Genomic DNA, 1153433 nt, shown 5'->3' on the forward strand with positions numbered 1-1153433 from the left:
TCAACATAGTCATAAATTATCTGGAAAAAGGGATAAACAGTGAGGTGGCAAAGTTTGCAGACGATATAAAATTACTCAAGATAGTTACGCCGAAAATCGACTGCAAAGAGTTACAAAGGGATCTCATAAAAGTGGTTGATGGGTCACAAAATGGCAAATGAAGTTCAATATTGATAAATGCAAAGTAGTGCACATTGGAAAACATAATCCCAACTATCCCTACAAAATGATGGAATCTAAATTAGCTGTTACCACTCAAGAAAGAGACCTTAGATTCATTGTAGATAGTTCTCCGAAAACATCTGCTCAGTGTGCATCAGCAATCAAAAGAGCAACAAAATGTTAGGAGCCATTAGGAAAGGGATATATAATAAGACAGAAAATATCATAACAAAAATAATAACATAATCACCATATAAATCTATGGTACACCAACACCTTGAAAACTGCATGCAGTTCTGGTCGTCCCATCTCAAAAAAGATATATTAGAACTGGAAAAAGTACCGAGAAGGGCAACAAAAATGATTACAGTTATGAAGCAGCTTCCATATGAGGAAAGATTAAAAAGACTAGGACTTTTCAGCTTGGAAAAAAGAGACACCTAAGGGAGTATATGGTAGGGGTCTATAAAATCATGAGTGGTGTGGAGAAAGTGAATAAAGAAATGTTCTTTACTCCTTCGCATAACACAAGAATCAGGGATCATCCAATGAAATTAATGGGCAGCAGATTTAAAACAAACAAAAGGAAGTATTTCTTCACACAATACACAGTCAACCTGTAGAACGTGTTGCCAGGGATGTTGTGAAGGGCAAAACTATAATAGGGTTCAAAAACATTAGATAAGTTCATGGAGGATAGGTCCATCAATGACTATTCCCAAGGTGGTCAGGAATGCAGCCCCATTCTCTGGATGTCCTCAGCCTCTGACTGCCAGAAGCTGGGAATGGGAGACAGGGGATGGATCACTTGATAATTACCTGTTCTGTTCATTCCCTCTGAAGCACCTGGCACTGGCCACTATCAGAAGACAGGATACTGGGCTAGATGGACCATTGGTCTGACCCAGTGTAGACATTCTTACTTAGTGTGTTTTTGTAACTATTGCCCCCTATAGACTGAGTACCAGCTCAGTGGCAGGATATCATAACCTTCTTACAGTAGTTTACTAAAGACTTAGTCCTAAAACTACTACATCAATATGAATGTTGCATAGGTTACTGTTGGTATTCACATTGGGGATGTGAAAATCATTACTTCTAGAGGTAACTACAAAAAAAATCTGTTCTCAGTTACAGCATATAAAAATGGCATTGCTTTGGACAGCAAAATTTGGTCCACTGTCTAATAAAGCATAGACAAATTATATCGTCCCTTAAATCTGTGCAAATTCAATGGGATTGTAGGGGTGCAAGGGAGAAGAGAATGTAGCCAAATTCACACCTGGTTTAAGTAGATGTAACTCTATTCATTCCAGTTTATTTTTATAAATTCCAAATTACCATGAATCTCACCCATTTCATTTGGATTGAATATACTGGATACTTCTAGCAGAAGAGAAAAATGCAAGACATTGCATTTGGGGAGATTATTATTACAGCATTTTTGCCCTGTGGCAAATTGCCAGTAGTATTTTGATGGGTCTTGTGCTTTTGGGGGGGGCGGGGTTCAGGGCACCATTTCTTGCCCCTGCAGTGGAATGTTAACTGACCCACTGGTGTCCTAGAGGAGGCGACTGGAGAGGGAGGGATCTGGGCCAGCCCTCTACTCCAGGTCCCAGCCCAGGGGCCCTGAGGATAGTGGTAAACCACTTGAACTGACACTTCATTCCCTGGGCTACTTCCCTCTCCTGCCCTTCAGTTTGTGGGGGGCTTCCTGCCCTCCCTCTGTACAAGCCAGGTGCCCCTTTACCTAGGGTCTAGGACTTCTTAGCTCACCGCAGCACTTCTCCAAACTGTCCTCTGCTTCCCTTCAAACTGTTCTCTGCTCCAACTCCCTCAAACTGTTCTCTGCTCCAACACCAATTCCTCTCTGCTCCAACTCCCACACTGTCTGATTGAAGCAGAGCGTTTTTATCATGTGACTGGCTTCAGGTGCTCTAATTGGCTTCAGGTGCTCTAATTAATCTATAGCAAACTTTCTTCCCCTTACAGGGAATAAGGCTCCCTTCTAACCCTCTCCTGCTGCCCTCTGGCCATGCTGTATTACAGCCCTGACAGAAATCCATGTTCAAATAGTGCTGAATAGTTCAAATTTCACTGCTCAAGTCGTGAAGAGTTTATTCAACGCTTAAGCAGGTGAACTGGCTAGAAAATGTCCATTGAGATTAAATTTCAGGGAAAAATCGAATATTTTCACACCAATGTTTGAAAACATTTTTTCTGTTTTCCCGAACAGCTCTACTTACATGAGATTTTTAAAAGATATAAATGTTAATATTTGGTAATGATTTTAAATTTTTAAACTCAACTATAGGGCAGAACAAATTTAAATCTTACACATACTATTGTAAAGAGAGTAAGGAAGAAAAACTTCCATGGGTTGCTCATAGAGGTCCCACTCTGATGATCGGCAGATTTCCCTCAACTCCCAAAGAAATAAGTGGGAATGGAGGTGCTGAGTTCTCTCACAGGATCCAGGACCATATTGCTGCCCAGTTACAAAGTTATATATTGGCCACAATGCATTTTTGTAATGGTTTGTGCCGTGAGTCATCGCCAGGGTCTGAATGCTTGACTTTTGGCTCAGACTGACCACTGTAAGTGCCAACTCCATTAGCTGACAGCAGTAGCAGGTATTACCTTCTGTGTGGCCAGGCACTAGAGGGGGACCCAACACACACTTGAAAATCATGTTATATTTGCATCATAAAGTAGCATTTATCCCTATGACCCATACAAAAACTTTCATTTATGTAGCACAAACTTCACTCATCACTCCTACAAAGAATGAGGTGAAACAATGTAGCTGTTTCCTACAGCACAGCAACATTGTATAGGCGTTTAGGACAAGAAGTGAAGAAGCCCTCCTGTAATTGATCTGGCAAAGAGGAATCTAAATAGGCAGAATTTATATACCTGAAAGGGAATCTCTTCAGGACACAAGGATTAACTCTTCTACTCTGAGGGGAGAGAACTCTTGGCTAGAGCTAGGTGAATAGAGGATATTTTTTGGTTCACAGAAAATCAGAGGGGAAATTGTTTCAAGTTGAACTGAAAACAAATTTTTCTCAAATTGTTGATGAATTGAAAATTCAAAGTTTGAGGTTGAACAAAATGTTTCGTTTGACCCAAAACAGAACATTTAACTTTTGAGCATTTATTAACCTTCAGAACATTATTTAAATAAAATTAAAGGAAATGTCTGTGCAAAACAAACATTTTGAATCCAAAAGTTAAAACGTCGAAATGAAACATTTCAAATTTAAAAAAAAATGTTGTTCTGCCACCATCACCAAAATGATGTAGTGAAATTGACAGCAATTCAGAGTCGTTTGATGCCACTGAATCTACATTTTTGCAGAAGAAGTTTCAGCTGAAGAATTTCACTCAGCTCTAGTTATAACCTTCTGTTCCAATAAGGCACAGAATGCTACTGACCAAACCAAATGTGTGACTAAGCCCAGCTCTACACTTCTGGTGCTGAAGCCATGCAACTGTGACCCTGTAGTATAGGCGCAGACGACAGCAACAGAGAAGTTTTTCCATTGCAGTAGAAACTCCACCTCCTCGAGCAACAGTAGCTAGACTCAGAGCCAGATTTCGGAACTGCGGGGCCCGATTCAAATAGCTGGCAGTGGTCTGGGTCTTCGGTGGCACTCTGGTGGCGGGGGGGGGGTCCTTCACTCGCCCCGGGTCTTCCGCGGCACTGAAGGACCCCCCACCGCCAAAATGCTGCCAAAGACCCAGACAGCCACCAGGTATGTAAAAAAATTTTAAAAATTAAAAAGGCGCCTAAGGTGCGGGGCCCTCTTAGGTGCAGGCACGCGGCACTCTTAGGTGCATGTCCCAATTCCAGGGCATCGGGGGGACTGGCCTAAAGCCAGCCCTGGTTAGACTGATGGAAACACTTTTCCATCACTGCAGCTGCGTCCACACTGGGGGCTAGCTCAGCATAGCTATCGTGCTCAGAAGGGTGGATTTTTCACAACCTTAAGTGCCACTGCTGTGTCGAACTAAGTTTTAAGTGTAGACCGGCCTCAATGAGCCAGCAAAGAGCACACAGACAGTACACAAGCATATGAAATATTCCATTACTACAGAAGGTAGTTGTGGACACACTCACAAGCTGGTCTGCTACAGCAGTGGTTTTCAAAGTAGGGTTATGACCCAGTACTGGATCACAGGATATTAAGCACTAGGTCACCTGCAAATTTAAAATGGCGTGCTCTCTTAAAATGTCTTTTATTACAGTTTTAAAATAACAATCATTTAAATGTCGGACTTTTTTTTCTGGTCAGACTAATTTGTTTGCAGAGAGTTTCTTATGCTCTGTGCACTACACACGTACACAGCACAGTCGTTTTAATTGTATCACCTAATGAGACTGCTTTCCGCACACTGTCAGTTTTGTTACTGCTGTGGAGACTCGAGTTGCGAGGCTTAACCAACAAACCTTCATCCTGAAAAATGGATCGTTTTGCAATAAGAAAAAAGTTCAGAAACAGTCATCAAATCCATCTACATCTGAAAATGAAACGTGTAAGTACGTTGTTGTCATGGTATAACCCCCACTCTGAACCTTAGTATCCAAAAGATGGGGTACCAGCATGAATTCCCCTAAGCTTAATTACCAGCTTAGATCTTGTAGTGCTGCCACCAACCAGGACTTGCAGTGCCTGAGACTCTCTGGTCCCCCCAAAACCTTCCCAGGGGATCCCAAGACCCAGACCTCCTGGATCTTACACAAGGAAAGTAAACCCTTTCCCCCCACCATTGCCTCTCCCAGGCTTTCCCTCCCTGGGTTACCCTGGAAGATCACTGTGATTCAAACTCCTTGAATCTTAAAACAGAGAGGGATGCACCTTCCCCCGTCCTCTTTTCCCCTCCCCAAGAGGTAATACAGATTCAAGCTCCATGAATCTAAAATGGAGGAATTCCACCTTCCCCCCTCCCTTCTCTCTCCCTGTCTCCCACCAATTCCCTGGTAAGTACAGACTCAATTCCCTTGAGCCTCAACAAGGGTAAAAAAATCAATCAGGTCTTAAAAAAGAAAAGCTTTTAATAAAAGAAAGAAAAAAGTAAAAGTTGTCTTTGTAATTAAGATGGTAAAGGTTACAGGGTCTTTCAGCTTATAGACACTAGAGAGAAGCTTTCCCCCCAGCACAAATACAAATTAAAATCCTTTCAGCAAAATACACATTTGCAAATAAAGAAAACAATCAAAAAGACTAAACCGCCTTTCTACTTCTACTTACTATTTGAACAGAAAATTAGAGAGCCTGTAGGTACGTTTGGTCACTCTCAGAACCCAGAGAGAACAACAGACAAACAAACAACACAAAACAAAGACTTCCCTCCACTGAGATTTGAAAGTATTTTGTCTTCTGATTGGTCCTCTGGTCAGGTGGTCCAGGTTCACTGCTTGTAACCCTTTACAGATGAAAGAGACATTAACCCTTAACTATCTGTTTATGACAGTTGTCTACAACAGAAAGTTCTAGTAATACTGGACAGACTACTGCCTTGTCGACCTCATAAAAAAAAATTAATAGTTGGAGATACACCTATTGCCTAGAACTGGAAGGGACCTTGAAAGCTCACTGAGTCCAGCCCTACTGCCTTCACTAGCAGGACCAAGTACTGACTTTTGCTCCAGATCCCTAAGTAGTCCTCTGAAGGATTGAACTTACAACTCTTGGTTTAGCAGGCCAATGCTCAAACCACTGAGCTATCCCTCTAAACCACCCACTAAAATGAAAACCAAATTGTGGACAAAGTAGCATAGTGATGCTCTTTTGAAATAAGGTTTCATCAATTTTTGCTAATGCAAACTGAGCTCCAAAGCTGCAGGGTGTTATCTGCAGCAAGGTATTTGCAAACGAGAGTTTGCAACCATCGAAGTGAAAAAGGCATTTAGAAAGGAAACATGGGGAACTCACTGATAAGCCTCTTGCATATTTTCAAAGGAAGCAACAGGAATTAAAGTTATCAGCACAAGTCTTAGTCAGTCAGCTACTTTGAATGGTAAGGCACACATGGCATCATATTTGGTTGCATACCATATGGCAAAAGAGAAAAAGGCCCATATGGTTGCCGAAAAACTTGTTCTTCCAGCATCTCTGGATATGATGCATACAATTTTCAATAAGAAGTCTGCTGAAAAATTAAGAAGCATTCCTCTCAGTGATAACACAATGTCTTGGCAAATATGTGATATTGCAGAGCATTTGGAATCCCAGATTATTATTCAGTTACAGTCAGCCAGGGATTTTGCTATCCATCTTGACGAGAGTACTGTTATTTCAAATTGTGCAACACTGTTAGTTTCTGTGAGGTATGTTTCGCAAGTTGACTTTGTGGAAGATTTGCTGTCCTGTCTGACTTCACCAATCAATAGAACAGGAGCAGAAATATTCGAAGCACTACATGACTGCGTAATTGGGAAATACAAATTGGACTGAGATAATTGCAAAGGAATTACAAGTGGTGGTGCAGCAAATATGAGAGGAAAGAATAGCGGAGCTGTGAAAAAAATATCTGAGGCAGCTAGTAATGGTGCTGTTTGGAATCACTGTTTCATTCACCTTGAAGCTCCGGGGTATTTCCCCAAATCTTATGTAGTACTGAAGGAAGTGGTGAAAATTGTTGATTTCATTAACGGAAGGTCACTGAACAGCAGACTTTTTGAAGTGTTATGCTCAGAAATGCAAGCATTTTGAGTATACTCATTTATTGTCACAGGGCAGGGTGCTGTCACAGGGCAGGGTGCTTACAAGGGCGTACAAGGAACGAGGTGCACATATTTCTGGCAGAGAAACAGTCTAACTTGTTTGATGATGACAGTTGATTAATAAAGTTGTCATATCTAGCTGACATTTTCTCAATTTTAAGCTAATATGAAGTTGTAAGGAAAAGGCAATGATTTGTTTTGACGCTGTGAACAGATACAAACATTCCAAAAGTCATTAACACTGTGGCAAGCACAATTGAAAAGTAATCTTCCAAGCGACTACATGTTTCCAACACTGTTACAACACACTGAGAACAGCATCAGTGGGAAAAAAGGGAATGAAATGAGGAGTATCATACAGTTACATCTCACTGCTCTGTCTGATAATTTTAGTCACTACTTCCCTGCAAAGAGGCTTGAAAATTTGAAGGAAAAGCATTGGATGAAAGATCCTTTAGCTTTTGAAAATCCTGAATCAATAATGGAGCTAAACCTGATGCCTGGGCTAGAAAAATAGCTGCTGCAATTCACCTGTGATAGCACACTCAACACATGCCACTGGTCATTGAATTTGTCATCATTTTGGATAAGTGTTTTCAAAGAATATTCGCCGTTAAGTAAGATTAGTGTTCTGTTGCTGCTATGGTTCACAGCAACCTACAGGTGCAAACTGAGATTTTCAGCTTTGACAAGGTTAAAAACAAAAGAAAGAAACTGACTCAATAGTGCAGCTGATATGTGAACAGAGCTTTCATCTTGTGATCCAGATTGGAACGGGATCATGAACAACGGGCAGGCTCACCCCGCCACAGTAAGTGAAACTCAATCTGATTGTCGCTTTTACTGTATTTATACTGTATTTAAAAATGTTTTATAAGTAACAATGTCTCATTTTAGTTATTATTTTAAGGGAAGTAGTTAAAGCTAGCATGTATTGCCCTTTATTGTAATTTTATGAAAACTTTAGTCAGAAGATATTATCGTTTTGGGTCACAGAGATAAGTGTTTCTCTTCAACTGGGTCATGAGAAAAAGAAGTTTGAAAACCACTGTGCTACAGCATCACAAAAGGTTACACCACTAGTGACTATGACTAGTTCAACCCCTTAAGTCAGCAGCAGAAAACTCAAAGACTCTGTACTCGTAGTGAGGTAGTGAGGCAAGAGGTTCAGATTCTCTTCTCATACTGCTAATATATCAGTAACTGATGTTGGTGAAAGATTTCATTAGTGAGGCATGAGATCTTCACCATAATGAAATATTTCACTAACTGTGGTGGATCTGGTTTGATTACAGGGACGCTTTCCAAGTGGTTTTGGACAATAAGTGTTAGTAGTCTAATAGGAATAAGATTGTAGTTGTGGCTTTTTAAAAAACATTCCCTGGCAGGGCTAGAAAACCAAACACTTGCTGCCTTTGTGTTAGTGAATGAGTGAGAAACAGAATGATGCAAATGGCCAAGCTGTATGAATGGCAGCAAAGAAACTAAGAGCTTAACTGCTGAAAATGAATAAGATTTCTAACGTCCCTTCAGTATTCATTATCTAGGATCCAATCCTGCTGCAACTGAAGTAAATGGCAAGACTGGATTTTCCAACCACGTGAGTCCGGAGCAGCTCCATTTAAGTCAATAGACTTACACTGACATAACACCAGTGTGAGAAGAGAATCTGAACCCACTGAGTACGCGTGTGATCTCACACTTGCTTTACACCAGCGAAACTCTGACTTCAGTGGAATTACTCTTAATTTACACCAGTGTAGGAGATCAGAACTGGGCCCGCTACATGCATTTTGAATGCTTCTTTAGAACTACACTCCTGGTGAGTGAAGACCTGCTGAACAGCCAATACATTTTCTTTTCCCCACTAATAAAAATTTGCTCACCAACCATGTCACTCATTCAAAGAGATAAGTGGCAATTGTGATCCAACCAAAGTAACTAAGGCCAGGTCTAAACGATAGACTTTTGCCAGCACAGGTGTTTCAGTCAGGAGTGTGATGTGGTGTGGTTTGTGATGACTGGCATAGCTGTGCTGGTAAAAGCTCCTAGTGTAGACACAGTGATACTACCAAAACTGTGTGTTAGCCGGTATAGCTTATTTCACTCAAGGGGGAGAGAGGCGACTGGAATAAACTATACTGACAAAAGCACGGTGGTATTTGCTGGTATATGCTTGTCACAGATCCAGCCAGGCCCACTCTGCTGGTGGCTCACCAGACTGCTGTGAGGAGAACCCAAACCTCTGGATCCCCAGGTGTTTTAAGCCTCCTGAGCCAGAACAGAACCGAGCCACAGCCCCCGTCTTTGGAGTCCCTAGGCATGCTCTCAGGGCACAGACCCTGGGTCTGGCACCCCACCTGAGAACTGGAACCCAATGTCCAGCTGCCCTGCCCCTGGGCTCAGCGCTGGACCATCAGACTCCCCCAAAGCTTAGACATACTCTTTCGCAGAACTCCATCCCAAGGTGTGAGTCTTCTGGGTTAGCATTTAACTCTCTCCAGAGGCACCTCATAGCTGTGAAGAGGTAACACACCCCAACACTCTGCCCATAGTCTAACTCATTGTTGGCTTTACAGATAAAGCACATAAGAGAGTGCAGATTACTTAGAAAGCAACTAACACCCAAACCAGAATGCCCCTCACTCGCTCACCCTTCCCTTGCAAGTCCCTAGGGGAACCATCTGTCTCCAGGAAAGTACGCAGTGTCCCCTGTCTCATCAGGCTGCTTCAGGCTGGGCTGCCTCTCCCTCATCTGGAGCTGGAGAAAAATGCCCCTCAAATGAGCAACTCCTGCCCTTTTTATAACTTTTTGCCCCCTTTGTCAGGTGATGCCCTGCTTAGCTTCCTCAGGTGATCACAGACCCCTACCATGTGACTTCGTTGCCAAGGCAACTTCTCCCCTGCTAAATCCATTTTCCTATTGGGAGCCAGTCTATTTTTTAGAGCTATTGGGAGAGCATCTCACACCAACTGCTGCAACCGCACTAGATTTGCAGATATAGCTATACCAGCCAAGTCTTCCACGTGTAAACGTCACCTGGCAACATAACAGTGGCTGCCTGCAGCTCATGCAAAGAGAAAGAGGAATAACCAGTTTACAGAACTGATCAGAATCTCTCTTTCTAAAGACTATTGTTTTTTTTCTTAACAGAAAAAGTAAATTTCAAAGCCTTGAACAGAGCCATCACGGATCAGTTGTTTGACTGCTGCTGAACTAGTTTAAAAGCTTTCTTGCCCTTAAATTACAGAAAATAATGCCTAGCTGGTTTACATCCCATGGCAGTGGTTTTCAAACTTTTTTTTTGGAGACCCAGTTGAAGAAAATTGTTGATGCCCGTGACCCAACAGAGCTGAGGATGAGGAGTTTGGGGTGTGGGAGGGGCTCAGGGCTGAGGGAGAGGGTTGGGTTTCAGGGGTGAGGGCTGTGGGGTTGGGGCTGGGAATAAGGGGTTCAGGGTGTGGGAGGGGACTGTGGGCTGGGGCAGGGGGTTGGGGCATGGGAGGGGGTCAGGGCTCTGGGCTGGGGGTGCAGGGTCTGGGGTGGGGCCAGAGATGGGGGTTTGGGGTGTAGGAGGGGTTCCATAGGGCAGTTTTTCTCAAAGTTCAGATTGGGTTGTGGCATATAAGGACCTGTGTCTCTCTGGTCAGCACAGCCAGCTGGGACATTAAAAGTCCCGTCGGCGGTGCTGCCCAGCTAAGGCAGGCTAGTTCCTATCTGTTTTGATACCACGCTGCACCCCAGAAGTGGCCAGTAGTGGGTCTACCTTCTAGGCAGGGAGGCCATGGGGCTCTGTGAGCTGCCCCTGCCCAGATCACTGGCTCCACACTCCCATTGGCTGGCAACTGGCCAATGGGAATGGGGGGGGCAGTACCTGTGGATGAGAGTCACATGAAGCCACTTCCTCATGTTCACCTAGGAGCCAGACCTGCTGCTGGCCACTTCTGGGGCACAGCATGGTCCGTGGTGCACCCCAGCTGTGCTGCTGACTGGGAGCTGCTGGAGAAACACTGCCCTATGGGAGTAGGATCCCCTGGGTCATGGGTCTCACACCCAGGCCCAGAAGGGTCAGGTTAAGCACCTATGATCCAACCTTCCACCTAGTAGCTTGCTGGCAATAGCTTACATAAGACCTAGAAAGGCCAGCTCCAGTATGAGACTCCTCCCAAGATCCATCTGGAGGCGTTCCAGAGCGGTTAATTGGTCCACTGGCCCTACTTAAGCCAGCAGCAGGAAGCCTGGAAGCTGACTGAGCAATTGTGCTCTACTCTGTTCTGGACTGTGTGCTACCTACTCCCCAGGCTTGACTCCTGACATCTGACTTCTTGTTTATGACCTCCAGTTTGTCTCCTGCCTCTGACACCCTGGTATCCTGACCCAGCTGACTCTTGTCCCCTTTCTCATGACTGCAAATTCTGTCTCTGACGACTAGGTCTGGCCACACATGACCTGGCTGTGTCACCCTGGTTGCAATCTAGTGATAGATGCTAATCTTTTATGTTGCATGTTTATACTGGCCAGCATCTAAAGCATAAGACATAACACATAGTACACAATATCTGCAAAGATATGGTCCACTTGGGCTTCGTGCTGTACAAATCAGTTTGTCTTTAGATTCTCCACTGGCAATTGCGTTCTGTTTGCTCAACTTCTGTTGGTCTGACACAAATTCTTTCCTTCAAATGTCACAAAGTGGATTGAAGATTCTTCCTGGTGGGAGGTGGGGAGCAAAAATGATTTATGGTTAGACAGGAGCTGATAATATCTTGGAAAATGGGGGTGGAAATGACAATCCTTTCCCTCCTTTGTTCCAGTTTCTAATTTTGACGGAGTCTCTTTTACTGTCTGCCTTGAACTGTACAGCCTTCGGCCTTCTCATCATCCTTTTTTGCTTCCTATTGTCCCTAGCTCATTTTCCTTTTGTCCCTCCCCTGCTCCCTTCCAGGCTCACTTTGCTCTGCCTTTGAAAGAAAAAAAAACATTTCTCTTTATCCCACATCTCTTCTCTCTGTCCTTATTTCGTGCCCATCCCCATGGTATCTGACTTACCTTTCTAAAAATCATCCTGTCTCCCTTCTCCCCTATCTCACAGAGCTTGCTTATTGCTTTCACGACCTTATGTTCCTCTTCTCCGACTCTCTCACCAATTTCCGCCTCCCTTCTGCCTTCATTTGAAGCCTTTCAGGTCTGCTTACTTAAAAACAGTATCTATTTTTGAGCAAAAAAATGGGATTATTTTTCCTCAAATGTTTTTAAGCAAAGAACTCACTTCTTGAATTTAAGATTTGTCTGGATAAAGATCATGTTTTGCATATTTTGATGCAAACCCAGCTGCTCCAGAAAGACTGCGAGAAAGGAATTTTCCAGTTGCAAATCTTGATATTTTGTTTTTTCTAACAAAATTTTCTCCTAAATACTCAGATCAGTTTTGTCACTACTGCCCAAATGTGTGCTGGCAGGTAATGCCCGTGTTCGGAGTCCTATCACATAAATGTAAATGATAACACGGTTGCATTTATTTTGATCTCATTACTCTGAGTGAAGACTTGTACAATATTTAGATGTATTAGGGTCTAATCATGCAGCTCTCCCTTTGATGTTAATAAAGGATGTTTTGCTCGTAGTTCACAAGCACTAGCACTCTTTGTACTCCTATCCCATCTGATCATCTTCAAAGCACCTTACAAGCATTACTGTGTTATAAGGCTTAGTATGTAAATTTATATTTCTATCTGACTGATAGGGGAACTGAGGCATAGAGGTTAACCTTGCTGCATTCAAAAATACATTTAACACGCACCTCTTTGCTCAGGCATTCCCATCATAGTCTCATTGTCAGAGTCATTCATTAAATAAACTCTAAGCCTGCTTCTTGGTGGCAGGGAAAGGAGAGACAAAATACTTCTCTTTTAGGTAATGGGAAGCAGAGAGATACTCTAGTGGTGAAGGCCTGGAGGGGCAGACCCCATTAAACACAGCTCTGCTGGGAGTGATGGCTTATGAATCCTTTTGTAACTAAGGGCTTAACCACACCAAAGAGGTGTAAATTCTAGTGTGCACAAGTGTATCACACTAACTGGACCATGTAGGCATGGCTGGCATGCACTAGCAGTTCAAACAGTACTGCATGAAGAGGTACTGGGGAATTTTCAGCGCCTGCCAGAAGGGTCCACATGCACCAACTGGAGCACACTAGAATCTAGACCTCTCTGGTGTGGACAAATACACCGTTTAGACAAGTGTGACACCCCATGGGGTAAGTAGGTTCATGTGGCACCTCACCACCACCTCCTGATAGCCTGAAGCAGCCCTGTCTGTGTCTGTTGTGGACCAGCTCCCTGAAACCATCTGCCTCTGGCAACACAAGCACAGCCTTCCAGGCTGCCCTCTCTCTGTATAGGTAGCAATAGGCATACACTGAACCCTGAGCCATCAGAGCATTCCCTGCTGTGTCCAGCCCTTGATCCAGTGAATGCTCATTGAATGACCAGGCCTGCTGTTCCCAAAGGAACAGTACACACTAGCTTGTGAGTTTTAGCTCAGGAGTGGTACCCTGCTTAACCCCACAACACTGAGATCGAGTTATAGTGAAAACCAGAATAAGTTTATTATCAAAGATTCAGGTAACAGTGAGTAAGCATACGGGGAAAAAATGGTTTCCTATCAAACAAAATTGCAACATGCTCTCTAAAGCAGAGATGGGCAAACTTTTTGGCCCGAGGGCCACATTGGGGCTGTGAAACTGTATGGAGGGTCAGGTAGGGAAGGCTGTGCCTCCCCAAATAGCCTGGCCCCGGCCCTCTATCCACCCGCTCCCAATCCCAGCCCCCTGACTGTGTCCCTCAAAACCCCCGGCCCATCCAACATCCCCTTCTCCTTGTCCCTTGACCGCCTCCTCCGGGACCCCCTGCCCCTAACCACCCCCGGGACCCTACCCCCTATCCAACCCCCCTGTTCCCCATCCCCTGACTGCCCCCTCAGGACTCCCAACCCATCCAACCCTCCCCCAGCTCTCTGTCACCTGACTGCCCCACCCCCTATCCACACCCCCGCCTCGTGACAGGCCCCCTGGGACTCCCACATCTATCCAACCCCCCTGTTCCCTGACTGCCCCCCACAACCCCCGACCCATCCAAACTTGTCCTCTGACTGCCCCCTCCCAGGATCCCCCACCCTTAACCACACCCCCGGAACCCAACACACTATCCAAATCCCCTGTTTCCCGTCCCCTGACCGCCCCCCTCCCGAACCTCTGCCCCATCCAACCACCCCCTGCTCTCTGTCCTCTGACTGCCCCCTGGCACCCCCTGCCCCTTATCCAAACCTCCCCCCAACTCCCCACCCCCTTACCATGCCGGAGCCAGCCACCCTGCTGCGCCACCCAGCAGGAGTGGCAGGCCAGAGAGCTGGTGGTGCAGTGACCTGAGGCTGCAGGGGAAGGGGCATGGCAGGGGAGGGGCCAGGGGCAGCCTCCCCGGCCTGGGCAGGACGGTTCCACGGGCCAGATATGGCCCGCAGGCCGTAGTTTGCCCACCTCTGCTCAAGAGGCTAAACTAACAAGCTAACCTCCTGGCTAAAGAAGTTTTATCTCACCCAAAGTTCTTTTCAGCATTTTCAACCAAGCCTGGCTGAGTCCCCATTTTCATTCAGCGGAACTGCTGTCTTTTTATGTCCTCAGTGAAGATTGCCTGGGTGACTCTCTGCCTCCCAAATTTAGTCAAGAAAACCTTTGTAGTGTCGCCACCAGATAGGGGTCCCCAGCCCTCTCGCTGCTTTTCTCTCTCACTTTGCTCCTCTCTCTGAAGTTCTCACTATCCTCTGTTTCTGTTCAGTTCAAACGCGTGACATGAAGCCCACTGTTAGTGAGATAATATTCAGGTTACATGTGAACAGACAGAAGAACGAAGGTCTCGCGTTCAAAAGAACACCTGTTTTTCACCTTTGCTGGTGACCAGTGCCTAAAGCCTTTCAGGGTATACACAGAACTCCTTACATAGTATTTGTGCAGACACTTCACAATGAGTTTGATGACCAGACTGACACAGGCTTTTATTCAAGGCTTGGCATGAAACTCTTTGATGAACAAGAATGTACACACCAGACCCAAGACAGGCTGTGACCGCTCTGCACCTTCTACCCACTTGGTGTTAAGAGGTCCTTGGGTCACAGCAAGTCCTTAGTAAAGATAGAAGGGAGCTAGTAGGTCATCTAGACCAAAGATTTCAAACCTGGGTGAGACCAAAATCCATATAGAAATACCATAATAAATGGCCTAGTTTTCAGAGATGTTGAACACTTGCCATTCATAGTAATTCCAAAGAGAGCTGTAGATGCTGAGCACTGCCAAAAAACAGGGCATTAATTTAGGTGTCTTAACTTCAGGCAACTAAATTTGAAATGTTGCCTCTCAACTGGTCCCTGTCTGATGCAGGATTGTACTTTACAGTACAATCTCTAACTTTTTGTCCAGTTTGCAATGACCCAAGTGAGGAGGTTTCCACCACTTGCCTTAGGATACTTTTCCACACTCTGGTAGCATTCGTGATTGAGATGTTTTTCCAGATATTCAATCTACATTTACTTTGCTCAGTTTCATTCGGTCCCACTTGTTTGGTTCAGATTGGATTGCTCCAGCCATGGCTCTGGGAGTGGGGGGGTGGTACATGTGTTAGTTACATTCCTTCACATTGTGCTAACTCATGAGAACCTGAGAGTGGAAGGGATTTGGCTGTTTTCCTTATCCAAGCAGAGAGAAAAGCACCAAGGAAACAACACCAACTAAACAGGAAAAAGAAAGTTAGAAATTTAAAATTCTCTCAGGAAGATGGGGCTAAACTGAACCCATGGACTGAAACATCCCCTGGGTTTTGGGGAAGTTCAGATAGTAATGTAGCTAAGATATCATAGTGCCAATGACCATAGCAGTGAACCAAGGTACATAAGATCCAAATCCATGCAGAAGTATCAAGTGGAACTCGTGTCCAAAGCATCATGTACGAAGTCTTTCTAGCTATCTGAACCAGAGACGTGAACATCTGGACTTCATGGGTCAAGGTCATGTCTAGTCCTTAGTTATCTGAGGTCATAAGGCTAACAGAAATAAGAAAATTAACAAACAGAGAGGTCAAATCCTGTAGTGTTTACTTATGCAAAACTCCCATTAACTTCATTTGAAGTTAGATTGGGCCTATGAAGTTTGTGTCCATATGTCCTTTTAGCTCCTTTAACAAAACTCTGTCTTCAGTCTCTATGCCCACCTGTCTCCCCTCATGCCTGGTATCCGCCCTTTGCTTGTATCTACGCTGGCTTTTGGGGGAAATCTCCCACCAGCTGTCCTGGCTTTGGGGCAGCTCCACTTGTAGTAATGAAATATAGGGTGTGGGTAGAAGAGTATGGTGAAGATAGAACAGTTCATGTGAGTGGCCAGAGTCAGGGAATGAGATTTAGAGATGATAAAAATACATGACATGTCCTGTTAAAAAACACCTCATATAAGCAATTGCTGCCTTTGTCGCAGGGGTGTTGCGTGTTTGTGAATGAGAGGGAAGGCTGTTTGCAAGACAAATGTCTACATTGACATGTCGTCTGCACCAAGATAGAGCTGGGCAACCTCTTGCTGAGGGAATGGGAAATGAGCTATGGAGTCTTTGCTCTCTCTCATAGCCCAATGGGATTCTTTGCATTAAGGCCAATGAGCTTTGGCTCAAGGTCTAGGTTAGTATTTCAAACCCAGCCCCACCACAAGTGATCATCCAGTTGAGAGCATGAAGCAAATTAACAGAACCATGAACGGAAGCTTGGATTTTGCCTGTTGTGGGTAGAAAGGGCTCCAGCTTGCAGGAATGTTGATTCAGCAGGTTGTGCAAACACCACATTCACTTTAAAAATAAACAGCTTAACGCAGACTGCAAGGAAATGAACTGCAATAACTCTTTTCTGAGATAGCCACTACAAACAAAGGCAATGTCAGAGCAGATACCAAGAGGAGGACCAGAGTTACAAATTTCACAAGAAAATTCAAAGAATTTCCTGGCATGACCGACCTTGCTAGCATGATCCACGTGCATATACATAAAATTCAAATCCCTGCATTGTTTGCTAAAATGGGATTTAAAAGCACAACCTGTAAGCAGCACGCTGCTGCTTTTCAAGGCTTAGGCACATCACCAATTAGCCATCATAATAGACAGGGCAGTGACATGGTGCCTGGCAAAGGCAGCAGATGAAACAGGGAGGCCAGCTCAAAGCTGGGATGATTTCTCTTAGGGAATTTCCTAATGATGAAATGGAGTTATCAATCAGCCACCCTGTAGGCAGGGTCATCCTGGTGTGAGATCTTATATAATGATCCTGGTCCAAAAACTGTCCTTAATGTAGTAATGCCATTCTTTAGAAGGGCAGAGCTTTGATAGGTATCACAATGCTTCTAATACGAATGCTTTGCATTTCTGTATATCACACCTTTAATGTGAGGACACGAAAGGATTTAGAAAGGTGAGCAAGCGTTTAATTCTCATTTTACAACTAAAACTGAGACACAGAGGTTCAGAAGCTTAATCTCAAGCAAATCTGGGGCAGAGTCTGGATTACAACCCAAATCCCTTCCATTCCCAGCTACAACCACAAGCCCATACTGCTTCCCTCTCCAGTCCCCTCTGGGCTAGAAATCAAGGATTTTTGAAACACTTCCAGGACTTTCTGGATTTAGGCAGAAAATGCAGCAAAACATGGAGATGCCTTTCCCTGTTTCCACCTCCATGAGGGAAAAATAAATAAAACTGAACAGTTTGTGAAGTTACAAAAGATTTAATTTAGGCTCAGGGCCCAGATGACTGAAAGCTTGGATCAGTTCTTATTTGATCCACATCAGTTGGCCTCTCCCAGCAATTATTAGGATTTTTTGCAATGTTCTTGTAGCTGTGTTGGTCCCAGTATATTAGAGAGAGAAGCTGGGTGAGACGATATCTTCTCATAGACTCATAGACTCATAGACTCATAGGTCAGAAGGGACCAATCTGATCATCTAGTCTGACCTCCTGCACAAGGCAGGCCACAGGACCCCACCCATCCAATTTTATACAACCCCTATCCCAGGATTGAGTTTTTGAAATCCTCAAAAATGGTTTGAAGACCTCAAGCTGCAGAGACACCACCAGCAAGCGACCCGTGCCCCACGCTGCAGGGGAAGGCGAAAAACCTCCAGGGCACCTGCCAATCCGCCCTGGAGGAAAATTCCTTCCCGACCCCAAATATGGCGATCAGCTAAACCCTGAGCATGTGGGCAAGAGTCACCAGCCAGCACCCAAGAAGGAGTTCTCCGCAGCAACTCAGTACCCATCGCATGCAACATCTCCCCGCAGACCATTGAGCAGACCTGTCTGGTGGTAATTCAAGATCAATTGCCCAAATTAACGATCCTATCATAACATCCCCTCCATATACTTATCAAGCTTTGTCTTAAAGCCAGGAAAGTCTTTTGCCCCTACTACTTCCCTCGGAAGGCTATTCCAGAACTTCACTCCCCTAATGGTCAGAAACCTTCGTCTAATTTCAAGCCTAAACTTCCTAATATCCAGTTTATACCCATTCGTCCTCGTGGTTACATTAGTACTAAACTTAAATAATTCCTCTCCCTCCCTAACGTTAACCCCCTTGATATATTTATATAGGGCGAGCATATCCCCCCTCAGCCTTCTTTTGGCCAGGCTAAACAAGCCAAGCTCTTTGAGTCTCCTTTCATAAGGCAGTTTTTCCATTCCTCGGATCATCCTCGTAGCCCGTCTCTGAACCTGTTCCAGTTTGAATTCATCCTTCTTGAACATGGGACACCAGAACTGCACACAGTATTCCAGATGGGGTCTCACCAACGCCGTATACAACGGTACTAACACCTCCTTATCCTTGCAGGAAATACCCCGCCTGATGCATCCCAAAATCGCATTTGCTTTTTTAACAGCCGTATCACATTGGCGACTCATAGTCATCCTGCTATCAACCAGTACCCCAAGGTCCTTCTCTTCTTCCGTCGCTTCCAACTGATGCGCCCCCAACGTATATCCAAAATTCTTATTATTAGTTCCTAAATGCATGACCTTGCACTTCTCACTATTGTATTTCATCCTATTTCTATTACTCCAGTTTACAAGGTGGTTCAGATCTTCTTGAATAGCATCCCTGTCCTTCTCCGTGTTAGCAATACCCCCCAGCTTCGTGTCATCCGCAAACTTTATTAGCACATTCCCGCTCTTTGTGCCAAGGTCAGTAATAAAAAGGTTAAATAAGATCGGTCCCAAAACCGATCCTTGAGGGACTCCACTGGTGACCTCCTTCCAGTCTTCTATTGGACCAGCTTCTGTTAGTGGAAGAGATAAGCTTTCAAACTTTGCACGGCTCTTCAAGTCTACTTCACTTTGTGAGCTTTGCAAAGCTGGGACTTTATATCAAAGTACACAGGGAGGCAGCCAGCATGGTCAAGTGGACACAGTAATGGGATTCAGGAAACTTGGGCTCTAGTCTTTACCCTGTCTCTGACCTGTGTGATGCTGAGCAAGCTGTGTCACCTCTGTTTCTTCTCCCACCTACTGTCTGTCTTGTTTATACTGTCAGGTCTTCATGGCAGGGACCGTCCTTTGCTCTATGTACAATGTCTTAGCACAACAGGGCATGACTGAAATATAAACTGCCATGCTATGGTGCTCAGTGGTAATTAAAGCAACTCTGTTTGTACTGCCCAAAACCTGGTCTACGCCAGGGAAAAATTTTTGTAGAGGTCTAACTGGTTTGATGACCAGATCAGCTGAACCAGTTTTATAACTGATTGGCGCTGGCTCCAGACAGCTTGAACGGTTTTTACAAAACTGGTGTCAAGCAAGTTTAGGGTCTGATTCTACATTATGATGGATGGTGCTGAGCACCCTCAAATCCCGAACTTCAGGCCTTTTGAGTGGTTAAGAGAGCTGTGTTCTCTTTTGTCTCCTGGATCAGGTGGATGAAAGTAGCTTGCGGCATTCTGATTCTAGACTCTCATCCGTCAGAGGAGTTCATTGCACCTTCGTAATAGTAAAACATTAAGCCTGACAGTATCCCTGTGAGGCATGGGAGTAATAATGTGCCTATTTTAAAGATGGGGAAACTGAGGCACAGCTAAGTGACTTAACAAAAGTCATCCAGTGAATTAGCCTGCAGACACTGGTTTCCAGTCCTGCGATTTAATCACAAAACCACCCTTTCTCCCTTATGGATGATGGCAACATACAATACAGAGATATTTGAAGCAGTGGATGGTTTCAGATCTCATGCTTCAGAACTGGATCCCATTTTATCCCAGCCCACGTTTAGGAGAGTTCAGATAAATGGCTTCTGTGCTAGCTTGTCTCTTGTTGTTTGAAGTAGAAAGCATGGAGCACCCTGATGCTAAAAAATACCTGGGCTCTGACTTACAAACTGAGCCAAAATTTTAATGGAAGCCACAAAAGGAAACTAAATATGAAACTCCAGGATGTAATAGAATGTCAGGGTTGGAAGGGACTTCAGGAGGTCATCTAGTCCAACCCCCTGCTCAAAGCAGGACCACTCCCCAGACAGATTTTTGCCACTAATGGCCCTCTTAAGGATTGAACTTGAAACTCTGGGTTTAAGCAGGCCAATACTCAAACCACCGAGCTATCCCTCCCCTCATTATCATAGTCACTCTTGCATATTAACTACAGTTTACAGTTATGAAAAAACAAGATGAGCCTTGATTATTCCTGTTCTAGAAAATGCTCTCCCCGATAGCTTTAATTTCCTGCCCACCTAGAACCAGCAGCCCTGCTATTTGCGCTTTTGGCTCAGTTTGATGAGCTGGGAGTGAAGAACGCACTCAGAGGGCTCAAATGAGTAACTGGCACTGTGTTTGGTCTGAATAGCAAAGAACTTGTGTGGGTTTTCTTTTCAGAAGCTGATGAGAAAAGGTTTTGTTGTGGTTTTCAGGCAGCTCGGAAGCACTGGGAGCCTTTAGTTCTGATCTCTGGGCTCATTTGTGCCTATTTTTAACATTTACACTTTAATCACCATAGAGGTTTGAAGAGCACCTACTGCAGAGGCCTCCAGCAGAATCAGGCTGGGAACTGACCCCATGCTAATCGTATACCCCCAGAGCTGGGATCTATCCTGCTGTGCTTGGAGACCCAAGAATTCTCCCCTGAACGTTTCCCCATTTACTCTCTCTACCCTCAGAGATCCAAGGGCCTTCCAGGCAAGGGTAGCTGTACACAGGGGCCACCAAAGCCCCACAACTCCAAGCCTGAACCACTCCAGAAAGAGAGAGTCACTGTTATGATGTTCTCACACCATGCAATGTTTTTTGGCTTGAGCGGATATATCCTGTACACAGCAGTTCTGCTCCTAAGAAATGATGCTAGTCGGAGACTCAGACACAGTGGGTATGTCTTCACTACCGTCTGGATTGGCGGGCAGCGATCGATCCAGCAGGCATCGATTTATCGTGCCTAGTCTAGACACAATAAATCGATCACTGAGTGCTCTCCCGCCAACTCCTATACTCCAGCTCGGCGAGAAGCGCAGGCAGATAGAAAACCAACTTGAATGGGGATGTGCTCAGCTTCTCTAAAGAATGGCACAACTGAGCCCAAGAACTAACTTCCTGTACCCTCAGCTAGAGAATGTGCAAAGTCATCTAAATAGCACCTTCCAATGATCAGCAACATTACAACTAGAAAACACTCAATTATTACAATCATTTATTTATACCATGTTCAGCAGTGTGCTAGGTTTTACAGCGCAATAGAGACAGAGTCATAGAATCACAGAAGATTAGGGTTGGAAGAGACTTCAGGAGGTCATCTAGTCCAACCCCCTGCTCAAAGCAGGACCAATCCCCAACTAAATCATCTCAGCCAGGGCTTTGTCAAGCCAGGCCTTTGAAACCTCTAAGAATGGAGATTCCACCACCTCCCTAGGTAACCCAATACAGTGCTTCACCACTCTCCTAGTGAAATAGTGTTTCCTAATATCCAACTAGACCTCCCTCACTGCAACTTGAGACCATTGCTCCTTGTTCTGTCATCTGTCACAGTTGACAACAGATTAGCTCCATCCTCTTTGGTACCCTCCTTCAGGTAGTTGAAGGCTGCTATCAAATCTCCCCTCACTCTTCTCTTCTGAAGACTAAATAAGCCCAGTTCCCTCAACCGCTCTTCATAAGTCAGCCCCCTAATCATTTTCATTTCCCTCCACTGGACTCTCTCCAATTTGTCCACATCCCTTCTGTAGTGTGGGGACCAAAACTGTGCACAATACTCCAGGTATGGTCTCACCTGCGCCGAATAGACGGGAATAATCACTTCCCTCAATCTGCTGGCAATGCTCCTACTAATACAGCCCAATATGCCATTGACCTTCTTGGCAACAAGGACACACTGCTGACTCATCTCCAGCTTCTCATCCACTGTAATCCCCAGGTCCTTTTCTGCAGAACTGCTGCTTAGCCAGCTGGTCCCCAGCCTGTAGCAGTGCATGGGATTCTTCCTTCCTAAATGCAGAACTCTGCACTTGTCCTTGTCGAACTTCATCAGATTTCTTTTGGTCCAATCCTCCAATTTGTCTAGGGCACTCTGGACCCTATCCCTACCCTCCATCATATCTCTCCCTGCCTTGAGCTTACAGTCTCTTTTGGAAAGAACACAATGAGAGAAAGATGAAGACAGACAAGTACTTTAAAGAATTTGCCTGCTCTGTAAAATCCTCCACTGTCCAGAGGTCTCAAATAATTGAGTCATTCTGCAGCCTTAAAATCCTTCTAGACTCCTCATTTCTGCTGGATGCCTAAACAGCAATGGTAGGAAAAAAGGTTCACTTCCATCTATGACTGACCAGAATATGGTCACCTCATCCTATCTGCCTTGGACCTGGCTGTAGTTTTCAACAGGAATTTTGTCCTCCAAGCATGATAATTGCAAGTCACTATATCTTGGAAGGAAGGCACACAGGCTGAAAAATCTCCAACTGATGCACAATCAGCAGCCAGTCTGCTTAGCACCATTGGTCGCCATAAGCACACCAACCTGGTATCCTGGTCACTGCAGTGATTCCCTACTGAATACAGGGTTCAATTCCATATCTCTGCTCTGATATTCAAAGCCCTCCATGGGATTACCAGAGAGATCGACTCTCCCTCCATGACCAACTCTACCTCCATAACCACGACCACCTAGGACAGCTACATTCCAGCAGGACAATGAGGCTTTCAACCAGTGAGGAAGGACTCATGAGCAGAGGAAACAGGAGCTTGGCCCTGATTATAGACTACTTGAAGAGATAGGAATGAACCCGGGTCTCGCTACATTTAGAGTTGATCTCTTAGACCTAGGAACTAATCAAGCTATTTCACCCACAGGCTGGAAATCAAGCAAGAGATTGCTGATATTTCTATTTTGAAATATGCATGAGATTCTCAGATACTCTGGGGATGAGGGCCAGAGTAACAATAATTATCTAGAGAGTAACTTTATGCAGTTATTAAATCATGGTCTGCCACGGCACAATTTGATGGTTCTTCAAAAAATATATTTTTACTTATATTGACTCACGTCCTGTAGGCAACAAACTCATGGGATTTTAGGATGGATTTGAATGAAAGGTGTTTCTACACTACAAATGCAACAGCAGCACAGCTGCAGCTATGCGGCCGAAGCACAGCCTCTTACTACAGCAAAGAAGATTATTCAGTCACTGTGATTGTTAAGGTATTATTCCCATTTTGAACTTTAGCGTCCAAAAAGTGGGGACCTGCATGTACCCCTCTAAACTTAATTCCTAGCTTAGATCTGATAGCGCTGCCACCAACCAGAAATTCCAGTGTCTGGTACACTCCCTGTCTCCCCAAAATCTTCCCTGGGAAGCCCAAGACCCAAACCCCTTGGGTCTTAAAACAAAGAGGAATAAACCATTCCGCCTCCTTTCCCTCTCCCAGATTTTCCCCTCCCTCGGTTACCCTGAGAGATCACTGTGATTCAACTCCTTGAATCTTAAAACAGAGAGGAATTAACCTTCCTCCCCCTTCCTTTTCCCTCACCAGTCCCTGGTGAGTCCAGACCCAATTCCCCTGGGTCTTGCACAAGAAAAAAAAAATCAATCAGATTCTTAAAAAAAGAAAGCTTTTAATAAAATAATGAAAAAGTAAAAACTATCTCTGTAAAACCAGGATGGAAAATGTTTACCAGGCTTCAGCTTTACATAGACTAGAGGGACTCCTTCCACACTAGCCTAAGTACAAGTTACAGCAAACAGAGGTAAAATATCCTTCCAGCAAAATACACATTTGCAAATAAAGAAAACAAACATAAATCTAATCCGCCATTTCTAGCTAATACTTACTATTTTGAACATGAAAGACTGTTTCAGAAAGATTGGAGAAACCTGGTTGCACGTCTGGCCTCTCTTAGCCCAAGAGAGAACAACAAACAAAACAAACAGCACAAAACAAAGACTTCCCTCCACCAAGATTTGAAAGTATCTTGTCCCCCGATTGGTCCTTTGGTCAGGTGTCAGCCAGGTTCACTGAGCTTGTTAACCCTTTACAGGTAAAAGAGACATTAACCCTTAACCATCTGTGTAATGAGGCGGTGTGACTCCCCTCCTCATCCGGGAGGGTCGAGCCCCGTCAATCATCCAGAGGGGTGTGGCCTCTAAGCGGAAGTCCCGCCCCCTAGAGGGTCAAGCGGCGGCCCGGAAGAATAAAAGCCGGCCCTCAGCCCTCAGTTGGAGCCCAGCCACCATCAGGAGCAGACCTGTCTGCGGGAGCTCCTGACAGGGAAGCCGCTGAGGCTGCAGGCCGGTGTCCGGACTGGCCAGAACCTCCCCACGCCTGCTACGACGAGGAGCTGCCGGAGCTGCCCCGGCCCTGTTGTGGCCCCGAGGACCCCCCAGAACAGGCCTGGCCGGACTTCCCAGAACAGCTGCCGGACCTGCCGCCCAGCCCTGGCTGTGAGGAGCCGATGTGGTGGGACGTCCCTGAAGGTGATCTCACAAGCCAGGTAGGCTCAGAGGGGGATAGAGGACGTAGCCTGGGGGAGCCTGACGCCAGTCAGGCTGTAGAGCAAACCTTGCTGATGTCAGTGTGTTTCGGTCAGGACTCCCTTCCCCACTGACCGCTATTAGCGGTGTCCGCCACTATTAGGGCCCAGGCTGGAACGCAGAGCAGAGGGTGGGCCTGCGTTCCCCCTGCCACCCGTAACTGGGTGGCAGACTCCCCCTTTGACTTTGCCACTGCTCTGTCCTGCTCCAAAGGCCAGAGCTGTTAGCACTGTGTTTGGTGCCCCGCCCGAACCAAGGGCTGGGCCCCCTTTGACTTTGCCACTGCTCTGTCCTGCTCCAAAGGCCAGAGCTGTTAGAACTGTGTTTGGTGCCCTGCCCGAATCAAGGGCTAGGCCCCCTTTGACTTTGCCACTGCCCGGTCCTATCCACAGGGACCGACTACCCGTGCGGTGGGCGACAGTTCCGAGAACCAAAATGCGCAGAGGACAAGTTGAGGCCGGTGTGGCTCCCCTCCTCATCCGGGAGGGTCAAGCCCCGCTTACAATCTGTTTAAGGGTTCCAGTCCCCTGCCCTCATGGCAGGACCAAATACTGTCTAGGGATGGTCTAGACAGTATTTGGTCCTGCCATGAGGGCAGGGGACTGGACTCGATGACTCTCGAGGTCCCTTCCAGTCCTAGAGTCTGAGTTTTATGACAGTGATAAATACGGTAGTTAGGTTGATGGAAGAATTCTCCTGTCTACCCCGCTGCATCTACGGTGGGAGTGAGGTTGACCAAGCTACATTGCAGAAGACATGAAATTTTTCACAGTCCTGAGTGATGTAACTAGGTCAATTTAAGTTTTAGGTATAGACCAGGCCTTTGAAGAAGGGGTGGTGCCTTAGCAAATGGGTTTTAGGAGGTTGATCCAGAGCCTAAAGAAGAAGGGTAGAGGGAGTGAAATAATAATAATAATAATAATAATAATAATAATAATACTTAGCACTTGTTTAGCATTCCAAGTTTTCAAAACACTGCAGCTAATTAGTCCTTGGCTATGCAGTGTTGTGGGTATTATCCCAGTGGTACAAGCATGGAGGGCTTCTTAGACCTGGCTCTATTATAGATCTCGGTGAGATTTTTTAAAAATTAAGCCAAGTTGGAATGCAATATAATGTAAGATACTGGACATGAAGCTGTCAGAAATTCCAGCTTGTCTTACATGGGATTCGTTTATTAATCCATTGGAATGGAAATGGAGATAAAATGCTAGACATAACCACACATTTTTAGCTCTAACAGTACATTTTCTTTGTTAAAAGTGCTTAAATTCTCAACCTGCCTCCTGTATGCTACACTAACACACACACGCACACACACACACAAACACAGTGTAAAACAGAACTTATAAATTATATGGGCTGACTACACAGGACCAATTAATCATATTTGTCTTGGGGGGATTTTCTCCCACTTTGAGAAATCAAAGACTAAGTGCAGCAAGACCCAAATGCTACACTGAATTTCAAATGTATTGGAGCAAGATACAAGAAAAAAGAAAAACAGAAGATACTGCTTGTTTCTGATCACACGTTTATGTCAGTATGACTCCTTTAAAGTCAGTGAAGTTACTCCAGATTTCATAGATTCATGGATTCCAAGGCCAGAAAGGTCCATTGCAATCATAGAGTCTGACCTCCATCCTGTATAACACTAGCCATAGAAGAACTCCCCCTAAAATAATTCCTAGAGCAGACCTTATAGAAAAACACCCACTCTTGATTTTAAAATTGTCAGGGATACTGAATCCACCACAACCCTTGGTAAAAGTGCTATTGAAAGGAGAATCAAGCCCACTGTCTTCCTCAAGCTACAAATATGACCTGAGAGAGCTGTTGTCAGTTTTACAATCAGATAGTGTCTGTGATCACACTAACTTTGGTACCGTCTATACATCTGCAGTGTGATCCTTTTCAGTAGGAAGGGCTGCATGATAGTGTAACCCACACACCTTCTGGATGTAGTGTTGTGTCCCATCCAGTGGCACCAAGACCACTTAGAGAGAGAGATTAATGAGTTTGCTCTACAGACTTACCTAACAGCAAGTTGTTTTTTAGCTCATGCGATAGAGACTCATGCACTAAGCTCCAGAGATCCCGTGTTTGACGCTGACAGTCAGGGTCTGTCGGCTTTCATAGATTCTAGGATTGGAAGGGACCTCGAGAGGTCATCGAGTCCAGTCCCCTGCCCTCATGGCAGGAACAAATACTGTCCAGACCATCCCTGATAGACATTTATCTAACGTACTCTTAAATATCTCCAGAGATGGAGATTCCACAACCTCCCCAGGCAATTTATTCCAGTGTTTAATTACCCTGACAGTTAGGAACTTTTTCCTAATGTCCAACCTAAATCTCCCTTGCTGCAGTTTAAGCCCATTGCTTCTTGTTCTATCATTAGAGGCTAAAGTGAATAAGTTTTCTCCCTCCTCCTTATGACACCCTTTTAGATACCTGAAAACTGCTATCATGTCCCCTCTCAGTCTTCTCTTTTCCAAACTAAACAAACCCAATTCTTTCAGCCTTCCTTCAAAGGTCATGTTCTCTAGACCTTTAATCATTCTTGTTGCTCTTCTCTGGACTCTCTCCAATTTTTCCACATCTTTCTTGAAATGCGGTGCCCAGAACTGGACACAATACTCCAGTTGAGGCCTATTGAGCACAGAGTAGAGTGGAAGAATGACTTCTTGTGTCTTGCTCACAACACATCTGTTAATGGATCCCAGAATCATGTTTGCTTTTTTTGCAACAGCATCACAAGGTTGACTTATATTTAGCCCGTGGTCCACTATAACCCCTAGATCCCTTTCTGCCGTACTCCTTCCTAGATTGTCTTTTCCCATTCTGTATGTGTGAAACTGATTGTTCCTTCCTAAGTGGAGCACTTTGCATTTGTCTTCATTAAACTTCATCCTGTTTACCTCAGATCTTTTCTCCAGTTTGTCCAGATCATTTTGAATTATGACCCTATCTTCCAAAGCAGTTGCAAACCCGCCCAGTTTGGTATCATCTGCAAACCTAATAAGCGTACTTTGTATGTCAATATCTAAGTCGTTGATGAAGACGGTCCCAAAACATACCCCTGCGGAACCCCACTAGTTATACCTTTCCAGCAGGACTGGGAACCATTAATAACTACTCTCTGAGTATGGTTATCCAGCCAGTTATGCATCCATCTTACAGTCGCCCCATATAAGTTGTATTTGTGTAGTTTATTGATAAGAATATCATGCAAGACCATATCAAATGCCTTACTAAAGTCTAGGTATGCCATATCCACCGCTTCTCCCTTATCCACAAGACTCATTATCCTATTACAATAGCACTACATTGGTTCTAAGTTTAATGCTCTTTTTTTCCCCGGGCAGAAGTTTAACTGTTCAAATTTTAAATCCTAATGGATCTGATACAACAAGGTACTTAAGCACGTGCCTAACTTTAAGCACAGGGGCAGCCTCGTTGGATCACTGCTCATGTGCTTCTCGTTAAACACAGGCATACGTGCTTTGCTGAATCAGGAGCACACATCTGGAACTAGTTCTGTGAAGTTCCGCTGCCTTAAAAGCATGGTGACACATGGTATCCAGTGCTGTAGGGAGATGCAGTTACCGCCTGGTGTGACTGGAACTGGCCCTTTTTGGATTCTAGAAAGAAGTGAGTTTTGGTGGCTATCTGAAGCCTTTAAAATCTTTGGGCCTGACTCTGATCTCATGCCCAGTGCAAATCAGGAGTAATTCTACTACAGTTAATGGAGTTACACCTGTGTAAAATTGGTCTACCCTGTGTTTTAAGTTCAAACACAAGTTGTACAGACTGTTAAAATAAAAGCTCAATATTAGAAGCTGAAATTCACTGGAGGAAGCAGCGAGTCTTGGCCTGCAACCCAGGGTGTGTGCACTTGTCACATGGTAGTGTGCCTGGCCACACCATGGAAATCAGTTGTTTGACATCAAGAGAGTCACACCAGTGTCAGAGAGACCAGGACTGAGTCTTGATTGCACCGCTGATCACTAGACAGCCCTGCTTCCTAGGTGGTCTCTTATGCCCGCCACACTGCTCATCCCAGGGAAAGTGTTCATCAGCTGGGCTGAGGAAGGTAAGAGCTCATAAATCATGAATGGGAGAGGTGTACAGGGAGACTTTGGCAAACCAGTAAAGTGCCTAAAACCACTATGGCTTATTGTTAAAAAGTAACTTAGCGGGCTGTAAAGTGGCCATGCAACTTGACCAAGGCAGGAGGGGCAGGGGGGTTCGAGTGCCTCAGAAAGGGCAGCTTGACCCCGCGTCCTTCCTGATAAGAATTGTGTTGAAGTTGCTGATACATGCATTTTAAAAGAGCAGGATGTAGCCTCAGGAATGTCTATTGTGGTCTCAAGGCTGCAGGCTCTGGAAAAACCCACACCTGGTTAATCAATAATCAGAAGGAACCTCTTGCTTGATCATTGAAACTGCTTACTTAAAAAGGTTTCTTTAAGGGACATGTCATTCTATTACTAATGTACAAATAAGGGGGAAAGCTTGAGATAGTTGGACTCATTTGGGGACTCTTTTGGACTCTCCCTCTGGATACATCTTGCAGTCCTCACCAGCAGACAGAAGATTTGGCCACCGGAAGCCTGCCGCTGTGTCACTTGAGAGCCACACTTAGCTTCAGTAATTATCGAGGGTCGAGGGTGTTTTACTAACCTGTTGCGGACGTGTGTAAGTGCTTGAGACTAAGTAAAGTTTAGCTTTAAGTGAAAGCACTCTTAGATGGCTGGCACAAACAGGACAATACATCGGTTGGACGGCTGTGTCTCCCCTGTTTTATTTCCTGACACCTCCTCGCACAGAGTAAAAGTTACCAAGAGCTTTGGGTTGGAAGAAACCCAGGTAACAGAGGTAGAAACACATTTACAATTTCATGAACGGAGTGAATAGAAAATGTTTGCTCTGGGGTCCAGCTCTCATGAGCCAGATGTTAAACATTAGCAGTAATATTTCTACCCCACCTCAGACTGAGGCCTATGAGTGTTTGGAAGACACCATGGCCAAGTTCCAAGAAAAAATTACCTCCCCACACACCCTCCATACCCACTGCCACCAGACATTAATACTTCACTCCATGCAGTCGACCAACCACACACTAACATGGAGCTGAAAGGCCCTAGTTTCATCTAGTATGATGTATACATCACTGGCGTATTTCCTTACACATTAAGAGATTGTTCCACCGTCACTTTGACATCAATGGAAGTCTTCCCATTGATATCAGTGGGAGCTGGAGTACGTGGTGACAGCAGCAACCCTATAGAATGCCAAGCATCCTTGACTTCAGTGAGGAACTCAGGATAAGGTCCTGAGGAGGGAGGATTTTGTAAGCAGAGGGCAGACTGGTTTCTCATCATCTTCCTCTCCAGATTACAATATACAATGATAAGCTAAGTAGTTTCATCCTCATCAATTTCAAGTGCCACAAAGGAGATACCGTGACTACAACAAGGAACAGAATTTCCTGCCACTTTTTCTCTCCCCTCTCTCTGCCCACTTTGACACAAGATTTCAGATCTCCCAGGCATTGATCCTCTTATTGGTTTTCTTTTTAAAGAGCTGAATCTGAGGCTTGTGCACGTTCATCCATCAGAAAGCAATTTAAAATGATTAGAGCATTTTCCACTCTGGTCTGAAATTGAAAGTTTATTGGTTAGGAGCACTCGAGCAACTTTGGATTGTGGCTGCGTTACCAAAAGCTTGCAACTCACCAATAGTTTTCTGAATGAGTCACTTAAGGAAATGTACATTGCAGTAATAGCTAGGGCTGTCAATTAATCACAGTTAACTCATGCAATTAACTCAAAAAAGTAATTGCGATTTTAAAAATTAATCGTGATTAATCGCAGTTTTAAGTGCACTGTTAAACAATAGAATACCAGTTGAAATTTATTAAATATTTTGGATGGTTTTTCTACATTGTTATATATATTGTATTCTGTGTTGTAATTGAAATCAAAGTGTATATTAGTTTTATTACAAACATTTGCACTGTAAAAATTATAAACAAAATAAATAGTATTTTTCAATTCACCTCATACAAGCACTGTAGTGCAATCTCTTTGTCGTGAAAGTGCACCTTGCAAATGTACATTTTTTTTGTTACATAACTGCGCTCAAAAACGAAACAATGTAAAACTTCAGAGCCTACAAATCCACTCAGTCCTACTTCTTCTTCAGCCAATCACTAAGACAAACAAGTCTGTTTACATTTACAGGAGATAATGCTTTCCTCTTCTTATTTACAATGTCACCAGAAAGTGAGAACAGGCATTTGCATGGCACTTTTGTAGCCAGCATTGCAAGGTATTTATATGCCAGATATGTTAAACATTCGTATGCCCCTTCATGCTTCAGCCATCATTCCAGAAGACATGCTTCCATGCTGATGACGCTCGTTCAAAAAATAATGCGTTAATTAAATTTGTGACTGAACTCCTTGGTGGAGAATTGTATGTCCCCTGTTCTGTTTTATCCGCATTCTGCCATATATTTCATGTTAGAGCAGTCTCGGATGATGACCAGCACATGTTCATTTTAAGAACACTTTCACTGCAGATTTGACAAAACACAAAGAAGGTACAGATTTCTAAAAATAGTTACAACGCTTGACCCAAGGTTTAAGAAGCTGAAGTGCCTTCCAAAATCTGAGAGGGGCGAGGTGTGGAGAATTCTTTCAGAAGTCTTAAAAGAGCAACATTCTGATGTGGAAACTACAGAATCCGAACCACCACAAAAGAAAATCAACCTTCTGCTGGTGGCATCTGACTCAGACGATGAAAATGAACGTGTCGGTCCACACTGCTTTGATTCTTATTGAGCAGAACCCGTCATCAGCATGGACACATGTCCCCTGGCATGGTGGTTGAAGCATGAAGGAACATATGAATCTTTAGTGCATCTGGCATGTAAATATTTTGCAATTCCGGCTACAACAGTGCCATGAGAATGCCTGTTCTCACTGTCAGGTGACATTGTAAACAAGAACCGGGCAGTATTATTGTGACGTTGCACCCCATATGGCTTTATGGAAATATGCTTATGAATGTATATATGACATAAATGGAATGTTTATGCTACATATGCCATGTTACATATTTATGTAAAGGTTATGATCTACTGAATATATTCATCCTATTTGTATGCATGTGTCATTGTATTTGAAGTTATGAATATTGGCTGTACTTGTTTAGTTTTAAATAGCCTTAGTAAAGCATTTGATCAGCTTCTTTAGAAAGGAATTTGCAAGTTAAGTGCCCAATCAAGAAGCATTTAACAGACAATGGATCTTGGAAGGCTCCAATCCACATAAGAAGTCTACACGAGGATGTTCATGGTAGCATGTGAACCATGGCTGCTACCTGTAAGTTCTGAGTCATGCATGGAGATGAGACTTGCCCAGGTGACTCCAGAGCTCCATCTTGTAGCTGGAATTCTACACAGGGGGAGTCCATTTAAACCCCTGGGAGACCCTTCTAGACACAAGAGAGTCTATTTAAACCCCTGGGAGACCCTTCCATTTTGTCTTCAGCTGGCTCAAGAGAGAGCCTCTCCACCCCCAAAGGATACCTGAAGGAAATTAGAACAAAGGATGCAGGTTTTTTTGTACATAATTCTACATTTGTAAGTTTAACTTTCATGATGAAGAGACTGTACTACAGTACTTGTATTAGGTGAATTCTGGTTTTTTACAATGCAAATACTTGTAATCAAAAATAAATATAAAGTGAGCACTGTACACTTTGTATTCTACATTGTAATTGAAATTAATATATTTGAAAATGTAGAAAACATCCAAAAATATTCAAATAAATGGCATTCTATTATTGTGTAACAGTGTGATTAATCTCACGATTAATCATGATTATTTTTTTATCGCTTCACAGCCCTAGTAGTAACCTTCAATTGCTCTTTGCCTGTAGCATTATTTTAATGGGAGAGGGGGAGGGTAGGACAGGTTAATAGAATGTTTGCGTATGAAGGCAAATCAAGTGTCTTTATGGGAGAGGTTTGAGAGATGTTGATCTGTTCTCACACTTTAACACTCAGAGAGGAAACATTTACAAGATGAAAAGCACTCTATAAAAGTTAAACAATTACCAAGGCAGCTGTGATGTGTGCCGTGTGCTTGTGCTGGACCGCTCTTGTTAGCTGCTGTCACAAGCTAAGCAGGGTTAGTAAGCCTGCACATGACTTTGGCTAGCAGCATCCTGGCAAACCCCAGTATCCCGCATGAAATGGTGCTGGTAGTTCAGTTTGTGGGATTCCACCTTTTGAGTTGGCACTGGACAGAGTTGGTCTGGCTAAGAGAGGCAGCAGGGGATGAATCACTTGACGATTGCCTGTTCTGTTCCTTCCCTCCGAGGCTCCTGGAATTGGTTGCTGTAGGAAGGCAGGATATCAAACTAGATGGATCTTTGGTCTGACCCAGTATGGTCGTTCTTATGTACATTTATAAAGTTTGTGGATGATACCAAGCTGGGAGGGGTTGCAAGTGATTTGGAGGATAGGATTAAAATTCAAAATGATCTTCACAAACTGAAGAAATGGTCTGAAGTAAACAGGATAAAATTCAATAAGGACAAATGCAAAGTACTCCACTTAGGAAGGAACAATCTGTTGCACACATACAAACTGGGAAATGACTGCCTAGGAAGAAGTGCTGTGAAAAGGGATCTGGGGGCATACTGGATCACAAGCTAAACCTGAGACAACAGTGTAACAATGTTGCAAAAAAAAAAAAGCAAATGTCATTCTGGGATGTATTAGCAGGAGTGTTGTAAGCAAGACACAGGAAATAATTCTTCCACTCTGCTCCGCACTGATACAGCCTCAGCTGAAGTAGTATGTCCAGTTCTGGTGCCACATTTCAGGAAGGATGTGGACAAGTTGGAGAAAGATAAGAGAAGAGCAACAAAAATGATTAAAGGTCTAGAAAACATGACCTATGAGGAAAGAGATTGAAAATTTTTTGGTAATTTAGTCTGGAGAAAAGAAGACTGAGGGGGAACATGATAACAGTTTTCAGGTACATAAAAGTTTATTACAAGGAGGAGGGAGAAAAATTGTTCTCCTTAACCTCTGAGAATAGGACAAGAAGCAATGGGCTTAAATTGCAGCAAGGGAGGTTTAGGTTGGACATTAGGAAAAACTTGCTAACTGTCAGGATGGTTAAGCATTGGAATAAATTTCCTAGGGAGGTTGTGGAATCTCCACCACTGGAGTTTTTAAGAGCAGGTTGGACAAATACCTGTCAGAGATGGTCTAGAGAATACTTAGTCCTGTCATGATTGCAGGGGACTGGACTAGAAGCAGGAGCGGCGCCAGGGTTTTTGGCGCCCTAGGCAGGGGTCCTTCCACCCTCCCGGTCATTGGTGGCAATTCTGGGGTGGGGGGGTCCTTCCGCGCTCCCGGTCTTCGAGGCACTTCAACGGTGGGTCCTGGCGCGAGTGAAGGACCCGCCGCAGAATTGCTGCTGAAGACCTGGAGTGTGGAAGGACCCCCTGCCACTGAATTGCCACTGAGGGCTGCAAAATGCCGGGCCCCACCCCAAATCCTGGCACCCTAGGCGACCTCCTAGGTCACCTAAATGAAAGCACTGGCCCTAACTAGAAGACTTCCCAAGGTCCCTTCCAGTCCTATGATTTCTCACCAAACACAAAGGGCCAGCCATTGGCTTTATATCAGGATGTGTCATAGGACTACCTGCGTGCTAGGCAATGTACAGCAAATCTGACCCCATGTGCCTTTGGAAGGACAAGCTCATCCCTGTGGAGCAAACAGTCCTCAGCCCAACAGGTGGTGAATAGTAAAGTCCAGTTACAAAAATACCCACAGAGGTATATTTCAGAACAAGCGAGAGCCCTGCTAGAAAACCTAAAGCTGAGTGAGGTTTCTGGTCTCCCAGCAGCTTGTCCTCTCTCACCTGCCTGCTCCCTGTAAAGGTTCTGAGCTATTCTCTCAGTGTAGCTTTCCTTCTAAAATGTGCTCCCTGGGCAACAAAGTTAATGCCGCAAAAGAGGCTGGGAGCCGAGGGGCCATCAATGCTAGGAAGCCAGTTTCAGTAGTAACAGCTGAAGTTAGGGGTGGGCAAATCACCTCTCAACAGGTAACAGGTGCTCTGCTGCCCTTCCTTCCTGGACCCTGCATGGGAGGCTTCCCTCTCTCAGATTAGGCGAAATCTGGTATTTCCAAGGGGCAGGGGATAGGACACAGACTGGGAGGCCAGATGCTTGGGTTCTATTTCTGGCTGTGCTACTGACTCAGCATGTAACCATTGGCAAGCACCTTCATTTCTCTGTGCCCCACCTCCACACTGGAAGAATGGGGGCAATGAATCTCACCTGCCCTTGGAGAGCTGTGGATGGAAAAATATGATTTAAGTGCTAAATATTATTGGCAGGAAAGTCCAAGAGGCCAGATATCACGACAGGGGAGAGGAATTAGGCTAGAAAAAGGGGCCCACACTTACCCAGAAAAGCTTCAGACTCCATATGAGGAATGGGCAGAAGTCCAAGCTGGCTCTTATTTTAACTCAACAGCCATTGTGAGCCAAAATGCCCAGTTGCCACTAGTTAGGAGAACAGGAAGTGTGCTTAGCAGATGGCGCACACCCACTGTACAGAGTGGTCTGAACCGCTGTAAATTCCTTAACCGCGGGCATGAGAGATTAATCACACATTGCTGATTGGGCCACTTAACCAACAATGTGATACAGCCACTGCTCCCAGCCACTGAGGCTGGCCATGCCAAACGGCGCGTGGGAGAAAAAGGAAGGGCTCTGTTGAACTCTGCCAGTTTCCGTGATGCAGAGAAGCAGCCCCTTTGTGTCCCACAGGTTCTCAGTGCAGCCCCACAAAGCGTGCATTGTGCGTAAGCTGCAGTCACAGCAGAACTGTTTCCACAGTCTGGGGCTCAGCACTCAGCTGCCAGGACAAAATTATTGTGCTTTCTCCATTTCATTTCAATCCAAACAGGAAGAAAGCCCAGGAAACTGGTTATGAGTTCCTGTGTGTAAATCTCAATTGCCTCCCTTGAACTAAGTGCTTTATCTGCCACTTAAGTCAGCTGATAATTCAAGAAGTGACACTGGCTAGAAGGCTGCTCTGGACAAAAGGAGGTTGGGGCAACACAGAGCTTGGCAGGGTCGCACCGAGCAGGCAGGAAGTGCATTGCCTGTGCTAAGAGATTGTTTGGGGCACTTTCGGATGGGTCAAGAAAGGAATCAGCAGCAGAGAGGTGGAAAGTTCAAACACAATATTGTCTGGCTTGTTCACTATAGCCCGGGCCCATCAGGGCGAGGGACGGGAAATCAAGCTCTTTTTAGTATTAATAGTATTACAGCAGCACCTAGTGTTCTCAGACTGAGATCAGGGCCCCCCATTGTGCAAGGCATTGTACACAATCCAGTGAGAGGCAGTGCCTGCCCTGAAGAGCTTAGAGTCTGCACAGACAAGGGAGAAAGGAAGTATTAGTCTCCAATTCACAGAAGAGAAACTGAGGCACACAGCTCATGTGACTTGCCGCGGTCACACAGGACATCGGTGGCAGGGCTGGGAAATGAACAAAGGCAGCCTTGAACGGGCAGCGGCAATGCCTTCTAGCTACTAGGATCTTTTTTCCTTTTAATATTCATTTCCTAAATCATTTTAGAAGCAAATATAGGGCTGGTGATTGGCACCAGCCTTGAGCATACACAACAGGCAGTGATAGCAAACTCCCCTCCACTCACTACCCCAGATGCTTGCTGTGCCTTCCACGGAAGGGATGCCAGCAACTTAATTTCATGTCAACTCAGCCCTTGGTCTCTCCACTGAGACAGCCAACAATGGTGCCAGTTACTGGTGGGTTCATTTGTCCTCCAGCAACGACAGAGACCCCAAACACATTTCACCTAGGCCACACCGCAGGTGTCAGATATCAAAGACTTTGGGTCACCATCATCCTGGAGCTGGATTTGAACCGCTGACCGTGAACTGTTTGAAGCAGTGACCTAGAGGAACACTGCAGTAATTTATCCAGCATGGGTCTTTTGAAGTGGTTTAGGTAAGGGTGTCTGCCCTGGAAAGGAAAATTCAAGGCATCTTCTCTGAAGCCCAGTGTGCTGCCTGCCACTTAGGCAGATGGGTGAGAGCCAGACAACATTATGCAGATGGGCAGGCAGTGGCAATCACATGTCCTGCAGAGGAGCTCAGATCAGCGGCTTATGTTAGCACATGACGGCTTGTCACTATTTTTAGCCCCTTTGGGCTGAAGAGTGGGGCTGGATCACGGTTTGTTTGGATCCCTTCAATGTATTTTTAGCTTCATTTAAGAGGGGTTAAAAACAGAACTAATAGCTGGCTAAACTGTGTGTAAACACATCCCAGCTGTCCTGCTAACGCATGGGTCTATGTGACTGGGAGGAGGCAGTGGGTGTTAGGATAGCTTCCCAGCAAGGGGCATTATAGCAGGCTTATGTACAGAGCAACGTCTAGAAACCTAGAGAACTCTGCTCTCGGGAAGTATCTGGTGAGAGTCAGCACATGTGGGGGAAGGAATAAAGCTGGAATATTACACTAGGGTTGCCACTTGTCCAGGTTTTATCCGGCCAGTCCGGTCTTTGGCTGCTGTGTCCAAGTGCCATTTACCGTTGCCAGATGCCTGGGTTTTGATTGGAAAGTCCGGTCAAAAAGGGGACCTGGCACTCCTAAATGGCACCTGAACCAAAAATCCGGTTACCGCAGGATGGAGGGAGGTGCCAGGTCATTAAACCATTCCAGCCTCTGCTCAGCCAGGGCCACCTCCTACCAGGGACAGGGCCATGGGGGGGAAGAGGCGAAGCAGAGGTGGGGCCTTGGAGGAGAGGCAGAACAGAGGCAGGGCCTCAAGAGTCTGATTACCAGCAATTAGAAAGGTGGCAACCCTATATTGCATGTTCTTGGCCCTGCCTCTGTGTGCTTGAGGGGTAAAGCCGAGGACTGACTGTTGCACATGAAGAAACTCAAGCACCTCTGCAGTTGCAAGCCACATACTTGGGATTTAGCCTTTGAACCCTCAAGTGCCTTGGCTTTTAAAACCTATCCTTTTGTTTTGGGTCCCTGTCTGCTCTCCAGCCTTGCGCTAGTCTGCTCTGGCTGGGAGAATCTGAACAGACTGGAAAGCAGCCGGCATTTAAAGGGGAAGAGGGTCAGGAATTTTGACTCTGAAATGCATGAGCTCAGAGTTTGTGGCAGATTTTTTTTCCCCATCAGAAGACTCATAAAGGAGAGTACAGAGACAACAGCTGCTGGGAGGAGGGAAACATGGAGATCTGTGAAAGAAGGAAGGCCGGAGTGGCTGGGGTGGAGGCTAGCATGCCGCACACAACCCTGGCAGGGAACAGGAGAGCTTACCATGAAGAAGATTAGGTGAGCCCAGTGGATGTTTCAGGGCAGCTGGGAGGATAGTGGGGGTTGCCAGGAGGGGCAGAGGGACTGGAAAGGGGTGGTGAGAAGAAGCTGACAGCAGTAGTCTAAGCATGCTAGACTGGTGGCACATGCCAGCATGAAGCCACCACTTTAAACTCCCCCCACAAGATTTGAGGATTATTTTGTCCAACCATTAGTTAAAGGCCAGTCTCTGCTGTAGGCAGCTTGAGAATTCCCAGACTAGCCAAAGAACAAACACCAGTCGTCCCAGATGTTGGCTGAAGTTTGGGCATGAGGTGCAGACAGAGTCCTCTTTCCTGTGTGTGTTCCAGAGCACATCCCTTGGCCTAAGGGGAGAGAGCAAACGTGCCACGGTAGCCTCTCTGGGGAAGACTTTTACATTGCCAGCATGTTCGCTTTCCCCGTGACTCGCTGCAAAGTGAAAACGGCTGGGCTGGTGAAACACCAACCAAGTCACAATCCTAAGAGCAGCAGATATACAAAGCCATGTTTTTCTCCCAAATAAGCAGTGAAGCAAAATTCTGATCTGGTCTGTGCCTTGGATGAAGTGAGCTGGGGGGGACTCAGCCCAGTGCTTATGGAGAGACATCCTCATCACAAAGCAGTCTCATCCCACTTGGCAATAGTCTGCTCTTTTGTGGCAAGCTCAGCAAGACTGAGGGGGCCATGTAGACAGAAGTGAAAGTAAGCTGGTACAGGCCAGTACGGAGGACTGGTAAGAAAAGGAGACTGACTGAGGGAGGGAGAGAGAAGCCTGCTCCCTGCGTAAGAATAGTTTAAACTCAGCTGTTCCTTGATGGTTCAGCCCCCAGGGTTAGGTTTCTGGCATCTTTGTTAATTTCAATCACAGTAGCTGGGGGGGAGGGGGTCGAGGGGAGGGTGTGTTTGACCATGGCAGGGGCAGTCCTTTTCTGCCCCCGGGATGAGGGGATCTCTCCAATACTAATATACACAACAAATACAAGCATTTGGCTGCATAGCTTAAATCCAGAGCTAATAAAAGCAGGTGGAAGGGGAAAACTCACTGTCACATTGGTTTCTTGGCTCCTCCCTGCCCCTCCTCCAGCCAGGCTGCAGACAAGGCTCTGCATTCCTCCTCCACCCCAGCAGGGATTCTCCTCTAGGCTCTAGCTTGCAGTAGGGACACTGGCTGAGATGCCTGCTGCTGCTGCCTGCAAAATAACAGTTTAAACTCAGCTGTTCCCTGTGCAGTTCAATGTCCAGAGTTAGGAGCAGTTTCTGGCATCCTTGTTAATTTCACTCCCAGTTGTTATTGAGTGTGTGTGATCATGGCAGGGGCAGTTCTTTTCTGCCCCCGGGATGAGTGGATCTCCTAAACACAATCAAAATCAGGAACCATTTCCAATTTAAATCTATCCCATTCCCTCCCCAGCAGAGGATCATAGTTGTGATGTCCAAACTGCTTGCAGATCCTCTTTGAAATGTTATCGTTTAAAAAAAACAACACAAAAAACATGGAGAACATGGTGGAAAGATGTGTCATGATGATTAGGGTTTATTTTGGGCAAAGCAATTTTGCTAAAGCAACTAAAGATCCACAGGGAAAGCAAATAGCCTCCATAGACAAAACCACAAAAGGATTGAAGGGGAAAACTGAAATTCAGGAAAATTATTGTGCCTCCTTTGAAAGAAATAGTAGTTTTCATTCCAATACACCCGGTTTATATATTGATTTAAACACCTGAAATGTCCTTAGGATATCGGGTGCAATCTCAGATCTCTTTTTGTTTTGTCCTGCCTGCAGAGCGCAGAGGCTGAAATTAACAAAACTTTCTCTAAATATCTTGTATATTTCATGAAGGCTGTTCCAGTTGTCCTTCATTCACCCCTGACTTCCCCTGCCCCCTGGCTCCCTCTCTGGCTGGCTGGCTGTGGTTCTTACCTTGATTACTTACTCCTTGGCAGACCCAGCCCAGCGGCATCTGCTGGCTCTCTGCAGTCAGCAGCCCACAGGGCCAGTTGCTGAGGTTGCTGCTGGTCAGTGGCAGGCCGCAGCTGCATTGTTTGTGACACATTCATACACATACACATACATACAGTCAGAGGTGAAAGTAAGCCGGTACGGTACGGTACGGCATACCGGCAAGAGCCAATACGCAGTGATGGACTACATCGACTTCCACGGCGGGGATTGAAAGGGTTTTGGGCTGCCCGCAGCTGCGAGCAGCCCTGAGCCCTTTAAATCCAGGCCGTGGCTGAGATTTAAAGGGCTTAGAGCTCCTCAACGCTGTGGGCAGCCCAGAGCCCTTTGAATCCCTGCCACGGCTCTGGTGGCCAGGCTGGAACCAGGATTTAAAGGGCTCCGGGCTTCCCTCAGAAGCAGGAGCTCTGGGCCCTTTAAATCCCTGCCTCAGCCACGCAAAGCTTGGAGTTCCCCCTGGCTGCCAGAGCCCTGGGCCCTTTAATTTGCCGCTAAGCCCCGGGGGGCTCCCAGCCACCTCTGCAGCTGGGAGCCCCTGGCTGATTTAAAAGCCCTGGGTCTCCCAGCCACAGCTGGTTCCCAGGGCCTTTAAATCTTGAGAGGCCACGCCTCTTCCAGATGAGGCCACGCCCCCCTCAGGACTCCAGGAGTACCGGTAAGTCCTGTAAGTTACTTTCACCCCTGCATGTAGACCAAAGTCCCCTGCTGCTCAGAGAGGTAGAGGAGGCAGGGAAGAAGCTTAGGCTATATCTGTTCTCTAAGAATGGCCACACTGGATCAGGGAGGCGGGTCACTGGGTGAATGTCAAGCATTATTGATAATGACATCTCTGATCCTAGTGTGGCAAAAGAGAGTAGAGTGCTGGGAGCCAGGGCTGGAGATCTCACAAGAGCTTTCATATGACACTGGGCCAGAAGGTTCTGAAGAGCAAACCGCCTTTCCTGGGGTCTTTCATCACTTTTTGCTTTGTCTCAGCTGGACCCAGGAAGGACTGAGCTGTATGAAAATGAAGAGAAAAAAAAAGTTCAACTTTTTTTTTTAAACCTCCATAGAGGTCCAGTCCTGATCATTGCGGCGGATGAAGCTCTGGGCCAGTTCCTACTTTATCCAGGAGTTTTGCACATTTCCAATTCAAGCACCAGCATAAGATGCTCCAAGAAACTTTCAAGGAGCACATGGGTTTCCTGCCAGAATTCAGCTTGCCAAGATTTCCTTGTACAGATTGCTATAGCTGAAGCACAGTCAGCACTGCCTCCCAACCCTGATGTTCACTGATATTGTGTCATCTGTGGGACTCACAGTTTGCTGCCCTGACTTCATAGTTGAGTTGCTGGGAATGCACTTTTCATGGTATGTAAATTCAGCAACTGAAGAACTAGAACATAAGAACGGCCATACTGGGTCAGAGCAACCATGCATCTAGCCTAGTATCCTGTCTTCCAATAGCAGCCAGGTGCCCCAGAGGGAATGAACAGAACAGGTAATTATCAAGTGATCCATCCTCTGTCGTCCACTCCCAGCTTCTGGCAATCAGAGGCTAAGGACACGCAGAGCATGGGGTTGCATCCCTGTGCATCTTGGCTAATAACCATTGATGGACCGATCCTCACTGAGCTTATCTAGTTATTTTTTGAGCCTCATAGTTTTAGCCTTCACAACAACCCCTGGCAGTGAATTCCATAGATCAACTGTGCGTTGTGTGAAGTACTTCCACTCATAGGCTGCACAACAGACAATCAAATATTGCAGCAGTCACTGAGGCCTCCATTAAAGGTATGCAAAAGAAGGTGTTTGTAAAGCGCTCTCCTTTTCCCCCAGAGCCTAAGGCCTTTCAGCTGTAAGGTACCTCATCTTACATGCAGCATGTAACTACCGTGTTTTGCTTCCCATAGAAACTGCTTTGATGGAGTGAAACTATTGTGACATACTATACAGCTGAGATGATCAGCTGAGGAAGGGGAACACAAGAGTTAGGAAGCTCAAGTTCTACTAATTTCTAGATACGGCACAGTCCTAACTTCAAAGCTGCTCTTCTATTTCACGTTTGTGACATTTTATGGAAGTCGTAGCCAGGACAGGATCAACCAGAAGTCATTCCTGTCTGATGGCTGCATATTTTCCCCAATGTGAAAAGATCTGATGTTAGTCCAGTATCCTTGGCAAGGATTTGGACGAGTAATAAATCGTTTACAATAATTAATCGCTATAACAGCAAGATACGAATAGGAACATGTTTCAAAATGAGAGAGAATTCATTGGTGGTAGGAGCCCTCGCTCTCTGTGACCTCCGTTAATCCTTGCTATCACTGCTGATAGGAGAGAGGTGGTTGAAGGGTTTAGATAAGAAATTGTAGTTTTCCTCCTGGAGCACCCTCGAGTCAGAAAACTAGAAGATGAAAGCTGCTCTTAAGGTAATTACAAACTGAAGATATAATTATGGTGCCAGGTCAGACAGAAAAAGTTAAAAAGAGCCTCGTCCTAATTAAAAGGTACTTCTGTCTCATTTTTCATCTCTGGACCTCTACATGCTTGGCAAATGAAGCCTTCCACCACCTTTATGAAGTAGTTATTTAACTGAGGGAACATCGCAGAAAGTTCTTTCTGACTATTTGCTTGAAAATAATCAATTGGATTCGCTTCACCCATCTTCTTGTCCCTGTCTGTCTGAATATTTTGGCAAGTGAGTTCACCTGCGGAAATGTTGGTGGAAATCCTGAATTTTAAGAGAATACTTGTGGAAACCCAAAAAACTTGCACCATAAGCCTGAACTAAAGAGTTACATTCATCCAGCCAGAGAATCAAAACACCAGAAACAATACATGGCCTCTGTGTCCAATCAAAATTTACTGATGTAGCCACATTTGGATACCAAAGAGTCCCAGCAAACTCCTGGCCAAGAATTTGTCTCAATTATCATTTATTCAGGAAACACAGTTGAGAAAACTTGTAAGTGGCTCACAGAAGACATAACCAGTGACAGTTAGGCAAAATCTGTCCAAAAAGTATTCACTGAATCATTTGATGATTACCTGTTCTCTTAATTCCCTCTGAAGCACTTGGCACTGTCGGAAGACAGGATACTGGGCTAGATGGACCTTTGGTCTGACCCAGCATGACCGTTCTTATTCATCCAGTGCTGCTGTGAACTGGGGCTGAACAGAGGCACAGAGAGGTTAAGTGATGTGCCCAAGGGCAGAAAACAAGTGGGAATTATGTTTTTGTATCATGGTAGAGTCTAGAAGCCCCAGCTGAGATCAAGGCCCCACCCCGTTATACAAGACACTACACAAATACACAGTAAGAGACTGGCCCAAAGAGCTTCCAATCTAAGTAGAAAAGACAGAGGGTGAGAGGGGAAACAGATGAAGTGACTTGCCCAAGGATTCACAACAAGTCAGTGGCTGAGCCAGAAATAGAGCCCAGGAGTTCTCGTTCCCAATCTTTCCGTTTTAACTACTAGACAACAGTACCTCATCAACAATTATTTCCCCGCTATAATGCAGGCCACTCACTGCAGGTAGCACCTCCTCCTGGCAGCTCCGGGGATTACCTCTGGCCACTCGCTGCTCTCCTCTGGCAATGTCTCTACCCATCATCGCTTTCACCCTGCAGCCCCCTCTCACTCCTGGAGGTGCAGCTTTCCTGTTTGTGGCTTGACCCTCCAGCCAGGTCACTAAGGTCCTCCCCTTCTGAGGAAATCAAAGTCCTTCCAGACCACCCATCTGGCTGGCATCTCCAATACCCTGTGCCCCTTCCCAGTACCTATAGGGGAACGCAGGCCCACCCTCTACACTGGGTTCCAGCCCAGGGACCTGATAACAAGAAGCCACGGTCTGTATGGTGCTATCCCTGCTGCTGTTTCCTTGGGCTTTTTCCTATCTACCTGGCTTCTCCCTCTTTCTAGATTTGCCAGCCCAAGCTCCCTCCAACCAGGGAGTGACCGTAGACCACTTTTTTGCAGCCCTTTGCTGCTCACAGATCCTGGGCTTTATATAGGTCCCTTCTCTTCCTGCCGAGCTGATTCCATTTCCAGTTAGTGGCCTGCCCCGTCTCTTTCTTCAGATGTAGTCTGGGCAGTTAACTGGCCTGCCTAGCCACTTTAACCCCGCCAGGCCTTGTGTGGGGTGGGCACCCCATCACACCCACATATGAATGTAAGTTACTAGACCATCCTCTTTAAAAGCAAAATGAAAAAGATTTGTTTGGGTGAAATATATTAAGTAACGTTGTACCCTTACAAAGTTTCTTAATGTACATCCTGCCTCTTGTCTCCAAATACATGGTCATATTACAACATACACTCCCACGCCTGCATCTGAACTGGTGGCTCAGGGCAACTGTACATATCAGAAACTGCTAAGCTGGTAAAGCTCATAAAGCAGTGAACATAGGAACATCAGTGGCCAGATCAGAGCAGGAGTCCATTTAACTTGATATCCTGTCTGACAATAGCTAATACCAGGTTCCAGAAGGTAAAGGAAACCTTATCATTGATAATTATGGAATATGTTGCCCACAGAGGGAAATTTCTTCCTACCTCCAGGCAGACAATGGTGTAATCAGTTTCAAATTCTTTGCTATTGAATCCTAATTAGTGGCAGATGCACAAATTCCACCCTGACTGTACCTAGTAGGGTGATGGAACCAGTGTCCCCGTTCCCAGCCTTGGGCCGGAATTGTTTTAATGGTGTGTGTCTAAAAACAGAACTTTAATCGTGTGAACTTCCCAGAGGAAACATAGTTTCTACTGGAGAGGATAGAAGATGTGTTCCCTAGGAGCAGTTATGAAAATGCCACCGGGAAGCTCCTTTGGGGCTTCCTGTGCAGGAAGGAAGATGCTTTGATTTATTCTAGGTGTCAAACTTGGCAAGGCAGAGCAGCCAGATGTTCATGCTGGCTCCATTTCCCATCTGACTGTGCTCCCCTCGCCCTCTCAAGTCATACACTTCTGAGTCACATTAGGAAATGCCCTTTGAAAATCCGGGGGCATGTGCAAGGGAGGGCAAACAGAGGCCTGGGCTCCCCAATCAGCAGGGCCATGGCTCAGAACTTGGAGCGAGCTCCTCCGACTTTGGGCTGGGGCCAGAGAGCCAGTTCCTCCAGCTGCCAGGGGAGAGCAAGCTCCTCCAGCCCTGGGGATGGGGAGTGGGGCAGCAGGAAGAGCCAGCTCCTCTGACTGTGGGGAGAGAGCCGACTCCTCCAGCTGTGGGGAGCACAGAAACTGCCCCTTCAAAAGCAGCCAAATTTTTATTTCTGTGCACAAGCCTGAAATCCACTGAAGAATTCAAGTGGTCCACAGGGTGGGCTACAGGAAGATGTGTTACACAGTGATCAGGACTCTGGTCTGGGAGCCAGGAATGCCCAAATTCCGTTCCCAGCTCTGACACTGATGCCCTCCTCTGGCCTAGAGTCAGTCATTACGGCTAATGTGTGACTTGTTAGGAGGTGAGGGTGCGTTGTGCACTGGAGCCCCAGCCAGGTGGCAGTTCTGCCTGCTTATCACTGAGTTAGACAGAATGCAACTGGGGGAAGAGCGTTTCAGCTGAGCTGGCTAACTAGGGGTTGTGTTTATCACCTCCTGTGAAGCTACTTATGGCTGTCTCCTTGGAACCAGCTGGGATAAATCTCAGCCTTTCAGGGCAGACTCATGTTGCCAGAAATCCAGGCCAGCCCTGACTAATTGGAACAGTAACATGCTTCCTCCAGAGCAGGAGGGTCAGGGAAGCTGGCAGTGGCAACCCCATGGGGACTGACAGCTGGAAATCAAATGCCTTATTCTGCTAAATGCACCAGCAAAGCCTCCGACAGAGATTTAACGTTCAGTGCAGATATCAGATGTATCTGCAGAGGCAGCAGCCAGTCACTGGGGTGAGCGTAGCTGTTGCCAATACGCCAGCAGGTACCGTACAAAGCTGCCTTTGATTGAGCCTGGCGTCATGGGAGTCAAAATTCTCTCTGGTTCCTCAAAAACTGCACATCTCCCCTCCCCTGCTTCTTTCCTCTTTTGTTCACTAGCCCTGCACAGAGCTGCTGGCAAGCACCTCGAACAGGACAGATGTTTCCAAAGGTGCATATGGAGGCAGCAGTGGTTTAAGCTGGGAACTGGGAGTCTGATGTTATTCCCAGCTCTCTACATTTGGATGAAGAGCACTATCTACATCAGTCCTTATTACTGCTACAATTAAGTAGATTTATTTATCAGGATTTTTTTTTTTATAAAGTGGCTCCTAGGCCTTTGATCCTCATTTATGATTTCTACTCTCTCAAGGCACCTCAGTCTCTGTGGTCTTTTATTCAAAATTAGTAGGCTTCACCGGGATTAATAAAATTTTGCAGTCCCTAATACTTTCTGACCCGTGCCAAGCTCTGGCAGAAATGTTCTTTGTTGGAGAAGAAGAGAGGGGACTGAGAGAGTCTCTTATCAAAGCTGAATGCAGTCACTGCAGACCAAATCAGTGCTGGGAACTGTAGAGCTTTGTTAGAAAGGATATGATGCTACCATGGAAAGCTAAATTTTCTGGGACATTTTGTGTTTAGAAAGACCTAAATTGTGCTACACTGCCTGCCTGAGCGGCATGTTTAAATTATATTTCAAATCATTGTGATTGCATCGAGTGCCAGATAACAAGCCATGCATGGCAATTTGTATCATCTTTCAGCTCCTCAGTGCTAACATCATGTATTTTATAGCAGCACCCAAAGACACCAGTCAAGGTTGAGGCCAAATTGTGCTAGGTACTGTATGTGCACATAGTAAGATAGTCCCTATTTGCACTCTACATAGACAAAGGATATGAGAAAAAACAGGGACAAATAGGGGAAGCGACTTGCTCAAGTCATACAGCAGAGCAGTAGCCAAGGCAAGCACAGAATCCAGGGCTCTTGGCACCTGGGCTGGTACCCTATGGCACCTGGGCTGGTACCCTAGCCATAGTGTCTCCCCACTCTGTGTATGTTTTTCTATGCTGCCCTCAATGCATAGATCTCCTGCCCTTATCCTAGTTGGCCAAGCCGCCATCCCAACACGTGTCTGGCAGCTAGCAACATTCTCTGGGCCCTCACGATGCCAGTGGGCAAGCAGATTCTTGTCAAGTGGACAAATTGGAAGATTGGGCCAAAATAAATGTGATGAGGTTCAACAAGGACAAGTGCAGAGTCCTGCACTTAGGACGGAAGAGACCCATGCACTGCTACAGACTAGGGACCAAATGGCTAGGCAGCAGTTCTGCAGAAAAGGACATCGGGATTACAGTGGATGAAAATCTGGATATGAGTCAACAGTGTGCCCTTGTTGCCAAGAAGACTAACAACATATTGGGCTGCATTAGTAGGAGCACTGCCAGCAGATTGAGGGAAGCGATTATTCCCCTCTATTCAACACTGGTGAGGCCAGATTTGGAGTATTGTGTCCAGTTTTGGTCCTGCGACTACAGAAAGGATGTGGACAAATTGGAGAGAGCCCAGCAGAAGGCAACAAAAATGATCAGGCGCCTGGGGCACATGACTTACGAAGACAGACTGAGGGAACTGGCCTTGTTTAGTCTGCAGAAGAGAAGAGTGAGGGGGGATTTGATAGCAGCCTTCAGCTACCTGTTGGAGGGTTCCAAAGAGGATAGATATAGGCTGTTCTCAGTGGTGGCAGATGACAGAACAAGAAGCAATGGTCTCAAGTTGCAGTGGGGGAGGTCTAGGTTGGTTATTAGGAAACACTATTTCACTAGGAGGGTGGTGAAGCACTGGAATGGTTTCCCTAGGGAGGTGGTGGAATCTCCTTCCTTAGAGGTTTTTAAGGTCAGGCTTGACAAAGCCCTGGCTGGGATGATTTAGTTGGGGATTGGTCCTGCTTTGAGCAGGGGGTTGGACTAAATGACCTCTTGAGGTCTCTTCCAACCCTAATCTTTTATGATTCTATGATTCTAGGAGGGGAAGGAGTCAGCTAGTGTGCAGTTGTGACACTAAGAGCTCTCCGCTGCCAGAAGGCAACGGGATCCCAAGTTGGTAGCAGTGATCCTCAGCTGGCCTGGCCAGCTCAGTGTACCCCACCTCACTGTTGTCATAATCTGTCTCTAAAATGTGCCATGTAAGCTATCACATGCAAAATGGCTGCCAGCTGGTATTAATATTATTGCATGATGTGTGTACGGGTGATATATGGAAAATCATATGTGCTGGAAATATGTTCTTAAAAAGGGGTTGGCAGGCAGGGCTTAAGTCACCCGTCCTAGATAAAGGAATGTGGCTCCTCCTGCAAGCATGTGTCTCCAATGTAAATTGAGCAAGGAGAGACAACAAAATTACATTGACATACAAGGTAGACAAAGCCATCAGGCAAACTGGAGTGGTGGGTGGCCACTTAATACCCTCACCAGGAGATAGAAGGGGCCACTCCAGGAAACCTCCCTGCCTCCTGAAGCAAGCTCATTGAACTTTGGAAAATATAAGCAGAAAGAAAAACCTTTTTGGCATCCTTCATCTGAGGAGACAAAGAAATCCAGCGCTTTGAGCTGCATGTGCTGGATCCTGGCTAAGAACTGGCCACCATGATGGAAGAATGACAGGGGTGAGAAAAGTGCTTTGCACAAAAAACTCTAGGGGGTTGCTAGGTTTTAGTCTTTGAAGCATATTTTTACTTTTGCTTGTTTGTGACCATTTCTACCCCAGTTCTTCCTACTTGGTATCACCTAAATTGTCTGTTTTTGGTTATCAGCTTACGCTGGTTTTATTAGCCAACCATCCCGGTGCAGTATTTCAAACTGAAGTGTGAAATCCTCAGCCAAACTACCAGGCTGGTGCTGTCAAAGGAGCAAGAAATGTGTAATGGTTTGTGAGGGTCCATGGAGAGGGACTGGACACTACCAGGGAGATGGTTTGGAGGAAACTCGGGGTTGCTGGGGTCACCCTGAATGGAGTAACCAGACTGGTGAGAGGCCATTGCGCTGTGAGCAGGCTGTTGGTATCATGGCTCTGAGACACAGCTTCACAGCATAGAAGAACCCAGGGTTACAGCCAGGCAGTGACACAGCCACTTCCTGGTCTGGGTTGAACTAGCAACCCATTTCATCCACTATTGAAATGCAGCCACCTCTGAGACAGTGTGGCAGCTGTTGAACAATGCAAACAACTCTAAACAGTTACAATAGGAAGTGAAGAAGTATCCTGTATCCAGTGGAAACTGCAAGGGGAATTTAGGAAAGCAGAATAAACTACCCAAGTCTTAATACCTGCACAAACATGCCTTCTTTTGTGACAAGATTATATACAGTGAGTAGGCATGAAGAATCATGCATTTAGCTCAGACACCTGCATTTAGTGAGGCACAAGTAGGGTAAATGTTGGCTTCAATTATTAGATTTATAGCTTTAATGTCAACCCTTTAATGTTATTGAATTATATTGACATGTATGGTGCTTAAAAATCATCCCACTGCTACTGCTATAGCTTCCAGTGAGCTCTGGAAAATGGACAGTAGGCACGTATTTGGGATGGCTAGCCCATCCTGCAGCTCATGGCACCACAGCTCCACTCTATATTTAGCACAATCGCTCTATCAGTGCTGAAGCAAGGATGTCTCCTTGAGCTGGAATCTACGAATCAAAATATTAGGCATTTATGATATCTGCCAAGCCATTTGCCTCGACAATACGTGGCAACCTGTTTCATAGTTTAACTACATTGTAAAAGGTATCTGCTGTCCAACTGCGTTGTCTTGTAATTTCACAGAGTTCTCTCTTGTTCTTGTATTGTAGGGAAGGATAACATAAAACCCTATTGATCTAAACACGTTACAGAACCAAATCACAAGCCGTTAGTCATTTAGTTGGATTACGTGAGGTCCTGAGTCATGACAGAGATGCCTAGCTGGACACACTCTTCATATTCCAGTTGTGTTTGTACCTGAACACAATTCCTGAGAAATGTTAAGCACGAGACCATTACAGGAGCAGAGCATGCCTGAATGCATATAATCTTCCCAGTGCTAATGGAAGGCTAATCCTATTGTCTAGTATCAAGCACTGATTGGTCCCTCTGCTAGTGCTAAGCCTATGGGATTCCCTGAACACCAGCCTTTGTACAAGGTATGTGGGTGTGCACACATGGCACAGATTGAGGGCCCCGATTACTACTGGTAGTGTGGAGAATGGCATGAAGCACCCAATCCTTCCATGGCATACTTGGGACACCCAACAAAAGCGCATGGGATTTTGATGTCGCTTTCTCTGGCAGGATCAGTGCATAACTGACCAGACCCCCACTATAAAATAGGTCTGTATTTTTGCTACTGGATAGCTAAGGGCAGAGAGACTCTAAAGGGGGTGGTCTAGTGACCCAAGCATCAGGTTTTAAATACCTAGACTTCACGGGTTCAAACTGCAGCCTCAGTAAGAAACAGCCCTGGGAGGGGGATGTGGCTGGAGAAAGCAGCTTTTAGGCTGAGCTGATTGGAGGAAGTGGCTGCAGCTGGGGCCACACCCCAAACAGACTCAGCTGGCCCTATGAAGGCAGAGAAGTCAGAGACAGTCAGTCAGTCTCCCTCTGCCTGTAGAGGGAGAAGGGCTTGGCTGAGGGAGCGAGAGACAGGGTACCTGAGTGGAGCAGGGCTGGGGAAAGGCAGACGAGCTGGGTAGCTCCAGCCTAGAAAGCCCCAGGCTGCAGCCTAGCATAAGGCCAACAGGGACCAGGGGTTGCAGGGGGCAGCCCAGGGGTAGGCCAAGGCAGCAGGTCCAAACCCAACCTTGCCAGTGATGAGGAGGCTGATACTGCAGTCTGCCCCAGGGTGTGGGGCTAGACGATGACTGGCAGAAGCCATATACTGAGGCGAGGTGGGATAGAGGGTGGTGGTTCCCCTGGGAGATGGAGACCCTGAGGCTGAAAGGAGTTACTGCCAGGGGGCAGCACCCCAGGTAAATGGGGCACTGGGGTCCTGGGAGGGACATGGGGCCACAGGTAAGGTGGATCACTGGCCTGCAGAGGGTGCTCTGGAGCTGGAATGAACTAATTCCTGGAACAGACCAGCAGGAGGCACCACAGGGGTGAGTCTGCATTGCTTACAGGGAGGTAGAGTGCATCAGCCTGTAAGGCACTATAAAATTCTGTGTCTTATGATTGACCTGTGTCCACGTGCTGCTCACCCAGCTGATCAGAGGGCAGGTGCCACCCAGCACCAGACAGAAGGTGAAGCCCCTCTCAGTGTAGGGGAGAGGACATGGTGACAGAGGAAGGGCTGGACAGTCATCTCTCAAGCCGCAACATTCCACACTAAAGGATGATACAGCAGGGAGGGATGTGAAATCAATGTGGGAAATCTGCTGGCGGCCAGCAGGGTTCTGCATTAATGCACGGGAAAGAAGGTAATGAGCCGTGGGTCTCTGCAAACAATAAGCAGATGGAAAATCCAGACATTGAAAGAGATGTGGGACTTGAGGAGGTGCGGGACTGTGGAAGCAGAATGGGGACGATGCTGAGCCCTGGCCCAATAAACTCTGTGGGATGCAGTGTCCAGTAGCAGGCAGCCTTGGAGGCTTGGGGATTAGTACAGAGGGTTGTGTTGGTAGAACATCAGAGCACCGTGGCGAGAGAAGGGTCTCTACTCTTGTCCCCTGCCCACAGCGTGATGAAAGAAAAGGAAATGAAACATCCCCCTCCCACCTACCAAACCCCTTCCTCTGCGAGGAGATGAATGAAATCCTGAGCTCCAGGATCCCACACCCAGACCACTGGAGAGAAGGGCAATGACTGGTGTCGGTCTGCCTCCCAGCCGGCCAACCCTCCTCTCTGACGCAAGAATCCCAACCTCCTGTCCACATCTGCCACCCTCTGTCCAGTTCCTTCTACGTGACAAGAGATCAAGCATGACATCTCCCCGCTGTCCGCCTCTCTCTTCCAGTAACCAGAGCCTTGACTCATCCCAGAGCCAAGTTCAGACCTGAAGCCCCAGCTCCAGCTGACAAGCTAGCTTGCTCCTTGTCCCTTGCAGATGAACTGATGCCTGTAGACAAGTCTAGTCTCATGGAATCAAAGTTTGGACCCTCTGACCCCTGGAGCCCCACTCCCACCCCTAGCACGTGGGCATGTGAAGAGGGAAAACCACATAACAGCTGGCCAAAAACTTGTTCAGGAAGCCTAGCCCTAGGACAGGCAGGAGCAAAACGGTGGCTGCATGAGAAAGCTGCTGACAGATGTTTCATACTCCTGGGGCTCATCCCAGAAGAGCAGGGAGGAGAAGGAGCCAGGTGCACAAAAAAGCAGCTGGCAAAGAGTTTGAGTCCTGGAAGCCCATCCCTGGAGCAGAGGGTGTGCCAGCTGCCTTTTCATGTTCATGGAGCTCATCCTATAAGAGCGGGCAGGAGCCCTGAACCAGCCATAGGAGAAAGTAGGAAGTTACCACCCATTCTGAGTTTGCCAGGGAACTCCCACCTCCTTCAGGCAGTGGGTACAGGACAGTTTTACTAGCTCATCCATTATTTCCAGCTTGGAAAACATCACCACATCTCAACACAAGAGTTTCTCCTGCAGGAAAAGCTTCCCTTAGGGATGAGCGGGGGAAGGTGGGCAGCCGATCCTCAGAAAGGGAAGAGCAGAGGGCTAACCTCTTAGGAGAAGGACGCTGCTTTGGAAGGCACCAAGCCAGGCAATTTGGGGATCGGCAGGAAGAGGTTGCTCAGACCTAGAAGCAAAGAGCTCTTACCACTTTTGTCCTTACTGTAAAAATTACCCTGGCAGGCATCCTGGAGACATAGATGAGGTTTCCGTCTCATCAGAGAAACCCCTGGCCTTTAGGTTCCCTTTCAGCACAAGATCCCCTCTCCCATGGGAAGCTTCACAGTTTGGTTTTAAAAATACAGTACAGGTGGCGTGGCCAGCACCTGCTCTAAGCCATTTACTGGCTCATTTGCTTGGACTGGGATGCATCAGAACACGTCAGTTTAGGCGTTTACGAGTCCCACCAGCTACTGAACTGTTATTTTTAATAAGTGTCTTTGCTTCCACATCCATTTACAAACTGATCTGTCCAGGCTTGTGCAAAGTGGGTTTGGGAGGTGCCAGATATTTTATTGAATTTGGCCTCAAAGGAAGACACGAAGCAGAGAAAGATAAAAATATCAAAGTGAAGCTGCTCCACTCGGAGAATCGGAAGCACAAAGGAATCAAATCCAGGCAGCATCTGAATCACCTTTACCTGGCTTTTTTATGATTAGCAGTGAAGGCTGTTGCTGTATCCTGCCCATTCTTCTGCCATAACATGGTACCTTCAAAATCTGGCTTTTCGTCACTGCCAAAACTTTGACCCATCCGCTGGTTATCCATAGCCTTAACTCTTGCAGCTTCCCCCAACACTGACCCTGCATCCCTCAAATCTGGCTGCCATGCTGCCATTAGAACCAGCCTCCTCACCAGCCATGTTGAATGTGGTGTCCCTGCACTGGTTTCAAGAGTCCTTCCATGTCACTTTCCAACTTCTCCTCCTCTAGACTCTGCCCCTTGAGTCCCAGCCACTCACCACATTGTGTCAAGTAGGCTCAGCTTGAGGCTCCCTTGGTCTCACTCTCAGCATGCTCCCCCGATGGCTGGACCACATTTCCTGACTTGGTGCGCCGTGCAACTTCAAATCCTTCCCCCAAACTCACTTTCTTCAGTGATCTTTCCATTGCTGACTTCAGCCCCTGCCATCTTTCCAGACTCTGTTCCCAAGTACTAACTGAAAAAGAGAGGCTCCAATATGAAGCGCACATTTCAGTCTTATGGTTTTCACTGTTTTAAGCCTGCCCCACTCAATATTCCCCATTTACCATCTTCCGTTGCTGTGTTACATCTGATTTAGGACGTACGCTCGTTGGGACTGGTAACTTTTATTTGCCTGGAAAACCCATGCACATCTTTAGTGATCTATTAAAGTTAATAATTGTTATCACCCAACATTTAAATAGCATTTCTAATTCTCAAAGCTCCTAAAGCACTTTAAGAAGCACTACCTGTGTAAGAGCGTAAAACAACAATATTACTATTTACACCTCCACATAATTTGACTTTACTGTGATATCTGCACTATTTCTTATACCTGGAGTAGGACCCACCAAAAACACCTCAGATAACAAAGGTTTACTGGGCTGCGGTATTAACTCATGAACACTGCATTATACAAGCACCACTTCAGCCACCCTGCAACATGCAGGATAGAAAGCAATCATCTTTGGATGCCAGCAACATGACACGAGTTAATGGAAAGTGAAGGGAAGAACAACTTCACCTGAAACAGCTTGGGAAACATGCCGAGAGAGAATGCAGCTACCCACTTGGGGACTGACCAGGACATTGCAGCGAACACCTCCACTCTTCTGAAGAGTGCCAGGGGATCTTTTCTGACAGTGTCAGGGCCTCACAACAAATCTGTTATCACCCCTAGCATCAGATTGCCAAACGCTCAGGATCCAGAACTAGGGCCAGATCTGCTAAACGGCTCTGCACCAAACATGCTGAGCTGCTTGGAAACTCTAGCCACTTGTGGTGGTGCCTAAAAGAAAGCAGAATTCACTTCAAAAGCTGGCCCCAGTTGTGCACGCTGAGCTTTTTTGCTACACGACCACAGCTCAGCCACACTAGGGATGAAACCAGACACCTCTGGCTCTAAAAGCAAAGCCTATCTAGGAACATATATGCTTCCCATTCCCATGGTGTTAGAACACTTCTCCATCGAAGCTGAAAGGAGCCTTCCAGCTATCACTGCTGGTAGAATTTTCCTCCTTTGGCAGGCCAACCACTAATAAGCAGTAATATAGGGCCTGGTGCAACCTCCAGCGAAGTCAATAGAAAAACTCCCATTGACTTGAGAGGAAGTTGGATCAGGCCCCATATGCACGGTGGTCACTATGCTAAAGTTGCATCACATAAGTATCAACTCTGTGCCGTCCAGCTCCTTGCTGGGGTACTGGTTCAATACCCTGAAAAAGGGAAGACGAGCAACTTCTAATCTTTGGGAATGATTTTCCTGGAGAGATTCAAAGAAAAAGGAACTATTAAAGAGCCGACATGTGCACTGACTGAAATGAGTGGGATACTGGTGCAATATGAACTAGGAGAGTGAAGGGTGAGTCATCCTCTATCATGACAGATCATGAGTAATGTAATTACACGGCCACACAACTCCAATAATCTCATTGGATTGGCCTGCTCTTTTCTTTTGCTGATGAGAGAAAACCACCTTTCCAGTATCTGGCAGCCCTTATAAAGAGCCAGGCTGCACAGCCTGCAGCAAAGTAGAATGTAAGGAGAGTGCTGCTTTCCTCCAATCCCATCCGACTACTTGAAGAACAGACTTATCCTCCATGAACTTATCAAATTCTTTTTTGAACCCTGTATTTACATTTAACAGGCTGCATTCTTGCTAAATATTTATGGTGTTTTCCTGTCTGTAGATTTTTCAAACAATCTCTCTCCAAGTCTTCTCATTTTAAGGTGTACCACAGCTCCCAGCAACCTTACAGCATGACGGACACCTTAGCAACAGCCCATCAGGAAAGCTTATTGCCAAAAAACATTGGTGTCATGTTAAGATGCAATTAAAAGCTATCCTGAGGTGAAATAATAGACGGAAAGGTGCCAATTCAGCTGAATTAATTTCCTTCCCCCAGAACTGCAGTCGCATATTTCTGTAAGCTTTTTTTTTAAACTGACAACGTGCTCAGAACCATATAAACTAATAAATTCCAATTCCTGCTGGCTTCAGAATACAGAGAAATGCTTTATTCCTTAGAGAAGATTAAAAGAGAGCTCCCTTTGTTTTAACATCGATTTCCTGCAATTACTTGGATGAGGAGCCCAAAGCGAGAGAGACTGGGAAACAACATCAGAATTGGGAGGGTAGGGAGACAGAACTAGCACAAGGGCAGGCTTTAGGGGGGGCAGACAGGTCTATATCCTTTAGATAGAACACACACCCTTCCAGAAGCTGGAACTGAACCCAAGATTCCAGTCTTTAGGTTCCTCTATGTCAGCAATTAGCTATGAAATCCAGTGTGTATGTCTCATCGCCCTCTAGTGCCTGGTCCACACAGAGGAGGAGATTTGATGGAAAGAGCTATAGAAGACCTAGCTATCATTTCAGAGAGTTGCATCTGAAGAAGCGAGTTGTTTTCCCCACAAAAGCTTATGCCCAAATAAATCTGTTAGTCTTTAAGGTGCCACCGGACTCCTCATTGTTTTTAAGGACTCCTCGTTGTTTTTGCTAGGTAATATTGTTACTGCTCTGAGTTACTCTCTTAGCTCAAGTGGCTGTGTGGTGGAACTAAAGGTTGCAAGTCTGCTAGTGACCCATGTAGGGGTCAGTATAATTCCACATGATGGGACTTCTGTGTGTTCTGTTTGCTTTTTTGAAAACCTAGGATACTACAGGCACCAAAAAATAAAAACCTGTGTTAAAAGAACCTTAAGGTTGTAAAGTCAAGCACTCAAGTGTTAGGACATTTCAGAATGAAGGTTGACTATGCAACCTTATTTTAGCTGCCTTGTGTGTATGCATTATGATATGGTCTTTAATTATATGGTCACCTACTATTTTTTCCACACTTGCGCTGGGGATGAAACAGGGTTGTGCTCTGAAGGATGCTGTTGTCTGTAGCACCCCTGCTTCATTTACTGCAGAAGCTGGAAGATGTACAGCTAATGAGGCAGGGGGCTGCAGGAAGAGAAAGATTGATCTCATGGGTAAGACAGTTGAATGGTGCCCTGGATTCTAGCCCTGTGTCTGCCACAGAGTTTCTGTGTGATACCAGGCAGGTTGTTAAAACCACACTTTTCACAAGTGGTCACTAAATGTGAGTTCCTCATTTTCTGGGTGCCCCACTTCAGACTCTGGGTCTGCTTTGCAGAAGGGCTGAGCACTCACAGCTGTACCCAAAGTCAATGGGAGCTGAGCTTTGAACGTCCAGAGTGCTATAGAACACTAAGTACTCTGAAAAATCGGGCCCTAGGCATCTCAAATTGGGCACCCAAAATCGGGTATATTTTTTTTACTTGAGTCTCCCTGTGCCTCAGCTTCCCATCATTTCACAGGGATGTTGTGAAAATAAATTCATTACAGTATCTGGATGCATCATAATGATTAGCAATGAGCACCATAGAAAACCCATAAGGAAATTAATATTTCTATCTTTAGAGCAGGGTTTGAATAGTGTGCAGTAAATAAGTAAATAGAGCCAGTGGTCCTGTAGAAAAAAATAGCATGTGACCATGTAATTAAAGCCTATTATAATGCATACCCACAAAAGAGGTGAATTCAGGTTGCATGGGCACCTTTTTCTGGCATTTCCTAACTTCAGAGTGCTTGATTTTGCAACCTTAACATTTGTTGAAAGGATTTCTCTGTGTAATATGTATAATGAGAACATCCAGAGATATGTTAAGTAGGAGGTGATAGGGTTACAAGGGATATAAATCCTCATGCTTCAGGATATGAGCCAGCCACTAACTGATGGAGGCTAAGGAGAAATGTACCCTCTGGATAAGTTATTTCATAGTTTTCCATGACCAGGGTTCTTGCACTTTCGTTGGAAGCAGCTGGCACCGGTCACCTGCCAGAGAAAGGTTTCTATGATAGCTGGACCACTGGTCTGAATGAGAATAGTCATTCCTTATGTACATGGAATAGACAAGAGCTTAATTTTGTCCCAAATATCAAGAAAGTGAGGCAACAGCAGATAGGTTAAGGAAGAGTAAAAAAGCAATACATTCTTTTAATTACAGTATTTGATAACAAAACTGAATAAAGGTCTGACCTTGGTGGCTATAACTAATAGCTACAATTAGAGTGCTTGCCACTTTCCTAACCTAATCCCAAACCAGGTGAAACTCGCTGGGGCGGGCTTTCACTACAAACCCTGAATGCAGGCCAAGTTGTCAGAAGAGCTTGCTGAGGCTGAGACACTTGTGACTTGAACCTGGGGTCAGATGGTGAATTGAGCCCAGACCCGGTTCATTTTTGGATGGCTTCCAGTCAGAAATCTCCATGCTTTTGACCACAAGCCAGGCACTTTGATCAATGTCAAACTTGGGGCGGGGGGGTTGAAAATCTGGACTGTGTGTTCCCATGGAACCAGTTCCACTTCTGCATCACACAAGCTGGCTACAATGCACATGACTAAGGTAGCAAAGGTCAAGAAGTGACTGAACAGAGGTGAGAGGAGAGTGAAGGAACAAAGGAGCAGAGGACAGGGATGCTATGGATGGTGGAAATGCCTTTCTAGCCCTTGGGTACAGCCTACTAGTTGTACAGTGTGCAAACCCCGCTTCTGACTCTAGGGGCATCCTACCTGGGTGTCTAGAAGGATTGCTTCTCACTGAAGATGCACAGTCACCTTCCACAGGAGCGAGAGTGGTTTCAACGTCCCTATTAACCCTTTCACTCCTCCTCCAACTCCCGAACTTTGGCAGCATCCTGGAAAGTTTGCTAGTTCATTGCACATGCCAAGTACATCCAGATAATAATACTTAGTTCTTATACAGCTACCATTCATATGGCCAGATGGTACATTAAGAGCAGGGCCCAGCAGCTATGGAGGGGTTCACACTACATTACTGGATTCACACACTATGTGCCTTCTCCTTTTAGCCTGGATCACAGAGCCTCTGCAGGGACAGACTCCTTGCACAGACACAAGGTCATACCAGGGCCTGTTCTGATAAGCTAAGCAGCAGTAAGAGGAACAGTATTATCTCTGCTATCCCGGCTAGATTCCAAATCAGAGAATTACACTCTGTCTCCTTAAAATCCAGCCTGCCGTGCTATGGTATTGCTCTTCCCTTCTTATTCCAAATTTGAGTACTATCTCAAAAGCAACATCATTTCAGTGACAAGCAAAAGGATCCCTGTGTCTCTCAGATTTAATTCATTTTCTATCTGTGGTGTTTATATAATGCCGATCTATTTAGCCTTGGAACAGCATTTCCAGATCCTCAAGTGAAACGGTGCTATGTTATTACATGGGAAGACGTGTACAGCATTATTAATGCACTGCAATATTGTGTCATATTTCTATCAACCTTCAATGTAGGGAAACTTTTCTGATTAATGTGGGTTGGAAGTTAAAGGGATCTAGCTTAGAAAACCATCGTCCTATAATGACAACGGACTAATCTAGGAACATTATCTCTTCATAGCATTACCATCTATCTGAGATCAAAGGCAAATGTCAGTAAGGGGAAAGATTAATTCAGTTTTAAGAGAGGTCAGCTCCACTTCAGGCATCTACACCAAGTGGCCATATTTTCCAAGAGTGCTCAACAAACAACGTATTGAGCAATTCTGATAAACTAGCCCCAGTTAAGGGAGCCAAGTCCTTCTGAAGACCGGCCTTAGTGATGACAACTGCGGCCAGATTGACAGCCCAGAAAATCCTCTATTGAGCAGCACAGCAAATATAGCACAGACAATAGCAATGCAAGTTGCCCCCACATTTATGAACCCTGACAGGGCAGGATTGCCTTTAGCCATTTATGTGTAGTTTAGTTCTTGTCTACTAAGATAGTCAACATTGGGATGACTGTGGAAATGTAATGCCCAGCAGGGGCAGCTCCAGACACCAGTGCACCAAGTGCATGCCTGGGGCAGCAAGCCACGGCGGGCAGCGTGCCGATCACAGTCAGGGCGGCAGTCAGGCTGCCATCGGCGGCACATCTGTGGGAGGTCCGCGGGTCCTGCGGCTTCAGTGGCAATTCGGCAGCGGGTACGACGGGCGGACCTCCCGCAGGCAAGCCGCCGAATCCGCATTACCGGCAGACCTCCCGCAGGCGTTCCACTGAAAGCCGCCTGACTACCGTGCTTGGGGCAGCAAAATACATTGAGCCACCACTGATGCCCGGTTGCTGAAGCAGGCTAAGGGGCAGTCTAGAGCAGTAGTCAAGTGTGCGTGGATAGCTGGCAGGTCAACCTGTATCGGGGCAGCCTGGGGCAATGGTCAGAGTTCATACAGGGATCACTAGCCAGAAAATCCAATACAAGGGGTCAGGTTAGGAGGGAGATTGGGCAAAGCAACAGAGCAACAAGGTAGAGTCACGCAATGTGGTCTAGGCAGCAAGCAACCAGCCAGCAATGGCCTGTTGCTCAGTTTCCTTTTCCTGTTGGGGCCTTTATATAGTCCAAGTACCCGGTGAGAGTGTTGCCTGTCCATCCAATCAGGGGCCTGGAGTGTGGCGGCTGTGAGCCTGCAGGCCTTTAGCAGTTAGGCTGTTGATCTGGAGCAGTGGTTCAGTACACTGCTGTAGTGAAGCAGCTAAGGATGCTGCCGGTGGGATTGCGTTCAATACTTGGATCCTGACAAGAAGATAATAGTTGAAAGGCAAGTGTGGCCCAGTGGACAGGTACTGGGTTCAGGAGACCTGAGTTCTGTTTACAGCTCTGCCATTGACTTACTGGGTGACCCTTGACAAGTACTTCACTATGTGTGTCAGTTTCCCTATCACTTAAGTGCGGCTAGTGATACCTGCCCTCCTCTATGAAGCACTGAGATCTACACCTAAGAAGATAGTGTGTAAATACTAGGTGTCATCAAAAAGCTTCAAACACTCCTGTATAATGAACAATCCCCTCTGAGTGCTACAAATCAGAATACTATGACTATCAAAGACCATGCAGAACCCTTTTGTGTTGTTCAGAGATGCCAAGGCCAGAAGGGATCCGTGCCATCAGCTAGTCTGACCTGCTGTGTATCACAGGCCAGAGACCTTCCCCAGAAAAATTTCTAGAGAATATCTTTTAGAAAAACATCCACTCCTGATTTAAAAATGGTCAGTGATGGAAAGTATCAGAGGGGTGGCCGTGCTATTCTGGATCTGTAAAAGCAGCAAAGAGTCCTGTGGCACCTTATAGACTAACAGAAGTTTTGGAGCATGAGCTTTCATGGGTGAATACCCACTTCGTCGGATGCATGTAGTAGAAATTTCCAGGGACAGGTATATATATGCAAGCAAGAAGCAGGCTGGAGATAACAAGGTTAGTTCAATCAGGGAGGATGAGGCCCTCTTCTAGTAGTTGAGGTGTGAAAACCAAGGGAGGAGAAACTGGTTTTGTAGTTTGCAAGCCATTCACAGTCTTTGTTTAATGCTGAGCTGATGGTGTCAAATTTGCAGATGAACTGAAGCTCAGCAGTTTCTCTTTGAAGTCTGGTCCTGAAGTTTTTTTGCTGCAGGATGGCTGCCTTAAGGTCTGCTATTGTGTGGCCAGGGAGGCTGAAGTGCTCTCCTACAGGTTTTTATATATTGCCATTCCTAATGTCTGATTTGTGTCCATTTATCCTTTTCCGTAGAGACTGTCCAGTTTGGCCGATGTACATAGCAGAGGGGCATTGCTGGCATATGATGGTGTATATTACATTGGTGGATGTGCAGGTGAATGAACCAGTGATGGTGTGGCTGATCTGGTTAGGTCCTGTGATGGTGTCGCTGGTGTAGATATGTGGGCAGAGTTGGCATTGAGGTTTGTTGCATGGATTGGTTCCTGAGCTAGAGTTACTATGGTGCGGTGTACAGTTACTGGTGAGAATATGTTTCAGGTTGGCAGGTTGCCTGTGGGCAAGGACTGGCCTGCCACCCAAGGCCTGTGAAAGTGTGGGATCATTGTCCAGGATGGGTTGTAGATCCCTGATGATGCGTTGGAGGGGTTTTAGCTGGGGGCTGTATGTGATGGCCAGTGGAGTCCTGTTGGTTTCTTTCTTGGGTTTGTCTTGCAGTAGGAGGCTTCTGGGTACACGTCTGGCTCTGTTGATCTGTTTCCTTATTTTCTCGTGTGAGTATTGTAGTTTTGAGAATGCTTGGTGGAGATTTTGTAGGTGTTGGTCTCTGTCTGAGGGGTTAGAGCAGATGCAGTTGTATCTCAGTGCTTGGCTGTGGACAATGGATCGTGTGGTGTGTCCGGGATGGAAGCTGGAGGCATGAAGGTAGGCATAGCAGTCAATAGGTTTTTGGTATAGGGTGATGTTAATGTGACCATCACTTATTTGCACCGTGGTGTCAAGGAAGTGGACCTCCCGTGTAGATTGGTCCAGGCTGTTGATGGTGGGGTGGAAGTTGTTGAAATCGTGGTGGAATTTTTCCAGAGTCTCCTTCCCATGGGTACAGATGATGAAGATGTCATCAGTGTAGCGTAGGTAGAGAAGGGGCATGAGTGGATGAGAGCTGAGGAAGCGTTGTTCCAGGTCAGCCATAAAAATGTTGGCATATTGTCGGGCCATGCGGGTGCCCATAGCAGTGCCACTGATCTGGAGATATATATTGTCATCAAATTTGAAATAGTTGTGTGTGAGGATAAAGGCACAGAGCTCAGCAGCCAGTTGTGCTGTGGGATCATCAGGGATACTGTTCCTGACAGCTTGTATTCAATCTGTGTGTGGGATGTTTGTGTAGAGAGCCTCTACATCCATGGTGGCTAGGATGGTGTTTTCTGGAAGGTCATTGTAGTTTCCTTAGGAAATCAGTGGTGTCACGGAGATAGCTGGGAGTGCTGGTGGCATAGGGTCTGAGTAGAGAGGGACAGATGTAGTGATGGAAAGATGCACCGTGCCCCTTGGTAAATTGTTCCAATGGTTAATTACTCTCTCACTGTTAAAAATGTACCCCTTATTTCCAGCCTGTATTTGTCTAGCTTCAACTTCCAGCCATTGGATCATGTTATACCTTTCTCGGCTAGGTTGAAGAGCCCATTATTAATTTTTTCCCCGTGTAGGTACTTATAGACTGAATCAAGTCATCCCTTAATCTTCTCTTTGTTAAACTAAAGAGATTGAACTCTTTGAGCCTATCACTGTAAAACATGTTTACTAATCCTTTAATCATGCTTGTGATTCTTCTCTGAACCTGCAACAATTTATCAGTTGTGGACACCAGAACTGGACACGATATTCTAGCAGTGGTCGCAAAGGTGCCAAATGCAGAGGTAAAATAACCTCTCTACACCTACTTGAGAGCCCTCTGTATACGCATCCCAGGATCTCATTAGCCCTTTTGGCCACAGTGTTGCACTAGGAGCTTATGTTCAGCTGATTGTCCACCACAACCCCCATATCTTTTTTAGAGTCACTGCTTCCCTGGATAGTCTCCCATCCTCTAAGTATGGCCTGCATTCTTTGTTCCTAGGTGTATACATTTAGCCATATTAAAATGCTTACTGTTTGCTTGTGTCCAGCATCCCAAGTGATCACTATATTGGTGTCCTATCCTCTTCGTTATTTACCACTCCCCCAATTTTTGGGTCATCTGCAAATTTTGTCAGTGATAATTTTTTTGTTTTCTTCCAGGTCAGTCATAAAAATGTTAAATAACATAGGGCCAAGAACCAATCCCTGTGAGACCCCACTAGAAACACACCCATTCAGTGATGTTCCCCTGTTTACAATTACATTTTGGAACCTATTTGTTGGGCAGCTTTTAATCCATTTAACATGGGCCATGTTGATTTTATATCTTTCTAGCTTTTTAATCCAAATTGTTGCATGGTACCAAGTCAACCACTTTACAGAAGTCTAAGTCTATTGCATCCACCCTATTACCTTTATCAACCAAACTTGTAATCGCATAAAAAAAAATCAAGTTAATATGACAGGAACTATTTTCTATAAACCCACATTGATTGGCATTAATTACATTAGCCTCCTTTTAATACTTGATTAATCAAGTCCCATATGAGCCACAGCATTATCTTGTCCAGGATTGAAGTGAGACTGACAGGCCGATAATTCCCCAGGTCATCCCATTTGCCCTTTTTAAAGATTGGCACAATATTAGCTTTCTTCCAGATTTCTGGAACTTCCCCAGTGTTCCAAGACTTATTGAAAATCAACATTAATGATCCAGTGAGCTAAAACAAAATAATCAGGGCTTTGTGCTGTGAGAAATGTAATACAGGTCCTGGGAAGAGTCAGAAGAAAGCAAGCCAGGCGTCTCAATATTATGGGTCATTATCTAATACTGCATTGACCAGGAAGGCAGCAGATGAATGTCTTTTGGGACCCCATCTGGTTTGAAATTTGTAGGGAATAAACTAATGTGCATTCCTGGTTTATACTGTGTTCTTTTAATCACATATCTGTTTGGTCCCAATTCACCTCTAACTTACACAGAGCTCGATTCTGCCACTTTTACGCCTTCAGTAGCCTTTAACTCCATTGATTTTAATGGGACTACTCCAAGAGTAAAGTATTTATTCAACACAAGGGTAGCAGAATCCAGGTCATTGTCTTTTTACCTATGTAATTCCATTGGCTTGTTATGCAGTTACTTCCAATTTACACGAATTTCCACTGACTTCAATGGGCTTTGGATCTGTCCGTAAGTGAGAAGAGAATTGGGTCCTTTGTTTCTCTGTGCGTTGTGGTAAAGGCTGAGTGACATAAATATAATACTACTCCAGTTATTAGCCTGTGGCTTCCAGAAGATCACTTAATTAAACACAGAGAGAGGAAGGGAGCAGGTATCCATATTACATAAACACAAACAGCAAAACACCTAACCCAGACTGCAGGTGCTTCCTGAAGTTCTGCCAAATGGATCTGTCTGGCTTTCAATGATGCCAATACAAACCTCAGACACGACTAGAATAATCTAATTGGAGCCCCTTCCTTTCAGATCGATAGCCATTGTTGAGAGTGCTGGGCAAAGTTCTCTCCAGAGGGTCCTGTCTCCCCCAGGCTTTGTTGGTTGTGATGACAACCAGAGCAAACAGAAATGGAAGTCACAACAATCAGGTTAATTGTCATCATCAAGGAAATCAAGACAAAACTCTACAGGTTGGGCTGTACTTTAAGGTCTGGCTTATGTAAACCCTATTGCTGTGGTGGGGGAAAGGTAGGAGACTACACGCGGCAGCCTCACTCTTAGTGAACAAGAATATTCATCCAATGGACCAGGAACTTACCCAGTCTGGCATTTGGACCATCCACTGCCTTAATTTCCCTCTCTCAAATAGTCGACCACCAGCTCTGAGCTGATTTTGCTTTCCAAGTAAGTTGTGAAAGTCCACCCCTTTCACAGACAACTAGAACCCAAAAGGAAACAAACCCAATCCTCCATCCGACTCCTACTGAGCTCAGCCCTTCTTCTCGGGGTCTGTCCTCTTCTTCAACAGCCTTTTCTTGGGCTCAGCTTCCAGCCTTCATTGACAGGAATCAATCCCCTCTTCCCCTGGATGGCAAGGGTGGCAGCATAGGGCAACCCTGCATCTACACTTGACAATGTGTCCGAGCATTGTCAACTCTCAATTTCCTCTGGAGGAAGGCAATTTTGGCCACAGCTGAAGCCACTCTGGTGATGATGGAGAAGGTCCAGCCATGCCCAGTGCAATGATTGGCTGCCTTCCCCACATCCCCACCTCTTGAGGAAAAGTAACCAATCAGGGCTACTGAAGGAGGCAGGCAGTACTCCACTCCAGAGCTAAGAGGATTTTTTGGTGTTGGCTTCTCTTTCCCCTACCCATTTTCATAGGAGGGATGGTGGGGAACAGAAAGACCCCAGCAGCTCAGGGAAGATCTTCTCCTACCCCTTGTGAACAGTGGGTCAATCTGTTGTGTGCTCCTCCCCACTGCATCCCTGCAACACCAGGCCAGGGATGGGGAGAGAGTGTGAAGAACCTCTTGGAGCTGCATCCCCTATCTCAGGCCTGGAAGGGGGCAGAGGAGGACCCACCATGGTTAATCCTCCAGACCTGAGAGTGCTGGGAGGGGAAGCCTCTGGAAAAACAGGAGGAGCAGATCTAGGGCTGAGGGTCAAGAATTGATGAGGGGCTCATAATTAATTACTGGGCTGAAGGGTGGGAGAATAATTAGATTATGGTGGAGAAGGTGGAGGCTCTGCACCATCTAGCAGCCCATGAGAGCTCCTGCAGGAGGGGCCAATGGGACCTTACTCTAAAAACTTGGGAACACTGGCAACCCCATAGCTATCTCACACATAGACCCACATAAAAGGGACATGAGAAGCTGGGCGTTCAAAAATCTCAGAAGAAAAACCAAAAACAAATGATAACCTTAGACAAAAATAAAACACATCTCATGGGTTTGAACTTTTGAGTGTTGCAGTATTGGGGTCCCTGCCTAGTGTTTAATTAGTAATGAAAGAGGTGCCGGGGCTCAAGCAGTTAGGTGGTGGGGATCAAGACATTTTTTTACATTCATAACTGGTGCAGCAAACCCAGAGGTGCCGGGGTTATGAACTACCAAAACCTAGAGGTGCCGGGGCTCAGCCCTGGCAAACCCTGGCATAAATTAAGCACTGTCCCTGCCCCTGGGACCCTACCCCACTGAGCTGTCTATCCCATAACTCAAACGGCCCTGACTATCCTTCTCAGGGCGTCTTCCCAGGGCCCAGCCTATACCTCCTGGCTGGTCTCCTGCTCTCTCTCAGCCAGGTCTGTGATTCCTGCAGTATCAGCCCTAACTGACCAAAGGCTGCTCTTAGATCTCCCAGAAGGCCTGTTCTTAGTCACATACTCCCCCCACCACAGGACCCTTAAACTCATTCCCTCCACCTGGGGAGATTGTATAAACCTGGTACAGGCGAATAAGGCTGAGTCCCAACCCCCTTCAAGGGCCAGTTTACCCTGCAAGATGCAAATCCAGCTCAATCCTGCTCGCAAGGTTAGGCAGTGGGGATATATTGAGTTCAATGGGAGCAGCTCATGGTTCTGTTTCATTATTTCTATAATACCAGCAAGTACATGATGTGTTGCAGATATCAGTGAAGACACTGCCTGTCCTGAAGAGGGACACTCCCTGCTAACCTAGTCCAGGACTGTTCTAAGGTTTCCAGACTAACCAAACTCAAAAGCCCAAGTCCTCTTACGCCTCCTTTGTAGGTGCTTCATGTCTTTCTTAGGTGACTCATTGTACTTACATTAGACCAAGTTTGTTGAAGGCACCAATTGGAGGGGAGCAAACATGCAGCCAATTTTGCCAACACTTTAAACATTTAGTGGGATCTCCCCTTTGGCCCAGGAAGAACCTGTAAGTAGCCCTGAGCCATCCCAGTAATAGAAGCTCTTCAACCACCAACCAGTACATGGTTGCTGTACCTAGATTACAGAACCCAGCCTGAACAGGACACGGACAGTGAGCCAAGGGGTTAATAGGTCACAGTTTTGCTGCTAATATTTTCAGTGGCACTCAAAAGGTTGCCGGACCTTTACACTACACTCATTCATCCCATTCATTTGTACCCCTTCCTCTAATCTCTCCAAGATCCTCTGAGATTCAACCTCCATCTTCCTCTGTGTTTACAAGCAACTCTTCCTAATCAAATATCACCTGCAATTTTGATCAGCCCTGTACTATGTATTTCTTTCTTCAGCTCATTCAACAGTATTTGATCACTACACACTCTACAAGATCAGCACATCTCACCACTTTATGTGGATGCCGTAGACGCCAATGGAAGCTAGGTGCCTAAACACTTTGAGAAGCTGAGCCCTACTGACTAGAACAGGGGGCTGGGAGTCAGTGCTCCTGAGTTTCATCCCAGCTTTGTCACTGACTTGCTAAGTGACCTTGGGCAAATCACATAATTATTAATTTCCATTATCATAGTACCTAGAAGCCCCAGTCATGGACCAGGATTGCATTGTACACTGGACAACACAGAACAAAGATGATTCCTATCCCAAAGTGTTTATGATCAAAGTCTAAGATCGAGAGACACTAGGTGGCAGATGAGGGAGCTCAAAGAAATGATGAGACAGTGCTGGTTAGCATGCCCCGTTTACCCATTTGTAAAATAAGAATAATCATTGCCTCCCAGGTGTGCTGTCAGACTCATCTAGTTAGTGTTTATGACATGGATGAAAGGCAACTAATTAGAATTAAGCTGTGGCCCATCAGCCAATTTGGAATCTGTTCTGTTTCTCTCTGTCAAACAGCAGGCAAAATTGCACAGTTACTTAAAGCCCCAAACTATGAATATTTACCCACTGATCACGGATACAAAACATGCAGTGATGGCGAATTCAGTGTTGCCAGGTGATCCTGGAAGCTCTGAAGCACAGCTACTGCTGCTACACTCATCCAGGAGTATTTGAGACTCAGAGATCCATAATCAGAGGTGACAGGTTGTGCTTAGAAGAATAACCTAGATGCTCTACACCCTTAGCGGTGACACAAAGAAGTTAATATAATGAAGCCACAGGTATAGGCCAGACATTGGAGAGGGAAGGCATCTGTTACAGCTCGCAGGCTGGTACTCCCATCGGCATTTTGCCTTCATAAGAGTATAAGACAGGGCCCTATGTCTTAAGTCTATTCCCTCAACCAGTGCAGGATTGATCCCTTCAACGAATTCCACAGTGCTGTGCTCAATTCAGTTTTGAGCGTATCACTTAAATGCAGCAATGCATTGAGTACATCACTCTAGCACATTTCACCATTAATATTCAGTACTCAGCTTAATCCCCTTACTCCTAGTTATAACCTCATACCATCCTGAACAATTGTCCTTCCTTAGGGCCAGAGTGTGAACTCCCAGATGAGCAGCTGTGACGTTATTGATATAAACTGGGACCATATAGAACATGGTTTGCAACTAAGGTCCTGTAGTGGCACCAAATCCTGTTCTGGCGGGACCCAATTGAGAGTGCCATTTCAGGACCAATTGCTCAAACAGGGCAGTTACAGCCCTAGGCTGGGGTTTTTTCACCTCTAAGGCAAACCAAACCGGCCAGACAAAAATGACTTCAGTTTCACCCCACTAGCTAACCACAAGTCACACAAGCAATTTCCTTAGACACTCCAGTCTCCCAGTATCACCACCAGTGCCACCCGTCCTGGGGATGAATGGTTATGAAAACCCACACCCCAGTAAAAGAAAAAGAAAAAGGTTCTCTCGATCCCAAAGGACCAAGACCCAGACCCAGGTCAATATACACATCAGAGCTTACCCACAAATCACGCTGTTGCCAATCCTTTAGAATCTAAAATCTAAAGGTTTATTCATAAAGGGAAAAAGGTAGAAATGAGAGCTAGAATTGGTTAAATGGAATCAATTACATACAGTAATGGCAAAGTTCTTAGTTCAGGCTTGTAGCAGTGATGGAGTAAACTGCAGGTTCAAATCAAGTCTCTGGAGTACATCCCCCTCTGGGATGGGTCATCAGTCCCTTGTGTAGAACTTCAGTTTGTAGCAAAGTCCCTCCAGAGGCAGGAAGCAGGATTGAAGACCAAATGGAGATGAGGCATCAGCCTTATATAGGCACTTCCAGGTGTAAGAACACTTCTTTGTTCTTACTGTGGAAAATTACAGCAAAATGGAGTTTGGAGTCACATGGGCAAGTCCCTGCATACTTTGCTGAGTCACAAGGTGTATCTGCCTCCTCTCAATGGGTCAATTGTGTACCTAATGGTCCTTAATAGGCCATCAAGCAGGCTAAGCAGAGCTAACACCAACTTGTCTGGGGTGTTTCCCAGAACTGCAGCACTAATTTGAAATACAGACAGTATACAGCCAATACTTATAACTTCAACTACATAATGATACAGACATACAGACAGCATAATCATAACCAGTAACCCATAACTTGGTCTTAGACACCTTATATGACCCCCTTTACATAGGATTTGGTGCCACTACAGGACCTTGGTTGCAAACCGTGTTCTATATGGTCCCAGTTTATATCAATAACGTCACAGCAGCTACTTACATGAAGAGTTGCGTTGAAGTTAATGGTGAACTGGAGCAGGTAACTGCTCATCAGTAAAAACAATGGGTTCATAATCTAACCTCGGACAGCTTTTCACCCTTCAGAAATGTCTCATAACCCTCCCTCAACATACAAATAATACTTGTCATTAGCCTGTATCACAGCAATGAACTCACACATACTAGACTGCACAGCTGCTGCCGGTAAACACTCACAAGGCTTGGCATGTGCAGAAGAATTTAGACTAGATTTGACATTCTCCTGGAGAACATTCAGGGCAGGTGATGCCAAGAGCAGGACTAGAAGAACTGCAAAATAAGCCTCTTCTTCTCCTCAAGTGTCCCCACTGCCCAGCCAAGTTTTTTAAAAAGGGAGGTCTCCCCGTGGCCCCATTGAGGGACTGCCATTCCCTGTTCTGACTGAAGTAAGACAGCCGGGAGAGTGGGGGTGGGCATAGAGTTTCTTCATGACTAAGTGTTTTCTCTGTTTAAATGATTTCCTAGGTGGATGACAGTTAATGAGGCCACGAAGCACCAGTCCAGTTGCCCATGACCTCCTTCCTGCCTGAGAACATCAGCAGCCTGCCATCAGAAATTATGGTAGAGAGCTAAGGCTAATAATCAGAGATTATGACAATAGTGTGTAGGGTATGAATACAGGGGTGCACTCAGTCACACCCCAATTCTTCTAAAAGGTGCTTTAATGACCACAGGTTTTATGGCTCAGCTGGATTAATGGCTTGTTTCTTTGCTGAGGATCACTACGCTGTTTTATGCCTTCTTGCACAAGCTCATTTTGAGCAATCTGAGACGCACAAGTCAACACAAAACTGAACCTCCAAACAGTCACTGTTTCCCCTTACATCTGATGAGCTGAGTTCAAGTTTCTTAGCTGTCTGGCTGGTATCTGAAGGGTCCATTTGATGACCGAGATGTTTTTGCAGGCCAGTGGCTCCAGCTGATCTGGCTTTATCTGGGGGAAAGAAAGGGAAACTAATCTAAGAGCCATAAGCCACTACAGCTAATTTTGTACCCTTTCTGAATGGTGAGGCTCAATCTTTAATCTAACTTGTGAAAACTCTGATTTACACCCCTGCCATCTTTGCAGGGAACAATAGAGAGATTACTAAGTCATAAAGCACAGTGGGATAACACACAGTCCTCTTCATTTTCACATAAAAGCACCCAAGGGCTTACTGAATACACGAGTCATACTGCTTTAACTACATTGTACAACTCCTCTAGCACGGATAGTTATACCAGTATAAATATGCTTATTGCAGGATAGCTTATTCCCATATGGAAAAGGAAATAAGCTATATGGGTATTAGGCACCTTTATAAGGAAGGGTGTCCACACTAGGGGTAGTCCTGGCATAACTATATCAGTAAATAAGAAAAATCACCTCCCCTTTCCCCATTCTGAAATTGTTATTCCAGAACAAAATCTGTGTGTAGACCAGGCCTGAGTGATTGTGGAGAACAAGTGTGATTGAAAGGCAATGGGACTTGTGCTCCTAAATCACATAAGTGTTTTTGAAAATCCCATTCCTAATGAACACCCAGGTATCCCAATCACTCTTCCCTCTCCTCAACCTCTAAGAGGTTTTCAAACCATCAAGGATCCCTTGGTTTGTACATTTGGCTTTCTCCCCACTCCACCCAGCTATGCTCAAAGGGTGGACAAAGATGTGGGTCACTGTGAGCGTATCACTGCCACTCCAGAATTGACCAGAGGAGTCACTATAGAGCAGTGAGTCTTTGCCCACCACCTCCAAGAGCTAAGCGCTAGCACTTGGTGGGAATTTTTTGATGAAATGGTTTTTCAGTGTAAAATGCTGATTGGCAAAACCAAATATTTTCATGGGAAAGGGTCAGTTTTGACAAATATCCTTGTGTAGTGGGGTGGACCCCCGTTCCTGCCCTGAAGGGGTTAAAAACAGCCCTGGGAAAGGGCTGTGGCTGGAGAAAGCAGCCTTTAGGCTGGGGCAAGAAGCCTGGGCTGATTGGGGAAAGTAGGCTCAGCTGTGGCCATGCTCCAATCAGGCCCAGGTGGCCCCTTTAAGAGGCTGTGAGCCAGAAGCCCAAAGGAGTCTCTCTCTAGCTATAGAGGGAGAAGGGCCTGGCTGCAGGACACAAGGTACCTGAGTGGAGCAGGGCTGGGGAAAGGCAGAGGAGCTGGAGAGCTCCAGCCTGGAAAGCCCCAGGCTGCAGCCTAGCATTAAGCTAACAGGTACTGGGGGGTTGCAGAGAGCAGCCCAGGGGATAGGCCAAGGCAGCAGGTCCAAAACCTCCTTGCCAGTGATGAGTAGGCTGATATTACAGTCTGCCCCAGGGTGTGGGGCTAGATAATGACTAGCAGTAGCCATATACTGAGGCAAGGTGGGGATAGTGGGTGGGGGTTCCCAGGGAGGGAAGACCTAAGACTGAGGGGTTACTGCCAGGGGGCAGAACCCCATGTAAAAGGGCACCGGCTCCAGGGAGGGAAACAGGGGTCAAGAAGACTGGTGGAACACTGGCCTGCAGAGGGCACTCCAGAGCTGGAATGAGCTAATTCCCAGAACAGACCAGCAGGAGATGCCGCAGCGGTGAGTCTGCAAGTCTACACCTTGCAAAAACAAATTTAACTTTCAAAATTGTCATTTCAATATTTTGTAAACAAAGTTCTAGTTTTCAGACTGAAACAATGTTTCACTGCTAAATTTAAGAATTTACAGTAAGAAATATGAAAGATCAAAATAAAAGTGGAAAAATTTTGAAATGATCAAAACAAAATATTTTGATGGATTGGCTCCAAAAATCATTTTTTTTTTTAATTTTAGATCCACATATGTTTAAGATTTCAGGTTTTTTGTCCTGATTTGAGATGGGAAATTTATTATTTTTCTTGAAAATTCTCACAAGATGGGAAAATTGTTTCCTGCTCAGCTATTCAGTACATTTTTTGTGAGATCCCTGGCCTATGCCTGGTTGGGACCAAAAGCTCTAACTCTTCCCCATAGACAGCATGGGCAGCATCAGAGCAAGTTCCCCTCATGATGCCCTCAGCTCCATTCTGGAAAGCCCACTGGACCACAGACTACTCCCCATGGTTCAGTCAGTGTCTGGCATTCCTCCAGCATAATGGAGCCAACTCATCATACCATAGATAAGGAGATGGTGTGTTTTGCAAGACATACCCTGTCATAAACATACAGCTAAGGGTAGCATAAAATCCCTCCTTTATCTCTAAAGGGTTAAGAAGCTCAGAACCTGGCTGGCACCTGACCAAAAGGTCCAATAAGGGGAAAAGATACTTTCAAATCTGTGGGGGAAGGTTTTTGCTTTGTTCTCTCCGGCTCAGCGAGGAATCAGGGCAGTGAAAATACATCTCCTAAAGCCATACCTAAACTAAGCATCTAAGATTACAAATGGTAAGTAATAAGAAGGAAATGCATTAGATTCTTTTGTTTTAGCTTGTGAATTTTCCCTGTGCTAAGAGGGAGGTTTATCCGTTTTTTGTAACTTTGAAGTTTTGCCTAGAGAAAAATCCTGTGTTTTAAATCTTAGTTATCTTACATCCTGATTTTACAGAGGTGCTTCTTTTACTTTTTTCCAAGGGCAAGAATGAATTTGTGCCTTGGGGAAGTTTTTAATCTAAGCTGGTAGAAATAAGCTTAGGGGGTCTTTCATGCGGGTCCCCACATCTGTACCCTAAAGTTTAGAGTGGGGAGGGAACCCTGACACACCCTCTATTTCAATCCATAGAGGCCTGATGGAGACCTCCAGCATCATTCCACACTGCCTATAGCTAATGCTGGCTGGAGCAATTTCAGGGTTGGTTTATTTTTCTGTGCCAACGTTCCAATTCTGTTTTTCCCAGACTTGGGTAGGGATTCAGAGGCTGGAGTGGGATGGAAAATGAAGTGTTAATCAAGTCTGGCAGAGGACCTCTGGGAATGCCCAGCTGCAGCTTTGAGACTGAAGAAAATCAACAGACTGAAATCGACACTATCTTTCCATACTGAAACTGCCAGGACCAGCCAAGAGGACTTGTCATTGTGCAGCTACTATTAGGCTGGATGAGAGGAAAGCTAAGAATATCAACATCCTGTTTATCAAACACAATGTAGTTGTAGCACCAAGTGTGGGATCAGCAGGCTGCACCCAGGCTGTGACTGCATACTCTGAACCAGTTGCTAAACAAATTGATCGCTGCGTAGAAGAGAGCCTAACTCGTCTCTCTTTAGTCCAAACGGAAGCCTTAAGATTCACCCAAGCATTTGGCATCTGAATAACAGCTCTCTTTTGGTTTTTCAGGTAAGACATTTCCCATCCCCAGCCTCTCACTGGGATTTTTGCCAGTTCTCCCTATACCAGAATAAGGATCTGTGCCAGCAAACCCCACAAAGTGCAGCCATCTTAGTTCTCGCTAAGAACTCTTCTGGAAGCCTAAACTATTTATAGAGACGTGTGGGGAAGTATAGAGGAGAGATGGGGGCCCCAGGCCACAAAGTTCAGACCAAGATCCAAAATTTCCCAAATTCTGGGGATATTTAGATTTGTGAGTTGGGTTTGGCCCATTATATAGAAGATGTAGGAGTGAAGATCAGGTCTAGATGCGGATCTGAATTTCCTCAGAGTGTTGGAATCCAATGTTTTAGGCTGGGCCTCGGGGGCATGAAGCAGCATTCACATCACACTCCCCATCAGTACCCTGCCCAAGCCGGGAAAGCTAATGATCCAACCAGGGACCAAATTCAGTGACGAATCCTGGTCACATGCCACTTGAGGCACATTGTGCATATGCTCAGAAGAGGCTGGGCGTGTTTGGTTCAGAGGACAGATGAGAGAGGCTCAGTTTCTGGCACGTTGCTTTCTGCAATAAGTGGTGCATCATCTGCAGTTGGGCTCCCAGGTCACTATCTGCCAATTTATCTGCTGACTCATATTACTTGCTTCCCTGAGCGCGAAATGTTTCCTTCACCAGGTAGAGGCATCTTAAATTCGTTGGCCAGCCTTGTATATTCACTTTCCCATGTCTGCTTTGCCCTTTCAAGGAATGCTTCTATATGCCTGGTTCTTTCTCACTGTTTGGTCAGCCCAACCTCATTTCTTGGATTTGGGCCTCCTGACTCTTGTCCAACCATCCAACTGCAGGTATAAAGCCTCCAAACCTGCAGTGTATTGAATTGTTTTGACAGCCACATCACAGTTGTTGCTAGCATTTCCCTGGCCTTCCAGATCTCGTGATTAAAGGACTATCATTTTTGGCATGCTCAACCCCAGATCTTGTCATCCCCCAGGGCAGTTGTTTGAACCTCTCTTGAACAAAATAGCTTCGGATCTTGGGTCTGACCTAGTTCCTCTACCAGATTATTTGAGTTCCCCAACCTCTCACCCTCTGGGGCTGAAAGTGGTGTCAGGGTATCTTCCTTAACCAATGGGAAGAGTGAAATCCATGGCCATCTTCCCAGTTTTAATTAAACACCCCAACCTATTTCCTGGACTATTCCCTATTCATCTATTCTTGTAGGCTCTAGCTTCCCCATAATTACAGTCCATTTGCCCAACATTGAAATTCTTAGCAGGATAACACCTTTCTATGTGCCAGTTCTCCCCACAACCAAAACAGTCTGTCCCTGGGGCATCATCCTTCCTTGCCCAAACTGGATCCCCTCAGTCCTTCGTTCAGACTTCACAATAGGCTGAGCCTCAGCAGTTTGTGGCCCAGTGTCTTGAACCACTTAGTTCCTCTAGTGCAACCAGGCCATCTTTATCATTTTTGTTATTGTAGGGGCAAACTCATCCTGAACGCCCCACTTCTTCACAGTCAATTCATTCAGTTGGTCCAGCCTGGTGCCTTTGTCCCTTTCAGTGTCAATGACTATCAATTCTCACCTCTCATGGAACATCCTCCACAGGCCTCTTCTGTTTTTGGGCACTCCCAAAAACTGGAGCTAGAACTGCTGCTGCTCTGGCTGCCACTCCATGGAGGGTAAATGCATCACAGCCAAGGAAGACATCTGCACCATGTTGCTTGGGCATCCCTCCTTGACAGAAGGGTGTCTCAGAATTCTACTTGTAGTACCGTTTGTCACAAGGTGGCACCCTCGAGCGCACCCCTTTGTGGCACAGTGTGGCTTTACCAGCTGGATTCCTTCTCTCTCCTTGTGGTCTTGCAGCGATTTACTCAGATCCAGGAATTGAGAATAAGGTGCACATGGTCTCAATTATTAGCTCATTTTCCAGAATTACCAAGAAAATCCATCCTTATTAGCCCCTCAGGTCCAACACTTCTTCAGCCCTGGACTTATGCTGGCAAGCAACCTCTCCAAAGTTCAGGTGTCCACAGCCCTCCTCATGGAGCTGTTTTATCAAGGAGTCTTCCTCTTCTTATTCCAGGAGTCTCCCAGCTCTCCTCCCAGAGCAGGGTTATGCTTCAGGCCAGCTGTAGGCCACAGGCAGCTTTTCTCCCTTTGTATCCATTCATTTCACCTGTCAGCTTGGAGAGCTTGACAGGCTCCAGTCCCTCTGCTAGGGTCTCAGATAACTTCTCTCTCTAGGAGCCTCTCCCTGCAGCTGAGCCCTGACCGCCTTTCATCAGGCCTGGGTGTTTATTATTCAATTAACTGCCCAGATGGACACACTCCCTTTAAATGATCACCTTGCAGGTAGCCTGGGCCCAGATTCTCCTTAAAAGGGCCAGGCTACCCATGACATCTTCTTTCTGATATGCACCTGTTTCACAGAGCGTTCTGTCTATCTAGCCAGCCAGGTACTTATATGGCCTTCATTCTGCTGGCATCAGAGCCCATTCCAGCTGCAATGCATCACTGAGGTGTCAAGAGTTCATATTTGCTGTAAAGGAGAAACTACTGTTCAAAGGGAATCACTGGAAAATGAGTGAACCACCTTTTTTATAATTAGAAAATAAAGAAAGAGTGACACCCTGGAGATGTTCACACTGATCTGGGAAAATGTAACTTTATATGCTAATTCAAGGCTACAGCAAAGGAAGCTATCTAGATTAAATTTATTCTGGGACCAGAGACAAACCAAGCCTGTTTGCCCAGGAAAAGGCAGGTAAAGAGTGCAGATCTAAGGGAATCTCCCCTAATGACAGGGCAGCGCACACCGCACAGACTCAGGAGCAAATCAGAGCATGTGCCATCAATCTCCAGGAGTCAATATGAAATGCACTCACTCTGAGCATGTGTGTCGGAAGTGGAGTTAGAGAGCAGCAGTGCGCACAGCACGCATCAGTGTGCGCTGACATGAATGGGGCTTATTAATTGCTTCTCCCAAGCCTTTGGGCTGAAATGACATTTTCAAACATTTAATCGATCTCTTTGTCTCCATGCTCCAGGCCTGGCACCTGCTTTCTCCACTACACCCCCCATCCCAAAAAATGCTGCTAAACAAACAGCGCCTCCTGATCTGTGGCATTGACATTTATTCCATATGAACTGGTTATTTATGTTGAGCTTGGCTCGAAAGCTGAGAGAAAAGGCTGGACTTGAAGTCTGACTAAGGGGAACGTAGGGCAGTGCTCCCTGTGCGTGACCTGGGGCTCCATCGCCCGCATCTCCACTTCGTACTCCTTTTTAATATAGTCCTTGTGCTGGTGTTGAGACAGCTGCATCAATTGTTCCAGGAAATCCTGCACTGAGAAAGGACAGCTCCTGTATATAGGAAGGAAGACAGAGGGGGAAATGAGGCTTTTTGGATTCTAAACAACAATATCCTGTGCAAATTGCGTCTTAAGCTGGGTCCAGTGACGTTTTCACCTTCCACGAGGCCCTTTAGCCAGAGCTATCTGGAATTCAGACCAAAGATTTGGCAGATTTTTTTTGCTTCACTTCTTTGGTGGCTTTATTTTGTTTTTTAAATACATTCACCACACAGCTTTGCCCCCAGCTACCTCTCCAGGCCCAATCTCGTCTCTTCCCCCTCACCCTTTTGGCTCTGCCAGCAATTCCCACCAAACCTCCTTTCACTCTACCCTGCCTGCTTTCTTCCATACTGCTGGGAACCCCACCCCCACCCCGATGTACCAGGTGGGCACCCATCCCTCCTGTTCTGAAATCCTCCTCAAAGCTCACTTCTCTGCACCCTGCAAGCCCAGCCCATCATTTTATTCTATATAGGAGCAAGGGTCTAAAGTACAGTTTTCTGCTGAGTGTCCCATGTGTTTGTGTTATCTGCCTAAGCTGTTACCACTCCACATTCTCCCTGTGGGGATAGGGCAGTTCAACCCTCCACCTAAAGTAGCAGGATCCCCCTTTCTGGGGTAGCATGGTTCTCAAACAAGACAGGGCTCCAATAAGCCATTCTTGGCACTCTCTGAGCCACAGCTACTCCTGCAGAGTCCCCCAACAGTCCTTCACCCCTCCATGCGGCTACAGCCCCCCACCTCAAGTGTCTGTGCAACCATTCCCTCCCCTAAGGCAGGAGGATAAGGAGCTGGGGGGGGCTTCTTTTCACTCTCTCTACAAGCCAGCCTGGGACCTTTAAACATAATGCAGTGCTCACTCACAGTCCCAAGCCTACACGGCTTCATTTGTCCCAGGCCACCCCCTTCACTTCCAGGTTAAATCACTCTCCTTCCCTTGGTGCAGAGCTCACCAGCACCACTTAGAGTCCAGCTTGTAATTCCCCCACCCCCGAGGGCACCTCATTGCCCTAGCTATCTCTAGACCTACTTCCCAGCCAAGACCTCCCCCTCTGCTGAGAGCAGCATGTCATTCTTGCTCAGCCCTAGTCATCTCCTCCCCCTAGTGGGGAAGAGATGACCCAGATTACATCCCACCCCTTTTCTCAGTGTCATGCTTGTCATTAGCATTTCTCAGTTCCTACATGACCCTCATGGATTTTCTGCAGCATTTCTTTGCAGAGGCTCATTGGAATTACAGCCTTACTGCCCTTGAAAATCACCCCATCTATCATAGGAAGTGCATGTCTGCAGTTGCAATAGTGGGGGCTCAGGGGGTAGGGACATGGGCCAGGGGCTGCTCAGGGTCCTGGCACCACAGGCAGGTGGGGGGTCCACTGTGGCTCCCCACAGCTCCCACACAGCTCTTACCATGGCCGGGCTGTGGCTCCAAGGCCTTCCCTTTGGCCGGAACTGGCTCAGGATAAGCACCATGTAGGCAGCCTAGGGGAGCCGGCACAGACCCTCCACCTCCATCTGCCCTGGGTGGGAAGCCTAGAAGGTGGGGACACAGGAGGAAGAGCAAGGGAAGGGATCTGCCATGGTGAAAAGCAGACAGGCCAGGCCTGTTCTGATGCCACCCTGTTCTGGTGCCACTGTCTCTAAGGAGCCCCAATTCATCTTCTCCGTTTCCCCTCTTATTTGTTACAGTTTCCTGTTAGCTATGGGAATTGACTTTACAATCATATCTACATAGGCTTGCATCTCTCTCTCTCATCTATTTATCCACTACAAGGCAGGGCAGTGCTATTCTCCCCATTGTACAGATGGGGAACAGAGACACAAAGAGACTAAGGCCCAGATTCCCATTGGTATTTGCTTTCAAGGGGAGTTAGGCACCTTTGAGGATCTGGGCCTAAGCCACTTGCCCAAGGTCACACAGGGTGCTTGTGGCAGAGCAGAGATTTTAAACCTACTGTCCTAAATTCTAACCTAGTGCCTTTGCCACTGGGCCATCCTTTCTCTGTAAGGACTTGGATCTGCAAAGCCCTTTTGCAGCCTGTCCCAGTACCTCAGCATTCCATCTGACAGCTCCCCTACTCCCCATGTCCCTTATTAAAATGCATCTACGGCCTGTCCGACCAGCAGAGGAAAGGAAAATAATATCAGTGTCCCCCTCCTTTTCTGTCCTCTTAGATCCTGCTGGCCATGACCTGAGGCAAAGGGAATAGGGCTGGCTCACAGTGATTTCTTCAGCTACCTGGAGTAGACATTTTCCTAGGGTGGAGGCTGCAGATTTATTGCAATAAGTTGTGGTGTGATAGTAGAAGATAGGTAATATTGCCTACTATAACTGAACATTAATTACATTTCTTAATTGGACCACTAGAGGACGGCAAAGGATTATTTTAGTTTCTTATGGACACGCTCTGTAGACAGCTACAAGTGGGTTCCAGCCTTGGGTCTACACTGTAATAAAACACCTTTGACTGGCCTGTAACAGCTCACTACGGCTGCAGGGCTCTAAAACTGCAGTGTAGATGTTCTGGTTCAGTCTGGAGCCCGGGCATTGGGATCCGCCCCACTCCTAGGATCCCAGACTCCAGCCTGAGCTCAAAATGTCTACACTGCAGTTTTACAACCCCACAGCTGGAGCCCAAGTCAGCTGACACCAGCTGCAGGTGTTTTATGGCTGTGTAGACCTACCAATAGGATTTAAGGCCAGAAGGGACCATCAGATCATCTAGTCTGACTTCCAGCATATCACAGGCCCCCAGCACCCGCACATTAAGTCCAGCAAACAAGGAGTTCAGAATTCACTATAAGGATAATCTGGTGGCAGACTGGATAAGACACAACCTTTCACCTTGTAGAAACTGGGACCAGGACAGTAGGGAGTGAAAATTATTGCCATCTAGTACAGAGGTGGGAAAACTATGGCCCGTGGGACCCTCCTGCCCGGCCCCTGAGCTCCTTGCCTGGGAGGCTAGCACCTGGCCCCTCCCCTGCTGTTCCCTCTTTTGCTCCCCAACAGCCTCAGCTCACTGCACCGCTGGCGCAATGCTCTGGGCGGCAGGGCTGCGAGCTCTGGCAGGGCAGTGCAGTTGCAGAGCTGGCCTGACCTGGTGCTCTGGGCAGCTGTAGCGCCACCAGCCACTGGTACTCGAGGCAGCGTGGATAGAGGGCAGGGGAGTTTGGGGCGGTGGTCAGGGGGCAGGGTGTGGATAAGGGTCAGGTGGTCAGAGAACAGGGAATATGGGGGTTGAATGGAGGCAGTGGTCCCAGGGGGGCAATCAGGAAGGAGAGGGGGAGTCGGATGGGGTGGTGGGAGGCAGTCAGGGGCAGGGGTTCCAGGGTCAGTCAGGGAGAAGGTGTGGTTGGATGGGGCAGGGGCCCCAGGGGGGCAGTCAGGAATGAGAGGAGGGATTGGATGCGGTGGCGGAGGGAAATCGGGGGCAGGGGTCCAGTGCTCTTTTTAAACGGCTTGCCTGTTAATAGGTTAATTAGCCTATTAACTACCTAACCCCAGTCTGGACTAGTAATCATCCAACTCCTGACCAATTAGGCTTTCCCCAGGGGAACCTAACTGGTGCTAACAGTGACCAGAGTGTTGGCTTAACCTGCATCTCTCTGCACTCTGTCACACACCTGCAGCAAACCAGTATAGGGAAGGAAGTGATAACACTCCGTCTTAAAACTTTCCAATGCCCTCTCTCATCTCCTTTACTTGTAGCACTCAAGTTTCTCTCTCCCTCTGCTATTATTTCTTACTCACCTCTGTAAAGTGCTTTGGGAATAATGAGTATGGAAAGTCCTATACAAAACAATGCTGGATTGATTGGGTTGTTGCAATTTACAGGGATAGAAAGGTGGTCAGGGTGGGTCTGTGTGACACTAAACCGCAGTTCTCTTCTAGTGCTTTTCATCAGTCAATCAAAAGGCACTTTCCAAAGGATGGCAGTGTTAAGTTACCCTTGTCCTATGCCCTATCCCTCGCACTTATATTTCTTCTCCTCCTAGGGCTGTACAGACATTAACTGTACAGACATTAGTCCTGGCTCCTTTGTGAGGCCCAGAAATATTTTAATCCCCATTTCACCAAAGAGGAAGCTGGAACAGAGAGGTTAAATGAAGCTGAGAGGCTGAGCTGGGCCTTGCCCAAGGCCACAGGGGGACAGTTACAGAGGTTCTGCTCGCCTCAGCTGTTACATAAAAACATTTTGGTCGATGCTCTGCCTCAGGCTTGGCTGAACATGGAGTAATTAGAGGTGAAGGCCAAACAGTAACAGTTTGGAGTTCATTTGTCAGCTCAGGGATCCTTCCTCAGAGCTTATCCTGGGCAGTTCCCTGCCCGAGATCCTAGCTGTATCAGAGGGCTGATGTGTCAAAAGGAATGCAGAACACCATTTGCAGGCCTGGCTGTATCTACTCACTCAAAGCCCCAATCACTGACCCCTTGTTGTTGGTGATGAGAAGTCAGCTGACCTGCCTACCTTGTTGCTGCTGAAGAGACATTAGCGTAGCTAACTGCCCTTGCTGGGAAAGCATGTTTCTAGCTGCCACTCTGTGCACAGCAATTACCATAAGCACCATGTAAGGTTGAATTCTCCACCAGTGGCCTGAGCCCTACTCCATCCTTACACACAGCTCAGATACTTATTCTGAAACCACTCCAGCAACACCGATGCTTTAACAATAGTTACAATCAAACATCTGTATTTGATTAACAAAGTAGCAATCAGTGGGAACTATCTGGATTTAAATGCACAGTCCCCAAGAGACTGGTACACCCAATAACTCCCACTGATTCTAACAACTCTTTCAGATAAGCCTTTAGTAAGGCTTTTGATAATGTCTCGCATGACCTACTCATAAACAATCTAGGGAAATACAACCTAGATGGAGCTACTATAAGGTGCATGCATAACTGGTTGGAAAATAGTTCCCAGAGAGTAGTTACCAGTGGTTCACAGTCATGCCAGAAGGGCATAACGAGTGGGGTCTCGCAGGGATTGGTTCTGGGTCGGGTTCTGTTCAATATCTTCAATTATTTAGATAATGGCATAGAGGGTACACTTATAAAGTTGGTGGATGATACCAAGCTGGGAGGGGTTGCAAGTGTTTTGGAGGATAGGATTAAAATTCAAAATGATCTGGACAAGCTGGAGAAATGGTCTGAAGTAAATAGGATGAAATTCAATAAGGACAAATGCAAAGTACGCCACTTAGGAAGGAACAATCAGTTGCAGACATACAAAATGGGAAATGACGGCCTAGCAGGTCAACAAGGATTTGTTATCTCAGTACAGTATCACCGTCCCCTCTTACAGGTGCGCTATAATTAGTCTGCTTAGGAAACAGAGAAGGCTGGGGGCCCTTGGGAAGAGACCAGTATTTGCAGCCAGGGCTACAAGGAACCCCAAGATGGGGTGTTTTCTGCTTCTCACTTGCTTAGGTTATTGGTATATCTTGCTGCCTGCAGCTGTATTTTTTATTTCTGTCTCAGCTTCCAGAAACCAAACATCCCTGAAACCAAGACATCAAGCAGTAACATCATATTAGAGGGAAAAGACAAAGAGAGAAGAACAGTTCACCTACCCGGGCAGCACCATGCTAGCCAATTGCGACCTCACAAAAGAAGGGACATAAAAGGATAGAAAGGGCAGTCACAGCACTCACTAAACTCAACCACCAACTGGAATGAGGAAACGAGGGCTCCCAGGAGAAACGTTAAGGAGACCCCTTAACAGGGGGGCAGAACAGTTGACCTCAACAGCATAGAGCAGATGGAAGCAGCAGCTAATGACAGAGAGGGATGGAAGAGACTGTTTTCCTACACTGTGTGCCAACATTGGTGTGAAAAGCATGTACTCACCTGGCAGGGTGGATCCACCTCTTGAATCCACCCTGGAGAGAATCAATGAGCAGAGAAGAAAATCCTGTTAGATTAGTTTGCCCCTATCAGCAACCCTCAGCACCATGTAGGATTGTTCCCCATACTATGTTCCCTGTATTCTTTTCTCAACTTGCTTCAAGTCACAGCATGACTTTCAGTAACAAGACACTGGACTTTTGAATCTAGGACATATTCCTAATACATAGGATCAGGCAAGATACAGAACATATAGAGTAGTGCAAGGGGTGGGGGTATAGGTGAAAAAAGGATGTAATTAAGGGGGGGAAATCAGACTGGCTATCACAATGTTTCTTTTTATTATTCATCTTTATTTTTCCATACAGCAAAATACCAGATTTCTTATAATATGCAAAATAAATAAAGAGGGTTAGGATAAAGGGAAGGGAGGGGAAGTGACATATCTATCTTCAGGTCTGCATTAATCGTAAATCTCTAAAAAATCAGCCCACATTGCTTTAAATTTTTTGAGTATTCCCTTTCTGTGGAATGCCAGTAACTCATTAGCTGCGAGGTCAGCCATGTCACTGAGCCAGGCATCAATATTTGATAGGGATCGACTTTAATTTTTTAGCAATGAAAACTGCACATTGGAACCATGCTTGCCTTGTTATCAGGTAACCTCCAGGTACCAGGAATATATCCAAGAATGAAACTAGAGGAGGAGGGCTCCAACTTAGCATCCTATATCAAATTACTCCCTTGGCCTGCCTCACACCAGAAATTCCTGATACAGAATATATGAGCTAATGGAGCACTCAGGATTTACGTTTCCAACAGCAGTCAGCATTTATGAGGATCATTACCATTAGTCTATATGGGGACCAGTATATTCAAAAAAAGTGTATTTTGGTGAATAAGCCATAATCTCAGGTCTATAGTTGATTTTTTTTAACATTAGATACAATTGTATTGCACTGGGTCGGAGAGAGCTGTGTACCCAAATCTCCACTCCAAGCAGCTCTGTGTAAAATTTGTGAGAGAACGTCTTAGCTAAACTCTTGCTATGTGAATGGAAAATCTTAGCGTCACAATCGATTAAAGAAATTGGCCTGTAATTATTAGTGTCCAAGTTCTTTCCCAGGTTTAGGAAAAATTGAAATTACAGTTTCTCAGAGTAGGTGGGAAAGTTTGCTCATTCTTGGCCTCATTGAACATATGTAGTAAGTGTTAAAGTCTCAGATAATTTTTTGTAAAATTCAGTTGAGAACCCATCTGCGCCAGGAGACTTTTTGACCATTTCTTTTAGAGCCTGAATCAGTTCTGTGATTTCTAGTGGGGCATGGAAAAGTTCTTTCTAAGAGTCAGAGATTTGTGGAAGAAACACTCCACTAAAAAAGTTCTCTGTACTGATTCCCTCTTCAGCTGAATAAATATTTATTAACGTCTGACTGCTGGAACAGTTTTTATAGTGGAGATTGAACCAAACTGTAAACCTTGTTGTCATGGGGCAGCTGCCCCACTTCTGCAGAACAGGGGGAAAAGCAGCCCTGGAGAGGGCTATGGCTGGGAAAAGCTAGACTGATTGGGGAAGCAGCCACAACTGTGGCCAGCTTAATCAGCTGGCCCTTATAAGAGCGCTGGGGGCAAGAAGCTAAAAGAGAGACTCTTTCTAGAGCCAGAGAGAGAGAAGGACTGGGCTGCCTACGGGCTGAGCAGGGTACCTGAGGTGGAGCAGTGCTGGGGAAGGGCAGAGGGAGCTGGGGAGCTCTAGCCTAGTAAAACCCCAGGCTGCAGGCCTTGAAAAGGCCCTATGAAAAGGTACTGGGGCTGCAGAGGGACAGTCCAGCTATAGGCAGAGGCAGCTGGTCCAACCCCCCTTGCCTATGATGAGTGCTTTACAGACTGCTGTCTGCTCCATTGAGTGTGGGCTAGATGGACACTGGCATTAGCCACTGAGGCAAGGTGGGTTTAGAGCAGATGTGGGCAAACTATGACCTGTGGGACCATCCTGCCTGTCCCCTGAGCTCCTGGCTGGAGAACCTAGTCCCTGGCCCTTCCCCTGCTGTCCCCCCTTCCCCTGCAGCCACACAGGCTGCACTCTGGTCCGCCTCTCCCACTGGGCAGCATGGGGAGTGCAGTTGGCGGTGGCTGGGTGTTGTGTCTGCAAGTTCCTGCCGCTGGTAAGGGGATGGGGAGCAAGGGGGTTGCGTAAGGGAGTGGAGGGGGTCCTGAGGGGCAGTCAGGGAGGATGGGGTAGTTGGATGGGGTGGAGGCTCTGGGGGGGCTGTCAAGGGATGGGGAAGAGGGAAGGGTGGGAGTCCTGGGTGGGGTCTGTCAGGGGGTGGGGATGTGGATAGAGGTCAGGAGGGCAGTTAGGAGACAGGGAGCAGGGGAGCTTGGATAAGGGGGTGGGATCCTGGGGGGCAGTTAGGGGTGGGGGGTCCTGGGAGGGGGTATTCAGGGGATGAGGAGCAGAGGGTGGTTGGATGCGGGGGGCTGTCAGGGGGCAGGAAGCAAGGGGGGTTGGATGGGTTGGGGTTCTGAGGGAGGCAGTCAGGGAGGTGGGAAGTGATAGGGGGTGCGGGACAGGTTGTTTAAGGAGGCACAACCTTCCCTAGCTGGCCCTCCATACAGTTGTGCAACCCTGATGTGGCCCTTAGGCCAAAAAGTTTGCCCACCCCTGGTTTAGAGGGTTGAGGGTTCCCCTCGGTGGGGGACCCAGATTGTGGGTTACTGCTGGGGGCAGAACCTGACAGAGGAGCACCGGGGTCCAGAAGGGACACAGGGGCCAGCTGCAGGCGAGACACCGGCCGGCAGAGGGGGCTTCGAGCTGGAAAGAGCTAATTCCCAGGATGACCAGCGGGAGGCACCATGCTGGTGAGTCACTGCCCTGCCACACTTGTATATAATGGAAACCACTTCAAGCTAGGAGGTGCTGCCCCACGCCCCTTGTTCCAGCACCTATGTCTGACTATGTGTAGTATATAACTTATTGCTACTGTTGTGAATAGCAGCAATTTTATTTGTTAGCCTTTTTTTTGTCTGTATGCCAACAGCTTGCCAGCTCTCCCACCAGATTTTTAATAGTTTTGCTTCAAACAGAATAAAGCAAACTCATACCTCTGGGACAGAAGTTTGTTGAGTTCATATCTTAGATTGCTGAGGGTTCTGAGTTTCCCTGGGGAGGGGGCAGAAGCAGAGTCTACATCCAAGGCCTTAATTTCCTTTGCAAGGCTATCAATTCTGTGGTCTCTACCTTTCTTTTTAAAGGTGGCATAAGATGATACAGCCTCTGATGAAGGCTTTAAAGGCTTCCCAAAGTGTGGCAGCTGATGAAGCAGTGGGGGCATTTTTTTTAAAAAAGCTTCAAACTCCTGCTGGATGGAGTTAACAAATGATGCATCAAACAGTGGAGAGGTATTTAATCTCCACATTTTAGTTGGGGCTGCATACCCTGACGGCCTAAAAGACGTGCATAGGCACATGGTCAAATATAACAGTACTAATGCCACAGCTGGTGACAGAATTGATCAAGTCTTGTAATGCTAAGAAATAGTTCAAATCTTAAATATGTTGAATGAGCTGTGGAGGAAAACCTGTAGTCCCTGGCTTTAGGATTACCCAGTTTCAACATATCCTGTAAACCTAAATCAGCCATGTATATATGAAGTACTTGACAAATATTTGAGCTTCTATACAAAGATAGAGAAGATTTATAAAGGACAAGGTCTAGATTTCCATTAAGCTCTCTAGCGATAATAATAGGATGGTCGCCCATGTCATTAATACTCCTAAAAATTAGGAAAAAATTGGGATCATTCTGGTTTGGCCCATAGAGATTGGCAAAGATGATTATAGAATTGCCAATTTCAGCCTTAAGCACAGCAAATCTGCCCTCCCTATCAGGCCCTGTGTTCAGAATGCTAACATTCACCTTTTTATGTGTTAGTATAGCAACACCCCTCGCTTTCGAATTAAAGCAACTAGAAATCGAGAGGCTTATCCAATTGCTCTTCAGTTCACAAGCTTCAAGTTCTGTCCGATGTGTCTCCTGGAGCATGGCAATGTTAATAGTATCTTTTTAAAGCATTGAGTACTACTTAATAAGGTTAGTAAACTCCTTTATATTCCAAGAGACACATTTAATTATCAGAGCCACCGTTGTTAAAATGTACTGTATAAAATGTAAAGTTGCTTTGTGAATAAATGAGACATTGCAAATTCTCCTGAGCAGCATATAGTTCTTGCACAGTGAAGCAGCAAAAGTTATATAATCCAGGGGTAGGGTGTTGCTTCCCAGTACATATTCTACAGGACTGGGAAGGAAATTCCCGGCATGGGAGGGTAACAAGGAGGGACAGAGAGGAATTAAATAAGTGAAAAAAACCAGAAGAAAGTGGCTAAAGAAATACATATTAGTAACTGTAGTCTGTTGGGGGAGAGTGGCTCCTCCTGGTCTGTGGGCGGCCAATTTGCCCCACTATGTCTCTGAGGGTCACCTGATGTGGAGAATCAGTGGGACAACAGGAGACACGAGCTTGGGCCTGTGATCAGGGCTGAACAACAAACACAGTTATGGAGCCAGAGCCCCTAGTCAGGGTGAGGCAGTAAAGATTCTCGGGCTCAGGCCTATAATCAGACTAAGCAGCAAACAGTTGAGCCTCCTAGCTCTGGCGGAGGGCCAAAGGGTACCTAAGACAGGGGGAGACTGCCCCCCCCCAGCCTGGGGCGGCAGGGGGGATGCAGGCCCAGCCCAGGGCCCTAGCAGTAGCAGAGTGGTCTGCCACTGGGTCAGCAGGGTCCTAACTGCAACACGCTGACTCGCTTGCTGTCAGCGCTGCAGCCAGACAGGGGTCAACTGCACCTGGGCCACTTCCCAACTCCCCCTCGGGGTATACCTGGCTCTGGAGAGGGTCATCCTGGTCATCGGGGAAGAAGGCCTCTGTTAGCACTTGCAGCTCCTCTGTGCTTGGGTTTGTAAACGGCCCTGGTGGTCCTGGCCAGTCCTCGGCTCCCTGGGGGTCTGCAGCAGCCTCCCAGCTCAGGAGCTCACAGGAAGGGTCTGGCTCCTCGGGCAGCTGCCTCCCAACTGAGTTCTCCGGCAGGCCTTTTGTACCTCTGGTCCCGCCCACTAACTTCCAGTGGGAGGGTTGAGCATGGTATGGCTCCGCCCACCAGGAGGCTCCTCCCCTTCCAGGTATGTGGGCGGCCAATCCATCCCACTACAGCAGGAGTCGGTAACCTTTCAGAAGTGGTGTGCCGAGTCTTCGTTTATTCACTCTAATTTAAGGTTTCGTGCGCCAGTAATACATTTTAATGTTTTTAGAAGGTCTCCTTCAAGAAGTCTATAATACAGGGGTAGGCAACCTATGGCACTGGTGCCAAAGGCAGCACGCGAGCTGATTTTCAGTGGCACTAATGCTGCCTGGATCCTGGCCACCGGTCTGAGGGGCTCTGCATTTTAATTTAATTTTAAATGAAGCTTCTTAAACATTTTAAATACCTCATTTACTTTACATACAACAATAGTTTAGTTATATATTATAGCCTTATAGAAAGAGACCTTTTAAAAATGTTAATGTATTATTGGCACACGAAACCTTAAATTAGAGTGAATAAATGAAGACTCGGCACACCACTTCTGAAAAGTTGCTGACCCCTGCTATAATAAATAACTAAATTATTGTTGTATGTAAAATAAATAAGGTTTTAAAAATATTTAAGAAGCTTCATTTAAAATTAAATTAAAATGCAGAGGCCCCCCGGATCGGTGGCCAGGACCTGGGCAGTGTCAGTGCCACTGAAAATCAGCTTGCGTGCTGCCTTCGGCATACGTGCCATAGGTTGCCTACCCCTGCACTACAGTAACATACAATCAAAAGGAAGAATCTGTTTAAAGTGTCCAAAATACACATTTGCCACCCAAAGGGTGAAATCTGAAGATGCTCACAGCCCCTGGGTCCCCAAACATCTCAACTATAGTAATCACCGATTACCAATAGAACCTTGATACATTAGCCCATAAGGAAGCACCATCTAATAAAGCAATTATTATATATAATTACTTATCAAATGATAGATTTTACATGATGCTCCTTTTCCATGAGTTAAGGCAACAGGAAGTAAATTGATTAATATCCTTTTAACCACAATGATAGAGGAAACAAAGAAAAGGAACTAAAATATCAATATCAACTAAAGCCCATCAACTTGTTTGGAGCAGCCATATCAGATCTCAGCGAGCAATACATACATTTCATATGGTCGGATTATTCCACAGATGTCTCCTCATGCAAGGGAGGAGTTTGCAGATTTTTGAGGTATTTTTCTGCCTCAAGAAGGGAACTGAATGATACTATCTTCTCACCATTCTTAATACGGCACATAGTCGGGTATTTAATAAAATACCTCCAGTCCATCTTCCTGGCCAATTGTTTTTCTTGGTTAAAAGTTGCCCTCATTGCTACCACATCATGGCCATAATATTGAAAGAACAATATTTTAATTGCTGGTTCTCTCCATAACAACACCTTTTTTTCTCTGCATTTATGCAGTATAAACTCCTTAGCTGTAAACTTCAGGAACTTCAGTCAGTGGTCTAGGTCGACCTCCTTCAGGGCAAGGACCCATTGTACCCACTCTATATCAAAACAAAAGTCTACTGGCAGATCTGACAACTTACTTAGCAGTTTAAGGATACATTCAGAGGAATTATATTTCTCTGTTTCCTCAGAGACACTCACAATTCTGATGTTACATCATCATGAGCAGCTTTCTAGATCAATCGGTCTTAATGATCTTTATATCCTTACAGTTCTTCATAACTTGTCATTTGTTCTCTTTACAGTCGTCTTCCACTTCAGGTATTCTGTGTTCTGCTCCACCTATCCATCTCGATAGAGCATGTAGTGCGCCCTGAATCTCACTCATGGGTGGTCTGTAAGGTGGAAACTGTAGATTTAATTTCAACATTTTCTACAGTCACCTGTTGTAGCACAGCGGTCAGCTGCATTCCATCAAGCTCAGGCACCATTTTGTTTGTAAAAGGTTAGAGGTCAGATCTCCTCTGGTTTTTTGGTGCTTTCAGATTCACAGAGGAAGATGCAGAGCTAGAGAGCAACTGGGGGATTTCAGTAGTCATTGCAAGTTTTCTTGGGGTTGGATGGCTGTGTTTAGGGGACAACATGTTTGGGAATTCCCCATGGGCCGTTTCAGAGCTCAAGCAACCTGCATCCATCTTGGTCACAGCACCCTGTAACGTTTCTATTACAATGCTTCTTAATGAGTGGATCTGATACTTTATGGAATAACCTACCATGGGATGTGCTGAAAGCCCCATTGCTTGGGACACTTAACATTAGACTGCAGGTAGATATAGTAAATACACAATAAGGAACTCGCCTGCTGAGAGAGAGGTGGGCTGGCTTACCTTCCATTGCTAAACTTCCATGATTCTATTCACTGAAGGAGTTAAACCCTGGTGAATCTAACCCAGGTGACTCGAAATAATCAGAACACTTGTCTACAAAGCTCCTGATCTATGTGGCACGTCTTGTTTGAGCTGAGCTCCTCTCACCAATTCCCTGAACAATTCCTGAGGCTGGACAGTATCCGTGGACAGATCTCACAGCTGTCACGCTTGCTTGGTCAGCACTGTTCTGGCTTGGCTTTCTGATGTCAGGTAACTGTCCCAAACAGAATAGGGCAACTACCCTGCAAGATCAAGAAATTCAGTCTAGGACATCTAGCCAAGGAGCTGTATGAAGCTGGTTCATCTCTCTGACGTGCCAAGCGCAGACAGAAGCATTGAACAAAGCATTGGAAAAGGCAATAATTTGTACCTATTTAGTGCTTAGGCAATTTGGGGCTTCCCAAATGCTGGGCTCATTTCTGCAAAAATCCCAGTGGCTTGAATGACATCAACACGAACTACCAGCCGGGTCTATAGGGGGCGGGCAGTTAGAGAATAGCCCATGAGAGTGCTCTGCCGTCACTGCAGCCTGTGGCTTGCCCCAGAGCAAAAGAACAAAGAGTAGAAGCAGTTGCAGCAGCTGGGGCCTGTGGAGATCTGCCCTCAACAGCACTCCAGGCAGGCTCAGTGAGAAGTTCTCTGCCTTCTGGGAGTTTACAACAAACCAATCGGGGGCTCGGCTCTCTTTCAGAACCCAGCTGGCTCCCTGCTTCTGCTGCAGCTGCTCCTTGAGCCTCCAAGGCCCCCCACATTCCCCAAGTCTCACCAACTGCCATTAAATCAGGACTAGAACTCGGAAATCCCCCATTCCCAACCCTGAGCATAAACCAAGAGACCTCACTTCCCATCCCAGGATGGGAAAGTCTTGTACAGATATGAATAACCCCCAGAGCATCCCTTTGAGTTAATTAGTGTGCCCAGTGAGTTTACAGATGGAGAAGCCTGCAGCTTCCTCAGAAGCATCCACTACTGGTTGCTCTCAGAGGCAGGATTCTGGACCACGGGACTGATCTGGTACAGCAATTCCTATCAACTGAGGCACAGAGGTAGCATCTTTCCCTAGACCACCAACCAAATCAGCAGCAAATGACAGCAGAGCCAAGGAATCTCTACTCTAACCATTCAGCCACAGTCCCTCCTTATTCACATCAGACCAGGAGCAGTGCATCATTCTTACCTAATATCTAATATGTAGACACAAGTCTCCTACACTTAGATTCTGCCTCTTTCTAGCCTCTGCAGCTCTCCCACGTGCCTGTGCATGCTTTATGTGTTTAGATTTCGCTCCCCAGCAGGTCAGCTGGATGTGAGAAATGTTGGCAGGTTACACTCCCTCTTTGTCTCCAAAGGATGCTGAATTGTTTGTTCATGTCTCTGCTACATCTTGGGGGAATTATGGCATCTTATGGTCTCCTTAGGTGTCTCTTAGCAGGACAGTCAATTGGAAATAATAGATTTTAAATGCCTCTGCCATCCCATCATTTCAGCCAGACTGATCCTGTTTTACCTGACTGTATTTCACTAGAGTGTGGTAGCATGCTGGACTATCGGAGTGTCAATGGATCTTGCATTTTGTGTAGGGCATCTTGACCTTATTGCATTTTTACTGGGAATATTCCTCTACCTAGGAGGTAGGGCTCTGTTAGTGCAAATCTCCAGCTCCCTGCCTCAGTTTCCCCTCTACCATGGGGATAACACTTGCAGCCTTCATTACTATGAATGTTTCATATATACGGGCCTGCATCTAGTCTCACTAGGAGTTCTGCCAATGACTTCAATGGGTGCAAAATCAAGGTCTTTGTCTTAAACTTCTACCTACTGGTCACTTGCAGGGCCGGCTCCAGGGGTTTTGCCGCCCCAAGCAACCAAAACAAAAAAAAAGCCACAATCATGATCTGCAGCATTTCAGCGGGAGGTCCTTCGCTCCGACCAGGAGTGAGGGACCCTCCGCCGAATAGCTGGACCTGCCACCCCTCTCCGGAGTGGCTGCCCCAAGCGCCTGCTTGCTAAGCTGGTGCCTAGAGCCGGCCCTGGTCACTTGTGGGTGACATTCAGTTGTCTTACAAAAGCTACATCTATTTGCATTCCAGCTAGGGCCTACTCTTCCAGCCTGTCTATCACTTCTATTGAATGCTGTTACAAGTTCGTAGACAGAGTTACCACTACATACTGGGGCCTTTTGGAACTTCAGGACAACAGCTGACACAGAACTTAGCTCCTTCTACTCCCAAACCAGAGAGTCCACCACTCAGGTTAAGGGAGCATTAGCTGCTAACAGTGCAGGGTTCATGACACACAGTTGCATAGTTCTGGTTCCATCCAGCAGTGGGCAGTGACCACCCACACAATTCTGATTTTTTTTCTAAGGGGTCTTGCAAGAACTAGTTAAAGTTTACAAAGCATCTGGAAGATTATAAAAAGAGTTAATTTAATAGGATGATCACTTCAGAAAAGCCCTGGGTGCGGTGGGATCAGAGGAAATACTCCTGTTAATACAGAAATTATCAAACGAGATGGGCTCTGGAATGAAATGGTCTTATTAAATGTAAATGGGGAAGCATTTTAGAATAAAATGTATCTCAAATTGATTTTAAATGAGATCATAGACTCTGTTACATGTTGGCTATTAATGCTTGTGCATGGCTCCATTAACCCTCCACCACTATCGCCTGGAGATCCAAATGGATTAATTAACAGGCTGGCCTCCTCGGTCACCCAAGGGTTTAATGCTGGCCGGTGCTGAGAGTGCTTCACGCCAAGTAGATTCAGTCAGGACAGATGGCATTCAGCCCATTTGCAGAATCAAACCTGAAGTGCAGCTGCAATAATAGCACACCTAAAGTGTGGCTAAAAATTCCCTAGCTAAAGCTATATAATAGTCCTTTTGCTTCCTTAGCTGGTGAATTTTATATAAGCTTCTTTGGAATATAAAAGCCAAGTAATATTGTCTTCCCAACAGCTAATTAACTGGCAGCATGTGTGTAAAAATGGTTCTGCAAAGCTTTTAAGGATCCTGAGCTCTGAATGGCAATAGCTGCTTCCATTTACTAGTTCATAGAATCATAGGACTGGAAAGGACCTCGAGAGGTCTTCTAGTCCCATTCCCTGCACTCAGAACAGGACTAATTATTACCTAGACCATCCCCGACAGGTGTTTGTCTAACCTGCTCTTTAAAATCTCCAATGATACAGATTCCACAACCTCGCCAGATAATTTATTCCAGTGCTTATCTTCCCTGACAGGAAATTTTTCCTAATATCCAACCTAAATCTCCCTTGCTGCAATTTAAGCCCATTGCTTCTTGTCCTATCCTCAGAGATTAAGGAGAAATTTTTTCACCATCCTACTCGTAACAACCTTTTATGTATTTGAAAACAGTTATCATGCCCGCCTCCCAGTCTTCTCTTCTCCAGACTAAACAAACCCAATTATTTCAATCTTCCCTCATAGGTCATGTTTTCTAGACCTTTAATCATTATTGTTGCTCTTCTCTGGACTTTCTCCAATTTGTCTACATCTTTCCTAAAATGTGGTGCCCAGAACTGGACACAATATTCCAGTTGAGGCCTAATCAGTGCGGAGTAGAGCAGAATTACTTCTCGTGTCTTGCTTACAACATTCCTCTTAATGTATTCTGGAATGATGTTTGCTTCTTGTGCAACAGCAGTACACTGTTGACTCATATTTAGTCTGTGATCCACTATGACCCTCCAGATCCCTTTCCGCAGGACTCTTTCCTAGGCAGTCATTTCCCATGTCTTCTTCACTAGGAGGGTGGTGAAGCACTGGAATGGGTTACCTAGGGAGGTGGTGGAATCTCTCTCCTTAGAGATTTTTAAGGTCAGGCTTGACGAAGCCGTGGCTGGGATGATTTAGTTGGGAATCCTGCTTTGAGCAGGGGGTTGGACTAGATGACCTCCTGAGGTCCCTTCCAACCCTGATATTCTATGTCAGTGGAACAATGCTTGACACAGGTTCAAGCCATTTTCTCAACAATAATAAAGGGGAAACATAGTTAGCTACATACCAGCTAGAGCTTCTGTCACTTGCAAATATACCCTCTAGTGCATCTGCTTGAGTCTGCCAGATTTAAAGGGCCTACCAGAGAGAGAGAGGCTGGGAAAGCATCCTTTTGAAAGGGAAATTGTGCACTGGGAAGAACTAGCAGGTACCAGGAAGTTACCAGAGAAGTAGCTGCTTTGGTAATGTACCGATCATCACCCAAGGAGAGTGAATCTAAACACCCTCAAGTTGGGTGATGGATCTCCAGAGCTAAGCCATGAGCTGCTACAGCACGAGCTAAGAGCCAGTGCTGCCTGGGAAGGGCTCATCTTCACAGTGGATCAGGCACAGCAGGAGAGCAGGAATACACACTCACCAGTCAGTTGCAGTTGGTTATGGGATGGGGGTGCAGCCTGTTACAGACAAGGGGGGTAGGATTTTCAGAAGTGCTCAGGGCCTGGCCGAAGCCTGCTCCCACTTCTGTCAATGGGAATTTTATGACTCTTGTTTAACATATTATGGTAGCACCTAGAGGCCTCCACCAGACCAGGCCCCGTTGTGCCAGGGGCTGTACAAACATGATAAATGGCATTAGCTGCCCCAGGAAGCTTAGAATCCAGGACATAAATGGTGGATGAGAAAAACAAATAAACGGGGCCTGGGTGGGCTGGGAAAGATGGGATAAGAAAATAACAGGCTGAACCCAATTTTTAGCCAATCAGGAGTGCTCACAGCTGGACACCTGCATGGGTGCTGTCAGGATCACCCTAGTCTCTAATGGGAGCAGAGTTAGGCCAATGCTGAACCCTTCTAAAAATCTCACTCCTGTAGCTGAGACTAGGAGTTTGGGTTCAGGCCCATCTCAAGGGTTGAGTGCGGAGGTGACAGGCACCATCCTGCTTCCAGTGCAGTCACTGGGGCCACAAAAGTCCTCAGGCACCCTGCCTATCACAGTAAGTGCCTAGACTCACTCAGAGCCTCAGCTTTGCAGTAAAGGTTCCCGCCTCCAGGCATGCACGCTGCTGCCTTCCTCTGGGCGCCCAGGCACCTCTCTCCCACTTAAGCCCTAGAGCAATCCAAGAACCAATGAGAGGTTGGCGTTCGGATGCCTAACTCGCATGCGAGGCTCCAGACAATAGATGTGCTCAGAGGCTCCCTAACCTCACACAAAACAGCTGGGACAAGACACGTATAACCTTTAGCCCAGTGTTAAGGGTACTCCCTGGCCAAGTAGGAGAACTCTGGTTCTAGTGCCCCCTCTGGCTGATGAGGAGACGGGCGCTGCCACCTGGCCGGTGAGGGCCCTAACCAGGGGGCTATAGAGCCATTCCGGCTGAGGCAAGCGCTCAGCTCTTCACTATGCAGTAGCCATCCCAAATCTTTGCTCTCCAAAGAATTTGCAGACTTGGATCTAGCAGTGGAACTTCCCACTAAGTCCATCCTTAAGAGGCAGGGGGAGTCAGAGCCTGATTTCTCAGGCCTCAAGAGGTTTAAATACGCCCCAGACTAGTTTTTGGGTGCTTGTTTGAACCCAAGTTTATGGGATTTGCTCATCCCTGTCTAGAGGGAAGAATGGAGACTCAGGGGGCTCAGGGAACCAAATAAACAGCTAGGTCAGGTGACAAATCTCCCACTAGCCAGTGGCCCATCAGGCTGATGGAGTTAAGACAACAGTACATACGGGAGCAACAGGACCGGCATCACATCAACCATCAGGATCAGATGCCCATCTGCAGCAGGAGGTGACCTTCCACCATGAGATTAACCACTTAGCTACCAAACCACTGGGCCAGTGTATGGAGTAAAAATCCAGCTGTAACAGACCATCCTGCCAGAGAGGCCAACTACACAGCTGGTTGGGGGAGACAGTGTGTGACCTGAAGCCCTGCCAGAATCAGGCTGGCATTGAAACACTGTGTATGGTCTAGCTCACTGGAAAGAGGCTGATTTTCCTTTTTGCTGGTTGGATAGTTTGGCTGCACAATCCTAATTTCACAAATCCACCCCCACACACACACCCAGGTTCTCAACCCGCTAGACACCTATTTGGAAGAATTATTGGATTTGGAGTTTCTTACTGACCATAATATTTTGGCAGCTGTCATACTGCATAATCGGTACTCAAACCGCCTGCTGCTTTGTCTCATAAGCACACAGATAAAGGCTGCAGTGCAGCAGAATGGACAGTAGGTGGCAATTAGGCAACATCATGATCCCTTCATTCCAATTCCTGGATAACACCACTCTTGTCCCTCAGCCAATGATCTCCAGATACTTTGCCAACATTAATTGAACCCTCTGAGTTATGTCTTCATACCCCTTGTATAAGTGGAGAAGCCACACAACACCTGAGTTCAGCCAAAGTCTCACAGGGGGAAATAGAACCCAAGAGTTTGGTCTCCCAGTCCCTGTTCTAGGCCAGTCTTCTCTGGTCTGAGCACACGTGTGCAGCCATATCCTCTCAATGATCAATCCCTCTTCCTGTAAAAAGAACAGGGGTACTTGTGGCACCTTAGGCCTGGGCTACACTAGTCGGGGGGTTCGAACTAAGATATGCAATTTCAGAAGTCAAAGTATCTTAGTTTGACTTACCTGGCCGTCCTCGCGGCGGCGAGTCTACTGGTGCGGCTCCCCCATCGTCACTGCTTACTCCTCCTGCCGAAGTGGAGTACAGGCGTCGATTAGCAGATCGATTTATCACATCCAGATGAGACACGATAAATCGATCCCCAATACATCGAACACTCCCCGCCAATCTGGCAGGTAGTATAGACGTACCCTTAGAGACTAACAAATTTATTTGCGCATAAGCTTTCGTGAGTTAATACTTTTTCTTCTCCTACCCTCACCCCTTATTTTTATATACTTTATTTTCCTCTACTCTCTTCTTCTTGTCTTTTCTTCCTTGGGGAGACTGTTGTGAAGAAGCTAGAAAGAAGGGGTGACTTTTGCCTTACAGCCTGACAATGGTCATATTATTATCATTTTAATCTCTTGTGGCAGGGTGTTCCACAGCCGTGAGCCATACAGCTTATGCTCAAATAAATGTGTTAGTCTCTAAGGTGCCACAAGTACTCCTGTTCTTTTTGCAGATACAGACTAACACAGCTGCTACTCTGAAACCCCTCTTCCTGTGTTTCTAAAGAAAGACAGAAAAGGGCTTAAGAGCCACTGCACTGTACGAGAGAGCTTCCCATGCAGAGAGGGGCAGTACTTAGTTGGTAGCGCAGAGGGTATACTGCGAGCCTGCTGCCATATTGATTTCAGTTGCTATGCCCTAAGATAGGATTTCCTCAACTAGATTCATTTAAAGGTCTGGATGGAGACCCCAGGTTCTACATGCAGAGGGGCACTTTCTCTCTCTCTCTCCCCCTCCCGCTAGGGCAGTGGGTCCAAAGGGTTAACCAAGGGACCTGTCCTTATCCAGCAAATCTATCTCTTCTCTCCCCACACCCTCTCTCTTGGAGAATTTGGGCAAGAAAGGGTGACCAGCCGCTCAGCACTTCCAGCATGGAGCGGTCAATCCCCCAGTCAGGTATGACCTCAGCCAGCTACACCAAGGTAAAGATTACAGTGCCCACCCTGGGACTGGAGATCGAGCCAGCTAACTCAATGTAAAGACTCACCTCTTTTTACAGTGAGGACAGCGCCTTAGCAAAAAAGGGTCACAAGAGTTCGGCCTTGTCTGCTCTTAAATCCTACACCTTCACAGCTATGTTGTCTAGAGGGGTCGGGGTTTGTAACCAACGTAGCTCTGCCGGGATAAGCCCTAGAGGAGGTGCAGTTATACCAGCATGAAAGTGCTTTTGCTGGGATATCTTAGGTCTCTGGGGAACTGGTTTACATTATGCTGGCAGAAGCACTTTTATGCCAGCGTAAGCTGGGTCTCCACTAGGAGAGTTTGCTTGTATAGCTACACTGGTATGGCTCTGCCAGCAAGACTATTCTAGTGGAGACAAGGCCTCGGAATGAGTGTTTTCCTGAGCGATGCTCTGCCTTGCTACAGCATGAGGAGCCCAGGTATGAGGGGAACTCTAGTAGGGCCCGCTGCCTCCTGAGTGCCTCCTCTTGGCCAGTGGTGGCTCACTGGCAGTCTGCCTCAGTTTCCCCACTAGGGTAACCCAAGGATTCTATGCCAGGCTCTCTTGCTTGATTAATACCCCTCCTGGGGACAGTTTATTACAAAACATAATGCAAATAGTCTGTAACAAAAGTCTCAAAATGTAGCTCCTATCACCCCCAGTGCCTGTAGTCCTTAAAACCCTGCTCTTTCCAGCAGGAACATACAACATCCCTCCGCCTCTGTGCTGGGCATGCGTTATCACCATACCCCAGTGTCTTCCCCAACACCGAGGCTCCTTGTCCATCCTCCTCCTCTGTTCCTCCCCCAGGACAGCCACCCCACTCTACCCAGCAGGAACCTCTCTGCTGGGAGATCGTCTTTAGCAGGGGAGCACCCCTCATTCCCCTTGGCCCTCTCACCCTCCGTGTGGTCCAGCTTTCCAGTGTGGAGACGTCAGCAGGTAAGTTCCCCTGCTGCTCCCTTTGCCTTCAGCCTTTCCCCAGGAACCATCTGCTGGCTCTGGCAGCTCTCATCTCCTGCCAGGCAGCCCTCGCTCCCCAGGTCTCCTTTCCCTCTAGGGCCCATCTGCCCTCAGTCCAGCCCAAGTGGAGTGAACTGAAAAGGTACATGGGCACCAGCCCTCCTGATTTGGCCTCCTGGCTCTGGAAGGGGTTGGAAGCATGGCGGAGGTGACCGAACAACCGGCCAGGCCACAGGGATGCTGCGCCTGTTTGAAGAGAGAAAGGTCAGTGTGAACCACCCCCAGCAGTTGGGAACCAGGAAGAACCGTGCTTGTTCTCCTGATCCAGCCGAGCTGCTGTCAAAGCAATGCCCAAGATGGCGACCGCCAAGCCCTGGCCCTGATTTGACCTTCAGTCCGGCTCGTCTGCCTGGGCTGGATGTCTGTATTCCACATGCTTCACCCATCCCACAGGCTTTTCAGAGTGCCAGTACGTTCTTGTGAGACAATGGCCTTCTCTTCTCAGCATATGTCCTCCCTGCATCCTCAGTCCACAGCTGGCAGTAGAAGCAGAAACAGCCATCTAGCATGAAGGAGTGAGTGTCGTTGTCATAAACAGAAAGCTAAGGGTTAACGTCTCTTTCACCTGGAAAGAAGTATCTGAAGCACCTGACCGGAGGACCAATCAGGAAACAGGAATTTTTCAACTCTGGGTGGAGGGAAGTTTGTGTGTGAGTCTTTTGTTCTTGGGTCTTCTGCCTGTATGCTCTCTCGGCTATGAGAAGTGATTTCTGTTTCCTGCTTTCTAATCTTCTGTTTCCAAGTTGTGAGTACAATATAGTAAGACAGTAAGGTTTCCATTGTTTTTCTTTTTGTATTTACATGTCTATAGGTGCTGGAGTGCTTTGAATTGTATTCTTTTTGAATAAGGCTGTTTATTCATATTTCTTTTAAGCAAATGACCCTGTATGTGTCACCTTAATACAGAGAGACCATTTTTATGTATTTTTCTTTCTTTTTATATAAAGCTTTCTTTTTAAGACCTGTTGGAGTTTTTCTTTAGTGGGGAACTCCAGGGAATTGAGTCTGTACTCACCAGGGAATTGGTAGGAGAAAGAAGTCAGGGGGAAATCTGTGTGTGTTAGATTTACTAGCCTGACTTTGCATTCCCTCTGGGTGAGGGGGGAAGAGAGATTAGCTCTTGGTAATTTTGTTCTCCAGGACTGGGAACGGGGAGGATGGAGTCCCTCTGTTTAGATTCACGGAGCTTGCTTCTGTGTCTCTCTCCAGGCACACCTGTAAGGGGGAAGGGAAAAGGTTTATTTCCCTTTGTTGTGAGACTCAAGGGAGTTGGGTCTTGGGGTCCCCAGGGAAGGTTTGGGGGGACCAGAGTGCCCCAAAACACTCTAATTTTTTGGGTGGTGGCAGCTTTACCAGGTCCAAGCTGGTAACTAAGCTTGGAGGTTTTTCATGCTAAACCCCGTATTTTGGACGCTAAGGTCCAAATCTGGGACTAGGTTTATGACAGTCGTCAACAATGATCTTTCTTGCCAGTCATCGGAAAGACAGAGGCAAAGACTGTGGCTCAGTGGCCTGTGAAAAGGATGCAGCAAGAGCCACGTGAAGGGTTGCAACAAAACCAGGTGGACCTGAGGCGGCTCCAGGCACCAGCACGCCAAGCGCGTGCCTGGGTCGGCAAGCCACGGGGGGTGCTCTGCCGGTCACCGCGAGGGCGGCAGGCAGGTTGCCTTCGGCAGCATGCCTGCGGAAGGTCTGCTGGTCCTGCGGCTTCAGCAGACCTCCCGCAGGCATGCCACCGAATCCGTGGGACTGGGGACCTCCCGCAGGCAAGCCGCCGAAAGCAGCCTGCCTGCCGTGCTTGAGGCAGCAAAATACCTAGAGCCGCCCCTGCACTGATCTCTGGTTCAGTTACAAATCCTGAACTCACCACGTGACAATTGAGGACATCATGTCACTGTTCAGTGCCTCAGTTTCTCCAGAGGTTAAATGAGGGTCATGATACCTGGCAGGGACATTATGAGCATAAGGAAATGCTCATAAAACCCTGGGCAGATTATAAATGTGAGGCATTATTACATAAGCAGAGAGGCTATCGGTTTATCCAGACTCAATCAAGCACAAGCAGGAAAAATACAAATAGTGCAGGTGTGTCTTAACCATTAGATGATGGTGAATTAAACAACAGAGGTGTGTCAGAGGGAGCCTTACATTGGTTACTTTCTGACATGTTGCTGCTGGTTACCTTGTTACACCACCAGTAACTAATCCCTGACACTTTTCTTGTAGATTTTATCTCAGAAGATATCATGCATTAGATTACATGGGCACATAATCATGCACATAAAAGCAGTTGTTCCACTGCACGCAGAGGGGAAGGATTGGATTGTGATTTGGACACTGGATAAGCAGGAGACCCAAACTCAGTTCCTGGCTGTGTCAGACTCTATGTGACTTTAATCTCTTTGGCCAGGTCCCCAAAGGTATTGCGATGCCTAAATCCCATTGTAATCAATTGAGTGAGGCACCTGAACACCTTTGAGGATCTGGGCCCCTATGCCTTAGCTCCACATCCATCAGATGGGGCTAATACTTACCTTCTCCCACCCTTTGTCTTGTCTATGTAGCCAGTCAGCTCTGGGAGAGGCAGTTGTTAGGGCACTGAACTGGGAGTCCGGACACCTGGGGTCTACCTCCAGCTGGGCTCCTGTGGTGCTGCGTGACTTTAGACAAGTCACTTCCTCTCTCGGGGCCTGAGATCCCCATCTGTGACATGGGGTTCTGACACTTCCTTGGGCTGCCTGGTCTATCGAAAGTGTAAGCTCTTCAGGGCAGTCACTGTCTCCCACTGTGTTTGCACAGCTCCTAGCACAGCAGGGCCCCACTCTCCCGTGGGGCACTGTTGTAGTAGAACCATGCCAGCTCTGACACAGCACGTCTCATCTTTCCTGTAGGTCTCACAGCGCTTTGCCTAGAAAATCGGTTTCATTAACCGCCCTTTTGCAGACGGGAAAATAGAGGCACAGAGAAGGAGATGACTTGCCCAAGGTCACCCTGCAGGGCATTGTCAGAGCTGGGGATGGAATGCAGGTCTTCCCAGTCCCAGTCTCTTGCCCTAGCCACTAGGATGTACTGCCTAAAGAATAACCACATCCTGACAAAATGCAGCTTTCAAGGTTGGGGGGGAGGGAGAGGGAGGGGGGAGATTGCAACAGTTTGAACAGCTCCCCGTATCTCTGTAGCATGGAAATCAAGACTAACTCATCGGGCTGAAATTACAGGGCTTCTTCTCTGGGCAAAAAGTCTTTCCTCGCGTTGGAATGTGATCGGTGCACAAGGATCAAGGTCCTTGCCTGCTCTTGTGAAAAGGGCTATGGGATCCTGACACCCAGTCAGGACTTTTGGTCTCTGTTTCACGTCAGAGACTTGGCATCCCGAGCAAAGAGGTGTTCTCTCCCGTGTTTGGGCCTGGTTTCAATACTGACACAGAGGGACGAGAACCTTCTGAATCACTCATACCAACTCCTAGGCGCTCCCTGGAGATTTACTAACCAAATCCCGACCAGCCCAACCCTACTTGGCTGAGGAGAGCTGCTAGGAGGCTAACACAGAGGGCTGGGGCTGCATATGTGGAGGTTATTTTCAGTTGTTCATAACACCCTACCTACAAATTACCTCCTGGACTGAAATGGCTCATCCCTGAGCTTGGCTAGTAGTATATTTATGGGAGGGGAGGGGTATAAGTGCCAAGTATTAAATCACCCTCCATATCATCCTACAGATATTAATTTAATTAGGAATATGAATACTTTGCCCTTACATAGCCTCTTCTCTCATTAAGGTGTGGTACAAACATTACCTAGTGAACCTCCCAACAGCTCTCTGAGGATAAATGGATAAATATGAACGCCACTTCACAAATGGGGAAACTGAGGCACAGAGCCGTGACATGATTTGCTGAAGGCCACAGAGTCTCCAACGCAACCATCATCTAAAACCCTGAAGCTTGTGAGACCCAGTCCTGTGCTCAGGCTTCTAGCCTGTGACTGCGACTCAAAACAAGCTCTTCTAAAAGCGCGGGCTGTGAACAAGGGTGGCTCCAGGCACCAGCACTCCAAGCGCGTGCCTGGGGCGGCAAGCCACGAGGGGCGCCCTGCCAGTCACCATGATGGCGGCCATCAGGCAGCCTTCGGCAGCTTGCCTGCAGGAGGTCTGCCGGTCCTGCGCCTTCGGTGTACCCGCTGCCAAATTGCCACCAAAACCACGGGACCGGCGGACCTCCCACAGGCGCGCCGCTGAAAGCCACCTGACTGCCGTGCTTGGGGCGGCAAAATACATAGAGCAGCCCCTGGCTGTGAAGCCTGGCCTAGCAGAACCCAAAGGCGATCCTGCGCTGGGAGGGCTGGCCAGGCTGCTTGCTCACTCCCTTTGAGAAGGCAGCACGTCCTATCCCTAAGCTGTTGCTGCATACCAGTGTAGGGCAGGGGCCTCAAACATATGGCCCGCAGGGCTATTTCCTGTGGCCCACATCTGCCCCCCCGGCCTACCTCCAGGCCAGGGGTGGGCAAACTACACCCATGGGATTGCCCCCTCGAGCCCTGTGCCACTCCCTGAAGCGGCTGGCATCATGTCCCTGCGGTGGGGGGGGGGTGAGGTGGAGAAGTAAAGGGATCTGTCCGTGTGTTATCCAGGCTTCCAGGCACCGCCCGCTCTGCTCCCCCGCCCCTGAAGCTCCCATTGGCCAGGAACAGGGCACCATGGCCAATGGGAGCTTTGGGGGAGGTACCTGGAGGCACAGCAAGCAGTGCATAAAGCTCTGCATCCCCCTCCCCCAGGGGCCACAGGGAGATGGTTCCAGCTACTTCCTGGAGTGGGGCTAGGGCCGGCAGCCTGCCCTAGCCCTGGTGTGCGCCGCTGCCACCCCAGAGCCCAAAGTCCTCCTGCACCCCACCCCCCAACTCCCTGCCCTGAGCCACCTGCCTGCATCTCAACCCCCTGCCCTGAGCCCCCTGCTGCATCCCACACCCCTTCTGCACCCCAATCCCCTGCCCTGTGCCCCCTGCCTGCACCCCAACCCCCTGCCTGAGCCCCCTGCTGCATCCCACACCCCTTCTGCACCCTGAGCCCCCTGCCTGTACCCCAACTCCCTGCTGCACCTCAACCCCTGCTCTGAGCCCCCGCTGCACCCCTCATGCACCCTCTGGGGGCAGGGAGGGGGCCGAGTTGGGGTGGGGACTTCAGGAAAGGGGTTGGAATGGGGGCAGGGAAGGGGTGGGAAGAAGCAGGGCCTCATGGAAGGGGTGGAGTGGGGGCATGACCAGGGGTAGCAAGGGAGTGTGTGTCAGGGAAAGGACACGACCCAATTTGCTGGGATGGGTCTTTGCTCATGGTTTGGTCTACGAACTCTGGTTGTGGTGTATTCCCAATTTAATGCTGATGTCGTCTGCCTCATGTTATTAAACATTTTCTGCTACACTGAGACTCTGTGCTTGCGCAAGGGGAAGTATTGCCTCTTTGAGGCGCCCAGGGGTGTGTGTAAGATTCTCCTAGGTCACTGGGTAGGGGCTCGAGCTGGATTTGCGTTATGTTGTTGGGAGGGGACCCCTATGTACTGAACCCAGCCCTTGCTGCTATCAACTCGGCCTGGCAGAAGGGTTACAAATGTAAAAAAATTGCTTGAACCCCAGGCACCTAATTGGTTGAGCCCTGGCACCTCTTTCATTACAAATTAAGCACTGACTCTAAGGAAGCCCTCCCATGGGGGAGCGACAGAGGTCAGGGTTGTGTGTTCATGGGCTGACCTCGCTCCCTGCCCCCCTCATGAGCACACAATCCATACTAGCTGGAGGTTACTCCTGCCTAGGACAGCCAGCACCCCTAGGTCATTCCCTCCAGAGCATCATGAGATCCTAGTGCATGAAAGTGGTGATGCCAAACATTCAGCAGAGGCAGGAATATTGCCCAGAAATCCTGTGGGAAACACAGCGTGTGATCACATCATTGAAAAATGTAGCTCATAATGCATACGCACAAGGGGACTGAATTCAGACTGTGTGATGGGCTGGGGGAGTGATATGCTAACATCTGCTATGATGGTTCTTTCCCCTTCCTGTAGTTCTGTGGTGACCAGTGTCTACTCTTTTCAGGACTTTGATATGTATCTCTATTATATGGAATTAGATCTCTTATATGAAAGTGTGAGAGGGGATGTCCTGCTCTAGAGGAGAGGAAGCTAACAAGCTCTATGAGTGCAGCCAGCATTAACCCAACACATCTGCAAGGGTTGCTCTCCCTGGAAGGAGAAAACTTCAAAAGGGAAAGCCTCCTGCTAGAGGAAGGGGTGGTGACTAGGGGTACGTCCATACTACCCGCCGGATCGGTGGGTAGCGATAGATCTATCAGGGATCGATTGATCGTGTCTCGTCTAGACACGATAAACTGATTCCCGAACGCACTCCTCGTCTACTCTGGAACTCCACTCGGGGGAGAGGCATAAGCGGTTTCGACGGGGGAGCCGCGGCCGTCGATTCCGCATTGTGAGGACGGGAGGTAAGTCGATCTAAGATGCGTTGACTTCAGCTACGCTATTCTCGTATCTTAGATCGATCCCCCACCCCCAGTGTAGACCGGGCCTAGGTGGGAGACTGCTGGCAACAGGGACAGACTGGGGCAAAGGAAGATGGTTACAGACGTCACCTTGCCCCCCGAGAATGTATGGACCAGGTATTAAATGGGGGTGAAGGACACTAGAATTTGCAGATAAACCAAACCCTAAAGAGATGACCAAGAGACAGACCCCCTTTGTTTTATTCTTTTACTCTGATTCTCCCTCTCTCAGGGCAGGGAGAGGAGAAAGAATTGTTTTGTATGGCTGGCTGGCTTGTAAGCAGCCCAAACCATGGTCTGAAGACAGCAACATAAAATCTCTAAAGAAACACACTTACTAAGTCTACATAACCCTTTATTGATAATCCTTGACACAACTGTGACTGTTGTAAATAACAGCTCTTGTAAAGCCAACGCTGTCAGGGGTTTCCCCACCGCGGGTCAGTACATGTTACTATGCAAGTTCAGTGCAAAAGGGAATTCTGCTCACACGTGCATCTGCTCCCCTAGCGCTCTTCCCTATGAGGATTTACCCTCCTTGTCACCAACGCCTTGAAGTGTGGGAAACTAGTGATTGTCCCAGAGTCTCCTTCAAACTCCCTCTGAGGTTCTGCAGGAACTGCGGATGCTTTGGATGGCCCACAGCAAATCTAGTTTTCTTCTCCTCCAGTGAAATAAGGGAGGAAGTCTGCAGTCTAATCCAACAGACTGGTAAAAAGTTCCTGGAACAAAAGCCTCACAGTCAGGCCCGCCTGCTCGTTATGCTGTTCTACCACTGAGTTCTCCCGTTTATGAACTTCTTCCCATACCCTTAGGTTCTTAATGGTTCTACTCTCAGTGAGTCTGGGTGTGACCTGCCAGGCTGCTTGTCCACAATGGAAATCATCCAAATAGCTTCAAACAGCTAATGAGCCCACCTAATCCTTCCCCACCCAGCCCATGCAATTTCTGGATGATTCTGGCCCATCCAGCAGAGTATCCCTACCTGCCTCTAGCAAGTCTGCAGGCACACAGTGGGGAGGATACATAGGTCTTGTTTTTGTTCTGAGGGCTCTGTTTTTTCCCTTACTTACATCACTAAATGCTACAATGCAAGCATGTGGCTTAGACTTGTATGGGCAAACTGAATTCTAGCATTTCCTAATTTCTGAGTGCTTGACTCTGCAGCCTTAATGCTTTTTTAAGATCAAGGCTGTGGGAGGTTGTTCATAATTTGAAATATGTATTGTGCCAGATCTGGTATAAATACCTATAATGGAGTATACTGGCCCTTTAAGACTAAAGGGACCAGGAGACCCCATTCTAGGGACATTGTGGGAAATGGCCTTGTGTTGGGAAGAGAGGAAGCGGTCCTGGGGAATTAGTAACTGGCTGGGGAAAAGCCAGGCTGCTATCCTTTTAAAGGCCAAATATCAGGAGCGCTGCAGTGTAGGATGGGCAGGGCTTCCTTCTCCCTCAGCGAATCAGGGCCTGCTGTAATGGGTGTTATTTTGGGGACACTGAACTATTTTGAACTGTGTTTGGCTATTAACCCAGTCCCCCGGGGAACAGAGTTGGGGTGCTGCACAGACAGTCCTGGTCACAAAGGGGTGCTCAGTAAATGACAGCCTTGAAATACCCACACATCTGTGTCAAGTTAGAATTCTACCTGTTTGTATTAACTTGTATTTTGTCTGACCATGATGGTTTTGTGGTGCGATTTTTCTCATTTTTTTTCTCTCTACCCTAAATTACTCCATTTCTCCATTATTATTTTTTAAGCTTTGTTTTAACCTCACTGACTTCAAGCTTCCAGTTGCTTGCAGCCTGCATTGAGAATGAGTTAAAACTATTGCTAGTCTTAGCTGACAACTGGATCCCAGTCTTGCGTTAAATTTACGACAGCACTTTCTTGTCTGCCAAGTCTTTGCAGAATCATGGAAGCTACCACTCCTCCCTGATTATGTAACTGCTTTGATTACAGTTGAGATTCAGGGTGCCCTTCCTCCCACATGCAGTCTAGTGGTGACAGTCTAGTGATGTGGCTACCTGCATCATTAAATCCTGATTTACAGAGTGATACTAACAGGCTTAATCCTGCTTTAGGAATTAATCATCTCTCATTACTTGGCCCCACTTTCTTATTATATCTCAGTTCCTCTGTCATTTGGGATCATTTCCCACTGTTTGCCTAATGACTTGTTTGGGTTTTTTCCTTCCATGTGTTTGGTTTTGTATAAGCAAACAGAGCTTAGCCATTACCTAGTATTTTCTCCTGCCACTCAGCCTGAACCCAAAGGAGCCCAAGATTCAAGAATGGTATTTACATTTTAGGGGCACTTGGCTTCAAGTCCAACTCCAGGTCTGAAAGCCACAGCTGGCTCCCATGTCTATTACACGCTAAAACAAAAAGCCTGGATCAGAGCATTCCTGAACAGAGATTTCCGTACGCCTCCTCGAATTTCCCCAACACTCCCTCACACACACACAGTTTTGTGAACTAGTTACATGCAGTGTTGCCAATTTAGTGATTGTTTAGAAATTTGAACTGAAATTGAAATAGTAATACATACTTTGAAAGCATATAAAGTGTGTGATAAAATATGTGTATCTGAAAAAGTACAATAGTTTGAAAAGTATGAACACAGACTAGCTTCTTTATACAGCTTTTGTTTTTATGACAATGTCAGTGCATTCATTTCAGTGATGTTGGCCAACCTAATAATTTCAAATTATGATTTGTAAGCAAGTCTAAATGAGCTCTCCCTGACAGCTAGTGATGAGCTGTGAGGAAAGGCTGCAGGACCAGATTGTATTTACAGTCACACCTAATCTACCTATGCATCCAGCAAACAGAGCTGTGTTGCCCAAGTGATAGATTTTGGCTTGGGTTGGGTTACAAATCACTTGAATGAGGCAGGGTAATGAAATGTTGTTATTCTTATTGTATGAGTAAAGGGCAGTAGAACTGTACTTGGCCTGTGCAGATTGAGGGCATCAAGAGACAGTGTGGGGACAGGTGTTTTGCTTGATGGTCTGCCGAATCATAAGTACTATTTGACCTGTCCCTCTCCACTGTTTAAAGACAAAGCTGATTAGGCTCCATAGAGAGTTTTTTGTTTTGTTACGTGACCACTACAGCTGAAATCACTGATAATCAGGTCTACATGCTGAGACCTGCTGTGGGGCTGTTTCTGTGGAAGAGATGGCCCATCCTGCACTAGCAGCGAGGTTCCCCCACTGAGAGCTCAGCTGAAATCACTGAGAGCTGGTGGAACCTCAAGAGACCAACTCGCAGAGGTCACAGTGGCAGGTGGCAGCAGAAGGTGACTGCACAGGGCCATTGGCAACAGAGCGATGGAGTGAACGATGGCACAACAAACAACAATGGCCAGAGCAACAGTGAGTAGCTGGAGGAATGAGCAAGGTGCCTTCTTGTCCCTCACCTGGGAGGTGAACTCATGTGAAAGCACCTCTGAACTCTGAGTCTCCACTGACCAAGGACAACCCCAGTGAGTGTTAATGAGGCTGTTAAGGAGGCTGGAGACACACCACAGTTCATGCGAACAAACATGGGTATAGCATCATACTTTCTATTTAAGCAAGAGATACCACACACTACAAACTGGAGGCCAATGTTAAGTGCATTGTCACTTGTTCATCCTGAAGTTAAACACTGGTTCTGAACAAGACCAGCAAATGCTCACTATCTTTCTGCAAGAAACTCAACTGACTGGCTAGAAGCGTGTGGTGCAAGAGTGAAAGACTCAACAGTTGAAAAAGTGAAGAACTCTCTCACCACATTCAAAAAATTCACATACATGGCTGATGAATGCACCGATGCAAATAGGCATCAAGCATTAAGTCACTGTGTACGTTATCTTAATGTCAGGGGTAGGCCAGTGTAGACAGGACGGACTCAACCCTGCGGTGCCTCCTGCTGGCTATCCTGGGAATTAGCTCACTTCCAGCCAGGAGCACTCTCTGCAGGCCAGTGATCCACTGGTCCTCTGCTGGCCCCCAAGTCCCCCCCCAGGACCCCAGTGCCCTTTTAACTGGGTCTCCCCCCTCCCAGGGGAACCCCCACCCCCACTATCCCCACTTTGCCTCAGTATTGGCTACTGCCCAGTCTCCATCTAGCCCCTGTTCACTGGGGCAGACTGCAGTATCAGCCACTCATCATAGGCAAAGGGTTTGGATCTGCTGCCTTTGCCTACTCCTGGGTTGCCCCCTGCACCCCCCCATACCTCTTGGCCTTTGTGCTAGGCCACAGCCTGAAGGTTTTCCAGGCAGGAGCTCCCCAGCTCCTCTGCCTTTTCCTAGCCCTGCTCTACCCTAGGTGCCTTGTCTCGCTCCCTGCTGCCAGGCCCTTCTCCCTCTACCAGGAGAGGGAGACTGTCTGGGTGCCTGCCTCCCAGCCTCTTTATAGAGTCAGCTGGGCTCTGATTGGGGCGTGGGCCAGCTGCAGCTGCTTCCCCCAATCAACCCAGCTCTTTCCTTCCACAGCCCCAGCCCTCTGCAGGGCTGGCTCTAACCCTTCCCAGGCAGGAGCGGGTGACCACCCTGCTACATCCAGTAGATGCATTCCTAGATGTTCAAGTTATAGAAGACATATCGGCTGCATCTGTGACGCCCCACAGTTTAGAAGAGTTAAATGCTTGTCAGCTGGACCCCAAACAGATGGCTGCTTGTGCATTTGGTGGCACTGCAAACTTCTCTGGAATACATGGTGGAGTACAGGTTTTGCTCAGAGAAAAGTGTAACCCTAATCTCTCCAATACACACTGCAGAGACCATCTACTCCACTAGCACTAATACAAACTGCAGACTCTTCATAAGACATTTTAAAAGCTATACATTTAATGTCTTCATTATATTCTTTTTTCAGCAAGAGTCCAAAAAGACTGAATATCTTGGAAAATATAGAAGATACACTGGGACTGAAGTTCAAATTAATCCAATCTGGGAAAACCCTCTGGCTTTCTCATGAGCGATCCTTGACTGTTGTCTTAAAATTACTCCAGCCATTATTACTGGCTTTGGAAAGTATCTACCAAGATAGGACAGATCTAAGTAGTAAGACTGGTGGACTACTTTTGTTACTAAGTTCAGAGAAGACTATCGCCATTCTCTCTCTTGTAAGTCTACTGTTGAAACCACTTGGGTCATTAAACAATGCCATCCAGGCATCTGCTACAACAGTAGTAGATCTGTGATCCAAATGTAGCGTCTATTGCTGGACAATCAGAGAACTATCCACTGAAAAAGTACTGGAAGAAGCAAAGACTTCAGTCCAGAAGTTGACTAATGAAGGCATTTATATCGAATCCTTAAGTGAAGAGGACAAAGAGTGTTTGTTAAGACAACTGGAAAAGTTCACAGACTCGATTCTTAAAAATCTACAACAGTGACTTCTAGATTCTATTCAACCTCCACGTAGCGTTTACAGATCCCTGTCCTATAAAACATCAACAGTTGAGTGGAGTGAGGCACTACAGGCAATGGGGCTGCCATATGCTCAGGACAGAATAGAGAATTTGAACATGGAGTGGAATATCATATGATGAATGAATGAAGATTTGACTTCAACTTCTTTTTTATCATCACTAGTGGCTCGATCCCATCTTTATGCTGTGTTTCCTGGGATGAAAGAAGTAAGAATTCATCTCTTGCCACTCCCAGTCACAACAGCTACTTTATAGTATAGCCAGCTTTAATTTTTGTGATTTCAAAATATGAGTTAAATCTAATAAAATGGTCATGAAACAGTTTTTAGTTTTTACTATGGTGCCATACAGCCCACCTTCACCCTCATTATCTCACCCTTCATCAGCCCTGACAGACCCACCTGCCCACCCACCCCTTGTAAATTCAAACACCACCCCTAATTTCAAGTCCCGGGGAAAACACTGTTCCTGAACCTGAGAAAATTCAGATTTTGACCTGGCAGCCTTGGAGCCAGTTCTAGATAGACTGCAGGGCCAAATTAAAGGGCAGATCAAGTATGACATGGATTTTACTCCTCCCATTAGTGAACGAATGACTAACAGTCTGTATTATTATTATTATTATTATTATTATTAATCCTCATCAGGAGGAGTGCTATGGCCTTTTTCTGGAGGCAGACGGGATTTGGTGGATTTACTGTGAGACCAGGAGTTAGTCAGGAATTTTATATCCCTGACTTTGTCATCTGTCTTTCTAGGTTCTTATGTGGTGTCCATCACCATGGTGTCTGACAACCTTTGTGGTACCTTTACTTAATCTCTTTGAGCCCGATCCATACAATGGGGATAATTCATTTCAATGGGAGCTACAGGCACTCATCTCTTCTGATATAAGGCCACTTGTATTTATGGAGTTTAACTTTAGGCACCCAAGTGTGAACACTGTGACTAATATTGCTATTGGCATAGCACCAGATAGTGTTCATGGTGCTTTCCAGACAGATATACAGACAACACCCCCAGCAGTTTCTATGCTAGGCAGAAAATATGCAGACAAAGGGGGCTGAGAAGGCAAATCAACAGTAAAACTGACTGGAAACATACTTTGAACAACAGTAACTGACTGACTGACTTTTATTTTCTCAGTGTGTTAGGTAAACAACTAGCTCTTAACACAATAAGCTATTTGGGGCAGGGACTTTCTCTTTTCATACCTTTGTACTGCTCATTGGTGTAAATGTACCTTTTAACCTAGCACTGTGCCTTCAAACTTCATGATTTACCTGCCCATTCTATCCAAGGTGAAAGGGATGGTATTCATGGATCCCTTGTTAAATGTTTGGATGTATTTGCTTGGGGTGCCGATCTGTAATAGCCTGTTGCTATCAATACTCATTATTCTACCTGCTTTTGCAATATGTAATGTGTATTAAGGAGGGGAATTTTTTTCTCTCTTGGTTTAGATAAAACTTCATAGGAACACCTCATATATAAGTACTAGAGGAACATAAGAACAGCCATATCGGGTCAGGCCAATGGTCCATCTAGCCCAGTATTCTGTCTTCTGACAGTGGCCAATGCCAGATGTTTGGTCCATCCCCCATCACTTAGTCCCAGTGTTTGGTGCAGGGCTCAAACTCAATTTACCTTAGGGCCAGTGCCAGTCCTCAAATCCTCCCAGCGGGCCAATAATGTTACTGAAGATGGTGTTCAGAAAAGAAAATGTTTATATTAGTTTTATTATTTCTAAGAAATTCGAAATAAAAAATATGTCATACAATTTTATAAATTCTTCGCCTGCCAGAGAGTTTTTAGTGTTTGCCAGACACCTGGCAATGCTTCGGTTCTGTCAGTTTGTTGATGTTTGGCCCCAGTGACTGAGCAGTTGAAACCTTCAGGATTGCAGCAAGGTGTGCATCAGATAATTGTGTTCGGCATTTTGACTTGTTTATATTCATTGTGGGAAAAAGTGACACTACCTCCATGGCTGACTCTTCCCGGAAACTAATGATTCTGTCTCCATGGCTGACTCTGCCCGGCAACTAATGATGGTATCGCTGTCCCTCTCTCCCAGCCAATGGGAGCTGCAGGGGGCAGTGCCTGCAGCAGACACTGCCGGCAGCATGTCTGCATGCCTCTCTCCTCCATGGGATCTGGGCCGCAGATGGCCCGTGGGCCAAGACATTGAGACCTCTGGTCTGGCGGTTGCAGGTTTAGGGACACTCAGAGCAAGAGGCTTTTGATGTCAATTCATCCACACTTTTTCAGACAGACCTATGCATGATGCAAGTTAATTGACACCTAAGGTCTGATGGTAAAGGGCTAGAGTTGTCATTTCTCTTGATGATTTCACGATTTTTCCTCTTTTGAGTTGTTATTTTAAATTTCCAGGATAGACACTTTGCGGGGGTTGGTTGAGCGCTATCTATACATTGTGACAAAGTTCCTCCTCTACCTTGGTGGGTCCTGCGCTTATTGGCAGATTTGCTCACCTCAGTGATCTCCCCCACAGTCTGGATCAACTCCTCCTGTGTCGGATCAGGAGTTGAGAGGTTTGGGGGGAACCCAGGCCTGCCCTCTACTCCGGGTTCCAGCCCAGAGCCCTGTGGATTGCATCTGTCTATAGTGCTTCTTGTGACAGCTGCATGACAGCTACAACTCCCTGGGCTACTTCCCCAAGGCCTCCTCCAAAGACCTTCTTTATCCTCACCACAGGACCTTCCTCCTGGTGTCTGATAACGCTTGTACTCCTTAGTCCTCCAGCAGCACAGCCTCTCAGTCTCAGCTCCTTGTGTCTCTTGCTCCCAGCTCCTCACACGCACTTCCTCTCCTCTGGCTCCTCCCCATCTGACTGGAGAGAGCTCCTTTTAAAACCCAGGTGCCCTGATTAGCCTGCCTTGATTGGCTGCAGGTGTTCTAATCAGCCTGTCTGCCTTAATTGGTTCTAGCAAGTTCCTGACTACTCTAGTGCAGACCCTGCTCTGGTTATTCAGGGAACAGAAAACTACTCACCCAGTGACCAGAATATTTGCCCTCTACCAGACTCCTGCACCCCACTGGCCTGGGTCTGTCACAACATGCAAAGAATTATTGTGAAGTAACGTTTATACTACAGTTGGCATCCATTGTGCTAGTGCTCAGCAAGCAAATAATAAATGATTCAATGCCCCAGACAAGTGTGACAAGGTAATATCTTTTATGAGATCCACTTCTGTTATTACCTCACCCACCTTGTGTCTCTAATATCCTGGGACTGACACGGCTACAAGTACATTGTCTACATACCATGGCAGTGAACCTGGGATGTTCAGCACCAGACTCACAAGCCTTGCCCCCTGAGCAGCTCTGCTGGAGGGTCAGTAATCAGTAGCAGGGTTTTATTCCTGCTGGGACCAACCGCTAGAGGAAGACATGATCACATGCAGTAGCCCAGGATATTATGTAGTGTAACAGTGCTGCTGAGTCAAACCACGGGAGACTAAGGGGGAGACGGTAAAACGAACAATGGCTTTAAATGGGGCATACAGAAGTGTGTCTAGAAAAGCAGATCAGTTACTGCCACACATTCGGGTAGCATTTGCTGTGACTTCTCCATGGCTTTCATCTAATTCTAGTGGACCAAGCTCCATCCCCAGCTGCATGGGGCAGCGTTGGCTTGGGACCAGTGAGCTGCCTCACTGTGTCATATTGGACTGGACAAAGCAGGCCTCTGCTCCTGTGGGGCAATGCCCAGGGACACAGCTAAATGGAGTTCAAAGTCGTGCCCCATGGGCAGTAGCAGAGGAGGGAGGGGGTACGTGGGAGCAGAGGAGCTAACTCTGATTTTGCTGTCCCATCTCCTAACCCCAAACCTCTTGTAGGAAGAGCAAATGATAGAGGAGACAAGGGTGGGGGGAGCAGCATGAGCTGCGCTGCACAGGCTGCCACTTATGCAGGAAGGAAGGTGAAATGTAAAGCAAAGTCCTGTTTTACCTCTCTGCCTGGGCTGGGCTCTTGTGGGTTTCTATCACCTGTGTCTGCGTTCTGCCCTGAGAGCCACTGCTTGCTCAGCCTGCACCCCACTTCTCCCTCCTCTGACCTCTTATCCCCCCACTCCTCCAAATGCCACCCTGTCACCACATCACATCAGTCTAGTCAGCTTCTCCTTGGGCTTCGTTTGGTTTTCCCAGCTGGGTCCTTCAGTCCCGTCTGGGAGAAATGAGGCAGTTAACTAGCATACTCGTTCAGGTCTAAACTCACTGCACAGACTCATTTAATGGTAGCAACAATCATTTCTCCTTCTCCACTCCCCTGCCAACCAGCCTTTCACTCACAAGGCAGCCGCTTTGCTTTTCTCCTGGTTTTACAGGGGGGAATTTTCTCTTCTCCCCGTCCCACCGCCCAGTCCAATCAGGAATCCCGCCCTCTTCCTGACAGGCTTTTACTACCTTGGCCACCGTCCACATGCACACGGCCCTTCTGTACTTTCCCAGGTGGGGCCCTCTCTGCCCCTGACCCTCAAACACCGTCCCACATGCAATCTAACTCTTGGCAAACGACGCAAATGTGATTGCTGGGGAGAGCCGTGCATCCAGCTCAGACTTCTGCTGTGCCTAGCAATGGTTTTGTCCCAACCCTGCCCAGCACCTTTCATTCAAAGATCTCCAGGCACTTTACAAACCATCATTAGGGCTCATGACATCCATGCAGGCTAAAAAAATCAATGGTACTTCCAGCTGACAGCTGGGTGACCATAGGGCCACGTTCACCTACTGAACGGCCCTGGGCTGATGCCAGGAATGAATTTGCTCCAGAGATGATCTGGCATTTTCACCCTGGAATTCACATCCCCCGCTGGCCTTGCAGGGGCACAGCTTGTGCTGACTGACGTGGCGTAAAGCCCGTCTCCTTGAAAAGGTGCTGGGAGCCAGTGGGGAATTGAGTAATTGCATTGGAAAATGCACTTTGGCTCAGGACAAAAGTAAAAATGGCATCCTGGCATTCCATGGATATATATTTTTTTATATTGTTTTTACTCCAGATCAAATGTGACCAGTCTTCATGTAAAAAGGGAGAGATTTACCCATTGCCAGCCCTGCAAACACAACCAAGGGGACCAAAGTAAAGCTGGAGTCTTTCCATTTCCTGCATCATCCCCAGGAATTCCATTGCACTGGAGTGGGATGCAGAGGATCTAGGGTCAATTCTCAGCCCTGCCACAGCCTTCCTGCATGGCCTTGGGCAAGTCACTTAATCTACTCTGTGCATCAGTTGTCCAAGGGAGACAGTGCTTCCCCCGACTCAGAGCTGTTGTGAAAGTGCTTGGAGACAGTGATGACGAAGGCCATATATGTACCTAGGTAGATTCATGTTACTGGAGTAATTGATCGGTCTTGCAATTGAAGTTTTGCAATCAATTCTGTTTATGAAACACAAGAAGGAGTGGAATCCAGCTCATGCTGAGTTACCAGGAGTAAAAAGCATTAAGAAATTATTTTTTGCACTAAAGTCAGCAGCTCTGACCCTGAACACAGCCAAGTGGCAGTTTAAATGCTGTTATTACATAGTCCCTTTTCACAGTAGAGCTTCACTTCAAACATCACTTGTAACACATTTTGTATTCAGCATTTTAAAAACTGAGGGGAGGAAAGTCCATGATAGCCTGGAGATAGAACCCAGGAGTCCTGGCCCATCCCAGCCCCTGCTGTAGGGTGACCATATGTCCCGGTTTTATAGGGACAGTCCCAATATTTGGGGCTTTTTCTTATATAGGCTCCTATTACCCCCCACCTCATCCCGATTTTTCACTCTTGCTGTCTGGTCACCCTACCCTGCTGAACTATTTTACAGAACAGGCAGGCAAATTGCAACGAACATGTTGCAGGTGTTTTGGAAGTTAGAGGGGCACCAACTCAAAAAAAAAAATCACAATGCCCTGCACTATATTTACCTGCTACTGTTTCAAGCAACACCAAAGCTGACAATGGCCCTGATCAGAGGCACATTTAAATCAACGGAACCACCCTGTTAATATTAGTGAGCTGTGGAGCTATTCCTTGTAACTGAAAGGGATTAGAGAGAGACAAATTTGTTATCAGTGTATTTATTGTGGGTTGTTCTTAGACACTTTCACCTGTGTAATCGATTTCCCTGGTTTGTGTGGGAGATTTTCCATACGCAGGAGAGAGAAATATCTTTACAAAGAGGGAAGTGTGATTGTAAAACCGCACAGCTGGCAGGGCGCCCTCCTTAGATTGTCACCTCATTGGGGCAGGGAGCGTCGTTTTGTTCTGTGTTTGTAGAGCCGATAGCAAATGGGGCCCTGGGCCATGACTCTCATGTGCTACTGTAATACACGTCATAAATAAACAATCATAAGTCTAGGGGCAGAAGGGGGGGGGGGAGGGGGACTCTTAACCCTGCCGCCTTTTTTTTTTAATTGAATAGGTTTCAAGTTGCCCGATTCCCCTTAACAATATTTCACATGGAATTATGAGGGCAGTGTCGCATTTTCAGTGCTGGTGCCATAAACAGCTATAACACAACCCAGCTATAATTAGCCCGCATTCTGAGAGTACGCAGCTCACACGGCCTCCAAACAAGGCTTTGCCCCAGACCACACGGCCTTCCTGATCTCCAGGCAGAACTGAACAGCTCCTGCTGCTGCAGAGTTGCCCTTCCAAGGCAGTGGTCCCTTAATAACCTTGTAGGATGCCTGAGAAGGACACACGATGTCCTAGAAGCATGACTGTCCTGTCAAAACACAAGCTTGGGGCTTTAAAAGGATGGATAGGCTGCAGGTGGGTTTGGAAGGTAAAGAATCAGGAGCCAAGTGGGATCAAGTAAAGTCAGCTCCGTTCTATGTGTAATAAGCCTACTGCTGCTGTATGAGACTTTCAGCCGCTCTGATCAGCTAAGCCCCATAAGATCTGGTCAGTTCTTGGCTGGGAGCCCTCCAAGGAGAATCCAGCTGCGAGTGGAACTGGTAATTCAGTAGCCACTGGTCTTTCCTCTGAGTCAGTGCTCCAGCTCTGAGAGAGCTCCAATAGTAGAATACCAGGGGTCAGATTTTCCTCTCTGATACTCTTGGCACAGCCCTACTGATATTCATGAGATTGCAGCTGTATAACTCAAAGGACAATAGGGGCTTGCATTGCCAAAGCAAGGTACAAACACTATCTGACCCCAACACCACTGCTGGGGAGATCAGCAGCAGCATCTCGGTGTTACAGGTGGGGAAACCAAGACAGGTTCAGTGAATTGTCCAAGGCCACATAGACCATTGGCGGCAGAGGAAGGACTAGGAACTCCTGCCTCCAACCCCTGTGCTCATTCTGAGTCTTCTTAGAATAGGGACGGGTAAACTTTTTGGCCTGAAGGCCACATCGGGTTTCCAAAATGTTATGGAGGGCTGGTTAGGGGAGGCTGTGCCTCTCTAAACAGCCGGGTGCGGCCCAGCCCACGACCCCCTATCCACTCCCGCTGCTTCTTGCCCACTGACGGCCCCCCGGGACTCCTGCCCCATCCAACCTCCAGCCCCCGGTTCCCTGTCCCTTGATGGCACCCCTGGAACCCCTGCCCCATCCAATCACCTCTTCTCCCTGACTGCCCCCGGAACCCCTGCTCCCATCCAACCCCCCTGTTCTCCGCCCTCTGACCGTCCTGGCCTCTATCCACACCCGCGCCCCTGACCACCACCCCAACTCCCCTGCCCTCTATCTAACCCCCGCCCTGCTCCCTGCTCCATTACCGGGCTGCCTCGAGCACTGGTCGCTGGCGGGGCTGTGCCACCCAGAGCATTGCGCCAGCTGTGCAGTGAGCTGAGGCTGCGGGGGAGGGGGAACAGCAGGGGAGGGTCCGGGGGCTAGCCTTCCGGGCCAGGAGCTCAGGGGCCAGGCAGGAGGGTCCTGCGGGCTGTAGTTTGCCCGCTTCTGTCTTAGCCCATGCAGGGTGTTGTGGTTTATGGGTGTATTATATAACCAGAGTCCTGACCAACTGTTTGCTCATTAAAAATCAGATGGATTTTTTCATAGCAACATGTGGGCTTTAGTCCTGAATTCCTAGCCAGAATTGAATCCCTCCACAGTTCTGTTATGTGCAGCTCTGGGGGTTTAATTTGGGCCCCGTCGCTAGGGGAGTCCTTGCTGTTCCAGGATTTGGAATGTCCCCAGTCCGACAAGTGGCGCTCAGCCAGCCTGGCCTATTACAGCGTCTCCATTGATACCAACTGCTCTATCGTCTCTCCAGTTGGAGTGGCCCGATATCCTCCTTCCCAGTGAGGCAGCATACATTGTGCCCGCCCTACTGGAGAGGAGATTCATGCTGAGCCCATAGAAAACCTGTTCCCCCACGTTGCGTGCGTTTATAGAAGAGCGAGGTGAGAGGTGACGAGCAGGACAGTGAGCAGAGGGGAATCCAATCCAGCCAGATGTGAGAGGGCTGTTGTGCAGCCACCCAGTTACTCCTGCTTAGGGACGTATTTAGCTAAGTGCCTCATTGACATGCTCAGCATCACCCTTAAGTCCATGCCTCTTTAGAGATGCCCATTCTAAACCCCCCATCTTGCCCCCGACTCGCCCTGAGCACATGCAACTAAGCCATTAGGTGCCAGGGAGATGAGACTTTTTTTAGAGCCCAGTGCAGAGGGATATGCCCCAAATTTTACCTGACTAGGGCCAGCAAGCAAGCTCCACTCACACTTGGGTTAGATCGCAACAACCTTGCGCGGTTGCAAGATCAAAGCAAATTGTGTAGCTTGATACAGTACTGTCCCGAGACAGTGGCTTTGTGGCTTCATTTATTGTGACCTTGCTGTTGTCTTCCCAGAGATTTTCCCTGAAGTTACATAAAAGTGAAACCACTTTTGAAAGAGAGGATCATATCATAAAAACTGAAGATGGACAAGATGTCCTAGATCATCTAGTCAACTCTCACCAGGATCAGTGCAGAATTTTCTACGACAATAGTTGTGTTCTATTAAACTCTCCAGCAGTTATTCTCACTGTGTGTACTTCAGATGCTCTCTGGAGTTTTACCCAGTCTAGTTTTAAAGAGACATTAGCTGGTTAATTTAGGTCCTAGGATGAGGTTTTATAAAAAGGTTTAAATAAAATAACAATGCAACATTGCATTTCTAGAGCACCTTATAGAGATCCAATCCCATGGAACTTACATGAACACATTCTGATTTTGCAACGCTCCTGTAAGGCAGGTAAATATCATCTTTATCTTACAGATTGGGGAGGGAGGGGAAACAAGCACAGAACCACTAAGTGATTTGACCAAAATAAGACACCAAGTCAGTGGTGGAGCTGGATTAAAAACATAACTGTCTTTGCTCCCTCCAAGGCTAGTGTTTTGACCATAAAAATAATGGAAATTTTACCCCAAACTTTTGCTTTAAAAAAAATCCTCTGAAAGTAGTGTTTTGTTTGGATACAAATATTGTCTTGCTGTGTTTGCAGCCCAAGCAGTGCAGCATTATGCAAGGGACAGAAAATGAAATGGGCTGAACAAAAGTGAAACTGACTATTCAATTTTATTGTTCTGGCTGAGAGAAATGAACAAGCATCCAAACAAATAGCATCAATGGTAGAAAGTCAAGTAGATTTTTAAAATTCTTTCACTGGTCATCAATCTTTGGCGGTATTAATATTTTAGAGAGGAAGTTCAAGTCTAGACTAAGAGGATTGAGGCTCTGTGGGAGTTTTGCCTGAGATAGGACTGAAGGATTTAGACCATGATTTTAAGTGTTGTTTTAAATAACCTAAGCGGTGGGGCTCAAATGATCTCCTTTGGGAAATGACTGCACCGTCTAATAATTCTTATGGTTAGGCTGAATACTAGGAATTTTTTCTTAAGCTGGACTGCCATTAACTTCACTATAGTACTGCAAGTAATATCCAAATCAACATAGTGGCAGCTTTGCTAGAGTTAAGTCTGAAAGTTACTTACTGTTTAAAAGACAGATTCTGAGTGCTCTAAAAGCCACATGCTCACTCAGATTGTCTTGAAATTTGCTACGCTCATGGGGGTACAGTGTAGGGACAGTCTTTGCTCCAAATTTGGAGTCCTAATATCAAGGCAGCTTTATCCTCTGATTCACAAAGGTTTCCATGTGGACTCTGGGTTGGCTTTCTGCTACGCACTCTGGTTTAATGGTTGTCCTGGATAATTCTAGTTACAACTCTAGACCCCTCATGCAGCTGAGTATCTTCCAATCATATCCAAACGATTCGAACTGCAATTGAACTATATGCACAGAGAGACAGTTAGTGTCTATAGAGAGAGCAGAGTGAGGGACAGTTTGGAAGAACTCTGAATTTACAACATTCCATTCTCTTTAGGGTTGATTATATCCAGATGTTCCATATTGCAACCTATGTTTAGAAGTGAATTAATATCCCAGGGCTAAGAGTGAATTCCTCTAGTTCCCAGATGCCTTGCTCAAGCAGTCAGTAGTTTCAGAATGGTTCTTTATACATCTTGAGCTTTCTTATTTTTGCATAAGAACAGCAATATTGGGTCAGACCAATAGTCTGTCTACCCCAATATCCTGGCTTCTGACAGGGGCCAGTGCCAGGTGCTTCAGAGCGAATGAACTGAACAGGGGAATTACTGAGTGAGCCATCCCCTGTCGTTCAGTCAGAGGTGTAGGGATACCCAGAGCATGGGGTTTTATCCCTAACCATTTTAGCTAATAGCCACTGATGAACCTATCCTCTATGAACTTATCTAAATCTTTTTTCAACCCCATTATAGTTTTGGCCTTCACAACATCCCCTGGCAATGAGTTCTGCAGGTTGACAGCGCATTGTGTGAAGAAATACTTCCTTTCATTTATTTTAAACTTGCTGCCTATTAATTTCATTGGGAGACTCCTGGTTCTTGTGTTATGTGAAGGAGTAAATCACATGTCCTTATTCACTTTCTCCACCCCACTCATGATTTTATAGATCTCTATCCTATCCCCCTTTAGTCATCTCTTTTCCACGCTGAGCAGTCCCAGTCTTTTTACTCTCTCCTCATATGGAAACTGTTCCATACCACTAATCATTTGTGTTGTCCTTCTCTCTACCTTTTCCAATTCTAACAAAAAAAAATTGAGAGGGGGTGACCAGATCTGCACGCAGTATTCAAAATGTGGGTGTACCATGGATTTATATAGTGGCATTATGATATTTATGGCCTTATTATCTATCCCTTTCCTAATCTTCCTAATATTCTGTTTGCATTTTGATAGCTGCTGCACATTGAGTGGATGTTTTCAGAGAACTATCCACAGCAACTCCAAGATCTCTTTCTTGAATGCTAACAGCTAAAGAGTCCATCATTTTCTGTGTATAGTTGGGATTGTTTTCCAATGTGCATTACTTTGCAGTTATCAATATTGAATTTTATCTGCCATTTTGTTGCCCAGTCACCCAGTTTTGTGAGATCCCTTTGTAACTCTTTGCAGTTTGCTTTGGATTTAACTATCCTGAATAATTTTGTATCATCTGTAAATTTTGCCACCTCCCTGTTTACCCCTTTTTCCAGATCATTTATGAATATATTGAACAGCTCAGGGATCCTGTTATTGTACCACTGTCATGTAAATATCCTACCATCCCTCCCTTTCTTGTGCTTACTTCACTGCTGTCATTTATATTCTGGTAGCATTTAGGAATTCCAGTTGGGGATTGGGGTCCTGGTGTGCGAGATGCTGGATAGACAAGACACATCCCATCTTAGACATTTGACAATCTAAGCATCAAACAGAATGCAACAAGCAGACAAAATGCAGATGGGGCAGGTTGGAAGGACAAAGTTACAATACAATGAATGGAAGTTAGCAGAAAAGAGCAGAATTCTTTAGCCTAACTAATGCTAGAAAGAAGGTTTCTGGAGGCATTGCAGCAGGGGCAGAATTATCAGATGATCCAACCATTTTTACTTTTCTTGTATTACTGACTCGGCTCTCCTTGTGCATTAATAGTAGGTACATTTTGAAAGCCTGCCAGGAGACAATGGCTGTTTTATTGGGTTGTCTTTTAAAATGTTAATGGGAGAAGAGTGCTCAGAAAAGTTGCCAGCCAGGGAGTGAAATCTTCAGAAGAAGTGTAGCATAGACAGCAACAGTTATCCCCTGTTAATGTGCTTCCCATGACCTCTAGTTACTGAGCACAATACAGGGGTAAGTAAGTGGAATGTAATGTCCTGTGCTGTACAGGAAGTCAGAATAAATGATCTAATGGTCCCCTTTGGCCTGAAACTCTGTTAATCTAACCATGAGAAGGGAATTCCTTCTCCACGCTCCTTCAGTCCTCAGCCTCTCTGTGGTGGTTACCATCTAAAAGCAGTTCTGTTCTGTGTGCAATGAGTTTGGCAATTCTCAGTCTAGGTCCAAGTGGACAAGTATCTATGCGACAAGAAAACACCCCACACACACACACTTGGTATGGTTTTGATCTGTGTCAGCAAAGAGGACAAATGGGCCATAGAGAATGAATGAATTACCTTCTGCCCCTTACAACTAGCTAGTTCTCTCCAGGACAGGGCTAGGATATATTAGCAGGGCAGTCTGGTGAAGCTTGGGCTGCTGCTGTCAGTTCTGCGTCTATTCTGGGGGGGTCATGAGAAGACTTTGTTCTTGCAGACTGCCACTCTGACACCTTCATGAAGGCCAAAGCAGCTTTTAAAGAACCAGACACTGGCCTGCACAACTGCTCCCCACCTGGAACTGTGATGAGGTGTAAGGGAGGCTCTCTATCTGGATTGACTACAGAATCAGACTCCAAAACATTTCATCTTCTGATATTGGTCTGTGGCTAGAATAACTGAGATAAATCTGAGTGCAGCATTCTGTGCGCATTAGTCACTGGCCCTTGGAGCCAACTTGCACATTGTTTAGGAGAGCGGCCTTCAGATAGGGAACTTCCACATCATCTATCTTGATTTAAGTGCTTTCAAGGATGTTGGTGGGTGGTTCTGTTTGTTTTGGTTTTATTTTTTTCCATTTGTTACATACTTTAGCAAAACTGTAACAGCCCCTTTCGCTTAGATCCCTCGAGCATGGTGTGCAGCTGTTGGGGGGAGGAGGGAGCATTGAGGAGTCCACAGAACAGCTGGATCTTTGTCATGAGTTCTGGGCTCTGTCCCACATCTTCCTGAGCATTTCTGTGTGATCTTGGACCAATCGCTGAGGCCCCTAAGTCACTGGCCTGATGCTCAGAAGTGCTGAGCTGATTTTGAGGAGTGTTTCCTAAATCTGGACAGTTTGCAGGTCAGGGACCCCAGAATACCAGTAACATAAACCCTTCCCACAAATGGTGGGACCAGGGACCACCAGCTCAGCTCTGAATGTACCCAGGCTCCTAGAGGAAAACACCTACAGACCAGCCAATGAGGACTGCTAGGGGGAATTCCACATAGGCGGACCGTACGTCCCATTTTAGCCAGGACAATCCCCTTTTTTAAGCCCTGTCCTAACTTTTTTGGCAAAACTACGCATTTGTCCTGTTTGCTTTTGCCAACTTGATCAGCGACGCCAGCCCCAGCCACGCAGCAGGGGCAGGGTTTGGGCCAGCCTTGTGCAATGGGGCCTCAGGCTAGCCCCACACGGTGTCCTGTTTTCCCTTGGGGAAATATTGTCACCTTAATTCCATGGCATAACCAGCCAGGGGACCTGTGGAATTGCTCCGTGCTGTGCCCTGTCATCCCTAGAGGAACGGATGCAGGGGAAGCTTGCCTTGCAGCATTCTCGTAGCTATAGGGTGGAGGCAGGAGGAGATGCTGGGAGGGAAAAGTGACAGAGAAAAGAAAGCATCCTGCTTTCAAGGCTTATTTGTAACACCCACAATCCCAGCATGCTTCACTCCCACAAAGGGCTGAGCTCCTGGCTGAGATTTCGTTCAGACCTTACTCAAATGAAGCTCCCACTGACTTCACTTCAGCAGGACGGAGGATGTGGCCCCAGGCGATTAAGGGAATAATAGTGAGTCACCTTGCAGCAGCTGATATCTGGGCTGTAACTGAATGGACAGCTACAATAACATTGCGAACTTCCTGCCTGAGTCAGTGGCAGGAGGGAGATAAAGGGGCTCTGAGCCATAACGCTGATAAGCTCTGGGACTGTAAGGGGAAACAAATGTAGGTTCAACTGTCTGTTTGTTGATATTCCCCACCCACCTGATCATGCCCTTCCTGATAGGCAGTGCTATGAAACCTACTGCAGCCCATGGACTGCTCTGCGTGGTCTAAAGCCATTGACTTACTCATAAGTGAGGTGACGTCTGTAATTCAGTCAGCTCATCACTTACAGAAGTGCTTTTTCTAGCCATTACCCTCTGCCTGATCCTTCCCCTGCTCCACACAGGATACCCCATCCACGCCCAGCACAGTGCTCACTCCCTTCTTGCACTATGCAATCACTAACCTGCCTGACCCAACTCTTGTTCATAGCACTGGGCGTTGCATCAAGCCCTAGGTGTGTACAGACTTGCACAAGACATTTGCTGGGCAAGTGCTGCTTGCGCAGTGTCACTCAGAGAGGTTTCCCTGCATTATATGGCGCCTGTGCTCCACCAGAGTCCAGTCAGGGCCCAGTGAAAAGAGTACCAGGACGAGGCACAGTAAAGAATCAGTTGTCTGCACTTCCTATGTCCATCTCTTTCTCTCAGATACAGAGCAGCAGAACCGGTGCTCTAACGCTATCCAGGACTTAAATTCTCATACAGCGTTTCCCGGAGCCCCCACCACACCCTGCATTCAGGGCTTCAGCTGCAGGGCACCAGGGCTCGGGGCTTCAGCCCTGCAAGTTTGAAAATATTTACTGGAGCTCTGTTCTGGACAGCTCCAGCTGAATTTAAGCCCTGACTCTATCCTTCTGCCCAAAGCTCAAGCCTTTCTCCCTTGAGCTATAACAATCACTCTAGAGAACCGTGAGCAGTATCAGATCTGTTATCCTCTCACTGGCCCGCCCCCTAGAAGGCAGCCTCACTCACTCATTCACACCCAGTGCTCACATGAGAGCACATGGCTCCAGCTTGCACCAATTTATCCTGACTCTTGTTAATTTTGTCCTTATGCTTGTCTCTTTCCTAGCGCTCTGTTCTCGGCCCTCTCTCGCACTCCACTCTGCCCACTCCAAGGGAGCATGTTCCTGCTGACGGGACTGGAGTCCAGAGACTTTGTCAGGTTCACTTCCCTCTTTCCCCCCCACCCCCCGCTGGCTCATGAAGTAGTGCAGCAAAGTAGAAAATAAAGTATGTAACGATAGAAGAGATGCTCTCTCCTGCCTGACTCCCCTGTTGATATCAGAGGATGGGAAGGGAAAGCTTTAAAGACCATCTTTTGGGGGGTGGAAGAGCTATCACTAATATTTGGAGTGCAGAAGTGACGAGCTGATAACTGTTTGCTAGTGGGTATGTTCCTGATGGGATTCCATCGTTTGGGGATGGAATTCCGTCGTTTGGGGACAGTACAGTGAGTATACAATCCAGACGAGACAGCAGTATGTGCTGGACCTAGACATGTAAAGACAAATGACAGGAACGACCAAAGGTCAGTGTTGCCCATCTCTGCTAAATTACAGGAAGCTGACTCTGTGTAATGTACCCGTTTGATCTGACCAGGGGATTCTTGCTCTGAAAGAAAACAGAAAACCCCCAAAAGTTCCTGCCAATAGCACTTAGAGGAAAATTCCTTCCCATGTCCAGATTTGGCAATCAGGTCCATGCTGCAGGTGAGTGCAGTCCTGCAAAGTGCAAGTCTCACTGAACTCAACGGAGCTGGGGTTTGCTCAGCGCTTTGCAGGATCAGGTGCCAGGGGAGCAACAACCCCTGTGGCCAAATGTCTGACTCCACTTATTCCCTGAGATTTTTTTTCCCCATTGAATCCTGTTTAAACTCTCCAATTCTCTGTGAGCTTGTGCCATGGCTAAGAGCACACAGCATGCAATTGGAAAGGAAGAATTTGCTGTGTTTTTACTATCCACTCATAAACAATACCTGTTCCACTTGTTAAGCTAGATGTGACACAATACAAAGTCACCCTGAAATTCCTTGGCCCTGCGTACGGGGTATGATACATAGATTCCGCATTTCTGCAACTATTTATAAAATGTTCCCGGTCCACCCTGGCTGCAGGTGCGCACACAACATCTTGTTTAAAAAACAGCCCATGTTTTGCCTCTTCCAGGGAGCTAGAATAGCTGACGACTTTCCCCTACTAAAACAAATAAGCAAATGCTGGAGAATTGGGCTTTAGACAGTTTAGACCAGCAAAGGGGGAAAATTCCACAACGGAGAGCTGTTCCTTGAGCCAGCAACTCCCAGATGTTTAATTACAGAGACTGTGACAGATATGGCAATTTCCTGCCATAACCTTAGGAGACCTTATTGAATTAAGCTTAAGTATCTTTGGTGTCCATCATAGTAAATGAATGGTTTATGTGTTATTGCAGGCCAGGAGCATATGGATCCTCTCCAGGGGGAAATGTGAGACATAGGAGTTCCCTGGACTATACTGAACAACGTGCCAGACAAGAATGGACTTTTGGAACAAGAAGTCTTAAGTAGTTTTCCTGGGTAATATCTAGGGGAAGGTGAATGAAAATTCCTCACCCCCAGTTATGCAAAGGCCCAACCTTTTCAAGCAGGTGGGCCTTTGTCTGCCGATCCCCTGTTACATGAGCCCAAGATCAAAAGCCCAAGCAGTTTAAAGGAAAGACTGAACTGTTCATGGTGGTTCTGGTTCTGAATCTGAGACAGTTCTGAACTTTTAACCATGTGGAAAACCTAGCTGCGGACTGGTCTGATGACAGTTTGAAGGACTGACACCTACCAGAGCCTGAGGTTGGAAGTGGAGTACCCTCTGGTAAGCTTTTTAGCATGTGTGAGGGTTCTTTGACTGTTTTTAGTATATTTTCTCTGTACTGCTTTCCCCTTAAGAATTAATGTGCTTGCTTAGAAAGAGCTGTGTGGTAACGGATAACGCTAGGACGGGTAAGGTGGGGCGGCAAGTAGGCTGAAGCCAGAGTGGGTAGGTGGCACTGTGGTAAGGCTCCAAGGAGAGTGTTGTTCAGTAATCCAGGCCTGAGGTGACAGTGCTATGAATTAGGAGTGTGATATGGTCTGGGTCTAGACAGACACCAAGAGGAAAAAATATTCTTGGCCATCCAGGACAACTGGGATTCCGGGAATAGCTGGAGACACAATAGCACTCACACAAACGGAAAACTTCTTGGACAAAGGCTGGGGAACTCAAGGACAGGGACGGGGATACCCTCAAGATTCCCACCAACAGCTGCTCCTCCGGCTCCATCAACCCACTAGCAACATCTCTGTTGGGTCTGGACTGAGCCTGAGCCAGCAAACCCTCCTCTAAATCCTAATCTCTGCCAAGCCCTGGGAAAGCACCAGCTGAGTATGATGAAAGCACAACCCAGCTGTATGTCATCTGCACAGTAATAATGCTGCAGCTCTGATCTCACCATGAGCCATTGTCCCACTCCACCCCCTGAGCCCTGTCAAAGAGGGAAGCGTGGAACCATCAAGGGACTCCGCCTACCCAGCGAGGGATGGCAGGAAGGTTAGCAAAGCCACACAGGAAGTGGCATCAGAGGCTGCCGGTGACAGCTTTGGAGGATCAAGATCAGAACACACTCTCTCAAAGCCAGCAGAGAAACGCAAGGACTCCCGAACTGCCTTTCCAGCACGGCTTAATAACCTTCTTCTCAAAAGACAAGATTAGAGACAGGGCAAGAACTGGTGAGAGCCAGTGACACCACTCCCTGAGAGCAAGGATGCACGAGCACTACTTTGGAGATCTAGGTTCAAGCTTCTGCCCTGCCACAGGCTTCCTGTGTGACTGTGGGCAAGTCATTTACTCTCTGTGCCTCAGTTTCCCATCACTTCAATGGGGATAACAGCACTGCTCAACCTCGCAGCAATGTTGTGTGGTAAATACACTAAAAATTGTGAGGCGCTGAGCTAGCCTGGTAATAGGGGCCATGTACGTACCTTAGACAGTAAGGGCCTAATGATTGCTCATTTGAGGGAATAAATAACTGTATCTTCCCATGCAGAAATGTCCATCTCAGCCTTTCCTGTCACTAGCTATGAGGGGCATGGATCCAACTTGTGGGTGGTGAGCACAAAGCGCCCCGTCCTCTGTGACTGAAACTGTTTTGAATGCTGCCAAAGATGTTGCAGCAGCCTTCACTACAGCAGTCAGCCCTGCCTGGCTCCAACAGACCCATCCGCAGAGAAGGCGGAAGATTCCTCGCAGGATCTGGGATGAGAGAAGATTCACCTGGATGCTGACAGCTAAGGGCAGCTCCACTGAAGACGACTTTGCAGACACAGTGGTGGAGGAGAAAGAAGATTGTTTCCCCTACATCAGTGCAGCAAGATAGGGTTTTTCAAAATCTGTGCCACAGCTCATCAGAGTCAGCGCATGATTCCCACCAGCCGTGCACTAATCTCCACCCCGCATAGCTCATTGTACTTGCAGTATGTTCTGTACAGTGTACACTGTTGATGTTCCCTTTTTAGCCTGGGATCATCCCACTTGTAACTCAGCAATTGGGGGTCACGGCATGTTAAAGGGCCCCAGAATGACTTTCAAGGAGGCCCAACGCTGTCACGTTCGGAATGGTTCCGAATTCAAACCTGGATTAGGATCAGAATTTCGCAACTGGTCTTATCCCCCACTGCCCCCCGAGTATTGCCCACAATGTGATAAATGCTTCCCACACAGAATGGCTCCATCTTTAAAATGGGTCGGATCTGAACTTTGGAACGTCCGAAACCCTGATTGGAACTGAGGAGCATTTCCCTGTCTCTAGGCACAAGAAGGGCAAGGAGGAGTGTGTGGCACCATAGCCCATGGAGGAAGTATCCATCAGAGATATCAGTACAATGCGGTTTTTATCTCCCTTTTCACGCTGACGTGTTTGCCCACTTGTAAAGTTTGGGCAAACGTTGGACTACCTTTTGCGGAATTGGCATGAGGCACTTACGCCAGTGACGCCGGCTGTTTGCTTTGTGCGGTTTATGTGCAAGACGCTTTTTCGGAGTCCAGACCCTGTTAGGCCATTGTCACCTGCCGCTCCTGCCAGATCCATTCCTGAGTGAAGATCATCTGGGGGAAGAGAAGATCCATCTCTAATGTCAACTAACAAGGGAACCCGCTCTAGGCAAAAGAGAAAGAGATGTACCACGTTCTCCTTGCTATGTGCCATGGCTATATTAATAGCTCTCAACAAGGGTCAGAGGAGTCTCACACAGAGGAAGCTTTGTATCATGGCTCAACACAGTACTGGGGTCAGGGGACCTGACTTCTATTCCTGGCTTTGCAATAAATTTCTAGAGTGAGCTGAGGCAAGACACTTTGCCAGTCTGCATGCCAGCTTCCCCCTCTGCAAAGTAGGGACGGATACTCCCTTCTCAAGGGTATGGTGAGGTGACATTATCTACTGGCAAGACAGTGTCACCTAGTGGATAGAGCACTGCACTGGGACTCAGGAAACATGGAGTCTATTCCTGACTCTGTTGCTATTGGATGACCTTGGGCAAGTCACTTCCACTCTCTGCCTCAGTTTCCTCATCTGTAAATTGGGGCTCATGATACTGACCTCCTTTTGGAAAGTACTTTGAAGTCTACTGATGAGAAGCACTGCAGATGAGCTTGGTTTATTATTATTTGTGCAGCGCTTTGAGATCCTTGAGTAGAATGGGTTAGAAAAGTAGAGAATGATGTCTGCAGGGTTCTGATTGAGCAGGTCCAAAATAGGGTTGAATGCCTTTGAATCTCTAGGTTGCTGGTCCAAACACAGACCAGGGTATTAGTGTCTGAAAGCTGCTGTCATCTCATAACTGTTTGGTGGTCTGTGTGAGATGAATGTGGGTTTCAACCCAGTTTCCAGATGACAGGTGTTTGTGGCAGACACTCACTGTGGCAGCTGGCACACTATTTAGCAGCCTTATCAGAGAGGCTGCCATTCCTGGTTTTAAGGTCTCCTCCATGGGCAGCAGGTGAACCAGCATTGGGGGAGGCTAGCCCCCAGTCCTTCCCCTTCTGCCCAAGGCACATCCCCTCCCACTCTTCTTCCACTTCGCCTCAGTCCAGATCACCCTCACCATGGCCGCCAGCTCCCCAGCCCCGGGCTACTCAAGCACCTGGCAGCCAGCGCGGTCCTGGTCCCAGCGCCCCCATCCCCAGGCCTTGCGAGCACCAGTCTGTCTGCCCACCCCAGCCTCAGCCTGGGTTACAGAACAGCAGAAAGGGAACTGGAAGCAGGCAGGATGGGGCCTGCGGGAGGAGCATGGACAGGGCCATGCCAGGCTGTCTGGGGAGGCTCAGCCTCCCCCGGCCTATGATCCCCATCACCCATGGTCTCCTCTAAAAGACCCCTCCTATAGCAAGCTGCATGGAAATGAATTTATCTACCTCAGAGACAAAGAGCTCAGTTAACCCTGCCAGGATTTGAACCTGAAGGAGTCTAAGCAACCTAAAACTGACACTTAAATCAGTAAGTTATCCACTTAGAATATCAGGATTGGAAGGGACCTCAGGAGGTCATCTAGTCCAACCCCCTGCTCAAAGGGGGACCAATCCCCAGACATTTTTTTTTAAACCCAAGTTCCCTAAATGGCCCCCTCAAGGATTGAACTCACAACCCTAGGTTTCAGCAGGCCAATGCTCTATCAGGCAAACACATGTATGCTCCCCAAGTGTGAAAGTAATCCTCTCTTCGTCTTCTTTTCAGTGCCTCCCCACATATCCAATACGTGCTGTTCAGTTTTTAAACTGAAGCTGGTTGCTGTGCATTTGCAATCCTACTGATTAGGGAAACCCCTACAAGAAATCTTTAACAAATTTTTGCAGCGGAAGATAGATTTGGAGCAGGGGAGTATCTCATGGAGCAGGGAATGGTGATGGGAATACATACAATGGAGGCAGACGGGGGATGGAACAGCGAAGGAATTCATATTTTAGAAATCCTAGAAGCTCGTTTTACTTACAAGCCTGCCTTGCTGCTCCATTTATCAACCAAGATAAACACAAGCGCCACAAAGCTTCACTGTTGAACCAGAGAGAGGATGTATCTGACAAGCAATTCCCAAACAGCCAGGCACTCCCAAGGATATCACATAACATCCCCCTTACGTCATCCTAGGAGCAGAGCCAGACCAACTGTGTTACATTACTTCTTTTGCCTGCTGCACATGGCAACAGCCAGTGCTGATGTGGCTGGGCCCATTTTGCCCACTGTCCTTTCAACTGGAGCCCTGCTCAAAATTCCACTCACTTTATAAAGTGCATGCGGGACTCTGAATATTTTGTGCTTTTGCAGCACCTATCTCAAAGCACTTTGCAAAAGGGAATGGGAGCTCACAGAAGTGAGATGGAACAAGCCTGTGAGCTCACCCAGTCTCTCTCCCTGCTCAAGCAGAATTGTTCCCTTTCCTGATACTCAGTTTACACTTCCCCATTATTACTGATTTGTAGTAGCACCTAGGAGCCCCAGTTGTGACCAGGACCCCGTTGTGCTAGGTGCTGCACAAACACAGAGCAAAAAAACCCCCAGTCTCTGCCTTTCTTAAATTCATTTTATTAATCCCAATATTATGTGTCAGCCCCGTTCCTCTCCCTCCTTGGAATGACCATCACCATTGTACAGAATAGGAAACTGCGGATCACTGAGTAGCCAAAGGGCGTAGAAGTCTGTAGCAGAAGTGGGAACAAACCTGTCTCCTCATCCTTTGCCCCAAGTCTGACCTGTCCCTCCCTGATTTGTGCATGTATACCCAGTATCTTACACTCTATGGGTGAATTTCTACCCCCTGGATACATCATGCAATTCTGCTTGACTTCAGTTGGATGCACATATCTGTGGACAAAACTGGACTCATTGGGCAGGAATGCAGCATCTGTTTAACATCATGAAACACTTCACTATAGTGTGGGACAGGCAGTGGGGAGGAAACAGTGTATACAGCTGAAACTGTAAGTGGTATTTCAGGCGCAGTAGGCAAGAAACAATTCCCTGCTCTGGGCTTTGGCCAGGACATTTTGGTCAATGATACTGTTCCCAGGGGATCTTTAGTAAGCACATAGTCAGGGCCTTGGTTGTACATCTCATCCAAAATAGAATACCCAATTTACCAACCCTCTGTGAAGGTATCGAGGTCACTGTCTGCTCTGAGGGAGGGGGTCAGCATGGTTATTTCCTACAGCACTCTGAGTCTTCCCTCCGATGCAAGTACTGACCAGACAGGAGACCGCTTAGCTCCTGAGGTGCCTCGTCTGTACCTGGGAGAGGCTGTCTCTGTAGGGGCAGCAGAATGGATTAACCCCTTGGACAAGTTACATCCTTGATATTTTCCCTGAACCTGCCAGTAATGGTTAGGGGTTTTGTGATGTGGACACATGTCCCCAGTGGACATCTTGAGATTGCTAGATCATTTACAGAAGAGGCCTCTAAACAGCTCACTGCCAAGTGAGCGTAGCTTCAAAGGGACCAGCCAGAATTAACAGGTGCTGGGTCCCCTGATAATGAATCTATGCCCTGCAAACAGACACAACTATCATATAAACCACACACACACACAGGATCTGAAAGTTGAATTCTGGCCCGGGGCTTTTGGTACACACACATGCCCCAGAACAAGCTAATCCCCCTAGAGATCCTGTTCCTTTGCAGTCCTCTCTTTATGGATTTTGATTTCTACCCACTTTGCTCAAGTTGAGCTGTCTAGCCAGATCACATCCACTCTGGGCTTAGACTTTTCCATAGCCCTTTGGGACCCCGGAAGTCCTATAGCTATAACATCCACTTGCAAAACTGAAAGTTGATTATAGCAAAGTACTTGAGGGCTCCCGCCTGAGAGGTAAAGTCAGCAGTAGCTGAGAATAATCAGAAGCTTGCTGGATTGGTCCCTTCCTCTGACATGATCTGCAAAAGGAGACAGATACAGGATGAATCTATTACAATGCAAATATTTGGGGGGAAGGGAGGGCAAGGGAGGATTGCATCAAGCTGTGAACTCCTTGCTGACACCTGGAACAAAGATGTGTCTGTTGTGCTCCATGGCCTTGGCCTCAGGGATTTAAAATGCATGTGTTTATGTTTTGGTTTTCTTGGGTTGGGCTAAGTACATGGAGTGGCGGTTTCTTTCTGAGCTGTGACTGGAGCAGAGTTAGCCCTCTGTTAAACATCACCCCATCCTTCCATGCAAGCCCCTTAAACACTCATTAATCCCCGACACCCCGTCACCATTTACAGAAGGGGAAACTGAGGCACAGAGCAGGTTAAGTAACCTGCCACAGGGTGAGTCACTGGCAGAGCCAATAATAGAACCCAGGACTCAAGACTCACACTTTTCTGCTCTGGTCACCAGCCACGGTTTCCTCCTTCATCCCTTTGCGGTTAACCCCTTCCATCCACAATCGGACCATACATGTGTTGGAGGCAGAAGCAGAATGTTCTGTGTTCTCCGCAATCCTGCGTTTGGAGAGTCAAGTGTGTATATGGCTTAAATGAAAACAGACCCGGGGAGAGAGAGTCATTTCCTCAGGAGGAGAGTTTAAAAAACACTATTAAGAGCAGGCGCGAGAGTCACAGCTGTGGGACTGTACCAGTCCAAAACATGCTGTCCTGGAAACCGGGGAGAAATAGTTTGGGCTTGACTAATTAGGCCAAGATTTAAAAACTAGGGAAGGCCAAAGGAGGCTCCTGAGTCCATATTTAGACATGTAAATAAGTGATCTGATTTGCAAAAAACGCTGAGCTCCTAGCAGCACCCCCTGCCAACCTGAGCCTTTGCAAGCAATTTCAATACTGGTTAGCAGGAGGAGTGTCTGTCCTCCAGCATTTCACGTGCCATCACATCCTATCTCTTCTAAGCACCACCGGGCAATACAGCAGGAAACAGGTGGCACACGGTGACCCCACGCTACAATCTTAGGCATTAGAGAGGGGTGAGAGGGTCCGTCTCCCTGCTAGGGCTGGCTTCAAATAGGTGACTGAGCCAGAAAGCCGCCCTGCTCCTAGCATGAACCATGCCAAGCTCCCCACAAGATGGCAGTGACATGACCAGAAGCCACAATGATGGGCACACAGCACAAGGCCCTCACTGGATGGATAAATAAAACAGATTTCATGAATCAGTAGGGATTTGAACAGCCCTAGATAAAACAGTGGGAGGAGAGGAACACAATGGACAATAACTGACTCCTAAACACAATGCTCCCAAAATACTGGCCAAATTGTTTTCACACACACACACACACACACACACACGCACAATCAGTTTTTTAATGTAATAAGTCAAATGATCTGGTGAAGACAAGGTGGGTGATGTCATCTTTTATTGGACCAACTTCAGTTGGTGAGAGAGACAAGCTTTCAAGCTACACCGAGCTCTTCTTCAGGTCTGGGAAACTAATTCAAAGTGTCATTGTTAAATATAAGTTTGAACAGATTATTTCTAGGGACCATTCAAGGTGAAGTGGCCTGTTAACACCCCTCCATTCATAGGGAGGAAGGGGGGGGCAGCTGCGGTTTGGGGTGTTACGTGGGTTACAAATTGTTGTAATAAGCCATAAATCCTGTGTCTCTATTCAGTCCATGATTTTTAGCGTCTAGCAAAGTTATGAATTTAAGCCCCCAGACTTGTCTTTTGAAAGTGTGATGCAGTTTCCTTTGAGCGTGGGGACTGAGGAGTCAGATACAGAGTGATCGCTTGATGAAAAGTGTTCACCCATGGATAATATGCTGGGCTTTGTCTTTTATCGTTTTCCTGTGTGAGTTCATTCGAGAGCATAGTGCTTGTCTGGTTTCACACACAGTTGTTGTTAGGGCACTTGGTGCACTGGTTGAGGCGCACTGCATGTTGTGATAGGTCTGTGTAGGATCCACGGATCTTGAAAGGTGTGTGGTGGGGGCAGTGTTGATCATTGTAGCCATGGAGATATGTCTACAGGTTTTGCATCTCTTGTTCTGGCAGGGTCTGGTGCCACTTTGAGGTGGAGTGTCCTGGCGTGTGGGGAGCTTGCTTCTGTTGATGAGGTTGGGGGGTTGTGTGAAGGCCAGAAGAGGGGGTTTAGGAAAGATTTCTTTCAGGATGGGGTCCCTATCGAGCATGGATTGTAGTTGTTTGATGATACCCCATATGGGTTCCAGTGTGGGGTGGTAGGTTGTGCAGTCGGAGGAAGATGGCTTGGTAGCATTTTGTTGGTTGTTTCACATGTTCTTTTTTACCTCCGCTTGTTATTTTGGTGTCGCTGTGTCCACGTAACAAACTAAAGGCCTGTTTGTGCAGTCCTCATTGTCCTCAGAGTGCTGTGCAAGCAAATGGATTCACTCTGCCCCTGTTTTTGGTATGAAAACACTGAGGTGCCTACAACAAACACTGGCACCCCAGCACCTGCCTGCCACTATCTCACCGGACACTGTGATCCTGTTAGATCTTGCCTGCTAAGCCAGGACCATGCATACTCTGTATGAGGATAGAAGTTCTTCAAGGAGCAGAGAAGGTGCTGGGGATGCCGTTGGTAGTGGTCTTCCGGAGCCATACCTCAGCATTTTACCACCCGGGGTGAGCAAGCATATTTGCACCCCTTAAAGGTGACATATGGGGCAGGGGCAAATGGGCCCTCTCAGATTTCTGCTTTCCATTTAGCACAATGTTTTTCAAACTGTAGGGCACGCCTTCCAAGGGGGACTCATCCCACAGTTTGAAAACCATTGCCTCCTGCCAGAAGCCGGCAGATCAGAAGCTAATGGGAGATGCTTGGGCCCCTGACTCTCCGCACTGTGGGAGTCAGGGTGCTGGCTGGCTCCCCGGCAGCCCTCCCGGCCCTGCTTCCCAAGCCGGGCCACCTCTGCACAGCCGAGTGCTCCACAGGTTGTGGGGGGCGGCACAGCTCCGAGCTGCGCCTCTGACATGCTCTTGCCTCTTTCCTGAAGGAGCCTGGCACTGGCCAGCAACACCCCCTGGAGTCAGCCCCTGCCCACGGAACCCAGCTGCCATGAGACGCTCCCCATGATGCTCCCTGCAATACTCATCCCCCTTGGGCCCCTGCCTCTCAGCTGCCTGGTCACACCCTGCTCACCGCCCAGGGATCTGCCATTGCAGCTGACTCACTCTCCCCACAGTCCCTGTCTGCAGAGCGGAACCGGCCCTTGCTCCCATTGGCTTCCCTGTCCCAGGCCATGGCTGCTAGGCTCACGGTCACACAGCCTGATCTTGGCCATGGTGCCCAGCCCAGCTGCCGGGGGCAGGCAGCTGCTGCTGGCAGGGTGGACTTGCTCCCACCAGCTCTGGAACCCGAGGCCGTGAGAACGGAGCGACCCCGAGGATTACCATATTTCAAGTTCCAAATAGAGGACACTGCCTGGAGGGGGATACAGTTGGGGGGCTGCTGGAGGGGGTGTCTCTCTACTGGGAAGGGGTATTGGAGAGTGTTGGAGCAGATATTTGGGGGGTGCTGGAAGGGGATGTGTGTACTGGGAGGGATACTCTGGGCCACTGGAGAAGGTATTGAGGGGTCCTGGAGGGGGTGTCTGTGGCAGGGGTACCCACTGCAGGTGGGGGGCAGTGTCATGCTCCCTGTTGCAGTAGCAGGGTGGCTGGCACAGGCCTGGGACCAACTCTAGCCCATCAGTCTGGGCAACCAATGAGTCAGTCCTCCAGAGGCCTAGATGTGCCAGGAGCAAATATTGACCAATCAGGAACCACCAGGCCCATTAAGAAGGCTTGACAGTTTTTGCTCAGGGGCAGAGGTGGGTGAGATTGGGATGGGAAGAAGCCCTTCAGTGCTGACCCAGGCCAAGGCCTGGCCTTAAGTGCCGAAACAAAGTGCTTGTTTAAAAGTGCAGACAGCTGACTCCAGAGCTGCTATTTCTGTTTAGAGACTGATGCCAAGCTTAGGGCACAGACTACCCAGCCTCAAGCAGGGGGCCAAATGCTGCAGACTAAGGGAGGGGACTGGATGCTGTACTGCTTGTGTCCTTGAAGTGGGCACTGCAGAGCAGCCCTGCCTGCCACAGCCCTGTCTCATCACTAGACTTCCCTTTGAAGAACAGTGCCTTGAACTAGTGGTGCATATCAGCTCCAGCCTTCTCACCCCCCATCCCGACTTCAAACAGCAGGGCTGATCAAAGCTCCCAGGGCGAGAGCCTCGCAGCCTTTACCAAGATACCAACACACAGACCTGTCTTAGATGCTTACACAACCTAGAGGCATCATTCACACACAGGGAACAAAATCAAACAAACCACCAACAGAGGGACCAAATGAACCATTCCCCAAGCCCTGCTACCTCCACACACAGAGTCCACAGCAATTCCCTCTGAAGCTCTCCTGTTAGCCGTTTGGCTCTCCAGTTCACCAAGCAAGTGACTTTTTATACTCAAAAAATCAGTGTGAGCAGGATCACAATAATTTGAGCCCTCGGGGTGCACAAAAAAAGTTAGAACCACCAAGTGATTTTGTAAAGATGCGGCTTTTTAGTGGGCTCTGTCTCAGGAACCCCTTAGTCAAATGACCCCAAATTTGGACCACTATCCTTACTCTGCACTTCTAATGGCACGCAGCGAATTTCAGGATCCTGTGACCCACCAGGTGTGTTTTAGAGAGTTAGGATAAGCATCTTTTAAACAGTGACTCTCTACCTGCATTCTAGCAGAGCTGCAGCTCCACTCTATTTCCTCCCCTCTGAAAACTCTGCATCACCACTTGTGTTCTCCGAACCAATGGCACCTTCAGGAATCCATGCGAGCCCGGGATGCCCCTGCTTTCTTGAAGTGGTCATATCACCTTTTTTCACCATGGAATTGTAAAAACTGGACTCGGAGAACATTGAAAGGTCAGTGGCATTTCCTGGGCTCAGCACTTAAGGTGCCAAGGAACTTGCCTGGGAGAAACTAGTGAGTCTGGGCTGCCGCGTTTGCTTTCTTGGCTCCTGTGCATGAACATTTTAAAAGTAGCGCATTGAAGATGATGTAATTCAGTGCAGCGTGGTGCTGCAGCTGACTCTACTTACTACCCCATGATTAACCATTTATTAATAAAGAGTCAAACCTACACGTCTCTTAATATGAATAATAAAGAAACGCAGGGCAAAGGCAGCGTGTGCAACCTCTGGCAGCCCTGGAAAGCTGCCACCATATCACAGCTGGGCTTAACCTAAAGCTGCCCGAGCAACTCACTTGGGCTACAAAATGCCCCAGGTTTGCAGATGTTCCCAGAAGTGGGAAAGCTTTGGGTACTGCAAGAGAAGAAGAACTTTACATCATGAATGTGCCCAGAGCAAACACTGAGTGTGGCCAATAGTTAAGTGTGAGCATTCCTACTGCTTGCACCATTCCCACTGATAGGACCTAGCTCCAAGCTACATCAATGAACATTTAGGATTGGCCAATATGTAAAGCTCAATATAACCAGTTCACTGTGGGCATTTAGCAAAGATTAGGGAAATAATCCACCCCAATCAGTTTTGTCAATGGGTATTAGTGTCACAAGTCATCCTCACAAGTCTTTACACTCTGTTCAGCATAAGCACATTTCAGGCATGTTTTGGCAAGTCCCTCTCTTGTCTCTTGTCTGAGCTGGGATTTCCACAGCACTAAAAAGATTTAGATAAAACCATCCAGCATAACTCATGTAGCCTGAGGTTAGGAGCTGCTATCCCCTTCAAATATGCTGGCAGTCTTCTGATTCATCCAATTTCTGTTGTGTCAGCAGTATCTTGACAATCCTTCATTGCTGGGGGAAATTAGATTATTGTAGGGCTCTCAATTAATCGCAGTTAACTCTCACAATTAAAAAAATTAATTGCGATTAATCACAGTTTTAATTGCACTGTTAAACAAGAGACTACCAATTGAAAGTTATTAAATATTTTGGATGTTTTTCTAAATTTTCACATGTATTGTATTCTGTGTTGCAATTGAAATCAAAGTGTATGTTATTTTTTATTACAAATATTTACACTGTAAAAATGAGAAACAAAAGAAATAGTATTTTTCAATTCACCTCATACAAGTACTGTAGTGCAATCTCTTTGTCGTGAAAGTGCAACTTACAAATGTAAATTTTTTTGTTACATAAGTGCACTCAAAAACAAAACAATGCAAAACTTCAGAGCCTACAAATCCACTCAGTCCTACTTCTTCTTCAGCCAGTCACTAAGACAAACAAGTCTGTTTACATTTACAGGAGATAAGGCTGCCCGCTTCTTATTTACATGTCACCAGAAAGTGAGAACAGGCGTTCACATAGCACTTTTGTAGCCGGCATTGCAAGATATTTAGGTGCCAGATATGCTAAACATTCATATGCCACTTCATGCTTCAGCCTCCATTCCAGAGGACATGCTTCCATGCTGATGACGCTCATTAAAAAAAATTGCATTAATTAAATTTGTGAATGAACTCCTTGGGGGAGAATTGTATGTCCCCTGCTCTGTTTTACCTGCATTCTGCCATATATTTCATGTTATAGCAGTCTCGGATGATGACCCAGCACATTATTCATTTTAAGAACACTTTCACTGCAGATTTGACAAAATGCAAAGAAGGTACCAATGTGAGATTTCTAAAGATAGCTACAGCACCTGTCCCAAAGTTTAAGAGTCTGAAGTGCCTTCCAAAATCTGAGAGGGACAAGGTGTGGAGCGTGCTTTCAGAAGTCTTAAAAGAGCAACACTCCAATATGGAAACAACAGAACCCAAACCATCAAAAAAGAAAATCAACCTTCTCCTGGTGGCATCTGACTCAGATAATGAAAATGAACATGCGTTGGTCCGCACTGCTTTGGATTGTTATCGAACAGACCCCGTCATCAGTACTGACGCATGTCCCGTGGAATGGTGGTTGAAGCATGAAGGGACACATGAATCTTTAGTGCATCTGGCATGTAAATACCTTGCAACGCTGGCTACAACAGTGCCATGGGAACACCTGTTTTCACTTTCAGGTGACATTGTAAGCAAGAAGTGGGCAGCATTATCTCCTGCAAATGTAAATAAACTTGTTTGTCTGAGCAATTGGCTGAACAAGAAGTAGGACTGAGTGGATTTGCAGGCTCAAAAATTTTATACTATGTTATTTTTGAATGCAGATTTTTTTGTACATAATTCTACATTTGTAAGGTCAACTTTCATGATAAAGAGATTGCACTAGAGTACTTGTATTAGGTGAATTGAAAAATACTATTTCTTTTGCCTTTTTTTCAGTGCAAATACTTGTAATAAAAAATAAATATAAAGTGAGCACTGTACACTTTGTATTCTGTGTTGTAATTGAAATTAATATATATGAAAATGTAGAAAACATCCAAAATACTTAAATAAATAGTATTCTATTATTGTTTAACAGCACAATTAATCATGATTATTTTTTAATCACTTGACAGCCCTAGATTATTGTTTAGTTTATGGTAGCACGTAGAGTGTGATTTCAGGCATTGGACACACACAAAGCGACAGGTACTGCCCCAAAGAGTTTACAAACAAAGGTAATTGGGAACAGACCCCAGGAATCCCAATCTAGGATCTAGCCACTGACCCATGCTGCTATTTAAGGGATAGGAGAGTAGATGATTCTCACTCACCCCTAGACAACTGACTGCAGTCGAGATGAATTTGGTCCCTTCTTTTTATTTGGTTTTCCCCCTCCCCAAGCAGCGTCAGCAACCATAACCAGCTATATTACAATTTTAACCTATGAACCAGCTGCCAGTGATACCTTAATACAGGGTAGGCAACCTATGTCATGCATGCCAAAGGCAGCACATGAGCTGACTTTCAGTGGCACTCACACTGCCCGAGTCCTGACCACCAGTCTGGGGGGCTCTGTTGGTGGCCTAGGTTCCTGGCTGCTGGCCCTGGGCTCTGCAGCCACGCTCAGCTGTGGCCTACTGGCCCCAGCCTGGGGCAGTGAGGGGTACAGACAGGGGAAAGAGGGGGCGCAGCTCAGCACCCCAACCTTAAAAATTGTTCCAGTGTCACTGAATGGGATATTTTTAAGACCTGATTTTCTGCTTGCATCAGTATCACACCACGTAGAACAGCGCACTCCATTTGTTGTTGTGCAGGCTGTCTGTCACGATTCTTTTCCCCGCTGTAAGTTGAGGGGAACATTTAAAAAAAAGGCAGCTCCTAAGAAAGCAAAGCTAGATGTCCGTTCATTTCAGCCTCTTTGGACAGACACATTTGGATTTATTCAGAAGAAGGACTGTGCTGTTTGTTCTTTCTGTTGTGAAAGCGTTTGTCACACATCAAGTCTTCGAGGACATTTTCAAACAAAGCATGAGAAAACAAAGCATGAGAAAACAAACGAAGCATGAGAAAACCTTTCTTGACAAAGCAGACAAGATTGAATTGATCAAAAAGGCAGTAGCAGGATATGAAAAGTAAAGCAGTGTTTTTAAATGCTTAAATGTAAGTTAAAATCAAGCCGCAGAAGGAAGTTACAAGATTGCACAGTGCATTGCAAAAAACGGAAAGTCGTTTACAGATGGAGAATTTATAAAAGAAGATTTTCTCAGCAGTTAAGAGGTTTTGTTCAATGATTTGCCAAACAGGATCATATCTTTATCTAGAATAAAAGAACTGCGTGTCTCTGCCAGAACAGTTGAGAGATGTGTAAGCGAAATGGCAGAAAACATTAATGAAAAGCAGACAACTGCATTAAAAGACACAGCAGTGTTTAGCGTTGCAGTTGATGAAAGCGTGGAGATAAAGGACATTCCACATTTGGCAATTTTTGCAAGATATTGTGCTTCCAATGAAATCCAAGAGGAACTTTGTTGCCTACAACCCCTGTATGGCACAACAAAGAGGGAAGATACAATGGAAAGATTTGTAAACCATTTTGAAGAACGAGGAGTTGACATCAGAAAAATACTCTGGGTGACAACAGACGGTGCTCCTACTATGGTCGGAAAACAGTAGGGATTTGTAAAGTTACTTGAAGATCAAATTGGCAGCCCGACAGTCAAATTTCACTGTATCAATCGTCAAGAAAAACTGTGCTAAAATTTCTAATTCAGAGCTTAATAATGTGATGAATACAGTGGTGCAAATCATGAATTTCCTTGTTGCTCGATCTGCTTTGACTCACAGACAGTTTCAAGCACTTCTAGAAGAGATGGACAGTGCTTATAACGACATTCCACTTCAAAGCAACATTCGGTGGCTAAGTCGTGGCAAAGTTTTGGTGCACTTTGTAAACTGTTTTGATGCAATCAAGGCCTTTTTGTCAGAAAAAGGACAAAACTATCCCGAACTGAATGATGACAAATGGCTGTGTAAGCTCATGTTTCTAACTGACATCACCGCTCACCTAAACAAACTCAGCCTCTGTCTCCAGGGTGCAGGGCAAACAATTCTGAATCTTTATGAAGCCTGGAAGGTATTTGTTGTAAAACTAGTAGTATTTTCTCAAGATATTTGAACTTCGACTTTCCGCTACTTCCAACACATTAAAGAGCTATTGACACATTGCACTGTCAGTGAGATTGGAATGTATATGCAAGAACCGGAATTACAATTTTCTGACAGATATCAAGATTTTCAGCGATTTGGCCCAGTGCTTTCTTTTCTAATTAAACCTGAAAAGTTCAACAAAAGCGACTTGGATTTGTCTGTATTTCAGTGGATGGGTGTTGAAGATTTTGAAATGCAGCTTGTTCAGTTAAAAAGCTCAGAATTGTGGGCATCAAAGTTTGGAGATCTGCGGAGTACACTTGAAGCTACCAAGAGAGATCATGGGGCTTCTGTTCTGACCTTCTGGACTTCCCTGCCAGGGAAATTTAACTGTTTGAAGAAAATTGTGTTTCCAATGCTTTCAGCATTTGGATCCACATACCTGTGTGAACAGGTATTTTCATACATGAAAACTGCCCTCTGTCCCTCTTGGAGCCGGCTAACAACTGATCACTCAGAACCCTGTGTGCAGCTTAAAGTATCCAAATACGTGCCAGACTTTGGAAAACTCAGCAAGGAAAAGCAAGGGCAAGGATCACACTAAATTGATAAGATCTGCATTTTAATTTAATTTTAAATGAAGCTTCTTAAACATTTTAAAAACCTTATTTACTTTACATACAACAATAGTTTAATTATATATTATAGACTTACAGAAAATGAGACCTTCTAAAAATGTTAAAATGCATGACTGGCACATAAAACCTTAAACTAGAGTGAATAAATGACAACTCGGCACAGCACTTCTGAAAGGTTGCCGACCCCTGCCTTAATACATCAGTGTAGCCTGCTCCTTTTCAAAGGTCACCATCCACTGACCATCACATGAGGGGACAGAAATCCAGATCCCATGAGTTCATCACCAAATGCTACGAAAAACAAACACAAAAGGAGGTATTACCAGGCATAAAGTTCCTTCCGTGCTCAGCTCCAGGAGTCATTATTTCCAATTGTCAGTCACCTACAATAGCAAACAGAGAGAGAGAACACAAGCCTTTGGAAGGAATGGGAACACACAGGCTGAGGCTACACTTAAAAAGTTTTACCAGCATAGCTACATCAGAAAGGGTAAAGAATCCTGTGGCACCTTATAGACTAACAGATGTTTTGGAGCATGAGCTTTCGTGGGTGAATACCCACTTCCTCAGATGCATGTAATGGAAATATCCAGGGGCAGGTATATATATGTGTGCTAGCAAGCAAGCTAGAGATAACGAGGTCAGTTCAATCAGGGAGGATGAGGCCCTGTTCTAGCAGTTGAGGTGTGAAATTGATATTTCCATTACATGCATCTGAGGAAGTGGGTAATCACCCACGAAAGCTCATGCTCCAAAACATCTGTTAGTCTATAAGGTGTCACAGGATTCTTTGCTGCTTTTACAGATCCAGACTAACATGGCTACCCTCTGATATCAGAAAGGGTGTTATTTTCTACCAATATAGTTAGGCTGGCAAAAGCCCTAAAGCAGATGCAGCTATACTGGTTGTGACGTTGCATTCCATATGTTTTATGGAAATATGCTTATGAGTGTGAATATGATGTCACTGGAATATGCGTTATGCAAAAGGTCTCTTGTAAGGTATCAATAACAAAGGCTATAACCTACTGAATATATTCCTCCTATTTGTATGCATGTATCATTCTTGTATCTGAAGCTAGAAATATGAAGTATAACTCTGAGGTCCTATTGTAATTATGCAAAGTGTGGGCCATTAATGGTGGTTTAGAATCTTAATGGCTCCCATTAACTGGGACAATTGGTTGTAAATGATTTATTTACCTGCAAGCCTTCCTATATATATGTGGGCCAACCCAGGAAGAACCAAGACTAGGGGGGTCTTACAGTGACGTGACCATGTCACATGATACTGGAATCCATCTTAATCCTTGTACTTTTCCATTGATGAGGCGGAGGTGGCAACAAGCACAGACAAAAGATTCCCGCCTTGTGCCAAAGCTATAAAAGGGGGTGGAGCAGGACAAAGGGGCTGCTAGTCATGAGAAAACTCCTGCTTACCGTCTGAGATGTCTGATGGAACTAACAAGGACTGTACCAGCTGAAAGGATTGGGCCCAGACTAGGATGGAGTATAGTCTGTGATAGAAGCTTATTGGAATATCTCTGAGGGTGAGATATTACCTGTAATCAGTTTCTTAATGTATTAGGCTTAGACTTGCATGTTTTTGCTTTATTTTGCTTTGTGACTTACTTTGTTCTGTCTGTTGTTACTTGAAATCACCTAAATCCTATTTTTAGACTTAATAAAATCACTTTTGTTTATTAATAAACCCAGAGTAAGTGATTAATACCTGGGGGAAGCAAACAACTGTGCATATCTCTCTATCTGTGATATAAAGGGCGAACAATTTATGAATTTACCCTGTATAAGCTTTATACAGAGTAAAACAGATTTATTTGGGGTTTGGAGCCAGGTGCTGGAGACGGGTAACCTGCTGAGCTGTTTTTAGTTAAAGTCCTCAGCTCTGGGGGCATGGCCCAGACTCTGGGTGTGTTGCAGCAGGCTAGCATGTCTAGCTCAACAAGGTAGAGTTCTGGAGTCCCAAGCTGGCAGGGAAAATGGGCTCAGAAGTAACTTCACCACATCAGCAGTCCCAAGGGGATCTCTGTGACCGAACCAGTCACACTGGTATAAGTCACTTTATACTGGCATAGCTTATTTCTAACTGGAATAAGTTATACCAGTATAAACAGTTTAATATTTGTATAGCTGTATCTTCACTGGGAGGAGTTTGCCTCTTTAAATGTTCCAGCATAGTTAAAGCAGCAAAACTTTTAAGTGTAGACAAGCATTTAGGATCAAAATTAAATTAATGGCAATTCCTTGTATTAAGGTTATATGCTACAGTAACTGGGACGGGGTCTTATCTACACTACAGAGTTTTGTTGACAAAAGGCAGCTTTCGTCAACAAAACAATGGAAGTGTACACACTACGCTGCTTCTTCCACAGGCAAAACTCTCCTGCTTTGCCAGCAAAATAAAACCACCTCGACGAGAGGCGTAGAGCTATTTTATCCCACAAAGTGTCAGTGTAGATACCGTGCTTGGTTATGTCACCGTAAATGGCCTATCTGTAAATTTCAATGATTATTAATGAAAATATTTGCTTATCATTTTGTGTGTGTACAGTAACATTGACAGTTACAGACATTTACCGATAAAAATCCTAATTCTTCCAAGCCTATGTAGTGCTAGTAAGCATGTATTTACCTTACCAGCTATTTTTAACAGCTTCCCTATAAATAAAGTGTTTTCCTTCTGTACTATGTTTACTTCTGATTTTCCTACAAATGCTGTTCTTATTTACCTAGTAATTGTATATGTTAAATACAGTGAAGAACCTTCTCTTTTGAATCTTCTTTACCTTGTGACTACTGCTTTCTAGTCATAAGGACCAATATCAAGCAAATATTGATCTGCCCTCCTAAGGAACTACATGTGGTCTAAATTGGCTGTTAGCACTCAAGAAAGAAATCTTGGAGTCATTGTGGATACTTCTCTGACAACATCCACTCAATATGCAGTGGCAGACAAAAATAAGAACAGAATGTTGGGAATTGTTAAGAAAGGGATAGATAATGTGATGCAGCATGGCCAGAGGGCAGCAGGAGAGGGTTAGAAGGGAGCCTTATTCCCTGTAAGGGGAAGAAAGTTTGCTGTAGATTAACTAGAGCACCTGAAGCCAATTAGAGCACCTGAGGCCAGTCACATGATAAAAACCCCCTGCTTCAATCAGACAGTGTGGGAGTTGGAGCAGAGAGGAATTGGTGCTGGAGTAGAGAACAGTTTGAAGGGAAGCAGAGGACAGTTTGGAGAAGTGTTGTGGTGAGCTAAGAAGTCCAAGACCCTAGGTAAAGGGGCACCTGGCTTGTACAGAGGGAGGGCAGGAAGCCCCCCACAAGCTGAAGGGCAAGAGAGGGAAGTAGCCCAGGGGAAGGAAGTGTCAGTTCAAGTGGTTTACCACTATCCTCAGGGCTCCTGGGCTGGGACCTGGAGTAGAGGGCGGGCCCAGGTCCCTCCCTCTCCAGTCCCCTCCTCTAGGACACTAGTGGGGCAGTTAACATTCCACTGCAGGGGCAAGAAATGGTGCCCTGAACCCTCCCCAAAGAAGAGAAAGCATGACACCCATCAAAATAGTGCCGGCAATTTGCCACAATAAGAAGACAGAAAATCTTCTGTTGCTTCTCTATAAATCCATGGTATGCCCACATCTTGAATACTCTGTGAAGATGTGGTTGCCCCAGCTCAAAAAAGATATATTGGAATTGGAAAAGGCTCAGAAAAGGGCAACAAAAATGACTAGGGGTATGGATCAGCTTCCGTATGAGGAGAGATTAATAAAACTGTGACTTTTCAGCTTGGAAAAGAGATGACCAAGGGGTGATATGATAGAGGTCTATAAAATCATGACTGGTGTGGAGAAAGTAAAAAAGGAAGTGTTATTTACTCCTTCTCATAACACAAGAACTAAGGGTCACCAAATGAAATTAATAGGAAGGAGGCTTAAAACAAACAAAAGGAAGTATTTTTTTCACACAATGCACAGTCAACCTGTGGAACTCCTTGCCAGAGGATGTTGTGAAGGCACAGACTATAATATGGTTCAAAAAAGAACTAGATAAGTTCATGGAGGATAAGTCCATCAGTGGCTATTAGCCAAGATGGACAGGGATGGTGTCCCTAGCCTCTGTTTGCCAGAAGCTGGGAATAGGTGACATTTGATGATTATCTGTTCTGTTCATTCCCTCTGGGGCTCCTGGCATTGGTCACTGTTGGCAGACAGGATACTGGGCTAGATGGCCCTTTGGTCTGACCCAATATGCCCATTCTTAAGTAATATCAAGGGATCAAGAAGCTAACCCTTTGGCATGAGGAATTTAAAAAGACCAAATAATGGTTTGGTAGCAGCATGAACACATTTCAGTTACCCTATAGAGACAACCCCCAAATTCAGATGTAAATTTTTATCCCACATTCTTCCCTGTTTCAGAAGCTGTCCCACACTGACAGTACAATTGATACAAGTGCTTCTGGTGAGGACACGCACCGCACACGCTCCACAAGGAGCAAAGTGTAGACATGCACAGGCAATGTAATTACTGTGGTGGCTGTATGCCAACATAAGTTAGATCGACTTAATTATGTAGTGTAGACATGACCGCAGTTGGTTTTGGCCAAAAGGAGGTAACTATGACAATTGTCACTTGTGATGGAACCAGAAACATAATTCAAAAGACAGCGTATAAATGTTTTCCAGTATATTTAACAAAGGAAATGTCCTTTCCTGTGCTACAAGATTAAAGTTTCCCAAAGATGCTAGAAACAGTGACATGTCCTCAAAGTATAACCAAGACAAGGAAATTTGTTCTGATGAGGTAATGTGTGTTATCGGATGTTTCACTGATTGAATGTGTTGTCACTTTATTTACAGTTGAAGACTTGTAGGGGTGGAGTCTATGGAAGGTCAGAGAACTTTCTCTCCCCTGATGGAGTTTGGTGAAGCTCTTGCTACAAATCAGTTTGTTAAAATCACTCTCATTGGGCTTTCAATTATTGTTTCAAACGAGGATTAGGCAGTAAGGGTGAGATCAATGGTTTGTTTTTGAAGAGAAAGGGGAAAGTACTGCCTGGATCTTCAAGTTGTCAGTTGTGCAATTATGCTCCTAATTTGCACATGCAGTTACCATGACTGCTTGCCCAAAGTCTGTAACAGGATTTCCTGTAGCACCTATCACTGTAGTATTTAAGCAATCAGATGATTTTCAGGTGTGCAAATCAGGCATGCAGTTGTACATATGTTTTTGCAATCACCTGGGCGCCAGACCTTTTGAAGATCTGTTGGTTTTGAAAGAGACAGCAAATAGCTCGTTTTCTGGTTTTGAAAAAGACAATGAATAGCTTGTTTTCACAAGGAGACTAAATTGCTCTTTGAGGATGGATGGCCTCTAACAATTTCTAGGAGGGTGGCAGGAGGAGAATGCTGTGCTGCCACCATCATTAGCAAAGACGGGGTATTGGGTTCAGGCAAAAGATACACTGTGGCAGGGAAACCAGCTGAAACAGTGTTTAATATATTCATTATACTGTTAAAGAGGCTTTTTAAAATTCATTTATAAAAGAACATCTTAGCTAGAAGATATAGGGTCCCATTAATTTCCAGCATGGAATTCAGCTGCAAACTCCGAGTGACTGAATGTCTTCTCCCCTCAGAAATGAGATCTCAGTAGCCCTTGCCACCACATGCATCCTTTCTTTTACTGGAGGATCTAGAGCCAGGACATCCAGGAGATGTACAGATTCTTCATTGCTGATGCTGCTTATGATGAAGCCCTGGTGGACAAAGTTACTCTTCCCTGGTGAATTTCACTTAAGATTCACCTTCCCTAATTCCTGCATGCGGAAACCAGATTAACCCCTGTGTATCCATGGGGTGAATCAAGCCCAAGGGTTCTATGATCACTATGGTGAAGTCATCTGGAGAGCAGGTTTGAAGGAATTCATCCTGTTATAGTAAAATACAGACGATGCACAGCAAGCCCACACCTGCTAACATTAGCAAGCTGTGGACTGTCCTGGCATTCACTCCATGCCTGTCTAGCTAACATCTGGCTAATGCAAGATTTGTGTGACTATTTGTCACCAGGAGACAACATCTCCACCTCTGGGAAGAAAGAAGTGTTTGGAATGTTGTCATGTCCTGAGCTGGGTTTGGTGAGATAAGGCTGAGCAATTTATAAACAATAACTCATCTGGGGAGAAGTCACTAGCTGTGTATGAGTTAAGTCCTGGCAAGCCTTTTTGAAGGAGGATCTGCATATTACAACCAAAATAATACTGTCGCAACATTCATCTGTGTACATCAAAGCACTGTAACAACCATCCTTGAATTAAGTTTCACAACATCCCTGGGAGCTAGGGAAGTATCATTATACAAGATTTACAGATAAAGGAAACTGAGGCACCCAGCAGTGAAGTGACTTGCCCATGTTCGCCAAGCCAAGGTGTGTTAGAGCTAGGAACTGATACCAATCTTCTGCTTTAGCCCAAACATTTTTCAGCAGAGCCTAATTTAATTAACCTTTGCACTCTTTCATCTTAGCATCTCTATTTGGGGTTTAACCGGCATTTCTGGAGAACTTCCCTGAATCAAACACCGTTTGAGCTACAGCAGATCTTTTAGAAAAACACCCAGTGTTTAAAAATTGCCAGTGATGGAAAAGTTGGTTAACATACTAGAGGAGAGAGGTTCAAATCCTGGCTCTGCCACAGACTCCCTATGCGTCCTTAGACACTTTACTCAATCTCTGTGTTTCACCTCCAGAAGTCTTAGATGGGGAGATTCCCCTACTTCACAGGCTGTTTTGTGGGTATGCTCATGAGGTGTCAGATGTTACGATGAAGATCCTGCACAAAGCATGGGTGTTTTCCCTTTGCTATTGCTCCAGGCTGCTGGAAGCCACAATTAGTGTGAAGCCTAGAGTAGGTGCTCCAGCTAAGTGGCTTAATCCTTATGAAGTTGTTGCTTTATAGTGGGATTGGCTTCTGTGCTGCATACGGACTCCTTCGCATCTCTGGGAGGATGCATGCTTGCAGCACACAAAGACAACACCTAACTATGGGCATCTTAAATATTTTGAAGGGAGGATCTAATGTCCTACCTGGAAGAAAATTAATGAGCAGCAGATTCCCACTTAGAAGGCCATGGATTCCATAGATGTCTATGACTAAAGATCAGCAGTATTAAAAAAACAAACAATACCTCTCTACCAACAGTGCTAGACTGGGAATAGCTAAACATAAGATTTAAACATGTATGCATGGTCAATTGAAGGCCCTCTCTCCACAACTATCTCAACCACGATTTTGTAATCAGTTTGAGAAACTCTCCTCTGGGCCAGTAACAAACGTGGTTTAGAATGGTGTCCACACTGTAACCGCTCTGTCTGTATCTGCGGCTAGACAACATTTGGACATCTGTCTCCCCATGCTACAACAGTGCATTCTGGGAAAATATGGGCAGCCGTCCCATGCTGCCTCAGCAGAGCATGCACAAAGAGTGGCATTAGCAACATGTGGGACCATGTCCTGCTGCACAGACAGCAGGAAGGGAGGAAGGAGGACTAGGCCACACTGGTTACAGTGGCATGACTGGGAGGGCCAGCTGCACTGCATAAAAAACCCAGTGTGCTGGACTGGTTGCAGGGAGACAGCCAGGTATAACGTTGGCTTCTGGGAAGGAACAAGATGCTTTCTGCAGCCACAGTTACTGAGGCCCAGATCCTCAAAGGTGTTTAGGCTCCTAAATCAATGGAAGCTAGAAGCCTAAATATCTTTGAGGATCAGGGCTAAGTGCACACAAACTATGCTTAGGGCCCACTAGGCAAGTTACAGTTGACCAGTCTGGTTAATAGTCTCAAGGGCTCTTCTGTCAGGGCCGTTCTTACCCATATGCAAAGCACGCAACTGTGCAGGGCACCAGGAAATTTGGGGCACCATGCATGCTGCTCCTGCCTCTGCCCCGCCTCTTACCCAGAGCCTCCGCCTCTACCTCTGCTCCACCCCAGACCCTCCTCTTCCTACCCCACCCCAGCCCTGCCCCTACTCCCCTGAGGACTGCAGCAGGGATGGGACTGCACTCACGGGACTGCACTCACTGGCAGCAGGAAGTGCAGGGACCCGGCCCCAGCCACGCCACCAGTGAGTGCTGGGGGGTGGTTCCCCCTGCCCCCCAAGCCATCCCCCCCATGGAGGCCTGGGGCCCCACACACACCACATGCCCCCCCATGGGGGGGGGGGCTGTGTAGGGCCCCAGAATAGCTAGGGGTGGCCTTGTCTTCTATCACTGTTTTATATAACTTCAGGATCCTATTGAAATCTGGCTTCAAATTTATCTTTCCATCTCAGCAACTTTTTTTTCTTTTCAGGGGGGTGGCGCAGGGGAACGGTGGAGCACAGAAGTAACTATTATTGGCAGAAATGGAGTCAGCTTCATTCACATCCTGGTACTTTTGTTGCATAAACCCCAGCATCATGATATCATGCTGATGCACTGCTCTGAGAAACTCCTTACAAACTTTTTTCTCCACTCCCTGTAAGAATATTGTGATGCAATAGAACCTTAGTTGTCTTTAAAGACGGGGATGATGATATGTTACTTAATGTTATTTAAGGAGTGTGTTATTAAAGGCACATCGACTCTGTAATGCTAAGAGCATGCACGTTTCCCTATTGTTCTTAGTATGATGCATAGGGACACCATCCATACACGTTCCAATGGGTTTATTCCATTTTTTTCAGAGAGGATGGAGAATCTGTGGATCCATAAGTGCTTGGTGTGGCATGGGTCTGGGTCCCAAAGAACCACTGTTGGGTCCCAACATGGCCCCAGGATATTAGAGAGACGAGGTGGGTGGGTAATATCTTCTATTGGACCAACTTCTGTTGGTGAGAGAGACAAGCTTTTGAGCTTACACAGAGTCCTTCCTCACACTTGGAAAACATACACAGAGTGTCACAGCTAAATACAAGGTGGAGCAAATTACTCAGCATATGTAATTAACACATATTTCAAGGCTGTTCAAGGTGAAGCGGCCCATTAACAACCCTCGGGTCATGAGGGAGAAGGAAGGGAGGGGGGAAAGGCAGCTTGAGAGGGGGGTTGTTAGTGAGTTATAGATTGTTGTAAGAAGGTGATATGGTGTTCTTGTCTTTCTGTGTGAGTTCATTTGCGAGTGCAGTGAATGTCTGGTTTGGGCTGGATGAGGTACATCATCTGTTTTGATAGCAACAGCATTGCCAGCCCCCAAAGCTCTGAGATCATGAGTCAGTCCCATCCTCCCCTTCCCTGCACCTACAATCTTGAGGCTGGCTTAAAAAAAATCATGAGTTTGGGGTTCCTTTTATCTGCCTTCTTGTTTATTGAGCATTTCTCTGTGGTCACAATGGGCTAGGAACTCACTTTTTGAAGAAAAATGAAACCCAAGATTCTCACATAATCACAGGACTCCCGGAGTTGAGGCTTTCAGAAAAACGCCAACTATCCCAAGGCATGCCACAAGAGTTAGCAACACCAGAGCAACCCAAGCCAACAATGACCGTGGGCAGTAAGTCATTGCTCCCCTTCAAGCAGTGCTCCTCAGCTCACCATTCCCTCCTACCTTTGGAGTGGGCTGCTTGGGGTGCAGACATTGCATCCAGGCATATGAACACAGCCAGTGTTTTCCCCAGGAATTGAAATTAGGGGGAGGTAATTTTGCACTCTTTGGTGTCTTCTTGTATGTCCGTTACTTCCAGTCTTTCATGATATGCTCATGATCAGGTAATGCCTCACTCCACTCAACTGTAGGTGTTTTATAAGAGTAAGAGTAGGTTAGATAAATGTCTGTCAGGAATGGTCTAGACAGTATTTTGTCCTGCCATGAGGGCAGGGGACTGAACTCAATGACCTCTCGAGGTCCCTTCCAGTCCTTGAATCTATGAATAAGACAGGCATCTGTAAAAGCTACGTGGAGGTTGAGTAGAATCCAGAAATCGCTACTGTAGATTTGTAAGAATCAAGTCTGCGTATTTTTCAGCTGGCTTAACAAACATTTCTTGTCCTCTTCACTTAAGGAGTCAATATAAGTACATTCATTAGTGAACTTCTGGACTGAAGTCTTTGCTTCTTCCAGTACATTTTCAATGGATGTCTCTGATTGATCCAAGGGTAGCTTCTATAGCTGGACAAAGATCTACTACTGTTGTAGCAGATGCCTGGATGACATTGTTTAATTACCCAAGTGATTTCAACAGTAGATTTACAAGAGAGAGAATGGCGATAGTCTTCTCTGAACTTAGTAACAAATGTAGTCCACCAGCCTTACTACTTAGATCTGTCCTTTCTTGGCGGATACTTTCCAAAGCCAGTAATAGCAGTTGCAGTAATTTTAAGACAACAGCCATGAATCGCTTATGAAAAAGCCAGCAGGTTTTCGCAGGTTGGACTAATTTGAACTTCAGTCCTAGTGTATGTTCTATTTGTTTCCAAGACATTCAGTCCTTTTGGACTCTTGCTGAAAAAAAGAGTATAAAAAAGCCATTACATGAGTGGCTTTTTAATCTGTTTTGAAGATTCTGAAGCTTATACTAGTGCTAGCTGGAGTAAATAGCCTCTGCAATGTGTACAGGAGAGATTAAGGTTACACTTTTCTCTGAGGAGAGCTTGGACTCCACCATGTCTTCCAGCAAAGTTTGTAGCTCCATCAAATGCATAAGAAGCCGTCAGTTTGAGGTTCAATTTACAAGCATTTAACTCTTCTAAGATGTCACAGATGCAGTTGATATGTCTTCTATAACCTGAACATCTAGAATGCATCTATTGACTTACCACAGACATCAAGATAACATATGCAGTAACTTAATATGCAAGGAGGGAGGGATAGCTCAGTGGTTTGAGCATTGGCCTGATAAACCCAGCATTATGAATTCAATCCTTGAGGAGGGCCACTTAGGGATCTGGGGCAAAAATCAGTACATGGTCCTACTAGTGAAGGCAGGCTAGACTCAATGACTTTTCAGGGTCCATTCCAGTTCTATGAGATAGGTATATCTCCATATATTGGTGCATTCATCAGCTATGTATGCACATATTTTGAATATAGTGAGAGTTCTTCACTTTTTTAGCTGCTGAGTCTTTCACTGTTGCATCACATGCTTCTAGAGACTCAGCTGATTTTTTTCAGAAAGATAGCAAGCATTTGCCAGTCTTGTTCAAAATCAGTGTCCAACTTTAGGATTAACAAGTGACAGTGCACTTAACATTGGCCTCCAGTTTGTAGTGTATGGTATCGCTTGCTTAAATAGAAAGTACGATGCAACAGCCATGTTGGTTCACATAAGCTGAGTTGTGTCTCTCTAGCATTCTTAACAGCCTCATTAAGTTCTTCTAAAATTGTCTTTGACAGTGACTGGCTTATAGGGGTTGATGCAGTCCAGAGGCATGGTGTTTTGCAGCCTTTTCATATAGGTTGTCAGTATTAGCTTAGCTGATCAGTCTGGCAAACCAAACTCCTCCACTTACTATATAAATCCATGATATTCTGTGACAGGGCAAGGCCAGATGGCTATAGTAAAGTAGTGAGGAACAGGTATGTCAGCCCCAGGCTAAACAAATCCCTGGTACCATGGTAACCAAATGGCAGTTGGTCCAAGTTAATCAAGACACCTGGGGCCAATTAAGATCCTTCTAGAAGGCCGTGGAGATAGCTAGGTTGATTGGGACACCTGAAGCCAATCAAGGGCTGGCTTGAACTAGTTAAAAGCCTCCCAGTTAGTCAGTGAGGTGTATGTATCAGGAGCTATAGGAGGAACTTGTGCTGCTGGAGGAATGAAGCAGTACAAAACTATATCAGGTGCAAGGAAGGAGGCCCTGAGGTAATGGTGAAGGAGCTATTGAGTGGGGGCAGCTGTGGGCAAGTGGCCTAGGGAATTGTATGTGTCCTATTTCCAAAAAGTCAGCTATCATAGCTGCTAATTTTAGGTTCCCTGGGCTAGAGCCTGGAGTAGAAGGTGGGTCTGCCCCACCCCCCCTCCTCTCCCTGATTAATAACTGAGATGGGAGAAAAGAGATTGTGTGAGGAAAGGTTGCTTCTCCTCACCTCCCTTGCTAGCTTAAGATGAAAATGTCTCAGTAAGCTGTGATCCTTGCCTCTAGAGAGAGAAGGGTTATGTGGAGGGTCACAGCCTCTGAGGCTAGCAAAATTTCCCAGGAAATGTGGGACCTACAGAGACAAGGACAGAGCTTTGTCACAATGCCCACATCTTGACTACTGTGTGCAGTTCTGGTCACCCTATCTCAAAAAAGATAATAGAATTGGAAAAAGTACAGAGAAGCCCAACAAAATGATTGGGATATGGAACAGATTCAAGATAAGGAGATTAAAAGATTAGGACTCTTCATCTTGGAAAAGAGATGACTAAGAGGGGATATGACAGAGGCTTATAAAATCTTGACTGGTGTAGTGAAAATGAATAAGGAAGTGTTATTTACCCCTCCACTTATCACAAGAATCAGAGGTAACTCAATAAAATTAATAGGCAGCAAGCTTAAAACAAAAGTGTGTGTTCACACAATGCACAGTCACCCATAGAACTCTTTACCTGGGATGTTGTGAAAGCCAAAATTATAACAGGCTTCAAAAAAGAACTAGATAAGTTCAGGGAGGGTAGGTCTATCAATGGCTCTTGGCCAGGATGGGCAGGGATACAACATGGTGCTCTGTGTCCCTAGCCTCTCTTCACCAGAAGCTGAGAGTGGATGACAGGAGATGGATCATTTGATGATTGGCTGTTCTGTTCATTCCCTCTGAAGCACCTGGAATAGTCACTGTTGGAAGATAGGATACTGGGATAGATGGATCATTGGGCTGACCCAATATGGCTATTCTTACATAAAATAATGAAGTTTAGTACAGAAATTCCCCAAGATAATGACCTCTTGAGATAGCGATGATGTGAGATAATAACCTTCGCAAATAGTGAATTTTAAAAATCTGTTCCTATTAGGAAATGGAAACTTATATACCAGTCACAAATCTAGCATTCTAGAGTGGAGTCACTAAAAGTGCTGCTGTTTGTTGTGCTACTGTTCACTCTACTGCTCCATCTCCAATGGCCCTGTACTGTCACCTTCTGTGGCTACCTGCCTCTGTGAGTTGGTGTCACCCAGCTCTCAGTGATTTCAGCTTTCAGTGGGGGAACCTCACTGCTAGTGCAGGCTGGGCCGTCTCTTTCACAGAAACACTGTTCCACAGCAGGTCTTCGCACTTAGATCTGATATCAGTGATTTCAGCTGCAGTGGTCACCTAACAGTCCAAAAGACAGTCTATGGAGCCTAATCAGCTCTCTAAACAGGAGAGAGGGGCAGGGAAAATAGGGCCTGTGAGTCTTAGGCAGAGCCCACACCACCAAGCAAAACACCTGTGCCCTACCCTCTCTCTCTCTTCACTAGGATGTGGCAGCCAAACCCCCTGCTTAGGGAGTGCAGTTCAGCTGTGGGTGACCAGTGCTTAATTTGTAATGAAAGAGGTGCTGAGGCTTAAGCAATTTTGTTCCTTTCGGTAACTGATGTGACAAGTCGAGAGGTTGGAGGGTTCTGAACTGCCAAGGCCAGAGGTGTAGGGGTTCAGCCCTGCAAGCCCTAGCACAAATTAAGCACTGAGGGAGACCCCCCCCCCTCATTCAATCAGGCTAAGCACAGCTCTGCTGCTGTTGACTTGTACAATAAGGACAACATATCAGGACCCCACATTTAATACTTCAGTGATTTGTACCCCAACGCCAGCCAAAACTGATCACTGGGGCAGCACAGCCCTGTCTGCTTGGCAGAGTAGGTGTGTAACCTGGCAGCCCTGCCTGTAACGCGGGGGGGGTGTGCACACCCCCGGAGGGGACGGGAGTCCAGGGAAAGCCCTGCGCTGACACAGCCCTTTGCACACTGCGCCCCGGGCAGCACCAGCCGCGGAAGGAGCCGTGCCCAGCGCTCCCGCACTCGCAATGCCCAGACGCAGCGCTGCACGCGCCCTGCCCTGTGCACGAGCCAGGAGCGCGAGCCCGGGAAGCAGCAGCGACCGACAGACACTGCCGAGTCGCTGGGCGCACGCGCAGAGCGGGAGGTCCGAGCGCCCCGCGCTAGACAGAAGCGGAGTGGGCGGGGCCCTTCACATCCGGGTCCCCGGCGCGCTGCCCCAGCCCAGCCTGGCAGCGCCGTGTGGTTCTGTCTGGCTGTCAGCGGGAGCGAGGCGGCTGTGGCGTCGACGGGCTCCCTCCGCCAGGGCGGCATCTCTGGGTGAGTGAGGGGCGGGGCTCCCCGGAGGGTGGGGAGAGCTGCCCCCCTTGGGTGCACGCTGCAGAGAGGAGGGGAGAGCTGCCCCCAGCCCCCCCCGGGGTGCACGCTGCAGAGAGGAGGGGAGAGCTGCCCCCAGCCCCCCCCGGGGTGCACGCTGCAGGGAGGGGGGAGAGCTGTCCCCAGCCCCCCCGCCCCCGGGGTGCACGCTGCAGGGAGGGGGGAGAGCTGTCCCCAGCCCCCTGCCCCCGGGGTGCACGCTGCAGGGAGGGGGGGAGAGCTGTCTCCAGCCCCCCTCCCCCCGGGGTGCACGCTGCAGAGAGGAGGGGAGAGCTGCCCCCAGCCCCCCCCCGGGGTGCACGCTGCAGAGAGGAGGGGAGAGCTGCCCCCAGCCCCCCCCCCGGGGTGCACGCTGCAGAGAGGAGGGGAGAGCTGCCCCCAGCCCCCCCCGGGGTGCACGCTGCAGGGAGAGGGGAGAGCTGTCCCCAGCCCCCCGCCCCCGGGGTGCACGCTGCAGGGAGGGGGGGAGAGCTGTCTCCAGCCCCCCACCCCCCCGGGGTGCACGCTGCAGAGAGGAGGGGAGAGCTGTCCCCCGCCCCCGGGGTGCACGCTGCAGAGAGGAGGGGAGAGCTGTCCCCCGCCCCCGGGGTGCACGCTGCAGAGAGGAGGGGAGAGCTGTCCCCCGCCCCCGGGGTGCACGCTGCAGAGAGGAGGGGAGAGCTGTCCCCCGCCCCCGGGGTGCACGCTGCAGGGAGGGGGGAGAGCTGTCCCCCGCGCCCTCCCCCCGCGCTGTGCACGCTGCAGGGAGGGGGGAGAGCTGTCCCCCGCCCCCCGGGGTGCACGCTGCAGGGAGGGGGGAGAGCTGTCCCCCGCCCCCCGGGGTGCACGCTGCAGGGAGGGGGGAGAGCTGTCCCCCGCCCCCCGGGGTGCACGCTGCAGGGAGGGGGGAGAGCTGCCCCCACTCACCCTTTCTCCCCCTTCCCCCATGCACACACTGCAGGTGGGCAATGGGGAAGAGCTGCTTGTTCTTCCCCCTCCCCCCGGGTCTCACTTCAGGGAGGCTCTGCCCCCTCTTTCTGGCAGCCGGGAGGGGCTCTGATCTGCTCCTGGGGAGGAGACCTGAACCCCTTGGAGGGCAGAGGGAGGTGAGCAGTGGTTACCTGCTCGGGGAGGGGAGAGGAGCCTCAGCCCCTCCATCTGGCTGAAGGGGGCCAAGGAGTGGTGGGAAAAGGGTAACTTAGCCCGAGAGGGAGAGGAGATGGAAGGGGCAGCGGAGCCTGGGGGACGATCACGTGCACATTCTCCTGCAGAGCAATTGGCATCATGCATCCCCTGTGGGGAGAAGTGCAGGCCCCCAAATCCCAACCCAAGTTCTCAATTTGGTCTCATCTGCCTGACATCAAGGGCTGTGCCAAGGTTTCCAGCAAGTGAAAGAGACACCCCTCTTGGAGCTGTGTCAGAGGTAGTTACAATCTGCCCGGGATGGCATGTCCCTCAGTCAAGTGTGTCCTGTCTGCTGCTGTGTGCTGCTGAACTGTATGGTGGAAAGGTAGGGCAGAGAGGTTGCTGCTAGTGTATTGTTGTAGCACATCCTATGGCTTTTGGGGGGTTGAGACAAATATTTGTGATTTCTGTTAAAAGCATCATCTTCATATTTAAAATGTACCCTGAAGTGGCCGGAAAGCCCACGCAAGAACATACAGAGACAGACCAGGCATCCAAGAGGCTGCTGTTGGGGTGGTGGGTAGATCACACAGGGCAGAATGCTGGAGAGAAAATGCACCTTCTGTTTCTTGCCTTGCATCATGTGTGTGTTTTAGGATGCACAGGTTAGGGAATCTGTGAGTTAATGGGAGGAAGTCTTAAATCCTAAAAGCTTGCTATAGAAAAGATGTATTAGGTCATTTAGTCTGTTCCCCCAGCCAATGTGGAATTGTTCCCAGTGGTGTATTTGCTGGTGCAATACTCGTGATGCAGAGCTCCGTTAATATCTGTAACCAAGTAGCTCTCCCCGAACCTTCCATGCACGCCATGTGCAAATAGCTAGGTGGTGCCAAATCGTCCACGTCCGTGTATGTGTTGGATTTCCCGCCCCCCACCTTTGGCAGGAGGTTTGGATTACATAGTGTTCTGGCATGCTCCCTGTCTTTGATGTGGAGTTTCCTGTCATGTATAACGTGTTCAGTATCACGTAACCCAGCTCAGTGGCTCCTCTCACAGGGCTGCTGGAAAATGAGATGCATTCCTCATTCTGGTTTTTACAGAGGAAAAATGTCTGAGCTCTTGAGCAGAAATTTTGTTTCACTGGCTTTTCTTTGTTTTTGTTACTGCTCTGCAGGATTGTTTCAACTCGGAAGGGCTCCTATTCACAGCCTGCGACTGACTTTAAGCCAAATAGAGACGAGCTGTACGGTTCTGTTCTTTTATTTAATCATTTCTCTTTTGTACCTATTTTTTTTTTTCCGTAGGGTGCACATTAGCTGGAGTGTTTCCTTGCATTAGCTGCATAGTTCAGGTTTCATTTTACTTATTTGCTACTTCACACACAGTACAAACAATCAGGTAATTTAGATTAGGTACGTTGGAGAACTGTATCGTGAGTATATACTATATTAAATAGACAGTGTAATTTTAGCTGGTAAACTAAACAACTGAAGCATGGTTCTTGTATTAGCTGCTGAGAGCCCTCTTCTTTTTTTTATCATGTTTCTTTATTCAAATACAGAAGTTAGTGATGGAAACGGTCGATTACAATAAAGTCCATTCCTCTCCAAATGCAGGCTGTATAGACCTCTTGCTACCAGAAGCTCATTAAGGCCCTAATTCATAAGAGCACTTAAATTCATGTTTGATTTTTAACCTGGTGAGAGGCCCCATTGGAGTAAGTGGACTACTCACATGCTTAAAGTTAAGCATATTGGCAGAGCACTTATGTTGAGAGGAAGAAGGAAAAAAAAGGTGTGTGAAGGCGAATAAAATATAGATCCCCTACCCAGAGTCCTGCCTAATTTAAAGGGCATTCTAGTATGAAAAAGGATTTGCAGTACAAACAGGGAACCAATCTATTGGCTGCAGCAAGGTGCCATTTTTGCAAGATCACTATCTGCTTTGTTGGAGTGGGGGGCAGACGTGGAAGAATTTATTCTTATGATCAGTGGTAGAACCAAAAGAGCACTGTGAGAGCGCTTCATTTACTTGTGGATCGTATTTCATCCACAGAATTAAGTTGCAGTTACAAGATCAAATTCTACTCTCTGTTACATCTGTGCAACACCTTTGAAAATAGCTGGTTGATACAAGTGTAACTGAAAGCAGAATTTGCCTGCAGAATTTTGTTGTCATGATAATGCAGAAAAAGGAAAGAACCCAGCGTGGCTTGGAGATTGTGGGGTGAGTCTAGTGCCTGCAAACAGAGAAAAACTGTCTGTCTGTTTACTTGTAAACTGGACAAATTTGATACGAAATCAACCTCACAATATTAGGCCGCTGAGTCACTTTTCAGCGTGAAACCATACTTAATCTCATCCTGTTTTGTTTTAGGTAATACATACTGTGTAAAACCATATCACCAAGGTGGAACCTGTTCCTAGATACACACATTTGTATTAATTTTGGCAGTACTTCTGTGCTTTATCGTGTCAAAGTAATTATTTCAGATCAGTAACTTAAACAATAGTTCACTCTGTTATTGCTTGGTGTGGGAGATACAATATACCATTTAGTTCAAACAGTAAAATGGCTTGTCTTGATAAACTACACTGATGAATAGAACAAAACTTGCCCATATTCTTCCTGTTTGAGTTATGAGAAAGCAAAAATGGAGTGGAATGTTTCAGACTTCGTTGTTGATCCCAGCCTGGGTAACCTACATTGTTTAGCATTAAACTAAGCAACTACAATCTTCATGGTATGTGTTTATATCAGATGTAAATAAAACTACCTTAAACTTACTATGTAATAAAATCAGCACCAGTGAAACAGATTATTTATTCAGTTACTGTATTCATAAAGCACTTCCTCTGGTTACTATATTTGGAGTGCTAGGAAATCTATAGAAAAACTTAAATAAAATCTTGGCCAGAGGCCAGAAAAGCTAGCTAGTCTTTCCCTCAAACAATACAGCAAAAAAGAAAATAGTCTCAAAAAGATGAACCACTTGTGGGAGGGCAGAGATGCCGAACCACCCTAATTTTGGGTAATGCTCTGGATTTTTGCATATAATTATGAAATTACTAATTCAGGTTTAAGCCTATGAATTGCAAGCACACGCATGCTTGGTGAGTGACACACACACATGTCACATGGGCCTGACAAATGCAGCAAATAGTTCTGCAGCTGTGGGGGGTGTTCTCTGCCGCCACCCTTATGGCATATGCGATAGGAAACAAGCTATGGAGATTTTGAGTGGACCAGGGTGTTGCTTGTTTCCCTGCCAAGCCGCGAGCTGCGCTCTAACTGCCGTGTGTGGACCCTGCTGGACTATGTTGATGTGCTCTAGGTACCCAGAGTGCTTGGGCAGTTAGTGCACAACATGCAGCTTTTTGGCTTGGATGGTGAATCAAGGCCCCAAACTCGATTCAGAATCACTACAGCTGGCCTCCTGTCAGCCCCTCACTGTGCAGTCTGCAGGGGACCAGAAGGCAAGATGAGGAGGGAGGAGGTGGCAGTGGAGGAGGAGAGAGGGAATGGGACAGAGGATGCTCAACCTGATAATTACCTGGGCCAGTTCTAGGCCTCCTTAAGGGCCTTATGCAGAATAGGAGGGCAGTTTTCTAAGGGCTGATTCTCCCTGTTTAGGGTGGGATGCCCTCTCCTTGGCCGTAGATAGTTGGGAGAGGTCCCAGTTTCCTTGAGGGGAGTATAGGGTAGGGGAGAGAGGCCCTGGTTTCTCTGGTGAGGAGGAGAAGTCCCACTCACTTTAACATGCACAGAAATGCATCTATAATGCACAAATGTTCAAGGCATTCCCCTACCCCGCACCCCAATCTTCATGTGGCTTTGTACCTTTGGCCCTTGCTGATGGTCCAACCAATCTCCCTAATTCCTCTCTAACTTCTTTTTTTCTTCCAGAAATAACCCCTGAAAGTCTCAGAGCAAAGCTGGCATCTCTGGGAGGGGTGGAAAGAATCCGAAAGGTACTGACCAATGTAGGAAGGCCTTGTACCAGATGCCAGAGCCAGCCAGGAGAGGCAGTGTCTAGTTGTTCAGTCCCCTGGGACTGACAGCCAGGGGAACAGGTTTCTAGTCCAGACTCCCACTGGTACATCTCTCTATGTGTATAGCACTTGCTTTAGCCAGGGGAAACTCCAGTAGATCTCCTCAAGGCAGGAGGCATTTCCACACACTGTCCTAGGCTAGATTCAGTTGTGCTTTCCATACTGAAAGCAACTAAAACCCAGCTATCTTTGAGTGCGTGCTGACATCAGCAAGGGCAAATCCATGACAGCCATCACCAGAAGATTGCCCGCTACATTGATCAGACCTGCCTCTATGACGTGAGACAGTTTGATTCTAGACTGGGCTCTGTATCGTCTGATCCCCGTGGTACTGGAGCTTCCCAGCCAATGCTTCCTCAATAACCTCTCCTGAAAAGGGTAGATTAGAGATGGGATAATAATATAAAGTAAAGGCTTTTTTATGCCTATGGACCACACCTTTGCACATTAAAACATAAGACTCTTTCCATCTTTGTGCGTCCCTTCAGTCATCTACAAATCTGGCACTTCTCTGCTGGCCTTAAGTCAGGAGGGACGTGTATTATGGGTGATAAGCTCAAGCTCACCCTCTGAAACTCAACCAGGGGTATTTGTTCCCGCCTGCTCTGACATTGTAGCAGCAGCGAGGTTCCAGCCTCTGGTAATCTAGCCAATGAAAGTCACAGCAAGCATGATTTCCGCCCTTTTGGTGGACGCCCCAAGGATGGAACTGAGAACCTGCACACTTGAAAGCCTGAGCTGCAACAGTTTGAGCCAAAGCTCTGTAGTTGGGGGCTGTAAAAACTCATCCACTGGAACAGTGCAGAAGGGGAGCCTGTAACACCCACCCACCAGTGTGTTACACAAGCAGCAACTGACTTTGTCATAGGCTCAGAGCCAGCTCCAGGCGCCAGCTAAAGAAGCATGTGCTTGGGGCAGCCAATACCAAGGGGCGGCACTCTGGCCGCTATTGGGGTGGCCTGTCTGGGTCTTCGGCAGCAATTCAGGGGCAGGTCCCTCTTGGAGCGACGGACCTGCTGCTGAATTGCTGCTGAAGAGTGGAGCAGCGCAATCTCGCTGCTGTGGCTTTTTTTTTTTTTTTTTTTTTTTTTGTCGCTTGGGGCGGCAGAAAACCTGGTGCCAGCCCTGCATAGGCTACAGGTATATCTGGCTGCTGCCATCCCAATGCCGTTCCACTGGATAACTCTCCTGCTCTTGCAATGGTAGAGATCAACAAAGCTGTTTTTATCCTTCACAGAACATCAGTAGAATCAGGGATTTTAAATACAACACAAGGTTGTCTTACTGGTCAGCCTCCACTGCTGCTCCAGCTTTTCCCCTAGCCATTTACCTTCTCCCCTGTGCAGTCAGTAAACCAAGGCCTGCCCTGGGGTGATGCAAAGGCAGGGGAAGCTTCTTCCTGTAGATGATCATCGCTGTGCAAAGCCATTGATCTCAAGGTCTGTATTGATATGGGGAGCATTCATTCCCCAGTGGAATGCAGCAGCTGTTTAAGGGTAACTCATACAGCAGAAAAAAATTGTGACCCATTTTAATTCTTTATGATGTGTACATAAAGTAGGCTTGAAAGTTTTTGGTTTGGTTTAGTTCTTAAACACCCCACCTCTCACCGTAAATATTAGAGTTTCCTTGCTTTCTGTTGTGGCAGAACATCTCTGCCTCATAGCTGGGTCTTGTAATATGTTCTGAAGCTGGCTAGGCTTTGGCTTAGTTCTATCTCCTGCAGTAGCTGATATCAAAGTTGAACATTGTTGACCCAAGACATTTTATCTACAGTTTTGTAACTTCTCTTCTAGACCTTGTTAGCTGCATTGTCCCGGAAGACTACACTTGGCTGAGGGGCTTGTAGTTGGAGAGGCTTTTTCAGATATACAAAGGTCTTGACCTGCTCACATCCTTGTAAATGAGGGTCAAGGCCTTGAAATGGAAATGAACTGTGAGCCAATCAAGTGTATAGAGTACAGAGGTGATGTGGTTCCTCACTAGGGAGCTGGGCTGTCGTGTTTTGCACAAGCTGGAGCATCTTGGTTGCTTCTACCTTAACCATAATAACCCCTCTCCTGGAGATGACCCATTCTAAAAGGTACATATTTGCTGCAAAAGTTAGGAAGTTAAATCTCTGAGCTGGTGGAACTTCTTGGCCATTCATCTGGAGGGAACAGTTGAACTATCAAACAAGTAATTGACTGCAGTAGCCTCTTTCACTGACGCTGATCAGTTAGCTGGACTAACTTATTTATACCTGAAAAGAGAGAACGAGATTTGTTTTTTTCCAGAGAGCAAAGAGAGTCTGTTCTACAAAATCTGGTGGCCCAAGCAAACTACACGGGCCTGTTAGTTCTCTTAGTCATCATTATGTAATATTTATAATATGGTGGTTCCTAGAGATCTTGATCAGGATTAGCAGTCTTTTGTGCACGCACATACCAAACATGGTCCTTGCCCTGAATAGCTGACTAGGAAGTGGCATGTAAAGGAAGGGGAACACTATAAAATATACAATTTTTGTGTACACGTAGAGGTTTTTTTTCCATGGTAATTATGTAACAGTACGAACCTTGCTGATCTGCTTGTCCTCAAGCTGCTATTAATTGGCTGATTTCTTGTAGGCATCATGGCAGAGGTGTGTCTTGAGGGGAGGTTATTGGCCTTACAGTACAATTCAGCATGGGTGCTCAGTGCATAAGGAACAGCATGGAAGAAGGCATAAGATATGTTTGTGTGAGAAGTTCCCAGTGGTTGGAATAAAGGAGCAAAGTTGTATTGTGATACGTCAAGATAAGATAAATAGAGCAAGGCAGAGTTGTGAAGTTTAAAAAGCTTGAAGCCAGAGTATGAATACAAACAGAAGGAGAGGAGGCAAAGGAAGTGATTATTAGCTGCATTTTTTTGTATGGCAGTGCTTGGGGACCAGAAGGAGGAGTCTCCAGTCATTAGGACAGATGAGGGCCTGGATGAGAATATTGACTGTTAGCACAAACAGAAAAAGTTAGATCTTTAAAAACAATGTGAGGGAAGAAGTGGCAGGACTTAGTTACATCCTGGATGTTACAAGGCAAGAGTGGGAGGAATTCAAGATAGATGACCCTTAATGGGGCTGAGCTAAGAAGGGTGGTTTTGTGTTGGCAGTGACAGGAAGTGAAGAAGGTTGGCGGGAGGGGGGGGAATCATGAGCTCAGTTTGGCTATGTTAAGTGTAAGCTGGTGGAGACTTTTCAGAGAAGATGTTGGATATACAGGCTGAGGTGAGCAAGTTGAGAGAGTCAGCCCGAGAGCAAAGAGAATAGATGCATGAGTCAGCAGTTTATAGGTGATCCTTTAAACCTCTGTGAACAATGAAGTCACTTGAATATGGGGATTGAGCAGAGGATCAAGAATGGAGCCCTGTGGGACTGTTACACAGAGAGATGGGTGTGTGTTGAGGACTCCCCATCCTACTGAAAGATTCTGAAGTGATCAGAGAGGTAGGAGGAGAACCCAGCAAAGATGATCTCTCAAGCCAAGTAAGGACATGATTTTTAGCAGTCTCATCAACAGTGCCAGGAGCAGCAGAGAAGTCAAGGAAGGTGGAGGACAGGCCCTAGGATCCAGAGAGAAAATGATCATTAGAAACCTTGTGGAGAGCATTTTCTGTGGGCTGGAGAGGGTTAGGAGGGACTGGAATCTAAAACGTAGGAGAGGAACTCAAGGCAATGGCATATCCACTGAGGTGGAGGTGGGGCTAAGTTAGAGAAGCAGCTGGGTTAAGACCACCGCAGGCTTGTATTTTGAGTGAAATAGACCAGAAAAGATTGAAAGGTGAAGGAAGAGAGAAAGGAGATGTCTGAAAGTGGGAACACAGTAGGTTGGTTAGTTAGAGAATGGAGTGGAAGACAGCATCCTGACAGGAGGAGAGGATAGATGTTGGCAGGGAGGGGCAGAAGAGAGTGAGAGGGAAGGGAAGGGAGGTTGTGGTAGCTCTTCATCTAGAGAAGAATAGTCCAGGGCCTGGACTTGGGAGACCTGAGTTCAATTCCCTGCTCTGCCACAGACTTCCTGTGTCACTTTGAGCAAGTTATTTAGCCTCTGTGTGCGTTCGTTCTCCATCTATAAGATGGAATAGGGTCACTTCCCTATCACCTAGGAGCAGGGTGACCAGACAGCAAGTGTGAAATTGAGACCGGGGGGAGGTAATAGGAGCCTATATAAGAAAGACCCAAAAATTGGGACATCTGGTCACCCTACCTAGGCGTGTTACGAGCAAAAAGCCATTAAATATTGTGTGTGGCTCAGGTACTACACTAATGGAGACTATATAAGATAGATCTGACAATTTTTTTCTTTGAAAAACAAGCAAAATTTTGCAGACTGTGAGACAAATATAGCAAAGTTCTAATTGAATTTGAGGTCTGGGAGTCGATTAGGATGGAGAAATAACGCCGTTTGATAGTCTACAGCAGTACTGAAGAAGGGAGAGAAGAGAGTTGCAGTGGAGGAAGCCTGCGTGATCATGAGACTTTTTCCAGAGATGTTTTGGGGCATGGGAAGAGGAGGAAGCAGATGTGGGAGTGAACCAGGTTCAGGCGTTCAGTTGTTGTCATATATCCCTCTTTAGTAGGTTTTTAAGGGCAATGTCAAGCTATCAAGTGTTTCTAGGTCCAAATTTAGATTTTTGTGGGTTTGTTTTACAGAATTCCTGAAATTAAAAAAAAAAAAATCTTAGTATTGAAACATTTCATCTGGAGGGGTTGTGACCTTAACATTGTGTTAGTGCATGAAAACCTGTGCATGAAAGTGGCTTATCTACTTTAGTTGTCCACCCTGGCCAAAGTGATAAGAAGGTGGAAAGTACAAAGATAGTTATATTTTTGTTTGCGTAATCTAGAGTATTGCCATCCAGGAACCAATTTTCTAATATGGCTTTTAACTTGACATTCTCATAATGATTTTCTTTTTTACTGTAAAGTGTTTCCTCAAAAGTATTGTCAGACGAATACTAGCAATGTTCTTCCAGATATACTTGATAATCAATGTCTTTTTTTTTTTTTCTTTTTGGAGCCACAGCATTTTTCCAATTAAAAGACATTGTCAGGTTAACCCATATTTGACAAATAATCCTTGCATTTCAGATAGCTTTACATTAACAAAATGTTTCTTCTGTCTTTGATTTTATTTATACTTTTCCTAGTAAAACATAGTGTAGAACTTTTGAGTACATGTCCTATCATTTTGGTGCAGTTATCACAGGAGAAATCCAAAAGTACATGATATCCAATTTATTGCCTCAATCTCAATGTATTTAGACACTTTATTTTGAGCGTAGGCCTTCAGATAAATGTAAATTCAAATTGCATGTTAAACTGACTAAATGTGGATATTAAATCAGAATTTTAAAAATCTTTCATCCACCTGCCCCTGCTTTCCTGTGTCTCAACACGCAGCCTGACTAGCTTTTTAATTTTTAAAATTAAAAGGCTCTTTTAAAACCATCTTTATGTTTGAGTTATACAAAACACATTGAAAGCAGGAACACTGTGGACATAGAGACGAGTGTACTAGAGAAATATAATCACCAGAAAGGATTACTTTAAACTGTATTATATATTTAGGAATTCAATATATTAAAATAAATCAAAGAGAAAAATGCGTATCTCTTCAAGGGAACTAGCTCATTCTTGGATTTCTCTTTATACTTGAGGAAAAGACCATTATTTTTAAGAACACTATTGTTATAGAGAATCTGTCACTGGAACAATAACTGATGAACAATTACCTGATGAGACTAATGCATTTTTGCCCTCTGATCGATCATTAACATTGTTTTTCTGAGGGCCTCTCGGTTGATGATTAAAAAACAGTGGTGCTGTTTTAAAAACCCATCTCTCATTTTGTTTGTTGGCTGTGACTGGCATAGCAGATGTGTGTGTCAGTTATAACTCCTGCGCTTCGTCAGGGTTGTCTGAGCTGTATTAAAACACCACAGCTACTACCCCAGCAGTGACAGTGAGACTTGGGGTTAGTGGAGCTCTTTGTTTGACACCTGCTGCTGTATTCTGTGTTTTGATTTGTTTTTAATTTCTTTACAGATGTCCATCTCCGTTCAGATGTCCAGTTTTCTGTAAGTTGTGCTCTGATACTACTAGTTAAATACAGGAAGGGCCTGCTCTATAGTGGTTTAAATATCCAGCATCCCAGTGGTCTATGAGAATAGCATGAAAGGCTGGGTATTGGAGATGCACTGTTTTTCTGTTCTCTCACATTAGGGTTCATGTACTTGAACTCCTGTAAATCAGCGCTTTTAAGATGAGCAGACTCCTAGTAGATCATTTAAATGGAAAGCTCTCGCCATTAGAGAAAAGGTGATTGGCGTGGAGCATGTCAGATCAATATGAGCTAGTCTGGTTTCTTAAGGAAACTTTTATGCTAACATGAAAATTTTAAATATTGGGAATGGAAGTATTTAAAATGTGACTTGGTAATGATAACAAGCTAAAATACAAGAAGGAACTGTTGTGACTGCAGACTAAAGTACAGTATTCTGATTACAAATGGACATTTGTAATTTATGTTGCTTCATAGAGAGGATATATGCATGTGCAGTAGCTGCCATTGTACTGGCAGTCTAAATTAAAAACAATGTAAAGTCCATGTGGTCAAACATTGCAGTGCAAATATTTATCAAGTGACGATAGTGCTGATCAAGTGTAAGAGCAGTGAGGTCGTTGTTACAAAATGTGCATGGACTTACATCAAACTATAATGTGAGTTCTGTTTTTCGCTTATTGTTTATACGTTTGGCCTCCTTTACATGCTTACACAAAGAACATTGCATGCGGATATTGTGACGTTGCTGAAAAGCAGAAAGGGAATGGCTGCTTTTTCAGCTGAATGTTTGCATGAAAGGAGATAACTCATAGTATTCACTGTAGTAGGAAGAGAGCCTGAGAACACAGGTGTGGCTTCCCTTTTCATGCTGTTTAATTTGTTTCTCAGCCATTCTTTAGGGCTTATCTACATGGAGAAATTGACTGGCATATCTCTACCCAAATAAATATTCTGCTATAGCTGTGCCAGTCGATTTCCCCATATAGACCAGGATTAGATACAGTTTAGAACTTCAGTGGAGAGTTCTATGGATTTTTTTTTTTTTTTAAAAGATTTATATTGGCAAACGCTTACTTTTTCCTCTGTCTAAATTTTGGGTCAAATTTGACTTGTCCTTTCAAATAAATTGTCTGTCATATCATCTATCCATTGTTTAATGCATTGTCTATTTTGATTTCATTGTCTGAGAGTGATTTTTTTAGGAGGCAGGAACTAAATTCACATTAGAATCTTGCTAATGAAGGATTGAATAAATCTGACTTTAAAATCAAAGCTATTGTATCACAATGTAGTCTGTTTTGAGAAATGTAGTTGGTTTCTAATGACAGATAAATACTTCACAATACTTCCATAGATATCCTATAGTATATTTTTACCAGTTAAGACTCACATAACTGAGATTTGACCACAGAACTCCGTCGTTAAACCTTGGCTGTGAAATGGGGTGAGACTGCCAGGATTTTTGTGAGAATTATCAGGGTTGCTGATAAGAGAGGGAGGTTCTGCTGAAATTATGTTTTGAACTTTTCAGTATGCAGTGAGCAGATCAAAGTAATGTTTTTATGGAGCCGATGTATCAGTTGTTATAGTCTCAGTTGTTGGAAGAGGAAAGTAAGACAGTGCATAGAGAATATCTCAGTGATGCATTTTTGTCCATGAAATGTCATTCATAGCCCTGGTCTAGACGACATAGCTAAACTGACGTAAGACAGAGTCAGATCGACGTAAACTGCAAGTGTCTACACTAAAATGTAGCTCCCACAGATGTAACTCACCCACTGCACCGACTTAATAACTCCACTTCCGCGAGAGGTTAACGCAATGTCAGTGTAGACACTGCGTTGCTTACATTGACTGTTGCCTTTTAGAAGCCGTCGCACAGTGCCCCACACCGATAGTTAAATCAGTGCAAGCACTCCTGGTGAGGATGCACACCGCTGATACAGGAGCATAGTGTGGACGTGCCAAAGCGATTTAATTACTGCAGTGGCTGTACTTCAACGTAACTTAGCTCAGCTTAATTTTATAGTGTAGACTTGCCCATAGGTTTCCTCATGGTGCTTCATACATGGCAGTAATTCATCTTTGGCATGAACTCAGATGTTTCAACTACCTTGTGTAGTAATCACACTGACTAAAATAGCAGCAGTTGGGTTGAATTTGTTCTTGTATGCCAGACATAATGGGGCAGGGTAGTTTTCAATCCCGACACTACTTACTTACGGGTGAAAGAGTAGTTGTTCTTTAATGGGAAGCCAGGTGAGGGTTCCTCAGCTGTGACTTGCTGTGTGGTAGCAGTCTCTGCAGGGTGCTTTGCTTTCCTTTACATCTGGCTCAGAACTCCCTTCATTTGCTAGTAAGAGAATAATTCTAATCCTTTTCAATGAGATCAATGGATTAATGGCCTATAAAATTACAAGGATTAACCGAGTCTTTTTTTAAAGCAGCACAAGACCGTTTGTGTAGCCGAAGTAGTATAAGTTTAAGAAGGAATCTATTTGCTGTTAGCAAGATTATTTTTTTTAAATTTAAATAATGAACTTATTTATAGGGTTTAAATAAATCCAAGAACTTGAATTGATACCTGATTCTTTTCTTTTCTTTCCAAAGACTAAAAAAATGCAGTTGGTACATATTCAGTGTTGGTCATTTCTCAGGCCTTGTCTACACTGCCACTTTATGGCACTGCAACTTTCTTGCTCAGGGATGTGAAAAAACACCCCTGTGAGTGCTGCAAGTTTCAGCACTGTAAAGTGGCAGTGTAGACACTGCACCAACGCTGGCAGCCGCGCTAGTAGCTTCATGTGGGTGAGGTTTTTTTTAAGGTGCTTCCAGTGCTGGTGCTGTGACTACACAGCCATGTTAAAGTGCTGCCGCAGCAGCGCTTTAACGTTCTTAGGGAAGACATACCCTAAGATGTTTAGGGTACCTTTTTGCAGCTCCTACACAGGGGAAATTCCAACTGGCCCTGGAGTTTTGCCCGAATGAGGTTTGCAGGATCATTCACAAACAGGGTTTATTTCTGAAGTCACTTTATTATATAATCTTCATTTGTTTGTTTGGAATGAGTTTTTAACTTGTAGGAAAAGGACTTCAAAATCAGTCCCGTTGCGTCCTGTGAGTGACTCGCAGATCCTAGTTGGACCAGAAAGGAAGGGCTGTTCTTCTAGCCCTCTTGTGCCTGATGTGAAGGGGAGAAAGATTAAGTACTTGCATTCTAAAAATGTAAAAAATAAAACTTAATTCTAATGATAAAAAAAGACCCTATTGCAAAAATGCCATTCCTTGGCGTGCAGGAAAAGTAGGTTTTAGTTGGACAGATTTGAAGGTAAGGATTTAGTTACACCCTACTGACCCTCCCTCCCCCTACTGCTTAAAATCTTCCTTTCTGTATGGCTTGTTTAAAATAACTTTCTCCCTAGCTTGTTTTCTTTCTGTATTTGCTTGACCTAGGTAGGCTAGGTGATCCTCCTTGTCCAATTGCCGAGCTACAAGCCGGAAAGCCCTGGCTGCCCCCCAGCATGCTTTCAAAGACCACTTTTTAAATATATACAAAGGAAGGCTCATGATTTCCACTATGCTAATGAGGCCATGGTAGTCTCATTGAAATGTGCCAATAGCTGCCATAATGGTATTTGAGCAGCCTTGTTTTGTGAATTCAAATGTGATTTAACATGGCAGCCCCCATGGAGCTGAGGAAAACTGGCTTCTCTTACAGAATTTCAATAATGCTTCTCTTCTGCACTTAAAAAAAATTGTCAACCTGTGGAGCCCCAGTGTGGGTTTAGTTCCAGTCTTTCATTTTTAAAATTTAAGTTTACGTTTTGCTCAGTTTTTCCTAAAGACAGAGCTGGTACAGAAAATGTATGGAAAGTAGGGAGGGTGGAACTGAGGAAAGAAACAGTCTGCTCAGTGTCTTTTCCCCTGCTGAGAAGCTTGCCTAGTGGTAGCAAAAGGGACTTGGGAATGCTGACAGGTTGAGATTGTGGTTTGATAAATGGACCAGTTTAAAGTATCTTTAGCCTGTATTAAAAGCTTGTATTACTACTCAACTGCATCATATGCTCTCTTGACCTTTTAAAGAGATACTTGGCGTAGCCTGCATGCTTGTTGCTAAGTTGTGTGGCAGGTGCCTGTAATATCTTTTGCCTTCCAGTAGAATACTCTGATTACATGAAGTTTTAGACTAGAACTTTATAACCTCTTGACCACTGCAGCTCTCTTGTGCTGGTAGCTCAATTTTCCTAGGAACTCCCTATATCTTTGCAGCAATCTTACAATAAATCTCAATAAATAGTGTATCCTAGGTGCAAAAACCAAAACACTGTAAGGTGAAGTTAAGGTTGCAAGCACTAATGTAAAGGTAAAAATCCTTGCATTAATGTAGGGAGTGAGTGTTTTTTGGTTTGTTTTTTTTGTTTGTTTGTTTTTAATTGAAAACTGGAAAATTCAGAGTTGACACTTAAGCTGATAAGAAATCTAAACAAGGAAATAGAGGAATTGGGAACTTGGATAGGCAGGCCAGCGGGAGCTGTTCCTGTTCACACCTCACCAACCTGCTAGACACATGCACCTGTTGCTTAAATAAATCAAACTTCATTGCAGTTGCCTTTGACTTGCTATTCTCTAGCTAAGATCTGGCTGCAGAAGTGGGGAGAGGTATCCTCCCACCAACAGATGCAAACACCATTTTTTTAAACATCTAAATTGCAAACAGCTGGTCTGATGTTGAAATTTTTCCTTTTTTCATTGACCTGCAGTTGAGTTACACACTTTGAGGTCTGTTTCTGCAGGGAAAAAGGCTAGAAACTTAACTTAAAAAACAAAATTAAAAATACTGCACACACCTTAGGTCTCCAGCAGTCAGAGTAAGCCTCTCTGATCCAATGTGCCCTTCTGATGATGTTTCAAATGCTGTTAGTTTAATTGATTAAAAATGAGAAGAGACCAAACTTAGTGAACTGAAATCTAGTCAAAATATAATATAAATGGCCAAAGAACTTAGATTTGCTGGACTGTGATGAATCCCCCTGTTTTAATGGTGTCATAGTTTAATAACCTCTTATCCAATTACGCGGATGAAAAATTCTACCTCCAGCTGTGGCTTCAGTTACTAATTTTGAGGTCCCTGTAATTTGGTTTGTGAATTTCTTGAGGGGGCAGATGGTATCAGCCTGGCTTACCATCAGAATTAAATTTCGCCCCTAATCATGAGAGCACAACAGTAAATTACTGTAATTTCTTTTCCCCTTGTTTCAAATTTATCCTCTAAAATGATGTGGTCAAGTTTTGGGTTTGTTTAGTCTTATTTTATAAACTGTGCAGGCTGGTACCACTGAGTATACAGTAGGCTGGGAGGAACTGTAGGGGAAAAATTATGTTTTACGACTGTCACTGTTTACTCAAACAACACTACACCCTGTGCAAGGCCCCTGGAATGCTGCTGCGTTCACTGGCCAATTTTGCAGTACTGTCGAGAGAGTCAAGTATTCAGTTCTCTTCATTTCCACTGCTGCAGTTCCCACCATGTGATAATGGAATTTCAATATCCCTGACTCTTTACAATTCCATGGAATTTCTTTAATTACTCAGAATACTTGAAAAATGTAGCTAGCAGATAGTAAAGCATACATAGAATTGAAAAGTCACAATATGCTGCCCAGAATATTGCATGAACTCACATTAGGACTTCTTTTTTCTTCCCACTAGACAGCTGAGAATTCTGAAAACCTTTCCTCCTGCTCCACAGAAAACAGCTGATGCTTTAAAACGCGGGGAAAGAGAAACCATCTATTTAGCTCATTTTGAGGTTAACGTCTTCTGTCTTCATCAGGAAGGATGTAAAACAAACAGTAAAAATGCATTGGCATAGATTCCTATAGGAGTAGGGTGAGGAATGCTATCTTATTTTTTTAACATTCTTAAATAATATTAACATCTTAAAATCTTTTTAATGAAACACAAAAGAAAAACAAAAAATCCCACTGAGCTCCAAAATGTACCCTTGCCTTGCAAGAGTGGAGGAAGCTATTGGCACATCTCCTGTTAAAACAAATAGGAGACTCACAGGCTTTGTTAGTGCTTCTCTACCACAGGACACCAGCTTTTCAGTCATCTGCGTGCTGCTAAATTGTGTGTGTGAGAGAGAGGGGAAAATTTAGTGCAGGTGAAAGGTGCTACTTTGGGCATCCCTGGAGACTGAAGTCTTGTGTTCACAGAACAAGGAATAAGGGTAACAGCAGTACAAGATTTGCTCCTGCAGCATTCTGCACCAGATAATTAAAAACTATGTACACAGAATTTTTATTTTTTTGGCACAGTATTTTAAAATTCTGCAAATTGTATTTGTCAAAATAACACTACATAATCACACAAGTTTCAATTATTTTGGTAATGTATTTCAAAATACCTGTCAGCAAGTATATCTGTAACAATACAGACGCACAAAATTTCCCCCAGACTAGAGAGTTAAAGAAACCTCTTTGTCAAGCCAGTTCCTGTTTCTCTGCCCCCTGCCCAGCCAGGGGGCTAGACACCCATAACCCCGCCTCCCAAGCCCAGCTATAGTGCCCCCACCAGCCAATACACCTTTCCCTTCCCTTCCCTTCCCTTCCCTAGAGCCCAGGGATCCAGAGGGAGAAACAGCCTGATGCTGGGTTCCAGGCTTGCATGGAGTTTCCTGCACACTGCTGTCTCCTTCTCTTAGGGCATGCTGAGAACTGCAGCAGCCAGGGACCCTCTAGCTCCCTCTCCCTGCCCCCAGCAGTGTCTTCTATGTGCAAGCTGGGCTTTGCCAGGTCCAGGATCCCATAGTGGCAGCCAGCATTACTGCATCCCATTTCTGTGAGGGAAAGGAAATTCTGTGTGCACTACATTAATTTCTGCAAAATTTTGCATTGCGCAGTGGTGCAGAATTCCCCCAGGAGTAAAAATTCTTCCCTTCCATCCCCATACTACTTTGCTGTTCCTCAACTAGTCTTTGGAGCCACCTGGTCCTTTTTCAAACTACTCCCTAAAAAAATTTGAGATAACATAGGAACCTTATTTAGTTTCTCTTCTGTACCCCTGTACTGAACTCAGCTAGTCTTTATTTCATTTACCTTTTGGTTTCTGGTGACCTACAGCATTCCTGCTTCTAACACAAGATGCCTACCATAAATGTATGCTGTGTAGGCTATCAGCCTCTTGGTGTTTTAGTTCTGACTACACTCCATTAGAGAAATGGGGTCTGTGGATGAAGGGAAAGCAGTGGATGTGTTTGTTATTCCTTGACTTTAGCAAAGCTTTTGATACAGTCTCTCACAGTATTCTTGCTGGCAAGTTAAAGAAGTATGGGCTGGATGAATGGACTGTAAGGTGGATAGAAAGCTGGCTAGATCATCGGGCTCAACAGGTTGTGATCAATGGCTCCATGTCTAGTTGGCAGCTGGTTTCAAGCAGAGTGCCCCAAGGGTTGGTCCTGGGGCCGGTTTTGTTCAATGTCTTCATTAATGATCTGGAGAATGGCATGGACTGCACTCTCAGCAAGTTTGCAGATGACACTAAACTGGGAGGAGTGGTAGATATGCTGGAGGGTAGGGATAGGATACAGAGGGACCTGGACAAATTAGAGGATTGAACCAAAAGAAACCTGATGAGGTTCAACAAGGACAAGCTCAGAGTCCTGCACTTAGGACGGAAGAATCCCATTCACTGTTACAGACTAGGGACCGAATGGCTAGGAAGCAGTTCTGCAGAAAAGGACCTGGGGTTACAGTGAATGAGAAGCTGGATAAGAGTCAACAGTGTGTCCTTGTTGCCAAGAAGGCTACCGGCATTTTGGGCTGTATAAGTAGGAGCATTGCCAGCAGATCGAGGGACGTGATCATTCCCCTCTATTTGACACTGGTGAGGCCTCATCTGGAGTACCATGTCCAGTTTTGGGCACCACACTACAAGATAGATATGGAAAAATTGAAAAGAGTCCGGCAGAGGGCAACAAAAATGATTAGGGGGCTGGAGTACATGAATTATGAGGAGAGGCTGAGGGAACTGGGATTCTTTGGTCTGCAGAAGAGAAGAATGAGGGGGGATTTGATAGCTGCTTTCAACTACCCGAAAGGGGTTTCCAAAGAGGATGGATCTAGACTGTTCTCAGTGGTACCAGATGACAGAACAAGGAGTAATGGTCTCAAGTTGCAGTGGGGGAAGTTTAGGTTGGATATTAGGAAAAACTTTTTCACTAGGAGGGTGGTGAAGCACTGAAATGGGTTACTTAGAGAGGTGGTGGAATCTCCTTCCTTTAGAGGTTTTTAAGGTCTGGCTTGACAGAGCCCTGGCTGGGATGATTTAGTTGGGAATTGGCCCAGTTTTGTGCAGGGAGTTGGACTAGATGACCTCCTGAGGTCCCTTTCAACCCTGATATTCTGTGATGAGATGTCTGTGTATTAACATAAAAGATATGAGAGGGCCTATTCACGTTCTCCTTTGCAGCACTCATTGTTTTAGTACAGTGGTTCTCAAACTTTTTGTATTGGTGATCCCTTTCACACAGCAAGCCTCTGAGTGCAACCCCCCTACCCCACCCCCAGAGGGCTAGGGCTGGGGCTGTTAGCCATGTGCAGGGTTGACTGCTCCAGCCCCACCGCCCAGGGGCTGATAGCTCAGGACCTCCACATAACCACCTTGTGATCCCCAGTTTGAGACCCTTGTCTTAGTATAATGATTTATGAATTGGCAGAGAGAGTCATTTTCAGGATTTTGGGGGGATCAGAGTTTTGGAGGGACCCTGTACCTACTGACTTCCTTCTCTATGCCTCTACCCTTATCCTGTCGTCATTGTAAATCCATGGATAACCAGTGCACTTGCCATGTAGCTAAGGCTAAGAATTAGTCATGGGTATTTTTAGTAAAAGTCACGGACAGGTCGCAGGCAATAAACAAAAGTTTACGGCCCTGTGACCTGTCCATGACTTTTACTCTAAATACCCATGATCACTAAATCTCTGCTTTTGGGGCCCCGTTGCTCTGTGGGGCCCCTGCTCCAGCGGTGAGGGTTGACTGCCCTAGCAGCCCGTTGCTCCAAGGTCCTCGGGGACTGCTCTCCCAATGGCCTTTGGGGTGCCCCCAGGGCCGCTGCTGATATTGGCACATCTCCAAGCAGCGGCCCGTGTGTCTTGCCCTGGCGACAGCCATGCCAGCCACTGCAGCTGTGGAAGTGACAGAGGTCAAAGAAAGTCATGGAATCTGTGACTTCCGCGCCTCCATGACAGAATCGCAGCCTTACCTATAGCTCACTGTATTTGGCCTTGTCGTAGTATCTATGAATGTACTGCTCAGTGATACAAGGGTTTCCAGTTTGTATTACACAGTGGACTCTAGTATTTACATACCGGGAAAACACGGAAGGTCAAGAATTGGCACAGCAAGCCAGAGGGCAGTCTGAAAGACAGAGAAGTTAGCTGAATTGAGCAATAACGGTAAAGTGCTGATTTTATCTTTATTGTGAAATGCCAGCCTGGAACGTTGACTGCTACGAAGCAGAAAGAGGAGGTTGTGTTTCTACATCCACATCTCATGGAGCAGCTTCATTCCTGGTTTTCAGTGCCTTTATTTAAAAGGAACATATGGATTTGTGTTTGAAAGGAGTGCCATTGGGCTCCAATGGGAAGAACTGACATTGTCCATGGATCTGGAGTTTCAATTTTGTTTGTGTCTCAAGGATTCTTCCCTTTCTCCCTTTCAAATTCAGGGGGAAGTGTTCGTGGGGAGTTGCTTGAAGTGTGATCTAGTACTTAAAGCAGAGGATGAGCGTTGGTACTCCAGTGTTCTACTCCTGACTCTACCACCTTGGACAACTCACTTTGTGTGTGTCACTTTACACCTCTGCTCCTCCACTGAGGAGGTCAGCACAGTCGTGTGTAAACCCAAATCCCCAATGTCTGAGTACATTGCACCCCCGCCTTCCAACACTCTGCTGACAGGGATAGTGAGACTAATCTTAGGTCTCATCACATCGTTTCTTCTCCAACTGCACACAGCATTTGGCTGGAAGTAACATGACAAGATCCTAGTCATTTTCACTGTGCTGCTGTTGCTGGGAAGTGGGAAGCAGAATAGGCATGATGCTCTGTTTGGGGTGATTGGGAAATGGAGAAACTAACTTGTTAGTTTTCCAACCTCAGCTGTACCCTGAGTTCCTGCAGCAATTGTAGAGGATCATGCCTGTGCTATTTCTGCACAACACAGGTCCCCCATGACCAGTAGGACCAGCAGAGAGAAACTGGCCTTTGAGCATGTCATTTTAACACTTTTTGCTCCTCCTGTCTGTCTGTCTGGACAGGTAGCAGCACAGGACATATGGGGACATGCAAATAGGATGCCACCAATCCCGCACCAAATTTAAAATCCTAGAGATTATCAGATAGTTCCCCTTTGTGAGAAGGGACTAAGAACATGATAGTATTTTATGAAAAATAAGGAAATGTGGGTACTAAAGAAGCAGCAACATTATGCAAGGCTCCTGTTTCCCTATGCAACATGGGCAATAGTGACCCTTTAAAACTGGGCAATGTAAAATGAGTCATTGTTCCACCATCATAGTGTTAATACTAGCCTAGGCTGTAAATGGATTTGAAAAAATGCTGCGTGCATTCCCATCACCTTTGTGAGAAATGAAAGTGAATGCTGAGGCTCATGACATTTTGATCTCCTTTAGAGCTGTTGTGGCAGGAAACAGCAAAACAAAAGGCCAAAGGAGAAAAATCTTCAAGTTTTATTTCATAGCTGGGATGGGGGAAGCAAATACACGGGTAGGACAATTTTGTGAACACAAGCAGTTAATGGAGCTAATTTAAGTTTCTGAGATTCAATACACTGGATTTGGATCTTATGACTATCTCCAAATGTGTATTGCTGGCTGCTCTGCAAGTTTTCTGCAATTATACCACACAGCAACTTTTCTGGTTTGGATTTCCTTTGAAACCACTGGTGGGAGGATGGACAAAATGACCTAATAAATCACTTTCATTTCTACTTCAGTCCAATCCGAGCACATCATGAAAGAAAAATGTTGTACTTTGTTTGGAACTTCATTTCCTCACTATTTTAGACTGGTTAGAAGGTTCTTTTGATTTTACAGAAAAAAAAAAATGTTAAATCAGCCCTGAGCAGACTGTGGCCTGCCTTCCCAACAAGCACTGGATGAAAGTACTTGAAATAATGAAAACTAGAGATGACCTGTTTTCAGCATTTATTTCCGTGCCACTTTTAGCACAAATTCCTTCACATTTTAAGGTACATTTAACCAGTTCCTCAAACTTGATAAAAAGTGATGGAGTCCTGTGGCACCTTATAGACTAACAGACGTTTTGGAGCATGAGCTTTCATGGGTGAATACCCACTTTGTCAGACACACAAGCTTATGCTCCAATACGTCTGTTAGCGAGTCTATAAGGTGCCACGGGACTCTTCGTCACTTTTTACAGATCCAGACTAATACGCCTACCCCTCTGATACTCAAACTTGATAATTAACTCCTCTTATTTACATTAGAAGATAACTGCTCTTGCCATGTATTATAAGCAGAGCTGATAGTGCTGCATAGTGTTAAGGTTGCCTGATGCTTTCCATTATAAGACTGTTTTGAACTGCTTATGACTTTGTGCTATCTTTAGCCATTCAGTCTGAAATTTTCCATATGATCATGTAATCAAAGATAGTACCATGCTTATACACATGGGGCCTGAATTAAGGCCACACAGGAACCTTAATTCTGCCATTTCCTATTAAGTGCCTGACTTTGTGACATTAATTTTCTTTTATCATATTTTTGGATGTGATATTATACAGTGTTGAAGCAGCCACTCTATAATAGAAACTTGAATTACAAACCACTCTTTCTCTAGTGCTTATAGCTTTCTGCAAAGAAATCACCACCTAGGCCAGTGGTTCTCAACCAGGGGTCTGTGGCCCCCTGGAGGTCTGCGAGCTAGCTTCAGGGGCTGTGGGGCCTCGAGCCCCGGCATCCCCACAGGGATGAAACCAGGAGCAGAGCCTCAGGCTGAAGCCCTCAGTTCTGGTGCCCCGGCAGGGCTGAAGTCAGGAACAGAGCCACAGGGCTGAAGCCAGGTGTCCCGAGTCCCGGCGCCCCCTGTGGGGCTGAAGCCCTGAGTCCTGGCACCCCCTGTGGGGCTGAAGCTGGGAGCGGAGCCATGGGAGCCCTGAGCCCCAGTGGTCCCCTTGGATCTAAAGCCCTGAGCCCCCACGGTACCTCGCAGGGTAGAAGCCTGAGCCTCCCCTCACCTGGAGCCCCAAGCTGCCATCCCCCTCTGCCACACACATGCATACACCCGGTGGCTGAAGCCAGGAGCCCTAAAGCCCCCCAACTGGGCACTGAAGTTTTTGTAGTATGTTGAGGGGGCTCAGAAAGAAGGTTGAGAACCCCTGCTCTGGGCTGCAAGTTTTTTCATTTCAAAAGTGATTTTTTTTTTTAAGTTGAGTAAAATTCCACTTGGCCATCAAGAGTTAGCAGGATGTGGAAATTTTTTCACTTTGCAAAAGATTTTTTTTGGCTCATTTCTTACTCTTAGGTAACATACATTGCTTTACTGTAAAATGTTCAGGTTTGTCATAGACTTAGTTTTCACTGAGGGCAAATACCTTTGATGTATTGGAACAAGGTGTGCTTTTATTTTTTACTTTATTTTACTCTGCTCTTTCAAAGTGTCTTCTATCCAAGAATTTGTGCTTTGAAAACATGAATTAAGCTTTGCAACTTGCTTAGGGAGTAGGCAAGGGATATACGACCATTCTAGGGTGGGACATGGGAAGTCCTTAACAGCACACAGCAGTCCTGCTTAATGGTTAGGCAAAAACTGAAGAATATCATAAGCAATTGAAAATGGAAGGGGATTTTATGTAGGTTTGGAATTTGACCAGGACGAGAGAGATGCTAATAATTGTTTCCATTTCACCATTGCAGCTGCTTCATCATGCTTCCTTTCTAATATTCATATTCTTGCCAAAAGATCCACAGGATCTTTAATGACCACTGGCGGTCATTAGACTTTTTGGTTTTATGTCTCATCTGCAATATGGGACATCCATTAGCATAGCAGCCTCATAGTGTAGTAATTTATATACTAGTGAATGAGGGCAGAGTGCTACCTCCTGAATCACCATTTCAGCACCAGATCAGTGTCTTGGCCTCCAGTTATGTATATGCTGAGCCAAATTCCAACTTGGCATAAGTAGGTGCAACTTGCATGGAAATTACTCCTATCCCATATATTAACGTGGTCCTATGCCCTTATCTGTTTCTCTTGTATTTTACTTCCTCGATGTATTGCAGTGCACTTTGTGTGTGTGTGTGTGTGTGTATAAGACAGAAGCAGTTCTGAGTTGCCACAATTCCAAGAAATAGGGTTACAGATGGAGTTTCAGCTTTTTGTGAGCACAAACACACACTAGTTAAGTAACCTTAATTATACCATATTTCTCAAACTCATTGAATTTTAGATTGCTTAGCAAAAATATTAGTAGCTCAATGAGCCTTCTAAATTTAATTTTGTTAATTAAAATTTCAGAGATATTGTTGACTAAGTTGTGAATGAATTAATTTAATGTAGGATGTTTAGAACTTATCAAGATGTACTAAATCACAGTAAAGCAGTACACTTATTCTAATCTCTCCTGTTTCTGGAGAGGTAATTTTGGTACCAAGATGGCATGGTGAATCTTTGTTATAATTTATTTGCATTACAATAGCACCTAGAAGCCAGGGCCTCATTTCTGCAGAAACCGTACAAACATATAACAGAGAGTTACTTGCCTCAAATCTGTTTGGATAAAACAAACAGGTGGATGGAAATACAGGTCAGTTTGCCAATCAAAAATTGTCACTAAAGCCATATTCCTTATTCATGAATTTACAAATGTTTAACATTGTCTCGGATAAGTTTGTACCATCTTATGGTGTTTTTAACACCATTAATTCTATAATATATTGGCACTATATAAAATATAACAACACTTGATTTATTTTATTAATATTAATATTCTTGTTTCATCCATTGTCTGCATTTGTTTCTGAATTTCCTTGTTTCTGTGAATCTGATTAAAGTAGCTGGCTTATGTTTAATTCATATAGTCAAAAAGACAGAGCTGGTAACTACAGGAGATGCAAACCTGATTCCAGATAGCTAGTTGGTACTGAAATAGCGTGACCTGGACATGTGCTCTTAGCCAGTGTGTTACTCGTTGTTCATGTTACTGCTTTGCACAAATTTCCATGTGTATCAGACTGGCTGGGGATAAATAGACCCCTTTCTTTCATTGGCTGCTATTAATTTCATGGACAATATTGTAATTAAGAGAATTTCCATAACACTTTGCACTAGCTACTAATATTGTCTTGCTCTTGAATGACACAGGATATTCAGATGCTTGCAAAATCTGTCACTCTTGTAACCTATGTAGTTTTCTATATATTATCTTCATTATTATTGTAGACTGCTTTCAATAAAACATATTCTTGAAAGGAACTAGTCTCCAGTTCATTTCAGAGGGAACAGGATAGGGTTTTAGCACTGATTAATGAGAACATGTTGGTGCAGTACATTGTTAGTTTAACATCTTGGCTGGACTGAGCAGATAGATACATCCCTGGCAGCCAGTTAATCAGGATCTCATAGCAAATGTGTATATGTATATATTGTGGAAACATAATGTTGTTCTTTTTTCTTTAGGCTGTGTTTCCAGAGCCTATTATAAAATTACAGAATATGAAAATGGAAACAAGTATCATGTTTTTCTCTCCACTCCTTTCCCCCATCTCTGTCCCCTTTGCTCTACTGTTTAATATTTTTTTTAAAAATTACTTAGACATTACTCGCAACTGGAACAGATCCTGCTAACTTTCCCCTACTTCTTTAAATGGAACACAGAGTGCATTCTTGGCCCTTGGTTTGGCATTTGCTGGCAAAGAGCCTTTTCCCCAAAGAAGTATGTAGCAATTGCAAAGTAACTTTTTATTATAGCTTTTGTGATTGAAGATTCTTGCCTTAACTTTTCACAGATATAACCTCTCCTTTGCATGTGCTCGTAATTTGCTCCACAATGTTCCCCTTGGGCTGAAGTGGCCCAAGGGGAACATTGTGGAGCAAATTACGAGCACATTGGCTTTACTCCAGAGGAGAAGTTTGAGGAAATTCCATTCAGCTGTTTGGGTCGGGGAGGAGGGTCAGCTTTAAAAATAGGTTTTTAGGGTTTTTTCCCATTTTCTACAGTGCCCAAAAGATCACATGGAGTTCAGTTTAGACATGTGCACCTAGTGAGGATTTTATAATTATTGTATGTATATATCAAATGAATAAAATAATCGTATCTCGTGGCGGAATGCATACCTCTGGGTATTTGGATAAGGCTTTGCCTGTATTCAAAGTTGCCACCGGTTTAAATTTGAGTTAACAACTGATTTAGTTAAACCAGTACGAAAGCCTTTGAGGGCTTATGGACTTTAAGGTCAGAAGGGACCATCTAGTCCAGGGGAGGGCAGACTATAGTCCACTGGCTGGATCTAGCCCATCAGGACTTTCAGTTGCCAGCCCTGTGGTGCAGTGGGGCTAAGGCAGGCTCCCTGCCTGCCCTGATCCTGCACAGCTCCCTGAAGCAGCTGGCATCACGTCCCTGCGGCCCTTGGGGCGGCTGAGAGCTCTGTGCACTTCCCTCAGCTGCAGGCACCGTCCCCTCGCAGCTTCCATTGGCTGGGAACCCACCCCCAGGAGCCACTGACAGACATGCTGGCCACTTCCAGGTGCGGCATGGTGCCAGGGCAGGCAGGAAGCCTGCCTTAGCCCCGCTGCACACCTCTGCCACCCTGGAGCTACTCAAGGTAAGTGGCACCGGGCTGGAGCCCACACCCCAAACCCCTCCTGCACCCCAACCCCAACCCCTTGCCCTGAGCTCCCTGCTGCACCCCATATCCCTCCTGTACCCCAACCCCTTGCCCTGAGCTCCCTGCTGCACCCCATATCCCTCCTGCAACCAGCACCCCAACCCCTTGCCCTGAGCTCCCTGCTGCACCCCAACCGCTTGCCCTGAGCCCCTTCCTGCACACTGCACCCCCTGCCCCAGCCCTACGTTCATGGCCTTGCATACAATTTCCCCACCCAGATTTGGCCCTTGGGCCAAAAAAATTACTGACCCCTGATCTAGTCTGACCTCCTGCACATCATAGGTCACAGAACCTCACCCACCCTCTTCTGTGATAGGCCCACAACCTCTGGCTGAGATATGGCAAGTCTTCAAATCTTGATTTAAAGACTTCAAGTTACAGGGAATCCACCATTCACTATAGTTCAGATCAGCAAGTGACCTGTTCCCCATGCTGCAGAGGAAGATGAAAAACCCCCAGGATCTCTGAATTTAGTTTAAACCTGACGTTCAGGATTTTGCCCCCCTGTAGCTTAGACCAGATTCAAATCATACCTTTCATTAAATTGATACAACTTTGAATACAGACAAGACCAAAGTCTTTTACTAAGTTTCATTGGAGGGGCGAGGAAATATGTTATAAATAGTTTGTTCTAATGGTCTCTTGATGTTTTGGGGAATCTAAGTATAGCTTATGAATTCTGTTTATTACTGAAGAAAGGCTATGCATATGTATCAGCCTGCAGACTCTATTTTGAATATGGGGCTTGTCTGCCTTCTGTCTTTGTACTTCCATGTTCCAGTGAAATTCCAAGATGATACAATGGAGGGTCATTAAACCTTGATGGTCCTCTATTCACATGGACGCCATAGGGGAGGGCTGAGGGGGACACAGTTGGTTATTGCCCAGGGCAAACCAGTTTCTCAAGTCTGAACCTCCCCAGGAGAGGTAACGTAACAGATTACCTGGTAGAGGAACCTGATCACTGGATGAGGTGGACCTTACCAGCCATTTTAGCAGCAGAGAGAAGAGATCAGAAGCAGCAGGACTGGAGGGAAGTGCGTGTTAAAAGATTCTGGAGACTGGCCTAAAAAACGCTCACTCAAGAGTGGTGAGGAAACCAAGGCAGGGAAATGGATACAGGTGTTCTGTTGTCTGGATCTGTGTATTTCATGCTATCTAAAATAGAGTGATAGACTTTGCAAAGCTTCCAAACCCCTGTGTGTTACATGCTTCAACTATCACACCTCCCGGAAGGGTTAAACCTTAAGTCATGGTGTCAGCAATGTTGGAGTTCCGGGAAAGTGGGCTTAAACCACTGGGGAGTTGAGGAGGAGTTGGCACTAGTCTCAGTGGGGATGTGAATCTCAGTGCTCAGAAGGGGGTTCTAGGAGGATCTGCACCCCAAGAGTGTGCCTAGAGACCCAACGCCGGAGGCAGTGCCTGGGCTTTCCTCGGACTCAGGAAGTTTGAGCATGCATGAGCCCAGCATGTGGGCCCAAATTAGCTAGGGTGACCAGATGTCCCAATTTTATAAGGACAGTCCCAATTTTTGGGTCTTTTTCTTATATAGGCTCCTATTACCCCCTCCCACCCCTGTCCTGTTTTTAACATTTACTGTCTAGTCACCCTTAAATTAGCAGCAGTGACCCTCAGGGGAACCCTTACCAGGCGCTGTCACATCCCTTCTGACCTTAAAATCTATGAATCAATGAAAACATTTCTGAACATGCTTCCTGGGAATGTGTTAAGTTTTAGCCGTCTATTGAAGCCACAACCATTTCATTAGATTGCTGGGGTGCTAGGAAAAGTGCACATTCTCTGACCAACCTAATCAGGAGTCTTGGAGGGACAGTGTGCATGAGGAAATTGTGACTGTTGCACGCACGCACTTATACCCCCCAAAAAATCCATTCCCAAATCTCTGTCTTAACACTGAGGACTGAATAAAATCGCTTGGGGATGAGAGGGAGGTGGGGAGGGAATAGTTGCATTCCAGTTTCCCACAAGTGCTATGCCTCTGTTTAGAAACATTCTATTTCTGTGTTTTCCCATTGCTAAGATAGAACTGTCACAATACAAACTGATGCCTTGCTACCCTTTTAACCCACTGATGCTGAGAACTGTCTCCATCCACTGGCAGCCAAGTCATGAGCTTTCTCCTCACCCAACCCATTCACTAAAGTCCGGTATGATCCGGAGAGTTTACGTGGACTGTTTGTGTAATGGAATTAAGCCAAGCAGTTTCTTTCTTGTTTAATCAATATAAACCAGATGAATAACATACCGTTTGCATTCACATGTTGAAATTAGGAAATCAAAATGCTGAGTTCTCATACTAGTGTTATCTTGATGGCGTTACACAAGGTGGGCCAAATTCGTGGCTCATGTGATTTCGTTGACTATAGTGGCACTATTGTAGAAATGAACTTTTGTATATTTAGGTCCATCTTTAATAGTCGAATTTTTAATCAAAAGTATATGTGAGCAAAGCTGGCAAATGCATGTCACTGTGGGTCTTGTAACTTGCTTTTTACATTTTTTAACCTTAATGTTGCATTAACTCGTACTTTAATATAATTGGTTTTGTAAGTGACAAAGAAATAGGCCTGTGTCTCAGAGCTAAACCCTGGCATGTCTCACTCATTTAATTGTATAATAAAAGAGGAGAGAAGAAGTTAGTTCTGAACTAGAAACTTTCTGTTTTAGTGTATTAATCTCCTGGTTTTAATTCAAATTATCTCCACTGAAATGTGTGAACTGGCAATTTTACATGGAGGATTTTAATTCCCTATTTAGTATGGATCAAGTGTTTAAAATGTTCCAGGCTCCATGCCAGTGTAAAGGGCCATGCATGCAAATCCGATGACGGGATCAGGGCCATAAACCGTAAGCTGTTCTTTATTATCTGTTAGTACAGAGCCAAGCACAGTGGGACCCTGATCTTTATTAGGGTCTGGAAGCTATTGTACTATGGCTTCTCCTAATTGTTTGTTTAAAGAAACAAACATTTTCCAGTCCAAATGTCATATTTTTGCTACCATCTGATGTCCCTTCCTCATCCTGTAAGAGTTTGTTTTCGGTCCATATTCTTCTAGTTAAGCTATTTGATGTGTAATATTTCTTATGGACATACTAGAACTTTCCTCCAAGCAATCTCTTGGGATTTTTCATGGGAGTATACTATATTTTTCCTCTTTCTGGGTCTGTTACCATTCAAGACTTTCAGTCTTTTCCCCCCCTATAGCAAAGTGCTTATTTTTAATCTTCCTTCAACTTCCTTATTCCTTTGATGTCTGGGATTGTTGACATCTCTGTCCCGCTCACACACATATATTCACACACAAACTGGTCTACACTAAAAGATTGTCAGCTTAAAAAAAAATCCACACCCCTGAGCAGCATAGGTAAGCCCACCTAAGCCCTTGTGTAGACAGAATTCTTCGACTTAGCTACCGCCTCTCGAGGAGGACTGCTTATGCCGACGAAAGCACCTCTCCCATCACATGCAGCAGGGTCACAGGCTTCTGCTGGAGGCAGTAGCAATTAGAGTCATACAGAAATTCAGCTTTGAACAGAGTTCCATCCCAAATTCTCACATTGGCCAATTGATTTTTCAAATAATCTATTTGAAACTAAGTTTTTAGTTGTCTTCCCCATACTCTCAACACACACTCAAATACCAGTGGCATAGTTGCCCTGGCTGTTTTTTCATTCAGTTCCGTTGGTGCCTTCCCATGATCTGGGGGAGCAGATTCTACCCCATTCTGGTTTCTTACCCATGGGCACTGGTGCAAAATCTCCTTTTCTCCTGGAGTATAATTCCCGTACTACCCTGTCAGTGCCATTTGCCCTCCCTAATGAGAGACATCCCCAACCCCTCCTGTATTTCACTGTTGCTCCTGCCTCAACTCCTTTCCTCAAAACAGCCCCTCTTGTACACTTGCAAGGTTGTCACTTGCTCTGGCATACAAGGAGCAACAAACGATGCAAGATCTAGACTCTAGAGCATGTTGAATGCACTCTGTGCTATCTCAAATCCTTTGTCATTACACTTTTTCCTAGGCCCAGATCATCTTCTCTCGTTATGGCTAAGAGGATACATCAGGACACACTTACCCTTTCCTACTGCACTTATTTGATTACCCTAGAATAGAAAACCTTTTTGACAATCTCTGCTTATTTTACAGTTTCCGTCTGGGTGACTGACCACCTTCTCTATTGGCTTCTCATCGAATATTCCTTCCATGAATAGTGAAGGATCTGATGTGTCTGGAAGGAAGGTGCCTGGGATAGGGAAAGAAGTTCTCCACATTAAGCAAAGCACTTCTGAATAGCGACAGAAGCAAAAAGACACTTTATTCTTCATCAAAATAAAAAAAATCTTCCTTTTTGGCTGCTGCTTCATAGATCTGTGAAATAGACTGAAATGCAAGTTAAAAGAAGGGCCCAACTGTTTTTAAAAAATGTCAGTTTATACAAAGCCCCTTAAAGCTATTTATCAGAGAGGTAGCCGTGTTAGTCTGTATCCACAAAAACAACGAGGAGTCCGGTGGCACTTTAAAGACTAACAGATTTATTTGGGCAGAAGCTTTTGTGGGTAAAAAAGTGAAGTGAGGTTTTTGCCCAAATCAATCTATTAGCCTATAAAGTGCCATCGGACTCCTTGTTGTTTTTAAAGCTATTTGTTTCCTGAATCTCATGCAGAATATTTTCAGTCTAACCTTAATGGTTTTTACTTGACACTTTCATTTCTCATGTCTTAATTTTTTCTTCTATTCCATAACTTAACATAAACTTGCCAGGTTAACCCCAGTGTGGCAAGAGTTAAATGTATTTTATTGTTGAATGAATTTTATGCTGTGAAAAGTGCTGGACTGACAGTCCTAGAGTCTGAAGTCCTTTCCTTACTTATAGATAGGAATAAGCCTGACAGAATTCCAGTTTTGTTTTGTGTAAATTCAACAGTTATATCAGGTTTTTTTAAACCTTTTTTTTAATAAACGTTCAGTGTCACAGCGGTGCTGCCGGGGACTCTCTGTGCAGCGGGTAACACCAGATCCCTTCAGGCGCAAGGTGCAGGGGAGTCTGCACTTGCAGACTATTACCAACAGTTTTTTTTCTTCGATTCAGTGTGTCAGGTAAAATTGGTGTTTACTGTCAACTAATGATTTATATTGAATCCTGTGAAGCCTGTTCATAGAACGTTGCACAGCATGGTTAGCACCCAGTTAATTTTACTTCCACTTCCATCAGTACGCCTCAAGGCAATTCATTGATTTAAGTGGAACTGATGACTTGAGTAAAGGCAATATGATAAGGTCTGTTATCTGATTGAAGGGTGGCAGGTCCCCATTTGGTTTAATTAGGATAGTTTTGAGCGGTTAATAGTCAGTTTAGACCCACTTAACTGAAAAAAGTGTATTAGTTGGCTGGGTTACCTCATGTAAGGAAGGATTGACTTAGTGGATCAGATATTTAAGACTCTGCCCATCTCTTTTTTCTTAACTGGTTAATAAATTGCCTTTTCACTTCCTGTTCTGAAGAATGTTGCTTTAACTACAGAAACTCAGTTAATCTGATACCAAAGGTCATGAATATAAAAGACCATGGTATATACACTGGATAACGTAATCTCGGAACACAACAAAATTCAAAGCACTAGCCAAAGGATGAAGAATTGCTCCCAATGTTTTTGTTTGTTTGTGTATCTATTTCAGAATGAGTTAAAACACAGCCAATTCACTGGATAAAAGTAAGGATATGTCTGCACTGCGAAGTTGACGACAAAACTTTTTGTCTTTCACAGATACTTAAAGCCCCCCCGCAAAAGACAAAAGTTTTGCCTATGCAAGTCGCAGTGTGAACACGTTCTGCCGACAAAGCTAACGCCGCTCACGGGGCTGGAAGTATTTTGTCAGCAAAAATGCCAACCAAGTACCGACAAAGAGCATTTACGCACACTGACTTTTAGCGACAAGGCTGGGTGGTGTAGACAAGCCCAAAGAAGTAATGCATAGCGTATGATGGGTGAAGGAAGTAATACTTATAAATAGTGTTCAATAAAAAAACGAAGTGGCAAGATATGGCAAGATCGGCATATGGGAAGCTTTCGGTTTACGTAACCATTTGTTTAATGCTGCTGCTTCTGCAATACTGTTGAAAGTGCATCTGTAATAGCACAGGAGAAGGAGATACATCCGTCTGAAACTCCTTTCTTAAGGAGGAGGGGGAAGTTGCATTACCCACTTTGTTGTGTTAGCTTTTTACACTGAAAACTAGTAGTTAGCATTAAGAGCCTGCTTAATTTGACACAAGGAGGAAAACTGTAACACTATCCTTATCTAGTTGTGCTCAGGTATTGTAGGGAGTTCCAAACAATGTATGTGTGGCTGTTTTTGTTGTTATACCACAAGGGAAGGGTCAGGTTGGCATGTTGACTTTGACTTTAACTAGAAATTTCCTTTCTTTTGCCTTAGATCCCATATACGCTACAGCTATCATGGGGATCCAGTTACAACATGGTTCCCCCTTGCAATGTAAATGTGACCAAACTGAGTTTTAATAGAATCCTTGATCCATGCTATAGCCTTTGACCAAACAAGGCTGCAGTATCCCAGTTCAGGAACACATTGGAAAAAACCCAAACTCAGACTACAAGACCAAACTGTATTAACTGTGTCTAGAGAAAGAAAATAGGTTTGGGCTTTTTATTTATTTATTTATTTATTTATTTATTTATTTAAAATCAACATAGCTGTCACTAGATAGCTAATTCCATTTGAAAGAGACAACGCCTCAGACAATCGTGTTATAAGCAGTACCCGAAAAGTGGCTTTAAGGGTGAATACAGGCTTCTAGACTCAGGTTATTGAGCATTTCTGCTTTGGCTCAGAGGCTCTTTTGGTGCATATACTGATCTCCAAGGTTTTTAATCAAGCTTAGAAGTTACCAGAAATTACCATGAAAACTCTTAACTACTATCTTATGGAACTAAAGCTAGTGAGAGAGAGAACACAGCAGTATTACAGCATGAAAGGTAATTTTAAAGTTACAGAGACACCTTCGTTACTCAGTGGGGTATTAGTGAAAATAAACCAGAGCCAAGTTTGAAGGTGATGCAAATCCCAAAAAAGATTGATGGTAGCACATATTAGAAGAATTGTTATGCAGGGTTTCAGTAAAAAAAAATCCATGTAAAAGATCTCATTCCATAGCTCTTACGCGGGGGAGGGCAGGCGACATAAATGAAGGGTAGCATTCTGCATGCTCATTCTCTTGGTGTGTTTTTCTTTTCCCATGAAAACTAGGCTTATATGTTGTACAATACATGCACAGCCATCTACCTTATTACTGTTTATAGAGTCAGATAAAAGTATACAGTGCTTTCAGAACAGGTAGAAGGCCATGGTTCCTTGCTCTGAAAGTGGGTAGTATACATCCTGTAAATACCATGCAGGTAACGGTGGCTCATGCACAAGGAGGAAACCACAATGAGATCAGCAGAGAATGATTTAACGCAGTGGTCCCCAACGCAGTACTTGTGGGCACCATGGCGCCCGCCAGGGCATTATGTGCACTCGCCTACTGACAAAGGAGCGCCTCCACTGGACAATCCGCCGCCGAGAAGCATGGCTGCCAGACAACCAGCTACCAAAATGCAGCCAAGAAACGTCGCCGCTGAAATGCCATTGCTTCTCGGTGATATTTCTGCAGCGACACTTCTTGATGACGCTGGCTGGCGGCATTTCGGCTTCTGGTCATCTGGCGCCCGCCACACTCTTCTGGGAACATGAATATGCTATTGCAACAGAGAGGTTGGGGACCGGTAGTTTAATGGAAGAAATGGGCTTGAAAAAGAAAAGGGCATATTCAGAGATTCTAGGGCCAGATGTGACCATTGTGATCATCTAGTCTGACCTCCTGTGCAACACAGGCCAGAGAACTACCCCAAAACAATTCCTAAAGCAGAGCTTGTGGAATAAATCCAATCTTGATTTAAAAATTGCCAGTGATAGAGAATCCACCATGACTCTTAGTAAATTGTTCCAATGGACAATTACTCTCACTGTTCAAAATTCATGCCTTATTTCTAGTCTGAATAGTTTCAATTTCCTGCCATTGGATCAGGTTATACCTTTCTCTGCTAGATTGAAGAACCCATTATTAAATATTTGTTCAGCAGGTAGATACTTAGGCTATGTCTACACTACCGACCTTAGAGCGGTGCAGCTATACCACTGCAGCTGCTACACTCTAAGGTCCGTAGTGTAGCTGCTCTAGCTGATGAGTGATGGTAGCTATGTCAGCGGGAGAGCGTATGTGAAACGTGTGTCTGTTGGGTGGGGGGGTTTCACACCCCTGATTGACAAAAATTTTAACTGACAAAAGTGCTAGTGTAGACAAAGCCATAGATTGTAATCAAGTCACCCCTTAACCTTCCCTTTAAGTTAAATAGATTGAGCTGTTGAGTTTATCACTATAAGGCATGTTTTCTACTCCAGTCATCATTCTTGTGGCTCTTCTCTGAACCCTCTCCACTGTATCAGCATCTTTCTTGAATAGTGGGCACCAGAACTGGACACAGACTTCCAGCAATGATCACACTAGTAGCAAATACAGAGATAAACTAACCTCTCTTCCTACCGGAGAGTCCCCTGTTTATGCATTCCAGGATAGTATTAGCTCTTTTGGCCACAGTGTTACACTGGGAGCTGATATTCATCTGATTATGCACCAGCACATCCAAATCTTTTTCAGAGTCACTGCTTCCCAGGATAGAGTCCCTCATGCTGTAAGTGTGGCCTACATTATTTTTCCCTAGATATATACATTTAAATGTAGCTGTATTAAAACACGCAGTGTTTGCTTATGCCTACTTTACCAAGCAATCCAGATCGCTCTAAATCAGTGACCTGTCGTCTTTATTATTTACCATTTCCCCCAATTTTTGTCATCTGCAAACTTTATCAGTGACAATTGTGAGTTTTTTTTCCAGATGTTAAATCGTGTAGGGCCAAGAATCGATCCCTGCAGGACCCCACTAGAAACAGATCCACTCAATGACTGTTCTCAGCTTATAGTTGCATTGAGACCTATCAGCCAATTTTTAATCCATTTAATGTATGGTGTGCTAATTTAAATCATTCATGTTCTTTAATCAAAATGTTATGTGGTACCAAGTCAAATCCCTTAAAGAAGTCTGACTGTATTGCATCAATATGCAAAGGGAGGAAGCTGTTCCAAGCCGCGGGGAACTGACTTCCGCCACACCCCAGAAAATGGCTCAGGAGGTTTTAGACTGTGCTGAGGGTGGTGGTGGGATTATTACAATACACACTTCCTTGGGCTGCCCTTTTCCCCTCAGTAAACTCTGCTGTCTGCCTGTTTGGCATATGTTGCATCACAGCACATCTCTGTGGCTTAGGTCAGGTCTACACTAGCAGCTCTTTGCTAGTATAGCTCCACTGATATACTGTACCAGCAAAGCTCTTCTAGTGTGGAAGTAGCTTGTACCAGCAAATCTGAGCTGCAGCTGGTATAGCTTATTCCAGGAAGGGCCTATTCAGGTTCTTTAAATTCAGTGTTTTGTGTGATAGTACATAATGCCTCTAATGGTGCAGGCCTGGGGTGCTCAAGTGACTGACTCACCTCCTGTCCCTTCCAGCCAGCTTAGGTAGGTCACCGTGTCCTCTCTGACCAACCCTAGGCAGAGACAGAGTTGAGCTATGGGCAAGGACTTCTCCCAACAGGTTTCCAGTGTGTGGAAGTCCCATCCTGAAAATGTCCACTGGACCCCTTCTGGTTTGTTTTTTATTAATATTCTCTATCTGACAAGGCACTCCTGTTGTGGCCAGGTCATTTGATGACCACCATCTCTTTCCCTTTCAACACCTGTATTTTTGGGATTCAGGAACCAGTCTTCTTCAGTCATTGTTTTAAATCGTATAGTGTCCCAAATTCATACAATGAGCACTTAAGATATAAATTCAGATTAGCTATTCTGGAACAGAATTCCAGTAATACTGGCCAGTTCTTGATTAGAAGAGAGCCACTCTATTTGAATTTTTATGTGAATGCTTGTATCTGAAGTAGAGCTGGGTAAGCTGTTTTTCTCTGTGCCTCAGTTCCCCATCTGTAAAATCGGGATAATAGTTCTTCCCTACCTAACAAAGGTGGTGATAGGCACGTATACTGCAATGATGAGGGCCAAATAAGTGCATTAGAAAGATGAAGTCTCCAAAGTTCTATTCCCCTGCTTTGACAATCAGGGTCAGATCTCTATTTAACATATCTATGTGCACAGTTGCAACTTTGGATGTGGAAATAAAACACAAATGCAAGTGCAATTAACTCTTGTAATTATATGTGGTATCGACGGTGCACAAACAATAGTACTTACGAGTGCACACACAAATGTTTGAACATGCACAAATAGGACTGAATGGAGCCTCCTTTGAAAACTCATTTCCCTTTGTACTTCAGTTTCTTCATCTGTAAAATAGAGATGATTTTTCATTAAACTTCACACTAACAGCAGGTAATTCAGCCTTGCAAACTGTGCACACTCACTCACCTTGGGCAAATCATTTTAACAGGCAAACATCTTCTTTTTAATTCTTAAGTAGAGTTGGGCAGGTACATTTTTTTTTTTTGCCTGAGCTGATGTATGTTCGTTTGGGTTTTGCGAGGCTGGATGAATTAATATTTGCATGGTCTTTTTGCAACATGGCTGTTTACAGGCTATAGAGTAAGTTACAATAGTAAATATGCACTTGTCTCCAAGGATTTCAAAGCCTTTTCCAAACGTTGCTGTATAAAGACTAATTAGTAGCACTATAACATGAGTGACTGTACAGACATTAATTAATCTATTTTACCTGATTATATGGGGTTTTATTCATTTTGTATCTAGATTTATGCTTACTGTAAAATATTGGCGTCCCATGTAATGAAACATGAAGCTGAAATCATGAGAGAGATCATATGTTTAACTCATTATTGCAAGCAGCTGCTTATACAATGTAATTTGGCCCCTCTGTGGGGACTTGATTTTGGTCACATGCTTGAATCTTGGTAAATTGACAGCTGAGCTGACTGCCGCCTTCTCCTTCCATACTCCTCCTGCGTTACCTCTCCAAATCAGCCTCGCCTATTCAAAGATGATTCGGCACTTCAGTAAGGCCCTCCCCCCCCGCCCCAATGATCGGGGAGAATCAGTGAAGGTTTAGACAAGGGGTACAACCTACAACCTGTCTTTGAGCCAGTCTGCCTGACGTGGCTAGACGCTAGCTGACCCGTTTGAAAGTCTTAAAATCCAGTTTTATGGCACTTGTAATTTTCCTGTGACTCTGTCATATGTTAGTGGAAATCTCCTTGCGTTCTTCTCCGCTCCCATGCTAACACTAACTGCAGCATAGGAAACTACACCTAAAATAAAAGGGAAATGCCATATTCAAGTAGGAACACTAGTTTTGCTTGAGCTAAGACAAGGATCAGCTCAGAGTTGATTTGAACAGGTTTGGATAGCAGTCAATTATTTGCATGCTTGAAGTTTTCAGAGGGGAATTTCCACTAGATGAGGAACTGGTCTCAACAATTGTTTAAAAAAAAAATCCTCTTAATTCAAGGCCCTTTAGCTCTTTAAACATTCCTTTCTTGGTTGTTCAAGTTTCAGGTATGGATGGTCACTGACCACAATAACACGTACTGTGTAAATGTACATCTATGGTAACTCTCTGTGGCTTTTTTTTAAAGCACTTGCATGTGTTTATCAGAAGGGAAATAACTGGATAAGATGATCATGTAAGGAGGAGAAAAAGTTCTGTCTGCGGATCATTGTCCGTCTGCTCTGCAATGATGCTGGACTGGTCTCGGGATTGCTAAACCAGGACCTTAGCTCATGGAGAAGAAACTTGTGGGAGGGTGAACTAGCCAACATAGCATTTCTCTTCCTCTCCTCTTTCTTATGTCATAGGGAGCAATCAAATGTTGGTACTGCTGGACACCCACCCAGGGGCAGGGGAGACATACTTGCCAGGAAAGAGGATGGTCCTCTTTATTTCTCGCCTTCTGAAATGTTCAAGCTGTCATTCATCGTTTTAAAAATTAACACGGTTTCGATTCTTGGTCTCTGGTGACTGCAACTAAAAGCCTTGTGTTGTGTTTCTGTTTCCTCACAGCCCATCCATGAGCTCAGACTTCCAACATTACAGTTTCAGGATGCCGAACATTGGGTTTCAGAACCTGCCTCTCAATATATACATTGTGGTTTTCGGCACTGCCATATTCGTCTTCATCCTTAGTTTACTCTTCTGTTGCTACTTGATCAGGTAAATAAACTACCATTACTATTTTGCCAGCTGAAATCTATTTGGTCCCAGTCATGTGATGTGCCAAACATTTCCTGTAGTTCATTCAGGCATGGAGAGTTCTATTAAGCCCCTTGCTGGAGGCGCTTTTTCTTTTCTAGGATTGAACCCTTTTAAGCAGTGTTCAAAGAGAACGAAACACTGTTTTTTTCCACCTAAATGGTAAAATTTTCCATAGGCGCAGCAAGACATGTTAGATCTAATGAATCCATTGGTGATTTACTTTACAGGTATTACTTGAATAGATTTGCATAGTGCTGCCTTCCCATCTGCCACTGCAAGCGGTGTTGTCTGGTCTTTACCACTGGATATCACCTATGAAATTATTTTAATTCTCCATTTTTAAGTAGAATAATTTGCTCATTGACTTAGTATTCGACCCACACATTCATATATATTAAATCCATCTGGAGCACATATTTGATCCAGGCACATTTCTAGAGTTGACTCTAAAGGAAAGCAATTACATTATGTTGCTTTTAAAGTGGATTTTTTGTAGCTTAAACGTGCAGGAAAAGCATGATTTCTTGGTGTCAGTGTTTTCTGCTTGCTGCTTATACTATTTCGATGCATCTCTCTCTTTAATGAATAACTCATGTACTGTGTGATTATTGCTCATTCAACAGCACAGTTCAGAGATTAATGATGCAGAGTTGACTTGTTAATCTGAACAGTGATGAGTGCAGTCCGTAAAGGTCATTCTGGTTTTGGGAAGTTTGAGTATTTAATTGAGGCAAAAGTGTTTCTCCCAGATCAAAATAGAAACATAGCCAAATAAATAAATAAATAACTTACAATAGAGGTGAGAGAAAAAAGTCTATTCTGAAAAGTCAGCATGCTGCAGTCATCATGATTCAAGGCTGTGTCTGCCTCTCCTCGTGGTCAGGAACAAAGGATCTCTTTGTGAAGATTTCAGTTTATTGGCAGCAGTTGTACCTCACCCCACACACATCTTAGATACCTTGCAAAACTCCTGCTGAAAACCTGCATATACACAGCTATTCTGCATATTATCTTTCTCTGTTTTTGTCTTGTTAACGTATCTTACATTTATGCACGCACTCCTTTGGCGTTTGTGGACAGAGCCTCTGTCTGTTGCCCAGTGTCATGCAGCAGGCTAACCTTTACGCTTTCTCCCAAGCTGGAATTGAAAATGGAGGTATTGAAAATGACTAATGTAGATGAGATCAGCAGGGTTCTGCACCCATTGCTGGATACCTTGTTCCAACAGGTGTGAAGCACTTTCTGCTACTGTGAACACTGGACCCATTGACCCTATTTACACTGTGTGGATAGCTGCTGGGGTGGGGCAGTGGGGCTGCTGTGTTTAATACCTAAAAGACAAAAACAGCAGTTTCAGTAGCATAGATATCCCTTAGACCATAAAACCAGAGTACAAGCACTCAGTAACGTTCACATATTTGCAGCTCCATAACTATTGCCCGAAGCGAAGCAAAGCCTGATAACATTTTTGGATGACTCCAAGATGGTCAGAGTGATAAATAATAATGACGACAGGGCAGTCATACGGAGAAATCCTGATTGAATGGGACCAGCTTACCAAGCCAACAAATTTTAATACATCCAAATGTAAAGTTATACATTTAGGAACAAGGAATGCAGGCCACACCTACAGAATGGAGGACTGTCTCCTGGAAAGCAGTGACTCTGAAAAGGATCTAGGGTGGATCATGGCAGACAGGTAACTCAACATGACCTCCCAGTGCAGGGCTGTGCCAAGAAGTGCTAATGCAGTCCCTGGATGTAGAACCAGCGGAGTAGTGAGTAGGAGTAGAGAGATGACTATACTTTTATATATGGCGCTGGTTAGACTAGTACTGGAATACCGCATCTGGTTTTGGTGATTGTACTTTCAACAACAACAACAAAAAAAAATCTAGACAATTGGAGAGGGTGCAGAAAACTGCCACAAAAGTGATTTGAAAGCTGGAGAACATGCCTTACAGTGAGAGACTTAGAGTTAACATAACGGCCATACTGGGTCAGACCAAAAGTCCATCCAGCCCAATATCCTGTCTTCTGACAGTGACCAATGCCAGGTGTCCCAGAGGAGTGAACCTAACTGGTAATGATCAAGCGATCTCTCTCCGGCTATCCATCTCCACCCTCTGACGAAGAGAGGCTAGGGACATCACTCTTTACCCATCCTGGCTAATAGCCATTAATAGACTTAACCTCCATGAATTTATCCAGTTGTCTTTTAAACCCTGTTGTAGTCCTAGCCTTCACAACCTCCTCAGGCAAGGAGTTCCACAAGTTGACTGTGGGCTGTGTGAAGAACAACTTCCTTTATTTGTTTTAAACCTGCTGCCCATTAATTTAATTTGGTGGTCCCTAGTTCTTCTCTTATGGGAACAAGTAAATAACTTTTCCTTATTCACTTTCTCCACATCACTCATGATTTTATATACCTGTATCATATCCCCCCTTAGTCTCTTCTTTTCCAAGCTGAAAAGTCCTAGCCTCTTTAATCTCTCCTCAGATGGGACCCGTTCCAAACCCCTAATCATTTTAGTTGTCCTTCTCTGAACCTTTTCTAGTGCCGGTATATCTTTTTTGAGATGAGGAGACCACATCTGTACGCAGTATTCAAGATGTGGGTGTACCTTGGATTTATATAAGGGCACTAAGATATTCTCCATCTTATTCTCTATCCCTTTTTTAATGATTCCTAACATCCTGTTTGCTTTTTTGACTGCCGCTGCACACTGCGTGGACGTCTTCAGAGAACTGTCCACGATGACTCCAAGATCTCTTTCATGATCAGTTGTACCTAAATTAGCCCCCATCGTATTGTATGTATAGTTGAGGTTATTTTTCAACGTGCATTACTTCACATTTATCCACATGAAATTTCATTTGCCATTTTGTTGCCCAATCACTTAGTTTTGTGAGATCTCTTTGAAGTTCTTCACAGTCTGCTTTGGTCTTAACTATCTTGAGTAGTTTAGTATCATCTGCAAACTTTGCCACCTCACTGTTTATCCCTTTCTCCAGATCATTTGTGAATAAGTTGAATAAGATTGGTCCTAGGAGGACTCTTGGAGAAAACCGCTAGTTACCCCTCTCCATTCTGAGAATTTACCATTAATTCCTACCCTTTGTTCCCTGTCTTTTAACCAGTTCTCAATCCATGAAAGGATCTTTCCTCTTATCCCATGACAACTTAATTTACATAAGAGCCTTTGGTGAGGGACCTTGTCAAAGACTTTCTGGAAATCGAAGTACGCTATGTCCACTGGTTTCCCCCTGGTCCACATGTATGTTGACCCCTTCAAAGAACTCTAATAGATTAGTAAGACATGATTTCCCTTTACAGAAACCATGTTGACTTTTACCCAACAATTTGTGTCTTTATATGTCTGACAATTTTATTCTTAACTATTGTTTCAACTAATTTGCCCAGTACTGACATTAGACTTACCGTCTGTAATTGCCGGGATCACCTCTAGAACCCTTTTTAAATATTGGCATTACATTAGATATCTTCCAGTCATTGTGTATAGAAGCTGATTTTAAAAGACAGGTTACAAACCATAGTTAATAGTTCCACAATTTCACATTTGAGTTCTTTCAGTACTCTTGGGTGAATGCCATCTGGTCCCAGTGACTTGTTACAGTTAAGTTTATCAATTAATTCCAAAACCACCTCTAGTGACACTTCAGTCTGTGGCAGTTCCTCAGATTTGTCACCTACAAAGGACGGCTCAGGTTTGAGAATCTCCCTAACATCCTCAGCCGTGAAGACTGAAGCAAAGAATTCATTTAGTTTCTCCGCAATGACTTTATTGTCTTTAAGCACTCCTTTTGTATCTCCATCATCAAGGGGCCCCACTGGTGGTTTACCAGGCTTCCTGCTTCTGATGTACTTAAAAAACATTTTATTATTACCTTTGGACTTTTTGTCTATCAATCTGTTTAGGTTATCAAAATGAAAATTGAACTGTGACTTGGTTACAGTGTATAAGTACCTTCACAGGGAAGAAATACTGGATACTAAAGGGCTCTTTAATCCGGCAGAGAAAGGCATACCAAGAGCCAATAGCTGCAAACCGAAGCTAGACAAAAGTTGTGCCTAACTTCTAATTTGAATTTAACAGAGAGGGTGGTGAACCGTTGGGACAAATTACGCAGGGAAGTGGTGGATTCTCCATCTCTTGATGTCTTCAGATCAAGACTTGAGGCCTTTCTGGAAGAAATGCTTCAGCCAAAGACAAGTTACTGGGCTTAGTACAGCAGTAACTAAATGAAACAGACAGGCTAGATGATCTGTTGGTCCCTTCTGGCATTAAACTCCATGAATCTGTAAAAAGCCTCCCTCTCCTACAGTCATAATCAGCAGTTCCATTTGTTGTTTGCGGGATAAGCATGAACCTGAGAAAACTTTTTTCTGGGAGCAACTCATATTAGTCAGGGCCTCGTATATGATTTGATTTTCAGCCACGCAAATTGCCGCATAATTGTCCTCCTTTGAATTTGCAGCATAATTGTGCTCCAGAACTTCAGCTTGAATTTTTGAAGTAAAATTAGATCTCCACTTGTCATGTTTGTAAAGAGAGCCTTCAAAACATGAGCTGAGTATAGAGACATTTGCCTGAATCTGCAGAGAGTCTGAAACAATAGGTCCAGAGAGAAGTGGGCACTGTCCGTTCATCCCAATAGAGTTTTTACTCTGAGGTGTAATTCTTTACATTTCAGCATTGGTAACTGTTCCACTGCTGATCAGCTTAGTAGAAACAGGCATATGTACTCATTGTCTTTATCGGATGCAATGGCAGTAGGATTGGATGCAGTGGGGGAAATAGTTGCTGTCATGATTTGCATGGATAGAGAATGAGGAATTCAAACTCTGCCTGTTCCATACAAACACCTTAAAAAAATTAGCCCCATCTGTCCCTGCTCCAAAAGGGTTAAGAAAAGATGTGTCTCTTTCACAGTGCCAGAAACTTGTCAAAAAACAAACTCTCCTCCCACACCATTTTTGGGTGCCAAAATCCCCAGTAATACTCTGCCTAGCTGCAAAACCTCCCTGGCAACTTCTGCAATGAAGTTACCGTTTTAATACAGAACTACATTTGGGGTAGGATAAAATAAATATGAATAAACAGTAACAGAGGCAGTATTGACTAGACCACACCGTGGTACTCACTGGACCAGATGATTTAGGTCTTGCACGAGGGCTTGATTTTAATGCACAGTCTGTGGACTCAAAACAGGGTTTTGTTCAGGTGCTAATGCAAAGTATCCTATTGTCTAATTTTTCACTTTTTTCAGCGACCAGCATTGCTGCAAGTACTTTTTGCAAATAACAGATGGACCTTGTGACATAGTTATTGGTACATGTTTCCCATATTCCATTCTTTACTGTACCATCATGCTGCTTCCAAGCATTTGGTTTTAGGAGTTGCAAATAAAGCAGATAAAGCAGCACCCCGTAGATAACGCAATGAACTAATGTGTCAGATTGAACGTACTGGAGAACAAAAATTTGTAAGACCTGATTCCTGGTGTATTTACATCCAGGCCAATGGCTTCCTGGATTAAAATAACAGTACTGCCTTGGAGAAACTGACAAGTGAGCTGGTTTTTACAATAGGGCAGGTCTACGCTACCTCTTAAGTCGATCTAACTTATGTCACGCAGGGGTGTGAAAAAGACATTCCCCCTGAGCGATGCAAATTACAGCGCCCTAAGCGCTGTCCACACCGGCACTATATCAGCAGGAGACACTCTCAGGGCAACATGGCTTCCATCTCTCACGGAGTTAGAGTAATTATGCCAATGGGAGAGCACTCTCCCATCAGTATACAGCGTCTTCACTAGACACACTAGAATGCAGCTGTGCCGTTGTAGCGCATTTAGTGTAGACCTGCCCATAGTTTCACTGGACAAACTGTCTTCCTCCCTTCTGAAACTCCATGGGACCCAAGAGCTTTGCATTCCATGATAAGATTGGCTCTAAACAGAAGTATATTGGGTCATGTATGAAATCTTGCCCTCTTTTTCAGGACAGAAGGCTTGCAAGAAGGGCTGAAATAAAATTAAATATTATTCTACTCTTAAAAGGCATGCACATGTGGAACATTTAATTCCACTCTTTTAAAGTAATGCCTATTATGTTGCTGTTTGGGTGCATTCTGTCTTCAGACTATCGACTATAACAGGGTTCAAAAAAGAACTAGATGAGTTCATGGAGGATAGGTCCATCAATGACTATTAGCTGGGATCGTGTCCTTAGCCTCTTTTTGCCAGAAGCTGGGAATGGGTGACAGGTGATGGATCACTTGATAATTACCCGTTCTTTTCATTCCCTCTGGGGCACCTGGTATTGGCCACTGTCGGAAGATGGGATACTAGGATAGATGGACCTTTGGTCTGATCCAGTATGGCCGTTCTTATGTTCAGCCTTTAAAAAAGGAAAAGAGATTTTTGCAAAGACACTTGCTGATGTTTTTTCCTCTGCTTTTACTTTAGGGAAATTAATGAATGTGACACCAAATGTGTTGCATTCAGTCCCATAAAACCCAAACTCAGGGATACTAACACCAATATGCCCCATTAAATATTTAAAAGGCAGTGTTTATGCTAATTTAAAGTAAATGCTAGTTTTGTCCATAATCAAGCTTTTGTACAGTTTATAGCATGTTCATATTTATGGTTGCCACCTTTAGCTGAAACATTTCAAACTATGTAAGGGTGCGTGGGACGGTTTTTTTTAAAGGAGGTTGTTTATTCAATTTTTCCCTTCCGATTTTAAACATGCTCAGATTAAACAAGTCGTTCCTTGTCAGCTTTGGAAAGCTAAAGATGCAGTATCTCTTTTACCACGGAGAGAATTAAGAATCATAGAATATCAGGGTTGGAAAGGACCTCAGGAGGTCATCTAGTCCAAACCCCTGCTCAAAGCAGGGCCAGTCCCTAGACAGATTTTTGCCCCACATCCCTAAATGGCCCCCTTAAGGATTGAACTCTTAACCCTGGGTTTAGCAGGCCAATGCTCAAACCACTGAGCTATCCCTCCTGCCTAATACTATGCTAACGTATTGCTGTTGTGCTGAGTTTGAGCTCCTTTTTGCACAATGATTCTCTTCTGTTCATGCTTGCCAATTGAAATAAGGATTTGTCTTCTCGTATAAACCTGTTTTCAGCCCATGGAAATTATACAGTCATCTTGAATATAATGGGAACTTTATATTGCATGGGGTTGTTGGTTTTTTGTTGTTTGTTTTTTTTGCTTGTTCTTTCTTGTGGATTTCTCACCAAGCCCAGTGGGACAGTGTCAGATGTCAAGGAAGCATTGTATCTGGTTTGTGTCTCTATGGAGAATTGCATTTTTTTTGACTTGAGTATCACAAATTGTTTTGAGTAGCTCTCTCAGAAGTCTAGTAGGCCAATTCTTTAGTGAATTCCACTTTGAATAAAATATTGCCTCTGGCCTAGCACTGCTGCCTATGCACGGAATACTGACGTGATGTCACTGAATACACAACACTAAGAAAGCTGGGTACTGTACTCACTAGGAAAGAGAAAAACATTGGTCTTTTCAAGCTGAGAATCCTCTCAGTTCAGGATTTGAAGGAACAAAGGGAGGAGCAAATAACTGTACCCCAACAGAGGCTAATAGCAGCTCCAGCCAATGAGAGCTTTTTTCATAAAGAAGCAATAGAGAAGGGACATTCCGCTGTACTTCTCTTGTGGGCTGTACATAGTAGATCCATTGAGATACTGCATCTTCAAACGCTACTCTGTTGCAAAATGTAAGACTTTTATGAGGCTTTTTCATCTAGACTGTGCTGCCTGTTTTACAGATTTCTGTCTTTGAACTCGGAGAGGTTAAGTGTACTAATACTAGAGGTAAATCTATAAAATGTTGTTTCCTCTGAATTTTGTTATGTTAGTAGTTTACTCGCTTCATTACTGAAGCATATTCTAATAGTAGTTGAAATTGGAAAAAAAACAAAATTATCCAGAGAGATGCAATATTCCCTTTTTAAAGAGAGAAGCCACTGGGTGTGGGGCATAAACATTGGAAGAGAATTCTAAATTCTAGCTGAAATGAGTGATTAATTTTGGAGATTAATGTGTCTTCAGTATCTTGCTGCCCTAATTGTGGAGAGCATGTTTTTAAAATACTGTATATTCTCTTCTCTAAAGATACCATCTGCCAGAACTCACTTCTGGGTACTAGCTTCCTGGCATGAGACTGGTGAAAAAACTCCTCAGACTCAGAAAGGTTCCTTGGCTTTTAAGGGCTTTTTCTGCTGGGTTGTGTTAGGGAGTTTTATTTCGGAGGATGGGGATTGGACCCTCTCAGTTTTATTGCCTTGGCATCACACTGGTGCATATTTATCCAGCACCAGAGACTTTCCATCATTTCAGCATGCGATGCTATAGGGTGTACAGTCGAAGAGGCTCAGCAGCTGCCTGAGAGCTTTTGGTCTCTATTTGTCCAATGCCTCGGCGCTCCTCCCGTGTCAGCCTACCGTGTAAGACAGCCTGCACTGCATTAGCAGCATTTCTATGAGGGCTTTGCAAGGCAGCTGTGGGGTTCTCTTTCCCCACTATCACAGAGCATTCATGCTTGCATTTGGCCTCCAGAAAGGAATCTTGTTTTTGGTCTCTCTGGGCTCCAGAACTTAGCCACGGTCTCCTGTCCCCAAAGTTTTTTTGCTTCCTTGGGGATCCCCCCTTGAGTTGGCCACTTTTACCCTGGCTCTTATTATTGGCATATCCTACAGTCTGTCTGTGAAATGTCTGTGATAACAGATTTCTTAATCCTAATGCACATGGTTGGCATTGGCCTCCTAGTTGTTGCTGTTGCAAGTTTTATTCTGACTTTTGGGCCATCCATTGAGTGAGAATTCTAGTGGCTGGTATCTTTAAAGAAGGAAAAATGGTGGCCCTAGAATTCAGCTTCTCTGTTGGTAGCTTTCCGATAGATTCTCTCCTGCTACGTATTCGTCACCGTTTCAAGATTATCTCGATTGGGATGAGGTGGAGACATATGCCTCCTTTATTTATTTATTTATTTATTTTCCCCGTGACTGGTTGATTTCTTGGGAAGCTTTGCTTCTTGTACTCCCCAAATTGATAGAAACATGTCAAGGGTAGCGCTTTAAGCTCAGGGACTGGTGCATATCAGCCTGATTCATGGTGTACCCTGCTGCTGCAGCCCCTAGGGACCAAAAAACCTCTGAGAGCCTGGGGAGTTCCATCAGTGGATTGGTAGGGAGCTAAAAACCAGGAATGAGCATCCCACTGGAATGTTTTCAGAGAAGCAGAATTTTAGCTCAGTAAATTACACATCTTCAAGCAGTGTTGGAGCCTGCAGTGGATGAGGGTTCAGAAAAATTACTTACATCTGTCTGGCCTTTATGCGTGCACATTCAGACCATGTTCTAAAAGTCCTTGCCCAATTCTTCAACATCTATAACTTTCTTCTTCAGTTTTATGAATGGTTGCCGAATGTCAAGCTTAAAACAAGATGCTATTTTTGATTTTATAAGCACAGTTGACGTTAGTAAAGGGTTTTGTATCTTCAAATGAGCTATATAAATGCTGCTGTTCTTAAGGCTGGCAAAGATACTTTTAATAAATTTTAAATTAAAAATCATCAATGCAATTCAGCCTAGAGCAGCTGTTAATACCTAGTTCTGTCTTTTAATGTACATGTTTGTAAACCATGGCAGAGTATCAACCATACCAGCACAACTGTAATACTAACAGACTAGGAAATATACTGCTTTTTCCTCTCACCCCCATGCCCCAGCTTAGGTGTTTTAGGCTAAGCCTGACGTAAGAGCTTTCCAAAAACAGATTATAGTTTGTGAAACGAGATTAACATTAAATACATATAGTTACGTGGAGTGCAACTTTTCGTAACCACTTTAGCGCAATTAGCATTTTCTGTTTCTAAATTAAGGCTCTGATGTTTTTGTTTTTGAATTTTTTGTTTCACTCGTTTTTGTCCCTAGCAATTGGAGTGGGACCCTTCCATCTATGACTTAACCGTTTGTTCATTTCCATAAATAAATACTTCATCTCTTCCCATTGTCTGCATTTGGAGTTCCTTGCTATTCAGGAGCTTTTTAATGTGGGTTCCTCCACTCAGTCTCCATCTCTTGATTCCTGCCAGAAAATGAAACTATACAGAGAACAAAAGTTGTACTTTGCTAGCAATTTGAAAGCCTTAAGAACTACTCAGGATAGCCTACACTTATGCCTCTCTGCATAGAATCTTTATTATGGGCCTGATTCTGATCTCACTTAAAATTGATTTTACTCCATTGTAACTCCGTGAATTCCAGAGGAGTGAGTAACTACTCATATACACCAGCATAAGTGAGTTTGGAGTCATGATCTATAATAAGCTCATAAGATTATCACTCCACAGTTAAATATAACACAAGTTGCTCAGTTGTTAGGAAACCACAATCATTTGGTCTTCTGCTCAATTAAGTACATGAAAATAAATTCCCAGGTTAAAGCTTCAATTTCCTGTAATTTTTAGCCATGATTTCTTTTTGGCTATTAAATTGCCTCATGTCCCTTAACTGCAACTGAAAGCTACAAAATCTCTCACCAGATCTAAATCGTTCTCCTATTTATTTCCTCTTAAAAAGGAATATTTATCTTTTGCTTTTTAATCAGTTGAATGACTTACCTTGAATGTTTCTCTATAAGACGCTGGCTATCAGAAAACTACTTTCACACAATACTACATGTCGAGAGCATAGCAAGCAATTGGCATTTGAGATTAATTTAACGACTCAGTACAGTGACTAGGGCTCAAATGGTAAACATTTAAAAGGGCCAATTTTCTTTTCGTTCTGTCCACTCCCCACATTTAAAGTGTGAACAGAGGTGCCTTTCTCCACTACATTCCCCAGGTGTTGAGCCCTGAGTATTCTACGCTTCCCCATCACCAGAAAAAGATGCAGTGTCCATTCAACCCAGCTATGAATTTTAGTGGGAGAAGTGATTGCGGGGGAAGTAGACGTGTATGTTAGCTGTTCATCCTGTCAATAACTTCTATGTGTTAAGAATTTGGTACGCAGCATTTAACAACTCAGATAATGTTTTTGCAGCAAATTATATAGTTCAAAAAAGACAAATTGAACAAGGTTATCATCAGTTGACTAGAGATAGATATAATTGGAGAGAGATACAAGCTCTTAAAGTAACTCACTGGGAACTGGATACTGCATCATTGTGTACTATATTTTTCAAAACTAAAAAAGTTATTAAATATGAGGGGAAAATGCAAGTTTTTTTCTCTTATCTGGGTTTTGTGCTAATCTTGATATTTTAGCCTATTTTGTTCATATTTTCCTTTCTTGATTTCTAGGCTCAGACATCAGGCACACAAAGAGCTTTATGCCTACAAACAGGTGAGATATTAAATAGTAAACTACTTTTTTCTCCCTGTCATTTTACAGATCAATCTGAGCAAAAACCGTTAATTTCTTGTGATTGTCACCATTTTAGGTTACCACTGAACTGTTCCAGATTTTGATGTCTTGCCATTTTAGGCCTACCTCTGCAAGTACTTACATATGTGCTTAACTTTACTCACGTGAGTAGTTCCATTGAAGTCAGTGGGAATATCCACATGTTTAAAGTTACCCGCATACATGTGTTTTGCAGAATCAGGGCCTTACTTTATATCAGTGCATGTTGCCAATTGATCCCTACAACAATCTAGGACTTGTATCCTTAATGTTACTCCATATATACCAGACGCTTTCTCAAAGTGATGGAGAAAGAATGGAGCCCTAAGCAGAAAAGATAAAATCAGTCATTTATAATAATGCAGCTTTCAAAAATGTATTTATAAGTGTAGCAGCCACATGGCAGGAAATTGACTGGCATATCTCAGCTCAAACCCAGTAATGAGCTCTGGGTCAAACAGTATGAGGCTGGATAACCAAAGGGGAAAATACAAGACTTCAAGCCTCCTTCATGCAAGGAGAGTTCAGTTCCTTCACAAAACATCCAAAGCTTTCACAGATGGCAGTTAATGTAATCAATTAATCCTGTATGTGGCTGGATTTTTCCCTGGTGAAGGGAGGAGTTGCCAGTTGAGGCGCTGACTTTCTGTGCCTAGAGCTTGCACTGTCTGGAGTGGGGAGGAAAATCTGAGTGTACTTGCCCTGGTGATGGGATCTGTTCCTGTCCTGTTTCAAGTCAAATGGGACTTTCCTATTCCCTTCAATGGCAATAGATGTGACCTAGCAACATGACTCACTGTTCTTGCCATAAAAGAACAGTACTCCTGTTCTTTTTGCAGATACAGACTAACACGGCTGCTACTGTGAAACAGTTCTGGCCATGTTTACAGTAAGTAGTAATATACGTCTCCTACAGCAATAAAAGAAAAGTGCTGTCCCAGTGGATCAAAATTCAGTTCCCATGAACTGTATTTTGCTGGATTAGATTACATGAACCCTGGGGGCATTAAAGCAGTGTACTGAATTTAGAATAGTGGGATGTCTCTGTAGAGAAAGTTTCCAAGTATTCTTGGCAGATCAAACAGCTTCTTCCACTCACTCTCATAGACACACATCAGTGTCTGCTTCAGAATAAACACAGCTAATAGATTAGTGGCAGGATACATTTAAATACCCACCTTTCTTTAGTGTTGTAGCCTTGCTGATCCCATGATGTGACCCACACAAGGTGGGTGAGGTAATATCTTTTGTTGGACCAGTTTCTGTTGGTGGAAGAGAAAAGTTTCACAGAACTCTTGTTCAGGTCTGGAAAACGTTGCAGCGAACTGTGAGGTGGGACAGATTGTTAAGCACATAGGAAGAAACCACTTAAAATGAAGTGGGTAATTTAACACCTCTACAGTCATGGGACAAAGGAAGACTAGGAGGGCCACCTCAAGGAAGAATTTCTGAAAAAATTAACACTCAACAATGATATACCTGAGGCCAAATCTACAATACACACTTACTTCAATATAACTACATCACGCAGGGGTATGAAAGAGCCACACCCCTGAGCGACATATTTATGCCATCTGTAATCCCCCAAGCAGATGGCACTTGATCAGCAGGAGAGCGCTCTTCCATCAGCTTAGAGTGTCTTTACCAGAAGTGCTACAGTGGTGCAGCTGTGCTGATCAAGCTTGTAGCGTAGACCTGCCCCAAGATACATCAATGATATTTTCATCCTTTGGACAGATGACCTAAACTCCCTCATCGATTTCCACCATCTGTTCACCAAACTCTCTAGAACACTTCTACATCAGCCTCCCCTTCCGGCTTCAGGTATTGACAAGAAACCAGAGATCACCACACTTAACTCTACAGAGCCAATAACCAGCCCAGACGCACCAGAAAATCTGTTCTCCGCAGACCGGCACTCAGATACCACAGAATCTGTTCCAAGGAGAAAGTCCAGGATACGCACCTTAACCAAACAAGGACTGAGAAGTAAATTGCATCACAGAACAGGCCACCCAAATACCACAAGAGAACCTGCTCCAGTAGAATATGAGGAAGGGGACACGCTGCCCACACACCCCCAGTTGTCACCTACTGCCCCGCTGTGGAACCCTTGTGGGATATCATCAAACAGTTACAACCTATAGTTGATGGCGACCACATTCTGAAATAAATCTTTCCTGAACCTCCTCTTCTGTCCTTCAAACAACCTCACAGCCTTGCCAAGCTCATCATCAGGAACAAGCTCCCCACACCCCAGGACACACCAACTCAGAGTGGCACCAGACCCTGCCAGACAACAGATCAAAAACCTGCAGACACATCTGTGCTGCTACAATGCTCAGTATCCCCACAAGACACCTTTTCAAGATCCATGGGTCCTACACATGCCTATCATAACCTGTGCAGTACCTTGTCCCGTTCATCAACTGCATCAACAGCGACTGTGTGGGTGAGACCAGACAATTGCTATGATCTTGAATGAAGTCACAGAAAAATAATACAAAACAAAAACTCATCTCTGATGGGCAAACACTCTTGACAAGGCAGTCATTCCATATCTAAACTCTCAGTCCTGGTCCTCAAAGGAAACCTGAACATCTTTCAAAAGACAAGCCTGGGAACTTAAATTCATAATTGTGCTAGACACTGAAAAACTTTTCAGACACACTGGTTGTATGGCTTATTACAATAATTTGTAACCTAATATCCCTCCTTTGACTTACGACTGCAAAGGTGTTAATTGCCCGTTTCATTTTAAGTGTGTTTTTGCAGCATGTGTTAGCCCCTTATGCATGACAATCTGTCCCAGCCTCTCTTTAGTCAGGACATTCTGGTTACCTTCTCCAGACCCAATCTCTTCCACCAACAAAAGATATTCCCTCACCCACTGTCTCAGCTTTCTTTAGTGTTTTGGTCATTTACTTTTCAGTTCTGTAGTCTGAGCAAGCATTCTGACATTTAATAACATTACAAATGTACAATCCTTTCTTTGATTACAATCCCACTAACTGCTAGTTAGCCAAACGAGAGACAGAACTGTGAGCAAAAACAAGGGGGGAAAGGATGAATTGGTAAGAGGAGGAAATATCTGAATAATGAAGTTCATCAAACAATATGGAAACATGGCATATTTGATTTCAGAAGGTGGTTCTCTGGATCTCATCCCCTTCTTTGGATTAGCAGTTGTAATTTAGACAATAGCTGCCTCCCCTCTCACACATGTTCTTGGCAAGCATTTTGAAAACTGTTTTTACTAGTTTACTATTCATGTCTGGTTTATTTAGGCTTTCAAGTTTCTGGTGTTTGGGTTTGTTTGTTTTTTTTTTTTACTTCTAAAGACATTAGCTATAATTTGCCTACAGATGTATATCAGTATTCAAAAATATCTCTGTTGATGAACTATCTATCTCTATCTCGCACAGGAGAAACTTGGCATAGTGGAATAAAAGACCCACAGCAGAGGCACAGCTGGCCTGGGTCAGCTGACTTGGGCTCCCATTGCAGAGCTAAAATTGCTTACTTGATGTTCAGGCTCAGGGACCTTCTCTTCTCACCTGGTTGTTAGGGACGTTCAATCCATATAGCTAAAGGGGAGGAAATACAACACAGAAACTTTGTCCCTTTAAATTACTTCTGTTAACGATTAAATACAAAGGAAATTATTTACATCAGCTTTATTTCTTTGAAAGGAAATCTCTGAAGACCCCATTGATATAATGAAGTACAGCGATCAGAAATGGTAGACATCCCGGTCCTAATGCTGTGTCTCTGTCTTGCAGGTTATTCTAAAGGAAAAAGTAAAAGAGCTTAATCTGCATGAGGTAAGCAAGTATTTTTGGGCTGCAATGAGCTATTACACCTACAGCCCAAGGCCTCTTTCTCCGGTTCAGGAGTCAGCTGTTTGTCATGTTCTTTTTCTGGAATGATTATACAACTCATTTAGATTTCACGCATTCCTGCTTCTGGTCACATGTGGTTGAGGGAGATGGGCAGAGTAAATAAAGAATAACCAAAAATCTACAGATAAGAGGGAACAAAATGAAAATAAAAATCCGCCATGTTACAGTTTATGGTGTAAATAGATCAGGCGCAAATAGAACAATTGATTGTTCTGGATCAATGTTGTTACGGGTGCTCATTTCTGCGTTTATATCAGATTAGAGAGACAAAGTAGGTGAGGTAATGTGCAGTATCATAGCCAGTGAAGTTAATCTGAGGTGTGATTATTGCTAGTTGAAATCTTTTACACCTCTGTGGAAGCTTGAAAGCGTGTCTCTTTCACCAGTGGAAGTTGGTACAGTAAAAGATATTACTTCTCCCACCTTGTCTCTGTAATATCCTGGGACCAACACAGCAAACAACAATGGTTTACATCTGGTTGGTACTTAAATTCCAGAATACCAGTCATGTGCCCCAGGATGATTATTTAAGCACCAGTGCAGAACTCAGTGTCCAAACTTAAGTCCCCAGGAGAAAAAAAAATGTGTTTTTATACTAATATTAATTGGAGGAGGGAGGGACAGAGTTTGTGTCTAAGTCAATTTGTCCTGAAGGCATGTCCACAAAACTTGATGCCATGAAGTTATGGCATGACTGGGGGGTTGGCATCTATGACTGAATGGCTTGTTGGCCATTTTTTGGAAAGAACGAAGCAAGGCAAGAGGTGAGATAGAAGCCAGCAAGGAGGAGGATAGAAATGGCTGAGAGAAATGAGTGATGGCAGAGAGGAGTGGTGGAAATCTTATTAATGGGGAGGAGGAACATTCTGGATTTAGTGAAGGCCCCAGCACAAGGGGGACTGTACACCAAACCTCTCTGATTGCAGCATAGTCAGTGTTTAACTGTAGACTTGTTAAGTGGGAAAGGAGTTGAATACCAGGTTGTCTAGGAACAGAAAGGTTGTTTACAGTAGTGAGGTGCTGTTGCCACATCATGGTTACTTAGTAACCCAGTTTGGATTTTTAATGTGGCTTCAATGTTACAGGAAGGTGACCAGAACAGACTAATGACTTACATTGTCTGCCCTTGTCCCCACTTAAACTTAAACACGTTTGTTTCCATTTAGCTTCTGGGTGGCCAAAGTGCATCTCCCTAATGCAGCCATGGCGTAGTACTCAACGCTCGAGCCAAAATGTTTGTGTGACTCTCTGTGCATAAGCTGTCTGAAAGGACAGCCCCCCAGCACACAACCTCTCTGCTTCTGCGGGCTCCAGTTGTTGCCCTGAATTAATAGGGATAGAGGCAGCAGAAGAGCCCAGAACAAAGCAGAAATAATGGAGGGCTGGGTAACTGCAATGGACAGACAGAGCCCGTGGCCTGAGGCAGCATCCAGTGTTGGTCAGCCAGAGAGGGACTGCAGCAGTCATGGGGCTCTGGGAGGACAATATGTATGTTATGAATGCACATCCACAGTCCCCAAACTAGCCTACATGTAAACAGATGCCATTGTCATGGTGTTTCCTGGAATTTTTTAGAAGTCCAATTTGTTAATGAAACAACTGGAAGCCTGACTCTGAAATACTTCTGTACCACATCATTTGCTTCCTGCATATGGAAGCTGATTTGCTGTTGCTGGATTAGGAAGGCTCCCACACTGAAGTTTGAGTAGGATGTTGGTTTGGGGTGGGGTCGGAGGTGGGGGGGGAAGCATTTGGGGACAGAAATAATGTATGTAAGATGATAGAAAACAGTAGATAAAAGAGAGAGTCAAGTGTGGGTCCCTCAAATATAGCAGTATAAAGGTGATTCCTGACTCAGACTTGGTAATAGGTCAGATGAATACATTTCTTGTTGCTACCTGAGTTGGGCTGAGTAAACCCTGTGGCACTTCATTCCAATTTAAAAACACCCAGCCGCTTAAGCGTTTGTCCATTATGATTGCAGAGATCCCCTTTGCAGTATGAGCCATAACCGTGCTGCCTTCTTGAGTCTGCAGATAGATAAACGATACCTTGAGAAGTAGGAAGGGCATCCATTCCCAGAAGCCAGATGTCTACTTTGGTATGTTCAGAATTATGCCATTGCTGACTCTTTCGCTGCTGATTATTTTAACAAGAACAGTGAGTTCTTAGAATAATAGAGCTGGAAGGGACCTCAAGAGGTCATCTGATCCAGTCCCTTGCACGCAGGGCAGGACTGAGTATTATCTAGATCATCCCTGACAGGTGTTTGTCTAACCTGCTCTCAAAAATTTCCAGTGATGGAGATTCCACAATCTCCCTAGGCAACTTACTCCAATGTTTAACTTCTGGGATTGCAGTGGAGCATGCATCAGTTAGCACTTCTCCCAACCCTCATCACCCTGCTGCCTTCATGAGTCAACAGTGTGCCCCAGAGTGCCCTTCTTGCCAAGAAGGCTAACAGCATTTTGGGCGGTATAAGTAGGAGCATTGCCAGCAGATCAAGGGACATGATCATTCCCCTCTGTTCGACATTGATGAGGCCTCATCTGGAGTAGTGTGTCCAGTTTTGAACCCCACACTACAAGAAGGATGTGGAAAAATTGGAAAGAGTCCAGCAAAGGGCAACAAAAATGATTAAGGGGCTGGGGTACATGAGGAGAGGCTGAGGGAACTGGGATTGTTTAGTCTGCAGAAAAGAATGAGGAGAGAGATATACCCATCTCACAGAACTGGAAGGGACCCTGAAAAGTCATCATGTCCAGCCTCTGCCTTCACTAGCAGGACCAAGTACTGATTTTGCACCAGATCCCTAAGTGACCCCCTCAAAGATTGAACTCACAACTCTGGATTTATCTGGCCAGTGCTCAAACCACTGAGCTATCCCTCCTCCCTGGTAGCTGCTTCAACTACCTGAAAGGGGGTTTCCAATGAGGCTGGATCCACTGTTCTCAGTGGTACCAGATGACAGAACAAGGAGTAATGGTCTCAAGTTGCAGTGAGGGAGGTTTAGGTTGGATATTAGGAAAAACTTTTTAACTAGGAGGGTGGTGAAGCACTGGAATGGGTTATCTAGGGAGGTGGTGGAATCGCGTTCCTTAGAGGTTTTTAAGGTCAGGCTTGACAAAGCCCTGGCTGGGATGATTTAGTTGAGGTTGCTCCTGCTTTGAGCAGGGGGTTGGACTGGATGACCTCCTGAGGTCCCTTCCAACCCTGATATTCTATGATTCATCATTGATGATGCCTAGATTGGTATGGGTTCAAATTGTATTTGGCACTGGTGTGGCTGCTGCTGGAATACTGTGTCCAGTTCTGATGTCCACAGTTGAAGGAGGATGTTGATAGATTGGAGAGGGCTCAAAGAAGAGCCCTGAGAATGATTAAAAGATTGGAAATCATGCTTTGTAGTGAAAAACTCCAGGAGTTCAATCTATTTATTTCAACAAAGAGAAGCTTAAGGGGCGACTGGATCACAATCTGTAAGTACGAACATAAGGAACAAAAATTTTGGTAACAGAGCTCCTCAATCTAACAGACAAAAGCATAACAAGATTCAGTGGCCGGAAGCTTAGGCTAGACAAATTCAGACTTAAAATGAGGTGTCAATTTCTAACAGGGTAATTAACCATTTACCAAGGGATGTGGTGGATTCTCTGTCACTAGCAACTTTCAAATCAAGATTGGATGTTTTGCTGAAAGATCTGCTCTAGTTCAAGCAGGAATTAATCTAGGGAAATCCTATTGCCTGTGTTATACAAGCGGTCAAACTAAATGATCACAGTGGTCCCTTCTGGCTTCAAAATCTATGAACTTCCAGACATAGATTGGAATCCTATTAGAATTCCAATTTAAACCTTACACCAGGAAAAAACTAGTGATTTCCTTGTCCACTCTTATATCCTAGTAAACCAAGTGGGTTGACTTATGGGGTCTATATACCAGCTGACATTTCTGAAGGAATGAAACTTAAACCACCTGGAAATATGTGTGTGCTAGGTCAAAAGAGTGAAACAGGCTGTACTCTCACTTCCAGAGACTCTGCTAGAGAAGTGTGTGTGTGTGTGTGTGTGCGCACTTCTGAGCTCTCAGAACGCAGGCCAAACATTTCGGCCTCCATTGACATGCTGTGGATGTTGAGCCTCGTGCAAGGTGACAATATTACCAAACAAAAGCCTGCTTTGTGCATTTTAAACAATTTTGCCCTAGTAAAATTTACTCTCAAGCGCTCCCATGTGCACTAAGGATTAATTCCATGCAGGGTTGGCGTGGGGGAGGGGTCATGCTTTTTGTTTACACCAGAGTTTGGTGGAGAAATGCCCAAAACCAGGTTCAGATGTCTTTTTATTTCTGTTTTAAAAGTTTAAATAAAACCCCTGGCCTGTTTTACAGATGCAAAAATTTTAGGGGTGCAAATCTGAGTTAACCCACCTGCCAAATGTTAGCTTGATTTGTCTAGAAACACCCAAAAATTCTAACTCTCCAAATCTAGAAAGTCTCCTAACAGTAAAAGCCGACTTGTCCCTAATTACAGTGATGCCATCAGCACTGTCACAGTATCTTGCGGAGACTCTGAATTTAAATTGCAGGACATCAGAGAGAAGAGAACTCTGGATTGCAGAAGGTGAGGCAACTGTGACCAGCATGAATCTGACACCCTTCTACCACTGCCTTGGGGAAGCTAAGGGAACACCACCAGTTATGCAGTTGGACCAGAGCAAGACCTGCCAGCAGCTATTTTAAATGAAGAAGTAATTTATGTTTGAAACAAACTCCTATGCCTGGACATACTGTGGTAGGGAAGGAATATCCCACAGGACTGTCATTGAAGTTTGCTAGATGGTCTCAAAAATATTCCCCATTAGAGACACCATTTTCTCATCTACCTCTGTTATTTAGACTTGCAGTAATAAGTGTGAGTCTGCTTCATCCAACAGCCGGTGTTAGGCAGGCCTTTCACCTGGTTTTAAGGCAGGTGGTTCTCTTTTTCTATGTCACACGGATGCAGGTGGAGCAGCACGCTCTTCAAAATGACATCTTCCATGTGGTGTGACCTTGACCGTACCATATGTGCAAGGTCACACGAATGGGATCACACCCTGGCCCACACCATTCCCAGAAGTACTGGCATGTCCAGTCCTGGCAGTGGCTCTTAGCCAGCATTCACCCATCACAGCATGTGCCCTGCCACTGTGAAGCGTTCATGGTGTGCGGTGGGAATGTTTAGTTACAGGAGGAGCGGAGATACACTTGACTGTACCTGGAATAATATTAATACTCTGCCTATAATGCCTCTCGTCCGTGGTACTTAAGGCCCTGATGCAGTATTTGCTTCCTGGCACCTCTTTACCAGGAAGAGGTAGGCGAGCTGGAGAGAGTTCAAAGAAGAGCAGCAGAAATAATTATGGGGCTGCAGCAACTTGGCTTAGGAAGGAAGATGAACAAAGCTCAGTTGTTTTTCCCTGTAATTCAGAAAAAGCTGAAAAGAAACATCCTAAAAATTCACCTTTTGGCCACTGTTGACTGCTCTGGTTGCTGCTCATAAGACCTAGCAAACACTCGGGAGAGAAAGGATCCTGTAGAGCTCTTTGATTCCGCATGTCTGCTCTATTTTCTGTAGTGCCACTTGACAAGCCATTAACATGGTGCAAACTATGTGTTCACAGTACTGAAAAAAAGAAGTCTGGATAGCAGTCTGGGGTCCAATCCTGAGGGCTTGACTTGGGCAAACCTCCTTTGAAGTCAGTGAGGGTTTGCCTGTGCTGCAGGATTGATCTGATCTGTAAAGAGAATTTGAGACTGATGACTGGATATAATCAATTGATCTTGCTCCCTTTGAAAAGGTTTGGGCAGTCAAGAACTCCTCGTGTCCCTGCAGCCCTTGCCATTGGAGTGTGCTGCACCCGGGACAGACTGTCTGTTTGCTAAGCCTTTTGGGAGCTTTCAGTTATATGAGAAGAACAGCATTAAAATACAGCACAGCACGTTAAAGAGCCCTGCACCACTGCAAGCACAAGTATCAATGATGCAGCCCCAGGAAAGTATCATTTCAGTGAAGAATCGAAGGCAAAAGGGAGTTGGAAGCATCAAAAATGGGTTAGGAGGAACCTGTGATTCAGACTAAGGAATCAAAATGTATTCCTCATACGAGCACCTCCAATAACTATCTATAGCCACCTTTAACGTGCTTCAATCAACTCTAGTTTTACTTGTATTTCAGGATATTTAACATTCTGTTCCTTCACATTTTCTACATAAGCTTCAGGGCTTGGAAAGACAGGAGGTGATCATTATAGATGCTACTTCTGTAGTACTTCACGTGTGCAAAGCCCTGTACAGATTTTCACTAACCTTAATAACAGTCTGTGAGGGAGATGAGTATTATCCCTATTCTGCAGATGGGGAAACTCGGGCAGAGAGATTAAGTGAGTTATCCAAGGGGACAGAGGTGGTTGAGTCAGGATTAGAGTTTAGGAGTTACTGGCTCCCAGGTTTATGCCACTAGACCATGTGCCTCTTAAGTTTGTAGTCTCTATTTTATCTTTTACAAGACACTACTTCATTGACCTCACAGAAAGCAAGTAACGTAGAAGGACCCCACCCACACTGGGCCACCTGCTGTGTTTGCTGAACTGGATTAGCATGACGGGTCGGCCATCTTGGGTGGACAGGTTCAGACTGCGTCTATACCGAACTTAGAAACTCTCCTAGCCAGGACCTCATTCCTGGTTTTTCATACGGTGAAGATCTAGCCTAAAATACCGTTTCTAAACTTGGGCTTACCACTAGCCAGCCAACCCCTGTTTTAAAATTGAGCTGGCCTGAACTGGTTTTAAATCTGGTTTCTAACTAGCTCAACCCTGTGTAGAAGGGAATAACCCTCATAGGCAAAGTATAGGTGTTTGACATCAGCCATGGTGGCAGTCTCCCTGTCTAGCACTGCTGAGGAAGAGCAACACACAGAATAAATGTTAAAAAGGAAATCAAACTGGGCTTTCCCATAGTGGAAAGGAATCAAAGTGGATCTAAAAGAAGGGTAGTTACTGAGGAGCAGGGTGGTGAAAGCCCTAATCTTTTCCCTGCTGGTGATTTAATGGAAGTGAGGTTGGGGAAGTCCAACTTGGGACCTATTTGCACTGTAGGAGTTTTCATGTTAAGAAACCCAGTTACAGTGTGACAATCCCAGGACTTACACTGTACAGTAGAACCTCAGAGTTAAGAACTGACCAGTCAAAGACACACCTCATTTGGAACTGGAAGTAAATAATCAGGCAGCAGCAGAGACCAAAAAAATGCAAATATAGCACCGTACGGTGTTAAATGTAAACTACGAAAATAATAAAGAGAAAGCAGCATTTTTCTTCTGCATAATAAAGTTTCAAAGCTGTATTAAGTCAATGTTCAGCTGTAAACTTTTGAAAGAACCACCATAACGTTGTATTCAGAGTAACGAACATTTCAGAGTTCAGAACAACCACCTTGCCCTAGGTGTTCGTAGCTCTGAGATTCTACTGTAATTCAAACTGACTTGTATTTTCACGTCCTCCCAAACTAGGCTGCAATACAGTCCAAGGTTGTAGCATGGTCTGGGTCGACTGTTGAAACCCGGGTCAGGCCTGTCCATACTATGTGACTAAATCTTGTATTATATTAAGCCTCTCCCACCCACTCCCAAAAAAGGGTAGTTTCCACAGTGCAGATGAGAACTTGATTGTTAAAAAAGAGCTAGCCACACCATAAAAAGCACCTTCGCAGTAGTCTTGAAATAAGAGAGGCTGAAGAGCTGGAATAGCAGGAGTCCTTATGGACCAGGATTAAGGTGATTTGGAAGGGTTCTCTAGGTATCTTGTACAGCACAAGACCTGGCTAGGTCAGATGTGAAGCAGGCAATTTAACCTGTAAATTCAGCTACAGATATCTCCCCACCTAATAAATTTTTTTACCAGCAATCCAGTGGGTGTAGTGGTACATAAGAGCTGGAGTTAGGGGTGCAGGGCAGCACCCCCTGGCTTGAAATGGTTTTCATTATATACAGGGTTTACACTTTGGTTCAGTGGCTCTCAGCACCCCTGTAGTGGTGTGACCAAAGTGAAGGACATGGTGGATTTTATAAATAGGATATTACTGCTAGACAACATGTCATTTACAGGGTTGCCATACTGATTAGGAAAGAAGTCTCTGTTTCTTGTGTGCATAATCTTTAGTTGTTCACTTTTGAAAGTCAAATGGAGCGTTAACAATCGCCTGAGTGCTTCTGCTTCGCTGGCATCATTTCCATAGATCACTGAGTATCCTTGGTGCCTTTCTGCAAGCGCATATTCTACTATGCTTACTGATTAGCTCTCTTGAAATATCCCAGTGATCAACAGTGGAAAGTTGGCTGGATCTAGGAGCCTATTGCCAGCGAGGTGTGGCTGCTATTGACAATTAAGCCAAGAGTCTCAGTGAAGAGCTAATGGCAGTTGTGTGGGAGTGAGTTTTACACGCTAAGATAACTTTTTTTTAAACTAAGAGCGTGTCACAAGGTGGGGAGAGGGCTCTTGGGTAGTCTGTATCAACTGACCATCTGTCTGACCATCCTCAGCAATAAAAGGTAATAAGCTGTGTTGGGTGATTAGAGCCCAGTTTTTTATATTAAATGCAGAGAATGTTAAACTCTCTGATTTGGATTAACATGTCAGATTAACAAATTGAGGCCCTTGTTTACTTATCACTTAAACTCTCCCAGCCCTGATACATGTGACTGTTCCAAACTCAGATTGGTCTGTGCATGGTTACTCAGCATAAGCCTCACAGAACGGGCTCTGCACGGCACTTGCAGCTCTTGTACTCTCTCTGGGTTTGCCTATGCTACAGGAAAAACATTGAGAGGAAGCTTAGACCTGCAGAAAGGCAGTGATGTCAGAGTTGTGTCCAGTGTCAAGACTGCAGGTTCACCATGGCCATGTCTACACAACAAAATTATGTCAACCTAATTTATGTCGGCATACACCCACTCCGGTTATTAAATCACTTGTGTGCGCACACCCAGGGCTCCTTGTGTGGGTGGTGCACGTCCTCCCCAGGAACACTTGGATCAATTGTATTGTCAATGTGGGACATGGTGGGATGGCTCCTGAAAGCCCTTAACAGTCAACATAAGCTACACAGTGTCTATACTGGCATTGCATTGTCCAAATTACATGCAGCATGACACTACACCACTCGGGGAGGTGGTGTTATGAAATCAGCATAGAGAGGAGGCACTTATGTCAGTGGGAGCCAAATTTAAGTGAAGATGCTTCCAAAGGTAGGTTGATGCAAGGTAGCGTATGTTGACCTAACTGTGTAGTGTAAACCCTGTCTGTAACACTGGCCTCTGGATGTTTTTCCACTACAATATTTTTGTTAGGCTCACAAATGAATAACATAACCCATTTTCACTGAAATGTGTTCTGTCTCAAGCCAGAGTCATAGTGAGACCATTTGACAAACCTGCATCCCTGATGAGAGACAGTTCTTTAAAACTCTCCTGTTAGTCAAAAGAGCAGTTTGGTGGAGAGGTTCCTCAGGGAATGTTTCCATTGACTTAACCTTACCTCCAGAGTATGTATTCAGAAAGTTTTCCATCAACTAATTCATTGTCTCTCTGCTTTCTTACCTTTCAGATCTGTGCCGTTTGTTTGGAGGAATTCAAGCCCAAAGACGAGTTGGGAATCTGTCCATGTAAACATGCCTTCCACAGAAAGTAAGTGCTGAGCTACCAGAAGACCAAAGTTATGTTTACAAAAGCCTTGCAAGTCTCTTGGAAACACTGGCAGCACTACGTAATTGATGGCCTTTGAATTACAAAGGCTTATATTGTATACATCTGCCTGTGCTGTGTTCTAAAGGATTAACAAATGCTACTCCTCTTTAATAAGGCCTCATTGACTGTATTAAGTTGAGCCATGTTTACTGAAGCTTTGGAAATCTAGTCACAGTTGCCTTGAAAGTTGGTGGGAAAAGTTTGTCTGCACACGAGCCTCTCCTTTAATGGAGAGACTTGTCTTGTCACAAATTCATTTGCGTTTGGCAGTCGAGGGTTCTAAGGGGTGTGTACGCGGCTGTGTGCTGCATGTTGCACCGTTAAACCTGCCCAGGGTGGGCCTTCATTCTAAAAGCACAGCTCACTGCAATGTGCAATGCTCAGAACAAAGCAGAACTAGCTTGCCTGGTTGGGACAGGAGAGTTTGGAAGGGAGCAGGGGTATTTGGCAATGGGTATACAAGGCTTCTCAAAGCGTATGGGGAACATGACGTGTGGAGTGGGTGGATGGAAACAGAGCATTCTAGGTAAGCTCGAGTGAGGAGTCGCAAGGGCTGTCTGAGGAGATGGAGGTGAGAATAGAGGCATGCAGAGGCTGATGAATTAATCGCTGGAACTGGATGTGTAAAGAGAGAGGGAAGACGGTGAAGGGACTTGAGTGGCAGGGGAGATGTGATCAGAATGGCCTGAAAGGAAGAGAATCTAGCCAGTAACCTTTCTGACAGGCTGGAGTGGAAAGAGTGGAATACAGGGAGACCAGGGAGGAGGAAGCTTACGGTGATCGGGGTGGCAATGGGTGAAGACCTGCATTGAGGTCATAGCAGTAAGGCTAGAAATGAAGTAAATACTTGTCCTGGAATGCTGTTGCTCTGTTAATTTGTAGGCTGTGTATCATTCTTGTATAGCATATGATGTGGGAGAGGGAGGGGCCATGGCTGCCTCCAAATCCCACTGCAGTCACTTCTCCCTCTGCCCTGGCTGGAGAGAGGCCAGCAGGCACTCTAGTACTATTGAGCTGGAACTTTCCAGTTTAGTTGTGAACTTCACACCCTGCAACAGGATTTTAGTTGAGCTAACACACAGTAAAAGCTCACGCATTCCCCACCCCCAGCTTGCTGTCTACCAGGTGACTCTAATTGTTGGCTATATAAGGGAACTGTTAGACTATGTCTACACTGAAATTTCCTGACCAACAAAAGTTTTACCAAAGAGTGGGGAAAAAAAGACACCCCTAACCAACAAAAGATTTTTACCGAGGAAAAGTGCCGGTGCAAACAGCACTTGGTCGGCAGGAGACACTCTCGCCCAACAAAGCTAACGCCCCTTGGTGGAGGTGGTTTTATTTTGGAGCTCTCTCCTGCCGACAGGACAGGTATACTTCATACCTTACAGATTTGCTCTAAGTCAGTGCTGTGTGTTCCCATGGTATGAACGCATAACTTCCCCCTCCCCCAAAGCATGTAACCTAAACAGCCAGCGGAAAACTGCTTTCCCACTCGTGCAAAGTTGGTTTTTCAGTGACCCAGAGCTGGACATGGGCCTAGGTTTTGTGACTTTACTCCCTCAAAAATCTGCAGATCCAGGAATCAATCTAGCTGTGATGGCTTCTGTGTACTCTCTGTGCATGTCTGTGGTGTTATGCATTGCACCTGTTCATGCCTTCAGATCCTGGTGTTCCACACGCTCTGGACAGCTATGGAGCACGCTCTGTTGGGAAGCGCTGCGTGAGCTTCTGGAGCTAGATCCGGAATAGTCCATCTCTCTTGTGCGCAAGGCAAGGAAAAAAGCCAGACACTGATAGTTTTGGACTGAATCCTGCAAAGTGCTGAGCACCTCCTGTGCTTCAGTGGGAGTTGACTTTGCTTTGCACCCTGCAGGAGCAGAGCTTTGGGACCTAGCAGTAGCTCAAATGCAGCCTTCGGGCGCTGGAGTCTGTTTCCCTGGGAGAGGGAACAGTGGTGAAGAAACTGGAGTTATCCCCTCCTCCCTTTAGAAAATGCCATTGGTTCTTTACCTTCCACCTGTCGACCTGCCAGAGATGGGCAGAACTGACATCCGATATGTCGTACTTCCCATGCTGCAGTTTTGATATGAGCCCAAGTCCTGGGACAGGGTTCAAATCTGCCAGATATTTTGCTCTGAGGTGGGATTGCTACCAGCAGAGTTGTGCTAACACAGCAACCCTCTGGGCCTAATTCTGCGAGCCTGCTGTGTGCAAAGCATCCACTGAAGAGCTCAGAGCTGTGTTGGGGGTCGGCAGAAGGCAAGAGCTTGAGTTGAGGATGCCAGATCTGACTGGCTTGGGGGCTTTTGTCCGGATGTGGGTTTGCTTGGATGGCATCAGAGAAGTGAGAGTCACCACAGAAGTTCATAATGGCTTTCTAGCAGTCATCCCAGTTCAGCAGAATCAGGCGCATTTAGGTGCAGTTTTTTTATTTGCATAAGATGGGGGTGCAGAATTTTAAAATTCTTTGGGTGAAATTATCTCTAAATTCCAGCATAGAGCTGGCATAGCAATTTTCCTGCTATTATAAAAATGCACGTTCACTGTATAAAATTGACTTTCTATGTGTGAATGCAAAGAAGGACTTTAAGATCAACTAAAACTCTGGGGGTAGAAATGTGCCTAATAGGATGAAAATGGCAGGTGAGTGTGGAAGCTAGGAGTCTGGGGCTTGATTCCACCTTTGTCACTGACTCTCTACTTGAACTTGGATAGGTCATTTAACTTTGCTCTGTTTCCACAGTTTTAACGTGGAGATAATGATTTTTACCTCCAAAAGGCTGAGCGAATCAATGATTGGCAAGTGAGAGGAGGTGCTCGGATGAGGGGGCCATAGAAGTGTTCAGTGTTGGTAATCGGTTTCAGTGTGAATTAACTCTGTCCTCGCTTTTCTTCGTTCCCAGGTGCCTCATTAAGTGGTTGGAGGTGCGAAAAGTGTGTCCGCTCTGCAACATGCCTGTCCTACAGCTGGCACAACTCCATAATAAGCAGGACCATGGGCCTCCCCAGGGACCCCTGCCTGGGGCAGAGAACATTGTATAGCTTCTCCCAAGCAAAGGACACTTCCATCACAAAAACTATCGCAAAGATGAAAACGATGGACTTATGCAGAGAATCGCAGATCTCTGAATCTGTTGCTTACAGCCTTGGTGCATCTACCAGGATTCCCTTTGTCTCATGAAGAGCTCCCACGATGCACTTTAGGAGACGGGGCCAGATGCTTGGACTTCAGAACAACCAAAGCAATATGCCACCAGCGCAACAAGACGACAAAAGGCAACAACAAGCCTAGTGTTTGGGTTTTTGAGAGCACTTTATGACGGACCCTGTCGCCGATATTACACGTGTAGGCCTGGTACCTGTTTCTGGCTAGTTGACTATATGGTGTGCTGAGCAGGAGGGATAATGTTACAAGTATAATAAGAGAACTCACAAAGCAAAGTCTTTCAAGACACTGGCCCCTGGGTACCTTGAATGGCAGATCCTATGCAGCCAGTGGACATCTTCCCATCTTAAAAAAACAAAACCAACCTTCACACCCCCTTTAAAAACTGTCTCTGGAAGGCCAAACCCATTCAGCGGTTACTTCATGCTGAATTGCTAGTGGCCGGAGAAATGAGCAAGGGTTTTACATTGTTCCTTTGTGGAGATTTTCCCGAAGTTGTGGGATTACTCTGAAGTTTACATTTTGACAATGTCCTATTAGCATGGACAGCACTAGACCAGTCTGCCAGCAGCCTCTAAGACAGTGCAAGCACATCAGCGCTCTGGGCTGACGTAGTTCCAGGAAAGGTTTGCAGGTATTGGGCTGGATCTGTCCAGTAAGGGAACTGGATCACTCTAATATGCACATATGGCCTGATTGTTTCGGAGGTGCTGAGCACCCACAGCTCCCCAGTCTTCATCTCTGAAAATCAACCCGTACGTGACCCCAGAGGAGCAGTGAGGTTGGATCTGCTCTTGAGAACATCCTTGGCCCCCTGAGTGTTCTGGGAAGTGTTGGGATGATTTCCTACCAAGGGCTGTCATTAAGCTGACGTCGGATACAGGCACTTACTGCAAACCACACCGCAGCCATACACGTATTTGACTCTGCACTAGGAAAGCCCCTTTAAAATGTCTAAGTCCAAGGCTCAGCGCTTGCACGTTTCCCTTCCCTTCTCGTGTAGTTGGTGAAGCTTGGTTGCAGTACACAGCCTCTCTCCTGTCTGCACAATCACAATCTCAAAGGGCTGACTTAACCTGGGCGCAGACAGGCCCAAGTCCACTAAATTCAGCAGAGTTGCTGCCTCTTACTTCAGAACCAATGATAAACCTTGACTAGCTTGTTTCTTTCTCTCGGCTCTGAATTAGCAAGAGGTACCATCCATCTACCCATGTCATTCTGCTGGGGGCCGAGTTATTCAAGTCGCCCTTTTGAGTGCCGTGGCCCACTTGAAATCGATGTGTATTGGACTAAGCGGTGGGGCACAAGGTCTGTTTGTGTGCGTGCGTCTCTTGGGGTTGAGGAGTACTCCTGGTGTTTGGCTGAAGTATATTTAAGCAGGGTAGGTTTCTGATTTCTAGCTCCACTTTCTGAGTGATTCAAAAGTACTGACACTACTCAGATTCCTGAATTAGACCAATAATAAACAGTACAGGTGCAGGTGGACCAGAGAGAAATTCTTGTTAAATGTACATAGTTAGCCATTGTCTAAAATAACGTAAATGTGCACATTGCTTACTGCCTTGGCTTGCCAGCCCGTTCTCCTCCTGGGTACACACCTGTGTGCTTAGCATCTGCTGTAATGCAGTCCCAGGAGAGCCTCACAGCTACTGTCTTCTAAACATTGCTTTATAAGGGCCAAATCCTGCTGCCATTGATCTCAATGGAAAAACTCTCCTTAACCTCGGTGGCATCAGGATAGGGGACTTCAGAGGGGGGATACTGAGCGCCCTCTGCGCTGACTTTGACTATTGCAGCCTGCATGTTGTTTGCAGACTATTGTGACAGCGGATGGGAGGAGAAGGCCCATGTATTTGTTCATGAATGTTAACCCAGCCGCGCATCTGTGGCTAGGTCACTCTGCTGATTTGCCTGCTTGCAGGTATTTGCATGAGCTGTGAGTGACTGAACAGTTTTACACAGGAGCTTTCAATGACCAGTGGGAAGAAAGGTGGGTTGCGAACATCTACCAGTAGCCACGTTGTCCACCATAAACTTCAAATTCCCCATTTCACCAGAATAGAAAAGGGCCAGATGCCGTTATTTCCCTTCCATTGATCAGCACCAAAGCTGGTAGTGGTCGGCAGTATTAATTAAAGCAACGTTAGGTGCCTTTGAGCTTTGTTCCCTTTGCAGAGCTACGGAACAGAACTGCACCACCACCATCTCTTGCAGATGAAACCCACAATCCCACCATGCCTCAGCCTCTCGAGTTTCTGTCTCTGGCCGAGCCAGGCAGGGCACGCTGGCCTATAGATGGATGTCAGCAAAGAGGGTTGATGACTTGTCTCTCTGATATAGCCTAATATATGCATTTCTAATGTGCCTACACAATAATTTAGGTCAGACTGAACAAAAAACCTCCTGCTGCCTCTGAAGTCAATGGGGAATTTTTGCCAGGGGCTTCACTAGGAGCAGGATCGGATCTGATCCATATTGTCTGTCCTGTGATACGTGCCCCCTTCCTGATCCCGCCCACCACCATTTATCCTTTCTATGTACTCTTATTTTTTTGCCACAGCCATTTTTAAGTCATTCAGAAGAATCTGTATCCTGAACGTGATGTGTATGAGACTCTTACCTAGGCAAGTAGGTATCTTGGATTCTATTCTGAATGGAACAAAGATTTGGATTTGAACTATGAATTTAAATTGACAGGGCTGGCTTAGTGTCTTCCCTGCTGTCTCCTGGCTGTGCTGATAATGTTTGCATTTTATTTCTGTGATGAATACACAGGCTACAGTGCTGTATCTCATTGAGGATAAATATGTGTGGTCCCTGCATTCTTGTACCCTGGAAAAGCAGCCAGCCTGGCTGCACTGCTTCCTAGCTGCCTCTGCTTGAGAATCTCTGAATTCCTTCCCTGAACATCTAGGCCACTGAGGATGCTCACAAAGAAAGTTGTGGCTTTTGGTCTCCACTTCACAGTAAATGAAAGTGACTCATAGGCTGGTCTCTGACAGCATATGACTCCTGGAGGAGTGGAGTGCGGTGCTACTCTGGAGTCTGTGTCTCTATTTCTGGATTAGAATTTAGTATGAATTCTATGGGGCTTCCTCACACAGCTCCTGATCCCTTCAGGTTCTCTGTGCTCAGAGCTTCTCCAGAAATCACTGGAGTTCTGTGCAAGGACAGTTTGCAGGATCAGCGCTAAGGATTTTTTCTGATGGCTCACTTGGTAATAGGGTAGTGCAAAAAGCTTCATGTCTGGGTAGGAATCTAGCCTAGGTCACCAGTGTCTGAAAGTCATGGCTGTGTGATGACAGTTGAGTGACCTGCGAATTGGGAGTCTCATTCCCTTTGTTAGCATCTGGTCTCTCCATTCCCAGACACTTCATCTCATTTGGTACCCTTATTGGGAATCAGAGCAGCAAGGCTGAGAAATGGGCCATGGACACATCTTCCTTCTCATTCCTAGGGGTGTCTCTTCAAAGCAGGGACAAAGGCACAGGGAGGTGACTGCATGATGCTGTTTGCAGAACCGCTGTCTGTTCTGGGCACAGATCTTCAGTCTTGAGAGTTTCAATCTATAATTAGTTATTTAGTTTCACTAAATTCTCTGAAACAAAACTTAACTTTTCTGGTTCTCTGCGTCAAATCAAGTTAGAAGCAAACTTGAAGCCATGCTCTGATTGGACCCCAAATCCTGTAGGGGCTGGTAACTATACAAATACATATAATAATGTCAGCACAGCAAATATAAAACGCGGGAGAGGGGAGAGATAAAACCCTCTTGCAGAAGCTGCTTTGAATTTGGTGCCACAGGAAATGTCATCTCAAATGGCCACAGGAATTCCCTGCACTTGTCTGGTGTGCGATATCCTTCAGTGTTTGTTTGAACGAGTACATACAGTGTGGCTGCGGGTTTATTCCACTTGCCTTTACCAGAATATTCAGCTCCCAGACACATCCACACAGTCCACTTCTCAATGAGCCGGTGGAGTGACGGTTATTTTTTTTAATGGACTGTTCCAGTGAGACTCCACCTTTCTCCTATTGCTGTCAGTTTTAGAGCCATCTCAGACGTACTCAGGTTCACCGTGCTGAGGGATGTTAAGGTAGTTTGTCAGTTCCACTCTGTAGTCTCTGTAACCGGCATAACACCACCTTGTGTATAGTGTCTGTTTGGTATCTCTAGAGCAATTGACTACCTCAAGGGAGCCATTTAATGTCTTAAAACATCAGCGGTACTTGTCACAAATGTATGGAGGGGGGGTGCTATACCCACATCTCAGAGCATATGAATGTGTTGTCTTCTCTCCATTTCCCAGCACTAGATTCTGCAGAATAGCACTCAGGCTCTTGAGCAGATGTGTGCTTTGTTTCACATTAACTGGTGACCAGAATATTTGGATGGCTAGCCCCAAAGGTGGCACAGATCCCTGCAAACTCTGCATTCGAGACAGTGACCCGGGCTTGTGGGTGGAGTAAGGCTAAAATATTCACAGGCACCACATTCCTGTCTGGTAAGTTTCCCTCTCCCAGTCTCATTAGTCAAAAATATTTGTTTGACAGGCCACCTGCCCACAACTCCCATTCACTTCAATGGGATTTATGTGTGATTAGCACCTCTCAAGATCGGACCCTAAGAGCCCTTCAGCCAGTGGATGAAAATAGAAGCCCTCATGGCAAATGCAATTGTATCTCCCTTGATTGATTGATTGGTTCTTTCGTATATAGACTTTCTAACCACTTATTCTCTCCTCTAGTATGTACCATAACCCCCACCAGTTAATGGGAAGTACATGTGTACATTTCTATGCGAGAATAGGCCACTAATTTTAGCAGGCTACTTGCAATCCCTTGGTTTCTGATAGCTGAACTAGGACAAGTTGCTCATGGATAATCCCTACTAGCTTGCGATTTCTCTCCCAACTGCATTATTGATGCAAATCTCCATTCCCCATAGTGGAGTGGACAGGATCTCTGTGAATGGCCAGTTCTTGGTGCCAACTCGTGCTGTGGTACAAAACGTACACTGCTCGCTGTAAAAGCCACACCTTGTGGCAACGAAGGTATTTGGAAGTATAGACTCTACCATGTGCCTATGTCTTGTGTTTCCTTCAAAAGTTGACTATTTGCCTTTATTGGAGAAAATTAAGCAACTTGTAGTCAACATTTGAAAAATCTCTTGTGTGTATTTCAAAGCAAAAAGCTGGAGTGTTAATGAGTTGCCATAAACCAGGTTGCACTGACCCGTTGGTCCAGAGCATTTGTAGTGGTGGATTCTGAAGCTTGATCAGATTTCATTGTCTTGATGAGGAAATTGAGCTGCAGGGCAAAGCTCTGTGTCCTCGTGGATGTGTCTTCCTAAAACTCTACATGGTTGGTGAAGGCTCACTTTCCCCCTGGCTTGTTTTTGGTGACCCCAGTATTGAGCTGTTTGCCAGTGGATGGCTGACCTGTCTGATCTCTCACTCCAGTGTAAATCTGGAGTAACTCCATGACCACCAGTGGATTTATACCAGTGTGAGATCAGAATCCAACTCTATCTCGTGGGGATAACTATATACTGATCAATCTCTAGATGACTTTGGATGTAAATGGAAGGGGCAGGATATTACCTGAACCCTGCTCTTTCTTAAGGGTTTCTCTTTTTTGCTTCAGTATTTACAGCTCTCCCTATTGAAGGGGTGCAAGAAAGGGGTCATTCAGTATTACATTGTACAGGCTTTTCTAATGGCAGAGTAGACTGTTCTTTCCAATCCTTTTAGAATGGGGGTAAAGTTTCTCATTACCAATTAGTCTGTGTATTTTGATAGCATCAGTACCTGACCAGTCAAACACTAGCGATAGTTCTTGTGATTAGGCCATCAAGGGTTTGGGTTTATGGGGGGAGGGGGTGTTTTCTCCTTCTCTGTAAATACTGTGTGACTCCTGAGATGTTTATGCCTCTGGGTTCATAGACATGTTTGTACACTAAGAATTCTGCAGCAGAATATTTTTTAAAACATTCGCTGTTTTTTGTAAGCTATATTTTTGTATATTTAATTGCTATTTTAAAATTCTAATGCATCTTTTTTGCTAATCACACTATTGTTAAGGAAAAGAGAATTTGCATGTGATTTGACTTGAAATGTAAATAAATGCGGATTTTGGAAATCGTGCTATGTTGGAGTCTCTTCCGTCACCATCTCACTGAATCACACGTGGTCACCTGTCTCTGGTTTATGTATGTCGTCCGCAGGGTAACCCTGGCTGAGTCCATTGCGGACAAAAGGACAGTACCTACTGCTGGAGGCAGTCTGGGCCAGGACACTATGGTGAGACTGAGTCAGCAGAAACTTGCCCCCTCCTGGCTTTCCCCCCCATAGATCTCAAAGCAAGTAAGCACCATTATCCCACTCTGATGGAAATGCAGAAAAGTGACTTACCTGAGGTCCCGCAGTGAGTTGGGCAGAATGGAGCCCAACATCCTGTCCCCTGTACTGTGTGTGCCACCTCCTGTGTCAAATTAGAACTGGTCATCTTAAGGTTACCGAGGCCCTGGATTCCCTGTCATCCCTTGCACTACAGCCCAAGCAGAATATGAAAGCCTTATGGTTGCATTGTCCGAGTGTGTCCATGGCTCCAGATCACTTCAGTCTGGAACTCTGTGTGCTCAGGCCAATGGACATCAAGCCCTAACTAACTTCTAACCTGAGATTGGCCTGGGCATCCCACTACATAAAGTTATCTACATAAATTTGTTCTGCTGCCTCCGTACACAACTGATCCAGGCTTATGCTTAGCATTAACGAACTATATCTCCCCCTACAGACTACACTTCTCCCTATGCCCTCAGTGTACTGTAGGCGAAGCTGACTCTATCTGAATGAGAAATTCCCCATCAGCCAAGCCAGCCAGACCAGGACTTTTCTGGCTTGTACAAAGTGTTCTATGGTTCAGCAGAAACTTCCAGAGTTCAAACTATTCAGCTTTCCTCTGTGCTAGCAACTACTCCCTGTCCAAAGGAAACCATTCACCATCAACCTGGGAGACCCTGGGACTGGCAATTCAACCTTGCATTGTCCAAATGCAGTGTCCTGCCAAGCTAGATAGAGCTGAGCCAATCATAACAAAGAATTTAGGTGGGGAATTCAGGGGTCACTGTGTATTCTTCCCTGGCTCCATTGGGGGGCCTTTTGGCTAGACCAGACTAGATCCCTGTCTGTGCAGAAGAAGTTGTTGCTACTTAAGACTGCAACTGCTCTAACGTCAACAGTTCTACAGCTTTCCCTGGGGTTTCTGATGCCAAATAGAGGAACAGCAGCTGTGACATTCTCACCATTGAAAGATTTGCCCTCTGGGGAGCAGAGACTTGCTTTGCCCAGGGTAGTGGTGACTGTTTCCAATTCAGGGGGGTTCTTGGTTTTTCCATACCAGGACTCTTCAATCTAGCGGGGATTTCCCACTTCCCTTTAACCGTATTGGGATAGGTTGGAGCAATTGTGATGCTCTGACACCCAATTGCAACCCCCGAGGGGTGGGGGGGTCACAGTCCTCAGGCTGAAAAGCTGCGTTCTAAGTAGTTTCCTTGTGTTCCAGGAGCTGGGATACTATGGCAATGGGATCATCTAGAGCAGGCAGTGCCAAAACCAGTCAATGCTAGAGCGTCATCCTGGGAGCAGAATGGAACCTTGTAGCTAAATGAAACTTTCCCTTCCAGGGGAAGTGTCAGCTGCCGTAGCAACTAGAACTCTGCCGCTGCCCTGTGCAGATCCCCATCCGGCCCACAGGAGTCTGAATCGCCTCCCCAGCGCCACAGATGGGGGCTGCTCCTGCATGAGGAGCACAGGGACAAAACCACACACCGCTGGAATTCTTCCAGGCTGGCTCTGAGCAATCAGCTCTGACTCTCCCCCACCCCCTCCACAGCTGGTAGTGGAAAGTAGAGTTTTATTGCTTAATTGCTCTCTTGACTGATGGCTGCAGTGAAGTGAATCTGGAGAAGCCTGTTACTAAAACAGAAAAACCAGCCCTTCCCCTATAAGAAACGAGGGATTTCTTTACTGAGCTTCCCTTCTGGTCTGCCAGGGACTTTCCATGGTGCTCTTGGCACTGAAGGAATTCAGGCCCCAGAGCAACCTGCTGTTGCTGCCTAGCAAAGGTTTCTACTCAGATGCTTTCTGTGTTTGCCAGTTGCTTTCGTGGGGGAAGCAGCAGCCCCCTGGGCTCTTCCCCTGGTGAGGTGCTGGAGAACACAAGGGAAAAGAGGAAACTTTTTTTCTTTTTTGAACCATCCTAGAGAAAGTAACCAAACTAGCCCAGGGAGTACTCTACAAGGATGACTCCAAAACCCACCAGCAGAAACTTGGCTTGTTCTTCAGTGCTACAGGCTTTTACAACACTGTCTCTAGGGGAGGCTATTAATGATAAGGACAGTCACAACTGGAAGGGACCTGACCCCTCCTATTTCAGGGCATTAGATAAACTCTAACACCTCAAGGGAGCCAGAGGCAATTCTCCCCGGGAGGCAGGTTTAGAGAAAAAGAATATATTTGATGCAAACCGTAGCAGCCACAGCTCAGTGTGAACAAACACCTCACCCTGCTCTCTGCACTGGCACCCCTTGGACTGCACAGAGCATCTCCACGGCAGCTGCGTTGCCCCTGGAGAAGGCGGGGGAGGCAGCTTGTGGCTTAGCAGTTCCTAAGCTGTTTAGGGCTTTCGAGATCAAAGCCACTACCTTTAAATTCCAGTGGGAAACCCCCAGGCAGCGAGTGTGAGCTCATGAGCAATGCTGCTTAACAAGCAGGCTGGCAAATTCTGCCCCAGCTTGTGTGTGTGGCCACTATGGTGACTGGCATGAGGAGAGGAGCTACAGGCCCTCCCTGCCTTGTTAGCACAGCTATCCTCTGCTTCCATCTCTGGAAGATGCGAATGGGGGGAAGGACGACTTGCCGTGCCTCTCTGAGGTGGTCTGTGCATTGTGATCTAAACAAGATGGGACCTAGACATGTCCCATTCCCCTGCAGCAGAGAGTTCCACAGCTAAGGTGCCCTTTCTCCCTGAGCAGGTTCCCTCATATGGTTTCGTTGCTGGCCTCAGACCAGCTTGCAAGGGCCTGGGGTAGTTGTGCCAATTCTGGTACCTTCTTCCCTAGCTCACAATGGCACCTGGCCTGTCTTACCCCTAGAGGTGGCCCACCCAGGCACACCAGTGGGAGAGGTGTGCGCTGTCATTGCTTGGCCTGTACCTGTTCTGTGGGCAGGCGACTCCAGGCTCCAGGATGGGCAGGCTGATGCCTTTCACCGCCACTGCATTCCTTGCTGGCTCAGGAAGCCCAGCCAGCCACCTGAGGCTTGCACAAAGAACTATGTCAGGCTTTCCTAACCTTATCCACTCCCCACTGATGATACACAGAGCCAGGCCTGTGTGGCGGCAATGCCCTGTTGTAGCCTCTATATCTCACTTGAGCCCCTGAGAAGATGCAGGGGGAGCTTCCTTTGAAGGCAGCCGGGCCCCACTTCAGAGGGCAGCTTTTAAAATCTCCTGACAAAGTCACAACACACAGCTGCTGTCCGAGCCAAGAGGAGGAGGAGAAGCAGAGCTCCCAGCAGGTAAGGATGGGAGTTGGGAGCAGATGTTAATCACATGAGATCCATGGCAGTTGGATTTTATGATTCTGGGCCATAAATCCCTGATTCATCACTCATGCACTGTATCAATGAAAGTGCTTGGCACAGAGAGGGACTGGAGCAAAGGTCTTTTTGGCAGTAAGAAGTGGTGGGATGTCTCAGGCTGGGACAGTGCCACTCCCCACCTTCCTTGCTAGGATGGAGGCCATGGGTGCTGTGCCACACTTCTTGGGAACTAGTTGCATCCCATCATAACATACCACCCTGGAGCCTCTGGAGAGGAAATGGGAAATTAACAGAGCTGGGGGTTCCATGTCTACATCTGGAGAATGCTGTAAAAGCAGCCCGCTGTGTTTTAAAGGAACTGCACTCCACATTAAACCCCAAATCCAACTGAAAGTATCAGTTATATCACAGTAGCACCTCTGGGTAATCTGAGCCTCATTGTGCAAGGTGCTGTACATTTTAATCCAATAACTACAGCCTTAATTAACTTGCACATGGGCTTAATGTGAGCTGCATTGCCTCTTCCCTCTAGCTTCAAGGCTGCACTGAAGTTTAAAAAGGCAGGAGGTAGAGCTGTGCTCGGAGCCCTCTGGGAGCTGCTGATGAGGCAGTAGTGTCTCCAGGCAATGTCCTTTCTTTGCCTGGAAAATGCTGCTTTTGTAGCATTTTGAAATGTGGCTGTAAAAATGGCAGCCTGGGCTTCTGTGTCACACGATGTCCCTGTAGCCAACCTGCTTGACTGACAGTCCAAAGATGTGTCCTCTAACTGCTTACCCTGCAAACTCAGCCTGGGAGCTGAGAGTCAAGCTGGGTACTCCCCTTCTCATGCCTCACCACTAGTGGTGAAGAGCCTAGGTTAATATTTCTGCTGAAGAGTCAGATGACACCAGAGCAGTCCTTTATTTCTGCCTTTCTTGGTGGGCCCAAGAGGAGTAAGAAAATTACTCTTGGTGGTGAAGTCAGCAGCCCTGTCTCTGAATGTGCACACAGCGTGAGTCTGCTCTCACTTACACTGGTTTTACCTTGGTGTAATTCCATTGACCCCCATGCTGTTAACTGCTGACTTACACTGGTGTAAGTGAGAAGAGAATCCAGCCCATGGGCACAGATCTTTAGAGCAAGTCTGGGCCATTGTTACCTTGTCATGTAATTGCACTTCATGGAAACCCACAAGGGCACTTAATGATTCTTCAACAGCCAACACAAATGATTGCTCTGATTCCCTTGAACAGACATTTAACCAATCAGATCCCCTCCAGTTTTAACCCTGTGCTGCTCCCTCCTCAGAGCCACCACCACTGACAATGAAACACAGTAGATTTATGAGAGCGGCACCCACACCAGAACTCCAGGTCCAATCCCGCTTCAAAGTGTAGTCCTGCATGTGCCTGAACCCCACAGTCTTCTCTGGGTTGGGGTCCAGCCTTTCCCAACCCAAGCCTGCTCAGCACTCCACACAAGGGATCAGACCAAACAATTAGTCGTTGTCAGCCCTGGGCCGTTAGCGCTTTGACAGTCATTAGAGATCTTATCAAATTGGTTTTGCTGCTCCAGTCACATGCAACCTGGGGACGGGGAGGCGGGGGGGGAATTCTGCTAGCCTAGGTGATACATTTAAGGCTAAGAACCTGATCCTATGGTCATTACAGATGAAGGGGAAATTCCCCAGGAACTGGGCTCAGGCCCTTAGTGCTACCACTCTCTTTCCCCAGCTCCAGCAGATGAGGCTTTTGTGTTGCTGACTGTGCGTGCAACCGGAGCCAGAAGCTGAGCCAAGGGGTGGCAGCAGGTGTTTCAGCCACACCCCATGGCAACCGAAGCACAACTAACTCGCTGGGAACCAAAGCCTCACGCACTAGCATAAGGCAAAGTGGATTTATTTCCCCCTTTCTTTTAATAAGCAATAATCGTCTGTCAACACAGCATTGCTGGCAATAAAGAGCCAGGTGGCAAGTCAGGCTCATTGCCTATTCCCTGACAAGGGCGTCCAGCCAGGGCCAGCCTGTGGCATGGCTGTCCTTCATGCTGATCACACCTGCTGTGGGGTGATGGAGCATTTCTCTGCCCCATGTAATGCTGGTGTGGGCCCCTCTCCAGCTCACCCCATATGCCCTGCTAGCCTGTAGGTGTTGGATGGGCGCCATGTGGCTGTTTACAGTGTCTGTCTGACTCAGGATGGCTCACTCGGGCAGAGGGAGGTGAAGTACGTTTGCTGCATGCTGGTTTCTATGCCTCTGTGTCACCCGCTGCACCAGCCCCCCTGCAGCTGGCCCCTGCCTGGCTCTTCTAGGGGGCTCAGCACCTCACAGGCCCAGGCCCTGAGTTCTGGTTTTCTCCTTGTCCATTTACAACTCTGCTCCTATCTGCCCCTCTCTCTACCCCTCCCTGCCCCATTCTCCTCTCAGCTAGCCCCCACCTTTGTCCCTGTCCTCCTGGCACCTCACCCTTCTTCCTCTGTCCTGCCCCTACCCCTCTGTCCTCCCCTACCCCTGCTCTCCTCAGCCCTCCCCTATCTCTGCCTCTCTGTCCACCCATCCCGCTGCTCTTCCCTCACCCCATCCCTGCCCCTCTGCTTTCCTCACCCCTGGCCCTGCCCTATCCTCCCCTGCATCTAGGGTGACCAGATCAGGATGGTGCGGGGAGTGGGGGGAGAATAATAGGCTTCTATATAAGAAAAAACCTCAAATATTGGGACTGTCGATTTAACACTGTTTAAATCGATTTAACGCTGTAGTGTGGACCAGGCCTTTGCCTCTTCACAGCTCTTTGCCCTCTCCTGCAAAATGGCTGCCAGTCCCCCCTCCAGGGCTTCCCAAACTCCCCCATTCTCAGCCCCCCCCCAACCTCTCTCCACTTCATCCACTCCACCCCAGGGAAAGACTTGCCCTTGCCCTTGGGACATCTGGTCACCCTACCTGCACTCCAGTCTCTCTCCTTCCCATCCTCTTCTCTCTCCTTCTCCAGCATCCTGGGAGCTTGTTTCTGATTTGAAGCTGCCCGCAGGTCCTCACAGTTGTGTCCGAAAACCCACTTACTCAGCAGAGCCCACCCACTGCCTGGCTGATGGGTGTCCAGCCCAAGACCCAGGCTTTAAAGGTATCAAGGCATTTCTCTGCTTAGCATTACAAGGATGACATGATTTAGGAGCCTGCCTCCGTTTCAAAAGTGACCCAGCCCCCCATGAGACTCAGGCTCCTAATTGAGCACCCAGTGATGGAGGGCAAGTCTTTCCCTGGGGTGGAGTGGATGAAGTGGAGAGAGGTTGGGGGGGGGTGAGAATGGGGGAGTTTGGGAAGCCCTGGAGGTGGGGACTGGCAGCCATTTTGCGGGAGAGGGCAAAGAGCTGTGAAGAGGCAAAGGCCTGGTCCACACTACAGCGTTAAATTGATTTAAACAGTGTTAAATTGATTTAACGCTGTACCCGTCCACACTACAAGGGACTTTAAATTGATTTTAAGGGCTCTTAAAATCGATTTCTGTACTCCTCCCCAACGAGAGGAGTAACCCTAAAATCGATATTACTATATCGATTTAGGGTTAGTGTGGACGGAAATCGAAGTTATTGGTCTCATTCTTTTACTGAGCTACCCAGAGTGCACCGCTCCGGAAATCGATGGTAGCCTAGGACCATGGACGCACACCACCGAATTAATGTGCCCTAGTGTGGACGCGTAAAATCGATTTTATAAAACTGGTTTTAATAATTTCGATTTTTATGCTGTAGTGTAGACGTGGCCTTAGCCAGAAGCTGGGCAGGTCCAGAGGGAGGCTGAACCAGGGCTGGCTTCAGGTTTTCGGCCGATCAGAGGCACCTCGGTGGCAGCTCAAGGGCACCGCTCAATTCTTAGGCAGCAGTTCTGCGGCGGGTCCTTCACTCCCTCTCTTTCTCTTCGGCAGCGGCTCAAAGAGGAAGAGAGAGACCTGCCTGCCAAATTCCCAGATGTGCCGCCCCTTGGTATTGGCGGCCCTAAGCACCTGCTTCCTTAGCTGGTGCCTGGAGCTGGCCCTGGGCTGAACAGGGACAGGAGCCCTTGGGGAGAATGGGGAAGGGGATGATTAGCAGGCAGATCCAGATAGGGGACCGACAACAGCTTCTGCTCCAGCTGTGCCCAGGCGTCATAGCAGCTAGTTAGCTGGAGGCACTTAGTGCTGGCCTCAGCCCTTAACCCCCAACAGGGGACTCACTGCCCCCTCCCACTGAGCCAGTAACAAGAGGGGAACTAGATCCTCTGCTCCCTGATCTGTCCTGTCCCTGGCCTCATGGCATCTGCTCACCCTCCAGTCACTTCAGAGATGGGCCAGTGCTAGAGCCATTCCTCTAACCCACAACCCCAGCTGCCCTCCCAGGAGTGAGTTAACTGAAACCAGGATCCTTGGTTTGGTCTGGCTAAACCTGAAACTCCTCCAACAAGGTTTTGCCCATCTAACCCATCCTCCTTTTTCCCATCCCAGCTGCCCCTTTCTCCGTCCCAGTCTCCCCTCTGTAACTTAATGGGGGTAGGAATCTGGCTTGTGACGCCATGGACGGTCCTGCTACTGATCCAGCCACACTCCAGCCTCCACCCCTGCCTTAGGACCTTGATTCTCTTCTCCTCTCCCATAGCTTGAGCCCCCGTTGAGCTCACACTGATTAGTTATCAGGGTGGCAATGCTGGGGTGGAGGGTGCGGTCTGCTGCTGTTTCGCATCCAGCAGCTCGAATGCCCTGTTGCACACCCACCCCTTCCACCTGGCAGTTTCTGTACGCCCAGCTTGGGGCTCATCAGCTACCAGGAGGTTGCGCTGCCGGGGTCCTGTTTCTGACATTCACTGAGCCCATCTTCATGGGCACTGCTGCCTGAGAGAGGCTGGAACCGAGGCTAGGCCAAGTTCTCAGGAAAGAGTTGATTTTCGTGTTTATCAGCCCCTGGGGGGAACAGAGGCAGGTGAGAGAGGGGGTAGGGAAGATCTGCAATGGAAGAGGTGGTATAATGACCCACCACCATTGATGTTCAGTGCCGGTTTGCTGCCCTAAGCACAATGAGTTGGGGGCATCAGATCAGTTCCTGTCAGAAGGGGGGTCCTTCACTAAAGCTATTACAATGGTCATTGGTAAGCAACAGCAAAGGGACCGACTGTCGGTGGGGTAACAGAGAAGAGACTGCATGAGTGAGAGTGCAAGGCAAAGCTTCCCCGCTGCTACCTGAGCTATACCAGTGCCCTGGTTAGAGGACATCAGCCTGCAAAGTTGTCAGGCCAGCACTATGCGCCAGCTCTGAATATGCACATGCAGCTGCCAGTTCACAGTAAGGGGAACTGAGGAAGCCAGAGCACAAAGCTGCAGCCCCAATGGAAATGGCAACTGTGATCAGTTCTCCCTACATAAACTGGAGCAGGGAAAAGCCAGGGCTAGGTCAATGCAGGAGGAAGATAAGAGGCCATTTACAAAATGTGGCGCCTGCTTTGGATTTTGAGGGTGGTATAGGAGTTTGGTTTAAACTCCTCTCAGCCAATAGCAGGGCCCATCTCCTCCAATCTGTACTTCATGGCAGCAGGAGGTGGCCCAAGGGCCCAGATCTATTGTCAATAGAGTGAATGTACTTCAGCACCAAGGCTGCTGCTGTTCAGCTGTTCCCAGCAAGATGTTCGGCGTGGTGCTACACTGCCCCCTCGTGTCTGTGGCATCTTAGTCACAGAACAGAACAGGGGGAACAGGCAGAGGGAGCAGTTGGCAGGGGAGTGCACTGGAGTTGATTTATGCACCTTAACATCCATCAAATGTCATTTATAACCTCCATATCCAAAGAAAAGCTCAGCCAAGACCATTGTTGTCACCCCCCTCCAGGACTCAGCACCACTCAAGGGCAATCCTTTTGGTAGCCCTGACTCGTTCCAGGGAGAGGGCAGTCACTCCCCTGCCCAGGAGTATTTCGCGCTCATACCATTTCCCAGCACCTGCCTAAATTCCTCTGGAAATTTCATCTGGATACAAGACATGTCTTCAGTGTTGTCTAACCTGTTCTGTCATGGTTCCATACTCTACTGATCATTGGCTGTGTTCCACCCCACAGCTGGCTACGGTTCCTAGATATCCTGCCTCTCCCTCTCAGGGATGAAAAGCACTCTGATAGCCTCAGGCTAAAGGTGCTATTGAAGAGCAGAGCATCTTTATCGTAATTAGAATTAAATGACAATCTCCCTGCAATTCCAAAGAGCCCTGTTATTACAGGGAACTAAAATGGGGTGAAAAAGTGGGAAGTAGGGTGAAAAAGGAAATGATACCAAAAATATTTGTTTTCAAATACATGTAAGTTTAGATGAACAAGTGTTTGGCAGCTATCAGTACTCTGCATAGCTATAGCACAGCTGCTCCAGGGGCCTGAGAGCACTATACCCCCCCGCGTCATTATCTCTATTTTACAGATGGGGAAACAGAGACACAAAGTGAGACTTGGGAGCACAGCAGCTCCCTGGCAAGGCTGGGACTATAACCCAGCACTCACGATTCAAGCTTGAGTTTTTTACTACACAATCCCTTCCTCTGCATATGATACCCCTACCCAGCCTCTCTTCTGACCGTTGCACATACAGAGAGGAAACCATGCTAGCTAGTGACAGGAACAGAGAGCAGAATTGGGACTCCTGGGTGGTCAGCACTTACTCCCCCAGGGCCTTCAGCACAGGTTTTCAAAAATGGCTCCCCAATTTCAGGTGCTTCCGCCTTGGTCTGTGCTTGTACAGTACCTAGCAAACATATTAAGAACAAACAGCAATGGTATTGGTCTGTTATTAGATGGAAATGGCAGAATTATCAATAATACAGAAAAGGCAGAAGTGTTCAATACATATTTCTCTTCTGTAACTGGGGCGGGGGGGAAACAGATGCTAGTCTCATCAAATAGTGATAATACTTTCCATTCCTCTAGCTCTGGAGGATGTTAACCTGAAACTACTAAAAGTAGATAATTTTAAAAAGCAGCAGGTTCAGATAACTTGCACTCAAGAGTTAATGTTGCTTTTCAGTAAGGCTATGTCTACACTACCGCGGTAAGTCGACATACCTTAGGTCGAGTTACCATGAGGTCTACACCACAAGGGATCAACAGGAGAAACTCTCCCATTGACTTACCTTACTCTTCTTGTCGGGGGTAGAGTTCAGGGATCGACTGGAAAGCGATCTGCTGTCGATCTGGTGGGTCTTCACTAGACACGCTAAACTGACTGCCAGTGGATTGATCTCAGAGCATCGATCCGGGCTGTAGGGTAGACCTGACCTAAGTCTTGGAGCACTGGGGAAGTTCCAGAAGACTGGGAGAAAGCTAACATTGTGCCAGTCTTTAAAAAGGGTAAATGGGATAGTAATTATAATTATATTATAGGCCTATCAGCCTGACATCAATCCCGGGCAATATAATGGAATAGCTGATACAGGACTCAGGTAATAAAGAATTAAAGGAGGGTAATGTAATTACTGAAAATCAACATGGGTTTATGGAAAAAAAACAGATCCTGTTCAACTAGCTTGATATCTATTTTCATGATTACAAATTTGTTTGACAAAGGGAAACTGTTGACATAATATATAGCAGAACCCCATTTATCTGATCTAATTGGGACTAGGGCTAGATGTATAATCAAAAATACTGATTATCCAGATAATGGGAAAACGTGAGGCTGCAGCGCCATCTAGCAGTCACAGGAGAGACTGCCTTCTTCTGGACTTCTGTGCACTGGTTGTTCAGTTAATTAAGAGAGCTAAATAATTAGGGCCCTACCAAATTCACACCCATGAAAAACATGTCACGGACTGTGATATCTGGTCTTTTGTATTCTTTTACCCTATACGATCAGATTTTATGGAAGAGACCAGCATTTCTCAAATGAGGTTCCTGACCCAAAAGGGAGTTGTAAGGGGGTCATGGTATTTCCATCCTTACTTCTATGCTGTTGCTGGTGGTGGCTCTGCCTTCAGAGCTGGGTTCCCAGCCTGCAGCTACCGCTCTTCAGCTCTGAAGGCAGCATTGCCACCAGCAGCAGCCAGAAGGGTAGCAATACCTCAACCCCCCACTACAATAACCTTGAGATCCCTTCCTTTTTGGGCCAGGACCTCTACAATTACATTTGAAATTTCATATTTAAATAGCTGAAATCATGAAATTTATGATTTTTTAAATCCTATGACCGTGAAATTGACCAAAATGGACTGTGAATTTGGTAGGGCCCTGCAGATAATGGAGGGCTGGATAAACGGGATTCTACTGTGCTTAGATTTCTGAAAAGTGGTTGACTTGATACTGCACAGCAGTTTGATTAAAAAACTAGACTGATCTAAAATTAACATGGCACACATTAAATGGATATAAAGCTAGCTGATAGGTCTCAAAATATAATTGTAAACAGGGAATAGGAATCAAGCAAGTTGTTTCCAGTGGGGTCCTGAAGGGACCGGTTCTTGGCCCTACACTATTTAACATTTTTTATCAATAACCTGAAATTGGAGGTTTTTAAGAACAGGTTAGACAAACACCTGTCAGGAATGGTCTAGTGTTACGGAGTCCTGCCTTGAGTGCAAATGACTGGACTAGATGACCTATTGAAGTCCTTCCAGTTCTAACCTGCTATGATTCTATAAAAATCACCACTGATAAAGTGTGCAGATGATGCAAAAAGTGAGGAAGTGGTTAAAAAAAAAAAAGTACAGGTCACTGACTTAGAGTGATTTGGATTTGTTGGTAAGGTGAGCACAAGCAAATGTGTGTTTTAACGTAGGTAAATGTAAATATATGCACCTAGGAATTGTAGGGTATACATACAGACCTGGGGATTCCCACCTGGAAAGCAGTGACTCTGAAAGATCTGGGGGTTATGGCAGATAATCAGCTGAATATGAACTCGTAGTGTGACGCTGTGGTCAAAAGAGCTAATGTGATCCTGGGATGCATAAACAGGGGCATCTTGACTAGTTTTACCTCTGTATTTGGCATCTGTATGACCACTGCTGGAATACTGTGTCCAGTTCTGAAACTCACAATTTAAGAAGGATGCTGATACACTGGAGAAGAGTCAGAGAAGAGCCACAAGAATGATTAGCGCATCAGAAAATATGCCTTACAGTGACAGACTCCAGGAGCTCAATTTATTTATCTTTAAAAGGGAAAGTTAAGGGGTGACTTCATTGCCGTCTAAGTATCTACATGAGGAACAAATAATTAATAATGGGCTCTTCAGGCTAGTAAAGTTATTACACAATCCAATGGCTAGAAGTTGACGCTTCAAATTTGGATTGGATTCAGTGTAAATTTTTTGACAGTGAGGGCAATAAACCGTTGGAACAATTTGTCAAGGGTCATGGTCATTTTCATCACTGACAATTTTTAAATCAACATTAGGTGTTGTATTAAAAGATCTGCTCTAGGAATTACTGGGGGAGGGGGGACTTGGGCTTGTGTTACACAGAATGTCTAGATGACCACAATGGTCCCTTCTGGCCATGGAACTCTACAGCCATGCTCCACCTGGGATGCTCAACACCTAGGCAGGTATCTTGAAGACCACAGGGCCAATACACCAACTGAGCTGGGTCAAAGCATCAAGTAATACTTTGCCTGGTCTGGAGCATCAGCAATTCCCCTTGAAGGCAATGGGAGCAGCGGGACTTCAGCACGGGTAAGATCAAGGTCATAGTTTTGATAGAATTTTCTATACATATCCCTTATCTTAAATAATGAGTAGCAAAAATTAAATGTACACCTCTACCCCGATATAACGCCACCCAATATAACACGAATTCGGATATAACACGGTAAAGCAGATCTCGGGGGTGGGGCTGCGCACTCCAGCGGATCAAAGCAAGTTCGATATAACGTGGTTTCACCTATAACACAGTAAGATTTTTTGGCTCCTGAGGACAGCGTTATATCGGAGTGGAGGTGTATCACAAAACAGTTCTCTCTCTCTCTCACTGCAGATCTGTCTATCCACAGGCTAGATGCAGCAGAGTTCAGCAGTGCAATCTTCAGCATAACCACTCTGGCAGGAACTCCCTCTAGTGATTAGGCTCATTTAAACCCAGCCCTTACTGCAAGATGACCATGTTAGAACCTGATCATTTCTCCCCGCCATAATACTATGTTAAAACAGCTCTCAGGATGCCTACAGCTCAGTGGCTCCCACTATACTTAAGCTACACTTGGAGTGGAATAGCATATAAATCATGAGAACTATTCTGACAGCATCCATCTTGGTAAGATCTGGACTTGGTTACTATAGCATAGTCCCTAGTCCAGGACTACAAGGAGATAGTTTGTGTGGAGATACTAGACAGTATAGGTTACATTTGCCAAGAAGTTAAAGAAAACTACACAGTTTGCGTCCAGAAGCCTCCTCAAAAGCTCCTCTTTATATTCATTACAACCAAGTCCTGTCTCTTCTCTATCATGAGATGCTAGTTACATATCTCCAGTAACTATCTTGTGACTAATAGTATCTGCAAAATAATTATTTTCCAAATAAGATGACCAAAATGGATAATGTGCATTTGAGAGAACTGAATTGTATATTTAAGCACAAAGCTCTTCTTGACCTACTTTCATTAGTTACAGATATCAAATCTCTTCCATCAGGACCTCTACTTCCCACTCATTGAGATTAAGGGCAACCCAGAAGGGTTGCTTAAAAATCTGACATGCTTCAAGGAGTCAGCATCAAAAAAGGAAAATAATTTAGAGTCAAGCCATGTCTCTAAATCAACCATTTGTAATATGTTTTTGGCTGCTTCTCTCACATATGGCTGAACAACTGAGCCAAGAATAGAAATGCACAGCCATATTCTGAGTTTAGACACACCATTTGTAAATCCAGAGCAGTCTGGATTCACTCTGGGTTTACAGTGGTGTCAAGCGCAGTTGAATCTAGTACATACTATTTTACCTGGAACTAGTGGCATTTCTGCAAATGAACTGAGAGAACAACCGTCCTGTTCCCAAGACAAAACATTAATCTGTATAGGATCTGTTTGTTTTCAGCATTTTAAAACTGCGCTGGGCTCAGTACTCAAAGCCAAAACAGATACAATTCAAAGACTGAACATTCACAATGGAAAAAATAAAAGCAAAAAGGGGATTTGGAAACTTTACCAAACATTATATATATACACACACAAACCCAACACTACCATCCTACAAGGTCTCTTAAATTAGCCACTCTCCTGAGCAATCAGTGCTCATGGAAATTTTATATGCTATATACTAAAAACCAACTGCAACATAAATTCAGTCCCTATTATTTGCATCAAACTCAAGGATAAAAGGTTTATATTTATAGATTTACAAGCAGATGAGAATTATTTCACTTATTATGCTACTTCCCCCCTCCCCCAAGAATGCCATAAAAGAATATTTATTATATTTGAAGCCAAAGGAGTTTAGTTTTACAAAAATCATCTCACGGCTGCAAAGGAACAGGCGTTTGAGGTATAGGAATTATTAAGTTTTGGCATCACACCTGGTGGAAAGTTATTAAATTAGTAGGCAGGAGAAAATACAAAAATAAGAACCAAGCAGTAAGACAGGAAGTCCTTTGGCACCCTAAAGAAACAGACCATTCCTACCAAGCAGAATCTCTGTTTCAAGGATTGAGCTAAGAGTCACTAACTAGGCTGGCTGAGACCAAAAAGTAAAATTAAAGTGATAAAAGGGAGTATTTCCTGTACGGAGTGGCAATGGTGGATACTGTGCTGCTTGGAGGTCATGGCTTTCAGATAAGGGGAAAAATGAAAGTCCTGACATTACAGATCATTCAGCTCTCCAATGAAATAGTAGAGGGCATTAAACCTCATAACCTGGCCAACTACAAGCAGTTACAGTCTGGCTAGCTAAATTACTTCTGCAGTTTCCGTTGGGTAGAATATTTTTCATTTCCCATCTTAAAGAGATGCTTTGGTTCCCCTCCAGAGGCTACAATACCCTTCATACATTTTAAGGACAAAATGGATCATTTATGCTTACCCAGTCTGATGCCTGCACAACACAGATCACAGAATTTCACCAAGTGATTCCTGCACCACGCTCACATATCTTTTAGAAAGACACCCAATATTACTGGCCCCCAAGGTGTTGTAAGCCAGTTACTGTTTGCAAAATATTTTGATATCATTGAATAAAAAGCATTAAGTAGTACGAAGTACGTAGGGATTTAAAATCAATTACAGAGTTAGACCCAGATTCAGCAAAGCACATGCTTAAGTTCATCTCCATTCAACAAAACACCCTAGTACATCAAGACCCACTAAATTCAATGAGGCTTAATCACAATGTTTAAGTGCTTTGCTGAATTGGTGCCTTAACCCTTTAAGCAAGCCAGCGCTTTAAATATTCCCCCAAACCAATTAACTAGGAATGCTGGCAGCAGAATTAGAGCAGCTGTATTATCTCAGCAATCGGTGCTTCTCCATGACAATAAAGACAAAAAGGCATTGTTTTATCAAGAAATGGTGAAAAGGGATATTGAATAACACTAGCCTTTGTGTTTTATTTAAACTTAATATTTTAGTTTATATTTATCTCAACACTTAGCGAGGTCCCTGCTTTAAAACCTCCCACACCAAGACAGAAATAGAATGCACGTTCTATAACAAAAACCAGCTTCTTTCTATGCCTTGACTTTTATAGATGTTGCCAACGTCATTTGCCTTGAATATATTTTTAAAAGCAATGACTCAGACTGAGGAAGCTACTGTTTGGAATCTCTTCTCAATACAAGGAGTAGGTAAATATAGGATTATTTTCCTCCAGGTATCCTGCTTTCAAATATAGCTAATTTCCAATGGTGATCAAAATATATGTGCAGCAAAGAGTCCGGTGGCACCTTACAGACTAACAGACGTATTGGAGCATGAGCTTTAGTGGGCGAATACCCACTTCATTGGATGCATGATGTTTAGTATGTGTTTAGTTAAAAGCAGGGCTTTGGAGCAGAGCCTGGAGCTGGAGCATGGAGCAGCACAGGAGCAGTGGAGCAGCAGGTTTTTGGCTGGAGCTGGAGCTGGAGTACAGCTGCAAAGCCCTGGTTAAAAGGGCTTAATGACAGTCAATCCCATAAAAATAAAAAGCTTTGTCAAAACAGAGTTAAATATGGAGAAAACTTTTCAGTAGGTCAGACCTGCCCATCTCCTCCTAGTACTCTAGATCAGGGGTGGTGAACCTGAGCAACCAGAATTTACCAATGTACAATGCTAAAGAGCCACAGTAATACAGCAGCAGCCCCTTGCCCCAATCAGCTCCTCCCCTCCCCGCTCCCAGTGCCTCCCACCCACCAGCAACCTGGCCAAACAGCACCTCCCCCTCACTCCCCACCCCTCCTGACACCTCCTGATCAGCTGTTTCATGGCATGGAGGAGGCTCAGATGGCGAGTGGGAGCAGTAAGGGCACTACAAACTCAGGGGAGGAGAAGGGAGGGAAAGGAGGGGAGGGGAGGCAGGGTGTGTGGCAGAACAAGGGGTTGAGCAGTGAGCACCCCCCGGCACATTGGAAAGTTGGCACCTGTAGCTGCAACCCCCAAGTCAGTGCCTATACAAGGAGCCGCATATTAAACTTCTGAAGGGCCACATGTGGCTCTGGAGCCACCCCTGGTCTAGATAATTATTCAGATTGGTTCATTTGTTGAGCAGGATGAGAGACTTTAAATAGGCAAGAGAAGAATGAGAGTCTTGAGTATATACAAATAACTATATTTTATCCAAAGAAAAATTTTAAAAAGTTTTACCGAAACAAAAACAAAAGAACCATAGGTGAGTTCCGTGTTTAAGCAAATATATCACAAACCACAACTTCAGGCTCCATTTTTAACCCCCCCACTACCTCCCCCCCTGCCAAAAAAAGACATCTTACATATACATGTAAGTGGAGTGAATGGGGGAAAAGCAGCCAAGAAAGGGGAAATCCCAAGACACTAGATGGCTTGCTTTACTCCAGTTTCAGTTCCAAGGTTTCGCATGTGCACAGCTGCAACATGGTACATGAGCTGGTTTTAGGCCAGATAGCTTACTGCAGAATTTATGTACATTTCTCTTCCCTCCACCATGCTCCAAGTAATTGCTATAGAAAGATAAACCGCTTTCCTGTAACCAACATTTATGTATGTTAATCTCTGAGAGGTCCAGTGTGGGTCCTTTGCTCCTGCTGCTAAAACACTAAGTGTATGAATTCACCTCTGCACTGGGATTCCAAATGACACCCTTTGCATCATTCAAATCTCACATCCAGAAATGCACAGAGGGCCCACACTCGCTCACTGCATCTTATACCTCAAAATAAGGGGTTCAATGGTACAAAGGGTCTGCACAGGGGTAGACTTCAACCTAACAGATAAAGGCAATAAGAATTTCATCTGGATTCTAGACCAAAGATGAAGGACTGAAATTCAAGTTAAGGTTGTGTGACCAAGCAAGTTGCAGAAGTTGTCTAAATTCACTGAGCATCAAAAATTTGCTAAGCATTATACAGAACATAGCATAGAAAACGGCCTTGCCCCACGGAGCTTACAATCTAAGTTCTACTACATCTGGAACTAGGTATTTTAGGAAGTCTGACTTATTTCTAAAACAATCTGGTATTATAATATCTTTAGTGGGATATCATGATAAAGCACAAATCCAAGATCCTAGTCATGAAATACTGTCTCCTCAAAACATGCACCTCCAAAAGTTGCTTAATTCAAATTTTGAACGCAGACCCTGCATGATCTAAGTTAGCAATATTACGTTTAAAAAGCGAATGCAATTTTTCTAAGCAGTTACTGATTTTTCCATTTAGCTGGGAAGACTGCCTTCTTTGGAGAAAAGGTGAAAAGGACTCTGGTGTACAGTGGAGAACTAGCAGCTGAATCTCTTGAATTGTACAGTCCTTCATATATACCAATATAGCTGAAGAGGTTTAGAGGTTCCAGATTCTCTCATCCGATGTTAGATCATCAATTTGTCTGCAACTAGATTGCTGAGGCCGGAATTTCTTGAATAAGATCTAAAAATACATTATTTTACAACAAACCTGGTGGCATTTAGTGCTTCATACAGCAATGTAGCTAACAGCACTGCCTTTAGTAAATAAAACAAATGACCCGATCTTGTGAAAAACCCAGGCACTCTCAATTCCCAGTTATTTCTCATCCCAAGCTCGAAGTACAGACACACTGTGGGACCAATCCTGCAAGGTGAAGAGCACCTCCTGTGAGCACTCAGCTCTCATAGATTGCAGTGGGAGTTAAAGGGGCACACAGTACCTTACAGGTGATGTCTGCAGATTGCAGGATCAAGCCCTAAAACAACTCCTTCCCATCCCACAGCTCTGCTACTACACCTTAATTCTGAACTATTTCAACTCAGGATTACTAATCATGTCAAACTATCAGATTTGTGTGGTTTTTTTATGCCGTGATCAAAAAAATATCCACCAGGGCCTATATAAGACCAAAGAGCTTTCATTTGAGATCCACTGCAAATATGAACCCAAATATAAAGAGGCCAATGCATTAATCTACTAAATCCTAAAAAGGACAAGTTATTTAAAGACTCTGGCACAGATTCCCCATCTGGTGTAAACTGAAATCAAGTGGAGCTATGACAATTTACATTAGCTGAGAATCTATCCCTGTATTCAACCTTCCTGCTGTGAACTGGGTTTCCACATCTAGTTGAGCTATTCAGCAGAAAAGCCATATTACCATTTTCCAGAAAACTCTCTGCAGCAGCAACACTAGCTAACATCAGTTAACTAGTTAAGATGCGGTAGCTTTTAAGAGCAGCAAAGAGTCCTGTGGCACCTTATAAACTAACAGACGTATTGGAGTATGAGCTTTCGTGGGTGAATACCCACTTCGTCGGATGCATGCTTTTAAAGAGCAACTGCTTCCAACCCCCTGCAGTCAAATTACACTGAAATATCTAGTATCCTCCATAGAGGAGGGAAAGCATTTATATAATCCCAGTGGACATTTTGTTCAGATTAGTAGCCCAAGACTATAGCTCCAAGGACATGAGGGACCCTGGAATCTGACAATTACTCCAGACAAAAGGCTGGTTTATGAGCCACATGCTTGTTTCAAACACAGCTCTTTTAAGAGTAACCTATTGCCAATGTTGCTTAACCTATTGTGCATGGAAAGAATGTTCTCTCACACAACATCTTCTAGTTTAACATCTTGAAAGGTCAATGTCTTTGAGAATCTGAAACCGTGGCAATGAAGAGTTTGGGTTCTGCAGGAATGCACAAACCCGGAGGGGAGAGAGAGAGTGTCTGTCTAATGCTGATGTGGAAAGAAGATTGATTTTCCTCCTGAATCTGGATTATGTTTAGTAACTAGCTAACAACAAACATCTACAGAATAGTAAGTTATACTCAGGCTGTTCTGTATATCAGGAATAGCATTATCATCATTTTTGGTACAGTTACATACAATTCTTAAAAAAAAAAAAAAACCACACACCGGTTCTAAATATTCTTAAATTTACTCTTAGTGGGTTTCAAGTGAAATAACCACTGCATGTTGCTAAGACAACTTTATAAGAGTTTGACCCTCACATCCAGAGGAGTTTCTGGTCAGCTTATAAGGAGTCACCAGGGTGCAGATGACAGGAAGTTGCTACGTAGTTTTACAGAAAGCAAGACCCAGAAAAGATTTAATCCTTACTTCTTGTTTCTCTAACAGTGTATATGCACAGTGACTGTCTTGCAAGAAAATAAGCCATTACTGATTGTAGAATTATGTTTTTACATGCCACTATAGTGTTCAGAAGAGGGCAAAAAACAAGGACTTTTGGACACAGGTTAGTTTTTATCTTTTTGGATTCTGTTTTGATAATTTTCATATATAAACAATACACTATTCAATACCACCACAAATACTTAAAGTCCTTCAATCCCATATATACAAACATTGCAAGTGAAATATAAAATAGTTAACAAGGTAGACACTTGGCATTTTTAAAAGAAGGCTTTTGAGAACAGGATAGTGTAAGTCTCACATTAAACTATCCCCATCTCACACTTTCCCACACTATCTCAACACATGTAGCAGATTATAATAAAAACTGCTGCTCAGAATATATATATATTTCTTCTTCTTAACTAATCTACATTAAAGATTCAGGATTAATTTTAGCTGTTTACAAAAAATTCATTTGTCCTTTCCTTTTCCGCAATGATTAAGTCATGTACAATTACTGTAATAGTCACTTAACAGATGCTTTAAAAAAGGCTAAATAAAAGTGGGCGTTCCAACAGAGTAAAAGCTGCTGCAACTTATGTCCAATGTGCAGGATCTGTAATGACTCAGGCTGAATTCAAAAGCTCCAGAAAAGCACCAACTGCTCCAAAATAACCCTATAAAGCGAAAGGAAAGAGTTTCCATTAAACAGATTCAAGGTTTAAATATGCTGGACACGAATACTGGGACAGGAATATTAAAAATATTAGTACAATTTCAAAATACTGGTTATACAAGTAAACCGAAGAAAACTATTTCCAAGCACTGTATGTAAAGTTATTACAACTCCTAGTTATACTGTTTATAAAAGGAAACAATTTTTTTTTAATTACATTGTTAGATATGCAGGTGAAAAGTTTTCAGAAGTAGAAGTAGAAGTTGGCAAGCTATTATAAAGTTAGCAATAAAGTAAACAAAGTTTGCATTTTTAACTTCTGAAGCAATAACTGTTACATGGATAGTGTCCTAGAACTGGAAGTTCTGCAATAACTGTGGCTATAGTAACAAATGCACAGAACTGGCTGCAAAACATATGTTGCTAATTCCAAGAAAGTCAACATTGCTATGTTATAATCAGATAATTTTAAATAAAAATGTCTTCAATTTTGGCAAGGTAAAATGGATTTAAACAGTAACTTCACCTCATGTTCCAAGAAAAGTGCTTTCAACTGCCCCTTGGACCAATAATCCAAAGCATATGCCAGAAGCCTCATTGAGATTGTATTGATCCGCAAGAAATTGCCAACAAAAACCACCCGATTAATATTCTGCAAACAAACAAACAAAAATATGTGAACCTTTAAGTTGAATTCCATTTCATCTTCATAACAATGAAAAGGCTATCACAGTGAAGGAGAATCCACATATTATACTTCTCACATTTAATTATGAGAAAACATGAAGCTTTTCAAATATGGCTTCTGACTGAGAGCAGTAAAAGTCAGCTAAAAGCCAAGCTGAAGTTGCCAGTATTTGTTAAACTGAGTAAAGTCTGGCTACTGAACTTCACAGCACTCCAAATATCCATGCTCTTCATTTCTTTGTTCATACCAAGGGAGAGAGCAGATATGCAAGAAAGGATGGTTAGATGGAGGGTGGTTGTCTGAGTGAGGGGAGGGGTGTCTAGGGCTGAGATGAGACTCCTGATATATTTGCAGCTTTCTGTATTTAGATCCTCATTAGGAAAACACCAATCAAATCCAACAGAACAGAACGGCAACTGAGAAAGAATGAAGTAGCAAGCAGACTGGGGTCTTGCAGCAGTGTGCTGGAACAAGAGGAACTAGAGTGGGATGAAATCAAGAGGCATGTTGAGATGTTCAAGATACTGAAGAGAGGAGACAGAGACTGCATTGAAGGGGAGAGGATGGACAGTGATAGCTAAAAAGTGTCAAATGGGATCTCAAAAATACATCCAAATATAAAGGGGATTGATAAAGTTTATGTTAAAAGCACAGCATCCAGGTTACATCACGGTAGGTTCTTTCCCAGAATCCCTTTCACACCCCTTTATACTCACTCTCTAGATCTGAGTTGCAGCCATAAGTTTTCTGGCTAACAAGTCTGAAAGGAACCCCTTGTGGAATAACAATACCAGTCCTTCAGCAGGCTAGAGCAACGTTTCTGAAACTGGGGTCTGCAGGTCCCGCTGAGAAACTCCTCTCCCTCCTTTCAAAGTGTGCCTCCAGCACGGTGGGGAACAGGCTTACCTGTCCTGGCTCCCTGCTGCTCCTGGAAGTGGCAGGCACATCCCTGCAGCCCCTGGGGCAAGGTGAGGTCCCCATGCACTGTCCCCACCCAGCTGACTCCGCAGCTACCATAGGCCAGGAACTGAGGCCAATAGGAGCTGCAGGGGTGGTGTTTGCGGACAGGGACAACACACAGAGACCCCCTGGCCCTCCACCTAGGAGATGCTGACAGAGGGATGTGCTGGTTGCTTTCGGGAGCATTCCAAGGTAAGCACCGCACACCTCACTCCCTCCGCATCCTCCTGCCCCAGCCCAAAGTCCGCACCCAAACTCCCTTCCAGAGCCTGCACCCCTCATTCACCCCAATCCCCTGCCCCAGACTGGTGAAAGTGAGTGAGGGTGGGGGAGAGGGAGGGATGGGGGATGGAGCGAGCATGGGGCAGGGGCATGGCCCCAGAGAAGGGGCAGGGCAAGGGCTGAGCAGGGAGGCTTGGGGGTCCCTGAAAAAAATTAAATCAAAATGGGGGTCCTCTGTTTGCTAAAGTTTGAGAACCCCTGGGCTAGAGGGATGCTGTTGAACACTGAAGGGTACTCCTCCTCCCCCCACACTGCCTTTTGTCCCACAAATTAAAAGTGCAGAGCATGTTTCCTCTACACCCAGTACCAGAATGAAGATCAAGAAACCAATAATCAGAACAATCCAAATGTTTAAGTGACTTTATGCAGTGAAGTGGATTCATTATCACTGATTCTGCAAAGTGACATTTTGGGTTTAAACAATCTCCATCCACGTTTTAATAAGTATACTTTTGAAAAGAAGATGTTTTCCCTACTTGGTTCAGGGAGCTCTGCAGCTTCTTGGTCCTTCAATCAATATAGAATTTTAAGGTTCCAGACTGACAGAAGCATCATGATTGAGCACCATCTCTGGTCCTTCAAACCTGTTCTTCCATGCATTCTTCTGTGACAGAATGCACCCCTACATACCACTGTAATAATCTTTATATAAAATATGCTTTGTGAGGTATCATTGGAAAACTAATAACTCACTGGTCAAGAATATCATGGTGATGTGTGTGTCGCAACATTATATGTAAAGTTATTAACATAAAACTGAAATTATGACTGAAATGTGTTTACCAGACAACTCTGGGAAGGGGTAAACCTGTTTCTCAAAAGACAAAGGACAAGCTGATGCCTCTAGCCAGGTGTCAAAGCTGACTGGCAATCACAAGTCAAGTGGCCATTCTTTGGCAATGGAGAGGGGCAGGAACAGATCTAGCTGCATTTTAACCAATAACACGGAAACTTTTTCATCAGAACACTCTCCATCCTCACAGTCGGAAGAACTTTAACTAGAGGTAACCCTCAGGAAAATGCACTTCCAAGAGTAACTTGATTATAAGAGTGAGGGGCAAAATCACTCCACGATTTCTCAATCTCTCTTTCACCTAAGAGACAAAAGAACCAGCCTTCGGACTTCGGGAAAGGTTCTGACCTGAGAAATTGGTTAGCCCTGTTGTTGGGAAAATGTGGTAAGGATTTTACTTTGAACCAAGTCTAGTTTGTTAAGTCATAGTCACTAGAAAGTGTTTTATTTCTCTCTTAATCATTTCTGACTTTAAGACCTCAAACTTGTACTCATTTAAAATCTCTCTCTTTGTAGTTAAAGAAACTAAAGATAATCAAGTGTTGTGTTTAAACTGAGCTATTTGGTAACACTATTTATAGTAGTCTGCTGGATACTGACCCCTCACAGGGGTAATGAAACTATGATAGCTGAACTGTCCAGGAGAGGGCAGAACAAATGCTTTCAGGGAAAATTTGGGACTGGGAGTGTTTTGTGGTCACCCTGCAAATAGTAACCAAGGCTGCTGGACGTCAGAGTGTGGCTCGTGTGTTGCTGACAGGCTGCTGGGGTCAGAGCTATACAGACATACTCAGGGCGTAACTTGCATGCTGTTAGGCTGTTTGTGAGTGGCCCAAGGTGGGAGCTGCAGCAGTAAAGTATTCTGCGACACCAAGATTACAGGGGAAGGAATGACAACTCCTCACTGGTGTGGATTGTACCCCAGCATGTAACACCTTCACATGGTGTTCTCCTGTTCTCCACACCAATGAGTTCACCATATCTTCCTGTACCTGAATCATTCAGTGCCTTGTCTTCATTAGATTCATGCAGGAATGGGGAGCGGGGAGAAGACACGGACACGACGAACATATCCTGGGCAGGATGGTTTTTGCCTGCCATTTTAGATAGTGCCTTGTACATTTATTGCCCTTGCACTAGTGCAGAATACTAACTGTATGCTGATAAGAACTATGAAAGTTAGACGTATGCTTCAACCTGATGGACTCAATCCTGTTCAAAAAGCCCCAAAATAAAGTGAAGAACAGGTCTCAGTTCTTTCATAGCCCTGTACAATGCTGCTTGACATGAATGCAACAAGGCAGCACTGTAAAGAAGCTGAAAGCACAGAGCTCAGAGACACAACCCCACTAAGGCCCATGAGCATTGTGTTAGCTTAAAACTCCAAGAGTAACTAGAACAAATGACATACAGAAGGTCCTCTTTCAGCAGGTATAGTTCTCTTTTCATTGATGCACTTAGTTTGGATTCTTAGCAGTGACAAGATACAATAATTTTGTGCCTGAGAAGAAACAGGATATTGCTTATCACTTTCTACCTGCAGTTCCAGGAGACTAAAACACATTGCTGTTCCTCAGTTCCCTCAACTCTCCCAGAAAAGCAACTTACCTCCTGAATAATAAGGGAAATTGACTGGATCAATAAATGACAATACATATTATTATTATTATATTTTTTACAATGCTTTGAATTGTAGAGCTACTATTTGACTGGATCATATGGGCAGGTGACGAAGGGAAATCTAAGGTTACAATTTAAACTGGAGCATCTGGACAGGTATGCATGAAGGTGTTTCTAAAGAATTGAAAACAAGATACTACAGACAGGTAGCACACAGGAGTAACTGATTTAAATGTGTCTCAGAAAAAAAAATAAAAAAAAAAAGAGGTCATATGCTGTCTTCCATATTTCTTAATACCTCATTAAGTGCACACATCCGTGCTATGGAGCCAATGTTATTGGTGATGGTTATTAAAGTTGCTCTTGCCAGGTCCTCTTTACTGACAGACTCTCTCTTCTCCTTGCTCATCATATTCCCAAAGCTGTGCAAAAAATTCTAGAGTTAAGTATCCATTTACAGGAAACTATGCAGTATCAGAAAGCATGTAGCAATGTCGCAATTCCAAAATGAATGCACAATAGCATTTTTAATGGAATTATGTAAAATTCCAATCATGTAGTTACAGCCTCTATTACTAAAATCCAGTAACAATGAATCGCAGAACAGAGAGCCCAGGAATTGATTTGTGGGGAGGCCTGCAGATATCCAAGGCAAGAAGTAGCCCAGGGTGGAACCATGGGGCTTGAGTAGACAGACCTTGCCTACTTAATGCAGCATCCCTAGGATGGAATGCAGAGAAGAGGAAAGGCCTGGATTCTCCTTCTGCCCATCAGAAAAGTAGTGCAAAAACCCCAGAGACCCGGGAGTGGAAGGACTACTGAGTTAGAACCTGAGGTCATGGGACTATAGTTTGTTGGACTTTTAGTGCCACTCCTTCCAGGGTAACCAAAAGTTACACGAGTTACACCAATGCAAGGCTGGAGAGGCTGTCAGTAGGGGGCGCTAGAGAAGAGAGCCTACTATGCTATGCCCAGCGATGGGGGTGCATGAATGGTGAGTCTACTCTCCACAGTGCCAGTTCCACACACAAAAAAACTAGAGGTGCTAAAAATATAACCTTGCTGCCCCAGTTTTTAATTCAGGCACATTATACGCATCCTCAAAAACTCAAGGTATATCCTTACCTGGATGCTACTGCCCATCCTGGCAGTCCAAATCTCTCATAATCCCCTCCATAGATGTCCCTCACCAGTTTATCCACTTTTGTGCTGTCTCCAAGGGATGCCATTTCAAGAGCCTCTTCAAAGGTGGAGCAGCCAGTAAGAAGACAGCAGAGACCAAAAAATGTTCCTCCTCCAAGACTAACAAAACAAAACAAAAGCAATATTTTATACCGTTCATTTTGAAGAGAGGGAGGAAAAAAATGACTTGTTTTTGTTTTTTAATTAAGTTATGTAGCTAAACTCTGAATACCAAGAATTAGCTGGGCAGTCCATTTTTTAATTTCCTTCTCATTGGAAATCTAGAAAGAGGAATTAGATTTAAGTCTCCTCTCTTACCACATTTAAATCTGCTTCCTTAGGGTAACTTCATAGCCCACAGATAAACCCACAGCTTAGCATCCTTCCCCAGAGTTATTGCTTAAACAAGAAGTGTTTTTTCTCTGCTTACAATATTCACTACAGTGTTGAATAAACAGCTATGTACAATGTAAGATGTCAACCTGTAATGAGCTTCAGGCATCTGCAAGGGTATGCCCATATGGAATTCACTGCAGAACTTGGGTCTAATTGTTCAAAGCCTGGAAAAAGTACATTCTGCTGAATCATTGCATACACATGCTGACAGACGCATAATAAAACTTTCCTTCCTGAGGTGCACTGTGCACTCCTAGTCTGTACTTTTTTTGTAACAATAATATTCCTAAAATCGAAGAAAGTTCACATGCACAGATCTCTTTGGCTCTGCTGTACAATAGGTGGCTATATTATTCTTTCAGACCCTGACTACAACTGTGAACACCATCCCACCATTCATAATGGGTAGTACATCTTTTAAAAGTCAAAATCCAAACCCTGAATAATGGAATTAAAGCAATCACATTAAAACTTCATCTATTTGAGCATACCTGGGTTGTTCCCAAAATATGATTTACACTCCTCTGATAATAAAAAAAAAGTTTCTTGCACTAGTAGAAGGATGAACAGGTCAAGAACTGGCCTTTCTGAGGAGGCCAACTGTGGTAAGGAGACGTTTGTGACATGCCATCCAGACCACAAAAAAGACCTTTGCTTGCTGGGGGTGAGAATGAGGAGATACTATACTACGTTGCAACAAAGAGCTCTGTCAGACAAAAGTCATTTTTAAAGCAACTCGTCCATGAAGATGTGATCTATCTTTTACCACATGAGTATAGGCCAAGCTCCAAGACTCTTAAAGGTAATCACATTATTTATAGATCTTACCTGGTCCCAGTTACCCGCTTATAATTGTCTTTGGAATACACAGCCAAGATGCTGACCCCTGAGCCAATGTTCACCAAGAGGAGAGGGTATGGGTTCTCCAAGTTGAATGGGAGCTTCTGACATTTTTCAGAATCAGTTGGGTTTTCAAAGTAGTAGCACTCTGAATCTCCATTGAATCCAACTGAGTCAATGTATAAAACTCCTTTAACAAGGCAGTCAAGTTCATCTAGTTTGCAAAGTTGAAGGTCACCCACCTGTTAAAGGAAATAAAATTATGAAAGAGCCAAAGAGATCTAATGTTTTTATACTCAGGGCTAGAAAAATGCACTCACCAGTGCATTCAGTATCCCTCCTTGCTCTGAATGGTGGCAGAAGGAGTGGAGTGCAGATAGCATGAGGGTTCCTACTCTCCCACATATATCTGTATTGTGCAGAGTGGAATGCTCCTTGTGCTATTTAAGTGGAGTGCTTAGCAACGTGGTAATGAGGTTCATGCACATCCTCACCCCATTGGGTAGGAAGTAATAGAAGTCCTGAGCCAAGGCCAATGGAAAGATTTTCCCAAAACTTCACTGGGGTTTTGGATCAGGCCCAGAGTGCCTCACAACATCCGGAAAAGATAAGGGGTCAAGGGAAAAAGAGAAAATGCTGACTTCTTCACAAGAGCCAGGAGGGAGCAGCATGATAATCTTTTAGTTGGGCCACTGCAGCACTGGACCTGCACCAGACCCCTCAACCTTTGGTTGTTTGATAAATATACTGCATAATCTGGGCTTGAAAAAGTTAACATACTATAAAGCTGTAAATATATTATCTACACCTGTATTCCACTTATAATGAAACACACCTTCTTATAATGAATCTAGACAAGCAAGTCATTTGCAATTAATTTACCACTTAGTTCAATGGAATCTTAACCAAATCACAGCAATATAAGTTATAAATGAACCTTAATCAATCAATCAGGCAAGTATGAAACAAATATTAAGCTCATGAATAGACAGCAATGGAAAAAATAAAGTTAAGGTAGGTAGAAGAGTTGACGTAAGTCTAACGACTATTCAAGTCTTGTAAAGGCATATTTAATGGAAATTAAAATGAATAATTCTGGAGTCACAGCAAAGCTGCACAACCTTAAAATAGTAAGTATCTGTGTTTACAGATGTGGGCCTATTTCTAGCTCATATTAAACTTGAGCTCAATTTAGGACACTAGACTTTTCAGAGGCTAAGTCAGAGACTGAAATTACTTTCAGCCTTTATCTTACAATCTTGCAAGTTACATGAGACTTCACTACCGTATCCTAAGTGTATAGAAGCCAAAAATGCATACTGTACGAAAGTCCTGCTCAAATTTGTACGCTCCACCTCCCGTGGCACATAAGGTAGTGTGGAGACTTGAGAAGTGTTTTTCGCTGCCCATTTGAATAAAAGCAGGCATGTCATGAGTAGGAAAGCGTATAAAGTGCAGATTGCCTTTACGTCCACACAGGGTAAGGTCCTTTAGTTCCAGGTGTACATCCCGAATGCCTGTAGATCCATAGGCTACATTTGAGGTCAGGTATTTTCGGATACTTTTAAGATTTTCCACTTCCTCCTCCTCCTCCTCAGCAGTGATGTCTTTTGGTTCAAAATAAACAAGCTTGACCAAAGTTCCTCCAATATCCAAGCCAAACCACGGAAAGACTAAGATGGAAAAAAAAAAAAAAAAAGACACACATTATAATGTCTTAATTTCTGCAGAACAAAGATGTTAAATTGCACAGTAAACCCATCTGTTAATAAACAATTTCATGCCATGCAGTTTCCAAAAAATTCCACAAAATGCCCACGAATAGCCACGTCTACCTTCACAGACCCTGTAACCATCCCAAACTCATCAAGAAACTCACCTAGCTAGGAACTCAGATATGCTCTGAGGAGAAAGTCTGGGGTACACACTTTAACACGCTTAAAAATGCCTTCACCAAACAAAGACACTCTACCAGAGAAGTAGATTGTATCATGGAACAGGCCACTCAAATACCCCAAGACAACCCGCTTCAGTATGGAGACAAAACCCCCTCCATCCGCATACCTGTAGTCATCTCCGACCACATCATCTTGGAACCTATACAGAGTATCATTAAACAATTACAATCCATACTTAGAATCATAGAACCATAGGGTCAGAAGAGACCACAAGAATCGTCTAGTAGTCTAAGCCCGTGCCAAGATATCTGATGGGGACCATATCCTGAAAGAAATCTTTCCTGAACTCCCTCTTCTGGCCTTCAAACAACCCCCCAACTTCATCAGCAAAAGCAAGCTCCCCACAGGCCAGGACACACCTCAAAGCAGCACCAGAACCTGCCAGAACAACAGATGTAAAACTTGTAGACATATCTCCACTGCTACAATGATCCAAACACCCACAACATACCTTTCATGGTCCATGGATCCTACACATGCCTATCACAAATCGTGGTGTGCCTCATTCAGAGCATTAATTGCCCTAATAAAGTGGGTGAAACAAGACAATCACTACACAAAGGGCCTGCTACACTTGAAATGCTACAGCAGCACCACTGTAGAGCTTCAGTGTAGACACCACCTATTCTGATGGGAGAGGTTCTCCCATCATTTTAGGACTGTCGGCAATCTACCTCCCTGAGCAGCGGTAGTTAAGTGGATGGAAGAATTGTTCCTCCAACCTAGTGCTGTCTAGGTTTAGGATGGGATGATTTAACTGGGAATTGGTCCTGCTTTGACCAGGGGGTTGGACTAGATGACCTCCTGAGGTCCCTTCCAACCCTGTAAAAGCAGCAAAGAATCCTGTGGCACCTTATAGACTAACAGACGTTTTGAGCATGAGCTTTCGTGGGTGAATACCCACTTCGTCAGATGCATCGTGGGTATTCACCCACGAAAGCTCATGCTCCAAAACGTCTGTTAGTCTATAAGGTGCCACAGGACTCTTTGCTGCTTTTACAGATCCAGACTAACACGGCTACCCCTCTGATACTTCCAACCCTGATATTCTAGGATTCTATGATACTCTGGGGGTTAGGTTGGCTTAACTACACCATCCAGGGGTATGGATTTTTCCATATCTGAGTGATGTAGTTACACCGACTTAATTTTCTAGTGTAGACCAGGCCAAAAACACTGCATCACCTGTGAGCGAACACTTTTCACAAAGCACTCTACGTCTGACTTCTCAGTTCTCATCCTCGAAGGAAACCTGCAAGAGATGAGCCTCGGAGCTTAAATTCATAACTGCTAGATTAAAAACTATGGACTGAATAGAGACACTAGGATTTATGGCTTATTATAACAATTAACAACAGGCTGTCTCTCAGCTTCTCTTTTCCTCCTTTCCAACCTATGACTGAAGAGGTGTTAACTGGCCACTTCACCTTGAATGGTCTCTTGAAATGTGTTAACTACTTATGCTAAACAAGCCGTTCCACCTTGTATTTAGGGGTGACTCTGAGGGTATATCTATACTGGCAGAGTTACATCACTGGCAGTTACAGCGCCGCTCAGAGAGGACTGAAGGAAACCGCTGTTGTGTGTTCACACTGTCAGCTGCTTGCGCAACATGTTCACACTTGCCGCACTTGCAGTGGTATTCGGAGCGGTGCACTCTGGGCGGCTATCCCACAGAGCATCTCTTCCTCTTCTGCCACTAAAAGTTGTGGGAAGGCAGAGGGGGTCGTGGGGCATCCTGGGTCATGTCCCAATGCCCCGTGATGCATTGCTTTGCATCCCAGCGCTTCTGTCCACATTTGGCGCCGTTTTTCAATGGTCTGTGTACTGCATGCTCTGCCTCTTTGGTTTGCAGGAATGCACCCTGCACTGTTGACCGACACGCTTCTCGCTCTCACTAACACATCACGAGTGGCAGTGGAGTTATTCCTTAAACTACAAAGGCAAGAGTAGTTCAACACTGATCTCGCCACACACAGTAGTTACGACACGAGATTGCTTGTGGCATTCATGGAGGTGCTGATTATAGTGGAATGCCGCTTTTGGGTTTGGGAAACAAGCACTGAGTCGTGGGGATCACATTGTCATGCATCTCTGGGATGACGAGCAGTGGCTGCAGAACTTTCGGATGAGGAAAGCCACATTCATGGGATAGTGAGATGAGCTCGCCCCAGCCGTGCGGCGCAAAGACACGAGAATGAGGGCTGCCCTGCCATTGGAGAAACGTATGGCAATTGCACTGCGGATGCTGGCTACTCTAGATTGCTACCGATTGGTCGCCAACCAGTTTGGAGTAGGAAAGCTCACCATTAGATGCATGTTGACAGAAGTGTGCAGGGCCATTAGTCACATCCTGCTCTGAAAGGCTGTGACTCTGGGCGACGTGCATGACATTGTGGATGGCTTTATATAAATAGGCTTCCCTAACCATGGAGAGGCAATAAATGGCACGCATATTCCAATTCAGACACCACACCACCTAGTCATCGAGTACATTAATCAGAGGGGATATTTCTCAATGGTTCTCCAGGCACTTGTGGATCACTGTGGGCATTTCACAGACATTAACACAGGCTGGTCCAAAAAGATGCATGACACATGCATCTTTTAGAACACTGGCCTGTTTAGGAACCTGCAAGCAGGGACCCTCTTCCTGGACCAGAAGTTCACAGTAGGGGAAGTTGAAATGCCCATTATGATCCTTGGAGACCCTGCCTACCCCTTAATACCGTGGCTTATGAAGCCATACACAGGGCACCTTGACAGCAGCAAGGATCAGTTCAACTACAGGCTGAGCAAGTGCAGATTGCCTGTTGAGTGTGCTTTTGACCATTTAAAGGCCAGCTGGCGCTGCCTATATAGGAGGCTGGATCTGGTCGATGACCATAATTGTCTTTAGTTCTTTGTGACCACTTTCTAATTCTGCCAACATTTTACAGAAGCAGTATTGTTTGGGGGAAATTAGTCTTCCAGGACTGGACTGTACACTGGGCACATAGCTCTTGGAGAGCGCCAGCACTGGGGTGGGGGGGCCTATAATCATTACTGTCCGCACATTTTCCCCAGGCTGTGTTAATTATGGAAGATATCTTGCTGCTGAAGGCGAGCAGGGAATCAAGGGAGGGTTTTCTCCAAGACTGCAGCTTCCACTCTGGCCCTTAAGCAGCTCACCTGTGTGCTGCAACAGTCCCTCCTCATCCCCCCATAATGGCAGAATGGCGTGGGACAGTTACCATTAATGGGACAAGAAACAAAGCAGCTCTGCCAAAGAACCTGTGGCAGCGGATTGCCCAGTATCTCCGTAAGTGTTTTGCGGAGACCTGAGGCAGATTCCCGTGAAGTGAGGGAGGCAATCAAAACACCCCGTTCCACTGCTCAGACTAAACATGTCATGGTAAATGCATCATATAGACACAATCCAGCTTTCTGCAACCCTCCTGCCCCAAACAACTAGCTATTACAGAATAACTCCATGTGTGGACAAGCCTTAAGTAACCATGTGTTATTCTCATAGTAACTCTTGTCCTACTCCTTTTCTTTTAATCCTCAAGTCAACTCAAAAATTAAAGTGTGAGCTCTTTGGGGCAATGAACATGTAATGCTTTTATTTGTTCTGTAAAGCATCTAGCAGTTGTGGACATTATGGAATTTGAACCTGGTAGAGTGAATAATTTTTTTTTCTTTTCTTATTTATACAAACTCCGGAAGTGTCTGATGAAAAGTCAGGGTGGATAAAAATCAGTGATTTTATTTTTTTAAAAATAAAATAAAAAAATCTGATTTTTTAATTTAAATCAGACTTTTTTGATAAAATGCTTCTTGAGGAAAAAGCCTATCTAAAGATAGTTTTAATTAAGACACATTATAGCTCAAAGATATCTCATCATAGAACAGAGATTATAAATTCTAATTCTATAGTATGAGGCAATATATTCATGTAATGTTTAAGACAAGTTTTGTAAATGAGTTCCAATAGTTCCTGGATTAGGGACCCAATTTTATGGGGTCCCAGGGGCTTCTGTATAGGCTATTTAAGTTAATCTTTCTATCTACCCAATGAGACTCCATGCTCAGTCTAGAAGATACCATCAGATGCTTAGTCTTGCAGTTCTCAAACTCCAAAGTTTCCAAAGATAACATGCTTGTTAATAAATAAAATAATATATAAATATATAGAGGTGAGAAATAACAGACCTCAACCCTATTGTGTCTCTGCAAATTTGTGTACACAGCACCAATCTCTTATCTCTCTCTAAAAGTACAAAGATTCAAAAAGTTCAATTAATAGATTTTTAGGGGCAGAATGAATCTGGACAATGAGAAGTCTGGCGATAAATGTGAGAAGGGAGGAACAGGCAGTAGAAACAAAAGTGAAACTGTTTGAGCAGCATATTCCAGAAGTCTTGAGGTCTTTCTGAGTGTAGCTGTAACAGACACCCAGTTTGGGAATATTTTAATGAAGTTCCTCTACCTGTGGGTAAGACAGGCATGCGTGCAAAATGCAAACAGTGCAACAAAGATATGCAAGGCCTGGTTGCCTGAATGAAACATTATGAGACCTGTTTCTTCTCAGGAGGAAGCTGCGTTGATGATGATGATGAAAAGAACACGTCTGAACATGCAGGACCTTCAGGTTGGTAAACTTTTTTATTTCATACTTCTTTCTTAAGGATTGCCTGTCTTCCTTCTGGACTATTCTTGAATTCTCATGTTTGAGCAAAAAAAATATACACCTCTACCCCAATATAATGCTGTCCTCGGGAGCCAAGAAAATCTTACTGCATTATAGGTGAAACCGTGTTATATTAAACTTGCTTTAAATCTGCCGGCGCACGCAGCCCCGATCCTCCGGAGTGCTGCTTTACCGCGTTATATCCAAATTCATTTATATTGAGTCACGATATATTGGGGTAGAGGTGTAGTTGTTACTCTATGGTACCATCATTTTAGATGCAGTTGTGATAAAAAATAAATAGCTGAAATAGGCAGATCTTCCTTTTACAATTTCACCTTTAAAGTATTACTGAGTGTCAGTGAATGCAATGAGTAAATCTAAATGAGCAGTATGGTAATAGGAGGTCATTGCAGTTATTTATTTTGTTTAGGAGAATCCATCCTCAACATACAAGATTCTGAAGACTATCCACCTTCAAGATTGCCATCATTTTCTACAGTTTCAGAGTTATCTGCCAATGATAGTGTTTCAGTCACATCATGTATGTCACATAGCCACAATAAATCACCTGTAGCAAAAAGAAAAAAGAAAAAAAAACCCACCTCCATCATCCAGAAACAACCACAGATAACTTTGTGATAAGAACCAGCAGATTGCAAAAAGAGGTAATTGATGAAAATATTGCCCTGTTTGTTTATGCAACAAACTCTCCTTTCCCTATGACTGAGAACCCACACTTCATTAACATAGTTCAGTCATTAAGACCAGGATACAGTTCACCCAACAGAACAGATGATGCACGCAAAAAGATGGTTACTCACTTTTGTAACTGTTGTTCTTCGAGATGTGTTGCTCATATCCATTCCAATTAGGTGTGCGCGCGCTGCGTGCACGTTCGCCAGAAGATTTTTACACGAGCAACACTCAGTGGGTCAGTTGGGTCGCCCCCTGGAGTGGCGCCGCTATGGCGGTGAATATATACCCCTGTGACCCAATGGCCCTTCAGTTCCTTCTTGCCAGCTACTCCGACAGTGGGGAAGGAGGACGGGTTTGGAATGGATATGAGCAACACATCTCGAAGAACAACAGTTACAAAGGTGAGTAACCGTCTTTTCTTCTTCGAATGCTTGCTCATATCGATTCCAATTAGGTGACTCCGAAGCCTTACCTAGGCGGTGGGGTCGGAGTGAGATGTCGCGGAATGTAGAACTGCTGAGCCAAATGCTGCGTCATCTCTGGACTGTTGTACCAAAGCGTAATGTGACGCAAAGGTGTGGACCAAGGACCAGGTAGCTGCATGACATATCTCCTGGATGGGTACATGAGCCAGGAAGGCGGCAGATGAAGCGTGAGCCGTAGTAGAATGTGTGGTGAGGTGGCTCATTGGAGCATGAGCCAAGTAATAGCAGGTGTGGATGCACGACGTCGCTCAAGATGAAATCCTCTGGGAGGAGACAGGTAGGCCCTTCATTTGATCTGCTACCATGACAAAGTGTTGGGGTGTTTTACGAAAGGGCTTTGTTTGCTCGATATAAAAAGCGAGAGCCCTACGGATGTCTAGGGAGTGCAGCTGCTGCTCTCGGCGTGAAGAGTGTGGCTTTGGGAAGAAGACCGGAAGGAAGATATCTTGGTTGATATGGATACCACTTCAGGGAGGAAGGCCAGATGTGGTCGCAGTTGTATCTCGTCCTTGTGAAACACTGTATATGAGGGGTCAACCGTGAGAGCCCGAAGTTTGGAGACTCGTCTTGCCAATGTAATGGCTACGAGGAATGCTGTCTTCCAGGACAGGTGCAGCAGCGAGCAGGTTGCCAGCGGCTCAAAGGGAGCAGCCATAAGTTTGGCTAGAACAAGGCTGAGGTCCCAGGTTGGGGCGGGGCGGTGGACCTGCGGGTATAAACGTTCCTAGTCTTGAGGAACCTCGAAACCATGGGATGAGAGAAGACCAAGTGGTCGTTCCCCCCTGGGTGGAAGGCAGAGATGGCCGCCAAGTGCACCTTTACTGATGAAACAGGTAGGCCTTGTTGTTTTAGGGACCAGAGTTAGTCCAAGATGGTAGGAACCAGTGTCTCGGTAGGAATAGCGTTACACTACTCACACCAGCAGGAGAAACGCCTCCACTTGGCTATATATGTTAGCCTAGTGGAAGGTTTCCTACCACCCAGGAGTACTTGTTGTACAGAGGCAGAGCAGCGTAGCTCGGACTGGCTTAACCATGCAGTAAGGTGAAGAGACTGCAGGTCTGGGCGGTGAAGTCTGCCGTGATCCTGTGTTATGAGATCCGGCCAAAGAGGTAGGGGGATTGGGTAGGCCAGCGAGAGGTCAAGCAACATGGTGTACCAGTGTTGCCTCGGCCACGCTGGAGAGATCAAGATCATGTGGGCTCTGTCTCTGCGGAGCTTGAGCAGGACCCTGTGGACCAGCAGGAATGGTGAAAAGGAGATGTCTCGTCTACGGTATCAGGAATGCGTCTGATAGGGAGCCCGGGGAGTGACCCTGGAAGGAGCAGAACACATGGCATTTCCTGTTCTCGAGGGAGGCAAAGAGGTCTATGTGGGAAGACCCCCACTTCCGGAAAACAGAATGGATAACATCCGGGCGAACTGACCACTCGTGAGACAGGAAGGCTCTGCTGAGGTGATCTGCCAGAGTGTTCTGAACCCCTGGGAGAAAAGACGCTACCAGGTTGATCTAGTGGGTTATGCAAAAGTCCCAGAGCTGGATGACTTCCTGACAAAGGGGGGAGGAACGTGCGCCACCCTGCTTGTTTATGTAAAACATGGCCATTGTGTTGTCTGTGAACAGAGAGACACAACGGCCTTGTATATGCTCCTGAAATACCTGGCACGCGACGCAGACTGCCCTCAGCTCCCATACATTGATGTGCAAGGTCAGTTCTTGAGCTGACCAAAGGCCTTGAGTGCGGAGATCCTTGACGTGGGCTCCCCAACCCAGAGATGACGCATCCGTGGTCAGGGCCACTGAAGGTTGAGGCGGGTAGAAAGGCATCCCTGCGCAGACCAGGGCGGGTGACAGCCACCAGTTCAGGAAGTTTATGATGCTCGGTGGGATCGTGAGGATCATGTCTATGCTGTCTCTGCCTGGGTGGTATACCGAGTTGAGCCAAGTTTGAAGGGGACGGAGGCGTAATCTGGAGTGTTTGGTCACGAACGTGCAGGCTGCCACGTGACCTAGGAGGCCGAGACAAGTGCGAGCCGAAGTTGTCAGGAAGTTTTGCAGGCCTCGGATAATTGATACCATCGCCTGAAACCGGGGCTGTGGTAAGCAGGCTCTGGCTAGAGTGCAGTCCAGGATGGCCCCAATGAAGTCTATTCTCTGAGCGGGAACCAGAGTGGATTTTTCTATATTGATCATCAGGTCTAATTGCCTAAATAGGTCCTTGATGATGCCCACATGACGGGTGACTTGTGTCTCGGAGGTCCCTCGAATGAGCCAATCGTAGAGATATGGGAAGACGTGTACTCGACGACGACGGAGGGAGGCGGCGACTACAGCCATACATTTTGTGACTACTCGTGGGGCCGCAGAAAGGCCAAACGGAAGGACCGTAAATTGAAAATGTTGATGGTTGTCCACAAAATGGAGGTACTGCCTGTGTGGTGGGTAAATAGCGACGTGAAAATACATGTCCTTCATATCTAGGGCGGCATACCAGTCTCCGGGATCCAAAAAGGGGATGATGGTCCCCAGGGATACCATTCAGAACTTAAACTTTATCATGAATTTGTTGAGTCCTCGCAGGTCTAGGATCGGTCTCAGACCTCCCTTTGCTTTGGGGATTAGGAAATAGCGGGTATAAAACCCCTTGCCCCTCGAGTCTTTCTGTACCTCCTCTATAGCTCCCATGGTTAGGTACGTCTCTACCTCTTGCAAGAGGAATTGCTCGTGAGAGGGGTCCCTGAAGAGGGACGAGGATGGGGAGTCGAAGGGGGGCGAAATAAATTGGAGGTGGTATCCCAATTCTACCGTGCGTAGGACCCAACAATCCGATGTGAGTAGGGCCCACGCAGGGAGGAAATGGGAGAGGCAGTTGTAAAAAGGCGGAAAAGGATCCTGGGAAAGAACTGGTACGCCGTCCTCGGGCGTCCCTTTAAAAGTTCGGTTTGGGTCCCGCGGGTGGTTTGGTGGGGCCCTGATTTTGACCCCCTTGGGGCCCAGACTGCCTTCTGCGATTCCCCTGGCCTCGTCTTCTGCCGAAGTCCTGTCGCGGCCTAGGTGGGTGGTAAGCACGCTGAGGCTGAGGCCAGAAGGACCTGCGCTGAGTCACCGGGGTGTGCATTCCCAGTGAGCGTATGATCACCCTGTTGTCCTTTAGGCTCTGCAGCCTAGGGTCAGTCTTTTCAGAAAATAGGCCTTGGCCTTCAAAGGGCAAGTCTTGTATAGTCTGTTGTAACTCAGGTGGGAGGCCTGACACCTGAAGCCATGATATTCTTCTCATGGACGCTCCTGAGGCCAGAGTTCTGGCTGCTGAGTCAGCCGCATCCAGTGAGGCTTGAAGAGAGGTTCTTGCCACCTTCTTTCCTTCCTCCAAGAGGACTGCAAACTCCTGGTGGGAGTCTTGGGGAACTAACTCCGTGAATTTGCCCACCGCTGCCCAGGTGTTGTAGTTGTATCGGATAAGTAGGGCTTGCTGGTTCGCCACCCTGAGCTGGAGGCTTCCAGCAGAGTATACCTTGTGGCCCAATAAGTCTATGCGCCTAGCCTCCTTGGATTTTGGAGCAGGAGCTTGCTGGCCATGGCGCTCTCTCTCGTTAACTGATTGCACGATCAGGGAGCAGGGTGCACGTACAAATACTCGTACCCTTTCGAGGGTACCATGTACTTCCGCTCAGCTCCCCTGGCCGTGGGCGGAATAGAGGCTGGAGATTGCCAGATGGTATCGGCATTTGCCTGAATCGTACAAATAATGGGCAAAGCTACTCTTGTGGGGGTGTCAGCTGATAGAAGACCCTATGGTGGATATTTTATCTCCGGGACCGCCTCCACCTGAAGATTCATATTCTGGGCCACTCGCCTCAGAAGATCGTGATGGGACCTCAGGTCAATTGGAGGAGGGCCGGAGGAGGATGTCCCCGCCACCACCTCATCTGGAGAGGAGGAAGAGGAGAGGCCAGGTACAAGAAGGTCCTGTGTGGGCTCTTGTTCTTGGGCAGTGTCAGGTTCAGGTGGGACCTGAGAGTCTGTCGGCGGAACGGATGCTTCATCCGTACCCACAGGAGGGGGGCGGCTTACAGTTGCCTCTGGCACCTGGTGTTCAGATGGCACGGAGCGTGGGGCTTCTGGGTGCACACCTTGGGCTTGGTGATATGCCCAAGGTGTCCAGAACAACCACTGATGAGGCCCTTATTCTTGATCTTGGGTGTCCTGGAAGACTCGGCTGGGCACGTCGGAGTCACTGTCCTGTGCACAGGAAGCACTGTCCGCGTGAGATGACACTGAGGTGTGTCTAGACGGCCAAGGAGGAGCTGAGAAACCCTGAGAAGGGACCATGTCTCTAGACAATCTCTCTCGGTGCGGCACCGGGGAGCGGTACCGGGTGCATAATGGAACCGTGAACGAGATCGGGACCTGCGACCATATCGGTGCCGGGAGGTCGATCGGGATCTCGAGGCTCATCATCTGGAGCGGCTGCAAGAGGCGCGGTGCTGGGAGCTGGATCGGTACCGGGAGTGCTGTGCTGGCGAACAGGACGCTGAGCAGTGCCGCGAGCGCGACCTGTACCGTGATGGAGAGCAGTGCCGGAACTGCAAACGGCATCGGGACCGGCGACGGGACCGAGAACGCCGGTGGGACCGAGATCTTGATCGGTGCCTCTCAGTGGTGCCGACGGAGAGTGGCCTCAGCAGGACAGGTTTGCCAATAGACTGAATAACCCACACTGGCGGTGAAGGGAGTTGAGGCAGTGCAGACTCTGTCATTGCAATCAAGTCCCTCACCATGGAAAAGGTCTCAGGCGTGGACGGGATAGTGAGCTCAACCACAGCATACGCTGGGGAGCTTTCAGGCACTGGACTTGACGGTCCTTGCAGGACCGGAATCAACGGTGCCGAAGCTGGCGGTGCCACAGCAGATGTCAGTGCCAGGCAGTCCGACTTAGGCAGGTGCTCCGACTGTGGTGCAGGTGGCACTGAAGCAGCGGGAGTCTTATGATGCTTCTTGACCCGCGGTGACAGGGAACGGTGCTGAGCCGACATCGGTGCCGGCGACGGTCGGTGCCGAGGGGCCTTAGCGGTACCAGGGTGATCCGGAGCCCAAAGAGTGCTTCTCCCTGAGACAGACTGTTCAGCGCTCAGTGCCGAGGGTGTTGGACTAAGAGCTGCCTCTATCAGGAGCTGTTTAAGGCAAAAGTCCCACTCCTTCTTTGTCCTCGGCTTAAAGGCCTTACAGATCCGGCACTTATCTGAGAGATGGGATTCCCCGAGGCACTTAAGGCAGGAGTTGTGGGGATCTCCCATTGGCATCGGCTTATAGCAGGCCGAGCACGGTTTGAAGCCCAGTGACCCAGGCATGAGCCCCGGTACCGGGTGGGGGGGAAGGGGCTAATCCCTGATCCCCCTGCTACTATATACACTAAATATATTATAGAAACGACTAAAATTAACTACAACTATAGAGATTATAACTATATATACACAACTATTAATAAGGAACTATGAGCAGCTAGGGAAGTGGAGATCAGCTAAGCCGCGCTCCACTGTTCCAACAACCAACATGGGTGGTAAGAAGGAACTGAAGGGCCGTTGGGTCAGCAGGGGAATATATTCACTGCCATAGCGACGCCACTCCAGGGGGCGACCCAGCTGATCCACCGAGTGTTGCCAGGGTAAAAATCTTCCAGCAAACGTGCACGTGGCACACACACACCTAATCGGAATAGATATGAGCAAGCACTCGAAGAAGAATTGCTGGATAACGTGTATGAAAGAGAAATTGAGCAGTGTGCAAAAAGGTCTACAGGGTAAAATTGTTAACCTGAGTCTTGATGGGTGGAGCAATGTCCACAATGATCCTGTTATATGTGCCTGTGTGACAACAGAAGAAGGGACTGTCTTCCTTACAGAAACAATTGATACATCAGGAAATGCACCCACAGCAGAATACTTACAAGAAGTAGCAGTAAAAGCTATAACAAACTGAAAAAAAAATACAAGTGTCTAGTACACAGCTTGGTCAAAGACAATGCTGCAAACGTATCCAAGATGAGAAGAAATTTAGAAGAGAGTCCCAAGCTAATAACATACGTCTGCAGTGCTCATTTGATGCACCTCCTCGCCAAAGACTTCAGTGTTCCAAGAATAAAGGCTAATATTGTTGAAATTGCAAAATACTTCCATAACAACCACTTTGCAGCGGGTGCTCTGAAAAAAGTGGGAGGAACCAAGCTAACTCTCCCACAAGAAGTGCGATGAAACTCAGTAGTGGACTGTTTTGAGCATTATATCAAGAACTGGCCTAATCTGATGACAGTTTTGCCAACAAAACTGTGAAAAAATAGATGGCACTGTCACCTCCAAAGTTCTCAACATTGGGCTTAAGAGAAATGTTGAACACATGCTGAGTCCCCTGAAGCCTATTTCTGTAGCTTTGAACAAAATGCAGGGAAATAGCTGTTTTACTGCTGAAGCTGTTGAAATTTAGAAGGAACTGAGTGAGATCTTAGAAAGAGAAATATGCAATGACAGAGTTCAATTACAAGAATTAAAAAAATGAATGGGATAAGCACTTTCTCAATACTCAATTTCAGGGTCAAACCTTAACTGCTGAAGAGGAGGAGCTGGCTATGACATGGACATCCAGCAATCATCCCTACATAATACCAACTTGAATAAACTTCAGCGCTAAGGGTGAATCATTCAAGAAATATATGTTTGCTGATGATGTTTTAACGGAAGTCACACCAGTGAACTGGTGGAAGTCAATTAAGAACTTGGATTCACAGGCTATAGAAGTGATAATCTCACTTTTAACAGCAGTAGTTTCTTCTGCCGATGTAGAAAGAGTATTTTCTTCCTTTGGACTAATTCATTCTAAATTGAGAAATCATTTGGGACCTGAAAAAGCAGGAAAGCTTGTTTTTCTTTTCCAGATTATGAACAAACAGGAAAAATGAAGGTGAAGACAACTGAGTTAGCTGCAGAACCCACTCTTTTAAATTTTTCATGTTAACCTAGCTGACACAGTCAATTTAATCTTTTTTTAATATTTCATTTAACTATTTTAGTTAAAAATTTTAACAAAAACAAATCCGATTTTAAAAAACTTCAATGTTTAACTAAATTCAAAAATTCATATGGTTGTTTTGTTAAAATATTATATGTTTGCTGTTGAAGAAAAAAATCCAGAATACATAATGTTGTTGTTTTAGTTAAATAAAACTAATTTAAATGTCTGTCTGGTGATGTTCTTCTCCTAATACAGCATGGCAAGAAAATCCTCCAAATATTAATGATTAACCTGTTGAATTGGACATAGTTTGGTAATTTACCAAAGGTAATTGAAGAAGATATTTATAAAGTCATTGGGAGGTGAACTATCTTTCATTTTCTGATATAGCTGTAATACTAATCTGAAAAGTTTTCAAAATAAATCACTTTAAAACTGTATAGTGTGTACCTTCTGAAATTGACACCTACATCTATCTCTGAGTTGTGAAGAATATGTATTAAGGTTATAACAACCAAGAAGAATGCACTTTTATGCAGAAATCCATGATTAAATCGAGTCTTCCTGACTAATGATCATGATTTAAATCAATTTGACTGAAATCAAATCCACCCTGTGAAAAATGGTAATATAATCACGGATCTCAAAAAGATATGAAGTTCAAACAGTATTTCAGACTGATCTTTAAGTTATGAAACAATTATACTAAGATCTAACAAGAAGCTTAGCCTACAGAGCACTGGAAACTGACAGATGACAGCTAAATGTAGGACAGCATCTCTCTACTTACTCTAAAATATTCTGTATTACATTTTAACCACCTTGTACCATTACGGAAATTATACAACTTTGTACAACTTTTTATTAAATGTGTAATAAGTCTACACTTCTTCACCTCTCTAAAATGGAGCTGCATTAGTAATTAACATTTTATATCAAATTTCAAATCATAAAAAGGTATTTAAATAAGGACAAACTTAGGAGAACAAAATAACTTGCAAATATTTTACTTTTACCGCCAGTTATTTACGTTACTTTCTGTTCTAAATGTTATGTGTAGTTTACATCTTTGGCTGGATTTGATCAAATATACAGTATTTGAAAGGTTGAAAGATACAGAAGCCCCTTCATAGAAATCAGATAACAGGACAAGAGAATTTAGGTCAAGAATTGGGTGTAATTTTTCTACCAAAACTATTTTCGGGCAAAAGATGTAGATTCTGAAACTTTTCATGAATCTATGCCAATTTCACTGAATTGTTTAATCAAAAAAACTAACAAGAACAAAAATCAAAACATTTAATTTCACCATTTTCAAAATGAAATGTTTAGTTTTTTTGATTTGATACAACTTTGTTTAGAAATTTCCTTTAAACTTTTTTTAAATGCTCAAATTCTAAACTTTTTATGACCCAAGATTTTTTTTCTCTCCAAATACTTCATTCCACAATGCTCTCCAGCTAGAGATATACCATGCACCCTATTCCCTACTGGGAAACTACTGAAGTTTCCTCTTCTACTTTCTAGGTCAGTACACATTGTATGAAAGAAAAACAAATATCTGTGCATACGAATAACAATCGCAATGCTGCTCTCAAATCATATGCAAGGTATTTTCTTGCAGTTGTTCATAGCATCTACAAAGATAAGTGGATTCTAGCCTTGTTCAACCTGTTGTTTCTGTTAACAGAAACACTCATTACAGCATAGATTCCATTAACCATTTGGATGTAGTGATCATCAGTTTCATATCCTACACTTGAGGGAAAACATGGTCTATTCATGTCCAGGTCATTTGGCATATCTTCTCCTACAGTCTTATCAAAATAGGTATGATATTGATACTGTCTTTCTTCATTTGGACTATTTACCACATTACCTACTACCAAAAATGTACTTACTGAACTGTGTGGAGAAAAGGTTCTTTTAACTGTGCCACAGTCCGGTACATGTGCCAGTAAGAAGGAAAAAAATAAGTTATCTCTGGATTGGTTTTCATATGTACATTAGCATTGTGCACAAGAAAATACAGAGAGCAATGCCCATCATTAAATACTTTTTGAACTGGCACTAATTTAAGATTTTGATATTACTTCAAGAGCAGCTGGAGACCTCACAGGAACCCTGTTTCACATAAATTTCCAGGAACATCTTTTTATTCCACAAAGCAACAATCAGTCAATAATAGCATACACAAATTACTAGAAAGGAACAAAGATCATCAACTTGAACTACAAAGCCACTGGAATCCTTTCATTCTTGAAGAAGCAGGCTAGTGCAACCTATATGCAGGGCAAGACAAACCTCAAGGTCAAAAGGATCACTTGCCACATACCAGCACCAAATAAGTGGGAGCTAAACTAGGACAATCTCTGATCATCTGCCCATTAAGTGGTTCTCTCATTTAGACTTGTAACTTAAAACAAGAGGGTACCAGCATTGTACTCTTGCCATTGCCATCACTAAACATGGAAGATAGACACACATTCTACCTGTGAAAGGACCTACTCATGGATGCCTTTCCCTTATTTCTTAAATCATCAATGATCTCGAAAATAAGTCTAGACAGACTATCTGTAATCCTAAATAGACCACACTGGTCTCTCAGGCTGCAGTTCCCAAAGTTTATAAACATACCCATGATTCAATCTTCAACCCTGAGGAATATTAACCCAACATTTCTAGACCCAGACATCTCACTTCTTCTGAATCTTCTGGGATCTTCCTGTGAGGCATATGATGAAACTGACACTTCAGCCTTGTTTTGTTGACCTCCAAAGCCTTTTCAATTCCCTAATGGAAACTTCCCCATATTTGTTTTTTACATAAATTAGGAGAGTAAACTTGGTCAATTAAAGAACCCCATAGTCAATGCTTCTTTTAAAAAGATGATCCTTAGTCCGGGTACTAATTTTCTAAACATAAAAAGGTGCCCTTATTTTTGCTCTAAATCTAAATCTACTTTGACTGTGAAATGGGCTTTAACGTCTATCAACAATGGATCAAAGAGTGAATAAAGTCATACATATTATTGTTCCTTTATGGGGATCTTAAATGATTGAAGGTCTTCAATACTCAATCTTCTCAATGGATCAAGTTATACACTAAGCATGCAAAGAATCCAATAAGATCCCTCTCCTCAAGGCAAAGTTTGCAAAGGACTCTCTAAAGCCATAGCTTGGAATACCAGAGTTTTATACAAGTCAGTATGCCTCCCCAAGATTTGCAATTCCTTCAAACAATATAAGACTCTCTCTCCTCAGCCAACGCAACCTTTGACTCCTTCAGGATTCCTCAAAGTAAGCAAGCAAATAAAGTCTCAAATTACAAAAATGAACAAAAAAATTCCATTTTAATTTCTCCAAGGGTCATTTTACGAGAAATATTTTGTATTTACTTTCTTTCTCACCTTGGAATTTGGTATTTGCTGCTTGCTCTTTTCCATTAAAGATATCCATGCAAGCAGATGATCATGTATCATAAAGAGAAAGTTCGTTTCCTTACCTGTAATTATAATGACGGGTACCCTTTCTTATGGCTATTACTTTCCTATATATCAACAGGTTCCTAATAAAGGGACAATTTCTTTCATCCTATAGTTTGGATTTTTTTTTTAAATGTCTTCTACTCAACTATGCAGTTTCAGCTTTGGAAGTCATTTCCTAACACAACTGTGTTGCTGCAGCAGTTCTGCTGAATTTGAACTTGAAATGAGGAAGAAGGCAGGGAAGTCTAGGATGTTCACATGGTGTGAAATTGGCAGAACAGTATTGCATAAAATTACCATAAATAACATCCAGACCAGTGGATGCCTTCTATTATGAAAAATTAGATAGACAGATATAGATATAGGTATGATGGAAGGGAGAGCTCCTTTCCTGTTGCCAGAAAGAGCCTTCAGTGCAAAAGATAAGAGTCCACAAGCATGATCCAAACTCTGGTTAAAATTCCCCATTTACTGATATAGTAAGGGCTATACCTCAGTACCTCTGTTTAGCAAATTGGTCTCTAGCTAGTAGGCACCTGATTTAAAAAAAACAAAACAAAACAGGGCTTGAAAAAATTATCAGACTAAAATCTACTGGAGCTTATCTGTTTAGCACATTCTATTCAATGCACAAATAACACCTCATATTGAGGTTACTTCAGTTATCTTATTATTTTAAGGTAGAGTTGCCTCCTTCCAACAAAAAACTAACTTCAGTGCAAATAAACCTTTCACTTTTGCTTGAATATTGCTAAGCCAAGCCCATGGTGAGAACCACCCAAACAGCAGCTGCTCCATGCCATACTAAGATGAAGGCTGTTTTCCCTTTTGCCAGCTACCTCATCTACATGCCATTTCCAACACAGCATTCCTAAAACACTGGTTTTCTGATCTCATTTGCTCCTTACCCGCCCTACCTAGTTCCCCCTGCAGCCCTGGGCAGCTCTCCCCCATCACCATGGCACTACTCCTTGGGTGACTCGTTCATTCCCCATCCAGGCTCTAGGTCCACCTTTGGTCACTCCCTTCCTAACCCCACCTACTTCTCATTGCCCCTCCCATTTCAACCTCCCCCCATCCCCCAACTCTACTCCCCCCCACCTCTCCCCAGCCCCGCCCACCTGCCTCGCCCCGCCCACTCCCTCCTCCCCAGCCCCGCCCCAGCATCACCTCCGCCACAGCCCCGCCCCTCCCCAGCATCACCTGCCCCCCCGCCCCCCGTCCCGCATCACTTACGCGGGCGGCTCTTGCGGAGGGAGTCGAGGCGCTGGCGGGACACGGAACCGCCCCGCTCGCGGGGGTGGGGCCCTGCCCCGCTGTCAGCGTCCGCCCCGGCCCCGCTGCTGCGCCGCCGCCGCCAGGAAGGGACGGGCTCCCGCCGCCGCTTCTCCTCCGGGCCGCTCGCCGCCGCCGCCTCGGGGCTACCACCGCCATTCTGCAGCGGCTCCATCCGCAGCGCGGCCCCGCCGCTCTCCTCAGCAGCAACACCCGCGCGCCACCGCCGCAGCCAACACCTGCACTGCGCCGGCGCCAAGCGGCCCCGAGCGCGCCCCTTCCTGGGGGGTGGGACAGCCCTAGAGTTCGTGCCAATCGTCTGTTTCAGAGGCCAGAGCGACAAGAGCACTGACCAATAGAAGTGGGATGTGGCCATCGAGGCGGGCAAACGGCACATCGATCGCCCTGGACCAATTATGTTCTCCACTCATGGATATTGACAGGAGAATTCAACGAATAATGTGGCGAGAATTCACATAGGGCGTTTCACACGAATTTATCGGGCGACTGTTTGAGTCCTGCGATTAAGGAGGAAGAGTGACAGGAATTCCGTCCAATGGAACGCTAAGGTTGACGGACTGGGGCGGGAATAGAGGAATGATTGACAACTACCGTAGCTATAACAACACGGCCAACTAGAAAGCCGCGTCCGGCTCCGTGGCTCAACCTGCGATGGGCAAATTCCCCCAGAGGGCGCCGCGGCGCAACCAGCGTGCGATTCATTTGCATTATATGAACATATGCAAATAGCAGAGGCCTAAAAGTGGGCGCCCCCCGCTTCCCACGGCAGGCCCCAACCCCCCCTCCCGCGCCGCGCCCCCCACAGCCCACGGAACCCCCCCACCGCCCCCCAGGGCAGGCCCCCGCACGCACCGTGCCCCCCACTCCCCACGGCAGCCCCCCACCGCACCCCCAGCTCTTTGCCCAGTGCACCATGCCCCCCACGCCCTACGGCAGCCCACCGCACTATGCTGCCCACTACCCACAGAAACCCCTCACCGCACCCCCAGCACCGTGCCCTCCATGGCAGCCCGCCGCCCCCACTGCACCATGCCCCCCACGCCCTATGGCAGCCCCCTGCCCCCACCGCGCCGTGCCCCCACTCTCCACAGCAGCCCCCCACTGCACCTGTAGCACTGTGCCCCCCCCATTCCTCATGGCAACCCCCTGCCCTGATCACAGCATCCCACCTCCTGCGAGGCACCATCTTCCTGCTCCCCACAGTAACCCCCTGCCCCCTCCCCCTTTCCCACTCACCACAGCAACCCCACAGCACCCCTTCCGCAGTAATTCACTCCCACAGCAGCCCATCCCCATTCCCCACAGCACCCTGTCCCCTGTTCCCCATTGTAACCCCTGGCCCCTGCCACCTCCTTAGGGTTACCAGCTTTCCAAAACCAAACACCCCAGCCCCAGCCCCACCCCCACCCCTTCTCCAAGGCTCCATTCCTGCTGGCTCCCGTCACTCGCTCTCCCCGACCCTCACTTATTTTCACCAGGCTGGGGCAGGGGGTCGGGGTGTGGGAGGAGGGTGAGGGCTCCAGCTGAAGGGGTGGGGCTGTGGATGAGGGGCATGGGCTGCAGGCTGGGGCAGGGGGTCGGGGTGTGGGAGGGGGTAGGGGTGTGGGCTGGGCGTGCAGGATCTGGGGTGGGGCCAGACATGAGGGGTTAAGGATGTGGGAGGGAGATCTGGGATGAGGCAGGCGGTTGGGGTGTATGTGGGGAGTGCAGGCTCTGGCTGTGGGTATGGGCTCTGGGGTAGGACTGGATAAGAGGGGCTTGGGGTGCAGGAGAGGGCTGAGGCAGGGGGTGTGGCTGTTGGAAGGGATATGGGCTCTGGGCTGGAGTGCGTAGGCTCTGGGGTGGGGCCAGAAATGAGGGGTTCAGGGTGCAGGCAAGGGATCTGGGCTGAGGCAGGGGTGTGGGATGCAGGGGTAGGGGATCCAGGCTGTGGCAGGGGGTTGTAGTACAGCTGGGGGCATGGGCTCTGGGGTGGTGCCAGAGTTTGGGATGCAGGAGAGGGTACGGGGTCCATGCGATGCCTACTCAGGCAGTTCCCAGGGACAGGGGCAAGCACAGCGGGGCGGCGGGGGGGTTGGTCCCCTTAGTGAGGCAGGGGCCAGGGTAAGTACAGCAGGACAGTGGTTCCTGGAGTGAGGCAGGGGCCAGGAGCAAGCAGAGAGGGAGAGGGTATGTCAGTTCCTGGAGTGAGGCAGAGGGCGAGGCTGGGGGCAAGCACAGAGGGATATGGGGGACAGGATCACCCCGACGTGGTGTGGAGCCTTGGGAACCAGTTCTCTCCAACTGAGCTGTGGCTCCTCCAGGCAGCAGCAGCTGCTCTTCCTGCCCTCCTGGTGGGGAGGCTGATTTGCGGTTACTCCTGTAACTGGACTTCACCACACGCTGCTGGTTGCAGGGTTTTGGGGGGAAGGTTTTGATTTATTATGCCCCCATACAGGTTCCAGGGAGATTACTGCTGAACCCAGGAACCTGGGTAGCAAATACTGCCTTCTCAGCCACCCCGGAACCTGTATGGGGCATATCAAAAGCTTCTTCAGGACCAGAGGTGCTTTTCCCCGGGTGGCTTAGGGTCTTGGGAGGGGAGGCGCAGCTGCAGCTGGCCCAGGACTTCTCTGGGAGGGAAGTGCTCAGGGATGGGAACGCATCTCTGAGGAGTATACAGAGACAAAAACAATCTTGCTGAAGTCTTGGACAATGTGTCCCAGAGAGCACTAGACCATGTGTCTTGTGCAAAGCTCTCTAGTTTACTAGCACCTGTGGCACTGATGGCAAGCATGATAATTTTAGTGTCAGCTTCCTCATTGGGACTACAGAGCAGCTCCACGGAACGCTTGAGGTGGCAGCTTCATTATACCATGCAACAACTGAAGTCTTTGAGCAATTCTTCACATGCAGAAGCATTTTTCCTGCAAGGTATGTGATTAACTAATCTTTTGTCCAAGTATGAGACAATAGCTTCTTCACTGTAACATTGGAGATGTTTGTGGAGTCAATGGTTTTGGACTGGACAAGTGCAATACCATGGAATCTCTTCTTGTAATATTTTTAATTGATTCTTCTGCGTATGTGTCAGACACAAAGGGGACTTCGTCATAGGTTCAGTATTTTCTCTGTAGCCTCAGAATGAAGTATTCAGCCAAATCTTGGCCAGTGTTAACAGGTTCTGATTTGTCGAGAGTTATCTCACAGCTATACTATCCATGATTGCTATACTGAAAAGCCTTTGCTGGATGACGGCACGGGTTAGGGTATCAATAGGTGCTGGCTCAGAAAGACCAAGCAAGATGTGCATTGGTTTGCTTTTCCCCTGGTGCACATGCATTGTTGTGTTGCATTTGAACAATGATCATGGTACCACAGAGAACTTGTACTTTCCCAAAGTCTTGTACTTTCCCCAGATCAACATCATACTGAGGTCTGGATACAACCAAGAGATGAGTAAACAATTACCAGTCTGTGGTTAGCTCTGTAATAGTTCTTGCCACCTTCACTCTGACTGTTCTCTTTGCATTTCAGCACAGCTTTAATCTGTTTTTGAGTGGAGTCCATAGACTGACAGAACTTCGTATAATTCTTTGGGTTTTGAAGGCTTCATACAAGTCATGACCTGAAGTATCCATTCGACTGATATCTATTAGCTGTCTCATCACTGAAGGCTGCTTTCATCATGTTATCAATGTCAGGAAAATCCAGTATTTATTACTGTTGCTTTTAGCTTTTGATGCAACACATTACATACATTCTTGGTGTAAAAACAACGAGAAGTCCTTGTGGCACCTTAGAGACTAACAAATTTATTTGGGCATAAGCTTTTGTGGGCTAAAACCCACTTCATCAGATGCATGGAGTGGAAAATACAGTAGAGAGGCATAAATACGTAGCATATGCAAAGATGGGAGTTGCCTTACCAAGTAGGGATCAGTGTTAACGAACCAATGTGGGAGAAAGGGCTTCCAAATTATACCAAACTCAACCTCTTTCCGATGATACCGTATTATCAAAAGTACATCAACTGGAGGATCTGGAGCTGGGAAGCAGGGGCAACGAGTCCGCCCTGCCACACCACAGAGGGTGACACCATTTAAATTATAATGTGTGGACTTACGAATCAAATGGTACCTCCCCTTAACCTTTCTATCATTAATTTTCTCTGTGGTACCATAACCGTTATTCAAATGCAACAGAACAATGCATATGTGCCAGGTAAATATCTTGCAGGGCTTTAGCTCTTTTTATGCCAGGATCTCAAAGTGCTGTGCAATATTAATTAAGCCTGGCATGCCATTAATTTTTCTAAACAGAGACGTAAACAGGAATACAAATTTGGCCACTTTTGGAGGGGCACTTCCTGTATCCTGTGGCTGGAGGAGCTAGCTCTCCTCCCCACCCCGTGGCTGCTCCCCGGCATGGCATGGAGGACCTGGTTCTCCCAGCCACACCTGGGGCCAGTGGAGCTGGCTACCCTTCCCCACCCCGGGGTGGTGGAGCTTATTCTCCCACAGCAGCTGGAGGAACATTCATCCCCCCTGCTGCCCCAGGGCCAGAGGACCTTGCTGTCCCCGCCCCAGCTCCAGAAGAGTTCTGTGCCCCCACTGATGGGGGGGCATGTGCCCCTGCTCTCCCCCCACATTCCCCTGTTTCTAAATATTTTAGAGATGGAGAAATAGACACTTAGAGACTGATTTTTTCAGAGATGCTGGGCACTTACTGTTATAAGAGCACTGAAAGAAGCGGGTGCTAGATGGCTGGCATACAAAAGTAGGTAGCATTGTTAATAAATTAATAGATTCAATAAAGTTGTTATGCACTACCAATAACTTTCTGAGTCAAGCTCTTAACACTTACCATTCCAGTTAACTACAATGTGAGGTGGGGAGGGGATGTAATTCCCCTCTGAAAATCAAACCCTTGGCATGTCAGACCCCAAAACTGAGGCATACTAAATGACTGGCCACTTCTAATTTTGGCATTAGTAACCTGCCCAGAGCCATGCAGCAAGTCAGAGTCCAAAGTAGGACTAGAACATAGGGATACTGGTACACAGTATTGTGCTCTGAACACTATGTAATCCAGCTTTCCCGTGTAACATCTGGTCCCCACAATGTCGGTGCTTAACCTGAGCTATTTTGGGTGTGTTTTCAAAGATCCTTGTGCTGTTTTTGAGTTGAGGGCTGGAATAGGTAACCACTCTATTCTTAAAAACATTATCACCATTAATCTATAGCTTTTAGCTTAACTCTGTTCCTTCTGAGAAACTATGGGATTATCCTGTTCTGATCAGAATATGAATTTGAAGATTAGATTTCTCAGTTTAAGAGAAGCCTGTTTGATTTAAAAAAAAATCTAAATAATTAAAATCTAAAAATTTCTGTTGCAAAAATATGTAACAAATCTGATCTCTCTTGCTCCCAGAGGAATGCTTGCAAAGACCCTCAGCCAAAAAAAAAAGATACAGAGTTGTCGTGCACTGCAACAGGGACACTGGGCAATGTCTGCATTTTGAGAGTCAGACTAATTCAACAGCAAAAGAGAGGGGAAAGATCAGTGCAGTGTACAAATAAAATAAGCGTTGGGCAGCCCTAAGCCAATCCAGCTCCACAAAATAGCAGCATCTAGGGTACTGCCGTCTTCCAGAGCAAAAGATTGGGCAGAAAAAAGAGAACAGGATAGGAAAAGAAACATCCATCTTCAGTGTCTGCTGGAGCAGCAGTGTGATGTGGTTTATAGACCCCATGCTAAAGTTATAGGAGTGGGAAGGGGGCACCTGTGCCCATTGTTGGGAAAGGTCCAAGCGCTGGCAGAATGCCCCAAAACCACCACAAAGTTTGACACTTCCTGGAACTGGCAGCAGGTTTGACACTTCCTGGGATTGGCAGGCTATTATAGATGGTTTATCCCAAGTTTCACCACGATGAAGTCCTACTGACAGACTTGGTGATAAACATAGCCCACAAGAAGGTCTGGTGGTTTCAGGACTGCACCACTAGCCTTCAAGAAATTTAAAGGTCAACTGATACGGGAACCCATCCTGTTCCACCCTGACTTTTTAAAAAACCTTTCACCCTGCAGATGGATACCTCTGACATTGGCCTCAGGAGAGCGTGTCCTCCCAAGAGGTAGAGGGAGAAGAACACCCAGTCCTTTACCTCAGCCAGAAATTGTTCGGCCAGGAAGTTGTGTACTCAGTAATAGAGGAGGCGGTCTTGGCAGTAAAATGGGCTATTGAAGCACTCTGCTACTACTTATGCGGACAGACATTCCATCTCATGATGGATCATGCACTCCTGTGGTGGCTGAACACCATGAAAGACCAGAACCGGCGGATTATAAACTGGTACCTCAATGCCGCTGTACAAGTTTGAGGTACTACAGTGAGTGGGACGTGATCATAAGAGCATGGGAGTTCTTTTCATGGGACGGAGGAGACCCGTCTGCACAGACTCCAGTGCCCAGCCTGAGGAGGAGAGTATGTGATGGAGTTTTTTACAGACCCGACACCAAGGTTAAAGGAGTACTGGAGCAGTATTGGCCAAGAATGCCCTGACCCCTCTGCAGCTGCTGGGCATGCTTCCTATCCTGTGGAGGACCTGCTTAAAAGGGAGCGCAGGCAGCTCGGTGTGCAGGAGAGACAGGCTGAAAACAGGTGGGCAGACAGTAACAGCTGAAACAGAGTAATCTGCAGGGGAAGGACTGGGACTGAAAGTAAGACTTGCCTGGGGCCCTGCCCCTTTTTCTCCCATTCTCCCTGAATAGTAGGATCAACTGGACTTTGAGTGAGCTAGGAAGCCTCCATTTCTGAATTACTGAGACTGTGCAAGGAGAAAGCTGGGGCCGTGCCCCAAGCTGAAGGAAAAACTGCCAGGGAAGGTAAGAAGGAGGCTGGGAATGCCGGTCTGAAGCAACAGCCGCAAGGACCGAGCCACCCCTCGCCTCTCTCCCCTTGGGCCAAGACCAAGTGGAAAGGAAGGGCAAAGTTTCCCTAAACTTCTCTCCTCCTGCTGTCTGCCTGAGAGATCCCAGAGAACTCAAGGGTGGGGGTGGGCTCTGTGACAAACCGGGACTTGGGCTGCCAGGCTCCCAAGACTGCCTGGAAGAGCTGTCCCAAGGCTCAGAGACTATTTGGCCATGAATCATAGAATATCAGGGTTGGAAGGGACCTCAGGAGGTCATCTAGTCCAACCCCCTGCTCAAAGCAGGGCCAATCCCCAACCAAATCACTAGGCCCCAAAGTGAAACCCGCTACAAGCAGTGAGATTTAAAAGCAAGAGAACCAGTGGGAAGAGGACAGCAGTCCTCTGACTGGCATAGAAGTGATAGGAAACTGCTTCTGGACTGACTGACTGCAGCATGGAAGGGAATCCTGGCACTGTGGTGTGATCCTAGAAGCCCTAATGTGACAGGGAGGGCTGAGCACACGTAGGGCAGAAGGGTAGGCAGAACTGCACAGGGCAGTTAGAAGTACTCCATGCTCAGCACAGAGCCAGGACCTGCACTCGCAATCCCTGCTGTAAAAGGGAGACTGTTGGGGCAGAGAGGGGCTGTGTCTGACTAGGCCTCATCATTGCTGTGAAAATGAGGCGCACAGAAGCTGATGGGTGGGGGGTGGAACAACCCCACCAGTCTTGCTAAGACTTGGAATGCCACTGACTCTGATCGAATTGGCCCTGTCAACAGTGGCTCTCCACTTGTGAGGTAACTCCCTTCTCTTCATGTGTCGTCATATAATGCCTGCATCTGTAATTTTCACTCCATGTATCTGGTGGTTTTTACCCACGAAAGCTTATGTCCAAATAAATCTGTTAGTCTTTAAGGGCCACCGGACTCCTTGTTGTTTTTGTGGATACAGACTAACACGGCTACTCCCTGATACTGGCCCTGTGCTGTCCAATTTTAGCTGCACAGCAGGGGGAGCAGCTCAGGAATATGCTGAATGTATATACGCACCCTCTACTGTCCAACCCCCTGAACATGCCTGTGGCATCAGGCATCTCTGGCCATTTTAAAATTGCACCAGCTGTTATTGTCTGTGGGAGAAACCTTTTGGAGAATCTCTGTCCCAGAGTGCTTAAGAGGGTGTGGAATGGGAGCTGCCCGGCTGAGCTGGATTAACAGCATTAACATTAAGTGGAACAGTATCAGACGTTCCTGAGCCTGACACATCCTGTAAAGCACTAAAAGGCATCCAGCCACACTTGGATGCCTGCCCATCTCCCTTGCTCATGAGGTTTTCAGAACTTCCTCCGAAGAGCGAAAAGGCCACTGTTATGAGGGAGGAAACAATGCCCAGTGAAAAAGAATTCCATTTCCTTTGCGTGAAGGACAAGAGGTTAGACCTTATATGGCACCAGAAAGCTGTGGAGTGGATGGTAGGGAGGGAGGATGAAGTGACAGCTGGCTGGAGAAACTGTAGTGTAACTTATATATGTAGTGATGTCTTTCTCCTGAAAAAAACGAGGAGTCCTTGTGGCACCTTAGAGACTAACAAATTTATTTGGGCATAAGCTTTTGAGGGCTGATGAAGTGGGTTCTAGCTCATGAAAGCTTATGCCCAAATAAATTTTAGTCTCTAAGGTGCTACAAGGACTCCTTATTGTTTTTGCTGGTACAGACTAACACAGATACCACTCTGAAATATTTCTCCTGAAGCTATCAGACTGATACTTTCCCTTGGCTAGAGAAGGAAAAGGTGTGAGATCTTCCAGATCATTGCATGTATTCTCAATTAGTAGCTGAAGAGAGACTTACCTTCACTTTATACCACATGATCCAATATAAAACAGTGCAGGGCTAGTTTTGACAATACCTGCACAATGATAGTCTGCTTTGTTTTTATGCAGCCAGTGCATACAGCATGATGACAGCACATCCACCCTCCTTAATATTATTAATTAGAATAGTGCCTACAACCTTCAACCAAAATCAGGGCCCATTGTGCCTGCCCTACACAGCTTGAAATCTAAATAGATGAGAGAGACAAAGAGTGAGAGAGGAAAAAAGAGGCAACGAGTTAGGAAGAGAGATGACAAGAAACTTAGCTCCAGGTTACTGCATGTGCTCAGCACCCAGAAGCTCCCACTGAGCTCTCTTGACAATGTAGGTGGCTTCCTTTAGGTGCCTAAATAGGAGCCATTGGGTACTGAGTCCTTTGGAAAATCTGGCCATAATCTATAGGTTGGCTAAGCAACAACTACCTACAAGTATTAGAAAGATGTAAACATAAACGAAGGACAGAAGTTGATAAGGGGATACAAAAAAGTATGGAATAGGAACAATGGGATCAAATCTGGGAGGAAAATTTAGATGAATATCAAAGTGAGAAAAAAATTCCAGACAATGAGCTGTATTCAGCTGTGAAGTAGTTTCCCCAGCAACAAGGTGGGAGCTCTATCAGCTGGGATGTTAGAGCTATACTGGTCAAGCCCTAGAAGACAGAAGGTAGCCAATAGCATTGTGTGGGCTGTGAGTGCACAGTAGAAATTGCCACTATTAAACACTTATGATCTGAGAGTGAGTGTAGTGCTAATGAAAGGTGCTGTAGTGCCAGTTCTGGAAGGTGAAGATTCCCTTTTATCCACAGCACACTTCCCTCCTGCCTGGACCAGTCAATATGCCACAATAATGCTCTGGAGGAGAACTGAATCTCCGTGGCCCTGTCCGTCCTTAGTTCCTCTCCCACGAGTGTTGACAACACTGCCCATTTGAGTCAGCCATGGTCTTGTTTTTGATGATGCAGGCACCTGTTCACTGTGAACTGGACTGAGACCAAACTCGTTTCACACAGGGTCATGAGCTGCTGCACAGTAATCAGAGTTGGTCACGTGACACCTGACCTGAGCCAGGCTTTGCAGAAGAAGCACCTGTTCCCATCTCAGTTTTACTATTTACAATTCTGGGCTATAATCCAACCAGAGGGCTGTTTATATCTGTACATTCCCCTTCAGGAGAAATGCAGTAATACATTAAGATGGACTAGGGATAAGGACCACAGTAAGAAGGTCTTATACATAGCTTAAGTCCCAAAAGAAGCTTCCTAATTATCAGCAAGATTTTGGTCTAACTTACACAGCAGTAAATCCAAACATATACTAGTAGTGAGATTTTTACTACGCTGTAGAGTCTCCCAAGAGAAGTAGTGGAAGGCCTATTGCTTAAGTTATTTGAAACTCTATGTGGCAAAGCAATGGAGATGTTATAGCTCTTTTTGCCTTTAGACCTCAAAACTACATTATAAGGTGATTAATAACAACAACACTTAGCTGTTTTAATCAGAAGATTTCAGTGTGCTTTACAAAGGAGGTCAGTATCATTATCCCCATTTTGCAGATCTGGAAACTGAGGCACAGTTGACCAAGGCCACCTAGTAGGCCACTGGCAGAGCTGGGAATAAAGCCCAGGTCTTCTGAGTCCCAGTCCAGTACTCTAGCCACTAGTCCATACTGTCCCACCCATCAGTAACAGATGGGGAAAAATGAAGCAAAGAGACCATAGATGAGTTGCCCAAGCTCACCCAGCAAGTACTATGCCTGTCTTCTGAACGATTCTGTCTGCTTGAAAGAGGTACTGGTCTCACACTGTTTTCTGCTGATCCTACAAGGACAGATTAGAGGACTTCTCCATTTCTAACTTCCATGCTAGAACCTCTTACAAATGTCTCTTTGTTCTACATGTGCTTCAAAAGCCAGATTTACTCCTCCCGGATTTAGGAACACACATAACATATTCACAACTTGACTTTGATTTGAGAAATAATTGTAATACCTTGCCTACAAAATGCTTCATAAAAGGTTTAGGGAACAGTGAAACCATGGCTTTTCACTTTGCAGTTGCATCTGATCTTTATTTTTAAAGGACCACGATTGAAAGACTAAAATATCACACCATAAAAACAAGGTATGTGCAATTTCATAATGTTAGCAGATGCCACAAACTGACCATTTCATAGAAAACTTTACCATGTGAAAATAAATGTGTACAAATCATTACTACACAGCACAGAACAAAACAATTACAAGAGAGCACAGAAGCAAAACTTTGAAGAATAGGCCACTGCTTGGTATGACCAATCTGTTAATGGTCCAGCTTGCTAGCCATTCCACGTACATGCTGAGAATTCTGTTGGAAGGTAAGCATATGAAGATACACATGTGCTCCACACTCACTACACAACATGGTAAAAGCATCTGATTAAACAGGAAAAATACTCTGTCTCTGTTTTATAATTAACTAGTATCCTGATGACTCAGATGATTTCCATCTGTCTTCCCAATGAATTGGCCTCTTTCCATTCAACTCCCTCTTTCTAAAAATAACAAAAAAACCCAACAACCCAGACTTTCAGTGATAACTCAGCAGAGTTAGGGACAGAAGCCTTGGGAGAAAATTTTGGAACCATTTTCAAAGGGCCAAACGCTGAGCTTGTATAAATCAGCGCTGCTCTATTAACTTCAAAAAAGTGTTGCTGATTTACACCAGATTAGATGCTAGCCCCAGACCTTCAATTGGTGTTACTGCTAGGTCTGATTTGGATGGACAGTGCTTTGGGTGCAGCCAATAATATGCACCTTCTGTAGTACAGTACTGCACGTTTAGATCTTAAGTTCTCAAGGACTGGGACTCTGCCCTACTGATTATCTGTACAGTGCCTAGCACTTCGTACAGCCTATTGGGAACAAATAAACAATAGTAATAAATGATAGTTACTACTTAGGGACACCCATCATGTACACATTACTTTGCAGATGTTCCACTAACATCATTCCACGTAAAAAGACTCTTGTGTTTACTACACAGCTGTGTAAAGAAACGGGCTTTAGATCTCTGGTCACAATTGAAGCTTTCAGGCTGTCTGTCAATGAAGCCAAAGGTCAGTATCAAACTTTTTTCTCTAGAAAAAAAATCTGATTTAAACATAAAGGAAACACTCAGGAACTATCGTTTATTAGAGAATGGAGCTGGGAGTCTGGACTCCTGGGTTCTCTTCCCACTTCTGTCACTGACCAACTGTGTGATTTTGGGCAATTCACAGCTTTAGTTTTCCCATCTTTGAAGTGGGATAATAGCTTCCTACCTTACAGAATGATGTGAGGCTGAATGCATTCATATTTGGAAAGTGCACTGAGACCTTCGAAGAGGCACTACAGATGTGCAAAGAATTAATAAGCCCGGTTCTACTCTGAAAAGTGACTATATGGATTTTTTTTAAAAAGCATTGTGGGGTTCCATTTTTATTGTCCCCATCACTTGACTGCAAAGCATGCTGTTTCTGTGTAAAGAGAAGGGTTCCTAACTGCCAGACCTACAAACTCAGCCTGGGATCTAAAAGTCAAGCTGGGCTTTTTCTGGTTTGAGTATCATCTGCAGAATTAACTAAATTCCATCTGTGATTTGTAGACTGGCAATTCTGTTGATGCATGAGTCAGAATAGACTCCAGCTCACCCTCCCACCAAGCTGTATCGACTGCAGTGTTAACAAGAGTAAACAACAAAATTACAGACCAAAAAGCCTCTATGACTAAGTAAAGCAGCCGTGAGTCCAATAACACTAGGGACAAAATGAGCAGCATGGTGACTAAGCTCTTGGGCCAGATTTTCAAAGGTAACTAGGTGCCTAAAGATGGAGAAGGGTGATTTGGAAAATCCCCTGAGGCATTTGTCTGCATCTTTAAGCACCTAATATCTTTGAAAATCTGGCCCATACGGCAAGTAATTTTTTACAGTCATTTTTCTGACCACACCTATACGTGTGAAAGTCAATGTCCATCATTTGAGGAACATTAACTGGTTAGCAGAGCTCCTTATTGCCAGATGCCTCCTAAAGGCACAGAATATAAAAGGAACCTCATGTCTGATTATTCCCAGCATTGACACATTGGGTATGTCTGCACTGCAAGAAAATACCTGTGGCTAGCCGACTGGGGCTCACGGGGCTCAGGCTGTGGGGCTACAAAACTGCACAGTAGACATTTGGACTCAGGCTGGAGCCCGGGCTCTGGGACACTCCCCCCTCAGAGGGGTCACAAGGTGTGTCTACACTGCAATTAGACACCTGTGCCAGTCTGTGTCAGCTGACTTGGGCTTGCGGGGCTCAGACTAAGGGACTGTTTAATTGCAGTGTAGATGTTTGTTGTCTGCTGCAGCCTGATCTCTGGGACCCTCCCACCTCACAGGGTCCTAGAGCCTGGGCTCTAGCCTGAGTCTGAACGTCTACACTGCAAATAAACAGCCCCATAGTCCGAGCCCCATGAGCCCAAGTCAGCAGCCCCGGGCCAACTACAGTATAGACATACCCTCAGGGCCTGGGCTGGAGCCCAGGCCCAAGTATCTACTCTGCAGGTTTATAGCTCCACAGCCCAAGTCAGCTGCCACGGGCAAGCTGCGGGTGTTTTACTGCAGTGTAGACACCCACTGGGAATGATGTAATGGTCGCCACTCCCCCATAGCTCTCATTGTTGAGTCTCTTTATGGTATCATCTCAATGGTGTTGCTGAAGAGCCAAATGCATCCCTGACTGGTTAAGGGAAGTGGGACACTGGTGGTGCATCATCAACTCTGGAATCCTGCTGAGCCGGGAAGGATTACCGTGCAAGAAGAAAGCGGTGAATATGTGCACGAGAGGGTGGTGGTGGGGGTGATGCACTTTGTTTCCTTAAAAAGGAACAGCATTTGCCCTGTGTTAGCTTGCATGAATGGCATGCTACAGCATGCACGCTGAGGGGCCAGACCCTTAAATGGCACCCCAAGCCCTCTTGGGTACATAGTGCATCTCTCAGAATGCGAGTCAGTCCCCCTGGCTTAACACTCTCTGGCATGTTCTGCAGAGAACCTGCCCTGCTGTTTAAACCATACGAAGAGGCTCCCTAAGAGACTTCTTCTCCATCTTCTCCTACCAAAGCATAGTAGGATCCAGCAGGGTCTGTCCTCCCTGCCATGTAGTGCATGTGTAACTGACATTAGACTCAATGGGGAGTCACATGCACATGTAAGGGGACAACAGACCATCACAGGATTATAAACAAGTCAAAGGACTACAGAATTTCCAATCCCAGACATCATATCCTACTCAGCACCGGTAGGAACATACTAGTGACGTCTCTTACCAGTACCCAGCATTCTGGGGCTATGCGGCTGCATCCCATCTGTACTAGGGACCAACAAGCCAGTTCCTAGCCCTGGTCTAGACTACAGAGTTAGGTTGATGCAAGGCAGCTTAGGTCAACCTCACTCTATAAGTATCTATATTAAAATTTTGCTCCCGCCACCGTAACTCGCCTGCTACATCGCTTTAATAACTCCACCTCCACAAGCGGTGTAGCGTTAATGTCGATGTAGTTAGGTCGACGCAGTGTCAGTGTAGACACTGCATTGCTTACATTGACTGTTGCCGGTTTCCAGAAGCCATCCCACAATGCCCCACACTGCCAGTTCAATCGGTGCAAGTGCTCCTGGTGAGGATGAACAGTGCCGACACAAGGAGTGTAGTGTGGACACGCACAAGTGATGTAATTACCATGACAGCTGTATGCTGACATAACTTAGGTCATAATATTATACTGTAGATGTGGCTTTAGAGAGTTAAAATACAAGCCAATACGTCTGTGTAAAGCTGACGACTTCGCTACACAAGGATATTCAGGAAAATTAATTTCAAAGGGAATTAAGCTAAATTGACTTAAGGTCATGAATTCTGAATGAGAGTGTCTACACAGGAGTTTAATGCGGTTTAACGCTTTAATTTCACATTTAGTTAATTCAGATTCACTTTTCTGAGTGTCCCCATGTGGACAAGCCCTAAGGTTACAATGTTCAACACTCAAATCAGGAAATGAAAAGGTTATGGCTACAACATAATGTTGTAATGTTAACCTGGGTGTGTTTCCACACATCCACACACATCGTTCCCTGTCACGGGGTGATGTGGCTCCCTTTTAAAGGACCCTGTCCTGTCATCTGGAGATGGGTGAGGCAGGTACCCTGGGCTAGCGCTAATAAGGGAGAATTGAATAATAATTGGGCCATGAGGAGCAGTTGAAAGGTTTTATCTATTTGATGACTATCACCTGGTTAAGGAGGCACATGAGGCTAGGAAGAGGAAGGGCTGGGGCTTCAAAAGGGGGAAAGAGCAGTGAGAGAGGGTGTCATAAACAGATAGCTAAGGGTTAATGTCTCTTTCATCTGTAAAGGGTTAACAAACAGTGACCTGCAACACCTGACTAGAGGACCAATCAGGAGACAAGATACTTTCAAATCTCAGTGGAAGGAAGCCTTTGTGTGTGTTTTTGGGTTTTGCTTTGTTCTCTCTGGACTCTTAAGAGTGACCACACGTACCTACAGGCTCTCTAATCTTCTATTCCCATTTTGTGAGTAAAAAGGCGGTATAGTCTTTTTATTTCTTTTCCTTTATTTGCAATTGTGTAGTTTGCTGAAAGTATTTTAAATTGTATTTGCTGGGAGAAGGCTTCTTTTTAGTTTCTATAAGCTGGTAATTAAGCTTAGGGGAATTCATGCTAGTACCCTCAAAATATGGGAACTAGCATGAAGCTTATTACCTGCTTATAGAAACTAAAAAGAAGCCTCCTCCCAGCAAATACAATTTAAAATACTTTCAGCAAACTACACAATTGCAAATAAAGAAAAAGAAATAAAAAGACTATACTGCCTTTCTACCTTTTTACTCACAAAATGGGAATAGAAGATTAGAGAGCCTGTAGGTGCGTGTGGTCACTCTTAGAGTCCAGAGAGAATAAAGCAAAACCCAAAAACACACACAAAGGCTTCCTTCCACCGAGATTTGAAAGTATCTTGTCTCCTGATTGGTCCTCTGGTCAGGTGTTGCAGGTCACTGTTTGTTAACCTTTTACAGGTGAAAGAGACATTAACCCTTAGCTATCTGTTTATGACAGAGGGAAGCTAGGACTGAAGGTAGCTGAAACTGCAGGGGAAAGGTAGGACCATGATCAGTGGACCCTCCCTGAAAGAGGAGCTGGGACTGACGGTAGTTGTGCTGCAGGGAATGAGAATGCCCCAGAAAGAGTAGCTAGGACTCAAGGGGTGCTGGGCTGCAAGGGGAGCAAATGTCCCTGGGCAGCAGAACCCTGAAGGAAAAAGATCCAGACAAGGGGATGTTAGTCCCTGTGGGACAATGGTCTGGAAAAGGGTGATGGCTGAGGGGCAGGAGCGGCACCAGGGTTTTCGGCGCCTTAGGCGGGGGTCCTTCTGTGCTCCTGGTCGTTGGCGGCAATTCTGCGGCGGGGGGGGGTCCTTCCGCGCTCCCGGTCTTCAAGGCACTTCGGCGGCGGGTCCCGGAGTGAGTGAAGGACCCGCCACAGAATTGCCGACGATGACCCAGAGCGTGGAAGGACCCCCCGCCACCGAATTGCCGCCGAGGGCGGAAAAATGCCGCCCTCCCAAATCCTTGTGCCCTAGGCGACCGCCTAGGTCGCCTAAATGGAAGCGCCGGCCCTGCTGAGGGGTAGGGTGACCACCCTTTCAAAATGCAAAAACGGGAACACATGCAGGAGCCCCACCCCAGCTCTTCCTCTTTCTCGAGGCCCTGTCCCCTGGCTAGGCTGGAAGCCAGAGTCAGGCCACAGTAAGAGCTGCCAAGGGAGCCTGGGCCATTCTGGGGAGCCCTGGACCCTCCATCTGCTCTGGGTAGGGTGCTGGGATGCCCAAGAGCAGCCCCCTGCTTGTGTCCCTGCCCTCCAGGGTGCACTGCCAAGGGCAGGTGAAGGGTGCCAGGCTCCCCACAGTGGCCTGGGCTCCCTGTGCAGCTCTTACTACTGCTTGGCTCCGGCTTCTGGCCTGGCCAGGGGTGGGACCTCGGGGGTGGGGGTGGGAAGAGGAGCAGGGGGCGGGGCTTTGTGATGGGGGCTAACGCCCACCTGAGCCCCCCTTGGAAAGAGGCTGGTGCAGCCCCTGAGCCTCAGGCAGGCATGGAGCAGCGCCACAGGGAATCCGGGACAAATGTCCCCGAGTCATCCATCCTGGGACCAGGACTTGAAATGTACATTTCGGGCCTGTCCTGCCCAATTCAGGACAGGTGGTCCCCCTACCGAGGGGCGACAAGGAGGCCTGAGCAAAGAAGAGGTGAACCAGAATTCCAGCTGCACAGTGGCTGAAGGACTGTTCCATGGGTGGCCACAGACGGGTTCCTGTTGGACTAGTGAGGTAAAAGACACTCCCCGCCTGACAGGGGCTAGACTCTAGGAGTCTGACTGGAGGCCAGGCCTCAATGGCAAGTGTCCACTCTCATGACAACCTCAGCTGGGGCTGGAGCCAGTCTGGCAATGTTTGCATAATGTTTACAGGGTTTATGAACTCTGCTAGGACAGGGCTTGTAACTAACAAGACTCATAAACATGGCATAAAACTGTTTGTTTCACTCCCAGATGTGCTTAATGCTTACACTGGGACTGTTGTCTTCCAGACATTAGGCCCCACATTCTGAGACAAACTCCCTCCCCAAATTCCATTCATAGAATTTGGCCCAGGAATTAATCCTCCTCCACGCCATGAGGTGGACAAGTAAATATCCCCATTATATAGATGGGGAAACCGAGGCAGGGAAGTTAAGTGACTTGTCCATGGCCAAAGGGGAATCATTGTCACAGATGGGATGAGAGCTCAGGAGTTCCTATTCTTGGCGTGGGAACAGGTTACCTCCTCCATCTCCAAGCACATAGATTTTATGTACTGAATTGCTACCCTCTTTGCTGGCTTGTTGAGGAAAAAATTAAGACCAACGTGCAAGTTATTAATATTTTTTAAAAGCCTATTATGTGCTCACACAGCAGATTTTTTCTCCCACTCTGCAGAGTTCACCCTCCTAACTGAGGCTAGTTTTCAGCAGACAGAACTTTCTCCATAGACTGCTTCCAACACAGAAACTGCCTCAAAGTCTGATCTTGTGTGGTGCTGAGTATAGTACCTTCAACTCTCATGGAAGTCACAGAGTTGAGGCTGCTCAGCACCATGCAGGCTCTGGACTGGAAGCTGTCTTCGTAGTAAGTTCTCTTAGCTGGAAGCTAGCTGCACATAAAATAACTAGAGAACTGTATTAGCCTCAGTTAGGAGGGTAAACTGCAAAATGGGAGGAAAAGTTCCACCATATAAATGCAGAACAGACTCTTCAAAAATGCTAAGAACTTGGGGTGCTGTCTGTGGGTTTTTGGTTTTTGCAGCAAAGAGGACTATTGGCCTGCAAATTCCTACACTGAGCATATGAACGGGGGAGGAGGAGAAAAATCATTTAAGCATTTTACTTTTTCATCCATTCATCAATGACTACAAAGTTGTGGGTTTTGTTGTGGGTATTTTTTGCACCCTTATATCCTTTGCATCTTTTGGCTCTGACTAGAAATTGTCAACCTCACAGGAACTGATGTGATCTTAAGTGCTATACAGTTCTTACTGCATTCATCTGTCAGAGAACCAATCTGATCTTCAGTTTTACTGCTAGATTATTTACAAGTTGAACAGGTTCGATTAAAGACCGGAAGAGGCTCTGCCCCACAAGGTACATAGTTAGCTGCGAATACCATCTTGGAACCAGCCTCTCTCCATGCAGAGCCTCATGCTGGACACACAATTTAGAAGCACAATGTGTTTTGGGATGAAATCAGGCAGAGGTTTTCAACCTTTTTCTTTCTGACCCCCACCCCCCCATGCTATAAAAATTCCACAGCCCACCTGTGCCACAACTGTTTTTCTGCATATAAAAGCCAGGGCCGGCATTAGCAGGGTAGCAAGCAGGGCAACTGCCCAGTGCTCCACGACACGAAGGTCCCCACAAAGCTAAGTTGCTCAGAATTTGACTTCAGCCCTGGGTGATGGGGCTTGGGGCCCCAGGCTTCAGCCCCTTATGGTGGGGTGTCAGCCCTGGGCCCCAGCAAGTCTAATGACGGCCCTGCTTTGTGGACCCCTTAACCCTGCTCGTGGCCCCCAGACTCAAGGTTGAGAACCACTGGAATAGGGTGTTGCAACACAGTGCATAGGGAGAATTGCAGCCTAGTGTAGTGGACTACAGGCACAGGGCTGAATGTTCCTTCCTTCAGATTCCATAACACTTCTTCTGTGACATGGCTTGGTGAGGTCTACCTTTCTGGTGCAGCATCCCAGCATGCAACTTGCTGCAGCATCCATCTACCATGAAACCTCAACTGGAGGCAGCTCCTAAACATCCCATTTCTGCATTAAATATCATTTTAACAAAAATACACCCTATAAGCTCTTTGGAGCAGGCCTAGGCACAGTTCCCAGCACTACACGGCCCAGGCTTGAAATAGTACTCTGAGCACTCCCATAATATAGAGACAAACAACTAGGTATGAAAAAGTTGCTGCAAATGCTAACACAATATTGTGTCAGGTTTCAAAGCAGTAGCTGTGTTAGTCTGTATCAGCAAAAACAATGAAGAGTCCTTGTGGCACCTTAGAAACTAACTAATTTATTCAGGCATAAGCTTTTGTGGGCTAAAACCCACTTCATCAGATGCAGGGAATGAAAAGTACAGTAAGCAGAATATATACTCTAGCACATGAAAAGATGGGAGTTGCCTTACCAAGTGGGGGGTCAGTGCTAACGAGCCAATTCAATTAAGGTGGAAGTGGCATATTCTGAATAGACATGCATCCGACAAAGTGGGTATTCACCCATGAAAGTTCATGCTCCAATATATCTGTTAGCCTATAAGGTGCCACAGGACTCTCTGCTGCTATTCTCAATAGTTGACAAGAAAGGGTGAATACCAAGGGAGGGAAAATTACTTGTGTGGTGCTAACGAGGCCAATGCAATCAAGGTGGTCCATTTCCAACAATTGACAAGAAGGTGTGAGTATCAGCAGAGGGAAAAGTACTTTTTGTAGTGACCCATCCACTCCCAGTCTTTATTCAGGCCTAATTTGATGGTGTCCAGTTTGCAAATTAATTCCAGTTCTGCAGTTTCTCGTCGGAGTCTGGTTTTGAAGATTTTTGTTGAAGAACTGCCAGTTTTAAGTCTGTTATTGAGTGTCCAGGGAGATTGAAGTGCTCTCCGACTGGTTTCTGAATGTTACAATTCTTGATGTCTGATTTGTGTCCATTTATTCTTTTGTGTACAGACTGTCTAGTTTGGCCTATGTCTCTACGCAAAAGAATAAATGGACACAAATCAGACATCAAGAATTGTAACATTCAGAAACCAGTCAGAGAGCACTTCAATCTCCCTGGACACTCAATAACAGACTTAAAAGTGGCAGTTCAACAAAAGTCTTCAAAACCAGACCCCAACGAGAAACTGCAGAACTGGAATTAATTTGCAAACTGGACACCATCAAAGTAGGCCTGAATAAAGACTGGGAGTGGATGGGTCACTACAAAAAGTACTTTTCCCTCTGCTGATACTCACACCTTCTTGTCAATTGTTGGAAATGGACCACTTTGATCGCATTGGCCTCGTTAGCACCACACAAGTAATTTTCCCTCCCTTGGTATTCACCCCTTCTTGTCAACTATTGAGAATAGGCCACTTCCTCCTTAATAGAACTGGCTCGTTAGCACTGACCCCCCACTTGGTAAGGCAACTCCCATCTTTTAATGTGCTAGAGTATATATTCTGCTTACTGTATTTTTCACCCCCTGCATCTGATGAAGTGGGTTTTAGCCCACAAAAGCTTATGCCCAAATAAATTTGTTAGTCTCTAAGGTACCACAAGCGCTCCTCATTGTGTTTACAATATTGTGTTTATTTTTTGGCAAGACTTTAACACTAATGGCACAGATCCTCAGCTGGTGTAAACAGGATTGTCACACAGGGCTTGTCTAGGTCTGTGATGATGGTGCAAACCTCTACTCCTGCCCCCAAGTGAACAGAACCCTGGAAAAGATCAAAGACGCAAAGGCCCCGTTTAGCATTGTCCGGGTGCACCTCGGGAAGGGGTATGTCTGGCAGGTGTTGAGCAGGGCACACCCCAGTGGCAGGTCCTGCAGGAAGAGAGAGAAAGGCCCAGAAGGGTGAGGATGTCAGGAAGGCTGCAGGGGGACAGGAAATCCCAGTGGTGGGATAGAAGTGAATAGATGCTGCAGAAGGTGAAGTCTCTCGCTGTGGTGGGATGAAAGAGGACTTAGTGAGGAACCAACACGGTAAGCATGTGTGGATTGGAGACAGTTGAGTTAGTACTGTTTGACATGTCTCCTTTTTGAGGACCCCAGCGGAAGCCTTAAGGACATGAGCACAGAAAGGGGACCTGAAGATAGTGGGAATGTGGTGTTTACTTGTATGTTTGGGGGCCTGTGGTTTTGGTACCCTGAAAGGAGTATGACTGAATGTGACCTGTCCAGAGGGCTAAGTCATGGGAGGAAGTGGACCGCTCAACATCAACAGAAGCTGCTGACAGGGGGCATCAGAAGAACAAACTCTCCTACGCACACCAGCCAGTGGGTCACTCCTTCACACGGCTCCATTAATGACAATGCAGTCAAGGGTCTGTCCATAAATTACTTAATGCATTAGGTCCTTAATTTTGCATGTTTGTTACAAGGAGTAAGGGGGTCTTGACAATAACAAAAAAATGTGTAATGTAATCTGTGGACAGCCCCAAGGGAATGGAGTGACGCTGATTTATACCAGCTGAGGAACTGACCCATGTAACGCTTCCAGACTACAGGTAATTGATCCTCAAGCCCACTTTTGTGGTTGGTACACCTTATTATCCTCACGCTGCAGATAGGAGAAATTCAAATTGCAAGGTAAAGTGACTTGCCACAGAGGTTGTCAGTGTCAAAACCAGGATTAGACACAGCTGCTCTGGGAAGTCTAACTCTGAATTTCCTGGCTTTTGTGCTTACTATAAAACCTTTACCATAACATGATCTTCATGTCAGCCAAGGAACAGGGAACACTGTCGGGTCCTGAGCATTTGCAGCATTGACACCTGGGGAGTTTCACATAAATGGCCACTCTACCATTGTGCTCATTTCTCATTAGTAAGGCTTTGAGTCAGTCACGGATTCTGTGATTTTTATGAGACCTCTGCAACTTCCTCAAAATTCCACTGAAGCTAAAGCCTGAACCCCACCACCTGTAACTTAGCTTCGCAGGCCTCAGGCCATTGCCCTGTTACTACCCCTTAATGCTCGCCCTGTATACATAGCCATGATTTATTGTTTATGTCCCATAACCTGCTTGTGACTTTCAATAAAATAGCCTTGCCAAAATCGTGGCCCTACTCATTAGCAGAACTACTGAGACAATGCAACAGGAAAAGGAGCAAACCTCATCCTTGCTGGAGCAGTGAAGCTGGAGAGACATTCTCTGTTCCTTGAATCCTGCTGGACAGTTGCGTCAATTGACCTACAGCCTGGTTACATACATTACTATCGCCATGATTGTGGCTGAGCTCTCTCAAACTACTTAATTCCCACCCCCCATTTCCACTTAAAGCCCGATTCTATAGTAAAACTATGCCTAGACAATTTGGAGGCCTAGTACTGCAACAGGCAACGCCTGTATTCGCATGTAATCCCATGCTCTGACTAAGGCTACGCCGCATGACAGGTATGGGAAATGTATGCTCAGAGGAGAAGGGAAAACCACAAGATTAATGGTGTCCCCTGCAGGCATGAGGAGAGAATTTAGTGCTAGTGAAAGGTGACAGTCAATTTGACCTTTCTACTTAGTCACAGAACAGATACAGCAACTTCCCCTCGCTGCCTCAAAGCTGGAGGGTCCCCCCCCTCCAGTAGGCATACAGAATGGTAGTTTAACCTCCATTTTAAACCAGGGCCTCTCAGCTAGGACTGCCATCAGTGGGACTAGCTGTGGGATTTTTGTAACTTGGTTACTTGCTGAGCAGGAGATCTTCAGACCCTGCTCATTTCACACAGGGCACTGAAAAGGCATTAGATGTTAACAACCAAGTTACTGATCTGGTCTGGATTCAAGCCAGTGAGGTATAAGCGAAGGGTGAAATTCACTTCAGTGCAAATGGCCTAGTTGCCATTGGGATCTGACTGGCAAACAGGCCTCATGCTAGCCCCGCCGTGAGTGAATAGTTGTACCAGCAGAACAGCCATTCAACTCAGTGAGAGCAGATGATCCTGAATTGCGATCCTAGTCAGTCATACACAAACACATGGCAAGAAGGAAGGGGAGAGTGAACACAGACCCAATCACGAGGCACGGCTGGAGGAGAAAGCCAGAAGAGCCCTCAATGGACCACATTTGAGTTCAAGGTAGTATCCCTGGTCAGGTACCTGCACAGGAGACAGTGCCCAGCCCCTCTCCATGCACCAGGATTTTAAAGTTAGGCGAAACCTAGCAGCAGAGACCAGCTGCGCTTTCTTGATGTTCATACACTTCAGATTCTGCAAGGAAATGGAACTCCTTCTCTCAGAGCTGGCAGTAGGAATCCTGTGATTCACAGGACAACATGCTCTCTCTTGTAGAAAGCCTCCACCTGTCTCTTTGGTACCCCCTTCCACTGCACTGGCCCACAGACAGGTGTGGATAATGAGCATCTGCGGAAGGGATTGCGAATTTCACTGCCTCAAGTAAGGGTCCATCAGCGATGGCTTGCATTGGGGGTTGAGGTGCAGCAGGAGAAGGAACGTATATGAAAAGGCAACTGGTGACAACAAGGACGGAGAAGAGCAAAAGGGGGTCAGGCATCTGGGGCCTCATGCCTCATTTCCAAAGAAGACTCAATAGTGCATTCGAAATTCTACCCTCCAGACTAGTCTTAAGTATGCCAGTTAAAATGCCCATGTAAGAGAAAGCTAAGCATGAAGTTTACTGTTGACTTTGTGGCTGAACAAAGTGATGCTCTACAATCTCTCCACTCTGCTTGACTCCTAATTCCGCAGATGCTTATAGAATAGGAAAGCCACAACAGAAGTGAAAGCAGCAACGGCAGCTGGCAGTATATAGTCCTTTAAGGGAAAGGATGTCCCATCACTGTCTCGCCTTGGCCTGTTATCGTTCTGGGGGGAACTTTCTGGCGGGGCTTCTGAATTCCAAGGAGAGTTGGAATATTCAGAGAACCTCCTGAGGGAGCCAGAACTGGCTGGAGATGGGTTTTCATAGGCATTGGCTACAACCCTCAGGTCGGGAGCCTCCTCCAGATCAGCGCTAGGATACTCAACCACATGGACTTCATGAGTTCCCACAGCTGTGCTGTCCCAAGTGCTGCTGCTCTCTGGTGGAAGGGAGGCTCTGCTGGTTTTGGTAGCCTCATCTCTTCTTGGGTCATTGCTGGCAGCCCAAGCTGCGGGGCGGTGGTCAGAGCGAGAGAAGTAGTGATTCTCTTCAGGCTGATTCCTCTGGGCTCTGCTGGAATTGGAACAGGCACTGCTGGATTCGCTTATCATTAGGGGATTGCTGTCCTGAGAGCACTCACCGCTGAAGACGAAGCGATCAGACCTCCCAGAATATTGGACATGTGTCTCGGATGACTCTGGCTGCCTCTTGGCTGGCTCCTCCATGCCTCCGGTGGAGATTAGCACGCCTGGCTTGCTGAGCTCCACCTCTTCATCCAGCTCATTGTAGAACGCTTGGCAGCCCCCAGGGGAGTCTGGCAAGGTGTTTTGGGTCTCCCACTCTGCCTCCCTCGTGGTGGTGCCAGCTGTGTTCCCAAGGATCCCTGGACTGGTTCGGGTCACACTCGGAGCAGGGGGCTTTGGCACTTGATTTGCCTTCAAGAGACAACAACAGGGGCTAGTTAGACACAAACTGACGCATGTCACTGGAAGCACTGCTGGCACCCAACCTCCAGCTTCAGGGCTGAGTGCCGCAAACCCAGCTTCAGTCTGCCCCCAGGCTAACATCAATCTCTCCCAACACTGCGTGGCTCGGAAGGAGGGGTTGTAGCCAATGTTCCCTCTAATTTTTTCCATGCATGTGCAGAATAAATTTTATGTGCATCAAGGTATGTGTGGATCTGTGCCACCAGTAGAAATAATATATATTTGTAAAAAGTTACAATAGGGATAATTACTCCAGCCAGGACAGGTTAGGCATTATAGAACTCACTACTCGAAGAATTACATTTAAGTGTAAGAGAAATAAAAATTACAAAATGCATAGACCAGTCAAAACACTAAAATAACACACCTTGAAAGGATAAAATTACAGAGAATATATGTGCATTGCAGGAAGTACCAATAATAATAAAAGTATGTGTTGGGAACTGAGTGTGAAAGAGACTGTGTGCGTGCGTGCGCTGGCTGCTGGGGAAAGCCATGCACTGTCTCTTTAAGACACTCACTGAACACTCTGAGGTCTCCTGAGCCAGGCTGTCCCCTCTGGCCTGCTCTGCGGAGATGGGATACAGGGGCTAGGGGAGGGGGACACCCAGACATCAGCATCCTCCTCCCCCCCATCCCACCCCCACTCTATACAGCCAGCTGGAGGGTCCTGGGAGCAACTGCAAGAGGGAGCGACATAGGGGAGGGGGCACCTGAACACAAACTGCCGTTGTGCATGCTCTGCTAATCAGCTGGGCAGCATTTGAATCTCTCCTGCGCGGTCGCCCAAGTGCACAGCTTACAGGGAACACAGGTCATAGCTAGCTCCCCTCGGCTGGAGGTATGGGGAAAGGAGGTTATCCGGGCTCTGGAGGACCCTTTGGGATGAGGAGGGTGAGGAAAAGATGGAAGAAAGGTAGATAAACTGGGGGGGGACCGGATGGGACAGAGACACTAGCCGCTAAAACAAACATGAGGCTGGAGGGACTGATTTACAAACAAAGGGGAGAAGAGCAGCTTGGCTGGGGCAAATCTCCACTTCCCTTGTCTGCAAATAAGGTCTTGCCCCATGGCAGCCACACCAACGGCTGCTATCAGGGCCACTTCCAAGCGTAGACAAGGCCCTTGGGACAGCCAGGAGGGAGGTTCGACACCTGAGCCAACAAGCATTTGCAAATTGTAACCACCAAGGTGGGAGGGGAAGTATTCAGTGCAATGCGCAGGAGTCTAACCAGGAGGGTTGGGATGAAGCTAAGAAGATGAAATTCCAGGCTGTCGAAGGAGAAGCTTCCTAACTGTGAGATCTACCCACCAAGGGAAGTGGGGGAGGCCCCATCATTTTGGACACAGAAGACGGTACAAGCCACTACAGTATGCAATGTTGTTTACTCCCCTATGCCAAGGGATAGATTAGGTGACCTACAAAATAGGCTTTGCCAATCTTTGGGGCATGAGAGTCTTTCCACCGACTTCAGTGGGCTTGGGCTCAGGTCCTTCATAGCCACGATTACGGACTGTGCTGCCTGATTCTACCATTAGAACCTCACTCGGCTTAAACAAAACTCTGGGACAGGGCAAGGAGAATGGAGAGAAAAAAACCTGCAGAAAGGGTCCAGGCTAAAAGGAGTTTGTTTGGCAGGATCTCTCTGATAGGCTACGGTTCTGCGGGAAACAGTAGCTCGGGCAGCACAAGACCATTTGGGGGCGTTGTATACAACAGGATCAAGGTGAACACACCCCCAACACACATGACAACCTACGTTCTCCTTTGGCATGGAGCTGCTGCTGCTGTCTGTCTCTCTCATTGGCAGTTCGCGCTCTTGGATGGGAGATTTCAGCTCACCCAGGTCGCTGTTGAACGCTGGCCCTGACGGGTCAGAAGGCAATGCAGGCGAACTAGGTGGAATCACAGCAGTAGAGGAGAAGCCACTAAGGTCAGGGAATTCCACAGCAGGCATGGCATTGGAGAGCTTGAGAACTCTGTTAATGCTAGTCGTACTGGGATGGATGGGGGAACTGGTTGGAAGAACGTTGCTGGGCCCAGGAGTCGAAGTTGGGCATAGCACGTGAGGTACAGGAGTTGGGATCTGGACTTTGCTTTGAGGATCTGGAGGGGAACAAGGCACAATGTGTATTAATCAGGATGCGTGAAAGGAATGAGAGTTGTAAACTCCCCCCCAACCCTACACACAATATTTTACTATTAACAATGGGAAAGTCCCAGTTCAAGGGAGGGGGTAGTCTCCAGGGTAGAAGGAGTCTCTCTTATCTGGTGCCTCTTTATGAAGCCACGTTTCTTGGTTTTCTTGTACAGGGGGAAAATGTTATACCTGCTCCAAACAGAAAAAAGGGAGGGGAGCAGGACATTCCGCATTAGGCCTGCCAAACATGAAGTGCATTGTTAACAAACCACGTGTACAACAGGGGTCTGAGCCAGAGGGCCCTGATGTCAATGGAAAGATGCCCTGTAGCAGGGTGGACCCCTGCTCCTGCCCTGAAGGATTAAAAACAGCCCGGGGGGCTGTGGCTACTAAGCTGGGCTGATTGGGAAGTAGCTGCAGCTGGGCCACACTCCATCAGGCTACAGCTGACTATATAAAGAGGCTGGGAGCCAGGGGCTCAGGAGTCTCTAACTATAGAGGGAGAAGGGCCTGGCTGCAGGACACAAGGTACCTGAGTGAAGCAGGGCTGGGGAAAGGCTGAGGAGCTGGGGAGCTCCAGCCTGGAAAGTCCCAGGCTGCAGCCTAGCACTGGGCTAATAGGTACTGGGGATTGCAGAGGACAGCCCAGGGGTAGGCCAAGGCAGCAGGTCCAAACCCTCCTTGCCAGTGATGAGTAGGCTGATACTGCAGTCTGCCCCAGGGCGTGGGGCTAGACGATGACTGGCAGTAGCCTTATACTGAGGGGAGGTGGGGATAGTAGGTGGGGGGTTCCCTAGGGAGGGGAGACCCTAAGACTGAGAGAAAGGGGTTACTGCCAGGGGACAGCACCCCAGGAAAGAGGCCACTGGGTCCAGGGAGGGACATGGGGGCCAGAGGACATGCGGATCACCAGCCTGCAGAGGGTGCTCCAGAGCTGAATCAAGCTAATTCCTGGAAGATACCAGCAGGAGGTGCTGCAGGGGTGAGTCTGCCCATCTACATGCCCCCAGTGACTTCAGAGCTTTGGAGCAGGCCCATGAAAGAGAACAGGAGTGTGACTGTGGGGCACAGGGTGATGGGTCTAATGCAGGGGTTCTCAAACTTCACTGCATCGTGACCCCCTTCTGACAACAAAAATTACTACAAGACCTCAGCAGTGGGAACCGAAGCCTGAGCCCACCCAAGTACCGCCACCCTGGGGGGGCAAAGTCCAAGCCCTTGGGCCCCAGCAAGTCTAAGCCAGCCCTGGTGACCCCATTAAAATTGGGGTCACAACCCACTTTGGGGTCCTGACCCAAAGTTTGAGAACCACTGGTCTAATGAGAGATGCTAAGAAATGGATGCAGGTCAGGCATTTAGTAACCTCCATTGTACTATAATCTGAGCTAAGAGGTTTGGTCAATTCCAGGTAGACAGATAACTGGGAATGCTACACAGCATCCTCAGTAACACCCATCTGCTGCCAATACCATGCAAAGCCCCACCCTTCACACCCCATCCCTCTGCCCGTCCTCCCCCACTGAAAGGTGGTAAGAGCTCCAGCTTATAGCTTTCTTTTCTACCCTCTATGTTGATGAAGTAGCTAAGGTCGCAGGCTCCCAAACTCATCTCTCTAGTACCTTCAGGCTCTGAGCAAGGTGCTTGGCCCTTCGGCCTGGGCCACAGGGAGAAGCTGGATTGACCAGACTGCTGTGGGGCTCTCTTGGTTCTGTCTGTCACAGTGCTTTGGTGCGCAACACAACTCTACAACTTGGACCTACTACTGGGGAAAGTCTTTGTAAAAAAACGTGAGCTGGGTTGGTACAGATAGCAACAGTCACATTCACTCTCTTGTTACAACCAGCATCTCCACTTTGCAGGGGTTCACGGGGAGCCATTTTCTGGTTTTGGCTCATGGGAGGTCAACAACCCCCTCTACTCCAAGTTCAAACCCATATTGAAACTCAGCCCAAGACAGCCAAATCTGGCTTGGTCTCAGGTGGTGTCACCACATTTGGTCTGTTTTTCTCCTGGCAAACCTAACTGAAGGCAGCGCAGGTTGGCAAACCTATTGACAAACCAGGCCCAAGTCTCAGGTGTGTAACTAGGCCAAGAGACTGTCCCTCAGTTCTGGGTGTACATCTGTTTCCTACAGGGAAATTGTATTAAGTTACTTTTGCCTGGGGCCCAGGTGCTGGGGGGAGGAGGGCTGTGAATTGGCCTTGGCCTTGACCCACCACAGTGTTGATGAGCTGTGCGGAATTCAGCTTTGGCTGCTCTTAGCCAGCGAGTGGGCCAGCCAGTTTCACAAGGAGGGGAGTGGCACAATACCAAGAACAGCCTTGCATTGAGTTGGATGCACCTCTAAGTGTACCTCCCTGCCTTGCCCCCAACAAATTTTGCTTGGGGGTAGGAGAAGCCAGTGGCTATACAGACACTGCAGCTGAAAGCTAGTGCAATTTTGATCACAGGTTTCAATGTCCCCAGCTCATCCCCAGTGTTGAAGATGCTGCCCCCTTTGCAGCAGGACCAGACTAAAATGCCCCTGTGTGAATACTATGGGGGAAAGCTCTTACCCCTGCTGTTTGCCAGTCCACTGGCAACTCCCAGGGTATCTGCTAGGCACCCTCCTGAACGTCCACCATGGTGGGAATTGATGCCGCTATCTGGGTTCTGCTCAGGGATCCTCTGGGAAGGTCCACTGGAGGGCCTTGAAGCCAGTTTTTCAGAGGAGCTGGCCGAGCATATTGTGCCAAGATGTAATGCTCCCAAATCATGAGCAGTCACATCCTCACTGAGGTCCGTGGGGATTTGGTGTAGGGGAAACACATCCCTCTCTCCGCCATGGTCTCTCTGCCCCTGGGTACGTTTCTGCTCTGCATCAAACTGGGTATGCAGGAGGACAGGGTCACGAACATCCACCATGCTGCTCGTCAGATTCCCATTCTCATAACCCTGCAAAGCCTGAATCTTCTGTTCCCGGAGCGAATCTCCAGGCTGCTGCCCATCTCCGTGGACAGCTCTGTTGACACTGGAAGCCAGAGGAGAGCGCTCCAAAGAAGAAAAGTAAACCTCTTCTGGCTGGTTCTTGAAATCCTCTGGGCTAGGAGCGGCGGCCGGCTCCCCTCTCTGAACAGGCTCTCCAGGCATGGATGTCTTTCTGCTGTTCCCAACGTTCAGGTGGTTCATGTTCCCAAAATACCCACCGCTCACACAGACTGGATGCTGCTGGCGGCCAGCCCAGTCCTGACTCTGTCCTCTCGAGTCGGGTACTGGTCTGCTTGGCTGAGCCACTTCCACCTCTTCTCTGGGAACCACCCCAGAAGCCAGCAGGTGTCCTGCTGGTGATCCAGGAGATAAACGGACTGCTGCTGGGGCCAGACCATCTCCATGGTTACCGCCTTCCTGTGATGCCCTGAGATCCGCTAGTGCTGCGTTCCCAGTGGGTTGGGAACTCGGAGCTTCCCTCCATGGAGTCAGGGCATCTTCTGTAACCTGAAAGGAAAACCAAGATGTGTTTAAACCATAAGAGAGTTATTCTCTGGGCCCAAATTGGGACAGGGGCTCCCTTGTGTAAGGCGCAGGACAGACAGACCCCCAGCCCTTGTGTTCTGAAGGAGACAGAGCCCTGGCGTCCAAAATCCTCTCTCCACAGCGCTGCCGCTACAACTAAGCCCGGGTGGACAGGCTGGGAGGGGGTGTTTTACTCTGGTTGCTGAACTCCAGAGAGAAGCACGTCCTGAATGGACATGGGGACTAGCTTTCCTCCTCAGCCTTGGAGGGAGTCACTCTGGGTTTCCCCCCTGCCTCGAGGCGTGTGGGGATTAGGGGGTGACAATCCAGCACTTCCCTAGCACCGAGGTCGCCTTTTAACCAGAGGGAATCGCCGTGTGCCGGGGCATGCAGAATGGAACAGCTACATCCGGAGAGAGAACATGACTGACAGGGTACCCAGCACATGCTGCAGCCACTTCTCCATGGCTGGAGCAATGGCAGCACCAGTTGGAGAGAGAGAGAGAAGGGTCCAGACTGCCTTCTGGCCCCCAATCTATCAAGCCCATGGCAAAGGTGGGTATCAGGCAGCTGACTGTAACACCCTGAATCTCTGGAGCATGTGCACCAGGCTGAAGCACATCTGCTTTGGATGGAATGGGTGGCAGGAGCCAGGGATGCTGGCAATGTGCCACCTGAGTGCTCCCGCACCCTGCGGGGCAGCCAGATCTGGCTGCCTTCTAGCCCCTTTGAGCAGTCAGAACAGCGCAGGGGGGCTGGGACACGGGCAGGAACTCAGCCCAGTTTTAAGAGTCAGGTTCTTGTCAACCAAACCCAAGAGATCTGGTGCCACAGGACACTCTGAGACCAACAAACCTTTTGCTTTGCCATCGGCTCCATTTCTTGCACAGGAGTATTGTATTCCCCCAGGTCATGGCAGCTTTCTGCTCCAGACGGATTAGTCTGAGGAGGCAGGGGTGCGCCAGACCCTGGGAGACTTGCTGGCTGCCTAGGCAATGCAGGCATGTGGGGATTGTTCGCAGAGGTGGGGCCTGTGCACCAAGGATCAGGATTAGCAGTCGGTGGCGGCATCTGAGAGCAAACTGACGTGTAGCTGGGCAGAGAGTTATTCACAGCAGGAAGTGGTGCCTTGCTCCGAGGACCTGCAGGAAGAGTGAGCACAGAATATTTGAAGTGATCGGTAATATGGGAGATGGGGAGTACCAGCAGGGGCTGACTTTGGCACTGGAGTGGCCCTAAAGGGAACGCTTTCTGCCTAATCAGAGGGAAACCAGGCACCGCCAACAAAGGTACCATCATTCAGAGGTGTGTCCTCTATGAGGGAGAGAGTTTTCACTCTCCATGGCTCATTTCATGCCCCAGCTCTCAGCTGAGACAGTCAATGAACAGTTGTTGTCACTGTGACAGCACTTCCTGTGAAATGGACACATCCCCTAGCAACCGGGCTGAGACCCCACCTCATCTCACCTCGGTTACGGAACATTTAGATCTGTCTGGCACACCAAGCCCTGGCTCATTACAAAAAGATATGAGTTCAAATACAATCTATACGCAGGGCAGGGCACAGATCACCTCCAGAGAAACCAAGAACTATTGACCTCCTGCAGAATCCTCTCTCAAGTCAGCCTCCATCCCCTCGCTGATCAGCCAGGCGCCGCTCCAGGTGAGCAGAGGGGCTTGCAGCGTCCCCAGAAGCTCAAAGCCAGGCTGTGGCACGCACAGGTGGATTCCAGAAGGTGACCTTATTGCAACCAGACCTCTCCCATTTGTCCCTGGAAGGGAGCGTTAGCTTAAGCACCAGAGCCAAGCATGCCAGGACAGACAGGATCCTGCGCTGAACTCCTCTGTCTTCATGAGGTCTCATTCTACCACGCCGCTCATCCAACGTGGACTCGCTAGTACGTGAAGGGCCCAGAGGCCATACTTTCTATGTGGATGATGCACAGGGTTCTCTCCCCATCTTACCCAACCCACTGGTGTGTGACAGTGCCATTTACCCTATGCCAAGCAGAGACGGAGGTTTGGACAAGGCTTGTAGATTGGCCGAGGCAGTCCCAAGACCTGGTGAGGTTTATTGCTGCTCCCTGCGCTGAGGGAGTTTGACGGATGTTTGCGACACCAGTCTGCAAGCTGGGGATGAGTCTCATTAGCTCTCCAGTTGTCCCATGCAATTGGAAGGAAGAGTCACAACCTGCTTGAAGGGGGGCCAAACCTCGCTACAGTTATGCAGGTCTCTGTCACCTCGAGTCTGAATTACTGCAAAGCGGATAACATGGGGCTGCACCTTCAGGCCACTCAGAAACCTCAGCACAAAGCTACAGTAGTTACCTTATCCCTGTGCCCTGCAATTCTACATGTGGGATTCAACCTCAGTGATTTGGGGTGCCAGCTTCCTGCCCCTCTCCTTGGGCGGTGCCACTGGAGATGAGATCAACCAACGGGCTGGAGCCAGCAGCCCATAGGTTTTAACAAGGGGAAGGGGCAGGTGCTGTTTCTGAGGAGAAGCCCTCAGCTTTGGAACCTGCTAGCACAGCCGGGACCTGCTGACTTCCAGAGCAGATGCACCACCAAGCTTTCAAGAAGGAGGTGGGTCGGGAGAGGGGTAAGGCTGGGGTTAAGTTAATTTATTAACCCTGCAGGCAGGAGGGATAGAGGAGTCAGGCTTTGTTACTTGCGGTGGTCTCTACCATTGATTAGAGTTGTATACTTAGAACACACACCCTCCTAATGACAGCAGTGATAGCACCAAAGAGACTTCCAGGAAATGGGAAAGAAACAGCATTGTTTCAGTGGAGGAAGGGTTGCCCAGTGGTTAGAACATAAGACCAGCCATACTGGGTCAGACCAAAGGTCCATCTAGGCCAGCATCTTCCGACAGTGGCCAATACCAGGTGCCTCAGAGGGAATGAACAGAACAGGTGATCATCAAGTGATCCTCGCATCGCCCATTCCCAGCACTAGGCTGGGCCTTGGGAGACCAGAGTTCAAATCCCAGCTTGGCCACAGACTGCCAGTGTGACCTGGGCAAGTCACTTAGGGCCAGATCCTCAGAGGTGTTTATTCGATTTCAATGGGAGTTTGGTGCTGAAACCGGTTTCGGTGCTTTCGCAAATCCCACAAGGTGTCTACTGGCAGCTTTAGGCCCCTCTGACAACCTGGACCTGGGGGATAACAGCCCTGCCCAACCTCACAGTCAAGACTGCGAGGCGTTGAGATACCGTGCTGAAGCTAGAGAACGCCCCAGGGCCGGGCAGCTAAGAGAGCGCAGCAGGTACTAAGGGACAGGTACTGCAAGGCAACTTACAGACTTGGTGAGCATCGTACTCGCACTGAACCCTGTCTGCGAGATCATGGTGCCTGTTCTTCCTGAGCGCCTCAATGAGCTCCTTCACCCAGCCACTCCTGCATTTCAAGTAGTCGAAGAGCTTCCACACGGCGAACTCGTTCCCTTTCCTGTCGTCATAGGCTTCAATCTCTTCCTAAAAATCAGCAGGGAGAGAACACTGAGAAAGGGGCCGGCTACGGGGGGTTTCATCAGTACCAGCAGGAGTCAGACAAAGCTCTCGGCAGCTCAGCACCTGGGGTCCTGCCGAGGCAGAGGAATTTGGCCAGGAGTCAGCTGGCAGGGTTGCTCGGTGCGAGATGAAGCTCCAGGGAGGCGAGGCCCCATCATGAAGTTGCGGTGCAGTTTGGCTGAGTTCTGTGTTGTGCACTAGGAGGTGGTCCCGTGGTCAAGCAGCAAGGTGAATTGCAAGGCAGGATGGTAACACGTTACTGGGTCTGCGCAGAGGCAGGACAAGCAGGGTTGCCACAGGACAGGAGTAGGGTGCTCAGGAAGGGGGGACAACAGAGCAGGAGGGCTGGAAGCAGTTACAGCTCACGCAACCTTGAGCACCCTCCATGTTGTACCCTACATCCCACCTCCCTATTGGGAGGACTACAGCCAGGGGGAGCTCTAGATGGTGGAGCAGGCGAAAGCCGGAAGCAAGCCAAGGCTGGAGAGCAGCAGGAGCAGAGGTTCGGTTAGGGAGGGAGGAGGGAACAGAGTAAGGAAGGGCGGGTAGGAAGGGGCACTACTGTTCAAACCCTGCTGTACAGCTCTCTTTACCTTTCAAGGATTTTGGGGTGGGGGAGAAATCAGTGACTGAGGCTCAGCAGCCCACCTGCTAGTCAGAATAGAGCAGTGCATGCCAAGACCATAGTCTCCATGAGCTAGAGTGGCCACAGGCCTAAAAATATATTAACCCTCATACTTCACAGTTTAAGCTGATCACTATTAGGGCTCAGGAGGAGACCTTTCTGCGGACACAGACTATCCCACCTCTGCCCCCTGCAGGGTTCTTGCATCTTCCTCAGAACCATCTGGTGCTCCTCGAAGTCAGAGGCAAGACAGGACCAGATGCACCTGATCCAGTCTGGCAATTCCTAGGTTTCCTAATTCCATAGGCTATTCTTAACCAGCAGGGCGAAGAGCGTGTCCCCGAGATGCAGAGAGCCCAGGCTGCAGAAAGCAGCTCCATGCTCTAATTAGGCGGAGACTGACTGAGCAGCAGCAGTTATAGACGCAGCTGCCACAAAACCCTCCCACACATAGTGGTTTTCTCCCTCTTTCTTACCACACACACACAGAGCTCAAGCCAAGAATTCTTCTTTACTGGCAACACAATCCACACAGAGAGAGATAGACAAACTCCTTAAAAACAAGACACACTTCTCGGGTGCCCTGCCCAGGAGGGAGGCGTTTCATGCTGGGTAACATGATGCCATCTCTGTCTCTCATCCCCACCACCACCCCTCTTCACTTTTCAATATTTTAAAAAAAATCTGAGCCTGTATTGTGCCTCCTCCTAGTTATGATTCTGGCATCAGTGTCCCACTGGCCGCATGGCTACTCCTTCTGGGTTTGGACTGGGCTTTATGCCTCCCAGTATCCACCTCTAGTTTGCAGCCACCAATTCTGCATCTGGCAAGAGGCTGCCTTAGTTCTGCACGTCACCCTGTGATGAGGGATCTGGCAGTGTAACCCGCTGGTCACCATGCAATATGCGTCCTGTCTCTCTGTCTGCACCATACAGAGTGTGAGCCTAGTTCATGAGAAACTTGATTCTTTAGCTCAAGCTGTAGCAGTTCATGGAGCTAGCTCTGGAAGTTACAGGTTTGATCCCCAGCCTATCGGGGCTGATAGTTCTGGCCAGGAATCTAGAGCAGTCTAGCTTGTTGTTTTCTATTTGTTCTTCCCAACTATTTGTACACTGGTGTTCTAAGCTTTGATCTAGCAGTGTTTCCCAAACTTGGGTTGCTACTTGTGTAGGGAAAGCTCCTGGCAGGACGGACCAGTTTGTTTACCTGCCGCGTCCGCAGGTCCGGCCAATCGCGGCTCCCACTGGCCGCGGTTCGCTGCTCCAGGCCAATGGAGCTGCTGGAAGCGGTGTGGGCCAAGGGAGGTAAACAAACGACCCGGCCCGCCAGGGGCTCTCTCTACACAAGCGGCATCCCAAGCTTGGGAAACACTGATTTAGCACACTGAGCATTTTTTAGTTTTAGGTGAAGCTGTTGGTTCCGCGAGACAGGGGGTTAGAGTTGTGGAGGGATGATATCTACTGTTACTCCAGCCCCTTTCCCACACATGTGCACCTGAACTAGCAAGGCAGGTTCAAAGAAAACAGAGTTAAAGAATAAAAGCATTACCCTGTCTGCATCAGAGAGACACGGTAGATGACGAATCAGCTGGAGCACCCGGGTGTGATGGAAGTCGGACATGTTTTCCCTAATGTACTCATAAACCTTGTCCTCAGCAAACCCCATCTTTGCTTCGCACCTAGGAGCAAGAAGATCAATTTAGAAAAAAAAACCCAACCACACAGCTGTTATTAGTTAACTTTTATATTGCAGGTTGGCCCACTGTGCAAGGCACTGTACAAACACAGGAAAAACAAATGGTCCCTACCAAAAAGAGCTTACAGCCTCATAATAATAATAGGAGCTGCTCAGAATTTTTATTGAAAAAATCCTATGAAAAATGAAAATTTTCTATTAAAACTGTGCATCAAACACAGGGATCGGCAACGTTTGGCACACGGCTCATCAGACAAAGCTCCTGGTGGGCCGGGCTGGTTTGTTTACCTGCCGTGTCTGCAGGTTCGACCAATCACAGCTCCCACTGCTCTAGGCCAATGGGGGCTGCAGGAAACATGGCCAGCACATCCCTCAGCTTGCACGTGAATTGCTTGATTTTTCTATCGCAGGTTTTTGTGTGTGTGTGTGTGTGGGCGGGGGGAATATCATTTGAGGTTTGCTGTGTTTTTTAAAAGGGCATGTGACAAACGTTTAGCATCCGACATCATCTTCGCACCCCTTTTTCACAGAAACTACAGTGCTTTGAGCACGCTGAAACTGACAGGGGTGAGCTCTTGGCTGAATTACTGTAGAAAGCTGAAACTCCATTTCCTGTTACTAAGCAACTCCTTTGATCAAAGCTACTTGCTTTTCTTTCATCACACCGTGGCTATGTACGCACTACAGCTTAAGTTGACATAAATTATGTCCCTCAAGGGTGTGAATTAGCTACCCTCATCATTTATGACGACATAAGTGCAGGTGTGGACAGTTCTATGTCCATGGCAGAGCTTCTCCTGCCAACATAGCTACCATCACTCGTGTGCGCGGGGGGGTGGGGAGAGGAGGATATGCAGGCCTGCCTGTAAAGGCCTATACAACTTAAGTGTATTTTTATCCTTTCGCTAGTTATAGGATAGAGGTGTAAAACAAAGAATCAAAATCACAGTCCGCCTGTGTATGGGCCTTCTCTCACTAGGATAGTCTGAGGCCTTGTCCTTTGGCTAAGCAGCAGGGGCAGCCATAAACTGGGAAGCCCAAGGTCCCATCCTCACATTCCAAACCAGTCACACTGAAATAAGGTGGTATTGGGCTGTTAGGAAGATGATCCTGTCCTGATAGTGCCTATCACGACCAGATAAAGGAAGAGATCTTAAGATGGTTAAAGAAAACAGTTTGATAGCATCCTGTCTGGCAAGAAGTCACCTCTTAATGGTTGTGGTTTCCTGGATCCCAATAGGATCAATGGTTGTGACTGTGAAACCCTCACTTCTGTATTGTTTTATCTTTATGGCCCCCACTTTTCTACTGTTAATCTGTCTGGTTCTTTAATTTTTGTTAGCTGTATAATTAATTTTGCTAGATGTAAGTTAATTAGGGTAGTGGGATATAATTGGTTAAAGAATTATGTTACACTATGTTAGGATTGGTTAGTTAAATTTCAGTAAAACGACTGGTTAAGGTATAGCTGAGACTATTACTATATAAACTGGGGTCAAACAGGAAGTGGGTGGGAAAATTGGAATCATGATTGCTGGAAACGAACCCCAATAAACATTCCATTGTTTGGACTTCTGGTTTTTTGCAGCTTGCTGTCTCCAGGACAAGAACAAAGGAAGTGGGAGGGTAGAGGGAAAGCCCTCTAAGGGGGGTTGGAGTAATTAGAGCAGCTACACTAGAGTTTACATCTGTATATTCTTTTGTGTAGCCATAGCCTCAGGAGGGTATGGCTACACTTGCAGCTGTACAGCGCTGCCGCGAGAGCATTCCTGTGGCAGCGCTTTGAAGTGTGAGTGTGGTCGTGGCACCAGCGCTGGGAGAGAGTTCTCCCAGCGCTGCAGGTACTCCACCTCACTGTGGGGATTAGCTTGCAGCGCTGGGAGCCGCGCTCCCAGCGCTGGGGCACTCTCTACACTGGAGCTTTACAGCGCTGTAACTTGCTGCGCTCAGGGAGGTGTTTTTTCACACTCCTGAGCAAGAAAGTTGCAGCGCCGTAAAGCGCCAGTGTAGCCAAGGCCCTACCATTCAGGAAACAGGCAAGGAGCATGCAGCATGATTACACTGCCCTAATGCTGCTGCTTAGGATATGTCTTCACTACTGCTTATGTTGGCAAAACTCAAGGATGTGAATATTTCACCTCACTCAGAGATCTGTTACACTGACATAAGCACTAGTGTGCCCAGCACTATATTGGCAGAGACAGAGCTTCTGCTGCTCGTGGAGGTGATGTTATTATGCCAACAGGCGACCTCGCTCCTGTTGGCAGAGTGTCTTCACCAGACATGCTGCAGCTGTATCAGTGTAGCAGCCAGGAAGGAGTGACTAGATGGATGAATCACTTCTTCAGCTGTGACTAAGTGGTCAATTAACAGCTAGCGTGGCTATGAACACTAGGGAAGCTGCCTGAGGTGACAGAGCTTTGGGGAGTAAAGAGCATAAGACAATGCAGCTGTGTGAAAGGTGCATGCAGACAAGCAGCAGCAATAGATCTAAGCAGTCTGTAGCTACTTAGTGCTGGGTCCTCAGCTGGAACCCAGGGGACAGGAAGGGAGATGTAAGCCTTGGGAGTAAAGGAGCAAGGACTACTGAGCCCAGACTGGGGCGGAAAGCCTGGTATAAAGTTCATTAGATTTAGGTTTTGTTTGGACCTTTTTGTTACGCTGAAAGGGGTGATGCTCCAAGTGACCTGGCTGGAGGACTGAGTTACAAGGATGGACAGGTCACTGAGTGGCCCAAGCTATTGCTGGCAGGGGCTGACCAAGACAGAGGGACTATTAAGCCATGCCAGCCACCCCAGAGCACACTGACCACTGGCTGGACCTCCTACATTGTCCTTCATGTCTCCTCCATTTTCCTTGACAGTCCTTCTAAGAGTAAAATAAAAGTCTGCAGGGGGCTGTTACAGCACTTTGAGATACTGGATCTTAAACTGGAAACTTAGCTTTCAGGGCAAGACTTCCAGAGGGAGCCCTGGCAAAAGACAGGCAGAGAGCACACACTCTCAGCCAGAAGGATGCCGAGGGCAGGACTCAAACCCACAGCACCTGGGTGCCAATCAGAGCAGGTCACCTCAAGGCTGGCTGCTAACAGCCTGGGCTCACAACAAAGCCCCCTGTCCTGATGCCTATGCACAAGGGACTTTCTCTGACCTTAGGAAGAGTGCTGTGTAAGCTCAATAGCTTCCCCCTCACCCCAGCAGAAGCTGGTCTAATAAAAGATACTTCCTCACCCACCTTGTTCTGCTCTGGCTCATCAATTAAGCTCAAGCCATCTTAAACTTTTACCCAGAATAACTTTACAAATATTATTTTCTGAAAAGGGTAGGGAGTGCCAGACACTCCCTGAGATCAATCCCAAGTGGGTGATTTTGAGTTAGGGAGGATCGGAACCATAGTTTAAGTAACAGTGTGTGCAAAACAAGTTATGAGAACAATAATGTTCTGATATCACATCCTCCTTTTTTTTTTAAAAAAAAAGGTGCATTGATTTATTTGTCGGGGTCCCTCGCACAGGAACCCCTTGCTCAAGGGTATGTATTGGTGGCAGTTAGCCTATGTAGCTATGGCTACACTACTATTTTAGTGTATTAGCATATCCGCTGAGCTGAAAATCACACTTGCAGCTCCAATACAGACATACACATATTAAGACTACTTGCCCCAAAGCTTAAAAGCAAAATAGACAAGACACAAAAACAAAGCATTGCTCCCATTCTTACAGATGGGGAAATGAGGCACAGAGAGAAAATGGGTAGGATTTTCAAGAGCACTTTAGTGATTTAGAAAGTCAATGGTATTCAGACTCCCAAATCACTTAGGAAAATCCCTCCCTAAGCAACATGCCCAAGAGGGGTTGTGGGTGAGCTGGAAATTGAATCTAGTGCTCTTAACCCCCAATTCAATGCTTTATTCAAAGATCACCTTGTCCTGACTCTCATACACACTGTATCCCATGGTAATCTACAGATGAACATGAATTATAAAGTTAAAAGACAGAAGTCTAGTGTAAGTGCTGTGCAGTCTGGCAACTCCTTAGAGTCTTTAAGACATTCCTGACTGTACAGTTAGAGCATTGTCATGGGTCAGTGCTTGCACTGAAGCATTCTAGGGAAATACAGGAGGAGGCCATGGCAACACACAACCAATCAGCTGTTATTTCACTTCCTCTTTTGAAACTACTAGGGAAACCCAGGAAGGCAGAATGCAAGTGCTCTGACTGGAATTTGTCTGTGGCTTTGCGGGGCTGTCACCCATCTCTTATGGGATCTCTTTTGTCCATAAGTGATCAGGATCACAGCCATGGATCTCTTTAAAAACATGGCTCTCTAAGCACATAATGCTAGGGGACTGGTTCACTACTGACAGAGAGCACAATTCATTTGGCCCTTTTGCACCTCCTTTGCCAATGCAAAGGGGTTGTGAACAAGGCAACCCCTCCCATAAATAACTCCTGTCCAGGGAGCTTCTCTATAAGGTACAGGATTGGCTCAGGGGATATTCCGGGATGTACTGCGGTCACATGTGGGGAACAAGGCACCAGTTATTCCCTGCATGCCACAAAAGCCGTAGAGCCCCTGGCAGTTCCCTGAGAACTGCCCTAGCCTACATCAGAGGTGAACTGGTCCCCAACAGTCCCGGAATCAAGGAGACCAGTCCTCTCCTCACTTCCTGAGTTGATCCAAGAATGAATTGAAGCCAGTGCACAATGCACCTTACTTACTTCCCCAACACCATCTTGAGGTTTCCCTAGTGTGCTCCAGTCCAGGATGGCCCAGCCTAATGTCATCTGAGAGCACAGCTTGAAGCTGTAATGCCACAAAAAACTCTTGCACAAAAAGGGGTGGGCTTTCTGCCTAAAGAAGGGGATACGTTTCCACAGATTTTTGCATGGGAGTGGGGGAATCTCCGCAAATTCTCACTCTGCTGCTTCAAACCTGACTGCAACAATTTTGACATATGTAGGCCCCAATCCTGCAGGAGCATAACTTTATTCAGAGTAATTAATGGGACTAAAGACGGCTGTGCAAGTGTGTTTGTGCGAGTGTGATGTAAGCGCAACCAGGTCTTCCCAAGACAAACACAGGGGTTTGTTGATAATTTGACACTTGCATCTATGACATCCAGTGCAGAGCAGTTATCTCGCCTGCAAGCCAAGGCTTTGCAATAAGTATTTGTATAAGGCAACTACATTTATTACAAGCACTTCCTCGTTCAAGTGCGAACTCTCACATCAACCCAGCAAATGACTAATCACTGCTCAAAGCCTATTTGATCTACAAGCTAGCGAGTTTAACAATCCTGGAACAGACAGTATTCTGCATAATACGAACAAAACCCAGTCAGATTATTTTATGTTCTTGTTAATTTATCTGCTTGATTCCACTGAGTCGCACTGAACTTGCCCCAGCTTTTTTCAGACTCCCCTCGGCTCAGCAGAGCGAACAAGCATTTTGCAAAACAAAGAGGGCCCACCAACTCCTTTCCGTGCTCCCTCCTTTAGCTGCGGCGGCTCCGAGCAGAGAGAAGTCATTTGCAAACCGAAGGGAGCGTCAGAGGAACTACAGAAGCCGAGAAGCCAGCCCCCGCTGCAAAATCCGGCCTCGTCCAATGACACCCGGCTTCACGGGCAGGGAGAGGGCTCGGGGGCCGCCGCTCCTTACCTGCGTGCGTGGAGCAGCAGTGGAAGAGCCCACCAGGAGCGCCAGACAGACAGACAGGCGCCCGCACGCGGCCTCTCTCGCGCACTCCCTCCCGGGGAACGTTCTAAGCCCGCCCTCTACGGGCCCCGAGCTTCAGCGCCCATTGGCCGCGCTGCCTCTCTCCAGACGTCCATCAAGCGCTTGTGTTTGCAGGCAGCTGGTGGCTTGCAGCGCTTCCGTCGGAGAAGGGCGCCTGGGGAGCTAAAGCAGGGCGGCTTGGTGCAGTGAATACACAGGAGCGGGGCTGGGGGTGCGGCTGCGAAGCCGGTGCTTGGGCACAGGACCCCCAGTAGGAAGGATGTGTTAAGTGTGTAGGGATGGACTGTCGTGGTCCGGTCCTGCTTCGGCTTTTTTCTGTCCCCAGCCGCCCTGGCTTGCTAAGCAGCCGAGCTGGGAAAACCCCTGCCGCTTTTATCCGGCTCTCGGACGAAATGGAAATTCCCAGCCGAGGGAAGTTTCCGGTCCCCCCTCCCCCCGAATTGGTTGCTTCAGCAAGGCTGCTCCTGGAGTTGGTGTCCGCACCGTAGGGACTGCCCAGCAGATACTCTGGCTAATTGTGGAGTGATGGTTGCTGCTTCCCGTTCCCAGTGCAAATGAGTTTTCACTGTAAGCCTGATTTTTTTTTAATTTTATTTGATTTTGCCTCCCCAGCCCCCAAAGTCCTCACAGAAAAGGTCAGGTCTGTTTTCAAATGGGTGGGTTAAATCTGGGACTAAGGGAAGACTTGCTACAAGAGCTGAAGGAAAGTGGACAAAGATTGGTTACTTCTGACAGCTTAAAAAGAGAGGTGACCAATGGTTCCAGCTGCCTAATCTTTTTTGCTACCATGTAGTGAAAAAGAGAAATAAATGACAGGTGAAACCGGCTTTACTGAATTTCCCTCCCTCAGGCTTAGTGCTCAGGACAAGCATTTAATTAATAACTTCAGTAATTTGACTTTAACACGGCAATGTGGGATGCAAGAGAACAGGCATTCTTTGCCCCTTCCCCCATTCCTCGGACTCTACCTTTAGCAAAGAAGGCTGTCTTTATGGTGAGCAGAGTTAAGGATGTTTAGGTGCCTTGCTTAAAAAGTACCATCTTATTTTTGCTTTTCCTTGGTTTCTAACATTGGGGAAGGTTGGTTGGTTTTGTGTGTGTGCTTTTGCTTGTGCATGCATTTAAAATATATTTTAACATATTTGAGAGGTTGTATGCACTCAAACCACTTTGTCTGCAACCCTGACTTCACCTACAGTACTAGCACTGGCCCTGGAGTTAAGCTTTGCAGGGGGCCCCAAGGGGACAAACAATGTCACTGCTGACCATCTGTGAGCATTGACTATCACGTGTTAGTGTCTGCAAGAGTTGGGGGGGCTAGCTTGGGTGTCCTGCTACTATTTCATGGCAGTAAATTATATTCTGTCCCTTTAAGCCCCATTGTTTCAGTTGGATATGTTGGTGTCACTAGGCATACATCTAGGCCTCAGTGAACCAAAGCTCCTCCATGTTGAACTCTACTTGATCTAGAAAGCTAGCAGCTGTGAAATTAAATGTGTAACAGTAAGTTATCAGTTGCAGCACAGCTCAAACCAGTATAAAGCAGTAGTGATAAGGCCTGTGCACTTTTAGCAGAAGGACAAGATAACTTGCAGAAGGAAAACTCACTAACGAGCTGCCACGGCAAAGATTACTTAATGCACCTGCGCTTACGTAACTGCTACAGGGGGAGGAGGAGGGGGGGAAGAAAGGGAAAAGCCACTTGTGTAGGGGTGCATGATTTGAGGCATTCGTCTCCTTGCACCGCTTTGAGATCTCAAATAAACTTTGTTTGCTTCTCCACCCTGGTGTGTTTGTTGCCCGGTGAAGTACACCAGGCGACGAACCGCTGTTGCTTGGCCTCAGGCACTATCTGTGCAGGCAACAGTTCTTGGTGTCCCTGGGTCCACCTCAGCCCCTAAGGGTACCCCCGCATATTACATGTACGTACATTATGGTTCATCAACCTGCAGGTATTTAGAGAATTGGAATATTTACATGTGTGAAAATCCATCTAAACAATGCCCACTAGAAGGTACTTCAATCTAGATAAGATCATACATCTAAGAGGAGCGTTTAATCACCAAAAAGCCCTGACAGCGTGAGCAAATTTGTCTGTTGAGGAAAGGAACAGGTTACTTTGAAATTCAGCTTGGCCCAGGGATAAAAAGAAAGTTGCTCTGTGTTCAAGGTCAAGAATCAACGCAGACTATGCTAAGTACAAAGAAAAACTGCTTTTGGCCCCAGCTGGCTGTGGAAAAAGGAAAATTGACAGGGGCGAACCAAAGGCAATATAAGTTACAGAACTGAGATTATATTTGCAAAGCTTAACTATCCAGTAAGATCCAACAGTGTGCCTTTGTGACCCCGGAGCCGGTGTGGCTTGGTGACACCAAAGAAGCCACAGGCAGCCGACCTGGATTGGAATCTCTGAAAGAGACGCCGCAGGAGATTCCAGGATGTAAGAGAACAGCCCTCCCAAGAGCGGAAGCATGTTGGAAATTCTGGACAAGCTGTATACAGGATAATTTCCCGTCCACCTCACCCCCTTCTCTGAACATTATACATAGAAGTGGCCAGTCTGGACATACGTGTGTGAGTACGAAAGGGGCTTAGGGCTTGGGGCATTAATGTTTTCCTGAGTGATGTGGGAGGCGTTCCCAACACTCTCCGTTGTTGTTTTATTATTTTATTAATGGAGCTTTAAAAATCCAGCTTTATGGTGTGTTTTCTTTATCTTCCCCCAACGATCCTGTAGTGTCAGCCTGATGACCTGACACGAGGGATAGACTGGTAACAGAAATTTGTCACAGTTTGGTGAGCAATTAAGAAGGGGGGAGCCCTGCAGAATTTACACCATCTATTTGTTTTACCCTTGTTATTTTACGTTTGCTTTGCTTGGTACTGTTGGTGTTATATGTTGAGAACTGCATGAGTGAAAATGAGCCCTAATAGGATAAGGAAACGCTATCTGGTTCTGGTTCGGTTCTGTTTAACCAGTTACTGTCGTTTTTCTGCTCTGTTCATTTGGATGTTAGGAGTGTGGGTGGAACTGAACCTCTCATTCGTAATTCCTCGGAGTGGAAGCCATGCGTGCGAGGAAGCTCTGAGGTCAAATTGAGATCCTTCTCTCCCGTCCCCTGTAGCGGTCAGTGTATAGAAGTGGGAAAGTCTGGCTTAAACTGTAAGTTCCTCTGCTCTGTGTAATTCTCTTTTCTGTTTAAGTGTCAGCAGAGAGATGGATGGGTCTCTGGGTAAACCCTCTAAAGGGGTTTGGATTATATGTTAAGTAAATGGCCTTTGCCCAATGGGCCATGTGTTTTTGTCCAGGTGACAAGCCTCACGAGGGAGGACTCGGGTAGTCTTGTGAGTAAGAATGTTTAAGGGAAGAGACCAGGAGGGGTGGGGGCTAGTTGAGAAGCCCACCCTCCTAGCTAAACTGGTAGTGGAACACGTTGGTGCCCATAGAAGGGACGGTTCAGCAAGAAAAGCCGGATCGGGCCCAGGCGGGCAGGCAACAGACAGAGAGATTGGAAAACAGATTGGAAAACTTTAAGGGTGTAGTGGAAGGAAGGAGTCAGTAAGTGTAAGCATGGGGATTTCAAATACCCAGGACTGACTTGGAGTGGTGAGTTAAGTTGATGAAAGTGGCTGTTGGGAGACAAGCAACTGATTTAAGGGAGAGTGAGAAGTTAACTCTGTAGTTGCTGGAGGGAACAGCAGTTGAACTTTGTAAACATGCTAAAGAAGAAAGTTCTTGGTGTCTGTGCAATGTTTGTAAATAAACTCAGGCAAAGAAATTATTGGATTGCAATCATTTGATTTGGCTATACAATTTAGTTGAATTAGCTGAAGAATTTATACAGTGTTTTGTAATTGAAAACCTGGGCTGCCTCTGAAACAAATACAAGAAAATATGGGATAATTCCTCTGTTTTGTCTGAAGTCAACAAGGGTATTTGTATATTTTAAGGGATGATTGTCTGCCCAGAAGGGGTAGGCCTCTGTTTTTTTGTCTTTCAGATAATCAGAGAAAACTCATGCCAGCTGAACAGCATTCAACATATCATGCATTTACTGGCACAATAGGAATAATTATGTTTTGTGTTCTATGTGCTGTCTTGTGGTGTTTGTCTTGTGGCCAGAATTGTTGTGTTTAATATTTTCATAGAATAGTCTAGTTTAAAATCAAACAAAAAGGTTAAATTAAAATGCAGATACTTGTTTTGTTCAACTTGGAATACAAAGTGTTTGGATAAATCAGGAGAATGTGATATACTAAAGTCTAATGCATTTCCTTAAGTAAGAAAAAGAAACTTCATTGGCCAAATTGTTAATTGCAAAAATTGTTGTTAAAATTTGCATACCAACAGTCTTTGGAAGCAAAGACATGAAAAGTTAACCCACTCCCCATATTGTACATGGGATCTTTCTGGCTACCTCAGATTTCTAGCCAGAGGGCTGGGGATGGTGGAAAGCTATTGGACTAGAGGTTGAATTGAATGAACTCCTCAAAGTGGGTGTGTTTGTTCTAGCTTGTTGCTCCAAAGTTCTGTAATAAGGTTATTTTAGTAAAAGGGTATGTGTGGCATATATTGAATAATAAGACTAATGTACTGTATAATGACAATGTGTATGAGTTCATTGTTGTGAAGAAGGTGTATAAGTGAAAAGTGGAAGTTTCCTTTGCAGGTTAAAAGAAGCCAAGAAAGGAAAAAAGACAAAGAACAGAATGAGTTAACTGGAAAAAAAAATTAATTAGCTAGCAAGCTCAGGCTATAGATAAGACACTGACTCCACTCAAGGACACTGCTCACAGTTAAGACTTGGCTAACAACAAGGAAAAGGAGGGCTCGAATTTGCCCATGCAGCTATAAGGTTTGCAAAACACTGCTAGGCACTAATGAAGTGTGTTAGGTTCTTTTCTCACTGGTAAAGAAGCGCTACCCAAAGACCCTAGCAGCCCTGCCACTCCTTGGAACCAGGAGACGGGATCAATGTAAAGGTCCACCAACGAAAGGCTGCTGTGGCTCCACGCTGGAAAGGCCCTTATTAAGTCCTGCTGACTACCAACAGCGCTGTGAAGTGCCAAAGACTAACTGCCTGTACCCATGATTCTCACTGCAAAAAGACCCCTCCACATCGGGAGAATTCTCCTACTGATGATTAGCCTATTTCTCCTTCTAGCTCCACGGTGCCTTCTGGACAGCAGGGAAAAAGTACAAGGTGAAGTGCTAGTAACCTCTCCCTTGTTCACTGACAGATCTACTGTGCCTTTGAATTTTTCTAGAAGAATCAAAATCATTACAGGGTGATGTGCTGGTAACGTCTCCCCTGCAGGATGCTGAACCATAACTTTTTCGGGGAAGAAGAAGGAACACTCACTCCACTGAAATTGCCATTAAGTCCAGGAATTCCTGACTAGAAAGGACATTAAGAACTGACCCTGGTGAAGAAACAAAGAATTATACACTGGCGGGAGGACATTTGTGGGACCCATGCTTGGGAATGTGATATTGATTGGATTTTGGGGTTTATTCTACAGGCTGCGCCCTGTGTTCTGGATAAATCCCTCAGCATATATTGCTCTCTGTAATTGGATTTTAAATAACAAGTACCCAAAGAGTTTATTCTGCCACTAGAAATTTTACCCGTATTGAAAACCATTCCAGTGACTAGTAATATAACCCCCTCCTATGCTTTTAATGTTAATGCCTTTTGAAAGTACCTGAAAATAGTTTAATAACAGATGTAATATAGTACTACACCAAGGAAAGATGGTATTGAATATAACTGAGGCTGGGAAGGCATTGCAGTGGGATCTAGTATGTTTAGGGATTTGGGATTTCCTGAATGACCAGCTGATGGCCATTCGGAGTGATCTTGAGTACCAGACTTGGCCCTCTGCCCTTACAGATGCATCAGGAATACCATCTGATCTGTGATCATGGAGACATGTGTGGACACTTCCTGGGTGGAAGTGTGGCTTCACAGGGCGGGGTGTGCGCCCTTATAGGGGATGAATGCTGTACTTATGTCCCAGAAAACACACAAGATATTAACAAGCACATCCTGTCAGCCGAACAGGCTTTTGAACACTGGAAGGCCCAGGAAAGGGAACCCACTACTTCTGATTTCCTCTGGGACTGGTTACCCAACCTGGGGAACTAGAGGAAGGCATTGTTCGCCTCCTGCACACTGGTGTGGTGTTGTGTATCGTTACTCTCCTCTTGCTTGCTTGCTGTAAAGTACTCCAGCTCCCTAAAGCTTAATCGCTTTTTGTCCTCAAAGTATGAGAAAACTCAGCCAAAAGTTTGTTGAGTATTCTCAAAGGAGGGAGTTGTTGGTGTCACTAGGCATAAATCTAGGCCTCAGTGAACCAAAGCTCCTCCATGTTGAACTCTACTTGATCTAGAAAGCTAGCAGCGGTGAAATTAAATGTGTAACAGTAAGTTATCAGTTGCAGCACAGCTCAAACCGGTCTAAAGCAGTAGTGATAAGGCCTGTGCACTTTTAGCAGAAGGACAAGATAACTTGCAGAAGGAAAACTTACTAACGAGCTGCCACGGCCAAGATTACTTAATGCACCTGCGCTTACGTAACTGCTACAGGGGGAGGAAGGAGGAGGAGGGTGGGGAGAAGAAAGAGGGAAAAAAAAAACCGTATAAAAAGGGAAAAGCCGCTTGTGTAGGGGTGCATGATTTGAGGCGTTCGTCTCTTTGCACCGCTTTGAGATCTCAAATAACCTTTGTTGGCTTCTCCACCCTGGTGTGTTTATTAGCGTGAAGTACACTGGGCAACGAACCGCTGTTGCTTGGCCTCAGGCACTATCTGTGCTGGCAACAGATACATTTTTCTTCTTCATTTCCTGCCCTAAACTGCTGTGTAGTGGTTCCACGCAGTGTTTGGTAGCTGCTGTGTTCCACCCCAGAAGTGGCTGCATTTCAGATGCAAGTGAAGTGATCTCAATATATTCCTTATCTTCCTCCCAAGGGCTTGTGTGGTTTAGCTAGTTAAGTGTGCAGGACACTTTGAGATCTGCACATGAACAGGCCTTTAATGCTGGTATTTTTGTAAGAATAGGATTGTAAACATGAAACTATGGTGGTTTCTACCTTCATACCACCTGTACAGAAAATAGCACATCCCTGATATGCTAATCTCCAACATTAGTCACTTTCTTCAAGGAAGTAAATGGTGCATTCCTGATGGATCCCTTAGAGAACAGAAAGGTCCAATCCAAACTGCTCCGTAAGCACAGAATGGGGACATAGCTGCAGAATGCTGGGTCGTATTAAATGAATGATTGAGCAGAATAAAAGCCCAGGCTAAAACAAAGTGGAGTTTGGTGCTTTCGGTGTTGACAGTCAGCCAGCATCCACTCGAGGCTGGGCTACAGGAGCTTTTGGCCATGCCTGGGAAAACCAATCTACAGGAACTTCATTTGCACAGGAGAAAAAGCAGGTTTATCGGTCTGGAAGGGGACAGCTATGGAATAATCTGCCCACAGGGGAAGTATAGCAGAGCAGCCTGCCCCTTTAAGGGCCAAGAGGTCCTGGGCCAGTCATCCCAGTTCAGCCGCACCTGTGCTGGGTATGGGACTTAAAAAGAAGAGGGAAGTCCAGCACTGGGAGGCAGACATGCATGTATAGAGACTCCAGGTAGGAAGGCCTGGGAGTGATTGCTTGGGAAAAACAAGGAGCCCAGGAAGGGTGAAAACTGAGCCCAGAGGGTGGGCTGAAGAATGCTTAGAATCATAAGGGTAGAAGGGACCACAAAGGTAATCTGCTCTAACCCCCTGCCTAAATGCAGGATTTGTTGTGTCTGCTGTAAACCATGCAAGACAGAGGGCTATCCAGCTGTCATAACATTTCTTCCCAGATCTGGACCTTAGCGTCCAGAATATGGGTGTTAGCATGAAAACCTCCAAGCTTAGTTACCAGCTTGGACCTGGTATCGCTGCCACCAGCCAGGAATTATACAGTGCCTAGCTCACTGTGGTCTCCCCAAAACCTTCCCAGGGGACCCCAAGACCCAGATTCCTTGAATCTCACCACAAAGGGAAATAACCCACTTCCCTTCTCCCTCTTCCCCTCCAGGTGTTCCCTCCCTGGGTTCCTGGAGAGATATACAGATTCAAGCTCCATGAATCTAAACAAAGGGATTCCACTCTCCCTGCTTCAAGTCCTTGAAACACAAGTACCGAGAGATCTAACCTCTCTCCCCCCCTCACCTAGAGGCTATGCAAAGTCAGGCTTAGTAAATCTAACACAAAGAGACTTTCCCCCTCACTTCGTTTCTTAGCCTTAACCAGTGAAAAACACTCAAACAGGTCTTAAAAATAAAGCTTTATATAAAAAGAAAGAAAAAGGACATAAAATGGTCTCTGTATTAAGGTGACAATATACAGGGTCAATTGCTTAAAGGAAAAAAAATGAATAAACAGCCTTATCCAAAAAGAATACAATTTAACACATTCCAGCAACTACACACATGTAAATACAAAAAAAACAATATAAACCTATTGTCTTACTATCCTTGTACTTACACTTGAAAACAGAAAATTATAAGCTTGAAGATAGATAGATCACTCTCAGAGCGGAGAGGGCACAGACCCAAAACAAAGAACTCACACCCAAAACTTCCCTCCACCCAGATTTGAAAAAGTTTTGTTTCCTGATTGGTCCTCTGGTCAGGTGTTTGGTTCCCTGTGTTAATCCTTTACAGGTAAAAGAACATTAACCCTTTAGCTATCTGTTTATGACACCAGCCTCCTTTTGAAAACCTCTAATGAAGAAGCTTCCATGATCTGCCTAGGCAATCTGTTCCACTCTCCTACTGTTCTTACAGTTGGGAAGTTTTTCTGGAGATTTAATCTAAATCCTGCTATGCTGTATCTTGAATCCCTTGTCCTGCCTTCTGTGGCAAGAGAGAACAACTTTTCTCCATCTTCTTTATGGCAGCCTTTCAAGTATTTGAAGACTATCATCATGTCCCCCCTTAATCTCTTTTCCAAATTAAACATACCCAGTTCCTTCAGCCTTTGCTCATATGGTTTGCCTTCCATCCCTTTGATCATCTTTGTCACTCACCTCTGGATCCTTTCCAGTTAAACTAAATCCTTTTTATACAGCAGTGACCACAGTACTCCAGCTGAGGCCTAACTGGCACTGAGTAAAGCGATACTGTCATTTCCTGGGACTTGCATGTTACGCCTCTGTTAATGCTATGCTACCTAAAATTGCATTTGGTTTTTTTTTTTTTTTAATTTGCAACAACATTGTATTGCGGACTCAAGTTGAGGTTGTGATCCACCACAACTCCCAGATCTTTCTTAGCAGCGATGCTGCCAAGCCCAGTTATCTCCCATTCTGTATTTGTGCATTTGGTTTTTCGCACCTTACATTTGTCTTTGTTGAATTTCATTTTTTGAGTTTAGCCCAGTTCTCCAAATTATTGAGCTCCCTCTGAATTTTAGCTCTATCCTCCAAAGCGTTGGTAACCCCGCCTCCTCTCCTAGCTTTCTGTCATCTGCAAACTTGATCAGTGTGCTCTCTATTCCTACATCTAGGTAATTAATAAAGATGTTAAATAACACCAGACCCAGAACAGATCCCTGTGGAACCCCACTTGAGACCTCCCTCCAATCTGACATAATTCCATTAACGGTTACTCTTTGTTTGCTGTTTAAACAACTATGTATCTATTTAATGGTACTTCTACCAATCCTGCATTTCTTCAGCTTGCTTATCAGAATGTTATGTGGGACTGTACCAAAAGCCTTGTTAACATCCAGGTTTATTATATCCACCACATTTCCCCCATCCACCAAATCAGTTACCCTATCAAAGAAGGAAATCAATCTAAAAGATTAGGGTTGGAAGAGACCTCAGGAGGTCATCTAGTCCACCCTCCCGCTCAAAGTAGGACCAAGCCCAACAAACCAGGGAGGAGTATAAAAATATTGCTCAGGCATGCAGGAGTGAAATCAGGAAGGACAAATGACACTTGGAGTTGCAGCTAGTAAGAGATGTTAAGTGTAACAAGAAAGGTTTCTTCAGGTATGTTAGCAACAAGAAGAAAGTCAAGGAAAATATGGGCCCCTTACTGAATGAGGGAGGCAACCTAGTGACAGAGGATGTGGAAAGAACTAATGTACTCAATGATTTTTTTGCCTCTGTCTTCACAAACGAGGTCATCTCCCAGACTGCTGCACTGGGCAGCATAGCATGGGGAGGAGGTGACCCGCCCTCTGGGGAGAAAGAAGTGGTTCGGGACTATTTAGAAAAGCTGAACGAGCACAAGTCCATGAGGCCGGATGCTCTGCATCCGAGGGTGCTAAAGGAGTTGGCGGATGTGATTGCAGAGTCATTGGCCATTATCTTTGAAAACTTGTGGAGGTCTCGGATGACTGGAAAAAGACTAATGTAGTGCCCATCTTTAAAAAAAGGAAGGAGGAGGATCCAGGGACCTACAGGCCAGTCAGCCTCACCTCAGTCCCTGGAACAATCATGGAGCAGGTCCTCAAGGAATCCTGAAGCACTTAGAGGAGAGGAAAGTGATCAGGAACAGTCAGCATGGATTCACGAAGGGCAAGTCATGCCTCACTAACCTAATTCATAGAATCACAGAATATCAGGGTTGGAAGGGACCTCAGGAGGTCATCTAGTCCAACCCCCTGCTCAAAGCAGGACCAATTTCCAACTAAATCATCCCAGCCAGGGCTTTGTCACGCCGGGCCTTAAAAACTTCTAAGGAAGGAGATTCCACCACCTCCCTAGGGAACCCCTTCCAGTGCTTCACCACCTTCCTAGTGAAAAAGTTTTTCCTAATATCCAACCTAAACCTCCCCCACTGCAACTTGAGACCATTACTCCTTGTTCTGTCAGCAGGTACCACTGAGAACAGTCTAGATCCATCCTCTTTGGAACCCCCTTTCAGGTAGTTGAAAGCAGCTGTCAGATCCCCCCTCTTAGTCTCTTCTGCAGACTAAACAATCCCAGTTCTCGCAGCCTCTCCTCATAAATCATGTGCCCCAGCCCCCTAATCATTTTTGTTGCCCTCCACTGGACTCTCTTCAATTTGTCCACATCCTTTCTGTAGCAGGGGGCCCAAAACTGGACACAATGCTCCAGATGTGGCCTCACCAGTGCCGAATAGAAGGAAATAATCACTTCCCTCGATCTGCTGGCAATGCTCCTACTAATGCAGCCCAATATGCCATTAGCCTTCTTGGCTACAAAGGCACACTGTTGACTCATATCCAGCTTCTCATCCACTGTAATCCCCAGGTCCTTTTCTGCAGAACTGCTCCTGAGCCAGTCGGTCCCCAGCCCTTTTTAAAGATGGGCACTACCTTAGCCCATCTCCAATCTTCCGGGACTCTCCTGTTCATCATGAGTTTGTAAATATTATTACCAGCAGCTCTGAGATTTCTTCAGCTAATTTCTTCAGTACGTTTGGGCAATGTTCCCCTAACTTTTTATATCCATGTGCATAATTAATTGTATGTGCACCAATATGGAGGTGATGTGTGGCGGGGGTGGGGTTGAGGGGTTTCGCATGTGCGAGGTGGCTCACAATTGGGGCAGAGGGTTGGAAACCGGGAAGGTGAGGACTCTGGCTGGGGGTGTGGGCTCCTGAGTAGAGCTGTTGGATGTCCATATTTACATACTTTCATTCAGCAGTATGAGGAGAGTAAAAAGGAGAATCTTTATGCAGACACTACCATCTAGCGGAGTTGGGTGACCTGGGTTCTCTTCCAGGCTCTGCAGCTAACTCGCTAGGCCTCTGTTGTTATGTGATTCTGTAACCGATGTGCCTAATAGGGAGATATCTCTTGAAGAGACCCATTGAGGGGAGGTAGGAGTGAGTTGTGCCTGGGTCACTGTTGCAAGGCAGATTTAACACTCCACATCCAGAAGCTTCTGGAATTGGGTGTGGTAGTTTTGGGGATGATCCACTAGGTTCCCTGTTGCTGGGGTCAGACTCCATGAGGGCGAACAGTCAGGGCAGCTGCTTTGCAGAAAACCATGTGCCCTGTGTGGGTTGGGAGAAGCTGAGCCCATGAGCAGGCAGCAGCAGGCTGTTGTCCCTAACTCTGAAACGTTTTGCAGCAGGGTTTTCTTTAAATCTATACATGTAACTGTGTGGCTGGTTAATCAGTTAGCTGAAGGTTGCTACAAGCAAGTGGAGGGAAGATGTTGTTTTAGACCCAGCAGACTGTAGAGATCTGGTGATCAAAGACTCTGAGACTTAGGTGAATTCAACCTACGCTTTTGGGAACTTTCTGTTTCTTCTCATTGTACTTCTCTGGGGACTGAACTGTTGAGATTTTATTTTTTCTTTATTTATGTTTATGTATAACTGTGAAGGTAATGTTTCTGGATTATAAAATAGCCATGTCACACTGTAAAAATTAGATTGTTTCTTTATCATAAGATTTTATAAAGTTTGATTTAATTAAATTCATTTCTTTCATTCCTTTTGGGACTTGAATGTGGGGAGGCTGACGCTATGCAGTCCTTGCTGAAAATCCTTAGAGACTGAACTCTGGATCACCAGCTACTCTTATATGGGAGCTGGTTTTTTAGGCACTGGAGAAGGGTATTGAAGTGAACTCTAGCCCACTCAAAGGTTACAATTCTACAACACCAAGCTCAACAGGATTTCAGTTGGGGTCTTGAGGCATTACACTAATAAAAATAATTCTTCTACAGAGAAGACACTAAAAGGTGGGAGCAGAAAGGGGGCTACATTGCATGAGTGCAGCTTAAATATTTGGCTTGCTATGGAACTTGCAACAGAGCTAAGCTGTTGTAAGGGAGAATTCAGTCCCCTTTGCCACAGTGAAGCCTCTCTCCTCAGTAGTTTTCCTGAGACAGCTGCATCTTGCCAGTTCCCTTTGGGGATTTTTAAAATTTGCAATTAATATAATGCATCAGCATTTGGGGAGTGAAGGCCTGGGCAAGGTCAGCCTATCACATGTGACAAGAGATGTGATACTAAGTGCTGTTAGCAAAACTCATTCCCTCCCACAGTGATAGGCACTTACTCTGTGCCAGCATTTGTAACTGGGAGAGATGGCTCTGGGTGCTTTCGGATATTAAGTATTTCCACCAGCAGAGGGCAATAGAACTCTTGGTATAGTCGGCTAAGGGCTATAAATATTTTGCAAAGTAGGATGGGATACTGAGCAGAGTTTGATTTGTGGATTGAGGGCCAAATGGATAGAGGAGGCATTGTAGGGGGAGCATCAGAGAAGCAGGCAGGTGGTGAGTGGGTCTGAGATGGTGGCTTCCCCACTGTGAATAAGAAAGGAACCAGTGCCATCTCTTGGCTACAGCCAGTGCCTCTGCTCCCAGCCTCTGAGAGTCCCGAGTGCCATGCAAGCAGTGCTTAATTGAAAGGAAAGAGGGTGCTGGGGCTCAAGTAATTTTTTTTACACTTATAACTGATGCAGCAAACCCAGAGGTGCCGGGACTATGAACTGCCAAGCTTAGAGGTGCCGGAGCTCAGCCGTGGCACAAATTAGGGCACTGCATGCAAGGCAGGGTATCCTGCTCTTCCTGTCTCACGGTGAAGGTGCCTGCAGGGAGTGTAAACAGCTAACGATTTGCTTGGACTTTCCTGCTATGCCATGTTGCTATGAAGCTGTGTGGGTTTTTTTTTTCCAGGCACTGCATGATTGGCACACTTTATACCTCCCCAAAGAAACAGCCACACCCAGGGGGATGAATTACACCTCTGGCAGCGCAAGCCCAGGCCTGGGGCCCCCAGTGGCAGAGAAATTGGTGTGTGTGGGGAGTTGTACCAGCATAAGGTGAAAGCAGTCTCCCCTGTAGTAGGTTAGTGGCCAATGCAGCCCCGGAAATGAGGCTTGTTGAACACATCTCCCTATGCAGCTTGATGGAGTCCCTAGCAGAGGTTAGAGCTGCCCTTCCCTGGTGGAAGACTCAGTTGCCATCACCTGCCTTGCCCCAGCTGAATTGCTCTTTGGGGGCAGTGGGACAGGATGGCACAGAAAGGGGGCTCTGGGAAGTGTGGATATGATCCCAGGAACAAAACCAACCACTGGGCATCTGATAACTCCCAAGCAGGCCCGAATGCTCCTTTTGGCAACAGGAGCAGCCCCTCCTGTAGCTGGGTGGGGATACAGAGCTCTCTGAGATCCCCTTGTGGTTAAGACCCTGGACTGGCATTCAGCAGCGCTAGGTTCAATTCCCAGCTCGCCGTTTCCCAGTGTGATCTTGGGTAAGGGGGATAACTGTTCTGCCTTGGTCTTTGTAAACCCTTTGTGGCAGGAACTCTCTCAACACGTGCAGTGTTCCCTGAACATTTTACCTCACACCCCCCATTACCTCTTCCTGTGCCCCCTGGGGCCGGGAATGGGGCTGTGTCTCTGGGTGTGTGTGGGGGGGATGCAGACAGGTAAGGGGGCCAGGAGCAGAGCTGGGTGATGCTCCCTCCTATCCCCCCATGGGGGCTGGCCAAGGTTCAAGCTGTGCCCCCCCCCCAACAAAAACAGTCCTCTGCACCTCCCTTCTCTGGCCTAGAGAAATGGGGCCTAATTTTGGTTGGAGCTACCGTAATACAAAGAACGGATAAAACGTTACCCCAAAGCAGAATGGTGCTGAGCCGCACCAATGTGGAGCTTTTACAGTTTATAAAATACTCTTGAACCCATGCAGAATGATAGCTGATGCTTCTGTGCCTAGACAAGGCCTTAATTCAACTACACATTCGAGCTCATTATGCAGTGCCACCCACACGATTCCTGTTGCAAGCTGCTCAGCGTCAACACCCTCAGCCAATGAAATACAAGGCAGAAGCATTGCATCGTTGGTGACCATACAGTGAGGGCAGGATGCTGTTACTTAGCAGGCATGGCGAGCTGCTTGCCCCCTTTGTGGGAGTCACATACTTCACAGGTCCCCACTGGTATCCGTATAAGAACCTGAATAGAAAAGTCTCTCATCGCCCTAGCCCTACAGACGTTGTGGGAGGCAATGGTACCGAGGGAGCTTGAAGGTCTCTGAGTATCTGTGGGATGCATGTGCTGGCATGTGCCTTGCAGCATCCTCCCAGACTTTAGCTTTGCAGAACAGGACTAGTGCAGCTCCAGGAGGGGCTGGGGAGTCATCTTCTGCCTTTCACCACATCTCCCCAGGGCTCTTTTTGGGTGGATACGGGGTGGGGGGGAAGAGCTAGAAAAGGGCTTTCAAAAGAAAAGCTTGGCCAAGCATCAGGGCAAAGGCACTGAAGCTTCCTCCTCACAGAGCTTCATGCTTCTGTCAGAGCCCAGGTATCTCAAGGAACGGGCCATAAAGCACATGGTTGGGAGATGTCCCCTGTGCTCTGCTAGAGTGGGAACAAGCAGCAGATACGTATGAATCATCTTCTTCCTTGTTAATAGAGAAAGGAGCTGAATGGGGATCTCAGGGACTGAAATCCTTCATGTAGAACAGGGGTCAGCAACCTTTCAGAAGTGGTGTGCCGAGTCTTCATTTCTTCACTCTAATTTAAGGTTTCGCGTGCCAGTAACACATTTTAACGTTCCTAGAAGGGCTCTTTCTATAAGTCTATAAAATATAACTAAACTACTGTTGTATGGAAAGTAAATAAGGTTTTTAAAATGTTTAAGAAGCTTCAATTAAAATTAAATCAAATGCAGAGGCCCCCAGACCAGTGGCCAGGACCCAGGCAGTGTGAGTGCCACTGAAAATCAGCATACATGCCGCCTTCGGTACCCGTGCCATAGGTTGCCTGCCCCTGATCTAGAACATGGACTGTGACTTTGTTCTACTTAAAGTTGACAAAGGAGCTTCACTCTTGTAGTTGTGTGCAGTTCTGGTCAGAAAATGGACGCTGTACAACACCTCAGAGCTGTCTCTCAGCTCCTTGGCTCAAGTCTGTACTCAGCCAGGCCAAAGTTCTGGATTTTTTTAATGGGAGTTTTGCCTGAGGAAGGGCTGGGATTGGTTCTTGTAGTGCTGGAGGTCCCCGGCTCAATCTCTGGTGTGTCAGGGAAGATGGCAGTCATTCCACCTGCTCCCATTTGAGTCAGTGGTGAAACGCTCCATGACTAGGATGGGCGTTGCTTGCCCTGCACTCCACACGCAGAGTCAGAGAATGTAAGGTGACCCCTTTGCTCCCCCATGTGAGCTAGCTGCCTGGTGGATCACAGCCTGGGAAGAGCAGGCCCTATCTGTCCAGTATTCCCACTCTTGCACAGGAGAGTGGCGAATAGGCAGATCCTAGACTCCAGACCCATCGTGCCAGTCAGTTTACTTTCTCCTCAGAGATGGTCCAGTTAATCTATTTCTGGCATAGGTGGGTGGCAGGTCTCTCCCCCACTGCAGTAAGGGGAGAGATAGAGGAAAATATCACTCTGTCAGCATTCTCTCCTGGCTGTGCCAGCATGTGCTGGACCTTACTGCAGGCTGAGAGTAAACTCTCCTTCTAGTCCTGCGGGAGAAGGATCAGGCTTAGCGTTAGAAACTCTGTGCGCATCTTAGCATTGTTTTTGCTTCCCTCAGCATCCCAAGCAAGTTTCTACTTCTCTTTCCGCATAGCGCCAACCCAGCTGAGCTGGGTCCTTGTCACCTGACTCATGCTTCCTCCATCACACTGTGACTGAGGTGTGATTTCAAGATCTTTGCTGTGTGGGTGGGGCAAAGGGCAGAAGGAACACTGGAATGGGTTACCTAGAGAGGTGGTGGAATCTCCTTCCTTAGAGGTTTTTAAGGTCAGGCTTGACAAAGCCCTGGCTGGGATGATTTAGTTGGGGATCGGTCCTGCTTTGAGCAGGGGTTGGACTAGATGAACTTCCTGAGGTCTCTTCCAACCCTGATATTCTATGATATGATTCTGTGAATACAGCTGTTTTTTCAGAGGCTGAAGCTCTGGCAGTCTGAAAAATCACCTTTGGAATTGCTGAGGGATCCCACCTGGAAATATCACCCAGAGAGAATAAAGCTGGAGTCCAGCAGTACACCCTCCCAGCCTCAAGTACAGTGCCAGCACAGGACTGCATTGTAATGCTGATATTTTAAACAACGGGAAGTAGATTCTACCTGCCCCGCCCCCTGTTTCCATTGTGTTGATCATTGTGTAGAGAGAAACTCCCTGTCTCTGAGGGATGCAGGTGCACAAATGTCTGTTGTGTAGGAGTTACCAGAAGGGAGAATTTATGGGAACAGAACCATGAGTAGAGTCTGTCAGCTTGGGACCTGATCCGGCTCCCTTTGCAGTCCATAGAAAGACTCCCATTGACTTTAGTGGACTTGGGAGAGGCTCAAAGTGTGACAACAAGGACAGAGCTGCACCTGGGAAATCTGGAGCAACTCCATTCAGTTAATGTGACAGTGAACACCCTTTACTGCCCCTTCCCCTATTATTGCTGGCAAAGTAGCCTCTCCTATACCCCCTACCCTGCTGCAAAAGGCAATATGCAGAGCAAGGAGTTAGCCGAAAGAGCCTCAACTCTGCCTTCTCCTGAAAACTTGTAACAAAGAATCTGTGTTGTGAGCATCACCAGAAGATGTAGGAAGCTTTCGGGAGCTCAGTAAATAGGGGCAAGGCCTGCTAGAGAGCCCTTATGGAGATCCTAACTACAAAGGAGGAAATCGCCCTGCAACAATGTTGTTGTTTTTTAGGCCATTGGGGATTTTCAAACTGTGTGACTCCAGTCACGTGTATTCCTGGTGCCTCCATCCTGTCACCCATGTCCTGCTCCTGCTTTTCCCTGGAGTTTAAAAAGCCTTTTGTTGAGATTGCGCTGCATATTTTGTAGTTTGCTTGAGCAAACTGCTGCCTGAGTTAGCAGCATCTGTTAACTTCAGTGCACCCTGCAAAGTAGGTCACTCATTAAACAAATGGTTTCTTTGCACCACAACTTTATGGCAGGTGGGGAATTGCCCTTGTAGGAAAACCTGAAATGAAAACAACTCTCTTTTGCCTCAGAGGCTAGGATAAGTCAGGTGAGCAGTCTGAGCATCAGGGTAAACTGCTTGGTGCATGTGACACAGAGACTCCTTGGCAAAGAGTCCCTTCCCCTGTTCTTTGCAAACATCTCGCCTCAGACCTGGCAAACTCACCACACCAAACATATCTTGCAGGGTGTTTATCCATAAAGGGTAACATGTAAAGTATTGACAGAAAGTTCATCACTTGTAATGGTTAATAAGTGTTGTGTAGGGTCTGTAAACCCCATTGCTAAACCAGGTCAAGGTATAGAGCAGCACTGTTAGGGAGCCACTTTAGGACATGCTCTAGGTAGAGAAGTTTAAAAGGACCCTGGTGGGCAGGGGGCAGAGCACCAGGAGGTAAGGTTGGTGCTGAGCATTCCTGTGACTATTCGGAAGCTGTGGCCCTGATTCTCCCTTGCCCCCCAACTTTGGGAGGTGGAACCCCACAAGAGATGGCAAAGAATGGGATAAAAAGAACAGGAGTACTTGTGGCACCTTAGACACTAACAAATTTATTTGAGCATAAGCTTTCGTGGGCTACAGCCCACTTCATCGGATGAATAGAATGGAACGTATAATAAGGAGATATATACACACATACAGAGAACATGAAAAGGTGGGAGTTGGCCTACCAACTCTAAGAGGCTAATTAATTAAGTGAACGGGATGTTATCCCACTGACTGTTATCCCACTCCTGTGTGACCATGCCCCAAACAGCCTGGTAGGATATGACCAGGGGAGATGGGACCAGCAAGTGGATAATGCCTCTTTAGGGTGCTGGTTTGGGATCTAGTAGAATGGTTGAGACTGGGTCCTCTTACTTTGTTCCCCCATACCTCTGCTGTGACAGAACCCTATGGGGAGTGGAAAAGCTGCTCAGGAAGGATTGAAGCCTGCCGCATACGACTTGTCTGGACCCACTCTAGAATGATGAGGCTGGAAAGGACTGTGGAGCCACAGCCAGCTAGCCTACTGGTCAGGCAATCTTACTGACCTGCTACGTATGGGTAATATTGGAAGAATAATGTATTCATATTGAATGTATGCTTTATGGACTTGGCACAGAAATTAGTCACCAGGGTAACATGTCTTGGTGATGACCCATTTGGGCAAGGGTGAGTTGTCACCCCAGCCTGTTTGGCTGGTGGTGCAATGCAAGGCTTAATTGTTTTGCCTTGTGCAATACTACAACTTTTGTTGTTGTTACATCTGATGGTTTCCCATTGAACTGAAACCACTTGAAGGTAAAAAAGGAAGCTTTACACTGAGACGGGGATTCATACTGTCTGTGAATAGAAACAAAAGGCTGTTGTCGGTATAACACAAAGTGGGAAAAGCCCTCTGTATCCAGTCACTTAAGGAGTGGGGTGCTTTCATGAACATTTGGTCCTGCTTCTTGTGAAACCAGCCAGTTATGCAAGAGCCTGAACTTTGGGGCAGAGAGGAAATCTACTTTATTATCTAGGAAAGGTAACTATTGATAAAATGTGAACATGGCTCTACACTTCCTCTATTTTGTGTTGTTTACTGGTTGTTTCCATCACTTTCTCTCACTTCTAGTTGAATCTTTATTTCCTACAATAAAACAGAAGAACGTTTATTTAGGTGCTACGTGGGTTACAGGAGTGGTGGTTTAAGGTAAAACTAGTAAACTGAGGCACTCTGCACATCTGAGTGCAGAGCATCTGGAATTTCTGTGAGTAGCCAGTGTTGTGGGCTGGATGTCAGAGGGGAATGATTCAAGGGGACTGGGGTGCACCAACTATTAATCTGCAAGGTGAAGTTAGGGCTGGCCTAACCCAGAGGAGAGCGCTTAAGTGGCTGAAAAGCTGGTGTGTTAGGAAGCTGACACCCAGCTACCACAAGACAGATTCCTTCATGCTGGAGGCAGAGGGTAATAAGGTGGCTGTCAGTCCTAGGTGCCCAAGAACTGTCGCAGTACCAGATTTAGATCCTGGGATGAGCCAGCCTAAGCCCTTCATCCCTCTGAAGATATTGATTTAGATCCCATGGAGCTTGGTGTCTATAGATCTTGTAGGGACTCAGGAGATGTGGATTCTTCCTGGCTCTGCCACTGGTCTGCTGCGTGACCTTGGGCAAGTCACTTTCACTCTGTCCCTTACTTATTCTCCATTTTACAGATGGCAAAATTATATTGACTGTTTTGTAGAGTGATTGGAAATATGTATGGATGAAAAGTGCTATACAAGTTAGGTGTTATAATTATTTTAGACACGAACTGGACATTAAAAATCCCATGGGGAAGGAGGGAGAAGAGTAGCAGGAGGGTCCACTTAGAGAAGGACGAGATGTAGGAGCAGAGAACAGGAGAACATGGAGAAAGCCAAAGGAGGAAGAGAGTTCAAGGAAGTGATTGTGATCAACAGCGTTGAAGGCAGCCGAGAGGCCAAAGAGGCTGGGAATAAAGTCCGAGCCTGGAGTGAAATTTTGGCCATTAATTTTGTTAGGGCTATGATTTCACACTTGGAAATTCAGCCAGGAAGAGGTCATTGGAGACTTTGGTGACAGTGATTAACTTGGAGTGAAGGAGGAGAGGAAGCCATGCTATAGGGGAATCTAGGAGGACTGCTAACCTCACAGCATCCAGAACAAAATGCAAAACCTCCATTTCTTTAAGTCAAGCTTTTCCACCATAAGTTCTCCTTATAGATTTGCGTACATATATGCTCATCCTCATTTAACAGACCCTGAAACTGAGGCAAAGAGAAGAACAGTGTTTGACCCAAGTTTAGAGGAGGAGTGTGTGCCACATCTAGGACTAAATCACTGAGGTTCTTGCTCTCAACTAGTCTTGTGTTCATAAGCTCAAGGTCGCATCTCACTCAGAAAGCATCACCTATGGGACTGAGCACACTGGCCCTGGGGAGGGAGGTGCTATACTGGGTGCGCACAGGAGACCTATTTTGTGGGGATGTTTTTTTTTCTTTCATAGCCAATGGGAGTTCATCTGATTAAAGACCTCCAAATTTGGCCCTGTATGAACTGCAACAGGCTTCCTTTCAGCTGGTTGGAGAGTGGGGCTTAGCTTGAGGCTAGCCAGAGTGGGTTGCCTGTTGCTTTACGAAGCTCTTTGTCTGACTCAAACAGCTCCTAATTATCATTCATGAGAAGAAGAAAGGTTTGGGTGTTCAGGAGCTCAGGGACACAGAAGAAGAGTCTGAGGAGCTGAGTTCATGATTCAATGGGCTGGCATAAGTGTAACAGCTGGAACATAGCAAGTGATTCTGTTGATGGTGAACAAGGAAGAATAGAATCCAGTTCCCTCCGCCCTGCAGAGCCAGCCCAGCTACAGGTAACAGGAATAAAAAAGCAGTTTAAAAATTCTGCTGAGGATGTACAAGAAGGAAAGAATCTAACCTGGCTCTCTGATCTCAAGCTAATCTGCAGGACTGACATATAGGAGGAAAAACAATCTTACTTGTAAACTGAGCATGTGTGATTGGGAGTCACTGACAGACAGCAGAGCCCAGCTATGCTGTTTTATAACAAATGCTTTCCTGTGTGTGGAATGGCCACCTCTAGGTGCAGCACTTCCTGTTTAGGTAGAGAGTGTTAACTACAGAAGTAGTGCCTCAGTGCAGCCGGAAGCAGTAAATGTTTGAAAGCGGGGGGTGAGCTGGCTTTTTATTTTATTGGGGGGGGGGCCACACACATTACAGCAAGTATGTTTGTGGGCAAGAGACTTTCCCAATGTGCAGAGTCTTGAGGTGTGTGTTTTTAAAGCACATTGCTGGTATGTACCCATCAATGGCCTTTGATCACTATGTGAAATATTTGCTCTTAGCCTTATATCTGCTTGAACTAAGACTTATGTCTAGGGTGTGAGGATTTTAGAAACCTCAGCTCAAAAGGTGTGATGTTGAGGCTAATTTTGCTTGCACATCTGCAATCCACAAGCCTCATTGGGCTCAATTCCTACACCTCCATAACCTCACAGGATCACATCCTCCCTGTGGGTTGTTCTTTTCTGAGTTTTGCTTCCAGCTCTTGCAAAGCAGACTTGCAGAATCCATACAGTCCTATTTCCAATGGCCTGAAACATATCAGCCTTGGAGCATCCTGTTTATGGCATGACAGGAATTTTACCTGCATCTAATTTGTACACAGAAACTGGGAGACTAAGTCATTTGCAAATCAAAGAGCAATAAGTGGTGACTAGGTCGGGTGCCTCTCTGTTTGTTAGGCATTTTAGACTAATGCTATAGGATGTGTGTGTTTAATAGAAATGGTTCAGCTGCAGCTTTTCCCAAAGAATGGCATCTTATTACAAACATCTCACAACATCCTATACAGAGTGTCTCAAACTCTTGTGACTGATAAGTAAAGACTTGTGGGATTAAATCATGCTTGTCTGACTCACATGGTTAGTGCCACTGAAGTCACTAGATCCTTACATAGTGTAAATCTGCATACCTCCATTGACTTCAGTGGTCACTTCAAGATAGCGTGCTGTTCCAAAGTGAATAAGGTGGGTAGGATTTGGTCACTAAGATGTGGTCTTGGTTCTAGTGAACTCAGCTGGAGTTTTGTGGCTCACTTTAAGGGAAGCAAAGTAGATCCCACCGAACTACCTGATCCTGAAAGGTCCTGTGCACCTTCAGAGCCCACTGAAATCACAGGAGTGGGTGCTTAGCACCACCCAGAGCCAAACCCCTGGGTTGGATTTCAGCTGGTGTTTTAGATGTGAAAAATTCAATATCCCACTGGCAATCTGCTTGAGCTACACCATCCCTTTGTGTTGCCAGCTTTGATACCTGCTGATTTTTCTCAAAACTCCAGCTCCTGAAGTCATGTGATTGAGAGAATTTCAGCTTTAGTTTTTTTTAAAAGTGGCATTCTAGCTCTCATGATTGCAGAGAGGAGCATGTGAAGCCTAAATTCCAAAAGCAGATAATCAAATAAAAAGTATCCAAACTTTCTGATTTTTTTTTAAAGCCAATCTGATAATTTTTGAACACTTGGGGTTAGCAATACTGACCCTTGCTGATTGCTGAATCCAAAAATTGTGTATGTGTACATGCGTGTGTGTACAAGTTCAGAAAACATAAGGCAAATAAGAACCTCAAATTGACATTTTCCTTTAAAAATGATACACTTTTAAAAGCCATTTTCATTACTGGTAGGACTTGATTCATGATTTTTGTAATGCTGCTGGATGAGATTGGGACTCATTGCATGTGCCACTGTCCAAACACAAAGCACAAGCCAATCTCGTCCTGAAGAGCTTACAGTAAAGACAAGATGCAACAATTGGTAGGGAAACAATGATAAATTCATGATGGAGTCCCTTTAATCATATGCTGGGTTAAAAAGGAAAAACTGATAAGCATATTGTTTGAATAGGCACTTTTATTGTTCCCTCTTGGTTTAGTGCATCTGCAGAGCAGATGCCAGCTACATCACTGAACACCCAAGGTTAACAAACTAAACTGGGTTTGCTACCTTGCAAAAACAGGAGATACACAAACTTTTAAAACTGCATCTGTAAATAACTTAATTACAAGGAAATCCTGAAGGCCTGCATGGTCCGCCATTCCACATACCTATCTACAATACTATGAGGGTTTCAGAGTAGCAGCCATGTTAGTTTGTGTCCGCAAAAAGAACGGGAGTACTTGTAGCACCTTAGAGACTAACAAATTTATTTGAGCATAAGCTTTCGTGGGCTACAGCCCACTTCATCAGATGCATGCAGTGGAAAATACAGTAGGAAGATATACACACACACACAAAACATGAAACAATGGGTGTTACCATACACACTCTGTGATCAGTTAAGGTGAGCTATTACCAGCAGGAAAGAAAAAAACTTCTTGTCCTGGTAATCAAAATGGTCCATTTGCAGCAGTTGACAAGAAGTTGAGAGGAACAGTGGTGGTGGTGGTGGGGAAATAAACATGGGGAAATAGTTTTACTTTGTGTAATGACCTATCCACACCCAGTCTTTATTCAAGCCTAATTTAATGGTGTCCATTTTGCAAATTAATTGCAATTCAGCAGTCTCTCATTGGAGTCTGTTTTTGAATTTTTTTTTGTTGTAATATTGCAACTTTTAGGTCTGTAATTGAGTGACCAAGGAGATTGAAGTGTTCTCCGACTGTTTTGTTAATGTTATAATTCTTGACATCTGATTTGTGTCCATTTATTCTTTTATGTAGAGACTGTCCGGTTTGGCCAATGTACATGGCAGAGGGACATTGCTGGCACATGATGGCATATATCACATTGATAGATGTGCAGGTGAATGAGCCTCTGATAGTGTGGCTGATGTGATTAGGTCCTATGATGGTGTCCCCTGAATAGATATGTGGACAGAGTTGGCAACAGGCTTTGTTGCAAGGGTAGGTTCCTGGGTTAGTGTTTTTGTTGTGTGGCCTGTGGTTGCTGGTGAGTATTTGCTTCAGGTTGGGGGGCTGTCTTTAAGCAAGGACTGGTCTGTCTCCCAAGATCTGTGAGAATGAGGGATCGTCCTTCAGTATAAGTTATAGATCCTTGATGATGCGCTGGAGAGGTTTTAATTGGGGGCTGAAGGTGATAGCGGCGTTCTGTTACTTTCTTTGTTGGGTCTGTCCTGTAGTAGGTGACTTTTGGGTACTCTTCTGGCTCTGTCAATCTGTTTCTTCACTTCAGCAGGTGGGTATTGTAGTTGTAAGAATGCTTGATAGAGATCTTGTAGGTGATTGTCTCTGTCTGAGGGGTTGAAGCAAATACAATTGTATCGTAGAGCTTGGCTGTAGATAATGGATCGTGTGGTCTGGTCTGGATGAAAGCTGGAGCCATGTAGGCAAGTATAGCAGTCAGTAGGTTTCCAGTATAGAGTGGTGGTTATGTGACCATCGCTTATTAGCACTGTAGTGTCCAGGAAGTGGATCTCTTGTGTGGACTGGTCCAGGCTGAGGCTGATGGTGGGGTGGAAATTGTTGAAATCATGGTGGAATTCCTCAAGGGCTCCTTTTCCCTGGGTCCAGAAGATGAAGATGTCATCATACTATGAGGGTGCCACTAGGTGGTGCAGTGGAGCTAGTGCATTGGGGCTCTTATCTCTGTGCCTCTGGGACTCAAAGCTTAGCTTAGCTGCCAAATAAAAATTAGTGTGGTGTACAATTATGACAGTCTGCAACACAGTTCAGAATACTAGCAGTGTCAACTCAAATGAGATCTGAGATTATAAGGACAGGTGAGGAAAGTGAAGAGGTTTGAGGTGCACTGACATAACTATCTTGGGGACCTGGGTCTGGAACAGCAGTGTGTTGTAAGTGAGGATCAAGGAGAGTGTAAACCCAGGACTGGAACTTCCAGGGATACTGCAGAGCTGGGTGAAGATCCATGAATGGAACAAACAGAAGTATTAATATAGGTTGCTTCTGTGGTGCATTGGCAGATGTGAAGGGAGCTCAGGATTTGAACATCAGAGTGAGCATGTATCAGGATTGGGATGCACAGGCCAAGCCATCTGTGGGTGCTCAGAGTCAGGACAAGAAGGGGTTGGGAGGAAGTGCAACTCAGGACTAGAGAGCACAGGAAGAGCTGAGTGTGTGCCCAGCACTGGAATAGCAGGGGGGCTGTTTGGTTGGAGGTGCACTGGCAGCGCTGTGGGGGTGCTCATCCCTGGGATTGCAGGGATCTTTGGGTCAGGAGGAGGTGCACTGGCAGGGCTGTGGGGATGCCAGCTCTGGGATTTCAGGGGCCTGTGGGTCAGGCTGGGATTGCTCAGCAAGGGGATTGCAGGGGGCTGTGGGTCAGGCTGGGGGTGCACAGGCAGGACTGGGTGGGTCTGGCTCTGGGATTGCAGGGGGCTGTGGGTGCCCAGCACTGGAATAGCAATGGGGCTGCAGATCAGATTGGGGATGCACTGCCAGGGATAGAGGCTGCTAAGCACTGGGATTGCAGTGGCCTGTGGCTGTGGAAGCACTGGTAGGGGGGCCTGGGGTGCTGGCAGTAGGGTGACCAGATCGCAAGAGTGAAATAACAGGACACAATGAGCGAGCGGGAGGGGGAGGGGGAAGAGGACGACAACGACAGACACAGGTGCACAGAGCCATGAAAGGGGGCCCTAGGAAGCTACAAGAGGGGGCCCTAGGAAGCTGCAAGAGGGGTTGTACAGCCCCTGCTGCAGCCCACACCACAAGCTACAGGGCAAGGACACCTTTTGAATTCAATGAGAATTTTGCATGTGAAATGATGTACCTAGTTCTGAGATTATAAAGCCAGAAGAGATCCGGTGATCACCTGGTCTCACCGCCTGTATAGCACAGACATAGAACTTTCCCAAAATAATTCCTAGAGGATCGCTTTTAGAAAAACACCATGACCCTTAGTATATTGTTAATAGTTAATTCCTCTCACCATTGAAAAGGTATGCCTTCTAGCCAGTCTGAATTTGTCTAGCTGCAACTTCCAACCATTGGCTCATGCTCTACCTTTCTCTGCTAGACTGAAGTGCCCATTATTAACTATTTGCTCCCCATGGAGATACTTACAGTCTATAACCAAGTCACTTCTTAACCTTCTTTTTGTTAAGCTAAATAGATTGAGGTCCTTGAGGCGAACACTATAAGGCAGGTTTTATAATCCTTTAATCAGTCTTGTGACTCTTCTCTGAACACTCTCCAATTTATCAATATCCTTCTTAAATTGTGCACACCAGAACTGGACACAGGATTCCAGCAGTGGTTGCACCAGTGCCAAATACAGAGATAAAATAACCTCTCTACTCCTGCTTGAGAGTTCCCGATTTAGGCATCTGGTCACCCTATTTCTGTATGCATTTCCGCACGTTTTTTTTGTAAAAATCAAAACTGAACTGTCCCAGAAATTCTGTCATGTGGAATCATCGTGAAACTCGCATGGGTCCAACCCTGCCGATGAACCTTTAGATCCACTGCACAGACTTCTGCCACTTGAGCTAATGGAGTAAGTGATGGCAGAGGCAGTAGCTTGTCATCCTATATGTGATGGATCAGCTCTATAGGGGGATGAGACACTTTTTTTTGCCACTGGGTTTCACAGATATCTGCTGCTGACAGAAGAGGAACTGTGAAACTCAGGAATCCTGAGTCTATTCCAGGCTCCTGAACGGAGTGGTCTCTAGTAGAGAAAGACCCTTCTTCCCCATCCTCTCCAGTCTATGTTTATCCTATTGCTGTCTTACCCCCCCCCCCGCACCTCATCTGATTTCAACTGCCCCCCACTACCGCTCTAGATTCCTTGTCCCAGTTTCCTGGTCCTGTCTCACCCTCTTTCTCCCTGCCCCCATCCCTCAGATGGGATGTTTGTTCCAGACTAGCAAAATTATAAGGCTTCCCAACATTTCAACACTTCCCATTCTAAATTTTCAGTTGCTTAACTATAGGCTAGCTTTGCCTACAACAAAGCATATTCAGAACCTCTGATTAAAGGGATAATAAGTGTAGCAACCTCCATCATAGCTAGTCACCAAAGATTGAACCCGACCCATCCAGACTTAAAAGCATGAGCTTCTACTACTTGAGTTCAAGATATAACTCCCTTAGCTGGTAGTTATACAGTTATCCTCTAAAAATCTACCAGAGGAGGGCACAAAACACATGTTGGACAGTGAATTACAAAAGTGCCAAATATTATTATTAGACCTGCAATACTTTTCACAAGGAACATCAGCAGGGGATAAACTGGGAGTTTAAGAATATTTGGAAAACAATTTTAGAACAATATTCAGTGCTGTGGTTTAAAAGAAAAAAAACCTGTTTAAACTCATAACTTAGCAGCATTCAGTGTTTGGAAAAAAACAAACACAACTTCTAGGAGCTTTGGGATACAAGTTAAGAATGTTGAAACAGAAAGATGTTATGCTTAGTTACCACTTGGGCGAGGCGGCGTTCTATGTAATACTTGCAAGATTTCACTGTAATATTTTACAATATATAGCAGCGCAGTGCTGATTCCATTGATATTGTTGAGCAATTCATGCTGATTTTATTTCAGCCCACATCTTAATAGCTTTGAATACTGTAGATCACAATTTTCAGCTCAGTTGGTCTGAACATGCAGAGCTTTAAAATTGCTATGCTCTAAATTGTATATTAACTACAATTTTATAAACTTGCATGTCAGAGAACTGTGTGCCACTACTACTAGACAGTGGCACAAGGCAATTCAGTGTGAATCACAGAAATATAGGACTGGAAGGGACATGAACAGGTTACTGAGGCAGGACTGAGTAATAACAACTAGACCATCCTTGACAGGTGTTAGTCTACCTCTTATAAAACTCCAATGACTGCTATTCCATAACCTCTCTAGGTAATTTGTCCTGTGCTTAACTACCTTTACAGTTGGTAAGTTTTTCCTAATGTTTAACCTAAATCTCCCTTGTTACAATTTAAGCCCATTGCTTCTTTTTCTTGCATGTCCTGAGTGGGACAGGGGTGGGTCCAGGCAGTGAGATTAGGGGAAGGGAGGTTGAGAGAGAGTCGGTGGGTGTGTGGGGATGGACGGGGGAAGCAGGGTGGAGGAACTGAGGGGGGCAGGACTGGGACTGGGGGAGTCGGGGGTATGGGGGATGAGACAGGACTGGGATGGGGGGGAGTAGGGTAAGGGCTGAGGGGAGCATGAATGGGACAGGGTAGAGAGCTGTGTAGAGTGGGGCGGCGCAGGAGAGACAGTGGGGCTGGGCTGGGGAGGGTCGGGGGTTGGGGAGAAGGACAGGGTCTGGAGGGGATGAGAGAGCGAAGCAGGACTGGAATGGGGGGAAGTTGAGGGGGTGGGACAGCAGGGGGAGTGATGGGGGTGGGATGACGGGGGAGGCTGAAGAAGAGATTTGGGGTAGGGCAAGGCTGAGGGCAGTGGGTTGAGGGGGAGGAGGGGGACTGTGGGGGAGGCTGTTGGAATGGGGGCAAGGACTGAGGACAGTGGGTTTGGGGTGGGAGGTACAGGGGGGACTGCGGGGGAGGCTGAGGGAACAGGGTCAGGGTGGGGGCTGAGGTCAGTGGGTTGGGTCTACACTGGCACCTCTCAGCATTGCTGTGCTGGGCGGCAGACCTGCACCAGCGCTCCCCTGGTGATGGAAGAGTCCTCAGTGGAAATGCAGAGTTCATGACACCGACCCTCCTCTCTCTTCAAACCTGGCGCTGCTCCATGGGCTAACGACAGCCTGGAATCCGGGACAGATTTCCACATCCATGCAAGGTGAGACGATCGGGGGGAGGAGAGGGACTGTGGGGGAGGTAGAACAGGGTCAGAGGGGCTGAGGGCAGCGGATTGAGGGTGAGGGGCACAAGGGGGACTGTGGGGGAGGTAGAACAGGGTCAGAGGGGCTGAGGGCAGCGGATTGAGGGTGAGGGGCACAAGGGGGACTGGGGGGGAGGTAGAACAGGGTCAGGGGGGCTGAGGGCAGCGGATTGAGGGTGGGGGGCCCAAGGGGGACTGGGGGGGAGGTAGAACAGGGTCGGGGGGTTGAGGGCAGCGGATTGAGGGTGGGGGGCACAAGGAGGACTGTGGGGGAGGTAGAACAGGGTCAGAGGGGCTGAGGGCAGCGGATTGAGGGTGAGGGGCACAAAGGGGACTGTGGGGGAGGTAGAACAGGGTCAGGGGGGCTGAGGGCAGCGAATTGAGGGTGAGGGGCACAAGGGGGACTGTGGGGGAGGTAGAACAGGGTCCGAGGGGCTGAGGGCAGCGGATTGAGGGTGAGGGGCACAAGGGGGACTGGGGGGGAGGTAGAACAGGGTCAGGGGGGCTGAGGGCAGCGGATTGAGGGTGGGGGGCACAAGGGGGACTGGGGGGGAGGTAGAACAGGGTCAGGGGGGCTGAGGGCAGCAGATTGAGGGTGAAGGGCACAAGGGGGACTGGGGGGGAGGTAGAACAGGGTCAGGGGGGCTGAGGGCAGCGGATTGAGGGTGGGGGGCACAAGGGGGACTGTGGGGGAGGTAGAACAGGGTCGGGGGGTTGAGGGCAGCGGATTGAGGGTGAGGGGCACAAGGGGGCTGCGGGGGAGGTAGAACAGGGTCAGGGGGGCTGAGGGCAGCGGATTGAGGGTGGGGGCACAAGGGGGCTGCGGGGGAGGTAGAACAGGGTCAGGGGGGCTGAGGGCAGCGGATTGAGGGTGAGGGGCACAAGGGGGACTGGGGAGGAGGTAGAACAGGGTCAGGGGGGCTGAGGGCAGCGGATTGAGGGTGGGGGCACAAGGGGGCTGCGGGGGAGGTAGAACAGGGTCAGGCGGGCTGAGGGCAGCGGATTGAGGGTGGGGGCACAAGGGGGCTGCGGGGGAGGTAGAACAGGTCAGGGGGGCTGAGGGCAGCGGATTGAGGGTGGGGGGCACAAGGGGGCTGTGGGGGAGGTAGAACAGGGTCCGAGGGGCTGAGGGCAGCGGATTGAGGGTGGGGGGCACAAGGGGGACTGGGGAGGAGGTAGAACAGGGTCGGGGGGTTGAGGGCAGCGGATTGAGGGTGAGGGGCACAAGGGGGACTGGGGGGGAGGTAGAACAGGGTCGGGGGGTTGAGGGCAGCGGATTGAGGGTGAGGGGCACAAGGGGGCTGCGGGGGAGGTAGAACAGGGTCAGGGGGGCTGAGGGCAGCGGATTGAGGGTGGGGGCACAAGGGGGCTGCGGGGGAGGTAGAACAGGGTCAGGGGGGCTGAGGGCAGCGGATTGAGGGTGAGGGGCACAAGGGGGACTGTGGGGGAGGTAGAACAGGGTCAGGGGGGCTGAGGGCAGCGGATTGAGGGTGAGGGGCACAAGGGGGACTGCGGGGGAGGTAGAACAGGGTCAGGGGGGCTGAGGGCAGCGGATTGAGGGTGAGGGGCACAAGGGGGACTGTGGGGGAGGTAGAACAGGGTCAGGGGGGCTGAGGGCAGCGGATTGAGGGTGGGGACACAAGGGGGACTGTGGGGAGGTAGAACAGGGTCAGGGGGGCTGAGGGCAGCGGATTGAGGGTGAGGGGCACAAGGGGGCTGCGGGAGAGGTAGAACAGGGTCAGGGGGGCTGAGGGCAGCGGATTGAGGGTGGGGGGCACAAGGGGGCTGCGGGGGAGGTAGAACAGGGTCAGGGGGGCTGAGGGCAGCGGATTGAGGGTGGGGGGCACAAGGGGGCTGCGGGGGAGGTAGAACAGGGTCGGGGGGTTGAGGGCAGCGGATTGAGGGTGAGGGGCACAAGGGGGCTGCGGGGGAGGCTGAGGGAACAAGGTCAGGGTGGGGGCTGAGGGCAGTGGGTCTAAGGGGAGCCCCCGAGGGACCTGCCAGGGGGCCAGGTGAGCCCAGCAGTGGTTACCTGGAGCGGCTCCCGGGAAGCATCCAGCAGGCAGGTCCCCCCCAGTCCCTCTGGCTCCTTCCTCGGGTCGGGGCGAGGGGGCTCTCTGCCCGGCGCCCGCTGCCCGCGTCTACAAGCCCCGCCCCGCTGCAGCACGTCTGGTCACCCCAGCGAGCAGAGTCCGGACTCCGCGGAGCCCTGGCAGTGCGGCGACACTGTGGTCCGGCTGCAGCCACCTGCGCGCGCCAGCCTCGGCGCCGGCCCCGGCCCCGGCCCGTCACGCGCCCCCTCGGCCCGGCAGCGCGTTCAAAATTCACAGGACCAAGAAGCAGGGAGCCCCGGCGGCGGCCAATCAGCGCGGACGTCTGATCGGCCAATGGGAGGGCGGCTTGCAGCGGCGCGCGGCGCGTGCCCCCGAGAAGGAGGCTCCGCGGCAGAGCAGAAGCTGCCCGGTGGGGGACGCGGTGCGGGAACTTTTTTCCTCAGCCGCCGCCGGCCTGTCACTCGCGCGCCGCGCATGGAGCGGCCCCACGGCGGGGGGGCTGCGGGGGCGCCGAGCCCTGCGGCGCGGTGCTGAGGCGGGGAGACCCCCCTCCCCGGGGGTGGAGCGAGCGGGGTAAATGCTCTGGCTCCACAGGCCGCTGCGGAGTCACGCCGGAGTCACTCGCGGCTCGCTACGCACCGTCCCCGCGGCAGGGTGAGTGAGCGGGCGGGGCGCCCTGGCTTCCCCCTCCTTGGGCGGCGAGCGCGGCTCGGGTCTGGGGCGGCTCCGTGCATCCCGGGTACCGGGGAAGGAGGGACCCCCACCTCGGATCCGCCTGCGGGCGGAACGGGGCGGCCCCCGAGTGTCTCCGGCTGAGCGGGTTTGCGGCTGGTCCCCGCCCCGGGCCGGGGGCAGCCGGCTGGGGGCGAGCCCACCCCCATAAGGGCGCTGCCGGCCGCGCCGGGGGGTTGCGGACCTTCCTGTCCATCCCCTGGGCAGCTTCCACGGCGAAGGCCCCCTCCGGCCTGCGCGCTGCCCGCCGGTCTGCCGCCCCTTGGGGGGACGTGAGCGTGGGTCTGAAATGGCCCTTGTGGGAGCTAACCCCTCCCCTGGTTAGATCCTGTCTGAGTGCTGGGCTGACGGGCGGCGCTGGGCGGACCCTCGGCGTGAAAAATCCTTGTCCCTGTTAGGCGGTTTTTGGTGCTCAGCTGAAATCACGCTGCCTTGTTCAGGTTCTTGTACCTTGCCCTTCACCATGGTGTCTAAGGCCTGGTCTGCAGCAGGAAATTAAGTCTGCTTAACTACATCCCTCAGGGGTGTGAAAAATCCGCCTTAGAGTGGTATAGTTAAGCCAGCCTAAATCCCTGTCTAGGTAGCAGTAGATTAACAGAGGAATTCTTGCATCTCTCTAGTTACGGCCTCTCTGGGAGGATTAGCTAGCTGTGCCAACAGGAGAACCCCTCCTGTTGGCATAGGTAGTGTCTGACTCTACACAGAAGCACTGCAACTGTCCCCATTCAAGTGTAGACAAGTCCTAAGTGCTTGTCTCTCTCTATTATGCGAGTGTTAAGAGTATGTTATAGGAGTTGCGTTTCACAGCTATGTAATTGTTAAAACCGTTGTTAGTCCGAGGGTTGTCCCTTTCTGGCTGTTAGTGGGCCCTCACTTGTGAGCCCAGTCCTGGAAATGGTTCCATGGAGGCATGATGAAGCTCTGTGCATCCATATGGAGCAGGTTGGAGGTGAAGGGGTTGGTGTGGAATGGAGAAAGAGGGATATCAGTGGAAAATGTAGGCAATTGGGATTAAATTCAGTCCTAGTGTAAACAAGCACAGCTGCCATTTTAGACGATGACTATTCAAGTGATTTATGCTAAGGCCAAACTTATTCTTCTGTTTTCTAGATGATTTATCAGGTTCAGAGCAGTTTACAGAGCAAATGATCTCAACCACCTGCCCCCTCCCTCCTGAATACTGGCCTTTGGAAAAACTTTTTACTTTCTCAATTCTCTGATTTTTAGAAATACAATCCCATCTCTTCCATCATATGTATTCCTCCCTGGGAGAAAGAAGTGCTCAAATGTCGAGGGAGAGATTGTAGATGGGTGTATAATAGGACACATACTCTGGTGCTCATCCTGCTTCAATTGAAATCAAGAGGGAACTTTTCTGTAGACTGCAGTGGGAGCAGGATTGAGATTTAATTTCATATTTAGGTCCGTATCCTGAATAGTATAGCCTGCTGTATAGATGCAGCATTCTGTCCATGTTCCACATAGGGCACAAAGAGAGCCACAAATTCAAATGCTGTTAAAATCTTAGTACTAATATGTAGTTCTGCTCATATGCAAGCTCTTTGAGGGTTGATTGATTAAGATATGTTGACAAGAATATTCCCATTCTCTCCGCTCACCCCCTCCGCCTCCAAAGAGAGGCATGGTAGAAACATGACACAGACCAATAAGTATTTTGATCAATTTCCAAGTATAAACAAAACTTCAGATATTGAGGTGGAGGAGGGGTGTGCGTGTGTGTGTAATTGTTTATACCACAATAGCATCTGGAGGTCTCTGCAAAGATCAATGCTCCATTGTGCTAGGTGCTCTACAGACAAACAGATGGTTCTTCCCCAAAGAATTTGCAGCCTAAACAGACAAGATGGACGAAGTGTGGGAGAGACATTATTATTCCCGTTTTACAGAGAGGGAATAGAAACAGAGTGATTACGGCTCAGATGGTGCAGTGAGCTCTGTATAACCCACATGGAGCCCTGCTAATTTCAGCGTGGGTCTGCACTCTTGGTGGCTGCTCATGGTGAGATTATTGCATGGTTGGGGTCTTTTACATGATTTGCCAAGGTCACTCAGGGAGCTGAGAATTGAACCCAGATCTCCTGAGTCCCAACCCAGTGCCTTGGTCCTAGTTCACTGTCTTGATTAGAAGACTATCCTTTCTCATCCTAGATATGTGTATACGTTCTACGTATTAAAGGGAGAGAGCTGTCTACTGGTTAGAGCAGGGACCTGAGAGGTGGAATTCCTGAGTTTTCTTCCTGATTTTGCCAATAACTTACCCTGTGGTATTGGGCAAGTCACTTTATATTTCTGTCTCAGTTCCCCTATCTGTAAAATGCCCTCTGTAAGATAGGCAGATGTCATTATGGTTGGCTAATGCTCATAGGCTGAACATTCTGCGTAAATTAAAAATAGCTGTTAGTGTGTAAACCAGGCCTGTCTGTCTTTGTTTAATCCTCTTGTCCCTGAAAATCACCCTATTTGTAGTCTAAATGGCAGATAAAGAGGAAAGTTCTTCTGACATCCAGGTCACCAAGTGGAAAGGAAGCTGGAATGAGAGACTGTGGCCGCTTTGGCTGAATGCACTGAGAAAAGTGATGCTTCTGTTAGTGGAAATCTTGGATACAAGCAGAGTGGGGGGGGGAAATAATTCTAGAGTCACTGAGCAGCAACCCCCTGTTCATTACAATTAACTTACTATTTATACTGCAGTAGTACATGGAAGCCTCCCAGCAGGGAACAGGCCCCATTGTGTTGAGTGCTGTACACAAACATAACAGCAAAATAGATTATGTGGGGCAGGAATTAAACTGCTGTGTAATAAACTGAGTATCTATGCTGCATTCTGTAACACTGCTGTGCTGTTGCATGGCTTAAGATCCCCAGTGTTGTGTGAAGTAGTTACTTAACATAAGGAATAACAAATGGCTTGAATTAGGGGGCCAGATTCTCCGCTGGTATAATTCAGTTCCCACTAATGTTCAAAGAACTGTGTGGATTTATGCCAGCTGAGAATGTGGCCCTCAGAGCCCAACCCTGAGAGGTACTGGGGACCTACATCTCCTGTGGAAGTAAGTGGAGAGCCATGCTGACTGCGCCAGATAAGGATCTGGCCTTTTATTTTGGCCTCACCTCTCCTCCCTCCCTTCTCCTTCCCCCCTCCCCACCCCCAAATACAAAATTTAAAACCTGGAGGTGAGGGGGGTCCTGTAGAATTCTGTCAAACATAGCTGATGTCTGCTAAATAGTACATTTTCCATAGGGTGGATCTCTCCTTACCTGCCTTGGAAAGTGGGATGGGAGTGTGCATGTATGTGTAATATAGTAGTATTAACTGCTCCAAACTTTTGTAAGTAACACTGGCTTTTGCTCTCCCACGCCTTGGTGGAAAGCCCCGGTTCAGATGAAGATCTGCTTATTTCTGATCATCTGGGATGTCATCAAGAATGGAAAATGTGACAGGAAGGAAGGGTGGCTTTTTTCTCCTGCTAAATATGGAGCGACATTAAAATCTGGGAATAGCAGATACCGGTGTGAAAAGAATCCTGGCCCATTTTAATCTTGCTTCTATTTTAACTAGATCCCAGTGGTTCTTTTGTAAGGTGGGAGGTGAGGGGAAGAGGGGAGTGAAGGAGAGCCTTATACTTTGCTCACCACTCTGCTGTGAGGTTGCTGGTTTTTTTGTTTCTGTTTTTTCTGAACTGAAAGATGCTAACCCTGCTATGGGCGTCCAGAGCTTAATTCAGTGCTGTCCTACAGGCTGAGTGCTCTTCCAGTTTTGAAATTGTTGTGTTTGTTAGAAATTAACCACCTCTCTCTTGCTGTCTGCTGTTGATGATTAGTTTGCTGAGAGCATTCAGGAAGCTATGGAAATGTTTTTGGGTTTTCTCTTGTTTGTTTGGGGATTTCTAGAAAAGAAAGAATAATGGTAGAGAGGATGGCATGCATGTTAGCTAGAACCTGCAATGCTTAGTGCTACAGAACAATCTGACAGATAAGTAAAAGCAATGTTGTCCTTCCTGCAGAGAACTTTTTGTTCTGCTCTTTGTGTTTTAGCCAAAATATATTAATTTTCTAAAATGTTTAACTGCAGATCAACAAGCGCTGCCTTGGTCCCAGCTGTGTGAATGGGACAAAGGGGATTAGGAATTAAACATGCAACCCAACTGCAGCTCCTCTTTTCCTTTTTAATTTTACTTGCAATTGCTCCAGCATGCTCATAGCCATCTAGGTGCCTTTTTTAGTGGTCTTTGCAGCCAGTATGATGAGCAGCCATGTTTGTTCATTTCCTTCTGTCTTCTAAGTCCATTTTCCAGGGTCACTTGTGTGTACTCTCTGCCAGGAGGATTTAATTATTTCCAGCCAGCATCAGAACCAAGCTATTGTCATTCTCTCCATACTGCATGGGATACCTGTGAATTGTGCAATATAGGATCAAATTTCCAAGGCTGTGGGGGGAGAAGAGACATAAGGGCTGGATATCAGTATTTCAGTGCAGGCCTTTTCTCTCCCCCACACCCTTTCTCAGGGATGCCAAGATGTGTTTTTTGTTTGTTTTTGTTTTTTTTGGTGGGCCACCAATGGAAGGGAGAAACCCATTTGATTTCTACCTATAAAAGCCTCTATTTAAATACAGGGTGGATGCGCTTCCAGGTGTGGCCTTTATATTATCCACCATGCTGATATTTAATGACTACATTCTATGCTGCTTTTGGCAGGTGTGGAACCCTCCTTTTCCCTTGAACTAAATGCAATTTGAGGAGTTTCAGGACTGCCCATGAGGGTTTAGGAGAGGGAGGGCAAGTTGTCTTGGTCTGATCCTGGACCTGGGAAGATTGTAAAAATCTGGTTACTGTGGGCCTGGGACAAATTCTGATCTGGCTAACATGAGTGTTAATTCAGTATGACTCCCATGAAACCAGTAGTTACTCCATTGTAAAACTGGAGTGTGTCCTGGGTGCATAGTAGTGTGGTGGGCACAAATGTGGCTATTTTGCTGGAAGTCGGGAGTGTGCATGGACAGGTATTGGTAGTTGTCCACGAGGAGAGACAATGTCTGGAAACACTCCTCCTTTTGCTTCCTCTCTACCCTGTGGGCTTGACTCTGGTGGGGAGGCCTGGCTCAGAGGGATTTTGTGGGTGGGGTAGGGGATCTTGCTGTGAAGCTTTGGGTGGGCTGTGGGTGCTTTCAAAGACTAGGCAAAACACTTTGTCAAATCAGAAGGGACCCTGAGAGGTGTTTCCCATTCCCAGGGGCACCACTTCTCTGGAATCTACCTTGCTGTATTGTTCTTAGACTAATAAAATATGACCCTGAATTCCCTAAAACAAAACACAACAATCAGCTGACAACCTTAGATCAGTGTAATATGCACCACTTTATCAGTCAATACCAACACCAGCATCCTAATGGAACAACCTCTTTAATCCCCCCTGTCCCCAGCCAAATACCAACATCCTCTCCAAACTCCCTTCTCTGGCTTAATCTAGTATGATTGCAAATTATGTTACAGGCTGTGTGTAGTTTAGAAGGAAAGACAATGTTGTGAGCAATGATCGCTCAGACTGCAGTGCTGCTGGTTAGTATTGCAAAATATTCTTGATGTGTGAGAGGTGCAAGTATGAGGAGTTGTGAGAGCTGCAGTGGTGATATGCCAGAGCTCCCTGCTCATCACTTTTTCAGATGAGACTTAAACCACTAGGCACTGACCTCTTGTGATCACTAATAGTCCTGTGACACTTTGGAGTAGACTCATTGTCATCCATGCCCTGGTTTATTAAATCTGGTTGGCCAAAATTTCCCAGTTCCTGTTTTAAGATCTTGTAGAGTTACTGTGCCTTAACCAGTTGTTGCTTCCTGTGCAACTGGCATTAACTGGTGTGCTGGGCTAGCACTATTCTGGTGGCATTATTAGTTTCTGCAGTATAGAACGTTATGAAAGATTCTCTAGTTTAACCATAAACTTTAAGCCACATGCAGAAATCACTAAATGAAATTCTGTGGCCTCTGTTATGCAGGATGTCAGCCGGATAAAATGAATTCTGTAAGCTTTCATTTAAGATAAAATGTAGCACTGCCATTAATGTTGCGGAGTAAAGCTTTCAAACTTGACCAGGTATAGGGATGTCTTCCAAAGTCTGCAAACAGGCAGAAGAATAGAGCTGAGGCCCCCATCTTGCATTTAGGTATCTCAACAGTGAGGTTGGCTTCTGTAAACCTCTGCAATACAATTTCCACATGGTTCAAGTGGTCTTGCCAGGAGTCATTAAAGATACCGAAGTCATCTGCGTAGGCCCTGATGAAGGCATGCAAACCCAGCAGCACTTCTGTGACAAGCCTCTGAAAAGGTTGCCCTTGCATTAATTAATCCAAAAGGCAAAACCTTAAATGTGTACAGGACAGATTCCACTATGAAAGATGATTTTTCTTGGGCATCAGCATCCAAGGGCATTTGCTAATATCCACAAGCCACATCCAGAGTATTTATGCACTCCTCAGTAGGTCCACTGTTCTGGGTGTGGAGCGTAAGGATAAGGTTGGATGATAGCATTTAGCGTTAAAACTCATGAGATTGTGTGGATTTTTGATCCCTTTTAAGTACCATCACAATAGGAGATGCCCAGGGGCTTTTCGATTTAGCAGTCACCCCATTCCTATAGCATGCTTTCTGCTGCCTCCTAAATCTTTTTGCATTTCTCCTTTAGCATGGTGTGCTCTGCTAGGGGCAGGGCATGGCCCTGTAGTTTCTATGGAATGCACTATTTTCATAGTTAAACCTGGTAGGCTGGAAAACACCCGCCTCTGGTATTTCAGGGCCAGCATGGCGGACCAGCATCTCCTGCTTTTGAGTCAGCAAACCAAACAGTATTCACTGCCATCTTTCTTCTATGGTAAGCTTTTAATCTATTGACATGTACTGTTTGCACAGCTCTTCTGCCTTGGGATTTCATTACATTAGAAGTGACCTCATTTGCACTGTCTACCATCTCAAAATGTCCTTCCAAACAATCTTACATCTTGTTCTTCCTCACTGGAATCAACAACACAATGTCACCCATCTCAAAAGATCTTTCTCCAGCATGCTTGTTGTACCAAGATTTCTGAAATGCCTAAGTTCGTCAGTCTTTAATTTCTCTTTAAAATGAGTGACATGCTCCCTTACAGGCTGTCCAGACTCTACTGTACTCCCTTTCCGAGAGCCTCAAATTAAATGTAAAGGTCCCCTCACCTGTCTCCTGTAAAGGAGATCAAAGGGGGCAGACCTTATAGACTCCTGGGGTAATGCCTGTATGTGAATAACAAGTAAGGGAGCAACACATCTCAGTCATTCTCTTACTAGGTAACATACATCCTCAGCATAGACTTCAGTGTCCCATTGAGTCTTTCTATCAGACCATTAGTTTCCGAATGATAGGGAGCAACCTTTATATACCTCACTCCACCCAACTCTTATAACTCTTTTGAAAATGACAGACATGAAATTTGCACCATGGTCTGACGAGATTTCCTTGGGGAAAACCTACTGTGCTAAAAATGATAAATAGGGCAGCAGCATAGGTGCTGGAATAACTTTTATAGTGGGGGTGCTGAGAGCTACTGAACCAAACTGTAAACCATGTATATAATGGAAATCACTTCAAGACGGGGTGCTGCAGCACCCGCTGCCCCCTAGTTCCAGCACCTATATGCAGCAGCCACAGTTTCAGCTTGTACATTAGCTAGATCTGTGATTTCAGGGTAACTAGTGGCAGAATCTACTGCAACCTGTGTATATATTTGTGTGTATATACGCGCACTTTTTTTTTCCATTTCTGGAAGGTCTCGGTAGGACCTTCTCTTTTGGCCAGGATGTAACACCTTCTATTGGAGATCAGCACTTCACACTAGTTAATGTCTCTTCTATCTGATGATTTATACAGTTACAGAGGCTTACAATGCAACCACTCAATTAATACCTTATGTGGGATACAGATGTTATAAATAAGATTAATGGATAGAACAACTTACAAACATTCCATAAAGTCTAAGTATTAAACACACACTTACAATTCTACTATATATTTTACCAGTACTAATGCACAGGTGCACTGGACTGATTTTGGCCATGGTGTTTGTCAGTGTTCCACCGAGGCTTGGGGACTTTAGGCTGAGCTGGCACCTGGGCTGTCAGCATCACATGTGCTATCAGCTATCTATCTTCTTTCTGTCTGTAATCTGACTGCACACTCTTGCTATTTAGAGCTGCATTTCACTGGTGGGTGAAAGGTGGATTAGATGTGTATAGATACAGATGTCCTGTGTGTGTGTTTGTGTGTGAGAAGTGCTTTGGGGTTGAAAAAAGATTTGGACATCTACATGGATAATGAGAGCATCAGAAATTACATTAAGTAGGATTAATATTACAGGTATGGGATATAAACTCTTGTGCTCAATCACTACTGAGGGGATTAGGAAGAAAGATCCCCTATATGCAGGCTATTCCAGGGTTTCATGTACCTTTCTCTGAAGCAGCTGATACAGCTACTGCCAGATACTGGTCTGATGTTGCAATTCCTATGGTTCTAACTTTTGGGATGAAAGGCACAAAATTTAGTATTTATTAAGAAACCTCTTCATGACTCTGAGAACCCTATCTTCAGATACAGTAACTCCTGATTTAACGTCCCGCTTAATGTTGTTTCAGTGTTACGTCCGTGGTCATTTAGGATATGTGCTCGTTTAAAGTTGTGCAGTGCTCCCTTATAACGTTGTTTGGCTGCCTGCTTGTAAGATTCTGTGGAAGAGCAGTGACTTTACAAGGGAGCATTGCACGATTTTCGCTTCTCCGCCTCCTCCCCCTCCCTCCCAGGGTTGCGTCTCCACTCCTCCCTCTCCCAGAAAGTCCTAAGCGCCACCAAACAGTGTATGTGGGGGGGTATGTGGCGTGCTCTGGAGAGGAGGTGAAGTAGGGGTGGGAAGAGGGGGGCCTGGCGTGGAGCAGGGACAGGAAGAGGCTGGCCTGGAGCATTCCCAGCAAAGTCCGAGCCTGTTCTCTGGGGAAGCTGCCGCTGCTGCTGCAAAGGTGCTTCCTAGCATCCTTGCCTTGGGGCGGGCTGTGCCTATGTTGGGTAAGCCAGGGGCACTTCCCAACCGCAGTACAGTATATAATGCCTTTTGTCTACCCTAAAAGAATTTATTTGGAACCTAACCCTGTATTTACATTAAATCTTATGGTAAAATTGGATTTGTTTAACATTTTCACTTAAAGTTGCATTTTTCAGGAACATAACTACAATATTAAGTGAGGAGTTACTGTATTAATTATGTGGTCTTATTGGGAACTGTTAGCATTAGTGTGAAGCAGTGCCTTGAAACCTGTATGTACAATCAAAGCTCAGGGAAAGCTTTCCCGTATCCTGAAAATACTTGTTTCCTGTAGAATGCCACCTCCAGCTACATGTCTCCCCTACTATCACTCCTAATCGTTCCTGTCCTTCATATCATCGTCTGTGTTCTTGGTTAACTATCTGCCAAGTTCCCTCTTCTCCACTAAAATGCTCCTGGAAACCTCTGCAAAGACTATCCACAGCCTTCTATCTTTTACTTGCCTGTGGTGTTGGACTGTAATGTAGGAACTAGGATTTCTCCTGCATATGCGGAATACAAAATTGATATAATTCTAGACACCCCAGTGATGATTTGGACCCCAATGTGCTGGGCATTGTAGTACGGGTAGTTTCTGGCCTGAAGATCTTACAGTGTAAATAGGTAACATAGACAAAAGTGTGTGTGGGGGGGAAAATGATGCGACATATATGCAGAATGATGGTGGGCAAAAGTCATTTTTGTTCCAATTTTTTTTCCTTTCAGTTTTAAATTTGCATTACAAGAGATGAGGTTGGGTGAAGGGATGAGTTAACTGGAGCAATGGTGTGGTATAGACAGAGGCTCATTGAACCTGGAGAGAAGGGGAAAGGGCTGGGAGTGTGTCTCTCAGATCAAAGGACCTGGGTGGGGAGGGTGCAGCTTGGGCCAATCAGTAAATTGACGAAGGTGCCCAGAGTTAATATTCCAAGTCAGTCTGATCTCACCAGTATGGAGGGAGAGAGTCCTTCTGATGACATGGGCTGTGTTACTCCTCCTTTGGAGCTTTTTTTTTTTTTTTTTTTTTTTAAATTATCTCCTCTGAGCACATATGGCTGGGGTAGGTGGCAGGATGGGGCTAGTGCCCTAGGCATGTCTGCCTCCAGGGCTTGAGAAATGGGGCTTCATACCTGGTCCTTGTTTCTGCTCCCAGGGCTTATTAATAAAGTTTCCATAAATATTTCAGACATGACTTGAGCATGAGAACTGGCGATGAAATTGAGTAGGAACAAAGTGATATTAACAAGTAAGGTTTTCATTGTGTAATCAGAGATGACATCTACTGTACATAGTAAGTTAGATTTCAGAGTTCTTTCCATTTTAATAGTCTAAGCGTTTTTTTGCATGAATAGGATCTTCAGTGTTGCTTTAAGTGATTTCCCAACTCCCTTTTAAACTTAAGTCCTCTCATCCACCCATAAACAAATGCTAGCAGAGCTTCTTGTTGGAAAATCTTGTCTCACCACCCCAGCCTTACGGGCTGTTAGGTTGTTGCATGGATCTGTAAGATCCACTCTAACATTACTGCTGGCTTAGTGTAAAGCATTAAGATTGTCTGTGGATTTGGGTTAGTGGAACCTTGGGCTTGCGACTTCTGTTTTTCACAGAGGCGCATACAAATGGCTGCGACAACTTGTGATATCTAAGATGGTAAGCAGATGATAAAATGTGGGGGGAGACTTCAGATGATCTGAAGCCCTCAGATTGTGCACACGGCTAAATTATATAGTCAGTTTTATTACTGATGTAATATTTACTACTGATGTAATATTTACTAATCTGTAATCATCAAAAGCACAAATTAAGCACAGGAACGTTAGTACAACTATTTTGTTTAATCAAACCTATGTATTAACATATATATTTCTAAATGATTACTGTAATATACAAACAAAAATATATCTAAGTTCAAGGGGTGCGAGAACATATTTTGAGAACCTAAGGGATGCAGACTGCTGTAAAGGTTAAGAACCACTGTTGTAGGTGCTGTACAGATGCCTAATAGAGACAGTTCTTACTGTGGGAGCTTACAACCTAAATACACAAGACGGACAAAGGATAGGAAGGGAAACAGACACAGGGGGGAAGTGACTTGCCTAGGTTCATGCTATAGGTCAGTGGCAGAGCCACAGGAACAATTAGAATAGAACCAATGTCATTTAAGTCTCAGTCCTGTGTCCTGTCAGCTGGACCACACTGCCCTTATCCTTCACACCCCATTCCCTTAGTTCAGGGGTCTCAAAGTCCCAGCCCACAGGCCATCTGCAGCCTGAGAACCTCCCCACTGCAGCCTGCGGAGGAGAGACCCATGCAGCCACACTGCTGGCTCTGTCTGCTGCAGGCACTGGCCCCCCATTGGCTGGGGGAGAGGGACCGAAATACCATCACTAGTCGCCGAGCAGGGTCAGCCATGGAGGCAGCATCGTTAGGTGTTGGGCAGAGGCAGCTTCATGTTTTTCCACAGTATAAAGTTGTACGACAGTTTTATTATTTCTAAGAAGTTCTAAATAAAAAATACGATATAAATGTTTTATTTTCTGAACACTATCTTCAGAGATGACATTGGCCTGCTGGGAGGATTTGAGGCCTGGCACTGGCCCTAAGGTAAATTGAGTTTGAGACCCCTGCCTTAGTTTGTTTAAACTTGTTACCTTTGATTTCAAATTTAATTTTTGAGCTTCTTGAGATGTTGACTGTGTGTACAGCACTCAGCATAATGGGACCCCCTCATCTTGACTGGAACTTCCTGGTACCACCTCTGTACTGCTAATACTAATGGCAGTGGAAAGGAGAGGAAATGGCAGGGTCAAGACTGAAATGTATTCAGGTCCTGATCCAATGGGAGTCTTTTTTATTGACTTTAGTGGGATTTGGATCAGGTTCTAAAAGAGTTGTGTGGGTAATAAGGGTTACAATAGTAGGGGGTGTCACAGATTAGGTTTGAAGTGTTGATTTATTTAAATACCAATTAAAGTACTAGAACTGCCTCATATCCTCCAGAAGTAGCTGAAGGGGATGTCTTTCTGCTGCTTCTGGTCAAGAGGGATTGAGCAGTGGACCCCAGCTCTTATTTCTCCTCCTTGCTGGACTGTTTGGCTATCCTTTTTTTGCCCTAGTTCAAATGATTATAACTGGAGAGTTTGAGAATAAGAAAATCCTTTGGCATCACTGGACCTTCCCACTGAGCCCTACTACCTTATACAATGATCCTTTCTATTGTAGAAGCTGTATAGGTACAGGTTGGGTCAATAACTGAATCAGAAAATAACTTCAGAACACAGATGAGCAGAAGCCCCAGCATGGTGTTAGATGGTGCTGTGCTTCTTAAGATAACATCTGTCTAATGAAACATAGAGATGAGATCCTTACCATTAGTGACTGCTACAGATCCTATGGCACTTTGTGGTGCATGGCATTCTGTCTCTTTTCCCTTTTATTTGGATACGAAATTCCTCTATTTCCTTTCCTAAACTTTGGTGTAGCACTCTAAACAGCTTCTACTTTCTGCTCCAGGAGTTGAGTTGTCAGTATTACATGATTTGGTAAAGTGATTTTGGTACTTAATTATATTGTAGAAGGGCCCAAGCTGCAAAATCCAGATTTTGGTTCTTAAACTTCCTCACTTCCCTTCCAGAGATGGTCATGTCCAGGGTCTGGTTTATACATAATGTCTATAGACATATAAGCACCTAGATACTACATAAACATAAGACAGCAGTCACCATGCTATCTAGGTGTTTCAATATAACCATGAAGTATATGTGTATGTATTGCATGTTGTGTTGTGTTTTATTTACTAAATTAGATTTATCTCACCTGAACTCTACCTCTGAACCCCATCTCCCTTGGGACTATGAAGCTGGTTAGGGGTGGGAATCATAGAATTGTAGGACTAGAGGAGACCTCAAGAGGTCATCTAGTCCAATCCCTTGCATTTAGGGCAGGACTAGATATTCTGGACTATCTCTGACAGGTGTTTGTCTAATCTGCTCTTAAAAATCTCAAATGACGGAGATTCCACACCCTCTCTAGGCAATTTATTCCAGTGCTTAACCACCCTGACAGGAAGTTTTTCCTGATATCCAACCTAAACCACCTTTGCTGCAACTTAAGCCCATTGCTTCTTGTCCTAGCCTTAGAGGTTAAGGGGAATAATTTTTTTCCCCTCCTTCTTGTAATAATCTTTTTGTGCTTGAAAACTATTACCAAGTCCTCTGTCTTCCCTTCTCCAGACTAAACAAACCCAATTTTTTTCAATTTTCTCTCATAGGTTATGTTTTCTAGACCTTTAATAATTGTTGTTGCTCTTCTCTGGACTTTCCCCAAATCTTTCCTGAAATGTAGTGCCCGGAACTGGACACAATGCTCCAGTTGAGGCCTAATCAATGTGTAGTAGAGTGGAAGAATTACCACTTCTATTTTGCTTTCAGCACTCCAGCAATACATTTCAAAATGATGTTTGTTATTTTTGCAACAGTGTTACATTGTTGAGTCATTTAGCGATCCACTAAGACCCCCACATCCCTTTTTGCAGTACTCCTTTTTAGGCAGTTATTTCCCATTTTGTATGTGTGCAACTGATTGATTGTTCCTTTATAAATGGAGTACTTTACATTTGTCCTTATTGAATTTCATTCTGTTTACTTCAGACCATTTCTCCAGTTTGTGCAGATCATTTTGCATTTTAATCTTATCCTCCAAACCACTTGTAACACTCCCAGTTGGGTATCGTCCGCAAACTTTATAAGTGTACTCTCCATGCCATTATCTTAATCATTGATGAAGATATTGAGCAGAACTGGACTCAGAACCAATCGCTGCAGGACCCCACTGGATATGCCCTTCCAGCTTGACAATGAACCACTGATAACTACTCTCTGGAAATAATTTTCCAACCAGTTATGCATCTGCCTTATTATGATTCCATCTAGGTTGTATTTCCATGATTTTTTTGAGTAGGACCCTACCAAATTCACAATCCATTTTGGTCAATTTCACAGTCATAGGATTTTAAAAATAATAAATTTTGTGATTTCAGCTATTTAAATCTAAAATGTCATGGTGTTGTAATTGTAGGGGTCCTAACCCAAAAAGGAGGAGTGGGAGGGGGGTCACAAGCTTATTGTAGGGGTGATTTCAGTACTGCTACCCTTACTTCTGCACTGCTGCTGGTGGTTCTGCCTTCAGAGCTGTGTTCCCGGCCAGGAGCTGCTGCTGCAGAACTACCACCAGCAGTAGCGCAGAAGTAAGGATGGCATGATATGGTATTGCCACCCTTACTTCAATGCTGCTGGTGGGGTGCTGCCTTTAAATCTGGACGCGCAGTCAACAGCTGCCATTCTCCGGCTGCCCAGCTCTGAAGGCAGCACAGAAGTAATGGTGGCAATACCATCATCTCCCTAAAATAACCTTGCAGCTCCCCTGCCACTCCCTTTTGGGTCAGGACCCCCCAGTTTGAGAAATGATGGTCTCCCCTGTGAAATCTATATAGCATAGGGTAAAGGCACACAAAAACCAGAATTCACAAGGGGAGACCAGATTTCACAGCCCGTGATGTGTATTTCATGGCTGTGAATTTGGTAGGACCCTATTTATGAGATCATGCGAGACAGTATCAAAAGCCTTACTAAAGTCAAGATATACCACGTCTACTGCTTCTCTTCTCCCATCCCCCAGTAGGGTGACCAGATGTCTTGATTTTATAGGGACAGTCCTGATATTACCCCCCACCCCATCCCGATTTTTCACATGTGTTGTCTGGTCACCCTATCCATAAGGCTTGTTACCCTATTGAAGAGAGCTGTTAGATTGGTTTGACACAATTTGTTCTTGACAAATCTATGCTTACTGTTACTTATCACCTTATTACCTTCTATGTGTTTGCAAATTGGTTGTCCTTATTTCCCTTTTTATAGATGTGCACTATATATGCCCTTTTCCGGTACTCTGGAATCTCTCCCATCTTCTATGACTTTTTTCAAAGATAGTTGCTAAAGGCTCCGATATCACCTCAGTCATCTCCTTGAGTATTCTAGGATATACTTCATCAGGCCCTGGTGACTTGAAGACATCTGTATCTAAATAATTAACTTGTTCTTTCCCTATTTTAGTCTCTGATCCTACCTCACTTTCACTGGCATTCACTATGTTAGACATCCAATCACTACTAATCTTTTTGGTGAAAACTAAAACAAAAAATCATGCAACACTTCTGCCATTTCCACATTTTCTGTTGTTCTGCCCCCACCTATTGAGTAATGAGTCTATCCTGTCCTTGGTCTTCCTTTTGCTTGTAATGTGTTTGTAGAATGTTTTCTGGTTACCCGTTAGGTTTCTGGCTAGTTTAATCTCATTTTGTGTCTTGGCCTTTAATTTTGTCCCTGCAAATTTATATTTGTTTATATTAATCCTTTGTAATTTGACCTAGTTTCCACTTTTTGTAGGACTCTTTTTTGAGTTTCAGATCATCGAAGAGCTCCTGGTTAAGCCAGGTGGTGTCTCTTGCCATATTTCCCATTTTTCTTACACTGTTTGCTCTTGTGCTATTGATAATATCTCTTTTGTGAGATAAACAGTTGCTAGTTTTGGTTCTGGTTTTGTTACAAGCTAAATTAAAAAAAACATTTTTTTCTTCATCCTTCCCACCCTTAAATGTGGCAATCCCTCCATCAACCCAAGAAGTAATACGCTGCTCTGAGAGACAGAACAGGCAATATTCGCTCCTGTATCAGTGATATGTTTAAGGTGCAGTGTGGCAAGACCATCAGGACTAGAAGCAGGATCTGTATGACTGGAAAGGGAAGATTCCAGTTTGTCACAAGAACAGACAGTACTTTCTTCTATTCTTCATTGTAGCATTTAGAAGTCCCAACGGAGATTGGGGCTCCTGTGACCTGAGGTACCTTGAGTAGCCCACACCTGAGAATGGGAAGAGAGCAGATTCCCCCAGAATGGGTGGTTAACACAAGTTAGAGTCACCAACCAGTCACAAACTGTGCTCCTGATTCCCCCATTGGTTATCAAGAAGCCCCCTTTATTGCATTCCAGTCTCTGACTCCCAATCAGCAAATAGGTCTAGTAAAGTGAGAAATTATTTAAGTCTGTTCACTATAGAAAATGTTCTGATCCCCAAAGGGCCAGCCACATAACCAGATCAATACTTGTTTGGATCTTGCCCAAAATACCACACTACCAGCTAGTCCTTTAGTATCTAAAACTAATGGTTTTATTATGAAAGAGAAGTATTGTTAAACGGGTAAAGTAATCAGTTACATTCGTAGGACTTCATAGTCCACATGTCAGGTTCTTAGCAGCACTGGTAAGTTTGCTGGCTTGTAAAGTCCTTCTGGAACACATCCAGAGCTTGGATGTGTCTCAGTCCTTTGTGCAGAGCTTCAGTTTGTAGAGCAGTTATTCCCGAGGTGAGAAGCAGGATTGAAGACAAAATGCAGCTTCCTTTTTATATTCTTTGCCATATGGCTTATACATTTTTTTTTTGTCCCAAACGTAAACTCACAGTGCATGAAATGAAAAAACTCTTGGAGTTTCCTGTCCACAGACATGTCCCTATGTGTCCTGCTGACTCGTAGATGTAGCCCCCAGCTTCTCTCAATGGGTTAATTGTACAGCCAATTGCCCTTAGTATAGAATCATTAAGGTTGGAAGGGAACTCAGGAGATCATCTAGTCCAACCCCCTGCTTAAAGCAGGACCGATCCCCACTTCCCTAAATGGCCTCCTCAAAGATTGAACTCACAACCCTGGGTTTAGCAGGTCAATGCTCAAACCACTGAGCTATCCCTCCCCCCTTGATGTGCCTTCAAACAGACTAGATAATGCTGATGCCAATCTGTCTGGGGGTGTCCCCCAGAAACACAGCACAGGTTTGAGATGCGCATATATCACACATGTATAACTCCATCATACAGAGATGACGCATATGTATAGACAAGGTTGTCGTGCTTACCAAATTTAACTTTTCCACTGATACCTTACGTGGCAAATCTTGTAAGATTTATTGCTATTTATAATATTGATATCAATAATATAAATGGTCACTCATATTACATGCATCATAACGGCTCTGTTGTGTGAGGCACTGTACAACCAGGCTTGACAGATTTTTTTAATAACTTGTATAATATGTTTAAGCTTTTTTTTGTTTTTATAGATATAAATTCTCCCAGTTGTGGAACATTGAGTGGGTCAGACAACTATTTAGTGACAGTAGATTTTGAGATTCAAAAAGTTACAATTTATTAATGGTAATAAAAACTTTATATTTTGATATGTGATGTTGACTAAGTATCCTTAAATGAAACTCTTAAATTCTCAAACGACAAGGTTTTTTTCTTTGCTTGTCTGTAAATGTTGATTATCAACAGAAGTATTTTTTTATTTGTTTTTTTTTTTTTTTTTTTTTTTTTTTGGTGAAATTGACATTTACAGATAAAAATTTAATCCTTCTAAGCCTATCCATAGTGAGAGATGGTATCTTCCTCAAATAGCTCACAATCTAAATTGATAAGTCCAGCAAAGGGTGGAAAGAGAAATGGAGGCAAAGAAAGGGGAAGTGACTCATCCAAATTACACAGCAGGTGAGTTGAAGGATCAGGTGTAGAATTCTGCCCTTTTAAGTCCCAGTCCAGTCTCCAGTACACTGCCTCTAACATTTCTTCTGTCCCTTGGAAGTCTCAATACACTAGAATTTAAAGAAGTGATAATGTGTGTGGAAAAGCTACTTTAAATAACCTTTAGAAGCCTCTAATCAAAAAGTGCATTGGTTGTGATTTCTATCTTCCCCTAAGTTCTGCACACTCGGACTCATAAGTACTTGTACAGCCAGAAAGTAAAATTTATAAAATTATTTTTTCTGCAAGATTTGTGATATATTCAGTACACATGATCTAATAAGGTATAAAAGGTCTATTAATGCTTGTTTAAAGGACCAGCATATCTGCCTATGGCCTCACCACCTGTCAGTAATAAAGCCTTCGTACCACATCAACAGATAGTCCTCTCTCATTAGAATGCCTGAAGTCGGACTCTCAAATCCATATTTAGGCACCTACATAAAAGTGCCTGAATACATTTTGTCCCCTTTCAGAGTTCCTGAGCTTCCACAACCCCTAGTAAAAGTCTAAAAGAGTTGCAGGAGTTCATCACCTTTGAAAACAACTCACCTTTTTTTAGGTAGCCTAACGATTTAGGAGTATAAGTTTAGGCCTCAGTATATTTATGAGTATGTGGATTCTCAATTGCTGGCAGTTTTTAAATCAAGTTTGGATGTCTTTATAAAACATCTAGTTCAAATGAATCATTTTGCGGAAGTTCTCTGACCTGTGTTACACAGGAGGTCAGACTTAGATTATCACAGTGCTCCCTTGTGTCCTTAGAATCTATGAATAATATAATCACAGTGGTTGATACATGGAAATAGTCTCAAGTTAGAACCACAGGCTTTATTCTGCCCTCATCCCAGTAAACACCAGATCAGCATGAACTCCTCTGGGCTGCTTATAGCTGCATCCTCCCAAATGCTGCAATTTATTGTCTGTTTTCCAGAAGACATTAATACAGTATATTTTAGGACTGATGATGCATAATAAACTGGCAAGCTTGGATAATCATAAAGATTTTCTCGCAAGAGTAGACTTTAGCTGAATATAGTGAGCTGTGGTTAATTTCAATCAGTTTGCAAAATGCCAGATTGGGGGAGGGAAAAATCTCTGAGTTAATAAATCATTGGCACAGACATGTTATCAGATTGGTTACCAATGAAACCTTTCATATACCCAGATGTAAAGACTGGCCAAGCTATGAATTAGTCAGGTCTGATAATTTTTTTAGGCTATACCTGGTGGTATGCTAGAGAGAGAAGCATCAAGGCAGTCTGCATGATTAGCTCTGGTTTGTCTCCGCTGCTGCATGAACAGATTGATACTGCTTTTGGGGTTTGTGTTGTGGTTTCTTGTTTTGTTTTTTCCTGGAGCAGGCTTTCAAGATCTTTTGTCTAGGGAGGAGTGTAGAAATTGATACGAGGTTTGTCAGGGTTGATTAGATATGTGTATACCAGAAAACCTTGATTTAAATCAGTGATTTTAATCATGTTTTTCATTTGTACTGGGTAGTTACTTTCCTAAAGAGAGGTTGATTGGTAACCATTAAAACATCTTGACTTGCAACTCAGTATAATCTTTACTCTAAATTTGATGCTGCTTTTGTTAACTAGGAGGATACAGTAGATCTATTTACATTATTTAAGCAATTACATAGTTTAAGAATCTGAACAAACATAAGTTTAAAATTTTACATTTGTATTGTTAGAAAATGATGAATGATACATTTGTTACTTACTAGATGACTTTTTTTTTTTTTAACCCCTCTCCTTTTTTTTTTTTTAACCCCTCTCCTCTTTGTGTCAGGCTCTCTTTAGATGGAAATTCAGTTGAAAATTTACAAAAACAGCATTTAATATTTTTATTAAACAAAACCACTTTAAATGTGTTGGCTACATAGGAAAAATGTGTATTAAAACATTTTTCATTTAAAACTGATTCATTTAACAGAGGAAATATCTGGTAGTTAGTTAGTTGAACTGATTGTATCCAGTCACAATTTCTTCAAGATTTTCGGACTAGTAGGTCTCATTCTCTCACATCTAGTTTTTATTCATAGAGTGGAAGAGGAAAACTAGCTTTCCCACTTCTTGAATGCCCAGTTGGCTTAACTTTGAATGAATTAGTCACTGAACTGAACTAGTTGAGGAAAATGTTTTCTCTGCCCCTGCGGAAGAAACTGCTGGTGGCCAAAGCTGTTTAGTACTTCAGCAAACTCTAGTTCCAGTGTTCAGACAGTTACTCAAACTACTGAACTAATTGAACTTTCTTTAAAATTCAGCAGCAAACATACTGCTTAGTATTTTTTTATTTAACTTAAATTATTTTAATAGATTTATAGTAAGTGTAGGTCTTAACATAGGTTGACAATTTTAAATTTATTTTTAAGTAGGTTTATTTAAAAGTATTTCATTTAAATAAAAGATTTGATTGAAATAAAAAAAAAATCTAGATTTTTCTTTTTTAAAAAAAATTTTTTATCCACTATCATGAGCACAAAATAAATTTGCATTTAAAAAACCTACCAAGTCTGTTAGTCACAATGTACAGAGTTATAACTAAAGGAATAAGAGTTGACAGCATATACCAGTCGTGTACAGGGGAGAGAGGAATTACAGATGGTTTATCCTCAATGTAATTCTGGCATGTATTATCTCTAACCAAAAATAGAAAAGTCCTAGAGTTGTCAGTGAGTGGGATAGTGATGATTTTCATGTTTAAATAAATGTCTTAGCTTCTGGAAAATAATGAAAATTCTCCTCAGGATCAGGGGGTGGTTCCCACCTGAAATAGAATGTTTCACTGTTTACAGACTGAAATGTGTACATGTTCTTCCCCCTGCTTATGCAGTAATGGTATACCACAGAGACTTGGAAATGGAATGATGATACATGGATGTGTATGTAACAGTACCAAATGGGTCCATGTCTCCCTATAATGGCTGAACCATATAAAGGAGTTGATGAATCTGCTACTGCTGACAAGTTGGTGGGCTTATTAGCAAATGCATAAGTAGAACAAAACTAGAAAAAGGTTCAAAATATAAAGTAGGAAGATAAGAGATGTATTTAAAAAAAAAAAAAGCCCAGAAGGTCTTGGGTAGGCACTACACCATCACACGTTTTAGCCATTTAGCAATGTGGATTCTGGAAAGTCCTCCTGGTAGACTAGCATGAGATGAGGAGCCACACCACAGCTACGCGGGGCTATTCACTTTGTCCACAACGTACATGATTTTATAGACCTCTGTCATATCCCCCATTAGTAGTCTCTTTTCCAAGCTGAGCAGTCGCAATCTTTTCAATCTCTCCTCATATGGAAATTGTTCCATATCCTTAATCATTTTTGTTGCCCTTCTCTGTACCTCTTCCAATTTTAATGTATTTTTTTGAGATGATGTAACCAGAACTGCATGCAGTATTCAAGGTGTGGATGTACCATAGATTTATGTATTACTGTTATTGATCCCTTTCCTACTAGTTCCTAACATTGTTAGCTTTTTTGAGTGCTGCTGCACATTGAGTTGATATTTTTAGAGAATTATCCAGAATGAAGCCAAGATCTTTCTTGAGTGGCAACAGCTAACCTAGACACCATTTTTGTATGTATAGTTGTAATTGTTTTCCACTATGCGTTACTTTGCATAGATCAGTATTGAATTTCTTCTGCCATTTTGTTTCCCAGTCACCCAGTTTTGTGAGAGTCATCCAGTTTAGAGATTACTATGAGAATCATCTCTCTGATCTGAGTGAGAATGGGGTAGTGCCGGTTGTGTGGGAAGCTTTTTCATGAGCTCCACAGGAGTCTGATAAGAGTTGGGTCTCTGCAGGGGTCAGGGGATTAGCCCTGCTTCCACTGTGCAGAAAGAGAGGTTGCTGGCTGCTTAAGGTCATGCAAGAGATACAGCTCACTTATAGAAGCCAAGTATATGACATCCGGTCCATTTTTGTCAGATTTCTTGTAGCCCCATGAGGTGTGATGGCAATTGAAGTCCCCAACATAGATGGATAGATGTTGAAGTATCGGTAGAGGTGTGGTTTCCCAAGCTTCATCAGGAGGCTTATAAATACTCACAATTTTAAACTGACCTACTTACAATGTCACAGTGAAGTGAAATGGTTGGTAGGGCTTCCACAAAATCAATACCTGATTTCACATAAATGGCTCTGACACGTTTTCCATGAAGATTGTAGCTAGCAACGTCATAGCTTGTTGTCAGCCTGCTGGTAAGGAAGGAGTCTACATGCATTTCTTGAAGACAGTGTCCACCCTGTAAGAGCCCAAGAGTCTCTTTCTCTCGCGGACCTGGTCCTTTGTGTCAAGAGTTGAGGGGCAGGCTTTTACATTCAGCAGTCCTGAGTTCCATCTGCACCAACAATGCAACCAAGATATCATATGTCACTTCTGTGTTTTTTTTTTTTGTTTTTTTTTTTAAAGAAGGTGATAGACAGTCCCTCTTTTTCAGAACTGGTTTCTCTTTCCCTACTTTCTACTCTGAATTTAGCATTTAGTAACATGCTTTCAGTCTGCGAACATTTTTGTTTAGGAGCAAACGTCACTACCTTGGAGAAAAGATCATCTGTTGATGTCAGTCCTTCTTCACAGGTGCTGATATCTGAAGGGATCTCCCTCTCAGCAGGTAGGGGGAAAAATATCTTTAACCTTCCCAACTCTCATAGTGCTTCAAATACTCTGGCAAGGATCCACTACCATTGCCCCCTTTCATTGCATGGTAGCAAAGAATGGAGGAGTACAGCAGGAAAAAGAAGTAGAAATCAAGTGGACTACTCTGCCTCTACTTACCCTGGCACTGCTAGCTCAGAGCTGGGTTGGCATTGACCTATTCCTTTGTCCCAGGTACAGAGATGATCCCTCAGCAATTTGTCATAGCCTCAGTTAAGTTGCTTCTGTGAGCAGTGAATTAAAACATACATTGTCTTGTGAATGTATTACACTGCTTTGTGAGTCTGATTCTCCACTCTTTTATGCCAACTTGAAATCAATGCGGTTGTACTGGTGCAAGGGAGTGGAGAATCAGGCCTTGAAATAAGAGAAATGCTGCAAAACGTGACTGTTTCCCCGATTACTCCCCACTTGATGAGTCATGCCCTTTGGTTCCTCAGAAATAAGTCGCCTACCACCATAAGCAAGCATCTTCCATGATGTAGCTGCTTTCTGTCTCACCCTGCCCCCCTTCATATTCCTGAGTGTAAGCTCACCTCTGAGCCATAGGGGAGAAACCAACCAGCACTTTGGGCAGAATTTACCAGTGTTAGTAAAGACACCAGACAAATGCGTACTGTGGCCAAAAGGGCCATTGGATTTTAACAGCTAACCAAGAGCAGAGGCCATCGGTTAATAAGGTCTCATCTGAAACACACAGACTGTAAACTGCATTGTACACAGTTTGTCTACCACAAAGATATGAAAGGCTGAGACAGCTGTGCTGTCATTTGATTGTGCAGGTTCAGGAAGCTGAGGAATTTTCAAACAAATTGAGGCCATCTCGCCTGGATACTCCACGGTAGGTAGCCAGACATAAGAATATTCCTTTACCACACCTTTGTGAGGAAGTCTTTCAAGAGAGAGAATTTGCAGTCATTCCCCTCACTAGAAGAAAAATCCTCCTGCCTAACCATACAATTCAGCAACCCAGTCAGTCCCAAACAATTAAACTAAGAAAAGCCAAGGCTCATTATAAAAGCCTTAACTGACTGACTGTTAACTAATGAAACAGACTAATTCTAAAAAAGACCAAAAAAATAAAAATCAACCACATACTGTGTTCAACACTTTCCAGGACTGTAGGAACAGTTTGTATAGTCAGCTCCAGTGTAGAGCCGACAGGCTACATTGGAAAAACCAGTCATTTCCTGGTAGGTTAACAAACAACTTTTTCATCAGTCAGAACACAGGATATGATACACAACCCTGAGAAATGAAACAGTTACTGAAGCTCCATCTATAGTGGAAAAGAGCCCTGGTGGTTGCATCTGGGCTCAACAATAGGTGTTAAAGTATATTTTTGCCAGAAGATGTACTTGACTTGTTTTCCAGCCCAGTGTGGATTCCACATGGAGAGGGATTTGTGGTGGTCTCTCTCCCTCCCTTCTTCTCCCCCCCAACCCCCGCACGTAAGAAGACAATTCTGTTAGGGGTTAAGCCTCAGCAAATCCATAGCATAGTTTCTTGACGAAGTTTGTAGTAGTATTAACCATCTGTACAAAATAGAGCAAACTATTTGGCAATCAGAAAATAATCAGTGTGGGCACTTATATTGTTATCACAGCACTTGGTTGCCAGTGTGTCTGCATTTCTTGTTTCTGGGCACATATCAGTTTCCAGCTAATGGAGGCTAGGAGAAACTTGCCCTAGGGGGAGGCAATCTCATAACTGCCTATTGCAAGGCTTCTTACACCTTAGCCTAAGGCAGCTGGTACTAGTAACTGACCCAAAGGATACTGGACTAGCAGCTGCTTAGTCCAATAAAGCAATTCCTATTAAATTTGTTTTAGACACAATTTATTACAGACCTATCTTGGGTAGGTCTGGGTGGATGACTACTCCTGTATGTGGGCACTACTACAAGAGCTGATGCAGGAAGAGATGGTCGGCAGCCTTAACGTAGGGGCTGCCCTGGTAGTTGACGACAGCTTGGGTCAGGGCCGGCCAACCTGTGGCTGCGGAGCCACATATGGCTCTTCAGAAGTTAATATGTGGCTCCTTGTATAGGCATCGACTCGGGGGCTGGAGCTACATGCACCAACTTTCCAATGTGCTGGGGGGTGCTCACTGCTCAACCCCTGGCTCTGCCACGGGCCCTGCCCCCACTGCACTCCTTTCTGTCCCCTCCCCTGAGCCTGCAGTGCCCTCACTCCTCCCACCCCCTCCCCAGCCTTCTGCATGCCACTAAACAGCTGATCAGGAGGTGCGGGAAGGGGTTATAGGTGAAACTGCATTATATTGAACTTGCTTTGATCCACCGGAGCGCGCAGCCCCTCCCCCCCAATGCTGCTTTATCGCATTGTATCCGAATTCGTGTTATATTGGGTCGCATTTATATCAGGGTAGAGGTGTAATATGAAGAGTGCTCCTCAGGGTCCATTTACAATGTGAGGGATACAGGGATTCAGAAATCAATGTGCAGGACACAGTTACCTTGGAAAGACCTTTCTGTATCAGAGGCGGAGCAGGGAAGGTAGTGCTTCACATATGAAGGCTGGATACAGGGATAACGGTGTATGTTTCTCATTCATTAGTTCACCCATGTTTCTGAAGACCCTATTGCTGGCTCCATATTAGAGTAGCTCATGTGTTCATTTCTCTTACTAGATGTAGAAAGGTTGCTCCCTCAGTAGACAAGCATTGCATCCTCCTTCCACTTAGCACCCCTTTTGTATTATGTTTAAACTACATTTTAGTATTTGGACAGGTGACAGTGCATGAGCCTTCTTTCTGTGAAGCTCTGTTCCAACTGGTGGTCATCTACATGGACACATGTACTGCAGGCATCCAGAATACTGCTTGGTTGAAGTGATGTGGAATAGCATATGGAGTTTTTCACCTCTAGGTTGCCAGCTCAACTTATGGTGGTTCATTCCAGTCCGTTGATCAACTATAATAATTGAAAGCTGTTACCATCCGAAGGTGATCGTTTGATGGTTAATGTAGAGTAGTGATTCTTAAAATTTTTGTATTGTCCAACCCCTTCACACAGCTCAGTTTTCCAGTTGTTGCTGAATCTGCTTTGTCACACAGTCTCTGGCCTGGCACGTGAGTGCAGTTTCAGGTTTCCATTAGCTATATTTGGCGCCTGCATCCCCTGCCACTTCAACAGAAATACTGAAAGTGATGTTGAGAGTATGCCAGGTCACCCCCCTGGCCAGTATTCATCACACAAACAAACATGGTTTTCAGGGCAAGCATTTAGTTTTTCTGGCTTAAACATTAGGAAGGGGGTTGTGGGTTGGGTTTTTGGGTTTGTTCCCATTGGTTTGGAGAGAGGAAATGAAAATGGATGGTTTCAAATGGTCTAGTGGGGAGACTTCCAATACTGTATAATTACCCAGTTCAAGCAGCTTGTAAATCCTGGCAGCATCAAGTCTAGAATTACTCTTATACATTCAACTGAGCTGTTTTCAAAATGACTAATTAGCAGAAATGAGCATTGCAGATGGGTGAATGGCTCCTTTTCAAGTTCAGTGCAGTCCACAGTAAACAATGGCCATGAGTTTCATACCAGCTGGTGGACTTCTGTCCCCCAGGAACTAAAGGCACCATCCTGCAAGGTGGCAGGTGCTTCTGTCTCCCCTTGACTTGTGTGTGAATTGAGAGAAGCTGCAGGATTGCACATTGAGAAAACTGATTCAGATAAAAAACCTGGCATATTCAAACTTAAAAAGAATCCACACAGAAAGATAAAACCTGGATTTTTGCTGCTAGTTCAGGCTGGAGAGAGGCAGTAATAGTTGTGCAGGGCAAGATGTCACACAGTGGCCATAAGAGAATTGAGCAGTGGAGAACATGCAGTTTTTCCTTTAAAGAGGAACTATAGCTGTTCCCAGCAATGTGTGCCTGCTGCTAGCTGCCTAGTGGCTCTCCAGGCCCTCCCTCAGAAGATTGCATTGCTTTTGGGCAACAGAGGGGCATCAAGTGCTGTAGCCAGGCCCCTGTTAATGCTCTGTTGCTGACTGAATATTCTACCCTGCTGCTTCACAGTTGTGTTAAGTACCAGAGAGGTAGCTGAGTTAGACTGTATCCACAAAAACGAGGAGTCTGGTGACACCTTGAAAGACTACACTATTTATTTGGGCATAAGCTTTCATCTGAAGTGGTTTTTTTGTCCGCGAAAGCTTATGCCCAAATAAAGTTTGTACTAAGAAAAGATGGAGGGAGAGACCTTAGGAGTGTGGTCCCCTAAATCAAGAAAGCACTTGGCACTTCGTAACTAACTTTTCTAAGCTCAGATTCCTGTGTGAAAACTGCAGCATACAGGACATTGTGTAAATTAACACATGCACCCTGGAATATGTAGTATCCTGGCTAGACAATGACTAGCTCCTCACTAAGATTTAAAAGGTATTCATGCTGACAAGAGGAAGAGAGTGGTTTGGGTAGCCCAAAGAAGGATAACACAGGCTCATTTAGGCATTTAGAAAAGTTTTCCTAACTATGAGATGTGTTAAACTGTTTCCCAAGAAAAGCAAGCAGCGAATGCTCCATTGTGTGGGACATTTAAGACTGGACTATAAGAAACGCTGTGGAATATACTGTAGGGACCAACCCTAAATTAGAGATCTCTGTTTTGGTGTTTGGACAGTTTGCTTGAGGAGACGAAGGGCTGGCAGGATCACAAAAATTTCCAGCATTTTTGTGGACCTACTATAATCGCGTACCAATGTCATTGAGGGATGCAGAGGCGTTCCAGTGGGAGATGGATCAATCCCCTGACCAGTAATGGAGGATCATCTGCATTCTGACATCACTTCTGTAGGGAAAGCCAACATGCCAGCTGATGGAGGAGCAACTGTAATGTACTTTGCTCTGAGCCTCCAACCTAGTTAAACCTAGGCTGGTTCCTGTGATATTAGAAGATGCTCTAGTACCTGCAAGGTTTGCAGACTCTCCAGGATACTTGGCCTAGGAAGAAGCAGCTGGAGAGGGAGAGGGAAGTCTTGTTTCCCACAAATATTGGGGAGAGGAGGACTTGTGAGGGGATTCACTTAGAGGTGGAATTCTTTCAAACTTGAACTTCCCAGTGAAATTGCTGGGGCAATCTGAGTTCCAGCTGCCCTGCTCCCCCCCGCCCCTCCCAACTGCAGGGTTTAGGTTGTGGTGAAGGATGGTCTTTTAGTTTAAGGTAATGGATTTGTTTTTGGGAAACCTGCGTTCAATCTACAGCTTTCCTTACAGACTTTTGGTATAACCTATGGTAAGTCAGTCTGTCTGCCTCAGCTGCCCACCCATAAAAATGGGGGTGATACTTCATTTATCAGTCTAGTCTATTTAAATGTTAGGTACTTCAGGGAAGGGAACTGTCTCTAGCTATATCTGTACAGTGCAGAGCACAATGGGAGTCCAGTCTTTGTTAGGGCTTCTAAGCACCACTGGGATACAAATTATGAACAAGCACACCATTATGAACCTGTCAACACAGTTGTGCCTGCAGTGCCCTTCTGAAAGGAGGAATCATTTGTAAGAAATAATTAACAAAATTCTAAATGAAGCAAGGAATAAAAAGATGCCATAAAATTAACTCCTGAGAAATAAGAGTTCACCTGTGGTAAATCAGAGGTTCTCTCCACAAACCCCAGGGTGCAAAAATCTTATTAGGTTGACAATTTTAAATTTAATTTATATGAAGACCTACACTTATAATCTGTTAAAATCATTTAAATTAAATACGAACACAAACAAATGAAGCAGTACGTTTGCTGCCAAATTTTATAGAAAGTTCCACTAGTTCAGTAGTTCAACTGACTGTCTGAGCACCTGAAATCAGAGTTTGTAGCAGTGCTAAACTAGCTTTGGCCAGCAGCAGCCTCTTGTGCAGGTACAGACAGAATATTCTTCTAGTTCAGTTCAGTGACTAATTCATTCAGAGTTAAGCCAACTGGACATTCAAGAAGTGAATTTTATTCCAGTCTATGAATAAAAACTAGGTATGTGAGGATGAGATTAGTAGTCGAAAAACATTGTTTCTGGTCAGTCAGTTCAAGTAACTAATTAATTATAGATATTTTTTGTTTAATAATCAATTTTATATGCAAAATGTGTTTTGAATAAACATATGTCCCTATCTATCCAGCATATTTAAAGTAATTTTGTTGAATAAAAAAAGGTTTTGTGCATTTTAAATTGTTAGAATTTCCATCCAAATAATTAAGTCATCCCATAGTAAACAGAAAATGGTACTTCTTAACATAATAAAGTAAAAATTTAAGAATCTGACTAAATGTAAGTTAAACTATGTAATTGCTTAAATAACATGTATAGATAGTATATCCTTCTGGCTAGCAAAAAGAAGCAGGATTTGATCCAGCATTAGCACCCTTGTAAACAGCCTCTGCACAGACCAAAGATGGTTTTTTTTTTGCCACCAACCTTAGTAGACTTAAACAGTTAGGGTGCCATATCATATCTACTGTCTCAGTGAGTCAGTCCGCTCAGTGACTTCCTTTGCATTAGAATTCGGGATCTAGGATGCAGTCTTTTCAAATCTGTCCACGTATTCATCTGACAGCCCCAATTTATCAATGTGCTTTGGATGCACCCATGAAACAGTAGGAGGTAATGGGGTTGTTGTGCATGTATGCTGTACTGGCCTTGTCTTATTGTGACATTGCATTCTTTAATTTCATCTTTTTTAAAATTAAAATTGAAATGGGGGCAGGAGGCCAATAGAACACTGCTTAGGATGCTCCAAAACTTTGGGAAAATTTGGACCTGATTGCTCATCTGAACTTTCTTTTGGGTCCATTTCTGTTTTGGGCCTGACCTGAAACAGTGAATCGGAACACATCCAAGCTTCAGAGAAGTTCGACTCCTTTTGCCTGGGACAGATGTGAGGCTGGGTGAAAGAAGAGAGGGGTTAGGGAGAGCTGTAGATCTATGGACTCTTCCAGATCTGTTCTTGTGAGAAAAAGGTAAAGAAAACCAATTAAATCCAGTTCAGAGCTCAAATTGTGTGCAGTGTGTTGGATGAGTCCGTCTCTGAACTTCAGGACCTGGCTTTCTGCTCTATCTCTATAATGTATTGGGACACCTCTTAACTTTGGGGAAAGTGGGATGTGAATCTGTATGTCTTGACTCAGGCTCAGCTTTTGAAAGAAAGGGTTTTTGTTTAATTCAGAAAAGTCCAGCTAGCCTTATTCTTCTCTTTAGGTTTCCCCACTGAAGAGTCCAACTTCACTGGGTTCTGTAGAATCTGTCTGATTTCAGCCAGATAACTGCATAGAGTCAGTCCCTCCCCTCCTTTTTTAATTTTTTTAACCTATTCATAAGTTGGGTCTACCCCTACTCGCAGCAGCCGTCAAAAGCTTACCAGTAGTATTATCCCATTCATAACTTTGCTTCCCTCGAGCTGTGCCTTTTGTTTGTTTGTTTGTTTTGTATATTAGTTTTTTAGCTGCTTCTAATGCAAAGAGGTTTTTAAAATCTTTTCTGGCTTCAGCTGATGGATCCAGAATTTTAATACCTCCCTGATCTTGTGGACTTTCTTCAGTTTGTTGCAGTTCAATAATTCTGTTTTTCTCCCCAGTGTGTTCCCATTTATTAAGGTTTGGCTACCATTGGTCATTTTAAATAGCCAGTAAGCAAAGAGGAATTAGAGCAATTTTATTAGTTAGTTCAAGCTACGTAGCTTGTTCTCTCCAGTGTGGTGGTCAATTTTAAAATTAAATCTGCCTCCAGTATTGCTGAAAGATATTAACTTGGTAGACATCCTGGAAGGCTGAAAGCCTCTGTTCGTAGGACAGTTACAGCATGAGTAGCAATGCAAGTTCTCCAGCCAACGTGCCTAATGTGTGACCCAAAATGGCCATGTTGAAGGGAGGTCAAAGGAGTTCATTCTCCCATGCAATCCTTGACCCCTTTGCTGGAACAGCTGACCAGATGGGTCAGTTAGTGCAAATCATGATGATATTTTGTCTGATGTGGGCACCAGTTACGAATTGGAGAGGGACCCACCAGCTCACTTCACATACCAGACTGGTGAACAGCAACAGCTTTTGATCAGTTGCTAAGCTGGATTTATGTTGTTACCTTTCATAAAGATCTCAGATTTTACTTGTAATATGAGGGTGAATATCTCTGTATCCCATTATCAAACTCTTAAACCAAGCCATATGGTTCTCTGTCCTGTTATTACTAACGAAATCATGATCTCTAATAGTTTTATCAGGTGAATTGCCCCACTCCCATGCCTCGCATGTGAATTGCAGTTGCCAGCTGTGTCTTTTTATTTCATGTTCCATGACACATGAAACACACGACTTTCAACTGGAAGCAGAACCAACCTGGGGTAGCATAGAGTCTGGGAGGTGCCTCTTCTGTTTGGTTGCTACCATCCAGAGCTAGGGTTCCATGTCCTGCCCAGTGGCAGCCTGTCTGGAGCTGGCAAGCAGCTGCATTGTTTATCTAATTACAGTAATTGGGGCCATAAGTACTCTGAGCACCTCATAATCTTTAATGTAGTTACCCACAATACCCCTGTGAGGTAGGGCAGTGCTATTGTCCCCATTTTACAGATGAGGAACCAAGACACAAAGACAAAGTGACTTACTCAAGGTCACACAAAGTCTGTGGCAGACCAAGGAATTGAATTTGCCCTAAGTACTGGACCATCCTTCCTTCCTTGGTGGTGTGCACCAAGTTCTAGGTTGAGATGGAAAGATGAATAGTAGACATCCAGAGAGAATTTTTTGTATGACTACCTGCATTCAGATGTCTCTAGTCTCTCTGTTTTGCTGCTGTGATGTTTACTAGTAGTTATCGAAGAGCTCAGTCTTGCGTGATGCTGGTTACCTTCAGCTCTCTTTGATTTCACTGAAAACTGAGAACGCTGAGCCTCTTATCTTGTAGGATCAGAGCCTGAGAGTTTAAGACATGGTCAGAAGTCCCCAGTAGAGGCAGCTCTGCCAGTCGTTTGTTACCACATTCTGGAAATAGGAGAAACCAAATGTACTGTCACGTCAATTCTGTGCTCCATTTTATGTTAATTGAATCAAATAGCTCTTCTAGATCCATGTGAGGCATCAGCTCCTGTGACCTAGCCTATTCAGTGCATAATCAGGTGGGGAGGGCTGCAAAGTGGCAGCAGGACTCTGGTCAGTAGCCTGGAGCCTGTGCAGAGGGTAAAAAGGTGCTTTCAAAAATACCCTTAATGAGTACCCAGGTGTATAAGGCTAGTTATAGTGCCAAACTTATTATATTGGCCTTGACCAGTTACCATTCCCCAAAGTCAGTTCAGAATTTCAGCAAGCTGAAATGACATATCTGAGAACCTAGCTGTGTTTGCAGACTTTGCTAGATTAACTATATCCTTTTTGTCATTTGCTTTAATTTCTAATACCTAAAATTTCCCTTCCTTACTGAAACCACCACCGTACACCTCCAGAAAGTGGACACAGCGGATTCAAGAGCATGTGAGCCATGCATTCCTTTCAAAATGTTGAGGTGTACAAATGCTTTGCACGAGCCCTGCATCGTATTTGCCTTTTAAAAAACGTGGCTCAGAATAAATTATTCTAAAGGATGTTCTTTCCTCGGCATTTTCACATACCTAGTCTTGCTGGTCTGTGAATACTGAGACTTGAAAGAGTTGTATTAATATTTGTAACTCCATCTGAAAATCAAGCTGTTTTTCTGCATCTTACAGCATCACCTATCATAAAGATTCTGCGATCAGACATCAACTGATAATTGTATTTTTAATGTGCAAGGCAGAAGAAAATCCAGATTGCTCCTCCATGGACTGTCTTTGCAAGGCTAATGATAGTAAAAACCTACTGTTTTTGGCAGTTAAAACTGGTATGGACAAAACATTAGGAGATGACATACTCTAGGGCAGGGTTTCTCAAGCAGGGGTCGCTGCTTGTGTAGGGAAATCCCCTGACCGGCCAGGCCAGTGTGTTTACCTGCCCCGTCCGCAGATCTGGCTGATCGTGGCTCCCACTGGCCAAGAATCGCTGCTCCGGGCCAATGGGGGCTGCAGGAAGCTGCGCAGGCCCGAGGGATTTACTGACCGCTGCTTCCAGCAGCCCCTATTGGCCTGCAGTGGTGAACCACGGCCAGTGGGAGCCGCTATTGGCCAGACCTGAGGACAGGGCAGGTAAACTTGCTGGCCTGGCCCGCCAGGGGCTTTCCCTACACAAGCGGCGACCCCTGCTTGAGAAACCACACTCTAGGGGACAAGACGATCTAATGCACCTTTCATAGCTAATTTTAAGAATCAGACCTTGTGGTGACCTCTGATTTTTTTCCTGTTCAGAAGCATTGGTGGCTTTCCTAACTTTTCTGTGCATCATTGGCTTGCTCCCAAGTTTCTTTTCTAATAACTTCAACGCTGCATTTTCTGTATTTTGAATCTGTCTGATTCCAGTTGTTAACTTTTAAGAAAACTTTTCACAGGCAAAAGGGAGTTCTGCCCACAAAACATTACCTGTAACTTCTTATCCCCATTTTACAGAGGGAGAAACCTGAGAGGAAGGGTAAGTGACTTGCCCACGGTCTCGCAGTGAGCAAATGCTACTGAATTCATAAGTCCTGATTAGTCTAGTGATTACAGAACAGGAGAGATCATGTTCTGTCTGTGCTGGTAATAACTCTTTGGGATGAGGGGCTCTAGCTACACTGTATTTCTCTTCCCCCTTTTATTTAATCACTAGGGAGGCTTAAATAAAATCTGTTCCCTAGGATTTCATGCTGCTTAATCCCCACCTGAAGTCACAATCCCCTGTGCATGACTTCATAATCATAATCATGGCAACCACAATGTTATAAATAGAGGAATGAATCCTGTATTCTTTATGGATGGCACCAATATTTCCACTTACTCCCTTAAGAATGTGGGGATTAAGAGTAATATAGAATTCAGCCTAGAGATGAGTCCAAAACACACTCCAGGAGTCAAACCTCCCCAAACTTTTGGAACATTACAATTTGAATTTCTGGGTGGGGGTGGGAGGGTATTTGTCTCTAGTTACAAACAGGATTATGGGCTCAGGTAGTGAGACTAAGCAGTGGAATCTGATTGATCAGTGCCATTTTCATGAGGACATCTCTAGTAATGTGACAGAAGGGGAGAAAAGGTTTCTGAATAGTATTAGAAATGGGTCTGGGCTGTTGAGGTCACATCCGAACTTCTCTAAGGTCTGTGGGTATTTGGGCCCATCTCTTTATAAATGTACTTGTACTTGTCTGAGCAGTATGTTGGCTGACATTTCTCTTGCACATGTTCCCAGGCATGGTTTGGTCTCTCCCAAAAGAGATCTTTTTATTCTGTTTCATTTTCCCTCTCCCTGATGCGGTAGAGGGAAAACAAGGATTATGTTGTGAAGGCCTGACTCTTGCTCTCTTCAATGAAAAGATGCCAACTCTACACCTGTGTAGGAATTATCTGGAAGCAGCTATCCTGCTTTTTTCTTCTTTTCTAAAACATTAAGATTGTGAAAGACTTGTCCCTTTTTTTTAAAATAACTTTTTTGATCAAAAAACTTTTGTTCGGCCAATTCAAGGACATATTTTATTTAGAGCATGTGTGTGTGCATGCTTTTTTCTATTAACCTTATTAATGCAGTATCTGAGCACCTCGTATCTATATTTTTGGGTTTAACATCACTACACTCCTATAAGGCTGGGAAGGATTATTATCCCTATTCTATAGATAAGGCACTGGGGTACAGAGAGATTAAATAACTTGCCCAAGGTTACAAAGTAAGTCGGTAGCAGAGCCATGGATTGAACCCAGATCTCCTGAGTACCGGTTCAGCACCTCAGTAATATCCTCCTTCTCTAGGAAGGATCTTGTCTTTAAAGCTTTATAGCTTAGACCAGAGATTAGTTTAGAAATAGGTTATGGGGATATTTAGAGCCTTTCATATCTAGGCTTGTATTAAATCTGAGGGTGCAATCCTGGTCCCATTGACTTAAATGCAGGTAGGATTTCACTCCATGTCAGTAATGGTTAGTCACTAGTGTAGATGTGAGAGCTGTTTGGTGGTGGTAGTGCTGTTATTTCAAAAGGACCACCACACCCTTTGGCAATTCTAATCTCATGTTACTAGTCTCAGGAGAGAGCAAGTGACCTGGCTGAATGAGCGATGGAAACTGAACTCCCCTTTCATCCTTGGAGAATGCTGGTGTAGTGATATGTTTACCTGTACTGCTGATAACTGGAAGACTTTAATCTCTAATGCTTCCAGCCTGGAAGGGATGGGGTTCTTGTTGCTTAGATAGGATCTGCCTACTATCTCAGCATTTAAAAGGTCAGAATTCTTCACAAATCTAAACCTGAGGAGAAGAATCCTCAAATGAAGGAAATTGAGAGAAGTAGATTGGGTTTTTTCCCTTACCCTACCCGAATGGACTAAAGGCTGATGCCAACCAGAACTCTAATTCTGACTGTGGAGGAGTTTGTCAGTATCTTCTGAAGAATTAATAGTTACTGAGCATCTCTCAAAAGCATTAGGATAATGTTTGTTCTCAGATAATACTCTTCCTTTGCTCACATGGCTGATCACAAGCAGCTCCATATACTCCTTTTATTTATTTGTATTTCTGGGGGGCTGTTCTTCCTTTAGAATGACTGAGGAGACGCTTCTTTAAAATTTGCTTGGCTCTGCACTTCACACACAGACTTTACGCAGAGATTGAAAATTGCCTTCCAGCACTTTATGTGAACTGTAAGTATGATTTGGACATTGATTCCATTTATTTATTTTTTGTAAAGAAAAGATTTTGATGAGACTTCAGGGATTTTCCTGATGGTGGGAGGAGTTCATACCTTTCCCGTGGCTTCGGTTAGGATCACTTATAGCTTGGACTAAAGGCTCTGGTAAGAGTGGGTCACTTCAATAGTTCCCTTGATTTTTTTCTTTTTTTGGGAGGGGGGGGCGGGGAAGGGGTCCCCTCCCTTCCAGGACAAGATTTATTCCTCCCCCTTCTCGCTTTTGGCATAGATAGGTGAGTGCTATCTTGAGAGTAAAGAGGTCTCATCCTGATCACAGTTGCACCAGTATAATTTCAATGGTTTTTAATGCAGCTGCTCCTTATTTTACTCCATTGAGAGCAGAATCAGACCCATATATTTTAAAAGGGATGCATCCATGTAAAATACTTTACTTTTTTTATTTTAAAAAGTAAAATGGACTTACTTGCATTACAAATATCTTAAATCAATAAAATGGAAGATTTTTACAAATATGTGTGTGCGCATGCCAGTCAAAAGTGCATGTGCAGTAATCGGAGTGACACATACTTGGCAATTAATGAATTGACTCAGTAAATTGAATCTCACCCAATCTGCTTCTGCAAGTGCTGCTTTAAATAGATTCAGAGGCATCTGTGAAGATTCAGCAAAACTTCTGAGGTGGTGTGATCTGGTGGATTGGGGCACTAGACCTGAACACAGGTCTCTTGGGTCCTTTCCTGGCCCTGCCATTGACCTCCTATGTGACATTGGGCAAGTCATGTTACACTTCCGTGCCTCAGTTTCTCTTCTCACCCTTTGTCTTCTCTGTATAGATTGTAAACTTTTGGCTGGGATCTGTCTTACACAGGGGAGCCCTAACCTGTAGATAAGGGGTTCTATCAACAATTTTTTTGGTGGCCTCAGAGTATGGCCACCAGCTCTTGCTGGTGGCCGCTCTGACAATTTTTCCTAAAATACTTGCCACATAAAGCCACAGTGGCCTCATTTGACAAACGCTGCTTTAGATGCTATTTTAATATTAATAAATATTAAAGATCTTGAAGAAAAGTGTTGCAGTAATGAGACTTTGTGTTGTGAACATCCACTTACATGTTACAGCACTATCCTGAGTTGTAGTAATTCAGTTTTTTTAAAGATATTGCTAGTATATTCAGGCTACCTAGTGTGTGTGTGTGTGCAAGAGTCAGGCCATGCCAGAGTTCAGTGCTGCATGTGCAATATTAACTCTGTCCTCTTGCGTATGTATGTATCCATTAAGGAGGATGCAACACTTCTTCATGACTTCACAGATTGCACTTTGCCAGCACAAATAAACAAGGCCGCAATAGGAATGATTCCCCCAATTAACATAAGAATGGCCATCCTGGGTCAGACCAAAGGTCTGTCTAGCCCAGTAACCTGTCTTCCGACAGTGGCCAATGCTCGGTGCTTCAGAGGAAATGAATAGCGATCAAGTGATCCATCCCCTGTGGCCCATTCACATCTTCTGGCAAACAGGGCCACAGGGGATGGATCATCCCTGCCCATCCTGGCTAGTAGCCATGGAGGATAGGTCCCTCAATGAATTTTTTTTAGTTTTTTTGACCCCTGTCTTGGCCTTCACAACATCCTCTGGCAAAGAGTTCCACAGGCTGACTGTGCACTTTGTGAAGAATTACTTCTTTTGGTTTGTTTTAATCCTGCTGCCTATTAATTTCATTTGTTGACCCCTAGTTCTTGTGTTATGAGAAGGTGTAAATGACACTTCCTTATTTGCTTTCTCTATGCCCATCATGATTTTATAGACCTCTTTCCTATCCCCCCTTAGTCGTCTCTATTCCAAACTAAAAAGTCCCAGTCTTGTTAATCTCTCCTCGCATGGAAGCTGTTCCATACCCCTAATAATTTTTGTTCTTCCTTTTCTGAATCTTTTCTAATTCTAATATCTCTTTTGAGATGAGCGACCACATCTACACATAGTATTCAAGATGTGGGTATACCATGGGTTTATACAGAGGCAATATATTTTTGTAATCTTATCTATCCCTTTCTTAATGATTCCCAACATAGTTAGATTTTTTTTTTTTTTTTTTTTTTTTTGGCTGTCACTTCACGTAGAGTGGATGTTTTTCAGAGAACTATCCACAATGAATCCAAGATCTTTCTTGAGTGGTAACAGCTAACTTGGACCCTATCATTTTAGATGCGTAGTTGGGGTTGTGGGATTCCAATGTGCATTACTTAGCATTTATCAACATTGAATTTCATCTGCAATTTTGTTGTCCAGTCACCTAGTTTTGTGAGATCCCTTTGTAACTCTCTGCAGTCTGCTTGGGACTGCTTGAGTAGTTTTGTCATCTCCAAATTTTGTCACCTCACTGTTTATCCCTTTTTCCAAGATCATTTATGAATGTTGAATAAGACTGGTCCCAATACAGACCCCTGTGGGACGCCACAATTTTGCCTCTTAATTCTGAAAACTGACAATTTATTCTTACCCTTTGTTTCCTATCTTTTAACCAGCTACTGATCCATTAGAGAACCTTCCCTCTTATCCCATGACTGCTTACTTAAGAGCTTTTGTGCACATGTATGTTTGACCCCCCTCAAAGAATTCTAGTGGACAAGTGAGTCATGATTTCCCTTTGCAAAAACCATGTTGACTCTTCCCCAGCAAATCATGTTCATCTATGTCTCTCTCAGTTCTGTTCTTCACTATATTTTCAACCAGTTTGACTGTTACTGAAGTCAGGCTTAGCGGCCTGTAATTGCCGGGATGTCCTCTGGAGCCCTTTTTAAAAATTGGTGTCACCTTAGCTATCCTGCAGTTATCTGGTACAGAAGCTGATTTAAATGATAGGTTACAAACTACAGTTAGTAGTCCTGCAATTTCACATTTGAATTCCTTCAGAACTCTTGGGTGAATACCATCTGGTCCTGATGACTTATTACAGTTTATCAATTTGTTCCAAAACCTCCTCTAAATGTCACCTAAAAAGAATGGCTCAGGTTTGGGAATGGCCTTCACAGCCTCAACCATGAAGACCAATACAAAGAATTCATTTAGTTTCTCTGCAATGGCCTTATTGTTCTTGAGTGCTCCTTTAACATTTTGATCATCCAGGAGCCCCACTGCTTATTTAGCAGGCTTCTTGCTTATGATGTACTTAATGTGTGTGAGTGTGTGTGGTGGGGTTTGGTTGTTTTTTTTTTTTTTTTTTTTGCGCTATTCCTTTTTGAGTCTTTGGCTAACTGTTCTCAAATTCTTTTTTGGCCTTCCTAATGATATTTTTACACTTCATTTGCCAGAGTTAAAATTTTTGTTTGAGTGATTGCTCAGGTGTATTCCACAGTGGGTGTGCGTGCTCACCACGTGCACCAGTGCGGGAAGTTTTTGCCTTAGCAGGACTTGCTGCGACCCCTGGAGTGGCACTTCTATATCACACTACAAGGGGAGCTGCACACTCCCCCCTACCCTCAGTTCCTTCTTGCCGCCAGTGAAGGTGGTTGGAACTTCATGCTCTGGCTCTGCTGCAGCCTTTCTAATCATCCTTAGTAGTCCCATTCACTAGAGTTTGTAGTTTTTAGTACTTAGAGTGGGCTTGGGGCATGCGCAAGCCGATCGCCTCAGCAGGGTTTTCTCCCCTCAGTATGAGTGATCGCTCCAGTTGGAGGTCACTCACTGGCTCTTCCAAGAATGGGGAGTTCCCCAGGTCAACCTCTTTGCAACCCGCCTGAACCAGGGTTGCCCCTGGTTCTGCTGTGGGGGGGAGCAGGGAGGATATGATCTCGGATGCCTTCCTCCTACAATGGTCAGGCAGTTTTTCTACGCTTTCCCACCATTTCCCCTTATTTGGAAAGTCCTGCAAAAAGTAAAAACGGACAAAGCGTGCATCATCCTTATAGCCCCAGTGTGCGCCCGCCAACACTGGTACGGGACCCTCCTGCCCCTCTTGGCAGCCCCACGGAGGAGGCTACCACTTTGCCCGGACCTCCTCTCCCAGGATGGAGGCTGCCACCTCCATCCCAGTCTGGCAGAGCTCCACCTGACAGCGTGGTTGCTCAGTGTCTAGATGAGGAGGATGGGAGGTGTTCAGAGCAGGTCAGGTGGGTCCTTCTGGAAAGTCTGAAGCCGTCCACACGCCTGACATACCTGGCGAAGTGGTCCAGATTCTCCCCGTGGGATGTGGAGCGGGGAGCCTCCCCATTGTCGGCTCCAGCTCATCCTTGAGTACCTCCTATCCCTTAGGACCCAAGGGCTGGCACCCACCTCTGTCACGATATGCCTGACAGCCATATCGGCCTTCCACCCGCTGGTGCAAGGACACTTGGTCTTCTCTCATACCATGATCTCCTGCTTCCTGAGAGGCCTTGACCATTCAGTCCCATATGCTAGACTCCCTGTGTCACAATGGGACCTAAACCTGGTGGTGTCCCACCTCACAGGGCCTCCCTTTGAACCCTTGGCCACGTGTTCCTGGTCTCGCCTCTCATGGAAGGTGGCCTTCCTTGTAGCGATCGCTTCAGCCGTCATGCCTCTGAATTCAGGGCCCTGACCTTGGAACCCCCATATATGGTCTTCTGCAGGTATAAAGTTCAGCTTCGCCCACATCCGGCATTTCTCCCAAAGGTGGTCTCCACCTTCCATATGGAACAAACATCTTTCTTCCCGTGCTCTGTCCTAAGCCCCATTCCTCCAATGAGGAACGCCGCCATCACACAGTCAATGTGCGTAGGGCACTGATTTTTTATCTGGATCGGATTAAGCCGTTCTGGAAATCCTCGCAACTTTTTGTTGCCTCAGCCGAGTGTGTGAAGGGCAACCAATCTCCACCCAGCGTCTTTCCCGCTGGATCTCCTTGTGCATACGCACATGCTATTATCTGGGAGAGGTTTCCTTCAGCGAAGGCTCATGCCTCATCGGCGCCCTACATAGCTCATGTCCCTATCCTGGACATCTGTAGGGCAGCCAGTTGGGCCTCAGCTCACACATTTACTTCACATTATGTGGTCGTCTCCCAGGCTAGGGATGATGCCTGGTTCGGCAGGGTAGTACTGCGTCCTGGGAACTCGTAACTCCTACCCACCTCCAACAGCTATAGCTTGGAATCACCTGCTGTGGAATACACATGAGCAATCACTCAAAGAAGACAGTCACCTGTTCCGTAACTGGTGTTCTTCAAGATGTGTTGCTCATGTATATTCCACATCCTGCCCTCCTTCACCTCTGTCAGAGTTGTCCGGCAAGAAGTAGCTGAGGGTGGGGGAGCACGCAGCTCCCCTTATAGTGTGATATAGAGGCGCCACTCTAGGGGTTGCAACGGTGCTCCCCAGTACGGGTACTGCTAAGGGAAAAACTTCCGGCACCAGCGCACGTGGCAAGCACGCACATCTACTGTGGAATAGACGTGAGCAACACATTTCGAAGAACGCCAGTTATGGAACAGGTAACTGTCTTTTAATGGTGCTGGTTTACCCTAGATTCATGTAATGTAGCTACAATAGTGTTTAAACGAGTTTGCACTAGCCTCACACCTCTGTGAAACATCTGTTTCATGTATTACTGGACATGCAGCTGGCATGACTTCTGTAAACTGGTTTCCTGCACTTGTTTAATATGAGTTGGCTGCATCTATAACCTCAGTATAGGAAAGCTGGTTCAAAACAGATGAAATCTGAATCCCAGAGTTCCCTGTAAATAATTCTTGGCACTTGCCATTGGAAGATCCTAAAATGAAGGATAAACATAACTTGATTCAGTTTTCCAACACTCCTCTAAGGTATTTATCCTAGTCTCTGTACAGACAAGAAAGCAAAAACACAGATTAAGGGCCTTTCCTAGATCACAGATTTTGGTCTTGTTGTAACTCAAGTTATTTGGGTGCCTCTGAGGGAAACAAATTGGAAACACACCTTTTTGTGGCATGTCTAGATTAGCATGGAGAGGCACATTTGTTAACTCAAGTTAATTGGCAATAAATTAAGTTACAGCCAGACCAAACTAATAATCGAGACCACATCCAAGGTACAGATTTTTGAAGGTATTTAGGCACCTATCTGTATTGCTAAGTGCCTAGTGAGACTTTCAAAAATGCCTGACGTTTAGGCTTTTGAAAATACCACTAGGAACATGCATCTTTAGCTGCTAATACTTTTAAAAATCTGTCCATATGTAGCTTTCCTACCATCAGAGAAGTTGAGGCAGAGTTAGAAATTGAGCCCACATCTCTTGACTTCTGTACCTCTAACTGCATGCTCTTTGGGTTAGGGAGGATCTTCAGTGCCCACTGTAGGCACTAGTTCAATCTATGATATTGCATACAAAAAAAACCATGTTCAGAACATTATTAAGGTTGCAAAGTCAAGCCCTTAAAAGTTAGGGATGCTGGAATTTAAAGTTGCCTATGCAACTGTAATTTGGCCCCTTTGAGTACACATTGATAGTCTTTAATTACATGATCACATACTGTTTTGTTTTTTTTTTTTTTCCTACAAGACCCATGCTTCATTTAGTGTCCAGGAGTTGTGCTGTTGGTGTGTAGTGAAGGAAACTGTAAACCCCCACCTCATTAGTTGGAAGGTGTATTATGAATGAGGCAAGGGATTGGAGAAAGTGACCTCCAGTCGCTGGTCCTCTCCTTTCATGTTTCCCATCCCTACTGGGCCCTATTCCTAGACTCCCTACCCAGGCTTCCCCTCTGATTTGTCTTGTCTTCTCCCCTGGCTCCTTGTCAGATCTGTTTCCTCCCTGCCCCTCACCCTAGTCCTAGTCTAAACTAGAAAATTAAGTCAGTTTAACTATGTCAGTTGGGTGTGAAAAATCTACACCCTTGAGTGATGGCATTAAGAAAACCTAATTTTCTAGTGTAGATAGCACTAGGTCAACAGAAGACATCTTCTGTTGATATAGTTACCACCTCTTTGGGAGGTTGATACCTACAGCGACAGAGAACCCCTCCCGTCAGCATAGGTAGTGTCTACACTGAAGTGCTACAGTAGGACAGCTGCAGTGACACAACTGTGCCACTGTATTCTTTAAGCCTAGACAACCCCTTAGTCTCTACCCCCGCTCCTCTCCCTTGCCAGTCTCCAGTTTCAGTCTCTGCCCCAGGCTTCTTGTCCCAATCTACTGTCCTAGGTCTGACTCTTGTCCCCTTGGCACTTGAATCAGACTGCTTCCTTCTCCATGCTGCCTGGGTGGCACCAGGGGCTCATCAAGAGCATAGAAGAAATGGGCTTCCTGCTCTCTGTTCCAGTGCCCAGCCCCACACTGGAGCATCTAGGAGCAGGCATTGCAGGGAGAATCTGGCTTTGCCCCTCTAGCCTTGGACTGGAGGAAACATGCTAGTTGCTCTGTGATGATGATGCATATGTAGTCTGGCTAGCACTAGGAGCTGAGAGTGAGCCGCCAAGCATTCTCTGTGAGGACAGTCTTCTGAGGCTTTTGGATATTAGACTCTAGGAAGTGTAAACTAATCATGTGCAAAGTGCATGGAGTGGGGGGAGAACTTACAAAGGCTTATAACAGATTTGGTTGGACTTTCCCAGGAATGACAGAAAGCACATCCCTGAAACGCAAGCCACTTCTGCCAAATTTCAAGTCCCTTCTCCAAAGCATGAGGGTGGTAGAGCTTTCCAAAGAAAAAGTTGTCAAAACCTTTTTATCATTGAAAAGCGCATTTTTCCTAGCCTCATTCTTGGAAACAGCTGAGACATTTTGGCTGAGTCCTTCTCCAAAAAAAAAAAATTCAGTCTGAGAGACACCCAACATGGAAAACTTCACTCTGAAAGGTTAGTTTGGCAAAGTATAAGCAACTGATAACAGGGTCTTATAATGAGGAATTGTGACACAACCTTAATAGGCAATGCTGCCACCCCTGCCTATAATTAACCATCCATCCCTTATTCCACTAGTCCAGTGTTTGTCAAACTTCATTGAACTGCGACCCCTTTCTGACAACAAAAATGGCTACACGACCCTGGGAAGGGGGATTGAAGCATGGCAGTTGGGTCGAAGCCTGAGCCCTGCTGCCCAGAAGGAGGGCCAAAGCCAAAGCTTGAGGGCTTCAGCCCTGGGTGGGAGTGGGGGCTGTAACTTGAGCCCCGCTGCCCATGGCTAAAGTCAAAACCTGAGCCCTGCTGCCCAGGGCTGAAGTTGAAGGGGCTTCAGCCCTGGGTGGCGGAGCTCGGACTTTGGCTTCAGCCCCAGACTCCAGCATGTCTAACGCCAGCCCTGGCAACCCCATTAAAACGGGGTTCAGACCCACAGTTTTGAGAACCACTGATCTAGTCTGTGGTTTTTCTGAAGGGAAGCAATGATGCAGTGTGTGATAGGAAAGCATATCAGGCTTAGTGTGTCTGGTCTGAATTCCTTCCTAGCTTGCTAGCATGCAGATAGGTCTGCATTGAAAATTGTTGGTTATGGGAAATAGCTTGATTGAAGACAAAACAGATGGGCTATGTAGAACACACCAGCTTGTGCTCAGTTTGTGCTTCATTAACTAAACACTATAAAAAGTCGTCAACTGTGTTTTTCCTTTTCTTCTCTTCCCCTTTTCAAATCAATTCTTCCAGTTTTCTGCCCTTGCAGATACTTGCAGGGAGAGAAGGAAAGTCTCTCTGTTGGGAGACCTGTTGCTGTCCTGGCAGCATGCTTTCATCCCACTGGGGGAGCTGTGCCTGTGAGATACTTGTCAGGCTACTTTTATACAGGCTTGTAAACCGTAAGCTCCCCAAGTCATGGTCCCCTGCATCAGGAAAGGATGATCTAGTTGTGATTAAAGTACAGGATTAGGAGTCCTGGGTACTATTTCTGGCACAGACGCAGGTTTTCCTTCAGACCTAGTGCAAATCTCAGGTTATCTCCGATGAAGAAAAATTCTTATCCAACTCGTGGAGGTGCAGTCGAACTTAAATGTTTGGAGTGTGCTGAGATCCTGTTTTGTGTGGTAAGGAAGCAGAGCCCCTACAATCAGTCCTTGCCTACGTGATTATATGATGATCATCTAAAAAGTGAGAGTCCTGTGGCACCTTACAGACTAACAGACGTATTGGAGCATAAGCTTTTGTGGGTGAATACCCACTTTGTCAGGCGCATGTGGTGATTTTCTGTATCTTTGGGAGGGAAGTTATGCTGTCCTGAGATGAACAGATCTAAGGAATTCTATTTCATGTTGAATGGATCCTGACATGCTTTATACACTGCTGCCTGAACTGTGGGATCACTAAACCCACTATTGAAATTCTACCACCTCTGTTGTGGAAAACATCCCTGCTTAACAACTGCACAGCAAGATGCATAAGTTAGGAACAGTAGGTGAAGAATACTAGGGCAAATAAGAAATTGGTGTAGGCTGGAGCTGCTATGTTTGAACCTGATCTGAACTGGCTCTCTGTAGACAACAGAAATGACTGGGGAGAGCATTTTAATGAAGACAGAATGTGGTTACCCAAGCTGAGATGCAGTCAGGGCAGCAGCTGGCAAAAAGCAACATGGATCTTTAATGATCAGTTTTAGACATGTAATCTTGACATTGCTGCTTACACTGGGATTGGATAATTATGTTCCAAGCACTTCCTTTACATGTAGGCACCAGCATCCTTTTTCTCCTTGAACTGTTCTATTTCCTTTGCTTAGCATACCTTTATACACATTCAGCACCTACCATGTTAATAGGATGTTAGCACCTCACCAGGATCAGCAAGTTAATTGGATCCCTTGGTGCATCAGTATTTCTGGCTGCTTTCTTGTCTGCATACTCTACCTAGAGCCATGAGGACCTCAGGTACCTGCCAGTGAACAAATGTGTCCTGATTAAAGGAGCATTGTTTAGCTGGCTGCTCATTCTGAAGCCCCTAAAGGTTACAGTGCAGGTGATTTTGGGGAACCATTGCAGTGTAGTTATTGTAGATCTAGGGTGAGTTATTTTGCCTCAAGGTGGGCTGTGAAGACAGCATGTGGACCCCCCCCCCGATGAGGTGTGGTTTGATGCTCTGCGCGCGCACATGCACACACGCACACGCACGCGCACACACACACACACACACACACACACACCCCGGCCAATTAAGGAATGGCGTAGATGGGCTCTGAAAAGAATTTCATCCATAGCATTGGGCCTTGAGCAGAGTGTGCGTGGAGGTAGTGAGACAGACATGAGGGCTCTCCAGAGGGAGTGTACACAGTATGCCCCTAAGAAGCACATGCATGTGTCTGTGCGTGAGACTCTCCATTTCAAGGACAGTCAAAGGCTGGCAGACTACCTCTCCATTACTGAGGGACAGTCTGTGAAGACTTCAGCTCAGGCGGAAGAGAATCATTGCGTGTTCGTTGCTGGAATCTATATTTCCTGTCAGTTGTCTGGATCATGATACAGCATTGCCTGCTGACACCGTGGTCTTATAAATGCAGTTGCCCTTATCCTTGCTACTGTCTGTCTGCCCTGTTGAGGGCCACATAGGTGTGGCCCTCACACAGTTTCCAGTTTGACCTTCTGAGTAAAGTCTGGGTGCAGTTTCATCTACACTTACTGTATTGCCTGCTTAGCTTCATTTCAACAATATAAACTCACTCAGAGTTGGAGGTTCCCTTTTCAATCTGAGGGCGACTTGTTCAGCTTGGATAAATCCAGGAGCACTTCAGTGTGTACAGAAAAATTTTCAGTTCTGTTGAGATCTACTGATAACTTAAAAAAAAATCAAATCATTATTAAAAGTGATAAAAATGGATGCTAAATTCTGAACAATTATTCATGATAAAACAATGTGCTAAAAATGCATCTTCATTTGTGTTTGGCTCCTCTTAGCCAAAGCTGGAGGGAAATGAAAAGGATAAGATGAAAATGCTCCGATCATGCAGGCTATTGTCGGGTCTGCAGTTAAAACAGAATTGTTTGGTGCTTTTCCTGCTTGACTTTTCCTGCTTGACTCCTCCTGCCAGGAAGAATGGCCATTAGTTGTGCATGGGGAGGAAGGATTTTTTTTTTCTTTTTTTATGGCTAAGGCAGAGGACTGACGACTGAGTGACCACAGCTCTATTTATGGCCTTGCTACTGTCTCAATGTGACATTGAACACGTTACTTCCCCTCCTTTCTACCTGTATTTCCCCTTCTGTAAAATGGGGGTGATACCTATCTTCTGGACTCAAATGCAAGGAAAGCTTTATTCAGATCAAAATGGTATATCCACTTCATCTGTGACTCCAGAGACAAGACTAACCTGGGTATCCTGCTTAATCTATAAATCTCTGGACACACCTACAGCTTCCCAGAGCAGATGTGAGAGACTCCATCTGGTAGGATGATAAAATTCACAGAACTCCTCCTCATCTTGGAGGAATTCAGCATCCGTATGAGTGACTTAGAGAAGGACTCTTACTCCTCCCCTGCTTTAAAACTCCACTGAAGCCCTTGCTCTCCATGCACAAAGTTTTTAACAAGGCCATAGATGCTATGGAACTAATAGGAAACACTAACTCTTGCTCAAATCTTTTTCTAGTGTAAAAAAAGCCCTAGCTATTAAAATGACATTGTGGGCAGGCTTATGGTCCTGCATTTTCTGGTTTTGGGGTTTTTTGAGTTTTTTTTTTTTTCTTCTAGTTATAGAGCACTGCCATCTTCATGGGGCTGAATCTATAACCTCTCATGAAACTCTTTAGGCTCTGGAAGAGAAAGTCCTCTTGAATCAAAAGGAACTCATATTTCAAGTAATCCATAATGCTGGTGAAAGTGAAAGGGGCCACATACAGACACCTGGAACCTGAAGTTCTCTAACCCCAAGAGAGGAGAAAGACAGCCTGGGTGGCCTCAAACCATGCTTCCTCTGCCCTGCTAAGCAAATGTGGCCGGGGACATGGGCAATGTTCTCTCTAATTTTTTCCATACGTGTGCAGAATTAATTTTATGTGCACCGAGGTATGTGTGGATGTGCCCCACCAATGGAAACAATAAACTTAGATATGATATATTTTAAAAGTTACCATAGGGATAATTACTCTAGCAGGAAAGGTTAGACATTTTAGAACTCACTTCTCAAAGAATTACATTTAAGTATAAGAGAAAATAATTATGAAATGCATAGAACAGTCAAAACACTACATAAGAATGGCCATATTGGGTCAGACCAAAAGTCCATCCAGCCCAATATCCTGTCTGCCAACAGTGGCCAATCCCAGATGCCCCAGAGGGAGTGAACCTAATAGGTAATGATCAAACGATGTCTCTCCTGTCATCCATCTCCACCCTCTGACAAATGGAGGTTAGGGACACCATTCTTGACCCATCCTGTCTAATAGCCATTAATGGACTTAACCTCCATGAATTTATCCAGTCCTCTTTTAAACCCTGTTATAGTTCTAGCCTTCACAACCTCCTCAGGCAAGGAGTTCCACAGGTTGACTGCACTGTGTGAAGAAGAACTTCCTTTTTATTTGTTTTAAACCTGCTGCCCATTAATTTCGTTTGGTGGCCCCCTAGTTCTTCTATTATGGGAACTAGTAAATAACTTTTCCTTATTCACTTTCTCCACACCGCTCACAATTTTATATACCTCTATCATATCCCCCCTTAGTCTCCTCTTTTCCAAGCTAACGTACTTTGAAAGAAATAAAATTACAGAGAATATATGTGCGTTGTAGGAAATACCAAGAAGTAACAATAATACAAGTATGTGTTAGGAGGTGAGTGGGACAGAGGGTGTGTGTGTGTGTGTCTCTGTCTCTGACACACACACACACACACACACACAGTGCACACGTGACAGACTGTGTGTGGTGGCTGCTGAGGAAGTTTTTGAGAGACGCGATTGTCATAACATTTTTTCCCAGATCTGGACCTTAGCATCCAAAATATGGGTGTTAGCATGAAAACCTCCAAGCTTAGTTACCAGCTTGGACCTGATAGCGCTGCCACCAGCCAGGAATCTATACAATGCCTAGCTCACTGTGATCTCCCCAAAACCTTCCCTGGGGGACCCCCAGACTCAGATTCCTTGAGTCTTACAACAAAGGGAAATAACCCCCTCCCCTTGTTTCCTGGATACTTCCTCCCAGGCTCCCCTCCCTGGATGACCCTAGGAGATTCCCTGCTTCCAGTCCTGGAAACACAAGTACCGAGAGAGCTAATCTCCCTCCCCCCGTCACCCAGAGGGTATGCAAAGTCAGGCTTAGTAAATCTAACACAAAGAGATTTTCCCCCTGACTTCTTCCTCCCACCAATTCTCTGGTGAGCTGCAGACTCAATTCCCTGGAGTCCCTACTAAAGAAAAACTCCAACAGGTCTTAAAAAGAAAGCTTTATAAAAAGAAAGAAAAATACATTAAAAATAGTCTCTGTATAAGGTGAAAATATACAGGGTCAATTGCTTAAGAAAAAAAAGTGAATAAACAGCCTTATCCAAAAAGAATACAACTCAAAACACTCCAGCAACTACACACATGTAAATACAAAAAAAGCAATATAAACCTATTGTCTTACTATCTTTGTACTTACAACTTGGAAACAGAAGATTAGAAAGCCAGGAGATAGAAAAATCACTCTCAGAGCCGAGAGGGCACAGACAGAAGACAAAGAACTCACACCCAAAACTTCCCTCCACCCAGATTTGAAAAAGTCTTGTTTCCTGATTGGTCCTCTGGTCAGGTGTTTTAGGTTACTCCTTTCCAGGTGAAAGAGACATTAACCCTTAGCTATCTGTTTATGACAGCGATGCGCTCTCTCTTTAAGTCACTCACTGAAAGCTGTCGTCCTCTGTCCTAACTCTGAGCCCTGTCTCCACTGCCCCTGCTATGCGGAGATGGGGTAAATGGCCGGGAGGAGGGGGAGGAGCGTGAGTTGACTGCTGGGGAAGTCACAGTGCGCGCTCTCTTTAAGAAAGGCACTCACTCATCACCTGAAGGCTAGAGTTTTCAGACTGCAGCAGCTCTGAGTCCTAAGCCAGGCTGTCCCCTCTGCCCTGCTCCGCGGAAATTTATGTTGCTCAGGGGTATGAAAAAACACCCTCCCACAGTGACATAAGTTTTGCCAGCATAAGTGGTAGCATACATAGGTACCACTGCTGCTTGTGGATGGTTTAATTATGAGGTCTTTCCTGTCAGCACAGAGCAGCTGCTACACGAGAGATCTTAGTAGTGCAGCTGCATCAGTACTGCTGTGCTGCTGTAAAGTCTCTAGTGTAGACATAACCTTAGTCTTAACTATAGTATATGCTACTTATATTGTTTGTGTTTTGGAAGGGGCGGGGAGAAAACAGGATGGGGACTAAATATTGGATCACAAAGCACTTCCAAAACTCTTTTTGAATGCTGTATGTTTATGTAAATGCCAGATCAGCGTCCTAGCTTTTTGCACGTGAATTTCTCAGTAGTTGTTTGAATGAATTTGTATCCTTGTGCTTGTTTTTCCTTTGCCTGGCTGCTCCTTGCACCTTCCCAGATGTCTCCTCTGACCAAACTTCCTTGTCTTTCATTGTTCTACTTTCTTTCAGTCTTCCTTTTAGTATAAAGTGTACTCTTTCAAAGCTTGGTTTCCTAGGGTCCGCTGAAAATTGATGGAGTGGAGCATTCAGAGTTTTAGCTGCAGGAAATAAAATACTAATTTCAGCTGTATCCTTCCTATATCACTTCTGATTTTAAATACAGACGGGTTACAAACAAAGAGTTTTTAGCTTATTTTTTTTGTGAACGCAGGAACAGATTTTAAACAAAAACCTTTTAGAATGACATTTTTAGTGCATTCTTTATCTGTGTTTAGGGAAGTATCGGAGCCCTTTACATTAGTAGCTGTAATCCGTCTCCCACTGAAATTTCAGTCTCTCTCCCTCTCAACCACCACCAGAACCCAAACAAAACAAAGATTAATGCATAGACAGGAAGTGTATTGGGTGTAATTGCTAGTAGATCTCTACATTTTATTTTGGTTTCACCCAAAAACCGACCTTTCTGTGGTTTGCTTGAGTGGATTTATTATGAACTCCTGCTGTGCACTAATTTGACGTTTTTGGCAGCTTTGTAAATTTTAAAACATCCTCTAACAGCCTCCTAGCCATGCTAAATAAAACGTTTTAAGATGGGAACGGAAGCAACTTGTGTGTGTTACTCCACCAATAATACCAAATATGTTTATGCCCTCACCCTAATGACAGACTTCTGCTTAAAGGCTCCTTTCTCTTGGCTCCAGGTCCTAGTTGGATAATCCCACCCTGATATCTCCCCTTGCTGTTAAAATACTTCTGTTCCTTCACTTTCAAGAGCAGAAGGAGTGTTCTGTTAAGAATGGAAAAATCTGAGAGTTAAAGAATCTGCAGATTACTGGGTTCACAATACTAGTTCTGTTAGACCAAAGTTCTACCCTTTGTTTGAAAGTGCCCTATCCAGTGATTAAACCTGGGAGGCTGTTGTGTTGGTTTGTATTGTAACAGATTGGGGCTCCACTCTGCTATGCCCTGTATGTGCATCCAGTAAGATAGTCCTCGTCTCGAAGGTCTTATAGTCTAAATAGACAAGACAGACTGGGTCAGAGGGGAAACAGAGGTGAAGTGACTTGTCCACGGTCACACAGCAGGTCAGGGACAGAGCTGGGAATAGAATAGGGGTCTCTTGAGTCTCAATCTAATGTTCTATATGCTGGATCTATCTGAAGCACTTCAGAGGATTGCAGTGCCTTAGTATGACATAGGGAGAGCGAGTTTTAGCTGACCAGGACCCAGACCACTTATGGGTTCATATATCAAACCCAAACCTTAAACACTGACCAAAAACAAGCCAGAAATTTCAGTGCAGATTATAGAGTCCAGATGTGGAACACACACAGCTAGTGATCAGCTGTATTCTGAACTGCTCATATGGTCTCTTTAGCAAAGACGCCTTAGCTGTTTGGTCTTAGGTTGTCTCTGATTCTCATTGGTAGACTTGATGGCATGGTAATTTCAGATTTACCACAGGCTCTTTGTGGCAATGTTGTCATGATGTCCAATAACAGAAAACTAACCCCCTACTGCACTGGTTCTCAAACTGTGCTTGTGGCCCTGTTCTAATGGGACTGCCAGAACCAGAGTTAGACTCGCCGAAGCCTGAGCCTTGCCACCTGGGGCTGGAGCCGAAACCCAAATCAGGCAGCAGAGCTAGGGCTTCAGCTTCAGACCTCTTGCCTGGGGTGGCGGGGCTCGGGCTACAGCTTCAGCCCCTCGTGGGGTCCTGTAGTGATTTTTTTTGTTGTTGTTGTCAGAAAGGGGTCATGATGCAAGGAAGTTTGAGAACTGCTGCCTTAGTGCATGAAATGTCCCATCTGAATACTTGACTGAGTAACTTAGGTATCCCATAGCTTTATTTACTGTGCAACTTGCTAAATTGTTTAAAGATGGCTTATAAATTGCTGAAATGCTAACCCTGTTTTCAGTTACATTTTTATATAATGCCTTCTGTATAATAATCCCAAAGAGCTTCATCTTTTAGTCATTTATTTGAGGCCATTAAGAGTGCATCATATATTTTGCAAAAAAAAGCAGTGATATCTGATGTCTTCCTGGTTTAAGTAAATTATAGTCTGCAGTTTCAGTCAGACACAGTATTCTTTACTTCCTCTTCTGTAGTGTTGCTTTGTGCTGCTGAACAGCTATAATGCTCAACCCTGGAAATGAATGTGACCTGCAGTACCATTTAGCAAGGATGTTGAAGATTAAGTTACCATTGGTAAACAGCTATACAGCCTCATGTAAAACTAGTGAATGTAGAGTCATGTCCTAACACTGATCAAAGAACTTACTCTAATAAGGAAAACAGCAGTAGATGAAGTTATTTTGTATTTCTGCTTCACTGGGTGACTTCTGCCTGCCTGCCCTAGACCCTTCTTGTGTTCATCATCTTTCTTGGGTTACTGATACAGATTGAAAGAAACAGTACATATCCTCACACAGAAGTGCAAAGGATGATTAATTTTGGTCAGAATTTGAAACTGTTGGTAGATAAAACCATCAGTATTTACCAGGCTATTAAACAATTTATTAGCCCCTGTCCCAGTGCACTGCTAGTACTGTAAATAACAGCAGTGATTGCAGCAGGAAGTGAGGTGTATAATTACCTTTTGCATTAATATTTATAATTAAAGAAGTAGGTCACTTTTTTCTATTTTAAAAAACCCCATCACCTCATATTTCCCCCCACCTCCGTAAGCCCTGTTTAAAACCTTTGCTGTGATCTCTTAGAAAGAAGCTGTCACATACTTGTACTGTTATTTACCATGTGGAAATACTGTAATCTTCAGAAATGAGACTTAGGCAACAGTGGAAAAGATCGCTGCCTAAGTTAGGAGTCCGTTTATACCTTGCCCACCTCACAAAAATACTTGGTGCTCTTGGATCTGAATGGCTCTTAAAGCTGGATTTAATTAGATCTCTTGAAAAAGAGTTCATTTCCCCTCTGCTCCCCAGATAGAATAGCCAGAGCAGCTGCTTGTATATACACAAACACGTGCATAGTGTAGTGGCATAGGCTTTGCATGGCGGTAGTTTTTGTTGTGTCAGCAGCTCCATTACAAATCTGGGTTTTCTTTTCAGAGTTCTATTATTCAGACAGGAAAATTATTGCTTGCTAGAGGGGTGAAACTTAGCATGCAAGGTCCCAGCTGAGGCACCTATTTATATATGATAACTTAAATTAATCCCCAGAGTTTTTTTTAGTATTGCTTTAGGGCCAAATTCTGTGCTGATTCACACCCCAGACAGTCCCTCTGAAATCAGTGGGATTATGTGTCATGTAAACTATATTATACTAATATTTTTTTAAAGACAGCCTCTCAAGTGTTTGTAATTTTGAGATTATTCCTTTCATTCCCAAATTTGCCTGTGTTGCTTTGCTTATATTGCTGACAGTTATTTACCTCTAAAATAAATAATTGTAAAACCAAGGTGAGAGAATCATTTACCCTGAAGGAATGAGTCCCCTGGCATCTTAAGCTTCTGGCACAAATCTCTTGTTTGAGTCTTTGCCACACTATGTTCTCTGTTTGGACCTTGTCTGGTTGGACGAGAGATTACTACATACCCTTCGTGCTATGAAACAGGACTGAAAAGATCAGCTTTCCCTTTAGAAAGCATTGAAAAGCATAGACTTTAATTGTCTAGACAAATGCTAGAATGTGCACTCTAGGGATCACATGGCGGATAGTTGGACTGGATGTTTTGATGGATCTTTCCCAACTTTTATCCTATTAAAGTAAGTTCTTCTTTGAATGCTTGTTCATGTTCATTCCAATGTAGGTGTGCACGTGCCTTGTGAACTGCTGCTGGAAAGTTTTCCCTCAGTGGTATCTGTCAGGTGAGCTCTGGTGCCCCCTGGAGTTGGACCCTCGTAGTACCAGTATATAGGGGCCTACCGCCTCTCTAGTTCCTTATTACTGCCTGTGATGGTCGCTGGAACTTAGTCTCATCTCTTGTGTTTTTTGCAAGTGCCTCTTCTCAGTGGACTTTTCTGTAAAATAATTGTAAATCGTTACCGTTAGGATTAGATTAGCTTTTAGCTAAGTAGTATAGTATAGTTAGTAGCATTCTATGCTTAGCAGGACTAGCCCACTCTGGGCATCTGAGTATGCCTCAGTCCCAAGGGTTTAAACCATGGGTGGTGTGCCACAAACTGATGCTAGTTAGTGACCGGCTTGAGAGTTGCCATAAGTGCCTGACAGAGACCCACATGCAAGAATAGTGCAGGATCTGCAGGAGTTTCAGACTCAGGACAAAAAAGGACAGAAACACTAGATTGAAGTTCCTCTTTATGGAGGCAGTGCTCCATCTTTCTTCTGAGCCGACTTAGGTGGAATTGGCACTATGTACTTCTATGTCAGTAAGAAGTACCCTGGCGTCTCTGAGAGAAGTGCACTGTTGTTCTGTGTCTCCGGCACCAAGAAAGGACTCTGCACTGTTGGCATGGGATTCCTGGCACCAGCATGAGTTCCCGATGCAGAAGAAGTCAGTTCCATTGCCAGTGCTGAAGAAAAAACAGAAAAAGACGGACCTGGATGTTCTCCAAACCCCAAGGTCTGCAGTCCATAGGGACCTTGGTAGAGTGCGATCCATGTTGGGCCACTCAGGGGCATCAACGGGGCATGCGGCACTGTTGACTGCAGCCCCAGGAAGGGCACTGTTTAGTCCAGTACCTTTGGACTCCATGCCTAGGGAGAGCCACCGTGGTGCAACTGCCCTGGCTCTTCTGTTAATGCCAGAGGCTTTTGAAGCAGTGAGACCACCTTTCCTGTCTGGTGCCACCATCCCTGGCCATTTGGGAGATGTCAACGACAGCATCAGAACTGAGGGCCACCATGGCACTGAGGTCGGTACCGGCAAAGGGCATGCTGGCCATGACGTCATGACACAGAATCCCTCATTCATGGCACTCCTGTTCGGCACTGGTTGGCGCCGTCCCACCTTGGTCACTGAGAAGCAACTCCTTGGACTCTGATTCTGAAGCAGAGTCCTATGCGTCGTGCAGGAACAGATGTTGCTCCAATTGGCAGCACCCTGTGGCAGACATGAGTTGGGGCATGCTACCAGCGACATGGCCATCAGCACAGTGGCAAATGCCCTTGTAGTGGCCATTTTGGAACCCCTGGGCATTCCAGCCTATCCAGTATAGGACATCCTTCTCTCTGATATCAGAGGCACATGCTCCCCTGCCATGCCCCTTAGAATGGGCATCACTCCCTAGTACTGAGCCGCAGGACTCCCCCTCACGGGACCCATCTGGAGCAGAGGGAGAACCACAGGGCTCTATGCCTGTGCAGACCTCATCATCTTCCTCCCCCGACGAGGCGGTGGCAGGTACAGCTACGGCACCCACCGAGGATGATTATAGGGTGTACCAGGAACTCCTGTGGAGGGCAGCCCAGAACCTGGGCATACAAGCAGAGGAGATCTCTGAATCCTCCCATGTCCTAGTGGATATTTTAGTGGCCTCAGTATCATTGTAGGTGACCATGCTATCGAACAGTGCCATCCTAGAGTTTATAAAAGTGGTCTGGCAGTCCTCTGCATCCTTCCAACCTACTGTTAAGAGGTTGGAGAGGAAATACTTTCTTTCCCAAGGGATATTTTCATACGCCTCCACCCCGCCCCTCAACACAAACCCTGGGCTCGCTGATGGTTTTGGCGGTGAATGAAAGGGAGAGATGGGCAGCAAGAGCCATCCTCTAAGGCCAAAGATGCAAAAATACTTGATCTTTTTGGCAGAAAGGTCTACTCTTCAGGTGATCTGCAGTTAAGGATTGCCAGCCACCAGGCTCTCCTGGGGAGATATGATTTTAACTCCTGGACTGCAATGGCAAAGTTCAGGGAGCTCTGCTGTTGGAATCTAGGGGTGATATTTGGCCAGATGGAGGAAGGCAAAGCAGTGGCCAAGATGTCCCTCCAGGCAGCTGTGGAGGCAGCAGACTCTGCAGCCCTCTCCAGGACTTCTGCAATGATCATGAGACTGAGCTCGTGGCTTCAATCTTTGGGGCTGCCCTATGAGGTCCAGCAGATGATCTAAGACCTGCAGTCTGAAGGCAAATCACTCTTTTAGGAGGAAACTGATTCAAAGCACCACAGCTTGAAAGACTGGAGGGCTCCTCTGAAATCCCTGGGTCTATACACCAGTTTCTCCTTAGGAAGCATTATAAGCCTCAACCAATGGCCCACTTTTACCCTCTGCAACAGAGGTAGGAATACAGTAAGAGAAGGAAAAGATGCTATGAGAGGAGGCCTCTGTCCCATCCTCCTCCTGTTCAGGCGCCTGCGCTCTTGAGACACTCAGCAGGCTCTTAACAGTCCTTTTGAGGGTGTGCCTGCGGACGGCATACCAGGATCCGATTTCCTCTACGTTTGTGGACCCATTGTTCCATTTCATCCGGTGTGGGCCCGCATTACCATGGATCACTGGGTACTGCGCTTGGTAGAGGTGGGATATACCCTTCAATTCAGTTGTTCCCCTCTTTTCCACCCTCCCTTCCCATCTGTTTTCAGAGACCCTTCTAGCCTAGTAAGGGCAGTCGCTCCTAAGGGCAGGAGCAGTGGAAGAGGTTCTACCCAGGCTAAGGGGCTCCGGGTTCTTCTCCCGTTACTTCCTAATCCCAAAAGCCAATGCTGACCTCAGACCGACTTTTGGGTCTGCGAAACTCGAACAGTTTCATGAAGAAACTGAAGTTCCACATGATCTCCTTTGGTGACCAATATGCCTCCCTTGATTTAAAGTATGTGTATTTTCACGTAGCTGTCTTTCAGGGTCATAGATGGTACCTATGATTTGTAGTAAACCACAGACATTACCAGTTTACAGTACTCCCTTTCGGTCTGAGAGTAGCTCCACGGGTGTTTTTGAAGTGCATGGCAGTCATGGCAGCCTTCCTGAGGAGGCAAGGTGTGCAGGTATACCCCTGCATGGGCGACTGGCTGACCAGAAGTTGGGCCAGGGATCAGGTGGAGGTAGATGTAAAATTAATAGTTGACTTTCCAGGATCTGGGGCTGTTGATAAATATGCAAAAATCTACTTTTTTTTTTCCCCATCCCCAGTTTAAAGAATAGAATTCATAGGAGCAGTCCTCAGCCTGATCCAGACCAGAGCTTTTCTCCTGAAAAGTCAGTTCAGAGCTATAGTGGCCCTCATAAAGAGCCTGAGAGATCACCCCATTGCCAAAGCAAGAAACTGCTTGAAACTTCGGAGGCATATGACGTCATGCACCTATGTGGTGCAACATGCAAAACTACAACAAAGGCCTCTCCAATCTTGGCTAGCGTCTGTATAATTATCAGGTTGGCACCATCTGGACAAGGTGGTCTCACTTCCTCCATTGGTGATTTCCATTGTCCTTTCCTGGCTGGACCTGGAGACGGTATGTGCAGGTGTCCCCTTCTTGAGACTCACACCGTCAGTGTCTCTGGTCACAGACACAGAGGAGATGGGATGGGGAGCCCACTTGAGTTCCTCTGGGGACCAGCAGCCTTGAGTCCTGAGGGTCCCCGAGTTACACATGAACATGAGAGAACTGAGGGTGGTGCGCCTAGCCTGCCGAGTGTTCCAGCCTCACCTGGAGGGCAACTATGTGTCAGTCCTCATGGACAACACAACAGCAATGTTTTACATAAACAAGCAGGGCGGAGCTTGCTCCTCTCCCCTATGTCAGGACTTCTCTATAGCCCATTCCATCCACCTCAAAGCCTCCTGCCTCCCATGGTCACAGAACAAGTTAGCGGATCACGTCAGCAGATCCTTTTCCAACCATCATGAGTGGTCCATTCGCCTAGATGTCATGAACACTATTTTCCAGAAGTAGGGGATTGCCCCAAGTAGATCTGTTCATGATGAAGTGCAACAGGAAATACCCTCGGTTCTGCTCCTTCCTAGGCCAGGCTTACCCACAGATGCCTCTCTCTTCCCTTGGTCGGGCCACCTCTTCTACATGTTCCCTCCTAGTCCTCTCATACACAGGGTCCTGCTGAAGGTCAGAAGGGACAAGATAACAGTTGATCCTGATAGCTCCAGCTTGGCAGCACCAGCACTGGTTCATCACTCTCTTCTAGATCTCTTGTTGGACACCTTGATCAAACTGTCATTGTTCCCTGATCTGATCTCTCAAGACCACGGTCTCCTGTGTTACTTGAACCTCAGATCTCTCCACCGCACAACATGGAAACTCCATGCCTGAATCCTTCACAATGGGCAAAGTGGAAGAGATTCTTAGTCTGATCGATGCAGAAGGGTGTTTTGCCTACTGAATCATCTCACTGCCCTTCATTCTAGATTACCTACTCCACTTAAAGCAGGAGCGTCTGACGGTGTATCCATAAGAATTCATCTGTGCATTTCAGCCCTGGGTTAGTGGATGGTCTGTTTTCTCAAAATCAATCTGTGGCTATTTTCTTAAAGGGCTGAGACAGGTGTAGTCTCTAACAAGACCCCTATTTGAGCCACTGGCAACCTGATCCCTGCTCTGTCTTGGAAGGTGGCCTTCCTAATTGCCATTACTTTTGCCAGGCAGATCTCAGAGTTCTGGGCTCTCACCTCTGAGCCACCATGTACTGTCCTTTCAAGAAAAAGGTACAGCTGTGGCCACAGCTGTGGCCACACCTGTCCTTTTTCCCTAAGGTGGTCTCTCAGTTTCATAGTAACCAGGATATCTTCCTACCAGTCTTCTCTTCTAAGCCACATGCTAACAAGGAGGAACAGAGACTCCACTCGCTGGATGTGAGGCATGCGCTTGTCTTCTACATTGAGAGGACTAAACCCTTTAGGAAGACCACCCAGCTGTTCATAGCCATTGCGGACAGAATGAAGGACTGTCCAGTTTCAGCCCAGGGAATCTCATAATGGATCACTTCCTGGATCCGCATATGCTATGACGTAGTCCCAGCTCAAGCATTGGTGGTGGCATTGGGGCTCAAGTTTCAGTCCAGGATATCTGTAGGGTGCCAACCTAGTTGTCAATCCACATGTTTGCATCACTCTATGCCATCACCCAGCAAGCTAGAGACAATGCTGGCTTTGGCCAAGCGGCGCTACAATCAGCATGTTTGTGAACTCTCAACTCAACCACTTGCTCAACTTCTTGGGAGTTATCTACATTGGAATGGACGTGAGCAAGTACTTGGATTAAAAACAGTTACTAACCTTCTGTAACTGTTGTTTGAGATGTTGCTCATATCCTTTCTAAAACCCACCTTACTTACCCCTCTGTTGGAGTTGGCCGGCAAGAAGGAACTGGAGCGGTGGTGGGGTGGCAGGCCACTATATACTAGTGCTATGAGAGTGAGACTCCAGAGAGCACCAGAGCCAAGGGACAGATACTACAGAGGGAAAACTTTTCAGCGGTGGTGCGTGGGGCGCGCGCACACCTACATTGGGATGAACATGAGCAACACATTTCAAAGAACAACAGTTACGGAAGGTAAGTAACCTTCTGTCGTTTTTTCTGTAATTTAAAAATAAGTGAGATCAACATAACATAAAATGGTTTAAACATATGTATTGCAAAGCTGTCCATATATTTCTTAACATGCTTGAAATTCCAGCGGGAAAGCTGTTAATTCTTCAAGTCCTGCACTGCAACCTGGGGACCCCCAGCCTTATGTGAGAAGTGTATCTGACAGAGTAGAGAACTGGGAGTTGAGACTGTGGCTCTGCTACTGACTTGCTTACATTAGATGAGTTGCCCAACTGGTGTGTGGCTTAATTTTAGCATCTGTGAAACGGGTGGAGGATTAACTTTTACCTACTGCACAGGCACGATTACAAACACTCAAACTGCTCAAGTGCTTAATATTATTTCTTGGAGATGAGGGCCTGAGGCTTAGTATAGAAGTGTTAGAAATTACCTACTAAATTGTCTAGTCCAGTGATACTGAGACCTCAGTGGTTCAGGAGCCTATTTAGCGATCAACATTACCCAAAAGAGCCACAGTAGTATCTGGCTATAATACTATATGTTCATATTTAAACAGTATGATGTGAAATCATGTGTGAGATTAAGTTAATAACGTAGAGCAAGTTGATAACTTACTTGGTTAATAACATAGTAAAAATATCCTGATGGGTTAATAATTAAATCACACAGTGTTTTAGTATCATGTGCTGCAAAGATTTGCAGGAGACCAATTCAAAAGCCACTTGTGGCTCCTGAGCCTCAGTCTGATTATCACTGGTATAGTTCCTTCCTTACAGCATATTTCCTAATGCTTTGTCCAGCCTTGATTTCTTTTAAAGATATGAATAGTGTAACTTTTATAAAAATGCTTTGGGCTATTTAGATGGAAAGTGCTGTGCGTCCAAAATTAAGGAAGATGGTGGCTTCACTATCCAAGACCTTAATGGGAAAAAACACTAGAGTATAAAAAGTGGGCTTGTGTTTAAGGGATTGGAATAGGACTTGAGACCTGTGTTGAGTTTTTGGGTCTGCTACAGACTCCTTGTGTGACTGTGGGCATTTCACTTCAGTGTGCCTCTGTTTCCGGGCCGCAAAACAGAATATTTGTGAGGATAAATGCTTTAATGTTTGTTACTCAGATACTATAATGGTGGGGCTGAAATGTAGGTACCTAGATAGTCCCAGATTGGTCTCTGCTCAACCTGTTTACAGGAATGCTCTAGAGCTGGCCTACACTAATAGGTCTGCTCCTTTCTTTACTTCTGTGTCTTTCCCCTTTCTGCATTTCACAGGCTGCTGATGTGCTTCCAAATGAGCTTGTAGGATAGATTGAGTGGCAAATTTAGTTTGTATTGGGAGATCTTTTTCACTGTCCCACCCCACCTCCCAAATTGTCAGATGAGACAATCCTAGCCTCACACAACGTAATGTTAGCCCCATTCTGCTTATAATATAATAGCCATTTGCAGAAAGTAGCTGCTCTTGAAGGTTTTTCACTGGCATGTGTGAAATGGGTTATTGATCTCAGCCCAAACCGTTAATGGGGCACACATGGTTATCATGCCAGGTACACTCCAGTTAACAGTAATTGACATGCTTAGCAACAACCTATCACCCCTCCATCCTGGTTGATAGTATTTAGAAAAACTTTGTGGACAGTTTTGGGCAGAGAGATGAAAGGCTGGATGAATGGATCCTGGAGACTGAACTCTCTCTCTCTGCGTCTTGGTCTCCTGGATATGATCCCTTCAAGTAAAATTGAAGTGTGTTGGTGAGGCACTGTGGGGATGGGAAACTTGTACTGCCTATGCATGCATGGAAGCTACCCTGAAGATAGAGAATGTGTGAGTGTGTATCTCCGGTGGAGTCTTCAGCTATGTGTAGTCCAGGGGTGGGCAAACTACGGCCTGCAGGCTGACAGTCCTGCCCAGCCCCTGAGCTCCTGGCCTGGGAGGCTAGCCTCCGGCCCTTCCCCCGCAGCCTCAGCTCGCTCGCTCCACTGCTGACACAATGCTTTGGGCGGCGGGGCTGTGAGCGCCTGGGGCAGCTGCATAGCCTGGCTTGACCCAGTGTTCTGTGCTGAGTGGTGGTGGCAGTGTGGCCTGGCTCCAGCCAGACGGCGTGGCTGTAGCGCTGCCAGGCAGTGCGGAGTAGGAGGCGGAGTTGGATAGAGGACAGGGGAGTTCGGGGTGGTGGTCAGGGTGCGGGGGGTATGGATAGAGATTGGGGTGGTTGGGAGAGGGGAATATGTGGGTTGAATGGGGGCACAGGTCCTGGGGGGCAGTCAGGAAGGAAGGGGGGTTGGATAGGGCGGAGGTGATAGTCAGGGGACAGGAAGAAGGGGTGGTTGGATGGGGCAGGAGTCTCAGGATGGGGGCGCTGTCAGGAATGAGAGGAGGGATTGGATGGGGCTGCGGGGGTCCAGGGGCGGTCAGGGGACAGGGAGTGTGGAGGGGGAGGGGTCCTGGGGGGCCGTCAGGGAACCGGGGGGTTGGATGGGGCAGGAGTCCGGGGGAAGGGGGCAGATATGGGGTCGTGGCCCAGCCCTCCCCTAACCGGCCCTCCATACAATTTCCAAAACCTGATGCAGCCCTCAGGCCAAAAAGTTTGCCCCGCCCCTGGTAGTCCCCCAGGCATTCGTGTGTGTGTGTGTGTGTGTGTGTGTAAGCCTAAGGACCATTGGCTTCAATGGCTCTATACCTGCTTATTCCAGGATAAATTTGACTGGTCTGGCGGGGGAAAAACAACTTTTCCAGGAATTGGCACTACAAGGCATTGTTCAGAATGTGAATGAATCAGACACCAGCACGGTACTGAAGGGAGTTTGCACCAACTTGATTTCTTTTCCCCTAGCTTCTCAAGTAGTTTAGGGAGAGCTTCCAAACACATTCCCTACCCTAAGAGTTCTTTCCTTGTCTGAAGAAACCGTGCTTCACTGTTGAATTGACTGATACCAGGATTGAGATCTTAAAGTTAGTAGGATGAACTCTGTGGGAAACCTGGCAATTTGTGTGGGAGCAGGGGATAGTACAAAATAATTTTTGCCTTTGATCTGTGCAGATTCACCTTCTCACCCAAACAGAAACTCTTAAGTTTCACCTGGGTTCTGCTGACACTGCAGCCTTTTGAATTATTTTGATGCAAAAGCATGAATTGGCCCAACTTTACGTAGGAAACTTTATGAATCTTTTATCAAATGTGGTCAGAGTGAATAGTTTGCTGCAAACCTAAACCAGGTATGCCTTGCATATATGTATGTATTCAGTGTTGATAAATGAAAAGTAATGCACACTGGAAAACATAATCCCACCCAACTATGTATATAAAATGATGGAGTCTATACTAGCTGTTAACGCTTAAGAAAGAAATCTTGGAGTCGTGGATAGTTCTCTGAAAACATCCACTCAGTGTGCAGCTGCAGTCAAAAAAATCTAACTATGTTGGGAATCATTAAGAAAGGAATAGATAATAAGAAAATATCATGTTGCCTCTCTATAAATCTGTGGTACACCCACATCTTGAATACTATGTGCTGATGTGGTCACCTCGTCTCAAAAAAGATATACTGGAATTGGAAAAGGTTCAGAAAAGGGCAACAAAAATTATTAGGGCTGTGGAACAGCTTCCTTAAGGGAAGAGATTAATAAGACTAGGACTTGGAAAAGAGACAACTAAGGGGGGAGGGACTTGATAGAGGGCTATAAAATCATGACTGGCGGGGAGAAAGTAAATAAGGAAATGTTACTTACTCCTCCTCATAACACAAGAACTAGGGGTCACCAAGTGAAAATAATAGGCAGCAGGTTTAAAACAAACCAAATTAAGTATTTCTTCACACAGTGCACGGTCAACCTGTGGAATGCCTTGCCAGAGGATGTTGTGAAGGCAGAGACTATTACAGGATTCAAAAAAGAACTCATGAGTGATAGATCCGTCAGTGGCTGTTAGCCAGGATGGATAGTGATGGTGTCCCTAGCCTGTTTGCCAGAAGCTGGGAACAGGCGACAGGGGATGAATCACTTGATTACCTGTTCTGTTCGTTCCTTGTGGGGCACCTGCCATTGGCACTGTCGGAAGACAGGATACTGGGCTAGATGGACCTTTGATCTGACCCAGTATGGCTGTTCTTATGTTTTGCATTATGTTCTTATGTTTTACACAACCCTAATCAGGATTTGTGACATGACTGACTCACTTCTTCCTCCTTTTTACACTCTGTTTCCCTTGTGGAATCATTCTAAATTGTCCAGTTTTTATTTCTTGTATGTAACCAGGCTACAGATTTGGCTTTGTGGAGAGAAAGAGCTCTGCTTTTAGTCGGATCCATCTCACTTTGATGTTCAATGTAAAAGCTCTCATTGACTTCATTGTGAGTTGAGTCACCCGAGTTTGGTTTCTTGCCAACAGTACTGCATACATGCTGCATACTTCAGTAAAGTTCAGCGTAAGCAAGTCTCTGAAGAGCAGTGGAAACTTCTGTCCTATGATGCATAACCTTAAAATGTGTATTAAGTGATTGAAAATTGTTATGATTAAATATGCATCTGGTGTTAAAGTCCTAACAACATTAAGAAATTTCACAGTCTCTGCTAATCGATTTTATGCAGAATGAACCTGGCTGAACATTTGAAACAGTATGGAAACAGTTAAGACAGATTTACTGCTGATAAGTTGGCAAGAGCAGTGGGGCCAGTTTTGCCATAAAATCGGGACACCCAGGACAGGGCTTAAAAAGGGGACTGTTCTGGCCAAAACCGGACACATGGTCACTCTGTGTATAAATAATATTAAACCATTGTTTTATTTAGAGAAATCAGGTTCATTGTTCACAAACAGGCAGATATAGTATTCTGCAGTATTTTCCTTAGCAATTCTGTAAGAAATGGAGTCCTATTAAACCTACTGAAATGCCATTATGTGCTGAGGCTCTTCTCCTAGCAGCCAGTACCAAGTTTACATATGTGATCTTCAGGTCCATCACAATATAAGTCCTTCCTGAAACCTTTCTGTAGTTTTGCTGCTTATACTACATGTAGGTCATGATTTGAACCAGTGGGTAGATGGTGAACAACTGAAGTGTCAGAGTAACTTGTTTGTTCAAAGGCTTCCTGCCCAGCCCTTTTTGGTCTGGCCTTGATTAGGGCTGGTAGAAATGTTTCCATCTAAACGGTTTTATATGAAAAACTCTTTTTTCTTTTTTAGTAAAAGACACTTGCTTTCTGTGGGGAAAATTCACTCTTTTTGGGCAAACCCTGAAACATCTTGATTTTAAATTAGTGCTTTAGCAACTTAATGATAGTTGTAGTTTGTGTGCCTTATGCTGCAGCTGTTGTTCTCCTTCATGAGCTGAGCTCTCTGGATGCACTATGTAACCCATGATACATCATGGCCAGGGACTCTGTAGCAAGACTGAGACTCACTGATGCGGTACCTCCTGCTGGTCGTCCTGGGAATTAGTTCTTTTTCTGCTTTGGTGGGCCCTCTGCTGGCCAGTGACTCCCCTGCCTCAGGCCCCCATGTTCCTCCCACACCCCAGTGCCCCTTTACCTCAGGGTTCTGCCCCAGCAGTACCCCCACACTCTGGGTCTCCCCTCCCAGGGGAACCCCCAACCCTCTATACCCACTTTGCCTCAGTGGCTACTACCAGTCATAGACTCATAGACTCTAGGACTGGAAGGGACCTCAAGAGGTCATCGAGTCCAGTCCCCTGCCCTCATGGCAGGACCAAATACTGTCTAGACCATCCCTGATAGACATTTATCTAACCTACTCTTAAATATCTCCAGAAATGGAGATTCCACAACTTCCCTAGGCAATCTATTCCAGTGTTTAACTACCCTGACAGTTAGGAACTTTTTCCTAATGTCCAACCTAAATCTCCCTTGCTGCAGTTTAAGCCCACTGCTTCTTGTTCTATCATTGGAGGCTAAGGTGAACAAGTTTTCTCCCTCCTCCTGATGACACCCTTTTAGATACCTGAAAACTGCTATCATGTCCCCTCTCAGTCTTCTCTTTTCCAAACTAAACAAACCCAATTCCTTCAGCCTTCCTTCATAGGTCATGTTCTCAAGACCTTTAATCATTCTTGTTGCTCTTCTCTGGACCCTCTCCAATTTCTCCACATCTTTCTTGAAATGCGGTGCCCAGAACTGGACACAATACTCCAGTTGAGGCCTAACCAGCGCAGAGTAAAGCGGAAGAATGACTTCTCGGGTCTTGTTTACAACACACCTGTTAATGCATCCCAGAATCATGTTTGCTTTTTTCGCAACAGTATCACACTGTTGACTCATATTAAGCTTGTGGTCCACTATGACCCCTAGATCTCTTTCTGCCATACTCCTTCCTAGACAGTCTCTTCCCATTCTGTATGTGTGAAACTGATTGTTCCTTCCTAAGTGGAGCACTTTGCATTTATCTTTATTGAACTTCATCCGGTTTACCTCAGACCATTTCTCCAATTTGTCCAGATCATTTTGAATTTTGACCCTGTCCTCCAAAGCAGTTGCAATCCCTCCCAGTTTGGTATCGTCCGCAAACTTAATAAGCGTACTTTCTATGCCAACGTCTAAATCGTTGATGAAGATATTGAACAGAACCGGTCCCAAAACAGACCCCTGCGGAACCCCACTTGTTATACCTTTCCAGCAGGATTGGGAGCCATTAACAACTACTCTCTGAGTACGGTTATCCAGCCAGTTATGCACCCACCTTATAGTAGCCCCATCTAAATTGTACTTTCCTAGTTTATCTATAAGAATATCATGCGAGACCGTATCAAATGCCTTACTAAAGTCTAGGTATATCACATCCACCGCTTCTCCCTTATCCACAAGGCTCGTTATCCTATCAAAGAACGCTATCAGATTAGTTTGACACGATTTGTTCTTTACAAATCCATGCTGGCTATTCCCTATCACCTTACCACCTTCCAAGTGTTTGCAGATGATTTCTTTGATTACCTGCTCCATTATCTTCCCTGGCACAGAAGTTAAACTAACTGGTCTGTAGTTTCCTGGGTTGTTTTTATTTCCCTTTTTATAGATGGGCACTATATTTGCCCCCTTCCAGTCTTCTGGAATCTCCCCTGTCTCCCATGATTTCCCAAAGATAATAGGTAGAGGCTCAGATACCTCTTCTATTAACTCCTTGAGTATTCTAGGATGCATTTCATCAGGCCCTGGTGACTTGCAGGCATCTAACTTTTCTAAGTGATTTTTTACTTGCTCTTTTCTTATTTTCTCTTCTAAACCTACCCTCTTCCCGTAAGCATTCACTATACTAGACATTCCTTCAGACTTCTCAGTGAAGACCGAAACAAAGAAGTCATTAAGCATCTCTGCCATTTCCAAGTCTCCCGTTACTGTTACCCCCTCCTCATTGAGCAGTGGGCCCACCCTGTCCTTAGTCTTTCTCTTGCTTCTAATGTATTGATAAAAAGTCTTCTTGTTTCCCTTTATTCCCATAGCTAGTTTGAGTTCATTTGAGTCATCATCTAGCCCCCTCTCACTGGAGCAAACTGCAGTCTGTAATAGCCACTCATCACTGGCAACAGGGTTGGACCAGCTGCCCCTGCCTATTCCCATGCAGCCCCAGTACTTCTGTAGGCTTCCTGCCAGGCTTCAGCCTTGGAGGTCGCGAGGCCTGAGCTCCCCAGCTCAGCCTGCACCTTCCCCAGCACTGCTCTGTCTGAGGTACACTTCACTCCTTCAGGAAGCTCAGTCCATCTCTCTCCAAAGCTAGAGAGAGACTTGGACTCATCTCCTCCCTTAGGCCTGCTGATACTCCCAGCCTGGCTCTGATTGGCTGCGTCAAGCCCACTCCTGATTGGCTATCCAGGGCAGCCCTTTCCCGGGGCTGTTTTTAATCCCTTCCACACAGGAGCAGGATGACCACCCCGCTACAGACTCCTATGGTGCATTTCCTCCACTTGAGAGGAGTAAGTGGTGCATCATGGGAGATGTGGTCTAGCTAGAAAGCCCGGTCCATAGAGAAGAATGATAGTGTAAATCACCTGAACAATAACTCCCACCATAGCACATGTTTAATCTACATATTTTGACTTTTGGCTGAAAAGTTGAAAGTGGCGGAGGGGGACTCCTTTCTGACTAGCTGTAGCTTTGATTTTGGTTGGATGTCTAGGCATTATAATGGAGGTAAAAGTGGAAACTCTGACTCTGTACATAACAGAAGGACCAGCGTTTTGCACACCTGTCAACTGGCGTGTGGGTAGAAACCCATCACACATGGAATGATTTTTCTGGTGAAGACTGAAGTGAGCATTCTAAATAAGGGTCATTTTTGCTACCACCAGTGAGAGGAATGGTAGTATGGATTGTCTGCTAGCATTTTAACTATTTATCTAGGCCAGCTCTGAACTGGGTTAGATGGTAGAAAAATTAAAACATTTGGTAATCCCAGGAGTGAGTGTACTCACCATCCTTGCTACTGTTGCACCAGTGGCACCACCAGTGGTTGGGGAATTATAAGTGTAATGCAGACAAACCTGAGTGAGGGTTTTCCCCTCCCTTCTTGTTTGTATAAAACCCTTTTAAATCTAAATCCTGACTGACTTTACTGCTTCCTGACAATTAAACCTTGTGAAGAAAATTCTTCCCAGTAGGCCATTTGGCAACTGCCAGCCATCTTACTGTCCCCTGCAAGCTCCTCTGTGTGCAGTGTTCTGTCAAATACAGATTGTGCTGTGTTGGTGTGTAATTGGTGCAACTTCATTGAACTCTAGAGGTGCACCTGTTTTACATTAAGGTTGAATAGCCCTTTGTTCTTCTGATTGTATTCAAGTTTAGTTCTGTAACTGAAAATGAGCTGATATATTTCATGAGTGAAAATCTAAGAGCAGCACTTCTGTTTTATAACTTCTTAAAATTAATCCATTTGATTCTCTTCCCCCCTATATTTTCTTAGTTTCTAAACTCTTTGGGGGCTGGGACTGTTTCGGTTATGTGTACAGCACCTCATACGTGTTGAGTAGAGCCCTTTGCAGGACTATTTTTTTAATCCCACTCCCATCTTGCCCTTCAATACCCACTCCCTCCTGCTCCCACCTTTTCTTGCACTTTTATCCTGCTGCAACCCAGAAAAACCTTATCCCATTAGAGAGACAGATTTTCCCCATGCTACTTTAAAACAAAACAAAACACTGCTGATTAATATATTTTATACATATAAATGGAATTCAGACCATTTTATCACTAAAAGAATAAAACAAATCTTACTTAAACCATGTAAAAAGAATACTTCAACTCCTGTTATAATAAACATCAAATCTTTCTATCCTCACTTAAATTTAAGTATTAAAACGTTTATTTAAAAAAAAAAATTCCTGCAAATTACCAGAATCTTGTTGAGGGTGGGCCCCCCAAAAAAGTACATGGCAGCACAAGACCTGTAGGATCCCTATCCTGCTGCAGGGCTCCACAGTGGGGCACTTAATGGGTTCACTGGGCATTACTTAATATAAATATTAAACAGTGATCTTTAGAATTGTGTTAAGTGTTTGGTGAAAAATGCCAGATTGAAATACCAAAGGATTTCAGTTTATCCATAGGACTGGAAGCTACTGGTAAGCTTCCTCCATGCTGCCCTGTTAGTGTGTCTCCTCCCTGACTTGGGGGAGGGCAGAGGGAAGCTCAGTTGCTGTGGTCCATTCAGTCCTTGGCCTCTTGAGGTCTATTGCCAACCAGCACTTGTTCTTGGGATCTTACAGCACAAGGAGATAAAGCTGTCATGGTCACCTAGTTCATGTTGCTGGTGAGCCAGAAGGGAAAGGTGCTGTGTCTGTACTAATGTCCTGAGCTACCCACTTTTCCTGGAAAGTATTTTTTCCAGGGTGACATGGGGGGTAGGGCATCACCCTGCTCTGTCAGCCTAAGCAGCTCAGGTTTGAATTGAAGACAGAAGTCCTGGCTTTAGAATTCTGAACAAATAAAAATCATTGAAATGAGATTTGGAGCCAACGGTTTATTTTCCCTGTTGTTCCTACACCCACATTGTTTCTCCACTGGCCTTTCATCCAGGCTCCCTCAAAGCCTGGGCTGCATTTCTATTTTGTACAATAATGAAATTGTTAGCTTAGTCTAGCACACTTGAATAACTTTCAAGAACAGCTTTCAGATAAAGTGGTGTTTGAGAAAAATTCTTGCAAGGCACCTTGCTCTGGTGGGGAATGCAATGGCAGTTATTTTACAAATGCAAGGAGTGTGGGACTCTTTCATGGTGACTTATAGGTCAGCCTATGCAAGGTAGTGGCAGAAATGGGTATGGATGTACAGCGATGTTTAGATGTTTGCCTTGCTAAATGTAGGGAAGCAGAGATAAGATGGAACACTAGGAGCCGTGGTCAGTTATTGACTCTTTTTAGATGAGGCAGTTTCATCAGGAGGCCTGTGCATTGTGAAGATCTTCAAGTGACCACTAAAGATTGCTCCTGCCAATCTGTGCGGCAGGTTCTTTTTTTTTCTATGCACTTTCATAACTAGTGTGAATAGGGCCAAGGAATGCTCCACTGACTTCAGAGTTTGGGTTAAGTAAGGACTTGTGCTTGTATTGAGAGGATACTGTGTGCTGTTGGTGAAATAGCATTGCACAGAGGCTCCAATATGCTTTGAGTGACTTGTCTGACCTATCGTGTACAAATAAATAATTTTTATATATTTATATATATGAATAAATTTTTTTAAATAAGATCATACGCATTCACAGAGGGGTGAAGGGACAGAGCATCCTTATTTCTAGTTGAAAGTCTTGAGTTTTCTGCAACTTGAAGGCCATAAGTGACTTGTCCAAGATGTGTCAGTGATGTTAGTGGGAGAGCTGGAAACAGAACACCGGAGTTTCAACATGCCTGATCTAACGATTACAAAATACTGCTTCCTCTTTGTGAGACTAGAGATGTTGCTTCCACATCTGTGTGCCTAGCAATGAAAATAGAGGTGGTGGTAAGGATGGGAAAGGGGTAAATTATGCCAAAAACAGGATTGACCCTTAAAATTTTAAAGCTGGAGGCATCACTGGGTCTTGTTATTTCTCTGCCCCAGACAGCCACATCCCTAGCCTCAAACTGTTACCATTCGGTCTTCGTTCCCTTGAGCCATTGATGAAGTGAGTCTGGGTTTGAGTCTGAGGCCCTGGCTACCCTCAAAACTTCAAAGCGCTGCCATGGGAGCACTCCCGCAGCAGCGCTTTGAAGTGCGAGTGTGGTTGCAGCGCCAGCGCTAGGAGAGAGCTCTCCCAGCACTGCAGGTACTCCACCTCCATGAGGGGATTAGTTTACAGCACTGGGGCACTGTTTACACTGGCGCTTTACAGGGCTGTAACTTGTTGCGCTCAGGGGGGTGTTTTTTCACTCCCCGAGTGTGAAAGTTGCAGCGCTGTAAAGCGCCAGTGTAGCCATAGCTTGAGATGCACTCTCTTCTTATTGCTCTCATTGCACATTACAGTTGAGGGAGAGGCACTTTGAATTAGAAGTTGTTGCTGCTGCCCTTGTTAGCTGGAGATTCTAGCTGCAACAGTTGCACTGGGGCAAACTCCCCCCTGCTCCCCTGTCTTTATAATGGGAGAACTTGTAAAAATTGGTAATGTTTATTTTTATCACTAGGAGCAAACTGAAGGTCTTGTAAATATTATTTGCTGAGACAGATTTGTAATCTTATAACCTGTTTATCTAGACAGATGGAATTTCTCATAGAATTGTTTTGTTGCAAGCAAAATACCCCCATCTGGGGGAAAAAAAATCTTTTTATAAACTGCTGCATGTTCAAGAGTTTATGGATTTAGATAACGCTGCATTTAATCTCCCTGTGAGAAGTTTTCTGGGTTCTGGGCTTATTAGATTTAAAATTAAAATTCCCCTGGATTAAACCCTGCATGAGATAGTGGCTTGAATGATCTGTAACTGGAAAGCATAGTAGGTTATTTAATCTCAATAGAGATTTGTGCCTCCTGTTGAGTGATTTCTGAAAGTTGTTTTAACTTGCAAGGTTATTACTTTTGTAATATAGGAATAAATGGACACAGAGCCAAATTCTGCCTTGTTTCACGAGTGTAAATCTGGAGTAAATCTATTGACATCAAAACAGAGTAAGCTGTCTGCCCCATAGAGTTTAGGACAGGAAATACATGTGAAACAACACTACCCAGAATTCCTAACAGGCAATTTAGTAAGTTTGGCTTGGAGAGTGGATAATTTAGAGTGTGATGGGGAAAATATTATGGCAAACAAAGCATGCTGACAGCAAACCTCTAACTCTAAATCCTATGTGTACAGTATCCCAACTATGGCAGCCTTTCATAGGTCAGGAAACACAAGATTAAGATCACCCAACCCCCTCATAGACTTTTTTTATGTGCTTGGCCCATATGGTCTACTCCTGTGTCAAGTGCTGTGACTTTTCTTGTATCCCTGTGTCTGACATGCTTGCAATTAACACGCTTCTATAAAAATACTGAAGTGTAGGTAGGGTGGGGCTGTTACTGTGCCTGTTGACAATCATTTTCATGTTCTTATTTTAGAACTGGAATGTAGTTGTTCAGTAGACAGTGTGATCATGAAAATGGCACAGGGCCATATTTTGCTGCAGCACCCATTAGGGTGGTGGTGTGGGCGTAACCCAGAGCATAAATTAGCCCAGGTCTCCTGAGTCCCAGGCCAGTGTCCAGTTTGCTAGGTCATGAAAACATCTATCCCACTTCCCCAGTATTCTTAATTTCTCTCTTCTGCTGCTGTTACTTCATAACAAGTTCCTCTTAAACTATATACTTGAAGGGGGGGAAATGCCCTTATCTCCATTAAAGCTCAAAATGATTAAAACATTGGAAAATGTGATTAGCTCTTTACCAGGTGTAAATTTTTGTGGATTGTTGTGTTTTTTGCCTTCTGCTTCACATTCTGCTTGGAAAACGAACAGCAACTTTTCAATTTTAGTTTTTGGCTCTCCTGCATTAGCACAGTGCCCTAGTGTTTGTGTTCCAGGTACTGCCATGTGACATTTCAGAGCCAAATGAAGAGTTATTTTTAATCATGGCAATGCTTCTGTTGTTGTATGAAACTAAACTTTTTACTATGCTTAAATTCTCAGGCCTAAAGCCCTGACTGCAATAAAGGCACAACATTAAAAAAAAACAACAAAAAAACAGGTCATGCCACACTGCCTCTGACCTAGTTACGAGAGATGCTTTTTGAGTTGTGTCCACAACCCAGCCCTTAAGCGTCACAAACCTGGCTAAACTGGGTTTATGCATCTGCATCTACCATGCTACCTAACTGTGTGTACAATGCATTTTGAGTAAATATGGGCAGCTATCCCATAGTGCTTCCTCTGGCATATAGTGCCCAGAGGACATATGCAGTAACACTAATAACTCAAGGGATAAAGCACTCTTGAATATCCTACCTCACAAACAGCTGGGGAAGAGGTGGAATGGCCAAATAGCAGGCACAGTTAGGGAGTCCTGTCCCTGCTGCAAAAGAGTGCCACGCCAGTTATAGGAAATCAAACAAGTGCCAGCTTAGGCTTCTGGTAGGGGTGAAATGCTGCCACAGTTAGTGTTAGCCATGTGGTCGTCCTCTTAATATATGCACAACATGCGTCAGGCGGCATTTGACCAGGATTCATCACCAGTGCTCAGATACAAAGAGATGAGTTGAGCTCATGTTGGAGCCTCCAGGGCCACGTGGGGCCACAAAGGATCAAAATCAGAGGTATTATTTTTCTTGAGGACTCGTTCCACCTAGTATTGTCTTTCTGGATGTGGAACTCAAATGAAATTCTTACCCTAATTTTCTGCAGAGAAAGTGCAAATAGTGGCAGAAATAGCTTATGGGGCACTACAGCGATGCTGTCATGTATCTTTCAAATGAGCTCTTTACCTCTGGCAACAAAAGGTCAAGGCCAAGACTTTTTTTTTTCCAAATTTTTCTGAACAGAGATTGGGAATTGGTTGCCCAAATCTCTTAAGTGTGTTGGTCAGTGTAACAGAGACTGTCTGGAGTGACTGAGTGATCTAAGTTCATTTGAAACCTTGCAGAGCAACAAGTCATTGCTATTGTGAACTGTAACAGATGGGCTCCCACTGAAACCCTGCACCTGAATGTACATGCGTGAGCTTTAGCCCACCTCTAAAAATGTAGCTGCGTGACTACATTTTTACCCTAGTGTTAAAACCATTTTCAGTGCACATGTTCAGAGGAGCATCGGTCTGTAGCAATTGCTTTCTTCAATCACTGGGGCTCTGGCAGGTGGAGAAAATGCATCATATGTTTGACTCTCAAAATGGAATTTCTTTGGAGTGTTTTGGAAAGTGGCGTTTAAAAAAAAATCCATGCGTCTGTGGCTTATTATAATACTTTGTCCCTCCCTCATTCAGCTCCCTATGAATCAAAATGTGTATAGTGCTGATCCAGGGCAGGGTGTATGCAGAATGCTAAACATGCGCCACACAATACAAAATCTACTTTTTTTGTGAAGTGAGTCTGCTCATAAAATAGATGTGATCTGCAAAACTCAGAGTTGCAAGAGGAATGTACTTTCTGAGCATTAGTTTGCTTTCACTGTTCTTGCTTTAGGAGCACAGCTGGGAAAGCATTTTAAAAAAGCTTTGTTTAGTGGCAGTAGTTAAAACTTAAGAGAATTAATGAGATCTCTGCAGGATTCTGCCTGCACTGTTTGTGGGCCTGTCAAATTTAGCCTTCTATGCCATAAAATTTATTGGAGAGGAAGTTAGGTTTTTCTGAGTCGTGATCTTTATAGATGATATGAGGTTAAAATGTATTTTTCTTACTACTTTTTTAGAACCCATTTAAAATTAAACTGTTAAATACCAGTTTTAATTGATTTGTGTTTCATATCAACACTGCAGTCTCTCCAGACTTTTATCTGAGGAGTGGGGACACAGAGGAGAGGAAATGTACCCATTTTGCTGGGGATCAGACTCTTTTTATTAGTAAGTAAACCTTGCAGCATTGAAGGCCATTTGACTTTCCAGCTCTGGAACATAGCATTTCATGTTGTATTGCCAGTTTCAGGAAATAATAACTTGCTGGTTAGTTTTGAAAGAAGTTTCTCCTTTTTTGTGATGTGTTCTAAGTTTCCTGGGTTCAGGGCTTGGAAATGTGTCCTTTTGCGGACAAATCATGCCTCCAGTGGTAGTCTGGATGACTTCACAAGTCTCTTCCGTCTCAATTCTGTGACCAAATATGTTAACTTAATGCCGCCTCCTCGCACCACAGATGTGTGTTTTCTGTAGATGATTGTTTTTAAAATCTCGTTGGTTGTTTGAATTTTAAAATCATTCCTTTTAGCTTGGCTTTTGCTTTTAAGCAAAATTTTTCATTAAGTTCATGAACGATGTGCTGAAGTTGTTAATCCTCAGAACACACACCATTAGCAGCGATACTGCAAGATTAAGTCTAGGTAGCCATAAAACCATCCTTCCCCTCTCTGGACCAAATCATGAACTTCTTATTCGCATTGGTGAGCGGTGATTCACATGATAGTCCCAAAAGGAGTTCATAATCCTTCCCTGAGAGAGGAGGGATGGTCTGTGGTAATTCACTGTGTTGGGGCAGGGCGGATTGATTTTAAATTGATTTAAATCAACAGTTTTAAACAAGATTTAAATCAACAAGCAGGAAACCTTGACTTTAAATAATTGATTTTAATACTTTTTTGTGTTGGTGGTACTTAGTTTCTTAATAGCTGATTCTCACTGGTTGGTAACCATTGAAATGTGTTAATTTTCAACTAATTATAACCTTTACACTAAATTTGGTGCTTCTTTTTCTATACCAGCAGGATAGGCCATATCTATATGTAGGTAAGCAATTATATAGCTTGCTTACATTTATTCAGGTTCTTAATTTTTACATTTTTTATTTTAGAAAATTGTAAATAATGCATTTCTTTCTTTCTAGCAATTTACGTCAAACTCTAGTTTGAATGGAAATTAAAATTTAATGTAAAATGCATAAAAAGAATTGTAATTTTTAATTTAATGTTCGGGATACGTAAGAGACATTTATCAAACATGTTTTGCATTTAAAACTGATTTAATAAACAAAGGAAATAGCTATAGCGAGTGAATTAAATTGATTGTTAATGGTCATAATGTCCTGCAAGATTTTAGAACTAGTAGATCTCATCCTGTCACACCTAGACTGGAAGAGGAAAATAGACTTTTCTGCACTTTCAACTTCAAATTGGTTTCTTAATTTTGAATGAGCAAGTCATTGAACTAAATTTAAATGAAGAAAATATTCTCTCTGCACCTGCAGAAGAGGCTGCTGCTGGCCAAAGCTGATTTAGCACTTAAACTCTGGTTCCAGGTGCTTAGCCAGGGACTTCCACTTGTTCATAGTCTGACTTTCTTCAAAAGTTGGCAGCAAACATGTACTGCTTAATATTATATTTTGTATTTAATTTTGTTGCCTGGTTATTAATTTGATAAATTCTCATTCCAAGATCGGTTGCAGTTTTATCAGAATTACTGTTTTTATGACCCTTTAGGGCATGGCAAGGGCGACACTACTCACGCTGGGGGAAGACCTCCTGTAACTGTAAAAGTTTTATTATTACAATGATTAGTCCAATAAGCAAAACAATCTAAACAAGTGAGATAGTATAACACTGTAAGAGCCACCAGCATACTCACTCTGTCCTTGGGGAGAGTCTAAGCCCTGGTCTGTGCTGAGGGTGGGTGGGGAGGGAATCGATTCACATAGCTGAAGTCAGCGTAGTTAGATTGACTTACTGTGGTGTCTTCACCACGGTGAGTTGATTGCCGCCGCTCCCCTGTCAACTCTGCCTGCACCTTTCGCAGCACTGGAGTACAGGAGTCGACAGGAGAGGGCTCGGGGGTCAATTTATCGCGTCTAGACGAGATGCGATAAATCGATCCCCGCTGGTTTGGTTGCTGCCCGCTGATCTGGCAGGTAGTATAGACATACCCTTAGGATTGAGACAGATCCTAGTCTGACTCCTGCATGCTGATGATGAACTCCAATGGCTGTAGGTGAGAACAGCTGTTCTATAGGGCTCAATGTTCTTCATGCATATATGTATGCGTACCTTTTCCTTCCTTAGCCATAGCATAACTTCCTCACCCTCCTGATGTGGGGGTGGCCTTACCCTAGAGGTTAGTACATTAATTAGGTTTATCTCATTATCGCATACATCAGTTGGATTACTATGATTACTTGTGAGGCATCTGTTGATGTCCCCCTCCAAAAATACCCTAAACTGATACAAACTTTCTTCTTGCTGTTACCTATCAGCAGTTTACAACACTTGCGTTTATTACAAAATAATAAACAAAGCCTTGTCACATCTTGTGACTTTTAAGGTCTCTGTTAGTTTACTTACTTATAAGTTATTGAGCAACTACTCATACTCAGGCTGTAAGGCCTTATGCCAACTGCTTGAGCTGTTCTAGATCTACACCTATAGGTCTCTTGTTTTTCTGCTATCAATTTCTTACGCCTTCATCCTTTAATTCCTGTTATGATTATTACATGGCTATAATTTAAATGATTATACATTTTAGTCCTTAACACAGGTTATCAATTTCAAATTTAATTTTCAGTGGGTTTATTTAAAAAAAAATTACTAAATTTAAAAAGTATCAAAGGGGTAGCCGTGTTAGTCTAGTTAGCAAAGAGTCCTGTGGCATCTTTATAGACTAACAGACGTATTGGAGCATGAGCTTTCGTGGGTGCATCCGACAAAGTGGGTATTCACCCACGAAAGCTCATGCTCCAATACGTCTTTTAGTCTAAAAAGGTGCCACATTTAAAATGTGCTAAATTTAAAAAGCAGATTTTTATTTAAAACAGATTTTTATTTATTTATTTTTAAATATTCTGTGTTATCCAGTCTGGTTGGGACTTGGAAGATCTGCAGCTTTGCCATAGTCATTTTATGTGATCTTGGGCAAGTCCCTGAATATATATCTGTGACCCAGTTCCAAATCTGCAAAATGGAAATGATACCTTTACTCACCCTCTGTCTTATCTACTTTAAATTGTTAGCTTTTTGGCACAGGGACTCTTACCATGTCTGTACAGTGCCTAATACAATGGGGCCATGATCTCAGTTTGGGCCTCTTGGCCCTACTGCTACCTAAGTTTCCTTTAAGCTGGGCAGTTCCACAGCAGGCTATCAAGAGCTGCACAGGTGGGGAGAGGTGCCCCTCCCCTGGCCCAGCTGGAGCTCCTATGGCCTGGGAGAGGTGCCTCTCTCTCCCCCAGCCCTGAGCTGCTGTGGCAAGAGAGGGTGAGGGGAGTCTGTCTTTCTTCCATCCATAGCCCTGGGGCAGGCTGCACCCCGGAGCCCCCCTCTAGAGCCCCATCCCAGAGCCTTCACCCCACACTCCAATCCTCTGCTCGAGCCCTGAACCCCTCATCCATGGCCCCATCCCAGAGCCCGCACCCCCCACCACAGCCCTGAGCTCCTGCCTGCACTCCCAGACAGAGCCTTCACCCCCAACCCTCTGCCCCAGCAGTGAACCCCCTCCCACACTCCGAACCCCTGGTCTCCACCCCCGCCACACATCACCTCCATATTGGTGCACATAACACTATTCATTCCACACACAGATCTAAAAAATTAGAGGGAAAAATGATTGCTACTGCTAAGCTTCTCTTACTACCCTTTGCCAATAAGCCTCAACACTAGGCTGGATGGACTACCCACACAAATAAGAAGTGAGTTCAGTGTCCATAGGCCTGAATGGAATTTTGGTGGTTCTGTTGACACTGTCAGCAAGGGTTTTTCAGCTAGCAACAAGTTAGACCAGAGGGGCAAGTGAACATCCTTGAGATCATAAGTGTATCATCTTTATGCCCCCTCCCCCCCGTAAAGTCGAGTGGCTTTGTATTAATTTCCAAAACCAGTCCCATGACTGCTTTCCTTTGCCTTTTTAAAATTATGTATCTATAGACTTGGCTCAGCTTGTCCCGTGAAATCTTAGACCTGACTCTGATCTCCAGAAAACCAGTGTAAATAAGGAGTAACTTAACTCATGTCACTGGAGTTTACACCAATATAAAATGGGTGCAAGTGAGAGCTGTGTAGGCCCTGGTCTCTACCTGCTCCTCTCCCTGTTTCATAGACTCTAGGACTGGAAGGGACCTCAAGAGGTCATCGAGTCCAGTCCCCTGCCCTCACGGCAGGACCAAACACTGTCTAGACCATCCCTAATAGACATTTATCTAACCTACTCTTAAATATCTCCAGAGATGGAGATTCCACAACTTCCCTAGGCAATCTATTCCAGTGTTTAACTACCCTGACAGTTAGGAACTTTTTCCTAATGTCCAATCTAAATCTCCCTTGCTGCAGTTTAAGCCCATTGCTTCTTGTTCTATCATTGGAGGCTAAGGTGAACAAGTTTTCTCCCTCCTCCTGATGACACCCTTTTAGATACCTGAAAACTGCTATCATGTCCCCTCTCAGTCTTCTCTTTTCCAAACTAAACAAACCCAATTCCTTCAGCCTTCCTTCATAGGTCATGTTCTCAAGACCTTTAATCATTCTTGTTGCTCTTCTCTGGACCCTCTCCAATTTCTCCACATCTTTCTTGAAATGCGGTGTCCAGAACTGGACACAATACTCCAGTTGATGCCTAACCAGCGCAGAGTAAAGCGGAAGAATGACTTCTCGGGTCTTGTTTACAACACACCTGTTAATGCATCCCAGAATCATGTTTGCTTTTTTCGCAACAGTATCACACTGTTGACTCATATTAAGCTTGTGGTCCACTATGACCCCTAGATCTCTTTCTGCCATACTCCTTCCTAGACAGTCTCTTCCCATTCTGTATGTGTGAAACTGATTGTTCCTTCCTAAGTGGAGCACTTTGCATTTATCTTTATTGAACTTCATCCGGTTTACCTCAGACCATTTCTCCAACTTGTCCAGATCATTTTGAATTTTGACCCTGTCCTCCAAAGCAGTTGCAATCCCTCCCAGTTTGGTATCGTCCGCAAACTTAATAAGCGTACTTTCTATGCCAACGTCTAAATCGTTGATGAAGATATTGAACAGAACCGGTCCCAAAACAGACCCCTGCGGAACCCCACTTGTTATACCTTTCCAGCAGGATTGGGAGCCATTAACAACTACTCTCTGAGTACGGTTATCCAGCCAGTTATGCCCCCACCTTACAGTAGCCCCATCTAAATTGTACTTTCCTAGTTTATCTATAAGAATATCATGCGAGACCGTATCAAATGCCTTACTAAAGTCTAGGTATATCACATCCACCGCTTCTCCCTTATCCACAAGGCTCGTTATCCTATCAAAGAACGCTATCAGATTAGTTTGACACGATTTGTTCTTTACAAATCCATGCTGGCTATTCCCTATCACCTTACCACCTTCCAAGCGTTTGCAGATGATTTCTTTGATTACCTGCTCCATTATCTTCCCTGGCACAGAAGTTAAACTAACTGGTCTATAGTTTCCTGGGTTGTTTTTATTTCCCTTTTTATAGATGGGCACTATATTTGCCCCCTTCCAGTCTTCTGGAATCTCCCCTGTCTCCCATGATTTCCCAAAGATAATAGGTAGAGGCTCAGATACCTCTTCTATTAACTCCTTGAGTATTCTAGGATGCATTTCATCAGGCCCTGGTGACTTGCAGGCATCTAACTTTTCTAAGTGATTTTTTACTTGCTCTTTCCTTATTTTCTCTTCTAAACCTACCCTCTTCCCGTAAGCATTCACTATACTAGACACTCCTTCAGACTTCTCAGTGAAGACCGAAACAAAGAAGTCATTAAGCATCTCTGCCATTTCCAAGTCTCCCGTTACTGTTTCCCCCTCCTCATTGAGCAGTGGGCCTACCCTGTCCTTAGTCTTCCTCTTGCTTCTAATGTATTGATAAAAAGTCTTCTTGTTTCCCTTTATTCCCATAGCTAGTTTGAGTTCATTTTGTGCCTTTGCTTTTCTAATCTTGCCTCTGCATTCCTGTGTTATTTGCCTATATTCATCCTTCGTGATCTGACCTAGTTTCCATTTTTTATATGACGCCTTTTTATTTTGTAGGTCACGCAAGATCTCAAGGGTAAGCCAAGGTGGTCTTTTGCCACATTTTCTATCTTTCCTAACCATCAGAATAACTTGCTTATGGGCCCTTAATAGCGTCCCTTTGAAAAACTGCCAACTTTCCTCAGTTGTTTTTCCCCTCAGTCTTAATTCCCATGGGACCTTGCCTATCAGCTCTCTGAGCTTACCAAAATCCGCCTTCTTGAAATCCATTTTCTCTATTCTGCTGTACTCCCTTCTACCCTTCCTTAGAATTGCAAATTCTATGATTTCATGATCACTTTCACCCAAGCTTCCTTCTACTTTCAAATTCTCAACAAGTTCCTCCCTATTTGTTAAAATCAAGTCTAGAACAGCTTCCCCCTTAGTAGCTTTTTCAACTTTCTGAAATAAAAAGTTGTCTGCAATGCAGTCCAGGAACTTATTGGATAGTCTGTGCCCCGCGGTGTTATTTTCCCAACATATATCTGGATAGTTGAAGTCCCCCATCACCACCAAATCTTGGGCTTTGGATGATTTTGTTAGTTGTTTGAAAAAAGCCTCATCCACCTCTTCCACCTGATTAGGTGGCCTGTAGTAGACTCCCAGCACGACATCACCTGTGTTTTTTACCCCTTTTAGCCTAACCCAGAGACTCTCCACCCTTCCGTCTCCTATGTCCATCTCCACCTCAGTCCAAGTGTGTACATTTTTAATATATAAGGCAACACCTCCTCCCTTTTTCCCCTGTCTATCCTTCCTGAGCAAACTATACCCATCCACACCAACATTCCAGTCGTGTGTATTATCCCACCAAGTTTCAGTAATGCCAATAATGTCATAGTTGTATTTATTTATTAGCACTTCCAGTTCTTCCTGCTTATTACCCATACTTCTTGCATTTGTATAAAGGCATCTAAGATACTGGTTTGATCTTGCCTCCCAGCTTTGCCCTGACCCTCCTTCCTCTCTGCCATTATAGCCCGTGCTCCCTCCTGTTTCCAACCCATCTCCCAGGTCTTGTTCCCCACTTACCTGTGGGCTTTGCTCACCTGTCCCCGTCGAACCTAGTTTAAAGCCCTCCTTACTAGGTTAGCCAGTCTGTGCGCAAACAAGGCCTTTCCCCTCTTCGAAAGGTGAACGCCATCTGTTCCTAGCAGTCCTTCCTCAAATAGCATCCCGTGGTCGAGGAAGCCAAAGCCAAACAAGCCAAACACACGCAAAACTCCCTGTTAGCAGCTCCTGTTCGCTAAGCTCCCTGGTCGCTTGTGCGCAGCTTTATAAAGCCCTGGCCTGAGTGAATGCCCCACCCACTGGTTAAGGCTCAGCCAATTACCAGAGGCTTCTAGCTTTCAAACCTTCCTAGTAGCTCCACCTCCAACTGCCAGCTACAGCACATGGTCCTTCAAACAAACAAACCAAACAGACTGACAAACACAAGCTCAGCACACAGCAAGTAACCCCCAAACACTGCAGACAGTCACTTACCCCACAGATGCTGTATGTGCTCCTCCTTCACCTGGAGAACTCCCTTGCAAAACTCCCTGTTAGCAGCTCCTGTTCGCTAAGCTCCCTGGTCGCTTGTGCGCAGCTTTATAAAGCCCTGGCTCATTTCCTCAGCTCATTTAGCTCTTCAGTCCTTTCTGCCCCTTTTTACTAACTATGCTGTGCCTGCAACAGCCTTCTGCTGCAGCTGGAATAGTTTTCCTAATATCTCTCCACCTTATTGATTCTTGCCTTACAGAGAGGCAGTCTGACCTAGTGGAAAGAGCTCAGGACTGTGACCCAGACCTAGGTTTTATTGCCAGCTGCTACTGTCCTGCTGGGTGCCCTTAGGAAAATCACTTAACCTCCATTTCCCCATCGGTAAAATGGGGATAAATGATATTGGCTGCCTTTGGTATATCTGCAATTATTACTATTACTAGAAATCTCCTAGAACTGGAAGGGACCTTGAAAGGTCATCAAGTCCAGCCCCCTGCCTTCATTAGCAGGACCAAGTACTTATTTTTGCCCCAGATCCCTAAGTGGCCCCCTCAAGGGTTGAGCTCACAACCCTGGGTTTAGCAGGCCAATGCTCAAACCACTGAGCTATCCCTCCCCCCTTTGAGACTTTTGTAGCACTTTGAGATCTGCTACATACGTGTTAGATGGTATTCTTTTATTCTTCTTCGAGTGATTGCTCATATGCATTCCAGTTAGGTGTGCGCGCGCCGCGTGCACGTTCGTCGGGAAAACTTTTACCCTAGCAACCCAGTCGGGTCGGCTGGGCGCCCCCTGGAGTGGCGCCGCCATGGCGCCCAATATATATCCCAGCCGACCCGGCCACCCTTCAGTTCCTTCTTACCGCCCGTGTCGGTCGTTGGAACTGTGGAGCGCGGCTTCGCTGAACTCCACACTCCCTAGCAGCTCATTTAGCTTTCGTGGTATATAGTTACTCATTGTATATAGATAGTTTATAGTTGTCAATAGTTAGTAGTTTAGTGCTTTAGTTTAGTTTTTAGTGGTAACGAGGGGATCGGGGTACCCCCCCCTCCCCTCCCCCCACACGGGGAGCCGGAGCCCATGCCCGGCTCATCAGGTTTCAAGCCCTGTGCGGCTTGCCATAAACCTATGCCTGTGGGAGACCCTCATGACTCCTGCTTAAAATGCCTAGGGGAGTCGCACTTAACTGCTAAGTGCTCAATCTGCAAGTCCTTTAAGCCAAGGACCAAAAAGGAGCGGGACATTAGATTAAGACAGCTCCTAATGGAAGCGGCCTTGACACCTTCGCCCTCGGCTCAGAGCGCAAGCAAGCCGGTGAGCAAGGGCACCGCGGCACCGAGTACCTCCTCCAAGAAGGCGGCACCGAAGCCGAGCCAAGGCCGCTCCACCTCCCCGAGACCAAAGGCGGCGAAGGCACAAACCGTCTCGCCATCAGCCGCCCCGCAGCCAGACCCTGCGAAGACAGCGGATGGCCCGGCACCGATACCAGCCGCGGCACCGCCCAAACCGGTACCGTCGACTCCGGCCCCGAGAGGTCCGTCGAGTCCGGCACCTGGTAGCTCCCCGGTACACGCAGTGGTAGAGCTCTCTACACCTACTACCCCGGAGACATTTGCCGCGGCGAGGGAGCTGATCGCCATTACGGAGGCACCCATGCCCTTACCCCCGGCACCGCCGGTGCGGGTCCTGTGTTCTATGGGCAAGCCGACCCTGACCAGACCAGCTTCGGTCAGTGTAACAGACCGGCACCGCTCTAGGTCGCGATCCGGCAGACGCTCAGCTTCAAGACGACGTTCAGACTCACGGCGTCGGTCCCGATCTCGATCCCGATCCCGGTACCGATCGGGCTCCCGGCACCGATCACCTCGTCGGCGATCACCCAGGCACCGGTCGAGCTCTCGGCACCGATCACCTCGGTACCGCTCCGGCTCCCGGCACCGCTCCGGCTCCAGGCACCGCTCCGGCTCCCGGCACCGGTCAGGCTCCCGGCACCGGTCGACGTCACGTGCGTCAACTGAGTACTCCCGGCACCGATCCAGCTCACGGCACCGCAGGGAGCACCGCGCCTACAGGAGCAGATCCAGACAACGGCGCTCGCGATCCCGGTCGACCTCCCGGCACCGAGCCGGTCGCAGGTCCCGGTCTCGCTCTCCCCACCAATACCAGCACCGGTCGCCGGTATCCAGAGGTGTGAGGTCGGTCGGCACCGCGGCACCGACCTTTGCAGCACCACCGTGGCCATCAAGAGCCACGTCGGCATCCTCCCATGCGGGTAGTTATTACGAACCTGAAGTACCGCTGGGCGAGTTTCAAGACCCACATACACAGGACACGAGTGCCCAACAGTGGGGCTTCTGGACACCATGGGCTTACCAACAGACCCAGGGTGCCCCCCTACCTCAGCCGCGTCCCGCTACCGCAGAGCATCGGGTGCCAGAGGCCACTGTTTCCCGACCTCCCGCGATTGAGTCGGACAAACAGCCACGTCCAGACTCACCGGGCTGTCACGAGCTGGAAACAGAGGAACAGCGAGACACCGCACAGGAGGACATCATCCCCGGTGTCTCCTCCTCCTCCTCGCCAGACGAGGCAGTGGCGGGGACTTCAACATCGGGACCTCCACCAATAGATCTCAGGGCCCACCAGGACCTCCTCCGTAGGGTAGCACTTAATATCAACCTCCCCGTGGAGGAAGTCTCGGAGGTTCAGGACCCGGTGGTGAGCATACTATCGGCAGATGCCCCTACCCGGGTAGCTCTGCCGTTTATACGGACTATTCAATCTACCACCGAAAACCTGTGGCAGTCACCGGCCTCCATCCCTCCGACAGCTAAGGGAGTGGAGAGGAAGTACATGGTACCCTCTCGGGGGTACGAATACCTCTATGTACACCCTCCCCCCTCATCCCTCGTGGCCCAGTCGGTCAATGACAGGGAGCGTCATGGACAACAGGCACCGGCCCCCAAGTCCAAAGAGGCCAAGCGCATGGACCTCATGGGTCGCAAGGTCTACTCAGCAGGGGCCTTGCAACTCCGTGTGGCCAACCAGCAGGCCCTTTTAGGGCGTTATAACCACAACATATGGGTGGAGGTGGGCAAGTTCGCGGAACTGCTCCCCCACGACTCACGCCCAGAATTCAATGCATTCCTGGAGGAAGGTAAGAAGGTGGCCAGGACTACCCTCCAGGCCTCCCTCGATGCAGCTGATTCGGCAGCCAGAACCATTGCGTCCGGAGTAACAATGCGGCGCATCTCTTGGCTTCAAGCATCCACACTACCTCCGGAGCTGCAATACACGATCCAAGACCTACCCTTTGACGGGAAAGGCTTGTTCTCTGAGAAGACGGACTCAAAATTGCAAAACCTAAAAGACAATAGGGTCATTATTCGCTCATTAGGGATGCATACCCCGTCCACCCAGCGCAGACCCTTCAGGCCCCAAACACGGCGCCCATACTTCCCACCCCGTCAGAGGCAAGACCTCAATAGACGGCGTGGACGCGGGGGACGCAGACGCCAACCCAGCTCCCAGGGAGGCCAGAACCAAGGGCCTTCCAAGTCGCAACCGGGCCCCAAGTCCGGCTTTTGAAGGTGCGCCCGGGGACGGCTTATCAGTCTCAATTCAGGATCCTTTCCCTACTTTCTACAACCGCCTCTCCCGCTTCCTCCCAGCGTGGTCCCAAGTAACGTCAGACCGTTGGGTGCTACGCACAGTGAAGCATGGATACCATCTACAATTTGCTTCTTCACCCCCTTCCCGCCCCCCTTCCCAGTCCCTCTTCAGGGACCCCTCTCACGAGCAAACCCTTCTACAGGAGGTTCGCTCCCTCCTGGCGGCGGGGGCCATAGAGGAAGTACCTCTAGCCGAGAGAGGCAAGGGATTCTACTCCCGTTATTTCCTGATCCCCAAATCCAAGGGAGGTCTCAGACCCATCCTAGACCTTCGGGGCCTCAACAAGTGGATGCTCAAGTTGAAGTTCCGTATGATCTCCCTGGGAACCATTATCCCATCCCTGGATCCTGGAGACTGGTACGCCGCCCTCGACATGAAAGACGCGTACTTCCATATTGCCATCTTCCCACCGCACAGGAAGTACCTCCGCTTCACGGTCACACATCAACACTTCCAGTTCACGGTTCTACCATTCGGTCTCTCGACAGCCCCGAGGGTGTTCACCAAGTGCATGGCCGTCGTGGCCGCCTACCTCCGTCGGCGGAAAATCCACGTCTTCCCGTACCTAGACGACTGGCTCCTGAAAGGTTCCTCCCAGTCGCAGGTACGACGACATGTAGAGGCTGCCACGGACCTCTTTTCCCGACTGGGACTGCTGGTCAACATCGAGAAGTCCAACCTAGTTCCAACACAGAGGTTGGACTTCATAGGTGCGACCCTGGACTCTATTCAGGCCAGGGCCTTCTTACCTCAACCTCGTTTCCAGGCGATCGGGGCGATCATCCGGAGCTTGCAAGCATCCCCTCTCACCTCGGCTCGGACATGTCTCACACTCCTCGGTCACATGGCCGCTTGCACGTACGTGACAAAGCATGCCAGACTCAGAATGAGGCCCCTCCAAACGTGGCTTCACTCAGTATACCGACCAAGCAGAGACCACCCGGATGTGTTAGTGACGGTGCCCCCCGATCCTCTCCGCTCCCTCGACTGGTGGCTGACCCCATCGTTGGTATGCGCGGGGATGCCATTCCATCCGCAACAGCCATCGGTGACTCTAACAACCGATGCGTCATCCCTGGGTTGGGGAGCTCACTTAGGAAACCTGTGCACCCAGGGCCTGTGGTCGACCCTCGAGCTGTCACTCCACATAAATGTCCGGGAGCTAAGGGCAGTCCGCCTTGCCTGCCAGGCATTTCTCCGTCACCTCCAAGGCCGTTGTGTTTCCGTACTCACGGACAACACAACGGCCATGTATTATATCAACAAACAGGGGGGAACCCGGTCATCTCCACTGTGCCAAGAGGCCATTCGACTCTGGGACTTCTGTATAGCCCACTCGATAGACCCAGTGGCATCCTTTCTCCCAGGGGTCGAGAACACGCTGGCGGACAACCTCAGCCGATCCTTTCTCTGCCACGAATGGTCGATCAGACCAGACGTCATCCATTCCATCTTCCAGAGGTGGGGGTTTCCCCGCATAGACCTCTTTGCAACCAGGTCCAACAGGAAGTGCCAGGAGTTTTGCTCCTTTCAAGGTCTCTCCCCGGGGTCGATCACGGATGCATTTCTCCTGCCGTGGACCCGCCATCTCCTGTATGCCTTCCCTCCGTTCCCCCTGGTGCACAAGGTCCTCTTGAAGTTGCGCAGAGACAAGGCTCACCTGATACTGATCGCACCTGCGTGGCCCAGACAACACTGGTTCACCACCTTGATGAACCTATCTGTGGACCCCCCAATTCACCTTCCTCTCCATCCAGACCTAATTACCCAGGATCATGGCACGCTTCACCACCCGGACCTGCGAGCCCTTCATCTCACGGCGTGGCTCCTACATGGCTGAGCTCGGCAGAGCTCAGCTGCTCTACGCCGGTCCAACATATACTGCTTAACAGCAGGAAGCCCTCCACTCGCTCTACGTACAGGGCCAAATGGAAACGCTTCTCTTGCTGGTGCGCTTCCCAAGGGGTGAACCCCACGCAGTCCCCAGTTTCCACAATCCTTGACTACCTCTGGTACCTTAAACAGCAGGACCTGGCAACTTCCTCCTTAAAGGTGCACTTAGCGGCCATTTCAGCCTTCCGGCCAGGTGAAGGTGGCCGCTCCATATTTTCTCATCCGCTAGTCGCCAGATTTCTTAAAGGACTGGAGCGACTATACCCGCCTGTACGCCGCCCTGCCCCTACGTGGGACCTTAACTTAGTCCTGAACAGGCTCATGCTCCCACCATTCGAGCCACTGGCGACATGCTCGCTCACACACCTATCATGGAAGACAGCTTTCCTGGTGGCCATTACATCGGCCAGACGGGTCTCAGAGCTGAAAGCTCTCACAGTGGACCCACCTTACACCGTCTTCCATAAGGACAAGGTACATCTACGACCCCACCCGGCGTTCCTCCCTAAGGTGGTGTCCACCTTTCATACCAACCAGGACATCTTCCTTCCCGTCTTCTTTCCGAAACCACACTCTTCTCGGCGGGAGCAACATCTACACTCCTTGGATGTACGTAGAGCGCTTGCCTTCTACATCGAGAGAACCAAGGGGTTTCGGAAGTCCCCTCAGCTTTTCGTAGCGATTGCAGAACGCATGAGGGGACAACCTATATCCTCTCAGAGGATCTCCTCCTGGGTGACTGCTTGCATCCGCACATGCTACGACTTGGCTCGTGTCCCATCTGGCCACCTCACAGCACACTCCACAAGAGCCCAGGCGACATCAGCGGCCTTCCTGGCGCACGTGCCTATTCAGGAGATATGTCGTGCGGCGACCTGGTCATCGGTACACACTTTCACCGATCACTATGCGTTAGTCAGACAATCTAGAGATGATGCGGCCTTTGGCGTAGCAGTTTTAAATACCGCCACATCTCGCTCCGACCCCACCGCCTAGGTAAGGCTTGGGAATCACCTAACTGGAATGCATATGAGCAATCACTCGAAGAAGAAAAGACGGTTACTTACCTTTGTAACTGTTGTTCTTCGAGATGTGTTGCTCATATCCATTCCAAACCCACCCTCCTTCCCCACTGTCGGAGTAGCCGGCAAGAAGGAACTGAAGGGTGGCCGGGTCGGCTGGGATATATATTGGGCGCCATGGCGGCGCCACTCCAGGGGGCGCCCAGCCGACCCGACTGGGTTGCTAGGGTAAAAGTTTTCCCGACGAACGTGCACGCGGCGCGCGCACACCTAACTGGAATGGATATGAGCAACACATCTCGAAGAACAACAGTTACAAAGGTAAGTAACCGTCTTTTATTAAACCTCCTCCCATGGCCTGTAGTGCTTTAAGTTTGCTCTTCCTCTGCGATTCTTTAAAGCATTTTGTAATGCAGCTTGTATAACAGATGCTGTACCAAATAACCATGTTGTACTGCGTGTCTGTGTGGGGTTTCCAGAGGCCAACACAGAGGATGCCAGAGAGGTAGTGAAAAAGATGCAGGTTTTTTATATTCAGAAAATAAAGGCTGAAAAGAGAACCCACAAATTAAAACCTGTTAAGCTGAGATTTATGCAGTGATAGAGAAGAGCAGTATTCCCTCCTGTTGGGAAAAATCGCCGGGTACCTAAGAGAAAATGGAACCTCGACTACTAACCAGCACAGGCTTTAAGAAAATAAGTTTGAAACAAATTCCAGTGATTCTTTTTGGCAGAGTTATTAAATTCATGTGGGTGGAGAAAGCACAGTAGGTGCTGTGTATGGATTTCAGGAAAACGTTTGACAGCATCTCACCAAAAATTGCAGTCAAAATGAATTCAGATTGCTAAAGAGAGAGACTTGATGAGATTAAAAACCTCCTGAAGGACTGTATACAAAGAGTAATGCTAGGCTGCATTTTATCAGCTTTGAGGGAGGTGTCTGGTGAGGTGCCTCTAGGCTTAGTGTTAGGTGCAGGCTTATTTAATGTAGTTGTTAATAAACAGACTGTAAAAGAGATTCATGGATGGTACTGAATTTAGAGTTATGAATGCCACAAAGCTCACACATAATTAAGTCCGTAAATGGGATAAAAATCCTAATCTTTAAACAGCCTGGAAGGTAGGGGGAGAGGAGAGGTTTGTTTAATGAAATTGGGAGAAACTCTGGTATTATAGTGATGATGGCCGTGCAGGTACCTAGCTAGTGAGAATGGAAAGGGACATGAAAACTACAGCCCCTATGTTCTAATGGATATGGTACTGGACTGGGATATGGGAGACCTGGATTCCATTGCCAGCTCTTCCCCTAGCTTGCTGGGTATTCTTAGGCAAGTCATTTCACTTTCTATGTCACAGTTACCCCATCTATAAAATGGGGATAACCACAAAGTTTCTTTGCAAAGTGATGGGGAGATGAAAAGCTCCGTGGTGGTTTTAGAGAAACTGGAAATAACAGTGAGCTGCAGCTTGGAAAAATCCAAACAAATACTTTTGAGGAAAAGTAATCAGAAATGCAGCGTTCAGCGGGAGGCAGAGTACTGACAGAGACTTAGAGGCAATAGTGAAGAGGAGTCTACAGAATGATATGGCAGGGTAAAGGGCCTATTACTCCTCTTGATATGGGCATTGGGGTCTAGTTTCTGTTAGGCTAAACTGATGAGGTTAGGTGTTGCTCATATGCAGTCCTGTTCATTTACAAAGAAAGTACACACAGTCCTATTTCCCTAAACAGAGTAGGACTCAAGCAGGAGATAGTTTCCTTCCTTACTCAGTCTTCCAAACCCCTTTTTCCAGCCATCATTCTGCTCAGAGAGCTCTTAGCTTTCTCTCAGGGGCACACTACAAGTGCTTCTCTGGCTGTCCTTGGTTTTTTCCTGCCACCTTCTCTATCTGCTTCTGTAGTGTTTCTGGCTGGCTCTGCATAGATGTACATGCATGTGTGCGCACATGCCCTTCTAGCTGCATCAAAACAATACCCAGCCAAACCCCTCCATCCACATAGTTGGTTTCTGAGAAGCCTTGCAGGTGGCTTGTGCATTTGAGTAATGAAATGGGTCCTGTTCAATCTCTTACTCCAAAAGAGGCGTAACTGTTTCTAACCTTTATCCTGAATAAAGGGCAGGTATTACCCCCATCTCAGTTTTGCCCATCATCTGAGTCCAAAATAGTCATGCAGGGAGTCAGACATCTCAAACAAAGAAAAGAAAATAAATAACTTGTAAATAACAAATACAAGCTTAACTATTTACATAGTGTGTCTTTCTGTCAAGACATTTTCACATCACCAACCCAAATTGATTTTACTCCCTTCCAAATCTCATTGGAGCTTTTCCTTTTCTTGTCAGGTTACTTTCCAGCCACCCAGATGGGTACATTCTTCAGGGCTTCACTGAGCAAGTCTGTTTCCAGGAAATCTGATCTAGAGCAGACTGTCCATTCCCTCCTAAAGGAGAGATCATTACTGTCACAACTCTCCCAGTCTCAGCTTAAATGGTTCAGTTTTGGATCCCCTGTTACTTAGCCTATTTAGCATGTCTGGTCTAATAACTGTTGTGCTTGAGCCAATATCAGATAATCCTGTGCTTTTCACAGATTCTAGTATACATTCAATAGCCAAATTCACATTAACTGCCCAGACAGAAGCAAAAACTATGCATGTCTGATCCTTGGACCTCCCAAGCTATGTCCCTTCAGCTTAGAGTGTCATCTCTCCCCGCCTCGCTTCACCCCTTCGTTCTGTTTTCTGAACTTAAGAGGCTTTTGCTATACGCTTGTGGCTTTCTGTCCTGGCCTAACTTATATTAGAGTCCTTCTTTTTATGGCCAATCTTTTTCAGTTTCAGCATTTAACTGAACTGCTCTCCTTCGGTTTTGGGGTTTTTTTGGTTTTTTTTGCATGATATGCCATTTTTTCTTGTTTTAAAAACAAATTTATTCCTCTTTCTGATTCTTCCAAAAATGTTATGAACCATGTTAGAATTCCCTTTTTCTGTCATACATATTAGGTAAAGAGCTGTACTTACAGGGCTTGTGGCAGTCAGCTTCCTCACTAATGCCTGATTCCTCTTTTGTTGAACAGCTGCAAGGAAAGATTAAATTTCCATGGCAAATTCCACAATTCTTTGAAATGTCTTTTGACCTTCTTGATCTTCAAGTCCAGTTCCAGCTGAGCTTCTATAAATTGATCTATTACCATTTTATCCTGGAAATCCTCATTAGTGTCTGGATATGCCAGGAACCCACGTCTCCTCTGATCCTCCGTCAGTTCATGTGTGGTTTCTTCTTTCCCTCTACCTCTAGCTCTTAGCTGTGCCTTGACTGGCTCAGATTGATGGCTAGCTCAGAACACATATTAAGGGCTTGATCTGGGTCTGGATAACTCTCTTTTCTGGAGGGAAGTTCTGGTGTGCCATCAGAGCTGGACCACTCAAGTTGGCTGCTAAAAACCCTCCTTTCTGTCCACCTTTCCAGCCATTCATTTCGGCTATGATGCTGAACTGAACTAAATATTCACCTCAGGGAGTATTTTTTTTCCCCTCACTCAAAAATACTGGAGTTCTGCATTATTTGAGCTGTGACAACCTGATCTCTCCCCTGTGGACATCTGTGATGACAAACTGGGTAGAAAAGTGTTGCGACTGTTTGGTCTTACCTAAGTCCTTTGGCTTGCTCAGTTCTACATCCAGGTGGCTGACTTCCACTGTGGTTTGTGAACCACTTCCTTCTTAAGGTGACATTTCAGCTCCTTAAGTACTTTCTGCAGCTCATGTCTGTTAACAAATTCCAAGTTGACTAAAGCGCTTGGGGTCTCTCTCTTTTGTGGAAAACCTTCTGGTCTCTGACAGGTGAGTTGCTGGTCACCTTATCAATACCTTTTGCCATTCCAACTTGAGAATGTTGCAGCTGGGCTTCTTAATCTGCCTGGACACACTCTATAGTTGCTGCTCAGTTAGTTTTCAACTCTGCCTGCATATACCCTCACAGCCTTTTCTCAAAAACCTCCAGATTTTACTTAAAATTATTTTTTGTGAAGCCTCCATCTGCTGTTTTAGGTCATATTGTCAATTCCTTTTGGTCTTGTGTTGATTCCTTTTGGCTATTTTTGATTTGTGAGTACCTCCAGTATTCAGTCTTGGTTCAACAGAAATACCAGCTCTTAATTTCTCTCCTTGGAAACTGGATCCCACTGTTTATGCTAGTGTTACCGCATTATAATCTAAGTGGTAAGCTGGTATTCAGGGTCTTGTAGACTGTTTCTGTTAGGAGAAATTGATGATAGTCATGTACTACTTAAATGCAGTCCTGTTTATTTACAGAGAATATACACAGACCCTGTTTCCCTGAGCACAATAGAAATTGAACAGGAGATAGTTTCCTTGCTTGATATTCCAGTATTCTACCCAGAAAGCACCCTCTTCACTTTCTCTGAGGGTCCTGCTACATGTGCTTTTCTGGGTGTCCTTGGCTTTGTCATGTCTTCTCTGTCTGCTTCTGTGGTGTTTCTGGCTGTGCCTTTGTACACAGCACCTTGCATGTGGTTTGTGTTTTGAGTGATGGTTCCTGTTTTAGCTATTGTATTCCAACAAGAGCTGTAAATGAAGGGTGGCTGTTATGCCCATCAACCTCAGTGAGATTTCACCCAACTCTCAGCATAACAGGCCAACACAATTTTGGACTGTATGCATCTGCCACCTTGTCCTCTGATAGGGAAGTGGACATTCCTTTCTGTATGGCTGTGGGATGACTGTTAACTCCGTGCATTCAAGTACTGCATTCAGACTAGAACATCTCATTGCGAGAAGGATACAGGCGAATATGAGGGGTGACAATGGAAAAATGGCTATTGGCAAGGAGACTTGTTAGGCTGTTGAATGGTCTCCCAAAGGAAGTGGTGGAAACTCTATTGTTTTGGATACTTAAAAAATCTGTGCTGGACAGAACATCAAATTATAGACTAGAGGGGACCATCTGCACTGGCAGTGGGATGGATTGGATGGTCTAATAGGTCTTTTCTCTCTCTAACCTCCAGGATTCTCTCCATCCCACTTGCACTAGTCTGACTAACACCTGCTCCTGGAAAGCAGTTTGAAGAACCCTGAGACTCTAGCTACTCTCTCTCCTGAGCCCTCTCAAATATAGTTAATTAAATGATCCAGACAGGCAATTACACTGCAAACAAGCATCCATTGTAGGTTTCTTCCTCTTCTTCTTCTTCTTTTTTTTTTCACCAAGTAATCATTACAGTTTGTGTGCTCAGCTCCTTTCACTAATATTTTCATAAACACATTATAAGACCAAGCGCAAAACATATTGTTGGTTTGTTCAAAGTGATTCTTCTATGACAAGATTGGGATATACTGGGGAGAAACCCACCCTGTGGTGCCTTTATATAATTGGCTTTCCTGACCTCCCTCTTACCCATCCACCACATAGGTTGTGGCTCTTCCTTACTAAACAGCTTTCCAGACCTTGCCAAATATGACTGTCTCAGCTGTACCACAGCTTCCATGTTGTGAAGCTGGAGTGTACATCTCCTACTGCAAACAGGAATGGAGAAACCTTTGATATTTCTTCAACAAGCAATTGATGCATTATCACCACCATAGCATCTAGCACAGGGGTGGGCAAACTTTTTATCCCAAAGGCCACATCAGGAATAGAAACTGTATGGCGGGCCATGAATGTTCACAAAATTGAGGTTGGGATATGGGCTCTGGGGTGGTGCTGGGCATGAGGCGTTTGGGTGCTCTGGGCTAGGGACCTGGGGGCTCAGGGCTGTGGCAGCGGTGCAGGAAGGGGTGCAGGTTCCAGCTGAGGGTGTGGGCTCTGGGGTGGGGTTGGGGATGAGGCGTTTGAGGTGCAGGAGGGTGCTCCGGGCTGGGACTGAGGGGTTTGGAGAATGGGAGAAGAATAATGGCTGGGGCAGAGGGTTGGGGCATGAGGAGAGGCTCGGAGTGCAGGATCTGGGGTGCAGACTCCGAGTGGCGCTTACCTCAAGTGGCTCCCGGAAGCAATGGCATGTCCCTTCTCCAGCTCCTACTTGGAGGCACGGCCAGACAGCGCTGCATGCTGTCCTATTCGCAGGCACCACCCCTGCAGCTGCCAATGCAGTGCCAGAGGGGACTGGAGCATGTAGGAGCCGGAGTGGGGACATGCCGCAGCTTCTGGGAGCCGCATGGTGCTGCCCCCAGCCCAGCCCCAGCTGGAGCGCCGGAGCAGGGGCGAGCCACATGGTCCTGCCCCCGACCTTGCTCTCTAGTGGGAACTGCAGACTAGCTTAAAACAGCTCGCGGGCCATAGTTTGCCCACCCCAATCTAGCAGCTCCATTCATGCACTAGGATCCGATTGTGCTAGGTGCTGCATGGGGGGAGGGCTAGCTCAGTGGTTTGAGCATTGGCCTGCTAAACCCAGAGTTGTGAGTTCAGTCCTTGAGGGGGACCACCTAAGGATCTGGGGCAAAATCAGTACTTGGTCTTGCTAGTGAAGGCAGGAGGCTGGACTCGATGACCTTTTGGGGTCCCTTCCAGTTATAATATGAAATAATAATAAATGGGTACAGAGGGTGCAGTAAAGAGGGAAATCAGACAGTTGGCCAGCATGATGATGGGGAGTGGTCTCCGCACAGCAGCAGCCTAACCGTTGTCACATTTGTAGGCATGACAGCAAAGATTTAAGGAGATTTGAAAGAGGATAATGTGATTTGCTTTGTGGATGTTTACAGGGAGAATTCTTAAGCAAAAGAGGTAGCATGGGAGAAAGCACAAAGGTATGTGTTTGGAATGGAAAACCTGTCATATGAAAGGAGACTCAAAGAGCTTGGCTTGTTTAGCCTAACCAAAAGAAGGCTGAGGGGAGATATGATCGCTCTCTATAAATATATCAGAGGGCTAAAATACTAAGGAGGGCAAGGAATTATTTAAGCTTAGTACCAATGTGGATACGAGAACAAATGGATATAAACTGGCCATCCGGAAGTTTAGACTTGAAATTAGAGGATGGTTTCTAACCATCAGGGGAGTGAAGTTCTGGAACAGCCTTCCAAGGGGAGCAGTAGAGGTAAAAAACATATGTGGCTTCAAGACCAAGCTTGATAAGTTTATGGAAGGGATAGTGTGATGGGAGAGCCTAATTCTGGCAATTATTTGATCTTTGACTATTAGCGGTAAATATGCCCAATGGCCTGTGATGGGACACTAGATAGGGTGGGATCTGAGTTAATACAGAGAGTTCTTTCCTGGGTCTTTGGCTGGTGAGTGTTGCCCACGTGCTCAGGGTTTAGCTGGTCACCATATTTGAGGTTGGGAAGGAATTTTCCTCCAGGGCAGATTGGCAGAGGACCTGGGGGGTTTTCTCTTTCCTCTGCAGCATGGGGCACAGGTCACTTGCTGGAGGATTCTATGCACCTTGAAGTCTTTTAAACCACAAGCTGAGGACTTCAATAGATCAGACATACGTCAGGGGTTTGTTACAGGAGTGGAGGGGGGATGAGTTTCTGTAGCCTTTGTTATGCAGGAGGTCAGACTGGAAAATCATAATGGTCCTTTCTGACCTTAAAGTCTATGGCGGGGAGGGATAGCTCATGGTTTGAGCATTGGCCTGCTAAACCAAAGGTTGTGAGTTCAATCTTGAGTGGGCCGCTTAGGGGGATCTGGGGCAAAATCAGTACTTGGTCCTGCTAGTGAAAGCGGGAGGCTGAACTCTATGACCTTTGACCTCTTACCTTCCAGTTCTGTGAGATAGGTATATCTCCATATATTATTATACGAGTTGGAAATGTAACAAGTGGGTGATGGAGATTGGCATCATGGGTTCATTGGAGGTGGGAGTCAATATCTCGATATTCAATGCATTTGTTAAGCTCCCTAGAGACACAGATGTTACAGTAATCATGATGCTGATTTTTCAACTGCCTGGATAGAAAAGGCTGTATCTTCGAGATGTCCATATCAAAAAATGATGGTGTAAGCACTAAAACAATTCAGTTACTATGTGTCATGCTACAGTGTCTCAAGTGGCTAAAAAGTCCAATTCTTGAGTAGAACTCCTTGCCGCGGGTGGTTCAGGTGAAAGGCACAGGGCCAGAATGAGAGAGTGGTTTTCTCCTGGCACTTGGGGCCCGCTGCACTTAAACTTGTGCTGGGGAGTATGAGGGTAGAGATCAGGATGGAGAGGGAAAGAGGAGCAAGTAGAGCTAGTGGGAACTGTTGAGGGGTGAGGGTAACCAAGAAGGGACGTTGGAACTAGTGGGGAGAAGGGAAGGGGGAAGGAGAAAGATGGATGTTGGATACAGAAGAGTGGTGTGGTGAGGACTCTGGGTGAGTGGCTGAAGGATGAGATTGGAATACAAAAGAAACCCACAATAGGAGATCTGAAGCTATGTTTCCGGCACTGGTTCTAAGTTTGTTTGGGAAGGGTCCACTGCTGTGCCAGAGCTCTCTTGTCAATCCCCCTGAATGGCAAGAAGGTGGGTCCCCTCTCTTGGCTTGGAGGAACAATACTCTGTGCCTGCTTCCTCCCCCGCCCCCAAATTGGCTGGTGCAGTGAGATCTTCCAGTTTCAAACTATTTTAATCACTGCTGTCCCATATTATTCTTTCTTATTGGCCCACCGAGGGTGGATTTGTTTTAAATCATGACTTAAATCACTAGTAAGGAAGACTTGATTTTTATTGTGGTTTTGCACACAAAAGTGCATTCTTGTTGGTTGTTATAACCTGAATACATATTCTTCATAACTCAGAGATAGATGTAGGTTTCATTTTTAGAAGGTACATACTATACATTTTGAAACAGTGATTAATTTTGAAACCTTTTCAGATTAGTTTTACATCTGTATCAGAAAATGAATGATTCTTTGGGTATTTCATTTACCAAAGGTAATTGAAGCAGATAGTTCACCTCCCAATGACTTCATGAATATCTCCAGTTCAGCAGGTTAATCATTAATATTTGCAGGATTTTCTTTCCATGCTGTATTAGGAGGAGAACATCACCAGACAAACTTCTGAATTGTATTATTTAACTGAAACATTAAGTATTCTGGATATTTTTCTTCAATAGCAAACATATATAATATTTTAACAAAACAAGCATATATCCCTTGCTTCTCACATGTATCTCCAGACTTCTTCTCCTTTTCCAGATCTGTTCCACCCCAACAATCTTCTATTCATTGAACTTTTTGAAACTTTGCACTTTTAGAGAGAGGGATTGACTCTGTGTACACAAATTTGCAGAGGGACAATAGAGTTGAGGTCTGTTTCCACTTTTTGTAGGACTCTTTTTAAGTTTCAGATCATTGAAGATCTCCTGGTTAAGCCATGGTAATCTCTTGCCATACTTCCTATCTTTCCTTTTCAGTGGGATAGTTTGCTCTTGTGCCCTTAGTACTGTCTCTTTTGAAAAACCTCCAACTCTCTTGAACTGTTTGTTTTTCCCCTTAGGGCATGTTTACACTACAAAGTTAAGTTGACTTAATATAAGTCAACATCCAGCTGCTGCAGTAATTAAGTCGGTTGAGCGTGTCCACACGATGCTCATTGTGTCTGTGGAGTGTATCCTTGCTAGCAGTGCTTGCATCAGTGCAGAGAGTAGTACACTGGGGGTAGCTATCCAACAGTGCACCTAGCCTCTCCCTCCCTCCCTATCCTGATGTCAAGGGAAAATAATCCATACTTTTTGCCCCTGTATTCAAAAGCCTGGTTTAGTGGCACACATGCCATAGCCCAAGAATCATGGACCCTGCTTAGCTGTGCACACTTGTTGTGGACATTCGACACCTCCCGCCTTATCCTGCAGTATTTCCAGAGCCGAGACAAGAGCCGATGCGCGTACCATTGTGATGCCCTTCAAGTAGCCCTGCCATAGAATGAAACAATTCCCCGTTGCGGCTAGCAGTCAAGTAGCAGCTAAACACGGTGGAGCACAGTTTCTTGTTCCAGGAAACAGCTGGTGGGACTGGTGGGATCGCATTGTTATGCAGCTAAGGAATGACAAGTAGTGGCTGCAGAACTTGGAATGCGGAAGGCCACTTTCCAGGAAACTTGTGAAGAGCTTTCCCCAGTCCTGAAGCACAGCAACACTAAAATGAGTCCTGCTCTGACAGCGGAGATGCAAGTGGCTATCGCACCATGGAAGCTTGCAAAACCAAACTGCTACCGGGGAATCAATTTGGAGTTGGCAAATCCGCTGTGGGAGCTGTTGTGATCCAAGTCTGTAGGGCCATGCATCGACTTCTGCTAAGAAGGGTAGTGACTATGGGCAATGTACAGGACCTAGTGGATGGTATCACCACAATGGGGTTTTTCCCTTATTGCGGTGTGGTGGTAGATGGCACTGTGACAGGGTCCTCTGGGTGCAGCCTGGACTGTGGGACCACTGAGCCCTCTGTCCCGCCAACCTGGGGTATCCTTCTCACACTGTGTTGCTGTATTAAGCCACAAACCTTTAGCAGGTGCTGTCCTTATGTAGACATCCACAGGCAGGGACACACTCAACTGAGTTACATGAATGCTTCTCCCAGCCACTCATGAAATAAATGTGTTAGTCTCTAAGGTGCCACAAGTACTCCTTGTTCTTTCAACAATAGAGATGCTCCTGGCAATTCATGCCAGTTCCCCATCTTTATTGACTGTATATACCCTAAATCGAGAAGAAATCAGAAGGTTTTGTCTCATGACGAAAGAATTTTTTTATTATGGTTTTACATAGGATTGTGTGAGCAAAATTCAGTTTGATCCTGAGTTGCAGAGTTGCTGCAGTTACCTGATCCTGCACTCTTGAAATCAGTGGAAGCTTTACCATTGATTTCAATGTAGCCTGGACTATGCCCTACAATTTTTATTCTCTAGTAGATTATTATTTGTGCACAAAGTGTGAGAGAGTCCCTACCCCAGAGGCTTTATAATCTAACTAGACAAGACAGACAACGAGTGGGAGGGAAACTGTTCCTCATTGTGCTTCTGACTTAGATCATATAGCAGATCAGAGGCAGGAAAAGAACATAGGTCTCCTGACTCCCAGTACAGTGTCCTGTTCACTAAATTTTACTGATGTTTAACTGACCTTGTGAAGTATACAGGATATTCAGAAAAGCACTCCTGGAGCTCAGGTTTTTGAGAGATTTAAATCTCTAACTGCTCTTTTGCCAGGCTATTTTTCTGACCCGCATTGTAGCTGATTACTCTAATGAACTTGACACATTAACACAAATGATTTTTTAACGAGCAAGCCAGCCTTTGAGGTATCATGTATCCAGCTAGCAGAATAGTTATACCACTTAAGAGCCTCTAACATATCGTGTTCATTCATTAAAGTGTGACTCTGAAGTGCTGTCCTGATTGGAGGCAGAGAACGGCTACTGTTCTTTATTAAATGCATCCCTTTGCAAGGCTTTTGTGAGGCTAATAGCCAGGTTTGGGGCAGCAACTGACTCATAATCATGTGATGAGCTGAAGAAACAGATTTCTGTTCCTTTATGTCACAGCTTCACAGTAGATAACCAAAGAGCACAATACAGAAAAATTCCCAGTCAGAATGCTGTTCTCTTCCTGTGAATGTGCAAGCACATGCATGGGTGGATGTGTCGTCGTCCTCATTTAATAGCATTATACCTTTCATCCCTAAAGCTTTCCACACACTATCCACCAGCATGGCCCAATGGACAGGGCAGGAGACGGGGAGTCAGTAGAAGTTTGGGTACTAGTCCCACATCTGCTCCTGTGACCCCAGGAGAGTCCCTTAATATCTGTTTGTCTGTTTCCCTGTCAAATGCAAATGATTCTTTCTTATCTTTTTGTAAAGCATTTTGAAATAAAGGGATGAGCAGTGCTATATAAAAACCAAAAACAGTGGCTCAGCAAAAGTTTTATTGGTCATAGTAGACAAACATCCAAACATGAGCTCCCAGTGCTAAGCTGGAAGTTAAAGCTAGGCTCAAATTAGAAATAAGACACACATTGTTAACAGGAGGATGACTAACCACTGGAACAAACTATTAAGGGAAATGGTGATTCTCTATTTTGAGCTCTTGAGATACAAGACTGCCTTTCTGGAAGACGTGTCGTTCAAACCCAAATTATCCACCTCAATACATAGAATTTCAACCCATGGATTGTTATACAGTAAGTCTAACTAGATCGGGAGTCGGCAACCTTTCAGAAGTGGTGTGCCAAGTCTTCATTTATTCAATTTAAGGTCTCACATGCTAGTAATACATTTTAATGTTTTTAGAAGGTCTCTTTCTATAAGTCTATAATATATAACTAAACTATTGTTTAGTAAATAACTATTGTAAAGTAAATAAGGTTTCAAAATGTTTAAGAAGCTTCATTTAAAATGCAGAGCCCCCCGGACTGGTGGCCAGGACTCGGGCAGTGTGAGTGCCACTGAAAATCAGCTCGCGTGCTGCCTTCGGCCCCCGTGCCATAGGTTGCCTACCCCTGAACTAGATGATCTAAACGTCCTTTCTGATTTGAAAGTCTATGAATTTGAAAATAGCATTTTTTTATTGTCTCATGTAAGGCCACTATTGTGGGAACCTCTTCTGGGGTGTAGGATGACAGCTTGATGGACATGGTCTACAATAGGGAATGGGAAAGGAAACTTTAGTTAAGAACATAAGTAAATGCCCTGGTTTTCTGCAAAGTGTCAGTGGATCTCTGACATCCAAGTAGATAGAACTCTACCAAAATGCCAGCAGGACCCTACACTTTCCCGCATTCTCAAATCTGTTTTGGAGGTGGGAAAAGTAGTATAGAATACCCCTCCACCTTACTCCAACTTAATAGTATTTTAAAGGGTGGTAGAATCGGCTATGAGGAGGACCAGAAAACCCCAGCATAGACTAAACTAGAGAAGCTATACTGACATGACTGCACCAGAGTAAATGTCCAGTGCAGAGGTATTGCATTGCTGAAAAGAGTGGTTACACCAGCACAACCAAGCCTTGTTTGAAACCAGGCTGAGCTGCACCAGTGTTTGTTACATTTTGCACCAGTGCAATGATCTACATTAGGGGGTTACACAGTTGTGTAGCTATAAAGGTGCGAGCTACACAAGTGCAGACGAGTCTGAACTTGGCTTTCTGTAAGCTAGTGCTAATAATGGCTTCTGCACTGCCTTTCTCTTCCCCACTGTACTTGGCTGGTTGGTATTTTATTGTGTGTTCCCAGTATAGAGAGACTGTGCAGTGCCCCACTGACTGAGGTGAGGAAGACTCTTGCTTGTAATGATGCTGACAACAGCCTGAATGAGTGATGAGCAGACAATTCCCATCATCCTGAATTTAAAATACCCGCTTGGATTTCTAGAAAGCTGGCAGTGTACCGTAACCCCTTAATTGCTAATGTGTTTTTAAGAAATCTTGGTTGCAGGTAATAATAGTCACAAAAGGAATGGCCATCTTTGGCATTGTTTACATAAAGTTGCACCAGTTTAACTAAAAGGGTGAATTTAAACTGGTGCAAATTCCTGTCTGGCCGCTCTAAAGAAAAGCTAAACTAAAATAAGTTTGTCATAAGAATGGCCGTACTGGGAATTGCTGGGTTTTGAGTACAGTCCATACCAGTAAGGAATTGTCACCACTTCACCTCAGCCCTGGGTACCTGACGACAATGTTTTGCTGCTGTAGCTCTTAGCCTGGGACACACACAGCCAGCCTTCCGAGCATGCAGGTCATGCCCAGCAGCCCATCTATAGCCCTGCTGCCCTACCTCTGGCTTCCACCAGCCTTGGTTATAACCAGCAAGGTGACCCCAACACGCTCCCAGCCCTGAATTTCCCCCAAACCATGTGCTGTGAAGTGTCTAGCTCTCTCCTAGACAGGTCAGAGAAATAAGATTTGTTGCTCCTTTAAAGAGACAAATACACATTAATCTTATTAACCCAACTAGGGTAAATACATCTCTTCAAACCTGGCACTGAGTTGGTTTGTAATAAAAAATAAAACAAATTAAATTTATTACCAGTGGGACATAGGTTAAGTGGTGCCAAGTAATAGGAATAAAGTTAAAGGGTTACAAAGTAAACAAAAGTGAAAATATACATCTAAAACGTAATCTGGCAAGGAGCAAGCTATGTTCAAGATGGTTATCTTCACCAATCTTCCTTCTCAGCCATGGCTGACCTTCTCTGTCAGGATCTTCCACAGAAGCACAAGTGGTTGGTTTCCCTTCTCTTCCTAGGTAAAAGATCTTTGCCTAAGCAGGTTTCTCACCTATGTTCAGTTTCCAGAGACTTCAACTCCCCACCCCTTGGTTGAAGGATCCATCTTTATCAACCTATAAGAGCTTTAGCCCCTTGTGTCTGTCTCGTGATGGATGCCAAAGATGGCCTCTGTCCGTGTTTTTTTCTTCCAAAGTTCAGTGGCCTTGTTTCAAGAGGCAGGATCACCTCATACTATCCTTCTCTTCCTGTGGTCTTCCCATCCCATTGCTCATTTCTATGTAAATAGAGTTTTCATTGTTTCTGGTCACACCCTGCTTATTTCATTAGAGGTGGGTAGGTAGCTGCCTTTCCTCCTGTGTAGGGGAAAGCCTGTTTCTTTGTTTGGTCACAGACTGGAAAGCATAATATCAGTGTATTGTCATAATTCCTCATAGGGTGTTTAGTATAATTGTGAAATGGGTGTATTATCACCAGTGTCATAAGCTTTCATAGGACCCCTCACTTGATACTTTTATAATTACAGTAATTTTGTATACAATCAGTTTATTCAATTGCTTGTCACATGAGGTTCAGACCGCCTGGTTTTATATCCCAGATGAAGTTTCTCTTCCCTGCTTATTAGCTTGGTATCTTTGCTAATCTGTAAATGTATGTTCATTGTCCCTGCCTGCTGACCTGGCTGGCCAGAGAAGGACATAAACATTCCATTGTCTGGGGCAGACTCGTTTACCAGCTCCCCTGACATGCCTGACTTAAACACATTTTAGTCATCATTCCACCATATATCCATACCTTTTAATCACACAAGATTATTAATCAGAGTTTAGTTTTCTATGACATTCTACATGACATCTTTAGATACAGATTATAACCGTAGTGCATTGGGGCTTGCTGAATTGTTTAGGCCAGCTGAATCTCATTACCTGATACCAGTGACACTAGGATGCTGTTAGAGTTGCACCTCCTCTCTCCATTACAAAACTGCAGGAGGGTTATTCACTGGCTGCAGGTCAGAGCCCTATTTCCTGGACAGGGCATCTGCCACCATATTTTCTTTTCCCTTTTTTATATAAAATAAACCTGGTCTCTCTTCCCCCCCACCCCAACTTTGTTTTATAGTTTCCAGGACATAATCAGTGAGCATCTGTAATTTCACCTACAGAGTTGTTACAGATATTTCACAGTGACATTAATGAGTAGTGTGGTGGTAGATTTCAAACAGTATATTACATGCCTCCTTTTTAAATAAATGACACCAATATGTGAGGTGCGGTGAGTATGTCAGACCTGACAAGTTGCTAACACTGAGTCGTGAACCATAAATGGGCTTCTGTGTCACAGTAGGTCAGACCAGTGATCCATCTAGCCCAGTATCCTCTCTGCTAACAGTGACCAGTGACAGATACTTCACAGGGAATGAACAGAACAGGGAAATTATCAAGTGAGCCATCTCTTGTCAGTTCCAGCTTCTGGCAGTCAGAGATTTAGGGATGCCCAGACCATAGGATTGCATTGCTGACCATCTTGGCTAGTAGCCAATCATCCATGAACTTAGCTCATTCTTTTTTGAACTAAGTTATACTTTTGGCATTCACAACATCCCCAGGCAATGCCTTCCGTAGGTTGACTATGCATTGCATGAAGAATTACTTCCTTATCTGTTTTGAACCTGCTGCCAATTAATTTCATTGGGTGATCCCTACTTCTTGTGTTATGTGAAGGGGTAAATAACACTTCACTTTCACCACCCCATTCATAGATTTGATAGACCTCTGTCATATCCCCCATAGTTAGGTGCTTCAGACCTTCTGGGTGAATACCATCTGGTTCAGGGGACAACCACCTCTATTGGGCAGTTTCTCCGGAGCAGGTCTAAGCTAAACCAAAATAAATCATTTAAAAAAAAAAGTCCACAGAGGTTTTTTGCACCGGTTTAACTAAACCAATGCAGGTTTATACTCGGACATGACTTTTGAGGCTTACAAACTGCTTATTATGATTCTCTGCTGGTTAGTAGCCTCCCCCTGACCCCAAGTCCCTCTGGTGCTCTGCTTACCTTAATAATGAGGGAAGATGAGGAGGATTAAAATGGAAACCCACTGCTCCATGCAACCTCTGGAGCCACATCTCTATATGGTAGATTTTTTCCATTCCTTGACAGGTCTTGCTTCAATCCGCATATTTGGACATAACTTTATGCATTCAAAGGTTACAGAATTCCAGTGACTGCCGAGCATTATTCCTTCTCCAGTTGTGTGAAGTCCAGCCTTCCTGGGATACTGCTACCAACATGTGTCCCACTGGTTTTAACCTGCAGTCCCCTGCACCAACCCACCAGCACAAATATTGACAACTAAGGCAAAATGCTCATATCTTATCTGTAAAAATGTGGCCCAAAGGTGCTGTGGAATTCCAGGGGTTGTTTGTATAATATATATGGTACGTGGGCTCCCAAGGAAGGGGTGGCCTTTTGGTTAAGGCATTGGGCGAGCACTCAGACTGGATTCTTATTCCAAGCTTGTTCATGGATTTTCTGTGTAATCTTGAGCAAGTCACTTTAGCCAAAGTGTTCATACTTGTTTGTCTAAAGTTAGGCACCCAAAGCAATCTTGTCCTGAATTGAAATTTTGAGATTTATTGACTTCAGTGGGAGCAATTTATTTTAGGAGCTTATATGTGGATTTGGGGGCTTAACTTTGGGCAACCAGGTTTGAAAATCTTAAACGCAAACTCTGCCTTCATAAAGTAGGGATGACCTTACCCCTCAGGGTCCATAGTCCTGAGCCGGCTATTGGGTTGCGCCTAAGAAGGGGAGGTAAAGCCCACATTTTCAGTATGACTGTTGATTGGATGTGATTTCCCACCCTTTAAAACTATCACTTGAGGGACTCCATGGCTCAGTTGGCTGATTTAGCCATATGTAACTGGCTTGCAGGTGACCAAAAGTGATATCTGATGGGTTCATATTTGTATATTTATAAAACTGCTTGGAGCAACAGGTTTTAAAAAAATATATTAATTGTGTATCCTTTATTTTGCAATAAAATATATATTATTAATAGTGAACTGAATGTTGGAGCTGAGTTGACAAGTCTAGAGACTAAAATCTTTCTTTCATGCTCAGAAATGATACAGCATGACGGGCAGAAGTGCAAAGCTGTTCCCTGCTAATGTACATTAATCCTCTTCTGGAGGGTTCAACCTTAATAGCCACTGCAGGCATAAGTCTACACCATTATAGTTCAGTGAGACTTTTGTCATTGACTTAAGTGGGAGTAGGACCAGGTCCTATGTTCCTGTCCTTTTGGGCTGAGGCTGACCAAAAAGATTTGACTTAATGCCAATTGTAGTGAAACTAGGTAAGTTGATGGAGGATAGATCCATCAGGGATTATTACTCAGGATGGGCAGGGATGGTGTCCCTAGCCTTCGTTTGCCAGAAGCTGGGAATGGGTGACAGGTGATCACTTGATGCTTACCTATTCTGTTCATCCCCTCTGAAGCACCTGAAGCCCACTGTTGGAAGACAGGATACTAGGCTAGATGGACCTTTGCTCTGACCCAGTATGGCTGTTCTTATGTGATATCTGTCCTCTAGGAACTGGAGCTGATCAATCGTGTTATTTCATACAGACCAACAAATAGCTCTCGGGGAGTGATGGATTTGATCAGTACTGACATGCTGTAGACTTAAACTGGTGACCTAGAGGTGAAAGACACAATATGCAGGCCACAACAATGTCATATTTATATTTTTAAGCTCAAGATCCATGTAAAACATCTGTGCACAGGAATGAAGATTATCCTATTGCTTTCAGAAGCTATAGCCGTTTTTAGAAATCCCTGGCTGGAGTTTGTTTCTTAACTCTGCTTCCTGAAGGGCTGCCTTGACTTTCCTGCCCCGGATTTGCAGTCTCTGTACAAAGGAGACTGTACAGGAAATCAAAGGCTTCTGAGAAAGCTGAAACAATCAGTTGATTAAATCATGCAAATTATATTGCCTGAAACTGCCTGAAGAAAGGCTGTTGAGATTAGATTTTTTAGATTAGGGCTCTTGTAATTTGGGTGCTGTGAATGTGCTGTCATATCAGCTCGTGTGTGTGTGTGTGTGTGTGTGTGTGTGTGTGTGTGTGTGTGTGTGTGTGTGTGTGTGTGTGTGAGAGAGAGAGAGAGAGAGAGAGAGCACGAGCCCTGTGTAAGGACAGATTCTGTTTTTTGTTTTTTAAAAACCATGAAAATAATATCTTAAAGATTAATCATAGGTTATACAACTCTCATTTTGAACCCATTAGCTTAAAATTCTTGTTGCAGAAACTGGCAGGATTTTTTGGTAGTAATCTGTATTTGGGGACCACCAAGTATTGATGGAAACTTTGTGCATTGGATCTTGCAAGATCAGGCCCAATGTGTATAAGGGCTTGTATATAAAATATATATAGCTTTGTGCTTTAAATTTACATCCGGCCTTAATCTGAACCAACTTTTAAGGATAGATGAGACCTAGTAAACAGTTGTTTACCAAATTTGTGGCCGAGGACTTTGTTCTGAGGTTGGTGGACCCATGACTTTGGAGAAATCTGAAAAACTGTGGACAGACTCAGTCTTTAGGCCAGTAGAAGGGTCAGAGCTGGTTGCATTTAATGCAAAGGTATTCTTGTGGTGAAGTGTTGAGAAACTGTACAGAGCCATGTTCTGTATTTATTCTGAGAGAGGGGTCAGGGACTGGGGGAGACTTGGGGTGGGAGCTTTCCACTGAGAATAGCAGGCTAGTTGCCTGGAGAAAGATCAGTGGCCAAAGGTCTAGTGTGAACTTTGAGAGAGCCAAAGGGATTGTGGTGAACTGAGGCAGGAGCAAGATTAGCAGGAGTCCAGGCTTAGAGATGTGAGGTGAAACCCCAAAATAGTGTTTGCTAGACCCTTTCGCAGAGTGTCATTTAGGACTGTTGATTCTGTAAGAGGTCTGAAAGGACAGGAGGAGCCCAAGTACAAGTGCAAGGGGTTGTTTCATAATAAATGAAACTCAAGTAGAGGCCACTCCGTTGTAAAATTCAGTGTTTAAGTCTTTATTGAGGTGGCCCTTGAAGAGGGGGAACTGAGGCACAACACCACACCTAGATGGGAAGATATGGTGACCTCTTGTATTTGTCTGCTTTTCCAAAGCACACTGGGGATCTAGTGAAACACCAACTAGTGCTGCTGCTGGTGCTGGCGGTGATTTATTTTCAAATGGCTTTATCAGTTTTTTTCATACCCATTGACAGACATTCCAAATGTGAGCTGAACTGTTGTCCTCTATGCCATTAACCATATTTATTCTCTATCAAGGAGGTGCTTTCTGTACTCTGTTCCTGTGAGGCTAGTAAGCTATCAGATGTGCTTTTCATTTTTTTGGCCTGAAAAAAAAAGAAGTGTGCTATTCGGACACAGCATTCAGCTAAATCACTCCCTTTGATAACTCTTTATGGAATGGAAGCTGTACAGAAATTTAGCTGTATTTAATAATGGCTTTACAGGTTTTAACCCTGGTCCCAAGTTGACCAGGAAGTGGTGTCTTGGTAACAGCATCCTACTGTACTGCTGCTAGTTGCTGCGCCAGAGATGAGCCCGCACAAAATATGCTGATTCAGTTTTTTATTTTTCTAATCACCTTTGTTTTCAGTGGAGTCCTGTGCTTTTTATAGTGCTGATTTCTCTGAATGGGGAGGGACTAACATTTATGTAAAGGAAAACAGTCAAAGGAAAAAAATAAGATGCCTTTGAAGGTGACCTGCAAAGCAGAAAATAAATTGGGTGAGTGCCCTGTTTTCCCTTTTTTATGAGAGAGAGAAGACTTGAAAGTTGGGTTGGAATTCCCACTTCAGAAAGTGGTTTGGCCTGATTTTAAAAAAATGTTCTTCAGAATGTAGTGCTCAAATCCTGCAAGTTGATCTGTTCAGGGAGACAGACCCCTGAGCCAGTGGGCAGGCCTGCTATATTTGGGCTCAAGGAATAATAAAGGAACACAGTTAAAGGTATCTGTTTATATGCTGAATAACAGCAACAGATTGTGTTGCAATCGCTAGGACTGAGCCCTTGGGTTTGTGTCTGTGAAAATTGCCAACTTATGTGGTGAGCTGCCGCTTTTTTGACATGCTGCTCCCCGTGCTGCTGTCTGCTTGTTTATCTTGGAAATGTTTCTGGCTCACATAGACAGGCAATATCAATGAATAAAATCGTGAACGGCCGGCACTGTCTCTGTACTGTCTGCAGTGTGGTGTTAAGTTTGTAAAATAAGTGTGTGGAATGTCTTGTGTAATCTTGTGACAGAAGGGGCAGTGTAATAGGATCAGAAGAAGGAGCTAATAAAGGTAATGGATCCAGGATAGAGTGAGGGAAGGCCTTACATTTTAAATCTTGCTGTAGTCAGTGCTCCAGGTTACCATCATGGAAAGTGCTATATAAATTAAAATAACTTGCTAGCTAGGTATACCCCACCTCCTGGTTGGTGGTTTGTTTTTTTTGTTTTTTTAACTGGTTGACAACTGAGTAATTGATTAGGATCAAAACTTGGTTAAGCTTCGCTGGTTGGTTAGTATCTGGAACAGTGTCAGAATTTAATTCAGTTGTACCACACAACAAAAGAGGGGAGGAAATGAAATCCTTGAAGCGCTCCCAAACTGCTGCTGTAATATAGTCTGGTCCTTTCAGGGTGGAGTTGGGGGAGTGATGGGAGTTGAGATGTTAATGTAGAGTACTGCTAACTATCAGACTTCTCTTTTGCAGCTGGAAAATTGGCATTTACACTTGCTGCTCAGCGGTAAAAGCATGTTCAGGGTGTAGACATAGGTGTGGTAGGGAAGGAATTGTTCTGGGAGATCTGAAGTGTGTGGGGGAGTATAATAGAGAGTTATGAAATAACAAAGGGGAGCAGGATGATTATTGGTAGTAGGTTCCACAGCTCTGCCTAGGATGTACCTTTTGTGTTTTTGTTTCATATCCTGTTGCTCTCTCAGCCTTTTCACTTTGCCAACCCCACCACCTCTTTTTGATTCCTTTCCTCCCCATCCCACTATGATCTTAGTGCACTAGGTGCCATCCTTTCATGATTTAGAGCAGTCCTAGGCATGTGTTGAAGTATAACTACTGCTACTTGTGCAAAAGCTGGAGTGCCATTACCTCTTCCCTGCTTCTCCCCGCTTCCTGTCTCACCTGTTGGTTTGGTTTGTCCATTTCCTATATTTTGTCGAACAAGATTAGGGATGCATGTAACTTCCTTAGGTTCCTCTCAGCCTGTGAGGGCTTTAGGGCAGGAACTGTCTTTGTGCTTTTTGTGAGCACAGTGTCTAGCAGAACTGGGCCTTGATTGAGGCCTCTAGGTGCTGCTATAATAACTGTTAATAAATGATAAAGGCCATCTTCTGTGTTGCCCATATGCTTTTCTATCCCAAAGAATTATAGGAGCAAATAATACAAAAAGAGGTAGAGGAAACTTGCCCACCTAGCTCTGGGGCTCCCAGGGCATCTTGTTTTGGTCTGAAAACTAGATTGTAAATGATGTTAGGCCGAGACTGTCTAATTTATTTATTGTACTGTGCTGAATGCATTTCTGATGTTTAGCTTGGAGATTAGTCTAGGGCAAGGGTCGGCAACCTTTCAGCAGTGGTGTGCCAAGTCTTCATTTTTCACTCTAATTTATGGTTTTGCGTGCCAGTAATGCATTTTAACCTTTTTAGACGGTCTCCTTCTATAAGTCAATAATATATAACTAAACAATTGTTATATGTAAATTTTAAATAAGGTTTTCAAAATGTTTCAGAAGCTTCATTTAAAATTACATTAAAATGCTGAGCCTCCTGGATCGGTGGCCAGGACCCGGGCAGTGTGAGTGCTACTGAAAATCAGCTCGCGTGCTACCTTCGGCACGCGTGCCATAGGTTGCCTACCCCTGGTTTTAGGGAGCTCTTTCCCATGGGAAAGTGGTTTTAAATTGGGCAAAGCACGGCAGAACATACTGTAAAGAATGTTCCTGGGTAGGTGTAGGAGAGTGGACTAAATGAGCTTTTAGGGCTTTCCATCTCTAGCGTGTTAGCTGCTAGGGGCAGGGTCCTCTGTCATCATGCTGATCACACTTAACAAATAACTGTTATGTGAGTTGGTTTTGATGACAAAGCTGAAATATGTTTTACTTATTATTTGCATTATGGTAGTGCCCCAAATGTGCTAGGTGCTGTACAAACACAGACACGCCCTGCCCAAACGTTTACAGTCTAGGGTCTTTGATCCATATGCCATAAATGTGGATAGGATTATAATAGCTTGTAGATGTTGGGGCCCTCCTGTGCTGGATAGTTTCTGCCCCCGAGGACTTACTATCTTAAGTTTATGATAACTTATGATGGATGGAACAGGCCAGGAAGGGAAGGGAAGGGGCATCGGCGAAGGACAAAGTAAGAGGAAAATGAGCGTGATTTTGCATAACAAGTAGATGATTGTTTTGTGGACATCACTGCAGAAGTAAGACTTTAAAGAGGGAAGCCACTGACATCCAATATGGCACTGGGCAAGTCACATCTCTGTTCCTCTGTTTTCCCCTTCTATCCTTAGTCTTGTCTATTTAGATTGTAAGCTATATGCGGCAGTCACTGTCTTAATATGCGTCTGTACTGTACCCTGAACCACAGGGCTCTGATCTCAGGTGGGGCCTCTAGACACTGCTGTGATATAAACAATTCAATAATTTGAAGAGGTAAAGGTGTGAGTAGCTTAATGGAGTTTGATGGGATGTTTTTGCTCACATAGGAAAGAGCTCAGTGATACAGGAAGTTAGTTGGACCTGTCATACACAGATATTCACATGCATAAGTGTTTGTGGGATTGTGGCCTATAAGAAAGAATACAAGAATGGCCATTCTTGGTCTGACTAATGCTCTATGTAGCCTGTATTCTGTCTGACAGTGGCCAGTGTCAGATGCTTCAGAGGGAATGAACAGTTTCTAGTGATCCTTCCTGTTGTCCAGTCCCAGTTTCTGGCAGTTGGAGGTTTTAGGACACCCACAGCATGAGGTTGCATCCCTGATGAGCTTGACTAATAGTCAACGATGGACCTATTCTCCATGAGCTTATCAAATATTTTTTTAACCCAGTTATATTTTTGGCCTTCATAGCAACCCGTGGGAACAAGTTCCACAGGTTGACTGTGCATTGAGTGAAGAAGTACTTCCTTATGTCTGCTTTAAACCTGCTGCCTATCAATTTCAGTGGATGACCATTAGTTCTTGTGTTATATGAAGGAATAAATAACACTTCCCCCATTCACTTTCTCCGTACCATTCATGATTAAATAGCCTAAGGGCTAGTCTACACTAGTAATGCTAAAGCACTGCTGCGGCAGAGCTTTAACGTGCCTTGTGTTGTTGCGGCGCATCTCTAAAACCCACCTCCACGAGGGGCGTCTCTCCCAGTGCTGAGGCATTGTCTATACTGGCACTTTACAGTGCTGAAACTTGCTGCACTCAGGGTTTTTTTTCCCACCCCCTGAGCAAGAAAGTTGAAGTGCTGTAAATTGCCAGTGTAGACAAACCCTAATTCTTTGAGTGCGGAGATCCACACACTTGAGCCATAGTTTTTGAGATGACAGATCTGAGGAACTATTCCAGATTGAAGTGTAAATGGAGAGGGTTTTGGAACAAAGTGATAAGTTAAACAGTAATAAATCACCAAGACCAGATGGTATTTCTGAAGGAGCTCTAACATGAAATTGTAGAACTGCTAGCTGTGGTATGTAACCTGTCACTTAAATCACCCTCTGTTGTTTTTTACTCTTGCACGGTTTAGGGGGAGGGAAGGGAGATAATTGGCCTAAATTTAGTGTGTTAAGTGTATCTGCCTCCTGTACTCTTCCTCAAAACTCCCTCACAAAGCTCCCCTGTTTGCAGCTCCTGTTCACTAGCTCCTAGAAGACAAAGGGAGGTAGAAAGGATCATACAGGATAATGCCCTGACCTGGATGATTCTGCATGTTTTATAGGACTTACGGTTGGGGATTTAGGTGAAGAGTTATTTTTAGATTTATTATTGCTCAGGAGAAAGATAGGAGGAGGAGATTAATTTCCACACAGTTAATGTGGAGTGACAGTAATTCTAAATAGTCCCCTTACCCATTCTTCTCTATTAATAGTTTGCTTTGGGGGAATATGTAATGGCTCATTTGCAATGCTTACCTATGAAACTGTGGCAGATTGCCAACATAAAGTGATCATATTCAGATATAACAACTTGCTTACAGTGCTGTCCTGGAGGATCATAGCAGACTGTAAACATAGACTTGGTATAGTCATGCCATTTAAATTAACATAACTCTGCCTAATTTATGTACAAGTGAATGTAGTTTATGCATGTTGATACCCATGGATACTGATTCAACCTATTCAGTTGTATTGTGGCAGCAACAAGTAATCTGAACTCGCCACTGATTGGAAAACAGGAGGGGAAGTCTATGCTTCTGCTATCTACAGTAAATCACACCCCAAGAGATCAGTTTCTTGTGTCACTAGCATGTCACTCTTCTTGTCACTTTGATCTGTCTTTCCTGATAGAAAACACTGAAATATTGGCAGCATGAACACAGGTGTGTGTCCATCAGGAATAAGTGGGGGGCAGGAGCAACAAAGGATAAAAGATACTGAGATTTGTAAGGATTTAAGGCAGCTTTAATTTGTCCTGATGCTTTTGGCTTTCAAGTGGGTTACACAGGAGGTGGGATTTGGTCCCATCTATCCAACTAATACCTGTTTTAGAATTATTTTAATGAGAGAGGAACGAACCTATAGCTGTAGGTCACCTAATTCATCCCTGGATTAAATAAAAATAGCTTTTCAGAGCAACACCACTAACTATGTACTATAGTTTATTGTATGACAATAGTTTTCTTAGGTTGTGTAAATATAAGACTCTTAAATTCTAATCTTTGGGCCCTAAACTCTCAGTGATGGTAGGTTTGGGAGGAATGATGCCTGAGTTGTCAGAAGAAAAGAGGGCTCAGGGTTGAGTTCCCACCCACCACATTGCCTTCTGGTCTTGCTGTTGGGTAGGGGATATGGGGCCACTGCCCATGATCTCTGGAGTACACAGGATCCCAAGCTGTTGCTTGTGCTTAAGGACAGCCCTGTGTAACACTGTACTGTGACTTTTTACCGTTACACTTTTTTTTGCCTCTTATCTTTCTGAAAAATTGATTAACATGAGTGGTTCTTTTGGTTTTGTTTTGTTTTTCCTTCTCACTCCAATCCTTCAAAGTGCAGGTATTGCAGGGGAGAAGTCTGTATCTTTAAGCATTCTTTGGAACTTGATGGTAACTGCCCTAACTCGGTTACAAAACTGCCCTTGCACACACCACCTTCTGATCCATGAATCTTGGAGACTTTCAGCATGTGTGAAAGTCACACAACGTCCCAGTATGGTAGGTCATGACTAAAGCAGTATGGGTTGGTGCATGGGACTGGTAGTCTGAACGCCTGAGTTCTATTTTGGTTCTGATGCTGACTGGTCCTGAGATCTTGTCAAGTGTCTTGGCCCTGGTTTACACTGGGGGTGTGGGAAATCGATCTGAGTTATGCAGCTTTTCAGCTACGCGAATAACTTAGCTGAAGTCAACGTACTTAGATCGACTTACCATAGTGTCTTTACTGTGGTGAGTTTGCTGCTGCTGCTCCCCTGTCGACTCTGCCTGCACATCTCGCGGCACTGGAGTGCAGGAGTTGATGGGAGAGGGCTCAGGGGTTGATTTATTGCCTCTAGACTAGACACGATATATGGATCCCTGCTGGATCGGTCGCTGCCCACCGATCTGGCTGGTAATGTAGACATACCGTTAGGTTGTGATTTTTTTTTTAAAGGTGCCTACTGAAGTTGAGCATGACTCCCATTGAAATTCAGTGGACATTGGAGGCTTCACACTGTTAGGCTCTTTTGAAAATCCTAGTCTTAACATCTTTACCTCACCTTTTCTATCTGTAAAATGGGCATAATACAGCCCTTGTTTGTAAAACGTATCTTGCTTTCATGTATGGTTTTTGGATGAAAATTATCTTCATTTAAAAAATGATCAACCTCTAAAGCACAGTGTGTCTCCATATAAGCAATTTTTTATCCTCCTGAGCCCTCTGGACAGCTCTCTAGACATCACAGTAGTAGAAACACTTGAGCCATGTCTGTGCTAGTACTCCCAACATTTCAAGTGCAGATGAAGCTGACCAGGCTTACAACAACAGAAGGCTTATACCCCTCCTTGTAGATGAAGCCCCTCTCTTGGTGTGTCTTGTGCCCCCCAGCAGTATACAAATTCACTTATTTAAGAATTTATTTTTATTTTATTTTATTTTATTTCAGGATTAAACAAAGACTGTTAATGGCTTGCCAACTATAAAAGCAGTTTCTCCTCCTTTGGTGTTCACACCTTAGTTGCTAGAAGGGGGCCTCATCCTCCCTGACTGAACTAACCTCGTTAACTCTAGCATGATTCTTGCTTGCATATTTATACCTGCCTCTGGAAATTTCCACTACATGCATCCGACGAAGTGGGTATTCACCCATGAAAGCTCATGCTCCAATACATTTGTTAGTCTATAAGGTGGCACAGAACTCTTTGCTGCTTTTATTTAAGAATGCCGCCATCCAAATATACAAACGACGAGGATAGCCTAATTAGATCACATCTGCAGTGCAATGGCCTCAATACAACATGGCTTATCACAATCAGCTGACTGCTCCATGGCAAGATTGTATTATGTTCATATCCTCAGGATATTGCATTTTTGTAAGATTATCTGGCCATCGGATTACATTGCAGGCACATTGAGTCAGTCTGATCCTAGCAAGGCAGCCTAGTGAAAATACTTGTACAGTTGGCTAGTGCTTACTAAGTTGAATGCAGAACATACATTCCTATCCCTTTCAATACTGCTATATAAACTTATTCAGTTGCAAACACATTTTTTCTATATGCACAGGCCAAATGAATTTCAACTCCAAGTGCAGGTCTGGATGTATGAACTTCTTGGTGTATATAGTAGTATTAGCATATGTTAAATATACATTTACGTTGATCTCTTGGGACATATCTGCACAGTCCTGTATTTAACACCTGTCAAAAGGAACTAGGGAGAGCATTGAGTCTAAGGACTAGAACAGAGGATTAGAAGTCAGACTACTGAGTTATAGTCTGAGTTCTGCCACTGATTGTTCATGTGACCTCAACAACTATCTGAACTTGGGGCCCAGTCCAGTGCCCACTGAAGTCAATGGAAATCTTTCCATTGGCTCAATAGGTTTTGAATCAGACCTTTAAACTCTGTTCCTGTCACAATTCCTCCTTGTGCCTCAGTTTCTCTAGGGATCTGAATACCTTTCTCATAAGCTTGTTGGCATGATTGTAAAAGAGGTTTGAGGCAATACCGCTGAGCTTTTGTGCTGCTGATCCATCTATACTGAGAGAGAGAGAGCTACTAAATAGAGGAATAGTGGTTGAAAAATGGAGTATGGGGTTTGTTTGTGTGTAAAATGTCATCAAAATCGTTTATAAAAAAAATTCTGCACATTTCAACCAGCTTCTGTTAGAGGTCTGAACTGCAGGATTAAATCTAATCTAGTGTTCAGAAGAATTTGAATCTAGAGTGTTTTTTTGATTGACTTCTGCTTGTTTAGCAGTACCAATGAGTAGGACCCTACCAAATTCATGGTCCATTCTGGCCAATTTCATGGCCATAGGGTTTTTTATTGGTCAGTTTTGCTATTTCAGATGTTTATGTTTGAAATTTCAATGTTGTAACCTGAGGGGGCCTGACCCAAAATGGGATTGTGGGATGTGGGGGTATCATAACCTTAATCCCAGATTTGGACCTTAGCGTCCAAAATATGGGGGTTAGCATGAAAACCTCCAAGCTTAGTTACCAGCTTGGACCTGGTACCTGCTGCCACCACCCAAAAAATTAGAGTGTTTTGGGGCACTCTGGTCATACAGCCCTGTAGGCAAACAGCAACTGCTGCAACACTAGGTCCCAATTATTGGAGAATTCGTTGATGAATTTTCGTATCATGGCCCCCAAAGTTCCATTGAACCTTTCCACCAGGCCATTGGTTTGATGGTGGTACGGGGTGGCAACCAAGTGATTCACCCCATGAGTTTCCCACAGTTTTTCCATGGTCCCTGCCAGGAAATTAGACCCTGAATCTGTAAGGATGTCGGAGGGCCAACCTACCCTGGCAAAGATGTCTGTTAGGGCCAGGCACACAGTGTTAGCCCTGGTGTTGCCTAGAGCGACTGCTTCTGGCCATCGGGTAGCAAAGTCCACTAAAGTCAGTACGTACTGCTTTCCTCTGGGCGTCTTTTTTGGGAAAGGGCCCAGAATATCCACAGCTACTCGCTGAAATGGGACCTCAATTATGGGGAGTGGCTGGAGAGGGGCCTTGACCTGGTCTTGAGGCTTACCCACTCTTTGGCATACCTCACAAGACCGGACATACTTGGCAACGTCCTTGCCCATCCCCTCCCAGTGGAAGGACTTCCCCAACCGGTCCTTGGTTCTGTTCACCCCAGCATGGCCACTGGGATGATCATGGGCTAAGCTTAAGAGCTTCCCCCGGTATTTAGTTGGAACCACCAACTGTTTTTGCGGCTGCCATTCTTCCCGGTGTTCACCAGAAAGAATTTCCTTGTATAAAAGTCCTTGGTCTATAACAAACCGGGATCGATTAGAAGAGCTGAGAGGCGGTGGGGTGCTCCGTGCCGCCGCCCAAGCTTTCTGAAGGCTGTCATCTGCTTCCTGCTCAGTCTGGAACTGTTCCCTTGAGGCTGGGGTCACCAGTTCTTCCTCAGACTGTGGACTTGGGCTTGGTCCCTCTGGAAGCGATGTAGGTGATGGGGTTGTTTCCGTTGCTGGTGAACCGCTCTCCGCTGGTGCACCTGAGGTTATTTCAGGCTCTGGCTGAGCCTTTTGGGTATGGCTGTCTTGTGCTTCTGCCAGTTCTGGCTCGCTGGCGCCCTCTGGCGTTGAGTTTGAAGATGTGGTTGCACTTGCTGGTGCTGGTTGCTGTTCCAGTTCCGGGCCTGGGACTGGAGATGCTGTGGCTGTTTCAGTGGTAGGCATGGAATCCGGGTCCACTACCTCTGTCTGGGTCTCTGGTAACACAGACGGGGCCTCTGTGGACGGTTCAGGAACAGGAATGGGTCTGGAAGCTTGCCTGGTTTGGCTACGTGTAACCATTCCCACTCTCTTGGCCCGCCTCACCTGGTTGGCCAAGTCTTCCCCCAGTAGCATGGGGATAGGATAATTGTCATAGACTGCAAAAGTCCACATTCCTGACCAGCCTTTGTACTGGACAGGCAGTTGAGCTGTAGGCAAGTCTACAGCTTGTGACATGAAGGGGTAAATTGTAACTTTGGCCTTTGGGTTGATGAATTTGGGGTCAACGAAGGATTGGTGGATAGCTGACACTTGTGCCCCCGTGTCTCTCCACGCAGTAACCTTCTTTCCGCCCACTCTCAAATTTTCCCTTCGCTCCAAGGGTATTTGAGAGGCATCCGGGCCTGGGGATCTTTGGTGTGATGGTGGTGTAATGAATTGCACTCGCATGGTGTTCTTTGGACAGTTGGCCTTGATATGTCCCAGTTCATTACACTTAAAGCATCTTCCATCTGATGGGTCAGTGGGCCGAGGTGAGTTACTGGAGACTGGTGAGGTTGAAGGGTAGGGTATGTGTGGCTTTACTTGGGTGGTATGTGGGGTCTTTGGCTGTCCTCGGTTGTAGGGTTTATGGTCTGTGTGCCCCCTGGGGTAATCGTTCCCCTTGACAGTAGCTTTCTTGCTTTCTGCCAGTTCCATCCATTTGGCTCCAATTTTCCCCGCCTCAGCGATATCTTTGGGTTTTCCATCTTGTATGTACCGTGTGATGTCTTCAGGAACACCATCCAAGAACTGCTCCATTTGTATGAGGAGGTGCAGTTCTTCCAAGGTTTGAATGTTGTTTCCTGTTATCCAGGCCTCATAGTTTTTTGCAATGTAGTAGGCGTGTTTGGGAAATGACACCTCTGGTTTCCACTTTTGGGTTCTGAAGCGCCGACGGGCATGATCTGGGGTTATCCCCATTCTGTATCTGGCCTTGGTTTGAAAAAGTTTATAGTCATTCATTTGCTGCTTAGGCATTTCAGCTGCCACCTCTGCTAAAGGTCCACTGAGCTGTGACCTCAATTCTACCATGTACTGGTCTTCGGGAATGCTGTACCCAAGACAGGCTCTTTCAAAATTTTCCAAGAAGGCCTCGGTGTCATCACCTGCCTTGTAGGTGGGAAATTTCCTGTGCTGTGGAGCAATAATTGGCGCCGGGTTGTTAGGGTTGGCTGGCACATGCAGCCCAGCTTTTGCCAACTCCAGTTCATGTTTTCTCTGTTTTTCCTTCTCTTCATTCTCTTTTTGTTGTTTTTCCATTTCTTTTTGTTGTTTTTCCATTTCTCGGCGGTGGGCCAACTCTTCTTCTGCTTGTTTCCTTCGGTAGGCCACCTCTTCTTCTTCTAGTTTTCTTTTGTGTGCTGCCTCTTGGGCTGCCTGTTCTCTTTGGAAGGCTGCCAGTTTGATGCTTTCTTCCTTTTCTTTCATCTCCATCTCTTTTTGTTTTATTTCCAGTTCCTGTTTGTGTTTTTCCATCTCTCGCCTGTGTTCAGCTTCTGTGATTTGTTCTTCGGCCTCAATTTTTGCCTTAGAAGTCATGGTTCCTGTTTTCTTGTGTTGGGGTGCCCTCCGGTGTTTATCTTCTGAACTGCAGGTTCTCTGTTGCCTCCTGAAGTCTGCCTAGCAACAGTGCCTTTAGCTAATTTTCAATGTTAAGTAAACCTGAAAAACCACTTTATTTGCATTCATATGGTGCTGGAACTTGCCTCCTAATGGGAGGGCTATTGCATGACAAAAGACCCTTAACAGTCTGGTAATGGCTTCTTGCTTAACATGCAAGCCACAAACTGCCAGAGAGAGCAGAAAAAAAAATTCTCTCTGGTTCCCTTTTAAAACCAACCTATTTCTCTCTGCTAAAAAGCCCTTAGCAGAGAAGAGAAAAATATAATATTCCTACTGGCTTCTGGATTCTGTCTATATCCCACCTGCTGCACACCATATCATAACCTTAATCCCAGATTTGGACCTTAGCGTCCAAAATATGGGGGTTAGCATGAAAACCTCCAAGCTTAGTTACCAGCTTGGACCTGGTACCTGCTGCCACCACCCAAAAAATTAGAGTGTTTTGGGGCACTCTGGTCCCCCTGAAAAACCTTCCCTGGGACCCCAAGACCCAAATCCCTTGAGTCTCACAACAAAGGGAAATAATCCTTTTTCCCTTCCCCCCTCCAGGTGCTCCTGGAGAGATACACAGACACAAGCTCTGTGAAACTACACAGAGGGACTCCTCCTCTCTGTTTCCAGTCCTGGAAACAAAAAGTACTTTCCTATTCCCCCAGAGGGAATGAAAAATCAGGCTAGCAATCCAACACACAGATTTCCCCTTGATTTCTTCCTCCCACCAATTCCCTGGTGAGTACAGACTCAATTTCCCTGAAGTAAAGAAAAACTTCAACAGGTCTTAAAAGAAAGCTTTATATAAAAAGAAAGAAAAATACATACAAATGGGCTCTCTGTATTAAGATGATACAACACAGGGTCAATTGCTTAAAAGAATATTGAATAAACAGCCTTATTCAAAAAGAATACAAATCAAAGCACTCCAGCACTTATATTTATGCAAATACCAAAGAAAAGAAACCATAGAACTTACTATCTGATCTCTTTGTCCTTACACTTAGAAACAGAAAATTAGAAAGTAGAACTACTTTTCCAAAGCTCAGAGAAAGCAGGCAGGCAGAAAACAAAGACTCAGACACACAATTCCCTCCACCCAGAGTTGACAAAATTCGGTTTTCTGATTGGTCCTCTGGTCAGGTGCTTCAGGTGAAAGAGACATTAACCCTTAGCTATCTGTTTATGACAGGGGGTTGCGAAGTTGTTGTACGGGGAGTCCCAAGATTGCGACCCTCACTTCTGTGCTGCCTAGGCAGCAACCTCCAAGCTTCCTGCAGTTAGAGAAGGTTCCTGGAGGTGGGTAGGATCTCCCCCATGCTGCTAGTCCAGGTCAGTTACAGATTAAGGCAGGTGCCCCTGGCCAGTTTGGGGGCCCTCCTTTGAAAAAATGGGTGCCGTAGTTCCAGAAGAAGCCCTGGGAGACAGAAGCCTGAGCCTGGGTTGCCTTGGCCTGGGGGGTGGGGATGTGGAAGCTCTGAGCCCGGGCTGCCGTGGCTGTAGTGAGGCCGGGGCGGGGGGGGGGGGGGGGGGGAGAAGAGAAGGGTGGAAGCCCAGACCCAGGGAGGAAGCCTGGAGCCTTGGTAGGAACCATGGAGAAGGGGAGGGGGGAGGACAGAAGTCCTGATCCCAGGCTGACCCGGCTAGAACGGTGGGGAGCAGAAGCCCAGAGCCTGGCTGCCTGCAAGCTCTGGCTGCAACGGAGGATAGGCCATGAGCCTGGCTGTAGCTGGTGGAAGCAGAAGCCCCCGGTTCTAGGAGCCACTGGGGAAGAAGCTCCTGAGCTCTGTGCCAAAAGCCATGACAGGAGTCGTGAGGTTGGAGGGCAGAAGCCCAAAGCCCAGGCTGGCCCGGCTGCAGCCACCAGGGGCATAAGTCCCTAGCCCGGCAGGAGCTTTTGAGGGAGATAAAGCTGCGGAGGAAGGGAGATGAAAGCCCAGAGCCTAGCTTCCAGGCTGCTGCAGCATAGGAGTGAGGGTGTACCACCCTCATTTCTGGACTGCCTCTGGAAGTGGGTCTGATCTTCCTCACCAAGAGCAGCCATGCAGGAGAAGGACAATTCTTGTCCCTCCCCAGCTGTCTAGACTAGCAGTTAGGAGCCCTAGGCTCCCAGCAGCAGGGGAGATCAGATTTAATGGGGAAGGGCTGATTTAACAGTCCGTGACACATTTTTTAATGCCATGAAATTGGTAGAGCCCTACCAATGAGATGTGGTCACCAAAACTTTTGGTGACAGATGTATTTTGCTTTTTGGCTTCTGTGGTCCTCTGGGTTTTGAGACAGACTTGAAAACAAAAAACAGTGTATGGAACAGTTTCCTTAAATGTGATTTGAGGAGGGAGTGAAAACCTATGTGTAATTGGATGGGGTAAAAATGGTTTGGTGATAGGAACAGTGTTTACTCTAGGATCCATCTGTTTCAGGCAGTCTTGTATCAATCAGAAGAACCCAGCGGGGCAAGGAGTAGAACATGTGATCTCGCCTACATAGACCTTTAATGGAAATTTAGCGGTGTATAAACTGAGATTAACTCTGACGTGGTCCTATATGGTTCTGAACCAAGGAACACGATTCACTCCATCAATGATATCTAGAGCCCTGTATGGCCAAATAGTTGCTGAATCTGCGGTTAAGCAATGGTTGAAGTTTGTTAAAAGGAAAGTAAGGAAGCTCTTGTGGCGAAAGCCCAGACCAGAAGTGGGGATGCCTTTATACTATTCTGACTTGTTCAGACTTGCTGTATGATTTTTTTTGTGTATATTCAGGTAGTGTCAAGAGACAAGATCAGGGCTCCATTGTGTTAAGTGCTGAACACACATAAGGACTTCAAATGGTACCTCTCTCTCTGAACTTAGTTTAAGGACTATCTCAGAAATGCTGACACACTCCATGTATGAATCAATTTAAGTCTCCTACACAGCTCTTCTGGGACTTCTTGCTCTTGCAAAGAAGGGGAAACAAAAACTGAAACCACCAAAATCTAAGTGCCTCCACTGTGCAGACTTTTGCTAAGTCAATTATTATTATTTGAGTAATATTTACAATTATAGCTGTCAAGCGCTTAAAAAAATTAATCGTGATTAATTGCAGTGTTAAACAATAATAGAATACCATATATTTAAAGATTTTTGGATGTTGTCTACATTATCAAATGTATTGATTTCAGTTATAACACAGAATGCAAAGTGTACAGTGCTCACTTTATATTTATTATTACAAATCTTTGCATTGTAAAAAACAAAAGAAATAGTATTTTTCAATTCACCTAATACAAGTACTCTAGTGCAATCTTTATCATGGAAGTTGAACTTACAAATGTAGAATTATGTACCAAAAAACCCTTGCATTTAAAAATAAAACAATGAAAATTTTAGAGCCTGCAAGTCCACTCAGTCCTATTTCTTGTTCAGCCAATCACTCAGACAAACAAGTTTACATTTACAGGAGATAATGCTACCCACTTCTTGTTCACAATGGTACTTGAAAGTGAGAACAGGCATTCTCATGGCACTGTTGTATCTGGTGTTGCAAGATATTTACATGCCAGATGGGCTAAAGATTCATATGTCCCTTCATGCTTCAACCACCATTCCACGGAACATGAGTCCATACTGATGATGGGTTCTGCTCGATAACAATCCAAAGCAGTGTGGACTGACATATGTTCATTTTCATCACCTGAGTCAGATGCCTCCAGCAGAAAATTGATTTTCTTTTTTGGTGGTTCGGGTTCTATAGTTTCCATATCGGAGTGTTGCTCTTTTAAGACTTCTGAAAGCATGCTCCACATCTCATCCCTCTCAGATTTTGGAAGGCACTTTGGATTCTTAAACCTTGAGTAGAGTAGTGTAGCTATCTTCAGAAATCTCACATTGGTACCTTCTTTGCGTTTTGTGAAGTCTGAGTGAAAGTGTTCTTAAAATGAATAATGTGTGCCGAGTCATCATCCGAGACTACTATAACATGAAATATATGGCAGAATGTGGGTAAAAGGAATTCGGTGACAAATTTAATTAACACTTTTTTTTTTTTTTTAACCAGCATCATCAGCATGGAAGCATGTCCGTAGGAATGTTTAGTATATGCCCCTTCATGCTTTGGCCACCATTCCAGTCTGTCACAGAAATACCTTGCAGTGCCGGCTATAAAAGTCCCATTTAAACACTTATTCTCATATTCAGGTGACATTGTAAATAAGAAGAGAGCAGCATTACCTCCTGTAAATGTAAACAAACTTGTTCGTCTTAGCAATTGGCTGAAAAAGAAGTAGGACTAAGTGGACTTGTGGGGTCTAAAATTTTGCATTGTTTTGTTTTTGAGTGCCGTTATGTAATACAAAAAAAATCTACATTTATAAGTTGTACTTTCACGCTAAAGAGATTGCACTAAGTACTTGTGTGAAGTGAATTGAAAAACGCTATTTCTTTTGTTTACAATTTTTACAGTGCAAATATTTGTAATAAAAAATAATATAAAGTGAGCAGTGTACAGTTGGTATTCTGTGTTGTAACTGACATCAATATATTTGAAAATGTAGAAAAACATCCAAAATATTTAATACATTTCAATTGCTATTCTGTTTAACAAAGCAATTAAAACTGCGATTAATTTTTTTTTAGTTAATCACATGAGTTAACTGCGCTAAATCGACAGCCCTATTTACAATACATTTTAATAGCAAACTAAGGACATTTCAGGAAATGAGCACTGAAAATTTAGAAAATAAAAAGCAATCCCATTCTAAGCCAGATGGCAATGAAATGCAACTGGGTCTTGGTGCCTGAGTTTCTGCTTTCCACCTGTAATACCCATTTCACTATTAATGTGGGTTTGGGGCCTTCGTGTGGAAATGCATGTTTTTGTTTTAGTGGACAATGTTTCTTGTTATATAGGGAGCAGTTCGGGTGAGCCCTGGGCCATCCCATTTTTACTTTAAGAAATATGGTCACACTAATATGCTGGGTCTTGAGCCCAACTCTCTTTTGGAGATGAGTGTCGCAGTCAAGTTATTCCCTTCACTGTCTCTCTCTGATTTCCCTCCCTCCTTTCTCCTAACTCTTCTCTTCCCCCACTCTCGCCCCCAGTCATTCTGCTCAAACAGCAGCAGACTCCACTAACCTCAGATTAAATTTAGCATTGTGGTATAAATCGAAGAGACCAGCCAAGAAAAACCTCTCTTCCCAGTCACGTATGGGTGTCCTGCACGCCCAAAACCAGTTCTGATCTGGCAGAGACACCCATGAATGTCATTGTCCCATGAATGTCATTGTAGGCTGCTCAAGACATTCTGCTTTTTCCCAGGCCATACATAAAATGGGACTCAGGCCCGAACTTGGTAGGTCACATAGTACTGAAGACTCAGCTGGGACACATGTTTCAGGACAATGATGAGGTGGAGTAAGAGGGTTGAGGGGGGGTCTCTGGTACATTTTCTTGAAGGATGTTCCCAAAACTGATGCTCCCTGAAAAATTGCATATGTCAGTGTGTTCTGCTTGATGATTTAGCCTCAGTCTTGGTTTTCATCAACAACAAGGAGGAGCGACTCTTCTGAGAGTGATTTGAACTCAGAAAGTAATCACACCCACCTGATCCGTAGTGTGGACCATATCATCTCCTACAGACTTTCTGACTGACTGCTCATTTTTGAGGTCATATTATCCCCTATGCATGCTTACTACCATATAAGGGACTGGAAACCTATTTTAGTGGAAGATAAAGATGTGTCCATAATATTGTTTTTTTCTCTCTCTCTCAGGGTCTTTATAGTTTTACAATAACATCAGGTACATTTATGTTCTAAATAGAGAGCAAGCGAAGTGGAAATGATTTGCTGAAGGCAGTTGCAAGTGTTTTGCTCTTCCATATCTTTCCTAAAAATGTTTGTAATTGCATAGTCGTTAAATTAAGTCTTCATTTTTTTAAAACTTTTTTTGTTTGCTTGCAGGGGACACACTTAGAGGAACCTGTATGGGATCCTAAGGACTTATGAATGGATGATGTACTTACGATGATTAAGGTAAGGGAAAGAGTCACTTATTTTGGCATCACCCAATTTCCCCTCTTGTTGAAGCAGGCCTTGGGATTTAGAAGGCAATCTATAGTCGTTGCTTTATTTAAAATTTACTAATAATCAGAGGTGGTATTGGGACATTGCTGAAGTACTAACTTGTTCTTAGAAATGTCTCTTTAAATGGAAAAAAAATTGTCTTGCATTTTAAGAATAACCTGGAACATAACATACAATGGAAAAAATATTACTTTCTCTCTTAAGGGTAATAATAAGCTCTTTAAATTGTAAAAACTTTGATTTGAAGAGCTCAGTACAGTAATTTTTGTTTTCTTGAAACTAAGTGGTTGTTTGCAATTCAGGTTCTCACCTGTCATTTCGAGCCACTAAGTAGAATATATTTCATTAGTCTATTTCCATCATGTTGAAGTGCTGTGGTCAGCTAGTCTGTCCCCAGATGCCAGAGTAGGTACAGAAGTGTTGCCATTGCTGATTAATTAGATAAAGAAGGATACTTGTTTTGCTGAAAACATGAATATACTGGGCAAGGATTTGAAAAGAAAATATAAATATACTCAGGCCTGACATTTATTTATAGATATTTTTGTGACACTCATCACTGTAGGAAATTGTTGTCTGTATTTGCACTTTTCAGAAAGCTTCCTGTGTTTCCATTCTGCCACTGGTGGCTAAAATGGAATGTGGACAGTGCAATTTCCCCACCACAATCTGTGCAGGATTAGGCATCATAACAGTAAAACACCAGTGCCCTACTCATTATTTGTATTATGGTAGCACTGAGAGCGTCGATTTGTCCCAGGCTCTGTACACACACACAAGCCGGTCCCTGCCCTGAAGAGTTTCTTGTTGAATTAGACAAGAAAAGGGGCAGGAAGGAAAACAGACAGAGGGGAACAGTTGTTTTTTTTTAACGTTACATAGGTTCGCCGGTGGAGCTGGAAGCAGAACCCAGGTTTCCTGATTTTCATGGTAGTGCTCTATCCACACTGCCTGTTCTATCCACGCTTCCTGTTCTACATTAGTTCTCTTGCTATTGCCACCTTCTGGTGGAGCTGTACTGGAGCTATTGTAGAGGCAACGAAAATTACCTTGGGTGTGTTGGCCATCACTCCAGCTGTGTTCTGGTTATATTAAGTTATCTGCAAATAATCCACTAAAAAAAACAGCAAACATGAAATACTGTAGTGAGATTAGAAATATGAATTGCCAGTTAAACTACTATGTTTGGTATAGTCTTTTAGAACTTTTCTCCTGATATTATTAGGTTTCACTGGTCCTGTTTGGCACTGTACAAGACAGAGGGCTAGAAACTGACACCCATATTCATCTTTAGTAGTACTCTACTCCATGAGGAGTCCAACAGGAAATTAATGGGGGTCTACCTGTGAGTAGGATATTCTGGAAAGTGAGGAAGGATGTTTGGAATCTGGCCCTAAATGAGAACACCCCTGTGTGCAATCTTTAGCGAGATTATTAGGCTGAAGTGTTATCACTGCAATGAGGGACAGTTCACACCACTTGGAATTACTGTTTTGGATTGTCTGCAGAATAGAGCACAGAAGCACTGCACCACTTTACTCTCGGTTCATATTTTGAAGGCTTTCTTAGCAACTGTATGAGCTAGAGACTTGGATTCTGGGACTTAAATGATTGTGAAGTGCCTTGGAGAGCAGAGGTAGGCAGGATGTTCCATGCATGGGTTGTGGTATGGAAGAAGGTACGAGGTGTGTATGCGTGGGCAGGAATATTAAATCCAAACTTGTTCTCCAATTAGCTATCCTTCCTTTCATTCATTGTGTGTATCATTACCTTCTTTGGCATCCTTTCTTCTGATCCCATTTGCAGCTCACTTGGCCATAACTAGAAGATGATTGAAATGGGCAGCACAATGTCTCATAATGTTATGTTGCAGACATTAGACTGCGATCATAAAAACAAGTAATTGGTTTCAGAGTGGTAGCTGTGTTAGTCTGTATCAGCAAAAACAACGAGGAGTCCTTGTGGCACCTTAGAGACTAACAGTTTATTTGGGCATAAGCTTTTGTGGGCTGAAACCTACTTCATCAGATGCATGGAGTGGAAAACAGGTTATTGTCCTTCTGCCAATAAAGAGTTCTCTTATAGTATCTCCTTTGCTCTAGTTTTCCTTGGCTGAATGTTCCACAACCTAAGAGATCTCACCATTAGGTAACTTCTTCCTGTTGTTCAGTCTAAATGTTTCCTTGCTCAGTTTCATCTCACAACTCCTAGTTCTGCGAGTGCTTGCTCATATCGATTCCAATTAGATGTGCGCACTCCGCTTGCACGTTCGTCAGAAGATTTTTACCCTAGCAACACTCGGTGGATCGGCTGGGTCGCCCCCTAGAGTGACGCCGCCATGGCGCCGGATATATACCCCTGCCGACCCAACGGCCCTTCAGTTTCTTCTTACCGCCCCTGTCGGTCGTTAGAACAGTGGAGCGCGGCTTAGCTGATCTCCACTTCCTTAGCTACTTGTAGTTCTCTCGTTATTCTTGTATATATAGTTGAAATTTCTGTACTCGTGGTTAGTTTTATTAGTTCTATAACATAGTTAGTGTATATAGTTAAGAGGGGTTCAGGGATTAGCCCCTTCCCCGCACCCGGTGCCGAGGCCCATGCCCGGTTCACCAGGTTTCAAACCGTGCTCGCCCTGTCACAAGCCGATGCCAACAGGAGATCCTCACTTCTCCTGCCTTAAGTGCCTCGGGGAATCTCACCTAGCCGATAAGTGCCAGATCTGCAAGGCCTTCAAGGCGAGGACAAAAAAGGAACGGGACTTTCGTCTCAAACAGCTCCTGATGGAGGCAGCTCTTACTCCTCTGCCCTTGGCACCGAGCGCTGGTCAATCTGCTGACAGAAGCGCTTCTTCGGCACCGAATCGCACCGGTACCGCTAAGGCCTCTCGGCACCAACCATCTCTGGCACGGTTCTCTCTCTCCCCGAGGGTGAAGAGGCATAAGACTTCCGCTGCTTCTGTGTCATCTGCACCGCAGCCAGAGCACCCAGCTAGATCGGACCACCCGGCACCTACACCTGCCGCGGCACTGACAACGTTGGCACCGTCGATTCCAGTCCCACAAGGGCCATTGAGTCCGGTGCCTGAAAGCTCCCCGCTGAGAGCTGTGGTTGAGCTCACTATTCCCTCCACGCCGGAGACATTTTCCACGGCGAGGAAACTGATCGCAATGACAGTCTGCGCTGCCTCAACCCCTGGCACCGCCGGTGCAGGTCATACAATCTGTGGGCAAGCTTGCCTTGATGAGACCACCCTCTCTTGGCACCGCAGAGTGGCACCACTTACGATCGCGATCCCGCCGGCATTCTCGGTCCCCTCGCCGATCCCGGTCCTGATGCTGCTCGCAGTCCCGGCACCGATCCCCTTCTCGGTACCAGTCGCACTCACGGCACCGTTCAGCGTCCCGTTCGCTGGCCCGGTACTCTCGCCGTCGATCCAGCTCCCGGCACCACTCCAGGCACCGTGACTCTCACAGCCTCTCCAGACGCCGAGCTTCGAGATCCCGGTCAACCTCCCGGCACCTCTCCGGTCGTAGGTCCCGATCTCATTCCCGGTACCGATATGGCTCCCGGTACCGTTCCCCGGTGCCACACAGAGCAAGATCAGTCAGAGAGGGAGACTCTCTTCCCAGGGTTTTTTCAGCCCCTCCTTGGCCATCCCGACACACATCAGTGTCGTCTCATGCGGACAGTTTCTATGCACAGGACCGTGACTCTGATGTGCCCGCCAGAATCTTCCAAGAGACCCAGGCCCAAGATCAAGGTCCCCATCAGTGGTCATTCTGGATGCCTTGGGCATATCATCAGGCCCGTGGTGTACCTCCAGTCCCATCTCGCTGTGCGCCATCGGAGCACTGGGTGCCGGAGGCAACTATCAGCCACCTCCCTCCTACCAGTACGCAGGAAGCGCCAGTTCAGTCCCCAGACTCCCAGACCCCACAGGAGCCGGAGGGCGTCCAAGAGCACGAGGCCACACAGGACCCACTTGTCCCTGGCCTTTCCTCTTCCTCCTCTCCCGATGAGGCGGTGGTGAGGACATCCTCCACGGGCCTTCCTGGGGCCCATCAGGACCTCCTGAGACGTGTGGCACTCAATATGAATCTCCAGGTGGAGGAGGTCCCGGAGATAGAGGACCCGGTGGTAGGATGTTCTGTTGGCTGAAGCCCCCACAAGAGTGGCCTTACCATTTATCCGGACGATCCAGGCCAATGCTGATACCATCTGGCAGTGTCCAGCCTCCATTCCACCCGCTGTCAGGGGAGTTGAGCGCAAGTACATGGTGTCCTCCAAGGGGTACGAGTACCTGTACGTCCATCCTCCTCCCTGCTCCCTCGTCGCACAGTCTGTCAATGAGAGGGAACGCCATGGCCAGCAAGCTCCGGCTCCAAAATCGAAGGAGGCTAGGCGCATGGACTTACTGGACCGTAAGGTATACTCTGCAGGGCCCTCCAACTCCGGGTGGCAAACCAGCAAGCCCTGCTTAGCCACTACAACTACAACACCTGGGCGGCGGTGGGCAAGTTTACGGAGTTAGTCCCTCAAGGCTCCCGTCAGGAGTTTGCAGCCCTCTTGGAGGAGGGGGAAAAAAGTGGCGAGAACTTCCCTCCAGGTCTCTTTGGATGCAGCTGACTCTGCAGCCAGGACTCTGGCATCCGGAGTTGCCATGAGACGCATTTCATGGCTTCAAATGTCAGGCCTCCTGCCGGAACTGCAACATACGATACAGGACCTGCCCTTTGACGGTAGAGGCCTGTTTTCTGAAAAGACGGACCCTAGGCTGCAAAGCCTGAAGGACAACAGGGTCATTATGCACTCTCTCGGCATGCACACGCCGGTGACTCAGCGCCAGCCTTTCCGCCCCCAGCCTCACCGCCCTTACCCTCCACCTAGACAGAGGCAGGACTTTGGCAGAAGGCATGGTAGAGCCGGTCGTAGACAACAGTCAAGACCCCAAATCAGGCTTCCTCCAAACCACCTACGGGGCCAAAGCCAAACTTTTTTGAAGGTCTGTCCGAGAACGGCGTACCAGTTACTTTCCAGGATCCTTTCCCTCCTTTTTCCAACTGCCTCTCTCCTTTTTCCTTCCTGCGTGGTCCCAGCTAACTTCAGATCGTTGGGTCCTATGCACGGTGGAACTTGGATACCACCACCAGTTTATTTTGCCCCCCCTTCCATCCCTCATCCTCGTCTCTCTTCAGGGACCCCTCTCACGAGCAATTCCTCTTACAAGAGGTGTGGACGCTCCTTGCCATGGGAGCCATAGAGGAGGTACCAAAGGACGAAAGGGGCAAGGGGTTCTACTCCCGCAATTTCCTAAACCCCAAGGCAAAAGGAGGTCTCAGACCTATCCGAGACCTGCGAGAACTCAACAAGTTCATGATAAAGTTGAAGTTCCGCATGGTATCCTTGGGGACCGTCATCCCGTCCTTGGATCCTGGAGACTGGTATGCCACCCTCAACATGAAGAACGTGTATTTTTCACATGGCCATTTATCCTCCACGCAGGCAGTACCTCCGATTTGTAGCCAACCGTCAGCATTTCCAGTTTACGGTCCTACCGTTTTTGGCCTCTCTGCAGCCCCAGGAGTATTCACAAAGTGCATGGCTGTAGTCATCGTCTCCCTCCGCCGCAGTCGGATACACGTTTTTCCATATCTGGACGATTGGCTCATCCGAGGGACCTCCGAGACACAAGTCACCCATCATGTGGGCATCGTCAAGGACCTATTTGTACGTCTAGGCCTGATGATCAATACAGAGAAATCCACTCTGGTTCCCACACAGAGGATGGACTTCATTGAGGCCATCCTGGACTCCAGTCTCGCCAGAGCCTGCTTACCACAGCCTTGGTTTCAGGCGATGGTAACAATTATCCAAGGCCTACAGAACTTCCCGATGACTTCGGCTCGCACTTATCTCGGTCTCCTGGGTCACATGGCTGCCTGCACGTTTGTGACCAAACATGCCAGGTTACGCCTCCTTCCCCTCCAGTCTTGGCTCAGCTCGGTATACCACCCGGGCAGACACACCATAGACATGATAGTCACCATTCCCCCGAGCATCCTAGGCTCCCTTGAGTGGTGGCTGACATCCTCCCTGGTGCGTGCAGGGATGCCGTTCCATCCGCTCCAGCCTTTTATGTCCCTGACAACGAACGCGTCATCTCTCGGCTGGGGTGCTCACCTCGGACATCTTCGCACTCAAGGCCTTTGGTCATCTCAGGAGCTGGCCTTGCATATCAGTGTCAGAGAGCTGAGAGCAGTCCGCCTTGCGTGCCAGGCGTTTCAACAGCATTTGCAAGGCCGTTGTGTTCTCTGTGAACACTGAGACGCAACGGCCCTGTATTACATAAACCAAGCAGGTTGGGACATGGTCCTCCCCCCTTTGTCAGGAAGCCATCCAACTCTGGGACTTTTGTATAGCCCACTCGATAGACCTGGTAGCGTCTTTTCTCCCAGGGGTTCAGAACACTCTGGCGGATCGACTCAGCAGATTCTTCCTGTCTCATGAGTGTTCGTTTCGTCCGGAAGTTATTCATTCTGTTTTCCGGAAGTGGGGATTTCCCCGCATAGACCTCTTCGCTTCCCGCGAGAACAGGAAATGCCAGATGTTCTGCTCCTTCCAAGGTCTCTCCCCGGGTTTGATCTTGGAAGCTTTCCTTATGCCATGGACGAGCCAACTGCTTTATGCCTTTCCACCGTTCCCGCTGGTTCACATGGTCCTGCTAAAGCTCCACAGGGATGGAGATTACTTAATCATGATCACTCCAGCATGGCCCAGGCAGCACTGGTACACCGTGTTGCTCGACCTGTCGATAGCCAGCCCAGTTACCCTGCCTCTTCGCCCAGACCTTATAACTCAGGACCATGGCAGACTTCACCACCCAGACCTGCAGTCTCTTCGCCTCACGGCACGGCTGCTACGTGGTTAAGCCAGTCAGAGCTACGTTGCTCTTCCTCAGTACAACAAGTACTCCTGGGTAGCAGGAAACCTTCCACTCGGTCAACGTATCTGGGCAAGTGGAAGCGTTTCTCCTGCTGGTGCGTATTGCAGAATGTTACTCCCACCGAGGTCTCGATCCCCACCATCTTGGACTACCTCTGGTCTTTCAAACAGCAGAGCCTGGTGGTATCATCATTGAGGGTACACTTGGTGGCCATCTCTACCTTCCACCCAGGGGAAAGTGGCTGCTCCATGTTCTCGCACCCTATGGTTTCTAGGTTCCTCAAGGGCTTGGAGCGCCTATACCCCCAAGTACACTGCACTGCCCCAACCTGGGACCTCAACCTGGTTCTAACCAGACTTATGTCTGCCTCATTCGAGCCGTTAGCAACCTGCTCGCTACTATACTCGTCCTAGAAGACAGCTTTTCTCGTAGCCATTACATCGGCCAGACGAGTCTCCGAGCTTCGGGCTCTCACGGTGGAGCCACCGTATGCTGTGTTTCACAAGGACACGGTGCAGTTGCGACCACACCCAGCGTTCCTCCCTAAGGTGGTATCGGCCTTTCATGTCAACCAAGATATTTTCCTTCCGGTCTTCTTCCCAAAGCCGTACTCATCATGACGGGAGCAACAATTGCACTCCCTAGACGTCCGTAGAGTGCTTGCATTTAATATCGAGAGGACGAAACCCTTTAGTAAAACGCCCCAACTCTTCGTCGCGGTAGCAGACCGAATGAAAGGCCTACCGGTCTCCTCCCAGAGGATCTCATCTTGGGTGACCGGCGTGCATCTGCACTTGTTATGACTTGGCTCATGTTCCCTCGAGCTACCTCACCGCACATTCTACCAGGGCTCAGGCTTCATCGGCCACCTTCCTGGCTCATGTGCCCATCCAGGAGAGATGTCGCGCAGCTACCTGGTCCTTGGTCCACACCTTTGCCTCTCATTACGCTCTGGTTCAACAGTCCAGAGATGATGCAGCCTTTGGCTCAGCGGTTTTGCATTCTGCAACATCTCACTCCGACCCACCCGCCTAGGTAAGGCTTGGGAATCACCTAATTGGAATCGATATGAGCAAGCATTCGAAGAAGAAAAGATGGTTACTCACCTTTGTAACTGTTGTTCTTCGAGATGTTGCTCATATCCATTCCAAACCCACCCTCCTTCCCCTCTGTCGGAGAAGCCGGCAAGAAGGAACTGAAGGGCCGTTGGGTCGGCAAGGGTATATATCCGGCGCCATGGCAGCACCACTCTAGGGGGCGACCCAGCTGACCCACTGAGTGTTGCTAGGGTAAAAATCTTCCGACGAACTTGCACGTGGCGCGCGCACACTTAATTGGAATGGATATGAGCAACACATCTCAAAGAACAACAGTTACAAAGGTGAGTAACCGTCTTTTATTCCCCCCTCACTGACCACCCTACATGAAGGCTCCTCTCCCTCTCCCACACCCACTTGGAGTTCAAACCCTCCAAATCCCAAACGTGTAGATAGTTATTAATTCTTCTTGTCCCTTATGCATTGTTTATCACTCCAGACACATTAATTAAGTCCAGCCTCATTCTTATTTTTTGCCTTTCTCTAAAGGCCCAATACAACCTGCACTGTTGTCCACAGAAAGACTGCCATTGCCTTCAGAGGGGTGATCAACCTCTAAATTCCCTCCAATTTAACATCATTCCTGTCCAGAGGTACATGGAAGTGAGATTGTGCATGAAATTTTGCATACATGCCTTCAGGCATAATGCCACATTGTGGGCTGGATTTTGCCCTCTTACATGCATGCAGCCCAGTTGGCTGCAAGAATGTATCATACATTAACATTTGATCCAGTGTGTTCATTCTTCACCAGTGCAAGAAAGCTGCATGCTGTAAAACGGGTGTTGTCTTTTCATAAGTAGTGTTAGCTCACTAGTTTGGTATTTGGAGGAAGAGATGGAAATACGTGTTCTGAAAAGAGCAAATGATTTACAATAGGTTTGTGGATCTTAAATGTATTTGCACCTTGTTTGGCTTAGGATAAGAGCTGTGTGGCATGTACTTGAGAAGGAATTTGCATGGATGATTCCTTTCACAAAATGAACATCTGTATAGGCATTCACACAATTTTCGATAGTATCTGAGCATCCATAAAATGAGTCTGTATATGGTTCAAGGAGTGTCTAGAAGATGCCATGTTAAAGCCCATTTGGTTGTCCTGCCTCTTGGGAGAGGTAGTGTCTTTTGATGACATTAGATGAAATGTTAGTCAGTAGCTACCATCAAGGGTGTTTTCTCAGGTATAGACATACGATAGGTACATATGGAGATATTCAGATATGCCTCTCTTTAAGGGTGTGGACTCATTCCTGTGACGCCTCCTGTTGGTTTCTCAGGGAATTAGCTCAATTTCCAGCCCAGAGCACCCTTTGCAGGCCAGTGATCCACTACCGCTTAGCCCCCATGTCCCTCTCTGGACTCCGGTGTCCTGCTAGCTGGGGTGCTGCCCCCTGGCAGTAACCCCTTTTCTCTCAGGGTCTCCCTTCCCCAGGAAGCCCTCACCCACTATCCCCACCTCGCCTCAGTATCAGGCTACTGCCAGTCATTGTCTAGCCTCCATGCCCAAGGGGCAGACTGCAGTATCAGCCCACTCATCACTGGCAAGGTTGGGTTTGGACCTGCTCCCTGTGCCTACCCCTGGGCTGCCCTCTGCAACCCCCAGTACCTGTTGGCCTTATGCTAGGCCGCAGCCTGGGGCTTTCCAGGCTGGAGCTCCCCAGCTCCTCTGCTTTTCCCCAGCCCTGCTCCACTCAGGTACTCTGCTCAGGTCCCTGCAGCCAGGCCCTTCTCCCTCTACAGGCAGAGGGAGACTGTTTGGGTTCCTGGCGCACAGCCTTCTTATACAGGCCAGCTGTGGCCTGATTGGGACGTGGCCCAGCTGCGGCTGCTTCCCCAATCAGCGCAGCTTTTAGAGCTGCATCCCTCTCCAGGGCTGCTTTTTAAACCCCTCAGGGCAGGAGCTGGTAACCACCCCGCTACACTCTCGTTCCTTTAACCGCTTCCACAGTTGTTTGGTTTGCAATAGTGCTCAATTACATAGCTGGAAAGAATGATTCCCTCCACTGCAGGAATTACTGGATAAAATTATATGGCCTGAATAACATAGGAGGTTACACTAGATGACCATAATGTGGTCCCTTTTGGCCTTAATGTTTATGAATCTGATACTTAGCTCTTGTTAGTTGCTTGATGGGGAATACCCCAGTATTCCTTTAGAGGCATTTTCGTTTTGTAAAATTATTAGTTTAACATACGTTAGTTACCAAATAGCAAGTAGCTGAATTTTTCAGGCAAGCCAGAGGCTGAAACTGTTGATCCAACTTGTTCAGTGAATAATTATGAATAATGAAACATGCTCATAAATAGGAAAAGGTCACCTAGGCCCAAAGATTTCTTTCACACCCACAAAATAATAAAGCCTGTTGATCAAATTCTTGGTTCAGCTCAGCTCTAACATACACACTGGTTATGGTGAAATTTAAACTGAAGCCAGGGGATTGAGTAAACTAGTTACAATGCTTTTCGCCTCCGTGGCTAGAGACAAGGAAGAAAAGAATGAGTGGACATCTGGCTTAAACAAATGCTACAGGTTCATATCAACTAATCACATGTCCATCATCTGAAAGGTTGACTTTGACAAGAAAACTTCCCCCTATTTTTATAACTTGCTGTAAGATTCAAATGCAGTATTGTACAATCTGAGAAATATAGGAGCAAGAATAGAGCTGAGTAAAGCTACTTCAGTGGCTTATCCATTCTCATTGACACTAGAGTTGGGGAGAGAGTTAGAATAAACAGGAGTGATGTCAACACAGAGCTGTTTATTTTGAGAACTGTTAACTAACAGAATTGTATATTCTAGGCTTCAGCATTAAGTATAACCAGTAGCCTAACATCTGTGCCTTGGAACAAATGTTTTGGTGTCATGTCTACATTAGAATTTATAGTTGTGTTAATGCTTCTGAATAAAAATGTAAGTGTAGATATACTGAGCAAATGAGAGGCAGTGGGTGGCAAGGTGGTGGTTTGAGATTAATGTTTTTTCATGTGTAGTATGATCTGGTAAGCTGTCAAAGGAAGTGGTGAAAACCTCAACTCTGTTTGATGCATTTAAAACCAGACTGGACAAAAGTCTGGAAAACAAACTGAAGGGATTTATTCTTTTGCTGGCTTCTGTGCAAGAGGAAATCAATGATCCTCCCCTCTCTCATTTATGATTCCTAGAGAGACAAGCTGGGTGAGGTACTATCCTTTATTATACCAATTTCTTTTGGTGAAAGAGATGTTTTCGAGCTACCCAGCTCTCTAGCTTGTCTCTCTCACCAACAGAAGTTGGTCCAATAAAAGATATTACCTTACCGACCTTGTCTATCTAATATGTGGGACCAAACGGCTACAACAACACTGCAAACAATGTCCTATCATTTTAATTTGTGTTGATTATCTTTACGCTTTGTTCACTTTCAGCAGAACAGTGAAAAATGGCCTTGGTATAAGTGAGACTTAGGCTCTGAGTGTATGTCCTATATCGCAGTAAAAACTTGTCATATCTAAGCCTGGGTCAATGGACTTGGGCTATGGAGATAAAAATCACAGTGTAGACAATCGGACTATACCCCTCGCACAATCTCAGGACCTGGACTGGAGCCCCAAACCTGGATGTCTAAACTGCAATTTTTAGTCCTACATCCTGAGCCTTGTGAGCCCGAGTCAGCCGACTTCAAGACAGAAGTATCCTGGGGGGTATGTCTGCATTGCAGTTAGGCACCTGCAGCTGGCCTGTGCCAGCTGACTCGGGTTGTGGGGCTGTTTAACTGCAGCATAGGCTTCTGGGCTTGGGCTGGAGTTAAATTTCTAAGACCTTATGAGGTCAGAGGGTCCCGGAGCTCAGGCTGTGGCTGAGCCTGGAAGTCTATACTGCAGTTAAGCAGCCCGGAGGCCCGCAAGCCTGAGTCAGCTGACGTGGGCCAGCTGTGGGTTTTGAATTGCAGGGTAGACATACCCTGAGTGTCTTGCTCCCTCTACAGTACTAACATTACAGTCAGTGACTCAGAGAGAATGGCCTAGTGATTTGGGTGGTAGCTTGGGACTGGCAAGCTCCAGATTCGGTTTCTTGCCCTCCTACAGACTGCCTGTGGACCTTGGGCAAATCACTTTGTGTCTCTGAATCTCCATGTCCCCCTTTGAAAAATAGGTATAATAGCACTGGCCGACCTCAGGGATGTTGAGGATAAATACATTAAAGATTGAGGCACTTGGCTGCTAATGTAATGGGGGCCAAATAGGTACCAATGATATCCAGATAGACTAGTCTCCTTAAGAGGAGATTATGCACTCAATGTAGAACAATTTGCCATATTAAAATGTGATAGTAGACCGTTTGCCATGCAGCGTAGGAGTGTCTCAAGACGGTCTGTTCATAACATGCTTGCATGCTGAAGAAAAAGTATTCCTTGTTCACATGAAACAGATTTGGCCTCCTCATGGTGATGAAAAAGACTTTACCTCATGGTGATTACAGCCGGGAGGCAAATTGCTTATTTGGGTAAGGAATGCTTCATTCAGAGATTGTGAACTCCTTTATGTCTGAACAGATCTGTCTTTGGGACACTCCGACATGACATGAAGGTTGTCTATTGTCACATTTCTGATGTTCAGTCAGCACTTGAGACTCAGCTTTGACATGGATATGCAGATAGATAACCTGTACTAGTATTTTTAATCAAAGCTCTAAGTAATCTGCAGAAGCAGCTGAGTATCAGCCATTAGGACCATTCCAAAAGCCAATTTTAAGAGTGTTTTTTAAAAGACCTTTTAAACAAACATGGAGACTGGGAGAAGGGTTGGAATATGGGAGTAACGTGGGTCCTTATACTATGGTATAAGGGAGAGAAGAGAGAACATGGGGGGGAAATCTGAAGGAACCAGGGCCTGATTAAATGCATCCTAGAATACTCAAGGAGCTGACTGAGGAGATATCAGAGCCTTAGCGATTATCTTCAAAAAGTCATGGAAGACCATCGAGATGTCAGAAGACTGGAAAATGGCAAATATAGTGCACATCTATTTAAAAAAAAAAAAAAAAGGAAACAAGACAATCCTGAGGAATTACAGACCAATCAACTTAACTTCAGTACCCGGAAAGGTAATGGAGCAAATAATTAAACGATCAGTTTGCAGACACCTAGAAGATAAGGTGGTGATAAATCTCTGCTGACTGTTATTTAAGGACAAATGGTGTCAAACCAGTCGAATAGCTTTCTTTGACAGGGTAATAACAAGACTTGTAGATGAAGGGGAAAGGAGTATATGTGCTATATCTTGATTTTACTAAGGCTTTTGATACTATCTTGCATAACCTTCTCATAAATAGAGAAATACAACCTAGCTGTTGCTAGTATATGGTGGGTGCATAACTGGTTGGAAAACCGTTCCCAGAGAGTAGTTATCAGTGATTCACAGTCAAGCTGGAAGAGCAAATCCAGAGGTGTCCCTTAGGGATCAGTTCTGGGTCCAGTTCCGTTCAATAACTTCATCAGTCATTTAGATACTCATGCAGAGTACACTCATAAAGTTTGTGGGTGATACCAAGCTGAGAGGGGTTGCACATGCTTTGGAGGCTAGGTTTAAAATTCAAAATGATCTCAACAAACTGGAGAAATGATCTGAATCAAATAGGATGAAATGTAATAAGAGCAAATACGAAGTGGGAAATGATGGCCTTGGAAGAAGTATGGCAGAGAGTTCTGGGGGTCCTAGTGGATCACACGCTGTTGACTCATATTTAGCTTTTTTGCAAAAAAAGCAAACATCATTCTGGGATGTATTAGCAGGAGTGTTGTAAGCAAGACACAAGTAGTAATTCTTCCTCTCTATTCTGTGCTGATAAAGATGCATCTGGAGTATTGTGTTCAGTTCTGGGTGCCACATTTCAGAAAAGATGTGGACAAATTGGAGAAAGTCCAGAGAAGAGCAACAAAAAGGATTAAAGGTTTAGAAAACATTACCTATGAGGGAAGATTGAAAAAAATTGAGTTTGTTTAGTCTGGAGAAGAGAAGACTGAAGGGGGGACATAAGTTTTTAAGGACATAAAAGGTTGTTACAAGGAGGAGAGAGAGAAGTTGTTCTCCTTAACATCTAAGGATAGGTCCAGAAGCAATGGGCTTAAGTTGCAGCAAGGACAGTTTAGGTTGGACGCTAGGAAAAAATTCCTAATTATGAGGGTAGTTAAGCATTGGAATAAATTGCCTAGTGAGGTTGTGGAGTCCCCACCATTGGAGATTAAGAGCAAGTTAGACAAACGCCTGTCAGAGATGGTCTAGAGAATACCGTATATACTCATTCATAAGCCGAATATTTTTGGTAAAAAAGTGATGCATCAAAGAGCAAGGGGTTGGCTTATAAAGGGGTCTACACCAAAATGTGATGATTTTAAACTCTCTGTGGAATCATTGAAATAAATACGTAATAAATTGTCATTTTGTTTACCTGGAGTGTCTGCAGGCATGGAGCCCCCCAGATCCTATTGGCTGGGAACAGCAAACCGCGGACAGTGGGAGCTGAGGGGCTTCATCCCTGTGAAGGCTCCTGGTAAACAAAACGTCCAGGCCCGCTAGTGGCTTACCCTAACGGGCCAGGAGCCAAAGTTTTCCAACCCCTGAAATATAGGGTCAGCTTATGAAAGGATCATACAATTTTTGCAATTTTTACCTAACTATCTTGGGGGGTTGACTTGTAACGAACGGGCTAGTGAATGAGTATATACAGTACTTAGTCCTGCCATGAGTGCAGGGCACTGGACTAGATGACCTCTTGAGGTCCCTTCCAGTCTTATGATTCTATAATCTACAGTTTATACCAGGGGTCGGCAACCTTTCAGAAGTGGTGTGCCGAGTCTTCATATATTCACTCTGATTTAAGGTTTTGCATGCCAATAATACATTTTAACGTTTTTAGAAGGTCTCTTTCTATGTCTGTAATATATAACTAAACTATTGTTGTATGTAAAGTAAATGAGGTTTTTAAAATGTTTAAGAAGCTTCATTTAAAATTAAATGAAAATGCAGGGCCCCTCGGACCGGTGGCTGGGACCCAAGCAGCATGAGTGCCACTGAAAATCAGCTCGCGTGCCGCCTTTGGCATGCGTGCCATAGGTTGCCTATCCCTGGTTTATACTATAAAATTAGACTGTTCAAAAATGTCTTTGTTTTGTTTGTTTTTTAAATGATACCGGGAGGAAGGGCGGCGAGGCACAGTCCTCGTTTTGTTCCGGGCCATTTCACAATCCAGACATTTTTAGCTGTGTGGTTTTGCAGGTTTTACATTTAATTGTGTGACATAAATAGGGCCTGATTTCTGAAAGGGCTTCGTTCCTGTTACTCCAATAAAAACCAATGGGAGCTCAGGCTCTCAGCCTCTTTGAAAATCAGACTGTCAAGTTTTTGGAGGATGCAAACTGGCTGCAAACTGACCAAAGGAGGTATTTTCAAAAGTAAAAGAAAACAAGTCACACTGAAAGTCATGGGGATTTATGCTCCTAAATCCCTTAAATTATTTTGAAAATCCTACGCCATGTGCACAAAATTAGTAAAAAGGATTATTTTCGAGTCTTAAATGTCTTTCACTTACATGAATTTTCAAGCAAAATAGCCACATTTCACAAGACTTGCAAAATCTGATCTTTCTTGTGCATTTTTAAACATCTAGGTTTTGATTTTCATGGTAACTGTTTGTTTCACATAGCACTGGCATTAAACACAGTGCACCAATGTCCTGCTTTCTGGATTCACTAGTGTTTGTGTATTTAAATAAAACACAGTTCATACAGACCATGCCAGGAAGCATGCTGGGACCTGTTAGCAATACCTTGAGCTGTTTATATAAACAAATACATCTTCCGCTTTGTCTCTGAAATTAGTAATTTTGGCAGTAGATTGTGCAGCAGCAGGTCTTGCTCTTACAGGTGATTGGGAAAACCCTTTGGCATTATTTTGCATGTTTGTAGGTTACCTAGAGTATGTGCTAGTACTGCATATCTGATCACAGAACATTTGTGATCCCTTCGATTCCAGTTGTTGTTCTTGAGATCTCCAAGGCTGTTTCCAGGACCTGCACTTTTGAAATACATTCACAAAGAACTGACACCTTGCAACTGATTTGGCAGCTGGGTAGTACAGGAACCTATATAGATTCCATAAATGAGTTACTGGGATATTTGTGGAGGTCGAAAGATAAATGGGGACCTGATTCTGTGAATTCAAGTATTGTACACAGTAGGTTGAAGGGCTACTTCTAGAAAGTCAGACTTCTCTACCAGATATGGACTAGCTGCAGAGTTTCCTTGTTGGAGAGATGCACGCTAGTTGGGTTCACTATAAGATTTTTTTTTTTAATGCAGTAGTGCCCAACCTTATTACACAGGAGGGCCACATAAACCTAAGCACCACCTTGTGTGGGCCAAACATCCTGTATTGATTTATATATTAAGTTCAGCTTGTTTGGTATTTATTTAGATAGGGTGTTTTTTGTGTACAGTATTGTTTGTTTACACACTTGTAACCTAAAATGATGTAAATATGACAACAAAATGCTAATGAATCTTTCATTAGTATTTTGTGCTGAAGCAGGCTGTAGGCCTTAAGAAATGCTCTGAATGGCCATGTACAGCCCATGGGCTGTAGGTTGGGCATCCTGGCTTTAATGTTCTGCTGGTGGTATGGCTGAGGTTAATTTAAATAAAGTATGTGACACACAGTGCCACCTAGTGGCTGAACAATATAAGACAGGTTAGCATTCCATAGCATCTCTCCCTTTTAAGTCAGTGGTCCCCAAATTTAGGGGGGTCGTGCCCCCCCTTACCCTGTCTGCTTCTTCATCCCCGCTTGGAGTGGGGCTGCAGCTCCCATGGTGGTGGACACGGAGAGGTTTAAAGGGGCTAAGTCTGAGGCTTCAGCTGGAGTTGGGGGTAGGGTCAGGAGCAGAGGGTCAGGAGCGGAGCTATAGCTGGGATGCAGTCGGGGGCCAGCAGCAGGGTCCATGGCTAAGAGCAGAGCCACAGCTGAGCTGCGGTGGGGGTCAGCAGCTGGGCCTTCTGCCGGTTACGGAGCTACACCAAGGTTGGGGGCCAGGGCTGCAGCTGGGGAGGGGCCAGAGCAGAGCTGGGGCAGGTCTGGGTGGCGTTCCCTCTCTGCTCCTCATGGGGGCTGGCCTGGGATCACTGCTCTCCCTCTGCCCCTCTGAACATTCCTCTGTGTCCCACCAGGGAGGTGACCCACAGTTTGGGGACCTCTGCTTTATGTTGTATTTTCCTGATATTCAGTACGGATCAGCCTAAGTGTCTGAATCGTGCTGTTTTTTTAATTACACAAACTGAATGTGTAACAACTTTTTCATGTGGCTGTGCTCAGTTTGGAATCCTTGAGTCATCGTCCTGTTATGCGTCTATCATCTGTAGAGTTTGCTCTATTGGTGGTTCTTTCTGTAGTGTCAGTGGCTTTTGTTGAACTCTCCACTATTAGTCTCAGTTGCATGTAATCGGTTGTTAAATTATTTTTCTTTGTAACAGCTGGAGTTGGTGGAGGTACTTAGAACTGGGGGGCAAGAGGCAGGGAAGAACACTCTACAAGCTGCTAAGGAGGCTAGAGAGGAGCACGTTGCAGTGATGAAGGTAGGAGTTGAGGATCTGGTCAAGAGTTCTAGTTGTGAGCATAGGTAAAAGGTCTGAATTTTTAGAAATGTTCTTAGGTGGGAGAGGCGGGAGTGCCAGGCACTGGACGTAGCCTGGATGTTTGAAGCAGAGGGAGGAGTCAAAAACTATTCCTTGTTTATAGGTCTGAATCACAGGGAGGATGGTGGTAACAGCTGTGACTGGGAATAAAGGAATCTGAAAGTGTAATATCCGAAGGAGTTGGAATCCAATGCCTTAAATTCAAAATTCTGTGTTAATGCAAGGTTAGGAAGGTTGCATAATTTAGAACTGCATGAAATCTGAAAGACAGCACCTCCCACAGCACAGCACCCCTAATACCATGTTGGGGCACTGAATCAACAGCGACTCAGAAGGACTTATGAAGTGTACTGAATCAGCAACATGTGCAGCTCCTGCATGTTCTGCAGCAAAGCTATTAAAAGAATTCACTGCTTCTGCTTTAGAGCACCTTATTGCTATTACTAGACCCTGCTCCTTCATAAACATAAAACACAAGCCCTCTCCAGATTAGGATCTAAATCCAGGTGGTAAATCACCTCTCAACTATTAATGAATAGCTGCCTTCAGCTGAAGAGATACTAGCTGCAAGCTTCAAGCTAGTTTATTGCTCTCACACCACCTTTTTAATACTTACAGTCAAAGAAAGGAAAGGCCCGTAGTTGCTTCACTGTGAAGGCAACATGGAAAGCAAAGTTTCATAAAGATGTTTGTTACAGGAAAAGCACTCAACCCCGTATTTCTACTGCTGCTTGCCCTACTGAATTCAAGTTGTCAAGGAGATTCACATCTGCTAGATGAAAGCTCGGCCACATATTGTGCATAATGCAAATTTCCCCCCAAATGACTGATCACATGAAACGAATCGTCCACTCTCCGGCTGCTGGCCTACCCCACAGGAGGTTGTTGGGCTTCAGTGAGGCATCCAAGTTCCCACTGGGCTCATCTCTGCAAAAGTGCGGTCTGTGGCATCGAAATTGCCAGCTAATGTCAAGCAGCGAGGCTTAAAAATATTCATAGGCACAAAACAAAAAAACTCCAACAAATTCTACTGATCTCGAATAAGCTTCTTGGAGAAAAAGCTCTTTCTGTGGGGATGGTAGTAGAAATTATACTACTTTGCTTCACAGGAGAATCTTTTAACTCCTAAAAGGCTGTTGTCTTTCCAGAGTGCCAGTGAAAAGGCCTGACCCAAACCCGATTTAATTCAATGAGTCTTTCTAGTGACTTCAGTGTGCTTTGGATCAGACCCCAAATGAGTCTCTTGGGAAGACATCTGTCAAGGTTCCTTCCTCACTCTGAACTTTAGGGTACAGATGTGGGGACCTGCATGGACACTTCTAAGCTTAATTACTAGCTTAGATCTGGTAACACTGCCACTATCCAGAAATTTCAGTGTCTGGAACACTTCTTGTCCCCCCAAAACCTTCCCCTCCCTGGGCAGCCTTGAGAGGCTTTTTCACCAAGTTCCTGGTGAACACCGATCCAACCCCTTGGATCTTATCACAAGAAGAATTTAACCATCCCCTCCTCCTTTCCCCCACCAATTCCTGGTGAGTCCAGGTCCAATAACCTTGGATCTTAAAACAAGGAAAAATCAATCAGGTTCTTAAAAAGAGAGCTTATAATTAAAGAAAGAAAGGTAAAAATCATCTCTGTAAAATCAGGATGGAAAATACTTTACAGGGTAATCAGATTTGTATAGCCCAGAGGAACCCCCTCTAGCCTTAGGTTCAGAGTTACAGCAAACAGAGATAAAATCCTGTCAGCAAAAAGGAACACTTACAAGTTGAGAAAACAAAAATAAGACTAACTCACCTTGCCTGGCTGTTACTTACAAGTTTGAAACATGAGAGACTGATTCAGAAACATTTGGAGAGCCTGGATTGAGGTCTGGTCCCTCTTAGTCCCAATAGCAAACAACCAAAAACAAACAGTACAAACAAAAGACTCCCCCCCCCCCCCCCCCACACACACACCAAGATTTGAAAGTACCTTGTCCCCTTATTGGTCCTCTGGTCAGGTGTCAGCCAGGTTCACTGAGCTTCTTAACCCTTTACAGGTAAAAGAGGCATTAACCCTTAACTATCTGTTTATGACAACATCATAGATGGTGAAACTTCTGATAGGCTGAATTCTTTCTCTCTTTTTTGCAGTGACTGTTTTAAAGCATACAGCACAGTTTTATTTGATCTTTAATTAAAGATAATCTCTGCTGGGCACTCCGTTTTTGTTGGTCCCTGTGGTGGTAGTTTAAAACGGTTTTCACTGTATGATGTATGATTTTAGTCTCCAAAGGACTTCAGACCAAGTCCTGTATCTTAAGTGTCTGTAGCAATAAGGGAGGGGATGACCAGCTGTGGAGTGGAGTGCTGTAAAAGCCCTATTCTCTAAGTGTGAAATTAACCGTGATGTAGAATGCCAGTGTAAGGCTTGTGCACCACTCAGGGCCCACTTATTTTGCCCGCCTGTTTTGAAGGTTTAAAGTGTGACTCTGTTCTGTTTGTACAGCACTTAGCACAACGAGGTGTGGTCTATGACTAAGCCTCGTAGGTCCTATGATAATACAGATCATAATGAAATGTTGCATAGGCCTTGTGCTGTCCTTCTGCACGTGGCTAAATATCACCATAGACAAAGGAATAGCAAGAGTGCCTCAGTGGCTCTGAAGTGTAGTAGTGCAAAGCAGCATGATTTACATCTTTTTCCTTTTAATCATTGGTCTAGCAAGGCTTCTTGTCTTGGGGACACAGACATGGAACATCATCATCGTGTGTGTGTGTGTAAAACCAAAAACTTTTTAACTTTTTTTTCTTTCTGGTCATGGACCACAATCATTTTTTGGGGAGAACCATACTAGTCCTGAAAGGATTTGCACTGGTGTCCTTTTTAAACACTCCATTCCTTTGTGAGGCTCTTTGTCATAATCAGAGTTGTGTCTTGCTTCACGACTGAGGGAGAACAAATTCAGGTTGTGAGCTCTTCATAGCAGGAACTATTTCTTCCTAGTCTGCACAGCACTTAGTGCCCTGTGGCACTGATCTGGTTGGGGCCTATGGGTGTGATTATGCTGTAAAGAATGATGATCTGCCAGTCAAGCGCCTTTGCCCCAGTGTTTCCCACATGATTGTAGAACGCTAAGCTCATGAGCAAGATGGAGTTGGAGCTATTATTTTATACTGAAGGTTCTCTTGCAGTGGCCCAGGGAATACTTCCAAATGCTGCATGGAGGAGTTGCACACATTTTCAAGAAGTGCTGCTTCCTGGTAGTTGTAGCTCAGTCCAAAATTCTCTGAGTAAGCTACTTAAAAACAAACAGACCCCCTCTCTTTGCACAGTGTATGGCTGATGCCCCACAAGGGAACAATCCAATTGGTGTTCCACCTTGCTGTGCAAAAGCAAGCCCAAAGAAGCAGCCACAACATGCTCCGGAGAGAGTGTGGTGGAGGCTACAGGCCAATGGGGAGATTGATTGATTGAAATAAACATGAAGTCCCACACCCAGGGAAGGGGAATACACAGCCCAGATGCGAAATAAAAGATGTAACGACCGACTGCAACAATCACTTTTAAACCACTTTGTTTGCACCCATACCCTTAATCCTGTCCTAAAATTACCTTTTCATGTCACTGAGCTCGCTTGTTGCTGCAAGGTACTGTAGGTGTGAGGCAGGGCGGGTTGGGAGAAGAAATATTCTTTATCTGAAGAAGTGATCTGTGTGAGGAAAACATTTGAAAACTTGTTTACTGAGTAATGTGAGTTCTTCACTCTACTTGATGGCTTTTCTCTGTTTGTAACTTGAATTTATGAATACCACATCCAATCAGTTCCAAAATTCCAGGAATATTCTATGCATCAGTGAGCAGAACCGTATTGGTTTTTGTGAAAATTGGAAGGGAAAATAGACCAGTAGTGCTTAAGTTAGGTTTGGTGCCTAACTCCTATTGAAATTGGTGGGTGTTTATGTGCCTAACTGGCTGGTGGGATTTTCAAAAGCACTTTAAGTATCTGTTTGCATCCTAAGCACATAAATGCTTTTGAAAATCTGGTCCTTCATCTCTGCCTCAGTTCCCCATCTGTAAATGGAGGTTAATACTTTATCCTACTGTTTGCCTATCTTGTCTATTTGTTTAGATTGTATTTGGGGCACGGGACCTTGTATTTTTGTAATGGGACCCTGAATTTTGGTTGGGACATCTAAACACTACTGTAAAACAAAAAATGATTAGCCCCATAATATAAAGGACCACCAATGATCTATTTTTCAGGGCAAGTCACAAGCCCAGCTGCATCAGAGGAAAGTCTGAGAAACCCCATACCAAACAATTATGGATTAACCTGCTCATAGGAGAAGTTTCTTCCTTATCAGTTAGTGGTAGGCTTATATCCTGAAGCATGAAGATTTATATCCCTTCTAAATTTTGTATACCAGCAAAGTTTGGATGATATTGTCCATATAAATGTCTAATCCTTTTCTGAATCCTTTTAAGCTCTTAGCCTAAATGAGATCTCAAGGTAATGAGTTTAATGGGCACATTATATCTAAAGAAAAGTATATTTCCATGGATTGGTTTTAAATCTGTTTCCTTTATTGAATATCCTCTTGTTCTAATATCAGGAGAAAGAGGGAGAGTCTGATGGACCTTTTCAATATCTTTAGTTATTTTATCTCTATCTAATATCCCTTCTTTAATCCTCTAAATTAAGCAGCCCTAACCTTTCCAACCTCACCTTACATGGAAGTCTTTCTACACCACTGATAATTTCCGTTGCCCTTCTCTAGGCCTCTTTCTGTTTCTTTATCCTTTTTGAGGGGGGATGCTCAAACAGGTCTCAGGCTTCATGGATATTACTCGTTACGGTGCTTGTAAGAGCATAAGGGATTAATGAAGTGCAATACTGAAAAGTTCAGAGAGGAGAGTTCTTGCCAAGCCATTTGTACTTGCTTGTTGGGCCTCAGTTACCCCTTCACTCCCACCACCTAGCAACAAATGATTTGAGATGGGCATTGTGCTTGGTGGGTATGCTGGCTGTGACTCCAAAGCCTCTGACTGCTATGTAATTGACTTCTTACTGTGCCTAACAGCTAAGACCACAAGAGACATTGAGGAGAGACCCAGCTGCATTTTCCTGTCCGAACTTTCCTTTCTACTTTGTGTTTGCTATTTCCTTGAATGCTTCATTTTAAACTCCTGTGCGAAATATTTTGTGTGTATATGTATACAACCTTCTATACAGTCCACCTTAGCAATAGCAAAGCTCGTGCACTATAATATGCACACATGGACGGAAGTTAAACAAAGGGAAAGAGGAGGTTTATATAAAAAAAAAAAGAGAGCACTCTAGAAAAAGCAGACAGAAGTGAGTGTACTGTAGATCTGGATATGCTGTAATTAATATTAAATTTTTAAATTGTGGTGTTTCAGCATGAATTTTATCTAATTGGGGAAAGATTACCAGCCTTGGTAGCAGCAAGTTCTCTTCTATTGCATACATCAGCTGCAGGATGGATAGCAGCCTCACAGGCTTCCCCCCTTTCTGTTCCATCAATGTACTTCAGCACTGACCTGGATGCAGCAGCTATAGGAGTAAGAGGGGAGATTCAGGCCCCCTTCCCTTTCATACCTTTTCATCAGCAGATCATCTCCAATCAACAAAGCATTTAAGCATGTGCTTAAGTGGGTCTTAAGCATAGGTTTTATGTTAAGCAAGTGCTTAAGTCCTTTGCTGAATAGGGACGAGCTTAGGCTGCAAGTCAATAAAGGCTTTTAAAAGAGTTCTCCTTTTGATCTAGGGGTAGAAACGTGTGTGTTTGGTTTTGTTTGTATTTTTTTCTTTTTGGGGGGCTGAATGACCAGGTTCTAGTCCCAGCTCCCAAGATGTGTATGACTTGTATGTTAAGTGTGACTTGTCTGTAGGCATGGAATTGATTATATTACCAAACCCATAGTTCTGACTGTTAAGAGGAGAGAGTGAGTAATTTCTAAAACACATTCAAAGTATAGTCCTCATTCAGAATGGAATTTGAGCATATGCTTAAATTTCATTGACTTCAGCATGTACTTAAATACTGTTGAATTGGATCCCCAGCTCTCCTCCTCACCCGCCACCTTCCTGACCTCTCTCTGTATTTAGGTGTGGATTGGTTTGGGTGTCACAGTAGAAAGGTATAATTAGGAGTAATGGAACTAATTTAAGAAAAGGGAGCCTTCTGAAGGAACAGGCTTGTTCTGACAAGGTGGGGTTTCTGTGGGGAACAAAAACAGAATGTAAGCAATTGATCAGTTATTTTTATTTTCTTCCTTTTCAGTATTAAGCTATTGGAAGGTATTGGTACAGGAATTGCTGGGAGTGAGATGTGGATTGGTGAGGGTGGAGTTTGTTGCAGATTTTTTACTTTTTAGTTTTGAAAAGAAAAAATTAATCTGAAAATGCTTCCTGGCAGCAAAATACATAGTGGAAATAGCCCAAAGTGGTGTTGGAGGCAGTGTCTGCAGTCAGCTGGGGTTGACTTCGTGTCAGGAATGGCAGAAGGTCCCTAAAGTAAGTGTGTGTCTGTGTCTGTGTGTTTGGGGTGGGAGGCAGGCCACCAGCACCTGAACTATGGCACTGCCCTCACCTCTGCACCACCATTTCTCTCAAAGCTCCCCACTCATTCCTCTCTGCTTCTCCCCTACACTGCTTACCCTTATGGTCGGTAAAAATGGGGGAGAGTGGCACCTTTGCTCCCCCTATTCTGACCCCTCTCCCCCTGCTTCCTGTCGGACTTCAGATGTGTGTAAAAATGTCTGTTCCTGGAACATCAGCACATAATTTCACGTTTTATTGCACATCTGAATACCTGCACATTATTTTTTTTTAATATAGGTTTGAGAACTGAAATGTCGTCCCTTTTTATTTTGGTGAGGCTTGATGCACTAACATAGACCTTTTATTTCCTCTTGTTCTGAATGCCAAAAGCTGAGACCCACTTAGTGGGCACTTCCATCTCTCATTTCCTATTCTAAACAGAGGTCTCAGGGGACCTCATTTGGGACCAGGCTTGTTAAGAGGGAGCATTCTGAAAATGAGACACACATGTTTCAAGGTCAAGTTTCTGACAGAAGTGCTAGTTAGTGTCTGCAGAAAAAGAGATGAATTACCAGAATTCTCTCTCATTTACGCTGGTGAAATCCCACTGATGCCTATGGAATCCCTCCTCACTTGCACTGGTGTAAGGAAGAGAAGGGATACAATTTCTTATCTGCTCATATTCCACCCCATAACCACTCTCATCCAAATGTACTTCCTAATTTATGTTTCAGATAGTTTTTGAAAAATGTATCTTAATCCTCTTTCTTCATTTGCACAAGAAACAATCCCATGACTTCTTTTTCCTTTTAAACAAATTAACATGAGAGTTTACAACCCAGACATTGCTGCATGGCCTTAGTACATGACAGCCAGAAAGTGAAACTGACTAGAAACCAAGGGGAAATTGATCAGCCTGTTTTTCCATTTTCTCATGAGAGAGATGCTCTAAGTAAACAAATGACAAACTCACTAAATAGCACAATGGAATTTTAAACTTTGACACCTAGGATTAATGAAGCAATCTGTTACTTCTGGAGTTCAGTCTTTTTCTTGCACTTGATAATGTGGTCTTAGTCTCTATTTAGCTACATCTTAGCAGCGGACATATAATTATGTTCAATAATTTAAAGTATTAAGACTCTCAAATATTGTATGTAGATCAATTTCTTCATAACCATTTTGAAAGGCATTTCCTCTTATCTTTTCTCTCCAAGATCATTGGCCCAGTGATTCACAGCTCTGTATGTATTCAGGGAGCTACAAAACAATGTGTTTAAGTTTTTAAACTGCTACCATTTTAAACAATGTTCTGAAATTCCTGTCCTCTCTATTGCATTATTTACATCATGATACAGTCTCCCAAGTGAAGTGTCACTAATCTTAGATTTGGGGTCCTTTAAATCTGATTTGAGGACCTTTAAATCTAGACTGGATAAAGAACTAGAAAATATAAACAGAACAGTTGTTCATTGGTCCCTTACGAAGTCTCTTCCCATATCATACCAGAACACACATTATCGAATATTTCATATAGATACAATCTAATTCTGCGCTCTCTCTCTCTCTCACCAGTGTAAATCAGGAATAACTGCAGGGAAGTTATGGGGATGACATGGATATAAAATTGGTGTGAGATCAGATTCAGGCCCACAGGCATTTCAAACCCCTAGTCATATGTAATAGCCAAATAAATGTTATCGTCACAATTGAGTTGCTACGGCACAGCTTTCCAGTTGTGCCTTGTATAGCCCTTTATCATCTAATTATTCTGCTTCATTGTAAATTAACAATGAGGGGAAGATAAAAGTTTGGCAACCAGTTTGCTTAGAAGAGTAAATTTATGCTGCCTCTTGGCAATGCAGTATAATTTTAGGCTTTCAGGCCATGGTGAATGCCATTCTCCCTTCAAGATCACTGACTATATGTGACCTAAACACTTTGTAAATGGGTCGGATGAGGCTGTGTATGATTGTAAAGTGATGTGAACAATGTGAAAAATGCACCTTGGCTAATGTGGGGGGGTTGGTGAAAGAAAACACAAATGTTTTTGTCCTTACTGACCCAGTTCTTACAAACTGGGTCAGTCGGGCAACTTATGAAATCTGCTGGCACCAAAGCTTGTATGTCACTGTGCTTGCAGGGGCACGCAGGAGAGGGAGTGGAGGTACCATGTTTTAGCTTTAACCCTTTCTTAGTCAGTGGGAAGAGTGCCCAGCTTCCCTGAGCATCTGTCCAGTGTATCTGGATCATCTTGCATAGATTGTAACATGACAATAGGGCCATATCTGGGCTCTGCTGCTTGTGAACATGCTTGAATCTAACATCTTGGTTTGGATACATTCCTGTGACTTTGTAATGCATCTTTTGCAAATCTAGAAGTACTGCACAGAAAAGCAGCAGCACAGAGTAAGTGTCTAAGACTGAGAATGTTAAAAACATAACTATGAGCATCTTTAGGATGGCAGCTTGATCCAGTAGTACTGTACTGGGAGTTGGGAGAGATGAGCTCTGTTCTTGGAGTTACTACTGATACTCTTTGTTCTCTCCGGCCATGTTGCCTATATTCCTTCCTTATTAGAGGGCTGGGTAGGTGAGTCAGAATTGATTCTCATGCCTTAAAACAAAATAAGTTGCTTTTACTGATGCACTCTGTGGGTCTAGTTTTCTGGTGTGGGTCTTAACTAGGGGCTTGTCTACACTACAGATTGTCGATTTAAGTTAAGTTGACATACAGTCACCACAGTAATTAAAGTGGTGGTTCATGTCCACACTTCTTGTTTCTGTTGGCAGTATGCATCCTCACCAGCAGAGCTTCCACTGGCTGAAGTGGATCATTGCAGGACACTGAAAGCTGGAGCCTGGCAGCCTTGGGGCTGACAACCTCAACTGTAGGTGCAGGGATCACAGTTCTCTTTCCCCCGCCCCAACTCTCAGGAGGCTGTCGGCACCGGGGGCGAGAGTTGCTCCATTCGGAGCTGACAGCCAATGTCAATAATGTAGCATCTATGTAGACAGTGTCTCCCTAACTACATCAACATAAGGGCTACGCCTCTCATGGAGGTGGAATTATTATGTTGGTATAGCAGGCCACTTACTTCAGTGGAAGCAGCATTGTAGTGTAGACACTGACATAATTAGGTCAACATAAGCTGCCTAATATCAGCCAACTCTGTAGTGTAGACCAAGCCTAGGATGTCCAAATCCTATCGTTGGGTGCCCACATAACCTATTTAGGTGCATACATGCCATTTGAATTCTGAAACCTGGAACTGCATGCATGGAGATATTGAAAGCTGTATTCAGATGAAGAGGAAAAGAGGGAGCCAAGATTAAAGTCTCTAAACTAGGCTCTGCAGCCACACAGCTTTCTGCAAGAGCTTATTATTTATTCACGTACTTTCTGTTTCTCTCTTTGAAGGATGTGAAACCTCTTTGCTAGTTTCATGGGTGCTTTTGGAAGGGAAGCAGCACTCACATGGGGCAAAGTTCCTCATTCCTCTGCTTAAAAGATTCAAGTAAATTTCATGGGGGAGGAAGTACTGAGCCCATGGACTGTAGACTGTCAGAAATCAGATGCCAAGACAAATATTGCTTGGGGGAACACTTAAATCGACTCAAGGCCATATTATAATGTCATGATTACATTGAAAGTTCTACTTAAAAACAGCTCATATGACATGACCTTGTTAGTGGAACTCCTTGAATGCTAATATTTTATGCTGCAAAGTCATGGCAGAGCTCTTCTCTGCCCCTATATCCAAAAGAGCAACAGACTGGAATCGTGATTTGTAAAATACTTCGGAAGCCTCCAGAGTGTGAGGTACTGTATGAGACTGATATCATTACAACCAACCTTCCCCACCCTTGGCAACCATCTCTGCCTTTCTTCTTATTGTGGATTTCCCTCCACAAACCACCTTGGATAGATCGTGGTTTAAGAAGGGAAAGAAGTTACATTGGAAACATTTAGCTCTTTTTCCTCCCAAACCACAGAAATCACTGGTGGACATGGGATAATCAAATGCCATGAATGCTTTTCATTTTGCAGCCTTGCTTGGGAGAAGAAAAAATGTGTTCACTTGTATTAGAGCTTAGTCAGTTATTCTGTTTGGAGCAATCCTCTGGCTGGGGTCAGCAGCAGTAAGGGGCAAGCTGGAATTCACTTCACCCTTTTAGCTGCTTAACCCCCTGTGTGTATTTCCCTTCCTTTTTATACATGAAGATCCTTCAGCAGCACTAAAGTTAAAACAGCCCAGGCAAAGAGAGCTGTTGTTTAGCTCAAGTCTTGTCCTGGTGCATGAATGACTTTTAAATGGGGACAAGATCAGTCAACTTACAACCATTTCTCTTTCAAAAAGAGGAACCTATTTCTGCTTGGCTATCTGTAGTTCCCAGATTCTTTTGCACTGGATGAAAGGGTGTTCATAATGAGAAACTAGGGGAGCTGGGCTAAACGGTTCTGGGCCAATTCTGAGAGCCAAAGGCACAGCTGAGCAGAAGGGGAAACCTCCTTTTGTTGAGGACTTAGGTGGGTGAGCCATTTGGAGCTGACCTGTTGGTGCATGAGTACAGCAGCCCAGTACTACCCTGAAGTCTCCTTAGATGTGGCACTTCGGTGACTACATGTTTACTCTGTATCTGAGACCACCTTCATACCCTTCCAAACAAAAGCTTCTTCAGTAGATATCTGTATCTACTTCTACATTACGGCAGCATGGGAAGGGAATGAATGGGTTTCCAAACCCACTAACCTGGATAGAGATCAGGGGACTGCTAGAGAAAACATTGTAGAGCCATTAGCTTAAGCTACTCTTTATTTGAAACAATAACTGGTCATTGGTAAGACACAAAACATAGTACATCTTATATATGGTGAGGAAGGAAGGTCTTGTGATTAAAGTTCTAGATTGGAACTCGTACATCTTGTCTATTTAGATTATAAATTCTTTGGGGCAGGGACTATCTCATACTAAGTATGTAAACAGTGCCCAGCTCAATGGGGCTTGGCTCTCACTGGGACCTCTGGACACTATGGTGGTAATAGTACAGCCAAGTTCTACTAGATGCTCTGCTGCTATAGGAGCTGGTGGATAAATGAGAAAATGCAAAGGAGAATCAGGATGGGAAAGGAAGGGAATGAAATAGCAAAATGGTGGATGGCTGTAGGCTTAAACCTGTGTAACTGATTCGAGTATGAAGCCTGGTTTACAGTACAAGGTCAGGTTGATGTAAGCTGCCTTGCGTCAACCTAGTTGTGCGTGTGTCTACACTTAAATTTGTCTCCCAAGAATGTAAACACCCTGTTACAGTGACACAGTAACACCATCTCCCCAAACAGAGTTGAGCCATAGTTGATGTACTCCGGGCAATGCATCATGAGTGCAGACACTGTATTGTCTATGTATTATCCCTGATAGTCCTCCAGCAGCTGTCCCACAATGCCTGACACTGGCCACTCTGGTCACAATTATGAACTCCACTTCCCAGGTGTCACCTGGACTGAAAGCCCCCCTTTAAAGCCACATGAATTTTTTGAAATGCCATTTACTGATTGTACAGCTTGATTAACATACATAGCAGCTCTGCATTATTGTGTGCAGCTGCCTAAGCTAGCTACACACTCCACATGAGTTCTGTACTGGAGTAGACAGGAGAGATTGGATCTCCTGCACCTGTGGGGAAGCACAGAGGCTGTGTAGGCACAGCTACGGGATCGCCGTAGAAATGTGGACATCTATGAACAGATTGCTTTCACACAGCATTACTACTGATTCCTATTGTACCCCTTCTCCTGCATCCCCCATGCAAAGGAACTGCAGCAGGCATATCAGAAGGCCAGGGAGGCCTGCCGTCAATCCAGTGCCTAGCCACAGATCTGCCTCTTTCATGAGAGCTGCATGCCACACTTGGCGGAGACTCACCACCCCGTAGGCCACCATGGATACCTCTGAGGAGCCCAAGTGACAGGCCCTTTCAGTGAACAGTGAGGAGGAGGATGAGTGATGTGACTGGGGAACATGCAACCAAGTGGTTAAGCTATGCTGCAAGTCAGGACCTGTTTGAGACTCTACTGCAGTCCAGTCAATCCCAGCAGTTGAGCATGGACAAGCCTGATGCAGGGAAGGAATCTTGGGTAAGTGTGTACATGTATTTCTCATTACAGTGATGTACTGATGGTATCCCCAACTTAACTGGACATGGCTGTTGACTTTGCATTAGTTGACTTATACTAGAAGAGGCCGTGGTACAAGAGATATCTGTGGAAGTAGGCAGAAGGGAGTGGGGAAACAAGGCAGCTTGTTTATTTACACAAATATGTCCCTTGAATCCTCATAAGCGATCTCAATAAAACTTTTCAGGAGAGCATTGCAGAGTACCTCCCATTAGATTTCTAGGGATGGCGAGCATTAGGCCACTTTCCCATACCGGTCAGCAATAACTTCAGTTTAACACTATCATATTAAACAGGGTAGCGGCATACAGGTCTGGATGGCTCCAGAATGTCAGCAGCAACTGTGCTTTCTGTGCCTCTGTCACCCTCAGAAGTGAGATTAGCTAAACTCACCACTGCCTGAGGGGAAAATGGTGTCAGTATTCAGTGCCATTGCTCAGTTGCGTAAGTATAGGGCAATTCCCTCCTCACTTCCTTCAGCCCTGGGAGGCCATACTGACCATTTCTGGTGCTTTGAGTCATGCCATGCACAGCCACTCTGAAGCAGAAGTGTCAGTAAGTGTGTTGTGTTTAAAACTTTAGGGGAGCATTATGACTATATTGACAATGGCACCTCTGTTTGTATTATCTGTAGGCTTGCTGCCATAGTGGCCTTGAAGCATTCCTCCACTGTGCCTGTGGAGCGCCTGAGCCAGGTGGGGAGAAGAAAGAAGAGGATTGGGATGACCTCTTGAGCGAGATCCTGCAAGTCAGTGCTGCATCAGGCTGAGAGCAGAGAGCCTGGAGGGTGAATATTTCAGACTTATGGAGAAGGAAAGAGTGGACAGGAGAAAAGCCCAGGAGCTCTAGCAGGAAAAAGAGAGGGAGATGCACCAGGACATAATGGGGCTTCTCTGACAGCAAACACAGATGCTGAAAGAACAGGAGTACTTAGAGACTAAGCCCTGGTCTACACTACGAGTTTAAGATGAATTTAGCAGCGTTAGATCGATTTAACCCTGCACCCATCCACACGACAAAGCCATTTTTGTCGAGTTAAAGGGCTCTTAAAATTGATTTCTGTACTCCTCCCCGACAAGAGGATTAGCTCTGAAATTGACCTTGGTGGGTCGAATTTGAGGTAGTGTGGACACAATTTGACGGTATTGGCCTCCGGGAGCTATCCCAGAGTGCTCCATTGTGACCACTCTGTACAGCACTCTCAGCTCAGATGCACTGGCCAGGTAGACAGGAAAAGCCCCGCAAACTTTTGAATTTAATTGTGAGCTCAGAGGTGACCATGCAGATCTCATCAGAAGAAGTGACCATGGAGTCCCAGAATCGCAGAAGAGCTCCATCATGGACCAAACAGGAGGAACTGGATCTGATAACTGCCAGAGGACTGCCCAAGCTACAGGAAGCTGGCATTCAATAAGTTTTGAAGTGCAATGTGGCCTTGTCCTTCCCTTCTCCACTACCCAACCCAGTGCTTCCCTCCTCCCTCACCCCTCCCGGGCTACCTTGGTAGTTATCCCCCAATTTGTGTGACGAATTAATAAAGAATGCGTGAATTTGAAACAACAATTACTTTATTGCCTCTGCAAGCGGTGATCAAAGTGGGGAGGGAGAGGGCAGTTGGCTTACAGGAAAGTAGAGTGAACCAAAGGGGAGTGGGTTTTCATCAAGGAGAAACAAACAGAACTTTCACACTGTACCCTGGCCAGTCATGAAACTGGTTTTCAAAGCTTCTCTGATGCACAGCACGCCCTACTGTGCTCTTCTAACCACCCTGGTGTCTGGCTGCACGTAATCAGTGGCCAGGCAATTTGCCTCAACCTCCCACCCTGCCAAACGTCTCCCCCTTACTCTCTCAGATATTGTGGAGCACACAGCAAGCAGTAATAACAATGGGAATATTGATTTTGCTGAGGTCTAACCGAGTCAGTAAACTGCTCCAGTGTGCTTTTAAATGCCCAAATGCACATTCTACCACCATTCTGCACTTGCTCAGCCTATAGTTGAACTGCTTCTTACTACTGTCCAGGCTTCATGGGCCATGGGAGCAAGGGGTAGGTTGGGGTAGGTGTGACTATGCGGTGCTGCCAGCTGGGAGAGCAGCCTGAGGCAGTAGCCTCCAGCTCACATGATATTCCAGGCAGGACTGAATCTCCATGAGATGAAACTTAAAGAAGAGAATGACCTGGAGTCCCTCCCATTTATGTCCAGGTGCCCCAACCGACCTCACCGAGGTCGGCCAGGAGCACCCAGGAGACGATGGCGGCGGCTAGCAGTTGTACTGCACCGTCTGCTGTCGCGAAGGCAAGGAGCTGCTGCTGTGTAACAATGCAGTACCACGTCTGCCAGGAGCACCCAGGAGACATAGAGTGAGCTGAGTGGGCTCCATGCATGCCGTGGTATGTTGTCTGCACGGGTAACCGAGGAAAAAAGGCAAGAAATGATTGTTTGCTGTTGCTTTCACAGCAGGAAAGAAGGATGGAGGGAGCAGGGCCTGACAACATGTACCCAAAGCCACCCACGACAATGTTTTTGCCCTATCAGGCACTGGGAGCTCAACCCAGAATTCTAATGGCGGTGGAGACTGCGGAAACTGTGGGATAGCTACCCACAGTGCAATGCTCTGAAAGTCGACGCTGGCCTCAGTACTGTGGATGCACTCCGCCAACTTAATGCGCTTAGTGGAGGACACACACAATCGACTGTATAAAATCGATATCTAAAAAATCAACTTCTATAAAATCAACCTAATTTTGTAGTGTAGACATATCCTGATTTATTTAAACATAAGCTTTCGTGGCTACAGCCCACTTCATCGGATGCATAGAGTGGAATATACAATTAGGAGATGTATATACACATCCAGAGAACATGAAAAGGTGTTCTGTGTGTGTGTGTGTGTGTGTGTGTGTGTGTGTGTGTGTGTGTATCCTTACTATATGTTCCATTCTATCCATCCATGTACTTGTGATGCTACACCTGGTGAATATGCTCAGTGCCAATGCAAGGAGCCAAGTATGCACACAGACAAGCAACATACTGAGTGAGGTGGCTTTATGCCAACATAGTATGTGTCAGAAAAAGCTTGTAGCATAGACATGCTCTGAGCGTGTTATGTCCTAGCTGGAAGTTATTGACCAGTGACCTGTGATGTGAAGTGCTATTAGCTATAATCCAGTTGTTAGCACAAATTACTCCCTATGGCACTAATGGTTACCACAGCAGGGAAGTAAGGGATAATTAGATCATGGAGATTGAGCTCTCTTCTCAACCCTAGAGGTGATCTGTTTTGCTTAGTGTTGGGACACATTGCTGGGATGTGTGAGGGAGAGGAGTTGTCACTGCAAGCTGTACACTGAGTGCAGACTTTACTCCACATATCCTGCATTTTCTGAGAGCGCTAAAATTGTCACCAAAATCAGGGGGAAACTCTGGTCTGGAAAAGAGAGAGAAAATGAGAACTGAGGGAAGCTAAGCAATTGGACTAGATAAATGAGAAATGTTTCAAATACATCTCTAATGGAAGAGCAGATTAGCTCTAAGGTGGCAGTAGCAATGGCAGTTTACCAAGAGAGGAATTAGACCTTGGTGTATTTTAAAAAAAAAAAAAGAGGGACAGACACCAGCAATGGACACAGATGTCCCAGGAGATGAAGGGAAAGCTAATGGAGGGAATCTGAATCATGACAGATATAGCAATCACTAAATATCTGCAGATTGACATGGCTGCAGAGGCAGATAGCCTGTCATTTTATCTGCAGGAGAGTCCTTTGTTTTAATTAAGGATGGTAGCTTAGCCAGACAAGAAGCATGTGTGTGCGTGTGCTCTTCATGTATATGCAATGTTTTTATACCAATGTCAGTGCCAAGATGTTAGAGAGACAGGCTGGGTGAGGTAACATCTTTTATTGGACCAACTTCTGCTGGTGAGAGAGACCAGCTTTCAAGCTACACAGAATCCTTCCTCAGGTCTGGGAAAGGTACTCAGGTTCACATGCTAAACTATCTGTTTGACTTGTAGCTAAGCCCAACGCTCTGAATACCTTTACCAGACCCGAGGAAATGCTCTGTGTAGGTCAAAAGCTTCTGTCTCTCACCAGGAGAAGTTGGTCCAATAAAAGATATTATTTCATCTACCTTGTCTCTCTCCATATATACACAGCTGTAATTTTAAACATGCATGAAAATCTATCTTCAGCCAGACGGAGGTTGGTTGTAATCTATTGCAGTAACAATGCATTTAAAGAAAATGGAATAGTGACTGGGAAGGATGAAGTTCAATGTACTGGGCTCTGGTAAATGTGATTGACTTATTTGTATCTTGGTAGTGCCTAGTAGCTCCTGTCCTGGACTAAGGCCCTGTACTAGGCACCGTGTGTACATATGATAAAAAGACAGTCCCTGCCACAGAGAGGTGATATGTGAAATTACACTATTGTCCAGGTTCCGTGAGCATGGGAGAGGAGAAAGATTAGTGAGTTATATCAGCCAATTAATCTACTGTCATCTACTAGTACAATGTACTACCCAAAAACTAGGAGTTTTCTTTTTTTTGGTTGTGTTGTTTGCCTTCCCCCCTGCAGTGGATCTTGTGTTTTTTCCTCTTACAGCACATTCTGCAGAAAAAGCAGCATGATGGGCTCATACATATATGGAACACAGGTCCTTAGACCAAGTGGGTCTACTAGCCTGGCACCTTCTTCATGCAGTCGGTACTCCTCCCACAGACCTGACATATACCTGCAAAGCCCCCTGGGAAATATGGTGCCCCAGGCAGCCAGCTCTCCATCTTATGCCCAAAGCACCCTTGGCTTGTCCTGTCCCTTAGCTAAGTTGAATACTTCTTCAGATTATATACATAAGCGTAAGGCCCTATAAACTTGCCCAACTTGTGGCATGTCGATATGTTTGTAACATAACTTTTGAGTGCTGTCTGATCAATTCCAAAGTTTCAGGGAATATTCTGGGTGTCATGGAGCAGAAACTGATTTTTTTGTGTAAGAGAAATTCATAAAACTGGACGGAGGAAATAGGGGAGACACTTAGAACCCCTTGTATCTTGTTAACAGACCCAAGTGATTCAACACTCTAATTTTCTATACATCACAGAATTAACTGCTACCAGCCATTAGTACCTTCCGGCATACCACCCCCAATTTTAGCTCTGTCCAGCTTCCAAGAAATGATGGGGGATGACAACTGCGGTGCACACAGAGCCCTTAGTATGGCAGAATAAGGGATCCTAATATGGGGGGAAGGGTAGTGTGGGGGGACGCAGCCCCTGCATGGCAGTGCACACAAATCCCTTTCTACTGGGAAGGAGGAGAGAATGAGGAGGCAAGCACAGCCCGTGGCATGGAAGAGAATTGAAGGGACAATAGTACAGAGCAAGTGAGATCTGGGTACCTCTGGTGTGCGGGGGGTTGAGGGAGGGAATGGGTTGGCACGCAACTCCTGGCATAGGAGGGATGACAGTGGAGAACCCCTGATATGAGAGATCTGATATTACGGGGGCACAGAGCCCTGGCATATGGTGGAGGGCACAGCTCCAGGTATGGGGGGAGTGGGGCAAGGAGTCCCTGTAATAGGAGATATTGGAGGGTGGCATACAGGGAGCTTGTAGGAGGGAAACAAGGAGCATCTCTGATGAATGCAATGAGCTCAGTCTGCTAAAGCTGTGAAATGTGCATTTCTTTAGTGTCAACTTTCATAAAATAAACCAAAACATAGAAAATGAAGGTGTGAAACCTACCTGAGAGAGTCTCCTCATAAGCTGTTTTTCTATACACAGGGCTCAGACTCTACCCTCACTCTGCAGTACAGTCTACTGAATTTACTGGACTCTGCTCGTTGTGTCTCCAACTTCCAACCATTTTGAGAAGGTGGGAGGGCGTATGGTTTGATTGCATTAGACTTATAGAATCATAGAATATCAGGGTTGGAGAGGACCTCAGGAGATCATCTAGTCCAGCCCCCTGCTCAAAGCAGGACCAATCCCCAACTAAATCATCCCAGCCAGGGCTTTGTCAAGCCTGACCTTAAAAACCTCTAAGGAAGGAGATTCCACCACCTCCCTAGGGAACCCATTCCAGTGCTTCACCACCCTTCTAGTGAAAGTTTTTTCCTAATATCCAACCTAAACCTCCCCCACTGTAACTTCAGACCATTACTCCTTGTTCTGTCATCAGGTACCACTGAGAACAGTCTAGATCCATCCTCTTTGGAACCCCCTTTCAGGTAGTTGAAAACAGCTATCAAATCCCTCCCCATTCTTCTACAGACTGAACAATCCCAGTTCCCTCAGCTTCTCCTCATAAGTCATGTGCTCCAGCCCCCTAATCATTTTTGTTGCCCTCTGCTGGACTCTTTCCAATTTTTCCACATCCTCCTTGTAGTGTGGGGTTCAAAACTGGACACAGTACTCCAGATGAGACCTCATCAATGTCGAATAGAGGGAAATGATCACATCCTTCGATCTGCTGGCAATGCTCCTACTTATACAGCCCAAAATGCCGTTAGCCTTCTTGGCAACAAGGGCACACTGTTGACTCATTCAGCTTCTTGTCCACTGTAACCCCTAGGTCCTTTTCTGCAGAACTGCTGCCTAGCCATTCGGTCCCCAGTCTGTAACAGTGCATGAGATTCTTCCGTCCTAGGTGCAGGACTCTGCACTTGTCCTTGTTGAACCGCATCAGATTTCTTTTGGCCCAATCCTCCAATCTGTCGAGGTCCCTCTGTATGCTATCCCTACCTTCCAGCATATCTACCACTCCTCCCAGTTTAGTGTCATCTGCAAACTTGCTGTGAGTGCAGTCAACTCCATCCTCCAGATCATTAATGAAGATACTGAACAAAACTGGCCACAAGACTGACCCTTGGGGCACTCCGCTTGATACCGGCTGCCAACTAGACATGGAGCCATTGATCACTACCCACTGAGCCTGACGATCTAGCCAGCTTTCTATCCACCCTATAGTCCATTCATCCAGCCCGTATTTCTTTAACTTACTGGCAAGAATACTGTGAGAGACTGTATTAAAAGCTTTGCTAAAGTCAAGGAATAACACTTTCCCCTGTAGTTTGAAGAGAGTGCCCATGTCCAACAGGACTCCACTGGCCATCACATACAGTCCCCAGCTAAAACCTCTCCAACGCATCATCAGGGATCTACAACCCATCCTGGACAATGATCCCCCACTTTCACAGGCCTTGGGTGGCAGGCCAGTCCTCACCCACAGGCAACCTGCTAACCTGAAACATATTCTCACCAGTAACCGCATACCACACCATAGTAACTCTAGCTCAGGAACCAATCCATGCAACAAACCTCAATGCCAACTCTGCCCACATATCTACACCAGCGACACCATCACAGGACCTAACCAGATCAGCCACACCATCACCGGTTCATTCACCTACACGTCCACCAATGTAATATATGCCATCATATGCCAGCAATGCCCATCTGCTATGTACATCGGCCAAACTGGACAGTCGCTACAGAAAAGGATAAACGGACACAAATCAGATATTAGGAATGGCAATATACAAAAACCTGTAGGAGAACACTTCAACCTCCCTGGCCACACTTCAACCTCCCTGGCCACACTATAGCAGACCTTAAGGTGGCCATCCTGCAGCAAAAAAACTTCAGGACCAGACTTCAAAGAGAAACTGCTGAGCTTCAGTTCTTCTGCAAATTTGACACCACCAGCTCAGGATTAAACAAAGACTGTGAATGGCTTGCCAATTACAAAACCAGTTTCTCCTCCCTTGGTTTTCACACCTCAACTGCTAGAACAGAACCTCGTCCTTCCTGATTGAACTACCTCATTATCTCTAGCTTGCCTGCATATATATACCTGCCCCTGGAAATTTCCACCACATGCATCTGACGAAGTGGGTATTCACCCACGAAAGCTCATGCTCCAAAATGTCTGTTAGTCTATAAGGTGCCACAGGATTCTTTGCTGCTTTTACATGTTCCCCTGTATATTTGTTGATCTTTTTATGGGAACAGTGCGGCCTTTTCTATCCTATAGACTTGTTTGCATCTCCTTTATATTCCTATGCATGAAGTTCTCTCTACACACAGAACCAGGAACAGCATGCCACATGGTTACACAAGCTTGCCCCCAACCCCACCTGTTGCTATGGCTCTAGCAATAAGTGAGTCTTTGAGACTGATTTTAATCAGCCCTTGGTCTTTCGACTGAGGATCCCAATGAGGAATCTTATCCAGCAAGGTTGAGTGCAGTCTCCGTGCCCATTGGAGGCCCACCTGGAGTTGAGTGCTTTCAGCAGTGTGCATGGTTGGGCCCAAGGGTGCCAACTGTAATGGAGTTAGCAATGGGGGAAGAGTGGGCTGCCCAATAAAAACTGAATGGATATAGCAGACTGTGGGTATGTCTACACTACAGAGTAATTTCGAATTAACATAAACCGGTTTTATAGAACAGATATTATAATGTTGATTGTACGCGGCCACACTAGGCACATTAATTCGGCGGTGTGCGTCCATGGTCCGAGGCTAGCATCGATTTCTGGAGCGTTGCACTGTGGGTAGCTATTCCGTAGCTATCCCATAGTTCCCGCAGTCTCCCCTGCCCCTTGGAATCCTGGGTTGAGATCCCAGTGCCTGATGGGGCAAAAATCATTGTCGTGGGTGGTTCTGGGTACAGCCTCACCCCTCCCTTCCCGAAAGCAGCAGACAACCATTTCACGCCTTTTTTCCTGGGTGAACTGAAAGCAAACGCCATAGCACAGCAAGCATGGACCCTGCTCAATCAATAGCGCAATCGTGGACCTTGTAAACACCTTGCACATTCTCGTGCAGTCTATGGTGAACCATGAACTGCAAAGGCAGGCAAGGAGGAGGCAGCTACGGCAGCGCAGCAACGATGAGTGATGAGAACATGGACACTGAATTCTCCCTAACTGCGGGCCCCCGCACTTTGGAGCTCCTGCTGGTAATGGGGGAGGTTCTACCCATTGAACGCCGATTTTGGGCCCGAGAAACAAGCACAGACTGGTGGGACCGCATAGTTTTGCAGGTGTGGGACGATTCGCAGTGACTGCAAAACTTTCGCATGCGTAAGAGCACTTTCTTTGAACTTTGTGACTTGCTTTCCCCTGCCCTGAAATGCCATAATACCAAGATGAGAGCAGCCATCACAGTGGAGAAGCGAGTGGCAATAGTCCTCTGGAAGCTTGCAACGCCAGACAGCTACCGGTCAGTCAGGAATCAATTTGGAGTGGGCAAATCTACTGTGGGGGCTGCTGTGCTGCAAGTAGCCAAAGCAATCATTAAGCTGCTGCTACGAAAGGTTGTGACTCTGCGAAATGTGCAGGTCATAGTGGATGGCTTTGCTGCAATGGGATTCCCTAACTCTGGGGGGGGCGATAGATGGAACCCATATCCCTATCTTGGCACCGGAGCACCAGGGCACCCAGAACATAAACCGCAAAGGGTACTTTTCAATGGTGCTGCAAGCACTGGTGGATCACAAGGGACGTTTCACCAACATCCACATGGGATGGCCAGGAAGGGTTCATGACGCTCGCGTCTTCAGAAGCACTGCTGTTTAAACGGCTGCAGGAAAGGGCTTACTTCCCAGACCAGAAAATAACAGTTGGGGATGTTGAAATGCCTGTCATTATCCTGGGTGACCCAGCCTACCCCTTGATGCCATGGCTCACGAAGCCATACACAGGCAGCCTGGACAGTGGTCAGGAGCTGTTCAACTACAGGCTGAGCAAGTGCAGGATGGTGGTAGAATGTGCATTTGGCCATTTAAAGGCTCGCTGGCAAACGTTACTCACTCGCTCAGACCTCAGCCAAACCAATGTCCCCTTTGTTATTGCTGCTTGCTGTGTGCTCCCCAATCTCTGTGAAAGTAAGGGGGAGACCTTTATGGCGGGGTGGGAGGCTGAGGCAAATCACCTGGCCGCTGATTACGCGCAGCCAGACACCAGGGCCATTAGAAGAGCTCACCAGGAAGCGATGCGCATCAGAGAAGCCTTGAAAACGAGTTTCATCACGGGCCAGGGTACGGTGTGACTGCTGTGTTTGTTTCCCCTTCATGAACCTCCCCCCCTTTATTGACTCCTCCTGTAAGCAACCCACCCTCCCCCTTCGATTACAGCTTGCTTATGGAAATAAAGTCACTATCGTTTAAAAAGCACGTATTATTTATTAAAAGTCATTCCCTGTAAGCAACCTACCCTCCCCCTTCGTTTAAAAAGCATGTAATTATAAAAAGAGGAAGAGAAATAACAAGTATCAGAGGGTAGCCGTGTTAGTCTGGATCTGTAAAAGCAGCAAAGAATCCTGTGGCACCTTATAGACTAACAGACGTTTTGGAGCATGAGCTTTCGTGGGTGAATACCCACTTCCTCAGATGCATGTAATGGAAATATCCAGGGGCAGGTATATATATTTCCATTACATGCATCTGAGGAAGTGGGTATTCACCCACGAAAGCTCATGCTCCAAAACGTCTGTTAGTCTATAAGGTGCCACAGGATTCTTTGCAGAAATAACAAGGTATCCCAGGAGTGGTTTGGGAGGAGGACAGGAGGGAAGGAAAAGGCCATTAAGCACATTTCAATGTAATGACAGCCCTTTGGTTGGACTGTCCACGGTGGTGGAGTGGGCTGGTGCACAAAGCCTTCCCCCACGCGTTCTTACACGTCTTGGTGAGGAAGACATGGAACATGGTGAGTACTGAGGGTGGTTAAACATGGGCTGCAGCGGCACTCTGTGACCCCGCTGCTCCTCCTGAAGATCCACCAGACGTCGGAGGATGTCAGTTTGATCACGCAGCAGCTCCAGCGTTGTCCCGCCACCGCTGATCTTCCTGCCTACACCTCTCATCTCGAGAGTCTCTCCTATCCTCATGTTCGTCCCTCCTATCCTCACATTTGTCCCTCTTGTCCTCACGTTCACTGGCCTCTTTCCTGTACTTTGCTACCACGTCCTTCCACTCCCTCAGATGAGCTCTTTCATTGCGGGTTACTTCCATGATTTCTGAGAACATTTCATCTCTTGTCCTCTTCTTCCTCCGCCTTATCTGAGCTAGCTTTCGGGATGGAGTAGGGAGGCTTGAAAAATGTGCAGCTGCATGAGTGGGGGAAAATAGTGAGAGAAGGATTATAAAAGATACATTTTACAGAACAATGGTTATACTCTTTCACAGTGAACAACACTATTCACCTTACATAGCACATGTGATTTCACTACAAGGTCGCATTTGGATTCTTTTAGTATTGAGTGCCTGCGGCTCTGGTGTTACAGATCAACACAGACGCAGGTCCGGGCATCACAATTCAGCTTGTATGCTGTCATGGTAAGGCATAGCTTCTACCTTTGCTGCTGCTTTCCTGTTAAAAAGGAGCAGCAGACGCCAATCCCTCCCCTTCCCAAATCCAATTCTCTAGAATTGCTTTACCCCTCCCCCCACCGCATGGCTAGTATCATGGAAGATCACTGCTAATCACCCCCCTTTCTCCTCCCCCCCCCCCCCACCTTGTGGCTGGTAGCTGGGAAGATTCCTGCTGGCCAAATGCTAAAAAGCTCAGTGCCATCCTTCCTCCCCTCCCCCATCTCTCTGTCCCCTTACTTAAATTCCTTAATTTCAACCAGGTTACCATGAACGATATCACTCTGCTCAGGATAACAGAGCGAGATAAAGGACGGATGTTTCTTGAATGTCTGCAATCACCGGGACCATACGCAGCTAGGCTTTGTCATGCAGTGATACCCGATTACTTGCTACATGCATGGCGTGGTAAAGTGTCCTACCATGGTGGACAGAACAAGGCTGCCTTGGCCAGAAACCTTCTGGAAAGGCTTTTGGAGTACCACCAGGAACGTTTCATGGAGATGTCCCTGGAGGATTTCCGCTCCATCCCCAGACATGTTAACAAACTTTTCCAGTAACTTTACTGCCTGCTAATGCATGCCAAGCCCTCATGACAAATCAATCATTAAAAAACGCTTGCTTTTAAACCATGTTTTGTATTTACAAAGGTACACTCACCAGAGGTCGCTTCCATGGCTTCACTGTCTGGGCTAGTGGCTTGGGAGGGCTGGGAGGGTAATTCCGTCTGTGTCACAAAAAGCTGCTGGCTGTTGGGGAGAATGGAGTGCTATGTACTCTCTGCAAGCTCTTCCTCCTCCTCATCTTCCCCCTCCGCTGAATCCTCATCCATGGTTGAGATTATAACCCCCACCTCGAAATCCACGGACCGGGGGGGGTAATGGTGGCGCAGTCCCCTAAAATTGCATGCAGCTCCGCGTAGAAGCGGCATGTTTTTGACCCTGACCCTGATCTTCCGTTTGCTGCTTTGGTTTTCTGGTAGGCTTGTCTGAGCTCCCTCACTTTCACTCTGCACTGCACTGAGTCCCTGGTGTGGCCTTTTCCCATCATAGCCTTGGAAATTTTTTCCAATATTTTCTCATTTTGTCTTTTGGAACGGAGTTCTGTTAGCACTGAATCCTCTCCCCGTATAGCGATAAGATCCAGTACCTCTCGTGCTGTCCATGCTGGTGCTCTTTTTCTATTCTCAGGAGACTGCATTGCTACCTGTGCTGATGAGCTCTGCGTGGTCACCTGTGCTGATGAGAGCTCCACGCTGGCCAAACAGGAAATGCAATTCAAAAGTTTGCTGGGCTTTTCCTGTATACTTGGCCAGTGCATTAGAATTCAGATTCCTGTCCAGAGCCGTCAGTGGTGCACTGTGGGATACCGCCCGGAGGCCAATAACTTCGATTTGCGGCCACACTAACCCTAAATCGATATGTTAATATCAATTTTAGCGTTACTCCTCTCGTCGGGGAGGAGTACAGAAATGGATTTAAAGAGCCCTTTAAATAGATATACAGTGCATTGTAGTGTGGAAGGATGCAGCGTTAAATCGATTTAACACTGTTAAAATCGATTTAACTGCATAGTGTGGACCAGGCCTTACTCCACATAACCCACCAAGAAGCTTTCTTATGGTAATGGACTTTGCCAGCTGACACAATCATGATTAATCTAAAGGTGAAAGGTCTGCTTTAACCAGCTAACTCTTAAATATGATGGCTAATGTGAATGAGTGGCAAGTGTGGTGTTTCTCTGTCTAATTAGAGACAGGACCCAAGGTGAAAAGCTCAGATCCATTTTAGGATTGAAACCTCTACAAGGGGTAGGCAGTATACTGTTTCAGTTCAGCCCATGTCTGTTTTAATAGGAAAGAACTGTCCAGGAAAAGCATGCAGATTAATGGAACCTGTTTTTCCCTCACTTCTATTGAGCAAGTTAACTTGAGAAGAAATTAAAGGTCTCTCTGTTAAGTGAAGTTCCTCCCAGGACCTCTGATATGATTTATGATTTATTCTTTTTCTGTAAGTTCAGCTTTGAAAAAACAGGGCTAAATCTCCTGTATGGCTAAAAGCACAACTATTCAGAATCTGGACAGTGAAACCTGGCAACATTTAAGCAAGTGAAATCACTTTGCTGCAGTCAAATTGGCAGCTTTTGAAAGGGTAATTTGGTATGAAGAGTTTTAAAGCCTTTTGGTAATAGCTGCATCTTAAACAGCGTCATCTGACACAGTCTTTTTCCCTCTGTATTTCACATTCACTCTGGTATAAAAGAGTCTTTCATGAGTTTTGACTCTTGTGACTGCCAGACTTGCCTTGGGCTCTGTGAAGAATAAAGAATCTTCCCTAGACTCCCTCTGCTTGTGCATGCCTGTATGGATCCCATAGACTGTCTCGAATTGAGCACAAAGCAGGGGGCACGGTCTTCCTAAGTACGAAACTGGTTTTTTTAATCAGCCCCAGAAATTACATCTTGGGAGCATGCGGTGCAGGGGAGAAGAAAAAGGTAATGGAAACATGCAAAAAGGCTACTGAGGTATAGCATTTAGGTCTTCAAAGCTAGCACTAAGGATATGTCTACACTGCAATTAAAAACCTACAGCTGGCCCATGCCACCTGACTCAGGCTTGTGGGGCTTGGGCTAAGAGGCTGTTTAATTGCATTCTAGATGTCTGGGGTCAGGCTGGAGCCTAGGCTTTAGGAACTTGCAAGGTGGGAGGATCCCAGAGCTCGGGCTGCAGCCCAAGCCTGAAGATCTACACTGCAATTAAACAGCCCATTAGCTTTAAGTCTGTAAGCCTGAGTCAGCTGGCATGGGCCAGTTGCAGATGTTTGACTGAAGTGTAGACGTACCCTAAGGGTCGTGTCTCCGTGTCTAAATAGTACAGGGAGGATGAGTGTAAAGACTATTCTGGAGTGTATCTAAATCCAGTTGACAGAATGGGAAGAGCTGGCTGGCTGTGGAGATGGATCATTTGAATCTTTGCTTCAAGGTCACTAGGTCAAATCCAGCCCAAGTTGGTAGTGATTGAGCCATTCCCATCTGATGGCCCTTTGGTAGTTATGTGAAAGGAATCTGGCTCAAATGAAAGGCTTTCTCCGTCCAGTTCCTAATAGATATCTCAAAATCTACCTTTGCAACTGGTTCCTGGTGGCAGTCTCAACAGAGGTCAAGGACTGAAATACCCTTTCATCCCTAAAGGGCAGTCATTGTAGGATGGGTGTGGAGAAGCCTGCACTGAAACTCCTCTGTGCATACCAAACTTCTGTCTCAGGAGCTGACAATACTGGCGCCTTTCGGTCAGTGATCAATTCAGTTAGGAAAATACTATTGCCTTGACTAAGGGCTTGTCATTATTGCAGTGTTAGTTTGAGGTGTAACTTAAGTGTTTCCTTTATCCTAACTCTCAGGCGCATACACAAATCTCTAGCTCCAGTTAAGTGTTGCTTAAGCTAGAGCAGGCTGGCCTGTTGGGAGTCATCAGCTGAAGCTTAGTTGCTGTTGCCTAAGCTAGTAATGTAGAGGGATGCAGTTATTCTGTTCTTCCAAACCAAATGCTCAGTGCTACTCATCCAGTCACTGTGTGGTTTCAGTGTTTGTTTTGCAGTGTTACTACTCTCACTAAAACAAGGCTAACTTGAGTGTAGGTAACTCAAACTAACTGTACAGTGAAGATGCAACTGGAGGACAACTCCAAGTGTTTAGTATTCATGCCAAATATTTCTCTTGGCCCCTGTGCAGCTTTAGTTTGCCTTTACCCATTCCCGCCCCTCCCCCCCGAACTCATTAGGCTAGAGGACCTGGGTCCTGGAGTAAATATCTTGTCAAATGCTCCGTACTGATAGCTCAATGAGATGAGTTAAACCTTGGGTCACGGCCCATAATAAAGAAGTGATGAATGTTTCCAACTGGTGTTTCTTGGAAGATTTTTTTAAAATGAAATAGTCAACACTGTCTTGTACATTTATTTTGCTTACACTTGTAGCGAGAATATTAACAGTCATGAATCATAAACACTTTCTGAAGCTGCTGCGGGACAGTGCTTTAGACTTGGAGGGAAAACAGCAGCCCCAGTGCCACAACCAGTCTTCTGGACTTTAGAGCTGGGGCCTTCTCCTATTGAAATCCATAGAAATTAAGATTAGGGGTAACATTTCAAAAATTATTTTAGAGCCGAAGTCCCATTTTCAAAAGATTACTTGGGCACTTAGAAGCCTAAGTCTTACTGAAAGTTAGTGGGATTTAGTGTCTTTCATATTTGAAAATGAATTAAACTAAACTTAGGTGCTTTTGAAAATTTTACCTGAGGCCCTTACTTCGGTAAGATTTGTCTGTTGCAGGAAAAAATAACATGAGCACACTGTTAAGAAGACATGATTAAATCAATGTTAGTCTGGTGAATACAACTGCTTGATTACATCCCTCTCATTTTGTATGTGTTGAATATTGCCACCTTCTGTGTGTAGGACTCTGTTTATCTTCACTATGATCTCTCCAGGTCACTTAGTGTTTGGTACTACGTTTGCTCAGCACCACCCCTTTTGGTTGTGGTTGCAATTTCACAGAAGATGCCCCACACAGAGATTTTAAAGCAGCTGCGCAGGTGTGAAGTGTGTTTTTGAGTTTAATTTAGCTGGTTTTTAAAAACAAGGCCTCTGGAGACACTACAAAGGTTCTGGACTGAGCTTCATCTAACAGGAAACAGCATGGCTTGTTTCCCCATTGTGACAGAAGCTGCTTTGAGACACACCTGCAACACTCAGGAGCCCACCAGTTGCCTGTGGAGCCCAGCTTGAGAATTACTACTCTGGGAGATTAGTTAATGCAATACCAATTAATTTATAAATGGAACAGCTGGTGCTGGGCTTATCCTCCAGAGCATGTAAAGCAATATCCTACCGTTCATACAAGGGTTAGGGGAGCCAGGATTCACACCCCTGACTGTGTGGAGCAGTTGCATGGGGTTGGAGGTAAATCAGGGGAGGATTTATCCCCTGACCTAGAGCAGACAGGATTTCAGCTAGTCAAAGGCCTTGTCTACACCACAAAGTTGCAGCGCTGGTGAGGGGGTTACAGCGCTGCAACTTAGGAGGTGTACACATCTGCAGGGCATTACCAGCGCTGCAACTCCCTGTTTGCAGCGCTGGCCGTACACCCGGTCGAACCTCGGGTGTAGAGGATCCAGCGCTGGTGATCCAGCGCTGGTCATCAGGTATAGACACTCACCAGCGTTTTTCTTGACCTCCGTGGAATAAGCAGGTATTCCAGCATACCTGAGGAAGCCTCTCTGGTAATCAAGCAGGTCTCCTTCCCCGCGGTTTGCTCTCGCGTTCCCCGAACCCCCCGCAAGCAGGTCTCCTTCCCCGCGGTGTGCTCTCGCGTTCCCCGAACCCCCCCGCAAGCAGGTCTCCTTCCCCGCGGTTTGCTCTCGCGTTCCCCGAACCCCCCTGCAAGCCGCCCAACAGCACTGCAGTGTGGCCACATCTAACACCACTTGCAGCCTGGTTGCTGTAAGTGTGGCCACAGCGCTGGCCTTATACAGCTGTACTAATACAGCTGTAACAACCAGCGCTGCAAAATTGTAGATGTAGACATACCCAAAGTGAGATTAGTCATTAGACTTGGCCACTATGCACTCACATACAGTGTTGGGCTTTAGCAACATCAGCTGTCTTGTGTCTGTACTGCAACAAGCTACTACAAAAGGCTCCCCTTGTTGCTTTCTTGTCTCTAATCTCCTGTACCATTTAATGTCTAGTTAGGGGAGGCTCATATTTAATAGTTACACTGAAGAATCTTCTTTGTACTATATTCCCAGAGAGGGAGATAGTGGAAATGGAGGTTTTCAGTGGAACAACTATTTCCAATATTAATCCCGTTACAGCTGCTCAAAGAGTTGGGAAATAGGAGGTCTGATGGCATATCCCCCTTTCATGTTGTTTTTCACCGTATGACCACAGCCCAAACTTTCACCAAAGGTCTCCTCTAAGTTCCACGTTAACCAGCCTCTTCATCTCCCAACTTTCTTCCCTAAAGCACACCTGAGTGTGGATGATGCAGTGTTGCACGCCCTTGATGTCAGAAGAGCTTTTCCCTGGTAGCAGGACAGGACTAAGCTATTTAGAAAATCTCACAGGTTGTGTGTGTCTATTGCGGACAAATTGAAAGGATCTATAATTTCCAACAAAAGTCTCGCTAGATGGATATCTGAATGCATTACCTGGCTGTCATGATGAAAAGACTCTTGGGTGTCTTGAGTGAAACTGAATACCTGCCAAATACGCTGAGCTTGGACCTGGTTATCTTGTGTATACATATATTGTGCTTGAGCCCCTGGCGTCTGTAAGGATACAGCATTTAAGGACTGCTGTAAACAGGGAATCTGCCTGTTAGATTATTTCAGGGTCAATATGATTTAACTCTGTCAATCAAACAGACAGATTTCAATTGTTGATCTTAATCGACATTTCCATTTGTATTGTTGTACCAATTATATTAGACCAGTAAAAACCAGCAGGATCTTATTAAAGGGGACAAGGCAAAGATGCCACATTTATTATTATAACAATTTATGACTAATAACTAATATCTTAATTCTTATACACACACATTATACCTATTACCTATACACACACACACACACACACACACACACACATTATAATACCTAATACCTACACACACACACACACTCACTCACTCACTCACTCACTCACTCACTCACTCACTCACTCATCAGATGTTCTGCAGCTGCTGCATAGTTACCAGTCCTGAAGATAGCTTAAGTTCATGGCTTGATTTTGCAGCTTGGGTTCGTAGCTTGTGGCAGCTAACTGGCCAGGAAAGCTGGGCACGAGGCTGAGCTGGATCTCTGTTGGGCAGGCACCGATGTTCTTCCATGTTGGCAGCAGAATGTTACCCAGAGTCTCTCATCTCACCCTTCTTTTTTATAGGCTTTTAGTTTTGGATTCAAAGTCTATAGGTCTTGCTGTGTCACGCAGCCTCTGGGTTTAGACTGATCACCCATCAATTGCAGGCGTGACTTTCAGCCTTGGACCTGGCTTTGATCTTCCTTCTGTTGTTCTGTTGTCCTTTTCTTTCTAGGGTGGATGCTTCTTACTTTGTTTAGGGCTGTTGTTTAGGTCTTCAGCCACTGGTATTTGAACTTTATCTCATCAGGACAGGCTGGGGCTGGAGGTTGATTCCATCATTCATACATACCTCATTCACACATCTAACTAAACTAATAAGATTACAGCAGGGTTTGCAAAAATGAAGGTTGGAGGAAGCTTTTACAAAATGGAGTGAGTGTTTTAAAATGGGGTTTGAATTACAATATGGAACAGAAGTTACAGTATAGGCAAGTGTAGTGAATGGTGAACAGAAGTTTCATTAATAAAGTGACAATTTCATTTATCAGTTCTACATTGTGTCAGTTATATTCTAAAGAGAGGTGTGTTCTCAGTGGTTGATATGACCATTAAAACATGTTGGTTGACAAGTAAACAGAACCTTTATAATTTGATATATATCTTTGCTATTAGGAAGGTACACCATAACTATATACATTTTATTTAAGCAATTATAGTTCAGTATTTTCAATTTCTTATTGTACATTTTTAGTATTTTAGAAAATGGTGAATCATATCGCTTATTTACTAGATTTACTTTTTTGCTCATGATTTAGTGTCAAGCTTCATGAGGATGATGACTTGGCTTTAATTAAACATACAAAATAGCATATATAATTAATTTTATTAAAATAACCTTACATGTTTTGGATACATAAATATCTCTTATTAAAACATATTTTACATTTAAAACTAAATGATTTATTAAAGGAATAGAGGGATTAACTGTAGTCAGTGAATTAATGTGATTATTTCAGGTCAACTTGGGAAAATTTTCAAATATGCCTAGGTGAAAGTGACGAGTTTACATTCTTACTCATCTAAGTCTCCTGAAAATGGAACAGTTTGTTACTTTTAAATGATAAAAAAAAAATCCAATTTAAATAAACTCATTTAAAAAACAAACCTAATTTTTATCCACACTGGTTTATTTGGGGGATTGCTACAAGTCCTGTCCATTTTTCGTGAGTTCCACACCAGAATTTTGGCTCCCCCTATTGCTGACATGCAATGTGGTATCCAGGTGGGACTTCCACACCAATGGAATCTATTCACTTGAACTCTCCAGGACAAAGTGAAAGGTCCAAGAGCCCTGTTTGACAAGGGTAGGATGTTACTCCCCACACTGTCTTACCCAGTGTTCCCTCTCTCAGCCAAGTAGTTTCAGATACCTGTGAGCTACTGCTGAAGGCACTGTGGCTACACATTGGCCTACAGCATTACTGCCACAACAGTATAAAGGTCCTTGTTGCAGAAAGCTTTGAGGTTCTCAAAATATGGAGGAAAATAAGGCCAAATTCAGTTCTATTCTGTCAGAGTTGAAGAGAAGGTTGGGATTTCCATTTTGAAACCCAAAAGCAGGGCAAGTGCAACTTCCTTTGCTACTGGTTTGGTACAAACCCAGAATGCAGAAACCACATAGGATTCTGTGGTTTTTCTTGGTTTCAGTTTGAAAGGCAAACTGCCATGGTTTGGGTTGGGGATTGCTTTGAGATTATGGGTCTGAAACTGAAGTACCTAGCACACTTTGGGTGTATATGCATTCGGGGGACCAGCTTCTCTGCAGGTGTAAATGAGTACAGCTCCATTGAATTCATTGGTGCTTTGGCCATTTATGCCAGTGAAGACTGTGGCTTATGACGTTCACAAATTCTTCCACAGTTGTGATAACTTCAGTACAGCTCTACCATAACTGACAATGCCGGGAACACTAGTGCAGTCTTTGTGTTATTAATCAGTGTCAGTGAACCCAATTTGCAACATGTCTAGATAATATGATGGTCTGTCCTAGTACTCTGTGTTGTTAGGATTGGTAGAGCTTCACTTGTGCTAGTGCAGCCGTGAAACAATTCCATAGATATCTCAATGAATACAAGGGTTAAGGGAGCTATGTAAGTAATAGAGGTGCTGAACAAAGGATGCACCTAGGGTGACCAGGCAGAAAATGTGAAAAATCAGGACAGGGGGTGGGGGGTAATAGGAGCCTATATAAGAGAGAGACCCAAAAATCGGGACTGTCCCTATAAAATCGGGACATCTGGTCACCCTAGATGCATCTGATACTTCCTGAATTTACCCTTGTGAGTATTGCACAGCTCTCTTACCAGCTCACATGGGCTGCTTTTCTCCTCTTTCCTAGTTTCTGTAATAAAAACAAACACACACCCTTTGCTGCTCTGTACCCTGAAGTCTTCTGAACTTTTAACCCCACAGATTTTGATCTTGGTCGTCTTCCCAAGCTTGCTAACATATGATGCGAGTCCCAAGTTTGGTTTGCCTGACACTAGAGATGGAAGCAATGCAGTGTGGGGTTAAATAATGTGACACCTACTGAAAATGAAAGCCTGCTCCAAAAGTTCACTTCAATTTAAAGCCTGTTAGACTGTTACAGTTTTAAATGACATCCTTGTGGAAGAAATACTGCAGGATAGAATGACGGGCATTTGTTTCCCTTTTGAATCCCAGTTGTATCACATTTTTAACATGTGGCGAAATTGAAATACTCATCGGTTGAGCTGTGCCAAAAATTACTGGTGGTAAACCTTAGCAACAGTTTTCTGTTTTGAGTCCCTTCATATCTTTATTCTGTTGTGGGAATCACTATTTGTTACTATGCCTTGAAGAGCTGAAAGGCAGATGTAGAAGTCCCAGTTGAAAACATCATAGTTAAACTCAGCAGTAGGTGGAAACAGGGTATGACAGTCATCCGAATTAATATTTTAGGCATTTAAATAAGCAGCTGTTTTTTTTTCAGAATTTGTGTGTACTTATGTTTTTTTTTTTTTTTTTAAGTTAGTAAAACCAGCAAAGAGTTATTTGGCACCTTATAGACTAACAAACGTATTGTTAGTCTATAAGGTGCCACAGAACTCTTTGCAGACCCAGACTAACATGGCTACCCCTCTGATACTTAGTCAGTGGCACTGCAGGTACTTTGTGAAGTCAGTGCGGTTATTCCAGACTTTTGTATAAGGGTAAATGAATTCAGAATCTGGCACAAAAATCCAGGAATTTTGTTGCATCTTATATAGGTTAACTGAAAAAAAAAACTTAAAAATGTAACTTGCTTTTCACCCTCTGAGTTGATTGTCACAGTTTTAAGGTAACTGCATCTTTGCCCTTTCCCTGTGGTCTTCTCCAGGAATGCCCTCTCAGGGCTCTAGAAGTCACCTCTTTCTGGGCAGGGATGTGCATCCCGCTCCCTCCTGACCCAGGATTTTAATCTGCAGTGCCCTTGTTCTCATTGTGATTCTCCCCAAGCAGGTTTGACATATGTCCCGCCCTGCTCTTTGCTTTCTCTCAAAGGTCATTGACACTATTTCACAACAGCCAAATAACTCTTCCAAAGCAGAATACATTAAGGACAAAAGCATTCAGAGAAAACCTAAAACAATAACAGTTACCAGTCAGTCCTATGGAGACCCTGACAAATCCCCATCTTTCCAGCCTTTGGCAGGATTGGGTCTTCCATTGGACAAAAGGTCACATCAGTTTGCTGAATCAAAATGGGGTAGTTCTTCTCTGGGGCCGTGTACAATGCCAGGGACTGCAGTAATCACCCCTACGGTTTTTAATCCCTGATGGTACTGTGATAACCGTCCCCAGTGGAGTAGAATACAATCCCGAACACACAAGACACAGAACACTCATAAGTTTCATACAATAAAGTCCCTCAAAATACCCCATGTGGTTGGAATATCTGTCATGCTGAACATTTACCTTTCCACCTTGCTCAGATTGGGTGTTGAAATGAGACCTGGATCAGTATGAAAGCCTGCCTGCTTGTATCTACAGTGAAGCTATTTTCTCTAATAAATGTTTCCTACAGGACAGTGATTCCATATATCATGTCAAAGGGGAGCTTACATCAGTAACTCTGTGTAAAAATTCACTGTAGTTTTCATTCTAATTTTGCCCCTCCACTTCATGCAAATGCTTGAAAAAGGACAATTTGACCCTAAATACTTAAATTTCACATTTGGCTGTCTCAGGCTGCCAGAGAATAGGATTATTTCCTAGTCTTAGTTCAGGGTAACAGTCCTACACTGGCAGAAAGATGAGCTGCATGAGAAAGATGATTTGTATGTGTGAATAGGCTTTTCCCAAGTTGTAATGCTGGGAGGGTAAGAGGTTCTGGTCTTAGCCTGCGACGGTAGGTGTGAGGAAAAAGCATTGCTTGTCCCATTGTCTCTTCTACTGGTCACTCCAAACCATTGCTGTGGGCTTGAATGAGGTTGCAGGTCTTGTGCTGTAGTGTAGCTGTCTCTTGAGCAGGCGAGAGGCGATTAATGGGGAAACTAGTTAAGTGGGAGATGAGCCATAGAAGGAAAATTGAGGAGTCTAGTCTGCTCTGTCCAGGGCTTTGGAGCTGTGCTCCGGTTCCGCTCCAGCTCCAGGCAAAAACCTGCATCTCCACTGCTCCGGAGCTGCTCCAGCTCCAGGCTCCGCTCCAAAGCCCTGGCTCGGTCTTCTTTCTGTGGTGTATATCTTGCCTTGATGAGGAGTGCTGGGCTGGGCAACCTTGCAGAGTGTTTCCATCCCTAACTTCTGTATCTTTCTGAACCTATCTTGAGTTTTCTCAGAGTTCACCTTTATAATGGGGCCGGAGGCAGAATGAAATGGCCCAGATTGCTTGGCAGAGCAATGCAGCATACCTTGGTCTGCTGCTCACACAGATTCCATTTGCTGTCATCATGAGTCATGTCACCTGACTTGAGAAAGAAGAAAGCAAATGAATTCGTAATCAGTTGACAATATGCAGACAATAGGAGTAATCACAGAGATCAGGGAGAGGTAAATTCCTGCTAGAACCTCCAGCTTTACTCCCTGCATGGTTGTATAAGCTGTATAAGCTAAAATGGTGCAAAGTTTTCAGACAGAAAGGCTTAATGATGTCCTATTTAATGTTCTCTCGGTGGAGGAAAATCAGCACAAGGACATCAGTGTTCCTTAGTGAACGTTTTGTAGTGTCTTGTCTTCAGCATCCCAGCTCAAAGGGGTTTGCTCCATGTCACTTGGGAGACTGTTCCACAGTCTAATACATTTGGTTGTCAGGAAGCTTTGTCATATTCTTCTTTTTAATCTCATCCTGTTAATTCTACCCAAGGGCGGCTCTGGGCATTTTGCTGCCCCAAGCACGGCAGACAGGCAGCCTTCGGCGGCTTGCCTGCGGGAGGTCCCCGGTCCCGCAAATTCGACGGCAGCCCGCGGGAGATCCGCCAAAGCTGCGGGACCAGTGGACCCTCGGCAGGCATGCCGCCGAAGGCAGTCAGGCTGCTGCCCTCGCGGGGACCAGCAGAGTGCCCTCCACAGCTTGCTGCCCCAAGGACGCGCTTGGCATGCTGGTGCCTGAAGCCGCCCCTGATTCTACCTCTGTCCCTTTTTCCATCCTAACTAATTCCACAGCCTCTGGCGTGTTTCACCCTTCATATATTCATATCCTGTAGCTGTATCCCAGTGGTCCCCAACGCGGTGCCCACAGGCGCCGTCTTAATGCGCCTGCATCCTGGCCTCCAGGAGAGCACCCGCCGAAATGCCGCTGAATTTCAGTGGCATTTCAGCGGGGACACCTCTCGTTGACGCCGCTTGCCGTCAAGTGGTGTCATTGAGAGGCGTCGCTCTCGAATTTCGGCGAGGACGCCTGTCGATGACATCACTTGTCAACGGCAAGTGGTGTCATCGAGAGGCGTTGCCGCCGAAATTCGGCGGCATTTCGGCGGGTGCTCCACCTCCGCAGTGGTCCTTCGGCTGGCACCCACCAGCCAAAAAGGTTGGGGACCACTGCTGTATCCCAATATCCTCACTGCTGATTTCTTAGCCAAACGCTACGTATTAACTCATTCGGGGCTTGTCTACATACAAAAGTTCTGGAATATGGCACGATGTGGATATTAAAGAGGAATAGTTATTCTTAAATAACTCCCATGAGTGAACACTCTTATTCCAGAATAAAAGTGGCTATTCTGCATTAACTTAATCCAATTTTTAGATTAAGCTAAACCAGAAAGGGGCACTCTTATTCCATAAGAATATCTACTCATGGATTTATTCACAAATAGCTTTACAGCAGTAATTCCATATGTGGACAAACCTTCAGATTTTCCTCATAACTCAGTCTTCCTTCCTCAGTCATTTCTGTGGCTCTTCTCTAAACTTTCTGTAGTGTGTCCATAGCTTTTTATTAACAGATTTCCCAGACACTCCAAATGTGATCACACCAAAGTCTCATACGAATTCCTCATACTAAGGCTAGTAAAAAGTTAAAACTTTTACCTCCTTCTATAGTTACAGCCGAAGCCCACTGTTTTCAGTAGGATTATTATTTACTTACTGTTTGTATTGTGGCAGCCCCGTAAAGAATTAATTTACGGTTGGAGCCCCATTTTGTTGGGCCACCTGGTTCTTAAACTATGGTCAGTGTGCTGTCTGATTACATGATGCTGGCTCTTGGCCTTGTTCCCAACTGCTTAATTGCACTGAGACAGCAAACAATATGTTAAATACTTCCGCAGTTTTACTTTTCTGTGTACGTTATTACTGCGGGAATGGTATGTTGTTGTGAATGGAAGGGGAGATGGTCTGTGCAGTCATGAGCGGGAGAGGAGTTTGTCCACATGACAATCTCTCAGTTAAGATATGGTCCATGCTAGGAAAATGTTTGGGAATCCCAGGGCTGGCTGCTGTGCAAACACATAGGAAAACACATTCCTTGCCCAAAGATTTTACGGTCTGATGTCTCACTGTTGCTGCTCCTTCACCAGAGTACCTCAAGATAGCACATACATGACCCTCCTATATGGAAAGCATTGCACCATTTTTGCTTTAACCCACCACAGTTGATGTGAAGTAGCTAGACTGCAGAGAAAAGAGCTGTTACTTTAATATAAACTAATTAGCCTAATTGTCATTAATCCGATGTGCCACTACAGTCAGTGGTTGAGTGCTAATTGGATTACTCATTAGTAATCAATAACAGCACCATTGGTTAATTGTCAGCAGGTAATTGAATAGATACTGTTGGTTTAATGGATTTCCACGTGGCTTTAGATCTCTAAAAGATGCCTGTTGTGTTAAAGTGAGGCTGGCAGTTTTTACCCCATATGACGTGTTTTTTTTCCTTCACAGTAAGTGGGAAGCATTGTCTAGACCCATCTTTAAAAGAGCCCTCATACTGTAATCAGTTGTTCCAGTCATGAAAAAAGAAAAGGTGGGGAGGTTTGAGTCTCTTTTGTCCTTTGAGGAAAAACAGATGCATGTTGCAAAAGCTGACTCTATTGCACATATCCAGGCAGAGAGACTGGGCTTTAGAAATTAAGAGCAGGACAAAAACACACGGTCTTTTTGTTTGCTGATAGCAAGCTGGGGGAGTGGATGGGATGGTTCTGCCCTGCAGAGTCCTTTGATAGATGATATTCTCTACCACTGGCATAGCGCACGTCCAGACTAACCCGCGGCATCGGCGGGTTAAAATCGATTGCTCGGGGATCGATATATCGCGTCTAGTCTGGACGCGATGTATCGATCCCCGAGCGCACTTACATCGATTCCGGAACTCCATCAACCCGAACGGAGTTCCGGAATCGACACGGAGAGCCGCGGACATCGATGCCGCGCCGTCCAGATGGGTGAGTACCTCGATTTTAGAAATTCGACTTCAGCTACGTTATTCCCGTAGCTGAAGTTGCGTATCTAAAATCGATTTTAATACCTAGTCTGGACGTGGCCATAGAACAGTTCCGATCTTTAACGTTTGGTCCATGTCTAAAGTCCTCTCTATTTGTCCAGCGGTGAGAGCATAGTTATACAGCCAGTAGCAACTGTATATAGTTTTCCCCGCTTTACTTTATTCTGTTAGTCTAATATTCAGGGACGAGGGCATTTTTTAAAGATAGGGTGATGATTGTGATCTGGAGTCACTGTAGCCAGTAGTGCCTGTGATGACTGCATCTCAGCATGTAATACACACTAGCTTGATCCAAACTCCATGTGCAATCTCTGGTGGGCTGTATCTTTATGTCCTAGGTGAGGGCACCAGTGATCTGTTCCATGTCTATGCAAACTAGCTGCATCCCTTTGACTTCTAGTATGTTACCAGCATGCCTCTCAGATGGCGAAAATTTGGGCAGCCTTGGGGCAGGGTCTCCTGAAAACTAATTGATATGAAATGTAGTCTAACAGTAGCCACTGGAGTCCATGAGTGTTGAGCTTGTCATGGGACAAGGTATTGTTAATCTTTTGTCATCCTGAGCCATGTCAGGTAATGGGGGCTAGGAAGCAAAGATCATTGTCCTAGAAATTCTTCTGATTGTCTCACTTTCAATATTTTTTTTAAGTGGTGTATCACATGGCTATGTTACACAATCTGGCTTCCCAGTTTACGCCTGCTTCACGATACCTGCTTCAAATCAACTTTTCCAGTATAAGCTAAAATGGTGCAAAGTTTTCAGACAGAAAGGCTTAATGATGTCCTATTTAATGTTCTCTCGGTGGAGGAAAATCAGCACAAGGACATCAGACTCCTGTTCTGGGATCTCTGCAGATTGCTCTCATGTGCTGCTCCATCTGTGTGTCCCAGTTTATTTAGTTACATTACACTTACCTAAAACTCCTCCTGTAGTTTCAGCTGGATACAGTATTCTCCCACACTTTTTGTCCTAAACACTTGGGATCAACATCTGAGTGGCCCTCATGCTAACACATGAGGTAGGGGGCATGGCACACAAGAACTCTTTGCCGCTTCTTGTGAGGGCTTCCCACATTGTGGTCCCCGTGCTCTGGGGGATACTGGGACTACTTAGTTTCTGCTCTCCCTATGGAGTAACTTACTGAAATGGAGGAGGGACATGGGGCCATAACCCTCTTCCTCCACACCAGCCCACCGGGGAGCAACCAGTTCTGTTATCAAGCTTGAGGTAGATGGCTCACACACCCCATCCAATGTATATGGTGCAGCCCTGGGAGAGATCATACTTTCCTAAAGCACCATTTTGGTAGCACTTCTCATGGAGCAGCGCATGTCCACCCACCCCATGTAGAGCAGTGGTATAAATGCTACAATCTAGATTTTGGGGTAATGTTACTGTATACTGTTAAATGGTTGCCACTATCCACTTCAGAGAAAGCTGCGTTTCAGGGATGGATGAAGTGATCCATATATACTGTGGGTGGGTGGGTATATGCACACACTCAGCGCCCTCTGTGATCTCTATGCATCTCTTTTACATGTTTGCCTTTCACTTTGAATATTAAACTTGAGCGACTTCTTTCATTGCCAGACTTCTAGATTAGTTTGGAACGGTGGGTCTCTTACTCTGTACTCATTGACACTAGTGTAAATAGAGAGTGAGTGGAGAATTTGGCCCTAGTGAATATAACTCGGCTTACAAGGGGTGAGAGAAGTACCTGGTCTGTCATTTCTCAACAACAGAATTTCATTAGCTGCTAACAAAATTTTAAGGTTTGTTTACCTTTTCTGTAATGCCTTTGCGGTGGCAATCAGCCCTCTCCCTCCCTCCCTGCCCCTCCAGGTGTTTCTTGTGGGTTTTGTCTTCTCCTGTTACTTAGTCAATGCTGGGGAAATGTCAGACAGCTTTAATCATATTTGCAGTCCAGTGAGATCTGGAAAAATAAGGCATTGTAAATGGGAACTCTATCCCCATAGCTGTGTGAGTTAACTAATTTGTGGCAGTATTTGCCAGATTCCAGTAATGAACTCCTAGCATGCACGTGAAATGTTCGTGCCTGGCAGTATCACTGTCTCAACCAACTTTCTTCTGTATGAAGTCTTCCATACAAACTATAGCCCACACTACTTTGCAGGTAAATAAGAAAATATTAGGCAAGGGAAAAGCTTTCAGGCCCTGGCCTCCCTCAAACACCTTTAGCTCAAATGGCAGGTCCCTGTGATTTTGGAGCTGTTATATCCCTGGGAAGTTGCAAGTGACTAATACGTAGCTAAGTAACAAACCTGAACTTGTATCTTTCAAGTTACGTATATGGCCCTCATAGCTATAGTATATGAGCCCTCACAATCATTAATGAATTTTTTGCTCACAACCTCCTCTGCAAAGTGGTATCCCATTTTACAGCTGGGCAACTGAGGCATGGGTAGATGAAGTGACTTGCCCAAGATCACACAGGAAGTCTTGAATGAGCTGGGAGTTGAGCCCAGGTCTCACTAGTCCTGTGCCTTTCCACTAGACCACCCTTTCATATGCTGTCCTTAGCTATTGCTTATATTGAAATCTTCTAAAGGAGAAAAACAGTGCTTCTCCAAAAATGTTGACTTTCTTTTAAATAGAAGAAGAAATAAAGATATTAAAATGTATGAGAGCTCTAGTGGTCCAGGTCAGGGGTCGGCAACCTCTAGCACGTGGCTCGCCAGGGTAAGCACCGTGGCAGGCTGGGCCAGTTTGTTTGCCTGCCGCGTCCACAGGTTTGGCTGATCGCAGCTTCCACTGGCCGTGGTTCGCCACTCTAGGCCAATGGGGGTGGTGGGAAGCTGCAGCCAGCACATCCCTCAACCCGTGCCGCTTCCCGCTGCCCCCATTGGCCTGAAGCGTCGAACTGTGGCCAGTGAGAGCCGCGATCAGCCAAACCTGTGGACGTGATAGGTGTAAACACTGGCCCGGCCTGCCAGGGTGCGAACCCTGGCGAGCCGCGTGCCAGGGGTTGCTGACCCATGGTCCAGGTCAACCACCACTGAAAAACCATCTTCACAAAAGATGGTTTCCCTTGGGAGTGACCTGAATTTAGTCTGTAATAATGACACACAAATGTTGCTTTCTGACATGCCATTTCTTGTGCTTACAATTATAATGCAGTTCATGTGGAGCCTTGAGAGAACTGGAATGTGTATCTTAATTAGCAATCTCTGATTTCCCAGATTTGTAATTAGCAATCTTTGGTGTACCAGACGTGTTGCTGTGGCAACAGGGAGGAAATTATCAAGTGGTTGCTGTACTATATCAGGTAAATTATTATTCCTTGTGTGCACTGTGCTTACTTAACAAAGCTGTTCTAGGGGGCAAACTGTTTTCTTCCTGTTATCATAACGGTGTTTAGCATAGATTTCAGTGTAGTCAAGAGCCATAATTAAGCATCCTTTATATGAAAGAGAGTGCCTTCTAATTGGAGTTTAGCTTCTGTAATGGGATTTGAAAGATGTCAAATGTGCATGGTATCCTCTAACAGTTTTATTTTAAAGGTGAGGCATGATAGCTATCGTGATGCTTAAACTTCATTGGTTGCTCAGTTATATGGCACTCCTTAGAGGGAAGATCTTTGGTACTACAGCATAGTAATTGGGCTCCAATCCCCCTCCAGCACCCAAACTCCCTCCCTCATAGTTAACTGGCTTTTTTCACTTACCAGCACCTCCCATTCCCCCCAACATGCTAGATAAAACAGCTTTTACTGTACTTCCATGCTGTAATTAAGTTGCTCCTGAACCTTCTCTTTGGTAAGCTAAATAGATTGAACTCCTTGAGTCTGTTAGTGTTACTATAAGGCAGATTTTTTTGATCCTTTAATCATCCTTGTGTCTTTTTTCTGAACTCTCTCCCGTGAATCAACATCCTTGTTGAATTGTGGGCACCAAACTTGGCACAGCAGGTTGCATCTGTGCCAAATGCTAGGGTAAAATAACCTCTTTACTCTTGCTTGATAGTCCCCTATTTATGCCTACAGGGATTGCATTAGCCCTTTTGACCACAGCATTGCACTGGGAGCTCATGTTCAACTGATTATCCACCACGACTCCCAAATCTTTTTCAGAGTCACTGCTTCCCAGGATACAGTCGTCCAATCCTGAAAGTGTGGCCCACATTCTTGGTTCCTAGATGCATATATTTACATTCAGCCATATTAAAACCCATATTGTTTGCTTGCATCCAGCTTACCAAGTGATCCAGATAGCTCTGTATCAGTGTCCTGCCCTCTTCATTATTTACCACTCCCCCAGTTCTTGTGTAATCTACAAATTTTATCAGTGATTTTGTTTTCTTCCACATCATTAATGAAAATGTTAAATAGTACAAGAACCAGTTACTATGGGACTCCACTAGAAACAAATCTGTTCAATGATGATTCCTCATTTACAATTACATTTTGAGACATATCAGTGAACCAGCTTTTAATTCCTTTAATGTGTGTCGTGTTAAATGGAGTAAAAGCTGGCTAATTAATAGCCCTAACATCAAGGCAGTGCAAGGAGTTAAAGGTCCTGGCTCTACAAAGTTCCTGAGTACCCTCAATGCCACTTCTCTTAATGGGCCTAAATATGGATTTGGCTACCTAGATCTAGGCACTTAAACAAAACCTCATTTGTTTGTTTTTAAATGTCCTGAACTTCTGATACTCAGTTTCCACATCTGCTAAACGGGTTAGTAATATTTCCCTACTCACAAGGCTATTATGAGGTTCATTTGTTAATGCTGTGCATTTTGTGATTGCACTCATGGAGAAGGCTCAAGAAATTCTGTTCTCTCAGAATAGCTTCATGTCTGCCCATCATCATCTCCATGTTGTGATGATTCTGCCTCCTACTCAGCGAGGTCTGTGATGTGACCTTGATGTAATGATTACTTGGGTATTCTCATTACACCAACCTGTAAAACTGAAGTATGCATTAGCACTTATTGGGTAGTGATTGTCAGGGAGGACCAGTCAGCCTGGAACTTGTGACGGGGCTCCTACAATACTACTTAGTGTGCAATGTAGTAATGTCCCACGGAATGCGGGATGTTAACCGTGTCCCCCAGACCCTATTCTCTGCTTCTCTGGCTCTGCAGACTGGCATTTATCTGCAAGGATACTTCTGAAGGTCCCAAAATAGAGTATATTACACATACAGAACCTTACTTCTGTGGCCATAAAGACCCTTACAAACATTAATGAATTAATCAAACCTTGCACAGCATCTTGGGAATACACAAATAATGTCGATGTGCCCTTTTATAGTTGGAGTAACAGACAGGCTGTTGTCACTTCCTGTGGCAGTGCTAGAGAGAGAACAAGAACATTCTTATTCCCAGGTCTAGTCATGGAGCAACATTCCTTCCCTAATTGTGGTCCGTTAATGATGATTTTCTGCATTTGGGGCATGGCCCTTGGCTGCTGGAGTTTTATACTGTGTAATGCTTATGTATTATTTTTTATTTATTATTGTGAAGCATTGTCATTGGGAGGCAGTGTGACCGGTGGTTAAGGCACTGGATAAAGATTTGAGAGACCTGGGTTCTAAACTCTCTGCTCTGCTGCTAATCTGCTCTGACTTTGGACTAGTCTCTGTGCCCCTTTTTGCCTCCCCCCGCCCCCGGGCCTTTTGTCCATCTTGCCTATTTATAGTGTAAGCTATTCAGGGCAAGGATGGACTTTACTGTGTGTCCGTACAGTGTCTAGCACAATGGGATACTGACTTCAGTTGGGGTGCTATGCTTTAACGTAGTACAAGTAAATAATAATTCCTGTTGCTTTCACAGATCCAGGCGAAATAGAGTCCCATTGTATTAAGTGCCATACGTACACATAGTATGAGATAGGGTCAAAGAAGCTTACAATATCATTTGGCAAGAGAAAGGAAGTGCTGTTGTACAAATAGTGGACAGAGGCACAAAAAGATTGTGACTTGCCCAGGATCATTCAGGAAATTTGTAGCAAAACCAGAAATTGAACCCAGATCTCCTTGGGTTCCTACCTGGTGCCTTAACCACAAGCCCATCCTTCCTCTCCATGTAGCATGTGCTGTATTTGCTGTCACTCGCATGGAAGTGATCTACTTCTACAAAAGCAAAAATAAAATTAGGTGAGCTTTAGGAAAGGGCCGGTAATTGTTGAAATTACTCATCCTTTCTATTTACTGTGGAATGCAAAGGGTGAGGAGGGGGGATGATGTTTGGTGACACATCAAAGGCCTAGTTTAAGCTGCAGAGACCCACGTGGGGAGTTAATCAGTCTGTATGAATGTACCCAAAAAATGCACCATAGGATTTAAAGTAAAAATGAAAAATTGCAAAGACTCTTTGCTTCTATGGCAGTGAGGAGGTTGCTACTTTGTTTTGGTGTTTTTAGGGAGAGATCCCTCTCCAATGAAAAATAATAGTGAAATCCAAAGTGCAAAGGCTTCTGGAGCTTTCAGTGTGCCAATAGGAAACAAAAAGAGACAGAGAAATAAAGTTGCCTCATACAAGGCCCCATCTTACAAACTGCTGACCATCTCCTGTAAAATACTTGACTACCCACAGTTCCTGTTGATGTCAGTGGGAGCTGAGGGCACCCCAGCAACTTGCTGGAGGGACTCAGCAGCTGGATGATCAGGTTTGAAGTCCTTAGTAGCAGTAGTTGTGTTTACTTGGGTTAAATGAGATTCTAGAGGCTTTTTTCTACAGGCAGTTTAGTACTAGAGAACTTGATAGTGTGGAGAAGCTTACTCTGACAACACCCTAAGGCCACGTCCAGACTAGGGTATTAAAATCGATCTTAGATACGCAACTTCAGCTACGTGAATAACGTAGCTGAAGTCGAATTTCTAAAATCGAGGTACTCACCCGTCTGGACGGCGCGGCATCGATGTCCGCGGCTCTCCATGTCGATTCCGGAACTCCGTTCGGGTTGATGGAGTTCCGGAATCGATGTAAGCATGCTCGGGGATCGATACATCGCGTCCAGACTAGACGCGATATATCGATCCCCGAGCAATCAATTTTAACCCGCCGATGCTGCGGGTTAGTCTGGACGTGGGCTTAGTATTACATCTCTTCTCTCCCCCAGATTACCTGCTTCTAGGGCTGAAGGGGCAGGTTTCTCTGCAGGCATTCTTTCCTGCAGCCTCTCCACTCAGTGCCAACAGTGTATATTATTGCACCACCTATGAAAGCCGATTGAGATGTGGGTCCCATTGTGCTAGGCACTGTACAAACTTCATAATTCCCTGCCCCACAGAGCTTGCAATCTAAATAGGCAAGTCAGACAAAGGGTGGGAGGAGAAACAGTGACTCACACAAAGTCACACAGTAGGTTAGGAGGATAGGCCAAGCTGGGAGTAGAACCCAGATCTCCTAATTCTCAGGCCAGTGTGCTGCCTCCCATAATGGCATGGACAGGTGTGCCATGCTAATGAACAAGTGTCTGATGGTAGCAATCTGTGATCACTGCTACTTACAGGGGCTCTGTTCTCCCCCTGTAGGATAAGGATATTTGCTGTGGAGCTCAGTGTGAGTTATGTATAGGAGATAGTAGGAAATGAGTGTCCCTGGGCTGGATTTCATTTGCTGACCTATGGCGGAGCAGCTCTGTATCCTGTTACATTCATCTGAGTCATGTGGTGCCTCACAAAGATATTTTTGAGGGATGTCAGTCATCTTAATGGTATCTACTTCCCTCTACCACTCCCTGTATCCTGTAGCTTCAAACTGCAGTAGTGCTATTGTAAGCTTTTCTGTAGAACACGATAGGGGATCTGGTATTCCCTGCATACTCTCCATTCATGAGTCTGGCTCTTTAAATGCACATGGCTGTTGTCTAATGTAAATATGAAAATATTTCAGAATAAATTTTTTAAGCCGTGTTACAAAACTGAGAACATTGACCTTTGGAAATGATTTTCAGCTAGTGCAGTTTTTCCTGTCGCTTTCCCCATCTCCCCCACTCCTGCTCCTGCACAGTCTTGCTAACACCTATTGCGGAGGTCTAGCGAAAGCCATCTTACAGTCGGGTCCTTTTTCTCTGGTGGATCCAGAGACATGACGTCAGGGTGTTTTTCTGTGAAGCACACAGGATGTTGCAGCCAGCCAAGAGCTGTGTTTATGTTGATAACGTTACAAGTATTTCCTCTCTGTTTCCGAATCAGCAGGAGGAGAAGGAGTGGGGGAGGAGAGGCTCAGATTGCTCTGGCTTTGGGGAAGGATGCATGAGGCCTTTTATGTGAAGAACTCAGCACAGCACTGTCATTTATTTATGCTGCATTTGGGAAAAGGACTTATTTAAATAAAGGGACAGGAGAGATTCGCTCAGGGACAAGACTGACTTGCAAAGGTCTCATACCACATAGGAGCAGCAAAGAGTCCTGTGGCAGCTTATAGACTAACAGACGTTTTGGAGCGTGAGCTTTCGTGGGTGAATACCCACTTCGTCAGATGCATCTGACGAAGTGGGTATTCACCCACGAAAGCTCACGCTCCAAAACGTCTGTTAGTCTGTAAGCTGCCACAGGACTCTTTGCTGCTTTTACTGATCCAGACTAACATGGCTACCCCTCTGATACTTGATACCACATCGGGTGCTCCTTGTTGCTCTGCACTGTGGATCATTTTTTAAGGTGATGAAATAGCTTTGGCAAGTGATGGGAGCAGCTAATGTCATCAACTAAGTCTTCTATTCAATGATCTATCTGAGCATTTCTGAACCTTCTCCTCCCTGCACAATCTGCTTGAGATTCAGCAACCTTTTTTTTTTAAACATGTGTCAAGGGAGCTGTTAAAGCAGACAGCTGCATTACAATTGATGTAATCCTAAACCATGTTTGAGCCGTGTTAGCTAACTCAGCTGTACAGGCAAGGCAGGACTTACATCATTTTGTCGTCTTCTAATGGCCTTTCTAGCAATTGCCCACAGGGCCATTCCAGGAATTGGTATGTGTCTTTGATGTAAGTGCCTGTAGCCCTCATCAATACAGTGATAATGGCTATGTATGGAGAGCATTCTCTTTGCTGTCATTGTGCAGTCTGATTTCATCCCTATCTTCAGTTAGTGAGGAATCAAAAAGAAAAAGTCCAGTGCCTTATGAACCTCATTCTACCACAGGAGGAGGCAGCCTGATCCAGTAGACAGGATGTTATACTTGGAATCAGGACTCCTGGGTTCTATTCCTGATTCGTTGTGATTTCGGACAAAATTTCACCTCTCTGTACCTCAGTTTCCCCATCTATAAGATGGGGATAATATGTAAAGCCCTTTGAGATTTATGGATTAAAACCCCTATATAAGTGGTGGTCGTTAATATTATATCTGATAGCATATTGTCAAATGAGGTGGTAATTGTTTGCAACCAGACTTCATTCAAACTCCAACTGAGGATTTTTTAGGGCAGGTAGAAGAGCCAGGGGCTCCATGTAGTTCTTTAGGAACTTCGCTACTGCTATTGATTTTTCTTGGAAGATGCTTAGATGCTATCGGTAGGCAGGACTATAAAACCCTAAGATACATACCTAGTTTTATACATTCACCCACATATCTGAGCTGTTAGCAGCAAGGGACTGAGAATCTGAACCCATAGGTTCTATTTCTGCTTTGTCACTGACTTACCAAGTGACGTTGGGCAAATAATGCCATTGTTCCTTCATTCAGTGTGTTAGGCGTGCAACAAGAATGCATCCAATTTGATGAAAAATGGGAACAGTCCAAAATTCCTTTCTGTTGATATAAGAAGTGGTGATGAGAGGTGCAATATACGCATTTTCCTTTGATCAGTGAGATATGCGTTGCATAGAGAGACTTAAAGAGCAGAAATGCCATGTGAGTACTAAGTGGTGTTTCCGTGTGAATAGGAAGCCTCCCAGATACAGTGATTCATCTGTTCATCTTTGTACAAAATGTTACTCTAAATCCACTGTTGGCATATGCGAGTAAATGCCAAATATGTTTTAAAAATGAAAGGTGGGGGAGAGGAAAGAGACTTCCCTGTCTTATTTGCCTGAAATAAGCATCTCATCAGATTGTGTGGTGGAGGAACCACATACCTTGCAATCTGTGAAAACTCCAGAGCTCGCAGGTTGCCCTGCTGGGTTCCTTTTGGCTGCCCCTGATCTTTAATCATGCACTTCTTCACAAGTGTTGGAGAATTCATTTTCCAGCAGCTGAATCATTATGGCATGTGGGGTCTGCCTTTGTGGCCAAACCTATGTTGAATTTGCCCTCCTCTGGAGGGGCACACTAGTGTATGGGTGGAGGTGTGAAGTTGAGGCTAATTTCACAACATGGATTTGTCGTCAACAAGCCATGTCAAACCAGCCTACCTTAATTCTTGAACAGGGTTACCGGCCTAGTGGATGGGGAGAAGCAGTAGACATGATATCTTGATTTTAGTAAGGCTTTTGACACAGTCCCACGTGACATTCTCATAAACAAATTAGGGAAATATGGTCTAGATTAAATTAATATAGGGTGGATGCACAACTTGTTCAAAGACCGTACTCAAAGTAATTATCATAGTTTGTTGTCAGACTAGGAGGACATGTCTAGTAGTGAGGGTTGGTTCTGAGTCTGGTACTATTAAATATTTTCATTAATCACTTGGATAACAGAGTGGAGATTATGCTTATAAGATTTAGAGATAAAACAAAGCGGTGGAGGGATTTCAAGCACTTTGAAGCGTAGGATTAGAATTCAAAATGACTGTGACAAATTGGCTAATTGGTCTGAATTCAACAAGATGAAATTCAATAAAGATAAGGGCAAAGTACAAGGGAGTCGCATCTTACACAAGGGTTAGATTCTGAAGTCAGCACGTAAGGCTAAAATTGTGTATAGGCAAACGCTCATTGAGTGGAATGGCAGGTGGAATTGCCCACACTACAGGTACAGTATTTAAATTATTGTTTTTCTCTTTTTTTGTTGTTGTTTTGCCGAGTGCATATAGTTAAAATCTCGTAAGTTAAATGCGCCTGTGATGCAACTCCACTGTACTTAGGGAGGAAAAATCAAATGCCTAACTACAAAATGTGAATAACTGGCTAGACAAAAGAACTACTTAGAAGGATTAGGGGGAGGAGATTATAGTGGATCACAAATTGAATCGGAGTCAACACTGTAGTACAGTTGCAAAAAAAGTGAATATCATCTTGCAGTGTATGTGAGAGTTGAGAGGTAATTGTCACACTCTAACCAGCACTGGTGAGGCCTCAGTGGATGTACTCTGTCCAGTTCTGGGTGCCACACTTCAGGAAATATGTGAACAAATTAGAGAGAATCCAAAGGAGAACAACAAAAATGATAACAAGTTTAGAAAACCTGACCTATCAGGAAAGGTTAAAAACTGGGCCTGTTTAGTCTTGAAAAAAGAAGAGACTGAAGGGCAACCTGATAAGTCTTCAGATATGTTAAGGATTGTTCTAAAGAGGGCTGTGATGAAATGTTGTCCATATCCACTGAAGGTAGGACAAGAAATAATGGGCTTCCTCTACAGCAGTGCTACTCAAAGTGGTGGTCCGTGGACCGGTGCTGGTCCGCGAGCCATTGGCTGCTGGTCCGTGGCAAGTTTCCAGGAAAGAAAGAGAGAAATAATAGTATAATTTAAAAATCACACCAGAATTCCACCAAGAATAATTATCAGTCGATAAAAGTTGACAATATTAAATATTATATTTTCAGAAGCACATATTACAATATTGGTAAATAAACAAAATAAAGTCTGCTGATTTTTATTTTATTCATTATATTGTTTCTGATATAAATAATATTACTACAAATGTTCAAATAATATTTTCTTGGGTCTAGTCATTCTATACTGTCCACCCAGATGCACAGCCTTTCTGTCAGTCTTCAGTGTATTTAAATGGGAACATCTCTGCATGTGCGCCACACTCCCATTCCAATTAATATAGTGAAGAATGGTAGTTTTTCTGATCTGATATGATACATGCCTATGTAAAAACGATGATACTATGGCATAAATATGGTATCGGTCCCTGGCACATTGGGGAGAAAAAAACTGCCAATCCGTCACATCAGATAGTTTGAGAAGCACTGCTCTACAGCAAGGGAGATTGAGGTTAGATATTAGGAAAAACTTTCTAACTATGAGGCTAGTTAAATACTGGAATAGGTTTCCAAGGGAGGTTGTGGAATTCCCATCATTGGAGGCTTTTTAAGAACAGGTTGGACAAACGCTTGTCCAGTGGCCTGAGCGCAGAGAGCTAGACTAGATGACTTCTTGAGGTGCCTTCCAGCCCTGCATTTCTATGATTCTATGTTCCTTCCGCTCTGTCTTCATTACTTGTGATCAGTCACAGACTAGTAATTCATGCTGAGAAAAGTAAATGTCTGTGCGAGATGGCAGTAGTGAAAAAAGTCTTTGTGATGCAACCTGACACCAGGTGGGGTTTTCCTGCTTTTGGTTTCCTTGCAGAATGGAAGCTTGCATGGTTTATGGTGATGTTTGCTCACATTCACGAACCTTTGAAGTAAAGAGAAGCCTGAGACAAAAGCCTCACTCCAGCCCCCAGAAGTTTGGGAAAGTTAGGATCTGTATACAAACAGTGTGGCTTAGGACCATCTCTGCTCTGGAATGAAATTGCTTTTCTGTGTGTTTTTTGCATTAAAATCCTATAGTTTAGCATAGTCTTGGTGTAAGCCTGGGGAATCTGAATACTTCTATATTCTTCTAGATGCTTCAAGGGAGAAGCTATAACTAGAACGGTCGTATTGAGCATATGATGCTTCTTGCTTTATACCTGTGCTCCAGGATCTGCACTGGTTTACAGTCACATGTAAAAGAGTTGGTTGTAACCCTAAAAGCCTTAAGAGGTTTAGCTTCAGAATTTTTGAGGTCTTGCCTACAATAGAGAATTAAACCAGTTGTACTAACCCAGTTTCAGCACTAGCTGTTCAATGTATATGCATTATCCATGCCTGAACCAGTTGAATGCATCCATATTAGCCCTGACCTAAACCCTTTCAGATGTAATGTTTTCTGGGTAGCTATCCCACAATTCCTGGCTTGGCTTCCAGAAGCAGTGCATTCTGGGAGATGTTGCAAGACCACCAGTTGAATCATTTCAGCTTGCCTCTGTTCACGCTGGCACTAAACTGTTTCAGACTGAACTGGCTAAGCTTTAACCAGTTATTAAACTTACTGAAATGCTAGCTGTTCCAACTGGTTATGAAGCCATTTGGGGCACAGTCTTGTGTATGGATGCAGTGTGTTCTAAGTGATTTGCTCTCACTAGGGCAGACCAGGTCACAGAGATGTAATCTTCCCTGTGTGATACCAGAGTAGTTCAGATCACTTGGTGTGCTCAAGCTAGCAATCCGCAATTTAATCAAGAGGGGCTGGCAGCAGAGTGACTTCAATGAAGGGTCCTTGTCTCTAGAACTAAATCCCCACATTGGTCTAGCAGATTCTGGGTTTGTTGACCTTTAGGTCATCCTGCAAATTTGAGTCCCAGTTTGAGTGGGGCTGGGAGGACCTTGTATTTTGGACATTGTTTCTAGCGTGTTTATGATTTCAGTGTTGTCTGGGTGCCCAGAGCTTGGGATGGGCCCAGATTGAAACAGAGCAAAATAAATACATTGAGAACAGATGTCATAGGAGAAGGGAAAAAATAGGCTGAACATCAAGAGTTAAACCTTCTCTGGCAATGAGATGGCTTAATCAGTAGAATGGTCTGTCAGTTAAGGAAAGCGATGGAAAGAAACTTTGTCCCAGGAGACATTGAAAATTAAACTGGACAAATGCCAAAAGCATGTACTACAGGGAATTACCCTGCAATGGAAACTGATGAACTAAATAGGATCTAGTAGGTCCTCTCCATCTCTGGCTTCTGTGAGCCAACTGAATTGGGCTTTTAGATTAATTTGTACTAATATCAAACATCAGGTCCAAAACCCAAGCAGATTAAAATGCAATTACTGAATTTACTAGTCTCTAGTTCAGAGGCCTCAGTGAGGAGCAGTGTACTTTAGTGGACATTGCACTGGACTGGGATTCAAGAGACTTGGGTTCTGTTCCTTCGCTAGCCAGCAGGGTGACCTTAGACACCGCTCTGTTCCTCAGTTTCCCCACCAGTAAAATAGGGGTAATGATATTTCCTTTTGTCAAGCTGTTTAAGATCTACTAGGGAAAAGCTTTATATAAGAGCAAAGTTTTATCAGTAACTGTATTGGACAAAGCCATGGAGACTATTCTGTAGAGTGCAATCCTACACATGTTCCCTGCATGTGATGGAGCAGAGAGATGGACTAACTGACCTTAGTAGTAGGACGTTTCCATCTCAGTCTTCAATCCTGCTGGATGTGGGAGTGAGTAGCGGTTCGTAATGCAACCTATGATTGAGCTGATATGGGGAAGTGCCACAGGATTTCTAACACAGCATGTTCACTTTTTTCCCCAGGTCAACATGGATTCGTGGTTTTTTGTCCTTTTGCTTGGAAGTGGCCTGACATGTCTAGGTGGGCACATCGTTACCTCAGGTGAGACATGTTCATTGCTTCCTCTCCTGGTTGTAAACAGTAGTCGGGATTGAATGAGGAGATCCTCAAATCCTTAGTGACTTACTGCCCTCATCCCCTTAATTACCTGCCAGGAAGAAGTCTCTGGCAGGAGTTGCAGATGGTAGAAGATAATGCTGGGCCTGCAAACATCAAAAATACTCACTTATTATGTTTTTGTGTGTTTTTTTAATTAGTCATGCTCATAGTTAAGGTAGCAAAGGCAGGGGATAATATGTCTAAAACATCTGCTCTTGTATTGCCCTTATTGCAGTATCCCAAGCCATCTCCATACTGTGGGATTTGTTTTTTTGCACTGATGTAGCTACAGTAGTGTAAATCTCAAGTGTACATGGGATGCAAGATGGGGCTTCCATTACTGTGACGTACCCAGTGACCTACTGAGATAAGATATATTGGTGCAGGCCCCATTGTGCACCAGTGCCATGTGTTTATATTGAGGATTTGCACCAATGTAGTGTATCAGTGAAGTTCGACTATGCAAATTCCCCAAGGCTAAGCAAGCCCTAATATCAGGGATTGGCAGCCTTTCAGAAGTGGTGTGCCGAGTCTTCATTTATTCACTTTAATTTAAGGTTTCACGTGCCAGTAATACATTTAAACGTTTTTTAGGTTTCTCTCTATAAGTCTATATATAATATAACTAAACTACTGTTGTAGGTAAAGTAAACAAGGTTTTCAAAATGTTTAAGAAGCTTAATTTAAAATTAAATTAAAATGCTGATCTTAAGCCGCAGGCCTGCTCAGCCCGCTCCCTGTGTGGGGTTCCGTTCACCTAGGCCAGCAGCGGACTGAGTGGGGCCTATGGCCAGAACCCCAGGTTGGCAGCGGGCTGAGCGGGGCCGGCAGCTGGGATCCCAGCTGGCAAGGGGCCGGCAGCCAGCACCCCAGACCAGTGGCTGACTGAGCGGGGCCAGCACCCCAGAACAGCAGGGGGCTGAGCTGCTCAGCCTGCTGCCAGCCTGGGGTTCCGTCCCTGCCCACATACAGTGGGTACCTACCTTCTGTCTGGTTCTGGCCCATTCTCTTTCTCTCTCTCTCTCTCTGCACTGAGCTGAGGGTGGGAGTAGACCGAGCACAGGGCTGGGGGTGAAGGGTCTGGCCAGGTGCTAGAATGAGGGAGGGGGCTCAGGGTTGGGGCAGGAGGTTTGGGTGTGGGGGCACTTACGTGGGCAGCTCCCATTTGGTGCAAGGGATGCAGGTGGGAATGGGGGGTGTGCAGGAGCTCCCATTTGGTGCTCAGGGTAGGGGGTGCAAGAGTCAGGGCATGGGGTGTGGGGAGTGCAGGCATCAAGGTGGGGGCGTGTGAGGGGGTGCAAGAGTCAACATGGTTTCTGTAAAGGGAAATAGTGTCTTACTAATCTATTAGAGTTCTTTGAAGGGGTCAACAAACATGTGGACAAGGGGGATCCAGTGGACATAGTGTACTTAGATTTCCAGAAAGTCTTTGACAAGGACCCTCACCAAAGGCTCTTACGTAAATTAAGTTGTCATGGGATAAAAGGGAAGGTTCTTTCATGAATTGAGAACTGGTTAAAAGACAGGGAATAAAGGGTAGGAATTAATGGTAAATTCTCAGAATGGAGAGGGGTAACTATTGGTGTTACCCAAGGATCAGTCCTAGGACCAATTCTATTCAATGTATTCATAAATGATCTGGAGAAAGGGGTAAACAGTGAGGTGACGAAGTTTGCAGATGATTCTAAACTACTCAAGATAGTTAAGACCAAAGCAGATTGTGAAGAACTTCAAAAAGATCTCACAAAACTAAGTGATTGGGCAACAAAATGGCAAATGAAATTTAATGTGGATAAATGTAAAGTAATGCACATGGGAAAAAATAACCCCAACTATACATACAATATGATGAGGGCTAATCTAGCTACAACGAGTCAGGAAAAAGATCTTGGCATCATCGTGGATAGTTCTCTGAAGATGTCCACGCAGAGGCGGTCAAAAAAGCAAACTGGATGTTAGGAATCATTGAAAAGGGGATAGAGAATAAGACTGAGAATATATTATTGCCCTTATATAAATCCATAGTACACCCACATCTCAAATACTGTGTACAGATGTGGTCTCCTCACCTCAAAAAAGATATTCTAGCACTAGAAAAGGTTCAGAAAAGGACAACAAAAATGATTAGGGGTTTGGAGAGGGTCCCATATGAGGAAAGATTAAAGAGGCTAGGCCTCTTCAGCTTGGAAAAGAGGAGACTAAGGGGGGATATGATAGAGGTATATAAAATCATGAGTGATGTGGAGAAAGTGGATAAGGAAAAATTATTTACTTATTCCCATAATACAAGAACTAGAGGTCACCAAATGAAATTAATAGGTAGCAGGTTTAAAACAAATAAAAGGAAGTTCTTCTTCACACAGCGCACAGTCAACTTGTGGAACTCCTTACCTGAGGAGGTTGTGAAGGCTGGAACTATAACAATATTTAAAAGGGAACTGGATAAATTCATGGTGGCTAAGTCCATAAATGGCTATTAGCCAGGAAAGGTAAAGAATGGTGTCCCTAGCCTCTGTTCATCAGAGGATGGAGATGGATGGCAGGAGAGAGATCACTTGATCATTGCCTGTTAGCTTCACTCCCTCTGGGGCACCTGGCATTGGCCACTGTCGGTAGACAGATACTGGGCTAGATGGACCTTTGGTCTGACCCGGTACAGCCATTCTTATGTTCTTATGTAGGGATGAGGTCATGAGAGGGATGCATGGAGCTTGGGTGCAGGGGTCGGCAGAGGGCTGGGGGCATTTGAGGGACATACAGACAGAGCATGGGATGTGAGGGGGCTGGGTATGTGTGGAGGGTGCAGGAATCAAGGATGGGGTTGTGGTGGGCGGGTGCAGGGGTCAGCGCAGAGGGCTGTGGGGGATGGGCTGAGATCGGGGGGTGCTCCCAGACCCCTGCCCTGAGCGGCTCACAGCAGGGGGCTGGGGGGATACGCCCTGCTCCTGCCTCCTTACCAGTCTGAGCAGTGAGGGTGCTGGGGCTGCTCTTCTCCCCTCCCTCACAAGGGCCATCGGTGGCAGGGAGGGAGAGGAGGCAGGGCTCCACGCAGCACGCTGGGGGAAGGGGCGGGGGAGGGGGAAGCTTGGCTGCCAGTGGAGCCTGCCGTACAGCAGCAGCCGGCAGGACCAAGCTTGTTTCTGCCCCCTGTCCCCGCCAGAGAGAGCAGGGGGTGGAGAAAAGCGGGCTGAGTTGGGCAGCATTTTTAATGGCACACTGCTGCCTGCCGGGGTCCGGCTCAGCCCACTGACAGGGCTTGGCAGCAGGCTGAGTGGGACCCCAGCAGGAGCAGCGTGCCATTAAAAATCGGCTTGTGTGCCATCGGTTGCTGAGCTGATTAACCAGTCTTACCAATGGTCCCACTGAGAATTCTTCCTTTCCAGACCCTAAATCTAGTATGTGTTTAGAGACACTGAGATTGAGTCCATGTGTGTGCACTGGATGCATCTATCACTGCCAATGCATGCAAGGTAATAGGTGCTTCAGGCATACACAGATACTGTATCAGCAGGGTTTATGCAAATTTTTTATAATCCTTAGTTCATTGATTCCATTCAGGTGGACAATCCTGATTGCCTGATGGGGCAGGAGGGAAGTTTTACCCCCCAGTGTGCTGGCTGGAACTCTCCAAGCCATTTTTTGCCTTACTATGAAGCATTTTTTGGTGGGCACATCCCACCTGACCAAAATTCTGCAATTGTGGATGATGGACTTTGGTGGCCTTTGTGCCTTCCTGTTGGGAATATTGCCCTGCTGATCTTACTGCCATGACAGAGAATATAGTGGGAAGTCATCTTTTTCTCCATTCAGACCCTCCCCCAGTGCCAAGTGAAACTATATTTGGACTATGTTAACTCAGTGCAAACATTTGCTGTGTCAAATGAAAGCTGAGGTCAAATGAAAGCTGCATTTAATACTGAAAACCTGCCTCTTAAATAATCTGTGGCTGAGAATGAATGGGAAAGATTGAGATTGTCACACATCCCTGGTTGCCTAGAGCCAGACCCAGCTCCCATTGAAACCACTGGAAAGACTCCCAGGGATTTCAACGGGAGCTGGATCAGACACCTACCAATCACTGAACTCCTGCAGTTCAGATGCAGGGTCTAATTCTCCTTTTACACCAGTATTATTTGACTGAAGTCAATGGAGTTATACTGAAGTAAAGCCAGAGGAGAATTGGTCCCATTTGGTGTTCCCAGGTTCAGCTGCCCCAGTGCTGGGGAGGGGAAGGAATAAAAGTGCATTGGAGATTATCTTGTGCTTTACTTCCAGTGCCACCGTCCACAGAGCACACCTCTGCCATGCATTCCGTGAAAGCCCCTACATCAGAGCCAGATGGCAGAAAGGGCACTAGTCCAGACAATCTGAACGCTAGCTCCCCAGCGACCGTACCTACCATGGTGCCTACTACCACGCAAGCCCCAAAGCTCCCTCTGAACACCACTGTCAGTTCGCTGGGCAATGAAACCCACACCATGAGGACAGCTGTGTCTGCACCTAGGTCCACCTCCAGTCCACCCAGCACGATGTCTTCTGCTGCACAAACAGCTTCAGAAGATGTAAAGACAGGGACCACAGTGGGGAACATCACTATGGCAGTAACTTCTCCAGAAACCATTGTCACTTCAGGTATGGCAAGGACACTTTTCATTCCCTCCTCTTCATCCCTGTGGTCCAGGCCCCTCGCCCCTTTAATACTTGGCTTTATTCTCTTTTCTTCTGTTTCCTGAGAACATTTGGAAAGGAGAAGTAAACTTTTTAGGGCCAGCTCCCCAGCTGGTGTAGACTGGTCCCTCTCCCCTGAAATGAGTGGAGCAAAGTTGACTTGCACCAGCTGATGATCTGATAGGGAAACAAAACTCAGGCTGTCCCCAGAGAAGAACAGTGGTATGTGGCTAAGGCACAGGATTGGGATGCCAGGAGTCCTGATTTCTCTTCCGATTTCTGCCACGGGTTTTGGGCCAGTCACATCACCACTGTCTCTTTCCTCATCTGTAAAAAGGTTCTGGTGATACCCAGTCCCAAGGGTTGCAAAGTCATTTTTTAAAAGAACACATAAGCAAGAAGAAAACTCAATGGGATCCTGCTCAGCTGAAGTTCTTCAGTGGTCTAAAGGGAGATATTATCACTGTGTATTTGTATTTTGATGGCACCTAAGGACCTCAGTCAGGGAGCAGGGACTCCTCATGCTGGGCAACATTCAAACACATATGAAAAACACAGTCCCTGCCCCAAAGAGCTGATGATCTAGGTCACAGTTCTGAATGGGATCCAAGAAGGAATTGCCCAGGAAAGGGATCAGGGCCCCCTAACAGTATTTATTGAACAAGCACATAACACAATGGCAGTCCCTGCTGCAAAGAGCTTACAGTAAAGGCCACTTTTACAAATGTGGCCCTTGATTTCTGTGCCCCAGATTCTGTGTGTAACCTGAGAGACTGTGGTTGGGTGGCTAAGGCACTGGCCTGGGGGGCAAGAGACTTGAATTCTGTTCCTAGCTCTACCACTGACCTGCTGTGTAATCTAGGGACAGTCATTGAATCAATCTGTGTGTCAATTTCCCATCTGTATAATGAGGAGAATACTTCCTTTTGGGGGAGATTCTCTGTCGTGTTATGCTGTGGGTGTGACTAGATCGTCATAGTGGTCCTTTCTGGTCTTAAAATCTATGATTATATGAAATGGGGAAAACTACTCTGCCACACAGGAGGGTTTCAAGCACTTTGTGATCCACAGATGGAAGGGGCTATAGAAGTGCTGGGGATTGGAATAACAATGCCTGGTGAAAGGAGTAATGGTTCAGTCACTGACACTCATTATGGTTTGTTTTGCTTTCTCTAGGTGAGCCATCAGAAGGCCCAGGTAAGCACTTACCATTAGACACTCTCGCTCTAAGTCTATCTGGTTTTAACTGAGCCCTTGGTTCGATCATTCTTCGTATTAAGATACCATTAATATATATATATATATATTTTATAAAGGGTTAATACATTATTGAGAAATGTGATATGCATGTTACAGACACAAGTAGCATATGCCATCAATTGTTATAAGCACCACACTGAAAAGTGTTTATGGAGATTCATAAGCCATGGTTATAAGCAAACTAATGGACTCAATAACAATCAATTAACAGTTTATTAAAACATCTAGTAGTTTATCAACTCTTTGTAAACTATTTGTAAATGGATTCATGTGGTAAAGTGTGAGCCTTGTTTCTACATGGTTGGTTCTACCTTTTCTTACTAAGCTTCATCACTTGTCCCATGTCTCTGCCTTGCCATTCCCAGGAGGGAAGTGGGTCCGTGGAAGGAGATGGGGGTGGATTTTTTCCCTAGCATTAATGTTCAAAAGAAGTTGGCTTTGTAAAAGCTGGGAACTCCTGGGAGAAATGCGCTTTAAATCTCACTTTGCGTTCAATGAATTATTTGGTTCTTTTATGTTTTGGAAGCAGTACCTGTTCATCCTCTCCCCTCCTTTTTCTCTCCCTACATACCATGTGCATGTCACACTGTTTTAAGGAAGACAGTTGTTTTACACTGCTACTGACTTATCAGGAGATACTACAAGTAAGAAAAACAAACAAGGATCACAGAAGTTAGAGGGTGAGACCGACTTATTAGGTCACATCTGATCCGCTCCCTGCCAGTCCATAGCTGTTCCCCACAGTGCTTTGTCTTACAAGCATGTGTCTTGAAGAGTAACCGTTCCTGGAATTCTTGGACCCAGCTTCTTTATTGGATCAGGTCCTCAGCTGATAAAAATTGGCATCACCCCATTAAAGGCAATGGAACTGTTCTGATTTACACCAGCTGAGGATCTGACCCATAGTCCTTAGAAGCATGCATGCGCATGGCCGCTGTTCTCTGCTGCAGTGGTGTAGAATTATGCCCTGGGTAGCTATGTGCAGTCACATTCTTAGGGGGCTGTTGTCTTTCTCACTGAGCCTTGGTTGTTCAAACCGACCTCAGATTTTACATAGCAGCAGCCCCCAGTTCAGAGTCTGCTCAGCCTGACTGGTCTCTGGATTCATCTTCCTGTCTGGCAGCGCTTTTTGCTTCATCTTCCACTAGGCAAAGCTAATAGGACAAGTTCAGGACTCCCTCTTTTAAGGGGCCATAAGATCATAATGTGCTGAGAAGCTGAGACACCAGTGTGAGGTTAAGTGGCAATAGAAGTGAACAGGGTTCTCGGTGCTACAAGTCAGCATTCATTAGAATGTAATAAAAGGCTTGAATTCCATTTGAAAATATTTGTCATACTTGCACTGTTTACAAACAAGTGATTTCTTTACCTTAATAATTTCCTCAGTCTTGTGTCCTAGTTTTACTCCTGTTCTATTTGCCACTATTATATTTTTATACAAAATAATCTTGATTACTTCTCAGTTTATTTTTATAGTCCATTTCAATAGCCACTGAAACCTTTATCTGCCCATCCTTCCTGAATCTGGTGAGTGATATGTTTCTAGCAATACCAACCCCCAGGTGCTCAAAAATCATGAATCAGGTCTCAAAAACATAAGATCACTTTAAATATAATGAGATTTGAAGAAAAAAAAAGTTGCAGTTATTTTATTTGGTTTCTGAGACATTAGGGATCACTCAAATTGCATTTTCAAATTTTTCTGCACAACTGGAATAGCTAGAAATGTACTTTTTTCTTGAAATGAAAGCTGAGGTTCTCATGTAATCACAGCACTCTGGGAGATAGGGCATTTAAAGAAGAACCAAACTTTGTGAGGCTGGCACTAAAATCACCAGGGTTAATTGTGTCACAATATTGTTCTGTCTCAATTTCTACCCTCCCCCCAGTTCTTGTTACAATTTGTATTTCTCTGTGGCTAATATATTCCTGTTTTTTTGGTTTTTTTTATGCAGGTGATTCTGATCCAGAGAGAAGAGGTGAGAAGTTCACATGTCATTGCCATGTGATGTCAGTATAGTGTGTATTCCTCTGCTAAGTGTGACCAACTGTACTTTGGGATTTTTTTAATAATGTGTGAAAGAACAGAATGCATTCTTAGAGCAGGATATTGAAAGTCCTCGGGGGCCAGATTTTCAAGAACTCAGCACCTATTATTGGACTAAATGAGCTCAGCTTCCATTTAGACATCCAAGTAAGGTCCACATTTTCAGAAGTACTCAGCCATCCAGCAGCTTCTAGGGTGACCAGATGTCCTGATTTTATAGAGACGGTCCCAATATTTGGGGCTTTTTCTATATAGGCTCCTGTTACCCCAGTCCCCCCTGTCCTGATTTTTCACACTTGCTATCTGGTCAGCCTAGCTCCCCACGTGACCATTCTGATCACATTTTTTAAAGTGCTTTCTGCCTAATGTGTTTGGGCTCTGTAGAAAATCTGGCCCCCATCTGGCACCTGTGGCTGTTAAATTCTTTTGAGAAAATTACTTTTATCGGGAGTTGTAAACTCTTTTGAAAAATATGGAGTTAGAACCTCCCATAGAGCTGGGTGAATAATTTTGTATCTATGGGAGCTATTTGAAGAATTTCCCCTTTCTTTGCTGCTTGGGAATTGCCTGTTGTTAATCAGGATTTCCCCTAATGTGTTCATTTTTCAAAATTATTTGCCGAATAATTCCTGTGAATAGTTCTTGTTCATGAGCAGATATGCTAGCAAATAATCAAAATTCCAGCTGTTTTGATTATAATGATAGGTCATTTGGTCTGTTTCTGTCATGTGATTGGTTGAGCTTAGCCGAGAGACTCGGGTTTCCCACTGGAATATTTGCAATTACAAATTAATTCAGAAATATAGGAATTGCCAGACCAGATCAGACCAATGGTCCTTTTAGTTTGGTTTTCTGTACTTTGAAATTAGCTTTCTGCAGATATTTTAGCAATGCTCTGTTCAGTGTTTCAGCTAGATTAGATTACAAGGTGCTCCAATTAACTTTGTTAGATTTGCAACTCTCATGATGCTATGCACAGTGTAAATAACTAATTAGATACTGTTTCTGCAAATGTTCTTGTCAGGAATACATGTTTGCTAGAACATTCTCAGAAAGTGAAAACAAAAGGGATACAGGCCAAGTGAATTCATTTTAAAACTTAGTTGTACACTTGTGGAAACTTTCTGCACAATTCCCCTACCTCCAGCACAGCATGTGTATTATTCAGTGCCCTCTCACACCTGCAAATGCTGAAACAAAAAATTGAAAAATTGATTTACTTTTCATCTCTGCTGCTGTTAGTTAGTTTTTTTTTTTTTTTTTTTTTTTTTTTTTGCACTTCACTGGCTTGGACAGTTAAACTAAACCAGTCAATTTCATTTTCTGGTTCTCGGGGACCAGTGAAAGGTGTTGGTGTTTTCAGTAATGCAGGGGGAATATTTAAACAAACACACACATTTGTTGAGTTGGGCTTTTTTTGTTTTGTTTAAGTCTCATGAAAACACTTTTGTTCCCATTAGATACAACAAAACATTTTTATTGCCTGAGCCTAAATTTTTGCCATCTGTGAGGTTGCACTAGGGTACCTGAGAGCAGAATTTTATCCCACGAACCAGATCTCCTGTTGGTGTAAGTCACTGTAACTCCATTGAAGTCAGTGAGTTACATTGGTTCATACCTGCTGCAGATCAGGCATCATATTTTCATTCTGATTTTACTCTTCTTTGTGTCTAGATACTCTAGTTGTGGTGCCTGAACCTGCATTATTTACTTATGCAAGAACTCCCATTGGACCTGGTTTGATTTCTCTTACAATGATGTATACATTAAGTAATTCCATTGACTTCAGTGAAGTTATGACACTGTGAAACCACAACAGAGATTAAAATCAGGCTCATTGGCTGACTTCATCAGGACTGGTTGCTGCAGGATCAGGCCTGTTATGAACACAGCATCTTTGAAATTACACTGGAGTTTTCCTTTATATCTAAGGAGCATTGTGAGCAAACATTATAAAGAGTTTATAGGGAAGTGAAGACTTTGAGCAAATATAGTTGCCATTTTTTAAGTCAGGGCATATGGCCATTGGGAGTTACTTTAAAAAAAAGTAAGTATCTAGTATCAGGAAGAGGGAAATTGCTGGTACACTTGTAAAGAAAGTTACAGCAATATCTTTAACGACACTTCAAAACTTACCCCCCTTAACAAATTGCTAGTGATGTCTCTAATGCAAGAAAGATAAAGGAGCTTTCACTGAAAGTGAGTGAAAATGTTCTGTATTTTTTCCCTCCATGATCATTAAACTTCCAAGAGGAGTGGTACAAGATGGTAAATGTTAGAGAATAAATTATTTAGAGGTGTTATATAAAAAACAAACAACCCTTTCATTTTGCTATACACTCTGTGTCTCTCTCTCTCTTTCATATGTACACCTGTAGCAGCGTCTGTATAAGATATGTGCCTAGAAACCTGAAAGAATTAGGTTTCTGTGTTTTGTTTTTTAATCTTCAGATGGCTGTAGTTTGGAATTCCAAGTGCTACTGTAAGATTCATTACTGCAGAATATAGGGCGAGTTGAGCTTGATGGATTATGCCAGAGAATTAATGCCTCATTGTTCTTTGATTTGTTTCTTTAAATACACATATTTTCATTCTGAAAATACCATATCATACCAGATCTTGGTTTTATAGCATTGTCACTACATTGCACACAACAGGGCCATTCAGAACTTCCTCAAGACTAGACCCAGAACCACCTTTTCAAAAGCAGAGGACCCTACTAGTTGAGCTAGAGGATAATCTCCTTTAGCTGAAACGAATATAGAGGCTATGACACAAAGTTGAGCAGTTCTGATTCCATCCAGTAGAAGATAGTGTGTATGTAGGGGGGTTGCATTTGTAGACGTGTATGTGTGCATGCGCGTGCACACATGCCAGTTCATTACAATACGTACAAAGATATATTATCTAGTAGTTGGGGCAAAGGACTGGAAATCAAGACTCCTGAGTTCTTCAGGAGATCAGTTCACATCTGGCTCACTGTGTGATTTTATACAAGTCACCTAGATTTATAGATTTTAAGGTCAGAAATGACCATTATCAAGGTTTATCTCCTGTATAACACCAAACAAGTAATTTCCTCTTGTGACTCCTGTATTGAGCCCAGTAGCTTGAGTTTGATTAAACCATATCTTCTGGAAAGACATCCAGTCTTCATTTAAAGACAAGAGATGGAAACGCCCCTGTCTCTCCATTTTCTCATCTGTAGAATGGAAATACATCTCTACCTTATAAGGGTGTAGTGAGGCTTAAATAACGTAAGGAAAGTGCTTTGAGATCTTGGGATGAGACACATCATATAATTGCAAAATATTATTTTTCATAGATATTGATGAATTTTATTAAAAATTCCTAGTAATCCAGCAACTCACAGGAGGCCCATTGTACTAAGCAACCTCCAAATTTATCCCTGTATCCTGGGGCTGACAATCTAGGAAGATGAGCAACGTGTAAACAGTTGGGGAGAAATATGCAATAGCAAATACAGAATTTTATAGTGTATGTTGTGACTCTTTGGTTGTTGTGAGTATCAGCCTCTTCCAGTTGCCCCTCAGCTGCTTGCTCCTCACATCTAGTTTCTTGCAGGTATCTCAGCAGAGCTGAGCATTGGGAAATGTGGAGGAGGAGGAACTTGGCCCTATGGATCAGTTCAGGGAGGACGTTATGTACATACAGGGAGACATGGAGAAAAGTGCTTCATCCACTAGACCACACTCTCATCTCACTGTCTGTTTCCTGGTACTGTAAATATAGAGATTAGGCCTGATCCAAATGCTGTTGGATATGGGGAAGTTCAGCTCCAGATCCCAACTATGGAGAATGCATGTACCTATTAGGGCTGTCAAGCAATTAAAAAAATTAAACAATAATAGAATGCCATTTATTTAAATATTTTTGGATGTTTTATGTGTTTTCAAATATATTGATTTCAATTACAACAGAATACAAAGGTGTACAGTGCTCACTTTATATTTATTTTTATTACAAGCGTTTGCGTTGTAAAAAGACAAAAGCAATAGTATTTTTCTTTTCGCCTAATGCAAGTACTGTAGTGCAATCTCTATTTCATTAAAGTTGAACTTACAAATATAGAATTATGTACAAAAATACTGCATTCAGAAATAAATGTAAAATTTTAGAGCTTGCAAGTCCCCTTAGTTCTGCTTCTTGTTCAGACAAACAACTTTGTTTACATTTGCAGGAGATAATGCTGCTCGCTTCTTGTTTACAATGTCACCTGAAAGTGAGAACAGACGTTTTCATGGCACTGTTGTAGCTGGCATCAAAAGATATTTTCGTGCCAGATTGGTAGTTCCGGTTATATAGTTTCTGCATTGGAGTGTTGCTCTTTTAAGACTTCTGAAAGCATGCTCCCTACCACATCCCTCTCAGATTCTGGAAGGCACTTCAGATTCTTCAATCTTGTGTCGAGTGCTGTAGCTATCTTTAGAAATCTCATATTGGTACCTTCTTTGAGTTTTGTGAAATCTGCACTGAAAGTGTTCTTAAAATGAACAACATGTGCTGGGTCATCATCCAAGACTGCTATAACATGAAATATATGTCAAGTGTCACAGGGGTAGCCGTGTTAGTCTGGCTTTGTAAAAGCAGCAAAGAGTCCTGTGGCATCTTATAGACTAACAGATGTATTGGAGCATGAGCTTTCGTGGGTGAATACCCACTTCATCGGATGCATGCAGTGGAACTCTCCAGGGGCAGAGATAGATATAGATATATATATATATATATATATATATAAGCAAGAAGCAGGCTAGAGATAACAAGGTCAGTTCAATCAGGGAGGATGAGGCCCTCTTCTCGCAGTTGAGGTGTGAAAACCAAGGGAGAAGAAACTGCTTTTGTAGTTGGCTAGCCATTCACATCTTTGTTTAATCCTGATTAAAGTTGAACTATGAAATATATGGCAGAATATGGGTAAAACAGAGCAGGAGACATACAATTCTCCCCCAAGGAGTTCAGTCACAAGTTTAACTAACGCATTTTGTTTTATGACCGTCAGCAGCATGGAAGCATGTTCTCTGGAATGGTGGCCGAAGCATGAAGGAACATACGAATGCTTAACGTATCTGCCACGTAAATACCTTGCAGTGCTGGCTACAAAAGTGCCATGCAAATACCTGTTCTCACTTTCTGGTGATGTAAATAAGAAGTGGGCAACATTATTTCCTGCAAATGTAAACAAACTTGTTTGTCTTAGCGATTGACTGAACAAGAATCAGGACTGAGTGGACTTGTAGCCTCTGAAGTTTTAAGTTTTGTTTTTGAGTGCAGTTATGTAACAAAAAAAAAATCTACATTTGTAAGTTGCACTTTCAGGACAAAGAGATTGCACTGCAGTACTTGTATGAAGTGAATTGAAAAATACTATTTCTTCTATTTATCATTTTTACAATAACAATATTTGTAATCAAAATATACACTGATTTCAGTTACAACACAGTATACAAGATATATATGAAAATGTAGAAAAACATCCAAAATATTTAATAAATTTCAATTGGTAGTCTCTTGTTTAACAGTGCGATTAAAACTGCAATTAATCGCGATTAATTTTTTTAATGATGATTAATTTTGGGGGGTTAATCAAGTGTGCCAACTGCGATTAATCAACAGCCTTAGTACCTATATGTAAATCTTATTTATATATGTATGCATGCATGTGCCGCAGGATCATGATATAGGCTGGGAAAGGCAGATCACATCAGGAGAGCAGTCCAGGAAGGAGCTGGGAACATCTGGCTTGGAGCCAATGGAGAGATGAGGTGGAGGGAGGTAGCTGGAAAGTCATGTGGCTTGTGGTTGGAAAGAAAGTAATGTGTGTGATGGCTCATGGCAGGGAGTTTGGAGCAAGGAAGGAGACAGGATTCCTGCTGGAAGGGGAGAAGAAGAATGGCTGGTTATGAGTCCCTCTGTATACTACTCCTTAGAACAGTGGTCCCCAAACTTTTTCTGTCGCGCCCCTCTGGGAGCCATGGTCAGAGGCCTGGGCTGGGAGCAGGGCAGGGGCTGCGGTTAGGAACAAGGCTGTGCTCAGGGCTAGAGCTGCGGCCAGGAGCGGGGCTGGAGTGGAGCTGGGGGCAGAGCAGGGCTGGGTGGTACTCCCTTCCCACCCCCAATAGGGGCTGGCCAGGACCCTGCTGTGCTCCCCTGAACATTCCCCCGTGGCCCCTCTAGGGGGGCATGCCCCACAGTTTGGGGACCACTGCCTTAGAACCTAAGGATGCTACTTGAGAGTGTGGAAGCCATGTATAGAGAATATTGTACTGATTGTTGTCCTAGCCAGATCCACTTCAAAGAAGGTGGGTTAATAATCTAAGACCCACTTGAAAGAACTATCAACATAAACTTCCTCTAAAATTCCTTATCTGCAACACCTTGATTGGAGGAAGGATAGATTTGTGATCAAGGCACTGGTCTGGAAAAATCTGGGTTCAATTCCTGGCTCTGCCACAAATTCACTGTATGACCTTGGGCGAGTCACTTAATTTCTGAGTCTCCTCTTCCCATCTGTAAAAAGGAGATAATGATCCTTCCTTTCTCCCATCCTTTGTCTTGTCTATTTAGACTGTAAACTCTTTGGAAAAGACTGTCTCTAACTAGTGCATATACAGCATCTAGCATGATGATGCCCTAATTTCATGTGGCTCAGCTGTAATGCAAATAATAGCTAAAAATGAAAGAAACTTGCTAATGTGAGGTAAATTTTCCATAGTGGATTTGAAGCTTGCACCTGCAAAATGTCATGAGTAAATCCCAAGTGTCCTGTGGAAAACTGGGAATTGTGAGTCAGCTGCTGCCAACTGGGTGGATTTAATTGCTGCCTTGGCCTTAAGTTGGCCCTCTGCTTTGGGGAGAATTTCACTCAGCTGTGTGCACGTTTCCTGTAACTGTTGCAGTCCTTGTAATAATGTCTGTAAATGATGTGCACACATTTTTGCGTGTGTGTATATGTTTGCATTCATTTTGCATTTACAGAGCCCAAACACAAGTGCTGACAAGAGTCTAGCAGCTCCCGTCAACAGGGAGACTGTACTGGACTAAGTGAGGGATGGAGCCAATAAATATGACTTAATGAGACAGCCTCGATGACTTGCCTTTTTTTCTCCCTCCCTTCCCCCTCCATGGGATTTCTTGACAGTGATGAGTTGCTGTTGACTTTGGCCTCTTTTGGCCTGTGCTGATTTCTAAAGTCAATATGGCCTTTTAAACTAAAATATCCAAACAGAACACACCTGGTTTATTTTCCCTATTCCCACACCCCACCCAACCACACTGTCTGTTGCTGGTTTAGGATGTTGAAAAAGCAACAAGCACATAGCAGTGGGTGGAGTCTTTGAGCTCCTTGCTTTGTGATTGACTTTTTCACTGGGCTTTTATGAACAAACTCTTTTTGGTTTATCTTGAGTTGTTTTTATTCTAGTTTCTCTTTTTCTCCAAATTTGATTGTAAAGAAAACTGAAGGGAGCCAAACAAGGCTGGCAACATGAATTCCCCTGCAGCCGCTGGACAATGTTTAAGAAATGTGGATGCTTTGTGGTTAAGGCACAGTTCTGAGACTGGGAGATTGGGATATTCATGACTCTGCCACAGACTCTGTAAGACCTTTGACCAGTCATGGGGGCAACCAGTGTGTTAATCTCTCTTGAAAATCTGGCCCTTCATTTCTCTGTGCTGTCTTTATTGTCTAATTACATTGTCAGTTCTTTGGGATAGGCATCGTTTCTTATGATATATATATATATGTACAGTGCCTAGCACTATCTAAGGTAATTATATGCCCCTCGTTACCATAATAATGAGGGCCTTGCTCTTTAGTGTATATAGTCTGTATATTCTCACAACACTGTAAGAATAGGGAAGTACTATCTCCATTTTACAGATAGTTTATCTGAACCTCAGTTCCCTAAGTGACATGCTCAAGGTCTCTCAGAAAATCTAGGGCAGAGCAGAGAAGTGAACCAAGTCTCCTCAAGTCCCAGGCTGTCTCTATCCATTGGACCATCTTTGCAGTAGGGCTCGTATCTCAGTTGTAACTTCTAGGTTCTGTCGTAATGTGAATAATAAATAACACCACTGTGTTTTGGATGTTAATTGGATTCCACTGAAACCCACTTTCAATTTTAGCTAAGTTTTTTGTGCAGGAATTTCCCTGTCTATTTTTAAATGAGCACCAAAGTTTGAACTCCTTTGTGGGTTGAGAAAGTATGCAGGAGGGAAGCCTTGCTCTCGTAGGAGCTTTTGAGACCCACTAGGTCAAGACTGTCTTGCTGCAGAGACTAGCAAGGGCTTAGGAGGGATGTGTGACCATGAGACGTGAACTGCGGGAAGGAATGGGGGGGGGGGCAGTGGGAATGCTTCTATCCAAATAGTGAACTTTCAGCACTCAGCCTTTTGCTGGGCCCCTCTGTCTGCCCTGAGCCCCTGTGCGCGCACACCCGTTATGCCTCCATGGTCCTGCATCCACCTTCTCTGCCTTTTCTCCCCTGCCCTATTCCATGCTAACTCCCTTTTGTCCTCCAGAGGTCCCCACATGCCCTGAATCACCCCTTTGTGTCTCACCAGTGCCCTTCCTCCTCCTCCTCCTGCCTGCCCAGAGGGCACCACTCCATGTGTGCGCCTTCACCCCACTCTCCAGCTCCCTCCCCTGGTTCATGTCCCTCCCTCAGTATTGCCAACCCTACATGTTCAAAAACCATAACATTGGTTTAAATATCATGACATTTTATTAATTTTATAAAAATAAATATATGGTTTGTTTTCTTTGCCTTTTGGTTTCTGAGCCATTGGGGTGCACACAAGTCACATTTTCAAGCTTTTCTCTGCAACCATGAGGGCTAGAAATTTAATTTTTAAATGAAAGTTGATATGCTCACATAATCACATGACTCAGGGAGCTGGGGCTTTAAGAAAAAAGAACCAGTTATTGTGAGACTTGCGATAACATCACAAGAGTTGGTCATGCTGCTTTCTGTATCATGTCCTCTCCCAGATTTTGTGCCTCTCGACATTTCCCTTTAGTCTCCTACTCTAAAGTCCAGGCCTTGGCCCGTCACCTACTTCCCTCCCCGCCTCATCTGGCTCAGTCTACCAACTGAATTCAGTTTATGTTCATAAACCTTTCTCTGTGTGCACTTAACAACCCCAGCCCCAGCCCTCCCAAAACCACGAAAAGTCTCCTTGCCTCAGCAAGGCCAATGAGTATCTTGGCCAACCATTTTAGTGATGTAATTTAATAATATCTAGCTCTTATATAGTGACTTGCAAAGTATCATTATCCCCATTTTACAGATGGGGAAACTGAGACATGGGAGAGGAAGTAACTTGCCTAAAGTCATCCAGCAGGGCAGTGGCCAAGATGGGAATAGAACCCAGGTCTCTTTAGTCAGTTCCATTGCTCTATCTGCTGGGTCACGCTGCCAGAATAAACAACCTCTGCTTTTCCAAGCATAAACTAAGGGCGCATTTTCAGAACATCCTCACCTTAAAAGTCTTGCTTTGATATTTACTAAACTTCCCATGGTGGGATGCAGTGTGCAGAATTTCAGGAGATTCAGCTTCTTTTGTAAGGTTCTTAGAGAGGAGGTGAGAGAGTGAGTGTGAAGGTCCGGAAATTTTATTATCTGATGCAGCTCCTGCGAATGTCAGTGGAATGACTTCTGTTGACATTAGTGGGAACAGGATCCAGCCCACACAATGGAGCTAGCTTTAGTCTTAACTATAGACCAACTTGCAATCCCCTTTCCTTTCCCGGGCCAGCAAGCACTAAGTGGTGGTGGTGGTTCATTTCACTTGCATTCACTGCAAATGCAGCCCAAATAAAGAGACCAAGCTAATGATTCCCTAGAGCAGTAGTTTTCAAGCTCTGGCCCGCAAATCCCTGAGTATGTGCAGACTATGTCTAAGATTTCCAAAGGGATCCACGCCTCCATTTGAATTTTTTTATGAGTCTGCAAATGAAAAAAGGTTGAAAACCAGTGCCCTAGAGCAAACCCTTCCAGCCGCTGTTGGCAGGTGATTGGTGTGAGACATGATTAATAGGCAGCGGCTTTGAAAGGGAGCACATCTAGCAGCAGGATGCAGGAAGCTTGGGGTTTTTCGCAGCTATACTTTTGACACTTCTGGCCTGACGAGTTAGAGCTTTTCTACTGTGGCCGTTAACTGTGGTCCCGCGGCCTGACCCGCCTAGAAAACCCCAAGCAGGAAACAAAATGTAGAGCCTCCTATCTGTTCCCTCTCCCCCAATCCCAGACAGATGTTGCGTGCTGTGCGAACCTGCTGCTGCTCTCAGTGAAGTCAGTGGCAAAGCTCACACTGGCTTTCACGGTAGTAGATCAGGTCCTCTGTGAGCTAGAGTTCCATGATGAGTTAACATAGGGAGAGCATTTTTGTGACCATGTCTTGCACAGGGGTTAGTGATTGCTAAATGCTTGTTGAGAGAGAGGAGAAGGCAGCTCCATACACACAGCCAAAGCTGGCTGTGAATGCCCCTGAAAATGCCACCAGATGGTATTGTTGGCATCCCTGCTTGTTCCAGCTCATTACAAATGCACAGAATGTGTCCTTCAGGGCTACTTCACTGTCTGCTTGACTTTGCCTGGCTCCCCATCTCTCTTCATCTAGGGCACTAGCACTAGCAACCAGTTTGGCAGCTCTCAGTGGTCAGTTGCAAGCACCTCATTTGTAAAACTTGCTGCATGTTTCAAAGGGTGAGAGCATTTTGTATATGTGAATTTGCAAAGGAGTCGCACATTTCCTGCCCATGAAAAGTGTGTGTGTGTGAGAGAGAGAGTGCTAACAGTTGAACAGTTTTACTAAAGTTTTAGCTAATAACCTACAAGTGTTAATGCTACAGCATATATAGCGGCTTGCCTAGAATCTCATTCTCAATAAATTAAGTATCCGTAGGGGGAGAGCAATAGAAATGTGAACCAAAACCCATTTCTGAGTTTGTTCACCCCCCTCTGTGTGATGGGCTGAAGTTGATGCTAAATTTAATCACCTTGCACTCTGCGAAACTTTTTGGGTTTGGATTGTAACCCTCCTACTTCAGAAGTGTCCAGGTCAGGGCGTTGTTTTTGTTCATATTGCCCTCTCAGTACATAGGAGAGGGAGATGGGCCCTGAATCAAAACCATGATGGCACTGAACTTTGGATATGGATTCCAACATAGTGACTTGTGCCCATCATGCCTCTAATACACACTGAACAGGGATGAGCAATAATTTTTGCAGGGAGGCCACTCCACAGATTTTGGTACGTCATCACGGGCTGCACATTTCTACTATATTAATGGAGGAGGTGCAGGGTTTGGGTGCAGGAGGGAGCTCCAGGCTGGTGCAGAGTGTTGGGGTGCAGGTGAGGGGTATGGGCTCTGGGAGGGAGTTTGGTGCAGGAGGGGGCTCTTGCCTGGGGCAGGGGATTTGGGTGCAGGAAAGGATGCAGGGTCTGGGAGGGAGTTTGGGTACAGAAGGGAGCTCCACTCTGGTGCAGAGTGTTGGGGGTGCAGGAGAGGGTGAGGGTTGTGGGCTCTGGGAGGGAGTTTGGTACAGGAAGGGGTTCTGACCTGGGACAGGGGATTGGGGTGTGGAACGGGGTGCGAGGTGCAGGCTCTGTCTGGAAGGCGCTTAGCACAGGCGGCTCTTGGCTGGTGGCGCAGCAGGCTGCCTGCATGCTATGGCCCCATGCCACTCCCAGAAACGGCGGCTGCTGGCGTGCCTCTGTGCACCCCTTTAGGGGAGGGACCGCGGGTCTCCGGGCACCGCCCCCGCCCACAAGCACTGCCACCACAGCTCCCAGAGCTGTGAGAACATTGCTGGGAGTGGGGGCAGCGCACGGAGCCGCCTCCCCCACCCCTGCCAGGGGTGTGCAGAGACCTGCCAGGAGCAGCCAGCCGCTTCCGGGAGCAGCGTGGGGCCACAGCAGACAGGCAACCTGCCTGAGCACCCTGCGGGACTTTTAGCGGCTAGCAGATCGCGAGGGGGCAGCCAAAAAGCTTGGCGGGCTGGACAGAAATGTTAGACGGGCCTAATTTTGTCCACCCTGATGTAGAAGGAAAGGGAGAAATTCCACTGTGTGAAATACTCCTAAAATAGTTCCGTTCCTAGGGTCAGATCCTGCAGTAAAGGATTTTTCAAGGAAGGTTAGGGTGCACAGAATCAGTATTTAGAGTATAAAATAGGATATCAGTTTGGGGGACTCAGTAAGTGATCAGTAATGCTGAAGTATGCAATCTGTGTTTCTATCATGTATGACTTGATAATGTATCATTATTAAACAATTCAGTCATTATTAAACAATTTAGGCCAGAAATTGTAGAGTGATCTGGCTTGTAAAATGATGTAACTGGATGTTTTAAGATAACTGCTGCTTCTTTTTTAACTGAGTCTACTTTTTTGTTTCAGATGAGACTCCAATTATAGCTGTAATGGTGGCCCTATCTTCCCTGCTAGTCATAGTATTTATAATTATTGTGCTGTACATGTTAAGGTAAGAAACACGTATAACACTCACTTCCCTAGGGGATATTAGTGACATGTTTTCAGTCTCCTTAAGTTAATTAACACACACTATTAGGTAGATGGCTTGCAGCTATGCTAACTTGGGCCTTTTGTTCTGTTTCCTAAGCTAAGCAGGACTGACTTAGCCAGTATTTACAAGGGAGACCTCCAAGGACTATGCAGGTAGTGTGCTAGTAATTGGGTAGGTGATGCTTTTCCCTGTGGATCAGTGTAAAGCAAATCCTCATCGTAAGGGTAGGAGGTGCTGTGCTACTAAAGATGGATTCTCTGAGATTATAGGTCCCAACTCCTTGTGCCATTAAAAGTCTGTTGATACTTTTTGCAAAGGTAAGGGTACTACCGATCAAATTTTATTTTGGGTAACTATACTCAACTAACTAAAATCCCTCTGCATTTAGAGCTGGAGATGTTCCCCCCCCCCCACTTCAACCTTGATTCAAAGCCCACTGAAGCCAGTGGGAATCTTTCTGTTAACTTCAATGTGTTCTGCATCAGGCCTTGAAACAGTGGCCCCATTCTGCCCTAGAGGTGGATGCATTTAATAGGTGTGTGAAGTGGTCTCTCTGATCTGGAAAAAGCTTTGGAATCCTTCAAACAGAAAGATGTTGTAGACATGACATATTTTGATATTAGTAAGGCTTTTGAATCAGTGCCACATGACATTTTCATAAGCAAATTAGGAAAATGTCTAGGTGAAATGGGTGTACAGTTGGTTGAAAGACCATACTCAGTAATTATCAATGGTCTGCTGTCTGACTGGGAGGGTGTACCTATTGGGATCCTGCAAGGGTCAGTCCTAGGTCCAGTACTATGTAACATTTTCATTAATGACTTGGATAATGGGGTAAAGGGAATGCTTATAAAAATGTGTAAATGACAACACGAAGCTCTGAAGTGTTGCAAGCACTTTGGAGGGCAGGATTAAAATTCAAAATGACCATGACAATTTGGAGGATTGGTCTGGAATCGACAGCATGAAATTCAGTAAGGACAAGTGTAATATACAACACTTAAGATGCAAAAATCAAATGTACAACTACAAAATGGGGATTAACTGGCTAGGTGTAGTATTGCTGAAAAAGATTGGGGGTTATAGTGGATCACAAATAGAATGATAGTCAAGAATATGATGCAATTGTGAAAAAGGCAAATATCATTCTGGGGTGTTTTAACAAGAGTGTTGTATATAACATACAGGAAGTAATTGTCCCACTTGCTCTGCACTGGTGAGGCCTCAGGTGAAGTACTGTGTCCAGTTTTGGGTGCCACACTTCAATAAAAATGGATAAATTGGAGAGAGTTAAGAGGAGAGCAACAAAAATTATAAGATTTAGAAAACCTGACCTATGAGGAAAGGTTTAAAAATGGAGCATGTGTAGTTTTTGAGAAAAGACTGAGGGGAGACCTGACAACTATCTTCAAATGGGTTGAGGACTGTTCTAAAGAGGACTGTGATCAGTTGTTGCCCATGTCCAGTGAAAGTAGGGCAAGAAGTAATGGGCTTCATCTTCAGCACAGAAGATTTAGATTAGTTTCTAGGAAAAACTTTTTAACAATGAGGATAGTTAAGCACTGGAATAGGTTTCCAAGGGAGGTTGTGGAGTCTGTCTGTGGAGATTTTTAAGAAAAGGTTAGGCAACCCCCTGTCAGGGATGGTCTAGATTATTTTGGTCCTGCCTCAGCACATGGGGCTGGACTAAACGGCCTTTCAAGGTCCCTTCCTGCCCCACATTTCTGTGATGTGTTCTATAAATGTAGCTTTTCAGTGAGAGCAGATGACAGTCACTGGAACTATACTTTAATGAAACTTATTAAGTACATTTTAAAAGATGCAAAGCATTAGATTGGACCTTTCTGAATTGTAGCCTCATTAACTGCTCTCGCCCTGAATGCAAATGGTCAACTAGGAGTGAGTGTTTATTCACCTCCAGTAAACATTTTATTTAATTGCCGGAATGTTTAGTTGATTTAAAAAAAAAAAAAAAAGCAATTTCCTTTGGTGATGGGAAAATTCCCTTCATTTCTTGGCTTGGGCCCAATGCGGCCCCAATGGAAGTAAATGGAGTTTTGCCTTTGATTTCAGCATAAGCATGATTTGGGCCCTGGCCACCTGGAACTTCAGACACTCTTAGATCTTATAAAGCAATGTTAATAGCCTCTCTGTTTCCCGCCACTTATAGGCCTTTATTCAGCAAAGTAATTAACTCTAAGCCAATGGGTCTTAAATGTGCTTGAAGTAAAAAGTGCCTAGTTAAATGTTTTGTTGAATAGAAATGAATTTCAGCATGTATTTAAGTGCTTTGCTGAATCAGGGGACAGAACATACACTTCTGAGGTACCCCATTCTTAATGCTTGTCATTCTCACTAATCTCTGCATTTGGCTTCTGGAATCCTTTGAATCTCAGCTGGTGTAAGGTTAGATGTGTGTCTGTGTTAGGGTTTTCTATAGCTCCTATTACCATAATATCTAAGAGCATTTGATGTTAACGAGCGTGTAATGGTGAATTCATGAAGGTTTCAGAAAGGGAAATACTGCAGCACCTCAGCTGTTCTCAGCACTGGGGCTTCTGACCTCCAAAGGGGTAAACAGGCATTGTCAACTGACTTCTGCAGAAGCAGATTTGCTCTGCCACTTCCTACCAGATGCCACAAGTGTCTCCTAAATTATGATACAACTCCCCAAGACAGCTGTTCTGAAGCTTAGTGGTAACTGATGTTTGCCTGAAGAGGCCACGTTGTGAATATGGAGGTCACTGTGTGAATGGCAACAGGCCCTCCTTCCCTTTTGGGCTGTGCTGTTAATGACTGGATACGTAAACTTGTGGTCTGAGCACTGAATCGGGAGCCAGGAACTCCCCAGTGTTAGTTTTAGTTTTGCCACTGACACTTTCTTACCTTGGCCTCTTTTTCCCTGGGTGTAAAATAAGGAAAATCCTACTTCCTACAGTGCATGGGGACTGTGAATCTTGCACCCAAATTCTGTCCTAAGTTACAACCTGTATGACCCCCAATAAATTCCTTCAAAGATGTAAAGTACTCAGTACTGGATGAGAGTTAGTATTTTTATTTATATGAAATCTCAAAATAACTGACTCCAAGACTAAAAGCTGTTAAGCAGCCAGGGGGAGAAGAAACACATAGTGAAACTTTGATTTATTTGGGTGAGAAATATACCCATCTTAATTGATCTCCTTGGATGGGCAGCTGCTGATTTTCTGAACTCTCTCCTTCATTAGGTTTAAGAAATACAAGCAAGCTGGGAGCCATTCCAACTCATTTCGCTTGTCCAATGGCCGAACAGATGACACAGGTGAATCTTTGCTTTCCATTCTCTGGGCTGGTCTACACTATGGGGGGAAATCCATCTAAGATACGCAACTTCAGCTATATGAATAATGTAGCTGAAGTCGAAGTATCTTAGATCGAATTACCTACCATCCTCACGGCACGGGATCAATGTCCACGGCTCCCCATGTCGACTCCGCTGCCGCCGTTCGAGTTGGTGGAGTTCCGGGATCGATAGGAGCTCGTTCGGGGATCGATATATCGCATCTAGATGAGACGTGATATATCGATCCCCGAGAAATTGATTGCTACCCGCCGATACGGCGGGTAGTGAAGATGTAGCCTCTGTGACTCCCTCCCACCCCTCCCAGAGAGAATGTGGATTTTGTCTTCCTCTAGTGACTAGTTCATATAACGGGTTAATGAGTTTGCTTTAGCGGCTAAATTGGGGACATTTTCCATAAGCTCAAGGAGTAGGAACTCAGGCTGTTACAACTGAAAGTCCTGAGTTCAAATGTTGCTGGGTTAGTTATAAAAGACTCAAGGAGCTCATCTGTTAGCTTAACACAGAGAAGGTGGAGAAATGACTTGATCAGTCTACAGGTACCTAAATGGGGAGCAGAAACTTGATAATAGAATGCTTGCCAATCTAGCAAACAAAGGTATAACAAGAAACACTGTCTGGAAGTTGAAGCTAGACACATTCAGACTAGAAATAGGCTGCAAACGTTTAACAGTGAGAGTAATTAACTCTTGGAACAACCTATCAAGGGTTGTGGTGCATTCTCTGTCACTAGCTAATTTTAAATCAAGGTGAAATATTTTTCTAAAAAATCTTGCTCTAGTTCAAACAGGAATTAATTCAGGGCAGTTCTGTGGCCTGTGTTATACAGTAGGTCAGACTAGATGATCACAATGGTCTCTCCTGGGTTTATAATCTATATATAATGGTACTAAGTATAGCACCTCTTGTAGTTTTCATTAAACTGGTACAGCTCTCTCCCTGTTTTTGGAGTAAATTATGTTGTCCCCTTTTCTACTGGGATGAAAAAATGTGTTTGTTTCCATGTTTTGTAGAGATTCATTTGTATATAAAATATAGATCTACTTCCACTAGTCATCATTGTGCTTGATTGCAGCTAAACAGAGCTTAGCTGGGTTAGCTGTTGCATGGGAATCCTCCAAAGAAAAGCTAAATATTTCTTCCTTCTGAGCCATCCCTGCACCAAATGCCCCGGGAGGCTGTTTGACTCAGTGTCGCATTGCATGCTAGAGCCTATACTACACCTCCATGTGAAGAATTAATGGCAGCAGTCAGTTCATTTTATGGTAATTAGGTGCAGTCTTCAGGCTCTTGGGAAGTTATCTATGCAGCCCTCAGTTGGGCAAAAGTTTGGGCACTGAAAAACGTGCGTGCGCACAAATTTTCAGATTTTTTTTTTTGTTTTACATTTTGATCAGCTCTGAGATGGCTTTATTCTGCTTGTTTGCAAAATTGAAATTTGTTCATTTTCCAAAATTTTGCATGGAATCTTTTACCCAGGACGTTTTCTCAAGTTTTGAAATAAACTGAACATTTTAAAAAATAATTTAAAAACCACAACTCTGTCTAAACCAATTGATCAAAATTAGCAGTAACTCTCCCCCAAACGAAAACAAACCCCAAAGTGATGAAATTAAAATCCAGAAAATGTCAAGAAAATCAAAATATTGTCATTATTTTTTTTAAAGCTATTTTGTACTAATCTTTTTTATTTGAAATAATTTCAAGCAGCTCTACACACAGAGGCTTCGATCCTGCAAAGACCAATGCTCGTGCTTAACTTTACACACTGTGAGTAGTCTTATTGACTTCAATAGGACTATTCAGTGCATAAAGGTAAGCCTGCAGTCCCCTAGGTGCTACTGGTCTCAAGTTGCAGTAGCAACTTTAGGTTGGATATTAGGAATATCTTTTTCACTAGAAGGGTGGTGAAGCACTGGAATGGGTTCCCTAGGGAGGTGGTGGAATCTCCTTCCTTAGAGATTTTTAAGGTCAGGCTTGACAAAGCCCCAGCTGGGATGATTTAGTTGGGAATTAGTCCTGCTTTGAGCAGGGGGTTGGACTAGATGACCTCCTGAGGTCCCTTCCAACCCTGACATTCTGTGATTCTATCCTGAGTTAGAAAGGACACCCTCATTTCTCAAACATCAGTTTGAGGGGTAATTTTGTAGCAAGCTGCAAAGAGTGGGGAGAGGAATTGATCTTATCCCCCTTTTCACTTGTTTCTGATGTATGGAAGGCCTGAAGGAGTGGCGGTGGTAAGGTTACAGTAGAGTCTGGAGGCCCCTGCCCAATATCTGGACCCCATTGGACTAAACACTGTACAAACCCGAGACTCTGAGGTGCCTGGAGAAATAGTGACATTATGGCACCACAAATATCAATCGACAGAAAGCTAGGTAACTGAGCGGGGAAGGGATTTACAGGCAGTACAGTGATTTTTTTTCTCATGAAGTATTTTCCTGAAAAGCAACTTTTTTCTATTTTCAATTTAAATCTTTTTCTTTTAATTTTTTAGATTTTCATTAAACAAAAAAATTGGTACTTTTTTTATTTTTTATTATTTTTTTGACAAAATCAAACTTGTTTTGCAAAAATTTCCATTTAGTTGAAAAGGTATTTTCCATTGAAAGAAACACTCCAATGGAAAATGTATGACCACCTATAATAATCACAGTTGAAAATTCCTCTTCAGTTTTGTTAATACAGACACTCCCTGGGTTACGCAAACCCGATTTACGCAAATCTGCACTTACGGAAAAAGTTCTGTACGTTTTTTATTGTTGTTTTGGTGCGTAATTATCAGGTATACTTTCCCAACTTACATAAAATTTGACTTGCGCAAGGCATTCCAGAATGAAACGCTTTCATAAGTTGGGGAGTGTCTGTACCTGTTTAAGTCCTATGTCCAACATTTTGGAGAAAAGACGTTGTTAAAGTTCCAGCAGCCCCTACTGCTTCAGTTCAAGGGTAAGAGCTGAATAAACCTCTGAGACACCTTTTAGGAGGTCATCCAGCAAAACCAGAGGAGACCAAGTTTGACATTTCTGATATTTCTCAGCTAAAAAAAAATATAGAAAAAACACTCCCTGTTCTATTTTTAAAAATCTTGGACACGGATTTTTTTCCATCCTAAGGTGTCAAAAAAAGGTTACAATCCCAATTTTAAAAGTCCATTACAAGTCCCTTTTAAGGCACATGACTGAGAGTCATGACACCTGGCTTCCCTTTCTTTCTCTGCGATTGACTTGCTGTGTGACTTTGGGCCAAAACTTTCACAGTTGGGTGCCTGAAATAGTCACCTAAATAAGCACTGTAATGTGTGCTGTGCTCCTCTGAATTCTGTTTAGCTCCTTGAACTTGAGCACATCTGCATGGTATTGGAATACCCTTCAGTAGCACATTAAGCCTGAAAATTAGCCTCTGTTTATTTTGATGCTTAAGGCCTTGTCTGTATAAGAAACTTGTACTGGTATAAACTAAGTTGTGAATTTAAATTTCTGTGCTTACACTGATAGAACCTTCATGTGGCCTCTCTTACTCCGGTGTGAGGGCCTTTTTTATTTTTTTGGGCTTAGCTAATGTTGCTTGGAAAACAGTTTCTGCATAACCAAAAAAAGCTACTCTTCTACCAGAATGCATTTTCCACGTGGGAGAGTTATAAAAGTAGAGTGTACAGTATGACTTTAAATGACGTTACTTTAGGTATCCAGGGTCAAAAACTTAGCCTTACTTGTATCTGTTATACTTCTTTAAAATGTAGACAATAATACCCACCCCACAGGGCGGTTGGAAGAGTTACTTCGTTAATGTTTGCAAAGCATTGGGACATCCTTGCATGGCAGATCTTGTAGAACAAGGGTGGGCAAACTTTTTGGCCTGAGGTCCACTTCAGTGTTGAGAAACTGTATGGAGGTCTGGGTAGGGAAGGCTGTGCCTCCCCAAACAGCCTGGCCCCTACCTACTATCCGCCCCATCCCACTTCCCGCTCCCTGACTGCCCCCCTCAGAACCCCCCGAGCCATCCCCCCCGTCACCTGAGCCCCCCCCGGGACACCTGTCCCTAACTGCCCCCCATCCAACCCCCCCTGCTCCCTGTCCCCTGACTACCCCAGCCCCTATCCACACCCCCACCCCCAGACAGGTCTCTCCAGGACTCCCATGCCTATCCAACCCCCCTGCTCCTTGTCCCCTGACCGCCCCTTCCTGGGACCCCCGGGACCCACCCCCTATCCAGTCCTATCCACTCCTGTCCCTAACTTCCCCCCCATCCAACCCCCCCTGCTCCCTGTCTCCTGACTGCCCTGACCCCTATCCACACCCCCACCCCTAACTGCCCCCAGGACCACACCCCCCAATCCACACCTCTGTCCCCTGACTGCCTTGCCCCCTATACACACCCCCGCCTCCTAATAGCTCTCCCTCCCCTGGATTCCCACACCTATCCAACCCTCCACGTCCCCTGACCACCACCCCCAGAACCTCCGCCCCTTATCCAACCCCCACCCCCTTTCCATGATGCTCAGAGTAGCAGGAACTCGCAGCCCTGCTGCCTGGCCGGAGCCAGCCACGCTGCCTGGCAGGAGCGGTGGGCCAGAGTGCTGGCGGCATGCTGCGGGGCCAGGGGCTAGCCTCAGGGGCTGGGCAGCATGGTCCCATGGGCTGGATGTGGTCCGCGGGCCATAGTTTGCCCACCTCTGCTGTAGAAGGAGCAAAGGATAATAATCATTCTGTCAGAGATGCAAAGTTGTCCTGAAAATTTACCAAACCTAATACCAAAATTTACCAAACATAATCTGTTTGCTCAGCTTTGCCAGGATGATGTCAGTGGAGAAATGAACACCGTTGTAATAGTCTGTGTGATATTGCAGAGCCTCAGAGCATGCCGCTCCTTGCCAGATCTCCCAGCACCAACAGGAAGTACCCGCCACTGCCTGTGGATAAATTGGAAGAGGAGATTAACCGGCGAATGGCGGACGACAATAAGCTCTTCCGGGAAGAATTCAATGTGAGTGTTTGTTAATCCCTATCTTCTGAATGCGGTTCAGTCATGCCGGGGGATTGCAGTGGGTTGAACGATGAAAGGGGTGTTTTGTTTACCAGGTAGAAGTACTTACCTTAGCAGATTGAGCCAAACCAGTCTAGACTGTCTTTCACTTCTCAGGCTAATCAAGACAGTTTCTCTGTAGCTCTGTAAAGCAAGCAATGTTAAATGTGGTTACCATATTGTAACCAATCTATCGCCTATTAGGAACTTCACAGTTGTGGCTATGCTACATGCCAAGGCCACCCAGAACTTCACAGTTACAAGGATAGAATTCTCATCATCCTGTCTCCTCCGTACAGGCCCCAACTGCTTGAGCTAAAAGGGTAGCTGTTGGAGGTATAGGGCCTATGACCTACAGTGGCGCAGTCTGATCTTATCCAGCAGGGGACAGTGGTGCACAAACACCACTAGTGTTTTACAGAACAAGTGAATAGGTTGATACATTTCTGGCTGGGCAACTTGGGCCAGAAACAGTGAAGAGAGTGTCCCTCTCTCTGTGTTTTGAAAGAATACCCTGTTTATGTGACTGTCGTCCACACACCCAGCTGCTCTGGATCAGCAGGGCTGCAAGCTTTCCCCAACTTGACCTGCTGCTTGGGCCCCCTCCAGGTTCCTTCACTCCCTCTTCCCCTGCATCTTCCTGTTTCCTTTGTTAAAATAAGTCCCTGCATTATTTATTTAAACCCAGGAAGTGACAATAATTGTATTTTCATTGGGGGTTCCTCCTCTGTACCATTTGCAGCAGTGTTCAGTGTTAGCCATGATGGGATGATTACATGAATGAAGAAGTGTAATTGTGCTGATAAGACAAGATAATGAATAGGTCTCTGTTTCCAGTAACAGGTGTCCAGCTTCAGAAGAGCTGGACCTGGAGTGTCACAAGTGGAATTCCATATTATTTGGACCAGTAGAGCACTAACAGAGTGAAAGCCTTGTCTTGTGATTAGGCTGTGGGACTGGGAGTGAGCAGATCTAGAGTCTATTCCCAACTCTGCCCCAGACTCTGAGTGACCTTGGACAAGTCCCTTCGGCTCTGTGTGTCTGTGTATCCACCTTCAAATCAGAGATAAGAACCCCACCCCCCTGTACCTCACAAAAGTGTATGAGGCGTAATTTGCTAATGTTTAGAGAATAGTTAGAGGCTGACCACCAGAAGCTGGGAATGGGCAACAGGGGATGGATCACTCGATAATTGTCCTGTTCTGTTCATTCCCTCTGGGGCACCTGGCATTGGCCACTGTCGGAAGACAGGATACTGGGCTAGATGGACCATTGGTCTGACCCAGTGTGGCCATTCTTATGTTCTTAATCTCAAATAGAAGGTGCTATAGACAAGACCCTGTGTTTGCTGTGGTTCCATCACTGTGGAACTGGGCCCCAAAATGTAAGCTTAGTTTTTCTAGTCTTTATGGCTGCAAAGAGAACTTAAAAAAACATGACATGGATGTTAAAACAATGCAGTGTCTAGAGTCTACAGACTGCCAAAAACAGGAGCTGTAAATGAGAGAGAAACTATTCCAGTTATTTCAATGTAGCGTTAACTCAGAAACCTAATGGTGACAATTGAAACGTCAGCACTGCTACCACTTTCAATACCAGTCATTTCTGCTGACATATCCAGGTATTGGGCTTATCTCACAATCCCAAATTGTCTCCCATGTCTCCCAAAGTGCCTGCACTCAGCTGTCCCCTGTGCAGTGGCAAAACCTACAGTTTTCCCTGACAACACCGCTGTTGCAGTTAAACCTTGCAATTCAAAAATCTTTGGCACACTGAAAATTAATAATGTAGGGGGCAAAGTAAAATAACTGAATTAAGTATCAAATAAAGTGCTTAGGAGCTGCTATACTGAATGGATTCTCCATCATCATGATTAATAAAGAAAATCTTCGAGAACTGCTACAAAATTTTCAGCACTGAGTTGCAGAATTTAGGTCCAGTTTTCCCCAGGATACACAGGGCCTTGGCTGTAGAATTACAATACCTTACTGTTAGACAAACCCACTAGAATGCCTTGCGTCCTAGACAAACATTTCCCCTCTCCCAACTGCTGTTGGGCCAGTTGGTTGCTGCCTTGCACCACAGAAGTGGCTGCATTTCAGTAATTGAGCGTTAGTGTAGTCAGTAAACTTCTTTCAGATCATTTCTGATGAAATGTGAATTGCACCCCGGACATCTGTCCCCAAAGCACTGACCTCTATCTCTTGAGCTAAAGGAATAACTCTTTAGTTGGTAGCAGCAGTAGGTTCTTATCCTCTTGTGTGGACAGCCAGTAGAGGAAGACACTGAGCTAGTAGGCTACATAAGACCACCAATGCTGAGAAACTCCACTCTTCCTCCCCTCAATCTTAAATACCTGCTACTTCCCCCAGTTGTGGACGAAATCACATTGTGATCATATCTGATCTACTGTGATTGAAAGTTGTCACCCTCTGCCACCTATTTGGTGGCTTTCCTGGAACAACTCAGTAGGTCTCAGTCCAGTTCCTCCTGGAGATGGGGCTGCATCACAGCACTAGCACATTTTAGCTTCAATTGGCCATCTTGCCAGAGAGGCCCAGGACTGCATGGGTTGTGGAGAATGAATCCCCTGGGAAGAGGTCTATCCAGGTCCTGGTTGGGGTGAATTGTCAAGGCAGAGTGGGGAAATTTGTTCAGTTGCTGTTTGTGCTCTGTGGAGAGAGGATGTTGCTTTCCAGGGCTCTCAGGCTGCTATCTTTGAATCAACCCTCAATTCAATTGACTATTTTTTAAAGAAGAAAAGCCCATAGCCCTTGTGCCCAGAATTGGCTCATGGTACCATAGAATGTTCCACCCATCTGATATGGGGTGGGAGTGACTAATGGGAAATGGGGCTGATTAGCCAGCTCCAAGCCCTAATTCAGGCTGCTGTAGCACTGGTGGCATTTGGGTTCTGTCAACTTGCGGTAACGGGAAAAGAGCTGAGCTGCACCTACCCTGTCTCCGATGTGCTGATGGGATGGTCTGGTTTGTGTTGGAGGAGGAGTTGCTGCCACCTTGTGTTTCTGGATAATATGGCACCTTATTTCATATTAGGTGAAATTTGCTCCCTGCGAGGAGGCCAGTAAACAGTTATCTGAGCCGCTAGTCCGTGGCCTTCCCCTCCATCTAGACAGGCTCATTTTTCATTAACCATTTCTCATCTTGAGAGGTCTGTGTTCAGAAATGAATTGCCTCTGTGAATAGTGCTAGCAGAGATGTGCTGTCCTGCCATGCTGCAGTAGCAATAGGGCATCTACAGATCCTAAAGCACTTCAGAAAAGGCACTGAGCATTATTGGAACTATGAAACCCTAGTAGCTCATCTGTGCCTTCTGGCTTTGGGAGAAGGGATGGGGAGATGGTGGAGGATTGTGAGCCTCAAGTGTAGGGGGGCTTCCCCTTGCCATGCTTTCTAAGGGCCTCCCACTGTATTCATGTGAGAGCTCAACAGAGCAGAGTTGCACTAAGCTGAGCCCTGGCTGTTTCCCATGATCCCTTTACAAGAGCTTGTGCTGTTCCTTTGCTCTATGTACCCCCTGCCCCCCTTCTCCTGATCTAGCCAGCTTCTCTGAAGGGGACAGGAAGATGAGCCTTCAGCATTTCCCTTTGACAGTGGTCTGTTTGGAGGGAACAGTGTTTGCCTAGAGGTTAGAGCAGGGGCCTGGGAGTCAGGGCTCCTGGGTCCTATTCCTAGCTCTTCCAGTTGTCATTTCCATTGTGTCATCTTAGGTAAATCATGTAACCTCTGTTCCTCATTTTCCCCCAAATGAGAGGCTACTAACTTACCACCTTTTGAGATCTTGCTTGAAAGACCCTTGAGATACAGCAGGGCTCATCACTGTATAGAATTGCTGGTTGGTTTGTGTTTACTACAATGACATGCTCTTCCCAAACCCTGCATACTGTGGAAGTATAACAGGAAATCTCATTTCTTTTGCCCTTTCAGGCTCTCCCAGCATGCCCCATCCAGGCCACATGTGAAGCCGCCTCCAAGGAGGAAAACAAAGAGAAGAACAGATATGTGAACATTCTGCCCTGTATGTATTTGCTCTCAGTGCAGCTCCGTTGAGGCTTGTGGGGGTGGTGTAGCCAATTGTGATTGACACTTCTGTTGTTGGCCTGTTTCTCCATTTTGTATGGCGGAAGTGGGGAGTGTAACAGGCCTGCTGAGTGGCGATTGCTAAGTAACAGGAAACCACATACAAAGGGTTGAGTTAAAGCAACAGGAGAGGTGAGGTTGGTTCCCACCACTGTGCAGGCTGCTTCGCCCGATCTAGGTCCAGTTAACATGTAGTAAAAAGAGCTCCCTGCAGCTGTAGCCCAAGCGGAAAAGATTCAGGCCAGTTTCTGTTGGATGGGTGTCCATGCTGTTGTAACGACCCTAGTGACAAAGATTGAATGGGCCCTGGAGAGTGAACTCCTCTCTCGCTCCTAGAGCTTGTCTAGACTAGGATTTAAAGTGTGATGTTTGCACTTCTTAGCTAACACACACTATCTAACACAGGGGTCGGCAGCATTTCAGAAGTGGTGTGCCGAGTCTTCATTTATTCACTCTAATTTAAGGTTTTGCGTGCCGGTAATACATTTTAACGTTTTTGAAGGTCTCTTTCTATAAGTCTGTAATATATATCTAAACTATTGTTGTATGTAAAGTAAATAAGGTTTCAAAATGTGTAAGAAGCTTCATTTAAAATTAAATTAAAATGCAGAGCCTCCCAGACCAGTGGCCAGGACCTGGGCAGTGTGAGTGCCACTGAAAATCAGCTTGTGTGCCGCCTTCAGCACACGTGCCATAGGTTGTCTACCCCTGATCTAACACATTTGCAAAGTCTAGTGTAGACAAGGCCACCTGCCTTTTAACACATGCTAAACTGGCCAAGTTATAGCCTGGAAGGATGCAGGTGTACATCATAAGCAGTTGCACGGGTCGTGGTGGGAAGATGGAAAGATACAAAATTAAACTTGACAGGAGGCCAAGAACTCTTAGTTGCCTGAATGTAACTGGAGAGAGAGACAATGTATTTGCATGGTCAAGGGCTGGATGAGCACTGGGCGTGGAACCCTCTTGAGTTTAGACGCTCTGCAGAATTTATCACATCTGTAGGCTTAAGCACATGATGATTTCAGTGCATAAAGCTTTCTACAAATGCAATGAAGTGAACCAAAGGCTTCCTCTACCTGAAATACCAATCAGATAATCATCTTCCTCTGGATATAGAAGTTCATTAACATCTATTTAGTTTTTAATGCATAGTTTGGATTTTTCTCCAGATGATCATTCCAGAGTTCATCTGACTCCCATCGAAGGTGTCCCGGATTCTGATTACATTAACGCCTCCTTCATTAATGTAAGTTCCTGCATGGGCTTTGTTACTGATTTGGTTTGAACGGTGCCTGGTCCTATGATGGCCTGTTTCACATGGAGTGAGGCTAGCAATTAGGCGTGTGCCTTATGTGGAGTGTGGCTATGTTCAGCAAAGGGACTGCTGAGATATGGCCCCTTGGTACTGCCTCTCTCTCTTCCTCTGACTCATGTCTGCTTAGTTCACTGGCCAAGAGTTGTTATGCTGTTGTCAGTGCTGTAGTGTCAATACACCTGTGGGAGGGGGAGCTGTGTTCTGTTCTGCCTCATACATCCACAAAGGGAATGTGGTCTTAGAGCAAGGGGCTGAGACCCAACACCACTGTTCCTTGCTCTGCCACTAGTGTGCTGTGACACCTTGGTCACGTCTCTCTGTGCCTTTGTTTCCCCATCAATAACACCTAACTCACTGGGATGTTGTAGAGCTTAGCTTTCATGTTTGGAAAGGGCTTTGTGGTCATCCCTGGTTGAAAGACAAATTTTAAGTGAAGGTGAAAAACCATTGGAACAAACTCCCCAGGGAAGTGGTGGATTCTCCATCTTTTGATGTCTTCAAATCAAGACTGGATGCCTTTCTGAAAGACACGATTTAGTCAAGCACCAATTACTGGGCTCAGTGCAGAGGTAAATAAATGAGTGTAGTTCTCTGGACTGTGTTATACAGGAAGTCAGACTAGATGATCTCATGGTTCCATCTGGCATTTAAAATCTATAAATTACTGAGGACCCAGTCCTGCAATCCCTCCATGGTCAGAGCTCCCTCTGTAGCCAGTGGGAGCCATGCAGCCAAAGGACTTCCAGGATTGGGAACAAAGTGGACTTGCAGGATTGACCAGCTGAATTCTGCTTACAGCACCTTTGGGCCTGTTCTGCTCCCATTAGAGTCAATGGGAGTTTTGCTGTTGACTCAGAAGGGATAAGGAGATCGTGGTTTTTGCTAGTGAAACATGGTGATGTGAATAGAAAAAAACAGTTTGATTTTCAGAGTCAGGTTGAGTTTGCAGTGCCATTTCCTCAACAGAGATCTATTTTGATGCGTGAAATGTGTCCCTTTCTGTGATAGGTCATTGAGTGAGTGGTTAATCCAGAGTCTCGTCTATAGAGTTACTCCCAGAGCTCAGTTTCCTTTTAAATAAACAATAAAGCATAATCATTGCACAAATGAGTGTTACTAGAGAGAAGAGAGGTGATCTTGTGCGTAGAACACTGGCCTGGGACTCAGGAAATTTGGGCTCAATTGCTCTCTGCCACTGACTTCCTGTGTGACCTTGGGCAATTCACTTAATCTGTGGCTCAGTTTCCCGTCTGTATAATTGCACTAACAATACTTTTTCTCCTAGTGTTTGTCTGTTTGGATGGTAGATATTTCAGGGAAGTGATTGTTTTACAATGTATATGTACAGCACCTAGCACAACAGAGCTCCAAATCATTTGGGACCTATTGGTGCTAATGTAATGCAGATAATTAATAGTAGCAATAATAACTATTAAGAGAAGCAATATGTACTCCATGTATTTTAAAAGGAGTATTAATGCACCAAAAGAAAAGAAAGGTGAGCCAGGAATTAAATCCATTTTATTCTCTCCAAAATACAAATTGGCATCAACAAGAAAAGCAAAGAACCCTTTAAACGCTCTAGCCAGGAGCCTGCAGGGTGTCTGCTGACTTCTGTGGGCGCTGAGTGGTGCTCAGACTATGGTACCTGAGCTCACCAGTAAGGTTATCACACATCACTATGTCTGTGCTTTGGGGGAAATTCCTTACTTCAGGCCCTTTGATGGGCAAATTCAATGACTCCGCAGATTATACAAGGCCAGACTGCGCTTCCTTCAGGGAGGGGATCCTCTGGTCATGGTTCTTGCCTGGCTCAGGCACTGTTTCTCTGACCAGAGCCTTCTGGGCCCATGCTGATGGGTTTGGGAATTAGACTGATTGTTGGGAAGAGTTTGCAGGTCAGCAGTGGAGTAAGTGAACGTCAGCTCAGTTTATTAACCAATTGGCAACACGTCATGATTCTTGGTCTCCCTTACACTTCACCCGTCATGGGACTGAAGCTATCTCTGGAGTGCAACACAGCAACTGCTTTTTAACAGCTTGCAGCTGGACGAGAAGCAAATGAAGAACACCATATCCAATTGAAACTGCATTGTGATTGCTGCTAATGGGGAAAGATTTCCTTCAACGCTGAGAGCTAGGATTAACAGGTCACTCTGCAGCACTAATACGAGGTTCCTCTTGTATGGATGCTATCAAGTTGCCAGGGTCAGCAGAGTTGAGAGAGCGATGTTGTGTGGTCTCAAAATGCACAGTGAAGGGAATCCTTGTATGTTTGCTGATGTGAACCCCGGGCACAGTGCTCCAGAGAGAGGGAGGCTGAGGTGCACCCAGCTTTGTCTTGGAGGAAGGCTGCTCTTTCATTGTGGTGTTCCTTTCTCTTTTTGTGTGTCTGCAGGGGTACCAAGAAAAAAACAAGTTTATTGCTGCACAAGGTAAAATCTCTAGTCTGCTCTGGTTACTGTGTCAAGCTGATGGGGGGGTAATTCTTCCCTGATCTATGAAATTGTGAAATTTTACTTGAGGTTCAACAGCCCTGGACCCACCATCTTCATCAAAATCCAGGGAGTCTGAGATGGAAATGTAGGAAATGCCATAGTATGGACAAATTGTAAGCCCACATACAAGTTCAGTGCTGGATGTGTCAAAGGAAAGCATCGAACACCAGGAACCTATCTCTGCAATACTGGATCTTAGGGAGGAAGTCAAGGCAGTTCCTTCCTGACCTTAGCTGGTGTTCAGCTTGTGCCCTGAAGCACGAGGATCATGGGTACTTACAACCTCATGTTCCTGCCAGTGTAACTTCCAGGCTGTTGTGATTCATATAGGCCTGTAACCCTTTCTGGAAATGGTGTAAGCTATTGGACTCAATCAAATCTCGTAATAAAAGCACAGGAGTCTACTAATGTGAAAACAGTTTCAGGCTTATTTGGTCTAATCTCCACTCCTTTTGTACATCAGTAGGCTGTGGTGTATCATTAAAATGTGGTGCATCAACAGAGAAAAACTTAGTTGCAACGTTCACTTTGGCGAGACTTTTCCTTCATGGCAGGGGGAGGAGTGTTAGATACTAACAGGTGGCGAGTTTCTCAAATCTTGACAAACCTTTCCTGTCTCCCACCCCCACAAGCCAGTCCAGAGCGGGGGTTGTGCATGATCTGTACCTCTCAGGCACTGGTGGATTTGCAGCATTGTATGTGGTACTAACCACTCTGCTGCATACCCAGCAGACTGTGGCCTTAAAGTCATGGGAGGAACATGCCAGTAAAGGAGGAGGCTCTGGTGGTGTACAGTGTGTAGCAGCTCCTACCCTACCCTACCCCCCCTTATCCCTGCTACTGGCATAGGGGGCTTCCTACTCGCTGCTGATCACCACCTGCTGTAACAACCCCATGGGCCGGTGGCAACTGTTGTAACTTGGAGAAGTTTTACAGCTAAGTAATATTAGAGGATGGGCCTGTCATCTAGCCAGCCCAGCATAAGGGATGGCAATGCCTGTGCTGTGTGTTGCCCAGCCATAGCCTGGGGTTTGGGTCAGGATGTTTAGGTACAGTTCAGCAGCTTGTCTTGTCTCTTATGAGAGAGCCCTGCAAATCCACGAATATTCTCTTTACAGCCGCAGATATCCGCATCCGCAGACCATTTTGGCAGATCGCAGATCGGATGTGGATATACATTTTGTATCTGTACAGGGCTCTACTAATGAGTACCAAATTTCAGGAAGACCTTGCAGTTAAAGCACAGGACTGGCAATCAGGACTCCCAGGTTCTGTTTCTGGCTCTGCCACAGATCCCCTGTGTGACCTTGGGCAAGTCATTTTATTCCTCTGTGCCTCAGTTTCCCCCTCACATTTATCTTAGCTTGCATTGCTACAAATGTCATTACTGGTCATAAAATGTATCCAGTCCCTTAGTGGGGAAAAAGTGGAAAACCTATTACATTGCTGCACAGCCATTACCAACTCTGTTTGGGCATAAGCTTTCGTGGGTTAGACCCACTTCACTAACACGGCTACCACTCTGAAACCTATTACCAACTCTGTATGTGCCTCTCCGTGCTGGTTTTTACTAGGAGAAAATCTGGCACTGGCTGGGTGACATGCCCTTCCAGCGCATAATACCTGTGTTTGGTTTTTGTCTTCTTAGGACCAAAAGAAGAAACAGTAAATGATTTCTGGAGAATGATTTGGGAGCAGAACACAGCGACAATCGTCATGGTGACTAATCTGAAAGAGAGAAAAGAGGTGAATGTCAGGGAATACTACCCACATGGACACTTTAACCTGCTGTGATGGTGAATGGAGGCATGGGGAATTCCTGGGCTTGCCACACCCTGGACAAGCACATAAAAACTGGGCAGCTAGGCAAGCGGTTACTTCACTTGTATGTGCCCATGGGAACGAAGCCCCTAGAAGGGCTGTCTGTGAGATGGAACAGGGGACTTCTGGATCTAAAAGCATAAGCCTCTGCTGCTTGCACTAAAAGACCCCATCCATTAGCCTGCAGACAGTAGTGAACTTGAACACTTATATAAGACCCAGCCACTAGAGAGGGACAAAGAGCTTGAGGGACATTAGCTTGAGTTATCCATGTGTTGGGGTCTGCAGATATAATTGATACATCAGCTTCTGCACATTTCTCCATAGCTCCCCTGCCCTTAACAGAGGTGACGAACATGCACTCCACACACAAGGAAGCAAACAGATCCTGTACTGCTCCCATTGAAGCTATTGGCCAAACTCACCCTTGTCTTCAACAGGAACAGGATAGGGGACCAGATCTTCAGCTGGTGTAAAACAGCATAACTCCATTGACTTCTCTAGAGCCAATTTATACCAGCTAAGGATCTGATCCAGTGTGTTTTATTTTTGTTACAATTCTGCTGTAAACTCGTAGGGCCCAGTTCTCCACTGTGTTACTGCAGTGTCACTGCTGGGCTCCCTGAGGAATTGGTCTAATCCAAGATGGCAATTCCCAGGTTCTTTTACCGGGCTCATCCTTGGGTCTCTAGACACTGGGTTTTCATAGATTCCAAGACCAGAAGGAACCACTGTGATCCTCTAGTCTGACCTCTTGCATAACAGAGGCCAGAGAACTTCCCTGAAATAATTCCTTGCCTTGCTTTTGTCATTTCTCTCCAGTGCAAATGTGCTCAATACTGGCCAGATCAGGGCTGCTGGACTTATGGAAACATCCGGGTGTCTGTGGAGGATGTGACTGTCTTGGTTGACTACACAGTGCGAAAGTTCTGCATTCAACAGGTACCATGGTTCACTTACTTTCCATCACAGAAAGCAGGAAAGAATTAAAATGTTCCCGCCTGTAGCAAGGATTGTCTGACTCGCTACAAAGCCCCAAACTTTCACAGTGCCCCCTAGGGGCACAGGTTGGGATGGTTTGTGTGCCTCTTTGAAGGACGCAGTCATGGTAAAAATTATACACTTTAAAAAAAATAGTTCTTCCTGTGTTGTTAGTTGCACCCTGAGTTTTGAGAGTGAAATAACTAGAATCCTCACTCCATTTTCACCATAGCTTTTTGCATTTAACTCAGCTTAGTTATTTAAGGCCACCTCCTCAGCTGGTGTAAATCTGCATCGCTCTGTTGGAGCAATTGGAGATACACTGATTTACACTAGCTGAGGATGGGCCAGTGTTGCTTTAATAGTTAGCGTAAACAGTTTTGCATGTGCAGTTACCACAGTTGCATGTGGAAGTGGGGCAAGTGCGGGCCTGAATGGGCCAGTAAGGGCCTAAATTCCCCCTTGTGCCTGCCATTTCCCAGTGTACACACACTGCTATAGTCGTACACTTGCTTGTGTATTTTTGCACTTGGGCCCTCACCCTCTGTTGTGGAGCACATGGCCGTGTGCGCTTAGCAAAATGTTAAGACATTTTGAGCGGAGCGGAGATGGACTTCAAAGCTGCAGTTATTTCTCCCCTCTATTTCTGTGGTCTCACTTGCCATAGAATCTGAGTACCTCATGATCACTAATGGAGTGTATGCTCACAATCCCCTAGTGGGGCAGAGCAGTGCTATTATGAGGAACTGAGGCAACTTGTCCAGTGTCACACAAGTAGTCTGTGGCAGAGCTGGGAATTGATCTTGGATCTCCTGAGTCCCAGTCCAGTGCATTGACCATTGGCTCATCCTTTCTGTGCTTGGTGCCTCTCTCCCCTTTATACAATTAGGACAGAGGTTAACAGAGCAGCTGTGAAACATTTACAGTGGAATTGAAACAGTGAAAACATGCCCCATTACAAATCCAAGTCCTGCTAAGTGAACTACTCCTGAGAATGCTGGGTCACTCTGTGCCCTCAGGTTGTGTAGGAGTGAAATGCAGCAGCTTTGGCCTGGTTTGATTCAGCTTGAAACACAAAGTGAAATTACTGGGGTGGTAGCCAAGCAGCCAGCAGGGTTCCTGACCACCCCAGACGTTGGTTTCTGGGTTTGGAGTCTCCACTGGCACCACTTTACAGGACAGTTGCAGGCTCTAAAAAGCCTTAGAGGAATTGTGAGGCCCATCTAGTTTCTGCCCCCTCCCTCAGTAAACACCAGGAGACGCAGAAGAGATTGGCCTACCTCCATGGACTTCAGTGTAGCTGAGACTTTGGTCCTAGGACTTTAGAAACGCTAAGATAAAAGCTAAGCAGTTCCTTGAGATTTCATAGCCTTGGAGTTTGGGGCACTAGCAGGATGCAATACCTGATTTTCAGCCATCAGGCCTTTGGAACCAACCCTGAATCCCAAAATAGGCTTCAAACCCCCTGAACTTTAGGGCTGCTTGAACCCTGGACTGGAAGCCTCTCTCTGCTCTCAGTTTCTGGGGGAAGGTAATGAAGCTGAGTGTCTGACAGTAACCAAGGCATGTAATGTCCCCACAGGTAGGTGATGTCACAAACAAAAAGCCTCAGCGCCTGGTGACTCAGTTCCACTTTACCAGCTGGCCTGACTTTGGGGTCCCCTTCACCCCTATTGGGATGCTGAAGTTCCTGAAGAAGGTGAAGACGTGTAACCCCCAGTATGCAGGAGCGATTGTTGTTCACTGCAGGTGAGTTCAGGGCCATGTCTCCCAGAGAGCCCTCCTTCCTCCTCCTCCATGTATCTCTGCCTGACTGCTCTTGAGGGCTACCTGGAAAAACCTGTTCTATCTCCTGCGGAAGGTTGGCAGGGGCAGGCAGAGGGGGTCCTGGCTGCCTGACGCTGGATTCACTGCATGAGTGCAAGCAACAGCCATAGACACATAAATCACATGCACGGGGAGCTGGGACTAGAGCCCTGTCCTTTCACCTCCAAAAGCACAGGCCTTACCTGAGTCATGGTGACCAAAGAAGATTGCCTGTGACTAGCAGGAGTAGTAGTAACAGCTCACTTGGCTGCTCTGTGGACCCAGCGGCCGGGGGTAATATCACAGCAGGCTGTAACATTCCAGCATCCTGCATTTGAGATTTGTGCATTGACCCTTACTGGAGTGGATCCCAGACACAGCAATGAGCTCCAGGCTCTCTCTGTACCTGGAATAACAAAGAAGCTGCAGAGCTTGCCTGGGGTAATTTCCACCAAATTTGCATGCCCACCCCTGGTTCCAGAGCACTGCCAGGGAGGCTGGGACCCAGCCAGCCAGGCATCTTGACTTGTTCAGGGTCATGGTGGCAAGTGAATGGCAGAACCAGCAGTTGGACCCAGCTCTCCTGACTCACATTCCCCTGCTCTGGCCATGAGAAAATGCTCCCTGTAATGCCATTCACTTCTGTAGCCCCCTTCATCCTTCACAAACTATAAGGACCCAGCAAAACTGATATGCAGCCACCTCTAGAGAGGAGTGTGGCAGCCAGCGTAACAGAGTGAGCTAGAGAAGATTTGTTTGAGGATGTTGGGCCTCTTGCATGCCAAATCCCTCCCTCCCTCCCCCCACCCCACGCACGCACACAAACACACTATAGTGCATGGTACTTAATGTGTCTCCCTCAGGCTCCCTGACAGGACTCAAATTTGCAACTCCAAGGAGTCTGCATGAGTTCGAGCTAGTTCGAGAATCCACCCTGAGCCTCTCCAGCTCTACATACATGTCCATGAAAAGTTCCCACAAGCCTGACCTTTGCTTGGGCTCATCTCCCCCTTGATACATTGAGAGTTGAGCACTGAGAACAGGAACCCAAAGCATGGCCAGCGCCCAAGAGAGGAGTGACAGAGCTGGGCTCTGGCCTGTCGGAGTGACTGGCTGCCATGGGCCCTGCCCTGTAGGCTGGGAGGAAGCTGGGGGCAAAGGACAGCCAGGCAACGGCCACAGGCAGCACATCAAGACACGACCAGTCAGAATTGACTCCAGGGTTCACTGTAGCCTGCTCTGTGCTCTCATGCACTCTGAGTCCCAGGGGGTGGGGTTGTCTAGAATTCTAGAGTCTAGAAATGTCTGTCTTAGCAGTAGCCTTTGGACCCAAGAACAGCCTCTGCCGTAGTTGGTTGCGAGTTCGAGCTCCCTTCTTCTTTCTTGTCGGGAATGGCTTGAGCTGCCTGCTGTCGAGGGTGAGTTGTTGTAGCCTCTTGGCTCTTTCTGGTGCTTTGTGCAGCAGTTAACTTTCCCTGAGCAGGCGTGGGGCACTGGAAGGGGCCGTACTCCAATGACAGCTGCACTGACTGCTTGTTCCTCTGGTGTTACAGCGCCGGGGTAGGACGCACAGGCACTTTTATCGTCATTGATGCCATGCTGGACATGATGCATGCAGAGAGGAAGGTAGACGTGTACGGTTTCGTGAGCCGGATCCGGGCTCAGCGCTGCCAGATGGTACAGACCGATGTAAGTCCACTCCAAGGGGCTGGAGAGGCGCTCTGTGACACTGGGCACTTACATAGCACTTCCCACGCTTGGAACACTGCAGACAGATGCTAATCAGTTGCAGTCTCCCCTGTGAGGTGGGTCAGTCTCACCTCCATTTTACAGAAGGGGCACTGAGGCACAGACAGGTGAGGTGATTTACCCAAGGGAACACAGCAAGTAGGTGGTAGAGGCAGACCTACTGACTCCCAGAACCTCCATTCATTCCTCCAGACCATGGCACTTTCCAGCTTCCCTCTATTACTATAGCATGGCTGATAACACTTTGCCCCCTGTAGCAGTGGTGCACAGACTTCTCCAGTTGTGCCCCCTTTACCGGTAATGGAATCTGCCTGTGTCCCCCTTCCCCCCATTACTACACAGCCAAGGCTTCCTCAGCAGTAGGCTGCTTCTTCCTTGCAGCCAGGCTGCACTGCTAAGGCAGGGCCAATACCTGCCCCTCCCTCATCAGGTTTTCAGGGTGGGGGGAAGGCACGTCGCTGGGGGTGAAGGCTGCTGGGAGCGGAACTAGGTGCAGCACAAGCCATCTGACATCGCTGCTTGTCCTCCCAAACATCCCTCTGCACCCCCCTATAGGGCACACCCCACAGTTTCGATGCCACTGTTATATAGCACCGTTCGTGCAAGGATCCCCAAGCCCTTTGCAAACCTTAACTAAGCCTGTGTTGCAGGCAGGTATCACCATCCCTGTTTTACAGACAGTGACACTGAGGCACAGTGAGGGCAAGGCCAATATTCTGAAAAGTAGCCTCTGATTTGGGATGCACCAGTGTTTGGGAGTCCAGCTCTGAACATTCAGTAGCAGCAACCATGCTCAGCCATTTAAACAGAGCATGTGGCCTTTCCCATTCTCCATGGACAGGGGAAGTCCTGTTGCTCCAGCTGAGCCTGCGTGTGAACATCAGTGCTCTCCAGGCAGCCAGGAGCTTCCTCTCTGATCCACCCTTCATTGTTCCATGCATACTAGGTCTGCCCCTGTTCCCCCACCCTGTTTCCTTCAGCCATGAGCATCTCCTGATCTGCCAGCCCATGGCACCGCTCTGCAGCTGGTCACTGAGAACATGTTATAAGAGTTTCATCCTCTCCCAGTTCCCGTTGACTTCAGTGTGTCCATGTCCAGTTTGCTCAGTGGTTGTGCTGATGTTGGTGCCTGGACTTTGGGCTTTCTCCCTTTCCACACATGCTCTCCTAGAGTGCGCTCAGTTTAAAGACAGAGCTGAATGGGTTCAGAGCATGGTACGGAAGCTGCCATCTCTCCCTATAACCTCTCCCTTCCCTTTCAGATGCAATATGTGTTTATATACCAAGCACTTCTGGAGCACTATCTGTATGGAGACACAGAGCTAGAAGTGACCTCGCTGGAGACCCACCTCCAGAAAATCTACAACAAAGTGCCCGGGACCAGCAGCAACGGGCTAGAGGAGGAGTTCAAGGTGGGTTTGCCAAAACCATGGTGGCTCAGTGCCCTTGTGAAGAGAGACCAGGACAGGTGTCTCATGAAAGTTGCATCCAATCCCATCCTGAGCCAGCAGGTTCTCCAGGGAGAGTGATAGCCAGACTCGACAAAATGCTAGGCAGTACCTGCAGAGGGAACAGCCCTCCACTGGCACCAAGAGGCTGGATGATCTGTTTGTTCCTTAAATATCTAATAAAAGGGGGCCCTTAGTTCCAAGGTCCTTTCCCCAGCAGGAACATTTCACTGGAGTGTGTTTGTAGTAACCAGTGCAGTTTCCCTGTAAGTGACACCTGGAAGCCAGCTGGTTTGAGGGTTTGGAGGAGTCCTGTAGGGGAGTGCTAACCCAAAGATTAGGGAAAGCAGCTGTCAGCTGAGAAGCGTGGCCTGGGACTCCTGACATGGAGTCCTTCAAAGCCAAAGCGCTCTCTGATTCTTAACATGAGCTCCTGCCTTCCCACTGCTCGTTCCCAGCTCAACAGCCAGGACTTAATAGGAGGAGGCAGGGCTGGAGACTAGGTACAGTAGAGTGGGTTCTCTCTGTCTAGCCACTTTTAATGTCCCCATCACTGTAGTGTCTGTCTTGTAGAGATCAGCAGTAGGGAGCTGTTACTATCCCTGTCTGACAGATGGGTCATCAGGGCACACAGAGATGAAGTGACTGGCCCAAGGCCACGTTGGGAATCTTTAGCAGAGCCAGGAATTGAGCCAGGTCTCCTGACCATCCTTATGAGAGTACAGAAGGGGGGGGCTTATCTCTGACAGCTCCATTTCAGACTATAGTGTGCACAGCTGCATATGATGAGATACAGGCCATGGCATCATGCAGAAACCCACTTCAAGGCTCATTATTTAAAGGAGGGGAGGGATGGCCTAGCATAACAGTGGTGAAAGCGTGAGCTCCCTCTTCTGGTGCATATCCCAGAGGCTGGGAACTGCTGGCTTGAGGCAGTTCACTCAGATTTGGCAGTTGGCTCGGGTTGGCACAGGGCCTGGGCAAGTGTACTGGTGTGGGGCATTTTGACTGTTATGGTCTTAGCTTCTTTTGGTCATTTGAAAGTTGTCGGTTGATTTTATTGTCCCTCATGCAGAAACTAACTTCAATCAAAATCCAGAATGACAAGATGCGAACAGGCAACTTGCCGGCAAACATGAAGAAAAACAGGGTGCTTCAAATAATTCCATGTGAGTTTTTCTTTCATCCTGCCCAGGGTAAAGACACACTCAGAAGACAAATGAATAAATATAGAGGGTGAGTCCTTTGGGAGGACAAGAGGCATCAGCAACTGTGGAGGAGGTGGCTCTCGCACCAACAGTAGTTTGTGAAGGGGATGGGGAGGAACCATTGTGAGTGGAGGGAGCAGAGTGGTCAGCATAAGATGAAAACAAATGAGGTAATTTTGAAGTGGATCCTGAAATGAATGGGGAGCCAGTGGAGGCATCTGAGCACTGAGGCTGTAGCAGGGCTTACCCAGTCTGGCTTTGGGCCCTGCCCTTGCCTCAGTTTCCCCTTCTCCAGTTTAGAAAACTTCACACTGCAGATGTTTTCTCAATAGTTCTCCCCTTTTGGGAGTCTGATTTATTAAAAAAGTTGAAAACTTCCCCCAGCCTTCCTAGCTGGTTCACACCTTTAGTAGAGGGCTCTTAGACATGTCCCTGCCAAGGCTTTGCTCTAGCAGGCTGGCTCCCCACTCTCCAGCCCCCTGGCCCCTTGCCTGGAAGCTAAGGGGCCTGGAACTGTACAGAGCAGCTCTTCTGCTCCTTTGAGAGTCTCTTTAAACTCTCCCTCACTGAGTTCACACTGCCTTTTACATCTTCTATATAACTGGTTCTGAGTCATCTGCTTTGATCATGTGACCTCTGTGTTCATTCCCTCCACCTGGGGAGATGGGTGAAGCCTGGCTGTCAGGGCCAGCTCACTCTGTGGCAGGGCATGTGTTCACGCTTCTTGGTGTTCGTGAGAAGCTGGGCAGTAGCGTGCAGACTAGAAGAGATGGCTCACTGCACAGTACAAAGTAGCCTTCCCAGGAGATCGTAGAAGATCAGGCTTGGAAGAGACCTCAGGACATTTAGTCCAACCCCCTGCTCAAAGCAGGGCCAACCTCAACTAAATCACCCCACGGTAGTCACTGGGGGAAAGTGCTGTCTTGAACTGATATGGCAAGTGGATGAATATTTGCTGTGTTCATGCTAAAGGAAGCAGACCATGCTGGACAATGTCCATTCCCAGTATGGTTTAGGAACAGAGCTGGTCAACATTTGAGATTTCTGGTTCATGAGAAATTCTGATATTTCAGAATTTGAGTACCACTATTCCTTTTTTTCTGTGAAAATTTCTGACCAGCTCTATTCCTAAATAGTTTCGCCCAAGGCACAAACACTTCTCACTCTGCTTTAGTGTGTCGTTAACACTGATTTATCTGTCCAAGAGCCCTAGGGTCTCCATTACTATCCATTATCTGAGCCCCCCACGATCTTTAATGAATGTAGCCACACAACACACCTGTGAGGTTCGAAAGTGCTGTTATCTCCAATATATAGATGGGAACTGAAGTACAGAGGAAGTAAGTGACTTACCCAGGGTCACACTGGGAATCTGGGATACAGCATGGAACTGAATGGACGTCTCCCAAGTCCCAGGCTAGCTCCCTGTTCACCGAGCCATCCTTCATCTCAGTTGTCTCAATCTGATGGCACCCTTGGGGCTGCATTAACTTTCATCCTAAGGTTGATCCCTGAGTAGCAAATGTCTGTGTTTTGAAAGTGATCCCCAAAACTCCAACCTGCTTGTCTGGCTTCTATTTTAGATGAGTTCAATCGAGTGATCATTCCAGTGAAGAGAGGTGAAGAGAACACAGACTATGTCAATGCGTCCTTTATTGATGTAAGTTCTTGTTTCCTGTTCATACTCTAACCATGGACTTTACAACCTGCAGCCAGTAACCTCACCTCACATGGCCAGGGTGGGCCTAGTCTTGAAATGCTTGCTTTTTAGTGTGTTGGGGGTTTTTTTATTGTATTTAGAGCTGATGGAAGGTGCTAGGCTGACTGGGGATTGGAGTCCCCTGATAACATGAACAGCTCAGACAGAAGCAGCGTGAGCTTCCATCCTGACTCACCACGACCTGAAGAGACCCATCTCAGCGTGATTTCAGTCTCAACAGCCCCGTTAGGGTCCTTCACTGAGCCCCCCCAACAAGTTTGATAGTGACTCTAGTGATGTGGATAACTGTCTGCTAGGCATAGAACTGGGACTACAAGCTCCTTTCATTTGGCCACTGAACATCCATCAGACAATACAATGTAATAATAATACACAGATCTTAAAGTGCTTGACAAAAGCAGATCAGCCTCATTATCCTCAGACTGGAGTAAATGAGGCAAAGAGGTAAAGTGATCTACTCACCCAGGGCTAGATTGCACAGCCCTTGCTGACAGGTAGTCTTGGTGTCAGTAGGAAGCCTCTCATTAGCATTCATCTTCCTGCAATCCACCCAAGAGTGAGTAAGTGCTGTAGGACCCAGGTCTTTTGACACCCAATCCTGTCTCCGACCCCCAGATGACAGTTGCTCCCGAAGGCAAGTCATTTTTGATTATGACTGTCCTGGGCTAGATTCAAACCAGTGACTAAGAGGGGAAAGAGACTGAATCCCATTCATAACGCCCTGAGCTATCTATCCCCCTGCAGTATAATTTTCTAATGAGTATCATCCATAATGGGTGGGTCCCGCTATGCTGATCTGTCATTACATTCTGACTCTATCTGTTTCAAACAGAGCGCAGTATAAGCAGCCTGTCTGGCATCCCAGCCCTGTTTGTTTGTCATGGATTTAGGTCAGAAAGCCCTTGATGTGGTGTAGGCAGCTTTGTTGAGAATTCAGTTTCCTGCCTCTACTGAACTTTGCTTGACTGACGTGCTCCAAATGACTAAGCATCTTTGTGTTCTCACTGCAAACTCTAATGAAAAAGAACAGAAACCTTGACTGTCAGAAGGAGGAATGTTTCTTGGTTGTGGAACAGCAGTTGTCACCTTGTACTGGAGTTTGCAGTGTAGGCCTGGTTTTGCTCCTCTCTGCTTAAAATCCACAGTAAAAGCTACATCGTTAAAACTGGTAGGTTAGGTCTGGGCCCAGGGTAAAATTTTCTACAAAATTTGAACTGACTCAAACAAGGGATTTCCTGAATTATTACATCCTAAAAGCGGGTGTTCTCCGTGGTCCACAGAGGCTTCTAATGTTTTGGTCATTTCACGGTGGTGGTTTTTTACCTCTCTGTAGCAAAAACAAAAACTGCAAAGAGGAGAAAAACTCTTGAGTTTGTTTGGCAGCCCTGGCAGTGAGCTAGTGCCCAGGACCAGTATTTAGCTGACTAAAGCCTAATCCAAAGACATCAGCTTTTTAATTTGGACCATTACTGTGGATTGTTGGCTGTGCTTAGCTAAGCACAGCCTCGCTAAGATGTGAGCTTTCCTCTACAGAAGCAGTACAGTCTGGTCCTCATTTAACTATATTGTGTTATACACCAAGTTAGTTAATTTGGTGTCATCCCCTTGTGTGGACACTTTTAAAATAGAATCTGAGTGTTCATACAAGTGACCAGCAGCTGTTTAACTACATCAGTTTCTAAAGCAGTATAGTTAAATCTGAACCATTTTCTTTTGTAGATAAGACCTAAGTCTATAGTCCTTTACTATGCAGAGACAGAGCTCAGATTTGATGTCACTGCGTCACCGTGAAGGCTTCTTACTATAATAAAGACACATTTCTACCAAAAGCCTCATCAGCCCCCTGAGAAGCTCGTTAAGGACTGGCAGACCTACCAAGGTTCCTAGGGACTTGGAGTGTCCCCAGTTAGCCCTCTGAGGCTGGGTGGGGTTCTCTTTCATGCAGACCTGGGTAGGTCCACAGGAAGTGAGAGGATGCCAATTTGATTCCTCCAAGTCCCCTGTGCAGTCCATTCCACATCCGCCTGCAGCCTTCCTCAGGTCTGCAGGAGCCAGGCTCTCTTCCTACCACTGCTGGGACTGAGCGAGTCAGGACCACAGACCCTGCCCCCCATTCCTGTTGACCTCTATATGCCTCAGTCTTCGCCCACCTGCAAAATGAGGACAGGCACACCTGCCTCACAATGAGGCTGGGCGGCTCAGTGAGGGTTCGTCAGGCAGTTAGAGATCCACAGGTGGAAGGTACATGAGAAATAGGACCATTGTGTGGTGCAGAAAGCTGGATGTGATGAGTCATAGCTGAAAAGTGGGCCTGGGAAGGCTGAATGCATTGGAATTAAAGCTACTTTGGGGTCAGAATTAATGCTAAAAAACAAGGCTCCCCAGGAAGGGGGAATGTTTTGACTGTCTAAGTAATGGCCTGTAGTGTGAGTCCTCACCATGGAGCATGACTGAGGCAGCAACGTATGAGGCATAACAGAGCTGATAGAGCAGAGGTGAGTGATGGCAGAGGAAGAGCTGCTGCCATCTTGACTTTTTACATTTGGATAATGGAACGAAAGGGCAGCCTCCAAATACGTCAAGGATGTAGGTGCCAGAAGGGGAAAGCTGTTACTTATGTGATAAGCCAGAGTGATGGAGTTATGTGATAATAGGGGAGATTGGAATGTGGTGTATTGCCGTATGGAACAAACAGTCTCCCTGTGGTGGAAGCCTCATCACCTGGGACATTTAAAACAGGTCTGCGCACCCCCTGTCTGACCCTGTACTGGCAGGGAGGGTATAAAGGGCCATTTCTGTCTCTAACTCTTGTGAGTCTATCTGCCGCGAAAATGATAAAAAAAAAAAAAAAAAACATGCGCTACACAGCAGAAGATCTATACCAAGTAATTTGTACAAGAAGTTGTTCAAACGTCCAACTTCTGAATGAAAAGGAAATGGGATCATAGAAGTTAGAGATTAAAAAGGTTTGTTGCAGCACTGATCCCCTTCCCTGCCTGTGCAGAAGACAGCCAAGTTCACAAGCCTTGGGCAAACCAGGACCAAGTTTTTCAACTGGCACAAGGAAGGGATTTCAGGTTCTGGTTGGTCTGGGGAGAGAAATGGGAGACTCCGAGCTTTGGTGCGTTTTCCTCCTGAAACCAAGCCAAACACATTGGTTTCATATGAGCTGTGCTTTGGAGCCTGTGATCCACCCACAGAACTCTCCCAGTGAGTTCCCACCCAGTTCCTCAGTCTGGTGCCCACTGTCACCAGCCCAGCACACTTGTCCATTTGTGGATGAACTTTTCAAAGTGGCTGTGAGGGAGCTCATTGCAGCTTAGCTCTGTGTCAGGTAAAACAGCTGCTGCTGCAGATGCTGACAGCACTGGGGTGATATACAGTCTGCATGCAGTTCTGCTGCCCCAACAACCATGGCTTGAAATTGCAGGGTTATCGCCAGAAGGACTCATACATTGCTAGCCAGGGCCCTCTTCAACACACAATAGAGGATTTTTGGAGGATGATCTGGGAGTGGAAATCCTGCTCTATAGTTATGTTAACAGAGCTGGAAGAGAGAGGCCAGGTAAGTGCCTGGGATTAACTAATCCTGCAGCTGGTGGGAAAGCAACATCATTATGACTCCATCTCTGGTGGGAAAATCAGTGCAAAACCCTACAGCCCCTTGACGGCCCTATAACTTGTACCCAACAGATCCCAAATTATGTAACTATTTAACTCTCATGCACCCAACCTTCTCTGGAGAACCTCGTGCTGCGGCCCAATTTCTAGTTTTATCCCCAAAGAATCCACGTGCTTACAGACACAGTATACATTTCAGACGTGGAGGGGATGGGACAAGGACCCAAGACATTCCGTTCCCAAAACACCTCTTGAGCTAAATGGCCACTCACTAGTTACTGTCTGTGCGCTGGCCAATGGAGAGCAACATCACTCGTGCACAAACCTAGAGAGCAGCTCCTAATTCCGCTCCAAACCTCTGATCCCATGACTGGCCTACCAAGGCCTCCTTATAACAGACCCCTCAGGCCAGGATGGGGAGGAGGGGATTTCATGCTGCCACATGGAGGTTTCTCACCTTGTCACCTCTCATGCTTTCTCAGGAGAAATGTGCCCAGTACTGGCCTTCTGATGGCTCTGTGTCCTATGGAGACATCACCATGGAGCTGAAAAAAGAGGAGGAATGTGAGAGCTACACAGTGCGGGACCTGCTAGTAACAAACACCAGGGTAGGAGTCTCTCTTCCTCACCATGGAAGGCAGCTCTGGGATCTCTGGGCATTTGCTGTAGTTAACCCCTGATTCTGTCTATAGGTGCCCTGCTTCCCCTTGCTCCTGCGGCCCTGTCCCAAACGTGATTCTGCCCCTTTCTCCTGGCCCTTCCTCAGCTTCATGCCCTTCCACAATTGCCCCAAAATGACACTTCCACTGTCAGTTCCCTCCCTCTTCATCCCACTCCCTGCACACTGCTGTCCTCTCCCCTTCCTTGTTGTTAACCCCTCCTCTCCCACTGACTTCAGGTCATGCCTCCCCCACTGCAGGGCTCCCTTCCCCCACCAGAAACTGTTATCCACTCCCTGCCCCCCACCTCCCTGCTGCCATCCAACCCATACTCTTTCCTCTGCTAGTTCCCTTCTGGGCCACCCAAACCCTCCCTGGTTTCCAGTTCCCAACTTTGTCCCCCAGGGCACGCCCCCACCGACCGACTCCCTGGCACACTGCCACTGGTCCTATTGGGCATCTGCTTCTGATCATTCTCTTCTAACCTTTCTTCCCAAGCCCTTGCAACAGTCTGTTTCCAGCTATGGACTTGAACGTAGGTTGGTCCAGTGGAGTGAAGTTGTCATTGTTTTTCTCCTGCAAGGAAAACAAGAGCCGGCAGATTCGACAGTTCCATTTCCATGGCTGGCCGGAAGTTGGAATCCCTAGTGATGGGAAAGGAATGATCAATATCATTGCAGCCGTGCAGAAACAGCAGCAGCAGTCTGGGAACCATCCAATCACTGTGCACTGCAGGTACAGCCCTGTCAGGGCAAGGGACTGGACACAGCTGGCCTAGGGCCAGCATTGCTCTGGTCTTGGGTAACTGTGATAGATCTGCAAGCCAGTGAAAGGGACTGGGCTGATGACCGACGTCCTTAGCCCACTGATCAGGGGCAGCACAGACAGCTGTGGTGCAAACTTCCCTCATGCTGTCCCAGCCAACGTGCCTCAACTTGGAGCTGGAAGGGTCCAGGAGTAATTCTGTCACCAGGCCCCATTCAGTCCCTGGCGTCTCTTTCTCCTTGGCTGGGACAGTTGAGTTGGGGCGGGGGGGTTGATGTGGAGAAATTGGGAACTGGTCTGAGACCATTCAGCTCATGTTATATGGTATCCAAACCCTCTTCACCATCTGACTAGCTCTTTGACCTCCTAATTCTAGCCAGACATGAGCTGGTGCCCAGGAGAGGCGGGAACAATGGATAGTTAGTCAGATGGGATGCTTCACATGAAAACAACTTTCTATAAATGGTGGTTAAACTAAAAGCACAAAGGAGGCTGTTCAAGATGTTCCCATTCCCTAGCATTTCCTTCCCACTGCCTGAGTTGGAGCATCCATGCAGCCAAATGAATGTGCTCTGTACTGATGTTCACTTTCTCTGTGCTCTTCTGTTTATCTCTTTGCCAGTGCCGGGGCAGGAAGAACAGGAACCTTCTGTGCACTGAGCACTGTCCTAGAAAGGGTTAAAGCTGAGGGGATTCTGGATGTCTTTCAGACAGTGAAGAGTTTAAGATTACAGAGGCCGCATATGGTGCAGACACTGGTAGGCACGATTTCACTACCTAGCTCCCTTCATGCCTTAACAGATCTCAGCTGAGATGTGCCTGAAAATTTTCCTTCCTCGCAACTAAGTTTTTTGAGTGGAAATTTCCCTAGTTAAAATAATCCTAATGGTGGGGAGAAGGAAGATCCTCTCCCCTACCCCTTCCTCCTAACAATCTTAGTTCTACAGGGAGGGAGAACTGTGCTAGGAATAAGGAGACCTGATTCTGTTTGACACTACCACTGACTTTCTTTTTCACCATGGGAAGTTACTTACAGACAGAAGTGCCAAACATCCATAGCTTCTGCTGAGCTGTGGATGCTCAGCACCTTTGAAAAGCAGGCCACTAGCCTCTTCATGACTCAGTTTTGCCCATCTGTACGATGGGAATAATGGTGCTTCACCCTTTTCTTGTAAAGTACTCTGAGATATGCTGTTGAAATTGTTTTGATACAAGACAGGAGGGGACCACTATGATTATCTAGCCTGACCCCTTCATAACACAGGCCATACGTGAAAAGTACCTTTCCTTATCTAATGCTTTGCTTTTCCTCTCCCAAACACTGCAGGAACAGTACGAATTCTGCTACAAGGTGGTGCAGGAATACATTGACGCCTTCTCAGACTACGCCAACTTCAAGTGAAAAAACAAAACAAAAAGAAACAAATGACAGAAGAGTTGCCTTCTTTAATATTTTGTAATATTCTGTTTGTTAATATACCCCCCAGAATATGTGTATATATCTTAACTGTTTTAGAGATTGGTACCATAGGCTTCATATTAGCTGGAGATTTTATATGTAGCAAAAAGTGTTAGCGCGGATACTGTTGGCTCCTTTTTTTCCAATGTTTTATTGGGGAATGAAATAGCGTGATGTTTGGATTAATATTGTCAATCCATCTCTCTGCTGGAGAGTTGATATAGGCTGTTTTGTTTGTAAATCTTTTTTTTTTTCCCTGAGGGAGTAAAGCCTTTTTAAAAATAATAGTATTCCGGATCTCATCTAAAAGCACAAGCTTTTCCGAACCTGTGAGGAAATGGTTTCACATTTTCCTGCTGTTCTGCTCTTAAAAGAAAGAAAGGAAGAAAGGAAAAAAAAGCTTATTCTGTATATATCCTAGTTTTTGTATAAAAAGAGAAAAAGCAAAAGTTTCTTTCTCCAGGACTAAATAAGTCTGTGTCACCAACTGAAAATGGTAAATAGACTTTAAATGGCAGCAACAGTTGAGATTTCAACCAGAAAAAAAGGATTTTTGCTCCCTAAAGGAAACTTCCCGGTATGTGTGCCAGATTTCAGATTGGTTTTATCTGCCTCTCAGTCACAGCCTTGTCTGGCACTTATTGGCAGGCAGCATGGTAGGTCGTTTAGATGTCTAGCTGAACTGCAAGTGCAGTCAGGTACGTGGATGGCCTTACCTGCTCCTGCGATTAACAAAGGCCATTGAAATCCTCTGGCTCTCTGTCTGTCTGTCCATCTGTGTTCATCAGTGAACAGTAGCAGCTTTGTTGTTGTTAGTATTAAGATTCATTTCTCTCTCTCTGAAGGCAAAGCCAAATGTTTCACTCTAGCCTTGTGTACTCCGGGAGTTTGTCATTGGTGTCCAGCAAGTGGTGTAGCTTCACCAGCACAGATGCTTTGTATAGACAGGCAAAGCCTCTAAAAGTCACTGTTTGTACCTCTGCCTGAAACTGGGGTTAAGCTACACTTGTGCAAATCATGACTTCTCGCAGCTTTGGCTGTCTGTGTGGGGAGTGTGCACTGGCACAGCTCCACCAATGGCTGCAGCTGGGGCAAATCCCCAGTGTAGACAAGGGCTTGGAGTGTGTTCTGCCATGAGAGCCGTGTTTACTTCATGCTTGTCTTACAACTGCCAAGGGTGTTTGTTGCCCCATGTCAGTTATGGGTTGCCCAACCCAGTTTCCTTTATGCTTGGAGGCAGGAGTGCCATGTGCCTGCTAGCTGTCAACGTATCAGAGTCTCCATGGCCAAAAAATGTGTTTTCATTTTGCTCCTTTTCATTTCTGTGGTCAGAAGGAATGAGGGAAAGAGAGTGAGGAGGGGCCCTTCTTTCAGTCAGTCTCTTCTAGGTGCTGGTGCCATGGTTTGGAGAGAAGATGTGGCACCATAACAATCCAAACTCCAGCCAGCCATTGATTGTCCCTCAGACATCAAGTGCGATCAGCTCCCCTGGTACATCTCTTCCTTCTCTCCACACCCTATGAATGGTCCTTTAGCAGCTCCTGGGCTAGACTTTCCTCTCATACCAGTATAACTACTATGGGAGCCAAGGATTTACACAGAAGTCATACTGGTGGGAGTAAGGTCAGAATCAGGCCTGGTGGGGGGTTCTGTCAAGGATAGTATAGGTCCACAGGCCCAATTCTGTATTTCCTTAGCACTGAACTGAAAATTAAAATAGAGGAGTTGATCGTTGTAGCATTCAGGGAGGCAGCACTACTAATAAAAGACACCAGGAGAAGGTCTCTGGTATCATCCCTAAATAAAGATCCTGTTTGCCTGAGTTAATTGTGGAAGATGAGGTGTCTTCTCAGCCCTCCTGTGGGGGAGTTCACACACTCCTCTCCATCCCAGGTTAGTTGTGCAAGGGAAAAATATCAAAAAATCAGGTTCTTCTAGAGGAGGGTTCTTTTGTTTGGGAAAGGGGTTTTATTTTTACTTTCTACACTGAATGTGATACTGTTGAAAGTGCCAGCTGAACAGGCTTGGGGATCCATCCCCCAAGAGTATAGGCTTGCTCTAGCTAAATACACATAGAAATAGTCTGTCTCCTCCCCCCAACACACACACATGGAATACCCCACCAGTTTGCCTCAGTCCTTACCTGAAGGGATAGTTTCTGAGGGTAAGGAGATTTCAGTCTCCAGGGCTTGTTCACATTGGTCTCTCTACAGAGACAGCCTGCAAAGGCCTCCATTTTGCACTCTGATCCACGCAGTTGGACCCTTATGCCCATGCAGAGTCCTGCGGATGTCAGTAGGGCTCTGCGTGGCCCTGCCCCAGGAAAGCATGTAAGCCAGCACAAACAAACACTGTCCCAGATGGGGATGCTTTCCTGAGTCAGGGCCTGTACGTACACAGGCCTGCCTGCAGGATCAGAGGCTAAAAGCTCCAGTTGGTGCCAAGAATGGTGACATGGATACCGGTCCTCTAGGAGCTAGTCTGAAACCAAGGAGACTTGTTGGTTTTTGATGGAAAGGAGGCACCAAGAATGTATCACACTTCACAGATAGTAAGAAAATAAATAGATCCATAATGTTTAAGGCCAGACGGGAATAGGCCATAGAATTTCACCCAGTGATTTTGGCATCAAGCGCACAGTAACTTGTAGCTAAGCTAGATTAGATCTTCAAGAAAGACATTCAATTTTGGGCTAGACTTCAAGTGATGGACACCACATCCCAGCCAGAGCAGAGATGATGGATAAAGCAAGGAGCTTATTCTCCTTTATAGCAACACTCACTCTTAACTGAAAACCATGGAAAATATTAAGGCTTGTTCTGCCCAGGCTGAGCCCTCCCACAGCCACATGACATTATTTGCAGTTTATGTAGCCTCAATCCTATAAATTTACATGTATGAGTAATTTTACTCAAATGGGTAAGGTTATTCCCATACTTAAATGTTTGCAGGACCATGTGATGGTCTCCTAAAAGTTTTCAATTAACCTTCCTTTGAATATGAAATTTTTTCCTGGGTTTTGTGGCTTTTATTGTAGACAAATCTTAAAACTTTTAAGACATCTTAAAACTTCTGCCCTTTTTGAAGGAAGGGTGTAGGTAGCTTATTTCCTCTTTATAAATATGGCGTTGGTTTGGCTCACTCGTTGGTTCTCTCTAGAAGAGAGTTCTGAAGTGTATCTGTGTTTAAATGCTAGATAGACCTTTTCTGTGTGTGTCTGAAGAATTTTTTGAATGAATCCTGTTTTTGAGCTCCAAGATTGTAGCTGAGAGAAGAAAGCAGTTGAACTGTTCTTAAAGGAAGATGCAGTGTAATGTCTGACCTATTCTAATTTACAATGAAAGTTGAATTACAACTTGATCTCAAGGGTCTAAAATATAGGAAGTAGCATGAACAATCAAAGCCCGCTCTCTGTAGTCAGACTGAGTAGGGCTGAGACAAAGCCATTGGAATGCATGACTAAACAGAAGACTTCCCCAGCTCCTGAATTAACCAATGGAATGCATCTTCCCTATGCATTCAAGTGCCAAGCCGATCCTCTGGGTCCTCAGCTGCAGCCGGGAAAGAATCAAGGCAACAGCAGCCCTGCTTGAGAGACACTAGCACCATTCACACTTGTTATTTCGAAGGTACTTTTGCTATTCACAGTTTTATTTTAAGGCTTCTCAATGAGATGTTTACTAACAAATACCAGTAATAGATTCTCAACAGGGGCTATGGTGTGGACTCCCTTGGAATTCGAATACCCGTGTACCTGCCGGGGGGGCCAGTCTAGCTAATCGAATTATGTTCCTGTAGGGAGCTCCTTATATCCTGGCCGCCTCTAGTCTAGTCTGTGTAGATCCTTATACTGCCCTCTTCACTGTAGTATCAGAGCACATTCCAGTGGCTCATTAAGCTGTGTGACTGACATCTGCCATGTGAGCGTTGTTCCTTTCTCTGTTCTCTCCAGAGTCCAGCAATGCCAGTTCAACGCATGGTTTTATTTCAGCAGGGATATTGCCTGCAAAAAAGGGGCTTGGTTTCCCCCAATAAGGAGCCTGCTTTCTACCACCTCCCATCAATGGGCGAGTCACGTTGGAGTTGTAGCCAAAGAAATGGAGCCTCATTCAGCAAGGCTGATATTTGGGTTTTACTTTATACTGGACCCAGGTGCCCTCTGCTTCAAGAGGTGAGGAAGTCCTGTCCTGGAATTTGAGCACATATTGTCTCCTTTATCTTGGTGAGTATAGGGGCCAGTAGGATCCCTGTCTAGGGGCCAGGCATGGTGCCTCCACACCATCAAACTCCTCTCTGCCTGCACTCTGAGGAAGCCCTCTCAGTAGCCTGGTGACCTTCACCAAGGGAGAAGAGAGCCCACCACCAGCAGCGAATGCTGGCTCAGCACTGAATGTTACAGCACATTCCTACATGCTGTGGAACCCCACCACCATCAGCACCTAAGAGGAACAGTCCCTGTCAGCATGGCTTTGGTGGAGCTGTAGTACATGGGTCCCCAGAGCCCAGGAAGAGCCGCTGGTCTTGCAGCAGGTCCCCCAAGATCTGTAAGGCTTGGGGGCTGAATTCCTTGCTTCTCTCATCAAGGGAAATATTTCCTCTGGAAGAACAGGAAGGAAACTCCACAAGGGGATTGAGAACTTTACATTTTAGAACATAATGGCCATACTGGGTAAGACCAAAGGTCCATCTAGCCCAGTCTCCTGTCTTCCGACAGTGGCCAATGCCAGGTGCCCCAGAGAGAATGAACAGAACAGGCAATCATGAAGTGATCCATCCCCTGTCGCCCATTCTCAGCTTCTGTCAAACAGAGACTAGGGACACCATCCCTGCCTATCCTGGCTAATAGCCACAGATGGACCTATCCTCCATGAATATATCTAGTTCTTTTTTTAATCCTATTATAGTCTTGGCCTTCACAACATTCTCTGACAAGGAGTTCCACAGGTCGACTATGCATTGTGTGAAAAAATACTTTCTTTTCTTTGTTTTAAATCTTCTGCCTATTAATTTCATTGGGTGACCCCCAGTTCTTGTGTTATGAGGAGTAAATAACACTTCCTTATTTACTTTCTCCGCACCAGTCTTGATTTTCTAGACCTCTATCATATCCCCCTTAGTTGTTTCTTTCCAAGCTGAAAAGTCCCAGTCTTATTAATCTTGCCTCAAACGGCAGCCATTCCATGTCCCTAGTCATTTTTTGTTGTCCTTTTCTGAACCCTTTCCAAGTCCAATATATTTCTTTTCAGATGGAGCAACCACATCTGTACGCAGTATTCAAGACGTGGGTGTACCATAGGTTTATATAGAGGCAGTATGATATTTTCTGTCTTATTATCTGTCCCTTTCTTAATGATTTCCAACATTCTGTTTGCTTTTTTGACTGCCACTGCACATTGAGTGGATGTTTTCAGAGAACTATCCACAGTGACTCCAATATCTTTCTTGAGTGGTAACACCTAATGTAGACCCCATCATTTTATATTCATAGCTGGGATTATGTTTTCCAATATGTGTTACTTTAAATTTATCACCATTGAATTTCATCTGCTATTTTGTTGCCCGGTCACCCAGTTTTGTGAGATCCTTTTGTAGCTCTTCACGATTTACCTGGGACTTAACTATCTTGAGTAGTTTGGTATCACTTGCAAATTTTGCCACCTCACTGTTTATCCCTTTTTCCAGATCATTTCTGAATATGTTAAATAGGACTGGTCCCAGTACAGACCCCTGGGGGACACCACTATTTCCCTCTCTCCATTCTGAAAACTGACCATTCATTCCTACCCTTTGTTTCCTGTCTTTTAACCAGTTACCAATCCGTGAAAGGACCTCCCTCTAATTCCATCGCTGCTTACTTTGCTTAAGAGCCTTGGGTGAGGGACCGTGTCAAAGGCTTTCTGAAAATCTAAGTACACTATATCCACTGGATCTACCTTGTCCACATGCTTGTTGACCCCCTCAGAGAATTCTAGTAGATTGGTGAGGCATGATTTCCCTTTACAAAAACCGTGTTGACTCTTCCCCAACAAATTATGTTCATCTATGTGTCTGACAATTCTGTTCTTTACTATAGTTTCAACCAGTTTGCCCGGTTCTGAAGTCAGTTACTGGCCTGAAATTGCAGGGTCACCGCTGGACCCCTTTTAAAAAATGGGTGTTACATTAGTTATCCTCCACTCATTTGGTACAGAAGCTGATTTAAATGATAGGTTACAGATGACAGTTAGTAGTCCTGCAATTTCACATTTGAGTTCCTTCAGAACTCTTGGGTGAATATCATCTGGTCCTGGTTACTGTTTAGTTATCAGTTTGTCCCCAAGCCTCCTCTAAGGACACCTCAATCTGGGACAGTTCCTCAGATTTGTCACCTAAAAAGAATGGCTCAGGTTTAGGAATCTCCCTCACATCCTCAACTGTGAAGGCCGATGCAAAGAATTCATTTAGTTTCTCTGCAATGGCCTTATCCTTGAGTGCTCTTTCAGCATCTCGATTGTCCAGTGGCCCCATTGGTGGTTTAGCAGGCTTCTTGCTTCTGATGTACTTAATTTGTTTTTTGCTATTACATTTTGAGTCTTTGGCTAACTGTTCTTTACATTCTTTTTTTGGCCTTCCTAATTATATTTTTATACTTCATTTCCCAGAGTTTATGCTCCTTTCTTTTTGCCTCTCACTGCTTCTTTTACTTTGTTGTTTAGCCATGGTGACAGTCTTTTGGTTATATTACTATGTTTTTTCATTTGGGGTATACATTTAAGTTGAGCCTCTGTTGTGGTGTCTTTAAAAAGTTTCCATGCAGCTTACAGGGATTTTACTTTAGGCGCTGTACCTTTTAATTTCTGTTTAAGTAACCTCATTTTTGTGTAGTCCCCCTTTCTGAAATTAAATGCTACAGTGTTGGGCCGCTGTAGTGTTTTCCCCGACACAGGGATGTTAAATTTAATTATATTATGGTCACTATTACCAAGCTGTCCAGCTATAGTCACCTCTTGGACCTGATCCTGTAGATTGCCCGGTGGGGATGGTCTGAGCCAAAGTTCATGACTGTAGGCGTGCATGCATGTCAGTAAAACATACATGTTTATTTGGGACAATAATAATTGAAAGAAAAAGCTAGGTTGGCTTGGTATATTTAACATGCACTATATTCATATTAATGACCCAACTGCTTGTGTCATAGAGTGGAACGTAGGCTCACAAAATTTGCAGATGACATGTAGCTGAAGGGGTTGCAAGCACTTTTGTAGAGACAGAATTGGAGTTCAAAACAACTTGACAAATAAGAGAATTGGGCTGAAATCAACAAGATGAAATTGAGTAACAACTTCCTTTAAAATCTGAAGTCTGAAAGCTGACATGCATTGTAGATACAAATAGCCATAGGCAATCCAGCGTGAAGCAAGCATTGGTGAAATCTATTATAGGGTGTGCATGTGAGGGAAGTGGGAGTATTATATGCCAAACGAGGGTTTAACTACACACGAACCCAGTATAAATCCTGCATTCTTAATGGATCTTATAAAGTGACCTTCAAGGTTGTTTTTTATAGACAGCTATGTCTATAAGGCTAAATCTGTTGGTGTCTTTTTGTGGCTGAGAAGTTAAGTCCCTATTGCAGAAGGCCTGTGTAAAAGTATGGGGAACTGAGCGTAGCTTTTTACTGTTCAGATATCACATTTGATTGTTTAATACCCAGGATTGGTTAGAGAGAAAGGACTGAGAGATCTCCAAGGGCTCGGAAATATCTCTTACCTTTTATGATATGGTTTGTATGTGTCTATCCCCCCGACTGTATTTGCAAAGAGACTATTTTCCTTAGCTACAGAATTTCAACTGGAAAACCTGTTTTTGGGGCCAAATTTGCAGCCACTTCCTGCACAGAATTCCTGTTGAAGTTGATAGGAGTCCACCATGCATTAGGCCTCAGTCCTGCAAACACACTTAACATTACTGTCATGAGTAGTCCCACTGGAATCAATGGAACTACTTACATATATAAAACTAAGTGTGTGTAAAGGTGTTTGCAGGATTGGGGCCGTAGTTGTCTACCAGGTTAGTAGGCTATACATGAATTCTGAAAGGATTTCCCAATTCTTCTATAGATACGGCAGTGAAAATGTTAAATGTCAACTTCTCTGCTTTGTGGAGTAAATTGAGGGAACTGTCTGCTGGAATATCATGGCCTCTGTCTCTGAAGAGCAGTGTACTGGGTATTGCTGAGAGATGCTATCAAGTCTTTCCAAATAATCTGTGGATTTACTGCTATGCTGAAGCTAAAAATGGCCATGGTGTAGTGTTGTCAGTAAGTCTATGACACAGCTATGTCATTATGTGTGTATCCATGAGAGATGATCTGCACAAGTGTCCTGTAGTATTTGTGTAGATAGCGGTATGTTTAACTAACATGACTTAGCTCTTTGTAAACAGGGATAGTCAAAATTAAAAGGCTCACACTCCACCCCTCTTGCTATTTGGGTTGAGATCCAATGAGTCCTTACGGCCCTCTTCAAAAACAGCAAACATCCATGAACCCAGCACATTATTTACCTTACCCTTGGAGACTGGTCCTGCAGTCCTTACTCAAGCAAAGCTTCCATTGACACCACTAGGAAATCAGCCCGAGCAAGGACTTTATGGTGGACCCTTTAGACTGGAATTTTCAAAGGAGCTAAGGGAGTTAAGTGCCCAGATCCTATTGAATTTCAATGAGATGGATCCTAAATCTTAGGCCCCTTTGAATATGTCAGCCTCATAGTAGGATTTGGCAGCCATTGCTTTGTGCAATTCAGTCCCCTAGCATATGCATCTCAGCAAGTACCTTGGACCTCCTCGGCATGGAGAGTCCATGGGTGTGTTGGGGGTCGCTGGGGTGCGAGATAGGCAGTAAGAATCCAGCCCATAATGTTGCAGCTTATTGGCCCTGTCTAGAGCAGAGCCCTTTGATTCTGGTGCAGACTTACATACTGATTTTGTGACAGCTCGTGCATTATTAAATGCCCCTGGGGGAAGTTCTTGTCTCCAAGTGCTGCAGTTCCTATATGACTGACCCAGTTTTATCTGTCCACCAAGCTCACCAAGGCCTTCTGTGCCATAGTGGCCTTCAAAACTCCCCCAAGAAATGCACAGACCATGTCATGGCCAAATCCTTTGCCAAACTTGGTGATTTTCTAATTAATTCATTAGTTGAATTAGAACAGTGTAAACTAAGGTTAAATCAGTAAAAGAGAGACATTTCTGGGGCACGATTCAGCTGCCATTGAAGGCAATAGGCAAGTTGTCACTGATGTCAGGAATGGGCCCATTGTGAAGATAGCCGTATGCCCTCACCTCACAGCACGAACCTCTGCCAGAGGTCCTAGAATGTGACTTAGCTGCTGCTGTGGCGGCTTTTTTAACGTACTCGACACACACAGCCTTCCCAGTAAGCACCAGTTGGGTACAAGGTGGCTTGGGCACAGACTAGTTCCAGCAGGGAGAATAACTCCCTGAAAGTCCTCACTCAGACCTGCCCAGACATACTCATTACCGAGGCTATAGATCATCAGTGTGTGTGCCCATGGAGATGTCTGAATTCCCTGTAGGTGGAAAGTACTTGCCACGTTTTTGTTAGTTATGAATAGTTGGTATCTTGGAATCACTTTAACTGGAGGAACTGTACTTTCTCTCCCCCCGCCTCCTCTCCCCCCAGGACAGTTATGTTGGTGGGGTTATGCCCACATCTGCCTTCCCGTGAGACTTCTCAGGATAGGAACTTTGATGGGAGTTTAAAACACAGTGGGCCTGATTGTGATCTCATGTAGCCCTGTCTTACACTGGCAACGCTCCAATGGGTCTGATTCTTCTCTCGCTGCCAGCAGTTTCATACTGGTACAACTCCATTGGCTGCTGTGGAGTACTCCTGATTTACACCCTGTAGCTGATCATCAAGAACTATCTGACTCCCAAACGCCTTCTTTCTAAGGAGCAAATTGTAATCATTGAATTATCACACGATGGCAGGGAGGGTAACTGTGCAGACTGAAAAGACCTGCTCCTGGTAACACCAGTGGGAGCAGATTGGGGCCATTTGCCTCCAACGATATTTAGATCAAACATGCCCAGTTTGCAAGCCAAAATATGATGATTTTTTTCACCCAGCATACACCCAGTGGGATCTGAAAGTCAAGCTGGATTCTTCTGGCCTCTGTCAGCATCTCCAGCATCTCTCATCCTGCAGTGGAGACTTAGCTGAACACCTTACCTGTTGTATCAGTGGAACAGAATCCAGTTTGCCCTTTGAAAGCTCTGTGCAACCAACAGGAGACACAGACTGGAAATGATTCTGAAGACAAAAAGGACTTTTGTTCATAGGGCCATCTGCCTCTTGAAAGGTGCTAAGCACCCTTTAACTCCTGCTGAAGCTGGTGTGAGTTGTGGGTGCTCAGCAAGTCCCAGGATCGGGCCCTCGTATCAGTGCCATGTTTCATCAATGGCCCTGAGTCTCCATTCACATGAGCTTGACGCTGACCTCATTGAGGTCATTCCTGATTTAAAGTAGTGTAAACAAGTGAAGAACTGAGCCTATTGACCTCCCCCTAGCCAAGCCGCCTTAGCTTTCTTACACTGGGGCCCTGCATCTTCGAAAATGCCAGAACTACCAGTAACAAGAAACCTTATGCTAAATCTCTCCCAGCTTGTAAATCCATCGACTTCAGCAGAGTTTCTCCAAGAAATGGCAGCATTACAAAAACAGGCCAAACCTTTTCTCCCAGCTGTTCCTTTCTGTAGCTGTAGTAACGTTTTATGCCACCTTCATTTTGAATCATATTTTTACAGGAAGTTTTAATTTTTTTAATCTTGTATTTATTTTGTTGGAACATTTCTGAAAATGCTTTTTCTGTAGACATCCATGCCCTCCCTGTAAGACACCGTTACAACCCAGATTGCTTCTCTGTCAGCGTGTGTGGGGGGGGGGGTAGATTTTAAATTCATATGATGAAACGTGAGGCCTCCATTGAAAAAGCTGTGATGATTCAAACACCCTAGAGCCTCAGTCTTGAAGGGGGAGGAGGGGAGAAAAAACAGCTTCCCAGTGGCCAGCAGCTTAACTGCCTATGAGGTTCAGACACAGCTGACAGTGGGGGAGAGGCTGTTGTCTAACTTATACCAGGTCTATACTGGTTTGTCCCCACTGACTTCAGTGCAGTTACTCCTGATTTGCACCAGAGTAGGTGAGGTCAAAATATGACACACAGAGTCACCTCTGCCATTCCAGAGTGGCTTAACAAGGGGCCCATGTGGCCCTGCTGTGTGTCACGTGGAGGGAGTGCTTCTCTGGCCCCATGCAATTCTGCTGCACAGAGACATTCCTGACACTGGCAGATCTCCCAAGGCTGGATGTGCATTTGCCCTGGGGAATATAATGCCCCCTTGTTTTGGCTGCACCAGCCATAGCACTCTGCCCAAAGCCAGTCACGTGGGAGAGGAGAGGGGTTCGTCCTGACCTGGGAGAGGCAGGGCTCTTTCCATGAGTCATGCTTTCAAAAGTTAGACAGATGGGCACTATTGGCACGTGACTCTGAGTAAAGCTCTAGATTGGCACTAAAATGAGCTCCTTGTCGGAGATCATCCCCTCGCAGTGACATGGACCAATGCGACCTTGACAAGTGACCTTTCTTATCCCTTTGGTGCAGTTTCATTATTTGCCTTTTGCAAAATGTGCTCTCTCCAGCCTGGGAGTGGAGATTTGCTTCTGCAGCACCTGGAGATGTGGTTTCTAGTGATTTCACAAGTGTACAGCCTTCATTAATCCTAACATCAGTAACTGCTATTAACTTTGTAAATAAACTTTGACCGAAATCCTGAATTTTGGGACATTGGCCAAGCTGTAAGTTACACTCTTAAATAAATGTGCTCATTCCAAAAGCATGACGGTGTTTGACTTCCTGAATGCTATGATGCATTCCTGGACATATGTGCATGTGAGTGAGTTGGGCGGGGATTCCTTGGATGTTCCCAGTATGGAAGAGAGGGTTGCAATAGGAAAAGGTGGAGAAACCCTGCCAGTGTCAAAAGCTTCAGCATGAGAAGAGTATCCGCTGGCTTCGCCTTGGCTGGCTGGGTCAGCAAAGCTCAGTACTGGGGAGCCCTGGTGAAGGACATAAATTCACACCGTGTAGAGGTCAAGCATAGGAGTTTGTTACACGCAGCACTGGCGGAGTGTCACCTTGCTTATTATGCTCAGAGACACTGTCAATTAATTGATTACAATAGAATATATAGATTTTCCATGGGCGGGGGAAAGTGATGGGGTAGGCAGTTCCACACCCCGGAATAGGTTTTGCAGCAAGACAAGATAGCACATTAGCCAACGGTTAACAGGTTACATAATGTCTCTGCCCGTGGTCTTAAGTTAGCAAGTTAACATTTAATTAATACTTCGATAAAATGTTATTAGTATAAAATATATATGTTGAAGTTTGATTTGGGGTCCATAGGAATGAAGCAAGTCCTTTGATTGTCCAACAGGTACATTGCTAGGGGTTAAAGCAAAGAAACAGTGAAAGTATATGGCAATAAAGACTGTTTTCTGTGTGTCTTAAGGCAAGGCACTGGTCCCCTTGGAAGGGAGGTGGAAGGATGCCATATCTTATACAGACGTGCCAACTTTTCACAAACTCAAGGTTGGATCTGTGGGAAGAACATCTCCCTACAGAAGGAACAATCACAATAGGAACAGGGATTCTTTGTTCAATCTGCAACCCTGAATAAGACACAATTATTTATTTCTTAGCTCCAACACCTGGCAATTTTCTGACCAGGCCTATCTTAGCAAGCAAGGCTTTCTGTTTACCCCAGCTTTCTCTTAGCTGATCACTATTTGCTAGGCCTCTGGTCCCTTGACCATACTCTGGACTTTGGGTCTGGAAAAGAGCTGGCACAATCCATAGACCTGGTTGTTATATAAAATGCGCATGGATTTTAACCCTTCACCTGATTGTTCAGACTCAGGGGCACCACTGATTGTCCAGAGGGTTTGATGCCCCTTTTGGATAACTGAGGGTGTGATGTATCCATCAAAGTTTCTAGCAGGCTCTGGCCCTTTGGGGAGGGGAAGCGATCTGTTAACTGAAGTATTGTTACCCAGGATGACACATGCACAGTTAGCTAATTAATGGTGGTGTGACCATGTACAGGCCTCAGATCATGATCTCATGTCCTGGCATTTTAGACTTCAAGCTGTACATCCTCAAGGGCATGATGGGGCCACTGGCTTGTTTGTGCATTTACAGCAACAGAACATTGGAGAAGCTAAACATACTCACCTAACCTAGATGGGTCTATTCTCATTTCTTTGCTCTCAGTCTTGAGGGGAGTGAAACCACAGTTGCCAATATCCATAGAAGTACTGAAATGCAGGAGGTTCTCAGCCTCTTCCATCCCAAAACCATCTCACCAGCATTCCTCTTCACTGCCATACCCTGGGTCTGTTGCATTGGTTCCCACTGTACTTCAAAGGTGTTTCCTGCAGTGCTTCGCAGGGGACACCATGGAAATCGGAGCTAGTGTTTACAGGATGCTCCTAGTGTCTGAGGACCCTCTTGTTGTAAACGGTTAAGTGAATCCACTCCAGAACAAGACCAGAAATGTGGAATGGGAATCGGGACAGAGTCCCTCAAGGCCAACCCAACTCCCATGCTGAGGTGTGCTGAACTTGGAGAATGATTCACGTTAACCAAACCTTTGTGCCAGTCATCCCAGTGCCATCACATGATGGATGGAACTGTCCTGCCGCCCATCATTGCTATGAAAAAAAATGGCACCATCCAGACAACAAGCATGTAGCTTGGCATCCTGGTGCAGATCTACAGATATGTTGTACAATCTGGATTTAATGGGTTTATACCATAATAGATGTTGGCCTGTTCTATTACGGGGCACTCGCCCTCTCCATGATTGTGGGCATACTGCCACATTGTCATATCCTGATGTGATTCTGATGTGCTGAGTCAGCCAACACATTCTAACTACAATTGGTAAGATAATGCTCAGAAACAGTGTTTCTTCTAAGAATAAATATCCAGATGCTCTTCAAGAGACTGTCCAAGTGGATTCCACTCTTGGAACATGTCCGCCCCATGCAGGTGAGATCAGATTCCTTTTGGCCAGCAGTGTCTTGTGGAGCTACACCTGTATCCTCGGTGCCCTGACCCTCCCTCCACCCCGCCCCAAGGCATAAAGGAAGGAGTGGGCCCTCCCTCCATTCCCTCTGCTCCAGGCTCTACTACTGCTGGGTAAGAGGGAACTGGAGCAGCATTATCCCAGGCAGCCTCTTAAAGCCTCAGACGCAACACGTGCGGATCAACGGACATTACTATGAACAGTTCTGGCTCCAGCACATGGCGCACATGCGCACCCATGTTTGGAATCCAGACAGAGAGCACACATCTCGAAGAACCTCCAGTTACAGTAAGTAACCTTCTCTTGCACACATACAAAATGGGAAATGACTGCCTAGGAAGAAGTGCTGTGGAAAGGGACCTGGGGATCATAGTGGACCACAAGCTAAATATGAGTCAACAGTGTAACACTGTTGCAAAAAAAAAAAAAAAAAAAGCAAACATCATTCTGGGATGTATTAGCAGAAGTATTGTAAGCAAGTCACGAGAAGTAATTCTTCCACTCTACTCTGCGCTGATTAGACTCAACTGGAGTACTGTGTCCAATTCTGAGTGCCACATTTCAGGAAAGATGTGGACAAATTGGAGAAAGTCCAGAGAAAAGCAACAAGAATGATTAAAGGTCTTGAAAACATGACCTATGAGGGAAGATTGAAAAAACTGGGTTTGTTTAGTCTGGATAAGAGAAGACGGAAGGGGGGACATACCTTTTCAAGGACATAAAAGGTTGTTACAAGGGGCGGGGGAGAATTGTTCTCCTTAACCTCTGAGGATAGGACAAGAAGCAATGGTCTTAAATTGCAGCAAGGCCAGTTTAGGTTGGACATTAGGAAAAACTTCCTAATTGTCAAGGTGGTTAAGCACTGGAATAAATTGCCTAGGGAGGTTGTGGAATCTCCATCATTGGAGATTTTTAAGAGCAGGTTAGACAAACACATGCCAGGCATGATCTAGATAATACTTAGCCCTGACTTGAGTGCAGGAGGTTGGACTAGATGACCTCTCGAGGTCCCTTCCAGCTTGACACTTCTGTACAAGTAGCCACACCCATTGGCATAAACATGGACCTAACAACACTACCCTTTGTGTTTCTCACACTGACTAAGCTACTGTTCACTTCTCTGGAAGCTGAGCTCAGGGGTTACCTGGAAACCACAGCGGGGAAATATACAGAAAACCACAAGCCAAGCAGAGCCAGCTGGTGCAGGTACATCGTGTCAGCCCTGCACTAATGGCCTGTTGAATGCTGGGCATGATCTGAGGCCCTCACCGTCATGCTAAGAGAAACAATTGAGCTCAGAACCAGCTCTCTGCTCCCCTCATGCTGCCCTGCTCAGGGACATGGCAGCTCATAGACCCCAAGCTTCCCCTGGTGTTGGGCAAACAAGGAAGTGAAACAGAGTGAACTTCTGCAGTGGATCAAGCTGAGCCCAGATCTCTCCCTCTGCAGCTCACGCTGCACATCACACCTGCTTATGCAGCTTCCCCCTCAGCACCATGCCAGAACAGCGCCCAGCACAGCGGTGGGGAGCCAGCCTCAGAGGGGAAGGGAGCAGAGGCTCTGTCTCCTAAAGGTGATCCAGATGCCTCTTGAATGATCATGAGGCTCTCAGCTACTTACAGTGATCAGTGCACCTATAAATGCCTATCAGTGAAATTGCTACGTCCCTTGGCCCTGCCTCCCAAATCTGGGTCACTTGTATGGAGCCCCTTATGCAGCTCCCCCTAGAGCGGCTTCAAAGGTTCCCTCAGCTGGGATTGCAATGATGCCTGAGACTCAGCTGAGATCAGTGGAGCAGCCAATGCCACCATGGCTGCCCGTCGCTCAGCCTCTGCCCCAGAGGAGCAGCAGTTGTAACAGGCAGTGACATTTCATGGCTGTGCTGGCAGCAGCATGTAAAGTCTCATCTGCCTTCCTGACACTCCCGGCAGGGTGGAAACCAGCACTGAGTAAATGTCACTCGGAGCCCTGAAGTGCAGCACTGACCTCCGCCTCCTGGCCCAGGCGCACAGGCAGCTGCGACTGACAGCAAACAGATTAAGGCTCTGATGGCGCGGCTATGAGGCAGCCTCCTGGAGACCACAGCCACCCCCCTCTCCTTCCCTAGCAAGGATCTAGGGATGGGCCTGAGACACAGGCCCCAGTTGGTACAATCAGCCCCTGCTGAGAGAAACCTAGGATCTGGCTGGCAGTGATTCTGCAAGCTAGTGTGAGCAGTGCCTGCTCTACTCCAGGGCAGAGCCTGCTGAGAACCACAGGCTGTAGGGGGGCAGGGAGGCATTTAACCTACTGATCCTATGATTCATCTACTTTAAGGCTAGACAGGACCATTCTGATCATCTCACTGAGCTGATTAACACAGGGTGTAGAGTTCTCCCAGTAATTCCTGCATGGAGTGTGCAGCTACTAAGAATGGTCAAGACAGTGAGACTATGCTGGGATGCTGACTGTTTGCTGCTGTAGCCTAGTATTTGATTTCCCAGCTCCCTCTCTCTACGCTGCCCACCAAGTGTCGGGGAGAGGAAAGCAGGAAGCCTGATCTATTGATTAAAGCACAGGACAGGGCCTCAGGAGAGCAGGGTCCTATTCCTGGCTCTGCCACTGGCCAGCTGGGTGACTGGGCAAGTCACTCCCACTCTTTGAGGCAAGGTTCCCCATCTGTAAAATGAGGCTGGTGCTTCCCTGAATTGCAGGGGTATTTGGAAGCTCAGTTTCTCCACGTGCTTTGAGATCCTTAGACAGAAGAGGCTCTAGATGCATTATTAGTACCTTTGGGGAAAGTGTCCCACCCACACACAGCATTTCCTTAGCACCCTCTTGCATCTCGCTGTTCCCCTCGCTACACACAGTACTAAAGCAATGCCCCGCAGAAATCTACTAGGCTGCAGGGTTTGGAATGGCTCCTCCTTATATGGCCCTCATCACCACAGTACCTGAGTAGCTCCTCACCCTCGTGAGGATTTTATTCTCCCCACACCCTGTGTGGCAGAGAGGGAGATGATATCTCTTGGTAACAGATGGGGAACTGAGGCACAGGGAAACTAAAGGACTTGCCCAAGGTCGCCCAGCAGATCAGTGGAAGGGCCAAGAATTGAACTTACAGCTCCTAAACTCCACTGCAGAGCCCTCTTCAATCGGCCATCTTGCTTACCAGGGTAATCACCCAGTACCAAAACCAGCTGAAAAAATCCAGCCTCCCGCTTCTTCAGGATCCTTCAGGAATGCCCACGTCCCTTTGGTAATGGTCTCTAGCCCTCATGGTTGCAAAGAAAACTCTGAAAATGTGAACTCGAGTGCAACTGAGGCAGCAACATCTGAGAGAGAGCCTGGGACGTGATCTCTGGCCCCCGTTCGCCTCAGTGGGTGTTGATGGAGTTACCACTGTTAGCTAGTGGGCTGGATTTCACTGCATGGAAGAAAGGGCAAGTAGGAGCCTATCGTGAAGATCTGCACAATCTGTGCTGAATGCCGGCTCATTTGGAACCCCTGGCCTTGGGAGACACCACCAGTAGTCTACCCCCAATCAAGGAGACACACACAAGAAACCAGAAGGGCACCCAGGCCCCACCAAGGGGAAGTCGAGCCTGGATGCCCTCCAGCCCAGATGCCCTCCAGACCCACTGAGGAGGAGCCAAGACCAAAGAGCCCAGCCAATGTGCATGTTCATCAGTGAACACCAGCACAATCTGTTGAGTGGTCTCCCTTGAGAGAGCAGCTTTTCTGGTGGTTGGAGCTTGGAGTAGAACCACTCACTTTATTTCTCCCTTGCTGTGAGCCCCGTGGTGATAGAGTGGAACAGGATACTGTGGGTGAGGATGACACTGATTTATTTTCTATCGTTTCAGAATTCCTCTGCTCTCATTCATTAAATTGTGTTCAGGTGTAGTCCCTCGCCTCTCGGTATTCAAGCAGTTAAGGGTCTGGCACAACACAAGCTGTGTGTGAGCTAACCTACCCCAGCGAGCTTGAATCCAGCTAGCACAGGTGGTGAGTAGTGAAGAGGGTGCATCAAGGGCTTCCACACAGGAGGTAGAAGACTGGCGCATTCTCTGAGTACATACTCAGCTAGCCTGCTCAGGAGCAGATACTGTGCTGGCTTCACTGCTCTTGTTACCCACGCTAGCTGGATTCACGCTAGCTCAGGCAGACGAGCCTGTGCACAGCTTTTGCTGCGTAGACATTCCCTGCATCAGACAGATAAGGCTCTGGATGCAGCCTTCATGAACAGGGCCACCCACGTACAGGCACATGCAATGAACTGGTGTGAATATGATGAGGGGAAGTGGAATGTAAAGGCTGCTGGGCAGCCAAGCCTGACTGAGAACTGTCTGTCTTCCTCAGGCAAGAAGGAACCTGGTTATTTTTAAACCAATGGGCCCTGTAGATAGCTACATCAAATCCTGTTCTTGTGCAAAGGAGAAGAGGAAATGGTTTACTATCTCCTGAAATTCCCTGGGCTTGTTTCTGTGTGCGTGCGCATATATGCACGTGTTCCTAAAACGCTTGCTTACCTAATTCACCCCCTCTCTGAGAAAAGACGGTCAATTGTTTATAAAGTGGAGTCTCCCAGACATGAAACAGAAATTATACCATGCGTTGCCACATGGAAGAAAGACCTCGGATTGTGAAGGGTTTTTAGTCTGGCAGATAAAAGCATAACAAGATCCAATGACCAGAAGTTGAAACTAGACACATTCAGACTAGAAACAGAGTGCACATATTCAAGTGAAGGTAATTAATCATTCGAACAATTTAGCTGGAGATGTGGTGGATTCTCCATCACTTGAAGTCTTCACATCAAGACTGGATCTCTTTCGAAAAGATATGTTCTAGCTCAGCCAGAAGTGATGGGCTTGGGGTAGAAATTACTGGGTGAAATTCTGTGCAGGAGGTCCGACAACATTGTCCTTCTGGTGACCAATCAGTGTGAATTGTGAATACCTGTGGTGAACAGTTTATAATCAAAAGAATCAATAGTCCAAAATCTGTTAGCATCAACTATTCTGCATGGTGGATAAATGAACAGAAGTCATTATCTGTTTGGGGACAATTTCCCAACAGAAAGAAAAGCTAAATCCATGGACCAAATTCTCCCCTGGGTTTTGTTCACCCATCTTTAGCCATGTGCTTATGTTTCATGGCTGTCATAAAGTGACATGGACGGAAATGAGCTTATTGATTGTGCCCTGGCTCTTTGCTTTGGAACCTTGAGTCAATTTGGCCTTTTAAATTGCCTCTGTTCTTTTATTAATACTTTGCCGCCTTTTTCTCAACAGTGCTGTCCAATTACGACTGAGTGCAGAGAGCTCTGAAAGGGCAGGGGTGCAAGGAGAGAAAAACCTGCTACAGTCATATTTAAGCATTAACTTGCAAGTTTTCTATTCCAGAAAGAAAAGACGACGGCGGCTAAAATCACATTGCTGGCAGGTTATCCTCCTGCTTTAATCTTGTTTTAGGTTTGCTCATGATACCTAAGAAATGGCAGAACCTCCTCGTAAATAGCCCCATCTCAGCTACTCTATATTTCTAAAGGCATATTTAAAGGAATTTTGCACTGATTTCATGCTAAATGTATTACTAATCATTTGCACTTCTGTTGTATCCTTCATCCCACTAGCTCAAAGCGCTGTTCAGACATTCATTAATAACATTGCTTTCCATTTATATTGGACTATCAAGCTCAAGACATGTCAGCAGCATTGTCATCTCTTTTTCACAGACTGAGCAATCAAGGCACTAGAGAGTCAAATGACTTGCTCAGGGTTACACAGTGAGTGAGCAGCACCACTAGAAACAGAAGCCAGGAGTCCTGACTTTCTGCCCTGCATTCAGGTCACTAGATCAAAGCTGCCTCTGGAGAACCTCAGAATCAAAATCGTGTTAGGGTTAAAGCACAGGCTGGGAGGCAGGGGATTTAGTTTCTATTCCTGCCGCAGGCCTCGCATGGCCTCAGCTTCGCCATCTAAAACACAAAGCTAACGACAATTACATACCTCACAGGAACGTCAAGAAGCTTAGCTCATTAATGTTTGCATAGGGCTGTCAGGCCTTCAGAGGGCAGGTGCTGCAGAACCACAGGGTATTATTATGCATCAAGGGCCCAATGTCAAGTCAACTTTGCTTCCAAAAAGTAGGTGATTTTAAAACGCTCTCTTACCCTAAGTCCACAGGAATACTTCCCTCCTTAAAAAAAAAATCCCTTTGGAAATCAATTGCCATTTCCCCAGCAACCAACCATTGCAACTTGGATCAATGAGCTAGTGCAGGGGTTCTCGCAGCAAACTTTTTGGTGACCTCAGAGTGCGGCCACCAATTCTTGCTGGTGGCCACTTTGACAATTTTTCCTAAAATACTTAATTAACTTTAGGAAAAATAAATAAATATGCAAAGACACACTTCCAATTCTTAGTAATTTATCTATGTGGGGTGGTGGGTTTTTTTGCAGACTCAATAATAAAAATAATGCACAGCTGTCTCTATTCTTTACTGGACCTAAACAGAATAGAAACACAAATAAGGTGCTTTGAACATTCTTGTCTTTTTTTTCTTGTTGGTGTGTGTGTGGTTTTTTGGGTTGTTGGGGTTTTTTTAGACTTGCTAGCTATAAGTAAGTCTGCTGTGAAAAGTGATATTTGCATGTTTAATATCATTTTTCACAGCAGACTTACCCAGCCCCCACAAATTAAGCCCTGGATGGGGAGGTGGCTACAGAGGCAGCTGGGGCCAGGGGCAAAGGGGCACATTATGGGCTCTGTTTAAGGCTCTGGAGTGGGACTCAGGGGATCTGGGCTCAGTTCCTAGCTCTGCCACAGCCTCCCCCCGTGATCGTGAGTAAATCAGCAAAGGCTGGATCCAAAGTCCACTGCAATCAATGATAAGATTCCCACTAAGATCAGTGGAACTGGACCAAACCCATATTGCTTCAGTTCTCCAGCTGCAAAATGGGGATCACAATATTCCCTCTCTCTCATTTATGTAGATTCTAAGCTGTTTGGAGCAGGGCCTGTCTCTCGGTTGAGGCCCCTAGATGTTACTGTCATATGTAGGAGGATCCTGGTGGGTTCTTACTGTGGGGCGCGTAGTTGCTCATCATGCCAGATCAAGCCACTTGATCATGTCTGATCTTCCTCTGAGAAAGGCAAACTACAGCCCTCCGTATGCACCTGTACAATGTTAATTGCTGTATGCAAGAGGAAAGTCTTCCTGCCTGACCTTTCCAGCAACTAATATATGCCCTGGAGTATGAGAGTTTAGTATGAATGCTTATCACGGTATGAATCAGGAGGCTCCCCCGGCTTGGACACCTCTAAAAGAGAATTAATTCATGACTCTGTACAGGGCAGCATCTTGCTCTACCAGCTCATCAAAATGGGCCTGACAGGTGCTATCACAGCCCTCAGGAAGCCTTGTTTTTCCTCGAGGGTCAGAGGTTGCAGGGAATTATCACCAAAGATAAGGCTTAAGTTTCCTCTTCTAAGGTGATGCCAGTGCTTCTCCAGACTGAGTTATTCTGAAGTTCAAGCAGATCCCTTTGGAGACAGCAGGATATTTCCATGCATTGAGCACAGTGACATCAGAACCAGCCTGTTGTTCCACTTGGCCAATGTGCTGTGAGATTCTGCCATCCCCATCTGTGCGCTGGCTTGAAGTTGCCAACAATGACAGAAGGCTTCAGTGCCCGAAGCAGCGTCTTTCCCTACCCTAGCACGGGCTTTGGCTTTGCAGCATTAGTGCCGTCTGTATGTGCCACCATTATCATCAGTGGGATCTTTCATCTTGGACTTAAAAGCACTCCCAATTCTTCTGACAAGAAATCAGAGAATCTTGGCAGCAGCTGGGAATGAAAGCACCTTCTTCCTTACCTTCCTGTTCAAATATCTAGTGATATTCAGGTCCTGGTGCTTTCCTCTGCAATTCTCCATCATGTTTTGGAGTTGCTTGCCTGAGTTGTTTTGTAAGCACCAGCAACCCCCTCCACACACACACACCCTCCCCAGCATTTATATAGCACTTTTCATAGTCCAAGGGGATTGTGATATTAGCCACTTATTTTCATTTCACATCAACTGACTGCGAAATCAGGAATTGTTGTTAGCTGATTTTGAAGAAAGGGAAACAAAGGCAGGGATGTGAAGTAACTTACATACGATCACAACCAAGTCCATGTCAGAGCTGGTTCCTTTCTGCTTGCTTCCTGTCTCTCCCCCAGACCTCACTAGAGAGGAACAATGAAAGGAGAGTTGGGTAGTGAGTGGATCTGTACATTTAGTGTTTAAAGACACTGCAGTCTGTAGCAGCTGAAAGCTGTCTGGTGGCTTGTGTGACAGGTTATTCATCCCACTTCCCATAAGCCACCACCATATTAGGGACTAGCCAGCATCTGTGGCACTCCCAGCAGAGAGGCCATTCCCCCTTTCCTTTTAGAGAAGGTCCTTCTCTGGCTCGTTACAGCAGGACTGTTAGCTGATATCCTGGCTAGAGTCCAGCTTTGGGAATGACGTGCTGCCTACTGCAAAAAGAACAGGAGTACTTGTGGCACCTTAGAGACTAACAAATTTATTTGAGCATAAGCTTTCCTGGGCTACAGCCCACTTCTTCAGATGCATAGAATGGAACATATATTGAAAATATATATATATGTACAGAGAGCTGGAAAAGGTGGGAGTTGTCTTACCAACTCTGAGAGGCCAATTAAGTAAAAGAAAAAACTTTTGAAGTGATAATCAAGATAGCCCAGAACAGACAGTTTGATAAGAAGTGTGAGAATTCTTACATGGGGAAATAGATTCAACGTTTGTAATGGCTCAGCCATTCCCAGCCCACTGGAGTTTCAGCTACATAAGGGATGTATCACTGTGTCTGGTGCTGAATGGTAGTATGATGCTGTGGGGTGTGTTAATTAACTGTATTCTACACTAGAGGTAACTGCAATTCCACGGGGAATGAAGCAATGCAGGCTGTATTTTGGGGCATTCTATTTGTGCCCCTTTGGGATGAAGTGCCCGATATAAATGTGGCATTTTCGTATTTGATACTGAGCGTTCCCTTGCAGTCATCATATCAACAGGCAGGGAATGAAGGAGGCATTGATGAGCTAACAAAGGTGAAAAGATCCAAAGCAAATTGCTTATCAGGGTTTTTAAGCCAGGGTCAACAGTGCTACAAGAGGAAATTGATGTAATAAAAAGAGAGTGACACCTCCCAAACCTTCCCGTGTCTCAGAAATAAGTTAATTTACAAACGCTGTGTTTGCCTGTCCGCTCACAAAATGAGTTTAACCTCACACATTGGTAAGGTTACGTTTTCCCTATTAGACAAAGAGCTTCCAGCTGCCGGATGTCACTTGGGCTGGAAAATGCCCTGCTGCTTTCCATGTCGTGTTGAGATGCAGTGATACAGGATGCGCTTACAGGAGCATTCTAGCCAGTGACAGAGCACGCTCATCGGGGAGCTGAGCCCAGTTTTCATGCCCTCATCTTAACAAAGATCCCAGCATGAATGGGGAGGTCCAGAGAAGGGCACCCAAGATAGCTAGAGGCCTGGAGATACTGAACAAATACTGGCTTGTTTAGGGTTGAAAGGAGAGAAGTGAGAGGGAACTTGATTGAAGATCTGGCATAAGAACATGAAAGTGCCTTTTAGGTTGTCCCATCAAGTGAGAACAGGGCAAGACCCAATGGCCTCCAGTGGTGCCGCCTCTGAGGTACCTCAAACTAAGCAGGGCTGGGCCTGGTTGAGTATTTGTATGGGAGATCCTCTCAGGTCACCAAGGCCCAGATCCTCAGAGGTATTCAGGCACATAACTTCAGTTTAAATCAGTGGAAGTTAAGACCCTAAATATTTTGTAGCTTTGGGCTCAAGTTGCTACTGGAAACGGTGTGGGTGATTTGGTAGGTGCCATACTTCGCTCTGAATCAATCCTTCCACTAGCATGGCGAGAAGGGGTGCTCAGTGGCGGGAAGTGCCACCTTTTGGACAGGAAATAAAACCAATGCCTTGGCTGACTGTGGTCATTCAAGAGACTGTGACACTCTGTGTGGGAGCTGAGCTGGTGATGCTGGAGGCCAAGCCGAATTCCAACCAAGGAAGAGTGCTTATTCTGACCATTTCTATTGCCCCTGCAGCATTAGTTGGATACAGTAATCTCAGTCACCTCCTGTCCTGAACGGGTGTGTGCTGATGTCATACACCACTGGACAGCTGATGCAGTTGATGCCTTGGGCAGCACACAGCTGGATGAAGGGATGTTTCTCAGTGGTTTGTATAGTAGTTTGCCAGTTTGCCTTGGGGTCCTTTTGAACAGAAGATGCTTTATAAATATCTGTGATTATTATTGGTTTATTTATACATTTAGGCCAATGTGCCATCCTGGCTGTCTCTCATTCAGACAAGCACGAAACAGATGATCCCAGTCCCTCAAATTCACACTGCTTCCGGCTGGATGTGTCTCAGAAGTTACTTATGCACCTTGAGATGTTTGGGATTCCAGTTCAGCTCATTTCAGAGGTAGGGTCCAAGTGTGAGTTAGAGCTGGTCTGGAATTTTCCATAAAAATCTCATTTTGACAGAAAATTTAAATTTTCTGAGGGGAAAATGTTGATTTTTGCCCCAAAGAATCAGTTTTTCCATTAGGAAAATCTAAACAAAACATTGTGCTTCAAGTTGGGTTGCAATTAATCTGTGCATCAGCATAAGCTGCAATGGTGCCTTATGGGAGTTGTACTTTGGGTGCCTCAAGCCCCGATTCTCTCCTAAAGACTGGGCTCCCTGGTTGGACTATATCTCCCATGACACCCCACAGCTTCTCTACTTGAGGAAGAGGACACAGTGCATCACAGAAGATGTAGTCTGACCAGGGAGCCCAGCCCATAGAGGAGAACAGGGGCATGAAGCACCCAAACTACAACTTCCATGAGGCACTGGAGCATCTCAAGCGGGTGCAGATTAATATCAACCAGCCCAAAGTGAATCAATTCTGACATTTTCAAATCTAAATTTTTCTGAACTGTCTGTTTCATTACACATTTTGAATTTTCAGCCTGATTCAGGACAAAAACAAATATCAAAATATCAGAATTTCATGGGGGATGGTGTAAGCTAGGATCTGGATTTAAATGCCCCTGTATCCTGCAGGGGAGGAGGGGCGCTGGGATCTGGGGCTCCCATCTGGATCCATCTCTAGTTCTAAGCTACTTCTTTTTTACACTGTCCTTAGCCCTAAATGCCTGATTTTCCACATTGTGGTGCACCCTAATATCACACATGCACTGGCCCAAATGCAGCCTCTGGGTAAGCAGGTGCAACTCTCATTGACTTCACTGGGAATTTCACATCCTTGCAGTAGGTCTGACTTTGGCCTTATTAATTGTATGTTCATGCAAGCACCCCCTGCTGAATAGATCTTGCATTAGAGGACCTTATGGCAACCTTATTCAATTAGCTGCCTTCTTCACCAGTCTCTGATTGCATTTGCTTGGTGTACTCGAACAAGTCCCGGCCGCCTGCAAGGTGCCTACAGCCTAGCTCAGACAGATGCAGTATGCCAGTAAGAGCTGAAGGGGTTGTAGGAATCTCGTAGCCAGAGATCAGCATGAGCCAAAATCCTTCTCTGAGAACCCGAGTTTGGTTCTGGATGTAAGCTCCACCACTGACCCCTCTCTCTATAAAGGCCCAGGCCCAAAACCCCAGATCTGACTAACCAACTTCACCTCCGGCCCCCCGAATTTTTGAGATGAGTCCATATCTCAGTTTGAGACGGACTCCACTGCAGTGCTCACTCGCAGAAATGCCTCACTCACGAGGCTGCTCATTGCCCCAGACATCAGTAGATGCTGAAGAGCCACTATTTAATTTGGATGCCCTTTGCCACTGTTAACAACTGCCCTGCAATACAGCTCTGCTCCCATCTGCTTATGGACACAAGGAAACTTCCACTGCAGAGCTCAAGGGGTCTTTGCCAGCTAATGAGCTGGCAGGCAGGTGTTCCCAGAAGACCCTTTCTCAATACTGTCTCATCAGAGCACCAGTCCAGTGGCAAGAGGGCTTAAACCTATCCATGCACATCGTCATCAGCAGAGTATGCAATGAACGTCAGCAGGCAGCCCCAACAGAGTGGGAGACCAATTACAACGAAGCACACGGGATGGTATAAATACTGAGAGAGAGCAAACTGTGCAGGCATTGGTGAAGTCTAAGGACTTAGTGAGCAGGAGACCGGAACAGGGTGAGTAACTAAATTTCTCTCATGCTTTGCAAACCCTGTAAGTTACAAGCAAATCTGATAACAGAAGTACTTCTGGGGGCACGGTATCCTAAAGGCATTAAATGCAAATGGATTTCATGTACGTGATTATCTTTCATAGAGTCAAATTCTGCGGACACTGTAAATCTGGAGTGGCTCCAGTGGAATTCCTCCAGCTTTCCACTGGTGAAACTGGGGTCAGAATTTGTCTTCTAGATATGAAAACAAAACCATAAATAGTGGCTAATCAACCCCAGACAACCTGAGTATTTCAGCAGCAAGGTGCTGGGTTGCCTTTCTCTTGCCAGCTACAATACCTTCATTGTGCAATAGCTGATCTTTCTTTTGTTAAGATGGTAATATTTTGAAATGACAGAGAACCACACAGCAGTTGGGCACAGAGTGAACTCCCCTGCAGAACTGTGTTAGCTTGGAGATGGTATCACGCTGCTTCAGGCTGGATACATTGCACAAGTTAGTTATGCAGTTGCTTTAAAAAAAGCCAAGAGGAGAAAAAATTCTTATAATGAATATTCTTGACATGAGTGAGAGAACCCTGTAGGATCCCATCTAATCTCTATCTAGCCTGCACTCAGCCCCACAGTGGCCAAGCGCTTGTGGTCTTTGATTACCATCAGAGCCCTTGAACAGGGCAGGTTTGCAGTGGGAGTTTTCCTACCAAAGCTTAAAATGGGTTGGGATGTCTCAGACTCAACTGCCCGGAGCCTTCAGGAAAAAAGAGAGAGAGGATTTTGAGATGGAGTTAAGAAAATTTAGTCACTGATTATAGGCACTGTTTTATGCCATGAATGAATGAAATTCCATCCTGACTTAATGACAGACCCGGCACTCGGCTGAGAATACTTGAAATCTTGACTGAGATCACACTAAACCCTGACCACCGAGACATGTTCAGAAGAGTTCGTGATGCAGTGTCTGGTGGAATGGGGAAGTGCCACAAACTGTCACCTGGGATGCAGAGGGGGAATCAAGATTTTTGGTTTCTAATCCCAACTCTGCCACTGACTTGCTGTGTGGTTTTGGGAAAGTTACTTAACATCTCAATATTTCCATGTTTAAAAGGAGCATAATAATCCCCTCAAGGTCCTTTGTGCTAGAGAAGCACAAAGTGTTGGTATATAGTTGTTACTGCAGTTTCTTTAGGTTGTAAAATAAAGATGGTAAAATTACACACTTCTGTCCCAGATTTAGGATATTGTGCTCAGTGGCTTGAGAATACAGTAGAATCTCAGTTACGAACACCTCAGGAATGGAGGTTGTTCGTTACTCTGAAATGTTCGTAACTCTGAACAAAACGTTATGGTGGTTCTTTCAAAAGTTTACAACTGAACATTGACTTAATACAGCTTTGCAACTTTACTATGCAGAAGAAAAACGCTGCTTTCCCTATATTTTTTCAATAGTTTGCGTTTAACACTGTACAGAACTCAAATGTGAAATTGTGGAACTATTAACTATGGTTTGTAACCTGCCCTTTAAATCAGCTTCTGTACCCAATGACTAGAAGATAGCTAATGTAACACCAATATTTAAAAAGAATCTAGAGGTGATCCCAGCAATTACAGACCAGAAAGTCTAATGTCAGTGCCAGGCAAATTTGTTGAAACAATAGTAAAGAATAAAATTGTCAGACACATAGAAGAACATAAATTGTTGGGCAAAAGTCAACATGGTTTCTGTAAAGGAAAATCATGTTTTACTAATCTATTAGAGTTCTTTGAAGGGGTCAACAAACATGTGGACAAGGGGGATCCATGGACATAGTGTACTTAGATTTCCAGAAAGCCTTTGACAAGATCCCTCACCAAAGGCTCTTACATAAATTAAGTTATGTAAGATAAGAGGGAAGAGCTTTTCATGGACTGAGAACTGGTTAAAAGACAGGGAACAAAGGGTAGGAATTAATGGTAAATTCTCAGAAAGGAGAGGGGTAACTAGTGGTGTTCCCCAAGGGTCAGTCCTAGGACCAATCCTATTCAACTTATTCATAAATGATCTGAAGAAAGGAGTAAACAGTGAGATGGCAAAGTTTGCAGATAATACTAAACTGCTCAAGATAGTTAAGACCAAAGCAGACTGTGAAGAACTTCTAAAAGAGTGAGCAGCAGGTTTAAAACAAATAAAAGGAAGTTCTTCTTCACACAGCGCACAGTCAACCTGTGGAACTCCTTACCTGAGGAGGCTGTGAAGGCCAAGACTATAACAGGGTTTAAAAGAGAACTAGATAAATTCATAATGGTAAATTCCATTAATGGCTATTACCTAGGATGGGTATGGAATGGTGTCCCTAGCCTCCGTTTGTCAGAGGGTGGAGATGGATGGCAGGAGAGTGATCACTTGATCATTACCTGTTAGGCTCACTCCCTCTGGGACACTTGGTATTGGCCACTGTCAGAAGACAGGATACTGGATGGATGGACCCTGTATGATCATTCTAAAAAATTTGTAGTTTTTTTTTTTTGTGGGGTGGGGGGGGGTTGGTCACTGCTGCTGCCTGATTGCATACGTCTGGTTCCAAATGAGGTGTGTGATTGACTGCTCAGTTCGTAACTCTGGTATTCATAACTCTGAGGTTCTGCTGTATCGACCAGAAAGTGAGAGGGGTGATGGATTGGCACTTAGGTTAGCTCCACCTAACAAATGCAGGAAGCTGCCGACAAAGGGATGGCACCAGAGTCAGTTGCAAACTGTTCTAACTCAGGGAGCAAAGCTGACTGCAGGGGTTGGCCGTACAGGTGCAATGGAGCACGTTCAGAGCTTTTCGCTTTGCCCTGCTCTCTCAAACCAGCACCACAGAACCCTGGGGAAAGACCTCTTGGATCAGTAACTCCTCCCTTTCCCCAGCCAGTGCAAATGCCACAACACTATGGGCCCAATCCTGCTTTCTGTTACACAAGCATAAATCCAGAGTAATGCCACTAACCCAGTGGGGTTTCGGAAAGATCATTGTAAATCCAGAGTAATGCCACTGGGGTTTCAGAGGTGCTGGGATAAATCCAGAGTAGCCCCCGTTTGCTTTGCACTGGTGTAAGTTTTAGTGCAGTTATCAGTCCTTTCCAGGATTGCTTAGTTGAAGGCAGGACCCAGGGAGACCCAATGAGGTGACATCCGGGAGGAGGCAGCACAGGCTGGGAGTGCCATCAGATTAAGAGAGTCTAAGGCCAGAATGGACCCCTGTGATCATCTCATCTGACCTCTTGTAGAACACAGGCCAGGGAACGTCCCCAAAATAATTCCTAGAGCAGATCTTCTAGAAAAACATCCAATCTTGACTTAAAATTTGTCAGTGATGGAGAATGTTCCATATGTGAATTACCCTCACTGTGAAAAATGTATATCTTATTTCCACTCTGAATTTGTCTAGCTCCAACTTCCAGCCATTGGATCATGTTATGCCCTTCTCGGCTAGTCTTAAGAGCCCATTGTCAAATATTTGTTCCCCCTGTAGGTACTTATAGACCAGGGATGGCCAAACTGCAGCTCTTTTATAAACCTTCCCATTCTCTGCCTATCACACTGGGGGGAGAGCTCAGCGTTTCTGCCCTGCAGCAGGGTCTAGGAGCTTCTGTCAGAGACGACTAGTGCTTGCTGAGGGGGGGCACAATATAAAGGTTTGGGCCCCCCCCACAGCATCAGTCATAACCCCAAAGCACACACTCCCCTTATCCTTAGTGGCCCCTCCCCGCTGCTCCCAGCTGTTTGCCACTGCCTCTCCAGTCTCCCCACAGCCGCAGCTCCCAGCCTGCTGGCTCCAGCAGCTGCTGTGCAGAGAGGGGGCCCAGCGGCACCATGTCACCGAGCGGGCCCTGAAAACTCTGGCAAAAATTGGGGAGGGGCACAAGACCCTACATCTCTCGGCCAAACGTCGCCTCTGGCTTTTGTCCAGCAGGGAGGGGGCGTGTCTCAGGGCTTCAGCCCTGCAGGGTGCACTTGCCGGGGCTCTGGGCTTCAGCAGGAGTGAGGTTTAAGCCCTGATCCCCGATACCCCCCTCCACACAAGGCTGAAGCCCCAAGCCTCGACAGGCACCCTGGGCTCTCAAACTTCTGAAGATTGTTGTATGTGGCTCGGAGGATCAGTAAGTTTGGCCACTCCTCTTTATAGATTGTAATCAAGTCACCCCTTAACCTTCTCTTTACTGAGCTAAATAAATTGAACTCCTTGAGTCTATTGCTATAAGGCAGGTTTTCTAATCCTTTAATCATTCTTGTGGCTCTTCTCTGAACCCTCTCCAATGTATCAACATCCTTCCTGAATGGGTGGGCACCAGAACTGGTCACAGTATTTCTGCAGTAGTCGCACCAGTGCCAAATAGAGGTAAAATAATCTCTCTCCTCCTACTCAAGAGTCCTGTTTACGCATTCCAGAGCACATTAGCTCTTTTGGCCAGATCTGCCTACAGGTCTTGAGCTAACGCTATCCTTAGTTCCTTTAGAAGCCAAGTGTCTTTCATCTGAGGGCCACGTAACCTGTTACTGATGTTAACCAGTTGGACTTCACAACCACCCCTGCCAGGCAGGTGACTGTTATCCAAATTATACAAGTGAGGAACAGAGACAGCAACCTGCACAGGGTCACCCAGCAGGACAGCTGGGAAGAGAACGCAGGCTCCCTGTTCCAATCTCTTCCCACCAGGCCATGCTGCCTGTGTGCGCCCTGCACTGCATGCTAGGAAATGAGGCACTGCCTGCCATATGGCTCTAGAACCACGCACGCTGTGGGACTTTTTCCTCCGCTGACTGCTCCCAGGCCATGTCTGACTCGCTCCTCCCTTCTCCTTGCAGGATCTCCCCACTCAGCCAGACAGCGCCATGGCATGTCAACGACCTCTCCTGCTCTTGCTCTTTGTACTGCTAGTAGTCAGCATGCACCTGTCAAGAGCTCAGCACTGGTCCCATGGCTGGTATCCTGGAGGGAAAAGAGAACTAGATTTGCCACAGACTCCAGAGGTGAGTTCCAGCCTTTCCCTAGGGGGATCTTCCGTATTACTTGAAAGCCCACAGTACATTCTAAATACATCTTGTTCTGCAGCCCTAATTTAAGGACTGATCCTGGGAGGTGCTGAGCAGCCACATGGGATCCAGTGTGAATTGTGGGTGCTCAGCACTCTCAGGATCAGGTCCTTAATGAAAATGCTGACATACATAAACATTTCATCGTCACTTCCCAGCCCTGTGCTCTCCACCCAGAGCACATGGCCTTCAGATACACAGATCAGGATCTGAACTGTCCCAAGGCTCAGGGTTCTTCTGATCTGCACAGTTGGAGCATCTTAACAGACACAACCAGGAGAGGGCCAAAGCTGGACAGCCTTTAGTGCTTTCCCATGCTAGCTTTAAGGCATGCAACATTTCCTCCTTTCCTGCAGCATGTCAGCTGCCCTTCAAGGCAGATCCACGTGAAGGGTTCCATCTTGAGTTCATCTGTTTGGGGGACTTTCCCCCCCAATATGCATTGACTGAATTTCGTCACCATCCAATATCCAGACATTAGAGAGCAGCAAATTTCATGCACATTGGAAAGGCTTGAAGAGGTAACCGAGAAATATAAGCTAATGCCATAGCTCTGTTAATAGAAAAATACCTTGTAGGTCCTGCACTGAGGCTACTAACTCATTTCACACAGGACACCAGACAGCCATCTTCCAGTTCTAGGGTTATAGGAATTGCTGTATCGGATCAGACTGGTCACTCATTCTAGTTCAATATCCTGACTCTCAAATTGGCCAGTCCTACCAGCTTCAGAGGAAAGTACAAGACACTCTCTAGTGGACAATTATGTAATAACCATCCATAGTGAAAGTTTGTCATCTGCTCATTCAAGCTTATACTCCACAGCATGAGAGTTTATATCCCTTGTTTCTTTCCCCCTAACTGTGAATATAAATGTCTTCATGACAGAGCAGGGCTGGATTCAATTTAGGGATGAAAGACCATGTAGCCACCCAATCCCAGAAATGTATTTGTTTTGTTTGTTTGTGAGTTCAGGCTTCAGAAGAAATCAAACTCTGTGACGGAGAAGAGTGTGCTTATCTGAGAAGCCCAAGGAAAACCATTGTGAACACACTGCTGGTAAGAACAACATGCAACCTTTCCCAGTAGCTACCAGAGTGCCTCAGCATTTAGCAGAAGAGGCAAAAGTGGGGGCAGTAGTGAACAATCCGGTATTGTCAATGATTAGAAGTATTTTCTGTAATGCCAAGGCTTTTAAAGGCAAACAACAAACACAACTGTTTGCCTAAGAGAACGTAAAGATCTAGGAAGATGCTGGGCATCTCCTGTGTAAAGTTCAGAATCATGGCCAGGACAAGTTTTCGGATAGCTCAAGAGATAAAACGTCCAGGTTATTCAAGTTCTTATATTGCTCCTATCACAGAGATATCTGAATGTGGCCTCTGTTGTTTCCTTAATATACATATAATAATAATGAATTTTTAGGGAGCACAGTCAGGCAAGGAGGGATAGGTGAGTGGTAGAAAGTTAGTTGGAAGATGTAAGTCTTGAAAGGAAAGATTTGGAGTAATGAAAGCCAGACATAATGGGTGGAGTGCCCACTTAGACAGAAAAACATTCAGCATTTAAAAGACTGGGAAAATTATTTATTATTTGTACTGCCCCGACTGTGGATCACAACTCCACTGTGCCAGATGCTGAACAAATGGTCTGAGATCAATAAAATGCAATTAAATGGAGAATCAGGCCCAATAAATTGTGGGATTTTAAAAAAAAATGTCTTTGTTGCCAAACAGGCTGACATGCTGGCGAGACAACTACAGAAGAAGAAGTGAGTCCTTCCACAGACTCTTTCTGAAATGCTTGTCAGCCCCACTGGCTTTTCAGTCATTTCCTTTGCAACATGATGGTGTGTCTGTAGATTCCATGTATCTGACTGTTAAAGAATTCTTATGAACATCTTGGCTGAAAGCACTTGAATGCTGGGAACGTGGATAATGGTGTAATGCTTGAGAAATGCCCCCAACCCATCACCTAACCAGAACGAGGCCCTGCCTGGAGTTCTTTACGCATTTGTGTAATTCCACCATGTTGAATAAAATACTTTATTTTGCTACATACACAATTCCATCCACATTTATGTCCTTACCCATATCTTAAAAAAATAAAAATAAATGAATCTCCAGCCCCATCAACCAGTTTTAAGCATGCACTGATTTTTTTTGTACAAGAGTCAGGTCACAAGGCCCTTTATTGGTAATAGCTAGTCTTCCCTGAACCGCTTTCTGGGTAGTTCAGCATTCTGGCTAAGTGCTAGAATATTCTGCCAAACTTGATTCAAAATGTGAGAAAACGTCCTATGTACGGCCCTTCATCCATCGAGATACAAATATCAGGAAAGGTTTGGTGGTGGTAGTTTTTTTCACAAAAGGCAACATTCTCACATTCATATTAAGAAAATAAGAAAGAGCAATGGTAAAGTTCCTGGGAAGATAAACAAAAGGAAACATGATCCAGTGATTAGAGTGCTAGTCTGGGGCTTGGGAGACCCAAGTTAAAGCCCTTCCTGTGTGACCTTGGGCAAGTCACTTAGTCTCTCCGTGACTCAGTTTCCTCTCTGTACAAATAATAGCACTCCTCTATAGGGGTGTTGTGAGGCTAAATACATTAAAGATTGTGGAGATACTGTGGTAATGGGCTTCATAGACATACCCTCTTTGGGCTGTCTTAGGTATCTTTTGTCTGTAGCAGGCTACATCTGCCATGAAGTGGTAGCTGTTTCTGCAGCAGTGAAGTAATGTCATTAAAGGTGCAGTGCCCAGAACCAAAGTCATAATAGATATAAGGAGCAGGTAGGTATGAATTATTCCACCCAAAACCAAATGTGAATAAGTCCACTGTCAATCACCATGTACACAGAGTTTAAATACATACTGAGAGTTTCACTCGCTGACAACTTCTCTGTTTTGCTATCCGTTCTATGTGGCAGTCAGTTACATTGAAATGAGTATGAATTACAGTGATCAAATACGATTTATTCTAAATCAGCTGGGACTCTCAATCTCTATACTGATTGCTTTAAGAATAAAGAACAGTTGGTAATGAAGGATTGTTTTAATTTGCTGCTCATGTAAAACATCTGTCAATTAAAATGAGGCAAAAATTCTTGGAACTAGATTTCAACATTTCAGAGAAACAACACCCTCACATTTCCAAGCCAATTTATGTAGCACCTTACATCCACACAGATTCCCAAAAACAACTTACAAACTTAGAGCCATATTCTGCTCTCAACTGCATCAGTATAAAACCAGGTTAACTCCAGTGACTTTTACTGTAATGGTGACATGACAAAGTGTATTGCCACCTTCACTTCCAAGCTGCTGCCAACAGATGCCTGCAAAGATGAGAAGCCCCCTGAGCCAGACTGTCCCCCATGCACCCAGCCCCTCCACCCAGGGACTGCTCTTCAGCTCGTCCCCAGACAGGGACTGTCCCACCAGCATCCAGACCCCACAACTGTGGGCTGGCACATATGCCTGCTCTGCAGATACAGGATGCCCTGTCTAGGGCAGAATGGCCTGTCCAGGGGAGAACGGCCCCTCCAGGAACTGCTCCCAGCAATTGCCCCAGCACCCAGTCCCCAGTATCTAGCCCCCCACACAGGGACTGCCACCAGTCCCCTCACCTAGAATCTGTCCCCAATGCACAGGCTGCACCCACTCCCTATAGCCGTAACTCCTTGCACCCATCGTCCCATGCCCACTGGTCTCCTACTGTGACTGCAGGTAGCTCTGCCTTGCTGCCTGCCTGTCACTGCAGTCCTAGTACCAGGGAGCCTGCTCTGCCAGTCACTGGACGCACGATCCTGTAGGGACGGGGGGCAGTGAGCACCCTGGCCTCCTGCCGAGGCTGCTGGCCCTGACCCTGACCCTGTTGGGAGGAGGTGGAGGGGTGGGGAGGGCTGATGCTGCTGGGCTTGATCATGGCAGAGGGGCTGATGCCGGTGGGCCTAATCCTGCACCACTCCATTTTTGTACAAACACAAACCATGCTGGTTCTGTGCCCAGGACGGGTGCCCCTCCTGCCCTAGTTACGGCCCTAAGGGTGTCACATGGGCTGCAGCTGTGCTGACTGGGCCACAAGTGGCCTGCAAGCCGAGAATCACTGACCCAGATGATTAGGCCCAAGCCCGTGACCAGGGCTGGCTATTCCGTGGGGAGCCAAGGTAGGGCGGAGGCCAGGCACGGTGTGCTTGTGGTGGCTCATGTTGCTGAGGTGATGCACTGCAGCTTCCTGCCTTCTGTTGGGGAGCGATCCCATCCTTTGTCACTCTTGCCTGCCTCGCTTTTCCCACCACAGTTTTGTGCAGCTCCTTGGGCTGCTTCTCTCCGAGGCACAATGGTCACCTGCCCTGAGCACCGGGGCAGGCCCGGGAGGCAGCAGGAGCCTGGTTCTAAGTGGTGGGCCAGGCCAGGCCAGGGGCGGTGGGGCCGGCCTGGGGGACAGCAGGTGCTCCGCCCTGAGCAGTGGGGCAGCCCTGGGGACAAAAGGAGCCCGGCCCTGAGCAGTGGGTCAGGCCCACGGGGCAGCAGGACCCTGGCCCTGAGCCATGGGGCAGGCCTGGGGGATGCAAGACCCTGGCCCTGAGCTGGGGGATACAGGAGCCCGGCCCTGAGCCGTGGTGTAGCCCTGGGGGGAGGGGAAGCAAGAGCCTGGCCCTGAGAAGTGGGGCAGCCCTGGGGGGGAGGGGAAGCAGGAGCCCGGCCCCGAGCCGTGGGGCAGCCCTGGGGGGGAGGGGAAGCAGGAGCCCGGCCCTGAGCCGTGGGGCAGCCCTGGGGGGGATGGGAAGGAGGAGCCCGGCCCCGAGCCGTGGGGCAGGCCTGGTGGGGAGGGGAAGCAGGAGCCCGGCCCCGAGGCTGAGGAGACAGACCCCAGGGGGCGGGGCTGACTCTGCCCCGCTCCCGCCAGTGGCTGGCCAGGAAAGAACTACATTTCCCATCATGCCCCTGCCCCCTCTCAGGCCCGGCGCAGGCGGTGTCGGCCTCCCGCATCCGCTTCCGGGCGAGGGGTCAGGTCCATGGCGGCGCCCAGCCGGAGGTCGGTGGCGCCGCCATGCTGCCCGCGCTGCGCCGCTGCTGGGCCCCGCTGAGCCGCCGGCCGCTGCCGCTGCTGGTGCCGGCCCGGGGCCGCAAGTCCCGCCACGACCCGCCCGCCAAGTCCAAGGCCGGGAGGCTGAAGGTGCCGCCGCCCGTGGACCCGGCCGAGCTGCTGGTGGTGAGCGAGCGCTACCGGCAGTACCGGCTCGTGCTGCAGGCGCTCAGGTCTGTCCGGTGCATGCGGCCCCCGGGGGGGGCTTCATTTCCCCTGCCCGAGCCAGGGAGCGCTCGGACCCCGAGGCAGCCCCGTGCCTCCCCCTGCACTAGGGTGATTTCATAGGGACAGTCCTGCTATATGGGGCTTTGTCTTATATAGGTGCTTATCCCCCTCCTCCCCCCCCCCACACCCCTCCTGTCCCGATTTTTCACACTTGCTGTCTGGTCACTCCGCCCCAGGGGTTCTCAAACTGGGGGTCGGGGCCAGGTTATTACATGGGGGGTCGTGAGCTGTCACCCTCCACCCCAAACCCCGCTTTGTATCTAGCATTTATAATGGCTTTAAATATATAAAGAGTGTTTTTAATTTATAAAGAGGGGGGATCGCACTCAGAGGCTTGCTGTGTGGAAGGGGTCACCGGTACAAAAGTTTGAGAACCACTGACCTACCCTGCACGGGGCTGGGGAGCCAGGATGGTCTCCTAACATGCCCGTTCTTCCCTCTGCCCATACCCAGGGAGCAATGAGATTGTAGGTCCAGACCAGGTGTGTGTGTATGTTCGTTCATCGCTCCCCAGAACTACTACTTCGGATCCTGGAGAGGAGTCGAGTTGTACAATAGGGTTGGGTGTGATGACTTCTCTTGTAGAAACCAGTGGGCGGGCATGTGTACAGGGCTGACCTGTAGGCTGCCTTGCTGAAAGGACCCTTGTAAACCTTAGTAGGAGTGTGAGAGGAAAAAAGCCTTATACATGTTCAGAATTCCAGGTTTTAAAGACAACCCAACCCCACTCCAACATTTGGAAAGGGAAATGGCACTGTCAGGTGACTGGAAGTCGTCAATTCAAGCCTTCTGGTGGTGACATGGCCCAGTGACAGGTGAAGGCTGCTAGCTGGTAAAAGACCTGCTTTAGAATCCATCTCCCAGAACAGAAGCATTGGTAATCCCACGAAAAGCAATGTTGATGTGACTGTGCCATGCTTAGGGCCTTTCTCTCCTTTCTTCCAGGGCGGAGTTCAAGCAAGAAGTATTGCGGAAGAAGCATCAGGAGCGCCTTGATAAAGAGAGTGGGGAGGAGGCGATGGAGGAGCACCGGAAGCTGATGGCATGGAACAACGCTGAGAATGAGCGGCTGCGGAAAAAAAGGTGAGAAATGGCCCTCAGGCCTGCTGCAGGAAGGGCTTGGAGTGCCGCTTCAGTGCGATGAAACCATTTGAGATGCCAGAGGTACGCAGGGAGTCTGTGATCCCACCCCCGAAAGGGTCTTAGGAGCCTTCTCTGGTCTGTGATTCAGATAGCATGTGGATTCACAGATTCTTAGATGTTGGTCCCTTCTGTCCTTGGAGTGTGATCATCTAGTCTGACCTCCTGTATAGTACAGGCCATAGAACTTCCCCAAAATAACTCCTACAGCAGATCTTTTAGAAAAATACCTTTGATTTAAAAATTGTCCATGATGGAGATTGTCCACCACAATCGTTGGTAAGTTGTTCCAATGGTTAATTACCCTTACAGTGAAAAGTGTGTGCCTTATTTCTAGTCTGAATTTGTCTAGCTTCAACTTCCAGTCATTGGATCGTGTAAACACTTTTCTCTGCAAGACTGAAGTGCCCTTTATTAAATATATGTTCCCCATGTACATGCTTATAGTCGGTAATCAAGTCACAAGCTTGCTAAACTGATTGTTTCTTGAAAAGATGACTTCTGAAGTAGGCTAATGGCTTCTGGAGCCTTCTACCTCTAGCTTAAATCCAGCCAGGCCACTGTACTAAGAGGTATTACTAGCTGCTGGCAGTTCAGCCCTCTGTACAGAATGGGTTTGGTGTCAGAACACTTGCTAGCCAGACAAATGTCCCTCTTGCAACACCAGCACAGCTGGCAATAAATGGCTCCCTTAATGGCTGGATCATAGAGACTGAACTGTATCCTCCCCTTTTTTTATTATGGATGGGATTATGATTACATTTGAGGACACTTTTAAATAGGAGCTCAAAACCTTTATTTTGTTGTAATCTCATTGAAATGGCAAAAACCACACGAGATTATAAACTCTCAGCATGATCTGAATTTTTCATGGTGGCTTGATGAAAAAAGAATTGATACGGAGATTGTGAATGTAAAAATCACCCCTTTTGTGACTACTTTTTTTCTTTCACTGAATTCTCTCTTCTTTTGTACCCCTGTTGCATTAGTTATGCTAGGTATGTATGAGGTGAATTGTCATTGTTGCCCAAGCTATCCCTGTTCTGTGAATAGCTAGGACTTAAGGCGCCATATCTGTCATGCTGAACTTTTCACCACCCCATCACCTACTGCTAGGCCTGCTAGCACCTTGCTTCACCATCCTCGTCTGACAGGTTTCATTTGAACATTAAATGTTTCCCTGCGAGGCTGCTGTGCTGTGCATCCCACTGTCCTGAGGAGGGCTCACCAGTATCCCATTTCTCTTGTGGTCCTGTGACAGGGAGGAGCGACTTAGAAGAGAGGAGGAAGAATTGCAGGACCGTAAGTTACAAGGAGCCCTCAACCATGCCAGGTTAATGGAGGATTTTCTTAAGCAGAAGGAGAGAGAGGTCCTACAGTTGCAGGTATGGAAGGTTTGAGTTTGAGGGCAGTGATCACTGTGTTAGGTGACTTTGTGAACCCTTCAAATTGCTGTCACCCGCTGTTCTGTTTGGTACCCATGGGTTGGGAGTTCTGTGGAGGCACCAGGCTCACACCCTAGAGAGGGGCGAAGGGACTTTCATTGCTCTGTGGCAAACTCCTGCCTTCCCAGCTGCCTCAAGGAGTAGCCTTGATGATCTTGGAGTGCAATAAGGATGTCCTGACTGAGCCCTTTGAGAGCAAGTTGGGGAATAAATTTGGGTGGGAGATGGGGATCCATGTGTTTCCAGGGTTTCCTCAATAAGAGTATTACAGTGCCAAGCTCTCCTTTGCTTCTGATAGGTCCTGAGCCCCTCTTGAGATGTAATGAGAATCTTTGTTGCAGTCTCCAGGCTTTATCTTCCTGAATGAGGGCTGAGAACCTCAGAGCTGCTGGAAGAGCCACTCCAGGCCCCATAAACACAAGTTACAGGAGCAGTTGCCCTGTGGGTAGTAACTGTGCATGCTCCATTGGGTTTGAATTGAGACTGGAGTTTGGGTGAGAAGCTAAAGGAGAATTTCTGGGAGTGCTCATCCCTCTCCAGTTCATGCCTGTTTCGTCAGCTCCACCCTGGCATCAGATCAGGGCAAATGGAGCATGTCAGAGTGCAGAGCCCTGACCCCTCTGTCCTGAAACATAGTCTCATTCCATGTTCTGTGTCTAATCACTTGCCTCAGTGTCATAGAGTATCATAGATTATTAGTGTTGGAAGGGACCTCAGGAGATCATCTAGTCCAGCCCCCTGCTCAAAGCAGGGCCAATCCCCAAATGGCCCCCTCAGGGATTGAACTCACAACCCCAGTGGGCACAAATGGTTCACACACTGAGAGTTGGCTTCCACCTTTCATTTATTTTAGGAGGAAGCCAGAAATTTCATCACTCCTGAAAACCTGGACGAACGAATTGAAGAGTGCCTGGATAATCCTCGCAACTACAACTTTGCCATCGATAAAGGAGGACGCATCGTTAAGCGGAGCGTGCCATCCTAGAGGCTCTATCTTGATCGGGACAGTTCGGATGGGAGACTTTCCCATGGCTTCCATCCAGATGCAGTGCTCAGGGAGGAGCATGAGGAAAGGTGCATCACACATATAAGTCGACTGTGGAATTTCATTTAGACAAGCAGCCCTTTGGTGCCAGTCACAATTCCTGCCTTGAAAGGCTGTCACCTGTTTCATAACTCATGTCCCTTTGCTTTGGGACGAATTGCTGTTGTCTCTGAAATAAAGGAACCTGTTTTGTACAGCGCTGTGGCTCTTAATTTCTTAGGCACAGTAGTTCAGAAGTATTAGTTGAATATATCTATCTGTGAGCTTATATAGTTTCCATCACGGCAGTGTCTGAGTGCCCAGTCAAGCCTCTGCCAGTTCAAGATTATTCCCTGCAAAATATTCCAAGGATTTGGGCTCCAATAGGTTTATTCCATCACTGGATGCTTAGTCATGGGACTTCTATCACTTTCCTAATCTGTTTTCTAAGGGCTTGTCTACATCACAAAGTTGCAGCGCTGGTGAGGGGGTTACAGCGCTGCAACTTAGGAGGTGTACACATCTGCAGGGCATCACCAGCGCTGCAACTCCCTGTTTGCAGCGCTGGCCGTACTCCCGTTTTGTCTCGGGTGTAGAGGATCCAGCGCTGGTGATCCAGCGCTGGTAATCAAGTGTAGACACTTACCAGCGCTTTTCTTGACCTCCGTGGAATAAGCAGGTATCCCAGCATACCTGAGGAAGCCTCTGGTAATCAAGCTGGTCTCCTTCCCCGGTTTGCTCTCGTGTTCCCCGAACCCCGAGCAAGCAGGTCTCCTTCCCTGCGGTTTGCAGGGTGATTCGGGGAACGCGAGAGCAAACCGCGGCAAAGCTGATCTCCTTCCCCGGTTTGCTCTCGCGTTCCCCGAACCCCCGAGCAAGCAGGTCTCCTTCCCTGCGGTTTGCAGGGGGGTTCGGGGAACGCGAGAGCAAACCGCGGCGAAGCTGGTCTCCTTCCCCGGTTTGCTCTCGCGTTCCCCGAACCCCCGAGCAAGCAGGTCTCCTTCCCTGCGGTTTGCAGGGGGGTTCGGGGAACGCGAGAGCAAACCGCGGCGAAGCTGGTCTCCTTCCCCGGTTTGCTCTCGCGTTCCCCGAACCCCACTTGAAGCTGCCCAACAGCGCTGCAGTGTGGCCACATCTAACACCACTTGCAGCGCTGGTTGCTGTAAGTGTGGCCACTCTGCAGCGCTGGCCCTATACAGCTGTACTAATACAGCTGTAACAACCAGCGCTGCAAAATTGTAGATGTAGACATACCCTAAATGTTCCAAGCTAATTTCCTTCTTTAGCAGTGTTACTGACCTAATGGATGGGGGGAAGCTGTAGATGTGATACCTCTTGATTTTAGGCTTTTGAGACAGTCTCGTATGACATTCTCATAAGCAAACTAGGGAAATGTGGTGTTGATTAAATTTACTATGAGGTGATTGCATAACTGGTTGAAAGACTCACTCAAAGAGCAGATATCAATAGTTAGCTGTCAAACTGGGAGGACTTACCTAGTGGGGTCCTGCAGGAGTCTGGCTTGGCTCCGGCACTATTCAATATTTTCATTCATGACTTGGATAATGGAGTGGAGAGGATGCTTATAAAATTTGTGTATGATGCCAAGACCGAGGGTTTCAAGCACTTGGAAGGACAAGATTAAAATTCAAAATGACCTTGATATATGGGAGAATTGGTCTGAAATCAACAAGATAAAATTCAGGAAAGACAAGTGCAAAGTATTGCACTTGGGAAGGAAAAATCAAATGCACAACTATAAAATGGAGAATAACAATAGGTGATAGTTCTACAGAAAAGGATCTGGAGGGGTTATAGTTGATCACAAAATGAATGAGAGTCAACAATGTGATGCAGTTGCAAAAAAGGCTAAGATAATTCTGGAGTGTCTTAATAGGAGTTTTGAATGTAACACACAGGAAGTAATTATCCTGATCTGTGTGGCACTGGTGAGGCCTTAGCTGGAGTACTGTGTTCAGTTTTGGGTACCACACTTCAAGAAAGATTTGGACAAACTGGAAAGAGAAGACTGAGGGGGGACCTTCAAATATGTTAAGGGCAATTGTAAAGAGGATAGTCTATTTTTCTCCATGTCCGCTGAAAATAGGACAAGTAGTAATTAGCTTAATCTACAGCAAAGGAGATTTATGTTATATATTAGGAAAAACTTTCTAACTATGAGGATAGTTAAGTACTGGAACAGTCTTCCACAGGAGATTGTGGAATCCACATTGGAGATTTTTAAGAAGAGGTTGGACAAACACCTGGCAGGGATGGTTTAGGTTTACTTGGTCCTGCCTCGGCACAGGAGGCTGGACTAGATGAGCTCTTTATGGCCCTTCCAGTGCTACATTTCCATGATTTCTTGGGGAAAACTGCTCTGTAGCCAAAAGATCTTATTGTCTGGAGATCTGTTACTGATTTACAGTGTAAATTCTTTTTGGTTAATTTCTTTCTATTTTCATAGTGCTCCTTCCTCTGATTACCCCTTAACTAACCCTCCTTCTAGACAAAACTCTTTATTAAACTCCAGCTAAGGTTGAGAGCACTTATCTGCAAATTAAGGTTGGGGAAAAAAAATCTTTACAAGAAGTTTCGTAGTATTAAAAACGTGAGGAAAAAAGATTAAAAACCAGGGCAAGTCAGAGATAAGGTCAAACCTTTTAAAAGAAATTCACATGTTTGAAACTATGGAAACTCTCAGTTGAAACATACAAACACTCTTAACTGTGCCCTTGTAATAAGATTGAACTTAATGCATACACTGAATTCACCGGTTGTTCTCACCCTAGATCTTTCTGATATTTGCTTGCTGGCAGCCATCCTCCATATTCTGTTGATTGTTTCCACTAGATGGCCTTAGGATTTGTAAGTACTGAATCTTGCTTTGCTCACGTTTCTAATTGCTGGTGGCTGTGTCATGGTTTGGTTCAGTTCTCATATGGATTTGTCCTTCTGGTTTTGGTGTCGCTGACAAACTTGATCATGGCTGAATTTGCTTCCTTGATTCAGGGAAATATGTTTGTCTGTGAGGTGCACAGAGTACATCACTGGTGATCTCTAAATCCTTTAGGTCATGGATTCTCTATGTGGGGTTCATGAGCACATATAATAGGACCACTCTATCCCATGTTGTTAAATGGGAGAGAGTCCTGACTGGATGAGGGAAGGATCTCGGAGGTCCCAGTATGGAAAAGGCTGGGAACCCTACTCTAGATCATTAATGAAACTTATGAGTCTCATTACTGCCCCTGTAGCACTCCATGTGGTTTGCTCCTCATATTCAGAGTTTGGACTCTGCCATTCACTACTCTGTTTTTCCTGTTCAGTGATAGATTATTAATGTGGAGGTTTTATTGAGCCGGCATTTCTCCCAAACATTCATGGTCTTATTATTATTGGGGCACTCCATCCCTCACCTGCCATGAAGTCCCTGATCAAAACCCTTCCTTTTAAATTACATGGTAGAACCTTTCTATAAAACACGAATGACTGGGAAGATGCAGATTTCAATCAGTATTTGACAAATAGTGGAAGCATTTAATTTTAATGCATTTTCTTTAGGTTTTAATATAGTAACATTTTAATATTACATGTTTTAATCAGTATATCAAATAGGTTGGATAATTTAAAAGTCAAGACAAAACGTTTTGACGCTATCAAAGCAAAAGTTCAGGAATTCGGTTTGTAGAAATTTGTGTGTCTCTGTTTCAAATTGAAATGACTGTTTTTTGTTTTAAATGTTGGAGCTTCTCGCAGAATGGAGCTTCTGGTTCCTGACCAGTTCTAGTGTTTGTTGTGACAGTTACTGAGTGAGTTGTTCGGAGAGCTGTGAATGACCAGGGTTTTGTTCTGATTGTAGGGGCCTCCTTTGGGCTCCCAACGTTTCTGTCCCCCCACTGGCATCTTTTAACACATGACAGAGTTCAAAAAGAACTAGCCCAGCGGGTCTCAAACTTCATTGAGCCATGACCCTCTTCTGACAACAAAGATTACTACACGGCCCCAGGAGGGGGGACCCAAGCCTGAGCCCACCTGATTCTCACTGCCCTGGGCGGGGAAGGGGGCAAAGCTGAAGCCCAAGGGCTTCAGCCCCAGCCAGCGGGCCTATAACCTGAGCCCCGCCACTCAGGGCTGAATCCCTCAGGCTTTGGCTTCTGCCCCAGGCAGTGGGGCTCGGGCTTCAGCCCTGAACCCCAGCAAGTCTAATGCCAGCCCTGGCAACCCTATTAAAAGAGGGTCGCGACCCACTTTGGGGTCCTGACCCACAGTTTGAGAACCGCTGAACTAGATAAATTCCTGGAGGATGGGTTCATCAGTGGCTATTAGCCAGGGTAGGCAGGGATGGTGTCCCCAGCCTCTGTTTGCCAGAAGCTGGGAATGGGCAACAGGGAATGGATCACTTGATAATTACCTGTTCTGGTCATTCCCTCTGGGGCACCTGGCACTGGCTACTGTTGGTAGACAGGGTACTGGGCTTGATGGACCTTTGGTCCAACCTGGTATGGCCGTTCTTATGTTCTTATTACCTGGTGAACTATCCACCCAGCAGGTTAAGAAGAGGACTTTGCTTTTCAGTGCATATTCTGCCATTAGGTGCTTAGAAATCCTTTGTAGTTATATTTCCTCTGATCACCCTTTAACAGCAGCACAACATTGTCCTCTTTTTCTCTTCTCTCCTTTCTAGCATTACCTCCTCAGTCCCACATCCATCCTTTTGGGATCGCACATACAGCATCTGGGTAGCAGGGCAATTGCTCTGATCACACATACAGTTCCCCACACTTCATTCCTAGTATGGCTTTCCAGGTCCTCAGCATGCATTGACCCTGCTCTTTCAGAGAACCTCCCTCGGGTGCTGGATAAAACTGTGACCCAGGGACCTCTTGATGCCAACTGGCAGAGGGCACAGGAAGTGCCTACAGGCTCTCGGGATCCCCTGGGCCAGGTATATACACGTTAGTACACCAAAGGGTGGTACATAAGGTGGCTGTCAAAAGCCAGCAGCCCACTAGTCATTGTAATCATTGCAAAAGGTACATATGGATAATATTTAAGGAGTTATGTATCTATACTAACAATTAAGTTCTTAAAGGCTGCAAGTTAAAACAGGTCCCTAGGCAGGAGGTGCTTACCGCTCTCTCTCTCTGGTCCTGTGGGTATTGCTTATTGTATGCTGTGTAATGGGTGCCTAGTTGCACACTGAGCCAAATGCTAATCCAGAGATTGTGTAGTCAAGAAGAAAGGTATACATGAAAAAACAACCAGCAGGGGGCATCCAGTTTACAAGTAAGGCCAATGGCTCTTGGGGATATAACCGGGGGTGCTGAGATGCGCCCTGGATCCTTTCACCGGGGAGGCAAGCTGACACCGTGTTGCATCTCATGAAAGAGGGATCCCAGCCAGACCTGGCTGTAAGGGGCTGGTGAGTAATACTGCATTAGACAGGAGATTATCTTGTTAAAACTTAAGTCTAGGGTCTAAAATGCATGTTGGAATTTTATTTGAAATGTAGCCATTTGTTTCCAGTGCTCCTTCGTGCTATCACTCGAATCTCTGCACTTGCTAACTACACTTTTTTGCTTGTTTTCCCTAAACATATCTCAGCGCTGTGTATGTCCAACGGAGCAGTGATCTGAGGTAGAGCTGGCGTGCTTTGGGAGCAGTGGCTTTGAACAAAGCAAGCGTCCAGTGACCATAGGCGGGATACTCCATGGATACAGGGCTCGGAGGGGTGGCGTTTTACAGTAGGGCCTGTGTAGGCTTGGCGGGGAGTGTTTGTTACCAGAGGTGTCAGGGAGCTGATCCCAGGCAGGCACAGGCAAGCCTCCTTCATGCTAAGGGCAGGTGGTAGTGAGGTGCCTCCCAATCCTGGGGACAGCTGGAAAGCATCACAAAAATCCCTTTCCTGGTCCTTAACTGCCTGCTTAGGTAAATCACCTACATTCCTCTCCTCCCTCATCCAGGTTCTACCAAGAAGCAGCATCTCCTGTCCAGAGGGGGGATGTGATTCCCAGCTAAGCAGAAGCTGTTGAGTTTGTTACAAAGCCAAGGGAGAAATATCAAGAATTTTTGGTACAAGTTTTATTTCTAGCTGGGGATGTCATTTAAATGACTGCCAGGATTCTGCACATGACTGCAGCACAGCCAGGATTCATGCATCCTACTGGACTGCACAGTCTCATAGATGGCAAATCCTGTGACTTCATCCTTCCCATGTAGCGGGTGCTCAGGAAAACAGTGATTCTTCGTCACAGGCTGAGTCCACCATGCAGCCCTCTGAAGAGAAACAAAAGCACGTAAAAGGAAATGGCGCATGAACTCGGCCACTGGAGTTACGTATGGCTTTGCTAGATAACACCTTGGGCCAGTTCCTCAGCGATGTAAATGCGTGTAGCTCTGTCGAAGACAATGGTACTATACCAAGATGCACGCCTGAGGGTCTGGCCTAGGATGTGTGAGTGGTGCCTTTCCTGCCAAGGGAGAGGTATTATAAACTATTCCTGCTGGGTGAATTTCACCTCTGTGCATGGGGTTTGGCCTGATGTGTTACTGCTGCCAACTTTGCCTGCGGCACTGAAGGCAATGACCAGGCCAATTGAGACTTCTCTCCTCTGGGGAAGGAGGAAACTGCTGGACTGCCACCAATCTTAACTTCCCCACTTCTTCTCTGTCCACAAATACTATGGCCTGAGCAGTAGCTAATGACCCACGGCCTTTGCAGAACTCTTGCCATTTGTGCATGCGCCAGCACTGAAGTAACGGTGCCACTGCGCTCCGTCCAAAGATCTCCAAGTGCTTCCAAACATCAGTGAATGTAGCTCTGAGGCTGAAAGTATAATGATCCCTAATACTGATGCGGAAAATGAGGCACAAAGTGGTTAAGCAACTGGCCCAGGGTCCTTCAGGGAGTCTGTAGCAGAGGCAGGGGTAAAGCTCATATCTACTAAGCACCTCCTCTATCCCCTTCCCCCATCTCTTAATCACAAGGCCCATCTTCCCTGTGTTAAAAGTGCCTGGGACCATTGAGAATAGACATGAAGTGTTACTTTAACAGCCGTAAATTGCAGGGGTGGGAGGGATTGTCCTAGTTCATATGGAGCTATGGTTAAAGTTGAAACTAAACAAGTGCTCTCACCGTTGTTACAGCAGATCCCAGGAGCTGCGCAGCTCCCACCATTGGGCCCGCATGGCTTCCTGCCAGACTCGCAGGGTGTCGGCAGGTAATTCTCTTCCTGACATCGCAGGGTTTCGGAGGTACCGAAGTAGCATCCCATCTCCACTCCACAGCAGATGCTAGGGCCAAAGCAGTGGCCTTTGTTCCTAGGCCCACAGGGGATGCACTGGTGGGAGAGAGAAACCCAAAGGCTGGTTAACAGGGAAAACAGCATCCCTTGCTGCTTGGATTCTGATCCAAAGCCTGTTGGAAAGACTGCCACTGCGCTCAGAGCATTGAGCGCTTAGGATGGTGTCTTTCTGCCATCATGTGCCAGTATTTAAGGAGCTCAGGCCTAGCGCTTCAGTTCTAGTTTTTCAACTGGTATTAGAAACCTGACTAGGAAGCGAAATGTTCTCATGGGATCGCTCTGTAGAACTGGATGGGGTGGGGAATGATACGTTCTCTGGAGGAGTCAGAACCCCAACCACACTCCCCTGGGCTCACATCCCCAGAAAGTAAAACTGACGAGAAAATAAGGATCAGCACTCCAAACTGACATTGATCAGTGGGGGTGCCACGATTCTAGTCCGGTGGTATGTGTGCGTGAGAGGGTGGGGAAGGGGGAAGCAAACACAACCTGGGAATGGGAGAGAGAAAGGATCATTTTGTTTTGTGATTGTTAAATAATTGACGGGGTTAGTTGCCAGCCCAGGGAGGGAATTGTTTGGAAACGTTATGTGTTAGATAGTGCCCCTTTAATAAACAGGTGAAACCATCCTGAACAAATCAGGCTGAACTAATCCAGGGTGTAACTCCACTGACCACAGTAGCGTTTGATACATTGCCTGTGACTCCTATTTAGAGAACTCCGCTATGCTTGCTGGGCTGGGTCTCCTAGTGTATTCTGCTGTGTATTTCTTTTATTAAGCACCGTGTTTAGTTGTGCTAACAGCTTTCCTGGGCTCTGGCTAGATCATGCTTTTTATGTGAAAGTCCCCAAGTTTTTCCTGAAGATCAGTAACCCAAGGTGGGCAGTGGAGCAGCTATTGCGGTGAGTTCTACAAAACACTGGTGCCTTTGTGTATCAGTTCAGGGTTAAATCTCCTGGCAGCCCTTGCCCATGCACTTGAAAGCAGCCAGATCCCATCATTTGAATTCGGAGTTCATTGGCTAGGAAAAGGGACGCTTTGAAGAAACGGTGCAAAATACAGGTCACATGAACGAATACAGACCTAACCCCGACCCCTAGACTTTGCTTTTAGTTGGGCCATCCCAGCCTCATCCGCGGCTCAACAGAGAGCAGAATTTCGTCTTGTCTTATTTTAATACATCAGTAACCATTGAGTATCTTTCTTAACTCTAACTAGCGCAAATGTATTCCCTCCTCACCCAAATTATGGCCCTAACTGGCATCTCTTACGCAGTGGCCTCCCGCTGGAGGGAAATATTGCTCCAGAACCATTTGCTTAAATGAGGTTACAGGGAGTATGATTGGATTTGTTCCCTTTGCCCCCCTGTTCCCCAGTGTTGCTGATGCTGGGGATATCATCTCCTCTCGTGCGTACAGGATACACATTACATCTGTACAGACTGACTCAGAGGATGATCAGTAAAATGTTCCTCCTAAGCAAAATAGCTCTTGACATTGTGGCGTAGGCCTGGAAAGTGTGCAGGCCTCTTCTCCCCCAGTCCCTGCTGTGCCTGTGGACAGGCAGCAGGAGGAACACGCAGCAGAGCACTGAAAACTCATCTCAGATAGCGACTGCCCATTATGTTGCCCACACTGCTCTTCTCCCAAAGGCAGCACTTGGTAACTGGCCATCAGTGATTTGACTGATGCTGCGTCTGGCCTCTGGGCTATCACAGCTGTTTCTTGGCTGGCCATTTCCCGCTGGATGCATTCCTGACACACCATGCAGACTACCTGCCTGCATCCTGGCGGTATTTTCCTCTGTGTTTCAGCATGAGACTATTAGTATGTGCTCTCGGCCCCCTCAAGGCTCCTTGCTCCAGGCTCATCCTGCTGCCACTGCCTTAATCCAGTTTTTGTCCCCTCTGCATCTGAGTCAGGTGGCTTCTTCCTTCTCTTTCAAGCTGTGTGGGCACCCACAAGGGGTTGCTGAGAGCACAGGAGAGAATCTTCTCTGCTGTTAGTCTGGTGCCTGACGTCACAGTGCCCGCTCCCCGCCGGCCCACAGCAACTGGAGCACAGCTGCAGGGAAAGTCCTGCTCAGCCCATGCTCAGTCATTCTGTGGGGATGGGTCATCCACAGACCAGTCACCTGTAGCACCTATGGGGGGCTGGCACATGCTCAGTGCAGATGGAATCTTCAGAGAATTTATCTGCCAAACTCTAACACATCTCTGTTAAGTAAGTACAGAGGGTTGTAACATGGCCAGATTTGAGTGGTTTATTCCACAGGGCTGGCAAAAGGTGCATCCCTAAAACCAGGGTGACCCCACTCCCAAATTTCAGGTCTCATCACCAAAGAATGGGGATGCTAGAGCGCCTCACCAGAACAGATGTAAGAATTTTTTTTAATGTGGGCAAAACAATGAATGGTCCCCACATCTCATTCTTTGAAGTGGCCAAGATATTTTAGCTGAACCTTTCCAAAGAAAATTCAGGCTGAGGCAGACACCCAGCACAGTACATTTCAAACCAAGCCGCTGAAGTTTGGCAAGGTTATAAGCAACTGAAAACACAGTCCTATAGGGGGAAGTATTGGACAACCTTCAAAATCGATGCTGCTCCTAGTCCTGCCTATAAGGCAATCTGATATAGACATCCACTTGTAACAGTATTTACAATTCATCACCAAACTAGACTTCTGATGGCCTCAATACAACTGGGCTGATAATTGTAGTGCAATAGTGCCTGGAGAACCTGATTGAAATGGGACCCGATTGGGCCGGGTGCTGTACACACGCACAGTAAAGCCAGCGTCTGTCCCAGAGGGTTTATGCTTTAAAGAGACAAGACAGCTAAAGGAAAGATTATTATCCCCAGTGTACAGACAGGGAACTAAGGCACAGAGAGATTAAAGGACTTGCCCAAGATCACACAGGGTGTCTGTAGCTGAGCTGGGGATCGAATCCAGACCACCTGCCTCCCTCTCAGTCTCCGTCCAATGCTTTAACCACAAGACCAAGGCTGAAAAGTCTGGCTGCTTACCACTCATCTGCAAAGGGGCTCGGGCGTGTTCCATTATTTTTCAAACATACTTTCAGCGTTAGCTGCAAAGATAATATATTGGCTAAAGAGGCTGAATGAGGTCCTGACCATCACAAGATGCACTTCTCTACTGCCCAGGAGTTTGGCATACACTATAGTCTATGCTGTCCTGATTGGCTGAACACTGAACAGAGAGTCAGTTGGCATGGGGGATAGGAGACGGGAAGAAAAAGAGGGACTTGGTAACGAATATTCGTTAATGCTTGTTCAAAGCTTTACAAAATTCACACCACAGCTGTGTGAAGGGCGTCGGTGAGGCACAGTCTAGCTGCTTGTGGTATTGATCAGGGTATCAAACCATGCGCGTGTCTAGTTGCTAGGGTTTAGACAGCTACCGTCGCAGCTGGCACAGCTCAGTCCCTTGCCAGCAATCTCCCCTGTTGCGCCCTGGACGTGATCCTTTTGGGTGGGAGGTGGGAGCTTTGGCGCAGGATCAGGGCAGTTTGGGACAGTCACGCTAACAGGCTGTCAATGCGGTGTCTTTACCCACCCCTAAGTTCACTGTAACAGCTTGCCAGTAAGGAACGCATCACGTACCTTTCTGACATCCAAGTCCAGGACCGATCGCTTTCCTCCGATGGGGCAGTTCTGGATGTAACAGGCTGAGGAGAGAGCCAGGAACCACAAGACGCAGATGGCGAGAGTGTTCTGAGACATGGTGGCTGCTTGCTGACCCTGCTTCGCTCTTGAGTGGGCTCAGGAAAGCCCTCCAGGTTTTGTCTTGGCTCCTCCTGGGGTGCCTGTATATATAGCGCCGACTGCAGCTACTTAGACATGCCACCACCATCGTCATTCATTTCCCTTAAAAAATACAAGGCATTGCTTTTCACACCAACTAGCACGGCTAATAATCCAGGGTCGAGGATGTGAGGTCAGCGAAGAAGGAATCATTTGCTCCTTGGCACTTATTCCAAACATGGCGAGACATGAGTTGACGTCTACGAGTTTCTTTTAATTGGCACAGTCAATCGGGGCCGCTGGGGGTCAGCGAGCAGAGTTGGCGTGGCCCTCACTTTCCCTTTAGGTCCCAGGATGGGGCTGTTCCCTGCTTTGCTCCTGGCAGAAGAATATTTTTGAACAGTTATGTTTCCTCATGCACCTTTCAGCCCAAGAGGCACCTAAAGCAGTGCACAAATATCAACAGGCAGCACTTTGGCCACCTCTGGGGTGGAACACAGCAGGACATTGAATGCAGGTCTCCCAAATGCCAGACTAATACCTAACCCCTGGATGGTACTCTCTCTTCCTTTCAGTCAGACATTACTCATGCGACAATGGCATCCTGGCTTAAGTGGCTACCCTGATATTGACCCAGGGTTAGCTCTTTTGGGTATATAGCCCATTTCTGCAATTGACCAGATCCGCTGTTTAGGAAGAGCAGGAAAAACTATGGTCAGCCCCACTCAGAGTGACTCTCCATGAGTAGCTTTCGCTGCCTTTGTATTTTCTGCCAGAACTGTTCAGAAGCCATTTTTCCTTCTTCGTGGCTGGGTCAGTTTGCTCATACTGGCTCTGCCACTTACTCAGATAGCTCTGTAGGCCTGTAAGCCAGAAACGTTGGGTTTGTTCACTTAAAAAAAAGGAAAACTGTTCTGAAGGAAAAAAAAACAGACCCTTCCTGTCTGGTTAGCCTTCATCTTTGATCCGGGACAAATTGCTGAGGGTGTGGCTATTCTGCAATCCTAGGGGGTGGTTGTTACTGTTTGAGTGCACAGACCTGAGTTAGTTTTAATCCTGCTATCTCTGATTCTGGAGCGGTCAAGCCCCAGCAGCATGTACTTTCGTGCAGGTGGTATGAGCCCATTGGAGGCCTGGGCAATTATTCGTGGGGCTAGGCCACACTGAAGCGGGAGCTGCTGCTACACTGGCGCTGCTCTGGTACTGGTGCTAGCTAGATTAAAGCCAGCAGAAGGGTGTCTGCATGAGCTGCAGTCACATCTTGTGGTTGCAGGAGAGACATGCCCTTCGTTGCTCTGTGCCTCAGTTTCCTGTCGGTGCATTGGGGATAATAGCACTCTGAGTTCAGGTGTGTACATCACAAGGGCTTTGCCACAGCTGAATAGTGTGGCTGCTTTGCAGGTGTGCGAGTTCTGTCCTGGGAGCCCCCGCCGTGGGCCTGAACCATTTTGCCCAAAGTGACTTCCTTGACGCCCCCGCATGGTGATTTGCGATCACTAACTTTCTGCGTGCAACAACGCCTCAAGCTGCCCAACACGGCGCTGAATCATCGAGAGAAAAGCAGATGCTCGGCACTGAAGATGCACCGACAGCCAGTAATGCTGCTAAGCCTTAATGAGCGAGATTGACAGATAGTGAAATCAGTCAGGGACGCTGCTCACCTTGACCCTTCACCTTCATTAGCTCAATTAAGATCTTCCCGTCTAGCATAAATTCATCAGACATGGACAACGTCCTGAAAATCTTACATTTATTGACTATATTATCCTGGCACTGTCACCACCCATCCCAGCGTCTGGATAAATGGTGCATCCATTGCTCCAGACACTTAACAGTTGTCTAATCCTCAACCTTTGTCATCTTTGTTGGCTTGCTTTAATATTTGCCACTTAGCGAGGGCATGGCAGACAATAGAGAGGGTCAGAGGGGCTGTCCTTGCTTTTGGAATCTGAGCTGGGTCATCCAGTCAGCGTTAAGCAGTGAATCCTCACTTAAACCAATGAATGAGAAAAGAAGGACACAGGGTAAATACTAATAGCTTTCTAGTGCAGTGGTCCCTGCCCAATGCAGTCTGCCCGCAGTTCCATTCCAGCCCCAGCTGCAGCTCGGGCCATGGGCGGCTTCCAACCCCAGCTCTGGTCCCAGCTCTTAACCACGGTTGCCGGAGGGCAGACAGGTTCCATTACGGGGAAGGGGGTAGGCAGGTGCAACATAATAAGTTTGGGAACCCCTGTTCTAGAGAGTTCTGAAATCTTCTGTCATGACTGTCGTCCTAGAACCTGATTCTTAGCTTGCACCACTATACAACTGGAGTGACTCCACTCAAACCAGTTAGCCTGATTCCAGTCTCCTGCACTATGGTATAAGTTAAGAGTGACTTCAGTGGAGTTCCAGCAGCACAAAACGAGCGTGAGATCAGAATCTGGCCCACGGGAACTGCTCTGGCAATAAAGTAAGTGAGGGCAGAATATGCCCTTAGGGACAGGGGGACTATAATGTCATTTTTCATACAAAGAGCCCAAAGCTTTTTGCAAACCTTAACCGAGTGCACCTCACACACTGTGTGAGGCAGGTAAAGCAATGCCCGTATTTCACAGCGTGCCCGTATTTCACATTTGGGGACAGGATGACCTAGTGGTTAGGAGAACTAGGTTAGGAGACCTGGGCTAAATTCCCTGCTCTGCCACAGACTTCCTGTGTGACCTTGGGCAAGTCACTTAGGCCCAGATCCTCAATTAATTTAGGTGGAGAAGAGGAGCCCAAAGAATCAACAGTGTTAACACGACCCAGTTTAATGCTCCAGCATTAAATAGGGTTAGGCTGTCAGGAGTGAACTCCTTCAGTTGACCCGACAGACTAACCAGACCAGCCTCTGGGTGGATTAATAAACTCAAATGGGTTGCGGCAGGGCTGCCTGATTGGCTGAAGGGAGCCAGGAGTCCTGCTTTTAAGCTGAGCAGCAGTAGGTCAGTGGCTGCTCAATGAACGTGGCTGCAGCTGGAGCTGCTCCTGTGCCTTCTTCCTGTTCTGCGTCAATCCAGGCTGAAGAAGCTCCAGAGTTCCAGGAGATGGTGGGCACGGTGGCCATGATGATGAAGTTTGCGCCTTTCCCTTCCTTTCATCAGCCAGCCTCATGGTAGCCTGCTCCTTATTTGCCCCCAAATCTCTTTCTGAGGACACCAAAATGAGGAGGGGGAGGAGAATAGCCCATCCTCTCATTATTTTGTACACCAATTAGGCATAGTTTCTGACACACCCATTTTGGTGTATTGCTTTCCAGTCCCTCACTTCTCTTGTTTACCAGGCATGGTCTTAACACAGCCCGTGAGGTCGACGGGGAAGCCTCTTTGTTTGGACATGTGCTGTTTTTCTGGCTCCCTTTTGCACCTTTTCCTATCAACCTTTCTTGTTTCAGGCTATTGTAACTCGGACTAAACGTTCACTCACTCTTTGCAGATGAGCTCACAGTTTGGGTACAGTTGTAGGCCCAGTTACTGGAACAGGCCCTATAAATACCTCAGATGGATTGATAGACAACTGAGGCAGGGAGAGGGAATGTGACTTGCCTATGAGCCCACAGAAAGTCAATGTCAGAGCCAGAATCAGCCCAGGAATCTGGAGTCCAAGGGCCAGTTTTACACAGATATTTAGGTGTCAAAACCCCTCGTGAGGTTGTCAAAGGCACCTAAGCGCTAAACTGCCATTGAAATCAGAACAAAGAGTGTTTCAAAGACGTACCTGCACTAGAGCGAAAGGACTGCATTTATACCCTCTCCCCCATGTATTATTGTAGGTGACCGAGCGCCCCTGTCTGGAAAAGGGGCTGAGCACTGGGATATGACATAGGGCTGCCCTTTCTCAGCCCACTGGAGAAAGGGAAAAGAGGACTCCACCAGTGGGAGACAACACAAGGGAGCAGTGGACCAATAGCCTAGATCCACAATCCAGAGCTGAATGCCGGCTTCAGAGTTAGGCTTTTGGTTCTATAGGCATGGCTGGCGCAACTCATTAGGTGACCTAGGTGTTCGCCTAGGGCACTAACATTTGTGGAGTGATGACTGCGGCGGCCGGATCTTCGGCTGCCCTGGTCGTCAGTGGTATTTCGGGGGCAGGACTTTCCGCTGCCTCTGTCGGGGGCACCATTTTGGGGGCGGGACCTTCTGCCACCTAGGGCGCCAAAAAAGCTGGCAACGCTTCTGTCTGTAGGATGCTGGTGGGTCCAGATCTGCTATTTCTCAAAGTCTATGGGTGTCGGCACCAGCATTTCCATTTCCTCTCACCTCTGATTATTCTGTAGGATTGTTTCTGGGAGACTCGTTTGTGAGGCTGCTAGGCTAATGCATGTCCCTGAGAAACAGTCAAAAACAGCTGGTCACAGAAAATGCAGAAGAAAATGACTAGGAGAGGGAAGAGCTTCCTCTCTCTCTCTGCTTCCTGTTAATTACACACAGCCACAATTGCTGTTTATGGGACTGATCCAGCCTATACGACTCTCATTGACTCTAAGGGGCTTCAGACCAGGTTCTGTAAACTTTCTTATCCTAGTTAGCTAGGCGAGATGAGCCTCACTTTCCTGGCTGATCACACACAGCTCCCCTGGGAGCATGACCGAAACCCAAAAGAGAGTTCTAAGAGGGAACCCTCACAAGCAGCAGTGTGGTTTGCAGGTGCAGCAACATATACAAAGGCTGGGGCTCCTCAGACACGGCATTACTCAGCAGGGAGGAGGCCAGATTTGAAACTGGAAGCTCCGCCTCCCTGGATTCCTCCTCCCTCTGGGGACTCTATAAACGGTTGCTTCCTTCGCTTGGTGACTATCAGAGCCGATTGAGGCTGTGCCTTTGGGTCGCCTGCCATCCAGCCAGTGCTCCTTTGGTCAAACGGGTAAGTGTGCTCCTTCTCTTTTTCAATACCCTGTTACCCCTCTGGACCCGAGTGGTTAGCTGAATTTGGGGGGTTGTGGATAGTTCCAGTTAAAAGGAGAAACTGATGACAGAATCAGGGCTTTTCTTTGCTGCAAGCTTGTTTATTTACAAGAGGTGAACACAAAGTCCTGTTTCCCTGAACACAGAAGGAACCAAACAGGAGATAGGTTCTTTGCTTACAGCTCCAAGCCTCTTTTTCTGGCACCAGCCAGAGGCTGCTCTCGGGGTCACCCACTGAGCTTTTGTCTGTCTCTCTGTGTGTGCGGTCTCCTGCTTCTCTTACACATACACACCTCCCGCTGCTCAAACAATACCCACTCAGCTCATTCAGATTTCTGGACAGCCTTGTATTTGCCTCTGTTTGGGGGAGAGCCACGTGCCAGTACTTTGGGTTTGGAGGTGGCTTTTATTTCAGTCACGTCTTCACATTCATCCTGAACAAAAGAGGATGTTGATGTTTATGACTCTTTTGGGTGAATAGAGAAACGAGAAGGATATTGCAAACCGCCAGGGGTGAATCCCTCTCCTGCATTGGGGCCAGGGTGAGGATCCTGGTGTGCCTTGACTCTGCACTTGTCCCGAATCACACCCCAATAGAAAAGCAAAGCATCCAAGACACACAACAAGAAGGTTTAACTCAGCTGTGACCCTAAAAGCCCCTCTGTGCCAATTAGCAGAGAGCCCCTGCATACTGTAACTTGCATCAGCTCTGACATACGTGTTGCCCCAACACACTGTTGTCATAATATGTAGCTCAAAAGTACCATGTATGGTACCCGCTGGTCATGTGATGGACGTATAGGTTGTGTATAAAGTTACAGACGTGTGCTGGAAACATGTTCCCAAAGTGTGTTTGAGAGGCAGTGCACAAAGGAGTGTGTATTTACCTGTCTGACCAGCTAGACTTCAGGCAGAGGACAATGAAAGTACATTTACATTTACAAGGTAAAGAAAACCATCCAGGTAAACAAATAGAGGAGAAGACTGTTCAACAGTCATGCTGGGAGACAGAATATGCACCCCAGGAAGATTTCCTGGCTCTTGTGGCTAAGATAATGGACTTTGGGTAATACAAGAGGAGCAAAAAGACTTTTTAGTGATCCATCACTGCTGGGACATAAGATACGGCAGCCTGTGAAAGTTGGACCCCCCTAGTCTGGAGGGCTAGGGATGCTGATAACTTCATGTAAGGAAGAAAACTGCTTTGTCAAAGATGGTAACTTGCTAAAATTAGTTACTATCAACTTTTTTTTTGTTTTATTTATAACCACACTTGTGTCTTTTATACTTGCTTAGTATCTCTTCAATCTCTGTTCTTTGTTAATAAGCTTCTCCCTAGTTTTACTATAAACCATCTCACGCTATCCTACTGAAGTTAAGTGTGAGCCTTCAGCAAACCTAACCAGCTGTTGAGCACACTGTCTCTTTGGAGGGAGCGGACTTAGTAATTTCTGTGAGCATGCAGAGAGAGGGACTAGATGCTGCAGGGAGATGTCTCCAGGGAACTGCAAGTCACTGATGGTTACCTGCAAGGCAAGGTTTAGACTGGCAGAGTTTCAAGGGGTTTGCTGGTCAAGAGGGTGGGCTGGTGTGTCAGGGAGCTGAGGCAGAGGGGTAATTCCATGTCTTATGGTTTGGGCTGCCCTGAGCAGAACATCACACCAACACACAGAACATTGAAACGTGTCAGGAGCTAGCGCCAGTTTGTTAAACAGCCCCAGAACTGCACGCTGCTCCATGGAACAGGAAGCCAGCGAGGGCCAGAGTCCTGGGATGATACTGAGCAAAGAGAAGGGTAAGTTATCAGGGCAAATTCCCTACCTGGGAGATCTGGTTAATCATGGCAGCCCCATGACCTGGCTCACTTTGAACCTGACTCGATGAGGAATGAATATACAGTGGAGAGTGACTCTGCAGAGTTGTGGGGTGGGGTGGCCCTAACAAGGCCCTCTGCTGTCTCTGATTTGTGTGATTCACTAGATACACACTTGGCTAATCACCCTGTGAGACTGAGAGCTCTTTAACTGTAAGATTATTTATTAATTGAGTTGCAAGGGTGCTTGCAGCCTGAGACCCACTGAACTCACTTCTCTGTCTCTCCAGCTTTGGGAGATATACGTGATGAGGCAATCGGTAGATAATGTGGCATTATGCAATTCCAGGCGCTGGAATCTCAACCTAGGGTGCCTGACGTTTTGAAAGGACTGTGTTGCTCTAGTCCGAAAGCGTCCATGTTTTGCTGTGTGATGCGGGTGCAGTTTGCTCAGATGAAAGACCTGTCTCTCTGCTTTGGTTACAAAAAATCTGCAAGGCCTTAAAGAAAAGTAACCAGTGAGATAACTTCTGCTCTCAAGTACACTGGTGTACCTATTGATCACTCTACTGAAATCAGGGAGGCTGATTCTGACCTCTCATGGGGATAAACGCAGACTAACTCAATTGAGTCAATGGGTCAGATTCTGCTCATGGTGTTAATTAATTGCGGTAGCGCCTAGAGGCCCCCACACCATTGTGCTAGGAATGTACACACAATCTCCAGACAGTGTGGGGTATTGGTGGCTGGCTTACATGGGAGGTTTATAATTGCTACCGACTTGGGGACTTTGGGCCAGGGTTTTAAAGGTATTTAGGCAACTAAAGATGCAGCCAGGTACCTGGTGGAGTTTTCAAAAGCACTTTGGTGTGAATCTCCCATTGATTTCAATCTTCAGCCGCCTCAGTGCCATTCAAACTCTGACCCTGTGTCCTCCAGTTCCGTTTGTAGCTGCCAAGGCCTTTTGCTCTGAAGGACGTGCATCTGAATCCCACTGCCACCAAAGTGGGGTTGGCTATAGGGGTCCTTTACAGAACGCAAGCGTGTAACACCGACGGACCCAGGTCATTGGCGGGCAGGATCAAACCTGGGACCTCAGTGCATGAGCCTCTACTGCATGAGCTAAAAGCCATATGGCATTTAGTTAAGGCTAAAGAACAGACTCATTAATCTCTCTCTAAGTGGTCTCAGTGCAACTAGATGGGACAGAGCACCATACCCAGGAGGTGTGTGGGTTACACGCCCTATAGATGTACGTCACAAGCTCTGCTTCTGAGAAGACTCCATGGAGTCCATTAGGGATGTCTTCCCACAGACACTAATCATCTGGCTATTTAGGCACCGAACTCCCATTGGAATCCCTGCGAGATAGGTGGCTAAATACCATTGAGGCTCTGGGCCTTAGATGCTATGGTGGTGGGTGCTGTGGTGATCCCCGATAGAGACTGAAGATGCACACACAAGCTGTGGGACAAGGAGAGGAAAGGCCATTAGTAGATGGAGGAGAAGGGGTCGCTGCAAGAGGTTTCATGGATTCCAAGGCCAGAGGGGATCATTGTGCTCCTCTAGGCTGCCTTTCTGTGTAGCACTGGGTGGAGTACTCCCCTGAAATAAACAGGTGGGTTCTCAGGAGGGACCTAAGGGAGAGGGCAGGGGAGGGCAGGAGCTGGAGGTGGAGAAGCCATGAATAGTCTGGGAGGGCTGGATGGGTCAGAGGGAGGGGAATGAGAGAAGAGCTGTAAGCAAGCACAGGATGCTTGGCTGTACTGCACCGAGTGATCAGAAGCCACCCCCCTTATTACCAGCGAAGGGGGCTATTTGGTATGCCTACCCCAGGAACCCATTCGCTTCACTGTCACTCCAGGCAATGGAGATTAATCCCTTGCTAGCTGCTTTGCCGGCCTCCGTCCTCTCCCAAGACTCGATCTGCCGTTTATTTGCTCAGCAGGTCAGAGGAATGGGCTGGAATCATCCCCGTGCTGGTGTCCTCTCTCCCTCTGCTCCGGCCATGCTGACGTGCCCTAATATTCCCCGCCCGCAGTAATAGCGGTGACACAAGCTCTGAAATCTTGCTTCCCGGCCCTGCATCTCCCAGCCCAGGTTGCTCTGACCAGGGGGTGTTTCAAACAGAATGACGCACCAAATGAGCCAGCGTGCTTTAGCTGATTCTCCTTGCAAATTCCCTGTAAGAGAGGCAGCACAATAAGACTAAGAAAGAAGCCTACACAATGCCATGCTCTCTGTATTCAGGAACACACTTCCCAGCCGCTCTCCCCTTTCAGGCTGCCTGACTGCCACTCAGCTGAACTACGGTCTCATCAGAGCGACGTGGCCTGAGCATGAGTCCGGGAGCCAGGAACTCCTGAACTAGGATCCTGAGTCTGACGCTGACTCCCTCCGCACGTCACTTAGGATGAGATGGTGAAATCTGCATAGGGGTGATGCACTCCAGGGACAGGTCCACAGGGTACAGTCTCCCCATGAGCTCCCAGGCATTCATGAGGACTGCGCTGCAAGTTACCTACTTTCAGACATGCTGCCCCCTGTGTGCCACTGCCCTGACTCTAGGGGGCACTAGGAGAGAGCAGGGTCTGTGGCTGTTGCTAGCCATCACACAGGGTGCAATGGGGCGTGACACTCTATGTACACTCACAGCAAGTCCAAACGCAGTATGGCTCTTAGCCGCTTTGCCTTGGTTTCCCCATCTGCACAACACAACTTGCTACCTTGCCTGTGAGGGTTCGCTGGTGAAGAGGGGGAGAAGCTGCTAGCAGCACAAGGACAATCTGGGTGCTGCTGTGTAATGGGCAGTGCAGGGCAGGGGGTTCATTTCACAGGGCTCATGGAATCTGTTCTTTGGCAGGGTCACAACCCTGAACTTCGGTTGGCCGAATCCAGTGCCCTGGGAGACTCAAAAGAGAAATGTGTAAAACTGCAGCATTTCATGTTTTCCATCCCAAACCCCAGAGTAGCGCTGGGTGCCTAGGAAATGTGTTCCCTGCCTCACAGGAGCTGGATGGGATCTGCTGGAAGAGCCAGTCCCTCCCCTCCAAGGCAGGGCTCTTCTCCCCCCGTGCCTCGGTTTCAATGTCCCGAGTGATGGAGCTCACTCAGGAAGCGCTGCCCCAGCCTGAGCTCTCACAGTCACCAGGGCGCAGCCCCTCTGGCCTGAGATCTGGGTTTGTCACGAAACTGGAAACCAGGTAACACTTGCTTCCAGTGCTACACATAGGCCAGCCAAGCTCCTCTCTCAGCTCCAGGATGGCTGCAGCCAACGAGGGTCTGACAGTGCCCCCATGCTCAGAGCTCCCATTGAACTCCCAAGGGAGCCCCTGCACAGAGCAGCGCCAGAGCTGGGTCATTAGCTTTGCAAGCCGAGCAGGGCTTGCCTGTGAGGAGGCACCGTAGCTGCCCCAGTGTTCACCTGCTGCTCCACAGATGTCTGAGCCCAGGCACAAACCCCACTGCTTGGTCTGGCTTTGTGGGTGCATGGCTCTGCCAGCCTGAATGAGAGAAGGGTTTTACCCTGTATGAAAACCAGCCAGGGCCACTCCTATCCAGGGGTGCCTCGGCCAGCGAGTCAAGCATCTTCGTCTTTGTGCTCCTGCTTATTACCACGCATGGCAGGTTACCATCATCTCTAAGAGTGCTGCCTGTCATGGCTTCCATGGTGCATCACAGCCAGCCTTTGCTCAGCACCCAGTCAGGAAGAAATCCTAAGAGTAGCAGAGGACCCCCCTCCCCCATCGCCCACCCCACTCCCAGTCAATGAACAGACTAGGCCAAACACTGGAGAACGTACACAGCTGGTGTGAATTGGTGCAGGCTGAAGGTCTGGTCTGGACGGGCTTGTAATGTAAGTTAAAGTCTTCATCAGCGTTTACCCAGTTGAATTTTTGACTTAAAAAGCCCCAAATTCATTCATTTGACCCATGTACTTACAGGATCTGTCCATCTGTTTTAGGTACCGTCACTGCAGAGTTTGAGCCCCTCAGTGCAGAGGGCTCTGTACTCTGTAAATACAGTAAACGTGATTCTGCTCCCCTTAGTGACAACTAGACAGCAAGAAACCCAGAGCATTAAATCAGCTGCCCACATCAGAGCACTTCCCTGTGCAAACCACCCCCATTGTTCTTCCTGGAGGAGTCATAGATTCTAGGACTGGAAGGGACCTCGAGAGGTCATCGAGTCCGGTCCCCTGCATGCATGGCAGGACAAAATACTGTCTAGGATGTCCTCTAGGCCAGCGGGTCTTACCTTTTTGGGCTCAGAACCCATTGGTAAATGTTGATGACCTGTTGCCACCCAGTAAATAGTCTGGGGCTGGAGGCCCTGGAGTGGTTTTGGTTTGATCCTGCCTCCTGGGAGGGGGTTGGGCCGTGCCCAGCACTTGACCCACAGTGGCGGCTCCTGTAGCCCCTGTGCTGTGGGGCTGGCTGAGCTTGGCTCTCCGCTGTGGGCATCACAACCTCTGGGGCTGCAGCGCCGCTCAGGTTTGGCCCTGCACCCCTGACTGTACCAAATGTGTGTGAGTGGAGTTGTGACCTGGCTCATGGGGTGACAGGGCCACTCACTCAGATTTGGCCTAGCTGGGCTCCTGTTGTCATGACAGCTGGGCCAAACCTCAGTGGCCAAACCTGAGTGGCGCTGGGACCCCAGAGGCTGCAGTGCCTGGTGCAGGGAACCAAGCCCAGCCAGCCTCATGGGGCAGGAGCCACAGGAGCTGTCACGTGACACTTTGAAACATTCCGATGACCCAGTTTTGGGTCCATGAAACCCTGCTCTAGGCAATAGAAGAGCATCAGCAACAGGCTGGCTGGTGCAATTAATTTAAATCACTCGGGAAAGCTGTGTGATACCTGGTTAGCAGGACTGGTGAACCTTGGGTCACGTTGTGCTGAAGTCATTTGGGCCAGATCCTCAGCTGGTGTCAATCAACCTAGCTCCACTGCAGAGCTAGGCTGATTGACACCAGGGGAGTACCTCACCCAATAGACATTGTATTCGCTTATACCAGGATTGACCTTATAGCCCCTGGGCCAAACTTTGCCCAGCCAATGGGGTTGCTTGGGTGCAAATATGGGCGAAGCAATTACCTCTTCATAGAAACCAAAAGTGATTTCAGTGGGGTTACTCCCGATTTACACAGATGTAGCCTGGATCAGAGTTTGGCCCTTAGGCTGTATCTTGCAGCAGGACACTCATTGCCAGTGTCAGGTTTCAGCAGTGGGAGGGGGCTGATGCCATCCTTATGGAGCTCACATGCGAGAGGGGAGAGGGTAGAAGCACAGATCCAGTCCTGGCACTCAACAGGGTCCCATGGCAGATGGTCTGGAGAGGCAGAGAACGGCCAGTTCCCATTCACCCTCTTGCATTGGGTTCATCCTCCCTCAAGGCCTTTGGAATCGGAGCCCTTCCTGGCTTGCCCCTCACATTGCTGGGAGGAGATTGTTCAGTCAACGTGAGAGTTTTGTCTGAGATCTTGGGAGCTGGCCCTGTGGCTTCGAGCCTGCTGAACCTATCTGCGGATTATTAATATCGTCTCAAGAGCTAACTATGGAAGGCAAGCTGGTTTAGTGGACAGGGCAGTAGCATGGGGCACACAAGACCTGCATTCAGTTCCTGGCTCTGCTGCGAATGACCCTTGGGCACGTCCGTCAATTTACACTGTGCCTCCAGCCAATGGAGATGATACGTCCGCACCTTACAGGATAAAGGCTGAGAGGTGTTCAGTTACTCTGGTGATAAGGGGCTGCATACGTAGAATCAGAAAAGGGGGGCAGGGTAGGAATCTTACGGGGTAGTTTCCAAAGACATTCTTTGGCGCCAACTGTGGTTAAAATGTCTTAAGGTAGGTCTACACTGCAGGGGGCGGGGGGGGAGGTTCGACCTAAGATATGCAACTTCAGCTACGTGAATAGCGTAGCTGAAGTCGGCGTACCTTAGGTCAATTTACCTGGCCGTGAGGAAGGTGGCGAGTTGATCGCTGCCGCTTCCCCATTGACTCCGCTTCCACCTCTCCCCACAGTGGAGTTCCGGAGTCGACGGCAGAGTGATTGGAGATCAATTTTATCGCGTCTACATGAGAGCCCAGTTTCTAAAGTGACAGGCACTTCGGCGCTCAGGTCTCACTGAAAGTCAATGGGCCTTACCGTCACTGAAGGTTATGTCTACACAGCAAGCAGAAACCAGCAGCAGTGAGTCTTGGAGCCTGAGCCTACAGGCTAGGCCTCATGCTATGGTGCTAATCACAGCTGTGTAGATGTTTGGCTCGGGCTGGAGCCCCGGCTCTGAAGCCTACGAGGGGATGAGGTTCAGCGCCCGAGCCTGAACCTCTGCAGAGCTCTTTTTAGCGCTGCAGTGCAAGCCCCGGGAGCCTGAGCCTGTAGACCCAGGCTCTGAGACTCCCTGCCATAGGTTTCTGCTTGCCATGTAGACGTACCCACAGGTGCTCAGGAGCCTTTGAAAACCCACGCCATTCTCTGCAGCTAGCCTGCCTTGCGAGGGTGTTCCTTTAGACCTCCCAAGCTGGGCAGGATTGACCTTATAGCCTCCTATGGGAGTCTTCTGGGAAACTCATGTGCTGCCAGAATCCTCTAAGTCAGTGCTTCAGGAGAGGGCTAGAGGGAGCTGTGCTGCTGAAGGTTTGTACCCCATGAGGTCTAGGTTCAACCTGCATTGTACATCTGAACTATCTGCTGCCTCTCTTAGCTGGGGGAACTTGGCAAAGGCTTTTGGAAGGTCTGAACAGTGATGGCACATGTGGTGCTCCTCCCCTCCACTGAATGAGGAGGGGCTGCTGAACCATAAAGGGCCAGATTTCCGAGTGCTCAGCATCCCCCAGCTTCTCGAAAGAGCTCAGCTCTTGCTGTGACATTGATGGGCAGATCTTCAAATGAGCTCTACACTCAAAGCCCTGAGCTCTTGCAAATCTAGCCCCTAGTGCCAACGACTTCAATGCAAATGACACAGGACAAAGTTGAATAGCACAGTGCAATAAAATACTTTATTGGCCACATATTTACAATGCTGTCAAAGGGCTGTTCCTTTACATTTTGCAATGATTTGCTGAGGTGCTGCGGCATGTAAGCAACATACTCGCTGTTAGACTCATCTCTGATGTTGCTTCCTTCCCTCAGTAGAATTGGTGCTTCCTCTGTTGCTGCCTGTTCGCCAAATGCATCAGCTTGAGCAGGAAGTCACTCGCTGAGCCATCCAGCACAGTCAGGTTCTTCTCTGAGGGCTCTTGACTTCTGTCACTATCGTCATCCAGGCAAATGGTATCCATGATGCAGCTCTCTTCAAAACAAGAAAAGAAAACCACAGTGTTATCACTGATCTTACATGAAGCAGTGGATTCCAGAAATTGGTGTCATAGGCTGTGATCCCATGCACTGTCTTAAACAGAAGGGACTTATTAAACAGAAAAGCTACAACTACAGCCACAAAAAGACTTCCACAGAGCTTTTGTTCCAGCTTTGTCTCCCTTGTTTACCAGGGACCTCAACCTATCTGGAACTCACTATAGCAAACAGAAACAACTAGTGGATGAATAACATATTGCTTGCAAATACATTGCAAATAGAAGTTAGGAGTGGGGGTGGGGGAACCAGGAATTCCTGAGTTGTCATCCTAGCTCTGACATTGACATACTATGTAGATTTGGGCAAAACAATTCACCTCTCTGTGCCTCAGTTTCCCATCTGGAAGATCGGGATTATAGTAGTACTTTTACAACCCTACCTTTGAGTTTGGCGGGCTCTTTAGCTAATGCTCGTAAAGAGCTTTGAAGATATAAAATGTCATATTAGCCATAGGCTTTTGTGTTGAGTCAAATCCTGAAATCTTTACTCATGCAAAATGCCCATTGAGATCAGATACTCAGTCCTTACTCATGCAACACCCAGCCCCCAACCAACCGGGAAGTCAACAGAACTTTGTCCTGATTCATGACTGAGCAAAAACTAAAGATATCAGGCAAGTTTGGTCCATTATGGTTCCTTATATTTCCAGAAATGGTTCAATCCAAGAGTCAAGCAGTTGACATTGTGGCTCATACCATCTCATTGATTATCTGGCTTCTGATGGTGGCCAATATCTGCCCATTCCCCATCTCTACAGTGGGGCTAACAGCATTTCCCTACATCACAGAGGTGTTATAAGAAGAAGTCCATTAAAGATTGTGAGGGGCTCAGCTACCACAGAGATGGGGGCTACTGAAGTACCCAGAAGAGGAGATGATCCCCTCGGCAAAGGCTGTTAGTGTTTGAGGTACCTCCCCTCTCCATTGTATTTGTTCTGGGTATGGGGGTGCTCCTCTATTACCATCATTGCAGCAAACGCCGGGAGCAGCGCATCTCCCTCCTGAGCTGCAGGCTTTGCTGCCAGCCTCGCAAGGGGAAGGCAGGTAGTTTTCTTCCACGCAGTGCAGGGTTTCAGAAGTGCCCATGTAGCAGCCGAGCTCCTCTCCACAGCAGATGTTGGGGCCAAAGCAGTGTCCTCTGTTCCCGGGACCACAGGGTATGCACTGGAGAGACAGGAGACAGATCAGCAAGCCAGGGGCTGCATGAGGAGAGGGAGCTTCATTTTCAGGGAACAGCTAAACCCCTCATGCATGATATGAGCATGAGGCCTGATCTCACCGGTGGGAATCAGAGGTGAGTCCATGGAGTAACCAACCAGGAGAATCGGGTGCATGAAAGGGAAGCTGTTATAATCAGTGAGCCAAGTCTGAAGGTTGTGGGCAAGGTCCTGCTCCTCATTGAAATAAATGGCAAAATTCCCATTGTGTTGAATGGAGGTTAATTCTTAGCTGATTTTATGGGCCAAATCCTTCAGCAGGCATTTAACCTGAGCTAGGAGGTAGGATTGGGTCTCTGAGATCAACCCTAAAACCAGCTGCATGGTCACACATTTTCCCTATCCCTCTCCACCTGTTGCAGACAAGACCTCCATGCCACGAAACAGCCCATAAGAGTGGGTATGTCCTGGATGAACTGCACCCAGGTAATTGCATCCTGCCTCCCTGAGCGCCCCCTGCAGCTTCAATTGGAGCTGATATTCTGCTTCAAGTGCTGTGCTCCACCTCTTCATGTTTGTATCCCATGCCCATCACCGCAGTATCTGGGCACCTATTTCATTTACTAGATGGCTGCATTCAAGTGGTGGGTGAACTAAGCCATAAATACACCTACCTCATCAGGTATTTATAAAACTGACAAATACTTTAAGTATAATATTCATCCTCCCTGAAGCAATATGCAGCTTTCTCAATGAAGGACGCATCCCTGCAAAGTTACCAGTGTAGGGGACAATCATTTTCAATTGTTAGAATAGCAGCTGGGATCAGATCTTTCCATGGACAGTAGATGGAAGATGATGCTATAAGTTACCTGGGGTTTTTTTTACCAAAAGGATGAGCTCATTCATTCTCTCAAACCCTGGAAGTAAGTCAGGGGTTTAAATGTTCTGTGGCTCCCAGTGCTTTAGATAAGCGCTTGGTATTAGCAGTCATAGTTTTTGTCCAAAAACCAGGAGAGAGAAACAGCCTATTGGATTGTCTGCTTTTTCCCTTGTTGGCAATACAAGCTTGTGCCCCCTTTTTGTTCAGTCTTGTTTTAAATGTCTTATACAATTTGGCTTCCACCATAGTATATGGAAGCCAATGTCATTTATACATGGTGATGGCTCGTTTGCAAAGATGCCTTCAAGCCTTAAAGTAATTAGAGCCAAGCTGTAGAATGAGGATGCTTTCATGGCTCCATCAATTTTTCTCCCATGTTTAGAACTTCCTAGTAAATGGAATTTCTTCCCCACTAGAATTTTCAATATGTTGGTTTATTGCATTACGGAGTAAAGAGGTACAAGTGCTCATCTCAGTACAGCTCTGCTGAGACCACCAATGGAACAGAGCATTCAGTTCCGGGCACCTCATTAACAGAATGATATTAATTAATTAGAAGCAGTTCAAAGAAGAGCAGCAAAAAGTGATCAGGGGACTGGAGGGACAGTCTTGCAAAGAAAGAGGGAAAGGGTTAAATATGGGCAGGCTGGCTAAGCAATGACTAAGGGTAGGAGGGTAGGCATGATTCTACAAACATTAGAACAGGTCAGTGGAACCAATCCTAGCACAATACGTTTTGTGTGTGTGTCCAGCCACTGGAGGATAACAACCTGCTGCTATTAACAGTAACAGAGTTATCCCTTTAGCTCAAGTGCTAGAGATCAGTGTTGTAGTGCTGAAGGTCTGGGGGTCAACCTGGCTGCTGACCTCTTGGGAGGGATGGGGGTCATTACATTCAAGTGGGTGGGAGGAATTACTTACGATAGCACAGATGAGGAAGAGCTAGAAGTGATGGGGGGGTCGCATTAAGAAAGAACAGAGGAATTGCCAGATTGGCTCAGACCCATGGTCCATCCAGCCCAGTATCTGGTCTCTGACTATGGCCAGAACCAGATGCTTCAGAAGAAGGTGCGAGAGCCCCACAGTAGGCAGATGTGAGATAATCTTCCCCCTGCATTAGGGCTCCTTCTAGTCTCTACTAGAGATTGGCTTAACCCCTGCAGTATGGGGGTTAGTATCCCTTCCACAATGTATGTCATTAACTATTTTAATACTGGATGGTCTCATTAGCCATATGAGAGCAGAGAGGACTTAAGATGAATAGCAAATAAAACAGCCTAACAGAAAGCTGGGAGAGGTTACTCATTGACTAGAGCACTGGACTGGGCCGCAGGAGTCCTGGATTCAGTTCCTGGCTCTGCTACTGGCCTGGTAGATAACCTTGAGTGGGTCACATCACCTTTCTGTGCCTCAGTTTCCCCATCTGTAAAATGGGGATAATGACACTGACCTCCTTTGTAAAGCACTTTGAGATCTGCTGATGACAAGTGATACATAAGAGAGAGGCCTTATTATTAACTCCTGTGCTCTATAATCCAGCTCACAGTTTGTGTAGGAAGCTTACTGTGGACCGTTACATGAAGGGGCTATATTTTGCACCGTCTCTTCAGGATAAAAGGGAAAGGCTACTCAGTGACGCGTCACATGCTGTGTCTCTCTGTGTCAAAGGTCCCCTCATTTAATAACTGCCCACCTGCAGTGGTATCATGGCTACACACAAACCACAGGGGAAAGTAATTACTGAGGGTAAGATTTTGTTACGGAGGTCACAGATTTCGTGACTTTCAGTGATCTCCATGACATTTTCTGCCCTGGGGTGGCCAGGGGCCCTGCGGCTGTCAGCCACCACTGGAAGCCGTGGAGGCTGGCACTGTTAGTCTCTTCCACCCCCGGTATGCTCCCCCCTCTTATTTTTAGTAAAAGTCACAGCTAGGTCGAGGGCTTCCGTGAATGTTTGTTTATTGCCCACGTCCTGTCCCTGAGTTTTACTAAACATAACTGTGACAAAATCTTAACCTTTAGTAATTACACTTAGAAGCCACATCAGTCTAAAGCCAGCCACAGTGAATCCTATTGAAACGGAAAATTAAATTGTGGTCTGGAGATGTTTGCATTCAGCCATGACCTTTTCTTCTATTTGGTGACTGGGGACACTTTGAAATGTTGATCAGAAGGAACTGGTTTAAAAAGGCTCTATATAGTCAGCACAGTGGCTCTGTCCATGGTACTTAATTTGTTAGGTCTTTTAATGGCCTGAAAACGTTTGGGACCAAATTTCCATAGGTGGACAAGCTACCATATGTCAGAGACATTGTCTAAAAACCAAGTCAGCCACAACAGGAAGAGGCAATCACATTAACTTTGGTTATTTTAAATCCTCTTGATATAACCTGCATGTCGATAAATTGATATATAATTTCTCAGATAACTAACTGTTGTGTTCAGATCTGCTCAAAATGTGGTAGACTCAAAATGAAATGGTGTGAAACACTTTGCTACGACTGAAATGGTTTAAGTAAGTAAAACAGTAGTGCCTCATGTAAATCAATGTGCGTTTAAAAGGCACTGGTGCTAGTACTGTTATGATATAACTTTTCTTTCTGAAATTACTTTAATTTCACATTTGCATTGAAGGTGACATCCAGACTTCACTGAAGTCAATGGCAAAACTCCCACTGACTAGTGTGGGGCCAGGATTTCACCCTAAGTACATCTGAAGGTCTGTAACTTAATTTTTTTTCATCTGTTCTCTTTGCACAAGAAGTACAAGTACTGGGTTCTCGGGGGCCATGTCCTTAGCTGGTGTTCTCATTGCTCTATTGAAGATGATTTACACCAGCTGAGGATTTGGCTCTTCAAATGGGCTTCAGATGCCCTCTTTCTGCTAATGCATTAATGAGGCTGTTAGAACTAGCAACAGAGCAAACCTTCAGTTCTTTAATCACAAGTCAAAAGAACTATTAAAGTTTGTGGAGTAAGATTGCATTAAAAGGGTATTAGGTGGCAGAAGGAAATCACGAATGTCACCATTCACTGTTCTTCTGTAGAAGGTGCAGCCCCTGTTTTAGTAGGGTGCCAATCATTTTACCACTTCCCGCCCATCCCCCACAGTTTCCCAGTCCAAAGAATTTAAGTCGATTTAAAGACTGATGCCCTATTTTTCTCCCTTGCTTTTCTCTCTGCAGCTTCCAATTAGGGGCCAAGGGGTGGGACTGGGAACTTAGAGGCACCTTTCTTAAATTGAAATAAAGATTTGTCCCCCCTTTGTCTCCTAAGAAGCATCAATGCAAAGGTCTTTCGCTCAAAGCAGTGTAACTACTTTTCTGTAAAGAAAGCAAGCTGGAGCAAGAACTAGAAGCTTTAAAAAATGCCTCTCTGAGCTTCAGGGCAATGAGCTGAATCTAGCTGCCAGCCAGTGAGGAGTTTGCTTCTGTCTCTCTCGCACCCAGAACTCAAATTGAATTTGCCTAACATACCCAGGACTGGAAGACAGACAGTCCTTGTGCCCAGAGTATTGAAGCACAATCTCTCTCTCTCTTGCACACACGTGTGTGCACGCGCACATACGCACACACACACACTTTGTACGGGAACACAGTTCAGCACACTATGAAGAATGAGCTCCCCCCCCACACACACACGCACATTGCAAGTAGCCCCTCTCGTACCTGTCTGATCTCTGTGTCGGGCAAGGCTCTCTTCCCGCCTCGAGGGCAGTTCTGGATGTAGCAGGCTGAAGACAAGGCGAGAAGACAGAGGAAGTGGACTGGCAGAGAGGTTTTGGGCATCTTGAAGGGGGCTGCCAGGCTCTCACACACACAGAGAGAAGCTTTCTTTGCTTTCCAGCCTCCTGTTTGCAGCTGGCTCCTTTCTGGACCAGCTGCCTATTTATACCTCTCCCAGTGCCGATGTAACGCCTTTCTTGGCCTTTGTCACGACTGCCGGGGGGAGAGGGAGGGTTTAGTTAAACCTCTTTCCCAAACTAGACTCAAAGCAAATACTGTAATTGAGGTGATTCAGTGCAAAGGCACAAACAGCCAGCCAGGGCTTAACAGCTCCTCTGAGCCTTAGCTGGGTGCTGATGAATAATTCTTCCTTCCAGCCCAATGCGAAATCCCAGCACATTGGGGGGTGGGGGGCAGGAAGGATAGTGAGGGAGGAGGGGCTGGGTCTGATTCTGATCTCACTCAGCCCTGTGCCAGTCCAGAGTGCCTTCACTGATGTCAGTGGAGCATCCAAGGGGAACCAGACCCAGCCATTTCCTCTGGTTTGACACATGGGGGCCAAATCTACAACCAGTGTAACTGAAATCGCTGACCGTGTGTTGATTTACACCAGCTGAGCATCCAGCTCACACAGCTTATTGACTCCTAAAGGTAAAAGGCCTTTTCCTCCTTGGGTTGCACCACTTGGGGCAATCCTGTGCTGACCCCGTCTGGAAACCTGGGGGCAGACAGCAGACATAGAGGGCAGTTGAGGCGCAGGATATAAAATGTGTTTTGGGATGAGTTTGGTGGAGTCGTTTATGGGTTCTGCTTATTGAAGGCTTAGTTCTGCTGCCTCTTACTCAGGTGACTAAGCCTCGCTCACCTAACCCAGATTGGGGCTTCCATTTGTGAGCGCTTCTGGGCTGGTTCGCCAGTGTGGGGCTGCTCCTGAGTGCCACTCATGCAAGCTCAGACTCTCTGGGTTTTAGTCATCAGCTTCACCGTGCACAGCGGTTCACCCCTGTGCCCGGCGAGGGCTCAACGCCAACACTTTGCCTTCCCATTGCACAGGTGTAAAGGTTGGAGCAAGGTGCAAGGCAGTGGCAAATCAGGCTCATTGCTTTCACACTTGCCTCTGAAGCCCCTGCCACTCCACTGGTGCTGTATAAATAGTTAGGTGACTTGCAAAGGCATCCACAATTGAGGTTAAACTTGAGACACATGATGTTAACCCTGGCATGAAGGGTCCCTTTTATCTAAGAGTGCTAGCTCGCGCTAGCGTATATTAATGATTGCTACCCTGGGGCCCCATTGTGCTAGGTGCAGTACAAACATAGTGAGAGACAGGCCCTGCACCCAAGAGTTTACAATCCAAAGAAACAGACACACAAACTCGTCCAATACAACAGAGCCAGGAACAGGCCCCAGCTCGCCTAAGTCCCACTCCACGGCACGTAACTACCACACGGGACTGTTTTCCTGCAGCATTTCTGCTGTGCAGGGAACATTTACAACGCTGCACCAAGACGGGTGCCTTTTGTTTCTGCCTGGCGGTTTAGTTGTAGCAAGGCAAGGAGGGAGAAGCCACAGCAATTACGTCTCTGGGGTAAATCTCAAAATCACTAGTCAGGAAAAACTCCCATAAGGCACTTAGTAGTTTGTGTTCTGGCCACTATCTCTAAAGGCTGAGTAACTTCCCAGCCCCAAAGAATGTATTGTTCTGTTACTAGTCACTGTGGGAAAGAGGCTCCGGAATTAGAGAGACCTCAGCCTCCATGTTACAGTTCCATGTCTAGTCGGCCCTCTCCTCATGTGTACATTTTGCAATGGTTTGCATTATTGCTTGCTTGCTCTTTGTGTCTATAGCTATGTAATTACACACAATGTTGAGGACATTAATGTTGCAAAGTCAAGCACTCCAAAGTTAGGAAATGCCAAAATTAAGGTTCTCATCCCCTCCAACTTGTCTCTGCCCCAGTCGTGTCTCTTCCCTACCACTGACTTCCTGTCCTGCTCCCAGGCTCCTTTCCCAGCCATCAGTCCTAGTTTCCCTCCTCTACTCAGCTCCCAGGCTCCCCATGTCCTCCTCCCTGTCAACCACCAATCCCTTTCTTCCACAATGGTTCTCATGAGGCTGCTCTCCCCCACTGCAGGTTTAGCTCCTGGTCCCTCTGCATCGGAAGCAGACAGCTTCCTCCTCCATACTGCCTGGGCCCAGCAGAGAGAGCATCATGGGCACAGACCAGCCAGGCCCCTTGCTTTCAGTTCAGATGCCTGAAGTGGGAAGCCTGGCAGACATAGAGCATTTCAGCCCAAACAGTAAGTGTGGCAAAGTTCTAAGCAACTGAAAACAGGGTCTTGCCATGGGAAGTGTTGGGCAATCTTAATAATAGGGGGGGGGGGTAGTAGTGATAAATATATTCTTAACCTCCAGCTTCAAACCCCAGGAGATTCATAAATAAATCACTCGCCAGCCAGGGACAGAAGCACAAAGACTTGGTTAACTACTACAACAGACAAGTCTGACTTTCACTGGGTGTGTGGAATTTTAGCCAACCGTCCCAACAATACGCTACAGTCATACAGCGTGTGGAGAGATTGAGGGATGGGGACTGGTCCAGCTCATCCAAGCACATTGCAGAGCAGACGAGCCTGGAGCAGCTTGAATAATGTTGTCACATTCCTCGCTCTCCTATGTGTGAGGATGCAGCTACCATGGTGACAGCGGCAATGGGAGCCCTAGCTACTTCAGTGCTCCGGGTTGGGATCAGAAGCATGCCTGGCCTCTGGGGAGGGGAACTCTGGGCCTGCACCTTGGTCTGACCCAGCCTGTGACCAGTAGAGACAACAACAGAAGCCCTTTCTCTGCAGGTCAGCGGTGGGCTGCTCCAGGGTATGTATGTGTGTGTAAAACAGATTCTTGCTCTTTTTATAGAGCAGCCCATGAGCAGCTGATGCACTGGGTCCTTCCTAGGGGACTGGTTCGGAGGGTGCAGCAGGGCCAATCCTGGGTCCCACTCGGTTATGAGCTGGAGCTGCTTGTGTGGACTTTGCATGGTGAAGGATCCGTCTAGCCCTGGGTCTCAGAGGGCAGCATGACTAGTACAGCTGAAAGCTGAGTAGGGCCAGTGCCACCTCTGGAGGATCTTATGAAGGATTGTGAGGCTTTTAAAGGCAGATTTGATACAGAGGCCAGTTTAAGATGGGGAACAGTGTGACTATAAGGATTTGGAACGGGTCTCATATGAGGAGAGATTAAAGAGGCTAGGACTTTTCAGCTTGGAAAAGAGGAGACTAAGGGGGGATATGACAGAGGTATATAAAATCATGAGTGGTGTAGAGAAAGTCAATAAGGAAAAATTATTTACTTGTTCCCATAATACAAGAACTAGGGGCCACCAAATGAAATTAATAGGCAGCAGGTTTAAAACAAATAAAATGAAGTTCTTCACGCAGCACACAGTCAACTTGTGGAACTCCTTACCTGAGGAGGTTGTGAAGAGTGGGACTATAACAGCGTTTAACAGAGAACTGGATAAATTCATGGAGGTTAAGTCCATTAATAACTATTAGCCAGGATGGGTAAGGAATGGTGTCTCTAGCCTCTGTTTGTCAGAGGATGGAGATGGATGACAGGAGAGAGATAACCTGATCATTGCCTGTTAGGTTCACTCCCTCTGCGGCACCTGGCATTGGCCACTGTCGGTAGACAGGATACTGGGCTAGATGGACCTTTGGTCTGACCCTGTGTGGCCATTCTTATGACTCTTCCAGAGAAGAGCGTGAGTGGATGCAGAGCCAGTGCAACCATTTAGGTGATCTAGGCGGTTGCCTAGGGCTCTAGGATTTGAGGGGCGCCATTTTCTTCAGCAGCGACAACGGCGGCGGGATCTTCGGATGCCCTGGTCGCCGCCGGCATTTAGGGGGAGAAAGCTGGGGCAGGGGAGCACGGGGAGGGCCACCTGCAGCAAGTGTGGGGGAGTGGCACACAGGGGAACTCCCCGCCCCAGCTCACCCCGCCCTGCCTCCTCCCTGAGCACGCCGTGGCTGCTTCACTTCTCCCTCATCCCAGGCTTGCAGTGCCAATCAGCTTAGGCACCGCAAGCCTGGGAGGCGGGAGAAGTGACGCAGCCACGCCGTGCTCAGGGTGCTCATGCTTGTGTGTGTAGCAGGGGTGAACTGGGGCGGGGGGGGTGCCTCAGGGTGGAGGGTGGGGAGTGGGGAGCTGCCACAGGGGGCACCTCAGGGCAGGGTGGGGAGCTGCCGCAGGGCGGGGGGGGGGCGCCTCAGGGAAGGGTGGGGAGCTGCCGCAGGGGGCGCACCTCAGGCAGGGCGTGGGATGGCGCAAGGTGGAAGTTTCGCCTAGGTCACGAAGCATCCTTGCACCGGCCCTTGGTGGATGGTTAAAGTGCTGAGTCAGGAATGGGGAGGCTCTTGGTTCATTTTGCAACTCTGCGGCTCCGTTCCCAGCTGTCCAATGAGAACAACCCACGCTTAGGCTGGAAGGGCTTTGGGGCACAAGCTGGCTGTCACGCTGTAGCTCTACATTACCCGCTGCAATGGGGCCCTGAGCATGGCAGGGCCCTCTGGGTCCTACTGTAACAGAGGGGCCCTAGCCACAGTGCTGGGGTTCAGCTCTGCCTAGGAAAGACATACGTCTGTTGACTTACATTGGTTCCCCCCCCCGCCATTTGCCTCCACATTGCAGCCTCTCGCCAAGCCCTGTTCATCCCCTCCCCTCGTTCTGCTTGCAGGGGATGAGCCAGCCGCCGATGGCATGGCGCCTCTGAAATCAGTCGCCGTCACTCAACACCAAAGCCAGCATCCACCCACGCTTGGCTGGCTTAGCCGGTAGCTCATATTATTCTCACACATTCATCCCTTGCTTTCTCCATGATCAAGGGGGCTGGGCCAGGGCAGGAGGGATAGATACCTTGCTGGGTGATGAAGGACATCTGGGCACCATCAGCGAGACATCTTCTCCTGGCCCCACCCATGCCACTGTCCCAACAACCCCCGGCACGGTTTGACTCAGCAACACCCCATAGATGGGACCACACAGTATTTCGCCCCAACCCCTTCTTCACACACTGGCACTCATCTGCCATAGTGCTGCGCTTTACCTCACCCCCCTGCCCCATTGGGTGATCACTCAAAGATGGAGGCTCTAGACAGGTGAAAAGGGTCACTGGAGACGTTGGAATTTGGTGCTGGTATTGCATATGGAAGCCATCCTTAGCTCTGGGGGAGGAGATCTGCCCTCTGGGCTCCAGTCAAGCCAGCCATGGCAAGATAGTCTGACATCAGGAAACATCTCCCAGCCCCCTCCAGTGAGACTGTACGAGCAGAGCAAGGGGATCCACAGCATGACAGACCACCCACCCTCCCCAGCCCCCAATGCTGGTGGTTAGGGGCCCTCCCCCCACAACTGAAATACTCTGAGTGCAATACCCTCCTCTGCCACAAACTTCCTGTGTCACTTTGGCCAGTCACTGAGGCTTGGGTTTTCAGACAAAAGTCAACACTGATCATCAATAGGATTTAGGTGCCTAAGTGCCTAAATCCCTTTTACAAAACAAGGCTCCTAAATCAGGGTGAGTGGGTGCAATGTGAGTGCAATAATGCCAAAATACCTTTAGAAAGTTAAGCCTTAGTCTAGCCCTGTGTCTCATGGCCCCATCTGTACAATGGGGCGAAACGCCCAGTCCCACCGCACGATAGTGCTATGTAGCTAAATGCATTAAAGATTGTGACATACTCAGTACAGGGGTGGGGAGCATATGAATACCTGAGACAAGGATGAATACTCAGGCAAGTAGGTCCTCAGCTAGACCCATTCCTAGGCTGCCTATCAACCTGCTGTGCTTTCTAACCCGACTCCCTGCTTCTGTCGCCTCCCTTGACCTTTATGTCTCTATCTCAGAAGTTTACTGTAATGAGGGCTCAAAGTATGGATGGGAGAGGCCTGAAGTGGGGCGTCAGGAAATTTAGCTTTATTTCCAGCTCTGTCCATAACTTGCTGTGATAGCTCTGTGCCTCAGTTTCCCTACCTTTGAAACAGACATAATAGAGTCGCGCTTCCCCCCCCTTTGTAAAGCATGTGGAACCTTACAAGTGAAATGCGTCACGTACAGTCTAAATGCTATTAGATGTATTCGACTATGTGCCAGCCTGGGGTCTTCCGCTTCCTGATTGGTGGGAATGCATGCAGCGTTTACATTGCATGGAGTGAATCCAACACCTGATTTTGTGCACCAAAGCCTACACTGGCCAGTTCACACCAGCTGAGGCTCTCACATACACACCAGGCAGTGGGTCTCAACCAAGGGTACACATACCCCTGGGGATGCACAAAGGTCTTCCAGGGGATACTCAGCTCATGTAGATCAGAGTTGCTCAACCTGGGGGTTGCAGCCCCAAGAGGGAGGTCATGTGACAGGTTTAAAGGGAATGCAAGTGCACAGCTGGCAGTGGGACTGGCAAGCAGGGCAATTGCCCTGGGGCTCCATGCCATAGGGAACCCCGTAAAACTAAGCTACATGCACCATCCCTGGGGCGGAGGCTTCAGTCCTGTCGTTTGGGCTTCAGACACGTCTCAGAAACAACAAACAGGCTCAATATAATATTTATATTCCAATCCATCCATTCTATGGTCAAAATGAGAATGTCTTCAGTACTAGTAAAAAGAACAGGAGTACTTGTGGCACCTTAGAGACTAACATATTTATTTCAGCATGAGCTTTCGTGAGCTACAGCTCACTTCATCGGATGCACAGAATGGAACACACAGTAAGAAGATACTTACACATACAGAGAACGTGAAACAATGGGTACTAGTGTGCTGGGAGGGACATGTTTGTATTTTTATGTCTGATTTTGGAAGCAAGTAGTTTTTAAGTGAGGTGAAACTTGAGGTGTGCAAGACAAATTAAACTCCTGAAAGGCGTATAGTCATCTGGAAAGGTTGAGAGCCACTGCTCCAAGGAACTGGCAGAGCTTTAAAATGCTTTCAATGCTAACACAAGAATCAAGGTTTGCTGTTTCATGAACAAGGCTGACTCTGGAGCATTAGCTGCATGTCACTCCTCCAGGCCCCTACTCCATCTGCTGAGTGAGTCATGCCAAGTGGTTTTTGGCCCTGACTTCTGCACCACGCAGATTTTCTTTTTAGCGGCCTGCAGGCTGGTTCCCTGGCAGCCTGAGATTCCAAGCCTTTGTACCTATGACAAATTCCTAGCTTGGTGGAGGTGGACCTAAATGAATCTCCTGATCACCCAGTGGAGCTGGTGCAGTACTCAGCACCTATATTGGGGTGGCACCTCTGGGTTATAGCGAGTGGTCTACAAATGCACAACGAGACATTGTCCCAAAGAGCTTGCAACATTGAACAGCTGCAATGTGGCTGTTTTCTGTAGTGGAATGACTGCAGAGGGCTTTTTGCTCTTAAATAAACTAAAACTCAGCAAAGCAAAAACCTCCCCCTGCATGTGTAATTCTCGCCCTGGGGAGAGGATGAACCGCAGGTGACAGATGTCAATCACCTCGCTTGAGGCACTACTGGAAGGATCTCAGATACTACAGCAGGTGACAGGTTAGTAGCCAGCCCTGTTCCCAGTTCTGCGTCTCTTTTCCGCCGCTCCCCTCTGCTGCTACTCTAGCAGCAGCGCTCCTCCTACTAGAGTGTTGGGACTGTACCACCAGAGCCTACAAGGCTGAACCAAGTGAGGGTCTGCGCTGCACTGCACCCCCGGCTCTGTGGGGCCCAGGCTTGTGGACTTCTTGTTTTCAAGCCTATGCTTGAGTGTCCACACTGCATTATAAACCTGGGCTTTACAGTCGCTGGGCCCCAGGGACTCTCAGCCATGTTAATGCGTCCTTACTGCACTATGCAGGCCTGACTCGGGTCTGCAACTTGACCTGCAAAATGACCAGGCTTGGACCGAGTCCCAGCAGGACGTTGGCTCAGACCCGTCCCCCTAGCAGGGTCCTAGACCTCAGGTACCGAGTGCTTGGTGACCCAAGTCGGACTGATTTGTTTGTGCATGGAAGGGGAGGTGTGGGCACAGAGCCTGAGCATACTCTGCAGTGCAGCCAGACCCCCTTAATCTCCAGGGACCAGCTAGTGCTGCAGGAAAGGGTGCTGGGGATGTAGCACAAGACGTGATCTGAGCCATTATGAAAACAACGCTCCAGCAGGGCGCACGGAGGTGCTTTTAGCGAGCCAAAACAGAAAGCTAAGATCCAGGTCCCTAGAATCCTGGGCTCTGAGCACATCCCAGGTAGGGTAGTTACGCTGAACCACTTATGAGGAGCCGTTTCTTTGGTGGCCGTGGTCCTTGTTTCCCTTCACTAACTGCCCACCCACAGACGGTGGCGAGTACGGATTTAGTTGTTCTTTGCAGCTGTCCGGTTAACATCATGTAGCAAATGAATTCCTGCCTGCAGGTCGCTCACGAACTGCTCACTGCGCCTCCCGGTTCTGATATTTGCCCACTCTGCCAGTGGTCACTTTAAATTCAGGCCTGTTGCCTGCCTGGATGCTCTAGCCTTTCTAAACCAGCTCTGCTTCTGTCTCAAAGGCCATGCCGTCTATAGTCCCTTTCAGCTGCAGGCTGGTCCTGGTTGCCTCCTTCGTGCAGGGGGCTGCTCCCCTCCTTGGATCTGTTCTTGCTGGGAATGGGTGACAGGGGATGGATCACCTGATTCCCTGTTCTGTTCATTCCCTCGGGGGCACCTGGCATTGGCCAATGTCAGAAGACAAGATACTGGGCTAGATGGACCTTTGGTCTGACCCGGTATGGCTGTTCCTATGTTCTTATGCACCATTCCCTGATGCGCTTACCTCTTGGAGGTAATGGACAGGATGCTCCTCTCATCAATGTAAATCAGGCGTGGTCCCAATGAAGCCCTGATGGGAGAGAAGCAAAGGCACTGTAGTGGTAAGAGTGCCCAGCTTGCCCCCACCCCACTAATTACATTAACTAGTTACATTCCCAGCTGAACTGTCCTTTCCTTGGCTGTTGGTTTTTGTTTTGTTTTTTCGCAGGAGGAAACAAGACCCGGTTTATCTGTATTATTGTTCCCACTGTTTTCATACTCGGTCCTTTTCCTGGCAACACAAGCCCCAGAGCCAGGCGATTCCTGTGGCGTGGATCCCGTGGGGATGGGCCCAGGGCAGGCTCCAGCAGAGGGTGACCTTAGCAACGTGAAATTAACATGCAGAGGGGAATCATCTGCCTGATGAGCGCGTCAGCAGCCCCCCTCGGAGAGCGCCCGATGGCCCTGGTGGAGAAGTGCGGCAGCCACTTCTCATACTTTAGAGGCAATTATTAGAGGTCATCGTCAGAGTCTAATGAAAGGAGAGGGAGGGGCCTCCAAAAGTGCTAACGACACAGTAAGCAACCGAGCGGCACCAAAATGACTGTTGTATTTTGCTGGTCACATGTGGGTTTGGTGGGGTGTATGCAGGACAGTGGAAAAGGTTATGGCTGAGCATGTGTGTGTGGGTTATAGAGGAGCAGGGTGTTGGGGGAGAAGGGGGACAAAGAGGAGGAAGGGGTTATTGAGGGGCTGGGGAAATGGAAAGAAACAGGGATAGGCAATTGGCAGAGGGAGAGGGAGAGGGAAGGGTGGCTGCAGGCAGGAAGGGCCAGTGGGGAGAAACTAGGGCAAGCAGCTGGAGGGAAGGGTTAGCAGTTGCAGGCGGGGTTGGTACAAAGGCCATGGGTGTCTGGCTGTCTATACGGGGGGGAGGAAGGAAGCGTTACCCAGCAGAGGAGGAGCTGTGTTGGCCTGGGCCCTGTGACACCTGGCGGCAGCACTCAGCATTGGGTGCCACTGAGCACCGTGTCAGATTGTGAACCAGCGGTGAGCCCCCCCGCCCCTGCCCCCGCGCAAGAGAGGTGTGCGGAGGCATTTTGGGCTGAATTCTGGTGAAATCCTGCTGGAGCCTTGGGGATGGATGTTTCAAAGGATTTAGGCACCCAAACAAGCAGGCAGATGCCAAAGTCTGTAGGTAGGCACCTAGGGGACTTAGGCACTTCCAGGGTTAGGTGGTGCTTGAGCTCCTGCTTTGAAAATGTCAGTGGTGCCTACATTTCCCGCAGTTTGGCATTTTCAACTGCTGCTGCCACCCCACAGCTGACGAGTCGAAGCAGAAGCTTCTAATGCCTTACAATGGGATTTTAAAACTATGGGCGGGGGGGAAGAAATGCCCAGCATGCTAGTGGAGCCCGATCCCATAGGGCTGTTCTGAGCACCCCTCTCAGACCCTGCACAGGAGAGTCAGTGCAGGCCCCTGTATAAAGGTCAGCCAGGGGCACAGGGCTACATCGGTCAAGTGTGAGAGCGGTAGTGAGTATAAGGAGAGAGAAGGTTTCAGGCGCTCTGGGCTATGTACAGGGCTGACTAGGTGTAGGAGCCTAACTCCAGGAGAGGGTTTGTGTTTGCCCGTCAACCAGGCACGTCAACGGTGTAGGTGCTTGCACCCCTTCCCCCCACCCCCAACTCCTCTCCTCAGTGTGTCCTATTGGCTACCTAACATGGCTTCCCGCCCAGTGTGCCGGCCTCTGAGATTCCCAGTCCCTAGGGGCCTAAACTCTCCCCGTGCATTTCCAGTGGGCGCTGGGGCGCCTCCTTGGGGGCTGTGTGTTCCACTGGACGGCAGGGCACCCGGAAGTTAAGTGCTGCCAAGCTCAGCATTGCAACACCCACGGCCCTCTGTGGCTCTCCCTCACCCCCATCCTTTTGCTAGGGCAAGGGCATGCAGAGCACAAACGCACATCATCCTCCGACCAGTCCCCCCCCAGTCACTGCTGCAAACAGAGCAATTACCCCAAAGAGAAATCCTGGTAGGGCTACATCACCTGCAGTGCTATTCATCAGCAAAGCGGACAAGCCCTGCTCTGGAAGAGCCTTAGAAAGCCAGGTGTTAAAAAAAGAAAGCCAGCATCTCAACCACCCACCCCTAAAGTATAGAAAGAGGCCCAGAGGACAAGCTAACTTGGGATTCCTGGCATGCTGAGCAAACTACCAAGGGAATATATTCTGCACTAATGCAGGCATTATTAACCCTTGCAAGTAGCAGGCCTTGCCAGATCTCAGTTAATGAAACCACACGCCACAGCTACTGCGGAGACACAGGTAGAGAAATCACCCACAGGTGAGGCGTGAAGCCTAGCACCTACCTCCCCCAGCTCCCAAAACACAGGCCTCTGCCGCCTGCGGTCAAGGGAGCACTATGAGCTGCTGAGAGAAGCAGCAGGGCCAGAGTCCTCACTGCGGGGCAGTCACCAAAGGATAATGTTAAATACACAGAGCCAGGATCTTATACACAGACAAACAGCAGGGCGTAAACCAAGACGGTTAAATGAACAAATGCCGTTGTAAGGTGATGGTTGAGTCGCCTTCATCTGTCTGCATCCCACACATTCATCCATCACCCTCCTCCTCCTGGATACCTGACTAGGTAGTGCTCACATAGTCTCCCAGCACTGAGCCTCTTGTTAACCTCTTCCAGGTTACCCCCATTCAGGAGTGGTGCCAGGGTTTCTGGTGCCCTAGGCAGAATTTGGGGGGGGCATTTTGTGCACTCCCCACGGGGCACGCGGGAGCTTCCGGTTCCTCTCCCATCACGCCGCCGAAGAAGGACCCTCCACCGAAATGCCGCAGGCAACAGCGGTGGTCATTGAGCTGCTCAATTGCCTGCTGCTGTTTTCTGCGGCACATCGGCAGAAGGGCCTTCATGAGTGGCGCGAGGGGAGCGGAACCGGAGGCTCCCGTGCGCCCTGTGGGGAGCGCACATAATGCGCCCCCCCCCCCGAATCCTGGCGCCCTAGGCGACCACCTAGGGTTGCCTAATGGAAGCGCCAGTCCTGCCCCTATTCCTCGTCCCCTCAGCAATAATGCCAGGCAGTCGCAGCTGGTTGGATGGCCCTTTTGACCCAGGAAAAGTTCCTGCCTCATTAGCTGACATGCTAGTAGAGCCCCGGGTCACAGCCACATTTCAGAGCCTCCACTACAAGCCGATGCCTCCGTAACCGAGACACCTCCTGGGTGTGGCGTTCTGTCCCCACTAGTGGCACCGAGACCTCTTAGAGATTAATAAGTGTGTTACAGCCTTAGCTAAGGGCTACAATGCATTGGTCACCTCCCAGAAAACACCATCCTAGCCACCATGGATGTAGAGGCTCTCTACACAAACATCCCACACACAGATGGAATACAAGCTGTCAGGAACACTATCCCTGATGATGCCACAGCACAACTGGCTGCTGAGCTCTGTGCCTTTATACTTACACACAACTATTTCAAATTTGATGACAATATATATCTCCAGATCAGTGGCACTGCTATGGGCACCCGCATGGCCCCACAATATGCCAATATCTTTATGGCCGACCTGGAACAACGCTTCCTCAGCTCTCATCCACTCACGCCCCTTCTCTACCTACGCTACACTGATGACATCTTCACCATCTGGACCCATGGGAAGAAGACTCTGGAAAAATTCCACCACGATTTCAACAGCTTCCACCCCACCATCAACCTCAGCCTGGACCAATCTACACGGGAGGTCCACTTTCTTGACACCACGGTGCAAATAAGTGATGGTCACATCAACACCACCCTATATGGAAACCTACCGACCGCTATGCCTACCTTCATGCCTCCAGCTTCCATCCCGGACACATCACACGATCCATTGTCTACAGCCAAGCACTGAGGTACAACCGCATCTGCTCTAACCCCTCAGACAGAGACCAACACCTACAAAATCTCCACCAAGCATTCTCAAAACTACAATACCCGCACGAGGAAATAAGGAAACAGATCAACAGAGCCAGACGTGTACCCAGAAGCCTTCTACTGCAAGACAAACCCAAGAAAGAAACCAACAGGACTCCACTGGCCATCACATACAGCCCCCAGCTAAAACCCCTCCAACGCATCATCAAGGATCTACAACCCATCCTGGACAATGATCCCACACTTTCACAGGCCTTGGGTGGCAGGCCAGTCCTTGCCCACAGACAACCTGCCAACCTGAAACATATTCTCACCAGTAACTGCACACCGCACCATAATAACTCTAGCTCAGGAACCAATCCATGCAACAAACCTCGATGCCAGCTCTGCCCACATATCTACACCAGCGACACCATCACAGGACCTAACCAGATCAGCCACACCATCACTGGTTCATTCACCTGCACATCCACCAATGTAATATACGCCATCATATGCCAGCAATGCCCCTCTGCTATGTACATCGGCCAAACTGGACTGTTTCTACGGAAAAGGATAAATGGACACAAATCAGACATTAGGAATGGCAATATGCAAAAACCTGTCGGAGAGCACTTCAACCTCCCTGGCCACACTATAGCAGACCTTAAGGTGGCCATCCTGCAGCAAAAAAACTTCTGGACCAGACTTCAAAGAGAAACTGCTGAGCTTCAGTTCATCTGCAAATTTGACACCATCAGCTCAGGATTGAACAAAGACTGTGAATGGCTTGCCAACTACAGAACCAGTTTCTCCTCTCTTGGTTTTCACACCTCAACTGCTAGAACAGGGCCTCATCCTCCCTGATTGAACTGATCTCGTTATCTCTAGCTTGCTTGCTAATATATGTATACCTGCCCCTGGAAATTTCCACTACATGCATCTGAGGAAGTGGGTATTCACCCATGAAAGCTCATGCTCCAAAACGTGGCATAAGGTGCCACAGGATTCTTTGCTGCTTTTACAGATCCAGACTAACACGGCTACCCCTCTGATACTTGTCATCTTTGACGTCTCTGCAGCCTTGAATTGACCTGGCCTGCTGAGATCACTAAGGCTCACAGCATCTAATGCTTTCACAATGTCGGAAAGATTTTCTTGTGCTGTATTCAGGTTTTTATAACCATGCCCATCCCCATGGTGTCCCATCTTACAGATGCAATGGCAAGCCTGGGACCTGGCCTCACAGACGGGCTCCTCTATACACATTTGATGGACGAGCCATGCCAACCAAGACTGCGAGATGGGGCTGTGTCCTGAACCTTGAGGAGGGAAGGTGTTAAACATGCAGGATTTGCTTCCTCAGGCTGGTAAAGAAGACAACACCACAAGCGTTGCTGCTACAGCCCCAGAGTGCTGGGCCCATCAGCCGGCCATGCAAGCTGTTTGACGGAGAAATGCTCACTCCTCAGTTTATCACAGGTTAGGCTTATTTTATGCAATTTTCCTGGAATGACACAAAGGAGTATTTTACATTTAAATGGCAGTAAAATGCACTGCCAAGCTCGGGGATCTCATATCGGAGGAGAGCATGTGCTAGGACTGAGAAGCAGGAAACGAATCAATGTCACCATGACCCATGCTTATTTCCCCCCTCTCATTATCATCTCCTGCACTTCAAACAAGGTATGTGGAATCATTGGCTTAATTCCAAGAGACTTAATACTCATGTTCAGGTGGTTCAAGAAAAATAATCCAGCCCCACAGGGCAGGCACATCTCACAACCCTGTTTCATAGCTGGGAGAAACTGAGATCCAAAGGGATTAAGACCAGACTCTTCAGAAGGGCTCCCTGCCCACCAGCTCCCTTTGTTCTCCATGGGGAAGTGAGTGTCTCCCTTGGGTTGGCTAAGCACTGCTAGGAATCTGACCCTTTTCATAGAGTATCAGGGTTGGAAGGGACCTCAGGAGATCATCTAGTTCAACCCCCTGCTCAAAGCAGACTCAATCCCCAGACAGTTTTTTTTACCCCAGTTCCCTAAATAGCCCCCTCAAGGATTGAACTCCACAGCCCTGGGTTTAGCAGGTCAATGTTCAAACCACTGAGCTATCCCTCCCCCCAGTTAGGATCCCCCTGGGAACAGAGCTCTCTAGAAGAAGCCGTTCCCCAGCAACCAGCACTGAGTACTTTATGGCCTCATGTGACTTGCACGAGGTGCCACCAAGTGTTCTCAGTGGCAGGGTGGGGACTAGGCCCCAGCAGTCCTGCAGCAAAAGTCCTTTGCTCTCAGTGGTAAACTACACTCCCTAACTTATACACATCCTAGGTACCGGGCTTCCAGGTGTTAGCCAGCACTGCGAGACACATAGCCGGTAGATATTCTTAGGCACCTATCTAGGTACTACCAACACATGGTAGCTGCACACTCCCCTCACATTGTCCATGTCCCAGTGGGTTCAGCAACTGACCCAAATCTAAGAGTCCAAGAAGTAAGCGAACGATGTGAAATCAGTACAGCAAACTTATTTCAAAAGAAACTCAAATGTCATCGCTAAATTGGGCAACAATGTTACACAATCATGCCTGTCTCTTCATTACTGTATCTTAAAATTACATTAGTCGGAATGATCAGCATTCAAATGACTCTGTGTCTGGAATGCCAACGTGGGAATATAAGATTAAAATGTAATCACGCTCTTAAAAGTCAAGGTAGGTTAATCAAATGTTTTCCGCGTTGCAGAGGATTCACAACCGCGGCCTGGAATCACTTAATGGAATCAAGCAGAGGATCAGTCAGGGAGCTAAGGCAGGAGGGACTGAAGTTTTAAAAAGCATAAGCCACAAAAGGGCATTTGGATAGAAAACACCAGGTCAGTCGAAGAAAATCAGGGGAAAGTTTCTTTTGGTCTGTGCCCTGCCGCTGTAAGGAAAAGTACGAGGTGTGGGACTTGTTGAGGCTAAGGATGATGTGGGTACTGCATATAATGGAGATAAATAGCAACTGGATCACAGCAGAGGTTCATATTCCGGCTCTAATACTGGCCAGGACTAGCTGCTTTAGAGGAAGGGGCCTGAAACCCCCCTGAGGCCAATTATGGAATAAACTGGCCCTGGGGGAAGTTACCTCTTGACTACAGGCAGCTAGTGGCTGGCTTGTTTCCTCATTCATGATGGACAGCAGCATTGGTGGAAGACAATTCATCCAACTATATATTAAGCAATGGCGGAGGCTGCTTGCTTCCTCCACTACATGGGAGTGAGGGTGTCAATAACACTTGCACCGCTATGGCTGACAATATGCCAAGTCACGGTCTGTGTATATAAAGATCTACTTACATTAGGCGCCATAGCACCAGATTGCCCCTTACCCTGCCAAACAGTGATGAGCGGCAGGGCAAGTCTGCTATCTGTCCCTAGGGGCACTCGGGACTGTACTGATGGCAGAGTTAGCTCACCACAATTCTCCACGTGTAAGGGGAGGAGAGGCCCTTCAAGCCATCTTCATCTTAGCCTTCTTTTAACACCCCTCCTCTTGTTTTCCCCTTCTGAAGAGTTGGTGAGGCTGGCAGGTCCAGACAACTTGCATCTAAGAGTTTTAAAAGAGCTGGCCGAGAAGCTAGCTGGACCATTAGTTTTCAGTATGTCTTGGAGCACCATCGAAGTTCCAGGTGACTGGAAGAAGGTTAATGTTGTCAGTCTTTAAAATAGGTAAATGGGTAATGCTGAGTAATGCTTGGTCTGTTGGGCTGACAACGATCCCAGCCAAGATAATGACGTGGTTGATACGGAACTCGATTAATAAAGAATTAAAGGAGGATAATGTAATTAATGACAATCAACATGGGTTTATGGGAAATAGATCCTGTCAAACTAATTTGATCTCTTTTATGATTAATTTACAAGTTTGGTTGAAAAATGTAATAGTGTTGTTGTAATGGACTTCTGTAAGGTGTGTGGCTTGATAGCGCATCACATTTTGATTAAAAAACCCTAGAAACTAAAATTAACCCAGCACACATTAAATGGACTACAAGCTGGCTCAATGGTAGGGCCTATTATGGAGAATCATCATCAAATGGGTGTGTTTCTAGTGGGGTCCCGCATGATTGGTTCTTGGCCCTATGGCCCTATTTAACATTTTTCTTAATGACCTGGCGAAAACATAAAATCATCACTGATAAATTTTGCAGATGATGCAATAACTGGGGGAAGTGGTAAATAATGAAGTGGACAGGTCAGTGATGCAGAGCAATCTGGATTGCCTGGTAAGCTGGGTGCAAGCAGACAATGTGTGTTTTAATATGGCTAAATGTAAATGTATAAATCTAAGAACAAAGAATATAGCCACACTGCCATGATGGGGGACTCTATCCTGGGAAGCCGTGACTCTGAAAAAGATTTGGGTGTCCTGGTGGATAATCAGCTAACCACGAGCTCCCCGTGTGATGTTGTGGCCAAAAGGGCTAATGCAATCCTTGGGTGCATAAACAGGAGACTCTCAAGTAGGAATAGAAAAGTTATGTTACCTCTGTCTTTGGCACTGGTGCGGCCACTGCTGGAATACCGTGTCCAACTCTGGTGTCCACAATTCAGGAAGGATGTCGATACACTGGAGAGGTTTCAGTGAAAAGCCGCAAGAATGATCATGGGATTAGAAAACCCGCCTTATAGAGATAGACTCAAGGAGCTCAATCTATGTAGCTTAACAAAGAGAAGGTTCAGGGGTGATTTGATTACAGTCCATAATTACCTGCATGGGGAATAAATATTAAATATTGGGCTCTTCAATCTAGCAGAGCAAGGCATAACACAGTGGAATGGCTGGAGGCGGAAGCTAGACAAATTCAGGCTGGAAAGGCGACGCACATTTTAAAAAGTGAGAGCAATTAAATCACTGGGACAATTTACCAAGGGGCGCGGTGGAGTCTCCATCCCTAACAATTTTTGGACGTTTTTCTGAAAGATCTGCTGTAGGAATTGTTTTGTCCAAGTTCTCTGGCCTGTGTTCTGCTGGAAGTCAGACTAATGATCACAGTGGCACCTTCTGGCCTTGGAATCTATGAATCTTTGGGGAAAAAAATCCCCACATTTGCTGGTGATCACGTACAACCTAAGTCCCCACTTTGAAATACTCCATTTCCTTGGAACCATCGGTTTGAACCCCCTAGTCAGCTGAGCATGCCATTCCTGAGAAATTGAGTTACTGGAGGTTCATAGTGGGAGGTGGAACACATCTGTGCGCCCGGCTGACGAGTCATCATGGTATGTGTATTTCTACCCAATGGAAATTTGCCACTGGCTGTCTTGTGGGCAGGGTGGACTTGCTGAAACTGACGTCTATTGCAACTAGACAGATCAAGATGTCCACAAAGGATGGGGGTCATTGGGAAGGACACAAGGGGCTGCACTGTAAGGGAGACGGACGCTGATGCGGAAGAAATCTACTGTCTGCTGGGCCGTTCATCAGGAGCTGGAAGAGGCAGGTGTCATGTGACAGGCATGGGTGTCCATTCTGGCATGGGAAGTGACCTGTTAATGAGCCATTGAGGCCTAGATCCACAAAGGGGACTTAGGCTGAGCATTGCATTGCTGCCTAGTGGAGTCCACAGCCAAGAGTCAGGCCTCCAGGCTCCCTAGAAATTAAACAGGGTAAGTGAAGTGTCAGAGAACGGGACCCACAGGAGGCAGCACGCTGGGTGGGGAGCTGCCCAAGCTAGCTAGTAGGAAATGTCAAGGAGTGGAGTGGGGCCTATGCCCGGCCCCTCAAAGGGCTGAGGAACTTAATGCTGGTCTGAAGAAGAAGCCTGTCTGCAGTGGGGATTTGCAGCCCTGAGCCTGCTCCTGTTGACGCTGCTCCACTTTATATGAAATAAACATTCATTGGGCCAGCAAGAGAATGACCCTAGCCCCATGGTTACAGGACAGGTGGGAGCACTGGGCAAAGTGGAGTTTTGAACCCAGATCTCCCTGGGTGAGTGCTGTAACCACTGGGCTGTGGGTCAGAGGGGGAACATGAGGGGGAGAGCAGGCATCGTCATGTTTTGTGCAGGGCCTAATTCAGTAGGTATGCTCTTCAGTGGCCTTGGAGCATGCCCTCTGGCTTAGACATAAGGTGAGACAGGCAAGGGAATGCCTGGTTTGAGTATCCTGCAGGCAGTGTCAGGCCGGAAGTGACTTGGTGCATGCCCACTGGCAAAAATGTAGGACCCTAGGGGACTCTACCAGAGGAAACTGAGGAGCCTACAGGGCTAGGTGGCAGCTGAGCAGGGGTTTGGAGTATCTAAATTTGGACTTCGGTGCTTAAAATGGTGATTAGGTACCTAAATCCCATTGTGTATCTAGTTTTAAGGGTAACATTTTCAAAAGGCCTTAGGCACTCAGATCCCTAAATTTCAGTGGATTTGGACCCCTAAGTCTCTTTTTTAAACCATTTGAGCACTTTTGAAAATCTCCCCTAGGCTGAGTGTGTCCTTGCCTGGTTGAGAATTAAGTAATTGCTGTTCTTTTTCTAATCCCAAATCTGATTCCTTGCCCTGGCTCCAGCAACTAAGCCGAGCAGGCCTAACCCTGGAATGGGGCAGGCCAAGCGAATCCCGTCCTCTAACAGTGACTAAAAAGCAGCCCCATGGATCAGTTCCGGGGGGCCGGAACTTGGTGACTGGGTCTCAGTTCCAGCTCACACTGCCACGAACTCTGTATTGACGCCTCTGTCTGCGTGCCGCACGACACGCTTGTTGACGTTCTTTGCTGAGGCTACGCTCGCCCCAGAGGGGCCCTTTGTTTTCACTAATATTGTAACGACATGCGAGTCATTAGTTAAACACAAGGCAGCATCTAATCGGCAGAGTTAATTTGCCGCGGATGCTTTTTGTAAAGCGGTTCTTTGCGCCGCAGTGGGTGGTAAGTGGCTCTGAAAGAAAAGCCCCAAAGATTTGTGCAGAGCTGGGCATTGGTTAGCTCTGGGAAGTGTAAGGTTTATTTCTGTCGGCCAAGTGCTCTGCAAACATTAACTCATCAGGAATCACATCACTCAATATGCAGATTGGGAAAGCAAAGTGCAGAAAAGCAAAGTAACTCAGCCAAGACTTCCAGGTGCAGGGGCTGTGTCCAGCTTCAGGCCCGGGTCTCAGGCTCTTTTGTGTTTATTTTAAACGGCTCGTTAATCAACCAGCCCCCAAGAAGGACTGTTGTGACTGGACTCAAGAAAGTTTGTTGAGAGTTACTGAGGAGTTGAAGGAGGGAAATGGAGGCAGGATGCTGCAGCTCCACTCCTAGCCATAAGGTACTTTGTGACATGTGCAACGATGACATTGACCATTGTGCACACTGTACCGTTCAAAGCACAAAATACACACGCTAAAATGAGAGATTTTTAAATATTCTCTTTGTGGTACAGAAAGGACAATGATTTTTCTCATTTTGTCCACCGAATGACTGCATGCCTAAGCACCTTCAGAACAAAATGTAAAACCCAGTACTAAGAATGGCTCATTATAGTAATAATACCAACAAAATATCTCCTTTTAAGAGTCCCTACAGAATGGAGGCTGAGGGGTGGGGGTGGTAAGAATGAGAAAGACAGATCTTTTTGCATTCACTTTAATACCGTGGTAAGATGTTTAGATACCAGTGGTCAGTACAATATAAGAACCCAATCAGCTTAATAGATTTTAAAACCAGAAAGGGCCATTACGATCAAAGAAAGATTATAGCAACTTGGATGCTACAGTACTTGGAAAAGTAATAGGTAAAACATTTTCAGATTGACGAAGTCGGTATTCACCCACGAAAGCACATGCTCCAATACGTCTGTTAGTCTACAAGGTGCCACAGGACTCTGCTGCTTTTTCAGATTGAAGTGTGATTTATAAATTGTCCCTTTAATATGGACAAGCAGAGACTGCTGATTAGACGAACAGCCCCGAGAATAGAGCGAGCCCTTGTAATAAAAGTAACTGGTGTTCTGTAGCTACAAGGCAGGTCATGCTGCCAAAGGCGAGATCCATTTTATTTTATGGGTGAGCTAATGCTCCTTAATTCGACTGAATCTCACCAATACTTAGCAAAGGCTCAAGGTGCTTCATTGGTCACCATGAACTAAATTTGGACTATCAGTTAACTCCAATTTTACATTCCATACTGCCCCCTTGAAACCAATTCAGGTGAAGGGCTTGTATGGAACTTCAATTATCCCAGCCAGGACCGGCTCCAGGCACCAGATGAGAAGCACGTGCCTGGGGCAGCACATTGTAAGGGGGGGCATTCTGGCCAATCTTGGGGAAGCACATTCTGGCCGCCCTGCCGTGGTTCATTTTTTTTTTTTTTTTTTTTTGGTTTGGCAGCCCGGTCCACAGATCTAGAGCCCCTGGCTGGCTCCCCACACACTGACAGTCCCAGCCCAGCAGGGGCACGGACCCTGGCCCAGGGGGCAGGAACTAGCCATCCCTGCTGCTCACCCTGCTGCTGGGCTCCCCGGGACGAGCCACTCCCCGCCGCCTGCACCGGCCTCTGCCTCCCGCGCCACTCGGAGCCCGGCCCTGCCGAGCCACCTTTAAAGCCCCCGGCCGGGAGAAGCACCCCAAGGCCGGAGAGGGGAGCCCCTCTCACCTGGCTGCGAGCGGGCTGCCGTGCCGCCCTTCACCCCCCTGCAAGCCACCATGACCGCCCTCCATACGCTCCCTGCGTCCGTTTTTTTTTTTTTTTTTTTTGCTTGGGGCGGCAAAAAAGCTAGAGCCGGCCCTGATCCCAGCCCCGGGGCATAGTTAAAGACACAGGACCTGGGTATTTGCTTCATTGCCATGATTTCAGAGAGGACAAAGAAGTAAGGTTCCCAGCTGCAGCACGTTACACTTAGAGTCTCCAGCCCCACATAATATTAACAAAAAGACAGTCACTGCCCCAAACAGCTTACAATCTAAGCACGCACAGCACAGGGGTCAAGTGAAAGCAACTGCAGGCTCATAGCTTAACAGGGTGCTAGTGGGGGAGACGAGTGTGAAGCAAGGAGCGAAAAGGAGTTATCGTAGATGGAGGAACAACGCAGATGCTAAGTGTTGTAAATTCAAACTAAGCGCTGCCGTCTTTAGATCAAACATTCAGTGCAGTGATGTTATCTTAGAGCGAGGCTCTGCACTGAGGTGTGCATAAAAGCAGCGCCTTCTATTCAGCCTTTCCCCTTGGCCGTGATCTGGCTGATCTTCCAACTTCAGTGCCAAAAATGAGTTGCGCCCCACGGAGCCCACACAGCTAAGGATGAGGGAGCTGGATTCTGCACCTCCTCTTTGTGCCTAGCATGCTTTATCCTGCTCCTAAACACACTGACATCCTTGCAAAGCTATTTAAGAAGACAGGGCTGGAGGGGCAGGATTTAAAGACAATGAACTTGCACAAGTTTTTCTAAGGGCATCACTGAGCCTACAGGAATGATCAATAGTGATGCTCTGGGATGGAGAAAGAACCCAGCTTGACTCAGCTCCCAGGTTGAGTTCTCTGAGCTGCCAATTGGGAGGAAAAAACCCACCATCTTCTTATTAATGGAGCCTGGTTAATCTGGAAGTGCTGCGATGCAGTGAATGGGGCACCTCCCCATGTCATTCTGAGCATCACTTTCTGAGCCAAGCCCCATTTAAAAATGGTTAAGGAAGGAAGCACAATGTAGTGGGCAGAGCCTGGAGAGCAGGGATGAGGATCCAGATCTGGGTTCCTTTCCCAGATCTGCCAATAATTCAGTGAGACTTTGGGTGAGTCACTTAGCATCCTTATGTTAGAAAAAGCTCCATGGGTTCTTTAGACCACAAGTGTTGAGGACCTTGGTTTTCGGTCTCTAAAAAACCCCATTCCACTTGCCTAGTGCTTTGCTGGGAAACTGGTTCTGTGCTGACTTGCAAGGGAAAACACCACCGACTACACACAGATATCACTTCTTGCAGTACCTAAAGGTTACGTGAAGGTCTCTCCTCTGAGAACTGGCAATCCTGAGCGTAGCACCTAGATACCACAGTGGGTGGCAGATATTGGGTAGGTAGAGTTCATGGAGTCACAGCATCAGCTGATTAGTTGCAGAGAGAAGCCAGACTATTCCCAGGCTCAGGTGCTTGCGCCACTTGTGTGGAGATGGAAAATGCCTTATGCTGCTGAACAGCATCTCCCCTCTGGCAAAGTAAAGAGCAGGCGTGACCATCTCCGAGATACCCCGTTCTCTTGCTCTGAGCCAATATAAAGCCTTGAAGGTAGGGCTGGTGCCAAACCTTACTAACGGCACAGAGCGGGAAGCTATTTGCCACAGGATATTCCTCATCCTCAGAAGGAAAATGGAAAAAAGATGCTCACTGGTACTGGAGAGATAGACCTGCCCCTGGAATATGTACACAGTACTGGAGAATAGCACTCAGTTATTCCTGTTCTTGCCCCTTCAGAAGGTTGAGGATTCCTGGGCTACTGAGTGCCTGATGGATGGCCACAGGGTGGTGGGTGCTGCAGATTCATGTGCTCCTAGGGGGAAATCCTGGGGTATGTGAGCAAGCAGGGAAAAAGGAACCAAGATCCAAATGAGCAAATTTACTCCCAAGTGCCATTGCATGAGGGTCAGTGCAGCTACTGTCCATGAAGTTGGCCCAGTGTCACCTCAGGAGTCCCAGAGGCGACAAGTCATTTTCCAGGATGGCTTCATGTATATCTTTTGGGTATGGGAGTGGGCTGGCTGGCTGAGCTGTGGTTTGGCTTGAGTTGGAGTTGGCTGGGTTCTGCTATGCTCGAGAGAAAGGGAAAGGAAGGGCTCTGTATGCTAGAATCTCCCAGTGGGGGGGGGGGGAGGGAACTGTACCTTGGAGAAGACGTGAGGTGCAGGCGGCTTGAATAGTGAGTCACGGCTGGATGGCTCAACTCGTTGGAAACACAAACCTGTGCATGCCTGGCAGACCTAATGGGGTGTTTATTGCCTCTGAATTTAGAGAGTTTGCATATTTTATTTTCCTATAATTTATTATTTACAGTAGAGTCCAGAAGCCCTGCTACATCAGATTATGTATTATTTTCTAATCGGTATGGAGCTCAGTTCTGTCTCACATCAGTTCAAACCAGAAGTCAGACTAGTGTAATGGCGATGTGAGAACAGTTTCACATCACCATTAAATTGGTCTGACAACCCTCAGCATATGGCACTGCAGTATAGATGTACCTTAGGATTACTCAGCAAGGATGCTGTTTGTAAGTAAAGGTATAAAAAGGGGTTACATGCTGCTTGACTTGATCCATCTTAAAGCTGTACTACCCTAAAAAAGGGGCACTGAAGATGAGCCATGGAAGTCGACTCTGCTCGTGACAATCGATTGGCAGTATCAAAGTATGTACTCCTGGGAGAATTCTGCACCACTGCGCATGTGCAGAATTCATGTCCCCTGCAGACTTCTTTGTTTTCCCACAGAATAATAGATTCTGACAGGGAAGCAAAGGGAAACCACGAGAGGAGTTCTGCGCCCCTCCCCAGCAGTGGTCCTGAGTGGGTATGTTGGTTTGGGTGTGACCGGTGTCAAAGTTAGAATCAGGACTCACAATTTGTCAGACCACTCTGTTTATTAGCGCAGCGCTCCGCCAGTAACATTCAGAATATGTGAGTGGCCATGCAAGGCCCAAACAGTCTTATTTATACAGATAAAAGAGCGGGAAGTAGACAAAGGGACAAAGAAATCAAAACAGTAAAATTCACCTGGGGCACAGCATGCATATCCTATTTCCTTACTAACTGTTATCGATCTAAGGCTAATGCTTCACCAATTGCCCTTAAACGGTGCAATTGTTCCATGTTAATGTCTATATTCCTGACACCTGGATTGCAGCATTCCAACAATTTTGCTTAAAGGTACAGACAACATTTCTTTAATCCTTTCTATTCTTACTATATAATTCATTCTACTTTCACAATCCCTCCTTTTGGTCAGGCGTACGCCATGACCAACCCTTACTGAGTTCCACAAATTAACCGTTCCTTATCTCTTAGTTCATCAGCGATATTCAAAATCATCATATTAGCACTCTGTTTTGGGGCAGCCATCTGGGTGACACAATTCTGTATACAACAGGAGATTAACTGAAGACATACAAAAATCACTAAGATTCCAAACAGGATAGTTAGGGCTCCCTGAAACAACCAGTTTTCCTATGCCAGAGAAATTGAACAGGTTACTTTGCCACTTCCATAAAGAACTCAGCTCTTCATGGGGAAGATATGCGATTTGTTCTAAGTGGCTAGCGTGATCTATTACCTCATTGGTATTGTCAGATATAAACACACAACATTCTTTTCCAATGAGAGCACAGGTCCCTCCTTTGGCCGCCAGCACTATGTCTAATGCTGGACGGTTTTGGAGGGCAACCTGTCTGATCATCCCTGTTTCTTTGGCCAGGGTTTTTAAACTTTCTCCGGTTTCATTTGCCATTATTTCAACCACTGCTTGTAACCGTAGGAGCTTTTTTTTTTTTTGTCTGGTGTATTACTCCCCCAAGTGGGATAAAGGAACTGCCAATAGCCTCTTCCCAGGTGTCATTACTGTTCCATATTGTGTTAAACGGACAAGGTCCTCCAGTGAGGTCTGGGGAATTGAGTGGGATAGCCAGGACAGGAACACCAGTTTGAGAGTGGGCTGGGATGTGGCTGCAGACCCAGCATTTAGAAATAAGGGTCTGAGCTATCCACACTTGCTGCTGGATAAAAGAATTGTCATTGTGGACTCCCCAGACCTTAAGACACCAGCAGCCGAAGAACAGGCACCACCAGAGGCGCATGTTGGAGGCAGGGCCCTTCTGGTTCTGACAACCTCAACTGAGGGAACTGCAGTTACAGTTTTATGTCCACCAGGCAGCAGGCGCTAGGCTCACTACTGCTTCTTCTTGGGCCTTGCTTTATGTAGTCATCTGCTTCTAGCAATCCTTACGAGAGCGTAGATTGTAAGGTATTGCAGGCTGTTCCTCTACGTCTTCTTCTGGAGTCAAAAAAATTGACTCTGCGTGGTCCTGAGGTGGTGGTTGGTTCACTGAGGGTGGTGCATTCTTACACTGCGAAGCATGTATCCACTCTGAGATGCCAGACAGTTTAACAGCCTTCCCTTGACTCTGGCTGTAACAATGGCCTTCACACCTTATCTTTTCCTGATGCATACATTCCTCATTCACACAAATAGATTGAGAATACAAACAGTAGTATTTTATATTGAACAAAAATGCATTGCAAATTAAACCTTGCTAAGTTTTACAATTGATAACTAAGACAATTTACATTGAGACCCAGGCCTTCAATGTTTCTCTAATTTATTTAACATAGACACAATAGAGAATCCTGTCTCTTACTACCTAAATCTTAAAACAAAGAGTTAGAGAGGGCCCAATTTGTAATGCATATGGGAAAACAGAATCTTATAGTCCCAGGGGGTCATTTCTTTCTGGTATTTAAAAAAGGTGGCTAGCAGGATGAAATCAAATTATACTGTAATTCTTAAGGGACATTATAAAATCCTGCTCCTACATATCCCCCTTTTGACACTAAGATTATTAATCACCAGTGTCACTTCTTATTTAGTCCATGTAATAGAAAATACTGGGAGATGATTTGGGCCTGTGGCTTTAGCTTTGCACACATTTGTTTTATCCACCAGCACATTGTAAACATTTCAATTACACACATACAATTTAAAACCAAAAACACAATTAGGGGTAGTAACATTAGTATGCCAGTAGTTGTGGGAAACCATCCAGAAAATATGTTATACCAATGGTAAGCTGTTATGCTTTTCTGCAGTGGCAATTCTTAACATGTCCCCATTTGCGTGTATAATATGAATGGTCCAGTTTTCCACATTTTTTTTTACTAGGAACTATGTTACCTTTTTACCTTTTAACAGATGATTGGTAGCTGTTTGCCATTCAATGCTAAGATTGATAGAGAACTCAACTAAATCAGTGCTTACAGTAAGTTGAGACTTTTGTTGTTGGTGGTGGTGGTGTGGCAAACACAGTACTTACGGTACATTTACATTTGTCTTCTGGTGGGTTGCTGACACTTTTTAAACACTTTTCCCCAAGAATTAACACATACACATAGCCCATTATACAGTACTTTGGATTATCTGAAAGACAAAAATAACATTTTTCTACCCCTTTTGGGGTGGCATTGATTATTACTTAAAAGATTCCTTTCTTTTACAAATACCCTTGCTGATTGCAGGCAAAACAGAGGAATTACCCCCTTATTTTCTTGTGTTTTTTGTTCTATAGGCAGGCCAGGTTTTAATGGGTTCTACTTTTTAAGGGTTATGCGGAAGTTATTCCACTGTTTAGTTATTAAATTCATGAGGTGGTGTATCTCAAGTTTTTCCTCTTATATAGCAGACCAAGTTTGTAATGTTTTTCCTGCTGTGTTAAGCTTTAAGTTTATTCACAGGTAATAGCTGAGAAGCATCATTACCATATTACTTTAAAGGATTTTTCCAAAAATCATACACCACTACAAGTTGTTACAGGGGTACTTACTAACATTAAAGTTATTTTAATGTTTAATATTAACAATAACATTAGCATCAAATCTATTAAAGATATCTTGTTATACTATGCCTTTTATGTAGGCAATTTGTTTGCTGACCAGGTATGTTCTTTATTTGCAGCTGCTTTTGTGCTGGCAGTTCTCACCTTTCTTTATAAGTTAGGTAATTTGCATCAACACAGGCTTGGCTTTTGGATTCAAAGCCATCAGCAGAGCTCAGAGACTCTGTCTTAACACACAGGGATCTGAAAAAGAAAAAACAGCCTACTGCGGCTCTTTTTGGAGCCCTAATAGGATTTTAATTCAGCAGCACGTTTCATTTGCATTTTTTTAACCCCTTTCTACAATATACACTGCACATGTCCTAGGGAAAATGCACATTCTTTCTATACTAGAACTTTTTAAAAACATTAGCCATATTAATTTTTACATAAGGTGTAACTGTTTATTTTGTTCTTACAGAGTTTTCATGTACCCTTATAAAAGTGACAGTCTGATTACACAGAGCTATTTTAAGGCTCAGTGTTTTTAACATTGCTTCTTTTTGTTTTGTGCACCTCACTTCTGCTGTTGCTTCAGAGGGTCACTGTTAATTTCTTATTCTTTCACTACAGCTCTTATCTGCTATTGTTACAAAAAAAAAAACCAACCAAAACAAACAAACAGACTCCAGAATCTCTCCCTATTCTCCTGATTTTGACTGCCCTATTGCAGCCATGACTTGGTCTTTATTTAAAAACATTTTAATTTTTGTAAAGAATGAAGTTGCCCCTTAAGGGTTAAATGCTAAATCCCAAAGCCAAACAGCACTAATTGCCTGTGTCTTGCAAAAAGGTCTTGTCAGTTTTGCAACTTTGAATTAGAGTCAAATGAATTTGTAGTGGCATTAAAAACAAAAAACAAAATCAATTTATCTTACATCTACTAAACAGGAGTTTTACAAACCAGATGTGCTGGTTTAGATTCTTAGAACTTTACATATTTTCACAGACAAATAGATACATACACATTTTCTTTTCCTTAACATTCCTTTACACTGCTTTGTTTTTACATAGCTGTATATATATATGGATTATTTACAGGCACTCTTCTGGAAAAGGGCCCATTTCCCTTCAGAATGACTGCAAAGAAACCAAGAATTCTCTCTCTTTAACATGGTCCTTTTTTAACATTTTCACAAAGTTTAACTGCTTAATTCTCTCCAGCCTCTGTAGAGTTAACTTTTCACTCTCTTTCCTTAAATCACTTGTTTATGTCCCAAAATGACACCTTTATCACCTCAGATTTCACCATTTTAGGTATTGTTCCAGGGGTTCATGCCTGCACTTACTGCTTTTCTTACTCCTAACACTATTCCCTTAGGGCTTTCAACCTGTTTTTCAGTTTCTTTATCTGTTGCTTGCCTGGGCCCGATCCTGCTTTTTTTCCCAGTGAACCGTTTGTGAGTGATATTGTGGTCATTTCACAATTTTGAAAGAAATGTTCAAGGAAAGGGACCAGGAAGGGTGGGGGCTAGTTGAGGAGCCCCCCCTCCTTGCTGAATTGGTAGTGGAACACTAAAGAATCAGTTTTTGAGGCAGACAACAAAGGGGAACAGAACAAGGGGCTTTTTGGTCTTTTTTACAGTGAGATGGGAGTATGAAGGGGCTTGGATCGATCCGGGGTTTGGAGAACGGGGTAAAGGGGAGCGCTCGGTCTGGTGGTGGGAGAGGAGGCTTTTAATAAAGCTTTTAACTTATTATTTGAATAATTGAGAGAGGCCAGTTTTGATTTTGTCCACCTATGATTTGCCACTTCCCACCACTGCATGAAACAATTAACCTCTCCTTTAGCCAATTTAGTTTTAGGTTGGCCGAGTTTGTCCTTTAAGACATCCACTCAGTCTTTGTTCCAAGATTTTAACAGTGGCCATTGAGTTTTGGGATCCCCCTGAGTTAGCCTAGACCATTTTCCCAGAAATTTACAGGAGTCTGGACCCTTTTTACAGGAGTCTGGACCCATCCTAAATACATAAAATGAGCCGGCGTTCATTTAGGGAACTGTCCCGACTTAGATGTCTGGTTACCAATACAGGAGGACTTCACACACCAATCACACAAGAAGGAAATTCGGGTTCATCAGAGCGATGCCCGCTGCAACACACAAAAGGAGCCCACAGGCTACTGCCTCAATTGCCCTTGCTTTCACACCAGGGGTTTTACCCAAAGTGCGGTGCGGCTGCGATTGTGCAGATTCCACTCACTCAGACCGCGGGGACAGGAACCCCTTAGTCGGCCAATCCCTGGACAGAGACGGCACCCAGACTCAAACACTCCACAAGAGGACAGATAGACACAGAGACAGGACAGTCCTCAGTCCGGACAAAACACAGAAATAATTACCTGACCAGATTCCTGATGTCAGATCCCGGGATCCCTACCAGAACAGAGTGAGAACCAACAGGTTCGATGGTGTAGACCTCACTGTGGCTGCGCGCCTTTCCGCTCTAGTAGGGGACCGCTTGGGCCAAATGCCCAGGTGCCGGCTGCCACGGTCATCCCACAAAAACAGTCAGGAATCACACAGCCCCAGTGAAGACGGTTGCCATCTCGGTGGAACCTCCAAATTGTCAAAGTTAGAATCAGGACTCACAATTTGTCAGACCACTCTGTTTATTAGCGCAGCGCTCCGCCAGTAACATTCAGAATATGTGAGCAGCCATGGAAGGCCCAAACAGTCTTATTTATACAGATAAAAGAGCGGGAAGTAGACAAAGGGACAAAGAAATCAAAACAGTAAAATTCATCTGGGGCACAGCATGCATATCCTATTTCCTTACTAACTGTTATCGATCTAAGGCTAATGCTTCACCAATTGCCCTTAAACGGTGCAATTGTTCTATGTTAATGTCTATATTCCTGACACCTGGATTGCAGCATTCCAACAATTTTGCTTAAAGGTACAGACAACATTTCTTTAATCCTTTCTATTCTTACTATATAATTCATTCTACTTTCACACCGGTGTGGAGGGGCAGGCTGGCCTTGAGTTGTTGAGTTCAGCCTTGCTGCCAAGCCTGTGTCCAGGGGTAAGGCGGCTACTGTGTGATTCCCCATCTCCGTGCAGCCAGAGGGAAGCAGCCCCTGTGTGTGCCCCTTGCCCCCATCACTGCACATGGCCTGCAGGTGCATGGGGCTGGCACAAGCAGCTATGGGGAAATTGCTGGGAGCATTGGATAGGGGCACCATTTAGGGAGGGTGGGGGTCACCTGCTGCCTCCTGGGTTTTGCACCAGGGATCTGCTCGCAGCGTACAGCCCAGGTGGGGTGCTTACCTGCAACACTGCTGTCATAAACAGATAGCTAAGGGTTAATGTCTCTTTCACCTGGAAAGGAGTAACCTGAAACACCTGACCAGAGGACCAATCAGGAAACAAGACTTTTTCAAATCTGGGTGGAGGGAAGTTTGTGTGTGAATCCTTTGTTTTTTGGTTTTCTGCCTGTACTCTCTCGGCTATGAGAGGATTTCTGTCTCTTGCTTTCTAATCATCTGTTTCCAAGTTGTAAGTACAAATATAGTAAGGCAGTAAGGTTTATATTGTTTTCTTTTGTATTTAAATGTGTGTAGTTGCTGGAGTGTTTTGAATTGTATTCTTTTTGAATAAGGCTGTTTATTCATATTTCTTTTAAGCAATTGACCCTGTATTTGTCACCTTAATACAGAGAGACCATTTTAATGTATTTTTTTCCTTTCTTTTTATATAAAGCTTTCTTTTTAAGACCTGTTGGAGTTTTTCTTTGGTGGGGAACTCCAGGGAACTGAGTCTATAACTCACCAGGGAATTGGTGGGAGGAAGGAGTCGGGGGGAAAATCTCTGTGTGTTAGATTTACTAGCCTGACTTTGCATACCCTCTGGGTGAAGAGGGAAGTGCTTGTGTTTTCCAGGACTGGAAATAGAGAGGGTGGAATCCCTCTGTTTAGATTCACAGAGCTTGCTTCTGTGCATCTCTCCAGGAACCCAGGGAGGGAACGCCTGGAAGGGAGAAGGGAAGGGAAATGGTTTATTCCCCTTTGTTGTGAGACTCAAGGAATTTGGGTCTTGGGGTCCCCAGGAAAGGTTTTTGGGGGGACCAGAGTGCCCCAAAACACTAAATTTTTGGCAGCTTTACCAGGTCCAAGCTGGTAACTAAGCTTGGAGGTTTTCATGCTAACCCCCATATTTTGGACGCTAAGGTCCAAATCTGGGAATAGGTTATGACAACTGCACAGGCAGGTCCCTTTCTCCAGAAGCCAGGGTTCTCCAGCTGCAGCCATCAGTTTCCTCTGCTGCACAAAGGCCTCTGGGGGTGGGGCAGGCAAGGAAGGGTCAGTCAGGGTGGAGCACAGGGGTGCCCAGTGGTCACGGTGGACTGAGGAAGCACAGAGCCCCCAGACATGGGAGTGGGTATGAGAGTCAATCTCCAGGAGAAGGGAGAGATGAGGGCATAGGGTTGTGCCCTGAGGGAGGGAGCAGTGAGTATGGGAGGAGCAGCTGAGGGAGAACAGTCACTGCGGCAAGGATCCTGATGGAGGAGGAGCTGAAGAAGGGTGTGGGGTTAGGTGCAGCTAAGTGGGTCTTGGGGTCTGTTTGCTCTCAGAGAAGCAGGGAGCATCCTCATCTCTCCCTGGGAAGACACTGGGGACAGATCCCGCTCAGCTAATGCATTCTCTCAACTAGCTAATCTGCTCTCTTCCTTCCTTCCCCTCTCTCCTGTTTGAGGGTAACTTACACCTGGATCCTGCAGTGAGGACCCATGTGTGTGCAGGGGACTGCCCACCTAAAGTTCATATCTTCATCAGATTGATAGCATGTGTACAGGCCTTCATGTAACGTGCACTAGCATGCAGTTTTGTTCGATAGTGATTAAAATGAGCAATTTAAAATGACATTCTACTTTAATGTTGTTTTGCTGTTTGGTCTTCTGTAATGTAATTTAAATGAAAATTGAGGATTATAACTGAAATGCACGATATTGGTTACCAAGTATTTGTAAGTTAATTTTCATGTGTTTGTGTTTAGGAAATGCTCAACAGTTAGTGACTTTTCTGTATTGTAGTTTAAATGAATTATTACTCAGAGTTCTGTATTAATATGACTAGTAAGGAACCTATTGGTCAAAAAACATTTCCTGAATCTTTTTTGGGTCTGTATAGTTACAGGCATATTTGCTGGCAGCTATTTTGGAACAAATTACCAAAATTGAAACTGGTGTGATTATATTGTATTTTATGCAGAATTTTACTGTGTTACATGCAGAATTTTATCGTGTTACATGCAGAATTTTTAAATATTGTGTGCAGAATTCCCATAGGAGTATTATTAGCAAACCCCTCCAATATCCATTTGGTCCCAACATATCCAGGATATGCCAGTGACAGAAGGTATCCGAGCAATTTTCCCGAGTTCCTTTTCTCAGTAGATATCTGCAAACTGCAGCCGCATGGATTTACACATATGAATATCAATTTTTAAAGTCTGTACAGACTGCAGAGTAGGTTACTGTGATCACCCCCTTGAAAATATATGGCTCTGGGGAGAATATTCCTTTGTATCGACTTGGTTTTTTCCTTCACTTTTAGACTAAGCTCTGAAAAGAAACTCACAAGGCGAGAGCATTAGGAAGACTCACAAAGAGACCAATTACAAGGCAGAAGAAAGCAACTGACTTTAACCATAATTTTATTAAGGCTTAAATGTCTATCAGCCAGACGGGAGCCGGTCCTGTCATATGACAAACAGAGTGACATTGTGTGTAATGCAATGGCTTTTCTACAAGTTGTATGAGCAGAATGAGATCATGATCAGTTACTTACGCACTAACTCCAGCCCCTCTTTCCATTACTTACTGGTCTTCAGAACAGGTGACCTTTGTGCTCTCAGCACAGCTGGGAAATTGGAGGGAGTGGGGGCAGGAGAGGGGAGAAGTTAGGTAGCTTGCATGGATTCGATCACAAGGACTTCACGTGGCCCAGGACTGAACGGCTACTTGTCAAATATTGAAATGGTTTTAAATGACAGGGAAGCTAAACTCACAGTTCAAAAGGCACCTACGCTAACCACTGAGCCGTTGGAATGGTGGAGTCATGGTGCGTGATTGGATGGATGTCAGTTTCATATAAATACATTTTCCTTGTTAAAGAAGCGTATGGCTTTATTATTCTTGTAACGCTTTGCTCTGGGGCGATGCTCTCACCTCCCGGCTACTCTGTAAGCATGAGAAGACAAAGTCCTCTTCAGAATTACGTGCACTCATCTGGCAAGCTCTTTAAAGGACCACGTCCTTGTACTATTCAATACAGGCAAGTGGAAGAGCAGCGGCTCCAGCTCTCCTTGGGGCCTTTCAGCCAGCCATTTCAATAGCAGCGCCCAAGACGTTAAAAGTGGACCCTCAGCACCTCATGAGCGGAGACTGACCTTTTACAATTCATGCACAGTATCGTTAAGGACTTCTGCTTTTCAGCTAAGCAAGGACGACACAGGAGGTGGCCGCATGGAAGCTGGTACACAGGCTCCATTTTGAAATAAGAAGAAAATGTTCTATTACAGGAAGCGCATCCTTGAACTGGGCTGCTATTGTGCTCTGGAAAGTTGAAAGAAGAAAGTTTTGTCAATGTTAATGCAAATCAGTTGATACTACAGCAACCCAGGCAATGTTGTAACTATTCCACACCTGAAACTCTGGCCCAAGAGGTTAGATGCAGGCTATAGCCCCGATTCTGAGGTGAGGTGTTCCTACAAGCAGCTGGAGCTGCAAGCCCTTGCATTATCTTGGGAATGGGCCCTGTTTTCCTTATAACGAGCTACCAAGCCTAAACTGCAAGGGTATTCCTCTTGCTTCCTAGCATTACTGCTCGGGAAGATTAGATCGAGGTGAAGTTTGGTACCACCAGTATTTTATTGAGGACGAAAGCTAGCAAAAGAATTCCCGCTTCTGTCTATGCTAAAAATCCCCCCCCTTTTCAAACACTAGAATTTGAGTACTGTACTCTGTCTCCGTCAGACACTTGCACAAGTATCATACTCCACTGTATGAAAGACAACATATTTCCTTAAATATCACTTTGCTTTTCGTGCCCATAATCCCTAGAGTGGGCTATTCAGTTTCCATCTCAATGGTGACAGCTTTAAAAGGTAAACTAAAAAGCTCAACAGTATAACACACTGCTGGGGAAAGCAGCTCAGATAGCTGCACACCCTATGGGAACTGCACGTGGTCCCCTATCTCCTCCGAGCGCACAAAGTAGCGCCTAGCATCAGATTTCTGACACAGAAAATGGGCAACAGCTTCATTCAGCTGATAAGGAAGGATGGCCTAGAGGTCAGAGGGCTGACCTGAGATTCAGGAGATGCAGGTTCAATTCTCTGCTCTGGCACAGACTTCCTGCGTGACCTTGGGTAGATCATATAGTGCCTCAGTTCCCCATCTGTACAATGGGGATAATAGTACAGCTGTGCGTTGCCAGGGGGTTGGGAGAATAAAGTATTAAAGACTGGGAGGTACTCAGATGGTTATTGCTAAGTAAGATGTCTTAGGAGACACTTCGGGTAGATTTACAAACTACTCTTGAGGTCAAAAGGGAAAAATGTCAACAACAACAAAGTCATTGGACAATCCAACCTGTGGGAGCTCAGGGTTCTTGCTAAATTGTATTAACGCAAACCCCACAGACTATCATTGCTATATTCCTTTTCTAAGGCTTCCGAATGCCAAAAGTGAAACCAAATCAGTTTGCTGCTTACCAGCTAGGGCATTTGCATTCCAGGAACTGCTGCAACCCCCCTCGCTATGCGGCTGCTGCTGGCCTTTTATCAGCCTAGCTGTAAATGATGGCCTAGAGCTGAGTGCAGAGGTCAAGGCAATGTCCAAGCTTTCGGACAGCTTCTGTTCATGAGAGACTGGACCTGCAGAGAGAAGCATGAGATCTAGAAATAGCCACGGGGAGCAGAGGAAGGAGGAGGCATCAAGGGACAAAATAAATGCTGCTTCGCTGCTAAACATATTTTTAATTTTGAAGAGATGATCTCAACATGAGACAAAAGCCCTTTTACTTCTCTTCAAAACAGTGCCTTAGGGCTTGGTTAACACATGGCTGGTCACCTGCAAACTTGGGATACGGATACCTCGCCCAGCTGGGAAAGTGCTTTGAGATCTACGAAGGACAAGCCCAATATACATGTTACGATTTATTTGTTTTTATTGCTTGGGACTTACGAAGAGGACTAAAGGAGTTAGGTGCCTGAATGCCATTGAAGTTTAGGCCCTGATCTTGTAAATGCTTATGTGCCTGCTTAAAGCCTGCCCTTCAATGGCATTCAAGCACGTAACTCCCTTGAGCCCTTTTGAAAATCCCAATCACCCTTTCTTTACTTCTGCATTTTGCTCAGCTTGGCCAGTTGACGCTAGACTGGTCAGTTTCACTTGCTGGTCTGCAGGCACTAGCTCAGTGCCATTGGTTTGGTTTCTAACACTGACGGGGAATGTTTAAACCAAAAAGAAAATGCTGTTTTCATTTTCGTATGGATACCCCACCAGTTACATTACATTACCCCTCCACTTTGTACCTTTGTTTTGGCTCAGAGACATAAATCTGAACTGGGGACCTAAAGCAGAAGCCAGTGTCTTGTCATCAGGGCCTGAACCTTCTGGCTGCTTCGCAAGGTAGGGCAGCATTTTCTCCCTACATGGTCCCTTAGATCTAGTTTAGCTAAAGACCATGTATGAGTAGACTGGCATTTATCCTGTGTGAATGTCTGTTTAATAAATCTCCCCAGGGAGATCCTTCAACTATGGTGCTCAGATACAGAGATGAAGGCTACAGCAGCTCAATAGATATGGGAATAAGATCCTTGGGGCAAGGATTCATTTACTGTGTGTGCACACAGCACCTAGAACAATAGGGACCCAATCTCAGTTGAGGTCTCTAAGTGCTGCTGTAACACAAAATAAAGCATCATGTTTGCTGAAGCTTGGCCTGAAATCAACAAGCCCCAAACTCTGGGAGACTTCAGATCTGAAGTGTTCACCTTTGGCTCACCTTTGATATTTTCACGTACCTGCTGTGGACAAACTTTCTCCATGCCACCTGCAGCCCAAAGCCTATTCGCTTTACATTAAGCCTTTGCAGAATGTTTTAAAGAAAATTCAACTCAGCTCTTCAGCGAGACAATCCTCCTTTGTTCAAACAGACACTCATATGCTGGGTGCTAACATTGTTGTACATGGACCAGCCTACCTAAACTTCACTGCCTCAATGACTCTCCACTTCTCTTCAAATTCCCCCTGCCCACATAGTCTCTTCTCCCTTGGTTATTCAACTTCATTTACCTCTCTTTATCTGCGATGTTATTAAGTAACTCAGTAACTATCATTATGGCACACAACGGGTAAGAAAGAGGCAAAGCAAAACGGAGTTGTCTGCATATAAAGGGCTGTGTGTTCTGGAGCAAAGCCAAAGTGAGCCCAGGTTCAACACATTCTAGATATTTCTGCACAAGGAAGGAAATAAATATGCCAAGAAAAATTAATTCTTTATATAACTGAACATGCTTGGAGACAGCAGGGCTATCATTCCCCTTGTGCTAAGCTGCTCGTTATAGGAGAGAGAGACCGAATGCACTACTTGGAGAATGAAAGAGCAGGAGCAGAAGGTCTCATTCTGGAGGGGCAGTCGCATTTGTCTTGTGCTTTAACCACAGAGCCATCCCGCCTCGCCCATCCGTGTAACTGGCTCAGCAGTTAAAAAGCTTGAGTGCACTATCAATCCATGATCGTTGTTAGAGCTATCCAGCACCCACACCCAACTTACAGTGAAAGGGAGCCCGAGAGCCTGCCTACATTACAGCAAGTACACCCCAGCCAGAGAACCTGCTCACAACATGGCTATCTCCTGGCTTGGGTGTCAGTGACAGCTTGTAGCACAGAAGGGACCTACTCTGTGTGTTAAAGCCTTGGCTACTCAGTGGGACTGCTCACCAATCCAGGAGTGCAAGATAGGGCCCATAGCTGGTGACATGACAGTTGACAAATGATTCAGGAAGACGAGCTCACGCCCAGTAGCTCTGTTCACAGACATTTTTCTAACAGCGTGAAAGCAGCCAATACCGAGGGGGAGAAGATACCAGTGTCAAACCTCCCTCCCCGGACACTGGCTACAGCCCACTTTTAGCAACTGTAAAGGCGTCTTCTTTGGAAATGTCCTCTCTGGTTTAATCACCCACAGCCCGTGTGTAGTGCCGTCCCCTCCAGCCTTTCAAGTGCAGTCCCTTGGCCTCTAGCACTTCACTCTGGACACACACACACACACACACACACACACACACACTCACAGAGCGTGCTATTTCTGCTATCCATTGGTTCCAGGGCTTTATGCTCGCTTGGCAGGGATGTCCACCAACACAAGCATTTAGTGTTACTGACCAGGATTTGACAAGTGCTTCTAAAGCGGTGCTGTGTTAAGTAAGTGCCACTTGGGGGAGAATCAGGAGCGTAAGAAGGGTCAGTAGGAGCACATTTGTGATTGCAGTGACCTGTGTGAGCAGCCCACACACGAGCCTACGAACCAGTTCACGTGGCGCAGGGAAGACATTTGAGGGTTTTCCCCCCCATTATGGGGACGACAGGCCAGCAAATTGTGCACCTGGGCTAGTAAAATCCTAATCATTTTTTTGCACAGGCTGCAAGAGAGATGATTTTCCAGCACAGCAAAACTTGTCAACAAACTGAAAATGATGGGGACAAAGGAAATAAAAGACTAATGGAAAAATTAAGTGATCTGAATCAATTATGGGCAAATAAACGGTGTAGATCAGGGGTTGGCAACCTTTCAGAAGTGGTGTGCCGAGTCTTCATTTATTCACTCTAATTTAAGGTTTCGCGTGCCGGTAATACATTTTAATGTTTTTAGAAGGCCTCTTTCTATAAGTCTATAGTATAGAACTAAACTATTGTATGTAAAGTAAATAAGGTTTTTAAAATGTTTAAGAAGCTTCATTTAAAATTAAATTAAAATGCAGAGCCCCCCGGACTGGTGGCCAGGACCCGGGCAATGTGAGTGCCACTGAAAATCCGCTCGCGTGCCACCTTCGGCACGTGTGCCATAGGTTGCCTACCCCTGGTGTAGATTGACATAGGCAGAACAATGTGGTCAGGGACTGATTCCCCCCATAAAACAGAAGTAAAATCTGGCTATGAAAGAACAAACGTACTGGGTAGAGGAAAGGGGAAAAATCAGACATGAATGACACGCTAAAACTATTTCCATAATGTCTGGCAGGAGCAAAAGACAACAGCCTCAAAGAACGCCCCTAGGTTTTGGTGTGAGAATATGCAGGAGATGTGAGGATTAACTGAAACCACATTTGGGATGATGTGTGTGACTCTGGTCCTGGGAAACCAGGAAGGTGAAGAAACCATGAGAATTAGGGAGGTGAGATACCTGTTGAGCAGTCCATTTGAGCCAAAGGCGAGTCACTCTCAGTTTTCATTTTTTTAGCACTGCTCTCTGAGGTAGTCATGGCTAGTAAGTTTGTGGTAGAAAAATAGGAGGGTTCTACGTGGTTGCTGTCATCAGGGTTATGCTCCATGCAGTCCATTTTCCTTTTCAGAGAGGACATGGTTAGGGAAGAAGGTGTGACCATCCCCAAGACCTGAGCCCTCCCGAGGAGGTTGGTGCCTGGAATGCTGTGCTGTAATAGGAAGTGGTCTATCCTCGCTTTTAGAGAGGGGTGAGGGAGGGGTTGGGAGTGTTGGCTAAAGGCAACCCCAGTGAAAGGATCACTGGGCACCCGACCCCAGGAAGCCTCACTCCGGTTGCATTTCTCCAAAGTGCTCTGGTCGATCACCTTGCCAGAAGGCAGCAGCATTGGGAAGGGCATTATCTCCAGAGTGATAGGGTCCAAGAACTCTTCCGGGATATCCTGAACAACATCGACTAGCTTCTGGAGACACTGCTGTTCGCTGTTGGAGTTGCTTATGGGCACACACTCACTTTCCATTGGTAACATGAAACTGGTGCTCTGGACACCCAAGCCCTGAGCCAGGCACTCAGAGGCCACTCGGAACACGCTGTCCATCACTTCCTGCGGGCACAACTTGGCTGGCTGCCCCCAGACCTCTAGTCTTTTAATGCAAGGGAGGCCACCTCCTGCTACATGGGAGATGCAAATTTTTAAGTGCGATACATTGCTCAGTGAGGCAGGGCCTTTATTCCATAGGTCGTGAGATGCAGAACCAGGGTAGAAGACAGCTTCCATCTGATGGAAAGGAGGCCTTGGCTTGAAGCCCCTGTGGCTGAACGTCACTTTGCTTTGATTTTTTAGAACGGCTTTGCCCACTAGTGTGAAAACGTCTTTCTCCGACACAGGCTGTCCGGCCAGACCTGAGAACTGAGACTCCGGGCTGTTCCAAGAGCTTTTGTTCAATGAGGTAGACGTGTAAATGTCCAGCCCCGTGAAATTCTGATACCCGCCCGATGAGATGTCTATGTTAATCCTGCAGATTTCTATGTTGAAGGGAAAGGAGAGAGTAACATGGACCGGGGGCTTGATGAAATATTCACTGCGAAAGCCCCGGTTTCTCTTTGCAAAGTCTTCAGAGATGAGGTTCTCCACTTCATAACCATCAGCAGAAATCTGTGTTTAAAGAGAAAGGAGAGGACACTGGGCTTGATTTGACCCAAAAGAGGAAAGTAAGTTTGCAACCACTGTTACAGTATTTGCGAGACAAAATGTAAACGAGGCATTAAATGATCAACTGTGAATAACAAAATTTAAAGGATGAGCTGTGCTCTCTTGATTTTACTCCCCAGAGCATGTGTGTCCCTGAGTTGTTATTCTAGGGGTGCTGGGCTCTGCAAACCCATTTGGTACAGTCGTGTTGCTCAAGATGTTAGAAGCACTCACCAATTATAACAGTGCCTCTTTAAGGGAATGAGAATTTAACTGAAAACATTTATTGTAAAGGATTTTGCCATAAATTCATTCTAGGATAAAATATGGAGGAGAGGCTAAATTCAGCACTGGGTTGGAGTCACAGACCAGCAATATAATCAACCCTATCTAGAGAAGGGTTTTAAATGCCGTGTAAATAAATGTTGCGTTTTTCACAGGACAAAACCCAGGTTCTCTTGTTTTTGAGATGCAGTTTGGGGGCCATGCCATTCAAAATAGGCTTTAAATAAGAACTAGATAATCTCTAAGGATTTCTGTGACTCCAAGAATCAAACACGAAAGCTCAACTCATTATAATAAATAGTTTGACACTTTGGAAAGAAAAATGGAAAAGTGTTTCACATTTTACTGAGCCACAGGGAATCTTCTGGCAGGACAGAGAAAAAGGTATCTATCTATACCACTAAAATATTGACTATGTAAGCACTTGAATAATGCAAATATTACCACCTTTCATCTGAAGATCTCAGAACTAATTAACCCTCAGAACTCCCCTATGAGGTGTAACAGTGTTATGACACCAATTTTACAGAGGTTAACTGAAGCAGAGAAAGGATAGGGGCCATATTTTTCAGAGTGACCTAAGTGCCCAACCTGAAATACCTTTGCAGTGATGAGCACCCACAACTCCAAACGAAGTCAACAGGAGTTGCAGGTGCTTGTACCACTTCCTAGCACAAGTGCTGGAGGAACCAACGACGAGCCGTGCTCCTCCTGACCCGCTGCTTATAAACAGGGAAAAATTGGTAGGGGAAGTGTAAGTGGGTGGCAATGTAGGCAGCAGTGACCATGAGGTAGTCAGGTTCAGGATCCTCACAAAAGGAAAAAAGGAGAGTAGCAGAAGACGGACGCTGGACTTCAGAGAAGCAGACAGACTCCCTTAGGGAACTGATGGGCAGGATCCCTTGGGAGGCTAATGTGAGGGGGAAAGCAGTCCAGGAGAGCTGGCTGTATTTTAAAGAATCCTTATTGAGGGCACAGAAACAAACCATCCATATGCGCAGAAAGAACAGCAAATATGGCAGGCGAGCAGCTTTGCTTAATAGAAATCTTCAGTGAGCTTAAACTCAAAAAGAAAGCTTACAAGAAGTGGAAACTTGGACGGATGGCTAGGGAGGAGTATAAAAATATTGCTAGAGCATTTAGGTGTGTGATCAGGAAGGTCAAGGCACGACTGGAATTGCAGCTAGCAAGGGATGTGAAGTGTAACAAGAAAGGTTTCTACAGGTATGTTAGCAACAAGAAGATGGTCAGGGAAAGTGTGGGACTGTTACTGAATGGGGAAGGCAACCTAGTGACAGATGATGTGGAAAAAGCTGAAATACTCAATGCTTTTTTTGCCTCGGTCTTCACAGACAACATCAGCTCCCAGACTGCTGCACTGGGCAGCACAGTATGGGGAGGAAGTGAGCAGCCCTCAGTGGTGAAAGAACAGGTTAAGGACTTTTTAGAAAAGCTGGACATGCACAAGTCCATGGGTCCAGATCTAATGCATCCAAGGGTGCTGAGGGAGTTGGCTGATGTGATAGCAGAGCCACTGGCCATCATCTTTGAAAATCTGTGATGACTGGGGGATGTCCTGGATGATTGGGAAAAGGCAAATATAGTGCCCATATTTTAAAAAGGGAAGAAAGAGAACCTGGGGAACTACAGACCGGTCAGCCGCACTTCAGTCCCCGGCAAAATCGTGGAGCAGGTCCTCAAGGAATCCATTTTGAAGCACTTGGAGAAGAGGAAGGTGATCAGGAACAGTCAACATGGATTCACCAAGGGCAAATCATGCCTGACCAACCTGATTGCCTTCTATGATGAGATAACCGGCTCTGTGGATATGGGAAAAGGAGTGGATATCCTGACTTTAGCAAAGCTTTTGATACGGTCTGCCACAGTATTCTTGCCAGCAAGTTAAAGAAGTATGGGCTGGATGAATGGACTATAAGGTGGATATAAAGCTGGCTAGATTTTCAGGCTCAATGGGTAGTGATCAATGGCTTGATGTCTACTTGGCAGCTGGTATCAAGTGGAGTGCCCCAGGGGTCAGTCCTGGGGCCGGTTTTGTTCAATATCTTCATTAATGATCTGGATGATGGGATGGATTGCACCCTCAGCAAGTTTCCAGATGACACTAAGCTGGGGGGAGAGGTAGATACGCTGGAGGGTAGGGATAGGGTCCAGAGTGACCTAGACAAATTGGAGGATTGGGCCTAAAGAAATCTGATGAGGTTCAATAAGGACAAGTGCAGAGTCCTGCACTCAGGAAGAATCCCATGCACCGGTACAGGCTGGGGACTGACTGGCTAGGCAGCAGTTCTGCATAAAAGGACCCGGGGATTACAATGGACAAGAAGTTGGATATGAGTCAACGGTGTGCCCTTGTTGCCAAGAAGGCCAACGGCATATTGGGCTGTATTAGTAGGAGCATTGCCAGCAGATTGAGGGACGTGATTACTCCCCTCTATTCGGCACCGGTGAGGCCACACCTGGAGTATCGTATCCAGTTTTGGTCCCCCCATTACAGAAAGGATGTGGACAAATTGAAGGGAGTCCAGCGGAGGGCAACAAAAATGATTAGGGGACTGGGGCACATGACTTACGAGGAAAGGCTGAGGGAACTGGGCTTATTTAGTCTGCAGCAGAGAAGAGTTGGGGGGGGGGGGTTTGATAGCAACCTTCAACTACCTGAAGGGGGGTTCCAAAGAGGATGGAGCTCGGCTGTTCTCAGTGGTGGCAGATGACAGAACAAGAAGCAATGGTCTCAAGTTGCAGTGGGGGAGGTCTAGGTTGGATATTAGGAAACACTTTCACTAGGAGGGTAGTGAAGCACTGGAATGCGTTACCTAGGGAGGTGGTGGAATCTCCATCCTTAGAGGTTAAGGTCAGGCTTGACAAAGCCCTGGCTGGGATGATTTCGTTGGGGTTGGTCCTGCTTTGAGCAGGGGGTTGGACTAGATGACCTCCTGAGGTCTTTTCCAACCCTAATATTCTATGATTACCCCAAATTAGCAGATGCAGAAAAAGAACCCAGGAGTCCTAACTCACCATTATACCACACTACCCCAATTCTTTGCAATAAGACTGGTTAGTTTTGAAGATTTGAGTCTTGAAGATTTGAGGGGCTTTCACAAAAAAAAAGTTATAAATTAAAAATAAACTTTCAGCCCCCCAAGCAGTTCCATCCAGTTTTGTACAATTAAAAAAAACCCTGTTATGTTTTTGCTGTAACCTACCTGGCCATGGCCTTTTAAGTGTGATGCCACAAGAGCATCTCTCTGCACATTACACTGAGATAATTCCAACAGACACTGCTCAGGTGTTTCCTTGGGGATTTCACCACAGAGCCTGGTGAGTAAAATTGGTTGTGTTTTCTTAGACAAGATTTGCATGAGCATCTGAGAATGCTCTTAATTAAGCAAACATTGCCACATTATCTCAGACACAAGTGACGTAGTGAGTGAGCACTCCTTTGTCTACTCTGTCCAGCAGAGACAAGGACTGCTTATTCTTTGCATCTAACCAAGGGATTCCAGAGCTGACCCTATATGCCTTAAACTACAGAAAACACAAAGCTTTTTTATTTTTACCTTGTTGCAGTGAATTCTTGGCTTGAACTGTGGGAGGCAGATGTTTATTACCATATTGGCGGTTTGAGGGCTCACCTTCCAAGCATCAAAGTCTGCTGGTAAAACTAAAGGCAAAAGCAAAACACAAATGTTAGTGAACAGTGGAAAATAGGAGACTCTTGTGTAAAACAGTTCCTGAGTTACAGGTGAATCGCAAGTCTGACTGATCACAAAATGCAGTTCAAAATTCAAGTGAGTGAGGCTTTTAGCAACTCAAGAGAAACCCAAGTGAGTGTGTCATGGATGATTCTGGGTTAAGATGCAAGATCCAGTTAAAGTCATTCACGATTCAAAGGAGAAAAACATCTGAGAAGGATGCCTAGGGGATGAGTGTTTTTATGAAAAGTTCTCATTTGTAAATAAACCGGAGATTAGATGCAAACCATATCCAAGGGGAGTGTGCTCTAGAGAGAGGAAGAGTTTGGTAGTGACCTAGTCCCTGCCCTGCCATCCATTCAACCTGAGGGAGATTTTCAAAGGTGCCTAACTCTCAGCAGCGTAATTCCCCTTTGTGTCTTTGCAAATCTTCCCTGCTAAAACCTTGGTCAAATCACTTAAGCACTCTGTGCCATAGTTTACACTATGCCCCTAGTCAGCATGGCCTAGGGGCTTGGGCACTGGTCTAGGAGTCAGAAGACCTATTCTTGTTTCTGCCATCAACTTGCTGCATGACCTTGAGCAAATCATTTTACATCTCTGTCCTTGTTATCCATCTTGTGTCTGTCTTGTCTATTTAGGTTGTAAACAACCTGGGGGGCAGAAACTGTCTATGTGGTAGTAAAAGCACAATAGGATGTGAGGTCTCAACCAAGGGATCTGTATTATACTGTAATATAAATAAGTAACAATGCACAATGGTGTTGCAAGGATAAATGTTTCTAAATGCTTCGAAATCCGCAGATGAAAGTTACTCTTGAATGCAAAATTAATAATTATTTAACAGCTGCTCTCTGTTATCCAACAGATCACTGGGTGCTTTAGGGAGATCAACAAAATTTTGAGCACTGATCAAGCCAACTCTTTCAAACATGTTCAGAAAAGGAAGCCAGGAGAACACACAATCTTTTGCATTCAAAGAACTGAAACTGGTTAGACACGATTCTTTTTAAAAATAAGATCCTCCGTAAAGTAAGAATTTTAACCTCCTAAAGAAGGTGTAAACCTCATTGCCTGGAGAAATCTTGTAATCACATACTTGCAACTTCTATCAAGAAAAAGGAACCTTTAAATGATTTCCAGTGGAGGGTATTTGTTCAGCCTAACTGGATTTTTGCAAGCTCTTTAAGGTGTACAAAGGGATTATAAAATGAACTGAAGTCAGGTCAGCATGTAATGCTTCCTATACAAACATGCAAGTGTAATGCAGCCAGAACACTGATTAAGTGCAGATGTCAGAATACAGATACATGGTGACATCGGCTCTAAAGTCCAAATTCAATGTAAAAAAAATCTCAAGCCACGCTTGAAAGGGTGAGTTTGAAGCTTATGTTACCAATGCCTGCTTGATCGTTTCTGGCGGATTAGGCTGTGTATGTTAAAAGAAGATGAGTGTGCTCACATGTAATAATGTTAATTTCACATAAGATAAACAGAGAGGCATTTTCAAGTCTCTATTTATGTTAGAAGTGTCAGGTCTGCAATCTACAGCAGTGCCAGGTTTACTGCTGGAAATACCATCTCTCGAAATGTAGAACTCTCTGTATATCTGTCCATTCCTGATCATTAAAGATCTCATGGAACTTTGGCCCATCCAGTTCAGTAACCCACGACTGGCAGTGACTAGCACTAGATAATTGAGAGGAAGGCACTAGCCATTCTATAGTGCAGAATTATGTTATAGGCTGCTCATAAGAAGTTTCTTCCTAACCACAGGCAGTTTCTGGCTGGCTTACATCCTAGGTTTAAATCCATTCAGAATATGTTTTACCCTATCCATTGAGAACATCCATAGTACAGTGTAAGTGCGTAGGCCTTTTTTGAATTCTATTAAGCTCTTGGCCTCAACTGTATCTTGCAACAATGAGTTCCACAGGTTAATTATATATTGCATAGACGTTTTCTTGTCCAATTGCTGCCTTTAATTGTCCCCTTGTTCTTATACTTTGAGAAAGCATATGTATGAGTGTCCACTTAATCTTATCTGTCCCATTTGTTAGCATGCAGCTCTCCTCACAAACTGTTCTCTCCACACCTTTGAGAATGGTGCTGGTACGATGAGAACACTATTTATCAGGCTAACCAATAATGTCTCACTGTTTCCTTGTACTCCCCCATCTGCCTGTTGGCATCAACATGTTGGCTCTTGTCTTATACTCAGGCCTGGTCTACACGGGGGAGGAGGAGGAGAATCGATCCAAGTTATGCAACTTCAGCTATGTTGCTGAAGTTATGTGACTAATGTAGCTGAAGCTGACATACTTAGATCAACTTACTGCGGTGTCTTCACCACGGTGAATCGATTGCTGCCGCTCCCCAGTCGACTCTGCCTGCGCCTCTCATTGAGCTGGAGTACAGGAGTCAATGGGAGAGCGCTTGGGGATGGATTTATCGCGTCTAGTCGAGACACGATAAATCAATCCCTCCTGGATCGATCGCTGCCCACCAATCCGGCCGGTAGTGAAGACATACCCTAAAGAGCTTACAATCTGAGGGTAAGGTCCATCTCTTTGTGCTATATTTGAACAGCACTTAGTACAGCAGTGTCCTGCTCCACACCTGCAGCTCCTAGACCCTATGGTAATACAAACAAAACAACATCTCATCTGCCTCTGTTTCTGTTGCTTCTCATCTATAAGAATTAGTTTGTCACTTTGGGATCTCAGCAGGGAGAAATATAGCTATATAAAAAACAAGAGCAATCTATTTATCTAGCAAGGTTCCTATGCTGATGCCCAGCACTGAAGTATCAGCTTAGGGCTGATATGATCATAGCAGCTTTTGAAGAGAACTCAGACTGTGCATTACCAACAGTGGTAATTTGGAGACGGTTCAGAGAAGAGCCATGAGATAGATTAAAGGATTAGAGAACATGCCTTATAACGATAGACTCAAGGAGCTCAAACTATGTAGCTTAACACAGCGAGGGTTAAAGGATGACTTGATTACAGTTTGTAAGTACCAACATGGGGAACAAGTATTTAATAACAAGCTTTTCTATCTAGCAGACAAAGGTATTACATGAACCAATGGCTGGAAATTGAAGATGGACAAATTCAGACCAGAAATAAGGTGTAAATTTTTCACACAGAGTAACTAACTACTGGAACAACTTACCACGTTGCCAAGGTCATCGTGGACTTTCCATCACTGGCAATTTTTAAATCAAGACTGGATGTTTTTCTAAAAGTTCTGCTCTAGGAATTCTTTTGGGGAAATTCTCTGGACTCTGTTACGCAGGAGGACAGGTTAGATGATCAAAGTGGTCTCTTCTGCTTTTGGGATGTGTGGTGTCAAGGCTGATTCCGCACTGTAGTACTGAGTGCAGAAGGTGGGAGCCCGCAAGGATTTAAAAAAATGAATACTGGCCACTCCAGGTTTGTATTAAACTCCCAAGGTTACAGTGTTTCTCTGACCCTGGCTTACTAAATGCTGCCACCACCCAAATGCAAAACCCGTTTTTTGGAACTCAGGAAGGCACACTTGGGAATTCCTTCCTGTGGGGTACCTTCAAACTCTTTCACTACCCCTTCGAGGAAGAGCTGAGAAAGAAAACAAAGGAAATTAGCTGTTGCCACCAGCTAATTAAACAACATATGCACAAAGCTCTTAGGACACCAAAAATCCAATCCAGTTCTTAAAAAAGGTAAATTTTATTAAAAACAAAAAAAGAAAAAATACATCTGGAACGTAGCCTTTTGCTCAATTTAAAAGAGCAATTCCAAAAATTAACCACCCAAAATAGCTTTTTTGAGGGTTCAGCTTAAAGGTTACAAGCAACAAACACATCAGGGGTTAGCACAGAGGAGTCCACTAGCCAAAATAAACAAACAGAAATAAACCTAATCATGACTTTCTAAACATTCCTGATCTACTTACACATCTGAGGGTCCCAAATAAGTAGTTCTAGGTATGATCTGATGATCATACCTGGCTTAAAGCTTCTCATAGCATAACTGCTCCCTGTTCCCATCTTTCCCGAAGAACCACAACAGAGACAAAGGGGTAGTCCCCCGCATTTAAAAAAAGCTTTGGCCTTCCCACTGGCTCTTTGGTCAGGTGCCCACTCCCTTTCCTTTACTGGGGGGACTCTTTAACCCTTTACAGGTAAAGCAAGCAGAGAACAGACACCAAGAAGGACTTCATAACTGGCTGGCTGGCATTCAGAAAAGGGAGATCTCTCCCCCTCCCCCGCCTTCATTTATCTCACATGGTATCACAGGACAGAATGTTGTACAGCTCATGTAGGTGACCTCAGATTAACTGTTTCCACTGGAGTGATTTCCGACTCAGGAACGAAGTGTACTTCATAGTAATTTTGAAAAGGGGGGGTGGCTCCAACAGACGTACAGCTCAGAGCAACAGACACGTATGATATGTAGCTTACTATTCTCTTCCTTTATTGAGAGGTGCAAGGAATATTCTGACTGAGGGGCAATCCATTGTGACGTAAGTGCCTGGACAGAGCTGTGCGCGTTGTGGTCAATGAGCAGCTCATGTTCTGTCAGTTTAAGGACTGATTTCCTTTGAGCGGAAACACTAGAGATTTAAAATAAACTGTGATACTATTTGAGATGAAAGTTATTCAGCTCAATAGGGAATCAATAAGATTGTCAGGCCTGTTAGCATGCACTGTAGCTTCTGTGCGCAAAGGTGAACTATATCTCCGCTGAGGAGTGGGAAAAATTACAACAGCAGTAAGATGGAGGGGGAGAAACCTCACGCCCACCAATCCTTTCAAACCCCAAAGTAATGATAGGTGGGGCTGGTAATACCACTTACTGTTAAGGTTGCCCAGCATTTTGCATCCTAAGATCCTTTTTTCAGTTGTTTATAACTTTGACAAACTTTAATCATTTGGTTTTCCACACCGGGCGTCGGCTTCAGGCTGAATATTTTGTTTTAAAATTTCAGCTGGAACAGTTCAGCTGTTTCTGAGAGCAAGGCTTGGAAAAATTATGATTTGCACATGTTAATAGCTATGTTTTCTCTGAAAAGCTCTAGCGCCCCCATGCTTTGGAGCAGAGACTTGAAGTTTGGCAGGGGAGTGGCCTTTGGGGCATGTGCTTTTTGCCTGTTAATTTGTTTCTTCTTTGTGAAAATCTGCCCAAATTTAGCCAAATTAAAGCCTTTCAAAAAAAAAGTAAGTTCACACATGCTCAATATAGATTCTATTTTAGCAGTTAAATTCCCAAAAGATTCCATCCACACTGGGTGTGCACCAGCCCAGAGATGGACAGGACTTTCCCTGCTGTGGACTATGCTGGGTCCAGGCACCTGAACTGAGAGCAGGAAGACTGTCCCTCCTGTGCTCTCAATGCTCTCTCTGTTGGGCCCGAGGAACCTGGTGAAGGAGGTTACTTGATTCAAATGCAGAGGGGACAAGAGCGGGACCTGGGGGAATGGAAGAAGAGTGAGTAGCTTGGAGCAAGGAGCATGCTGGGATGTGGTGGGAGGAGAAGACTTGGACTGGAGACTGGCAATGGGGGGGAGGGAAGACTGGAATTAGCTGGGCAAAGAAACTGGGAGCGAAACTGAATGCGTGTGTGTGGGGATGACTACAAGGAGCTAGTAGGTGTGGGGAGACTGGGATTGGATGAGGAGGTGGGAGGAGATTGGGATTAGCTGGACAAGACAGATTGAGTGAGGTTGAGGGGAGACAGATCTGGTGAGGAGTCAGATAAGAACTGGATTTGGCTGCACAAAAAGTCTGGGACAAAGACAGGTGAACACAGACTAGAATGAGGTCAGGGAGGGAAATTGGAACCGGGATCCAGTGTGAACAGGGAACATAGGCAGCATGAGGGAGAGAAAAAAAATCAGAGGAGCCTGGTGTGGAGGTAGAACTGGGAATGGCTGAGCAAGGAGACTGGGAGGAAGAGTCCAGAGGGGTGAGACTAGGGACTTGCTGGGCCTGAGGAGTGGAGACTGGGACTAGCTGGCGAAGATTGGGACATGGTGAGGTTGGAGAGGATGGTGCAGAAATGATCGCACTTCGGGGGGAGGGAATGGGTTGCACAGGCAACCATAATTCTGACATTTGACATAGTTTTGTGTGTAGTATTACAGTAGGATCTATTACCTACTACAACACTGAAATCTCTCTAAGATTATATAGTATTACAGGATGGTCACTCTGAAGCCTAGGATGTCTGACGAGTCAGTGTGAAGTGATGGAAACCCCTACAATCACAACTGAGAGCTCTTTCTTTAGAATACCACCAGTTTTAATCATTCAATCATCACGTGAAAGAAAGGGTAGAATCACATGAAGTAAAAATCTTAAATGAACCAAACTGTACCACAGACTCTCTATGGATAGTGATTCCGTGCTCTAATAAGAATACAGCAGTAGGGAATAATACTGATAGTGACTCTGAAATGCTCAAGGAGATTAGAGAGGCTATTAAAATAAAAAAAACTCTATAATAATAAAAGTAATGGGGGATTTCAACTATCCCCATATTGACTGGGTACACGTCACCTCAGGACTGGATGCAGAGATAAAGTTTCTTGACACCTTAAAGGACTGTTTCTTGGAGCAGCTAGTCCTGGAACCCCCAAGAGGAGAGGCAATTCTTGATTTAGTCCTAAGTGGAGCACAGGATCTGGTCCATGAGGTGAATATAGCTGGACCGCTTGGTACAGAGACCATCATATAATTAAATTTAACATCCCTGTGGTGGGAAAAACACCATAGCAGCCAACACTGTAGCATTTAATTTCAGAAAGGGGGACTACACAAAAATGAGGTAACTTAAACAGAAATTAAAAGGTACAGCGCCAAAAGTAAAATCCCTGAAAGCTGCATGGAAACTTTTTAAAGACACCATAATAGAGGTGCAACTTAAATGTATTCCCCAAATTAAAAAAACATACTAATATCACCAAAAAAGTGCCACCATGGCTAAACAACAAAGTAAAAGAAGCAGTGAGAGGCAAAAACGCATCCTTAAAGAAGTAGAAGTTAAATCCTAGTGAGGAAAATAGAAAGGAATAAACTCTGGCAAATGAAGTGTAAAATACAATTAGGAAGAATTTGAAGAACAAAAAAGAATGTGAAGAATAGTCAGTCAAAGAATTAAAAAGTAATAGCAAAAATTTTTTTAAGTACATCTGAAGCAAGAAGCCTGCTGAACAATGTGTGGGGCCAATGGACAATCAAGATGCTAAAGGAGCACTCAGGGATAATAAGGCCATTGCAGAGAAACTAAATGAATTCTTTGCATCGGTCTTCACAGCTGAGGATGTGAGGGAGATTCGCAAACCTGAGCCATTCTTTTTAGGTGATAAATCTGAGGAACTGTCCCCGATTGAGCGGTCATTAGAGGAGGTTTTGGAACAAACTGATAAACTGAACAGTAGTAAGTCACCAGGACCAGATGATATTCACCCAAGAGTTCTGAAGGAACTCAAACATGAAATTGCAGAACGAGTCGATAATTTTTTCACCTCTACCTCGATACAAAAGCTGTCCTTGGGAGCCAAAAAGTCTTACAGCGTTATAGGTGAAACTGTGGTATATCAAACTTGTTTTGATCCACGAGAGTGCGCAGCCCCCCTCCCCCCCCGAGTGCTGCTTCACCGTGTTATATCTGAATTTGCATTATATCAGGTCACGTTATATGAGGTAGAGGTGTAACTGTAGTCTGCAACTTATTTAAATGAGCTTCTGTACCAAATGACTGGAGGCTAGCTAATGTGATGGCCATTTTTAAAAAGGGCTCCAGAGGTGATCCTGGCAATTACAGGCTGGTAAGTCTGATTCAGTACCAGGAAATGGTTGAAAGTATAGTAAAGAACAAAACTGGCAGACACATAGATGAACATAATTTGTTGGGGAAGAGTCAACATGGTTTTTGTAAAGGGAAATCATGCCTCACCAATCTACTAGAATTATTTTAGGGAGTCAACAAGCATGTGGACAAAGGGGATTCAGTGGATATAGCAGGGCTTTGGAACAGAGCCCAGAGCTGGAGCGTGGACCAGGTGGTTTTATGCCCGGAGCTGGAGCATAGCCGGAGCAGAACAATAAAAAAATTTGATTGCTCCAAATCTCTGGGATATAGTGTACTTAGATTTTCAGAAAGCCTTTGACAAGGTCCCTCACCAAAGGCCCTTAAGCAAAGTAAGCAGTGATGGAATTAGAGGGAGGTCCTTTCACAGATTTGTAACTGGTTAAAAGATAGGAAACAAAGAGTAGGAATAAATGGTCAGTTTTCAGAATTGAGAGAGGTAAATAGTGATGTCCCCCCGGGGTCTTACTGGGCCCAGTCCTATCTGACATATTCATAAATGAACTGGAAAAAAGGGTAAACAGTGAGGTGGCAAAATTTGCAGAAGATACAAAGCTACTCAAGATAGTTAAGTCCCAAGCAGACTGCGAAGAGCTACAAAAGGATCTCTCAGAACTGAGTGACCGGGCAACAAAATGGCAGAGGAAATTCAGTGTTTATAAATGCAAAAGTAATGCACATTAGAAAACAATCCCAACTATACATATAAAATAATGGGGTCTAAACTGCCTGTTACCACTCAAGAAAGAGACCTTGGAGTCATTGTGGACAGTTCTCTGAAAACATCCACTCAATGTGCAATGGCAGTCAAAAAAGCGAACAGAATGTTGGGCATCGTTCAGAAAGAGATCGATAATAAGACAAAAAATATCACAGTACCTCTATATAAATCCATGGTACACTTACATCTTGAAGACTGTGTGCAGATGTGGTCACCCCAGCTCAAAAAAGATATACTGGAATTGCAAAAGGTTCAGAAAAAGGGAAAAACAAATAATTTGGGGTATGGAACAGCTGCCATATAAGGAGAGATTAATAAGACTGGGACTTTTCACAGCTTGGAAAAGAGACAACTAAGGGGAAGCGGGGATATGACAGAAGTCTAGAAAATCATGACTGGTGCGGAGAAAGTAAATAAGGAAGTGTTATTTACTCCTTCTCATAACACAAGAGCTAAGTTTCAGAGTAGCAGCCATGTTAGTCTGTATCCACAAAAAGAACAGGAGTACTTGTGGCATCTTAGAGACTAACAAATTTATTTCAGCATGAGCTTTCGTGAGCTACAGCCACCAATTTGGCAAATTTTGCAACAGAAAACCTCCAAAAACAGACTCCAAAGAGAGACCGCTGAACTCGAATTAATATGCAAATTCGATACAATTAACTCAGGCTTAAACAGAGACTCAGAATGGTTGGGTCATTACACTAATTGAATCTATTTCCCTATGTTAAGTTCTCCTCACACCTTCTATGGGTCATCTTAATTATCACTTCAAAAGTTTTTTTTCTCCTGCTGATGATAGCTCATCTCAATTGATTAGACTCTTCGTGTTGGTATGCATACTTCCACCTTTTCATGTTCTCTGTATGTATAAATATCTCCTGTCTGTGTGTTCCATTCTATGCATCCGAAGAAGTGAGCTGTAGCTCACGAAAGCTCATGCTGAAATAAATTTGTTAGTCTCTAAGGTGCCACAAGAGCGAAGGGTCACCAAATGAAATTAATAGGCAGCAGGTTTAAAACAAATAAAAGGAAGTATTTTTTCACACAACGCACCATCACCCCGTGGAACTACTTGCCAGAGGATGTTGTGAAGGCCAAGACTATAACAGGGTTCAAAAAAGAAGTAGATGAGTTCATGGAGGATAGGTCGATCAATGGCTATTAGCCAGGATGGGCAGGGATGGTGACCCTAGCCTCTATTTGCCAGAAGCTGGGAATGGGCGACAGGGGATGGACCACTCATTGATTACCTGTTCTGTTCATTCCCTCTGGGACACCTGGCATTGGCCACTGTCAGAAGACAGGATACTGGGCTAGATGGACCTTTGATCTGACTCAGTACGGCCCTATGTTCTTATCGGTAGGATTTATGGGCTGCTGCCATCCAAATTTTAAGTTCTCAGGCTTTTTGACTTTATGAATAATACCTGTTTGGTGTACCCCTACAGTAAGGCATATATCTATGCTATATCAAGAGTCCTAGACCATTGGGATATCAAAGGTACTTCAACTAATTACCACCTTTACATGACAGCTACTTTGCAAGCAACAGTTCATTGGTTGTAGGAGACAGACTGAGATGGTGGATTGCTTGGTCTAACGGCCACAGCTGAGCACCCAAACTACCACCCACACAGATCTCCCAGCACAATGCCCCAGTAAACACAACCACCCACTCAATTCAACTGGCATGCACAATAACCCCCAAAAGACACAGACACTCCCCTCAGCACACAACCCTAATTTGCCACCCGCACAAACTGATACTTCTTCCAGGACGGTCACTCGGAGGCCTAGAATGTCTGTTGAGTCAGTGGGAAGACAGGGAAACAGCTGAAAGCTCATTTTGTGTAGCATGTTGCAAGGTTCAATCATATCTGGGCCCTGTGAGAACCAGATGGAATGCTGGAGTCCAAAGGTTCGGTGGTGGTTGACTGTGACAGCTGATGACAGGAAGTAGGACTAACAAAGAGGTGGCTCTGCCTCCACTCAGGGGGCAACTCTGGGCACAAAGTTTGGGGCGCACAAAGTTTGGGGCACACATACGAAGGGCAACATTGCATCACAGCACGTGGAAATAAGAGCCCCCATATTTACTCACATAAATTTACCAATTACACTCAAGCGACAGCATAGGCTTCCCGCTACTAGCATGGTTTATTAGTATGGGATCCGAAATAAAACATGGTATAAAATAAGAGGAAGATGATAATTTACATAATGCTCCAAAATGTGCTAGGACCTTTACAGAGCAAAGACCTATTCCCTGTCCCCAAAGATTTCAGCATCTAATTTTAGATGTGATGCAATAAGTATATCAACTAAGCAGGTGAGGACTAAAACCCTCTTTTAATCTACAGAATAGATAGGCTAGACAGCAGCAGTACAAGCTTCTGCCACACTGCCTGGTCTATGTGATTCAACCTCAACTTGGAGGAACCACTTAAGATGGATAGTTAGATTTCTAGGCCGTTCAGCCTTTACCTATGTGAGTCAGACTGCCATCAACACGACTAATTAGTACCAACATAATTGGGTGTTGTGTAAGGTGAATGCCTCTCCACTGAGAGCGATCCAAGACCTATGTTCCCTCTAAGCCTTTTTGTGTGTGTACATATGCATGAGAAACCAATGGCCAACACAACAGTCCCTCTCCCATCCCCCTCCTCTCCAGCACTCATGCTGTCAACCCAGCCCCATACCACTCACCAGCTCCTTCACTTTCACTATAAACCCAAGAAAGGGGAAGCCCTGGAATCCTTCCCATACATCTGCAAACTAGAAGCACTGGAAGGCGCCAAAGCACAGGGAAGCCCATTTCCCTGACACCCAGACCAGTGTGGTAGGTACCCATGGGCAAGAGGTGTCTGTGGCACGGGGCATGTGCACACTTTAGAATTCACCAATTCTTCTCCAGGTGACTGCATTGATACATCACCCTGAAGGAGAGGCTGGTTTTCACACACCGAGCAACCAAACCCACCGGCTCTCGCTTGAAGGGAAAAGGTGTTGTGGATAAAAGAGTATGTTATTAGAGATTTTATTTGTAATAGAATCACTCTGGGATCTCCTTACAAGCTGAACAAGCTTGGGATTTACAGCTGTAGATGAGGCAGCAGGATGAACCTGCTAACACGGCTGTCAAGTCTCTGCCTGCATACTCTGCCTGCAAAGCAGCTACCAAAGTAAGTTATTCTAAGAGAGGGACCATTTTAAACAGTGATGAGAGACAGACAGAAGCATCTGTATGGCTATTTCACTTTGTATAGCCAGGCAGATTCCCCTTCAGAAGTTGATTCAGACATTAATTTGTCAAATAGCTTTTTGATGACACTGTTATTCTTAAAGAACTGAGTTGAACACTTTGTGGTGCAGGTAGCTCAATTTCTCTGAACGGGTCCGTCTGAGCAAAGGAAGCCATTCCCAAAAGGGCAGCTCGACTACCACATATCCCAGTTTCTGTAGCTGCCTCCTTTTCAAGCTATGTAGTCCCAACAACTGTTTAGAACCATAACAGTACTGGTTCCTGTTTGACACCTGAATGGCTAGCTTCACGCCTCTGGGCTGCAGCCTTAGCTGGGAGGGACAATTTTCAGGAGAGGTCTTTGATTTGGTCAAGACATTCAAAATAGTGTCAGTCAGAGGAACCTCATATGAAAATGCAGAATGATTCCTAATGGGTGGAGCCTGCTTCTGTTCTACTGCCTCCTTCTGGCTACAAGTCTCTGTCTGAGTTTTATTACCCACAAGTGACTTGCCGCTGGACTTCCCCTTCAGCAGCTGATTCATTAAGTTATCTGTGAGACTGACTCCAATGTCTTGCAGTTCTCCTTTAGCTGCTGCGGCAGCTTTTAAGTTAAAAGGTAACGGTTTTCGGTCTGTGCCCAAGTGGACCTCCATATCATCTGATCTAGTGTGAGGCAAAATCATGTGGTGTTTGACATACTGGGGTCCACCTAACATTACCTCAAGTAGAGAGACAGCTTCTGTCACTTCCGGCTTTATGCAGATTTCCTTCTTCGTAAAATTCCACAGCATCTCAGTAACCTCTTGCTGAAACTGTGGCGTAAGGCGATTACCTTTGTAATCTGGGCACTCTATCTCTACACTACCATCAAGAGTGAACAGGTCCTTTTTAAGCTCAAATTTACTCTCTCTGGTTAACTGAATAAATTCAGCACTCAGAGTGTAATCTATTAGGTCATCTGGGAAGTGCCCAACAAATGCCAGAGCCAACAAACAGGTGAGGAGATGTTCTGGGAACTTCTCAAATTCATGCATCTTTCTGTACATCTGCTCTATGAGGCTGGAGTAAAACCTCTCTGCATTAGGCGGCTCATAATTCAGGCATCCGAATGACCACAAGAATTTAGCAACATCTTTACTACGGCAATACATCACCCTGGAAGGCAACGAAGAAGCTACTGCATTCATAATCCCTTCATCGAGGTAATGCAAGGCTGAACAGGCAAGAGTTATGTGCATGACACCCTGAATGCCTATAGTACCAATCCGAGGAGGAATGACTTTCCCAAGTTGCTTCAAGAATTCTAAATGATCTACATGAGTATAGCGGAACATCTTAAGTACATTCACTAAAGCATAATTGCTCATGTCTGCCATCTGGCCTGACACCCTGTCTCCAATTTTTCTCATGACATGCTCAGAAAAGGCACTGTTGGACTTGAAGAACCCTAAGGAAATGGTGCCCACTTCCTCCAAGTTGAAGGAATCCAAGTACTTCAACACTAAAGTCTCCAACTTCTGCATTAAATCCTGGGGTACGCTCCGACCTTCGCCTATGATATAAATCAGCTGAACAAGCTGAGGCAAGGTGAGGTCTTTCCAATGCAAGGTAACATAATTGAAGGAGATCTGTAAATAGTGAGGCACGCTGCGTCCCAAGCAGCGCCACAGGTCAGCCACCAGCAGTAGCTGATCCAGGCTCATGTCCCACACCCGACGGCAAAATTCAGTCTCATACACATTCAGCATGGAGTGGGTTGGTGGAATGCCTAAACAGATAAAGGCCTTTAAAATGTCAGTGAGTTCCGAGATGCTAAACAGCTGGATGTTTTCAACTGCGTAACGACACAACATCATAAACTTACTATTGGACCTCACCATCACATGCTGCTCCACTGGCAAACAGCTCAGCTTGCAAAAATATTGCACCATGGTTCCTGGGATCGGGCCATTCTTAAGAACAGTTACTTTATGTAATATCAAGTCACCTTCTTCTAGGGGAAGGACCTGCAAGGTCTCGGACCTGTCATAACTTAGAGATCGGTATTCGGGTCTGTGCTTCTGAAACATTCTGGGGTCTTCCTTAGTGTCATAGGTCTCCAATTTGTCTTCCTTGGGCTCCAGCGTGGCTGGAGGCTCCGAGTTGGCCTGTGTGGAAAGAGTTTTATAGAACTTCAGATCCAGCAAGGTGCGTTTTGTGCTTGACTGGCTTTGAGAACAGGTGATGCTGTACGTATACTGAAACTGCTTAGCACCAGTGCTGGAGAATTCACTTCCAAGTGGCCCTTTACTATCGTCACAGTTTCTAGCAGCATTCTGATGGGATGCGGTTTTGATTCCTGTGTAGGCCGATGGATTATAAAGTACTCTGTATTCCAGAGGGTTCAGCAATCTGATAGAAGCCTCAGCTTTAGCATCTGTGTCACTCACTTCAGGGCTCTCATCCTCCTTTTGTTTTCTAATAGGAATTCTCTTCTTGGTCCCACACTTGGTTGTAGTTGAAAATGCAACCATGCTGCGAACGCCTCGTGGAAATCTTCGGCATGTTATCACTGTAGCCATGGATCACAACTTACTGGGCTCAGAATTGTCTCCAGGTACTGAAAAAAGGGCAGATGAAGAATGAGTGGCTTCCATCTATCATGATGCATTTTTTAAAAACATAACCTTTAACACTATAGTACGTTAGATGGTGTGAGTGTGTCCTGGTTTCCCACACGGTTTACAAAGAATTACTGAGTATCAGGGGTTTTCCTGCAAGTTAGCAGCTGAGAGTACTGTCCAAAATTACCACATGCAAACTCTACCCAAGATCAACAACTCAAGTTATTTTGCAAAATGGAAGACCTGATGCATTATGGAATTGATAGGATTGGCAACGCAACTGTGGGCTGGTCCACACTACGGGGGGGGGGGGGAAATCGATCTTAGATACGCAACTTCACCTACGTGAATAACGTAGCTGAAGTCGAATATCTAAGATCGGATTACTCACCCGTCCACACCGCGCGGGATCGATGTTCGCGGCTCTCCCTGTCGATTCTGGAACTCCGTTGGGGTTGATGGAGTTCCGGAATCGATATAAGCGCGCTCGGGGATCGATATATCGCGTCTAGATTAGACGCGATATATCGATCCCTGAGCAATCGATTTTGGACGTGGCCTGTTACAGGTAACTTATAAAATGGCTCTCAGATTAGAGGAAACATTTCTGTTTCTTCAGTTCGTGAAAGGACCTAACATACTTTTAACTCATTTTTAAAACTGATTAGATTTCAAGCTGAGTGTGTCCCTTTAACATGTTTATAACTCTGTCATCAAAGCTCTAACAATTCCATTAGATTGTGTTTCAAAAGACTCCGTGTGTCCCTTTAACATGTTTATAACTCTGTCATCAAAGCTCTAACAATTCCATTAGATTGTGTTTCAGAAGACTCCGTTCTATTAAGAAGCACCAGCCAGAACCCCAGTAGTTCTGAAAATGAGGCCCAAGGACAAGCATTGCTCCACAGATGGAAGTATTCTGAGACTACGTAATGTAAGGCTGGGGTATTGGGAGGGGGGGTGGATATGGGAGAGGGTCTCTCTCTTATGAAGTGGTGCACAGAATGAAAACTGGAGTGGAACTAGCTTGCCAGAAGGATTTGCTCCCTACCACCAAAACAAACGTAAATGGCTGCTGTTAGTGACTGTTCACACTGCTAGGGAAGAAAAGCAGCCCTAGAATCAAGGAGATTGGGGAGGGGGAGGGCAATAAAAAGCATGAGAGAAACCCCCCCAAAGTCACAAGCTGCTGTTACACTATCACACACTGAAAATTAGTACTCAGAAGAACTGTAAAGATACCAAAGAGAGTTCCATTCTTTAGGCCTGGGTAAGTTTTCTACAGGTTTAGATGACGTAGTGCTTAAAATGCTAGTCACCACCAGGGGCCATGGCTATAAGAGTGCTCTCACCACTGCTACTGGAAGGCAACAATGAGAAAATTGCCAAAACAAAAATCTAGTGTAGCCATCCTGGGTAAGCAGCCAATTCAGCCTCTTTAGGATGAGTCAGATGGCGATTAGTTACAGCATCAGGTCACTGCTCTGTGTAAAATATACTTCCCCCACCTTGTGTGGATAACCCTGAGGAGGTATTAGACAGCCATCTTCTAGCATTTTCAACTTCCTTGAAAGCTCACTTTCTTTCTTTCATTATTTAGAAGAAACATGTGTTGGAACTGCGGGATGCCAAGTAATTAGGGAAGCCAAAGCTCGGTGAAGACACTACAACAGCAACATGTATTAGCTTCTGTGCTCCTCTGCACAACAGCCTCCAGCCACAGGGACAGTAAGGTGTTATAGATGCCTTTATGACTCAGCATAAAAACAGAGCTTCCTGAGTGAGTACAAGCATGTCACACCCATGACAAGAAGAAGGAAAAAAGCCTAGTAAATGCTTAGCTGAGTTTTATGCAGAATTCCCCATTGTAGCAGCAATAAAAAAAAAACAGACCAGTAGTGCCCTCTCACAGTGCTTCATTTATCCTGCTTTTCTTAGCCATGTTGCATAGGGTGCCTCACTCATGTTTTCTGTCGCTGGAAGAATGGCTAATTGGAGGTGGCAGGAGGAGGTTTAGAACAGGAGAGGGCGAAAAGGTGAAAAAACAACTTGGGTGAAGAGACTGAGACCAGAAGAGAAAGCAAAGGAAGAAGGGAAATGGTTATCGTGAGAAATCAAAGCAGAAAAAAAAAAAGATTCTAAAAGAAATTAGAAAGAATTAAAGAAAAGATTGCTAGAAAAGAGGACGTTTTAGACATTTTATTAAATAAAAAAATTAAAGGGTAGATAAAACTCATTTGCAGCTACTCCTGTTCGATGCCTTATCTGTATCAAAACCGCATTGGTTAGGGCAATAATTGTGTCTTTGTCCATGCCAGAAAGCACAAAGTTAGACGTCAGTGTTAAACCCAAAATCAGCTTCCTCATAACAGTTCATGCTGTTGGTAGCCCAAGAGAAGATCAGACAAGATCATAATGGTTTCTTCAGCCTTGATGGCTCTGAATCACAGCAACGCACTGTGTTTGGGACTTTGGCTAATGCTGCAGAAAGCAACAGCTCATCCTATGTGTGAGAATGCCACCCAATCCCTCTAATCTAGCAGATGCTCTGATAAACAAAACAAACACCACTACCCCTTAGTACACATACAATAAAAATAAGGCAAATAGCCATTACATATTGGCACAATGCAGGCCCCAGCAAATCCACTGTCAACAGCAGGTAGGAATCTTTTCTCTGGCCTTCCCTATCAATGCCTGCCAAACTCAGGATTTCGTTTAACAACAAAAACATTTTTAGCTCTTAGGGTTGTCAGGGCAACCTGGAGTTAAATGTAATTGACATAGAGCCATCTTCCCATGTCTCTTGATAGATAGCCTAGAATGGTAGAAGTATGATCTGTGTAAGACCCAAAATCTGGCCCCAGGGCGTAGCCTGAGTAGTTAGCATGTATACTGGGAAGCACCTGCCCAGTAGAGGCCCACCCATCTCTGAAACCAGCTCCTCTTCCAGAAGTCTGCTGGAGCTTAAATTAGGTGAGCTTTGTGGCCCAGTATAAGCTAGTTGTTGACTGTCAGACCACTTTAAGTGCAGGATATGCAGGTTTCTTTACAGTCTATTTTTTGGTCTTTTCTGTGTGCTCTATATTATTTATTCCACTAACAACGCACACGTTCATTGATGCAAGGGATGCCATCTATTAAAAATAAATTAATCTATTTTGCTCTTTTAGCCAAGAATCTCAAAGCACTTTGCTACCATTAGTGAACTAACCTTCAAAACATTCCTATGAGATGATTATCCCCATTTTACCCAGATGAAAGTGCATCACAGAGCCAGTCAATGATGTGCCCAGGGTCACAGAGCTCACCAGAATCATGCTAGGAACCCTGTTAGAATGGTTAAAACAAATCAGAAGTGCGTTGGGAAGGTGCTATGTAGTGTTAAGAGTTTATTCACCGGTCCCTTGATTTCAAATCCATGGAACTAGCCCTCCTGAGAGCCAACAGAAGAACATGGAGAAGAGATAGAAAAAGGAGGGGGAAGGACACTGGACAAGATATGCCAAGTCTTGAGAGAAAGACACTTTAGAATCTTTCTTGCTTATCACTTAATCTATGTTACTTGCATCTTCAAATCCCAACAACATGCCAGATGAACTTTCAAGCTAGTCCTTCATTTCCTCCTCCAAATGTATTTTCTTGTACAGGTCCCTCTTCCCATCACCAATGACACATGCCAGCCTCAATGCCCTTTGTTCCTTCCTGCTCTCACACCTCTGTACTCCTTCCTATGCTCCTCTCCATGTGTAAACAGGCTGCCAACATCCCCACTTCTCTCCATTCAAATCCCTCCTGGAAACTCTCTTCTGCCATGTCATGTATGAGAAGCAAGTTAAAGAGCAAACATAACTGGACCCCTCAAGCTGCATGCATGTCTTATGGAAGTCCCAAGAGATGACACTGTCCGTCTTATCCTTCCTCAGCCCCTTCCTTCTGACCCTCATTTTGTGGGTCATGTCTAATACAGGCTCCAATCCTGCAGTAGATCTGGATGGGTGGACACTTGTGGAGCACCAAGGATGACAAATGGTTCCAATTGTGCTGATTAAGTTGCAGAACAGGAACCTCAGGCTATACATTCTAAGGGACAGGAAAGATACCTTTCCTGGAGTCTGAAGCATCTAATACACTTTTGGACACTCAAAAAATTACAAATATATGCTTGATAACTAACATTAAGAAATCTTTGTGTCATTCCCACTTGGAGTACATTTCCCATTACAGTCTCACTGCTATGTATCACATAAGTTATGTATTACACACTATGCTAGCCCCATCAATTAAAAAAGGAAGGGATGATATCATCTTCCAACAAATACCAGCACATGTGGACCCAAATGTTAAAATTAGGTGTAAAATTGCATATTTTATATAGGATTCAGGTTTGGCTAAGAGTATAGCTAATGCCTGTAAAGTGGGTTAAGGACAAAGGAATGACTAAAAAAAGCAGCTGCGCTCAGCAGAGCTGCTCCAATTGTGTATTCAGAGTATTTGGAGGGGTGAGAGCTCCATGGTGTGTTTCACACCCAGGAATCATGGAGAATTAGATACAGGTGCCTGCCGCCACCTGGTGTTGAACAAGGCAGACACATGAGGCAACATGCAGGCTAAACTTTGGGTAGAAGAGCTCGCGATTGGCACTGTGTGGGGTCACCTACAGTGACCAGACAGCAAGTGTGAAAAATCGGGACAGGCAATAATAGAAGCCTATATAAGAAAAAGACACAAAAATCGGGACTGTCCCTATAAAATCGGGACATCTGGTCACCCTACTCCCCAGGAGCACCTGACCCACACTACAGAAGGCAGCACGAGCAGGCGACCAAGCATGAACGACACTCGCAGGAAGCGATGTGCCCCTGTCCCTGCATTACCACAGGGGTCAGACCCAGTGATCGGCTGCAGAGGGGGGTGGCTCCAGGTCCCGGCGGGGCTGCGTGGCCTGCCTGAGCGAGCGGGGCAGTCACCCGTGTGCCCCGCCCGGCAAGGACATCGGTGCGTGTCGGCACACGCAACACGCGGGGCACGCCAGCACACGGGGAGCAGCAGCAGGGCTCACGTGCCGGGCACACGCCACGCGTGTAACGTGTGTGCGGGGCACGCCCGCTCCCCCCCCCCCCGCACTGTGCACGCGCTGGCGGGAGCCCGAGAAGGGCCTGGCGGTGACAGGGACACTCGCGAGGCGCGCGCCCGGGGCAGGGGGCGCGAGCCGGCGGCAGTGGGGGTCCGGGCCTCTCCCCGGGCCGGTTCTCTGCCCGCACTCACCTGGGCCGCGCCGCTCGCTGTCTCCGTTGCCGGGTCTCGCCCTCCTGCCTGGAATCACCCTGCCCCGTCGCCGCCGAACGCTTCCGGTCACCTGACCCTTACGCACTTCCGCCGCGACGGGAGGCGAGAGGGGCCGGGCTGCGCCTGTAATGGGGAGCGCTGTGCCTGCGGCGTCGGCGTGGGCCCGCCAGAGGGCGCTCACTCCCCGCAAGACCGACTGGGCCCCGCCTACCCCCTCCGCGGGGTCTGCGCTTGTGCCCGGCCCCTGGGCAGAGTCGAGACCGCGCCTCGCGTCCGGCCGGGGGCATCAGCGGCAACTGGGGGCACGCCCCTGCCACCTGTTGTCATGCCAACGCCACCGATGTCACGCCCCTGCCACCTGTTGTCATGCCAACGCCACCGATGGCACGCCCCTGCCACCTGTTGTCATGCCAACGCCACCGATGTCACGCCTTTGCCAGCTGGGGTCACGCCAGCCTCATGCTAACACCAACATGCCAGTGCCACGCCATTGCCACGCTTCGTCATCTCTCAGCCATGTGGGGATCAGCACCACCGTGTTGCACGACGGACACTTGACAAAATGACCATCACGCTAGTGCTACGTAGTGTAACGTTTCTGCTGCCTGGGGGCATGCCAGTATCATGCCGGTGCCACATGGTGTCACACCTCTGCTACCTGGGGTCATGCCAGCATCATGGCATTACCACACAGTGTCACATGTCGTTCCACCATTGTATGAGATCAAAAAATGTTATTAAAGCTCCCATGTAATGTTGCTTCATTGATGTGTGGCTAGTATAAGTCACTGATCACAGGGTATATTCCTGTATTAATCTCCAGCTATGGGGGAGCTCTGGACATTCATCTGACAGTGATAAGATGCACCAACTACTGCCGTAGGGGAAACCAGCCGCTCCAGACAGATGTGTTGTCTTTTCTGGGGCTAGGACAAGCCGCATTAGCCTTGTGCAGCTGTTGCCTCGGCCAGCGGCAAGGTCAGGAGGAGAAGTCTAACTGCGGCTTGTGCTGGGTCTGAGGCCATCAGACCGCCAGGGACTTCGGGGTTTTAACTAGAAATGGCAACTTCAGGCCTGACCGTTCCCAGCATACAGTCAGCTTGGCAGCAGCCCCCTGGTACTGAGGCAGAAGGAGATCTTGAGCAGAACAGTTCTCCTGCTGTCATGTGAAATAACTATGGTAGGGAGCAGCTGTAACATGAGCAACTGGATGATGGCCGAGGTGCTCAGGTCACTGGGAATTCGGTATTACGTCACCCATTCACTTACAGTGTGCAGGGCCGGCGCTTCCATTTAGGCGGCCTAGGCAATCGCTCCGGTGGACCTCCCGCAGGCACGACTGCGGCAGCTCCACCAGAGCCGCAGAGCAGCCAACCGTCCGCAGCCACGACTGCGGCAGCTCCACCGGAGCTGCGGGACCAGCGCACGGGGCGGTGAAATTGTCGTGCACCTAGGGCACTAAAACCCCTAGCGCCGGTCCTGACAGTGTGACATCCCAGCAGCTGTATGTGAGCCAGGAGTGGGTATCAAGGGGGATCAGCCCTGCTCTTGTGTGTGTGTTGGAATGAACCAGCTTTGTGTGGCTGAATGAGTGTGCGAGCCCACAGGCAAGATAAGGGGTCTACTATTGCTGTTACAGGGGAGTTCTCCTATAGCACAGGCTAGAGATGTGCCTGAGCAGGGGGTGTGAATCCCACCTTCCTTTGTGTGTGCGATTTCCCCAGTCGTGTTCCAGAACACAGGGTGGGCAAACGGACCAACATTTCAAATTCATTTCAGGGAGACTTGTGTGACCCTCCCCGCTAAGCCCCCCCCCCCATGACCTGTGCTCTCTGTCCCTCCAACCCTCTCCAATCCAGTCCCTAGGCCTGTGCTCCCCAATTTCCCCAATCTTCACTGATCCACCCCGCCAGCCTTCTGACCCTCAATGATCCACCCCCTGCCTCTGCTCCCCAACCTCCCCTTACATTACTGATCCACCTCCCATCCTGTGCTCCTCCTCTGAGCCTCACCCATTCACGCTCCTATCCTGCTTCTCCCCTGACCCTCACCAATCCACTTCCCATCCTGTGCTTCTCCTCTGAGCCTCTCCCATTCATGCCCCCATCCTGTGCTCCTCCCCCGACCCTCACTGATCCACTCCCCATGCTGTGCTCCTCCCTAATCCTCACTGATTCACCCCCCCGATCCTGTGCTCCTCCCCTGACCTTCACTGATCTGACACCCCCGCCTGTGTTCCCCAAACTTCCCTGACCTTCACCAATCCAACTCCCACCATGTGTTCCTTCCCCAACCCTCACCGATCCACCCCCTATCCTGTGCCCCTCCCCTGACCCTCAGCAATCCAACCTCACCATCCTGTGCTTGTCTCTGACACTCACCGATCTGACCCTCCCAACTTGTGTTCTTCCCCTGACCCTCAGAGATCCAACTCCTCCAGCCTGTCTCCCCGTCCCTCTCACTCTCTCTGTTCCAGCCCCCCATCCTGTGCTCCCCTTCCCTATGCGTTAGAGTCAGTGTTCGAATTCAGGGATTCCTGTCACCCAGTCTAGTGCTCTGGTTCCCATTTTTTCTAATTGCTTTGTTTGGTGCACCCCATTCATTTATGTGAGTGTTGCTTCATGCTGTAAACACTGAGCCCACCTGGGACGTTGCATTTTCATGATGCTGCACACCCCAGCCATGCCCATGCAGAACTCCAAGGCAACACTGGGGCCCCTACCACTTGAGATAAAGGAGGATCACCATCAGCAGTACTGGGCTTATGACACACAGTAGAGCACTGTTTGTGCTGTTGTTATAAGAATCAACAGAAGCTTAGTGGTACTCAACCTTTTCTGTACAGGGATCCCTCTCCCACCTACTTGGGAATCTAGTCAGGATCCACCTTCCATTTAGCAGTAGAGGAAGAGCAAGATGGTTGCGATCCCCTGATACCTCTTCATGTTGCCATGTTGATTACCCAGACAGCAATGGTGGCAAGTGGGCTGAAGTGAGAAGTGAGAGAGCCCTCTGCTAGCTCCATGGGTAGAGTAAGAATATTTGATGGCTCCTCCAGGCGACTCTGGGAAACCCCTCGTCCCTCTTGCTCATCTCCGTGTATTGGGACGTGGAAGTTCTTGCCTGAGTGTCATGGCTGAACCACAGCAGTAGCCAGGATGCGAGAACCTGTCCGCTTTAGTGACTTATCCCTTACCATAAGCTAGCCTCTCCCAGCGCATTGTTTTTCATCATATGCTCCCAAGCCCCCATTTCCAGAGCTGGGGTAGATAGGACGGTGTAAGGCAGTAGCCAGGACACTGACATGACAAGCTGAACTCTGGAGTTTCTATTCAGCCTCTGGAACAAGAAGCAATTCTGCGTTCAAGGACTGGGCTCCCTCCAGCTCCATCTGAGCAGAACAGAGCAGCTGGGGATGGGGTAAGATTTCAAAGACATTCAGGGGATTGAAAATCACCCCCTCAAAACCTGACCAGAACAGGTGGGGCATCAGGCAATGCAGCCGCAAACTGATGGTGGCAGGTTAAGCAGCCCATTCCTCTGATCCCCTCCCCTCCTGCTGTTTTATTGATGGAATCCCATCAGTTTAAGACCTAGTCAATTTCACTCAAGGAGTTACAAGCAAGTTCAGGTCCGACTTCTGCTCTTTGGCCTGCTGGGCAAATTTGGGGGTTTTACCATTGCATTTACCTGTACAGTTGTTCTCCCTCCCTCGCGCAGACAGCAGGGACTCTCATTAGGGTCCTGATCCTGCAGTTGAATCCACGCAGGCCTGGCCCTGCGCCCACCCGCAGTCATAAACACACTAAAAAGGGACCGGTGTGCGTGTGTGTCCTTTCTCCCCAAGGGCAGTGATCGCAGGAGGTTGCTTGTGACAGCTGTCAGACAGAAACATGCATTGAAGGTGTAGGGCCACTCTTGGAGCCTGGCTGGAGTGTTGCAAAGGTGGGAAAGAAATGAAGAAGCTAATAAATAACCCTATTGAAATAAACAGCAGGCGGAACTCTCCAGAACAAACATTCCAGGACCCTCCCAGTGCTCGCAGCTCCATTCTCAGGCTCTCAGGTGGAACAGAGGAACAATGATCACTTTGTTAATCCCTTGGCATCAAATCCAGTGACTTTGGCCCCTCACTACCTGTCCCCTTTCTTGCCTTGAACACCCTGCTGAGACATCACCAGCGTCCAGCAGCCTTAGCTTGCTGCTTCCCTCCCGGCCGGGTGGTCCCTTCCCTCCCGGCCGGGTGGTCAGCCTCAGAAACAAGGATGAGGGCGCACATCAGACCTGCCAGCTGGGGCAGAAGGTGGAGCTAGGGCTGATTAGGATTAGCTCTACCTGACCTGGATAAGCCTTCTCCTTGCCACAGTGTCCCTATCTGTCACACAGGGAAGGACGGGATAGCTGGATGCATGGACACAAATGGGAGTTAGGGGCTCGGCTTTCAATGGGAATTGGCTGCCTAACACCCAGTTGTGCTTTGAAAATCCCTTAAGGACTATCCAGTAACCAAATGATTGTTAATATACTCTCCCACCCAGTGCATGAAGGCCCCCTTCTATTACTGTGCAAATCCATTCATTGAATGAAAGCCAGCAAAACCCAGACTGCCCCAAGCTCACTGCGAGCTGAGGTGAGAGTTTCTTTCTTTTGTGGGTTGTTTTTAAAACCTCTGTGACCTTCTCCCACCCCAGACACAGCCGCCGAGGTCTGAACGCTGAGCGCTTCTGCGCATTCGCTCCCACTGCCCCTTTCCCTCGACGAAAATACTGATCAGCCAGAAATGCAGATTCTTAAAAGGGGCCTTTCTCCATTTTATTTTGATGGAATAAAAATTCTTCACAGTCGGATATCGATATAGAGAGAGAGCTAGAGATACGTATACATATAGATCTTTACATATATATATACACCTATCTCTATATGGACATATCTATATATGTACACTGTAGAAAATCCAAAAGGCAGCGACTCTTCACAACATTATAACCCGATGGAGATGTACAATAGACTAGTTGTAGATTGTGAAATGTGCTAGAGGTTTAACAATAGGTTTCTAAATGGATACATCTTTGCTGTACAAAAAGTCCAGGTTTTTTTTTAAGTTCTTTTCTTTAAACACATTTACCAGAGGCACAGTTAATGCAACAGTGTCTGAATGTGGACATGAGCCACGAAGCCAGGTCTGTTTTAATTAATAAATACTTATTCTTTTGAAAATATTTGTTTTCATGGATGTTTTTCCCAAGTCTCGCTAGACGGAATTCAGAGACACACATTAACAGTCAACGCAGAACACAGGGGAACAGTTTAACTTCTGGTTTGAATTCACAGTAAGAGCAGATAGCGAGGGAGACTTTAAGAAACACAACACACAAAGTAAGGACTTATGTTTATAGTAGGGCCATCCCAAGTGCTGCCTGCGGGTCTATGCGGATTCCAACAAAGTCACCTGCGGCTAACCCAACCCCTACCACTGGCAGGGCCAGACTCCAACCTGTTCAGCTGCGGGGTTTTTATGTCTGGGTTCACCAGCAAACATGTTAGGCCAGATCCTCAGCAAGTCTAAATTGGCATCTCACCACTGAAGTCAACAGAGCTACGTGGGCTGCCAGCAGCTGAGGATCTGGCTCATGGTTACTGTAAAGGAACAGACACAAGACAGAGACAAGCAAATAAGCTGTGGGAATTTAGTTTTGATTTAAAAAAACCCAATGTAAATGTAAAGGCAGGTTGGACACACTCCTTTCAGGTCACCTGTCAGGGTCCCACACGCTTGGGTGCCCCCGGTTCACAGCTTTTAGAAGAGCAAATGTCAGACTTAGAGAAGATCAGAGGCAGTGCAAATGAAAATGCCCTTCAGAGGTTCCAGCTCAGAACCTGACTCCGCCATCACATGGTAAGAAACTGCATAGGCATTTGGTTTGCTCAGCACACTGCTAGGGTGTGGCATTTTGCACCAGTGGGGTAGATCTGCCCGAGTGGTTTTGTCCCTCCAGTCATCCGAAAGGAGCCAAGGGACCATGCCGCTAGACTAGATAAATACAGTGTCTTCCGAAGAGGTGGGCCCAAAATGATACTCTGGATCCAACCTGCCCATACTTGGATTCTGACCAAGTTTGGATCCCAGTCCAAAATTCAGAGCTGCCCCAGTCTTTGTTTGGGGATCAGACTGGTACCTTCAATGCCATAAACACAAACCCTACCACCTAAGTTAAAGGACTAGGGGGAAGGGATAGCTCAGTGGTTTGAGCATTGGCCTGCTAAACCCAGAGTTGTGAGTTCAATCCTTGATAGGGCCACTTGGGAATCTGGGCAAAAATCTGTCTGGGGATTGGGCCTGCTTTGAGCAAGGGGTTGGACTAGATGACCTCCTGAGGTCCCTTCCAACCCTGATAGTCTATGAGACTCCTTCTGTCAAGCAGTAGAAAGCTGTTATAGTTGCAGGGGCCAGCCCCTAGAGGGAGACATGATCATGCATACTAGGGGCCTGATTCACAGCCCAGGGGGGCAATGGAAAGACTTCCACTTATTCAGTTGGAGTTGGAACCAGGGCTTGGGCCAATGTATCTTTGTAAGGGGAAGCCAAGATTGATTTCTTCTGAGAAAATAACCATTCAAATCCAGAAAAGTACAATCTTTGCTCTTCAAGCACCTTGCCTGACACTGAGCCAAGCTACAGATTTTATTATAACCTCTTTGGATATTATTCAAGGATTTATGATCTAAACAAACAGACTCACCTACCAGTTTGAGCCATATCCCCAATGCTATGTGTCTAAGTTAGCTCCGGAGCCCTGTGTTCCGTTTGATCCACTAAGGGAGGTCTCTATTAACAAGCTGGCATTTGCTAATAGTTCCCACACTGCAGGAACCATGATTGTCATCGTTTACCTCTTCTGGTCAGATCAAGAGTGATCTGTGGGATCTGTGAGGGGGCATGGCAACAGCTGTGTATATATGTAACAGCTGGCAAATGAAGTTCTAAGGGATCCCTCCCTCGCTTGCTGCTCTGCGGCGTGTATGAGGTGTTGCTGAGGCTGAGTCCGCACTGTGGCTTGTTGATAGGTTTGGAACTGTTTTTCTGCATGGTTGCAGCCAGCTGGCTGCAGCTGTAACACTGTTTTGAGCCCCCAACTAATGCAGTGACAAGCCATGTGACAATTGCACATGCTAGGCAAATATAGGCAGAGCATGAGAACTAGATTACTTGGGAGCTAGTCCGGAGCATGTTATTGGCTAGCACAAGTTGTTCCCAGAAATACCTGCGCACACTGGACAGGGAAATCATGGGGATCAATAACTGTGCTGGAAAGCAGGTGACAAGCATAGCTCCCAGAGAGGCAATCCTGAATTGGCCGGTAGCTACCATAGGTCATGCCCTAAACACAGATGGGGATATCAAGGGCAGATCCTGCTAATAATTTCATGGCAAAGGAGTTGCCAAAGGCAGCTGATTACTAACAGAAGGTGGTTCTTAAGAAAAGATGGCACTATTTCCTTAATAGTGGAAGATCCAGGCCTTTCTGCAATCCCCTGTCCAGCAGGCAGTGAGACTCACCCTGCCAGAGGCTGACTCCGGCTGGCTTGCCAAGCCAGTTGCTAGGAGTTCCAAAGGGAAGGGGAAATGGAGCAATGGCTCCTTAGTGCGACATCTCTCAGGGGTGCTTGCACAGTCCCAGGCAATGTGCAGGGGCAACTTCCACGGTGTTTGGAGATGGGCCCTGGGGGAAAATGTCCTGGAGGGACAGGAGTGGTCATGTGCGCGCGGATTTTATGTCTTAAGCTACAGGGGTAAAAACAGGAGAATTCTTTGCACTGTATTGAATCTGGCCTTCACTGTTGGCACTGCGCTGCACATCCTGGCTGCCGCAACTTGCCCCAGCAGCTTGGTTTCTCACTGATTTGAGCTAATGACCTATCGTCACCGGGTGCAAACAGCATAGGTCCTATAATGCAGTTGAGCAGTTCCAATTCCATCCAGCAGTGGGCAGTAGTTCACACACATTAGCCTGTTCACTACAGAGCACACTAGCATGCCTCTTGTGCCAACCCCTGGCCTGTTGTAGCCTTGAGCCCCGCCTCAGTGAGATGTCACTACCTCCAGGAAGTTTATTCTTTGTGAGGGACATTTAATAAGTTCTCTCCTTTGAGGCGAGGGGCACAAGGGGGAAGGGAGGAAAGGCTGTTCTCTTTGTTCTCCCATAGCACTTTCAAAAATAGTTCTCTCTCAGGCAGCACTTTATATTTTTCCAACCCCTTTCAGCTGGAGATCTCAGAGCATCTTACAAACAGTAACGAATGAACACCATTCTGAGGCAGGGAAGGATTATTATCCACATTCTACAGCTGGGGAAACTGAGGCACAGAGACATGACAGGACTTGCCTGAGCTCATTTAGCAAGTCAGCAGCCATGCTGGGAACTGAATCCAGATTTCCTTACTGCCAGCCCCAGTCGTTAATCACTCAACTGTGCTTTCTAGGGCTGATGAAAATAACTAGGTCAGCAGAGGAATACATGAAGGGAAAACCCATGAGCCTCATTTCACTACATGCTGCAATTTTTCCATTATGAAGCCCGAGTTCGGGCTCAGCGATGGGAGCATCTGTCACTCCTGAGTTAAGATGGGCTGAGTCTATCCAGACATGCCAAGCAGGGGTCATGAATAAAGGGGTCTGACTTCAGGTTTTGCCTCTGAAATCTTTTATTCCCTAATAACCTGGGCATTAAGGAGCCATTAGGGAGAGAGATAAAGTGACACTCACAGGACCCAATGCTGCTGCTACCTGTTAGCCTACAATAAACAGAGTTGTTTAGATTCCCAATCCACTTCCCACTGAAGTCTATGGGAGTTAAATGGCACCCTTCATTTGGTGTAGGCTAGTTCTATACCCCTGCACTCATACAGCCCCTGAAATAAGAGGATCTCAATGTACTTTTGCAGGTGAAGTTTCTGGGGAAACAGAAAGAGATGAAGACTTTCCCAAGTCAACACTAGAACTGGGAAAAGAACCAAGATCTCTCAGCTCCCTCTCCCCAGTGTAGAGGAAGTTTTGATCAACGTTTATTTCCTTAATAGACTCTGAGCCCCTTCCCAGTGGACAGATTCTCTTCTGCAAGCCCACTCCCAATGCCCTAGCAGTGTCTACCATTTGAAATCATAGAATATCAGGGTTGGAAGGGACCTCAGGAGGTCATCTAGTCCAACTCCCTGCTCAAAGCAGGACCAATTCCCAACTAAATCATCCTAGCCAGGGCTTTGTCAAGCCTGACCTTAAAAACCTCCAACGATGGAGATTCCGCCACCTCCCTAGGTAACCCATTACAGTGCTTCACCACCTCCTAGTGAAAAAGTTTTTTTTAATATCCAACCTAAACCTCCAACTTGAGACCATTACTCCTTGTTCTGTCATGTGCTGTCACTGAGAACAGTCTAGATCCATCCTCTTTGGAACCCCCCCTCAGGTAGTTGAAAGCAGCTATCAAATCCTCCCTCATTCTTCTCTTCTGTAGACTAAATAACCCCAGGAATTATTGAAATAATAATTAAGGAAATAATAAAGGAAACAGTTCCAAATCTGTAATTCAAACACCCTAACTCGGCCTTTGGGCATGATGGCCCAGGGCTCATCATCTCAAACAAGCTAAAAAGTGCCATCAGCAGAAGGAAATCCTGGCACATACTGGTTAATTAGCCATGTTCATGGCCACTGAAGCCAGGTAGATGGGGTAATAGGGCTGGTGGCAGAGTTCAACAGTGGGTTTCCTAAGAGGCTGTTCCGAATTGGGCATTTCTTCTGAGTATCCAAGTCTCAGAAGAAGAATGGAGGGAGCTTCATGGCCTTGCCTAGGTGGGCTTTGTGGAAGGCTTGCACCAAAGCAACAACAGGACATCAATATCTCAGGTTCCCTACAGGACTATCAATGGGCAGAAGGAACAAATAGATAAACAGGACAGCAAGGGCCCAATCCAGGAAGATGGAGAACACCCCCCATTCCTACTGGAGTCAGTGGGGATTTGAGGATGCTGAGCACCTTGTAGGATCAGGGCTGTAGTCCAGAACTTCACTCTTGAAAATGACTTCTGCTCTTACTGCCAATCCCAGTCACCCACATAGAAGTCACAGCGGTTTTTTTTTTTGTGTTTTGTTTAATAATCATATATACAGAACTAGACCGTTATTTACATAAAAGTACACTTGTCTCTGTATCACTTAGCAGCATATAATATATGATTCAGTTCCTATTTCAGTTAATAAGCACTTCACACACAGAAAACCGTCAGTGATTTTCCTACAGTTTTACGCTAGCAACGCTATTGTTTGCTTGTCTGTTTGCAGCGATGTGGTTGATCGCCAGTCAGTTGATTGGTGGAAACTAAGCAGTACTGGGCATTGCTAGGTGCACAGTTTTAATCTCTAATCCTTTCCCGTACAGCTGTGAAGCCATTACACACCTGCTGCTCTGGAGATGAGCCAAAGCAACCCAGGTGTGACGTCTTAAAGCAACAGAAGCAAAATTATGGAAGAAAACCAAACACACAAAGAAATAAAGGATCCGATTCTTCCTTCCCTTATACGAGTGTTCCTCATTTGAGCCAAATCTTCAGCTAACATAAGTCTGGGGCTCTGTGGCAATGAAGTTAAGCTGATGCTCACCAGCCAAAGATCTGCCCTACTGACTTCAATGGAGTCATTAAGGATCAGAACCTTCTGCTTGGCAACTCACCCGCAAGAGGCACCTCTGGCAGCTCGCTGGGGCATTAGCTCAGTGCTGACCTGGGAGGGAAGAACGCTCTTTGCTGAATCACCAGCCTAACTTCCAAGCACACCTTGGGTATTCGGTGTGGCTCTCCCACCGAAGGAACGGCAGACGCACAGCTGCATAGTTCAAAAGATCTGACTAGATACCAATCCAAGGTGACATAGCTGCAGGAAGAACGGTAATGACACACGACCAGAGGGATGGGAACAGGCACCTTCTGCCTGTAAGGTGGAAACTCTCTGCACAACACCCTCCCCTGTCCTTAAGTGGCTCTGTGGTTCCTAAAATCGGCAGTGCATCCAGCAGAATGAGTCCGTTTATCACCCAACAGTTCTGGTGGGGACTCAGGGAAAGGAAGGGAATGGAATTGTGCACTTGCCGGCATTTTGGCAAAACATCCGCCTACAGGATTTACAGGGTAATTAACCTCAAAAAGGGGGCTCTCAGCTACCCTCCTGGAATGGCAACACACTGGTGGGCATCATACACAAAGAGCAATTTGCACCAAAATCGCCCTGCAGAAATGGTGACTTTGCCGAGTCTGGCTTGTTAAAGTGCCTGGCTAATTTGCATAGAAAACAGCCAGTTAAGGAAGGGGCCGTGGAGTGTGGAAGGTTCAGCTATTCCTTTGATTTCTCTTTGCAATGTCACTTGAACATTGCCAGATCCTTAGCTGGTCTAGCTCCCACTCCAGTAGCTGAGGTTCTGGCCCAGAATCGTCTCACACACCCACCTCAATGGCGTACAATGGACATTAAGGGAGGTCTTAAAACATACCATCCCCCTCTTTACTGCCAAGATCTGGGATGCTACAGTGCATTGGATAAATATGTACTTAGGAGCTTTTTAATTCATGGATTGTTGGCCTCCCTACTCTGGGACACACCCAGGATACATCTACACAGCAACTAGACACCTGTGGCTGTGCCAGCCAACCCTGGCTCATGGGACTCGGCTGTTTCATTGCTATGTAGACTTCTGGGACCCTCGCAGGGTCCTAGAGTCCGGGCTCCAGCCCAAGCCCAGAATGCTACATAGCAATGAAACAGCCCCCCAGCCTGAACCCCCCCGAGCTGGAGTCGGCTGGCACAGGCCAGCAGCGGGATTTTCTTTGCTGTGGAGACATAGTCTGGAGCTTTCAGGAGGCCTACTATTGATCTGATTAGATCACTCGTTATTTAGGGAATGTTTCAAGCCTGCAGAACATGTAAATCTGCAAATCGGTCTGTTCCGATCTTTTTATTTAAAAAACCCAGTTTCCTGGCAAATCCAGTCCGTGGAGGTACTTCTGCATGTCACCATTGTAAGGACCCAGCTTGCTGGCCAGTGATTAGCTCTGCTGAATCATAGAATATCAGGGTTGGAAGAGACCTCAGGAGGTTCATCTAGTTCTGTTCTTGTTGGGCACCAGTAGGAATCTCAGGCATGCATTGAGCGGGTAGAAGGGTTCTCTGGATGGCATCAATGGGACCTGCAAGCTGATGCTACCACAGGTGAACATCAGGGGTGTGAACGTTCTCAAAGGCTGATTGGGGCCCTTTAAAATGACAGGGGGAAATCCTGGCCACACTGAATTCAGTGAGGGTTTTGCCATCAACTTCATTTGAACCAGAATTTCACCCACAGTAATGGAGGAGATCTAATAGGATCTGGGGCTCATCCCATTGGAAGTGCAGATACTGTTCCCTGAAACATCTTCTTGTTAAATGATGGCCTGAAAAATTACACATAAAATTGGTCTGAAATCTATTAAAAATATTTGTAGCTGCTCAGCACTTTTCCCTTCCACCCAAGGAGCTCAGAGCCCTTTGCGAACAGGAATAAATTCATCCCTGTGAGGTAGGGAAGGATGGTTATCCTGGTTTAATTTATGTGGAAACTGAGGCCTAGCAAGAGGGTTTGCCCCAGGTCACACAGGCCTCCCCCCATCCCTTAACTCTGAGGGTTTAGTGCACTCAGCCCCTCACACTGACTGACGGGGATTCAGGGTGCTCGGCCCTTCGCAGGATCCAGCCCTCGCAGAGTAGCCGGGTGGCCAGCTCCATTCAAGTCAAGGGAGTTACTCTGCTTTACTTCAGCGGAGGAACAGGCCCAACTAATTTAAAATGACAGAAACAGGGCCTAATTCTAACACACATAAGTCAGCCTTCGCACACAAACTAGGCATTTGCAGACCCAGGTGGCCCAGGTATGGCTCCAACAACTAGGCATGCAAATTAGACATCCTCCCCCCCCCCCCCCCCCGAGTGCACAGAACATTTGCCTGTGGAATTGCACTGACTGTAACTGAAGGCACCGGGGAGGGAATACAACGCCCTGGCCTGGAAACGGCGCCAGGTCTAACAGCAGCACAAATGGCAGGCGCTGCCATGCCAATGTCCTAGCCGAGTCCTACCCTCTGGTGTCTGCATGCTGCTCTGTGCACACAGCCTCAGCCCTTGCGCCCTCAAGCAGCACCTGTTATTGCCAACTCTGCTGCCTGGCTGGGGGCGGATTAACGACTGGCACCTGGAGAGCTGAGCAGGGACACAATTGCACCATTACAAATGGGCAGCAAAGCGAGAAATCAAGCTTGGAACGCTAATGCTAGGTCTCGTCCATTGTTAAGACTGGAATGCAATAGCGCGCCCAGCTGAAGCCTTTGCTGACGGACAGTGGCTGGGAAGCAATGCTCCCGTCCCGCGCCATCCTGGCTCTACAGACAGAGATGACGGTGGCTAAGGTTGCTCCTCTTCATATGACTGGGAGCTTTGCCACTGATCTTGCTCCCACTGACGTCGATCTCCCTCCTACTATAAGTGCTTCTGCTCCCATAACTGGGATACAGGCCAACAGTCAGAGCCTGACTCCTGTCTCACAAGGATGTTATGCTGGAGTCATTCCATTGACTTCAACAGAGCTGCAACTGATTCAGGGCCTCATCCAAAGCCCGTTAAGTCAATGAGACTCTTTCCACTGGGCTTTGCATCAGGCCCACCCTGTATATTCAGTATGGCCACCCTGTCTCCAAGCACCAGGCCTATTCCTTGTCCAACATAGCCCACCCCAAGACCAGGACAGTGCCATTTGGCCATCAATCAAACACCGTTTGCGAGGCAGCTGGCTTGGGCTCATCTCTGAGACAGCCAGTTTCACAGGTATTTGCTTTAGTTTTTGCCGGACTGATGCAATACATTTTCTTTGCCTCCCCTAGCACAAGAGCAGCAGGGGGCAAACTGAGGCGCCCTCACGATCAATTGCTGTTTCCCAGCACAGGCTGCGAAGGGTCATCCTGCGAGAAACTTTCATTTGTACAGCAACAGCGACCATTGTCATCTGCCAGCACCTCCCGTAGCCCGTGCTGGTCACTGCTGATGCCTGCTCAAAGGGCAAAGTCAGCTGGAAAACAACAGACTGAAACTCCCTGAGAACTGGTCAGTTTCCCCTTTCTCCCGTGAGCCCTGCTTGCTGAATGCTGGGCTTTCCCCAAGGTGGTGTAAATCCCAACCAAAGTTCAACCCCCCCCGAGGAATTGTGAGCCACCAGCTCGTAGTGCGAGCTCAGCTGAGGGGACATATGGAAAATGAGCAGCTTCCATGTCGTCTTCTCGGCTGCTTTTTCCACAGTGCTGAGCCTGTCTTGTCCTGCCGCTCTCGCCCAATACACACTTGGGCCTGAACTCTCATTGAAATCACTGTGTAGGGGTGTGTGTCACTGCTCATTCGACACCCTGTGCATCTTTGTTCCTTCTAGCTCTCCTTCCAGAAAGGACACTGGGCTTCCTCCTGAGTTACACGGAGCCTCCCGCACACCACTGCTTCAACTGAGTCCCACCTGAAGACCCCTTTACACTTCCGGAAGCGTGTGACACATCTTTAGGAGGAGACAGAATCAGGCCCATTTATGGCTGAATGCTGCCCTTGGGTCCAGGTGTGAGACTTGGCAATTGTACACTCGCATCTGCAGGCAGACCTGGGCCCCTAGGATTTTCCTACGTCCCCCACTCAGCATGGATCTTAGGCACATGCTGAGAATATCAGGGTTGGAAGAGACCTCAGGAGTCATTTAGTCCAACCCCTTGCTCAAAGCAGGACCAACCCCAACTAAATCATCCCAGCCAGGGCTTTGCCAAGCCTAACCTTAAAAACCTCTAAGGAAGGAGATTCCACCACCTCCCTAGGTAACCCATTCTAGTGCTTGGGTCCTCAGTTGAACTGGGGTCTAAGTTACTTCCTATGCTAGGGTCTTAACTCCTGCCACATCTATCCATGGTGCTGATGCTTGTTCATTAGCACAGCGGTGGTTTCCTGAGGCCCATCTGTAACCAGTTCTACAGGGAACAACGGCAAGAGGAAAGTCAACCCTGGCACCTTTCTTTTGGGAATGGGATAGTGTTGCCACCTGGCGTCCCACACAGATTCATTTCTGGTTTGGATAAATGTGGAAGGAGTCTGAATACTTCTCTGAAGATTAGTCAAAGTTCTGTCCTCTGGGATCTCTCCTGAGGAATGGGAATTGCTGCCTGTATTACTGGGGATTCCTTATTTTGGGGTTTGCTGCCATTTCTGCTTCTAGTCCTGATCATTGCCAAGAAGTGGGAGGGGACGTGAATGTAAATAGCAAAGTGAAAGCACAGCATGTTTTTGGAACCTCAAATGCAACTCTCAGTTCATTTCGGACAGCGGTTGGTGTTGGCTCATTGCACCTCAACTGGCTAATTCTAACCCCTAGTGACATCATGGACCTTGGTAATTGTTAGCAATGCATTTGCTATAGAGACTTATTTGAATAGGGTCAAAGCCTTGTTTCACTGAAGTCAATGGCAAACCTCCTACTGACTTCATTGGATTAGGCTGTCAGACAAGTATCATCGATACCGTGACGTGCTGAACTGCACAGTTCTTCGGATCCCAAGAGCTTTGCTCTATTAGCCAATGTGGCTAAAATGCCCTGAAAAACCCTGTCACTTTGCACTGTTTTGCTGCATGAACTGATGGGGGGGAAAAAAACCAACGCAGAGGGCAGGGGAATTGATGATGGTGGAAGAGATGGCAGCATATAGAGAACTAACAGTCACGGCAGATTCCTAAAGGGCCACTGGGCCCTTCCTTGCTGTACTAGGAGAAACTGATGTAGCATCATCAATAGTATAACAATGTACATCCACAGTTAGTTTACTTACAGAGCACTGAGGAAGAAAGTAAGGGGTGGGGGGTTCGGTGCATTCACACTTCTGGTAAAATAGCACATTATTCTTAGGAAGATCACTGGCTGGAGTAGGTAGTACATGCACAGTAATAAAAATTACTTTTATTGACTTGGTCCTTTGTTAGATCTCCGTGGACTCTATTCGCTCCAGCCTGGATGGAGTCCATGGTTTTTTCTCCTCGGTGTAAGGCGGGCTGGTGGCCTTGGTGGTCATCTCATTCACCTTTTGTTCCAGGAGCTGGTTCTTCTGGTACATCTCCACGTAGTTCAGCTGTAGCTGCTTCTGGTATTTGATCACTTTCTCCTTCTCCTCCTGCCACGTGCGCTGCTCCTCCTCAAAGTCCATCACCTGCTGCTCCCGCTGCTGGCGCTCCAGCTTCAGCTCTGTCTGGAGCTGCTCAACCTCCTTCTTCAGGGCAATGACATTGTCCTCATTTTGGCGCTTCATCTTAGCCTCATCGCTCTCACATGCCAACGGGTCCCTTAGTTTCTCGGTGAGCTCTGAATTGAAATGGCCATGGTGCCCCATGCTGGCCAGTGTCTGCTTCAGGCCAGAGACCTCCAGCTCACAGTGGTTGAGTTTTTCCCTTAGCATCTGCACCTCATTCATCTTTCTCTGCAGCTCATTCTCGCAGATCTCCAGGCTGACAGTCTTGGAGCTGCAGGAGTCTTTCAGGGTGGTGATCTGCTCTTCCTTCTCTCTCAGGAAGTTCTTACCTTCTTTGAGCTGAGTCCGCAGCCCCACTATCTCATTCAGTTTCTGAGAGACATCAGCTTGCGAATCCTTCAGTTGTTGCTTGAGGAGTGAGATCTCACCAGCTTTCTGGCACACCTGGAAAAGCAAGTGAGAGCTATTCACAAGAGCGCAACATGTGCAAATGGCAATTTTCAGTGGCTTATAACTTGGCTGAATCAGAGGCTTTTCGTGGGGTAAGCAGGGGGGGACTCCTTGACCCCAGAATTATCCCCCTTCTAAATATTTTTGTTCCCACTATAAACCTTCAAAAAACCCAAACATTAGGGCTAGTGTTGCTAATTTTGGTTGGACGTATTCCTGGAGGTTTCATCACATGACATAATATTTAATCAAAGATTAAACTTTAATTCCTGGAGGCTCCAGGACAATCCTGGAGGGTTGGCAACCCTGATTAGGGTGGACATGTTAACATTGGCAAAACTACTTCCTTTTGGCTAACTTTGTTCTTGGAAATGGCTGACTCATGTTTGCTGAAACTTACTTCTAAAAATAGTCAGCCTGAAGCAGAGACCAGGAATGGAAAATTTCAGCCTGAAATGTTTAAGTTTGGTAAAAGTGTCAGCAACTGAAAACTGGGTCTGATAATGGAAAGTGTTAGGAAGCCTTAACTATAGGCATCACTGCCAACTCTCTCTCTCTCATAAATTAAAAAACAAAGCATTTGAACTGTGAATTCAAGGGTTTGTTTAAACACAGAAGTTCCACCAGTTTAGTTTAAATCGGTTTAAAAACGGATTTACTTAAAGTGGTGCAAACCCCTATGTGGACACACATCAGTTTAAACCAGACATACATCAGTTTAGCTGACACCTACCAGCTGAACCAATATAAACCAGATTTAACCCAACTAAAGAGAGTGCACGTACAAAGTTGCACAGGTTTAACTAAAATCCGTTTAAAAAGAGGTCACAGCTTTAGTTAATCCAGAGCAACTGGGTGTGTGGACAAAGCCTCGGCTGTATTACCACATGCCATAGAACAGATCAGAAGAAGCCTCCAAATCCGGATGCAACAAGGATAATAACAACTGGCACCAGTTATTGATGGTGGTTGTGCCATTCTCACAATGTCTCTGCCGCCAGTGGGAATAAGGTAAAAGATGTTGACAGAAATAAAAGGCAAATGAGCACAATGGGAACCCCCTTTTCTCTTTCTACCAGTTCATGCACTTCTAAAATCAGAGGACCCCAAAACGCTTCATGAACCCAGCTCATAACATCTCTATGGGACTATCATCCCACTGGGGAAAATAAGGCAAAAGAGAGGTTCTATGGCTTAAGAGTAGGGAGGCTGGGAAGAGAACCCAGTAGCCTAGGGTCCCACTGTTCTGCTGTGGCCACAAACCAACATGTCTACTAATCTTTGGTGTTTAGCATTTATTTATTCACACCCAGACTGCTTGGGCAAGCTATCCTTCAGTCCATTCTACATGGAGGATTTTATCTGAGTTTGGTCTCTTTGCTGTACTCGATTAACGAAATGTTTTGCTGCTAGGGCCTTGATCCAGCAAAGTACCTGATCATGTGTTTAGCTTTAGGCATGTGAGAAGCCCCCCTGAAATTAGAATTTCAGTGCTTTGCTGGATTGGGATCTGTGTTAGCACGGACTGATGCTTTCACTCCCCAGACACTGGTGTAACTAGTATAATGCTGAGATTTGCCTGGGCCCTTACCTCCCACTTGGTTTCTTCAATCTTGGGAAGAAACTCAGCCTGTTCTTTCTTGAAAGCCACAATTTTTTTCTCTAGCTCTTCTCGCTGCTGGAGAAGTTGCCCCACATCATCCTGGAGCTTTTTTTTCTCTTGCTGGAGCTTGAAGATCTGGAGCTGCAAGGCCTGTTGAGCCCTCTGGGCCTTCTTGGAGACCTGCTGTAGTTTATTTGCATAATTTTGCCTGAGGTCCTCCATTTCACGTTCCCAGATCTTTTGCTTCTCCTCAAACACTTGGAAGATGGCAGCCTCACTTTTGTCCAGGTTTCTTCTCATCTGCAGGACCTCCTGCTCCTTCTCCCACAGCCTGTCCTCCAGGTCCTGGATAACATCATCTGTCGAGGGGGAATGGAAAGGCATTGTTTCATTCAGATGGTTGAGCCTATTGAAAGAAGAAGTACTCTTGCTTGAAGACCGTCCACTGTCTGAGGTAGATATTCCATTGTATCCCACTATGTTCTTATCTACATAGGTTGTGCCAATGCGGTTTATGTGACTAGTTGAAGCACTCATTGGGCCAACGTGCTGACTGTAGACCGTCCCGTAAGTGGGCAAGCTCGTCAAAGAGTTACGGCCAGAATCGGAAAGACCTCCCACTTGGTTTGTACTCCTATTAAGGCTGGTCTTCTCCAGTCCGCTTTTGCCTGCAGACGGGCTATTGCTGTTGGTGTGATTCAAGCTCTTTCTGTTCTCTGTTATTCCATTGTTCTGTGGCAGGCAGAGATTCTGCATGGAATGGAAGTTTTTAGGAACTACTGGTTTAAAGGCTGAAGGTCTAACTAAGGGCTCATTGCTCTGCAAAAGAAAAAAAGAATCACACATCAAACATAGCCAGGAGGCTTTGTAACAATACACAAAAGACAACGGGACTGATCCAGAGCTGGGGTAAATCAGTGTAACTCTACAGGCTTTGTTAGAGTCAGTGGAGCAATACTGACTTACCCCAGCTTAGAATCAGGTCCCATGGTTTTCTACTGCTCAACTTTAAAAGACACAGCAGATTTTTGGATTTCGTATTTGACAGACATCCTGAGTAACTACTGCCAACGCTGTGCTCAAAGCACTCCTCTCCCTCTCTCATTGAACTGAATCAGGATTTGTTTCAAGATCCTATCATCATCCTTTTACACTCTATTCAGGTGATCACCATTTTTTTTCTCTGTAAGAGAAAAAGGTGTTATCTGCCCATGGTTCGGAGTTGTTTGACAGTCTAGATAGAAATTGCTCCTTGTTGAGCATTATCTTCAAGTTCCAGGGTGCTATTTGTTGTGTCAGACTATGTTTTGAAAGACTTTTCTTTAGTCAATAAGGGTGTGCATTTAAAAGGAATATATCCCCTTTTACTGAAAACCAAAGTAAGCCCTTGGACTAGTATGGAAAAAATGTTAGTGATGGCAATTATTTGCTCTGACAAAGTCCAATCCAAAGCTCAGTGAAATTAATGGAAGTCTTTCAACTGACTTCAGTAAGCTTTGGACTGGACCCTGGAACACGGTGCTGGTCCAAAAGGCACTGACCCAGCCCCTGTTAGCTCAGAGCCTGCTAGCTCAGCTCCCAGTAAGAGGAAGTGATTGGAGCTGACAGGGTGTGGCTGATTAAAGTGCTAAAAGAGAGTCATCGGTGAGCTTGATGGGGGAAGGCCTATAAAGCTAGCAGGAAGGAAGTAGAAGGGGAGGAGTGAGGGTCTGTTGCTCCCAGCTAGCCAGAAGAGCAAGCTGTTCCCCAAGGGGCTACCCGATTGATGCTGAACTGTATAGAGCCGTACATAGGTGGTGGTGGGAAAAGACAGGGAAATAAATGGGCACTGGTGTGATAAAGAGTGGTCTCCAGCTAATCTGAACCACGAGCCACGAAAGAGCACGTCTACAGACCCACAAAAAGCCTTTCACTGGAGGATCTCAAAATACTTCAAATATCAGTTCAGCACAGCAAGGTGAAGGGACTTGTCCAGGGTTGCAAAGCCAGGCCTGACTCATAAGAGTCTAGCTTTCCTGTTGCCACTAGCCAACTCTCTTTACATGGAGGAGTATCTATGTGACACCTGCACGAGCTCCTTAGTGCCTAAATCCCTTTTGAAAATGATATTCAGCTCCTAACTCACAGAGGCATTGCAATGCTAAGAACGCCTAAATACTTTAAAAATCTGGACCTAACCATGACTTGGGTAGCCTAGCAGTGAAAGACTCATTACCAATCTCACGAGTTCCCAGAAGGTAGAGTTTTACTCTGCTCAGACTCCTGAGACCACTGAGAATTACAGACCAAGACCTATCCTGTTCTCTCTGCTTCGCTGTCTGGATTTGCATCACTGGACTTACGCCTTGCAAGCAACACAGGGCACCAAGGTATAACGGACTCTTACCTGGTCCAATTTGCCAGAGACTGGCAATATCTTTGGTGGGTTACTGGGTTCTCTGTACTGGGGAGGAGGTGGCAGGTTTTTCTCGTTGTTGGCGGCAACGTTCCCACAAATGTCTGTCTTCATCTTCTCACTCTTGCGCAGGTCCCCATTGATGTAGAGGGAGTTGGAGATCTCTGACTTGTAGGTTTTCTCCTCCCCAGAGTAACGGTTAGAGATCTCCCGCGTGGAATAGCCATTCCGCGAGCCATCAGCCTGCCTGCTGCTGCTCTGAGTCCTAGTTCCCACGCTCTTCATCGCAAACTCTTGCTCATTGGCGACTCCGCTGCCTACGCTTCCCATAGTGTTTTGGGAGGCAGATTCAGAGGGCCTGGAGGCAAACGAGTGGAAAGTGTCCTGGTTCTGGTATCTTGGGTCACTAAGAACAGACAGGGTCTCTAACTTGGCCATGGCAACTCAGAGGTGAAGTTGAGTCACGAGTCAGTGGCACTGAAAGAGAGGAAAAGAAGAGTGTTACTGGATTGCCTTTATTTACTATCTCCCTTTCGCTCAGCACTGAACACAGAGGAGCAAATGAGTCCCTGAGCACATGGGCTGTGTGTGCTGGGGCAGGAATACTCCCTTCCTAGCCTGCGGACCGGGACAGCTACTGCTCTGCTCCTGTGACCGTGTTAACTCCCATGACGGCTGAGGCCCTGCTTCTCCTGTGGGAGACAATGGCTGGTGGATTCTTCTAGCAGTAGATCCACTGACTCTGCTCCTCCCCTAATCTGCCCCTGCCCAGTGCTGTGTGCCTCTGTGGGCAAGAGCATGCAGGAAGCGCTGCTGCATAGATTCCCCAAACCCTGTCTAGCCCCATGCAGCAGAATTGCTCTGGTTTCTCTCCATCTGGGGATCTTAGGGCTGTGTTCACCGGAGCTGGAGGAGCAGGAAATGTGCTGTAGCAGGCAGGTGTTGCAGTGCTGCCCAACACCACTCTACTGGGGGTCGATAGGTTTAAGGTGACACAGCTACTGATCACTGCTGCAATACCTCTCAGGTCAAGATAACCTCATACTGTCACTGGAGATGGAATATTCCTCCATGGAGGTCCCACCTGGTCCATCATGGGGCCTGGGTGGAATTGTTCCCTCCAGTAAATTCTCCAGTATGGTTTGAAATGTCCTAAGTGATGGCACTTCCACCACCAACCCGGAGAGACTAAATGTGAGCTGTAGAAGGCAGAGGAATAAAAAGCTTTTCCCCCATGACAGTCATACTAAAATTTTCCTGTACAAATTTTCACTCTCTTTATCCCTAAACATCCTCCCTTTGATCACCCTAAACAAGCCCTGTCCCCTTTGGCTGTTTACCCTTCATACATTTGCAGATGCTTATCTTGTTTCTCCTCGATATTGCCGAAGCCAAGCTATTGATATTTAATTCTTTTTCTCTTTCCTCCTATGTCGGTTTCTCCAAGCTGGTAAACATTTGTGTGGCTTTTCTCTGAATTCCCTCGTATTTATCAGCATTAAACGTAGCCAGAGTGTTTTAGGTGTGGATGCACCAGTCCTGAACCTCCAGCCCTACGGGTCCATCTCCATCCTCTCTCCAAGGCAGGCACCTCACTTAGAACATCTTCATACTAAGTGACTGGCCAAAGAGGTGACCTCACGGCTACATCCCAGGTCACAGTGGAGTTCTTTAAATCAAGGCTTTGAGCTCTGGAGTGATAAACTATGGCCTGTGTTTTCAAAAACAACTTGTGGTTTTGGATCCCTCATTTTTTGGATCCTCAACCTGAGGGACATTAAATGGGCTGGGGTTTTCAGAGGGCAGTTGGTCAGCACTGTATGGAAATCAGGCCCTCTGTAAAAGTGTCTCAAGTTGGGTACCCAAAATCACTAGTCATTTGAAACTTTAGCTTATGACCTTTATTGATCATGTCTGCACTACACGAGCACCCAAACTATGGTAACTATGATCCCAAAGCTTTGCCCCAGCATGCACCAGGTGTGTGTGTGCAGGGGGTCGGGGTGGGCGTAGGGCCAGTGTAAAGACTGAGATGTACTTTTTAGCCTCAATCTCTGGTTATGGTCCTGGTCAGACATCTAGATGTGCACCTCCAGGACATCACAACCCAGACTCAACTGGGTACTGAAGACACGGTTTTCTATTCATTTCAATCACTAGTTAATTCAGTCCTGTTTAATTTAATCCAGCAACTCATCAGGATGAAATTATTTCAATTAAAAAAAATGAAATTTCTTTATTTTGATCATCCTGCTGGTTATTATTGGAGAATTTGATCCAATACTAGCTAAGGACAGTTGTTTATTAGAAGAGAAGGCCAATATTCTGAATGCAAGGAAAGAAGAAAAATCACAAGGAAGAGAGAGCCATGTGACAATAAATCTTGGCCTGATCCCATCAAAGCCAATGGAAAGAATCTCATTGTCTTCTACAACTACTGGGCCAGACCTTCTAGAAGTATATGCTGTTATTCAGACCTAGACACTGATCCCATTTCCACTGAAAAACCACCAATTCTCCACTATGTTACAGTCACTGTAGTCATTCATGGTTGTACGAAAGGGGTGTAATGTGCTACCAAGCCTGAATTCTTCATTCTGTGCATCTGGGAAGTCGTGTTCCACTTCCGCAGGTGTAAACGGCGACATGGAGTGGGCAAGGCATGGAGTGGGCAGAATCAGGCCCCTGAATTTCGGTCTGAACATGGCGGTGCTTGTCAAAAGCACTGCCAAGAGTTTTGCAAGCTATGATATGCACCTGACTGGTCATTGGCTAACAAGAGCAGATGCTTATTCCAATCAAAATGACGGGAAATGGAGGTAGTAGAAATAAGAGGGAGACACTAACCAAAATAGAAACTGGGTCAAATCCCAAGGGCCTGCCTCGTTTCTTCACTCTGGTAAATTCCTACCCACCTCAAGTTTTGCTTGACTATGCACCAAGCAAGCACTTCAGGATCTGTCCCACGAGAGAAGTATTGGGTGCCTTGCAGACAGTAAGACGACAAGGTCTCAGTCCTGAAGAGCTTAATTATACTTGGCACTTCCATAGTATCTTTCATCCAAGGATCTCAAAAGCACTTTACAAATATTGGGTTAGATCCTCAGCTAATGCAAATCAGCCGCACCTGACTTCAATAGAGTTGTGCTGATTTATGCCAGCTGAGAATCTGGCCCGGCCTGCAATTAAACCGTGCAACACCTGAGAGAGAGAGAGAGAGAGGCAAGGCCGGTCTTTTGTTGCAGGAGTCTTCAATTCTAGGTTTCTCAGGCTAAAACCTTGTGTTGATCGTGGGTGGATGTGGACTGGCTGTAGGGAGTGCAGCAATCAAACCTCAAGGCATCCTGGAGAGGCTCCCAGCCCCTACAGTGGAGATAATGAAGCCGAACCATCCCGGAGATCCTCAACGGAAAGTGACATGCGAGTTTGATCTGTTAACAGCAGCTTGGTGACACAAAGGGTCAGACCATGCTGGGGGGCTCAGCGGGAGCTTCCATTCTCCCAGGGTATCATTATGTTAGCCCTCCCCCAAGCAAAATAGGACAAGCAGTTTTATTTACTTTGGCGAGCCAGCTTAGGTCTAAAGGTCGGCTGCGATACAGCAACTCTTACGCTCCCAAGTGTCCCCTCTTATCACAGCACACTCACGGGTCTGGTTATTTGCACTAAAAATGGAATGGAAAAATAAAAGGTTACAATAAGGTCCATGATTTTTCACTTTTCTTTTATTCAATTGCACATCAAGAGTCTTTGCCCTTTGCCACCACCCTCCCTGGGCTCTGCTCTGAAAAGGTGACCTGATCATATCGCAGCCCTGCAAGTTACACCACCTTGGGCTAGATCCTGCCTAGGGCAGATGAGCAGAATTGTGCACCTAAGCATAGGAGAAAAACCGGTGAGCCGGGCAGGAGACCCAGTTCACATATTAAAGGCTGTCAAGTTATGGGGCAAGGGCTTAGCTAAAAGCATCCTAATGGCATGATGATGAAGAGGATGCTCAAACCTGTACCCTGCCCATATTTTAACTCTGTGCTCTTGCGAGTAAGTGTACGAAGGCATGCGGGGATTCTGATCTGGGGTTCTGGTTCAGGTCAGTCTCTCATTGTGTCCTGTTAGTAAAAGCTTCAGGTCTTCCCTGTACATAATCTCACTCTCATAGCTTCAAGCAAATAAAAGATCCCCAGTTCCTATACAGAAATCCAGTCTGAGATTACAACAGGCAGAATATATTTCAAACAGCAAATCCTGGACAGGGGAGGTGACACAAGGTTAGCGGTAGAACTCCCACTCCTCAATGTGACTGCCAGGCAGTGAGGTACTGTCACTTTTCACACAAGGCACAGTCAACCTGTGGAACTCCTTGCCAGAGGATGTTGTGAAGGCCAAGACTATAACAGGGTTCAAAAAAGAACTAGTAAGTTCATGGAGGATAGGTCCATCAATGGCTATTAACCAGGATGGGCAGGGATGGTGTCCCTAGCCTCTGTTTGCCAGAAGCTGGGAATGGGCAACAGGGGATGGATCACTTGACGAATACCTTTTCTGTTTATTCCCTCTGGGGCACCTGGCACTGGCCACTGTCAGAAGACAGGATACTGGGTGAGATGGACCATTGGTCTGACCCAGTATGGCTGTTCTTATGTTACCAAAGGCTATGACTAAAATGTAGCTCCTAGTACCCTTGGTTTGCCAGGAGCACTTGTGCTGCAGAGAAGGAGGGTGAAGGCCTGAAGATGTTCGTTAATCAAGACAGCAAGCCGCACCACTTGTCAGAGATGCTTCTATGAAGTGCCACTTGCTGGAAATGTTAGTGCTTCACTCCAGAAGAATATTCCAACTCTAGCAACAGTTTAGGCCAGGGGTTCATCTTGTGCCACTTTAAATGCACCCAAGACCGAGGGTCCCCAGGGAATCCTCCCAGGGAAATTATTATTTTAACATAACAGATAATGGTACAATCTAGTCTAGGGGTTCTCAACCTTTTTCTTGCTGAGGCCCCCCTCAATACGCTATACAAATGCCAGGGCCCAGCGGAGTGGGGGGACCCTTAGGCATAGGCATCCTTTTATTTCTATAGGGGCGGGGCGGGGCAAGACCTGGCGGGGCTCAAGCCAGCTCCACACAGCAGGGAGCGTGCGTCACCTGCACCCCCAACTTGTTCAGTTGGCCACTGAGCATTTCTGGGCTGTGGGGGGACATAATCAAAAAATATAACTCAAAGGGGGCATTCACTTCAAAAAGTTTAAAACCACTCCGGGTGCAGGCAGGAGGTAGCTCAGGGTGCAGGCAGGAGTAGCTGGGGCTGCGTGCAGGCAGGGGAGTAGCTCAGAGTGCAGGCAGGGGGTAGCTGGGGGCTGTGTGTAGGCAGGGAGTAGCTAGGGGCTGTGTGTAGGCAGGGGGTAGCTAGGGGCTGTGTGAAGTGAGAGGGGTAACTCGGTGCAAAGAGGGGTAGCTGGGCTGTGTTTAGGCACGGGAGTAGCTCAGGGTGCAGGCAGGGGGGTAGCTCAGGGTGCAGGCAGGGGGTACCTGGGGCTGTGTGTAGGCAGGGGATAGCTGGGAGCTGTGTGAAGTGAGGGAGTAGCTCAGAGTGCAGGCAGGGGAGTAGCTGGGGCTGTGTGCAGGCAGGGAGGTAGCTCAGGGTGAAGGCGGAGGGGTAGCTGGGGCTGTGTGTATGCAGGGGTAGCTTATGGTGCAGAAACAGGGTAGCTCAGGCTGTATGCAGGGGAGTAGCTGGGGCTGTGTGTACGCCGGGGGCAGCTAGGGGCTGTGTACAGGTGTGTGTGTGGGCTACCAGGGCTGCTCCTGGCTTGGTGGGGAGGTTTGCCAGCTTCAGCCCCACACCGCTCACGGCTTCGGGGGCTTGACAGGGTGCTAGTATCAGCCCTGGGCCACTCCCGGCTGGGACTGCTCGCTTTAACCCTGTGCTGCTCCTGGTGGGGGTGGGGCCGCCAGCTTTAGCTCCACGCTGCTCCCAGCTTCAGTGCCAGAGCTCAGAGCCAGCTGTGGGGCTCTGCAGCTCCCCTGAAAGAGCTTGCAGACCCCCAGGGAGCCATGGACTGCCGGTTGAGAACTGCTCAGCTAGTCCACTGGAAAGGCAAAACAAACACTTGCTCTGATCCCTCACTGAGCCCTCCAGCCCGTCATTGTTGAAAATCTAATTATGCACAGTCATTTTTTTAACAGAGTGAAATAAATTAGCACTCGGATCAGCCAGTCCAGTCCCTGGCACTTCTGTAACAGAAAGGCAATGACGACAAGGGTGATATGCAGAAAAAAAATGCCATTAAAATGGAGTACTGGGCTGGAGGGTCTGGTCAAGCAGGAAAGATTAAGTTTATTGTGGGTTGCCTGGCTAAGGGACCATCCCTTATGGATAAACCCTAGAGAAGTGAATAGAGGATACTCTCATTATCAGTGTTTAAACAAGCATATATGAGTCTATAGTAGGGATATAAGACCCTAGGGATTTCAGAGTTATGTCTCCAGAATCCTACTGGTTTAATCTCCACTAAATCCAAGAGAATTTTTTCCATAAGAGCACTAAGGAAGTGTGTGAGCAGATGTAATTTCCAACCTGCTCTAAACTAGTGTCCACACACTGGGAAGACTCAAAGCTCACCCCCTTCCTTGGGTTTGTATTTAACAACAACATAAACTTCTGCTCAAACCTTCTACTCAGGCTTGGCTGCTCCTATGGTTCTTCCCTCAGGACTGCTCAGCCCACACCCTAAATCCTCTCTCTTTAGGCAGCTGATCCTATTTCTTTAATATCTGGGCAAGGTAATAAGTCACTGGCTTCAAGAAGTCCGCAGAACCTCCCCAAGAAAACACTGGCACAAGAGTGTGTGTGTGTGGGTATAACAACTACAATGCACACATACGTTCGGAGGGTGTAAACTCCAAAGAGCAAGCAGTCATTTAGGGAAACAGAGACTGGTATTCGGTGTAATGTGATAAAACTGAGCTATGGAAAATTTAGACTGAAGAGCAACAAAAATAGAATCCAAGCACTGGCTGTGGATCAGCTTCCGAAGGCACATAGAATCTCCGTTTTTTCAGACAGGACAACGCTATGGAATACACACTAGGGAACAAACCTGCACCAGCAGGGAGAGAGACCTTGTGATCTACTGTCACAGGGCTTTTCCATTCCAGGGTGGGATTTTCACATGCACGCTGCTCAGCACTGGCTTAACCCTGCTTCCACTCAAGTCAATGGGAGTGTTCCCCACTGACCTAGATATTGGTGCAGGGAGTATATACAGCAGTTCATTGCCTTTTGTCCATTCACTTTCACCCTGATAGCACTAAGGATTAGGGCCTTCTTTTTCCAGCGAGTCGCTCTGCTTTTGCCCTCGGCTGAAATGTCATCACAGGAGAAACTGTCTGAACAGCACTGGAGTCAGGGTTCTCCCCAGAGCTCCCTGGAGCACATGCTCAGCTATCCGGGAAGGGAGTGGGGGGGAGGAGGAGTCAGAGGTGTTTGTAAGCGAGCATTCGCTCTCGTGGCGCACTGTCAGCTCTGTGGTGCTCTGGTCGTGCTAACGCCAGTACCACATGCACATGAACAGAGCTGCACCTCAATGCCAAAACGACAGCAAGAGGCACGTAAGGTGACATGCACCTGGCTGGCAACACTCCAAAGCTCCTCTACTTGTTTGTTCTTTTGCTTGATGAGCCCAGGGGTAGCGAAGTGCCTGCCAAGCCCTGCTGGGAAATAGAGATTCGCAGCTGCTGCTGCAACAAACTCTGACAGATGAGATCATCGCAAAGCGAGACACCGACAAACCACTGCCTCATTTCTTCCCGGCTAGAGCTCTCAGCTGACTGAGCAAGAAAGGGCTCAGCGGATTGGTCTTGGGACAGGAACCCTTTCAACCCGGGGTTGCCAGGGATTTTAAATGGTGCCTGTGGGATGACAGGTTGTGACCAGTGTCAAATGAATTAGTAGCCCCAGTCCAGTGGACAGCTGCTCACATCGCAAAAGACCTCCAGACCAGTCAGAACATTGGCCCCACTGGCTGGCCCAGTTTAGCGACCGAAAGCTAAGGGTGCAATTGAAAACCCGCGGCTGGCCCATGCCAGTTGACTGGGGCTAAGATGCTGTTCAACTGCCATATAGCCACGCGGACTCAGGCTGCAGCCCAAGCTCTGGGACCCTCCCCCATACAGGGTCCTAGAGGCCAGGCTCCAGTCCGAGCCTACACTGCAAACAAACAGCCCCTTAGCTTGAGCCCGATCCAGCTGGGACAAGCCAGCCACGGGTTTTTAACTGCAGTGTAGACACACTTGAGGTGGCCCTGCCAGTTCAGGGTGGGGACACTGCACGGTTAAGACACAAAACATTGTATAAATGAAATGAAAGAGAGCGCAAGTGTATTCACGTTTGTCTTCTCGCCCCCTCCGGACCCAGCTATGCCCAGGGCCAGTGAAGAATGCAACGCGTCAGCAGTGATGAAGATGGGGAGGCTGGGGATCCTGACCCTGCATTAACGAGAGCACTGCTGTGCAGACACCAACTTGTTCTAGCCCAGCGGCAGAAGCTAGCCTCAGAGGGATGCCACATGATCATGATGAGGATCACACCTCAGACACTTCCATTCCAAGCCCCTTTTTCACCCTGTGTGCTTCTGACTCCTTGGCAGTGGGGCTAGAGACTTGCTGTTACTCAGTGCAAATGAGCCTTCACTCACATGTGCTGGTGTAATCACTGCCCAGGTTGACTTGCTGTAGAGCTCGACCCAGGACCTCTGGATTTAAAAGCATGAGCCTCTACTGCTGGAGTGAAGGGTGAGCGGAGGCAGTAGCTGACTCATAAGCCTCTGCAGATGGTGCAGCCACTAGAGGGGGACAAACAACCACAAGGTGTTAGTGTACGTTACACTGTTGTGCAACAGTTGCATCCACCTCACTGTGCATCACGTAAGGCCTCGAGGAAGAACATGCTAGGAACTCCATGACAGAGCTCTGCCTGACAGTAAATCCAGCTGTTTCCTAGGTACTGCAGAGACTTGGTTTGTCACAATCACCTAGGAAAGTGATGCGTAAAAAATCAACTGGCTCAAATAAAACTCATCCCATTCTGTGCCTGAGGATTATGCTAATTAGGGAAGACTTTTCATTCAGTTAATTACGTGTGTGTTTAAGAGTAATCTTTATTTCAATGACTTTGGAGGATTGTTGGTCTTTATAGGCCGCTTCTCCTTTATGGTATCCCAGCTGCCAGTGGCTGATATCACAGAATGACTGTAAGGTCCCAGTGCTAGGCCAGGGTAGAGAATGTTACAGACTTGCATGCAAAGTTCTCTATCAAGTGAGCAGGGTTTCGGGAAAGAAATCCAGTTTAGTGTTATCAGCTCTGTAAATTTCATGGTGACATTTATACTGACTTTTTGAGGGCAAGATGAAGTAACCGGAGAGACGCTTTTATCCTTTTTAAAAAAATGGTGTGTCAATTTAGTGCTGGTGAAAGAAGCAGACTGTTAACATTCCCCAAGGCGGCTCTCTCGTGCCAGGCAATGTCTAACACAGAGACACTGAAAGCTTGCCCCACACTGCCCTGCAGGGACCATCTTCACAGCCCAGTGGCCCATTCCGGACTTACCAGTCCGGGTACTTATATGGCTCTCTTCCTCGTAGTATCTGAGTCCTGCCCTGGCCGCTGCTAACACTGTGCGATGGTTTTTGTGATGTGAACACTTGTCCACTGAGAACTGTCCTGAGACCCACCACCTGACCCTCTATAAGCTACCAGTCTGACGGCCACCACTTTCACTTACCACCATCCTGGGCTGACTTCCAACTGGCATCAGAGACAAGGGACAGATCCTCAGCTGGTGTAAAAACTGTCCTAGCATTAAGTTGAAGGAGCTGTGGCAGCTTACACCAGCTGAGGAGCTAACCCAAAAGGCAGTGGGTCCTCAAAGCAACCCCCTGAGCCAGTCCACCACAGCCATCAACAAAAGCAACCAGACTTTGAAGACAGTATAAAAAACACTTAATTTTCCACAGAGAAATTGAAAAACTTCAAGAATGTTGATGACTGTTTCTGCAAAAAAAATATTTTTTGGAAAAAAATTAAATTTTTTAAGGGAAAAAAATTGGTTTGAAAAAAGAAAAGAAAAAAAGACCAGCTCTGATTTTAGGTCAGTTTTTATCTCAGTCCTTCCTCAGACAAAGTCCCATGAAGAGAAGACTGAGGTGAAAGCTAATTACCTCACTCTTTGGCCCTGTTTGGTCGATTTGTCTCCTTTTGGGATCACAGATGAGCATATAACAGTCCTTCCCAGAGAATACACTGCTCATTAAATACCATAACAGATGCTGGTCTTGCAGCGTTCCCTACCTCACTGGCAAAACAGAGTTCACATGAGGTTCCCAACCTGATTTCTTAAACGGAGACGCTCAGATAAGCTTCAGATCAGCCTATGAATCTTGGGATGGTTACCTCAACTATTCCAGACCTTCGTGCAACTCAGCTTTGATGTTAGTCACTGAGGAGAGAACTTTTGCCTTCATTACAAATATTTGCTGAGAAAAAAAAGGAAGATTTCATTAGGCTAATGGCTTTTTAATTAACTTGGTGTCTGCTGCAGTGGAGTTTGCTCACATCTGCTGAGAACAGAGGACAGAAGGCTTCTTTGTCTATGGTATTTCAATACAATAAAGCCTTAAATAAGCGCAGGAATGAGATGGTATACCATTGACCTCTAGTGGATGGAATAAGAACTGCTCAGCTGTGGGTCATGGGCCTTATACTGTTAATAGCTGCAGAGGATTCTCCTTTAACACAAGTATTAGGAGGACTGTCCTATTGGAATAGGAAGGTAAGAACTCTCTCCTTGTAATTGTCAAACTCCACAGTTGCATACCATGCATTTCTTGAGTGGCAATAGAGAAGTCACAATTAGCCAACCAAAAAACTTCATTCAATTCCAGTGTAGTGCTTCAAAAGAAGCACCATTAAACACATCCTTAACAAAACCCAGAATTCAAATATGGAACTCACAAGCAGAAGTTACATAAACAATTCTGATACAAGGCTTAACTCTCAGTTCAGGCATTCCAGACCATCATGTGCAACAATCCTCAGCCATCAGCACTCAAATAACCCTATGTCTACCCCTGCAATAAGGACATGTCTGATCTCAAATTGCCTTTAGTAGCCTAGGGCCAGATCCTCAGCTGGTGTAAATCAGTGTAGATCTAACTGAGGATATGGCCCATTAAACTGTAATTTAGCTAATTCTTTTTGTTATTTTTCATACAAAGATTGTAAAAAGTTTGAGATTTCATCCAATCATGTGCAGTCTACAAAAATGAAGAATTTACCTGAACTGCTAAAGGCTACCCGGATATCATCTATCTATTTAATCCCATGTTTCTTTATAGAACCTGCTCAAAAGTCATACACAAATATACCATATTTTTTATTTATATATATATAAAATTTTCTTCCTACTGTACAAAATAATTATAAGGAAAACATAATTAGGGACAAGGCTACTGTATGACCAAAGTAAACTCTCAAATCATTAAGAGGTTTGTGAGTTACATTAAAACAAGAATTGGCCGCGCCATAACGAGCTAGCAAACTTGATAATATATACATCCAAACAGTCTCTTGGGCAGTAAATTAACTATTAAATCTCAAACATCAGCCATTTAATTGCAAGAGGAATAGGAGGAAAAAAATGTTGGACTCACTCCACTCAAAAATTCAAAAAGGGTAATTTATAATGGATTACAACTCCAACTAATTAACAGAGTTACTTGTAGATTCATTTTGGACCTGATCCAACACCTCTCCAAGTACATGGGAAGACTGCTATTGACTGAACTGGAGCTGGATCAGACCCTCTGATCCTGCAAAGACTTCCTCATATGCTTGACTTTACTCATGTGTGGTATTCTATTGGCTCCACTGGGACTACTCACAAGAGTAGAGTTAAGTATATGCTTAAATCTTTGCAGGGTTGGGCCCTAAGTGCTGTATGTTTAGGGAAGTTGCACTAAATTATTCAAACAAAGAAATGTAAAGCCTCTTTTTGGTGTACGTCTCTAGGCAACCCTAACTATGGGGGTGCTGTGGTGCCTCCATAATTTATACTGCCTACTATGTTCATTTAGTCAAGCTCTCATATCTATGAGATGAAAAAGCCTCTTGTGCTATTTAACATCAAGACTGCAGATCTAGAGGCAAATCTGGAAGGGGGAGGTAGAAAAGGATCCATATGGTCCTACTCTTCTGCTACAGACTGAGGTACTGCTGGCTGTGAACATCCCTCGAGCAGAAAGGGATGCCCCTGGGAAATGGGCAGGGACAGGACTAGGAACATGCCACAGATGCACATAGCCCCTTTCCTCCAGAGCCAAGGCTGCAGGACTTTTGTTCCTGAATGGACAAACACCCGATTCCTAGGCCTGGTCCTGCAGGGTATAGCACAGAGCTACGAAAAACATCTGGAACTAACCTACCAGCTTGGGGGCAGGTGTTTGTCATCTGCATGTCATACACACCCCTCACTAGTGCTTTGGGGCTATGCCAGGTTCTTGTCGTCCGGCTAAACTGAATTTATTCAGCTGTAGCCAGCTCCCGGGGAGCCTGACCACTGCCCAGCTGGCACCTTTCCTCCATAGGGCAGCTCCCCAGAGAGAAAGTGGTCACAAAACTTCGCTCTTGGTTCAGCGGAAGGAGGAAAGGCTGGAAAACAAACAAACATTCTCACGAAGGTCCCTAGCGCGCTTACTCTCAGTCACATTTCATGTACACCCAACACCATGCCACGGGGGCTGCACAAAACCCTAGATCCATAGGGACAGCTGCTGTAACCACAGGGTCCGTGACTGATACTACAGGAGATTCTAGAGGCGATATCTGAGATCAGAGTTGCACTGGGCTAGGCACTGTACATTCACACGTTAAGAGACAGTCCCTACACCAAAAACCTGACAATTTAAATAGAGAACATGGGCCCAGAGTGGGAGAAGGGAGGCATGGTCATCCGCTTTAACAGATGGGGAATTGAGGCACAGAGATCTCAAAGTCACCCTGGAAATCTGTGGCAGAGCCAGGAACTGATCCCAAGCCTCCGGTGTCTCAGTCCACAGTCTTTCTGCCTTACTCTAGTCTCCTCTCAAAAGCTACTGGGATATAGCTGTTAGCTACATATTGATTGCTTCTATATCAGAGCCTTAACCGCAAGACCATCTGTCCTTCTCTTAGACTTCTCATCTTTTTTTATCCCAGCTTCAAAACGTTAGATGGCTGTTAGAAGCCACTTTTGGAAATGTTGGCCATCATTTCAGGTGCCCAAGTGAGACCCATTCCCTCCACCAATGCTGCTCTGAACTATGTTGTGCTGAACCCTGCAGTTTTCAAACAAGAGTGGGCAGGTAGATGCTTTTCTAAAAGATCTGCTCTTGGAATTATTTTGAGGAAGTTCTCTGGCCTGTGTTATCCAGGAGGTCAGACTAGATGATTACAAATGGTCCCTCTGGCCTTGGAATCTACAAATCTACAACCCATAACATTTTGTTTGTCTGTTTAGATTGTCCCTTCTGCCTAATAGGTTTTAAGCTTGGCTCACTTTGGAATGGACTTCCCTCCATTATACCATGATGCCAGCCTGAAATAGTCTGAGTTACCCTACGGTGATGCAGGGAAGACCCAGGTGAGAGGGCATCAGAACATACCAGCCAGAAGTCATCTCAGACTGGGAATCAAGACCAGGCCTGGAGGGCAAAGCAACCTGTTAGCGACTGACCTGTGTCTGTGTTGTATCCCATCCGCAGCACACAACTGGACCAAGCATCAGGAGGGGAGAGAGAAAGAGAGAGAGAGAGGTTTTCCATTCACTGCAATCCTCGCTCCTGTGTTATGCTTATCTTAACAGCAGGATGCATCTTACAAAAATGACTAAGCCAAAAATCAATATTGAATCAGCTCTTCACCCCCTCCCCCAAAAGGGCATTTGGTTACCAAGGGGCTTTAAATGAAAACCTGGATTAAAAGGCTTTATGAAAACACAAAAGGAGGACAAGGGAATCTTTCCAGAATGAATGTTGATCTAACTTTTCATTTCCGAGTATTTCAGTCTGAACTCTTTTTGTGTGTTCAGTAAAAGCTGGAGAGGAATTCCTTTGTCCGGATGGATTATAGTGGAGCAGGCTCCCCAGCAAATCCTTTTGCAAAAGTGCACAGACCCCAAATTAACTCTCTATTGCTGTGATAGAAAAGATGGCCCTAACAACATCCTACCAGCCCAATATCTAATTAATACACCCACCCTTCTATCTGCCTGGGAATATAATGCATGCCCATCGCTGCAGTAGGAGTGCCTTAAATTCTAAAAGTGGCAAGGAAATATCACCTTGTGGTTAAGATGCTAGATTGTGCCTCAGGAGATCTGGGTTCAATTTCTGGCTCTGCCACAGACTTACTGTGGGACTGTGGGCAAGTCACTTAATCTCTTCATGGCTCAGTTTCCTATCTGTGAACTAAGGATGAACAGACTTCTTATTGCCAACCTCTGGCTTATTTAGCTCATGCACTCTTTAGGGCAGCAATGGTCTCTCACTATGTATTTTTGCAGCGCATGGCACAATGGAGCTCCAATTCCAGTTGCAGCTTCTAGGTGCTACAATAATAATCACGTTGATTAGCTTACTCTTGTATAGTCAGAGCTGCTTTAGCCAAATTTGTTTGCAAGGTCTATAATTATTTGCATTTTTTTAAAAAAGCTTTCAGATAAGCAGTTGAACAGCGAACTAGGTCAGATTATAAAGACCTCACTGTTTCTGATCTAGTAGGATAATTGTTCACACTATAACTACAATCAAATTTGGGAGACACACCTAGCATCTGTACCATTCCAGCTGCTGAAAGGAATCAACCTGCTATCTTAGGAATACAAAATTCTAATAACCAGCCTGAAAAATTCAGTGAATTTGCATCAACACAAAAGCCTGGGGGTCCCTGTTTGGTTTTTAAAGAATAGGGTTGTTGAAAAGGGTATTTGAAGGTCAAATATCTGCTCCATTTTAACAATAGTTATAATCAATGGAGAGTGTTCTCTGGGCCCTCATTAGCTAGATTTTTTAAAAATCAAACATTCTATTACCAATAAACATGCTGGCCACATTTTTGTAGGACCTACATTAACATAATATTTAGTGCTTCCTCGGTTGGTTCTATGGCAGTAATTAAATAGATGACACTATTCCTAGAGCGCTGTTCCGCTTGGAGGAACAATGGCTCATTCTGGCATGATGATGTACTGTAGAAATAAAAGTAAGTGATGTTAAATGAAAAGGGCCATGTTAATTTCAGCTTCATTTGAAACACAGAAGTGGAGGGAAGAGCGGGAGATAGATTACTACATGGAAGAGGACAGATTTAGTAGAGAACACAGCCTAGGGTAATATTAACAAATGATGGAGAGGAAACACAATTAAAAATCATGAAAAGTAATTTACTCTGTCCCTGCCAAAATGTCCTTAAAAGCCACTATGTATATCTGAGATCCCTCTTTCCCCAGCACTGTTAGTGGTATCAGTTAGTGGGACCGGAGATCGGCCAGTAGAATACTGGTGCGTATGTGTGTGTGTGTGTAAAAACTTCCTAGCAGACAGGATACAGACACGAGTCATCAGGTAACCGTACGCCCGGGACATGGGGAAGAGAAACTACAACCTCTAGCTCCAATGATGCATGTTCCCAGATTTCAGCTAAAGAAAGAGTCCTGCTACTATTTCAATGGAATGGGCCCTGCTGTGTCGAGGAGCAGCACTGTGGTGTGCCATCGAGTAGAGGGAGCACACACACATCCATGCTCCAGGACAGGGTGCACTGGAGTTTAGCTGAAGAGTTAAGAGTTAAGCTGCTCTGCTATTTCCCGTATTTCGCGGAAGCTCCTTCCTTGCTGACTGCAGAGCTGAGACATTCAGGCCTCTTTTCTTTAATGCTCCCGGGTTTTTGTACAGAATGCGACACCTTGACAAATCTCCACTGGATCCGCCCAACATTAATAACACAAGGCTGACACGTACAACACCTGCAGATAATGAAGCGACTGCTACTTTACTAGCCTGCTGTATGCAGGGATGACAGAGTATCGTGCACTCACTGCATGCCATTCCAGTTGTGCTCATCAGTCACTATTATGGCTAGAGCTGAATCAGAGCAAATCCAGAACTATCATTGCTCAAGCTTAGTTACTATAGGCCTGATCCAATGCCCAGTGAAGTCAACGGCAAGACTCACACAGATTTCAATAGGCACTGGACCTGGTTCTAAACTGGGGGTGGGGAATAGCTGGCTAAGGCAAAACCCCAGATAGAACATGCCTCTCCTGAACTTTGGGAGAGTTTGGATCAGAACCTGAACATGGTGGTTTGGGCCTGGTCTCTGGATTGAAGTGTGGTTCAAGGGAGAGGAAACTGGATCCTACTCTTTCATCAACAGAATTATTTACTAAATTCCAATCAGCTACATCCATGCTACTCCCTGGGGAAGGCAATGGGTTTCACAGGTGTCACTAAAGGCACAATCTGAAAGCATCACCTGGCCTGTGGAAGCTTTACCACTAGAAATGCTGCATGAGGAGTAAAGTTTCACAGAGTTTAAGGCTAGAAAGGACCATAAAATCATCTAATCTGATCTGTGTACCATAGGCCCTCGAATCTCACTGTTGCCTCTGCACTGAGCTCAATAACTTGTGTTTGACTAAAGCCTCTTCCAGAAAGTCTTGATTTGAAGACATCAAGAAATGGTGACTCCCCCACTCCCCTTGGTAAGGGCTAATCACCTTCACTGTTACAAAACTGTGCCTTATTTTTGATTTGAATGTGTCTGGCTTCAGCTTCCAGCCACTAGTTCTTGTGCCTTTCTCCACTAGATTAGATTAAAGAGCCCTAATATACCAGTAATTTCTCCCCTTGAAGGTACTTACACACTGTAATCAAGTCACCTCTCAATCTTCAAGTGCAATAGATTCAGTTTTCTAAATCTCTCACTGTAAAGTATTTTCTCCAGCCCTCAAATATTTGTTGTGGCTTATTTCTACACTCTCTCCAATTTTTTCAACAGCCCTTTTAAGTGATGTGGGCATCAAACCTGGACACAGTATTCCAGTCTCAGTCTCATCAATGCAGTCCACAGAAGGTAAAAATCATCTTCCTCCTGCTACTCACTGCTCTCTTGTACCCAGCAGGGCTCTCAGTTCCCAGGCTGAGGCTGCAGGGCTGGCAGCTGGAAAACTTGTGGTTTTGCTTGTGGGGTGAGCACGTTTGATCGGGAACCACTGAGGCACAACCACGGAGTCCCACAAAAGCATTTTTACAAAGCCACTTTTCAGAGCACAGTCGTACATTAAAGGGCAAGACCAATCAAATAAGAGAACTGCATATGAGTACGGAGTAACTAATCTTAAAACACAAATTATGACCTTTCTACAATTCTTTGCCCTCAAGTCTAACTGAATTGTTTTTGAAGTTGGAAGAAAGTTGTGAAAGGTGACAGAACCGATGTAAGCAATCATAGAAGCATAGGGTTAGAAGCAGGGCCGGCTCCAGCATTTTTGCCGCCCCAAGTGGCAGTGGGGAGGGGGGGGGGGACAAAAACAAACAACAAGAAATCGGCAGCAGTTCAACAGCAGCAATTCAGAGGCAGGTCCTTCCCTCTGAGAGGGACTGAGGGACCTGCTGCCGAATTGCTGCCGAAGACCCGGACATGCTGTTCCTTTTTGTTGGCTGCCCCAAGCACTTGCTTGCTAGCCTGGTGCCTGGAGCCGGCCCTGGTTAGAAGGTGCCTGCAAGGGTCATCTAGTCTAACCCTCTGCCATGATGCAGGATATGTTTTGTCTAAAGCCAACAAACTCTGGGTGAAAGCCTGACCCCACTGAAGCCAGTGGCAAAACGCTGTCCCTGCTGTATTTTCAGCCTGCCTGCAACTATACAATCACCCAGCCTGTTCTGTCCTAACTGTTGATTGCTGGGTATTTCTTGATCAGGGAAAGGTGTGGAACGGCACGGGGCTTGTACTTGGCTGGTAGGTTCATTGCTTGGACAAGATCATATCCAGTGGAAGGCTGAGACTGAGGCTAAAGCTGGAGAGGCTGGGGGTGGTGTTCTTCTGGGCCAGTACCTCCCTGTGTGCTAGCTCAGTCGCTCAAAGCCCACACAACAGCTACTCCAGATAGCACACATCTTCAGATATTCCCATTTCTTACCCTGTCCTAGGGGAGGCAGTGCAGCCTAGCAGATAGAGCACTGGATTGGGTCTTAGGCCTGGTCTACTCTACGCGTTTAAACCGATTTTAGCAGCGTTAAACCGATTTAACGCCGCACCCGTCCACACTACGAGGCCCTTTATATCGATATAAAAGGCTCTTTAAATTGGTTTCTGTACTCCTCCCCAACGAGAGGAGTAGTGCTAAAATCGGTATTACCATATCGGATTAGGGTTAGTGTGGCCGCAAACCGACGGTATTGGCCTCCGGGCGGTATCCCACAGTGCACCACTATGACCGCTCTGGACAGGAATCTGAACTCGGATGCAGTGGCCAGGTAAACAGGAAAAGCCCCGTGAACTTTTGAATTACATTTCCTGTTTGCCCAGCATGGAGCTCTGATCAGCACGGGTGGCGATGCAGTCCCAAATCCAAAAAGAGCTCCAGCATGGACCGTATGGGAGATACTGGATCTGATCGCTGTATGGGGAGACAAATCTGTTCTATCAGAGCTCCGTTACAGAAGACGAAATGCCAAAGCGTTTGAAAAAAATCTCCAGGCTACACAGTGCTGCGTGACAAGCGTAACGGAAAGCCAAAGAATCAAATGGATGCTCATGGAGGGAGGGAGGGGGTACTGAGGACTCCAGCTATCCCACAGTCCACAGCAGTCTCTGAAAATTATTTGCATTCTTGGCTGAGCTCCCAGTGCCTGTAGGTTCAAACACATTGTCCAGCGTGGTTCAGGGTATAGCTCGTCAATTTACTCCCTCCCCCCACCACGTGAAAGAAAAGGGAAAGAAATCGTTTCTTGACTTTTTTCAGTGTCACCCTATGTCTACTGAATGCTGCTGGTAGACGCGATGCTGCAGCAGTGAAGAGCAGTATTTGCTCCTCTCCCCTCCCCGGTGGCAGATGGTACAATATGACTGCTATGTGTTGTCACCATCAGCCCGTGAGTGCTCCTGGCTAGCCTCAGGTGAGGCTGGCCAGGGGCGCCTGGGTAAACATAGGAATGATTCCTGGTCATTCCCAGTAGATGGCACAGAATGGCTGGTAACCATCCTCATTATAGCCACGGGGGGCTGAGCTCCATCAGCCCCCTCCCTTTCCTGTGTAAAGGAAAGATTCTGTACTGCCTGGACTATCATAGCAGCAGGATGCTGGGCTCCTCTCCTCCGCATCGCTTAATGTCCTGCCTGGACTGTCATAGCACCAGGAGGCTGCCTCCCTCTCATTTTATCTCACTAACAAGTCACTGTTTCTTATTCCTGCATTCTTTATAACTTCATGACACAAATGGGGGGGACACTGCCACAGTAGCCCAGGAAGGTTGGGGGAGGAGGGAAGCAACGGCAGGGGCACCCTCCGTGAATGGCATGTAGCTCATCATTTCTGCGGGATCTGACACGGAGCAGCTGTGCTCTCTGATACACTGCTTCTCTAGTACACTTGCCACATATTCTAGGCAAGACTGACTCTATTTTTAGAAACCATAAAGGAGGGATTGACTTGGGGAGTCACTCCCAGTTTTGCCTTTGCGCCCCCGGCCGACCTCAGCCAGGGGCACCCATGATAGCAGCAGACGGTACAGAACGACAGATAACCGTCATCTTACTGCCAATTTACAATGGCAGCAGAAGGTGCAGAACAACTGATAACCGTCTCTGCTATCATGCAAAAGCAAACGAATGCTGCTGTGTAGTGCTGCAGTAACGCCTCTGTCAGCGGCATCCAGTACACATATGGTGACAGTAAAAAAAAAAGGCTGAACGGGCTCCGTGGTTGCTGTGCTATGGCGTCTGCCAGGGCAATCCAGGGAAAAAGGGTGCGAAATGATTGCCTGCCGTTGTTTTCCCGGAGGAAGGAATGAGTGACGACATTTACCCAGAACCACCTGCGACAATGATTTTTGCCCCATCAGGCACTGGGATCTCAACCCAGAATTCCAAGGGGTGGGGGAGGCTGCGGGAACTATGGGATAGCTACAGAATAGCTACCCACAGTGCAACGCTCCAGAAATCGAAGCTAGCCTCGGACCATGGACACACACCGCTGAATTAATGTGCTTAGTGTGGCCGCGTGCACTCGACTTTATACAATCTGTTTTACAAAGCTGGTTTATGTAAAATCGGAATAATCCCGTAGTGTAGACGTACCCTAGAAAACCGGGGCATTCAATTCCTGGCTCCACCACTGACCGACCCGGTAGTCTTGGGTAAATTACGCTTCCCCTTTGTGCCTCAGTTTCCCCATCTACAAAATGGGATTACAACACCGACCTCCTTTATGAAGAGCTTTGAGATCTACTGATGAAAAGTGCTAGATATGAGCTAGGAATTATTATGATGACACAACAGCAACAGCTTAACAATCAAACTGAACCTAATAGCTTAGGTCCTAAAGTACTGATGATGTTGCTTATTCAGCAGGTGGAGCTCTTGCCTTGGAAGAGATACTCAAACCAGTGCCTCAGGAGGACATGGAAACATAAAACCAAGGGCCTGGCCACTCTGTACTCCAAGATCCACAGCATGTTTGACAAAAGTAGGGGCATTAATGTTATTCTCCTTGATAAACACCAACTTGGATATTTACATTCTGTCTCTCTACAGTCCCGCTACAATTTCTATCAATTTTACTTGCTTTTTTCTTTCCTGTCCTTAGCTGCTGTTTAGTGTTGTAGTGAGCTGTTCAACAGCTGCCATGTTCCACCCTGGAGGTGGCCACACTGGGAGATCCAAACCGCTACTGGCAATTGTAAAGTATGGCTACCCTGCAGCTGGGAGGGTGCCTCCCAACCTGGGTAGACAAGACTCACTAGTTTTGCTCAAGCTATCACATTAAAATATACAGGAGCGGCGCCAGAGTTTTTGGTGCCCCAGGCGGGGGCCCTTCCACACCCCTGGTCATTGGCGGCAATTCTGCGGTGGGGGATCCTTCCGCACTCCCGGTCTTCGGGGCACTTCGGCGGCAGGTCCTGGAGCAAGTGAAGGACCTGCTGCAGAATTGCCGCCGAAGACCCGGAGTGCAGAAAGACCCTCCGCTGCCGAATTGCTGCCGAGGGTGGCAAAATGCTGCCCCCACAAATCCTGGTGCCCTAAGCGACCACCTAGGTCGCCTAAATGGAAGTGCCGGCCCTGAAAATATAGTAGTGTGAACGCGGCAGCATGAGTGGATGGCTCAGACTAGCCACCTGAGCTTGTATTCAGGCAGACAGCCCAAGCCACAGCCTCCACACTGCTATTTTTAGCAAACTAACCTGATCAAAGCTAGTGTGAGTCTTTCTATCGAGGTTGGGAGGCAAGTTCCAAGCTGCAGCATAGACATATTCTAAGATGCTTTGGGATTTATCTGGATGACAGCCCCTATACAAATGTAACACTCAATCATGAGTCATCACTTATGGGGTCTTTGTGCGTTCCAAGCACTGGACAAACAAGTAAGGTCCTTATTCAGACATGACTGAATAGCTAAGCTCTCATCAGGTCTCACACTTTGTTCGGAATGCAACTAGGGTAAGGCTCTAGGCAGGAGTTTCCTAGCTGAGGTCCTGCCAGTGAGAACGCTCACCCCAGGGAGCAAGTTTCAAAATGATGATATCACAGGGCACAGTCACAATCTCACAACAATGACTGACATCAGTTACGCCTGCTGAATACAAACGCGGTACAGCCTTATTCCACGGGCCAGTACTGTATGAACCACTCACACAGAACATTCCTAGTTTGTACCGAGGACCTAATTCTACAACAGGGCGGGCCAGCTGACCCAGCATTGGCCTGGGAATCAGGAGACATGCACTATTCCCAGTTCTCCTGCTGACCTACTGTATGATCCTGAGCAAGTCACTTCACCCCTGTGTGACTCAGTGTCTCCTCCCACCCCTTTGTGCCTTGTCTATTTAAATTGTGAGCTCATCAGGACAGGGACTTTTTCTCACTAGGATATACGTACAGCACCTAGCACAGTGACGCCTCTAGGCATGCCTGTCACGTATATTATAACAAATGATACAGCCCTTCCTCCCACAAGGGCTGCAAGTTGTGGCTTTTGGTTATCAGAGCTGGACACACTTTAAAAAAAAAATCACTCTAGCCAACTGAATTGTGGAGACTTTCCCAGGCTGTTCACCAACATTTCTAGACCAGGGCCCATTCCAACACCCGCTGAAGTCAATGGAAAGGTTCTAAACAACTTCTGTGGGCTTTGGCTCAAGCCATTACAGCACCGAGAAAATATCCCGTCAACTCCAATGTGCTAGACTCATTTTTAAACACTGATGCCAAGACTCACGCAGACAGTTTTAGAACCAGCTGCTTATGTTATACATTCTTAAGGAAGGTCAAGTAATTCAGCAAACAGCTCATGACCTTCCTGCGCCGACCTTCAACTGCTTTAATTAAAAGAAAAAGGATAGCAGCACCAGAAGATTGAATCGTGAAAGCTGGCTATCAAAATCTTACAGGGGTAACTCATTTGACCGTGCAGGAAGAATAGCCCTTCTGGTCATGTGGCCTATGCCACTTTTAATTACAAAAATCTGCTGAATGTTTAAGGAGAGGGAAACTCTTCACGGGAGCACTGCAGGAGTGACTGGGACTCAGGCATTACAGCAAAGCCCATCTACTGTCTACTGTGTGCCAGATGAAGAGCGGTGATAGCTTATGTCACGTCAGGGAGATCCTGCTCTGTGCCAATAGCAACTGGAAGGATGCAGCACCTGCACAGTCCTTGGGACAAATCCTTTGCTCTCCCTGAAGTCAGCAGAGCTGCACCAGTTTGCACCAGTGGAAGATCTGCCCTCTGGAGAGGCTAAAGAAATAATCTTACCCAGGCAGGGCTTTGAAGCTGTGCTCCGGCTCTGCTCCAGCTCCAGGCAAAAACCTGCAGCTCCACTGCTCCGGAGCTACTCCGGGCTCCAGCTCCGGGCTCTGCTCCAAAGCCCTGTACCCAGGAACTTAATTTTGTGCTAGGTTTTTATTTTAAAGCACTCAAAGAAAAGAGCAGAAATTGGCAAGGTTTTAAATCTGCAAGATCCCTAGTGATACAGGCTCTGAGCTCAAAGCTCTGCTTCCCTGTAACTACAATGGGGCTGAGGCACTGGTCCATGGTCTCAATGTCGCTAAAGAGAGGTAAGCCAGTCACCAGCACGCATCCACCCCTCTTCTGATCTAAGTTTGGTGCACTGGTCAATAAGGAGCAGCCCCAATGAAGTGACCTGAGTGAGATCAGAAGTGAGCCCCTGGGGGTCGCTATGTATTGAGTGCCATCAATGGGCCCGATTCCCGTCTCATTTACACCAGTGTAAATCCAAAGCAACACCACGAAGTCTGTGGAGTTACACGGGGGATCAATTCACCCTTTTGTGTTTTAATCCAACACACAAAGGCCTTGCCTTCCCAGCTGCAGATCCCTACCTGATAGCGAGAGAAGGAGACCCAGTTAACCGCTCTTATCTCCCCTTGACCACCCCCAGGCTTTTAGAGTTTAGGGTTAGGGTAGATTGCTTAGTGGTTCCTGCTGTCCCTGAACCCAAGGGAGGGAAAGGGCCAAAAATCGCAGCTGACCCCTCTCCCGTTCAGATACTTAGCTCTAAATGTTATCTGGTGACGCAGGATGGATCAGATCCCTGCTCTGTTCCCTCCATGCCCAATCTGTCGGATGTGGAGTGAGGCCTGTGGAAAAAGTGGGATTATTTCCACCCACTCTGAAAGCAGGAAGCTGCAGCTATCGGGAAACTAAGTTTCTTGTGCCTCGCTTCCAGGATTGCCAATCCCAAATAATAAGAACATAAGAACGGCCATACTGGGTTAGACCAATGGTCCATCTAGCCCAGTATCCTGTCTGCCAACAGTGGCCAGTGCCAAGTGCTCCAGAGGGAATGAACAGAACAGATAATCAAGTGATCCATCCTCTGTAGCTCATTCCCAGCTTCTGGCAAACAGAGGCTAGGAACACCATCCCTGCCTATCCTGGCTAATAGCCATTGGTGGACCTATCCTCCGTGAATTTATCTAGTTCTTTTTTGAACCCTTGGGCCTTCACAACACCCTCTGGCAAAGAGTTCCACAGGTTGACTGTGTGTTGTCACATATTGAAACAACTTCACCCAAGTGACTCCAAACTGGCGGAGGAATGAAACCGGAGTTACGGGGCTCAGTCAGTTCCCTCCTACCTGCAGGGAGAAAAATAACCCGCCTGTGCTTTTCAGGCTTGGAATCTCTCTCTTACAGACTGGCGTTGCTGCTTTCGACTTGGAGATGCCAAGGGACCATTTTGCACAGTTCCCTCCTGGACGGTTCCTAAATAACAGCAAGGGTATATCTACGTTGCACACGTGGGCTCATGGGACTCGGGTTACGGGGCTGTGGTGTACACATTCAGGCTCCGGCTGGAGTCTAAGCTCTGGGACCCTGTGAAAAGGGAGAGTCCTAGAGCCTTTGCTCCAGACTGAACCTGAATGTGTACAGTACAGTTAAACAGCCCCTCGCCCGAACTAGCTGACATGGGTCAGCTGCGAGTGTTTCACTGCAGCACGGATGTACACCTAGAGCCTTTGTCCAGGAGACTCTGGACACGCTAAGCCTCCATTTTGGCCAATCCACCCTAGAAAAGTGAATGAGCTGTAACCAAACCCATATAAGAACCAACGGCTCAGTGAGCCCCCACTAGCCATGCTGAACCTCCCCCAAACCATTTTAACTGCCGTGCCCTCTGGGTACCTATCCCACAACACCCGCCTCGGCTCTCAGCAGCAGTGTATTCTGGGAGATGGTGCCAGGCCAGTAGCAGGAGGACTAGCTGTACTGTTTCAGCTTGTTAACACCCACACTGGGCTCGTTCATCTACCAACGTGATATATGCCATCATGTGCCAGCAATGCCCCTCTGCCATGTGCATTGGCCAAACCAGACAGTCTCTACGCAAAAGAATAAATAGTCACAAATCTGACATCAGGAATCATAACATTCAAAAACCAGTGGGAGAACACTTCAACCTCTCTAACCACTCAGTGACAGACTTGAAGGTGGCAATTTTGCAACAAAAATACTTCAAAAACAGACTCCAAAGAGAGACTGCTGAACTCAAAGTAATATGCAAATTAGATACAATTAACTCAGGCCTAAACAGAGACTGAGAATGGTTGGGTCATTACACTAATTGAATCTATTTCCCTATGTTAAGTTCTCCACATACTTTCTATGAGTCATCTTAATCATCACTTCACAAGTTTTTTTTTCTCCTGCTGACTATAGCTCATCTCAATTGATTAGACACTTCCAGTTGGTATGCATACTTCCACCTTTTCATGTTCTTTGTATGTATAAATATCTCCTGTCTGCGTGTTCCACTCTATGCATCCGAAGAAGAGAGCTGTAGCCCACGAAAGCTTATGCTGAAATAAATTTGTTAGTCTCTAAGGTGCCACAAGTACTCCTGTTCTTTTTACTGGGATTAAACTGGTTCAGAATGAACTGGTGAAGCCTTAACCAGGTATTAAACCTGTCGGAAGGCTGGCTGTGCTTCCCAGCTATTAGACCTCTTGGGGCATTTCAGTGCCTAGACAGACACAAAGCGTTCTATAAGCCTTGCAGGGCCTCTGATTGTTTATTGTCCCTAGTGTAGACAAGGCATTTGCTGGATGGCAAATGACAAAGTAGTAATGAAACAACCTTAAATTTACTCAGCACGGGAAAAAAACACAGCCATGTACACGAGCAAAAAGTAGCTGTCGTTGATACAATATAAAAGGCGATTCTATGCTACCTACTGCCCTTGTGTGTCCTGTCCGTTATTGGAGAACAGTGGTCAGGCAGATATGATAGAACCTTTGCCCTTCTAACCTGGCAGAAGGAGCCAAAGACACGTGGAGCCAGGGTGAGGAGGTATCATTGCTCAGCAGCAACGGCTTGATTTTCAGAGACATTGATCATGCGCGTTCTCCTCTGCAGCTCATTGGAGTGGATCCGCACCTTTTAAAAGTTAGCCAGATTTTCAAATAATTTAGGGGTAAAAGCATGCACCTGACTCATACAGTTACTGCAATGAAGTGCACATCGTGGGTAATCACATGTGCAAATAGCCAGCTAGTAGGGGTTCTAAAAGCGCTCAGCATCACTTTTACCGTATTAATTGCAATGTTATTTTGGGGGTCAGATCAGCCAGAGGCCCCAACAAAAATGAGGACCCAATATGCTGGGCACTGGGGCCATGCACACACTGGAAGCCGTTCTTGCTGCCTTGAAGAACTTACAAGCCAACTGAAGATAAAGTGGGGTGCAAGACGATCAGAGGGGATGGAGGAGAGTAACAGAGATAGGAGACACATGCTTGCAAAGACTAGCTAGGTACAAAGACTAGCAAGCCCTAAAGGTATAGGGCGTGGTTTGCAAAAGCGAAGTCCCGCTGGAGTCAGTGAGAGCACACAGTTAAGCCAATGGGGAGAGCTTTTGGAAACCCCACCGTGACTACACAAGGAACACATGCTATCCTTGATCTCTGTGTAAGCCTCTTCCTGCTATCGGCAGGAGCTCTGCTGTGGATCAAGGGGATTATCTGGTCCTACATCTTACGTCGAGTAACATCCTGCTTTACAATGCCGTGGGATTAGCTGTGGAGTAAAATGCTGCACAATGCTTTTAGCACTACCATAATCCAGCGCTTTGTAAACCTGGCCCACAACCCACAATAAAAAAATGCAAGAGAGATGTTGCAGAAACTTCCAGGTACAGTGGGATTCCTCCAGGGTTAATTTCTGGAGAGGCTATTCTTCACAGATGCATTACTATTTATTATTATTATTATTAGTGTTATTGTAGTGGCTGGGAGCTCTAGTCGGCCCAGGGCCCCACTAGGTGCTGCACAAACACAGAACAAAAAAAAAAAGCATGGCCCCTGCCCAAAAGATCTTCTGATCTAAGTAGAAGACAAGAGATGGGTACAGACAGATGGGGGTGACTACAAGGGAACAATGAGACAATTCCAGTCACCGTGACTGGCAGTGCTCTCTGCACACGAGCAGCCTGACTGCTGTCAAGTTTCTTGTAGGCAGCACAGAAAAGGAAGTTTTCAGGAGGGATCTGAAGGAGAACAGTGAAGTGACCTTGTGGATGCTTACACAGAGCATCTAGAGTTTAAGGTCAGAAGGGACCATCAGATCACCTTTCTAGTTTGACGTCCCGTAGATCACTGGACATTAAATTTCCCTTAGTTAGCCCAGTACGGAGCCCTTCCTTTTTCCTTCACAAGGGTTGCCAACATCCCCCGGTTCTGTTAGCAAAGACGGTAGGTCTTGGCCTTTCTTTTTAAGAAGATCATCCCTCTTCAAGCTGGTTTTGTGAACTATACAGCTGGGGCGGTCCTTAGGCATACGCAGAATACGCAGCTGGGTAGGGCACCATGAAATTTGGGGCACCGAATTGTTCCAAATTTCATGGAGCCCTACGCAGCTGCGGGCTTCGTATGCAGCAGTGCCGGTGGCCAGCCCCATCCCCCAGCGGGCCCATTGTAGGGTGTGTCCACTGCAAGGGGCAGGGACGTTCCTGGGAGGTGCAGGGTCGGGGACAACTCTACCCCTGCAGTCACCGGCGTTGGCAGAAAGTGGAGCAACCCAGCCCCAGCCTGCTCCACTCCGCTGGCTCCCTGCTGTGTCGCTCCGCTTCCAGCCATGGGTGTGTGTGTGTGGGTACGGACCCCTTGAGCGTCACAGCTGGGATGAGGGGAGCAGAGCGGGCTGGGGCTCGGTCATTCTGCTTCCTGCTGTTGGCACCAGGCCCGCCGCTAATCCCCCAGGCTGCTCTGGGCATGTGGGGCCCCCTAAAGTGGCCTCCCACAGCTCCTGCCTCTGCAGCCCCTCGGGCTTCGAGCGCAGCCCATACCCTCTGCAGGCCAAAGAGCATACGATCTAAGTCAACAAGACAGGCACTGGGTGGGGGAAGGGTAGGCTACACAAGCAGAGGGTACAGCGTCAGGGCAGCAAACGGCATGTTGGTCCCACCATTTATTTTTGGTGGGGGGATGGGTTTAGTTAGGAGGGGGATCAGCTAAAGGGAAAGAAAAGTGAAGGACGGGGGTACACTGAAGGGAAGGGGGTACAAGGGTGTGACCCAGGCATAGGTGTCAACTCCGTGGGTGCTCTGGGGCTGGAGTGCAGCGGAGGTGAAGATACCGTGAAGAAGGGAAGAACGAGAGCTGGAGGGCCAATCAGCATAGGGCAGACAACGTCTAGTCAAAACTATATTTTAAAGCCAGATGAGATCACTGGAACAGTGGGAGGGGAGGGGCAGGGTGGACCAATGGGAAGACAGTGTTAAGAGACTTGAGTTGCCTTCTGAGCTCTGCCACAGAATCCCTGTGTGACCGCAGGCAAGTCCCTTGACCTGCCCGTGCCTCAGTTTCCTCCATCTGAGAAACAGTGATACTGCTTGGAGCTCACCTTGGTACGGCCCTCTGAGCGTTCCAGAGGGAAAGCGCCACAGAAGTGCTGAGCAGTACTGAATCCTTGGGGGCTCGTAGGGTTAGCATGAAATGTTCTTGGCACAAGTCAGACCCATGTAAATGGAATAAACATTCCCACACTGAAGGACAGCTTACAGAAGACCAAAGGCCAGATTCTCTGTTGTGATCCAGCTCCTTTGTGCCCCACAGGCAGCACAAGGGAGCTGAGCTGTGGCTCCAAACAGTGGAGATTTCCCCTGGCAGAGGGAGACTCTCTAGTGATTAGTAAAAGTAAATCTCAGCTTTCAAAGGACCTGATCCTGCAAGGTGCTGAGCTCCTTCCACTCCACAAGGAGAACTGAAGGAGTCAGTAACTTGCAGGATTGGGCCCTATGTTTGTATAGGGATTTCCACCCTCCCAGAGATTTACTCAGGCATGTTGCCCAGTTATGGTTAATTAACAGGCCCAATTCTGCCCTCAGTTAGACAAGTGTGACTCACTGGATGTCCAGGCAAGTCACCGCAATGAGCTATGGGCTGCACAGCACTTTAGTATTGTTTTGTTAAGGCACAGAGTGGCCTGGACGGGCTACATTCTACAATCACACATGGGTTCTTCATTGCCCCAGGCTCTGAGTGTCCCTAACCCTTTGATTGCCAGAAACTGGGACTGGATGACAGGGGACGGATCACTTGATAATTGTCCTATTCTCTTCGTTCCCCCCTGAAGCACCTGGAACTGGGCTAGACAGACCATTGACCCAATATAGCTGTTCTTACATTCTAAATCAGTGGCCCTCAAAATTTCCAGACTACTGTACCCCTTTCGGGACTCTGATTTGTCTTGCGTATCCCTAAGTTTCACCTCACTTAAGAACTATTTGCTCACAAAATCAGACATAAAAATACAGAAGTGTCACAGCACACTAGTACTGAAAAACTTCTGACTTTTTACCATATTATAAAATAAATCAATTGGAATATTAATATTGGATGTTCATTTCAGAGTATATAGAGCAGTATAAACAAGTCTTTGTATGAAATTTTAGTTTGTACTGACTCAGGAGCGCTTTTATGTAGTCTGTTGTAAAACTAGGCAAATATCTAGATGATACCATCTGGAAGACCTCTGCGTACCCCCAGGGGTATGCATATCCCTGGTTGAGAAGCCTCTTATAAATTATCCCTTTGGAATGCAATGAGGTGTCTATTAAACCAGTGAGTTGTGAAAAGCTTTGGGAGTACACGGGCCAGATGCTCAGCTGATGTGAATTGATGTAGCTCCACTGAGGATCAGAGCCACCGGTCTCATCTCCTGTCCCACAGTGGGACATGCACATAGAGCCAGCTGGCTGATGTCTCTGGCGCCAGCAGGCTAAGGCGACTACCTCTCATTCCAGCCTCCCCAACATTCTCATGGGTGGAGAGAGAAAAAAATTCAAGGTGTGTTTACAAACCATGCCCATTTTCAGATCAAGCCGCCTCCGTCTCCCTTGCCAAGGCTTTAACAACTCACTATTGTGAATCCAGCCTCGATTTATAATTAACTGGGCATAAGGAATTTCAAGGGCATTGATACAGCTCCCACCTACAGCCCTGCAAGACACCGCTACCAATGGAAACATTCTCGTTATTCATTTCCCTCCTACCCCTCCCTGGATGGGAGTGGCCTGGCTGGAGAATAAGCCAGTTCCCACATTGCTTAAAAATCCTGCTGCCATAAATAGTAGATCTTATGATTTGTATTGGGGTTGCCTTAATCGTTTGCATTTCTACTGTCAGTAAGAATGGCAAAAACAAACACTGCAAATAAAAGGCATGACACAGGAACGGAAGGGAGTATTATCTAAGCCTCATACAACACCTTTCAAGCTGAAGGATACCAAAGAACTTTACAAAGCATAGGGAACCTTCTCAGTTACAAACTTGCAACTCCTTTGCTCCCTACAAGCGGCAGTGTCATATCAGATCGCTGTACGCTCCACATATTCAAAACTTCTCTGCAACAGCTCCAAAGTCAGATCCTACTATTCCACTGTCCCAGTCCCTTACCACTTTTGCGAAAGCTCCATAAGCTGCATAGGCCCTATGGTCAATGGTAGAGCAGTTTTGATTCTCTCCAGCAGAGAGCAGTGGTGCATCCACACACCACCCAGTTCAGTGTGGTATAAATACATACACACAAATGCTACACTCATGTCTCAAAACTCAGCTGCCTCTGGAGTGAAAAGTGGCTGCTGTTTAGAATCATAGAATCGTAAGACTGGAAGGGACCACGAGAGGTCATCTAGTCCAGTCCCCTGCACTTATGGCAGGATTAAGTATTATCTAGACCATCCCTGACAGGTGTTTGTGCAACCTGCTCTTAAAAATCCCCAGTGATGGAGATTCCACAACCTCCCTAGGCAATTTATTCCAGTGCTTAACCACCCTGACAGTTAGGAAGTTTTTCTTAATGTCCAACCTAAACCTCCCTTGCTGCAATTTAAGCCCATTGCTTCTTGTCCTAGCCTCAATGGTTAAGGAGAGCAATTTTTCTCCCTCCTTCTTGTAACAACCTTTTACGTACTTGAAAACTTATGGCCCCTCTGAGTCTTCTCTTTTCCAGACTAAACAAACCCAGTTTTTCCAATCTTCCCTCACAGGTCATGTTTTCTACATCTTTCATAATTAGGTAGGAAATGAAAACGATACCATACCCAATCTTTCTAACTCCTTCACCACACAAATGGTCAGAACAGTTGTAAACCTGGGGTATGTGTTTCCTCTCTGTCCATCACCGTGTGGAAAGGCTGCTCCTGGTTAAGGCAATCCCCTGAGTTGACGGATAGATGCTCTTCCTTTGTGCACACAGGACGGTAAGGCATTGTACTCCTTGTCCAGACTGGCTGCGCTCTGCTGTTTCCACCCATTCTGGGAAGCGTGCTCTCTAACAAAGGAGCGCCATAGTGTCACCTTACCCAGAGCTTCCTTTAAGAGACTAAAGCAGAGAATGTTTTCAGCAAAAGTAAGCTAGCTGCACATGTACCTCCGTGATCAAGAGGTTTTTCCTCCCATGCTCTCCTGGCAGGGCTGCAAGATCCTCTCTACCTGCCTGGTGCCTGAGGAGACTCTACAAAACTACATGTTGTAAACAACAAATCACCTGTTACCTTAGCACAGGCACAGAGCTGAACCTTTGTCCCCTCTGATTGGCTAGTAACAGGGAACTGCTCCCTCCAAGCACTTAAATTTCATTAACTCTTTCCTTGCAGGATGCAAGCTTTGAAAAAAAAAAATCATTGTGGAATTATGTCATGCCCTGCTGAGGAGTTACTGCCAAGATTTTACAGAGTGATTTTGGGTGCCTACTTTTTGGGGGACTCAACTTGAGACCCCTTACAGGGGCTTGATTTTAAGTGCTCACACACAGCCTCTGAAGATCAGGCACCTAAACTCACTACTCACTTTCGGAAAACTGGCCGCAAAGCCACACAATCTATCGCCCACATATAAGCCACTCCTCTTCTCACCCTCCACCCTTCAGTGTTACAATATATTCCAGCTAGTCCAATAAAAGATGTCTCTCTAATATCCTGGGTCCAACACGGCTACAACACTGCATATATACTCCAGTGGCAGACCCATCAGAAAGGATGAAAGATGGCTGAAAGATTTTTGGTCACTCATTAATGGACGGTGTAAAAGTATCATTACTTAGTTTGGCAGAACATTTTCATTTACGCTGAAAAGATCATTAATGAAGGTACTTAAAAATCATCAGAAGAGTTTTCTAATCTTCATGAGTCCCAATTTTCAAACTTGAGTACCTCTAAAGTTTGCAGGCACCTACTATAAGTTCTGATTTTAAGGCAGACTAAACATACATAACTTTAAAACCGCCTAATTTTATTTCAATGTGACATCATCTAAAAAAAGTTTCACTAAGATCTACAAATGAAATCCAGTTTGACATTTGAAGAATAATACATTTTCCTCATACTCAGATAACTGAAAACAGCTCCATCAATTTGGCTCACACTTATTACCTAGAAAAAAATCCCACCCTTTGGGCATAGACAAAGTATAGAACATTTCAAGCCAACAAGGAAGTTTGAGAAAGTAATGAACATAAGAATGGCTGTTCTGGGTCAGACCAAAGGTCCATCTAGCCCAGTATCCTGTCTGCCGACAGTGGCCAATGCCAGGTGCCCCTGAGGCAGTGATCCTAACAGGTAATGATCAAGTGATCTCTCTCCTGCCATCTATCTTCATCCTCTGACCAACATAGGCTAGGGATACCATTCTTTACCCATCCTGGCTAATAGCCGTTAATGGTCTTAACCTCCATGAATGTATCCAGTTCTCTTTTAAACGCTGTTATAGTCTTGGCCTTCACAACCTCCTCAGGCAAGGAGTTCCACAAGTTGACTGTGCACTGTGTGAAGAAGAACTTCCTTTTATTTGTTTTAAACCTGCTGCCCATTAATTTCATTTGATGACCCCTAGTTCTTGTGTTATGGGAATAAGTAAATAACTTTTCCTTATCTACTTTCTCTACATCACTGGGGGAGGGGAAAAAAAGAGTTCAAATGAAAACTGGAACCTATCCTCATTTATATTGACCACTTGCTCAGTTTGTGAGCAAATGTAGAGCTAGTAGTAGCTCTTCCTTTAGGCAGGCATAGAGAATGTGCAAATGGGAGGTAACTTTCAAAGTGCTGGGATTTCCTCCACCAATCACAAGGTTTGTTTTAGCTGGAAGTGACTGGGCAACCCTTTAAGCAAATAATAAAATAAAAATACCCCCTCCCCCAAAAAAAACAAAAGCAACACACACACACAGCCCCCCCCAAACAAACAAACTCCCTCAAACTGGCCATCTTTGATTACAGCTGGCTAAGAATGTTTAGAACACAGGGTTCTCTTCTGGAATCCCTCGAGATGATCAAAGATGGAGGGAGAAGAGAGAGACCATCTCTGAAAGAACACAGAATAGATGGAAAACAGCGGCTTCCACTGTAGGACCATTTGCAATGACAGAAACACTGATCATAGAAATGTAGGGCAGGAGAGGACTCCACAAAGTCATCTAGTCCATCCCCCTATGCTGACTGGTGTTTGCCTAACCTGCTCTTAAAAACCTCCAGTGATGGGGATTCCACAACCTTCCTCAGAAGCCTAACTTTCCTTAAAGTTAGAATTTTTTTCCTAATATCCAACCTAAATCTCTACTGCAGGTTAAGATGATTACTTCTTACCCTACCTTCAGTGAACACTAACAAAGGATCGCTGTCCTCTTTATAACAAGCGTATCAGATCCCCCTATAGTCTTCTTTTCTCAAGTCTAAATATGCCCAGCTTGTTTTTCTTAAACTTTCCTCATAGGTGAGGTTTTCTAAACCTTTTATCATTTTTGTTGTTCTATTCTGGACTCTCCCCAATTTCTCTGCATATTTCCTAAAGCATGAGGCTGACAACTGGACACAGTACTCCAACTGAGGCCTCACTAGTTTCAAGCAGCGCGGGACAATTACCTCCTGACATTCCTGTTAATATGCATCACATTGTTGACTCGTACTCAATTTGTGATCCACAATAACCCTCAGGTCCTTTTTGGCAGTGCTACTGCTTACCTAGTTATTCCCATTTTGTAGTTGTGCATTTGCATTTTTCTTAAGTGTAGTACATTGCATTCATCATTACTGAATTAAATCTTGTTGATTTCAGACCAAAATGTCTCCAATTTGTCAAGGTCATTTTGATCTCTAATCCTGTCCTCCAAAGTGCTAGCAATCCCTCCTAACATGTGGGGATCCACACATTTTATAAAGTGTACTGTCCACTCCATTATCCAAGTCATTAATGAACATATTGACTAGTACTGGACCCAAGACAGACCCCTCTGGGGCCCCACTACATAAGTCTTCCCAGTTTGGCAGCAAACCATTGATAACTACTCTGAGTATGATTTTGCAACCAGTTGTGCACCCACCTTACAGTAATTTCATCAAGACCACATTTCCCTAGCCTGTTTATTAGCAAGTCATATGGGCCTGTGTCAAAAGCTTTATTAAAATCGAAATATATCACATCTATAGCTTCCTCCACATCCACTCGGTCAGCAACTAGGTTAGTGTGGCATGATTTGTTCCTGACAAATCCATCTTTACTATTATTTATAACCCTATTATAAATGATTGATTGATTAATTTGTTCCAGTTTCTTTTCATGTATAGAAGGTCATCTGACCATAGGTGCTGGAACTAAGGGTGCTGCCAGGCCCTGTCGCTTGAAGTGGTTTCTACTATATACAGTAGAAACCTCATGCATCTGAGGAAGTGGGTATTCACCCACGAAAGCTCATGCTCCAAAACATCTGTTAGTCTATAAGGTGCCACAGGATTCTTTGTTGCTTTTACAGATCCAGACTAACACGGCTACCCTCTGATACTCCTACTATATACAGGGTTTGCAGTTTGGTTCAATGGCTCTTGTCACCCCCTCTGTACAAATTGTTCCAGCATTCTGCATTTGACTGTGCTATAATTCCTCAGGTCCTTGTTTTTTCTGCTTTTTAAAGATGGGCAAACATAGTACCTTTCTCCAGGTGTCTGGGACCTCACCCATCCTCCATGAGTTCTCGAAGAAAATAGCTAACGGTTCCGAGATTCTTTCAGCTACTTCTTTAAGTACCTCAGGGTGCATTTCATCAGGCCCTGCCAATTTGAATACATAGAATCATAGAATATCAGGGTTGGAAAGGACCTCAGGAGGTCATCTAGTCCAACCCCCTGCTCAAAGCAGGACCAATTCCCAACTAAATCATCCCAGCCAGGGCTTTGTCAAGCCTGACCTTAAAAACCTCTAAGGAAGGAGATTCCACCACCTCCCTAGGTAACCCATTCCAGTGCTTCCACTGCCCTCCTAGTGAAAAAGTTTTTCCTAATATCCAATCCAAACCTCCCCCACTGCAGCTTGAGACCATTGCTCCTTGTTCTGACATCAGGTACCACTGAGAACAGTCTAGATCCATCCCCTTTGGAACCCCCTTTCAGGTAGTTGAAAGCAGCTATCAAATCCTCCCTCATTCTTCTCTTCTGCAGACTAAACCATCCCAATTCCTTCAGCCTCTCCTCGTAAGTCATGTGCTCCAGCTCCCTAATAATTTTTGTTGCCCTCCGCTGGACTCTTTCCAATTTCTCCACATCCTTCTTGTAGTGTGGGGCCCAAAACTGGACACAGTACTCCAGATGAGGCCTCACCAAGGTCGAATAGATCACGTCTCTCGATCTGCTGGCAATGCTCCTACTTATACAGCCCAAAATGCCGTTAGCCTTCTTGGCAACAAGGGCACAGTGTTGACTCATTCAGCTTCTTGTCCACTGTAATCCCTAGGTGCTTTTCTGCAGAACTGCTGCCTAGCCACTCGGCCCCTAGTCTGTAGCAGTGCATGGGATTCTTCCTTCCTAAGTGCAGGACTCTGCACTTCTCCTTGTTGAATCTCATCAGGTTTCTTTTGGCCAATCCTCTAATTTGTCTAGGTCTTTCTGTATCCTATTCCTCCAGCATATCTACCTCTCCCCCCATCTTAGTGTCATCTGCAAACTTGCTGAGGGTGCAGTCCACGCCATCCTCTGGATCATTAATGAAGATACTCAAAAAAACCAGCCCCAGGACTGACTCTTGGGGCACACCACTTGATACAGGCTGCCAACTAGACATGGAACCATTCATCACTACCTGTTGAGCCCGATGATCTAGCCAGCTTTCTATCCACCTTATAGTCCATTCATCCAGCCCATACTTCTTTAGCTTGCTGGCAAGAATACTGTGGGAGACCGTATCAAAAGCTTTGCTAAAGTCAAGGAATAACACATCCACCGCTTTCCCCTCATCCACAGAGCCAGTTATCTCATCACAGAAGGCAATTAGATTAGTCAGGCATGACTTGCCCTTGGTGAATCCATGCTGACTGGCCTGTAGTTCCCCAGATCCTCCCTCTTCCCTATTTTAAAGACGGGCACTACATTAGCCTTTTCCCAGGCATCCGGGACCTTGCCCGATCGCCATGAGTTTTCAAAGATAATGGCCAATGGCTCTGCAATCACATCTGCCAACTCCTGTAGCACCCTCGGATGAAGTGCATCTGGCCCCATGGACTTGTGCTCGTCCACTTTTTCTAAATAGTCCCGAACCACTTCTTTCTCCACAGAGGGCTGGTCACCTCCTCCCCATACTGTGCTGCCCAGTGCAGCAGTCTGGGAGCTGACCTTGCTCATGAAGATGGACGTGAAAAAATCATTGAGTACATTGGCTTTTTCCACATCCTCTGTCACTAGGTTGCCTCCCCCATTCAGTAAGGGGCCCACACTTTCCCTGACATTCTTCTTGTTGCTAACATACCTGAAGAAACCCTTCTTGCTACTCTTAACATCCCTTGCTAGCTGCAACTCCAAATGTGATTTGGCCTTCCTGATTTCACTCCTGTTCACCTGAGCAATATCTTTATACTCCTCCCTGGTCATTTGTCCAATCTTCCACTTCTTGTAAGCTGCTTTTTGTGTTTAAGATCAGCAAGAACTTCACTGTTAAGCCAAGCTGGTTGCCTGCCATATTTACTATTCTTTCTACGCGTAGGGATGGTTTGTTCCTGCAGCCTCAATAAGGATTCTTTAAAATACAGCCAGCTCTCCTGGACTCCTTTCCCCCTCATGTTATTCTCCCAGGGGATCCTGCCCATCAGTTCCCTGAGTGAATCAAAATCTGCTTTTCTGAAGTCCAGGGTCTGTATTCTGCAGCTCTCCTTTCTTCCTTGTGTCAGGATGCTGGAGATGTCACAAAGGCTGTGTCATGGCATACCAAGAACACCAAGAAGTCATAACGCAAAAGTGGCTGAAACAGAGTCATCAGACCCTTTCCTCAGAGCTAAAGCCAGGCCAGAATTCAAGGAGACACTAGACAGCAGCATGTATCCCAGTGACAGTCTGAGAGCAAGCAAGCCAGAAAGGACCAAAGGGTCTGTGTCCTGTCACGTTAGTAAAGAATCTTTTATATTCATTTCAGCTGAGTCCTGCCTCTTTTCTAACCTGCCCCAAAGACATAGCAATGTGCTGGCTTCGTCCACCAGGATAGACATGTGGCAACTCTGTGTATGAACTGAAAGTTACTTTGTGCACACGACAGCCTGAATACAGTGCGTGTTTGCTATGTTGCAACCTCTTTAAGATGTATTTCTCCCCAAGATGCACTATGCGCTTCCATGCATCTCTTGGCAGTTTTCTTCATATCTTTTGTGACTAACTAGTAAACCCCTTTATTAGGTTAGTTCCCCACCGCCTACTTTCCATTACAGCCCCACTGTTTTCGGAGTCAGACTGTCAATGTCTCTTGTTGGATACAACTGCCATCCAAACGTTAGTACACAAAAGGTGGAAACATGCCCTGGATCTATGGCACTCCTGGGCGTAATAATACTAACAGGTTTTTCTTAGAATCACAGCAGATTAGGGTTGGAAGGGACCTCAGGAGGTCATCTAGTCCAAAACCCTGGTCAAGGCAGGACCAACCCCAACTAAATCATCCCAGTCAGGGTTTCTGCTGTTACAGCAAATATAAGGAACATTTGCTATTTGTGAGAGATGGGTTTTATGCCTCAGGTTCAGAACACCTGCGGCGATGGCACTTGTATCAAAGAGGGGTGTGAACTCCAGTGTCTGAGCCAAATCCCAGTGAGGGGAACTACGTTCTGCCAAATCCCTCTGCAACCTCACCTGGGCGTGGCACTCTTCTTTCCTCACTCCCTTTCCTAACCTCTTGGGTAATGTTGATGTTATACTGTTAACTAGATACTAGAAGCCCTAGCTTCTTCTCTGCTGTGGTAGGTGGCGACAGGCTGCAAGGGAATCAGCTGTGGCTCCCTAGTCCTCTGGCTGGCTCATTCTCAGCATAATTTAAAGCAGCCTGAGGGCTGCTCTAAACTACCCAAGGTCCACCCACCAGCTCAGAACTATTGAAGCACTGTATCTCTCTAGCCCCTATCAGAACTCTCATGCTGGGCTCAGGGGTTGGCACTGGAGCAGGCTATGTTGGTTCTACACCAGTGAGCAACACAAGGGGGCTGGAGCAGATTTGACAATTTGCCCTGCTGTTTTGTGCCCTCCGATATGGCTGCCTTTCAGGAGTGAGTGAAGGGATTCCTGTGATGGACCAAATAAAGTCATGCAGATTAGCTGGAAAAATGCTGCTCTCTCTCTCTCAGGCACCTATTACCATCGTATCTAAGCACTAAACACGGCTAATTAACACTAAGCACATCCCCAGGCGCTCTTATGTCTCTGTCTCTCCACAGTTCCAGAATGTTACTCTCCCCTCCCCCTTCGTCTTCTCTCTCTTTCTCTCCTTGCTCTCCGGTCTGTCCCTCAGTGTCCCCCATCATGCACTAGCCCCCGGAATAGTTTTGGTGCAGGGGGAAGACTTAGCAAAATGGGATCTTGTAATTTCATCACAAGAGAGTCAGGTTTGGGCTCACTGCAGTCTCCTTTGGCAAGGCCAGGTACCTCCTGCTGAAAGTGTTATGGTGGCTGTATTATCTGACTACCCTCTGGGGGCTCCCTGCCTCCTAGGAATATATTAACTAGTCCATTTCTGACCTTGAAGAGGGACAAATCTAGAGAACCAATCCTACACAAGAACACAGCTCACTTAGCATTGTGCTCTCAAATGCATTCCCTATCAGCGCGAACACTACAAATCAAGGAAATCACCAGGTAAGGCAACATTATTATTACAATAGTGCTATTGTAATAATAAGTAACAGGGTGTAAGTTGCACATTGGTAAGTGGCGGTAAGTTTAAGGAAATCTAAGCGAGTCTAAATGAATTTAAGGTGATGCAATATATACCCAAGAAGGGAGAAGAAAGGTGTAAACGACATTAAATTAGGTTCACCTAAAGGATGTTGATACATTGAAGAGGGTCCAGAGAAGAGCCAGAAGGATGATTAAAGGATTAGAAAACCTGCCTTACAGTGATAGACTCAAGGAGCTCAATACCTTAAAGAGAAGGTTAAGGGATGATTTATTACAGTCTAGCAGTACCTCCACGGGGAACAAATATTTTAAAATGGGCTCTTCAGTTTAGCAGAGAAAGGTAGAACCCAATCCAATGATTGGGAGTTGGAGCTAGACAAATTCAGACTGAAAATAAGGCGTACATTTGTGACAGTGAGCACAGTTAACTTTTGGAACAATTTACAAAGAGTTGTGGTGGATTCTCCATCACCAACAATTTTTAAATCAAGATTGGATGTTTTTCTAGAAGATCTGCTGTAGGAACTATTTTGAGGACGTTCTATGGCCTGTTTTATAGAGGAAGGCAGACTAGATGATCACAATGGTCCCTTCTGACCTTGGAACTTATGAATTGAGTCAGACTTTAGAGCACAAAAACAATTATTCCATATATTGCTGAAATATGTGGAAACTCTAAAACCTTGATCACGTGAGCAGAACGCTTAGCATGTGCACACGCAGTTGCTGTTCACTGTCAAACAGCTGACATTCTGCCGCAGAGGTGGTTGCATTTCAGTGATAGGTGAAGTAATTCTCCTGTAGGTTCCTTACCTATTCAAACGCATGGGGCCTTGTGTGGCTTTCTGAAGCTCGCCGAGATCCTCAGATAAAAGGCATTATGGAAGTGCAAAGTATCCATTCCTTTAATAAACATGATTTCAAAGCTTTCAAGGCTTAATTGTGACAGCATTTAGTATGTAGGTGTAGCAGCTACCCAACGTTACAGCTGCTTTAAGAACACACTCATTTCTCTCCTCAGGAGTTCCATCGTGTCTTAGTGCTCTCCATCTATAAATAAGTCAGAGGAAGATGCTTCAGAGAACACAGAAGACAGCAGGGGAAAACCTTTTTCTACAGGCTCCATGCCCATGTGGTTGAAAGGCACAAACTTTTCAACTCTGAGCGGAAGAATTCTGAGCATTCCCAGCACCACGTTTCTAAGTAAGTCTTTGATCGCTTGATTGATATACCCTTTTCCATAGTTGCACTGACTGCACTCCTTCAGACCCTGCTTCCTATTCACGAGAAATTTTGTGGAGTGGGTGGGATTTTTTAGGTCAAACAGTTCCAGATTCAGCACGTTAAGATTAAAAAGCACCGCCCCGCACTCTGCATCTCCTTCTTTTCCTGGAAGGTCAATTTGCACTACTGGCAACATATTCCCAGTTTCAGCAAAGGCAAACAAAGACTTAAAGTTAGGTTTCGGAAGAGGATTCTTTCATCTAAACAATGACATGATGATGGATTTGAACTTGTGGAGCAGAGATGTTCGCTAGCAAGAAGTGACAGCCAAAGGGCAAAGCTGTGACACCTCTTAGGTATTCATAAAGCTGCCTTCGCGTTGCTATGAAATATAAATAAAAGCTTTCTGCAGTGAAGAGGTTTTAATTATACAAGGTCATTGTTTTTAAACACAACTTGCCGGCACTGTTCCTCCTGAGATGCTGTCAGGTCCCTCCCCTCACCTCACCAGGGCCTTGTTTACGTGATGATTGGTTGGGAAGAGCATAAGCTGGAACTGATATGGCTGGGATTCCTAGGAGCCCTTTAACGAGAGACACTTTTGCCTCATCCTCAGCTCATTAGGTCATCCACCTAAAGCCTGGTCTACGCTTAAGTGAGACCAAACTAGTCATGTTACTGAGGGCTGTGAAAAAAGTTTACACACCTGAGCAGCATAGTTAGGCCAACCTAGCCCTTGGTATAGGTGTGGCTAGGTCAATGGAAGAGAACCCCGCTTGGGGAGGTGGACTAACTGCATCGAAGGCAAACCTTGGATGGGCGCAGGAAATGCCCACACTACGCAGCGGTGTAGCCGCAGCGGTGTAGCTGCAGTGCTGCCACTGCAGGTCACAGTATAGATACAGCCTCAGCAAGGAGGAAAATAAACACCCACTGATATGCTGCTGGAATGACAGTAACTGTGCTTGTTGCTCTTCAGTGCTAAGGGGAAATTGTTTCCGTGCTACAGGAGAATAAGGCCACAACCAGGGGCAAAAGTAACTTAAAGGTTTTACCGGTATGCCAGAGTCCTGAGCAGGGGGGTAGGGCCTCAACCGGAAGAGGTGGGGCCTTTAAATCTCCAGGGCCTTTAAATCCTGGGGCTCTGGCTGCAGGGCTCTGACAACGATTTAAAGGGCCCACTAAAAACTTAGAGAGTACCCAACCTTTTTTTTAAGCACAGAAAATACAATTTTGTGAGCAGCTCTCATAACAGTACTTTACACTCACAAGGGACTCCTTCCTCTAAGGATCTCAAAGCACATTACAAACAATAAGGATTACAGCTGCACAACTGGGAGAGCATTATTTTCTGTATTTTACAGACCGGTTCCTGGCCCCACTGAAGCCAATACGAGTTCTGTCCTGATTTCAAGGGGCCAGGATTTTACTCAGAGAACCTAAGGGCTTGTCTACACAGGGCAGTCATGGGCAAGCTATTGAAAAGTAGCTAGCGTGTGAATTTATAGTGCAATAGCAAGTCTGAACTAACTCTCCATGCAGACACTTATTTCACACTAAATGCCTTTGTGTGGTTTAGGTTAATGGGCTTCCAAAGGCACTCAGAGCAGAATAAGAGTGTCCACATGGGGAACTAGTGCAGAATAACTATACAGCACTTGCTGTTCTGGGCTTTTTCTTCATGCAGAAAAGCCCTAATGCAGACAGAGGTTAAGTGCTTGCTCAAGAACACACAGCAAGTCTGTAGTACAGATGAGAACCCCAAGTGTCCCAATTCCCAGGCTTCAAGTTTAACTCCTCACCAGCATTCCCTCCTTAAAAGCTTTGGGTAGTAAATGTTCAACAGAAAAATTCTTGGAAGTGGCAAGGGCCCCTTCCCCCCACTTCCATCAAAGATCCTTTGTTTGAAGTGAACATGTTTTTCAAAACCATCAGAACCAGGAAGATCCCCTCAAACACAGACTCACTGAAAGTAAGATCTTCAGGCCAAGGGCCGTCACTATCTAAATAGACAAGAGAGAGGTCCGTCTGGAACTGCACCTCTTCAACAGCCCTGCCCAATACAGGTGTGGGCAGGAGTCTGTAGTGTAGATCTGGCCTCAGGACACTCATGCTTCCAGAGAGATGTTTGGTCTTAGGCTTGGCCTATGCAGTTTTTGTACTGCTGTAACTGTTTTGGCTAGAGATGTGATTTTTAACTGGAATAGCTATAAACCCCTTAGTGTGGACCCATATATACCAGTATAAAGGTGCTTTATATCGGTATAGTTTATTCCTCTTCCCAGACAGGAATACACACTTTTATACCAGGATAGCCGCATTCCTGCTAAGGGACTTACTCTGCTTTTAGTACATCAGTATAGCGACAGCAGTACAACTTTGTGTTCAGACAAGCCTTTCGATTCTACTCCCAGCACAAAGAAAAGGCCTGATTGTCATTTACACTAAAGCCAGTTTACACGGCTCACGCTGGAGAAAGAGGCCCTCGGCCTTGTCTACCCACAAGTCACCCTGCTCTAGTTATACCAGCGATTCAGCCCCCATGTGGACAGTTATCCTGCTACACAAGTTTTTATACTGGGGTAGTTTACTCTCATTCAGGAAGGGGAATAAGCTATTCAAGTATAAGGCAACTTTACTGTGATGTAACTGCTTTCACACTAGGGGTACAACTGTTTGGGTAAAACACCTCCATAGCTGAAGCACTTATACCAGTACAAGTTGTGTGTGTAGACCACGCCTTGGTGTAAATGATAATAGGTTCCTGAGTGTCCAGCAGTAGGGTAATAAAAGAAGTGTATATCCACTGTAATGTGCAGAAGTTATTTTTTGGCCAGGCAATCTAGGTCAGGTTTTAGTTACAGAAAGTTAACTTGTGGTGGGTGTGCTGTGAAACTTCTGGCACCATCAGTGTGTTTCTAGAGCTCAGATAATTATAACTTTTCTTCAGCAACAGGGGAAGAAACATTAAATTACTCATTTCCCCCTTCAACAAATTAGCAAAAAAAATCCATCCCCCACTATGAGATCAGGGTTTCCACTTCTTATTTATCAATCATGGGAAATGCCTCCATGCAGAGTCCACTGGGGAGGAGAGAACCAGTCCGGATTAAATTAAAGTTGACCAAGATTTTCATGCAAGACTTACGCAAGTTCTGAAGAAGTTGCAGTAGCATCTTTATGTTCTATTTTCCCTGCCACATTTCCCTGCTCCCTGATATTGGCTGGGACTGGAAGTACCAAAATACCATAAAAAGGGCTGTTCTGGTGACATTCCAGATGAAGTCTCAGGCCCATATCTCTTGAGAAAACCTGACTTCCTATCTAATTCCGAGCCCAGAGAAACTTGGACAAGCCTCCAGCTTTGGGATACCTATCCGGAACAGATGGAGCCAACCTCCCAGAGTCTGACTGGAGGGAAACAGATGGATGGTTCTCTACTCCAGCTCTGCCCACAATCCCAAAGGACCTGGCTGTTTTTGCTAAAAAAAGATCAGCAGCAAAACAGCTGATAGTAAACTTTAAATTGCCCTCACTGGTCTTCAGCCATAACGACGATCCCTTTGCTTCTTTGGAGGCAGTTTACACTTCACTTCAAGCTACCATTTGTCTGGGTGCAGATTCAGAAAGAAAGGAGCACATTGGATCAGGTATGGAAGACTGACTTTGCAGCCATAAAAGCTAGCAACATAGGGCCAGCTCCTCAGCCGGTGTAAATCAATGTAGCGCCATTCTGATACAGAGAAGTGATAGGTGCTGTCCAGCTCCAGGGAATTCCTAGACTTTTGCTATGAAGCAGCAAATAAAAACTTTGTTGCAATTTTTACTCTCTTTCATACCTGGAGTTGCCATTGGACTTTAACCGGAGTGCTAGGCTTAGAGGATTTGTAGAATTAGATCCTTAAGTGATGCATAATAGCAGCTGGAGAGAGAAACTGAGTGGCTTGGAGCTGGGGGTGGGAGAAGTGGGGAGGATGTTTTCAGATGCAATTTGAAAAGAGATGGAGAATAGATGGAAAGGCCAGAAAGGTTGTTCCAGACAAAAGTCCCCACAAAGCAAAAGGCTTTTGCATCAACAGTACAAATGCCAAGAGAGTGTGTCAAGGGCCCTGAAGTAGGTGTGAGCACGTGGATGTTTTAAAAAGAAATCTGGAGAGCCTTTGCCTCTAGACGCCCACACACTAAGGCTCCCATTCTGCAAACACTTACACACTTGAGCAGTCCCATTCATCCGCATAGGCTCAACACACACGAACAGTCACATTGAACTCAATGCGACTGCTCATGTGCATAAGCGTTTGCAAGATCAGGAACTAAGTGCACCCAAGTGAGCTCCATCCAGATGATCTGGGAATTAAAGGACGTGCACATTAACAAAGGACTCCTGCCGTCATGTTTCGTCTGTCTGTGACAAAAGCCACATGCACACAGAGTCCATTGTGTGCGTCTCCCCTAAACCCAGAACAAAAGTCCAAGAGGTTACACTGGTGACAGAACACAGACAGAATTGCTCATACAAATGCTTCATTAAAAAGGAACATATTCCCATGTGGCCAGACATGGTAAAAGACTTGCAAATAGTTCGTTCTTTTCCTTCTGCCTCCTATCTACCTGACCTAATGTCCTTTCCTGCTTCACACCATTCCCTGATTATGAGGGCTCACCCTGGCACCACTGAATCCAGGCCCAAAAGCATGCCCAGTGCTGTTCAGTCATGTAGGAAGATACAGTCCCCGCTCCCAGAGTCCACAAACCTCTTTACAGATAACACACTCTGTCCTGCTCACACTCGGCTCCTTTCCTCAACCACTGAAGCAAGTCTGGCAGCCCCTGCCTCCTTTAATAAGCAAGACAGCAGTGTAGGCTGGGGCACTCAGTCACCAACCTGAGAAAACAGGTCAGGTCAGTTCCTAGCCCTTACACCAAAGCTTGGTTTTCGGTTTTCTGCTATTAGAAAGCTGGTAGCCCCAGGTCCACAGGGTCTCACTACCTCATAGTACTCTGCTACAGGCACAGGAACGTGTCTTCCCTGCCCTCTTGGGCCCAGGCTTCCTCCTTTACATCCTCCAGCTTGGATTCACCAGCCCCAATCACCTCATGCTGCCCAGCTGGGTTGGATTTCCCAGCACCTACCTGCTTGCTGGGCTCTTCTTCACAGAGAGCTGGCTGCTCCTTAGCCCAGATGGCCCTGTTACAGGGAGGCAGTGTTGTCCAGCGGTTAATGCACGGCACGACAACCCAGAATTCTAGGATTCTATTCCCTGCTCTACCATTGACCCCCCACAGCACCCTGGCCAAATCACTTTCTCTTTGCCTCGGTTTCCCCTCCCAAGCTTTGTGTCTTTTGTGCAAAGACCCTCTCTCACTGTCTATACACTGACAGGTTTCAGAGTAGCAGCCGTGTTAGTCTGTATCCGCAAAAAGAACAAGAGTACTTGTGGCACCTTAAAAGACTAACACATTTATTTCAGCATAAGCTTTCTTGGGCTACAGCTCACTGTCTGCGTGTTCCATTCTATGCATCCGAAGAAGTGAGCTGTAGCCCACGAAAGCTCATGCTGAAATAAATTTGTTAGTTTCTAAGGTGCCACAAGTACTCCTGTTCTTCTGTCTATACACTGAGTAGCACCAGGGGTCCCTGAACTTCAGCTGGGCCTCTAGCTGCTATGGTGTTCAATATTAATAAAATATAATATGACATAATAAATTATTACGGTTTGGGGTGAAAAAAAGAAGAGGAGCTACCAGAAAATAAGGGTGGGGGGAGAGAATTTGATCAAGGGAACATGCTTTCAAGGACTCAGATAATAAATGATGATATAATAATGCATATATATTAAAAATTAAAATAATCATTTTATATACTCAATTGTTAATATGTACAGAAAACTATATTATAATCTAGTAACAATTAATAACAGCATGGCTGTTGTCTTTTGTAATAGTCAGACCAGCGTGGGGTGGGGGCAGAGCTGAAGGGGGTTTTGATGAATGATTTGAAAGGGGACAGGAAGGTTGCTGGGCCCAGGGGAAGAAATCCGTTCAAGTTTTGCTTGAGTAACAACCGAGGCTTTGATCTGACTCGTGATTAACTACTACCCCCATCTCCACCCCAGCAAGAGAAGCAAATGGGTAAATACTCCATTAATCCCAGGCTACAGAGAGGTTTAGCCTAACATTTCCCAATGTGGCACCTAACTGTGGACACCTCCATAGAAGGGCTGATATTCACACCACTGAGCAATCAGAACCCAGCCTGTCATCTAGAGATTTATAAAGAATTCAGCATTCAGTGGGACTGATATGAAATCGCTGACTCTAAAAGTCTCTGTCTGTGGTCATACTGATGTTTGAGCACTGGAGAGAACTGCCATTATCTGATTCTAAGGACAAAGGTTCTGATTCTGACCTCACAGCGCCTTTACACATCAGCTTCAATGGAGTTAATCCTGATTTACTTCAGTATGACTGAGAGAAAATTTAAGCCTCTATTTTAAAGATGAAACCAGTCAGAAGTGGATTTCAGCCCTTCCAACTCCGGTGCAAGTCTCCTAGGGTTAAATCTGATGTCTGCCTGCATCCCATGTCCTACACTGACACTTTGGAAAATAAGCTGTGGCCTCTCCATGGCCCAAGCAGCTATGGAGCTTCTTCCCTTCTACAGGAATATACAGATGTAGAAGTTTCCTTCTTCCATCTTTGTCATGCCCATTCCCAGAACAGAGCAGCTTGGCCCAACATGCTTTGAGGAGCAACTGGTAACATGCAGCAAATTGTCCCAGCAATATATCTACTAAGTATTTTCAACATTCAGTTCAAATTTTTCCCCCGCCAGTTAAACCCCAAACACTTGAAATCTTTAATGCAGATTTGACATTTCAATCACGCACCCCTTCCCCTGCCCAAAAAGAAAAACCCCAACAACAAATTGCCTAGGTGCCAATGCACTCGACTGTTTACTCTGACTGTATAAAGAAATAAAATGGAACCTCTAAAACATGGAGGGTGATTCTCCATGGCTCTGTGTGGTCATTTATACCTGGGCACAAATCACTCCCATTCAATATGAATAGCTAAGCAAGGAGCAGGTGGGTGCACCCTCTGTGGGTGCATAAGGCCATAACCAAGGTAGTTCTGATGCTTGGGGAGCAGCATCAGACTGAAAGGCTGTGTAGGGGCTCCGTGCTGCAGTGCATCTGTCGCAGCACTGTCGCATTTGTGTGTTGGGAGAAGCAGGGAGCAGCCAGTGGCTCTACAAAGACCCTGCTGAGCCAAGCCACAAAGGCTGTGACATGAAACCGAGTGGCCAAGACCACCCTGCTGGGTCAGAGTAGTGTGACCATGGCCATGACGAGAGTGAAGTCTTCCCCGTGGGGGGCAGGAGGGACCTTTCCTGAGCTGAGCTGCTGCACCAGATGTGTAATGGGAGCTCTTCCTGGCTTTGATCCTTCTCAGGATGAAATGGGTACGTCTGATTTTTGCAGCTTCTATTCTTTCCCCTGCCTGGCGATATGGACTCACCTGCAATTAGGGGCATGTGTCTGCCAACTGCTTCATGCAGGAAAGAAGGCTGTAATTTATTATACAAACTCCAGGCTTCTTGTTATTTTTTGGTGCATGCTGGGAAATGAGGTGAGTGCCCAGTGTCTTAACTCTCAACACGCCTGTTTTAGTCAAGTGAATTTAGTACAGGTGAAAAGGTGGCAGGTTAACAGCCCTGGAGACTGAAGTCCTGTGTTTATCCCCAGGTACACAGCGTCTCCTCCCCTCCCCTCCCCTCCCCTCAATGTATGTCAGTTCTGATAGTAAAGACCAGAGTCACTTTGGCCCATTCTTCCTTTGGCCTAGCTGCCGAGGCTGCCTCTAGATTAGCCCTAAAGCTAAACTGGCTTTGGTGCAGTGGGACTCTGACAAGAGTCAGATTTGCCTGGTCTGAGATTCCACCCGAACTCCAGGGTTTATTTATACATCAATGTACAACTGGAAAACAAGCCAGCTTGGTCCAAAAGCCACTTGGCACTAACCCAAGGCTCCTAGCAATATGCATCCAGTGAGCATGGGTTTGTGCACACACCTTAAACTACCAACCACCACTTTCCAGATTATCCAAGTGCTTGAACGGTCATCCCCAGCAATTTCTACATGCTAGCTCTGGCCCTGGCAGTCAGCCAATGCCCAAAACGCCGATAGCCCTATTCCAGCGCAGCGTTTAAGGGAGTTGTTTCACCTGTAGCTGTTTTCTCAAAGGGTTGTTTGCTACCACAGAACTCTCCCCCTCCCCTCTGAGGGAGGAATGGTACGAGCTGTGAGGGACTGGAGGTCTCGAATCCAGGTCCGTGGGTTCCTAGATAGTGCCTGGGCTGCAGCTGCCACCCAGCAGCTTCCTGGACCCACTTCAGAGGGGGCTAGCAGAGCTCTAGCTCATCTTAGGCTTGTGGAAGCCCAGTCTCCTGGCCAAAACTCCAGATGTAACTGTATCCATCTAGAAACAAAGAATATAGGCCACACTTACAGGATGGGGGTTCTATCCTGGGAAGCGGGGACTATGAAAGGGATTTGGAAGTCGTGGTGGATAATCAGCTGAACATCAGCTCCCAGTGGGGCCAAAACAGCTATTGCCATCCTGGGATGCATACACAGGGGAATCTCGAATAGGAGTACAGAGATTTTACCTCTGTATTTGGCACTGGTGTGACTTCTGCTGGAATCCTGTGTCCAGTTCTGGTGCCCACAATTCCAGAAAGGTGTTGCTAAGTTGGAGGGGGTTCAGAGAAGAGCCATCACAATAACTAAGTATTGGAAAATATGTCTTATAGTGATAGACTCAGGAAGCTCAGTCTATTTAGCTTAACAAAGAAAAGATTTAGGGGGTGACATTCCGTAAGTACCTGCATGGGAAACAAATATTGAATAACGGGTTCTTCAATTTAGCAGAGAAAGATTTGACAGGATCCAGTTAAAGTTAGAGCTAAAGTTAAACTGAAAAGTTAAAGCTAAACAAACTCAGACTGGAAACAAGGCACGCATTTTTGACAGTGAAGGTAATTAACCACTGGACCAACTTTTCAAGGGTTGTGGTGGATTCTCCATCACAGACAATTTTTAAACCAAGGTTGGATGTTTTCCTAAAAGAGACGCTCTAGGAATTATTTTGGGGAAGTTCTATGGCCAGAGTTATACAGGAGGTCAGACTAGATGATCAGAATGGTGGTTCCTTCTGGACTTAATGGGCTTAACTTCCTTTTGGACTTAACTTCCTTGCCATGAAACTTCAAAGCAGGAAACCCTGATGACAAAGCAAGATTTCGAGTGCTGCAGGTTTCCCGGAACCTTGGCTACATAATTCATCACTTATAAATTATACATGTTAAGTCTGTTGACACAGACAAATTAGGACCTGAGATGCAGGGCTGTTCTATATTCCCTGGGCCAACTGAAAGTTCGGATGGAGGAGGGGAATACGGTCAATGAAATGAAAAACTGGGACATTAAGTGTGAGTGAATTAAACAAACACCATCTCCTGCAGGTCAGTTCTGAGAGACAGAACTCACCTCTAGGCACATCTGTTCTGATCCTATGGCCCAGCCCACAGAATGGCTATGGCTACTCCCTGTACTGGACGATAGCTATGCATCTCCTCCATCCTTAAAGGTTTTTAAGGTCAGGCTTGACAAAGCCCCGGCTGGGATGATTAGTTGGGAATTGGTCCTGCTTTGAGCAGGGGGTTGGACTAGATGACCTCCTGAGGTCTCTTCCAACCCTACTATTCTGTGATTCTATGATCTCCAATGCACTTCACCAGTATTAATGAATGAATCCTCCCAGTACCCCCAATGAAGTGAGTAAGCATTATCCCTATTTTATAGGGAGGGAAGCTGAGGCAAAGAGATCAGGGGCCAAATCCAAATCTCAACAAAACCAAAAGAGAGTGTTTTTTCTTCTGACCTCAGCAGGCTTTGGATGAGGTGATTTGCTGAAGGCCAGAGAGGCAGTCAGTGTACAAGATGAGGATAAGAGTTCAGGAGTGGCTGGACCCCAGTCCAGTGCTCAGTGCACTAAACCAGTGGTTCACAAACCCCTTCATATTATGGATCTGTTCTTAAGATACCTGCAGAAATGCCCTTGTGAACATGTCCTCATCTAGCCTTTCCATCCCATCTCTACAGCTCCCCACCAGCAACCATAGTCCTTAGTTACAGGAAAAAAGTGGTAAAGATGAAGACGATGTGACAGAAAAATTAATCTGCTTTGAAGCAGTGGATCTGGCTACTTGGTTCCATCACCCTATTTCATACCTGGGCTGTGTGTGTCTTCTCCCAGGGTGTGGGATTTTATGGTCCTCTGCACCAGATCTCCTTCTGCACCCCATTGTTGATTTCTCCATGTCGCTTTGCAGTTTGATTCAATTTTCCTGTATATTTGCAACCCCTCCAACTTTATCGTCATCATCCACTAATCTGCTCAGAGTTGTATTTACACCCACCGAAAGGCAATGAAGCAACAGAGAGAAACAGTTTTAGTTGGCCGAAAAAGCTTCAAAGCCCCAAAAGGGCCATAGACTGGGCTTGAACTAGTCTGACTGAAAGTATCTTTGATTGGAGGCTGACGGATACATCATCATTTTATTGACAGAAGCAGCTCTAGGGACCTCTAGTGGCCATGATAGATCACAGCCTGACACGTACTACACTACAAGGAATAAAGGGGGAAAAGCAACTTGTAAACCGGCACATCTGCAATGATGCCTTAGGTGGTATGGATTTTTGGCTAAGGTTGCAGGATTCCAAGCTACCAGATGGTGGCTTGGCTGGGAGAGTCTGCCTAGGACAGGGGTCTCAAACACATGGCCCGCCATAGGCACCGACTCCGTGGGTGCTCCGGGGCTGGAGCACCCACTGGGAAAAATGAGTAGGTGCTCTGCACCCACTGGCAGCCAAGCTTCCATCCTCCACCCACCCCACGTCGTCCTCCTCCCCCACCACCAAGCGTCCCTGCTCCTCCGCCTACCTCCCAGCGGTTTGCACACTCCGGGGGAGGGGAAGTGGGAACGTGGCGCACTCAGAGTAGGCGGGGAAGAGGCAGGGTTGGAGCAGGGATCTGGGGAAGGTATTGGAAGACCGGCAGGGAGGGCGCGGAGTTGGGGCAGGGACTTTGGGGAAGGGGTGGGAAGAGGCAGGGCAGGGACAGGGCATCATGGAAGGGGTGGAGGTTTCAGTGATGAGGCCCTCGGGCCAATATACTAATTCTCATGCGGCCCTCGTAGTGATTTGAATTTGAGACCCCTGGCCTAGGAGCTACCACTTTCCAGTATTGCTAGTGCAAAGGCAGATGGGACCAGACCCCGGTTGGGACCAGACCCCAATCGCATTGAAATCAACATATCAGACCCAGAGAACAGTGAGAAACAAGACACTACTCCCAGTCACTGGGAATAGATTCCCTGGAATTGCCATGAGCTTCTCAAACAGCTAAGGCTGGGTCAGTCGCTGACCTACCAGACTCAACAAGATCCCCTTAAAAGAAGCAACAGTGATGAGTTTAGGATGAAAAGGTTGAGGCTGTACGGGAGGAAAGGTGGTGAGAGAGCAAAAGTTTCCACAGCAGCACAATAACAGTAGATTACATAATAGCATCTTGCCTCATCCTCTTCTGTGGCTGGCATCTCTGGAGGAGTAATTACATCTACGCTGCATGTTTAAGTAAAATATTATCACATTAGCTTGAAAATCCTATAATTATCTCTCTCCTAAGCATGTGCCAAGGTCCTTATTATACTTTTTTTTGACCACAAGGAAAATATTTTGAAATTTTTAGCGTGACAGACAACTCTAGGAAAGCAGAAGGAGATGGGGGACTGCTACCAAAGCTTAAAAAAAAAAAAAAAAAAGCATCAAAACTCCTAAATGGACACAACCATAAGGAGTGAGAAGGAGCTGGAGGAAGGAGACTACTATGTTAAACATTTTTCATTATATGTTTAAATGCCTCGCAGGGTTGGAAATGATCAGATTAAGGTCAACATTTGCAAACATGGGACCTGATTTTCAGAGCACCCACAGCCTCCCATTCTGCAGCTGAGTGCCTCAAGTGAGAGTCCCGAATCCCTATTAATGCTGCTTAATAAGTGATCTGATTTTCAGAGGTGCTGGTCTCATGGTTTCCCATTGGAGATTTGTGGTCTGCTCAGCCCCTCTAGTATATCAAGTCACTTGCCTAGATATGGATTTAGGAACCTAATTTTAGGTCCCCATCGTCTGAATATTTTGCCATAAGATTCGGTGCAAATGGTACTAATGCTTTTAAGTTGACATACATGATGCGATTGATTTAACTTGACTGATGCTTTTTAATATGACACCTAGTACAGTACAGTGATGGATGCATTAATAAATGCCTGGAATAGAGCCATTAGAATCATGTCACCTGCTTTTCAAGTGCAGCCATTTTTAATGTGGGACATGACAGCTGGTCTGATAGTGCACAGCAACACAGCGCTACAGTTTAGGACCGGAAGTGAAGAAAAGTACTGTGTTCAATTGTTATCTCCAGGGAAGGCTACGGGGGTGAACAGAATGGAACTCTCTCAACTAGAACACGGCCAGCCTTACGCCCTGACATTGCATCAGAAAGTGCCAGGAGAATGAGCAGAAGTGGTCAGGATGTCTGTTCTGCAGTTCACCCAAAAGATGCATCTCTGGCAGTGTCACGCATCCCCTGACTCCATGCTGGCTCAGGCATTGGTTCAATAATGAATCAGATGAAGGAGCAGTGCTCAGAGACGCACCAACAACACTTCCCGGAATACCTCACTGTTCTTGAAGACACACTTTCAGGCCAGAAGGGACTATCATGATCATCTGGTCTGACCTCCTGCACATCACAGGCCACGGAACCTCACCCACCCACTCCTGTACTACATCCCTAACCTCTGGTTAAATTACTGATGTACTCAAATAATGATTTAAAGACTTCAAATTATAGAAAATCCACCATTTACACTAGTTTAAACCTGAAAGTGCCTTGGGCCCCATGCTGGAGAGGAAGGCAAAAAAAACCAACAACTAGGGTCTCTGCCAATCTGACTTTAGGGAAAATTCCTACCTGGCTCCAAATATGGTGACCAGTTGGTCCCTGAGCATGTGGGAAAGACCTACCAACCAGACACCTGGAAAAGAATTCTCTGTAGTAACTCAGAGCCCTCTTATACTGATCTCCCATCATGGGCTGCTAGAGATATTTGCTACTAACAGTTGCAGGTTGGCTACATGCTATTACAGGCAGTCTCCTCATACCGTCCCCTCCATAAACTTATCAAGCTCTGTCTCGAAGCCAGTTAGGTTTCTAACCATCAGAGCAGTGAAGTTCTAGAACAGCCTCCCAAGGGGAGTAATGGGGGCAAAAAACCTCTCTTTTGATTTCCAGGCTAAACTTGTTGATGGTCAGTTTATATCCATTTGTTCTTGTGTCCATATTGGCACTTAACAGCTCCTCCCTGGTATCTGTCCCTCTCATGTATTTATAGAAACCAGTTCTCATAAGGTACGTTTTCCATTCTTCAGATCATCCTAATAGCCCTTCTCTGCATCTATTCCAATTTCAGTTCATTTTTCTTAAGCATAGGAGACCAGAATTGCATACAGTATTCCAGATGAGGTCTCACCAGCGCCTTGTATAATGATACTAACACTACCTTGTCTCTACTGGAAATACCTCACATGATGCAATCTAGGACTGCATTAGCCTTGGAAGTCTCCCATCCCAAATACTGAATCCAGTTTCACAGGTATATATAATCTGAACACCTTTCTAATCTCATCAGACTGTGACCTGGAATAAAAGGATTTGCTGGCATCCTGCTGAAAGAGACATTCATTTTATGACATTTGCACTTTAGCGAGGAACCCAGTAGCAGAAGGTGTGACACACTCAACTTGCCATCTTGATGTTATGCTGATTCAGCAGCCAGAGAACAAATTTTATTATAAGAATTAAGGGCCAATTTTCTGTGTGCACGCACACTCCCCATGAAAGATGCTGTGAAGAGTCCTATGGGCTGGAGCCATCTGCTTCTCCAGTGAGCAGGGCGGCCGCAGAGCAAGTAGGTCAGATTGGATGATCACAATGATCCCCTCTAGCCTTAGAATCTATGAAAAGCTTTGTCACATTCCCTGCCAGCACTTCTTGACCTTGATCTGCAGAGACCACCTCTGAGGACTAGGGAAGGGAGAGGATGCTTCAGTCTCCATGGCCCATTTCCTTGACCTCTCTGCTAGGGCTGCCAACCGTAATGTAGACGTACACTGGGAACTGCACTACAACCACCAAACTAACTTCCCATAGGCCACTGAATGGTCATCAGACAGTGATAACTTCTGGTCATTCACTACATTCTTGGGATGGAGTTAAGGACATAAGAACGGCCATATTGGGTCAGACCTATGGTCCATCGAGCCCAGAATCCTGTCTTCCGACACTGGCCAAAGCCAGGTGCTTCAGAGGGAAAGAACAGAACAGGTAATCATCAAGTGATCCATCCCCTCTCTCCCATTCCCAGTTTCTGGCAAGCTTCTGAAGTTGAATCTTCAGCCTATAGGCTTAAGGGTCTCTGTCCCTTTACCAATCTGGTCACAAGGGCTAGGTTCTCAGAAACAGCCACCTAAGATCTGTGCTTAAAACCAAAACATGCACCTGCAGTGGGACCAACAGGAAGCTGAACGTGCAATGACCCGTTTTGTGAAGGACACGTTTTACAGGTGGATTTTGATGCCTGTTCTGGAAAGTTCCACAGTGTTTGTAAACATTCAACACATTAAAAACTTGCTCTGGGCTGCAAGACCAGCTTTCCAGCAGGACAGACGCTGCCGGCCTTCCCTGTCACCACTGATATCATCATGGTGTTTACTTTCAGTGAGATGAGCTAGTAGTCACCAACAGTCGAAATTTGCTTTAGACAAACAAATTCATCAACAAAATCAAATTCTCACACAGAAAAGGAACACAATAGGGACACACCCAGGACCAAAACAAATCCACTGAAAAAATTACAAATCAATATTTGTGCAATTTTTTTTTTGCATTATTCACCTATTTCCACTAAAAAGCATCTCTAGTGTTCACACACCTGCCTTCTTTCTTTTCATGGCTCCTCTCTTTTCCCTTCTACAACTCACCATGGTTGGTGCAAGAGCCTTTTCCTCTGTAACTCTGGCCATCTGGAACAGACTTCCTGTAACTATTCCTTTCACTGATTTTCCATCTCTTTAAAAATCTCATGTAAATACAGGATGGGTCCTACTCAAGATGCAGGATCTGAGCAGCCCCCAACTTGACTCATCTCTGCTGAAAACATCTCAAATTCCCTCCTCACCTATTAATAGCATTAGCTCTGAATGCTTTAATTTATTCTCCATACAATGGCTTACGCCACTGTTTCCTGTAACGCATGCCCTTGATTGCGCGCTCTCTGGTACTACATTCAATTCTGCAAAGCACCTGAGGGGCTGAGTTTGTGTGAAAGACGTTGGGTCAAATCAAATTGCATTGTACTGTCTTTGGTGTGTCTGAGGACTGAGAAAGCTGCTTGTGTTACATGTATTACCCAGCTTTGCTTATGTTTGTTTTCATTTCACTCGGTGCCAAAGAACTATTCAGTTACAACAGTGTGAAAAGCCTTCAATTACATTTATGAGAGCATAGACAAAAATTAACTGTGCGGACAGCCTGCTACATAGACAGCTCCCTGAGCTATTCCTGGATAAGGTTGCCCTCATCACTTACTGCTACTGAAAGGAAATACCCAGGTAGGTAGCTTTAGTCAGTCACCAAGCTTCCTGGTAATATCTCACCAGACTCACTCCTCCTCCAAATCATTAACTCCACAGCAATCGTAAGCAACAGATGGGTGATCGGCTGCATTAGATGGGTGATCGGCTGCGTTGGTAACTACAGGCCCAACAAGTGCTCGGAGCTCCCACTGACTTTCTTGGGAGCTGAGGATGATCAGCACCTTGCAGGCAGGATCTGTGGAAGTTCATTATTATCAGAAACGTACATTGAAGAAGGACCTGGATGGAGGCCATCCGGATTAAGGACAAATTGTGCTAGGGACTGTATGAACAACAATCCCTGCTCCAAGGGGGAAAAAATCTAGCGCTCAGGGGCACGTGCAGGATCTAGCATTTGAATTTTTTCCAAAGTCCTGTAGCTGTGTTTGTTTGCTACGGGCTTTTTTCACTGCAGCAGTGCCTCGGTGATGGAAATAACATGAGAAGATCAGGTCTCATGTTATTTTGTCTCCATAAATGGCTCCCTGCGGGGAAGGGGTGGTAAAGCCCAAACACTGAGATACTTCCATTTGTCCAAACAGAGATATTGATCTTTCTCTGCACTCTTCACAGCGCTCAGCACTACTGCTGCTTAGAATTTTTCACTCCACAATATTTTTCAATGAAAAATGGCCCTTCCCACCCAACCCCAAACAAAAACTTTCTACAAGTTCTCATTTCGTTCAAAATTTTCAGATTTTTGGACTTAACCCCTATCCTCCCCAAATTCTTTGTTGTATTGTTCCCCCGTTTCTCTCCCTTTTTGATTTGTCCATTTTGCCTCTGGAGGAGAGGAAAGGAACAGAATGGGGGCGAGGGATGAAAAAAAAATCAAACATTTTAAAAGAAAACATGTTTTAAAGATTAAAAAAAAAAAAAGGGCAAAGCGTGTTGAAGTTTTCCATGAAAATCAATTCCTATTTTTCAAGCAGTTCTACTGAGTGCGCCTGTTTTAGAAGCATGGGGGTGGGCGGGTAGGGTGGGATTTTCCCACAGTCACTGGCAGAGGTGGGAATAGAACCCACATTTCTGACCCCCAGTCCAGTGCTCCACCCAGTGGACCTTCCTGCACAGCCAGACTTTTCTACAGTGCCCCACCCCCAAGAACTAGTTTGCATAACATTTGCAGGCTCATTGCTATCTCCCTCATGTCTGCCTCTCGCCTTCCCCCCCTGCCCCTCCCACTGTCTCCTGTAGGTTCTGATTTCCTCTTGGAGCTCACTGGGCCATTGGCTGCACCCTCCCTGTAATTAATCCTCTCCCTCTCCAACACACAAACCTACCTTCCCCCTCAATTGCCTCTTGGCGCGCAGGCTCCACTTCCCCACAGCCAGAGCCACCCACACAGCGGCCTGGCATTGCTGCCTCAGGATGGGGCACTCTGCTGCCAGGCTGGCCAGGCGTTGCCCCAGTGAGGGAGGAGCTGGGAGGCCCCTGCAGGACTCTCTTGGCTGGTCCCCGGCTGTGTCTCCTGCCTGGCAGGTAGCCAGAAAGCCTGGAGAAGGCAGGAGAGCCAGAGCGAGGAGTGAAATGCCAGGGTGTCTTTTGGCCAAGAGCCAGAGTCTAGGCCAACCTGCGTGCAACCCAAATGCACAGCAGTACAGAGCTGAGGTGACAAAAGTTACACATGGCCCAGCTTTTCCCCTCCTAAATTCCCCCTCCTGATGTTTCAGTTTGTACCCCAGGCCCTGCTGTTTTCCCAGATGCTCCCTCCCCTCCCATCTTTTCCCCCTTCCCCTCCTACCAGGGGAACCCAAACCGGTGTCTTTTGGCCAAGAGCCAGAGTCTAGGCCAACCTGCGTGCAACCCAAATGCACAGCAGTACAGAGCTGAGGTGACAAAAGTTACACATGCCCCAGCTTTTCCCCTCCTAAATTCCCCCTCCTGATGTTTCAGTTTGTACCCCAGGCCCTGCTGTTTTCCCAGATGCTCCCTCCCCTCCCATCTTTTCCCCCTTCCCCTCCTACCAGGGGAACCCAAACCATCAGCACCACCCATCTCCAAGATGCTCTCCCCTCGCCTCTTGTTGGACAGGGAGTCTAGGCAGGGTTTTGAGCAAACAACTGGATTTCACATGGCTCTGGATAGCCCAGAATTTAGTGCTGGAACATCAGCCCTGAGACTGAAGTCCTCTGTGTATGCAATGAGCAGATGAGACACAAGGAATAGCCATGCAAGCTTCCCCCATGCTGCCCCTCTCAAGCCTGACCTGAAGGGGCCCATCTCTAGGGAGGAGATGGGAGTTCAGCCTCTGTGGCACATGTGGTCTTTTAACTACCACTCCTCTGAGATTGCCAGCAAAGGTGCCAATTAGCCCCTCTTCCATGCGCTGAAGATACTTGTCCATTAGGAACCAGAATGAGTCTGCCGACACATTTCACACAGGCAGCAAGCACTCTGCAACATCGCACTACAGCTACCTGGGGCTGGATTTGAACCGACAGCCTAGAGGGAAAAACATCCATGCCTCATTGGTATTCCCACCCCACTGCCCCCAAAACATCTTTCCCAGCCTCAGCGTAGTCTCCTATATCGCCTATGTACCCTAACTAGTGCAGTGGTCTCCAAACTTTGCAGTGTGCCCCTTTAGGGGGGCATGGAGGAACGTCTGGGTGGTGCATTGGGGTCCAGGCCAGGCCCCATGAGGGGGTGGGGAGGGAGTGCCACCCAGCACTGCTCTGTCCCCAGCTCTGCTCTGGCCCCACCCCCAGCCACAGCTGTGGCCCTAGTTCCACTCCTGGCTCCCAGCCCAGCTGCACCTCTGCTCCTGGGCTGGGAGGGCGTGGCCGGGGGGAGACACATTCTTTTACTGGCAAGGGGAGGCACGAGAGTAAAAGTTTGGGGACCACTGAACTAGCGACTGAAGGGTTGCTCATGAGTGTTGAGCTGCTGCCACTGCATTTAAACCTACGCCAGCAAAATCATAAACAAAGACATTCAAGAACTGCAGGCAGATAAGCATTTGGGAAGACAGGTCAGCCCTGCCTGCATCTCTCAGAGCTGCTGTAAGTAATTTTTCATGAATCTGTCTCTTTACACACAGCGTTCCCTGTCTCTCCTATTCCCAAAGCTCCAGAACTACTTTGTGAGAGACTTTTAACCTCTCGCTAGCTGGCATTTCAGACGTGTGTGGGTGGTGAAGTCAGCACAGCATAAGACATTAACAACTCTCAGCGCAGTGAATATGGTGAAAGAAACATGTTAGAAAGAAGGACTACAGATCACTAACTTTCCTCACCAGATGTCTCTTTCCCTCTGATTCAAATGCTCTGGGACAGGGGTGCTAGATCAGTCTCTAGAGAGGATGGGGAGTAGCTGGGCTAAGGCAAATGTTTTCTGAAACATATCTGTTATATTCATGGCATACAAGCAGAAGTTAGATAAAAACCAGTACTCTTTCTGAAAGGCTACAACTTAACACTACTTTAAACACACAAGAAAACAGGGACAGACAAAACAGGCTGCTCCCTAAGGCAGAGAGGCACAACTCATGCCACCTTGCTCTAGGCTGGCTCTTTGCAAACTGCCTGCTGAAGAATCAGATTTCATGCTTCTCTACAGAGCCCCCTAGACTGCAGGCAGACCCAGGAAACTCCTTAAAACTATAAGCTATTACTTTAAGCGTAACACAGTTTTCAATACACCACAGTATTTCCACCTTCTCTGAGAAATCACAGGCTGGGGACAAAGCTGCTCAACCGCAGGTTTTACTGCAAGCAAATTCAAACAGTATCAGAGGAAAATCAGTGGTGTCACAGAGATAGCTGGGAGTGCTGGTGGCATAGGGTCTGAGCAGAGAGTCCACATATCCAGACAGTCCTTCAGTGAGAGTGCCAATGCCTGAGATGATGGGGCAGCCAGGATTTCCGGGTTTGTGGATCTTGGGTAGTAGAGAGAATAACCCTGGTCGGGGCTCTAAGGGTATGTTGATTTGTTCCAGTGTTAGTGTAAGGAGTGTCCTGAGTAGATGCTGTAGTTTCTTAGTGTATTCCTCAGTGGGATCTGAGCGAAGTGGCCTGTAGAATTTGGTATTGGAGAGTCTGTCTGGCGGCCTCCTTTTGGTAGTCAGACCTGTTCATGACAACAACAGCACCTCCTTTATCAGCCTCTTTGATGATAATGTCAGGGTGGTTTCTGAGGCTGTGGATGGCATTGCGTTCTGCACGACTTAGGTTATGAGGCAAGCGATGTTTTTCCACAATTTCTGCCTGTGCACGTTGGCGGAAGCATTCAATGTATAGGTCCAGACTGTCATTTCGACCCTCAGGAGGAGTCCATGTGGCGTTCTTCTTCTTCTGCTGTTGATGGGAGGGTACCTGTGCATCAGTCCGCTGTTCAGTGTTGTCCTGAAAGTATTCTTTGAGTAGGAGACGGCGAAAGTAGGCTTCCAGATCGCCGCAGAACTGTATCATGTTGGTGGGGGTGGCAGGGCAGAAAGAGAGTTCCCGAGATAGGACAGACTTTTCTTCTGGGCTGAGTGTGTAGTTGGATAGATTGACGATATTGCTGGGTGGGTTAGGGGTACCACGGTTGTGGCCCCATGTGGCAGAAGTGGGTATTCACCCACGAAAGCTCATGCTCCAAAACGTCTGTTAGTCTATAAGGTGCCACAGGATTCTTTGCTGCTTTTACAAATTCAAACAGATAACTGCTAGTCCTCTAGGCACGAGTATAGGCAAACATTATGGGCTTCGGGTATTTGTTTTTAGCAGTAGACTTAGAGAGTGACACCTTGGCTCAGGGGTTTGGTAATGGGACATGAGGCCTTTCAAACCCAGCCGAAGTCAGTAATGAGCAAGAGCTGTTACAAAGCGATGACTGTCTGGAGGCCCATGTGAACTGAGTTTGGGGTGGGTCTGAGTCCAATTTCCAAGTCACAAACACAATTACCACTGGCGTTCACTGATGACCTTGTGCCCAGTCGTAACCAAGAGGGCAAGGACCGAGTGGGCACCTATGCTCTGCCCCACACAAGTGGTCCGTTGAAGTCAGGGTTGAGCCACACGGGCAGATCACGGTGGGGAAAGCTGGTGTTGCTGAAGCTACCAGTGCTGTACCTATTCTGTGACTGGAGAACTTCCCTCTCCAGGACTGCCACCTCCAAGAAACACTTATATGTTGCAGGAGATGGTGTTGGTGATTAGGTAGGAGACAGTGCTGAACCAACGCTCCCAGCGTGATGTTAGGGGGTGCAAAGATATGGAAGCTGGTGCCTGTCACTGTCCAGGGCAACTGCACCTGTATTTCCCCCTCATGGTCCATCACGGGCAGCCATTCTTAGGTTTCTGGTTCTCCAGCTGTCACCTCTCATGGGTGGAGACATGCATCTCTCTCCCTCCTGCCCAAGGTTTTTCCATAGCTGCATAGTTCTCTGTCTACACGGTGAATCCCCCAAAATGCAGACTGTCTCAGCAGGCCTGTTGGTACGCAGTGTGTACTAACCAGCCGTTACAAAGCACCACGCAGCCCTTTCTAAGCAAAGCACATTTATTCTCAAGCTGAAAGCATTACTGAGGAAACATTAAAAGCAATAAAAGAACCTACACGCATGCCAATTAGCGTACCAGAGATCACCCCGTCTCCAACAAGGGCTCTGGCCAGTAAACAGCTCTTCAAACCCCACTCAGGGGTTCTGCATTGCTTATGAGTTCATAACCACTTTGGCTCAGAGTAAAGCATCCCCATGAAACCGAGAGTCACTCTTTAATCCAGTTTGGGCCGTCTGGATCGGTTCTCATGTAACAGGTGATCAGCAGACAAAAGGTCCCCTCTGCCTTGAGAAGCTACAAAAGCTGAATTTTTGCATACCCAGAGGAGTTGACATTTGAGTGTACTTCTCCCTCGATACTTCCTGGGAAACCCACTTAGCTTTCAAAAGCTCACATTGTTCCAAAGGGTCCTTTGAAGCTCATAACACTTCCCAGGTTTTACATTAACCTTTGTTTCCTCCATAAAGAAGTTACATGCAATTCCACAATAATCATAGAATATCTGGGTTGGGAGGGACTTCAGGAGGTCATCTAGTCCAACCCCCTGCTCAAAAGCAGGCCAATCCCCAACTAATTGCATTTTTAATACAATGAATTCCTAAAATACTTAAATGTAATTCAAAAAAGTTTAATTCAATACGGTTTGCCCAGGATATCCGTCACATCGTCTTTCAAATAAGAGTAAGGGCATAAGCCCTGGTGTTCCAGCCAAATTTCAACTCAGACAATTACATTTGACTTCCTGTAGCTAAAATATTCCCTTCAGTTTCAATTAGATACGATATGTGCCATTTCCTGTTGTGTACTGTTAAACTGTCACCACTTTGCACTGCAGAAGTGGCTGCATTTCAACAGCTGTTAAAGTGATCCCAAGCTTATAGGTAAAGCTGTATGCAAACCTTCCAAAGTGCTTTGTGATACAAATGGATGATGTGAGTCATATGAAATGTAAACTACTAGATTATCTAAATTAGTCTGTATTGGACCCTCAGAACTGCATATCATATGTCTATTTTGTGTTTAGGTAACCATTAAAAGGCAGTTTTCCTAGGCTGACTATAGAGGCTTTGATTTTTATTTCTATTTTTTCCTCTTCTCTTATAAAGAGATTTGAAATCAGTATGGACTAAGGAGTTGCAAAATATAACTCCCCTCCCCCAAAACCCCCCATCAGGTTTCTCCTTACAGCATGTCTAGTACCTCTGGAGCAAATTGTGATTCCCATTCAGGGTGGCAAGGTTTATTTTTCCCCCCGGAAACTGCGGGTGACCTAAAGCCAATTTTTTGATATTCTGCTAGGTTTTGTCAGGGCCGGCTCTACAGTTTTCGCTGCCCCAAGCAGCACCCTGAATTACCGCCGCGGGCAGTGAGAGCAGTCTGTGTACGCTTAGGGTGGCAGCCGCCACAGATAGCTAAACATAGAAGCTGCCACCAAATTGCCGCCACCGCGGAAACATGTCTGCCGCCCTAAGGGTACGTGGACTGCTCCCGCCACCTGTGGCGGCAATTTGGCGCACTGCTTGGGGGCAAAACAACAGAGACTGCCGTCCCTTGCAGATTGCCACCCCAAGCTGGTGCTGGTGCCTGGACCCGGCCCTGTATTTTGTCCAAGGAGAGAATCAATACATTTGCAATGATTAATGCTGCCCTGCGTCTGTCCTTGAAATAGTCCGTCTGCTCGAGAAGAGCCATTGTTTGTTTTAAGAAGCCTTTGATTTTACTTCACCTTGCTTTACCTCTTCAGAATTTGATTCAACAAACATGCAAAAACACCGCATGTCTGGGTGCTGCCAGATGACAAGACTGTTCAAGGATCTTGGCCTTGCAGGTTAATTTACAGCGACATCATCGGTGGTTGCAACCTAGTGAAAAATAACCAGGTGCTCATTTCTGCTGAGGTAAAACAGCAAGGCTTACTGAGCTAAGTTAATATATCATTACAAATCTGCTGTCACCTAGGACTTCATGGCAGTGCTATGCTGCGTGTCATGGCCATTGGGAACTTCCAGTGACAGTTGGGATAGTGTTTCCTGCTCCAAAAAGCATAGGCCTCTGCCACCTAAGAATCTCCATCAGCTGATAGCAGTATAGTGCCTATGTGATACACAGCTGAGCACGACTGATTACATTCAGCAGAGGACACACACACATGCACTAGCCAGTTCATTGCAATAGTCCCCAGGCCTGCTTTTCAGAGAACCCAAAATTCCCACTGAAGTCAGCAGAAGCTGCAGGTGATCAACACTTCAAAAATCAGGCTCCCATTATCTTCATGAGAAACACATGGCTACTGCTTTATCCCAGCCATGCATTTCTCAAGTGTATCAGTGGCTTGTTTATTTGCTGGGAACGTTTTAAAGAGGCCGTGAACCTAGAGGTCCAGAAAAATGGTATTCACCCCTGATAAGCGAATCAGGAAGCACAGATTTGCACATGTCCTTAGTTATTTAACATTGGCCCAGAGCTGAGTAACTTCCTGACTCATCCCACATCTGCTTTCAGTCATTTACAAGCTAGGATTTTCTTCCTTTGGAACAGAACGTTATGGCACCAAGCACTAGCTATCAGTCACCATTTACCTCTCCTTGACCTCTAGGTAACATTCCTGCCTCGTCCAAGCTCTTCCTCACTGTCGTCTTGCTACACAGGGTACAGAAAACAGGCTCGCCTCTCCACCGGTTTTTAATGCATCCACCACCGTAGTATCCAGGTGCCACTGACAGGGATGAGCACACTAGGAACATAATCTCTGCCCTTCTTGCTGTGTTTCCGAAGGATCATTCTGGTAGGTTGCGTACATGGGAAAGGATGCAGGGGTTGCTTTTGGCCCCCTTTATTAAGGGGAGGCCTGTTCAAAGAGAGGAGTTTTCCACTGAGTACTCTGAAGATATCAAGGCTCAGCCTCATCTCATCTCCAGGGGTAGGACGCCAAGGACCCTGCATCAAGATTGCCTTGACCCAAGGAGAACTGTGCCCTGAGCTGCCAGCAGCAGCATCCCTCCTGACGGTAGCCCTCTTGCGGGGGGGGGGGGGGGGGGGGGCAGAGAGAGGGGACAACCAGAGGTGGTTGAAATTAACTGTCTTCGCCTAGCCACCTCCAATAACCGTATGAAGGCAGCCCCCTCTAATAATTCCATTAAGCAACAAGAGGAACTTTGGAACAGTGGTCCCCAACCTTTTCGTCTGGCGGGCACCAGACGAAGGACCATGGCAGCGGTGGAGCACCCGCCGAAATGCCGCCGAATTTCTGTGGCATTTCGGCGGCGACACCTCTTGATGACGTCACTTGTCGGTGGCAAGCAGCGTCATCGAGAGGCGTCACCGCCGAAATGCCACAGAAATTCAGGGGCGACGCCTCGCCGCCGAAATACTGCAGAAATTTGGCGGATGCTCCACCGCCATGGCGCCCGTGGGCACCGTGTTGGGGACCCCTGCTTTGGAAGGACAGGTAGTGGAAGACAGATTTTCAAGTTGCTGGGTGAAGATTAACCTGATCACTACCTTTTCCATATACATCATCGGCGGAGGAACCACCATGGTCAACACCACACCCCTATGGCTCTCTGCCCTATGTAGGCAGAGATAAGGCACCTTTCCCCTCTAGCGCAGGGGCCATCCAAATTTTGCAATTCCCGAGTGCCACATCGGCAACTTGCCAGCATCTTCAGCATTGATCCGAAGTGTCCCAGAACTGTACATAATTAAGTCACCCATCATATTTGCTGGTGCCTGGATCTCCCTTGACAGCAGAGAAGAAATCGCTTCCTGTTTGCATATCCCAGCAATAAACATCTGGCCTTGGTCAGCTTTGTCCTCCCATAGGGAAAGCACGGTTGGAGACCATGTATTATGGCCTCAAAACACTTACTTGGTTTGCACCAAATACTTAGGTCGACATAGCCATGTTGCTCAGGCGTGTGAAAAATTCACACCTCTGAGAGATGTCATTAAGCTGACCTAAGTCCTGGTACAGACACTAGGTCGATGGAAAAATTCTTCCACTGACAGTCTCTCAAGGGGGTGTATTTACTACAGCAATGGAAAAACCCCTTCAGTGGTGTAGCTGAGAGCTGCGGCTGTGCTGCTGTAGCATTACTGTGTAGACATGCCCTTAGATCAGTGGTGGGAAACCTGTGGCACGTGGCTCATCAGGATAATCCGCTGGCGGCCTGCGAGACCGATTGTTTACACTGACCATCCGCAGGCACGGCTACCTGCAGCTCCCAGTGGCCGCAGATGCTGAAGATGGCTGCCATAGCACCTGGACAGCCTACTTGATGCTAGAGGTGGCTATTATGAGGTGATCTATCTGCAAAAGAAGGCTTAGGATTGTCACAGAGTCAAAATTCACACACACAAACAGGCAAAAATACAGCCAGAAACATTGCTCAGCAGCTGTATTGATTTGGAAATAGACGCGCTAGCCACAGGGCAGTATGGGATGAGATGCAGGATCCTGGGAATTGAAACTGGTCCATTTATTCCAGTATCCTTTCCCAGCTGGTGTCCAGTACCACCTGCTTCCGAAACAGGGCAAGAACCCACGCAGCAAGCAGAGGTGGGATAATGGTGCCCCCAAGCAATGCTTTCTTGTGACTCTCTTTAGTCATAACACCTAGGTCTTAGCATTTTTCAGCAGTAGATTTCAAAGTGCTTTATGAAGGAAGTCTGTACCATTACGACCATTTTACACATGTAGAAACTGAGGAAGAGAGAGAGGTGACAACTTGTCCAAGGCCACTTGCAGAGCCAGGAAAAAAAAAACCCCAGTTTCCTGCACCCCAGTCCAGTGCTATATTCCCCTGCTCACATTGCTCTGAACAGAAACCAGAGTATTCAGCAGTTGGTTTAGGGTTATGGTTAGGTCATATCCCTTCCCTAGAGTTTGTTTATTCTTTAGCATTTACCATTACATCTCCAGCTATGCTTGCTCTTCGTAGGATTAGACCGTTCTTTCTTGGGTCTGACAGCTGCATGGTGAGGTCTATAGGGATGGCCAATTTCTAATTTCAGCCTGGGTTCAGATATACTGCGAGGTCAATACAGCCACACTAAGTGCAGTGTCTTTGGTGCAGGCCGTGGGTATGCATTTCATTTGTCTGGACCAGCTCCCCCAGGTTGCCAGAGGAAAGGAGTTTTTAGAACTTCCCATGTTGTCTTAGGGGCCAATTTTAAATGATGTCATATGCCAACGTAATACTGACAGACCCTGGTTGTCAGCAGGCGGGATCGAACCTGGGGCTTCTGGAGCTTAGCGCATGAGCTGCAAGCCATATGGCTCCAGCTAAGGCTGCAGAGCAGACTCAATCTTTCTAAGTGGTCTTGGTGCCACTGAATGGGACAGAACACCACACCCAGGAGGCGTGGGGGTTACACCAGCTTCACTCTTCAATGTGCAAATAGCAGTCACATTGTAAGCTCTTTGGGGCAGGAATGGACTTTTTCTTCTGTGACTGTACAGCGCCTAGCACAGTGGGGTCCTGGTCCACGAATGGGGCTCCCGGGTGCTACCTCAATACAACCAATTAATAATAATCAGTGCTCATGTACATGGCAGGGGTGTCAATTCAGCACCAAGATCCTTTTCTTGGCCTTAACCTCATGACACTTACTTCAAAATGACCTGCCTATAGCTGCCTGCACTGCACTTGAAGGGGCCTGAAGGAGCAGGAGGCCTAGTGGGAAGAGCTGAGGAGGGAACAGTGTTTAATAAAGTAATAAGAGGTCTTGAATTAGCTCTGCACGGGTCTTTAACTTCTTTAGCTAAAGAGAGGCATCTTCTGCAGTCCCACAGACCTCAAAATTAGCCTCTTGCTACTCAGCTCTTTAGTGCTGGCCCCTGGACTTGGACTGAAAAGGCAATTTGAGCCTCTGCAGAGAACAGGTTTGACCTTCCTGCTGTGCAGGTGGACTACGTTTTTACCATCGAGACTACTGGAGGGGGCAGTGTGCTGCCCTGAAGACACTGCAAAACAGGGTGCAGCATACCTCCCCCCTGCCCAGCCAGCCAGCTCCCCGGTGCAAAGAGGGGAGGGCGCCACGGTTTTGATTACTCTCCTTTCCTCAACCCTCTCCCTGCCTCTCCTCGCAAAGGGGCGGGGCCTAACTTGGCAGCAGCCCCCGTAGCAGTGAACTAGTTCCACCACGGAATAATTTATACTGCTCTGCATGTGTGCGTCTGACCTCCAAAGCTTAGAACTGAATGAAAGCAGTATGAGCCAGGGCTTAGAGTGCTAGCCAGAGACCTGGGATCAATTCCTTGCTTTGCCACGCACTTCCTGCGTGACCGTGGCCAGGTCACTTAGTTGCTATGTGCCTCAGTTTCCCCACCTTTACAGTGGGGATAACAGTACTTTCCTACCACACAGGGGTGTGAGGATGACAGATACATTAAAGACTGAGAGGTTCAGATGTTAGTGTAACAGGCACCCAATAGATAAAATGATGAGGAATAGGGGTAGGGGTAATGAAGAAGCTATAATATGCTCAGTAACAGCCAAATAAAATCTCTGAAGTAAGAAAGCATATGCGACTCTCAGCCAAAATTAAACTCCTGGCCTGCACAGTTTGATGGCCCAATTTTCTCATGTTGATTTAACACCTCTTGGCACAGTTCATGCCTAAACTCCCAGAAAAATCCTGAGTTAATCTATAATGAATTAATTCTCAACAATAATCTCCGAAACTAAAAGGGTTATTTCCCCAACTGAAAGTGAGGTTTTGGTGACTCAGACACTTGCCGGCCATGTTAATGTTTTAAGTCTTACGTCTAACTGTCAAGAACAAGCAGATCACAACTATTAATAGCAAGTCCTTCGCTAGCACTTTGTATCTTCCAAGTGTCGCACAACAGTCATTTGTCCCCATCATCGCGTGAAGGGCTCTAGGTTGGAATGATTATCCCCCATTTTACAGAGAAACCAAACAACTTGTCCAAAGCCACAAATTAATTTAGCAAGAGCAGTGGGATTAGAATTTCTAACACTCCAGCCTATGACCCTTCCCCTACACAACTCTGCCTGAACAGCTGTTGCTGCACTCAATGGCTATTGAAGTCAATGGGAAGATACCCACTAAAACCAATGGGAAGGCATTGGATTGGGCCCATTTTAATTTTCATTAGGACAGGGCAGATTAATTTAGAGATGCAGGGCGGCCTAGCGGAGAGGCAGGCCAAAAAGGAATTTGAAGAGCAACTAGCAAAACGACACAAAACTAAACAGCAAGTTTTTTTCTAAGTGCATCAGAAGCAAGAAGCCTGCCAAACAAACCATCAGTGAGGCCACTAGATAATCAAAGCACTAAAGGAGCACTCAAGGAAGACAAGGCCATTGTAGAGAAGCTAAATGAATTATTTGCATCAGTCTTCACTGCAGAGGATGTCAGGGAGCTTCCCACACCTGAGGCATTCTTTTTAGGGGACAAATCTGAGGAACAATCCCAGGCTGAGGTGTCAATAGAAAAGGTTTTAGAACAAACTGATTAATTTAACAGTAGTATGTCTCCTGGACCAGATGGTGTTCACCCAACAATTCTAATGGAACCCAGATATGAACCTGCAAAACTACTATCTGTTGTGTGTAACCTACTGCTTAAATCAGCCTCTGTACCAGATGACTGGAGGATAGCTAATGTAAAGCTGATTTTTTAAAAGGATCCCAAGGTGAACCTGGCAACTACAAGCTGGCAAGCCTAACTTCAGTACCAGACAAAATGGTTAAAACTATACTAAACACTAGAATTATCAGACACATAAATGAAAACAATATGTTGTGGAAGAGTGAACATGGCTTTTGTAAAGGGAAATCATGCCTCACCAATCTATTAGAATTCGTTGAGGGAATCAACAAGCACGTGGACCAATGGTGTTCCAGTGACTATAGTGTACTTAAACTTCCACAAAGGCTTTGACAAGATCCCTCACCAAAGGCTCTTAAGCAAAGTAAGCAGTCATGGGATAAGAGGGAAGGCCATCTCATGGTTAAAAGATAGGAAACAAAGGGTAGGAATAAATGGTCACTTTTCAGAATGGAGAAAGGTAAATAGCAGCATCTCCCAAAGATCTGTACTGGGACCAGTACTGTTCAACATATTCATAAGTGATCTGGAAAAAGGGGTGGACAGTGAGGGGGAAAAATTTGCAGACAACGCAAAATGATTCAAGATGGTTAAGACCAAAGCTGACTGTGAAGAATTACAAGGGGATCACACAGAACTGGGTGACTGGGCACAAAATGGCAAATGACATTCAGTGTCGATAAGTGCAAAGTAATACATGTTGGAAAACATAATCCCAACTACACACATCAAATAATGGGGTCTGTATTAGTTGTTACCACTCAAGAAAGATCTTGAAGTCACTGTGGATGGTTCTCTGAAACCATCTGCTCAATGTGCAGTGGCAATCAAGAAAGCAAACAGAATGTTCGGAACCATTAGGAAAGGGATAGATAATAAAACAGACAATATCATAATGCCACTATATAAATCCATGTTACACCCACACCTTGAATACTGCGGGCAGTTCTGGTCACCCCATCTCTAAAAGATCTATTAGAACTGGAGAAGGTACAGAGAAGGGCAACAAAAATGATTAGGGGGATGGAACAGCTTCCATTCGAGGAGAGATTTAAAAGGCTGTGACTGTTCATCTTAGAAAAGCCAGCTAAGGAGGGATATCATAGTGGTCTATAACATCATGAGCGGTGTTGAGAGAGTGAATAGGGAAGTGTTATTTACTCCTTCCCATAACCAGGGGTCACCCAATGAAATTAAATAGGCAGTAGGTTTAAAGCTAACATAAGGAAGTACTTCTTCACACAATGCGTGGTCAACTTGTGCAACTCGTTGCCATGGGATGTTGCGAAGGACAAAAGTATAAATGGGTTCAAAAGAGGATTAGATATGTTCACAGAGGATAGGTCCAACAAAGGCTATTAGACAACATGGTCATGGATGCAACCCCATGTTCCAGGTGTCCCTCAACCTATGAGAGGCAGAAGATGGGACAGGATGACAGAGGACGGATCACTAGAAATTGCCCTGTTCTGTTCATTCCCTCTGAAGCTCTTGGCATCGGCCACTGTTGATGACAGGATGCAGACTAGATGGACCACTGGTCTGATCCAGTATGGTTATTCCTATGTTCTCATGGTTCCTAAACTCTCCGTTTCAACTCCTTGGCTGGTTACTGTATCACAGATCATGAGAGGGAAGTCTCTGATGTTACATCTTATTTTACATAACAAAAAACTGTCGTGAGTGGTGAAAATCACCCGTCCCTTTCTAAAGTTGCATCATGTGACTCAGTCTGCTGAGGCAGCAAATTCCAGAGGTGCACAACACACTGCACGTAACAGCATTACCTTTCATTGATTCCACATTGACTAACCCTTAGTTTTAGTGAATGACCTTTTGTTCTTGTATCATGGACCATCAGCACTCAGGTGCATCACCATCACTGACCAGTGATTCCCCGATGGGCAAGAACCCTGCTGCTGTACTGGCAAACGTTCATAGGGGAAAGCCCCTTGGCTCCTGATTCTAGGAGTGTGCAAAGGTGACACTGAACACAAGGAAATGTTAGGGCAAAGGATGTGCAGAGTCTGATGGTTAGAGACAGGTTCCAAAGGCCCCACTGTTGGGGGACAACACGGCTAACTAGACAGTCACTACAGAAAGCTCTGCTTTCAGTTATAATTTATAGTCCCACACTCGAATTAACCTGACCTGTCTAGTATTTAGCATCCATGCTCCTTTGCTCATTCCCATCCCATTACTCCGGCAATGCCTGAAACTTTATTGCACCAGGTGACCCAAACCTGACTGCAATTGCTGAGTCTGGGTTGGGTGGGAAGACAACCAGATCTGCTCGGGGCAGCTGACACTTCTGTGCTCCATCGAGTCCTTCCATCCAGATGTGTGAACTCCCTAAGAACCTGGGAAGTCTCCTCTTGCTTTCCAACCTCACTACTTCGAACCCAATTAGAAATGGAGCCCGATGGGCACAAAACTGCAGCCCTGTTCCCTGGGCGAGGGAGGAGCACCAATGGACCTGGAGGGGGAAATACAGGGGAGACAAAACCTAAACAATCTCTGACATCCTGGCTCGTGCGGTGGAAGAATTCCACTTGGCTGTCCTTCAGAACTTGCTCCTGCCTAGACAGTCTCCTCTAAAAGCTGCAGCTAGCCATGACCTTCCCAATGCACATCAGAGCTGGGCAATACGGGGAGCTGGAACGGTCTAGCCTGAAATTGGCGGCCTGTGGGACAAAAATCAATGAGGTTTATTCTAGTCGCTCCAAATGTGATACACACTCCTTCTTCGGATGCCAGTGGCCGACACCCTGACCCTTCCAACCTGACAGCTGCGCTCGACAGCTCCAGGTGAGCTGCATGGTGTGGTCTGAATTCAGGCTCCAGGGCTATGCCTAAGCCTCCATCGTGCCAGTCCTTGCTGTGGGGGGCTGGGGAGGGGAGTGGCGAGTTTGCTCTGTTGCATTGGAAGTTGCACCAGTAGAAACTGCTGAGTACAAAGGACTTACCCCAAGGTTGTATGCCTGCCCCCTCACCGGGTAGAAAAGGGGCAGAGCATGGAGAGGAGCGGGCATGCCTGTCATAAGTGTGATTCTCACTGTGCTGATAATGTGCCATGTGTCTCTCTTCACCCTCATTCCCGCCATGAGGCACCTCTCTCACTAATGAGGGCGCAGGGTCACCTCAGGTCACCTACACTCCCTGTCCTACTCCTCACCTTTCACCCTGTGCTCACAGATGCAAAATTCTGCCCCAGCCCTATGCAGCACCCAGGCCCATTTCTCTGCTTGGCCTTCCTCCACCAGCCACGATAAAGGCTCAGAGAGGATGTGCTAGAAAAGTTCTATGGAATCAGATGTTGGATCTTCTCCCAACTTTGCTAGGTACTGACTAACCTATTCCTAGGGAGGAGAGTGTCAGGCTGTTCCTCACAGTCCCAGAGCCCCAGGGCTGGTCTTCACCACCACATTCGTGCAGCAGTGCCGATGTAGCACGTTTGGTGAAAATGTGCAAAGTCGACAGGAGAGTGCCCTCCCGTTGACCTAATTACTCCATCTCAATGAGAGGTGGAAGCACCGTCAGTGGGACAGTGTCTCCCACCTACACAGTGTGGTGCAGACAGCTCTTTAAGTTGATGCAACTTACATCGCTCAGCGGGGTGGTGTTTTCACACCCCTGCGTGATGTAAATTACACACATAGTAAAGGACAGCTCCTTCCCTATGGAACTTGAGGTCTAAAAAAGCAAGACAGACAAAAGAAGGTTGATCAGAACTGATTGGAAAGTTTTCATCCAAGGAGTTTTCCATCTGAAAATGCAATTTCAACATCACCAAAAATATTCAGGAAATCTTATCAATTCCAATGTTTTGTGTTGGGGGGAGGGGGAGAAACTCCACATCAGAGAAAACTGACATTTTTGGATTTAAAAAGTTTTGATTTTTCATTTCAAAATTGTATATATATATATTTAAAATAAAGATCAAACTCACAATGAGATGTTTTGACTGACCCGAAGCAAATTTTTTTCCCCAGAATTTTGTTTTGCAAATTTTTTTCAAAATTTCAGCTTTTTGTCCCAACATTTTCTGTGGGATAGAAAATCTGTTTTCTGACCAGCTGCAGTTCTGATCCCCACTTCCCAGAGGGGAAATTGGCAGAGAGAGATTAAGGCTAGGCCCACACTAGGAAAAAAAAAAGTGTGTTTAATGTCTTAACTAACATGTCTCCACAAGGATTTTCATACAACACATATTAACTGGCTGACACAATGTGTTAACAATACCTACTTTTTCTGAGTGTGGACATATTTCCTCAAAGATATTTAGACTCCTAACTGCCATTGCAATCGGCTAGCCCAAGCTCAGACAGGAAGCCCATGGCAGAGCTAGGAATGGGAGATCTGAATCCAAAGTCCCAGCCCGCTCTGTTAAACACCTCTCCTCCCTTCCTTACACATGCAAAGTACATTAGTGGAGCCCCCTCCACTCCTGAACAGCGGCCAGCCGTGTCCCCTGCCATTTGTTCACTTCTGCTGCACTCTTCTTTGCATTTCCTTCCACTGGGCCTGCCCTCCTGGCACTAATTCATCACACCGCTCTCCTGCTACATAGGGCCTCGGGTCAGCAGTGAGATGGGGATGGCAGCAGTGCAAGGAACTGGACAGATGTGCCCAGATTCATCCTACATCCTCTAGGACAGTTAAAGAACCCCAGGAAGTAATTGGGAAGCAGTTTCACAGAGGGCCCAACAAACCCAATGAAGGACCGTGAGGTGACGCACACGAAATAAACTGGAAACTTGCACAAGTGGGAATCTCTGCATGTATGTCTCCTGTCAGGTTATTCTCCCTTTGATGAGCACCATATCCTTACCCAAATCTTCCTTCTCTCCTCCCTCCACACATCATCACAATGGTTTTGCATCATCCTCTGCAAAACCATTCAGTGGTAGACTCCCGAAGGAAAGCAAATGGTGTCTGTGCTGCTGTGAAACTGGCCAGACGGCACCTGTGTCTGAACTGAACACTTGATCCAGTGTAGATTAGAAAAGTCCTGAGGCAGAGACTGCCGTACAGCACCCAGCACACACATGGCTCTCAGTAAATCACAACCCGGCTATTATTCCCTAGATCAGATCACATCTGCTCATGGCCTGATCCTGCATTTCTTCTGCATCCAAACTCACGTTCCAATGGGATTTTTCAGTGTGCAAAGAATGCGGCATCCAACTGCTGCCCAATTTTCACCTTCACCAGCTACTCACCGATAGCAGCAGCAGGGTCCAAAGGGTTCTGGAAACATCAGTCTAGCACTGACCTGCAAACCTGACTTCCACAGGTGAACTAAGTGATATCTGCCAAGGTGACTCAGATGAAAGCCACTCCTGCTATGTACTAGGCTTCTAACAAAGCAACTGCATAGGGTATAAACACTAACCCTAAAAACCACTTCTACTTGCCCCGGCTCTCCCGAGAGGTGGGTTAAATCTCTGAAGAGCAGCCCTGCAAGAAGCTGAATCTGTATGGAAACAGAGTGACAGGATATTTCCAAGCACTGCTGAGCCAGAGTTACGCCAGGGAAAATCAAATGCAGAGGATTTGAGAAGGCATTAGTGACTCATGCTATCTACGACCTTGCCGCACTCACTCGGGGCTATTTTCAGCTTAAACTGGTTCCCACATGTGAAGCTTCAAGACTCAAGATTTGTACCAATGCCTGTGTGTTTTTCCTCACCATTTAAAGAGATGCCCAAACACACTCTTTGTTTCCACCAGTGCCAGAGCAGGCCAGTAACAAGGGGAGGGAATTTTGTTGTGTTTTTGAAGAGAGAACAGTAAGGCACTTGCCAAGGGACATAGCTATCTCAGAAGAGACTGGTAATGAGAAAAGGGGCTTCTGACTTACAGGTCATTAGGTCAAATCCCACGAACTGCTAGTGACCTTCAGTGGCTAGCACTGGGTGGTGGTCTCTGTCCAATGTGGCTACCTGATCATTAGCAATAGTGTTGGCAATTTTGACAGAGGGACGAAGGACTGAACGGACCATAATGGGACCACACTCTATCCTTTCACTCAATGTGCAATTGCTTTTTCGCACAACACGGAATTAGACTGTGGAATTAACTGCCACAGTATATCATTGAGACATAGAATTTTGCAAGCTCGAAAGAGGAATAGACTTTTCTAGGGATAACAAGACTATCCAGAGTTATCATTTATGCTAACAATAGAATTGCTCAAGTTTCAGAGTTTAAATACATCTCTAACTATTGGGGATGAGGACGAGATCTTCATAGCAGGCAGATTATCCTGCACGTACCTACTGCTGGGTTCTTACACCTTCTTCAGAAGCATTGGGAGATGGCCAGTGCCAGAGACAGCACCCTGGACTAGACAGACCATGGCTTTGAGCCATTCTGGCAATCCCTAAATTCCACCTCACGACAGGCTCTGTCTAGGTGTGGGGCAGTGCTGCTGCATCTGGCCTGTGGATAAAGTCTATATAGCTGTCCGTCGAGCAGCTTCCCCCCAGCACTGCATCCTCATTAAGGGACAAATACTGCCCCACCTTGACCAGCGCTCTAAGCAAGCTGAGAAGCTCCTGAGCTGGAGCTGGTCTGTTGGGATGTCTCACTGTGCAACCGACCAGCAGCAGGGCATGTTCTCTGTTGCCTCAGTTTCCCCTTTCAGACTCCTCAGTAACTCAGACAAGGCTTTCACGTGTCCAGTAACACCTCCTACCATGCTTCTTGGGGGGAGCTAGTTTATTAAGGAAACCAGAACCTCCTGCTTTTCCTTCAGCCTGCTTGCTCCCTGCGCTCCAGCCTTTCTGCACTCCACAGTCCTGTCCTTGGGAGCTAAGAAGAGTCTTTGTGTAGGGCTGTTTGCATTGCCTTTCTGCTCCCACTCAAGCAGAAGGTTTCTACCTGGAATCTCCCTTCTCCCTCTGGAGAGGACCCAAGGCCTCCTCTTCCCTTTCTCTTGATCTCCATGGCTTCTCTTATCTGCCTTGCCCGCCCAGACTGATGTTGCCACCTGTGGCATTACTCATTCTCTCCACCTGGGAAGGTGAGGAAAGTGCATCAGAGGCAGGGCTGGGACTCATCATCCCTTAAAGAGGACAGCTACCCTGTGACAGGAGGGTCAAGGGCAAGTCTCTTGGTGCAACATGGCTCTGCGGTGCTAGGGCCCAGCCAAATAATGTCCCTTAGTAGATGATAACATGACACGTATCTCAAAGGATTCCAACGTGCTTTAGAAACTAGACACGGGTGTTGCCTAAATGCAGCCCCCCTCTGGGTAGGAGACACAGCAGCTGTTTATAGTCCTGTTAACTCTCTATGATCTGCGGGTTTTGAGGTTATAGTGAAAAGTTTTCATTCTAAAGGGAAATCTACTTCTGATTGTCTGCCCTTCCCTGGGAGGTGGGACAATGGAGAAGGCAGCCATTCAGAGCTATTTTTGCTCAGGGGTGCCTCCTTCCTTCAAGCACATGCAGCAGGCTTCCCATACCTCTTCCGCTGGAAAAGAGCGGGAAAGCTCCTGAAATGCTCCACCTTCTCACTTCAAAGCTGGAGGCATTGTCTCCCGTCCCCTTTAGCTCCGAGCGCTGGTTGTACTGCACCTTCCATCAAGGATCTCAAAGCACTGTATTAGCATTACTCCAGGGGTTCCCGTCATGGTGCACCCACGTCCTGGCCAGTGGTGGAGCATCCACCGAAATGCTGCCGAATTTCTGTGGTGTTTCGGTGGCGACGCCTCTCAATGCTCCACCACCGCCACGGTCCTTCATCGGACGCCTGCCAGACGAAAAGGCTGGGGACCACTGCATTAGTCCCTCAGGCAAACCCCATACGGAAGATAAGAGGTTACAGCCCCTTTTTACAGACGGGGGAAATCTGCTCTGACAAGATGAGGCTGCAATTTCCAACGCTGGCTGCCTCCAGTTGGGCTCCTCAGTCCATATTGGGGCACTTTTAAATAATCACTTACAGCTTGACCCCCACTGTGGCACTCCCCTGTCTCTCTTTTAATTCAGAGGAAGTTGAGGCTGTCCAAGCCCTAAGAGATCATATTTTACAGAGGAAGGGTGATATCGGCACTAAATTAGGATGCCTGAGATCTGAGACCAATTTCCAACCCTGCCACGTTCCCTCTCTCTGATCCTCAGCGGTAGAATGGGGATAATTAGTATTCTTTATTATTTGTATTACCATAGCCCCTCGGTGCCCTTGTCATGCACCAGGATCCCATTGTGCTGGGGTGGTACAAACACAGACGAAAGGCCGATCCTTCCTCTCTCTTATCCTTTGTCTGGCTTATCTGTTTAGACCAGGGGCAGGTAACCTATGGCATACGTGCCGAAGGCAGCACACAAGCTGATTTTCAGTGGCACTCACACTGCCCAGGTCCTGGCCTCCAGTCCGGGGGGCTCTGCATTTTAATTTAATTTTAAATGGAGCTTCTTAAACATTTTAAAAACCTTATTTACTTTGCATACAACAAAAGTTTAGTTATATATTATAAACTTATAGAAAGACCTTCTAAAAACATTAAAATGTATTACTGGCACGCGAAACCTTAAATTAGGGTGAATAAATGAAGACACGCCACAACACTTCTGAAAGGTTGCCAACCCCTGGTTAGACTGTAAAAGGCAGAGACTCGCTTTCATTATGTGTTTCCACAGTGCTTAGCACAAAGTGGGCCTGATCATGGTTCGGGCCTATTAGGTGCTAGCATAATCTAAATAATAATCATCGCGTATTTTGGCCTAGGCAACTTGCCCAAATTCAAGGTGAGTCAGGGAGAATAGCTCCCAGGAGCTCCCCGTAAACTCAACAACTGACATGAATGTTGACATTAACAGAGAGGATTGCTTAGGCCAGGGGTTCTCAAACTGGGGGTCGGGCCCCCTCAGGGGGTTGTCAGGTTATTACCTGGGGGGTTGTGAGCTGTTAGCCTCCACCTCAAACCCCGCTTTGCCTTCAGCATTTATAATGGCATTAAATATATAAAAAAGTATTTTTCATTTATTAGGGGGGTGGCACTCAGAGACTTGCTACGTGAAAGAGGTCACCAGTACAAAAGTTTAAGAACCACTGGCTTAGGCCACGAACTAAAACTTTGAAGTCAATGGGAGTTTTGTCACTGAAATCAATGACAGCAGGATTGAACCCTTAATGTGTATAAGAATCAGATCCCAAGGTCTGGCTACACTCGCTGTTCTAGCGAAACCTGGGTTTATATTAATTACCTGGACTCCTCTATTTTTACAGCCGTTCACATTACTGCACGACACCCAAGCACTACGGTACAGACAAGGAAGGGAATGTTCAATGACTGGCTGCCCTAAGGTTTAGCAGATCAGTATAAAATGGAACAGGTTTCACTTATCATGCAGCAAAATTAAGCGCATAATATAAAAAAGTTCACTTGCCAATATCTCTACAAGCTATTCACAAATTAACAAGAACAACATTGTTTTTCATTTATAATACTTTCTTTAGGTTATGTAGATTAATGTGCACTGAAGCCCATTTCTAACAAGTTCTTAAGATACACATAAAACCTGCCCTAATTCAGGGATTGGCAACATTGGCATTCCTCAAATTACAAACTGTCAACGATATGTGGATTGTGTGCAGTGTTGCTGTAGCCATATTGGTCCCAGGATATTAGAGAGACAAGGTCAGTGAGACAATATCTTTTATTGGACCAACTTCTGCTGGGGAAAGAGACCAAGAAAAGATATTACCTCACCCATCTTGTTATATGGAATCATGGATTTACTGTCTTAATTATACAGACACAGCTACAACTACAGATACAAAACAGGTTTCCACACAGCTCCAGTCCCAGCTTTGTTTCCCTTATTTACCAGGGGCCACACTCTGGAACTCTGTACAACCCACAGAGACATCTAGAGCAGGGGTGGGCAAACTATGGCCCGTGAGCTGAATCCGGCCAGTCAGGGCTTTGGATCGGGCCCGCAGGATTGCCAACCCCATGGCGCAGCAGGGCTAAGGCAGGCTCCCTGCTTGCCCTGGCCCTGTGCCGCTTCTGGAAATGGATGGCACCATGTCCCTGCGGCCTCTTGGGAATGGGGGGCGGGCCAGAGTGCTCCACGCACTGCCCTCACCTGCAGGCACCGCGCTCCCCCCCCCCCCGCAGCTCCCGGTGGCTGGGCATGGGGAACCGCAGGCAATGGGAGCTTCGAGGGAGGTACCCACAGGTGAGGGCAGCGAGCAGAGCCCTATGCCCTGCCCCCAGGGACATGGTGCCAGGCACTTCCAGGAGTGGCACAGGGCCAGGGAGCCTGCCTTCGCCCTGCTGCCACACGGGAGCAACTCAAGGTAAGTGGTGCTTGGCCGGAGGCCACACCCAGAACCCCTCGTGCACCCCGCACCCAAACTCCCTGCCCTGAGCCCCCTTCCGCACCCTTCCCTGCACCCCAACCCCCTGCTCTGAGCCCCTGCCCGCTCTCTGCGCCCCAACCCCTTGCCCTGAGCCCCTTCCTGCACACCGCACCCCCTCCCACACCTCACACTCCCTCCCGCACCCCAACCCCCTGCCCAGCTCTACATTCATGGCCCTGCATGCAATTTCCCCACCCAGCTGTGGCCTTTGGGTCAAAAACTAGACACCTGGTCACCCAAGCCCATGTGCAGCTGTTCTCCAGTTTGTTTTATTAAAATTTTATTCCTGTCTCCTTCACTGATTTGTTATTTAATGAACCTGAAGATTGTTACACCGTTCACATGGAATAAAGCTCTGACTCCTTCCACCAAGTGATTGAGGGGAGGTGATTTCTTTTTTGGGGTGGACGCTGATATACTGCCTCCCCTAGAGTACAGCCTTCAGATCCCAATCACAGATAGTCTCTTACATGGGAGCCTTGCGAGATGGTCCAGCCAAGGGATGTGCTGTTACAGGAAACCTCTCCGAGACTTTTTGGCAGGCTTCATAATACAAACATACAATCCAGCCTTTAATCTGAGCCCCTCTCCACACTGCTCCCCCGCAGCCTTCTCCGTGTGCTTGTCCAACATGCTTCCATCTGTTGTGACAAGAGCAGGTTTTCCTTTGGCCCCAAGGGCAACCGCTCAAGGAAGTTAATTAAGAGGCAGGCATCCCCTTCCTTCCCTTCCCCCAACCCCCGTCGCTGTGAGATCTGGAGCTGCGGCTGATGCTTCCGTCCTTTTCCAAGAAGCAGATGAGAATTATGCCTGAGAGCTCTGTAGCAATATCTATGTCTGCTCCAGAGAGCAGGGCTGGGTGATAACGTGACTGACAACTGAGGAGGGTAGTTTATTGGCCAACCTTCAGTCACTCATCTTTGCACGACGGCCAGGATTGGGCAGCTTTGCTCTCACCCATCCGGGAAGAACTAGGAATCTGGGAGCTTAGACAGATGGACCAGCCGGAGCAACTGAAATAAGAGTCCTGTCTCCAAGCCATTCACGTATTGGAGCATCACCTGAGCTCTGAATGCTTCAGGCAGGGCCTATCAGGGAATGGAAGAGACAGCTAGTTTTTGCCAGCTAGTAAATATTATTTTATAGAATCAAAATCACAGAAAAACAAACTGTTGAGCAATAGTCGACATGGTTTCTGTAAACACGTGTCTTACTAATCTATTAGAGTTCTTTGAAGGGGTCAACAAGCATGTGGACAAGGGGGATCCAGTGGACATAGTGTACTTAGATTTCCAGAAAGCCTTTGACAAGGACCCTCACCAAAGGCTCGTACGTAAATTAAGCTGTCATGGGATAAAAGGGAAGAGCCTTTCATGGACTGAGAACTGGTTAAAAGACAGGGAACAAAGAGTAGGAATTAATGGTAAATTCTCAGAATGGAGAGGGGTAACTAGTGGTGTTCCCCTAGGGTCAGTCCTAGGACCAATCCTATTCAATTTATTCACAAATGATCTGGAGAAAGGGGTAAACAGGGAGGTGGCAAACTTTGCAGATGATACTAACCTACTCAAGATAGTTAAGACAAAGCAGATTGTGAAGAACTTTAAAAAGATCTCACAAAACTAAGTGACTGGGCAACAAAATGGCAAATGAAATTTAATGTGGATAAATGTAAAGTAATGCACATTGGAAAAAATAACCCAGACTATACATACAATATGATGGGGGCTAATTCAGCTACAACGAGTCAGAAAAAAGATCTTGGAGTCATCGTGGATAGTTCTCTGAAGATGTCCACGCAGTGTGCAGAGGCGGTCAAAAAAGCAAACAGGATGTTAGGAATCATTAAAAAGGGGATAGAGAATAAGACTGAGAATATATTATTGCTCTTATATAAATCCATGGTACGCCCACATCTCGAATACTGTGTACAGATGTGGTCTCCTCACCTCAAAAAAGATATTCTAGCACTAGAAAAGGTTCAGAAAAGGACAACTAAAATGATTAGGGGTTTGGACAGGGTCCCATAAGAGGAAAGATTAAAGAGGCTAGGACTCTTCAGCTTGGAAAAGAGGAGACTAAGGGGGGATATGACAGAGGTATATACAATCATGAGTGATGTTGAGAAAGTGGATAAGGAAAAGTTATTTACTTATTCCCATAATACAAGAACTAGGGGTCACGAAATGAAATTAATAGGCAGCAGGTTTAAAACAAATACAAGGAAGTTCTTCTTCACGCAGCACACAGTCAACTTGGTCAACTTGTGGAACTCCTTACCTGAGGAGGTTGTGAAGGCTGGGACTATAACAATGTTTAAAAGGGAACTGGATAAATTCATGGTGGCTAAGTCCATAAATTGATATTAGCCAGGATGGGTAAAGAATGGTGTCCCTAGCCTCTGTTCATCAGAGGATGGAGATGGATAGCAGGAGAGAGATCACTTGATCATTGCCTGTTAGCTTCACTCCCTTTGGGGCACCTGAAATTGGCCACTGTCGGTAAACAGATACTGGGCTAGATGGACCTTTGGTCTGACCCGGTACGGCCGTTCTTATGTTCTTACGAACCATTAGTACGGTGCTGCGCACTAATGGCAAGCTTCAGAGCACAAGTAACCCAATGTTCAGCTCTGCCAAAGCTGGTGAAGACCCATTGGATCACCCCATCAGTCTACCCTGAAGACAGTGCAGGATGGCTCCATCCAGGAGATTATCTAGAGATCTGACCTATCTATATATATGTATATTTATATATATCTATATTTATGTATATTGAAAGATATACATAAAAGATATGATTTCCAACACTTGCCCTGGATTCTGTTCTTCATCTTAATGCAACTCACAGCCAGGAGATTTCAGCCTCGGTTTCCCCAGTCTTGATTTTATTCCATTACTCCTAGCTCCTGCACTAAGCAATTCCTCTTCCCCCTGGATGTTTACACCCTTCATATGTATGGAAACTTATCATCAAGTCCTCTTTGCCTCACACCATCAGTTGGTGCTTAGACAGACCAAGCAGATGTAGCTTCTCAAACATGGGGCCTAGTGGTTAGAGCACTGGACTGGGATTCGGGAGAACAGGGGTCTACTCCTGTCTATGCCACTAGTCTGCTGGGTGACCTTGGGGAAGTTCTGTCCCCTTTCTGTGCCTCAGCTTCCTCATCTGCAAAATGGGGATAATGGTACTGACCTCCTCTGTAAAGACCACCTGCTGCAAAGCACTAACAGCTAGATAGTATCATAAGTCGGTCCCTCAAGCCTCGATTGCTTTCAGTGCCCTTCCTGTTTTTTACAGGTTACAACACAATTACTCCACTTTGGTATTGGCTAGGCCTTCACCTTCAATTATTAGTAGTATTACATTAACACCTTGAAGTCTCGTCTTTCCACGCACTGTGTGAACACACAGTCCCTGCCCTTAAGAGCTTACCTTTCAAATTGGGCAGATGTGTAACGTGTGGGAGGGGAAGGGAGAGACAGAGAGGGGAAGTGACTTATCAGAGATCACTCAGCGGGTGAGTGGTGGAGCTAGGAACAGAACATCTCCGCACTCCAAGGCCAGGGCCCTAGCCACTAGATCAGTGTTTCTCAACCTTTCCAGATTAACGACCCCTTATTCAAAGCACAAAATTTTCAAGATCTCCCCACTTATGTTTACTATGAGCCCAAGAGTGAAAATAAAATAAAGTTTCCATAACAACAATCAGAAGCCTGTAGATCAAGCGTGTGCGGGATGGGGTGAGGTGGGGGGGACAATTACAAAAGGGTCATGGGAGCAATAAAAGGGTAAACAGTGTAGGGGATCTGCTCAGCAGCTTGGCTGTTCATACATAAATGCAAGGAGTATGGGGAATAAACAGCAAGAACTGTAAGACTTAGTACACAAGCAAAATTATTATGTAACTGGATCAGAGACCTGGTGAGTTAAATCTCATGACTAGAATATTGCTACAGAGCACTGGTTCCCAACCTTTTCATGTGGCAGGCGCCAGACGAAGGACCACTGCGGCGGTGGAGCACCCACCAAAATGCTGCCGAATTTCGGCGGCATTTCGGCGGCGACGCCTCTTGATGACGCCGCTTGCCGTCGACAAGCATTGTCATCGAGAGGCGTCCCTGCCAAAATTCGGGGGCGACGCCTCTTGATGACATCACTTGTTGGTGACAAGCGTTGTCATCGAGAGGCGTCCCCGCCGAAATGCTGCTGAAATTCGGTGGCATTTCGGCGGGTGCTCTCCCAGGGTCAGGACATGAGCACACCACGTTGGGGACCACTGCTATAGAGAGATATAGTTTATTAAGGAAAACAAGGCAGGGAAAAAACGGGAAGAGGTGTTGCATTGTACATCAACGATGTATGTACTTGTTCTGAGGTTCAGCAGGATGTGAGAAGCAGACCAGTTGAAAGTCTCTGAGTGGAGAGAAAAAAGGGGGAAAAAAACCCAGGAAGGGTACCATGATATGGGTCTACTGTAGCACACCAAATCAGAAAGAGAAGGTGAATGAAGCATTTCTACCACAAAAAGAATAGAAATATCCAAAACACAAGACCTGGTAGTAATGGGAGATTTTAATTACCCAGATATCTGCTGAAAAATAATATAGCAAAACACAAAATCTCCCATAAGTTCTTGGAATGTATTGGGGACAACTTTCTATTTCAGAAGGTGATGGAAGCAACCAGAGGGACAGCCATTTTAAACTTGATTCCGATTAACAGGCAGGAAATGGTTGGAAGTTTGAAGGTTGAGGGCAACTTGACTGGAAAAGATGAGGAAAAGGAAAAGACCGAGTGAAAGCAGCAGAATAAGGACAATGGACTTCAAAAAGGCAGACTTTTCAAACTCAGACAAATGGTGGGTATGGTCCCACGGGAAGAAAATCTGAGGGGAAAAGTTGTTAAGGAGAGCTGGCTGTTTCTCAAAGAAACCATATAAAAGGCACAACAGCAAACTATCCCAATGCGAAGCAAAGATAGGAAGAAGAGGAAGAGGCCAATATGGCTCCTTTCGGTGCTCTTCAATGACCTGAACAGCAAAAAGGAATCCTACAAAAAGTGCAAACATGAACAAATTGAGTACAAAAGAATCGCACAAGCAGGTAGGGGCAAAATCAGAAAGTCTAAGGCACAAAACGACCTACATCTAGAGTTACACCAATAAGCAGAGGTTCTATAAATACATTAGGAGCAAGAGAAAAAACAAAGGAAAGTGTAGGTCCTCTACTTTGTGGAGGAGACACCACCAAGGAGGCTGAGGTGTTTAATGCCTATTTTGCTTCAGTGCTCACTAAAACGGCAAATTGTGAGCAGATAATTAATATTAACAAGGTAGAATAAAGCAAGCCAGAATGGGACGGGTTACAGAATATTTAGACAAATTAGGTGTATTCAAGATGGCAGGATCTGATGAAATTCACCCAAAGATACATATGGACCATGCTGAAACAATCTCGGAATGGTTAGCAACCATCATCAAAAACTCCCGGAGGATGAGTGCGGCCCTAGAGGACTAGAGAAGGTAAACATAGTAACCATCTTTAAAAAGGAAAACAAAGAGGACCCAGGGAACTATAGGCTAGTTAGCGTAACTTTTATACCTGTAAAGATACTGGAACAAACTATTAAACGATCAATTTGTAAGTACCTACAGGATAATAGAGTTATAAAGTAATAGCCACCATGATTTTGTCAAGAACAAATCATGCCAAACGAACCTAATTTCATTCTTTGACAGGGTTATATACAGGCCTAGTGGACAGGAAGAAAGCTGTAGACGTGACATACGCTGCATTTTAATATGGCTTTTGACACAGTCCTACATGATATTCTCATCATGAAACTAAGGAAATGTGGTCTAGATTAAATTACTAGGAAGTAGGTGCACAACTGGGTATCATAGAATCATAGAATATCAGGATTGGAAGGAACCTCAGGAGGGCATCTAGTCCAACCCCCTGCTCAAAGCAGGACCAATTCCCATCTAAATCATCCCAGCCAGGGCTTTGTCAAGCCTGACCTTAAAAACTTCCAAGGATGGAGATGGTTGAAAGACTGTACGCAAAGAGTAGCTACCAATGGCTCGCTGTCAAACTGACTATATGTACATAGTGAGGTCCCACAGGGGTCTGTCCTGTGTCTGGTTCTAGTAAACATTTTCATTAATGATTTGGATAATGGAGTGGAGAGTATGCTTATAAAATCTGCGGATGACGCCAAACTGGGAGGGGTTGCAAGCACTTTGAGGACAGGTTTAGAATTCAAAATGACCTTGATAAAGTTGGAGAATTGGTCTGACTGAACAAGATGAAATTCAATGAAGACAAGTGCAAAGTACTTGTCAGGGAACAGCCTGCAGCAAAGCCAGTCTCTTGGGAACCTAATGGGCACAGCTGGCCTTGACGGAAGTTGTCCAATTGACTAAGCCACCTGCTTGGCTGCAGCAGTCAGCAGGCTGATACTTAAGGTCAGTAGCAGCAGCAGTTCAGAGGCTGGTCAATGTGCTCCTTGCCCGTAGCAGTGCTTGGTCCTATCCTTTCTCTAGCCCCATCCCTGCCTGCACCTGTTCCTGTCCCAGCCCCAGCCTGTACCTCTTCCTGTCTCCATACCCCACTTCATCCTGGCTTCTGAGTCATGGTTCTGACCTTTGGCTTTGCTCTAGAACCTTGCCCCAGCTGGATTCAGCTTTAATTGGTAGGCTGGACTGCTGCTCCAACCAGTAGGCAACACCACTTGGTCACTGACAGTATTACTCTTAGGAAGAAAATCAAATGCAGAACTACTCAGTGGGGAATAAAAAAAAACAACAAAAAAAACACGAGGAGTCCTTGTGGCACCTTAGAGACTAACAAATTGATTTGGACATAAGCTGTTGTGGGCTAGAACCCACTTCATCAGATGTATGAAGTAAAAAAAATACAGGAGCAGGCATAAATACATGAAAGGATGGGGGTGTTTGTTAGGTCAGTCTAATGAGAAATCAATTAACAGCAGGATACCAAGGGAGAAAAAATAACTCTCTAACTCTATGGGTAGTTAAACTCTGGAACAGGCTTCCAAGGGAGGTTTTAAGAACAGGTTGGACCAACACCTGTTTTGGATGATCTTGGCCAGGGGTTCTCAAACTGAGGGTCAGGGCCCCTCAGGGGGTTGTGAGGTCATTACGAGGGAGGGGAGGGTCGCAAGCTGTCAACCTCCACCCCAAACCCTGCTTACCTCCAGCATTTATAATGGCGTTAAATATATAAAAAAGCGTGATAAATTTATTAGGGGGGGTTGCACTCAGAGGCTTGCTGTGTGAAAGGGGTTGCCAGTAAAAAAAATGTTTGAGACCCACAGATCTAGGCTTACTTGGTCCTGCCCTAGCACTCTCGAGGTCCCTTCCACACCTACATTGTAGAATACCTGACCCTGAAGATGAAGGGAAGGCAGGGGAGCGAGATTCTCTCTGCTTTAGACTGTAATGAAGATTAAGTCCTTACAACCCCTGCCCTCCCATCCCCCCATTGCCACGTGTGTGCTTCAAGCAGGGCCGGCGCTTCCATTAGGCGACCCTAGGATGCCAGGATTTGGGGGGCGGCATTTTGTGTGCTCCCTACGGGATGCGCGAGAGCTTCCGGTTCCGCTCCCATCGTGCCGCCGAAGAAGGACCTTCTGCCGACGTGCCGTGGAAAACAGCGGCAGGCAACTGAGCAGCTCAATGACTGCCGCTGTCGCTTGCGGCATTTCGGTGGAGGGTCCTTCTTTGGCGGCACGATCGGAGTGGAACCGGCAGCTCCCGCGCGCCCCATGGGGAGCACACAAAATGCCCCCCCCCCCCCCGAATTCTGACTAGGGTGCCAGAAACCCTGGTGCCGCTCCTGGCCCCAAGAGTTGCGACTCACTCCTGGAGAAACACCGAACTAGACCCTGTTGTCTCTTGCTTGCCTGGCAAGCCTCTTCTCCCTCTTTCCAAATCCACTTCACTTTGTACCTTCGACCAGCAAACTCCACGCTTGCCCTTCTGTGAGCTGTTGCCCCATGTCTTGTCTCACTTTATCTAGCCTCTCCCAGCTATCTAGGGCAAGGAATGAGGCTGTCTCAGGAAACGGACGTTCAAATCCTGACTCTGTCACAGGGTCCCATTTACCAAGGAGCAAAGCTAGTGTATGTGGATGGTAGAGAACTCCTGGTCTCCCAAATGACCATGGAGTAGCCATCTTGGTCCAGGTTTTTAAAGGTAGTCAGGCACAGCTGCACTCCGTGTTTCAAGGCCCAACTGACTTAGGGGCCTAAGTCATTTTCAGAAGTGACTTAGACACTCAAAACCCAGACCCTCAAAATGTATTTAGAGGTAATCACTGAAGTCAATGAAAGTTAGGAGCCCAGCTACCTTGGAGGATCAGGACCTTACAAGTCTAAACCTCACTGAAAGTTAACGGGACTTATGCTTCTAAATTATTTTGAAGAGGAGACTTCAGCAACTAAGCCAGCTGGGCCTAGCAATGCTGAGCACAGCAATGCCTTAATATTTTTTAAAATCTGGGCCTCTCTCTTTGCATGCAAAACGAGGATGATCTCATCCTCCCTCTACATTGAGCAATTCGCTGCCGTTAGATGTATGAGCAATGAAGGGCCATATAAGAACCTAGGTAGATGTGTCTGAACAGCACTGTATAAATCAGGGGTGGCCAAACTTACTGACCCTCCGAGTCGCATACGACAATCTTCAGAAGTTCAAGAGTCGGGGGGCGCCTGCTGGGGCTCAGAGCTTCAGCCCCGTGGGAGGCACCTGCCCGGGTTTGGGGCTTCAGCCCTGCTACAGCTGAAGCCCCGAGACCCCACCCTGCTGGGAAGAAGCCAGATCCAATGTGTGAGGGGGACATGTGGAGTCATATGCCCCCCCAATTTCTGCCAGGGTTTGCTGGCCCCGTTTGGTCACATGGTGCCGCCGGGCCTCCTCCCTGCACAGTGGATGCTGAAGCCGGCAAGCTGGGAGTTGCAGCTGTGGGGAGAGGCAGCAGCAAACAGCTGGAAACTGCTATTTTTGCTGCTGCTTCTCCCTGCCAAGCTAAAGCAGTTCCCCCTCCGTGCAGCTCCCAGCTGTTTGCTGCTTAACACCTGGGAGCTACAGGGAGGGGCCTCTGAGGGTGTGTGTGCCGGGGTGGGGGCAGCAAATCTTTAAATTGTGCCCCCCTCCCCACTCTCAGCAGGCACCAGGCATCTTTAGCAGAAGCCTCTAGCCCCACCACTGCCCTGACCTACTCCCTCTAGTCTGGTAGGCAGAGAATGGGGGGGTGGGGGTGGGCGGGGAACTCCAGGAGCCGCACTTTAACTGTAAAAGAGCCGCATGTGAGTCATGAGCCGCGGTTCAGCCGCCCCCGGTATAAATGTTTAGAAGCTGCAGCACAGAACAGGACTGCTGACATTTCTGCCTCCCCATCATTGTTATCAGGGAACCAGGGGCCACCAGAGACCTGCTGGTATTTAGAATAACCAAGGTAATTTATTCCAATTGCTGCAGTCAGCTAATGAGCAAACAAGATCAATTCCCACAAAGTTACTGCAGCAACAGACATTGGGGAAAGCTGCCGCACAGGAACCAAGCAATGATCAGTATGCCGCCAAAGAGACATCTTGTAGGAAGAGCCGCCCCCCCGAACTTTAATAGAGGGATAAGCAAAGTGGAAAGAGTTCAAGAGAGAGCAGCAGATGCAATCCAAGTCTGAGCATAAAAAGCTTGTGAGAATTAGGAGGTGTGCAGTCTGGAAAGCAGATGACCAAAGAAGAGACGTGATAACTGCCTACAAATATGCAAGGGCTGTCAGGGATCAATTATTCTCACTCGCCCATGAGGACGAAACAAGCAGCAAGAAGTCAGGACTGCAGCAGGACTTGGAGCTCGTTCCAAGAAACGCCCCCTCACAACTGTACAGGTAGTTTTGGGGGGAGGGAACAGAATCCATTGACAATGTGCCCAGATCCCCGGTGATGGGCCCAGTCTAAGAAACTAAATGGAACAGAAGGCAAAGTTTGGACTCACCAGCACAGGAGGTATTTAGGACTGGATAAGACACCCCCTCCATTATGGATTAGGCCATTGGTCCTGCCGCAGTGTGGAATGGCCTGGATGGCTCTCCAGACCTTCCTTCCCACCCCTCTGATCTCCTGGGCCATTCCGATGGCCCGGGGAAGTTCTGTCATTAGAACGTTGGCTGCCCCCAGAATAAAAGAACTTTGCAAGTCAGTGGCGCTACGGGCTTGGAGCCGCTATTGGTTATACCGGTGTAAATTAGCAGTAACTTTGGATTTACACTGAGAGCAGAATCTGGCCCAAAGGACCAGATGAGGGGGTCAGGGCCAGATGGGACTGAAAGGGAGGCTGTGGATGGTCTATGGGTCAAGATCAGGGATTTCCCCTGGCCAGTTGGCACCAAGCTTCAGCGGAGTCTTGCTCATTCGTCCATTGTGTTAACCCTCACCATGCCATTACACCCAGCGGCGTCACGTTAGGAGCCCTGGAAAGGTCAGTGCAACAGAAGTGGGACTGACCATCCCATCAGAAATCAGCAACCCTCTCATTCCCAGGGCTCACTAAGTGCTTGGCCTCTCTGCTGGGAGGAGCAGCAAGGAGGGGGGTTAACACCAATTGCAACGGGGCTTTGGTGGCCTGGGTCCTCCTCCGCAAGGAACTGCACCAAGAACTCATTACACACTAACCATCGGATGGTAACAACTCCCAGTCACTGTCAATGTGGCACGGAAGTCAAGACAGGGCACAGAGACGGTACTTATCTGTCCCCGCTCCCTCCCTGTGACCATTGCCATAGTACCAGAGGGATTGTGAGGATCAATACACAATCCCTCCATTAAATAGGGCAGTGCTATTACCCCCATTGTACAGATGGAGAAGATGAGGCACAGAGAGCTGAAGTGACTTCCCCAAGGCCACACAGGATGGCAATATGGGTCCCTTATCCCTCTCAGAGCAACAGAGATTTGCTGGTCCTGTGCCACCAATCCCCATTCCCCTCTCTGGGAAATGAGATGCCAATCTCCAAAGACTCCTGGTAAAATGCTTTAAAAAGCAAATTAAACTGAAATAAAAAAAATGTGTGCTGAGCCCAAGGCAAAGAGCAAGTGAGAGGCTTTACGCTTTGCCTCATTGGGATTATGTACATGAGGCAGTGAACTAAAGAGCTGAGCTTTTGCTTCACTGCCCCTCCCCCCCCCCCCCCCCCCCGAGCCACCCCAGGAGTGGCTAATGAATAACTGGAGAAATGAGCTAAGGGAGTTGACTGAGAGTTTAGAAAAAAAAAGGTGGGGGGGAGTGGGAAGGGATGAAGAAATTCACCCTAAATTCCTGAAGGAGAGAGAATGTTGGCTATTCAGCTGAACTTCCCCTCTGCTCTCATCCCCACTAGAGCCACCCCAAACACCGGAAATACCAGGGATCTGTCTGTCTAACCACATTCGTATACAGCCCCCTTCAATCTAGCAGTGAGGCAGAATTACAAAGTGGTTAGAGCACTAGCCTATGACTTGAGAGACCCAGCTTCAAAGCTCTTATCCACATAAGTCAGCCTGTGTGACATTGGGGAGGCAGCATTAGCTCTCCGTGCCTCCATTTCCGCATCTGTACAATGGGCATAATAGCACTCCCCTATTTAACAGAGGGATTGCATATTGATCCTCACAATCCTTCTGGTACTATGGCAATGCAGGGAGGGGGGACAGATAAGTACCATCTCTGCGCTGCAGATATTAAGACTTGTTCCAAAGTCCATCGAAATCAATGGGAGACTTTCGATTCGAAGGTGGGGTTTGGATCAGGTCCATACTAGAGAAGGGACAGGAAGGTTATGGCAGAGTGACAGTGATACTGCACATTGGAATAGCTGGTTGGGGTGGAGGGGGAGGAGGGAAGTTACAGTCAGTTGTTAATGGAGTCTAAGGTTTTATTCCTATGAAAATTCGGGGATTTTTTTAAATAAAACCACGCAAGTCTGTTTAAATAGGCCCCAAAGAACTCACGATCCAAGTATAAAGTGAGACAACAGGAGGATGTAGCTGACAGGTGGACACAGCAGACAGCACAAAGTGACAAGGAGATGGTATTAGCCAGCATGAACAGCAGTGGTCAGAGTGCACCAGCTGCCTAACCCTGGGCAATGTTTTTTCTAGCCATCACAGCAGAGGAGAGTTTGGAGGAGGGATTGGAAGGAGGACAAGGACATGGACATAGGGGGAGGGATAGCTCAGTGGTTTGAGCATTGGCCTGCTAAACCCAGGGTTGTGAGTTCAATCCTTGAAGGGGCCATTTAGGGATCTGGGGCAAAAATCTGTCTGGGGATTGGTCTGCTTTGAGCAGGGGGTTAGACTAGATGACCTCCTGAGGTCCCTTCTAACCCTGATATTCTATGATGTGGCTCTGTGGATATTTACTGGGAGCTCTTTCCACGCGCTGGGGGTGGCATAGAAAGAAGAAAACAGAGGTTTCTGTTCAAAAGGGCAACATATTGGTGATGACTAGAGGCCTGTGTTGATACACAATTTGTATCCACATCCAATCTGCGATCCACAGACTTGGTCTGTGGATATCCACAGACTTGCAGGGTTCTAGTGAGGACAGCTGGCATCACTGGTAGAGCAGCGCTGCCGTCTCGATAGCATATGAGGGAGGCTACGTCAGATGCAAACAGGCAGTGAAGGGCCTGGAAAGGGATAAGCATTTGGGTTTGGTGCGACAGGAAGGTGTGTCATAAACAGATAGCTAAGGGTTAACATCTCTTTCACCTGGAAAGAAGTGCTCTGAAACACCTGACCAGAGGACTGATCAGGAAACGGGACTTTTTCGGATCTGGGTAGAGGGAAGTTTGTGTGTGAGTCCTTTGTTCTGGGGTCTTCTGCCTGCACTCTCTCGGCTATGAGAAGTAATTTCTGTTTCCTGCTTTCTAATCTTCTGTTTCCAAGTTGTAAGTACAATATAGTAAGGCAGTAAGGTTTCTGTTGTTTTTCTTTTTGTATTTACATGGATATAGTTGCTGGAGTGCTTTGAATTGTATTCTTTTTGATTAAGGCTGTTTATTCAATATTCTTTTAAGCAAATGACCCTGTATTTGTCACCTTGATACAGAAAGACCATTTTTATGTATTTTTCTTTCTTTTTATATAAAGCTTTCTTTTAAGAACTGTTGGAGTTTTTCTTTAGTGGGGAACTCCAGGGAATTGAGTCTGCAGCTCACCAGGGAATTGGTGGGAGGAAAAAGGCAGGGGGAAATCTGTGTGTGTTAGATTTACTAGCCTGACTTTGCATTCCCTCTGGGTGAAGAGGGAAGTGCTTGTGTTTCCAGGACTGGAAATAAAGAGGGTGGAATCCCTCTGTTTAGATCCACGGAGTTTACTTCTGTGTCTCTCTCCAGGAACACCTGGAGGGGGGAAGGGAAAAGGTTTCTTTCCCTTTGTTGTGAGACTCAAGGGATTTGGGTCTTGGGGTCCCCAGGGAAGGTTTTGGGGGGACCAGAGTGCCCCAAAACACTAATTTTTTGGGTGGTGGCAGCTTTACCAGGTCCAAGCTGGTAATTAAGCTTGGAGGTTTTCATGCTAACCCCCATATTTTGGACGCTAAGGTCCAAATCTGGAACTAGGTTATGATATGGTGTGCAACGTTGTGGGAAAGATAGAATCCAGAAGCCAGTAGGAATATTATATTTTTCTTTTCTCTGCTAGGGGCTTTTTAGCAGAGAGAAACAGTTTGGTTTTAAAAAGGAACCAGAGAGAATTTTTTTTCTGCTCTCTCTAGCAGTTGTGGCTTGCATATTAAGCAAGAAACCATTAAGGAGCTATTAAGGGTCTTTTGTCACAAAATAGCACTCCTATTAGGAGGCAAATACCAGCACTATACACATGCAAATAAAGTGGTTTTTCTGGTTTACTTTACATTGAAAAGATTAGCTACAGGAAGAAAGGGAAAAAGGCACTGTTTCTAGGCAGACCCCAGGAGGCAACAGAGCCTGCAGTTCAGACAATAAACACCGGAGGGCACCCCAACACAAGAAAACAGGAACCATGACTTCTAAGGCAAAAATGGAGGCCGAAGAACAAAGCAAAGAAGCAGAACACAGGCGACAACTGGAAAAAAGAGAAAAAGAGGTGGAGCTGAAAGAAAGAGAATAACAGATCAAACAGGCAGCCCATAAAAGAGAACAAGACGCCAAAAATGCAGCCCACCACAGAAAACTAGAAGAAGAGGTGGCCCACCGCCGAGACATGGAAAAACAACAAAAAGAAAGTGAAGAGAAGGAAAAACAGAGAAAACATGAACTGGACTTAGCGCAAGCTGGGCTGCATGCGCCAGCCAATCCTACCAACCCTTCGCCAATTATGGTTCCACATCACAGGAAATTTCCCACCTACAAGGCAGGTGATGACACCGAGGCCTTCTTGGAAAATTTTGAAAGAGCCTGTCTTGGGTACAGCATCCCTGAAGACCAGTACATGGTAGAATTGAGGCCACAGCTCAGTGAACCTTTAGCAGAGGTGGCAGCTGAACTGCCTAAGCAGCAAATGAACGACTATAAACTTTTTCAAACCAAGGCCAGATACAGAATGGGGATAACCCTGGATCATGCCCGTCGGCGTTTCAGAACCCAAAAGTGGAAACCAGATGTGTCATTTCCCAAACACGCCTACTACGTTGGGAAAAATTATGAGGCCTGGATATCAGGACACAATGTTAAATCCTTGGAAGAACTGCACCTCCTCATACAAATGGAGCAGTTCTTGAATGGTGTTCCTGAGGACATAACATGGTACATACAAGATGGAAAACCCAAAAATCTCGCTGAGGCGGGGGAGATTGGAGCCAGATGGATGGAAGTGGCAGAAAGCAAGAAAGCTACTGTCAAGGGAAACGAATACCCCAGGGGGCACACCGACCATAAATCCTACAACCGAGGACAGCCAAAGACCCCACATACAACCCAAGTAAAGCCACAGACACACTATTCTTCCACCTCACCAGTCTCCAGTAACTCACCTCGACCCAGTGACCCATCAGATGGAAGATGCTTTAAGTGTAATGAATTGGGACATATCAAGGCCAACTGTCCAAAAAACGCCATCCGAGTGCAATTCATTACACCACCATCACCCAAAAGATCCCCAGGCCCAGATGCCTCTCAAATACCCTTGGAGCGAAGGGAAAATTTGAGAGTGGGCGGAAAGAAGGTTACTGCGTGGAGAGACACGGGGGCACAAGTGTCAGCTATCCACCAATCCTTCGTTGACCCCAAATTCATCAACCCAAAGGCCAAAGTGACAATTTACCCCTTCATGTCACAAGCTGTAGACTTGCCTACAGCTGAACTGCCTGTCCAGTACAAAGGCTGGTCAGGAATGTGGACTTTTGCAGTCTATGACAATTATCCTATCCCCATGCTACTGGGGAAAGACTTGGCCAACCAGGTGAAGCGGGCCAAGAGAGTGGGACTGGTTACACGTAGCCAAACCAGGCAAGCTTCCAGACCCATTCCTTTTCCTGAGCCGTCCACAGGCGCCCCGTCTGTGTTACCAGAGACCCAGACAGAGGTAGTGGACCCGGATTCCATGCCAACCACTGAAACAGCCACAGCACCTCCAGTCCCAGGCCCGGAACTGGAACAGCAACCAGCACCAGCAATTGCAACCACATCTTCAAACTCAACGCCAGAGGGCGCCAGCGAGCCAGAACTGGCAGAAGCAACAGACAGCCATACCCAAAAGGCTCAGCCAGAGCCTGAAATACCCTGAGGTGCACCAGCGGAGAGCGGTTCACCAGCAACGAAAACAACCCCATCACCTACATCGCTTCCAGAGGGACCAAGCCCAAGTCCACAGTCTGAGGAAGAACTGGTGACCCCAGCCTCAAGAGAACAGTTCCAGACTGAGCAGGAAGCAGATGACAGCCTTCAGAAAGCTTGGGCGGCGGCATGGAGCACCCCACCGCCTCTCAGCTCTTCTAATCGATCCCCGTTTGTTATAGACCAAGGACTTTTATACAAGGAGATTCTTTCTGGTGGACACCGGGAAGAATGGCAGCCGCAAAAACAGTTGGTGGTTCCAACTAAGTACCGGGGGAAGCTCTTAAGCTTAGCCCATGATCATCCCAGTGGCCATGCTGGGGTGAACAGAACCAAGGACCGGTTGGGGAAGTCCTTCCACTGGGAGGGGATGGGCAAGGACGTTGCCAAGTATGTCCAGTCTTGTGAGGTATGCCAAAGAGTGGGAAAACTCCAAGACCAGGTCAAGGCCCCTCTCCAGCCACTCCCCATAATTGAGGTCCCATTTCAGCGAGTAGCTGTGCATATTCTGGGTCCTTTCCCAAAAAAGACACCCAGAGGAAAGCAGTACGTACTGACTTTCGTGGACTTTGCTACCAGATGGCCGGAAGCAGTAGCTCTAGGCAACACCAGGGCTAACGCTGTGTGCCTGGCCCTAACAGACATTTTTGCCAGGGTAGTTTGGCCCTCCGACATCCTTACTGATTCAGGATCTAATTTCCTGGCAGGGACCATGCAAAAACTGTGGGAAACGCATGGGGTGAACCACTTGGTTGCCACCCCGTACCACCATCAAACCAATGGCCTGGTGGAAAGGTTTAATAGAACTTTGGGGGCCATGATACGTAAATTCGTCAACGAATACTCCAATAATTGGGACCTAGTGTTGCAGCAGTTGCTGTTTGCCTACAGGGCTGTGCCACATCCCAGTTTAGGGTTTTCACCATTTGAGCTTGTGTATGGCCACGAGGTTAAGGGGCCATTACAGTTGGTGAAGCAGCAATGGGAGGGGTTAACGCCTTCTCCAGGAACTAACATTCTGGACTTTGTAAGCAACCTACAAAGCACCCTCCGACACTCTTTAGCCTTTGCTACAGAAAACCTAAAGGATGCTCAGGAAGAGCAAAAGGCCTGGTATGACAAACATACCAGAGAACGTTCCTTCAAAGTAGGAGACCAGGTTATGGTCTTGAAGGCGCAACAGGCCCATAAGATGGAAGCATCATGGGAAGGGCCATTCACGGTCCAAGAGCGCCTGGGAACTGTGAACTACCTCATAGCATTTCCCAATTCCTCACTAAAGCCCAAAGTATATCATGTTAATTCTCTCAAGCCTTTCTATTCCAGAGTCTTACAGGTTTGTCAGTTTACAGTCCAGGGAGATGAGGCTGAGTGGCCTGACGGTGTCTACTACGATGGGAAAAAAGACGGTGGCGTGGAAGAGGTGAACCTCTCAACCACCCTGGAACGTCTGCAGCGGCGACAAATCAAGGAGCTGTGCACTAGCTTCGCCCCATTGTTCTCAGCCACCCCAGGACGGACTGAACGGGCATACCACTCCATTGACTCAGGTAATGCTCACCCAATCAGAACCCCACCCTACCGGGTGTCTCCTCATGCCCAAGCTGCTATAGAACGAGAGATCCAGAACATGCTACAGATAGGTATAATCCGCTCATCTACCAGTGCATGGGTATCTCCAGTGGTTCTGGTACCCAAACCAGATGGGGAAATACGCTTTTGCATGGACTACCGTAAGCTAAATGCGGTAACTCGTCCGGACAACTATCCAATGCCCCGCACCGATGAGCTATTGCAAAAGTTGGGACGGGCCCAGCTCATCTCTACAATAGACTTAACCAAGGGGTACTGGCAAGTACCGCTAGATGAACCTGCCAAGAAGAGGTCAGCATTCGTCACCCATGAGTGTCAAAAGGCCTTTACCCAGCTTAAGGTGACGCTCATGTCTGACCCTGTACTCAGGGCCCCGGACTTTGACAAGCCATTCCTAGTAACCACGGATGCATCTGAGTGTGGTATAGGAGCAGTGCTCATGCAGGAAGCAACAGATCACAACTTCCATCCTGTCGTGTTTCTCAGCAAGAAACTGTCTGAGAGGGAAAGTCACTGGTCAGTCAGTGAAAAGGAATGCTATGCCATTGTGTACGCCCTGGAAAAGCTACGCCCATATGTTTGGGGACGGCGGTTCCAGCTACAAACTGACCATGCTGCGCTAAAGTGGCTTCATACTGCCAAGGGGAACAACAAGAAACTTCTTCGTTGCAGTTTAGCTCTCTAAGATTTTGATTTTGAAATTCAGCACATCTCAGGAGCTTCTAACAAAGTAACTGATGCACTCTCCCGTGAGAGTTTCCCAGAATCCAGTAGTTAAATAGTGTTCTTAAAATGTAGAAGTCTGTTAGTAATATACTTAGTGGTATATGTAAAGGTGCATGTGTTGTATTAATCTGTTTATTTTGAAGTTCTAGAAGGAAATCGCCGCCAGTGAGCTTCCCCACTGTCTGCAATTTGGGGGGCGTGTCATAAACAGATAGCTAAGGGTTAACGTCTCTTTCACCTGGAAAGAAGTGATCTGAAACACCTGACCAGAGGACCAATCAGGAAACGGGACTTTTTCGGATCTGGGTAGAGGGAAGTTTGTGTGTGAGTCCTTTGTTCTGGGGTCTTCTGCCTGCACTCTCTCGGCTATGAGAAGTAATTTCTGTTTCCTGCTTTCTAATCTTCTGTTTCCAAGTTGTAAGTACAATATAGTAAGGCAGTAAGGTTTCTATTGTTTTTCTTTTTGTATTTACATGGATATAGTTGCTGGAGTGCTTTGAATTGTATTCTTTTTGAATAAGGCTGTTTATTCAATATTCTTTTAAGCAAATGACCCTGTATTTGTCACCTTGATACAGAAAGACCATCTTTATGTATTTTTCTTTCTTTTTATATAAAGCTTTCTTTTAAGAACTGTTGGAGTTTTTCTTTAGTGGGGAACTCCAGGGAATTTGAGTCTGTAGCTCACCAGGGAATTGGTGGGAGGAAAAAGGCAGGGGGAAAGCTGTGTGTGTTAGATTTACTAGCCTGACTTTGCATTCCCTCTGGGTGAAGAGGGAAGTGCTTGTGTTTCCAGGACTGGAAATAAAGAGGGTGGAATCCCTCTGTTTAGATCCACGGAGTTTACTTCTGTGTCTCTCTCCAGGAACACCTGGAGGGGGGAAGGGAAAAGGTTTCTTTCCCTTTGTTGTGAGACTCAAGGGATTTGGGTCTTGGGGTCCCCAGGGAAGGTTTTGGGGGGACCAGAGTGCCCCAAAACACTCTAATTTTTTGGGTGGTGGCAGCTTTACCAGGTCCAAGCTGGTAATTAGCTTGGAGGTTTTCATGCTAACCCCCATATTTTGGACGCTAAGGTCCAAATCTGGGGCTAGGTTATGATAAGGTGGGTGCCAAGGAGTGACGCACAGAGACGGGCGATGTGGTCAGACTGACAGGCCAGGAAAGTGATCTTTGCAGCAGCAAAGATATAAGGGAGGTAGGTTGGGATTTGGCATGGCCAAAGAGGAAGAAGTTGCAGTAGCTGAGGTGAGAGATCGAGAGCCCAGATGATAGATTAAGCTGCGTGCACTGTGCCAATCCAGAAAATGAATACAGAGGCTTTGAGTAGATTCTTCTAATCTACCAGCATCTATCTATTTAGGGTGCATCTGAGGCACTTGGCCCCTTCATATCTAAGCGCTGGATTCTTGGGACATGAGAAATGGACCAGATCAGTTCTACACTGAAATGGGGGGCTCTCTGATCACAGATGTTTCCAAGTACTAGCAGGATTGGGCTGGCTTTCAAACAGGTACAGCCCACATGGCCCCACGATATGCCAACATTTTTATGGCTGACCTGGAACAACGCTTCCTCAGCTCTCATCCACTCATGCCCCTTCTCTACCTACGCTACATTGATGACATCTTCATCATCTGAACCCATGGGAAAGAGACTCTGGAAGAATTCCACCACGATTTCAACAGCTTCCATCCCACCATCAACCTCAGCCTGGACCAATCTACACAGGAGGTCCACTTCCTAGACACCATGGTGCAAATAAGTGATGGTCACGTTAACACCACACTATACCGAAAACCCACCCGCTATGCCTACCTTCAGGTCTCCAGCTTTCACCCCAGACACACCATGTGATCCATCATCTACAGCCAAGTGCTGAGGTACAACCATATCTGCTCCAACCCCTCAGACAGAGACCAACACCTACAAGATCTTCACCAAGCACCCTCAAAACTACGATATCCACACAAGGAAATAAGGAAACAAACCAACAGAGCCAGAAGTGTACCCAGAAGCTCCTGCTACAAGACAAGCCCAAGAAGGAAACCAACAGAACTCCACTGGCCATCACCTATAGTCCTCAGCTAAAACCTCTCCAACGCACCATCAGTGATCTACAACCCCATCCTGGACAATGACCCCTCACTTTCACAGGCCTTGGGAGGCAGGCCAGTCCTCGCCCATAGACAACCCACCAACCTTAAGCATATTCTCACCAGCAATCACACCCCGCACCATAACAACTCTAACTTAGGAACCAATCAATGCAACAAACCTCGATGCCAATTCTGCCCACATATCTACACTAGCAACACCATCACAGGACCTAACCAGATCAGCTACATCACCAACGGTTCATTCACCTGCACGTCCACCAATATTATATATGCAATCACATGCCAACAATGCTTCTCTGCTATGTACATTGGCCAAACTGGACAGTCGCTACGGGAAAGGATAAATGGACACAAGTCAGATATCAGGAATGGCAATATACAAAAACCTGTAGGAGAACACTTCAACCTCACTGGACACACAATAGCAGATGTAAAGGTAGCCATCCTGCAGCAAAAAAACTTCAGGACCAGACTCCAAAGAGAAACTGCTGAGCTTCAGTTCATTTGCAAATTTGACATAATCAGATCTGGATTAAACAAAGACTGTGAATCGCTAGCCAACTACAAAAGCAGTTTCTCCTCCCTTGGTGTTCACACCTCACTGCTAGAAGAGGGCCTCATCCTTCCTGACTGAACTAACCTCATTATCTCCAGACTGATTCTTGCCTGCATATTTATACCTGCCTCTGGAAATTTCCATTACATGTCTAACGAAGTGGGTATTCACCCAGGAAAGCTTATGCTCCAATACATCTGTTAGTCTATAAGGTGCCACAGGACTCTGTTGCTTTTTACAGATCCAGACGAACACGGTTACCCCTCTGATACTTAGAAACCAGGTAACTTGATCTGAGCAGGGCCAGGGTAGGGAGAGATTATGGAAGATCAGACATACAGAAGGAAAGCCAGGCCCCTCAGGAGGTGATGTAGATAGACTGCTGAGACCTGGAGGTCTCTCTCATTACTGCTTGGTGTCAAACAACAGAACAGAATTCAGCCATGTAATGAAATCCACAGGAAGCCTCTTTGGAATTAAGTGAGAGTTGCTTTAATTTTTATGGACAAGAAATTCCTTTGGGAAATGCAAGCAAAAATCTTAGGCTTGTGCAGCAGTCACCCCTCAACCCCAGCTGTGTGGGGAGAACGTACCCCACAGGCGATCCAGCTGGGAGAGGGGAGGAAATGAGTCTCATGCAGCCCAGTCTCTTGGGGAGCAGTGACCATGCTGCATGCAGCCCGTGATGTGATGTGCTGTGTGTTCACATTTCCGGAAGCCAAGTATGAAGGGGTAACTCTCCCCATCACATACACTCCCTTCACCAAGCCCCGTGACACAGGTGCTTGTCACAGGGCCAGGACGGAGACAAACACAAACTCTTGCCCTCTCTAACCAAGTGTAATTGAAATCTAATCACAACCAGCGAAATTCCCATGGCTGTTGGCAGCCAAGCTGGCAATCTGCCCGACGTCTCTATTCTGCTTGCTTTCCTCTGCACAAAAGCCTCGTTTCAGCTGGAGAGGCTGCCTCTTCAGTACCACCATACGGCCTGTTCTCTGGGGCGTAGGTCAGCCAAGAGCCTCTGCTTTCTTTTTCAAAGACAGTTTCAAGGCTTCCCACCAAGATGTCGGCTCTCTTTAACCTGATCTCCCTTCACAGCCGCCTGAGCGTTCCAGTCCTCGCAGATCTGGGCTTCCAGGGGCATACTGGAGGCATCTGAAAAGAGGGAGCACGGGGGGGCTTTAACCATCCTCTGTGCAAGTATATCAGGGAAAGAGAGAGAGGCAATGCTAAGGGTTATCTAAACAGGGAAAAGTGGGGTGAAGTTGTGAGATGGAAATTTTGGCTGAGTAGCAGGATTCCTGGATGAAATTCACACCTGAGACAGAGACCAGCACAAAAGCTTATATAGGTACCAGTTAATCCCCATCTAAGTCCTGTTTTCACGATTTAAGTGGTGCCCAGGACTCGCACCAGTGAGACTATGATTCTGGAGGACAAATTCCCAAGAGAAGGAAGGGTATTTTCCTTCCTGGGAACATGAGAAAGAGCAGTGGGGAACATATTAGGATTTTTTGCTGGTCCCCACTGGGATGAGCTACTTGATGTATTTTTTTTTTTCCAAGGAAAAAAAAGTCAGGCATGACACAACGAGAGCTCGTCAGTTTCACTTCCTGGCTCTCATGCACCAGCTCAGTGCTGTTGCTCTTGATTTACACACGCTGCAGGGCAGCGTTACACTGTTAGGTCATTTACACATTTTTATTAATATCTGCCGTGGTAAAAAGAACATTGCTGAATGTTCGCTCCCTTTGAAGGAGGAGCCACTTTTTTGCATCCCACCTTCCTGGAGGAACTGCTGAGTAGCCTATAGGTTCAGCTACACCTCAAGAGATTGTGTGCACATGTATGGTGGTTTTTTATCATTTGTTTCTCCTGAGCCGCAGGCTGAATTGAGGAGCTTAGGTAAGAGGCCAAGAAAAAAAAACACTGGTTCTTATTATTCCATGTGGAATATGTGAATCGGGTGGAATTTTCAAAGCATCTCAGCGCCCAATTCTTGTTCATCCCAAAGGGAATCAGGCATCTAAATCCCTTTGGCAGCTTTGAGATCTCAGCCACAGTGTCTTTAAAATGACAAATACCTTCTAAATACTCAAAAAGCAGCTCCTCTATTATGTAACACCAGCAGGAAGCAATGCCTGTTAAACACTCAAATTATGTGCCGGCAAAGGGCCCTATTCTTAGCATTTTGCTGTCTCCCTGCATCCCACATTGCAAGATAAAGCAGCAGATTTATGGCGGGCTGAAGGAGTAAATTCTCTAGCTTTCCTCATATGTACCTCTCTGAGACTCCTTACCAATCAACCATTAGCATGCATGACTCACTACAGCAGGAAGTGCAGGGCCACAAGGTATTCTACCATTTTCGATTCCCCCCCACCCTCTCCAGGATTACAGATCTACCCCACAGAGGGAGAGGTCTGATTTGCTCTCCTCACCAACTGTTCTTCTCTTTTCCTCAGTGTCTGCAATGGACCAGACTTCAGCCCCCTTATTTGTGCATGAGATAGTGCTTGGTGGCTTGGTTTTTTTGTTTGTATGAATTTTAAAGCTAATTGAATGCTCTTGAGAGATGACAGATTGCATCTGTTACGACCTGGCTCCTTAGCTCAAGCAGCGTACTCATGCTTTGGAAGTTGCCAGTTCAATCCTGGGGTGCGTTGACCAAAATGGTGGCCATTTTGTTTCTGCCATTTTCCCCCCTCAACAGGTCTTGCCTCTGAGCCGGAGGGGTCACCTCTAGGGATAAGAAAGGAGTTCTGTCCCCAAGCTCCATTCATTTGTTGGCCTCTCTCAGTACTGCCAGTCTTACGAGTTTAAAAACCATGAGTCAAACTGCAAAAAATCATGAGATTTAAAAAACAAAACAATTTCAAAGCACTTTCGGTTCTCTGTCTTCTGGCTTCAGAGCCATTAAAGCGTACCTGGATCATGTTTTCAATATTTTCTCTGCAACCACGAGGGCAAGAAACAGGATTAAAAAAAATGAAACCTGAAATTCTCCTCTGCTCACATGACTCCAGGAGCTGGGGCTTTAAGTAAAAAAAAACCTGCTATACTGAGACTCATGGTAAAAATCACAGTGATTGGTAACACTGCTTTTTGCTGAGACTGCCAACAAAGGAGCCAATGAGCATCCTCAACAGGGGTGGGTTTGGTGACATGGACATATTCTACTAGGAATCTGATGGAGAATATTATCTTAAAGGGGCCACTGAAACACCAAGGGATGGGAATGACTCATTTCATGCCTTGCAAGCCTGGACTGGATTCAGAGAGATGACCCAAAAGAAAAAAGACACCATATCCGATTGCTATCCCCTCCAAGCTCGCTGTGTAATCTATTTCACAAGCGTTCTCTCATAGATAAGAAATAGCAACACCTCTCTCACACATTCCTGAGCATAGGAAGAAAGGAATACCAACAGAACGGGAGGGTAACTTCTTTTTTAATTTGGTGACTTTCAAAAATATCTGCAGCTTTAACAAGCAACTAACTGTAACTCATCCAGTTAGGTTCTTTAAGTGCTATAAACCAAAGCACATACAGTAAAATACACATGAGAAATATCTGAAGTACGCAAAGGGGGAAAAGAAATTATTTAGTATTGGTCAAAACAGTATAGAACTTTGCCTTTTAATCCACAGGCCCCAAAGTGCTTATAAATATTGAGTTCTGCCTTACAATGCCCTGAAGAGATATTTCAGTAACACCTCCGAAAGACAAAGGTTTTGTCTATTCAGTTACCAGTGTAGACATAGCCTTAGGGTCATTTTGCAGGTGGGGAAACTGAGGCACAGGGTGATTAGTTTACTGGCCCAAGATCACATAGCAAGTCTGCAGCAGGGCCTGGAACAGGAAGCAGGGGCCCCAACACCCAATCCCCTTTTCTGACCAGAAGTCCAATCCCCCCTAAAAGAGAAATCTTCAGCTGGAGTAAGGTGGAGGTAATGCCATTTAAATCAGAGCAACATCAATTTATGCCAACTGAGGATCTTGCAGAGGAGTTGGCAACCTTTCAGAAGTGGTGTGCCAAGTCTTCATTTATTCACTCTAATTTAAGATTTTGGCGTGCCAGCAATACATTTTAATGTTTGTAGAACGTCTCTTTCTATAATATATAACTAAACCATTGTTGTATGTAAAGCAAATAAGGTTTTTAAAATGTTTAAGAAGCTTCATTTAAAATTAAATTAAAATGCAGAGCCCTCCCAGACCGGTGGCCAGGACCCGGGCACTGTGAGTGCCGCTGAAAATCAGTTCGAGTGCCGCCTTCGGCACCCGTGCCATAGGTTGCCTATCCCTGATCTAGCCCATTGTGCTCAGCTTTGCGGCCAGCTGCTCAGGTGACTCTTGAAATCACCTTGGAGGCTCACATTCCTGTTAAAAATAGCAGGAAAACGGGACCTGGGTAGCCCTTAAAACCAGCTTAGCCTTCTTTTACTTAGCAGTAAGGAACAGGCCTGCGTCCTGTAAGACACTGGCTTAAGCAAGTTACCATAAGCGAAGCATAGGCCCATGACCCTGAGCACAGATAAAGTGGCCCAGCAGTCACCCTAGATTTTGGGGGGAACTGGGAATAACTTGCTTAAGGGGCAAGTGGGCAGAAAAATCAAACTAGCAGGAATATTGAACCGATACTAAACTTGGATATTTTAGGAGAGGATCGTTGGCAGATGTCTCACCACCAACATGCTTTAGCTATATGGTAATGAATAAATAGGCATTAATATGTCAGCCTATTAGGTAAAGGCACCCCAGTATTATGAGGGTGAGGAAGCTGGATGTGGACAGAGGAGGTTGGGTGTTTATATGAATATTCATGGTGATTCCCAGACCCTATATAAGCAAGAACCTGGAAGAAGCAGCTAGCTAGCCCTCCATTCTTCAATATTTTAGTTCTATAACCTATCACCTGGGGATCTGGACCATTGGACCCATGTGGCATGCCAGAGATGGGGCTGGCCCTTTGTCTCTTCATCCCTTACCACCAGATCTTTAAGAATGGGGCGGTGAGTATAGAAGTGTATGAGCACATGCTGTGCAAGGGATAACCACCTTGAAGAGTTCTCTAATACTTTGTCATTGCTATTTCCTGATGTGGTTTGGAGCTTTCTTGGCTCCATTAATTGTATTAATAAAGATGGTTAAGGGGGTGTTTTGCCCTCGCCATATGTCCTGGGGTTCCATAGAAGATAGCGAACTTGTCAGTTTTGACTCTGTTGTGTCTGTTTCTGGGGCAAGAACCTTAGCACACTCCTCTTATTAGCCGAGTACCAATCTGCATTCATTATAGGCTCAGGTTACACAGTGAAACTCAGGGAGTCTCAGGGGCAGGACCCGAAATTATCTTTGTTGTTGCAAGTGACCAGCTTTCACACCAACAGCCTCCCTTCAATACAGTAAACCTACAGGAGTGCAGAGGTAAGGCCAGTCTCAACAGAGCTACCCTGGGAGGAAGAGAAGAATGCACATCCCACCAGGCCTGAGGGTACCTAAGTGTGAGGGAGGCCCTTTGCTGTCAGCTTGATGATTAGTTATTTGCATTGTAACAGCTAGCAGGCCCCAGGTCTCACTGTCCAAATGTATGGTAAGAGGACGCCCCTGCCTTGATAACTTTACTTTAAGGTCCTGATCCTGCACACTTATACACATACTTTGAATCATAGAATATCAGGTTTAGAAGGGACCTCAGGAGGTCAACTAGTCCAACCCCCTGCTCAAAGGAGGACCAATCCCCAGATAGGTTTTTGCCCCAAATGGCCCCCTCAAGGATTGAACTCATAAGCCTGAGTTTAGCAGGCTGATGCTCAAACCACTGAGCTATCCTCCCCTCTACTTAACATGAGTTATGTGAGTAGTCCTATTGGCTGCTCAGATGAGGGAGGCGAAGCCTGTGTGTGAGTAGCAGGCTCAGGGCTTACCGGGGTTCCACCTCTACAAACACTGATTCACCTCGAGGAACTTCATTCACACAAGCAGCCTCATGGAACTACTCCCCAGGGCCAAGCTATGTAGGAGCAACAGGCTTTGCAGGAGTGGTTCCAATCCTGTTAGAAGATCTTTGGCAGCGGCAAGAAGAGGAAGTGTCTCACACGCTCACAGTAGTTCAAAATTTAATGACAGCCAAAACAAAACCAAAATAATCCGGCTCCATAACAGATGCAGACGTGACATATTTGATCACTGCACTATTTAATAAACATTCATCTCCTAATATTTTGTTTTCAAATAATAAATTTCATGCCTTGCAAAATTCCTTATGCGACACATTAGCAGACACACGCACATGCTGAGTAGGCCTCTAGATGTTTGTTAGGGTTCCCACTCAGGAGAGCACTCAAATACATATTTAAAGTTAAGCACATGCTTAAGTCCCATTGAAATCAAGCAAGTTCCTTCCCTGAATCAGGACCTAAAAGTGGATCCAGAACTCACTCTCCATGGTAGGTGTTTGGGGAGCAACTGTGTTTCATGAAGTGTGTTTGTACAGCTCTGAGCACAATGAGGGCCTCATCCCTAATGGGGGCACCCTGGGGCTACTGCGATGCAAATATTGATCAGCATCGTCATGGCGCCCATCACTGTGAAACCTGGGATGTTAATTAACAACAGAACTTTTCTCCCCCCTTTCAGTAGAGAGAGAGTTCAAGGAGACATTTGCCAGTTCCACGTGTAATTAACCCCTGTGCAGGGGGCCCAACACCATGTCTGTCAAAATAGTCCTGACATGGGAGCTAAGGATACATTTACACTGAAATAAAAGACCTGCAGCATGGCTGTGGCTGGCCCATGTCAGCTGAGTCTGGCTTGGGGGGCTCCAGTTGTGGGGCTAAAAATTCCTGTGTAGACATTCAGGCTTGGGCTCCAGCCCAAGATCTGAGACCCTGGGAGGGAGGAAACTCCCAGAGCTCAGCTTCCAGCCCAAGCCTGAATGTCTACACAGGAATTTTGCAGCCCAAGCTCTACAAGCCTGACTCAGTTGACCTGGGCCAGCCATGGGTGTTCAGTTGCTGTGCAGACATGCCCTAAGTGGCCCTTACATGGGTGAGTTTCTCTTGCCAACCCTAGATTTAGCCATGCCAGCGAGACAGCGCTCTTACAGTAAGCAGGATTTGCCTCATAAGTTGTAAAGGACTTTGAGATCCTTTTTATCTTAAGTCCATGTATGCCCAAGTAGTCTATTACACCTGTATTTATTTTAAAAGAAATGTAACAGGACTCCTCAAGCAGCCAGAAATATTGGCACTTCTTCAGGTACATAGATCTTCTGGGGAGGGTCAGCAAAATGCTCTGGAAAAGCACAGAAATAGATTCTACAGGTACCTAGAGGCAATGGTTTTTCTCCATGGCTGGCACACTCCATTCCGGGATAGGACGACAGGACCATACATCAAGACAGTGGGTGAGAAGGGGACTGTGATGACACACTGGCATGCTTCAGTGAATGTTGCTGGGTACTCGGCAGTTTTGAAAAATCAGACCAGTTATTCAGGCATCTAACTATGGATTTAGGAGCTGGACTTCAGACATCTGTACATCAAAGCCTTGGCCCCCAACAAAAATGTACTCAATTTGCAAATGAGCCTGGATAATGCTGTCATAAACAGATAAGAAAAGTTAATAGCACAGAAGTACTTTATATCTCTCTAATTGTAAAGGGTTAACAAGTTCAGTAAGCCTGGCTGTCACCTGACCAGAGGACCAATCAGAGAACAGGATACTTTCAAATCTTGAGGGAGGGAAGTTTTTGGGCTGTGCTGTTAGTTTTGGTGGTTGTTCACTCTGGGGGCACAGAGAGATCAGACGTGCAACCAGGTTTCTCTCCAATCTCTCCAATACAGGCTCTTATAAATTCAGACTAGTGAATACTAGGTAGATAAAGCGAGTTAGGCTTATGGTTGTTTATTTGCAAATGTGTATTTGGTTGGAAGAAGTTCAAATGTGCATTTGGCTGAAAGGAGTTTAATTGTGTATTTGGCTGAAGGGATTTTAATTTGTACTTGTATACTTAGGCTGGGAGGGTGTTCCCAGTGTCTATAGCTGAAAGACCCTGTACCTATTCCATTTTTTTAAAATTTACAAAGATAATTTTTACTGTTTTTTCTTTCTTTAATTAAAAGCTTTTCTTGTTTAAGAACCTGATTGTTTTTTTATTCTGGTGAGACCCCAGGGGACTGGGTCTGGATTCACCAGGGAATTGGTGTGGAGAAAGGAGAGAAGGGGGAGAGAGAGGCTGATTTCTCTCTGTGCCAGGATTACTGTCTCTCAGGAAGAGTTTGGGAGGGGGAAAGAGAAGGAGGGAGGAAGGTGAATTGTCCTCTCTGTGTTGTGATTCAAGGAGTTTGAATCACACAGTGACCTTCCAGGGTAACCCAGGGAGGGGAAGTCTGGGAGAGGCAACGGTGAGGGAAAGGGTTTACTTTCCTTGTGTTGAGATCCAGAGGGTCTGGGTCTTGGGGGTCCCCGGGCAAGGTTTTGGGGGGACCACAGTGTACCAGGCACTGGAATTCCTGGTTGGTGGCAGCGCTACAGGTTCTAAGCTGGGATTGAGTTTAGAGGAATTCATGCTGGTACCCCATCTTTTGGACGCTAAGATTCAGCGTGGGGAATTGTATCATGACAAATGCCTTAATTTTCCTCCACAGGGGACACTGTACTGTTCCCCTACAGCCCAGCATTAGTAGCAAATTAACGGAAGTCGACTCAAGGTAACCACCAGCAACTCTCTCACCAAACAGAACTCTAAAAACTAGCAGGGAGATCACCTTACGCACAACTGGGTGAAATTCAGAGGTGATCTAAGATGATGGACCAATCTGAAAATTTGTGCTTGGATCACTTCAAAATGATCCTAAGTAAAACCTTCACACTTGGCTTGTTTGGAAGATTTCAGAGACTTAAAAAAAAAATCAAATCACATTAGAAGAAAGTTGGTTTTCAGTCATTTTAAAGATATGAGTCTTGAAAGTTGCCAATTTGGGCCATGCATGGTAGGATTTTTCCTCAAAGGTGTAAGAGATTCCAGTTTTCATAGAATTGTGCAACCATTTCATAGAATATTGGGGTTGGAAGGGACCTCAGGAGGTCATCTAGTCCAATCCCCTGCTCAAAGCAGGACTAATCCCCAGATGGATTTTTGCCCCAGATCCCTAAATGGCCCTGTCATAAACAGATGGTTAAGGGTTAATGTCTCTTTTAACCTATAAAGGGTTAACTAGCAGTAAACCTGGAACACCTGACCAGAGGACCAGTCAGGAGACAAGATACTTTCAAATCTCGGTGGAGGGAAGCCTTTGTTTGTGTTTTTTGGGTTCTGCTCTGTTCTCTCTGGGTTCTGAGAGGGGCCAGACATGTAAGCAGATATCTCCAAATTTCTGAAACAGCGTCTTCTGTTCAATTTAGTAAGTACCAATTAGGAAAGGCGGTTTAGTCTTTTATTTGTTTCCTTTATTTGCAAATGTGTATTTTGCTGGAAGGATTGTATTTGTGCTGGGGGGAGGACTCTCCCTAGTGTCTATAAGCTGAAAGACCCTGTAACATTTTCCAACTTGATTTTAGAGACAATTTTTACTTTTTCTTTCTTTTATTAAAAGCTTTTCTTTTTAAAAGACCCGATTGATTTTTTTCCCCGTTGTTAAGGCTCAAGCGAATTGAGTCTAAACTCTCCAGGGAGTGGTGGGGGGAAAGGAGGAGGGGGAAGGCGAATTTCCCTTTGTTTTAGATTCACAGAGCTTGAATCTGTCTATCTCTCCAGGATAGCCCAGGGAGGGAAAGCCTGGGAGAGGACACAGTGGGGGAAGGGTTTATTTTCCCTTGTGTTAAGATTCAAGGAATTTGGATCTTGTTTCACCAGTGAGTTGGTGAAGCCTCTCCAGATGACCCAGGGAGGGAAAGTCTAAGAGGGGGAAGGGGGGGGATAGTCAGTTCCTCCTTGTTTTAAGATCCAGGGGGTCTAGGTCTTGGGTACCCCTGGGAAGGTTTTGGGGGGACCAGAGTGTACCAGGCACTGCAAGTCCTGGTTGGTGGCAGCCCTATCAGATCTAAGCTAGTAATTAAGCTTAGAGGAATTCATGCTGGTACCCCATCTTTTGGACGCTAAGGTTCAGAGTGGGGGTTCATACCATGATGCCCCCTCAACGATTGAGCTCACAATGCTGGGTTTAGCAGGCTAATCCTCAAACCACAGAGCTATGCATCCCTCCCTGGGAGAGATGAAATTTCTATCACATTTTATAATCTATTGTTTACCAGCTGTATATACAGAGAGAACACAGGTTAAAGGCACTAGAGAACAGAGTGAAGGATGCACATCCAACCTTAACTCTGCCCTCCTGACTTCTGAGTATGCAATTCCTCAGATACTTTGGCATGAGGGGTCACAGAGGAACCAGGAGAACCAGAATCCAAATGTTGCATTAACACTACACTTTCTGTATGGAATATTTTCTCTCAGGGATAAAGTTCTGTACATGCCACTTGCAGGTCACCTTTAAACCTGCAGCTTTCCTTTAAAAGAGGATGCTTTTCTTGCCACCAAGCATCACCTACTAATGTTTTGACTCCTGCCTCACCTAAAGTTTGGTTTCCTGCCTGTAACCCTGTCTCAATTGCTTGTGAAAGTGCAGAGTTTCGAGAGTGCCTGGGTCACCCCTGGCTGCCTCTAGAAACCATTGAGAACCCCTAGGAATCTTGTTTTTTAACCCAGATAAATCTGTTAGTCTTTAAGGTGCCACTGGACTACTTGTTGTTTTTTTGGATACAGACTAACATGGCTATCCCCTGATACTAGGAATCTGTGTCTCCTCTCAACCCCTGTATTAACAGCAAGTCAGCTCTGACCTTCAGCACAGGAGGCTGGCAAAGCATGAGCAAGTCAGCTAAAGAATTGCTTCCTAGTTTAAATGGTGGGCAGTCCCCCTGGTACCACTCCTTGGCTATGTCTCCCCACTCCCCAGCAGAACACCCCACATCCTTGGCTGCCAGTGACAGCCACTTGGAAACCTACTGTACCGCTCCTTACAAGGAGAAATCCGAATGATCAGTGCATCTGGGCCCAACTTACCCGTGCGTTGGTGCCAGAGTGAGAGCAGTGATGGGGAGGTGACAAGTGCCTCTTTTGTCAAGGGCTTGCTGGGCTGGGTCAACGCTTGGCATGGACTAGGGCAGTCCTAGCTTGGACCCCTGTTGCTATGGTCACTGTGACCTCCTCCCCAGTTGCAGGGGTGCTGAATGGCCGTGGCATCTGTCTGCCCAGGAACAGCCCCGTTTTCTGGGGCCAGTCCAGCGTCCTGGTTGGTTTTACAGAATCAGATGTGATGGCTTGGGTGTTAGATCACCTCTGCAACTGCCAGCTGCAGGCCAGTGAAACCGACAGCAGGCTGGCTGAGCGCATGCACTTTTCTGGCTCCATCCCCCACCAAGCCTGCCATGTTACCCTGCCTCTCCGGAGAGCAGGGTAACCAGATGCCCCAGACAACGGGGAATCTCTCGTGCCATCCCAGCCTCCAAAAAGCCATTCTGCTCTCTCCTCCTGCCATGGAGGGTGCAAACCTGCTTCAGAGCCACTCCTGGCCCTGCTGTGCTACTGATGGAAAGGCAAGGAACCTCTTCCCTTCCCCAGAGCTGCTAACACCCACCCATGTGCACCCCTCTGATTCCCCACCTCTCGGCAACCCAGGTCCTGCTTTGAAAATCCACTTGTCCTTGCCTGGAAGGGTTGGGAGCTGCCTGCGTGACCGAGTCTGCCTGGCTTCTCTGCCCTGGGTTACTCCCTGCCCTGCACTCGGGATGCTGCCTGGGCGGCTCGCTCTGGCTCGCCACCTCCAGCATTATCCCGTGGGGGCCTCAGCACTGCACCATGGCTGGCCTGGCAGAACTGACGGCAGAACGTGCCCCGCTGCAGACCAGTGAACAATGCCAGCGTCAGCATGCAGAATTCCCAGTCTCTGTGTGAGCATCTCCTGCGGTAAACAGGGCCGGAGGAGAAGGAGAGCAAAGTGCAGCGTTCCGGTTACAGCGGCAGGAGTTGAGGCGTGTTCCAAGGGCTCATCAATCTGATACACACTTGCCTCCAGCTATTCACCAGCACCTTGGCTGCTCTCTGGGTTCTCCAGTCACAGCACAGTGACTAGCCAGCTTCCTTAAGGCCTTCTGGATCTGCCAAACCCAGGACCCTGCAAAGGAGAGCACCAATACTGCAGATAAAGGGGCTTGTGGTTAAAGCACCAGATTAGGTCTCAGGAGATCAGAGTTCCTTTCCCTGCTCTGCCACTGACTCCCTGTGAGACCGTGGACAACTCACTTAGTCTGGGTGTGTCTCAGTTCCCCATCTGTACAATGAGGACAATAGCACAGCCTTCTCCTAGCCAGTGGATGTCTCATCTGTTTAGACTGTAAGCTCTGCGGAGTTAAGGAGCTTCTCTTGCTATGTGGCTATACAATGCTCAGCAGCCCGAGCTCCTGCTCTCAGTTATGGCTGCTAGGAGCTATTGTCACGAAACAGATCACAGCAACACTGGAAATCCTAAATAGAGAGGAGATGAACTTGGCTGGCCGGTGCTCAGTCCGGAGATCTCTGTGCTGCTCTCTTGCACTGCCTCGTGTGGCAATTGCTCTCCTTCCAGCGCACCTCGACAGCAGAGAAACAGGAACCCTTTGCTGGATGCTGCTTGCGGTGGTCAGTGGCTGCCTGTCCTCCACAGCATTCCCTTATGGCCAGGGGAGGGCCTGCCTCAATTTCCCTCTGAGGTCCCTGGAATTAACCCAGAAAGGCTTTCTTGGAGCTCAGAAGGTCTCTGGTCTACAAACACTTCAAAACAACCCTCGAAATCCCAAAGTAAAGTCCAGCACCACAACACTCATTTTCTGCCAGTCCTGGGGCTTTTCATCAGTCAAGCAGCCACCTCTGGGCCTTTCTACCTGGAGTCCTTCCTTCCTCCCAGGAGAGGATCCAGCACTTTCCCTGGGTTGGCCCCTCTCCGGCTCAGAGAGGCCAGCAGGCAGATCCCCTCTGCTGCTCTCCGGGCAGCTTGGGATCTCCTGCAGGACCCTCCTTCACTCTGCAGCCCTGAGCTGCTGCCTTCTCCAGGCCTGTTGTGAAGTTTCTCTCCCACTGATCCCAGCAGTCTATTTTCTTCTTCCCCACCAGGGAGGTGAGTTCACAATGTTGCATTTCCCTTTAAAAGGCCAGCCATGCTGTGACACTGCCCGCAGTGGGGCTTTCCTGCTAGCAAAGCTTCAAAACTAACCAGGAGGGCAGGAGCCCAGTCTGCTGAAGAGCAGCGCTGTGTTGCTTGAACACTACTTGATGGGGCACTGGAGATGTCAAGCTCAGTGGGTCAATCTGTCCTGGGATTCCCCTGCCACGGCCGTGATGCAGCAAGGCAGGCAGGGCTGGGAAAGTGTGTGGTTCCCATAATCTCACTCCCACCGGAAATCTTTGGACTGTGCTTCCATGAGAGACCTTTGCACTCTCCTGTGGAAGGACAGATGCTGTGGGAAGCTTGAAAGGACCAAAGAGGAGGTTTCTGTGTGGTAGCGGGTTCAAGAGCACCTGTCTTCGGCCCCTCGTCTGTTCCTAACAGGAAAAAAAAGATATTGACTGGAGGAGTTTGTGCCTCATCCATAGCTGGTGCAACTGCACCCAATCCACCAGGGATGAGTTTGGTCCAGTAACTCAAAGATGTGGCTAGAGATGTAACGGCTCATTCCAGTCCAACGGGGTGACCAACACTGATAATAAGCAAAGATTTCACACCTCTCTCAGAAATGCCATAGTGGGCCTGATCCAGACTTCCTGGGCTTACATGGATCAACTCTTGATTTGCACCGGTGAGGGACCAGATTCAGGTCCAGGTCTAAAGCCACGTGGGATGGGCCGCCTGGCAGCAGTGACTGTAGAGTGTAAGCCCCAGAGATGGACCCACTGGCTCCTGGGGAGCAGACTTCCCCTCCTCCTGCACAGATATGCTCTCTGCGAATGCAGCTGCTCAAAGACACCAACCACATCTCCTTGCGGAGCTCCCCACATGCCCTGCGTTTGAAGGGAAGGGGGTCAAGGAACCATGCCTGAACAGTGGAGCGGAGCGGACTACGGTGGAGCAGCTGGAGGGCAATAAAAGCAACTTGCCTTGTGCAAAAACCCAAAAGCCTGCAGTGAACCACCTTCTGGGAGACAAAACACCCTGCTCCAGCAGCCAGAGATTAATATTAGACAGCCAAGAATCCACCATCTGGGCATCCACAGGCAAACGTGCTCTCCACAGCTGCCTCCTCCACACTGTGTTTACAAGTGCACTGACTTGCTGGCGGATGCATCACCTGTCCCCTCATTGCACGCGAACATGCTGGCATTATCTGACAGACAATGGAGCTGCTCTGTAGCACCCAATCAGAGTTGCAGTGTTTATTGAAATCCTTTGATGTTAAGCCCTGTGGATGTATTAATCATCTCTGAGGAGAAAGATAGTCTTTGGATAAGGTACTGACCAGGGATTCAGGAGATGTGAGTTAAATTCCCAGCTCTGCAACAGACTTTCTGGATGTCCCTGGGCAAGTCCCTCTGTGCCTCACTTTCCCATCTATAAAATGGGGTTAACGGTACCTCCTTTCTACTATTTGATTTTGGTTGCATGGTCTCCAGGGCAGTACTCTCTTACTGTATGCCCTTCTGTATACAATGGAGTCCTGCTCTCAGTTGGGGCCTGCTAATATAATATACTTGATAAAACATTCCTGCGAGTTCTACCTGTTGTACAGAGTAGGCAGCTGAAATACAGAGTGGTTTAGGTCAGAGACAGTGGCAGAACCAGGGGCATGAGTCACAATTACTAGCTGCCTGCTCTAACCACCTGCTCTATCAGATATGGGGTGGGGCATGGTGGAACACACCAGTGGACTGCAGAATGGCAGGCCTCGACTGGAGGTGGAGGGATCTCCCTCTGCCTGCAAATTCATTTATTGTTTGTATTAGATTCCCAATCAGGAATCAGGCCCCTGTTGTGCTAGGCACTGTACAATAAAAGACATCCTGTCCCAAAGAGCTGGCAACCCTATCATGTGGCAAAAGAAAAGGGATTCCAACAACAACAGTGGGGTGGGGCAGGGGGACCAGGCAATAGTGACACCAATCTGGAGAACTCAGCAACAAGAAATCCCTACTACTTGACCTATAGCAGAATCTCCGAGCAGTACAGGGCCTGTGACACGCAGAGTCCAGCACTTCTGAGTCTATCCAACAGAGTACAGAAGCAGCATATACATACATGCTAGCCAGTTTACTACAATGTGAAATTGCTTCTATCACCTCACTTACAAAACTAAAACCACTTCTAGTGGTTTATACCCCAGCAGACAAGGTCTTGTAGAGGTTGATCTGTTTGCATCACCTGCTGCTCGGAACCAATTTCCACCGGCAATCACTAGGTGATGGACACAAAAGAGAAGAAATTGCGGATCCTTGTTTTTCCTGGCTCAGATCATTAGTTCTGCTGTTTTGATTCCACAGGAAAACATGTCACTGGGCCACGTACCAATGGAACTGGGTAATTCATGACACATCTAGTTAAAAGCTACTAGCATTACATAAGCTGGCTTTGGAGCTGCCAAGTAATTTCTCCAGCTGATAAATATTTGTGAGACTGCTTGTGGGAAGAGCAGAGTGTGTCAATAATATGATCACATTTCTTCCCAGTTGGGTACAAAGTAAGACAAAAGGGCTCTGTTCTATGAGTGACAGAATTACTTCTGATCTGTGCCAGCATAATCAAAATCAGGATTTGGCCCTGAGAATCTAAAAGAAGCCAGGGCTACTCATCTGTTCATACACTGCTGGGCTGTACCGTCAGCAAGAGTTTTATCTTTGCCCCAGTGAATCTCAAATGCACAGTGCAAATCTGCTATAAGCAGGCTTGGGGAGTTGCCCTGTTGAAGTGAAGCAGAGGTCGGCTCTTTGGCGGTGAAGCTCAGGTTAGCGACCAAGGACAGTAGAATGGACCTGTGGCTGCATCTATACATGCATCCTTGTTTTAAGCTCTACTGCACACATGCTTTATGGGATCTACAACCCAAGTAGAGTAGCTAGGAGTAATACTGGGGTAATTGATTCCTTGTAGGCCTCCAGTCACTGGAGGGTAATGCAGATGAAATTTGACCTTCTATCCAATGGAGAGCCCTGGGGCAAATGAAAGCTGTGATCAGCCTTTGTAAGAAAATTCAGTTTTATTCTCCACCCGCAGTCCCGAAGCCATGCCTTTCCCCCCGCGTCTGCTATTCCAGAGGATCTCAAGCTGTGGTCCACAGACCAGGAAATGCTGGCTGGCCACATGGTGTTAATGTCCTTTTTATATCCTGCTTCATCACATTAAAAGACAACTAAAATTATCTCCTTTTCCTACACAGTGTTGCCAACTCTTGCAATTTGATCATGAGCCTCACAATTTTTAGTGTTTTTTGTGAAGTGCCAGCTGTTTCCATGCACTAGCAGGATTCCATGTCAACTTTCATTTAAGAAGGAGATAGCCACAAGGGCTAGTAACTGCAGAAGAAACCTTGAATACATGAAGCAAGCACACCCTAAAGGCTGCGGGGGAAGAAAAGGGGGAAATGGGCAAAGACAAGGCCAACCCTTCTGATTGAAGACGATCTCATGATTGTGGGGATAAGGACTCACGATTATTAAACCTGCTTCCATGTGAGGAATTATTGGGATTGTGTCAGGGATGGTATTTGATCACAAAAGGGGGGGAGTTGGTCTACTAAGCATTCTCTCTAGTAAGATGGGCTCCGTGCTATGAAAGAGGTTGTGGATTTCTCTGTCCCATTCCATTGAGACAGACATGCTAATGGACACCAGCCACTCTCCTCCATAATTCGTTGGGAGTCCTGCTATCGCCTCTCAGTGACCATTCAGCAGTACTGAAATCTCTTCTCATTTTGCAACACCTTCCACAGTAAACATGCTTGGACTGTCAGTAGAAGCTTCGAGGGGGAGGGAGCATGATGGAATTGCAGACATTGAAAACTCAAGCTGGGAATTGGGAGTTGAATGGTGTTCTTTCTGGCGTCAGATCCAGAATTCGGCAGAATTCGGTCCAACAAGTTACCAGGGTGTTCTACCCTCCTTTGTACTCAGAAGGCCTACGAACCATCTGGGATTGCTTTCCGAGGCCTGATGTTTAATTAAGCTCATGGAGAAGTCACCTGCCGTCAAATGCAGCTCAAAGCTCAGTAAAGTCAATGGGAGTCTTTCCACTGGCTTCACTGGGATTGGATCAGACCTTAGGCCTCTTGGTCAAGGAGTTGGAGTGAGCTTTTGATTCATGGGATATGGGTCATCACCTGCTTTTCCTTCCCATTCCTTTTTGTCCTACATTTGTTCCCCCCAACTCTTGTTTTGTGGGAACCATGTGGGTCTCTTAACAGAGGGCCAGATTCCGGGGTCTAGGAGGATTTGATTCACGTACAATTTTTTGAGAGATCTAGGCCAAGATTTAAGTGACTTATTATGGTTGGGGTCCCTCATGTTTGGGCCACCCCCACTCGAGACACCATGAGAGAACTCGATTTTCAAAAGGGGGGGAGGGGTATTTAGCACTTCCTGAAAACCAGGATTCCTGATGCTTCTGAGGATGGCGGCCCCCCAAAATGGGGTCATCCAAAAATCACTCCTCACTTTTGACAGTCTTGGTCTTGGCCTCCTTCACATGATGCCTTCCCCTGCCTAAACTGAGCAAAGTGGGTCTGAATCCCCCCAGTTTTATTCCACTGGAACTTTACCCAACATCTGTGCTAACATTCAGGCTCTGCAAGTGCAGCGACTGTACAGTCCCACCAGATCAGCGTTCTCCGCTCTCGTACACTGGTGGTGAGGTTTCATATTCACCTTACACAGAAGGGACTTGTTCTGTTCCCGTAAGGACATCAGCTCCCCAGCAAATCATACCAGACCTCCACAACTAAGTGCTGGGTGAGATTAGCTTGGTAAATGGGTGCATGCAGGAAGGAGGGTCTGGTGTGTTTGGAAGAGAGATCTGGGGAATGAAGGAAGGCTGGCATCCCTAAGGGGCAGAGTTAAGGTTATGGTATGTGTCCTGGGGGTGCCGTTGCTGCAGTGGTATGGACTCTTATGTGGGTTAATTTTTCATTTCTTTGCTTTTGTCTCGGGTCTGGTGTGTGTGTCTTAACCTTTACTGCTGCACCACAAACTGGAGCATATATAAACACACACAGTCATTTCACCTGCCACCAAAATGCAGCCATTTCTGGGGTGGAACACGGCAGCTGTTTAACTGCACACAGCAGCTCTATGTTGTAGATAGGCCAAGAGGAGAAGAATGCTATATCCAACTGAAACTGCAGGAGGGGATTCCAGGAGGCAGAACATAAAAACCCAGAGTAGCCATGCTGATAGCCTGTCCCTGCAACATATCCCTGGGGAGTTCGGATGCCCATTAGGCTCCCATTCCTCAGCTCACCCAGCCATCAGGAAGAGGTCACCTGGAGGAGCACAGCACCTCTAGCACAATGCCAGTGGTGGTGCTGATTCACAGACAGAGGGAAGAGCACCACCTTATGAACCGCCCACACCACTTCCAGCAGCACCTGCGTTTTCCCTTAGAAGGCCTCCAACCTGCCACTGAGCGGGCCTGACGCAACAGGCATGATACTAAGCCATCTGATCAAATGAACGTTCTAGTCGTGGAGGGGCACCAAAGATCCACTCTCGTAATCCTCCCTTTAAAGCTTGTCATGTTTACTTCCCAGTGAGCATCGGGGTCCACATGGGTAGAGGGAAATGGAGAAAATCCCTTTCCCAAACGGCCTCACGCGAGAAGCCCACGGAACACCGGATCAGGTCAGTATCGCTGGGATACCTTTGCTTTCCTTCTCCTGGAGCACTGAGCCACAAAGACCACAGCTAGGGCAATAATCTTTTAATCCGCATCTAAAATTCCCCACCAAAAGCTCCTTTGAGCACTGTAGTGGATCGGTTGGCTCTCTGCTGCCTCATCCTACAAAGTGCTGAATGGCTTCCGGACTCAGGGCCACTTTAACTGGCACCCAGCTGCCTGCGGCCCCTCGAGGCCATTTTGTCAGCTGGGACTAGCCAGAGTGCAAGGGTGCGCCCTAGCCACGGCCACGGTACTAGAGCGCCAGCAACCATGGTGTTGTAGGACTGCTCTAGCGTACCCAGGGATTCTCCTGCGCCCAAGGTGGATTGCCTGGGAGCTGGTTAAGCCAGTGGAGGCTCTAAGAAGATGGAGTGGAATGGGGCCGAACTCTGGGCCCAGAACACTCATTGACTTCAGCATGAGCGGAGGGCAAACAGCTTGTGATGCGGCCCTGGTTTCAAGGAGCAAGAGCAGGGACTCCAGGGCTAGGATACCCAAACGGCTTTGATTCAGATTCCAGAAGGGACCAGCTCATCTCATCTGACCTCCTGTAGAACACAGGGCAGAGAACTCCCCAAAACAATGCTTAGGAAAACCATCCAGTCTTGATTTAAACATTGTCAGCGATGGGGAAGTCACCACAATTGTTGGCAAATTAACCATTGCCACAACTACCTTCAGTGTTAAAAAATTACACCTTATTTCCTGTCTGAATTTGCTTGCAGTGTTGCCAGACAGGCTGGGATTGGCCCTATGGGTCACAGAGCGAGTATAGCATCACAGATCCTTACCTGTCTGCTTTGTGACCCAGAGGACAAGTCATTTCATGTCTCTAGGCCTCAGTTTACCCTCAGAGATGTGTGAGAATTGTAGGGACCCCAACTCAGAATTTACATTTCCCTTGGAGAAATCCAATGTGTATGTGGGGTGTTGAGAGCTCTGGGGGTTGCGGGAGATCTCATTTTAGTTGAATCATCTGGGACAGGGGCCCCCAGAGTCTCAGAGAAGTGCCCCTTTTCATATTTTGGATACATCTGTTATTAAGATTTACCTGCTATTATGCCAAGTAACACGTAGGATGACTGTAACTGAGAACGATTAGAGGGGGAAAATATCCCTCTCTTTTTTCCCCAGCCATTTATTTCCTGGATGCATTTGACAGCTCTTTGCACATCGTCAGTGTCTGTGCTTCTGCTCCTCCATGTCTCTTTCCCCTCCTACTAAAACCAGTAAGATTTCAACCCGTCTAAGAGCTCCAACGGTGTAGTTTCAACACTGACCTTTCCCTGTCGTGAAGTTGCTCAGTTTAGAAGTTCTCAGCCCCTTTTATCTGGGACAATCAAACAAGCTGCCTGCATCTTGCACCCCCTCCTCCTCGGAGTTGGCAAGCCACTGGCCCCCTCCTGCAGTCCCAACTCACGGCAAGAGGGCTGCAGGCTTGGCGCCCGGGATGGCGACATCCTCCTACAGAACCAGGTCTCTCTAGCAGTTCTATCAAGGCCGGATCCTCTACCCCAGCAGGGGGTCACTCTGTTTTCCCCTCAACACCATTCTGGGAGTTGGGATGGGCTTTCCCCACCCCGAATGGAACAAGCCATGATGACCCTGTCCCCAGCAGATGCAGGGTTCTGCAGTAAACAAGAGCCTGTGATGCTCTATTAGCGCTATGACCCTCAGAGCCAATCCCGGCTAATTCAGCTTCGCTCCAAGCCTCACTTCCAGGGCTTCTCTTGACCCATGGGACTGTCTTCACAAGGGGCTTCCTCAGCATGGAGATGCCGTAAAAAACCTTCTCAGGATCATTGCCATAAGGCTGCATGGGGGTGGGATGAAGAGTGTACAACATGTCCAGCCTCAACCCCCGAGCTGCCCATTCTCCACCCCAGGCTTACCTTGTTTCTGCCCCTCTCCCCCACCCACACCCAGACCCTACAAAGAGGTCCCTTTGTGGAGTCCCAGGAAGTGGGGGGCAGTGGTAAGGCCTCCCCCCACCTATGGTCCCCTCCGTATGCTGTTCCACACCCTTGGGCTTCACGGTATTCACGGGGACAGAACTCAGATCCACTTGAGCAAAAGGAGAATCTCTGCTAACAATCAGCAGGATAGGGGCTCGGATACAGTGGGCAGTTCCAATTTCATCCATTATGGGGCAGGTTCCCACTAGCTTGTTTGTTGCATGATGATTTTTATCTGGCCAGGCTTTAACTTTGATAGTTGAAAGAGGATGTTTATAGTAACTCCCCTCCAATTACTCTTAATGTTGCCCATTTCTAAGATGCCACCCTTCATCGGTAAGTCTCAAAGTGTTTCATAATCTTAATGTATTTATCTTCATAACACTCCTGTGAGGTAGGGCACTGCTATCACCCCTTTTACAGATGGGAAAACTGAGGCACAGGAAGGCTAAGTGACTTGCCGAAGGTCACACAGGAAGTCCATGGCAGAGCAGGGAATCAAATCCCCCTCTCCCACAACCTTAGCAAGTGTTCTAACCACTGGATCATTGAACCAAGTCTCTGCAGCTGTGCACTTGGATAATGTATTTGTGAATTTATAGGGCCTACCAGAGCCAGAAAACATATGAGCCCTATCCTGCATGCCTCGTTGACACGAGCAAACCTTTCCTCACCCAAATAGGAGCACTGGTGTCACTGCTGAAGAATTACTCATGTAAGAGGGTTGCAGGACCATAGCCTATAACTGTACCCTCTGTTTTCCAAAGAACAGCCTTCAAATGTTTCAAGGAAATAATTCCACAATTAAGTTGAACTCAGATGATCTTGTCGCATTCTATATAGGGGCATGTGAAATCAAATAGCCCCTAGCACTGTGCGCATAGATAAACAGGCAACAACACTACGCTGCACACACAGTTCTCCCCCTGGGGAGAGGACAAGAGAAAGAATGAATGAACCGCATGTGACAGATGTTAGTCACATCGCTTAATGCGCTCCTGGAAGATCCTCAGATGCCGTAGTGATGAGAGAAGGAGAACCTACGCAGAACAGACTAGCTGAAATAGCGACACCATTCCACTGCATGGTGGGGAGTTGATCGTTCTTTTAGTAATAAATATTTTATATCATCTTCCATCTGAAGATCTCAAAAGCAAGTATTAATTACAATGCCTAGTGCAATGGGTCCCTGATCCCTGAGTGAGGCCTCTAGAGATTTCTGTAATACAAATAAATAAATGTAACATTACACCCAGGAGAGGTTGGTAAGTATTTTATGGATGGTGAAACTGAGGCAGCGAAAGGCTAAGTGAGTTACTGAAGGTCACACCATGAGGCAATGGCAGAGCAAGGAATAGAGCCCAGGAGCTCTGATGCCCAGGCCCATGCACAAATTTAGCTCACTTACTCCCAAAGTTAAATAAAATACATTGCTAGCATAATTCCCCCTGCCCCCACTCCCAATTAAAGAGGTGATCTGATTCTGTGTAAACACAGAGTTGCCTCCTTTGCGGAGATCTGAATCTGGAACACAACCCACCTGTTCTCATTTCTCTACTTATAATAGAGGGTAGCCCCCCCCCGCAGCCTGTAAGTGGCCCACGATGACGGAAGACACACCTAACATACACCAAAAAAAATGGCACTTGTATGCTGTTCTCACAGCCCTCTTTCTTTGGGGATCGTCAACAGCCCTAAATGCGGGATCCTCAAGGCGGGATACTCGTTAAGTGTCAAGGGTTCTTTAAACATAACAGCTCATGATTTGCACCTATCGACAGTGCGTGGCCCAGTCATGGGCTATTGATCATTTACCAGGCAGTCACAGCGGGCAAGGCTCAGCCCCTGTCTGAAGGAGTTTACAAGCCAGCTGGCCAGACAGACTATGATCTATGACTGCATGAGGCCTTTCCTTGATCTGCACCTGCCATTATTCAGGCTAGATGGGTAGTTTACCAAAGAGCCTAGCTCCCTTCTGCTCCCTGGCAGGAGAGCGTGAGCCATTGGGATGGTTTAAAAACCGGTCAGGTTCCCCCTCCCCTACCAAGGCACTGCTGCTGGCCATGAGTGGCAGCGAGGTGGTACCAAACCCTACTGTTGGTGCCCACACAAGGCAGCGGTGCTAGATGTGGAGAGAGGAGCTGGCTGCAGCAAGCCTGCATATTGACAGGGGTGATCCCCACCGCCTCTCCCTCTCTCACAGCCACAGAGATCGCGGGTCTTGAGGCCCTGCAGTCTGGCATGAAGTCCCCCACCTCCCCTCCCCGCAAAACACATGTATGTGCACGCGTTCCCAGAAAAGGGAACACCAGAGCAGGGGGCTCCCCTCTGCTCATCTGCAGCTGACCTGGCTGCCCCAGCCAGTGCTGACATCATGCAGGGAGCCAGGGGTGGTGTGAAAGCGAGCAGGAGTGAGCCACAGCAGCGCTAGCTTCTCTTCCTGCCTGCTGCACTGCAGTCAGGCTGCTGCCTTGCTCCCTCCCGGGCAGATCCGCTCTGAAACCAAGCTGGGAACTCATGCCAACCCCAGGCACCTGCCCACACCCAGGGGAAGGCAAGCATTCATTTAGGGCAGCAACTTATTTTTGCTTTTCCTTCACACGTAGGGCGTATAGGGCAGGGGAGCTGGAACTAGGGGTGCAGCCGCAGCAGCACCCCCTGGCTTGAAGCAATAGTAGCAATCGAATGCACAGCTCCCAACATATACAGGGGCTGACAGTTTTTTCAATGGCTTTCAGCATCTCCGCTCTACAAATTGTTCCAATGCCCCTGTACAGGGCCAGATCCACAACTGCATGGATTGACACCCCAGCTGAGGAGGTAGCTGGTTACATACAGGACTACGAGGGTGCAGGTGCACACATGGTCTATTGGGGTCCCCAGTAGGCAAGGGATTCAAAAACTAGCAGATCCAACACCCGGACTAGGAACTGGAATAGTAAGGCAGATACCAGAGGGGTTTGGGGTCCTCCCCAGATCTATATTCTAGAGCCTTGTTAAATCATCCCTGCTCTGCTGGATCAAAATACCCCCTTTCCTTATTGCGAAAGGCCCTGAGCTCTTCCCGCCCCCCTCCCCCAGTTCCCCCTGCTGCTGCTAAGGTCTAACACAGTGCACAAGAGGCAGATGACATAATTCACAACTAGCGCATGTTAAGCACCCACACGCCAGCATCTCACTTGCTGGACTGAACCCCACTCGTGACATCATCGCAAAGACTGACACCAACCACCACTGACAAGCAGTTTCCCCCCTCCCTCCCCCCCACCCCGTTTATATTTTGGGTGGTGGTTGTTTCCAAATGGACACAGCAGAGAAAAAAAAACCATGCATGATGTGTTACCTTAGGCACAAACAAACATTTCTCCACAGCAGAAACCGCAGCTCCCCGCCCCCAAATCCTCCCCCCTCCCCAAAGTGTTTGATTTGATGGCTACAACCAGGGTGCTGGCCCACAAATCCACCCACCCTTACCCCCCCCCAGGTTTTCCAAGATGCGCCAGATTTGCACCCCTCTTTCCCATGCAATTCTCCAGGATGCACCAGCGACTATATTGAAGTGCATTGCCACAGCCAGCACACCCCCTTCCCCCCGGCACCCCCGAAATGCCCGCGCGTGGGGAAAGGTAGGAGCCCCCCCCCAGCCTTACTCTTGGCAGGAAGGTTGTGCTGCTGCCTGGACCCAGCCTCCGGATGGGTTATTCCCTCCCTGGCGGAGCCGCGGACAGACATACAAAGCTGGCACCGGAATCCAACGCCTCCCAGAAAATAATAAATCAGCGGCTCTGGCTCGGCGCAGGGCTGCAGCCGCCTGGCCGATCCCGCCGGCTCCTCGCAGTCTGAGGGGGTCTCGGCTCCTCTGCCCGCTCGCAGCCACGTTCCCCCCTTCCTGCGGCAAAGAGCAGCCGGCCCCCGGCCCACCCCCCGCCAGCCGGCAGCCTAACAGAGCCGGGGAGAGGCGCGGAGGGTGGGACGTGCCTTTAACTCTTCCCGCTCCCCAGATTAGCAGCTGATTCACCCCCCACCCCTCCGCGCCCAGCCACGCGAGGCGTTTGCACGGAGCCACGCAGCTGCCGCCTCTGACCTTAAGCTCACCGAGCCCCTCCTAGGGGGGCCCATGTGCAGGTGACCTGGATTCGAATCCTACCACTGCCCCAGATGCCCCGGGGCAAGTCACTGCTCAGGGGAGATCGAGGCTGCCCTGGGAACCCTGCTCTGTGGGATCCCGGCTGGTGGACTTTGTCTCCTCGCTCCATGGTAAACCTGGGTTTCCAGGTGCTGGATCTGGGTCTCACACCACCATGCTGCGCTACGCAGACCTCCTGACCCCAGGCTGTGGCTTGAGCCCTGCCCACCCTGCAAAATGACAGGGCTTGGCCTAGAGTCTCAGGTGGCCTGGGGCGCTGAGCCACCCTCCTAGCTAAGCCCTGTGTGCCTGCTGACCCAAATCAGAGAGGTTTGTAGGTGGATGATTGGGGGCGGATTGGGCTCAAAGCTGAGTCCAGGTTTACAATGCTGTGTAGACATACCCGTAGCACCCAAGTTTTACTTAGCAGCCTACAGATGCAGATAGGCACCCAGCGAGATCTTCAAAAGCACCTCAGTGCTCCAATTGATTCAACCTTAGTCTCTCTCTCTCTGCCTCAGTTCTGCAGCTGTAAAATGGGGATAATAGCTGTTTCATGCCTGATAGGCATGAATTAAGTTCACCTAGATCCTAAAGTGTTGGGGCTCTTATGGGAAATCACATCTGACATGCACTGAAAGTTGATCAGAGAGGATAAGGCCCACACTAAGCTATTTTTTTTTAAATCAGCTTTATAGGGATGCTACCACATTAGAGGCAGGCTTGGCTATTGATTACAGCAGAGAACTGGAATTCTATCCCTAATATTAACGGGTGGCTTGGGTTAATCTTAGGTTTCTAGTGCACCACTCATACGTGTGTATAAGCAGAGTGGGGTTTGGACACCACTGCATATAGAACCTCACCCAGGTGATATATGATGATGCTTATGCCACATGGCCGGGGTTCCAGAGTTGCGCATAGGGATGTACATGGTGCAAAAGTACATGGTAGCCCTCTGCATGGAGTTGAATTTCGCTCCTCTGCACAGTCTGTCTTTTAAACTATGAAACCTCTAGCGTTTGCAGTGCTTCCTAGGTCACCCAACAGCAGCTGCATCAACAGAATGAAGGACCCTCAGGCCACCATGAAATTTAGTTAGTTCACACTGTTGTCAACATGCACCATTGACTGATGGAGGCAGCATTGACAAAGTGGGTCATCACGCCAACCTCATGTGTAGAGGATAGTGGAGCATATTCCTGAGCTAGTTTAGAACCTGTTCAGCAAAGTCCAAAGCTGACATGGAAGGTCAAATCCTGGAGGTTGAATGGTCGGATCAGCAACAAGGAAACTATTCCAAATGTCTTTAGCCAACCACTCATTGCTGCTGACAGATTCCAAGCTGGCCGTTGGGACCACAGTGGATACCTCAACTCAGCTAAGTCAAAATGGATTTTCCCACAAGCCCCTGCAAGCCACATGGATGAAGAACCAACTCCCTGACAGTTCTCCCATAACCTCCCTGCTGAAAAATGGCTGAACTGTATTTAAATCAGGGGGGAAAAGTCATCCAGTCAAAGGGACCCAACTAGAAAATCTGGGCCTAATCCAGCGGTTCTCAGACTGTGGGTCAGGGCCCTAAAGTGGGTCACAACCCCATTTTAATGGGGTCACCAAGGCTGGAGTTAGATGTGCTGCAACCCAGGGCCAAAGCCTGAGCCCAAGGGCTTCAGCCCTGGCTGATGGGGCTCAGATTACAGGCCTCAGGCTGAAGACCTTGGGTTTTGGCTATGTGCCCCTCGCCTGGGGCAGTGGGGCTTGGGCAGGCTTAGGTTTCAGTCCCCCATCCTGGGGCTGTGTAGTAATTTTTGTTGTCCAAAGGGGGTCGCAGTGCAATGAAGTTTGAGAGCCCCTGGCATAACCTATTTGAAAAGAGTTATGACCAGCTAATTAAAGGGGCTTTACAATGGAAACTCTTGGGTAACCTTACCAAGAGGTGTTGCATCATGCTCGCCCTCTAGCATCGGTAAGAGCACATGAACTCAGTGCAGCGCCATTGTCCACCATGCAACAAACATTTGTGCACATACTGATTGCTATATCCTGGTAGGTTCACAAATAGTTGGTTTTCAATGTAACAATTCATTAGTTTTCTCCACATGCTGCTGCTGTCGCCGCCGCCTCTTTCAGTGAGCACAACCTCCTCCGCTGATAAAACCTCTAATTTATTAATAATAATACTAAGTAGATTTATAGAGCTCCTTCCAGAGGCTTTAAACTCCTTCACAGAATTACAGATTGTACAGTTTCAGAGCGATAGCCGTGTTGGTCTGTATCAGCAAATACAACGAGGGGTCCTTGTGGCACCTTAGAGACGAACACATTTATTTGGGCATAAGCTATTGTGGACTAAAACCCACTTCAACAGATGTGTCTGATGAAGTGGGTTTGATCCCACAAAAGCTTATGCCCAAATACATTTGTTAGATTGTACAGTATACATCATAATATGACTCAGGTCTTGTGTGGTACCTTTCCTCCTTTGATTTTGAAGGGCTCTACAAAGTTATCATCTTCATTTTACAGATTGGGCAACTAGACAGTTATCAGCAAAGGTCACACAGTAGGAGCAGGAATGGAACCTAGATCTCCTGACTCCCAAACCCAATTTTCTGGCCTACTTTCATCTCACCACCAACTGACAGGCACCTCTGTGGGAGAAGTCACAGGAGCCTCCCTGAGGGCACACACCGGAAATTCTATGGGCCGTAATATTCAGGAGCTGTTCTGGCCTTAGCATCAATGAACACAGCAAGACTGCATGACAGTTTAGGACTGGAAGCGAAGAACATACAATCAATTAAGTCAACAGAGCAACTGTTTTCTTTTCTCTCTACAGGAATTTAGCCAGGCTTTTATGAGAAATGCCATGGGATCCCGAGGGCTAAATCAACCTGTTCTGTGGAAAGATAGTGGAAAGGGAGGCTTATCTCCAGAACCCAACAGGTTGCTTTTTCCATATTATCCCCTTGCTTACGGTAGGGAATGGCAGATTCATGCAAGCAGCAGGAGTTGGGTCTACAGGGCACGGATACACAGGTAACACTAATCTCATCCTGTCTCTGACCTAGCACACACAGCCCAAGTCTCTTTGTACTCCCTTCCTTCCTGCCCCCCTGCCCCACATCATAGCCAAATAAGTTGGAGAGCCACACTGCCATTGGTTCCCCCACAACAAGTGTGTCTCTTATCCACATCACAAGATGTTAATGCCACAGTGAGAGTGTTAAGGCTCCCCCAGGATATTTTAACCAGAGTAAAGTTGGTCTAGAAGATATTAGGTAGCCCTGCCCAGTGCAAGGGACTGGACTAGATGACCTCTTGAGGTCCTTGCCAGTCCTACATGTCTATGATCCTATAAAGAGGAAGAGAGGGAAAAGGTGGGATTGGGAGGTCCTGCCCAGATACTTGAGCAATTGTATGTCAAGTATCACCAATGGCCGAAGATGGGTCACTAGCTGGGGAGGGCTCTGAGCTACTACCGAGAAGTCTTTGCCAGGTGTCTGGCTGGTGGGTCTTGTCCACACTGTGAAGGAATTTTCTCCCAGGTCAGATTAGCAGAGAGGCTGTTTTTTTTGTTTTTTGTTTTGCCTTCTCCTGCAATATGGGGCACAGCTCACTTGCTGGTTTGAACTAGAGTGAATGGTGGATTCTCTGTAACTTGAGGTCTTTAAATCATGATTTGAGGACTTCAGTAACTCACCAGAGGTTATGAGCCTACTACAGGCAGTAGTGGATTAACCACTGGGCCAACGGGGCCTGTGCCCAGGGGCCCTGGCCAATTGGGGGCCCCTGGAAAAATAGGTGCCCTGGCAGGAATGCAGGCAGAAGAGGTGAGGAGAGGCCTCCTACTTGCTCTGGCCCAGTGCTCCACAAAACTATCATCCACCTCTGATGACAGGAGTGGGTGGGTGAGGTTCTGTGGCCTGTGATATGCAGGAGCCCAGACCAGATGATCACTATTTGCCCTTCTGGCCTTAAAGCCTGTGAGTTACTTAGATTTCTCCTACCCCCATTTAGAGAATAGCCAGATGCTCAGGTTAGTCGTATCTCTGCACTCAGTGGCATGGATGCACCCAAAAGATAGTGAGTCAAGTGAGTGTTTCCTGCTTTGTAGCCTAGAAGGGAATAGAGTGATTACCCCACCTCCAGTTCTCCCCCTCCCCCTCGAGTCTAGCTATGTGCACAGCACTCCCGAAGTGGGTCTCAGGTTTCATAAGGCATTGTGTCAGGCAGAGCATTTCAGGCAAGGAACGCTGCCTATGTATGCAATTTACCCCCTGTGGTACTGTCCGTACTTACGGCACTCCATGTGAGGGAGTTAAAAACACCCCATAAATTACACTGTGTGTTCTCCATTTGACAAGGGCATTATTAAAAGGCAGGCAGAGGTAGTGCAAACAGAGACTTTGTAAAACACTGTTTACTCATGGAAATTGTGTACAGCGCATTGCAAGAGGTTTTTTGTGGGGGTGCTGTTATTGCGTAGCTCATTACCTGTGGGCAAAGGTCTCTCCAGCCAGCACAGCAGGCTAGGACTCCCACAATGCACTGCAGATTTTCCATGGAAGTGATGCTCTAAGATGATCATATTGAGGCCCATTCAGCACCTCACAGAATCAGAAGCACAGGCCTCAAACCTATGAGCCTTAAAGCCTAGCTTCTGCCTTCATTTTCATAATGGTTTTGTCTAGTGGGGAACAAACAATACAATGCACTGGGTGTTTTTGCTTCTTCAGCAGTGTAACAGGGTGGGACTCACCCTACTCGGGCTTGCTGCTGGTCACCTTGCAGATCAGCTCCACAGGTCGGTACACCAACTCTCAGTGGTGTCTAACCCGCTCTCACCTCTGCTCCTGGACCTGTGTCATTCCAAGGACTGCTGCATCCTCTTCAGGACACAGCCCTCCAGCTGAGCCGCACTCTGTGCTCCCCGCTTCCAGGGGACAGTACCACAGTCCAACAGTCCAGCCACTTCCTCAGTGGCACATGGGGATGGGGGGACCCAGGCCTGCCCATTACCCTGGGTCACGGCCTAGGGACCCTGTAGATGACAGCCACATGCTACGTGCCCTCCAACCTCTCAGTCTATTTCCCTGGACCACTTCCCCAAGGCCTGAGCATCTTCCTCACCCTTGCCACAGGGCCTCAGCCTGCAACTCCAAACCACCAGCCAGGAGCTCTTCCCTAGTTCCCCAGGTCCCTGCTAGCAGCACTGCTCTGTCCAGGGTGCTGGCTTTCTTCTGCCTGCAATACAGCGAGTCCTTCCTTCTTGCGCTCCAAGTCCCATCTCCTGCCTGACAGCTCCTGTGCTGTTAAAGAGCATGAAGGTCTCAGGGCAAGAGAGCATCAAGCTGGAGCAGAGGGAAATGATTCCATAGTTGGGACTCTCCTTCCAGATGATGTCATGGTATCCTCTCACCCTGAGGATATTCTTTTGGGGGTGGGGACCCCAGTTACTTGGAAGAAACAGACAATAGTAGTGGGGGATTCAATTATTAGAATTATAAGCAGTTGGGTTTGTGATGACCAGGAGAACCACATGGTAAGTTGCCTGCTGGGTTCGAAGATACAAGACATCTCGATAGCCGTATACATAGGGCTGGGGAGGAGCTGGTGGCTGTGGTTCATGTGGGTGCCAGTGACATAAGGATAGAGATCCTGGTGGCCAAATTTAGGCTTCTAGGTAAGAGATTACCTAGTCTCTGAAATGCTTCCAGTTTCACACGCAGGCCCTGTTAGACAGGCAGAACTGCAGGTCTCAATGCGTGGATGAGATGATAGGGTAGGGAGGAGGGGTTTTGGTTTATTCAGAACTGGGGAACTTTTGGGGAAAGGAGCAGCCTATAGAGGAGAAATAGTCTCCAGCTAAACTAAAACAGAACCAGATTGCTGGCATGTAAAATTAAAAAGGACGTAGAGGAGTTTTTAAACTAAGTGTTGGGGGAAAGTCAACAGGTACAGAGGAGCACAAGGTTCAGACTGAGACATCCCTTAGGGATGAATGAATTCAAGGGGGAACTCTATCCTAGTAAAGAGGATAGCAAAAGTTGTTAAAAATTGGCAGTTAAATGCTACTGAGGAAAACAGAAAGGAGCAACAACTCTGGCAAGTCAAGTGTAAAAGTATGTAACCCTTCTGCCCCTCTGAGTTGGCAGCAACAAGGGCCAGGTTCAGTATCCAGGGATTCCGTTGCAATAACGCAATGCAAAACCGACTCGAGCCCCCAGCCAGTGACCTGGGATAATTACATACCACCCCCCCTTGGGTGCCTCTAAGAGGCAATACTTCCCCTCTCGCAAGCACAGAGTCTGAGTGTAGCAAAATCCTTTTAATAAAGGAGGGAAACAATGTGGCATCATATTGGGGAAACACCACAAACAGGATTCGTAACATAAACCATGAGCAAAAGACTCACTGAGTAAGTTTTGGCAGTGTCCTTTTCCCCTTAGGGTCTTAAGTCCAATCATCTCAAAGTCCAACAACCCAGAAGTCTTGGTCCCTGGTCAGTGCCGCCCCAGAGTTCAAAAGTTTATCTGCAGAGTTTTACCCCCCCAGCCTGGGTGGAAATGGGGGGGCACACAGGGAGTTAATGAGCACCTTACGTGGTCCAAGGCCGACTGCCCTGCCTCTCCCTGGAGTTCTGCTGCCGCCTTCACCACGAACAGCTCCACTACACCAGCCGACCTGTGAGCCACTCCAGCCATCCCTGCAAACTGCTCCGCTCGCTCGCTGTTCTGTGGGCCAGTCCAGCTGTCCTGCAAACTGCTCCACTCGGCCAGCTGCTTAGCGATATATCTTCAGGCTCCCCCACTAGTTAACACAGCACTCAGCTCAGTAAGTTTAGCTCATTTAGTGAGTTCAGCTCTTAGTGATTTCAGCTTGTAGTAGGGGAGCCCCAGTGCTGGTGCACCATTGGCCCAAAGTGAAATCAGCTCAGCAGCTTCTAGCTAGATTTTTAATAAAATCAAAATTAGCTCTGCTGTTCAACAGTGGAGAGAATATGAGGTGCCATTGGTGTTCAAGGCCCTCAAAAGGGCTCATACCATCAGGTACACATACCAATCCCCAGACTCTCTCAATTCACTGGGGTTTGGAATCCATGTCCCTTGTCTAGCGAGTGCTACATAGTTGATGGTGAGAGCCTCTGTCATAAAACCAGTTCATAGTCCCTCATTCACATAATCAGGATAACAACACTTTATTCCTCCTGCCCCAATAACAGAGAAATTTGGGATCCCACAGCTGTCAAAGTGACCATTTTAGGCTACCATGGGCTATGCTAGGCAGGGTGAGTGTGCCTATGCAAACAAGATCAGCCTCTGAAATTCTTTTCCACACTCGCCATAATTCACCACCAGATGTCAAGGTAGAGCTCATCCTGACTCTGCTTACAGGTATAATTAGGCAGGTGAAAAAAAGAGTTTGAAGAAAAACTAGCAGAACCCACAAAAAGTAACAGCAAATATTTTTTAAGTACATTAGAATTGGGAAGCCTGCCAAACAATCAGTGGGGCCACTGGACAATCAAAGTGTTAAAGGAGCACTCAGGGAAGGTTCCAGAGGAGATCCCGGCAATTACAGGCTGGTAAGTCTGACTTCAGTACCAGGCAAATTGGTTGAAACTATAGTAAAGAGCAGAATAATCAGATGGGCAGATGAACACAATATGTTGAGGGAAGAGGCAATACAGCTTATGTAAAGGGAAATCATGCCTCACCAAACAAACGTGGACAAGGGTGACCCAGTGAACTTGGTGGATTTTCAGAAAGCCTTTGACAAAGTCCCTCACCAAAAGCTCTTAAGGAAACTAAACAGCCGCAGGGCAAGAGGGAAGGCCATTTCATGGGTGAATAACTAGTTAAAAGACAGAAAGCAAAGGTTAGGAAGAACTTGTCAGTTTTCACAGTGGAAAGAGGTAAATAGCAGCGTCTCCAAGAATCTTTACTGGGACCTGTGCTGTTCAACATAATTATTAATGATCTGGAAAAAGGAGTAAACAGTGAAGTGGCAAAGTCTGTAGATGATACGAAATTTTTGAGATAGTTAAGTCCAAAGTCGACTGCGAAGAGTTACAAAGGGATCTCACAAAACTGGATGATGGGGCAACACAATGGCAAACAAACGTAAATACTGATAAGTACAAAGTAATGCACATTTGAAAAATATAGTCCCAACTATACATATAAACGATGGGTTCTAAATTAGCTGTTACCACAAAGATCTTGGTGTCACCATAGACAATTCTCTGAAAACTTCAGCTCAGTGCACCCCGCGGTCAAAACAACTAACCGAACGTTAGGAACTATTAGGAAAGGGATAGAAAATAAGATGGAAAATATCTTAAGGCAACTATACAAATCCATGGGGCGCCCACACCTTGAATATGGATTCCAATTCTGGGGGCCCCGTCTCAAAAAGGGTACAGTGGAACTAGAAAAGATTCAGAATAAGGGCAACGGAGATGATCAAGGGTTTAGAACAGCTTCCATATGAGGAGAGACTACAAAGATTAGGGCCATTCACCTTAGAAAAGAGATGACTAAGGAAGGATATGACAGAGGTCTACAAAATCATGAATAGTGTGGAAAAGTGAAGAGCGAATGTTATTTACCCTTTCACACAATACAGAAGCCAGTGGTCACCTGATGAAATTCACAGGCAGCACGTTTAATACAAACAAGAGGAAGTACTTCTTCACCCAACGTGCAATTAACCCGTGCAACTCATTGTCATGGAATGTTGGGATGGCCAAACCTGCAACTGTGATCAAAAAAGAATTAGGTAAGCTCAAGGAGGATAGGTCCCTCAATGGCTATTAGCCAAGGTGTTCAGGGATGCAACCCCATGCTCTGGGCGACCTCAGACCTCCAACTGCCAGAAGCCAGGAATGGAAGATGGAGTGGGTTACTAGATAATTGCCTGGTTTTGTACACTCTCCTGAAGCTCTGGTATTGGCCACTGTCAGAAGCCAGGATACTGAGACAGATGGACCCTGGGTCTGACCCATTGGCAGCTCATATGTTCTTACATTCTAAGCACCCACTAGTTACGGCCTCCAAAAAAAAGCACTCTAAGGAAAGTCACCAGAAAGTCACAGCAGCCAGCCAAATACATTTAGTATGTCCCCGTATTGAAACTAGGGGACAATGATACACTACGGTGCCTGATGCCCTGGGAATAGTCCAGGGGGTGTTGAGTGCTACTCACACACCATCTGGGGATGCTGTCATTGAGCATGTTTGCTTTATCCACCTGTTCTCTACAGTTTTCCTTGGACTGTAAGATCATCAGGGCAGGGACGGCCCTGGGCTCATTCATACAGTGCCCAACACAGTGGGGTCCTGACCTCTAGTTGCTACCATAATACAGGTTTTAAAGAATAGTATATGACGGGCTGTAGGATGTGAGTACAGCATGGAACTGGGTGTTAGGAGACCTGGGTTCTATTCCCAGAGCTGCCCCTGACCTGCTGTGTGACTTTAACAAGCCATTTCCCCTCTATCTTGTCTATTTAGATTGCAAGCTCTCTGGAGCAGGAACTCTTTCTTACTATGTGTTTGTATAGGGCCTACCACAACAGGACCCTGATCTTGACTGTGGACCTCTACGTGCTACTGTCATATTCTAGTATTGTGGCTACTCTGTGTCAGGACAAGGACCCAATTTATGCTCCATTTACAGTCCTCTGGTGCCAGTCCTTCATTGGTGAGAAGAGGAGCATCTGAAGCTGTTGCTGGCCCTTGGCCTGCCTATCATGTGGGGCTGGCTCCTCTTCTTTATTTCCAGCTGCTAACTGGAACACTTCCCCAATACGGCTTTTGCACATGAGCATTTGCTGCACGAGCCACAGGGTGTTAGGCAAACACAAATGGGAGGGCAGACGTTATGCTCAGTTGTGTAAGGGAGGGTGTTGGTCCATGACAATCTCAAATGGAGTGTGGCGCATGCTAGGAGTAGCTTGAGGATGTCTGGCCTAGCACTGGGATTGGGCTGCTGGGCATTTCTGATATCAGTATTAAATATAATGCAAGGGGTGATGGTCAGAATAATGACAGCCTGATATGTGAGTGGGTTTGTGAATACACAAGCTGACTCCACTCTAAATTATTATTATTGAATGTAGAAGGGTGGACTCACCAGTGGCGCACCCTCTTGTGGCTGGGTGTGACACAGCAGTGCTTTCTGCTCTAGTGCCCCCTGCTGACCATCAGTTTGGTCCTGCAGTGGTCTCTCTTGTATTCAGTCCTCTGGCCAGGTCTGCCCTCTATGTTGGGTTCCAGGAGTGCAGGACAGGCAGGTTCACTCCACCAGACTCCTCGCTGCCACCTCCTTGGACTTCATAGAATCATAGTGTGTAGGACTGGAAGGGACCTCGAGAGGTCATCTAGTCCAGTTCCCTGCCCTCAAGGCAGGGCTACATACTAACTAGACAATCCCTGACAGGTGTTTGTCTAATCTGCTCTTAAAAATCTCCAATGATGGAGATTCCACAACCTCCCCAGGCAATTTATTCCAGTGCTTAACCACCCTGACAGTTAGGAAGTTTTTCTTAATGTCCAACCTAAACCATCCTTGCTGCAATTTAAGCTCATTGCTTTTTGTCCTGTCCTCAGAGGTTAACGAGAATAATTTTTCTCTCTCCTTCTTGTAACAACCTTTTATGTACTTGAAAAACAGTTACCATGTCTCCTCTCAGTCTTCTCTTCTCCAGACTAAACAACCCCAATTTTTTCAAACTTCCCTCGTAGGTCACGTTTTTAGACATTTAATCATTTTTGTTGCTCTCCTCTAGCTTGTCTACATCTTCTTCCTACCAGGCCTTTCTCTGGGCTTACTCCCTACAACCTCTCTAGGTTCACCCTTCTTTCAGGGTCAAAACTCACATGACTTTCCCCTGGAACCCACCCACCAATAATATCCCAAACCCCAAACTTAAACCAACTTCTGCTCTCCTCAGGCTTAACCTTTCATGCCTTTTACCTTTCTCCACTGAACGCCTCCCTGGGCTCTCTTCCTGGAAGTCCAGATCAGGGATCCTCACCACCAGAGCCTTCTCCAACCCCAGTGGCTGTTCCACCTCTCCCCTGGCCTCCTGCCAGACTTCTGTCCTTAGGAAAGGATCACATGGCCTACTCTCCTCCTAGGCTTCCGCCTTGACCTTCTCAGTCTTTCTAGTCCCAGAGAGTCATTGCAGAATTCGTCCTTGTAGCCCCTTAAACATCAGCCCAAACACCTCTAAGACTTCACTGACTCCAGCTTAGGACAACTCACCTCAGTCCCCAAGGTTCACCGCCCCAAGCCTCTCTTGCTTTCTCCTGGCCTAGAACCCTCTAGTTTGGTTCTAGGCCTCCCATGCTTCTCTCAGCCTTTAGCCCAGAGAAGGAAACTCCCAGCTATCTCTCACCTAGGTCCCCTCCCTTGTAGGTGCCGACTTTCCGATTTCTCCATGGATGCTCCAGCCCCAGAGCATTCCATCTCCGTTCCTTTCTTTCTGAAAACCGAGCTCTTCCCCAACTGGGTTTGCAGGGCCGCCCAGAGGATTCAGTGGGCCTGGGGTCTTCAGTGGCAGGGGGGGCCTCGCTGCCGAATTGCCGCTGAAGACCTGGAGTGGAAGAAGCTCCGGGGACGTGGGCTCCACGAGAGTTTTCTGGGGCCCCTGGAGCGAGTGAAGGACCCCGCTCCGGGGGGGGGGACTCTCATGGGGGCCCCTGCAGGGCCCAGATTGCCCCACTTGCCCCCTCCTCTGGGTGGCCCTGTGGGTTTGGGCCTCAGTTATGCCTCACACCTTCCCAGAGTGCCACTTAAGAGTGGCTTAATTGGCCTCAGGCGTCTGTTACCCAGTGTGGAGTTTATACAGCCCATCACAATGAGTGTACAGACGATGGGCTGAATTCTTGGAAACATTCACAAGTGCTGGTTTTGTTTCATGGGCTGGATTTTCAGGCACTTATGGCCCCATTGCACTGCTTTGCCTGTGGGAAGGGACCAGGTAGTGGGTGTAAATGTTGCAGCCACTCTGAGGCCCCTTTGCTGTCCAAGTTGTAAACGGAAATCAGGTCCTCGTGAATGTTGCATTGTCCCCAGTGGGGTGAGTCTGGATTTGCACTGGTGTAGCTGGGATTAGAAACCAGAGCCAGGCACTTGCACAGTTAGCTACCCTATGATGAACAGTCTCTAGCCATTCTGCTTCAGAAAGATGAAGCACCGAGGACTGCAGCACTGTCTGGTATGTTGTTCGGCTCTGCACAATATGTAAGTAAAGGCTCGTCTTACCAGCTTCACTAGAATCTCTAGTGGACTTGTTTTCTTTGATTTGTTTAATGTTTTGTGCATCGGGATATGGTTATCGTGCTCCAGCCGTCAGATCTTAGCAAGTCCCAGGGAAGATGCCAGCTTTATCATATGCCCCAACAGTTCTCAAACATATACAAACTGGAACAATGCCTGGCTGAGAATATGCTTGTTGATCTGGTTTACCAAATCTGCTCTTTTTAGCAAACACCAGTTATTTGTAGATGGGGCAGAAATCTTGGCTGCCCAGGGTTCAACAGGCTGTGACGGGCCTTCCCAGGCACAGAGGAACCAGCACTGAAAATATAAGGGATCCTTCATCCACATTTAGAACTGAGCTCAAACCAAATCACTTTCAGCATCCTAAAACATCCAGATCCTTTTTCTTTCATGCCTCTCTGGGCTTGGCGGCTGTGCCTACCACTGGAACCAGGACGTTAGAAAACCACGAGAAAAGTTTGCTCCGGTCCTCTCTCTGCCACATCTACCACAGGACAAATTTTTTACCTTCCAATTTCAAGCTACACCTTCACGGCTCTGCCCAATTCTGCCCTCATCTCCATCTCAGCTCTCATTTCTCAGCTCTCACTCACTTGCCAGTTGGTTCTGCCTCCTCACTTCTTCTTGTATCGCCTTTGCTCAGGGTCATCTTTGGGCCTTCTCCCATGTGCTCCACAATAAAAGACGAGAACTCAAGTGAAAGGCCATGTTTTGCTAATCCCACTCCCAGGAAACATGCAGCAGCTGTGCTTCTTTCTAGGTAGGTTAGAGAAGACTCCAGATTGTTGTTGAGTGTCCAGGTGATTCTCGAGAGGTTTGGGCCCCAGTTCAGCAAAACATTTAAGTGCATGGATAAGTTCCACTGAGATCCATGGGACTTGCATAGCAAAGCATTTAAGCACATGTTTAGTGAGGGTTGTCATAAACATACAGCTAAGTGTAGCATAAAATCCCTCTTTACCCTGTAAAGGGTTAATTCCTCTTTTACCTGTAAAAGGTTAAGAAGCTCAGATAACTTGGTTGGCACCTGATCAAAAGGACCAATAAGGGGAGAAGATACTTTCAAATCTGTGGGGAAAGATTTTCGTTTGTGTCTTTGTTTTGTTCTCTTCGAGTCAGCAAGGAACCAGGGAAGGAAAAATACATCTCCTTAAGCATATCTGGACTAAGCATCTAGTATTGCAAAAATCATAAGTAATAGCAAAGAAGTACGTTAGATTATCTTTTGTTTTAGCTTGTGAATTTTCCCTATGCTAAGAGGGAAGTTTATCCCTGTTTTTGTAACTTTAAAGTTTTGCCTAGAGGGGAAATCCTCTGTGTTTTAAAATCTTTTGTTATTCTGTAAAGTACTTATCATCCTCATTTTACAGAGGTGATTCTTTTACCTTTTCTTTAATTAAAATTCTTCTTTTAAGAACCTGATTGATTTTTCATTGTTCTTCAGATCCAAGGGTTTGGGTCTGTGTTCACCTGTACCAATTGGTTAGGATATTATTCTCAAGCCTTCCCCAGGAAAGGGGGTGCAGGGCTTGGGGGAATAGGACTCCAAGTGGTCCTTTCCCTGATTCTTTGTCTAAATCACCTGGTGGTAGCAGCATACTGTTCAAGAACAAGGTGGAACTTGTGCCTTGGGAAAGTTTTAACCTAACCTGGTAAAAATAAACTTAGGGGGTCTTTCATGTGGCTCCCCAAATCTGTACCCCAGAATTCAGAGTGGGGAAGGAACCTGTTTTGCCCGTCTCTGCTCTCACTTCCGCTTGGGATCCACAACATACAGCAAACTCTTCTCCTCCTGGCATCTCTTCCTCCTGGATTTCAGGAGTGCCTCCATGTTACCTGTTAGTCATTGTGGAAGGTAAAGAAAACTGCAGGGTTTGCCAGCATCCAGCAGCCTCAGTTAAGAATCAGCCATAGAGGACTCCAGCCCCAGTTAAAGCCCATCACACCCCGGCATTTCCATCTGTGAGCTGTTGATCTCAGGGCAGTTGTCCTGGGCTCAAGCCCTGCTGGAAGCAAGGACTCTGTACAGTATGTAAGTAAACTGTATCAGTTCTGCTCTTCCTGGACATTATTAGAGCTAAACCTGGCTCAGACAGAGGAGCTCACTATCAGACATCCGCAGATGTTTAGGAGTCCCCAGACTTTTCGTAGCGCGGGATCCTGTATTCCCTTCATCTCAGCCTAGGAAGAACAGAAAGCATTCGTCTCATGCGTTCATCACGCCATTCTTGGCAGTCACACTACAATCAGCTCCCAGCTGCATCCCCCATCATGGCCCCCTTGCATCCCTCCTGTCTCACTGGTCTCCATTTCACACTCTCCGCCTGGCACCTTTCATCATGCTCCCTTCGACACTTGGCCATATCTCCCACTGCACATCAAGCAAGATGCTCCGCTTGCCTCCGCTGAATCTCTCCTTCACGCCCATTTTTGCCATGGGATAACGTTTGCAGGAGCCCACAAGAGGCTGAACATTCAGCAGGACTCCACAGTTGTTTTTGAAAATGGGAGACTGGAGCCGAAGTCACTTGAAAATGTTCATCATGATGCAGTGATGAGCTGGGACTTCCACAAATCACGACTGCCGCATTGTGCTCACCCTTCCTGTTTGGCCCATCCACCCGAAGTCTCATTTTATAGTCCCCCTTTACATTCTTTTGGGGGGAAGGAACTATCATTCTGTTACACGGATACAAGGGGGCCCTGATCCCTGGTTTGGGTCCCTTGACAGCACCAGAATATGCAGATAATAACCATAAAGGGTGAGGACAATGACAAAAAGAGACTTAATAACCATTTGGATTCTGGAACCAGCTAGGAGCCCAGGTCATGGATCAAGACGGTTTCTTCCCCAAAGAGCTTACAGCCTAACAAAAGACAACAGCTGGAGCCAGACAGATGGGGGAGTACAAGGAAAAAAGAGACCATGTAGAGTAGCATGATAGGTACTTGGTGCGCTAACACCCCTGCCCATCCATTTTCCAGTTTTTTGTAGGCGTCACAGCAAAAGGTAATTTTAAGGAGATGTTTGGAGGATAATGATGTGGCTTTGTGGAGGTTTAGGGGGAGCCCCTCTCAATTGTGAGGGGCAGCCTTGGGGAAAGTACAAAAGTGTTGGAAACTTTCGCAAGTGGGCGATGAAGGCCGGCCTCCCTGGCAAAGCAGCGGCAGGAGCTGACATCTCAACCGCTTTCATTAGGAAACCGCTCTCCGGTGGCCTTGGTGTCTGCCTTGGAATGCAGACTCTTCGGGGCAGGGACCACATCTTGCTGTGCACTTGTGAAGTGTCATGTGAGTTTATGGGGTCACGCAGAGTTGTTGATTAATAATAAAATACAATAATAAGCTTGTCAGTTGGAGCATTGACACTTGATCCTATGCTTTCCTTGGGAGCTTCTCAAATGCACATTTGTTTAAAGTAGCAAACAAGAGACCATAGTTCATAGCAACCTCAGTGGAAATCTCTCTTGCCGGCTGCGTGTGCTGGGATCCAATTCGGCAATAGGTATCCCGCACAAGTGGGCGATCTTGCACTTTCTCAGCAGGAACCTCCTCCTCACAGGGACCCAACCAAAGAAAGAAACACAAGCAGATGGCTTGAGGGTGCTCAGAAATTTATGCCAGGGGCTGCCTCATCCCTTGCTAACCCATAAGGGACTCCCATGGAACATGGAGGGATGATCATCCTGCCAAACATACTCCAGCCGTGGAGACTGGTGCAACAGCAGACCTGGGGTGACCTCCAATCGTTTTGGGTGATGTAGATTGTTTTATCAGTGACTGGTGAGGCACTGGGGAGAAACAGCAGAGACCAGAGATCTTGGGTGAGATATTCAAAGCGCAGAGCCCAACTATTCTTGTTGGAGTCAACAGATGTCAAAGGGAACAGCAAGTAATGCTGAATGCTTTCAGGAGTCTCACCCTTAGAACTCGGGACTGAGGATTGACTGCAGTTGCTGGGTATGGGATGGTGGCCATAGGCAGAAGTTTTAAGGGTTTCACTGAAATCTTGCCTTAATTCTGCATGCACTGAAGTTTTGTCATTTATTTCCATCCCATTTGGCTGCTCCAGGCATTTTGTTTTCTCGCTGCCAAGGCTGCATGAATCTGAAAGAATCACATGCAGTGAAACCGTCTCCTACACACTGAGCCTCTGAAGGCGAGAGGTATGCTTCCCACACAGCGTCTTTCACTCAAATCACACGGCTTTCAGCTCAGCTTGCCTCCCCCAACAGCCACCAGCGCCAGCCTCAAGTCAGAGTCTCATGTCCGCAGCTTTTCATGGCCGTTTGGTGTCACATTTAGCGGGAGTGAACTGGAGCCTTTTATGTAACGTGAAGTACGGTGAGGACTGGCCAGGATACCAGGGGGCCAACCTCTGCCTTGGGTAGGCAACTCCCCATTGAAACTGGCAGGAGCCCCTTGCAGACTCAGCCCCACTGTAATTCCTATTAGGTCTAGGTGCCCTCATGTCCTGCACCATGGAAGGCAATGGCAATGCTCTCATTGACGGTAGTGGGTAGAAGAGTCTCTAGCTACTACAGAAGGGAAGTTAGTGGGATCCATCCCAGGGGGTCTGTCCAGGGCTTTGCCTGGTTCAGCTTTAGTGATCCCAGCCTAAAGGATTTGCACCACTTCCTTGCGAGACGCCTCTGCAGCCAAAAACGCCGCACTAGTCGAGGGCTTTTCCTCCAAGATTAGCGTATCCTTTGCTCAGCTTACCCGGGTTACTCCTAGTGACATGGGGGTCTGGCTCCAGAAAAGGCCTTTTCTCCCCAGCCCACCTGAAGGGATGTTACTGTTCTGTGATTTCTCATCCAGCGGGACAGGAGCGTGGGATGGGAAGAAGGTGTGAAAGGTAGTGCAGCCAGCGTGAGTGTTTCTTTCTATCTGCGGCCACCAGTAAAGGACAAATACATGCAGCTGCAGGCAAGTCACAGCTGATGGTTATAGACGTTTATGTGCAGGGTGCCCCGTTTCAGAAAGGCCTTCAAGCACACGTTCAAGTCCACCCCTGCTCAGCCAAGTACCGATGCCCATGCTTTACTGACGGGGCTGGGAGAGTCCGATGCCACATGTTAGCAAGGGGCAGTGTGAGGCACAGGAAATGGTGTTAACCCTCCTCCCCCACTCCGAAATCAGAGTGCGCAGTGGAGCAGACCAGCAATGTAAGACCCTGATGCTGGCATGGATAGAACCAGTGGGGTGGAGGGGTTGTTCCAGACTCTTTCCCCAAGGGGAGGATGACAAATCAATGAAATAGGTTTGTCCTTGACTGCAGCATCCTACCCTCGGCTCAGCATTTCCACAAGCCCCTTGGAGCACCCATTCAGATGGTTCGATTGCTTACTGGGGGATGAATTGAGAGGCTTTTACTTGTCAGGCCCCCATCTGAGGTTTCATATCACTGTCATCTAAGAGTGTGTAGGTGAATGCACCCATCTACCCCCCCTGCACACTACCAGTGGTTGGGGCGGTAGTTATGTAATCACATGCAACAAACATGAGACAGAAGCCTGAATCCTGAGCTGATCTTAGCAGGTGTGTGAAGGCAGGTTTGAGTTTCCCAGCTATTTGGTTGCAAGACAGCTGCAATTTTCTAGTCCCTGCATATTTTGGGCCCTTCCTTGCACCCACTAGGTCAACTGCAAAACTCTCACGGAGTTCGACGGGAGCAGGATCAGTCACAGATTTGGGATCTTAAGGTGGATCTCCATTAACTCATGCCTGCTCTATTCTACACAGTTAGATCTGTGCTGCCTTACGTCAACCTAATTACGTCAACGTCTGCACGACAGCCGTGCTCCCGCCAGTGTAAGTGCCCTACTACACCGACATCGTAACTCCATCTCCACGAGAGGCATAAGGCTTATGTCAAAGTAGTTAAGGCGACGCCAATGGGAGCTGCAAGAAGCGGCACGGGCTGCCAGGATGTGCTGGCTGCTGCTTCCCGCAGCTCCCATATCTGGAAATGGTGAACCGCGGCCACTGGGATCTGCAGGCGGCCGTGCCTGCAGATGGTCAATGTAAACAAACTGTCTTGTGTCCCGCCAGTGGATTACCCTGATGGGTCGCGTGCAGCCCACAGGCTGCAGCTTGGCAGGAGCCATGAAATTGACAAAAAGCCAGGCAGCCAGAGACCTGCTGCCTCCCACCCCCATGGAGAGTGTGCAGTTGGACCCCACTCCTAGCTAGGGGCCGGAGCAAGAAGCCTGGGTGCCTCTCCACCAGCTCCTGGCTGGGAATGTTGGCTGTTTTGTCTGTGATACTGACAAGACTGCCTGGATCTGGGTGGGGAGTGGATGGGGCCATGAAGCCAGGGCAGCTCAACTCCACTCCTTGGGTGGCTTGCCCCACCTGTTCCATGAGGGGGGGAAAGTCCCCCAGGAGCCCAGGATCCTGTGGGGCAACCAGGCTCCCAGCGGTGCTGAGAGGCTGGGCTCTCAGCTCTTCACATTGTCCCTCACAGGGCGATGGATGTGCTCCTGGCGAGGACGCGCACCGCCGACCCAAGGAGGGCCGTGTGGATAATGCACCGCCACAGGAATTACTGCAGTGGCTGTGAGTCGACCTAATACAATTCGATTTAGGTTTGTAGTGTAGACGTACCCTTCATCTGAGACTCGTGTTTTCTGTTCACCTGTCAGTGTTGGGGCCACGCCACACCCAAAAATGCCTCCAGGCCCACCGAGCACAGGCCCCCTGCTGCGTGCTGGGCAGGCAGCGATATGAGGAGGAAATTCAGGCTGCATAAAGAGCATGAATGAAATTCCTGTGAAGTGACTCAAACCGAGAGCTCCCGGTGATGGAAACAGCTTCCCAGGCTACATCCACTTCTACAGGGTGAACAATGGTCCCACTGTAGTCAATGGCAAAACTCCCATTCAAGTCACTGGGGCTGAGACTTAACCCTGGGAAAACTGATGTTTTTTTTTTATTTAAGGGATCTTACATTACCGAAAGCAACAATTATCTCTGAACAAAACCTTTGAATTCAAACGTCCTTAAAGGATCAGACCCGTTTTTCCACCTCCTCAGACAAATGGGCTTGGTGGCACGGCCAGAGTTCAGGTGTGGGCAACCTCATAAGCCTATTAAGCCTATGAATCTTTTCCCAGGAGGGGCGTTCAATGGAGGGTTGCTTATCCCAGTCATGCCTCAGTTTCCCCCGGGTGATAGGATCATTAAGCCCTCCAGCCAAACCCAAAGTCTTTTCCTTCCAGGGGGAGGAATGTCCAGCACCAACAGAACCAGCCCTCGGCTGCAAGGTGCCCGCTCACCACCTCACAGCGGCTCAGCTGAGACATAGAGGTGCCCATGCACCTCCTTCTACCACAGCCTTCAGCTACAAGGCCCTAAAAAGCATAGCAGCCTTCTGCTCCAGCCTCCGATAGTCCATTGCACTCTTCCTCCAGGCCAGTTACTTCCCCCGCAGTTTACCTGGCCCATTGGCAGGTTTCTTTCCTGGGTCTCACTCAGCCAATGTCCTCACTGGAGAGGCCCATAATGAGCGAAATAGCTTGCTTTTATACCGTTTCCTCTCCCAGCAGGCCTTGCTCTCAGGTCTACAACTCTAATGGTGCCTGAACTACAGGTCCCAGAATTCTCTGGAGCTGGGTGGGAAAAGCACAGGTCCAAACTGGGACTCGAATCCCTTCTTAGAGACTCGGCTCACCCTGTGTCAATCCTTCCCCACATCCCACCCCAGCCTGGGCTTCTGGCCATCTTCTTAGCCCTGAGGAGAGCTGGATGGGAGTCCCCTTCATAGCCATTCATGCAGTTCATATTCATTGCAGAGCAGTGTCACATGCTCTCTTCCTCTAAGGGCTGAGCACACAAATTCTGCTTGATGCCAGGTGAAGGAGACACCAGAATTCCCAGTCAAACCCAGGTGCAAAGTACTAATCACACAGTCACCCATCATATACCTCCAGATGGGCCTGGGCCAACTTCTCAGCTTGGAGCTGTTTGACACTCATTAGTTTTGCTCTAAGTGATCTGATTCCTTGGCGAGATGGGATCATTGGAAGAACCATTTTAAACAGAGCCACATGCAAGGTCATATATGTAAGAACAAAGAAGGCAGGTCACAATTCCAAGCTGGGAGAAATATCCTGAAATGCAACAACACTAAAAAGAACTGAAAGGTCCTGGTGAATAACCAACCAAACATGAACTCCAAGGTGATGCTGTAGCCAAAAGGGTGAATGCAATTCTTAGATGTAAAAGCAAGGGACTCTCTAGCTGGAGTAGGAAGGTTTTATTACCTCTGTATACAGAATTAATGAGACCATTACTGGAATATTGCATCTAGTTCTGGTGTCCACACTTGAAAGAGAAGGCTGAAAAATCAAAAAGGGTTCAGAAGAGCCCCAAGAGTGATCTGAGGTCTGGAAAACCTGCCTTAGAGCAAGAAACTTAAAAAGCTCAAGCACAGGGTAAGAGTCTAATGATAGTCTCTCTATAACTATGTGGGGAAGAGATTTCTGACAGCAGATGGTTCTGTAACCTAGTAGAAAAAGGCATAATCACATCCAATGGCTAGAAGATAAGCGAGACAACTTCACAGTAGCAACACATTTCAAATTTTGAACAGTGAGGGTAATTAACCATTGGAACCAAATACCTAGAGGTGAGGTGGATTCTCCATCACTTGAGATCTTTAAATCAGGCCTGGTTGTTTGTTAAGTGATATGCTGTTGCTCAGGGGGTCTCAGCCTTGCCCCTTCTGAACCCCTCCAACCCCCACATGCTATAAAAACTCCACCGCCCGCCTGTGTCACAACTGTTTTTCTGCATAGCGAGGCGATGAGGAGCTGTGTGAAATTGCTAGTTATACAGTGAAACACACACACATCTATCATATACAAAAGAAAAGGAGACTATAGGTACCAAAATAAAAAACCTGAATGTTATTTTTGTTTTACTTACTCAGTGTGAAACTCGTTGCTGGGTGCTGACCCGCAGGCTGGGTGAGTCACAGGATGGGGTTGGCACTCCCTCCCCAAGGGCTCAGTTTATTTCATTGGATTCCCTGAAACTTGCTCATGGCCCCGCAGACCCCTGGTTGAGAACCGCTGCTCTAGCTCAACCAGATGTTACAGATTTGCTGCAGAAATTACTAGGTAAGGGTCTATGGCCTGTATTATATTGCAGGTCAGACTAGATGCTTTTAATGGTCCCGTCTGACCTTAAAATCTATGAATCTACAGGTTTCTTAGCAACATGCGGCAGGACACTTTAAAATATGTATTTGTGCAGTGCTTAGCACAATGGTGTCCTGGTCAGTAACTGGGGCATCTAAGCACTAGCGCAGTCTAAATAATATGATTATCTGACAGTGTCCGTATACACAGCTAAATGTCCTTGGGTATGCCACCTGCGGAACCAGTTTTACTCCTATATGTAAACAAAAATGGAGTGCCTTGTAAATCTAATCTAATGATGTTCTACTTGGTTTTCCTGGGCACCCTCTAGTGGTGACAATCTTGTTTTGCTTACTGTGTAACTCAAACAAAGCACAATACAGACACTCCCCAGGTTACGCAAGACCCAACTTACGCAAATTCGCACTTACGGAAAAAGTTCCATAAACCAGAAATAGGATTTCTGAGTTGAGGAAATTTTGGCGTAACGTATGGGTATGCGTTTCTGACTTATGCAACATTCGAGTTATGCAAGGCTTTCCGGAACGGAACGATTGCGTAAGTTGGGGGGTGTCTGTAAAGGTCAGACACAACCGAGCTATCTCCTGAATACAACATGGTATCAGCCGAGGCTGAAAACACAAACCAAATGGAGAAATGGAGTGTCTCTTGAAGCTAAACCACATAGGAAGCATTGTAGAACAGTGCAAGAATTGCAGACAGTGGTTGCTCATTTCTTTAGTAGCTAGAGAGTCAGAGGAAAACCACTGAAGATAAAGAGGCCCATGTCCCCTACATGTGGTGGAAGGAGCAGCACTGGAGGTTAATAATTCACTCGCCTTTGAGAGAAGGTAGGAAGTGGTCTTGTGGCCGGAGCACTTGAATAGGCTTCAGAAGATCTGCGTTCAGCTCCTAGCTCAGCGTGACCTTTAGCGACACTTACACTAAAAGCTCGCTACTAGTATAGGAACACCAGGATATGGTACCGACAAGGTGCTCATGTGGACGCAGCTGTACTGGCCAAACTGTGCTTTATACTCATATGGTAACCTCCCTTCCTTCCAACCCCAGTAAAACAAGCCACATTTTCCCCAGTATAACTGTGCCTACCCAAGGGGCATCTGCCAGCACAGCCATGTTGGTGAGGCATCACACCTCTTCCCACCTTGGCCGACATAGCTATGCTGGTAAAGTCCATAGTGTGAACCTGGCCTAAGTAACTATCATTCTGTGGGTTTTATACCGCTGCCCATCACCATGGTATCTGAGCACCTTCTATGTAAAATCAATAGCAGAAGCGAGGTCCCTAGTGGACACTATGGAATATCTCGGTGCCTCGGTCTCCCACCTACCAGCTGGTGACTGTAATACTTCCTTCACCCTACCTCGTGTCTGTCCTCTCTATTTCTTTGTGTTTGCCCAGCACCATGCAGCCCTAATCTTGTGTGTGTGCACTAGGTACAACAGTAACACAAATAATAATAGTGTGTGTCCTGAAATAACAGAACATCTGGGAGGCATCGGTTAGGGAATCCTGAGAAGCTTGACGAGCAGCCGAGGAATGAAATGTGACGGTAACACAGTCTGCTGTGTTGTATTATTTTGATCTAAACAAATAGGCCGAGCTGCCGGCGGATGTCTCGCAAAGCAGACGTGGGGCTGCGTTCTGGCAGTATAGGGCCATGATTGCTTCTGCCTCTAGAACAGTGACTGAAACTGCACCCAAAGAGAAGACGAGACACATACGGTACCGTTGTGGTTGTCTGGCAGAGACTTAAACCGACACTGTTATGGTAAAATATCTGGGACAGAAGCGAACCATCAAATCCTCTGACTCCATTGTTAAAAAGCCTTTGGATTGGAGAGGGGTTCTCAACCTTTCCTATGCCAGGACCTTCTTTCACACTCCAGGGCCCCCCTGCCTCCTCACCAGGATATCCCCTCCTATTGCAGGTTAACTGGTACCCTTCAGTTAAGAACCTCTGGACTACACCATTACCTAGAATGGAAAGACTGCTGTGGAGATTCAGAAGGTAGCTGCTTAATCAGGACATTGCCACTTTAGCTGGGTCAGATGCAATAGCTAAGGCACATTTACCAGGAGTTCAGTGCAACATGAAAGGTGAGGTTAAAAACAGGAGTGCCTATACTTACTGCAAACTTACACATCTCTGTGGATAAACAGATATGTATGTTCCTGAGATGCTTGAAGGGATTTTTTGCTGCTTTGATGTACTGGCCAGCTGAGTTAATTCAGGATTTGTAAATGATTTTTAGAAGCTGGGTGGTCCTCGGTGTGTTTGTAAGTCTAGTTACCTGTTAGGGCCTTGAGCTTTTTGCATGGGCATTTGTAACTTTTATTTGAATTTATATGAATGAAATACAGCAGCTGGAACTAAAAGCAAGTGTAACTGCAGAATTGCACATTCTGGGACCAGAGGCTAAGAGAGAAATCTAACTAGCTTACAGTTACTGGTCTGTTTGTGATTAATTAGTGGTTGTTGATAATGTTGTTCTTAACCTAGAAAAAATAATCAGTGATTCCATCCAGCCTGGAGAAAATTAATGTCTGTCTCATTCGTGAAGGATATCTAAGAGTGTAGAATTATGCAGAGAGAGGAAAATCTTTACTGGCCTGGTGTGAACACTCAGATTGCTGAGCCGGTACTGAATTGTGCAGCGTGTGATGTGTTTTGATCACAATGGGCTAAAAAATCATGACATCCTCAGCAGGGCCAGAAATGCTGCTGAGCAAATAGCTCGGAGCAAATCCTTTAGTTGTTGCACTGCACTTTCTCCTTCTTTTGTGAGCAGATGCCAATGCCCTCGTTAGTTTAGATGATTGAAATGACACATGAATTTTTGTAGAAAAACGTTTTCATATGAGCCCAAGCCGCCTCCCCTTCCATATGCAAATACACCCTGGAACAGAACCCACCTCGCTGTAGCACTGGTCCGGTAGTTGGCTTCATTCCCTAGCCTGCTGTAACTTACACCTGGGCTGGAGATGGGGCAACCAATGAGTCAAGGAGGCAGAACCTATGTCCCTACCCCTCTCCTCTGCTGAGCATTTTGTGGTCGAGGACGGCATCGGGCCTGCTGACTCCACATTCCCAACGTGGAACAAGCCAGCAGAATGAACTGCCAAAAACACAATCCGCAAAGCAAAAGAGGGTCAGCAGGGTCCCCATTTGGCTATAAAGAAATACAAGCCCACAAGACCAATCTGGAAACACCTTCATGACTACTTAGGAGGAGGTGCAAAGAAAAAGCCAAAATTCTGCTCTATTAGACAAGAGTCGATGTGGAGTAATTCCATTGACATCCACTCCTTAGGTGTCTAAAACAAGATGGCCACTCGCAACTAATTCTTTAATAAAGTCACAGCAGATGGGCTCACGCCGCAGCTGAGAACTCAGAAACAGATATGGAAAAACAGGAGCACAAAGCCCCCCTTTTCCTGGAAGACTGGTGCAGCTGGAAGCCAATGACCATTGCTAGAGCAGGTGCCCAAAATAAATACTCCAAGGGTGGAGTTCACATAGGTTTTTAGGCACCTTATTCCCAGGAGTCAGGTGCCTGAATATCTGCGTGAATCCCACCCCTCGATCCTAAGCAGTGCAACTGTCTAATGGGCGAAGGAATTGGAAAGATGTACCGAAGGAGTCAGTACACTCCGAGTTCGAATATCCTGGTGAACAATGGAATATGCTTCTATGGGAACTGTACTACACAATAAAATAAAGAGCCCAGAGGATGTGAGAAATGTAGAAACAAAAACAAATACTTTGGAGAGTACCTGAAGCCCCAGGTATTTTTCCCCAGATGGGTGTTCCATCCCTTCTTCGTCCCAAAACCCCACCCCACTCTGCCTCCTCCCGAGAGGCCCCACCTCTGCTCTGCCCCCTCCCCCGAGGTCGCCTTCCTCCCGCTGCTCACTGCTCTCTGTCCTCCCTCGAGTGTCTCCCACCAGCTGCCCAAGAGCTGATCGGTGGCCTTGCCCAACAGCTGTGGCTGATGGGCGATGAGCACCCCTTATTTTTTTCTGTGGGTGCTTGAGTCCTGGAGCACCCATAGAGTCAGCGCCTATGCCTGAAGCAACCTATTCAGTTGCTGGAACTACCTACCACAGTCAACTAATTAGAAGGCTTTCCAGGCCTCGCGTACTGTGGTGACCAGTGCTATAGGTAAGTGTCAAAAGGTAGACAGAGAGCCAGCAGTAGTGTAAGGCAGAAAAGCTAATGAGACTAATCCGGACCGTCTTTGAATTAGTAACCTAGGGACAGACGAGATCCCAATCACCTGAGCTGTCTTCACTCCAGCCCCATTCCCACCCCCATCGCCAAGCCCACTGTGTGACACACACTTCTGGGGGCCATTTTCAGTGAGATGACCCAGCTTCCCATTAGTGCTGACTGGTGGAGAAATGCTCCTTTTCCAGCAGCACGGACCTATGTGCTGATTGGAATAGATTTCCCAGGACTCGGTGCCAGGAGACGCTTGCAGGTTGTGCCACTGAGCTCATGGACAACACAGTATGTTTCTTTCCCCTGCCCTGTTGCCTTTGGGAGCCTGTTCAGTTTGGTTTAACCTCACTGAACAGATTGTGAGAAAGGAGACGTCCAGGCAGCCACATAGATTTATAGATTCCAAGGCCAGAAGACACCATTGTGATCATCCAGTCTGGCCTCCTGGATAGCACAGGCCAGAGACCGGCCCCACTATAATTCCTAGAGCAGAGCATTTAGAAACACACCCTACCTTGATCTGAAAATTGTCTGCGATGGAGAATCCAACACGGCCTTTGGTAAATTGTTCCAATGGTTAATTACTCTCAGCGTTAAAAATGTACCCCTTATTTTCAGCCTGAATGTCCTTAGCTTCAACTTTCAGCCAGCTGATCTTGTAACATGTTTCACATGCAATATCTTCACCCCCACCCCTTGTTTTTACACAGTGCAAACAAATGTTCTCCACATAATGATGATTCAGCCAACAGGTCAAGCCAAGCGTGACAGATTTCCTTTTCATGCAGCGGCAGGCGGTAAATTGCTTTAACATTGCTGACTTGGAGATCCCAATGCTCCGAGGCTTTGGCTGTCACACACCCTGCAACACCATCCTGGACTCCACATCCAAACTTCGGGAAAGTTCACACCCAGATCTCAGTCCTGCAGCCTGGCCCCGTCTGTAGCAGGAAGAGACGAGATCTCTGTAAAGGTCCTGGAAACCAGGGATGTTTGAAGCTTTACCCCTCTCTTATGCACTCCTGGCTTCTGTCCTTCCATCCTGCCCAGAACAGTCTCCACTTCTTGTCTCCCAAGTACACGCTTTCTGCGCCGATGGACCCCTCTTGGAAACTTAGTTCTTCAGAGAACATTTCCTACCTTCTCCTCCTCCCCAGTGAATCTCTCCACAGCCCTCCTCTTCCTGAGCGATCTTTGCATGCCCGATCATGTGTTCACACCGAGTTTAAATGAGGACTTTAGCTTGACAGATGCTGAGCATCCATCTCTCCCACTGCAGTCCACAAGCCTCAAACAGGGCCAGCAAAGCACTTTGCATGCTGGTCCCACTGATGTCAATGAGGCCACTCACATGCATCCAGAGATGTCCACACTTAAGTGCTTCGTTGGATCAGGGTCTGGGTGCTCGGGGTGTATCTCTCGCACTAGAAGCTCTCTGGGACCAGGAACCATGTCTGCGCTGCAGTCAGAGGCGTGACTGGAGACATGTAGACATACCTGGGCTAGCTTTGATCAAGCAGGCTTGAATCACAATAGCAGTGAAACCACAGCAGCATTGGTGACAGCGTGGGCAAGCCACTTGAGTATATGTCCAGGGTCCCTGGCAGGCTTGTACAGCCCCACTTGTGACTAGTCAGCTGCCACCACAAGTGATGTGTGTGAGGCCAGTAACCACGGCAGAGGTGCAGGTCTCCTGAAGCTCATGAGGACAGAGAGATGCCCGGGAGCTCCGTGGGTGCGGGGAAAGGGGCCGGGTTTACCTGTTTTGGGACATAAGCCCATCACTGCAGCAAGGGACTAAAATTCCTCCCCTGAAGATGCACTGGTCAGTAAGTTGGCCCACTGGATATGCTAGAAACTTGCGGAGAGGCTGTAAATGCCATGCTGAGGAGGGGAGGTGGTAATATTATATTATATTATTATTCTGCAAAGTCCTGAATCCCTTCAGCTCCCATTGACTTCAGTGGGAGTAAAGGCCCCGATCCAGCAAGGCACTTACAAAAGTTTGACTTCCAGGGCACGACTTGTGCTTAGAGTTAAGTGGGTGCTAAGACTTGGCTGGATGGGGACACCTGGTCAATTCAGACCCCGGGGGAACAGATGTGCTCATGGCATTTTGCCACGTCCACTTCAAGGGTGAATCCTGGGAACTCCAAGGCCCAAGCTCCCTGGCGCGGACAGCAAATTCCAAGTGCCTGAACTGGTACCTGGACAGATGAGCACTGCAAGGGACCACCATTTTAAAACATTAACTCAGTTTTCAATCATGTAAAGGGGCAGGTTCACCCATCCCATGTCTCTGTAGCACCAAGGCAGGGAATAAACCTAGGTCTGATTCCTAACTCTGCCTCTAGTTTATTGGTGTGATCATTAATTAGCCTCTTCCCATCCACCATGACCTTCCCAGTTGGAGACACTTATTGCCCAAATTCCTGATGTGTCCTCTTCCCCCAAAAGTTTTCTGCGTCACTTGAGAATCTCCAGCTGGGAGAAAGGTGGTGGGATGGGGGCGGGGCTGAAGAATCCATGCAAGGTAATTAACCTTCTCATTTGCACAAGCATTTTTTTAGTAGCCCAGTGCTCTGCCTGACTTGTTAGTACCTAGGAGGGAGCGTGACCCCGGTTAATGGAGTAGTTTGAAACACGTTGCTGCCTCCATGGCAAGGAGTGTTCATTTGAAATTGTGTCAGATACTCTTCTGGGGTTTCAGTGAAAGGCAGCAACCTGCTGTGATGTGCTAGGCACTTGCATACAGCAGCCGAAGACAGAGACAAGCTGCTGACAGCTTGTGTGAGTCAGTATCATGCAGAAAGTGCTTTCTCAGTCAGTCGCTCCCTGCAAAGATCCAGAATTTTCAGGTATTAACTACTGAACCTCAGCAATAGAAACGGATTCACGCTGTGGAACTGGGACCTGAGTTTTCAACACCCCACACTTTCAGGACAGCCCTAGGCTGGACTCTAATTCAACCCATTGTGGAGGTGGTGGCCAGATCCAGATTGGTGTTCAGAATGCAACCCCTGCAGCCAAGAGGGAGAGGGATAGCTTGGTGGTTTGAACATTGGCCTGTTAAACCCAGGGTTGCAAGTTCAATCCTTGAAGGGGCCATTTAGGGAACTGGGATAAAAATCTGTCTGGGGATTGGTCCTGCTTTGAGCAGGGGGTTGGACTAGATGATCTCCTGAGGTCCCTTCCAACCCTGATCTTCTAAGGTTTGCCGAGGATGTTTGGATCTGGGGCTGGGGCTTGGGCTCGGGCTCAGGCATAGGCTTGATAAAAAGTCTAGTTCAGAGGAGCATCCAAAATAGCTGGGCAAAGTTCTGGATAACAATGCTTGCAAATCTTCCCCCCCAGATCACCAAATTGTGCCTGGTATTCAGGAAAAGCCACTGAGTTTTGTGCTGTCCTGACAATCACTCAGCACAGGCCCCCTGGAAACCCAGATTGCTTTCTAGACCAGAGGTGGCCAGCCTGAGCCTGAGAAGGAGCCAGAATTTACTAACGTACATTGCCAAAGAGCCACTGTAGTAAGTCAGCAATCCCACCTCCTGCCCACCGATCAGCATCTCCCCACACTCCCAATCAGCTGTTTTGTAGTATGCAGGAGGCTCAGGGGGAGGGGACCGAGGGCACGGCAGGATCAGGGGAGGGGCGCAGGGCCTGTGGCAGAGCCAGAGGTTAAGCAGTGAGCACCCCCTGGCACACTGGAAAGTTGGCACTGTAGCTCCAGCCCCGGCGTTGGTGCCTATACAGGGAGCCGCATATTAACTTCTGAAGAGCCGCATGTGGCTCTGGAGCTACAGGTTGGCCACCCCCGTTCTAGACTATTGCACATTCTTGCATTGCTAAAACAGAAGTCTGATTCCATATGACCTGGATTCCTCTCGTGCTAGTGTTTGAGTCCAAGGTCCCAGTATAGACGTGTCAAACTGGGAGTCTGAGGATGAACTGTAACGTGGCCGGCAGATGTCTGACTGTGCTGACAGATGTTGGACCAGTGGCTGGACCACAGCTTAGTTGAGTGGTGAATCTGAGCCTGAGCCATGATGTTTGGATGCAAACTGCCCCACCGTTAGAAGGGATATGGGATCCATCATGTTGATGCCTCTGATTTTCATCCGCTGTGAAATCTTTATTCTCCCGGGAGGCACCCAGCCTCCTGCTGTGAACGGATTCTCTCCAGCCGTCATCCCGAATTGCCAGCCTGGAGACAAAAGGTATAAAAGTGGAGCTGGTTGGGAGAAAAAAAGATTCTGAAAGTTCCATAAAAATTTGTTTTGGGGCAAAATTTGGATGAAATTTGTCAAAGTGCAAAATTCAAAATGTTGATGAAAAATGTAGTTGAAAAACTGAATTTGGGAAATTTTCAAAATCGGTCTAATATTAAACTGCATGTGGATTTCTCCTCTCAGTCTCCCTTTGGAACGTCATAGTTCCTTGGGTCTCTTCTCATTCATTCTCACCCTTAAGACCTTTCTCTTGTGAGCCCACAAGCAGTAACCCAGGTCTGTCCAATTGCCCAAAGACTAGAGGAATCTGATCTCAAACACTCTAACATGATACCACCCTCTAGCTCTCTCGCGGTGTCCTGCCGTCTGATGGTGTCTTCTAGGCGGTGAACTTTTTGAGGCAAGGACTGTTTGTATTTGTTCCTTGCAGAGTAAGAAGCACATTAGCAGTTTGGCAACTCACCAGATCAGATCAGAGGTCCAACTCGTCCAGAATCCTGTCTTCTGGCTGTGGCCAGTACCAGATGTGTCAGAGGAAGGAGCAAGAAACTGTACAATAGGCACTTACAGAACCAATTGCCACCTGAGAAAGTCTCTTCTGGACTCGTTAATTACAGCATGAAAATATCCTTCCCAAAACGTGGGATTTTGTTTGTATGTTTCTAAGATCTTTGCTATCATAACTCTGGTGGTTCTCATCTACAGGAGATGTTTCCAGGATTGTCATGGTCTCTGTACTGCCAAGGGCGGCTCCAGGCATCAGCACGCCAAGCGTGTGCTTGGAGCGGCAAGCCACGGGGGGCACTCTGCCGGTCGCTGCGAGGGCGGCAGGCAGGCTGCCTTTGGCGTCTTGCCTGTGGAGGGTCCGCTGGTCCTGCGGCTTCGGCGGGCCTCCCACAGGCACGCCAAAGGCAGCCTGCCTGCCGCGCTTGGGGAGGCAAAATGCCTAGAACTGCCCCTGGGTACTGCTCTGAAGCCTAGATTGTCTGTAGAGACCATGTGAATCCATGGAAGCAGCCACAGGCGTGGTAGAGAGTTCTGTTCGTTCAGAACAGCATTGGGTTTCACTGGCCAATTTTTAAATTCTCAGCTATTCTGAGTTTGTGAATTATACCTGTTCAGTGTACAGCGGCATCTGGAAATATTTTAAGAGTAGATTAGATAAATGTCTATCAGGGATGGTCTAGACAGTATTTGGTCCTGCCATGAGGGCAGGGGACTGGACTCGATGACCTCTCACATTCACACTGCATCTGCCTTTAGGGGAGCCCCAGGAAGCCCGGCTCCAAGATGATCCATGCTCTCCCAGGGCAGGTGAGATCCTGCTGTTCCTAGGGGGGTGCTGAGCTGTGGGCTGCATTCAGGCCCCTCTCCAGCTAACGGGGATGAACCACATGGATTTGAACTAGGAAGAGGATAATTCAGCAGTGTGAAAGGCGCCACAGGCAGCCCTGGAAACTGAAGACCTCCGTTTCTCTGCAGAAGAGGAGGCTACCAGCAAAGGTCCCTCGACCAGCTGCGGATGCATGTGGCCTCAATGCCATGTGCACCCAACACCCATTCAAGTCACAAGACCATAGTTATCTGAGGTATTTACGTAGCCCCCGTCACAGCCACACTCTCTGCTGGCCAAGCAAGATGCTGCCAGAACTTCCTGTCTCAGTTTCCTTCCCTGAGGTGGGGCTCCTCAGCTCTCCACACCCCTGCCTGTGCTGGAGATGTGGCAAGTCACAAACAAACATAACGCCTTCCGGAGTAACAAAAGTCCAACTCGAAGAGTCTCTACAAACAAAAAGGTCCTTCTCCCCTTCAGTGGCTTTTCTTCAGCCCGCCCTCTAGGCCCTGTTCCCAGCTCCTTCTGGACTGCCCTGGAGTCTTTCTGGCTCTGGGGTAGAGCTGTCAGCCCCCAGGCTGCTCCTCCAGGAGTATCCCATTCCCAGCCCCTTCTGGGCTCTATTCCTCTATTCGGTAGAGAGCACTTGACCCCTGAGGTACCCAAGCCTCCTACAGACCACTCACTCTCACTCCTTTCATAAGATCCTGGTGCCCATTAAGCTGTCACCTGACCTGCTTTAGCCTCATGCTTTCAGGCTGAGAAGCTGCAAATTAATGATGTCATAGTTGTGGCTGGCCCCATCTCCCCTTAAAGGGGCCGGTCACCCTGTGGCAGCCCCCGATATCACAGCATCTGATCCAAACACAATCTTTAATGTCTATATCCTTCCAACATCCAGGGCAGTTCCATTACCCCCATTTTATAGGTGGGGGACCAAGGCACAGATTTTTAAAAAGGTATTTAGATGCCTAACTCCCATTGACACCCAAGGGAATCCATCACAGCACAGAATTGAGCCCAGTTCTCTCATAATCCAGGCTAGCACTTTAACCACTGGACCATATTGCCTCTCTAGCCAGCACCACTGCAATGTTCATGAGATGGAAACCTACAGTAATAATTATATGAAGCATGGTAAAAAAGGATACATCCTCTTCTCTGTGTCTTCCAGAGCAAAATCTTTTCAGGGCCTGGACTGTTTCTGTTCCTTTGTTCTGGTGTTGTGAACAATGCCCGAGCATACTGCCAATGCTAAACAAATGAACACAATTAATAATTATGCTATGCCATTTCCCTAAGAAAGACCCACAGATACCACTGTGCTGAGCGTGGTCTAGATACCTAGATAGAGAGAACAGCCCCTCTGGGTCCTGTAATTGCACAATCGAGTTATTTCTATCAACTGCACTTTAAACACATTACATTTAAATAGCATCATTGCTGAGCTAAGCTATAATTACTGACAGCTTCTAATTCTGGAGAACAGTTTTAATTCGCTGCAGTCTATGGGTTATTATTATAATAATCTTTTATTACCACACCTCCTTGGTTACAAATTCCCCTTTCTTTCATTAGAAGTGAAAATATTGCCTTAAATCGCCATTGCATTGTGTTGGCTTGTGGCTTGTCGATTTTAAAATACACTGTCAATGAGCTGGTCAGTGTGCGTGCAAGCTGCTGCCCTCTACTGGATGGAATCAGAACTGTTCTACTGTGTCTCGTTTGGCCCTGTACTGCTAGCTAATGGAGATTTTCCTTTACTGCAGGTTGGGAAGCAGGATGAAATGAGTTCTGTCCCTGCTGTCGCCGTGAAGTGGACATGATGATAATCACCAGGTTCCTAGACTGCCATGAGTTTGTAACAATCTATAACCCCACCTCCCAGATTTTAGCCACTCAGCCAAAAGAACAATCACACCTTGGCCCAGATCCACCAAGGTACTGAGCCTCCCAACTCCCATTGATCTGAATGAGAATTAGGAACCGAAATACCTTTGTGGATCTGGGCCCTTCTCACTAATCGGAGAACTGGATTTCTACACAGAAATGGTGACCCGATAGACAAAGCCAGCAGATTGGGGCCACACCGACCCTGTGAGTGGCTTGTAAATTCAAGAGTCTCTCCAGCAATCCTCTGAAAGTTGGATCTAAAGCATTTGTGGATCCTTTTGGATCCTGGGTGCCTGCAGCACCACCATCTTGGGATGAGCTGGAACGTAAAAAGCCAGAGGTCATCTGGGTTGGGCTAATAACAGGGGACAGGGTGCTAGGTAAGAACCCATGCAAGAGAAGCCACCATGTAACCCAGAGTGACCAGGAGCAGGAGAGAGGACAGAGTATGTGAGCAGCCAGCTGGAAGCAGCAGTCTAGTAGGGAAGAGGGAAGGCCAGGCAGCTGACCTTGGTAAATCATCCCGGGGAGAGCGGCGTCTAGCAACAGCAGCCCCTCCAGGCAAGGGGGAAGCAGCTGACCTGGGGCAGGGCTGAGAGGGGGGAAATAGCCCAGTAGAAAGGCAGCTGAGAAAGACCCATGGAAGCAGCTGCTGTGACCAACAGAGCTGGTGCTGGGGGAAAGCGACCCAGAAGCCAATAGGCTGAACTGGTACCAAAGTAGCCCCAGATGGCTGGGCAGAGAGTGGAACCAGGGGTTGGATTTAGAGCCGCAGAGTGTGAATTTAAAGACAATTAAAGGGCAGTAGCATTGTGGTAGCTCCTTGGGGGTCTCAGGTGATGAGAAATGGGAGGAGGTGCTGGTAAGGTAGAGTAAGTAGAGGGGCCCACCCATCCTTAAAGGGACCACAGCTGGGAAAGCCCCAGAGGACAGGTTTTTCCTTCTACAGGGCCTGCTATACCCTATCTTTGTGGTGCAAATAGGTTATTCCTTTTCTTATACTGGATTCAGCATAGGACAAGAGAACCAGTACTACTGTGATGCTGATGCCAGAGCAGCTCAGGAACTGGCTGGAAAACCTGGGGATAATGGAGGGTATTTGGGATTTCTTGTGAAGAACTGAGTGAAGAACATCTGTTAAGACTACCTGAACCCATCTGCTTCAGTGTAGACAGCAATTATGCTGAGGAGAGTTGTTGTCTACTGAAAGTGGTAGCTAGGTTGATTCAGTGTAGACAGCAATTATGCTGAGGAGAGTTGTTGTCTACTGAAAGTGGTAGCTAGGTTGAGTGAAGAATTCTTCCATTGCCCTAGCATTGTCTACATGGGGATTTAAGTCAGCTTAACTATGCTGCTCACCGCTGTGGATTTTTCACACCCTTGACTGACATAGTGAAACTGACCTAATTTTCTAGTGTAGACCAGGCCTGAGCTATTAGTGATTAACTCTGAGAACTCATGGAGGACTGGAAAGACCCCAGAGGACTGGAAAAGGGCAAATAGAATACCAATCTATAAAAAGGTTAACAAGGACAACCCAGAGAATTATAGATCAGCCAGTTTAATATTGGTACGCAAAAAGATATTGGAGCAAATAGTCAAATAATCATCTGTAAGTATCTAGAAGAATATAAGGTGACAAGTAAAAGTCAACGTGGATTTGTCAAGAACAAATCATGGCAAACCAACCTAATAGCTTTCTTTGACAGGGTAACAAGCCTTGTGGGTAGCGGGGAAGTGGTAGATGTGATATATCTTGACTTTAGTAAGGCTTTTGATACTGTCTCACATTACCTCAAACAAACTAGAGAAATATAGTCTAGATGAACCTACTATAAGGTGGGTGCGCAACTGGTTGGAAAAGCATACTCAGAGAGTAGTTATCAGTGGCTCACAATCTAGCAGGAAGGGTACAGGAATCTGTCCTGGGTCTGGTTCTATTCAATATCTTCATATATGATTTGGATAGTGGCACAGAGAATACATTTATAAAGTTTGTGGATGATACTAAACTGGGAGGGGTTGCCAGTGCTTTGGAGGATAGGATTAAAATTCAAAATGATCTGGACAAACTGGAGAAATGATCTGAAGTAAATAGGATGAAATTCAAAAGGATAAATGCAAAGTACTCTACTTAGGAAGGAATAATGACTGCCTAGGAAGGAGTACCACAAAAAGGGATCTGGGGCTTACAAACTGGGGATCACAAACTAAATATGAGTCAACAATGTAATGCTGTTGCAAAAAAACAAACGTCTTTCTGGGACGTCTTAGAAAGAGTGTTGTAAGCCAGCATGAGAAATAATTCTTCCACTCAACACAGCACTGATAAGGCCTCTGTTGGAGTGTTGTGTCCAGTTTTGGGCACACTTCAGGAAAGATATGGACAAACTGAAGAAAGTCTAGAAAAGAGCAACAAAAATGATGAAAGGTCTAGCAAAGTTGGTCTACAAGGAAGAACTGAAAAATACCTGGGTTTGTTTAGTCTGGAGAAGAGAAGTCTGAGGGGGGTGGGGACATAATAACAGTCTTCAAGTATGTAAAAGGTTGTTATAAACAGGAGGGTGATAAATTGTTCTCCTTAGCCACTGAGGACAGGACAAGAAGCAATGGGCTTAAATTGCAGCAAGGCAGATTTAGGTTGGACATTAGGAAAAACTTCCTGTCAGCATGGTTAAGAACTGGAATAAATTTCCTAGGGAGGTTATGAAATCTCCATCATTGGAGGTTTGTAAGAGCGGGTTAGACAAACACCTGACATGGATGGTCTAGATCAGGGGTCAGCAACCTATGGCACACGTGCCAAAGGTGGCATGTGAGATGATTTTGAGTGGCACTCACACTGCTTGGATCCCAACCACCGGTCCCTGGGGCTCTGCTGCCATCTTGGGGTCCTAGATGCTGGCCTCCTGGCACCTGGGGTCCCGTCCGCCAGTCCTGGCCACCGGTCCTGGGAGCTCTGTTGCCATCCTGGGGTCCTGGCTGCTGGCCCGGGGCTCTGCTCTTGGCCTCGGCCCGGGGCTCTGCAGCTGCCCTCAGCTGTGGCCCACTGGTCCCAGCCTGGGGCAGTGAGGGGCACAGACAGGGGCAAAAGGGGGCACAGCTCAGCACCCCCACCTTTAAAATTGTTCCAGTGCCACTATACTGGGATATTTTTAAGATCTGATTTGCTGCTTGCATCAGTTTCCCGCCATGTGGAACAGCGCACTGCGTTTGTCATTGTGCAGGCCGTCTGTCGCGATTCTTTTCCTCGCTGTAAGTTGAGGGGAACATTTGACAAAATGGCAGCTCCTAAGGAAGCAAAACTAGATGTCCGTTCATTTCAGCCTCTTTTGACAGACACATCTGGATTTATTCAAAAGAAGGACCTTGCTATTTGTGTTTTCTGTTGTGAAAGTGTTGTTTGTTACACATTAAGTCTTCGATGACATTTTCAAATGAAGCATGTGAAAACCTGTCTTGATGAAGCAGACAAGACTGAATCAATCAAAAAGGCAGTAGCAGGATATGAGACGCAAAGCAGCATTTTTAAATGCTTAAGTGTAAGTAAAAATCAAGCCACAGAAGGAAGTTACAAGACTGCACAGTGCATTGCAAAAAACGGAAAGCCGTTTACAGATAGGGAATATATAAGAGAAGTTTTTCTCAGCACTTCGGCGGTTTTGTTCAATGATTTGCCAGATAGGATCATATCTTTATCTAGAATGAAAGAACTGCCTGTCTCTGCCAGAACAGTTGAGAAGCACAATGGCAGAAAACATTAATGAAAAGCAGACAACTGCATTAAAAGACACAGCAGTGTTTAGCGTTGCAGTTGAGGAGAGCGTGGCTATAAACGACGTTCCACATTTGGCAGCTGTTGCAAGATATTGTGCTTCCGATGAAATCCAAGACGAACTTTATTGTCGAAAACCCCTGCATGGCACAACAAAGGGGGAAGATATAGCGGAAAGATTTGTTAACCATTTTGAAGAACGAGGAGTTGACATCAGAAAAATATTGTGTATGACAATAGAGGGTGCTCTTGCCATGGTCGGAAAAAAGAACGGATTTGTAAAGTTACTTGAAGATTAAATTGGTTGCCCGACAGTCAGATTTCACTGTATCAACCATCAAGAAAACCTGGGTGCTAAAATTTCTAATTCAGAGCTTAATAATGTGATGAATACAGTGGTGCAAATTGTGAATGTCCTTGTTGCTTGATCTGCTTTGACTCACAGACAGTTTCAAGCACTGCTAGAAGAGCTGGATAGTACTTGTAATGATATTCCACTTCACAGCACCATTCGGTGGCTAAGTCGTGGCAAAGTTGTGGTGCGCTTTGTAAACTATTTTGATGCAGTCAGGGCCTTTTTGTCAGAAAAAGGACAAAACTACCCCAAACTGGATGATGACAAATGTCTGTGTAAGTTCATGTTTCTAACTGACATCACCGTTCACCTAAACAAACTCAACCTCTGTCTCCAGGGTGCAGGGCAAATGGTTCTGGATCTTCTATGAAGCCTGGAAGGCATTTGTTGTAAAACTAGCAGTTTTTCTTGGGATATTTGAACTTCGACTTTCTGCTATTTCCAATACATAAAAGAGCTATCGACATGTTGCCCTGTCTGCAGGGCCAGCACTTCCATTTAGGCGACCGCACCAGGATTTAGGAGGGCGGCATTTTGCGGCTCTTGGTGGCAATTCGGTGGTGGGGCGTCCTTCTGCACTCTGGGTCTTCGACGGCAATTCTGTGGCGGGTCCTTCACTTGCTCCAGGACCTGCCGCTGAAGTGCCCCGAAGACCGGGAGCGCGGATGGACCCCACCCGCGGCAGAATTGCCGCCGCCGACAGGGAGCGCAGAAGAACCCCTGCCTAGGGCGCCAAAAACCCTGGTGCCGCTCCTGACTGTCAGTGAGATTGGAATATACATGCAAGAACTGGAATCAGAATTTTCAGACAGATTTCAAGGTTTCCAGCGCTTTGGCCCAGCGCTTTCTTTTCTAATTAAACCTGAAAAGTGCAATGAAAGTGACTTGGATTTGTCTGTATTTCAGTTGATTGGTGTTGAAGATTTTGAAATGCAGCTCATTCAGTTAAAAAGCTCAGAATTGTGGGCATCAAAGTTTGGAGATCTGCGGAGTGACTTAAAGCTACCAAGAGAGATCATGGGGCCTGTATTCTGACCTGCTGGACGTCCCCGCCAGGGAAATTTAACTGTGTGAAGAAAATTGCATTTGCAATGCTTTCAGCATTTGGATCCACAGACCTGTGTGAACAGGTATTTTCACACATGAAATCTGTTCTCTGTCCCTCTCGGAGCCAGTTAACAAGTGATCACTCAGAAGCCTGTTCAGCTTAAAGTATCCAAATACGTGCCAGATATTGGAAAACTCAGCAAGGAAAAGCAAGGGCAAGGCTCACACTAAACTGATAAGATCTGCATTTTAATTTAATTTTTAAAGGAAGCTTCTTAAACATTTTAAAAACCTTATTTGCTTTACATACAACAATAGCTTAATTACATATTATAGAGAGAGATCTTCTAAGAATGTTAAAATGTATGATTGGCACGCAAAACCTTAAAGTAGAGTGAATAAATGAAGACTTGGCACTCCACTTCTGAAAGGTTGCCAACCCCTGGTCTAGATTATACTTAGCCCTGTGTCAGTGCAAGGGAACATGACCTTTTGACGTCCCTTCCAGTCCTACGTTTCTATGGTTACTATTAGTCTGGAGAGATCACTAGAGAACAGTCCAGTAGGGAACAAGCAAAAAATTGCCCAAGAGTGAGACTGGTGGGTCCACTAGATCAGTGGGCTCCCAATCTTTCCACACCCTCACTCCATGTTACAACAGAAAAGAGTTTCATGATCCACCCATATGTTTCCAGATACCACCCCCGCTTCCTAATCTAGTCATGAAAGAAATGGAAGCTGGTCAGAGACCCCTGAAACCTGTCCACAACCCCAGATCACCTCCCACTCCCAAGACTGAATGCCCATGCAATAGATCATTTCCCTCTGTGATTGCCCATTGCTCACAAACCTCTCCAGGCCTCAGACACTGACTTGCCACCAGCTTACAGTAGCTCTTCAAGATAGTCATGTTTTATTTGGTCATTGTTCTCCAGCCCCTCCCCAGCCACTGGGTTTGAGAGAACAGACTCTTGTCAGAGGGTCTTCTTTTGCTGGGATCACCATAAGAGCTAAATGTGCAGCAGATTTTATTAGTGAGCCCAGTGTGCATGCTGGAAAAGGCAAAATGTATTTACCTCTTGCCTGTGGGAAAGTGCAGAGCTGGGTTTCATCTGCCAAGTGCAGCAATTGCTCTGCTACTGAGCCACCGAGCAGCCGGGGACCAGTTGTGTTTATTGCAATCAGACCTTGGCAATATGCAGAATTAATAATTCCAACCGTTTGGGTAATGATCCTTGGTAATTCATCGTGGTTGCAGGAGATTAACAACCTGCTGCAGAGGGGCAGTCTTTTAGGAGAGATGTGAAACCAAGGTCCTTCCCACCTGTGGTCGTTAAAGATTGCATGATACTTTCCTAGCAGAGACTAAGGATTATCTTAAATACTGATGTTGTGGTAGTGTCTGAAGGCCTCTTTCAGGGATCAGGGACCCATGGTGGTAGGCACTGGATGCACACAAAACTAAAAGACAGGCCCTGGCACAAAGAGCTTACAAGGTAAATACTGTATAAAGCCTACAAGTGACAATAGGTGGATACACGCAGACAGAGGGTGCACGAGGTAGTGTGAGCCAATTATGATTGGCTCAATGAGCAATGATCACAGCAATCACAATGACCCTGGTCTAGCTCTGCTCCTTACATTTATTTCCCTTATATGTAGCATATTTCAGTCTTCACTTCCTGTCTTAAACTGGTACCTGTGGGTACTCTGCTGTGTTAAACAGTTGCTGTACTTCCCCCGCCATCCCCTGCATAACTGGCTTCACTTCTGCAGTCAATGGAATGATCTCGGTGTCCACTTCATATACCACCTTTTTTTTTTTTGTTTTTAAACTGTTGAGGTGGTTTGGGATCCTTCAGCATGAAAGACGCTGAGCAGGGCCTTGGCTGTGCAGGAGAAAAAGGTACCAGCAAAGAGTCTGTGTTCAACTTGGGTTGAAAAGGTGTTGGATGCTAATTTAGATTTGTTTCATGCTTTCTTCAAATGCTGTCTCCTACAGCCCATCACCAGGTATGTGTGCGCCATTTACCTAAAGCAGCAGTCAGTCATGAGGATGAAATACTCTGCCCCGTCATGCCAGCAGGGAATGCAGGGAAGCGATGAGCTTTAAGGGAATGGGAGAAAGCACATTAGATATCAGCTGGAAGAAACATGTTCTGCCTCGGCCAAGAAAGCTGGCAATCATCCCAAGCTCCCAGCCAGGGTCTTCACAGAAGTCATTCTCCCCTATCCTGGTTGTTTATTAATAAGCTTGGCAGAATCTGGGTTGTATTTTTTATAATTTTGTCAGATATCGATTTTTTAAAAAATAATTGATAAAAAAAATCTTTAAAAAAATTAAGCGTTCACAGTTGTGGGAACTTATGAGTTTTATGCATTTTTCTCTCTCTAGTCAAATGTTCATAGTAACAGGAAATCATGGGAAGGGCAGGTCAATATTTGATGGCAGGAGGCACTGAGACTGAAAAAGTGGAAGTGTTATAAACTGTTAAACCACAGCATGTCAATATCACGTGTCAAAATATACCAAGTAAATGCCCTTAAATCCACAAATCAGCCCTGTTTGCGCTATGCAGTCACTAGCCCATTTGTAACAAGCCTCATTCAAGAGACTAAATCACTGGATTTTGATTCTCATAAATTCATAAGCAGCATTTTTCTTACTTTGCCTACCTGTAAATTTCCATTATTATCAATGTAAATATTTTTTTCATTGGATTTGTGTGTGTGTGTGTGTGTGTGTGTGTGTGTGTGTGTGTGAGAGAAGAAGTGGACATTTGCCAATAAAAATCAAATCCTTCCAAGCCTAATTTTAAACCTGATTCAGATTTTCCTGCTGGCCTCGCTGCACTCTAAAAGGAATGGAAGAGGGAGGCAAAGATGCTAAATCCCACCCACATCCACTTCCCTATCGCCCATCATATGCCCCTGGTACCCTGCATCATGGGCCCTGCTTATTCTGAGTGGTGCAAACAGGTTCCATCAACGGGGGGTTTTGTTCCAGAGACAATCCTGGATTTCATTAAAGCCAAAGGGTATGCCAAACACTCTCTTTCAGGCTCAATGGAAGAAGCAATTAAGCCTGTTTACGTAGTGAAAACAGCTGCAAACAGTAGAGGCCACATGAAATCTAATTGCATGGGCTGAGGGATTTCCCCAATTGCAAACTCGGGCTAGGATATTGGTTTGCAGGCTGTGTGTTGGAGGCAGAGAACCATCAGGAGTTGCATCACCTTGAGAGAAGCAGAGAGACAGAGCTTCTTGGGCACAGTGCTTGCTGGAGTGGCAGACTTGAGGATTTCGGTGCAAGGACACAAGCAGCCGCTGGCAGTCTCTACTGTGTCCAAAAAAACAGAACTTAGTAAAAATGAACAAGAATATCCCTGACTTGTATAATCCATTTCCCTTCCTAACAGATGGAACCCGCAGAGCCCTGAATATTGGACAGCCACTCAGGCCAAAGGGGCAATGAAATCTACCTGAGCAAGAAACTCCAAAAGCAGAGCGTTCCAACCTCCTGCTCTAACCACTAGCCCATGCTGCTTCCTTTCTCTTCCAAAGGAGCTTGATGAAAAGAGAAAATTAATGCACCCGATTGGGGTATGACAGAACATGGCTGACCCCTGCAGCTCTGATTTGTTCCAGCGTCGCTTGGCTGTTACCACCTGCGATCCTCCTGAACTTACAAAGATGCTCTTCACACTCCTTGATGAGGCCGCTTCTCTGGGTAACCGGCACTGAAACATTCCTGGAGAGGGGACAGCTTTATTAGTACAAAGAGCAACAAGGTTCTGGCTGGTAAATACTTCTCATGCATTGATTTCGTAATTGAAATGTGTTTCCCTCCCCACTGCATGCTGACTCTCTTAGGTGCTGTCAAGGGCACCTGACGAACAGCTCTGGTGGCCCAGTGGAATCAGTAGCCGGCTCTGCATTCCAAATGAGCTACTTCGAGAAGCTTCATTAAATGTCAAAATCTGCAGCTTTTTCAGATGCCCAGAGATAGTCATCGGGAGCTCGGCTGGTGCCATGTGAAGGGGGAGAGAATAGAACAGAAAACAGGCAAAGCCCATTGAGTCTGGGCCAGAGGCTTCCCTGCACCACTGCAATGAGCAGCAGCACTGACTGTATGCATGCTGTGCAAAATCTCCCAGTGAAATTATTTTCCCCCAGCCAAAAATTACCATTGCATTTGTTAAATGCAGTAGCAAAAAACCCCATGAAATTTCTTACGTTTTCTTACTGCTCAACCATTTTGCTCAAAAATGGGCCAGAAAGGCAACGTGTTTTAAACTGAACGGCAAAGATTTCCCACTGCATTTTTGCACTGAAAAGGCAAAATGTCTCACCAATGGGACTGGACCTGTGACTTACTGAAAGGAGCAGCCACAACTGCCTGAGCTAAAGGACCAGCTCCTTAAAGCCATGTCTACACTGCCACTTATGTCTGCAAAACTTATGTCACTCAGGGGTATGAAAAAACCCACCCCCCTGAGCAACATACGTTTCACTGGCATAAACGCTCGTGTGCACACAAGTAATCTCACAGTGGCACAGCTGCATCGGTTCACTCATGTAGACCTGGCCTTACCACAGGCAATAGCAGACTCACTAGTGTCCATATGTGGGCTTGTTACCACAGGAAGACAGAATGTCAATCTGGGTTAGCATGGGCTGTACCAAGGAGACCAGATAGCCTTCCACACAAGCACACTGATGCTTGCAGCTGGAACGACCCTCAAAAGAAGACTGAAATAAGGAAGAAAAGCCGAGTCTCCATGAGCACAGCATTCTGGGCATCTCCCCTGAATTCAACACAAAGCCTCCAGCACAGTCCTTAGGAATTTAAACGTGTGATGTGCAGACAACAAAAAAGCAAAATAGTCCTATAGCTAAATACACACCACGGCCAAAACTGAACTGGCAATAAAATGTGGCAATGCTCCAACCACCAACTTCTGTTTTGTGCCTATCTGGGATTCACACCGTCCTTCACTGGTATTGCTGTGGGTAAATTAACGTAGTATTTGGCACCAGGTGTCCCTGGAAGAGGTTGTTCTATCAGAGTGCATTGAACAATGCTGAGATCATAGTATCTCCGTTCCTTTCTCACAATGCAAGAGCACAGGGATAATCAATGAAACCAAATGGCAACAAATTTAAAACTGATAAAAGCAAACACTTTCTCCCTTCAGTACTTAATTAATCTCTGGAACTCATTGCTACATGACCTGGGCAGGAATTTTCTGTCTTGTTGATTTTCCCGACAGAAAATGCAATTTCCACAGAACTGAAATTTTCACCAGGAAAAATTTGCTTTTGCTGAAGTTTTTTAATTTTTATTTTTTGTTGGAAAAATCTAAAAAAAATGTTTTGCTTCAGGTTGGTTTAACCCAAATCAAAATATTTTGGATCAGTTCAACATTAAACTGCATTTCCCTATTGAGGCACATTGTCTCCTGGGAGTTGTAGTTCATTCTCTCCTATGGGGCAGGCTCCTTGGCCAGAGTACATCTGCCATGATGCCAGGCACTCTTTCCTAACTGGGTGGCATGGTGCACTGGGGAGTCACATGGTGGTAGATTCATCATAGGAAGGGTAGAACAGGTGATTGGTTTTCCATCCCTCAAAGATCTTTAGTGGTCCTGGGAGTCCATACACTTCAGAACAGGATTCCTAAGCTGCAGCCCAGATGTGACCTGGAACCGAAACAATGGGGACTGTTTGGATCAGAGTTCCGATTCATTCCCCTCCACCTTTGATTGTGAAATGGGGGGTTGAATTTGGCTTGTCTCTCTAGTTTGGGAATGAATCATCCAGGTTTTGGGGACTTCTCCACACGGAAGCGGTAAACTCTGAGATTCCCCAACCTTAGCTCTAATCCACTGCTCTGTCAAGCCCTTTAAAACACCACCTGTAAGAAATGGCAAACGACTGAAACCAGTGCAGAATAAGATACATTAGATGCTCTCGTGGCTCTTAGCCAGAGGGCTGGATGACATATGCTTTCATTCCCAAAGCAGACGTTCAGCTGTTTCAGTCCAGTTTTGTCCTCCAAAATAGTACTGATGTGACTAGTGGGGTTTAATGAGGCTGAGGCAGTGTGCTTGGTAAGTCACGGGCGGGAATGTGGGACTTGTGGCAGGATCTGTTCAGGAGGTTCCTAGTCCCTAGAGTAGTGGATCATGCTAGGAGAGCAGTGAGTGTATAGAATCCCTGCCAGCTGACAGCCAGCTGCTGAATGTTACAGGTTTCATGCTGGTCTCTCACACAATTCTCCAATTAAGAGAGCCTGCATGTTAGATCGCTTCCTCCATGCAAGCACAAACGTAGCCAGGGTGGAATGGTCCTCGGAAGGCGCTCTGAACAAGTGACACCATCATAGGACCTAATCACATCAGCCACGCCATCAGGGGCTCGTTCGCCTGCACATCTACCAACGTGATATATGCCATCATGTGCCAGCAATGCCCCTCTGCCATGTACATTGGCCAAACCGGACAGTCTCTATGCAAAAGAATAAATGGACACAAATCTGACATCAGGAATCATAACATTCAAAAACCAGTGGGAGAACACTTCAACCTCTCTGGCCACTCAGTATCAGACCTGAAAGTGGCAATTTTGTAACAAAAAAACTTCAAAAACAGACTCCAACGAGAGACTGCTGAACTCGAATTAATATGCAAATTAGATGCAATTGACTCAGGCTTAAAACAGAGACTGGGAATGGTTAGGTCATTACACTAATTGAATCTATTTCCCTATGTTAAGTTCTCCTCACACCTTGTGTGGGTCATCTTAATTATCACTTCAAAAGGCTTTTTTTCCTCCTGCTGATGATAGCTCATCTCAATTGATTGGACTCTTCCAGTTGGTATGCATACTTCCACCTTTTCATGTTCTCTGTATGTTTAAATATCTCCTGTCTGTGTGTTCCATTCTGTGCATCTGAAGAAGTGAGCTGTAGTTCACGAAAGCTCATGCTGAAATAAATTTGTTAGTCTCTAAGGTGCCACAAGTACTCCTGTTCTTTTTGCTCTGAACAGTGTAATAGGGTACAGGTAACTAGCACCCTGCATTCATGGATCTTGGTTTTGCAGAATCTACAAGGCAGTAGGGTTCAGACGTGCTTACAGATTGCAACCTCTAAGGAAAGCTCCTCCCTACTATAGTGAATAAAGGGGATTCTTTTTGGAGGGTGCTGGATACAGATAGACCCTGTGGTTCTCCCAGGCTCTGGACTGTTTAACACAGCCTGGGGCAACCAATGACACCACATGGGGGAGCCCCAAGTCTTGCCCTGGACACACAGCGGTGCTGTGTGCATAAATCAAAGACAAATTCGACTCTGATTTTCTCTCCATGGATTCCCCCTCCTGAAATCAAGGGGCACAAGTCAGGATATAGTTGTATCTGAAGTGGAACTGCTGAGGGATATCTAGATGGAACCATATGCCACTGGAAGATGTGGCTCCATTGACATCGATGCTTCACAAAATCAGATGGATTTTGCCAAGATTTCATTTGGAAAGAAAAGCCGGAAACACATTTCTGAAAGCGCCAAGATGTCCCGTTTTGACATTTTCAGAATGAAAGGGGCTGGGTTCTCATTTTGAAAAGGCGGTTCATGTCGACATTTTGAAAAGTTTAAAAACAAGCAAACAAAAAACAACATTCTGATCATCTGATTCTCTCTGAATTCTCCTTTGTGATGAATTCTGAAATTTCCTGTTTTCACGCTGATTCTGAATGAAGCCAGAATTTAAAAATCTACAAATCTTTCATGAAACAGAATGTCTATCTCTGCACAGCTCCACTACCAAGGGCTTTGATAGCTTCAGAGGGAAGGTGTTAGAAGTTCTGAGCAGACAGGGATGGGCACATGGTTCAGATCAGAAAAAGACCCACCCCCCTATTTCCCCAAACCTGGAGCATTGAATGGGCCACATCCTGCTGTTCCCTTCATTCAGTGCAACCCCTCTCAGCCCCAGCTGATTCCCTTGAGCGGGTGGGGTAGGAAGAGTGGTTTCATAGAGTTTAAATTGGCCCCAGGGCTGCTCGGGGGGGGGGGGGAATTGGGGCAATTTGCCCCAGGCCCCGGGCCCCTCAGGGACCCCCATGAGAGTTTTCAGGGGCCCCCACGAGAGTTTTCGGCGGGTCTTTGGTGGCAGGTCCTTCAGTGCTGCTGAACACACCTGGAGCGAGTGAAGGACCCACTGCTGAAGTGCCCCGAAGACCTGGAGCGGAAGGACCCCCGCCGCCGAAGACCCCATGCCCCCTGAATCCTCTGGGCGACCCTGGAATCTGGCTCCTGAGCAGAGCAGCCAGTTCAGCTTTGGGCAGTGAGAAGAGCCACCATAAGAAAACCAGATTTCAGATGAAACTGTCCTCCTGCGACACCCGTGGCATACTGTCACTGGGCCTTGATCTGTTAAAGGGCCTCCATACAAGTTCACTGAGACCACTCATGGATGGGAGGCAGGATTGGATCCTTCAGTGGAAATATGCACTAGGGTAACGCTGCCCTTCTGGGCGCTAAATCCAAACTGCTGCTCACCTCGTGTTAATCTGCTGCTGCCCTTTCGCTGTAACTGACATGATCAGCTGCAGGTCTGCACTGCTAATGAGCTGGGCCAAGGAGCAGTTTCTAGTCCTTGCTCAAAGGTACATGTGCAAGGAAGTAGGCTGGGCTGGGAGTTCAGATCTGTAACTGTCTGTGCTAACTAAGGCTAGTCATTTAACTGGCTGTCCGCGTGGTCTCCAATGGTGCAAGATTTGAGCACCCAAAGGGTCTCCCTCCACTGTGAAGTGGGGGCAGGTCATAGACCAATACATGTGGTTTGTAGGTCATCATACCAGCCCCTCAATAAGCACATGAGGGGTTGTCGTACAATATGTCTCTCCATAACCAACCGTGGGGAATAGTCAGTTGCTCCAGCTCTCCCTGAGGCTTTTTAACTATACGATTTCCCTCCTATGGGCTGGAGGCGGGTTGCTAACAAAGGAGTTTTTCCTCCTAGTGGCACCATATTGTATTCGCCAGTAGTTTATACAATGCTAAACGTGTCCACAACACTTCATAGAACGTAGCTAAGACCTGCTCCAGGCCCCCACAGCTCTCACAGTCCAAGACAAGACTCAGGATAATCATTCAAGGGAATAATGGTAGGAGGTCATTGGTGTTGAGGAGGTGGTATGGGAAAGGGTCTGCATGGGGGGCGGGATGGTAAGGAGGGATTAAGCAGCACATGCAATTTGTGAGGTGCGATCTTTGAGCTGGTCAGTAAGAAACATATGGATGCTCTTAGCTCACAGGCTTATTTAGGACTCGGCACCTATTTGATCAGTTTGTCTCAAGATGTTCATTTCATTCCACAGCGAGATCCTCTCCAGAGAAATGGCATTATAATGCCTCCCAGATAGCAAAGGCCTCACACTCTTCCAGGAGAGGGAGCGGCTTTCTTCAAACCTCTGAACAGCCCATCGCTTGGTTATCGGATGGGCACGCCATCCGGGAGCAATGGCACCAAGACAAGGCGAGCGGCTGGAGCTGGCTTCGTTCTCCAGGTGGGACAGTGCCCTGCAACGCTGGAAGCTAACTGCAGCTGATGAAGGGGCAGGAGACTGAAACACGCTCTGATGGGGAAAGAAGAGGTAAAGGTTTTATTGGTGTTGACCTTTGCGAAGTCTACACTTAAAATGCGACATTGGCACAAGTGCAGCTTTGTAGTTACACTGCTGTAGCGCTTCAAACATAGAAACACACTACAGCAATGGGAGGGGTTCTCCTGGTGCTGTAGTTAATCCACCTCCCTGAGAGGCAGTAGCGAGGTCAACAAAGAATTCTTCCACCCATCTAGCACTGTCTGCACGAGAACCTAGGTTGGTTCACTGTGTCGCTCAGGGGTGTGGATTTTTCATGCCTCCAAGCGACTTCACTGGGTTGACTTAATTTTCCAGTGTAGACCAGGCCTTAGCTTTGGTTTTAAAAAACAGCACGGGTGTAGCCCTTGTGGTCATGGAAAAATGGCTTGAAAACACAAGCCCCACATTTATTGGCCCTCACGGTTTTAAAAGCCAATCTCATGATTTCTGACTATTGACTCTGGATTTTGTAATGCTTGGGGTTGCCACTATTGGGGGGTGTTTAAACCGCCCCCTATAAAGCCCTGGTTGGGGTTTCCAATTAGGAGAACCTTTTTAGTACTTGTGCTAGCTTTTCTTTCTTTTGGATTGAATTTGGGACCTAAAGTGACAGCGCTTGTGAGCGTCCCTTTTGACAGCTGATCGGGGCACAGACGGGTCGCTGTCTCCCACCCAGTCTCCTTGTTGCTGATCCATTCAGAGTTAGGGCCAATTGTTATGCAGAAGGACAACAGTCTGGTCTCAGAGAATACACCCCCTAATATTCATGCATATGTAGCACAGCTGAGGGCTGGGGCAAGGAAGGCAGAGATCTCGTTGTGTTGGCAAAGCTGCTAAAGAGAAATAGACAGAGCCACCCATATCAGCAGATTAGACCCTGGGCACGTGGAGGAAGAGCTGGAACCTGATAGCCTGGGGATTTTCCAGGTTCAAACATCATTTCTCCGGTGACTCTTCCTGCTCGTGGCTGCCCTTTACCTGTTCAGGCTGTGAATGCTTCAGGGCAGGGGCTGGCTCTCACTATGCAATTGTAACACTCAGCATCATGGGGCCTCAGTCTTGGCGGAAGCCTGGAAGCGCTAGTGTATTATACGTAATAATGAGAATCCTGTACTCCTGTCTCACGAGATAACCACCAAGCACGGTTTATCTTTTAAGTCAAGCTCAGGGAAAGAGCCTAAACACAGAAGCAACAGAACGCAGTCCAGTGCTGATGATCCAACGGCTTTATTTAACACAGGGCAAGGAAAGTTACCTGGGTTCGGATCAAGGCATTGAAAATTCCTCTTCCAGTCCAAGCCAATTCAATGCCCATCTCGCTCCCAATCCAGGTGGCTGACAGAAGCTGGAATGTACAACAGGATTCCCCACAGACATAGGTTTATTTATGCCATTGTTGGCACATGGGTAGGGGAAACATTACTCGGATTCTCCCCAGCCTCCTGGAGGTGTCCCCAGTCCATCTGTGAATTTCAATTGCATAACCCCACTAAACAATACACACACACACACACACACACACAGGGGAATTTTTAGGTCGGCTACCCAGCGGGAGTCGCACAGGAAGCATATGTTTCCTGCTTATTGCTGCACTTGCCATCTGATCTTTCAACCCTGCCTTTGCCAGAGGACGCAGCACAGGCAGGGAACTAACATGGGAGGTAAAGCATCACACTACTTCAACAGGTGATCAGGAGGAAAAGGCAAAGGAAAGCCCAAAGAACAGCGAAGCATTTCAAGGGCAAATGGCCACCATCCCTGGTATGCTGATGGCTACAGACTAACAGGGCTGAATTAAAGGAACAGCTGATCTTTTTTTATGAAGTATGGAGATGGATACAGTTCTTAGATGTGCTTCAGTATGTTGTACCTATACACAGGCTATGGGATAAGTGATCAATAGCGAAGGTAGAGCAGGCACTTCCATCTAGCCTCTCATTACACAAGGACAAAAGGACATCTGATGGAGTTGAAAGAGAGTAAATTTAAAAATAGAAGAGGAAATATTTTCCACATCATGCACAAATAGCCTGGGGAACTCATTGCCACAAGATATCATTGAATTACGCAGGATTCTAAACAGGACTGGACATTTATATGGATAATAAGAACTTGCACAGTTACAGCAGTAAGGATTAAGACACAAAACCAAGCGTTTTGGAAGGGATCTAAACTTCCACACTTCAGCACACAAGATCCACAGTATGAGGATCCACTCTGGTCTGGAGCCAGCTGGTTCTTGGACAGCTACTGTGTTCACACTGCCATGTGACAGTTTCATTGGCACAGGAAACAACGGCCTTAGGAGTCCTATGGACTCAGGATTCCCTGGACGCCCCGTCACAGAAGCCCCGATTGGCAGTTCCCACCGAGTTCCCAGTTGGCTCGAGCATGATCTTTAAGGCCTGGGAGTGAACACTTGGAGGCCGTCTGTGCAACTAGGTGGATCCCTGACTCGCTGCTGTAAACAGACCCTGTTGCATTCCTGATACATCGCCTGGGATCCAGGTCCTCTTGCCCTGCCCCTACCTTTGCTCCACTACCCCAACCTCCGCTGGCCCATTTGGTTTCTGACTCGCCATGGCCCATCGGCTACAGCTCCGACTTGCCCCTTCGGCGTGACACCAGCACAGACCGTGGCTTCTGGCCTTACCCCACATCCCATGGCTGGGATCCTGACAGTCTCTAACTAACGAAGCTTTCCATAGGGGCAAGCTATCCCAGAACTGCCCGCTGCAGAGTTTCCTTGCACCCGCCTCTAAGGCATCTGGGTTCTGCAGCTGGCCACCATGGGAGATAAGCTACTAGACTGGATGGACTTTGGGTCAGCCTCACTCTGACAATTCCTGGGTCCCTATGAAGAATTATTGTAACTAACAAACACTGTTCCCTTTAGAATAGAAGTGGGTCATACAAAATCTCACTGACAAACTTTGGAGAAGTCCGGAAGTAGGATTTTACAATCTGCTGCTTTTCATTATGCAACGTTTGAACAGGTTTTAGGCGCTCCAGGAACAACCACTCTGGAATAAAACTGCAGTCCCATAACCTCGATGCTAGAATAATCGCAAAGGAACAGTTTACAGATTAAGGGGAAATGCTGTTGTTAAAAAGAAGACAGCCTGAAATGACTTGAAAGGGAGTAAATCCTATACCGAGTAACAATATATATACTGTGACAAAGTTCCTCCTCTACCTTGGTGGATCCTGCGCTTATTGGCAGATTTTGCAAGCCTCAGAGATCTTCCTGTGTTTGATCACGAGTTGAGAGGTTTGGGGGGATCCCGGGCCCGCCCTCTACCCCGGGTTCTAGCCCAGGGCCCTGTGGATTGCAATTGCCTAGAGTGCCTTCTGGAACAGCTATAACTCCCTGGGCTACTTCCCCATGGCCTCCTCCCAACACCTTCGTTATCCTCACCACAGGACCTTCCTCGGATGTCTGTTAATGCTTGTACTCCTCAGTCCTCCAGCAGCATAGTATGTCCTCTCCTTCCCTTCCCTTCCCTTCCCCTCCCCTCCCCACACCCCACCCCACCTCACCCCACCCCACCCACACCCACACCCACACCCACACCCACACCCACACCCTTCCCTTCCCTGGCTGGACTGGAGTGAGTGCTTTTATAGCATCAGAGGGGCCTTAGAATCAGATGCTTAACAGCCTCACCTGAGTCTTAGCAGGTTAATTGGAGTCAGGTGTTCTCATTAGTCTGGAGCAGCCCCTGCTCTGGTCACTCAGGGAACAGAAAACTGCTTATCCAGTGGCCAATATATCTCCCTTCTACTACTCTGCTGTTCCCAGCTGGCCTGGGTCTGTCACAATACACAGCCTGCAAGAGCGATATCATTCTATCGCTCTGGTTTAATATGCTAGGCACCAGCGCATCTTAGCGCTGTGCAGGGAGCAAGGGGAGGCATGGCCCCTACCTATGAAGTCACAGCCACAATTAGTCACAGGAGCACAATTAGAAGGGAGCAGGGCACATAGCCTCATTAAGAGTTTGGCTAGGACAATAAACCTGCTCTTTACAGGGACTAGGTGGCCCAGGGTATCTGTAGTGAGGTATTGAGGCCTGGTCTACACAAACTTATACTGGTATAAACTAAAGGAGTGATTTTAAACTGATTTAACTAAACCAGTGGAAAAATCCTGGTTACATGCGATGGCTGCCTGGGGGCTGATACAGCAGGAATTGAACCAAGGGCTCAGTGGCTAAAGCTAGGAGCTGCTCCAACGTGAATTAAAGCCCCAAGCCTTGAAGGGTGGGGGCAGGAGTTGTAGTAACTCCTGTGCTCTGTGGATTGGCCCACAGGAGGACCCATAAAACAAACAAATACACATCAGAGCGGCTTCCCCAAGGGCAGGTCTACACAACAGCATGGGCACAGAAGCAGCAATGCAGCTGATGGGAGATGAGCTCCTGCCAGCACAGCACTGGCTACATGAGGGGATGGGGGGGTTCACAGCCCTAAGCGCTGCAGTTCTACCGAAATAAGCAAGTAGTGTAGACCTTGCCTGAATGAGCTTAAACAGAATGCTTCACCCATTTAAGCTAGACTGAAATAAACCATCCCGGGAAATAAGAGTGCCTAATGCAGGCGCTGCAGTCAAACTGGTGCCGCTCCCTTGTAGCTCAGCAGAGTCTTTCACCCATAGGACACGGACTCTAATCCTGCCACTAAGTCAAGATGGGCCTAAGGGGAGAAGTCTGGACTGTGATCTGAACTCCTGCAGGTGCGAGGGGGTTTGGGACAGGTGTGCTTGATTAGCCCCTGCCCCCGCTGGAGGCCTGTGCTGTGTGGTAGCCCAGGCAAAGTGCTGTAGGAAACAGGCTGACAACCACCTGAGGGATGGGAATTGATATCTGAAAAGCCACCTTCTGAACAGGTTCTCTCATTGGCAGGGTCAGCAGAAGGGCCCGGGATGGACTGAACCAGGGCCCAGGATGGACTGAACCAGGGCCCGGGATGGACTGAACCAGGCCTCCCCCTGATAGTAGGGAATCACCAGAAGCAGAAGTGTCAGAAGACTTATTCAGCTGCTGGACGCAGCTACACACGTATCATAGACAAATGACCCAGTGTGAAATCAATGAGTCTTTGATCAGACTCAAACAGAGGCCATCAGCTGGTCATTTTGGCACCTCTAACCACCACTACAGTCACTCTTGCTAGGAGCGACATTAACCAAGCCTAAACCTGAGCAGTACATATTCCACCGTAATAATCCGAGATAAACAAACCATTGGCTTGCAGTTAAAAGAGACCTTTTCATCTTCTGCAGTGGATGCTAGTGACATCAGGGCAGAAACCCAGTTTAAATAAATTGCCCGTTCCCCCATTTGCTTAGACATTTGGAGAGCCTGAAGTTCTAACAACCCTTTAATTTACACAGCGATGGCAATCTGAAGGGTAAATAAAGTACGAAAGAACACAGGGAGGGTGCAAGGCCGTGAATGACAGAGTTGCCACAGGATGTCTTTATGCAATAATTCATGCAGTCATGCGGGCATAATTCAATTATCCCTTCCTAGACATTAAGCATAACAAGAGGAACGACGAGGCGCTAACACCGATGGCTCGTAGCTACCACTGCGTGACCAGATGTGGATTCTTCAGACAGACTACAGCGGTGAGCCCTTATTACTGGGGTGAGTTATAACTTTGATACCAAACTGATTCTCCCAACTAGCTCCCATTCCAGTGATTTGTAAGAACAGGTTTATGGACACAGGTTATAGGTAGTAAGTTCTTTGGGGTAATGATCATCTTTTTGGCTTGTGTTTGTACCGCACCAAGCACAACGGGGTCCTGGGCCATGACTGGGGCCCTTAAGAGCTACAATAAGATCACAACATCAGCACCAGGAAACCGTCATCCTCACTGACCTCTTCTACTGCAGCTGAGGACCCAGTTCCATATGACCCTCCATGGAACTGCCTCTAGCTCATCTCAGAGCTCGGATCCCATTCAGCCCTAGCAGTGTTGTTGTTATGGTGTGCATCACCAGGTGGCGCTGTTACACAGTCTTCCAAGTTCTTTGGGGCTGTACTACACTACAAGGTGAGGATGGTTTAAATCACCTTGCACAGTCTGTGAACAGTTTCACATCCGGTGCCAAGCAGTTCCTGATCTTGGGGTACCAATCTGGCCTCAATATGCCACTTGGAATAGCCTAAAGGCTGCTCTAAGTTGTGCTGGCTGCACACATCTCTGAAGGAGGATACTTGGGACACAGGGATGCTAACTCTCCCCTGGGGACTGGAAGAAGGGTGGTGAGGAGCTGGCACAGAATCCTCAGGTAGCTGGTTAAGCCAGAGCAGTGCAAATAGGCCATACAGGAGTCAAGAATCTAGTCCTGCTTGTCCGAGCTATAAAGGAGAACCAGGCCTGGAACGGGGTTGGGTGAGGAGCAGAGAAGGCGACAGAGCCACTGCCCAGCAGAAGGAAGCTCTGCCTCTTGGCAGCAGCCGGAGTTGGAGCTGGAAGCAGAAGGGGAACCTTGATCCAGCTTCATCTCAGGGGAAGTGGGTGTTCTCCTCACGCCCTGAGGATTGAATGCTGACAGGAGAGCAGCAATTGTGTGTGGGAGACAGCATTTGAGTGAGAGCCAAATGTTTTCTAGTTCTGTTCATCGCCGGCCTCAGCTTCTACCCCATTCAGTGCACCTGACATCAAACCCCTGGCAGTGTAACCTCCCTTGCCCATACACAGCCCAGAATTGTTTTTACCAATGGGGGAGATGGGCGGACCACCCCCCGCCCTTCTGCCAATCCATTTTAACAAGAGAGACCCACACAACCAAGTCAGACTCATGAACCTAGCAGCAAATCTAGCTTTATATATAGATTATCCCCTCTGTTTGTTATACCCAGTGGGGCAATTTCTGATCTCAGTTCCAGCAGGGTCAGCCCAGAGCAACTCTAGTGACTCCCACTGAGACACACCAGGTTTACGGAGGGACAGAAAAGCAGCTAAGAACTCTGGGAAATACGAGGATTCATGTCAGTTGAGGATTGTCCTACAGAGCTCCCACAGGGTACATCTACACTAAAAAAAACCCCAAACACATCTACTGCCACACATCTCAGAGCCCAGGTTAGTTGTCTCCAGTTCACACTACGGGACTAAATATAGCCGTGTAGACATTCCTGCTTAGGATGGAGGCTAGGCTCTGAGACACCCCCAGCCTGGTTTCAGATTCCTGGAACATCTACACTGCTATTTTTAGCCCTGTAGCACGAGCCCAAACCAGTTGGCTGAGTCTCTGAGACTTGCTGCTCTGGGGTGTTATCAAAACCTTAGTCCCAGATTTGGACCTTAGCGTCCAAAATATGGGGGTTAGTATGAAAACCTCCAAGCTTAGTTACCAGCTTGGACCTGGTACCTGCTGCCACCACCCAAAAAATTAGAGTGTTTTGGGGCACTCTGGTCCCCCTGAAAAACCTTCCCTGGGGACCCCAAGACCCAAATCCCTTGAGTCTCACAACAAAGGGAAATAATCCTTTTCCCCTTCCCCCCTCCAGGGGCTCCTGGAGAGATACACAGACACAAGCTCTGTGAAACTACACAGAGACTCCCCCCTCTCTGTTCCCAATCCTGGAAACAAAAAGTACTTTCCTATTCCCCCAGAGGGAATGCAAAATTAGGCTAGCAATCCAACACACAGATCTCCCCGATTTCTTCCTCCCACCAATTCCCTGGTGAGTACAGACTCAATTTCCCTGAAGTAAAGAAAACTTCAACAGGTCTTAAAAGAAAGCTTTATATAAAAAGAAAGAAAAATACATACAAATGTGCTCTCTGTATTAAGATGATACAACACAGGGTTAATTGCTTAAAAGAATATTGAATAAACAGCCTTATTCAAAACGAAGACAAATCAAAGCACTCCAGCACTTATATTCATGCAAATACCAAAGAAAAGAAACCATAGAACTTACTATCTGATCTCTTTGTCCTTACACTTAGAAACAGAAAATTAGAAAGTAGAACTACTTCTCCAAAGCTCAGAGAAAGCAGGCAGGCAGACAAAGACTCAGATACTCAATTCCCTCCACCCAAAGTTGAAAAAATCCGGTTTCCTGATTGGTCCTCTGGTCAGGTGCTTCAGGTGAAAGAGACATTAACCCTTAGCTATCTGTTTATGACACGCCCCCCAAATTGCAGACAGTGGGGAAGCTCACTGGCGGCGATTTCCTTCTAGAACTTGAAAATAAACAGATTAATACAACACATAGACCTTTACATATACTCCTAAGTATATAACTAACAGACTTTTACATTTTAAGAACACTTTTTAACTACTGAATTCTGGGAAACTCTCACGGGAGAGTGCATCAGCTACTTTGTTAGAAGCTCCTGTGATGTGTTGAATTTCAAAATCAAAATCTTGGAGAGCTAAACTCCAACGAAGAAGTTTCTTGTTGTTCCCCTTGGCAGTATGAAGCCACTGTAGTGCAGCATGGTCAGTTTGTAGTTGGAACCGCCGTCCCCAAACATATGGGCGTAGCTTTTCCAGGGCGTACACAATGGCATAGCATTCCTTTTCACTGACTGACCAGTGACTTTCCCTCTCAGACAGTTTCTTACTGAGAAACACGACAGGATGGAAGTTGTGATCTGTTGCTTCCTGCATGAGCACTGCTCCTATACCACGCTCAGATGCATCTGTGGTTACTAGGAATGGCTTGTCAAAGTCCGGGGCCCTGAGCACAGGGTCAGACATGAGCATCGCCTTAAGCTGGGTAAAGGCCTTTTGACACTCATCAGTCCACTTAACTGCATTTGGCTGGGTCTTTTTGGTCAGGTCGGTCAGTGGGGCAGCGATTTGGCTGTAGTGTGGTACAAATCGCCTGTAGTATCCAGCCAAGCCTAAGAAGGATTGGACCTGCTTCTTTGACTTTGGGACAGGCCACTTTTGGATAGCATCCACCTTGGCCTGTAGGGGGTTTATGGTTCCTCGACCCACCTGGTGCCCCAGGTAAGTCACTCTGTTTTGGCCTATTTGACACTTTTTGGCCTTAACAGTTAGTCCTGCCTGCCTGATGCGCTCAAAGACCTTTTCCAGGTGTAGTAGGTGTTCGGGCCAGGAGTCTGAAAAAATGGCCACATCATCGAGGTAGGCAACTGCAAATTCTCCCAGTCCAGCTAGTAGACCATCTACCAGCCTCTGGAAGGTGGCGGGTGCATTTCGAAGGCCGAAAGGAAGGACATTGAATTCATACACCCCCGCATGGGTGACGAATGCTGACCTCTCCTTGGCAGGTTCATCAAGCGGTACTTGCCAGTACCCCTTGGTTAAGTCTATTGTAGAGATGAACTGGGCACGTCCCAACTTTTCCAATAGCTCATCGGTACGTGGCATTGGATAGTTGTCCGGACGAGTTACAGCATTTAGCTTACGGTAGTCCACGCAAAAGCGTATTTCCCCATCTGGTTTGGTTACCAGAACCACTGGAGATGCCCATGCACTGGTAGATGGGTGGATTATACCCATCTGTAGCATGTTCTGGATCTCCCGTTCTATAGCAGCTTGGGCATGAGGAGACACTCGGTAGGGTGGGGTTCTGATTGGGTGAGCATTACCTGTATCAATGGAGTGGTATGCCCGTTCAGTCCGTCCTGGGGTGGCTGAGAACAGTGGGGCGAAGCTAGTGCACAGCTCCTTGATTTGTTGCCGCTGCAGACGTTCCAGGGTGGTTGAGAGGTTCACCTCTTCCACGCCACCGTCTTTTTTCCCGTCGTAGTAGACACCGTCAGGCCACTCAGCATCCTCTCCCTGGACTGTAAACTGACAAACCTGTAAGTCTCTGGAATAGAAAGGCTTGAGAGAATTAACATGGTACACTTTAGGCTTTAGTGAGGAATTGGGAAATGCTATGAGGTAGTTTACAGCTCCCAGGCGCTCTTGGACTGTGAATGGCCCTTCCCATGATGCTTCCATTTTATGGGCCTGTTGCGCCTTCAAGACCATAACCTGGTCTCCTACCTTGAAGGAACGTTCTCTGGCATGTCTGTCATACCAGGCCTTTTGCTCTTCTTGAGCATCCTTTAGGTTCTCTCTAGCAAGGGCTAAAGAGTGTCGGAGGGTGCTTTGTAGGTTGCTTACAAAGTCCAGAATGTTAGTTCCTGGAGAAGGCGTAAACCCCTCCTATTGCTGCTTCACCAACTGTAATGGCCCCTTAATCTCGTGACCATACACAAGTTCAAACGGTGAAAACCCTAAACTGGGATGTGGTACAGCCCTGTAGGCAAACAGCAACTGCTGCAACACTAGGTCCCAATTATTGGAGAATTCGTTGATGAATTTTCGTATCATGGCCCCCAAAGTTCCATTGAACCTTTCCTCCAGGCCATTGGTTTGATGGTGGTACGGGGTGGCAACCAAGTGATTCACCCCATGAGTTTCCCACAGTTTTTCCATGGTCCCTGCCAGGAAATTAGACCCTGAATCTGTAAGGATGTCGGAGGGCCAACCTACCCTGGCAAAGATGTCTGTTAAGGCCAGGCACACAGTGTTAGCCCGGGTGTTACCTAGAGCTACTGCTTCCGGCCATCGGGTAGCAAAGTCCACTAAAGTCAGTACGTACTGCTTTCCTCTGGGCGTCTTTTTTGGGAAAGGGCCCAGAATATCCACAGCTACTCGCTGAAATGGGACCTCAATTATGGGGAGTGGCTGGAGAGGGGCCTTGACCTGGTCTTGAGGCTTTCCCACTCTTTGGCATACCTCACAAGACCGGACATACTTGGCAACGTCCTTGCCCATCCCCTCCCAGTGGAAGGACTTCCCCAACCGATCCTTGGTTCTGTTCACCCCAGCATGCCCACTGGGATGATCATGGGCTAAGCTTAAGAGCTTCCCCCGGTACTTAGTTGGAACCACCAACTGTTTTTGCGGCTGCCATTCTTCCCGGTGTCCACCAGAAAGAATTTCCTTGTATAAAAGTCCTTGGTCTATAACAAACCGGGATCGATTAGAAGAGCTGAGAGGCGGTGGGGTGCTCCGTGCCGCCGCCCAAGCTTTCTGAAGGCTGTCATCCGCTTCCTGCTCAGCCTGGAACTGTTCCCTTGAGGCTGGGGTCACCAGTTCTTCCTCAGACTGTGGACTTGGGCTTGGTCCCTCTGGAAGCGATGTAGGTGATGGGGTTGTTTCCGTTGCTGGTGAACCGCTCTCCGCTGGTGCACCTGAGGGTATTTCAGGCTCTGGCTGAGCCTTTTGGGTATGGCTGTCTGTTGCTTCTGCCAGTTTTGGCTCGCTGGCGCCCTCTGGCGTTGAGTTTGAAGATGGGGTTGCACTTGCTGGTGCTGGTTGCTGTTCCAGTTCCGGGCCTGGGACTGGAGGTGCTGTGGCTGTTTCAGTGGTTGGCATGGAATCCGGGTCCACTACCTCTGTCTGGGTCTCTGGTAACACAGACGGGGCCTCTGTGGACGGCTCAGGAACAGGAATGGGTCTGGAAGCTTGCCTGGTTTGGCTACGTGTAACCATTCCTACTCTCTTGGCCCGCCTCACCTGGTTGGCCAAGTCTTCCCCCAGTAGCATGGGGATAGGATAATTGTCATAGACTGCAAAAGTCCACATTCCTGACCAGCCTTTGTACTGGACAGGCAGTTGAGCTGTAGGCAAGTCTACAGCTTGTGACATGAAGGGGTAAATTGTAACTTTGGCCTTTGGGTTGATGAATTTGGGGTCAACGAAGGATTGGTGGATAGCTGACACTTGTGCCCCCGTGTCTCTCCACGCAGTAACCTTCTTTCCGCCCACTCTCAAATTTTCCCTTCGCTCCAAGGGTATTTGAGAGGCATCCGGGCCTGGGAATCTTTGGTGTGATGGTGGTGTAATGAATTGCACTCGCATGGTGTTCTTGGGACAGTTGGCCTTGATATGTCCCAGTTCATTACACTTAAAGCATCTTCCATCTGATGGGTCACTGGGCCGAGGTGAGTTACTGGAGACTGGTGAGGTTGAAGGGTAGGGTATCTGTGGCTTTACTTGGGTGGTATGTGGGGTCTTTGGCTGTCCTCGGTTGTAGGGTTTATGGTCTGTGTGCCCCCTGGGGTAATCGTTCCCCTTGACAGTAGCTTTCTTGCTTTCTGCCAGTTCCATCCATTTGGCTCCAATCTCCCCCGCCTCAGCGATATCTTTGGGATTTCCATCTTGTATGTACCGTGTGATGTCTTCAGGAACACCATCCAAGAACTGCTCCATTTGTATGAGGAGGTTTAGTTCTTCCAAGGTTTTAATGTTGTTTCCTGTTATCCAGGCCTCATAGTTTTTTGCAATGTAGTAGGCGTGTTTGGGAAATGACACCTCTGGTTTCCACTTTTGGGTTCTGAAGCGCCGACGGGCATGATCTGGGGTTATCCCCATTCGGTATCTGGCCTTGGTTTGAAAAAGTTTATAGTCATTCATTTGCAGCTTAGGCATTTCAGCTGCCACTTCTGCTAAAGGTCCACTGAGCTGTGACCTCAATTCTACCATGTACTGGTCTTCGGGGATGTTGTACCCAAGACAGGCTCTTTCAAAATTTTCCAAGAAGGCCTCGGTGTCATCACCTGCCTTGTAGGTGGGAAATTTCCTGTGCTGTGGAGCAATAATTGGCGCCGGGTTGTTAGGGTTGGCTGGCACATGCAACCCAGCTTTTGCCATCTCCAGTTCATGTTTTCTCTGTTTTTCCTTCTCTTCATTCTCTTTTTGTTGTTTTTCCATTTCTTTTTGTTGTTTTTCCATTTCTTTTTGGTGTTTTTCCATTTCTTTTTGGTGTTTTTCCATGTCTCGGCGGTGGGCCGCCTCTTCTTCTGCTTGTTTCCTTCGGTAGGCCAACTCTTCTTCTTCTAGTTTTCTTTTGTGTGCTGCCTCTTGGGCTGCCTGTTCTCTTTGGAAGGCTGCCAGTTTCATGCTTTCTTCCTTTTCTTTCATCTCCATCTGTCGCCTGTGTTCAGCTTCTTTGATTTGTTCTTCGGCCTCAATTTTTGCCTTAGAAGTCATGGTTCCTGTTTTCTTGTGTTGGGGTGCCCTCCGGTGTTTATCTTCTGAACTGCAGGTTCTGTTGCCTCCTGAAGTCTGCCTAGCAACAGTGCTTTTTTTCTTTTCTCTCTCTAGCTAATGTTCAATGAAAGGAAACCAGAAAAACCACTTTATTTGCATGCATATAAGTGCTGGTACTTGCCTCCTAATGGGAGGGCTATTGCATGACCCAAGACCCTTAACAGTTTGGTAATGGCTTCTTGCTTATTATGCAAGCCACAAACTGCCAGAGAGAGCAGAAAAAAAAAAATTCTCTCTGGTTCCCTTTTAAAACCAACTGTTTCTCTCTCTGCTAAAAAGCCCTTAGCAGAGAAAAGAAAAATATAATATTCCTACTGGCTTCTTGATTCTGTCTATATCCCACCACTGCTACACCATATCATAACCTTAGTCCCAGATTTGGACCTTAGCGTCCAAAATATGGGGGTTAGTATGAAAACCTCCAAGCTTAGTTACCAGCTTGGACCTGGTACCTGCTGCCACCACCCAAAAAATTAGAGTGTTTTGGGGCACTCTGGTCCCCCTGAAAAACCTTCCCTGCGGACCCCAAGACCCAAATCCCTTGAGTCTCACAACAAAGGGAAATAATCCTTTTCCCCTTCCCCCCTCCAGGGGCTCCTGGAGAGATACACAGACACAAGCTCTGTGAAACTACACAGAGACTCCCCCCTCTCTGTTCCCAATCCTGGAAACAAAAAGTACTTTCCTATTCCCCCAGAGGGAATGCAAAATTAGGCTAGCAATCCAACACACAGATCTCCCCGATTTCTTCCTCCCACCAATTCCCTGGTGAGTACAGACTCAATTTCCCTGAAGTAAAGAAAACTTCAACAGGTCTTAAAAGAAAGCTTTATATAAAAAGAAAGAAAAATACATACAAATGTGCTCTCTGTATTAAGATGATACAACACAGGGTTAATTGCTTAAAAGAATATTGAATAAACAGCCTTATTCAAAACGAAGACAAATCAAAGCACTCCAGCACTTATATTCATGCAAATACCAAAGAAAAGAAACCATAGAACTTACTATCTGATCTCTTTGTCCTTACACTTAGAAACAGAAAATTAGAAAGTAGAACTACTTCTCCAAAGCTCAGAGAAAGCAGGCAGGCAGACAAAGACTCAGATACTCAATTCCCTCCACCTAAAGTTGAAAAAATCCGGTTTCCTGATTGGTCCTCTGGTCAGGTGCTTCAGGTGAAAGAGACATTAACCCTTAGCTATCTGTTTATGACAGGTGTGTGTTCATTTTTAAGTGTAGACGTACCCTCAGTCTGGTGTTGCCCTAACCACCATCCTGTCCACACATGAAACCCTCTCACCTGAGTTTAGTGAGTTTCGCTTTGAAGCAGGGCTAGCTAGTGGGCTGGGGGTATAGGCTAAAGCTTGGTTGCTGCTTTCACTCAGGCTGGTAACCCGCCAACTTTGCAGTGAGGACACAGGCTAAAACCACTCAGGTGCTGAGTCCTGTGATGCCTCCCCACAGTCCCTACCAGGCTGTGCTTCATTAGTAATGAAAGAGGAGACGGGGCTCAGCCCTGGCAAATAAAGCACTGCTCTCCTGTGCCCAGGAGGCCAAACAAATTCTCTCACAATTCACTGGGAAAGAATCATAGAGCAGCTTAGCTTACTCCAGCACAAAGAACCTCTGAGTATGCCCCCAAAAGCCAAGGAATCATAGATATCTAGGGCTGGAAGGGACCTCAAGAGGTCATCTAGTCCAGCCCCCTGAGCTGAGGCAGGACCAAATAAACCTAGATCATCCCTGCCAAGTGTTTATCCAACCTGTTCTTACAAACCTCCAATGATGGGGATTCCACAACCCTCCTAGGTAGCCAAAGTTCCAAAGTTTTACCTAAGATCTAACCTAAATCTCCCTTGCTGCAAAATAAGACAATTACATCTGATCCTACCTTCAAAGGAATGGAGAACAATTGACCACCATCCTCTTTATAACAGCCTTATATATATATATATATATTTGAAGATGGCTATGACCCTACTCAGCCTTCTCTTCTCTAGAAGACACATACCCAACTCTTTCAACCTTTCCTCGTGGGTCGTGTTTTCCAAACCTCTTGTCATACTTGTTGCTTGACTCTGGACTTGCTCCAGTTTGTTTACATCTTTCTTAAAGTGCAGGGCTCGAAATTGAACATAGTATCCAGTTGAGACCTCAAAAATGCCATGTAGAGTGGGACAATTACCTCTTGTGTCTTACATACACCATTCTTGTTACTACACCTCAGGATGATGTTAACCATTTTTTTTTAAAAGCTGCATCACATTGTTGATTCATTCAATGTTTGACCAGTATAACCCCAAGATCCTTTTCAGCAGTGCTACTCCCTAGCCAGTTATTCCTCATTTTGTAGTTGTGCATTTGATTTTCCTTCCCAAGTGTAGTATTTTGCACTTGTCTCTAAGTGAGATGAGTCTCTATTTGTAGTAAGCAGTGTGGACAGCCCCAACCCCAAAGAGCTTACCATATCCATAGAGAAGACATGTAATGGGTGGACGAGGAAACAATAGAGAAGAAGTGATTGCCAAATGTCACACAGCTAGGAACAGAACATGGTCACCTGAGTACTGGCTCAGTGCCCTGAGCCACCCAGCCAAACTAAGATAACACAGAGTACTTGAGAAATGCAACAAGCCAATCATAGCCAACACATGCCAAAATTACTGAGTTAGAGCGAGCCATTGGGAGGTTTGTTACACAGACCAGTGTGTGCTGCTGCTTCCTGGAACTTGTGCCTGTACAGACATATTCCTTCCTGACCCCTGCAGGCTGAAGCTTGAAGCTTAAAATTTGATTATAGTAATTGTCTTAATACCAAGCTGCAATGTAGCTGCATTTCAATGGGTTGCTAAGGCCTGGTCTACACTAGGGGGCAGGGTCGATGTAAGATATGCAACTTCAGCTACGTGAGTAGCATAACTGAAGTCGAAGGAATTTATTTCGATTTATCTCCCATCCTCACGGCGCAGGATCGACGGCCGCGGCTCCCCCTGTCGACTCCGCTACCGCCGCTTGCTCTGGTGAAGTTACGGAGTTGACGGGAGCGCGTTCAGGGATCGACATATCGTGTCTAGATGAGACGCGATATATTGATCCCCGATGAACCGACTGCTACCCGCCGATCTGGCGGTAGTGTAGACATACCCTAAGTGATCAGTATATCTGCTGAGTCCCATTTCACCCTCATTTATACTGCACAATCCCTCAGAGTCCATGCTAGGGAGAGGTCAATATTCCTAGTCTTGAAGTAAGTTTGCCCTGGGATTTTTAAGGCTCACAAGAATGGACTCAGCAGACATTACCATCAAGATAATGGGTTGCAGAAAAATTCCTCCCCAAGCTGTAAAACGCTTGCAGGTCTTTCAGGAAGAGTCAATATAAATGTAGATATTTAGTGTCAGCATACAAGGAGGTAACATGGTCTAGTGGTGAGAGTATGGCACTGGGAATTAGTACTTGTGGGTTCTAATCCTGGCTCTGACCTTGGTCTGTGTGACCTTGAGGTAAGGCATGTCACTGCTCTGTGCCTCAGTTTCCCCAAATGTAAAATAAGACTAGAATAAATAAGGCTGGCCAAAAGTTGAGCACAGTTTTCTGGACAAAACCAGAAAATGTTCAGATTTTCCAACCTGAAGTTTAAATTTTTCAAGCGAAATGTTGATAGAAATGAAATAATTTTCTTACGATCCTTGAAGTTTTCCACAGCAGGAAGCCTCTTTCCCCACCAGTTCTATTAAGTCCTGCCCCCTGGGTGCATTGTGACATGTCACCTATTAGTGTGTGGGAAGCTTTGAGCATCTCAAAGGAAGGGGACCTTTAAATATTAAGGGTTATTACTCACTGTTTCTATGAGAGGTAGACAGGACATCCAAAAATGCTGAACTCAGCTACCATCACGAGAGACAACAAAGGAAAAACTGGCAGATCCAGCCCCCAGAGGCGCACCAGCTGTGACGGGACGTTCTACTTTTCTGACTCATAGGAAACCGAGCAGTACACAATGCCATTTTCTCACCGGTTCTCCTAGGGCAGGAAACCAGACCATTAGGAATACAGCAGCCAGGGAGCTGCTGCAGCTGGGCATCCTTTAAGGTACAGGCCCCAGCTGCCAGCTCTAAAAAGGAGGCAGAGGGAGGCTGTGGGAAAATGCTAGACTTGGATGGGAGCAGTACTGATGTTATTTATATTAATCTAAGCCAGTGGCCCTCAACGTGGTGCCCGCAGGCGCCATGGCACTCATGGGGGCATCTTAATGCGCCGGCGTCCTGGCCCCCGGGAGAGTACACGCCGAAATGCTGCCGAATTTCAGCGGCATTTCGGTGGGGACGCCTTTCACTAACGCCACTTGCCGTCGACAAGTGACGTCATCGAGAGGTGTTGCTCCCGAATTTTGGCGGGGATGCCTCTTGCTGACGTCGCTTGTTGATGGCAAGCGGCATCATCAAGAGGCGTTGCCACGAAATGCCACTGAATGCCGCTGGCGGGCGCCATGGTCCTTCGGCTGGCGCCCGCCAGCCAAAAAGGTTGGGGACCACTGGTCTAAGCCAAATCAGGGCTCCATGGCACTGTCTATGCCCCAAGGGCTTACAATTTAAGACATTGATCCTGCATGATCATAGGCTACAATAGGCCTGGGGAGAGTGCAGCAGTCCACACACAGGAATCAAACTGCAGAGGCAGACCCAGGGTAGGGGGAGTGGATGCAGCATATGAGGTGAGTGAGCAAAGAGACGGTAGAGAGACCTGGTGGGTGAGGTAGCATCTTTTACTGGACCAGCTTCTCTAGCTGAGACTGGAGGGACAGGATTTTGAGCCGCACAGAGCTCTTCCTCAAACCTGGGGAAGCTCGTGTCTCTCACCCACAGAAGCTGGTCCAGTAGAACGTGTTACCTCACCCACCTTGTCTCTCCACTATTCTGGAACCAACATGCCTACAACAACCCTTCAGACATGGAGGTGGTAGGCATGTGGCTTAGGGCCAGCTCCTCAAAGCAATACACTTAACTCCCTTTGAAATCAATGTGAGTTAGGTGCCTGGCTCCTTGGAGAACCTGACCCATAGGTAATTCTCCCTTGGTGGTTGGTTCCTTTTCAGCTGATAGCTGCCCCCAGCTACTGTAACACCGGTTGCTCTAACAGCGCCACTTGCTGGTTGTGATGGCTTTGTATTTTATTAGTGCTGCCATGGCCTCCCTTCTTCCCTTAACTGATTTCTATTTTTAAATCACTTTTAATAATTGCACCTCTACCCAGTTTGGCCTGGGGAGGGGTTGGGCTTTAAGAATAATTTTTCCTTGTAAAAGTGTGTAAAAATCACACAAGCAAAAACTTCTCAGCTTCCCCCCAGAGCAACAAAACCTCCCTCCCAGCCACTCGTGTTCTGCTAGAAGCAACACATGCCAGATTGTGAAACGTCACTAGTTGGGGGTGCGGGGGGCAACTTAAGACCTGTGGACAGGCCTGATTTTCAGTGAGCACCCACCTTCTGAACACCAGGACCTTTTAAGGTGTGTCAGGGCGAGCACCCAGATTGCTAGCTGCTTTAGAATCTTTCGCCCTAAAAGCTCACGTCTTAATGGGGTGACCAGGCCTGTGGGCTCAAGGCTGGTCCACTCCCCTCACACTGCTCCCAGATTCCTCTGTCTTGGGATGGTCTGTTACAGGCTGGCCTCCTGGAAGCGCTGTTACATGATCTTACCCCGTGTCTCCCACGGGCGGGGGGAGGGGGGGTCACCTCACATCGATTAGCAGGAGGAATGGAGGAAAGGGACTCGGTGATTGCTTGTGTTTCCAGTGTACGGCTCCTGAAGAGCGCCAGGAGACAGCAGCCATCTGCTTACCCACAGGATGGGTATAGCACAGGGCACCAGCCATGCCAGCTTATGACACATCAACCTGCCAACAGGTGCCAGCACTGACCTGGAGCTCCGTCTCCAGGGCTCACTCGCTCCTTTGCCTCTCAGCTGAGCCCGTCGACAAGGGGGTTAACGAACGCTATTCGCAGTGGGTTGTTTTTGTCTGTGCGCTCTTGGCATCTATCCACTAGCACCTGGCCTGGGATGAAATCATCATCCCAAAGGGTGGGGGGGGAAGAAGCTGATTCATTTTGTCACAAGTCCTAATTAGACCCAACATGCTGATGATTGGTATTTTTATTGGTATAAAAACACTAGAATGTTTAATACTCCACAAAGGCACAATGCGGAGTTGCCCAGGAACGTGGTTCCACACACTCGCTAGATGCTCTAAAACCCCTCTGAACAAGACTGAACACCTGTCTCTTCAGACGGGGATTAATGACATCATTAACTCAACACTGCCAGCATATTTGCTACCACGCTCTCGAGTGTGAGCATAAATACGTGATGCTGTTATTACACTAGACAGAACGCAATCCGTCTCCCCTTGTACACCTGGCTCGTTGTGCCCACATGTTGTCTTTCATTTCACACTTAGTCAGGGATTGTCTTTCCGCTAGATACATGTTGAGCCCCTGGCACAATGGGGCCCTGATTGGTCCCCTTAATAATAAATAGCTGCACTGCACAGGGATTGGTTGTGGCCTTTGTTCTCAAATACTTGTTTCCATTGTGATTATTTTTCATAGCACCCAGCCATCTGCAAGGCTTTATGCCCAGAGGCTCACAGATATTTAAGCTCCTAACTTCTACTGCAGCCTGTGGAAGCTTAATACTTTGGAGAATCTGGGCCTTTATAGTACGAGTGAAAAGACAAAGGGCCCCCTGAAGATGCGTCCTTAACTCTAGGGCATCCCCTTCTGCCTGGGCACAACACTGCAGCCTCTCACATAGCCCCAGTGGCCACTTCCTTAGCCACACTGGCCAGTCTCTGCTGGTCTCTTCCCTGGATACTCTCACTGGGATTTCTGTAGCAAAGTCACCCACACCTTTTGGGGTTCAGCTCTAAACCAAAGGTCCATCGCCCCATCCTGGGCTTGACTTCACACACAAAAGGCCCTTCACCCCTCCTGGGCTTGAGTTCAATTGCTCCCCCTCCTCAGGGTACTAACCCCAGAGGATGTTCCCTGATGGGAGCCCAAGCACTATTTTTCCACTGCTCATGAGCTTCTATCTCATTCCCTGGTCCTCACAGGCCCTGGCTCAGGGGTCCTCTCCGCCCTGAGGCCCTGCCACAGAAATTAGCCGTGTTGTCTGGCCACAGCCGATTCAAAACCACCAGACCTCCTCCAGGCCCATCCCAGGAAGAGGGAACTCTCCCTAACTCTTCTATCCTAGGTCTTGCCTCCCACTTGAGCTCCCTTGGCTCCCTATACAGCCTAGCTCTGCTTCCTCTGATCAGAAGGCAATTAATCACCTCCCAGGTGCAGAGCATTACTAATTAGGTTCCTTCTCTTGCCTTACAGGAGGGGGGGTTAAGTCCCATCACAGGCCTTGAGGTAGCTGGAGCAGGTAATCAAAGAAATCATCTGCAAACACTTGGAAGGTGGTAAGGTGATAGGGAATAGCCAGCATGGATTTGTAAAGAACAAATCGTGTCAAACTAATCTGATAGCGTTCTTTGATAGGATAACGAGCCTTGTGGATAAGGGAGAAGCGGTGGATGTGATATATCTAGACTTCAGCAAGGCATTTGATACAGTCTCACATGATATTCTTATAGATAAACTAGGAAAGTACAATTTAGATGGGGCTACTATAAGGTGGGTGCATAACTGGCTGGATAACCTTACTCAGAGAGTAGTTGTTAATGGCTCCCAATCCTGCTGGAAAGGTATAACAAGTGGGGTTCCGCAGGGTTCTGTTTTGGGACCGATTCTGTTCAATATCTTCATCAACGATTTAGATGTTGGCATAGAAAGTACGCTTATTAAGTTTGCGGACGATACCAAACTGGGAGGGATTGCAACTGCTTTGGAGGAGAGGGTCAAAATTCAAAATGATCTGGACAAGTTGGAGAAATGGTCTGAGGTAAACAGGATGAAGTTCAATAAAGATAAATGCAAAGTGCTCCACTTAGGAAGGAACAATCAGTTTCACACATACAGAATGGGAGGAGACTGTCTAGGAAGGAGTACGGCAGAAAGAGATCTAGGGGTCATAGTGGACCACAAGCTTAATATGAGTCAACAGTGTGATACTGTTGCAAAAAAAGCAAACGTGATTCTGGGATGCATTAACAGGTGTGTTGTAAACAAGACACGAGAAGTCATTCTTCCGCTTTACTCTGCGCTGGTTAGGCCTCAACTGGAGTATTGTGTCCAGTTCTGGGCACCGCATTTCAAGAAAGATGTGGAGAAATTGGAGAGAGTCCAGAGAAGAGCAACAAGAATGATTAAAGGTCTTGAGAACATGACCTATGAAGGAAGGCTGAAGGAATTGGGTTTGTTTAGTTTGGAAAAGAGAAGACTGAGAGGGGACATGATAGCAGTTTTCAGGTATCTAAAAGGGTGTCATCAGGAGGAGGGAGAAAACTTGTTCACCTTAGCCTCCAATGATAGAACAAGAAGCAATGGGCTTAAACTGCAGCAAGGGAGATTTAGGTTGGACATTAGGAAAAAGTTCCTAACTGTCAGGGTAGTTAAACACTGGAATAGATTGCCTAGGGAAGTTGTGGAATCTCCATCTCTGGAGATATTTAAGAGTAGGTTAGATAAATATCTATCAGGGATGGTCTAGACAGTATTTGGTCCTGCCATGAGGGCAGGGGACTGGACTCAATGACCTCTCGAGGTCCCTTCCAGTCCTAGAGTCTATGAGTCTATGAGTCTATGAGCTTTGCTCCACTAAGGTGGTCTAAAAGCGGCTTGTATAGATGATCACAATGGTCTCCTCTGGCCTTGAAATCAACCTGTCCTAAAACCTGCAGAGGCAGCCCTTGAATGGGTCCTTCTGTGTTGAGGGAATCCATGGTAGCATAGAGCTGCTGCAGCTGCTCCGTGGATGTGGGAAGGGGACATGACCAGGGCTCCCTCATGCCCAGCTGCTAGAACCCCCCCTTGGAGCCACTGTCAGTGGCTGGGCTTTTCAAAGGCTCCCAAATCCCACTGAAACTCAATCGTCTTTGGGCACCTAATTCTTCTATGCCCCACTGAAAATCCCAGGCACTGGGGCCCAGATTTTTCCATGGATTTAGGCATAGCTGATCTGAGTGGAACAACACCTACGTGCTAGAAGGCCTGGCACAAATGTCCTGTTCAGGCCTGAGTTAGGGAACTCTGTGATTCCTCGGTTCCCTATCAAGTGTGGGGCCAGTTAAGCACCTAAGAAAGGGGCTTTCAGAAGCCAGATGGCTGAGCAGGGAGCTGGGGTGCAATGCCAAGGAGAGGAGTGGGGAGAAGGAACTGACTAGGTGTTCTTGGCTGAGGGGCTGGAGATAGGCATCTCCCTCTGCTCAGGATCCTCAGCTACAGACCGACTCCTGGAGATAGACCCCTAAGCCAGGTCAGCTGTATTGGCTGAACCTCTCTCCATCTGCTGCTCTCACACACACTACTTCTGTCACGCTCACCCTACATTTCCCTGGACCCGTGGTTGTCTTTTAACAGGTGCCATGTCTCCTTTCAACCCTATGGATGGCGTGTATTGGCCCTCCTGCTGCAGGCTCTGCAGTTATCAGGTTTCGGCCTGCTCGGAGCAGGCGTATGGGGCTGGGCTCCACTGAGGAGACAGACATTTCCCTAGGGGGCTTCAAGTTTGAGCTAGGGCTCAGAGCAGTTCATTAGCTGTGGGGTGGCCGCAGAATTCAGCCTGCTTTGAAAATGCCAACTGGCAGAAACTTAGGTGCCCAGGTTAGTCAGGCACCTACAGGCTTATGCAGTGCCTGAGTTGCGGCTTGGAAGAGATCAACAGGGCCTATGTGGTGGATTTAGGTGCCTGACTCCCTTTAAAAATCTAGCCTTGGGTGTAAATTAGAACAACCTTCAGGCCAGTGGCTCAAATGCAAACCAGGCTCTGGCCAGCTCCAGCAACAGGAGAGGACAAAATGACTTAAAACCACCTTTGCACAAGCCACTCCTGTGCTGTGTCAAATATTTCTCAGCAACTGGCCAGGGTCTGGCCTGAGTTCCTTGCCCTGAAGAATTTACCACAGAGATTCAGATGTAGCATAAGGTGAATATAGCAGCCAATGATGGAGAGGAAGGGTGAGCATTAGAGTGGTACATGATTGCAGCATTGTTATGGGTACTTCTTGTTTATCCCTGCTTTTGAAATTATATTTATTCTAGGTCTGGCCAGGAAATGTTTCTCTGACCCGGTGAAAAATGTACACAAAAAAAAAAAGTAACTAGTCTAGTTACTTTCCTACTGCCTCTCCACATGCCCGAATGTGCACAGGCATCGGTGGCAAGTTTGTAGAAATTTTGGTGGTGCCCAGAACCTGCCCCCCCCAACTCCACCCCCACCTGCCTAAGGCTCTGGGAAGGGTTTGAGGGGGGAGGTCTGGGGTGCAGGTTCTGGGCTAGGGATTAGGGTGCAGGAGGCGTGCAGGCTTTGAGATGGAGTTTGGGTGCTGGGTGCAGGCTCTGGGCTGGCGAAGGGGGTGGGTGTGCAGGAGGGGGTGAGGGGTGCAGGTTTTGTGATGGAGTTTGGGTGCAGGTTCTGGGAGGGAGTTTGGGGGTGGGAAGGGGTGTGTGGGAAAGGGGAGATGGTGCAAGATCTGGGAGGGGGTGCATGCTCTGGGAGGGAGTTTGGGGATAGGAGGGAGTGCAGGGGTGAGGGCTGTGGGGCTGAGGATGAGGGATTCATGATGCAGGACGGGGCTCAGGGCTAGGGCAGAGGGTTGGGGTGTGGGGTGAGGGCTGTGGGGCTGAGGATGAGGGGTTCATGCTGCGGGGGGGAGGGGGTCAGGGCCGGCGCTTCCATTTAGGTGACCTAGGCGGTCGCCTAGGGCGCCAGGATTTGGGAGGGTGGCGTTTTGCGGCTCTCGGGGGCAATTCAGTGGCAGGGGGTCCTTCTGCGCTCCGGGTCTTCGGCGGCAATTCTGTGGCGGGTCCTTCACTTGCGCCAGGATCCACCGTTGAAGTGCCTCGAAGACCGGGAGCGCGGAAGGACCCCCCACCCCAGAATTGCCGCCGCCGCCCGGGAGCGCAGAAGGACCCCCGCCTAGGGTGCCAAAAACCCTGGCGCCGCTCCTGGGGGGGGGACTCAGAGCTGGGGCAGAGGATCAGGGTGCAGGGGAATGAGGGCTCTGGCTGAGGATGAGGGGTTCATGCTGCGAGGGGGGGCTCAGAGCTGGGGCAGAGGATCAGGGTGCAGGGGAATGAGGGTTGGGGCTGAGGATGAGGGGTTCATGCTGCGAGCGGGGGGTTCAGAGCTGGGGCAGAGGATCAGGGTGTGGAGGGATGAGGGTTGGGGCTGAGGATGAGGGGTTCATGCTGCGGGGGGGTCAGAGCTGGGGCAGAGGATCAAGGTGCAGGGGAATGAGGGTTGGGGCTGAGGATGAGGGGTTCATGCTGCGGCGGGGCTCAGAGCTGGAGCAGAGGATCAGGGTGGAGAGGAATGAGGGTTGGGGCTGAGGATGAGGGGTTCATGCTGCGGGGGGGGGGTCTCAGAGCTGGGGCAGATGATCAGGGTGTGGGGGAATGAGGGCTCTGGCTGGGGATGAGGATCAGGGTGCAGGGGGATGAGGGCTCTGGCTGAGGATGAGGGTTTGGGGCATTGGAGAGGCTCAGGGCTAGGGCAGAAAGGCAGGGGAAGGGCAGCCTGCCTTACCATTAGTGGATGGCGGGCGCTAGGACCCTTGGTCAGCAGACAGCAGTTGTGCCGGGAACTGTTCTACCCTGGCAGCAGAAGCAGGCAGGGGCAAGGCACGAGCTGCTTTCTGTCTGGCAGGGACGCGGCGCAGTGGGGGGGTCACGCAGGGGGAGGGGTGGCAGGCGGGGGCTGGGACCTGCTCCAGGCAGGGACGCGGCAGGAGGGGCCGGGGGAGAGATTCAGCTCCAAATATTGCTGGAGCAGGGCCCTGAGCCCTGAATATTGCTGGTGCCTGAGCACCGCAAACATATATAACCTGCCGCCTAGGGTCTCCCTCGGCTTACATGAATAAGGGAACTTTGACAGTATTTATTCTATCCCTTCCAGCTCTGCAGTTGGTTTTGTTTCGAAGGGCCGGGGCTGACCCTTGACTGGAATAGTCCTGGTATTGCTCCCATGGTTGAGATGGTTTTCACTCACACTCTGTTCTGATTTGCCCTTCTGTTAATTATAATCCTCACCAACTGGGACCAAACTGCAGGTGGCGCCTGTGATCTGGATTCTCTGGAAAAACACAGCAGCCTCCAGTGCTTAGAACTGCAAGTAGCAAAGTTGCCAGGAGCTGCAGGAGCATCAGCAGCAATGGCATTCCAGAGTCCATGAGCCTGGCAGACAGGCAGGCAAAAATGTTACTATGACAACCAGCAGCCGGTTCAGGTGTCACAAAGGGGTGAGGGGGGCAGGGGACAGAACAGAGTCGACTTCTTCCCAAACCCCAAATTGCTTGGGCAGGAGATGGGAAGGAACAGGGCTGCCACAGCTTTGGCTTATTTGCTTCTCCTGCCACGCTCGGGAGAAGGCAGCCAGAGAGCCTGAAATCTCCTCTGGCAAATGTCAAAGCTAAGCCGGGAATAGTCTTAAACAGCTTGTTTTGTTTGGCTAATCTAAGCAAGTGAGCTCACGTCTCCTGGAAGTCTAAGGAGATTATGTGATAGGAGCCAGTGCAGCTGGGCAGATGGTGCAATGCGATCACCCTCCTCTTCCTCCACCCAAACACAGTCCCTGTTCGGTTACTGAAGAGAAGAACAAACAGCATCTGGGCTGAGCCTTACTGGGAAAATCCCACTGCTCCCTGGGATCATATGGTAACGTGTTGCCTCTCTATAGCACTTTCCAGCCCAGCCCACCAGCTCAAAGGCTTTGCCCAGCGCTAACCCTGCAGCCTCATGCTCCAGAGCGGGCAGGGTCGGCTCCAGGAACTAGCTCAGCAAGCAGGTGCTTGGGGCGGCCAAGGGGAAGGAGTGGCATGTCGGGCTCTTTGGCAGTGGGTCCCTCAGTTCCTGTCAGAGGGAAGGACTGTCTGCTGAATTGCCGCCAAAGAAGAAAGTGGCACGGTGGAGCAGCCGCCAATCATGATCGCGGCTTCCCCCACCACTCCCCACCCGCCGTGTGGGGCAGCAAAAACCCTGAAACCAGCCCTGAGAATGGGAGGAGTTAGACCCATTTCACAGAGTGGACAAGTGAGGTACAGGGCCTCTAAGGGCACATTTTTCCAATGTGGCCTGATTTTGGATGCTTCCATTTTTCAGAGCCCAGCTTTAGCTACGTAGGCCTTGATTTTCAGAGGGACTGCACACCCTCAGCTCCCATTGATTTATGTCAGTGTGACAGAGATGATCGTTTCCTGCACTACCCTTGAAATATCTTAGGTGAGTAAGTTCATGTATATAACTTTTTATGGTGGAGCTGTGACAGATATTGTAACCCTTTGTAGCATCTTTGGGGTCCATTTTTAAAAACGAACAGTCTATGTATGATTGTGTTCTACTCCATGGGGGTGGGAAACGGGGACCTACCACAGCTCCTCCAGGAACTGAAACCAGAGGGTGGTGATTAGGGGAAATCATCCAGGTTGTAAATCCTGCTCCTCCTCCTACCCCTCTGAGAGGTACCACCTCCTGGGAGGCTCACATATACTAGTTCAGATTGGGTTCTCCAGAGACCAACAGACAAAGACAGGACTTCAATATAAATAGATTGAGTTTAAACGGACTCAGGGCCTTATTTCTGATCCAGAAAACAGGACCTTCTGTCTAAAAGGGGGACCCCAATCCCCAGGGAAGAGTTTGAAGGACTGACACTCACTGGAGCCCTTATTGGCACTGGGGTGTGTGTGTGGGAGGGTGAGCTTACCAGCATGCATGTAGGTTCTTTTATTGTTTTTTATGTTCTCTATAATACTTTTACCTTAAGAATAAATGTGCTTGCTTACAGACAGTTCTGTGGTAACTGGTAAATGTTGGCAATTACAGCTGGTCAGAGCCTTTGGTGCATAGACACGGGCCTGTTTAGGCAGGCTGGCTTGCTGGGAATATCCTGGCATAGGCAGGGAGCTGTGAAGCCTGGAACCCCCCCACTACAGGATGGAGAGAGATGCAGGTCTCCACCCACGAGAGGTGGTGGCTGGAAACCTAGAGTGGGTGCATTTTAAGGACCACAGAGGGTGAATGCAGGTGCAATTGCCTGAACCGTGACACTCGGTACCTCTGAAAATTAAGCCCTGGGCTTTGAAAGATGGGCAACCAGCAGCCGAGGCCTCCACAAATTGAGACCACTTTTAGAAAATGTTGGCTTAAGTGATTTAATCACAAACCCATCACTCAGGGACATTGCCAGGAGGAGAATGCAGGTCTCCAAGCTCCCAGTCCTGAGTGGTACATGCTAAGCCAAGCATCTTAGCCCTTGATTACTCACCAAAGGCATAGGGGTCCTATTTAAAGAGGAGAACTATTGCCTGGGAGAAAAGACCCAGGAGCCCAGCTGGGGTCATCCTATTTTACATACCTTTTGTTCCCCATTTAGTGTGTACGTGCATCTCAAAGTGGAACGTGGAATGTTGGATTTGCCACACCAGAGCAAATCACAGATACTGCTCTGAGGGGTTGGACCCCCCTTCTGGGGAACCACCTGATGTATTGGGGGTCTGTAGAAGGGCTCAGCCGACTTTCGTCTCTCAGCGGGGCTGTGGGGTATCCCACCGCCTCGCACTAGTTCACTCTGGGCCCAAGCCCTGGGTCAGGGCTGGCTGGTAAACAAACAGTCAGGAGCTCAGGGCCCTTAGGCGGGGCTGAGCCAATAGTCCAACAGGAGCCCTGGCCCTAGATCAGGGCGGGGCAGCAAACACACAGTCAGGAGCTCAGGGTTCAGGGATGGCAGGGGGGACGCAGGCCCACCCGCTCCACTGCGTTCCTGCCCAGGCCCTACCAGCAGCAGAAGACTCGCTGCTGTGTCAGTGGAGATCCTGACCGCAACAAATTGGTTCCTGCCCCGCTGCGGCCAGGCCAGGGTCGGCTGCCCCCGGGCTAGTTCCGGATTCCCCCTTGCAAGGTACCTGGGTTTGGCCGGTGTCCTTGGTGGTTCCCAGCACCATCGGTTCCACCCGGTAACTAGCACAGAGTAGGCTGGGCTGCTCCTCGGGGTAGCTGGCGAGGGGTAGGCTGGGCTGCTCCTCAGGGTAGCTGGCGAGGGGTAGAAGTGGCTCGTCCTTGGGGTAGCTGGCCTGGGGTAGGCTGGGCTCCTCCTCAGGGTAGCTGGCGAGGGGTAGGAGTGGCTCGTCCTTGGGGTAGCTGGCCTGGGGTAGGCTGGGCTCCTCCTCAGGGTAGCTGGCGAGGGGTAGAAGTGGCTCGTCCTCGGGGTAGCTGGTGAGGGGTAGGCGCAGCTCCTCCTCGGGGTAGCTGGCGAGGGGTAGGATCGGCTGGCCCGGCCAGTCGTCAGGTCGGCCATGACCTGCCAGCGTTCCCCAACCCGGAGCTAGGCCACAGGCATCTGGCCTCTTCAGCGGCTGGCTTTCAACTGAGCTTTGCAGCGGGGCTTTTCTACTTCCTGTCCTGCGCCGTGACCTCGGGGGGATAGGCGCAGGACCCACTGGCTCCACCCACGTTGGTGCTAGGGGAGGCTCATCCCTGAGTGGGGCTGTGGGGTATCCCACCGCCTCGCTACAGGGTCCCACTGAGCCCACCTGCTCCACCACCCTGGGCTCCCTCACCCTGTCCTGCTGTGCGCGCGCACACACACACACACGCACACGTACACGCACACACACACAGCTGTAGAATCACACAGTGTCTGCAATCAGCTCTTTGTGGGAAGACTCAGCATGGAGATAGCCCAGCACTCTGGTGCACACCCACTCTGGAGTATAAACCCAAAATTGTATTGTCTTGAGCTGTACAGAGATCGATACAGGGTGAACTCATGAAATTCACTCCCTCTCTAAATGTGGAGGAAGATATGCACAGCTTTTTTCCCTCCAGTTATGAATTGCACAAACTGGGTTTTAAACTGAACAAAAAAGTTTAACAACTACAAAAGGTAAACATTAAGTGATTATAAGAGCTAGCAAACAGAACAAAGCAGTTCACTGAGCAAAGAAAATAAAACATGCAAACTAGGCTTATTACATTAAAGAAATTGGCTACAGATAATTTTTCACCCTAAATGTTGTTTTATGCAGGTTGCAGAGTTTCTTGAAGGTAAACTGCACTGCTTGCACCTTAAATCTCCAGGTATATCCTTCACAGGCTGATCTTTCTCGCCTGGGCTCAGCCCCTGCCCCCTCATCTTAGTTCCTTTGATTCTTCAGGTGTTTTCAGCAGTCTTTCTTCTTGGACATAGAGGCAGTGGAGGAGAGCCAACATTAACTCACTCCCCAGCCTTAAATAGGATTTGCATATGGTGGGAATCCTTTGTTTCCAAGTTTCACCCCACCCCCTTCCAGTGGAAAAATACTAGAAGTCCAAAATGATGTCCAGTACCAGGTGACATGATCACCTGACCCTACGGTATTAAAGCAGCATCCCAGGAAACTTCCCAGGAAGAAGGGAGATTAGTATCTTCAAAGTCCTACTGCCTTTCCTAATGGCCCATCCAGGTTGTTTGCATACTGTCTGGTGGGCATTCCTCAGGTGAAAACACAGCTGTAATTGTTACATAGTCAATATTTCTAACTTCAGATGCAGAAATGATACCTGCATTCAAATTGGATAATCATATTCAGAAAATCATAACCTTTCCAATGATACCTCACATGACCCATCTTGCATAAAATACATCTTAGTTATGCCATATTCATATCAGCATATTGCTATGAAGAATTGGGGGCGTAACGTCACAACTGCAAATCCAGTATCCTGCTTCCAGCACTGGACAAGACTAGATGCTGCAGAGAAGAAACACCCTTTGTAGTTCCACAATGCCCTTTGAGCATCATGGGGGAAATTCCCTCCTGACCTCCATATTGATGCCTTGGAGTCTGAGATTTGACGACCCTCATTTTTACTATGTATAGCTGCAGATGTCGGGCCTGAAGCCAGGAGGACTTTGTGTGACTAAAGTCGACTTGTTCTTGGTCCACCAGTTATGCAGTGCCCTGTCCCAAGTAAGCTTGCTTGGTACTAGAGTTGGCAGAGACTTGCCGATGTCATGGCTGTGGTGCTGTGTGTGTCTGTCACTGATGGCAGGTCAAAGCGGGCCTTGCACTGACCCCCGAGAAAGCTCTGTCTCCTGCAGAGGAGTGTCACCCTCTCCACAGACAGTCCCACTGCGCCTGAGGAGCGGAGCTGTCGACCAAGCTCCTTATGTGGCAGCCTCAGAGGTCTTTTAGGTATGTCTTCCCCTTTGGGTGTTTGGCCCTTCACTCCTGCTCCAGCAGGCGGTGTGAAATCAGGCGCAGGGATTGCTCCAAAAGCCATGCTGGTGACTAACAGAGGCTGGGTTTATTGCCTCACTTCCTGCGGCAGGGCCTGCCTCTGGATCTCTCATGGTGTGGACTGGTGCCCAAGAATGGAACCCTGATGCTCTGGGAACAGTGTGCCCAGGGTGTGTGTGGGGGTCACTTGCATGACCCCATCACAATGTTAGAAACTGGGGGAGCAGTACCAGTGGAAGTCATGTATAACACCGGTGCAGCATGTCTACACTAAGGGTGAAATCTTGGTCCAATTGCAGACAATAGAAGTTTTGCTATTGACTTCAATGGGACCAGGATTTCACCCTATGGGTTTGCACTGAGGCAGCTACATCAATGAAGAAGCCTGCCTCCAACTGCTCACCCCGTGTAGAAAAGGCCCAGTACTTTCCCTTCCTACAGCACCTTCCCCTCCAATGTCCGCACTGTGCTATTTATTTTTTACTATAGGTTTATGTTAGGCCTCAAGATCTTGGTATGCAGGCTAAGTGTTTTAGAAGACAACTGAATTATAAATGAGCTTCTGCTAACTCCATACAACCTCTTGTCCCTGATGTGCCTGGAAACTGTGGCCTGGTGATGACCAATCAAGGAAATATTAATTAAGGGACTGTGAAAACTAAAAATGCCTTGCGGCATCTCTGCAAAGTTATTGGATGAGCTCTGGCAGACTTGCTTGAAGGATCTAGTTCTATAGACAAGGACACTCAGCTCAATGAGGCCTACTCAAGGAGGAAACGCTCTTGGGAGATCAGCGCATGGGGCTGGAAATCAGGAGACTTGGTTCTGTTCCCTGCTCTACCACTATCCAAGCTGGCCAGGACATTGTCTTGCTATAGGATCCTTTAATGAGCACATCCGGTCAGGACCTTGCCTTTACATTTGATCCAAAAGACAGCATCTCTGGTGGCACAATGCCCAAAGGGCCATGCAAAAGAAGGATGCCATCTAAGGTCACCAGTCACACCCTGCTTAGCTTGTGAAATCTGAGGATCAAGATTGGAGCTGTTAAAGTCAAGCTTAACAGGGTGGAAACCCGCTCTAAAGTTTAGCAGGGGACTTCTAAAGAAAACCCAGCTTGTTGCCAGTCAATAAGGAAATTGTAATCTGACAGAGTAAAAGCACAGAAACAGTATCTCATCTGAAGCATTGAAGTAACATCCATTTTCTGTGGACATGGGTTTGCTGGTGCTGTTCACAAGGTGGGATTTCAAACCCCAACAATTCATCAGCTGGCATTGGAACTAGTACAGTGTGAGAGACGTCCATGTTTCTGTGCCAATCGCCATCATGACGCGTATGTCTTGCAGCAGTCACGATCACAAAGGAGAACGTGTGATCCAGTGATTAGTGAACAGGCCAGGAAGGCAGAACTGTAGGGTTTAATTCCCACTCTCTGATCTTGGGCAAGACACTTAATGGCTATCTGGGTCAGCTTTTGGCACCTGTTAACAATACCAATCATGTTTTATATAGGAGGCTAACACTGCTTGCTCACCTCATCAGACTGTTGTGAGGAATCAGGCTTTGTAAAGTGCTATGAGAACTTCAGGTAAAAGGCGCTAAAAGTAAAATATGAATATAGCAGAGTGGTTGTAAAACATATTAATACTAAAAATCTATTTCTGAACATTACTTCTACCCTCATTGGACAACGGTTTGACTTATGCTCGAGCCAACAGTTGGAAACAGTGGCATGTTCACATCAGGTAAACTTCAATGGCGTTGCAACCACTTACACCAGATTGGAATGTGGTCCCCAAAGGGCTACCCTCTTCAGCACGTGTTTGCATAATTCCCCATTGATGTTAATAGTTTGGATGAAAGTGTATCAAAGGACTAGACCCCCCACAATGACAACTCAATGTTACATTGGCTTCTAATTGCAAAAATTCTGCATGCAAATATATGGAAACAGCCATAATGATTTTTTGCATATAGAAACTAGATTTTGTTAACATGCATATTAGCACATACGAATTAGCTCCCTCTACAGCTCCTTCCATAAGCTTGAGGAAGGTTTATGCAACACGTATTAAGCAGCTTATTTTGGGTTGCAGTGTGTTGGAAAGCAGAATAAAAAAGCCAAGTTCCTAAATGCCTCAGACCGTTATGAGCGGCGTGAATGGCTTAAGCTAGTGGATGCTGAGCAGCCTTAGACACTGCCTGCAGATGGTTATTAGATTGGCTGGAATTGTTGAATGCACACTCCCATTTTCATTGCTGCACACACCTAGGATTGCGTATGGTGTCACCGCTTATGGTAGCTCTATTCGTGAGGATCCTTTCCTCAACCTGATCCCACCTCCCACCCCAAAATAGTGAATTAGTAACTTTGGATGATTAGAGTCATCAAAATACCCAGAGGCAGGCTACTGCCTAAAAAAAAAAAAAAAAAAAAAAAGTGAAATGGAAGTTTGTTTTACCATCAGCAGAAACGTGTTGTGAAATCAGTGGTTTGCTGGGAAGCAATGGATCTTTCTGTAACCTTGCATTTACCCTCTAGAAGATTTCTCCCTTGTGCTTGTCCCCTGTTGCCATAGAGATACTAGGCAAGAATAGGAGATATATCGCTGCCATCTTCTGGGCAAGTGGTGGATTGCCTGGTATTTTTGGAAAAGTCCAAATGTCTGCCACCTAGGGTGACCAGATGTCCCGATTTTATAGGGACAGTCCAAATATTTTGCGCTTTTTCTTATATAGGCACCTATTACCTCCCACTCCTGTCCCGATTTTTCACACTTGCTGTCTGGTCACCCTACTGCTGCCTGGAGCTGTTTAACACACATATCACAGGCCCATTTCAGCTTTGCCAGAAGGGACCATTAGAGCATCTACTTTGACCTCCTGAATTAACACAGACTATAGAATTTGATTCACTTACTCTATCCATAGCCCCTGCTTCCAAACTGAACAAAGTGTACTCTTGAATATTATTAATTCAAATGGACATTATCCCACAAGCACCCTTAAAAAACACCTTTGTTAAGTACCTCCCCCACTCCCCACCCTGGTCTACTTCTTTGTCTTCTCCCCCTGCTAGGCCTCATCTATTTATATTAAAAACTCTTTGGGGCAGGGACTATATCTTCGTACAGCGTCTAACACAATAGGGTCCCAATCCTGTTGGCCTCTAGCTACCACAATATAAATGCCATAGAACAATAATGTTGTGTTCCAAGCTAAGAGACATACCAGTGCTATTATCATGTGTGATTATGTCTAACGGCACCTCCTAAGGTAAATAAAGAGACACAACCCCTGCCCCGAGGAACTTACAATCTAAGAGCCTGATCCTGCAATCACTTAGGCATGTGAAAAATATTCTTTACCCATTGTTGACTTCAGTGGAACTACTTACAGGAGAATAGTTACTCAATATGCAAGCATCTGCAGGAGCGGGCCATTAATTAGACATGATGTAAGCCGCTGGAAGGGAAGGGAGATATGATGCATTATCAGCAAGATTCTGCAGATGCCCAGGTCAGAGAGGTTTAATACGAGGGATAATGTAGTAACAGGGCCAGCCTTATGAGTGGCTGACTGCCCAGGGTACCATGGCCAATCCTCCACCCCATACACCCAACAAGCCCACGGCCCCGTTAGCCTCCAAGCTCTGGGCCCAGCGCTGGGGAGAGGCAGGGCTGGGAGCACCCCAGCTGGGGCTCTAACCATGTGCCAGGTTCCAGCTGCTACTCCTGGTTGGGTAGTGGAGGGCTTTGACTTCCTCTTTCCCTCCACGGATCACACCTGGGGCTGGTATCACTGGCAGATCAGAGTGGACAGAGGTAACACAGACAAGTTCATCGGGGCAGGGGAGAAGTAAAAGCCAACGTAAATGTTGGTGGTTTTATAGAGAATGGAGAGCGATTATTATTCCTCAGCACTGCAGCCAAGAACTTCATCTTCTCTACAGATCGCAACATGCAGCCTAGAGGCCACAGGTCCAGATGCAGCATGGCCTGGCTGCTTGAATCAAGCTGGAGCACCTCCTGCTCAGACTAGTACTTCCATATTAAAAATGAGAGCAGACGCGGCCCACCTTGTACAACTGCGTGGGCTGAGTTTTAGGCACCCACCCTGCAAAGTATGGAGAAAACAGCATGGTTCGATACACCAGCCTGTTACATGAACAATGATTGAAGGACAATGAAACGCAGAACAACCAACGGTAATAGATAAAATGACTAACTTTTAATAGGTTTATGCAAGGGAATCCCATGTTTGTACATTGAATAATAAGGTTCATGTCAGTTATTCATCACCCTGACTCAAAGAATACATACCATTTTTCTCTACAAACACACTTTTAAGCCCCATAACACTGTACCAAATAAACCTTGTGGGAGACAACAGATTCAGCATTATTAAAACATGGTGCCACAGTGGTCAGATCTATGGAAATTCTTCTTTCCAAACAATGAATCCCCGAAGGTACAAAACGTCCAAGGTGTTTCTAAGCAGTAACACATTGAAAACGTTGGCCTGGTCACTGGTTTCAATTCTTCTTCTCTATATTTTGAAAACAGTTTATGGAAATGACTGTATCTATTTAACTATGCAGCTTACCCAATGACAAAGTTAGGTATGTTGCTAAGAACATTGCAAAAGAATTCCAGAAACATGGGGCAAGTTCCTCGGGCGCTATAAATTGGTGCCGTTCATTGACATCAAGAGAGCAACACTGCCTGCTGAGCAGCTGGACCAGAACCGTTGGTTTCTTTGGTTTCACTGTCCCCAACTCTCTCAGAAGGAAGTAAATCTTTTCCATAGACCTTCATTGACCAGATGCTAAATATGGACGCGAGGCTTGCGAAAATAAATGCTGCGATGGTTAAGTAGAAACTTTCTCCCAGTGATGTTACATAGTAGTGCTTATTTAACAAATTTTTGATGCTAGGCTTCTGGATTACTGTTAAGATCCAAGAACAAAACACCAGAACTAATGCACAAAGAATGGCTGTGAAAAGAGAGTAAAGAAAAGAAAACCAATGACTTTATGGCAGTGATTCGCAACTGCTGATACCTGTAGCCATGCTGCTAGTTCACCAGCCTCCCTCCCTTCCTAATGACTTAGAATCATAGAAGATTAGAGTTGGAAGAGACCTCAGGAGGTCATCTAGTCCAATCCCCTGCTCAAAGCAGGACCAATCCCCAACTAAATCATCCCTGGCAAGGCTTTGTAAAAGCTGGGCCTTAAAAACCTCTAAGGATGGAGATTCCACCACCTCCCTAGGTAACCCATTCCAGTGCTTCACCACCCTCCTAGTGAAATAGCATTTCCTAATATCCAACCTAGACCTCCTCCACTGCAACTTGAGACCATTGCTCCTTGTTCTGTCATCTGCCAACAGTGAGAACAGTCCAGCTCCATCCTCTTTGGACCCCCCCTTCAGGTAGTTGAAGGCCCCGTGTGCCAACTCCCAAAGCACCATCACACTGCTTGCTTCTCTTTCAGTTCTATCCTCCAAAGCAGCACATGTGGAGTAGCCCAAGCTACAATGCAGATCAGGGAGTGCACGGATGGTTAAGGATTGTTTGGTTATGTAGCCTCTCCATTCCCCGTCTCAGCGCAATGCGGGGTTGGGCTAGGATTGTCATAATCCTCCATTTGAAGAGGACAGAGCTTTCCTCCTTTTCAGGAGAGGCTTAATTGGGGGTGGGCCTTGTAGGGGGCGAGGGACCTGCAGGACTGACAGGATTTGGGAGTTGGAAGCGTATGATCAGTTTGTTTCTGTTTGTAGACATGAGCCTCCATCCCATTACCCCAGCTTCAGGTTAGGATAAGAGCATGATGAGCCTTGTCACGCTGCTAACACATTTTATAATGCCTGGCAGGATTTCACTCTGAAGCCATTAGGCACAAACATGCTAGATGGCAAGATGAGCACAGCTCCTTTCTCACATAAAGGGGCTATAATGTATAAGCAATACCAGTACAAAGAGATCTGGACTATGAGACCTGGGGGTGGAGGTGGGGGGATTTTCAAAGGTATTTATGACCCTAAAACAGCAGTTAGGCACCTACAGTAACTCCTCACTTAAAGTCATCATGGTTAACGTTGTTACATTGCTGATCAAATAGGGAACAGGCTCTTTTAAAGTTGTGCGATGCTCTCTTCTAACGTTGTTTGGCAGCTGCCTGCTTTGTCCACTGCTTGCAGAAAGAGCAGCCAGTTGGGCTAGCTGGTGGGGGCTTGGAACTAGGGTCGACCGACCGCCCACCATTAGCTCCCTGCTTCCCTAAGTTCCCTGTATAGCAGCCACCCAGCAGGCTAGCAATTGCTGGGCAGTTCAGGTGTCCCTTCCTCCACTGCCGTGTGCTGCTCCTGCCCTCTGCCTTGGAACTGCTCTCAGGAGCCTCCTGCTTGCTGGGGGGGGGGGGGGAAGAGGGGCGCTAATGTCAGGCTGTCTCCCTCCCCCCTACTCCTGCCCCCCACTTACCCCTTCTCCAGATAGAGCAAGGTGGGGACAGAACAGGGCTCAGGATGGAGAGAGAGTTTGGTGGCTGCAGCTGCTGTCTTAACTTCCTGATTTTTTTTAAAGGCAATGTACTTACGGTGGGGTCAGCGTACTTAAAGGGGAAATGCGCATCTCTCTCTCCCACACACAGGGTGTGTCTCTCTGAAATCACAGAATATCAGGGTTGGAAGGGACCTCAGGAGATCATCTAGTCCAGCTCCCTGCTCAGATTTTTGCCCAAGATCCCTAAAGGATTAAACTCACAGCCCAGGGTTTGGCAGGCCAATGCTCAAACCACTGAGCTATCCCTCTGTCTGCCATGCTGTCTCCCCTCTCTCCATTCCTGTTGCCCTGTAGATTGTGAGGCTACATTAACAACAATATGTTAACCCCTGAGGGTTCAGCCTAGTGCTAGTTCATCATTTAGCAGCAAGGCATTCCCTGGGAAATATCCCACCCGCTTCCACCCTCTAACTTTCCCACCTCAGCCAAGCTTCACAATCATCATTGCTGTGTACAGTATTAAATTGTTTAAAACTTATACCGTGTGTGTATATCTATCTATCTAATATAGATTTTTGTCTGGTGAAAAAAATTTCCCTGGAACCTAACCCCCTCTTTACATTAATTCTTATGGGGAAATTGGATTTGCTTAACATGGTTTCACTTAAAGTTGCATTTTACAGGAGCATAACTACAACATTAAGCGAGGAGTTACTGTATACTTTTTTAGGAAAAGAATGTTATGCACCATGGAGTCTCCCGACAGACAGGTGGGAGAGACAAAGAACAAACCCTGACCTGTGCCCTCATAGCTATTAACAGGCAACAATTCAAAGGAACAGGCAGAACTAGACCCTGTGTGTTGTGGTGAAGGCAGGGGTGAAAGAAACTTACAGGACTTACCGGTACTGCCCGAGTCCTGAGGGGGTGTGGACTCATCCAGAAGAGGCGTGGCCTCTCAAGATTTAAAGGCCCTTAGGAACCAGCTGTGGCTGGGAGACCCAGAGCCTTTAAATCAACCAGGGGCTCCCAGCTGCAGAGGTGGCTGGGCGCCCCTTGTGGCTCAGAGGCAAATTAAAGGGCCCAGGACTCTGGCCAGCAGGAGGAACCCCAAGCTTTGTGGGGCTGGGGCAGGGATTTAAAGGGCCCAGAGCTCCTGCTGCTGAGGGAAGCCCGGAGCCCTTTAAATCTTGGCCCCAGCCCTGTCGCCAGAGCCATGGCCAGGATTTAAAGGGCTCTGGGCTGCCCGCAGCCCCGGGGAGCTCTGAGCCCTTTAAGTCCCCGCCCCAGCCCAGTCGCTGGAGCTGTGGCTGGGATTTAAAGGGCTCAGGGCTGCCCGCAGCTGCAGGGAGCTCTGAGCCCTTTAAATCCCAGCTGTGACCAGGATTTAAAAGGCTCTGGGCTGCCCACAGTGGCCCGGCTGCTGGAGCCGTGGCCGGGATTCAAAGGGCTCTGGGCTGCCCGCAGCTGCGCGGAGCTCTGAGCCCTTTAAATCCCAGCCGCGGCCGGGATTTAAAGGGCTCTGGGCTGCCCGCAGCCGTGGGGAGCTTTGAGCCCTTTAAATCCCCAGCCCCTGCCCGGCCACTGGAGCCGCGGCCAGGATTCAAAGGGCTCTGGGTTGCCCGCATCATAAGCTGTTAAAACTGAAAATGTACAACGGCTGATTTATAGATGCATAGATTTTAAGGCCAACAGGGACCCTTGTGATCAGCTAGTTGCTTTTCAGGCTGGCTGTTTACTTAATGCATTTGATTACCCTGGGACAATGATTTTTTAATATGAATGTTTTTATAGAAATCCATTAGAAGCAGCATTCCAAAACAATAGCAGAACCAGCACAACTCAACTGGTCCAGGAGTGAGTAACGTGTCCATGTTACCAGGCTGGTAAATTTCACTTTTGAATCTAGTTGCATTCACCTTCTGGTTCTCCTGCACTAACCCAATGCTGCTGCTGTTTAGGATTTCAAGCCTGCTGAGGAAAACTTACATGTACTCAGAATGAATGAACATTTTTTTTAAAATCAAACAGGAAAACTTTTCTATTCATATTAAGTTTTACAAAAACCCAATATACTTTAAGACAGAACATTTGGTGGTTTAAATTAAGTTGAACAACTTTTTGTAATCTATATTAAAGAGGTACTTTCAGCTAACAAAGTTACCTGACAAAATATGTAGAACTGTTGCAATGATCAGACGTGCCACTCCCAGCTTCTTTATCTCTATGAAGTCAAGGAGGAAAGCAATGAATCCTGCCAACACACTCAGGAAACAAATTCCCATCATCCAATCTATGAAGACCCATTGATCCGAAGACAGGAGAACAATTTCTTGAATCAAAACGAAAAAAGCAGAATGAATACAGGACAACATGAAATTAAATTGAATGAATAAGTACAAGACAACAGTGCCTGAAGAGTTCTCTTAATAACTCTTTCCCTGTATCCCGGGCCCTTTCCACATGTTCTGCTGCCATTGGCCATCAACATTTTGTTGAAACAAATGGACTTCTATAGCCTGTAGATTCAGGCTGACGACACCATACATTGAGCATGTAGATCTGCGGCAGGATGCACCTAGAACATTCAGTGACGAACTCATTATCTCTTTGTTGTATCCATCTCTTGCCTTGTATTTAGATTGTAAGCTCTTCAGGGCAAGGGCCATCTCTTTTTGTATATGTACGGTACAATGGGGTTCTGGCCTCTCTGCACTATCGTGATGCAAATAGCAACATGAATAAGAGAGAGAGTTGAGTCCTGGAACTTCTATCTTCAGAATCCCTCCAGGCTAGAAAGAATATCCTTCCCCAATCCAGAGAAGAAAGAAAGTCCTCCTGTTGCATCCCATCTGAGCAACTGTCATAAGCATGGGTGCTAAAACTGTTCAGCCTGGTGAGCAGAGTGAATAAGAAAGCCACAGTGGAAAGCCTGGTAACCCAAGTTATTCAAACTGGCTCTGGCATTTTAAACTCTACAGCCCACTAAGGCTACATGGTTAAAGAGAACAACTCACCATGGCCCTGATTCAGCAAAGAACTTAAAGCATGTTCTCAAGTCCATCCCTCTTTAGCAAAACACTTAAGTCCATGCTTAAGTCCCATTGAATAATAATAAATAATGCCTAGCTCTTCTATAGCGGTTCTCGGCAACAGACCTTAAAGTACTTTACAAAGGAGATAACTATCATCCCATTTTACAAATGGGGAAGCTGAGGCAGGGAGCAACAATGTTATTTGCCTAAGGTCACCCAGCTGGCCAGTGGCAATGCCAAGAAATCAATGGGAAATCAGATTTGTGGTGGTGATGCGAATTTGGTGCTCTGTGAATAGTTCAATTGTGTTTGTATTTATGATTTATGGCTGGGGTCCGTAGAGCCTGGGATAGGCATTCCAGATTTCCATTGATCTAAAGCCAATGGAAAGACTTCAAAGGGGGCTTAACAGACCTTTAAAAAAAGGATAGAAATATAAAGTTACAAAACCCTGGACTTTCTGGGGAGAATGGGAGATGATCCATTGCAACTTGTATCCGTAGAGAACAGCCAAAAGGCCACCAGATTTTGTAAATTTGAGAGCAGCACTCAGAGAGAGTCAATATGGATGCAAGAAAAGATATAAAGGAGTTGTTCTGTTAGAACAACAAGTGAGCGAGTGTCATATCAAAGAGGACACACCTATTGGGTTGCTAGCACATTTGAAACAACTGCCCTAGGTTTCATTCTTAAGTGAACCGACACACTTTGCTAGATATTAACATGAGCTTGGCCTGTGCTCCGCATAGAGGGGATAAAATGTTGTCAGAGCCACTGTGACAAGATGGTGGGTCCTGATTTCAGCTCTGAAAGCTTGCATTCAGTTCCTGTTTTATGAAGGCACAAATGAAAATGTACTTGGTAATTTTAGACACACAGGGACTGATATAATACACAGGGGCTTGGGCATTGATTGGCGGAGCTGTGTGAGTATGAGATATTCACCACAGAGACAGAGGCACAGAGAGGACAAGGCACGCATGCGCACCCCTCCCCCCCATAGAACCATAGGACTGGGAGGGACTCTAGAGGTCATCTAGTTCAGTGCCCTGAATGCAAGGCAGGACTAAGTATCATCTAGACCATCCATGACAGATGTTGATCTAACCTGCTCTTAAAAAATCTCCAATGATGGAGATTCCACAACCTCTCTGGGCCATTTATTCCAGTGCTTAACCACCCTGACAGTTAGGAAGTTTTTCTTAGTGTCCAATTTAAGCCCATTGTTTCTTGTTCTAGCCTCAGAGGTTAAGGAGACATTTTTTCTCCCTCCTCCTTTTAACAATCTTTTATGTACTTGAAAACTGTTATGTTCTATGATAAATGAAGGGGCTGGAAGTATCTACCTTTTAAGGACACCCAGCCAGCTAGTTTGCTACAAAATCCCTTTTAGTAGCTGTTCTCTACTTGATTTACCTGTAAAGGTTTAAAAAGTCTGACTGCATGCATAGGTAAAAGGAATTGAGTGGGCACCCTGGCCAAAACAGCCAATGGGAAGGCTAGGACTTTTTAAAATTGAAACAAGACTCCCCTTTTGTCTGTCTGTCTGTTGTTCTCTGGAGAGGAGAGACAAAGCTGCAATGCTGTAAGAAGCTTTGAGCCAGGAATGAAAAATCATCAGATCATACCTAGAAACTACTCATTTGAAACCCCAGATATGCAAGTAGATCAGGAAATGTCTATAAAGACGTGATTAGGTTTCTCTTTTATTTCTTTATGGCTTGTAGACTCCTCTGTGCCAGCCCCAGGTGCTTTTGTTTTGCACGTAACCTTTAAGCTGGACCTCAAGAAAGTTATTTTGATGTTTAATCCTTATAAGGGGTTCTTTTTAAAATCTAGCAATAGTTTTTAGATGCATTTCCTTTCTTTTTGTTTTTAATAAAACTTACTTTTTTTAAGAACAGGATTGGATTTTTGCTGTCCTAAGAGGTTTGTGCATATGTTGTTTAATTAGCTGGTGGCAACAGCTGATTTCCTTTGTTTTTCTTTCTAAGCTCTCCCCTGGAGGGGGGATGAAAGGGCTTGAGGGTACACCACAGGAAGGAATTCCCAAGTGCGCCTTCTTGGTTTCTAAAAAAGGGTTTTTTTTGCACTTGGGTGGTGACAACATCTACCCATCCAAGGTCAGAGAGAAGCTGTAACTATGGGAGTTTAATTCCAGCCTGGAGTGGCAAGTATTAATTTTTAGAGGACTTGCAGGCCCCCACCTTCTGCATTCAGAGTGCCAGAGTAGGGAATCAGCCTTGACATGTCCCCTCTCAGTCTTCTCTTCTCCAGACTAAACAAACCCAATTTTTACAATCTTCCTGCACGCGCCATGTTTTCTAGACCTTTCATCATTTTTGTTGCTCTTCTCTGCACTTTCTCCAATTTGCCCACATTTTTCCTGAAATGTAGCACAACACTCCAGCTGAGGCCTAATCAGCATGGAGTGGAGAGGAAGAATTACTTCTTGTGTCTTGTATTAGAGAGGGGTAGCTGTGTTAGCCTGGATCTGTAAAAGCAGCAAAGAGTCCTGTGGCACCTTATAGACTAGCAGATGTATTGGAGCATGAGCTTTTGTGGGTGAATACCCACTTTGTTGGACGCATCCACGAAAACTCGTGTCACCCACTAAAGCTTATGCTCCAATACGTCTGTTAGTCTATAAGGTGCCACAGGACTCTGCTGCTTCTTGTGTCTTGCTTACAATACTCCTGCTAATACATCCTAGAATGATGCTAGCTTTTTTTACAACAGTGTTACACTGTTGACTCATTTAGCTTGTGATCCACTATGACCCCCAGATCCCTTTCCACAGTACTTTTTCCTAGGCAGTCATTTCCCATTTTGTAAGTGCACAACAGATTGTTCCTTCCTAGGGGGAGTACTTTGCATTTGTCCTTATTATATGGAGATATACCTATCTCATAGAGCTGGAAGGGACCTTGAAAGGTCATCAAGTCCAGCCTCCTGCCTTCACTAGCAGGACCAAGTACTGATTTTGTCCTAGATCCTTAAGTGGACCCCTCAAGGATTGAGCTCTCAACCCTGGGTTTAGCAGGCTGATGCTTAAGCCATTGAGCTATCCCCCGCCATCCTAATTACTTCAGACCATTTTTCCAGTTTGTCCAGATCATTGTCCAGCATGACCCTGACAAACAGCTGAGATAGCTTTTGGGATAAGTGCTGGCTTGAGAGGAACTTGGAATTGTGAGCAAAGACACTGTCTCCTGTGTTTGATTCCTGCTGCGTTCATTGAAACACAACTTGGCACATTCTTTGTAAATGAACAGGTCTGCATCAAATAAATTATCTTTGATCAATTTCTTCTCCTAGAGAAACAACCCTCAGAACCCTGAATATAGTCGTTTAGTGCGGCCAACAGATATTTAATATTATGGCTACTTTCCAGATATGTTTCTCTACAAGGGATTAGACACAATAGACATTGGAAGGAACTCTTGGGTCTCAATAGGTACATCAGCGACAAATAATGTTGCTGTGGAGACTTTATATAGAAATGATTTTTAACCAGTCTACAGTTTGGTTGTCTGTAGGATCTTGTCTAGGATCAGTCTAGAAAAGCATGCCAATGTGATAGAGGCCTTCAGTGTATCAGCAGAGGCCTCATAGCCTACTGGTGGAGTCATTAACAATATGAGTGGGTACTTTGTTTAGTTTGTCACCAGGAAGATTTTTTTTTTAAAGTCCCATTTAATAAATTACACATTCAGCTTCCTGACCTTATTGGGAAACTCTCATTCTGACTGGTCAGCCTCCTCTAACACAGGGGAATGGGAACACAATTCTCTTTCCTTTCCAGGATGATGGGAATCACTTTTCTTTCGGTTGTTTTGGAGACATTTGGCTCTTTTAAAAAGTAATAATTCATAGAATCATATCATAGAATATCAGGGTTGGAAGGGACCTCAGAAGGTCATCTAGTCCAACTCCCTGCTCAAAGCAGGACCAATCCCCAACTAAATCATCCCAACCAGGGCTTTGTCAAGCCTGACCTTAAAAACCTCTAAGGAAGGAGATTCCACCACCTCCCTAGGGAACCCATTCCAGTGCTTCACCACCCTCCTAGTGAAAATATTTTTCCTAATATCCAACCCAAACCTCCTCTACTGCAACTTGAGACCATTACTCCTTATTCTGTCATCTGCCACCAGTGAGAACAGTCTAGGTCCATCCTCTTTGGAACCCCCTTTCAAGTAGTTGAAAGCAGCTATCAAATCCCCCCTCATTCTTCTCTTCTGCAGACTAAACAATCCCAGTTCCCTCAGCCTCTCCTCACAAGTCATGTGCTCCAGCCCCCTAATAATTTTTTTGATCTCTGCTGGACTCATTCCAATTTTTCCACAGTACTCCAGATGAGGCCTCACCAATGTCAAATAGAGGGGAATGATCACGTCCCTCGATCTGCTGGCAATGCCCCTACTTATACAATTGTCAAATCCAGCATTCTCCCTATCTCTCGCTCCTGAATCAGATTATTCTTCCAAGAAAAGCCTTTCCCAGGGTGAAACGTGATATGGTAGTGTATGATAGAACTCAGGCAGAGAAGGGCTACTGTCATAGAAACAGACAGGTGGGAGGAGGAGGTTACTTGGCAGTTGGCTTTTGGAACACCTTCCTCAGAAGTAGAAATCTAAGGGAGGGGAGGGCTGCTGTCCCACTACAGCCTTGTAGAAAGGTTCCTTGTTTGTGTTTTGTAGCAAGAATAGGAACCACATACTAATCACACCATGATTCCTAGACTCACAAGTAGCCCCTTTGTCTCTTCAAGTGGTTCCCCCACATGTACCTTTACAGCAGTGGTTCTCAACCCATTTATCATTTATCATCAATGTATTATGTGGGTGGATCCAGTACTACCTGTATGGCCCTGAGGATGTCACATGGGCTGCAACTCTGTGCTGATCGAGCCACAGGTTGAGAACCACTGCGTTACCGTACAGGAAAACTCCTGCACATCTGAACTTCTCAGATCTAACAGGTTCCTTAAAAATAAGCAGGGACTTTACCATAGCACGCCAGAGACAGGAATTGTTTGTCTTCTGAAGACTTGAGGGGACTGAATCTAACCGTGTGTCTGAGAGGCTGATTTTTCCTTTGGACCTGACAGTTTGCCACTGAGACTTTAGATGCAGACCCTTTCCTCCTCTGGGTTGGAGGCAGAACTGTGCCCTTTCCTGCTGTTTGTAGATGCAGACCCTTTCCTCCTCTGGGTTGGAGGCAGAACTGTGCCCTTTCCTGCTGTTTGATTTGATCTGATTTTCTTTGGCTCACCATCAGGATTAAGTTCCAGACGGCACACAATCCCAAGGACACCTTCCTGGATGTCAAAACTTCAGTGTGCCACTCTCCATCCTGATAGGCCTAAGGCGGCAGATTGGCTAGGCTGTCCCTCTGCTGGGATGGAGGGGCAGCCAAGCCAAATCGGAGTTTTGCTGCAACGCTGCATACCAGGTCACAATGCCATGCACTCAAATTCGGCCCAGCCATATGTAGTCAAAGTATATAGTGTCAAATTATAGCAGAGAGGGAAAATGCCCAGAGAAAGGTAACAATGAGGAAAGGAAAGTCCCATCACTTGGAAAAATTAAACACTGGATAAAGCACTAGAAAACATAATACTGGGAAGAATCCACCACTCTAGCAAAGGGGAATACCTTTGGGACCTAGCAGAAAATTAATTTTGATGATTGAAGAACAGGAGTACTTGTGGCACCTTAGAGACTAACAAAGTTATTTGAGCATAAGCTTTCGTGGGCTACAGCCCACTTCTCCAGATGCACAGAATGGAACATATATTGAGGAGATATATATACACATACAGAGAGCATGAAAAGGTGGGAGTTGTCTTACCAACTCTGAGAGGCCAATAAAGTAAGGAAAAAAAAAAACTTTTGAAGTGATAATCAAGATAGCCCAGTACAGACAGTTTGATAAGAAGTGTGAGAATTCTTACATGGGGAGATAGATTCAACGTTTGTAATGGTTCAGCCATTCCCAGCCCCTATTCAAGCCTAAGTTGATTGTATCTAGTTTGCATATCAATTCCAGCTCAGCAGTTTCTCACTGGAGTCTGTTTTTGAAGCTTTTCTGCTGCAAAATTGCCATCTGCAGGTCTGTCATTGAATGACCAGACAGGTTAAAGTGTTCTCCTACTGGTTTTTGGGTGTTATGATTCCTGATGTCAGATTTGTGTCCATTTATTCTTTTGCTTAGAGACTGACCAGTTTGGCCAATGTACATGGCAGAGGGGGATTACTGGCCCATGATAGCATATATCACATTGGTAGATGTGCAGGTGAATGAGCCCCTGATGGCGTGGCTGATGTGATTAGGTCCTATGATGATGTCACTTGAATAGATATGTGGACAGAGTTGGCATCGGGCTTTGTTGCAAGGATAGGTTCCTGGGTTAGTGTTTTTGTTCAGTGATGTGTGGTTGCTGGTGAGTATTTGCTTCAGGTTGGGGGTTTGTCTGTAAGCGAGGAGAGGTCTGTCTCCCAAGATCTGTGAGTGAGAGTGATGATTGAGACTTACATAAGACAAGTCATTTATGTATAGGCCTTATTAGCAGCAACTTGTAGCATCCAAGTCCTATTTATATATTAAAAATCCACTAAAATAAAGCTACTCACAGGTAGCAGCATTAATCAAATTCACTGCTGCTAGTGCCACCGAATAGATCAGAAAACTAGAATGATTTAGCCTGGAGAAGAGAGTTGTTTGAGAGACTTGATGGAAGACCAGAAATTAAAGATTGAAGAGCACAGTGAGATAACTGATCGGTTCTCTCTTTTTGACAGTGTCCCACAACACGAGAACTCGTAGATTCATGGTAAGTATATTAGGGGAAAAAAAACACAAGGAAATATTTCTGCCCATATTGTGTGCAGAGTTCACCACCACAGGCAGTCACATAATCACAGAAATAATTGAAATGCAGGGCTGGAAGGGACCTCGGAAGGTCATCCAGCACAGTCCTCTGCACTCAAGGCAGGACTACATAATAATTATCAGACCATCCCTGACATGTTTGTCTAACCTGTTCTTAAAATCCTCTAATGACTGAGATTCCACAACCTCCCGAGGTAATTTATTCCAGTGCTTAACCACCCTGACAGTTAGGAAGTTTTCCCTAATGTCGAACCTAAACCTCCCTTGCTGCAATATAAGCCCATTGCTTCTTGTCCTACCTACAAAGAATATTTTTTCACCTTCCTCCTTCTAACACCTTCCTCCTTAATGCACTGGAAAACTGGTATGTCTCCCCTCAGCCTTCTCTTCTCCAGAATAAACAAACCCATTTTTTTTTCAATCTTTCCTCAGAGGTCATGTTTTCTAGACCTTTAATCATTTTTGTTGTTTTCCTCGGGACTTTCTCCAATTTTTCCACATCTTTCCTGAAATGTGGCGCGCAGAACTGTACTCTATTCATAGAATCATAGAATATCAGGGTTGGAAGGGACCTCAGGAGGTCATCTAGTCCAACCCCCTGCTCAAAGTAGGACCAACCCCAACTAAATCATTCCAGCCAGGGCTTTGTCAAGACTGACCTTAAAAACCTCTAAGGATGCAGATTCCACCAAGCTCCCTAGGTAACCCATTCCAGTGCTTCACCATCCTCCTGGTGACATAGTGTTTCCTAATATCCAACCAAGACCTCCCCCACTGCAACTTGCTCCTTGTTCTGTCATCTGCCACCACTGAGAGCAGCCTAGCTCTATCCTCTTTGGAACCCCTCTTCAGGTCGTTGAAGGCTGCTATCAAATCCCCCCTCACTCTTCTCTTCTGCAGACTAAATAAACCCAGTTCCCTCTCCTTATAAGTCATGTTCCCCAGCCCCCTAATCATTTTAGTTGGCCTTCGCTGGACTCTGTCCACACCCTGTCTGTAGTGGGGGGCCTAAAACTGGATGCAATACTCCAGATGGCCTCTGGTCTCACCAGTGCTGAATAGAGGGGAATAATCATTTCCCTCGATCTGCTGGCAATGCTCCTACAAATGCAGCCCAATATGCCTTCTTGACAACACGGGCACACTGCTCACTCATATCCAGCTTCTCATCCACTGTAATCCCCAGGTTCTTTTCTGCAGAACTGCCGCTTAGCCAGTCGGTCCCCAGCCTGTAATCGTGCATGGGATTCTTCCGTCCTAAGTGCAGGACTCTGCATTTGTCCTTGTTGAACCTCATCAGATTTCTTTTGGCTCAATCCTCCAATTTGTCTAGGTCACTCTGGACCCTATCTACCTCTCTCCCATCATCCAGATCATTAATGAAGATGCTGAATAAAACTGGCCCCAGGACAGACCTCTGGAGCACTCCGCTTGATACCTGTTGCCAACTAGACATCGAGCTGTTGATCACTACCTGTTGAGCCCATCAATCTTCCTAGCCACCTTACAGTCCATTCATCCAATCCATACTCTTTAACTTGCTGGCAAGAATACGGTGGGAGACCGTATCAAAATGTAACCCAAACATCTCCTGGATGTGGTGTTCTGTTCCTTCTAGTGGCACTGAGACCACTTAGAAAGAGTGATTAGTGAGTCTGCTCTACAGCCTTAGCTAATAGCTAAATGGCTTGAGGCTTATGCACAAAGCTCCAGAGGTCCCAGGTTTGATCCCTCCCAATGACGACTGGGGTCTGTCAGTATTACAAAAAGCTTTACCAAAATCAAGGTATATCACGTCCACCGCTATCCACAGAGCCAGTTATCTCATCATAGAAGGCAATCAGGTTGATCAGGCATGACTTGCCCTTGGTGAATCCATGTTGACCATTCCTCACCACCTTGCACTCCTCCAAGTGCTTCAAACTGAATTCCTTGAGAACCTGATCCATGATTTTTCCGGGGCCAGAGGTGACGCTGACTGGTCTGTAGTTCCCCGGATTCTTTTTCCCTTTTTTAAAGATGGGCACTATATTTGCCTTTTTCCAGTTGTCTAGGACCTCCCCCAATTGCCATGAGTTTTCAAAGGTAATGGCCATTTGAGGCCTTATCAGAATGGAACATTTGAGTATTTAATTCTGCTGAGACAAGATTAAATGTATCTAGACCATCCCTGACAAGTGCTTGTCTAACCTGTTCTTAAAAACCTCCAATCACCAGGATTTCAGATCCACAGTCAGCAGCCACCTGTTCCAGTGCTTACTGATCCTAATAGTTGAAAGTTTTTCCTAATATCTAATCTAAATACCCCTTTCTGCAAACTAGGTCGATTGCTTATTGCCCTACCCTCAGAGGACATAGAGAACAGTTGATCTTTGTCCTCTTATTTTAAACAACCTTTCCCATATTTGCAGACTGTTTTCATCTTCCGCGGCTCCTTCTCCTCTGTACACTAAACTAAACATGCCCAATTCTTTCAATCCTTCCTCATAGGTTTCTAAGTCTCTTATTTTTGCTGCTGTCCTCTGAAATCTCACCAATTTGTTCAGTCTTCCAGCTGAGGCCTCTCCAGTGCAGGAAAGAGCAGAACAATTACCTCCCTTGTCTTACATACACAGTCCTGTTAATATATCCTAGAATAACATTTGCCTTCTTCACAACATCATTATACTGTTGGCTCATATTCCATTTGTGATCCACTATAACCACTCAGATACTTTTCTGCAATACTGCTTCAAATATAGTTATTCCCCACTGTGTATTTGTGCATTTGCTTTTTCCTTCCTATGTGTAGTATTTTGCACTTATTTTTACTGAATTTCATCTCGCTGAGTTCAGACCAATTATCTAATTTATTAAGATCATTCTGAATTCTAATCCTGTCCTCCAAACTGCTTGACAGAGTAGGGTAGTCTGCAGTTTTTATAAACGTATTCTCCACACTCCATCATCCAAGTTGTTTGTGAAAATATTGACTAGTACTGGACCCTGGACAGGTCCCTGTAGGACCCCTACGTGATATGCCCTCTCAGTTTCACGGAAAACCATTCATATTCTGAATATGGTCTTTTAACCAGTTGCGCACTCAACTTATAGTAATTTTGTCTTGACCATATTTCCCTACTTTTCTTATGAAAATGTTGGGCTGTATCAAAAGCCTTATTACAGTCCAGATGTATCATCTCTATTGATTTCCCTCTCCCCTGCAGGCCAGGTTCCCTGTCAAAGAAGGAAATGAGATTGGTTTGGCATGATTTGTTCTTGGCAAATCCATATTGGCTGTTACTTATTCTTCTGATGCATTGGGCACCCCATGAGATGGATCCAGCCTGGCAAATACTCTACCCCATAAAAGGGCAGCCATCTCAAAAGAGGTTAAGCACCTGCCCCTTCTGGAAACTCCAGGAAAGGACCAGCTGAAAGGACAGAGACCACCTCTGAACAAACTCACCCAAGAAAGCCAGGTTAACCCTTGCCCAGACCACCCTTCCCTCCTTCCCCCACTCCCACAAGAATATGGTTCACCCCTCTGCACTCCCGAACAACTCACTGGAGACAGCCAGGCTCCTTCACTGCCCCTCCCCCTCCCAACTGTGAAATCCAGCCTATTCCTGGGATCACCAAAGAGGATGTCCCTCCTCCCCGCCCGCATATGATCCTCTCTGCCAGACCCTTCCCCTGACCTCTGCCCCCTCCCAACCACCAGGCCTCTCTTTTTGCCTTCTCCTCAGGGTTGCCTACCTCTTACTCTTCAACCCCCCGCCCATCCCTCTTCCCACCTGTACGCCCTGGATCCTGTCTCCCTAGGGCTGTCTCACCTGTGCTCTGCGTTTCGTTCAGCCACAGCTGGGACTGCAGGCGGGTGGGCACCCCAAAGAGGTAGATAACGGCCCAGTACTCTGACCTTTTCAGCAGATGAAGGGGCACATTGGTCTCCAGCGTGATCCAGGCCAGGTTGGAGAGGGCGATGCACAGGGCTGCCACGCCCAGGCACTGGCACGTGGCTGCGGCCAGGCTCTGCTGCGTGGCCATCGACAGTTGCCACATCTGCTCGTGGACAGAGCGGGCTGGCAGGTGGCCCGTGGTGATGAGGGACAACAGTCCCGAGTTGTCGCTGGCGGCCGACGAATCCCCCTCCATCGCCACCCACCGCCAAGGGGAGCTGGTCCCCGGCTGGTTTACAAAGCGAGGCTGGCTACATTCTGCCCCCAACCGTCTGCGTCAGTCCCTTCCGCAGCAAGCCCCGCCCCTTCTGCCCACCAATGGCAGAGGCTGCTGTGGCTTTAGCACCGCCCCTTGCCCTGCCCTCTGGGCCTGCTAACACCAATCACAGGCAGCCCCCTTCCCCAGTCCTTATAGCGACCGTTACCAGCCAGTCCCGCGGGCCTGGCCCCTGCCCGCTCCTTATTAATTATCCCACAGCAGTAGGGTGATCAGACAGCAAGTGTGAAAAATCGGGACGAGATGGGGAGCAATAGAAGCCCATATTAAAAAAAAACCCAAATATTGGGACTGTCCCTATAAAATTGGGACATCTAGTCACCCTACACAGCAGGTCAGCTAGGTGCTGTACAGACACATGGCAACAGACAGTCCCGGCCCCCGGAGCTTACCGTCTTGAGTTGAGATGCCACATGTGGGCGTCACAAACCAATAGGGCAGATGAGGGTAACAGGGCTTGGAGCGTGGACTAGCTATGTGCACAGCCAGCTGGCCAGGCATCCTGGGGTATGTCTACACTGTATCAAATACCACCCCCAGAAGTGTGTTTCATAGACTTTAAGGTCAGAAGGGACTATTATGATTGTCTAGTCTGACCTCCTGCACAATGCAGGCCACAGAATCTCACCCACCCACTCCTGTAACAAACCCCTGACCTAGGTCTGAGCTATTGAAGTCCTCAAATTGTGGTTTAAAGACTTCAAGGTGCAGAGAATCCTCCAGCAAGTGTCCCGTGCCCCACGCTGCAGAGGAAGGCGAAACTCCCCCAGGTCCTCTGCCAATCTGCCCTGGAGGAAAATTCCTTCCCGACCCCAAATATGGCGATCAGCTAAACCCTGAACATGTGGGCAAGACTCACCAGCCAGACACTCAGGAAATAATTTTCTGTAGTAACTCAGATCCCACCCCATCTAACATCCCATCACAGGCCATTGGGCATATTTGCAGCTTCAGAGCCTGGGTCAACTGATTCCGGCTATGCGTAGGGTTAGCACCTTTGAAATGCAAAAAAACAACACCTCCCGCAACCCCCACCACACCGTCAACCCAAAGGTAACTACAACACCCCCCTTCAGCAGCCACTTATAGCAGCTCAAACTCTCTCGCTCATACACACAGTGTGTTGGTGGGCAGACAACTGCTGTATTTTCACCAGTTTTGATTGGTTCTTGCTGACACTGCGGAAGTAGGAACATTGCAGCTTCTTTAGCTGGACACTGAAACTTTTTAACATTCGATAGCCCAAAAACCTGGCAGATTAAATTATTTTTCTGGCAAATCCATTAAAAAAACAAACAAACAAAAAAACCTCAACCAGGCTGGTCAAATATGGCCAAATGCTAACCCTAGCTATGGGCTAACAGTGGCACTATAGATGTTCCCGCTCAGGCTGGAGCCTGGGCTCTGAAACCCGGTGGGGATCGGGGTCTGGACTCAGATCAAGCAGGAACACCCCTACTGCTATTTTTAACCATGCAGTGTGAGCTGAAATCAGTTAGCTCTGAGACTTGCTGCCTGGATTTCCAGGGTTGCTAATTTTGTATACAAGAGTTTAAAGGGCACAAGGCACAAAGGCCACTGCTGGCAGCCTTCAGCCTCAACTCCATGGCAACAAAGCTGCTTCCTTGTGAATTTCTATCAGGGTTTTATTTAAATGGAGGGTAATGGGAGTGCAGCTGTAGCAGGGTTCCTGGGCACCCCTCACAGCCCCTCAGCAACCGCAGGCTGGCACCATCCCCCAACACCCTTTCCTTTGTCTCCTCTGGATATAGCCGCCAGAATCCCTGACAGAAGGGCTCCCCTTCTCCCTGGAGAAGGGAAATTATGAATGAGATTTTCCTCTAGAGCTCCTTAGTACCAAACCAGCCAGGATTGCATCCCAATCTCTAAACAAGCCCCTGAAGAGCCCAAATAGCCTCTGGGTAGTGAGGACACAGATTAAAGAGGCACACAAAGTCTGGGAGCTAAGAAACAAACCCAGGCCTCCTGAGTCATAGTCCAGCACCTCAACTCCAAGACCCTCATTCCTCCTCCATCTCTCTGGGGTGGAGTGTTCTGGGTACAGAACTCAGAAGGGTGCCTATCTCCGTTTATATTATTTTGCTCTCCTTCTGTAAGTAGTCTGTGGAGCACAGGACAGAAATTGGACTCCAGGCACGGCCTCGGTTGGGAGACTGCACAGACTCACCCGTAGGTCTTGGTGAAGGTTAGCAGCCCTGCAAACTAGGTCAGTAGGTCATCAGCACACCTCTTTCAGCTGACAAAGCTGACTGTGCTGCAATCCACAACTAAACCCATTTGTAAAGGCAATCTACAGCCTTGCTCAGCCTTTGATCTAACGGGGTGGTGTTAGATCAAATATGTATAATTTATAACAGATAGACCTTCAAATTACTTCAGGGCCAAACTTGTTTATGATCTGTGCCACTGAATGCAGACAAGGATGTCCACTGGTCATGCATGTGCCATACTACTAGCAGGGATGTAGTGGGAAAAAAGTCAAGAGCAATGAATTAAGTGGCTCTGAAAAAATGGCTTTTCAGAGGAGTTCGAAGCACCTGGCCCTGTGGCATGCATCACAGCCGAGTACACAGCACTCAGACCAACCACACGCTTGTTCAATGTGTTAAGAAACAACAGTGAAGAGCAAAGTTCACGCAGCAAGCCTGGGCACCAAGTAAGCCCCACAGTAAGAGGTTAAAGAGAGGGTTAGCTGGTACAGAAAACCCTGTCAGGACACTCTGTCGTGGAATGCATTTAATCCTAAACAAATAAACCTCTCGGCTCTTAGATCCAGGGCTTGGAGCTGGAGCACGGAGCAGTGGAGCTGCAGGTTTTCGCCCGGAGCTGGAGCGGAGCCGGAGCACAGCTCCAAAGCCCTGCTTAGATCTGCTCTTCTTGGAAGAAATTTTAGCATTTGAATAGACATGATCATAGATGTTTGCTCCTGCTCGTGCTGTGCTACAACTGCCATGGCTTCCACAGCCCCCGAACACTCCATTAGAGCATTTCTCTCTGGGTAAAGATGTGCAAGGAAACTACAATACCAAACATATGAGGGATCTAAGAGATTAATTAGGTAATATTTGTGAAGGCTTTGAAGATGGTGCACCTCACAAAACCACTCTGACTGGAAGACATTCCCGACAAGAAAGATAGGTCTGCCTGCGTAACGTGTCTAATGGAAAGAGAGCTGCAGAAGGAAGCTTGCACTGAAATATGGACGTGATTTTGATTTGTTACATCTTGAGTAACTGCACGTACATTTCGAGTAACTACTGGATTCAATGGAGTTACTTTGCTGTATTAAAATCTAACCTGATTTCTGTTACTCTCTTAACTTTAAAATGAACTCACAAACTGTTTAAAAGAAACACACACACGCTCAAAATTCTGCAATTCTCCCCACTGTATTTATTTTACTAGGAAAAGAGTCCATATCAGGACAGGACAAAACAAAAGAGATAGCAGCAGCATAAACCCCAACCCAACTCTGAATAACTCTGACACTTTGAAAAGCCTTAAATCATCCAATGTATCTGCTGGTGACTGCCTGCCTCTGCGCGGTGGTGAAACGCGTCAGCATTCGTATCAGGTACACGAGGCAGCATTACAGCTGAACGCTGCCTTCCACAGCTGGTAGGTTTGGCAGGAATGACGTTGTTAACAGAAACATTTCATTTGCGTGTTGTTATTGCTACATTATTGCATTTACAGCGAATCAGAACAGCAAGATTTCCATTCAGCTCAGTTCTACCTTGACCTAAAAGGAAGTTTTGCAAGGAAAAAACCCAGGGCCTAATTACTGTATGTCAGATTCACTAGTACAATGTGTTTATAGCAGAAGAAAGATAATAAGCAAAGCACCCGACTATACAGCAAATTATTCTCATATAGGGAATAAATCTCCCCAATTCCTAATAAAACAATTTAAAGCTACAACAGATGCAACAGTCTCTTAGAAATATTCTCTTGAGTGCAACAATTGCACTTTGAAAGTCCTGGAAGTTAGTCTCCCCCCTTGTGTTAATTTTTTTCAAAACAATCCAGAACCACCAAACCTTTTAGTAGATACATGTCTGGAATGTGCAGTCCCACTGACTTGGCATCTGCATGGAAGGCAGGTCAGGATATAACAGGGTACACGAGGTTGACCATAATTAGGACTGATCTGTACAGTAAGCTGGAGATGTTCATTTGGCTCTGTGTGTTTGTCTCTTTCTGGTTGCAGACACAACAAGAGTGCATTTTGGCTGCCTGTCACATTTTGGGCATTATACAAACAAGAAAACAAACAGAGGAATTTCTTTGGCAAAGGCTTTTAAGCAAGAGAATGTTTGAAGTTCTTTGAACCTGTGAAGTGCTATATTAAGAGTCATCATTACAACCAGAACAGAGGGAAACTTCTAATACAGTTTTCTTTTTATCTTCTACATCAATTCTAGATAATACAGTAAAATCTGAAAATGTTATCTGCATAGATCTATTGTTTCAGCCTGTATCCAGCACCCCCAGAAGAAAACCTTAAAACTAGGCGTATAACACAGTACAGCTGGATAGCTAGCCTGGATAATGCCAACCACAGTTTCAAAAGCAACTGTAAGTGACATGAATGCGGGAGTTGGAAGCAAAATGGTCTCATTGGTAGGGAGCATACAATTATCCAGCAAGCTCGTCCAGCTCACAGCCACACAGGGCTCTGAGTTTTCAGAGTAAACTGAAAAGTCTGTCTGTGCTTTTATGTACACTTGGGGCTAAATTCCACCCTCTAATGCGTCCACAGGACAGTCACTGAAATCACAGAGCCACAGATGCACCAGAGTGTGTAGTTTAGCCTTGGATTCTTTTTTAGTGTCCTCTGGGGGAAAAAAAGGAAGATGTGGCTCCATTTTATTCTGATTATCTATTCTAATCAATTGAGAAGCACAACATTGGATAATGTCTTGCAGTTCATGTTTAAAAGTAATCACCACATCTTTTTTTTCACGGTTATGAATAGACAGAGATTTTTTTTAATGACTTGCATGTTATTAATGTACTCTACTGCAGTATCTTCCCACACTGTGAAATGCATTATCACGCCGTGCTCTGAGTGACAGCTCTGCTCTCAGGTTGGAGGTTGATGAGGGAATTGCTTGCTTGGGCCAGTTCTGCAATGGAGACTCGTCCTCTCTGTTTGATAAACTGAGCCACGGCGGTCATCTCCTCTGGAGTGATATAGATGAACTTTCCTCGGTCATCAATCACACCTGGAAGACAAAACGTGACTTGGAGTCAACACTTCAAAGCTAACTACGTTTCCCCAATAGACATTAACGACCCCACATCTTTGGTTAATTCAGGGACTACATTTACAGCACACAAACTAAATTCCAGATATAGCAGGGCATTGTGGTCCAGCAGACAGGGACACTGGTCTTGGAACAAGGAGACTTGGGTTCTTCTATTCCTAACTCTGCCATTGGCCTGCTGGTGACCTTGGGAAACACACTTTTGTGCCTTCGCCTACTTGGTCTGTCTCGTCTATTTTGATTGCTGGGGCTTGGGGGCAGGGAGTGTTTCTTAGGTGGTAGAATTCCTTTGCTGCAATTCCTACAAAGAACTTAACATTTAGGCTGCTGGTGTGCCAAGACCACAGTCTGTCAATCTGATCCATAATGTCTCCTTTTTTCCTTGCACCCCTTATCTGCCTGTATCCACCTGTTGTCGCTTGTTTTATACTTTGATTGTAACTCTTTGCGGAAGGGATCGTCATTTTGTTCTGTTTGTACAGCACCTAGCACATCGGAATCCTGGCCCATGACTGGGGCAGCTCACAGGAGAATAGTCTCGGTTGGGCTGAGAGGCAGCAGAACAACACACATCATAAATAATCAAACCAAAGGAGTGTACTGCTAGTCTTTATTGCAGTAAGACAGTAACACATTCACAACTGTAGCCCAAGTTGCCAATACTAAAAGCCCCCTGTAGCAAACCCTCTTCAAGTCCTTCAGATAATTTAGCTCCCTTGAACGCGGACAATACCTTTTCCTAGCTGTCAAATGATGACAGGAATGAACGACACTTGCTGTTACCATAATTGTATCTATTCAAGGGACACCAACTTAAAAATAGGGATACAAGGACAAGCACTGGCTGAAGTGCTAATGGACACTCGTAGAAGCAGAAACTATTTGAACTTAATTTTTACAAAGGGATTAGATTTCAGGCTGCAGCGTCTCAGTCGAGTTTGTAGGCTACTCCACCAGCTGAGGAAAGGGAAATCCTAATCTAAACAGCTGCACAGTTCAAGGGTTTTTTTTTTTTTTTTGTTTTGGTTATTTGGTACTTCGGGTTTTTCTTTATTAACTTAGAAATAAGATTTAAAAGCAACCCTAACAGTCTTGTCTAGTCCTTGTCTCCACTGCTTCCCAGACCCCTGGAGAGGCTTTTCCCAAACCAGCTCCTGCTCTCTGCTGCTGTTTCCCTCTTAGCCTCCTACTGACAGGTGGTGGAGAGCCACCGCCCACTCCTTTCCCTGACCCCATCTCTCCTGCCTGCTTCTCCTGCCCAAGAGGCAGGAAGCGATATATGCAATTTCCTGTAGGGCATATGACTAAGGGCAGGCATGTGATCCACAACTACCACTCCCAGTTTTAAAAGCCAACAGAACTGTAACAAGTGCACTGGGATAGCCTGGATGCACCCCGAGGGCCAGTGCCCTGTGACAGTCCCTTTTCTGGGCTCAAACTACCCGAAAACCCACACATGATTCAGCTGAGACTTTTCTCTTTGCAAAAATAATTGCGCTCTCAGCGAGAATGAAATTCACACCTGCGCATCCCAGCAATGCCTGTAGGCAGCTCAAGTGCTTCAGCAGAACTGAAATGATACACAGGCCTTGATGTGGAGACTCTGTCTGGGGGTGAAGGTGTATTATTTTAATTCTATACCACAACAACAATCAGGTACAAAAATGCCAGAGCACCTCTCCAGGATGGCAGTCCATTTTAAACCACCAAGTTTCAAAGCCGAAATTAGGGTAATTAACATCGCTATTGATCAAGCCAAGTAGGAGTCTTTGGTGATTACAGGATCAATTAAATAGAAAGCATTTTCTTACTATCTGGTTTAGGGGTCCTATGCATTTTCAGCATCATCTATTAACACACTAAACAACTCAACAGAAACCCATAACGTTTCCACTGTCACCTGTTAGAGTGCCATCTGCCATCAGGTCTTGTACTCTATTAATTGCATCCTGTTGGAGGGGTAGGAAAAAGAACTAGTTAAAAGAAGAGAGATCTCACATTACCAGGCATATAAGAGAGATTGTGCTTCATGTCTTATTCTTGAGTGCTGAATATTTAGGTGAAAGATGCATATCAGCATTTCTACACAAATGCAACCCATCAGCCTGTTATCGGGACAAGGTTTTGTCTTAGCCAGGATGCGGTCAGCCTCTGTAACCCGGTGTATGCAAATAGCTCTCTCTCCACGAGAGGCTGTTCTTGCAAACTTATGTTAATCATACCTCTCGCATTCAGATATTTCATGGAAGGGGATTGCAGAGAGACCTCTTGAGCATTAACAAAGAAGGGTGTATGTGTACAGAAACAAAAGGGCCAGACTATGCAACTATGCCTATGTACACCAGCTGAGGACCTGGCTCAAAAACATTAATGAAAGTATATTTGTTCTGCTTAAAGTCTGCTGTGTTCTCCACTGGCCCAAAAGGTAACATGCCAAATTTATCCGTGGGGTAACTCCAAGGGTTTTTATTATTTATAGAGCAGCTGAAGTGTCCTCGGCGTGTCAGAATCAAATCAAATACATGGCCCCTCCCCAAACCGCAGACAGAGCCAAGGCAGAACAGGAAGACACACAAATGTAGATCGGGGAAGGTTGGGTGGGGGGAGGACAGAAGACAGAGGAATGGAGGACAGAGGCCAAAAGGTACAATGTAAGGTCAAGATTTCCTTTGGAAGGTTCTTTATAGTTTTTGCAGGGCTGAGGTTGCTTGTTTTTAATAAGAAAACACAACCTAAGAACATGTAACCATTTAAAAATAATTTAGCAGGCTATAAATTGGGGAAGGGGGCAGCGTGTGTGGGGGGAAATGCCAGCAATAAATGAGTCTCGGGACAAAAATAACTAATATCTGTTTTTACTGTATATGAAACAGTATGGCCAATGTTGTAATTTTCCCCACTCACCTGAGCAGCTTCCACCCTATCCAACAATGACCATGCTCACAGCTATATTTTATGTGACTCTGTAGCCCAAAGTATCCCAGGAGAGAGCACACAAGCATGTGCCGGATACAAAGAAAGCCTGGGATTACAGCTCCAGAGGCCAACAAGAAGGGCTGAGTACAAAACATTCCGAGCATGCTCCTTCACGGCAAGGACTCATTGGCTAATGAAGTTATTGGCTGGATGGCTCTTCCAGTGAATTCCACTAGGGTGCTCCTTCTGTTGAATTTCAGTCAAAACCCAAGTATTTTCAGTAGGACCACCAAGATTCACATGGAAATGTCCCAATTTGCCCACACTCCCATTAGTGTTGGTGTATTACTTGTAATGCTTACCTGGGTTCTTAACCCCAAATGGGAAGCCAGGTCTTCCAGAAGAACCACCTTTGCATTCTATGGAAACAAAGAAGAGTTATAAGCCGCTGATGAGAATGGGGACTCGCTTTTTATCTGTTTGGCCACAGAAATATGCAGGATGCATCTAGTGGGAGAGAAACTAGAATTCAAGTTCGCAATTCCTTGCAAACTCTCCTGCTTGGGAAACAACTGAGTTGAATCATTTATTTAAATCAGTTTTGCTTACGGAGAAATTCGAGGCTCTTTTCCACCTGCGGATGAAGCACTGCATGTGTTTCCAAAGATCTGTTATGACCAATCTTTTAGAAAGGCAAGATAAGCAGAAACATTTTGGACTATTGACGTGCAGCTATTCATAAAAGGAGCCTGACTGTTCTCCTTGCAACCTGTATCTTTCCCCACCAGTATTAACGTAAGCTTTCAGTTTGCACACGCAAATTATGTTTAAAAAAAAAAAAAAAAAAAAAAAGGGAGAACTGGGCCAGACCTCCTGGTGTACTAAGCTCTTGTCTGCTCCCCCCGCCAGCCCTCTGCAACACTAGTGTTGTTGCCTTAATGACCTTCTTTAGCAAGTTAATCTCTTAGCTAGTTTCTCATAGTTAGAGATGTACTCCTAGTGCTCGGTCAGAGGGGCAGTGCGATATGGACGGAGGACAGAACTGAGAGCAAAGAACTCTTGAATTTTCTAATTGGCTCTAGCCTGAACTTTGTGTGTGACTTTAGCCAAGTCATTTAGTATATGATTCACCGCTGCTTTACTCTAGACTTACACTGACCTAACCAGAGGGAGTTACACAGAAGAAGACTGGAGTCGTACAACGCACTGGTGAAACGGGAATTCAACCATTCCATGCCATGGTTTCCCTATCAGTAGAAAGGGGTTAATATCTCATTTATCTAAATGCACTGTAAAGATGCATTAATGACTGTAAGGAACTCTAAATATAAAGGGCTACAGAGGTGCTAAGTATAATTCTCTTTTAGTTCCAGGCCACTATTCCTGCCAGTATGGTGGGACGCCAAAATCTTGGGGAGCTTTATCATTTCAGATGCAAGTATTACGTTTCAATTGGACAGAACAGTTTCCGAATGGTAACGTTTATATTTTGACTTATTTAAGGATACAGCAACTCTAACCTGAATGGACATCTGGGAAATAAACAGGTTGTATACAGTTATGCCCTCTCTCATTAAAAAAAAAAAACCAAAAAACCCACAGACTTACTAGTTGTGAAGTTAGATACAGCCAAGCTAGAGAACTGACTACCATGGACTGAAGATACAGAACTGAAACCAGTTCATGGAATTCAGTTCTCAGAGCTGGGAACTGCTATGGATCATCACATCTTCATTTTAAAGGATAGGGGGCAAAAAAACCAAAAAACACAAAAAAACAAAAAACCAACCCCCACAACCTCTTACTAACTGAGAAAAAGAGGATTTAAATCTTCCCTTAAAAACAGTCATCTCCTAACTACTGAAAGAGTTTACTGGAAGCTTTCCAGGTTAAATCGCTTCATGGCTGGTATTCTAGGAAATCGAGGTTCTCTTTTGCAGAAATACAGTTACTGAAGCTTGAGGCCTGATTCATGGCAGCGCACTTAAGCACGTGCTTAACTTCCAAAAACACATGCTGAAGTTCCATTCATTTCAATAGCCTGGCATATGCTTAAGTACTTTGCTGAACTGGGGCCAGAAACTGTAATTCAGGGCCAGATCCTGCTCCGGTTATTTACGCAATGAATCCCACTGTAATTAAGGGGAGGATTCACATGAGTAAGGGGAGCAGAATTTTGACCGAGAGAGAGAGAGCGAGCGAGCGTCTACGTGCACTCAGGATTTATCCCGCAGCCTCTTTTGGTATTTTTGCAACAGGTTCTTTTTAAAAACAAACTGGCAGCCACCTGAAGCAGCTCAGAGGTTTGAAATGGGAAGTCCAAGTGGAAATGGTTGAATGGGCTGAGGAACAGTCTGAGGTGCATGTGTACGTTTCTCTTTGCATTTTAGGCTGCCTCACCAGCACTTTGCCCGCTCATCCTTCTCCAGTGAGAATACTGCCCATGATCCGAGCCTCCCTGCAGCTTTCAAACAACTGCCAATTAATTTGCAAGGTACCAGTTGGGCCCACAGAGTCCTCCTTCTCGTAAAGTGGCCTGCATAGCTCTGGCACCAGGTTCAAATCCAGCAGCTTTTCTGTTGCTCTACTGTGTCCCTTTCAAAAGCCAGAACCCTAGTTTGTAACGTCACAGTCGGCTCCTGGGGAATGGAAATGCTTTCGGCACTGATATCTCTCTCTCTCTCTCTCTCTCTCTCTCTCTCTCTCACACACACACACACACACACACACACACACACACACACACACACACACACACCTGAGACTTTAGGAGCTGCAGATTAATTTAATAACCAAGGGATTTTGAAAGGAGCCTGAGAGAATTAGCCACTCAAACTTCATCTAATTTCAATGGGATCTGGGTGCCTCACTCCCTTTAAGACTGGATTTACAATGGACCCAATCACAAAAACTCAACCCCAAAAAACAAACCAAAGAGAGTCTACATTTCATGTAAAACTTCCCTAAGAATAAAATATGAAGCAAGCTGCCGCCACTCAAAAACTGACACTGGCAGAACAGCTTCCTCAACAGAAAGGTTAAATTACAATTTTTTTTTTGAGGCATTGGCTGCTCTTTAAGACCACGTGACAGACGCTTTCAGATTGATGCTGCCGGATTAGCACTGTTTCAGCAGAGAAGTCATTCCTTCTGAAAAAGCAACAACATATCCAGGTAGGAGGGATTGCATGCTGCCCGTGTCTTCTCTAAACTAAGTATATTTTCGAGCTAAAGAGAAAGTTAAGAATGTTAAAGAAAATATTGCTCCCAATCCTTCTGTCCATTCCTATTCAGCAATGCACATGCTTAAGTGCCTTCCTCAACTGGGATGTTTTTCTGAATCAGGCCTTTCGTATGTGCTTATGTCCCACTTACTGAGTTTATGGTTTCACATGAACCAAGCATCTTAGCTTTCAGGTCTCAGAGTCACACTCTGTGATTGTTTCTCTGGTTTCACACAGACAGTGTAAATGGCAGTTAAAATGTAAGTTGAGGCTTCTATTTTAATTGGAAAGCACGAATCACCACAAATACCCCAAACTTTAAAAATGAAGCTCCCCAATGCTATTAAAAGGAAGCCTAAGACACCCTGACGAGTGATCTTTTCTACAACACCTCAGTAAAGGTTAAGACACTGCCACGCATCAAAGATAGAGAAGTTAGAGAGGAAATCAAGTGAGAGGTTTATGTGACCTTTACAGTGCTTGTGTTTCAAGAGGAGCAAAAAAATGCACGTGGTACAACAGACATCACATAAATTCAGCAATCCTCATTCTCAGTTGGCGATGGGGGGAGGGGAACTAAACTGCAATGGACCCAGTGAATTAAACTTTAAAATAAATAAATAAATAAATAAAATCAATACTGCGTGTTCAACATTCGCAAACTCAGGGCCGAAGTTTGTATGGCATGGAGTGTCCTGAACTACCAGTCACCTCTATGAGAGTTGAGGGCAACCACCAGGACCGGGCACCGAGCAACTGGCTAGGTAATATTTTTTTAAAAAATATAGTAACTTTTCTATTCAAGACTCAGAAATTTTACTACAAGGACTAGGGTATGTGTACAGTGCAGTCAGAGGTGGAATTCAGCACCCGAGCTAGCTCCGATCTAGTGAGCATGAGTATAAAGAGCAGTGAAGATGCAGCAACAGTGTGGGCTGTACGAGCCCGCGCTGGGTACTTACTCGGCAGCTAGCCCCCGCTGCTGCGGCTTCATGACTACTGGTACTTGAGCTAGCTAGATCAATGCTACTATGGTGCGTGCACTTTTGCTCCAACCGCAGGGTAGACAGATCCTAAAGACAGACGTCATTGCTGTCAAGTCCAGATTACACTATGTAGGTCTTTTAAAGGTGGAATGAAATGCTCAGTTATTGATAACTTCTAAAAGGAAATTACACGTTCCTAAAGTGATCTGCTTAAGCTGGACTATTTAGAACACTATCCCAAAGCACGGGAGAGTAAAATTCTATGTAAACATTTCCAGAGTTTTACTTTAAGTATCCAAGGTACCACTTCAACTCCTGGGTGCACGTGTTGACTACAGTGACTGGGATACAATAGCCATAGATGTGCATATAAGTGCCACAACATGGCTACGAGATGAAAGGAGAAGGAGGAACTACTCCAGCAACTATTCACACATTTGTGAGCTGCAAGAGCAAACACACATTGTAGTTCAAGTCCATGGATCACTTGAATACTTGTTTTATTAAATATCCACCTAGACATTAACAAAAGGGTTTCCTTCTTTATAAAGTTCTCCGCCAATAAACGTTTTCATAATAAATAAAATGATGACTAAAAGGAACACACACCGGATATAAAGAAAGAGGAATGGTAGCTTACCTTAATGTAGTTGATAAATTCCGTTAGAAAGCTATGGGACTGGATACAGCAAGGAAAAAACAGACATTAATTCAAATGAACTGAAATCAAATCAAATGTGTCTGCATATTGATGGAGAAACAAGGATTGTAAAATAGACAATCATACAAGGCACTGTACGAGGGACAGATTCTCATTTGTTGCACCAGTGTAAAACTGGAGTTAACATCTTCTACGGATTTGCACTGATTTATCTGAAATCAAAACAAGGCTCAAGGGGTCTGTATTTAAATTAAATATATATTTTATACCTGTCCAACTAGAGTGGAAATATCCAATTTCTATCTTCTTTATGTCTATGCCATAGGTGGTGTGTCACATTCACGTTGAGACCAAGTTACTTTCTGCACCTTCTAGTAAGGAACAAACACCGAGGACCAGACTTTGCCCTCTGGATGCATGAAGGGCAAGGTGTGGAGTGATATCAATGGGAGGCCGCTCAGATGCATCCAGGGGCAGAATTTAGGCTGGACCATTCATTACACAAGAGAAACTGGAGCCAATTTCTTTTAAACTTGGATGTCTAAAATTAGGAATCTAAATCAACAGTAGGCATCTAAATACAAGTTGCCTGATCATCAAAGGTGCTGCACAAACAAAATTTGCATTCAAGTCAATGGAAGATGCTGGTGCTTAGAACCTCTGGAAATTAAGTCATTTATATTAGTCGCCTAACTACAAATTTAGGTGCCTAATTCTAGACACTCAAGCTTGAGGATGCTGGTAACCAATAACTGACTAGTAACCAATAACCAGTGACAGAGCATGTGACTGCAGCAGGATACTGGATGCCTCGTAAAGCACAGGGCAGAAAGCCTACAGCCTTCCAGCCATGTTAGCACTTGGAATGTGTATCCTGGAACATCTTTCTTTAACAGGCATTTGAAATATGTACTTTATAAAAAAAGATTAAGTTGAGAACAAGGCCCCAACCTCCATCTTAAGCAAGTAAAGCCCCTTTCTGCTCCTATTTACATACAATAGCCATCCTGGTCAAGGATCTTATACACCAGACTCCTTTGCCCCCCCCGAACAAAGTAATGTGACCAAGTTATACTACTGTTTAAAGGGAGCTGATCATGGGACAATTTTGTCTTAGCTTAACTGATCTCCCAAGAGCATCCGTGGTATAATTGGCACAGCTGCTTAACGCCGCATGTAACTTACAAACAGATGGAAAAAGTCTGGTTTAGCCACTTTTTTCTGCTGTAAGACACTACTGCTCATAAGTTCTGATATGCCAATGGCACAGTAAGGGTAGAGTTACAAAGGAACAGAAAGAAGTTAGGCATCCTAGTTAAACTAACTTTCAGCAGGAGCTTGGCACCAAACTGTCCTTTGAACTTCTGAAAATCTATTCCACTATCACTAACGTGGCATCACTTCTACTGGTCCTAAATTTAGAGCCATGATGAAGAATGCTCCTTTGGTTTGGAGTGGGTGGCTGGACAGAGGGAGTGAAAAAAAAAAATCACCAATCCCAATCTGATTTACACCGATGCCACCCCACTGAACAAACTGGGGTCGCAGCAGCATAAGAATTTTTGACACTTAAAAAAGTGTCATGCTAACATCAAATGCATTCAGCTGCAAACATTTGGAGTGCGAGATCTCTATTCCTGTCATTATTTCATAGCACTTAACATTAAACAAAGCAAACTATTTAGTCTCTGATGGATTATGAATGAGAATCTTGCCTTCCACAGCGGCAGCATTAAGAAAAAAATTCAGGTACCACAATGTGAAATGCCACATTTTATCAGCAGCATCCAAAAGACTTGCTTGCATGCAACCATAATAGAGTGCTACAGTCCTATGCAGAGGGTAAGGAATTAGCAAGTCACTTCCATTGCAGAGTGTACAGTTCTAACACCACACAACCAGAAACACCAGAGAGAGGGGCACTTTAATGCTTCACTTAATAAATTATGTTTAAAATCAGCTTTAGTTCAATTTCATTCCCCTGATTTAGTGATAATTCAGCTCCTTAGATATTGAAGCTGGATTTAAAACATACTTGGCAGCTATTTTGGCCTCAAACCTTGCCTTCGGAATTGCTCTCTTCCACTGTTACCTGCCCTTCTAGCAGTACTTTCCGTGCTTGTGTTGCAGGGTTTCTAACCCTAGGAAGGCATTTGGATTACAGAACCCCTAGGCCAAATCAACCATGCTGTAAGCAAGTGGAACCCCACTGGGGGTTTGCACTCCTTTCCACGTGAGCTCAATTTGCCCCTTCGCATTTCTCTCTAAATCTAAAGGTTGCTATAAAGAATTCTAATGTTCTCCTACAATGCTCTAGGTTCACATTTACTATACACAAGATCTGTCATTTAAAGGCAAAAAAATTTCTTATGTGCACTCAGCACACACCATCCAAGTGTCATTTTTAGAAGTAACTCACCCAGGACTTAATTCAGTATGGCTTGGATGGGTTTTTTTCTGTTTTGACTTTTAAAACAATAAGGGGATAAAATGCAATCAGGACAATGTAAACAGCTGAATCTATTCAGTCTCAGGAAGCTGGATGGGAAGCCAGGAATTCTGGCTGCAGTGACAGCATGACATACCTCTTCCTCGGTCATTGCTTCTTCGACACCCTCCTCTTCAACTACAAAACTCTCCTTCAGCTTGAGGTACTCTTCATGCTCCCTCTGCTCCTTTTCTTCTTTTGCTTTCTTTTGTTCCTCTTCCTGCAGAAAAATGAAGTGCTCAAGTCATTCCTCCCTAAACCAGGTTTAGTTTAATGGAGACCCTGCTTACTTTATCACTTGGGTGCCAATCAGATTCACTGGGACAGGCCAGGAAAAGAAGGACTTTCTGAAAACTGAAACTCTGAAACTCTCCCTCGATCGCATCATTAATTTCAAAAGCAGTTCTGTCTCTGCCCTTCTTTTAATGCAGTAATTGTCTCAGTCAATTCAGCCGTTCCTGGGCTGGCTTGGAAAAGATCTGATGAAGGAGAGAGAGACACTTTTATATAGCGAACTGCTTCCTCAATTTGCATGAGCACATTTCTTCTGCAGTGCAAGCTACAGGAAGTCCCTGCCCCCAAACCATACATTGATGCAACTTATCCATTTTCAGTTACTGACCCTGATCCTGCTCTCACTTACACCAGTGTAAAACAGGAGTAACGACTGAAGTCAGCGGAGTTACTTGTTTGCCACCAGTGTGAGAATGAAGAATCAGGCCTACTGCAAGGTTTTAAAAAAATGTTTTTGTTTTTTTTTGATGGCAGACTACTCAACTGGTTATATGTAAAAGATACAAGGAGCTGTATTAACTGCCTGATTTATGAACAGAACGTAAGAGTTGGCTATAAGGAGAGAAAAATAAAGTTCCTTTGTGAGCAGTTCACTCTAGTTAGCTAAAAACTACACATTCTGGTGCCTTTCAATCATCTGTAGTCGCTAATACTACTTGTGCCTTGTAAAGCATTTTAAATCTTCAAAGCGGTGCACAATCACGAATTAAATCTCCTAACCGCCCTGTGCTGGGGGCATCACAACCATTTAACAAGACAGGAAAACAGAGGCACGCATGTTAAGTGACTCGCTCTAGGCTGCCTAGCAAAATCCGGGGTATAGCCAGGATGGGATTGCAGGGGTTTTGTGCTCAGAGCACACCATTTTGCTGCTTTCCATGCATTTTTCCTTAATGTTCTCAGGAGGAAATACTACCACCATATTAGGCTATTTTTGAAGCAAAATTCGATGCATGCCTGTTGCTAATGGCCAGTTTTCTTCATTCCACACTGAAATAATGATGCAGCATTTTTTTGACACTTGTATTATATAGCAAGTGCTTCCTTAAATGGAGGGAAATTGAATTGCATCAATAAAATGTACACAGAAAAAGAGGTCCTATCGTGAGGTATAATCCATTAGCACCTGTATTAAGGTACACAGTTCAGAGCCAGACCCTACAAGAGACAGGATCGGGCCCTTAGAACACGGCACAGAAAAAAATCTGCACTGTAGTAGAGACAGCCAAAAAATTATTATAGGTCTCAGCACTGCCCGATCAGACTCCCAGCAGAATCCTTTGTGGGACACATCCACCCTAACTGAATTGGCGTCATTAGCACCGACCCCCCACTTGGTAAGGCAACTTCCATCTTTTCATGTGCTGTGTATTTATACCTGCCTACTGTATTTTCCACTCCAGGCATCTGATGAAGTGGATTATAGCCTATGAAAGCTTATGCCCAAATAAATTTGTTAGTGTCTAAGGTGCCACAAGGACTCCTCGCTGCTTTTGCTGATACAGACCAACATAGCTACTCCTCTGAAACTTATGGGAGTGTGGCCCTGAAGAGTAATTATTGTGAAAAAGTGACTGGGAATAAAAAAAGAAGCATCTAATTTCTTACCAGATCTGATCCTTTTGTGCATTCAGAGTCAAATGGGAAAGATTTTGCTGCTTTTTATTCCTGCAGTTTTAACACAGCTTTCGAGAGGGAGTAGGATTATTTTCTCGGTCCTGCCTCACCAAACAAGTTATTAACTAAGATCTTGTTGCAGAATCTTTATTATTAGCAGTGCACGAGCCTGAAAAAACCCCAGCCTGGTTCTCAGAGCTCTTCTTCACTAGTAAACTGAGCCAATTTGACGTAGGATCACTGAGACACATCAAAGTCCTTCACAGCTCTGTCCCTATTACATCCCTGCAACTCAAACACTATGTAGAATTTTGAAGCACAGAAAACCTGACATCACTTTCGAAGGGAAGTGATAAGAGTTGAAGAGTCCTTCAAAATTTCCAGGTGGTTGTTCTGCAAAAATCAAAAGATAACTGGCCCATTTATAACCGTCAGACATCATTTTCCTGTTTCTAAAAGAGGCTGACAAGCAAACCAACCAACCCAGTCTCTCTCTCACATGTCTAAAGAGCTGTGCCTTTGATTTCAGTAGGACTAAAACCTGCCACAATGTTAGTGTCAGTATTTCCACATCCAGCACACTGTAGAAAACACCTCAGTGCGAGGAGATTGACAATGTGTACCATTCTTGGTCCCATGTCTTTTTTCCTTGGTCACTCATTACAAGCTGACCTACATTTACTTCTCAGACCTACAGCTCACATACTGTGATCAGCAGAGCATTTCCACAGGGTCTGGGCAGCGCCTTCGGTAACAACAGTGCAGCAGTCGCCAGCCTACAAGCCAGAATGCTTGTTAGTTTAGCCTAGTGCAGGACACTCAGGATTTCCAGAGGCTTTGTTGAACAACCGAACTGAACAAAACAAGAACTCAACATCTCCCTGCTCAGCTGCTTCATGCATTTCTTTGGTGTAAATTCAACTATGATCAAACCCGAGGACAGACCCAAACTGTAAAGAGAGAAGAGAGGAGCTTGTATACCAATAAATTCACTTACAAAGGCAACAAACAATTGAGATGGGACACATGGGGAAAAAAAATATAGTAAAGTCGCTTTGTCTATTACATTAACACACATTTATTTTCACCTGCCTCTCTTACTACTGTTTTATATCCTTCTTTCATATCAAAAGCACTACAACTGCTGTGTGGAAAGCGTGGACTCGGGACTAGACAGGGCCGCCTGAGGGGGGCAAGTGGGGCAATTTTCCCCAGGCTCCGGGCCCTGCAGGGGCCCCCAGGAGAATTTTTCGGGGCTCCTGGAGTGGGGTCTTTCACTTGCTCTGGGGGCCCCGGAAAACTCTTGCGGGGCCTGGGCCCCCAGAGCTTCTTCCACTCTGGGTCTTCAGCAGCAATTTGGCAGCAGGGGCCTCCTGCAGCCGAAGACCCCAGGCCCCCTGGATCCTCTGGGCGGCCCTGAGACTAGACGAGGAGGTGTCGACAGGGGAATCTATCCACTGTAGAAGTGGTCCACGTTATGAAATAGCGCTAAGATCAGTCCTTAATTACTTGGTTTAGTGGCCATTTATGGTGTTGCCTGCCTCACTCCCAAGGATTTCAGAAACACGAGGAGGGCAACCAGCGAAAATGTTTCAGGGAGGAAAGCGAAATTAAACCTCTGGAAAAAAGCGAAGTACGGTTATGTCATTTATTTCGGCCTGATCTCAAGTGAGGCTGTAGCGAGCGTGCAAGAGAGAGAACAGACAGGCCGCCTCCTGTAAAGGATGGGCGGGGAGTGGGGAAACCCCAGCACTAAGGAAATTTGGTAACTGCCGCTGCTTACCTTGGTAGTGTTTTTTTTTTTTTTTTTGCTGTGAAGCGGTGGCATCTTACTCCTCTCCAGCCTCAACATGACACCATGTTTGGGCTCTCTACAAATGTAAAGTATTTCTTCTGATCAATTCCTAGCCGTCTTATGAAGTATTTCAATCCTTTTTGCCCTCGAAGGAAGTATCCCAGATCCTGGTATAAATTCACACTCCCTCAGAGACTGTAAACCACCCCACTTCTAAACACTTGGCAAAATCCACATTTCCTGCTGTCGTACCAGTCCTCCGTGGAGTCACATGCTGTGCATCTGCTAGGAACCGCTAAACACTTTACTAGGATGGGGCTAATGGCATCAGGGATTTTTCTGCAGCGTCTCCATGGTCTCAGCCTGGTGTAGCACCTTCCCACTGAATCTCTGGAGTGTTTGCAATGTTTTTTCCTCGAACACTCACTGTTTTCTACCTTGATTTGTTCTGCACAGCCATTGCTCACCACAGCCCTTCCCTGTTGCTCACTGCACGCTCTTCTTCCACCCAAACTCTGCCAGCCTACAAGCTGACTTTGCTGTATATTCCCTTCCCATTGTTTACTCTCTCCCCTCACCCACACTCCTTTCTCTCCTCTTCAAATTGATTTTGGTCTCTTGTTTCCATGGTTTTAGAAGTCTGATTGGGGGGTAAGGGATGTCGGGCCAGGTCCTGCTCTTATACCCTGTATCAAACCAGAGGAACTCCCCTGAAGTCAGTGGGTCCATCTGAATTTATAACCAACAAGGGAGAACAGAATCTGACCTCTGGCCTCTTACAGGCCTGTGAAGCGCTGCACAGTTCCGCGGTGCTATATACATCACACCTTGCTGTACAAGCCAGGAGGATCCCGGCCCCAAGAGGATTAGCTGGATGATGATGGTAACTGGGTAGTGAGGCAGCAAGAGGGACATCATCCAGTAAAGTAGACTTCAAACCAGAGCTCTCAACTTAGGCCCTTCTTCAGCAAACCATTTAAATTGAAATGAAGCCACAGGGCAACATGCTTAAGTGGGCAGAGTACTGGATGGGACTTGGAAGACCTAGATTCAATTCCTGGCTCTGCCACTGGCCTGCTAAGAGATCTCAGACAAGTCATTTCCTGCTCGCTTTCTGCCTCAGTTTCCCCAATTGCAAAACAGGGATAATGGTACTGATCTCTTGGAAAGCACTGAGATCTATGGATGAAAAAGGACTAGGTATTACTAATCATCATCTAGTCGATCATCCTGATGGTACAGGATTTGAAGGGGGATGGAAGGGGATCAGCAGGGAGCACATGTTAGGAGTCAGGCAATATTTTTGAAACCCAAACCGAGTTCCTCTGTATTTCACATTTTCACTCCTAACTCTAATAAAGGGACCTGCTCAAAAGGAATTTTGTTCAAACGTTCTAAGTAACTTTACCTTCCTGCCAACATTAAGCATGGGAAATTTTCAGAAATGTATGAATGCTTGAAAATAGCCAGAAACTGACACCACACTGCAGTCTTAGCTTGTGAGTGTCCAAGCTAACTCTGTAGATGCATGTGAATTTAACACATCCTCCCACCACAATTGTACAAGAAGGCTGCACTTTTTAAAATTAAAGTTTATACTGACAAAATAAAGCATAAGGGCAACATTTAAGTGGTTTGCAGATATCACTAGCAGCCCTACATAGGCTAAAAATACAGGCCAAAATTTTCAAAGCTGGGGGCTTCAAATTAGGGTCTTCAATATCAAATTAGGAGACTAAATCTAAATGGCCTAATTTTCAGAAGCATTGAGTGCCCCAAAACCCCAGTGGGAGCAGCTGCAACTTGGGAGGAAAAAAAACCAGGCCATTTTTATCTAGGTGCTGAAATATGACATTAGAAGCCTAAAGTTAGGCATCCAGAAATTTTGACCGAAGCCTTGTCTGTGCAATATGGACATGGTTTATTATTTGCAGCACTGATTCAAACACCCCAACCCTGCAGTGGTGCATTTTTTTAAATACACAAAACTAGCTCAATGGAAGAGGGGCAAACCTTGGTTCTTTTTCTATTACAGCAAGCCATGTTTCAAAGGCAATTTGCTTTCAGGCAGCACATCCTGTTCCAATATAATATTTCATTACAGGACAGGCATGAAGTTACATGTCTGTCTCTGTCACACACGCTGTATGCAATTTTTCAAACTACTGTAGATTTGCTGGTGCTGTAGGGAGCAAAACATACAAAATCCCTGTGCACAGAAAAGCAAGCTCTTTACACAAAAGCGTTGCAGATTGCTCACGAAGGGCGCTGTTTTGCAAGATCAGAGGAAGTTAGTTCTCATTGATAAGGTGTCGGTCGGTAAACCATTTCACCACCAAAAAACTCCAAGGGTAAAAGGGAAATCCCCAGGGTAAGACACCGCTGAAGCCAATACCAATCATAAAGGAGCTTTTTCACAGACGGAGCCAATCAGGTCACCAGAACACTGGAAAGGAAACTTAGAAAATTTAAAAATATATTCTCTAGTTTGCAACATTGCAGCTAAGGGGCAACCACATTTTATTTTTATATATATAAATACTTACATTTAAAATAGCACCAGTGAGTTTATTTTCTCACAAAGTTTGAGATTTTAGTGCCCATGACTCCTATTAAAGAACAGTTTCCGTTTACAGCTAAGTTTTATGCAATGCTGTGAAAACAGTTACCCAGAAGGAATAGACGGTATTTATCCATCCGCCTACTAGAGATAAATCAGAGCGATTCTGGGATTTCACTTGTCTTCAAGATTCTCAATTTTCATTAAACTGCCTGTCTCAAACCACTCACAGTAGTGGGTTAATAGATAAGATGAGATTATAAGTGAATACTTTGCAGGGCATCTATAATCAAGTCAATTCAGTGACTGGATCTTGTAAATCGTAAGTACAGTAACCCAATCAGGAATCACCCTAACTTTTGACCAACTTTCCTGGGCCATCAAACTGTCTGGATCACTGGAGAGAATCAATCGGTATGTTTTGGGTGTAGCTAACTTCTCTAGGCAGGCCAAAAGAACAGCATCTCCTACAGGATGTGAATGTCAACTCTTATGGAAAGAGAAATCTCTTTTGGTAACTCTCTCTAAGATGCACACAAAAGGAAGAAATTCTAAAGGTAACTCAACTAGCTCACTGAGTTTTACTGCTCGTTTGTTAATTCCTTTGGAAAATAGTCTTTAAAAAACTTCTCTTGCATGTATAAATCATGGTGTTCCTCTGGCATGTACAGTGTCCATGTGAAAAAATAGTGGGTTCATATATTAGAATTTATATTACATGAAACAGTTATTAACACTATGTACAAAATATGTTCCCCTTCACATCCATGACTGCTACTTGCCTTCATCCCTGCTCCTAAACATCTTCCTTGAAATCGATGAGAAGAAAAACACAAAAACCCTAAGGACAGATGGCTGAGCTACCCTGAATTGCAGGAGTAACTGGATGGATCTGAGGCAAGGATCAGGACATCAGGAAGACTCAGTACAATTTCTTAGCTAAACTCTTAATTCTGAATTCACTGTGCTTTTTGGGATTATGACTCTGCAACAGAAGCGTCCGTACCAAGAGCACCTGCCTCAAACTGAATGCAGAGCTGGAGATACAAAGCTCCATAACTGCCCCCTCTCCCTTTTTTAACTCGTGACTAATCAATCTCTGGTTGCATAAACCTTTAGTAATTTGGCCTTTCCATTTTCTAATTGATGTAGGTGGGTAGGAACAGTGTGTGTGTGCTGCCCACAAGACTTGGTTTCAGACATTAAATTTCTGATAGGCAATAATTTCCCCCCCCCACCCTTTTTTTTTTTTTTTCTTTAAATAAAAGGGAAGTACGAATGGCACATTCTAGCTTAGGCAGTCTGCAAACAGCATCATCTCTCCTTGGCTCTTGTGAAAGATAAAGGGGTCAAACAGGTTAATATTTTGACCTTTGATGTCATAGGCCAAGTCTGTAAAAGGACCCGAAAGCTACAGTGTTGTGCAGGGAACACCTCTCTCTGTTAGCACAACACTTGCATTTGGGCCTACAGTTACCAAATTTGTTAACTCCTTTTATTCTCGCTGTAAGAGGGTGGACCTGCCTCTTTAAGGGCCAGCCTGGCCTGGTCAATTATCAGACTTAGCTGTAAAGGGAGTGGCTAGCAATCGGCTCCCTTGAGGAGGGGGGAATGCAGGAAGCAACAGCCTCCTGCAGCAGTCCCTGAGGGAGGAAGACCCCAGATGGTAAGCCCTGGGCATCACGGCTGGGTAGAAAGACCCAGCTGGGGGTTTTGTTTGTCTTTTGAGGGTCTGTGGCCATTTGGACAATAAGCGGAGCCCAGAACCAAGAGCCGAAGTCTAGCGTGGTGTGGGTGATAATTCCTCAGGCTGGTGAGGAAGCTAGTGTCTTACGTTCTCCTATACTAACAGGTTAAATTCCTGTTATGGTGATCCTCCCTGTAAACACTACTCTGTCCACTGACTGGAGCAGGAGCTTTTGCTTAACAAGTCTTGGGTAAAAAGCCAGGGCACTAGAAGGGTCCCACTTCCTGCTAAAGATTCAGAGAACAGTCAAAACCGGGAAGAGCAGCTATTATAACAGATGTCCAACTCAACTCAGGGGCTACATGTGGCCAGAGCAGCTTGCTCTGTGGATGAGTCCAGAGCATTTGGTGGTTATTTGCCTACTGTACTCTCAGACGAAATGGAATTCATTTGCTTAAAAACCGTGTGAGAGTTTCATAAGGCAGTAGAATACCCTTGACGTGCCAGCCTAGTGGGTAGACCTGTTGTCCCCACTAAAGTTACAAGACTATTGAAGGAAAGTGCTGAAAGGATCCATTAAGATACTGTTTAAATAATAGATGACTAAAACCATAGTAGTTCTGTTTAGGCTGGGATTTTCAGGAGCCTGAGAGTCTTTATTCATCATCTTTTTCCTTAGCCTTGCAAAGCTGCCAAAAAAAAAAAAACAAAAAAAAAAACACCCCAGCTCAGACACCAAAAATATTTTTCCTCCTCCCACTTAACTATGAACAATGACAATGAAAAAAAAAAAAATGGTATTTGATTCACTTTGGGTGAGTAGAATTTTGCAAAGACTGCTTTGGTCTTTTCCTTTTAATGTGGCAAAGTCTATATGAAGAGATCATTGTGTAAAGTTCCACACATACCTACCACTCAGCTCCTTAACACTGGTTGACTGGACTCTATTAAGCAGCTTTCATGCTAATACCAGTTAAAGGTATTGCCACTGAAAGCAAAGGAAGCCATAGGACAGCAATATACCCTTTGCCACCGCCTCTGTCCTCGCTAAGGAAGCTTGTTCTCAGATAGCTTGCCATACTGAACAAACTGCCTTCCTGGTAAGAAATCCACCTGCTGCGGTGGTTGCATTTGACGACAGATTTTGAAATCAGAAGGTTTTGTTTGAATCGGATCAATGCTCTGTCTAGTCCAGTGTCACATCTCTGTCAGTGACCAGTATCACCCGTTTCCAAGGAAGGTGCAAGAAACTGTGGAGTGGGTTGTTATTGGATAACCTGCTCACTGAGAATGTTTCTTCCTGAGCCCCATGAGTTAGAGGTTGTTTATTCCCTGAAATACAAGCATATATATATAAACCCTCCAAAACGCCTGGGTTTTTTGCTCTCTTAATCTCTGCTACAATAACTCTGGATGACACTCTCATCATTCATAAAAAACTAACAGCCCAGAAGCTTTCCACATCACAGTAGCGAGGAAGGAATTTTTCAATGGATAACCAAAGCGGAAACATTCTGTTTAGGCAGAAAAATGAGAGCATTTTAGGAGTCCTCTGTTAGTTTCCTTATGTAAAGTCTGGGAAAACAATCACACTTTTAAAAGACTTCCTACACTCTATGTTCTTTGCATTCAACCCAGCATGTTAAAAGGCAAAGTGACTCATCTTTTCTGATATCAACATACACAACCCCTATTTTGGGCAACTAAAATAAACTGGCTTACTGCAAGCAGACAGACACAAATCAGCGTCCTCGTCCGAGTATGCCAGTCAATTGACTCAGAAGGTATTCTGGTCCCTTTGGTAGGTGCGAATGCAACGCATGATGCCGCATGCCATCTGACAGAGACTCACCCCTGGATGCACGTCCTAAAGCTTCTGTACGGCTTGCTCAAGTGCCCGAGAGAATATGAAGCTTGTTCTTAGCCACTAGCTGTCACCACAGTGGTCCCTGCTGCTCAGAGAAGACTCGGAAGAACTGCCTGCCTTCCAGCCCCTTAGCTGAAGGGATACTTTAACAGAGGCTTTGATGTATGCCCAGTATCTGCTTTTCCTAATCGCTTTTACTTCACTCACTAATATTCATTTTTAAAGATTTCCGAAATAAGTATTCACACTGCAATACCCTAGGAGGTGCTGCTGCAGTCTAGCCTGCCAGCTCTGGTGAGTCTGTCACTCCCTACACGACATGGATTTAAAGTTACAGTGAACGCTGGGCTAAGAAGCCTTTCTGATAACCAGCCTCCTCCCCTAAGAGACCAATCCGGAGTACCTCACCAAAGTTCCCATTATACTTTGATAGGACCTCTTTCATTAAGTAAACTCCCTCATGGCCATGCATTTTCCTGTTGGTCCCTTGGATGGCTGTCTAAGTCAGCATTCACTGTCACAGCAAATCGACCAGACAACTCTTTAATGGCACAGTTATATCACAAAAGGAGCAGGTGTGGAGTAGTGGACAGACAACTAGACTGGGAATCAGAAGATGAGAGTTCTAGCCACTGACCGGCTGTGTGATTTTGGGGCTTAGTCACTTCCCCTTTGTCTGTCTTGCCTACTTCGACGGTAAGGACTGTGTCTGTCAAGCATTTAACACAACAGGGCCCTGATTTTGGTTGGGACCTCTCAGCACTATCATAATACAAATAGTTATGCAACAAAAGTCACAGGCTTGTGTGTTAGTGCCTAACACCAGCGGGGATTTCAGGTCAATTGAAGGTTGCATACAGCCCTCTTTGTACTAAAGATATAACAAAGGGCAAAATTTGCTTTAGAATTTCCATCTACAAACTCAGTCAAGTCCTACTTGTCTTTCTTCTTCAAGGCGTATTCTCTCCTCTTCTTTCCGCCTTTCCTCCTCTCTCTTTGACTCGAGTTTTTTCCGCTCCTCACGCTCTGCTTCTTCAGCCTAAACAAAAAAAAGGCAATAAATTATTCTCTCAATCTTTGGTTTCATAATTTACGAGCATCACTTATCTCTCATCAGTTTCCTGGACTCTTGTGTCCAGAAATACACAACTGATGTTTTTAAAAAGAGAAGCTATTCTAGTTTGTCATCATCTGGGTTTTCCATTTGTTTCGAATGTTAGTATTTCCACTCAGTTTATAAACGATCCCTATGGAAATTTAAAATATCAGTTTCTTATCAAAGTTTTCACCTCCACTGAATGCATGTATTAGCTTGTTTTTGTAGTTTTGCTATAGAATACTGTGATAAAACCATTGACTTTTCACTTTAAATCTAAAAAAACCAAACTGCAAATGTAAAATGTTTATGTTTTATAATGTACTTTGAATTTTGTTCTTATTAATCTGAATGGCATCCTTTAAAGGATTCATACAATGAAAGCACATTTTTACAGTTAAAAATGGAGAAATTGCTCTCCTAGATAAGGAATGAAAATCTTACTATTAGGAAGATTAAATTTAAGTTAAAACACAAGAATCCCTGCCATACCCCCTCAAAATAACCAGCCACTATATCTAATACACACAAATTGTTCCAAGGAGAAAAAAATAATTCAAAATGGATGATTTAGACTACTGCTTAAAATATCTTGATATTGATTTCTTATTTCCCCTTTCTCCCCTTCGCAGAAAATACTTGATCTAATTTGTGTTTTTTAAATTAAATAGCTAGGAGACTCATCCTCACTGACAATGTGCCACCTGGAATGTTTCAACTTAACTGTCAGGTGTTTTGAGTTATCTGCATGGAAAAAAGAGAGAAAGAAAATCAGCTTGTTTGAAAATGGAACAACGGATCTCTCCTCTGCCCTCACGCACCCTTTATTTAACTCAGTGGTTTTCTACTTTTTTTCTGTGGACCCCTAAACATTCAAATGGAGGTGCAGACTCCTTTGGAAATCTTAGTCTGTGGGCCCCCTGGGGTCTGTGGAACACAGGTTGAAAACCACTGATCTAATTCCAAAGTAACTTAGTTGATTTTGCTCAAACTTTCCATAAAAGATCAAGCTTGGAAACTAAAAACCAAAAATGGTTAAAGTTATGAACAGGAGAAGACAGGATTGTAATGAAAGACTACACATATATCACATAGCATATATCGTAGCAAATACTATCTATAGCACATATCACCACAGCAAGCTGAGGTAAATTTAATCCCTGTGTAAAATCTGGGCACCACTTCATTTCTTAAAGAAGGGCTTATGTGGGATTTGAGTGCCTTTGTGTTGATCCTGTGCAGAGGTCAATTTCAGCTCAGACTTGTTTAATTCTCTTATTATGACTTTGTTCACTCTGTACTGTGGCGAGCGCCTTTTCTGTTACGCAAAAGTCTGTTGCAGTTACATAAAGTTTTTGCAAACCATACTCCAGGTTACAGAGATTGCAGGCCAGTAAAGTAGAACAGGAAAAAGAAATTAACGTATAAAAACTTGAGTCATATACTAATGTGCTTTAGGAGGGTTTGCTGTTGCTGATTAGTTACCCCTGGACTTACAGCAGTTAAACAAGTGTAACTGAAAAATCCAGAGTGTTTCAACTGGTAATTTAATATGCAGAACTAGTGTGACGTTGCACCCCATAATGCTTTACAGAAATATGCTTATAAAAATAAATAAAATAAATAATTGGAGATATGCCTATCTCCTAAAACTGGAAGGGACCTTGAAAGGTCATCAAGTCCAGCCCCCTGCCTTCACTAGCAGGACCAAGTACTGATTTTTGCCCCAGATCCCCAAGTGGTCCCTTCAAGGATTGAACTCACAACCCTGGGTTTAGCAGGCCAATGCTCAACCACTGAGCATGACATAACTGGAATATGTTTTATGCTAGATATGCCATGTAACATCTCTTTGCAAAGGTTATGTTCTTTTGCATGTATTCATCCTATTCGCATGCATGTATCATTTTTATATCTGAAGTTATGAGCATTGGCTCTATGCTTGTATTTGAAGTGTCTGCTGTAGAAAGCACCTAAGGCAGATTTGGTCAACACAGTGTGAAGTGGGTCCGATGCATCTGACGAAGTGAGTATTCACCCACGAAAGCTCATGCTCCAAAACGTCTGTTAGTCTATAAGGTGTCACAGGACTCTTTGCTGCTTTTACAGATCCAGATTAACACGGCTACCCCTCTGATAGCGTGAAGAGGTTATTCAAGTAAATGGAAGTACTCGGCTAACAATGGACCTTGACAGACGTCAATCCACATCTGAGCTTTCCTGAGAACTTCCTGTAGAGAACTGAGTTATGTATAGACATGTGACTTGCCTATATGACTCCAAAACTCCATCTTTTAGCTGTGATTCTACACAGTGGGAGAGAGGGGTCTCCACCCACAAGAAACACTATATATGCCCCTGGGGAACCCCTTCATCTGATCTTCAGCTGGCTCAGGAGAGAGCCTCTCTACCCCAAAGAGATGCCTGAAAGAAACTGGAACAAAGGACAGTAACTATGGAGGTGTGAGTGATTGCTGGACCCAGACTAGGAGGAAGGCTAGTCTGCAAAAGAAGCTTATTGGAACATGTCTGAGAGTGAGATTTATCTGCATTTAGTTTCTTACTGTATTAGGCTTAGATTTGCATGTTTTTGTTTTGTTTTGCTTGGTAATTTACTTAGTTCTGTTTAGAATCATAGAATATCAAGATTGGAAGGGACCTCAGGACCTCATCTACTCCAACCCCCTGCTCAAAGCAGGATCAATTCTCAACTAAATCATACCAACCAGGGCTTCGTCAAGCCTGACCTTAAAAACGTCCAAGGAAGGAGATTCCACCACCTCCCTAAGTAACCCATTCCAGTGCTTCATCACCCTCCTAGTGAAAAAGGTTTTCCTAATATCCAACCTAAACATCCCCCACTGTAACTTGAGACCATTACTCCTTGTTCTGTCATCTGGTACCACTGAGAACAGTCTACATTCATCCTCTTTGGAACTCTCTTTCAGGTAGTTCCAAGCAGCTATCGAATCCCTCCCTCATTCTTCTCTTCTGCAGACTAAACAATGCCAGTTCCTTCAGCCTCTCCTCATAAGTCATGTGCTCCAGCCCCCTAATCATTTTTGTTGCCCTCCGCTGGACTCTTTCCAATTTTTCCACATCCTTCTTGTACTGTGGGGCCCAAAACTGGACACAGTACTCCAGATGAGGCCTCACCAATGTCGAATAGAGGGGAATGATCATGCCCCTCGATCTCCTGGCAATGCCCCTACTTATACAGCCCCAAATGCCATCAGCCTTCTTGGCAACAAGGGCACACTGTCGACTCATATCCAGCTTCTCTCCCCTGTAACCCCTAGGTCCTTTTCTGAAGCCACTCGGTCCCTAGTCTACAGCAGTGCATGGGATGTTTATTTGGAACCACCTAAATCCTACTTTTTATATTAAATAAAAATCACTTTTTACTAATTAACCCAGAGTAAGTATTAATACCAAGGGTGGGGCAAACAGCTGTGCATCTCTCTCTCTATCACTGTTAGAGGGTGAACAATTTATGAGTTTACCCTGTATAAGCTTTATACAGGGTAAAATGGATTTCTTTGGGGTTTGGACCTCATTGGGAGCTGGGTATCTGAGTGCTGGAGACAGAAGCATTTCTTAAGCTGTTTTCAGTTAAGCCTGCAGCTTGTGGGGCATGTGGTTCAGACTTGGATCTGTGTTTGCAGCAGGCAAGCGTGTCTGGCTTATACAGGGCAAGGTACCGAAGTCCCAAGTTGACAGGGAAAACGGGCTCAGAGGTAGTCCCAGCACATAGGTGGCAGATCCCAAGGGGGTTTCTGTGACCCAACCCACCCCGGCTAGAATTTAGGAAACAGACGAATATTCATAGCAAAGAGATGTCTGGTTTCTAGGTTTTTTGTTTGCTCTCTGCTGAATTCTGGCCTAAGGACTGAATGCTCAGCTCCTACACACTTCAATGGGCTTTGCAAGGACACAGCTTGCCTATGTCACCAAATTCTCACCCAATCCCCAAGGAACAAGTGGACAAGGCTGTGCGTGGAGGAAGGGGAACCCTCCCCCTATGGGTGAGCATGGAGCACTGCACAGATATTCCATAACTGCTCTACAGAGCCCTATGCTCCCTTTTGGGGAGGGGGGGGGGGGTTGGAAACAGCGTGCCAGCCCACAACTGTCAGAACTCCAGATGACAGGGGGGTGGGATGGAGGGGAGGAGGCTGGGCTTCTGAGACAAAGCGGGTATTTTTTTTTCGATACAACTCTCAGCTTCTGTGACCAAAGAACAACTCCTGTCGCCTCTACGTCAGCTATCACCTGCCCTTTGCTTTGTGCTTTAAACATGGCAGAAAACACTCACCTCTCTCTGGGCTTTTCTGGCTTGTTTTTCTTCTAGTTTCCTCTGTTTCTTTGCTCCGATTTTTCCAGACAATTGAAATTCTGCAGCCTCATCTCCATCATCTTCCTCTGCAACATTGCATAAAAAAGGGACAAAGAACATTTAGAGCTCTTGGGAAGTTGGATTCCTTGCTTCTGAAGAGAGATGAGCTGCAGATGAGAAGACAGCCAAAGGTCTGACGAGATCCCATAAAAAGTGGGGAGGAAAAGACATTCACAAGAGCCTGCCAAACCACACAATAAATTTACAAGGTAGGCTTATGTATGGTGAAGTCAGAGGTAAACTTTACTGGATCCTGTGAAGAAAGGCTGTTTATCATCCACATTTCCTGCTTTCCACTGTTAAACTAAATTTCATTACATATGAACAAAGTCACGTTTCACACACAGTTACTTTTACAATTTAACACCCAGCTGCAGGGATTCTGGTTTCCTGTTACCTTCAAGCCTAGTGCAACAATTATGTAAATTTTAAAGATGGCATTTAGAGGTTTTTTTATCCACCAGTCATCTACACTGTGATGCTGCCTACCATCCCTCATATTTGCCCTTTAAAGAAAAAATATAAACCCCTCCAAGAAGTACAATGCTTATCGGGGCTTGATCTTTAATAGCCTGCATGCACAGTCACAGCAACTGCAAATGGCCCACTAAAACACAACTGACAATTTGCAAGTCCAATTTCTGCAATTGTGGAACACGAAAATTTAATGTGCAAGATAGATGGGCAAATGTATATGCATTTTGGCACACCTAAACATATGCTGATCAAGCGACCAATGAGCAGCAGTCTTCGGAAGAGCATACTCCCTCCCCAAAATATATTGTGTCCCCTTGTTTCTTCACATGCCACATGTTTGGTCTTATTACTCACTCACCTGCCTAACTTGGGCCCCGATCCTGTAACACTAGCAGAGCAGACTAACTCCCTACGCTCAAAGAGAGATTCACTGGGATTCTGCATGGCATAAAAGGCCACATGCCCAAATCAACTGCAGGACTGGAGTCCTGGACGGCAAGATCCTTGTGAGAGGGACCTCATGACCCTACTTATATGTGAAGTATTATGCACATCCATGGTGTGATCATTCAAGGTGTTGACTCTGATCTACAAAACTCTGAGTTCAGCTGGGCTGCTTGAGCTAGAGTGCTGTCAACTCTTGTAATTTTGCTTCCAGTCTTGCAATATTTGCTTTAATGTTTTATTTTTTTTTTAAACAAAAGCCCAAGTTCCCAGAGTCACCTCAGTTTTCATTTTTGAAAGTTTCTAGCCAACACAGTTGCAGGGGAAAAACTGCTCCCCAAAATGTGACTCAAGTGCTTCCTGATGGCTCAGAAACCAGAACACTTCCATCTTAAAAAAAAATAGAATTTTATATATAATCATAACTTTTGGGGTCCAACTCAAGATTTTTGAATACTTCGAACTGGCAATATTATGACAGTCCCTACACTGAAATGTGAAAGGTTTTGATTGCAGTGTGTTCTCAATGATGGACCCTTTTCCCCCATGGAATTTACTTCCTGATCTGACAGAGCCGAAGTCTGCTGGCCTTTAGGGCATGGGGCAAGGCCCAGATTTCCTCAGGCATTTGCCAGAGGGGACGTTTGGATGGCTGAGGGATAGGGTACCCTTCTCCTTTGATAGGATTCGGTTTTGAATGTGTATCCCATGGCATATCAGACAGCCAGTTTCACAAACTGAAATACATACTACTATAGATAGGCTACTGAAAGTAGACACCTTCTCTCCTAGATCACATGTGTCTGACGAAGCGGGTATTCAGCCACGAAAGCTCATGCTCCAATATATCTGTTAGTCTATAAGGTGCCACAGGACTCTTTGTTGCTTTCTACTCCATTTGTTATCTGTAAATTGTTCTCAAACTATACCCCTGTTCGCTCTGGAAGGAAATAAACGGGAGGCAGACTTCTCAGCCCAGGTTTCAGTAAGAGTGAAATCATACTAACCAGATGTTCAGAAGGGTTCTCCCACCTTCCCCCACACATGCACAGAAAGCACAAGGCCCACTCACATTTTACATAGTAACATTTCAGAAGCTGTTGCAAAGTGTGAAAATAATTTGGCTTTGGATCACATGGCAATATCAAAGTCAGCGACGCAACACCAGACGCCCTGGATGGAATTACACCCTTCTAATTCACAACTCTCTACGAGTCACCACACGCATGGCTGGTGCTTTCCAAAAGCAAATAAGAAAACACAGTCCCTGCTCTAAAAGGCTTGCCTAGTGTCATCAGATCTAAATTTCTTACTGGCTCCTCAGGGCTTGCCTGCATATGGGATATTTGTACCCATGTTTGGCTCTCAGGCTAGCAAGAGAGTAAATTTTTATCCTGGTTAAGAAGTCTAATTGAAATGCTCATTTGGAGTCTAGAGGGATAGTAGTATTGAGGTAAAGTATACAAAAAATTGTTAATTGTGAGTATGCTTTCTTTGTTACTGTTAGTTGTTTAGGGATGTATGACAGAGAAGATGCTGTTTAAACACTTGTCGGGGACTGACAAAAATAAGTCCCTGACCTCTGACCATTAGCATTTTCCTCCCCCCAGTATGAAGTGTCTGATGGGATCCCACAAGACCCACTTCCTCAAGACATCAGCACATTTCTTTGAATGTGCAGTTGCTAGAAATGCACCATGTCTCTCTTTATAGACATTTTTATAGGGCGCATGATTCAGCAAAGTGCTTCAAATTAACAACGTCCCCCAGTCTGTGCTTAACAAGACTTAAGTACATGCTGAAGTGCTTTGCTGAGTTACAGCCTTCATTATTAAAGTGGTAGAATAGATGTTCAATGCAGCATCGCGTTTGAGATTTCACACACAGCTATTACAACCACAACATTACAGCCTAGTCACGCTGCACCTATTCAGGCATGTACAGCAACTAGGGGGACCAGACAGCAAGGGTGAAAAATCGGGACAAGGGGTGGGAGTGGGGGTGATTGGCACCAATATAAGACAAAGCCCAAAATATTGGGACTGTCCCTATAAAATCGGGACATCTGGTCACCCTAACAGCAACAGGCAAAGGTGTTTGTGCGCAATGGAGACAGAGGTTATTGCTGATGTAGGAGTCACACATTTTTGAACTTCCCCAGATGTACAGGCAAAATTTTAAGAATGTTTCTTGATCATTTTTGGTTTGGGGTTGTGCATTTTTTTTTTTTTGCATTTAATCTACACACACTGTAGATATGCCCCTTCTTCCAATAAAACTTTTAGTAATATAGTCATCAGCATTCAGATGCACTTAGTGAGAATCAGCAGCACTTCTTTGTATTCCTCTAACAACTGTTTTTTGCTGTTGGGCTCTGGGTTTGTAGACTAGGGACCAAATTCTGCTCTGTTTCACTAATGTAAATGGTAATTTCACTGGAGTAAACTGTTTTATATTGGTGAATCCTGAAGCAGAATCCAGCCTCACAGCTTCATTTCTAACTACTTTGACTATCAACTCTTCAGGTAGGGGGCCATCTTTTTGTTATATATTTGTAAAGTGATAGCACAATGGGACCCTGATCCACGACTGGAGCTCCCAGAAATGACTGCAATACAAATGATAACGAACACATGAAGCAACTAAGATATTGCCTTCAGAAATCCATCCAACCCTGATTACATCGGAATCTTTGTTACACATGGCCACTGACGGGAACAACTCAATCCACCATATGGAAAAGCATGGGCAATAAGATGACTAACATGACAGTCAAGCAAGCAACTTCTTTTTTTTAAGTGAAAAGATTTATCAGTGAGTCATTTTAGGACTCAAACAAGATGCTGGCCTATTAATCTGCAGCCACAAAACCAGCCTACGCTGAATGAAAGCCAAGTGCAGTACATAAAGGCCATAGGGTCCTTTGAGAAGGGGGTTGAAACACTTGAAATTTCTTTTCTGAACAAGCACATATGATATAACTGAGAAATCATACCTCCTTTGCTCATGTCTGGGCTTGAAATGTCTCAAGGGCAAAGATGGCCAGTGCTAAACCACGTCACTTTATTTACTGATGTAAAGAAAATCTAAATTACTATAAAGATGCAGCCTGATGACAAATTCAGGTCAAAAACGTGTACTATTTACAGGTGCTTTTCTAATGAAGAATATGGTAGTCATGGAAAGCACAGTACAAAGTTTAATTGTGCACCTAAGAGGTTTTATAGTGTTTTATTTCGCTTAAACTAGAAGCGCAGTCCAATGACGACATCCATTAATAGAACTCTAACAGTTCCTGTCTCACAGGAGTTTGTGAGTAGGGTGATGGGACTGTCCCTATAAAAATCGGGACAGTCCCGATATTTGGGGCTTTGTCTTATATAGGCTCCTATTACCCTCTACCTCCGTTCCGATTTTTCACACTTGCTATCTGGTCACCTTATTTGTTCTATAAATTTTAATGATGCCTCACAATGTAGGCAGGTATCCATGGATGCATGGCACTATTGTGAGAAGTACTTATTATTTAGTAGTCAGGCAGACTGATAGATTCCTAGGCCAGAAGGGACCATTGTCAGTGGACATCTAGTCTGACTTCCCGCATTACACAGGGCAGAGAACCACCCCAAAATAATTCCCAGTGCAGATCTTTTAGAAAAAGATCCAATCTTGATTTTAAAATGATCAGCGAGTCACTGCAGGTTGGCCTTCCAATTAAAATAGTGCACAATTTACCAATTTACTGCCTTAGGATAAATTCAGTAATCCCATAAAGGTGTACATAGGATCCACTATTTAAGGAGCATTACAAAACAATAATAGGATTTAAAATAAATTCAAAGCACAGCATTATTAAGATGAATTTTATGTAGGCACTTTTTCATATGTCAAAATTATTAACAGCTGCAGATTTAAATGCTACACAAATCAGTCCTGTGCATTTTAAAAAGGCAAATTGATTTTAAAACAAAAACCAAAACCCTGTAAGGGCCCAAACTGCAGCTTCTGTGCTCTTCACACAGCAGTTGACAACTAAGCAGCTAAACTGTCCAGTAAGCATTAGGCATGTGATACTTTCTGGAGGAAGCACACCATGCTGAGCGCTAGGTCTCAGGAGGTAAGTAAAGGACTGCATGTCAACGACTACATTTTAATCTGCTATGTTTGAATTGGGATTTTTATTTCCTTATATTTTAAAAGCTACATTGTCCTGGTGCTCAGTGGCACACTTTGCTGTGCTAGCATTTCTCTGGGGGCTCTACTGGTTTCTGCAGATTTGATTACAGGTAGAGAGGCATAAGGATAACTTTCCAGATGTGACCCAATGCAAACTGAGTTTTGTCTTCCTGAGTCTGCAGACAGACAAAGAAACAGTAGCACAGAAAGGTGAACCTATATCTCCCCAAATGCTGATGTTTTCCATGGTTTTGGGCTAGGGCACTGGAGTGAGAGTCAGGAGACCTCTGCCACTGGCCTGCTGTGAACCCTGGAAAAGTCATTTCACCTCTCTGTGCCTGTTTTCCCTCCCACCCTTGTCTGGCTTGTCTGTTTAGATTATCGCCTCTTTGAGGAAGGGAGCGTCTTTCACTACACGTTCATACAGCGTCTAGCACAATGGGGCTCTGATCTCATTTGAGGTGACTGTCTTACAATTAATAAACAGCAGCGATTATTCACCAGATAAGCAGAGGATCCTGTGGCATAAACAATAAGAATTATCTTATTGCCATAAGACTCAGAGGGCCCAGCCCCATCGTGCAAGGTGCTATATGGTTTTATGTGCATTCTTGGGGGATTTTGGTCATTTTACTAGGAACCAAGGCTTCAGAAGGTTTGAGTAAACCCATAGGAGGTTAGATACTTTTCTGAACTTGCCAAAGACAATTAAAGCGCCCAGAAAGTTAACTACTTCACTACTGAGCATTTTAGCAGCAACAAGCCACAACTCTGGGCTTGCAGACCCAGCTTGAGTACAGGGCTGCCACTCAATCTGATGTCTGAATAAAAGCTTTCAGCAAAACCATTAAACTCTAAAAACAATCAGACTTCACCGGAGATATGAGCTTTGGTGAATCAGTGAAAGTCAGCACCAGCAAAGGCCACCTCCGCCTGAATCAACTAAAAAGAGATTTCAAAGCTGGTTTCAGCTAATGCTATTCCTGAGCCATGCAAACTCACTCTCACATGCAAATCCTGAGCCTTGCAAACTCACATTCTTACTTGAAATTCCTGTTTTGTTCTGAGGCACAGAAAGGCTCAGTGACTGGCCCAAATTCACACAGGAGGTCTGTGGTGGAGCATGGAAATGAATCCAGGTCTCCCAAGCCCTAAGCTAGTGCCCTAACCACTGGGCCATCTTTCCTCTCTACTCTACTGTGCCCCCAACTTATTACTATTTCAGACAGAAACAGGGCATTCAGTACCTAACCGTAAGTTTATTCATTATCTTCACTGGTGTAATGCCAGCCCCAGGAAGGTCCCCAGCAGTTGCCCATCTTGCTGTGTTATGCCCAACTTAGACTGAAAGCCCCCCCAGAGCTCGAGCTTAGTCATCTGTTTGTCCAGCACCATGCAGATCTAGGCAACTAGTATTAATAGCAGCAGCACCACCACCGTAGTCTGGAGGGTCAGCACCTGCCAGTCCAAGACTATTTTCTAAGCCAGTTTAGAAATAAGGACGTTAGCAATTAGCTCCCTGGGCTCACTCATTTTGAGAATCACTCTATCAAAAGTCTGTCCCACCATTTTGATCCGAGCAGGTTATTAATAGACATGGTTACTCTCAGAAGAGATGACCTTCTTTAAATAGTCAACTAACCACTGACAATTTTACTCAGCAGGTGGAGCCCGCGTGGGACACTTGGCTAACAGGCCTGCCTGCATGACTGGCCACAGCCCACACAGAACCTTTGTATAAGGAGCCTGCCTACACACTGGGGTCCAAAACTCTGTGGGGAAACCGTTGGCGTGAGGCGTTTCAGCCCTGTTTTCTGTGCCAATCTGCTAGTTATTCAGACGTCCTGCCCCACCCCAACTGCAGGAAGAAGCAGCCACAAAAAGAGATTTCAACTTGATTTTGTTCTACTTGCTAAGGGTCGGTATTTTACAAACGCCAACCCCCCCTCAAATAATCATTTTCCATCTCTCTTTCTATTAACTATTCCTCCCCCGCATACCCTCAAAATCTAGATATCAGGTCCGGTAAATAAAATTAAGCCTTCATCTAACTTATTTCAATAGCTTGTTATAAGCACCCATCGAGATTAAAATACAAATTGAACAGGCTGGACACAAGAATCAAGCAATGACAACTAGAAGCTAGCACCAGGAATCCTGTTCCTAGCACTATATGATAAATTGGAGAACGTTCAGAGAAGAGCTACAAGAATAATTAAATTATTAGAAAATATGCCTTATAGTGAGACTCCAGGGAGCCCAATCTCTTTTGCTTAACAAACAGAAGGTTACGGGATGACTTAATTACAGTCTATAAGTACCAATCTGGGGAACAGATATTAGATAATGAACTCTTCCCATCTAGAAGAGAAAGATATAACAAGATCCAATGGCTGGTGAAGTTACCCTGGAAATAAGGTGCATATTTTTAACAGTGAAGGTAATCAATCATTGCAAGCATTTACCAAGGGTCATGGTGGACTCTCCATCATTGTCAATTTTTAAATCAAGATTCTCTCTCCAAAAAAAAAAGAAAAAATAAAGAAAAAGGATAGAATTCTGTAGTTCAAACAAGAGCTGTTTCAGGGAAGTTCCATAGCCTGTGTTGTACAGGAGGTCAGACCAGATGATTTAATCTTCTGAATTAATCTTTTCCCTCAGTCTACAGGAGAAGACTTCAGTCTTGAAGTGATATAGCAACTCAGTGGAGTCAGCAAAAGTACAAGGTCACCCTTCTTCCCTTGAAGGGGTCTTATTCTAGCAAGGAAATTTAATTGTAAGATGGAAAAAATCTTCACGACCTACATCCAGTGTCTGAACAAAAATTACAGAAGGCCCAAATCTCAGGTCTCCTAGGGTTACTTCGTACCAGTCTCCTAGGACAAACCAGATATTGCCCCCAAAAGGATCATCCTGCATAGGGGGATCCTCTGGTGACTGCAGAGATTCCTATGTCAATGTGTTCTCAGCTCTCAATATAAGGGAGTACTTGTGGAGAAAGGGAACTTTGGCAGCTGGTGTAATTAGTTTCAAGTCTGCTTTAGCCTGTGTCAGGAACCAGGCCGGCCCCGAACCAGCCCCAGGACCAGTCAACTGAAAAGGTGCTCTGTGCACAAAGCTCAGCTCAGCCGGACCAAAGCATCTGATCCATAACACAAGCCTAAACCAGAAAAGAGACAGAGGAGCAGCTTATTTTTAAGCACACATCAACTGAAATCCTAGATGCCTACAGCCCTGCAACTGATCTAAAGGCAGCCCGCAGAAGACAGCGGCAAGTCCACAAAAAGCGGTTGCAAGTCCAGCCACTATATGATTTCTGTTGCCTGTGCTCTCTCTATGGCCTGGTCTACACTGGTTGGTGGTGTGTGTGTGTGTGTGGGTGTGGGTGTCTCTAAGATACGCAACTTCAGCTACGAGAATGGCGTAGCTGAAGTCGACATATCTTAGATCGACTTACCTCCCATCCTCACAGTGCGGGATCGACGGTCGCGGCTCCCCTGTTGACTCTGCTTCTGCCTCTCGCTCTGGTGCAGTTCCGGAGTAGACGGGGAAGCGTGTTCGGGGATCGATTTATCGTGTCTACATGAGATGCGATAAATCGATTCCCGATAGATCGATCGCTACCCGCCAATCCGGCAGGCAGTGTGGACGTACCCTATGAGGCATTAGCAATGCTCAGGTACTCAAGAGTGTGCACCAGCAGCACAAAATAGAGATGAGAGAGGGGACACTCAGGGAAGAAAAAAAAAGGAGTTTTCTTAATATGATAGACGGTAGAAACAAGCAAACAGATGTCAATACAAAGACAACTTTATATAAGGGCTAAGTCACTTGCCTTTGATGTGCACTGAGACAAACGAATTTATATGGGCTGATGACAAGTATTCTTCCACTGCTAAAGTACAAACTAACATAAGCAGCTGTGCTTTGATATCTTCACATTTGGCTCCTCAGGATGAAGTCTGAGTGGCCCAGGCTTCAGACATCAAAAGACTTAGATTTCACTGTCTTTCAAGTGTGCCAGCACATCAAAAGAAACAGCAAAGTTTAGACCCTGTCAATCTCCCATGTGTGACACAGCTAAATATAATTAGCTTAGATGGCACATTTACCTGCCAAAGCAAATGCAAACATCTACTAAAAACAGTAGGAAAATAAAAGCTGGTAAAGTGTGATTCTCTCCAAGACAATGCATCATGCCGTGCCATGTTCTCTCTCACTGACTGCCGATCAAACATGCTCTCTTTATCAATGACAAGATTCCCTTTCCTCCCAGTATGATACTGTATCATTCAGTGCTGCAATCTCAAGCAAAGTGGGGTCTACTCTGACCAGCACTTGGATGGGAGCCCTACAAACTCAACCTAGGATTGGAGAGTCAAGCTCCCTTGACACCAGTAGTGTCCTTTTGGTCCATAACTCAGCGAACAACGCTGTTCATGTTGCAAGCTGGAGAAGCATCCAACTCGTTCACCCACAGCTGTACTGGCTCTGCAGAGCTAATGGGTATGAGTGACAAAAAGGTAGTTTGGCTAGAAAAGTCAGCAAACAGCATTTACAGGGAATAAAAAGGTGTTACTTATAGGCACTTTCCTGACCATAACCACACCAAGATAACGTGGTTACTAACTCAAGATGCAAAACAAAATTACAGGACTCTGTCCACACTGACCTACAACCAAACCTCACAGTGTTCCAATCTGATACCATCTCAAGTTAGCAGGGTCTGCTCTGATCGGTATTTGGATCTGAGCCCACCAAGGAGAACCCAGATGCTGCAGGAAGTGGAATTGGTGATTTAGTAGGTGGTGTTCTTTCCCCTAAGACAGCACTAAACCAATGCTTTCTGCTGCTGAGGCAGGGTATAAACACCAAGGTACCAATTCTGTTTGTACCCTAAGATCTCTTTGCACTTTTCATAGGGTCGAGCTGTTAGCCCCCGTGAAGGTGGTCACATTCTAACCTGGTTACCTATGTTCTGCCTTTCTGTTGATTTCCCCTTGTAGTTTCAAACTGAGGGAGAAAAAAATCCAGTATTCTTCATCCTCCTCCCAGAAACAGCGTTGCATTGCTGGCACAGAACGGCTGCCACAATCTATTACAAACAGCTGCATTTCAGTGATGGGCAAATGATCTCTAGTGATATGAGGTGACCAGATGAGAAGAAAATATCGGGACATTGGGGTGCGGGGGGTCCGCCAGCAGAGCAAAAAAACCCAGTGCTGCTGGTGGAGCGAAATATCAGGACAAATTGCGTCCCGACCCAAGATCGGTAGGGATGCGGGATGACCACCCAAATATTGGGACGTCTGGTCACCCTAGATCTAACACACTGAAGAAAGTTGTGTGTAAATTTACCTTCAGATTATTAAGACACTAAGTCAGGTCAGTTTCGGGCTATGTGGTCTCCAGTCTGTGCAGCTGGACAGGACATTCTGGGACCCTTACCTCATACTTAACCCAAACCAAGATCATTTGCTAGCCCGATCCATTTTTAAAAGCGGAGCTGAATCAGAAGTTACCTTCCATCCCATCTTCTGCCTGTTGTGCTCTCCTCTGGGCCAGCATCCTGCTGCCCATGTTCCTTCGGCGTCTGGGCATCCCTTCTCCCCGCTCATCAGTGTGAGGCTGAGGCCTCGCCACCACGGCTGCCACATTTCGCTGGTGTTCCTCGTCAGCTGAAAAAAGGGGAACATTTTAAATCAGAGGTTTAATAATTGATCTGTTGCAGTCATCCCATCGCAAGAGTGAAAGGAGCTAGCTGGCCGGCAATTAGAGATACACTAGCAGGTGGAATGGTTTGCAATGTTTAGATCAGGTATCTTTCACACAGAGAGAATGTCATTCCTTCCCGCTGCCCCCTTATAATGATGATGTTTCTGTATGGTAGCACCTACTACATGCTGGCTCTTCCCCGACAGTCATGAAGGGTGGCCCAAGGATCTGACAATCAGGCAGAGGTAGGGAGAAAAGGAGCAGAAACAACAATAGGCAAATTATATCTAAATCAACATGGTTAATCTATGCAGGAGGTAGGCAAACACAGAGCATTTGGAAAACCCCACCCTTAAACTTGCTGGGTTCGATTTTTAAAGGCACTTGGGTGCCCAGCGGAATTTTCAAAAGCACCTAAGGCTCCCATTGATCCCACCAAACACCTCTCTGCACCTTTAGGAGTGTCTATGGACAGGCACTTCAAATACTGTTGTGACCATGAACTAGCTCTAGATGAGGTGGCTCTGTCATTCTATCATGGGCCCATGGCTCTTGGAACTTACCCCCCCAAAAAAGGACACTTTGTGCTGAATTTCCATTTTTCAGCCCTATAAATGATTTTTAAAAAATATATATTATTTTCTCCTCACATCTGGTAAGCAGAATGTGGGACCCAAAAGTGTTTTTCTTCTTCTCAGATGATTCAGGTCTTTTTGGTTGTTTTTGCACTTCAGCTATTCAGACCTGACGTCATCTGGCCTGTTAAAACCTGCAAACGTGTGTATTTTGCACTTCTTGCTACACTTGGAAAACTCTTGTCGACAAATAAGAACTACAGATTACAATCTGTGCATGCAGTGTTGCCTCATTTTCCCATGCTGACTTCAGTGCAGTTTCATCTTGCGGGCTTCTGCGAGTTGCTGCATCAGCTAGGGAAGCTCTTAGAAGGAAGAAATTATGGAAGGTGAGCATTGAGCTGTTGTAACCTGCACAGGTTGTGCCATGTTTGTGTTTCTTCCACAGGACAGAAGCGAATTTGTTGGTACAAAGTGCAAGCTGGTCTCTATATTGGAAGAGAAGGTTCGAGTTCTGGAGAAACAAGTATCGACCCTGCGTTGCATAAGAGAAAATGAAGATTTCCTGGAGAGACGTCAGGATATGCTTCTACGGGCACAACGCTCTGAAGAATTGGAGCAGGCTGAGCAGAGGGGACAGAGGGACGGTGAAGAAATTTGGCAGCATGTGACCTCCAGAAGAAGAAAGAGGGGAGTCCATGTATCAGCAATGGAGATACAGGTGAGCAACCATTTTCATGTTCTCTCCACAGGTACTAATGTGGAGAGTGGACTAGATACATCTACGGGAAGGGAGCAGAAGGAGACTCCACCGATTGGAAGATGTGAGATGCACTGTCTTAAGGATGGGAGTTCCACAACCACCGCTCCCAAGAGAAGGAGGTGGATGGTGGTGGTCAGGAACTCCTTCCTCAGTGGGACTGAGTCATCTATCTGCCACCTCGACTGAGAAAACGGAGAGGTCTGCTGCTTGCCAGGAGCTAGGATTCACGATGTGATGGAGAGACTGCCAAGACTCATCAAGCCCTTGGATCGCTACCCCTTCTTGCTTCTCCACGTGGGCACCAATGATACTGCCAAGAATGCCCTTGAGTGGATCACTGCAGACTACGTGGCTCTGGGAAGAAGAATAAAGGAGTTTGAGGCGCAAGTGGTGTTCTCGTTCATCCTCCCTGTGCAGGGAAAAGACCTGGGTAGAGACCGTCGAATTGTGGAAGTCAACGAATGGCTACGCAGGTGGTGTCGGAGAGAAGGCTTTGGATTCTTTGACCATGGGATGGTGTTCCAAGAAAGAGGAGTGCTAGGCAGAGACGGGCTCCACCTAACGAAGAGAGGGAACAGCATCTTTGCAAGCAGGCTCGCTAACCTAGTGAGGAGAGCTTTAAACTAGGTTCACCAGGGGAAGGAGACCAAAGCCCAGAGGTAAGTGGGGAAATGGGACACCAGGAGGAAGCACGAGCAGGAGAGTGCAAGAGGGGAGGAATCCTGTCTCAGACTGAGAAAGCAGGAAAATCAGCAAGTTATATGAAGTGCCTATACACAAATGCAAGAAGCCTGGGAAATAAGTAGGGAAAACTGGAAGTCCTGGCACAGTCAAGGAACTGTGATGTGATTTGAACAACAGAGACTTGGTGGGATAACTCACATGACTGGAATACTGTCATGGATGGATATAAACTGTTCAGGAAGGACAGGCAGGGCAGAGAAGGTGGGGGAGTTGCATTGTATGTAAGAGCAGTATGACTGCTCAGAGCTCTGGTATGAAACTGCAGAAACACCTGAAAATCTCTGGATTAAAGTTTAGAAGTGTGAGCAACAAGGGTGATGTTGTGGTGGGAGTCTGCTATAGACCACCAGACCAGGGGGATGAGTTGGACGAGGCTTTCTTCCGGCAACTAGCAGAAATTACTAGACCTGCTGCTCACAAACCAGGAAGAATTAGTAGGGGAAGCAAAAGTGGATGGGAACCTGGGAAGCAGTGACCATGAGATGGTCGAGTTCAGGATCCTGACACAAGGAAGAAAGGAGAGCAGCAGAATACGGACCCTGGACTTCAGAAAAGCAGACTTTGACTCCCTCAGGGAACTGATGGGCAGGATCCCCTGGGAGAATAACATGAGGGGGAAAGGAGTCCAGGAGAGCTGGCTGTATTTTAAAGAATCCTTATTGAGGTTGCAGGAAAAAACCATCCCGATGCATAGAAAGAATAGTAAATATGTCAGGCGACCAGCTTGGCTTAACAGTGAAATCCTTGCTGATCTTAAATGCAAAAAAGTAGCTTACAAAAGTGGAAGATTGGACAAATGACCAGGGAGGAGAATAAAATATTGCTCAGGTGAACAGGAGTGAAATCAGGAAAGGCAAATCACACTTGGAGTTGCAGCTAGCAAGAGATGTTAAGAATAACAAGAAGGGTTTCTTCAGGTATGTTAGCAACAAGAAGAAAGCCAAGGAAAGTGTGGGCACCTTACTGAACGAGGCAGGCAACCTATGACAGAGGATATGGAAAAAGCTAATGTACTCAATGCTCTTCTTGCCTCTGTCTTCACAGAGAAGGTCAGCTCCCAGATTGCTGCACTGGGCAGCACAGTATGGGGAGGAGGTGACCAGCCCTCTGTGGAGAAAGAAGTGGTTCGGGACTATTTAGAAAAAGTGGACGAGCATAAGTCCATGGGGCCAGATTCACTTCATCCGAGGGTGCTACAGGAGTTGGCAGATGTGATTGCGGAGCCACTGGCCATTATCTCTGAAAACTTATGGCGATCGGGGGAGGTCCCGGATGACTGGGAAAAGGCTAATGCAGTGCTCATCTTTAAAAAAAGGGAAGGAGGAGGATCTGGGGAACTACAGGCCAGTCAGCCTCACCTCAGTCCCTTGAAAAATTATGGAGCAGGTCCTCAAGGAATCAATTCTGAAGCACTTAGAGGAGAGGAAAGTGATCAGGAACAGTCAGCATGGATTCACCAAGGGCAAGTCATGCCTGACTAACCTAATTGCCTTCTAGGAGGAGATAACTGGGTCTGTGGATGACGGGAAAGCAGCGGATTTGTTATTCCTTGACTTTAGCAAAGCTTGAGATACGGCCTCCCACAGTATTCTTGCTAGTAAGTTAAAGTAGTATGGGCTGGATGAATGGACTGTAAGGTGGAGAGAAAGTTGGCTAAATCGTCGGGCTCAACGGGTAGTGATCAATGGCTCCATGCCTAGCTGGTAGCCGGTTTCAAGTTGAGCATCCCAAAGGTCAGTCCTGGGACCGTTTTTGTTCAATATCTTCATTAATGATCTGGAGGAAGGTGTGGACTGCACTCTCAACAAGTTTGCAGATGACACTAAACTTGGAGGAGTGGTAGATACGCTTGAGGGTAGGGACAGGATACAGAGGGACCTAGACAAATCAGAGGTTTGGGCCAAAAGAAACCTGATGAAGTTCAACAAGGACAAATGCAGAATCCTGCACTTAGGACGGAAGAATCCCATTCACTGTTACAGACTGGGGACCGAATGGCTAGGAAGCAGTTCTGCAGAAAAGGACCTAGGGGTTACAGTGGACAAGAAGCTGGATATGAGTCGACAGTGTGCCCTTATTGCCGAGGAGGCTAATGGCATTTGTGGCTGTATAAGTAGGGGCATTGCCAGCAGATCAAGGGACATGATCATTCCCCTCTATTTGGCATTGGTGAGGCCTCATCTGAAGTACTGTGGCCAGTTCTGGGCCTCACATTACAAGAAGGATGTGGAAAAATTGGAAAGAGTCCAGTGGAGGGATGAGGAGAGGCTGAAGGAACTGGCACTGTTTAGTCTGCAGAAGAGAAGAATGAGGGGGGATCTGATAGCTGCTTTCAACTACCTGAAAAGGGGTTCCAAAGAGGATGGATCTAAACTGTTCTCAGTGGTACCAGATGACAGAACAAGGAGTAATGGTTTCAAGTTGCAGCAGGGGAGGTTTAGGTTGGATATTAGGAAAAACTTTTTCACTAGGAGGGCGGTGAATGCGTTATCTAGGGAGGTGGTGGAATCTCCTTCCACAGAGGTTTTTAAGGTCAGGCTTGACAAAGCCCTGGCTGGTATGATTTAGTTGGGAATTGGTCCTGCTTTGAGCAGGGGGATGGACTAGATGAGGTCCTGAGGTCCCTTCCAACCCTGATATTCTATGATTCTGTGATCCTCAGAATAGACAAGTATGGAAGTGGGTGCTGGTGGATCAAAATTAGCAAGAGGTACAAGCTACCTATATCATATTTCAAGGATACATACAACCATGCTTGAGTTCACCTATCTACTCATAAAGGTTACAAATCACGGATGAAGAGTCTGTAACAGAGTGATGCAGCTTTCTCCAGTCTCCCCACAACCTTCCTGTCCCCTGACTATTGGCCTGTTGGCTGATTTGTCAAGCATTCGCAGCATCAAATTTATACTTCTGTCACCTACATAATTTCACCCCACCTACTCATCCAGACATACATCTCATCCCATCCCACCCCCTCTGCTGCTCCAGCAATGCCACCCTTCATGACCTGCTTCATCCACTTGTCCCTAAGTGTTTCACTCTGGACCTGAGCCAGCAAAGCACTTAAGAACATGGTTCACTTTGGCATGAGAATGGTCTCACTGAAGTCTTAACTTTAAGCATGTGAGGGGACTACTCACATGCTTAAGTTAAGCATGTGCATAAGTTCTTGGTTGGCTTGGGGACAGTGTGGCCAGCAGCTTGCAGGATTGAGCTCAGAGTGCCCTCCACATACTGCTCTGCCATGTTACTACACCCCCCTCTGTAAAACCCATACTAAAAACTCACTTCTATTGTGGTCCCACCATAGGAGAATAATATTCACTACAAAATCCTTGAGGAAGTCACTACCATATGTTCAGATGGTAACGCTCTTCCTCCTCACCCATTCATCGCCTTCTGTTTGGCACCCTCGTTTATTGTATCATGTCTAAAATTTTGAGAGTAAGCTCATTAGGGTAGGGAACGTGTCTTATCTTCTGTGACATGCCTAGCATGCTTCTGAGAGCTATAAAATAATTCAATGAGATACAGTATACCACAAATATTTATTATGGCACTTTGTAACTATTATAAAAAACTCCGAGAAGTGTTTTGGGATACAGTGCATATGGAGGCCCTATACAAAACACATATATGGTATTTCTTAGCCTCTTAAAAAACATTTCACCCTTCAAGGCTTGGTATCCTTTAATCTAAACGGATTCAACATGCCTGTCAAATTTTAAAGACATCTTCACATAGCGCATCAGTTGGGAAATTCTAGTGCTCATTTATTTTGTGTAATTAAAAAAAAAATACCCAGAACACAATTCCTGAGAAGCAGGGACCGTTACACATTTCATGAGAAATAAATCTATTTATAAAGTGTGTGTTCATTTCAAACTCGTCTCTCAGCCCTCACAAGGACAAATGTGTGAACCGAGTGACCGCATCACCTTGACTCAAATCACATGGCTAGTCCCCAAATCTATCAGTGTTAATCCAGCAAAGAAAGCAGTATTTAGTATATTTTTAAAAAAACCAAAACACTGGAAACTAATGCCCAGAGTCACTGACCCGTATTGCTTGCCTATTTAGATGGGGACTTCTCAATCCCAGCTTTGTTCAGAACAGAGCACACTATAAACCCTGAGCAAAATATAATAATACATTACAACCTGCCCCAATTAAAGGACAACACCAAAACAAAGAAATGAAAAAACAGAACAGGAAAACTGAGATACTGTGGTTGTGCATGTTTAATTTTATCCAATTTTTCCAGTTTTATGACTCAGTGTTTCCACATCCAGCAGACACCTCGGTTCAGCAGGAAACTGGATTTCCCTATGTGTGGGCGGCAAGATCAGCTTCATTTGGGATTTTGAAACCCACTAGCGGAATGGGGCAAGACAAGAAACCCGGAAAGAGCCTAAAGCCATTTAAAACCAGAAGTGTTCACTTCACCTGGTTCCACAGCAAACAACATGCAAAGCAACACTATACGAAGCTAAACGAGGAAAGAACACAAACCACCCAGTGAAAGCAGAACAGTTTTCCAAACTGGAATTTAGCAAAGGCATTGGGGTTATAATGTTATACAACATAAGAATGGCCATACTGGGTAGGACTAAAGTCCATCTAGCCCAGTATCCTGTCTTCTGACAGTGGCCAATGCCAGTACCACAGAAGGAATGAACAGAACGGAATCAAGTGATCCATTCCCTGGTGCCCATTCCCAGAGCGCCAGCGGTTCTTTCATGTCCCAAAACGCTTATACTGGCAGTTTTACATCTAATTTCAAATAAGATACCTCCAAGAGTGCTCCCTAACACAACTTTACACAATGTTAATGTGTTTGCCCACAGCAAAGAATTTTTATTTTTTTGATCAGCATGTAAAATATGGTCTCTCCTCATATAACATTATCATCTTTAATAGCATGGTCAGTCAGCATGTCAACATTGTGCCTGGGCTGGCAGATTTTTGTGACAGTTTTGCAACACTGCGCTACTGGTATCCTGGGTCACTAGCTCTGTACTGACTCAGACGAAAAAGCACCATCAACTGCTTTTATTTATACATTTGCATAGAGATAAGCACTACTGTAGCAACCGCCTTACGAATACATTTCAAATAAGCCATCCCCACACCACTTCCTGCAAGACCCTCTCTCCGCTATCCACAAACTTATTCAGCTTGTGACATCCAAGGAGCTAGTAGCACAAATGAGCATGGCCGAAGGCGTACCATTAAAAAAAGCCATACATATGTTGCACACACAGTTTTACCAATGTGGTGTACGACACTGCATAGCAGTCTTGGCATACAGAACAAGGCCATGTGTGCACTACACATCGTCTAACATCAGTTATGTTAGCATAGAGTCGCAGCAGATAGTAAATTGCTCATTCATGCGCATACTTGGCTCCTTGTGCTGGCACTGTGTGTACTCACCAGGAGTGTATGTGTCAATGCCAGGTGTGGTGTATCATGGGTAGATAGGTATCCCAGCGTGCCATAAGCCATTCTCCAGTGCAAAGCCTTTTGGGAGACTTGCCCAATGCATTGTGGGGTAGAAATGAGTCATGCAGGGAATTCTGGGAGCTACGAGAAAAGTTCCCATCATGCAACTGTCCTCATCCTATAATGCCACCCATATCCTATAATTTTCACGCCTTTTAAAAAAAAAATCCTGCAAATCCGCAGGATGCTTCTCGCTGTCTGCCATCTCTGATGGATAGAATGATATAGCCCAGAAGGGATCTTTGGTCCCCTACTCCCAAGCTTCAATTTTCCAAACATTAGAAAGTGATATAGGGTAATTTCTGGTTTTCATAAATAGGCAGCACTCTTTACTCTCAGTGGGACTGCACTAGTGTCCCAGCAGGATAAAACTGTGCTGCTGCAGGCACTGCTCTTTCAAGGAGACACAAAGTCAAGGTCCTGACTGACAGATGGGCAGCTTTCTGCAATGTCTTTTGGAGACCATATTGCATTAAGTGCATGGATAGTTCTGGGCTAGGGACTGTACACATTCCATGGGAGGAGGGTTATCACAGCTCTTGCGGGAAGTGTGAACAGAAAGGGGTGAGTAGGCAAATCATTCAGGTTATAACACCTCCCGAGAGGTACCACCTCCTGGGAAAGTGCATAGTCTGCTTTAAACTGGATTCTTCCGAGACCACTGAAAAGAAAAAAACAAACCGAACATCTAGATAAACAGCCTGATCTTAAACTGACAGGACCTTCAATCTGGTGCCTGATCTAAAGACTGATGAGAACTTGTAACCACAGGGAAAACCCATTTGTGGGATTTGAAGGACTTGACACCATCTATGTTGGAGTGGGGGTGTGGGGTAGGAGTGACCTTTCAAGCATGTATGTAGGTTCTTTTATAGTTTTTATATACAGTCACTGTAATGTTTTCCCCTTATGAATAAGGCCGAGAGTCTCTCACAGAGGTCACTGATTCCATGACTTTCCGGGATTCCGTGACTTCTGCAGCTGGCAGGTGTGGTTGACCCCGGGGTCACTTGAGCATCTCGGGCAGCCGCACTGCCCCCCACCTCCGTAACACGACAGTCCTGAGCCGCCTCTCACCAGCAGCAGCGCAGCCATCCCGGGGCCGTCCCCTGCCAGCAGCGGTGGTCCTGTGCCACCCTCCCTCTCCCGAGCACCAGCGCATGCTCCAGAGCCTCCCCCCAGAATCAGTGGGCATCCCAGAGTCCCCACCCTGAGCAGCAGTGGGCAGCCCGGAGCCACCCCCACCAGCACCGTGGGTGCCTCAGAGCCCCTCCTCCAGAGTAGCAGCTGCACCCCCAGAGCCCCCCAGAACACCAAAGATTTAGTCAGGGGTATATAGTACAAGTCATGGACAGGTCACAGGACCAAGAATTTGTGTTTATTGTCCGTGACCTGTCCATGATTTTTACTAAAAATGCCCATGACTAAGCCTTAGCCTTACTTATGAATAAACATGCTTGCTCAGAAAGAGCTGTGTGGTAACTTGTGAATGCAGGCAATACCTTGGAGAGAAAGCAAAGCAGAGGTAATAGCAGATTGGCTTGCTGGGGTTAGTACAGTGTAGATCAGGGAGCTGTGCAGCATTAAAACCCCTACTCACAAGGAAGTGAGACACAGATCTCCATCCATGAGAGGTGATGGCTGGGTGCTGGAAACCTTTAAGTGCACAAAGGGCACCCACAGAGTAAGAAATATAGATGCAGTTACCTTGAAACTGTGACACTGAGCACCTGTTCTCACTACACACTTGTCTAAAACAGCAGTTCTCAACCTCTTCCTTACTGTGACCTCTCATCACATCAGAGAAGTTTTGGGACCTCTATTCAGACATACAGAACTCCCCTTGTGAGGTTATCACAACCCCCTAAACCTATTTGCAAGCCCCCATGCTGAAGATGCCTGGCCTAAAGCACCTTTCACAGCAGGATGTAGAATTACTAACATAATTGTAACAGCTGCTGCCTTCTACCGGAGAAGAGAGAGCAGTGAAGTGACCCCTGTGGCAGACTGCATCCTGCCATCAAATGCATGGGAGTCCCAGTGGTTTTGAAAACCACCTTTTGGTGTGCAAGGACGCCAGGATCAAGCCCAAGGTTTGCAATTCTGTAAAGTGCTTTGAGGCTACAGAATCAATATAAATAATTAAATAATAAAACATTTCTGTTTGAGGACAAAGACAAGTCAGGTGGTGTCACAAAACATCATTAAAAAAAGCTTCAACACAATTAAAACATTAGGAATATAAACTGATTTGAAACAAAACGAATTTTAAACAAAGTCTATTTGGGATCCCAGATCATTAATAAATAGATGCTTGGGCTTCAATGTAAGGAAGTTGTTCCCTCTTCCTCTCCCCCCACCAAAAACTGAGACAAAACACAGTTCTTGCTTCACCCTGGCTTGTAAGTCTTCCATTCAGGAAGTGGTATTTCTCCCACAAAAGTTACCAATGTGTCAACATCTAAGGTAGGGACAAGGCAGCTGCCTGCTCTGCCTTAGGTATCAGCAAGGTCCTGAGCTGCTGTGGAAGAAATGCTAAGGCCAGGTCTACACTAGAAAAGGTACGGCCATACCAGCAAACCCTTCTGTTGTGGATAGAGTTTATGCCAGCAAAAAAGTGCTTTTGCTGGAATAGTTTATACTAGTTTGGCAAGTGACATAAGCTATACCAGCCAAAGCACTTTTATGCTGGTGTAACTGCCTCTATACTAGTGCTTTTGTTGACAGAAAAATGTCACTTACGCACCTTAACTAACATTATTATCCCGGCAAAAGTCTCTAGCACAGACCTCAACTTGAGTCTTCAGTGCATTTTAAAAGTGAAGGGAGAGGTTTCTTAATTATGAACTGGACAGTTTATGGCTCCATTTGGCTTTCGCTAATGACATTTGGGCTGCAAGGAAACTGCAGCAGCAGTTATACACTATTGCATCCACAGGCAGCCAACACCATTTTAAGGCGCTGTGTCACCAAACCCCTTCTCAGAGCAGGGCTGCATAACATGGTGCCTAAAACACTGCTAGCTACCAGCATATCATCTTCCCTGATGCTATCACCAATCAAGTTGACCTGGCGGTAGCAACAGTGGGAAATTTGTGTGAAAACTTCCTGCTATAGACAAGGCCAAAAGCTCTGTGTGTGTGTGTGTTTAAACCTTAAGGGCCTGTCTATGTTTCAAATGCTACAGTGGCACAGCTGTGCCATTACAACCCTTCACTGTAGACACTGCCTATCCTGACAGGAGCGTTTCTCCCATCGGAGTAGGTAATCCCCATCCCTGAAAGGCGGTAGCTAGAACGATGGAAGAATTCTGTCCACCTAATGTTGCTACACAAGTTGACTCTACTACACCACTCAGTGGAGGATTTTTCACATCCCTGATTGAGTCAGTCTGGCCAACCCTAATTTTCTAATGTAAACCAGACTTAAGGCTTTGAACTCTGCCCTCTTTATAGACTTTCCAAGTTGTGTTCACAAGATCTCCTAGGAGAGGACCTGGGGTGGGAATTGCTTTCTAACACAGTCTGAGGAATCGCTCTACCCCACATATAACCAAATCTCACAGTCCAGGGCATGAGGAATCCCCACAAAGAGCATTTCACCATTGGGGTCCTAGTGCTTCACCGGGGGAAAACAGATTCTCCTTTCTTCAGGATCTGGAGCATCCAGTATGATCAACAGCTGAAGCAGGGTATTTGAGGAAAGTGATGAGTAAATGTGTCTGCCATGGGAAAAGTTATATTCCTAACAGATGGGGCAGCAGAAATGCCCTCAAGAGTCAATTTCAATCAATACATCCAGCCTGATAGCGGAAGACCAGCCAGGATTTTTTTCTTTGCATATTCTTGCAGAAAACAGTCAGCAGTTACTCTGACTATAACCTCTTCGAGGCAGGAACCGGCTTCATTCTGTGCATGTGTACAGCACCAGGGCCCTGATTCCTGAGCACGGCCTGCAGTTGCTATTGCAATACCAATGATGCTAATAAAATGGAGAGCGAAGAAGTGAAGCACTAATGCTGTCCCCGCAAAATAAAAAAAAAAAAGTCACGTTTCACTGATCACCGTGGTTGATATAAACCAGGTGCCAGGCAACGCACCCCCACAACAGTGTCACAGCACAGCAGGCTGTGGAAACACCACATTACATCGTCCTCATGGGGACCTGACCACTGGCCTGCCTCAACTTCCCCTCTAATGCCCCGGGTCTCTACCACCCCCGGTTCCCCCCCCCCAATCAGTGAGCCAGGGGTCTGGCTGCCCCCAGGTGGGGCAGGCCCCCCATCCTCCCCCACAGGCACCTGTTCCCCTCAGGGGCCTGGCTGCTCCCTCCTGTCTGCCCCCCCACGGGCCCCTGTTCCCCCCAGGGGTCTAATTGCCCCCAGGTGGGGCAGGCCCCCCATCCTCCCCCACAGGCACCTGTTCCCCTCAGGGGCCTGGCTGCTCCCTCCTGTCTGCCCCCCGTCCCCCCAGGGGTCTAACTGCCCCCAGGCATGTGGCGGGGCGGCCCCCAGCTCCTCTCAGCCCCCCCCCCAGGTAACAAGCTTGCCCCGCCCCCGCGGGCTGAGAGCCAGACCGAGGTGAGGACAGGCCCCCCTGAGGGGCGGACCGAGGGGAGAACTCCCTCCCTTACCTGCCTGCGCCTGGCCCCGGAACCGGCTGGCAAAGACGATGAGGGCGGCGAGCAGCGCCGCGGCCAGCACGTACAGCACCGGGTCCATCTTCCCACGTGACTGCCCCCCCCCGCCCGGCGGCCTGGCCACGCCCCTCAGGCCACGCCCCTCCTTCCCGAACGCCGCCGCGGCCGGTTCCACAGCGACTCAGCTCGCGGGGGCGGGCGAGTAGGCTTGGTACGTTCCGCCTCCGATTCCGGAAGTGTGGGGGGAGGGCCCCAAATGAGGGGTGGCCCTTTCGGTGCCTGTTCCAATGGCGCGGCGGGCAGGGGGTGGCTAAGGTGCTGCCTGCAATGGCGCCCCCCTCAGTGACAGCTGTGCAGGGCAGCGATGAGTCTGGGCCGCATCAGGGGCCCCACAGCCTGGAGGGCCCCAGGCCTGCCCCAGGCGGGGGGTGGGTGGGGCCATGGCAGAGGCTGGCCTGGACACCAGCTGTAATGGGGTTCTGGTGGGTCTCCCTCTTCCCTGGCCGTCTCCTAGGCTGGTTCCCGACCCGCTTTCCTGGACTTTCCCAAAGCCCTGCTCCGGGCGGCGATCCCCCTTAGCATCCTTTGTCACTGGTGGGAACCTTTGGCTGTGCTTGGCCTGGCTCCTGTCCGCCCGTCCGGGGGCTCACGGCACGCGTCCCAATCTCAGGGCAGACCATGAAGCAGCAGGGCACAAACCCCAAATGGGTTGTGCCAAGCTCTGCTTTGATTTCATTAACCCAGCATCAAGTGTGAACTCCTTAGGCAGGATGACAGCCTCAGCCTGCAGTCACAGACAGACCCCTTTGGATACACGCACCTGTCTTGCCTTTGTGGTGGATGGTCCCTTACACCAAAAACCACAATAATATTCAGGTTACTCCCAGTCCCAAAGGACCAGTCACTTACCCCCTTGCACTGTAGATCTCAAGCCAAAGACAATGCTTCTAGCCACTCCTGTAGTAAACTAGCTAAACATTTACTGGCTGAGAAAGAGAAGTGAGAGATATTTATAAGGTTAAAGCAGGTAAACGTACACACAAATAAGTTAAACAGTCTTACATTCTATAGTTCGAAGTTTCTATAGTTAGCAAGCCCTGTGTGTCCTTTAGAGCTAACCCAGGCTAGCCCGCTGGGGAATCTCTTGCTTATGCTTAGGTGTCTTTGCCTCACAGAGTTCAAGCAGCATAGAGATAAAGTTCCTTCTGGTCAGGTATTTTTAGTCACTTCTCCTAGAGTTCAAACTGCTGGGATGAATGTTCATGCATGTCTCCTCTTCATGGGTGAGGGGGGAGCCATCAGCAAAGTCTTTTGTTCTATGATGTCCCACAATGGCATGTCTGATGTTTATAGGCCTTCTTTTGTTTGGCAGGAGACACCACCTCTTGTGATAAAGTAGTATGTCACACTTGGCAATGTCTCTCTCCTGACTCTGAGCTTTTCCAGTTTCATAGCAAACACTTCTGTAGTTACAGACCAAATATTACCTTATAATGTAGGATACAGCTATAATAAATGAGATCAATGCATGCAGCAACCTACCAAGTATTTCATAAAGTCCAAACACTAAACTCGGGTTGCCAACTTCCTAATTGCACAAAACCAAACACCCCTGCCCCAAGGCCCCGCCCCTGCCCCACCCCTTCTTAGAAGCCCTGCCTCTGCTCACTCCTTTCCCCCTCCCTCCCTCCCTCCCTTTCACCAGGCTAGGGCAGGAGGTTGGGGTCGGAGGTGTGTGGGGGTGTGAGGGTTCTGGCTGGGTGTGTGGGCCATGGGGTGGGGCCAGGGATGAGGAGTTTGAGGTACAGGAGGGGGCTTAAGGCTGGGGCAGTGGGTTGGGTGTTGGGGGGGGGGGGTGTTCCAGCTGGGGGTGTGGGCTCAGGAGTGGGCCTGGGGATGAGGAGTTTGGGGTGCAGGAGATGGCTCAGAGTTCGGGTTGGGGTGCAGGGGGAGGTATGGGGTGCAGGCTCCAGCCAGGCAGTGCTTACCTCAGGTGGCTCCTGGAAGTGGACGGCATGTCCAGCTCCTACGCACACACCTTATGAAAGAGCTTGTGAGGGGCGTCCTTGGAAGGCCTTACCCGTGCAGATTGCTTCCCTTCCCTGCACTATATTTGCTAATGATTAACCACCCTAATTTTAAATTAGCTTTAAATTAAATTAGAACAGCCATACTGGGTCAGACCAATGGTCAGTATCGTTCAGTATCTTGTCTTCTGACCGTGGCCAATGCCACATGCTTCAGAGGGAGTGAACAGAACAGGGCAACTGTTGAGTGATTCATCTCATTATCCATTCCCAGCTTCTCGCAGTCAGAGGCTAAGGACACTCAGAGCATGGGATTGGATCCCAGACCATCTTGGCTAATACCCATTAATGGACTAATCCTTCATGAACAACTCTAATTCTTTTTTGAACCCAGTTATACTTTTGGCCTTCACAGCATCCCCAAGCAATAAGTTCCATAGGTTGACTGTGCGGTATGTGAAGGAATCAAATGCAATGCAGCTTCTGCCGCTTCCCTTAGGAGAATATTTCATGAGTAAGAGATCTCCGTGTCAGAATGTTTTCCATTTTATTCAGCGTAACCATTCCTTTCCTGAATGTCATCCTGTAACTGCTCGAATCCCCCTCACGAATGCCCTCCTTTTCCGGTGTCTACATCCATCAACTATTTTTAGTCAATTATGTTTGCTCTGGATATAAGATACTAAACATTAAATAGGAGAGATATACTAGGGACTCCACACATATTTTTTTATCCATCTCATTATTTTATAAAAGTAGAAATTTTAATTTGGCAGGAGGTTTATAGAACTTTGTATTATTTTTATGATTGTGGAAGTACATGATCCTGTAGTTGCCTATTATTTATCATTTGTTCTTTCCTCTGGCCATTTAGACTACTGTGCAAAGAAGGCACAGTACGGTAGCAGAACCACTGTCAAATTCGCTTTAATCCTTAGGAAACAGAACAAATACCCTTGCATAGCCCAGATTCTGGGCCTGACCCTGCAAGCCGTACCCACATGAGCAATTTGCATCCACTGGAACAATCCCTGCAGCCCATGGGTGGCAAGTTTGTAGAAATTTTGTGGTGCCCAGAACCTGCCTCCCCAACTCCGCCCCCGCAAACTCCACCCCCACCTGCCTAAGGCTCTGGGATGGGGTTTGGGGGGGGGAGGTCTGAGGTGCAGATCCTGGGCTGGGGATTAGGGTGCAGGAGGGGTGCAGGGTGCAGGCTTTGGGATGGAGTTTGGGTGCTGGGTGCAGGCTCCGGGCTGGGACAGGGGGTGGGTGTGCAGGAGGGGGTGAGGGGTGCAGGCTTTGGGACGGAGTTTGGCTGCAGGCTCTGGGCTGGGGGTGGGGGCATAGGAAGGGGTGAGAGGTGCAGGCTCTGGGAGGGAATTTGGGGGTGGGAAGGGGCGTGTGGGAAGGGGGAGGGGGTGCACCCTCTGGGAGGGAGTTTGGGGATAGGAGGGAGTGCAGGAGTGAGGGCTGTGGGGCTGAGGATGAGGGATTCATGATGCAGGAGGGGGCTCAGGGCTGGGGCTGAGGATTAAGGTGCAGGGGGATGAGGGCTCTGGCTGGTGCTGAGAGGTTCATGATGCAGGAGGGAGCTCAGGGCTAGGGCAGAGGGTTGGGGTGTGGGCTGTGGGGCTGAGGATGAGGGGTTCATGCTGCGGGGGGGCTCAGGGCTGGGGCAGAGGATCAAGGTGCAGAGGGGGCTGAGGATGAGGGGTTCATGCTGCAGGGGGGCTCAGGGCTGGGGCTGAGGATTAGGGTGTGGGGGGATTAGGGCTCTGAGGATGAGGATTAGGGTGCAGGGGGATGAGGGGTTCATGATGCGGGGGTGCTCAGGGCTGGGGATGAGGATTAGGGTGCAGGGGGATGAGGGGTTCATGATGCGGGGGTGCTCAGGGCTGGGGATGAGGATTAGGGTGCAGGGGGATGAGGGCTCTGTCTGGGGATGAGGTTTAGGGTGCAGGGGGATGAGGGGTTCATGATGCAGGGGTGCTCAGGGCTGGGGATGAGGATTAGGGTGCGGGGGGATGAGGGGTTCATGATGCGGGGGTGCTCAGGGCTGAGGATGAGGATTAGGGTGCAGGGGGATGAGGGGTTCATGATGCGGGGGTGCTCAGGGTTGGGGATGAGGATTAGGGTGCAGGAGGATGAGGGGTTCATGATGCGGGGGCGCTCAGGGCTGGAGATGAAGATTAGGGTGCAGGGGGATGAGGGCTCTGGCTGGGGATGAGAATTAGGGTGTGGGGGGATGAGGGCTCTGTCTGAGGATGAGAATTAGGGTGCGGGGGGATGAGGGGTTCATGATGCGGGGGTGCTCAGGGCTGGGGATGAGGATTAGGGTGCAGGGGGATGAGGGGTTCATGATGCGGGGTCCCTCAGGGCTGAGGATGAGGATTAGGGTGCAGGGGGATGAGGGGTTCATGATGCGGGGGTGCTCAGGGCTGGGGATGAGGATTAGGGTGCAGGGGGATGAGGGGTTCATGATGCGGGGGCCCTCAGGGCTGAGGATGAGGATTAGGGTGCAGGAGGATGAGGGGTTCATGATGCGGGGGTGTCACGGAGTCACCGGGCGATGCTCTGGAACTGCTCCCCACCAAGCCAGGCAGGACTTTGGGGAGCCTCCTCTCCCTTGGAGCAGACTTGTTCAGGGCAAGAAGCTCACACAGCTTCATCTCCTGGGTCTCTCCTTGGAGCATTTAGCATCCTCTGCCCCTCCGTGCGCTTCCCACAGCGAGTCCACCCCAGGGGGGTCCTGGGGAAGCCACCGGGTTCTGCACCCCACTTCGCAGTCAGACGTGACTCTCAGCCCGCCAGTAAAACAGAGGTTTATTCGATGACAGGAACAGGGTCTAAAACAGAGCTTGTAGGTACAGCGAACCGGACCCCTCGGCTGGGTCCATTCTGGGGGGCAGTGAGCCAGACCCCCAGGTCTGCCCTCCACCCTTGACCCCAGCCAGCTCCAGACTAACAGCCCCTCCCAGCCCCTCCTCTCTCCTCAGCCCCTTTCCCGGGCCAGGAGGTCACCTGATCCCTTTGTCTCCAACACCTTCAGCTGGCACCTTTGCAGGGGAGGGGCCCAGGCCATCAGTTGCTAGGAGACAGAGTGTCAGGCATTTAGGTGCACTGGCCCTTTGCTCTGCCAGATACTTAAGAACTGCCATGGGGACACTGAGGCACCAACACAGTATTCAGAGAAAACATTAAGAACTTTCCCAGTTCGTCACATCTCTCCCCCCTTCGAGACCGAACTGAGCGAGGTCACTCCAGCCAGTGACCTGGGGAAGTTCGAACCCACCAACGTTCCCATGGATGCCCCAGCATCTCTCCCATTCCTTGGTGTGAGTTACACCAGGACAGTCCAGTCTCACGCCCTCCCTTAGGTCGGGTGTGCTTGATGGCACTTGCAGGCCGCATGTAGGAAGGTTTATGCGGCTTGAACCCTTTTGCTACCCCAATACCTCTGGGGTCCAAACTGGGACGGGGTCTTCTCCCAGCACTTAAGAGCCCCCATCTTGGCCTTGGCCAGCCGCTTCCCACTTTGTGGCCCAGACACAACACCTCTGCCGTCCCACCTTGCACTTTCCAGCTTTTAACGTCAGTCCCACCTTCTTGAGGCAGCCCAGCCCCCTCTTCACCTGGGACACCTGTTCCTCCCAGGTCTGGCTAAGGATGCACATGTTATCAGTGTCTGCCAGGCCCAAGTTCTCCATCGCCCTCTGCTTGTTTAGAATCTCCCCAGGCCTAGGCATGGGGTCGGCACCAGACACTGTGATGGCTTTAAGCTTTTGATAGCCCCCATAAAACCAGATCATCCTGTCTCCCTTGGGGATCAGCCCCACGGGTGAGGCCCATGGGCTGTAAAACGGCTGGATCCCATCTAAAGCCAGCAGGTCCTTGACCTCTCTCTCCAGGTTCTGGGCTGCTTTCCCAGTGACTCTGAACGGGGAACACCTGATGGGGAGATTGGCTCCCACCTCAGGGAAGAGATCCCCCAGGGGGTCTTCTCCTTTCTCCATCCAATCCTCCCTCTTCAGGTCCAGGGGTCCCCTCACTCTTCTCCCATCCAGCAGCTCGAATGGGAAGAACCCTGTGGATTCCTGGGGTACCACCAGCTGCCTCCCGATTCCCCCCAGTTCTACTTCCCCTTGAGGAGCCCATTCCCGGTACAGGAATCCCTTCTCCTGCAGGACTCTGTCCCTGCAGCTTTCCCCAAGGGGGTTTGCAGTGCTGTGGCCAGCAAGTTCCCTCAGCTTCTCCAAGGAGGGATCCCTCTGCAGCTCGATCTGGGATTCAGCAGCTGGGGCAGGGAGTGGGACCTGTTCCATCTCGCTGGCTGGACCTGGGGTCACAGCCCCCCTGAGCCCTGTCCCTGGTAGCTCCCTCCCTGCTGTGTAATCACTTCCCAGCAGCACGTCTGGACCAGGCAAACCTGTTTGGCAGCTGACCTGCCCTGCCCAGGTGTCCCCCCACTCAGCTGGGATCTCAGCTCCCCCCGTGCTCAGCGCTGCCCTTGCTGTCCCAGTGGGGGCAGGCAGCGAGCCCTCTGCTTTGGTCACAGCATCAGAGCCAGTGTGAGCCCCCTTTCCGGTGTGCAGGGGGGTGGGGAGCATCTCTCCCTCCCACTCAGCCCCAGGGGGCTGGTTACAGGTAGGCAGGTTTCCTGAGCCCTGCAGCCCCTCCCCCCTGCCAGCCAGGTCATTTGCATTTTCACTGATCATTTCCATCCTAGCCAATTGGTTCCCTGGATTTGAATTCAAACCCTCAGCCGTTACAGGAGCGGGGCCTGGATCCTGTCCCATGGGGAGACAGTCACCCCCCAACAGGGCCTCCCAGCCGATATCCTGGAGAACCCCAACGACCAGCCAGCCCGACCCCTCCTGGGTCTGCACAGGGATCTGGGCCATAGGCAGGGCGAGGGGCTTCACCCCAGGGAACTTCACCCAGGTCCCACAGTCCCTCAGCATCTGGGGCTGCACCACCACAGTTCTCTCTGTCCCAGGGTCTCGCCCCCGCAGGCGTGTTTCCCCACTAACCCCTGGGCAGCCCCCTATGTCTCTCTGATCCACCATCACCAGTCCACGCTGCTGCTGCTTCTCCTGCAGCTCTTCCTCGGGCTCTTGCTCTCTCTCACGGTCCTCTCGCTCTCTCGGGCTCTGCTCCCATCCCATCCGTCTCCAATCTCCTGATGGGGAACCCAATCGTGAAGACCCTCGTCTGATTGGGGACCAGACTCCCGGGGATGCCTGGCTGATGCTCCAGCTGCTCTCAGATCCTCTTGTAGCCCCATCTGGGCCAGGAATCTGCTCCTCAGAGCGGTGCTTCTCCTTCAACTGCACGATTAACTGTGCCTTGGTGAATTTCCCCATGCGTAACCCTCTCTTTGTGCACAGGATCACAATGTCCTTCTCAAGGAGATGGTGATAGGCCATCACTTCACCATTCCCAAGTGGCTCTGGACTCACAGGCCTGTGTGCTCTTGGCTCCCCCATGGTTTCCAGGAAGAACCCCTGGTGTGCCAGCCCTTCTCGTGATCACCACCTCTTTGCCAGGGTCGAGCTGCAGACTCCTCCGCCCCTGGGACTGCTCCTGCAATCCCCCGGGGAACCCTGCTACTGCAAAAATCCTTCTCTCTCCCAGGGTCGAGCGGCAAGCTCCTCCGCCCCTGAGACTGCTGGCTGCAGTCCTCAGGGGGACCCCGTTACTCCAACAGTCCTTCTCGCTGGTCACACGCTCCCAGAGGTTAACTGCCCCCTGAAACCGTCCCACTCTGAGCCTTCAGCACGCCTGGTCCTCATTATCCCTCCTTTGTTTTACTGCTCCCCAGTCACTTACTGCAAGCAGCGCCATTCACGGGGTGCAGTACGTCCCGCCGCTGCCACCAGTTGTCACGGAGTCACCGGGCGATGCTCTGGAACTGCTCCCCACCAAGCCAGGCAGGACTTTGGGGAGCCTCCTCTCCCTTGGAGCAGACTTGTTCAGGGCAAGAAGCTCACACAGCTTCATCTCCTGGGTCTCTCCTTGGAGCATTTAGCATCCTCTGCCCCTCCGTGCGCTTCCCACAGCGAGTCCACCCCAGGGGGGTCCTGGGGAAGCCACCGGGTTCTGCACCCCACTTCGCAGTCAGACGTGACTCTCAGCCCGCCAGTAAAACAGAGGTTTATTCGATGACAGGAACAGGGTCTAAAACAGAGCTTGTAGGTACAGCGAACCGGACCCCTCGGCTGGGTCCATTCTGGGGGGCAGTGAGCCAGACCCCCAGGTCTGCCCTCCACCCTTGACCCCAGCCAGCTCCAGACTAACAGCCCCTCCCAGCCCCTCCTCTCTCCTCAGCCCCTTTCCCGGGCCAGGAGGTCACCTGATCCCTTTGTCTCCAACACCTTCAGCTGGCACCTTTGCAGGGGAGGGGCCCAGGCCATCAGTTGCTAGGAGACAGAGTGTCAGGCATTTAGGTGCACTGGCCCTTTGCTCTGCCAGATACTTAAGAACTGCCATGGGGACACTGAGGCACCAACACAGTATTCAGAGAAAACATTAAGAACTTTCCCAGTTCGTCACAGGGGGTGCTCAGGGTTGGGGGTGAGGATTAGGGTGCAGGGGGATGAGAGGTTCATGATGCGGGGGCGCTCAGGGCTGGGGATGAAGATTAGGGTGCAGGGGGATGAGGGCTCTGGCTGGGGATGAGGATTAGGGTGCGGGGGGATGAGGGCTCTGTCTGAGGATGAGAATTAGGGTGCGGGGGGATGAGGGGCTCATGATGCGGGGGTGCTCAGGGCTGGGGATGAGGATTAGGGTGCAGGAGGATGAGGGGTTCATGATGCGGGGGTGCTCAGGGTTGGGGGTGAGGATTAGGGTGCAGGGGGATGAGGGGTTCATGATGCGGGGGCGCTCAGGGCTGGGGATGAAGATTAGGGTGCAGGGGGATGAGGGCTCTGGCTGGGGATGAGGATTAGGGTGCGGGGGGATGAGGGCTCTGTCTGAGGATGAGAATTAGGGTGCAGGGGGATGAGGTGTTCATGCTGCGGGGGGCGCTCAGGGCTGGGGATGAGGATTAGGGTGCAGGGGATGAGGGCTCTGGCTGGGGCTGAGGGTTTGGGGCGTTGGAGAGGCTCAGGGCTAGGGCAGGGTAAGGGCAGCCTGCCTTGCCATCAGTGGTGGGCAGGCACTAGGACTCTGGGGCAGCAGACAGCAGTTCTGCTGGGAATCGCTCTACTTGGGCAGCAGGAGCAGGCAGGGGCAAGGCACGCGCTGCTTTTTGTCAGGCAGGGACGCGGCGCGGTGGTGAGGGGACACGCAGGGGGAGGGGTGGCAGGTGGGGGCTGGTACCTGCTCCAGGCAGGGACGTGGCGGCAGGGGGAGGCCTGTGAGGGCCGGGGCCCGATCCAGGCAGGGCCGGGGGAGAGACCCAGCTCCAAATATTGCTGGAGCAGGGCACCCAGCCCTGAATATTCCTGGAGCTCGAGCACCGCAAATGTATATAACCTGCCACCTATGCTGCAGCCTTCAGTGAAGTTAATAAGATTACTCGTGCACAGGGAGGGACTACACAGATGTGTATTCATTCCCAGGATCAGACCCTGTCTAGGCTATATACTCCTGAATGTCTAGTCCTACCACTAGGTGTCACTCTTGTTCCACATTAACACAACTGGAAAAGAGAAAATTTACACAAGATAAATAAAGGTGCATTGGATGCCTCAGTTCAGTTTGGCTAGCACGTCTCTTCCTGTCTGGAAACACAGTGCAAGTCTCCTGCTATTTTAAGATCTGTTGGACTGTATTCCAGTGGTGCTCAACCTCTTCCCATTTTGGACCTCCCCAAACTAGCCGTGGTTTCTAACTAACTAAATTTCAGAGAAGGTGGGAGTTGAGCGCGCAGCAAGGAACCAAGTGTGTTTTGTGGCTGCTGGTGGACCTTTGTGAGGATTTTAATGGGGGATGAAGGGTGCTGATGGATTTTTGGGGTGGTGGGGGAGGATTCACTCTCGTAATCCTCTTAATGCCGTAGTTATCTGCAGTCTCTGTGTGGCTCTGTTGGAGAATGACTCCCCCCACCATCAGGGAATCAGGAGGCCAGGTGTGGGGGGGTCCCATCCTCCATGTGAGCTGGAATTGCCTGGGTCAGATAGAGTGGGGCTGAGCTAAGGAGAGAGCAGGGGCTCAAGCTGAGCTGGGGAGCAGAGCTGCAACCACAGAGCCAGGGAACAGCCCGGGGAGAGCAGATCCTGTGCTGGGAGCAGGGCTGGGCCAGCCAGAGAGACAGCCCAGGGAGAGCAGACCCTGTGCTGGGAGCAGGGCTATAGCCACAGAGCCAGAGGGGCCAGAGAAGCAGCCCAGAGGGCTGGAGGCAGAGCATCAGCATCAGTGCTGAGGCTGAGTGGAGCCAGAGCTAGAACAGTGGAGCTGGCACTGGAGCAGTCTGGAGCTGGGTGTGGTGAGCAACTGGGGCCAGCCAAGGGGGGACTCTGGACAAAGGGTCCAGTGCAGAAAGACACCCCCAGCCAAGGATCATTGCAGGCCAGACTAGGAGGGGGATCTTAACCCAACGGGGGGCTGACGCTGGGAAGAAGGGTCCCACCATCCAAAGCCTGGAGGTGTATGGCCACCACCATTGCAAGTGTCCAACCTGCAGTATCCCTGCAGCACAGCCAGGGTCTGAGACGGAGGCCTGGGACCTACAAGAAACAGACTGTGAACTGCTCTGACGTTCCAGAGACACTGGTTGTGATGTTCCCTGCCACGGAGCAGGGTGATGTGTTTTCCTTTAACCTTTCCCATTTGTCCTTATTCTTTTTTTAAATTAATTGCTGATTAAATAAATTGTATTTGCTTTAAATTGTATGTAATGATCAGTGGGTCAGGGAAGTGTCCAGTACTGAGAGGGTACCCCCAGAGTGGGGACACCCTGGCCTCTGTCCTAGGTGACAACAGCATGGTTGGGGGTCAAGCCCCCCAGGAATCTTAGGCCCAGCCTTGCTGGGGTTACAAGGACTCTGCCAGACAGGAGAGTGGAAGGGGAGTCTGCGAGGGCAGGGAGGCCTCTGGGTAAAGGAAGTGGGAGCAAGGATTCAAATCCTTCTGCTAGCCCACCTCACTGGGGTAGAGCAGAAGCAAGGAAAGTTCCCCACAATAGTGGGACCACTCCCCTGCTTACATTTAGAGCTGTGTGGTAGCTTAACTATGGCATTACACTGTTTGCTGCCTGAGAGGAGAAAAGCAAAGCAGGCCGGCTTACGCAGCCTGACTTTGGTGGGGAGGTGATAGTGTAGGCAGGGAGCTGTGCAGTCTGCAACTACCCCAGTCAGGAGGGAGAGAGATGCGGGTCTCTGCCCAAGACAGGTGCCGGCTGAGGAAATGAGAGCCTAGAGTGGGTGCTCTGGCTGGACTGCAAGAAGGAATACAGGTGCAGTTACCTTGAACTGTGACAAACAGTAAAAAGAGACACTGGACCTAATTCCCTATTGCCTTGTACCTTGTGCAATCCTTCTCCCCAGTGCTAAGGTAAAATCCAACCATTGCGATCTGGTAGCGCTTCACCTACCCCCTTAGCACAGGTGTGATCGACAGCAACGAGGAATCAAACCCATTGTTCTTAACCTGTTGCACAAAAGACAGAACACAATTCAGAATACAGATTTCCATAAATGACTTTTCCACCTGAGCATTTGCTGTAGCAGTCACTGGGGTGTTGTAGGATTGTGCCTGGGCAGTGGAGCTGGGTGATGGTAAATTGGAAGCCAGATGGCAGACTATGTGATCGCAAATGGTGGTCCATGCGATCGCAGATGGGAGGAGAGGTGGGACTCGATGATAGCTGATCGGAGGGAAGATAGTCCCCGAGACAATCTTCCTTTTACAATGTGGCCCAGGCTCTGGAAAAGTTGGAGAGCCCGTTGTAAATATATAGCATGAAATATTATATATTGTATTACAGGGGATGTAATGCAGCTGAGTTAACAGTGATAGAGACTCTACTTTTCTGAATTTCTTGAGCTGAATGAATAATGTCTCAACTCTGACATTGCATTGATGCCAGCTTTGCATGATACAGAGACGAAGCATAGAGTTTGTATTGCCAGTGAGCACAATTTAAGAATTACTTGGGGATTTTTTGGGCTGTATGGGGCTATCCTAGTGCAGGGTGAAGGAGAAATGGCCCAGAAGTGAAATCTCTAAGCTGGACATTCTGGGGCTTTCATCAGAAGGGGTTTACCCTTCAATCATGGCTCAGCCACACAGCACTGAGTTATCAATCTCTCAGGAGACCAGTTTCTATTCCAGCTGCTGCCACCAGCCTTGGGCAAATCACTTCATTTCTTTGTGCCTCAGTGTCCCCATCTGTAAAATGGAGATAAAGACACTATCCTCCTTTGCAACGTGCTTTGAGATATAGGATGAAAAGCGTTATGGAAGAGCGAGGTATCATTAATGATTATCATTATCGTGCTTTGATAGCAGTAAGGCCTTACGAGCTGTTTATACAGCACGGTAATGAGCTTCCTTTATCTTTTCAAAATATGAGTTGTATCCATTTTAGAAAGCATTAGTCAAGAGCCTTGTCACTTTCAACCCCCTTTTAATTTCACCTGCCCACCCACTCGCTTCCATTAAAACCTTCTTAATTAAAGCTGTTATCTCATTCTTGGCACAATCATCTACATTTGAAATAAACCAGAGCAGTGCTATCTGAGTCAGACAACACATGCAAGAAGCAACTAAGTCCCAGATGAGCCTGATTTTCCATTCACACCAATGGAAATCAGGAATAATTCCCTTGTAGCTGGTCGTGTTATCCTACTGAAAGTGGGCAGAGAATCAGATCCATAGAATGTATTGGTTTGGATGCGCCGCTGCAGTCTCTCAGAGGCTATGTCTATGCTGCAAGTAGAGAGATCGTTATCGCCTGGGTTGGCATACCCGCACTAGCTTTAATCTAGCTAGTGCAGCTAAAAATAACAGTGAAGATGCAGTGGCACGGGCTGTACAAGCCCCCTGGGACGGTGGGTATGTATTAGCACTGCTAAGCTGGGCCAATGCATCTTTACTGCTATTTTTAGCTGCACTAGTTCAATTAAAGCTAGTGTGGGTGTGCCACAGAGTCCACCTGGCAAAGGGTCCCCGTTCTTTGCAAACATCTCACCTCAGACCTGACAAACTCACTACACTGTACCCATGACTTGAAGGTTATTGATCCATAAACAGTAACATGTATGGTATCCACAGAAAGCTTGTAACTTGGCAAGACTCATAATCATTGAACAATACAGGTCTGGATAATGTTTAAGGAACAACCTATTGATAGTGAAAGTATGCTTCATGGACTTGGAGTAATAATTCGTCACCAGGGATAATGCATCTTGGTGATGTCCTGTTTGAGCCATCTCCCTAGTCAAATGGCAAGGTAGTACAAGGTTCTATTGTCTGCCTGTGCCATATCCCAGAACAGTCAATGGAAAACCATCAATGATCAAAACCACTTGGTGTAAGGAACATGATAGCAGGTGGGAGATCGCCCTGGCTCTGAATAGAGCACTGTTTTTTGTATAAAAGAATGTTGGTGGGAGAAGCTCTCCTGTAGACACAGCGCTATCTGCATGGGGGGTTAGGTGGTGTAACTACGGCACTCAGGGGTGCGGATTTTTCACATCCCTGAGTAACCTAGTTATACTGATATAGGTCTGTAGTGTAGACGTGGCCTCAGGAAAACCCCTGGCAGAGTGGGGAGCTTTCTGTGAACCTCTGGATCTTGGTTCTTGGGAAACCAGCAAGTTCTGCAGTAGACGGAACTTCTGTGGGTAGAGAGCTACTTTATTAGCTAGGAGGTAACTGTTAATGAGTGTAGACCCAGGTTTGTATTTTATGATTTTGTTTTCTGTTGTAATCATTTGTTTTCCACTACTCCCTAATTGCTAGTTAAATCCTTATGCTTTAATAAACCTTCTTTTGTTTTATTATAAGTGCTCACAAGTGCCGTATGGGTTACAGGAGCGGTGCTTGAAAGTGAAACTCATAAACTGGGGCACACTGAACCTCTGGGGGTAGAGGATCTGGAGTTTCTGAGATTAGCCAGTGTCAGGGATTCGATATCAAAGGGGAACAATTCAAAGGGACTCAGGGTGCATCTATTGCTAACCTGCAAGGCAAAGTTAGGGCTGGCATAGCCCTGAGGAGAGTGCTTGAGTGCCTGAAAGGCTGGCAGCATCAGGGAACGGACGTGCAGCTACCACAAGAAGGACCCTCTCACTCTGGAGGCAGGGAGTAACAAGGTGACGCCGTCCTGGACGGGTACCCAGAAAACCATCACAGCGGGTATGCCAACCCGAGCTGCAATCTGTGTAAGAGGTAAGCACAAGTATGATTTTTGTAGAATCAAAGCCAGGTGTGCTTTGTATCTGGGTCCCACTTTTTTCTGACCCCCAGAAGTTAGGGATGAGGTGGAGATTTGGATTGTGGCACAGCCTCAGCTCATACCTCAGAGTCCGGGAGAAAGAGAGAGTGTGTTCCTCATCATGAATGGAAAAGCCATCCAGGTTTGCATATGCTTATCCAGCCTCTGTTTTGAATGTAGGGGCAACTTCCAGGTATTTTCCTGTTAACAAGATGGGTTCTACCCTGTTGACAGCAAAGAGCCTGAAAAATATTATGGACAGATCAAGCTGGATTCCAAGCTGCATCCATGCCCAAGACTGGCTTTAGAAAACGATCAGTCCATTTCTAGAGCGCACCTCATTGCCTGCTGCGTGCGTAGTTGCCACTGAGAAGGCTAAACTTACCAACAGCTAAGCAAACTGCATTACCCACGAGGTGTGTTTGCATTTCAGCTTGAACGGCACAGGGCTTGCAGATAGATCTGAGAGCAGGAAGGCTGCTTTCGTTGGCCTGGATGTGAGCCAAACCCATTATTTTGGTTTTAAGAGGGGAGTGAGGGGGAAGCTTTGCTCTTGTGGTTTTTTTGGTTAAAAGATGGTAAAAATACTGAAAAGCTGGAGCTGGTTGACCTCTAGCAGGCCCTAGAATTAGAACATGGTGTTGCCAATGCTTTACCTAGCACCTTTGATAGATGGCTCAGCAGAGAAGGCCAGCACTGAACTGGCCAGTGAGGTGGAATCGCTTCCTCGCTCCTAAAGTGAGGCACAGGAACCCGGCGCTGTGTGGAAGTTTACACAGCAGCTGCCTGTGTGTTACCTGATCTGTGGAAAACTAGAGGAACATAGGAGTTGCCAGACTGGCTCAGACCCAAGATCCATCTAGCCCCGCGGTTCTCAAACTGTGGGTCGGGACCCCAGAGTGGGTCATGAGCCTGTTTTAATGGGGTTGGCGTTAGCCCAAGCCCCACTGCTCAGGGCCGAAGGCCGAGAGCTTCAGGTTATAGGCCCCCTGTCTGGGGCTGAAGCCCTGGGGATTCTGCTTTGGCCCCCCGACCTGGGACAGCGGGATTTGGGGAGGGCTCAGGCTTCAGTCCCCCTCCTAGAGTCATGTAGTAATTTTCCTTGTCAGAAGAGGGTCACGGTACAATGAAGTTTGACAACCCCTGATCTAGCCCAGTATCCTTTCTGACAGAGGCCAGCACCTGATGCTTCTAAGAACAAAGTTAGCACCCTGCAAGAGGGAGATGGGGGGTATTCTGTCCCCCAGCGTAACTATCCTCCTTCCATTTCCAACGCTGTCAATCTAGTATCTTTCACAAGCAACAGGAAATCTTCTCAAGCCATCTTCTAGGAGAGATTCATACAGCATATGGAATATTGAAACCAGGTGACTGCGACATTTACTGTACATTTTCAGTGGTGGATCAAGTCATTAAAAAGAAAGAACAAGGTGTGACATTATGAATGTAATATAATATCTCATTGAAAGGGACACAGGGCCAGAAAGAGTTAATTAACTCACAGACTGACCTGACCCATGGCCAAACTTTAAAGATTGGTTAGGGAGATATGTAAATACATTGTTAGAGATAGAAGGGTTGATGTTTGCTCAGGACTTGTGATGTAAGCGAACAAGTCTTGTCTATTGCTATAGCTTTGATTCACAGATCAAAAAAGGAGCATTAGCATTTAGGAAGACACTTGAGTGAAATAGTATTATTGTGTATATGTCTCTTTGAAGGTTGTGGTAACCTGCATCTGAACTGTTTAATGGATAAAGTACCCTGTGCTAATTGCCATGATGTTTGGGAGAAGGAAAGTTAAGCTTATTGTTTTCTCAGGCCAAAAGACTGCTGGAAATATACAAAAACCCGGTACACAGTTCTTCATCTCAGATTTGCTTTGGGTTTCAAGAAGGGGAAACCCTAAGCCATAAGAATTGAGATCCGCAATCATTGTCGACATTGGACTATAACCTATGGACTATTTCTAAAAGGACTTTTGGCAACTACAAACTAATCTCTGCTATGTATCTAAACCTCAAGAATTGAATTCAAGTCTGTATGTATATTGATATTTTAACCAACACTCTGTCTCTTTTCTTTTAAAAAAAATTTTAGTTTAGTTAACAAGAATTGACTATAAGCATATTTTTTGGGTAAGATCTAAGTTATCATTTGACCTGGGTCCGGGGCTTGGTCCTTTGGGATCAGGAGAACCTTTTCTGTTATATGATGAAATAAGATTTTCAGAATTTATCATCATATGTTTGACATGTGTGTTTGGATGGACGCCGGAGGCTGGGTACTTTAAGGGAACTGCATTATTTGGACTTCTGAGTAATCAGTGAGGTACTTTAGAAGCTGTTTCGTGCTGGCTTTATAAATCTAAGTATTGGAATATCCACCAGCTTTTGGTGTTTGTCTACCCCGTTCTGTTTGCCGTTCACCCTAATTGAGTGACCTCAGCTGGCTCCCACGGGCAGCACCATCACACAAGGCCACTAGGGGGCACTGCTGGGGGTGGCAGTTTGAGCCTCCATCACTGAGTGGGCAGCTGCAGAATTCACCTCTACTTGGGCTGCCAATGTCAACATGTGATCCTCAGAAATCATCTCACAAGAATCCAGTCACCAAACCATCCAAGTCAAGATCTGTTATGTCAGTCTGTCTCCACTCCCTACTGGAGAAAACATGGAGCCCAGGCCTCCAAAACAAGGGAAAAAATCCTTCCATCTACAAATGCTGACATAAAAGATCTTCTAGTTCTAGCAGTGATCAGGGCATTCAGAACGTCTATTCACTCCAAGATGCTGGTCCTTAAAGAGAGGAGCGGCTGACCTAGATGAGAAGATTGGTGATGAAATTATATAGCAGGAGGAGAGAATGCTGCTGGTACTATCTTGAATCTACAGGCCAGAATCAAGAAGTGTGAGAGAAATCCACATATGTGGCTGGACCCTGGGCTGGGTTAGGGTAGAACTCCCACTGCAGAAAGATGTCCTAAAGATGGTATAACTTTCCAAAATGGGATCCTCCCCTGATCTTTTGTAAAAGATTCCTAGAGTGGCATGAGGGCTTAAATGGGTTCATGCTAGCATTCTGCACAAGGGTGAATTTAGATTGTGCATGTAGTTCACCCAGAACAAGTCACTGTCATCTACAGAAATAAGCCCTGTGGACAGAACCTTATCTGTTCAAAGGCAAGACTGTGACTGTACACAACTAATGACTACTATAAGCCTATGTTTACATAGGCACAAACAGATTGTTAACCACCAACAAGCTTAATTTTGAGCATTTTGCCCCACTGGGTTAGAATGAGAGAGAGGTCTTGGGGCAGCAGAATTTGAATCCAGAACTTTATCCAGATTGAGGTGTAGGGCAAGTTTTGGGTTTGAGAACCAAGCAGGGTTACAAGTTGGGTTTGGATTTGATGGTGCTGAGTTTGTGAGCTCTCCTCAAGTTTGGCCTCAAATGGGCAGAAATCTTGAGAGATCAGCTGATCATCATTATGATTTGATTACTTATGAAGAGATGAGAATTGTTCAGACAAAAATACATCAGCAGTCTCACATAAATCTAGACAGACACTGAGCAGACAGGATGTACCACAATATCACTCAGCTGTGGATTTTTATTTTGTGATTGTATATTGACTCTTGGGTACACCATTGGAGAAGGGTGTCTTTAGAAAGGGTTTGAATGAAAGAAACCCCACACATTCCCCTCTTCTCAGGAGATTTGAGCCATTTTGGACCATGACTAAACACATACAGAAAACAGGCCCCTTCCAGTTTGGGATCCATCCCAGATATAAAACATCAGGACCAGGATTAGATATGGAAGGGGTGTGAGGGTGTGAGGGTTTGGATTTAAGGTTCTAGTCCGTATGTAGCATGAAATGAAGAAAAGCACAAAATACACTTGATGCAATTTCACATTTTATACTCTTTGGGGAAATAAAAAAAATTGTACTAGTTTGCACACTAGCTTTCTCAAGTGTAAAGCATTATCTGATACCAGGTTCACTTATCTTCAAGGTGCTCCATGACCTGCCCCTAGGGTATGTCTACACTAGAATTAAACATTTGCACTGGCCCGTGTCACTGACTTGGACTAATGAGACTCGTGCTGTGGCACTGTAAAACTGCAGTGTAGATGTTTGGGCTCGGCATGGAGCCTGAGCTCTGGAACCCCATAATGGGGAGATGTTCCCAGAGCCTGGGCTCCAGCCTGAGCCCGAACGGCTAGACTGCACAAGTGCGAGTCGGCTGAGATGGGCCAGCCATGGGTGTGTAATTGCAGTGTAGACGTACCTGAAAGCTCCGGGGTGAAGACCATGGTTGACAGCTCCACTACTCTGACACAATGATGCTCTGTACAATAAAAGTCAAGTTCGTCTGTGCAGAAGACACAGCTTTCCCAGGGGCCAATCTAAGACCGTGGAACAAACTCCCCCAGAAACTAAGGACCATCATAGACTTCACCACCAAGTGCAAGGCGCATTGCTTTCACCTGTCTTCACTAAGATAAATACAGAGCAACAGGTATATTTATAAGAAGAACTCCCACTTAAAATCTACCCCTCAAAACTCTCCACCAATTCAAAAAGAAACCCTTACCAAAACAGACACTCAACTGCACACGTTTCTCCACCTGGGGAGAGGATGAGAGAACAAACACATAACAGATGTTAGTCATGTTGCTTAATGCGATACTAGAGGGTGCTCAAGATACTACATTGATACACACAGTAAAAGAACCTGTTTAGAAGAGAATTCTTCAGTTAATTTTCCCAGATTCCTTAATTATTTCATTTGCTAAACATGTACACGGAGACTGCTTGGAACATCAGTGAGCATCTGTTGTTTCAATGATCTGTTGCAGAAAAGAGACTGCTTCGATGACAGTGACAATATTAAAAAACAATACTTTCTCCCCCTGCCACCTTTGCAGCTGTAAAAGATAATGAACATCAAACACCTGAATGCTCAGGGTCATGTGTGCACTCAGTCTTTTGTTTAAGATCAGTGCCGCTGTGGGTTGGTAAAGATTGGCATATTTCCATTTGCTTTCAGCTGACTGAAGGCAAATGTTTACCTGCCGCTTGCCTTTTGAAATACGCTTTCTGCTGGGTGTTTTCGGTGGCAGATCTCCTTGCTGTATCCATTGTGTAGTGTCTGTTAGATCTGCTATCTGAATAGTTCCCTATCCTGCTTTACACTGCTTCAGTATGAATATTGCTATAAAGGCGGGGAGGCAGGGAAAGCAAATGGGAACCTTCTGAATTTCAAGCAATTATCCAAGGTAGGATTTCAGAAGGTTGGTCCGAGGGCTATTGTAAAGGTCCAAAGAAAGCCATGGTTGTAGAACTATGTTTATGTTCTGGAGGACGAAGGAGCCAGCAGCTGGTTCATACCCCATCTAGGCTACAGCTCCATGCTCTGAATGACTGTGGGCTTCTCACATTTCAGGCACCAGCAGGCTTCAGCCAGATATTCTCTGACCTTTCTGTAGCCAAACACCACAACATAGGAGCTAGCGGAGTAATATATGGAGGACAGAATTCCATAGACGCCATTGAGGACACTGTTTTCAAAATCGCTTTCGATCAACCCAGAGATGATGGCAATCCATACCATGTCATTGGAGATCCAGCAAACCACATATATGGACAGCAAGGAGAGCAAGATTTTTGTGGCTTGGGCTGTATGCTTGTTCCAGCTGTTGTCGGTGGTCCACGTGGCCCGGACTTTTCTCCGGTGCTTGCAGAGCAGATCGATGGTGAAGCCATTTAAGACAATCACAAGGACAATGAAGACGAGGTCCAAACTGACTGACACATAGGTGATGAACTTCATGATGAAAGTCCCTGTGTAACTTAAGCAGGTTGTAATTTCCAGATACTCTATGGTGTTGTTAGTCTTCTCTGCTGTTCCGTCCTGTTGAAGGTAAGGGATATGGAAAATGATGGTAAAGATCCAACATCCCACGAGGACGCTATTTACATACTGCCCCTGGTGCCTGGAGACAAACTTTGACCAGCAGTGGTTAGGTCTTCGGATCTTGATCAGGTGAAGGAAGCTTAAATTCTCCACTGACCAGATGCTGATCATCCTCAGCGTGTGGTAAGTGTAGAGGAGGATCTTGCAGCTCAGCTTTCCAAAAGCCTTGGCACTAACAAAGAAGATGAGCCCAGGGATTACCTGGTAGCAGCAGAGTAAGAGGTTCACCAGTGCCATGTTGACGATGATTCTGTCCAAGGGTAGAAGGGCTCTGTGCCGGACAGCATTACTGATGAAGGCAAAGACAACAGTGAGGTTGCCAATCATGCCGATAAATGCCGCTAGATAAATAAGGATGGACGCAACATACGTAGGGTTACACATCCTAACAATACCAATAGAGAGAGGAGTTCACTTTGAGTTTCCCAGCTTGTTTCTTAACTTCTCCTGTTTCCCTTCTCCTTCTTGTCGAGGCTGCTTTAACATATCACCTCTGCCTCTGGCCCTCTGCAGTGTGTTCACAATACAGAAATTCTACCGAGTCTCTATTTTTTCAGCAGGCCTTTTTCCACCCCCCCTCCCATCCCAGGTGATGGATGAGCAGTTTTATAGTCCCTCTCGTGAAAGGCTCAGGGGCGTGATTACTCTGCTGTTTGTGTAACCGCCGTTATCTTATTCTGCTAAGAAAGGGTATGTGCAATATAGATTAAGCAATGACTAATAGAAAATGTGCCGCGATAAAAAGTGCTGCCTGTATAATTAGAGAGGCTTTCAGATGAAAACACTACTTCAAGGAGTGATGGGATATGAACAGCCAAATTGCTCACATTGTGTCGCATTATGCGCCCAGCTAAGAGACGGGTTGTGACTGGTTACCTAGGGGAGGCGATCATTAATGAAAGGTTAAGCAGATTTATACTGGAAGCTGCATAGGGATGGGTGTTTGTATGTGAGAGAGGAGGTGGGCTTGACTTTAAGATGCAGTCCAATGTTAATTAAGGGCTATATTATGCTTGCCTGGCCTTTATGAAGGGTATTGAGAGCAAACGGGATACTCCCGGAGAGCCAGAGGTGTCAGAGCAGATGGGAGGAAAACGCCCTCACCCCCATTCCCAGCCCTGCAGAACAGGCACTCAGGAGCCAGCATGAGCCCCCTCTGTACTTGCAAACTCCACTTATAAAGGGACTCCAAGGGCCAACCCTCTCCCGGGAAGCCCTGACCATGCGACTGAGGTGGTGTAGTCCTGTGGTTTGGGCACAAGACTAGATGCTAGGAGATTGGAGTTCTAGTCCCTGCTTGGCCACTGGCCTACTGTGTGATATTTTGCAAGTCACTTCCTCTCTCTGTGGCACAGTTATCCCCTTTGCCTCCCTTCTCTATTTAAATTGTGAGCTCCTTGGGGAAGGGGCTCTCTTATTGGGTACGGCATCTAGCACAAAGGGGCCCCAATCTTGGTTGGAGTCTTTAGGTGCAGCTGTAATACAATAAATGATAACAGCTGCACTGGCTGGCAGGGGGGTGAGGTGGAAGAGCACAATGGGCCCCGAAGCTTCCAGATACAAGGTGGAATTATGCTGTGGGGTGACCCATTGGGGAAGTGCCTGGAGGTGACATGGGCCACAGTCCCACCTCCTGCTGGTCCTTTTTGGGGTGGATCTTAGTAACCAGCTCCACCTGCATTGCAGTTAGCGCAAGCATCAAAGTAGCATGAACTTTGATGCCGGAGGAATTTGCCCGATTAGTACTGTAGGCGGGTAGGTGTGTGTGGCCACCCCTCGCTGTCAATCTCTGAGGGTGGCCATGCTTCTTTGCTGTCACGCACCTGGAATGGCAGTCTGTGCAAGGGGGATAGTAGCTGTTTCTAGAGCTCAAACCCGCAGGCGGGGTAGAGCAGTGAACAGTTCAGGGGCTCAGCCCTTAGGCAGGGTGGGGTGTCCAGCAGTCTAGAGCTGGGTAGAGCAAGTAAAAGTCTAGGAGCCTGGCCTTCAGGCAGGGGTGGGCACCCAACACAGTCTAGGGGGCTCCGGCAAGGGGTGGGCACCCAACACAGTCTAGCTCAGTGGATGGTAGACTCACACCGGCCTCCTGGCTGAAGGTGGGTTGGCACAGGCCCACCCGACTCTACTGCATCCCAGCCCAGGGCCCTAACAGTGGCGGATCTGCCTCTGGGTCAGCGGGGATCTAGCTGCAACAAGCTGACCTTGCATCAGACCAGCACGCTACCAGATTGTTGTCTAGTTTCCCTGGGCTACTCCCTGCTTTCCCCTGGTTTGGTACTCTGGTGCAGTGAGTGTCTGGTGTCTCCTCAGGGTATACCACCAGCGGCAACCCCAGCAGCTCCTCAGCATTGGTTGGGTCTGGCTGCTCTGGTAGGTTGGGTGAAGTCTTATGTGGGATCCTCCGTCAGCAGTGGGGAGAACGCATCCTTCTCTTTTGGCAGCTGCTGCTCAATTGAGCTACAAGGCCCACCTTTTATACTGCCTGTTCCTGTCCCGCCCCTCAGCTTCCAGTGTGGTGATCGTGGCCTTCCTGGTTCCACCCACCAGCCGGTGTCTGGGTGTCCCCCACTGACAATCTCCGAGGGTGGTCGCGGCTCTTTGCTACAAGCACCAAGATAATGCAGTGATGGATACCATATGTAAGTAGATGGGTAAGTATGGAGAGAGAGGCAGAACCCTAGGTAGCACTGAGGAGGAACCACCATCCATCTGAGGAACCTCGACCTAGTGCAAGGTTGATGCAAGCCTTCCCACATTAACCAGCTGCCATGGCGGTGAAGAGCAGAAAGGAGGTGAGGTGAGTCTCACTTTTGTATCTGACATTCAGATAACAATGGTGGGAGTATTTAGGTTGCTCCTAAATCCTTTTTTTAAAGAGCTACTAGACATCATACAACCAGGCAAAATTTTGCTGACAATGCTTTTTTTTTTTTTTTTTTTTGGACAAACATATGGATTGGGTTGACCGAGACCGTTCAATAATTTGTGATGAATTTGCCAAATTGTTTCAATTGGGAAAAAAATAGTCTACTTTTTTTTTGGATAGTTTTGAAACAAAACATTTGGCTTTCCACTTTGAATGTTACTTCAATTTATTCATTTTTAAAAGAAGATTTAAAAACCCTCAAAAATTAAACAAGGTTTTGGGTCAAATGAAACATTGAGTTTGAAATGAAATTTTTCAGATTTCTTCGATTCAGCCACTGACCCGGAAAATTGTTTTTTCACATAGCTGTAGCCCTTACTAAAGCAAACTCGTATTGTATTTAGTGGAAGCTTTGCCTGAGTTGGGGCTAAACATAAGCTGGTTTCAGGCCATTGTGGTACATTTCATTTGCAAGACAGAACCTCAAGTTCAGCTGGCCAGGACAATATTTCCCCCTCCCACCCTCCATGAAATATTTCAGCGAAGCCATCCATCCCTTTCCCATTTTAATTGAGAAGCTTCTTCCAAATGTTTCAAGTTTTTGTTAGAAAAAACCTGAACCCCCAACATTTTCAGTTGCCGAAAACTGAAACGCTTTCAGGTTTAGCTTGCAGCAAATTTTTGTATGTGAAATTTTCCATTTTATCAAGAAGTCATTTGTCAAAATCTTTTTTTTCCAGCAAACAAACATTTTGAGGGAAATGTTTCAACCATCTCTGCTCCTCACGTTGTTTCCCTCCCTCACTGCACTCAGTCTTCCTCCATTCTAGGTGAAGGGGAAAGGTTTTCCCTGGCAGAGAGGGTTTTGTTTGTCGGTTACTGCCTGTCTTCTGCAGTCAGGTGGCCATTGCATTTGGATAGGAAGCCTATAGTACGGTTCTTGTCAACACTGGCACCTATGTGGCCACTGTGTTAATCATTGCAGAGTGCCCAGAGTACCCCTTCCAGCAGGACTGGAATCACTTGTGCACTGGTAATTGTAGGGAAATAAAATTATACAAAAAAGCACAATAGCTTTGTTCCTCTTGGCTTTGTTCCCCCATGATGTCACTTACAGCAGTGACCCACATTAGATAGGGAAGGACTGAGGACCCACTCAACCTACCCTGACTCACCGCAAGTCAGTCTTACTCATGGGAGGAGTTCGGCCACATGTCAGGTATCAAAGGTAAATCCATCCTACTCCCAATAAGGTTTAATTCTTGTTAGTTGAGGCGTTGCTGAACATGACTTGCCCTCTGGCCTGGCTGGACCACAGAGTGGGAGGGGCCTTGAGGGTATGAGGCCCAGTACAGAGCCCCGTGCTAGCTCTGGAAGTGTGGAACATGTCCCTGGCTGCTTCTATCATGGTCTCAATTTGCTGTGTGCGTCTGGCTAGGTACTATACAACAGATGTGTTTGTTGATTTATCCTTCCAGGACTTCTCAGTATACGCCAAGGCAGGAAGTAGACATTTCCAATTGAAAGTAGATTTTGCTGGCTAAGCTGTGGAATAGTATGAATTTTTATGTGAAGTTTTTTTTCAAGGGTGCAAACCCCACTCCCACAAAACCCTGCCCGAAACATTGTGGCAAACCACTAAAAACAAAATGCTGTGAACAATTTCCCACCCACTTCTCCCAGCCCTAATAGGGCCCGGCCGATGAGGCCATGCTGCAAAGGAGCCACAAGGTCCTGGGAGAGAATTCCCCCAACATAGGGCTGATGTACAACCTAATACTGCCCTGTGGCAAGTCTAGTGTTGAGGTTGGGTGGATCAGGGCAGCAGTGGCCATGTCCATGGTGCTGAACACACTATGGGGATTCCAAGAGGCTGCCATAAATTAAGGCCCCAGAGGCTGCTCTGACTCCCAGGCCCGTTTCAGCCCGTGCAGCAGCACATACTCCAGTTGGCTTAGAGCCATCTTTGCCCTTAACGCCCTGGGGGCTGCACTTTCTGTGCTGAGGAAGTTAACAGCTCAGAATCTGCCCCATTCCAGAGCTATTGCTACAGTAGACAATCAGCCCCAGGGTTCTGGCTGCTTTCCATCCATTTCCAGAGCAATGCCCAGGTTCAATTTGGCATTTCTCCCTCACTTTAACAGCAGACATGTGGCTAAAATGCCGGGCACTTATTATTTCTTTAGCGCTGACGCTGCTTTGCTCTTGTTCAAGACACAAAGGTAAAGCCAATCCCTGCTCTCAAGAGCTTATCTCGAGCAGTGGGTTTCAATGTTCCCCTCCCCATGACCCCATATTATAACCGAGAAAAGGGTCAAGACCCCCTCCCCATAGGAGATCCCTTTCCCTATAGCCCCTAAAGAAAGAGAGGGGAGTTGTAACTCCTGAAACTTGTCCATTTCTCCTGGCTTGAGAAGCTGTGGACTAAAGGAGACACACAGAATCCAGGGTGCATTGGGGAATCCAGTCTCAAGAGTTTTTTTAAAAAGAATTATGATGAACACAACTCTCTGCTTAGCTCTGTTCATTTACCTCATCCTCCAACTCTTTCCTTCTGTATTTGATTGTTTTGGCTTCTGGTTGCATCTTGTCTGTCACTTAGGCCTGGTCTACACTATGCGTTCAAACCGCATTTAGCAGCATTAAACCGAATTAACTCTGCACCCATCCACACAACGAGGCCCTTTATATCTACATAGATGGCTCTTAAAACCGATTTCTGTACTCCTCCCCGATGAGAGGAGTAGCGCTGAAATCGGTATTGCCATGTTGAATTAGGGTTAGTGTGGCCGCAAATCGATGGTATCGGCCTCCGGGCGGTATCCCACAGTGCACCATTGTGGCTGCTCTGGAAAGCAATCTGAACTCGGATGCACTGGCCAGGTAGACAGGAAAAGCCCTGCGAACTTTTGAATTTCATTTCCTGTTTGCCCAGCGTGGAGCTCTGATCAGCACGGGTGGCGATGCAGTCCCAAATCCAAAAAGAGCTCCAGCATGGACCGTACGGGAGATACTGGATCTGATCGCTGTATGGGGAGACAAATCTGTTCTATCACAGCTCTGTTACAGAAGATGAAATGCCAAAGCATTTGAAAAAAATCTCCAGGCTACGATAGACAGAGGCCACAGCACAGTGCTGTGTGACAAGCGTAATGGAAAGCCAAGAATCAAATGGACGCTCATGGAGGGAGGGAGGGAAGGAGGGGGTACTGAGGACTCCAGCTATCCCACAGTCCCCGAAAAGCATTTGCATTCTTGGCTGAGCTCCCAATGCCTGAAGGGTCAAAAACATTTTCCCGGGTGTTTCAGGGTGTTATGTTACCAATTTACACCCTTCACCTCCCCCCCGAAAGAAGAGGGAAAAAGTATGTTTCTCACCTTTTTTCAATGTCACCCTATGTCTACTGCATGCTGCTGGTAGACAGGGTACTGCAGCGCTGAACACCAGCATCCCCTCTCTGGTGGCAGACGGTACAATATGACTGCAATCCATTGTCATCATCAGCCCGTGAGTGCTCCTGGCTGGCCTCAGTGAGGTCAGCCAGGGGCGCCTGGGTAAAAATGGGAATGACTCCCGGTCATACCCAGCAGATGGTACAGAATGGCTGGTAACTGTCTTCATCATAGCAACTGGAGGCTGAGCTCCATCAGGCCCCCCTCCCCTTTCATGTCTAAAGAAAAGATTCTGTACTGTCTGGAATATCATAGCAGCGGGAGGCTGGGCTCCTCTCCCTCCCCTTTAATGTCCTTCCTGGACTATCATAGCAGTTGGAGGCTTCCTCTCCCTCATTTTATCTCACTGAAAAGTCAGTGTTTCTTATTCCTGCATTCTTTATTACTTCATCACACAAATGGGGGGGACAATGCCACGGTAGCCCAGGAGGGTTGGGGTAGGAGGGAAGCAACGGGTGGGGTTGTTGCAGGGGCACCCCCTAGAATGGCATGCAGCTCATCATTTCTGCAGGATCTCTGGAGCTCTGACACGGAGCGACTGTGCTCTCTGGTTCTCTAGTACACTTGCCCCATATTCTAGGCAGGACTGACTCTATTTTTAGACAAAACATAAAGAAGGGAAAGACCTGGGGAGTCATTCCCATTTTTGTCCATGCGCCCCCGGCCGGCCTCAGCAAGGCCAGTCAGGAGCACTCATGACAGCAGCAGACGGTACAGAACAACTGTTAACCGTCATCTCATCGCCAATTTACAATGGCACACAGTGCAATGGGGATGGTAACCATCTCTGCTACCTTGCAAAGGCAAAGGAATGCTGCTGTGTAGCAATGCAGTACCACATCTGTCAGCAGCATCCAGTACACATGCAGTGACAGTGACAAAAGGCAAAACGGGCTCCATGGTTGCCATGCTATGGCGTCTGCCAGGGCAATCCAGGGAAAAAGGGCGCGAAATGATTGTCTGCCGTTGCTTTCACGGAGGAAGGATTGAGTGATGACATTTACCCAGAATCACCCACGACACTGTTTTTGTACTGGGATCTCAACCCAGAATTCCAATGGGCGGGAGAGACTGCGGGAACTATGGGATAGCTACGAGATAGCTACCCACAGTGCAACGCTCCAGAAATCGACGCTAGCCTTGGTACATGGACGCACACCACCAAATGAATGTGCTTAGTGTGGCCGCGTGCACTCGACTTTATACAATCTGTTTTACAAAACCGGTTTCTGTAAAATCGTAATAATCCCGTAGTGTAGACATACCCCTTAGATTGTGAGCTTTCTGGGGCAGGAGCTGTTGTCTTTGTTACATGCTTGTACAGGACCTACAACAACGAGGGCCTAACCTTTGATTGGGATGCCTATGCGCCACTAACATTGAATGAATACATAATTGTGGCCAAGGATGTTTTAGGAAGGGTTTCAATCAATTATGGATGGTGGCTTTTTCCTACCCCCGTTTCTAGATGTTTAGTTTTTGTATCTCCTCAAAATTCAGTGCTTTGGGATTTGTTTTAATTAGATTCCTGAGACAGCCACAAGAACCCCAATTCCCTGGTTCTCCAGTCACCACGTAATACACACATTCACACACCACCTCTGCAGTCGCTTCCCATCTTGTCAAGATCTTCTGGGAAAATGTGAAATTAATTAGCATGTTGTGCTGAACTTTTAAAAATGATTATAATTAACAAAATGTGCTTAATAAAAGCATATGGGACCAGCCAGAAGCACATGAACCACCGTAGAAGAGAGTAGTTAAAGGTGAGGATCCTTGGAGACTGTCAATCCTTGGAGAACTCTCTGATACTAAAAATTATCAAGAATATTTAACACAGAATAACATGAGGGGGGATAATCTTTTCTCAGCATATGTGTAATAGCACCTCAGACTTAATGGGAGTTAAGCCATATCAAAAGGACCATATATTTTTAAAACGTGGGTATCCTAGATTATCAACAGATGATATAATCAATAAAAACAACTACTAGGAGTATCTGAAATAGGAACCATCCGTCATGAATTCTAGGCATAGAGATTAACCTAGAACTTCTGTGGTCAGGTGACAGGACAGCAAGCGTTAGTTCTGGAGGTTTGCAACTGCCATGGCAAGGCAATAATGCAAGAGTGGACAGATCGAAAGAAAAAGGCTGGTGTCATCATGTAGGTGGCCAGAAAGTATATCATGCGTCATTGGACCAAGAGCAAAGCAGCACCTGACAGAGCAACTTGTTCCTCTAGAAAAGATTGATTCTAGAATCAGAGATGCTCAAAAAAACAATTGGAGTGAAATCCTGGCTCCAGGGACATCAGTGGGAGTTTTGTCATTGACTTCCATTGGGCCAGGATTTCACCCTTGCTGCGTACTGAATGCAAAGCAGTGGATGTACTAATTCCAGTGACTTCCGCTTTAATAAAACCCTGCTTAATAAAGATCTGTCTAATTTATCAAAATTTGATAGGTTTTGACAGAAGTTATTGGATAAATTGATCACTAGTTATGGAAAAATTACTATTTAACAAAGAAAGGAGGTCAAAATTCTTCAGTGAGACAGAAGAATATCCCCCGGAACACCCATATGACAGTAAAGCTGACTACAACTTAATGATATATTTTTGATATAAAGTAATTGATATAAGAGCTACCATGTGCTAGGTAAGCTATATTATGCACCCTGATGATCGGATTGAGTTATAGTCCTCACTTAATAAGACATGTAACCCTTCTGCCACATGAAGCCAGCAGCAACCAGGGCCAGATTCAATATCTAGGGGTTCCTTTTCAACAATATAACACAGAACTGGCACATGCCTCCGCCCAATAACATGGGAAAATTACGCATCACCCCTGGGCACCTCTGAGAGGCAATACTTCTCCACTTGCAAGCTCAGAGAAAACTTTCCATGAAAGAAGAGGTTACCCAACATTAATTAGGGAACATGCCACAAGCAGGATTCAAAAATAAAACTGTGAGCAGGACACCCATCCCAGAGTGAGGGGCAGTCTTCTGCCTTATGTTCTTGAGTTCTACAATCAAAAGTTCCTTTTCTGTGCGCACTCTGCTCCCTCACCACACCCCACTCACAGTGGTTGTTCTTGGTCAGTGAGGACCCAGGGTTCAGAGGTGTAGCTGTGTGACTCCAACTCCCACTCAGGGAAGAAGGCACCTTGCTTGCCCTGCCAGCCACAGTTCCTCCCCGCCTGGCCTGGCCTGGCCTGCCCTGCCAGCCTTGGTTCGTTGCCACCTGGCCTGGCCTGCCGGCTGCTGCTCACCACTTTCGACAGCTGCTCCTGCTGGCAACTGCTTGCCACTTTCTCCCATGCATCAATCACCTTCTGCTGCCACCTGCCTTTCTGCTGTGACCTCTGTAGGTCAGTCTCTTAGTGATTTTTAGCTCTGAGCATGCTGGGCAGAAACACTGCCCCACCACAAATGATTTCAGTTCTCATTGAGTACTTAAAATAACAAAAGGCTCCTTATGAAGCCTTTTTAGTTCTGTCTTTGAACAGTGGAGAGAAACAGGTTAAACCAGACTGGGGAAACTGTAGAGAGAGTCCACACCTCTTGGCTGGGACACCTGTCCCCACTTCTCTCTACTTTCACAGGGGTCTGGCATTTGAGCCCTTGGCTTAATGAGGTCCTTTCAGCTGAGTGTGACCCCCTCATTTGGGACAGAGCAATAAAGCACAGTTCTGCTCCCCCTTACTCAGACAATAAAGACACTAACATCGATAACAACCTTTCACTATCCCTGCAAATCAGTACTAATGTGATTTGTAACCAACACCTGCCAAAGTTGACCACTTTGAGCAACACAGCTCCTGTCTGCTAGACACCTAGGCAGGGTAGGTGTGTTCATGTAAATACAGTTTGCTCAAGTCTCTCCCCCTCCCCAACTAGCTGTCAGGGAGAGTTCATTCAGACCCTGCTTACAGACAAAAGAAGTCAGATGAAGTTAATGGGGATTCTACCCTCATAAACAATACAGGGTTTGGTCCTCTGGATAAGAACATCAGCTATTGTAATGTGAGAGGAAAAACTGAATTCAGAGCCAGACAGCTGAAATTTTTATTTCATTCTTCTACCTTTTATCATGTTTGATGTCAGCCCTAAATATCCCTTTTAATAAATGGGAAACCAGGAATCCAGTCCACACAGTCTCTGTATTGATTTAGGATTGTTTTGAAACATGACACCTTCCATAAGACAACCGAGTACAAACAATCCCTGAGGGAGACACTGATGGGAAGGGAGAATGGCAGGGTCCCATCCCATGGCATACTCCCCTCATGGCTCCTTGTCCACAGTGCCCTCCTAATTTCCCCAATAGCTTGTTGGCAACCTAGAGTACTTTAAGTATTGTGTCCTTCCTGGGGTTCAGTGTATTGAGTTACTGTAAAATACAGTCTCTGCTGGCCCTTCAGGCCCCAACCCTTCCCTCCTGGGGTTTCCAATTTCACATACGGGGCTTCGGGTTCCTGGCTTTGCCTTCACTGAGCCAGGAAGTATTACAGCCCCAGACCTCTCGAGAGAATCTTTTTCACAGGTCTTCTCCTGCCCTAGTCCCATAACTCCTTCCCCCGGTGCAGGGATTCCACACCCTCCTTCATGGGGCTGTGCACTGACTCAAGCTGGCTTCCTAACCCACCACTATGCAGGTTCCAGGCCCACTCCTGGGGTTCATCCTATTCAGGAGAGAGCTCCCTGATTAGCACCTGTTCCCCCCGCGCTTTCCCAGCTTGTCTGCTGCTCTCTTACACACCTATTTCCTTAAAGGGGCCATGACATGGAACAGGGTCAGCTGGTTCCAGACTCAGCTACTCCCTGAAAGGGGACAAACTGGTCTGTTACAGGGAGCATGCCTCGGCCCTCAGTGTGTGTTCTTGGCCCTGAAGGGAGCTCAAACCAACTCCATTAATACGTCAGGACTGTCTAAAAGTTCATTTAGAAAACAATTTTCATTCTGGTCATTCAAATTTATTTAGTCAGCTGCATCATGTCCCCTGATTATTCCCATGCCTGTGTTACTAAGTGTCAGAGTAATACAGCAAGCAGGTACCCATCTAGGCGTCATACCACTGCACACAAACTTCACTTCCAGACATCTGGGTTTATATAAATCCTGAGCCAGCTGAGGACATTGGCCCAGCTTGTTTACATCATTACATCCCTGTGGAGGTGATAGTTGTAACTTGCCCTTGGATTCGCTGATTACTCTTCATTTAGGTCCCAATTCAGCAAAGCAGTTCAACATATGTCTGTCCTTCTACTTATATAGGAACAAATACTGGGTGAAGTGTGTGTATATGGGGTGGGAGGGGGGAGGCTAGCTCGAGGGTGACAGCCTGCAGAGGTTATATAACAGCCAATACAAACAAACTCTAAGCTCTGAAACAACAAACAAAAGTTCTGGGCACTTTTGTTTCCCAGGACTTTTCAGAAATATCTGTTTTCATTCCACACCAGAATGGAAACAAATTTGGATTGTTGGAATTTCATGAAAAGTTTGACAAACTTTCAACCAGTTCCTGTCCACACTGCTGTCACGGTCCTAGAAACTGATCACTCTCTCCCAGGTAGCATCTGGAGGGTATAACCACACTTCCTTACATCACAGGGCATTTGTGAGGCTTAATGCATTAATGGCTTTCGCATCCAGGAATACAAGACACTAAATAATGTATGTATTAGAGGAGGAGGTATTTGTTCGTATTCAGAGCAAGTGGCAAAGGAAGAGGTACTATGTCACAGCTATCTAAACCCCCAGGCTAAGCATAGCCTTGAAATCCCAGTCATTGGCTATGGAACTGAAAATGCTTATTGCAGTGCATAATAATATTCTACTTGCCTCCTGGGATATATTAATAATGCAGATGTGCAGGTTCACACACTCCATCCCCCAGTGCAAGACCAATGGTGGGATAATTACTTTGACAAGGTGCATTGTAGTTGCAGCCAAAATCTGTTGTAATAAAGGGAGATAGGGCTAATCAGACAGCATGATGAAAACACAGGAAGAAGTCTGGTCCAATGGACAGGCCATTGAACTAGATCGCAGGACACCTGGATTCTATTCCCCTGCCCCTGCTGTATGAACCTGGACAAGTAGATTCATCTCTATCCCTCTCCTTTTCCCTCCTAGCCTTTGTCTGTCTTGACTATTTAGACAAACTTTTTTTGGGGGGGAGGGAAGGAGGAAAGAATCTCTTACTCTGAAACGTGCCATGAAATATATTTTTCCCGACCAGTTCTCTCCAGTCCTACTGGAGGTTAGACTCAAGCATGACATGGTATAGTGGAGGGCAGGTCATTGGAGCCATGCTAATAAAAAGGATTGATAATACCTAGCTCTTACACAGTGCTTTTCCTCAGCAGATGTCAAAGCACTTTGCAAAGGAAATTAGTATCATAATCCCCATTTTACAAATGGGGAAACTGAGGCACAGAGCAGCATCACTACTTACTCAAGGTTGCCCGGAAGGCTAGTGGCAGAGCTGGAACCAGAACCCCATATAGCCTGAGTCCCAGTCCAGAGTGCTATTCACTAGGCAACACTACCTCTCTACTGCTCACTCTCGCAAAAGGCAGAGCAGTCTCGACTCCCAAGTGGGAGAAGCTCAGCACCTCTCTGAAGCACTCAGCACTTTCCAGGACTGGGCCCTAAACCATAACTGCAACTCTATCCTCTGCCTTCTAGATGTGGATATTCTATGATCTTCCCACAGCTGCCACCTGTATAAACAGCAGCAGCTTGGGCTATAACTGCACAACCGGAGTGGATCACTAGACCTACGAAGGTCTCATTTTTATGCAATCACTTTTCAGAGTCACACTTGATTTTTACCGCTGTGATTCCAAAAACAGAAAAGTAGCGTTACAGGTTAAGGCAGTAGAACGAAGGAGGGGGTGGGGGAGCGGAAACAGTCTTGGGGCCTCATATTCAGAAATACTGAGCACTTACAAACCCAGCTGAAGTCAATGAGGACCTCCGTTCTTAAGGAATCTCAGCAGCCACATGCCGTTTTGGGATTCTCTACATGGCCCCACAGCTCAGATGACAGGGGGGTGAATTACAGCATGCTCCAACGTGTTGGGTTGGAAGTACCCTCTGCAGACCCTGCTAGCACAAATGAAAAAGGCACTTCATTTGCATTAATGCAACTATGTTAACTTAAACTAGGCACGTGTTAGTTTGAGCAAGCAGGGCCAGTCCGGGGCAGTTACAGTGCAACACCCAAGTGCGTGCTGCAACTCACCTGAGACATGCCAGTCCACACCTGAGTCCACACAGTGTGGAGGCTCCCAATTCTCAAGCTTTGATTCTGCTGCCATCTTATGGCCATTTCCAGTCATTATAAAGTCATAAAGTTGCAATATACTTCAGATCAGTGATGAGCTGCCAAAATCTTAACAACTGGTTCCCTCCTCACCTCACAAGGGAGTCGTGGCCCGCGCCCTGGGACTCCTGCCCCATCCAACCCCCCATGTTCCTTGATGCCCCCCCGGGACCCGTGCCCCATCCACTCCCCTTCCCTGTCCCCTGACTGCCCCCCCTGCCACCCCATCCAACTCCTCCTCTCATTCCTGATGGCCCCCCAGGACCCCTGCCCCATCCAACCACCCCTTCTCTCTGTCCCCTGACCGCCCCTGGAACCTCTGCCCCTGACTGCCTCCCACTGCCCCATCCAACCCCCCCTCCTTCCTGACTGTTCCTCTGGGACCCTTGCCCCCATTCAACGCCCCTGTTCCCCACCCTCTGACCGCCCCAACCCCTACAATGGATCCTCTCCCTACTACAAACGAGATGGATACAGTCAGTCAGTGCTGTGCACTTTCAGAATTGTTAAGTTACAAGATGACAGGGCACCTTCCAGCAGAGGTGCCTTCACTTAGGAAGAAGAGAGAGGCTTAGCACAGCTGATACTCATTAGTCTCCTTTGCTGGCAGTCTCAGTAAAGAGCCCAAGGATGGACAGAGCTTGGGGGACTGAACTGCCCTCACTGGGTTATCGATCCAGGTTAGGATAAGGCAGGCTGGGATGTGGCCAGCGTTTGCCCTGTTGTTGTCTGAGGTGCACTTGTCCTGTTTGGCACTGGACACCAGTGGTATATTGACTTTAAAGTTTCAATTCTGGCCCACTGAAAAACAGAGTTTCCATCCTGTGGGACATTCTGAGATTTCTAAAATTTGGGTTTTGTCCCAAATTATTATTTTAGAAAATGATCAAAAATGTTTCATAATGTCAAATGGCCAACACAAGACAGGGTCACACTGTAGAGCACAGAAAAGATTAAGGGCAGATCATTTTACTGCAACTTTCCCATGGCAGCATCTCCATCCTTGGCCTTTGAGCCAAGTAAGTAAAGTCCATTTATTCACATCTGAATTTTGGTGACATCAGAGCATAGCTTTCAAAACCCTTCTCGATCCATTGCTAGCTTCACGCATTCCTCAGCTGACCTCCCAGTGATATGCTGCACACCATCTATCTGTTTCCTTGCTGCTTGTCTCCTGCTGCAATGACCCACCACCATTTCTGCCATGTTCACTTTTTCAAGGTTATTTCCATTTCCACTCCTGATGTGACCAAAGTACATAAGTTTGTGCCTGTTGATTTCCAACAGCAAGGTCTGGTTCTCCAAAAATATTTCTAATGTAGTGTTGTGAGGTGATCCACTCACCACTGTGCTGGCACCTCCTCCTGGTCACTTTGGGATAAGTTTTCCAGGCTAACATCCCCAGTTTGCATGCCATCACTCGACTCTGGTCTGCAGCTCCTCTTGCTCCAGGACCCACAGCATCTGCTTTGTGCCTTAGCCCTCTGGCTAGGTCACTCAATGTTCCCCCTACTGGGGGTTCTGTCCATCAACTGTCTTAGGCAGACTGCCCATTTGCTGCCCCAGTGTCACTCCCTCAGTATCTGGTAGGGGAACCTGGGCCTACGCTCTCCTCTGGGTTCCAGTCCATGAACCCTCAGCTCCGCAGCTCTGGGCTTCCTCTCTCTGCCCTCACTGCTCCTTCCCTGGACTGCTTCCTATTCTCTGGTTCGTACTAGCACCAAGAACCCTCTTCCCAAGGAGTCACTGCTGCCTGCCTTCCAGCAGCCTTTTCAAGCAGCCCCAAAACACTCCTCCCAGGGAGCGACTGCCCTTTCTCAGAAACACTCTGGTCTGTAGCCCACTACCTGGCTTTATAGGCCCCGTCTGTTCCTGCACAGGTGAGCCTCTCTCCAACCAGCTGCCTCCAGCTTAAAGCTCCCCAGTTTTCAGCCTAATTAGCTGATTGGACCCATCTGGCCCAACTCAGCTCTTGCAGGGCTAGTGTGGGGAGCTTACCCCATCACACATAGGTATTCATCTTCTTTTCCATCAGGAGATATCCAAGTGTCTTCACCAGCACTGCATCTCAAAGGCTTCCATTTTCCCCCCAGCAGCATTGATTTCCCACAGTTCGCATCCATAACTCACTGCGGAAAAATAATGACCCTTGTACCAGTCAAACCTTTGTACATTTTGAGATGCCACAGTTTTCCCAGACTATCTTAAGGGAGTCTATGGCTGACTGAGCCATCCCGTCTTCTTCCAATTTCTGTGGAAGAGACTCCTTGGATGGATATGTATTATCTCAGATAATTGAATTCATCTACTGCATCTACAACTTTCCTGTTAATCATGAAGTTTGCTTCCATTCTGTCTTTGTTATCTGTGTCAACATGCATGCGTATCATTTTTGCCACAGTCTAGGACAGTCCATTTCCTCACTCAACATTTTTCAGTTTCCAGCATTTGTTGCATGTCATTGGTGGTTGTAGCAAAGAGCATAGTTGTCATTATAGAACCATAGAATATTAGGGTTGGAAGAGACCTCAGGAGGTCATCTAGTCCAACCCCTGCTCAAAGTAGGACCAGTGCCAACTAAATCATCCCAGCCAGGGCTTTGTCAAGCCGGGCCTTAAAAACCTCTAAGGATCGAGATTCCACCACCTCCCTAGGTAACCCATTCCAGTGCTTCACCACTCTCCTAGTGAAATAGAGTTTCCTAATATCCAACTTAGACTTCCCCCACTGGAACTTGAGACCATTGCTCCTTGTTCTGTCATCTGCCACCACTGAGAACAGCCTAGCTCCATCCTCTTTGGAACCTCCCTTCAGGTAGTTGAAGGCTGCTATCAAATCCCCCCCCCCCACTCTTCTCTTCTGCAGACTAAAATAACCCCAGTTCCCTCAGACTCTCCTTGTAAGTCATGTGCCCCAGCCCCCTAATAAATTTTGTTCCACTTGGCTGGTCTCTCACAAATTTTTCCACATCCCTTCTGTAGTGGGGGGATCAAAACTGGACACAATACTCCAGATGTGGCCTCACCTGTGCCGAATACAGGGCAATAATCACATCCCTCTATCTGCTGGCAATGCTCTTACTAATACAGCCCAATATGCCACTGGCCTTCTTGGCAACAAGGGCACACTGCTGACTCATATCCAGCTTCTTGTCCACTGTAATCCCCAGGTCCTTTTCTGCAGAACTGTTGCTTAGCCAGTTGGTCCCCAGCCTGTAGCAGTGCCAGGGATTCTTCCTTCCTAAGTGCAGAACTCTGAACTTGTCCTTTTTGAACATCATTAGATTTCTTTTGGCCCAATCCTCCAGGGCCGGCGCTACCATTTAGGCAGCCTAGGCAATCGCCTAGGGCGCCAGAATAATTGGTGGGCGCTGTTTTGCCGGAGGGGGCGGCAGGCGGCTCCGGTGGAGCTGCCGCAGTGGTGCCTGCGGAGGGTCGGCTGCTCATGCCGCTCCAGTGGACCTCCCGCAGGCACCACTGCGGCAGCTCCACTGGAGCCGCGGGACCAGAGCGCGGGGCGCAGAAATTGCCATCCGCCTAGGGCGCTCAAACCCCTAGCACCGGTCCTGCAATCGTCCAATTTGTCTAGGTCACTCTGGACCCTATCCCTACCCTCCAGCATATCTATCTCTCCTCCCAGTTTAGTGTCATCTGCAAACTTGCTGAGGGTGCAATCCATCCCATCATCCAGATCATTAATAAAGATGTTGAACAAAACTGGCTGCAGGACTGACCCCTGGGGCACTCCGCTTGATACTGGCTGCCAACTAGACATCGAGCTGTTGATCACTACCCATTGAGCCCGACAATCTAGCCAGCTTTCTATCCATCTTATGGTCCATTCATCCAATCCATACCTCTTTAACTTGCTGGCAAGAATACTGTGGGAGTGTCATAAACAGATAGCTAAGGGTTAATGTTTCTTTCACCTATAAAGGGTTAACAAACAGTGACCTGCAAACACCTGACCAGAGGACCAATCAGGAGACAAGACTTTTTCAAATCTGGGTGGAGGGAAGTTTTGGGTGTGAGTCCTTTGTTCTTTGTCTTGGTTTGGTGACCCTCTCGGCTCTGAGAGTGATCTCTCTATCTCCAGGCTTTCTAATCTTCTGTTTCCAAGTTGTAAGTACAAGGATAGTAAGACAATAGGTTTATATTGTTTTTTTGTATTTACATGTGTGTAGTTGCTGGAATGTTTTAAATTGTATTCTTTTTGGATAAGGCTGTTTATTCATTTTTTTCTTTTAAATGTAAAGTAAACCAGAAAAACCACTTTATTTGCATGTGTGTTGTGCTGGGTACTTGACTTTCAATCAGAGTGCTATAGTTTAACAAAAGACCCTTTGTCAACCTTAATAGTTCCTTGCTTAATATGCAAGCCAAACTGCAACGAGAGAACAGAAAAAAAAATTCTCTCTGGTTCCTTTTAAAACCAAACCCTTTCTGTCTGCTTAAAAGCCCTAGCAGAGGAAAAGAAAATAATATTCCTACTGGCTTCTGGATTCTATCTTTCCACACCGCTGCCACTCATGTCATAACTCTCCTACTCAGATCTGAACCTTAGAGTTCAGAACATGAGAAGCTAGCATGAAACCTCCAAACTTAATTACCAGCTTGGATCTGATATCGCCGCCACCAGCCAGAAAATTCCAGTGTCTGGCTCACTCTGGTCTCCCCAAAACCTTCCCTTGGGGACTCCAAAACTCAGATGCCCTGAGTCTCACCACAAAGGGAAATAACCCACTTCCCTTCCCCCTCTTTACCTCCTCCCAGATTTCCCTGCCCTGGGTACTCTAGGATATTCCCTGCTTCAAGTCCTTGAAACACAAGTACCGAGAGATCAAATCTCTCCCTCCCCTCACCTAGAGGGTATGCAAAGTCAGGCTTAGTAAATCTAACACAAAGAGATTTCCCCCCTCCCTTCGTTTCTTAGCCTTAACCAGTGAAAAAACTCAAACAGGTCTTAAAAAGAAAGCTTTATATAAAAAGAAAGAAAAAGACATAAAAATGGTCTCTGTATCAAGGTGACAATATACAGGGTCAATTACTTAAAAGAAAAAAATGAATAAACAGCCTTATCCAAAAAGAATACAATTTAAAACATTCCAGCAACTACACACATGTAAATACAAAAAAACAATATAAACCTATTGTCTTACTATCCTTGTACTTACAACTTGGAAACAGAAGATTAGAAAGCCTGGAGATAGAGAGATCACTCTCAGAGCCGAGAGGGTCACCAAACCAAGACAAAGAACAAAGGACTCACACCCAAAACTTCCCTCCACCCAGATTTGAAAAAGTCTTGTTTCCTGATTGGTCCTCTGGTCAGGTGTTTGCAGGTCACTGTTTGTTAACCCTTTATAGGTGAAAGAAACATTAACCCTTAGCTATCTGTTTATGACAACTTCTTTAGCTTGCTGGCAAGAATACTATGGGAGACCGTATCAAAAGCTTTGCTAAAGTCAAGATATATCACATGTACTACTTTCCCCATATCCACAGAGCCAGTTATCTCATCATAGAAGGCAACCAAGTTGGTCAGGCTTGACTTGCCCTCGGTGAATCCATGTTGATTGTTCTTGATCATCTTCCTCTCATCCAAGTGCTTCAAAATGGATTCCTTGAGGACCTGCTCCATGATTTGCTGGGCACTGAAGTGAGGTTATCTGGTTTGTAGTTCCCTGGGTTCCCTTTCTTCCCTTTTTAAAATATGGGCACTATATTTGCCTTTTTCTAGTTGTCCGGGACTGCCCCCGATTGCCACGGATTTTCAAAGATAATGGCCAATGGCTCTACAATCACATCAGCCAACTCCCTCTGGACCCTTGGGTGCATCTGATCTGGACCCATGGACTTGTACATGTCCAGCTTTTCTAAATAGTCCTTAACCTGTTCTTTCACCACTGAGGGCTGCTCACCTCCTCCCCATACTGTGCTGCCCAGTGCAGCAGTCTGGGAGCTGACCTTGTCTGTGAAGACCGAGGCAAAAAAAAGCATTGAGTATTTCAGCTTTTTCCACATCATCTGTCACTAGGTTGCCTTCCCCATTCAGTAACAGTTCCACACTTTCCCTGACCATCTTCTTGTTGCTAACATACCTGTAGAAACCTTTCTTGTTACACTTCACATCCCTTGCTAGCTGCAACTCCAGTCATGCCTTGGCCTTCCTGATTACACCCCTGCATGCTCGAGCAATATTTTTATGGTCCTCCCTACAGGGCCGGTGCAACCATTTAAGCGGACTAGGCGGTTGCCTAGGGCGCCGAGATTTGAGGGCGCCAAAAAGCGCCCCCCAATTTTTTTTAAATGGTTGAGCAGCTCCTGCTGCTGGGACAGAGAGGGAGTCTGAGCTGCCGGCAGTAGCCGGCAGCCCAGGGTGTCCCCCGGGTCAGGGCGCCTCCATGGCAGCCCACAGTCCAGGGTGTCCCCCGGGTCAGGGCGCCGCCACAGCAGCCGGCAGCCCAGGGTGTCCCCCGGGTCAGTGCGCCGCCGCGGCAGCTGGCAGCCCAGGGTGTCCTCCAGGTCAGCACGCCGCCGCGGCAGCCCGCAGCCCAGGGTGTCCCCTGGGTCAGGGCGCCGCCCCGGCAGCCGGCAGCCCAGGGGCGGGGGTCCCCTGGCCCAGGGAAACCCTGAGCTGCCGGCTGCCGTGGAGGTGCACTGACCCTGGGTCAGGGCGCAGCAGTCCAGGGTGTCCGGAGCGGGCAGCAGGCAGCTCCCGTGGAGCTGCCGCTGTTGTGCCTGCAGACGGTCGGTTGCTCGCACGGCTCCGGTGGACCTCCCGCAGACATGACTGCGGCAGCTCCACCGGAGCCGCGGGACCAGCGCGCGGGGTGGCGAAATTGCCGTCCGCCTAGGGCGCTCAAAACTCTAGCGCCAGTCCTGCCTCCCTAGTGATCTGTCCAAATTTTCACTTCTTGTAAGCTTCCTTTTTGTGTTTAAGCTCACAAAAGATTTCACTGTTAAGCCAAGCTGGATGTCTGCCATATTTGCTATTCTTTCTGCACATATGGATGGTTTGTTCCTGCATCCTCAATAAGGATTCTTTAAAATACAGTCAGTTCTCCTGGACTCCTTTCCCCCTCATATTAGCCTCCCAGGGGATCCTGCCCATCAGTTCCTTAAGGGAGTCTAAGTCTGCTTTTCTGAAGTCCAGGGTCCAGTGTATCTGAGGTCAGGTAAGAGGTGTCCACCAATGGAAATCTCAGCTCCTTCCCTTTTGGCAATACCTTCCAGGTTTCTTAATCAATTTTGCATACTGGTGCCCTGCTGGTAACACCATACTTACCTATGGACCTGTGCTCTGAAGTGGGCAGAGAATCCTTTGCCTTACATACCAGGCTAACGAGTCGCACTCACATGCCCAGGGTCAAACTGATAATCAAACATTTGCGTTGCAACCAACAGGAAAAAAAAGTCACACACACAGAGCTAGGCTTGGACCCTGAATCCTTCAGGTCTAAGGACACAGGGTCAGCACCTCAGTCAGTGTCTGTAGATACAGCACTATTGAGGTCAATGGCTGATTGCTCTTGCAGAAAGGAAAATGATAGATGCCCCAGCCTCTCTGTAGGCTGGCCACTAGGTGGCAACATCACCTACAAAATGCCAGTACTTTAGGGCCTTACCTGAGAGGTTCAAAGAAGTATGGAGTTTTCCAATGACAAAAGCAAGCACATCTCTGGATGGGCCTTCTGCAGGGATTGAATGTGACCGTATGCTTTTCTGTGCTGCTTGTTTCTGGCTGGGATTGCAAGCAGAAATGCTGCAAAAAATGTTGTTTGAGAGAGATCTGCAGACCCCAGAGGCTCAGATGGGTCGAGTCAGCATGCAAACTTCTGGGTGTTAACCCAGACCAAATCTCCGATTCGCCCATTGCCAGTTTCAACCTGGGATACAATTGAACAATCCTTTGTCTCTGCAAAATCACTACAAGCAACTCAACCTGCCCGACTAAAGAGGCTCCAAACTTTCATTCTAATTGGAGCTGCCTGGCCTGAACCCAAATTACACCAGCCTTTAAAAGGCCTCTCACCTCCTGAGCACCCTCTTTGCAGCTGAGTGTGGCTCTGCTGTGGCCTGCCTCAGTTTCCCATTCAACGAGGTCACTTAACAGCCCTCAAGGAGAAGCTGAGCACTATTTTACAGCAGTATATCTGAGTGGTGCCCTTACCTTGATCAGAGCATCTAGGCACTTCCATAACGCAAACAACAGACAAAAAATGGATTCTTGCTTCTCCAGTTTGCTCCTGCAGTTTTGATTAGTCCCAGTCAACTTATTTTATTCACAAGGAGAGATTAGTTTGTCATTTTCCAAGCTGTCTCTGGCCCCTATTCGGAACACAAGCCATCCCAGCTTTCCCTCTAGGGCTGGATGGGTGATGGAGAAGCGGTCTGACCTGAATACAAATTATTCCACACTTCAATAAGACAGAATTCATTGGCCTTCTTTGATTTCTCTCCCAAGAGCTTTCCTGATCAGAAGATCGGTCACGGGAGAAGGAAGAGCAGGAAACCTGAGCATCCTGATGAGAAGCTGCTGCTGAAGTGAAGTGGCCTGAACAGCGACAGCTCTGAAAGCAAGTGGAGAACAGGATGACCTATTTAGGCCTGGCACTTGCACAGGGCAGGGAGATTTGCCCTTGTAAAATGTAAATTCTAAATCAGAAGTTTGGCAGAGGTCTGGCTCCCTTGGAGAGGTGGATACAGTTGTAGCATCCTTTGATTTTTGAGACTGCAGCTTGTTGGGGGAGAGAGTGTAGTAATTATTATTTGTAGTCCAGTAGCACCTAGGCCCTGACTGACATCAGGAGCCTTTACCAGGTGTTGTAGGTATCCGTAGTAAGAGACAATCCCTTGTCTAGCAGCTCTGCAACCTACATAGACTAGACTGACAAAGTAAGTGTAAGAGACCCAGATACTCAAAGGTATTTAGGTGCCTAACTAGGGAGGGAGGTGCCTAAATACCTTTGAGAATCTGAGCCTTAATTCTCAATTTACAGATGGGTAATTAAGGCACAGAAAGATTGAGTGATTTGCCCAAGGTCACCCAGGCAACCGTGGCAGAGCCAGAAACTGAACCTGCATTTCCCTGAGGCCTAGGCCAGCACCTCAACCACAAAACTACCCACGCTGTTATAATTTAGGAAGGAGTTAATGAAAGGAATAAAGTAATTCTGCCTAAACCCTTCTAGCATCTGAAACTGGAAATAAGGCTGTTGAATTAGGAGCTACGCTGAGGCAAAGAGCTGGCAGGGTTTTTAGTATGGAGCAAGTGTTAAAATTACCCTGTTTCTTACTTTTAATGCCAGCCTCGCTGTAATTTGCACCTGGGTTCCTGATTTTTGCTTTCAAACTTTGATAAAATGTACTTAAAAAGTCAAGGAGGCAACCGAAGAGAGTGAAAACATTTCAGACTCACACGATCAAGTAAACCCTCAGTTTAAACAAACGCCTTTGTTCCCGCTGTCTCTAGCTATAGGAAAAGCTTTCTCCTGGGGGCTGGTTATCTCATAACTGTCCCCTGCAGGGTGTCCCACAGCTTCCTCCAAGCAGCTGGTGTCTACACTGCAACATCAACAAAACTTTCGTCTTTCACAGGTACTTAAAAAAGCCCTCCCCCCGTGAAAGACAAAAGTTTTGCCGAGGCAAGCGGCAGTGTAAATGCAGCTTTGTTGGCACGAGCGCTCTCCTGCCAATAAAGCTAACGCAGCTCGCGGGACTGGAAGTGCCAATAAAATACCTCTAGAGAGCGTTTACACATGCTGACTTTTAGCGACAAGGCTGCATCGACACAGCCTGGTTGCTAAAAGCTGCGTAGTGTAGACAAGCCCTTAGTCACTGTCAGAGACAGGATACTGGCCTAGATGGCTCACGGGTCGGACCCCAGCAATTCCTGTCTGTATAATCTCTTAAAGGAACATCCACCACCTGGCCTGACAGTCTCTGAAATGGGATTAAAGGTCTCTTTTCAGGGGGAAAAAGTCAGTTTCAGGTGGTAGGTCATAGATTTTGCTGCCAAAGTTCAATCCTATTTTTTCTCAAGACAAATGCACACGTGACTCACCGGTGAGTGTGTGCTACAGGGCCCCTCTGTGCTGCTCCACAGAAGGTTTGAGGTTTTTACAACCCCAGGCTAAAGAATGCTAGCTCTTTAGCTCAATCTGTGGGTACGTCTACACTACAGGATTATTCCGATTTTACATAAACCGGTTTTGTAAAACAGATTGTATAAGGTCGAGTGCACGTGGCCACACAAAGCACAATAATTCAGTGGTGTGCGTCCATGGTCCGAGGCTAGCGTCGATTTCTGGAGCATTGCACTGTGGGTAGCTATCCCGTAGCTATCCCATAGTTCCCGCAGTCACCCCCGCCCACTGGAATTCTGGGTTGAGATCCCAATGCATGATGGTGCAAAAACAGGTCGTGGGTGATTCTGGGTAAATGTCTTCACTCATTCCTTCCTCCGTGAAAGCAATGGCAGACAATCATTTTGCGCCCTTTTTCCCTGGCTTGCCCTGGCAGACACCATAGCATGGCAACCATGGAGCCTGTTTTGCCTTTTGTCACTGTCACCATATGTGTACTGGATGCTGCTGACAGAGGCGGTACTGCAGTGCTACACAGCAGCATTCATTTGCCTTTGCAAGGTAGCAGAGACAGTTACCAGTTGTTCTGTACCGTCTGTTGTGCCATTGTAAATTGGCGATGAGATGACATTATCAGTTGTTCTGTACTGTCTGCTACTATCATGGGTGCTCCTGGCTGGCCTTCGCTGAGGTCGACCGGGGGTGCAAAGACAAAAATGGGAATGATCCCCCGGGTCATTCCCTCCTTTATGTTGTATCTAAAGATAGAGTCAGTCCTGCCTAGAATATGGGGCAAGTGTACTAGAGAACCAGTGTACCAGAGAGCACAGCTGCTCCGTGTCAGATACCGCAGAAATGATGAGCTGCATGCTGTTCTAGGGGGTGCCCCTGCAACAACCCCACCCGTTGCTTCCCCCTTCCCCCAACCCTCCTTGGCTACCATGGCAGTGTCCCCCCACTTGTGTGATGAAGTAATAAAGAATGCAGGAATAAGAAACACTGACTTTTTAGTGAGATAAAATGAGGGGGAGGAAGCCTCCAGCTGCTATGATAGTCCAGGCAGGACAGAATCTTTTCTTTACCATTCTGTACCATCTGCCGGGAATAACCGGGAGTCATTCCTATTTTTACCCAGGCACCCCCAGCCGACCTCACTTGAGGCCAGCCAGGAGCACTCACGGGATGACGACGAGGACGGCTACCAGTCCTTCTGCACTGTACCGTCTGCCACCGGGGAGGGGAGAGGAGAGGAGAGGATGCTGCTGTTCAATGCCGCAGCACCCCGTCTACCAGCAGCATGCAGTAGACATAGGATGACATTGAAAAAAGGCAAGAAACAATTTTTTCCCCTTTACTTTCATGGGGAGGGAGGGGGGGTAAATTGATGAGATATACCCTGAACCACCCCGGACGATGTGTTTGACCCTACAGGCATTGGGAGCTCAGCCAAGAATGCAAATACTTTTCGGAGACTGCGGGGACTGTGGGATAGCTGGAGTCCTCAGTACCCCCTCCTTCCCTCCCTCCCTCCATGAGCGTCCATTTGATTCTTTGGCTTTCCATTATACTTGTCACACAGCACTGTGCTGTGGACTCTGTATCATAGTCTGGAGATTTTTTTCAAATGCCTTCTCATTTCGTCTTCTGTAGCGGAGCTCTGATAGAACAGATTTGTCTCCCCATATAGTGATCAGATCCAGTATCTCCTGTATGGTACATGCTGGAGCTCTTTTTGGATTTGGGACTGCATCGCCACCCGTGCTGATCAGAGCTCCATGCTGGGCAAACAGGAAATGAAATTCAAAAGTTCATGGGGCTTTTCCTGTTTACCTGGCCAGTGCATCCGAGTTCAAATTGCTTTCCAGAGCGGTCACAGTGGTGCACTGTGGGATACCACCCGGAGGCCAATACCGTCGATTTGTGGCCACACTAACCCTAATCCGACATGGCAATACCGATTTCAGCGCTACTCCTCTCATCGGGGAGGAGTACAGAAACCGGTTTAAAGAGCCCTTTATATCGATATAAAGGGCCTCGTTGTGTGGACGGGTGCAGGGTTAAATTGGTTTAATGCTACTAAAATCTGTTTAAATGCCTAGTGTAGACCAGGCCTATAGCAGTTCATGCTTCAAAGTCCCTGGTTCAATCCCCAATATGCCAGCCAAGAGAGGAGAAAATGCAGCTTCTGAGACTTGCAGTTGTTGGAAAAGTATGTGCCACCTTGTTAGCCACCCTGGACTTAACCCACCCACTCTTTGGGAAATGCCAGGCTTAAGTACTTCGACTTCTGGCGGGCCTGTCTGGGAGGGATAAGTTCTTGTTTTGCAACCGAGAGCTGGCTTGTGGGAACTTGTTTTTAATCTGCCATGCCGGAGAGCGCAAAGTGCTCCAAGGTTAGATCTGTCCTGGCTGGCTAAGCTGGACTTTTAAGGCTTGTTGTCTTCAGATACATCGCTGCCCCGCGGTTGTGCTTAGAGCGAAGGCACTACTACACAACGTTGTTAATCCACCTCCCTGAGAGGCGGTAGCTGTGTCAGCAAGAGAAGCTCTCCTGTTGACATTGCACTATCCACACTTGGGGCTAGGTCGATATAATGACGGCTCCCAGGACTATGGATTTGTCACACCCAGGAGCCAGCATTGTTATACTGATATAGGTCTGTAGACCTGGCCTTAGCGGAAAGGGGGAGGAGGAATAAGGTGAGGAAGGCCATCGAGACTGCAGGAAGGCAACAGCAGGTACCACAGGTTTTGGTTTCAGGGGTTACTCCAGAGGGGAGAGAGAGGCGGCGATTTGGGGCAATTTTGACTGGATCTCGGCATATCTGATCTAACATCTTTCAGAATGAGGGAAAAGATGGCTCAACAGTGTGGGGGTAAAGCCCTGGTGTGAGGCTGGGGGTGACCATAATGGTGCTCCAAGGCCTCCTGCCATGCCCGAAGCTTGGCCACTGCTCCTGGGAAGTGTCCAAAAGAGGTGGCAAACCTGCCTCATCATCAAAAGCTCCCCTCCCGTTTATTACCCTCACTCATCACATCTCAGGGGAGACTGGCAGCTCTGGGAAGTGGAGGCCAGGTATTTCCATTTGTCTCCGTGAAATGCCTACGTAACTAACCCTTGTGGGCCAACAACAGGGCCGGAACCCAAGTCCTTTAGCAAGGAAAGCACCAGCCTTTATCCTTTGAGCTGTTAAGGGGGAGCAGTTAGCAGCCTCAGCCCTTTTAAGCAGGCAAGCCACTAAAGTGGGAGCCAGACCCCTGCGTGGGCTACACGTCGCATGCTTTTTGGTGCTGTCAAAACAACACCCGCTGCTACTGTTTGAACAAAAAGAGAGTTTGCCAAGTGCCCTGTGCTTCTGGGTGAAGGATGCTCGTCCAAACACTGGCCATGTCAGTCAACAGCAGAGAGCCCACGAACACAAACGTGTCCTGTGAAGGGGACCATGACGTGAGCTGCATTAGTTTCCGCTCAGAGCAAAGTTCTGGGGCTCAGCTCCTTAAAAGTCAGGGAGCCTAACGTGGATCTGATGAAACAACCTTCACTGCCGCGTAGTGGTGCATTAGCAGCCACCATTAAATTGTCTAGTCCACCTACAGGTTGACAGATTAGACTGGTGCTGGAACTTTTGCTCAATTGTTTGCCATTATCTCTAGCTTAAGGCACATTAAAAACAAATTTTTACTGGCAGCAAAGTCAGGACAGCAGAAAACCCAGAGATACAGGCGCAGCCACGGCCGGATTTTGTATAGAGGAACTGCAGTATTCTTGCAGATGCACAAATTGAGTCAACCACCATGCAAACCACACAGTGAGTTAATGGCCAGGCCAGGCCAGGCACAGACCCCACACCTCACAGCTTCTTTAACCACGGGGCTCCAACGAGCACAACATTTAATTGTAACTGTGGACCACTTCTCATACTTCCATTGGGCTTTGCAAGCTTCTAATCCCTGTCACCTTCACCCACTCATTCTGGATACCAACCCTAGGAGGTTAAACAATGGTAACCAATATTATATTGATCATAATCAAAATATCCTGACAGGGGTTAACTGGATGCATTTGTACATTAAACACATCTCATGATCTTACACCCTTGTAATCCTTCTCCTTCCACAGCCCCCTTTTCTTATTTGCCCTCACTTGCCTAATCTAGCATAGAAATCCCCTGGTGGGACCTGTACTTTTTTTTAGCCTATTGACACCACCCACACTTACGACACTGTGCAAATAACAATCTCAAAGCACTTCACATATGTAATTACAACAGCCCCCATCTTGGGCAATCCAAGGGATATTAATCCAACGACGTCCGGAGCTGAAAGGCTCTCTCTCTACAGACCCTTTGTAGGTCACAGAGGGATGCAAAGCGCACACTGAGCAGTGGGTTACATCCTGACCATTCTGGACGGATCAGCTTCTGGGACTGAATGTGGGACCTGCTAGCATGAATGCTGCTTGAGCTAAAGGACCAGGCCCAGGAGTTTGGAGATCTCTCTGTGTGATCTAGGCACTGGAGGGAAACAAACTGTTAGCCTGGGTTACCCAAACATTCATTGCACTGCAGAGATGCTGGAGTTAACAGAGAGGGGTGTGCTGCATGCCTAGGCACCAACTTTGTGGGTGCTCCGGGGCTGAAGGACCCGCAGAAATAAATAGTGGGTGCTGTGCACCCACCAGCAGGTACCCGCTAATCAGCTCATCTGTGGACCCCACCAATCAGCATCTCTCGCTCTTCCCCCCAGTGCCTGCCACCTGCTACCGATCAGCTGTTTGGTGGTGGGCAGGAGGCCCTGGGGGGACAGGGAGGAGCAGGAGCAGGAAGAGGTGGAGTGAGGGCAAGCCATGCTTGGGAGCAGAGTGGAGGGAGGAAGAGGTGGGGCAGAACTTGCCCGTTAATCATGATGTTTGCTTGCATCCTGTCTTTGTTATTTGCATCAACATGCATGCGTTTCATTTTTGCCACACTCGGGGATAGTCCATTTCCTCACTCACCATTTTTTACAGTCTCCAACATTCGTTGCATTTCATTGGTGGTTGCAGCAAAGAACATCGCTGTCATTGGCGTATCTGAGGTCAGGTAAGAGGTGGCCACCAATGGAAATCCCAGCTCCTTCCCTTTTGGCAAAACCTTCCAGGTCTCTTAATTAATTCTGCATACTGGTACCCTGCTGGTAACACCATACTTACCTATGGACCAGTACTCTGAAGTGGGTCAGAGAATCCTTTGCCTTACATACCAGGCTAATGAGTCGAGCTCACGTGCTTAGGGTCAAACTGATCATCAAGCATTTGCACTGCAGTGCATTCTTTGTGAGGTGCCCTCAGCTGTAGAACAAGCCTCTGCACTTGGCTCAGAATAGTCCAGGACTGCTGACTTCCCCCACCTGCTGCAGGGCCTTTTTCAGCCCAGGTGACGGAAGAGGGTGGGGCCCGACTGGGCAGTTACTGACGGGGATGGGTGGTGGAAGTGCCCTGGAGCGAGTTCTGCTGGGGATTGGTTTTGCTCTATGGCCGTTTTAAGATGATGCCCAAAGTGCAAAAATCAGCACACAGGCTCCTGTCTGTGTAGGGAACTAACATGGTCCTCAGTGGCACACCCTGTGAGCCTGGGGAGTGCCAGTAGCCCCCGACGAAGCCCATAGAAGCCAAGTCCCAGATCCTGAAACCCATGGGAGTTGGGCACCTAGATACCTTGGAGGATCTGGGCTTAAGTGACTTACCCAAGGTCACCCAGGAGCAGAGAAATGAACCCACATAGACCAACTCCCAGGATAACACTCTAATCCAGCGTTTTGCAAACTGAGGGTCTCCAAAAGAGGATTACATTGAGGGGGTCGTTGTATTACCACCCTTACTTCCGCGCTGCCTTCAGAGCAAGGTGGCTGGAGAGTGGTGGTTGCTGACTGGGTGCCCAGATCTGAAGACAGCACTGGCACCAGCAGCAGCGGAGAAATAAGGGTGGCATAGACGGGGGGGTCATCACTTTTGGGGGGGGAGTCATCACAGCATGAAATATTTTCAGAGGGGAGCCCAGCAAAAAAAAAGGTTGAGAACCTCTGCTCTAATCACTAGAGCACCCCTTTCGCTCGTGAAATGGTGCCTTCAGTGCAATCACTATCAATTTGAAGGATTAATAAGGCTAGTCACTAGTGCTACCTCTGCCTTGCACCACCACTGTGGGGTGGATAAATACACCACCAATTTTACAGAGGGGTAAGTTAAGGTTAAGGTTAGAGGCCGGATTCTGTAGCTCCTACTCCTGGAGGGTAACACTTCAATCCACAAATGGCCGCTGGGATTCGGATGGCCTTATTCACAGAGTAAGGTGCTGCTCCCTGGTGAGTCTCCAACCTTGCTCCCAAGGTCAAGCGGTGGCATCACTCGGACTAGCCCCCCAGAGCGCTAATACCCAGCCCCCGGCTCTGACCCCCAGAACGCCCCACACTTGCAACACAGTGAGAAATGAAAAGTCCGAATATGTAACCTTAATGGCCCATTCTCGAAGGCCGACTGAACAAAGTCATTTCTTTTCAGAGGGCAGCAAACCAACCAACCAATCACCCCCCGCCAGCCCCCTCACACACACACCAAAGATAAAGCTGCACTTTATCTCCTGCTAGGCTGGCTGATAACACATTAAAGTGAGGCGCCTGGAGGGGGCTGGAATAGCAAAGCCTTTATTACAAAAGACACAAAAGGCCTCCGGACATGTTCAGACACTGAGCCTCTTGGTTCGTCTTTATGGTCCATTTAAATGTTATTGTATCCCGTAAAATAAATTGCCCATCAAACTGGCAGCAATTTCGACTGACCTGTAGGGACCAAAATAATAAAACAATAAAAAAGTTAGAGCGTTTGAATCAGACTGTAATGAGGAGATTAACATCCTCAGGAGAAGTTGCGGGCTGCAGGCTACTATACCCTTTGCTACCAGAACTCATTTAAGGAGCAGTTTGGATGAGCACTTATATCTGTACAGTTCCTCTTTGGGTTTCACATGGTGATGGTGGCTAGCAAATAACAGCATCTTACTCTTAATATCCCTTAAGATCTGGGACTATTTGCTAGGGCAGTCTCCTCATTACTACGCACTAGGGCTCTGCTATTTAAAGGTGGCAGGGTTTTTGAAATAATAACCTTACTGAGCCCTTGATATAAAGCTTTTCCTCCACAGATCTCAAAATGCTTCACAAAAGAGGGCGAGTGTCATTATCTCCATTCTGCAGCTGGGGAAATCGAGGTCAGTGTGAGAGCTGGGGTTAAAACCCAGGTCTGCTGGCTTCTAGAGAAGCAAATCCAGCATCCAGTTCTGTGGCTGCAGATCAGGAGTGGTCTGCAAGAGTCCTGCATTTCTGCATGGCACAGAACCCAGCTCCACACGCAGGAAGCATGCAACGGACAGATAGGCATGGATGGGAAAGCCCATGGGAAGGGCAGAATTAGAACCAGAAGATCTACCATTGCATGGATTCCTTGTCTTGTCACCAAGACAGCTGGGATGAATAGCATGCACAGGGCTGTCATGGTATCTTTCCCCAATTTGAACCTTAGAGTCCAAAAGTTGGGGTACCAGCATGAATTTCTCTAAGCTCAATTACCAGCTTAGAATCTGTAGCGCTGCCACCAATCAGGACTTGCAGTGCCTGATAAACTGTGGTCCCCCCAAAACCTTCCCTGGGGACCCCCAAGACCCGGACCCCCTGGATCTTAACACCAGGAAAGTAAACTCTTTCCCTCACCAGTGCCTCTCCTAGGCTTTCTCTCCCTGGGTTACCCTGGAAGATTACTGTGATTCAAACCCCTTGAATCTTAAAACAGGGAGGAATGTCCCTTCCCTCCTCCCCTTTCTCCCTCACCCAGAGGCAATACAGATTCAAGCTCCGTGAATCTAAAACAAAGGGATTCCACCCCTCTCCCCTCCCTTCCCCTTCTTCCCTATTAAGTACAGACTCAATTCCCTTGAGCCTCAACAAGGGGAAAAAATCTAACAGGTCTTAAAAAGCAAAACTTTTAATAAAAAGAAAGAAAAAAAGTAAAAGTTATCTCTGTAATTTAGATGGTAAAAGTTACAGGGTCTGTCAGCTTATAGAAATTGGAGAAAAAGCCTCCTCCAGCAGAAATACAATTTAAAATACTTCCAGCCAAATACACATTAAAAGTCTACCAGCCAGATACACATTTGCAAATAAAGAAAACCAATTAAAAAGACTAAACTGCCTTTCTACCTGCACTTACTACTTGAATAGAAAATTAGAGCCTGTAGTACGTCCGGTTACTCTCAGATCCCAGAGAGAACAAAGCAAAAACCCAAAAATACAAACAAAGGCTTCCCTCCACTGAGATTTGAAAGTATCTTGTTTCATGATTGGTCCTCAGGTCAGGTGTTTGGTTCCCTGTTTGTTAACCCTTTACAGGTAAGAGACATTAACCCTTAACTATCTGTTTATGACAAGGGCTACTTCAGACTAGAGCTGGTCAAAAATGTTAATTGTTTTTCTTGGAAAATTTTGGGTGATTTATATATTTATTTAAATTCCCACTTTTTTTTCTTCTCCCTAGGACAAACTGATACAAAACCGTTGGGTTTTGAAAATCAAGCAGCAAAATCTTTTGGGTTAAAAGTATCAAATTCTGATGGAAAAAATAAATAAATAATCCTTAGGCCCCAAAGGAATGACTTTGCACTAAAGGATTAGGTTAGAAAATAGGCTGTTTTCAACCAAAGTGTGTTTTCAGCATAAAGCTTCTGTCCAGCTCAGCTGCAGACACTGCGCCGAAGTCCAAACCAAACCCCAGCTACCGCTCCTTCCCTTCACATCTCACCCAGCACCTCTGCCTAGGAAGCTGCTGTGGGTGCTGTCAGAGTTTCATTGGTAGACATTGGACATGATGCCAATGAGTAATGCTTCCAGATTCACACCTGCAAAGCCCTTCCACCCCATCATCACAGCGACGTGTTCTCTGGTTACGTATACACTGATCCACCCTGCGCCATCTAGCTTTTCCCGGAAAGTCCTTCATTCAAGCACTGACCCAAGCTATGCCCTGCTTACGCTTCTGAGTTCTGACAAACTTCTAACCCAGCCAAATTAGAAACAGCCACACTTACAGCAAACACACCGATCCATTTGCTGGCATGATAGAGCCCTTTCACACACACTTTTTGTCTGGCTTCATATTTTGTAGGCTCTCTCTTCGCTGCTTATAAAGGTAGTTATATACAGCAAGATAACAAATGCAGGGTAGTTATCACACTGTAAAATCCTGCTGGAGACCTGGCACCAATGGTTTTTACCACCAGCTAGCTAGGCAAGGTCTGTGGTATCTCTCTCCTCCTGTGGTTACCCTTGCCTAACCTGTTCCCGATAGAGTACCTCTGGTTGTGCAGCAGGGTCACTCACAGGCATTAGTTATCCCGTGCTACAAACGCACAGGGAAGACAAGCCCTTAGCCCCTGACCCAGGTGGGCACTATGCTTTCCTGTGTGTTTGGAAAGCGCCAGGCATCCGGGAAACTCCAGCAAGTTAAATAATGCCACTAAGATTATTGCTGGGGGTGGCTGCAGGCTCGGCTGGGAGGATTGCGCCCATGAAATTCTTGACTGTTTTGTTTTTTTTAATCATTTTTTGTTTTATTTTCCAGGGATTTCTTCTTATCCATTGAAATTTTGTTTTATATCTTTTTAGTAAATTTTCATGAATAAAATACCTCAACTATCAATAAAAACCAGTGTAGAAGTCCCAGTTTATCTAGAATACATCATTTTATTAGGCATTATTCCATGGGATTGAAACAACACCTGCTAAATATTTCCCCTCCCCCACTGAGCCCCAGCTCCCCAGTTTAGTGACAGGAATCCCCCCTTTATCCATTCTTATATATTCCCTCTTGCAGTGTTGCCAACTCTCGTGACTTTGTCACGAGTCTCATGATAATTATTGTTTTCCTTAAAGCTCCAGCTCCTGGAGTCAAGTGGAGACGTGATGCTTTCACCCTTCATGAAAAAGTAAGTTCCTAGCCCATGTGGCTGTGCAGAAAGCTTCAAAATGTGACCCCAGTGCACCCTAAAGGCGCAAAAAGCAGATGGCAAATAAAAAGAAGCCCAAAGCTGTCATTTTTACATAATCTCATGAGTTTTGATGAGCCTGACTCATGAGTTTTGAACATTTGGGGTGGGCAATACTGCTGATCCCTAACTTCTTCCACTAACCCCCCTTCCTCTGGGGGGTGGAAGGCCCTGCGTGGGAGGATCGGGTCCTGACCCCAGGGGTGGGTGGTCCCATGGATGTGGGGAAATCCGGTCCTGCTCCTACAGGAGAGGGGAGGCTCTGAGGGAGGAGGATTGGGTCCTGCCCCTTGGGGAGGTCCGGAGCCAGCCTGCCCCACACTCACTCTGCAGTGGCAGCTCCTGTCCCACAGGACTGGGCCTGGCTCCCTGCTCCGGGCATTGAGACCTAGCACACAAGGTCACAGTGCCTCTTGGGTCTGACCCAGCTGCACCTCCGTCATGACGACAGAGAGGTGGCGGGGCCAAATTTGAGTGAGTGGTGCTGTGACCACAACACCTGGAGTAGGGAGCTGGGCCAACCCCCGTGGGACAGGACCCGCTGCTGTGGGGTACGTTTTTCATTGTATGTTGTTCTTTTTTGTTTTGTTTCCTGTTACTTCACATGTGTGAGATACGTGGGGCTCTGTCTATGTATACAGGTACGAGATCTAGGTATAGGTATGAGATCTAGGTACAGTGAAATATCATTGTCGTGGAAGCTGTGATTGTCCAAACACTTAGGCACATCCATCACTTTACACACAGGAGAGACCCATTGACTTCAAGAAAACTAGTCCCATGTGCAAAACTTAGTGTAACCTTTAGGTGGGCTAGAGTTCACTTCACTGCCCTTCTCCAGCGCCTAAAACCCCCCAACTCCCATAGAAAAGTAGCTGGAGACCCAGAACTCACTCTCTAAGGATTTTCAGCACAGGGTCAACCTCCTCACATTCATGTCCCAAAAGGAACAAAAGGTATGAATTTAATTAAATAACCTTTATAAAATCTTATGATAAAGAAACAATCTAATTTTCACAGCGTGACATGGCTGTTTTATAATCCACAGACATTACCTGCACAGTTATACATAAACATAAAGAAAACAAATCAAAATCTGAACAGTTCAGTCCCCGCAGAAACACACTGAGAAGAAACTGAGAGTTCCCACTAAGTTTTTGTTCACCTAAGTCTCAGAGTCTTTGATCACCAAATCTCTATAGTCTGCTGAGTCTAAAACATCTTCCCTCCCCTTGCTTGTAGAAATCTTCAGCTGGAATCCAGGCAGACTCTTCCTGTGCTGAAATCACTGCTAGTCAGTCAGCAAACTGATTAACCCACCACTCAGTTACGTGTATAAATGTTAAAGAAAACACAAAACTGAGAATAGCGAAATAGAAACGACTCTTTCCCCATTGCTGCATTTAAAGAAAAGTTGGTGACTCAGACTAGTTGAGACAATGTAACTAGAACAGTTTGGCTAAAATCAAAACCACATTCAAAGCACACAGTTAAAACCAAAGAAGTTATTTTCCCCTCCCCATTTCCCCTTGCTATAATTAGCATTGCCCAGGCTTCCGGTTAGAGGGTTGACAGTATCAGTAACCTGGTGCAAAATGCTTCAGCTTTGGGGACACCAGCCTGCTGCCTGCTCCTGGGCTCAGCTTCTCCCAGCTCACCCAGGGCACCAGGCCCTTTGCAAAGCAGCTGCCCTGACTGTTTGCCCTCATGGAGTCTGACCCCAGCAACAGTGCAGCAGACCCAAAACTACCACACCCAATTCCAGAAGCTCCTGGATGTGGAGTGCTAACTGTGCCTAGCATCAGTGACCCACCACAACTCACTCCTACCTCTCTCCAATGGGTCTCTTAAAGAGATCTCTCTCTATTAGGCACAAGGGTTACATTAGCACCTATCTAGGTTTTTGCAGGACCGGGGCCCTAGTTTCCAAAATGTCTCTTTCACCTATATTGTTCTCTTGGACTATAAATACCTTTCCCAAAGTCCCTTCAACTACCAGTCATCTCATTCCCACCTTCCATTTTGTCAGGAGATTGAAACTAAATCCAATCAGATTTTATTTTTTTCCGGTTGGAGAAAAGCATCACCTGCAAAGTAAAGCTTGAAGGTCTGTGATAGCTGCATCCAATCAAGCTTGCTTACTGGGGGGAAAAAATGGGTTAGCTCCTAAAAGGCAGAGCACTCAGCGACACTCCCCAGGTCACGTGAAGGAATTTCAATTTCAGACGCACACAGCCACATTTCACATCTGTGGTCAAAGCAGGAAGTAGATCAAACCTAACCAGATCATTCGTCTTTGATCTTAAAACAAGTTTCATTCAAGGGCTTTGCAGATATTAAGCCTTACAACACTGGTGAGTTAGTTAAGTCTTAGCCCTTTTGATAGATGAGGAAACTGAGGCACAGTGAGGCTCAGCAATTATCTCAACATCACATGCAAGTCAGTGGCACTGGTTGGGACAGAAACCGGGAGCCAGATTCTGCTTTGCCCTTCACCTTGTGCAATCATTTACACCACTGCAAAGTGGGTGCCTGTGCTACTGTTCTGATCCAATAGTATTCAGCCTCCTCTTTCCATAATTGCTCACACCCGTGTGAAGTGCAGAACAAAGGAGAATCAGGTACCTCCCAACATTTCACATGGCTGATGCAGGATGCAGCGTCACATAGGTTTGACTTGTTGTTGTCCTTAGTAGATGGAGACGGGGGGCGGGGGGGGCGGGGGAGACAGGACAAATCCGAGTGGCACTGCGACCCTGTGTGCCAGATCACACCACCACTCAGTTTGGGGACCCCATCAAACAGGAGGCCCTAGGCAAAGTGGAGTCTAAAGTGCAGATGTTTGGATCAGGGCTCGGGTCCTGAGGACACAGGTTATTGGTAGCTTTGAGAAAGGAACCCGAGTCTCCCGAGTCCCAGTGTCCTGTCCACAGAGGGTCAAATCTGGCCCCCAGCTCTGTGGCTATAGGGGTCTCTCTGGTTGTGGAGAAAGGGAGCTGTAGGAACCCTGCCTACCTCCCTGGGGAGGGAGCATCATCTTTGAGCCCTGCAGTAAATTGAGCCTGAGTCTGACGTCCCTTGGCACTGCAGGAACCAGAGCTGACAATCTGGACAGAGGAAAGCCTGCCACTGGCCAAGTCCAGTCACTTCCATCAGGATTAGCAGCAGTGATGCAGCAGGCTGGGATGGTGGAGAGAAGAAAAAACACTTTAGGCAAAAAACCAGTGGGTCTGACTGTCCCTGCCTGATAGATTGATCTGCAATAATCCTGTTATCGCTCGCGCCCTGTGCTACACCGACAGCTTGCACTCGTGGAGCACAGCTCAGTCGTACAGCTTTGGTCTCGGAATGGGACACGTGCCAGGGCCAAATTCATCTCCGCGTTGCAAGAGGAATGAATTTGGCTCACAATGTTATAAACCAAAAATAGGCTCCTGCTTGTATTGTGTGGGTGAGTTGTTGGGGGCCGGAAAGGAAGCAAGATTTTAGGCCAACGGTCTTCTTAAACGGCTTTCTCTTTTAGCAGTAAGATCCAGCCTGATGAAAGAGAAGCTCGTGATTGTTTTATAATAGGCCTCCGCCAGCTGCAAAAGAACTGTCCTGTTACCTCTAAGGGCTGCAGATGAGATTACGAAAGGCTCAGCGACGTCTCACCAATCAGCTTCTCTTCAAGGGTGATTCAGCCAAGAAATTGGGCTTCGCTGCTATTTCTCTTTTATTATAAATGTGAGCAAGATTTCAAAAGGAAGCCAGTGGCTGCTTTGATGTGCTTCGACAGGAAGGTTATAGGCCCAGCTCCGTCGGCACTGCTCCTTTGAAGTCAGTGGCGCTATGGTGACTTAAATGGCCCTAAAATATTTTATGTTAATATCCCAAAGTCTCCTCTGGGGAGAGATAGGAAAGGCGTGCTGATTAGAGTATGAAAAGCCCTATCAGCCACTGCCTGCCTCGTGGTAACCCCTCAAACTGGGCCCCTGTAGCAGTAATATTGCAGCGAAGGACAATTTTGTGCTCATCTGTATCATCTTCCACCTATCTGCCTGCCAAAGAGCGCTCCATACATTATTTACGCCTCCCAAAACCCATGTGAAGTAGGTAATTGTTAGTTTCCAAGAAGTATATACAACGTTGACAAATCCCAGTCGTTGGTGGGTGGCATTGAATCTGGGACTTCTGAAGCTTAGTGTTTGAGTCTCTACCGCACAAGCTGAAAGCCACATGGCTCTTAGTCAAGGATGTAGCAGACTCATTAATCTGTAGGTGCCACTAGAGGGGGACAGAGCACCACATCCAGCAGGCATGGGTTACATAGAGATGGGGAAATTGAGGCACAGAGATCAAAGGCTGGTCACTGAACCCCACATAATCTCCTAGGGGATGTAATGGATAAAGAGGGGGTATGAAGACGCCCTTCCCTTGCATTGATCCTGAGTTTGGGTGTATGGGGCGGGGGGGGGGGGGGGAGCGGAACAGTCACCATGCTATGTACCATCCTCATTAGTAAACAGTGAAGCGGGGGTGTGGATCCTTGGCCTTACAGACCCTGTCTTTCCACTACACTCACCCCCAGAGCGGAGTCAGCATGAAGGGTAGCTGATCTGCAGCCTGTAAAGAGCTGCAGTATGTTACTTCCCATCTAGAGAAGGCAGGGAGCAGGTATGGCTGAATTCACCCCCGGAGAAGACCTGCAGAAGAACAAGGTGTCACTTTAGCAGTAAACCTGCCACGATGGGCTAAGCAGTGCTAAGTTATTCGTTCAAACTGTGAGTGCTCCTGCCTATGACCCCCCGTAGTTTGCGAATGCACCCCCTGGGCTAGTCAAACCTGGGGCCTGTACTAACTTCTGAGCTGAGCCCCCTTCATGCTGTGGAAGCCCCCTAGAAAGAGGGGCCCAGGAACAGCTAGGAGCAGGACTGGAGCTAGGGAGAGCAGCAGAGGCAGTGAATAGCAGCATGGATGGCCAAGTGCTCCCAGCAGATCCCATGGGATCCACAAGTTACCTCTGGGGAGCCACATGGCCAGGGTACCAGCACCCCTCCTGTTTCTTATGCAGAGGAATCTCCAGCCAGAGGAGCATTCAGAGGGAAGTCTTGCTGTGCTTTCTTCCCTCCTGGGCCCCTGTGGGATGGGATGATCTGGCCCACTCTAGATGGTTATGTTTATTGTACTTTTAATTTTGTTCACATACACTGTGTGCATGTTTTATAGATCAACCCCTCTAGTCTATATCAATGTCTATGAGACACTCTGCTGGGGGAATCTAACAATAGACTTTCTACCTCCAAAGGCTCCAGAGACTGTGATGAACCCAGTACCATGTGAGAATGTTACCGTGTTTGGCACAGGGTGGGCCGGCTCCTCCAGGGTGCTGGGCTTAGCCCCAGCTGTAACTTATTAGCTGCCCTTCCTCTGATGAAAGGTTTGATTTCTTTAGCTGGTCTGTGCACAACTGTTGCAGAACAAGACACTTGTGACGTACAAAATGTTCCTTCCAATGGGACCCAAAAAACCCCAGCCCAGGTATTTACAAAGTACCCACAATATCCAAAGATAAACAAAACACAAACATTTCTTAACTGCAGAGAGAATCTTAACTGTAGCAGAGAATCTGCAAAGCTGCTGCCAATGCTACTCTCTGCAATGTGGGGTTCCAGGGCTGGCCGGCCCTTTAAGAGAGTTGGGCTTAGCCCTGCCTGTGGCTAATTAGCTGCCTCATTGAGACAGAGCGTGACGCTATGGGGCTTCACTCGGACAAGGAAGGAGTTGTGTCTCCACCTTCCCTGTAACCCTGGTGCTTCTGTGCTGTGCAGCTTTGGCTCAGAGCCCTGCCACCGGCAGCTTGCCCACAGCACAGTGGCCTCACTTGGGTTCCCACCAGCTTGGCAAGGTGACACGAACGACCCTCCAAGTCCCACGTCAGCCCAAAACCGTCTCCCCAGCAGCGTCCACTCCCTCTCCCTGGACCCTCACAGAAGCTAACAAGTTTGTCACCTCCAAAAGGGACAGAGCAACACCAGCAGGGTAGTTTGGCCGCAGACCCACACTGCACCGAGATGGTTTGTAATGCAACAAGAATAAATTTATTCACAAAGAGCTGAGGGTCAAGTGATTGGAAGTCAGAGTGAAAGAGACCAGAAAGGTTACAAATAGACAAGAGAGACTTTCTAGTGACAAAAACTTACTCTTATCAACTGTCTTTGCCTAAGCACTTTCCTTACTTACATCAAGTTACCAGCATCTCCAGTCCTCCAGCCCGGTGCTGGAGGGTGCTGGACCTTATGGTCTCCTCAGTGATGGATGTCCAAATGGCCTTCTCTCTCTGCTTATGGCTCCCAAAGTTCATTGGCCTTGTTTCCAAGAGGCAGGGAGGTATCCTGGAGTTGCAGCATCCATCCTCTGTCACAGTTTTTGCTAGGCTGTCTCCCCCACTTGCTAGTTGGATGGCTGTGTTTACCTTCTATGTAAATATACTTCCGTTATTCCTGGGTTGGCCTCACTCAGTTCACACCAGAGACACAGGCAAGCCTGTGAAACAACTTCTTAGTCTAGGACAGGCTCGGTGAGGCACTGTCTGCGAAATACATTTTAGGAACATATTTCCAGCTCACATGTATAATTCTTTATACATTTCCCATACATACGTTGTGCAATATTCGTGACCAGCATGTTACCAGTTTGCATAGGACACCTTATGCACTACCTTTTAGATACAGATTATGGCAGCAGTGAGTTGGGGTGATGAATGTGTCAGGCCTGATAAGCATTCTGGTATGGTGTACCCTGTGCCAGCTGTCACTGAAGGCTGGGTGGCCAGCCACATAGAGACACCTATAGGAGACCTGTAGATCATGGGAAAGAGGCCAGGCTACAGGGCCAGATTTTCCTGTTTTGGTTTTGAGAATTAATCCCATCCCCACAGAAAGGACGGAATTCTGCCACTGGTGGGAGCTTTATTTGATGCACTGGCCAGTGACTTGGCCCCATCTGTTTACAGTGTTCCTATACGAGGGTCCCGATGGACACCGTTAAGTGCAGGATACTCTCCAGGACTTACTGATGGCCAATCAGATTCAAATAAAGCAAAACTAAACCTTCACTGAGTCTTCAAAGGGGAACTATTTAGAGCTTCTGCAAAGTTAGAAAGGAAGGATGGTCTCCTGGCTAAGGCACTGGGTTGGGAATCAGGAGATCAAGGTCCAATTCTAGGCTCTGCTACTGACTCTCTGTATGACCCAAGGCAAGTCTCTTATGGCTAGAATGTCAAAAAGAGGTCAGCCGTATGAATGCTACTTTGTGGCATCATGTTGAATTCTTTTGACAATCTTGCCTGCAGCCTCTCTGTGCCACAGTTCCTAACCTGTAAAATGGGGATAATAATATTTCTTTATCGGTTGTGTCTGTTTAAGATGGTACCGTCTCTGAGTGTGTGTCTGCCCAGAACAATGGGGTCCCAAAGCCACCACCAGAACATAAATGATAGAGTGACGAACTCTGGGGGCTGTGCATAAGGAAAAGTTATTTACTTATTCCCATAATACAAGAACTAGGGGTCACAAAATGAAATTAATAGGTAGCAGGTTTAAAACAAATAAAAGGAAATTCTTCTTCACACAGCGCACTGTCAGCTTGTGGAACTCCTTACCTGAGGAGGTTGTGAAGGCTGGGACTATAACAATGTTGAAAAGGGAACTGGATAAATTCATGGTGGCTAAGTCCATAAATGGCTATTAGCCAGGAAAGGTAAAGAATGGTGTCCCTAGCCTCTGTTCATCAGAGGATGGAGATGGATGGCAGGAGAGAGATCACTTGATCATTGCCTGTTAGCTTCACTGCGTCTGGGGCACCTAGCATTGGCCCGTCAGTAGACAGATACTGGGCTAGATGGACCTTTGGTCTGACCTGGTATGTCCGTTCTTATGTTCTTATGCTATACTGGGTGCTATGCTGTGCTACATCACAGTGGTCCCTTCGGGCCTTGTAATCTATGAATCTCTGAACCCCACACAAGGTATCTAGATTTTTTTCCTTTCATTTTTAAGCATGTTACTTCCAGACTAAAAATGCTCAGACACCAGGAGACAGGCTGTTCCAAGGAGGTTTCTAGATTGACCAGAAGCGGTTCAGCTTTGCAGACCCATGGGGGTTGGGTCCATTGAGAGAAGCAACCATATTTTAGCATTTTGATCCCCACGGAAATCTCTTCACCTTTTGAATGTAGGCATAACTTGGCATGAGAAGGCTTCAGTTACCAAGGACAAGGGAGAAGATAAACTGTAAAAATAACTGAATCAAGTGTAGCAGTGGTACCAATGACAGATGGGTTGATGGACAACAAGCAGCCCGGCAGGAAACTAACAATATATGTGGTGTAAAAGTAGCATATGAACAAAGCATGGACAGGTACAGGGATTGGGTCTGAAAATAACTTTACCAATCACAGTGTGAGACACACATTGGCAAATGGAAGACGCGTGTGTCAGTATATGGTTAATTATGTCTATAGTAACCAATACTTTTATTTGAATTTGTGGTATAACCCTGCACCCAACCCCTATAGTTGAGCCTAATTAACTCAGGTGCAGTGTGTTTGTATGCCCAGAAAGCGTAACCTATGTGACGAGTCTGGAGTTGAACTGAATCCTTGGGAACCAAGTGGAAAAGGGCTTGGAGGGAATCCCAACACTGAGATTTTCCCATAATTACTTAGAGCTGAGGTGTCACATCAGTATCTCAGGCTACATCTACACTAGAAATACTACAGCAGCACTGCTGCGCCATGGTAGTGCGGATACTTACTAATGATGGGAGGGGTTCTACTGTCGCTGTAGGTAATCCATCTCTCCAAGGTGCTCTGTAAAAATCCCATGCTTCTTTCTACAAGACATGAGAGCGCTAATCACAGAGTCCTGGCCAAATCCCTGCTCTAATATTTACATTAGACAATTACATGCACAATACATCCTAGAATACTCAAGGAGCTGATTGAGGAGATATCTGAGCCATTAGCGATTATCTTCAAAAAGTCATGGAAGATGGAAGCGATTCCAGAGGACTGGAAAAGGGCAAATATAATGGACATCTATAAAATGGGGAATAAGGACAACCCAGGAAGTTACAGTCAGTCACCTTAATTTCAGAACCCAGAAAGAGAATGGAGCAAATAATTAAGCAATCAGTTTGCAAACACCTAGAAGATAATATGGTAATAAGTAACAGTCAGCATGGATTTGTCAAGAACAAATTGTGTGAAACCAGCCTAATAGCTTTCTTTGACAGGGTAACAAGTCTTGAGGATGAGGGGAGGAAGAGGTAGATGTGGTATATTTTGACTTTAGTAAGGCTTTTGATACTGCCTCACATGACCATCTCATACACAAACTAGGGAAATACTACCTAGATGGAGCTACTATAAGGTGGGTGCAGAACTGGTTGGAAAACCATTCCCAGAGAGTAGTTACCAGTGGTTCACAGTCAAGCTGAAGGACATATCAAGTGGGGTCCCACAGGGATCAGTCCTCGGTCCAGTTCTGTTCAATATCTTCAATTATTTAGATAATGGCACAGAGAGTACACTTTTAAAGTTTGTGGACGATACCAAGGTGTGAGGGGTTGCAAGTGCTTTGGAGGATAGGATTAAAATTCAAAACCATTTGGACAAACTGGAGAAATGGTCTGAAGTAAATAGGATGAAATTCAAGAAGGACAAATGCACAGTACTCCATTTAGGAAGGAACAATCAGTTGCACACATACACAATGGGAAATGACTGCCTAGGAAGGAGTACTGCAGAAAGGGATCTGGGGGGTCATAGTGGATCACAAGCTAAATATGCACTGTTGCAAAAAAACACACACACAAACATCATTCTGGGATGTATTAGCACCAGTATTGTAAGCAAGACATGAGAAGTAATTCTTCCACTCTTCTTCCCGCTGATTAGGCCTCAACTGGAATATTGTGTCCAGTTTTGGGCATCACATTTCAGGAAAGATGTAGATGAACTGGAGACAGGGGTGGCTCTAGGCCCCAGCACGCCAAGTGCGTGCTTGGGGCGGCAAGCCGCGAGGGGCACTCTGCCGGTGCTGCGAGGGCGGCAGGCAGGCTGCCTTTGGCGGCTTGCCTACGGAGGGTCCACTGGTCCCGCAGCTTCTGAAGTTGTGGGTTTCGGACTCTCCGCAGGCAAGCCGCCGAAGGCAGCCTGCCTGCCTGCCGTGGTTGGGGCGGCAAAATGCCTAGAGCCGCCCCTGACTGGAGAATCCAGAGAAGAGCAACAAAAATGATTAAAGGTCTAGAAAACACGACCTATGTGGGAAGATTGAAAAAACTGGATTTGTTTAGTCTGGAGAAGAGAAGACAGAGGGGACATAAGTTTTCAAGTACATAAAAGGTTGCTACAAGGGGGGGGGGGAATTGTTCTCTTTAACCTTTGAGGATAGGACAAGAACAAGGGTAGTTTAGGTTGGACATTAGGAAAAAACTTCCTAACTGTCGGGGTAGTTAAGAACTGGAATAAATTGCCTAGGGAGGTTGTGGAATCTCCATCATTGAAGATATTTATGGGCAGGTTGGACAAACCTGTCAGGGATGGTCTAGATAACATTTAGTCCTGCCATGAGTGCAGAGGAGTGGACTAGAAGACCTCTCGAGGTCCTTTCCAATCTTATAGTACTATGATTAATGTATAACTGAGGTCTTGTCTCCACCTACAACTTAGGTCAACCTAGTTATGTCACTCAGGGCTCTAAAAAAATTTCATCGCCATATGACATAGTCAGGTTGGCCTAACCTAGAGTTACCATATTTCATGTTCCCAAGTAAAGGATACTGCCAGGGGGCAGCGGGGGGGGGGGGAGTTGGAGGGAGATAGATATTCAAAGTAGAAAGAATCTAATAGTTATAACTAACAAGTGTCATGGCCTTAAAATAAAATGTATATCAAATTTAAATGAACCTTTTAATTTGCAGTCAGTCCTTTCCTACAGCTGTTGGGCTCCTGCCTATATCTCTGAAGAACGTACCTTTCTCAGCAGTGGTTGATTGCAAAATAAGTGCCTGAAATAGTATTGTACCAGCAGGATCCCTTTCTGCGACTCAATAGTCAACACCATGCCACTCTTACTTCTGCGCTGCTGCTGGCAGCGACGCTGCCTTCAGAGCTGGGTGGCCAACCAGCAGCCACCGCTCTCCAGCCACCCAGCTCTGAAACCAGCCGCAGCACAGAAGTAAGGGTGGCAAACCAGTAAAGAGTCATGCCGCTGTTAGGGGACACCAGGTATTGCAGTTCTACAAAAATCAACATTGGAAAAAGGACTAGCAAGGAAAAAAAAAATCAGGGACATTTGTCCATATTTCAAAAATCTGCCTGCATGGAGATTGAAGGATCAATGGACACTTTATCCTAACCCTCCACTGGAGAATCAGCAAGGTTGATGGAAAAAAACTCTTTCCCTGACCTAGCTACTGTCTCTTTGAGAGGTGGGTTACCTACATCGACAGAAAAAACCCTTCTGTCAATGTAAGGAAAAAAATAAATCTATATTATAGCACAACAGCAGCAACACCATAACTGTGACAGTGTAGCTGCTGCAGTGTAGACATGGCCTGAGTCCACACAGGTTTGGCTTCATTACGTTCCTCCTGCAGTTTCAGTCATTCCTTCACTTCCTGTCCTAAACTGCTGTGCAGCGTTGCTGTGAGCTGTTGACAAACTGCACTTTCTACCCCAGAAGTGGATTGACTATACCTGCAGGTTAGGTGATCTGAATATCTATCTCTATTCCTTATCTAGCTCAAAGGGCTACTTGTGAGGCTTAATAGTCTGAGGGGTGTAAAAAGCTTTGAGGTCCTAGTGGGAAGAATGTTAGGAAGAAACAAAGCACGGTTGTTATTTTAAAATTCAGTAATGGCAAATTTAAGCCAGATGAAGGTCTCTGAGATAGGCTAGAAGTTTTGGTTTTCGCTTCACGGGCTGTCTTTTAGAGCTGAACCCAAACCTAGAGAACTACTAATTGAAAACTAATTGTCGACAGCAGCTCAGCATGGAGCAAGTTCCAATTAAAGACAGTTTCCTCCTCCACCTTAAGTAACATTTTTGCTCCTGGCTAAATTTTAAGTGAAGCATGAAGTGGCTGCTTGTCATTGCTTTAATGTGATCTGAGCTATTGTGTGGGGAAACTTCCTTGCACTCCGAGGCCAAGGAGCTTTTAATTTATCAGTCTCTGAAAGCAGAGAAATTGCTTTTCAATATGATCTGGACAATTTGCTTTTATCTTCCGCGCTGCGTGGGCGAAGAGTGACACATGCTGAAGGCTACGCACAGAAGAGGTTTTAAAAGTCAAAGCTGCAGAGAGGAGAGAGTTGTTTATTTCCCAGTCAGGTCCCCTCCACTCCCTGCCCCTGCTGCACCAATCTGTCCCCCTCGCCCCCCCAGTTTCTAGCTGTGCTTCCCTGCCTGTGATCTTACACAGCGAAACAGGAGCTGTCCTAGTCAACATTGGGGTAGGAGACCTCCAAGGAAAGTCAGATGCCGCAGGTAGGTAATGCTGATGACTCAGGAGGTGGCATGCTTCCCTCCGAGTTAACACCGCCAGTGGGTGCTGTCTGACTGCTGACCCATAGAAATATGGGGGCAAGATCCCCAAAGGCTCCAAAGTGGGGAATAAGAAGAGGTGCTGAAAGAACAGCCAGAGAGGTAAGAGGAGAACCAGGCTAGGACAGGCTCATGGAAGCCAAGGCAAGGCAGGATGCCAAGGAAGGAAGAGTAAACAATGGTTTGGAAGGCAGCAGCTGAGAAGGGAGAAGAGTTTCTGAGACATGGCCAGGAAGAGGTTGTTGGAGAGTCGAGTGAGATCAGTGTCTAGGGAGTGGAGAAGGTGAAGCAGGATCCAGCATGGAGTCTGAAGTGAGGAAGTTAACGCAGTGGTGAAGGCCCAACTCGAGGAGCAAGACCGGATGGCAATGGGAGAGAGGCAGGCCCCCGGAGGTGGTTTTAAGGATGAGGTAGGCCATGGGGGGGCTGGTTTGGGCCCAGAGGGTGGGCGTGGTAGAGGAGACTCTCAGGAAGATCTCCCGGCCCCAGTTATTGGGAGGAGGAGGAGGAGGAGGAGAGGCTGTTTGAAGGGAAGTGGAGGAGAGAGGTCACTTCTCTTTGAAGAAGCTGAGGAGATCCTGAGCGCAGAGAGGAGGGGAGCCGAAGGCAGCAGACAGGCAGTGGGGGATGCAGGGCCAGGGCTCAGGTGAGGTAGGAGAAGCAGAGCTGTTCAGCAGTGAAGATGGCGGGGGCGAAAGAGGAAGGAAGGGGAATTCCATGTGGTCACTGCAGTCTCTGCAGAGGGAGTCAGCTACAGGGTCCATGGCAGAGATAAACGGGGAAAGGGAGATCAGGAATGGCAAGGGAGCAGAAGTCAAGGCAAGGACGGCTTAATCCTAGAGTTAAAGGGCCAGTAGTAGATAGTCAGCCACACAGGGCATTTTCAGTCCCATGACTGCAGCAAGTGACGCAGGCTCCCCACAGAAGAGGGGGAGGAAATTTGAACTGTGCTCAGTGTCAGACATTGACCATAGCAGGGGAGAAGCAAAAGCGTGTGCTCCTGGGGTTTTACTGTTGTGGCTGTGAAAACACTGACCAGCTCGGCAGGTGGTGGGGTCCTTTAACAATTAGCCAAAAAGGATCAGTATTATAGCAACATTATGTAGGGAGGGAAGATGCTTTTCTAGTTAATGTACTGATCTGGGTTCAATCCCTGCCTCCACTAACGTCCTCCTGGGTGACCTTGGGTTAGTCACATGAACTTTCAGTGCCCCAGCTGTAAAATGAATAATGAGTGAGCTAGAATACTGTATGGTCATTGTAATGTAACACTAATAATCTTGGAGGTATTTACAGCTGTCCCCGATTTGTTATCCCTAAAATGTGTCTAAAAGTTGCTGGATGGAAAATGATGGGGGGCAGGGAGGGGACATCAAAAGAATGCACTGCTATTCAAACAATGACACAAACACACTGATCTGCCGCTTGTCCTAGTGCTCTCATAAACATCATCACTGAACTTTGTGAGGGTTGAAATCTTGTGTCTTTGGGGCGTAACAGCCCACTTTAGAAACAAAAATGCCAAGGACTTCACTATGCGCCCTGTAAAACTCAACATTCACTTTCTTTCCTTTCTGTTCCATAGAGAAAGTTGCCTTATTGCAATGTTAAGGATGCCAATGTATAGAAGAACGGGTCGAACCATGTGCAGATTATAACTGCGAAGTCTCTCTCCACTAATCATCAGCTATTTGCCAGACCGACTGTTTTCACTCTGACTCGCTCTGATGGATACTTTCAGAGCGGAGGAAGTGGAACAGGAATGATGCGAATGCATGGCCATACCCCCTCTGCGTAACTGGTGCAATTTGCCCTGGTAAGATATAGGAACAGCAGGATCACCCTCTTAGATGAGGGAATGGAGATCCAGGCTGCCGTGTTCTGAAGAATCTCTACTCTCACCTCAAACACACAGGCGCCCCTCGGGAGTGGAGGGGAAAAGACAGAAAACAAGCCCAAGGCCCAGATCTCACCAGGACCACTCTGCTAAGGGCCTTGGTGTGTGGTGGAGAATTCAAGGCTCTTGCAATGGATGCGGGTCCCAGCGAATGTCATAAGTGAAACTGACAGGCCGAGATCCTCCTGAGGTGCTGCACAGGGAACACCACGTACGGAGATGCCACCAGAGACACTTGCTGGGCACACAGGAGTCCTGGACCCATAGGATGAATTGTCTGTCCACTCCCTCCAATGATCCATTGGAGGCATGACATGGCGAATCACTGTGTCCACACCAAAGGGAACAAGCCAGATCTGAAGGACCCTGAGGAAGAATCAACCATCCTCTTGCAAGATACAGGGGTGAAATCCTGACCATAGCAAAGTTAGAGGGAACACTGATTTCATTGGCAACAGGATTTCACCCTCTTTGTACAGCACCTAGCACAATGGGTCTCCAGCTTGACAGAGGCCTCGAGGTGCTACTGTATTAGATCATAAACTCTTTGAGGCATGGACTGTGCTTTTGTTCTGTATCTGTACAGGGGACCTGCTCTTGCTCCGGTCCCTAGGTGCTACAGATATACAATTTATAATATCATAATGTCAAATTATGAGCAAGTCCATTTGCTGGGATAGCATATTTCGCTCAGGGAACTGCAATAAGCTATATAGCTGTACCAACAAAGTGCTTCAGTTTAGAAAGACCTAAGAGACTGCTAAAGTTGTTTGTATTTTTTAAATTGTGTGTGGTTTATTTCCTTTTCCTCAGAAAGAAGGTAGCACCACTTGGTACAAAGGGACTCAGGAAGTAGGAGATCAAAGCCCCTCAGAAGATGTACATTTGTGCTGCTGTTTGATTTGATTTGTTAATAGCCAGGCTTGTTAAAGGAACCAAATTTGATAGAATTGTAGGACTGGAAGAGACCTCAGTAGATCAGTCTCCTGGTTTTAGCTTTCTGGAAGATTGCAGCAGAACACTTCTTTATTTCTTAAAATCCATACAATAACCAAAACCAGAGTGAGACAAAGCAGGCTGCTCCCTAAGGCAGAGCTCACCTCACCTTACTCGAGGCTGGCTCTTCACAATCTGACTGCTGCTAGACCCAGACTGCACGTTTCCCTACAAAGCCCCTTAGCCTATAAACAGGACCAGGAAAAAGCCTTGAGAATTTAAAGTGATAACTTGTAATTTTAACACCGTTTTCTATACATTACACTACATAACTAACTTTTAGGTGGGCAACATTCATGTTGGATTTGAGCATATTACATGGAATGCAAGCCCCTTTCAGCCACTAGAAGAGAGCTAGAGCCGAGTCGATAGTACAAGGATGATGACCTGCCCCTTGGTGCTCTGTCTGCAGTTCTCATGCACCTGAGACTGTGTATGCTAAATGCTGCTTGGAATGCTCTTGGATAGTCCTGGTGGGATTTTATACATGTCAGTCTGGGTGGAGTTCTGACCTATGCTAAGTCAGACTCAATGATCCCTTTTGGCCTTAACATCTACAAATCTTGCAGCAGAGAGCAAGCTCCATGCTAGAGAGGTGAGGTCTGAGCACAGGACGGGAAGCCAGTTGTAGATGGTCTGTTGGGCAAGCCACCTAATCCTCAGTGCTAGTTTCCCCATCTGCGAAATGGGGAGAATGATAGTACCCTACCCTGCCCGAGTGGCAAGAAGATTAGTCCCTTTTTGTGCCGAACAACGATGCCAATAGCTGCTAAAGCTCCTGAATGAAATTCTAAACCAGAATCCCATTCTGCTCCTCTCCCTGTTGTGAATCATGTCTACACTGCAGTCAGAGATGTGACTGTAGCAGTGTAGACATTCCTGAGCTGGCTTTGATTATCTAGCTTGAATTACAATAGCGATGCGGGCTCTGGCTGGGGATGCAGGCTCTGGGGTGCTCCGGGGATGAGGGGTTTGGGGTGCAGGAGGGGGCTCAGGACTGGGGTAGGGATTTGGGGGCCAGGAGCGGGTGCAGGCTCTTGGAGGGAATTAAAGTGAGGGAGGGGGTTCCAACCTGTGGCAGGGGGTTGGGGTGCGGATTTGGGGTGTGGGCTCCAGCCGGGCAGTGATTACTTCAGGCAGCTCTTGGTCGGCGGCACAGTGGGGCGACGGCAGGCTCCCTGCAGCTCCTGGAAGTGGCCAGCATGTCTGGCTCCGAGGTGGAGGGACTGGGGGGGAGGGGGGGCTCCTCGTGTTTCCTGCGGTCTCAGAAACTGCTCCCGCATCTCCCAATGTCTGCAGTTCCTGGCAAGTGGGAGCTGCAGAGCCGGCACTCGGCGGGGTCAGCACACTGAGCCCCCACGGCTGCCCACACACCAAGGAGCAGCTGCCAGCTGCTTCTGGGAGCCATGCGGAGCCAGGGCAGGCCGGGAGCCTGCCTTAGCCCCGCTGCACCACTAACTGGACTTTTGCGGCCTGGTCAGCAGTGCCTGGCAACCCTACTTATGACTGAAGAGGTGTTAATTGCCCATTTCATTTTAAGTGGTTTCTTGCAACACGTTAGCCCCTTATGCATAACAACCTGTCCTCTGTATTGTGACACTCTGGTTCCATTTTCCAGACCTCAGGAATTGCTCTGTGGAGCTTGAAAGCTTGTCCCATCCACCACAAATTGGTCCAATATCCTGGGACCAACACAGCTACAATGACACTGCAGACAAAACTCCAGAATAGTTATTTCAGTATAACAGCCTCTGCCCCCATTCCAGTAACCACATGGGAAATTATTCCAGAATAGCAGATTTGGTAAATTTCTAAGTGTAGATAAGCCCTTGTCTTCACTTAAAAAAAAAAAATCTCCAAAAATTAAACCAAAAAACCCCCCTTGAGCTTAAACTTTAGTGAAGACAAGACAGTTTGTGCACCAGTTAGCACATTAAGGTAAAACCGTAGTTAGCTAACTCAAATTAAGAACACCCTTTTTTCTGTTTAATGAAGACAAAACTTCAATTGATCCATGTCTCAGTTTCCCCAACTGTGCAATAGGGATAATAGCACTTTCCTCCCTCCCAAAGGTGCTGCAAGGAGAAATACATTAAAGATTGCAAGGTGCTCAGATGCTATGGTCTGATACAGATCATCTTCTGCTACCACAAATGGTCCACCTGGCATCTTTTACATCCCACAGCATTGGTGAAAGAAGTGACAAGACATCTTATAAGACTGCCTGGGCTCTCACAAAGGCAGGCAGAGCTCATGACAATGCTGCACATCACCTTGTTTAAAACAGAATCTCTGAGGAGAAAACAGACAGGAATGCGGAGTCCTCTCCTGTTAAACTGCACCCCAAAATGTCAGGTGAGATCTTTCACCCGCACTGTATTTTGAACACTCACAAGCCTTTCAATCACAATGGTGTGCCATCAAATTCTGATTGCTGATGAGCGAACAGTGATCCCTGCACTTGCCTTTCGTAGCAGAGGCAGCTTTCAGCAACATTATCCTGGTTTGTTTTGACATCTGGCATGTCACCGCGTACATCATCTACCACAATATGTTTTCCTTGGAGCAGAAGTTCAGAATAAACTCACTGGCAGGCTTGCTAGGTGCTGCTTTGCGCAACACCTATGGTCTCTGAATAGAAGATACCCAGCGTCAAACTTGGAAGTTTGACTTTATTGTGGGGCCAGCTTGAATGTGAAATTTTGCACCAGGTGTGACCAGAGCTTGGCATGAGGGGACCAAATCCAGTGTCCTAGTAACGACTGCACAAGAATAAAACTAGTCAGGTCCTTAGATGGCCGTCATTATTGTAATATCTTGAGTCAAAATGGGTTTTGCCCCAACCCCTCCTCCCATCCACACACAATATCCTCTCACCTGTGTACGGAGGTGCTTTCAACCCAGGCTAGCTGGGGTATAGGCTGAAGCCCAGATGCTACTTTTACTTGGGCTGCTAACCTAACCATTTTGCGGTGGGGACCCAAGTTAAATTTCTCAAGTGCCGATAGTCTTCCAGGGTGCCCAGGACAGACACCTTCTCCCACAATTCAATGGGAAAGAATCACAGAGCAGCTCAGCTGACTATACCACAAAGACTCATGAGATGTGCCCCAGAAGCCCTAGCAACAGAGACGGGGGAGCTCAGCACCAGTGAGGACCCGGTAACCTGTGTTGTGCTTTGCAACATGGCCTCTCCCACCCAGGCAGAGCTAGGTGAAGACATATGATGGCCTACTTATGGTACGTGTTCCTCAAGTGCAGGAATCAGAACTGGAAAATCCCAGCATCTGTCCACATCACTTAACTAGCCCCCACTACTGAGCACCTCACAATTGTTGTTGTATTTATCCTCAGAGGTGAGGGCAGTGCTACAGTTCCTGTTTTACACCAGCACGGAGAGACTAACCCAAGGTCACACAGGCAGCCTATGGCAGAGCAGGACTCCAAAATCCTAAACTCATGGAGAATAGCTCCATCAATGGCTACTAGCCAAGATGGTCAGGAATGCAACTCCTTGTTCTGGGTTTCCCTAAACCTCTGACTGCCAGAAGCTGGGACTGAATGATGGGGGATGGATCACTTGAAATTGCCCTGTTTTGTTCTGGCATTGGCCGCTATGAGAAGTCAGAAACTGGGCTAGATGGACCATTAGTCTGACCCATTGTGGCCATTCTTATGTTCACCCTCAGCATGGGCCTATCCTTCCTCTCTATTATGTCCCATGTCATCCAGAAGGGGCTCAACCACAGGGGCAGAACCGGCAGCAAAATACAGACATAACTAAAGCTTTTATTGTCGTAAACTTGGGTCAAATCCTGGTCTGGTTCCCATGCTGAGCCAGCAGGAATCATGCTGAGTATGCTCACATGGGTCAAGGCTCCTCATCCCCACACCTCTAGGCTCCCGTAGCTCCTCCAGCTCTAGTGCCTACTTAGAGGTGCATCGTCCGTGGGAGATGATGTCCCAGCTTCTCCCCTGGCTTAATCCCTTGGGTCACTCTTGAGCCAACTCTGCCCCCTCTTCCGCCACCCCAGCACCCCAGTGTAATGCACACAGGGTCTGCTGCTGTATGGGACATCTGCCCTGAGGAAGGGGGGAGGATTTTCCCTATTGCCAAAGGGGATAAGAAATCAATGACGCTTCTAATACTACCTTGTGTCCTGCTCAACCTTGACCACCAGGAGTCTCAGCCTCAGACCAGGTCTCTTCTTTCCACACCCCCAGGGTAGAAGTCCCACAAATAGGAACTTCTCAGCATCTCCAGGCATTTGGTGCTAAGACCTTTCAAGGCTTTTCATTCCATGAGCTTCAGAGCTATGACCCGGGCCAGCCGCCACTGCCCCCAAAGCTCCATAACCAGTCGCTCATAGGCACCCCAGCACCTGGCACGTCTACCAAAGAGCAACCTGGGGCCGGCTTTGTTCATCGCTCTGTGTTCAGTAACATCTTTTTATATCACATCACACTGCTGCGACAGCCAGGGTAGCTGGACAGCCTGCGACGGAGGCCTCCAGAGGCTGTCAGACCTGCCACCACCACTCTGGCTCACTTGGATGTGAGACACATTTGGATTAATTTTTAAAGCAGTTTTTTTAAAAAAAAACTTCTCCCAGTGAAGGACTTGTTTGCAGCATGTTTCAATGCAATGCTTAAACCCTCACTTCTCATTTTGCCAATATTTCAGCTAAGTGAGCTGTCAGGCCTGCCCCACACCAGGGCTAGGAGAAAAGGGAAGTTCATCAGCAGAAAGGAGCAATATCATCATATAAATATCACACACACCTTGCTCCCCAAAGTGCTATACCAAGCTATACAAACAAGGTCTCTCTCCCAGTCCCACAGTGCGCCCACCTCTGGTGTGGAACAGCAACACACTAACAGCAGAGGACAGGCAGTGGAGAATACAGGAGGTGGTTAAACATGGAATGGAAGATCAGGTGGACAGACTGCAAAATTACCCAAACTGAAGTTTGCTCAGGACACCTGGAATAACACCTGCTTGTGCACATAAGCCATGCCTACTTGTGTGGTGCAATGACTCAGCCACCTAGAGACTGATGAGCCTACCACTGCCTTGGCTAAGAGAGCTAGGGCTTTTAGCTCCGCTAGTAGGGTTTGTGACAGGGTCCTTGGGGTGCAACCTAGAACTGGGGTACCCCTGAGCCCTCTGTCCTACCAGCCTGGGCTCCCTCTCACACTGTGACAAGCTGCAGACCTCTGGCAGGTCCTTCACTTACACAGATATCCACAGGCAGGGACACACAGCTGAGCTACATAAACATATCTCCCAGCCACTCATGAACTAACAATAGAGAGGCTTCGGCCAATTCCCCCAGCTGCCCAGCCTTGCATTCCTGAGCTGCACCATCCTGCCCTGGTCAAATGCCTGACCAGTTTAAGTTTATAACCCAGTCTGCCCCTTCCTCAGTGTGGAGGGGACATACACCAGCTTTTGTACCTGAGGTTTCTCCAAGCACAATATACTGTTTTAGGTAAAGTATAAAACAGATTTATTAACTACAGAAAGATAGATGTTAAGTGATAATAAGTGGTAGGCATAAAAGATCAGAGCAAATTACCAAACAAAAAACACACAATCTTAAACCTTATTACATTGGGCAGTATTTAGATCAGCAATTTTCTCACCCCACTGAATACACAGGCTTCTCCTTAAGGCTGGGCCAGTCACCTCAGGTGACCTTCGTCTTCTTAGCACTCCAGTTGCTTCCAGTGTAGCCAGGGAAGGAGAAACGCTAAGGCATGCTACAACTGTTCCTTATTTTATATCCTCTATCCGGGTGCCTGGGAGACACTTGTCCAGACTTGTCCTGGTGAGCTTTGCTGAGCCACAGTGACCAAGTAAACTCCCATTGTGTGGACTTGGGCAACTGACCTGTGCCATTCCTGCATTGTGCAGGAGGTCAGACGATGACCATAATGGTCCCTTCTGACCTTAAAGTCTATGAGTCACTGAATTGTAAATCCCTTGATTACAACGCCGCTGCTGATTAATGGTTGTGGAACACCCTCTTGGGTGGGGGTCCTTTGTATGTCACTAGCAAACATACGTATTTCAGTAACAGCTATACAGTAAAAAAAAAAAAAATCTCAACTTTATACACGCCAATGATCTACCTATTTGGACAGAACAACAGGCTTCAGCACATAATGACCTTTCATATGATACCTTGTATGGCATGCTTTGTATAAGATATCACAACCACATATGGATGAATGTGGACATTACAGGTTGCCATTCTGAGGTGCAATGTGTCACAGGGCTCATGCACTGAGATCCAGAGGTCCCAGGTTTGAATCCTGCAGCTATAGATCCACTCAGGGGCATTGGAGTTACAGGCATAAAGCGTATCATCATCTGAAATGGGGTCTGGCAGTCAGATTAACGGTGCATGCAGAAGATGGCGTCACCAGTAGCCTTGTATCCCTTGACAGCAGGGTGGGAGGTTGGCTCCACCCTGACTTGCATGAAAGGTCATGAGATCATAAATCACCAGCACCACTTCCTGCAGAGCTTGGCTTTTGTGAAGCCTCATCATCCAAACAGTGACCAGTTCTTGCTCTGTTTAGCTCATCACAGCTGATGAGACCACATGCTGAGGGAGCTGGCGGCAGTTATTAATTATGTATAGCAATGCCTTACAAATATTAACTAATCAAGTCACACACACCCCACGACAGGGAAGTAGGCAGCTAAGCAGGGTTAGGATTGTACTGGCACACGGTTGTATGGTGCACTGGCACTAAACCCAGGGCTGCGGGTTCAATCCTTGAGGGGGCCATTTAGGGATCTGGGGCAAAAATCTGACTGAGGATTGGTCCTGCTTTGAGCAGGGCGTTGGACTAGATGACCTCCTGAGGTCCCTTCCAACCCTGATATTCTATGATTCTCTCAAGTTGCAGACTTGTTTTCCAGAATATCAGCTTTCTTATAAAGCAAAAAAGGCAGTAGCTGTTATGATCCCAAAGAGAACCCTGAAAATGGGAACCGAGTGTACCCAATAGCAGAAAGTTGACCTGAGTCTGCAGAGAGCCTGGAAAAATTACTTGGAGAGGCGTGAGCTGCCCCCTTCATCTCAGTGAGGGGTGAACTCAGATGCCCAATGATATCAACATAAGCAATGAAATAGTTAATGTCAGAAAGAAGAGGAAGGGTCACTGAGCGCTGTGGGAAAAGGCACTTCCTTTGATCAGTTTTGGAGTTGCCACATAATGCACACAGTGCCTTTGCTCTGCACTCCAAGGCCCAAATGTCTAGCTATAGACAGATACATCCTGTCTCTCTGGTACCCCTGTAAGAACTTCCCTTCCTAGCAACGCAGGGCACTAGCCTGTCCATGGCCAGAGCTACACAGGAAATTTTTGCCGATATAACATTGTTGCTCGGGGACGTGATTTGCTTACAACACTTCTATACTGGCAAAAGGCTTAGGGGAGAGGCAGTTAACACCAGCAAAAAATTAGTTCCAGGAATGGGTGAGACACAGGCACATTGGTGCCAACTGACAAAATAGTCACTGTTCTTTACAAGCAACTCCTGTCTCAGCCCTGACAAACTCACTACACCTAACGCATGGCTTTCATGGTATTTATTCATGAAGGGTAGCACGTGAGGTCTCTGCTAATAGTGTGTAATTTATCAGTGCTCATAATCATTTCGAGATGTGTGCCCAGGAAATATTTAGGTAATAACACAATTATTTTGAAAATGATGCCTGTTCATGGGGTAAAGGTTAATCACCAGGGAATCACACGTCTTGGTGATGGCCTATTGAAGTAGGAGGCAATTGTCACCCCATCCTGGGTCAGGTGTTGACGTAACACACAGCTCAATTGTCTGCCCTTGCCCCATTTCCAAACAGTCCATGGAAAACCCATTAAAGCTACCTGGAAACTATCATAACCACTTGGAGGTAAAAAGGGTACATTATAGCGGGCTGGGGATCCTACTATTAGTGAATGAAGACAGGACTGATTCAGCGCATCACAGGGTGGAGAAGCCCCTCTGCATCCATTCACTGAGGAGTCATTTTGTTGAGGAGGAGTTTTTCCGTGAAAGGTTGGATCCTGGCTCCTGGGACCTGCTTTATTAGCTAGTAAAGGTACCAATGAGCGTAGGCCCTGGTTCATGTTTTATATTGTAACCATTTGTTTCCATTGCCCTCTTCTGGTTTCTCATGGAACCTCTATCCCTTCTAAAATAAACTTCCTTTTGTTTTATCAGCAGTGCTCTCAAGTGCTGTGCATGATAGAGGAGCAGGGATTTAAAGTAAAACCAGTAAAATGGGGCACACTGCACCTTTGGGTTCAGAGGATCTGGTATTTCTGAGTAGCCAGTGTCAGGGGCTGGATATCACAGGGGAATGATTCAAAGGGGCTCAGGGACTGGGGTGCACCAATTGTTAACTTGCAAGGCAAAGTCAGGGCTGGCATAGCCCAGAGGAGAGTGCCTGAAAGGCTGCTGGTAGCAAGGGTCTAACACTCAGCTACCACAAATAGGACTCCCTCACACTGACGGCAGGCGTAACAAAAAGTGACTCATGGTCCTGGGTACCCAGAGAACCATCTGGCACAAGTTAAATTGGCAGAAGCACTTTTTTGCTGGCATAAGCTGTTTCTCTATTAGGAGGGTTTGCTGGTATAAACTGTGATATATTGAAAATTACAAGTATCAGAGGGGTAGCCATGTTAGTCTGGATCTGTAAAAGCAGCAAAGAATCCTGTGGCACCTTATAGACTAACAGACGTTTTGGAGCATGAGCTTTTGTGGGTGAATACCCACTTCTTCAGATGCATGTAGTGGAAATTTCCAGGGGCAGGTATATATATATGCAAGCAAGCTAGAGATAATGAGGTTAGTTCAAATCAGGGAATATGAGGCCCTGTTCTAGCAGTTGAAGTGTGAAAACCAAGGGAGGAGAAAACTGGTTTTGTAGTTGGCAAGTCATTCACAGTCTTTGTTCAATCCTGAGCTGATGGTGTCAAATTTGCAGATGAACTGAAGCTCAGCAGTTTCTCTTTGAAGTCTGGTCCTGAAGTTTTTTTGCTGCAGAATGGCCACATTAAGATCTGCTATAGCGTGGCCAGGGAGGTTGAAGTGTTCTCCTACAGGTTTTTGTATATTGCCATTCCTAATATCTGATTTGTGTCCATTTATCCTTTTCCATAGAGACTGTCCAGTTTGGCCGATGTACATAGCAGAGGGGCATTGCTGGCATACGACGGTGTGTATTACATTGGTGGATGTGCAGGTGAATGAACCGGTGATGGTGTGGCTGATCTGGTTAGGTCCTGTGATGGTGTTGCTGGTGTAGGTATGTGGGCAGAGTTGGCATCGAGGTTTGTTGCATGGATTGGTTCCTGAGCTAGAGTTACTATGGTGCGGTGTGCAGTTACTGGTGAGAATACATTTCAGGTTGGCAGGTTGTCTGTGGGTGAGGACTGGCCTGCCACCCAGCACCTGTGAAAGTGTGAGATCATTGTCCAGGATGGGTTGTAGATCCCTGATGATGCGTTGGAGGGGTTTTAGCTGGGGACTGTATGTGATGGCCAGTGGAGTCCTGTTGGTTTCTTTCTTGGGTTTGTCTTGCAGTAGGAGGCTTCTGGGTACACGTCTGGCTCTGTTGATCTGTTTCCTTGTTTCCTCATGCGGGTATTGTAGTTTTGAGAATGCTTGGTGGAGATTCTGTAGGTGGTGGTCTCTGTCTGAGGGGTTAGAGCAGATGCGGTTGTACCTCAGTGCTTGGCTGTAGACAAAGGATCGTGTGATGTGCCCGGGATGGAAGCTGGAGGCATGAAGGTAGGCATAGCGGTCGATAGGTTTTCGGTATAGGGTGGTGTTAATGTGACCATCACTTATTTGCACCGTGGTGTCTAGGAAGTGGACCTCCCGTGTAGATTGGTCCAGGCTGAGGTTGATGGTGGGGTGGAAGCTGTTGAAATCCTGGTGGAATTTTTCCAGAGTCTCCTTCCCATGGGTCCAGATGAAGATGTCATCAATGTAGCGTAGGTAGAGAAGGGGCGTGAGTGGACGAGAGCTGAGGAAGCGTTGTTCCAGGTCGGCCATAAAAATGTTGGCATATTGTGGGGCCATGCGGGTGCCCATAGCGGTGCCACTGATCTGGAGATATATACTGTCATCAAATTTGAAATAGCTGTGTGTGAGGATAAAGGCACAGAGCTCAGCAGCCAGTTGTGCTGTGGTATCATCAGGGATACTGTTCCTGACAGCTTGTATTCCATGTTTGTGTAGAGAGCCTCTACATCCATGGTGGCTAGGATGGTGTTTTCTGGAAGGTCACCAGTGCATTGTAGTTTCCTCAGGAAATCAGTGGTGTCACGGAGATAGCTGGGAGTGTTGGTAGCATAGGGTCTGAGTAGAGAGTCCACATATCCAGACAGTCCTTCAGTGAGAGCGTCAATGCCCGAGATGATGGGGGGTCCAGGATTTCTGGGTTTGTGGATCTTGGGTAGTAGATACAATAACCCTGGTCGGGGCTCTAAGGGTATGTTGATTTGTTCCGGTGTTAGTGTAGGGAGTGTCCTGAGTAGATGCTGTAGTTTCTTAGTGTATTCCTCAGTGGGATCTGAGGGAAGTGGCCTGTAGAATTTGGTATTGGAGAGTAGTCTGGTGGCCTCCTTTTGGTAGTCAGACCTGTTCATGATGACAACAGCACCTCCTTTATCAGCCTCTTTGATGATAATGTCAGGGTGGTTTCTGAGGCTGTGGATGGCATTGCATTCTGCATGATTTAGGTTATGAGGCAAGCGATGTTGTTTTTCCACAATTTTTGCCTGTGCATGTCCGCGGAAGCATTCTGTGTATAGGTCCAGACTGTCATTTCGACCTTCAGGAGGAGTCCATGTGGAGTTCTTCTTTTTGTGCTGTTGGTGGGAGGGTACCTGTATATCAGTACGCTGTTCAGTGTTGTCCTGAAAGTATTCTTTGAGTCGGAGACGGTGAAATTAGGCTTCCAGATCGCCGCAGAACTGTATCATGTTGGGAGGGTGGCAGGGCAGAAAAAGAGTCCCCAAGATAGGACAGATTTTCTTCTGGGCTGAGTGTGTAGTTGGATAGATTGACGATATTGCTATCAATTTAAGGCAAGGGGGTTTCCTAGTTCTGCTTGCAGGCTGGGCAAGCATACATGCTGTGTCTTCAACAGTCAGTCTGCGAAGAGCCAGCCCAGAGCAAAGTGGGGGAGTTTTACCTTGCTGCTGTAAGGAGCAGCCTGCTTTGTTTCTCTCTGTTTTTAGTTCTTCTGTGTTAAGATTCTGGATTCTAAAGAAATAAAGTGCAACCTTCCAGAAAAAGTATTTTATGTTTCACCTAATTTGTCTGCATGTACACTGAACAAAAAGGACTAGCAAATCTTTTCTAGCATAGATTAAGCCTATGAAAAAGCCAGGCATAATTTTGTTTCTGTGAAGCAGACACTAAAAGGTCCCAGCTCAGCTGGCAGTGGGGACGTTGCTTGCGTGAGGAAAGAGTCCTCAAGTTCCCTTCTGAGAACTGCATCATATTTAAAGACACACACAGATTATGAACCAAAGAGAAGCCGGTGAACCATTTCTCGCTTCACCCTCAGTGGGTTGATTTATCACACTTCAATCTGACATTTAAATCAGTTAAGAGCTGAGAACAGCCTCAGTCTCTCTCCCTGTCACACACTCACGACAATGCTGTAGGTGGACAGATGGGTAATGAACTCAACAGGGCGCCTTTATCAGCCCTGCCAGCCTCCTGGTGGGCCTCTCCTGGACAGATTGTGTTTGATAAGGCAGAGGAACAGAATTAGAAACATGCTATTAAAGCTGTCTCCAGTCAGACAGAGCAATGGCTCAAATCCATTAACCACCAGATAATAGTCCTGCGTGCTCAGACGAGAGTTGTGATTCATCACAATGGTGCTACTGGGCCATTAACATCATGCTTGGGAGCGGCGAGCTTCTGAGAGCATCAAATCACAGTGCACCTGCCTAGTGACAAGGAAAATGGAACACCCAACCACTAGTGCACAAAAACACCTTTGCTGTGTGGCCTTAAGGGTCACCACACACACACACACCCAACACAAACCCACAAAGGCAAGGAAATGAAAAGATAAGGCACCCAGCAGTACATCTGCTTTAGCATGACCACACGTACATAACTCCGCGGACAGCCCATTGCAACCTGAACTCTGCCTCCATGCCTTTACTGTAGTTGTGGGTGCTTGGCAGAGTAGTTTGTGCTGGGAGAGGATAGTTTAGGCAAGGGTTGTGTGTGCAAGGGTGGAAAAAGCAGGTGCTGGGCAGCTGGGATCTTTAGCGGGGCAGAGGATTGCCGCACATGATCTGGGCTGCATGGTAGTGGAGGGCAATGGATTGCAGAGTCTCATACATAGAGGGGCATGTACTGGGTGTGAAATACGCTGGCTTAGTATGTGTAATCATGTCGCCCTCTAGTGGCTGGCCCTCTGATATAACAGCCTGCTGTTTACCCGTGGTTCAAGGAATTCTCCTCTAGCTCAAGGAGTAGAAGCCTATGTTTTTGCCCCTGAAAATCCCAGGTTCTGTCCTCATTGCTGACCATGGTAGCCGCACATATGGGATCATGGTTTAGGACAGCTGGGTGTTGCACTATCTAGAATGGGCCATGCTCAAAGACAGGAGATCGGACTAGACTGACAGTTAATCAGTGCTGATGCTGCAATTCTTAAGTTACCAGAAAACAACTGGCCAAGCAAATTCCTTTCTCTGTGTGCATTTCCCTGGCTTTCAGCATACTGTTATTATTCACATTGTGGCAAGGCCCGCAATGGCTAGGTGCTGTACAGACATCGCAAGGAAAACAGTCCCTGCCCCAAAGACTCTGAAAGGCAAAGAACCAATGATGCAGAACAGGGAGCAGGCAGGACAGAGAGCTTGTAAGACCATCTCCGTGGGGCTGATTTGACATTGCCCCACAGAAGTCTGTGCTCCTGTTCCCTCCACTGCCTGCAGCCCCCTGCTTGCAGCAATAACTGCTGCAGCCTCTAGCAGCTGGAGCAGCTCCCCTGCAGAAGGAGAGCTTCTGTGGCAGCAGGAGGTTCTGCATCCCATGGTTGATCAGCCACACAGCCCCAGTAGCCAGTCCCTGCCCTGCACGGATTTCTTGGATGCACTGTGGCAGAAATGGGTTTTCCTGAGGGAGTAAAAGGAGGAGAGGTCAGTGGTCTCGCAGACCAGCTTGAGCAAGGCTGAAGAAAGTACAGAGAGAGAAGGGGGGCCCAGAAGAATCAGATTCAAGAAGTCTGGTGCTTGGCATCACTGTTCTGACACCAGGTTGGAGAGATTTGCTTCCTTGTGAAAAATTCCCTTTAACATGACAATTGGGCAGCCTGGCAAGTCCTCTCCTTGGCACACGAGGGAAAGAGTTCGGGTCCTCTGCAGGAGCCATGGCTATTTTTGCTGCAAGAGAACTGCTCTGGTAATGATATAAGCATTTATAGAATTCAGGGGTACCCACTTTCATCCATGCAAGACACAATATATCAAACATAAATGAGCTTGTGGGGTTTGTTTGTCTGCTTGCTTAACTTGTGGCAAATAAATATTTCAGTTTCAGGTCAGCCGCTCCAGTCTGTCACTCCCAATCTGCAGGTTATGCTCTGCTTCATTACCTTACTGCACTCCAAAAAAGAGTTCAGACTAAGGGAAATGCAAACCCAGGAGGATACAAGAAAGCATTCCCTCCTACAGGCCGTAACACAAGAGCATTTCAGATCTTACCACAGTTAAAAACACACACAGAAAGACAGCAGAATAAGGAGCTATGGGTGATGGGTGATCTTTGTGACAACAATGTATTCATGGCCCAGCCACCTTTCAAGCACTGTTTCATGTCCTGAGGCTGCTCTGCAGCAGTCCTGCCTCAGTTTCCCCACTTTTCAGGACTCTCTCAAATCTGTCTCCCAAAACAAACTCTTCTCTGCTGCAGCCTCCTAGGAGCTGGATTTATTAACATAACAAAAATCAACCCCCACCCCAATTTCTCACCTCTTCAGAAAGTCCATATACCCAGTCTTTCCTTCTGGGGTCTCCCAGGCCTTTTCTCTGAAGACTCAGGTTCCCTTGCTGAACTCCTAGCAGTCTCTGTCATCATTGCAAATTCCTACCTGGTTCCTCATGATTCCCTGCTGAAGCCTATTCACTCCCAGCCCCCATTCCCTGCCTTGCTACATCTCTGCTCAAGTCTCTCATTCCAGCTTCCCTCCACTTGTTTTTCCCTGATGCTCTTTATAGGATGATCAGCTTCTCCATACCCAGCTGGTTCTCCTAATTAAACCCCACGCCCCATCCCAGGTGTGGCAGGCAGGGTTAATTGTAGAGGGCTGGCCAGCTCCAGGCCTCTGGTCCTTACACAATGACTTACACTTCCAAAGTGCCTGGATCTCAAAAGCACCCAAAGCACTTTCCCAATGCTAGGCAAACCGAACTGACTTCACCCCTGCTGGAATGCGCCCACCTCTGGGGTGGGTTACTACAATGCACAGCAAGCTACAGAACAATTGACCGTAAGAAGTACAGAATGCTTTATGAAATGAAAGCGATGGGAGGATTTTAAGTAAGCAGACTGAGATGACCTCTGACAAAGTGTGGGCAGCAGAAAGGGCTAATATACTTGCCAAAAAAAAAAAAAGGAGCTTTGATCACAAAGAGCTCGGGACCTCTGCCTATCCCATCACCAGAACCGCTGCCTGCAGCCCTCTCTGTCTCCTTGGCAGTCTCCCATCCTGGAATCTTCCTAACCTGGCTTTGCTTGCAGGAGTTAACAGGGGGAGCTGGAGTGGCTGCAGACACTGCTCGGGAGCTCAGAACTTTTCTTTAACATCAGCATCCAGCTGATGTGGCAGCGTCCTTGGGCAGCAAGGAACAGCGACAGGGCAGCAGGCATGTTTGGGATGGAGGCATATCTGGATCTAACGCGTGCACTGTGACTGTTGGCTTCATGATATCCTGCTGATCATGCAACAAGCTCAGATCAGCGCCGCAGTGGCCCAGGATGGCAAGGTGCCTCCTTTAACTAGGCAGCTCAATCCCCATATCATCACTCCAGATTGTGCATTCAGCATGCAAGTGTTATTGTGCAGAATGGCTCATAGCGCCGTTAAAGCTACAGCCTCCCAGCCAGGTACAAGGGGAACACGCAGCAATTGAGAGGTATACTATCAGGGTCACGGTGGGAGGAGAAAAGGGCTGGTACTCAGGCTCCACCCAGAATCCTAAACACCACCCACAGTCTCATCGCAGCTGGATGCTCGTGAGGCAGTTGAAGTTGACACTGAAAAATAATCCATTGTTAGGATCCAGAGTTAACATGATTAAGCTGAATGGAGGTAATACATCACTCTTTTAGGACCAAATGCTGCCCCCAGCACTCTCTCTTAGTGTAAGGGCTTTCCACAAAGGATCTAAGAGACAGCATAGATGGGGGAAAGAATCTTCTCCGTCCTCCAACCCAGCAGCTTGGTGCAGAGCAGTTATGCATCAGCTTCACTATCATTACTACAGTCTATGGTCTGTAGTAGCAGCTAGGAACCCTGTTTGTCCCTCCACAGGGATATGAAGCCTTGAATCTGCCCTGCCACTCCAACAAACCTCTCCTCCATGCCAAGTCCCCCAGCAGAGCCATAACAGCTCTGCTACCTGTGGGGGCTTGGGTGCCTGGGCGGGGAGCGGAAGCAGCATTTGGACCTTAAAACATGTGTCAGTCTGTGTAATCAGCACTGCATTGCTTCGTGTCCTGACTCATCTCCTTGCCAGCTTAAGAGCTAGGGATGGATTTTTAAAAGGCAATCAGGTGCAGAGTAGCTTTATATTTCTTAATACCTTGACGTTTAGATTCTGCAGACACTGTTGGGGCCGAGAGGGATGCTGGTCTGGTGCACTACCCTGGACTGGCTCACTCCAACCCCTCTAATGCTATGGAGCACGTTCAGTCACAAGGCACACAGTTTTTTCCCACTCCCTCATGCACACTCCTCTCATCATAAAGAAACTCAGATGCACAAGGCCTAACAAATGTGATATTGTGACGAAGGTCCTGTAACTCTCGTGAAAAGTTGAACCTGGTTCACCGATGGCATGAACTGAAACTGATGTAGTCAAACAGGTGCAAACCCCTGCATGGATGCTCCGATTTCAGTTTAAAAGGGTCTTTTTCTGGTCCAGTGTAAGTCCTTTGGGAGCAAATTTCAGCTACATCCAAATCAGACCTGTCTACACTCAGGAGTTGCACAAGTTTGATTTAATCAGTTCAGTTGCAAGGACTTTTGTGGATGGACTCTTTGATGCTTGGCTACACTTGCAAGTGAGAGCACATTAAAGCAGCCCCGGATGCACTAACTCCCGATGTGTCCACACTGGCAAGACACATAGAGCACCTGGACTCTGCAGCTGGAGCGCTCCTGGTTATCTACCTCCACGAGAAGCATCATGCTTGCCGTGCCCTGGCTGAAGCACCCGGGCATCAGTGTGGACGAAGTGTTGCATTACTGCGCTGTGACTGGCCTCTGGAAACGTCCCATAATCCCCTGAAGTCAATTGGCCACTCTTACTGTTTTGAACTCGGCTACAGGAATGCAGATATGCCCTTACAAAGCTCCGTTTCTGACAGTTGGCATACTTATCTGCTCTGGGACAAAGTAAGCCATTAGTGTGGAATACTGCTGCTGTGAGTGTATGTGTGGGGGGAAGAGGGGTCTGCTGCTGTCTGAACTTACAAGACAGCATGCTGACACGCTGTCTCTCCCCCCACATACACACAACACACTCCCTATCAGACTCCACACTCCCACCCCCAATTTGAAAAGCATGTTGCAGCCACTTGCATGCTGGGATAGCTACCACAATGCACTGCTCTCTGAGGCGTTGCAAGAGCTGCTATGGCCAAGCCAGTGCGCTGGCAGCTGACCATGTAAACACACAGCAGCGTTTTCCCTGCTGCCGTCTCCGAAGGCTGGTTTAACTCCCAGGGTTCTCCATCTGCAAGTGTAGCCAAGCCCTTAGACTGGTTTCAAATTGGTTGCAGGAGTTTAGCCTGCACATGACACTGACACAACCAACTTTATACTGATACCAGAGTCCATATCAAAGTTGTACCAGTTTAACTAAATCGGTATAAAATCACAGCATTAGTTATAACAGTAGAGGTGTGGGTCCAGACCAGACCTAAGGCACTTTGATAGCAAGACACAGCCTGACGTTTACACAAAAGTTGTGCTTCTTTAACTGTACTGATAGAATTAAAGCAGAACAACCTTCTAGTGTGGACACCACTATCCTGGAATAAAAGTTCTTATGCAAGCATAGTTATTCCCATATGGGAAGGGGAATAGGCTATTTTGGTATTAGGCACCTTTCTATCAGTATAACCGAGTCCACACTAGAGGTTGTACCAGTATAACTAGATCAGAAAAAAATAAATCACCCTCTCGCCAACACAGTTATGCCAGTACCAAATCTGTGCATATGCTGGGCCGTAGGGTATGAATCTCTACAACCACTACCGAGGCACAGATATGGGGCTGTTTAGCGGTATAGTGTAGACCAGAAGTCCCTAAACTGTGGAGCGCCCCCCTCTAGTGTGTCACAGAGGAATGTTTGGGGGGGGGCGGCGGGGCCCAGGTCAGACCCTATGGTCCCGGCCAGCCCCCTTGGGGGGCAGGGAGACAGCATCACCAAGCCTCACTCCACTCCCAGCTCTGCTTAGGCCTCACGCCAGCTGCAGCCCTGACTCCCAGCCTTGGATCCCAACCACAGCCTGGCTGCAGCTCCGCCTCCGGTCCCAGCCCCAACCCAGGCCCAGCTCCGGGCCCCAGACCTGCCCCCAGCTGTGGCCCCCATACTCCTGTCTGTCCCCTCCACAAGAGCCATGGGCCTGCTCCTGGTCCCGGGGGGATTGGGGGTGGCCACAAACAGTGGTAACAGGAGGGCATGTCCTTGCAAAATTTGGGGACCACTAGCATAGGTGCTTCCTACAACTGCCTGAAGAGGTTTTCCTGTTGATGTAGGCAATCCACCTCCCTCGGTGGTGATACCCCTGTCGGCAGAAGAATTCTTCCGTCAACCTAGCCATGTCTATGCCAGGGGTTAGGTTACCCTCACTATGACACACAGGGCATGACATTTTTCACAGCCCTGAGAGACATCGCTAGGTTGATCCAATTTTTACAGAGCTATTCCCAGCTCGTGGACACACTTGTGCTAGGTCAGTGAGCAGGACTATACACTGCTGTGTACCCATGGTGGCATGGCCAGAGGCAGCAGTGCTGTGCCGAGCCCACACCCATGGGGTTCGGGAGGGTTTGTGCTCAGTAGAACTAAGCCGTGCCACCGCTGCCCTACCTGTTCTACTGCGGCTACACTGCTGTAGATACTCAGGCCAATTCCCATCGAGCTAGGGTGAGGATGTCTACGCGAGGTAGGAATCACACACCTAGCTCGTAGTGGAGATGTAGCCAAAGTCTTCACCCTCACTGCCAAAAGAGAGGTGTTTTTACACTCTGTTAGCTACCTGGATAGGAAATCTCAGGGGAGATAAGGCACTGCAGTTTTTACCTCCCCATCGCTAGACAAGGTCAACTCTACGTGTGTGTGTGGGGGGGTGCAGGTGGGAGGTTGACCTTAACAAGCCACTTTGAGATAGAAATGACCTCGGCCTGGTCTATCAAGCTAGAAAACCGAATGTAAAAACACCCCCTCCTTTTTTTTTTTTTTTTTTGCAGTGAAGACACAGCCCTCTCCTCAAAACACCAACAAGCATAGCAATCGATTGTTTAATTATCTCCTCTATCACTCAGGCTGACGGTGCACAGCAATTTGAAAAAAAATCATTTGCTGAATTGTTTTTTTTGAACACCGTCCCCCCTCCCCCCTGCAATCCTCTCGTTTAATTAACTTCCTGGAGTATTCAGGCCTCCAGTGGCCAAGACAAAGGATGGTTTTTAATTATCTAGTAAATTTTTTGAGACCTAGAATGTCTTCCCTGCGTCATGCCAAGCACCATAAGGATACTGGACTTTTTAATTAGCTTCTAAAATCACTTTAACACATGGGTGGGGGGACACCTTCTTTAACCTTTCTATTGTCATTCTTGGACTGATTTCACACACCTGCTCCCCATAAGCTGCCATCCTTTTCGTTCTTTAATTAACTCCTGCAGCAGTTTGACCAGTTGTCTTTCATGCTAATGGTTTTCTCTACACCAAGATTGTACCCTCTTTAGGGAAGGTGCTGTCTTTGTTAGGTATCACCACAGTCTGTACTGCAAAGCAAATAATAATATAATAATTCTCTTCCGACTGCTACTTATCATTGCTCAAGATGCACAGATGGAATGGTGCCTCTGTGCATGGGGTCTCCCTGCCCTGATCTATGGATTCACAAATCTTGTTAGGCAGCAGTTATTATAGACACAGATAAAACGGGCTTCCACACAGATTGGGTCCCAGCTTTGTCTCCCTTGTTTACCAGGAACCACACCCAGTTTGGAACTGTATGCAACACAGAGAGACATCTAGTGGCTGAATAATGTACTGCAAGTAAACACATCATTGCACAACCCCTACAGTATCAGAGGGGTAGCCGTGTTAGTCTGGATCTGTAAAAGCAGCAAAGAGTCCTGTGGCACCTTATAGACTAACGGACGTATTGGAGCATGAGCTTTCGTGGGTGCATCCAACAAAGTGGGTATTCACCCGCGAAAGCTCATGCTCCAATATGTCTGTTAGTCTATGTGCCACAGGACTCTCTGCTGCTTTTACAACCCCTACAGTGTGACAGTAGTATAGGGCCATGATGGTGGCCCCATTCCCCACCACACTTCTGGAGGCCTTTCTGCACAATCTGGCAGAACCCTATGCTGAAGGAGGGAGGCTAGGCATGGTGGAGGGATGCATATCACCAACCCCCATCCCTATAGAGATTATTCAGAAAAGACCAGTGGGTTTGGAGCTGTGATCTTTTTCGTGTGTAGTCTCCCCCAGAGGAATCTTTGGTAGCACCGTTCCAATGGTGCTGCACTTCCAGAGACTGGTGAGACACCCCCCTCCCACCGCTGGGCCCTAAGTGTGGGGGGAAGGGGTGATCCTAGGTACAAGGGCTGCCTTCATGTCTGGGCCTCCCATGCTGAGTTGTGGATCAGGAGAAGGGAGGTACAAGGGACTCTATATAGTTAAGCAGCATGTGGCCCTGCTGGGCTGGCAGAGAGAGCGGTACTGGTAACAGGAAGGCAAGAGGAGATGAGAGGAGATGAATAGGCTCGTTGAGGCAGCATTCTGAATGGGTAGGAGTGGGGCAAGACCCGAGTGAAGGATGTTGCAGTAATTGAGATGTGAGCTGACGGCAGCTTGGACAAGAATTCTAGTTACATGATGGACCAGAATGGATGCTATTTGGAAAGAACTGGCAAGATTTCTACCTAGCTTGCATGTGAGGCCCCTCAGAGAAGTAGGAGTCAAAGATGCTGCCCGGGTTACAGGGCTGAGTGACACAGTGGATGATGGTACTGTGCACAGTAATCAGTAAAGGAGGTAGCAGAGAGGGCTTGCAGGGAGAAGATTAAGAGCTCTGTTTTAGCCATGTTGTGCTTGCGCTGATGGCTAGACTATTCATGAAATAGGATGGCCACGCATGCATTCCCTGCATACCGGTACTTCCAGTGCTGGTGTGAACCCACCACTGCCACGGACGTACGGTGCATGAGAGGCCAAGCCACATGAGGGGTGTGCAGGTGCCATTTTTGAGAGGGCACCGCTCCTTCCTCACGGGCGTGACTTCAGACATGCAATGGGTGCGAGGTCACTTGGAATGGTGCAGGTCACTTTTCAAAATGGCATCCTCCGTCCAATACCAGACAAAACCAGTTCCAGTTTTGTTGATATTGGATAGGGGACAAACCCTTGAAAAGTAGGAGCATCCAGTTTAATACCGGATGAGAGGCCTGCCCGTCATGAGGAGATGTCAGCTTAACTTCAATACCCAGAAGGATAATAGAACAAATAATCAATCATTTCGTAAGCACCTAGAAGAAAATAAGGTAATGAGTAACAGTCAACATAGATTTGTCAAGAACAAATCACGTCAAACCAACCTAATGTCCTTCCTTGACAGGGTAACAAATTTTGCGGTTGGTGGGAAGTGGTAGATGTGATATATCTTGACTTTAGTAAGGCTTTTGATACTGTTTCACATGCCCTTCTCATAAACAAATTAGGGAAATATGGGCTAGAGGCTATAAGGTAGATACACAACCGGCTGGAAAACCGTACTCAGAAAGTAGCTATCAATCAATCAAGCTGGAAGGGCATTATCCAGTGGGGTCCCATCATCATTTCACATCTCAATCCCCAAGACAAGGATCTATCATGGATTCAATTCTATTAAATAGCTCCATCTATGATTTAGATAATGGCATGGAGAGTACACTTACAAAGTTTGTGGATGATACCAAACTGGGAGGGGTTGCAAGCACTTTGTAAGCCAAGTTTAGAATTCAAAATGATCTTGACAAACTGGTGAAATGATCCTAAATAAATAGGATAAAATTCAGTCAGGACAAATGCAAAGTACAACACTTAGGAAGGAACAATCAACTACATAAATAGAAAATGGGAACTGATTGCTTAGGAAGGAGTATGGAGGAAAGGGATCTGGGGGTTCGAGTGGATCACAAACTAAATATGAGCCAGCAGTGTAACACTGTTGCAAAAAAAAAAAAAAAAAAAAAAAAAGCAAACATCATTCTGGGATGTATTAGCAGGAGTGTTGTAAGCAAGACACAAGAAGTAATTTTTCTGCTGTACTCAGCACTGATAAAACCTCAGCTGGAGTGTTTTGTTCAGTTCTGGGCACCACATTTCTGGAAAGATGTGGACAAATTGGAGAAAGTGCAGAGAAGAGCAACAAAAATGATGAAAGGTCTAGAAAACATGACCTGTGAGGAAAGATTGAAAAATATTAGGTTAGTTTACTGTAAAGAAGAGACATCTGAGAGGGGACACAATAACAGTCTTCAAGTCCGTAAAAGATCGTTATAAAAGGGAGGGTGATAAATTGGTCTCCTTAATCACCGAGTACAGGACAGGAAGCAGTGGGCTTACATTGCAACGAGGGAGGTTTAGGCTGGACATTGGGAAAAACTTCCTAACTATAAGGGTTGTTAAGCACTGGAATAAATTACTTGGGGAGGTTGTGGAATCTCCATCACTGGAGATTGTAAAGAGCAGGTTAGACAAACACCTGTCAGGGATGGTCTAGATAATACTTAGCCCTGTCTCAGTGCAGGGAACTAGACTAGATGACCTATCAAGGTCCTGTCCAGTCCTAGTTTTCTATGATTCTATGTCAGAGAGCCAGGCAGATGTTTTAGTCTGGACAAGAGACAAGTCTGGAGTAGAAAGGTAGAGCTGGGAGTCACCACTGCCCTACCAGGAGAAAGGAAGTGTTCTTTGTGTTCTGAAAAGCAAGCTGAGCTCTCCCCTGACGGCATTCCAGCCCTCACACTCAAGTGTGAAAAGCCAGAACCTCTAGCCTGTATTTTTAGTCTTTGCCCATGGCAGTTTTGCCACCCAGGAGCAAACATGCCTGGTTTGCTGCCGCCCACTAGACAGATGATGAACCTTCTGCTGCAAGCGAGCGGCTGTAATCTGCCTTTCCAGCCAAGCGTTTCCACAGTAAGGGAACGACCACCGGGCAAGCCCATTTCATGGCAAGATGCATCTTCTCCCCTATGGTTAACTTGGTTTCCTATTCATTAACTCCAAGGCAGCTGATCCTTCATCCTCAGGTCTCCCTGGCCGGCATGCGAGTTTAGGCTCTTAATGCAGCATCTGTTATTCAGAAGAGCCCTTCAGTATCTGAATTAAATCATGAACAGCCATGTCGCCCACACGCTGGTTGATAAAATGGGCAAATGAAATTAATTTGTCCTCCTTTCTCCTTGGCTAAAAAGAAACGGGAAGTGTTATTCCTTATTCTTACAAAAGGATAGAAATTAGAAATGCAGACGATCTGTGAGTTCATCTAGGCCAGGGATCTCAAACTCAAATCACAAGGGCCACATGAGTACATTGTACTAGTACATTGGCCCGAGGGATGCATCCCTGAAACCTTTTCATACGACGATACAAAACCATAGTCAAAAATGAAAAAAATGAAGTCATATAGTATGCTATTAAAAGTCAATGTATTAAATTTTTGAAAAATGTAATGCGAAGAGGGATTTTACTAAAATACAGATACTCAGTAATGAGCCTCACTCAATGACAAAATACGCATTTATTTTTAGAATTACTTCATGTAGCGAGGGGCCTCACTCCCCACCACGCCTGAGAGGAACAGGCCAGAACAGGTGCGGCAATGGGCGGATCCACCACCGCCTGTCCCCGGCCCCTGGAAGTCAAGGGGCGGGACAGGAAGTCCAAGGCCATCGCTGCCTGTCCCCGCCCCCCGGAAGTCAAGGGGCGGGACAGGAAGTATAAAAGCCCGGCCCCAGAGCTCAGTTGAGAGGAGGCTGCTGGAGAAGGCAGATGCTGGGGCCTGAGCTCCCGCGGGGCCCAGCCTACCCTGTGCTCGATACCCGGAGGAGTGTTGGCCTGACCTGCCCCGTGCTCGATACCCGGAGGAGTACTGGCCTGACCCACCCCGTGCCCGGTACCCAGAGGAGCTGCTTGAGCTTCCCGACGGACGGCCTTCGGAGGAGCTGTCAGAACCTCCCGACGCCCTGTACCCAGAGGAGTGGACTGGACCTCCCAACGCCCAATCCCTAGAGGAGTGGACTGGACCTCCCGACGCCCAATCCCTAGAGGAGTGGACTGGACCCCCCGATGCCCGGTACCCCGAGGAGGGGCCAGGAATTCCCGACGCCCAGTACCCAGAGGAGTGGACTGGGACGCCCGGTACCCGGAGGAACCCATTGTCTGGGACCCACCGGACGATGCCGGCGGATGGCAGATACCCAGTGAGGGGGAGGTTGGAAGTGGCCAGGGGGCAGTCGGCTCCAGTCAGGCTGCTGACTCACCTGAGCCGATGTCAGTGTATTTCGGTCAGGATCTCCCCACTGACCGTCAGCGGTGTTGATCGCTACTAGGGCCCGGGGCTGGAACGCAGTGGAGTAGGAGGGCCTGCGTTCCCCCTGCCACCCCTCCAAGGGTGGCAAACTCCCTGGCCTGAGGAGGCCATTCCTGGTGTGTGTTGGCTCAACCCCTCCTGAAAGGCCTGAGCCACCTGCTAACTGTGTCTGTTTGCTCAGCCCTGCAGCAGAGCATCTGAGCCCTAAGTGACAGTGGGCTGCCGCACAGCCCCGAAGCAAGGGGCGGGCCCCGGGCCAACAGAGTGCGGTGAGCCGGTGTGGCTCCCCTCCACCTTCAAGGAGGGTTGAGCCCTGGTCCCGCTCTGCTACACTTCGATTAAAGCCACCCTTTCTGCCCCCGGCCCCACTCCCTGTCAGAATGGAGACGGATAACTAGTGGTGCTCCCCAAGGGTCAGTCCTAGGACCAATCCTATTCAATTTATTCATAAATGAGCTGGAGAAAGGGGTAAACAGTGAGGTGGCAAAAACTACTCAAGATAGTTAAGAGCAAAGCAGATTGTGAAGAACTTCAAAAAAGATCTCACAAAACTAAGTGATTGGGCAACAAAACGGCAAATGAAATTCAATGTGGATAAATTAAAGTAATGCACATTGGAAAAAATAACCGCAACTATACATACAATATGATGAGGGCTAATTTAGCTACAACGAGTCAGAAAAAAGATCTTGGAGTCATCGTGGATAGTTCTCTGAAGATGTCCACGCAGTGTGTAGAGGCGGTCAAAAAAGCAAACAGGATGTTAGGAATCATCAAAAAGGGGATAGAGAATAAGACTGAGAATATATTATTGCCCTGATATAAATCCATGGTATGCCCACATCTCGAATACTGTGTACAGATGCGGTTTCCTTACCTCAAAAAAGATATTCTAGCACTAGAAAAGGTTCAGAAAAGGGCAACTAAAATGATTAGGGGTTTGGAGAGGGTCCCATAGGAGGAAAGATTAAAGAGGCTAGGACTCTTCAGCTTGGAAAAGAGGAGACCAAGCAGAGATATGACAGAGGTATATAAAATCATGAGTGATGTTGAGAAAGTGGATAAGGAAAAGTTATTTACTTGTTCCCATAATATAAGAACTAGAGGCCACCAAATGAAATTAATGGGCAGCAGGTTTAAAACAAATAAAAGGAAGCTCTTCTTCACACAGTGCACAGTCAACTTGTGGAACTCCTTGCCTGAGGAGGTTGTGAAGGCTAGGACTATAACAATGTTTAAAAGAGAACTGGATAAATTCATGGAGGTTAAGTCCATTACTGGCTATTAGCCAGGATGGGTAAGGAATGGTGTCCCTAGCCTCTGTCCATCAGAGGATGGAGATGGATGGCAGGAGAGAGATCACTTGATCATTGCCTGTTAGGTTCACTCCCTCTGGGGCACCTGGCATTGGCCACTGTCGATAGACAGTATACTGGGCTAGATGGACCTTTGGTCTGACCTGGTACAGCCGTTCTTATGTTACTCCACCCCTTCCATGAGGCCCTGCCTCTTCCCCGTCTCTTCCCACTCCTTCCTCACCCCCATTCCAACTCCGTCCCCAAAGTCCCTGTCCCAGCTCCACCCCTCCCTGCCCGTATTTCAACCTCTTTCCCAAATCCCCGCCCTGGCCCTGCTTCATCTCCGCCTCCTCTCCTGAGTGCACCACATCCCCACTCGTCCTCCCTCCCTCCTGGAAAGTCATAAATGCTGGAAGGTAGGCGGAGGAGCAGGAATGCAGCGTGCTGGGGGAGGGGGGGAAGACGGGAGGAGGGGAGCTTGGCTGCCGGTGGAGTCAGCCCCTATGGTGGGCCACAGGAAATGACTCCACGGGCCGCATGTGTGTTTGAGACCCCTTATCTAGGCGCTTTTCCAACCATCACAGGATTATTCCCTACAGAAATATATCCTAGTGGTTTTGCTCAGTCTAGTTTTAAATACCCTAAGGGGCAGGGCTTCCAGCATTTCTTTTGGGAGGCTATTTCACATGTTTATGTCCTGCTGAGCTAGGGATTAATCTGCAGCCACTTTACTAATGTGTACACTGAGTCACGGGGCAGTTAAGTGACTAGCCCAAGGTGTCACACACTTTCCAGTGGCAGAGCAAGGAAGAAAACTCAGGAATCTTAATAGCTTCATACTTTTAAAGGCCAGAAGGGACCATCATAACCATCTAGTCTGACTTCCTGTTTAACCCAGGCCAGAGAATTTCACCCAGTGACTCCTATTTTGAGTCCAGTATCTTGTAGTTGAACTAGAATCTCTCATTTAGAAAAACATCTGAGTTTGATTTAAAGGCTTCTAGTGGAGAAAACACCATATCTCTTGATGTGTTGGTTCAATGGCCAATTACCCTCACTGTTAAGAAACCTGCACCATATTTCAGCTTGAATGTTTCGAACATCAATATCCAGGCACTGGATCTTGTTACTCCTTTGTCTGCTGGACAAAAGAGCAGAGCTAGGAAGAGACACTGTTTCCAGATTCCAGTCCAATTTCCTAGCCATGGATTAAGCTGTCTACTCTTTCAGAAACTTTACTAAGGCCTTGTCTACACTACCAAGTTTTGTCACCAAAACTGCCGTTTGTCGACTGTGACAGACCCAGACCAGTGGGGTACAGGAGTCTGGTCTTATTGGTAGCCAGGAAGTAGGCGGGCAAAGCCAAAGGACGTCCCCCAAGCCTAAGTAGGGGATCCACAGGACCTGGATAAACAGGGGTCTGGTAGAAGGCAAATATACTGGCCACTGGATGAATAGTTTTCTGTTCCCCACGTGACCAGAGCAGGGTCTACCCTAGAGCAATCAGGAACCTGCTAGAACCAATTAAGACAGGCAAGCTCATTAAGACACCTGAAGCCAATTAAGAAATTACTAGAATCAATTATGGCAGGCAGGCTAATCAGGACACCTGGTTTAAAAAGCACCTCCTAGCCGTTAGTGGAGGGTGTGCAAAGAGCAGGGAGTGAGAAGCTGCTGGAGGACTGAGGAGTACAAGCAGGATGAGGCTTCAGAAGGAAGATCCTGCAGTGAGGATAAAGAAGGTGCTGGAGGGAGGCCACGGGGAAGTAGCCCAGGGAGTTGTAGCTGTACCAGAAGGCACTCTAGGCAATTGCAGTCCACAGGGCCCTGAGCTAGAACCCGGGGTAGAGAGTGGGCCCGGGTTCCCCCCAAACCTCTCAACTCCTGATCAAAACACAGGAGGAGTTGACCTGGTCTGTGAGAAACACCAGAGGTGAAGGTCTAATTTGGAAAGGGATCTGGCCTGTCCCTGACCCACTAGCTGGACAACAGAGACTGAGGAGATTGTTCTCCCTTTCCCCCATGCTGGCCAGTGATGAGATGAGCTGAGCGAATGACAGGTTTGAGCCTCTAGCAGAAATGGCCAAACTGAGGGCTGCCGTGAACCTCTGAATCGAGCAAATCCACCAAAAAGCACAGGACCCACCAAGGCAGAAGAGGAACTTTGTCACATGACCCAAACAGTGAGAGCGTACATACTGCAAAGTGACTTTTGTTGGGGAAAATGCCTGATTTTGGCAACAAAATACATCCATCCTCATGAGAGATTTATGTCTTTTTCCTCTACATTTTTGTTGACAAAATGCAAGTGTAGACACCACTCTTCATTTCATTGTTTTAATGGCCTCCAGGAGGTGTCCCATAATGCAGTTCCTGACCGCTCTGGTCAGCAGTTTGAACTCCACTGCCCTGCAGCCAGGTAAATAACCATCTGCCGCTTCCCATTAGAAGCCCCAGGAATGTTTGAAATTCCATTTCCTGCTGACTCGGTGTGGAGAGGTCTCATCGCATCTTCCCAGGTGACCATGGCAGGTTATTGCAGCAAACGCTCTCCCGCTTGGACCACTGCAGAGCTGCTGGCTCTGCTCAGTATATGGGGAGAGGAGGTCGTGCAGTCTCAGCTGCGATTGAGTGGTAGGAACTGGGATACCTACGGGCAGATTTCTCAAGGCTTGTGCAAACAGGGTTATGCTTGGGACACACTGTAGTGCAGACCGAAGATAAAGGAGCTGAGGCAGGTGTACCATAAGGCGACGGAGGCAAACTGTTGCTCAGGTGCTTCACCTAAGACCTGCCGATTCTATAAGGAGCTGGATGTTATCCTTGGTGGTGACCCCACCTCCATCACGAATAGCCCTATGGATATATTGGAGGGCACAGAGGTGGCAGAAAGAGAACCTAACCCAGAGGATGAAGTTTTGGATGAAAAGGTGGAGTTAGATGAGAATGTGCAGCTTCCGGTGGAGTCGCCCGATGGGGCGGGCAGGCAGTCAGTACCTGTTCTGCATTCAAGAGGTGGCTAGCCAGTCTCAGCAGTTGCTTTCCGGGGAGCAAAAAGCAAGAGATGACACCCCTGGTAAGTGACTGTGGTTTGTGTAGTGTGGAGATGGGTTCAGGGTATAGAAATGTGGGAGGCTGCCTGTGTTTCTGCGAGCTGGACATTTCCCTGTGTAGCTAATGGGTACGGCAGAATGGTGTTGATGCACACAGAGATCTCATGGGAATCCTCCAGAGAGATCTCCAGGAAAGTTTCCTGGAGGTAGTCGCCAGTCCTCTGCTGAAGGTTCCTTGGCAGAGCAGCTTTGTTCCTTCCCCCATTGTAGGAAACTTTCCTGCACCATTCAGCAATCGCTTGTGCAGGGAACAAAGCGGCACATCGGCAAGCCGCTTAGGGAGCAGGGTGGAAGCCACAAGCATGGAGTAGATGTACCCTCATTTCTCTGCTTACTCTTAGCAGTGACCAATCCCCAGCTGTGGAAAAGTGTGGGAGAATCTTAGAATTTGTTCCCTAGAATGCTGCACCACAACCCTTGCAAAGATAGTGTGCTCTTTTCCCCATGTGGAGCACACCCCCACCCATCCCCTGCCAATGCTCACCATGCCTTGAGTGTTCACAGAGATGTGTGCCTGGCTAGGGTCTGTGAGAAAGTAATTGCAAAGTTGCAAAATGTGTATTTAACAGAAATGTTTCAATGCTGTGCGTGAATTTAACAATCCTGCTTCTTGCATTGTCCCCTGTGCTTCACCAGATGTGGCCTTCAGGAACATCCCACGCGTCCCAACCAACCGTCTCCGCCAGATAAGAACGTGCCCAAGACGCAGCAAAGAAGGCATGTTCCAGGAGGTCCTGCAGTGCTCCAATGCAGAAAAAAAGAGAACAAAAGGAGTGCTGGGAAGCCGAAAGGCAGGACAGAAAAGAGAATCACGTGTTTGTTAGGAATGCTACTGAGCGGATGCTTAAGTAATGGAGGCACAAACACAGATGCTGAATGAAGTTCTTAATAATGATGCAGAGTCAGCAGATCAGTGATCAACCTCCACTGCAGCACATTCAGAACTCTTTTTCCTGCTGGCCCAAACTTCGCCCGCACATTCCTTTCCGCCTTCCAGGACTTCTCGGTTTCCCTTTCACTCCACCCCCTCAGACAACTTTCACGATGATAGCTGGACCTATACACAGCTGTGAGAGTCTGCCCTTCCCTGGTTCCTCATTTCCCGCCAAGCATCTGTGTGTTTGTGTGTGTTGTTTCTTGTGCAATAAAAGCAAACTTTTACAATGGTAAATCATCTCAATTTTTTTTCTACATAGTGAGATTGCAGGCACTGCCAATACATGCACAGGCATTTTATTTACTTTATTACAGGACTATAAGGCCCCAAATGTCACTATTGCCCCTTAGGAAAACTACATGTTACATTGAAGCAACTCAGACACAGATATGTTACTGAAGGTCATTGCCAAAGTGCTGCCTCAAAGCCTCCCTAAATTGAATAGTTCCCCTCTGGGCTCCTCCAACAGCCCTGGTATCTCGCTGCTCAAAATCAGCAGCCAAGCAGTCTGCCTCAGCCCTCCACCCCTGAGCAAACCTTTCACCCTTAGCTTCACAGAGATTATGCAATGTACAGCACGTGGCTATGACCATGGCAATATTATCCTCAGTGAGGTTCAACCTGCCAGAAAGGCATCGCCAGCACGCCTTTAATCTGCCAAAGGCACATTCAGCTGTCATCCAGCAACTACTGAGCCTGCTGAACTGCTCCTTACTGCTGTCCAGGTGTCCCGTGTGAGGTTTCATAAGCCACGGCTGTAAGGGGTATGCAGGGTCCCCCAGGATCACTATGGGCATTTCAACACCCCCCGCTGTAATCTTGTGGTTAGGAAAGAAAGTGCTCACTTGCAGCTTTTTGTAGAGGCCGGTATTCATGAAGATGCATGCGTCATGCACCTTCCCAGACCACCCCGTGTTGATATCAGTGAAACACCCACGATGATCCACAAGCACCTGAAACACCATGGAGAAATACCTCTTCCTATTGATGTATTCTGTATTGGTCTGGTGCCAAAATTGGAATATGTATGCCATCTACCACCCCTCCACAGTTAGGGAAATCCATTTCTGCAAAGCCATCCACTATTTCAAGCACATTTCCCAGATTCACAGTCCTTCGTAGCAGGATGCAATTTATGGCCCTGCACACTTGCATTAACACAGCCCCAGTGGTCGACTTCCTCACTCCAAATTGATTCATGGCCAACCAGGAGCTGTCTGGAGTTGCAAGCTTGCACAGAGCACTTGCCACATGCTTCTCTACTGAGAGGGCAGCTCTCATTCTGGTGTCCTTGTGCCGCAAGTCTGGGGCAAGCTCTGTGCACAGTTCCAGGAAGGTGGCTTTCCACATCCGAAATCTCTGTAGCCACTGCTCATCATTCCACACCTGCAAGATGATATGATCCCACCATTCAGTGCTTGTTTCATGAGCCCAGAAGCGAAGGTCTACCCTATGCATCTGCTCTGTGAATGCCAAAAGCAGTCTAAAGTTGCTCCTATCCATGTCACGCAGAATGTTGGCCAGCTGCAAGTCTTCCTCAGTTAGGAACTTGACGATTAACTGCATTGCCACCCGCCATGTTTTCATGACAGTTAACAGAACATAGGAGAGCAGTGCAGGATTCATCCCTTCTCACAAAGATTCTGGGGTGCACAGCAAAGAAGGACCATAGAAAAAATGCTACAAATGAAAGCCAGAAGCCCATGGAGTGCTGGGACAGAAAGCAATGCATCATGGGACATATAGCACTGTCCCAAGATGAGCCGCGATCTGCTCCGTCATCCCACAACACCTAATGACAGAAGGACTGTGGTATAGGTACCCACAGTGCATTGCTCACACTGTCGATGATGGTGCCCGAACTGTGCATGCAATCTGCCGACAGAGGGAGCATTTGTGAACATGAAATTGCAATTTTTATTATGTCACTTTTGCCAACACAAATTGGTAGTGTAGACATGGCCTTAGTCATACTCTCCTTCTCTCTGGTCTCATACACACAGAGCCCCACAACTGCTTCATCACAGAAATGTAGGGCTAGAAGGAACCTCGAGAGGTCATCCAGTCCAGCTTCTTGTGCTGAGGCAGGACCAAGTAAACCTAGACCATCTTTGACTGGTGTTCGTCCAACCTGTTCTTAACCCCCCACAAGTGACGGGGATTCCACAACGTGCCTTGGAAACCTGTTCCAGAGTTGAACTAGCCATATAGCTAGAAAGTTTTTCCTAATATCCAAACTAAATCACCCTTGCTGCAGATGAAGCTGATTACTACTTCTCCTACCTTCCATGGACACAGAGAACAAAGTATCCCCATCCTAACACACTTGAACACTGTTATCAGATCCCCTCCCCCCCATATTTTTCTGGTCTCAAGACTAAATATGCCATTTTTAGCCTTTCCTCCTAAGTCAGGTTTTCTCAACTTTTGTTTTTATTGGGTTTTTGCTCCCCTCTGGACTCTCTCTAATCATTTCCCAAATGATCACTACACTCTGCCCCTACCAGTGTGTTAAAGTGGTTTTCTGAGATGGTCTTTCCTCCTCAATCACGTAGTGTACTACAGGCTCTGGGATCCTGTGAAGTTCTACAACAGAACTGAGACTGGCATGCGTCTTTCTAACCATCCCCCTGACTGTAGCCTTGAGGGAAGACATGGTCAAACACGGTGTGTGTGTGTGTGTGTGTGTGTGTTTGTGTGTGTGTGTTTCTCTCTCTCTCTCACACACACACACGCTTTTCTATTCATTTATTTAGATGACTATCGAGCTCAAGAATTTTGCTTCCAAGTCGAGTTTGACTCCTTGATCAATTTGGATCAGCCTTCAACCCTATCATTAATCTACCCTTGCTTCCAGCCATTGTGTACGGCTCATTGATCATTGTTCCCTTATAATCAATTGCATCAGTCCCCTCACATCCCAGCCTATGAAATAGCCATATGCTCATGCGACTGCTTCAAATAATCTCTGGTCTTTTTGGAAAACAAGAATGGAGGTACTACATCCTTCTGGGTGGGCAATGACTGTGGCAGGTGTAAGGTAGACAGATTGCTGCAATACATGAACAGACCTAAAGGACACAAACCCAGAGAAATCAGTCTGCGCCATGCTCAAGGGAAACAAACAGAATACCAAATATATTCTCCCCCTAGGAAGAGCTAGGAATGACCAGGCTGTAGGATTGGGCCCTAGAGTGGATAGAGCACTTGGCTGGGCCTCGGGTGACCTGGCTTCTATTTCCAGTTCTGCCACTGGCCTGCTGGGTGACCTTGGGCAAGTCACTTTCCTTCCCCATGCCTCAGTTTCCCAAGCTGTAAGATGGGGATAACAATACCGACCTTCTTTGTATAGTGCTTTGAGATCAGCTGAACAGTGCTATGTAAGAGGTAGGTATTATCATAACTCACATTGAATAGTACCTTACTACACCCACACCCGCCCCATTGATGTACATCACAACTCACGGGGAGTGAGGATGGCACAACTGGGGGCTAGGGCTGAGATGCACTCCCATATGGGGGCTCACCCAGAGACCTACACACCATCTCACTTCCTTTAGAACACCTGTCCTGGGAGTAAAAAAACTGGTTAAGAGACAGGAGACAAAGCAAAGAGAAAAGTGTCTCTACAAGAAACGGGGTTAATATTGCGGCGTGCTGGGGCTTGAACTACACATGGTGGTGGGTAATAATAATAGGAGACATACCTATCTCCTAGAACTAGAAGGGACCTTGAAAGGTCATTGAGTCCAGCCGCCTGCCTTCACTAGCAGGACCAGGTACTGATTTTTGCCCCAGCTCCCTAAGGGGCTCCCTCAAGGATTGAACTCACCATCCTGGGTTTAGCAGACAAATGCTCAAACCACTAAGCTATCCCTCCCCCTGGCTTCCTAGCCCTACCCACCACCATGTGTTCAGCCCTTTCCTTCAGGGCACAGCTTATTCTTCAGACACAGTAAAACAGTTCAGTGTAAACTCCGCATATAAACTTGGTTGCCCCTACCCCATTGACCTGAGCTCTTCTGCAGGGGCCCAGAAACCTGCTCCCTTGTGCGTCTCTGCCCTTGCTCCAAGGCCAGCCCCAGGAGCAATGTTCCTCCTGCAATTCTCCCTCACCTGAGCCACTTGCTGGCTTTTACAATCCTTGGGTCTGTCTTAGTTGGGATGCAGCTGATCAGCCACCAATGAGGCTAGGCTCCATTCTCCATAAAGGGCCAGCCACCGTGGTACATGGTGTTCAGTATCTACACTAATGAGGTAGAAGAGGTTTGATTAACAAGGAAGCGACACGGAATTGCAAGGAAGCCAAAAAGCTCCTTCAAAACACAGAAAAGGTTTGCCTTGTGTAAGCCATACCTGCTCAGTTTGGCACTCTGTGGTGCCTCTAGTGGTGCCTAGGCCAACCAACGATTGATGAACCTGCTACAGCTTTGGCTATCAGAGCAGGGTTTTGTAGCTCAAGCAGCAGAGGCTTGTGCATTCAGATCCAAAGAGTCCAGGTTTGAGCCTCGCTGCTAACAATCCACCCAAGGGCATCAGCATTATAGTGGATCGTTAGTAGTGCCCGGAGATCCCAACCAAGATGGGAGACCCATTGGGGCTAAGCATGGCGACAGATTCAGCTGAACATAGGTTAATACGAACTGAAAGGAACAATTTAGGCTATTTGTACATGCTGATGATTTCTGAATTAGTCCCCACCTCTCTGGGAAAAAGATCTAGCTGTCATCATAGAGAGCTCAGTGAAGACGTCAGCTCAATGTGCAGGAGTTTTCAGGGAAATGACTAACCTGCTGAGAGAGCGCAGCGTCCCTGGACAAATAGATAGGGTAGCATTACTTTGAGCAATGTGTTCAGTTTGGGTCACTGCAACTCAGCCATAGCAGGCACGGAAAGGGCTCTCCCAGGACGATGATTGTTAGAGGAGCAGGGGATGGGTAGTAGGGCTTTACTAAACAATAAGATTACCAGCTTTGGCCTGTTAAATTGGACATTAGGAGGAGGAGATCAGATGCAACCCTGATGTAAGTGGCTGATGCCGATGGAATTTGCATTTGCTCAAGCCCTGTTCCAGCAAAACACTTAAGCACATGCTTAAATTTAAGCACATGGAGTAATCCTATTGACTTCATATGCATTAAGTGCTTGCTGGATTAGAATATTAAGGCAGGGCTGAATTTGTCATCTGATGAGCCCAGGACTGGGAGCCAGGATTCCTGGGCACCGCTGAGAGCTCTGACATGGACTCACTGTTTGTCCTTTGTCATGTCACTTTCCCTCTCTGTCCCCCAACCTCTGGAATGGGAGTGATGACACTGCACAACTTTAATCACACATCAGTTCCCGCAAGAGCAGGGGTCTTGGCTCTGAGGTTACAGGGTAATTATGTTTTGCCTGTTTGCACTGACGTTCCAGTTAGGAACTGCATTCTTCTCATATAGAGCCATAGATTATTAGGGTTGGAAGGGACCTCAGGAGATCATCTAGTCCAACCCCCTGCTCAAAGCAGGACCAATCCCCAAATCCCTAAATAGCCCCCTCAAGGACTGAACTCACAACCTTGGGTTTAGCAGGCCAATGCTCAAACCACTGAGCTATCCCTCCCCCCATGTCCTGTCTTAAGTGGTATGTGGTAACAAGAGAGGCAGATTATTTCAGTAGTGGGTGCAATGATACCCCTTGGATGAAAGGTGCCAGGCCAATACCAGTACTATGCCAGCTATCCCCGCATCGTGTGTGTAGTTATCTGTTTGTTCTGACTGTACAAGAGGGAATGAATACACGGAAATACACCAGGATGGACAGCAGAGGCAGAGAGTAGGAAAGATGTAAGATGCTTTGACTCTAACAAGCTTATGTGTAAGTCAATCCCATCTTTGGAAGTGAAAGTCAGCAACGATCCATCCAGTGAACTCTGCTTAGACACTGTATTAATAATACCTTGCTAATTAAACTGCAGCCAGTAATGCGCACCTCAATTCTGGACAGATCTAAGAATCTAGTAACGGACGTCACGGGTTAATTAATCAAATCCCACTTAAAGGAGCTCAGAAACAAGAAGTCTGGCTCTCTGTGCTTAGCTAGCTAATTAATTTCAGGTGAAATGTGTTCAGAAAGCCAGAGGAGGCTAGGTGGATCATAGCTTCAAATGACTCCTTTCCACTCAGTGGTAAGTTAATTCATAGGAGGAGTGACTGCCTCACTAAAACTTTCAGGAGAGTTTACGGGATTATTCGTCTTAAAATATTCATTGCAAATGCATTTTTCATTTCCAGGCTTTCAGACAGAGACGCGACGAGGCTGCTGCTAGTGCTGAAGCCCCGAGCCTCGAAGCCAAAACAAAATGTAGTATCCTTGCCCTTAATGAGAACAGTAACGGGTTCAGAGAAAGACTATGCCATGGCAGTTTGCAGTGAGGGTCCCTAAAGCATGACGTGTTATAAATTAACGCCGGCAGCCTTCGGCGGGTTGGCCTCCAATGAATGGCCGAGAGGTTCTTACGTAACTCCCTTTCATCCGTAATGCATGAGGCTCATCAAAATGCAATGGCAGCCACTGGGGTATTTCTGGTGCCGCGCCTCAAAGTTCTCAAGGGGTCTCTCTACCTCCATTTCAGCATTTCAAGTCCATTTGGAGGAGACCCAGTGGCTCACTCTCTGATGCTTGCTGCTGAGTGAGTTCCGGTTCTTAGAGGTCTTTGATTGCAATTTTTTTTTTTTAATGTCTGCGGGCCTCCACTGCAATGCAGCCCCAAGTCCAAGCTTTCCCAGAGTTGTGGCTGAGTGCGCATTTTCTGATCCAACTGCTATAGCATAGGCGAGACATGCAGTATCGCCTATGGTTAAGAGTGCTCAACATTCTCCATTATTTAACCTCATTTTCAGGTGCTTTACAACGTTGCCAAACTTAAAACCCATTTAGGCTGGTGTTTCCCACGCTGTCTGCCTCAGGATGAATTTTTCTGGAGACATTTCAACTGAAACAGTTCAGCTGTTTTCCAAGAACTAAGTTAGAGGAAAACATATTAAAAAAAATCTTACCATTTTACTGAGAACCTCTAGCATCTGCATGCTATAGAACAGGGACTTGAAATTTGGCAGGGGGTGACCTGGGATTCAGGCTGTGCCTTTACTGTCCCCATGAAAATTTGCAGATGATACTAAACTGCTCAAGATAGTTAAGACCAAAGTAGACTGTGAAGAACTTCAAAAAAGATCTCACAAAACTTAGTGATCGGGCAACAAAATGGCAAACGAAATTTAATGTGGATAAATGTAAAGTAATGCACATTGGGAAAAATAACCCGAACTATACAGACAATATGATGGGGGCTAATTTAGCTACAACGAGTCAGGAAAGATCTTGGAGTCATCGTGGATAGTTCTCTGAAGATGCTTACGCAGTGTGCAGAGGCGGTCAAAAAAGCAAGCAGGATGTTAGGAACAATTAAAAAAGGAATAGAGAATAAGATGGAGAATATCATATTGCCCTTATATAAATCCACGGTACTCCCACATCTTGAATACTGCGTACAGATGTGGTCTCCTCATCTCAAAAAGGATATACTGGCATTAGAAAAAGTTCAGAAAAAGGCAACTAAAATGATTAGGATTTGGAATGGGTCCCATATGAGGAGAGGTTAAAGAGGTTGGGACTTTTCAGGTTGGAAAAGAGGAGACTAAGGGGGGATATGAGAGAGGTATATAAAATCATGAGTGGTGTTGAGAAAGTGAATAAGGAGAACTTATTTACTTTGTTGCCACAATATAAGAACTAGGGGCCACCAAATGAAATTAATGGACAGCAGGTTTAAAACAAATAAAAGGACGTTCTTCTTCACACAGTGCACAGTCAACCTGTGGAACTCCTTGCCTGAGGAGGTTGTGAAGGCTAGGACTAGAACAGGGTTTAAAAGAGAACTAGATAAATTCATGGAGGTTAAGTCCATTAATGGCTATTAGCCAGGATGGGTAAGGAATGGTGTCCCTAGCCTCTGTTTGTCAGAAGGTGGAGATGGATGGCAGGCGAGAGATCACTTGATCATTACCTGTTAGGTTCACTCCCTGTGGGGCACCCGGCATTGGCCACTGCTGGTAGACAGGATACTGGGCTGGATGGACCTTTGGTTTGACCCAGTATGGCCGTTCTTATGTTATGTTCACCCAAATTTGGCCACATTATCAGCCTTTGGGAAAAAAAAAACCTGAGTTTGCACATGCTCTGTAGAGAATTGCTGGCATTTGGCTGCTAAATTCACTGAAGATGTCAGCTGCACTGAGCATGCTCCAGCATTTCACAGCTCCTAGGTGTAACTAGGCAGCACCTGAGCATGCTCTAGCCCAGGGATACAGGAGATCAGTGGGATTTTCCCTGCAGTTGCTGCTCCCAGCCCGAGGGAACGACTATGGAACCAGGCATGGGGAGACTGACTGGTGCTCTCAGTGCTCTGCAGTGGGTGCATAGGCAGAGGGGCAGAGAAGGAGCCACAGGTGTGGGTGGGAGGGAGGGAAAGGTGAAATGGGGACATTGGCAGGAGCACTGGAAGGACTGTGGGGGAGGAGCATGGAGGGAAGACATGGACTGGAGCTGAGGCAGGAGCCAGGAGGGATAGCAGTAAAGTGACAGGGGACAGAGACAGGAGCTGGGGAGATGAGATAGGCAGAGGGAGAGAGGCTGGGGGGCAGGGACAGAGGGGTTTTTAACCACTAGAGCACACTCCCCTCCAGAGCCTGGACCCCAACCTGTAATTCCCAAGTCTCACCATTCCTTTCCTGGCTAGCAACAGCTGTGAAATCCACTGGCAAAGTGTATTCCTCCTTCAACGTCAAGTGAACAGAGAAGATAATAGCCTTCTACTGCTACCAGTTACTTGGTTAGGTTAAGTAGTAAGTAGAGGATTGTGATGCGGATCTAAAGGTTGGAATCCTGCTGATGACCCATGTTGGAGGTCAGTATGGTTCCACATAATAACATTATTTCTTTTTCTATTTTTTTAAAGTAGGAAATTACATTTAATATGGGTTGAGGGGTGTAAAAGAACATTAAGGTTGCAAAGTCAAGTGTTCAGATGTTAGGAGATACCAGAAATTAAGCTGGCTCTGAGAAACACTCCCAGGTTACGTATCATAGAATATCAGGGTTGAAAGAGACCTCAGGAGGTCATCTAGTCCAACCCCCTGCTCAAAGCAGGACCAACCCCAACTAAATTATCCCAGCCAGGGCTTTGTCAAGCCAGGCCTTTACACAGACCAGCTCACACGAGGGGAAATTTCTCTAGATGATGGATCTCCTGGAGATTTAGAATGGACAATGATGTTCTCCTTGTCGGTGTATGGTGAGGGAAGCGGAGAAGGAAAGGAATTGAGAGCAAGGTGAAACTAACCCCTGAGCCCGAGTATCCTTTGCACTTATATGGCGGTAAATGAGGAGTAACTGCAACAGAGTTACACATACATGTAGTTTGACTTTTAAAAGCAGGTTAGACAAACACCTGTCAGGAATGGTCTAGATAATTAGTCTTGCCACAAGTGCAGGGGCACTAGACTAGATGACCTCTCGAGTTCCCTTCCAATTTGATGATTCTATGATTCTATAAATGGGGCTGCACATGGGGGACAAATTCCACATGCCCCCAAAGCTTTTACACCTCCCCCCCTTCTCCAAACTACATGCAGGGAGCTACAGCAGTGTAAACTAGGGGCTAGATTAGAAGCGAATCAGGTCCAATGTCCTTGCTTCTACTCCTACCTACAGTATGAAACCACTTCGTTCTAGAGCTGGCTGGGAAACAAGAATGCCATTTGGTGAAAACATTTCAAGGTTTTGACATTCGGTTTTGTCCTGATGCAGAACAAAATGAGATTTTAAAAAGACAGACAGACAGAAAACCCCGGCCGAGCGCTCTCAGGCTGGCGGAGACCTAGGTTCACCTCCCTCTGCTGCCTGATTTGGAACAAGGCCTTACACCTGGGTCTTCCGCAACCAGGTGAATTCCCTAATTCCCAGGATATAGAGTCAGTAGCACTGGCCTAAACATTGATACAAAATGGAATCGCTCCAAAAGGACAGAATGAGAGAGACTGACTCGATAGCCCAGTGGATGGTGGGTTAGAGACCAAGTTCCTGCTTTAACCACTGGGCTCTTCTTCTGACCAGAAATTTCATCTTGGACTTGAGAAAACATCCCAAAGAACAAAACCCAGCACATTTCTGCATTTCTACCCGGCTAGGTGACCTTCGACAATGACTTCACCTCTCCGTGCCTTAGCGTCCCCATCAGTAAAATGCACGTAATGACGCTGACCTCCTTTATAAAGTGCTTTGAGAATGACGTCTAAAAAGCGATAAGAATAATATTTATCCTCAGCTATTGAAGCTGGAAGGGGTCTGTTCAGTCACCTAGTCCATCCCCAGCTCCATGGCAAGACACTCTTCATGGTTTCACACAAACATCCCCACTTCCACTCAGTATCACATGGTTACAGGGGAGCAAGGCAGGCACCTATTCACCGTGCAGCATCTCTCCCATTTCATCACATCCCCGTCCATCATGCTGCCCATCACCCTAACTTCTGTTCCCATATTGTCACTGAAACCATTGATACATTTTTATAGACAGTTCTTAAAAAAAAATTAAAGGCCTCAAGAATCCCAGCTGAACCCTGGACGGCTGGGCTCCAGCTGTGCTCTGTCCTACACATCCCTGACTCTTCTTGTCATCTTCCCCCTCTCATGAAATTCCCATGGATGGTCCCAGTTCTCAGAGGTGTGTCCTGCGTCCAGAGAATGGAGCCAATGACGCTGTTGGAGTGCCTGGATCCGTCTCACACGATTGAGGCTCCATTGTGCTGAGCCCTGCACAAAACGCATTATATGAGAGAGTCCTCGGCTCCAAAAAGTTGAGTGCTACTGTCGCCACCTTGCAGCCTGCGCCATGCCCTTAGGACCACGTATGCCCTTACAGCCTCCAGGAGGGTTTCCCTTATGTGTCAGATGGCAGGGCCATGGCCAAATTTAAGACAAGAGGCATCAGGTGGGTGGAATAACCAGGGGGAGGGAATGGGAGAGGGAGGAGGAGGAGAAGAGTGGTGGAAAACATCATACTAGCTATCACGTGCCTATCATCTCTCACTCACTACTAGTCCACTGTAACTCAGTAGGGAGCGGGGCGGATTGACCTGGGAATGTCGTCTAGTTTTACTGGGACTGTCTGCACTGGGGGACGGGAGAGCAAGGGGTGACTTTACTTGAGGGATGATACCTGAGTCTGTAACCTGAGCCAGGAGAGGGGTTGGGCCAGGTGACACCTTTGCCCGGGAAACTGGGCAAAGGCTGGAGGATAACCTGGGGGGGGTAGGGGGGTTTTCAGTCTTGGGCTGGCTGGGGAAACTGGAGGGAACCCCAGTGTTGGGGTCTAAGCTCCCTTCCCCCAGAAGGACCTGACTAAGGGGTCCTGTTTATGCCTACAAGCTCTGGTTTGGACCATGTTCCTGTCATCTAATAAATCTTCTGTTCTACTGTCTGGCTGAGAGTCACGGTGAATGGCAGGAAGCCGGGGGTGCAGGGTCTTGTCTCCCCCAAACTCTGACACTCAGGATGCCAGCTTCTATCTCCAGCTTGTTACCTTTTCAAACACCTCTCGACTTTCTCCCCTGCTGCCCCTTGTGCTTAGAAGTAGCTCCCTCTACATACCCACAAAGCTACCTCGTTACACATTTGACAATCCCTCCTCAATACTCTCCTTTGCTGTGATAGCTACAAAATACTTGACAACAGCTGCGCTGAGCCCACTGCCGATCATGCTGACCGGTGTTGTCTCCTTGTTCACTTGTACTCCCCGCATCTGTCTGCATCCATCTGTTGTCTCTTATCTGATACAGTACTTGGATTGTAAACTCCATGGGACAGGGACCATCCTTTTGTTCTGTGTCTGTACAGCACTGAGCACAATGGAATCCTGGCCCATGATTGGGCCTCGCAGTGATAACACGAAGAACAATTAGTGCGTCTCTGTATTGTATCTGCTCTGCCAGCTAGAAAGATATTAGCTGATTATTCTTTACTTCCTGTAAAGAAGGACCTTCTAGGTTTCTCTCAATGTTAATTAAACTCAGAGTAATGAGAACATTTCTATGTTTTAAAGTAGACACAGTCAGAAATTCACCTGACTCCTGGTAGAGACAATCTTGATGAACATTTCAGGAGGTCCCTGCTCCCCATAATATCTTGGGGCAAAGTCCTTGTTGGTAATGTCAAGATGCAAATACAGTGCTGTGTGAAGTGCTAGTGAGGGCTTCTTTACATGGAAAGACTTAGGAAAGAATCCAAATGAACTTTTAAAATAGATTCAATAACTGCATTCAACCCATGTGTGAACACTCTAAGGCTGACAAGGTGGGTGGGCATAGGTGCTGGAACTAGTGGTGCTGCCGCACCCTCTGCCTTGAAGTGGTTTCCATCATATCCAGGGTTTCCAGTTTGGTTCAATGGCTCTGAGCACCCCCACCGTACAAATTGTTCCAGTGCCCCTGTGGGTGGGTGTCAGAGCCCAGGCTCCAGCGTCTGCCCAGCTATTCTTAGTCCCACAGTGCAAGCCCAGGTCAGTTAACCTGGCCTCTGAGACTCACTGTTACAGGATTTTTGGGCAGTGTAGACATGCCCTTATTCAGAATTAAAGTGATTTAAATCACTTCCATAGTGTATGATGATAAATCAAATTAATGCCACTTTAATTCTAAATCAGAGCGACCACAAAGGGCTTTATTGTGGTGTAGCTAATCCACTTTACATGCAAACTAGATACCATCAATTTAGTCTTGAATAGAGACTGGGAATGGCTGAATCATTACACACATTGACTCTATTTCCCCATGTTAAGTATCCTCACACCTTCTTGTCAAAACTGTCTGAAATGGGCCATCTTGATTATCATGACAGAAGTTTTTTTTCCTCCTGCTGATAATAGCTCATCTTAATTAGCCTCTTAAAGTTGGTAGGGCAACTCCCACCTTTTCATGTTCTCTGTATGTGTGTATATCTCGCCTTACTATACATTCCATTCTATGCATCCGATGAAGTGAGCTGTAGCCCACGAAAGCTTATGCTAAATAAATTTGTTAGTCTCTAAGGTGCCACAAGGACTCCTGTTTTTTAAATTCAATTTGTTAAACCACTTTGATCTAGTCCTTGGCAGGCTAAGTCTACACTACAATTAGACACCCCATGCCAGCTGACTCTGGCTCATAGCACTCAGCTGCGGGGCTGTTTCATTGTAGCGTAGCCTTCTGGGCTTGGGCTGGATGTCAGACCATAGGACCCTGTGAAGTGGAGTTTGGGCCGCAGCCAGGGCAGGGAAGTCTACACTGCAATGAAACAGCCCCACAACCCAGGGGCAGCTGCAGGTTCTCACTTGCAGCGTAGACATATCCTAAATGTGGAGTAGGTTCAGACCCTAGCTTGCTGCGAACTCATTGTTTGTATGGACAAACCTGCGTCGTCAGGTGTTCGGCTGCATGCGTGTGTTCTCTCTGCGTGCTGCACTGGCTCTGGCCGGATAGCCCGAACAGCAGGCTCCAGTCCAGCTGCCCAATGACCACAAGACTTGGCTCAGTAGCGAAAGTGCCTGGCCAGGCTTATTGACGACAAAGCCGTGTCCTAACTCCCCAGACCAATGTCTACAGTTACGCTAGTACATGTGTGCCCGTGACAATGGATGCAGCCCAGTCAGCGGTGGGACTCTCCATTGCCCCCTGGGCTGGACGAAGGGTTATGGCGAGGCAGCCCAACATTTATAGACTGAGACAAACAATCTGGGATAAAGAACTTGCGTCTCACCTTACACATTTCGTGACATGTTTGTGACCTCCCTTGGGACATTCCTCGTGATGCTTCAGACAAAATATCACTGTTCATCACTTTTATCATGTGCTATGTTGGAATGTTCTTGTGCTGGCCCGCTGGAACGTGTTTAAATATTCAGCGTGTTTTAGCAACGCTAGTGCTGAGTTCGCGTACCGGACACCGGCTTGCAGGGGAGCATCTGCTTTTGACAGGGCCTGCCCGTTGCTCGTCGCATAACTTTTGCTGACTTTGATTCAGGCCTTGCACTAGGCCCATGCTTCAGGCTCTTTCTTTCTACTACAGCCTGGAGAGTCTCTGTATGGTCAAGCCCTCGGGGGGCGTTGTAATTTTTCGTTTTTGATTCCACCATTCTCCTTCGTACATAATTTTGAAGATTGTACATGGTCCCAGGGAGGCCCATGAGCACTGTGTTTTGGTGAGGGATATTGCAGGCTGTCTCATTACTGAGTCTTCTGCTTTTCATCATCTCATTATTATTATAGCTGTGCCCTATGGGTGTGTCTACACTGCAAATCAAGGTGTGGTTGTGCACCCCTGCTAACCTCCACTTAGCTAGTGCGGGTAACAGTGGTAGCACAGACTTCAGCATGGGTACAAGCCAGTTGGGGACCCTGGGTACGTACTCTGGTTGCTAGCCCATGCCGCAGCCTGTACTGCTACATCTTCATTACTATTGGTACCCAGGATAGCTAGATTAAAGCTAGTAATGGGAATGCCAACCGGTGCTACAATCATGCCTTCAGTTGCAGTGCAGACGGACCCAAGGTGCAAGGTGATGTCCACTTGCATGCAGTCCTCATCTTGAAAAGCTCACAATCTGTTCTGACGTGTGGTGTTGCCCCATTGCTCTAAGTGGTGACTGATTCCATTACTGATTTCCAGTTAGTGACTGGGCTGTATGAGCTACGATGGTCAGGCCAGATACAGTCACTTGTGTTAAAAGAGCATCAGTGTGATGAGTGTGGTTCTGGCCTAGTTCTGCTTAGCAACCCAGTTCAACTTAGCAACTAACCAAGGCCGACTGAAAAATTTAGACAGGCCAGCAAAGACCATCTGTGTGACCTTGCCAGAGAAGAGAATGCTTATAGAGGCTGGGAAAAAAACTTAGACACTTTTAAAGTAACTTTTTTTTTTGTACTAATCATGAAGTTATCAAGAAGTAACAGTTGTTCTTTGTTTTGTATGCTGGGAACGTATGCTGGGAAGGTACAGTGATAACGCGACATAAGTGATCACGCGACGAAGTGGCTAATAAACAGTTTGCATCTGCAGAGGGAGGGGCTGGTTCTGTATGGCGTGAGATGGGCAGTTCTCTGTTGTATGGCATGCTACAATAAAGAATTTGATAGTGGGATTCTTGCTGGTTGTTGCCTGTCTCCTTGCGGTCAGACAACGAAACCTGAGCTGTCTGGGATAAGATAGACCCCCGAAAAGTGTGATACAATAAAACTCACCAGCGCCTCTTTGCAAATGTTCAACCGTCACAACACCCCCATGAGGTACAGTCTATAAGTATTATAGCACATGGTTTACAGGTGGGGAAACAGGGGCACAGAGCAGTTATACGGATTGCCCAGAGTCACTCAGACAGAAGTAGAGCCAAAAACAGAACC

General features: G+C 46.4%; 14 protein-coding genes and 1 pseudogene across 30 annotated transcripts; 5 read left to right on the top strand and 10 right to left on the bottom strand.

Annotated features, from left to right (window-relative positions):
- The first annotated feature begins 158751 nt into the window (after nt 1–158751).
- Nucleotides 158752–228869, top strand: RNF24 (ring finger protein 24). Of its 4 annotated transcripts, none has more exons than XM_050943495.1 (8): nt 158752–158851; nt 160253–160310; nt 170129–170160; nt 198243–198392; nt 209800–209842; nt 213685–213726; nt 223449–223528; nt 226495–228869. In XM_050943495.1, exons 3-8 carry the CDS (start codon nt 170129–170131, stop codon nt 226631–226633), a joined length of 486 nt encoding a protein of 161 aa, XP_050799452.1. In that variant the 5' UTR covers nt 158752–158851; nt 160253–160310; the 3' UTR covers nt 226634–228869. The 4 variants fall into 4 exon arrangements, with proteins under 4 accessions (XP_050799452.1, XP_050799451.1, XP_050799449.1 ...); XM_050943493.1 differs by lacking the exon at nt 160253–160310 and adding an exon at nt 161187–161255 and having other exon boundaries at nt 158780–158851; XM_050943492.1 differs by lacking the exon at nt 160253–160310 and having other exon boundaries at nt 158779–158851.
- LOC127048535 (uncharacterized) lies at nt 214084–214208 on the top strand (annotated as a pseudogene).
- A 21182-nt stretch (nt 228870–250051) lies between the features above and the next one.
- On the bottom strand, nt 250052–280552 carry PANK2 (pantothenate kinase 2). Its single transcript, XM_050943397.1, has 7 exons — nt 280017–280552; nt 261797–262149; nt 260465–260718; nt 259184–259360; nt 258357–258480; nt 254242–254367; nt 250052–253716 (listed from the first exon to the last, which is right to left on the bottom strand). Exons 1-7 carry the CDS (start codon nt 280450–280452, stop codon nt 253666–253668), a joined length of 1521 nt encoding a protein of 506 aa, XP_050799354.1. The 5' UTR covers nt 280453–280552; the 3' UTR covers nt 250052–253665.
- A 19965-nt stretch (nt 280553–300517) lies between these two features.
- Nucleotides 300518–353432, bottom strand: MAVS (mitochondrial antiviral signaling protein). 2 transcript variants are annotated; one of them, XM_050943350.1, is made up of 7 exons: nt 353209–353432; nt 316115–316244; nt 313731–313905; nt 311282–311568; nt 309490–310408; nt 306554–306900; nt 300518–304742 (listed from the first exon to the last, which is right to left on the bottom strand). In XM_050943350.1, exons 1-7 carry the CDS (start codon nt 353229–353231, stop codon nt 303903–303905), a joined length of 2721 nt encoding a protein of 906 aa, XP_050799307.1. In that variant the 5' UTR covers nt 353232–353432; the 3' UTR covers nt 300518–303902. The 2 variants fall into 2 exon arrangements, with proteins under 2 accessions (XP_050799307.1, XP_050799308.1); XM_050943351.1 differs by lacking the exon at nt 353209–353432 and adding an exon at nt 321922–322032.
- Nucleotides 353433–353728: 296 nt separating this feature from the next.
- Nucleotides 353729–610382, top strand: PTPRA (protein tyrosine phosphatase receptor type A). 3 transcript variants are annotated; one of them, XM_050943359.1, is made up of 25 exons: nt 353729–353884; nt 479026–479097; nt 538960–539045; nt 550181–550259; nt 554592–554948; nt 556161–556181; nt 558200–558223; nt 570714–570798; nt 574068–574141; nt 579030–579166; nt 583154–583244; nt 584479–584555; nt 587023–587059; nt 588771–588868; nt 589766–589885; nt 591507–591673; nt 593284–593419; nt 594742–594891; nt 596003–596096; nt 597719–597795; nt 601286–601420; nt 601959–602084; nt 602719–602870; nt 603523–603658; nt 604228–610382. In XM_050943359.1, exons 4-25 carry the CDS (start codon nt 550187–550189, stop codon nt 604300–604302), a joined length of 2442 nt encoding a protein of 813 aa, XP_050799316.1. In that variant the 5' UTR covers nt 353729–353884; nt 479026–479097; nt 538960–539045; nt 550181–550186; the 3' UTR covers nt 604303–610382. The 3 variants fall into 3 exon arrangements, with proteins under 3 accessions (XP_050799316.1, XP_050799314.1, XP_050799317.1); XM_050943357.1 differs by lacking the exon at nt 538960–539045; XM_050943360.1 differs by lacking the exons at nt 353729–353884; nt 479026–479097; nt 538960–539045 and adding an exon at nt 539647–539711.
- LOC127046389 (leucine zipper putative tumor suppressor 3-like) lies at nt 515525–885560 on the bottom strand. 10 transcript variants are annotated; one of them, XR_007773013.1, is made up of 7 exons: nt 885352–885560; nt 768774–768920; nt 763641–763745; nt 760072–760557; nt 757674–758504; nt 748567–756076; nt 515525–515612 (listed from the first exon to the last, which is right to left on the bottom strand). XR_007773013.1 is itself a non-coding variant. In XM_050943368.1 (6 exons), exons 4-6 carry the CDS (start codon nt 760516–760518, stop codon nt 755366–755368), a joined length of 1989 nt encoding a protein of 662 aa, XP_050799325.1. In that variant the 5' UTR covers nt 760519–760557; nt 763641–763745; nt 768774–768920; nt 885352–885560; the 3' UTR covers nt 744102–755365. The 10 variants fall into 10 exon arrangements, 9 of the variants coding, with proteins under 9 accessions (XP_050799325.1, XP_050799327.1, XP_050799326.1 ...); XM_050943368.1 differs by lacking the exon at nt 515525–515612 and having other exon boundaries at nt 744102–756076; XM_050943370.1 differs by lacking the exons at nt 515525–515612; nt 885352–885560 and adding an exon at nt 795330–795368 and having other exon boundaries at nt 744102–756076.
- LOC127046452 (progonadoliberin-2) lies at nt 630682–638720 on the top strand. The gene is made up of 4 exons (XM_050943502.1): nt 630682–630739; nt 635561–635725; nt 636764–636847; nt 637525–638720. Exons 2-4 carry the CDS (start codon nt 635588–635590, stop codon nt 637561–637563), a joined length of 261 nt encoding a protein of 86 aa, XP_050799459.1. The 5' UTR covers nt 630682–630739; nt 635561–635587; the 3' UTR covers nt 637564–638720.
- Nucleotides 640811–644931, top strand: MRPS26 (mitochondrial ribosomal protein S26). The gene is made up of 4 exons (XM_050943476.1): nt 640811–641052; nt 642053–642190; nt 643509–643632; nt 644546–644931. The coding sequence occupies exons 1-4, from the start codon at nt 640844–640846 to the stop codon at nt 644675–644677; spliced, it is 603 nt and encodes a 200-aa protein (XP_050799433.1). The 5' UTR covers nt 640811–640843; the 3' UTR covers nt 644678–644931.
- On the bottom strand, nt 650785–655817 carry LOC127046446 (neurophysin 1-like). Its single transcript, XM_050943498.1, has 3 exons — nt 655648–655817; nt 651855–652059; nt 650785–650995 (listed from the first exon to the last, which is right to left on the bottom strand). Exons 1-3 carry the CDS (start codon nt 655765–655767, stop codon nt 650946–650948), a joined length of 375 nt encoding a protein of 124 aa, XP_050799455.1. The 5' UTR covers nt 655768–655817; the 3' UTR covers nt 650785–650945.
- On the bottom strand, nt 669506–675783 carry LOC127046442 (vasotocin-neurophysin VT-like). The gene is made up of 3 exons (XM_050943490.1): nt 675598–675783; nt 670852–671053; nt 669506–669825 (listed from the first exon to the last, which is right to left on the bottom strand). Exons 1-3 carry the CDS (start codon nt 675715–675717, stop codon nt 669662–669664), a joined length of 486 nt encoding a protein of 161 aa, XP_050799447.1. The 5' UTR covers nt 675718–675783; the 3' UTR covers nt 669506–669661.
- Nucleotides 708574–739353, bottom strand: UBOX5 (U-box domain containing 5). Of its 2 annotated transcripts, none has more exons than XM_050943382.1 (5): nt 739274–739353; nt 719441–719544; nt 714347–715541; nt 710652–710813; nt 708574–709491 (listed from the first exon to the last, which is right to left on the bottom strand). In XM_050943382.1, the coding sequence occupies exons 2-5, from the start codon at nt 719492–719494 to the stop codon at nt 709286–709288; spliced, it is 1617 nt and encodes a 538-aa protein (XP_050799339.1). In that variant the 5' UTR covers nt 719495–719544; nt 739274–739353; the 3' UTR covers nt 708574–709285. The 2 variants fall into 2 exon arrangements, with proteins under 2 accessions (XP_050799339.1, XP_050799340.1); XM_050943383.1 differs by lacking the exon at nt 739274–739353 and adding an exon at nt 732122–732215.
- On the bottom strand, nt 730294–739350 carry FASTKD5 (FAST kinase domains 5). The gene is made up of 2 exons (XM_050943364.1): nt 739274–739350; nt 730294–734001 (listed from the first exon to the last, which is right to left on the bottom strand). The coding sequence occupies exon 2, from the start codon at nt 733961–733963 to the stop codon at nt 731498–731500; it is 2466 nt and encodes an 821-aa protein (XP_050799321.1). The 5' UTR covers nt 733964–734001; nt 739274–739350; the 3' UTR covers nt 730294–731497.
- Nucleotides 755366–760518, bottom strand: LZTS3 (leucine zipper tumor suppressor family member 3). Its single transcript, XM_050945524.1, has 3 exons — nt 760072–760518; nt 757674–758504; nt 755366–756076 (listed from the first exon to the last, which is right to left on the bottom strand). Exons 1-3 carry the CDS (start codon nt 760516–760518, stop codon nt 755366–755368), a joined length of 1989 nt encoding a protein of 662 aa, XP_050801481.1.
- A 102718-nt stretch (nt 885561–988278) lies between the features above and the next one.
- Nucleotides 988279–1038920, bottom strand: DDRGK1 (DDRGK domain containing 1). Its single transcript, XM_050943437.1, has 9 exons — nt 1038800–1038920; nt 1026385–1026540; nt 1015685–1015791; nt 1011211–1011312; nt 1000551–1000673; nt 997945–997983; nt 993457–993513; nt 992079–992127; nt 988279–990136 (listed from the first exon to the last, which is right to left on the bottom strand). Exons 1-9 carry the CDS (start codon nt 1038885–1038887, stop codon nt 989964–989966), a joined length of 894 nt encoding a protein of 297 aa, XP_050799394.1. The 5' UTR covers nt 1038888–1038920; the 3' UTR covers nt 988279–989963.
- A 19705-nt stretch (nt 1038921–1058625) lies between these two features.
- On the bottom strand, nt 1058626–1059528 carry LOC127047420 (vomeronasal type-1 receptor 47-like). The gene has a single exon (XM_050945525.1). The coding sequence runs from the start codon at nt 1059526–1059528 to the stop codon at nt 1058626–1058628; it is 903 nt and encodes a 300-aa protein (XP_050801482.1).
- Nucleotides 1059529–1153433: the final 93905 nt, after the last annotated feature.

This window comes from Gopherus flavomarginatus, chromosome 3 (assembly GCF_025201925.1).
Source record: "Gopherus flavomarginatus isolate rGopFla2 chromosome 3, rGopFla2.mat.asm, whole genome shotgun sequence".
Taxonomy (NCBI): Eukaryota; Metazoa; Chordata; order Testudines; family Testudinidae; genus Gopherus; species Gopherus flavomarginatus.

Bases quoted from the DNA above. Each gene is read 5' to 3' on its own strand.
- RNF24 (XM_050943495.1), top strand. From the start codon at position 170,129: ATGTCCATCTCCGTTCAGATGTCCAGTTTTCT. The intron at 198,393-209,799 runs GTAAATAAACTA...CTTGATTTCTAG, and splicing joins TTCTGTTGCTACTTGATCAG to GCTCAGACATCAGGCACACA. The intron at 223,529-226,494 runs GTAAGTGCTGAG...CTTCGTTCCCAG, and splicing joins AAACATGCCTTCCACAGAAA to GTGCCTCATTAAGTGGTTGG.
- PANK2 (XM_050943397.1), bottom strand. From the start codon at position 280,452: ATGTGCCGTTTGCCCGCCTCGATGGCCACATCCCACTTCTATTGGTCA. The intron at 260,719-261,796 runs GTATGCATTTTT...TTCCTTTAACAG, and splicing joins TTGAGCAGGACTTTCGTACA to GTGGGTGACCTTCAACTTTG. The intron at 254,368-258,356 runs GTATTAAGAAAT...GTTTGTTTGCAG, and splicing joins GGATGTGTGCACTTAATGAG to AATATTAATCGGGTGGTTTT.
- MAVS (XM_050943350.1), bottom strand. From the start codon at position 353,231: ATGCTTCCCGGGAGCCGCTCCAG. The intron at 313,906-316,114 runs GTAATGCTTTTA...GCTGATTTTTAG, and splicing joins GTCTCTCTGATGCAGACAGG to GAAGAGATTGAAGCCTATGA. The intron at 306,901-309,489 runs GTAAGAGCTTTC...GTTCCCCTCCAG, and splicing joins TGGACTGGCAAACAGCAGGG to ATCCTCAAAGCAAAGTCCAG.
- PTPRA (XM_050943357.1), top strand. From the start codon at position 479,071: ATGGATGATGTACTTACGATGATTAAG. The intron at 556,182-558,199 runs GTAAGCACTTAC...TTTTTTATGCAG, and splicing joins TGAGCCATCAGAAGGCCCAG to GTGATTCTGATCCAGAGAGA. The intron at 584,556-587,022 runs GTAAGTTCCTGC...GTGTGTCTGCAG, and splicing joins TTAACGCCTCCTTCATTAAT to GGGTACCAAGAAAAAAACAA.
- LOC127046452 (XM_050943502.1), top strand. From the start codon at position 635,588: ATGGCATGTCAACGACCTCTCCTGCTCTTGCTCTTTGTACTGCTAGTA. The intron at 635,726-636,763 runs GTGAGTTCCAGC...TTGTGAGTTCAG, and splicing joins ATTTGCCACAGACTCCAGAG to GCTTCAGAAGAAATCAAACT. The intron at 636,848-637,524 runs GTAAGAACAACA...GTTGCCAAACAG, and splicing joins CCATTGTGAACACACTGCTG to GCTGACATGCTGGCGAGACA.
- MRPS26 (XM_050943476.1), top strand. From the start codon at position 640,844: ATGCTGCCCGCGCTGCGCCGCTGCTGGGCCCCGCTGAGCCGCCGGCCG. The intron at 641,053-642,052 runs GTCTGTCCGGTG...CCTTTCTTCCAG, and splicing joins CTCGTGCTGCAGGCGCTCAG to GGCGGAGTTCAAGCAAGAAG. The intron at 642,191-643,508 runs GTGAGAAATGGC...GTCCTGTGACAG, and splicing joins GAGCGGCTGCGGAAAAAAAG to GGAGGAGCGACTTAGAAGAG.
- LOC127046446 (XM_050943498.1), bottom strand. From the start codon at position 655,767: ATGTCTCAGAACACTCTCGCCATCTGCGTCTTGTGGTTCCTGGCTCTC. The intron at 652,060-655,647 runs GTACGTGATGCG...CTCTCCCACCAG, and splicing joins TGGACTTGGATGTCAGAAAG to TGCATCCCCTGTGGGCCTAG. The intron at 650,996-651,854 runs GTGAGAGCACTT...GTTTCTCTTCAG, and splicing joins TGGGATCTGCTGTAACAACG to AGGGCTGCATGGTGGACTCA.
- LOC127046442 (XM_050943490.1), bottom strand. From the start codon at position 675,717: ATGCCCAAAACCTCTCTGCCAGTCCACTTCCTCTGTCTTCTCGCCTTG. The intron at 671,054-675,597 runs GTACGAGAGGGG...CTGTCTCTCCAG, and splicing joins CCGACACAGAGATCAGACAG to TGCATACCCTGTGGTCCCGG. The intron at 669,826-670,851 runs GTAATAGAGGAG...CTTGTTTTGAAG, and splicing joins CGGCGTTTGCTGCAATGATG to AGAGCTGCATCATGGATACC.
- UBOX5 (XM_050943382.1), bottom strand. From the start codon at position 719,494: ATGGTAATAAACATCTGCCTCCCACAGTTCAAGCCAAGAATTCACTGC. The intron at 710,814-714,346 runs GTATCTCACCTC...TTCTCTCTGCAG, and splicing joins TCAAATGGACTGCTCAACAG to GTCCAGTCTCTCATGAACAG. The intron at 709,492-710,651 runs GTAAGCAGCAAA...TCAACTTTCCAG, and splicing joins GAATGCAAATGCCCTAGCTG to AGCACAATAGCAGCCCAGTT.
- FASTKD5 (XM_050943364.1), bottom strand. From the start codon at position 733,963: ATGGCTACAGTGATAACATGCCGAAGATTTCCACGAGGCGTTCGCAGC.
- LOC127046389 (XM_050943373.1), bottom strand. From the start codon at position 760,518: ATGGCCAAGTTAGAGACCCTGTCTGTTCTTAGTGACCCAAGATACCAG. The intron at 758,505-760,071 runs GTAAGAGTCCGT...TTTCTTTTGCAG, and splicing joins TCTCTGGCAAATTGGACCAG to AGCAATGAGCCCTTAGTTAG. The intron at 756,077-757,673 runs GTAAGGGCCCAG...TTGCTTTTCCAG, and splicing joins TTGAAGAAACCAAGTGGGAG to GTGTGCCAGAAAGCTGGTGA.
- LZTS3 (XM_050945524.1), bottom strand. From the start codon at position 760,518: ATGGCCAAGTTAGAGACCCTGTCTGTTCTTAGTGACCCAAGATACCAG. The intron at 758,505-760,071 runs GTAAGAGTCCGT...TTTCTTTTGCAG, and splicing joins TCTCTGGCAAATTGGACCAG to AGCAATGAGCCCTTAGTTAG. The intron at 756,077-757,673 runs GTAAGGGCCCAG...TTGCTTTTCCAG, and splicing joins TTGAAGAAACCAAGTGGGAG to GTGTGCCAGAAAGCTGGTGA.
- DDRGK1 (XM_050943437.1), bottom strand. From the start codon at position 1,038,887: ATGGACCCGGTGCTGTACGTGCTGGCCGCGGCGCTGCTCGCCGCCCTC. The intron at 1,011,313-1,015,684 runs GTGAGTGTTTTC...TTTTTTGTTTAG, and splicing joins CCAGAAAAGCCCAGAGAGAG to GCTGAAGAAGCAGAGCGTGA. The intron at 993,514-997,944 runs GTAAGCTACCAT...TTGTTTCCATAG, and splicing joins AATTTATCAACTACATTAAG to AATGCAAAGGTGGTTCTTCT.
- LOC127047420 (XM_050945525.1), bottom strand. From the start codon at position 1,059,528: ATGATTGGCAACCTCACTGTTGTCTTTGCCTTCATCAGTAATGCTGTC.